This window comes from Hemicordylus capensis, chromosome 6 (genome assembly GCF_027244095.1).
Source record: "Hemicordylus capensis ecotype Gifberg chromosome 6, rHemCap1.1.pri, whole genome shotgun sequence".
NCBI classification, from domain to species: domain Eukaryota; kingdom Metazoa; phylum Chordata; class Lepidosauria; order Squamata; family Cordylidae; genus Hemicordylus; species Hemicordylus capensis.
Window position 1 is genome coordinate 92,363,787 of NC_069662.1, and position 814,613 is coordinate 93,178,399.

At 43.5% G+C, this 814,613-nt stretch overlaps 4 protein-coding genes, 3 long non-coding RNA genes and 1 other non-coding gene across 26 annotated transcripts; 2 read left to right on the forward strand and 6 right to left on the reverse strand.

The window, feature by feature from the left end:
• Nucleotides 1-3,004: 3,004 nt before the first annotated feature.
• PDE1C (phosphodiesterase 1C) lies at nt 3,005-430,201 on the forward strand. 5 transcript variants are annotated; one of them, XR_008310343.1, is made up of 19 exons: nt 3,006-3,243; nt 84,806-84,856; nt 90,445-90,616; nt 298,017-298,130; nt 300,105-300,287; nt 301,751-301,817; nt 310,855-310,971; nt 311,774-311,914; nt 332,280-332,380; nt 336,808-336,936; nt 339,664-339,765; nt 341,855-341,975; nt 348,952-349,033; nt 365,004-365,124; nt 368,231-368,406; nt 376,557-376,850; nt 414,159-414,221; nt 419,045-419,151; nt 422,398-422,535. XR_008310343.1 is itself a non-coding variant. In XM_053265118.1 (18 exons), the coding sequence occupies exons 1-18, from the start codon at nt 3,159-3,161 to the stop codon at nt 429,542-429,544; spliced, it is 2,289 nt and encodes a 762-aa protein (XP_053121093.1). In that variant the 5' UTR covers nt 3,005-3,158; the 3' UTR covers nt 429,545-430,201. The 5 variants fall into 5 exon arrangements, 4 of the variants coding, with proteins under 4 accessions (XP_053121093.1, XP_053121094.1, XP_053121097.1 ...); XM_053265118.1 differs by lacking the exons at nt 419,045-419,151; nt 422,398-422,535 and adding an exon at nt 429,375-430,201 and having other exon boundaries at nt 3,005-3,243; XM_053265119.1 differs by lacking the exon at nt 419,045-419,151 and having other exon boundaries at nt 3,005-3,243; nt 422,398-422,728.
• On the reverse strand, nt 253,945-390,919 carry LOC128331564 (uncharacterized). Of its 3 annotated transcripts, none has more exons than XR_008310350.1 (3): nt 390,733-390,919; nt 370,095-370,295; nt 253,945-254,099 (listed from the first exon to the last, which is right to left on the reverse strand). It is a non-coding gene; the product is annotated as an uncharacterized LOC128331564 (long non-coding RNA). The 3 variants fall into 3 exon arrangements; XR_008310348.1 differs by lacking the exon at nt 253,945-254,099 and adding an exon at nt 274,836-275,633; XR_008310349.1 differs by lacking the exon at nt 253,945-254,099 and adding an exon at nt 339,661-339,783.
• LOC128331563 (uncharacterized) lies at nt 417,276-427,549 on the reverse strand. The gene is made up of 3 exons (XR_008310347.1): nt 427,370-427,549; nt 422,242-422,283; nt 417,276-417,445 (listed from the first exon to the last, which is right to left on the reverse strand). It is a non-coding gene; the product is annotated as an uncharacterized LOC128331563 (long non-coding RNA).
• Nucleotides 430,202-440,442: 10,241 nt separating the features above from the next.
• On the reverse strand, nt 440,443-475,672 carry PPP1R17 (protein phosphatase 1 regulatory subunit 17). 8 transcript variants are annotated; one of them, XM_053264829.1, is made up of 7 exons: nt 475,599-475,672; nt 473,611-473,741; nt 459,078-459,184; nt 456,912-457,064; nt 455,801-455,953; nt 446,186-446,326; nt 443,857-443,952 (listed from the first exon to the last, which is right to left on the reverse strand). In XM_053264829.1, the coding sequence occupies exons 3-6, from the start codon at nt 459,157-459,159 to the stop codon at nt 446,208-446,210; spliced, it is 507 nt and encodes a 168-aa protein (XP_053120804.1). In that variant the 5' UTR covers nt 459,160-459,184; nt 473,611-473,741; nt 475,599-475,672; the 3' UTR covers nt 443,857-443,952; nt 446,186-446,207. The 8 variants fall into 8 exon arrangements, with proteins under 8 accessions (XP_053120809.1, XP_053120804.1, XP_053120805.1 ...); XM_053264830.1 differs by having other exon boundaries at nt 473,611-473,707; nt 475,599-475,630; XM_053264833.1 differs by lacking the exon at nt 473,611-473,741 and having other exon boundaries at nt 475,599-475,643.
• A 16,894-nt stretch (nt 475,673-492,566) lies between these two features.
• ITPRID1 (ITPR interacting domain containing 1) lies at nt 492,567-570,301 on the reverse strand. 6 transcript variants are annotated; one of them, XM_053264826.1, is made up of 16 exons: nt 569,940-570,301; nt 558,380-558,558; nt 555,994-556,042; nt 554,535-554,578; nt 550,706-550,757; nt 548,717-548,803; nt 545,715-545,917; nt 537,261-537,841; nt 534,670-534,724; nt 511,981-512,063; nt 507,402-508,913; nt 503,080-503,207; nt 501,784-501,874; nt 497,182-497,520; nt 496,837-496,935; nt 492,567-494,866 (listed from the first exon to the last, which is right to left on the reverse strand). In XM_053264826.1, the coding sequence occupies exons 2-15, from the start codon at nt 558,534-558,536 to the stop codon at nt 496,870-496,872; spliced, it is 3,447 nt and encodes a 1,148-aa protein (XP_053120801.1). In that variant the 5' UTR covers nt 558,537-558,558; nt 569,940-570,301; the 3' UTR covers nt 492,567-494,866; nt 496,837-496,869. The 6 variants fall into 6 exon arrangements, with proteins under 6 accessions (XP_053120801.1, XP_053120800.1, XP_053120798.1 ...); XM_053264825.1 differs by having other exon boundaries at nt 497,182-497,523; XM_053264823.1 differs by having other exon boundaries at nt 501,763-501,874.
• Nucleotides 495,587-495,750, reverse strand: LOC128332214 (U1 spliceosomal RNA). Its single transcript, XR_008310624.1, has one exon. It is a non-coding gene; the product is annotated as a U1 spliceosomal RNA (small nuclear RNA).
• Nucleotides 570,302-668,643: 98,342 nt separating the features above from the next.
• On the reverse strand, nt 668,644-687,633 carry LOC128331635 (uncharacterized). The gene is made up of 3 exons (XR_008310377.1): nt 687,506-687,633; nt 674,585-674,756; nt 668,644-674,473 (listed from the first exon to the last, which is right to left on the reverse strand). It is a non-coding gene; the product is annotated as an uncharacterized LOC128331635 (long non-coding RNA).
• On the forward strand, nt 674,944-678,461 carry NEUROD6 (neuronal differentiation 6). Its single transcript, XM_053265259.1, has 2 exons — nt 674,944-675,189; nt 676,574-678,461. Exon 2 carries the CDS (start codon nt 676,595-676,597, stop codon nt 677,606-677,608), a length of 1,014 nt encoding a protein of 337 aa, XP_053121234.1. The 5' UTR covers nt 674,944-675,189; nt 676,574-676,594; the 3' UTR covers nt 677,609-678,461.
• Nucleotides 687,634-814,613: the final 126,980 nt, after the last annotated feature.

Here is an 814,613-nt window from a genome sequence, read left to right on the forward strand (position 1 = left end):
CTGAATGGGCTGAAAAACCAGCTGAAATGGACGGAGGGGGTGATTATGGAGGCTGGCGGAGGGAGGGGGAATCTCCACGGACCCCCTCACTGGCCCAAGGAACTCCCCTGAAGGGGAGAAAGGTAAAAAAATATTTTTTTTTCACTTTAAAAAACCGCAAACCCCCCAAACCGTTGGGGGGGGGATTCGATATGAGGTCGGACCAAACAGTGGGGGTTTGGTTTGACTCCAAACCATCGAAATGAACTGGTTTGACATCAAACTGGTTCGGGGTCGAACCTGTTTGCACATCCCTACTACACAGTGGCAAGGAGAGGGAATTTCCGTGCCTTGTTTTCCTCTGCATATGGTCTACCTATGCACATGTGATTGAATTTCCAATGGCAAGCAGACTTGCCCATTCACTTCAATAGCAAGGCAGCACTCTGTGCATTCAGTGTTCTCTCTAAAAAAAATTTCATCTGTGTGCGGAATATGTTTTGTTCTGGGCAGCAGTATCAAAGCAGTGTGTGCACACATGCATTCAGTGTGGGACCTTCCTGATTCAGTGAGAGGATGATCTAAAATTAACTGAGTGGACATAAAAAAACACGTGAGCGCATGCACATGCACAGTGTTCTTAAAGGGAACACTGATCCCCTTGTGTTCCCTCCTTTGAAATAAATGAAGAATCCCAGGGGGACTAGGGAGTCCCCTGAGCCAGTGAGAGCCCTTGTGCCTCAATATGGCCTCTAAATCCAGAATATGAGGGCTTCTGAACCTTTCAGGACTGGACAGAAGACAAGATTTCACTGTGTGTGCTTTCCCCCAGCTTTCCCCCGGTGTGTGCTTTTCCATAGTAGGGAATCTTTTAGATCAGGGGTGCACAACTCAAATGCCCTGGTGGGCCAAAACCAAACATGACTTGGTGCGTGGGGGGCGAGGTCAATTTTAAAATTAAAAATATAATTAATTAATAGAAAATTTTAATTTAAAAATTATATTTTTATTTCTTAAATGTTAATAGCTGGGGAGGATGGGCCTGTGTTTGTCCCCCTCCATGCCAGCCCCCACCTGCTTACCCCATAGGGCTGTAAACAAACAAATAATTCTCTTTTCTCCTCCAACAAAATCTCCTTACCCCCAAAGAAACTTTTACAGTCAATAAATAGGGAAAGGGCTTATCAAGGAGAGATTTCAGCAAATAGAGACAGCAAGAGCCAATGGAATTCCTCTTTTTAAAGTCATTAATTAACCTAGAGGCCATAGCAAGGTTGGGGTGGGCCGGGGACAAAAAATGCAAATCTTCAGAGAGATGGGAACACGGACTGAAGAACAAGCTGTCACTCAGCTGGCAGGCCCATTTTCCCCCAGGGACATTTGCCCCCCACCCTGTTCAGTTGGGGCAACACCCCTGGATGGAACTGCTCCAGGTATAGCTCATATATTCCATTTTCTTCTTACAAACAAGCAAGTATTCTAGTTGCTAGCTGAGCAAAGAGGCACCTTTTTCAAGTGATGATTATCTTATATTTAGCAAGAGGAGAACAACTGGCCCCAGCACAGCACCTCTCATAGGTACATAGGAAGCTGCCATATACTGAGTCAGACCCTTCGTCTATCTAGCTCAGTATTGTCTACACAGACTGGCAGAGGCTTCTCCAAGGTTGCAGGCAGGAATTTCTCTCAGCCCTATCTTGTGTGTAAATCTTTGTAGATATAACATGTACAAACAACCACTTTGTATATAATTGTGCTTTGGCAACGTACTGTATGCTTTGGTAGCTTGTTGGTTCAATAAAAAAATCTTGTCCTATAATAAAAAAAATATATCTTGTCCTATCTTGGAGAGGCCAGGGAAGGAATTTGGAGCCTTCTGCTCTTCCCAGAGTGGCTCTATCCCCTAAGGGGAATACCATACCTAGAGTGACAGTGCTCACACATCAAGTCTCCCATTCATAAGCAACCAGGGTCGACTCTGCTTACCTAAGGGGACAAGTCATGCTTGCTACTACAAGACCAGCTCTCCAGTGGCTGTTGCTTCCTTATGCTTTTGTTTTTAAGATAGTGAGCCGTTTGGAGTCGGGAACATTTTATTTGTTTCTGTGTAAACTGCTTTGGAAATTCTGGTTGAAAAGCGGTATATAAATATGCATAGTAGTAGTAGTAGTAGCAGTAGTAATAAACTTGCTTGATTAGATGGAAAAGAACCTTCTCAAGTTCTGGACCTAGTAACTCTATGAACCCACAAGAAATCACAATAGCAGGGCAGATGACTACAGAACCAGCTTCTGGGTGGGGGGAACCCTCCCCAAACAATCATGTTTTCCTGCTTTCCTTTATGCAGATGCTTTAGGCAGGTGGAGCAAAATGGTGTATGGACCATTTTGAGACTGGACTATGCTTTCTACATTCTCCATCCAGTAACTGTTTAGGCTACAAACCTTCAGAGTTCCTTTGCAGCAGGCTTATGAATGGTAAGAAGCGGTGAGCCTACTTCTATCCCAGCAGCATTGTATGCTCCATAAAGTAAAGCTAAAGTGTGCCGTCACGTTGATTCCGACTCCTGAGGCCCACAGAGCCCTGTGGTTTTCTTTGGTAGAATACAGGAGGGGTTTACCATTGCCTCCTCCCGCACAGTATGAGATGATGCCTTTCAGCATCTTCCTATATCACCCGATATAGGCGTTTCCCATAGTCTGGGAAACATACCAGTGGGGATTCGAACCGGCAACTTTCTGCTTGTCAGTCAAGCACTTCCCCGCTGCGCCACTTTTTGAATCAAACACCTACATGGATAAGTAACATATACCTTGGGTTGGTTTGACTCAGCAGCGTTCATGTTAACTGCAGTTATGTTTTGAATCCCAGCTTCTATAATCGGTGGCTTAAAACTCTGAGTAGGTATGTCAGTAACATGGTGCCGTGACAGTCTTAGGGGGTGGAGAAATACTGCCAGGGACGTCTCTCTCTCTCTCTCCCCCCCCCCCCGGATTCAGTGCTTTGTATTAGGAGATATGTGAAGTCGGCTGTGAGTGCTGCCAACGGGAGATATTCAAGGGCAACTAATTGCCAGCTCAGAAAAGCTCCCATCCCACAAGGAGAGAGAGGCTGCGATTGCTGTAGCCAGAGCTTCTGCTGCTCTCGCTGCTAGCATCCTTCCTGGCAGGATCATCATCATGACCGAGGCAAGCAGCAGAAAAGAAGGATTTAAAAAATGCCGGAGTGCCACTTTCAGCATTGATGGCTACAGCTTCACAATCGGTGAGCACTTTGTGAGGGTGTTTTCTTAGCCTTCGGTCTCCAGTCAGGAAAAATAACGGGGATGGAGGAGGAGAGGAGGAGGAGGTTTGCCCAAGATGCCTTTTGGAAGATGTCACGCCGTCCTGTTAACTTTTGCTTTGCTCTGTCCCTCTGCTGCTTTTATTGACTCTCTCTGGGTCGGGCAAGGTCTCTTTTGCCACCATGCTTTGTGCTTTGGCACAGCTCTGTGGAGAGAGAGGTGGAACTTTGGTTTCTTTAGAGCCGCCTTTATCACAGGAAAGCCTGTGTTTTTAGGATTACATATTTCCAACGTGTTTGCTGCATTTCCTTCCGACATGCTCAGGAACAGGAGCCCTGTGCGTGCCCCAAATGTCTTTGCTTTTCTTACTGAGATCTTAGCAAGGTTTCCAAATCCATGACTGCTTTCAGTTTGCTGTGCCCAACCAAACCCTTCCTGAAACTGCCCTTTAACATGTGAAAGGAAAAGACATGGGGATGGAAAGACAAGACACAAATCTCATCCATCCCCCTTCACCCCTGTTGCAATCAGTGGATAATTTCTAAAGAGAGGAGCTGGAGCTCAGGTCTGTGTGGAAGCCATCTCCTCTGACTTCCCAATCCCAGCCATGTGAAAGGCTGCCTGTGGTTACTCAACAGTGGGTGTAGACACTCTGCACGTGCTCAGAGAAACTTTTGTATTTCTGATCATTTTGGTGTCAGGCATTCAAAAAATTCTAGGGCTGAACCAAGCCTCAAATTAAACCCTTTCATAAACTTAATAAGTGCTTTAAGCTTAGGATCAGTTTGCCCCACTCATAACTTACTGGGGAAAGAAAGAAAAACTTACCAGAGCAACAGGTGCCTCCCTTTCCCTTCTTCCCCCCACCCCCATGTCAGTCTTGCTGTGCAAAGGCTGAACTCCTAAGGTAAACCAAGCAGGCTGAACTTTGCATTTGACTAAACACACTAAACAAATCCCTGTATATCTTAACAAAGCAAGCAATCTTGCTGACTTTGTTTTTTGGGTGTTTTTTTTTTTTGGTAATCTGAGTGGATAATTTATGAGGAATCAGTGCATCAGGAGCCTCAGATTGGCGAGCCTCAAATCAATGTGGCTTCACTTTTATTATCTTCTATAGATCATGACCAGATACTGCTTATGTAGCTCCTACACATTGTTATTTCAGACTGATGTTGGCGTTAAAAACATAAGAGTTTAATTCCAGATGGACAGAAAGTTTTGTGATGGAGATGTGCAAAAACCTTTGCCTGGGTCTTTCTGCTGTCTCTCATATTGTGCTCTACAGTTGCGAAACCTAAGTTGCCTTAAGAGCTATTTGAAAATTAGAACATGTGCTCTTGGAAAATGTTGCTGCAGGTGCATGGTGTGAATTTCTTTTGCTCATGCAAGTATTTGGAGAGGAGCAGGACAAACACAAATATTGTTTGTGGTTTAAGAGCTGAAAACAAAATAGAGATTACTAAGAAGACTAAATATTCTAAGTTGGTAATAATGTGTTGGGATGCCCAAATATATGGAGGCTGATTATTCTTTAAAGAAAAATTAAAAGCATTGATAATTGCATTATTTTGCTCTTTCTGCTTTTGAGGTTTGAAGACCAACTGAAGGCATGGGGCATGAATTTAAGCATATTTATTATTAATTATTATTAATCAATGTGTATATACTGCTTTTCAACAAAAAAAGTTCTTAAAGCATTTAAAACTTGCAAAAGAAAATAGAAGATGGTTCCCTGTCCCAAAGACTGTCCACACAGTCTTAAAAAAAAAAAAAAATCACAAAAAGGAGACACCTGCAACAGTCCCTGGAGAGATGCTGTTCAGGGCTGAATAGACAGAGTTATTCTCCCTCTACTTAATAGAAGTGAGCCTCCACTTTAAAAAGTTACCTCTTACCTATTTAACAGGGGTAAGCGATTCCATTGATTTCAGGAGAATACCTGTGCTTAACTCTCCTGTCTAAGATCAATGAGATGTGTAGCCTGTACCTATCCATGTTTACTCAGAAGGAAGTCCAACTAATTCAATGGGGCTAACTCCCAGGGATGCTCTGTTGCCAGATTTGGCTTTTTAAAAGCCAAACTTTGGGTTACGGCTCATTTGACCCACGAGTATACCCCTTAGGTTTTGGCAACAATAAATTGGATTGCAACCAAGAGTGCTGAATTTTGCTGCATGATGGCCATGGATTAAAATTTTTATTGTCTATACATTTCTACAATCTTTAAAACTACACTATCCTAAAATATTTACATTAACTTAGCCACAACAATGAAACACACATACACACAAGAAAAACCCAAATTATCAGAACATTTAGCATTTATTCAGCACTTTTGAATAATCAAAGTATTTTAGTTACATTATCTCCATAATCTTCAGAACAACCCTGTAGGGTAGATCCAACTATTGTAGACAGGGGAGAAGGGCTGAGGCTGAGAGGCAGTTGCTTGCCAAGGTCACCTGGTGAGTTCATGCTTGAACTGAGATTTGCATTAAGTTTCATAATCATGTAGATAATTGTCATGTATTCAGAGGATAGAAGATGATAAGTGTGCTTCGGGAGATTTATTATTATTTTTATTATTATTACATTTATATCCCACTCTTCCTCCAAAGAGCCCAGAGCGGTGTACTACATACTTGAGTTTCTCTTTCACAACAACCCTGTGAAGTAGGCTAGGCTGAGAGAGAAGTGACTGGCCCAGAGTCACCCAGCTAGTTTCATGGCTGAATGGGGATTTGAACTCGGGTCTCCCCGGTCCTAGTCCAGCACTCTAACCACTACACCACGCTGGCTCTCATCATTTGGGTGTGCTATAATAGTTAGAGATGTGCACAAATGGCTCATGCACCGGCTGGCGGGGTGCGGTTCCCTTAAGAAACTGGTTAGGAGCTCCTTACTTGCTCCTCCACATCCCACCACATCCCACCCAGTCCCCAACCGGCCTAGCAGTGCTGCGGAGCTGTTCCCTGCAGCCCCCGCACGGTGTTGGCACGCACGTGGCTGACACACGTGCATGGGCAAGTGCACAGAAAAGCGGCGGGGTGAGGAGGAGAAGGTAAGTAGCTCCTTGTTGATCCCTTAAGTGAACTGTTCCCTGCCCCATTGAGCCGGCTTGAATGCTGGAGCCTGAGCAGGTTCAGCACTTCCCAGAGGAGGCACCAAACTGGCTCATGCACATCCCTAAAACAATAGGAATGAATGCCCAGAAAGTTTGAGCAAACTTCTTATGTGATTAAGATGCAGTTGCACACTTAGTTAACATAACATAAGAACAGAACTTCTGGATCAGGCTCAAGGCCTCTTTAGTCCAACATCCTGTTTTCCACAGTGGCCCACCAAATGCCTCTGAGAAGCCCACAAGCAAGAGATGAGGGGATGTCCTCTCTCCTGCTGTTGCTCCCTTGCATCTGGTATTTAGAGGCATCTTAGTTCAGGGTGCTTGTTCTTAGAACCTACTAGGAGAATGAACATCGTATTCATACCCCTGCTCACTAAGTGAAGAGATACCTTTTAAAAGTGGTGATTATATTTAGCAGGGGGAGAGCAACTGGCCCTATCCAACCCCAGCACAGCATCCCTCCAGTGGCTGTTGCTGATATCTGCCGTATGTTTCTTTTTTAGATTGTGAGCCCTTTGGGGACAGGGGGACATCTTATTTATGGATTATTTATTTTTCTACGTAAACCGCTTTGGTTGAAGAGCGGTATATAAATATCCGTAATAGTAGCAGAATATTATATACTGCCTTTTAAACAAAAAATCCCAAAGCAGTTTACATAGAAATGAGTAGGTGTAATTAAACTGGGTACAGGCCATGCTTGTTTGATAGAAATCTGAAAGCTGATTGACTGTTGTGAAACTGGACCTTGAGTTTGATGGAACGTTACTTTTGCATTAGAGGAAAGCTCCTGATCCTAGCTTGCTATGACTCCAGGTGAAACGTTTCCAACCATACTAACAATATTACATAAAACATTCTAATTCCTTGGGTTCTGTCTGCCTGGTCACACTGTAATTCTGAAATGCTGCACCCATCTGTCTTCCCATCTGCTCACCCTAGAAGGGCCCGTGGGAGCAAGAGGTAGCAGCAGAGAGCAGAAGGGGTTTCCCCCTTTGCTTTTGTGCAGCAAAGGTGAGAAATGCGCCATCCTTCAGAGAAATACCCTTTCAGCTCTGCTCCGACCAGGTCCCAGCACAGAGCACTTCCAGGTAAATGATGAGGCCTGTACATCCTGAGAAGGCTTGCTACTACTGGCTCCCTTCTATATTTCCCTGCTACTTTCTAGCACTTCTGTCAGCCAGATTTCAGGGGTTTCTTTCAGGGGCTCTTCCTACCCAGGCTGGCCCGCTTCACTACTACCCCACACAAAGACTATGGGAGGCCTCAGCAGTGGGCCATTCTGAGGGACCTGGGTCCTCCAGAATCTGTCTAGTGATACTGACTGATGACATTGGCCCTACTCTCAACATTTGTGTGGCCAGAGCTGCTTGTTCAGTGTTCCTGATGCAGTGACACTCCAGAGTTATGCTCCACTGAGGGCATTGTGGGGGAATCAAAATGGTAGCTTGAGCTGCACTGGTGTTGAGAAGAGTTCTGCACTTGATGTCTACCACCATTCCCACTGTTGCTGCAGCAACTTGCCAGGGCTAGTTGACCTAGGCAGGCCCAGTGATGTCAGCTGAGGCCCACCAGAGGGCACTTTGCTCAGGTCCCCCCCCAGCCCTGGAACTGGTCCTGGTTTCTACCCCTATTGCAGAAAGAGCAGGCAAGGGGGTTCATCCCTCCGCTTTGCTGCTGCAGCAGCAGTGGTGGCAGAATAGCTGGGATACTGAAGGAATCCATTTTGTCAGTGTTTGGGTATATTAACCTCCCCAAGTCTCCCTCTAATTTCTGGTCCTTCTCTTCTGAGCCCTTCAAAAGTACCTACGAAGTGTTTGGGTGACAGCAGGAAGGGGCTCAGTGGCACCGTTGGAATAGGAACCATCTTTGTTGCTTCTCACCAGCAAAGGATGTCTGTGAGGCACAATGCATAACCACCAAAATGGCACAGATGAAAATAGGGACCCTTCTGAGTATTTAGAACAGCGTTTCCCAATGAAGACAATTGGGGCATGCTGCTCACCTGGGAGCATTTTTTTTTAATGACAAAGCTGCAGCATTACTTTGATTTATCCCCCCCCCCAACCTGGTGTATTATGGGGCAAATCAGCTGGAAAAGTCAGGAGTTTAAACTGCCTTCCCTGTGCAGTATGGGTGGAATCAGATACAAATGTGGGGAACTTCCCATTTTTGCAGTGGACTCAAAGCAAGTCATTATCAGTGAGTGTCCCACGGCACGCTGGTTGGGAAACGCTGGTTTAGAACAACTCACATTGGGGCCAGTGTATAAGCAGCACATTCCTTTCTGTAATAACTTGTCCTGCATGTTGAAAAGCTTAACCATAATAATTTCCTTTAAAAAGTGTTAAGAGAATGTTTAACTATTCAATGAATCTGATAGTTTTTATTATAGAATAGCTGAAACTCAACCACACTGTGCACATTTGCTATCTGAATATGAAGGGGTGATGGAAGAAAAGAAGCCACTGTATTCTAGAGCCCATGTAGCACACTTTTTAAAAAGGCACCCCCCCACTCCTTGTCCCTAAAGATCAGAATAAAAGCAATGATTTACCAGGGACATATACAAGAAAATGGGCCTTTCCTGATAAACAGATAGAATTGGCAAGGTTGCCAACTCTCCATAACTGGCCTGGAGAACCCAGGAATTGGCAACCATCACCAGGTAACTACTGAAAGCAATTCTGCAGACTTTAATGGCTTGATATTGTGACAAATATTGGCCAAAAAAACCCCCTCCACAAAAACCTTCAGTAAGAGTTAGCAACTTCAGGAATATGAAAATGAGTGTAATTTCCCTACCAAGGAAGATAGTTTCCTCACTGCAGAAGTGCCAGTAATTTTAGCAACTTGCTCAGAAGTATCCTTTCTTCTTCTAGGCCTGTGGTCTGGTCCAACCATCAAAGTTTTCTTCACCCTTTTCTTCACTTCAGAGCCAGTGTGGTGTAGTGGTTAGAGTGCTGGACTAGGACCGGGGAGACCCGAGTTCAAATCCCCATTCAGCCATGAGACTAGCTGGGTGACTCTGGGCCAGTCACTTCTCTCTCAGCTTAACCTACTTCACAGGGTTGTTGTGAAAGAGAAACTCAAGTATGTAGTACACCGCTCTGGGCTCCTTGGAGGAAGAGCGGGATATAAAATGTAAAAAAACAACCCCCAAACCTCATGGTAATCAAAGGGAAAGAGACCCTACTTTGCAAAGTTGGGCTAGAGCAGAGGTAGGCAACATGTGGCTCTCCAGATGTTGCTGAACTACAACTCCCATCATCCCCAGCTGTACTGCATTGTGGCTGGGGGTGATGAGAGTTGTCATTCTGCAGCATCTGGAGAGCCACACATTGCCTCCTTCTGGGCTAGGGCGTTGTTGTTGATGCCTTGCCAAACCAATGGGGAATAAAGGTAAAGCCTTGGGTTGCTGTGTAGAATCTTTTCTTTATTTCAGCAGTTGAGCATAATGCTCAAGCAGAGATTACCCGAGATAAGCTTTTCCTGACATTGAGGAGACTGGATGGAGGAACGGGCCTTACTGTAGCCCCCCTTCTCTAGTGATGGAAGGTACCACTGGCAAGCTGTCTAGAGGGATCTTAATGTATTGGAGAGGAACTCTTGAATAAGTAGGAAATGAGTGGGAGGTAGTTCCCATTTAGAAAGCCTTGGCGAACCCTCAAAGCATCTGGGAGATATTTGAGATTGCTACTCCAAAGTTTAACAGGTGAAGCTTTTCCTGATGTGGCAGTAAATTATGAGGAAAGCATCACTTTCTTAATTGCTGTGTGTCAGGCTGCTATTAAAGGCACAGGAACAGAGCCAGAAAAAATGGGTGTGGCCAGACCAATCAGAGCTTGGGATGTCACCCTTGGGATAAAAAGTCTTTAAAAACACATCTCTTCACCCAGGCTTTGAATTAATGTTGTTTTAATTGGTTTTAATGCTGTTTTAAAATATTATTTTAAAATTTTAAATTGTTGTAATGTGTGTCCCCCCCCCATTTTTGTCTTAATGAATGTTTTATTTTGTTTTTATTTTGTTGTAAACCTCCCAGAGACATAAGTTTTGGGTGGTATAGAAATGTTTAAATAAATAAGTAAATATTGCCAGTCACTAGCAATCTTGACAATCCTAGTCAAAGAGTTATCAGGATCACTGATGGTTAAGGAGTTAGCCAGGATCGCTGAGCCTGGGAGATTTGATTGTGAAAACCCGGAATTTCTGAGCAATCCTGGAGCATTTCCAGATAGGCCTTTTAGCTTGCTTCTCCTCTGGAATGGAGGGTATGTGTTGCATATTGGCCAGCACCCCAGACACAATTTGGGTTTTTCATTGCATGTTAGAATGTAGCCCGATTTATGTCTGGGGTTTAAAAAATCCACTTTTTGCATTGTGTCTTGGGGGCAAATTTGAACTCACAGTAAAGCCTCGCAGCTGCAGTAAACTCATGGTAAAGCTTGCTGTCTGGAAATGCTCCTGGTCAAACTGCTGTGGTTAAACCATATTAAACCAGGATCAATAACCAGGATCAGATCTGGTTATCTGTCCTGGTTACATGCAATTTAACTTAGCAAGGCAAACTATATTAGCAAGCTCTTTGTAATAGTAAGGCTGCCTGTCATAGGATGCACACCTCATTTTAGGATCAGCTCTAATCTTCGGCTATACTATCTTTAGCCATAGCACTGAGATGTGTGTGGCTTCTTTTGAAGCAAATATAAACAAAATTGGAATATTTGTTTAAAAGAAAAGATCTTGAAGACTCTGGACCAGACTCTTTATAGCCATTTCATATTTCTATCCTGCCCTTTCTCTGAGGAGCTCAGAGTGGATGCTGTTAACTTCACTGCAGACTTGCAAGGTAGATTTGACTGAGAGACTGTGAGGCTATTCTCACAATGGGGAAAAACAGGGCGAAAGAAGCCCAGAATGGGTTTTCCCCATCGTGAGAACCAGCGGGCTCGTGGGCAAGCCTGGTGGTTCTCTGGCGACTAGCCCGCCAAAGTAGCCCTCCCCTTAGCCCAGGTTAGCAGAGCAAGCGCTCCGCTGACCCGGGTTTCCTGATCGTGTAGCGTGTACTGCCATAGCGCGACTCTGCACCATGGCGACACACAAGGAGACCCCCTCCGGGAGGCTGCACGTTCACGCGGGGCATCCTGGAACTTCTGGGGGCCACACGGCCCCTGATCCCCACGACCCCCACTCGCTCCCTGACAAAGCTGGCAGTTATGTGGGCAGCCGATCCGGCTGCCCAGGGCTGCCTCTTGATCATCCGCAGGGAGAGCGGGCTAAGCCTCCTCTCCCCGCAAACAACCTCTCGGCGCTTCCCACTACTCGTGAGAAGCGCTTCTGTGAGTTTGTCAAGGCCAGCAAGTGAGCCTCATCGTTTACTAGGGATTTTGGATGGCTTTCTGTTGCATTCTATGCTGTATCTTTTATGTTTTGTTGTTTAGAAGTTAGTCCCAGTGGACATCCTGTAGAGAATATGGGGGGTGGAGTCAGAAAGGAAAAGGGTGGTAAAGGAAAAAGAGAAAATGGAGTTGTTTCTGAATAAACCCTTAATTAAACCTATATAAGATTAATTCATGTTTGTGGGGGAAGCAGTTGCACAACCTGCACAACCCCTGAAGGTCCCCCTACCCTTAACAGTCTGGACTCTTGTTTATTGGATGCCCACTGCAGCGTGGCTCAGATCCCATCAACTTTTCCCCCATGTTTACCCCAGAAGAACATGCTCTTCGCTGGAAACAATGGAGGTTACCTTCTCACTATAGACCCCTGATTTTATTCCAGCCAAGCAGAAGGCTATATTGATTCAAGCTATATTGATTCACTACCTATAGCTATATTGATTCTATATTGATTCACTACCTGGGCCCTGAAGTCCAATCATTTGCCCTTTCTTGACAACTTGGAAAGGGATGCCAATTCTTATGAAGCTGCGCTTCAAGCTTTAGATGCTCATTTCAACCCTACCTTGAATTTGATTGCCGAATCTTTCAAGTTCTATTCTAGATCCCAACTGCCTAGTGAATCTAATCAATCAGTATGTCACAGCGCTGCATGCCTTAAGTGCTTTACTGATGAACTGGTCAGGCATTAGGTTGTTATGAAAACAAACTGCTCTAAACTGCATGAAAAACTGCTATTGTGGCAGAAACTTACCTTGGATAAAGTTGTAGAGATGGCTAGGAGGGTAGAAAATGCTCTTTTCTGTGCCAAATCACTTTATTTGGTACCCCAGAACCAGCCGCCTGAAATCCAGGCTGTTCAGTCTAAATCCTTCCAATCCTGATCTTCTTATATGGGAGATATGGGAGATATGTAATCCTGATCTTCTTATATGGGAGATATATCTTCTTCTTGGGAGAGGAGAGCTGGTCTTGTGGTAGCAAGCATGACTTGTCCCCATAGCTAAGCAGAATCTGCCCTGGTTGCATCTGAATGGGAGACTTCATGTGTGAGCACTGCAAGATATTCCCCCCAGGGGATGAAGTCGCTCTGGGAAGAGCAGAAGGTTTCAAGTTCCCTCTCTGGCTTCTCCAAGATAGGGCCAAGAGAGATTCCTACCTGCAACCTTGGAGAAGCCACTGCCAGTCTGTGAAGACAATACTGAGCTAGATAGACCAATGGTCTGACTCAGTATATGGCAGTTTCCTATGTTTCCTATATGGCACTTCCCCAGAAAGTGGAGCCAATTTTGCTCACTGTTCTGCATGGAGGTCACTTGCAACAGGTGCAAGAAAAGCGGGCACTTTGCTAAGTTTTGCAAGTCTGCTGTCCACTCCATTACTGATTCACTATATGATAAGCAGGGGGCAGCTGAACCACTTCCTGACAGCGTTTTAAGTGTGACAGAATCAGAGCCTGCTTCTCCACATTGTGAAGTAAAACTTCATGGCCATGAAATATGCATGATGGCTGATTCTGGTTCTCTGTACACTATGATTTCCCATCTACTTTACAAGAAACTCAAGATCTGCACCTGCATCCTTCAGACATCCACCCATGGGGATATGTAAAAGGTAAAATGTGTCATCAAGTCAAATTCGATTCCTGGCGCCCACAGAGCTCTGTGGTTTTCTTTGGTAGAATACAGGAGGGGTTTGCCATTGCCTCCTCCCACGCAGTATGAGATAATGCCTTTCAGCATCTTCCTATATCACTGCTGCTGCCCAATATAGTACCAGCGGGGATTTGAACTGGCAACCTTCTGCTTGTTAGTCAAGCATGGAAGTTCCTCTATTGCCATAAATGGATACTTCACTGATGTCCTGGAATACAAAGGATGTATTGCAGAAGGGAAAGTGTATGTGTCACCAAAAGGAGTCTCAATACTGGACTGGAAACATGAGAAAGATCTACGGATCGTATTAGACCTAAATAGCACAGAATCTATATTACAGATGATGGAGCATCCATATGCTGATATGATTGCTGATTTCTCGGATGTTTTGCTGATACTCCTAGCACTGCCATACGTTTTAAACATAAAATGCAGTTGGAAGCAAATGCAATACCTGTGCAACACAAAGTGAGGAGCGTGTCCATAGCATAGCACCAACAACTTAGAGAGGAGCTCTGAAGACTACAATGTGCTGACATCCTAGAGCCTGCTGATTAATCAGAATGGGCCTCTCCCATTGTTCTTGTGTGGAAATCAAACAGTACACTCCGAATGTATGTAGATTTAAGAGATGTGAACATGGTAGTGGATTGTCATCCATTACCCAATATCAATGAAATGCTGCTTACTCAAATAGAGGCCTCAGTGTTCACAACTTTGAACTTGTCTTCCTCCAATCATCAAATTCCGTTCTCACAAATACATAGCCTGCCTTACCCCAGAGGGTCTTTTTCAATACAAAAGACTGCCCTTTGGATTAGCCTCTGCAGCTTTGGTATTTCAATGAATGATGCATGCAATTTTGGGACAGTGGATGGCATGACTTACTTTCAGGATGATCTTTTAGTGTATGGCAAAACCATTGAGGAGCATGATGCTAAACTGACGGGAGTCTTAAGAAAACTCTAACAACACGGACTTACTATCTCTGCAGAGAAATGTCAGTTATGCACACACCGGTGACGTACTTGGGACAAACAATATATCAGAGTGGCATACATCCCCAAACAGACTTGGTGAAAGCTATTCGGGAAGCACCAGAACCACACAATGATGCACTTTGCTCATTTTTATGACTCTGTGAGTATTACTTTAAATTTATTAGACAATTTGCTTCAAAAGGTGCTCCACTGCGTCTTCTTTTTTAAAAAGAATGTAGCATTTAACTGGGATGCATCCTGGATGGCTAGTTTTCAGACATGCTTACAGAAGTGCTTACGGAACTTAAAACTTACATAACTAATGGATGGCCACGCAGAAACAAGATACCTGAACATCTTCAACCATACATGCACGTAGCAAGTGAGCTGTGCCTCCCCAATGAGCTGGTGCTGAGGACTGATCATTTGGTGGTCCCAACTTTCTTACAAGCAAAAGTGATCAAAATTGCCCACAGAGATCACCTGGGCAGGAACTTGACTAAAAAGTGGATCAGGTAAAGTTTTTGGTGGCAGGTATGGACAAACATGTTGAAAATGGCACTGTCTGGCTTCTGCTGTATCTGACAAGTCACAGAAAGGCTTTTGCTACCCTTGACTCCAGCAGAGCATACCAATAGTACCTGGGAAAAACTTGCTCTGGATCAGAGGCAAAGCTAGGGGAGAGGGGGCCTGTGTTCGCCCCTCGGAGTGAAGGAGATAATGAAGAAAATAGGGAGGGGTGGGGCTGGGGGCCCCTCAGGAGCTGGGTTCTTTGAACCCATCCTATCAGTTATAGCTACACCCCTGCTCTGGATATAATAGGGCCTTTTGATAACCAACCCACAAACCAAAGGTTTGTTATAGTGATGGTGGATTACTATTCCAGGTGTCCAGAAGTTTCATTTGCTGACAACATTACTACAAACAAGGTTATCCAGTTGATGGCTGTAGTTTTTGCGAGATAAATTTAGAAAAAAGGAGACTATGGAAAGAGATGATAGAGGACTATAAAATTATGCATGGAGTAGAGAGAGAGTGGACAGAAAGAAAATGTTCTCCCTCTTTCACAACACTAGAACCAGGGCTAATCCCCTGAAACAGAAGGTCTGGAAAATTAGGACCGACAAAAGGAAGTACTTTTCCACACAGTGTATAAATAATCTATGGAATTATCTGCCACAAGATGTGGTGAGAGCCGCCAGTCTGGATGGCTTTAAAAGGGGGCTTAGACAAATTCATGGAGGACAGGTCTATCAATGGCTACTAGTCTGGTGTCTCCAGCCTCAGAGGCACCATGCCTCTGAATTCCAGTTGCAGGGGAGCAGTAACAAGAGAGAGGGCATGCCCTTACCTTTTGCCTGTGAGCTTCTCAGAGGCATCTGGTGGGCCACTGTGGGAAACAGGATGCTGGACTAGATAGGCCTTGGGCCTGATCCAGCTGGGCTATTTCTATGTTCTATGGTTTTCTTAAAGAACTAGTTACTGACAATGGGACACAGCTTACCTCATTTGAAATGGAGCGATATTTGCATAACTATGAGATAAAACATACAACTATCCTCGAGCAAATGGCTTAGTGGAAAATTGAAAAGATTTGTGAAAGAAAGTTTACAACTGGCTACTGCACAACAACAATCCTGGAAAGAGGCAATCCGCGAAACTCTATTTGCTTATTGAACTACTCATTCCATTACAGGAAAACCACCTTTTGAAACTCTGAGAGGATGCAAAGCTACCACCAAACTTACACAATAGCAACAACTGATAGGGCTTTCCATGCCATCTCATCCTTGTGGAGAGGAGAGCTGGTCTTGTGGTAGCAAGCTAAGCAGGGTCTGCCCTGGTTGCATCTGAATAGGAGACTTCATGTGTCAGCACTGCAAGATATTCCCCTCAGGGGATGAAGCCACTCTGGGAAGAGCAGAAGGTTTCAAGTTCCCTCCCTTGCTTCTCCAAGATAGGGCTGAGAGAGATTCCTGCCTGCAACCTTGGAGAAGTTGCTGCCAGTCTGTGAAGACAAAACTGAGCTAGATAGACCAATGGTCTGACTCAGTATATGGCAGTTTCCTATGTTCCTATGATATTTGTGACCAGGTAAGGGAGAAGCAACAAAAATACAAATTGTATGTGGATCAGAAACAAGGTGTGAAACAGCAAACATTTTAGGAGGGAGACATTTTTCAAGTATGGCTGCCTTATAAAGTGAGAAAGGGATATTCCCAATATTCTGGACCAGAACAAATAATCAAAATCCGAGGAGATTCTGTCATATTGGGTGATGGAAAGAAATGCAACATTTGAAACTTTCCAGCATACATACTATGAGAAAAGAGGGAAGGGAGTCTAGTCTCGAGATAGGAACTGGAGAGGACTTTGATCTTGCCTCCAGTTCTGACCTCAAGGGGAGGCTGATGAAAGTGATGGACAATCCTCTTCACAGAATGAACATCACTGACAGCTCCTGTTCCAGAGAACCCAATAATTAGGAGACGTGTGCCTGACAGGAGGCCACCTAAAAGACTTGAAGATTTTGTCGCTGATGTTTAAATCAATTCAGTTCTGGTTGTTATAAAGGGAAAGGATGTGTTGTATTCTAACCAGTATATTTTATTTTTTGTTGTTTAGAAGTTTGTCCCAGTGGGGATCCTGTAGAGAGTGTTAGAGATGGAGTCAGAAAGGAAAAGGAAAGGAAAGGAGGAGAAATTGCAGTTTTTTCCTGAATAAACCCTGTCAAATCCATATAGGATTACCTTGTGTTTGTGAGGGAAGCATAAAACCTTTTCATTCATTCAAACCAACACTAGCTTCAGTGGCTCTCAGACTTCATGAGAGCCCTGCTAGATCAGCTAATTTGGCAATGGGACCATGTACATGAACTACCATGTGGGCAGGTGGGGGTACTGATTTGCAAACTTTGCCTTCCCCCAGATGATTGTCCTATCCTTGGTGGGAGTGCTCCTCCACATGATCAGCGCTGCTCAGCATGGAGCAGGACGGATTGTTCTGAGGGCTGGACTATTTATCCCGGCCTACAGTATCCCACAGTGCATGGCAAGCTAAGCTCAGTGCATTGGCGGATTCCCCAGGGGACTGGTGATCTAGGTGCCTGTCTCTGTGTCAGCATGAGTTGCAAGCAGCTCTCTCTAACACACAGTTGCGACAGCTGGGTTAAGGGCATGTTCGTACCCTTAACCTCAGCTAATAGCCAGGCTTCAGCTCTGGGTCTGGTGACGTGGCACCACTGGGATCAGGGGCGCAACGATGGGGGGGGGCAGGCAGGGCACGTGCCGTGGGCGCCACTTTGGTGGGTCACATGGGGGGGTACCAAAAAGTGCCACGACCCCCCCGATCCCCCCTGGATCGCATGGCGGCGGCGGGCGGCGGCGGATCGTCATGCCCCTGGGTGGCGGTGAGCGCAGCGGTGGCTGGAGGTGGTGGATTGCCGAGTGCAGCAGAGCGACGCCAAGGCCTGCCGTCTGGCCCGGCGTAGCTTCCCAACTGCACAGGCGCACCTGCGCAGTTCATAGATCTGCCACCGCCCGCCACCACCGCGCTCACCGCCGCTGTCCGCCACCGCCACCCAGGGGCATGACGATCCGCTGCCGCCCGCCACTGCCACGCTCATTCCCGCCGCCGCCCACCACCGCCGTGCGATCCGCTGCCGCCCGCCACCGCCGTGCTCACCGCCACCCAGGGGCACACAATGATGATCTGCCGCTGCAGGTATGTGGGGGGGGGGCGCGCGGGGGGCACAATTTCAGGGGCAGAGCTTGTCCTGGGCGCCGTTTCCCCCAGCTACGCCTCTGACTGGGATCCACATGGATCCCAGCGATTCTCATGGGCAGCAAAGCCCAGCCTTGACTCTCTAAGCTTGGGCTTGGCTGCTTGTGAGAACAGTCTCAATGAGTCACCCCTTTAGCCTTGCTAACCAGGCAAAGAGACACCTATTTAAACTGATTGGCTCTCTTATATTTTGCAGGGGGATAGCAGCTGACCAGATTCCACCCAGCATAGCATCCCTCAAGTGGCTGTTGCTGGTGCCACCCAGCATTTCTTTTCCAATTGTAAACCTCTTTAGCACAGAAAACTCTTTTTCTCATTCTGCTGTATAAATGTTTTCTGCTGGATAAACTACATTGTGAACTTTTTGTTCAAAGGGGGTATATATATATATTTAAAAAAAAATGATGATGAGAGCATCATTGAGCTCTGCACCACCAGGAGCCCCTGGTGGTGCAGTGGTAAAACTGCCGCCCTGTAACCAGAAGGTTACAAGTTCGATCCTGACCAGGGGCTCAAGGTTGACTCAGCCTTCCATCCTTCCGAGGTCGGTAAAATGAGTACCCAGAATGTTGGGGGCAATATGCTAAATCATTGTAAACCGCTTAGAGAGCTCCGGCTATAGAGCGGTATATAAAATGTAAGTGCTATTGCTAGTGCTATTGATAATGATTTGTAATGCTAAAAGACATCTGATGACCAGCTGGTCAAAGCATCTGTATTGAGGCAATATCTTTCAGACACAAATTATTTTTCTAATAGATTATTCCAGCATTTCCCAAACTGTTGGTATCTGCTGATACAGGTTTCCTTTCGGATTAAAACTAAAAATCATCAGTGTATCAGTCTTACTTGAAAAAAAGATGTGTATTTTCTCAATCACTTCCCAGAACAATGGCCAGGCATCCTTCTTTGAACTCCTGGCGTCCCTCTGAGAGTTCTGAAGGAACTCAAATTTGAAATAGCTGATCTCCTAGCAAAAATATTTAACTTATCCTTACAATCGGGCTCTGTACCAAAGGACTGGAAAGTAGCCAGTGTAACACTAATTTTCAAAGAGGAATCTAGTGGGGATCCAGCAAATTACAGGCTGGTTGGTTTAATGTCTCTTCTGGGTAAATTGATGGAAAGCATACTTAAGGATAAAATTGTTTAGCATAGAAGAACATGTCTTGCTGAAGGAGAACTAGCATGGCTTCTGCAAAGGTAAATCTTGCTTCAGCAACTGTTTGGAGTTCTTTGTGAATGTCAACAGGCATGTGGATAAAGGTGATCCTGATAACATAGTGTACTTGGACTTACAAAAAGCTTTTGACAAAGTTCCTCATCAAAGGCTCCTGAGAAAGCCTATCAGTCATGGGATAAGAGGATAGGTTCATGTGTGGATTGGTAACTGGTTGAAGGACAGGAAACAGGGTAGGAATATATGGACAGCTTTCACAATGGAAGTAAGTAAGTCAGAAGTGGGGTCCTCAGGGATCTGTAGTGGGACCAGTGCTTTTTTAATTTATTCAAAAATTATCTAGAAGTTGGGGTAAGCCATGAGGTGGCCAACTTTTTAGATGACACAAAACTATTTAGGGTAAAAGTAAAGTGTGCCGTCAAGTCGATTTTGACTCCTGGAGCCCACAGAGCCCTGTGGTTTTCTTTGGTAGAGTACAGGAGTAGTGAAATCAAAAATAGATTATGAGGAACTCCAAATGGATCTCTCCAAACTGGGGGAGTGGGAGACTAAATGGCGAGCCAGGTCTCATGATTCGTGAGATCTGGTTCTGCAGGGTGAGCGGGGAGATTGGGCTAAGCCCGCTCTCCCCACTCACAAGCAGAGAGGGAGCCCTAGGCGGCCGGATCAGCTGCCCACACAGTTGCTGGCTCCATGATGGAGCCGGGGGGGCTGGGGAGCTCAGGGGCTGCGTGGCCCCCGCAAGCCCCAGTATGCCCTGCGCGAGCGTGCAGGGCATACTGGGGAGACCCCCGAGCCAGGAGGCTGCTTTTAAGCCTCCCGGCCGGGGGTCTACTCATGAGTAGGTGCGGCGCGAAGCCGCGCCGTGGCTACTCATGATTCTAAAAACCAGGTTTTTGGAGCGCTCGCTCCGTGAACCTGTTTTTTTTACCAGGGGTTCCTGAGCGGGTTACCCGCTCTGGAACCACCAGGCTTGTAGCCGAGCCCGGTGGTTCTCACGTATAGCAAAAATCGGGCTAGGCTCTCCTAGCCCAATTTTTGCTAATCATGCGAATGGCCCCGGCATCTTTCTTATGAGGCAAGGCTACAACATCTGGGGCATTTTAGTTTAGAAAGATATGATAGAGGTCTATAAAATTACCCATGGTGTGAAGATAGTTCAGAGAGAGAGAGATTTTTCTCCTACTATCACAGTACTAGAACCAGGGATCATCTCATGAAACTGATTGCCAGGAAATTTAGGACAAACAGGTCCTATAATACTACCAAAGGGAAGCACTTGTTCATATAGTGCATAGTTGATCTATGAAATTCTCTGCCACACGATGTGGTGATGTCCACCAGCTTGGATGGCTCTAAAAGGGGCTTGGACAAATTCATGGATAGGTTTACTGATGGCTACTAGTCTTGATGATTATACGCTGCCTCCAAACTCAGAGGCAGGATTCCTCTAAATACCAATTGCAGGGGAGCAACAGCAGGAGAGAGAGTATGCCTCCATTTCTTGCCTGTGGGCTTCCCAGGAACATAAAGGTAGGCCACTGTGAGTATCAGGATGCTGGACTAAATAGACCTTGCGTCTCATCCAGCAGGACTATTCTTATGTTAACTGAGTGATAGCATAGTAAATATGGTTTCTGGTGTAGTGCCATTGCCTTTGCTCAGCCAGCCAGGGCCCATGGATGGGATTGTACTTTGATGGAAATGGTGATTCTTCTGATTATGAGCTGTAGAACAGGCTGCATTAGGAAATCCCTGTCCATCCTTACCCTTGGGATGGTCACTGTCAATATATTGACAAAAGAAGGGAAATATATGTTGCCTTGGAAAGGTAGAAACTAGGGCTTGGCTATCAATCATCTATTACTGGCTGAAACTTCATCTTTGACCAGTAGGACTCATACCTAAATTTTTATCGGTTATGCCTGAACCGCCTCGGTGTTTGAAGATAGTTAACTATCGGTGTTTGAAGATAGTTAACTCTCTTCTCCTTGGATTAGCTCCAGGTTCCCTACTGGAAATCTGCCTTGTGAGAGCAAAAAAAAAAAAGGTTCTCCTGTGATTGGAAGATATTGAATTGCAGAAAGAGGTGGCTTGTTTGCCTGCGTTCTATAGATCATTAAAGTTCGGGGCGGGCTTTTCCTCTGCATCATATTTGTCTTCTATTACTTTTTCTAAGTTTTGTTGGACCTTTTCGAGAGCCCGCTTCAATGTTTCCTGTCAGCTCTGCTTGCTGGGAGGTTTCAATATCTACCCATGGAGGCTCAGCTTTGTCCCTGCAGTTCTGGTGAAATCGAAACCATTGCTCATATTTTACTGAATTGTAGCTTTTATCGGGATATTAGGCACCGTTTGATTTTATCCCTATTGATTAGATTCCCTGGACACCCTGATGATTTTTTACTTAAATTTTTGCTTGCGGATAACGATTCCTCTGTCACCTATATTGTAGCAAAATTCTGTTATATAGCCATTAGGGTGCACAGCTCCCTGACTGGTTCAAAGGGGAGCTCGGAGTATTTATAAGACTGCTGTGATGACCACTTGGTACTGCTCCAATCGCTACTGTGATATCTGTTTTCTGTCATAGTATTCTTTGTAATTTTTGGTTTTATATTTGGTCAATGGCCATAAATAAAATTTACTTACTTACTTACTTATGTTGCCTTGGAGGACCTCCCAGCTTCATTGAGAACAAAATGTCTAATGTATTCAACATGACGGCTTAAAGCTTGAAGGCATACTTCAGCCGCTCTCAAGGCACACAGTTTGCATATTACTGCATTAGCCCACCAATTTATACTGTGACACAATCAGAGAACAGAAATAACTAAAGCCATGACTGAACCTGTTCAAGATCATAGGCCCGGTGCAAATCTGATGTGCCCTCCAGTGTCTATAAAACTCTGAGTTTGTTCTGTCATGCATCAATTTATTTAGGTACTGAGAGTAGGTCTACAGGTCAAGTAACCCTTATCCGGACATCCAAAATCCGGAATGCTCCAAAATCCGGACACCATGCTGTAACAACGCACCCCCCGCCAGCCTCAGCTCACTTTAAAAATGCAGTCAAGCCACCTCCCCTCAGGGCCAGGGCCGTTCCACTGCTGCCTCCCTCAGGCCAGGCCATCCCGCTGCCGCCCACCCACCCCCACCGCCATCAGCACCTCCCACCTCCTCCGCTCACCTCTTCAGCTGCCCATCTCCTTGCCGCCTCCTTGCTGCCGCCATTATTTCTCACCACTGGAACTCTCGCACACTCTCACGAGAGTTGTGCCTCGCATTCCAGACCCCTATCTACTAGAATTATATGCCTGTAGATACAAAATTCCCAAATTCAGAAAAGTCCAAAATCTGGAACACTGCTGGTCCCAAGCAGTCTGGATAAGGGGTACTAGACCTGCACCATTATTTCAACTTGAAAAATTAGGACACCATTCCCACCACCTTAAACAAAATGTTGTTAAGTATGGAGACCAGATCTACCAATTGAAAAGGCTAATGGTGGCAATGATGATAGACCCAGCCTTTGAAACATTGGGTACCCCAACCCACCTACCCAGCAGACCTGGCTGTGGGAGTGAGAGTCCAGGTCTACTCAGAGCCTTCAGCATGTGGGTAGCCTACCATGTCAAGGTAGCCCTTGATGCCAGCATGAAGATGACCATCTTTACATGCTGGCTTTCTTTCTTGGACATAGCCCTGACCTCCAGTAACCACTAGACTGGCAGCTAACTTGAAGAGGGCCAGTTTTCTCAGGAATTTCACATATGGGGGTAGGTAAATACTGTACAGATTGCTTAATGGTGATGTATGGTAGTCCTAAGTGAGAGGTTCAGTGCTTCGGTGAGAACTCTTATTTACTGCCAATGTGACAAAATGGTTATTCTAGCCTTTTCAGAGTGCTTGGTTATTAAAGAGCACAAAATGTAGAGGCAGACAGTGAGGCCTAATGTCAGAGCCACATGTGTAAATGTTGTCAGTCCAGCACATATGTAGGAGGTCGGGCATTTGAGCTACTCATTAACAGGTGTTGTGCATCTTTAGGAGTATAGTGTATGTCTACAATCTCAAACAAGGTGTATTTTCTGTGTAATTCAGGAGACATTACTTGTCCTGAAATGGGTGATTTGTTGGTCTGGAATGTGAATATAGTTTTTCAATCTCTCTCTCTCTCTCTCTCTCTCTCTCACACACACACACACACACACACACACACACACACACACACACACACACACACACGCACCAGGAGAGTGGGCATCTCCAGTGGAATCATATAAACACCCATCCACATATAACTAATCACTGTATTGTTAATGTAAGTGGGTGGTGCATCTTTCTGATGAAAATTAACAGATGTGGGCACAAGGCTGAGTTCTGAGTATTTCAGTCCACAGTAACTCTACATGGTGAGCTGATGATAACTTGTTAGGAATACATGAAGATCTCTACATATATAACTCATGTATTATGCCTTTCTAGCTTGACATCCATTTTCCTCAGGTTCCACTGTTTACTTCCAAATGACAGCCCCTCTCATGGTGTTCCCATCTGTCTTCACAATGGGCATGTAGCTCTTGATTTTCACAGAATGAACTCTACCACCTGCTGCCTGCACATCCATGTACAGCTGCCCTATTTTTAATAGCAAGGCTTCTGTTTAGAGAGATTTCTAAACAGCTGAGATCATATTGTATTCTACAGTTTGAAAGCACTCAAAATTTGTGATTGCAGACTGAAAAGGGTAATGGCATTGTAGTACAGATGGCGTTATGGGAAACTGGATTTAAAACCATATAGTCTTAATATCTACATTGCATTGTGCTGGTGAACATGAAGCCGAGCTGAAAAACTGAGCTGGTGTGATGGCATGGAATGTATGAGGAGAGCTGTGTTGTAGTGTGGGGAGTGTTCAATGTCCAATGCCATTGCCTACTTTGGTCTAAAAATAAGGTCTCCCCATCTGCTTTTTACATGACTGAGGCAGACCCCGGTTTATACAAAAGGGTCTCCTGCCATCACATCTGGCTTGGCCCTAAGGCTTGTTCCATGGAGATCCATGGGTAGATCATCTCGCCAACTGGAGGCTTTCAAATGGGAACCAGAAGGAAGGAATGTGTGTCATGCTGATCTTTTCTTAAGACTCCTTATCTGCTGCACCCTGAGGGAGGCAAAGGATGCTTTCCTTTACAGGTCCCTAAGAAGAATTCTTCAGATGTTTTGTTTACCATGATGTATACCAGTGGTCTTCACTATTTTTCAAGTGGGGGCCAATTTGTCAAAAAATCTGCAACGTGAGAGCCATTTCCCACTGTGCAGACCTCTGCACAGTGCTATGCAGGGGCGTAACAAGGCTGGAGTGGGCCCAGAGACAAAATTTTAAAATGGGCCCCTCACTGATACACACACACACACACACACACACACACACACACACACACACACTTCACAATATATAGTCATGTGACTTGCCTCTGGGGGGCCCCTCAAGGCGTGGGGGCTCCCAGGCAGCCGCCTCCCCTTGCCTAATGGTAGCTACGCCCCTGGTACTATGCTTTTCTCAATGGTGGGAAGGCCCTTTGAGAGAGATAGAACTTAAGATCTCTATGGTGAAAGCACTGGGAAGAGCATTCCATACATGCCTTCCAACATGGTACAGGAACTCAAGGGGGCTCAGTTTTCTTTAAAGGAGCCCTCCAGTGCCAGGCAAAGTACAGCACTGCACACTAGGAACAGTTGCCTCCACATGGTGCCAGGGCGACTGTGCCGTGGAGTCACACAGGCCAAAGTGACACACCGGCCTGATAGTCAGGCGCTGATGGGCTGCCATTTCCCCCCAGGCCTTACAGTGAATACTGATGTATATGAATAAGAACTGCAAGAAGGAAGAAGAAGTGACTGAATTTAGTACCTTTCAAGGAACTGTGGTGTGCCTGCATAGCAGAGCTTACCATTATTTTGTATTTAAAAGGGGTTTTTAAAGGAAGGGGGCTGTGGCAGGCGGCATCTGAGAAGGCTGGAGGCCTTGAGTGGGAGGCTTTGACTTCTGCCAACAAGTCTCCTCTGTAGGACGGCTGGGAGATTTACAGCAGCCCCCCCCTGCTTCATTTGCTGGCCGGGGCAGCTTGAAGACCAGCACAGCTCTGCTGTCTTGACTGGGGCCCCTCCCTTCCTAAGTGCTTGCCTTTTAACACCTGTGAGCACGGATTACATCAGCTCTGCCCAGAGTCCTTCGTGAGAGGAAGGGATTCTGGGGACTTTTAAGGAAGGGGGCTGTGGCAGGTGGTGTGGCTGGCTTGCAGGCGGGCCGCCAAGGGGGCCGGTCTTTGGTGTGGGACTGAGGGCCCAGGCACAATGTGTTACTTCATGGCTATTTTAGGAGCTGTAACAGCTGTCCAGCCAGCTTTTGTGATCAAGCCTTAGGTGAAGTAGTCTGTAATGTGTTTGGGTCTGTCTGGAGATGGGGAGATGGGTTGTGTCTATTGACTGTGGGGCAGCTATTCCAGTGGTAGTGGGGAATGGAAGAAGTAATGTTGGCAGGTCAGCAGACCATTGCAGGGGAAGGGAAGTCAGAAACTTAATTGCTGTTTCCCCTTCTGGCTGCCTTGACAGCTCTTTGACCTCGGAAAGCAGTGCCAGCCTTCCACGGAGCCTCACCTTGCTCCTTTGTAATGCCGGGTCGGTCCGGAATAAACCTGGAATCATCCATGATTTGATTCTGTATGAAGGGGCTGACCTGGTAAGTATCACAGAGACTTGGTTGGGGGAGGCTGGTGACCCAGTCTGGTCTCAGCTTCTCCTTCCAGGGTACTCTGTTGAGCAGCAGGTGATGAGACATTGGCAGGGAGGTGGAGTGGCTGTGATCTATAAGAATTACAACTCCCTTGCCAGGATCCCTGCTGAAGTGTCTGACCATATTGAATGTGTGTACTTAAGTTTGGGGACCAGGGATAGACTGGGACTTCTGTTGGTATACTGATCACCCTGCTGCCCAACGGACTCCCTAATGAGCTGACGGACTTGGTCTTGGGCTTGGCATTTGAGTCTCCCAGGCTTGTGGTGGTGGTGGTGGACTTTCGACTCCAATCCGACAGGTTATTATACAGAGCACATTTGAAAATGTGCTTAGGTGATATGTGCAGTAAAGAAGCGATTCTTTTTCACCTGTATCACTTCTGCAAGTTCATGTCCAGCGGAGTTGTGAAGCGTTGTGAAGGGACTAGTGTGTTCCCCTTCCCCCTTTAACCAGTACTTGGAACCAACAATTACTCACTATGACATTTTTAATGAGTGTTTCTGTGGACAAAATCTATCCTGTTTAGGCCGACTTGGATTCAAACTCCACAATTGCTATGGTGTTTGATGCTAAGGTGTTCAGCAGCTTCTCTTATGTGGTGACTTTGGATCGGTTTCAGTTTGTGACTCCTAAGGATGTGGATAAGTTGCTTGGAATGGTGTGGCCTATCACTGCCCTCTTGATCCTTGCCGGACATGGCTTATACTGTCTTGAAGGGAGGCTGTTGTAGAGGGCCTGGTTGTGATTATAAATGCATCTCTGAGGGAGGGTAGAATGCCTCCTTGTCTTAAGGAGGCAGTCATTAGACTGCTTCTGAAGAAGCCTGCCTTGGAACCTTCAGAGTTAAGCAACTACTGGCCTGTCTCCAACCTTCCATGGCTGGGCAAGGTGATTGAGAAGGTGGTGGCCCCCCAGCTCCAGGCGGTCTTGGAGGAAACGGATTATCTAGACCCATTTCAAACTGGATTTTGAGTGGGCTATGGGATGGAGACTGCCTTGGTTGGCCTGATGGATTGGGAATTGACAGAGGTAGTGGGACTCTGTTGGTCCTTTTAGATCTCTTGGCAGCCTTTGATACTATTGACCATAGTATCCTTCTGGAACGTCTGAGGGGTTGGGGGTGAGAGGCACTGTTTTGCAGTGGTTCTGCTCCTACCTCTTAGGCAGGTTCTGGATGGTGTCTCTTGGAGACTGTTGTTCTTCAAAATATGAACTTTTGTATGGTGTCCCTCAGGGCTCCATACGGTCTCCGTTGTTGTTTAACATCTACGTGAAACCGCCAGGAGAGATCATCAGGAAATTTGGTGCAGGGTGTTATCAGTATGCGGTTGACACCCAAATCTATTTCTCCATGTCAACTTCATCAGGAGAAGGCATAACTTTCCTAAATGCCTGCCTGGAGGTGGTAATGGGCTGGATGAGGGATAACAAGTAGAGACTGAATCCAGATAAGACGGAGGTACTTATTGTGCGGAGTTGGAACTTGGGACATGATTTTGATCTTCCAGTTCTGGATGGGGTCATGCTCCCCCAGAAGGAACAGGTATGTGTCTAGGGTTGCTTCTGGATCCAAACCTCTCCCTGGTGTCCCAGTTTGAGGCAGTGGCCAGAGGTGCTTTTTATCAGCTTCGGCTAATACGCGATATGCGTCCGTTTCTTAAGATGAACGACCTCAATATGGTGGTACATATGCTGGTAACCTTTAGGTTGCTCTACTGCAATGCGCTCTATGTGCCTTTGTATGTAGTCCAGAATCTGCAGTTGGTCCAGAATGTGGCATCCAGGTTGGTCTCAGGGTCATCTAGGAGAGATCATATTACTCCTGTGTTGAAAGAATTACACTGGCTGCTGATATGTTTCAGGGCTAAATACAAGGTACTGGTTATTACCTATAAAGCCCTAAACTTTATAGGCCCTGGGTATTTAAGAGAACATATTCTTCATTATTAGCCCCATCTCCTGTTAAGATCATCTGGAGAGGTTTTCTGTGGTTTCTGCCCACTCGTCTGGTGGCTACTTGGGAAAGGGCCTTCTCTGTTGCTGCCCCTGGACTTTGGAATACACTCGCTGTTGAAATAAGATCCTCCCCATCTCTGGCAACTTTAAAAAAAGCACTCAAGACATATTTATTCACCCAGGCTTTTAATTAGATTTATAGTTTTAATATTTTTAATGTGGGATTTTCAATGATTTTAGTTTAAATGTTTTAATTGTTTAATTGATTTAATTTTAAAATGATGTTAATTGTAAACTGTCCAGAGATGCAAGTTTTGGGTGGTATAGAAATATATTAAATAAAATTTTAAAATAAATTTTATATGGAATGCTCTTGATAGGATCAGTATTTAAAAAAAAAATACTTACAAAAACCATAGCACATCAAGATGAATCATTATTAGACTATCCGAAGAGCTCCTAAAAGGATACAAAGTCCATTGTTCATGATGCTTTGTATTTAGCTCAGCCTTTGTTTCCTATATAACACTCAATTTTAGATTTCTTCCTTCACACGAAAATCTAATTATTGGGAAAAATCAAAAAGTGGGGGAAATGGTTGAGTTTCTAAGAATGGCATCTGTTTCTGAGAATAACAAGACTAGGAGAACAGGAGAGTGAGATTTCATAGATAATTATATTATGGGATGTGTTCTTCTCCAGCTGCAGTGCAGCTATTTTTATTTAGGAAAAATACTTTTTTGTTCTTGTGCTATATCTTATGATTGCATAACTAGCAATACTGTTTTCTTATTTATGCATTTGTTATGCCATTTATTATTTTATAAAAATGAAAAACAATAAAGAGCAATGGCATTAAATTGAAAACCTGAAGGGAGCACAAATTTAAAAGGTCAAAATGAAGGCAAGCCAAAGACTTGCTCAAATAAAAATGTATTCAGCCAACGGCAGAAGACCAACCAAGAAGGGGCTAAGTGGATCTCCCGGGGGCAAGGATGCTAAATCAAGTCGGTCCTTTCCCCTATACCCATCCACTGCTATTTTTATGATGCAGAGCCAAGCATAAGAGCCTTTTCTGGCTGCTGATGACCTCAATAGGCAGACAAGATCACATGGGAGGAAATAATTTAAAGATCCTGATCCAAAGTTTTTAGGGCTTTAAAGGTGAAAACTAGCATTCTGAATCCCAACTGGAAACAAATGGACAGCCAGTGAGGTTCATATAGAAGTGGAGCAACAAAGGAGAGGATGCTTCTCCAGTCAACAATCTGGCAAGTACAATTTGCATCCGAATGCTCTTGAAGGCAGTAGTCTGAGGTAGAGCATGTTATGGGAATTTGGTCTTGATGTGACTAAGGCAGTATTGCAAAGGCATCTATAGATGACTCTACAATTGGAAGCTTATTGCATTAAGTGTTTTATATTTTTCTTTGTGCCAGATAGATCTGCAACCAGTTTACTAGCTGACATGTTTGTCTTTGAATTTAATCTGATTGGCACACCACTTCTATTGACTAGCTGAAGCTGCAGTGATCCAAATGATGAGTGAAGAAGATATACTTTTCTTTGTCTGGAAAGCTGCATCAGTTTCTAGGAACACCTCTCTCTACTCTCTTATGACTAATGGAGTTTTGCACTTACTTCTGCAGATTTTCATCACCCCAAAGTGGATATAAGTGGATATAAGCTTAGCACTCTGCCTTCATCCATCCCAAAGAGTTGTGTGCTTTGGTTCTCATGCAGTGTTGTGCAAGGCATGAAAGTAGTGATGGAAAATGAGTGGTTTTTTGCACAAAAGGGGCAAAGTGCCGTTATGGGTGGGCGAGCTGTGTCCACAGATTAAATTTCTGAAACAGGAGGAGGCTATGGGGGGCAGGGGACAACTTGTCTGGGGGCATTTGCCCCCTTGCCCCCTCCCCCCTGGAGCTGCCCTTGCATGGAACAGTGCTGGGAGCTGCGATGATGATGATGATGATGATGATGATGATGATGATGATGAATAAATTAATTAATACACTTTAATTTTTAGCCTCCCCATAACAAATTGTTCTCTGGGCGGCTTACAATACATTAAACTGTGAGATTAAAAACACACAACACATTAAATCATAACTGACCAAAAATGGGAGAGAAAGGAAATACAAGATACAATACAGAACAATTTAAAAAACATTTTTTAGAAATCAGTTCCAATCAGATTATAATTCCCAGGATTCCTTGGGGAAAGCCATGGCTATAGCCCTTATATAAAACTGATATATGTGAGCAGATATGTCTTTGAGTGTTCAAAGTGCTTCATATGTGTTACCTCAGTAACCTTTACAACCTTTACAACCCTGTAAAGTATATTTGAATTATTATTAGGCCTGTGCAAAATCGGGTCGGTAAAACCAGATCATGTCCAATTTTACTAAATTGGAGGGCTAACTTTAGGACCTCCGTTTGGATCAGACTTCTCTGAATCCGTTCAGAAAAATCCAGTGCTCCAAATAATGATGAGAGGTAGGTTCTTTTCTTTTATTAAGTGATAGCAGCTTATGGGACAGTGGTCCATCTTCTGCCCTCTTATTTGCCCACCTGCCTGCCTGCCCATCTTTTAAAAATGATTTTCAAGTTTTTATCCCATTTTTCACTCACATTTGTAGTCACCAGCTGATTTCCAGGTTTCTCTTGTGATTCTTTAGTGTGAGGTAATTTCCCTTTAGACTTTCTGATGTTACCTCACTTCCCGTGTGTCTCTCTGGTTTTAAGTTAGTTTTCTTCCAGGTTCACATGGTGAGTATCCACTTTAAAAAAATGTTTTGGTCTGACTTCAAACCCATTCCCAACCCTGATCCTGGCCTAAATCCCAACTCCAGCCCAGAATTCTGGAGGGGCCCAAAGGATTTCTAATTTGGGGGGGTTGGATGAGATCGGGTCTGACCCATATCCAAATTTTGCGCCTTTGCACAGGCCTAATTTTTATCCCTATATTATCAATGGGATGTGGCTGAGAGAATAATGGCTGGTCACCAAGTTCATAGGATTAAATAAGTAGGACAGCAGTACACAGTAGGGATGTGCAGAACATTCCACGCTTGGAATGGGCCGCGCTTGGAACAGGATGTTTCAGGTATTCCGAGCTCAGAACAGAATGCCCATCAATGAACAGCCTGTTCCAAGCTTGGAAGTTCCGAGTGTTCAGAGTGCCATTTTGGATTTCAAAATGGAGCTCAGAATGCTCCGAATCAGAACAGGGTCATTCTGTTGGAACAACCAGTTTGACCAGTTGTTCTGATGGAACATTCCAGGGATTTAGTGTTTCATTCCAAGCTCGAAATGGAACGCTAAATCAGTTTCGTGCACACCCCTAGTACACAGTAGATTTGTTCTAATAAATCAACTGTTTATTGCTTACAATTCACTGGAAAGACCCAGGGAAGAAAAACTTAGATGGGTGAAAAAACAAGTAGTGCTTATCTAAGCACTGTCTCTGGTAACTGGTCCATCTGGATCTAGGACTGTTCAGGTCCCTGAAATAATATAGGCCCAACTATTCATACAGGATTCTGTTACAAAACTGTTTCCAGTGCTCTCATATGTTCTGTCTCATCTTGAGATCTTTTAGGCTTCAGTCTTAAAGGTAATACACAATGAAGTGAAATTTGAACCAGAGACTTCCCATTTTCCAGCTCACACCCTCAGCCTTGTGGAGTGCTACATCACCTCTCTCCAATACATGTGCTATAGTTAACCAAAGCCAAACATGGGCTCCAGATCTTTAGACTGAAGTTTCTCAGATGTTACTGAGAAATTAATATGACCAGTAAGCAGAGTTCTCTGAATGGCACCAAATTAAATCTATAAATCCTGCTCTTCTGCTCCTTTCCAACAATTCATAAATGAATGTATTGATCTTTCATAGCTTTGCTTTTACCCCAATGAACCAGATTTCATTTAATGATTCCAGTGTGAGCTTCCATTTGGATGCCCCTTGTTGTTTCATCAGAAGAAGTTTGTAGCATGGCAGTTTTCAAAGTTGAATTCATGATAAAAAGAAACTTGTAGCAATTACTAGAGAGCTGAACTTAATGAGCTCTCTACTGGATTTCCAGCATGAAGCAAAAGCAATGTACTGGAACAATACAATTGCAGTCACTAACAGTTCTGTGACATTACAGTCTTCTACCACTATTGTTGTTGTTCAGAACACCTGTAATTCTACTGAAATTCTTATTGGGGAGGACAGCAGCCACAATTTCTAAAAAGTAAAAGTTTAGGATACCTGGGTTCATGCAATCTGTTATTCTTCAGTGAAATCTGATCTTCTCTAATGGTTGACATTAGTAAGAATCAGTCAGTCAGTCAATCAATCAATCCGTTACTGCAGTTCATAGACTAGAAGGGGAAAAAACCTGTCATAGTTACAGCACTATAAATGGCAGTAAAATACCTAACTATTAAACACATTAGACAAATATGCAATTGTTTTCTATTAAGGGGTCAAACAACTATCTATCAAACTATTCTAAATTTGGCCTAGTTATTTTGCCGTCAAAGTTATAAACAGACAGTAATTGTGGTGTAAGAGTGCTGGGTTCGGACCAGGGAGACCTGAGTTCAAATCCCCATTCAGCCATGATACTTGCTGGGTGACTCTGGGCCAGTCACTTCTCTCTCAGCCTAACCCAGTCACTTCTCTTTCAGCCTAACCTACTTCACAGGGTTGTTGTGAGGAGGAACTTAAGCTCTGGGCTCCTTGGAGGAAGAGCGGAATATAAATGTAAAATAAATAAAATGAAATAAAATGGCAATGATTTTGGCCCTGTACTGAACTTGGATAGCACAACTTCACACACATTCTTAGGTTTACATCTTTAAAAATGTAACATGTGATAGAGAATCAGATGTTTGGAAGTATATGTGCTATATCTCTGAATGTACACTCCAGTGCAAACCCAGGTTTTCTGCCTTGTAATATGTAGAAAGGCCCAAAGAAGGATGCTCAGAATAGAATCCAACCAATTAAAGTATTTTTAAGTACCAGCCCTAGAGAGAGAACAAATCTACTCTTTCTTCTCTGGGTTGGTTCAGATGATACCGATTAGGAAGGGAGACACATTAAGAGCACGCCTCCTTTGTTCTTCGGAATGCTGAAGGTCAGTAAAGGAGGTCAAGACTCTATTGGACATCCCACTCTTAGCAGAGTAAGGCTTCCAGTAGATATTAAGATAGTTGAAGTCTCCCTTTTACTACTATGGCCTGCCTCTTTGAAAGTTTGGTAATCTGATCCAGGAAAGCATAATCTTCTACTTGGCCAGATGGTCTATAATAAACCCCATCAATGGTATCGCCTTTAATTCTGTTCCCTTTTATTCTTAGTCAGACACTTTGGACAGGATTTCAATACTCAGATACATAGATTTTGGTGCAGGTGGACACACACACACACACACACACACACACACACACACACACACACACTGCATATGCCTCCCTCCATTTTTGTGGAGTCTATTCTATTCCTTTTGAACAGGTTCTGTACAAGAACTATTTTCAAATCATGAGTCGTATCCCCTCAAGTTTCAGTTATACCTCTCAGTCATATTTGCCTTCCTCTGTTAGGATTTCAGGTTCATCTTGTTTGTTTCCCATATTCTGTGTAGATAGGAAAACTCAAATGGCACGTGTTTTCAGGTTCACCACAACACTTCTCTCACCATTCATCTTGCTTGTAGATACTGAGCACTTGGTGTTCCTCCCACACACACTTTCCCACGAAACCCCATTGAAAAACTCCCTTATTCCTATTTGCAAGCTCCCAGAATTCTGTTTCTTTTAAAAGAGAATGGCACCAAACTAAGGAATATAGTTCCATCTTCAATCTGATTAGTCACCCATCAATTCAGTAGCAAGTTCTACCCACTCTGCACATGTGCTAAGCACATGACTGTGAACAATCCAGCCAGAAGCAGTGTAATCTCATCCAAAAGGTATCACACAAATACATACAAGCAATTTCCCACAACAAAAAAGAACCCCACAGATTTACCCTCTGTTTATCTCTTCACTAGTCCTTTGCAAAACTCCCTTATTCCTGTTTGTAATTCTGCTTGCAGCCACTCCTGTGTCTCTTCAAAGAGATGTGGCCTGGGCTCCTGTGTCTCTTCAGAGAGATGTGGCCTGGGCTCTTGACTGTGTCATGAAGTCCGCAGGGGATATCTTACAGGCAATGAGCTGATGAGCCACCTTTGCCCATCTCCACCACAGGTGCCAGCGTGGTGTAGTGGTTAGAGTGCTAGACTAGGATAGGGATGTGCGGTTCAGTTTGGATCCGAACCGGTTTTGGTTCGGATCTGAACCACCCCCGGCTCGGTTCGGATTTGAACCGAACTGGGGGTGGTTCGTTCGAACCGGTTCAGACCGGTTTGGACACATGAAAATCGGTGGGATGGTAGCTGGCACCCAGAGGTACCTGTCACCCAAACCCCAAAGCAATCGGACACTCGTACGATTTTTTATGAATTTTTGAAAATTATTATTATTATTTTCTCATAGGATATAATGGGATTCGAACCAGGCCATTATTCCTTATTGTGCAGCACCCATGGGTGCCAACAACCATGCAAACCCTGAAGCAATCAGACACCCCTATGCTTTTTTATGAATATTTGAAATATTTTTAATTATTTTTCTCATAGAGTATAATGGGACCCGAACCAGTCCATACCCCCTATTGTGGAGCACCTAGGGGCACAAAAGTGGGGTGGGTGGTAGACAGGCAGGGGTGCCTACCACCCAAAAAATCCCAAGGCAATTGGACACTCCTCTGATTATTGGTGAATTGTTAAAGTATTTTTGAATTCCTCATAGAGAATAATGAGGATTGCAGCAAATGTATAGCTTCACATCGGGGGGAAAGGGGTGTCGTAGAATGGAGTGTGGTGGGTGGTAGTTCCTAGGATGGGCAAGGAAGCTACCTGAATTATTCAAAAGGAATTGGGGAAAAGGGTGATTTTTGGTTAATTTTTGAAGTTTACGCGTCTTTAAGGTTTTTCCTCATAATAAGTTATAATGGAGCTTTCAGCTCCATAGAATCCACACTCAATACCTCAGAAACAAGAGAACCCTGTACCCCATGGGTTAGAAACCCATGGGGGTGGTTGGCACCCTATGTGCACTACACCACCACTCGCTCTGGGCCAGCCCAGCACCCCCCAAGTGCACTTATGGGGCTGCTGAAAGCTCCATTATAACTTATTATGAGGAAAAACCTTAAAGACGCGTAAACTTCAACAATTAACCAAAAATCACCCTTCCCCCCAATTCCTTTCAAATAATTCAGGTAGCTTCCTTGCTCACCCTAGAAACTACCACCCACCACACTCCACTCTACGACACCCCTTTCCCCCCGATGTGAAGCTATACATTTGCTGCAATCCTCATTATTCTCTATGAGGAATTCAAAAATACTTTAACAATTCACCAATAATCAGAAGAGTGTCTAATTGCCTTGGGACTTTTTGGGTGGTAGGCACCCCTGCCTGTCTACCACTCATCCCGCTTTTGTGCCCCTAGGTGCTCCACAATAGGGGATATGGACTGGTTCGTGTCCCATTATACTCTATGAGAAAAATAATTAAAAATATTTCAAATATTCATAAAAAAGCATAGGGGTGTCTGATTGCTTCAGGGTTTGCATGGTTGTTGGCACCCATGGGTGCTGCACAATAAGGAATAATGGCCTGGTTCAAATCCCATTATATTCTATGAGAAAATAATAATAATAATTTTCAAAAATTCACAAAAAATCGTACGAGTGTCCGATTGCTTTGGGGTTTGGGTGACAGGTACCCCTGGGTGCCAGCTACCATCCTAGCTACTTTTTGAGATCTGAACCAGTTCAGATCCGAACCGAACCAGGGGGTGGTTCGGACAAAACCAAAACCGAACCACTCCCTCCTGGTTCGGACCCGGTTCGGATCCGAACCGAACTGGACGAACTGGTTTTGTGCACATCCCTAGACTAGGACTGGGGAGACCCGAGTTCAAATCCCCATTCAGCCATGATACTAGCTGGGTGATTCTGGGCCAGTCACTTCTCTTTCTGCCTAACCTACTTCACAGGGTTGTTGTGAGGGGAAACTCAAGTATGTAGTACACCGCTCTGGGCTCCTTGGAGGAAGAGCGGGATATAAATGTAATAATAATAATAATAATAAAATAGCAACTTTCTCTTCAAGATGCTTACATCTCTGAGGTCGGAAACCCTAAGATGCTTAAATCGCTGAGACGGGAAATTTTGGCTATATGGTTTTGGCTAGAATGTTGCCTATATGGTTTCTAAGGTTGGGCTGGCCATATAGTTCAATAACAAATATTTACTTTCCCTGAGTCATTTTATCATCATTTTATCACTTTTCATCAATGAATATTTATTTATTTATTTATTTATTTATGAAATTTATTAAATTTATACCCAGCCCAAACGTACATCTCTGGGCGGCTAACAGTTAAAACACATATAAAAGTTAAAACAATTCAACATATAACAACACATATAAAAGTTAAAACAATACAATAATGTAAAAACCATAAAATTAAACAAACAGTATTTTTAAATTAAAAACCCGAGAAAGCTTGGATTAAAAAAAAGGGTTTTCAAGTGTTTTTTAAAAATGTGACAACAATTGCCTCCTAGGAACAATATAACATATAATGATATTTTGCCCAGGTATCTTGGGGAATACCTGGGACCCACAAATACATAAACATTGGTTTATTGAAACCTTAAAGTAACAATCTGGAGGGACATTGGCTGAAATCTTATGCTATAAAGATGCTAGATAGTAAAGTGTGCCATCAAGTTGGTTTCTACTTCTGGTGACCACAGAGCCCTGTGGCTGTCTTTGGTAGAATACAGGAGGGGCTTACCATTGACTCCTCCCACACAGTATGAATTGATGCCTTTCAGCATCTTCAAGTACAGTATGTATCTGCCTCTTTTATGTATCTATAGTGCGTGGAAAAGGACAGAATTTGCATCTGTTCCATGTCATGATGGATGGCTTGATCCCTTACCTGTTTTTAACTGCTGTTCATGTTTGCTCTGGTTTTACATTTTTCATATGTTGCAGTTTGAACTTACATGTTTGTATTTTAGCAAGGGATTTATTTATTCAGTCTTCCTTGTTGACCTGGTCCAAAATGTGTCCTCCTTTTGTCAACGTTTTATCCAAGATGGAATAGCCATAAGACAGACACAGGTCTCAATAGCTAGATGTTCCACTCCAGCCCTTAAGCAAACTGCCAGGGGATCTGGGCACTAAAGTTAACACATTTCTTAAATATTTAGTTTGAATGTCTGTTCTGCATAACCTGCTAGAAGAATTGCTCAAGCTCATGCAAAAATCTTATTAACCTTTTTGGGGGGGTGGGGTGGGGTGCTCTTTACATATTGTGAGGGATTCCTAGAGAGGGAACCTTTGCTTATACTGTATAGATTCTCTAATCTAATGTGTGGGGATTTTCTTGAATTGAAATGATTTCTTTTATGTATAGCATTTGTGGAAGCACTTTTATGGAACTGCAGTGAAGCAGATTTGAATTCTCAGTCCTTGAATCTCTTATTATTATTATTAATATTAATATTAATATTAATATTAACATTTATATCCCGCTCTTCCTCCAAGGAGCCCAGAGCGGTGTACTACATACTTGAGTTTCTCTTTCACAACAACCCTGTGAAGTAGGTTAGGCTGAGAGAGAAGTGACTGGCCCAGAGTCACCCAGCTAGTTTCATGGCTGAATGGGGATTTGAACTCGGGACTCCCTGGTCCTAGTCCAGCACTCTAACCACTACACCACGCTGGCATATCTTACCAGGAACAGCTACTTGCTGTGTACACTGATGTTTTAAAAACATGTTTCTAATATATTTAATACCCAGAATGCTTTATAATTTTTTAAATATTACTTGTCTGTGTACCACCCCTGTAAAGCTGGATAATGCTGTTCCTTTTTTATAGTTGAAATGTAGGCTGAGGCCATGGAATAGGTTAATGTTAATGTTCACAAGTGCATGAAAGTGTATGAATAATTTTAGAGCTTGATGCTGTATAAATATACAGGAAGCAGATTGTTGCTGCAGTGAGTTCATAATCTAACAGTACAAACCTATGTGTGTTTACTCAGAAGTCAGCCCCACTGTGTTCAGTGTGGCTTATTTCTAGGTAAGTATGCATAGGACTCCAACCTCCTAAAGAGGAGAGAAAGATCTGCAATAATTGATCTGGACATGATGTGCTAAAAGGCAACAGTATAGGCCTCATGCTAGAGGTGCAGGTTCTATGGACTCTCTGATAATGCTGGTTCCTTTTATATTTTAAAACTTACATGGAGGAGCAACAACCTCCAGTTCCTTGAGGGCAACTGCCTTTTTTTTTTAAAAGCTGCAACTTAGCACCAAACTAGATGGGATGAAAGGAGATAGTAGAATCATAGAATTTTAGAGTCGGAAGAGACTTTGGAGATCTTCTAGTCCAACCTTCTACTCAGTACAGAAATCTGCTGCACAATCCCTGACAGACGGCTGCCCAGCCTCTGTTTGAAAGTCTCCAATGAAAGTGAGTCTACCCAGGGGCAGAGCCACCATTGAGTGAATGGCCCCAGCGTTTGACGTCAGATGCGGGGGTGCTGGTTTAGCTCCAGAGCGGAGTTAAATGGCCGCTCCTGGACATGCTGCGAACGCAGTGCCGGCCCCAACCTAGCTTCTGAACAGGGCCGTGCAACCTTGTTTGGGAGTTGGGCGGCCAATGCTGTGTTCGCAGCACAGCCAGAAGCGGATCTCCCTTGCCTTTAAGGCAGGGAAGAGCCGCTCCTGGCCGCTCTGCGAACGCAGTGCCAGCCGGACTCAAACTCCCGAAGGGAGCTGCATATCTGCCGTCAGACATGTGGGCATGGCTATCCCCACATCTGACATCAGACGCAAGGCCTGGGTGAATGGGGCCACCGCCATGCCCGGACACAGGACGCTGGTGGTCTGGCTCTGCGCCTGAGTCTATCTTTGTGCAGATGTGTGACTGGGTCCTTGTGCATTTTTTCACAGGCTCTGTGTCCCTGATTCAAAGTGAGAACATGACACAGAAGAAGGATAAGGAAGAGAATATTTAACCATTTTGCCATTTTGTGTCACCTTGAAAATTTGGTACATGGGGGAAGGATGTAGGGAAGCACTGGCAGGGCCTAGGGGAACCACCCCTGGGCTGCCACCAAAGAACTGTGCCATCGGGCATAAGGTGACCTCCTGACTTTTTTTCGGAGAGGAGAGCTGGTCTTGTAGTAGCAAGCATAACTTGTCCCCATAGCTAAGCAGGGTCTGCCCTGGTTGCATATGAATGGGAGACTTGATGTGTGAACACTGCAAGATATTCCCCTCGGGATGAAGCCACTCTGGGAAGAGCAGAAGGTTTCCAGTTCCCTCCCTGGCTTCTCCAAGATAGGGCTGAGAGAGATTCCTGCCTGCAACCTTGGAGAAGCTGCTGCCAGTCCGTGAAGACAATACTGAGCTAGAAAGACCAATGGTCTGACTCTGTATATGGCAGTTTCCTATGTTTCCTATGACTGCTCCCCCATAACTCAACCCCCTAAAAGTTCCTCCTTTGCTTGTAAAGGGGTATCCTTAGTGGATTCCCCTTTGCAAGCATGCAGAACTGGGTCAAACCAGGGTGAATTGGTTTGACCTGGTTCTAGTGCCCGAACTGAACCACCGGCCGGTTCTAATGAACCGGCTCACGTACCAGGAGGTGGTTCGGTTCGCATTCAGTTCGAACACAAACTGAGCCACCCAGAGCAGTTCCGAGGACACCTCTAGTGGAAAGCGTTACCCCTCATGGCCAAAGCCATGATCTGAATTAAACCTCCCCACCACGAGTGCTTTTGCCTGTGTGTGGGGGGTGGGAACTTGCAGGAGATCCAGTGATGAATGGAGATCTGGTGATCTTGTCTTGCACCCAGCTTGTTTGAGAGATCCTTTGGGCTCATTCATACCTTCTGAAGTCACAGACCATGAGGCTATTCCCATGATCGCTGGAAAGTGGGCTAAGGGAGCTTAGCATGCTTTCCAGGGATCGTGGGAACCACTGGGCGCCCGGTGCTCCCAAGGCAGCTAGCCCGCCTAATTTCTCCTCCCCTTAAATGAGGTTAATGGAGTGAGTGCTCCGTTAACCTCATTTTTCTGCTCGAGTGTCACTGCGGCACATGGCGACACATGAGTAGACCCCCAACCGGGAGGCTGCAAGCAGCCTCCCAAGCCTGGGGGTCTCTCCAGGATGTCCCTCACACTCACGTGGGGCATCCTGGAACTTCCAGGGGCCGTGTGGCCTCTGATCCTTACAGCCCCCGCCCGCTCCATGGTGGAGCTGGCAGCTGTGTGGGCGGCTGATCCGGCCGCCAAGCTACGAGTGGCTGCTCGTCTGCTGGGAGAGAGGGCTAAGCCCGCTCTCCCCACAAAACCCTCTCAGGCATTTCATACATGTCGTGTGAAGCGCCTCCATGTGTGGCTTGGAATTTACTTTCACCAGTCCAGACCCATACAAAACAGTCTGGTAGACTGATCCAAGCAGATTGTCAGTGTTGGGGGTTTCCTGGATGAAACACAATTATAAGGAAGCTTCACTAGTTTGGAATGACCAGCTGATCATTGTCATATCCGAATTCACAGTGCATAGGGATCTGGTGTTTGAGACTTTGTGCTTTTCCCTGAAGGCCAGAATTTGAATCTTTGGTCTCTTCTGCATTCTGGTGAAAGCAGAGCCCTCTCAGAGGTATTCTCTTTCTCTTTCCCAGGTGATCTCTTGTTCTGGGGCAGAAAGGGAAGACGGAAGGACCAGTCATGACTAGTATGTCTTCATTCTGACCCTTCATTGGTTCTGTGATGGAATGGCCTTTGATGGCTTCACCTTATAGTCTTTCTCTAAAGCATGTTTCACCTTCTTAAATTCACTGGAATCCATTGCAAAGCACAGTTATATCTCTAGGGGCACATTAGATTGTTACTGCTGATAATTATGGTTTAAAACATGGCACAGTTGTCATCTGAATGTGAATCTGTCAGGCGATGCGATTCCATGACCAAACAGGAGCTTCTTAAGCTCATTAGCCTTCCAGCCTTTTCCAGCTTCCTTCCTCCCCTGCCACACATATTCTGAAAACTGCCAGTAATATGCGACTGCAGTTGCTTCTTTGGTTTTTCATACTTCTCCCCATGTCTTTGGCGAATATAGGAGGTTTAATCATTTTTGAATTAGGGTGTGCGTAAGCGCTGAAAATGCCAATTACACCACCCCCAATAATGAAGATCAGCCTCTGCCTGGAAAATGTGCTTGTTCAACTGACAAAGTTGTCAGAGTAAGTATTCTTTCATAAGAATTTGTTTATTCTCCAGTACCTGTATTCTAGTCTGATACATTCAATTAATTAAAATTCCTCATGCCATCACAGTGGGCTGGTTTTCCGGTGAATTTTTGCTCCTGTCATTTCTGTGCATGGCGCCCTTTTGACTGCTGTATCACCATTTCGCTTCAGCTCTTTAGTTTATCAGCCATTTAGTTACTTAGAGTTGTACTTTACTTGCTTAATTATCTGTATCTGTCTCCACACCGATATTTAAATGAAACCTTTGGGAGATATTCCCATCCGGCAGTGTATGTTTGTGTGTTATGCTTAGTCACTTGTGTCTGATGTCTGTTCTGTGTACAGTACTTTTAGAAAGAAAGAAAGAAAAAGAAAAGCCATTCTTTTATAAAATTAAACTCCCTGTCAAACTTCCAGTGAAAGGAGGCGTATGCCTTAAGAGTTAAGCTCTGTAATTGCTGTATTTTATTTTCTGTAGGCGGATTTGATCATGATGTTACTTTTCTGCTTTGAAAGCTGGTGAGCAGGTTTGCCAGATGTGAGGGACAGCTGGGGTTCTGTGCTGTTTCCCAGGCATGGAAGTTTATGAGCAAGAGTTTGATATCAAGCATTAGCAGCAGCAGGTTTCTGACCTTCCCTGTCATGCTCAGAAGCTGGTGCATGGAACACAGCATGGAGTGTTAATGACTAATATGGGGAGACAAATATATATCTTCAAAATGTATGAATTGAGACAAAGACTCAATTCATATATTATCCTGGAAGCATGGTTGAATCCCAAATGAGTCAGGCTGAGTTTTACCAGGAGCTCTTTTAGACTGCAGTCTTTGCCTTGAGTTGACTTTGAGGCTTTACTGCGAGTTCAAAGTTGCCCCCCACCCCCAACTGGTGCAACAAATGGATTTTTTAAAAAACTCTGGATATTAAATAGGCTGCACTCTAATGCCCAATGAAAACCCCGAATCGTGTGTGAAGTGCTCTCCGATAGCTTGCAGGGACCTCGGGGTAAATCTGGCCAATATGTGAATGCACATCTTCCATTCCGGAGGAGATGAAACTAAAAGCCCTGTGTGTAAAAGCTCCTGGAGAGCACAGCTTGGTGAAAATATGTGGGCACCTCATGGATTGATGCTGGCATAGTTCTTGCTGCAATAATGTAGGACCAGATGGAAGTTAGATATATGTGGCTTAGTTGATCTTATGAGTATCGAACAAACCCAAGCCAAACAGGGGTATACATATGATGATATTATGTGCAGATATTATTATATATGTATTTACTTTGAAGTAGGAGTCTCCTGTCTTCATATCAGCGTATGACAGCTGCCCACACTGACTTCCAACCCCTTAAGCTTAATATGTGAATGATGGGGATGACATTTGGCATCTAAACAGTAACTCACATTTTTATTAATTAATTAATTAATTTTTATTTTATCTATCTATCTATCTATCTATCTATCTATCTATCTATCTATCTGGGATAGGAGACTAGTGCTTTACTTTCCCCCTAATGTGAAAAAGCTTGGGGTTTGTCAAAAATTGTCATGGGTGATTTTTGTCCTTTCCCCTTTTTAACTCTCTAAAGGCAGAGATTTTCTTCTTGTCTCTCTTTGTAGGTCGCCTCATGGCCAGCATGGTGCTCGTCAGGTTGTGAGGGTGTTTGAGAGGTTAGCAAGCTTTGTGTCTGTCTCAGAAGGTTAGCAGGGACCAGGGAATAAGGCCCTCTGGGGTTTCCCAGGGTACCATCTTACCCCATGGGGGTACCCCATGCACTTGAACATCTACATGAAATTGCCGGGGGAAGTCATTTAGGGGTTTGGTGTGGGCATTGCCAATATGTGGCAAATATCCAATTTTGGCATATCCAGCTGGAGAAGCAACTGACATCCTAAACTGGTGTTTGAAGCTAGTGGATGTGGGCTAAGAAGCTAAAATTAAATCCGGGCAAGCTGAAGGCTCTCCTGGTCAGAAGAATCAGTGATTCAGCAGTGACTATCAACCAGTTCTTGGTAGGGAGAGGTTTTCAGCTTGGCAGGAGCAATTTGACAGCTTGGCAGTTGTTCTGGACTCCAGCATTACACCTGGATGCACAGGTGTCTGCCATAGCCCAGGTGGCTTTTGCCTAGCTTTGTCTAGTGTAAACAGCTGCACCCGTTTCTTTCTCAATTGGAGCTGACTGTAGTGATCCATGTCCTTTTACATCTAGGCTGGCTTACTGTAATATGCTCCACATGGGGCTGCTCTTAAAGACCCTTTGAAATTTCAATGCATGCAAGATGCAGCGGTGAGAGTCTGGACTAGGTGGAAGCCATTCACCATATCTCATGGGTCCTATACATGTTGTTCTGGTACGGTATGTTTGTTTCCTGGCATGATCTAAAGAACAGGTGATGATATTTAAAGCCCTAAATTGTGTGACCCCTAAATGGGGTCAAGATACCTTCCCTGTACAATTCTGCCTTATCTATAAGAATTGGGATTCCTGCCTCCATCTGATGTTAATCTAGCAGCCATATATATATAGGGTCTTCTCTGGCCCTCCCTGTGGAACTCCCTAACCTGGGGGAACTTGAGTGGCCTCCTCTCTTTTGATATTCTGGCATCTTTTAAAGATGTATTTGTCCCACTTGGCATTTCCCACGACTGGCTAATTTTGAAATTTGGTTTTGGGAGCTGTGGTTTTATTTGTATTTTATTGTCTTATTTTCTTTTTAATTATATTTTTGTAATCTGCATTGAAAGAGATGTGAAACGCCCAGTAACATTTTAGGAAGGAAGGAAAGATCTTCTTCTTAGTTCTTCTTCTTCCTATTAGTTTTTATAATTCTAAATTTTTAGCATTTAACGTAACTTTTAATTTGAAACGTATTACTGATTGTGGTTTTTAGCCTGACTTTTAACTTGTTTACTTAATTTGCTTAATTTTATTACTTGTATTGTATATTGTATCTATTTTATTGTTGTGAGCCGCCCCGAGCAGTAGTGTACTGGAGGGGTGGGGTATAAATATTTTAAATAAATAAATAAGGACTCCAAAGTATGGTAGTGGCTTGCCACAGGCTTAAGCAGCTGGAAATCAGTGCTATTAAGTTTTTACCTGTGGTTGCTGCACGTTGAAATGGTTATTATCACAACTCCTGAATCTTTTCTTATTTTTAGATCAGCCACTTCCTATACAGTATCTTAAAACACAGCATATCTTGTTGGTTGCTATTGCAGATGGTACTTGTCACTGTATTGTGTTCATCACAAAATATGTCTTCATAATTTGTAGTCAACATACTGTAATTAGCCAATGCAAAGGAAACAGTATGGCCAGGCAGCTGACAGAAGAACACTACCCTCTCAAATGGTTTTTTTAGTAGTGAACAATCAATATGAAGAGGCACTGTAGAAGGCCCACATTTTAGGGACCAATTTCATGGCTTCTTCTTCTTGCTGATGTCCGGACACGTGGGCCAATTCAGCCTGCATTGGATAGAGCTCTACACAGCTGATGAGATCTGGCAGAAGGACAGGGTGGGCTGATCAGCATGCACGGTTGGCTTCCTGAATTGAGTATGGAAGTCTTACGGGGAAAAGTACCTTTGCTGCTAGCCAATTGCAACAATATAAACCAGGGGCATGGTAGAATCATCTTCACATGTCATCCAGCCCAGTAGTCCACTCAAATTGACAGGGACTTTGCAGGATTATGCCCAGCTCAGCTACTGGAGCTCCTTTAATTGAGAAGCCAGGATTGCACTTGAGGCTTTCTGCATGGAAAGTAAGTCTGGAACTGAAATGTCTCCATAGTGAAATTTGAAAGAGAATTTAAGGGTTACTGACAAGAAGGAATACCAAAGGAAGTTCTTTGTTTCTAAAGGGCTTTCTGCATGCCAAAGATTTAGACACACTTTGATCATTCATATCAACTACAGCCTGATTTATTTTCATGCATTTATTTCCTTTATAATCTGCCTCTCCATTGGCATCCTCAAGGAGGTTAATAAAATCACAAACCAATTACATCAAATCAATATAAAACAAAGGGAAGCCTCTTCTAAGGATGTAATAATCTGATAGGAAATTGAAGCTAGCCCTTTCCTCTCCTTAGGGATGTTAATGTTGTCCGGAATAACAAATAGAAAGGTGGCCATGTTTTTTGACTTCTGTTTGAAACTGATTTTTCTGTACTGGTAATACCTTGATTTACTTTTTTAAAAAAGTAACCAGCTGAAAACTGCTCTGTGTAGTGAGCCATTCATGTACAGCCAGTTGTATCTCTGTGTGCCTCTTATATGGAGCACCCTTCACATTTTTAACATGTTCTCCATGCAGGTGTGTATAAGTATGAATTAAGCCTTGGTGGACATCTGGATAACCTAACAACCTGTTTCATGAGGAACCATAAAAGTTCAGCGCCGGCCCGCCTGCTAGGCAAAGTAGATGGTTACTGAGGGCGCTAAGTGGGGAGGGGTGACAAAGGCCTGGATCACATGTGATACCTGCACTGGTGTCTTCCACCCTCATGGCATGTGTGCACACACCTGCCGTCAGAGTGGGCAGGTGACCAAACAGGTGCTCCCCATCCCAGGAGCCTGTCCTCTGCTCGTGCTGCTGTCTGCTGTGGTGGTGCATTATGATGACATTGCCATCTCACTCAGTGACCTCATTATAATGTGTCACAGTAGGTCAGAGCGGTGTGCAGAGGCGCAGAGATGAGCAAGTGGGTGACTGCCCAATGGGAGGCACTCACCTCTGCCCACTGCTGGCTCTTTCTGCCATGGCCCGTTATAACACTGCTGTGTCATGTGGTGACATCATTATAATGTGCCACTGTAGGAGCATAAAGCAGTGGGAGATGCCTGTGCATGGAAGTGAAGGGAGTGGGAACATGAGTGAAGGGGTGTGGGCATGCACACAGGTGAAGGGGCAAGGGGCACATGTGGGCAAAGGGGGTGGAGGGAGCCCAAGCCAGGCTTTGTCTGGGGGGGCACACCCCCCCAATCCTTGGGCTGGCCCCGTGCTTTATGGAAAAGAAAGGAAGAGGCAAATTGATAATGTGTGTCTGAAGACAAGTATTAGGATTCCAAACCAAGCATCATTCTAGTATTCTGCACTTGCTGGCCAGCATGTTCTTCCCAGACATTGTCCCATACGCTACACCTGGTTTGGGACATTTTGGAGAAAAAGCATTGTGGTAGCCTTGCTCCTTCTCACAGCGCCCCAGTCTGATGCAATGTCTGGGGCATTGTAGAAGAAAATGTGGCTGATGGCAGGCAGCTGCCAAGAAGAGCTCTCTGTTCCTTTTCAACTTCAAAAACAGTTCTAAAAAAGAAAAAAAAACCCATTGCTCTGCAGTGCTACAGGCTGTTACAAAAGTGAATGAGGGGTCCAAATGAACCCAATGGTTCACATGACGTTCTCTTCATTTGGAGCTCTTTGCCATTCAGTTCATAGCAAATGAAATTGGCCTGCTGTGGTTCAGTTTTTCATTTATTACAAAACAAGTACACACCCTTTATGATTTCATCTTCCCATTATAGATTCTTGTTTGAGCAGCCAAGAATGTGTCTTCCTTCAATCTACTTATTTGTTTTTCAGTCAATCAGTAAATCTGCTTCAAGCAATTTGGACCACAAGGTGTATGTGGTTAGGAACCTAGGAAGCTGCCTTATACTGAGTCATCCATCTAACTCAATATTGCTTACACTGACTGGCAGCAGAACTTGATGGGTCTTCCATAAAAAAGAATTAAAAGCACCTTGCACTGTCTATGTTTTAAGTCCAGCTTTAGAATTTGGCCGTGTTGAAGGGTAAAGATTGTAACTCACCACATCGTCCATTCTAAATAATGGAGAATTATTCAATTGCATGTGAGCATCATGTGTTACATCAAAAATACCAAACCCTAGTAAAGAATCCAAATGGGTGTCGGCATATGGTTTACTGAAGCATGGTTCACTTACTAGTCAGTGAATGAATAAGCTGTCCTGTAATGAAATGTGTTTATCTCCTGTTGCAATCTGTCTGGCACCATTTCTAATATTATTGTTAGCTTGGCTGTTCATCCTACTCTGTGTTGTATGTTGGAGCAGTTAATATCACTTAATGTTTCTTCTAATCTGGATCTTCAATATCGGTCAAATGTAGGACAATAAAGAAATGTGGATTCCTTGCCCCCCCCCCAGCTACGAGTAGATTTTTTAAATGAGAACAAATAAAAATGGGTGAAATGTGAAAGACGTTTTCCTGGGCTGCAAGAGGCCTCTCATTATGATAGGCAGGAAGTGGGGGGCATGTATTGCAGGAGCAACAGGCAAAAGTGTCTGGGGCAGGAGGTGGGTGCATATTTGCTACTCCAAAACTGTCCCAGAATCAAGCCCTATTGACTTTGTCCCATAAAAATCAATGTAAACCACTGAGAATTGAGCCTATCTCTATAGGTTCTATTTTTTGGTCATGCTGGAGTGTGACAAAAAGAATTCAGGAACTGGCTTTTCAACATATGGAGGCTGTGAACATGAGCAGCCTAGCTTAGGACAGGGCAGCCCAACCTGGGCAGGAGAGGAGAGCTGGTCTTGTGGTAGCAAGCATGACTTGTCCCCATAGCTAAGCAGGGTCTGCCCTGGTTGCATGTGAATGGGAGACTAGAAGTGTGAGCACTATAAGAGATTCCCCTCAGGGGATAGAGCCGCTCTGGGAAGAGCAGAAGGTTCCAAGTTCCCTCCCTGGCTTCTCCAAGATAGGGCTGAGAGAGATTCCTGCCTGCAACCTTGGAGAAGATGCTGCCAGTCTGTGAAGACAATACTGAGCTAGATAGACCATGGTCTGACTCAGTACATGGCAGTTTGATATGTTCCTATGTTTCTATGAGTGCTTGTATGCAGTGCTGGGATCAAGGCCAATCAATGCATGGTGCATTGTGGGATACCTAGAGGCCAGGACACATTTCCCCAGTTTCCAGGATGCCATGTGGCTCATGGCAGTGCCCATCATGCGGGTGCATGAACCACACAGTTCAGTTATTCCATGGATCATCTGGGGGGTTAGACCATCGTTAGTCCTGGACCACTTGGGATAGGCCCATAGTTGTCATGGCCACTATGAACTCCTGAGCCAGCCGGGATAAAGTGGTCTTAAAGTGAACATTGAGTCCTGAACCACCATAAACTCTTGGGACTCCAACACCAAGCCCAAGCCTGTCAGCTCAGTTAGGGACTCTGTGAGACAGCGGGGTGACCGGTACACCAACAAAAGTCCATCCCTGGTCCACAAACTTTAGTACACATTTTTAATATGGTCAGATACTTCAACAGGTATAGGAAGATGTTATTCTTATCAACCACAGCCACTCCACCTTCTCAGCCATGTCCTCTCACCTGCTTCTCAACAAAATACCCTGGAGGGAGAAGCTGGAACCAGATCAGGCCACTAGCCTCCCTCAACAAAGACTCTGTGTTACATACCAGGTTGGCCTCTTCATCCATAATCAGATCATGGATGATTTCTCACTTATTCTGGACTGGACTGGCATTACAAAGCAGCAAGGTGAGGCTCTGTGGGTAGTGACCCCGAGGTCAAAGAGCTGGCAGTACAGCCGGAAGGAGAAATGGCCATTTTATTTCTTATATCTCTTCCGCTGTAACAGCCTGCTGATCTAGCAATGTTACTTCTTCTATTCTGCCACCATCACTGGAATAGCCACCCTACAGTCAATGGACACCCCACCTGTTTCCCCATCTCCAGACAAGCCAAGATACATGGTAGACTAACCTCACCCAAGACTCAACAATAGAAGCTTTCTCAACAGCAGCTTCAGCTTTATATAACCATGAGATAATATACTTTATGCCTTTGACTCAGTCCCATACCAAAGACCTGGCACCAAAGGTCGGCCCCCTTTGGCAGCTGGCTTCAACAGCTGCCTGCAGGTCAGCCGTGCCTCCGGCGCACCCACTGTCCTCATTTGTTGAGTTTAATTGTTAATTTTTTACACCAACTTTCATGAAAAAAAAATCTCGGCAGTTTACAAAACATTTAAAACAACGTAAGACTATAAAACAGTTATATAATAACAATATTAAACTGGAATATAAAAATATAAAATAGAGGTCCAGCAGAACCAACAGGGACACAGTACCCCTGTCAGGCTCCTGGCATAGGTCATCCTCTAGGGCAGGGCTTCTCAAATTTGGCCCTGCTACAGATGTTGGCCTACAACTCCCATAATTCCTGGCTATTGGTCACTGTGGCTGGAGATTATGGGAATTGTAGTCCAAAAACAGCTGAGGGGGGCAAAGTTGAGCAGGCCTGCTCTGGGGTGACCAAGGCAGTTTCAGCCCCATATCCAGGATGGAAGCCAGATTGAAAGGGATCTAGATAATCCTTATAATCCAAGACTCTCTGCATCTGAGATGTCACCACACTCTCTATCACCTTGCCCAAAAAGGGTAGGCTAGAAAAAGGTCTGTAATTGTTCACGTTGGAGAGATCAAGGGAGGGCTTTGTAAATAGTGGTCTCAGCACCGTCTCCTTGAGGCATGATGGCCTCCTGCCCTCTCTTAATGAAGCATTGATTATAGCCTCCAACCACCTGCCTGAATCCTCACTGAAAGATTATTAGCCATGAAGGGCATGGGTCCTGAGTGCACAACATTGGCTGCACACTGCTCAGGATCTTGTCCATATCCTCAGGCTGCACCAGCTGAAAAGAATCCAACACAATAGGTCCAGATGGTACCCAAGGCACATCTGTCAGAACTGCCATAATCCTGGCATCCAAGTCAGCATGGATGTGATCAACTTTATCTCCAAAGTAGCATGAAAACTGCTCACAGTGGACTATAGATGGTTCATCTCCCATTACATAGGGGGATATGTGAAGTAATAACTGCTACACGAAAAACCTCCACTGAACAGACATAATGGGGGCAGGAGAAAAAAAACACATTTCAAAAACACACAAAACACACACACATGCTTGCCCAGTGTCTGAAGGCTGTCAGGGTCTGGATGGACCAAAACAAGCTCAGACTTAATCCCTCCAAGACTGTGTTGTTCTTGTTTACTCCTCGATCTGGCCAATTGCGGGGTTGTTCTGCCCCTGAAGGAGGTGGTCCGTGACTTGGGGGTCCTCTTGGACTTGCAGCTCTTGTTTGAGCAGCAGGTGGAGGCCGTGGCCAGAGGTGCCTTTGCCCAGCTTTTGCTAGTCCAACAGCTGCGGCCCTATCTCGACCAGCAGGCCCTGGCAATGGTAACTTATGTCCTCACCATCTCTCGTCTGGATTGCTATAATGCGTTCTACCTGGGCTTGCCTTTGAAGATGACCAGGAAGCTTCAGTTTGTCCACAGTGTGGTGGCCTGCTTGTTTATGGGTGCTAGGAGATATGATAGTTTGACACTTCTCTTGCGGTTGCTACACTGGTTACCTATTTGCTTCTGGGTCCAATTCAAAGTGCTGATTCTCACCTTCAAAACCTTTCAGGGCTTAGCACCTGCTTACCTGCAGGACCTTTCCCGGCCAGTCCTGTCCCATCCTGTGAGATCTTCTCAAGTTGCCCTTCTTTCAGTCCCTGGTCTCAGAGAAGTCCATAGTACTAGGGCCCATGGAAGGGCTTTCTCTGTTGCTGCCCCTTCACTTTTGAATTCTCCCCCACTCCTCCGATTCGGTCTGCCTTCTCCCTTTCAGCCTTCAAAACCTTATTGAAGACATTTCTTTTCTGCCAGGCATTTGCCCTTTAATTTGCGGGTTTGTACACAGCCCTGAGTCTGTGGGTTGGGCGGTATATTAAATCTCTAAACAAAGAAACAAACAAACAAACAAACAAACAAACAAACAAATTTTCTTCTCCACCCCCACTGCCATGGAGTAGTCCCGAAAATTGCTTATAGCCTGTATTTGGTCAGATTCATCATGATTCTTCCTCCAGCTTCATTCTAGCCATTGTCCAAGTTGTTTCATTGCCCTAAGCTCCTTAGAAAATCAAGGAGTAGAACAGGCTCCACCAAGCTGGAGAGCATGTTTAGGGGCGACAGTGTCAATAGCCCAGGCTGTCTCCACATACCAGAGATTCACCAGGACCTTGACAGAGTCACCAGCTCTGGACACTGGAAACTCCCTGAGGGCTATGTGGAAACCAAGCGGATCCATAAGCCTCCGGGTGCAGACCATTCTAGTTGGTCCACCAGCCCTGCAGAGGGTAGACAGAGCAGTCAAACTAAACTGCACCAGATAATGATGTGTCCATGACAAGGGTGTTACCTCCCCATCTCCCGATCATTTATTCCTGGGTCAGCAAAAATCAGATCCAAAGTATGTCCTGCCACGTGGGTATGGCCCAATATCAACTGAGATAGGTCCATGGAGGCCATGAAATACTGAGCCTGCTCATACAAAAAGTTTGAGGGAACCCAAACCCACCTCTGAGGCCACCCTTGCCAGCTCAGATAGGGAGACTGAAGTGAAGCGGGGTGATCAGTGCACCAACAGAATCGCCAGCCTATCTTGGAGGCCCAATCTTAAGGGCCTCAGAAACCTTCTCTCACGAGATATTCCGAAATAGGGCTGATGTAATCAATGATTACAGGTGTACATTATCAGGAATTCAGGAAAGGAAGGTCACAATGTTAACAAAGGCAGCAGAGCAAAAGCTAAGCAGAGCCAATTTTCTGGCTGTCTAGGCTGGGCAAGCAGGGAGGGTGCCTGCATTAAACCTCCCAGTCCTGGCCAGGGAGAGGAGCTGGCAAAGTAAAAGCCTCTTACCCCCTCCAGTCTTCTCTCTTGTTTTAGGAAACACTATGGATTGTAGCATTTCTTCTGTTCTCCTGTTTGTTGTATACTTTGTCTAAAGTTATGTTTATTTATTTATACATTCAATCATTAAAAAAGATGAGCTGATGTGGAAACCAAGGCGATACCGGCAATATTAAGAATGTTACACCTTAACTAGGAATACATTTTTTATATAAGCAAGGTGATGAAAATTCTGTCTCTACAACTATCCTCATTAATGCCTTTTGAATATCGCTCAGAATATGCATGTAGAAACCATTCCAGTGATGAGAATTATGGGGACATGCAGCATGATTGGACTTTTTCAGGCTAAGATATTTTGGTGTATGAACATTTGTGACAAAAATTCCAACTGAATAATATTCCATTACATCAACATCTACTTTGGGGGAGAGGATTGTACAGTTGGCCCTTGTTACCTGCCGTCTCAGCATCTGCGGTTTTCCGTACATGCAACTGGGTCTTAGAGATCTTGTTTCTTGATCCGTGGTATAAAATAAGCTAAAATATGCCTATTCATGGTTGGAAATGACCCAGAAATGACTTCCAGTGTCACTTCCAGCAGCCATTTTAAAACATGGGAACCATTTTGAGGCTCTTTCTGCTAAAAAATAATTTTGGTGAATATTAACCAAAATTGTTCTTTTTTTTTAACAGAAGGAGCCTCAAAATGCTTCCATGTTGTAAAATGGTGGCCAGAAATGACACCGGAAGTCATTTCTGGGTCATTTCTGACCACTCAGCAACCACAAATAGGCATATTTTAGCCTATTGAATATTCTTAAATTTTGCAAATATTATCTAAAATGGGTATTTAAGAGAATGTCTTCTTCACCATGAAGCCCATCACCCAGTTGGATAATCTGAAGAGGTTTGTCTCCAGTTGCCACCAGCTCATCTGGGTGGCTACGCAGGGACAGGCCTTCTCTGTTGTTGCCCCGAGACTCTGGAATGAGCTCCCTGCTGAAATAAAAGCCTCCCCATCTCTGACAACTTTTTAAAAGTATCTAAAGACTTATTTTTTTCACTCAAGCTTTTTAACTGTGTACTGCGATTTTATATCGTTTTAAGTTGTTTTCATTTTAATCTGTTTTATTGTGTTGTAAACTTCCCAAAGACAGAGGTTTGGGGCAGTCTATGAATTTGAAAAACAAAAACAAACAAATAAATGGCCGATGGGAGGGGGGCATTTCTGGAGCCATGGAGAGCAAGGTATTGCTCATTTCTACTCTTATTTTCCCCTCCCCTTCCCACTTCTTTCTGTATGTGTAGGAACCTAGCCCCTAGATTCCCATGGGTTAAGGTTCCTTTGTTCATAGTTATCGTACTCGCAGTTATAGGTGAGAATGGAACCCCCACAAATAACAAGGGCCACCTGTAATGGGATCTCCCTGCCAAGAATCTCCAGTAACAAGGCCACATATTTAGTTGAATAAATTTAGTTGAATTTATGTTACTCCAAGAAACAAGTCCCAAATCTGGGGGGCTTCTGTCTAGAACAGGACTGCTCAACTTAGCCCCCCCACCGATGTTTTTGGACTCCCATAATTCCCAGCCACAGTGGCCAATAGCCAGGGATTATGGGAGTTGTAGGCCAACATATGCCAAAGTTGAGCAGCCCTGGTCTAGAATGTATCAAATGTTATAATCTATCCAATCAGAAAAGCCCTCCTCATATGTAGTAGCATGGAAAGATGACTGGGGGAAGAAATTAGACTTAGATCTTGGGGACCAGATACAAGTGGTAGCTGCAAAAGTTTCAAAATGTTCCAGTGCAAAGGTGGTACAGCACAAAATGTCAAAGATATAAAATTCAGGCTCAATTAATTGAGCATATAGCTGCTTTGTGCTAGAAGGGTACGGGCAGATCAGCTAATTTTTGCAACTATATGAAGACACCTGATGATTCAGGAATTGGATGATAAGGTTGTCTCAACCTCTTTTTACCAGATTTCCTTGCTTTTCAAAATGCATGCTAATTATGTGCCTAGGGATTTGCCAAGGAGACTCTGGGTACAAGTAAAGTTGTATGCTTCAGGAAACATCCTAATGGCTGATGAACAATGGTTTCTTCAAGATCTGGGAGATGACAGTAATGAAGAAACAGATATGGCAGGTTTGGGTTGCAAGATGCCAGGCGAAACGTTCAACTTTTCTTACCACTTGGAATCCTTTTGTCACTTATGGAGATTAATTCCCTCTATTAAGAAATTAAGTCAAAAGGAGAAAAATATGATCTTATTGTGAATGTTTCTTACGTTGCTTTGGTTTCCTTTCCAACAAGTTGTCATATATAGTGTAGGCTACATACGGTACACTTCTGTTGGCATAGATTTGGGGTTTTTATGAAGATTGCTTTCCTGTTCAATTCTCTTTGTGAATTGGGGCTCAATTCCCACTGTATGCATGTGGAGTGAAACCTGCAGGTGTAGCAGATTCACACTGCTTTCCTTGCGACACTTGTGCATGGGTACTTCCGATGCAAGGCTATTATGGGGAATGGGAGGGCTGGACCTTTCCAGCCATTCTCTCTCTATTTTGTCAAGGAACAACATATGCTTGAAATTAAGAGCAGATTGGGGAGGGCTTGCTATGGATAGGAAAGAAACCTACAGGTCTGGCATGTTGCCTGTGAACTCTTGGAGAGGGAGGAAAACAAAGCTCTATTATGTCCATTATGCCTCTCAATACCAGTTGCAGGAGAGTAACAGCAAGAGAGAGGACATGCCCTCACCTCTTGCCTGTGGGCTCCTCAGAGGCATCTGGTGGGCCACTGTGTGAAACAGGATGCTGGACTAGATAAGCCTTGGGCCTGATCCAGCAGGGCTGTTCTTATGTCCTCAGGCAATGTTTTTCCCAAGTGGGGACTACTTTGGCAAAAAGTCTTCAGAGCGAGCAAGCTATTTCCCATCACACTGGGCTCCATGAAGTGCCCATTTTCCCAGCTTTCAGGGGACACCTGTAAGAGAAACAGAGCCCTGTGAAGCCCCATTGCCATCTTGGAAGGCATACACAGAGCACTGGGATGTGTAGTCCTTCCTAGCACTCCATGTGCAGCTTCTAAGATTGTGTTGGGGCTCAACATGGCTCCCTTTCCCTTTAAAGGATCCCCAGCAGTTCTGGGCAAACTGCAGCACTGTGTATTGGGAATGTTTGTTTCTGTAAAGTGCCTGTGGGGACTGTGTGTAATTGGATTTAGTGGAAACGTCTCACAAGCCTACTAAACAGGAGTTAGGGAGCCGCATCTAGGGTTGATGGGAGCTGCCACTGGCTCTAACCCCCGGACCTTGGGGACCTGGTCCACGGCTTCCAAGGTACAGAGGACCTCCAAATGGCTGGGGGGGGTGTTTTCCTGCAGCCACCCCGCACCTGCCCAGCTGCACTGAACCTCCATTGTTTTTTTAATTTCAGCTACTGTTAGCAAGAGACACTGGGCCGAATGGACAGGCCCAGCGTTGCTCCGTCCACTGCTGCTGGGGTGGGAGAGGACTGCTCGGCTGACCCCACAGCAGCCACTCCTTGGCCCTGCAGCAGCTGAAATTTTTAAAAAAGGAGATTCAGTGCAGCTGGAGGCCCCCCCTAATAGGTTTTGTGGGCCTCATGTCGGGGGGGGGGCTCGTGGTGGTGCGGTCCAGGTGCCAAAATGATCTAGGTGCACCCCTGCTCCTAGGCCTTGCAATGAAGAACTCTGTCTGAAGGGATTCTCTTAATAAAGAGGCACTGCTTATTGACATCTTGCCTTTCTACGTGGAAGTGCACACAAGTGCACTCAAACTAAAATCAAGTTAAGCTATGTTAATAGTGGACTAGCAAATTCTAGTTCCAGCTTATGCTGTTTGCTATGGTAACACAGGTTTTAAATAAAATTGAATACACATGATTCCCCCCCGCCCAAAAAAACCCCCAACACTACACTTTCTACTTTATGAAAAGTATGTATGCAATACTGGCCATGGTATTAAAATAGGCAAAAATAGATTATGGGAGTTAATGCTGATATATTTGATTTCTGTCAGACTTTCCATTTCATGATGTCAAAATAGTTGTAATGAATTGCAACATCAGCCAAAGTAGACAACTGTTATCACCATCTTACAGAAGGAGAGGTGAAAAAGCAAGACAAGCAGAGAGGCAGGTATGAAATACATTTTGAAAAAATAAGTTAATAGGATGGAATGATTAAATAAGAATTTTCTCTCTGTTTGTGTGTGTGTGTGTGTGTGTGTGTGTGTGTGTGTGTGTGTGTGTGTTCAGGCAGGGGAAGCTAAGGAATTACCTCTTAGGGAAAGAGAAAGGATGACATTTTCAAATATAGGAATCATTTTAAAAAGTGTGTGTTGTACCTCTATTTTTTAAAAAACCTTGGTTTGGGTTGTTAACTAAGAATAGTTAACAAAGCATGTAGAACTGCACATGCTGAAGTCTACCAAGCTTAATGGTGCACACCACCATTTTTGAAGTCCCAAACAACAACAACAACAGCAACAACAACAACATAATAATAATAATAGTAATAATAAAATTTAATATATATACTGCTATGACTCCAAAGGCTCTATGCCAGTGGTTCCCAAACTGGGAGCTTCCAGATGTTGCTGAACTACAACTCCCATCAGCTCCAGCTATAATTTATTGTGGCTGGGGATGATGGGAGCTGTAGTTCAGCAACATCTGGAGGCTCCCATTTGGGGAACCACTGCTCTAGGCGGTTCACAAAAGTAAATACAATAAAGGCAAAATGAAACAACCAATAAAAACAACAATTTTAAACAATTTTAAAAATTCACAGATTACTAAATGCCAGGCTAAAAAGATGTGTCTTGAGGGCTCTTCTAAAGGCAGGTAAAGATGTTGAATCATGAACGGCTATAGGGAGTGCATTCCAGAGCCCAGGAGCGAACACAGAGAAGGCCCGCCTTCTCTGATAGGAGATAGGAGGCTTATCAGGCCCTTGGTGCATCTGGTACATGCCTGGTAGCAGGAGCTGCATCCAAAGTCAGCCAGGCTGGCCATGAGCCCAATTTATTTTCTATTTAAGTAATTAATTTATTTTTACATTTATATGCTGCTCTTCCTTCAAGGAGCCCGGAGCGGTTTACATGGCTATGTTTATCCTCACAACAACCCTGTGAGGTAGGTTAGGCTGGGAGATACGTGACTGGCCCAGAATCGCCCAGTGAATTTCATAGCTGAATGGGGATTTGAACTCAGGTCACCACAGTCCTAGTCCAACACTCTAACCACTACACCACGCTGGCTCTCCAATGGCCCACATCCACTGAAAGACCCATCTGAACATCCTCTGCTACTGCCTATCACCGCGTGGTAAACTATTGAGCACTGGCTTACCAGGGGGGCTTTCACACAAGCCTTTTAAAGCACTTTTGCTTATATCTTCTCCAGAATCAGGGGCATAACTATAATAGGGCAAGGGGAGACAGTTGTCTGGGGGCCCACTGCCTTGGGGCCCCCCCAGAGGCAAGTCACATGACTGACTCCCCCAGCTGCACACCTGCCCGGGCTTCCTTCAGTTGTTGTTGTTGTTATTGTTGTTGTTATTATTTTTACATTTATATCCCGCTCTTCCTCCTAGGAGCCCAGAGCGGTGTACTACATACTTAAGTTTCTCCTCACAACAACCCTGTGAAGTAGGCTAGACTGAGAGAGAAGTGACTGGCCCAGAGTCACCCAGCTAGTATCATGGCTGAATGGGGATTTAACTCAGGTCTCCCCGGTCCTAATCCAGCACTCTAACCACTACACCACGCTGGCTCTCAGTTGTATTCATCCTCCGAAATTGATGTGAGTGTTAAGACCTGGAGCTACCAGAACAGCATGTCTTTCTCTAGTACAGGGATTCTCAAACTTGGGTCCTCAGGTGTTATCGGACTTCAACTCCCATAATCCCCAGCCTCAGTGGCCTTTGGTTGGGGATTATGGGAGTTGAAGTCCAATAACACCTGAGGACCCAAGTTTGAGAATCCCTGCTCTAGTACCATTAAATGACTTGCATCGTCCACAATTTACAAAATCTTTAAAAATAATTTAGAATGATGCACATTTAAGGTTTCTTTACTTCATGAGCTGAGCTTCAGTGGAGGGGGGGCGGCATTTTAAAATCTTGTCTCTGGGCCCACTCCAACCTTGCTACGCCCCTGTCCAGAATGGAGGGTGTACGTTCACATATCAGGCAGATTTACCCCAGAGTCCCTGCAAGCTATCGGGGAGCACTTCACACACAATTCGTGTTTTTCACTGCATCTTAGAGTATAGCCTGATCTATATCCAGAGTTAAAAACCCTACTTTTTGCATCAGTTTTTTGGGTTTGCAGAAAAGCCTTGCAGTAAACTTGTGGCAAAGCCTGCTGTGTGAAGAATGCCCTGGGGATGATGGGCAGCAACTTCAGTGTTGCTGTCCATGCAGTGTTGCTGAAAGAGGGGCATCTGTACACTCCACTTTTACTTTTCCTGAGCAGCTGGCTTCCATGTGAGGAAAGTGGGGGCCCAGCAGGCATGTGTACACTAGAGCTCTATTCTCTTCATCAAGGTTTGCTCTAATATGCAACGGGGCACATTTTGGGCAATGCAAAAAAAAATAAATAATAATAATAAATAGAAACAGTAGTGGAAGCTATGTTTTTGTGCACTTGCACCTATGGAGTATTATATAATAAGGAGGGACATTGTTTCTTAAGAAGAAATAAAAGAGAACAAGAAAAGAGAAGAGGAAACAGAAAATAAAGTTGAATACTGTTTCATTTCAATCTTCATAACCTTATACAAAAAGTATATTGGAGCCTTCTCTTACTTCAGGGATTCTCAACTTTGGGTACTCATTCCCCTAGGGGTTCTTGAATGGTTCCCAGCAGGTACTCAGAGCCCTCCTAATCCCCCCACGCTACAACCAGGCTATTTATTCCTCATCTAATGATCACCAACTTGAAGTCTGCAGCCTCAGCAATGTGGCAGTGCAGAAGGGGAGGAGGAGGGTGAAGACCCTTCGCCGCTGCTCCTGATTGGCTGGCTATACTCAGCCTACTTCCTCCCCTCTCAGCCTGAATGACAGGCCTCAGCAAGCATCCAGCCACTATTCTCTCATGAAGAGAGCTGCGACACCTTATCAACCATTAAACATATTGTAGCAGACACTTTCATTGACAATGTGAAACAAATTGTCTCCAGGAGGTGGGGGGGTGATAGGCAGCATTCCTCCTTCCTCCTCCTCTCAGCCATTCTGATAGACAGGCTCAGCAGCCAAGGAAATGCTTTTCAAAAAGTTCTAAAAGCACTTTACATAGAAACAGCATAGAAAAACAATTAAAATAAAGAACTAATGAGTTCTAACTAACCATTAAAGTAAACAGGACAAGTAAACTTGTGAAAACTCTCTCTCTCTTCTATCTATCTACACACACACACACACACACACGGAGTCCCCAATTTAAGTTTGTTAGTAACCTGGATGTTCATAACTTGGACACATATAGCTCCTATGAGGGATGACTTGTTTGTATGTGTGGGTTGGCATTTGTAAGTTGGGAACTTCATTAATTTAATGTTATGGAGCTTTATTTGTAAGTACAGGTCATTTGTAAGTTGGGTGTTTATAAGTTGAGAAGTGCCCACACACACACACACACACACACACACACACACACACAGTCTTTATTATGGTATTTGACTAATAACAACATATAAAGTAATATAAAATTTTAAACATAAGTATATTAATAACATAACTGTACATTGGATCTAACCATTAGCAAGGTGCTACGAACTCATATTGCAAAACAACAGAATTTTGCCACTGTGTGTGTGATAGATGAATTCATATCTATTAGCAGATATTTGGTGTAGAATTCATCCGATCGACTTGGCAGGGTATGTAAAAGAGGGTAGGGATGTGCACAAAATCGGCTGGCCTGGTTGGTTCGAGGCCAAACCAGCCTTGAACCCAACTGGCCAGTTTGGTCTGGTACCCCTTGACCCCCCCCATTTGGTTCAGTTGGGGGGTGGGTTCGTGAACTTTTTCAAGTTTTTTTTAAAAAAATTTACCTTAAAAGTGATCGTCGAGGAGGTGGGGGGCGGTGCGTGGAGATGTCCTCGACAGGTCTTTTTGAAACTTTATATCCCAGATCCTTCATTTAATAAGTTCTTTGGCCCTGTCCACACTCACAGAGTGGACTGCCTCAGGTGAAAGACCAAAGGTATGGAGTTTCCTGATACAGTTCTCCCACCAACATGAGCAGTGCCTATCCAATAGTAACCAAGGAGGGAGACCTGAGGGCAATATGTTGATTCTTGCCCAATTTTAGTATTAAATACCAGGCTCTGGCTTCTATTGAGATAATGCCAGATTCCAATCTCAGTTGCATTAGAAATCTATTTGGGAGTCAGATATGTTCTTAAGAATCTGGCTTGGACCCACTCCAGGAAGGAATAGTTAGCATAGGGCCCCAGCTGTGCCCCATATAACATTTGAGCCATCGACTTGAATAAGTTGATGGCAGCCGGAATGAACATCCCTACACACACACACACACACACACACACACACACACACACACACACAGAGTACCTGAGCTGAAGGTTTGCAACAGAAGCGGTATACTTGTATGTCTTACTCTCTTCCATTCTTTACAAGGCACCTCCTTTTTTGTTTTGCTTTCTCTCTCTTCCTATTTCTCATTTTCCCTCCCCCTCCCCTTGTTTCCCCTCTCTTCCTTCCTTTTTTCTCAATTATCTGTCTCTTTTTCAATTAATTCTAATTTCCCCTTCCATTTTCCTTCCTTCCTTCCTTCCTTCCTTCCTTCCTTCCTTCCTTCCTTCCTTCCTGTTAGAAAATTCTGAAGTGATGGGATGTTTGTGGGTGGAGGTGAGCTGCACTTGCTGCTCTTGCAGTAGGAACCGAAGCTTAGAATAAAACCTGGCCTCCATGGTGCCTGTTCAACTGGGAAATGTAAGAGGGGAATGGGATGAATGTAGGGGTGTGCACAAATGGTTTGTGCTGAACTGGTTTGCTTTGAACTGGGGCTGGTTTGGAGGTTCAATCGCAGACCAAATTGGGGGTGGTTTGGTCCATGATTGAACCTAACCAGGCCCAGTCCACACTAACTGGTACAACACAGTAAGGGGCAGCCAGGTGGGGGTGGCAGGAGAGGTAATAAGCTGCTTACCTGGCTGGTGCAGCTGGCATCGCCGCCACTCACCCTCCCTGGTGCGGCCCCAATTGTGCTCCTCCCTCCTTTACCAAGCTGCTGGCTTGTCAGCATGAAATGGCCAGACCAGTTCAATCTAATGAATCGGACCACTCAGTCGGTTTGACCGAACCGTTTCAGAGCAAGTGGTTTGGTTCAAATTTGAACCAAACCATGTTTTTGTGTGTGTGTGTGTGTCCTTCAGTGCCCATTGCAACACTGAAAGAAGAGCATCTGTCCATTCCCTTACCTCCTTTTCCAGGTAGCTGGGAAGCATAGGTAGGCAATGTGCGCATATTTATTTATTTATTTATTTATTTATTTATTTATTTTTGTTTAACGTATTTCTATACCATCCCAAACTTGCGTCTCTGGGTGGTTTACAATTAAAATCATTTAAACATTAAATTGATTCAAACATTAAAATCATTAACATTATTTAAAACCCCACATTAAAATTAAAACTATGGATCTAATTAAAAGTCTGGGTGAACAAATATGTCTTGAGTGGCTTTTAAAAAGTTGTCAGAGATCAGGAGGCTGTTATTTCAACAGGGAGTGCATTCCAAAGTCCAGGGTCAGAAACGGAGAAGGCCTGTTCCCGAGTAGCCTCCAGATGAGTTGGCGGCAACTGCAGATGAAACTCTCTAGATGATCTTAACAGGCAGTGGGGCTCATGGTGACATTCTTTTAAATACCCAGGGCCTATAAAGTTTAGGGCTATATAGGTAATAACCAGCATCTTGTATTTTGCCCAGAAATGTATCAGCAGCCAGTGCAATTCTTTTAACACAGGAGTAATATGGTCTCTCCTAGATGACCCAGAGACCAACCTAGCCACTGCATTCTGGATCAACTGCAGTTTCCGGAATATATATAAAGGCAGCCTCACATAGAGTGCATTGCAGTAATCCAGCCTGGAGATTACCAGCATATGTGTCACCGTGTTGAGGTTGTTCCCATGTGCAATGGGGAGAGGGGCCCAGCATGCCTTCAGAGGGCCCAAGCACAGGGCTTTGTCCCAGGACCCCCCAGACGCTAGTACCTGCCTAGTAGGTTATGCTGATCTTGGTGGCTGATCTTATGCTGTGCCTGTGTGTCATAAATGTGTGTGCCTGTTGCCATCATCAGTCTATTTGGCTAAGTCTCAGCCTCATGATAAATGTGCGGTTGCCACTGAAAACAGCAACCACGTGTTTAGCTACCACTACCAAGTTAACAGGAAGTAAAACTTACCCATATCCTGGCATTGCAACATTTTTCCTGCCATTGCTTTGCATTATTGACTGCCTCTGGCAGAGGTGGTGGGGAGAGATGGAATGACCAGATGTTATAGATATCTTCCACTATGTGTTATGGGAAAGGAGGGTGTAGCTAGATGCATGGTTGCATTCTGGATGGTAGAATGCAACCATCTAAACTCTAAAATACAACTCTAAAATACAAAGACCTTAAGCCCTCAGCTGCAAACAAAAAAAGAAAAGAAAGAGAATACCCATATATCCTCCCTATTAATTATCCGTTGCTTTGAGGAGATCCCTCAAATAGAAATAGAAGTGCAATGTATATAATTGGCCCGTATGAAGAACCATTTGGAATGGTGCTTGGTAAGCCTTAGCTCTATGTTAATGAAACTTCAGGGTGAGATGGCAAGAATCCCCTGAAAATTAACTCCCCTGGGGATTAGGTAGCAATGCACAGAGCTCCTACCATAACACCCAGCTTTTTCGCATGCTCAATTCATTCATTAAAATGATCTAAAAACAACTTCACTGGCACCATTTGCTGAAAGCATCCTGCTGTTTAAAACTATACAGCTTAGCTTCCTTCTTGATCAAACATTCTGAAGATAGAATTTCCCTTGGCATTAATGAAAAACTCAATATGACAAGTCATAGGCATGCTGGCTGACATCCAGACTAAATTACTCATGAGTAGTCTTATTGAACATAATGGGACAAGTTAGCCATGACTAACTTATAATTTCAGTGAGACTAATGATGAGTAACTTAGGCTAGATGTCAACTAGGGATGTGCGAACCGGTTCGAATTCGAACCAGGGTGGTTCGAAGGTTCAAATTCGAACTGAACCAGCCATCAGGTTCGAGCTGCAGGTTCAAATTCGAACCGAACCAGGGGGTGGTTCGATTCGAACCGGTTCGAACCAGTTTGAACTGGTTCAGACATCCGAAAATTGGTAGGATGGTAGCCGGCACCCAGGGGTACCTGCCACCCAAAACCCAAAGCAATCGGACACTCGTACGATTATTTATGAATTTTTGGAAATTATTTTTATTATTTTCTCATAGGGTATAATGGGACTTGAACCATCCCATTATACCTTATTGTGGAGCACCCATGGGTGCCACAACCTTATTGTGGAGCACCCACGGGTGCCAACAACCACCCCTGAAGCAATCGGACAGTCCTACGATTTATTATGAATATTTGAAATATTTTCAATTATTTTTCTCATAGAGTATAGTGGGACCAGAACCAGCCCATATCCCCTATTTTGGAGCACCTAGGGGCACAAAAGTGGGGTGGGTGGTAGACATACAGGGGTGCCTAACACCCACAAAACCCCAAGGCAATTGGACACTCCTCTGATTATTGGTGAATTTTAAAAGTATTTTTGAATTCCTCATAGGGAATAATTAGGATTGCAGCAAATGTATAGCTTCACATCGGGGGGGGAAGGGGTGTTGTAGAGAGGCATGTGGTGGGTAGTAGTTCCTAGGGTGGGCAAGGAAACTATCAGAATTATTTGAAAGGAATTGGGCAACGGGCTGATTTTTAAGTGATTTTTGAAGTGTATGCGTCTTTAAGGTTAGCAGATGAGAGTGGATTCATGGTTTGTCATTGAAAATCTTATATGCTACCAAAGAATCTACACTCAGAACACTTCAGAAACAACAAAACCCAGTACCCCATGGGTTAGCAATCCATGGGGGTGGTTGGCACCCTCTTTGCACTAGACCACCACTCACTCTGGGCCACCCCAGCACCCCACAAGTGGCTTTAAGGTTTTTATCCATAGGGAAGAATGGAGGTTTCAGCAGCCCCATAACTGCACTTGGGGGGTGCTGGGGTGGCCCAGAGCGAGGGTGCCAACCACCTCCATGGGTTGCTAAACCATGGGGTACTGGGTTTCGTTGTTTCTGAAGTGTTCTGAGTGTAGATTCTTTGGTAGCATATAAGATTTTCAATGACAAACCATGAATCCACTCTCATCTGCTAACCTTAAAGACACATAAACTTCAAAAATCACTTAAAAATCAGCCCTTTGCCCAATTCCTTTCAAATAATTCTGATAGCTACCTGGCCCCCCTTGGGCACTACCACCCACCACACTCTGCTCTTGGACACCCTCCCCCCCCCCCGATGTGAAGCTAAACATTTGCTGACACCTCCATGCTTCTTTATGGAGAAAAACCTTACAGTCACATAAACTTCAAAAATCATTTAAAAATCAGCCTTTTGCCCATTCCTTTCAAATAATTCTGATAGCTTCCTTGCCCACTTTGGGAACTACCACCCACCACACTCCACTCTAGGACACCCCTTTCTCCCCGACGTGAAGCTATAAATTTGCTGCAATCCTCATTATTCTCTATGAGGAATTCCAAAATAATTTTAAAATTCACCAATAATCAGAGGAGTGTCTGATTGCCTTGGAACTTTGTGGATAGTAGGCACCCCTGGTTGTCTACCACCCACCCCACATTTGTGCCCCTAGGTGCTCCATAATAGGGGATATGGGCTGGTTCTGGTCCCATTATACCCTATGAGAAAAATAATTTAAAATATTTAAAATATTCTTAAAAAAATCATAGGGGTGTCCAATTGCTTTGGCGTTTACATGGTTGTTGGCATCCATGGGTGCTCCACAATAGGGAATAATGGGCTGGTTAAAGTCCCATTATACCCTATAAGAAAAAAATAAAAATAATTTTCAAAAATTCATAATAAATCGTACGAATGTCCGATTGCTTTGGGGTTTGGGTGGCAGGTACCCCTGGGTCTCAGCTACCATCCTACCAATTTTTGGATGTCTGAACCAGTTCGAACCAGTTCTAATTCAAACTGAACCAGGGGGAGGTTCAAGCAAAACCAAAACCGAACCACCCCCTCCTGGTTCGAATTAGAACCGAACCGGGCAAACCGGTTTTGTGCACATCCCTAATGTCAACCACTGGAATCCTGGGCATGTTGCAACTCAGAATGAAATATAAAAATAGCACTCCTTTCTCTGCCCTCAAATCATGGAGGCCTTCTTCACTCAGAAGAAACCTGCTAACTCATTTCCAGAGCTATCCTACCCATCTGCTATGTGCAGAGGCCCCTGGCTTGCCTCCTGTCATCCACACATCTTAGTGTCTACGAGAACTATGGGACAGAAACGTGCCTCCCATCCATTCCTGGAACCAACATGCTGCTTTTCCTGAATAATCCTCTCTAAACAGGTGCTTAGGGTGACTTTGTGGGGGATAAACAATGATGCAGGCAGAAGTTGTATAGTTGTAGGTGTATAGAGACTTTATGCTGAAGTTTTTATTGCTAAGACAGAATTTATGCCATGCAGCATCAACGCCATCTTTAAGTGTGTGCCCAGGCCAGCCATTGACTTCAGTATAGGCATGGGTGAGAAATGGGTCCATTAGGCCAAGTGGATACTCCTGCCCTTTGAAAAGGTTTCAAGACTTTTGCATTTGAAACAACAGCTTTGGTGTTCCAACAACATTCAGTCAGGGGAGAAAAACTGCCCTTGAGAAATTCACACGGGATCTCATTTACTAATGCTATGAAATTTAAGTAAGAGCTCATACTCATGGGGCCCATGCCACATTGTGATTCACAAAGAGGAGAAAACAAGGCTTGAATGAAATATAGAATGGATCACCTCGTGTGCCAAATTATTCGTTGGAAGCCAATGAGTCTGTTCTCACAAACTGGGCTAGGGCAGGATCCCGGCAGCACCTCTGCGGCAAACCCGGCTAAGAAGCTGGGTGCTTAAATGAGGTTAAGGAAGTGAGCACTCCCTTAAGCCCATTCAGTTGATTGTGTATCAGAGCTGGCTGCTGTCAGGCGGCACTGAAGCACTGACAGGTGTTTGCGCGTCACTGGGGGGATTCCCACAATGCACTGCATACTCACACAGTGCATTGTGGGATTTCTGAGGGCTGGGACAATGAGTCCCGGCTCAGAGCGCTCAGCCTTGCTCCGCACTGATCATGCAGGGCTAATCATGTGGGAGCTCAGAGTGCACTCCCACCAGGACGCCAATGATTGTCTGGGAGGAAGGCAAGGCTTGGGGAATCTTCTTCATGCCGGTTCAGCTACCCACCCAGTAGGTTGTGTGAATAGCCCCTATGTGTATTTATTTTCAAGATTTATATCTTGCCTTTCTATATAAAAGTACTCTTAAGGTGGTGTGCAAGGTTAGAATACTGCAATACATATAATTAATATGTATACTTTTAAGAGTGTATCCTATTTTTCCAAATCTGGGCATTATTTAAAAGGAAATGGAGATAATTAGATGGAATGGAAAAATAAAGCCACTTAGTCACCAAATGTGTGAATTACCTTAGCCCTATTCACACATTATGTTCAACACATGCACAGCAGTACACTTCCTATCCATATCCTGCATTTCAGGGGCCTGTACCCAGGTTAACTTTTAAAATGAATGCAGGCATGATTGTGCACACAAAAGCGTGGCAACTCCTGCTGAGTGAGCAAAGAGGCACTTTATAAAGTTGTGAATCTCTTCCATTTAGCAAGGGGAGAGCTACAAGCCTTATCCAGCCCCAGCACTGTGTCCCTCCAGTCGTTATTGCTGTTGTCTACCTGCTGTTTCTTTTGGGACTGTGAGCCCTTTTGGGATGGGAAACCATCTTATTCATTGTTTATGTTTCTGCATAAACAGTTTTGAGAACCTCTGTTGAAAAACAGTATAGATGTCCATAGTAGTAATAATAAGAGTAAGAATATGAATACGACAGAGTAAACATCTGTACACAGGTACAGCATAATATCTGAATAGCTCAGATGCTTCACCATGTCTCTGCCACTCTCTTCTGCCTCCCTTCCCAGCACACTAAGCCCGACACTCACAGAGGAAGACGGTCAGACACTTCCCTGCTCCTTCATAACACACTTCTCAGTCTGGCATGACTTGCCTCCCCATCACCTTTCCTGGGACTAGCAGGTGGAGGGGCTGGTCTTCCTGGGAGAAGAAAGGTGACTCAGCCCTTTATTAACTGGCATTCGCTCTTCTCTTCTCTTTGCCTAGAGGGCAGCATTCCTTTGTCACCTCAGCCAGGAGGAATAACTGTGAAACAGACATGAGGAGACAGACAGTACTGTTCAAAGTTTTGTTAAGGGTAAAATTGGAGGACTGAAGGTTAGGCAATTCAATAACTTAGCTAAGGTTTTAAATGAGAGTCTTGGTAAAAGGCTTGTAGCAAATTGGGCTAGAGTCCCAAATAAGAGCCTGTGGTGCAAAGTGCGTGGAGAGCGGGAAAGAGAAGCAGAAGGGGAGCTTAGAGAAAGACAAGAAGTTGGTTATTACTGGGCCTGTTTGGTGCGCAGTGGCTAGGCACTCGGGCCTCTTTCTGGAGCAAAGCATGGGATAGAAGTGGAGAGAAAGAGTGAGGGGGGCAGCAGCACAGGTTGCTTATGGGAATCTATAGGGACCAAGTGGAACCTGAATGGAATCCTCAAGAATCCGAAGCCATTGTGGCTTGGCTGGAGTGCTTATATCCAAAAATGTGCCCTGAGGTGAATATTGTTTTTATCAAGCAGTTCTCCCTCCCTGTAGTGTGGGCGAATCTTTGCAAGACAAAAGTGTCTAGCGGGCTGGACTCAGTTACTCTAGGTGTGCCTTATCAAACAAATGCAAGAACAGCTGTGCAAATGTGGACGTGAGCTTGTGAGGTGGGCTAGTGTTTGTTTACTTATCTCTAGCTCCTGTGTCTCCCAGGTGCAAAGATACACTCCTATAGTTTGCTAACAAGCGACTCCTTCCTGGTCTTTCTCAAATCCATTGATGTGAATGGGTTGGGAAATATGCCATTTTTCTAGGCTCCTTCTTGAGAGCCTTTCGTGTTATCTTATAGGCAGGAGCATTCTTCCCCTAAATGATTTACTTTCAATGGATCTGTACAGCTTTGGCCATACCTCATTAGCGAGGCACGGAATGTCCTGTTTCAGTCTGACAGCTTGACCTGAAGGCACACTGCCAGCATAGCCTGCACTATCGACATGCTCTGGGCCAAATCTTTTCAACACGCAAGGCAAAAATTTCACGAGGATCATGATCCCATGATCCAGTGCTGTAGGGACATTTAATAGAGAGGTTCTTTGCAGTGCTACCCCAAAACGTAGCTTACTGGCACCATCTCCTCTGCTCAGTTCTGTTCAGAACTGTCTGTTCTGCATCCATTTTAGTCATTACAGTCGAGATCTCTACTCTTTCAAGACAAAGGATCCTGCTAATTGTCACCCAGATCAAAAGGTTAGATCTAAAGGATCGGGGTGGGGGTGGGGAGGAATTGAAAAATGACACAGCACCAACAAATTGAAGGCAAAAAGGGGGGGAAGAAGTTCCAAGGTGCTGATGGATGTACTCAATATGTTTTTATTGCTACATTTTCATAAAATTAGTTCAGTGTTGCCTCTTTAGAGGCAATTCTATAAAACAATATGTAAATATGTACTACAAGAAATATGTGTGTATGTGTATCATATAAAAACTATAAAAATTAAAGCTATCGAAGTATAAACATAGTGTTATGTATACACAATATATTGTAAAAGACATATAAAGATATCTGAAGAGCTAACTGTATAAAATGTCAGAAAAAACAACTGTCTGATATGAGTCATTGAACTAGGTTTTTGTTGTTGTTAGTAGAAGTAAATTAACAAACACAGAAAACTTCTTATTAAAAGACCTCTTGCTAAAAAATTATTTCTGAAAACTTGGGTAGAGAAAATTAATCACAGTGTTTGTTTTTCTGGAGTTATTGCCCTGCACCATCAAGGGTATTTTTTAAATCTTTCTTTCAAAAGCAACCCTCTAAGACCCGTTTTAAAGCACCTGTTGTTAATCTGTTGTTCTAGCTGCACTGATTGAATGAGTGACTAATCAGAAGGAGTATCAGGAGTGTCTTGTTATCTTGATTATTATTACATGGGCCTCTGCCTAGCTATATCGACTGCCAGACTCACCCTCCATATATTAAATAGCTCTTTCACAGAGGACCATTCATGAGAATTTACTTAATTATCTGGCTCCATAACAAGTACCATTGATTACATCTCTATATCCAGGATCCTGCTACCATTTGCTGGGAATTTTAAGGTAGTACCTCACCTTGGCAGCGATCATTTCCTGCTCTGTCTTCAATTAATGTTTCCTTCCCAGAAGATCCTCTTGAAGGCCCGCTTCCCTGATAAGCCTTAGTAGCCCAGACTTTCACCCTCCGAAGCTGGCGGATAGATGCCTCTCCTCCCTGCTCTATGCCAATGGTGCTGCAATCCTCTCTATGAACTCTATAGGTCTCAGAAGAGCGCTGATGGCTCTAGCTAAGTACTGCAAGAACTATAAACTGGAAATCAACTATCACAAAACTAAAGGTATGGCTTTTGCCAGAAGACCCTGGTCCCATCCCTGGAGTTTAAATGGCCACAAGATTGAACAGGTTGCTTGTTTCAAATACCTGGGAGTTATCCTACATCCCTCTGGCTCAAAAAAGGCCCACTATGACCAAGTCACCCTTACTGCTCAGAGATGCGCCACCACCATTCTAAAATTCCTAAGGACTAGAAGGGGCCATCACATACCCACAACGCTCAAATTATTTGAGGCCAAGATATTGGCACAACTCCTCTATGGTGCCCAATCAGGGCCACCCTCCAATCTTGCCCCTGTGGAGCTGGTGCAGTCCAAATTTATAAGAGCGGCCCTCCAAGTGCCTCGCTGTGTCTCAAATGTTGCACTACATTTGGAAATGGGCACGATAAAGGTTGAGGCCAGAGTGTGGTTTTCCATTTCTAACCTCTGGCTTAAATTATCCCTCAACCCTCGGCTTGGCCCCTCTGACCCTAAAGGACAATTTTCAATCTTCCTGGAAAAGGGCCATATGGACTAAATTGTCGCTACTGGGCTTTACCCCCACCCCCACCCCTTGCTGTGGGTCATGATCAGGCGAAAACAGTAATCAAACAGAATATAATGAACACTGAGCACCAGGCTGACATAGGCAGGGTCCCATCCTTCCTGTCCTCGGAAAGGCTCAGATACTCTGCCTCTCCCACCACACAGCTGTCACAGCTAGAAATCCCAAGCCACAGAAGGGCTTATACCCATTGTCATATCCTTCCCTCTGCTGTACTGGAAAGCAAATACAGAAAGATCCCAATTGCAGAGAGACGTTCCCCCGTGACACTGGGGAGGTAGAAACCACAGAACACATACTCCTGTTTTGCCCCTTTTACAGAGACATTCAGGTCAAGTTTGTACCTCCGCTACTTTGCAAGTACCCTGGCTGACATGATATAGAACCATGTCTATACCACTGCTTTTGGACAAAGACCCGGCCTACACGAATAACACTGCCAAGTTCTGCGTGGCAGCAAGTAGTACCCGTAAGGTTGTGACCGCCAGGCCATTCCCTTGCATCACCTCTGTATATTTTTAAATGGCTGAATATTTTATCTTGTTTAGTGTTCCTATTTAGCCACCTAATGGCACAGCAGGGAAATGACTTGACTAGCAAGCCAGAGGTTGCCGGTTCGAATCCCCGCTGGTATGTTTCCCAGACTATGAGAAACGCCTATATCGGGCAGCAGCGATATAGGAAGATGCTGAAAGGCATTATCTCATACTGCGCGGGAGGAGGCAATGGTAAACCCCTTCTGTATTCTACCAAAGACAACCACAGGGCTCCGTGGTCACCAGGAGTCGACACTGACTCAACGGCACACTTTACTTAGTATTCCTATTTAGACACCTTATTTTATATTTCCCATTTTAGCCACGGCTTTTTGTATCCTATATATTTTACATTCTATATGTCCACAATTCTTTAAATACAGCTGTTTAATAATCTCATAGATACCTTCAGAGGATAGCAGCTTTATAGTACTGTGTTTCCCCGAAAATAAGACAGTGTCTTATATTAATTTTAGCTCCCAAAAATGCACTAGGGCAATTAGCGGTACATCAGAAATTACTGCTAGGTCTTACTTTTGGGGTAGGTCTTACTTTCAGGGAAACAGGGTATTATAATATAGTTTTATACTATTAGATTAGTAATTTTATAGTAATATCATTTTATGGTTCCATAATTTGTTTTTATCATATTTTAAATACAGCTGTTTAATAATCTCATAGATACCCTCTAAGGTTAGCAGCTTTACAGTATCACAATACAGATTTATATTATTAGAGTAGTACTTTTATAGTAATATAGATTTATGGTTCCATAATTTGTTTTTATTATTATTTTGAATCATGCTCTACTTTTCTTTCTTAGGCTGGTCTTGGACCTCAATAATGATGATTTGATTTGATTTGATCTTGTTTGTTTTAAAAGAGAGACATTAACCCCTTGAGTGGCAAATTATAAATGGATAACTTTGAGAGTAAACACATTTTTTCACAGAAACCACATTACGAATTTTTTATTCTTTGGTGGCACTATATAGATGATGTCTTTGTTTTATGGTGGGGCAATGTGGATCAATTAAGAGATTTTAATAGCCCAATAGAAGTCACACCAGTCATTCAACAAAAGGTTCATGGCCAGGGAATTGCTCAGAAAAATTGTGCCTTGTTGACCTCTACTGCTGTATGAAATAACATCTGATGCCCGGGGAGTGGACATTTTCTATCCTTGCCTCCCAGCATTTTTTCTATCACCATTTGTCTTTTTAAAAGCACATTTTAAAAATCAATGAATGTTGCATCTTTGATGTGTGTACTTCAATGGCTGGGCTGGACACACTCTTAAAGAGGGGCACTGACACCCATATTTTAACATACAATATAAATTTGGCTTTAGCATCATTTAGCAATATTCATTGTATCTTTTCCCAGCTCCCTTAGATACCTGTTGTCAGGCAGAAAGGTGGGATATGCGGCGGGGGGGGGACATGAATAAGATGAAAAAATATATCATCTGGGCATGCCATGCTACCTATAAAGACTGGGGTGACAGCAAAATATTATTATTATTATTATTGTTACATTTATATCCCGCTCTTCCTCCAAGGAGCCCAGAGTGGTGTACTACATACTTGAGTTTCTCTTTCACAACAACCCTGTGAAGTAGGTTGGGCTGAGAGAGAAGTGACTGGCCCAGAGTCACCCGGCTAGTATCATGGCTGAATGGGGATTTGAACTCGGGTGTCCCCGGTCCTAGTCCAGCACTCTAACCACTACACCATGCTGGCTCTCAGCGTAAATACCTCCAAATATGGAGGTGAACATATTCTCCCAATGCCCCACAAGGGATTCTTGGGACATTAGTGTATCATGCAGCACTTGGGAGTAATGTAACAGCTGGATCAACTTTGTACAATACAAATTTTCTCTATATTGCTTAAGTGTATAAATGGTGGCCACACTTTCTGCATGGCTGCATTTGTAATGATATTGGGTGGAAGATACTAATTGTCTGCCCTAGACTCTTTCCCCCCACTTCTTTCACTTGAGTGGAGAAAGGGAAAAGGACTAGGCAGTCATATCAAAAGTTGCTGGTGTCCATGTTGTGGCTACATTAGAGACATCTTGGTTCAGGAATGTCCCCATCTACCCTCTGCTTGCATTCTTCTGGCCTTCTTTTACTACTCACAAATATTGATTTATCTTTTTTTTTAATATGAAGGGCTGATCTTGAATGATGAGAATATTTACAGAATATGCAAGAGAACAGCATAAATAAAAACATAGCAAAGAGCCGTCAAATTTACTTCCATCTATTCCAGGTGCTTTGGTGTTTATATTCTGTCAAGAAATACAGTTGAGACGACTGAAAAACAGACTCCCTCCCTGCATTGCATAAAATCCTCAAGGAATAAACCTGATCTCTCTGCATTGTAGTGTTTGCCGACATTTCCTGCTCTGGGGACTTGCTGAACCAGTTGTTGATTTTAAAAACAAGCTATCTTAAGTGTAGGGTTATGTAACAATGTTTATCACTGACTAATTTATGCCATTTACTCAGGCAGCTGAAATAACAATTTACCCTGTCTCTTCCTGGCCCACTTCCTGTACCTTAATGCTGTAGCAAAAATCTATAAGAAAAAAAGGCTTGGTGAGAGTCTTTAAGAGAGTGCTTTCTCTCCGTTCTCAGTGGCAGCGAATGCTGAAGAAGGAAAAGGGATGGTTGTGGTGTGGGGCAGCGGTGTGTGTGTGGGGGGGATCCTATGCAAAATGGTTTCTAAGGAGTTTGGAAGGGGAAATTTAAGACCCAAAGAGAGATGGACGACCACGCTGTTCTCAGATCTTGATTTCTTGGACATAGTATCATGTGAATCCGACCCATGTGGCCAGGGGCATAGGGCGCTTGAAGGTGGCCCGGGTTGGAGCATCCCGCCACTTCTCCTCTGGCCACTTTGCTTCTCCTGCCACCCGTCCACTCATCACTTTGTTTTGCTCCCCCTTGCTGCTTGATGCCATGAGAGGATTATCCTAAAGGCTCCTTACAAAGTGAAAGAAATTCATGTGCATTTGTCCTATATAGCAGTGTTCCTGTAGGCAAAATGTTTGTATCAGGCAGAACAGCAGCACCCAGTAAAGCTCACCAGCATGCGTTCCCTCTAATTTTTTTCATGTGTGTATAGAACGAGCTTTGTTCTGGGTGGCAGTATCAGGGCAGTGTGTGCACATGCGCATTCAGAATGGGGCATTCCTGTTTCAACCTGAGCCGTATCTAAAATTGTGGAGTGGAGATCATAAACCGTGGGTGCACACTTTAGAGGGAACACTGCTCACAAGTCATCTGAATTCTACCAATGTCAAACCTGGGAGATTAAAAAGGATGTGATGATGATGTGCAGTCAAGGAACAAATGGTGTGGGTTGCAATCAGCCCAGTGTTCAGGTCAGAGGGGTGAGGGTCAGAAGGAGCATTTGCTCCCTGCCTTTTGTGATGGCTCCCTTGGTTACTGGTTATAGAAAGCTACAGGGGCAGAATTGGGCTGAATTTGGGAGATGGGGCTTGTGTTTTCATGAAGTCCTGCATTTTCTCCCATAACCAGAGATCTGAGGCACGTTACTTAGTCTATAGCTTCTTTTTGATTCAGAAGGGAACAGAATGACCTGGAGTTGAACAGAGGTGCACCTAGGTAATTTTGGAGCCTGGACCTAAAGGCCTCCCCTCCCTCACTGCCAACAGATAAGCTGCAGTGCACAATCTTTTTTTTACAACAGAACATGCTCAGGGGAACCTATAAACCCCTTTTGGGGGGGTATTTTTAATAAGAAATTATGAAAAAGATACTTCCCACTGACCTACACACACCACCACATTTTAGTATGAGGCGCATGCACTTGCCTGGCTGGCTTGTAGGAGCTGCTGCTGCAGTGTCTCTCCTGTTCCTTCTCACAGCTGGCGCCACCACTTAGGAACATAGGAAGCTGCCATATACTGAGTCAGATCATAGGCCCATCTAGCTCAGTATTGTCTTCACAGACTGGCAGCGGCTTCTCTCTCAGCCCTGTCTTGGAGAAGCCAGGGAGGGAACTTGGAACCTTGATGCTCTTCCCAGAGCGGCTCCAACCCCTGAGGGGACTATCTTACAGTGCTCACACATCAAGTCTCCCATTCATATGCAACCAGGGTGGACCCTGCTTAGCTAAGGGGACAAGTCATGCTTGCTACCACAAGACCAGCTCTCCAGAGCTTGGGGAGCAAGCTCAGGAGTCTCAGCCTTCAAGAGAGTCTACCTGTCTCAGATTTTTGCCAGCTGCCCCCACTCCCAGTCATGGTGATAGCTCAGCTCCTCTGAGTGCCTTGCAACACTCATGCATACAATACACTGCTCAGCTGGCTCTCTTACATGTGTGCAAGTGTGACAAGTGCATGCCCACAGAGTAGGTGTGGTGTGCTGTCTCAGAATGGCTATCCAGGGAGAAGCTGATGTCTGCTCCTCAGAAGCTTGTCCTACTGGCCCGGCCCCACCACTGCCACATGTGCTCTGTGCCTGTCTCTGGCTGGCCTGGAGGGAGAGAGAGAATGTGCAGCCTGGACATCACCCCAGCATACTCAGCTGCCTGACATGGCATGGACAGCCCACAGTGGCCCACCGTGGCTCCATGCTACTCCTCAACACAAGCAGCAGAATTTGGGGCCCCCCAGGCCTGTGGGAAGTCCCTGCAGTTGAGGTTGAAAAACTTAAATAGGGTCCTGGTACAATAGGTGCTATTGGGGATTTGATAAGATGGTTTGGTGAAAAGGGATTAAAACATATCAAGCATGCAGATGGTGTGATATAATCAATATTGTGAAAATGCATGATGACAGTGTTCTTGAATAATGTAAATTTTCTGGCTTCAGAATGAAAGGAGGGCAGATTCATCAAAAGTGTGGTAGATTTTGGCACAGCTGCTAGAACGTTCAGAGCAAAACTATAAATGACTTAAACTATATTGGATCCCAAGTCTGCTTTTTGTGATTTCAGTGGCATGATTATTAAAATCCGGTCTGTATACCCATGTACAGCAAAATGTGGTGTTTTAAGAACACAGGAAGCCTCCTTCCCAAGAGACCTTCACATTCAGCCTTCTGTTTCACACATTAGCCAGTGGTTTACTTGGAAGTAACTCCCATTGTTCAGTGGGACCTACTCTCGTGCACATATATGTATAGGATGCATCCTTAACATTAAAGTAGCTCATAAAACTACTTTAAACCCCTGCAACTAGGTGTTGCAGTGGTTCCATTTCTGCCTCTCTGGCAGATTCCAGATGGTGTTGCTTGGAGACTGTTGCACTGTAAAGCAGGAGTTAATGTTCCACAAGGCTCCATATTGTACCCAATGCTTTTTAACCTCTAAATGAAACCGCTGGAAGAGATCATCAGGAGATTTGGTGTAGGGTGTTATCAATATGCGAATGACACCCTAAACTATTTCTCCATATCAGCTTCATCCTAACTTCCCTAAATGCCTGTCTGGAGGCGGTAATGGGCTGGATGAAGCATAACAATCTGAAATTGAATCCAAATAAGACAGCAGTACTGGGGGTGGGGGTAGAACTCAACAGCTGGATTAGATCTGCCTGTTCTGGATGGAGTTACACTCCCCCAGAAAGAACAAGTATGTAGTTTGGGAATGCTCCTGGATCCACAGTTAATCTCTGGTCTCTCAGGTTGAGGCAACGGCCAGGGGCACTTTTTATCAGCTTTTGCTGATACATCAGCTACACCCATTTCTGGAGGTAAATTACCTTAAAGCAGTGGTACATATGCTGATAACCTCCAGGCTTGACTACGACAATGCACTTTATGTGGGCGTGCCTTTGTACATAGTCTGGAAACTACAGTTGCTGCAGAATGCAGCAGCCAGACTGATGTCTGGGATAACCTGTCGAGACCATATAAGACTGATCTTAAAAGAACTGCACTGGCTGATGCTATGTTTCCAAGTGCAATACAACGTGCTGGTTATTTATTTTATTTATTTACTTATTAAACACATTTGTATACCACCCAAAACGCAAGTCTTTGGGTGGTTTACAACAAGTAAAGCCCTTAATGGCTTGAGTCCATGGAACTTAAGAGAGTGTCTCCTTTGCCATGAACCCTCCCGCCTATTAAGATCACCTGGGGAGGTCTGGTTACAGCTGCCCGCTGGCTTGTTTGGTGGCTACTCAGCTTCTCTGTGGCTGCCCCAAAGCTCTGGAATGCACTACCTGTTAAAATTAGAGTATCTCCGTCTTTGGCTGTTTTAAAAAAGACCCTAAAGATGCACCTGTTTTCTCAGACTTCTAATTACTTCTAATTAGTTTTATATCATAAATTTTTTTTAGTCATTTTATCCTGTTTTTATGTTTGTTGTGTTTAATTTATGGGCACTGACTAGGGATGCACATGTCAGGCAGTATAGAAATATGATAAATAAATAAAAAAATAAGCAGCTGAGCTTTAGAATTTGTGTTTAAGTGTACATCTGAAATTTAGAGGTGCTTCCTATTTTACTGTCAGGAGTTCTGTGTTTTACAGCTGCATTACTGGTAAAAATGTAGCAGATGTTGCTTTATCTGGCTCAGCATATCCATGCAGTTGCAACACAAAATGGTAATAATACTGCATACTCATGTTGCACAGGTTTAATGGCATCTGAAGTATCTAGCACCAGAAAAGTATGCCTAATGGGAGTACCCATATTTATATTACCCAAGAGAGGCTCCCCCACAAAAACAAAACAAAACCAAAAAACCAACCCATCTTCATCATATATTGTTACTAACTGTAGGATTACTCTGCATAACAGACAGCTGTGGAATAAACTCTCCAGAAGTTACCTTTTTGAGGGAATAGGATGAAATTAGCAAAGTAACCAGCATTTTCAATTGCTGTTGCAATTCGGTCCCAATCAGTACCCTTTTGATCAATAGGAAACTGTCGTATAAAAATGTTATTTTCTGTAACTAAATGATACAGACTGTGGTTTTGATCATTCTGTTTCTTTCATCTCCTGAAGTTCAGCTTCTGATCCGCTGACATATTCAGAGTAAATCAGAGGCTGAAAACAGTTGAAACAGTCTTCAGCCCGTGGTAAGATCAGGAGATCTTGGTTCACCTCTCTGTCATCCCAGGACACAAGCCATGCCATGCTAATGTGGTGGCCAGGTTCCACTGGTGTTTCACTGGTATTTCCAAAAGCAAACACTTAAAAGTGTGAAAGGCGTGCACACACACACACACTCCTTCTTAAGCATGTTAGAGGCACACACTAGGGAGCTTAGACAATTTGCAGCTCCATAGCCTGTGTCTCCATGGGTGTTTTTTTTTGGAGATTTACACCTGCACTTAACACTTTTTTTTTAAAGCTTTTAAAGACTTGGCTTTTTACCCAGGCTTTTACATGATCGTTTTCTACTGCAGCTTCTTTGTGTTTTTATTTGTTGTATTTGTTGTATTGTTTTTATGCCTGTTTTTATGTTTTTATATTTTTAACATGATGTTTTTATTGTCTTTTTATTGTATGTTTTTAACTTTTGTAAACCGCCTTGGGGTTATCTTTTTAACGAAAGGCGGTATATAAATGTAAAAATAAATAAAAAAATAAATAACACATTATGCATTTACTGCAGAAATCACTCATGGAATCCTACTGCTGCATACTACGCAAAGATCTTTAAAGAATCTCATTAGGTTGTTGTCTTTCATGGTTGGAATTTACAGTTATATAAAGAAATATATTTCCCCATGGGTAAGATGCAGAAGCCACTGTTCTTATAAGAAATGAGGAAAACTGTTTAGAGGCTGTCATCTCAGGATAACAAGCCAGTATCAACATCTTTTGAACATTGATTGTGAGACCTTCCAGTAAACCACAAAAAAGCATGGTTTCTTCTTGACATCATATCTCACATTAGTGATGAATGGGGCTTTAGCTTAGTGGTAGAGCACCTCTTTTTCATGCAGAAGATCCTAGGTTCAATCTCTAGCATCTTCAGTTAGGGCTGGGAAATACCCATCTGAAACCCAGGATTGTTTCTGCCAGTAAGTACTGGTATAGACAACAATGAGCTAGATTGCCTAATGGTCTGGTGTGGCATAAGGCTGCTTCCTATGTAACCTATTAATAGTACTAAATAGTGCTGCACTAACTTTGTAAATGGTGGCTGTCTTATCCAACTGTCCTGACTGAAGCGAGACAGCACATAGTTTAAGTTTCCCCCCAAAAGTGATATCAATATCACACTTTCCATATTTCATCTCTGAACCCAGTCCAGATGCCTTGGAGGGAGAGGTTCCTCCAGTGCTGCAAATCTAATTCAGATTGTGAGGCTCTTCTCACGATCAGTGGGGTTAGCAGGGAGAGTGGGCTTAGCCTGCTCTTCCTGCAAACGAGCAGGCAGTCTGCTCTGGGCGGCCGAACTGGCCACCCACATGACTGCCAGCTCCGTTATGGAGCGGGCGGAGGCTGGGAGGATTGGGGGCTGCGCGGCTCCCGGAAGCTCCAGCATGCCCTGTGCAAGCATGCGGGGCATACTGGAGAGACCCCCGAGCCGGAAGGCTGCTTTTTAGCCTCCCAGTCGGGGGTCTACTCGTGAGTTGCCATGGCGTGGAGCTGCACCGCGGCAATGCACAAGCACAAAGATGGGGATAGCGGAGTGCTCGCTCCACTAATCTTGGCTAAGGGCAAGGGCAATTAAGCGGGTTACCCGCTTGTAAACCACTGGGCTCGCCCTGCCTGCGAGCACAGTGGTTTACACAACCGGCAAAAATCGGGCTAGGCTCTCCTAGCACAACTTTTGCTGGTTGTGAGAATAGCCCCTGTATGGAAAACCACATAGTTCTTGGCAGGAGAATTGGAGTTGGTTCCCCCATTGAATTCTGTAAGGGAAAAAAATTAATGATTATGTTTTCATGTCGCTGGGCAGTTTTCATGTTGCTTTATGAACTTACACAGACCGGAACAAGATCAATATACATAAAAACAAATAGGGATACAAGCCTTTCCTCTACCCCCAATGCACACCTCTACTATGAACCAGATATTATAAAGAACAAATATGGGATGACTTCTGAGGGGGAAAAATAGGAACAGTTTGAGGGAAAACACGGGGGTTCTGGAGAAAAAATGAGTGAGCAAATACTGCTAACTGAGAGGATAAGTGTGGTAAGGATCTCTGTTCCTCTCAGTATTGATATCATTTTCAAAGTTGGCACTGTAGTGCTGAGATGTGTTAGAGGTTGTTGATTTTTACCCACAATAGGTAAAACAGCAGAGCACTAAGGAATGAGCACACACTCCAGTTACAGAGTAGGTAGCAGAGGATGGTTTGGATATTGCAGCTATTTAGAGAAAACACATGGAGATCCTTGTATGACTAAACACTAAATATTTATTGGTTAAATACACTTAGATAGGAAAGACCTATATCTAATCTAAAGGACTACATAATGGATAGGTAAGGAAAGAGAGAGAGAGAGATTTCCATCTGCTCTCTAGGAGGAAAGGAAGGATTGTGACTCAGCACAGGAAGTGCTGCAGAGTCAGTTCAGGGGTCATAGAGTAGGGACAGATAGGGAGACCCTGACTCACTGTCTCTACTCCCAATGCCCCTAGTGGTCATTGAGACAGTTGGTGCAAAAGGTCGATGCACTGTAAGTTCATCTCCAACAAGATGATGCTGTTTCATTTTAAAGTTGGCAGTTTTTTCCTTTGGGAAACAAAGGGAAAAACCCTCAGAGTTGTTTTTCTTACCAGGAGGACAGACAAATGTTCCATTCCAACAATACCTTTGTGAGCAGGGATTGGTTCTTTTATAACTTCATACTACTTGATAATCTTTAGTATTAAACCTACACATACTCTTTATGTATGCTGTGTTTCCAAATCTGGAAACAGGACCAAAAAGTAGAATTCTAATTGTAAATTCTGGCCAGTTAACAACCCTCTTGTGGATTCACTGATAGCAGGATAGTTGAGTGTACAGGTCTACACATGTTGAATTCTCCTAAGCTCAAGGCTACTCTCATGAGGCCTGATTTTAGCATCCAGATGTAAAATGCTAAGAAGATATAATTTAAGAAGATAAAGAATTAATAAGTTCGCAGTGCAGCCATATAACTCCCGAACGGGGGCCGCGTGGCCCCCACTTGGGAGCTAAATCAGCACCTAATTCTCACTTAGCTGGACTTGAAAATATGTATGGGAAGCAAATAGTCTAAAATGTGCCATATGCTCTTTTCCGCATGACATCTAATGTTTTGGGGAATTGGCACAGATTGTACGAGGTTCTTTTTTTAAAAAGACACTTTTAAAAATTGCCCTGGATTTTTAAGCACAAATCCATACGCAATTTCTAACTGCATATTTTTCTTCAAGGTACAATTTTTAAATATAAAACAGGGAGAAAAGATCTCTCTCTCTCTCTCTCTCTCTCTCTCTCTCACACACACATACACACACGCTTACTTTATATACCGCTTTTCCACAGCAGCAGGCATGGAGCTAGACCGCCAGCAGCTGTGTTCAGCCGCAGTGGCAGCCCCGCCCACCCCGCCCCCCACGTCTGAAGTTAGACGCAGGGGATGTGGTCTGGCTCCCGAACGGAGCTACGCGGCTCCATTCGGGAGTTAGAGTTAGGCCGGCACTGCATTCACGGCACGGCCAGGAGCGGCTCTTCCCTGCTTTTAAGGTCCACGTGGCCCCATTCGGGAGCTAGATTGGGGCTGGGGCTGTGTTCACAGTGCAGCCATTTAACTCCCGAACAGGGGCCGCGTGGCCCCACTTGGAAGCTAAACCAGCCCCCCCGCATCTGACGTCAGATGCGGAGAGCGGGGCCCATGATTGGCAGTGGCCCATGTTCTTTGAACCCATATGCCCAATGATGGCTCCGCCCCTGCACAGCAGTTTCTCAATTTTGTATCAATACACACACACAAACACCTTAGAGTCTGATTATTTACTAAAGTAAAGGTAAAGTGTGCTGTCGGGTCGGTGTCGATTCCTGACGCTCACAGAGCCCTGTGGTTTTCCTTTGGTAGAATAGAGGAGGGGTTTACCATTGCCTCCTCCCATGCAGTATGATGCCTTTCAGCACCTTCCTATATCTCTGCTGCCCAATATAGGAGTTCCCATAGTCTGGGAAACATACCAGCAGGGATTCGAACCAGTAACCTGTGGCTTGCTAGTCAAGTCATTTCCCCGCTGTGTGCCATTAGGTGGCTAGATTATTTACTGCTACAACATTTATTATATTTCTGGTCAATGTGCCAATAAAAACAGATTTTTGGAGATGCATTAGCACTCCCTTTGAAAATTGGGCTTTTAAAAGAAATTAACAGGAGAGTGTGCTTTGTTTACCCAGAATGCAATGTGATAATTATGTGTTTGTGACAAGAGAAGGGTGCTTTGAACACATTGTTTTGACAGCATCCTCTGTTCCTCTTGCAATGTCACAGCTTCCCCCTTTAGTTTGTGGCCTGTGCATAGCCAAAAAAGCTGTAAAGGGAGACAACCGGAAAAATTGGGCATCTGACCCCATGGGACTATTGAACTGAGGCTGACACTTGTTATTATTTCTTTCATTATTTTTCAGATATGTGGTACCCTACCACATGTTCCAAAAAAGACCCTGAAGAAGGCTTATTTTCATGGCTCACTTTAAACTGATCTGCCCTAAGAGTGGCCACTTGTCTGAGAAGAATTGAATTAAAAGCTGTCTTAGAAATACTCAGCAACTCTTTGGAGAGCTTTCATTTTTGGCTTATGTTTATTTTTATTTGGGAGGGTTTATTAAAACCCTACTTGTTTAATTGCTCAACAAACCTTAGAATTCCAGTATGCAATTTTCCAGTGAAATAAGAGTTCAAAATAAATTTGAAATCCTGATTCCAAATTCATTCCAAATGTGCTTATTTTTGTACAAAGACCACATTCTACGGTGGGGATGAGATATTTTATAACTCACAGAGATACTATATATATTATTAGAGAACACATATACTATATAACTCACAAAACTAGTATGGGGAGCTCTGGCCTTAGTCATTTCCCTTTGTGAATGCTTTATCTAAAATAATTTTTGGAACAGGATCAAGCATTCTCACAAAGCAGGATGTTATAACAGTTCCATCTACTGGCTAAAATGAGCAGAAGAATACGTTCTATTAAACCCACAGACTTTATAATCATGAGGCAATAGCAAGTTGCCTACTATAAAATGTCTCCTTTGAGACAGTACAGTTGCCAGTGGTGCAGGGTTGGTGTCAGGAGGGACAGGTCAGTCTGGCTTGCTCTTGTGCTTTTACTACCTCAAATATTTATATACCGCTCTTCAACCAAAGTTCTCAAAGCGGTTTACATAGATATAAATAAATAAATAAGATGGCACCCTGTCCCCACAGGGCTCACAATCTAAAAAGAAACATAAAGGTAGACACCAGCAACGGCCACTGGAGGAATGCTGAGCTGGGGTTGGATAGGGCCAGTTGCTCTCCCCCTGCCCAATAAAGAGAATCACCACTTTAAAACATCAAGCTTTCAGCAGCAGCTTGATGTACAGAAATCAGCAGGTGACCTTTTTCATAGTATGGAAGCAAATGTTTTCTCCTGCTAACGTCTGCAGATTAGGCTGGGTGAATAAAAAGTCAGTAGGCTGCAAACTCTGATTAGATGGGCATGATAATGCTTGGGAAGAGGACGAAGACATTGACAGACCACTGAGATGTGTCTTTGATGATGATTATCGGACATCTGCTGCCACCTTGATAACTGTTGGTAGCTGGGATTGCATAGTTGACACGTAGTGCTTCATCACATTGAACCTCCTGGGGTCAAGAAACCAACTGTTTGAGCTCAAAAGGTGGGATACAGCAAATGCAGATGGTTTTCCTGGTGACTGTCATACTTTTTCTTGGTTCATCCAGAGGCCAACAAATGAGAATGGAAAGGAAGGAAATATTCGTGCATTCCTGCAAAGTTGTTAAAGAATAAGTTTGAGAAACAGTGTCTGTCTGTCATAAATATTTATACATCACCATTATTAAAAGAACTCTCAAGAATAGCTTACAAAATTTAATACATGACACAATAATTGCAGTAAAAATTTAAACACAAAACAAAACTGAAGGCGGTTTTACGGCCCCAGCAGTACTGGAGGGGGCAAGGTATAAATATTTTTAAATAAATAAATAACAAGAACTGTAAAACATCAATCACCAGGCAGGTTAAAAGCCTGCAGGAATAAGAGTGTTTTTACATAGCAATACAAAAATTAACAGAGGAGGGGCAAGACAAATGTCCCTGCAGAGGGAATTCCAGAGTCTGTACACAACCAGAGAAAAGGCCTTCTCCTGTGCCCCAACCATACAACCCTAAGAACTTGGCAGGAAAGGCCTTCTCAGACCTTCTAAGCTGGCATAGACTGCCCAGGGACTTTTGTTGTAGTATGTGGCAGTATATGAATGTACTAAATAAAGTAAAATAAATAAATTGGAAAAGATTAAAACTGTTGTTCTCATTGACTTAAGACATGTTGGGTATTTCTCAATATTGCTTTCATGGAATTTAACAGGAGCTGTGTTTTCTTTTTCAGTTGCAAATGAGGCGGGAGACAAAAATGCTCGGCCACTTCCACGATTTGCTCGTAAGTAGTCTAGTCTGGTTGATTTACTTTCTGAATTGAAAGAAATGTACTGGAACTCAAGGTTTCCTAGAAGCTATATGCCGCTGAAGAAAAATTCCTTCTCTTGGCTGTGGCAAGTGAAAAGAAATCTGCATATGTTTACAGAGATTCCTCTCCTCAGTATTTGCAGTCTGCCTTTCCCTCCACTTCTGCCTTCATGTCTGTGCCAACAGGCCCCTCTGTAAAGCAAGATGTCCTCATCCTTGGGTAGAAATCCCGACCTATCTCTGTGCACTTTCTCCTGTCCCTATCCGTATGTTTAGTTTGAGCTTAGCGAATAATCAGTCAGTTTATAGATTTATACCACAATAAACAGATTTTACACTGTATAAATGCTGGGTGTAATATTCCCACACAGTCGCAGGGTGGCACTGTAACATTATTTTGTATGCTGTGTGCCATGGCCACAGTGAAAAGGAACAAGTAGTTCATTCCACATGTCCAGTAGTGCTTTTGATTCTTTTTTTCAAAAAAACCAGCAGTGCCTCAAGATGCACATGTTTTCAAAATATTTTTGAAACTTGAGGTCATTATGATGCCACTTTTGGGGTACTTTTTAGAGGGGGGTGGGAAGCCAGAGCATTTTGGGTAAGCTTGCGCTTAAACATGTCTCAAAGAATTCTCCAGATTTTGTCTTGTGGCTATTGAATCCCATCAGTTCGTTATTGAATTACATATATATTTGCATCAAATGCTGACACAAAGTATTTTCAGTAATGTGGGCCATCTCAAAAATTCTATAGACATTTCACTTCCTATGGATGCAATCCAACATTTATGGGTAAAATTGTTTTTTAAAATTCCAGACATAAATATCTTTCTTTTCAAAAGTTTTGAAAATCTTTTGGAAGATACTTCTTAAGGTTGCTTTAGTACTGTAGTAGTACCAAGTTCAAAATAGGGGAAATAAGAGTACTCTTGGGGTAAGATCAAGCATCCTGTTTCATACAGTGTCCAGCCAGATGCTTACAGGAAGTCCATAATAAAGGCTGTTGCCCTCTCCTGGTGTCGCTCCCCAGCGAATGGTATTTGTGGCATACTGCCTCTGAAGTTGAAGGATCTAATATGGCCATAATAGCTAATAGCCACTCACAAGCCTCACACCTGTGCTGAACACATTTACAGGGTTTGTCTACAGAGTCAAACACTGTGTGTTCAGCACAAGGATGGGGCTTCCGGGCACATCAGTACCGAGGCAGGGCTTGTGGGTTGTACAGTCAAAAAAGGCTACACAGTTGAGCTTCATATATGTAAATATTGCTTACTGTTATAATAAAATTCATATGGAGGGGGTTTTATGGAAGGAAGGCATCACACAATCTGAATTCACAGTGTTGATGCTAAATAAATATTCAATAGCAATAATTATAACAGTGCCGATGATGATGGTGACGATAAATTAATATTTGACATGTTACTCTGAAAACAGAGCTAATGCTAGGAACCATATGCATGTGCAGGGAGTTTTCAGTTAAGGATTGTTCAGTCCTCTTTTCCTTCCTAGAAGATAGATGATGGAATATTTGGCTAGTATGACAAAACTTGGGATCTTCTAGGGATGAAGACAGACATAAAATTTTTGAGAGGCAGAGTGGATTTGGAATAACTGTACATCTGAAGCGTACCTTTTCCTTGCCTAGTAGGGATGTGCATGAAGAAGCATGGTTCAAGCACTCTCCGGGAAATTAGGGAGGGAATCTTAAGGGAAAGGAGAGCAGGTGCTTACCTGCTCTCACCACCCTTTCCAGCTTCCTGCTGGAGGCAGCGCGCATCCCAAAAGGCCCCATGTGTCGGCAGCACACACATATGGTCAGCATCGTGTTGCTGACCATGCAAATGGTGCCCGCGCATGCACAGACATCATGGGTATGCTGCTAGCGCATGGGGCTTTTGGGGATGTGCATTGACCCCAGCAGGAAGCTAGAAGCACCTGCTTTCCTTTCCCTTAAAGTTGCCTTCTGAATTTCCTGGGGAGTGCTTGAAATGTGCTTCTGAAGTGATCAGTCGCTGACCACCGCCCTGAGCCATTTTTGGAAGGGTGGTATAGAAATAGAATGAATGAATGAATGACCAGCCCCTCTTCTCCCCTAAAGAGTAAACCAGAAGTGAACCCTGTCCTTATTGACAGGCTTGTGAACTCCAGAACTCAGCCAATCAGCACACCAGGTGGGTGGGGCCTAGAGAGCTATGAGGAGGAAGAGAAGGTTCCTTTTTTAGGAGAAACTAGGCTGGAGGTGAGGGAAGCATGGGCGGAAAGCTGAGTGAGGAGCAATGGAGTTTTTCTCCCTCATGGTCAAAAACTAGCCTCGGTTTTTCTCTCATGGAAGGACCTCTGCAGCTCCTTGAAAGACAGGAGGACCGGAAACTTGAATCCTCATCCAGGAATTGATGAGTTCAAGACTGGCAATCCACTACAGCTTTGAACTGCAGTGTGTGCACATTCCTATTTCCTAGGATGAGCTCTGAATTTAAAAAAAAACTGTTTTGCAGCTTTTCCAGGGGGATCAATTTGAATAGAGGAAAGGTGGCTGCAGATAGAATTGATTTGGTAGTGCCTATGGACCCCACCCTCACAAATCCTGGAACAGTTTTCAAGTTTTTTAAAAATGTATACTCTTTAAGGAGAAAAGTATGAAAATATATGTATACAGACATACAGCACTTACAAAATTTAAAAAGGTAGACAACCCAACTGAACTCTGATGAGAGGGGCAAGACAGATCAGAGTTGGAGGCAGGAGGTCAGCCAGATTGGGCATGGGACCAAGAATCCATGCCTGTATGAAGACTCACCCAACTGAACTCCAAAGAAGGAGGAGGAGATTTGATGCTGCTGCTGCCCATCTCTGCCTGGTAAACCTTCTCATTGGGCTTTACCTCTGTGGTGTTTTTGGTTAATCCATTCCTTGATCCAGGCCAGCTTTTGAATGGGGCTTTAGTTGTATTCCAGTCCTGGAATAGAGGTGGGGCTAAAAAACAGCCAGCAGCAAGAGCACTGAAAAGCAGTCTGCCCTTGCCTATCTGTACATAATATCTATTTCATTAAACTATTAATATTCCTGATTCCACTCCACTGCCTTGTCCTTGCATATCACAACTCTTTCCCTTGTATTGTACATATAGCAAACAACAACCCTTTTTGCAAACTTTTCAGATGGGGGTGCAATAGCAGCAGTGGATGATCTCCACCTTCAATGCATGGCACCATTTTGATCTCCAAGGTGTCCTGGGCTCCTGATGCAACCTGATGCCAAGTGTGCCCACTGATCTCCCACTCCCTCTCTCAGTAGTGCTTGCTATAGGGAAAAGTAACCAGTGCCCCATTGGGGGACCAGTCCATGGCTTTGCCTGAGAGCTCCATAACTTAACCCTGAGACTGCTGACTAGCATTTCCTTCTCCATTGCTGCCCCGAGGCTTTGGAACATACTTCCTGCTGAAATAAGAGCGTCCCCATCTCTTACACCTTTTAAAAAGGCAGTCAAGATGCATTTGTTCACCCAGGCTTTTAATTAGATATTGTTTTAACTGTGTTTTAATTGTGTTTTAATAGTTTTATCATTTTAAAATTTAATGGTTGAAATGTGTTAATCTTTTAATTGGTTTTTATTGTCTTGTAAACCGCCCAGAGAACTTGCATTTTGGGTGGTATAAAATATGTTACATAAATAAAATAAATAAATAAATTTGATTTGCTGTATGTTCATCTGCCATGTCATTGCAAAGCTGGAAGGAAGCTAAGCATACCATTGCAACTTCTGCTTAAATGTTACCTCCATCTTTACCTTCAGATTAAATCTTTCCCCACTGACAAGTCTAACATTTAAGTTATTCTGATTAGGATCTGCTGTAAGTGGAAGAGCTAATGTCACATCAGTGTCAAGCATTTGTGTTCATGCGTGTGAATGTGAATGATAAATCTCTGCCAGGAAGGATGTTTGATGTCTTTCCCATTCACTCCCATTATGAGAGGAATTTTGCGTGACAGGTACTGAGCATTAACTGAAGCAAAAAGCATGAATGGTAATTGTAGCAGCGGAAGGCAGCCTCTTTGGGATAGCAAGGTGAAATGATCTCTCATACTGAATCTGTTTTGTTTTTGTTTTTTAAAAATATGCTGAGTTTTACATTGAAAATCTCAAATGGAAATTTCCAAAATGCGGTTTCCATGTGGCAAGCATATGCAGGGGCATAGCAACAATTGAGCAAGTGCAGACAATTGTCCCCAGGCCCTAAGGGACTGGGGGTCCCCCAAGGCTCCCCCTCTCCGTGGGTTCCTCTTCAGCTAGGGAACCCACTTGCCCCTTCCTGTACCCAGTCAGTGAGCAAAGCGCTTGCTGGCTGAGAGTGAATCATGCCCCTCTCCTCTCCAGCCAGTGAGTCCAGCCCGTGTTTCAATGAAATGCTGGCTGAGTAGGGATGGACTCCCCGCCCCGGGCATTAGCACTTCCCCTGCATCTGAGGTCAGACAGATGGGGGCGGGGCCAGTGCCAAGAATGGGGCTGTAACAGCCCCGGCAGAGTTTCATTTCATTTCCCCTGTCAGTGGTTGGTGGAATTGCTGAAAGGGGGTGGGGCCAGTGCTGAGAATGGGGCTGTCACAGCCAGTGTTCCCTCTCAGGCATATTCATGTGCATGTGCTCACAAGTCCTTTGATGTCCGCTCAGTTAATGCTAGATCCTGCTCAGGTTTAATCAGGAAGGCCCCTCTCTGGATTAATCTGCGCACACACTGCCTTGATGATGCCGCCCAGCCCAGAACAAAACTCATTCCATACAGAGATGAAAAAAATTAAGAGAGAATACTGGTCACAGCCCTGGCAGAGTTTCATTTCCCCTGTAAGTGGTTGGTGGAAAGGAGCTCCCTTTCAGTGATTCCACCAACCTCTTATAGGGGAAATGAAACTTTTCAAGGGCTGTGACAGCCCCGTTCTCAGCACTGCCCCCTGCCCCCCGCATCTTACATCAGACACAGGGAGTGTGGCATTGTGCATGCTAAGGAACACTCAGGGGGCAGGGGAATTGCCGGTTGGACTTTGTCCCCTAGCCCCTGCCAAGCTGCCTATGCCCCTGAGCATATTCTAGGTGTTTTTGTAGAAGAATATTGTCATGTACAACTTAAACAAAAGTTCTTTGTGAACTAGTTTCCCTCCTACAGAATATGCCAAGCTCTGATTTTATTTACTTCCAACGCATAACTTCTCTTTTCCTTGGATCTCCACTGTGAGTTGGAAAATATTTATGCATGTAGACATTTATACCCTGTTATCTATACAGGTTTAAAAATAAAAATAAAAATAAAATAAATGGAAAAAGTGAATACTTGGCAATTAATATCACAGGGGAATAAAATTGGCAGTCCTAGATTTTTCAATTTGTAACCTTAATATTATAGCCTATTCATTCTCCCAGGCTTAATATCAAGATTGTATGATCTGAAATTCTCAGTGGTCAAAGGCAGAGAGATTGTTTATTGCCTTTCTCCAATCCACTGAAGAAATAAGATATTGTATTGAGTAACTTCTTTCATTCATAATCTTTTCTCTCTGTATAGGTTCGAAATCCCAGAACTGCCTGTGGAACACCATTATTGGTGGACTTACAGGAAATCTTAAGGAAAAGCAGAAACCAACCATCATTTATGATCAAAGATCTCCAGAAGAAATCTTGGCAGATGAGTTGCCACCTGTGGAGAGTCCTGAAGCACTTGTGAAAACATCATTCAGGTTTGATGGATATAGATGTACATTTGTTTTTTGGTGTTACTATTTAGATTTTTTTTTTTTAGTTTTCAGTATTTACAGTTTAAGAACATAAGAACAGCCCTGCTGGATCAGGCCAAGACCCATCTAGTTCAGCATCCTGTTTCGCACAGTGGCCCACCAGATGCCGCTGGAAGCCCACAGGCAGAAGTTGAGAACATGCCCTCTCTCCTGCTGTTACTCTCCTGCAACTGGTACTCAGAGGCATCCTGCCTTTGAGGCTGGAGGTGGCCCACAGCCCTCCAACTAGTAGCCGTTGATAGACCTCTCCTCATGAAGTAATCCAAACTCCTCTTAAAGCCATCCAGGTTGTTGGCTGTCACCACGTCTTGTGGCAGAGAATTCCACGAGCCGATTATGCGTTGTGTGAAAAAGTACTTCCGTTTGTTGGTCCTAGATTTCCTGGAAATCAATTTCATGGGATGACCCCTGGTTCTAGTGTTATGTGAGAGGGAGAAGAATTTCTCTCTATCCACTTTCTCCACACCATGTATGATTTTATCGACCTCTATCATGTCTCCCTGCAGTCATCTTTTTTCTACACTAAAAAGCCCCAGGTGTTGTAGCCTTGCCTCATAAGAAAGGTACTCTAGGCCCCTGATCATCTTGGTTGCCCTCTTCTGCACCTTTCCCAGTTTAATTCACCTTTTCCAGTTCAATTGCAGATCAGTGATGGTTACCCTCACATAACAACTATAAGCATATGTTTAAACCTGTAAGCATGCATGATGTCTATGCAGTTAGTATTTTAGAAGAGATCAGGCTGCATTATGACAGACATGATCTAAGGTTTAGGCCAGTATACCTTGTGTACGCTGAGTAATATCTCCAAGTTTGCTCCTGTTCTTCAACATTACTTTTTAATCAGCATGGAAAAAGATTTGAGGAAGGGCTTTCATTATATGGTCTACTTGCTCAGCAGTGGTAATAAAAATATCCCAACCAGAACCATTCCACTGTCCCACACTACCCATACATGAAGACTTGCTCATGCATAATAGTGGGGTTGCATCAAATTTTACCCAAGTGTTTTAATCTGGATTTTGAAAGTTATTTTGTCTGTCTGTTGCTATTTCTTTTATGTTTGGTAACATTACTTTAATGCACATTGCTTGAATGCCTTTTTAAAAAAAAATCAGAAAGATATATTTAAGTTTTATAAACAAAGAGGCGAGCTCAGTGTGAGGGGGCTGCTTTTAGGCAACCATCAGGTAGCTTTGCTGTAGCTTTTTCACTGCAAATCTCCTAGGCTCAACTAACATCCTTACAAACATGTGTCTGGAACCTCACCTGGGCAGCAAGCAGCTGCAACAGGGGTGTCTGTCAGGGAAGAGTAAAGAAGAAGCAGTTAGTACTCCTCTTGCTGTCTACCACTTCGTCCCTGCAAAGCATCCCTTTGTGATGCTTCTTCACAGGGGAGAAGCAATGGCATGGTGTTTGGAACACAAGTTGACCAGCTGTGTGTAGTTCTGGTCTATGACTAGTGGCATGTTTTGGCTGCTTCAAAATTAGCACTTTCATGTGTGTAAACACCCATTTATGTTAAAAATGCAGCATTAACACTCCACTAGAGGGTGCAAAGTAACAGTAGATAATGTACCCACAGCCTCTCTTCTAGCGACTGCTAGAGAAGTTGAAAGAACATACTGATTTGTTTCCAAAGTACTTTCTGCACTGCATCAAGTCAATGTGGTTGTGTCATAATTTCAGCCGGAAAACATGTTAAAAGTGTGAACAACTTAACTCTCTTCTTTTTAGTATCACTTCGATTTTGATATGTATTACATTTTAATAACACGGATGTGTCTGAAGTTTAATAACATGTTCCATCATGTTTAAATAACATTTAATTGCATTTCGACTTCCTTCAAACAGCTTAGGGCAGCTTACCTCGCTCCCCTGCTTTATGCTCACTGTGAGGGAGGTTACACCAAGAGATAATGACTGACATACAGACTAATCAAGCATAGAGCTTTGTGAGAGATGCGACTGCTGCTATACTGCAGACTAACGCAGCTCCACTGTTCACGAGGAGGCAGAGATTTCTGCCAGCCTTCCCTTCCCCGGAATTGCTTTGTGCAACCTGGAAGTAGGTCCCTGAGGGTTGCATGATCCTCAAGGACCTATTTCCAGGTCATATGGGGCACATCTGGGAGAAAAGAAGATAAGTTAAAATCACACCCCTCCCCCTCCCCCAAACAATGCAGCTGTCTTACTCTGAAACAGATTTGAACCTCTGTCTCTCTGGTCTAAACCCAGCATTGACCACTACACCACAGTGCTTGATACAGGACACTTTTCTCTGGTCAAAATAAGTTGTTCAATAATCTCTCTAAATATTTTAAGCTTGTGAAAGGTAAGTCAAACTTTACTTCTGTTTTCATATAAATAAATGAAAGGCACTTCTGCTGACAAGTGCATAGATCCAACTCTGGGTTGTGTGTGTCTATTTTTGTGTTGTTGAAGACCAGTAAATTTAGAATGAAATGACAACTGGATGTTGACCTTTCGATTAAGAGCATTCACCTTAAGCCTTAGCTGTGCATCTATAGTACATTTGAGCGTAATATGATGTGTATTCAGGGGTCAATTTGAGACAGGATTTACAAGATCTTGTTTTCAATGTCAGGACTAAGCTTGGAATGTGTTAAGTTTTATTTTGATCTCTATGTATATAAGATTGCAGTGCCAATGAAAATGATACTGTAACATGTACATAAGAAAATATACAGGTACCTACCTGAAGCAGTTTATGCTCTACATTTTGACTGAATAAAAGAGAAAGGTTAGGGGATACAAGATCATCTAAGTATATGCAGAATTCTATTCTTTTGCAGTTGAGTATCTACAACGAGTCTAACTAAACTGGGAATTATTTATTTATTTATCACATTCATCTATCACCTGATACGTGCTTCTCTAGGTGGTGTACACAATTTAAAACACAACCAATATAAAACAGAGTAAAAACAGTTAAAACAATTTCACAGAATAAGAAGTTAAAACAATCTTAAAACAAAAGTTAAAAACAAATTAAAGAGGTTAAAATTAATTTCAGTTAAAAGCCTGAGGAAAAGGGGGCATCTTTAGAGTCTTCCTAAAAGCAGAGAAAGAGAAGAAAGGGAACATGTTCCAAAGCCCCAGGGTAGCCACAGCGAAGGCCTGGTCCCAGGTCACCACCAAACGAGCCAGTGGCAACTGTAACCAGACCTCATCAGATGATCTTAATAGGCGGGAGGGTTAATGACAAAGAAGGTGCTCTCTTAAGTACCCTGGACACAAGCCATTGAGGGCTTTATATGTAATAACCAACACTTTGTATTTCGCTTGGAAACATATTGGCAGTCAGTGCAGTTCTTTTAAAATCAGTGTTATATGGTCTCTTCGGGTTGTCTCAGAGACCAGTCTGGCTGCTGCATTCTGCACCAACTGTAGTTTCCAGACTAGGTGAAAAGGCAGTTCCACACAGAGTGCATTACAGTAGTCAAGCCTGGAGGGTACTAGCATATGCACCACTGTTTTAAGGTCATTTACCACCAGAAGTGGGCATACCTGACATATCAGCCAAAGCTGATAAAAAGAGCTCCTGGCCACTGCCTCAAACTGAGAAACCAGAGTTTTGGATCCAGGAACACTCCCAAGGTACATTTGTGATCTTTCTGGGTGAGTGTAACCCCATCCAGAACAGGGAGATATAAACCTTCTCTTGGGTTGTGGCCCTGCTCTCCCAATCAATACCTCTGTCTTATTTGGATTCAATTTCAGTTTGTTATCCCTCATCCAGCCCATTACTGCCTCCAGGCAGGCATTTAGGGAAGTTATGCCATTTCCTGATGAGGCTGATATGGTGAAATAGATCTGGGTGTCATCAGCATATTGATAACACCCTGCACCAAATCTCCTGATGATCTCTCCCAGCAGTTTCATTTAGAAGTTTTTAAAAAATGGAGAAAATATGGAGCCTTGTGGAACTCTATACATTAACTCCTGCTTTTCAGAGCAACACTCTCCAAGCAACAGCATCTGGAATCTGCCAGAGAGTTAGGAACGGAACCATTGTAAACAGTGTCACCCAATCCCACCTTCCTCAGGCAATCCAGAAAGATGCCATGGTTGATAGTATTGAAAGCTGCCGAGAGATCCAAAAGGATCAGCAGAGTCACATTTCCTCTGTCAATAGCTAATTGGAAATCATCCATCAGGCCAACTAAGGTAATCTCAACCCCATAGTTTGCTTGAAAGCTGGTTTGAAATGGGTCTAGATAATCTGCATTACCCAAAATTGACTGGAGCTAGGAGTCCACCAATCACTCAGTTACCTTGCCCAACCATGGAAGATTGGAAATAGGAAATTGAATCCAATGCAGGTTTCTTCAAATAAGATCTAATAATAGCCTCCTTAAGGAGGCATCCTGCCTTCTCGAAACTTTGTATGATAACCAATGGCTGCACTAGGGGAGGAGCCATCAACAGCCCTCTGTGAACAGCCTGTATTTCAGTTTGTAAATAAGAGTTGCTTGAATTAGCTAACTCAGAGGGATCCAATGCAGGTTTCTTCAAATAAGGTCTAATAATAGCCTCCTTAAGGAGGCATCCTGCCCTCCCTCAGAGAGGCATTTATAATATTTACCAGGCCTTCTCTGATAATACAGTTACCAGATGAAATAAACCAAGTTGGGCAAGCGTCAAGAGAACAGGTTGTCGGACACACTGTCTGAAGTAGTTTGTCCACATCCTCAGGAGTCAGAAACTGAAATTGATCCAATCTAATTCTATAAGAGGAGTTCCTGGACACCTCTGCAGTAACTGTAGAATCCAGTTCTGCCCAAATATGAGATATTTTATCCCAGTTAGAGCTTATGGATGTGACTTTAGATAGGAAAAGCTAAAGGCATTGCCTAACTTGCCCTTTTAATTTCAATGGGTCTGTCTTTGAGTAATTTTCCTTATCATGTTAGCCCATGACTGTAAAATGTTCTCAAAACTTTGTATGATAACCAATGGCTACAACAGGGGAGGAGCCATCAGCAGCCCTCGTGAACAGCCTGTTTTCCAGTTTGCAAATAGAGTTGCTTGAATCAGTGTCACCCTGGAGGGCAGTGTTTCAACAATTTCAGGAGATTTGCCTTGGGCATTGACTTGTGATTGGTTCATTTCAGTTAGTGCAATCTGAGGAAGTGAGGAATATCTCAGCGGCATTTGGGCAACATTATGCATGCTAGATTCTTGCCCTTTCTGGCTAAACATCTTCCAGGGAAGAAACAGGTAGGTGGTTGGGGGTAATTATTTAATGCAGCATTAAGTGAGGGCAAGATACCATCAAACCTTAAGGAGGCAATGGTAAGACCACTATTTAAAAAGCCTTGCCTTGATTCCTCCAACCTAGATAATTATAGACCTGTTTGGGCAATCTATTTGGGCTGGTCTTGTGGAAGCAAGCATGAATTATGCCCTTTGCCAAGAAGGGTCCACCCTGGTTTGCATCTGAATGGAAGACTACATATGTGAACACTATAAGATATGCACCTAGTCTTAGGGGATGGAGTTGCTCTTGGAAGCAGAGAAGGTTTCATGAAGAAGGTTCCAAGTTCCCTCCTTGGCATCTCCAAGATAGGGCTGAGAAAGACTCCTGCCTGCAACTTTGTAGAAGCCGCTGCCAGTCTGTGTAGATAATACTGAGAAGATGGACCAATGGTCTGGCTGAACAAAATGGTCTGACTGAACAAAGGCAGCTTCCTATGTTCCTATGCTGTTGGCCTGTGGGGTCCTACAAGGTTCAATTTTGTTTCTCATGTTGCTGCGGGGAGAGGTTGTCTTGAGATTTGGGCTGAAATATCATCAATAGATGGATGTATGGACTCAGCTCTATCCTTTTGTCATCTGATCCCAGGGAAGCGATGGGTGCTCTGAAATGGGGGCTGGAATTGGACTAGAAAACTGAGATTGAATCCAGGCAAGTCAGAGATGCTATTGGGATTGGAAGTTTTCAACCAGCTCTTGATGGGCTTACACTTACCTTGAATGAGCAGGTTCACAATTTGGGGGTACTGATGGACCTGGCTCTGCTTCTGGATGTCCAGGTGGAGGAGGAGGCCAGGGTTGCCTTTGCATAGCTTTGGCTAGTGTGCCAGCTGCATCACTTTTTTGAAAAGGCAGATGTGACTATGGTTAGCCATGCCTTAGTCACATTGTTGCTGGATTACTCAAATGCACTCTGTATAGGGCTGCTCATGAAGAACATTCAGAAACTGCAACTTGTGCAAAATGTGGCAGCCAGGATTTTGTCTTGAGTAGTCCATTGGGACCATATTACATCTAGTTTGAAAGAACTGCACAGGCTGCCAGTGTTGTTTCTGGGTCTAATTCAAGGTACTGGTTATAACCTTTAAAGGCCTCAGAGGTTTGGGCCCTGGATATCTGAAGGATCATTTGCTCCCAAATGTTTCTGCCTGCCTGACAAGGTCATCAGAGGGGGCCCTGCTCTGTGTGCTGATGTTGAAAGAGACTTGTCATGCACATAGGACTGGGACTTCTTGGTAATTGCCCCCAGGTTTTGGAATGCTCTTCCAAAGGATATCCACTGTATGACTTCTCTTGTTGCCTGTAAGAGACAGATAAAGACCTTGATGTTCACTCAGGCCCAGAATCTTGACCTTTAAGGTGTGCTGTTTTCTTTCTGGTGGCTGATGCTGCTTCTGTGGTTGTATTGATTGTGTGTTAGTTTTTAAATTTTATGTATTTTATGGTTGTTTTTAATACATATGTTGTGAACCTCCTTGAGATAAATTGGTTACGAAAGGTAGTATGTAAATGTAACAATAACCAGAGGGGAGGAAGGATGAGATCCCCTCTTACATATATTTGAAAGGAAAACAGCTATTTATTTTCTACACATGTGCCCCCTTTGTATCTGATGTACTATATATGTATTTTGTACATAGGCCTCGTACCTGAGTATCAAAGGGTATGTAAGAAGTGGTCCTGGTCTGGATATTGAAATCATCAAAAGTAGAAATTTCAGTGCTGTTGCTATTTATAGCATGCTTTCTATCCATATCTGCACAGTGTGAAGTCTGTACTGAAGTCTATCATTTGAATAGGTGGTCATCTCTCTTTTGATAGCAGAGTCTTTCATATAGTAGATACATTATTGATTAAAAGCACAGCCGAGCAATGTTCTTAAGATACTGCATCTGCCGTAGTCCCTGCGTGGTCCTGGGCTGAGGCGTTTGCAAATGATGGTGCCTTACTGCTGCTTGGTAGTCTATACTTCAGTGGATGCTTGGTTCCCTGTACTTCAGTTTAACCCCACCCTCAATGGCTTTCTGTAAAGTCATGGGAATTGATCATCTCAGGCCTACGGTTCATCAGTCTCATGTGGCAGATGGACCTCCCATATGAGGCCTGGAATGAATCATGGGATGCTATGATGCTTTGTGCTCTACAGTGGTGGCAAAAGCAAGGATTCCAACAGGGAGCTTCCATTGTACATGTGTTTATTAAGCAGAGTCGATAAAAATCAATCATTTTTTAAAAAACAGATTTTTTATTTAAATTGGTTTTTTAAAAAACAGCTCATAAAGAACCTAGTCAAAGATATCATCATGAATATTAATCACAATTATATTCTATGAACATGTTAACAGCAGTATATGGGGATGAGAGATAACAGACCTGATCAGTCCTATTCTGCAGGTGGGGTACATGCAGCACATACACACAGACAAGCCCTTGCTCCCCACCTCCAAGTGAAAAGAAAAAGAAGGTCAATGAATGATAGAGGATGGGGTTGGGGAGTAGATCTGAGCAAGGAGGAGGAGTCTGGATATAAATACAGGGGATGAGAAGGGGAATAGAACGTGAAACTAAAAGTGAACCGAACATATTCATGCAGTCATGAGGACACTCTTTTCAAGTGTATCCTTTATTGAAGAGAAATGCCTATAATGGCAGCAGGTCATAAAAGAAACCCCATTTGAGAGTATTTTAATGAAGTTCCTGTATCTGTGGGTACAGGCATGTGTGCAAAAAGGCATGTGTGCAAAATGCAAACAGTGCAACAACAAAATGCAAGGCCTGGTTGCCCAAATGAAACAGCATTATGAGAAGTGTGTACCTATTATTGTGTGTGCCTACCTTCTAAAAGTGAAACCTACATCTATCTCTGAATATGCATGAAGTATATAAGTATATTGGACAATAAGAATGTACTTTAATAGAAAATGATGATTAAATAGAATCTTCCTGACTACAGGCCGAGAATTGCTTATCCGGACTGCTTCAGACCAGATAGGTTCCAGATTTTGGAATTTCCCGGAATTTGGAATAGTCCATAACAGTGAGTCGGAACTCTCATGAGAGTGTGTGAGAGTTCCACCAGCAAAAATAAATAAATGGTGGCAGCGAAGAGGAGGTGGGAGAGCGGAGGCGGCAGGAGGCGCCAGTGTTGGCGAGGTGGTAGGCGAGTGGAGGAGGTGGCAGGTGCCAGTGATGAAGGCGGTGGCAGGGATGGGTGGACGGCAGCAGCGGTGAGGTAGGAGGCAGGATGGCCCTTGCCCTGAGGAAGGCATTTTTAAAGTGAGCTGAGACTTTTTTTTTTTTAAAGGCATGGTGTCCGGATTTTAGAGCATTCCGGAGTTCAGGTGTCCGGATAAGGGATACCTGACCTGTAGTAATTTAAATTGTAATTTAAATAATTAAAATTGAGTCCTTCTGTGAAGAGATTTAAATCGATTTGATTTAAATAAAATCAACCCTGCATCTTAAGTGGTGTGTACAGCTTGCTGCACTACATGACACAGCATCCACCTGTTCTGTCACATTGAATGCAGAGAGTGGTGGAGGGGAGGACTGGGTGTTCTAGTCCCTTGCAGACCCCCACTTGGTGCTGCCCTTCTCTTCTGTTAAATACCTCCTTAGAACCCTGCCTTTTTCATGAAACCTTTACTTTCATTCCTTAATAGTCCCCATCATCAACCAACCATCAACCTAAGTATGTGTAACTACATTTGTCCCATTCATTGATAGCTTGTTACTCTTGCTGCCCCCTTCCTCTCTATCTGTCTTGCTGTGCACTGTCAAAACATAAGATTGTTGTTTGAGTTACTCTGCAAAGTGCCATGTGCACTGATGGAGCTATATAAATGACTGAATCCCATCACCAAGGTGCAAAAATCCAGCTGTCTAGTTGCTGCTGATTCTTTAAAAACTAGCCCTGACAATTGAGGCCCAGATTGCTAAAGAGAGCAAGAAACATCTATGCTATGTGTAAGACCTAGGTGCTGCATTTTTTGAAAACTCCCATTTGCCCTTGTTTTCTTAGCTGAGTCAAAAAAGAAAGGAAGATATGACTGACATCAACAGCATTCCCCCTCACACTAGCACACTCAGGACTCTTATCTTTTCCTCCAAGCTGGCTCCTAGAAAAACTGGCTGGCTCCTAGGTTTTGCATAAAAATGTACATCCTTGATAAGAACAGCACATGCCTGGCTTTCTTCTCCCAGCACCATACAAGATCTCAACCACTCTAATTTCAAATGCATCATTCTGCTCTCTTTCAGCTGCAAGGGGAAAAGAACAGTAACCCAGAAGAACAAACTTGTCCCATGCAAAAGAGCAAGAGCTGTAGCAAAGATTCTTCTAGCATTACGAAGACAGGCTTGCCTTGTCTTTCCAAATACTTTGGCCATGGGGCATCCCCCCCCCACCTTTGCATCCCACCCCCCACCCACCCTGCTGGATGCTTAGGCCATTAACTTGCAGCTATGCAGCAAAAGAGAGAGGTTTTGTGTGGGGTGGTATTGGTAATGGTGTGTGTGTGTGTGTGAGAGAGAGAGAGAGAGAGAGGGTGGGGAGAGAGAGAGGTGATGATGATGGGGTTTATCCTGCTCATGAAGCATTTAGCTGCACATTCTGTATCATCCCCCCATTAGGAAGGAAGAGTTCAACATACTCACTTTCTAATGCAGGACTGGTTTGCTTTCAGTCCGTGAAAGACATGTTGCTTTTCAAATTTTCATTTGCACACAGGAGGTCCTGAAAATGAGAGAGGCAATGAAATGGAACAGGAGGCTATTAGTATTATTTGAATTGCCTGGTTGCAGAGTCCTGGAGCTCACCCCCATCATGCTCATCATTATATAAACCTGTGTCTTAGAGCTAAACTGTTTAAAATGGGGTTGGGATTGTTAATTTTTCTTTTGTATTTTTTAAGTACAGTTTTATTTTTTATTGTCAGCTATTTTGAGGGTCCCTGGACTGAAAACGAGGCAAAAATGTTTTAAAGGAATAAATAAAATATATAAAAAACAGTTGGAATAGACTAAAGTTTTTTGTTATATACTAAGGTATATAACATAGTATATTTTGTTATATACTAAGATATAAGTGAGACACCAAGTGTGTGAAAAACACTTACTTGTGCAGGGTTCCACATGGTCCAGTGTCACATTTAAAGAGCTCTGAAATAATTATTTTCTTATTATAATTTAATTTATAAACCATCTAACACCTACATCTCAAGGGGGTGTACACAACTTAAAACAAATAATGCGCTGAAGCCGGCATCAGTACACCAGTCTGGCTTCCCTCCAGGCTATAGATCACTGGTATGTGATCAATGCAAGGGTGGGAGCCAGAGCATCATTTCAGTATCCTACAAACGTGGTGCTGGGCTGTGTGATCCTGCAAGGTACATGCCTAGTGTTTCATTTAAATGAGAGTTAAGAATTTTGTCCTTGGGCTGCTTCTTCATGCCCCCAACCTATTAATGTTAATGGTGCATGTTCTGATAGGGGGCTTTGAGGATCTACCTGAATGAGACTGCTAGAGATGGGCTGGTCATTTGGATGCTTGAATATGCATGCTTGTACTTAAGTGACTGTGAGTAAAATTGAGATTGGCACCTCAAGTAGTCCCCCTTCTGGAATCTACTTGCAGTTGCCCATTCTCCTTTCTTCAAGGGGAAAAAACCCCCACACAGAGTGTGTTTTCCAGCATGGGACTCTGGGACTTGTAGTCAAGTATCAGGATCCCCATGTGGAAAGATGCTCTGTATGTCTACAGAAGTGACTACCACTTCCTCCTCCCTCCTCCTCCTCCTCCTCAGCATTCACTTCCTCCTTTCTTTTCTTCAAAGAAAGAGGTTTCTGCCTTATGGAAGGGGGCAGTGGCTTAAGAGATGATGATGTCAGTAGTGGTGAGTACTCCCATAGACAGGCAGAGCATCTTTCCCCACCAGGAATCTTGAGACTCATCCCACGTGCCCGGCGGGAAAAGATGCTCTCTGGATCTTTTCTAGCTGAAAAAAGACACTCTGGATCTGAGTGTCTGTCATCTCCTCCTCCTTCCCCTTCCCCAATGTGAGGTTTTTCTTTGCCTTGGTAGAGGGGGAGAAACAGTGATGATAAAATTGTGGCTTTTCAAGAGCTCCAGTCAAGCCCTTTGAAAACTCCTTGAGGTTTTTTGAGTGCTGAATTGGTACATTTGAAAAGCCCTGAAGACTTTCAGGGTGAGCTGCAGCCTGCTTGCCCATCTCTAGAGCAGTGTTCCCTGTAAAGGGATTCCCATGAGTTGTAGACTACAACTCCCAGAATCCTGAGCTGCAACGATCTTTGGATGGGGATTATGGGAGTTGTAGTCAACAACATCTGGGAATCCCTGTTATGGAGAACACTAGTCTAGAGAAAACAGCGTCCACTGAACAACAGCATCGCACTACAACTGCCTGTCTGCATTTCTTGTGACTTTCGTGTGTACTTTGCAAAAAGCTGCTTAGCATGGAATTAATAATGAATCGTTTAAATAGTTTAAAAATGGAATTAATCACTCGAGATCTTGATAGTCCTTTGGGTTTCTTTTGCTACATGCAGGCAAAGCTGTTAGCATTTTGGGTTTTGTAGCATGATAATGTAATTTAACATCTCTTCTAAATACAGTTCCAGAAAATGATTTTTTTTAAAAAAAGAAAAATGTTAGAGTTAATACCTTTGTGACTTGATTTGCTGAAGCAAGAACAAAAGGTTTCTCACTCTGACAGCAACTTCAGAGCGATGAGACAAAAAATGATTGATTAACTTCAGATAATTTCATTATTGCATCTTTGCTAAATTTTAAAGTAGGAGAGAAAAACTTAAGTCATTAGGAACAAAGTCAATCTATAAATCTCTCTGCATTGTACAATATATAGCACTTTTGTGTTTAATGTAAAGTGAACTTGCTATGTTTGATTCTTATAGCCCATTCTCACTGGTCCCTCAGCATATGGCAGCTATGATTTTTCAGTTGGTCTCTTTTGACTTCCAGCCATGGGAGCCATGTGCAAGACGGTTTTGTGAATCACAAAAACACAAGTAGAACTCCATATCCAGCAACATTTTGCATAATGCTTGTAGTGGTAAGAAAGAAAGAAAGAAAGAAAGAAAGAAAGAAAGAAAGAAAGAAAGGAAGGAAGGAAGGAAGGTGTATTCACACCATCTGCATTCACATGATGGTCAGGACTAGCTGTTTGAAAGTGAGGAGATACTGACCAAACAGGTACTGTTAGGCCTTGGCTAACATCCAAGATGGGCCATTGCTGTGGATCCTATTCTGGTGCAGGCAGATGAATGTTGAGGGATACCTACAGTAGATGGTGTGGTCAAGGCAGGCCAGAGTCAGGTTCTGGAGCAGGTGGACAAGGAGCTCAACAGGCCAAAGGCATAAAGTATGTTTAGGATGGACTGGCGGTCAGGTACCAAATTGGCAAGGCAGTATGTGATGCTACTCAACAGGGCAAGTTGCTTAGACTGCAGAACCAGGCCTTGTTTCCTGCAACCATTATATAGAGACAGCCAGGCCTCTGTTGGGCTAATGAGCCTGGTCCAGTTGGGCTGATGAGCAGCAGTACCTTCTCTGGCCAGGTTAGGGGTGGTGCTGCAGCACAAGCAAGGTCAGGCCAATAATTCCTTCAGCCTGCAAGCTGCCCTGATGACTCAGGGAGTAAGTCACCTGGATTCTGCTGCCTGAGTCCCTGCTTAGATTCCATTGCTGTTTTACAGGTAGCTGCGTCAGAAAGAAGACAGTTGTCAAGCAGATTGGTGGGTAATTAGGGATGGGCTTTCTGTGAACTACTCAGTCTGTACTCAAGTGATGAAGTGACTTGGCTAAAGTCAAAAATTTACATAACTCTGATCTCTTGAGTTATCTGACCATTGCGGAGTTGTAGCTGCAATACTGTACTCTTGGTATCCACAGTAGTGGGTGCTGAAACACAGCAAAGTGAAGGCCAAAGAGCAGCTCCTTCTTACCACAAGCCGCCACTAGTTGCAAAGAAAGTAAGCATTTGACCTGAGTGTGCCCATCTTCAGGGTCTAGGTGAGTGGTTCCCAGTGTCAGGGCTTTTTTGAACATGGCATTTTGATGGTGAAATGTCCTTTGCAGACATTTGGTATCTACATTATAGTATTTTAGGCATCAGATGAAGGTTGTTTTATTTTCTTTTGCTTTTAGTTTTAGATCAATATGATTTTCAATCTAGGATCAGTGTTCCCTCTAATTTTTTTCATCTGTGTGCAGAATGAGTTTTATTCCGGACAGCAGTATCAAGGCAGTGTGCGCGCAGTTGCATTTAGAATAGGGCCTTACTTACTGATCAGAGGTGCACCTAGGTAATTTTGGAGCCTGGACCTAAAGGCCTTTGGAAGGCCCTCCTCCCCTGCAAACGGCCGGGCAACCACACCACCTGGGACAGACTAAAGAGGATTTCAGGGCCTCCAGGAGCTGTGGAGGCCCTGGACTTCAGTCCGGGAGTCCAGGGGTAAGAGCACCTCTGTTCCTGATTCAACCTGATCTAAAAGGGGCCTGATCTTAAATGGGGCCCTAAATGAGGCCCTAAACCTGATCTAAAATGGGGCCTTCCTGATCCAACCAGGATCTAAAATTAACCGGACAGACATTAAAAATCTTGTGTGTGCACACACATGCTCACGCCTTAGAGAGAACACTGTTTGGGACCTAGCTTTAGGTGTTTAGCAAGGTGTTGTTGCTACTGGTTTTTAGCTTTAACTGCTCTAATATTAAAAATGGTGTACTTTCCTTTGCTTTATTGTGTTTTACAGGTTGTAAGTCAATTTGGGGGTCTTGTGTTGGAGAGACCAGTTTATTTAAATCTTGTTTAAATAAAATAAATAAATCTGTGTTGCAATGTCAGAGTCCTTGGCTCAAAACATTTTGCATCTTACAGTGACCACCTCTGCGCATGGAATTTGTGACCAAAGTAAACACAAGCCCTGTTCTCATATAATGTTCAACTAGAGATGTGAAAGCCTTGAGAAAAGAACAGGAAAAATGGGGAAATAATGGGGGGGGCAGTGTCCCCCCCGAAGTTTCCCCCCCAGCTTCCCCCCCAGGCCACACTCATATGAGTGTACCAATATCTAGGCAGATAGTTATTCACATGATGTTGAACACAGGTACAGCAGTATACTTCCTATCTGTATGATCTATTTGTGTGGCCTGTATCCAGGTTTACTTTATAAATGAATGCATGTACAGCCATTTACACAAAGACATATACTAGTGTACAGATATCTGTACACTTGTTCAACATAATGTGTGGACAGGGCTACTGTTTGTCTCCAAACCATGGATGCCATGCATGATATTGTCATGAGAATGACCTCTCAGGTTCTTAAAATATAGGGCACTTGCTGTGTATGTGGGAATAGAGTATACAGTTTGGATGCTGCCACTGGTGATCAGGGAAGGAGGAATCTGTGCACTTTCTGCTAGAAAGAGCTGAAAAGGTATAACCAGAAAATCTAGCTATAATTTTGAATATCCCTGAGCCAATTTTTGATTTAAACTGAAATGTTGGTAATTTCTTCCGCAGCTTTTACTTTGTTTGACTGTCACATTTTTATGCTGTTTAATATGTACATCTCTTGTTGTGTCTTTATGCCAAATGTCTTTATCACCACATAAATGTCTTTATCACCACACAACTGTGAATGTGTGCCTTCAATAATACCTGCAGCGTAGATCCAAAATGAAGCATTTTCTTTCATCCTAAATTGTAATGATAATTAACTCAGCTCTTAGTTTGAACAATGTTTTTCTTGGGCACTCTTTTAAATTCATTCTGAAGATTAAAGCTTGGGAATATTGGATTCAATTTCTTATTAAAGAACATCCTTTGGAGAGCATCTCCATTTCCTTAATTACTTTAACAGTGCTGTTCATATCATTAAAGTATTTCAAATGCCAACAATACTGTACCAATTAGAAAGATTATAGAAAATATCAATGAATGTTCAGTGAACCAGCTATACATTTATGTAAAACAGAGTAAACTGTGCCAACTCCATTGGAAGATTGGAATGAGATTGGAACGTGGCATATTTCAGAAAATATTCTCTGGATTCAAATTAACAATTTGTCTGACAAATACTTTAAACTTTGGAAATCTTTGATAGGCAAACTGTGTTAATAAGCATTATGTAATATAAACTTATTGCATATGACTTTAATTCAAAAAATGTATTTATGAACAATCTGGTGAAAGTGGTGCATGTCCCTACATCCCATTGAAATTAAGAACATTTGCACTTGGACTTTGTAAATGGAACACTTGCAGCAGTGGCGTAGCAAGCTCTGAAAGCGCCTGTGTGCAAGAATGGAACATGGGCCCCATTGGATAATACATACACTTGTATATTATACACTTTTTTAGAACTAGCTTCTACAACAATCTCCCTCCCTCTTCCATGTGAATATTGTCCTCAACAGAAATACTTCTGCCCCAAATTCAACATTTAGACTTTCACTAATTATTCAGAATATATGATTGCTCAAGAATACCATGATAAGGAATGTGATATTGGTGATATCTACAATAAAAAAGAGGTTTTCGGGGAAACCAGTGCCTGTGTTCATTCTCGATACAGTAGTGCTCTCAACAATGTCAACTTGATATTTCACATGCATAAAGTTGTTTGTCAAAAGTTGAATAGGACCTTAGGATGAGAACTTTCAAAGGTAATAACCACAATAATACTTTAAAAATCATTCTGCTATATCCAAAAAGCACTACTGGGATTCACAACTGAATTTTCAAATATCAAGTGAACAACAAACAACAACAACAACCCTTTAAGAGTTATGAAAATTTCCTAAACCTGAACGCTGGATAGAGCCCTCCTCCTCCTCCTCCTCCTCCTCTTTTTCATTAATCTTCACCAAATTTACACAGTTAATATTGCTTATTGATATTATTACACAGTTGATATTACACAGTTAATATTGCTCAGCTGATACTGAGTCTAGCTAAATAGACTAAATTTCTACTAATTTTCAAATTGGAGCTTACACTATAAATGTTATCAAATACAGAAGGTGAAAAACTTCAGGGGAAAATGAATGGGGAAAACGCCCATTTGTACTCCTCACTTTAAGTATAAAGGTATGTCTGTACCCGTATAATGAACCAGCCTTATATATTTCCATTCAATGTGTGATTTTTTTCATGATAAAAATCATTCTTGACTTTTTAATCCTTTCTACATAGGGGTTTTTTTTTGGGGGGGGGGCAGGGAGGGCCTCACAAGGGATTGAGCCATTTTTACACAGTGCATACACCATGTGATAACAACAGATAACTCTAACTTTCTGCAGGATTACAATAAAAGTGCCTGTTGACAGCAAGCTGATAACTATGCATAAACTAGAAGTACAAGTGGCATCTAAATTTAGGATTGATAAATCTAATACGGCATAACCCCAAACTGCCCTGCGTCAACAGGGGAAGCATCAGAGTCCACATCTAGGGCAAACCCCACCTTCAGGGTGTTGATTTTTAGGAAGTAACTACATTATTTCCTCCTTTTTTGTACTGTTACATACCTGTGGAAGCTGAAGCCAATGTAGGCTTCAGTGTAGCCAATTACAAGTAAATGGGCTACCCAAGCCGTGTACAGTATATACATATGGATTTTTGACACTCCTTATGCCAAAAACTGTAATTGTTTTGGTCCAAAGCAAGCAAATTGTAGTTGTTAGGATCCAAGGCAAGAAAATAAACTGGCATAAAATAATTAGGTTCTTCACACGATTACTGTGAAGCGCCTTGATGAGGTCTGTGGGGAGAGCGGGCTTAGCCCACTCTCCCCACAGACGATCATGCCCAGAGTCCTGAGCAGCCAGATCAGCCGCCCACATGACTGCCAGCTCTGTCATAGAGCCGCCCACATGAGTGCCATCCACATGACTACGTCATGTGAGCCACATGGCTCCGTCATGGAGCCGCACACATGACTGCTGGCTCCGTCCGGGGGCTATGGGGTTCAGGGGACGCCTGGCCCCCAGAAGTCCCAGGATGCCAAGTGTGGGGGGCATTTTGCCCCCCCCCAGCCCAGGAGACTACTCATGTGTCGCCGTGTGCCACGGCGACACACAAGCAATAAAATGAGGTTAACGGAGTGCTCACTCCGTTAACCTCATTTAAGGGGAGGGTGAATTAGGCAGGCTAGCCTACTGGGGACCAGGGTTAACCTGGGAACTGGGAACCAACCAGAACCTAAGGCTAGCCTGGTTCCCATGATGGGTAGAAAGTGGGCTAGACACCATTATCCCACTTTCTACCGATCATGGGAATAGCTTCAATATATGTTTTAAGTGCATTTGCTATTTTTCCTCTCTGAATTTTCTTTCCAAAAATGCCAGTGTTAAATGCAGATTAGATGTTTTTATTATTGGCTAGGTCTTTCTGCTTCTCTCACCCCACTGAGAGGGAGGAAAAGTAGCCAGGGCTTACAAATGCAAGCTTACAGGATTGAGGGATGGAAGGCAGGGGAACCCCTCTCTCCGGCCTGCAATTTGCCACCTGCCCCATCATTCACTGCCAGTCCCCTTGGGCCTACCTGCCACCTCAGGCCCACTGGTCCTCCCTCCCACTGTCAGCTGTCCATGGACCTGTCCAGTGCAAAGGACAGCAAAGGACAGCCTGTCCTGGCAAAGGACAGCAACCTGTCTGTGGCACAATATAATTGCATCAGTGCATGGCGGCTAGACTGTGACATCATTATACAGTACTGCAACATGGATGGGGCTGCAGAGGCTAGCAGCAATGATAGTGGGTGAGTAGGGGGAGCAGCTGCAGCTAGAGGCACAACAAGGCCTGAATGTGACTGTGTGCAAGGCTTCCTTCGGGCAGTGCTGCAAGCACTGCAAAATCCCCACCACCACCACCACCACCAATTTTGGGGCCCCTGATTTTGGCAGGGTGGGCTTTTTCTCCAACCCCCCTCCTGCCACCCACACAGCAGGCAGCAAACATCTGCCCAGAGATTTAGGCAGCAGCACTGACTGATGCAGGAGGCAACATCAAAAGTAAGATTGGAACTAGTTAAAGGAACATGGATTGTCTGAATGTCTACCACACTGATGGTAACACATCTGCGTGCATGTAGAAGGTTCTAGGTTCAGTCCCTAGCCTGAAAGCATCTCCATGTAAGACTGAGAAAGACTCCCGACTGCAACCCTGGAGAGATACTGCCAGTAAGTGTAGAAAATGCAATGCTAGACAAAGCGTCAGACTCCATATGCTTACCTAATTTAGCATCCCCTTTCCAACAACAGGCACCCAGATGACTCTAGGAAGCTTGCAGTGCAGGACCTGAAGGCAAGAGGCTTCTTCCCACTATTGCCCCTCAATAACATCTTCAGAAACTCCATGATCAGGTGTGATCAAGGCAGAAGTTCACCCTCTGCTACAATCCTCACATCCTGTTAGTCAACATATCTAGATCCTCGAATACCAGGTGCCCTAAGCACAGGTTCACTTTAAAAATGAATGCATGTACACACACACACACACACACACACACACACACACACACACACACACACACACTTCCAGGAATACCAAAACAATGCCCAAACAACAAGGACTTGGGTCTGAGCTTTTCCCATAATTGTTCTTGTCATAAAAATGCCCCATCAAGAATCTTACACACATTTGCCTAGGAATACATGCTTCATGGAATACAATGGAATATATTGGATAGGATTATACTGTCTATTCTTACAAAGAGTCTATTCTTACAAACAGCCTAACCCAGGTTAAGGCAGCCCAGCTGGGTTAGGCTGCTTGTGTGGAGTGTTGGGATCATCCTCGATCCTGGTGTTTCCGTCTCACCTAACCAAACTTTTAACCCCAGCGTTTAGCCAGGGTTAAGAGTGCAAGTGTGCCCTTAGCCCCGGTGTTGGGGTCATGTGTGTGCTTGGGCTGCACGCAACCCGAGTACACACAGAGTCAGGTGCCTAGAGTGCCTGACTCACGGGGGATTCCCCCAATGCACTGCACTCATCGTGCGGTGGGATACCTGGAGGCTGGATTGTGGGATACCTGGAGGCTGGGACTTGTTTTCCCAGCCTCCAGCAATCCACACTGCTGGGAGCAGCACGGATCATGTGGGCATGTGACGGCACAACGAAGAGGAGGCTACAGAACATCTGGGGGGAAGATAGGTCCAACCCTGTCTTCTCCCTGCCCGCCTTCCCTGCCATTGTCATGGTTGTGTGAATGACCTTTTGGTTTCTTGATTTCTAGCCTGTGGGATAAAGCTAACTGCAGGGCTTACACATTACAAGTTTAGCATATCTGGTACAAGTGAAGGTATATACTTCATCATGGTCATTGAAAAAACAACATGCTTTTATCAGCTCCGTATACAGTTACTATCAAGATCTTTAATCCAGCATGACACTCTCTCCTTCTCCCCACAGAATTAAGAGCTGTTCTGGGAGCAGGGAACCATATTATTAAATGCTTTGCTGATATGTAACTTTTTTGCTTTGAAAAGCAGTATATAAATATACTTTAAGCAACAAGGCAAAGATACAAGAGGGAAAAAACCCACAGACCAGATTAAGGCCAGCAAACAATCTAGCACCCACCCACACAATCAGCTACCATGTGACAACTCAAAATCAGAAATTAAAAAACCCCCAAACAGTTCAGTTTTGCTAGCGTTTGGAAGCTGCAGCTCAAGAAAGAAAGAAAAAGAAAAGAAAAGAAAGAAAAGAGTTTTAGAACTATGCCCACCCCTGGCCCCAACAGTGGCCTCCAAGTGTGGTGGTGGAAAGAAAAGCAAATCTCTCTCTCTCTCTCTCTCTCTCTCTCTCTCTCTCTCTCTCTCTCTCTCATCTGTGTGTGTGTGTGTGTGAGAGAGAGAGAGAGAGAGAATCTCACACACCCACAAACCTTAACCGAGAAGGGTTAGGGATGGGTTGTTGTGTGCAGGCACACAGCCAACCCTTTCCTCCCTGGGAGGCCCACCCAGGACTGACCTGCTGCACATAGAAAGAAAAGACTATTACATTCCCCCGTCCTCTGGTGCTGGGAGTCCCCACACGGCACGTGCACTCGCCTCTGCTCTCCTTTCCCAGCCAGCCATCATGATCTTCCTGAAAGTCCCTAGGACTTTGTCTCCTCCAAAAACTAGCACGAAAATTCCACCCTGTTGATAGGCTGCTGAGCAGCCAATCAGTGAGGCAGATTTTGTTGGAAATTCTCTGTGGTGAGAGAATCCCTTTCTCATTATAGCAGAGTGCACAGAGGCACAACACAGTGGAATTTAGTTAGGCATACGTGTATGCTGAGAGTAAAGTAACTTGGAGCCAATTCATAGTTTCAAATCAATATATAAGGCATTTATCAAGGAACTCCATTCTAGATAGGAAAGTGAGGAGTTAGGATCTCTAATCTATCTATCTAGCTGGATGCAGATGGATTCTGCATCTTCTCTGCACACATGGTGCAGGGAGAGGAGCTTGCCATGTTGCAAGGTAGAAGGGCAGGTAGGGAAGAGAGAGAGGAAGTTAATCCCTAAGAGTAGCAATCTACATATCCAAAGGGATAGTGTCAGAGCAGTGGAGAAGGGGTGACCAATGTCTTGACCCTCTAGCCCTCTGACTCACTAGTCTGTCCTCCACTGTCTGAGACAAGAGAGAGCGCAAAGTCCTTTAATTTCCAACATCCCCTCTCGATGTCTCGTGACTCAGTTCACAAGATTCATTTTCTCTCTCAGCTTTTCAAAGCGGGGTCTTGGTAGTGGCTTAGAGAGTATGTCTGCAAGCATTTCATTTGTTGGGCAGTAGATCAGCTTGATTAGTCCATCCTTCTGGAGACTTCTCCCTACATGGTACTTCACATCAATATGTTTGGTACGCCCCTTTATATCTTGTTTGGAGAGTTGAATGCAGCTTTGGTTGTCTTCATACACTGGTATGGGCTGTGGTACATCTGTACCTAGGTCCTTCAGTAGTTGACACAGCCATTGTATCTCGTGACTGCCCTGTGCAGCTGATACATATTCCGCTTCAGTGGTTGATGATGCTACTATGTCTTGCTTTGTGCTTGACCAGCTTATGGCTCTATCTCCATAGAAAATTATGTGACCACTGGTGGATTTCCATTCTGTTAGGTCTCCACTCCAGTCTGCATCTACGTATGCTTCTAGTTTTGGTTGACTGTTAGCTGGTAGCTTGAGCTTAAAGTGTGCAGTACCCTTTAGGTACCTAACAAGTCTCTTAATTGCATTCCAGTCCTTGACTGTTGGTGATGCAGTCTTTCTGCAAAGTAAGCCAACTGCTGTGCTAATATCTGGCCTAGTGAGTGTACTAATGTATAAAAGCTTACCCAATGCTTCACGATATCTATGGTTGTCAGATAGTGGCTCAGTTTGATCTTCTTGCTTTATGTAGTTCACTTCCATTGGAGTTGGTGTAGGATTCACATTTTCCAATCTGAGCAGGTTTATCAAGTCTTTAATTTTCTGTTCTTGGTTGATGAGGAAACTTCCATCTTTCTCTCTTTGTACTTGAATGCCCAAGTAGTGTGCAATGTTGCCAAGTCACTTGACTTCCACATCTCTGTTCAGATGATGCATTATTTCCTTGCTGTCATCTGGATTTTCATAGGCAAGAATCAAATCATCAACATACTTCAAAATGTAGGTCCACTTGCCATCGATGCACCTCGTGTACAGGCAGGGAACCACGTCACTTCTTTTGAAGTTTGCTTGAAGCAGCATATCATTTAGTTTTATGTTCCATGCTCTGGCAGCCTGTTTTAAACCATAAATGCTCTTTTGCAGTTTGCATACACAGTCCTCTTTGCCTTTCTCTAAGAAACCTGGTGGTTGTTGCATGTAAATGTCCTCTTCCAGTTCGCCATGCAAGAATGCAGTTTTCATGTCTAGGTGTTCAACATGCATTCCTTTGCTAGCAGCAATACTTAACAGAGTCCTTACTGTGGTATGTTTAACCACTGGTGCAAAGGTTTCATCATAATCTTCTCCATATTTCTGCGAATATCCTTTTGCTACTAATCTGGCTTTGTAGCGCTGAATCTCACCATCAGCATCATGTTTGAGTTTGTAAACCCATTTGCAGCCTATAACTTTCCTTCCTTGAGGTAACTTAGTAAGAGTCCAGGTTTTGTTTTTCTGTAGAGCCTCAAGCTCTTCAATTGCAGCTTGTTTCCACTTCTGGGCTTCTGGTTGTGGTAGCTGGGATATTTCCTCCCATGATGAAGGTTCTGGTTGTTCTGCTGTTCTTGCGAGGTAGGACAGTCTTGGAGCTGGAACACCTCTGTTTGAGCACGTTGATCGCCTCACCTCACCCTCTGTGGTCTCTTCCATTACCTCAAGTGCATCTGGTGAATCGCTGGGGGTCTCTGTGTCGAGTGTGGTTGGATATGGATCTGCTGTCTCCTCCTCCTCAATTCCTCTGAGATCAGGAAGCATAATCCAGTCATCAGGGTGTTTGGTCTGGTTGCTTGCTTCGGTGTAGGCCCCCTCTGAAGGTGTAGCTCTTTCATTCTCATCAAAACACACCGCTCTGCTTATGGTTATCTTGTTGGTGTCAGGATCCAGAATTCTGTAGCCTTTGGATTGTGCTGAGTAGCCTACAAAAATCCCTTTTGTGGCCCTAGCCCCTAACTTAGTCCTTTTTTCCTTTGGGATGTATGAGTAAGCCATGCTTCCAAAGACACGCAGCTGCATCATGGACGGCTTATGACCATGCCAAAGTTCATATGGTGTTGTTCCTATAGGCTTTGTGTGCATTCTGTTTTGTATGTATGTAGCAGTCATGATGCCTTCTCCCCAGAATTTCTGTGGGAGGTGTGCGTCAGTAAGCATGCATCTTATCATGTCCAGTAGACTTCTGTCCTTTCTTTCTGAGATTCCATTTTGGGACGGGCAGTAAGCTACCGTGGTTTGATGCACGATTCCATGTTCTCTCAGGAACTGCTGTGTGGCATTGGACATATATTCTCCTCCATTGTCTGTGCACAGGATCTTTGGCTTCCAGCCAAATTTGTTGCTTGCCATGGCCACATAGTCCTGTAGTTTCTCCAGCATCTGCGATTTCTCCTTTAGTAGAAATACAATCGTGTATCGTGAGAAATCATCTTTTATTGTTAGAAAGTATTTTTGATTACCTATGGTTGCTGGTATTGGTCCAGATATATCGCTGTGGATCAGCTCTAGGGGTCTTACGGTCTTCCTTTCACTCTGCTTAGGAAATGGCTTGTTAACTGCTTTGGACTCAAGACAACAAACACAGTTAGTTACAATGTCACATGGTATAAAATCAATGCCATTAGCTAACCCCTTTCCCTTCATGTTCTGGATTGACTCATAGCTCCTGTGTCCTAGGCGTCTTTGCCACAGTTGCAAGCAGTTTTCATGCAGGCATGACTTAGCAAGGTTCACTTCATTAGGCTGGTATGCCTCAGGTTTAGACTGGGCTGGTCTTTCTCTGTCTGTCTTCGATACAGATTGCTTTTCCATACTGTAGAGGCCTTTGGATTTAGAGCCTACAAGGCAAACTTCTCCATTCTGGGTAACAACACATTGTCCATTTTTAATATACAGTTCACAGCCTTGTTTCTCTAGCTTGGATATTGAAATCAAGGAGCTTGAGAAGTCAGGGATATACAAAACATCTTTAAGAAAAAATGGTTTAACAGATCCATCCAGTAACTTGCAATACAAAATTCCTTCGCCTTTCTTCTTGGCTTTAATTGTAGTATTATTGCCCAAATAAACAGTCTCTTCAGGAATATCAAACAGTTCAGTATAGAAATCCAGATTATTTGAAATATGAACAGAAAAACCAGTATCCAAAAAAATGAACTTTTCATTGCTTTGCATGAGGCAAACATTAAAACTTTTGTTCAAATATCTTTCTGGAAACTTAAAATCCTTTGTCTGATTCTTGGGACAGTTCACCACCTTGTGGCCAAATTGGTTACACAGAAAACATCTAAAGGCATTAGTCCCAGTTGGCCTCATTTCAGGAGCAGTCTCCCTGCTGGCGGTCATGTGACCTCTCTCTCTGGACTGAGTTTTCTTGGCAACGAAGCCAGACCACTTTGTGTGTAAATGTGGGGGCCCTATGCGATTTCCTCTTGCAGCATTCCCTCCCCACCTTGGATTTCCTCTGGAATGTTGCTTTAAGAGCAAAGTTACTTGCCAATTCCTCTGGAACAATTCCTCTGGAATTGTTGCTTTAAGAGCAAAGTTACTTGCCAATTCACTTTCATAGCGTGAATTCAAAACTTTCCTTCTGTTTGCTTCAGAAGATTATGTTTGTACTGCTTCCTCAAAGCTTAGATTGGTGTGGGTTTCCAATTGGCCGATTATACGGATATAGCTGGGGGGCATGCTTAGGAACAGAGCTTCCAACTTCTGACTCTCTGAAAATTGCTCCCCTGCCTCTTTAAACTGAAAAAAGAAATCTTCCAGAAATCCCATATATGTAGCAAAACAGTCCCCATCTTTATACTGGAGATCCTGCATTTTCTTTCTCAAGTTAAAGGTGTATGCCCACCCCTTCTTCATATGCAAGGAATCTAGCTTGCTTAGCATTTCCCTTGAGGTTCCAAGATCACATATTGTGTAAAGATAATTTTTACTCATAGAAGCTGCGATCAAAGCTCCAGCTTTAGAATCCTGGAGCACCCATTTCTCTTTGGCAGTTTTCTCAGCAGCTGTAGTTCCATCTGCGGGGTGCAGGGTCTTCCTTAGTAACTTTTTCGAGTCCTTCAGCACGCAATGCAAGCCTCAGTCTGGTTTTCCATTCCAAATAATTGTCTGCATTCAGGATAGTCAGCCTGAGTTTTCCCTCTAGGTAAGTAGCCATCCTCACTGGCTCCAAAAGGCAGTTGCTGCAGGTTAGCAATTCAAAGTGTCCACGCTAGATCTCACTGGATCACCTGGAACAAACCTAACTCTCTGGTTGCAGTACACGCAGCTCAAAATACTGGGCTCTCATAACCTATTGGAAATTCTCTGTGGTGAGAGAATCCCTTTCTCATTATAGCAGAGTGCACAGAGGCACAACACAGCGGAATTTAGTTAGGCATGCGTGTATGCTGAGAGTAAAGTAACTTGGAGCCAATTCATAGTTTCAAATCAATATATAAGGCATTTATCAAGGAACTCCATTCTAGATAGGAAAGTGAGGAGTTAGGATCTCTAATCTATCTATCTAGCTGGATGCAGATGGATTCTGCATCTTCTCTGCACACATGGTGCAGGGAGAGGAGCTTGCCATGTTGCAAGGTAGAAGGGCAGCAATCTACATATCCAAAGGGATAGTGTCAGAGCAGTGGAGAAGGGGTGACCAATGTCTTGACCCTCTAGCCCTCTGACTCACTAGTCTGTCCTCCACTGTCTGAGACAAGAGACAGTGCAAAGTCCTTTAACTTCCAACAGATTTCTCGCCCTGTTTTTTGACTGGGGGAGGAGAAGAAGGCAGAGAGAAGACACCTAGGGAAATGTCGGTCAGACTCTGAGGGCTGGCTGGGAAAGGAGCAGAGGTAGCACAGGGGAATCACAATACTGGAGCTGCTCCGTTTGTGCTGTAAACCCACCCAGTGAAGGGGTCCAAACAAGATTGAAAGATTAAGGGAATGGTATCACACGGTGTGCAATGAACACCTTTGCCCAGCTACAGGTCTGCCTATGGCTGTGACCAACTTGAATACAGGCCTCAACCTGTATTGTTGCTATATCACTGCATTGTGTAATACCTCTTCTTAAGCGTCAGGACCAGCAGAGATAATGAGGAAAAGGAGGAGTCGGAGGAGAATGAAACAAAATCATAATCAAATTTACATTCTTCGTTTTACCAATAACTATTATATAGAAGGCATATAATCCAGCACTTTGTCTCTTATATTGAGCTAATTGGCTGACCTTGTAATTGTTCATGTACTAACTCACAATAGCAGTTTGAAGTGGTCAGCTGATAATTGCATTTTGAATAATCAGAAACCAGCGGGGTGACAGATCAGACTTTCTAGGTATTCTATCTCTGACCTTTGAGGGCTAGTTAAAAACAACAACAACAAAGGACAAAAACTAAAGGACAGTTAGAAAGAGATGCTACTTTGTCCAGCCAGCTCTGCAGTCCCATTTTCCCCCCTTTATTTATTTATGGCAGCCCTATATCTCCAAATTGTTGGGGGCAGGTTGCAAAAAATAAAATAAAAGCTGTTCTGCCCCCCTCCAACACTCATTGCCCACTAGAGTGCATTTCCCCCTGATTAGACCAGCAACATAATGGCCAGCTGAACAACTCTAAACACACAGCTTTGTTGCCTACTCCCTAATTCTTTAGAGGAAAATATAGATGGTATGGTTTACTCTTCATTAGGCAAAAGAACTGACATGTTATGTGGGCGTCAGATAGCATGGCTTCATTTGCCTTTGTACGATTTAATTCAGATAGATGTATTTTTGCGGACTGGATTGAAATCAATTTATCACAATAAAAATGGTTCATCTCTTGTTGTATCTTCCCTCTTGAACTTCTTTTGCTCAATCTAAAATCTAGTTCAGCGTCAGCTTGTTATGCAGTCATGATAAATGTTGCAGCTACACTGTGTTTGGAGCATGAAGTCACACAAAGAACTAGGCAACGCTGAGTTGAGGTTGCCATATTTTTGTCACCAGCCTTGTTTCATACAGGACTCAATGTTTTATATTATATAGGCTTATTCAGATCTTTCTGCTCCACAGCAGTCGGAGTTACATTGCTTACATTAAGGTTGATTTGCTGGGATTGATTGGTGAAATTATGTGGGCTGGTTCAGATGCAGAGAATGTGGTTTGAAGTCCCCTGATCCCATGCACTCTCTACTACCCTTACTACTATTACTACTACTACTACTACTACTACTGATATTTATATACTGGCCATTTGTATGGTCAGCATGCTGTTCCTGACCACAGAAATGGCAACCGCGCATGCACGGATACCATGTGAGTGCTGATAGCATGCAGGGCTTTTGGGAGACACGCTGCCCCAGCAGGAAGATGGAAGGGGTATTGGAGAGGAGGTAGCATCTGCTCTCCATTTTCTTAAAATTCCCTTTCTAATCTCCTTAAAAATGCTTGAACCACACTTTGAACCGTGGTTTGGACACATCCCTGCTCTGCAGCTTGTCCAAACCTGGAACTGGAACTGTTGTTTCAACTATGGTTTATAAACCTAATTTCTGTGGCATAGGACTGTTAATGACTCAGTTCTAAATGGAAGCAAGTCTCTCTGAAATCTTTGAGGTCATATATCAGTGTTTAGAGGTTTCAACTCTAACGTTCTGAAGGTTTCAGCTTTAACGTTCTGAAGTTCTTAACTGTAACTATTTATAATTTATTATTCTGTCTGACCCTCTCTGCCGGAATAAACTTTAGGAAGGAACATTAGACTAACACTTACTATAGCAATAGGGACTGACCCTAAATGCATCTACTTGAAGGTAGACCCCATTGATTGCAAAGGAACTTATTTTCAAGTAAAGGCAATTATTGTACATTTGGGTCATATTCTAATTAAGCCTGCTCAACTTCTAATTTACCAGGCTGCATACAGAAAAGAAGTGGTATAGAAATTGAAATAATAATAATAATAATAATAATAATAATAATAATAATACATCTGCCACACAATACACCAGATATAACTGTAGTCGAGAAGAAAGAAAAACAAGTGAAAATAATCGACATAGCAATACCAGGGGATAGCAGAATAGAAGAAAAAGAAATAGAAAAAAACCACCAAATACAAAGATCTACAAATTGAAATTGAAAGGCTGTGGCAGAAAAAGACCAAAATAATCCCAGTGGTCATTGGCGCCCTGGGTGCAGTTCCAAAAGACATTGAAGAGCACCTCAACACCATAGGGACCACAGAAATCACCATCAGCCAATTACAAAAAGCAGCTTTACTGGGAACAGCCTATATTCTGCGACGATATCTATAACAACTGACAATAAAATTCTGGCATCCCAGGTCCTTGGGAAGGACTCGATGTCTGGATAAAACAAACCAGTCAATAACACCTGTCTGACTGTGTAAACAAGAAATAATAATAATAATGGGTACAGTTCCAAAAGATGTTGAAGAGCACCTCAACACCATAGGGGCCATAGAAATCACCATCAGCCAATTAAAAAAATCAGCTTTACTGGGAACAGCCTATATTTTGCGACGATATCTATAATAACCAACAGTATTGATGATAAAATTCAGCCATCCCAGGTCCTTGGGAAGGACTCAATGTCTGGATAAAACAAACCAGTCAATAACACCTGTCTGACTGTGTAAACAAGAAATAATAATAATAATAATAATAATAATAATAATAATAATAATAATTATTATTATTATTATTATTATTATTATTATGCAACACCTATTAACTAACAAACAGCTTCCAGTTGAACATAAAGGAAATTGCCCGAACACCAGAGGAACAAAATACCAGCTGCTGATTGACAAAATGATTTTAGAAAATTGCAAGAGAAGAAAAACAAATCTAAGTGTTGCATGAATTGACTACAAGAAAGCCTTCGACTCATTGCCTCACACATGGATACTAAAATGTTTAGAAACAACTGGTGTCAGCAAAAACATTCAGATATTTATTTTTTAAAAAGCAATGAGCATGTGGAGTACACAGTTAACAATCAATGGCGAGACACTTGGACAGGTTAGCATTAGAAGAGGCATTTTCCAAGGGGACTCATTATCCCCTCTGTTGTTTGTAATCGCCATGACCCCACTTTCACAAATACAAAACAAAACAGGCCTCAGATACCAAACATCTAAAACATCAAGTCAAATAAACCATCTGCTGTACATGGACGATCTGAAGTTGTATGGAAAGTCCCAGTCAGAAATCGAATCACTGCTAAACACTGTCCGTATATTCAGTAGTGATATAGCAATGGAGTTTGGACTAGACAAGTGTGCTGCATTAATAATGAACAGAGGGAAAATAAGAAAAACAGAAGGAATAGAACTGCCCAATGGAAGCAAGATCAAGAACCTGGAAGAGAAAGAACATTACAAATACTTGGGCATTCTCCAGGCTGATAACATTGCACACACTGAAGTTAAAAGAAAAATTGGAAGTGAATACATCAGGAGAGTTAGAAAAATCCTCAAGTCCAAACTCAATGGCGGGAACACCATACAAGCCATAAACACCTGGGCTATACCTGTTATCAGATACACTGCAGGAATAATAGACTGGACCCAGGCAAAGCTAGAGACTCTAGATCGTAAGACCAGGAAAATTATGACCATCAATCATGCTCTGCACCCCCGCAGTGATGTAGATAGGCTATACCTCCCTCGCAGCTCAGGTGGAAGAGGAATGCTGCAAGTCCATCAAACAGCAGAGGAGGAGAAAAGAGGCCTTGAAGAATATATCAAGGACAGTGAAGAAGATGCACTTCAAATGGTCAATAACGAGAAACTGTTCAACACCAATGAAACAAAGCAGGCCCAAGAAATAACAAGACAAGAACCAAGCAGAAAAATGGAGAAATAAGCCCCTGCATGGTCAATATTTGCACAATATAAGTGGAAAATCAGACATCACCAAGACCTGGCAATGGCTTAAGAATGGAACTTGAAGAAAGAAACAGAGGGTTTAATACTGGCTGCACAAGAACAGGCACTAAGAACAAATGCAATAAGAGCAAAAGTCAAAAAATCCACCACAAACAGCAAGTGCCGCCTTTGTAAAGAAGCAGATGAAACAGTGGACCACCTAATCAGCTGTTGTAAAAAGATCACACAGACTGACTACAAACAAAGGCATGACAAGGTAGCTGGGATGATACACTGGAACATCTGCAAAAAATACAAGCTACCTGTAGCCAAAAATTGGTGGGACCATAAAATTGAAAAAGTTGAAGAAAATGAAGATGTAAAAATATTATGGGACTTCCGACTACAAACAGACAAACATCTGCCACACAATAAACCAGATATAACTGTAGTCGAGAAGAAAGAAAAACAAGTTAAAATAAAGAAATAGAAAAAATGACCAAATACAAAGATCTACAAATTGAAATTGAAAGGCTGTGGCAGAAAAAGACCAAAATAATCCCAGTGGTAATTGGTGCCCTGGGTGCAGTTCCAAAAGACCTTGAAGAGCACCTCAACACCATAGGGGCCACAGAAATCACCATCAGCCAATTACAAAAAGCACCTTTACTGGGAACAGCCTATATTCTGTGACTATATCTTTAACAACAGCAACAACATTGACAATAAAATTCTGGCATCCCAGGTCCTTGGGAAGGACTCGATGTCTGGATAAAACAAACCAGTCAATAACGCCTGTCTGACTGTGTAAACAAGAGATAATACAGCCCACCAGCCATATATTATCATCAATAACTGGCATCCAGGCTAAATTACTCATGAGCAGTCCCACTGAAGTTAATGGGACAAGCTAGTCATGGTTAACTTGTCCCATTAACCTCAATGGGACGATTCATGCATAACTAAGTCTGAATGAGTCAGCCACTAATATTTTTTTAAAAATTATTTTCTGCTTTTGAACAACAACGTTTTCAAAGTGGTAAGGAGTCAGAAAATTCCCTATCCCAAAGGAGCTCACAGTTTAAAAGAAATAACACCAGTGAGACACCACCAACAGCCACTGGAAGGATGCTCTTCCAAACTGAGTAGAAACAGTTGCTGTTCCCTGTGAAATATACCACAGCCACTAGTTTAAAAGGGGCCTGTCTTCTGGATTTGGCCTGCCAGGTGCTTGACAAGCTCTCCCTATTTTTGTAATTCCAGGCAGGCCACAAAAACAGATGATGTAGCAAGTCTCTGATGGGCTATATCATACACTGCTTCAGCTTGTAGGCTGCATGTGCTTTGGTGAGTCATATGTTGTGCTGGCCCGGTTTAGAGAAAGTGCTGCCATGCAACAGAGCTCGTTTGTTTGTAAAAGACTGACACCTTCTTCAGTGCAGCAAGAGAGGAGGCATGAGTGATTTGTGCTTTCCCTCCTCATGCTTTCAGGACTTTATCCAGTTGAGGAAGATAAGCATCAGTGATATCAGGCTGATGTCAGTGATGCAGCAACATTGGTAGTGGACCATATCCACGTTCTTTGGCAGGCCACTACTGCTGCCACTGCCACTGCCACCACAGCACCCGTGTCCTCCCATTGCTGGGTTCTGCTCACCTGCCGTTGATGGCTTCCTTGGCCCTGCTAGACACTGCCATTGCTGCTGTGGCCAGTTCTTCCATTTGCCAGCCATGGCAGGGTCTAATGACATCACCATCTGTTGCCTGTTATCCTTAGGATTACAGGCGCGGCGTGATGACATTATACCACACTGCAGCTGACAAAGTGAAGAAGTTGGCGATTGTGGTGTCGGTGGTGGTCAGCAGAGTCGCAGAGACCGGGGTGGGGGGTGGCAGGGCCCATGGTGGAGACAGGGCCATGGCAGAGGCAGTGAATGGTGGGGCTAGTGGCAGCAGCCCTCCCGCACTGGAGACCCCTACAGTCTGTATGTAGAACTCATGGCTGCTCAGTAGTAGATCTGCCCGGGCGGACATCCAAGACAGCCTTCAGGTAGCACACCCAGAAAGATGCTTTGATGTGCACAAGAGCTTCCCTGTTAACAATCCGATAACAGCCTCGGGTGTGCAGCAGGGTGGAGTGAATTTTGACCATTTGCTCTGTCTCTAGGAGTGCCCTGTGTCACCTGAAAATGTGGCTCCGGGGGCTGTGTAACCCCCAGGGACACATATTTAGCAGATGCAGGACACTCTCAAAGCCAGAGCGAATCGTCAAAATTTGTCCCACCCTGCTGTGCACCCGAGGCTGCATTGCCCCAGCACAGCAAGAGAAGCTCTCCTTCACACTGGTGAGGGAGTGTGGGGAGAAGTGTGGGGAGAGGAAGCACAAATAATTCATACTCACTTTCTTATGGCTTCTCTGAAACATCTGATCTGTGCCTCAGATTTTACTCCTCCATGTTTTGATTTCTTAGGAGATTCACTTAGAGCTTAGTTTGGAATCTTGTTCTTGGAACATTTTCTTGGGAAATACACCATAGCTTTTGGTTTTGATATGAGGTGTTTCCTGTATAGAGACTGTTTGCCAGTGTCTGGAAGAGAATACAGTTGAATGTAAACCTGGGGATAAGCATAATGTTCACATAAATAAGTCAATGCGAAAATACAAATCCATCTTTTTGAACAGAAGGGATGATGAGCTAAGGGCAGGACAGATAAACCGCTAGTACATTTGGTCTGTAACTGCATAATCAAATGTTTTGGAACAGATGGAGAAAATAGCCTATATGTTCTGTATTTGCTCTGGGTAGGCTATTTGAGTTGTAAGTGGGGTTTATATGTTTTGATTCACATGGATTTGCCAGGACATCAGTGGCCAATATTTTGGCAGATGGGGGACCATGACCCAGCACAGCCCCATCCACTGACCTCATCCTAGTCCTGCCCCACTGTAGACAATTTCAGGATAAACAAAAGTGGTCTGAAATACTTCCAGTGGTAGTATTTTAAACATATTTTTAAAATATTCTTTCCCCTTATTTTAGATTTGAATGTAAGTCAATTGTTGTCCAGATTAAGTTAAAACAAAATGGGAGGGATAAGATATGTTTTCCAGTATTGCAGAACTGCTAGTCCATGGGGAGAATGACTCTCTGCACATTCAGAAGCAATGAACACAATGCTGGTGTGACCTCTTTGGGAAATATGTTTGTGCATGTGCATGGAAGGGCAAGAGGACATAAGGTGTGTGTTGCAGCGAACAGCAACATTACTTGAGGCGGGTCTCACAATCAGTGAGTCTTGCTTTTGCCGGTTTGGCGGGGAGAGTGGGCTAAGGCGGCTCTCTCCGCAGACGAGCAGGGCGAGAGCCCTGGGTGGTCAGATCGGCCGCCCACAGGACTGCCGGCTCCGTGATGGAGCTGGTGGGGGCTGGGGGGTTTGTGGCCCGCGTGGCCCCTGGAATCTCCAGTGTGCCCTGTGCAAGTGCACAGGGCATACTGGGGAGTCCCCCGAGCCGGGACGCTGTTTTTCAGCCTCCCGCCAGGGATCTATTCGTGAGTAGCTGTGGCGTGGAGCCACGGCACAGCTATTCACGATCCCAAAACCCAGGTTTGCGGAGCACTCGCTCCGCAAACCCGGTTTAAGGGACGGGCTACTTGAGCGGGTTACCCACTCAAGTACCACTGGGCTCACAGCCAAGCCCGGTGGTTCACACGGTTGTAGGAAATCGGGCTAGCAGAGGTTAGCCCGATTTTCTGCAACCGTGTGAATAGCCTCCTTGACTGGAAACCAATATCTAAAAGTGTTTTTTCAGATTTCTCTGTCTTAGCAGTGTTTTTATGTATGTTCCAATCCCCACTTCAAAGTCTCTAGATTTCACTTTTATGTGTTAGCTTTCTAGTTGAAGATTGTATAATTTTTTTCAACATAGAGTCCATTCATATTCAAGTATGAGATTCTTCCACTTGCATTCTGAAGTAATACAGCCCTAGGAAGGCAAATACAGTATTCTTTATGACAGTCTGACAAAGACTCGGAATTAGTTTGTTTGAATTCACTACAGCTCATTAACTCAAAGTTTCAAGTTTATGCATGTTTGGTTTAGCTGTTAAGGACTTTATGAGTAATAACCAGCACTTTGTATTTTGCTCAGTCAGAAGCCTATTGAGAGCTGGTGCAGTTCCTAGAATACTGGGTTCCAGGGAGAGGTCAAGTTCTTCAGGAGCACGAAGAGCTCTTGGAGGGAGCTTCCAGGCAATGTAGGCAGGGGAGGAGCCTTGCATATTGGTGTTGCTGGGTGACCTGGTCGTAACTTTGCTCTCTGTATCTCTTTGCTCTCTTTGCTCTTTATCTCTTGGGTCTTTACAAGTGGAGTAGCCTTGGGCTGGTGAAGTGGTTGATGAAGTGGTGGAGCTGAGGATTCAGTTTCTTCCTTGACAAATCTGAACCCCTGGCCAGGTCTTCTTTTTTCTGAACCCCTGCAGAGACCTCTTTTGTTGGCCGGCAGAGTACTCTCCCTTGGGCTGGAACTTGGGCCATTGAAGTCTGCAGGATTCCTAAGGCAGACTCATGCTAACCCACATCTGCCAGAAGCTTCCTCTGCCTCAAAACATCTGTCCCAAGTGTCTGTGAACTGGGACATGCAGTCCTGTGGTTTATATTTGCCACATCTATTCTGCTAACTGGGCAAAGAGGTACCTTTTACCGTGGTGATTCTCTTTATTTAGCAGGGGGAGAGTAACTGGCCCTATCCACCCCCAGCACAGTACTTCCACTGATTGTTGCTGGTGTGTGTCTTAAGTTTCTTTTTAGAATGTGAGCCCTTTGGGGACAGGGAGCCATCTTATTTGTTATTTCTCTTTGTAAACCGCCCTGAGCCATTTTTGGAAGGCGGTATAGAAATTTAATAATAATAATAATAATAATAATAATAATAATAATAATAATAATAATAATAATAAATACTTTAAAAACATGATATGGAGGTGTCATTGTGAAATGTAAATTAACAACTCTATGAAAATGAAGACCCATGGAACTGATAATTGATTAAGTGAGTTATGATTGCTCCATAGCAAGTGGATATACTGGATTCTGCAAAGAAGAAAAGGCAAAAAGGTATTAGATTAAATACTGAAAGGCACCAATAACTTCCAAGCACAATATTTAATTCCTCTGTCATCTTTCTCTTTTTTGTTTGATGCCTGTTTGTAATGCATCACTTCGCCTAATTATACTGAAAATAACATTGAGAAGACAATATGGTGATATTTTTGGAAACAAAAGTGTAATTATAGAGAATGTCATGAGCAAAATTTAAATATTTCATGGAAGACATTGAAATGGGTACACAACATAGATACATATTAGTGCATATATAATGTATTTTTTTTAAAAAAGCAGAACATTACCATATTTACCCAAATAGAAGATGCTGTTGATGGAGAGTTTCCATATGGATTCAACCTGTGGTTAAATGTTGCAGTTCAAAACATGTTTACTTAAATCCCTCATAAATAACTGAGAGTGGGTGACATGCAGACTAACATGGCACAGTTAGGTACAGCCAAGTCCAGTATAGCCAAGTCTGCATTGGTGCTATGGGTGGCGTGGATGGCAATTTTTGTCTCTCTTTTAAAAATATGTCCTGGAGGGCTGATCTTTTGGGAATCACAGTCAACTTCAGAAGGGGAGATAAAAAATGGCCCCTCCTAGGGATGTGCGAGCTGCCTGTTTGGGTAATTCAGTTTGAATCTGCACCGGATACACAAGCAGAGGCCCAAACCATCATACAGGAGGCCAGCGAAAGGCTTGGAGGAACCCCCACCCCCACCCCCAATTGTCTCTGCTTCCACCTCTGCAGCCACTGCTAAAGGTACAGTGTACCCTTTCTCTTGTCCCCCTGGCAGCCTTTGGGATAGAGATTAGGGCATGTCCCCTTTACAAGTATCCCCAAACCGACCTGCAAACCCAGTTCTTAGAACCGGGACTGGTCTGGTTTGGACCGCCCGAGCCAGCTCGCACACCCCTAACCCCTCCCACATAGCATCAGCACAGTGGTGCTTCACTAGCACTTCTAGTCTGGCTATCGGCCAGCATCTATAACCCTGCTCCATGAGTTATCTTTTCAGTTTCATTTGCAGTCACATTACATTATGGTTTGGGTAGTCTTCAGGTGTTAATTCTTGTGTGTGTTTGTTTATCATATGAGAATGAAGGTTTGATCTGAATGTTTTAAACTATCTTGACACTACAGATGGTTGGCAAGAAAATATCATGAGAATATAGATGGCCTATGCATGCCTTGCTCTTGATAGTACAGCTGGTTTTGTGTGAAAAGGTTAAAGCAGTGTAATAATACTGGCATCTTAAGAATACATAATGTTCATTTATGTAAGTGTGATTCATAAGCACATTCGTCAAAAACATGGCAGATTTCAAATCAGGATTCGAAGGTTATGAAACCACAATATTCAAGTTGAATTTTTCAGAAGTTGGCTCCCGTTCTTGTCAGAAGTAGGCAGATGGATTGTATGTACTACAGGAAGCTTTATCTGGAAAGGGGTAATAATTAACATGAAGATTTTCTCTTTGGAGGTTTTAAAAAGGAGGATACAATAGATATGAAGAGTTTGATAGTCTTACTCATTTGCATATAATTATTTCAGCACCCACATGCTAAGAAAACATTACTCTCTGGGTCAAAGTAGACAAACTGTAAATGGTAGCTTCAGGGGCAATTGCCACTTTGCAAATATTTTGGCAGGAAAATGGCATAGGGCAATGGATTAAAGCATCACATGTGCCACAGTCTCAATGCAGATTGGTCCTCTATGGCTGCTGCTTAAAAAGAACACAGGCATAGGAAACCAGTGTGTGTTAATGTCTTCTCTAGTTTGGCCCTGTGCCTGCAGTAGGGACTAAAGCAGGACAGGAGGAGGAAGAATGAGTGGAGTGCCACTCAAGTATGGGTTACATAAATATGCACTAGCCAGGCCTCATCTGGAATACTGTGCCCAGTTCTAGATGCTGCAGTTTCTGAGTTTGTAGAGAAAGTGAAAAGGCTTGTTCTCTGATGCCCCCAACATCAGGGCTAGATGATCTAATGGGCATAAATTACAAAAGGGTAGATTTCAATTGAGCATTAGGAAAAACATCTTAATGGTAAGAGCAGGTTGGTTACTTAGGAGAATGGTGGGCTTTCCTTCACGGGAGGTCTTCATTCAGATGTTGGACACCATATGTTGGAGAGGGTCCAGCTCTGGATTTCCTGCATCAGGCAGGGTGGGAGGTTATAACTGTTTGGCCTACAAAATCTTCTTCAGTTCTATGATTCTATGATCCCATGACATAGTAGCAATTGCAAACAAGCAAGCAATAAAGACAGAGCGTGATGGAAATATGCCTTGGGAACTTGTTATTATCTCAAATCATTTTGGAAGTGTAATAATAAAAACCTTTCCGCAATGCAAGAAGAGAGGGGAGAAAAATATGACTCTCCAGCAGGATGAAGGGATCCTGAAGATGGCTACATCAGCTTACAGGTTTTTGTCACCTGCATGTTTCTGGAAGAGTTTTTGAAAGGTTAAATTATTGTATCCCCACCTCTTGGCATTCACAACCAGTTTGTTACCACTCTGGTTTTGCATCTGTATAAAGGTAATGAAATATATTTGAAGACTGTGCTTAATTTAATGAATAGAGACTAGGACCAAACCAAAGTCCCAGTGCCTCTAGTAAACCCTTAGTATTGTTTTGAAAACTAGCAATTCTTCGCAGTACTTGCTTTATGCCAGTATTAATGCTGGAAGAGCATGAATGCTGGAACTAGAAATGTGTGAGCCGGCTTAGTTTGAGTCGGGCTCGACATCGAACTGGCCCGGATTGGGCGGTCCGAGTTTGAACCAGCCCGGCCCCCCAAAAGAGGAGCCAGTCCGAGTTTGAATCAAACCTGCCCCAATCTTAAACTGTATATATGTATATACATATTTTAATGTTTACTGGTTTTTACTCTCTGTTTGGTCAATGACTGTAAATAAAATTACATTACAACCTGCCCAGGTTTGAACCAAACTGATTCAGACCGGTTCAGTGGTCGACTGGTAAAGGGGAATCTGGTGAGGATTCCCCTTTACCAGTAAAGGAGTAGGGGGCTTCCCTAAGCCTAGAGGAGGTGGGAGGGGAGTCAGTTAGCACTTTTAAGTACTGTCAGCAGCCACCTTGGGGCTCCCTCAACCCCCACTGGCCTCCCCCAAAGTAGCTAGGACCTGGGGCAGGCTGGTTCAGGCCTTATCCAGCCCGGTTCGGGTCTCCGTGCACACATAGAGGCCATTTTAGAGACCTCTACGCATGTACAGAGAGCATTTGTATGACTTGAAATGGTCACACAAATGGCCTCTGTGCATGTGTGGAGGTCACTAAAATGGCTTCTATGTGTGCATAGAGACCTGAACCGGGCCGCTGGTGACCCTGGCTATTCTGGAGGAGACCAGCAGGGGTGGGGTGGAGCTGCCAGCACCACCACTGCCGTGCACGGCTGCTGCCACCAATAGTGCTCATAAATACTAACTTACTCCCCTCCTGCCCCCTCTAGGCTTAGGGAAGTCCCCCCTGCCCCTTTACTAGTGAAGGGGAATCCTCACCAGATTTCCCTTTACCAGTCGACCACCAAATCAGTCCATGAACCAGTTTGAACTGGTCCAGCCGAACCGTAACCAAAACCAAACCAGCAAAAAATGGTTTTGTGCACATCCCTAGGAAGAACCTCCAATAGGAGGAAGCCAAGGTTATCTTGAACTCTTCAGAGAGGGGCTGTATCTCTGTGGTATAGCCCAATGGTTTGCATGCAAAAAGTAGCAGGTTCAGTCCCTGGCATTTCCGGGTAGGGCTGGGAAAGACTCCTGCCTGAAACCCTAGAGAACTGCTGCAAGTCAGCATGCAATGTACTAAGCTAGATGGACCAACAGTCTGACTCAGTAGAAGGCCGCTGTAAGTGTTCTTCCAAATAGTTCTTCTAAATACTTGCTACTGTTCTGCATGAACTGAGTACAAACCGTCATCCACAGCTAACAACAATCTATGTTGTAGGGAAAGCTAGGTCGTAGGGGCACAGCTATAATTGATCAGGGGGTGTCAAATCTCCCTGGGCCTCTAAGGGAGGGGTCCCCTGCTTGGTTGGTGACATCTCACTCTTCACTATCCTCTTCCTGCCTTTCCAACTCATTGGCACATTACTGGCTCCTGATCAGAAGACTCACCTCAGCTTCAAGCAAATCAAGTCCTCTCCAGGAGGGGAGGAGGGAGGAGTGCTAGGCAGCACCCCTCCTTCCTCTCCTCCTCCTGACTGGCTATTGCCACCTCCTTCAGCCTGACTGACAGGTTCAGTAGCCATGGAAATGTTGTGGAGCATCAGCCAGCCAGTCAGAAGGAGAAGAGGAAGGGATCCTGCCTCCTCCCCTTTCACTCCCAAGTGGAGACAGAAGTGAAAAGATCTTTAATTCAAGAAGTGTAGAGATCCATTTTGAATCCTACCATCGTTAAAAAGAGCAGGGTAAAACCATAATATACCTTTTCTCTACTTTTCCTCCACAGAACATTCCTTAGCAACTGAGTTCAGTACAGTATATCCCGAAATCCTGGGGTGAAATCTGGGACTCGGTTTCCCATGGAAAACTTTGACGATGTCTGAGAGAGAGAGAGAGAGAGTGCATGTGCATGTGCATGCATGTGAGAGTGTGTGTGTGTGTGTGAGTGAGTTTGAACAGACAGATAAGAAAGACAGAAGTGTTGTTAATGAATATATGAGGTGATTGTATATATTAAAAATGTTTCTGAGCTAAGAGACTGTGTGCATGCAAGTGTTATGTGTCTGAAAGTGTCTGCGTGTGTGTCTCTGTGTGTGATATTATCTGGATGGGAGCAAGAGAAAGGACATGCCGAAAAGTTTTGTCTTTCTCCATGCCCTTACAATTATTCTGTAGCAAAAATATGGAGTGGGGGGGAGGTGGGCTCAGGAGTAGGGATGTGCGTTTCGTTTTGGATACAAAACGTTTTGTGAACAAAACAGGCCATTTCGGCCGTTTTGTAGCCAAAACAAAACACCCAGTGCGCAAAACAGAACATTTTGTAGCCAAAACAAAACATCCCTGTTTCGGATACAAAATGTTTTGTTGTTTCGGCTGTTTTGGAACTCCATTTTGCAATTGCAAAAAGTCTTTCTTCTTCAGTCTCCAGCGGAAGCATGAGCTGATCTGCTGGCAATTGCCTCCTTATTCCTTTTAAGCAAATTTAAGGGTAAATTTTACCCTCATTAGGCTAGTGTGCAATTACCCTCATTGACCAGTGGGGCAGTGTGCATTTCATTGTTGCTGTTTTACACTGTTGTGTGTAGATCAATTGCATTTTGGGCGCGGGGGGGATGTGGATGTGCATGACCGTTGGAAATCTGCCTGATTTTTTTCCAAAGCTCTGCTGTTGTTGATGTGTGATGTTGATGTTATTTGGGGTGGATTGGGGGCAGAAAGGGGGATTTAGGGGCAGAAGAGTGGTTCAGGTGGTAGTGCCCCAATGGGTGCCTGCTGCCACCCAGATTCCAAAGGAACTGGGAAAAGGGCTGATTTTTAAAGAATTTCTGAAGATGAAATGTCTTTGGGGCAGATTCGGGGCAGAAAGGAGGTCTGAGGGGCAAAACAGCGGGTTGGGTGGCAGTGCCCCAAGGGGTGCCTGCCACAACCCAGATTCCAAAGGAATAGGGCAAAGGGCTGATTTCTTAGGAATTGTTTAAGTTATCGCTTCTTTAAGGTCCCCCCCAGGGAATAATGGAGGTTTCAGCAGACCCATAACTCCACCTGGGGGGCACTGGGGTGGCCGGGAGTGAGTCGTGGTATCGTGCACATAGGGTGCCAACCACCCCCACGGGTTGCTAACCCATGGGGTGCTGGGTTCTGTTGTTTCTGAGGTTTTCTGAGTGTAGATTCTCTGGTAGCATATGAGATTTTGAATGACAAACCATGAATCCACACTAATATGCTACCAGATATTCAGTTTCTCTGGTAGCATATGAGAGTGGATTCATGGTTTGTCATTGAAAATCTCATATGCTAGAAGGAATTATGGAGGGCCATCATTCCCTATGGGGAAGAACTTTACAGACATGCAAACTCCATTACATCTTTAAAAATCAGCCTTCTGCCAATTCCTTTGAAATACTTCTGGCAGCTTCCTTGCCCCCACTAGGCACTACCACCCACCCTACTCTCCTCTGGGCCACACCTTTCCCCCCAACATGAAGCTATACTTTTGCTAAAACCTCAATTCTTCCCTATGGGAAAAATCCTATACTTCAAAAATTCACCGAAACCCAGCCCTTTGCCCAATTCCTCTGAAATTTGGGTGGTAGTTTCCACCCATTGGGCACTACCGCCCCCACCCACTAGTTTTTCCCTGGGGCCATTTTTAAAAATCCAAAATGTTTCAGATTCGGATTTTGCAATTTCGAACAAAGAACAAAATTGGGGTGTTTCGGATTGTCTGGTTTCGAACAAAGTACAAAACGGGGGTGTTTCGGATTTGGGCCAAAAACAAAACAGAAAAAAACACAAAACGCATAACCCTACTCAGGAGCCTGTCTTCATTTTCTGTCCCAGGGCCTATTGCAGTCTTTCTCCACCTGCTTGGTAGCGATGGGCAAGCTATACTTCAGAAAAGTTTCAAACGCCAAGAACACAGTTTGAAAATCACTGGTAAAGGACACTGGTCTTGAAATGAAGCCAGTGATTTAATCATGGTGAGATCCTGGCTTGGGGGAAGACACAGAAGACAGGAAAACAAGCTGGCTATTTGCTTCTTCCTCCTCTCCCTGGAATATAACTTCCACCCTTTTGTAGGCCATTTGTGTTTCTAATTTAGCCTGTTGTCTGCTTTAGAGAAGCAACCATCCATTGAAATCCAACTGCGTTTAGAAATCCACTAGCTGCAAAGGGACATTGTGAATAAAATGTAATTGGAAAAGTGAATATGTAATGGAAGTTGCTAGGTGCTTTTACTTTTAGTTTATAAAGGTACAGCAAGCATCAGTTTGTATGAAGGAAATTCATTTTAAATACACTTTTATTGAGCTTGTGCTATAATGAATTTCAAATTGCTTGCCACTTCCCATTAGCTAGTTATCTCTATGGAATCTGATGGAGAAACTGTATGGTTTCTTAAATTGTATTGATTCAATGTCCCAGTGTCCCAATAGAAGAATTGGCATAGGCAGGCAGAGCAGCTGGCGGTTACAGGGGAAGGGAAACTAGTAATTTAGTAACTGTTTCCACTTCCAGCTGCTCTGTCAACTCTCAGGCCTCAGGGAGCAGCTCCAATTTCCCACAGAGCCTGGCCTTGCTCCTCTGTAATGCCAGGTCAGTTCAGAATAAGTTCGAAATTGTCCATGACTTGATCATGGATGAGGGAGCTGACCTGGCATGTATAACTAAGACCTGGTTGGGGGAGGTGAGTGATCCAGTGTTCGGCGGATTTATCCTGGGTAATGAGGAGTTTAATTTCTACTCCTTCTGTTTCTAATCAGCTCCCGGAAGTGCTCTGCTGTGATGCCCTCAGTGGGTTCTTTGCAGATAAAATCTCAGGGCCAACTTGGATTCCACTTTTTCTGCAGGGTCTACTCCTTCTTGCAGTGTTAGCTTGGATCAATTTCAATCTGTGATTCCTGAAGATGTGGACAAGCTGCTTGGAGCAGTGTGGTCCACCACTTGTTCTCTGGACCCTTGCCTGACTTGGCTGCTTCAATCTAGCAGGGAGATTATTCAAGGAGACCTGGTGAATATCATAAATGGATCACTGAGGGAGGGTAAGGGGCCTCCATGCTTGAAGAAGGCAATAATTAGACAGTTTCTTAAGAAGCCTTCCGTGGATCCCTCGGCGATAGATAATTATAGGCCAATCTCTAATCTCCCTTGGTTGGGCAAGGTGATCGAGAGGGTGGTGGCCAACCAGCTCCAGGCGGTTTTGGACAAAACTGCGGAGCACTGATTGATTCTAGCTGGCAATTGGCTATAAATTCTGCAGCTTCACTCTGGATGGGCCGCTGGAGACAACTTGTCAACAGCCTCAATACCTCTCTGCAGGGGCATAACGATAGGGGGGGCATGTGCCCCGGGCGCCACTTGGCATGGGGGCTCCAGAAAGTGCCCCCGCCGATCCCCTGCCTTTGCCAAATTTTTTTTAAATTTTTTTGTGGGGGTGATTTTTGTGTGTCCCCGGTCCCGGTGCCCCCCCTTGCTAATCTCCGGCACTGGGCAGTGGCATCACCAACAACCACTGAGCCTACACCGCGCGCGCAGCCGGCTTAACGACAGAACTGCGCCGTCTCCAATCACCGCGAGCCATCCCGCGTGGCTTCACCAATCCCAGCACTTCGCGCCTGAGCTCACCCACCCACCGCTCTCGCAGAGCCACGCCCACTCTTTCTGCTACCAATCTTTCCGCCCGCTTCTGTCCATGGCGGGAGCTCTAAACAATCAGCATATGCCTCGGATTCCCTTGCCACCGTCTTCCGCTTGCCAGTGCAGGCAAGCTTGCGGGGTGCTTTGTTTTGCCGGGAGCGCCTGAAGCCGCCTGGAATCAGGTGTTCGCCGCCGCTGCCGCCGCCAGAGGGGGGGCCACGAGGAAGCGGGAGCCAAGCAGAGGACTTGCATGCGGCTACTGGGGCACCTCTGGATTAGCAGCACGCTGGGATTTGTTGCCTCCTCCGCTTCTGCTTGTTCGTAATCAACTGCTTTGGAAGGTAACTCTGCCTTTCCCTCTATTTGTCTGCATTTGGTCTGAGAAGGAAAGAAGCCTACCCAGGAGCAGCTGCTGCGGGTTACTCTGGTTTACCTGTAACTTAAAGAGTTTGGGGGAAGCTAAGGGCGGGGGGAAGCCGAGGAAGACATTCTGGGTATTTTAAAACAAAGGTTGGTACGAGGGTTTCTTGGTTTTGGTGTTTTTGGTGTTTTTTTTGGTTAAAAAAAAAATCAATGCATATAAAAGATAGTTGGGAAAGGCAAAGGGGCTTTGTGGGGGGTGAGGGACCGCAAGTCTGGGTTTGGGGAACGAAGAACAAAGAAAAGTGAGCAGAACAGAATGGAGGAAGTGTGTGTGGCCGTGGGGATTGAATGGGAGGCAAGGTAGAGTTGGGAGTTTGGTGTCTCTCAAGCGGTTAATGGCAGGAAGAAAGTCTTTGTAGGGCCTATGAATGCACAAAGCAGCGGCGCTGGAGGAAGGAGGTGAGAAGCGAGGTGGCGCTCGTCGGGTCCGGCTCAGTGGGCTGAGCAGTGCCAAGTTGCCACCAATCAGCGCGTGCTCTGCCCGTTCCGTTCAGCGCGCTAAAACGCAGATGGCCAATGGGTGCTTTCCGGTGTGCTAGAAGAGACTGAAAGAGAGAGGCGGGGGAAATCTAGAGAAGTTTAAGTCTTGCTGGTTTATACATGGTATTGGTCAAGTGAACGTGGTTTTGAAGTTGGGAAGTGAAGGAAGGAAGGGGAAAGGCAGGATGCACCGCTCGCCTCGCCTCCCCAGCCCCAGGAAGCGGCTACGCAGGGAGCGTTTGAATTCCATCATTTGCAAATGCTGGTAAGGGGTGGGGGGGAGAATGCAATATTGGGAGGGGGTGAGGAGCTCTTCTTGCGTCTCAGAATTTGGACAGATTCCTTTGTCGGCTTCAGCTTTGAGTGTTGTTTTGCTTTATGGCCCTAAAAAGGTAAAGGAACTTGGAAGTCACTGGACTTTGCATCCCCCTTTGTATTGGGAGGGGGTGGGGATGGAGAAAAAGAGCAGGAAAACCGGAGCGAAGACCAAAGAGGACTTCTTAAAATGGCGGAGGCAGAAAAATATACAAGTGCTGAAGATTCTGCATGGTTCTCTCAAAAACTGAAACCGGACCAAGGCAACTAGCTGCTAAAGGTGTCTTGCATATGGCTGCCGTCAGTGCTGCAAAACCTAAATCTGAGGCATGGACTCCCAGGATTTTACATGCTAATGCCCCAAATCCGCTCTCTAAACAAAGCTCGCTTCCTTGGCTGCTTGCTGCCCCATAAAAATGACTGATCTGGTTCTTCCTGGCGCTGCAGTGCAATAAAAGCCCAGCTCCAAGGCACGGATCCTCACTATGTTTACATGTAGGTTTCAAAACCCCGCCCTCTCGTCATCACTAAAAAGGGTCTTGTCTTGTCTTGTGCTTCCCAGATGTGCTCATCTCCTTGGGGAGGTGCCGTGTTTGAAGGGAGAGGGTATTTTTTAAAAATATATATATGTCCCTGTATCATCCCAGGGAGATTTGGGGAAAGTCAGCCGAGGGGGAGCTTAGGAAGCCCTAAGTATTGAACTTCCTGGTGCATGTGCTTAGAATTCCATCTTAATTGTGTCTAGCTCGATTGCATCCCCTTCAGTCCACCCTGTGGTAGGCAAATAGATGCTTGATCCATTTAGGGAGACCAAAGATTGTTAGACTAACTGTACCACTAAGTAAGGTACATGAATACATGTACTCCAAACTTTAGTGAGACATAGTTGTAAATATGACATATAAAAGACCCCTTGAGCAATTTTGGAGGTTAGTATTCTTTTCCTCACTAAGAAACATCTTGCTGTGGAGAGGAAAATGGAATCAAGATCTTAAGAGAAAAGGTGTGTGCATGTTCTTTCCTCTGCAGTGTACCTCCTTGCAGGTCTTGCTGAAGCACTGTCAAATCTATTTTATGAAAATCAGAACACGTGACTGGTGTATTGCTACTTATAAGACCTATGTTGCCTTCCACTTGTGGGTTGTGGAATATCATTATTAAAAGACAGCCTTCCTAAAACTGCTAACAAACTGTAGTTCTGAACCCAGTATCAGATTTGCTTATTATCTTAATTATTTTTTCTTGTTTTTGCATGGCATTCTAGCCAACATGTATTGCATATTCTGAATTATATTTGATGACTGAATAATACTTTGTAATAGTATGTGAATACCAAATCATTTATCTTCTTACAGTTTCTAAAAGCTGCATAGTTAGACACTTCTACAGCAATAGATGTCCAAAGTGCAACATTGTAGTACATCAGACACAGCCCCTTTATATTATTATTATTATTATTATTATTATTATTATTATTATTATTACATTTATATCCTGCTCTTCCTCCAAGGAGCCCAGAGCGCTGTACTACATACTTGAGTTTCTCCTTACAACAATCCTGTGAAGTAGGTTAGGCTGAGAGAGAAGTGACTGGCCCAGAGTCACCCAGCTAGTTTCATGGCTGAATGGGGATTTGAACTTGGGTCTCCCCGGTCCTAGTCCAGTATTTAGTTTGTGTGTCAGTCAGATGTATGTTGGGGGGGTGGCGGGGGGCGCGCGGCGGGGGGGGGGCATTTCAGTGCTTGCCCCGGGTGCCATTTTCCCTAGTTACGCCTCTGCCTCTCTGTGTGATGGTGGTGGCATATTCCTTGGAACCTCAGACTCTGAACTCTTGGGATCTGATGCTGGATGGAGCCTCTTGCTTGCTTGGATGAAGTGTAGAACCAGAGACATCTCTTTGCCTGCTACTGCATCGTAAATTATGGATGGTTCATTGAGTGTGGTGGGTTTACGACAGCAACTGTGATTTGTGATGGGCCAACCCCATCCAGTTAGGCTTGCCACCTCCACCCCCCGCCCAACTTTGAAAACAGTGCATTGTTTTTGCTGCAATTTCAAATTTGTTCAGATCCTGTTACACCCCCAGTTGTGAGCACAACAGAGTCTGGTACTATATTTGCCACAACCCCTGTAAATTCCTAACACTCTTCCCCTCCCTGCTTTCCTTCCTCCCCCAAATCCCTTACCTGCCACTTACATTTATCATCACAGCAGTGACAACAGAACTGAGACAAATTTCTCTTCCTGCTCTCTACCTTTGATGCTCAACACACAGGCATCATAAACTCAAGGAACACTGGGAATTGTAGTAATTCTAGGATTTCAGACATGGATCACTAATATGGGACGATTACAATTCCTCTTGCACCTGTTATGGTTGTGTACTAGTCATTGTGAAGGGAGCAGGAGAGAAACATTCCCCTATCACTGAAGCCACAGAAGAAGGGACTTTGAAGCAGGGGGTGGGAAGCAGGTACTTCTTAAGTTTCTTTCCAGTTTGGATTGAAATTGGAGCAGGGGAAGAATTATTTATTTTGTCATGCTTTTTTGTATTGAAGGAGAGCATGACAAACCTGCCAGATTCAACTTCGGAAATTAGCCTGGTTAAAACTCATTTGCTTCACTAAGTGTGATATGTATTTCGTTTATAAATAGACTGAACTCCAAGTTTTATACCTGATTCAGGTATTTACCAGGCTAGTTAGAATATTTTCCTCGTGGAATATGTCCTCCATCATGCAGATAGTATCATGCATAACATCGGTGTTTCACATGGACTTCTGATTGTGCCGTTGCCGGATTGCAATCTCTCCTCTGTTTTTGGAGGGGGAAATTATGCAAATCGGGTATCTATGTATCAAGCATCCACGTAGAGTGCCTGGGTCAAATGTAACATTATCTGTATGGTGGAGGATTGGGCATTGCTCATGCCTTCATCATACTAGCTAGCCTCATAAAATTTGGTCATAGTCATTCTTGGTTCTAGCATGAAATAGGGTGAAACAGGATGCTTTGGGGTGGCAAACTATGGGTTAACTCTCAGGCCTGGGACAGCAGCTCACCCTGCACCCCCCTGGATGGCCTGCAGAGGAATGAAGCCAAAATGGCACCATGCTTTCCGCCCCTCTTTCCTTCCTAAAAGGAAGAAAGAGGGAGACTTTTGAAAGAAGGAAGAAATTGAAATATGGGATTCTAATTGGGGGGAAAAGAAAGGAGAAGGAAGGAAGGGATACCATTTATTGCTTTACTTCAGACAGTACAATGTCATGGGCTGGCACTGGTCATAATCTCTAATAATGTCCATGCCATATTTTTGTATGTATGTATGTATGTATGTATGTATGTATGTATGTATTTAAAATATTTCTATACCACCCAAAACTTGCATTTCTTTTTTTGATCTTGTGTTGGGCCAGTTCCAGATTTCATTCAAGGCAATGCCATGGTTGACTGTCCTCAAGACATTCTTCTTCCTGCCCAGTTCAAAGAGGCTAAAATATCTGCAGGGTTCACAGGAAAAGACAACTAAGCATAGTGATTGATCTTAGTGCAAGCAGGTGAAGTTCCTCTGTTAGGGCAGTCTTCAGACTTCAAAGGGGCCTTCATTCAGAAGGAATGCATAATGGGGGAGGTTGTTCTCCTTTCCCCATCATTTCTGATTCTGATAGAAACATCACATCTTTGCTCTGATAATTCTGATCTGTGGTCTTGTATTCAAAAACAGTTCAGGACCTTGGTTTTTAAAACAGCGTGACTTTCTGCTAGTTTGCTTCTTCACTTTTATTTTGTTAGGGCAAGCTAGTTTTAATGAATGATCAGTTTTGGGAGAGTTGCCCATATGTATCATTCAGAAGCCTGAATTATAGACAGTCAAATAACAAAAGTATGGCAAATAAGTGCATCCATCCCCTCTTTCCTTGCATGTGGCTCGAGGTCATTTGAAAAAAGCTGCTGAACTTCTGAATCATTGACCACCACCCCAGTGAACCAGAATGGAGGTGAGAGATGGCACAATTGACCTTTCAGTCCAGTGAGAAAGTGGCAGCTGTGTGAGACTGGGGAGGTATAAGACCTTATCATATTACAATTTTGGGATACTGGCAAGGATTAAAAATAACAATTATGAAAAATGTACGAAAGAGCAGAAACACATTACAGAGCTCAGCTATCAGTGAGCTAAGAGTTTCCTTCTCAACTCTGATTTCCCCTCTGAGCAATTTTGGGTATTTGAACGATACATGAAAAAACAAATCTTGTCTAATAACAACTTGGACCTTGCTATGGTGAGCTTGCTATTGGTTATGTCCAGGCTTGACTACTGCAGTGTGTGCTACATAGGGCTGCCTTTGAAAACGGTCCAGAAACTTCAACTAGAGCAGAATGCGGCTGTGAGATTAGCCCATTGTGAACACATTTCACTGTTCTGAACCAATTACATTTGTTGGCAGTGCATTTCTGGCCTCAGTTCAAGGTGCTGCTTCTTAACCTTTAAAGTCCTATATAATCTGCGTCCAAGTTACCTCAAGGATTGTCTTTGTCCATATGTAGCTGCCCTGCCTTTAAGGTCCCTGTTTCATGGTCTTCTCCCTGGTCTATTGAAATCAAAGCTCCGACCAGTAGGTACCAGGCAGGGATGACTCCAAGGGGTAGCAAGGGGTAGTGGGTGCTTCCCCCAAAATATTTCCCAATCCTCTTTTTGCTCGCCCATCCACCAGACTGGAACTTTACAGCAATGTGTCAGACAATACAGTTATAGTATATTATGGTCCTATATCCTGAATTAATTATTTTCAAAGCCCATTGTTTAAGGAAGCTTCATTCACTCATTCCTCTCACTCATTCCTTATTCACTCATTCCTCTCACTCACTCCAGAATAAGCAGCAAAAGCCAGGTAGGCAACCAGATAGGCTGGAGACTTCTCCAGCCTCCCAGAAGCCAGGTCAACCCCTCTAGCTTCCTTCCTGGCCAGGAATTGGGCTGGGTGAGACTATATGTGCAGGGTGATGGTGCACGGTCCTCTCCCCTGTAGATTTCAGTTGACCCAGTACTGACTTCTTTCCCCACCCCAGTCTGTCTTGCCAGATGTTCTTGGACAAGAAGAGAAAACCATCCTGGAAAGTGAATTGGAAGGTTTGGCCTAATGTGTGTGTGTGTGTGTGTGTGTGTGTGTGTGTTTAAGGATTAGTATTTTGTAAGAGGAATCTGAAAGCTGTTTAGTGTTATTATTTAGTGTGACTGCTTCACTCCCACCTCCACCCATATTTCCAACAGACAGTGTCTCTTGTCTGGTTGTTCGTAGTATAATTCTCTGAAGCAGAGAATGGTGGTCCCATTAGCATAACTACAACTGACAGAACAATGCTGGAGGCATGAGGCAAAAAAGCTCTGTGGATGGAGGGGAAGCTTGTTACAATGCAACCATTGAAAGAAAATGCACATGTTACTGGACCTGTTGTTTGGGAGCCCATTTTTACAGACAGACTCAGAAGTAAGTCCCACTGGCCAATATGTTGTGTGGCCCAATGCCAGTGTTTCCCTTCTGGTGGGGCTGCTGGACATGTAAAATGTAGCCCACTGGCAGAGCTGTGCAAGAGTGCAGTTGGGCATTGACATGGAAATGTATGCCTGCACTTGCGCAACTGAGCTTTCATTGTCCACAGGCATACATTTCCAAGGCATTGCACAACTGCACTCTTACATTACTCTGGTGCCAAGTTCTATATGTGCAGCAGCCCCAGCAGAAGAGAAATGCCAGCATTAGGCTGCACATCATGTTGGCCGCTGTCTTCAAAGGGACTTGCTTCCAAATAAGCAGTCTTGCAGAGACCATTTTCATAACTCTGCTGGTGTAATAGCTTCTTGCCACCATGACAAGCAGAGATAGAAATGAAGGAGATGACAGTAAATGCAGAACACACTGACCTGCAGGACCCCTTGCAATGTTGTCACCTCCTCCTCATCTCTACCTGCATTTTGTTAGGCAGTGATTGTGATGGCTTGCCATAAGCATAAGCAGTGGCTAGCTGCTGGAAGACCATGCTGGGCGACAGAAGTGAAAATAGATGCTTTATTCACGGGCAATTTTGTTTGCAGGGAATTCACATGGATTTGTGATTAAGTGTTAGAAAGCAGGGTTACTTTGTATTCTGAAATATTTAATTTTTAAAGCATAGGCAAAATGCTGTTGTTACCACAATATTTCCCCCCCCCTGTCATTTTGTCATAATAATGATTAAAATGACTGAATTAGTTGTATATTGCAAACTGTTCAGCCTCGCCTCAATGAGGGAAAAAGTCCCAAACCCCAAAACAGATTGGCTCTCTGTTCTGTGGAAGACTCTCTGTTCTCTCTGCTATTTTGCATAGCAGAAAAACAGTCATCTATCAATGCCAGATTTTCTTATTTATTTTCCTGTTTTAAATGGACTTTGTAGCAACTAACTGATTTTACTGTACATTTTTATCACTTTAAAAAAAAGGTTGATGGGAGTGAAATAACCAAATTAAACTAGATTCTAACGCTCCACCCACTGAAAAACACATTACTAGGTCTTACTGGTACAGTCACAATCACAATAATCTATGTCTCTGGTTTTTTATTTATTTTATTATTTATTTATTTAACATATCTGTATACCGCCCCAAACGCAAGTCTCTTTTTAAAATGTGCTTGCATTGAGGCGCACAGTTCTGTTCAAACCATCACATTTTATTACATTGTCATGGCATGCTGTTCAAGTGCTTTTTAGACATATGAATTAAAATCAGTTCCTTCTGCACTCCAAGCAGCTGTACTGAATGTGATCGCAAAGATGATGGCAAGCATTGTTAAGAAGAAGTAGGTGTTACAAGGCTAGCATATTTATTTGTCAGACTGACAAAGATCATTGCAACATAGAGGGTGGGTTCACATGACTGCTTGTAAGTACTTATGAAGTAGGTACAAGAGAAACTGGAGGTAACGTGGATTGTGTGCTCCTGATGGGTAACATAGGAAGCTGCCTTATACCGATTCAGACCATTGGTCTATCTAGCTCAGGATTGTCTACACAGACTGACAGCAGTTCACCAAGGTTACAGACAGGAGTCTCTCACAGCCCTATTTTGGAGATGCCAGGAGGAAACTTGGAACCTTCTGCATGCAAGCATGCATGTGTTCTTCGCAGAGTGGCCCCAATCCTTAAGGGGAATATCTTACAGTGCTCACATATGTAGTCTCCCATTCAAATGCAAACATGGCAGACCCTGCTTAGCAAAGGGCTCACTTCATGCCTGCTACCTCAAGACCAGCCCTCCTCCTCCTGGGTGTGGCATCTAAACTCACCCACCTCCACCTTAGATTTTACCAACATTGTTGAACCAACTCCAACTCCTGGTTTCATGTGGGTGCAGAAAGTTGGTAAAATCTAAGGTGGAAGTGGGTGGGTATCCAGAATCAGAAACAGAAGGTGGGCCGGTTCAGACATCACACCTGTCAGAAGCACATACTTCCTGGCACTTCTGATTCCTCTTGTACTTTGTAAGTAGTGACAGGCAGTCATGTGAACCTGTCCAGAATATGTTTTAACCTAGGAACACAGACCCTGCCCCCCCCATGTAGTAACATTTGTTCTATCCCTTAAGCCATGGCATTCCATACAGCTGTATCAAAGTTCAGAAGCAGCCAAGTTATTATTCAGACATTATTCTGTATAGCAGCGGTAAGCAATCTTGACTGTCCAGCTGTGGAGACTATGATGGCCTCCATCATCCCCATCCACAAGGTTGCCTACCCCTGCTGTATAGAAACTAATGCATGTAGGCAGGGCAGGTGACATCATGGCAGCAGGCTCTGCACTCAGTCTACAGGCATTTATTTCAGTGTCTGAAATGAGCATATCTGAGCATGTTTCATATATTGATAGGAATGTATGTGGGTCAGAATGGAGCCTGCTGCTCTGTACGGAGAGGCCTGAATGGCCTGCTGGAGGTTTGCGGAACTGTAGCCGCTGGATGTGTTCCCCTTGTTTCTTCAGACATGCCTCCTCTAGCCAGTATGGCTGTAATGGCAGCAAGACACTGGAAATTCACCTTTTCATTAGCATGTGAAGGGGCCTTAGTTAACCTTCCACCTTTCAACAAACCCAAAGGAGGAGACTGTTGCAAGAAATGTTCAAAATAATGTATAGACTGACATAAGATACTATGGCATATTAAAATCAGTAAAGTTTATATAAATGATTTAACTAAATGAAAAAAAATAATGATATTAATTTGTTTCATTGTAAAAATGTTCCCATCAGTCTGCTTGATTAATTGGCATCATTTTTTTTCTGACTTTGATAGAAGAAAAATCATATTCTTTTTTTCTTTTTTGGCTTGTGAATATCATTATACAAAATCACCTTAGCTCAATTAAATGCATGATGATTTCCTCCTTCAATCCATAGCATCCATTACAATGAGACATTCTGTGATTTAGCTTGAGAGGTGGATAACGGCACTTTAAAATACTCTTGGCAAATGTATTCTCATCACACAAATGAGAATGACATGCAGAAAAATGGTGGTGTCTAGGAACTGCTGCTAAAAAGTTAGTCCTGTTATATGGAGTCCTTTTCAGCAGTTATTACTGTTAAGTGAATAGATGAAGGCATTTTTGATTCAAATAACAGCATTAACCATATGCAATGCGTTTTTCTTCGTGGCCATGTACAATTGTCCTAAGGCCACAAAAAAGGATTCAGCCAGAAGTGTCCCTTTCCCACTTGTATAAATCTTTGTTATGAGAGGACTATTTCTACAATTATTAAAACAAAGAAGAAACCTATGGGGCATTCTAAACACATAAAATGAATACAGATTGGTTTTAGGATTCACTGCTCAATATCTCACGACTTGATAGCTTAGCACTTAGTGATTCACTGCTGAGATATGAGCTACACAATCAGCAGATTTATGTGGTGCAGCTCTGGTTAGACGGTACTGCTTCAGAATGCAAGTGGGGTATTGTCTGCTTGAATGCTCCATCATCTTACAAGCTACTTACACATAGAAAAGAAACGTGTGAGAGGGTTCTTGCCTAGTTTGATGGTAACATTGTTTGACTCTGAGGGTGGCGTCACACAATCACCCAGGAATTGGTAAGCTGGGAACCAGAGGTTCCCAGCCTGGCGTATCTCCCAAACCCATCCAGTTTCTTTGCCGCATTACTGAGATTCTTCTGACTTCCACCCGACCTTTGTAACCAAGATTTGAAATTAGCTGGAAGAAGTTGGGAGAATCTTGGCAATGTGGTTTGGGAACTGGACTTGGGTGGGTTTGGATGACAAGTCTGTTGGGAGCATGCACGTGCTTGGAACCGCTGGTTCCCCACTTATTAGCTTTGGGGCGGTCATATGAAGCTGCCCTGTAAAATGCTATGGTTGGTGACATTTATTTATAACATTTGCATCCTGCTCTTCCTTATGATATGATACGGCAAATATTTATATACTGCTTTTCAACAAAAGTTTCCAAAGTGGTTTGTTTGTTTGTTTATTCATTCAGTTTCTATACCGCCCTTCCAGAAATGTCTTACATAAAGAAATAAAAATGAAATTAATTAATTAATTAATTAAATGGCTCCCCTGCCCCAAAGGGATCACAATCTAAAAAAAGAAACATAAGACAGACACCAGCAGTAATCACTGGAGGGATGCTGTACCGGGGATAGATAGGGCCAGTTGTTCTCCCGCTAAATAAAGAGAATCACCACTTGTAAAAGGTGCCTCTTTGCTCAGTTAGCAGGGGATAACCTTGGTGGCTATCTCATTTAATCTCCACATCAAAATAAAAAACCAGCAGCACTCCAGGGCAGGGGAACCCTGATTCAGGCAGTGGTCCTTTCCAGCCCTACCTACAGAAGTCAAAGATCAAATCTGGGGCTTTCTGCATGCACAGCATGTGTTCTACCAGTTAGCCCTACGGCCCCTCCCTTAAAGTAGGCTAAGCTGGGAGATAGCAACTTGCCTAAGGTGAGCAGAGAGTTGGAAGTCAAGACTAAGTGGGGATTTGAACCCAAGTCTTCCTGATACAACTTCCACACTCCAACCATCGCATCACACTGGTGTTCAACATGGAAGCTCTGTGTTTTTTCCTGCAATATTTATTTCATACATGGATATCATTGTTTTCCTATTGTTCTAATTGAGTGATGGGCATCTGTGTGTTTGGCTTTATGTATTTTTATGGAAAAGCAGTATAACTTTTTTTAAAAAGGATATTAAACATGCATGTGTGAACTCACTCTCGATATGGTATATGACTGGTAGATCTGCTAATGGATTGTTGAAGTTTGATTTTTTTGTTTTAGGTTGTCTCATTGTTTGATTTGTGGCTGTTCAGGAAATAATGTGCTCTACTATTTTATTGCCAGAGGTTCCCTGGTTTATGATTACAGTTGGTGTATTGATGTGCTGCAATGAAGTAACAGCATTATCCTGAGGGCAAATGTTCTCCCTGCAATGTAGCTGCCTACCTTTCCTTCATGTCATAAAATTTTAAACAGGCGAAAAAAGGGTTCTCCATCCTCCATGTTTTTGGAATTGTGATAGATAGCTACAGTTCTTTTAGTGTGTTTGTTGGAGAATGAGTCACACTTTTTTCTTGTTAAATTGAGGCAAAGGAAAGTGAAAGTATAATTTAACTTCCAAATGGAAATGTTTAAATATTGCTGGAGGTTTAATTTTATTTTTTTAATAGGAGTGGGCTACTATTTAGAAAGGTTTTGCCTACAAGAAAGTCATAATGAAGAGGCCTACCTTATTGCAAAAGGGCAGGTTGTAATTTGTTTAAGAGAGCCATTTTCTGTTCATTTATGACATCAACAACAGAAAACAGTTGCACTGCTGACACCTTTAATGGGGTGAAAATAGATTATAATTGTATTTAAAATGTGGTTTCTTTGTTACTAATAATTTATTAAACACATTTAAACATGTTTAAAAATAAGCAAGCCAGAATTTCTCCAATTGTGTTTCATGAATCCCCATTCTCAAATTTTAATTTGTTTTGGGGAGAATAATGAGGGGAGGTGCAAAACTAACACAAGACTTGAATGGCAGTTCCAGAAAAATCCTTTCTGTCCCCAAACATTGGGTAATGAGCTATCATCTCTGGGACTTGGTCACTGGGAGGAATGTGGGAACACTACTTCTCACAAGAACAAAGTCACCCTATGGTGACCATCACAGGTAATATATGCCCTCCTTTGTCACTTTCTTCTTAGGATCATATTTCATAAAGTGTAGTTTTCAACTTTCCTCATTCTGGTTGCTCTGCCTCCACAGGTATAGCAGATTGTCATTTCTACTCTCAAGGTAGCAGCCACATACCACTTACCAATAGTTGTCATTTCCAACCCCAAATAGTCTATGCCCTTGTGGCTCTGGAGAACCTAAAACGAATGATAATGCATAGTATCCTTTATTGTAGATTTTATTGTGATTTGCTTAACATTCTGATTTTGCCTATTTTATTGAAATTCTCTGGTCATCCTGATGCATTTTATGTAGCATTTCTTTTAGCAGAGAAGAAATTTCTGGTCACCTATAATGTAGTGAAGTTTTGCTTCTTAGCTTCTAGACTTCCATGTCGGATGATAGCCTTGTGTTCATCTTTACGATTACATTCTAAGTATTATTGTATGTATTCTATTTAGCAGTGCTATCTACTCTTGCTTTTTCTTCTTTTTGCTGGTCTATGACCATAACAAAGATAATGGATTGGTCCATCCACAAATATTGATTAATGAGCTAGCACCTGTGGGCACTGGGAGGAATGTGGGAACACTGCTTCTCACAACTTGTGAGTCACAAGACCAAAGTTGGTGAAGGGCTAGTCACACCCACCGTCTTCCATGCATTGCGCATCTCCCAGACAATGGATTTCCTCTTCCGCATCCTGCCAATGTTCCTTGTTGCTCTTCATTCCTACATCCAGTTCCTTAATTACTTCCTCTAAATTCATTCTGACTATATTATCTTTCCCTTATTAGCCCCATAACCACCCATCACTAGTTAGTGCAACTTTATCTGTGTTTCTTTGTCTATGGTGCGAGAACTTTGGTCCCCTCTAGATTCTGCTGAATGTGGTGCCTGCTAGGATGTGCACGGAACCGGCAGGGGGGTGTTTCAAAGATGGGGGGCATACCTTTAAGGGCGGGGGAGGGTGCCCTTACCACTCTAACCATGTTTCCCCTACCAATGCTCCATTTAAAAAGTGCCCGTCGAGATGGCAGGGTACTTCCCTGCTGCTCCGGTGTCCTCCTCGGCCAGAAGCACCTGGAAGTACCTGGCATGCATGTTGCGCTCACTCGCGTGCACGTTGGGCAGGTGCATGTGTGAGGATGCTGTGCACACACATGTGCCTGGCATGCGCACATGCACTGGGTACTTCTGGGTACTTCCAGCCGAGAAGGACACCAGGATGGAAGAAAGGTATGCTGTCACCCCGACAGCCACTTTTTAAATGGAGCGCTGGCAGGGGAAATGGAGTGGGAGGGGTAAGGGCACCCTCCACACACTTAAATGTATTATCCCCACCTTCGAGCCAGCTGAACTGCCAGTCGTTCGAACCAGTTCGGAGTGGCCATAATTTAATTATTTAATAAATATTTAATTTATTTTTTAAGACGGGCCATTATTATTATTGTTATTACTGTTTACACAATCAGACAGGTGTTATTGACTGGTTTGTTTTATCCAGACATCGAGTCCTTCCCAAGGACCAGGGATGGCTGAATTTTATCATCAATACTGTTGGTTATTATAGATATCATCGCAAAATATAGACTGTTCCCAGTAAAGCTGCTTTTTGTATTTGGCTGATGGTGATTTCTGTGGCCCCTATGGTGTTGAGGTGCTCTTCAAGTTGTTTTGGAATTGCACCTAGGGTGCCAGTTACCACTGGGATTATTTTGGTCTTTTTCTGGCACAGCCTTTCAATTTCAGTTGGTAGATCTTTGTATTTGGTGATTTTTTCTATTTCTTTTTTTTCTATTCTGCTATCCCCTGGTATTGCTATGTCGATTATTTTCACTTGTTTTTCTTTCTTCTCGACTACAGTGATATCTGGTGTATTGTGTGGCAGATGTTTGTCTGTTTGTAGTCGGAAGTCCCATAATATTTTTGCATCTTCATTTTCTACAACTTTTTCAATTGTATGATCCCACCAATTTTTGGCTACAGGTAGCTTGTATTTTTTGCAGATGTTCCAGTGTATCATCCCTGCTACCTTGTCATGCCTTTGTTTGTAGTCAGTCTGTGCGATCTTTTTACAACAGCTGATTAGGTGGTTCACTGTTTCATCTGCTTCTTTACAAAGGTGGCACTTGCTGTTTGTTGTTGATTTTTCGACTTTTGCTCTTATTGCATTTGTTCTTAGTGCCTGTTCTTGTGCAGCTAGTATTAAACCCTCTGTTTCTTTCTTCAAGTTGCCATTCTTAAGCCATTGCCAGGTCTTGGTGATGTCTGATTTTCCAGTTATATTGTGCAAATATTGACCATGAAGTGGCTTATTTTCCCATTTTCCTGCTTGGTTCTTAACTTTTTTTTGTAGGCCTGCTTTCTTTCATTGGTGTTTAATAGTCTCTCATTATTGACCATTTTAAGTGCATCTTCTTTACTGTCCTTTATATATTCTGCAAGGCCTCTTTTCTCCTCCTCTACTGTTTGATGGACTTGCAGCATTCCTCTTCCACCTGAGCTACGGGGGAGGTATAGCCTATCTACATCACTGCGGGGGTGCAGAGCATGATTGATGGTCATTATTTTCCTGGTCTTACGATCTAGCGTCTCTAGCTCTGAATGGGTCCAGTCTATTATTCCTGCAGTGTATCTGATAACAGGTATAGCCCAGGTGTTTATGGCTTGTATGGTGTTCCCGCCATTGAGTTTGGACTTGTGGATTTTTCTAACTCTCCAGATGTATTCACTTCCAATTTTTCTTTTAACTTCAGCATGTGCCATGTTATCAGCCTGAAGAATGTCCAAGTATTTGTAATGTTCTTTGTCTTCCAGGTTCTTGATCTTGCTTCCATTGGGCAGTTCTGTTCCTTCTGTTTTTCTTATTTTTCCTCTGGTCATTATTAATGCAGCACACTTGTCTAGTCCAAACTCCATTGCTATATCGCTACTGAATATACGGACAGTGTTTAGCAGTGATTCAATTTCTGACTGGGACTTTCCATACAACTTCAGATCGTCCATGTACAGCAGATGGTTGGTTTTACTTGATGTTTTAGATGTTTGGTATCCGAGGCCTGTTTTGTTTTGTATTTGTGAAAGTGGAGCCATGGCGATTACAAACAACAGAGGGGATAGTGAGTCCCCTTGGAAAATACCTCTTCTAATGCTAACCTGTCCAAATGTCTCGCCATTGTTAACTATGTACTGCACATGCTCATTGCTTTTTAAATAAATATCTGAATGTTTTTGCTGACACCAGTTGTTTCTAAACATTTTAGTATCCATGTGTGAGGCAATGAGACGAAGGCTTTCTTGTAGTCAATCCATGCAACACTTAGATTTGTTTTTCTTCTCTTGCAATTTTCTAAAATCATTTTATCAATCAGCAGCTGGTCTTTTGTGCCTCTGGTGTTCGGACAATTTCCTTTCTGTTCAACTGGAAGCTGTTTGTCAGTTAATAAGTGTTGCATTATTTCATCTGCTGTTATTCCAGTTAATAATTTAAACATGGTTGGCAGGCAGGTTATCGGTCTATAATTACTTGGAACTGCACCTTTCCTGGGTCTTTCATTATGAGATGAGTTTTCCCAGTTGTTAGCCATTGTTCAATATCAGCTCCTTGCAAAATGTGATTGAACTGTTTTGATAGTTTTTTATGGAGGCTTGTTAGGTGTTTAAGCCAAAAGCCATGCAGTTCATCGTTGCCTGGTGCAGTCCAATTTTTAATTTTCTTTGTTCTTTCACTTATTAATTCTGGTGTTATTATTAGATCTTGCATTTGTTGGTTACATTTTTTGACCTCTTTCACCCAGCCTGCTTTTTTATTATAATCTATTGGATTGTCCCATAATTTCCCCCAGAATTGCACTGTTTCTTCTTTGTTTGGTGTTTCTATGTTTCTTGCAGTTTCTCCTTCTATGCTTTGGTAGAAACATCTCTGATTTGACTGGAATTGGAGATTCTGCCTGTGTTGTGTAATTCTGGCTGCGTATCTGCTAATTTTCTTTGACACTGCTATTATTTGCTGCTTTATTATTTCTATGACTTCTCTAATTTTCCTTGAATCTAGGTGGTATTTTTGGATCAGATACTGTTTGGTGTTTTCATTCTTCAGCTTCTTGTCTTTCATATCTTTCAATTTACTAGCATCTGATCTAAGCCTGGAGATTTTATGTTCTCATCTAATCTTCCATTTAGGTGATGTACTACTTTCTTTTTTTACAGGTCCACTGATCTTATATCCGAGCTCTTGTGTTGTTGTTGTTGTTGTTGCTGCACTGTACATTAGTTGGTTTGTTTCTTGCAAATTATTGGTGTTATTTCTGCAAGTGCAGCATTTATATCTTTTAATGCCTGAGCAAGTTGTTTTTTGGAAACTCTTTTTAGAGGTGGAAGTCAAACCCTGGTGGTTGTTTGGTTCATGTGCTCAGTTATTTTTTTCTTTAGTTCTTGTTGCTTTTCTGTTAAACGGCATTTGGGTTTTTGAGGTGAAGGCAAAGGGGAGGTTGCCTGGTTTTGATTTTGAAACAGTTCAGCAACCGTGGCATCCTCTGTTTCCAACATCTCCTCCTCCACCTGCGCCTGAGCAACTTCTTCAGTTGGTGGTAATTTTTCTTCCATATCTTGAGCCTGTGTTGCTCTTTGCAGTTCTTCCAGCTCAACTTCTGTGAATACTTTATTCCTTATTATGAATCTTCTCTGGTCTGCTAGCCTTTGTTCTGTTATTTCTGTATCTGGATGCTTCTCTTTCCAAATTTGGTACATTCTTTTTAAATAACCTCTTTTAGTTGGACTAGACATAATAGCAGATCATTATTTCCTTGTTGGCGTTTTCCGTATATTTTTTCCTGTTAAGCAGCATTTCTTCCAGTAACCTTGCAGTCTCCAGCCCTGGTTGCTCAACTGAAGATCCTGAGTCCTGTAGCCCACTTGCCACCAGATGTCCAGGGACTCCAGCACCTGGCGTGGTCCTTGTTGACCCAGGCAACGACCTATCCAGTATAGATTTATTAAAGTTACGTCTCACCATATTGTTGATAGGGAGAGGCACTCTTCGTCTGGCTCCTCTGGTGAGACCTGTCCAGAATGGTTGGACCTCTGGCATAGCTCTCACCTTCCTCAGAGCACACAAGCCCCACAACCATGCCAAAGTAGTGCCTCACTGGGGGATTGTTATTAATAATAATAATAATAATAATAATAATAATAATAATAATTTATTACATTTCTAGACTGTCCCATCCAAAGGTTCTGGGCAGTGCATAATGCCACTTTCCCTCTATCTGCTTCATTTATTCATTTTAAAAGAGCTTTTAGTGGTGCTTGGTGGATTCCACCCTTAGTGGAATTTACAAATTTAATTGTAAGTCTCCACAATGTCTCATCCAAATTGCAACATTAATATTGGCTCTAGTTGAAAGATGTGCCCTAAGACAGAGCCAGCTTCCTTACATCCCAAGAGGTGAAAAGTGAAAGTTGTATTTAGGGTGAGATTTTGATATGGAGGAACATTAAGTGTAGGGCTGCACTACTTCAGCCCTCCTCCAGAATTTGGACTACAACTCCCTTAATTCCTGTCTAATAGTTACTGTGGCTAGGAATGATGGGAGTTTATTTATTTATTTATTAAGATGTTTTTATACCGCCCAAAACTTATGTTTCTTGGCATTTTACAACAAAATAAAAACAGAAAGTAAAACATTAGTTAAAACAAAAACAAAAAGTTTAAAACATTACAACAATTTTAATTTTTAAAAGCATATTGTAAAACAGCATTAAAACCATTAAAACAATATTAATTAAAAGCCTGGGTGAACAGATGCATCTTTAAAGACTTTTTAAAAGCTGTCAGAGATGGGGAGGCTCTTATTTCACTAGGGAGCGCATTCCAAAGCCTGAGGGCAGCAGCAGAGAAGGCCCATCCTTGAGTGGCCACCAGATGAGCCAGAGGCAAATGCAGACAAACCTTTCCAGCTGATCTCAGTGGGCAGTGGGGTTCATGACGAAGAAGCCGTTCTCTTAAAAACCCAGGGCCCAAGCTGTTTAGGGCTTTATAGGTTATGACCAATACCTTGTATTTTGCCCAGAAATATATCTGCAGCCAGTGTAACTCCTTCAATACGGGAGTAATATGGTCTCTCCTAGATGACCCAGAGACCAACCTGGCTGCCGCATTCTGGACCAACTGTAGTTTCTGGACTACGTACAAGGGCAGCCCCACATAGAGCGCATTGCAGTAATCCAGTCTGGAGGTTAGCAGCAGATGTACCACTGTTTTGAGGTCATTGATCTCAAGAAATGGACTCAACTGGTGTATCAGCCGAAGCTGATAGAGGGCACCTCTGGCCACCACCTCAACCTGGGAGACCAGGGAGAGGCTTGGATCCAGAAGCACCCCCAGACTGCATACGTGTTCCTTCTGGGGAAGTGTGACCCCATCCAGAACAGGCAGATCAAAATCATCTCTCGAATTCCGACCCCGCACAATGAGTACCTCCATCTTAACTGAATTCAGTCTCAGTTTGTTATCCCTCATCCAGCCCATTACCCCCTCCAGGCAGGCATTTAGGGAGGTTATGCCCTCTCCTGATGATGCTGACATAGAGAAATAGATTTGGATGTCATCAGCGTACTGATAGCACCCTGCACCAAATCTCCTGATGATATCTCCCAGTGGTTTCATGTATATGTTAAACAACATCGGATACAATATGGAGCCCTGAGGCACACCATACAAAAGTTCAGATTTTGAAGAACAGCAGTCTCCAAGTGACACCATCTGGAATTTGCCTGAGAGGTAGGAGTGGAACCACTGCAAAGCAGAGCCTCCCACTCCCAACTCCCTCAGACGCTCCAGAAGGATACTATGGTCGATAGTGTCGAAAGCCACCGAGAGGTCCAAAAGGACCAACAAAGTCACACCTCCTCTGTCCATTCCCAATTGGAGATTATCCATTAGGCCGACCAAGGCAGTCTCCACCCCATAGCCAGCCCAAAAGCCAGTTTGAAATTGGTCTAGATAATCAGTTTCCTCCAAGACTGTCTGGAGTTGGGAGGCCACCACCCTCTCAATTACCTTGCCCAGCCATGGAAGGTTGGAGACAGGCCTGTAGTTGCTCAACTCTAAGGGATCCAAGGTAGGCTTCTTCAGAAGCGGTCGAATAATTGCCTCCTTAAGACAAGGAGGCATCCTACCTTCCCTCAGAGATGCATTTATAATCTCTACCAGACCTTCTACAACAACCCCCCTGCTAGATATTATAAGCCATGTCGGGCAAGGGTCAAGAGAACAGGTGGTAGGCTGCACTGTTCCAATCAGCTTGTCCACATCCTCAGGAGTCACAAACTGGAACTGATCCAACCTAATCAGGTTGTAGTCCAGAAAGAGTTGTAGTCCAGAAAGAGCTGGAGGACTGTAGTTGTCTAGTCCTGGTTAAATGCCGTGCATACGTACCTTCTGTTCACTTCACAACACCGTCACACCTGAAGTTGCTCCTAGAGAGGCTGCCTGAACTGCTTGTTATTGTGTTTGATGAAGGGCTAGTCATATGGATGGAAGCCACTGCCAGTCTGTGTAGACAATACTGAGCTAGACTCAGTATATGGCAGCTTCCTATGTTCCTACTGCCCAGTTCTAAAAAATAAGTCTGTGTTATATAGATGGCACTGGGAAGGGAAGGGCAAGAAAGTAAGTGTCCCCCAGACCAGGAGCATAGCAAGGTTGGAGTGAGCCCTGGGACAGAAAGTGAAGATGGACGCCTGCCCTACTTTCTTCTACAGAGAAGTGTGAGGGGGAGAGCAAAGAGCAAGCTGTCACCCAGATGGTGCCCCCCCTTCAGGGGCCCAAGGAAATGTATCCCCTCTTATTCAATTGTAGCTACACCCCTGACCCAGGCAAGTAGCCCTGCTACCCCACCCCACCCATTGATTGAATCCTTATCGTAACTTGAAGAATATGTGTTTTTACTTTTACATCTCAGAGTCCTTTTAGGATCTATCTATCTATCTATCTATCTATCTATCTATCTATCTATCTATCTATCTATCTATCTACACACACACACACACACACACACACACACACACAGACACATAGATGTAAAGAGCAATTCCCTTTCTCTCTCTTGCCCAGTGTACAGTCTTCAGAAACATATTTTTGGGAGAGACAGTGGTGGGCCTCAGGGAGAAGGGGAGATGGTTGAAATTCACTCCTCTCTCCTCATGCCAAAAGCACAGCAGTAGCCTAGGTGTCCGGTGCACCACCACTGTGCTAGTCTGAATGAAAGCCACTGTTACTTTTGTTTCAAAAATCAAACAAGCAGGAAAAAAATTTGCCCCAATTAAACTTGGGGTTTACTTTTCAAATCCTGCATAGAGGGAGAAGGAGCAGGAGGAACAACTCCTGGCTGGGCACATAAGGTTGCTGCTGCAGACTGCCAGGTAAAGAGTTGGGAAGTGGTATTTGGCACCCCGCTTCAGGTACCCAAAGATGTGGGGCCAGTCCTGTACTCTCAAAGTGTTTGAACTAAATCAAACGTGATGTCCCAGCCTGTGATCAATTTAAAAAGAAGGTCTGAGAAAGCAGGAAAGATAGTCATACATATATAAATAAATAAATATTTCTAAGCTCATATTTATGGATGGAAGGAAAGGCTTGTTTGAGTAGAGAATCTGACTGTAAAATAAATAATAATACAGTAGTCCACACTCACATTTTGGCTTATATATTTTAAATCATACCTGTAGTTGTGGATTTTTTAAAAAGTAAGTTCCTACTAAATAATATGCTTGGACTCTATAACCTCTCAAATTGCAGTACAACTTCCATTATATATTTAGCAGATAAGAACATAACAGTCCTGCTGGTTCAGGCCCAAGGCTTATCTAGTCCAGCATCCTGTTTCACACAGTGGCCCACCAGATGCATCTGAGAAGCCCACAGGCAAGAGGTGAGACTAGCGAGCCCTCTCTCTTGCTGTTACTCCCCTGCAATTGGTATTTGGAGGCATCTTGCCTCTGAGTCTGTAGGTGGCCCAGAGCCATCAGACAAGTTTCCCTGCTAACTGAAAAAACAGGCACCTTTTAAAGTGGTGATTTTCTTCATTGAACAGGGGGAGAACAACTGACCTATCCAGCCCCAGCACAGCATCCCTGCAATAGATGTTGCTGGTGTCTATCTTATGTAGAGGAGAGCTGGTCTTGTGGTAGCAAGCATGACTTGTCCCCTTAGCTAAGCAGGGTCCGCCCTGGTTGCATATGAAAGGGTGCCTAGAAGTGTGAGCACTGTAAGATATTCCCCTCAGGGATGGAGCCGCTCTGGGAAGAGTAGAAGGTTTCAAATTCCCTCCCTGGCATCTCCAAGATAGGGCTGAGAGAGATTCCCACCTCCAACCTTCGAGAAGCTGTTGCCAGTCTGTGTAGACAATACTGAGCTGGCTAGACCAATGGTCTGACTCAGTTTATGGCAGCTTCCTATGTTCCTATGTTCTTTTTAGATTGTGAGCCCTTTGGGGACAGGGATCCATCTTAATTTATTTATTTTTATTTGTCTATGTGAACCACTTTGGGAACTTTTGTTGGAAAGCGGTATATAAATATTCGTCGTCATTGTTGTAGTAGCAGCAGCACCCATTGAGCCTAGGTCCTAGTCTATGATCTGGAGAACTCCTCTGTATGTATGCATGAAGCTAGGGCTTCTTCTGTTCTTAGTTAACCACAGCCCCTATCTACCAAAACACATCCCATATTGCAAGTCACAGTTAAACTCCAATATGTGCACATCTTTACACTTTTCTGCATTATTAATACTGGTTTTGGTACCGTTAAGTAGGGATGTGCATGAACCAGTTTGGAAGCCCTTTTACGGGCCTCTGAACTGGCTTGATAGACCAGCGGTTCTGCTGGTTCAAAGGTGGGAGGGATCTCTTTAAGGATGGAGGAGGGTACATTCCCCCTTCCGCCACACTTCCCCTCCGGCACTCTGTGTAAAAATAGTCTGGTGGGCTGGCAGCATACCTCCTTGCCACCACCCCATTGATCCCCTGACTGGAAATGCCTGGAAGTGCCCAGAGTGTGCGCACACTTCTCATGCACATGCACTGGGCACTTCCGATCGGGGGATCAATGGGGCAGCAAGGAGGTAAGTTGCTGTCCCGCCGAACTTTTTTTACATGGAGCGCTGGAGGGGAAACACGGCAGAGCGGTGGTGGTAACTGCACCCTCCCCCATCCTTAAAGCTATCCCCCACCACCATCGGCTCAAAGGGTGCCAGTTCCAGGAATTAATAACTTGGTCTGAGCAGTAGTGATGAACAGAGTATTGCTGCTACTAATTGATTTTGCATGGTCTCTTGGTTTTTCAGCATCTTTTAGAAACACATCTGTTCTGACTGGCATTCCCTACAGTTGGCTAACTTTGAAATTGGTTTGGGAACTCTCTTTTAGCTTGTATTCAGCATTTTAATACTTTTTTTAAAAAAAAGTTATATCTATATTTTGTTGTCGTATTGTATTTTTAATTCTATTTTTATAAGCCGCTTCAGGACTGATATGAATAGCAGAATAGTTTTTTTTAAAAAAAAACACGCAGTTAAATATCTGCTGATGTTTACCTTTTGAACATCGGGCACTAATTTAACCTATGTAGGTAAATTTACCTGTATGCTTTACCTTCAGTGCTTTGCGACTGATCATTTGAACCCAGATCAGTTTGAATTCACATGGATACAAGTGAAATCTCCATTCCTTCAAGGTTACATCAAACTTGTGACTCCAGAGGCCACCACCTCCTCCTCCTCTTCTTCCTTTTTAGCAGTCCAATACTATTTTTGCACAGCGTAGCAGGAACTGTTAAGAAAAATAAGCTCTTGAAAGGGAGCCCCAAATAGATGAACTTCCATCCCATCCTTAGAGAGGCATTTGCAATCCCAGTCAGAATTAAAGTGAATTGTCATGTAAATACTAGTACAAAACCATCATTCTGTGTGGCGTTTACCTGATTGTATGCCTTGGAAGGAGAATGTGAAAGGCTAGCTAAATGAGAAGAATTTAGTACAATGGTTTTCTTGCATCCCATTTAAACTGGAAAACAAAACTGAGGGGTGGGGGATATAAAACCCAGGATTGTCTTGATAGATTTTTCTGACTTTCACTTCAAAAAGAATGTTTCAGAAGTTATAAATTTCAAAGTAGAGAAGTGGTTCAATGTTCTTAGGAGGTAGAATTAATTTAATGATTGGCTAGGTATACAGCAACATATGAGTGGTATATAATATTAGATTAGATCTACCATATTTTTTTCTTTGACATAAGTATTTAAAATATTGATCTTTAAGCCTCCTGGGCTTCCAGATAGGTAAAGGTAAAGGCTGTGCCACTGAATCAGTGTGGACTCCTGGCAACCATAGTGCCATGTGGTTTTCTTAGTAGAATACAGGAGTGTGTGTGTGTGTGTGTGTGTGTGTGACCATTGCCATCTCCCATGCAGTATAAGATGATGCCTTTCAGCACCTTCCTATATCACTGCTGCCCTATATAGGAGTTTCTCATATTCTGGGAAGCACACCTGCGGGGATTTGAACCCAAAGCCTCCTGCTTTCTAGGCAGGTTGCTTCCCCGCTGTTCCACTAGGTGGCTTGGGCTTCCAGATACCTAGAGGTAAATATAGAGTGGCTCTACATTTCATGTTGTTGGTGGTCTGACCGAGCCATCGGGTTTCCTGAGCATGTGTGCAAGCCTGACTTCTGGTGTCAGAAAGAACACACTGACATTAGGTGTCATGTGCAAACCCACTAATGTTGGCATATCCTACCCTATTTGTAGTATGGAACCTAACATCTGTAACTTTGAAATCTGTAACTTTGTAAGATTTGAAAAGACGGGTAGATGTCAGGTTCTATACAGCAAGTAGGGCAGGATATACCAACATTGGTGGGTTCGCATGTCATACCCCATGTCAGCATGTCCTTCCCAACATTGGTAATCAGGCTTGTGTACTTAGGGAACTGGCAGCTTGGCTAAACCACTGATTCAACATGATGTGTGAAGCCATCTATATTGGTTGTCTCTTACTCAGGAACATAGGAACATAGGAAACTGCCATATACTGAGTCAGACCATTGGTCGATCTAGCTCAGTATTGTCTTCACAGATTGGCAGTGGCTTCTCCAAGGTTGCAGGCAGGAATCTCTCTCAGCCCTATCTTGGAGAAGCCAGGGAGGGAACTTGAAACCAAGATTCAGAGGTCTATGTTGATCCATAATCTGCTTCCAGTAGGGGACAGTCTGATGCCTCTGAAAAGCCTGCAAATAGGGTATGAAAGCAACAGCTCACTCCTGGTATTTAGCTCTAAATTGGTTCAATTTAGTTGTCATGGCTAATAGGCACTGATTGACCTGTCCTCCATTAATATCTCTAATCCTTTTATAAAGCCATCTAAGCTAGTGGCCATCCCACACCTGTAGCAGTGAATTCCATAAGTTTATCATGTGTTATGTGAAGAAGTACTTTCTCTTGACTGTCCTGAACAGATGATAGAGCAACTGAAATGAAAATATAATGTATACACAGGTCACAAGCCACTTCTGTTACTGGGTGTTTTTTTTTAATTTTCCAAAATCTGGAGCAAAGAATCCAAAGCCAAACCATGTCAAATCCCTTTGGAAGGACTCCACAAAACAGCCCAGCTGTTTTTAAGAGTGAGGCTGTAATGTTGTGTGCTTATTAAAAATATTTCCTTGAGAAGCTGTAATTATATTATGAACTGAAGGAGGAATTTTGGAGTTGGAGAGATGGCTCATTTCCATCTGTGTGGGAAGCCAACCTATCTACGGTCAAATTTAAATTTAAAGACTTCTGTGGTGATAGTTGTTTCTACAAGTTGGGACTTGATGTGGCATGAGGAGCAATACATCTTACCAGATATTTAGTTTTTGTTGTGTTGGTTCAGTGCCCAGATAATGTGAAGGAAGGGACAAAAGCTGGGCCAAATAAAATTTTCATAAACAGATTTTAATTCATTTATATTCAGGGAGTATGGAACAAATCATCAAGAAGTACAAGGGATGTTTCCACTAGCAAATAAAATTGTAGCCCTATGCAACCACTGAGGAAATAAATTATTTAAACATCACATTCCCTTATAGGGTCAGGTGATTTAACTACATGTGTTCCAGCTGTCTTATCACTATAAAGCTGAGGCTAGTGCACCAGAGAGCCTGGTCACAGTTATCCATGCTCTGGTAGCTACAATGCACTGTATGTGGGACTGTCTTTGAAGCTGGTTCACAATACAACGGCTAGATCGCTGACTGGGACTAGACATATGGAACATACCTCACCAATTCAAAAACAACGGCACTGGCAGCTGGTTTGCTCCTAGACACAATACAAAATGCTGGCTTTGATTTTTAAAGCTCTTAGCAGCTTGGGATCACTGCACCTTATGAACTGCTTTCTCCCACATAAACCTGCCCCGATGTTGCCGTCTTCCTCAGAGGTAAATGGTGATGCTTCAAAAATGGCTGTGCAGAATAGCCCTATGAATGCTTTATGGATGGAGCATGGAAGTACGCTTTGACAACTTTGTCAGATGCAGGGGGCATTTTGAAAGAGGATAAGGACCTTTACTTCCTCCCCTCTTTCATTTTGCTCTGTTGCTAGAAAATAAGCATTACCTAATACTACATTTATGCAATCACACAAACATTTTTAAAATATTTGTACAGATGGTTGAAACAGACATATAGAAAAATAATAATTCCCGATTAGATCAAGAGTTCAGTCTTGAAAAATATTTTTTAAAAATGCTTTTAGGAAATGCTAAGACCTACATTATTATAGTCACAGATGTTTCCTATACTTTAATCAAACTTTTTTGCTAGGGTGATTGGGTGTCTAGTAATATACTTTTAAAAGAGAGAACTGAATAAATAGACAGGATGCAATCTGGGACACAACAGAGAGAGACTAAATTTAACCCTCATCCCAGTTAGTAGCAGTTACAGTATGTCCTCTTATCCCTTTACTTATGAATGATAAATGAGTATTTTTAGGGCAGGCTCACATGACCCATGACAAATCAGTAAGCTGGTAACATTTTGGTAAACTGGATGCAAAAACGTACACTCCTGGAGGACATTATGTCTGAACCCACCCAAGTCTGGTCACTGCACCATGTTACAGGTATATGTGAAGTTAGGTGGAGAATGTTCGGTAATCGTTGGTAATGCAGCATGGGAGCTGGACTTCAGTGGGTTCAGATGTCACACCCATCAGGAGCACTCTCTTTTGCATGCCAACATTAGGGGTGTGCATGGACTGTTAGGTACACTTTGGTCCAAATTCAAACTGAATTCAGACCGAACCGTGGGCATGCAAACCAATTTGGTTGCATTGATCAGTTGGGCTGGTTGGTTGGATGAACCAGCTCTAACCAGTTTGAAGCAGTTTCCGACTGAACCACTTGAACCGGCCTGGCCTGCGGTGCTCTGGTTCGCATTTGAACCAGTTCTGCACATCCCTACCCAACATTTTACTGACATGTTACCAGCTTACTGATTTGCAGCAGGTCATGTGCACCAACCCTTTTAAATGAATGGTTTCCATTTATTCCAGAGGGGGAAAGTAAAGTATTGCATTGGCGACTCTGTTGTAGTGAAGGCAAAAACCCGCCCACCTTGACTCTGGATGGCCTAGCTCTCGAGATCCCACAGGAAGGAATGTGCATGGATGTACACTGTGCATAAAGATACACTCCCCCACACCTCAGGGTCCCTTTCTATTATTTGTATCTCTCTTTTTTAGCATACTTTGCAGTAGGCTTATGAGATCACCTGGCATTCTGTGTGTGTCTGTGTCTCCCCTTATCAACTTCGCAATGCCTGGACCAATATGAACCAAATTGAGTATAGTTCAGGGACACATAGGGACACCTCAATGGCATAGTTTGTGATGATGTCATCCACCCCAATTCAAGATGACAGACACGTACACTTTTGAGAAGCAAGTGGGCTAACGTGTGAACCACTTAACATTTGAGGTGCAATTGGGCTAACATGTGAACTGCCTAACCAATTTGAACCAAATTTGTTACAGCTGAGGAGCATAGTTTGTAATGATGTCATCAACCCTGATTCAAGATGGCAAACATGTGACTATTTGAGGTACAAGTGGGAACCAATTTGGACAAAATTTGGTAGGGACACATACAAATCTGGTAGGGACACATTAGGACACCTCAAACGCATAGTTTGTGATGACATCATACACCTCAATTCAAGATGGCAGACGCATTAACATTTGAGGTGCAAGTGGACTAACTTGTGAACTGCCTAACTGATATGGACCGTGTAGGGACAGTGAAAGGAAAGTAGACAGATTACTTCTTACTAGAACAACTTGTTTTTTCTTCAAAAGGTTGTGAGCCCCTTTGAAACAGGGAAATATTTTCATTTATCTGCTGTGTAAACAGCTTTGTTAACTTTTAGTTGAAAACTTTAGTCTAAATAATTTATACAGCACTTTAAGATTTCCTGATGTTAAGAACACTTGCCTATCAGTGAAACAGAATGAGGAATTCCAGTGAAAATGTTTTTTGAAACTCTATATTCTGGGGATTTCAAATGACAAATTACTGTTGCTGTACAACATGAGGTTCTATAGTGGTTAGAATGCTGGACTAGGACCGGGGAGACCCGAGTTCAAATCCTCATTCAGCCATGATACTAACTGGGTGACTCTGGGCCAGTCACGTGTCTCTCAGCCTAATCTACTTCACAGGGTTGTTGTGAGGAGAAACTTAAGTATGTAGTACACCGCTCTGGGCTCCTTGGAGGAAGAGCGGGATATGAAATGAAATGAAATAAATAATACATTTGTTTTCTGTATTGAGATAGGTTTGATTAGCAGAAAGAGTGTACTGTACCCACTTTTGTGTGTTTACATGATTTTTAGGCATATCTTCACTATAAACTTAAATCAGTTTTATACCCATGTTGTCCCAGCTTTTCCTAAACATCCAGGTACAGATCTGTACACAGGTTAGGTACAGTCATTCACATGTTATTCTGAACGCAGGTACAGAAGTACACTTTCTTTCTGTACTATGCTTTTGATGGGCCCGTATCCAAGTTCACTTTTTAAATGAACACAGGTACAGTAATTCACACAAATATGTGCACAAATGTACAGACAAAAGTACACTTGTACTGCATAATATCAGAATTGGGCTCTTGTTGCACGCAAAAATGTTGTCCATTTTTGGATAGCAGAATTGCACCCCTTTTAACAGCTTTTGGCCTATATTCCTTAATTTCAGTTGTTCAGTTTCCATCTTTAGAAAGGTGTAATGTGGCAGTGGCCAATATTACAAGCTGTGCAGTGATTTGTATAGCGTTTGAGACTTTATTCAAGTGCTTTTGAAATGCAATTTGGAGGAGCCTTGAGGAAACAAAGGAGGAAGAACTTGATTTATGATGGATCCTAAGTGCCTTAAAGGAAATTACATAGCTTTAAAGCAAAGGATTTATCCTTCAGCACAAACCAAGGAGCATTTAGTTTTCTACCTTAATAGTACAACCATATTCCTGAATATTCTCTGTATTTTGTAATGAAGGGGATAAACTGAATTACAGATTTTAATTAATGATTGATTGTGTGTTCACTGTATTTCCTCTCACAGACATACTGGTACATTGTTTTTCATGGATTTAGAGCTGTGATTGGTAGAATAAATACTGGCCTGACTCCTTCTGACAATGTAACTTGAACACACCACACAAGTTGCTCCATGGCTTACATTGCCTCTTTAAAGCTTTTTGGGGCATCATGCAAGCAGCTGCTTTAACCAATAAAGCTTAAATAATTTGGACTACTGTATCTTATGGTCAATAGATTTGTTGTTATAGTTACCTTCCTGTGACTCAAGGTTGTGCCACTCTATAAAGTTAGAATACTGACTTACATGGGATCACAAAGGTCACATGGGAATTCCCACTGCCAGGATGACCCACTGCCATTATCTAGACTATGGTCACTGGCATGGATACTGTCAAAGTGACCCTAGAAATCCCATGTGATTCAGATGTTCAGAATCAATGGATGATTCTACAACAGTATGTATCCAGCCATGGAGAAGAGACAACCATTTCAATCTGATATGAAATGTATGAGTCAGGCTGAAGAGACGATTTGTGCACCATCACAGAGTGAATTCAGATAGTTGATTTCAAGTTGTGCAGAACATTGGATTGTATCCAAAGATTCCCTTTCTCCACTGCAAGGAGTTTCCTCTGGAGGAAGAGTAACTTTGAAAAGAACCCTGCCCATCCCTCCATCCATGGCATATTATGTCAAGTTGATAGGAATGGCAGAAAATCTCCTATACTTTGTTTTAATATGTTTTCTATCTGTCAGATTATTTTTCTTAGTGCAGTTTTTGAATTCAAGACTGGGGATCATTATCAAGTATGTTTTAAATGATTCTGATTTCAATCAGTGGGTCGCTGGCTTTGCTGTTTGTGTAGATAAAATCTGTTGTGATCCGTGCTGGATTTAGGCATAAGATAAGTAAGCTACAGCTTAGGGCCTCACATTATGAGGGGCTTCTAAATTAAAAAAGGACTAAATTTCTAGTTTCACATAATATATTTTCATTTAAAGGCATTTATAATGCAAATAGGCCTTTTGCAAAATAACTGTTTTTGCTAAATTATTAGATTTTCTTTGCATCTTTGCTAATTAAAAATAAAGCTTTCTTACTTTGATTTTCATTGTTCTTTTCATTAGAATATACACACACACACACACACACACACACACACACACACACATTTTCAAATTTGTAGACCGCCCCAAACATCTGTTTCTGGGCAGTTTACAAGAACATCAAACAGATTAAAAATGAAGACTTAAAACCACAGTACAGTTAAAAAGCTTGGGTGAAAAAATAAGTTTTTAGAGACTTTTAAAAAGTTGTCAGAGAGGCTCTTATTTCAGCAGCAAGCATATTCCAGTGTCTCAGGGCAGCAACAGAAAAGGCAGACAGACCTCAGATGATCTCAAAATTGTAATGCTATGGGACTTTTTAAGCTTGACATAGTTTAGGTCATAATCTCAGCAGGTCACAATCTGGCCCTGTGGAAGATATTTGTCTTTTTGTTGATGTAAATTGCATTGATGACTTAACTCCATATATTGTTCTCTCATATGGGGGAAGGAGCAACTTGAATGTACTGTAAATACATTTTGACATTAGATATTTGTATTTGGATTGCTTATAACAAAGACTATAATACTGAGACAGAACATGTTGGCTGACATACAGATTAGCACAGTGCAGGTGCAGCAGTGCTGATTTCCAGGTTAAGGCGGTGCCATTACACATTACCCAAGTGGGGGAAGGGGTGATTAAACAGCCCTCAAGGACATACTTTCATGATGCGTAGGGGATTCAGAAGAAAAGAAAGACAGTCAGAAATAACCCCTTCCGCTGCTGACGTGACGGTACAGCCAGCAGTCTGGAAGTCAGCACTGTTGCACCAACACAGTGCTGGTCTGGATGTCAGTTATTTTTATATTTTTCTTCCCTTCTGCAAATGGTCATTTGGTCTTCTGATGAGAATTTTGCATCACTGAGAAGTGGTTCATGGAGCATATTCGCAACAGGGTTAGTGTCATTCCATCATTACATTTCCTATCTTTCCCATCACAGTTTCAGGCAAGCTGCATTAAAAAAAAAAATTGTATTCAGTACAGTATGACCTGTTTTCCTGCATTTAGCAGGAATACTAGATGGACTACCAGGTCATCGAACAGAAAAATATTGACAGAATGAAATGTTCTTATTTCCGTCTTCAAATGTCTCATCTTAAAATTTCAACTTCAGCGGCACTGTTAAATGGTGCAGGGTAACTAAGGGTCCAACAACGTGTTATTTCAAACATGTGTTTGGCCCTTATGTACTTTTGTTGTGGTTGTTAAATAGCAGCTGTGGGTACCCATTCTGGATTGGCACCACAGTGTGGAGGGAGGGGGGATTAACTCTTTGCCCCTGCTGTGGTCCTAAACCTTGCCCTTCCTGCTGGTGACTACTGGTTAGGAAGCTTCCCTTGGCACTAATGGGCATTTTCCATCCAGGACAAAGAGCTGATCCAGATCAGGACGGTGGCAGCAGCAAAGGGTTAATGTCACCCTTCCTCATGCTGCAGTCCCAGTCCTGCTTAGCAAACAAGAACAGCAGCGTTCAAGTAGGCAAGGCTCAATCTCAAGTTTAAAGCAAAGCCTAATTTGACGCTAAGTGCTGGTGAATTGAGAATGAGGAGATCAAGGGGGAGCCAAGCATGAGCCAAAGGCTAAATAAGAAATATAATATAATATAATATAATATAATATAATATATAAAATGAATATTTACTAGGGATGTGCAAGAAGCGTTTCGTGCATCCCCGGGGCAGTGGAGAGCAGTAGCAGTCCCTACCTGCTTCTCTGCTGGCCCCCACTGCGGCACTGTCTGCTCTCTCCATTCTAAGAATCCCCTGCATGCGTGCTGCTGGGTGCTCCTCTCCTAGGAGAAGCGAGCTGGTCTTGTAGTAGGAAGCATGACTTGTCCCCATAGCTAAGCAGGGTCCACCCTGGTTACATCTGAATGGGAGACCTGATGTGTGAGCACTGCAAGATATTCCCCTCAGGGGATGGAGCCGCTCTGGGAAGAGCAGAAGGTTTCAAGTTCCCGCTCTGGCTTCTCCAAGATAGGACTGAGAGAGATTCCTGCCTGCAACCTTGGAGAAGCCGCTGCCAGTCTGTGAAGACAATACTAAGCTAGATAGACCAATGGTCTGACTCAGTAGATGGCAGTTTCCTATGTTCCTATGTACAGGGAAGCAGCCGTGCGACATGCAGCTTTTTAGAATGGAGAGAATGGACAGTTCTAAAAAAAACCCCACACCATGTATCTGCTTCCCTGTTGCAAGCAGCACGCACATGAGGGATTTTTAGATTGGAGAGAACGGACAGTACCGCTACGGGTAGGGTGGCAGCAGAGTAGCAGGTAGGGACCTGCGTGCCTCCTTTTAAAACTAACACTCACCCCCTTCCAAAATGTTCTGGCTGCAGCAGCCTGAATTGTTTTAATGCCTCTCTACGGAAACGCGCGCCCACCAGAAACTACTGCATGGGGGCCTGGGGGGTTGTGCACACACTTGCACACCTTAGAGGGAACAGTGCCACCTACCTGAATGGGCCATTAAAGAGTTGTCCATCATTGCCACTAAAAATACTGGGGAGTTACTAACCTAGCCCTGCACAGCATTATGTTGTGCATGCAAACAGATTTCTGTAAATATGTACAAGTTTTTGTGTGAATGGCTGTACATGCATTGCTTTTGAAAGTGAACCTGAGTACAAGTCTCCTCAAAAGCAGCGTTCATATAGGAAATGTACTGCTGTACATTCATGGAGCATAATGTGGCTGTTCACATGAGCAGCCCTACCCCTAGGTAGGGTTGCTCATGTGAAGCACGGAGATCAAAGCTGATTCTGGTGCTGCCCTCACAGGTAGCCTGGGAATTCTACTTGACTGTTTACCTGGGTGGAAGAGTGCAAACACACCATTTCCCCCAGGTACAGGGTTGTGTGAATGCTCAGGCTGCACACAGCCTGAGCAGACACAGAGCCAGGCGACTAGAGTGCCCAACTTACAACAGGGTCCCTCTGTGCTAATCGTGCAGTGCATTGTGGGATATAGCAATAGCAATAGCACTTACATTTATATACTGTTCTATAGCTGGAGCTCTCTAAGCGGTTTACAATGATTTAGCATATTGCCCCCAACATTCTGGGTACTCATTTTACTGACCTCGGAAGGATGGAAGGCTGAGTCAACCTTGGTCAGGATCGAACTTGTAACCTTCTGGTTACAGGGCGGCAGTTTTACCACTGCACCACCAGGGGCTCTGGAACCTGGACACATTTTCCCAGCCTCCAGAACACCACACAGCTCACAAAGGTGCTGGTCATGCAGGCGCACAAGCCACACAGACTGGGACCATGCCGGATTGTTTAGTTTGGGGGGGAGGTAGGTGCTATCCTACCTACCGCCTTCCCCCTCCCCAGCACTCTCAAGGGTCATGTGAATGACCTCAATGTGTGAATAACTTCACGTGTGTACAGAACTGTGGTTGTTTATGTGTTGAGCATAATGTGTGAATAGGACTCCTGAGAAGTGACATTTTGAGAGGGGAAGAGGATGCCCAATAAAAAGGGAGGTGGGCAGATTTACACAGCTTCCATGAAGACAGCTTTTCACTTGAATTTTTAAACCTTCGAATGCAAAATGTCTGTGCCACATTGAGCATGAAAGGCCCATGCCAATGTTTTTGATTAAAGCACATGCAGGTGGAGGCCTGATTTCTACTCAATGGCTGGCATCTTGACTAAATTACTCAACAGAAGTCCCATTGAAATTAATAGGACAAGTTAGTCGTGTCCTAACTTGTCCTATTAATTTCAATGGGATTTCTGTTGAGTAATTTAGTAAGGTTGGTGGTCATTGTGTTTTAAAATGGGACATGGCAAAAAATAAATAAATCCATGCACCCTCTATACTTGCAGGGGTATGTGTGTGTTCTGTACTGTTGGAAACTTCTACCTGAGTACAAAATGTCATATAAGAACTGGCCCTGATTCACGAACAGAAAGAGGTCTTGACAAGGTGAGCAAGAGAAATGGAGCCCTGAAATGCCTGTGGATCACAATAGCGATGCAGTTATGGGGGCCTTTGTTTCATTATGAAAATAATCCTATGAAACATGAACTGCAGAATGTATTAACCCATAGAACTGCATAATTGTGCAGGGTCACTAGGATCATCCAGTATAATCCTTTGCTGCCAGTCTGTGAAGACGATACTGAGCTAGATAGACCAACGGTCTGACTCAGTATATGGCAGCTTCCTATATTCCTGTGAAGCAGGAGGCTATATACCTGGTAAATGTCTGAGTGGAGTTCTTGTTATTAAACACCTCCAGTAATAGAGATTTCATTACTTGCTTAGGCAACTTTTTTAATTGGTCAAAATAGTTACATATTTTGTTGCTACTGTTTACTAATGGATATACCCAGGGTAATCAGTTATCCCCTTCCTGGTTACTTGGTCAATAGCTGACTTACCTTTTTATTTTCAACCAATTCCACACAGTTGCTACTCTCTTGTACATTGCTCTTTAGACAAATTGTCTGCCTGCACTTAAATGGATGACTTCTTTAGAAGTGCATTAGTGCAATTACTTTACTCAGTAGCACATTCCGTTTTAATTGAGCCCAGCTTCCTTGCTTTTTCGATTAACCCCTCTCTCTGTTCCTGTAGTTGTGTGAGTGATGTTTTGCTTTGTGTACGAAGGAAAAAGAATGAGAGAGACACTGACCAAGCTTATGCTGGCAGACGACTTTTCCTCAGTTGCCGGCTTTCTTGCCTGTCAGCAAAGCGGCTGGTAAGTGGAAGAACAGGAGAAGGGGAGGGCATTTATGGGTGTGTGTATAGCAAAGAGAGAGAGAGAAGAGAGATTCGGCATTGGAAGGAATGAGGGCTGCCTTCCATAGCATAGTCACAGCGAAGACAGAGTCCAGCAAATAGCGAGGCAGATAATTGGAAGCTGAACATCTGCCAGGACTTTCAGGCCTCCCTTTTAGACAGCTTAATTGTCAGCAAGGGTTCCCCCCGCCCGCCGCCTGCCCTTGCCCCTGATAAAGACCCTTCAGCTGGTATTACTGATTGTATCTTTAGCTTATTCTAAAAACACACACACACACACACACACACACACACACACACACACAAGCAAAACAAATCTGTGGTTGCATTCAATCTGGGGATCAGCCTCTAATCCCTTCCATCACCCTCAGGACCATGGCATACCACCACAATTACACCCAGGGTACACCTGGAATTCCTGCTGGCTGCACACACTCCTTCTAATCAAAGAGTGGAAAGTGGGGTGGGGAGTGTTCGGAGTTTGCTGCTTCTGGTCAGTGTTAAAAAAAAACCCTGGAGTGTGTGCATGTTTTGGGGAACGCATCCATTCTCTCTAAGCTTTAACCAAAGTGAAAACTTAGAGCTATGGAGTCACCAACGAAGGAAATTGAAGAATTTGAGAGCAACTCTTTGAAATACCTACAACCGGAACAAATAGAGAAAATATGGCTTCGTCTCAGAGGACTGTAAGTAATACTTCATCTTTTCTATTTTTCCCCTCCATCATCTCTAGTTTCTGTGGCATCGTTGTAGACTTCTGTTGGTTTTCATATAGTTTGTAGTATAGTTCAATGACATCCTCAGCTTACTGTATACTTACTGTATATCCAATAACTTCCAGTCACTTGCAGGTGTAAAACAAACCCAATTATACTTCCTTCAGTACAGTGAAATTGCATGTTTAAGTGAAGAAATGTCACTTGATGATAGCACACTACAATGATATTTTAATATGCACATTTCAATGAAAGCCAGCTACACCTCTGCCATTAAAACTAAGCAGCCTATACTCAGCTCCGTTTCCCTAAGAGAGAGAGAGAGAGCGCGCTAGAAAAAGAAAAAGCAGCTTGAACAAAATGTGGAAGAAAACTCAGTCGAACTTCATTTACAAGAGCAGAAAATCCATGTTCATATTTATTAATACGTAAAGCCATGATCCACCTTCTTTATTTGTTCAGACTTTTGGAATGAGCACAGTTCTGTCGTTTCCAGGGTATGCCTAGCAGTGTGCATGCAACAGAGGAAAAGTAAAGTGCCTGAGGAAAAGTGTTATTATTTGATTGTGTCAGGAGGTTTCTGATGCTTTTTAAAAATGACAGAATATCTTGGTTTTGAATGTATGTCGGGAGTGGGGGGTGGAGTGGGGAGGAAATTGCTATTAGAAGCATTAAATCCATTTAATGGCAGTACACTACTTGCTTTATTCTGTTTCTGATCAAGCCTAAAAAGAGTGTTAGCATGTTAAGCTGCATCTGTCCAGATGTTCAGAAAAGATTTCCCCCCCCATCCTAACACACCAAGCTGTCATCTCACTGGGAGATGCTGAGCAGGAGAAGCAAACAAAGCAAAAAGAAACCACCCCCACTTCACTCAAGAATCCCAACTTAAACTTGGAGCATTCATTCAGATGTTGGCTTGTTTTTCTTTTGTTAACCTTGAAACAGCACAATTTGTAAGGAATGCTGAATTATTTTGAAGGCACTGTAATTGCTTTAGACCAGAAATGAATATGTATCACTGTGAGGATCTGTTCCAGCAAATCTGTTTTGTGAAGAAATGTAATCAAGCTCAATGACAGCTGTCATGCAGCAATTCCAAAGAGAACAGCTCTACAAAACAAAAATCCTTGATTTGGAGAGAGCCAGCAGAGACATTGTAAACTTGGTCCATGATTGTCTGGCTCCAGTCCTAAACATACCTACTGAGGAGTAAGCTCCATTTAACTCAGTGGGACTTACTTCTAAGTAAACTAGTTTAGGCTTGGACTGTGAAACATGCTGTGCAAGCTCAAAATTCCCTGATGCTCAAATATGCTTATGATTCTTTTTGTTGGTCAAAAGTAACACACACCGTATTATGTCTATATAACCACCAGCCTGAATTTGCCTGTACTTAGACAGCCAAGCTGCTTGAATATAGCCATGTTATATTCAATGGCATTATCTTGCAAAGTAATGCGGCAATCAGAACCCCTTTGAATTATCTGCAGTGTGTAGCTTCTGGAGTAATAGTACTCTCCCTGTGGAGGCAGCGAACAAACAAATGCACAAGAGAGTGCAAGAAAATGTACATTTCCCCCCTTTGATTTTTGATCGTTTTATAGGAAGCACTATGTTTGAAAACTATATTTTCTTTCTTTAAACAGTGCTGCTTTTGTTGGTGCATTAGATGTAGACTTCACATGTTAAAGGCATAGGCAAACATCCTGACTAACGTTATTCAAGGGAGTCCCATTTAAATTAAAATGTTCTTTTAATTTCAGTGGGACTTCCTCAAAAAAATTAAGGCAGCATGTCAGCCGCTGTCCATTGGCTGAGCTTTGAGCAATAGGTATTTCACTTCAGATATTTCCACTGATTTCCATGTGTAATTTAAAAGCAAAAGTGTGTGTGTTTTTAATGATAACTGACAATTATATAAGGATTTGCAGCTCAAAAGATCAGGCAGAATTTTGCAGAAAGGTATGCCGCTGTATGCAAATATATTTAATAATATATTTATATTCATTGATGGAATGGAGACCACTTCATTACACTGCAGCTCTGCAGAGCAATTCAACAGGAAGGGAAATCTGGTGAGTGTACCAGAACACACTGGCAAAAGAATATTAGCTAGGTAGCAAGTATAGTTGCATAAACCAGATCTACTTTAATGGGATTCTTTTCTTGTCAAAGAGAATGGTACTGCTTTCCTAATTATTTTTCTCTGCCTTTGATGTCCTGGTAATTTTGCATTTTGAAATTTGTGTAAGGTACTTGTATACTGCATCTGAAGAACATCGTTGCTGGGATGATGCATCTTGGGACTGATGAGCCACAGTGCGGACTGTGTGTCTCATCCCATGTATGCAGTGGGGATTTTTCAGCATTGCAGCCCATCAAGATCCCTGGAAAGTGGGATTGGGGACTCTCCAAATGAGAATTCTAATGTGGCATGAGTTGAAAAAGTGTGCCATTGCAAAGGAAAATTGGCAAGCACTCCCTGTGAGTGGATGTGCTTCTTGTTCTGCAAGGGGCTTTTTGGCTTTCAAATAGTACTTATGGTGCCCTCTGCATGTTACAGCTCCACTTTGGGAGACCCTTTTCAGTAGATTCTTTCCACAGCATGACTGTAACCTTTCAAGGTAGACTACCACATGGACAAAGCCAGTCGTGCAGGTTTTCTCAACAGAATTAGAAATCTGTCAGGAGGAAGTGTGCAGATTCCAGAGGAAAGATTCACATAATTCATGTTGCCCATGTGGTTGTGGTGTGGGCCTTTACATGTTACAGCCATTCCATGGAATAGACCCACAGAAAGTGACTCCCGTGATAGGACTTGACATGTTAAAGGGCACCTATTTCAAGTGCATTCAAAGGGTTTATTCCAATATCTTTTCCCCCTTGAATGGAAGAACGTTCCCTTAGATTTTGTCAAAAGAAATATTAACTTCCTGCAGCTCCTTATTACATTTTCTTCCTACCTTTCTCATCCCTTTATATACATATTTCTTCATATTTATCTCTGTGGAGAAATATGTTATGTCATCCCTTGCTTGTATTGAAGATTGCTGTGCTTGTTTAATAGGTGGATTGGATGCAAAAGAGAACAGGACTCCTTTGCTTGTGCGGAAGAGTAAATTTCAGCCAGTTTAGCCTCTAATCCTCTTGTGTTGCAAAGATATGACAAACTGCAGTGCCAAACAAGCAAATCCCACAAGACTTAATAGTACAAGAGCCTGTTCTACTGAAGCACACAATTAGACAGCCAACAGAAGTTGTGACCATCACTGGTTCCTTCTGCTGGCTAGAAAGCTGGGTGGCAGAAGGGATTGCTGCCTGCTGCAACACTGTTACTGCTCCCAGGATCAGCCAGGGCCAACTGGCCTTGCTCCAACAGTAGAATATGCAACGTTTTTAGACTGCGAGCCCTTCTGAAACAGGGAATCATCGTATTTATTTCTTCATTGTTTGATTTTTATACCACCTTTCATGAAACCTATCCCTTATTTCTTTTTCTGTGTAAATCAATCTATGAACTTTTTGATGAAAAGTGGTATATAAATATTTGTGATAAATAAATAAATGATAGTAATCAATTCAACGTACATAAGAGGCAGCCAGTGGCGGGGTGAAAAGGAGAGCAAAGGAAGAGATGAAAAGCTTTGTCCCTCTGCCTCATCAATTCCATCCACATGGAATGAATGTCTGTGGGTCCCAACTTCTGGACTTTCTATAGGATGAATATAGATATTTCATCAGGTAGTATCTTAATGTATCATTCATGTGACTTCTGGTAAACTAGCTGAAAGAATGCATACAGGGCTGATTCGGACAAGATTTCATGTGCTAGTCCTAGAACATGCAATAAGGATGTGGGCACTCTGTGAGCATGCACATCCTTTCCTCCTCTGAGTATTGATTGATTGATGGATTGATTAAGAGCCGTCATGTTGGTGTTGACTCTTAGTGACCACATTGAGGGTTGGTGGTGAGGCTGATGGCTTGGATGCCACACCCCACATCTATGCTAGGAAGTACTAGTATTTCTAGCACATTTAGATAGGTGATTTGGATGATCCCTCTCCAGGCTATAGAAGGGTACCCTGACACATCAGGAGGGGCAAAAGATGTGCACGCTCATAGATAATGCATGTCCTTATTACATGTTATAGAGCCAGTGGAGAAATATCATCTGAACTGATCCACAGATGATCAAAATTATGCCAGGGTGAGCTGTATCATCCTGCTAAGTGGTGATGAAGATTTTGCAATACATCTATGTAAATCTGTGGTATAATGGCCATTAGCCTGGCTCTCTGGATCATCCCACTCTGTGATGAGGAGAATTTTATCTCACATCTTCACCTCATCAGAAATGTTTGGTAAGCAGGAGAGTAGTGAATGTCTACTCATTACTTGACAGGATGGTGCAGACAAACAGCTTACTAAGGGTTTGCAGGCATGCTATGGTAATCTGTGATTTGTTAAATAGGTGGCTGTAATTAGCCCCTGGATCACAGAAATGATGCCCAGAAGGAAGCTCTGACGTCACTCAACCACTTTGATGGAACCGAGTTGAAATTTCCTACCCCAAGCCATCCTCCAAACACTAGGTAACTGAATTCTGCTGTCAAAACTCTTATCATCATTAATGTGCCATAAACAGAGCAGGAAGCAAAAGCAGCACCAACTCAGACGTGCCTGAAGGACAAAGAACAAATTGAGTCAGGCATTCCCAGATGACTCAAGCAACAAACCATTTAAATGAACAAGCAAGCAAAGCGCCTCTTTTTGAGAGCGTACTTGCCCACAGAAGAACTGCTGTGAGAGAGACAGTATTTGGGTTTTTTAAAGTATACACCCCCTTTCTACCAGTGCCCCCAAGCCAGTAGGCTATGTAACCCTGTGTGTGTGTGTGTGTGTGTGTGTGTGTGTACACACACAGACACACACACACACACAGTGTTATGTGGTGCAGCATTTGGTGAAGACTGAGGAAAAGAACCAACTGCAGTAATCAATTAACTGACCATAAATCCTCTCGGAAAAGCTTGCACAAGGAGGCAGCTGAGATGGAAATCAGCCTCCCTGCAAACATTCCAGTGTTTGCAAGAAGATTCCTCCCTCTAACACCAGCTACCCTCCTAGTATCCAGAATGGACAGTAGGAGTTCAGTGGGCAGTGGCATGAGGTTGGCTTTACAGCGTATGTACAGACTTCCCATCCTGTCCTTAACACTTGCAGGTGGGATACAGCAGACATGTAGTAAGAGCATCCTGTTTTGTTTTGGTTTTTTTTTTTTTTTTTTGCTGATCAGCCTAATATTAACATGGCAACATGACATTAACATGATAACTAACTGTTCCTTCCTGCAAAATAACATGATGTGAAGACATTTCAGTAGAGCTGCTGGAACAAAAGTGCCTTGTGATTATTGTACAATCCATTTTATGCTGCAAAGCATCCATAGGGGTGATGTATGAGTACTTTACCATTTCCGTAAATACATATTCATTGGATTGATTTTCACAGCTCAGGGAGACTCTTCATGGTGCACCAGGTCACAACTAAATAGTTTTTAAAAGCTTCCGACTCCCTGGTCCTAAACAATTGCATCAGCATACCTACAAGTAATGCCAGAGTGACGTCATTGTTTAAAACTGATAAAGCATGTTAATTTGCTCACTTCTATTGGTTAGGTAAGAATGGCAAGCTTCACTTCAAGAAAATAGCCACTTCCTAAGTGGATGGGACAGATTTTTACAGATATGCATTTATAACTGCTCTAACTATCCCTGTTTTCTGGTACTGGTATTGATTCTGGTACTGTCCCTGTTTTGCCCTTTGGGAAATGGTTGAGGATTACTTTAAAAACAATGAGTGTGGACACACTTGGGCAAGAGTTCATGAAGTTTCAGCTTTCTGTCCTGGATTTCAATTTGTTAAATTTCAGAGTGAGGGATAAATCATACATGCATGCCTCCAAGCCCTTAGTAAGCTGACTGCACCATCCTGCCAAGTAATGAGAAGTTTACTACCCTCCTGGTTCCCATATTTCTAATCAGGTGGATTTCAAGATGTTGAATCTCAGAACATGAGGTGGATGCATCTTGGTGTTAGTGACCTGCAAGACATTGTGACTTGCACTTAATACCAGTGATCTTCACTATTTACAAGTGGGAGCCACTTTGACAAAACACCTTTAGAGTGGGAGCCATTTCCCACTGGGCTGCCCTCTATGCAGTGCTGAGCTTTTCCCAGTGCTGGGGGCGGGATGGGCTTTAAAAGAAGAGTCCTGTTGAGCCTTTGTGCCACCACCAAAGGTATGCACAGAGTTACTAGGAAATTTAATCACTCCCAGCAGTTTCCCAGCTCAATAGGAAAAGCACTGGGAAGGACTAAACTGCCCAGCGTTCTGTGTGTACACCTTCCAAAATGGTGCTGGAGTTTGAGAGGGTACCTTTTTCCTTAAAGGAGCCCCACCAGTGATGGGTAAGGTGCAGCACTGTGTGGTGAGAATGATTGTCTCTGCACAGTGCTAGTGGGGCTGTGTGGAGTATTTGGCTTTGGCCAATGCCTTCCACAGGCCTAGTAAATAATTCCTCAGGGAACCACACTTGGGGTCAATGGGAACTGCCACTGGCTCCCAGGCCTTGCAATGAAGAATGCGGCTTATAAAGTGAGGCTATCTGGGCTACCTCCTCCCTACGGACAAAGCAGGACAAACCTCCTTACATCAGCAAAGGCAATGATAGAGCTTCGCTGCCTCCACTTTCCTCAGCTGGAATTATGTTTAGAGAACTTGCACGGGTCCCAGAGGGCCTCCAAGAGCCAAAAAACAGGGAACAAATGCAAAAAAAAGTAGTTTCCAAGCTAATACCTCAAAGTTCCCACGTTGAGGCAAGAGGTAGAATTGTAGTTGCTGAATGTGTAAATGAGCTCTCAGCATTTATCTTCCACAAATATGCACATACATGACAGGAGTTGCTCTTATTTTGCTCATTCTGTCACCTTAAGTGGCGCAGTGGGGAAATGCTTGGCTAACAAGAAGAAGGTTGCCGGTTCGAATCCCTGCTGGTACTATATCAGGCAGCAGCAATATAAGAAGATGCTGAAAGGCATCATCACATACTGCACGGGAGGAGGTAATGGTAAATGGTACCAAAGAAGACCACAGGGCATTGTGGGCACCAGGAGTTGAAATCAACTTGTCGGCACACTTTACCTTTTACCTTGACTTGGACATTATTTATTTATTATTATTAATCTATTATCATCATCATCTACTACTACTACTACTACTACTACTACTCATTACACATCAAAGTTCCCATGTTGAGGCAAGAGGGATGAACCCAAAGTAGGAGCACTTCCCATAGTAAATCCTGCAGTAGACACCCACATGGAAATAGCCTATTACACTTTATTGTGTTCTTCTCTGTTCCATGGAAACTTCAGGCTGATGTTGATTGTCCTACATGCCTTCTCCCTTCACCATTATTTGCACCTCTTTACTTTTGGCTGGTAGAGCAACATTGGCACAGGCGGAATTGTAGTTGCTGAATGAGTAATGAGCTCTCAACATTTAAAACTAGAGGTGAAGTTGTGCTGTGGAGTCGGTGCCGACTCCTGGCGACCACAGAGCCCTGTGGTTGTCTTTAGTAGAATACAGGAGGGGTTTACCATTGCCATATCCCGTGCAGTATGAGATGATGCCTTTCAGCATCTTCCTACATAGTCTGGGAAACATACTAGCCAGGATTCAAACCAGCAGCCTTGCTCCCTAGGCAAGTTACTTCCCCACTGCACCATTATCTTCCCCAAATATGCACATACATGACAGGAGTTGCTCTTATTTTGCCCATTCTTTGACTTACACATAATTATTGTTCTAGCGCATCCAGTGTAGTTCAGTTTTTTATGTCTGCAGATCAGGTTTCATAAAAATTGAGGGCGGCGGGAATCTGATTTTTAAATTGGATTTTAAAGTGTTAAATCTGATTTAATTTTTTAAAAAAACTTATAAAAAAGGAACCTAGGTCAAAGATATAATAATGAATGTTAATCATAACTCCTGATTATGTTCTGTGAACTTGTTAACAGCAGTATATGGGGTTCAGAAATAAATAACAGACCTGATCAATCCTATCCTGCAGGTGTTGTAAATACAGCATGAACCACAAACACACACACACACACTTAAGCCCTTGCCCCTCGCTTTCTTTCTCTAAAAGTGCAAAGACATTAGGCCAATTCACACGTTATGTTCAGGACTCATACAACGTTCAGTGTACACAGGTACAGATCTCACACAGGTACAGTCATTCACATGTTACGTTGAATGCAAGTACAGCAGTGCACTTCCTATCTGTACCATGCATTTGAAGGGCCAGGTTCGCTTTTCAAATGGACCCAGCTACAGTAATTCACACAAATATGTATAAGTGTACAGATATCTGTACACTTGTACAGCATAATGTTTGAACTGGGCTAAAGAAGGCCAATGAATGAAATGAATAGAAGATTGGCGGTGGGCGGGGGGAGATGGTGTAGATGGTATAGATCTGAGAAAGTAGGAGGAGTCTGGATATAAATGCAGGGGGAGGGGAATAGAAAATGAAAACAAAAGTGAACAGAACATATTCATGAGGAAACTTTTTATGTGTGCAGAAGGGAAATACCTATCATGGCAGCAGGCTGTAAAAGTGTCCCATTTGGATATATTTTAATGAAGTTCCTGTACCTGTGGGTAAGAAAGGCATGTGTGCAAAATGCAGACAGTGCAACAAAGAAATGCAAGGCCTGGTTGCCCGAATGAAACAGTATACTTACCTTCTAAAAATGAAACCTACATATCTGAATATGTATTAAGGTTATATTAGACAACAATAATGTACTTTTACTAGAAAACGATGATTAAACAGAACCTTCCTGTCTAGTGATTTAAATTGTGATTTAAATCATTAAAACGGATTCCTTCTGTGAAGCTATTTAAATCGATTTGATTTAAATCAAATCAACCCTGATGCAGATGAGCCAGAGTCCATATTGACTGGTTATTGCAAGCATATTCTTAAGTACCAGTTCACACATGCATACATATCAGTTGATTTCTCTCTTTTCCTGACCACACCATACAGTACTCTATTTGCAGTTGAATGTGTGAAGTGACTGAATTATGTTTCAGCTTGATATGAAAGTATTACCTTTGGTGCTTGATCCATGATGGCTCATTAACATATGTAACTTATCAGCTGATGTGGCAGTCATCAAGTCATTAAGACATGTGTTAGGTTATTCATAGTCTGTTGGAACCTGAGGCTCAGGTTAATAGATTTTCTTGCTCATTGTTGATGGCAGTGTGAATAATTAATCCAGGAAGGTTATTGAGAATTGAATTTCTTGGCTCTGATTTTCCTGGTGTTTATAAAAACAACAGGATTGCCTAGCCACGTTCTGTGTGTACCTCCCACCTTCCAAGTAGCACTAACAATAGCCATTCCTCTACAGTAGCCACCTAAGCATAGTTAGCTTGTATGTCTTGTTGGCATGGTCAGCATATATGTTTAAAGGACAAGTGCTCCCTTTTGCTAGTAGCTGGATATAAAACTGTTCAGATGTTCTCACTATTTTCTTCAAGAGATAGTTCTCTCACGATGACTGACAAAGCTAAACAGAACTGTGGTTATTAGACCATTCTGAGTGCATGTTCACATGTTTACAGTCGACCTGAAAACTGCCCATTTTCCAGACAGGATGGCAGCTTATATTGCATATCTTTGGTTTGGAATTCACAAATCTTCAGAGATTCTGCTAATGGCTTCTGAAACCAGCAGAAAAAGATGTACTTCAGTGCACCAATGCCCTGCTGTATGTAACCAGCAATGCAGAACTGGATTATTCACTGTGTTAAGTCAGGGTAGGCCTACAGTCAAACAGGAGTCTCTGCAGTGGTGTATTTATCTCAGGGTGGAGAGTGGGCCCCCTTCTGATATTTGCACCAGGTTCCTTTAAAACAGCTTTCCGTTCAAAAAATAGTGGCTACAGCCTTCTTAGAGGACGAGGAATAGTGTGCTGCTGGCTATAGGAGAAAGACATTGCTGATAACTCAGAACAGCAGAGAAGCAGAATGGAGAAAATCTCAGGGCCTGGATATGAGTTACAGAGGCTATGAGGGAGATGGAAGGGAAATTGCCACTGGGCCTGAATGCCGGCAGAAGAGCAAGACAGGGCTTTTGAGATTATGGTCCATGAACATGAGGGGACACCTCATGTTCATAGCCCATAATGGGGACACAACATGAGGGGACACCTCAACATGAAAGGCTAAGTTCAGAATTCGTTCGGGGGTGGGGGGTCTTCATGCCAAAGATCTGTGGCCCTCCAATTCTTCTTCTTTGGTCTCTGTGATTTGCCGCTGGAAGGCACATGCCACAGGTGGAAAGAAAGAATGATGCTTAATCTGGAAAGCTCTTCAAAGTTATACTTCTCTCCCGTGCTACTCTAATCAGGCCTTCCTGCTTCAGTGAGCCCAGGGCCAAAACCCAAGTAACCCATCCTTTGGAGCTGGCTAAATACCATTCAGACAAGGTCCTCATCCTCTTCAGTCTAATAATTTAGCAGAAGCATGCTGGAGCCAACATCAGTTAATTTTGCCCCTCATGACATTCCTTCTTTTTCAGCACATTTTTGCTTGCTACATTTCCCCAGCAATTTCTGTTTGGTAGTTACTGAGTATTCCTTTCCCCTCCCTGCAGCTGTGGGTGGTGAATGGCAGGTGAAAGAGGCAGGGGGTGGAAATCGCATGAGATAGCTTATAGAGTTAGGTGTAGGTTTCTCTGTCTTATTCACAACATAATGACTGTCTCTTTGATTCTGAGGCTTTGGATTTTTCCTTGTGGCTTGTTATGGAATTTCACTTGTGGCAAAGTGCTTGTTTAAATAACTGGAAGTGAACAAGCTGGAAACAGATAGAATTGACTTAGCCCAGACAAAGTATATCAATATGATCTCTCATTATTAATTAAATTTTTATCCCACCCTCACTGGTGGTTGGTGATTCCTGGGATGGGGGGGGAGCCTAGGCAGGGCAGGTGATGGGTGGAGCCACAGGTAGTGAGAGGTGGAGCCAGTTGTGAACAGCGGCAGAGGTAGAGTCAGGACTAGGCGGTTGTCTTAGCAATAACTGGCAAAGTGTAGATTTGTAGCTAACGAGTGGGTTCAAAATACAAACACACAAACAAGCACACAAATTTCAATTGTTCATCAGCAGAGATACAGAGAAATATGGAAAACATCAGTTGCTTTATAGTGCTTAACAGGACTACAGTAGTGTGTAGATATGTATCTAACACAGCAGGATCAAAACACAAGCGTGTGTGTGTGCGCACACACACACACAGAGGAAAAGACTGCACAAGCCACAATTAAAGCACAGACCAGCTACAAAAGGTTGCTTCTGTGGAGAGTAAATACATTCTGAAAGGGCAGCTCTGTCTACCTGATGATTTAAAAAATGAATACTACTACTAACAAATAACAACAACAACAGGACAGAACTCTGAGCCAGAGACCTACAGAGGTTAGTGTGATGGACTAGATGGGGAAATCCAAGTTCAAATCCCCATTCAACCATTACACTCACTAGGTGACTCTGGGACAGTCACTTATCTCTCAGCATTACTTTCCTCGTAGGGTTGTTGGGAAATAAATATAACCATGTGCACTACTCTGGACTTCTTGGAGGATGAGCAGGCTAAACATGTGAAACTAAATAAAGATATATAACCCACAGGTAAAGCAGAGAACAACTACAAAAGTGGAGAACAACTACATACTGAAGTTCCAAGGGCAGTTCTGCCTGCTATTTCAAAAATGCATTTTCAATTATGTTTGCTGCAGCTAGGAACCATATCCTTTAACTTAGAGGGCACCATGGAAAGCAAAGATGCATGGGGACACCCTCTCCCTGGTCCATGCCTGCTGAACAATTGGGTGCCATTCTCTGCTTGCCTTAGATGCTCACCACTTAGCCTGGGAGTCCATCCTAGCAAGCAATGCATTTAAAAAAAAAAAAAAAAAATAGAGATCCCTTCCTTAATCCTTGCCCAGTGAACCATAACACCCAGTGGCATATTAATGTTACAGATACTGGCCACAACCCAGAGGAAAATCCTGGTTAGCTCTCTGCATAACAGATGGATTTTAATTTTTTTTAATTTTTCCTTCCAACAGAATCCATTCCTTCTCTACACCATACCCATATGTGGAAAGAAACTTCTACAATTATTTGAAAAGTAGTTTGAATTTATAAATCCATGTATATACCCTAAAATAACTTTCTGGTTTCTAATGCCAGTTTCTAATCTAAGTAGTCCAGTCTTACAGTTTGCTGTTCCTATCAGGTTTTTTTTGGCATGTCATTTTGGGAATGGGCCATAATACAGATATACAGATATACAATACAGATAAGATCAGAGAGCACGGGAGAAAAAGCAGAGGTTGAATTCCTCCCCTCCAAACAAACACAAAGAAGCAAGTAAAAGATCATACTTACCAACAGCCTACCTGCTCCCTAACCAAAATGGTGATTGGATTATTCTCAGTACAGTAGCTAAAACAAAAAGACTTCCCCACCCTTAGGGCACTCTGATTGGCTGTCTGAGGAGTCAATCAGCCTAGTTCCTCTGTGATTGGTTTATAGGCTGATCCTAGGACTGCCCACTTTGCAAAAACAAAAGCGAGCATGCTTATTGGCTCCTGCCTTATTAATATTAATATTTTAACAGATCTGGGGCTTTTCATTTGTTCTTTGCTACTGTTGCCCACCCCAGAACTCTTAAATCAGCAGGGAACAACAGAGGAAGACAGTAAGCACACAAAATGGAGGCAGAGTTGACATGGCTGGCTGAGAAATTTAAGGTAAGCACCACCCACTTTGCCCATAGATTAGATCTGCCCCTACCCATCCTTCCTTCAAGTAGCTCAGGATGGCATACTGGCCACTCTTCTTCCTTTATCCTCTCTTCCTTTATCTTGTTGTGCTTGAGTATAACAAAATGCCTCAGGCTGAGAGAGAGAGAGAGAGAGAGAGTGATTGGCCCAAGTCATCCAGTGAATTTCATGACTGAGAGTAAGGATTTGAACTCAGGCCTTCCTGCTCCAAGACTGGCAATAACCACTACAAAACACTGGTTCTCAGTAGCACCAATGAGATCTGCCCTTCTGAGGATAATAACAGCTCTGAGAACTGCCAGTTTTCATAAAGACCACGCCCACCCCCGATCCTCCAGACATTTCAATTTAAGAGGCAAAGCTTCACCTTTAAGATCATACAGCTGATTGCTTAAAGGTAGGCTTCAGTTTAGAAATTAAATATAGTTTATTGGGTATTTTAAACAGTATTTTGTTACTAGGTGTTACTTTTTTGGCACTTTTGCCAGTTTACATAAGCTAAAGTTGTCTCTCTGAAAAGTCTGCTGTGATAGTTTTGCTGCTTGAGTATAAGAAAACCTTTCTACACCATCCTCTTTTTTCTTGATCGTGCAGTATTATTTAACCAGCATTACTGGTTTCGTGTTCCTAATCATTGTATAGGAGGAGGAGGAGAGAAGAGGAGGAGGAGGAGGAGGAAGAAAGAAATTGGCATTAATCTTTCTGCCTGCCTGTGGGATTAGAGTGCTAAATTGCTCAATTCATAATGACTCTTACAGAGCTGCAAAGGAAATGGCAAATGGGGCAGCTCAATCTTGAATGAAGATTCTGGCCACCCAGCTCTTTTTAGAACAATTTTGACTGTTCCTCCAAGCTTCAGATGGCTTACAAGTGAAAGGGAGCACAAATAAGATACACTGCTGACTGTGGGGGCTCCTGAAATATTGGCAGTTATATGCTCATGTGAAGTCTTCAGTCTTTGAAGCATTCCCTCTGTTTGCCTGTACTTATGCGAGGAAGTATCTTAAACTCTGCAAATATTTAAGTTGTCCAGTGCAAATGCTTATTTAGGAGCTAACTGAAATAAGAGATTGGATCTTAATTGCTTTTAGGGAAGAAAAATCAAGCCTTTGTTGCCTGAAGGTAATGTGTCTAGTTTACCACTGCAGTATGATAGAAGCAGGCATAAATATGCCAGTTGTGATTTCCACAATATGCTTTGCCTTCTTCCTTCAAAACAACATCAACTGAAAAACTAGCACCCTCAGCAGCCTCCCCCGCTCCCAGTTATCTGTCCTGACATGGTGGAGGCAGACATGGTGTTCCCTGAAACTTTCCTGTGTTTCCCTGAAACACAGTGGTGGGCTTTGTCCCCTAGGTATTTTAGCTGGCACCAGGGACTGGAGGTTTTCAAAGCCCCCCAGAAAGCACTGCTTTTTAAAGGAAATCTGCAAGTTATTCCATTTTAAAGTGAAAAAATATATAAATATGCCAATTCTTTTCTGAAAGAGGCAGTAGCAACTACTCCCCATCTTTCAGAATCTCTGGAGAATTTAGTCATAAAACAGTGTGTCCCTGTTCACAGTGGGAGATGGTTCCAGTCATTTTAACCAGCTTCTGAGGATCACATCTATGGTCCTAATGAGCCCCCTTGCTCAAGGGATACTTTGTCTGTGTTATAAAGTCTCCATTATAAAGTTGTCTCAGTTATAAAGAATCCGTTTAACTGCTGTTCTAATGAGACTTGCACATTCTGGTCTGTCTCTGGAATACGAAAAAGATGGAAGCTCCATTCATTCATTTTCAGTGCTCCTCAGCCTTAGTGGCAGCACCAGATACACACCCAAACACACATGCCCCAGAAGGGGCAAAGTTTATTTCAGGAGGGGGCAGCATTGTCCCAAATGTTAGATTTCAAAAAAAGAAATAATTATATAGAAGTTAAGTTCTGATGGTTCAAAAGAGTCAGCTTCCAAATATGTATGCTTGGGATTACAATGTTATTTTAGTGTCTATGGTTCAGCAATGGGTCCAGCAGTGAAGGAACGGGGGTCAAGCAGGGCTAGCTACTTGTTTGCAGGGTGCTCCCTGCCCACCCGCAGTGCTGCTTAGGGTCAACTTATTATATAGTCCAGAAAATAATGGGACGGTTTAACAACTCCCACACCTCTTATTATTTGGATCCAGGCTTGCCATCTATATTCATAAAGACAATTTGAAAGTGATGCATGTAAGATTGTAGCTTCATAGGTGCCCGCTGGGGAGTGTAAGGGGTGGACAAGCACTCCCCCAATAAGTAGCTTGCCTGCTAATTTCTCTCCCATTGCTGGTTTCATATATATATATATGGCATCAATATCTGTTCATCTGTTGCTGACTGCTAATGGAGCATGTGGATAGGCACAGAGATTATGCAAGCTTCCATTAAGCAGTGAGTGTAGGAAGGGATCACAAGGGATGTCCAAAAATGTTAGTTTTGGAGGGAAAGCCTGAACCTGCCCCAGGTCCAAAAACCACCCTCAGAGAATTGGGGGGGGGGAAATGTTGCAGCTATGAAATGAGGGTTACAAAAGGAATGAGGGTTACAAAAGGAATGTCTTCTTCTGTGAGTCAACAGGGCACAGCTATTATAATGTTGGAAGTTTGGGGGAAGGAGAATGAGAAAAATAATTGCATTCTGACGAGACCTTCCCATCTCTATATTTCATCTTGCTGCTGTCTATCAAACCCTTTTCTGTCCCTTCCTCGCCAATATAACATATAAGATTTCAGATCTGATATGATATTTTTGCCACAGGTTCTCCCTCCCTCCCTCCCTCCCTCTCTCTGTAGTAGTAGTACTACCACTATTGTAGTAATAGTTATATATAAATCAGTTCACTATGGTCTCACTTCTGTATATGTTTAGAATGGGAATATTAATGTAAAATATAACAGCTGACATCTGAACACTATTGCATGCCAATAAACATTTCACATGTACAGTGGAGGAGGAGGTGTTTTGCTGATTACCCCTTCCCTCTGCAGCCTCCTGTGCCTTCTGAAAATATGTCCCTGAGGGTCCTGCTACCCGCAGGGACATATTTTCAAGAAGCACAGTGGGCTGCAGAGGGAAAGGGAAATCAACAAAAGTCACCCTTTCTCTCTTGCACACATGAACCTTTTTTGGGGTGTGTGCAACATTACCAAAGACAACCACAGGACTCTGTGGTCACCAGGAGTTGACACCGACTCGACGGCACACTTTACCTTTAACCACAGAGAATAATATATAATAAAGGTGTACGGTTTTCAGGGCAGGGACCTATTCTGAGAGTGTTAAATAAAAGGCAAATGAGTTCTTTGTTCTGATCTTTTCCATTAAACGTCTGTGCTGTAACTTCGGTGGGTCCACATCAGTGAATATGGCCAGTGACCCAGCACTCTCAGCTGAAGGAGCAATTGAGAGAGCAGGAAGTACTGTATTCTTTTTTAATAAATCAAAGCAAAGATGTATCCGGCCAAGTTAATTAAAAAGCACAATATTCTAGGAGGTGAAGCAATGATAAATTTTGCCTCAATCCGTCATGCAGTTTATTATTCAATCATGTCATTCTGTATACGCTAAAATCAATGCTGGAAATAGCACAGAGACAGGCAGAAAGGTCTTTTTTAACACTACACTGTTTACTTGGAAATAATGTGCATCGCGCTTTAAAAAACTATAAGAATAAAAACCCTGTTTTCTCTTTGGTGGTAAAAGTGTATCACATGTACAAACTGCCAGGCAGCAGCTATTTATTTTACAGTTTAATAGAAGCCATGCTTAAAAAAAAAAGATGGTCCCTTTTAAAACAATATTGACCACAATCCAATATAGAGTTTGACTTTGACATGGAGTTTGGGAAAAGGTCCATACCTCTTTGGTGGCAAAGTTCATGCTTTGCATGCAGAAAGTCCCAGGCCAGTTCAACCTCCACATAAAAAGAGTTCTCAACTAGCAGGACTGTGAAAGATGCTTGAAGAGCTGCTGCCAGTCAGAGGAGACTGTGCTGGGCTAGATGGAGCAATGGTCCGACTCAGTAAAAACCAGACCCGTACATTTAGATGACTGAATGCACAGATTAATAGAAGTATTAAGAATTTTCAAGATCTAAGCTAGAGGATACTTTTATCATGTGACTGACTGCTTCCATGCTTGTTTCTCATTTAGAATAGTACCTGTAAGAGCCCTGGTTTTGTTCAGGATCATCGTTTAGGGCAGGGAGGTTTTAACCTTTTGCGTCTGAATTCTCTGCCCACCCCAGTATCAATAGGAGCTTTCATTCTGAGGCAAATAGCAGTTGTGAGGGGACTGATCCTAAGTGGTACTGTGGAGGGAAAAATTGTTAGAGCTGCTATACCAGGCAGAATTGGCCTCCCTGTGGCTGATATTTGTAAATTTAAACAAAGGACAGCCACCTAATGGTGCAGCGGGGAAATGACTTGATTAGCAAGCCAGAGGTTGCTGGTTCGAATCCCCACTGGTATGTTTCCCAGACTACAGTGGACTATGGGAAACACCCATATTGGGCAGCAGCAATAGAGGAAGTTGCTGAAAGGCATCATCTCATACTGGACGGGAGATGGCAATGGTAACCCCCTCCTGTATTCTACCAAAGACAACCACAGGGCTCTGTGGTTGCCAGGAGTCGACATCGACTTGACAGCACACTTTACTTTACAGGAGCAGACAGTCATGTGATAGACTTGCTGTTTAGATTACATCCAAAATTTTGTTGTTCATTACCATTAAATTTAGCTCTTCAAAAACATCACAGGTATAATAGCCCTCAATTCTACAAAGGATGGAATGATATATTTTGATTTTTTATTTTTTTTTTGCAGTGGGGGGAATAGAAATTTAAAAGCTAGACTCATGGTTATAAAGGTGTCTTTATGGACTATTCTTTCAAATAACGTCTTCAGGTTAGAGTCTTTTCCCAGACAGGAAAATGCAGAGAAGGAAAGTTCCCAAATCTTATGCATTTTTCAAGGTAAATGAAGCCCCAATAATATTGCTTAATCTTCTGGTGTTGGTGTGTTAAGACTAATTTAGGTATGCTTAAGCACTGTATTAAGACCAACAGTTTTTTCTTACATTACATTCATAGGGCACAGTCCAGCCAAGCTGAAGCAATTTTAAGCCCCATAGATTTCAATTAATCACATAATTAATTCCTCCAGCTGATATCCACAGGACTTAAAAGTGCTTCCCTTTGGCTGCATCATGTCCTTTGGTGAATGTTCTACTTTCTACTCTATTCTCATTATTAAACTTGAGTATTCCTCCTGATATCTTTGACACTAAAATCCTCTTGTTTTCATAAATGACTACCATAGTAAAACACCATACAAACAATATGTTAATGTGCAACCAGTTACATGGGAATTTGAGTGAGGTTGTGCACTAGAATAGACATTGGAATGTGCATCCAATTATAAGGAACAGAAAATAGCTTTTTTTGAAAACCCACCACCACCACCTCGCAATGGAAGAGGAGTTCTGCATCTTTGCTTTTTTTGCACTGTGGGGAGCAGACGGAGCAGGTCCCTACACAGGTCTGGTCCCTAAGTTGTTCAACAGTAATCCAAGTGTTTCAGCCTGTATTTCCAGAGTTGAGAGGGTCTGGCACTAACATGAGATTTAAAATTCTTTATCAGGCCAGCTGTCTGGTAGCAGACAGGCAGGTCACAGCGGTAGTGGAGGGGTGAAAACAATAGCAAACAACAGCCTGATCGGTTTACTAGAGCTTAGAACAAGATGTAAATTTGCTTCTTTGACTTTGCGAGCAGCTGTGGTCTCAAACTTGATGCAGCCCCAGTCCTTGGTTCTTTTCTCAAGATTTAATCTGAGTTGTGGATGGTGATTTCATCCTCCTCCTCCTCCTGCTGTTTTGTAGCTAACACTCCAAACAAATCAAAACTGGGCAACTGTCCATTGGGCTCCATGGAGTTTTCCATGTGTTAAATGAATGCCACATAGCAGTTCTGACTGAGCAACAAAATCCACACCCTTTCATTTCTTTCAAGTACATTAACAGTCCTGTTCTTTATGCTGGATCAAGATGACAGCAAAAAGATGTTTTCTTGGCTTTGAGTAAACGTGCTTTCGCTGTGTTGCTAGGATTCTTTCTTGTCCTTATTCCCTAGTGAGAGGCAATGTGATTCTGCCCTGCTCATTGTCATAAGGTGTTTTTGTAGGTTTTGTTTTCCTAGGCAAGTAGACAGGATACAATGAAACAATGTAAAGGAAATGTTTATACATTCCCAGTGCTAAAAATGTTGTGCAAGCAAGGAAGTTGCTTCACACCAATGGTAGATGTTTGGTCTTGCTGTGTAATGTACAACACACCTGCCAAGATACAGAGAAGAGGGAGCTGGGGGGGAAACAGTCATTTTCACCTCTACTTGCGTTGGAAGCATCACAGTTTGCTTATAGAAGAAGAGGGAGCTAGAGGGTGCCTGTGGTTTGTGCATGTCTCCGTCTGCAAGTCAGAAGATGGTTCCAAAATGTTCCTTCATTGGAATCCATCAGATAGCTACTTAGAAGCATTTGATTCAATTTTGGTTCCATTTTTAAACAAATATATTTTCAAGCAGCAGTCAGTGATGTTGAGTAGCAACATGGAGTGAATTTTGGTATGATGAGACATGATGAAGAACCACATTAGTGTCTGCAATTCATGTCATTGACATTTCATTTTTAAAAATTAAAAACACACACATCTTAGTAGTGTCGGTAATATGTGCAGCTGCATATTTCAAGAAACATGAAAGTATCCATAAAGCACACATTTCTTGATCCCTTCCCATCCCTCTTTCATTTAATATTTGCTCAGCATATCCTTCTGGAGGGCTTTAGATATTTATTCCGAAGACTGCAGTATCTAAAAACATACTCAAAGATGTTCTTGGATTCAGGCCTGTCCAGAAGCCACAGCCTTTTTATTCCCTGAACCTAAAAATAAAATGGGTGGGAACTAGATCTTGGTGACATTTTGATAAGAAGTTGTTCTGCACATGAGGCACTCTTTCCCCCAGCAGAGAACTGTCCCAGTCAAGCCTGATAAGGTTCTGTCAGCAGACATTGGCTTTTGCATGTAACAAAAACTGATTTATTTATTGTTTACATTTTATATCCCACTCTCCCTCCAAGGAGCCCAGAGCGATGTACTACATACTTAGGTTTCTCCTCACAACAACCCTGTGAAGTAGGTTAGGCTGAGAGAGAAGTGACTGGCCCAGAGTCACCCAGCAAGTATCATGGCTGAATGGGGATTTGAACTTGGGTCTCACCGGTCCTAGTCCAGCACTCTAACCCACTACACCACGCTGGCTCTTGGTGGATGGATATTTTTCGTATGGAAAAACAGCTTTGGGAGGAGGATTTGAAGCAGGAGTGTAGTGTGTGTGTGGGGGAGGAGGACAAGGCCAACTCTTTCCCTTTCTCCACTCAAATTGTGCCCCCCCCACCACTGTCTCCCACAAGGAAAGTGGCTTGTGGACACTAGGAGTGGAACAGAGTCAGTGTTAAAACTCAGTGTTAAAACATGAGGAGGATCTGGAACAAAGACGTAAGGGAGGAGTGCTCCTTGTCCACCATTTGTTCACTCCAAATCTCACTCCTGAATTTTTTTGTGAGAAAAGTGATGGGACTTTTGTTACGTGTATTTTGTGTGACATGGAGCTAAGTCCTAACACCAGCTGAATCTGAACAGTGTGAATGAGATCTGTATATACTTACTTGGATAATATGCAGTTCTGTATTTGAAAACATCCCGAAAGAAAAGGACTACCCATGTTTCAGGAACAGGTGCTAGTACAATTCATTTTCCAGTTTCCAGTTAGCAGAAGATATAAATGCATATGCCCTCCTGCTGAGCATGGAACTAAATTCTCTCCAAATCAAAGCTCGGCCCTTGTCAAAATTAAGCTCTCCCCCCACCAGCACAATGAGATTTCCCAGTACAATGAGATTTCTCCTGGAGGTGTGTCAATTTTTGACCCATATAAACCTGTGATACAATCCAAATATACTCCTTCCCCTCCAAGGTGGCAGCCTCTCCAGTGCTCAACTTTATTTTTTTGTCACAAATCACCCCTTAATGGTACCTGTATGATCTAGAACATGATGCCAAATAACAACAAAAAATGTTTATATACCGCTTTTCAACACAAGTTTCCAAAGTGGTTTACATAGAGAAATAATAAATAAATAAGATGGATCCCTATCCCCAGAGGGTTCATAATCTAAAAGAAATGTAAGATAGACACCAGCAACAGTCACTGGAGATACTGTGCTGCTGGTGGATAGGGCCAATTACTCTCTCCCTGCTAAATATAGAGAACCATCATGTTAAAAATGTGCCTCTTTGCCCAGTTAGCAGGGTTAGCAGGTAACATTGCATGCACTCCGCTATGAAATATACACAGATATATTTACGTATTCAGTCATGGTAAAAGAATCAACAGTAATCAAGTCCTTTATACACTGAGAGCTATGGAAATGATAGACAATATTTGTAATGATTTATCTCTGTATTTTAAATATATATTTCTCTCTAAATATCCATTAGTCTTGGGCAGGTGGCAACCACCTGACAATCCAAAAAAGCCCCCAAACCTATTAAAATACCAGTACAAAAATAAAGCTAATATATCTCCATCTGCTCCCAGTCTTACTGAAGCTAGAATGCCTGTAGTCACTTGCAACTTGATTTATGCTGTTTATTAATAAAGTCAGTAATACTGTTTGGTTTATGTGCCATTAATTCTACTGTAATGGCAATGGCATTAGTAGAAAAATGCATCAGGTATTGATTCAGCGTATTGAACTGACTGGCCGAGGAGATTTCAATTTATTTAAATGACCCATTCGTCTTCAGGGAGTTTAGCTCTTGACACAGGTGGCTGTAAAAATAAGACTTGACATTACTAATCAATGGAGTAAAATAATTCCTGCACAAATATTATAGTGTTCCTGTCAGTGAAATAGGAACACTTTGATGTAAGGAAAACAACCTTTCCCCATCCTGTCCCGGAATAGCTGCTTTACATTCAAAACATAGGGGATACAGCAGAAGCAGTTTCCAACCCGGAGCAAGGAACTATTAAAGGGGGGGGGGCATAAAGTCCAGTGCATGTAGAACTGTGCACATGGGTGGAACAAGATGATGCCCAATAACAAACTATTCCAAGTACAGTTCCCAAAATCAGCTTCATCAAAGCTCTTAACTGCCATCTTGAGTAGGAACGTTTTGGCCCAGTCCTTGCTCACAGCTGATGCAATGCTAAAACTATTCCAGGGCTATACCATTTCAGACCGCAGGTGGTGACTCGCATAAGTGAAAGCTCCTCAATACAAAAAACCCTCCATGTAGAACACTCGGAAAATTTTAGCCTGTCTCACTGACATGTTCGTTTTCTATGCAGGGATCCCCCCCCCCTCTCAATATAAAAGCATTCTACCATGCAATTCTCAGCTTGTAATGTGAAGCATTAACAACATATGTTTGTACAAATTAGGCTACAGTAAGATGTTGAGAATAACAGATCCTGCCTTGGACAAGTCTCCAAAATGTGATGAAATCTAGCATATAGGCAGGCTGGCATCTTTTAGGTAGTAGATGATTAAATGCTTACAAATAGTCTAAAATGCTAGTGACTGACCTTCTGATTAATACTGCACTAGTGCAAGGATGTTGTACTAGCTACTTCGTCTAACATAAGGAGCTAACATTGCACCAGTGCAAGAGGGCGCACTTGCACAATCTATGGCATGCTTCCTGCTGCGAATCCTCTTTCTCAGTCCAAATGTGTTGCAGAAAATTCCCTATCCTTTTTGCGCAAACACCATGTTTGAGCAAATGGAGCAAGACCATAAAAGATTGTGCAACTTCATGCATCCACTCAGCTACACAACCTTCTTGTGTGTGCGCATCTGTGCTTATTGCACTAGTGCAAAGTTAATCTGGATGTCAGTCACTGTATACACTTCATTTAAAAAATAATAATACTTACAGCCCAGTTAACTAACCTGATTGTAATTGTTCTGCTGATCTCTTTGCTACAGCAACAATTGTAGGGCTTTCCTGTATTTTCCTTGAATTAGCAAGATACAGCGGATGCAGCTAAAAGAAAAGTGATGCGTGGGTATTTTCCCCATCTCAGGCATCATCAACAGGATTTTAGCCAAGGTCCAACTTCAAAGGATCAAGCTTTGATATTCATTACAACTGGATTTAGAAGACTGCAGTCTGTACTTTTATGAGTCACCAAACTTTAAGAACTAGTGATAAGTGTAGGAATCAACTTTAACATGACAGGCTCAAAGTGGAGTTTGCTTGGTTGGGGGGGGGGGAAAGGTATTCTCACTTGCAAATTTGCTCAATTTACTTAAGAAATCACAGCTACAATAAATAGAGAGATGTGCAATGTCAATTACTGAAGAGTTCTCTAGAGTTGAACTCAACTTAAAGCAATTCAGATTATTTTTAAAACCTGAGTAGGAGTGAAGAAGCAATTCACTTGACTAAGATATGAAGTCATGTGATAAAGGGGAGGGGGACAAGGCTCTTGGGGAATCTACTTTCCCCATCCTCCATAATTTTCAGGAGTGGGGGGGAGGAACAAACAGGCAACTAGGCAGGCTGAAATGGCCCACCTCAAGCAGCAGATCTGGAGTACCTCCATGAAGGGCAGCAGGTTTTCTACTGTTTCGTTGATTAGTTTACCTCCATGGGTGGTGCCATTTGGATTTTCTGCCTCAAGCATCAATATGTTATTGTGCAATTTCTACCACTGATTTCATGGCATAGTCCAGTGGTTTCTGCAATGTAAAGTGATGACTGGTATATAATAAAACAGTTATTGTAGCTCAAACACAACAGTTATGTTTTTATCCCCTGGCATCAGTTTAGACTTAGTACAGGATTGGAGTGAATGGAAGAGAGGAAGTTGCCGTATACCAGATCAGAACTTCGGTCTGCCTAGCCCAGTATTATCTATTCTGACTGTCAGTGTTCCAGTGTGTCCGGTGGCAGGGCTCATTCCCAGGGCTCCCCCAATGTTGGTGGCAGTGAGGAGATTGAAGTTGGAACTTAATGCATGCCAAGCATATGCTTTATTACTGAGCCAAGAGTCATTGAGTGATGAGATTAATGAGTGAGGAATCTGGAAATGCTTGGTGTTCAAGTGGATGTTGCTTTTTCAGGATTGCAACTTAGAGACTGCTTCTGAAAACATAGGTTGCCAAGATATTTTCTGTACAGCCTTGATGATCAGCATCAGCAGACTTTTGTCAGGGTTACACTGAAAATACTATCAAACTCTAAATGCCAATGCTAGAGCTGAGAAATCAGTGCTTCCAGATAAACCAGTGTGAGAATACCTAAGAAGCTGGGACTGGATGAATTTTCTTGCAGCTATATTGTTTTCACCTGTAACATGCAAATGAGAAGTATATAAAACCAAGGGTTTATATTGCTTCTGTACAGTGACTGGAATGGATATGCAAGATGTAGAAATCACACTGCATTATGTGGGGCCAATCCAGCTAAGTTAACATGACAAGACTAATATTCTAAGCAATCTTTCTAGAGAGCCAGTCCCACTGAACTTAATGGGACTTACTTCTGAGTAAACATTCCTAGAATTGTGCTGAAAATTCCACTGAAAGTAATGGATAGAGGTGTGGGGTCTGGGATCCACGGAGCCTGGGCAACCTATACGGAGCTAATTTCTAGGCAGGCAGCTCTTGCTTCTGAATAACATTCATTTAGCTTCCCCAAATGAACATTATCCAGCAATGAGGGCTGCCTGGAAATGAGCTCCGGAGAGTTCCCAGCGGTGGCCCCTGCTGGCTCAAAATTGTTTGGGGGGGGCTTGGGGTTGGGGGGCTTGGGGTTGGGGGGGGATCCATTTACTAACTGCTGGTCCGGAAACTGCACATGAAGAATGTACCGGTCCATTACTCCAGAAATGTTGAGAAGTACATTAAAAATCATGGAGAAATGGTACTGAACAAATCCAGAAGAATATTGGTGAATTATTTGAAATGCTGTGTGACAATGCAAAGAACTTCAACGACCAAGAGATATGTTAGAGACACCACTTATGAGACATAAAGGCTACCATGAACTTCTCAAATTTAATATAATAAAGTGGTCTCACAAAAGTGTTTTATAAGATCTCAAGTTACTATAACTTGAAAAAATGTTTTGTATAGATATGCCAACTTGCTGAGCAGTTTAGAGAAAATATCAAAGGATGCTTCCAGCTTATTCTGAGTGATAGGTAACTGGGCTATTCATCTCAAAGTCTCATCAGTCACAAAACAGGCCCCCTACACCTCTGACACACTCAAAAGTACAATCAAATTTGTGTGTACTTTTGTGCCATTGGAGATATACAAAAAGTATCAGTTTCTGATGGTTAGTCGGTCTTTACCTTAGTGTAAGAAGTTCAAGAAGCTCTGCAGTTTTCTCATGACTAAGCTTATCATCTTTTGGTTCCTGTGCTAAAGCATCATCTCTTCATATTATTTCATACTGATCTGCTCTCTATCTCCACTGACTCACCATATCGAATCTTATCTGCTTCTCATTTTTTATTTATGTTCTTTTCCTGCAGGAGAAAATATAAGAAAACATCACAGAGGTAAGAAAAGATCAGAGAAGAAATGGAAGGCATTGAAAAATCATCCGTGTCCCTAAATGAGACTCTGAAATTAGTTATTAATATTAGTCATGTAGGGAATCTGCTATATCAGGAACAGGCAATATAAGACTAATGGCCTACTGATCTCACCAATGCTGTTTCCCTGGTCTGCATGGCCCAGGGATGGTGGGTAGAAGCATCTGGGATGGTGGGTAGAAGCTTTGGCAAGCTTAGTTGGCCTACAGGTCTTGCAAGGCCGACTCCTGCACCACCCAACCTGACATTGGTAAGAGATTTGATCTGTACTACGAATAAGAGCAAGCCCTCTTATCTGCATATTGTGGGGAAGGGTTGTTTTGTGGAGTGGATCAAGAGAGCAGGCTAGCTAAGGTTCTTACTTTCAAGTTAATTAACCACAGCAGGCCAGCTTTTTGCAAGAGTTGGGAAGAGCAGAAGCTGGAAAGCAGTTCAACTTGTGAGTTGTATGGATGAGAGAGTTGGGCCAGGAATGTGCCCAATCCACCCACCCTTTTCATTTTGGTCTGGAAATTTCCCAGTTGAGACCAGTTGCCCTTTGTGGGGACCCGCTGGGGATTTTTGTTCCTGCTCTGATTGGCTGTTCTACAGGGGGTGATTTTGCCCTCCTTAGGGTACATTCTTTAGGGTTTGTTATAACTTAGTGGGGCAAATAGAGTGTCATGCCAGTATTTAGCTGCATCGAGAATTATTTGTGGATGGGGCTCAGGAAGACTGAAGTGACCGGGCAATTGGGAAACATGATGGCAAACTGTAAAGCTAGGGGGCTTACAAGGGAGAACCCAGCCTTTGCAGATAGGACAGAGCTAACTACTGGATGGAGTGGTTACTTACTGGCCATGGACTTCATCCATAGCTCCTTAGCTGTCAGGTTCTCTCAAGCTTTTAGGAACTCTAGGCTCAATGAGAGGGTGGGGGATAGTTACAGTGGGAGCAGTCTGGCCAGACCCCATGTGGTTTGTAGAGAGGTATAGCATACCACCCTAAGCTCTGCACAAAGCCATGTTGGCTGTTGTTAAACTACTGTTAATAAAGTTGTGGCCATATTTAAATCAATGTATTGTGTCTATCTCTTTATTGGTTTAACTGCAAAAATCTCTTACTGATTGTCAGTGGGACCTCTGATTAAATGAGATCTATAGAATTTGCTTTGGATGTATGGATTTTAATAAAATTCTATTTTCTTTTGAGAAATCTGTTTTTTAAACTCTTTTATCATGTATAACAGAAATAAACTGTGGATTTTTTTTTACTTTCGTACATACCAGGCATCTCTGCATTGTGTCAGGAAAGACTTGTAATCTTCCCAAATTGTACTGTTAAGAGTTTTACCTAAGAAACTTATTTATGCGTGGTTACTTGAAAGTGAGTCTGATTTGAATAGGACTTACTCCCCTAAGTCTGGATAGGATTGCAATTTTTGGCAACCCTGTATTTGGGAATAATCCTCGCTGAACACAATGAGACTGCCTTTGGGCTTAAAATGCACAGAATTGGTCTGTTAGTTGTATTTCTGTATTGTTGCAGTGGGACAGCCTCATGAGGAACCTGGTTGAATCTGATCTTATTTTCTTTCTGAACGCTTCATATGATGATTGCATTTATTTGCTTTTGAATTGCATTTATTTACTTTTGAATGTTGCACTGGTAGCAGTAATCTCTTATTAAGTGGTGCACTATAAGCTCTCTTTGCTCTCATTCAAAGATTAATGGGGGGTGGGGTAGATTCAAAAGACAATGTTTTGCACTGTGATCTTGTAATTTTCACGACTGTCTAGTCATTTTACATGTTGATTTGTCATTGGCCATGTATATGCCAAATTCCTCCACCAATGGTGATGTTATCTGAATCCTCCTTAGTTCCTTAAGGGTTTGAATATTGCTGCAATGGGTTGCTGAGAACCCTCAGATCTGTCTAACTCCTCTGGGATCTGAAGGTGTTCAGCACATGACAGAGATTGAGCCCTAAAGGTGCTACTTAATATTCTCTTGAATGTAGCTGATATTCTGTTCCGCTGAATTCTTGTTGCTGACTAGCAGACCTCTTTGCCAAATGTTGCATAGATTTGTTCCTTGCTGTACTTACAATAGTGAGATGGTCTCATCTCATCAGTCTTCATGAGGAAGAACTTCTCCATTTAAACATGGTATCCTTTAACATTATTGTTGAGATGCATTTTTCCCAGCAGTGAGAGAATGACATATATTATCCCCAAATCCCCCAAACCTATTAAAATGTTAATATAAAAATATAACTTTTTGTATTTTACAATTATCTAATAGTTCCCCATTTATAATAATTTTAGCATATTGCTCCGAATAGATTGTCTAGACAAGGCTGTCCACTTTCCCCATTACTTTTTATATTAGTACTGGAAGTGTTTTGTAGAAATATTAGAGAAGATGATCAAATACAAGGCCCGAAAGTTGGGAAACAGGAGTATAAACTTAGAGCCTTTGCGGATGATGTAGTGTTTTTTCTAGAAAATCCATTAGAGAAGATCGGAAGACTCTTGGAAAAAATACAACAATTTGGCCAACTGGCCGGGTTTTATATAAATAAGATTAAAATGAAGGTGTTGACCAAAAATATGGACCAGAAATCTAATGATAGATTTTTTGAAATAAGTGAGCTGAAAGTGGAGAAGAAAATTAAATATTTGGGCATCTGGTTGACAAACAAAAACTCTTTGTTGTTTTCAAATAATTATATCAAAATATGGGATACAGTAAAAACTGACTTGCAAAGATGGACTAGAATGAACTTATCTTTAATGGGAAGAATTTCAGTTGTGAAGATGAATGTTTTATCTAAAATGCTCTTTCTTTTTCTGACTATTCCTATAATTAACACCTTAACTTGTTTCAAGCAATGGCAAAAGGACATAACCAAATTTGTTTGGCAAGGGAAAAGACCAAGAATTAAATTTAAACATTTAACAGATGCTAAAGAAAGAGGTGGTCTTACCCTGCCAGATTTAAGGTTGTATTTTGATGCTGTTTGTTTGACGTGGTTAAAAGAATGGATAACATTAAGAAATCCCAGAATACTTGATCTGGAAGGATTTGATAGAAGGTTTGGATGGCATTCATATCTGTGGTATGATAAAAGTAAAGTGCATAAAGATTTCCTTAATCATTATGTAAGAAGGAGTCTAATGAGAGTGTGGGTAAAATATAAAAAATGGTTGGAATTTAAAACTCCATTATGGCTATCCCCGATTGAAGCTTTAGCACATAAAGAGATAAATATGCAACCTGAATGGGGTACCTATAGGGATTTGTTATGTTTCCAAGAAAAGGGCTGTACGTTAAAAAAACCTAATTTATTTTATTTATTTATTTATTTATTTTTGCATTTATATACCGCCTTTCATTAAAAAGATAACCCCAAGGCGGTTTACAAAAGTTAAAAACATACAATAAAAACACAATAAAAACATCATATTAAAAGTACAAAAACATATAATTGAAGTACAAAATCTGGTTAGTAACTAGTTTCAGTATCATCAGTTAAATGAAATCTATAAGAAGGATCTTAAAGTTGGATTTGAGGATCAAATGTAGAGATTTGAGAAGGAGCTGTGTGAAAATGATGAAAAATTAGTTTCTAAGATGTATAAGCTGCTGCTTCTGGAGGAGACAAGAGATGAAGTGGTTAAAACGACTATGATAAAATGGGCTCAAGATGTGGGTCATAATATAGATATGGCAGCTTGGGAGAAATTATGGAAAATGGATTTAAAGTTTACTGCATGTTATACTTTAAAAGAAAATTATTATAAGATGATGTACAGGTGGTATTTGACACCCAAAAAAATTAGCATTCATGTATAAAAATGTTCCAAACAAATGTTGGAAATGTGGACACTGTGAAGGAACTTTTTTTCATATGTGGTGGTCTTGTGGGAAGGCAAAGGCCTTTTGGGATATGATATATAATGAGTTGAAGAAAAAATTTTAAATGACATTTCCTAAGAAACCAGAATCCTTCCTGCTGGGAATAATGCAAGGAGAGTTTTCCAGAAGAAATTTAACTATTTTTATGTATGCAACCACGGCAGCCAGAATAGTATATGCGCAGAAATGGAAGGACAATGAAATGCCCTCAAAAGAAGATTGGCTGATAAAAATTTTGGAATATGCTGAGATGACAAAACTTACAGTACTGATAAGGGATGAAAACTTGGAATGTTTTAAAGAAGATTGGAAAACATTCTTACTATACTTAAAGAACTATTTTTCTAATATCGATTTTTTCAGCAGGGTTTGAAATTTAGTAATAATAGCAGGTCGGGTAGAGTAAAATCGAGTTTGTAATGTGTAGGATATATGCTTTGAATTATTATAGCAATGGTTGATTTGTATAGTTAATGAATCGCACAGATTGGTGAGCGGGAAGTCAATATTTACTTAATTAGATGTAATGGGATTGTTAAGATATTGTAAAAACAAAAAAAATTTTTAAAAGCGAATATAAAAATACAACTAATATCTCAAAAGGGACACTGTAGAACTGGAAAAGGCGCAGAAGAGGGTAACCAGAATGATCAGGGGCCTGGAGCATCTTCCTTATGGGGCAAGGCTACAACATCTGGAGCTTTTTAGTTTAGAAAAAAGGCAACAAAGAGGAGACCTTCATTTATTGCGGTCTATAAAATTTATTGTGGTATATAAAATTATTTATCACGTGACTCTCTCTCTCTTTCTCTCTCTCTCTTCTCCCATGAAACTAACTACAAGGAAGTACTTTTGGACACAGTGCATAATTAAACTGTGGAACTTTCTTCCACGGGATGTGGTGATAGCCACCACCTTGGATGGTTTTAAAAGGGGCTTAGACAAATTCATGGAGGACAGGTCTGTCAATGGCTACTAGTCTTGATGGCTACAGACTACCTCCAGGATCCAAGTTGCAGGGAAGCAACAGCAGAGAGAGGGCATGTCTTCATCTCTTAACTGAGGGCTTTCCAGAGGCATCTAGTGAGCCACTGTGTGAAACAGGATGCTGGACTAGATAAGCCTTGGGCCTGATCCAGCAGCACTGTTCTTATGTATACCTACTATATACTTTATGCTTTCTAACATCCCTTCCTTTCTCTTTGGAGAGGTCTTTCTTTTCTTTGCATAAATGCTACCACAAGGTATTTAGGAGGGGCAACACGCACTGGTTATAGTCAACCACAACTAGTTGCTAACACAAATGAATAATGGCATTTTTCAAGGAAGTTATGCAGTCTTCTTGCCTACGCAATTTATTAGGCAATTTAAGATGATTGGATAAATAAGATGAAATTATTTAAGTTGGAGTGGCCAACCTCTGTATTGCTCTGGTCTTTGGACGATGGCCCAGGAGTTGGAAGTATTATTTTATGAATACGACAAATATTTATATACCATGTTTCAACAAAGCTTTCCTAAGCGGTTTACATAGATATAGGACAGCATAACAGTGATGAAATACACATTCTCTAGATAAAAATAAATGAAATGGCTCCCTGTCCCCAAAGGACACACAGAGGCTATTCCCACGATCATGCAAAATCGGGCTAGGGGAGCCTAGCCCGATTTTTCCTGATCATGGGAGCCACTAGGCTTGCAGGCGAGCCTGGTGGCCTCCAGGTGGTTAACCCACCAAACAACCCCTCCCCTTAAACCGGGTTTGCAGAGCGAGCACTCCGCAAACCCATTTTTTTAAATCGTGAGTTGCCATGGTGTGGCTCCACACCACAGCAACTCACAAGTATAAACCCGACTGGGAGGCTTAAAAGTAGCCTCCCGGCTTAGGGGTCTCTCCCAGTATGCCCTGCACACTTGCATAGGGCATGCTGGAACCTCCATAGGTTCCATAGGGCATGCTGGAGCCACGTGGCCCCCGAACTCCCCAGCCCTTGCCAGCTCCGTGATGGAGCCAGCAGTTCTGTGGGCGGCCGCCTAGAGCAGACAGCTGCTTGTGTGCGGGGAGAGCGGACTAAGCCCTTGCAAACCCTTGCAATCTCCTTGCAAACCCTCGCAAACTCATTGCAAAATCTCCTTGCAAACCCTCCCCAGGCTCTTTTCACGGATTGTGAGAAGAGCCTCACAATCTAAAAAAGTAACATAGGCACCAACAGCAACAGGCACTGGAGGGATGCTGTGCTGGGGATGGACAGGGCCAGTTGCTGCCCCCCTGTTAAATAAAGAGAATAACCACTTTGAAAAGATGCCTCTTTGCTCAGTTAGCAGGGAACTGCTATTTTGATACACAGGCTGATCCCTTTAGAGATAGTCAGGCTCTATAATAAAGCTGGAGACATCTTGCTGTGTGATTTTCACGTCTGTAGATATGCACTCAGGCATATGCATACAGTATTACATATAAAACACAAAGATAGATGTGATTTTGAAACATCTATCTTTCCATTTCCTTCACATTTTGAAATATTTTTCTTTTCCTTATGAAAGAAAAGGGGGGGTGGGCTGCCAAGGGACAAATATAATCACCTTGGATCTGGAATGGGATAACAGTTGACCATCTCTGGTTTAGACCTAGAAATTGTTTTGTGCCGAAAGTCACAGCAGGTAAGCTATTAGGTCCCTTTCTGCTCTAGGATTAGCACTTTAATGAGCAATGTCATGTGCTCCTACTCTGTTGATTTGATGTGTTGGAGAACTGCTGCAGGCTGACAACATTTTCATGGTAAACATGGAAATTTCACAGCTCCCTAGGCAAACCCTGATTTTATTAGTCTCAAGTTGGAAAGGGCAGTTGATCAGCAAGCAATGATGCCAAGTAATCATTGCAGTGCCTAAGAGATTCAAGATGCTTAGTAAGGATTGCTCATTTTTTCACATCTAGGTAACCCAGGATAAGTAAAGGCTTGCTAGCTATTCAGATAATTAGTACTTTGTGGCTTATTTTATAGAGCAGAGCAATAATTGAAGGAAGGGAGAAAAATTATCCAGAACTATCTAATGTCAAGCTGTCTAGCATCATGATCATCCTGTTTCATTAATGGAGAGCCTGCACATTTAGGGGGAAACGTTCATTCCACAGAGCACTGTACTTAAATTAACAGCAAGCACTTGACAAAGCTGACCTGGTACAAAGCTGGTTTAATGACCTTTAATGGCAGAAAAGAAATCAATGGTGAGCAGGGGCAGCAAGCACCTTGAGCTCATTTGCATGCACAGACTGTCTTTGTGAAATTGACTGGCATGGTGTCTGGGCACTACATATTAATTCCCACAACAATGCACAAAACAAGAAGTGCATAATAGTCTGCTAGTTGTATGTCAGTGACTCTTGGCCTGTTTTGTTTTTTTTAAATAGATAAACAAAAGACCATTCACAACATGCTTTTATCATTACAAAATTCCAGTGAGTGCTCTCATGAGAATAGTTGCACTACTCACATAAGCTTAAAATGAATTGATTTATGGACATTGTTTGTTTTAAACATAAAAATCTTGCCTTTCCTCGGTGTGAAGTTACTTATGAAGGCTTTTTGATGTGTGTGTGTGTATGTGTGTATGTATGTGTATATATATATATGATCAGTAATGTATAATTTAAAACCCTATATGCTTTAGACACAAAGTGCCTAAAGGAACTTTCTTACATGCGAATCTGCCTGTCCCTTGAGATCATCTGGTGATTTGTGAGCAGGCCTTTGTGGTGCCCAGCAAGTGGAACTCAGTGCTGTGGGAAGTGAGGTTGGCTCCCTCTCTGCTGGTGTTTTATTGGCAGTTAAAAGCTGTTTGTTGTATCAAAATTGCTCATCTTTTCCTGGTTAATTATTGTTTGGTCCCTATATTGTGCTCTTGTGGCATCACAGTCCCCCCTAGGATTAGTCTTTTATTATTTTGCTGGTTTTGGGGTGTTTTTTTGCAGTTGTATTATTTGTTATATTATTCATTACTATTTTGACATTGTTTATATTATTTTTGTAAGCCTCTGTGGGTGTCTCTTTTGGAGATGATAGGCAGGCTAATGTTTTCCAATAACATAAAAAATAAAAAATGTCAAATGAGTGAATTTATGTGAGAGTGTCCCCTTTTCCTTCTTTCCCTTTCCCTCCCCTCCCCTGAACAGGAAAATTGTGAGTTGTGATTTTTCTATTAATGGAAGAGGAGATGTGATCTTGGCAATGACTCTACCTAAACTTGCTACATTGTTACTTTGTGGGGCGCTTCACACAAGCAGTGTGAAGTCCTAAAAGGAGGTCTGTGGGGAGAGTGGGTTTTCCCGACCCTCCCAGCAGACAAGCACTCACCCTTCTTTGAGTGGGTAGTTCACCCGCCCAGACGTGTGGCAGCTTGCCTGTGACTCTCCCACGCCTCGCCCGGCAGCTCTGGGGGTCAGGCACAGGAAAGCACCACCAATAATGCACCGTGTGAGTGCATGGTGCATTACTGGGAGGGGCTTTAGACACCATGCACTCACACCATGCACTCACACTCACACTCCTCCTGAGTGTGCTCACCAAGACTGCAAGCAGCTGCAGCAGACACACGATCAGTTAGCCTGGTTTTTTTGGCGTGCTTGCACCCAAAACCCGGGTTAAGGGGCGGGCTACTTTAGAGGGCTCACTGCTATCTCACCGCTGGGAGCCACATGGCTCCCATTGGTTCTCACGCACAGCGAAAACTGGGCTGGGCTTCCCTAGCCCAGTTTTTGCTGCTTGTGGAAATAGCTTCAGTGTGCTGTTGCTCTGGGGTAAATACTTTGAGTTAATCTGGAGCTTAATGACACTGCAGTTGTCAATAATAAGCAAGAGCAAAAGAAATCTAAAGAGAATGATTGCCAAAGCCATGGGGAATTTGCAGCAGCAGGTACAGTGATGGCTGTCACTAGTATTATTTTTGGGGGGAGGGGGTGGGAAGCTGCATTTTATTCGAGATGTCCCACTTAAAATATCTTTAGTTTATTCTTCCTTAAATCTAACTTCGTTTCCTTCTCTCATTTCATTTATTGACCTTACAGAGTTATCTTAATTAACTAATTCTTTAAGCTTCCCAAGTAATTATAATGCTGCTCAACTCAAATGGAGCAATTATTGTGTTGTTTTTTTAAAAAGGTGTTTGATACAAAGGCCAAACAGCAATCTATATGCAGTATTCATGGTATAGGGAAAGAAACAATATAGAAGCTAATGGTTAGTTTGATTTGTGTTAAGATATGGCAGGATAAATGTAATCAGCAGCATTGAAACTAAGTTAGTCATGACTAATTTGTCTCACTTATTTCATGATGGACTTAATTTGGATCCTACACATTATTAAAAATTAAAGAAGTAATTAGTAATTGGAAGAATTGTGTCATTTTAAATGTCTCCTTCTTCAAGGAGCTGCTTTGGAATGATGTTATACAACTCCAAGGCAGCATCCAGCTTAGCCTCCAACTCCCTCAACCTCTTTAGTTACCTACTGTGACAGGAGACAGAACAGCTGTACTTTATTTGCCCCCTGTGGCAAGGGAACAGGTTTTTAGGTGACACTGACTGTTTTCAGATTTCAGATTTTTCAGAAATCTGTTTTTCAGATTTTTCAGAAATCACCGTTTTTCAGATTTTCAGCAAGGTTTGGGGTGCCTTCTCCCTCAACCCCCATCTTGCAGTCCTAAGAAAGGTGCAGGGTTTCTAGGAAATTGTATTCTTTTTCCAGGGCTGCACTCATGAAAGTAGGGGGAGGGACCAAACCTTTAGTCTGATCTGAAATTACCCCTTTGAATTGGGGAGGGAGGTCATTGGAGACGCCCCCTACTTAATGAGTGTAAGCTGCATCAAGTAGGGCCCTGTTGGGCAAAAAAAGTAGAGTCTTTGTTGAAAAGCAAAATAAAGAAACATTTGTAATCAGCATATTAAAATTAAACCCATGGAGAGCAGAAGGTTCCAAGTTCCCTCCCTGGCATCTCCAAGATAGGGCTGAGAGAGATTCCTGCCTGCAACCTTGGAGAAACCGCTGCCAGTCTGTGTAGACAATACTGAGCTAGATAGTCCAATGGTCTGACTCAGTATATGGCAGTTTCCTATGTTCCTATGAAGGATAGTTCACATTTTCCTATAGAACAGATCTGGAATATGTACTACTGGTCTGGTTGTTCAGAAGATTCACAATTGTGGCAATGTGAAACAAGAGTGTTAAAATGGTTAAGTATTACATTATTTGAATTTGAATAGGTTTTCTTCATTACTCAGCCTTCTTTGGACCATTCATAAAAACCTGAATCTGTTGTGAAGAACCTCACTTATAAAGAGCTAAGCCCTTGTGAGATCTCCCCCCCCCCCCGCCATAGACTTGTTTTCATAGTTTGCTGCAAAGAATCCTTATCCTTAGATTTATGTTAGCTAACATGAAGATGGCTGCAATCTGGGATTATTTTAAAGCCGTCTGTTGTTCGTCAGTATTAAATTTAAATAGCAGTTGTGGGAGCCAGGGAGTTATAATATGAAGCCAAGATTCAATACATTCGTAGAGTGTAAATATACTCAGTAAAGGTTAGCTATGATATAAATCTGTTGGTTAACAGCCTTACAACACATAGTAAAAATGATTTTATATTATTTTATAAAAATAGCGTTGGCTCAAACTTCGTGTACGTACAACTATTCTTAAAATGATATCACCAGTTAAAGACCACGAAGATATATCTCATTTTCTTTTTAAATTAGTAACGTAGCATACACACTAGTGTTCAGCCTAAAATAGTATTCAAAGAAAAATAGAAATTAGCTTCATGGTTGCTTGTCATAACATCTGAATGCAAGCTCTGTGTTCAGATGCATGGCAGTTTCAGTTACACAGTCACATGACAGGGGATGGCTCCCACTAGGCCTGTGCAGGTTGGTGAAGTCAGGAGAGGATTCTGGGAATCCTGGCCCCACCAGCAGAGGCAGCAGAATGTGGGGCAGTTGCAGTACTGTCCCCGGTAGTGCAGTGGTGGTGGCAGCTCCTTAACTGCCGACCCAGCACTGGCGCGGGGAAGCTGGGTGACCAAAGAGAATCTTGGGAGTGTCTGGGGCCAGGTGGGGAGTGATTCGGGCAGCCGGGAAACACACATGGAGTGGCTGGGGGGGGGAGCATGGGTACTTTCCCAGGCTCCCCTGCGTCACTCCCCACCCACCCTGGAAGCTCCCAAAATGCTCTTCAGTCACCCAGCCATCGCCGTGCCAGTGCTGGGTCAGCCACACTACCAGGGGAAATTGCCACATGTTCTCCAGCCTCGTGGTGGGGGCCTGGGTTTCCGACATGACCTCTCCCAATTTCCTAGTTTTCACACAGAGCCTATTCCTAAGGTTACCAGAAATGTCTGACTAGACATTGCTGGAGACACTGCACAAGATGGGTCCTTGATCTGATCTCACAAGACCATTCACACATCCTCAACATGGATATTGCTTAACAGCAAGACTGTGCTAAAAAATCTAGCTATCTAGAAACCTCAATAAAATGTAGGTACCTAGGAAGCTGTCATTTACAGAGTCAAAGCTTTGGTCCATCTAGCTCAATATTGCCTACACTGACTGGCAGCGACTTTCCGAGGTTTCAGGCAGGAGTCTCTCCCAGCCCTACCTCGAGATGACAGAGAATGAATGCTCATCCACTGAGCTATGGCCGCATCCCCTACAAGAAATATCTTACGGTGCTCACACATGTAGTCAAACTAAGGCAGATCCTGATTAGCCAAGAAGACAATTCATGCTTGCTACCGCAAGACCAGCTCTCCTCCCATAAACAGAAACGTAGCTGGCCAAGCATGAACTTACAGTAGGTGAATTTTTGCTATAGCCATTTATTTCAGAATAGTGGGGCCTTAGGCTGCAGTACCAGTCCTTACCTGACAAGTGAGCCCAATTGAATACAGTGGAACTTACTTCTGACCAAACAGAAGTAGCCATTCTATAGCCATTCTTTCTTGCTCTTTAGGCCTGCTACATTTCCAAGTGGGGCTTGGAAAAAAATGAATGGCCAGTCAGTGATTTCCTCATAACTAACAGAAACGCCTATAAGCCTGTAACCCTGCTACTGAGCCCAAGCTCTTGTGTGCACAGGTGGACCCTAAATTCTGCAGATTCTGTTCCCACAGATTTCCACAGGTAATGAAACCGCGGATATTGGGGTATAAAGGCAAGTGTGGGGGGTAGGTTCCTGGAGGCTGGAAAAATGGGCAAAAAAGCTACCCCACAAGGGAAATAAAGTGATCCACTGTGCTCTGTGGGTCTCCAGCCTCTCTCCCTAAGTCCCCAATCCCCAATTTTCCCATGAAAACTTGTAGGATAATTTTTTTTTAAAATGATCCACGAAATGTCTCATTTCCCCCAAATATTGGATCATTTTTAGCCACCCCAACACTGCAGATAAGCGGAGCTTAATGCTTTGTTTTCCACGTATGCCAAGGTCAGGTGTCAATTACCTGACTGCAGAACCGTGGATGTTGGGTCTGCGAATGGTGAGGTTCACCTGTATTTTTGTATCACTGAATTCATTTTAAAGTTCAGAAGCATTACTTAACTTTCTAAAGGTACCGCTTATTGCCTTGTAAGCATCCTGCCATGCTCACAGTTATAGTGCAGGGAGTTATGCACCCCCCCTCTCCCATTCAGGTTCATTAAAAATGAGGGTGATGGGGATCTTGAAAAATCCACTCTGATCCAGGGGGAACCTTGGATGGGCAAAGAGTTTGGAGCACTATCATTTGGGAGGGGTATTACCTGCCACTTTTTAAAAAAAGGAATTTCATTTTCTTATTCTAAAAAAAAGCTCTTGTTCTTTAGATAGAAGTGGCTGTGTCATGAATTCTAGAAAGCCTGTATTTTAATAAACTACTTAGATGAAGTGAAGCGGTGCTATGGGTGGAGTGGGAGAGAGAGTTCCCCTCCCACAATGGGCTTCAAGCTGAATTAAAACTAGCTGTGCTATTCCTCGTGATACATGTGAAGAGCACCATACAAGGGCAAAAATCCTCAAATGGATGTGTGAAGCCAGCATAATGCTTAGGAACATAAGAAGCTGCCATATACTGAGTCAGACCATTGGTCTATCTAGCTCAGTATTGTCTTCACAGACTGGCAGTGGCTTCTCCAAGGTTGCAGGCAGGAGTCTCTCTCAGCCCTATCTTGGAGAAGCCAGGGAGGGAACTTGAAACCTTCTGCTCTTCCCAGAGCAGCTCCATCCCCAGAGGGGAATATCTTACAGTGCTCACACTTCTGGTCTCCTATTCAGATGCAACCAGGGCGGATTCTGCTTAGCTAAGGGGACAAATCATGCTTGCTACCACAAGACCAGCTCTCCTCCCCTTATAAATGCTTTTAACAACACCCCGACCTCAGCTACTTGGAGGAAGCAGTTGGGTTTGAGGCGCTGCTAATCATTCTCAGAAGCTGGATTTATTCACAGCCCAAATGTCATTCCTTATTCATTTCACCCACTTGACTCTGTCATGTTGTGTTGTGGATAAGATTTGTAGAGCATATTTTGACGTGCCATGTATGATATCAGATGGGCATCCAAGGAGCTCTCCACCCTTCTGCATCTCGAGAGCTTTTAAGGGCCAGGGGATTTTTCAAGCCTTACCTTGGTTCCTTGTAGATTGTCCTGACATTTTATGTCCTGACATTTTGACTTTTAACCAAGTAAAGCTCCTTGTGTGGCGTCAGATAATAGAGGCATTATCAGCCTTTGCAAACTGTCTGCTCATATTTCACAATAAATTCCTCCATTGGATAAGTGACCTGGGGTGCCCACAAAACCCATTCTGTTGTATTCTCACTTTTAGAAGTGATAATGGGAGAAGTAAAAGGCCTGCATTGTACTATTTTTCACTATAAGAGTAGGCCTGGTCAGAGATACAAGCCATTCAAAACAATAGAATAGCCAAGAGACTGAATATCTCACATGCCTTAGTATTGTTTGTAACTCTTGCCTAACCTCATCGACTGGCATCAGTCCTTCATTTTTACCCTCTGTCAGACAAAAATTGGCTTGGCCTGTTTTGTATTACATGGCAGAGTGCCTCTTTGGTGATATGAAGAGAGCACGTAAGTGGAATGAAAAATCTGCTTTCATGGGCACTTACTTGCCACTAAAGAATTTGGGGCAGCTTGACTTCATGATATGCATGTCCTTCTGAATATCCATCGAAAAACTCAGAACAGCTTACATAGGGGTTCATCTTCACAGCTTACAGGACTAGACCTCCTTAGCTTTAGCAGTAGAAATGTGTATATGAGGCTATTCACACATGTGTGCGAAACCAGGCTAAGGAAGCCTAGCCCGGTTTTGCATGTGTGTATGAATTGCCAGGATTGGGCCCGATCCTGGTGGCTACACGGTGGCAAACTCACCTAAGTAGCCTCCCTTTAAAATGAGGTGGAGGGAGTGAGTGCTCCCTTAATCTCATATATTGGATCATGTCAGCTGTGGCTGCGTGTAGTGCACCTGGCACACTGCGGGGGGAGGGGGAGCCCAATAATGCACCATGCACTTGTGTGGTGCATTATTGGAGCTCCGGGGGGCAGCACGACACACGGCGGCGATTCCCTGCACCCTGACCCCCGGAGCTACAGGGAGCATCCGCCAGTTGTCTGGGTGGGCGCTCCCCTGCTCAGGAAAACACAGACACAAACATCATCTGTGGGGAGGGTAAGTGTAACCTGCTCTCCCCGCAGACCACCCCAGAACTCTTCTCAGTGATAGGGAGAAGAGCTCCATACTTCCTCACTCAGTGCATAGCTGATTTTTGAAATTCAGTATTGCAGGATGTGGTAATTGCTGCTGGCTTAGATATCTTCAAGTTGGTATCAGACCTATCCTCTATGAATTTATCAGTCACCATTCGCCATGTTAGTTAAATTGAACCTCCATGTTCGGAGGCAGTTTGACCCTGAATATCAGTTCCAGGGGTGGGAGGGCAAAAGCAGGGAAGAGCTGTTGTGCTGCTTCTCTGTTGAAAATTGCTCTTGAAGCTGCTGTTGGCAGCAAATAGGAGCTTTGGGGGCAAATAGTATTTTCTGCAAGAAAACTGCATGGTGGAAAGGGTTAAGCTCTCCTCCCCCATGCATGGTCCCAATCTGGATCAGGGACCCTGAGGCCACTTTTGGCTAAAACAACAACAAAAGCATAAAGAATCTCAAGCAGTGTTTTCAAAGATATATTTATGGAAATATTTAATCTTGGCTCCCAGTATTAAAGTGAAATTGGTAGAAGGGTTACTTTGTCCAAGAACTCCATTTGCAGAGGAGAGCAGGAGAGAGTGGGATATGGTGGAGGTAATGGCAGAGGGGCGAGCAACTGTCACCAGCTACATCATTGGCTGTTATCAGAGAGCATTATGGGTTAGAACACAAGGGAGGCAACTGGGGACAATGTCATCCCCTGTACTAGTTGGGTAATGGGTGGTGACATTTAAAGCAGGGGAAGTTTAACTTGTGAATGGTAATAATGTACATTAACTGAAGTGGAGAAAGATTCCTGAGTAGAAATTACATTACATTACTTTAAAATGCACGTGCGATTGTAGCCTCAGGCAAAGCCACCCCCCACCCCATCTTATTATTATAAAGAAATTTCTGTATAGGAATTTTAAAACATTTGAAGCATCTCTATTTATACCCTGGCTACTTCAAAAATTCTTGAGGAATAAACCCTCCAGTGATCTACAAAGATGTCTTATATCTACAGGTCATGCTCTGATGAACCCTACCTCATATTAAAAACTGAGCTGGTTTATATTTAGTTTAATACAGAATAATTACATTCCTTTTTGTGGATGTAACAACAGATGTGTGAAAGGAAAACAGGTGTGGTCAATAAACTGCCCAACAGTAATGAAGATATCAGTACCAAAAGTGCATCTCTTTAGCAAAAGCCCAATTCAGAATGTACACATACATGACTAGAGGCATGTGCCTTCTGTTAGGAAGTGGTCGAAAAGCAGCTAGTTCAGTGACAAATGATACGTATATTTAAAGTAATATAGAAAGCTACTGTAAATGAGCACTGAAATTTGCTCTTGGCTTGAGCTACAGAATTGCTTCAAGGCAAGAAAGAAGATTGAAAAGCTGGTGACTAAGCTCATGCTTTGCATAGCAATGTCATCTTTTAGATATAAATCTCTGTCAAGGCTAGATCCCAGGACACTATACTCCTTATAGCGCATTTGTAAAAATGCCATGGTTTAGGAAAATGGAATGAAATTGCTGCTAACAGTTGCTAAAGAGGCTGTTTTATTACAAAAGCCTTTGTCATGTAAGTGCTGTACAAAATGTATCTATGCTGAAGGTTGTTGCATGAGTGACTCAGAAAGCCTGGTTATATATTTTCTAGGAGTCCTTTTCAGTGAAAATGGGCTTTCCACAACAATTAACACTTCAGTTGTAGTTGGGTCCCCAGATGTTATTGGACTTCAACTCCCATAATCCCTAACCAAAAGCCGCTGGGGCTGGGGATGATGGGAGTTGAAGTCCAATAACATCTGGGGACCCAATGTTGAGAATCCCTGGTGTAGTATATCTTTAAGCTGTTAGTTGGCTAAAAATATTATATATTACCTTTTGGATTAAGGTATAGCTACGCATCGAGTGATTTGATAGAAGAGGGCTTAGTGTCCAATGGTGCACTCTCATGTACCATGTTGCTATTACACAAAGGGCTTCCTTCATAACACTGAAGAGTAGCGTAAAATGAAATGTAGAAAGGAAGTGGCAAATATTGATCCAATCAAGGAACAATTTGCTCTTCATTTTCACAAGAGGAAAAGCCCCTTGCAAATATAGGCGGCAATCTTTTCTTGATACCTACATTTGTTATTGATATAGTTGTAATGTTTCTTGAGTGAGAGAGTATGAAACCAGGAATCACATTATTCACCATGTCAAACTAGCTACATGAGGGTATATTTTAATACCAGGGGTTGCAGCTATACAAAGAAACGAATGTTGGGCTCTGCTTAACTTTAACAGAGATAACTTACTATTTGTTTTGTTGACTCCATAATTGCTCTAGCAGGTGGATTGTGATAATGAAGAATGGTGTGTCCTTTATAGAAATGAAACCTAAGAAGCTCTTTATTGGACTTGGTTCATTCCTTTAAAGCAAACCTTAAAAATGAGCATTTTGTTTAGCTTTGTATACTCAGGCTAGAATAAAAAGTGTGTGTGGGGGGAATTGTTTTACTAAGCCCACTGTAAACTGCTGAAACCATGCTCTCGACTCCTTTACTCTCCTGACATTCAATTGCTAAGTAACTTTTTCCTCAAGTTGAGCAGCCAAGAATATTAAATGTTAAAATGGGTGCAGAATTATTCTTATGGTTTATTTACAAGTCTTTTCCTGAAGAAATGGTACCGTAACCTTGATCGTGACTTTTTGATTGCTACTAGCCGTTGCATGATACGTTTCTAAAATTAAACTGTTGCTTTCCATCAGCAGTGTTGAATTGGTAGACCTGCTTTAATCACCGAAAGAAATACGCATTTACTATTGAGTTGGTTGTATGTTTTTGACCTGAGTTTTATGAGTTGACTTTCTAATTTAACCCTCTCTCTCTTCAGAGAAGAGCAAAGAGTGAACTCTAGTAGGAAAACTGGAAAACTACAATACTAAGGCCAATGTCCCTGCATTTCAGTCAGTTGTCTGAGCACCTCAGAGAGATATATAATCTTTCCTTTGCATTACATGAGCAGGAAGTTACACATTGATTCCTCAGGGTGCTTTCTGGACTATGTGGGAGGAGGTGGTGTAAAATCCAATGGCAAACCCTAACAATTTGAAGCCAATTAGACTTAGCTGTGTTGGATTTTACTCCACTTCCTCCCACACTGAGTCTTTAAGGAGAGAGGAGGGGGTAGGTGATATGATGGCTTTCCTAACCCTCCTCCCCGCTGCCTGGTGAATTTGTACAAAAGCACTGGGCCCTTACAAAAAGAAAAATTGGCAATTTTCCTCTTGGTACTGCTGGTACCATTGCACAAGAGAATGAAAAACACAACACAAAAAACACAATCAAAGCAAAACACACGCACAAGCTGTCTCTTTAGACCGAGAAGTGGACAGGTTGTTTCAATTACTCACAACAATAATCATAAAACACACAGGTACTAAAAGGCACAGAGCAGGGGTGGAGCCACCATTGGCGAATGGGTTCAAAGAACCCGGGCAGCCACCAATCGGGGCTGCAAGCGCAGCCCCAGACACTCCCCAACATCAGACGTGGGGGGCGTTATGTCGGTCCCAAATGGTGCCGTTATGGGGGGCGTTATGTCAGTCCCAAATGTTTGGAACCAAAATCGGCCTGTGCTGCGTTGGCAGCATGGCCAGAATGGCTCTCCCTGCCTTTAAGGCAGGGAGAGCTGCTCCGGTCTAGGGGTGTGCACGGAACCGCGGAGCTGTGGTCCGGCACTGGGGTGGGGGGTTCCATTAAGGGCGGGGGGGCTTTACTTACCCCTCCCACGTTTTCCCAACTCCGGCGCTGTAGTTATTGTAAAAATCCAGCGGCAGGATCCCTCCTTGCCGCCCACTCCAATCGACGATGGCTCCTCCTCCGTGGTAAAAAATCGAGTGGCAGGATACCTCCCTGCCGCCCCCTTGAAGCCCCCTGCCGCCCCTTTGAAGCCCCCTGCCGCCCCCTTAAAGCCCCCTGCCACCCCCTTAAATCTCGCCCCGACCGCGCGCTCTCTAGAAACGGGCAGCAGGGAGATGCCCTCCCGCCCCCTTCCCTGCCGGGCTGCAAAAGTCTTTAAGAAGCCTTTTGTGCAATTGCTGCAAGTATACAAAGATTTTCATTTTAAAAAGTGGCTCTGTACAATCTTACAAAACAACCCACTGGATAGTTTTTCTTTGCAACATAGTTTTGAGAAATTGTATTTTCCTGCAGAATATTGTTAAGACTCTAAATACTCTTGAGTGAGGCTTGTCTTCATAAAGAATATGCAAAATGGGATTATCTTTTGAAAATTTTACAAGCAGATAAACAAGTTGATCAGAACGCAATAGACACATCCCACTTGTGAAACTAATGAAAATCTAGGTAAAATATCTATCTATGCCGAGTATATCGGCTTCCTCTCCAGTCATTTCTGCACATCTGCAATCTGCTGGTTCTTTAAAATAGTGTTAATTAAAACCTGAAGGCAGATGGCAAATCAGAAATGGAATGCATTACGCAAACCACAATACCTTAGTGTAATGTAAATTACCTAGTTAGGCCAAATACTTGGCTAGTATAAACAGGTGGCAGGGCTGTAGTACTGAGGGGCTTTTTGGCGCTTGATCCCCTTGGGGATATTCCAGACTCCTCCCCAAATGTGCCCTGCTTCTGACCTTACGGAGTACTTTCAGAGCCCAGCCCCCGGGAGTGTTCAAACATCTAGCCTTCTTCCACAACAGGAAGATCTGGTGGATCCAGGGAGTAGAACAAGGGCTAGCATTGCATGCCTGCACAGGCACAAAGCATTTGTGACTCATTAGTCAGGAATCAGGATGTCAGCCAGTAAAATTATGTGGTAGAGTTCTTCTAGGTGTGTTCCACTTCAGACTGCAGTTGGGAGACATCTTCCACCACATTTAGAACATGTGTGCCAGTTCAAATCCCCGCTGGTATGTTTCCCAGACTATGGCAAACACCTGTATTGGGCAACAGCGATATAGGAAGATGCTGAAAGTCATCATCTCATACTGCATGGGAGATGGCAATGGTAAACCCCACCTGTATTCTACCAAAGACAACCACAGGGCTCTGTGGTTGCCAGGAGTTGGAACCGACTCGAGAGCACACTTCACCTTTTTCATTAGAGAGAGGACTGGGCTAGAATTTTTCCCCTGAATATGCTATCTAGCTACGTCCTGTGTAGATAGAGTATTCAAAAACATTGACTGCCAATCTGTGATCTGGAGTAGTATGGATCTGTCCACAACTCTCCCATGTGATCCTAAGCAGTTCAGTTGTGATATAGTACATTGTTCTCCTATTGAGGACTCTAGTGCAAATTTAAAGTCGGTACTGTAAGTTGAAATCTTGGTAGTTGTCCACAGTGGCTAATGGTTAAATGCTTTTGCCCAATAGTAGAAGTGCGGCTTCATCACTCACCTGGCCTCCACACATGCGTGGAGGCCAGGTTAGTGATGGAGCTGTGCCACCGCCATGCACAGGCTGCTGGGGAGGTGGGTTGGCAGCGCTGCTGCGGCAGGAAGCTACCTGGAGCAGCAGTCATGCTAGTAAGGACTTGTGACCTTACTTTTAAAGGTGCCATGAGCCACCTTGAATCACCAGACCAATTCGCAGTTCAGCCAAACCAGTTCATCAGACTGCAGACTGGTCTGAATTCAGACTGGACCTCAAACTGCAGTCCATGCACATCCCTAATCAGAGTACTATGTGGTGAATGTATTGCTCTTTCTTTGCTTGACCTTGCAGATGTGAATCAAATATTTGCTATTTGCTTTCTGTTGGGCCAGCAAATTTCCTGCTTTTTACTGATAATCAAATAACACATCTTTATAAACCTAGTGTACATTGTATTACAACAGTAACAATAAAAGACTAAACCCTCTTTTCATGTTATATAGCTTCATATTTCTGGTGTTTCTGTGCTATGAACAAATGTTCATAGGGGAAAAATGCTTCTCTCTCTCATATATAAAATATTAGATTAAGATAAAATCTGTTTTAGCAGCTCTTGTGTAAGCAGAAGAGATAGTAAATAATGCCCTTATAATGCAGAGGAATGCAACATACAACAGGGTGCAATCCAGCCATAGCTAAGCTTTTAAAAACCTGAACAAGACATTTAGGTCCCAATCCGGCTACATTTAATTCTGGCTAAGTCCAACTGAAATGAATGGAACAAGCTATTCATGACTATTTAAGTCAATTTATTTTGGTTGCCTTAATGATTACTACTTTTACCTGATTTCCAGTTGAAATTGGTGGGAATCAAAAGCACTTCACTCTGGATGGAGCATTGCTCTCTGTGTTTACAATGAAACTATTCAGAGCATGTAACTGAAGAAGTACATAGAGAAGCAGTTTATGAACCAAATCTGGTGTCAAACTGACAGCCACACATAATGGAGTTCAGCATCTAATGTACACCACTTGGAGTTGGTTGTCTCATCTCAGGGGTATGTTTGAATCTTGAACAATAGACATAATTACTCAATCTTGATGCTGTGAGTTTTTGCTCTAGTGAAGCTTATATTCCTTTACCCTTGCATAGACTGTATTTTACATTAAAATGAAATGCATTATTTTCTTTTGCCTTCACCAGCAGTCATAGGCCATCAGTGACTTCATTAACTCAAGTCTTTTGTTGTAATTAAAGAAGTTATAAAAAGTTATAACTTTTACCATCTGAGTTACCATCAGCAGAAACTGAAAGCGACCTGCACAGATCTACATACTTTTTAAATTACTAATCTGGACATTTTCCCATGAAGGCTTTAACGCAACCTCCTAGTTCCTAACAGTGGTTGCTGTAACAGGGACTCTGAGATGTTGTTAATTATATCCCCATAATCCCCAGCCAAAGGCCATTGCAGCTGGAGATGCTGGGAACTGTAGTCAACAACACTGGTCCCAATAACCTATTGCAGATGTTGGACTACAACTCCCCTCATCCCTCATTATTGTGTATGATTTGTATAAATGCCTTTATTGTATTGCCTTGCTGGTCACTGACTGTAATAAAGATTGATTTGATCCCTAATTATTTACCACTGTGGCAGGGTGTCATGGGAATTGTAGTCCAAAACCTGCTGGAGGGCTCTGTCGTATTTGAATAAGCATCAGAACATGCAATTGAAATAATAATGTATTCTTCCTCTGTTTACCCCTGCCTCTCATCTTCCTCTCCTCTGTTATCTTTGTTGTTTCTATGTGCCACCTGAAAATATGTCCCTGAGGGCTGCCTGACTGCACTGATACATTAGCCTCACTGAAAACTTCCATAAGTTAAGAATAAACAACCCAGACTGCTACTATTGGCTTTCTTTCAAGGGTCCTTCCACCCTATGGAACAGCAGACTACCCTTGATGCAGATCTGGTTGGAGTATATGCAGGAAGTGAAAACATGAATGAATGAGAGCAGGATTACTGGTTGGGAGTTGGAAAGCTGCTTTGTTATGAGCTTCGGCACCTAAAATATGGATAAGAGGATGTGGTTGTGCTAATCCTGACTCTGAGTGGGATTAACTTTGTCAAAAATGAAAAGAAAATGCTGCTACTGCCACATGAAGCTGATTTTTGATGCTGTAGTGATACATAGTATGCTTAGGGGGAACAACCTGGTTTGTTTAAAAGTACAGATTAGTAATAAAGATCTTTTGTATTCTATCTAGCAATCTTTTGTGTTTTTTTGTTTTGGAAATTTGTCCCAATGAGGATCCTGTAGAGACTTTGCGGGGTGGAGTCAGAAAGAAAAGGGAGGAAAAGGAGGAGAAAATGGAGTTGTTTCTGGAATAAAGTCTTAGTTAAATCCACATAAGATTGTTTTGTTACCAGAACTGTACAGGAGCAATTAGCTGAATACTCCAGTTATGCTTTTGGGCTAAGTGAGGAACATTAACCCAAATTGTAATCTGACATAGCATTAAATTTAAACAAGCAAGATGCATTGGAAAACGTTCAAGGAAGGAGGGAATCGTGGTTATGAGTTTCAAAGCTTTATTACAACAAACTTAGGGAGTTACAGAAAAGAAGAGGGAGTTTGGTTAAGATTTTTAATAAATTGCCTGGTGTTTCACAGAAGATAATGAAAGCTTAGTCAGAAACCTTAAGTGCCGGGCTCGAGGAGAGCAGAGTAGGATAGAGAGAAAGAAGGTGGGAAGGATTCTGGAAAGAGCTGGCTTAATTGGAAGTTTACCTATCCTTCCTAGCACGTTTGGTGTATGAAGTTCGATCTGGTGATCCCTTGGGGTAGAGAGTGTGGTAGGGTGACAAAGTGAGAGCAGCAGTAATGCTGTAACTGGCTGTGTGAGAGTCTGTTGGGGGAACAGATTCTGAACCATGTTGTCTGCCGAAAGGCAGATATACCCAAAATCATGCCCTGCAGCAGTATCGAGTCAATTTTGAGGCTCTCTCTCCCTTGAGGATAGGGAAATTGGAGCATGACAAAAGTGTCCATTGCTAGGTTAACCTAATCAGTGCAGGTGTGCCTTCTGTGAAACAGGATCTTTAGAAATTATGCTGCTGCTTATATATCATCAGGCAGTTTGGGCTGAAGTGTCATCAGTACATAGATGACACTCAGCTCTACATTTCCCTGACATCAGATCCTAGGGAAGCAGGGGATGTCCTGAACCGGGGACTGGAGGCGGTGATGGCCTAGATGTGGGCTAGCAAACCGAGGTTGAATCCAGACAAGATGGAGGTGTTGTTGGTTAGTAGGAAAGCCAATTGGGACAGTGTGATTCAACTGGCTCTGAAAGAACAAGTGTGCAGCATGGGGGTGTTGCTGGACCTGGCTCTGTTTTTGGATGCTCAGGTAGAGGAGATGGCTAGGGGTACCTTTGCATAGCTTCGGCTAATGCTCCAGCTGCATCCATTTCTCGAAAGAACAGATCTGGCCACAGTTACCCATGCCTTAGTCACATCATGGCTGGATTACTTTTCAAAATATCAATTATTTCATTTTATTCAATTGTAAGAACTAGATTTTGATTTATTGCAAAATATTTGCCATTCACATTTCAGTCATCAATAAGAACAATGTAGAACTGATAGAATGTTCTATCTGAACCAGGTAGACCTGACATAGAAATCCATCAAATGCCAGATTGGGTACTCTTCAGCAAATTACCATCTCTCCACCTAACTATCTCTCAGGGTTATTATGATTCCCCATGCATGAAATGGATTTTGCGTTACATTTTGAGCTTGGAAAAGAGTGCAAAATTCCTGGTACATTCCATTGGAGCAAGCAGTCAAGCTGGTTGTTCAAACATAACGACTCCGTTCTGAGTTGGAATGTCCCAAGAGCCATTTTGGAATCTAAAATGGTGCTGTTCTGGCCTCTGCGCACACGTGGCAGCCATTTGTGTGGTGGTGCTGACCACGCAAATGGCTGGTGTGCATGTGCAGAGGCCAGAAGAGTGTCATTTTGGATTCCAAAATGGGGCTTGGAACGTTCTAATTCAGAAAGGGGTTTTTCCATTCTAAGCTCAGAACAGGCCATTAATTTCTGTTCCGTTCTGAGCTCTAAACACTTGAAATGGCCCATTTCAAGTTGGAATGTTCTGGCTGTGGAAGGTTCTACACATTCCTACCCCATATTTGCTTCAGCTAGCGCATTCTAAGCAGTATAGGATATAAACACATGTATGACAGAAAATAGCTATGCACTCCTTTTCATATGGCAATCTTATCTTCTGAAGTTTTGCTAAAGTAGATTGTTAGTACCACCACAAAGATTGTGGCCCATGCTAGAATTATCATGAAGGTAGCAAATTAGCATTAATCACTCTCCATGAATATGAGCCACTGTGATAAATTGCCATCTTTTATCAGACATCCTAATTTGATTGTCTAAGTGCAACAATTACTGTTTCCTCTAGAGTTCAGTCTTCAGAATACATTAGGATAAATAGACATTTTAAAGCATGATCCATTAGTCTTTTTGGAACAAATTGCAGCTGGTCATCGATCAAGACTCATCATTTGACTGCCAGAAATGTGTGAGCTTGCACTGGAAATCATCTTTATCACTGTGCTATAGACCACATATTTTGAGATGGAGTCCTTCAGAAAGAAATAGTGAAAATTCTGTAATGTGTGCTTGAAAATGATGATGATGAAATGAGGAGTGCTGCTTTGTAGGAATGTACACTCGAAACATTTTCATTCTGGACGCCCCATTCGTTTTCAGGGCTTCTGTTTTGTCCACTGTAGGTCCTCCCCATTTGTTTCAGGATTCCTGTGTAGGGTCCTGATTCATTTTCTCATGAATTTTTCATTTGTTTTTTTTAAGGATCCTTAATTTTACATGTTTTTGCTGCCACCTTCATTGGAGCAACAAGATCTCCACTCTGCAGTTGCCTCTTGGTGATGGCCAACTTTTTCACTCTATGCCCCAGGATACAACATTGTCCCAAGGCATTTTGGATAAAGAAAATCACCTGCCACCATGTAGTGGCTACCAACTTTTCAAGGTGGTCAGTGTTTGTTACCAGCACTACCCTGGGATGATTCTCCCCTGCATGTTTGTTTCAGAATGAATAGGAACTGGCCTGAATGACCCCATTCATGTCAATTCCCATTCAGCATATGTTCCCCTATTACATTGTACACTTAATTCCTTTCTACATCACGCCTCTCTTATTTGTGTCTATATTTATTATTCTTATATTGTTATTCACAAAATTGCTTTTTGTCATCTGGGTGGAATGGGGTTGTCTGTATGGCTCTTAAGTTTGGCTGACATCGTAGGCATTACACTATTTCATGATGTAGTCAATTTGCTTGGGGAAAAAAAAAGCATGCTGGCCCCAGAACCTACCATGCATTGGACTCCTTCAAACTATTTAATTTCATGGTGATCTCTCAATAGAAGTGAAAAACCACTGGTTGTCTAAATCCATCCTTAATTTGATAATAAACAACTCATCTTTTGGAGGCCTTTCATCTCATTACCTCATCTTTTCTAAAATTTATGTTGCTTTTCATACATATAATGGCAGTACAATTTACACACTGGAAAAAATGTGAGGAATATTTCAGTTTCACACCTTTAGAATATGGTGTACACTAATTCTTGAATATATGTAGTAACTGAGCTCAGTCTGTGGGTAAGGATTAGCCAGCCCTCCTTGAGCAGAGGTCTTTCCATAAGGCTTCAAGTTGTCTGAACTTAGAAACATCTCTCTTTGTTTCTGTAGTAAAATTAGTGCTTTATGCCTTAAACCAGGGGTTCCTAACTTTGGGTCTCCAGATGTTGGACAGCAACTCCCAACATCACCCGTCACAGTGGCCTTCAGTATTGTGGCTGGGAATAATGGGAGTTTCAGTCCAACAAACAACATCTGGAGAGGTGGAGGTTACCTTAAACCTTCAAGCTTTTCATTGCACAAGAACCTTGTACATCTGCCACAGAACCTGGCATTCTGTAGTAGAACAGGGATTCTCAACGTGTGGGTCCCCAGATGTAACTGGCCTTCAACTCCCATAATTCCCAACCAAAGGTCACTGGGGCTGGGGATTATGGGAGTTGAAGTCCAATCACATCTGGGGACCCACACATTGAGAAACCCTCCTGTAGAAGACTCTGTGGCATATCCCAAGACACACACTCAAATAATGTGCAGCATTGCTTAGACCCATTGAATCTTGCTGTTGCTCACTTAAATGGAAAGCCATGGCCTAGAATGCACAGCCATCAATCTTCTGTTAACTGTATAAACCAGGAGAAGACCAGTAGTGGTGGGCAAGTTGCTTTTCAAGAAAACGTATCTGCCATTGCTGATATTCTGATTTGTTTAAAACCTCTTATGTTTTCAAGGAATTTCAGGATTAAAAACCACTGCACTGAAGTATCCCTGCAACAAACAGGCCTTACGAATGCATACCTTTTTGCTCAGAATTCCCATTACACTGAATATAATAATAATAATAATAATAATGATGATGATGATGATTTGATTTCTCTACCGCCCTTCCAAAAATGGCTCAGGGAAATAATAAATCACAGAGAAATAATAAATCAATAAGATGGCTCACAGTCTAAAAAGAAACATAAGATAGACACCAGCAACAGTCACTGGAGGTACTGTGGATAGGGCCAGTTACTCTCCCCCTGTAATCACCACATTACAAGGTACCTCTTTTCCAAGTTAGCCAGGTTAGAAGTTGCCTATTTGATCCTTGGCTTCTAAAACTCTCAGTGCCAACACTCTTGAACTGCACAAACCCATCCTCTCTAAAGTTACTGCAAGAAAAATGCAAGGAGCATTTTCCTCTGGTGTGCTTTCTTCCATTCAGTTTTCTACCTGTGCTTTACAAGAGAGCTTTACTACCTAAATTCTTTATTTCTTCAGAAATTTCATAAACCTGTCTAACAATCATTATGCTGCCTTTTAGTAACAGCAGCTATTGATTTGGCTTTCTCTTTTATTAACCAAGCCGTTAGCTACCTTCTGCCATCATGCCACTCATAAATCTTTTGCTTAGAAATAAATTGTAATGCTTCTGCTCTCCTTACTATAATATAATAATCTAGTACTGTAATAGCTTCTGGCTATTTATCACTTACATAAAGATGTTTGTTTTTCTAATGTAATTATAACCTTTATCCAACTTTCCCCACCTTGCAACATATTTTCATTGTTTCCAACATTGCTAAAGAGCTGTCCCCAAGAGCTCTTCCTAATGAGTTGGTAAGTTGTGTGCATCTATGAAAGTGTCATTTCAGTTTTACCACATGCATCCCTCATCAAAGCCTTGTGTTTCAGTTTGCAGTCAAGGGTTTACTTGGCTGGCTACATCTTTAAAGTCAGTTCGCTTTCTCTTTGGGCCCATAACAGATGGAGATCATATCACCAAAAGTAAGGAAACTGTAGCCAGAACATGTTTGACTGTGCTGTTGCACACCAGTCACAAAGAGTATATGGCCACTTTTTGTACTGTTAATTTATTTATCTGTCAAACTTGTATGCTGCCCCAAACGTCTGTCTCTGGGTGGCTCACAACAACATAAAAAGTTAAAACACAAAAATAAAAAAACCTTACAACAGTTTAAAACCACGATTAAATTAAAAAGCTTGGGTGAAAAGGGAAGTCTTTAAGGATTTTTAAAAAGTTGTCAGAGATGGGAAAGCTCTCATCTCAGCAGGGAGTGCATTCCAGAGTCTCAGGGCAGCAACAGAAAAGACCCATCAGGGCTGAGCTGTAGGCAGCTGTCGAATCAGAGCTAAGAGAGTGCCTTCTTTGTCATGAACCCTGTCACCTACTAAGATCATCTGGAGAGGTCTGGTTAAGGTTGCCACCAGCTCATTTAGTGACTGGGCCTTCTTGGTAGCTGCCCCAGGGCTCTGGAATATGCTCCCTGTTGAAATAAGAGCATTTCCTTCTCTCTCTCTTTCTTTAGGAAAACCTTCAAGATGTACCTGTTTTTCCAGGCCTTGGTGGGTTGGTGGATTGAATTTTAATATTTTTAATGTGTCTTATCTTTTGAGATTGTTTTATTTGTTTTGTGAACTTTAGTTGGTTTTATATTGTTTGCTGTGTTTTTAAATTTTGTACACTGCCTAGAGATGCATATATCAGGCAGTATAGAAATATGATACATACATACGTAAGATCTAGACAGGAAGTTTTTCACACCTGGCTATTAGTTTGCATCTCCTCCGGAATGGAGATGTGCATTCACATATCGGCCAAATTTACCCCAAAGTCCCTGCGAGCTATCGGGGAGCACTTCACATACAATTCAGGTTTTTCATCAGGGGTTAGAGTGTAGCCCGATTTGTATCTGGGGCTAAACCCCCCACTTTTTGCAGCTGGGTTTTTTTGGGTTTTTTTGCAACTTTGAACTCTCAGTAAAGCCTCACAGAAAACCTTCGGTAAAGCCTGCTGTCTGGGAAAGCTCCAGGAGCCGAGAGTCATGCCAGGGATCTGAGCCAGGAGATCAAGCTGGGAGTAAGAGCTGAGATGGTCAAGCCAGGGAACAGGCCAAGAATCAAAGAGTTAGAGCACAGCCAAGGCTCAAGGCCAGTAAAGTCTATTGTTGCCGGGCAAAGTTCCAGCCTAAACGGAAATCTTGTATAGCCCTTCTTGTGGAAGTGAGCCAATGGTCAGCCTGTGTGGGCAAAGCTATTCCATTATCTGGGAACCATTTAATGCATAAGGAGCTCCACCAAGCAGTGGTGACACCAGAAAAAAATACTGGGAGGGGTACAGAAGGGGCATGGTGCATTTTGCGGCGGGGGGGGCACTTTGTCTCATATATTAGATTTTTGAAATCTCTGTTGTAGCATATAATATGTGCAATTTGTTTATTTACATTCATATCCCAGTCTTTCTGCAGAGAACCAGTGCACATGGTCATGTTTATCTCCACAACAACCCTGTGAAGTAGGTTAGGCTGAGAATCACCCAGTGAGTTTCATGACTGATTGGGGATTTGAACTCGGGTCTCCCCAGGCCTAGTCCAACTCTCTAACCACCACACCACACTGACTCTCAATCTGAATAAAAGTATATTTTACATTTATGCTCCCATACTACACATAAATGGAAGTGATTCCACTGAGAATGGCTTTTTATATAGATGCTATATCTATATCTATCTATCTATCTATCTATCTATCTATCTATCTATCTATCTATCTATCTATCTATAAAAGAAAGTATACCTAAGTACTGTATATAAACTCTGAGAGTTTATAGTCTGAAAGTGTAAAAAGTGCTTCTCCTTCCAGAATTCACAAGAGTCCAACAATGGGGAATGCAGCTTTTTGTCTTGTGGAGATGCTTCCCCTTTTCCTTCTGGCACCTCCAATGGCTCCAAACTATAGCCTCGGTGTCTCACTACATGGGGGGGGGGCAGCTGTTGTGAGTTGCTGATTCTAGCTCTGGCAGTTCATAGCAACTGTGTCTAAACTATCTCTGGAGCAAGAGAGCACTGAACATTCATTTGGCCAAGCAATCCTACAACACTGATGTAATTTCTGCTTTACATTCTTTTTGTAAAACTAGACATGAGGACCATAACGTCGGCTGTCCAGATGCTCCGTAATTTTGAGGCATCCTCGGACACAGATTTTCCTGATAGGTTGCTTCTTTGTGTTGTGGTCTGTGCAGTTCAAGAAGAAGATGGGCTTTCCTGGGGCGGCTGTATACTGAAGAATTAAGAAAAACTAGCTGGGCTGGCCACAGAGCATCTGCACCTCTATCTGCTTGCTGCTCCCCCCCTCCCCGCCAGCTTCTTCCTCCCCCCGCCTGCCATTTCCTTCCTCCCCAGCTGTCACCTGCCTGCTATCACCATTAATGGCCACCACCATCCCCCCCCATCTATACCATGGCTATCTGGCAGCTCTCCGAACTCTTGCGAAAGCTACCACACATGGGATTAGCCACGGGTATGTCTTAGATAATTAAGTATATAGCTGTCTTTGCCTTTTTGCTCAGCACCAAACTAAATGTGTGTTTGATAAGGCATTTTCTGAGTCAGCCTGCTGGCTCAGGCTAGGCTACTGATTGGCTCTATTTATTTATTTGTTTTTCATATTTTTATACCACCTGATATGTACATCTCTAGGCGGTGTACAAAATTTAAAACACATGGCTCAGGCTGGGTACATGAGTACATTTGCTCTATTTATTTATTTGTTTTTCATATTTTTATACCGCCTGATATGTACATCTCTAGGCATGAACATTTAAAACACAATGTAGAACAGAGTAAAACCAGTTAAAATTTCACAGAATAAAGTAAAATAAATTTAACAAGAAAAAAAATTAAACAGTTTAAGATTAATTTCAGTTAAAAGCCTGAGAAAACAGGTTTGGCTTGAGGGTCTTCCTAAAAGCAAACAGAGGAAGAGATGCTCTTATTTTAATAGGGAGCATATTCCAAAGCGCTGGGGTAGCCACAGAGAATGCCTGGTCCCTAGTTGCCGCCAAATGAGCCGGTGGCATGAATATAGGGCATGCAATGCATAGGCAATTGGTCTCCAGATGTTTTCCTTAAGGTTCCCCAGCATATTCCTCACTTGCAAGGACCCCCTTACCATCAGTTCACTTCCTTTGATTGAAAGTGATCAGAAACAGAAGCTCATTAGAATTCCTGTCTTATGCAACTAAACACTCACTCCTATTTGCATAAGTGGAGCACTCTGCCAAACCTTCTGTTGCTATTCACACTGGGAGAGCGTGGGGAGAGGATATTCAACAACCTTTTGCCTGTGCCTTGAAGTGGCTGCAAGTATACATGAAAAAGGAAGCCTCTGCCAAAGTCTCAATTGTTATTCACACTTGGAAGGGCTCTTTACCGCATTTATTTATTTGTTTGTTTGTTTCCATTTAATAGACTGTTTTACAGCTAATGTTCTCAAGGTGGTTTACTGATGTAGTCAAACATCAAGAACAACTACAAAATCACAGTAAAAAGAAAATTAAAAAATGTGTTGCATTGTATCAAAAATTGCAGGAGGAATTAATGGGTAGAAGCAGTGTCATTTGGTCATTTAACCCTTGCTCAGTTCAAAATATGGCCCCTGTGTTTCTGACCATGGCTTATTAATTAAAGACTCTTTAATCCAGTTCATTTTGCACTTTAACCTGCATGAAATGTATTATGGTGTTTGCTGTGGCATCTCCACGGAGAAGCTAAAGTACAACTTCGCAATGTTGCCAACGTTTGTATTTACCTGGCTCAGAACATGAAGTTGTCAAGCTTGTTATGCTCAACTGCGTTATTAATTGAGTGGCATTTCTCCCCAAAGTTTTTCTTGACCTCATCCTCCACTTCAGAGATGTTAAATTCTTGAACTCTCATGAAAAGTTTTGGGTGGTCTCAATTCCTTTCCTTCTCTCCATCCTGATGTTTGATTCACATCCATCAGCCTCATTGATGCTGATTACTTCCATGTAGTCATAAAGCTACAGCACCAAAAGTACCTACCTTTCCAGTAGTAGTAGTAGTAGTAGTAGTAGTAGTAGTAGTAGTCGTCATACCATTTCAATACAGGATGCTACAGTCTGGCTTCTCCACAGAGTGCCTCTTTATCAGATGCATGGCTGTGGTGGCTGCTTACTGTATTTACCTGAATCCAAGACTAGTCCCCCCCAAATTCACCCTCCAAATTCTTTGATGCTAGAAATCGGGGGGTTGTCCTGAATTCAGAGTCCCCTTTCTTTTGGGCAAATACAGGTATAACCTCTGAATTTAAGGGGTCATCTTAAATTCAGGGGTCATCTTCCATTCAGGTAAATACAGCACCTCTGCCATCAATGTGTCACAATCTTTCCATACATACATAATTTGCCCTGTATTGTCACTCTCTTAACAAGCATAATCAAATAACATTCTGCTGTACCTCCTTCTCTTGTTTTCCTCTTGTTGGTCTTAACTTGTAAGTTTCTTGGGGTCAGGGACTGGCCCATGTTGCCTATGTGGCAGTGTCAGGTAACAAGTACATTTGTGGTACTGTATTAATAAATAAAAGAATAATAAGATGAGAGAGATATTAAAGAATAAAAAAGAGAACTCATGATAGTATTATGTTAAAACCTGTAATTGTTCACTTTATTTATTTATTTGTTTATTTATTTATTTGATTTTTATACCGCCCTTCCAAAATGGCTCAGGGCGGTTTACAATTAAAACAAAACCATTAAAATCAGTTAATTAAAACAAAAATTATAAAACAGTATAAAACAATTAACAATTAAAACATCATAAAACAGTAATTAAACAATCACAACAATTTAAAAACTATTAATGATATGATGCTATGTATGGTATTTTTTTGAAACTAATAACAAAGCAGTAGCTCAGATTAATAATTTGTATATTGGGTTTTATTAGCTCAAGAAATTATCTCTCATAGAAACAATTAAGAGACTAACATCTTGATTTCATGGTATTTTGCCAAACAGACATGCATCTATTAGTGAGAGGTGTCGTTTATTTTTACTTCTTGTGTAAATGACCTAATTGCATAGAAATAAGCTTTAGAAGGCTAACGGTAATTATTGAGATGACAACATATGATTAACAGTTTTCATCATTCACCCAAGCAAGCACTTAAAGTTAAGCATAAGCTTTGAAGAATAATCACAGTGTTAAATATTCCACTCCTTTTCCTATTTCTTAAGCTCTTGAGTTCCTCCTTTGTCTTGAAAGTAATTTACCTCCTGAAAGTAACTTAAACATTTTAGGGTCAATGCAGTTACTTCAGCAAGGTTAATAGCAATTTCAAGAGTGCTGAGGTGGTATTTCAACCATAAAAAATGGACAGGTAGTGCATTAAACACCCTTTCCCCAGAACCACTGCCCTGATCCAGTTCATGCCATCCCATGGCTGTTCATAAGATTTTTAATAACAAAGTTGGACTGTTTGATCATGGATCCCCCATGCCATGTCTATTTTGGACCAGAGATACTTTTGAAACTAGGACTGTAATTTTAAATCTAGTTTTCTAATGAAAGAAACATGCAGTAGTTTTGTTCAGATGGAAAAATAGGTTTTGTAAAGCCAAGGCACAGTGTACAGAGCAGAATATGGATAGGATTTTAAGCTAGGTAAGATATTTGTGTCACTCTCTGTACATTGGTTGTCAACGGACCTGTAATGTTCTCTCTTTTAATAAAGTAATCTGCTACTGGAATGATGCTGTGTCACCATTCAGCTATTCCCTTTGTGACTATAGTTTGTCACTTGAAGTTATTGTGCTGCCAAGCATTGTCTGTCTGCCTTTACAAAGGATCCTGGGGTACATCTGTCAAAACATATGAAGCAGCTGCTTAGAGCAGCAAAATGTCTAGGGCTGGCCCCTTCTGTGCCTTTGATAGTAGCATGACAAAAAGGAATTCAGCAGATAAAAGAAATAGGGAATATCACTAGGAAGAGTTGTACCTGTTGAATTTCTGCCTGACTTGTTAAAGACACAGGAGCTCTGCCGGAAAAAATCAAGGGTGACAAATCAGTCTTGGAAAGCTTTATGTGGGAACACCTACAGTGAATACTCCCTATAGAAAAATTACTTCTCCTTCACTTCTGCTCACTTACATTTTTTGAGAAATTCTGATTTCCCCCCTCTGACTTCTTGGTTGTTCTTACATGGCATGCTCTGAAGATCTGTAAGGCAGACCTGCTGAAGCTTAGCAGGTCTGGGTCTAGTCAGTGCTGAAATTAATAATAGAGATGTAAAATATTCTTTAAATGTATTGATTTATTGGCTTTTAGAGTATTTTTACCCTGTTGGACTCAGAGAGTTCCCAAAGTGGCTAATGATGAGAATGAAAATACAATCTTTATTAAGCTATTATGTTGTACCTGTGTTCAAGTGTCTGTATACTCGCACATGTTTTTGTGTGAATGACCGTCCCTGTGTTCATTTTAAAAGTGACCCTGAGTGCAAGTCCCTCAAATGCTTGGTCCAGATAGGATGTATACAGCTGTAGCTGCATTCAACACATGTGAATATCTGTGCTGTGCACAGATTTGTACCTGTGTACTATATTGGGCAGCAGTGATAAAGGAAAATGCTGAAAGGCATAATCTCATACTGCGTGGGAGGAGGCAATGGTAAACCCCTCCCTGTATTCTACAGGGCTCTGTGGGCGCCAGGAGTTGAAATCGACTTGATGGCACACTTTACCTTTACACTGTATGTACATTGTAGGCATGTGAATAGGGCTCCTGTTCAATAAATTGTTTGCTATGGGAGCAGAAGATGAGCAAAGGCTAGATGAAAAAATGTCCCTCCTGGGAGTTTTTGATGCCCAGCTTTTAGTTTGCAACTCCTCCGGAACGGAGGGAGTGCATTCACATATCTGCCAAAGTCCCTGCAAGCTATCAGGGAGCACTTCATGCACAATTCAGGTTTTTTTAAAAAATTGCATCTTAGCGTGTAGCCTGATTTATATCCCTGGGTTAAAAAAATCCACTTTTTGAGACAGTTTTTTGGGGCAACTTCAGGTTCGCAGTAAAGCCTCTCAGTAAACCTGCAGTAACGCCTGCTGTCTGGGAAAGCTCCATTTCCTATGTATCCCTGGCTGCTATGGGCTACTCCTGCTACCTGTTGAGGGCCTCAGTTCAAGCTTGGTGTTCATTTCCTAGTCCTGGAAATGGCCACTTGGCTACACAGGAATCAGTTGCTCCAAGGGGGTTGGGTCAACTGAGTCAGGCTGAGATTTCTGTCGACTCCTCCTCCTGCCTCGTGGCTCGTCTCCTTCACCTCATCTTGGCAGCAATAGAGGGGCAAGGGCAAACTTCTCTCCTGCCCCTCTGTTTCCAGCTGCCATGGGCTGCTTCCATTTTATATTTAAGCATAACTTCACAATTCAGATAATTTCAAGGTGCAATCCATATATTATTTTTGTTGAAATGAGAGAAGCGTCTCCTAATTTGTGAAGCTATTTATTTATTTATTTAAAATATTTATACACCGCCCCTCCGGTGCACTACTGCTCAGGGCGGCTCACAACAATAAGATAGACACAAGATACAATAAAAGTAATAAAATTAACTAAATTAAACAAACAAACAAAAAGTTGTCAGATTAAAAACCACAATCATTATTAGGTTCAAATTAAAACCTAAAATTATAAAAAGCTAAAGATATGTGTGAATATATATGTATATGTATGTGTGTTTATTTGTCTGTTTACATTTCTCTACTCTCACATTAGCCACTTAATGGTGCAGTGGGGAAATGACTTGCTTAGCGAGCAAGAGGTTGCTGGTTCGAATCCCCGCTGGTATGTTTCCCAGGATATGGGAAACACCTATATTGGGCAGTAGCGATATAAGAAGGTGCTGAAAAGCATCATCTCACACTGCATGGGAGGAGGCAATGGTAAACCTCTGCTGTATTCTACCAAAGAAAACCACATGGCTCTGTGGTCGCCAGGAGTCGACACTGACTCGAAGGCACAACTTGACTTTCACATTACCTGAAAGGAATCATCAGCAAGCTTTCTAAATTAAACTTTCTGACTAAAAACCAATTTTGGTTTTCATTGGATTTTTTTAAAAAAAATCTTAAATTTGGTTGTCTGAAAAAAATCAGTTTTTTGAAAATTATGACTTCTTAGATGAACAAAGGGAAACCTTTGCCAGTCATCAATCTGATTCATTATTGAAACAGGGCTTTATTTTTTATACCTGCAATAGAAGGCTGAATGCAGCAAAGATGCCACCTTGTATGTCAGATGATTCTCTCATTATAGCTGTTTGTAACACCTAAATACAGTATTGCAATGAAAAGTTACATATATTTCATACTATCTATATTAAGGCCTTAGTAAAGCTTAAATGCTCATAGCTCAGTGGCAACAGATGCTTTGCATGCAGAAGGTCGCAGGCTTCATCTGTGGTTTCTCCACTTAAAGAATGAGGTAGCAGCTGACTGGAAGGACTTCAATCCTTCTTGGCCTGGCCTGGCCCATTCTTTAGACAGACTTAGGTGGTTGCCAGGAGACCAAATCTTGGGATTGGAGGATGCTACCTGCTTCCCTCTCCAAGTAACAAGCCTGACTTGCTGGGAGTGCTCATATGCTTCATGGAGGGAGGGGGAGTGGAGGAGTAAGCAGGAAGAAAAAGCAAGTGAACAAAGCCATCATTGACGCTTTTCTCTCTCCTCCCACCCACCCCCGCCCCGCCATCCTGGAAAATGAGCAGCCTGCGCAGCTCAAGTTAAAGCCGAGGCTCTGCACTTCTTGGCTGTGGGGTGGGCTCCAAAAACCTTCGGGCTGGCCCTCTTTGTCATAAACAGTGCTCTTCATAGTAAACAAACAATATTGGGCTGTATATCTGACATCGTATAAGCTACTTTCGTATGTTGGATGAAGATGGTTTGCTGCAGTGCTGATCCATGGGGAATACACTGCTATAATATTTCTTCCATGGTACATTTGGCTTCGCTTTCTAAAGCAATCATGCACTCTGCTAGGAGTACGACTGAACTAAATACTTTGAAGTGCCATTTATTTTAGTGGGAGAGGTGCTCGATTCCTATTGAAAGCAACATGACTGAGAAAAATGCCTTGCTTTGGCTAGTTCTGCAAAGGTCTCCCTTCCTCATGCCTCTCAAGACTGTTAAACTCTCATTGCCTTGGCATCAGGTGAGATTTATGCCTAATGCTGGATATTCAATAGAGTGCATAATTGACAGTATCTCAAAATCCCAGAGAATTGGACTTAGGTCTCCTTCACAAGCCTCTTGCTTGTGAAATGCTGAAAGTAATATCCCCCCAAATCAGAATATGTTAATATTTATTTATTTATTTATTTATTTATTTATTTATTATTTTTCCATTTTTATACCGCCTTTCGTTAAAAGAAAACCCCAAGGAGGTTTACAAAAATTAAAACATACAATAAAAGCAGTAAAAACATCAAGCTAAAAACATACATAAAAACAAGACAGCAGATAAAAAACACAAAAGAACAGCAGTAAAAAATGATTATGTAAAAGCCTGGGTAAAAAGCCAAGTCTTTAAAAGCTTTCTAAAAGCTGTGATGGAGTCCGAGGAATGAATGGCCACCGGGAGAGCATTCCAGAGTCTAGGAGCAGCAACAGAGAAGGCCCTGTCCCGAGTGCACGACAGCCGGGCCTCCCTCATTGTCGGCACCCGGAGCAGGGCCCCCTCAGATGTCCTAGTCAAGTGGGCAGCAACCCTTGGGAGCAGGCGGTCCCTCAAATACCCCGGGCCCAAACCGTTTAGGGCTTTAAAGGTCAAAACCAGCACCTTGAATTGGACCTGGAAACAAACCGGCAGCCAGTGCAGCTCTTTCAAAATGGGGGTGATATGTTCCCAGCGGGCAGCTCCGGATAAAACCCTCGCTGCCGCATTTTGCACTAGCTGCAGTTTCTGGATATTCTTCAAGGGCAGCCCCACGTAGAGCGCATTACAGTAATCCAGCCGCGACGTGACTAAGGCGTGGGTAACCGTGTCCAGATCTGCCTTCTCGAGAAAGGGACGCAGCTGGCGCACCAGCCGAAGCCGTGCAAAGGCACCCCTGGCCACCGCCTCCACCTGAGCTTCCAAAAGCAGAGCCGGGTCCAGTAGTACCCCCAAGCTGCATACTTGCTCCTTCAAGGGGAGTGCAACCCCATCCAGAACCGGTAAAATCTCCTCATCCCGATTGGCTCTCCTACTGACCAACAGTACCTCCATCTTATCCGGATTCAATTTCAGTTTGTTAGCCCACATCCAACCCATCACGGCCTCCAGCCCCCGATTCAGGACATCCACCGCCTCCCTAGGATCAGATGACAAGGAGAGATAGAGCTGAGTGTCATCCGCATATTGCTGACAACTCAGTCCAAATCCCTGGATGACCTCTCCCAGCGGCTTCATGTAGATGTTAAACAGCATGGGGGACAAGAGCGAACCCTGCGGGACCCCACAGGCCAATGGCCACGGGGCCGAGCAGTACCCCAGCACCACCTTCTGGACCCTCCCCTCAAGAAAGGACCGGAACCACTGCAACGCAGTACCTCCGATCCCCATACTCGAGAGGCGGCCCAGAAGGATGGTATCGAAGGCCGCCGAGAGGTCCAGCAGAACCAACAGGGACGCACTACCCCTGTCTAGTTCCTGGCGTAAGTCATCCACTAGAGCGACCAAGGCAGTCTCAGTCCCATACCCGGGGTGGAAGCCAGATTGAAAAGGGTCCAGATAATCCATATCATCCAAGACCCTCTGCAGCTGGGACGCCACCACACGCTCCAACACCTTGCCCAGAAAGGGAAGGTTAGATACAGGTCTATAGTTGTCCAGGTTGGAGGGATCAAGGGAGGGCTTTTTTAATAGACCTCTTACCACCTCCTCCTTGAGGCACGATGGCATCCTGCCCTCCCTCAACAAAGCATTAACGATCACCTCCAGCCATCTACCTGTCCCCTCCCTGGCAGCTTTTATTAGCCATGAAGGGCAAGGGTCAAGAGCGCACGAAGTCGCCTGCACACTGCCCAGGATCTTGTCCACATCCTCAGGCCGCACCAACTGAAGAAGAATTAATAGGCATTTATTGACATATCTGTATGTCAGAATTATAATTGCAGAGGGTTAGCTCACACAGGCGAACTGCTTTCATGCAGTCTCTTTCGACTGCTATTAGGGATGTGCATGAACTAGTTCGGTGCTCCTTTTATGGAGTGCTGAACTGGTTTGGCAATCCGGCGTTCGAGCTGGTTCAGAGCGGGGGAGGGGTGGCTTTAAGGGGCAGGGAGGGTGCCCTCACCTTCCCTGCTGCTTTCCCCTGCCGACGCTGTGCCCAAAACCACTGGTGCAGGTGGTTTTGCAGCAGGTGCAAAACCCTGCAGCCCTGGTCTGCATCATACCAACGCGTGTGCTCACAGCATGCATGCACATGTGCATTGGGCACAGCACCAGTAGAGGAAAAGCACTGGGAAAGGTAAGGGCCCCCTCCTTACCTCTTAAAGCCCCCCTCATCTTTCAGGAGCGCACAGACGTGTTTTTGCACATCCCTAATTGCTATACAGCAGGGGTTGTCAAACCAGGGTCCCCAGATGTTGTTGGTCTACAGCTCCCATAATCTCTACCACTGTGGTCTTTTGTAGTCCAACAACTGGGGACCCCCTTTTGATAAGCCCTGCCATACAGAGGTCCCACGGAAAGGAGTATTGTGTTAACTGACGTGCCGTGGATAGACTATTGCTGCAGCTTTTAGAATAACATTGACTCCCAGGATGCTGCCACAGTATTGGAAGTTGCAGTGGGGTTGTGTCTGTGGGATACTGATTCAGAAGATATTGTTTTCCATGTGGTTCCTGTATCTGGGGATAATCAGGTGATATCACATGGATACACTTGAATGTGTGAACTCAGCCTATGATGCATTGTATGGCTATGATTTAAGGCTGTGCAATAAATTTAAAATGTTTATATATTTACAATAAAAAGTTGAATACAACCGAACCAGCTTTTCTCTTGGATGGTTCTAGAATTATAACTCTTTGTGAAACCTAAGTATTGCAACATAAAGTTAAATATGCTTTGTACAATTTATATTATCCAAATGGTTTAAACTAGTAAAGTTTAAAGACCCATAGCTTAGTGGCAGCAGAGCAGATGCTTTGAATATAGAAACTTCCAATTTCCACCTGTTGCTTCTCTAAAAAATTATAGCAGTTTGTTCTAATCTTGTATGCTCTGTCTTATATTACTTGTAAGATCTATTTTATTTATCAGATGTAAAACAAATGAGCTTCAGATGACTAGCTCATCGGCTTTCACAAAGCTATCTTGATTATCTTAATTGACCATACTCCAGGAAACCTCAGTGAATCAATACCTTTTTAGTATTTTAAATGAAAACCAAACTAGATGTGAAAGTTTAGATTAAAAACAATGAGTGGTGATAGATGAGTAATGATATCATTAGCATGGAAGCACATAAGTACATTTACAACATAGCAAGGCAAGCTTCTTCTTCTTATTATTATTAATAATTAATTAATTAATTAATTAATTAATGTGGTTGTCCCTCAGGGATCCGTATTGTCTCCGATGTTGTTTAACATCTACATGAAACTGCTGGGAGAGAACATCAGGAGATTTGGTGCTGGGTATTATCAGTATGCTGATACCCAAATCTATTCCTCCATGTCAACATCATCGGGAGAAGGCATAGTCTCCCTAAATTCCTGCCTGGAGGCAGTAATGGGCTGGATGAGAGATAACAAACTGAGGCTGAATTCAGATAAGACAGAAGTACTTATTGTGTGGGGTCAGAACTCGGGAGACAATTTTGATCTGCCAGTTCTGGATAGGGTCATGCTCCCCCAGAAGGAACAGCTACGCAATCTGAGGGTGCTTCTGGCTCCGTACCTCTCCCTGGTGTCCCAGGTTGAGGCGGTGGCCAGAGGTGCTTGCACCTCAGAAATGGAGTGGAGGGTGTTTAACTTCACCCTGCCTTGCTCCAGGCTCACTTTTCACTTCTCCTTTCTGGGAGCCAGGGTCATCTCCAAGAACTAAATGCCTCCTAAATGCCTCAGTCCAGTTGGCAGTCTTGCAAGGATCTTCCAGCTTCCCATGACACTGTGAACTGCCACAGATTGATTAATGAACCTGGTGGTTCAGAGTGTGGAAACAAATTTTACAGTCTTAAAAACCCACCACAATCAAAGCATTTCCAAAAAGGGAACAAGAGCATGAGATAAGCCCTGGCATCACTTTTCAGTATGATATTTGAAACACACTTACTTGGAAGTAAATGCCATTGAAACAAATGTGATTTACTTAGCTTCAAGTAAATGTACATAGGATTAGGCAGATAAAAGTCCAAATGGTCAGATTGGTAACATTTGATCATTGAAGTCCAGGCGCAAACTGTCTTGGTAAGAAACGCCTAGTTTCTATCTATATCCATAAAAGGCTAAGGTATTTGGCAAGTCTCACCACAGCAGCGACCAATGAAAACACGGGGCGACCAATGAAAACATGTACAACGTTAGACTAAGGTGGCGGAGATGGCTGCAGAAAGGGTGGTGAAAGCTCCCTTTATAGGCCTGTCTGGGCAGCTTAAGGTAGGGGAAGGCGGGGTAGGGGGCCGGATCGGCCGGTGGCAGGGGGAGGGCAGAGAGAACCACATGGTGACGGAGATGCAGCCCGTGGGGTGTTGGAGAGGGGCGATTGTGGCAGGGATGGCGGTGGAGGCAGCAATACCTCCTTCCTTGGGCCCTCCTGCTACCCAAATGACACTGCTACAGTGTCATTTTTGGCCCATTTTGAAAATGGCCCGACCTGTTATTTGGGCAACAGGAGGGCCCAGGGAAGAAGGTATCACCACCTCCGATGCCATCGTGGATCCTGGGATAGGCAGGGCAGGTTGCTGGGGCTGGGGTGAGATATGGAAAACTAGCACACAGATGCTCTGTGCCAGGCCATCTAGCTGAGACAGATAACACTTGGGCTAGATCCAAAGAGTATGAAAAATGGGAAGGGTAGGTATAGGTATCAAGTTCAATTTCAAAACACAAAAAAAATGAAGTACCTGGTAGATGTTTAAGGGGTATTATAATATCAATTGTAAGAGAATATATAAATAGGCAAATGAATGAGCACACAATGTAAAGTAACCCAATGGGTGATAACACAATAATCAGAACTAGCTGACCAGGCGCATAGCATCTGTGCCCCTAGTTCTCCATGATTATTTCCCCCCGCTTCAGCAACTTCTCTCTAACTCTTCCCCCAGGCATCTCTGACGCCCACCTGGCCCACTTATCCCCCCAGCTCGTAGTTTCTGGCCAGCTTGCTGGCCCGTTTGCTTCTGCCGCCGCCTCCTCTTCCTGGCGGCCTAGCTTCCTCCTGACTGCAGTGGCTGCACAGGGCCCACTGCCTCCTCCTCCTCGCCACGGTCGGTCCCACTGCCCGCCTGCCGGCCCACTGCCCACCTCCATTTCCCCCGGCAGCAGCTCAACGCCCTCCTGTGTCCTGCTGTATGCGAGCCTCCTCCTCCCAGCCAATCCGGCCCCTCTGCCGCCCAGCCTATCTGCTGAGTGCCAGGACACATCCCCACACATCCAGGACAGGCACATCTACGAGAATCAATAATTACGATACTGATTCTTTCCACATTCTTTTACTTAACTCATAGGGAGCAGCATTGCTTTTGAAAATAAGAATGGAGACTTGGAGACTTACTTAGTTCTTGTGGTGGGACCTATGAGACTAATGAGAGCCATTGGAGGCACAAGGCATTACTGATCTCTGCTCCTTGAATAGATAACAGCATGGGCATAGCATCTATTGGACAAGGGGAGACATTGGTCCCCGGCCCGGAGGGTCAGGTGGCCCACAAGGCTCAGGGTGCACCCTGCCACCATCCTTTTCATATTGGGTGCTGGTGCCCTGCAGCTGGGGCATGCACATGCTTTCTGCGCGTGAAGGGAAGAGAAGAGGCATGCTGGGGCTGGACTTTCTTTCTCCTCCCCCTACGCTTCCTCCTCCCAGCAGAAAGCCCCTCACTGCCCTGGAAGCTCCTGGCTGCCACAGTCATGATGCCTGGCCCCGATCCCGGCCCCGCCGCCCCTGGTGAAGTACAGCGACTCCCAGTGGCCCTGTGCCTGGCCTGGTTCCACGCTGTCGAGCCAGTGCTGCTGCTGGCTACAGTGGCGGCCACCCTCCCGCTCTGCACTGAATGGCCTGCGCAGAAGGTGAGTCCAAAAACCGGTGGAGGGGATGGCTTTGGTGGGTTAGGTTGCCCCGCCCCCTTGCATCTAATGTTAGATACAGGGGGCATGGTTTGGGGGGTGCTGAGGCACGTGTGCACTTCACACAAGCGATAGAAGCCCCCCAGCTGCAATTTGTCACCTATCCGCCGGGAAACTCACTACGGCCCTGGATAACAGAAGCCTATTTGAAAAGATGTAAAGACCAAGAGACTTATTTCTGACTGAAGAAGCATTTGAACCTTGCATAAGTGCTGCAGGTCTCAGCCATTTACGCATTTTAGTATCTATATATTTATTTCTCCTAGGCGTACCTGTCGCTAGTCCCATGTGTGGCAGCTCTTGCGAGAGTTCACGAGCAGCTGCCGGACTAGCGACGGGGACGGGGAGACAACGGCCACCAGGATGAGGAGGCAGCGGTGGGCTGCCTCGGCCTGGCTGCCAGGATGAGGAGGCAGTGGCAGGCTGGCCTGGCTGCTGGGGTGAGGAGGGGATGGGCCAGCTTGAAAGCCGGCCAGAAACCGCAGACAGGCAGGCGGGGGGTGGGGGGAAGAAGCGGGCCAGGTGGGCCGGCAGAGGCGCAGATACTCTGTGCCCAGCCCAGCTAGTTCTGATTATTGGGTCATCACTCACTGGGTTGTTTTACATTGTTCAGCCATTTGTCTGTTTCAGGATTCTGATTATTGTTTTATCCCCCATTGGGTTACGTTACATTGTATGCTCATTATTTACCTATGTCTGTTTTCTCTTACAATTGATATTATAATATACCTTAAATATCTACCAGGTACTTCTTCTTCTTCTTTTAAAATTTGAGCCTATATCCGAAGGACCATATAACTAATTTTTCATGTCCATGGCTGATTTGGACTTGGGTATCTTAAAAAGCTGCATGGCAAACCCCTTATGAAACTGATGGGACTTGCACAAGCCGTTTGCACAGGGGCATTGCAAGGTTGGAGTGGACCCTGGGACAAAAAGTAAAGAGGGGCCCTTGTCACCCCCCCAACTGCCACCTTCTTCAGAGAAGTGTGAGGGGGATAGCAAAGAGCAACTATCACCCAGCCAACCCTCCCACCCACCCTCAGGAGCCCAGGGACATATGTTCTCCCCTACCTTGTCTGATTGTACGTACACTCCTGTGTTTGTGACTCTGTGTGTTCGAGGCGGGAAAGTGAACCATCTCACTGGGGTGGCCCAAGCTCTTTGGATCCTGGCCTTTTCAAAGGTTTGTGTCTCAACCCGCGAAATGCAAATGTTAAAAGACTGTGGGATTGAATTCTGTTTTCAGCATGATTAATTGCAGAACTTCCATTGACATCAGTGACAATAATAGCAGCCCTTTTTGAGCTCTTCCTGAGCATATAATGGCTGACATCTGCCTACAGGTTGCCAACACCTTCACTGCAGTAGCAGGATTACAGTTTAAAATGCATTGTCTATGAATAATGCAATATGAACATCAAAGCCTGTTTTCCCTAAATTGCATCTCCTTTCCCTAAATGAGAGCTCCTTTGGAACTAACCATGATGTGAATATGATTGGTTCTTGAATAATGCAATACTTAGATTTCTCTTATACTGGGGTGAGGTAAGGGCAATGACTTAACATAGGAAGTTAAATCATTAAGTCATTAATAACTTAAGATAGGATGTTTCCTGCTTAATAGAGATGTGCCTGGTTTGGTGCTTCAGGATGGAAGTGCCAAACCGGTTTGGGCAGGGGCACCTGAGCCGGTCCGGTGGGGTTGGGATTGGTTCCTTTAAAAGGAGGAATGCAGGTGCTTACCTGCTTCTCTTCTGCCCCACCACTCATCTGGGATTGGATGAGTGGTCCTGAATGAGTTACTTCGCAGGAACACACAGTAACACAGGAAGCTGCCATATATTGAGTCAGACCACTGGTCTATCTAGCTCAGTATTGTCTTCACAGACTGGCAGTGGCTTCTCCAAGGTTGCAGGCAGGAATCTCTCTCAGCCCTATCTTGGAGAAGCTGGAAAGGGAACTTGGAACCTAGATGCTCTTCCCGGAGCGGCTCCATCCTCTGAGGGGAATATCTTACAGTGCTCACACTTCTAGTGTCCCATTCATATGCAACCAGGGCAGACCCTGCTTAGCTAAGGGGACAAGTCATGCTTGCTACCACAAGACCAGCTCTCCTCTCATATGTTTAGGGCACCTGCCAACTATACAAGAGGTCAGCTGCCATCTATACAGCTGCCTCTGTATAAAGTACAGAGAACATCTATACTATACAGGTTAGGGAAAAGACTTAAGTAATAGGGATGTGCACGAGCCAGCTCAGCAGTTGTGGGCAGGGTGGAGATTGGTTCCTTTAAAAAGGGGTAATGCAGGTGCTTACCTGTTCCTTCACTGCCCCACTGCTCACCCGGAACTGGTGCTGGCATGCAAAAGACTGCATGTGGCTTCTTCCTTGTTCCCACAAGCCCGTGTGTGGCATTGGCATGCACAGGCTGCTGGGAACAAGGAGGCAGCCACGCATGGTCTTTTGCACATAAGCACCGGTCTTGGATGAGCAGTGGGGTGGTGGAGGAACAGGTAATCACCTGTGTCCCCCTTTTTAAAGGAACCAATCCCCACCCTGCCCACAGCTGCTGAGCTGGCTCATGCACATCCCTATTACTTAAGTCCTTTCCCTAACTTGTATAGTATAGATGTTCTCTATACCAGAGATTCTCAACATTGAGTCCCCAGATGTTATTGGATTTCAATTCCCATAATCCCCAACCAAAGGCCACTAGTGGTGGGGATTATGGGAGTTCAATAACATCCAATAACATCTGGGGACCCACACGTTGAGAAACCCTGCTCTATACTACATAGAGAGGCAGCTGCCCTAAACATAAGGTGAACTGGTATTTAAAGTTAACTCGTTGAAAGTTTCCTTTCTAGTAACTGTTTTATTATTCTAGTTCAAAATAATAATTAAAGTACAGTGTGAAATTCACAATATTTGACCCAAGAAACTGATTCTTTTGTAACACAGCTGTCTATTGAGTATCTAAAATTGACAATGGATTATCTGACTCACAGGACTGTTGAGATCAGGAGCAAGTAAGTCGCTTTGAAATACATGGAAGCAGATGAGCAGGAGCCCCATGGGATGCATCTGTTGCTTGGCTCTACTAGATCAAAAGAAATTTCTCCCTGGATTAGATGCTGTCTGCACATTCAAAACAAGCATGTCAGAGAGAAGGTTCTAGTTTAGTTTTTTCAAACATTAAAATTGCCCATTTGCAGTTTGCAGTACAGCACAGCAATAGATCTGCTGTGTGGAATTTTGTTCATCTGTTTTAGCCCTAGTTTATAAATGAGTTTTGGCTGGTGCTGTTTGTGTGGGTTTCGCCCCTTAATGTAGTCTTGCGCTCTAAACTGGCATCATTTGACAATATTTGGCTTTTGTCTTCATTGTCCTCTAGTCATTGTTCCCTGTTGTATTTTCATGGCCAAGTATGTAATGGAGACATAAAACTCTTCTTGCTACTGCCTCTCTGCAGACTGTAATAATTTCAACATAGGTTGTGGACAGAGCAGGGGAGAAAAGTTGACCTTTATGAGGCATTGTATTAGATTCCGAAAACTGGAATACTTCCATCCAGTAATCCCTGTGTAATCTGCCCAGATGAATGTGATAGGATTGCTGTTTGGGAAGAAGACTTCTCCTGCTTTACAAGATAATACAAGACCCTGCTTTTTTGGTTTTTTTGGTAAAAAATCCAGGTTACTATAACATCCTTGTGTGTATGTGTTTGTGTGTGTGTTTGTGTATGTGACTGGACTATGTGACTATATGTGACTGGATTAGCAGCATAAAGAATTTCAATAGTCTCATTATGTATGCAGCGGGGAGATGCTGGACTAACAAGCAGAGGGTTGCCAGTTCAAATCCCCACTGGTACTATATTGGGCAGCAGCAATATAGGAAGATGCTGATGGGCATCATCTCAAATTGCACGGGAGATGGCAGTGGTAAACCCCTCCTGTATTCTACCAAAGACAACCACAGGGCTCTGTGGGCGCCAGGAGTCGAAATCGACTTGACGGCACACTTCACCTTTATTATGTACATAGCTGCTCTGTAGTTCATATTGCTTTTCAGCAAGTTTTTGTATGTATGTGTTTGTGTTTGTGTGTGTGTTTGTGTATGTGACTGGACTATGTGACTATACAGGTGAAACTCGGAAAATTAGCATATCGTGCAAAAGTCCATTAATTTCAGTAATGCAAATTAAAAGCTGAAACTGATATATGAGACAGACGCATTACATGCAAAGCGAGATAAGTCAAGCCTTAATTTGTTATAATTGTGATGACCATGGCGTACAGCTCATGAAAACCCCAAATCCACAATCCCAGAAAATTAGAATATTACATGGAACCAATAAGACAAGGATTGTAGAATAGAACAATATCAGACCTCTGAAAAGTGTACAGTGTACTGTGCTTGATTGGCCAGCAAACTCGCCTGACCTGACCCCATAGAGAATCTATGGGGCATTGCCAAGAGAAGGATGAGAGACATGAGACCAAACAATGCAGAAGAGCCGAAGGCCGCTAATGAAGCATCCTGGTCTTCCATAACACCTCATCAGTGTCACAGGCTGATAGCATCCATGCCACGCCGCATTGAGGCAGTAATTGCTGCAAAAGGGGCCCAAACCAAGTACTGAATACATATGCATGCTTATACTTTTCAGAGGTCCGATATTGTTCTCTTCTACAATCCTTGTCTTCTTGGTTCCATGTAATATTCTAATTTTCTGGGATTGTGGATTTGGGGTTTTCATGAGCTGTACGCCATGATCATCACAATTATAACAAATTAAGGCTTGACTTATCTCGCTTTGCATGTAATGCGTCTGTCTCATATATCAGTTTCACCTTTTAATTTGCATTACTGAAATTAATGGACTTTTGCACGATATTCTAATTTTCCGAGTTTCACCTGTATGTGACTGGATTAGCAGCATAAAGAATTTCAATAGTCTCATTATGTATGCAGCGGGGAAATGCTTGACTAACAAGCAGTAGGTTGCCGGTTCAAATCCCCACTGGTACTATATTGGGCAGCAGCGATATAGGAAGTTGCTGAAAGGTGTCATCTCTTATTGTGCAGGAGGAGGCAATGGTGAATCCCTCCTGTATTCTACCAAAGACAACCACAAGGCTCTGTGGGCGCCAGGAGTCGAAATCGACTTGACGGCACACTTCACCTTTATTATGTACATAGCTGTTCCGTAGTTCATATTGCTTTTCAGCAAGTTTTTTAAATTTTATTTTGCACAGGCATTGGCTTCCATGCAGGAGTCGAGTAGGCGTAGGGTTGTCTTCAAAACATGACACTCATGTAGGGCTGATATTTGCTGGAAGCCCTCCATCTTCTCTTTCTCAGTTTTGTATGTTTTGAAACAAACATTTCTGCCTACCTGTGATGAAACCATCAGGAGCGGTCAATAGAAGAAGTCATCAGACATCACCATCACTGCCTGTTGTATAAAGAATAGTCAGAAGCAGAAGGGAGCAGAGCCATAAATTCATTTCCCCCCTCGTCATTTATTTCACATACACACAGCAGTTGGCCTACTCATCTAGGAAAAATGTAACAAAAAGAAAAATAATGACGCTTTACTGTTGCAACATGCAGGGCAAGGATATAGCACCACTGGTATTACACTCTACCTCTAGTATTATACATTTGAAGCTGCCTCATAATGAATCAGACCATTGGTCTGTCTGTACTCTCCAACATTTCATCAATGAAAACAGGGACATGCCTGTGAATGTGTGTAGGGTGCATCCATCTCCAGGTGCATGAATGGATGCATCATATCTTTACTGCATCTGCATTTAAGTGGGTGCAGAACACGAAAGCACTATGCAGCACACAGCATGTAGTGGGTGGAATCCTGGCTTCAGCAATGTGTAATGAAGTCAGGAGCTTGGACAGTAATCCATGATATGAGTTTTTCCGGTGCATCCCTATCTTCATCTGCAAAATGTTAGAGGGTATCATACCTGCCAACATGTCCCTATTTTCCTGTTCACCTGAATAGGGAAATAGGGACATGCTGGCAAGTATGGGGTATGGGCTGGGCTTGCTGCTTTGGTAATCTGGAATAACGTGCTCTATACACTTTATAACCTTTCCATTTGTGGCATGCTTGTAGTCAGAACTGTACAATACTAGGGGGTGTGGCCAAGCAACTTGGGAGGAATGTTGTACAGTTCTTTAGAGTGCTCTGGACTGCAGCACTCTAGACTCTGTAGTTCTGCTGCAGTCTATAGCAGAGCGGGAGGTGGAGCCTCAGCCTGCCTGCGTGCAATCACTTAAGAGGCGGCGAGGAGGGAGGAAGCTGCTCAGAGTGGCGGACTTCCAAATGTAAAATGGGGGAACTCTCCCCTCCTCACCCCCTCCCACCCTCTCTGAAGCCAGCTGCCACCACCGCACCCCATCCGGCGGACGGTCTTTTAGGCAATTAACTTTCCCTTAACCACCTGGTCATTCCCCCTCCCAGTCCCCGCAGCAGCTACATCACACATTTTTTTTAAAGTGAAGGAGGGAGACTTTCCTTTCACCACCTCCCCATAGCTATTGCCGCAGCTTTGAAAGAAAATGAAGGGGGCAGGAGGGGGACTTCCTCTTGCCCCCTGCTGCTTCTGGCAGAGGCAGAAGCACAGCAAAATTTGAGGAGCCCCCTGTCCTCAAATTTTGCCGTTGTAGGCAGATGCCTCCTCTGCCTCTATGTTGATCCGCCAGTGTGTGTTCTGTGTTGAGAGGGTCAGATTCCCTTTTGCTGTGTGCTTCTGCAATGTTTTTCAAGGTAGTGTTGCAAAATGCATTGCAAATTGCAATGCAAAACTTGTGTGCGCACTCTGTGAGTGCAGCTTGTTCCAGCCTTAGGGAACAATAGGGAAACTTGAAACCTCCCATTGTTGCCCAGGGTATCTCCTAGGGAAACCAAAACCGATAGGATCCTATGGGGGTTTAGGGAAAAGGTTAAAAATGTGTTTAATACCACCTGTTTGCCTATTTCTTTTGTGGTAGGTAGTACTCATCATGTCTTACCACACACCCCACTTTGGTGTCCCTAGCAGCTAGCCACGGGGAAAATGAGTAGTTCCCTCCCCCCTTAGTTTCCCCATTGTTCACTATGGCCAAAACACTTGAAACATTTTGAGTTTGTTCTGTTGAAACAACCGGGGTCGGCCGCTGTTTTGATGGAACATTGCAGCCATCTTCGTTTTGTTTCAAGCTCAAAACAAAATGCAAAATCCATTTCATGCACATCCGGGCACATGTGAAGGAAAAAGGGGATATGTCAATGGCACACCCATTGGAATGTCCTCCATGGATATCCCAACACCCTCCTGGCATATCCCTTCATTGTGTACATTTGAACAAGTGCTTGTAGCACATGTTTAGGGACCATATGGATGGCCCCAAACAGCTTCCACATGCAATTAAGATACATACTTGGAGGGTGTCAGGAATGGGCTCTTAACACTAGAGGCCCATTCATACGTTATGTTCAACGCTCATACAATGAATGTATAGTGTACACAGGTACAGTTATTTGCATGTTATGCTGAATGCAGGTACAGGTGGACATAATTATCCACAGTGAAATCAGTGGGATCGTGGGGGTTAGGATCGTGAGTTTCCCCCTCAGAGTTAAAAAATATCACTAAAAGGTGGTAAAAAACCCCATGAAAACACACCAAATAAAGTGACCCACGTCAGTCAAGTGATGTCTTTCCGAAGCCCCAACGTCTCTGAAATTCCATGAAAAATCATGTGGGTTTAAAAAACAAAAACAAATGAGCCGCAAAATGGATCTTCTCCACAAAATGGTGGCTAAAATGACCCCTGGGGTCATTTCCGGCCACCTGCGAATACACCAGTTTAACTCCTTTCCCCCCATTTTTTTCTGTGTATGCTGGAGTCGGGTGTCTATTACCCAGCTGCAGATATGTGAATCCATGGATGGTGAATCTGCAGATAGAGAGGTTCTCCTGTACAGAAGTACACTTCCTATCTGTACCATGTCTTTGAAGGGCCTGTATCCAGGTTCACTTTTAAAATGAACACAGGTACAGTCATTCACCCAAACACGTGTATATTCAGACATCTGTACACTTATACAGCATAATGTCTGAATTGGATTTGTGTTGCTTCCCAGTGAAAGGATATTAAAAAAGCCCCCTTTATAATTAATACAGGTTATCATCTAGAACTACTTGCCTGTTTACTTTAACTGGCAGCTTCACTGCAGAATTTCTGGTAGAGCTCTTTCCAAACACTGCTGCCTGATTTCTGAGGAATCTGATGGGTTTTACAAATGCAAGGCATATGTGGTGCCACCGAGTCATCAGTTCCTTGGGCCACTGCAAAAGAAATTTACGAGGTTGCCAGAAAAAAGACGTAGGGGGCAACGGAGCAAAACGATGTGTAAGGAAGAAGTGGACGGTTGTTCTAGGGAGGCTGTGCTTCTGCATTCAGGGCTGAAATGGCTCACCTAGTTGTGAATTGTGTGTGTGTGTGTGTGTGTAAAAATGTGTGTATGTATATGTGTTTGTGTGTATAAACACACACACACACACACACCCATTGTGATCCTCAAAGCTGAATGTAGCTATATATGGCATCCTATCTACGGCATAGTAGAATGCTAGGGCATTCTATGGTTGCTACCTGCCCGAGACTGCAAAATGGAGGATGGTGTCAAGCCAAAACTTATGGCTGATGGACTAGATGGGGATTCAGCTTGTGGAGATACAAGTTGTGTATGCTTGCCCTAGTTTAAAAGTTGAAGGATCCCGGCGCTTATGTGACTGATAGTCATCTTTCATTATAAGGAAGCTGGACATGTGTGATGCAAATGAATTATTGTTGTGAGTGGCCTATATAATGTGAAGAGAATATTGCTTGGCAGCTTTGATGTTAACAGCATCCAAAGATCATGTCAAGGCCCATGATGTGTTTGTACATATAAACATATTTTAATTGTGAATTGTCCTCTTTGGTTTTGTGTAATTTCTGTCTCCTTTTTAATTTATTTTTAATTAATGGAGTTTTACTTGGGAAATCAGAACCTGCACATCACTGTTGCTGTCTCTATGGAGATTTCTTTTGAATGTCATTTGGAAAGAGACATCAGCATGGAAATGTAATGAAAATGAATATGCAAAAAAGTCTCATTAGTTTGTTATACTTAAACAATAACACAGATGTCTTCCCTACCACATTTATTCAGTGTAATTACACTGAGTACTTGAGATCTGAAGCTTCTGTTAGGGTTTTTATTCATAACAACAAAACAAACTGATAGTTTCTGCTGTTGGATTGTGCGCCTGTGAGTGACACCCAGAAAACAATGGAAGCTTCTGCCATTCCCACTCTGCAGAGTCAAAGGCTGCAATCCTATTTGTGTTTAATTTGGAGTGAGGCCTAATGGACCCGATGGGACTTATTTCTGAGTAGGCAGGCATAATTGGAAGAAAGCAGTCCCAGAGGGGGACAGAAATCCCCTGTCAGGAACCCACCCTGATGCCCCTCCTAAGTCCAGGGAGGTGATTTGTTTAATGATCTTTATATCAATTGTGTCACCACATTCATGGAATTTAATAAGTTTCTACTTTCTTTCACAGCCACAATATTTATTTACATATTTACTTGCTTGCTTGCTTACTTATTTAACATAGTTCTCTACCACTCAAAACTTGCATCTCTGGGCGGTTTATAATTAAAATAAAATAGACATTAAAATCATTAACATTAAAATAATTTAAAACCCAACAGTAACAGTATAAAAACTATAAATCCAATTAAAAGCCTGGGTGAACGATTATGTCTTCAGTGCCTTTTAAAACGTTGACAGAGATGGGGAGACTTTTATCTCAACAGGGAGCACATTCCAAAGCCCTGGGGTAGCAACGGAAAAGGACCGTCCCCAAGTAGCCACCAGACAAGCCTGTGGCAACCTTAGACGTACCTCTCCAGAAGATCTCAATGGGCGATGGGGCTCAAGGTGATGAAGACATTCTCTTAAAAACCCAGGGTCTAAGCTGTTTGGGAGTAATATGGTCTCTCTGAGATGAGCCAGAGACCAACCTGGCTGCCGCATTCTGTACCAACTGCAGTTTCTAGACTGCGTACAAAGGCAGCCCACATAAAGCACATTTGCAGAAGTCCGGCCTGGAGGTTACCAGCATATGTACCACCGTTCTGCTTGTCTATTGCTCTGCTCTCAATAAATAACCTCTGGGACACATAGCCTCGCGAGCGCAGGATAGGCATATATGTTCAGTGCATCAAAAAAGAAACAGAGCTTAAAGTGTAAAATAAATAAGAACAAGTTCATTATTTACAAAAGAATGGAAATAAGGATCACTGTGAATCAGGACACACAAACTTCACTACAAAGTTGTCAAATAAGTCAGCTGCTAGACTCAACACAGTGTATCTTGACCTTCTTTCTTTCTTTCTATCTATCTATCTATCTATCTATCTATCTATCTATCTATCTATCTATCTATCTATCTATCTATCTTAGGTATGAGCAAGAGCTTTCTGTCCCCCAGTCTTGCTCAGTACCTTACCAGCTCCTAACTAACACTCCAACGGTCACCAACCTCCTCCACTTGTGGTGGCTATCACAACTCTTGCCCCCCTCTCTCCAGCACTTTGCATGTACATTTCTTCACACACCCCAAGAATGGAGCACAGTCTCCCGGAGAGGCAGGTCTTTGATGATGTACCACATGAAAGTCAGTGTGGTGTAGTGGTTCATGTGCCAGACTAAGAGTAGGGAGACTCAGAATCCTCATCCAGCCATAAATCTCATTGGGTGACCTCAGATAGAGTGTCTGTCTGTCTGTCTGTCTGTGGTGGTGGGCAGAACCATGTGCACCATCTTGAACTATACAACATACTATATTTACAGTATTTACAGTATATTCTGCCTTCGCTGTCTTCAAGATGGCATAACATCAGATCAAATAACAGTATGCGGTTAAAATACAAAAACAACATTAAAAATTGAGAGGCAAATTGGAAAAACAGTGCAGTAATACAACCCATAGAGTTCAGACCATCATTGCAAATTAAAGGCCACATTGAATCAATGTGTTTTTAAAAGCTGCTGGTAATAAGGGACCAAAGGGGGCAAGCAGGACAGGTCTCTTGGGGCAGAGAATTCCATAGCCTAATGGGAAGATCTTTTTCCATTTGCTCACCAACTGGCCCTCCCAGGGGGTTAGCTAGGGGAGAGGGGGCCCATGTTCACCTCTCTTCCTAGAGGCCCCATGGAGTGAGGGAGATAATGAAGAAAATAGGGAGAGATGGAACTGGGGGGCCCTCGGGAGCTGGGGGCCTGGGTTCTTTGAACCCATCCACTCAATTATAGCTACACCCCTGGGCACTCCATAAGGAATGGAACATTCAGGAGGATCTCTCAGCTGATTTCAGGGGGGTCATATTGAGGGAGACTATCATTCAGGTACTTTGGGCCCAAACCATTTAGGGCTCTAAATGTGTTAAACAACACCTTGAATTGAGTCTGGAAACAAGCCAGCAGCCAGCAGCAAACCAGCAGCAAAACTGATGTTATATGGTCCAGTGGCCTAGCTCCATTCAAAAGCCTGGCTGCTGTGTTTTGTATAGCTGTAGTTACTGAATGATCTTCAAGGGCCACCTCATGCAACATGTTACAGTAGTCCAACCTCAGGCCAGTCCTTAGGGTGGGGCAACCAGGGTGATCGCCCAGAGCCAAACACCTGGATAGGCCCCTTGGTGGGGCGCATACTGGCCGAGCGGTAAGCAGCATGCCTCTCTGCTCAGCAGCCCCGCCCTTGGCTTATGCGTGTGCACCAGCTTCTCTGCTCACTCCCTCTCTGACGGGCTCCACCCCACTGTCCTGGGCAGCGGCACACACTGGCCGAGCAGCCCGCTTCTCAGCTCGGCTCACTCACGTGTGCGCCTGCTGCTGCTTTGCTCCCTTTCTCTGTGTGTGTCCCCACCACCACCAACATGAACAAAAACAGTTTAAAAAAAAGGCTCAGCCACCCGCCCATATATAGCAATAGCAATAGCACTTACATTTATATACCGCTTTATAGCCGGAGCTCTCTAAGCGGTTTACAATGATTTAGCATATTGCCCCCAACATTCTGGGTACTCATTTTACCAACCTCGGAAGGATGGAAGGCTTAGTCAACCTTGAGCCCCTGGTCAGGATCGAACTTGTAACCTTCTGGTTACAGGGCGGCAGTTTTACCACTGCGCCGCCAGGGGCTCATGGCACCACCTCTACTGCAGGCAGCTGAGCTTGGGGAAAATGCCACTGTGGCGGTAGTGAACCTGGCTTACTTGGGCTGGTGGTGGGGGGGGGAATGGTTACTGTGCTTCTGCCACAAAAGACTGGAGAGGATAAATAACAGGCATAAAATCAACATGGTGTTTTTATTTCTCTCTCTCTTTTCTACCCCGTTTGATCTTTTCCCTCCTGGTTCGGGAGGCGGGGCATCCCAAGACACTCTCCAGCCTGCTGTCTCCCATAGCAGGCAGCGTGCGGTGCCTGCACAGTGTGACCAGGCCAGGCCACACAAAGTGCATGTAGGCGTCACATCTCATAGGAGCCAGCCGGACAGGCAGCATGGGATTCGCGGGAAGGATGGTCACAAAGCGGACAGTGGAGTGTGCCGTAAAAATAGTGCTGTTGTGCTGTGACTCAGTGACTGCCTTGTTTGACTTACAAAGCTGCTGGTGCTGGTTTGAGAGGTACAAAATGTCCACACAAAACCCCTCAACCCTTTTTTCCCCCAATATTTTTTTTAATGATTGCTCATTCACTCACAGCCATTGCCCCATTCCATCTGCTGCTTATCTGTGTAATTTTGTTTATCTTGTGTGCTGAAGAATGCTGTGTCTGTATATGAAGCCATGGGGTGGGGTGGAGACAGAAGACAATGTATATTTTTCAAGGGGGCCCCATAGCCCCATTAGGTCCAGGCTCCGAAATTACATAGCTGCACCCCTGCAATAATTTTCTTTTCCTGCACTTAACTGATGATGAATTACTGAAATTAGTGCAAAAGAGGTGGGAAAATTTATTGGCTGGCTAGCAAAAGGATTGGCTGAAGAGGTAGAGACTGTCTTATTTGTTTTCTTTTATTCATGGTATTCCTGCTTTTCTGGCAGAAGCAAAGTAATACACTTGTATGCTATACAAAGTGTTTCACTGTCAGGTTAAGACAGGAGAAACTATGAGATCTGGGTTTTTATCAAATATGTTCAGCTAGTAGTAGCTGAGCTTGTTGTTGATTGGGCAAAGTAATTTCCCATAGATTGCACTTATAGAGGAATAAAATATATGTAAAAGATTTTTAAATTAATGTGCTTGCAAAAGAGAAGTACCAGTTGGACATTTGTAGGATTCAACTTCAAATATTATCCTTTTATTGAATAATGGCATATGTAATTGGATGCGCTCTTGGCTCCAACCCAGCTTGGTCCCACTGCACTTGGCCCCAACTCTGTACTAGCATGATCTGATGTCATTAGACCACATTGCATGCCAGCACAAGAACAGGGCCACCTGTTCTCACTGTCAAATGAACAGCGATGTATGTGAGGCGAAGGGGGCACATGGGCCCCGGAGACTGGTGGCCCAGTTCCATTATAGCTATGCTCCTGAAGGTGCCCATTTCCACAACTGATACCTAATATTCAGTGCATCCCCAGATTGCTATCTGGTATTCAGCGTCGAAACCTAAAGTTGTATCATGTTAAGCAGATAGTACTTAATTTAGTACTATAGTAGATTTTTAGTAGATTTTTATTTGATGGTTTTGTATTGAAGAAATTCATCAGGTTTTAAATTGGCAGGATTTGTTTGTTTCAGCGTGAGGAAGAGCAGATTCTGAATTCCAGTCAACAATGCACATTTTCCTGCTTTTCAACAGATTAGACAAATGTCAAGCTACTGAAACATGTAGTTTAGACCCAAATTTGTTGTTATAGTGGGCTTTCAAATCCAAATTGTGCAGATTCCGTAGATATGTAATTAGCTCAAAACCAGTAGAGGCACAGGTAGAACCAACAACGTGGTTACAAATTGCTGGTATTTAGGGAGAAATATCTATATAACAACTCCTTAGATTATTATTGCTATTCTGTTTGTGCCCATTTCTTGATTGATAGCTATAACTGTGAGGGGAAAATTGGTCTATTAAACTGGTGTGTCTGACAAATCATCCCTGTACGTAATTGCTTGTGATTTGCAAAATGATCTGCTATTGTAATACAGAGATTGATTTTCACACTTAGAAGTGATGAAGAGCCATTTTCAGAAAAGCCCATTTAAGTATCATCTGGTGGCTAACACCAGTTTATATTTTACTGTAGAGAAGTGTGTCAAGCTTGAGTTTGTATACGCTAAGGAAAACCCCTCTTTCTTTTCACCAAGCAGTTTATAGAAACATAGTTGATTGTCCTGTAACTTTTAGCTGACAACCCATTGATCTTTTTCATTGTGCATTAGAGGCCTTGTTATTTCTTGGCTATTTAAATGACAAACTTGCCCTTTCCTACTGGTGAGCGGGTTAGTTCCAAATATGTATAGTGCTTTAATAGTGCAAACTGTTTTGTTTAAGGATGGGCCACTTGTATTGCAATGGGCTTCAGGTTGTAAACACATTGGAAATGAAAGTGCAGTTTTTAACTATAAAATTTGAAATTGGTGCACTATAATTGCTGAAAATGTGAGCTGAGAGTTACAAAGATCACTCTTCAGGTCTTACCTCATCCTTACACTCACCAGATGAACTTAGACTTTGACTTAATGACTTCCTTACCTTTTATAGCAGGTTTTCTCAAATTGAAGTTTCCAGATATTGTTGGGTTAGATCAGTTCTGCACAGCATTGGTCCCCCTGCAGATGCTGGACTACAGATCCCATAATCCCTCTCTATTGGCCACTGTGGCTGGGAATGATTGGAGGACTCTTTACAGGACTTTTGTAAGGCTTCTAAGATAATGAAGCTCTTCTCACGATCGGTGAGAAGAGCTTGCGGGCTATCTGCGGGGAAGGTTTTTTTTAATTTACCTTCCCCACAGACAATCTTCCGTGGGTCCCTGGGTGGGCGGATTGCCTGCCCGGATGAGCACCAGCTCTCCTGTGGCTCCTGCTGGCGCTCCTGGGGTCAGGGTGCTGGGATGCATCGCTGCATGTTGCCCTGCCCCCAGGAGCCCCAATAATGTAAGTGTGGATTGCATTGCTGGGAGATCCTCCCCCCGAATGTGCCTGCTGCAGCTGCAAGCAGCCGCTGCAGAATCAGAATTTTAAAAAAAGAGAGATTAAGGGAGCACTCGCTCTCTGCCCGATATAGTACCAGCGGGAATTAGAATTGGCAACCTTCTGCTTGTCAGTCAAGCATTCCCCCACTGCACTACTAACTGGCCTGTAATTTCCTGTATCCTCCCTGGATCCCTTTTTGAAAAGGGATCATCTCAAATTGGCCAAATTGGCAGTTTTGCTGCCATGTAGCTATTGGGATCAGGCCCAATCCGGTGGTTCACATGAGCGTGCACAACTGGGCTTGGCTCCCTTAACCTGGTTTTGCATGCTCGTGTGAATAGCCTCGCATGCGACATTCTTTGAACCCTTGAGATGTACAGAATTGCTTTTTATAATGCGGAGCAATGTTGTTATATCTTGTTTATACACAATCAGTTCATTATAACGCAATGCAATTTCCCTACATATTCAGCTCCAACCTTTTTTATGCATTAGGAAGTAAGAGAAGAGGTCATGAGATATTTGGCATCTTGGTACAAAGCAGGAATGGTGTGACACAGTGTGATCCCTCATTGGGGCTTCCAGATTCCGGGCAGACTCTGGCAGGATGGCAACACCAGCAAGCTCTAGAAATATCCATGACACTTGGTTGCCCAGGAGCCTTTTTAAAAAAAGAAAAAAGTTATTGGAATCTAGCTATTTCAAATATGTTTCCAGCCTTGACACAAACAGTTGTTCACATCTGCCATCTGGAACCCTCGGTTTGGTTATGCAGTGTATTGAAGCCAAATCACCAGGGGCGTAACGAGGCTGGAGTGGGCCCAGAGACAAAATCTTAAAATGGGCCCCTCGCTGATACACACACACTCACTTCACATGTGACTTGCCTCTGGGGGGCCCCTCGAGGCGTGGGGGCCCCCAGGCAGCCGCCTCCCCTTACCTAATGGTAGTTACGCCCCTGCAAATCACATATTACAGCACACATGGAGTGATTGTCAAAACATGCCTCCCTGGGTTGACCTCTTCCTTCTTAACACATAGTTTCACTTAACTGTGACATAATATGTCATGCCAGGCCTCTCAGAGGCCAATTGCGCAGGGCGGTGGCATCCGAAATGGCCGCCGCACCGAAGGCCCGAATGGGCCGAAAAACTAGCCAAATGGGCCGGAGGCAGTGATAATGGAGGCCAGCGGGGGGAGGGGGAACCTCCGCAGACCCCACCACCACCTCACAGACCCCCCCCCCCGGGACTGGACTGAACCAGGGGAGGGGGGTTCAAGGGAGTGCCCGGCCGAACTGGCATGGTCATATTTGAGTCTGGTTGAGACTCGAACCAAACCGGACCAGCCGGTTCCGTGCACATCCCGACTGGGCATTTCTCTGCCCCCGTTGCCAATGATGTACAGTGGAATGTGTGGAATTTTCATGTCACTTGACCATGCCATTGCATGCTTAAGTGAAACTGCAACTTATGGAAACATGATGTAAGAAGGCCTTTTTGGTGGTTACTCCTTTTCTACCTTAGAGTGTATAGTTATAGGCTCACTGTTGGCCAGACAACTTGTGGCCTGCCGTGAACCGTGAGTCCTCACCAGCACAACAATGCCCCCAATAGCAAAATGTTGGCTGAAAATTGTGGTTTTTAATCTTTTTCTTTCTACAAAAGGAGCCATTTTGAGGCTCCTGAGTTCAAAATGGCAGTCGGAAATGACCTCCGAGGTCATTTCTGGCCTGCGGATACGTGAATATTAATCATTTAGTTGCTGATTTTTTCCCGTGTATACCGAAGTCGGGTGCCAATTATTACATAGGAAGCTGTTCACATGAGCAGCCAAGCCCAGGTTTGGGCAGCCCAGCCTCTTGCTTGCCTGCCTGCATGAAGCTCGGGGATTAAGCCCAATCCTGGCAGTGCCTCGGCCCCAAGCCTGGGAATTTACCCCAGGCTTTATCCTGGGTTGAAGGGCACAAACGTGCCCTTAACCCTAGTTTCAGTATTGTCTCTCTGTGTGTGTGTGTGTGTGTGTGTGTGTGTGTGTGTGTGTGTGTGTGTGGGCTGCAGGCAGCCCATGCACACACAGTGCCAGGTGGCAAGAGCACCCGGCTGAGGAAGAATCCCTCAATGCATCATGCTCCTGGCTGACTTTTTTTCTTTTTAAAAAATTGTGTTTGAAGCTCAGTATGGTTTATCACTTTCAAATGCGTACTTTATTCCCAGGATTGATTATTTATTTATTTGACATATTTCTAGCCCGCCCAAAACTTACATCTCTGTGCGGTTGACAATAAAACATGTAAAACATCCCCCCCCCCGCTCCATTTCTGCGGATTTTCTGGTGAGATATTTTGGAATATTGATCAAGAGCAGCATATCAAAGCGTACCAAGTACATTTTGAATGGATGGTTATTATTGGAATAGATGGTCATAATGGCTTCTGGTTTTTCCCTATTGAAAGCTATTTAGAAAGCAGCTTTTCATCAGAGGATGTAGAAAAAATTAATTTAGAAGAAGGTGCTTTGGGGAAACGTTGGCGGCGGGGGTGGGGATGCAGTATTATCCACTATCTGTCAAAGGGATTTTGTAGATTTCCTTTCAAGGTAATAGGTGGCTATTTGCAAAGTAAATATATATCTTTATCTGCAGAGGAATTTAGTGAACACTAAAGCTGAAAAGAATGTGCAACAGCCCTGCTGGCTTTTCCATTTTGTAGAGAGAACCAATATTAAGTTGCCCTTGACAAGGAACCCGTGGATACATCGATGTATACTCTTTCTTTGTTCTTCCTAGCAGATGTGTGAAGTCTAGCACCTTTTATTCTTGCAGCCCTTCCTCCAGTCCCTGCAGATTTTCTGAAGAGTCTTGTGGGGTGGAGGGAGGCAGAAGAAATTCAAATATTATGAATCTTTTAGAGTTGAGTAGTAATGTGCTCTTTGGTGGCTGGAAAAGCTCATCAACTAATGTGTTCAAAATAAAACCAGTGTCTCACCATACGTCTTGATTTAAGCAGCAGTGTTGCTCTTGAGTTAAGCCATTTTCTCATGAACAAGTCCTTGCCTATAAGTCAAATGCAATTCAATGGTAGGAAATGCTTTGTGTTCTTTTTAAAAATAAATAAAACACATTTAATCCTTAGAGCCATTTAGAATCTGGAAAGCAACTTGTTAAAAACATAAAGCACATCTAATCCTGTGAGCTGCTCAGGGGCTAAAAGAGGAGCTTTTCTGCTATTGCATGATTAAGTCACATCTGGGGAGATGAACTTTTAGGTGGGTGCAATGCCCAGGCAAGCCAGGCATTTTATCCCAGCCTGTTCACACTGAAGTTTAGGTTGACATTCTCCATCTTAATAACAATGTTATCCATGGAGAATGACACTACAGAGCTCAGTCATTTTATAATTTCCAGACTATTATGTAGTTTGGGATCATGGAGTGCTTTGTGACATTTTTCACCTTCTCTAAAGTGAATTACTGGAGAAATCTAGATTCACTAATCTGTCATGATTAAGTTTATAACTGTGTTGTAATAAAACGTTCTTTTTCATAACACTGGTTATATGTGCGGGGGGGGGATCAAGATCTGTTTCTCTTCTGATTCAGGTGTGTAGAAACCATTTGTTGTATTCTTCAAGGTAGATAGATGTACTTACCACTCAGAGCATACATATTGCTTGGGAAAATATATGTTTCTAAAGGAGCTGTTGATCTTTTGTGATAGTTTTTATTTACCCAGCATTATTAATGAGTACCAGTAAAGAGGTTGGATATAACAATGGATGTGTGCAATGGCTATATACATTCTCTTGCTTATTCATATGATCAGGGGCATATCTATGGTGGGGCAGGCAGGGCACGTGCCCCGGGTGCCACTTGAAGGGGGGCACCATTTTGTAAAATTAAAAAAAAAATTTAAAATGGCTGCCAAAAACAAAATGGCCACTGTGCATGCCCAAATGGCCTCTGTGAGGCCCTAGGTCATGCCAGGCCTTGCAGAGGCCATTTGAGCATGCGCGGTGGCCATTTTGTTTTCAATGGCTTTTGTTGTTTTAAAAAAATTATTTTTAAATTTGGCCACCGCACATGCTCAAATGGTACCTGTGAGGCCCTAGAGGCCAGCGGGGTGAGGGGGAACCTTTTCAACCCCCCCCACAGACTTTAGGAAGCCCCCCAAAGGGGCTACAGGTTAAACTTTTTTAAAAAAATAATAATATAATATAAGACACTGTACACATATTCAGATTGGCACTATGTACAGAGAATAAGGGCTTGTGAATACTGAGCTGACGCTTATGAGCTAGGATTGTATTCATTTGCTCTTACTTTGCTTCTTGTGATAAGTGAGTTAAATGTGATGTCTTGCTAATATGGCTATTAATGGTGAGTTTGTCTTTGAATCAGTGTGAAATCCTTAATATTAAGGCCCACTGGGAGTTTCTTGCTCTCTTTCTCTCATTTTAACTGTCTTTCTGAAAGACTAGAATATATTCCAAGCAGTGACACAGTTTACTCTGCATATCCTTTAATTATTTTCAGAGTATCTGGGAAAAGTCAAATTCTCCATTGATTTTTAAAACTTATGTAATAGTGATGCTACAATGCATGGTAGAGAATTAGATAGGCACTTCTAGTTTTCCAAGTACACCTCCACATAGTATTTGGGTATTTCATGAGCCCCAGGATACTGAAATTTGTAGTTTTCCAGCATTTTTTGGTCTGGCTAAGTCCACTGCTAAATAGTTTTTGAAATATTAAAAGATTAACAAGCCTGACTTGTATTTTTCAGCTGATATTATGGTAAAGTTATCTGAAAGATGGGTGTCAGATGCTTGGACAGGGGGTGCAATTTCAGTGCTTGCCCTAGGCGCTATTTTCCCTAGATACGCCTCTGCATATGATTCCCAAGTTACCTACCGTTAGTTCACACATACTCTACATGACTTGATTACTTGAGGAAGTGCATCTGAATATGTGGATTGACTTGTATGAAAAACAGTGTGTTTGAGGTGATGTGAAGGTGGATTCAGACATTCTGCTGAATTAGCTGTGATGTTTTGAGGTAGTTCTACTTCAATAAGTAAATCTTATATTCAGGAGGAAACATCCTGGTACCTGATGGGGCAGGAGCAACAGTCTTCAACTGGTAAGTGCTCAGGACTCTAAAATGATAAAAAGATAATCAAACCATTTCAAAACTATACCTGTAAATAAAGTGTAAATAAATTGATAATCATTGGTTTATTATTAGAAACAACAGTGACTTGTATTTCTTTTATCAATGCTTTCACACTGCCTGCAAAGCAGAACATAATATTCTTCTTCTTGATCTGATAGCCATTCTACAGCTCATATAACTCACTCATACAACTCATAACTGACATATCACCATGACATATCACCCCTAGAGATGTGCAAATGGATTCGAGTTGAATCAATTCAACCTTGAATCAGGGTGATTTGAGTGATTTGAACTCAAATTAAATCACCCCTAGAATAAAGGGCCTGATTCAAGCTCAAATCGATTTGAGTGATTCGAGTGGCAAGTGCCATTTTGGAGGGCTATTTCCCCTTGCTTATTGGTTTTCTGGCACTGGCTTGTGATTGGCTTGAGATCTCCTTGCTTCTTGTTTTTATTTTTTATTTTATTTAGCATATTTCTATACTGCCCAAAACAGAGGTGTAGCAAGGTTGGAGTGGGCCCAGAGACAAGATTTTAAAATGCACCCCCCCCTGAAGCTCAGCTCATGAAGTAAAGAAATCTTAAATGAGGCTGAATAGTGGCATATATATATATATATATATATATATATATATATATATATATCTATCTCACAATAGAACATCATCCTAAATTATTTTTTAAAAGGTTTTATAAATTGTGGATGATGCAAGTCATTTAATGATACTAGAGAAAGACATGCTGTTCTGGTAGCTCCAGGTCTTAACACTCACATCAATTTCGGAGGATTAATACAACTGAAGGAAACCCGGGCGGGTGCGCAGCTGGGGGAGTCAGTCATGTGACTTGCCTCTGGGGTCCCCCGAAGGCAGTGGGCCCCCAGACAACTGTCTCCCCTTCCCCTATTATAGTTACACCGCTGGCCCAAAATGCAAGTTCTCTGGGCAGTTTGACTTGTTTTCATTCAACTCCAGTGTTGTCATGGGCAACTGTGCCCCAGTTGCCTGGGGGAGGGAGGGGGAGGCCAAAGGAAGGGTTTTCAAAATGTATATAAGGAGCTGCTTGGAGGCAGAGAGCCAGAAAGCCACTGGTGCTTCATGAGAGAAGGATCAGAGAGAGACTGCAGCAGCAGCAGCACTGAGAGCAGAGACTGGTGGTAGTGGTCTGGGTCTGCCTGCCTTGCCCAGTGAGTGGAGAGATAGATAGAGATGCCTTCTGGGCTTATCTGTCCCTAATTGTTTCCCTTCTTTTAATTTGCAGTGCCAACAACTGCTTTTATCCCCCCCCCCATTGTTGTTTTTTAATTGTACCATCCCCAGTGGCTTTAACCGGGTGCTGCTTGGAATTTTTTCCTTTGGATTTCTTCTTGCTTGTAGCCAGCCCCCAGTGGCTTTAATAACTGGAGTGCTGTGCTGATTTTTCTCTCTTTCTTGAAGCCCCAAAGTTCACCTCTTTGCTTCTGTGTGTCTCATATTATTAGTATTAGTATCATTTTATATTTGTTTATTATTAGGCAGTTTGGTGTGTTCTGTCTGGTGCCAATCCTGCCAGTGCCAGGCTCTCTGATTCCCTTTCCACCCAGGGTTTATTTTGGTTTGGTTTTGATTTGATTTTTTGGGTGAGTCAGTGCCTGACTGGTGTCCACCTGTCCTCCCCCCAGCTATTGAGTCCCGGTGTCTGCTTGGCCCAAGAGTTCTTCCAAGAGCAACATCTGGCAGACTCCAGCCAAAGACACTGGAAGCCTCCAGTCAAAGATGCCAGATAGGCGAGCCCCACCCCCTGGGCTTTGGTCAGGTAACAGGTTAGACTTCTTTAAAGACTCCTAGTTCAGGGAAGGATTAGGTGCATAGTGGCAGTATGGTAGGACAGGAGGGGTGGGCTTGGGTTAGAGAGGCCACAGTAATCCCCTGTCCTTTGCCTCCCCTTCCCCATTATTACTCACAGTTGTTCCTGTCTTTAAAAAACAAAAAGTCTTCCCCAATAAAGCTTGCCTCTTTATTTGGGGATATTTAATTTTTTCTACTTTCTGTGTGTGCAACACAGTGCGCTGTATGTGGCACACCAAACATAAATAGACCATCCCCCAGCCCCAGCCCCTTAAAGGTGCTTCTTCTCCCCCACCCCACCATCAGAGTTAGGGCTTAAAATTTTTAAAACACTGAAGACATCCAGGAGGCTGCAAGGCAGAGCCGGAAGCAGAGTGGTAGGCAGAGGGAAGGTTGATGCTGCTGATGGTAGTGGTGGGCGATGGCAAGAGGGGCCTACTCCTCAGGTCGACCCCACTGATGTAGTTGTGTGCAGGCTTCCCTATCTTGAGGAGCCTGATCCTGCAGCATTGCCGCCTGTGGCAGCTGAGGTAAAATGGGTGGGGGGGTCCTCCTCTGTCAGAAGAAGCTCTTCCTGTGGCAGCAGAGACGGTGTCATTGGCTACCAGCCCAGCCAGAGTGCTCTTCCCATTCTCCCTAATCCCCGTTGGCAGTGAACCCCCCCTCCCGGCTGAGACTGAGAAGGAGCAGATCACTGCCCATGCAGTGGGAGGAGAGCTGGTCTTGTGGTAGCAAACATGACTTGTCCCCTTAGCTAAGCAGGGTCCACCGTGGTCACATTTGAATGGGAGGCTACATGTGTGAGCACTGTAAGATATTCACCTTAGGGGATGGAGCCACTTTGGGAAGAGCATCTAGGTTCCAAGTTCCCTCCCTGGAAGAGGCGTATCTAGGGAAAATAGCATCTAGGGTAAGCACTGAAATTGCGCCCCCTGTCCAAGCATCTGACACCCATCTTTCAGATACCTTTACCATAATATCAGCTGAAAAATACAAGTCAGGCTTGTTAATCTTTTAATATTTCAAAAACTATTTAGCAGTGGACTTAGCCAGACCAAAAAATGCTGGAAAACTACAAATTTCAGTATGCTGGGGCTCATGAAATATCCAAATACTATGTGGAGGTGTACTTGGAAAACTAGAAGTGCCTGTCTAATTCTCTACTATGCATTGTAGCATCACCATTACATAAGTTTTAAAAATCAATGGAGAATTTGACTTTTCCCAGATACTCTGAAAATAATTAAAGGATATGCAGAGTAAACTGTGTCACTGCTTGGAATATATTCTAGTCTTTCAGAAAGACAGTTAAAATGAGAGAAAGAGAGCAAGAAACTCCCAGTGGGCCTTAATATTAATGATTTCACACTGATTCAAAGACAAACTCACCATTAATAGCCATATTAGCAAGACATCACATTTAACTCACTTATCACAAGAAGCAAAGTAACAGCAAATGAATATAATCCTAGCTCATAAGCGTCAGCTCAGTATTCACAAGCCCTTATTCTCTGTACATAGTGCCAATCTGAATATGTGTACAGTGTCTTATATTATATTAATTTTTTAAATTTTTTTAACCTGTAGCCCCTTTGGGGGGCTTCCTAAAGTCTGTGGGGGGTTTGAAAAGGTTCCCCCTCACCCCGCTGGCCTCTAGGGCCTCACAGGTACCATTTGAGCATGTGCGGTGGTCAATTTTAAAAATAATTTTTTTAAAACAACAAAAGCCATTGAAAACAAAATGGCCACCATGCATTCTCAAATGGCCTCTGCAAGGCCTGGCATGACCTAGGGCCTCACAGAGGCCATTTGGGCATGCACAGTGGCCATTTTGTTTTTGGCAGCCATTTTTTATTTTAATTTTACAAAATGGCACCCCCCCTTCAAGTGGCGCCCGGAGCACGTGCCCTGCCTGCCCCACCATAGATACGCCCCTGCTCCCTGGCATCTCCAAGATAGGGCTGAGAGAGATTCCTGCCTGCAGCCTTGGAGAAGCCACTGCCAGTCTGTGTAGATGCCGCTGGGTTGCCATATTTTGCTTTTTAAAAGCCAAATTCTGGGTTATGGCCCCTATTTCACATGAATATACCTCTCAGTTTTTGGCAACAGTGGAGATGGACCAATGGTCTGACTCAGTATATGGCAGCTTCCTATGTTCCTACTTCCACTACCTGGACCTTCTCAGCCCTGGATGGAAGGCAGTGGTGGTGGCAGTCCACAGAATGAACAAGCAGCCCCAGTACCACCACCATCAGAATAGTCCCGGATCGATAGGAGCCTGGTGTGGGATCACTTTGATCTCTGCCGTGGCTACTCACACTATGCTGCCTGCATCCAATGCAGCAAGCAGGTCAGAAGGGGTAAGGACCCCAAGTGTCTTGTGACATTGAGGATGCTGCAGCACCTGTGATGTCATCTCCTAGGGGTCCATGCTCCTACTGGCAGCAATAGCCCTGGCGTCTCCTTGACTAGCGGCAAGGCACCAGCTGCTGTTCCCAAGCAGGGGAAGTTGCCTGCACAGTGGGTACAGTTGGTGGGCAAGCGGTCTGGTTGCCCAGAGCCTCATCTCATCACTCAGGCCGTTACTGAGATGATCGCTTTGGATGACGAGGTTTGGATGACCAGTTGGTAGAGAATGCCAGATTTTTGCTGGCTACTCTGACTGCTTGCTTCCAGCTACATCCACTCATGCATCACCTTCAGCAGGCGGGTGGTGCTTTCCTTGTACTATGTGTGCAGGGGAGGCCATGTCAGGGCTGCTGCATGCAACAGCTCCAGACGCCAGTGTATACTTTACTGCAGATTAGTGGGCCAGTCCCAGAGGGAGGCATGCTGCTTTCCTGTCCTTCACAGCACACTGGTGCTGACCACTGACCGTATGGCAGATGATCTGTCAGTGGACATGGATCACCAGGTGGGAGATAGCTGTCCAGGCAGCCAAACCTTCATCGAGGGTTCAAGGTCACCAAAAATGCTGCCAAAATAACTAAGGCATCTGAGCAGGGCCGGTTTGTGTCCATCTCTTGTGTGGCACACACTCTGAATCTGGTCGTGCGGGATGCACTTGGCTTTTCTGGGGCTGTGGCCAGGTCAGACATCCTCACTGCAGGTCCTGGGTGCCAACCTGCTGCCGCCACAGCTGCTCTTGTGGAGAGGTGCCACAAGATAGCAGCTTTCTTCCACTGGAGCGAAAAGGGTAGGCATATGCTCAAGGAGACGCAGCTTGAGCTCTGCCTAACTAAACACCTGTTCCCTCGGGATGTTCTGACTGGGTAGAAACTCCATCTTTCTCTTGCTTCAGCACCTGCTGGAGTAAGAGGCAGCCATCCACAGCCTGGCAAGGAGGCATGCCTTGGAAGTGTGTGACCTATCCAATCAGGATTGGGTGTTCCTTTCTGAGGTTGTCTTGGCACTTGAGCTATTCTTTGTTGCCAGAGCTGCCCGGTGGGCGCATATCACTCCCCTTTTGAAAGAGCTGCGCTGGCTACCAATTTGTTTCCGAGTCCAATTCAAGGTTCTGGTTTTGACCTTTAAAGCCCTTAATGGTTTGGGCCCAGAATACCTGAGGGACTGCCTGCTCCCAAGGGTTGCTGCCCACTTGACGAGGTCATCTGAGGGGGCTCTGCTCTGGGTGCCAACAATGAAGCAAGCTCAGTTGTCGTGCAGGTGGGACAGGGCCTTCTCTGTTGCTGCCCCCAGATTTTGGAATGCTCTCCCGGTGGCTATTCGCTCCTTGGTCTCCATCATGGCTTTTAGAAAACATGTGAAGACTTGGATTTTTACTCAGGCTTTTATGTGATTGTCTCCATTGCTGCTTCTTTGTATATTGTATGGTATTTTTATCTATGTATTTTAATTTTTTTTAATTAGCTCTGTTTTTATATTTTAGCATATTTTAATTGTGTAGTTTTAATAGTCTTGTTTTAACTTTTTCTATGTGATTATTTTAATGAAAGGCAGTATATAAATTTAACAATAAATATATTAATAAACAAACAAAAACAAACAAACTGTCTTTAGGCTTGCTCTGATTGCATTTTAGGGTGTGGCTGATCAGTCTTCCAGGACTTGCCTTTTGTCCTGAGATCCTTGTTTACTCCACATGGAAACCTAGGTTCATTCAGTTAGAATGCTAGAACCTTGGACGTATTCTGTACCTTCTCAGGGTTGGTAGCAAGACCTCTGGATCTAAAATGGAGGCTTTCCATCTGGGTTTGTCTCTGTAATCGTTTGTTTCTTGGTGGATGTTAAAATTCCTAAATGGAGGGGAAGCTTTCTGGTAACGATTCTGCTGCAACAAGTATATAATTCAGAGGAAGAAGCAGGAGAGGAATAGTATGAAGGAGACAGAAGAAGGGGTTTTGGTGGTGTGGAAAGGAGACCCAGAGAAAATAGCATGATGTACAGTAGTTCTGTGTGAAGCTACCTTAATAAAGGACTAGACACATAATGACTAAATTTACTCAAGGAAGTCGCATTGAAATGAAAAGGATCAGTTAGGCATGCCTAACTTTTCTTTTTATAATTTTAATGGGACTTCCTCTGCTAAATTTAGCCATTGGCTGCCATCCAGACTAAATTACTCCTTCTAAATTACTCCTCCTATTGAAATTGAGCAGTCCTTTAGAGCAGGGATTCTCAATGTTGGGTCCCCAGATGTTATTGGACTTCAACTCCCATAATCTCCAGCCCCAGTGGCTTTTAGTTGGGGATTATGGGAGTTGAAGTCCAATAACATCTGGGGACCCAACGTCGAGAATCCCTGCTTTAGAGTAACACCTGCGTACTACTGAGTGACTTTGTCTGGATGTCAGCTTCATTTAAGTTGAGAGTCTCTCTCTCTTGATTGCATTATCAGTATAACTTGAAACACAGTCTGAAATGGATGATCAGCACATCAAATTCAGTCCCAAGTATATAACTGTTCAGTCTTGTTATATTGGGAACATCATTTTGTTGTCAGAATTTCACCACCACTGCATAGGGTTGCCATCTTCCAGGATTGGCCTGGAGTGTCCAAAAATCAGCATCAATCTTCAGGTGACTTTTGAAAGCAATCTTGGAGAGTTTAATGGCTTGATCATCAGAGTTAGCAGCCCTAGCACGGTATCATTCTCAATATTTGGAACAGAAGTAGGCTTATACATTTTACAATTTCACTACCTTCTGCAAGAGCATTGCATCTAGTTTTTATAACCAGAAGGGATGCCTCTAACAGATAGTTCTCACATTCCAGTGTTGTGTGGTTGCCAGTTCCTCAATGCACTGTGCTCCTGGTGTGGTGTATTGAGGGATGCTGGAGGACTTTCTCGTCCAGCTCCCTGCTCTGCCACTTGCCACAGTGCTGCTTGTGTGCCGCTGTGGGGCAGAGTGAACTGCGGTGGGTGATCCTGTGCGGGGAGGCAGGTAGGAGCCTGCCTCCCCACCAGCCCTCCCTCCCACCGGTGAGTATGGTCATTTGCACGACCTCAATATGTACAGCATAAATAAAATACATTGTCATGCTCTTCTCACGAGCAGCCTAATCCAGGCTAGGGCAGCCCAATCTGAGTTAGGCTGCTCGTATGCAGTGCTGGGATCCCTGTGGCTCCTGGTGTTGCCCGCCCACCTAGCCCCACTTTGAAACCTGGCTTTTAGCCGAGATTAAGGGCGCGAGTGTGCCTTTAACCATGGCGCTGGGATAGTGTGTGCTTGAGCTCACAAAAAGATGGGTGCCTGTCTCACAGGGGCGCCTGTCTCACAGGGGTATCCAACAATGCACCATGCTTGTCATGTGGTGCATTGTGGGTTATCTGGAGATCCATGCTGCTTGGAGCAGGTAGCATTTGTTGGTCGTCTGGGAGGAAGGTAAATTGGACCCCCCCATGCCTGCCCGCATGATCATGTGAATAGCTTCAGTGACTATATCGATCTTAAAGGTGTTCAAAGTGGTTCACATACATTTACTTATTGTAATCCTGCAACAACCTGTAAGGTAGGATCAGTATTATTACTATTATTATCATCATCCTTCCAATGGAAAGGTAGGTTGAGACTGAAAGAACAATAGTTTAGGATCTGATGTAGTGATGCTTGACTTTGCAGACACTACTGCTGCTTGAACTTAAGTGAATAGAGTCAAGATGGCACAGTCCACCTCAAGCAGACCCCACTTAATTCTGCTTGTACCCCTGCTCCAAGCTCCCCATCCCCCTTCTCAAGTCAAAAAACCAAAACAGAACACCCTGTTGTAGAAGAGAGAGGTGGTGATAGAGAAGGCAGAAGGGGCTCCCATAGATCTATGGAACATCCCCCCCGCCAAGGTTCTTGGGATGGCTACAAATTCCAGGATTTATTGCCAAAAAGACACTTGGCATATCTGTGGTTGTCCCCACTCCAGCCACCTCCTCCTCCCACATCCCGTAGTGTAATTTTTTTTTTGTTTGGAGAAGGTAAGAACAATGGAGGGTGAGGTTCAGCTAAATACTCAAAAAAGCCCCTCAAGGACTAAGTGAACACCATCCTGCTTGCCTCAAAACCACATCTAGTTTCTTTGAGTCCTTGTAAAGAATGCTTGCAAAAGCCAGATAGTGTATATAGGCCCAGTTTGCCTCAGTGTCAGTTTTGCCCTGTCACAAGCAAAACCCACCCACCGTACTGTTGCAAAGCAGGAACTGGTTGCAGGAGGGAGCCAACCACACGATCACACAGGCAGGCGAGCAGGCCAGCCCAACCAACCAGAACTTGAAGTGACACTTCTGAGCATGCTCAGGAGCCTGCTGCCAGGATTGGGGGAGTTGTAATCTTCTGAAAAGGAATGTTCACAAAACTCAAATGATCCCTGACGAGACCAAGAAGGTGTTTACCTATCTCTAATTGCCACCTCTTCAATATAACATGTACAAACAGTCTTCTTCTTCTTCTTCTTCTTCTTCTTCTTCTTATTATTATTATTATTATTATTATTATTATTATTATTATTATTATTATTATTTCTTGTTTACACAGTCAGACAGGTGTTATTGACTGGTTTGTTTTATCCAGACATCGAGTCCTTCCCAAGGAGCTGGGATTAGGGATGTGCAAAACGTTTTGGGCACAGAACGATCTGTGCCCGAAATGACCAATTTCGGGTGATACGGAGCCGAACTGAATCACCCATGATGAGACCCGATAATTTTCGGACTCGAAACGAATCACCCCTGTTTCGGGTCCAAATTTTTCGGGTGTTTCGGGTCTCCTTTTTGTGCCCTAGAAAAGTGCCAGCCTTGTCTTCTTCTTCCCCCTCCGTTTTCAGTTTGTCTCTTTGAATTTCCCGCCTTTTTGCCTCCATTGATTTCAATGCAGAAATTGCTTTCCTTTGACTTTAATTGAAAAGGTCCTGGGGCCAAAAGAGTGGGGTGGGGTGGTAGTGCCTAATGGGTGGATGTTACCACCCCAATTGCAGAGGGATTGGACAAAGGGCTGATTTTTGGTGAATTTCTGAAGTTTTAGTGTCTTTGGGGCATATAGGGGGCATAATGTGGGATCTGGGCCAAAAGAGTGGGGTTGGGTGGTAGTGCCTAATGGGTGGAGGCTACCACCCCAATTGCAGAGTGATTGGGCAGAGGGCTGATTTTTGGTGAATTTCTGAAGTTTACGCGTCTTTAAGGTTTTCCCCCATTAAGTATTATGGAGGGTGTATCGCTTCACGTCGGGGGGAAAGGGGTGGCCTAGAGCGGTGTGGGGTTGGTGGTAGTGCCGGGTAGGGGCAATGAATCGAAGGCTTTCTTGTAGTCAATCCATGCAACACTTAGATTGGTTTTTTTTCTTCTCTTGCAATTTTCTAAAATCATTTTGTCAATCAGCAGCTGGTCTTTTGTACCTCTGGTGTTCGGGCAATTTCCTTTCTGTTCAACTGGAAGTTGTTTGTTAGTTAATAAGTGTTGCATCACTTCATCTGCTATTATTCCAGTTAATAATTTGAACATGGTAGGCAGGCAGGTTATCGGTCTATAATTACTTGGAAGTTCACCTTTTGCTGGGTCTTTCATGATGAGATGAGTTTTCCCAGTTGTTAGCCATTGTTCAATATCACCTCCTTGCAAAATGTGATTGAACTGTTTTGATAGTTGTTTATGAAGGCTTGTTAGGTGTTTAAGCCAAAAGCCATGCAGTTCATCGTCACCTGGAGCAGTCCAATTTTTAATTTTCTTTGCTCTTTCACTTATTAATTCTGGTGTTATTATTAGATCTTGCATTTGTTGATTACATTTTTTGACATCTTTCATCCAGCCTGCTTTTTTATTATAATCTATTGGATTGTCCCATAATTTCCCCCAGAATTGCATTGTTTCTTCTTTATTTGGTGTTTCTACGTTTCTTGCAGTTTCTCCTTCTATGCTTTGGTAGAAACGTCTCTGATTCGACTGGAATTGGAGATTCTGCCTGTGTTGTGTAATTCTGGCTTCGTATCTGTTAATCTTTGACACTGCTGTTATTTGCTGCTTTATTATTTCCAGGACTTCTCTAATTTTCCTTGAATCTAGGTGGTATTTTTGGATCAGATTTTGGATCAGATTTTGGTGTTTTCATTCTTCAGCTTCTTGTCTTTCATATCTTTCAATTTACTAACATCTGATCTAAGTCTGGAGATTTTATTTTCTAATCTAATCTTCCATTTAGGTGATGTACTACTTTCTTTTTTTACATGTCCATTGATCTTATATCCGAGCTCTTGTGTTGTTGTTGTTGCTGCACTGTACATTAGTTGGTTTGTTTCTTGCAAATGATTGGTTGTTATTTCTGCAAGTGCAGCACTGGCATCTTTTAATACCTGAGCGAGTTGTTTTTTGGCAACTGTTTTTAGAGCTGGAAATCGAACCCTAGTGGTTGTTTGGTTCATGTGCTCAGTTATTTTTTGCTTTAGTTCTTGTTGCTTTTCTGTTAAACAGCATTTGGGTTTTTGAGGTGAAGGCAAAGGGGAGGTTGCCTGGTTTTGATTTTGAAACAGTTCAGCAACAGTGGCATCCTCTGTTTCCAACATCTCCTCCTCCACCTGCGCCTGAGCAACTGCTTCAGTTGGTGGTAATTCTTCTTCCATATCTTGAGCCTGTGTTGCTCTTTGCAGTTTTTCCAGCTCAACTCCTGTGAATACTTTATTTCTTATTATGAATCTTCTCTGGTCTGCTAGCCTTTGTTCTGTTATTTCTGTATCTGGATGCTTCTCTTTCCAAATTTGGTACATTCTTTTTAAATAACCTCTTCTAATTGGACTAGACTTGTAATAGCAGATCATTATTTCCTTGTTGGCATTTTTCCTATATTGTTTTCGGTTAAGCGACGTTTCTTCCAGTAACTTTGCTGTCTTCAGCCCTGGTTGCTCAACTGAAGATCCTGAGTCCTGTAGCCCACTTGCCACCAGATGTCCAGGGACTCCAGCACCTGGCGTGGTCCTTGTTGACCCAGGCGATGACCGATCCGGTATAGATTTATTAAAGTTACGTCTCACCATATTGTTGTTGGGAGAGGCACTCTTTTTCTGGCTCCTCTGGTGAGACCTGTCCAGTATGGTTGGACGTCTGGCATAGCTCTCACCTTCCTCAGAGCACACAAGCCCCACAACCATGCCAAGGTAGTGCCTCACATCATCATCATCATCATCATCATCATTATTATATTTTATTATATTATATTCATTCATTCATTCATTCAATTTCTATACTGCCCTAACAAAAATGGCTCAGGGTGGTTTACACAGAGAAATAGTAAATAAATAAGATGGATCCCTGTCCCCAAATAAATAAGATGGATCACTGTCCCCAAAGGGTGCACAATCTAAAAAGAAACAAAAGTTCGACACCAGCAACAGTCACTGGAGGTACTGTGCTGGGGGTGGATAGGGCCAGTTACTCTCCCTCTACTAAAAAAAGAGAGAATCACCACGATAAAAGGTGCCTCTTTACCAGTACTGTCATGTAGTGAGTGTTTCTGCACCGATCATACATCAGTGATGGCTCCTAATTGAGGGTGGGGGAAGTTACTATGTGATGCTGCTGCATGATGTGGAAACTTATTTTTTTAAAAACATTTCAGAGAGATGGAATCTCATCGTAAGGAAATGGTTGTAGAGTGAGTAAAATAATGTCTAGAGCAGAGGTTCTCAACCTTGGTTCCCCAGATGTTGATGGACTTCAACTCCCATAATCCCCAACCCAAGGCCATTGAGAGTGGGGATTATGGGAGTTGAAGTCCAATAACATATGGGGACCCAAGACTGAGAATCCCTGATCTAGATCAGTGGTTCCCAACTTGGGGTCCTCCAGAAGTTGCTGAACTCCCATCTTCTCCAACTATAATTTATTGTGGCTGGGGATGATGGGAGTTGTTGTTCAGCAACACCTGGAGGACCCCAGGTTGGGAACCACTGGTCTAGACCACCTCATCTTTACTTGAAGGAATTTCTCACTGCCCCTTCTGTGAATGAATTTATTTCTTCCTCCAGGTCTATTGAGCACAATCCTTTCCCCTGAGCTAAAGAGAAATAAAAATAAAAGTGCCATAAATTATGGAGGCTTGGAACTGGATGGGTAATAAATCCATAAAATCAATCTGTTGTCTGCTATGAAGAATAAGCTACTTCTTTTCCTCTGGCATATTCAGATAGAGCATATATCACCAAATGAAATATTGCTCTTAATTAACCAGCACTAATGTAATTGAGCATTTTAGTGGATAAAGTGAATTGAGAAAATCCATAGGAAATGTGGTTTTCCAGGAGTGCAAAGTATGTATTTGGCATTGTATTGCTAAGAGTTTTCTGCTGCTCAGAAGGAACCACTACAAGAATGGCAGTGGTTAAAATCCAACCAAATCAACAGTCTAAGATGTTGGTTCTTTGCATGTTAAGAATCAGTTTAGACGAGAATTGAATGAAATGCCACTCCCATTTCCCCCATTCCATTTGAAGGTGGTGAAAAGATGGGGCATATCTGAGCACATGTTGAAGGGCCTGAGGGGGCAACCGGGCTTGGCTGCAATCACGCTGCTCAGGTTGCATGGTCAAAGCAGGGTCAGTTAAGGCAGCTCCTGGAGCCACTGGCACTGCTATAGGAGAAAAGGATAGTCCAGGGTGAAGACAGGGAAGACCCAAAGTGGAGAAAAGGCATCTGGTTTCAGCTGGTTTCGTGAAGAGCTGGGCTTGTGTGAGAAGTGGACCTGACTCCTCACAAGGCTTGTGTTGAGTGCCAGAAGATATTCAGAGGCCAGTGATGAGGCAAGGGAGGATGTGGACTGCTGAGAGCCCCTAAGATTGAAGGCTTGAGAAGGTTACAGGGAGGATAAATATGGGGATAGGGAGCAGGATTGGAAAGGTGAAGGAAGTTCCACACTCTTGACAGGTGTTCTGTTCTCTACTGAGGCCTCTCAGGCAAATTATGGTTGTCTTGTATCCCAAAACATGTGAGGAAATCATGATCTGACAGTATCATCTATGTAATAATCTATGAAGCTCTTCTCACGATCAGTGAGAAGAGCTTCTCGACGGTCTGTGGGGAAAGTGGGTTTGCCCGACCCTCCCTGCAGATGAGCACTCACCTGTCGCTGAGCGGGCAGATCAACCAACCAGACGAGTGACAGCTCACCTGTGGCTCTCCCGCACTTCACCGTGCCTTGCCCGGCATGCAGCACCCCACCCCCCGGAGCCCCAGTAATGCACCACGTGCGTGCACAGTGCATTTCTGGGATCCCCCCTCCCCCTGAGTGTGTCCACTGCAGGTGGAAGCACCCACGGCCAACACACAACCCGAAAAACCAGGTTAACAGAGCGCTTGGTCCTTTAACCTCATTAGGTGGGCTTCTGGCTATGGAGTCACTGGGTCCGACCTCAAGCCTGTGGTTCTCACATGCAAGCAAAACTGGGCTGGGTTCCCTTAGGCCAGTTTTGCTTGATAGTGAGAATAGCCTCTATATTTGATAATATTTGCCAATTAGGGGTAATTATTCAAGGACTGATTTAGTTCTTATCTTTATTTTGCTGTGGTGTATTCTGTTATAGATACTTTGCTTGGGTAGGTCATCGTAATAATTCATTTTATAAAGATGAATAATAAATTAAGTAACTTACATGTAACAGCAGTCAGTGAGGCTATTCACACAGGCGTGCAAAACTGGGCTAAGGGAGCCCATCCCAGTTTTGCATGCTCGTGTGAACCACTGGGATCACGCTCGTTCCTGGTGGCCACACGGCGACAAACTCACCCAAGTAGCCTCCATGTTAAATGAGGTTAAGGGAGCAAGCACTCCCTTAGCCTCATTTCTTTGCTTGTGCGTCTGCTGCAGGTGCTTGCAACTGTAGCAGGCACACTCAGGGGGAGGGTGGCTCCCAGTAATGCACCACACATTCACCCGGTGGATTATTGGGGCTCCGGGGGTGGGGTGCATCCCTGCACCTGACTCCCAGAGCTGCTGGGTAAGCTGCGGGTAGGTATGTGCATGGAACCGCAGCAGGGTGCCACTTTAAGAGTGGGGGGAGGGTGCACTTACCTCTCCCGCCACTTTTCCCCCACCGGGATCAGTTTTTTTAAAAGCCCATCGGGGCGGCAGCATAACTTTGCCTCCTGCCCTTGTCTTCCAGATATGACTGGAAGTTGCCAATGTGCTGTGTGCGCCAGCACAGGTGCACACACGTCATGCACGCACGCCCATGCCAGCGCACACAGGCGCATCAGCAATTTCCAGTCATATTCAGAAGACGAGGGCAATGGGGCAGCAGGCAACGATATGCTGCCACTTCGATGGACTTTTAAAAAACTGACACCAATGGGGGTAAAGCAGCGGGATGGCACCCTCCCTCGACTCTTAAAGAGAGACCCCTGCCACCTTTGAACCGGTGGAACTACCGGTTCTTCAGAATGGTTCAGAGACCTATAAAGGGCCTCCTAACCTGTTCTGTGCACATCCCTAGCTGCAGGCGGGCCGCAGGTGAGCCGTCACTCGTCTGGGTGGGCGATGAGCCCGCCCCGGAAATGGTAAACAATTGTCTGTGGGGAGGGTTGGACCAACCTGCTTTCCCTGCAGAGAGCTCTTCTCTGTGATCTTGAGAAGAGCTCCAGTATATGACAGTGAGACTGTTCTCACGCGCAGGCAAAACCAGGCTAATTAAGCCAAGCCAGGTCTTGCCTGTGCGTGAGAACTGTCGGGATCATGCCTGATGTTGGCAGTGCCTTGGTGGCAAACTCGCCAAGCCAACCACCCTCTTAAACAGGGTTAAGATAGTCAGAGTTCTCTTAAACGGGGTTAAGAGAATCAGAGTTCTCTGACTGTCAAGTGCGCGATCGAGTGCAAGCAGCCATTGGCTGGCAGATAATTGTCAAGTGCAAGCAGCCATGGCTGGCAGATGATCAAAAAAACTCTCCCAACCTCATTGCAGTGAGTGGCTATGGAGGTGGGTTTGCCATCAAGGCATTGCTGGGATCAGGCCTGATCCCAGCGGTACACATGCGCAGGCAAAACTGGGCTGGGCTTCCTTAGCCTGATTTTTCCTGCACGTGTGAATAGCCTCAATATTTAACAAGATTTGATAGCTGACATGCAGTAGATTTGATAGCTGACATGCAGTACTGACATGCAGTAGATGTCAGTATTTGACAGTGCCATTCATGCAGTATCATTTGATTCTATCTGATAGCTGACATGCAATAGCAATCTCTTTGACAATATCTGACAATGGATCTGCAACAGAATGTTAGTAAACTTTATATTGAGTAAATATGTTAAGAAATTTTATATGAACTGAATTTATTCATTTAACCAGTCACAATGGTCAAAATTTGAAATCAAAATCAAAATGTGAAAATTCACAATTTTGCCAAATTCCTTTTATGCTCTAATAAATGTGTTAAAGAGCAGATTTTCAAAATGTGATAATTCATAGTTTGGCCAGATTTCTTTTAAGCTCTAATATATGTGTTAAAGAGCAGACTCACTGGTTAAGTCTGGAAAATTAACTGAAGTGGTGGCTGTGCAGAGATCACGATCTTTGCCTTTTGTTCTCTAAAGAGATCGGCCATAATCCAGTAAGAAACACTTAAAACCCCTGAAATCAATTAGCTTAAGTGTGCTTAAAATTGTATTGGATTGTGGCCAGTATCTTTTTAAAAAATGTAACTTGATGCCGTGGATGAAAATAGGGATTTAAAATGATCCACATTTTGCAACTGTTTAAAAACATTTATATATATATATATATATATATATATAAATAAAAATAAAAATAAAAATAAAAATAATAAATATATGTTTCCTAGTGAAAATTCGTTGCATATATATGAACATACAAGACTAGGATAGCTGAATGCAATTTTTCTTGCATGTAATTGAGTTTCCTTAAGGGAACTCTATGCTGTGAAAAACAGACAGACGGTTTATTTGTCCTAGTTTTTAATTTCGTTCGGTTAGGGTCAATCCTAAAAGACCATGACAAACAGAGGATTAGCAGAGGATTTCCCTTGGCGCACAGTCACATTAAATTACTCTCCCCCCACATAGGTATTTTTCCAATTGCTCTACAAACATATTTTCCTTATAAGCCTTGATTTTTGTATTCTGTCAGACTACCTGTCAGACAGTTTGAAGACTTGCTCCTTCTCCTTCTCTGGTGGGTTCACCCACTGGCCTTACCTAGGAGGCTGTGGCAGAACCTTCCGGTGCTGGTGAGGCGAGAGTTGGCAGCAGCTTGGGCATTGGAGATGCAATGGAGTGGCTGGGTCTGGTCAAGGTATCGAAGGCTGGTGGTGGCACGGGCAGCTGGGGGCCCCCAGTTGAGGGGAGGCCTGGCAATGGGCTGCAGGGCAGGGAGGTAGAGCCCAAGATGCACCACACTAATGTCAGCAGTACGCCTCGTAGGAAAGGAAAGGAAGGGGAAGAACAGGAGATGGGCTGTGCACAGGTGAATTGTATGGGAGCACTACAAGGGCAATTAAAAAGGCCAGGGACCAAATCAAGGGGGGCTGGGGGTGTGAGTCATGTGAGAGGACATATAAAATGGAGATGGCCAGTGATGAAGAGGAGGGAAGGAGACTGTGTCATAGACCTCTGGTGAGAGGCTGTCACAGAGACTGCAAACCCTTAAGGAAGAGGACCTGGGTGACAAAGAACTCTTTCCCCTGTAGTCTGAGGCTTGATCTTAAGTGCCTGTCCTGTGGCCAGGGTGCCAGGGACCCATCTGGACACTCTCTCTGTAAAAGAAACAATTATGAATTCAATCAGAACTTTCATCCTAGGAACTATGACTAATTATACTGCTGGCAAAAAATAACTGAACAGTGTTTAGAAATCTGAAGTAATGCATGTTATTATTGATTTTGCTATTGATTGGTTGCATTCTTTTAGTGAGAATGCATTCAAATTCTCATTTTGCTTACAGAGTTCTTCTATTTTATAGGCCAGGGTCTGAGGTTGGAATTTCTCTGTTGTGCTCCCTCTCAGGGACTGTTCGCACAGCAAGTCTGTGAATGAGTCTCTACTTATTTTAAAGGCCCCAAATGCCTCTGTCAGCTATTGGTTCTGATCAGTGCTACAGGCACCTGTGGGGAGAGCCTTTCTAATTCTCTCTGCTGTCAGAAGAAACCAGGCACTATTGGAGGATGGGAAGGCAAGTGGCAGTACTGGCCCTGGAAGTATTGTAAGGTGGCTCTCTGTGGATCCCTACTGTATCACAGCTTTCACAACCGATCTGTGTTACAGGCACCCAGAAGCTTCTAAAAGAAGTTGAAGGGCTCAGACACTGTTGTGTGAATTGGCTCTGCTTCTCAGTTGCGGCAGGCAATGTGGGATTAAGTTACATAGTGCGGACGAAAAATCCTGTGAATTTCAGATTTTATTTTTTTCTTAAAGCTCCTCCCACCACTTTTGTAAGAAGCACTAAGAGGGGAGGGTTGGTGCTCAGCACCCATCTTGCTTCAGACAGTGGGAGTTTGTTTGTTTTTACATTTATATCCTGCTCTTCTCTTCATTTTCCTCATCTGTTGGTGGGGCAGGGCCTTAAAAGAGGAGTGGATATCAAGTTCCCAGTTTGCTAAGACCTCACCACTGCCTCTCTTATGTGATTTATCACAAGAATCTTCCTAGATATTTTTATTTGTCAGTCACATAGACTTCAGACTGGCTTAATGATGCCATGGTCTGACAAGATTAGGGGTGTGCACGAACCGTGGTTCGAGCACCGGCTCAGCACCAGGGGAGGGGAGTGGGGAGCGGGAGCTTTAAGAAAGAGGAGAGCAGGTCCTTACCTGTTCTCCGCTGCCATATGCAGCTTCCTACTGGGGCAGCACTCAGCCCACGTACCTCTGCATGGCACTAGCACACACAGCGTCCACGCATGTGCCATTTGCATGGTCAGCAGCCCCATGCTGACCATGCAAATGGTACCTGTGCATGCGTGAATGACATGTGTGTGCTCGTGCCATGTGGGGGTACTGGAGCTGAGTGCTGCCCCAGTAGGAAGCTGCATGCAGGAAGCTGCATGGGGTGGCGGAGAGCAGGTAAGGACCTGCTCTCCTCTTTTTTAAAGCTCCCACTTCCCTTCGCACGGCACCGAACCGGTGCTCGAACCGCAGTTCATACACATCCCTAGACAAGGTTCCAGTTACATACAATGCAGTACTGTACATGGCAGATTGATAGCATCTGTTATTATAACTAAGGCAGAAGCATATCTATAGCCTCTCCTATGCACTATACTATACTAGCATTTGTTGCAATGGTAACTACAATTGGCATATGCAGAACATTGCACTTGGACTTCATGTAAATTGCTGAAGAGGAGAAAATAAAAAACTTCACAGTATTAAGTTTCTTGGGTTGATTTCCCCCTCTCCTCCAAATTAGAGCAAAGTCAATAATTTCCATGTCAGATATGCCGCCAGAGCAAATTTAATTTTTTTCTATGCCATCTTATTTGATGATAACTCTTAGTTATTAAAGCTAATTTAATACATTGGACTACCAACTCTAAAACAACTTAGTCTGATTATTCTATGAGGCCAAAATAGTGAATCATCTTTTTTGTGTTCATTGAAGAACCTTCCTTTATGGTTGGTAGGAAGTGTTTTAATATATAGTACTTGGTTATTAATTCTGGATTCTCCTGCAGGCTGGTGTAGGCTGTTGGGAGTCTGGAAGTGTCCCATGTGCTCCTGAATCTTTGTCCTCTCCTTATTGGGCACATCTGCTCCTCTGCCTCTTCCCTCTTCTTCTCTTGTGCTCAAATTCCATCCTCCATTCCATTAGTTTCCTTCATAACTAGCCATGGAGTCCTTTCTCACGATTTGTGAGAAAGGGCTTGAAGGTAGGGATGTGCAAAAAATTTCGGGCACAGAACGATCTGTGCCCGAAACGAACAATTTCGGGTGATTCGGGGCCGAACCGAATCACCCCCGATGTCCCCCGAATTTTTTCGGGCACGAGCCGAATCACACGAATTTCGGGCACAAAAAATTCGGGTGATTCGGTTCATGGTTGATTTTTGGCGATTTTTTAAAGTTTTAGTGACTTTGGGGCAGTTCGGGGGCATAGCATGGGATTTGGGCAAAAGGAGTGGGGTGGGGTGGTAGTGCCTAATGGGTGCAGGCTACCACCCCAATTTCAGGGGGATTGGGCAAAGGGCTGATTTTTGGTAAATTTCTGAAAATTTCATGTCTTTGGGGCAGATTGGGGCATATTGGGGCAGAAAGTGGGGGCTGGGGCAGAATAGTGGGGTGGGGTGGTAGTGCCTAATGGGTGCAGGCTACCACCCCAATTTCAGGGGGTTTGGACAAAGGGGTGATTTTTTGAGAATTTTTGAAGTTTTGGTGACTTTGGGGCAGTTTGGGGGCAGAAAGTGGATCTGCCCCAAAATAGTGAGGTGGGGTGGTAGTGCCTAATGGGTGGAGGCTACCACACCAATTTCAGGGGGATTGGGCAGAGGGCTGATTTTTTGAGAATTTTTGAAGTTTGGGTGTCTTTGGGGCAGATTGGGGGCAGAAAGTGGATCTGCCCCAAAGGAGTGGGGTGGGCTGGTAGATAGTGCCTGATGGCTGGAGGCTACCACCCATCCCCAATTTAAGAGTGATTGGGCAGAGGGGTGAATTATGGTGAATTTATTTGTATGAGGTTTGTCTTCATAAGGTGAAGTGTGCTAAATTGATTACTTCCTCATATTATTCATAGTAAAGGAAAGTATGAAAAAGTGAAAGTGGGGTCATGAGAGTTGTTTAATTGAAAAAAATCTCATTTGCTATGATAGAATGAGAATTCACACCTCAGAAAAAACTTCTGAGGTGTGAATTCTCATTCTATCATAGCAAATGAGATTTTTTTTTCAATTAAACAACTCTCATGACCCCACTTTCACTTTTTCACACTTTCCTTTACTATGAATAATATGAGGAAGTAATCAATTTAGCACACTTCACCTTATGAAGACAAACCTCATACAAATAAATTCACCATAATTCACCCCTCTGCCCAATCACTCTTAAATTGGGGATGGGTGGTAGCCTCCAGCCATCAGGCACTATCTACCAGCCCACCCCACTCCTTTGGGGCAGATCCACTTTCTGCCCCCAATCTGCCCCAAAGACACCCAAATTTCAAAAATTCTCAAAAAATCAGCCCTCTGCCCAATCCCCCTGAAATTGGTGTGGTAGCCTCCACCCATTAGGCACTACCACCCCACCCCACTATTTTGGGGCAGATCCACTTTCTGCCCCCAAACTGCCCCAAAGTCACCAAAACTTCAAAAATTCTCAAAAAATCACCCCTTTGTCCAAACCCCCTGAAATTGGGGTGGTAGCCTGAACCCATTAGGCACTACCACCCCACCCCACTATTCTGCCCCATCCCCCACTTTCTGCCCCAATATGCCCCAATCTGCCCCAAAGACATGAAATTTTCAGAAATTTACCAAAAATCAGCCCTTTGCCCAATCCCCCTGAAATTGGGGTGGTAGCCTGCACCCATTAGGCACTACAACCCCACCCCACTCCTTTTGCCCAATCCCATGCTATGCCCCCGAACTGCCCCAAAGTCACTAAAACTTTAAAAATTCACAAAAAATCAGGACTTTGCCCAATCCCCCTGAAATTTGGGTGGTAGACTCTACCCATTGGGCACTACCACCCCACCCCAAAATTTTGCCCCTGGGACCCTTTTTACCCCCCCGAATCGATTCGGATTCGGATTAAATCCGAATCCGAACCGAATCAAGGGTGATTCGGGTGACCCAGATTCGGGCACAAAACAGAACGGGGGTGATTCGGCTCGGGTCCGAGCTGAATCACCCGAAAATCCGAATTGCACACCCCTACTTGAAGGGGCAGGAAAGGAAGCCTCAAAAAGCTTAACCTCCCTGGCAGACAATCCTCGCTGTTGTTCTTGGTGTGGAAATCACAAGCATGGACATTCCGCTGCCTCTTTGTGCGGCACGGAGGGTCATAGGCATCACCTGGGCACCCCCATTATGGGGATTCCCCCAGTGCTGGCCGGTAGCACTGCTGCCAGGGTGGGCAGATGATTAACAAAACAGGGCTAAGGGAGTGCTAGCTCCCTTAACCCCATTTAAGAGGGTGGTTGGCTTGGCGGGCTTGCCACTGAGGCATCTCCAGGATTGGGTGCAATCCTGGCGGTTCTCATGTGCGGGTTTTGCCCAGTTTTGCTTGAGCGTGAGAACAGCCTCATGGTGTAGCATTATGTCTGCACTGAGGTTAACTCTAACCACTGATAGCCCTAAACCACAGTTTTTAATCCCACACAAGCATGGTTACAAACAGTAATTTAGAGTACAGGCACCCCAGTTAGTTCTGGCAATAAAAGCGACAACTTTCAAGTGGCGGTTCTGTTCTAACAATTTAGCTAGACTTCATTAGGAATTGGCTGTTTCCATTGAAGCTATTGGTAATATTTAAGCAATATCCTTAAACCTTTCCTCAAATTGCTATAGATCTTCTTTGCAGTGGAAGAGAGGAAATGGAGAAACTGTATGTATTAAACATTCAGCCAAAACAACTTACTGGAAATGTTTCATTTAGCTGCTCATTTAGGATAATTATGAAAAAACATTAAACCAATACTTTTGCGGTTGCTTTCCTTCTATTTATAAGGGATTCTTTGAGAAATCACGATGGTAATGTTAACAGTGAAATGCTTATTGCTGGCATAATGTTTAAAATTATATGGTGGTGTTTTTGTGGCAAAGGGTTGTATCCTTCCACAAATAGGAGGCACTTCTGTTCATGCAAAGAGGGTTTGGTTTCTGTGAATCCCTCTTTCCCTTAGCCCCTGGTCTGATGTCTTCAGAAAATCTCCACCTCAGCATTGGGGAGACCTCCAGAACAGGATGGTGTGTGCCACAGGGGACTGCAGAGGGACGGGGGATTGACAAAAATCACCTCAGCTTCTGTAAACAAAAATGCCTTCTGATTATGGAAGAAGCAGTTTGGATGAATACTGGACCAAAAAGTATTCAAGAAATATACTGATGAATATTTTTGGGCCTTTGGAGGCATTTGGGGGAGTATGAAGCTTGGCAAATTTCATGGGGTGATGCACAAATGTTCAATATTTTTTTCAGGATGGGGGGGAGGCAGAGGCGTAACTAGGGAAAACGGCGCCCGGGGCAAGCACTGAAATTGCGCCCCCCCGCCGCGCCCCCCCGCCGCCCCCCCCAACATACATCTGACTGACACATATGTGTTTTTTTCTCACAACAACCCTGTGAAGTTGGCCTGTATCTCAGACATCAGAATTATGATGCAATAATGATACATACTACATTATACTTAGGTTTTTGCTCACAACAACCCTGTGGAGTTGGCCTGTATCTCAAACATCAGAATTATGATGCAATGATGATACATACTACATTATACTTAGGTTTTTCCTCACAACAACCCTGTGAAGTTGGCCTGTATCTCAAACATCAGAATTATGATGCAATGATGATACATACTACATTAGGTTTTTCCTCACAACCCTGTGGAGTTGGCTTGTATCTCAAACATCAGAATTATGATGCAATGATGATGATTATGATTATGATGCCCCTCCCTCACGCCCTGGTTCTGTTCCTGACTTTCCCTTGTGAGTGACTGTATTTTAACAAACCAAAAACCAAGGACTCCAGAGTAATTCGAGGGACTAGGGTGATAGTGCTAAAGACTCCTTATTCATGCCATCCTTTTTAATCCACTTTTTGCCACTTTTTGAGCCACTTTTTGGCGCCCCCCCCCACGTGACCCGCCGGGGTGGCACCCGGGGCACGTGCCCCCCCACCCCCCTTATAGTTACGCCCCTGGGGGGAGGGGATTACCAGATTGGTTGTGTATTTCCTTTCCTTTCTGGCTCAGAGCAGTGAGATAATGCTTGAAGTGTTGCTGCTTTTCTTGGAGTTTCCCCCCAGAATGCACCAGGGAATGACCTCATAGTTTCAAGCACTACCATCATTGACACTCAGAGGCCCATCATTTGTTTTAAAAGAAACACAACACAAGCAGATGCCACCAGTCTGGTAAGCCCCTGAACTCCACAAAATCTATCAAAAATCTTGTGGCTTTCCTCTACAAAACTGATGAAACACCCCCTCATTTTGTGACGTGCAAAAAGGATAATGAAAACATGGAGAGGTTCCAACCAGCATTCATTGGGATATAACCCATGATCTCTGGCATCAAATTGCTCTTGATCTCATGTATAACTTGTGCTAATTTTTTTTGTAATTAGTAATGCCCGATTGCACTTGAATTCAGCTGACAGCTCGATTGAGCCTGCAAGCTCCTCTGTAAAGATTCAAATGAATAGATTATAGCAGACTTCAATGTACAGATCACACTAATGACAACATTCTAATATAAATGAAGTAATGCCTTAAAGTAATAAGGATTATTTACAAATATGTGACAGTCATCTCTCCTGAGCATGATTCCACTAGGGGAGGAGCGCTGGTCTTGAGGTAGCAAGCATGAATTGCCCCCTTTGCTAAGCAGGGTCTGCCCTGTTTGCATTTGAATAGGAGACTACCTGTGTGACTGTAAGATATTCCTCCTAGGGGATGGGGCCGCTCTGGGAAGAGCATCTTCATGCTTGCATGCAGAAGGTTCCAAGTTTTGTCCCTGACATCTCCAAGATACGGCTGAGAGAGACTGCTGCCTGCAACCTTGGAGAAGCCACTGCCAGTCTTGGTAGGCAATACTGAGCTAGATGGACCAATGGTCTGACTCGGTATAATGCCGTTTACTCTGTTCCTATAGTCCTCTTCCGCAAATTTCAAGGGTTTCAGCACACGAAGGCTGCAATCCTATGCACACCTAGTTAACAGTAAGTGCCACTGAATTCAGTAGAACTCAGTACAGAGTATACTCATATTGTTTTACGTTAAAGGCAATGGCCAACATCCTAACAATGTGCTTGTTCAACAAAGTTGTGCTAGTACAAGAAGATTGCACAGCTGAGCTAAATCATGGGGATTTCAGAATTGTACTATGGTACAAGGGTTCCTTCCAAAACATATGAGGCATGCCACAGGTTGTGCACTTTGTTGTGCAAGCACAGGTGTGTTTGAACCAGAGGTGCTCATATCCCTGGACTTCAGAGCCAAAGTCCAGGGTCTCCTCAGCCCCTGGGGCCCCCAATTCCTCTTTAGTCTGCTCTGGGTGGTGTGGTCGCCTGGTGGAGCATGATGATGCTTAATTTGCAGGGGCAGGGGGCGGGGTCCAAAGGCCTTTAGGTCCATGCACCAAAATTGCCTAGGTGCACCTCTGGTTTGAATTAGTGTAACACTAGTCTGGAAATGAATGCATGGTCCAGACTTAGCACTGGAGCATGCATTCACCTCACTTAGAGCTGCAGCTAGGTTAGTTTGGACCCTGGCCCAAATGAGCTTACGGGGGTCCCCTCTGCAAAATAAGTATCCTTTATACACACACACACACACACACACACACACACACACACACACACACACATTTAACCTCAAACCTACAGGTCTGAGCCAGAGACTATTTGGGGGAGGGAGGACTACACAACCCCAAAGGATCTATGCATCTTATTGATCATTTACCACAAACCCACAGATCTGGGCCAGAGTACATTTGCAAAAATGTACCCAGAATGAGTACCCAGAATGTTGGGGGCAATATGCTAAATCATTGTAAACCGCTTAGAGAGCTCCGGCTATAAAGCAGCATATAAATGTAAGTGCTATTGCTATTGCTATTGCTATTGCTAAAAACAAAACAGAACAGAACAAAACAGAACAAAAACTAGGCAATCTCCAGTGGATTCACATAGCTTCTTGACCATTGCGTCACAAACTAACTTGCTCCACAGTTCAAACACAAAACCAAAGTAGATATATAGGGCATTCATAACGGACGGGGGAAACCACAACCCCTGCTCCTTACTTCACAGTTCACATGCAGATATTGATTGATTGATTGATTGATGGGTTGATTGTTAAATTTGTATACCATCTTTCATTAAAACAATCCCAGGGCTTTGCACACAAAAATTAAAAACAAGACTATAAAAATGACACAAACCAACTTTTGGATCACAAACCAACTGGAGCATAATGCATTGGTAATAAAAAAAAATTGTTGGTTTATTCAGATGTGACAGTTAGTTCCACTTTAGTACACACACACACACACACACACACACACACACACACACACACACGTCTCTATACCACAAATAGCCAAAAATAGCCCTAGTTTTAGGCATGTGGACAATGAAACCAGGCCTCTAAGCCACAAATAGCTGAAAATTGGGCTATTTTTGGCCTGCAAGCAAAGACCTACCTGTGAATAACATAATCCACAATAGGAGAACCCACGGAAAATGAGTCTCCTGTATTTTCTTTACCCTAACATTTAGAACTGATGACCCTTGCGACTTTTCTAAGTTCACTAAGAGCTGTAACTTGACATAAACATATTAAAATATTATATATATATAAAGCCAGACAGTTCTTTTATAAAACTTATGGCTCCAGATTTTCAGGGGCTGTGAATTTTTATCTGTAATCAAATTTCTTTAAATCATTCTTGGTAGATGTTAAGAGAGAGGTTTCAAGATCAGGAAGGAAAATAACATATAAAATAGGGATGTTCACGAAACCGGCTGGCCCAGTTCAATTTGAGTCTGAACCGGACTTGAACCTGACCAGCCAGTTCAGTCCAGCACCCTGTTGAACCCTCCGTTCAGCTCGGGGGTGTTCGCAAACTTTTTTTGGTGTAAAAAATTATTTTTTGTAACCTTACTCCCTTCTGGGGAGTTGCTGGAGGCGGCCGGGGGGGGCTCTATGGAGGTTCCCCCTCCCTCCACCAGCTTTCCTTATGCCCCCCCTTCGGCAGTTTTGGCCGCTTTTCGGCTGGTTTTCAGCCTTCTGTGCTCGGCGCGGTGGCCATTTTGGAGACCGTGCACTTGCGCAATTGGCCTCTGTGTGGCCATTCCAGTGAGAATAGGTCTGTCTTAAAGGATCCACCTTTTCTTGGCACAGCTTGGTGATGTCAGATAGTTGCCAGTGCAGTGCCCAAGAATAGGGATGTGCACGGAACCACAGAAACGTGGTCCAGCACTGAGGGGGCTGTCTCTTTAAGCTGGGGGGTAGTACTTCCCCCCCCGCCGATCTTCCCCCTCTGGCGCTGGTGCTTTTAAAAATCTTCTTGGGGCGGCAGAGTTCCTACCTGCCGCCCCTGCCCCCATCGTTGTCCTTCTGAGCTTGAAATGAAGAAGAGCTAGTGGCGCGCATGTGCCCTTCGCGGCGCGCGCGCTCGTCTCCCAAAATTTTCTATTTTGGGCCCCATAAATAATGTATGGAGTCATGAAATGTCTGGCACTTGTAATATTGGTTATTGTTGTCAGTTTATGGAAGAAGCTGATCAAAGCTTGACACTAAAAATTCATTTCTCTTTGCAAATGGAATGTTGGAATCTACAGAAGAAAGGAAGACAAAAGAGAAAGAAACAACGGAAAATGTTTGATCTCTGTCTGTATGCTTAAAACCCCATAGCAGAAATGATCATATTAAACTTTTGCTTAATTAATTCTGCCAGCAGGCTTTCATTAAAGTTATTGAAATCTGGTGCACAATGGCCAATATTTCATAACTCCACAGACCAAGATTTAGTCTTTCCCTCCTTCCTTTGTCCTGGAAGTCACCATCACACTGCAGATACAAAGTTAAAGAAATAGGTTAACGACTTTAATAGATATACTGTCATTTCCCCCCCAAGCAGAGCTATAGCTTGGCTTTTGTGTTGAAGACTAAGCTCTTGCAAGACTCTCACGGCCTCTCTTCTAGGAAGATTAATTGGGTGTACCATCTTGGAATGGCTACAACACAGAATTCTTTTTGAAAAGTATTTCAATACAAAAATAAAATAGAATTAAGTATTCTAAATCCACAAAAAGGCAATTGTTTTACAGTTTGAGAGTGGAACATTATGTAACAATGAGCTGCTTCTGAAATTGTTTTGCTATTGAATAGGGACAGTTGCTCTCCCCTACTAAATATAAGAGAATCACCAGTTTTTGTCCAGTTAGGAGGGATAGGGATGACTAAGCTCTGTTCTATTTCTGCATACTATGTGAACCTGAGCTCAATGGAGCTTTATAAAAGTATCATTTTCTCCCCCCCTCCCCACTCCCCATCTATAAGCCACATAGATGCTTATAAAATCCCTAATATTCGTGGGGAGGAAAACTGTCTTGGGCATAGTTTCCCTCCCTCATCTTTGCATTGCTGATGTTCACTTCTACTGACGTGATGCTGAAAACAGTTCACAGGAAGAGGGAACCCAATAAATGTGTGAGATGTGGTCTGCCAAGAAGAGGGCAGGCAGCTGTATACAAACCACCGGTACTAGGATCATGAAGAAACCAGATGATTTGCCAGTGCTTTAGAGGGCTTTTTGTGCTGCCCATGTCATGGTAATTTCTGGAACAGTTGCAAATGAGGGAGAACACAAAAGTGTTCACTTGTGAGTTAATATTTACTCTGTTAAGACAACATAGAAGAAAGAGAGCGTTGGAGTTGTTGAACAGGCTTATAAAACTGAAGTGTCAGATGCAGTAAAGAAACTGTAATGGACTCACAAACATCTGCTGTTGGTATTTCTGAATGGCATTTAACCACGCATGCAAGAGAAGCGAAATGAAAGACAAATAGCAAATCCCTGCACTGACAGAAGAATTAACTCTCTACTAGCTGACCTGGCGCAGGGCATCTGCGCCTCTAGTTCTCCCTGTCTTCCCCACTTCCCTTCAACTGTTCTGCCCCCCTTCAGACCTAGTTCGTTCTCCCCACCGCCCTTCAGCCCCGGCTGCCACTTCTTTTTGGCAGCTGGCCAGCCAGCCCTAGTCGCTGCTTCCTCTCATTGGATGGTGCTTCGGCGGCCACCCTGGTTGCCCCTTCGTCTCGCCGCGTGGCACTTTCCCCAGTGGCTGGCCTGGCCGTTGCTTGCTCTTGTCGCCAGGAGGCTGCCCTGGCTGCTGCTTCCTCTTGCCACCCAGCGCTTTCCCTGGCTGCTGACCTGGCCACCACTTCCTCTCGCTGCCCGGTGGTGGTCAGCCTGGCTGCTGCTTCCTCTCGCCTCCCGGTGCTTTCTCCCAGCAGCTGGCACCGCCACTTCCTTTCACTGGCCAACAGCCACTCACCTTCCTCTCCCCCTCCCCTCGCTCACAAAATCTCATGAGAAATGCCATGCATGGGATTAGCCACAAGTATGTCTTAGTGAATTAAATATATAGATGGATCTTTACACATTCCTGTTCTCTTCATGTACATTTTAAAAAAAATATTACTGTACTATTATTCTTTCTTTTTCTTTACCTGACCTATTCCTGGCAAGTTTTTCAACTGCCTTGTTTGTAGATTCTGTGGAGGAAATAATAGGGCATGATCTAGACAAAGTTTCAGAGCTTGGTCCCATTACTGAGCTTGGTCCCATTACTTTCATTGAGAGAATCTTTCACAATTAATTCAGTGGATCTAAAAGTGATAAACTTTGCCTGGATTATGCCTATTGTCTTTTTGGACATGGTCCAGCCAAAAGTCAGCAAATTCAGGCCCTATAGGGGAGATGGGGAAATTAATAGCTTAAGCTCCATCAGACTTGTCCCATCAAAATCAATGGGACTTAACAGTGCTTAACTTGAACTGGATGGTTAATCACTAATGAACAAGCTTTCTCTTAATTTCCTTATTGGGTGGATGAAAATCCTCTCTCTGTTGATGTCTGGTATAAACTTTTATTTCCTTTAAAGTACTCATTGTGTTTAGTTTAGCAGTAAAACTAAGGAAGGCTCTTTTCCAGTAATCATCAATTTCAGAAGAGTCTTCTCCACTGAAGAGTTATTTTCAGAGCTTGCATGCAGAGAATTGATTGCTTGAAATCTGTTTTAACTTGCTATATATTAAATTACTGTTGTAATGATTGCTTCTTTTGTACACTGCAATTTCAGGAAAAAACAATAAACTAGAAGAGCACTTAGTCCTATGCTTATGGAAATAAGACTCCTGAATGCTGTACAAAAGACACATACTTCAGTGGCAGATATGAACAGTGGCAGAGCCAGACCGTGAGCGGCCCGTTCCCGGCTGCAGCAGTGGCCCCGCTCAACCCACCCCCTGTGTCAGACATCAGATGCGGAGGGTGTGGTCTGGCCCCCGAATGGGGCTGTGCGGCCCCGTTTGGGAGTTAGAGCCAGGCCGGCGCTACGTTTGCAGCATGGCCAGGAGTGGCTCTTCCCTCTTCCCTTAAAGGCAGGGGAGAGTCGCTTGTAGCTGTGCTGCGAATGCAGCATTGGCCGTCCAACTCCCTAATGGGGCCGCACAGTCCCATTTGGGAGCTAGATTGGGGCTGGGGCTGCGTACGCAGCATGGCCAGGAGCGGCTCTAAAGGCAGGGAAGAGCCACTCCTGGCCACGCCGCAAACACAGCGCCAGCCATTTAACTCTCGAACAGGGCCGCGTGGCCCTGCTCGTGAGCTTAACCAGCACCCCCGTGTCTGACATCAGATGTGGGTGGGGGGCCTGTTGAGGCCATGAGGTGCGGCCCCTGAGGGGCGGCTGCCTGGGTTCTTTGAACCCGTTCGCCCAATGGCGGCTCCATTCCTGGATATGAAGGTCCCATGTCTGGGGGTGAAACAAATCAACAAAAAGGGAGTAGAATTTGAAGTAAAAAGACCTGCCCTGGGGAGATGGTCCTGTGCTTATGAGAGTGTGTGTAAATGGTGTCTGAATTAGTGAACCCTATTAAGACATGATGTTACAGATGCGTAAAGTTGTCTGTACACATGTAAACATATTTGTTTGAATGACTGTACATGAGTTTGTTTAAAAGCGAAACTGGGTACAGGCCTGCTCAGATGCAGGGTAAGACACATAGTGAACTACCGTATGTGCATTGAATATAATGTCTGAATAACTGTACAGTGGCATAGCAAACTTGGAGTGGACCCGGGACAAAAAGTGAAGTTGGGCCCCTCTTTCTCCTCCTCCTCTACCTTGAAGAGCTCAAGGGGGAGAGCAAAGAGCAAGCTGTCACCCAGCCGGTGGGCCCTCCTTCAGGGGCCCAGGGACACTTGTCCCCCGCTTTGTTCAATTATAGCTATCCCCCCGTAACTGTACATTCATTCAGATCTGTACATTCATAAACTATACATAGATTGTTCATGTGTTGAATATGAATAGAGCTCATGGGTAAAGGCCAGGTAACCATCTACAAATGTTAAGAGACTGTATCCAAAGCCCATTGTAACAATATCCTTGTTCAGACAACATAACTGATTGGACTCAGGTGAGGGAAATGGGCATACTTATTTTGTTGGCTATGTTAACATGATCAGTGATGAATACTGGGTTTAATTAATGCACCAGTTAAACCATTGGAGGTATTCTCATTAGCCTTGTTCAGACCTTCAAAAGAGGGTAGGCTCAAAGAGTGGAGAGAGTGGGACCACACCTGGTGGACACTATGCACGTTTAGCATAACTTCTGAACATAGACTATGTGCATAGAAACTGTAAATGTGAAACATAGTCTCAGTCTGCATGATCGGAAATCCTGAAAATAGCAGGTCTTCAACTGCATGTACATCCCTCCAATGATTTAAGTGGCATTTTAATTAAAGAATAATTAATTATTTTATTTATGCATTTATTTATTCAATTTCTATACTGCCTAATATAGAAATCTCTAGGTGATATACAGATTAAAACATAATATAAAACATAAAACATTTAAAATTCATAAAAACAGATAAAAACACAATAGATAAAAACACATTACAATTTAAAATTTAAATTTCAGTTAAAAGCCTGGGAAAACAGGTATGTCTTCAGGGTCCTCCAAAAAGCAAACAGAGAAGGAGATGCTCTTATTTCAGCAGGGAGTGTGTTCCAAAGCCCTGGGGCAGCCACAGAGAAGGCCTGGTCCTGAGCTGCCACCAGACGAGTCGACGGCAACTGTAACTGGACCTCTCCAGATGATCCAGAGTACCCTGGACCTAAGCAGTTAAGGGCTTTATAGGTCTTGTCACTGTGATTTTGTCACTGATCACATGAATATTGTTAGCCGCCCAGAGATGTATGTTTGGGCGGGATATAAATTTAATAAATAAATATAAATATAAATATAGACTTATTTGACATGAGTAAGTTATGGAAGCGTCAACTAAACCAAGACCCATCACTACCTATATGTTCTTTATATGGCACCTTTAGCCTTTGTTTCAGAGAGCTCCAATTCTTGTGCATGAAGAATATAGTTTACTAACATTATGTTTGGGGCTCGATATTCTGGTGAATCATTGTGTTACCCAAAATTGAGTCTTCTGATCAGTTGATACCTGAATTAATATAAACATTGTTGCAATACAGTTCATTTTGAGTTCTAAAATTATTAAAGCTGAAATATAGTGTGTTTTTGTCACTTTCTGCTTTGGCAACCTTTATAGTGTTGTTTTTTAAATTGCCTGTTGTTATTGATCTCTGGAGCACATTCTCGCGCTTGTGCCCAGGTTGTCAGAAATTTCTGGCTCGGTTGCTTAAGCAGCAAGCATCCAGCATCTCCAGGTCCAGCATGTGCATTTAAGGAAACAGATGGTGACTTGATTTACAACCCCACAGCAAGTGACAATATAATGTTTACTAATGACATTTAATAGGCACCCTGAAAATACAGTTAATTGCATGACTGAAGAGTGGGCTTGGTTTGAAAAATCACAAATGAGCCACCGCTGAGAATATATTTTGCAATGATGGGGAACATTTTATCTTGTTTTTCAGCAGATTTAAAAAACATACACTGGACAAATGCACAAGTGATGCACATATCTTGGCTTTACACCAAAGTGCCGGGCTTCAGTGGCAAGACAGATGGCAATTGGTGTTGGCAAGCAGAAGAAGTTGCTGTGCCAGACTCTTATTTGGGAGGTGCTACATTAAGGGGCATTTTCGTAATCTATTGGAGAGCAGTAATTTGGATGCATTCAAGGGCAAGTCTTGGCCACAATGGAAAAGTTGCTTTAAGCAAATGTTTGGCAGTATTCGTATAGGGAATAGCAGTGGTCTCTATTCATCCCAGCATAGCATCACTTCCATGCCTGTTGCTGCTTTGAGACAGGGAACAATTTTCTTATTTTTTCCTCATTCCTTTTCCTATGTAAACCCCACTTTGTGAACCTTTTATTGAAAAGTGATATATAAATAATAACAATAATAACAGCATCATTGCTGCAAGGAACACTATGCATCACTGGTCAAGGTCCTAGCATGTCAAGCACATTATTCATGGCTGGAGTGCACTTCCTTGTTTGTGTGCATGATGCTACTTGAGCTCAAAGCACAACACACTACTTTATAGCCTGTTCACACAGTCATTAACATTAGGATAGGAGGCATTCTACCCTGGTTTGCATTATGTGCACTCACAAGAATCCCTCCAACTCAGGTTGCTCAAAGCAGGGTAGCCAAGATATTTTACCCTGCTCTTAACCAAGGTAGAAGGAGAAGAGAACCCTCCTACCTTGGTTTTCTGGTTGTGTGGATGCACTCACCTTTTCTACCAGCCATCAGGACCAGCAGGCCTGGAAACAATAAAGAACTGTGGCTACACACACACACATGCATGCATGTGGGTTACGTCTGGTCACTTCTGGCCCAAGGAGAGGACAGGGCAGCAGGGAGGTATGCTGCCACCCCACTGAGCCAGTTTTACAGAGAGCGCCGGCGGAGGAAACACAGTGTGTGTGTGTGTGTGTGTGTGTGTGTGTGTGTGTGTAAGTGCACCCTCTCCCATCCTTAAAGTTATCCCCCAGTGTCATGGCTCAGACTTCTGACTCAGACGAGTCAGAGCAGAAGGATTCGCTTGCTAGTGAGGGCTCAGAGGCACAGCAACAGGATTTGGCATGGAGACCAGACTCTGGAGCTGAGGATTCGCAATAGCTGCCAGACATGATTTCTGATGGGGAGGAGCCTGGGATTTCACCTGTCTTGAGAAGACGTCTCAAGAGGCAAGCTCAGTGGGAGTCACGCAGGCACAGGAGATCACAAGAGAGGAAGCCAAAGTGCTGACTCAGGGAAGCCTAATTGGCTGCTGGTTCTCTTGAGCCATATATATTTAGCAGTCTCTCAATTGCTCAGATGCTGTTTGCAACTTTCACTGGCCGCAGACAGTGTGCTATTTGAATTCCAAGCCTTTCGGAGTTCCAGTTTGCCTTGTTTATGCTTTCCTGCTTTGTTCCATTAATTCCTTGTTCTGGTGTCCTTCGCTCGTTTCATTCCTTGCTTTGTGTTTTATTTTCACTTATTACTCAGTTATTGTTAGAACGGGGTACCTAGTTCAGTTCAGGGGACTTAATTCATTTACTGTTTTCATTGTGAGCCTTTTCTTCTCCTTTTTGCAGTTTCACTGCTGCTTTCTGTTATCTCACAGGGGGAGTGCTGAAGGGGGTTGTAAATCCTGTTGGGTTAGCCGAGCTAACAGATTTATGACACCCAGCCTTCGAAATGGCCCCCGCCGGTTCCGTGCACATCCCTACTGCCAAGTGCCTGAGTCTTATTGTTAGCAAACAAGTCCAACACTTGGCAACCCAGGAGACACACAGCAGCAACGTGTTTCCTAAGAACAGGAAATATTCATCCATGCCTCCCTGTTCATAAGAATATCTAAATCCAGTTATCATATCCCTTTGAGTTAACATATGTTGTTCTTCATTTTAATGAGCTTCAAAGCCCTTTCACTATTTGCACTCAGAAGCTCAAATTGTAAAAAAGCTGCATTAATTAAAAATAAGTGGACTAGATTGGTTGACAAATTAAGGTCTTGCACTCAATGAAGTTTTGCTCATTTTGAACATGCTGGCCAATGCACTTGTTAAATTGTTGCTATCTAAAATGCCATGTTGATTGATTGATTGCTAATATAGTAGTTCCACATTACAGTCAATTGTATCACATGTCTATGGATCCAGCCATATTTGATGTAGGTGATCTACAATCATATATATCACTTTAAAAAAAAATTAAAATCCAATTTCTCCAATCAAAACTTTATCTCCAAATTCTTAGCCTTGCTGTGGGGGAAAACCCTGCTAACTGGCCAAAGAGGCACCTTTTAATGTGGTGATTCTCTTTATTTAGCAGGGAGAGAGTAACTGGCTCTATCCACTTTCTGCACAGTACCTCCAGTGACTGCTTTTGGTGTCTATCTTATGTTTATTTTTAGATTGTGAGCCCTTTGGGGACAGGGTTCCATCTCATTTATTTGTTATTTCTCTGTGTAAACTGCCCTGAGCCATTTTTGGAAGGGCAGTATAAAAATAGATAGAAATAAATAAATAAATAAATAAATAAATAAATAACACCACACCAGCCATCTGTATCATGCCTGTCTCCCATCCCCCACACCCCATGGCACTAATAGCAGCCTCATGATGCTGTTTTAGATCAAGGACGAATAAATACTACTACTACTAATAATAATAATAATAATAATAATTAGGGGAAGGGGCTAGCCTCTTCCTTTTCAGTTGTGCTGAAGAGCTGGAACTTCTACAGCTTCTTTCAAATTTATATATACAGTATTTTAAAAGTCAGGAAGTCCAGTTATGGATTTCCGTAACTCACATCTGTTTTGCTCCTGATCAGAATTTGGATTTCTCACCTTAACCTGGAAAAATTCCAGGCTTGCTTGTAAATCAGAAAAATTCAGTGAATTAAAAAGGCATTGCCATTTGGAACTTAGATCTGTGTCCCAAAATGTTTACTTATCTCAGCACAATTCCTGTACTTTTAAACATGCAGGGGGGGGGGGAGAGAAGGAAAACACACACTCAAATATTTGCTCAAGTTGGCTATTTGCGACCTGGCAGCAGAGTTTAGATCAAATTTGGAAAGCTAGAGATTCAATAGGGAGCCAAGAAGCCAGTCAGCATTGAATCATACATATAAGCAGGAGACGAGGTCCAGGTTACTTAGAATCAAATCAAGAGCTAGAATCAAAACAAGAGCTAGAATTAAACAGTGTTGGGACTTGTTGCCAAGTCAGGTGAGCCATTACATCACAAAGCCAGCCTTCTTCCCCTGCAGTTCCTTATAGGAACCAAGATAGCAAATGAAAAAGGAAGAAAAGTTGGGGATTCAGTCAAGAGACTTTCAGATTTGACTTTCCGACTTTCCAGGTAACTGGAAAACCATGGGATTTAAAAACCTTCTCGATACTCGATAGATGTAGCAGACCTTACTTGTTTAATAATACTTTATTGCAGAAAGTACGTTTTCTTATTATGCAGTCATTATTTTTGTATTTGTTATTTTTCTGTATTTAAGTCTATTTTTTCCTAATACAGTGGTCCCTCGACTTACGAACTACTCGACATAAGTATTTTTCGAGTTACAAACGGCAGTTTTAGATCCGGTTTTAGATGCTGTTTTTTCGACTTACAAATTTTTAGATGGGGTTTCCTCGACTTACGAATTTTACATGCGGTTTCCTTGACTTGCCTGCCTGTTTACTGCCTGTTTATTCTTGAAAAGAAATGTTCCTGTGCAGTTTGCAAGCCTTACTGGGGGTCTGGGTCTTTTTTCTAGGCTCCGGAACGCATTAATCCGTTCCCAATGCATTCCTATGGGAAACCACTTTTCGACTTACGAACTTTTCGACTTACAAATGTGCATTCGGAACGGATTAATTTCGTAAGTAGAGGGACCACTGTAGTAGATTTTCTCTTTAACTCTAATGGTTTCTCCACATTTTGGAAAAAGAAAAAGGGTTTTATAGTGTTCATGTTTTTAATAACCAGTATAGTCTTATCTGCTAAATTATCCATACAGTATTACATTCCATGTTCTTAAATAAGTTAAAATTAGTCTAGATTTGAGAAGAACGTATTGCATATTTCCCCCCTCCAAATTTCAGGATTTTTTCCTAACAAAGTGAAAAACCACTAAGGCTATTGTCATGACCAGACCAGCCCGGTTTCAGCTGGTCATGTGCTGCAATGGGAGCCACACACCTCCCAGCGGCAAGCCCACTTAAAGCCCACACTTAAATGAGGTTAGCGGAGTGCATGCTCTGCTAACCCCATTTTTCCTATTGTGTGTCGCCGCGGCATGGCTCCCCACCACAGCGACTCATGAGTAGCCCCCCGACCAGGAGGCTACAACAAGCCTCTTGGCATCGGGCGGCTCCCCACAATGCCACACACACTCGCATGGGGCATTCTGGGATTTCCGGGAGCCAGGAGGCCCCCAAACCTTCTGCCCCAACTGGCTCTGTGATGAAGCCGGTAATCATCTGGGCGATCACTGGCTACCGTAGCCAATGATGTTAATCCAAAGGTTTGCTCCGTGACAGTATTGTGCCTTAGCACTATACAAATTACCTGTCACTGGCTGACCTGATAAGAAAGCGCTAGTGCAATGAGAGAAGCACCGGTGCTTCTGAAACGTTTAATTAACTCAGCTAACCTACAGGCTTAGTGGTGGGGACAAATTCTCTTCCTTGGGAAGTGCTCTGTGACACCTGAAAATATGTCCCTAAGGGTTGCACAGCCCCCAGCGGTCTATTTTAGAGTGACACCGAGGGGAGGTTTCAAAAACTCCTCCACACACATTAGCATTGGTGCAGCCTTAGGTTGGAACTCTTCAGAAGCACTGATCTGACATCAATGCTTCTCCTGTTGCCCTGGTGTTTTGCTAGTCAGAATGTCAGCCTCAGAAGTTGTTGTCACGAGTTGCCAAGCCCAGGCTGGGCTTGGCTGCCCAAGAGAACCACTGGGATCTACATGGATCCTGGAGGTGCCACGGTGGCAAACCCAGCACCAAAGCCCAGCTCTTAGCCTGGGTTAACGGAACAAGCACACCGTTAACCAGGCTCTGGGATTGTGTGTCAGTGCAGGCTGCTTGCAACCCGCGCTGACATAGAGACAAGCGCCTAGAGTGCCAGACTCCTGGAGACATTTCCCATTGTGCCACACTTATTGCATGGTGCATTGTGGAATTCCCCTGGCCTCTGGAACTCTATGCTGGTCGCCACCATAGTGATTGTGTGTACACCAGTGCAGTGTGGCTGGGGCGAGTCTAGACTGTTGGTGGGGAAGTTAGGCTTAACCCTGCCTTCCACCAGCCTGCCCGATCATGTGAAAGTCCCCTCTGTCTATTATAAATTCAAGTGCATTTTAACAAGAGGATATATAGAAAAGGAACCATCATCACAGGCCTTCAGTCAATGGTAATTAATTTGAGAATCTCTTTAGGCTGATTTTCCACTACACCAGAGCAGTGTTCCCTCCATTTTTTTCCATCTGTGCACAGAATGAGTTTTGTTCTGGGCAGCAGTATCAAGGCAGTGTTTGCCCATGTGCATTCAGAATGAGGCCTTTGTGATTCATCCTGAGCAGGATTTGAAATTAACTGAGTGCACATCAAAAAAACTTGTGCATGCACGCACAAGCACACACCTTAGAGGGAACACTGCACCAGAGGCAGTCTGTTGCCATTTGCTTGCCACCAAACTTAGCTGAGAATTGAAGCTGAGAGATCTGCCGCCTTGAAAATCAATGATTTATTAAGTACTGCTTCACCCATGCTTTAAAAGCATTTACCACATTAAAGAAAAGATGGTGGTGAACTATTTTTACTGATAGCAAGTGGCCTCTACCAGATAAATCATAGAGGCATTTATAGATGACAAATTGTGAAAAAAAGACAGCATCGTTTTTTGTTCATGCAACACACACTGTTCTGTTTGAAAACCCCTCTGTTTTTAACCAGATGATTGATGCACTGTGTGTCAGATGAGATCTCTCATCTGATCTTGTATGATGGATGCTAGTGCCATAATGTTATAGCTGTTCATTCTACCAGTATTGTATATGAATGTTGAACACTCTGAAGAACAAACCTGCAGGGTGATATTTAGCCAATTCATTAAAAGTTATAAAACCCAAAGATGGCAGTTTCTACTGTTGCTTTGTTTTCCCCATGCTCTGTATGTATTGTAATGCTGATTATATCCAGTATATTGATCATTAGGCAAAGGGAATTTTAGAGCTGGCTTCACAAAGCCTCAAAGTCAGGAGACCATCCGTAACATTATCAGTGTGAAACATACTTGCTGAAAAAGGAAATTTCTTACACGCTTAATCAAGTATGCAGATAGCACCTTCTTGAAGACTAGTTAATTGTTGATCAGGATTACTTGTTTGATACACAATTTTCCGAATGCTGGTTTCATCTGTTCTAGCTAGCATGGTACAGTGGTTAGTGTTGGGAATTCTCTCTGGTAAGAGAAACCCCTTTTCATTATAGCAGAGTGCACAGAGGCACAACACAGTGGAATTTAGTTAGGCATGCGTGTATGCTTAGAGTAAAGTAACTTGGAGCCAGTTCATAGTTTCAAATCAATATAAGTAGTATTTATTAGAGAACTCCATTCTAGATAGGAAACTGAGGAGATAGGATCTCTAATCTATCTATCTATCTGGATGCAGATGGATTCTGCATCTCTGCAGACATGGTGCAGGGGAGAGGAGTTTGCATGTTGTAAGGTAGAAGGAAGGGAAGAGACAGGAAGTGGTTGGAAGGAAGGATTGGAAGTCCCTGAGATTAGCAATCTACATATCAAAGGGATAGTGTCAGAGCAGTAAAGAAGGGATGACCAATGTCTTGACCCTCTAGCCCTCTGACTCACTAGTCTGTCCTCCTATGTCACTGAGACAAGAGACAGCGCATAGTCCTTCACTTCCAACAGTTAGAGTGTTGGACAAAGACCGGGGAGACCCAAATTAAAATTCCCATTCAGCTGTAAAACTCACTGGGTGACTCTGGGCAAATCATGCCTTTTGATAATCATATATCATAGAATAACCATAATCTATGTACACCCTGCATAGATTATGGTCACCGTGTACATCACGTGTACAACCTCCCCTCTGTGTCACTCTAAAATAAGCCTTGATAGCATGGACACATTACAGTCCAAGGAAGTTAAGAATTTTTTGCAGGACAGTACTTTGGATTCATTTGGCATCCCAGCAGTAAGCTTGTGCTAATTAAAATATTGTTTTCTTCTCATAGGTTGCGCTCTTTAGTAAAGCAGCTAGAGAGGGGAGAAGCTTCTGTTGTTGACTTAAAAAAGAACTTGGAATATGCAGCTACTGTGCTTGAATCTGTGTACATTGATGAAACCAGGTAAGATGACTGTTTGAATATATTGATTGTTTGGAATGTGTGTGTGTGTGTGTGTGTGTGTGTGTGTGTGTGACACATTCACACACTCACACATATTATATGCTTTATTTTCCCATGGGGGCATTTCTTTATTATGAGTTACACGAATATTTAAGGTGCTATTAAGAAATGGAGGGGGGAGAGATATATTTCTGGAAAAGCAATAATTTTATTTATTTATTTTATATTATTTATTATTTCTATACCACCCTTTTGCGGTTCATAAAAATAATAAAGAAAAGAGTAAAAACTTTTTTAAATGTCTGAATCTACTTTTAAAGTGTAAAAACTTAAGAATAATTCCCATGTGATTATGCCAGGGCTCCTTGGCATGTTTCCCCACCCAGAGGAGTTGCATCCATTACAACTTTCCCCTAGTTTACACATTTTTAATGAGATACTTCATCTACCCCAAATGATATAATTCCCTTAAATTCATTTTCCTGAAGGCTTGTCTGCCCAACCTCATCTGCATTGCAGCATGGCTTGGTAAATGTACATTCTTTCAGAGTGTTCTCAGGGAGAGAAGGGTTACTCCAGGGTTACTGCAAACAGCTGCCTGGGTATCTAGCTTTTGCAAAAGTGGGTGTAAGCTTGTGATTCCTATGGAAGCCTTATAACACTTTTTTGTAGGGTATGTCTGTATCTGTGTCTACTTTTGGGAACTTTAGCGTAATGGTAGGTTTGTCTGGTGTTAGTGGCCGACATGATGTGCAGCATTTCAGTTGCAGGGCAGTTCAGGACTGCTGCAGACTCTAAAGGCAGTCCCAACGTTGTTAGAATGAGTGGTGGTTGTTGGAGGGGAGTGGGTTGACAAACCCAAATTATAACAGAGCCAGCATGAGCAGTAAATGTTTAGCCCATTAAAGAGCAGCTTGAGACAGTTGTTCAAGATCTAAAGCAAATAAGCTTTTATTGGGGAAGCCACATTCTTGGATAGAAAGATCTTCTTATCTTCATAGTATGGAGGGGGGAAAGAGAGAGAGAGAAGCCGCATGACAAATGGAATCTGCAGCAGAGAGGAGAGCAAGAGCAGTTTGGGAGCAAGAAGGGCAGAGCGATAGATCCTATCAGTCTACCAATCAAAGAAAGTCAGAGCAGAGAGAGTGCGACAAGAGTGAAATAAAGAGGAAGAGCAGGTGAAATGAAGAAGAAGAAAAGGTGCAAACAGTAGGCGCAGCTGGAACTGCGTCTCCAACATTTGTGCAAACTGTGTTTCCGCAGTTATTCCCATTCACTGCAATGGGCATAACTGTGGTAACACTGCTTGAACAACTGGTTAGTCTAAAAGCATTAGAACTGCTTTAAGAGCAGTAGCCCCAGTGCGGTTCACAGCGTGATACATTGTACATCATGCCAGGACGAGCAAAAGTATCAGTGGTAACAATGAATCTACAAGGTGTTGCATCGTCTCCAAGCAGCCCGGCACAAAATATTTTTTTTAACTTACAAATTACATGTTCTTAGCCTTTGAGGTATGATGGGGTAGGCATCTCAATGGAATGGACACTGGTAACCAGCTTCTGGTAGTTCATTTATTTTGAGGAGGGTGGAATTTTTACTAGTAAATCGCCATGCTTTTAAAAAATCTGTTTGTCAGATTGTATTTGGAAAACATGCCAGCTAAATAGGAAGACAAAATTGGGTCACTGGAATGTAGCACACTTAATCATGAATAATTCTGGAAACAAAACACAGTGCTGTTTCATTGTTCTGATTCGTAAGTGGTGAGATACTTTGCAGCCTGGCATTGCTATTATTACCAATTATTACCTATAGAAATAGCTGGATGTCAACAGTGTTTAAACTTTTAAAAAAAATCAACAAGAGACTTAATTAGGGTTTCTGCAGATGTGACAATTATAAACAATTTTACAGAAGAAATGCCATCTCTTAGGACACTTCTGTTTCTAATTTCCACTCCTCCTATTACAGGCGTCTGTTGGATACAGAAGATGAGCTCAGTGATATCCAATCAGATTCTGTGCCCTCAGAGGTACGGGATTGGTTGGCCTCCACCTTTACAAGACAGATGGGGATGATGCTGAGAAGGTCTGAGGAAAAGCCACGATTCAGAAGTATTGTCCACGCAGTTCAAGCTGGGATATTTGTGGAGAGGTAATGGAGAATTTAACTGTTCTGCATCAAAAAGTGGTCAAACATAGCACATCACACATTCAGTACTGAATGAAAGGTATTTGACCTAATTTCCTCTTCAAAATAAAAAAGCTAAACCAAAAATAGAAATGATTAATTATGTCTTTTTATCAAGATCTCAGACCAACTTGCATAAATGTGACCTTTTTCTGCTACTGCTGTGCTATTCGTAATAAAATACTTTCTGTAGTTGTTGTTACATAACAAATATTACCAACACAATTTAACAGAATAGCATATGATCAGTGACTTGGTAATCTAGACTCTATAAAGTTATTTTTCATTTTGAATACATTGTGCCAAGAAAACATTTACACTGTAAAATGTGAATGGCAATATGAGTGCCTTTCTTGGTCCTTGGTGGAAGGCTCTGTTTGCCTTGGCAGTGCAGGGTTGCATGAAGTCTGGATTGTAGAGTCTTCCCACCTTGTCTCATTTAAAAAGTTGTCTGCTCCATTCCTAAAGTATGTGGTGTCCTGGATACAGGGTCATGATGATGTGAATTTGGCTCGTCTTGCTAACTGCAGAGCAATAAAGCCTCAAAGATGAATCCCAATTAGTCTGTTTAATTGACTAAGAAGCGTACCCAGAGACGAACTGAATTCACATCAATGACACCCAGCCAACTTCACAAAGTTTTTTAAAGGAAGTGTGACCAAGTCACCATCCCCCAAACATATAAGCATTACACAGGCAAGGTGGTAATTCCTCTAGGGATGTTCCTGTCCCAGTTCTCCAGAGATGTTCCTCTCCCAGTTCTCAAACTAGAGGATGCCCAAAGGATGTCTCAGGGTACACACCAGTGTTCTGTACTCTAATCCCACCCCCGAAACTGTATCTTCATCAAAGCATCACTGTATGGCAGTGGTTCTTTACAATGTTCTTTTGAGATATCTCTGAATTGATCTCTAGGGCTGTGTTCTTATGATCGAGAAAGTTAGTCTGAGGAGTGGCCAGCTCAGATACAGTGTTGTGCACGCTCCCAAAAACTGTGCATTCAGCAGCAGAAATCCTGGTCAGAGGACTCGGAAGTGATCATGTGCGAGGAGCGGTTGTAGTTTGGCACCATACAAAGGCACTGTACATTGAATCGAAGATTGCCAATATTGGCTCATTGTGACACCCAGCTAAGATTGCACCTCAATCATGATCATTTCCCGCTCCTATGACCAGGATGTCTGTCACCATATGCTTGGTTTTCAGGAGCATGTGTGACTCTGAATTTAGCTGGCCATTCCTTGGACTAACTTTCTTGATCATAGGAACATAATCTAGATCTGAATGGAAGACTGAGTCACAGAAATTGGTTCAAGGGGGAAGAAATGCAATTTGTTTTGCTTGGATAAATTATATGCACTGAAAAGAACTCTGACATCTTTTTATGTTTTAGTTTTTAGACTCATTAAATTCTTTTATCCTGGCAGAATGTACAGAAGAACATCCAATATGGTCGGACTTAGCTATCCACCAGCTGTAATTGGAGTGCTCAAGGTATGTCAGTGACACTGATAGCATACTGAGATCTTTTGTAACAGCCTATGTGCATTCCTTAATTACTCAATAGGCTATATAAACAGTTCTTTTACATGATCAAAAATAACCTGATAAACTCTGGGCTATTTCCCATGCTTTTAAAAAAATTGGGAAGATAGGACCTAATATCTGTGGTAGGTAAATGACAATTTATAAACTGAGGATCGACCTAAGATATTTTCTAGTCTTGAGCCATTATAAAGGCCTCCGAAACGTTTCAGCTGGGGGTGTGTGGATTTCGGTGTTTCGGCGCCGGCAGGGGTGGTACTTTAAGGGTGGGAGAGGGTGTACTCACCCGTTGCGCACATGCGCATGCATGGCAGATGGGCGCATGTGCGGTCTCTATTTCCGGCCACTTCCGGCCAGAGAGGGAAACGGGGTGGCAGGGAGGAATGCTGCCGCCCCGCGGGGCTTATAAATAACGGAGCACCAGCAGGGAAAATGTGGCGGGAGGGGTGAGTACACCCTCCCCCGCCCTTAAAGTACAACCTCCGCCAGCGCCGTATAACATTTGGGCACATCCCTAATATTTTCTAAGGAACAAACGACAGACAATACCTTTGTATATTGTGGTGCTTTCTTAACTTGTATGCAGTAATGTTAAGAACATGAGAACAGCCCTGCTGGATCAGGCCCAAGTCCTATCTAGTCGAGCACAGTGGCCCAACAGAGGCTTCTGAGAAGCCCACAGGCAAGAGGTGAGGGCATGTCCTCTCTCTTGCTGTTGCTCCACTGCAACTTGTATTTAGAGGTATCTTGCCTCTGAGACTGGAGGTGACCTATAGCCACCAGACTAGTAGCCATTGATACACCTATCCTTCATGAATTTGTCTAAGCCCCTTTTAAGACCATCAAGCTAGTGACCATCACCATTATGGCAGAGAATTCCATAGATTAATTGTGTGCTCTGTGAAAAAGTACTTCCTTTTGTTGGTCCTAAATTTCCTGGCCTTCAGTTTCATGGGATGACCCCTGGTTCTTGTGTTGTGATAGAAGGAGAAACATTTATCTCTGTCCACTCTCTCTACTCGCTGCATAATTTTATACACCTCTATCATGTCTCCCCATAGTCTCCTCTTTTCTAAACTAAAAAGCCCCAGACGCTGTAGTCTTGTCTCATAAGTAAGGTGCTCCAGGCCCCTGTACTGTACTAGGGGTGTGCGAGCCGGCTGTTCAGCCAGTTCATCTCGAATCCAGACTAGATTCGAGCTGGCCCTGATCAGGCTTAGGCTCGGGCAAACTGGGTCCAGTCCAGTTTGGCCGTTGAGCTGGCTCGCAAGCCAGCTCGGACACACCTGTAAAGGGGGATCTGGCTAGGATTCCCCTTTACAAGTACAGGGGATTCCCTATCCTAAAAGGGTTGGGGCAGTGGCAAAAGGGGAATATTTTACCTTGAAAAAAGAGGCGCTGTGGACGGTGGAGGTGGTAGACACATAGGGGTGGTGGAGACTCCTCCACACACGCCCCGCCAGCCTCCCATATGACAGTCCAGGCTGGCTGCAGCCTGGTCAGCTGGCCCAAACTGTCATCTGGGAGGCTGGCAGGGGGTTGGTGGGTTGGAGGAGTTCCCACTGCCTCCTCTGATGTGTCCTCTTCCACGGCTGCTTCCGCCGTCTCTGTGGCCACCTCCGCCATCCCTGGCACCATCTTTTTCAAGATTTCCCTTTGGCTACCCCCCTGCCCCTTTTAGGCTAGGGTATCCCTTGTACTTGTGAAGGGGAATCCTAGCTGAAGGAAGTTTGCTTCCTTTCCTGTTCTGAGTCTTGTCTTTTCAAGAGCTACTTCCAAATTGTTATTTTAGGCCCACAAAATGTGACTTGAATCACTTAAAAAGAGAGAGAAAATAGCACACATGGCGATCCCTGATCAGGATGGCGATGGGAAGGAGTGTATGGTCCAAGTATGGATCAGGTTCCCTGCAAGTTCTATTTGCCTGCAAATAGAGCAATAGAAACAATGTTATCTTTCCCGCAGCACAAATAGCATGTGCAGAGATCCTCTATCTGGATCAGGACTGCAGCAGGGGTAGGGTTAAAGTTTCCAATTTTCCACTGTAGTCACAATCCAGATCTCCCGATGCACATGCTGTTTACAGAAAATAAAAATATAAAGTAAGAAGATGGTCTCACTGATGTGATATGTCTAATTCGATCTTTAATATCCCAATCTGATATACACACTGGTCCACATGATGTGCAAGGCAATGCCACTGTTCCTGATCAGCCAGCATTGCTGTGCACAATTAAGCCAGCCGAGGCAATATTGTGCAAGAGCACAGCTGTGCAACCACTTAAAACATTGTACCCTCAGTTGCACAGTGCTGCTTCCTTCGGAAACAAATGAAGGATCAGTAAAAATGTCCAGACAACCAGGAGACACTTAAAGCAGCATCAGACATTGTTTCTTTTGTCTGTTCTATTCCAAGCTTCACAGGAGTGTCAGCAGAAGAGGTGGGAATACTGCAGAAGTTTAGCAAACTGGAAGGCTGCTAAAGCACAAGGGTGCAACAAGATAATTTACCTTTTTGTGGGGGGAGAGAGTCTCGATGGGAGGTGGGGACAGAAGGAGGGACAGAGGGAGGCACAGATAATGGTTGGTAAACTTCTAGACCCCTAGTGCGGATGGAAAATAGCAGCATGAGCAGTCACAAAGCCAGCCAAATGGCAGCCTGGGTCCAGCCCCCTTGGCAGCCTCCAACAGTTATGCCCTGTGTGCGTGATGTCACATGCATGGGGGCATGGCTTGGGTTCTGAAGGAGCCCAGAGTGAACTCCCCCCTCCCATGCCAAGGCTCCCAAGAGCCCCAAGCGAACTCTCTGCTTGTGATTTCAGGCAGCGCTTGCTGCCTGACAGCATGTATTTCCCTTTCTCTCCCTCCAGTGAGGGAGAGAAAGGAAAATACGTCCTATCAGGCAGCCAGCACTGCCTGAAATCACAAGCTGAGAGCTTGCTTGGGCTTTCGGGAGCCTGGGCCACACCCACTTTGTGTGTGTAAAAGTTCAATTTCTCTTCCACAGTTCAGTCTGGAAATCTATGAAATTCAGCACCAAAACGCCCTCTGTCCAGACTTTGTCCTTTGAATTATTGATTGCAATACATTCTTCATATACGTAGGTCACTGAGAGTTGAGAAAACAACACTAAATGTCTGCATTAGGCATAGGTAGCTGGTAATTAGATGGATGAGTAAAGTAAGACTTTTCCTTGTAGACATCCTGGACGTGGAAATGATTGCAAAATTAGTGTACTTGTGTGATAGCTGCTAAAAAAAATATCACACGTGGATGCAGTAGCATCTGTAAATGGCTCTCCCTTGGGCCATATAGTAAATGCATTCACCAATGGTGGTGGTGGTGGTGATCTGTATGCCCATAGCTAATTCCCCTACCTCACCCTCATCCTCTGATTGAGCTTAGTACTGAGCTACTATATATGTTAAAAAATATTACCTGATGCAAGTCTCCTAGGATGATACTACTTCAAAAAGCACAAATGCATAAGTTGTTAGCCACTCAGAGACGTAAGTTTGGGCGGGGTATTAGATAGATAGATAGATAGATAGATAGATAGATAGATAGATAGATAGATAGATAGATAGATAGATGGATGGATGGATGGATGGATAGAGGGAATAGCAGACCTTGCCAAGCCTAAGGCTTATATATTGCCAGACAAGTAGAGGAGCTGATACCAGACACTGAGCACAATCCCCACCTTTTTCATCTTCTCACTCACAGACTGCAAAGTTGGGTCATTTCAGGAAGGAGCACAAAACTGGCAGCAGCAGCTCTCCTCAGTTTCTTGGCAGCTGACAGCCACCCTATCCCCCCGCATTGTTCCCAGAGTGAGGGCAGAAAGCGCTGCCTTTTCTCTAAGCGGTGTTAGGAAAATGCTATGTCACCATGTAGCGTCATCCTCAAGCCAGAGTGAGGGCAGGGCTCCCTGCCCATAGTCTTGGAATCCTGTCTCCCTGCCCACAATCTTGGGGAAAGAATGGCAGCCACTAGACACCAACCCATTGGGAAGCACTGCTGCCAGGATCTTGAAACAGGTGGTTGCAGCAGCTAAAAGAATAAGCCCGGGAGCAGTTTGGGTGAAGGGGTTGCCTCTCTTGGAGCCCCCAAATTTCAAATCAAAAGTTCTTGTGCGGACCAACCTCCAGCCCAGAATCCTCGGTGCCTTGAGGGGCTGACAGACAAGTGCTAGAAGACCTGTCCTTGCACAGCAGAGGTGTGACAGGCCCAAGGGAAGCAACATGGAGGCAGGATGGTTGTCACAGATGCCAGCCAAGTCTCAGCTTGGCTTCTTCCGATGATGTGGGCCGAGTGCACCAGGTACCACTAATGAGCCGCAGCCCAGCCCAAATTTGGAAGAAGGGACAGGTGGGTGCAGCAGGCATGGATGGGGAGGTGAGGAGGAGAGACTGACAAGGACTCAAGGACCCAAAGGGAAGGAGAGCAATGGGGACAAGCTTGTATGGGGAAATAATAAAGACATGGCTGATAGGAAAGGGTGGAGCTCTGCAAGACAGAGCCAAACACACTTTCCAATTTAAGATGGCAGGCCAAGAATGAGGAAGCTGCTGAGAACAGAGGACTTGGGACCTCCTGAGGGGACTTTCCCCGAGAGGGGCCAGGCTGGGATGAAGGCAGTAACAGCCAACTGGGCTAGAGGTGAGGTAACTTGCCTGGGCCCCTCTCAGGTTACTGCCAGCTGCCCAAGGCCAACAAAATGGAAGCTTCTATTGTTCACCATGCCCAGGTAAGGCCAACAGTTCTCTTAAGAACTTTGGCTCAGCATGACTCTGAAAAGGGCTCTGAACCCTTCTGAAAAGAACTCTGAGGGCTGAGCATGCCAAGAGTTCCTGGGAGTTCAGGATTCAGCCTCAAAGCTTGAAGTTCTCAAATCTTGAAGTCATTGACAATAGCTATATATGCAGCTCCTGACCTGGCTCGTTCCTTTCCTTTCCTTTTTTCTTTTTGAATTCCAGGCTTCAGTTCTGGTGTTAAGTGCCTGCCAAATCATTCTCATTAGATCTTAGCCTGAGTAGATGTTATTGTTTACAAATAGAATTGCTTTTACTTTCCTTCTCACAGCTGCAGACAAATCAGCCATACATTTGCACGTATGAAATTCAATCATCTTCCCTTTCCAATTAGAATGCCCTGGGGAGTTTGGAACTAATCTGCAAGAGAGATTGCATATGGCTGAAAACCTCCAATTTAAAGATTTAACTCTTTGGTGCATTATTAAGAAAATGTAGCTTCAGTGTGGATAGATATGCATGTGCAAAGTAAATCAGCAAATGCCTAACAGTTGCAGATCATTTTAAAAGATAGTCTTCTGGCGGCAACAGCCCATCCTGATGAACTGGAGGGGCAGAGAATGAAATGCAGCTGTTTTGGTCCTGGTGGGCAGCCCACTCTTCACTGTCCTTTGGCCTTGCCCTGGCAGAAACTGAGCTGTACAAGCGGCTCATTTGCCTGGTTGGGGAGGGAGTCCCCAACTGGGTGAATGACGAGGGTTGGAGATTTCATGAGCAAATGAGTAGCCTTCAGAACTCAATTATAGCTGGGGCAAGGCCAGAGGACAGTGAGAGAGCAAGCTGCCAGTAACACAGCACCTGCAGCTCATACTGTCTCCACCCCGTCAGCTCATTAGGACATGTCAGTACTGCTTTGGGCATGCCTCTAGACTTCTTGCTTGGAGGTGACGGGAAATTGTAACCCTCATTTCAAGATCTTTCTGTCTTATTCAATGTAAGTGTGAGCCCACTGCTGTGAGGTGCTTAGAGCTAGCCTATACTAATGGCAGGTTGCATGATAAATCCTCATGTGTCGGAGAACATCAATGAATGAACCCCTTCATCTTTTTAAAAATACTGTTTGAACACAGAACATTAGATATCGGGGGAAGATCCCTAGCCTAGTTTGCTCCCTGACATGATCAGTTTCTCTTTAGGGACTTTGCTTCATGAATGCACATTCAAATATTCAATTCCCTACTTTAAGCAGGAAGGGTAGAACTTGGGAGCAAGTATACCTCATCACTTGCCATGCATGTAGAATAGCTCACATGTCAGAGCCCATGGCTTAGTGGTCAAGTTGCTTATATGAGGTCAAAGACTCTATCCCCAACATCTCCAGTTACAAGGGGATCACAAGCTTTAGGGATGGGAAAGGCCTTTTCTAGTATCTCAGAGAGAAATGGTGTTAACCTACTACAGTGGTTGATATAACCCTTCCAAATAATTCTTTTGGATCAGGTTGGTAACATTCCAACCCTGAGAACAGAGTGAATGGTTTGTTTGCTAACAACCATGACATCTGTCCTTTTTTCTTGGGACAACCACTTTAAACTCAAGTGAATGCTTACATAGTGTGGCAGTACACAGTTCTGGAATTAGTACATCAAGGACCATTCATTTTGTAAGCATTTGGGAACTGGGTCAGCTGAAATGATTTGACCTCCCTTGCCCACCAGGATTTCTTAGTGGATTGTAGCCTGTGCATTATCTGATCGACCAGTCAGGAAGCCTGTAGTAAGGGTGTGCACGAATTGATTTTTTTTGTTTTGATTTGTACCCGAATTGAAACTGCCCCGATTTGATTTGAGTTTGAAGCTGCCCCCCCCCAAAATCACCACAGATTCTATTTGTACCCAAAACTTCCAAATCTGAATCGATTCAGATTTTTAAAAAGGGTCCTAAGGCCAAAACAGTGGGGCGGGTGGTAGTGCCCAATGGGTGGATGCTACCACCCAAATTTCAAAGAAATTAGGCAAAGGGGTGATTTTTAAATGTTTGTCATTGAATCCACTCTCATTTGCTACCAGAGAACCTACTCTCAGAAGAACACCTCAGAAACAACAAAGCCCAGTGGGTTTGGGGGTGGTTGGCACCCTGTGTGCACTACATCACCAGCCTCTCTGTTCCACCCTGGTGCCCCCCAAATGAAGTTATGGGGCTGCTGAAATCCCCATTATTCCCTATGGGGGAAAGCTTAAAGATGAGCAAAATTCAGAAAAATCACCCCTTTCACCAATGTATTTGAAATCTGGATGGTAGCAGGCACCATTGGGGCACTACCACCTGGCCCACTCTTCGAAACCCCTTTTCTGCCCCAAAGACATGCCAACTTCAAAAATTCTTTTAAAATCACCCCTTTGCCCAATTCCTTTGAAATCTGGGTGGTATCTTCCTTGCACCCATTGGGCACTACGACCCACCACAACCCACTCTGGGCTACCCTGGTGCCACCCCCCTCCCAGGGAGATAACTAAGGCTGATGAAATCCCCAATATTCCCTATGAGAAAAAGCTTAAAGATGCGTTAACTCCAGAAATAATTTAAAAACCACCCCTCTGCCCAATTTCTTTGAAATTTGGGTGGTAGCTTCCACCCATTGGGCACCCACCCACTTTGGCCACAAAATGGGGGTCCGAATCTCCAAATATTTCAGATCCGAATCTGCGGTGATTTGTTTTGTACCTGAATTTGAGCAATTGAGGACAGGGGTGATTTGTTTTGTCTACAAATCACCTGAATCAGCCAGATTCGGGTACAAATCGTTTTGTACCCGAATCATTTTGCACATCCCTAGCCTGTAGTGCAGCTGATTTGAACATGGATTTTGAACATTTCAACTCATGATTCTGCTTGGTGGGTCTTACTGTTTCCTCATATTCGCAACACAGAGAGTCAAATGCTATGATTTCAGAACAATACAGATCTTCTTTTTGGGTGAGAGAATAAAGTTATTTTAGAGTTGATGGTAGTGACATCAGGAAATTTCAGAGCACACTGATGACTGTTTTCAAAATGTTATTTTCACATCAGGCAGCAGATGCAAAATCAGTGTGTGTTCTTCCCACTGTGTTCCTTTTCTGGTTGTTTGAGGAGTTTCACTTAGTCTGAAAACACATTGGGGAAAATTACTGCCAAATTGTATTTAAGATATTCATGTTATAATCAAATGTATAGTGTATGAGCAGTGTTAACTGAAATTGCCTTGTAAGTCTGATTTGCAGCGTGATTGGGTGTCCCTTTTCCCTGCCATTGTTCATTACACGTGTACACGAAGTTAAACTGATTAAACCCAGCAGTGAAAATTCCCACAAAAGGTTCCTTCAACACTATCATATATGTTTACTTAACTATGATAGTGCTTAAAGATTTCTGTACAAGAATTCTGTGTTGAGAATATCTGGTTAATAACTGATGAATGATTTAATGGTGAAAGAAGTTGAGTTGACAAAGAAAATCATTGATGTGCTCTAGTCTGGACCAATTCATGTTTGTATTCTTGAAAGAGAAGAAAGAAAACAACATTGTGGCTGTTTCCAAACAGCAAATAGATTGCTCTCTGTCTGATGTTTTTCCAAACCATAATAGGATTCTATATTTTCTAAGATAGATTACTTGTGCTTAGTACAATAGCTGATAAAAGTCTGAAAATCACATTATTCTGTGTATGCTGGTGCTTAAGAGCCTTTTTCTTCATGAACCTGCCACCTATTAAGATCATTGAGGGAAGTCCAGTTGCAGTTGCCACCAGCTCGTTTGACCAGGCTTTCTCTAGAATCGTCCTAGGACTTTGGAACTCACTCCTAAACAAAATTAGAGCTCCCCATCTTTGGTTGCTTTTTCAAACTTTTTGTTCATAAGTTTTAAAGTTTATTGATATTTATTTTTAAACTGTTTAAATTGATTTAATGCTTTGAATTGTTTTATGCTTTTACATTTGTAAACTGCCCATGGGGAGGTATAAAAATCTGCTAGCTCAGTCAATTAATTAATCAGTCTATCCTGGATTTTAATAAAATAGGCTCATATGGAAAATTCTTTGGCTGCTTTACATTAAATTGTTCAGATGATGATGTTGATGATGATGAATAAAAAATAACTGTTTTATTTCATATATGATAAAACAATGCTTTGTTCTTTCTAACTGAAGAAGAAAAAACACAAACTAACGTCGTCTTTTTCCTCACTTCCAGAATGTAGACAAATGGTCCTTTGATGTATTTGCACTAAATGATGCTAGTGGGGATCATGCACTGAAATTCATTTTCTATGAACTGCTCACACGCTATGATTTGATCAGCCGCTTCAAGGTCAGTAATCCTGCAGGGCCCTTCCTTCCCTGCTGTTCTGAAGTTACTGAGGGAGAAAAATTACTAACCTTGTATTCCTATGCTATTAACTACTTTCATATAGGGCAACCTGATGGTAACACATTTGTCCTCTAATTGATTTAGAATGTTCCTATTTTTGTGATGAGGGGGACCAAGCAACATTTAGACAAAAAATGACCTCAGGGTTTCAGGGATCCATTGTGTTCCTTTCGAAATGAAATGGAACATACTTTGATTTCTCTGAAGGAAATATTCAGTGCTGTGTTCTGCAGTGGTTCCACCACAAAAGATGCAGATATGGTGGTCAGGGACAAAGCTAGGTAAGAGTGGCCCTGGGACAAAAAACTTAAGATGGGCCCCTGCCTTCTCTGCTGTTGTATTCAGAGATGTGTGATGGAGAGAAAAGAGCAAGCTGTCACCCAGCCAGTGGGCCCCCCACCCTCAGGGGGCCAATGACATTTGCCCTCCACCTTTGTTCTGTTCTAGCTGCCCCACCCCTCATGGCGGCTCATTTTCACCAACATTCCTGACCTTGTAGCCTACCATATCTTGAAGGGATGTCTGTCATCCCCTTTTCCTTACAAACTTCATCTAAGTTTGTCAGGGATCTTGTTAGGATCTGATGATGAGCCTTAAAAAAGAAAGAAAGAAATCTTACCTGGCTTTGGATAGGATGGTGGTGATGATGGGGGTGGGGGGGAGAAGCATGACGCACAGTTGTTATATAATTCTTGTCTCTGTGTCTCTAGTATACAACATGTTTGTTTATGTTTATGTGCAGATTCCGATATCTGCTCTCGTCTCCTTTGTGGAAGCCTTGGAAGTTGGCTACAGCAAGCATAAAAATCCATACCACAATCTAATGCATGCAGCAGATGTCACGCAAACTGTTCATTACCTCCTTTTTAAGACTGGTGTAGCAGTAAGTAAATGAATTACTTTTCTTACAAGATCAAACCAATGTTTTATACTATGGGTCAATTGTATTGCAAGCTCCACTCTCTGTGGCTTGCACTATTGATATGTGTAGTGTATGAAAGTAGCCAGGATTCCAGGAGATTTATGACAAACAATGATTTTCTTTTTGATTTGGACTCTTTGGATTATAATCTGTTGCTTAGACATGAGTTAGGAATTTGCCTTGATTGCTCCCCGAAATGCAGAGGAAACTTGGGGTTGTGATATTCTGGAACTAGTCAAGAAATCAAGCAAATGGAGGTGGCCAAGGTGCACAAATGAAGTTCAAAGTATGTATGACTGTTCCTGCTCCAATGTGTACTACAGAACATATGCAGCCCACATGCTTTGATGTGGTTTTATGTCTAACTGTTCATCTTCTTATGTTTGCCTATACATATATACCACTCCAGGAGGGGGAAGTAGAACTACATATTCCAGCCCTGGCTCCCTGACATCTACATGCTGTGCAAATATGAGCAAAGGAGACCTTCACATGTACACCTGTGCATACACAGGCCATCACATCAGTGGTAACGCCACTTGGATGACATACCTGCTGTCACTAAGAGATTAGATGCCCACAGCTGAACAGCATAACATATTTCAATAATAAAAAATCTACACAATTCGAGAATGAAAAGGAAAAATAAAGCAACTAGCCACATAAGACAGTACTAGCCATGCTGAAACAATTTGAAACTGTTCTAATATTTGTATTCCTTGCATTTAAGAAGACACCAAAGTACAGTTTTACTGAAGCATTTTGCTTTAAGTGTTATATTGGAACCATGCACAAACAAATAATGACATCTCTGCTAATATGTTTAAATGTTGTTTTCTCCTGCTTAAGAATCCCATTTCATAGCTTTCTGGATTTTTTCAGAGTTGATTAATATAAAGCATAACATTTAATTGAGCAAGAAAGATCCCAAGTGTGAATGATTCATGGCTGCCAGGTTGTGGCAGTGCTCTTTGGCTGATGTTTGACAAAAACATTTTGCTTCAAAGCTGAGTACAAACACTACGTGACCCTACTCTGTAAAAACAGCCACCAGAGGCTGTTGTGGTTAGATGCATGGATGGCTGCTCCCCTTTTTTGTAACAGTCATGTTTTCCTTCACTTTACTCAGTTTCTAAGCATAAAAAGTAATTAGCTCCAGAAAAAGCAAGAAATGTAAAGTTGCATAGGAAGCTGCCTTATACCAAGTCAGACTTTGGTCCGCCCAGCTCAATGACTGGAAGCAGATATCCAGGATTGCAGGCAGGAGTCTCTCTCAGCCCTATCTGGAGGTGCTGGGGAGTGAACCTGAGACCTTCTGCATGCAAGCAGAATCTTTACCATTGAGCTATGGCTCCGTCTCCTAAGGGGCATATCCTACACAAAACAATGCTAATAACTCATCCAAATACAAATCAGGGTGGACCCTGCTTAGCAAAGGGAATAATTCATGTTTGCTACTGCATGATCAGTCCTTCTCAGTGAGTAACATTATTTTGCCTCTCTGTACTTAACACTGGAAATATCTACCATAAAAAGAGAAGAGGGTTGTTGGCCAAGGAGGTAAGGTTCAGAGTTGATGCTTGGTCATTTCAGATTCAGCTTGATCATTGCAGAGTCCCCTTAATTCCTTTTGACACATTACGTTAAATATATGGAGGGGGAGTGGACACAGCATGCATGATCCTTCCCCTGGCAATGCACATTCAACATGTTTTTCTATGTTTTCTGATTGTGGAGAGTGAGCCCCATGTCCATACAGTTGTACAGTATATGCATAATATCTATTCAGACAATCAAGTGAATGTATGGAAATCAGGATTGGTGACTCTGTGCAATCCTACTTCAGTCATATTTTCAATGTGTGAAAATAGCTTTGATCTCACAGCAGCCACATGTTTTAAACCACGCAGCTACTAGATAGATTCTTTGACTGGGAATGGATACTTTGACTGGTTGGAAATAAAAGGTGCTTTGATATATATCCCTGCACATATTACATTGCATACAAAGGTTAATACGCAGTCCAAGTGGCCAAAAAGAATCATTGACCTAGAATCCACTGCCAGCCACAGTGCCTGTGCTGGCACAAGTTGCTCCCTCTCACTGGCACAAGTTGCTCCCTCTCACACACAATTATGATGCCTTACATTACTTTATAGCACTGCAACAGCTGCCACAGCAGCACTCTTAGCAGCAAGAATAGCCATAAGCTCAACTAGAGCAACTTCAGCCACATTTTTACTGAGTACACCTTGTAAAGCAGATTGCAGAGCAGACCAGAGTGTAGCACAAGTTATTCTCATGGCCAGACATGAAGCTCATCACAGCAATCACCAAGACATAACACAGAGAGAGCTACTACAGTCCATTTCTTGCCACAACACTATCTCGCAACCAAAACAAACTACAATTCAATGAAGGAAGCCCCCCCCCAAGTTCTGCCTTTGTCAGTCTGAGAGCCAACAAAACCAGATATCTATAGCAGCAATAGCACAGCATATTATACTCAGTGCTAAGAAAAAAACAAACCCAAATCTTCCTTGATTCCATCCTCCTCTCCTATCCTCTTCAAGAGACTATAAGGGCTCTCTCTGCCTCCCAGTCCCTTTGAATACATTTTGAAATTCCCTCCAAAAGTGTTCCCCCTCCCTTTCCCCTTCTCCAGCCAATGGGGTCAGAGTTGCCCATGACAACACTTGATTTCTATGATAACAAGCCAACCAAAAAGCAAGGAAATCACAAGCCAATTGGAAGCCAGTGCCAATCGCAAGCCACTCAACAAGGCTTGCATAAAACCTATGAGGCATTCCTTCAGAGGGGGAGGCACAGGATAAGCAGCTGCTGAGAGCAGATGCACATTTATATGATGGTCCATGTTTTGGAGAGAGAGCGAGAGAGAGAGAGAGAAAGAGAGCTGTCTTCTCCTGCAGTTTTGAACCTAAAAATAATATGTTCAGAGGATCCCATTGATAAAATATTGCTAGAGGCTGGGTGGAAAGCCCACAGATTAGTACTAAAAGATCTCCTGGGAAGCAGGCACTTGGTTGGGTTTATTGGAAACTAAATAGAAATAAATTTGTCATTTTTATTCCAAATATAGCCAACTTTTGTGGTTTCTGATGATGGGACTGTTCTTATTGGATGTTGGCTTTTTCTGTCACTGAAAAAGAGCTTCTTATCTAAATAGTGTAGGTCCCTTGCATAATGGCACCTGCTGCCATCCTCTCTTCAGCAAACAAGATTTTTGCAGTGCGGCAGTATCAAGGGGTTGGGTGTTTGCCAGCTCATGGTATGAACTGTTAAGATCAGCCAGCATAGCATCATTCTATATTTTTCAAGTGTCAAAGCCCACCATGTATTACTAAGCCCTAGGTGACTGATGTTTCTAGCTCCATTGCTGCTCTCTTGTGATGGTAATGGTCACTCTCTAAATAGTAAGACCTCAGTGATTATTACCTCATCCTGTTAAAAGGGCTCACTCTGCTTTTGAAGCTAAAGAATGGTCTCTCCATCCTTCAGATATTATTCCAAACTCATTCCTTCTGTTCTTGAATCTAAAACCTTCTGTACCAATTGTTAAGTAGGATACCCAAGCTTGCTAAATATTCTTGACCGGGATATCGGCTCCACACTTGGAGCCCACCTCCACACCTGGATGCTCCTCTACACCTTGAAGGAGGAGAGCTGGTCATGTGGTAGCAAACATGCATTGTCCCCTTTGCTAAGCAGGATCTGCCCTGGTTTGAAATTGAATGGGAGATCACATGTGAGCACTGTAAGATATTTTCCTCCTCAGGGGATGGGGCCACCCTGGGAAGAGCATCTGCATGCAGAAGATTCCAAGTTCCCTTCCTGGCATCTCCAAGATAGGGCTGAGAGAGACCAAGGGCTCAAGGTTGACTCAGCCTTCCATCCTTCCGAGGTCGGTAAAATGAGTACCCAGAATGTTGGGGGCAATATGCTAAATCATTGTAAACCGCTTAGAGAGCTCCGGCTATAGAGCGGTATATAAATGTAAGTGCTATTGCTATTGCTACTGAGCTAGATGGACCAATGGTCTGACTCAGTATAAGGCAGCTTCCTATGTTTTGACCTGAACCTAACATGACTTTTTCTCACTCCATATTGCTCCACTCCTCAACTGTCATAATCAGTTATATAACCCACAAACATTAAAGGTTGAAACATTGCAAATGTTATAGTGTTTCTTAGACATAAAGCTTCTATATTATATTCTCCCAGGACTCCTTCAGCTATGGGCAGTCTGTGAAGGTGAGAAAATGCAGATAGGAAGAGATTTGAATGTAAACATACGCGGGGGGGGGGGCCACGCCACCGCCCCCCCCACCCTTTGACTAATTTGTAGATGTAGTTGGGCAGGCAAAATGTTCAACCCTGACAGTGAATGCAAAAATCTCCTAAGGTTCAGTTGTCACATGGAGGGTTTATTGTAACTTAGGTTTATTGAACAAACCAGAATGGGTGCCACAGATGATAACCAAAACTTTAGTTTAGCTGTATCTTAATTTATTTAGGTCTTGCCTCCTCTTCTGCCCTCTGATCAGGTGTCCAGCTTCTGTCACAGCCTGCTTTGCCCTGCCCTGATGCTGGGAAGGTGTCACATAGTCAGCTTCTTTCTCATCACTGGTTCTTTTAGAAAGGAGTGTGGGCTCTAAGCTCAAGCTCCTTTGAAAACACAGAAAGGCTCTACACATGATCAGTGTGCAGAGCCGAAAGGGGGTTCAGAAAGGGGTTCAGTGGGGAGAGCGGGCTTGACTCAATCTCCCTGCAGACAATCACGCACCCCTCCTCGAGTGGCCGGATTGCCCACCCAGATAAGCTGCAGCTTGGCTCCGGCACTCTCATGCCCGGCTGTGGCTCGCCCAGAAGCTCCGGGGTTGGCCAAAGGGAAGCACCACTGTGAGACACCCCCTGGAACCCCAGTAATGCACAGCACAAGTGCACAATGCATTCCTGGGGTCCTCCTTCCCCTCTCCCCCAAGTATGCCTGCCATGGCTGTGAGCAGAAATGAGGTCAACAGGGTCCCTGCTCCGTTAACTTCATTTGAGGGGGAGGGTATTTAGGTGGGCTTGCCACCATGGAGCCACCGGGCTCACCCGGTGGTCCTCACAAAGGAGCAAAACCGGGTTGGTCTCCCTTTGCTCGCTTGTGAGAATGACTTCAGAAACTGCTATTAATCCACTCCACCTACGCAGACGCCAATCAAGCAAAGTTAACCACTTCCTACCCACTACGAGACTAGCGGAAAGCCGTGCTAATGCTTATTGGGAAAGCAGAGGGACATTAGAGTCTAGAAAGTGAGAGGGATCCCAGAATGGGCTATTTTAAGCTGGGAAGTCTGAGGAAGGAATCCAGAAAGGAGAGTGAAGTAATGGAAGGACAGAATTAACTATGAATTGGTGATCAGGGTTTAAATAGGTGAGATGGAGTGTTTTAGAAGGGGAAAGAAAGGCAGCCTGACAGTAATTTTATACCTGAGTACAGGGAAGTCAGATTTTCAGCACACACAGAAAAGGGAGAGTTGCAGTGGTGGAATGGGGATGATCGATCTGCATTTGTTGGCATCCACTTGTTGAGCAGTACTTCCTAGCAGACACTAGCAATCTAAAGTGGCTATATTCAGTGGTTGCTCTGGACTAGCATCTCTGTGACTGGCAGCCCTTGGGTGGAGCAATCAAACAAGCCAAGGTTTATTTGAAGGGCAAGTTCAGATCTAACTTGGAAGTATGGTTATACTTAACCTAGGTCAACAAACCAATTTCAAATCTTGGTTACAGATCTTAGTTAGACAGCAAGAAATAAATCATGGCTAGTGCTGTGGTGCGGGTTTGGACAATCGAAGTAACCTAGATTACACAAAGTAAATAGTGGTCCCATGTTACTTCTGAACCTGTCCAACAAGACCCCCCCCCCTTTTTGTGGAGATCGGACTCTCTGTTAATATAATAACTTTGAACAGATAGTCTTGTTGGAGATGAACTTCCAGTGCATCGACCTTTTGCACCAACTGTCCTAATGACCACTAGGGGCATTGGGAGTAGAGAGAGTGAGTCAGGGTCTCCCTATCTGTCCCTACTCTATGACCCCTGAACTGACTCTGCAGCACTTCCTGTGCTGAGTCACAATCCTTCCTTTCCTCCTAGAGAGCAGATGGAAACATCTCTCTCTCTCGCCTTACCTATCCACTATGTAGTCCTTTAGATTAGATATAGGTCTTTCCTGTCTAAGTGTATTTAACCAATAAATGTTTAGTGTTTAGTCACACAAGGATCTCCATGTGTTTTCTCTAAATAGCTGCAATATCCAAACCATCCTCTGTTACCTACTCTGTAACTGGAGTGTGTGCTCATTCCTTAGTGCTCTGCTATTTTACCTATTGTGGGTAAAAATCAACAACCTCTAACAAGTCTCACCCTAGGGCAGTGCCACTCTTGTAAGCTGTGATCATGCAGACTTCTACCCTAAAAGATGTTTGCTTATATTTCAAATTTGTAGACCACCCCAAACTTCTGTCTCTGGGTAGTTCACAATAACATCAAACAGTTTAAAATGAAGAACTTAAAACAATTTAAAGCCACTGTCCAGTTAAGAAAGTTGGGTGAAAAAACAAGTCTCAGAAACATTTAAAGAGCTGTTAGAGATGGGGAGGCTCTTATTTCAACAGCGACAAAGGCTTGTCAGGGCATTGACAAAGGCCTGTCTCTGCATAGTCAGCAGACAAACCTCTCCAGATGATCTCAATGGATGTTGGGGCTCACAGTGAAGAAGAAGTTCTCTTTAAAAGCCAGGGCCTAAGCTGTTTAGGGTCATAACCAGCACCTTGTATTTTGCCCAGAAATGTATTGATAGCCTGTGTAGCTCTTTTAGTAGAGAAGTAATATATTTCCCCCCGATATGACTCAAGAGACCAACCTGGCTACTGCATTCCTTTCCAACTGCAGTTTCCAGACTGTGTAGAAAGGCAGCCCCACACAGAGCACATTGCAGTAGTCAAATCTGGAGGTTACCAGCAGATTGGTTTATCTCAAGAAATGAAACCCGCTGGTGTGTCAGCCAAAACTGAAAGAAAGCACCTCTGGCCACTACTTCAACCTGGGGCACAAGGGAGAGGTTTGGATCGAGAAGCACCCCCAGACTGCATACTTGTTCCTTCTGGGGAAGTGTGACCCCATCCAGAACCAGCAGATCAAAACAGTCTCCCAAGTTCTGACCCCGCACAATAAGTACCTCCGTCTTATCTGGATTCAGTCTCAGATTGTTATCCCTCATCCAGCCCATCACTGCCTCAAGGCTGGCATTTAGAGAGGTTATCCCTTCTCCTGATGATATTGGCATGGAGAAATAGATTTGGGTGTCACCAGCATACTGATAACATCCTGCACCAAATCCCCTGATGATTTCTCCCAGCAGTTTCATGTAAATGTTAAAAAGCATTGGTGACGATATGGAGCCCTGGGGGAAACCATATAAAAGTTCAGATTTTGAAGAGCAACAGTTTCCAAGGGACACCATCTGTAATCTGCTCAAGAGGCAGGAGCAGAACCACTGCAAAGCAGTACATCCCAGCCCCAACCCCCTCAGATGCTGCAGAAGGATACTATGGTCGATAGTATCGAGAGTCGCCAAGATATACAAAAGGACCAACACAGTCATACTCCCTCTGTCAGTTCCTAATTGGAAATCATCTATCAGGCCTACCCAGGCAGTCTCTACCCCATAGCATGTCCAAAAGCCAGTTTGAAATGGGTCTAGATAATCAGTTTGCTCCAAGACTTCCTGGAGCTGGGAGTCCACCAGCTTCTCAATTACCTCACCCAACCATGGAAGGTTGGAGACAGGCCTGTAGTTGCTCAACTCTGAGGGATCCAATTCAGGCTTCTTCAGAGGTCTAATGATTGCCTCATTAAGGGAAGGAGGCATCCTGCCCTCCCTCAGAGAAGCATTTATAATATCTACAAGGCTTTCTGCAACAACCCCCTTGCCAGATAGTATAAGCCATGTCGGACAAGCGTCAAGAGAACAGGTGGTAGGCCGCACCATTACAAGCAGCTTGTCCACATCCTCAGGAGTCACAAACTGAAACTAATCCAGCCTGACCCCATAAGAGGAGTTGCAGGACACCTTGACATCAGACCCTGCAGTAACTGAGGGGTCTGAGTCTAAGTTGGCCTGAATACGATAGATTTTATCCACAAAGAACTCATTTAAAACATCATGATGGTTCCAAATTCTGATTCAAGAAAAGAAGGACACATACTAGCTCTCTCACAACGCTGAAGAACTCTGCTGGATGTGAGCTTGTGGATGCAATACAGGCAGAAAAGAATTGCTTCTTTGTCACATGTATTGCCTGAGCATAGATCTTTGATTGTGCTCTATGTTCGAGTCGAGTCTTTCTCCACTTGCGCTCCAGTTGTCCATCTTGCCACTTTAGCCCCCATAGTTCTTCTGTATACCAAGAGGCTCATTTTGAGCGGGTCGGAGAGGACACTAAGGAGTGATAATATCTACTGCCCTGGTGAGTTGCTGTTCTGGTTCTCCACCAGGGTATCAACAGAATCACTGGTAGAGCCAACACTAAATCCTTCTAAGACTTCTTGGAATCTTACTGGATCCAATAACCTTCTCGATCGGACCATCCTAATAGGCCTCTCATCCCTGCAAAGGTTGGATGTAGTTGTGAGTCCAAATTTAACCAGATGGAGTTCTGTCCATGATAATGGGGGAATCACAGGAGTCCCCACCCATGGAACACCACCCTGATCAGAGTAAAAGACCAGATCAAGTGTGTGATCAGCAATGTACGTCAGACCCCAGACTTCTTGGGATAGGCTCATAGTTGTCATGGCCGCTATGAACTCCTGAGCTGCCCTAGACAAATAGGTCCTGAAGTGAACATTGAAGTCCCCCACCAACATAAGCCTGGGAGACTCCAACACCAAGCCTGAGACCAAGTCAGTCAGCTCAGTTAGGCACTCTGTTGGGCAGCAGGGTGGTCAGTATACCAACAGAAGCCGCAGTCTATCCCTGGTCCCCAAACTTAAGTACACACATTCAATATGTGTACTTTGACAGGGATCCTGGTAAGGGAGATGTTGTTCTTATAGACCACAACCACTCCACATCCCTGTCCACATCCCCTCACCTTCTCCTCAGCAGAGTACCTTGGAGGCAGAAGCTCGGACCAGGCTGAAGTCTCTGTAATTTCCTGAAAGCATTCCTAAAAATACATTAGCAGTGCTATGTAGAGTTTGCTACATCATCTAATGTAGTAAAGCAAAGAAACCCTGTTCTCTTAAAAGGGATTTTTGGGAAAGTACTCTGTAATACTATATATCACAAGAGAGCTTTCTGTTTCATTTCACTTGTAAGGCAAGTTTTAAAAAGGTATTTGTTTCAACAGAATTAGCAACCTGATATTAGACTGTTGCACTAATATATTTGTCTGTTATTGTAGCTTCTCAGAAACTTTGTCAGTACCTCATAATCATATGATTCATATAACAGCCTAAAGAGACTAATAAATGCATAAGAAAAGGTATTAAATAAAAATTAAAATAATCATCAGGTTTACAACCACATGAAAAACAACGCAGCTATGGCTGTAATAACAACTATAAGTAATTGCTTTGGGATGTAGAAAAAACCAAAACCTTTTGGCCAAATATTTGTCTAGAATTAAAACTAGAATTTTTTAAACACTTTATTGACATTTTATTCCCTTTTCCAATGAAAAACCAGTATGACAGACAGGAATAAAAGTACTGGCTGACATCCTGAGTAATTGCTCAATAGCGGACCCACTAAAGTTAAGTAGACCTTTAGAATAGCTCCTGAATAGTGCTATTAAGTAACATAATCTGGTTGTCAGCTACTGTTCTGTATCCATACCCCACATTGAACAGTGGGATGTTTCAAGGGCGAAACATTACTCAGATTCTGGCTTGCTTTATAGGGAGAGATCACTGGAGATTTTGGTTGTCTTCATAATATTTGCTTTATTTACAAGTTGACAGGGTCAGCATTGGAAAGTTGAAATAATAAAGCACTCCTACAAGCTGCAGTATGTAAGGTTACATCCAGGAATGAGCCACAGATGCAAATGAGCCACAGATGTGGCTTGTTCCTACTCTGCTCACCCCACTCTGGCTACCTTGCTTTTCCTTGTTTTGACTCAATGTCAAATGTTAGAACCGGCTGGTGGATCAGTTGGAGCACTAGAACTGGGTCAAATCAGTTCTGCCCAGTTATGCATGCTTCCAAAGGTGAATCAGGTAAGGATTCCCCTTTAAAAGCAAAGGGGGAACCCTATGGGGTTAGAAAAGGGTGGATGTGGGCAATGGGAGGTCACCTTACATGCCACAGTGGGAGCATGCCTGTGGCAACTCCCCTAGGCCCCACCGGCATTCCCCCTTATCAGTGCAGGCTGCTGGGGGCCCATGCACGGGCCCAAAAACTGGGCCCCCACCAGCCAACACTGATGGTGGGTGAGCACTGGTGGGGCCTAGGGGAGTTGCCGCCATCCACACCCCACTGTAGCGCAGGTGACCTCCCACCCTGCCTGCCCTTTTCCAACCCCGTAGGGTTCCCCCTTTGTTTGTAAAGGAGAATCCTTACCAGATTGCCTTTTGCAAGCATGCACAACCGGCCGAACCAAGCCAAACCCCTGGCCTGGTTCAGCTCTAACTCGGACCAGCCCCCCTTTTTGGAGGGCCAGTCCAGTTTGAGCTCAAACTGGTTCTAATTGAGGTGTTCCTATGTGTCCCTACAACTGTTACAAATTTGGTTCAGATCAGTTAGGTGGTTCACAAGTTAGCCCACTTGAGCTTCAAATATCCACACATCTGCCATCTTTAATCAGGGTGGATGACATCATCACAGACTATGCCATTTAGGTATTGCTATGTGTCCTTTCACCTGTGGCAAATTTGTTTCAAATTGGTTTATTGGTTCATAGGTTAGCCCACTTGCACCTCAAATGTTCATGCATCCACCATCTTGAATTGGGATGGATGACATCATCAGAAACTATGCCATTGACGTGTCCCTATGTGTCATTCACTACAACTATACCCAATTTGGTTCAGAGCAGTTAGGTGGTTCACAAGTTGGTTGTGACTGCTTGGTTCACAAGCAGTTAGGTGGTTCACTTGTGCCTCAAACATTTCTATGTCCACCATATTGAATCAGGATGGATGACATCATCTCAAACCACACCATTGCGATGTTCCTCTGAGTCCCTACAACTGTATCCAATTTGGTTCAGATCAGTTAGGAAGTTCATAAGTTAGCTCACTTGTGCCTCAAACATTTACATGCCCACCATCTTGAATTGGGGTGGTTGACATCGTCTCAAACCACACCGTTAAGGTGTCCCTCTGTGTCCCTACAACTGCACCCAATTTGGTTCGTATTGGTCCAGGTATTGTGAAGTTGAGGGGGGAACACATGGACACGTGTGCACACGGACACACACACAAACACACATACACACAGAGTGTGCTGGATGATCTCATATTACGGATGTGTACGGAACCAGCTGGCCCAGTTCGGTTCGAGTCCAGACCGGACTCGAACCTGACCAGACCAGTTCGGTCCGGCACCCCTTCGACCCCCACCAGTCTGGTCCAGGGGGATTAACAATTTTTAAAAAAATTTTTTAAACCTTTAACCCCTTTGGGGGGCTTCATCTAGTCTGCCGGGGGGGGGGCAGGTGTCCAGAAAGGTTCCCCTTCCCCCCACCGGCCTTGGTCATCACCACCATGGTCCATTTGGCTGCTTTTTTTGGCTCATTTGGGCCTCTGTATTTTGGCACGGTGGCCATTTTGTCTCCCACCGCCCATGTGCAAATGTCCTCTGCGAGGCCTGGCAGGGCCCAGGGCCTCGCAGAGGCCATTTGTGCATGTGCGGTGGCCATTTTTTAAATTATTGGTTTTTTTTTAAAAAAAATGGCTGCTGTGCATGCGCAAATGGCCTCTGCGAGGCCCTGGGCCCTGCCAGGCCTCGCAAAGGCCATTTGTGTATGCACGGCGGTGGACAAAATGGCCAAAATACAGAGGCCCGAATAGGCCGCGGCGGTGATGACTGAGGCCGGTGGGAGGAGGGGGAACCTTCACGGACCCCCCACCCCCATGGCCTAGAAGAAGCCACCTGAAGTGGCTAAAGGTTAAAAAAAATTAAAAAGATGTGAACACACACCCGCCAAACAGTCGGGGGCGGGGGGTTCGGCTTGAGGCTGGACTGAACAGGGGGTGGTTCAGTTTAACCTCAAGCCTTCGAACCAAACCAATTTGACGTCGAACCTTTGAATGTCGAGCCGTTTCCGCACATCCCTTGTTTCCTTAAGGAAAGTAGGCTAAAAATGGCAGCTAAAATGAGTGGAGCTGGAGCACCAGCTACAAGGAAAGGCAAAAGTATTTGGGCAAATGTTTATGAAATTATGCATGGTGTGGAGAAAACGGACTCTCTCACAACATTAGAATTTATATTACTTTAAAAGTGGACTAGGCAAATGCATGGACTAGAGGACTGATACAGTCATGAAGGTTATGTGGGACCTCCATGTTCAGAAGCAGCATACATCTAGAGCTGAAAGGAGAACAGCAAGGGAAAGCTATTGCCTTCATAACCGGCTAGTGCTAATATTTGACTTAATGGAGCTTTGGTCTCATCTAGAGGGCTCTTCTTACATTCTTATATTCTAAAAATCAATGACAAACAACTATATAACACAGAAGCAATCTCAGACAGGGTTGAAAAAGCAATTAAAATTACATCTTTGAAAAAGAAACTCCTCGTCCTAGCTGACAGAAAACATAAACAAATGATGTGAGGTGGTGATCCCTGGGAGAGACTGTTCTACAATATGAATGTAACATTGGGCTGAGTTTTCATTAGACAACTTTTGGCTCAGATTTGGGGGCAGAGTTGAGTTTGGGGCATGACACAGAGGCCAGTTTGGCAATTTGAGGGGGCCAGGATTGGAATTTATGCTGCGTAGGAGTTTTGGAGTGGGAGGACATCATGATGATTGGCAGAAAAGCTCTAACACTACATCTACCACTATCAAAGAGAGATGGCAGAGAGAGAGAGAGAGAGAGAGAGAGAGAGAGAGAGCGCACTGCCACATGCCAGTGGTAAGCTACACCCAGACATTTATGGAGCTTATCTGCCCCTGAAATTACTGAAAGCTATCCTGCCATTTTTGCCCCACTCCCAGTGGTTGCCCCTGGGAATGGGGCAGAAGAAACTGAGGGTCATTTGGATGACCTTCAGTGCTGCTATAGAGTAGACCATGTCCATTCTAGTGTCCCATATGGTATTTATTTCCCTAAAAGCCTTAGCCCCAATTCAACATGAGCAGTTCTGAAAAATAAGCTGCAATCTTGCCAACCACTTGTTTTGCTAGAAGGAGAGAGCAGAGGAGTTAAACATAGCCCTCCCATTCCTTCCTGAATAGCTGTTTGGTACAATGATAGCTTTTATGTGTTTGTTTCCTCAGCTGCTGGATCAACTTGGAAGTTGTTTACTCATCTTCCATATGCATACATGATTCCCCATCTCACTAGTGCTGCACGTGTTGAGTGCTGGCTGATATACGTTCCCCTTAGGAAGAAGTTCTAGTGTTGCCGGGTATCACTGGAAAGGCTACATTTCTGGTGGAATCTGAGGGCCAAACTGCTTGTGATATGGAAGATCCATGATAAGGTCTCTCACCATCGATTTATTTAAAACAATCATACCCCACCTTTTCCAACAAATTGAAAGCAAATTAGTAAAACCATCATAAAATCAAAAGTTAAGTATAAAATACTAAACTACAATGCATCAAAACAATGATGGTCAAAGAGTAAGAGAACAACAGAAGTAAAGGTGAATAGGAGAACCCCATTATTTGTGGGGATTCCATTCTGTGGGCGGGGGACGTCAGATAGTGAATCCATGAATAATGGGACATTAAAGTGAATGCAAATCTGGGGGTTAGGTTTCTGCATCACCCCCAAATGCCCTGCAAATGGACAAAATGAGCCAAATAAAGTGCCCTGCTGTGCTCCACTGCCCGCAAGCAATCCGAAGATGCCCCCCAAAAGTAAAAAATTGGCAGAAAATCACTTTTTTGCCCCATATTTAAAAAAAAGAAATGAGCCATAAAATGGCCTCCGAAGTCCAAATGGTGCCTGGAAATTTATTATTATTTATTTTATTTAATATATTTTTCTACTGCCCAAAACTTACGTGTCTGGGTGGTTTACAACCAGATAAAAACAAAGATAAAACATTATTTAAAAACAAAAAATTTAAAACCGCAATTTAAAAAACAATTTTAAAAAATGTTTCCCCCTTGTCCTCTGTTTTAATCAGAATAGGCTCCAAAGCCTCGCTTTGGCACTTTCCACCCTTGAATGCTGAGTTCGCCAGTTTACTCCTCGACTTGGTCAACTTTTCAATTTTTAAGCTACAGCACCCTATGAACGGTGACATCCAATGCCATAGCTCTGGCTGAAATCTGAGTAGCATTGAGAGAAGAATCAGCCATGAAGGCTGCTGCCTTCCCTAGCTTATTCAGCCCCTGGCATAGCTTGGGGAGTTCAGGTGGAACCAGTGGCAGCAGCTCTTTGACCCATAAGACCGATGCCCAGGCAAAACCTGAATTTGTCACGGAGGCACGCATAGTAAGAGCTGTTGCCTCATGTGACCTGCTTCAGGCAGCATCACATTTCTTTTCATCAGGGTTCTTGAGCACCACATCCCTGGGGAGAACTGTAATAATTAAATAATAATAATAATAATAATAAAACAACTATAATAATAAATAAATAAACTGCTGCCGTCACCAGAGCTGCCACCTCAGCATCTATGGGAGGCACCTCAAGCTTCTCCATAACAGATTTGGCCAAGGTATAAATCTTCTGAAATGAGCTCTGCAGTAATTTCTGGCCACCCCTGACTCATGAATATGCAGGTTTAACACTTTTTCTGCTCCCCCGCCCACATATACAGAGGTTAACCGGCCCAAGATCTTATATAGTGGGATGATGAGGGAGGAAGATGGTCCTTCAAGTACCCATTTAGGGTTTTAAAGGTCATAACCAGCACTTTGAATAACTTACAAAGCAAAATAGAAACCAGCAACTGCACCCGCACAGATGTTATGCAGTCAAATAGTCTCTTCCCTGTCTACAGCTGCATTTTGCACCAGCTGTAGCTTCCGAAGGATCTTCAAGGGTAGCCCCATATAGAGCGCATTATAGTAATCCAAATGAGATGTAACCAAGTGTGGATAACCAAAGCCGGGTTTGCCTGATTAAAAACCACGCACAGCTGGTTGCCCAGCCAAAGCTGGGCAAAGGCTTCATGGCCCATAGCCATCATCTGGCCATCCAGGGACAAAGTGGAGGCAGAAGTACTTCATCCCTAGCTGTGATCCTATTCTTTCAAGGGGAGTATAACCCCATCCCAAACAGTCTGACTTTCCATTAATATATCAGTAGTTTTCCCTGACCATGAGAGCCTCCATCTCACCCAAATTTAATTTCAGCTTGTTAGCCCTCATCCAGGCCTTCGCTAACTCCAAACAACAGTTCAGGACATCCACAGCTTCGCCACATATATCCATGATATCCACATGGATATCATCTGCATGCTGTTGACACACAACACCAAACCCCTATGTGACCTCTCCCAAATGGTTTCATTTAGATATTAAAAGGTATAGGGGACAGGATAGATCCCTACAGGACACCTTAAATCAGAGGCCACAGAATCCAGCAGGGGTCCCTTAGCACCACCTTCTCAAGCCTACCTGTCAGAAAGGACCAGAATCACTGCAAAACAGTCCCCCCCAGAGCCATCCTAGACAGGTGATAGAGACGTGGTATTGAACTACAACCAGTGGTATTGAAAGCCACTGAGGAACCAACAGGGATGCATTGCCCCATCAAGCTCTCAGTGTAGGTCATCCAGTAGAGTGACCAAAGCTCTTTTGGTCTCCAGACTGGCCAAGAAACAGGATTGAAAAGGTTCAATATGATCTGTTTCCTCCAGGAGTCCCTGGACTACTTTTAAGTTTGAAAAGAAACATGGGAGAGGGGAGTGAAGGGCAGTGGTGCTGGTACAGGGGGATGTTTAACCCTTTGCCCTGTGCAATTTTTTTCAGCTGAAAGGTTGGGAAATGAGGTGTGGGGTGGGTGGGTGGAGGCAGGTCTTCCAAGGAGATGGGTTTGATTGGGAAAAGGCAAGGGCAAAAGAGTTAAACAACTTCTCTCCCAGCATCACTGCCATGAGCTCATTCAGGCCTTTCCCCTTTCCCCTTGCCATCTGCTTCTGCTTTTAAGCTTTAAAAATGGAATTGGAATATCGGATCATGTATTTCCTCTAATCAACATACCCTGAGCCAGTTCCTTATTATTATCTGCCCCTGTTAACTAGCTACCCGAACTAATGGAATGGAATAGCAGATAGATAGATACTTTATTTATGGCCAATGGCCAAAACAATGGAATAGCAGAGCATTTAACCCCTGTTAACTGGGCAGAAGGCCGGGTACCTTTTAAAGTGGTAGGGTTCTTCTGCTAGGTAGGTTGTGTTGGGGGAGAGCAATTGTGCCTGTTCAACTGCAGCACAGCATTTCTCCAGTGTACATTGCTGGCCTCCCTTGTGTTTCTTTTTAGTGAGCCTTTTGCTCTCATTCTTTTGTCTGTGTAAAATGCCTTAAGAAATGTTTTATTGAAAAGTGGGATGTAAGTTATTTTTAGCCTGTTTTTCTCAAGAAAAGTAAACTTATGTGATCACCCAGCTTTCTGTGTCCGTGTGTGTCCACGTATGTGTGTGTCCCTCTATCAACTTTGTAGTCTGGACCCATTTGAACCAAATTTGGTACAGTTTTAGGGACGCCTAGGGACACCTCAACAGCATAGTTTGTGATGATGTCATCCACCCCAATTCAAGATGGCAGATGCCTGAATGTTTGAGGTACCAGTGGGCTAACTTGTGGAAATGGTAATTATTAATTAAGATTATAGTGAAAGGAAAGTAGGCAGATAATTCCTTACTAGAACTTATTAATTATTATATAATGAGTTCTTAACATGTAGGGAAGTTCATTTTCTCCCATCAAATGTTGAAGGGTATGTGTACTGTGATGACATGGAGAAACGACTGTTATGCCTCAGAGTCTGCTTCCTGGTGTTGTCGTTAGCAAGATGAGCTCGCCATAAGATTAAAAGCCAACACACTAAGGTTTACAATATCAATTAAAAACTTTTTTTTAAAGAGAAGGTCTGTAACTGCGGAAGCACAGAGCTTCTCTGTGTGACTTGTCTGTACTAAATTGAAAATCATGCTTTGTGTTACAGTTAATAAGCTGATCATTTTGATTATATGCAGCCAACAACTGATACAATCATAGGGACAAATGAAAAATGGATTAATGATTGCTTCTTCTTTTCTTTGCCACATTTTTCTTTGCTATGTGAAAATATGATAATTGAGCTTGTGATATGGAAACTTATCTTTGTCACCCAGCTTTTCTCTGTACAAATAGTAAATCCGTTGTTTCAGAATGCCCTGCTTAATAGCTAATTCTTCATGAACAGGAAATCTTTGTGAAAGATTGTAATTCCTCATTTCCCTCCCACATCCCATTCTTTTGTTTGATTATTTCTTTATTACATGGCCACCCAGTAAAAACCACAAATTAATATTTTCTTACTTTCTTCTGTGCCTGTGATTGTGAAATTGTGTTCCAAGGTTTATGAATGGTTTTTCAAAGAGAAGAACTGAAATGTCAAAAAGAAAAATTAAAACCCTCCCTGAAATTCAATTTCCACAGAGTTGAAGGGCAGAAGCAGCACTGAAGCCTAGCTTCTCAGCCCAGTGTGGACAGAAGGCGAAGAGGAAGTCATTTTCACTTCTTTCCTCTCCCTCCAGAACTTGTTTTTGTTCCCAGGAATATGTCCCTGAGTGCTGCACAACCCTCATGGTCATATTCCTGGCAGCAAAAAGGGGCTTTTGGAGGGAGGGAAAAGATGCAAAAATTGCTTTTCCCTCTCCCTCTGCCTGTACTGGACTATGGAGCAGGCCACTCTGAGGGCGGAGCACTTCTTCTGCCCTCATAGTGCTACAGAAGGTGTTGGCCTGTGTATGTTTCAGTAGTGAACATCCCCTGGGATACATAATCACAAGGGTGTGTTCTAGAACACACCTCAGTTCATGCAGGGTGACTGTAAGGCCTAACAGGTCTTTCAGTACTCTGGGTAAACTATAGCCTAGCCTAGAGCATGGTAGGAGAATCATTTGTAATATCCATAGCAGGTGCTCAGGAGTTCCTCTGCAAACAAGACAATGTGGAAAGGATTTCCTGAGTGCAGAACATTTGAAAACTACTGCATTATTCCAAATAATTGCTGCTTTATAAAATAACATGTGCCATGAAACTGTAAGACTTTACTCCAGGGGCATAGCCACTATTAGGCAACTGGGTTCAAAGAACTCGGGCCACCACACCTCATGGCCCTGGCATGCCAGACATGTCAGACGTGGGGGGTGCTGGTTTAGCTCCCGAGCGGGGCCCCGGGGCCTCGTTCGGGAGTTAAATGGCCGGCGCTGCATTTGCAGCACAGCCAGGAGCAGCTTTTCCCTGCCTTAAAGGCAGGGAGAAGCACTTCTGGCCGCGCTGCGAATGCAGCGCTGGCCCCAATCTAGCTCCCGAACCAGGCTGCACAGCTCCGTTCAGGAGTTCGATGGCCAGCGCTGTGTTCACAGTGCGGCTGGAAGCAGCTCTCCATGCCTTTAAGGCAGGGAAGAGCCGCTCCTGGCTGTGCTGTGAATGCAGCGCTAGCCTGGATCTAACTCCCAAACGGGGCTGCGTGGCCCTGTTCGGGAGCCAGACCACACACCCCGCATTTGACATCAGACGCAGAGGCATGGCTAACCCCCGCGTCTGACATCACGGGCCGCCCCTGGTCTGGCTCCGCTAGTGCTTTCCCCATAATATATGTCTGTGCTTTGCAGCCTATCACGCACTGCATTTATTTCCTTAGTCCACACTTTAAGCAAACAGGGATTGAAACCTTTAAATAAAAGAAAAAAAGATATTTCTTTAAAAACATTTGTTCACATTACACCATTGTCTTCTTTACAGCAATGACATTTTTAAAATCCTTTATCAGAGGTAAATCCTTGATCAGAGGTCCACCAGTTTAGACTAGTCTTGGTGGCCAGATAACAATGTGTGGCCGCAAAGCTCCTTCTCCTCCCCTAGGGGAGTTGGGAAGGGGCTTGGTGGATTGTAAGGGCTGGCTAGGTTTGAGGGGGTCCTTAGCAAGTGCCCTCCAGTGGGATCCTTCTTCCTACATATGTGGGCCACTCTGAGCTTATGAGGGGCCTTATGTTGGAAGTGGGTATTCTTGTAGTTCTTTGTTATTTTCTTTCAAGTTTCACTATGAAGAAATTTCAGTTCCAACTCTAATTCCAGGGTTCCTCTCAAGGAGAAACACTGGAGAATTTGAGAAGTGAAAATTTTCAGGGGGGTCCGGACATCCATATCATAACAATCAAAATAATGGTGGGGCAGGCACTTCTTGATGTTTTTATGCCTTTATCTCCGCAGCAGATGTGGATGCATGTGACCCGTTTATATGCCCATGTGAGGATCAGAATTAAAGTTTCCAATTTGAATTGGCTATGTGGTCTTCCAATTCAAAATAAGTTTCCTATGTTTGCTCTGGAATGATTGCCTTCATGTGTTGCCAGTGGATCATCTCATTTTTGAATGTGTTTACTGTAGAAACAGAAGAAAAGTTCATATTCTTTCAGTACAGTAAGCATCGGTACCTTGCTCTTTGCTGAACCTTCTTTTTTGCTATCCCAACGCCTTCAAAAACTAAGCTGCATTTAGGTTATGTAGAATTGCCATCCAAAACAATGAAAATTTCAAATCTACCACATAGTTATGGGATGCTCATAGCTCAATGGTAACGTTTTACAGATGGAAGCTCCCAGCTTATATCCCTGAGGATGTCCAATTAAATGGATCTCAGATGGTACAATTGGCAAGGTCTTCTGCTTTGGAGGGCTGCTGTCAATCACAGCAGACAATAATGGCCTAGATGGACTAATGGCCTGAAGGTATAAGCTTCTAATATAACTATCAATCTATACTTGAGTTGGAAGAATAGTGGCAGGCTACACTGGAAAGATATCAGTGTATATTGTTCTTAGTTAAAAAGGGAAGCCTCCTTCACAAAACATTTGATGTGTGAAAAAATGACATGTCACCTGACTGCTCTTAAATCTTTTTTTCAGCACTGGTTGACAGAGCTGGAAATCTTTGCGATGATCTTTGCAGCAGCGATCCATGACTATGAGCACACTGGAACCACCAACAACTTTCATATTCAGACACGGTGAGACCATTCAGAATCAATAATCAAGGGTCAAAAACTTACAAAGGAAAAAACTCTGTAGGAATAGCAAGTTACAACATGCACAAATAAAGTGCTAAATATGTGTTAATATCAAACAGAACTTGGAAACTGAGTTTGCAAACGACACATATCTTGAATTTCTAATGTTTGTAGAATTCAGATAATATAAGCACCCTTTGGGTATTGAATATCATCATTTAGTGAAGAGCCTACAATTTACTCAGTGCAGCTGGAGTTGTGCTTCTCATAACCCAAGTATATGCATCAAAACCCAAGTTGTACACTACAAATGTTCAAGTTTATTGTAAATTCACTTGGACCATTTTAAATTGTCAAATGAGGGTGGCATCTTTCTTGCTGCCAAGCATTTAATTATTTGGGATAGCTGATATGGGACTTTTTCATATAAATTATTGGCTGCCATTATCAGGAAAAAATGGAAGTAGCATTGCAATGTGTGATTGTTTAGTACGTGCAGAACAGCCCGACTTTGCAGCAAGACCGGCGTGTTTTTTAAAGCCTTGAAACAGCACAGGCAACTCTGTAATCACCTCGGTTACACTATGCAACATGTAAGTCAATATGCATTGTTTAATTTAGGCTGGAATTAATTATATATAGCTATTGCCAAACATGACCTTCCACCCCCGCATGTTACTGATACCCAGATTCTTTTTGTGTGGTATTTTATTGATATGCACATGTGCTGTTTTACCAATGTGGCACAAAATAAACTTGATATAACTGTATGTACAATCACATCTGGATTGCTTTTTTCTGCAGTATTTAATTAGTTTATACAAAGGCAGATGCACAACTGTGCAACAAACTGTATGTGCACATTTCTCTTTACAAAAAATAAAAAAGGGAGAATGGACAATCCCTTATCTATTGATTCTACTTTGGAAACAAGGTCAGATAATTTGAAACTCCAAAATCTGGGGCAAAATTTGGATGAGAAGAATTTCATAAGCATCCCTAGAGGGACAGGGAAATTCAGGTGATCATGGACACAAGCAGGTTGTAGTGCAGTTATCCAGGGGAAGCGAGGAGTACAATATGCAGCTGCTGATTTTGGTGGCAACTGCATTTACTAGGGATGTGCAGAATGTTCCACTTCCATGCTCAGAACATTCCGCCTCAAAATGGCCCGTTTCAAGTGTTCTGAGCTCAGAGAAGAATGCCCTTCAAATGAAGGGCCTGTTCAAGCTCGGAACGGAAAGGCCCGTTTCAAGTTGGAACATTCCAAGCACAATTTCAGACTCCAAAATGTCGCTCTTCTGGCCTCTACGCATGTTTAGCAGCCATTTGCCACATATGTGCAGAGTCCAGAAGAGCGACATTTTGGAAACCAAAATAGTAGGGGTGTGCATGGAACTGTCTTGCCCAGTTGGGTTCGAGGCTGGACCCGCCTCAAACGGAACCGGGCCAGCTCGGTCCAGCCCCCATCGAACCCCGCCTGGTCCGGTCCAGTGGGGGTCCACAATTTTTTTTTAATTTTTAAAATTAATGCTAAATACCTGTAGCCCCTTTGGGGGGCTTGTTGTAGGTCACAGGGGGGTCAGTGAGGATCCTCTCTCCCCCCACCGGCCTCCCTCATCAACACTGCAGCCGGGTAAATGTAGTATTTTTGGCCCTTTCGGGCCTCCGTGAAGGTGAGTGGCAGCCATTTTGGCCACTGCCACACATGCACAAATGCCCTCTGTGAGGCTGTAGGCCAGGCCTTGCAGAGCGCATTTGCACATGCACGGCAGTGGCCAAAATGACCACCGCTTGCTTTTACGGAGGCCCGAAAGGGCCAAAAATACTACATTTACCCGGCCGCGGCGGTGATGAGGGAGGCCAGCGCGTGGAGGGGGAACCCTCGCGGACCCCTCTGTGGCCTACAGCAAGCCCCCCAAAGGGGCTACAGGTATTTAGCATTAATTTATTTTAATTTTTTTTAAAGCATGGACCTGTCCAGCGGTTCGGTTCTGGTCCGGATGGAACGGGGGGTGGGGTTTGGTTCGATTCCAAACCCCTGAACCTCCAGACCAAACTGCTGGATCAGTTTTGCACATCCCTACAAAATAGCGCTCAGAACACTCAAAACATTCTGAGTCAGAATACATATACAAATGGGGTTGTTCTGTCAGAACATCCGGCTCAGCTGGCTGTTCCAGTGGATCATTCCGAGCTCAGAACAGAACGCTAAATCTGTTTTGTGCACATCTTTAGCATTTACATGTAACATCTACTTCTGACCTTAAATTGAATGTTAATGTTATTTAGGAGAAACTTTCCACAGGAGAAGATATAAACAAAACTGGTACTAAATAAAAGGTGGAAAATCTAAATATGGGCAGCTTCTTATTACATGAAACATGCATTTCAGGAGTTGGGTGGCAAAGCCAGCTTCCAAAGTGTGTGGGGGCAAATATGTTGGTATTGGGCATTTTGTGTGAAGTTGGAAATGTTGGATGGAGAAGGTCAGGACCCCACCACCACTCAACATTGTCAAGTCAGCTTCAAATGTTGGTTACAAATGTTGGGTTGACAGAAGGATCCCAACATTCCACCCCCGACATTTCCAGCTTCACACAACATACCCAAGATTGGCATATCTCATCCCCAACATACCACTGAACTCCAAGACATCATCTTTTTAATTGTGAGATGCTGCCCTATTTGACACCTACTTTGTTATCCTTGACAGGATGCTCTGAATTAAAATTCACAGTTGTTTCTGAAAGTGGAAAGCTAAGTGTGGTTGATTTCTCTCTCTTAAAAAATAAGGTAAAATGTTTAAATCAGAAGGAACTGAAAGATGTCCAATTTGCTGCAGCTGACAAACCTGGAACTAATAACAAAGATAATTTTCCATATTTTAGTGTCATATTTTAGATTTTGAATATGTCAGTAAGAATTGTGAGCTGATTAAGAACTGAGTAACAGCCTCATGATTTCATCCTAATTAGTATTTGTATAGCACTTACCACCCTCATATCTTTTAACAGCTGTTTATGTAGAGCTTCAACAATTGGATGTCCTTGGTATAAGTCATTTGCTTTGAGGTGATTGTTTATTAGTAAGTAAGACATTACTTATGAGTGACTTAAAATTAATGGATTAATTAATATCATATGAAAAAAAATATTGTGTGTTTTAGATGAACTTGTGAACAACCTGCTTCCATTTATTTGTTACTGGAATATAAACTGTGAAAAAATAATTTTGGAAAGACATATTATGTCAACTTTTTAAGTGGAAAACATTTATACAAAATTAAATCTCCAAAGTGGCTTCCTATAAAGTTGTATATTTTGCCAGTCATCCTACTAGTTTCATTCCACTTCTCTGCTCTCTTCAGTTCTGAAAGTGAACAGCTTCAAGGTGCTAGTACCAGCTGAGCAGTGAGAAAGTTGCAGAAGTAGACCAAAGACTAGCAGCCAAAAGAGCTCAGAATGGACCAGAGGACTGTACCGTACCAGAAGCAGTTATGGGGTTGTTTTCAGACAAGATAGGAGGCCACAGATGAGAGAGAGAACGAACGAATGAAAATAAATAACATAAATGGCAATAAGCAAAAGAAAAGGAAAACCAAACCAAGTTTGGAGAATTTCACTTAAGTCAGCACTAAGTCAGTTTAGATCCAGCCCATAAACTGTTAGCCATGACTAAGTCTCATTGAAATGAATGGGACTTGGTTAGTCATGGCTAGCCTGTCTCACTCTTTTCAGTGATATTCAGTCACTGAAGTCAGTCACAATAATATTCAGATATTCTTGGATGCTGCCCAATAAGCTGAAAAAGGTTAGGAGAAGGATTAGTCAAGAGAACAGTAGGGAGGGAGGGAGTGTGTTCAGCTCAAATGTTACCCTGCCCAAGTGGAGACAAAACAAACAAAAAACCCTGCAGTTTTTGCTTCCTGTGATTAGAATGATACAGGAGATTCACATTTATAGATCTTACCTCTGGCTACGGAAAAAATTGTCATGTGGAATGCTTTATCAACAGCCTCCACATGGAATGGAGTAACATTTGAACTTGCCTGCAGACTGACTGAGCAGTGTGAGTCCTTTTTATTGAAGTGGGCCAAGATGAAGACTGTATTTCTGCTTTATAGAGTGAATTTAGAAGTTGACCTTGCAGCTTAAACACCCCCTCTACCTAGAAGGAAAGCCGGAAAGCTGCATGTGTAGGGCTGTACGCTTGACTGCAGGAAATCCAGGTTAAAAGCTTTGTTCAGCTATGAAGCTCACTCGGTGTGGCCCTCCTATCAGGCTGGCAAGGTGGTTGTAAGGCTAAAAAGCCACTGTGGGATACCAATGTTAGAAAATGGGGCAGAAAGTGTTGAACTATGAGACAAAAACATTTGAGGTCAAAACACACCAGTCTTTGTTTATATGGTGATGTTTGTTTTAAAGGTCAGATACAGCCATTCTTTACAATGACCGATCCGTGCTGGAAAATCATCACCTTAGTGCAGCTTTTCGCCTTTTACAAGATGATGAAGAGATGAACATTTTGTCTAACCTCTCAAAGGATGATTGGAGGTAAGAATGCCTCAATAGTAGTAAATGTAATTTCTTCAAGTGCCCTCCTCAAGTGTACTCAGTGGGAATTTTGGTTCACGGAGAACCAGCAGAAGATGAATTGTGGTGTCGTATTATAAGAGCACAAGTGGCACTCAATTTGCATCGAACACCCCCCCCTCCATTGCAACAGAAATTATTTTAAAATATGCCACAGTAGTGTGTCATAACAATGAAGACATTTTTGAGAGCAGCATACAGTAAAAAGCCCTAAATTAAGGCTGCATGGGATTTCAGGACTTACTCTTCATTAAGATGTAACCAGTGAAACAAACATGTAGAAAGATGGATGCTAGATTACCTTGAGGCCACATAGTTTGAAAATATAACTGTAGTAACCATTTCTATAACATACTGTATATAGTTTGATACCATCCATATTTTTTTCATAAATATTTCCATACTGACAGAAAGGTGACATCAGAAATTTGGGGCATTTACCTCCAAAAGCAGATACAGGAGGACCTTGTTAATCGTGGGTCCCGCTCTTGCGGTTTCACGTATCCACAGTCAGGTAATTAGCATCCAACCTCCGTATATGCGATGTTAAACCAGCAAAAAATTGGTTAGATTTGCATATCTGCAGATTGGAAGCAGCCAGAAAAGACTGCTGCCATTTTGTGCATCTGAGCCATTTTGTGGTTTGTTTTGTAAAAAAAAAAGGGGGGGGGTTGGTTTTTTTTTGAAAAATTGAGTTTTTTCATGGGATTTTTGCACTTTCAAGAGGGCATTGCTGGAGTTCTAGAGGCCATGATAGGGCACTTTATTTTGCACCTCCCCCTTTGGGCCTGTTTTTATGGTGGTTTCCCAGCCTCCAGAAACCTAACCCCCATGATTACATTGCTTGTAATGACCTGGTATTCGTGGATTCCTTATCTGCGGCAATGTCAGGGAAGGGAACCCCCACAAATATTGAGGATTTCCTGTATACATTTGTTTTGGTAAGGGCAATACTTTCTGATTTGTTGGCTTGTATATTAGTTTGGATTCTAGCATTAGTGTGCAATGGTCCCCGCTCATGTAATGGAATGAAGGCATGTTTAATTTAATGTGCATATTTTAAAAATACATATACACATCTCCTTATAAAAATAATGTTAAAAGGGAGAGGAGTGGCTTATTTGCACATTGTATTCCCATGTAATCAGCTGATCAGCTTTCAAGTGTTCATCTATTCCACGTTCAGAGCCCTGACCAACTCCCTTGTGCTGATGTTCCAGACATAAGCAATGTGAAATTATAAAGTATTATAGGTGGTAGTATACTCCGCCTATGGAAAAGAGAGCCCCTTGGTGTTGTTGTTTTTCTGAAAAGCATGGGGTTATCTCTTAGCAAGCAAGACTACATTATCTAACTAAATTGTTCATGCCAGTTCTGGTATTTGGAACATAACTGCTTCGGTTTATTGGCCCTCGTCCAGTCCATTACCTGCTCCAAGCACTAGTTCAATACCAGTTCAGCTGGTTTATACAGAAACATATAATGGGAGGAGAGCTGGGTTTGTGATAGCAAGCATGACTTGTTCACTTTGCTAAGCAGGGTCCTCCCTGATTGCATATGAATGGGAGACTACATGTGTGAGCACTGTAAGATATTCCCCTCAGGGGATGGAGCCGCTCTGGGAAGAGCATCTGTATGCTTCCATGCAGAAGGTTCCAAGTTCCCTCCCTGGCATCTCCAAGATAGGGCTGAGAGAGATTCCTGCCTGCAACCTTGGAGAAGCCACTGCCAGTAGACAAGACTGAGCTAGATGGACCAATGGTCTGACTTAGTAGAAGGCAGCTTCCTATGGTCCTAACATCACAATAAGATTTTTTTTTTTTAAATTGCTACCAAATTGCTCCCAAGTCTACACCTTTCTGAGACCTACTAAATATTTAACTTTGGCTTGAGTTAAATGTGACACTGGACAGATTACATTTGTTTACCCATGTGGCCTTTCATCCAGCTGGGTTCCCATTTGGGGCTTGGGCCCTCAGCCATTACATCTATAACTAGCATGCCAATGCATCACTTGCTGGCAATAGAATGATGGTAGGCTACAGCTGAGGGTCCAATTAACATGTGAAGTATAATGGGGCACCACACTGGGGAGCAGTTTTAAGTCTGCTTGAAATAATCAACCAGCGTGGTATAGTGGTTAGAGTGCTGGACTAGGACCAGGGAGACCTGAGTTCAAATCCCCATTTAGCCATTAAACTAGCTGGATGACTCTGGGCCAGTCACTTCTCTCTCAGCCTAACCTACTGCACAGGCTTGTTGTGAAAGAGAAACTCAAGTATGTAGTACATCGCTCTGGGCTCCTTGGAGGAAGAGCGGGATATAAGTGTAATAATAATAATAACAATTATAATAATAATATTTAAATTGGGCCTGATTCTGGAATTTTGGGGGAAAGGGCCTCTTGGTGTTGTTATTTTCTGAAAAGCATAGGGTTATCTCTTAGCAAGCAAGACTACATTATCTAACTAAATTGTTCACGCCAGTTCTGGTATTTGGAACATAAATTCCTCCCTGCCCTTAAGCCCCATTAAAAAGATAATGTGAAGTGGTCAATGACGCACATTGGGGTGTAGAGTGAGGATGTCATAAATAATTTGTAGATAGAGAAACAAAAAAAGTGTGTCTTACATGTTTCTGTCTCTTTCTCTCTCCCCATCCCTTCTCGATTGAATATTTGCCCAAAAGGGAATTCAGAACTCTAGTGGTGGAGATGGTGCTGGCGACTGATATGTCCTGTCACTTCCAGCAAATAAAAGCCATGAAGAATGCATTGCAGCAGCCCGAAGGGTGAGTCATCTTGTGACACTGTGAAGGGAAGGGTTGTATTACAGCTGGTATTTTGCCACTTCATTAAACAAGTTTTAAAAACCTTTCTCTGAGGGGAACCAGCATCCTTTGATGTCTGTGCCTATTTCTGTTTACTGCAATTGAACACACACACACACACACACACACACACACACACACACACACACACACACACACACACGTTCTTCCAGAGGAACATAGCATCTAAAACAATGGAGCTTGGATAAAAGGACATTCCTGTCACTGTTGTGTCTTCTTCACTATAATCAAAGCAAGCATATTGCTGCTCAGCTAAAGGGAAGCTGTATGTGGGCAAAACCTCTTCCATCATGTGGCAACAACTGGCCCTTAGTTATTCTCTTTTGCAGAAGATGGCAGGCATTGAGGAGGTACTAAAGACATCAGACATCTTCCTGCCTGGTGTTGAAAGATTGCGCTCAGCTTTAGATAAGTACTAGGAGCTTCTGTTGAAAGAGAAGGCCTGTTTTGTTTCCTTTCTTCCGGGGAATGCATCAGCTAATTTCTTCCTGTTTGTTACATATTTTTCTTTGGGGAACTGGGGCTTTTGTTAAGGGAGGAACTCTGATGGCAACTACCCACATCCAAGCTAAGACTTATTGTTTAGGTTTTATTTGTTGAGACGGATGATAATTTAAAGCAGTGTTTCTTGACAGTTTTCATCCTGAAGCACACTTGCAGTAATTAAAAATTGGGCACATTCCCCTCCCATTCTTATTTGTTTCACTTGCACTGGCTGGTGTGCCATGCTGATTTGCTCTGAGTGAGCTTCAAAAGTAGGGAATTTAAACTCCCCACTTTTGGAGCTAACTTGCTCCCTTAATATGCACCAGGAGGGACACATCCCAGTGCATTTACACTCCCTGCTTTTGGAGTTGACTCAGAGTGAGTCAGCATGGCACACCAGCCAGCACCCCTTGGCACACTGATTAGGAAACATTGTTTTAAAGGGGTGGACTTTGGTGGGGATTATTTCTGTTTTAATGCAGAATATACCTTTCTGTCACCTCAAGGATACAGTATTTAGGGCTCTCCTGAAGGGGTCAGAAATCATTTTCTGAATCTCAACGCATTGATGTGCACTGACATATAGAGTATGATAGAAGACCAGTGTAAGTTTGGATTTTATGAACCTACTTGGAGCTACCCATCTTCTTCACCCTTTCCTTACACTTTGTGCCCTTAGCGTCAGTAAAACTTCAGTAAAACTTACGTACACTGCTTCAGTACACTGGTTCAGATCATCATCTGGCTACTTACAAAGTAATAAAGGGCCGGTTCAGGTGATATAAGTTTCTCAGAAAGGTAAGGGATGAGCATGGGTGCACAACTCTCCCCCCCCCCATACCTAGCATGCCATCTCACCACAACCCAATCATGTGCAGGAATGGGTTTGTCTGAACCAGTCCTCAACACATGGATGAAATGCGATTTTAAAGAGGAACCACCTTCTTCTCACGATTAGACAGCAGCAAGATGGCACAACTATTTGAGGAGGAAAAAGTGATCCTCCCCCACATGTTTGAGAGGGCTAGCAGACATATTGTCTGAACTTTTCTACAATGTAGATTTATGTACTTTTCTGTGTTGCATCGAATACAAAGAACATCCCAAACAAAGGCGATTGCAACCAAATCCATTTAGGTACACACAGAAATTCAAGTGGAGAGTATGTTGTTATTAATTGTTATTATTATTACATTTATATCCTGTTCTTCCTCCAAGGAGCCCAGAGCGGTGTACTGCATACTTGAGTTTCTCTTTCACAACAACCCTGTAAAGTAAGTTAGGCTGAGAGATAAGTGACTGGCCCAGAGTCACCCACCCATTAGTTCCCAAACTAATGCTCTCCATTACTCATTTATAACTCCCATCACTCTAGAGAAGGTCTGTCTTAGAGAGTTAGATTAATCTTTCAAAGTTGTCTAGCAATGCAAACACATGCCAGTCTATAAGCCAAAAGTTAGACTAGCCTTATTTCCTTCCTTGGCAGTCTCTTTCCCAACTAATGGCATGGATAATTAATTTGTTCTGTTGTTTGGGTTTGCAGAATCGACAAACCGAAAGCCTTATCACTGATGTTGCATACAGCAGACATCAGTCATCCCGCCAAGTCATGGGACCTCCATCATCGCTGGACCATGTCACTGCTAGAGGAGTTTTTCAGACAGGTAACTTGGGAAAATTGAACTGTTTTGTATGGTCACTGACAGAATAATGAAATTAGAAAAAGAAGGGAGTGATAGTAGGGTACTTCAGAATAGCGGTTTCTGTGGTCATGAGATAAATTCTAGGAAGAAAGCAAATATACTTGGGCAGTGTGTCCCCCCCCCCTATCTTATTTGGGCAGCATTTGCTTGTATATTTAGTTGTGTGATAGCATCTATCATCAGCTACTAGTTGGAGGGCTATAGGCCACCTCCAGCCTAAAAGGCAGGATGCCTCTGAGTACCAGTTGCGGGGGAGTAAGAGCAGGAGAGAAGGCATACCCTGCCTGTGGCTTCCAGCAGCATCTGGTGGGCCACTGTGTGAAACAGGATGCTCGACTAGATGGGCCTTGGGCCTGATCCAGCAGGGCTATTCTTATGTTCTTATCTGATATACTGATGTACTACCTTCATTGACATGATGCCAAAATGAAATCTGCTCTCTTCTGGAAAGATATGAAGAGAACAATTCCACTCTATATTTATTTAGCACAGCCACCATAAATATATATGTGCTTAACTCATAAACACCTCCCAAGATTTGACATCAGTATCCCTGTTATTGTCGGTTCACAGCAACTGGACCTCTAATTTATTTACATTTACATGGAGAATTTCAGAGCTGAAATGAGCTGGTTCTTGAATCATTCCTTTCATTCATATCAGTTACCTCTAGTGGGTGGTGGGTAATTAATTTCATGTATTATTTGTTTCTAAAATGTGCTAATTGCTTTTCTGCTAAAAGCACTCGAGATTATGTGCCAGAAAATCTACAACAGATCACATAATAAAATAACAATAAAAACAGGTAACAGCACAGATTAAACCCATGTTAAAAGCACTGGGAAACAGAAAGCTTTTACTCTCTGCCTCAATGCTAAAAGGAAAGTGGCCTGGTGAACCTCCCCAAAGATCTGGTAAAGTGTGTAAAGTGTGCTGAGTTGGATTTGATTCCTGGTGACCATAGAACCCTGTGGTTGTCTTTGGTAGAATGTAGGAGGGGTTTTACCATTGCCATCTCCTGCACAGTGTGAGATGATGCCTTTCAGCATCTTCCTATGTTGCTGCTGCCTGATATAGGTGTTTCCCATAGTCTGGGAAACATACCAGTGGGGATTCAAACTGGCAACCTCTGGCTTGCTAGTCAAGTCATTTCCCCACTGCACCACAAGTACCTTGCATCTATCTATCTATCTATCTATCTATCTATCTATCTATCTATCTATCTATCTATCTATCAAATTTGTACACTGCCCCAAACTTTCGTCTCTGGGCTTTGACCTCTGCAAGATTTCATTTCACACAGAGACAAATGCTCTGGCAAAATGGGCAAGTATATATATATATATGGAGACAATCCCCTTAGATAAGAACATAAGAAACTGCCTTATGCCAGCTCAGACCACTAGCTCAGTACTAATTGCACGGACTGCCAGTGGATCTCCTGGGATTCAGACGGGGATATTCCATTGTCCTATCTGGAGATGGGAGAAATTGAATCTGGGACCTTCCACATGCAAAGCGTCTGCTCTGTCTCTGAGCATCCAGCTCAGTTATCCCATCCAGCACATTAAGGGGCATAGCCAACACCTTGAATTGGTCTTAGCAAACAGGCAACAGCCAGATGGTGTGCATGATGCCAGGAGGGTGGGGGTGGGCAACAGGGTGATGGTGCAAGTAGACCAACATAAGTTTAACATGTTCCCTGCAGCCATCCCTGCTGCATTCTGCACTACCTACAGCTTCCAGGCCATCTTCAAGGGTAGCCTCAAACGCGGCTCATTACAGTTATATATATAGAAAAAAGACTTATTTTATTTATTACATTTTAATACCGCCCCATCCAAAGGCTCTGGGCAGTCTTTAAAATTTAGTTATCAATGTGTCATGCGGGGTGCTGTTTGACCAAGCCCTCCTTGGGCATGCAGAGCTAGCTGGTCTGTTCTTTGAATCCCAGCTTTATATTCTGGTACCAGGATGGGGCCTGGGCAGAGTGATGAGCAGGTTCAGGGACAGAGCCAGGGAACAGACCCCAGTTATTTTTGGTTGATCCAGGGTCGTAGCCCAACACAAAGGCTATCTATTCCCTTAGAGTATACAGCCTAATAAATCCAAAAACAATAATAACCAAAAACTACTGAGGAAGATAGAATCTGGCCTCAGCCCCTGGTTTTCTGGCAACTGACTAATCACCCAAACTGGCCAGGCCTAGTGAGGAGCCCAGACTGTTCCGGAGGCCATTCTACAGGCCTCCGGACCGGTCCGGACATGGGTGGTTCGGGGTTCGGGTGATTGGGCTGAGGGGTTCCTTTAAGAGTGGGGGGAGGGTTTACTTACACCTCCCGCCGCTTTCCCCCTCCGGCACCCGTAGTTCTTTTAATAATTGGGGCGGCAGGATACCTCCCGGACGCCCCTTCTTATATTTTGCTGCTGCTGCCGGCTACGCTGCAAAAGGCTCCAATAAGCCTGTAGCGCATGCGCCTCATGTCTCCGCTTTCTCCTAGCAATTGAAGGGCCTTCGAATGGCCAATGGCGGGTTATGACTCTCAATTCCTCTCTCTTTCCCTCTCACAGCAGCTTGTCTTGTCTTGGGTGAGCAACGCAAGACAAAGATCTCGCCCACAGTTCCCAGATCCCAGTGAAATGTGAGGGAGGGCACGGTGCTGCATCACTTGAGTTGTGGCGTGCCGTCTTGAGGGCTCTTTCGAGCTGGAAAAGGGCAAGTCGGCGAGTGCGATTCCTGGCAAGCGCTCAGCTTGAGAACTGGACGGAGCGCCTCGCAATGGCAGGCCAACCATGCCTGAGCCTCGCTCCCAGCAAGCCATGCTCCTCCGGGCGCGCATGGAGACGAGCGCATTAGGCACTGGAGTGGAGCTCACGCTCTGCACGGGAGGGCTGGAAAAGCCCAGCGGACGTCCTTCGAGTGCCTTTCGCCTTGCATTGGGGCGGCGTGGGAGGGGGGCACCTGTTGTTGTTGTTGTTGTTGTGTTTGGGCAGGAGACGTGAGGTGCGCACGCACTACAGGCTTATTGGAGCCTTTTGCAGCGTAGCTGGCGGCAGCAGCAGAAAAATATAAGAAGGGGTGGCCGGGAGGTATCCTGCCGCCCCAATTATTAAAAGAACTATGGGTGCCAGAGGGGGAAAGTGGCAGAAGGGGTAAGTAAACCCTCCCCCCTCTCGTAAAGGAACCCCCCAGCCCAGTGCCGGACTGCAGTTCCGCGGTTCCGTGCACACCCCTAGCCAGGCCTCTCCCCACACTCCCCAAGCCAGTTGGCCATCCTGTCTCTCTCCTTTAAAAAGAAATATTTGAACAAATTTATTACGCTAAACAATATTGATCCAAACAGAAACAGCAAAACATAATACAATAAACTCCAATTCATCAATCCATCCAAGCTCTAATATCGTCTGGGGTAGGAAAACAACCATAATTTTCCTGATTAGTGTAAAGAATAAAATCTGACCAAATTACATAAAAAAACATTATTTGTAGTCTGGTTTGAATGAGACCAGATAATATGGGCTAGCTTTTCTGAGATTGCGATTTGCCATAGGTTCTTGTACCAGATGTTCATTGACATGGCTTGATTTTTCCAATGTTTGACTATAGCTAACCTGGCAGCGGTTACCATATACACAATGGGGTGCTTCTCACAATCAGCAAAAATTGGGCTAGCAGAGGCTAGCCCAATTTTTGGTGACCGTAAGAACCACCGGGCTCGCAGCTGAGCCCGGTGGTTCTTGAGCGGCAAACCAGCTTGAGAACCCCTGGTAAAAAGAAGGTTTGCGAAGCGAGCGCTCCAGCAAACCTGCTTTTTACCATCGTGAGTAGCCGCGGCGCAGCTTCGCTCACGGAGCTGGCCATCGTGTGGGCGGCCGATCCGGCCGCCCAGGGCTCCCTGCCCACTCGTGAGCGGGGAGAGCGGGCTTAGCCCGCTCTTCCCACTCACAGGTTAAAACCGGGTCTCACTGTTCGTGAGACCCGGTCCAATGAATTTTTTTGATGTCACATTTGTATTGACACCAGAAAATACATTTACTAATGCTGGCTGGGGGAATAATTCTATTTTCTGGTTTGTAATCCTGCTCATCTCCGTGGTGGTCCACAGGTCCACCAAAGATGAAAATAGTTCCCTTGTAAGAGTTTATTACCTCAAAATTCCCTTCTCTCAAAGGATGAGGGATTCAGAAGCTAGGTTCTTTTTCTTGTTTTTGGCTGTTCAGTGACATTTGGAGATTCAAAACACAAACAAATAGTTAAAATCAAAGATTTCTTATCACCCAATTCAAACAGCAGATTTTAGGAGCAGCAGCTTGTGGTTGCAGGGGCAACAGATAACCCTTCATCCCGCAACCACTCCAGGAAAACGGAAAGCAGTCTTTTTTGATGTATGCTATTTTTACTGGGGTTAGATACCATCTATGGAAAACTTTGAGAAAGTTATCCTCAATTTGGGCCAAAGAGGAAGTAACTGGCTTCCATTTCCATATGTTTGGCCACTCCTGATCTTTGATTTCCTGTTGGAAGTCATTTCCCCAAGACACTGTACGGCTAGGCAGTGGGTTGAATGTGTAGTTTATAACCAAATCGTATAATTTTGAAACCACACCTTTGAGGGTGTCAGGGGCGTCCAAAACCAATACTTCAAATTTTGTTAGTTGTCTGTTAGCTTCTGCTGTTATTTCTGGGGTGGAAATAAATGATATGCCCTCTAGCCTCTAGGGTCGATAGGATTTCTCTGCTGGTAAAAGTTACTTAATCTGGTAATTTCCAGATCAGTAGCTTCTATCAGTCACAGAATGCAATGTAAAATCACAAGTCAGGACCCAACAACCTGGCTGCTTAGTGAACAGGTGTGGGTTGCATATACAATTCATGTGTGCACTCTACAGTAAGCGAAAATTATGCTGCTGATCTTTCCTTAGCGAAGTTTGGTAATGAGGCAAAAATTCTGACAACTGGCCGAAAGGCAAAAAATGGCAAACTCTTTTGGAAACTTATGACTGCTTTAAAAGCACTTTTTATATAATATTGGGGAGTGGGACAAAGTCTGCTATTCTAAATGAACAAGCCAAAAGTTCCACTAGGCATGCCTAAAGCAGCTCTCTAAATTGTGGCCTCCATGAGCAGTGCATGAGATCGTAGACCCGGCCTGCTTAACTTTGGTCTCCCAGTTTTGGACTAAAGCTCCCATAATCCCCAGCCATAGTGGCCAACAGTCAGGGATTATGGGAGTTGTAAGCCAACGTCTGCAGGAGGGCTGAAGTTGAGCAGATTACTAGGGTAGGAGACACCTCCCACCCTTGTCTGGTAGCTGTGCATACTCCCAATTGCTCCCGGACCAAAGATCATCTGTGAGGGGAAAATAAAGCCGGGTGATCCTTCTGAGATCATGTGGTAAGCAGCAGCTAGGCTGGAGGGCTTTTTCCTCCTATACCCAGTAACTGGGTAAACCTGCTGGGTAGGAGGGAGCCCACCAACCTAGCTGCAGCTTACCACATGGAAGGAAGGAACCTCCTACCTTGCTTTACCACATGAGTCTTTGTTCACCGCCTAGAGTCTTTGGAGGAGGCGATATATAAGAAAAATTTAATAAATAAATAATAAAGACATGATCACAGAAGGAGCCCTCCAAGCCAGATGATCAAATATCAGGAGCGCACAGAGCTCCCAGACTAAGGTAGGAGGTGTCTCCTACCCTAGTAATCCTAGTGTGAACTGCCCTTTTGCCTTGCAGTCTATGCCTTTCTTTATGCTCTCAGTGATGTTAAAGCAGGTCTGCTCAACTTTGGCCCTCCAACTGTTTTTGGACGACAACTCTCATAATCCCCAGCCACAGTGGCCAGTAGCCAGGGATTATGGGAGTTGTAGGCCAGAATCTGCAGGAGGGCTGAAGCAGAGCAGGCCTGTGTTAAAGTAATATTTTCTAAGGTCATAGTAACGTCCCAGGGCATGGTCTGAGGGCACATGATACAGCCACCTTTCTAGAGCAAGCAGGTCTAAGTTTATGGTCAGTGCCTAGATGGGTGACTGCCTGGGAACTCCATGAGCTCATTCACACAATCAAAAACTGGGGCTATTCTCACAAACAGCAGGAACCCGGCTAAGGGAACCCAGCCCAGTTCCTGTTGCTCATGTGCTGCAACGGGAGCCATGCGGCTCCTGGCAGCAAACCTCCGTAAATGCCCCCACCTTTAAACAAGGTTGACAGAGCGAGTGCTCCGCTAATCCCCTCTTTTTGATTGTGAGTTGCCACGGCACGGCTCTGCGCCACTGTGACTGGGAGGCTACAACACTTGTGCGGGGCATCCTGGGACTTCCATGGGCCAGGTGGCTCCGATCCCCGCCGCTCCTACTGGCTCCATGATGGAGCCGGTAGTCGTGTGGGTGGCCAGTCCGGCCTCCCAGGGCTAGGCACAGGATCGTCTGCGGGGAGAGAGGGTCAAGCCCACTTTCCCCACAGAACCCTCCTCGCCTCTCCGTACTGCTCATGTGGAGAACTTCACTGTGTTCTATCTAGGTTTGGGAGCTGTGTGTGCTCCTGATTTTTGGTTCTGTGGAAGCAAGGTAAAAGGAAAACCTGGGTAAAGGTGGTGGTATGGAAGCAAGGTAGGAGGAAAACCTGGGTAGCTTTTCCTCCTACCTTGCTTCCACACAGTCACTTCTACCCCAGTTTTCTTCTGACCTTGCTTCCACACAATGGAAAATTGGGAGCACACACAGCTCCAAACTTGGGTAGAACTTAGTTTTTGATTGTGTGAATGACCTCCATGTATGCCGCTGTGAATGCCATGATGGAAGAAAGGCATGAAGCAGGATTTTCTCTTGTGCCTCACATTGAAATGTGAGGAAAATGTATAAGAAGGTGGAGTATGCTTTTTACATTTTTGCTTCGGCACTACTAACCTACTTCTCCCTGGTTTCTCCTTTACTCCCCAGGGTGACAAAGAAGCAGAACTAGGGCTTCCTTTTTCCCCTTTGTGTGATCGCAAATCCACGATGGTTCCTCAGTCTCAAGTAGGTAGGTACCTTCAGTAAGACTTACATTTCCAAAAAAGGAAGAGCAGTGTTTATTGGTGGGGATTGCACAAGCAATGTTATTTTGTATAATCTTATAGATTACACCAGAGAATTTTCATGGGAAGCAAAACAGGTCTCTGTAAGGCAAATGGCTCAGAAAAGAGTATTCTCCAATGTGTTTGGTAGAGTGGATAGAATAATTTTCCAATGTATTATCTTCAGTTCTAATTAACGCCCTGGTGAATATTCTTTTCCAAGTCTTTCTGCATGTCCTTACAAAACCCCAGAATTATAGTATTCCAGTGACAAGTATCCCCCCACCCCCAGATTAATGCATATTTTAAACAAAACCACAGACAGTTATGTTTTTGTTAGCTTAAGAAGACAGTTCTAAATGGTAAATTGAATTACCCTAAGTATGCAGCACCAGAGTCCCTGCCATTGTGATTACTTCTTTGTGATCTTTGTGTGTTCACACGGATGGGTTTCCACATTTGTGAAGAATCTCATTCGAAACCTTCTTGTACTTCTTGAGCTTTTATTGGTGGGGACCCTGCCCTCTCTGTAGCCTAAGTAAGTGTGGTCAATGCTCTTCTCCTCAGTTCCTTTTTGACTACCACAGCAGCTGCTTTGTAATGACTGACTGGTAACATTACGTGCAAAGAAATCCAGATCTGAATCAGAACCTTTCACTGCCACTTTTTACACAGCACTCAAATATACCACTAAGGTAATATCTAGTGTAGTCCTTACATTTCCGAGACCTTGGAGAACTGTCCGAACAGAGAGTACAATGCTCGCCGGACCAAAGATCTGGCTTATGAAGGAGGGAGATTTACTCAATTTATTTTTCTGGGCAGATTTTCTATCATGATTTGACCTTTAATAAAAAGGCTCTTGCTTATTTCACAAATCATTGTGGAATTAATGGTGAATTACACTATTGGCAAACACAGTGATAACATATGAATCCAGCATTGAATCAATACTATAGACTGATTTATACAGCTCTGTGCTGTTTAGCATTTTACTTAATTTTTGGATATCAGCTGCATCTATAGCGTTAATAATAACATTCTTTCTTTAACTCTCATGCCCCAACAATATAAAAAAATTTCTCAGTCTGCTGCACAGTAGGCAATTGCTTAATGTCTTCATATAGTGATTCTGTGATTAAATCAAGAACTATAATATTTTTCTTTGCCACGAACAGATGTAAGTTTTTGTTCAAAGTGCAGTCAGAATACAATAGGAGAGTATTCCATTCCTGTTCATCTGCTTATGTGACTGATATGGTAGCAATTTTCTAGTGAAGTGTAGTTGATTGATTTTCTTACAAGAAGCACCATAAATCCTGGGGCTGAAAGGCTATCTTAAAAATATTTTGCAGTCAGTGGTGATGAAAGTAGATCCAAGTGACAAGTAGGAAAGAACTTGGGTGTTGGATGTGAGTGGGATAATTATGCTGTTGTCTCCACTGATGCTATCAGAGTGTCAGCATCAAATATCTCCTTTTACTTCACTTGTCGTTTTCAATCTGTTAGTGCTGTACCAAATTATCTGCATTACATTGTCTCCATCTGTCTAGCAGAACATCTCAAAATCCACACCAATTGTGTTTTGCAGGGCCAGTGCTAGGGGTTCTGCTCCCCCCCCCCCAGGAACCTATAAATCGGCGCCCTACATCAGTATTAATGGCAGGCTATTCCCCCCCTTCCCCAAACTCCCACCCAAAAGAAAGGGAGAGACAAGCGGGGTAGGAAGTTGTTTAAAAACTGGTAACTACCACATATCTTTGTGAAACTGAATGGGGAATCTTGGGAGTTGGACAGAGAACTCCAAAAACTATGAAACCATCACAGCCTTCACCAAAGAGGAACAGCACTGGAACACAGGAACTGCCTTATACTGAGTCAGATCCTTGGCCCATCGAGCTCAATATTATCTACACTGGCTGCAAGTGACTCTCTAGGGTTTCAGGCAGGAGTCTTTCCCAGGGCGCTTTCCAGATTAGACCCTGCAACGGGGTCACAGCAGATCTTGGAAGTGTGCTTCCACACTTCCTGCGTGGTGACACCGCAGTCCCTACATGGACAGCAGGGTGCTGTTCAGATCTCCAATGCCTTGTTTGGAATTTAAACACCACTATATAGAGCTTGGACGGCATTAAAAAGTTGCTGTTTTTTCGGGTTGTTAATTTTCGTGAGACTGCGCCCCCTGCTGTTTACGTTTCAAATGCAATTTGCCTGAATGGGAGCATTTCCCTGCAGTTAGGCAGCTGATCTGGAAAGCGCCCTGGAGGTGCTGCCAGGGATTGAACCTGGGGCCTTCTGCGTGTGAGCAGATGCTCTGCCATTGAGCAGTGGCCCCATCAATAAATGGCGAAGAGGTAGAGGACTGAGTGTTTCAAGGAACAGGATGGGCCCAACATCCATGTGCTTTGCATTCACCTCTGTCCAACATGCCACTCTTTGACAGAGAGACAATGGAATGGGGGTGGGGGGTGGGGTAACAATCCTGAGCCCAGCCTGCTGCTAAACAGGGGAGACACATGCAGCATGAAATCTAACCTGAGAGCAAGCAGATCCCCTACGTCCACCCCAGACAAACTTTCCCAAGCAGTTCCCAACCCTGCTTTTTAAAGGGTGGCAGGTCCATCATGTAACCTAGCCCCATCTGTGGCACTCCGCAGCATCACAGAACGTATTCATGCAAACATACACATAAGTAGAGCAGGCTATTCTCAGGATAAGAGAGAGCCAGACAATGGTGGGAACTTTTTCTCCATCTCTGGGGGAAGGGGGCATGGGGGGGGGAATCAGAGCACCAGAGAGAATCCTCAAGTTCTACATCAACGTTTCAACAGAGAAGGTACAACGGAGAAAGCCAACACAAACACACATGCTTCTCTGTCCGTGTATCTGCCGCATCGCACCTGTGGCATCGACTGTGAGGGCACAGGCCAAGACCCTCCCACAGACACACACAAATGGCACCAGTTTTGCAGTGGGAGCGGGGGCGCCCCTTCTCTTTTGCAGCCCCCTTCCGCCAGCAGCACTTTTTCATGGGAGGTTCCAGCTATGAGGTCCAGGAATTGCTTCCCGCCCTGACAGTACCTCTCTTTACCTCCATGGCAGTAGCAGTGACACAAGAGCAGGTCTCCTTGCACAGCCACACCCCCCACTCCGGCCCTTTGTCACAAACACACCCCTCCCCGGGCACAAGACTAATGACCCCGGTGGGAGTGGCTGCACTCAGTTTCGGGTAGCTTCCAGTGCAGCACCCTCTTGCCCCGAGCATCCAGTGCTCTTCTCCCACACACAGTCCTGAGCAGCACCAGAGTGCACAGCGGCAGCAGAAGCCTGTCACTGAAGAAGAGCCCCTGGGCTGCACAAGAGGCAGCAGGGCCTCTGTGCTAATTTAAGAGAAAGGCGGCACAGTGTGGGAATGGAAGCAACACATGTCCCCCCAACGTTAGCAGCCCCCTGCGATGCAGTCGCGCTTACTGTACTGCACCAGCCCTGGTGTTTGGGCTAGATTTGACAAAAGCTATCTGGTAGATTTTGAACTGCACACATGTTTAAATGACTTCTGCAGTTTCTGTGGGGTTTTTTTTTTTTTAGTCATGATTGTATTTTACAATTGAATACCTAAACCATGTTTATGGAGTGGCCCCAAACCATAATACACAAGGAGGCGGTTCCCATGATCAGTGGGAGCCTCCTGGGGAGGGTTTGTGGGGAGAGCGGGCTTAGCCCACTCTCCCCACAGATGAGGAGACAGTCTGCTCTGGGCGGCTGCAGTGGCCACCCACATGACTGCCAGTTCTGTCATGGAGCTATGGGGGCTGGCGAGTTCGGGGGCTGCGCGGTCCCCGGAAGCTCCAGCATGCCCTGCGCAAGCGCACAGGGCATGCTGGAGAGACCCCCGAGCCAGGAGGCTGCTTTTCAGCCTCCCAGTCGGGGGTCTCCTCGTGAGTAGCCACGGTGCGGCAACTCACGAGCAGAAAAACCAGGTTTGTGGGCTGCTCGCTCCGCAAACTCGGTTTAACTGCCGAGCTATTTAAGTGGGTGGCCCGCTTAAGAACCACTGAGCTCGGCTGCAAGCCCGGTGGTTCTCACAGTGGGAGGAAATCGGGATGTCTTCAAGGGCAGAGTTTAGGTTGACAAACTAAAGATTACTTTCACTGTATATTTAGGGTGTTAACCACTGGTATAGCAACAGAATATGGCAGACACTGATCACAACTGTTATGGCTGCATCAGATCTTTGATTTCAAAAGCTGTTTCAAAAACAGCATTTTGTTCATAGACATTGAGGCTATTGACACGATGGAGACAAACCTAAGAGAGCCCAGCCCGGTTTCCCTCCAGTGCGAGAACCACCAGGCTTGCAGGCAAGTCCTGTGATTCAACAGCGGCTAGCCCGCCTAAGAAACCCTCCCCTAAAATGAGGTTAGCGGAGTGCCAGGAGGTGTTTTACTGATTGTGTGCCACCGCAGTGTGGCTCTTCACCATTGCAGAACACAAGTATACCCCTGACCGGGAGGCTAAAAAAACTTCCCGGCCTCATGAGCCTCTCCAGAATGCCCCGTGCACTTGCGCGGGGCATCCTGTGACTTCAGAGGGGCACGTGGCCCCCGATCCCTGCCGCCTCAACTGGCTCTGTGATGATCCAGCTACCCAAGGACAGCTCTCCCCTCCGAGCATGGTTAAGCTGCACACTTTGATCGTGTGTAGAGCCTCAGGGTTTTGCTCTGATTGTAGATTAATTGAGGGCCAAACTACATGTGTGATGCTGGAAGAACTGTGATCAATCTCCACCATTTTTATTTAAGGAAATGCAGACTTGGGACTATGAATTTGATGACTGAAGTGATATTGGGGATGTTTAACCCTTTATCTACATACCCTTTTTTGTCATCAGAATGCCTCCCCCCACTGCTTCCCCACCCACAGGGCAAAAACTATATTAACCCACAAGTAGTGAAGCAGCTAGGGACAATTTTGATGACAGTCTTCTCTGGACCCCGTCTCCCACTGTTGCAGTCAAATTCAGAGTCCTTCCTCCAGCTTGCATTTCCCTTAAAAAAAAAAAAAAGATTACAGATCTGTTGGCATTACATGTTGTCAGGCCTTGATTGACAAACAACCAAAGAACTCATCTGCCTTGAATATGATGGCAGATAAGTCATCTGAGTATGTAAGAACTATCACAGACTTCTGTGCTGATTTCTTATTTGTGCCAATGTTTTACACTTCAATTCACTGAGGTCATTCATACAATCAAAAATTGTGTTCTACCCAGGTTTGGGAGCTGTGTGTGCTTCCAATTTTTGGTTGTGTGGAAGCAAGGTAGGAGGAAAACCTGGGTAGAAGTGATTGTGAGGAAGCAAGGTAGGAGAAAAGCTACACAGAATTTTGTCCTAACTTGCTTCCATACAATCACTTCTACCCAGAATCACTTCTACCCAGGTTTTCCTCTTAACTTCCTTTCACACAACTGGAAATTGGGAGCACACAAAGCTCCCAAACCTGGACAGAACACAGTTTTTGATTGTGTGAACGACCTCATTGTGTTTCCTGCAGTCTTTAAAAAGAAACAACCTATGACATTTCCTTTTCCTTTACCCCCAGTGCCTTTCTCACACAATTATTTTAATCAAGTCAGCAAGCATCAGTCCAGCACTAACTTTGTTGAAAGCAACATGTGCATTAGGCGCACACACTACTTTCAATCTAGCATGCATTTCTCTCTTCACAAAATGAGCAGTCTCCCCAGAGGTCTCTGCTTAATTACAGATGTTTCTGAGGTGGCTTCTCATTCTTCTCTTCATCCCGTTCACTTCCCACTCATTTCACTAAATAGGAGTTGTGAAGCACCTCACCATTTCTTACCTAACAATCAGCCCTTCTACTATCAGGAAGAAAAGGTGGGTGTTTGCCAGGTAAGAACAAGAAGCAGCACACTCCTAACCTGGTGTAGCAAGAGATGAATGGATGTCAAGGATTGAGAAAACCAGTGCAGGAGCTGGATGCAACCTATGGGTTGCCATTGGTCAATCTCTGAGGTCAAGTGTGTAAACCAAGTCTAGTGTGAGACAGGCTGAGTTGCTCCGTTCAGTAAAGGAGAGTCAGTTAAGTTCTGCCTAATTTGTACAATTTGGAATGGAAAATGTGAGACACAAAATTCATTGCCAGGGGAACTTTGGAGAACATATGTGGGAGTGTACAAACTTCAGAAACAAAATAAAATCTAGTAGAAAGCACAAAGATATTTGAACTCCTGGTGGTGCATTTTGATATACATTTTGCTTGACTTCTTGGAGGGACAAATAACTGTTTCTGTTCTTCCCCTCAGCCCACTCCATTTCCCCCCAAACACATTCTGTATTCTGAGAAATCCTGTCAGGGATGTTTTGTAGCATTTTAAGCACACACATACACACACATATTAGAGGGGGAAAGAGCCTTTTTTTAAAAAAGAAAAAGAAAAAAATTCAATTAAGCAGAGTCATCTCATTTTAATATGTTGTCTTCCTTATTAAATGAAGCAATTCAACAACCAAGACCTCTGTTTAAAGGCCACTTTATTTTCTAAGGGCAGTGTTCCATCATGAGTTTTAGAGCCTGTCTCTGAAACCTAGTCTTCTTTTTCATCAGTCAAGCCAAATAGAATGCCAAGCCAAGAATTTTTCTGTTGCTCAACAGGAGGCTTAGAAGATGTAAAAGCTTTTCCTTCTGTCTGTGGGAGGCTTGTTTGATTGGAGACTTTGCTCCTTGTTGTCATCAGTACCTCTTTCTGCTGATTAGTGTAGTGACATTCTTTCATTTTTGCCCTTTGCCTGGCAAGGAAGAAGCCCACAGTTTCTGAACATACTCAGCAAACATTGGATGATCAAATGGAGCTTACTCTGCATTGAGATGTCTTAAAATGATGTGTGTTGACTAAACAGGCTGTTGGAATATCTTTGGATGTTGGATGGAAATAATGTTCTAACCTGGGTGCTTCCAAAACTGCACCGCTGGCAACCCTGCCTATTCTCTACTTCCAAATTTCTGGCTGCTGGCTGACAGTGGCAGCCCTTTCTGTTATTGATTCCTTTCAGTACTTGTGTGTGTTCTTGGCCAATCTGAGAGTGGCCACAGCTGAGGATCAGATTCCAGAACAGTCATGAGGGCCAAAGGAGCTAATGATGGGTGACATGGTTGAGACAGATCAAAGAGCCCCTGGTGGCGCAGTGGTAAAAACTGCCGCCCTGGTTACAAGTTCGATCCTGACCAGGGGCTCAAGGCTGACTCAGCCTTCCATCCTTCCGAGGTCGGTAAAATGAGTACCCAGAATGTTGGGGGCAATATGCTAAATCATTGTAAACCGCTTAGAGAGCTCCGGCTATAAAGCGGTATATAAGTGTAAGTGCTATTGCTATTGCTATAATGACAGGCCAGAGGTAGAAGACCTAGTCAGACATGTGGTTGGTCAAGTACCAGTTCAGGTGGGTAAGGACCAGAAACAGAAGATACTTGTCAGATACCAGATTAAGCAGACAGGGTGGGGCTAGACAAGGCAGGTCTGTGTTGCTAGCCTGGAAATAATCTGAACTATTCCTTGCAACATTGTAAAGAACTTGGATAATTTGTTGAGGCAGCTTGGAGGTTCTTCTCCATCTTCTTCCTATCCGCTTTCTTTACCGGTCTTGGCAACACTGTGATAGTGCAAGAAGCAGCACTGTGCAGAGAGGAGGGAGGATTTCCTCACCCTCTGGCACATCTGGAGAAAAGTGGCACTTCTATTTCTATTAAATATTTCTATTTAAATATTTCTATTTCTATTAAAGGGGCTGGCTATTTCCCTCCTTCTCCATAGCTGCTTTGACTTGCTGCTCCATGGAGCACCAGAGCAATAGTGTAGCAGTCCTTGGGATTTGGAGTCTTTCCAAATCCCAAGCGCACAAAATGCTACCACCACTTTCTCTTGGAGCACTATGGGGCCTCCTTCTTTATTGCACAGCAGCAGCTGCTGCTTCTCCCTGCCGTTGCCAAGAACTGTAAGGAAAGAGGGAGGAGCTAGCGGAAAGTGGGTGATAAATTCTGAGCTCTTTGAGCTCAGAAGAGGTCTCACGGCTTTAGAAGTTTGTCTCTCATTTAGGGAGGGCTTTTCCAAGCTTTATTTTTTATTTTATTTTATTTTTTAATTTATTTTATTTTTTTAACATTTATATCCCGCTTTTCCTCCAAGGAGCTCAGAGAATGGTTATGGTTTCTCTGGCTCCAGAGAAAGGAGCTCAGAGAATGGTACATGGTTATGCTTAAGAATTCTTCTCTGAGCCCAAACTCAGAGAACTTCCCTGACATCCCACCGTGCTCTTTAGAGGGATGAGGTGCTTACACTGATGAACCAAGCCTGGAAAAACTATCATGTAGTGCCAGCCAAGCTACTATTAGTTCCTCTGGTCACCTGGGCTGAAGAAAAGCACCACCCCTCCAGCCATGAACTGGATGATTGCAACTCAAGAGAGAGAAGTCTGATAACTCTTTGATGGTTTGGGATCAGTCCAATAACCTCTTTCCTTGATGGTTTGGGATCAGTCTGATAACCTCTTTCTTTGGGAGCTGCTTTGGTGGTACACAGGAGCAGATCCAGTAGGAAATTACAGGGGGTGTAACAGCAATTCCCACTGCCCATAAATGATTTCCCCCATATATAAAAATATTTGGGCTTGGATTTTATTTCATTGCAAATGCACTATGCCAGGGGGTGTCAAACTCAAATCTGGTGGTGGGCCAGATTTGGTTCCGATGTAGCTCTGAGGGACCACACTTAGAGGCTCTTCTCATGATAAGCCATAAGGGAAGTTGAAGGGAGAGCAGGCTTAGCCCGCTCTCCCCCCCAGATGATCAAAAGGGAGTCCTGGGTGGCTGGATCAACCAACCACACAACTGCCAGCTCCGTCACAGAGCCGGCAGGGGCTGTGGGGATTGGGGGCTACACGGCCCCCAGAAGTTCCTGGATGCCTCATGCATCACCACACAATAAAAAAGACAAGGTTAACGGAGAGCATGCTCTGTTAACAATGGCTAAGGGGAGGGGTATTTAGGGCGGCTAGCATCCGGGAGCCACACGGCTCCTGTTGCAGCACATGATCGCCCGGAAGCGGGCTAGGCTACCTTAGCCCGCTTTTGGGCAATCATGAGAATCACCTCATTGCCTTGCACCACTTTCTGTCACCTTTTGCCCACTTTGCACTGCTTTCTGGGGCACTTCTCACGATCAGCAAAAATTGGGCTAGCAGAGGCTAGCCTGATTTTTGGTGACCATAAGAACCACCGGGCTTGCAGCCGAGCCCGGTGGTTCTTGAGCGGGTAACCCGCTCGAGAACCCCTGGTGAAAAGCAGGTTTACGGAGCGAGCACTCCAGCAAACCTGCTTTTTACGATCATGAGTAGCCGCGGTGCACCTTCGTATGAGTAGACCCCCAGCCGGAAGGCTTAAAAGCAGCCTTCCGGCTTGGGGGTCTCCCCAGTATGCCCTGCACAGTCACGCAGGGCATACTGGGGCTTGCAGGGGCTGCGCGGCCCCCGCTCCCCCCACCCCTGGAGCCGGACATCGTGTGGGCGGCCGATCCGGCCACCCAAGGCTCCCTGCCTGCTCGTGAGCAGGGAGAGCGGGCTTAGCCCGCTCTTCCCGCTCACCAGGAAAAACCAGGTCTCACTGATCGTGAGACCTGGTCCTCTGTCTTCTTCCTCCTCTCTGCTCTTTTTCTCATTCCTTTTCTCCCCTACCCTTGCCCTGCCGTTTATATTAGCTGAATTCACTGCTTTTTACACCAAAATACACTCAGGGAAAGTTTGATTTTTATTTGTATTTTTATAAGGAATTCTGGGCATACCTGCCAATACCAGCTTTTGCATGGATAATCCTCCTTCTCTTCCCTCTCCCTTACACAGTTGTTGCAAGGTACTTAAAAGATCCAGGACTTAGGCCCACAGCCTCCCCACATTTTGATAATTAAACCCTTTCATGCTCTCTTAAAGGTATTCAACACTCTCCTCCCCACTAGTTTGCTTCACCATTAAAAATGAATCTCCTTTTTCTCCTGCATCAGATTTCTCTTGCAATCAGTACACACACAGTTGAGAACCAGTGTGGTGTGATGGTGATGATGATGATGATGATGATGATGATGATGATGATGATGATGATGAATTAATTTATTTGATTTCTATACCACCCTTCCAAAAATGGCTCAGGGTGTTTTACACAGAGAAATAACAAACAAATAAGATGGAACCCTGTCCCCAAAAAGCTTACAATCTAAAAAGAAACATAAGATAGATACCAGCAACAGTCACTGGAGGTACTGTGCTGGAGGTGGACAGGGCCAGTTAAGAGTGTCAAGCCTAGGTTTGGGGGACTTGTATTCCCCATTCAGTCATGAAACTCACTGTAGGACCTTAGCTGAGACTCTCTCCTCCAAACCTGCCTCACAGGATTGTTGTAAGGATATATGTGGGGAGTAAGAACATGTACACTACCTTAACTCTTTGGAGGAAGAACAGGATGTGTGTCATAATAAAATATATGTATATGTTGACTTTATGTTGACCTTTAGCCACATGCACTCCAATCCTATGCATGTAAACTCAGAAGCAAATTCAAATAGCCTTTTTTGCACCCATCACAGCAGCAAGCTGCCCAGTTTGATCTCTTCTATTAACTACATTTCATTTAAGCAAAAATTATATGTCTATATGCTACAGTGTACAGACAATTTATCATGTGTGTCTATACACTACAGAAAGAAAAGCAATCAATTTGATTTCAAACAGGACAGCGGAATGTCATATATGTCAGGACATATATAAACAGGACAGCAGAATGTCAGGCAGTAATGGACTGGATGAGGGATAACAAACAGACTGAATCAAGACAAGACAGAAGTACTTGTACGGGGTTGTTACTCGGGAAACAATATTGATCTGCCTGTTCTAGATGGGATCACACTTCCTCAGAAGCAGAGGCATATTTAGAGAAAATAGCGCCTAAGGCAAACACTGAAATTGTGCCCCCCTGTCCAAGCATCTGACACCCATCTTTCAGATAACTTTACCATAATATCAGCTGAAAAATACAAGTCAAGCTCGTTAATCTTTTAATATTTCAAAAACTAATTAGCAGTGGACTTAGCCAGATCAAAAAATGCTGGAGAACTACAAATTTCAGTATGCTGGAGCTCATGAAATACCCAAATACTATGTGGAGATGTACTTGGAAAACTAAACAGAGGTGCCTGTCTAATTCTCTACTATGCATCTACTAGCATCACTATTACATAAGTTTGAAAAATAAATGGAGAATTTGACTTTTCCCAGATACTCTGTAAATAATTAAAGGATATGCAGAGTAAACTGTGTCACTGCTTGGAATATATTCTAGTCTTTCAGAAAGACAGTTAAAATGAGAGAAAGAGAGCAAGAAACTCCCAGTGGGCCTTAATATTTAAGGGTTTCACACTGATTCAAAGACAAACTCACCATTAAAAGCCATATTAGCAAGACATCACATTTAACTCACTTATCACAAGACGCAAAGTAAGAGCAAATGAATACAATCCTAGCTCTTAAGCGTCAGCTCAGTATTCGCAAGCCCTGATTCTCTGTACATAGTGCCAATCTGAATATGTGTACAGTGTCTTATATTATTATTATTATTATTATTACCACCCGTAGCCCCTTTGGGGGGCTTCCTAAAGGCTGGGGGGGGGGTTTTGCAAAGATTCCCCCTCACCCCGCTGGCCTCTAGGGCCTCACAGGGACCATTTGAGCATGTGCAGTGGCCGTTTTTAAAAATAATCTGTTTTTTTTTTAAAGGCCACTGAAAACAAAATGGCCACCGCACATGCTCAAATGGCCTCTGCAAAGCCTGGCATGACCTAGAGCCTCACAGAGGCCATTTGAGCATGCACGGTGGCCATTTTGTTTTTGGCAGCCATTTTTTTTAAAATTAATTTTACAAAATGGCGCCCCCTTCAAGTGGCGCCCGGGGCACGTGCCCTGCCTGCCCTACCCCTAGATACGCCCCTGCTTAAAAGGAACAGGTACGCAGTTTGGGAGTGCTTCTGGATTCACGCCTCTCCCTGGTTTCTCAGGTTGAGGCAGTGGCCAGAAGTGCTTTTTATCAGCTTCGGCTGATACGCCAGCTGTGTCTATTTCTTGAGATTCATTACCTCAGAACAGTAGTACATTTGCTGGTAACCTCCAGACTTGATTACTGCAAAGCGCTCTATGTGGGGCTGCCTTTGTACGTAGTCCGGAAACTATAATTAGTACAGAATGCGGCAGCCAGGTTGGTCTCTGGGTTATCTTGAAGAGACCATATGACTCCATATTACAGGAGTTACACTGGCTGCCAATAGGTTTCTGGGCAAAATACAAAGTGCTGGTTATAACCTATAAAGCCCTAAACAGTTTAGGCCCATGGTATTTAAGAGAGTGTCTTCTTCTGCACAATCCCCATCGTCCACGCATTCATCAGGGGAGGCCCGTCTGTGGCTACCTTCAAGTCGTTTGGTGGCCTCTCAGGGACGGGCCTTCTCAGTTTTCGCTCCAAGACTTTGGAATGCACTTCCCGCTGACATAAGACTCTCCCCATCTCTAGCGGTTTTAAAAAGATTTTTGAAGACTCATTTTTTTAACCAGGCCTTTTAGCTTTTGTAATTTTGAATATTGTAAATTGTTCTCATTTTAGGCAGCTTTTTGGGATTTTAATTGATTTTAATGTTTTATTTATTTGTATTGTTTTATTATTGTGAACCACCCCGAGACTTAGGTTTGGGGCGGTATAAAAATCTATTAAATAAATAAATAAATTATTAAATAAATAAATATTTATTTATTCGAACATTAAATATTAAATAAATAAATAAATCCAATTCATTAGGATTTAAAGACAAGCAATCATTTCATGAGCAAGAGAGTTTTTAAAATGAGTTTCTTGTGATCTGATTTGCAAAGCCTTATTTTGAACCAAGTGTATAAAAATAGACTTTTGGTTGTGGAGGGGATATGCTTAATGTTCATTTTAACAATTTGTGAAGCTACTTTCAAGGAGTTGGGGTATTTTAGCCCATTACAAGCTTATTAAAAAGATAATATGTAAGTTATTTATGTAGGAACTACTGTTCCTACACAAAGCAAAATAAAATAGTAATTATTATAAGGGGAAACATGTTGAGAAAGAAACATTTTCTTATATTATGCTATTTAAGCCATTTCGAGAACTTTGTTGCTAAAACAGCAGCATATCAATATTTTTTAATAAGGGTGAGGGTGGGGGGAGAAAGAAATCCACACGAGAGACCAGATTAGAGCTGTAAGCAGTTTAGTATCTTCAGGAACAAAAACAAAAACAGATCCATTTTGTCAGAGCATTTTTTTAATTCCCTCTTATTCTTTTTAAAGCTTTTAATACTTTTGCACTAACCAATTTCCTTACAAGAAGGCATATTGTTGGGATGGGGAGGGTTTTACTTATACGTTTGTACTAGAACAGTTTTGGCATACTTTGAAAATGTCCTTTTTCTAAAAGCTTGAACTCAAACTCACACATGGGGTGGGACTGTAACCCCCCCCCACACACACACACAGAGGAGTTCATGGGGGTAGGGGGAAAGAGAAACATGATGGCTTAAGCAAGGGGAACAAATAAACATCTAAGGGTTGGTGTTTTTTTAATTTAAAAAAAAAAGCGACTTTCCTTCTTTGAGGAGACAACAAGCCCAACAGCAAGCTTCCTCGGCTCTGCATTTACAGTACATAGAAGTGAAGAATGGAGGAGGAGCACAAGACTTCAGGAGAACCAATGAGGCTAGGAGACAGCAGGACTAGCAGCAAAAGGAAATTAGCTGCTTTTTAATTCTCTGCTACTGCTGATCTCGATGAGACTCAACATAAATTCACAGGGGGTGCAACTGCAGCATTGCACACACACCCTAGATTGACCCCTGGTGGTGCAGGGAATAAGATGTCTGAATACTGCTACCAGAGTTCCTGGTTTGAGAGGCCCAGTGCCTTATAGTGGAATGCTGCCACTATTTTGAGACTTACTGATGCACTTCACACAAGCAGTGTGAAGCACCAAAAGAAAGTGTGTGGGGAGAGCAGGTTTACCCGACCCTCCCCGCAGATGATCGCTTACCCTTCCCTGGGTGGGCAGATTGCCTGCAGGCTCTCCTGCAGGCCACCCATGGCTCGCCCAGCTGCTCTGCGGGTTAGGTGCAGGTAAGTACTGCCATGCAGCTTCCCACCCTGGAGCCCCAATAATACACCATGCAAGTGCGTGGTGCATTACTGGGAGCCCCCCCTCCCTTTAAGTGTGCCCGCTGCAGCTGCAAGCAACTGTGGCAGAGACATGATTTTAAAAATTGAGGTCAAGGGAGCGCTCGCTCTGTTGACTTCATTTAACTAGGAGGCTACTTAGGTGGGTTTGCAGCTGTGTGGCCACCGGGATCGGGCACAATCCCGGTGGTTCACACGAGTGTACAAAACCGGGCTGGGCTCCCTTAGGCATGCTTGTGTGAATAGCCTCATTAACTCAGGAAGATTGACACAGAAGCAAAGTTTCCTCACAGACGCTCTTGGGAAGCCAAACAAGACCATTTGCAGACCACTTATTGTAACTTTGTAAACTGCCACTGCTTTGTTCTGTATCTTTTTGGCTACAGTCATGGGTTGATTGTAGCCAAATTAAAATGCCATTTCCTTGGCTGGGACCCATTTTCTTCCTGCCTCTTGCACTGGCTATAAGTGCCTCTCAGGACCATCAGTAAACCAGGTTTGCCAGTAAATATGCAATTTACAGGGAGCTGCAGCCAATGTACCAGTATACTACATGTTTTTCCAGTTATGTCATTGCCCTGTTCACATACTGCATTTTTAGATGTACGCTTAAAAAAGCATTGGTGTCATACTTTTTTTAAAATGTCATTTGTGAAGCAGCTGCTAGTGTCTCCTGGGTGAATAGTCACTCAGATGTGTGACCACACTTAAAAGTTGTAAGCTAAGTGGTGGGAATGGGGCTGCCAAATTCACTTCTATCACGTAGGTAATCAATAATCTATAGACATAATGTTGGAATCACTGCTGAGTCTAAATGGTCTGATTACTCTCATTTCCTGATAAAAACCAAAGAGAAAATTAATCCTTGCTGATGGGAAGTAGACTCTGTGCCCAATGCAAACTAAATTAAATAAGTGGATTATATGAAATCATAATTACATCTGATATTAGTAGTCATATCTTCTCTAGTAATTTCTGTGGTATAGTACCTAGTTTGTTCAATTTGTTCCACAACTGATGAATAATGCATAAATATTGGTTTCCAATTTTACTGCTCCGAAATATACACCATATCCTGCAAGATACTTATGACTGATATTAAGTGTTTCTTAGCATCTAATTTTTGCTCTCTATCTCATATTATTCATCCAAAATGATCTAATAACTAAACATCAAATTTGATTTGCAGAAAATACCTGAAATAACATCTGATGGCTCTTGCTTATTAATTAAGTTTGGAATTAGAAAGTTCAAAGGAATCTATATGCCACTTTTCTTTGCTCATCCATGATAATGGAATCTTATCATAGCTTTATTATTATAGTGCTTCCATAGATTCCATCCTCCAAGCTGGGTCATAACCAGCTGTACCAAGGATTTGGCTCAGATTCACACAAAACCCACACAAAACCGACTCAATCCATCTGCTTTGGGTTGAATTGAAGCACTTAATTTTAAACATTTAAGGAATTACTTTACAATGACATGGTAATGTCTGTTGCCAAGATGTATATCCTCTTTGATCTTTTTCTATGTTGCTGTAAGTGTCCATAATCTGATTATCCATTTTATGCAGTCTATTGACTTCAATATAGCTAATTATCTTGCCTTTGGTTCCACTATGTGTCTCTTTCAGGTTTTATCGATTTCATTGTGGAGCCCACTTTCACTGTGCTGACTGACATGACAGAGAAGATTGTAACACCTCTTATTGACGAAGCCTCCCGCTCTGGCATGACAGGGTTTAGGCGTTCCAGGTCAGTACCTGTATTAATTTTGCAATTAGAGTTCAGAGTTCTCTATTTTGTACTAAGTGGCTTTAATGCAGAGCCTATGTTAACTCTTATGAGAAAGGCATGCACTATATTGAGTATATATTCTGTATGTTAAAGTTTCCCTTTTCAGACAGCACAATCTGAAAATCTTAAATACATGGAGCAACCCAGAACCTTTGGATTTATAGCCATTATAGTTAGCAATGTACTTGTTCTATATCTGAACAGAATCGAAAGTATATAGCAATGCTTGATTGACCATGAGAAACTTAACTATTTTCTGGTGGTGATTCCCTACTCATATTTGGAGTCATTTCAATAATATAAGTAAGTGCAGCTCATTTGGCTTTTGTACCAATGGACGGATAGTACATACTGTCTATGTACATAATGTATGATGAAGATAATTGAGGGCCCAGTCACACGACCGTTTGGGAGGGAGGGTGGCCAGGCAGGAAGGAAGGCTGCATAAGCTTACCTTCCCCACAGAGGATCACCAAGACATTGCTGGGCACACGGATTGCATGCCCAGATGGTCCATTGCTGCCCTGGGCAGCACGAAGGTATGGGGGTTGGGACACATCGTCCTGGCCCCGGAAACCCCACAATGCACCATGTGAGTGCAAGGGAGCAGCCGGCACTCACACATGAGCAGTTAGCCCAAAATAAGGACATACTTGTGCCCTTAACCTCAGCTAACCGCCGGGCTCCATAGGCAGATTTGCTGTGCTGGTTCTTACAGGAAACCAAGCCCAGGCTTAGCTGCCCTAGCCCAGTCTTGGCTGCTCGTGAGAACAGCCTCTGAGAAGGTTTGTTTGTTTATTGTTACATTGATATACCACCTTTCATTAAAAACAATCCAAAGGCAGTTTACAAAAGTTAAAAAACATACAATAAAAATGACAATAAAAATATTAAGCTAAAAATACAAAACCAATCTAATTTAAAATCTATAAAATACAAACATAAAAACTATACATGAGTAAAACACATAGAAGCAGCAATAAAACAATCATGTAAAGGCCTGGATAAAACGCCAAAATTTAACAAGCTTTCTAAAAACTGTGATGGAGTCAGAGGAGCGAATGGCCACTGGGAGAGCATTCCAAAGTCTGGGGGCAGCAAGAGAGAAGGCCCTGTCCCGAGTGCATGACAGTCGAGCCTCCCTCATTGTCGGCACCCAGAGCAGAGCCCCCTCAGATGACCTTGTCAAGCGGGCAGCAACCCTTGGGAGCAGGCAGTCCCTCAAGTACCCCAGGCCCAAACCGTTAAAGGCTTTAAAGGTCAAAACCAGCACCTTGAATTGGACCCAGAAACGAACTGGCAGCCACTGCAACTTTTTCAAAATGGGTGTGATGTGCTCCCATCGGGCAGCTCCAGATAGAACCCTAGCTGCCGTGTTTTGCACTAGCTGCATTTTCCGTATATTCTTCAAGGGCAGCCCCATGTAGAGCGCGTTACAGTAATCCATCTGTGATGTGACTAAGGTATGGGTAACTGTGGCTAGATCTGATTTCTCGAGATAGGGACGCAGCTGGCGCACCAGCCGAAGCCGTGCAAAGGCACCCCTGGCCACCGCCTCCACCTGAGCTTCCAGGAGCAGAGCTGGGTCCAGTAGTACCCCCAAGCTGCGTACTTCCTCCTTCAAGGGGAGTGCAACCCCATCCAGAACTGGTAAAATCTCCTCATCCCAATTGGCTCTCCTACTGACCAACAGTACCTCCGTCTTATCCGGATTCAATTTCAGTTTGTTAGCCCACATCCAACCCATCACGGCCTCCAGCCCCTGATTCAGAACATCCACCACCTCTCTAGGATCAGATGACAAGGAGAGATAGAGCTGAGTGTCATCCGCATATTGCTGACAACTCAGTCCAAATCCCTGGATGACCTCTCCCAGCGGCTTCATGTAGATGTTAAACAGCATGGGGGACAAGACCGAACCCTGCGGGACCCCACAGGCCAACGGCCACGGGGCCGAGCAGTAGTCCCCCAGCACCACCTTCTGGACCGTCCCCCAGGAAAGGACTGGAACCACTGTAACACAGTACCTCCGATTCCCATACTCGAGAGGCGGCCCAGAAGGATACCATGGTCGATGGTAACGAATGCCGCCGACAGGTCCAGCAGAACCAACAGGGACGCACTCCCCCTGTCTAGTTCCCCACATAGGTAATCCACTAGAGCGACCAAGGCAGTCTCAGTCCCATATCCGGGGTGCAAGCCAGATTGAAAAGGGTCCAGATAATCCATATCATCCAAGACCCTCTGTAGCTGGGACACCACCACATGCTCTATCACCTTGCCCAAAAAGGACTGGTTAGATACAAGGAAGGTTAGATAATTTAAGTAAGAAGAATCAATTAAGGCCCTCAACATTTCTAGGATTACACATATGTTTCCATGGAGGAAAGGGCTTAAGCCCCCCTCTGCCTGTCAGGGTCCCAATCCAGGCTAGGCCCCCCACATGTGTTTCTTATGTTAGGAAAAACAACCACACATGCTCTAATCACACAATACTACTACTGCTACTACTACAAATATTTATTTACCACTCTTCAGCCAAAGTTCTCAAAGCAGTTTACATAGAAAAATAAATAATGCATATATAATATGGTCCCCTGTCCACACAGCGTTCACAATCTAAAAGGGAAACAAAAAGTAGACACCAGTAACAGTCATTGGAGGGATGCTGTGCTGGGATTGGGTAGGGAGTAGGAACAGTTGCTCTCCCCGTGCTAAATATAAGAGAAGAGCCACTTTAAAAAGTGTCTCTTTGCTCATTTAACAGGGATACACAATAGGCATATCGTCTAGTTACATCCAAGCAACATGAAGTGTTTCAGCCCAGACCAAGCACACTTAAATCAGAGACAAGCTTGGACTTTTAGGATATCAGTCCAGAGTAATAGTAGTAGTAGCAGCAGCAGCAACAGCAGCAGCAGAAACAACAGCATGCATAGGAATGTTCAAAGGCAGAAAAGAAAAGGCCAAGATAGAGGAGAAATCTGAAGTTTTGCTTGTAAGTATCTGTATGTTCTTGATCTAGCTCTGTAAAATACTAACTCTGGTTGTTATGCACTCCCAGTCTGAATAGCATTAGCCCCTCAGAAGTTAAAAGATCGAGTGTCAAGAGCACTGGATCAGAAGGAAGTGCCTCACTCAACTGTTCCATCCTCACTGTGGACTTCAAAGGTTTTAAAAGCACCTGGACTGAAGTGGTGCAACAAAACCGAGAGAAGTGGAAAGCACAAGCAACCAAAGGTAACAAATAAGCTTATTAATCATCACTCACAAAATGCCCATCATTAAAATGGGCAAGGTGTGTGTACAGAGGGAGGGCTCTGTACACACACACAAAGGCTTTGAGACTTCAGTGCATCTCTGTGCACTCTGAACAGAAAGATACTACTTGCATCCTATTGTAGAATCCCTGCCAGTAGAAGCCAAATCATCCAGTATCACGGGATGAAGGACAAGTTGTGACTTCAGCTCATGATGATGAATATACTAATTTTCAACAACAAAAAACTTAGCAAAGAGAATAAGGAAATGGCTCCCTGTCTCAAAAGGGCTCACAATCTGGGGCGGGGGGAATACCACAGGGTAGCAAAAGCCCCTAGAAAGCACACTATACCATTAATCCTGTTGCCATGTTGACCGGTCTTTGCCCAAACCCTCTGCCCAAGCAACCAGAGACTGGAGTAGTCAGAGAAGGGGAGTGTGTGTATATGAACATTATGTGCATGCACATCTCAGGGAAAGAATTTCTTGTCTGTGTGTAAATATGAAAATGTGACAAGAGGGTTTTTTTAAAAAAATGTGGAACAGAAGAGGGGGATGTGTAGTGAGTAAATGTTGTCCAGACTCTTAATTCCTTGCCTATACAAAGCTATTTTATTTATTTATTTATTAAAATTTTCTTGTATACCGCCTCCTCCAAAGACTCTAGGCAGTGAACAATGGCAATAACAATAGCAATAATAATTTAAAAATTAAAGGGCAAAAAAGGTAGGTCTTGAGAAAGGCCTTAAGCCACTAAGAAGGAGGCTGAATGAATCTGGGGGTGAGGGTGTTCCAAAGAAGAGGGGCGGCCACTGAGAAGGCCCTCCTGTGGGCCCAGGCAGCACACACTACACCAGGGCCCAGGACACTAAGGTGGTCCAACTGAGAAGACCTCACAGGATGGGATACAACTGGCCGGGAAAGGCAATTCCAGAGATATTCAGGTGCTAAGCCCATAAGGGTTTTGTAAGTGAGAACCAGCACTTTGAATTGGACTCAGAAGTGAACAGGCAACCAGTGCAGCGACCATAAGAGATGTGTGACACTATCAAATCTATGGCCTTACATGAGGAGGCAGGCTGCTGCATTCTGGACTAGCTGAAGCTTCCGAATCATTTTCAAAGGCAACCCTAGGTAGAGCGTGTTACAGTAATCCAAGCGAGAGGTAACAAAGGCATGAGTCACTGTTGCTAGGGCCTGCCGGTCAAGAAAAGGCCATAACTGGCAAACCAGCCGAAGCTGGCTAAAGGCACCCCAGCCATGGCCTCTACCTGCTGTTCAAGCAGGAGCCGCAAGTCCAGAAGGACCCCCGTATAACGAACAGTGTCTCTCAAGGGAAGCACAACCCCATCAAATGATAAACTCGCGGCAATTGGCCAGATCACAAACTGAACAAGAGCAACTTCATCTTGGAGAGATTAAGCCTGAACTTGTTTTGGCCCATCCAGGTCCTGACAATCTCCTGGCACTGAGCCAGCACATGGACGACATTGCCTGTTTGGCCAGGGATAGAAAAATAAAGCTGAGTGTCATCAGCATATTGAAACTTAGCTCAAACTGATGGATGACCAGGCCCAGTGGCTTCATGTAGATGTTAAAGAGAATGGGAGCAAGGACCGAGCCCTGTGGAACCCCACAAGAAAGGGGCCAGGGTGCAGAACACTTACCCCAAATCGACAGCCGATTGTGACAACCTGTAGTCATTAACACAATAGCTTGCATGATCTGTTCTGCATGTTTTTGAGTTCTCTTCATGGATTTACTTGATATGTTGTCTGTGATTTGGCTCACTTCCTTGAGACCTTCTTTGTATGTGCTTTGAATTTTCTGCCAAAAATTTATCTGCTGTCAGCTGAATTGCTTTCTACCTGTAACACAGATAAATATTTCAAGAATGTCATCTAAATGTTTATTTCCTGGATAATATGCTGCATATTTGTGATTTGGCATGCCTTCTATTGATGGTCTCACCTGCTTGGGTTCAGCATTTTTAGTTCTTGATTTCTTGGAATCTGGATTGTGCTAGATTGATTGTGTTGTCCTCTACTTTCATGTATGGATATAGCACATGTTTGCACATGAAATAGCTTTACACTTGAAATGAATAAGCTGACATCTAAAATAATGAAATGCTGGCGCCTCTAATGCTGAGCTGATGCTCTGGGGGAGAATATTCATCAGTCTCCATTTTCCTCCCAAACCCATTGTGACTCCTAAAAATATGTCCCTGGGGCTGTCCCTGAGGACATATTTTTCTGAGCAACAGCTTCAGAGAGAACCGGTGATAGATGAAAACCGCCCCTCCCCCAGAGCACTTTGTTAGCCTGGATGTCAGCCATAGAGCATATTCTCTGTGGTACAGTCTTTTCCTATCATGCTTTTCCCTGGTCCTTTTGGGCATTGGACTCTGCCCCTTGAGTCAAGGTTATGCCATCTGCCTGGGACTGAGAAGGTTTTCATATTCCTTACCTATGTAGAACACAGTACTTTTCCTTAATAAGATAGAAACATTAGTGTGTGTTGTGTGTCTTGTTTTTGTACTAAGTGTCTTCTCATGTGTGGGCAAAATTAGTGGGTTTATTGCAAGCTCCGTCTGCTTAAAGTATCACTATTAAATAGATGCAAATTAGGAACCAGAATAAACATATGTCCCAAAGAACACAACGCTAAAAAACCAAAGTATGATGTAAGCTCGATCAGCTCTGACAATAACAAGCAAGTTGGATTCCTGGCTGTAACACAGACACAGATGCACACCTCTTTACTGATTATACCCCCCCCACCCACTCCGCAATGTTGCCTATGCTACAGTAGGGTTGGAAGCATGCTTTTTTCCCCATTGTTTTTCCTCATTTGCAAAAGTATTATTTTCTTAAGTGTTAATTAATCACTTAATTGACTAAAACTGATATGATAAATGGACTAAGATTTCTCTAATCAGTGACAGCCCTGATTTTTCTGAGTTGGGATGCAGAAAAGAGCCAGTTTTTAAAAAAAGTATTGACAATCCACCCTAATGAGTGGTTCTCCCTGTTTAGAACTCTACTGCATGGAATTCTGCATGAAAAATTTATTTATTTATTTATCACATTTTGTCTTTGGGCGGTTTACAATAGCATAAAACCAGTTTAAAACATATACAAAAAACTTAAAACAATTTAACAATTTAAAAATAAGCCAGAGATTAAAATCAATACTCCTTAGAGAAGAAGAAATCTTCCTGTAATTTATTCTGGACAGATAATGTTCAAGAATGTTCCTTTTGTCGCAGCCCATTATCAAAGCATTCCTTCTCCCTTTTGTTTAACCAAAAAATAATTACCACTGATTTTGCACCCAGTCACCAGAAGTATATGAAGTACATTTTGTCTCCTGATTTCAGTTTTGAATGAGTTTGCTTATGACCTTGCATAGCAGAAGCTACCTCATGATGATGTCTAAAGATTCCCCTATACCCATTTGTTGGCAAACAAAGCCTGCTTCTCTGGTCTGTCTTCATCCCTGGTCCAAGAATGCCCAAGTATGGTTCATAATGTTTTAGAACATGCCAGCTGCCTAAAAGTGCTATGAATCTGAATCTGCTAGCTGAACCACAAGCTCCTCATTCCTAGGCCAAGGAATTTGATAATATATTTGTGCTGAACCGATTTCTTGTGAGAACCTTAGCTCTTGACCAAAAGCATGTTTCCAGAGCCAAGGGTAGCAAAAGGCATGTAGGTAGGTAGCAAAATCATCTGGATAACATTTTAGACAGGCCAACTGCTTGAAAAAGCTATCTGTATAAGATTTTAATAATTTAAGTGTTTCTTTCTCTTGGCTTGGCCACAACCTCAGCAGTGACACTTTGATTCATAAGATAGGAACCTCCCAGACTATTTAATCTAATGACTCCCAGGAAAATGATCAGACCTTACCGTTTTTATCATTACAAACAATTTATTAAAGTCTCATCACAAATCAAGGAAAGGTTGCTGCAGAAAAAGTGCAAATGCTTATTCAACCAGCTGAAGGTTCTCAGACCTCCCAGACTTCCATACAATCTAACACAATCACTTTTATACTAATCACTTGGTCACAGCTGTCTACTTCTAATTTTAGGTGTTTTGATTGAACCCGCTCTTTAGGTTCCCCTTTTTGCACACCTCTCCCAGGCTATCACTACCTGCTCACGAGCTTGGTATGTGACCAGTCCTTGAAGGTTTCCCCAGTCAACTTGTAGGATGTCTGAGGTTTTTTTGTTTTTCTGTATCCATGTTAAAATTCTCCTAGCTTGAGCTATACAAAGCCATGATGTAAGCCCCAAATTTCTTAACTTCACTACCTGTTTGTCTCCCCTTATGAAATTTCCCATCACAAACAGCTCTTACTCACAACTTTCTGTAGGGTTATCTTAAGGATAACTGGGGCCTATATTCCTGTTCAAGCCAGAAAGTTTGGCTAAGCAAAAGTTTGTCCTTTTCCTAATCAACGATTATTTCTAATCTAATAATAAAATAATGCAATAAGTAACTTCTAACATCTAGACCATTAACGTTTTGATATTACCATCAAAGTATTGAACCATTTACAGGCACATAGGTCAAATTGTGTAAATTAAGCCCACAGTTCTGAGAGGTGGAAACATAGATGGGGAAATGCATGAAGATTTGTAAAATGACAAGAGCCTGTAGCAGATCTGGAATATCCTGAGTGACATCTTGGCAGCAGGCTCTGCCCCCAACTCATGCATGTATGTTTGAAAGTCAGAAGCTAGTCTACAAATGTACATGTTTAGGCTCTCCTGCAATGAATGTGTGCATGGGTGAAATCTGATTGTCCTGGGAAGAATCGGCATTCACAATGATGCTCCCTGCCCCCAGCATATTTGTTGTATGCTGTAAGGGGCCAAAGGCGAACTGAAATGAAAGGAGTATCAAATGAGTAGTGTGTTGTGGTTTACAGTGGGAACTGAGAGTTCTCTGGTTCAAACCTCATCTCAGCTATGAAATTACTTGCTTGCTTAGGCAAACTACTATTCACTCAACCTCTGCTCCTTATTTGGCACTGTGCGGATAATAATAGTGTCCTATGTTGTAGAGTTGTGAGGGTTACTGAGACGATGAGTACAAAGCACTTGAAATGTGCTGTGCAAATGCTAATGTAAATGCTGTTGCTATTGTGGTAAGTAAGTTAACTTATTATGGTCCTTAGGCCAGCTTAACATTTAAAATAATACATTTATAATTTACAAAATATTCAAATTGCTAATACAAGCTCTACGAAGTTTGGATGCAACAAAACAAAACTTGGCCACATTTATAGAGGCAACAGATTTAAAATTTGACAGCAAAAAATCCAAGTAAAATTGATCCGTATGGCCAGGATGATTCTTTAAGAGAAGAACAATAAACTTAATATGAGCATCCCTATAAAACTGACAATACAGAATAACATGGACAACTGACTCTATATCCCCTGAGCCACAAGGGCAACAATGCAATGCATATAGAATTCATTTATATTTCCCGTCGAGGAGTGCAGAGGGAAGGGCACTCAAACGAACAAGGGTCAATGCTCTCCTAAACTTAGGTAAAAACATATGATCTAAATATTCAGCTGGTTTGTGGCTTAAATTTTGAGAGCCTATATAGATTCCCCTTGGTAGTCGTCGAGCACACTCCTCCTGCAGATCTATGTCCAATAGTCGTTGCCTAACAAAACATATCACCTGATCTAAACCCCTCCTTATAAGGTTTTTTTGGGACGTGCCCAGATGATGCAATTTCATTTTCAGAGCTGTTTCCCATTTAGATGTAAAGCTGTCAATTAACACTAAAGGCGCTAAACCGACTGAGAAGAAAACCAAATGCAGCCAGAATTTGATTATGCAAAACAAGATTTTCATTTTCAAGCTGGTAACCCCAACCTTTCTACGAAGAGCCACGTTAGCTGTGCCTCTGGGGGATTGTGGTTGTTATGTGACAAAGAATGCTGGAGCAGAGACAACTTGAAGTAATTAAGAACACAAAAAGAATCCTGATGGATGAGATCAGGGGTCCATTTTGTCCAGCAGCCTCTTTCCACTAGATGCTCTGAGAAGTCTATAGGCAGTAGGGCTGCCCATTGCATTGGGCTAGCAATTGGAATGAGTGTGATGAAAACCTTTCTGGACAATTTTTCATCAGATACAATTCGAAGAAAAAATTATGTGGTAAAAAGATAACAAAATACAGTATCGTACTGTATTGTATCAAACTGTATCAGTGGGGGTGCAGGGACTTTTCTGAAACCAAGAAGTGGGCTCCCTTCCACATAGAAATCAGCTGCCATCTGGGCAGAAGCAGCAGCATCACTTTAAAATGCCATCTTTTTTTCTCTAGAAATGCCCCTCAGTGCCCCATTAAGGAAGCAGTGTTATACCGTGCATTACTGGGGAAACAATGGCCGCTTCTTGTAACTATAGGGTGTCATTCCCCCCCCAAAAAAATGCACTGGGGGAGGGGTGCAATGTCATTAGCTACCTATGCCATCACGATGTGGTTCCTGATTTAAAAAGGTGGCATTTTAAAGTGTTGCTGCTGATCAGAAGACAGCCGATTTCCACGTAGAAGATGGAAGGGAGTTGGCTTCTTGGTTTAAGTCCTTGCCCACCCCTCACCAGTGCATCAAACTGATCTAATATAATGGATAAATTCAATGCATACCCGAATTGCATCAACACCACGATGCACTAATTACCAGTATCTGGTCGGAACCAATTCCAATAACAATAATTTCCTTGGTGCACAGCACTAATAGGCAGGGCATCAAGCTAAGTCTTCCTCATTATTGCTCCCCAGTATCCAGCAATATAGTACCTCTGAACCTAGAGGTTCCATTTAGCTCTCATGGCTAACAGTTGTCAGTAGACCGATACTCCACAAATTTCAAAACATCAGAATAATATATTAAAATTTTCATTATGTGATGAACAAAGGCATGGCACATCAATTTAGGCCAAAGCAGAAGCGGCAGCAGGAGATCTGTGACTGGATCTCCTGCTTTCCCCCCCAAAGTTTTATTATTTATTAATTTGATTTGATTTTTATACCGCCCTCTCAAAATGGGTCAGGGCAGTTTACAATTAAAACAAACCATTAAAACAGTAAAGAGCTAAAACAAAAATTAAAAAACAATATAACAATTTAAAAACATTTTAAAACAATAATTAAACAATAGCAATAATTAAAAACTGTGAAAATGGGTTAAAGTATTAAAACCAATTTAAAAACCCAGGAAAGCCAGGCCAAACAAATACGTTTTAAGGGCTCGCCTGAAGGCTAATAGAAAATTCAAATTACGGATTTCCGCAGGGAGCGCATTCCACAGCCCCAGAGCAGCTATAGAGAAAGCCCCCCTCTGAGCTGCCACCAGACGAACTGGTGGTAACTGGAGACGAACCTCCTCAGATGACCTTAATGTGCAGTGGGGATCATGCAGAAGAAGGTGCTCTCTGAGGTAACTCGGGCCTAAGCCGTTCAGGGCTTTAAATAACCAGCACTTTGTATTTTGCCCAGAAAAATATCGGCATCCAGTGCAATTGTTTCAAAACAGGCGTAATATGGTCTCTCCAGGTTACCCCAGAGACCAATCTGGCTGCCGCATTCTGAACTAATTGAAGTTTCCGAACTACGTACAAAGGCAGCCCCACGTAGAGCGCACTGCAATAGTCAAGAGCGCATTGCAATTATTGCAGCTTCAGGATGGCCTGAATGTGATTGAGACCTTGGTAATGAGGAAAAGTGTGTGTGTTTGAACACGCCCCCCACCTATGCTACAGTCCCAGTTGGATTCAACTGTGCCACCCTGAACTGTTGGAAAAATCATAACAAAGCCGGTCATGGATCATTTGTTGTCATGGTCAGTTTGGCTTATATTAAGTTCTAGGCAAGCAAGAGCTATATTACAGTTGACTGCAACCCCTACAAAAGGTTTTGAAGACCTAAGACTACGGACCTGAATTATAAAACTAAAAATGAAATGAGAGATGTCATTCTGGTAAAGACACTAACAGTTTGTTTTTAATAGGCAAATTTGTTTTTAATCCACTAATAATTTATTCTCTCCCCCCCACCCCATTCATTTTGTCCTTGTTTTTGCTGAGGATGCAGAAGAAAAAGCAAAGAAAGAAGTGGAGGAGAATTCTCCACAGGGTGCAGATGAAAAGAAAACAGAAGACAATGAAGGGATAAAACCAGCTGAGGAAACTAGTGCCAGTAAATCAGAAAACAGTAAAGAAGTGAAATCAGGAGAAAGTAAGAGCACAGAAGCCAGTAAAGTAAATGGGACTCGTCAAAGTGGTGTTAGCAAGCATGAAGCTTCTCAAGGGAAAAATGTAACTCGGGTGGAAAAGGAGACAGATTCCAATCCAACAGCCGGAGACAAGAAACAGCATGTACAGAATGGTAAGTCCTAACTTTGGCTTTTGGGGAGATGAATATTTTGCCAAGCTCATACCTTTGTTTGATAGATCTGAATCTGGTGGTTGATGCACAGATCAGGTGCTTTTACCTACCCCAAAATCTCTTACACACTCTACTGATACTTTGGAACATAAGTAGGACAGCGTTAGAAAGTTCTAATTTTTGAGCCATTTTTGTAAGTGGTATAGAAATCGAATAAATAATTTTTTGTTCCATTTATTGCCATTAATTGTAAAAGTTAGTGGCCATGAGAGCCATCATGTGCGATGTACCATGGGCAGTTCTGCACCACCCTCACTGCTGCAGGTGTCTACAGCTAGTTAGTTAGTTGTTTATTAACGGTTTTAGATCAAACATCAATAGACACAGAATATACACAGTAAAGAGAGAAAACAAAAACGGAAACAAATCTAAAATGTTATCAAATACATAAAATCAGAAACCTTTGACAGTAACCGATTGCTGTGCTCTAGCTTCTCTTAGTTTGGTCAATGTGTAACAGAATTTAGCAACCGCCAGGGATATTGTTGGGTCCCTATCTTCTAATAAAGATGTAAGAATCATCTCCACTGAGTGGCTTTTGAGATCTTTCAGGTACTGAGATAAAAATAAATCTCTTTCATCAGTATAAAGTGGACAATGTAACAGTGAATGCATCAATGTTTCGGGAGCAGATCCGCAGGGGCATAGTCTCTCCTCATAGGGTTTTCTCTCAAATTTCCCTGCTAACATCGCTGAGGGTAGAGCATTCAAGCGAGCTCTTGTAAATGCCCAGAGAAGCTTTGGTGAATAGATTGTGTAGAAATAAGAGGCTATGACCCAATCTTTCTTGGTACTTAGGAATTGTAGAGGCCTATTTATGGAGGCCCTTTCCTCCTGGAAATTTATGTCCCTAAGCCTTTGTTTAACTAGGCATCGTGCCGTTGACTCGCTCTGTTCTAACAATTGTGCTGGGCAGAAGCCCATCTTCCGGAGTCTTTCCTCAACCGTCATACACCAACGGGGTTGTGGGGTAGCGGCAAGGAGATGAGGTATAAGTCCTACCGGGTGAAGATAAGTCTTGATCCAATACAGGATAATAAGAAGCCAGGCCCTGGTCTCCAATTTCCATAGCCCAGTCTCCAGCCGTATTAAGGAGTTCGGGACACATTTTGGTACCCCCAACAGTGATCTCAGAAAGCCAGAGTGGACTTTTTCTAAAGCTTGTAAGTCTTTTGGCAGTCTAACCTGAATCCCATATAGCAGCTGAGGTATCACTTTAGCCTGAAAGGTTTTATTTGCTGCCGGAATGTAGTCACCACCTTGTGCCCAGAAAAATTTCCAAATTGCCATGGAAGATCGAGTGGCATTCAATTTAGCGGCACTGGTGTGCATAGAAGTACCACCATTAAACTGAAACACCACCCCCAGGTATCTGTAAGACTTCACCTGCTCTACTCTAGCTCCACCTATGGACCATCTAAAAACCCGTTGCTTCTTTGCAAATCTCACAATGTTAGTTTTGGTGTAGTTGATTTCCAAAAATTCCTCATTGCAGAGCAGACTCAAGCATTCTAACGCTCTTTTTAGACCAACTCTGGTCTGTGACAATAAGGCTGTGTCATCTGCATACATGAGGATAGGTAAGCACCTGTTCCCTATCTTTGGCGCGTGAGTTTCAACTTGCCGTAGGCGGGTGATTAGACCGTTTACATAGAAATTGAAAAGAGCTGGAGAAATTGAAAAGAGCTGGCAGGTGTATACAGCAACAGGAGTGCTGTTGCACACAAATGCTCTTGTGCTAATATGTAAAATTGCTTCTGGACACTATGGTTATTGAAAATAAATGCCGTAGCACTGTGTATGCATGGTTGTGCAATTTTGTGTATTGGCGCAGAGCACTTTTGCGCAATAGTGCTGGCATTATTTTAGATGCCTATAGCAGCATGAATACTGCAGAACCATCCATAGTACATTGTGCATCATGTCAGCCAGAAGCTCTTAATAGCAATACATTAAGTAATGATAGAATCTAATGAGAGATTATATTAAAAGGGCACTATATAAAGTGTTGGATCTTTATGTTAAAGTAAAAGCACTTTTAAAAACAGTGGGATTAAGTGCACTTGGCTGCCACTGATAACTCACTTCTGCTGTATCATTAACAGTATTTAATGGTCATTGAACTTTTAGAACAAAAGAACCTTAATGTGATGGTACATAACATTAATCTACTTGGATACAAAAACACTTTTCTTTGTTGGACCTAATACCTCATTGGCGGGGGCATGGTGGACATCATCCCTGCCCCCGCAAAGATCATTATCCTCAAAATTCTTCAGTGTTGCTAGCTGCTTGGTAGACTAGCTATTATAAGTTTCTAAAGCTACTCTAGTCATTGATAATTTGAATTCTGCAAAAGTTCAGAGAGAATGGTCCCCTTGTCTTAGTACAGAATACTTTTTAGGAAAACAGTCCCTGTGTCTTTTCAGAGGAGACACTATGTGAATATAATGTTTGTATGGCTGCTTGTCATTCTTGCCCTCTTACAGTCTTTTGTTTCCAGTTGGTGAAAGAAAAGATTAATATCTCATTAATGTTGGTCTTTGTGATAAATAAAATATCCAAAGAAATGCTTAGCTGATAAACTATCTCTGACAATTTTTTAAAGTTGGTAGTCTCTGAAGTCACATGATCATTTGTTCTTCAGAGAATTGAACCGTATTTGCAATCTACTCCAGTTCCATTGCAAAGTGGTTTCAGAACTGGAGCTCAGTTTACCCCTTGATCCTATGCATGTTTATTCAAAAATAAGTCTCACTTCATTCAGCGCGGGATGGGAGGAACCCCCAGATAAATGTGCTCAGGACTGCAAGTTTAGTCTGCAGTCTTTTTTACACTCACCTGAAAGTAAATGCCATTTAACTCAGTGGGACTTATTTCAGCGTTCACTTGCGTAGTATTGCTTTGTTAGAATCTTAAGCTCCAATCTTGAGAGAGCTAAGGAATGTGGATTTGATGTTTGTATACTATTAAGCTCTAGCCTTTGTAGAAACATGCATTGCCCCCCACTGTTGTCATCATTAGAACTACACTGTGGACCGGGTCTCACAATCTGTGAGACCCGGTTTGTGGTGGTGAGCGGGAAGAGTGGGCTAAGCCCGCTCTCCCCGCTCATGAGCCCTGGGCAACCAGATCGGGAGCCCTGGGCAGCCAGATCGGCCGCCCACATGATTGCCAGCTCCATGATGGAGCTGGCGGGGGCTTGGGAGCTTGGGGGCCGCACTGCCCCCGGAAGCCCCAGTATTCATTCAATTTCTATTCCACCCTTCCAAAAATGGCTCAGGGCGTGCAGGGCATACTCCTTGGAGCCGGGATGCAGCTTTTTGCCTCCCCTCTGGGGGTTTACTTGTGAGTAGGCATGGTGCGAAGCTGTGCCGCAGCTACTCACGATACAGAAAACCAGGTTTGCGGAGCGCTTGCTCCGCAAACCTGGTTTTGGGGCAGGGGTTCTTGAGCGGGTTACCCGCTCTAGAATCACCGGGCATGCAGCTGAGCCCGGTGGTTCTGTCGATTGGGGAAAATCAGGCTAGGCTTTCCTAGCCCGATTTCCCCCAATTGTCAGAATAGCCCCTGTGTGTTTTCCCATTTCATTTTTGAGGGTAAAGTGTGTGCAAGGAGGCAAATATTTCCTGGGGAAAAGAACATCCTGAATATTCACCTTGTTTGTTGTATCATTTCACTGATCTGCTGCTCGTTCATCACATTCTTCTTCTAGGGAATGGTCACATGGGTGATCTCAGTTACTCAGGGATCACCCGTGAATATGATCTCAGAACACTACATAATCAGTCAGATTTGGCTACATGACAGTGCTCCACACAGCTATAATTCCTCAACCAGCATTCATTCTGTATGGGCCAACACACTTGTGTCCTGTTCCTGAATGGTTGCAGCATCTCTCCCAAAATACTGGCAATTCACAAAGTCAAGCTTTGCACCAAATAGCTAGTATTAGTCTCATTTCTCTTAATACTAGACTTACTTTTATTTTGTATATGTGAAATGTCACATAGTGGTCACTATTGTACAGTATATACAGTATAAACTATATATACCACAATGGCCACTGTAATTGTCATGGTTTGCCCCCCAGGTCTCTCTCACAGCATTTTAGTTCTTAGGAAGAGGCATAGCTACCATAGCTACCATGGAAGGGGTATAGCTACCATGGGTGGGGGAGCAGAAATGTCTGATGGCCTCCGGCCACCTCCCCAACCCCCTCCACTGGATGCCCAGCTCCAACTCGCACTGGCTGTGCTCTCTGGCAGCCATGCCCACTCAGTGAGGCAGAGTTGCTTCCCCAATCCCAGAAAGAATATTTCATCCCTTTAAGACAGTCCTGTTCCTGCTGGAATCAGGGCAGCCATGCCACAACAAGCCAACATGACCAGTGGTGTCATCAAGCCACATAAGCTCAACCAAAGAGCAACCGGCAGGAGTTGAGGCAGAGCATCCTAAAAGGTAGGGCTTACCGGCTGTTCAGCAAAGGTGGGGGGAGCAGGCGAAGACAGGGGTCCACAAAGGTGGGAGGGATCTTTAAATCTTGTCCCTGGGCCCTCTCCAACCTTTCTCTTTAATGCTCGTGTTTCCTGGACTGAACCAGTTGTATGTGTTGATATTTCAAATGGCATCACATTCAAGACCACAAGACCACTTTTTTTTACACAAAAAAGTGTAAAATTGTATACGAAGCTCCTTGCAACTGTAAAGATATCCATAAAAGATGTCAGGATAGATATACTCTTGACTCATTTCCTTTAAATCATGGGGACCAGAAAAGTATTTCCCAAACTGGCCTGTAGTTACCAAGAAAATAACCAATGTAATAAAAACTTCACATAATTTCATATTGCTCAGGAGACATAAAATATGACAACAGTGAAATTGAGCGTAGAGGTATATATTAAGAGAAAAGCTAAAGCATACTCTGGATTGATCCAGTTTGGTAGCACTCTCCTTGCCCTGTGCAGGGGGAATGAGTATGATAGGGATGTGCACAAAACCGGCTTGGCCTGTTTGGTTCAAACTTGAACCAGCTTTGAAGCAGGGTGGGTGGGTTTGGTTTTGGTTTTGCTCAAACCTCTGCCCCCCCCCTCAGTTCAGCTCAAATTCGCACCCATTTCGAACCAGTTCTAAAAGATTCTACATAGGGTATAATGGGAACTCGAACTGGCCCATTACTCTATATGTAGAGCACCTAGGGATAAAAACCAGGGTGGGTGGTAGGCACCCAGGGGTGCCAACCACCCATCAAACCCCAAAGCAATTGGACACTCCTATGATTTTTAATGAATTTTTGAAGATTTTTCCAATTTTTACATTTCTCCCATAGGGAATAATGGGGATTTGGGCAGCCCAGTTGGCCCATTCTCCCCTTTGGGGGGTGCCAGAGTACCCCAAAGTGGGTCTGAGGGCACAGTGGATTGCACCACAACTCCCACCAGGCAGCCCCAAGCTGGTGGGGTTCATGGTCCCCCCCCCTGAATTTTTTCAGTTACTGTCCTTTTAACAAGTCTGTCTCTATCAGAGTAGCTTCTCTGGTCTGCATATATATGTGTATGGGAGATCTTCATCTTCATTCATTAAGAGAACTCATACACAGCAAGTCTAAACACAAATTGGATTCTTGGTGTCTGTGTGAGTTCTCTCAATGAATCCCTATCAAGATCTCTCCATACACACACACACACAAATATACAGACCAGAGAAACGACTCTGATAGATATAGACTTGTTAAAAGGACAGTAAATGAAAAAATTCCTGGGGGAAAAAACATGAACCCCACTGGCTTGGGGCTGCCTGGAGGGAGTTGTGGCACAACCCACTGTTCCCCCAGACCCACTTCGGTGTGCCCTGGCATCCCACAAAGGGGAGAACGGGCCAGCTGGGCTGCCTCAAATCCCCATTATTCTCTATGGGAGAAATGCAAAAATCGGAAAAATATAAAATCACAGAAGTGTTCTAGTGCTTTGGGGCTCGGTGGGTGCTTGGCACCCCTGGGTGTCCACCACCCTCCCCAGTTTTGTGCCCCTAGCAGGCCATCATACCAACACACAGTAACACAACTAAGACGACAACCAACTGGAAACCACAAAACCACCACAGAAACAGACCCGCTGCTGTGCCCACACAACTGCAAAGCCAAGGGGACCAAACCAAGCAACAGCACAGACTACACAATAACAGCCACAAACCAACAAGACCTAACTAGATGGCACAAGGCAGTAAAGCCAACCCAGCAGACAATCTGCAAAGAAAGAGGGGCAAAGCAAAAACACACTGAAGGAGAACTTAAAGTAACACGCACCTGCTCTTCTCTTCGTGTGCCAGCCATCAAGCCCCTGCCACAGAAGAAGCTTCCCTGACAGGAGAGCCCCCCACATCTCCAAGCTCTACACTGGGCACCAGCCCCGGCAGTGCACCATCTGATGGACCCGCCACTGGACCAGGTCCTGGCTCAGCAGCAGCAGCCTCCTCCGGATATGAGAGCCTTCACACCACTGCCTCACCTGGGACAAATAATTCAGTGATGGGGACCTGTGGGACCCCAGGATGGCTTCTTCTCTGCCCCCCTCCCTGCCCCACTGTGAGCTTTGCTCACCACATGACACTCAGACATCCCCGAAGACCCTGGAGGTTTAAAAAAATTGGAAAATGTAAAAAACCGAGAGAGGGTTTTATTTTTTTTATAAACCCTATTGTGGGGGACCTTTTACAAAAGCCTATGGGGGAACCTTTAAAGAAAACCTATGGGGGAAAAACTTTTTTTAAAAAAAAAGGAACCCTGTGTAAAGGAAACCCTTTTTAAAACAAGCCTACCCATCCACTCCACCCACAACAGTATAATACAATACAATAAATAAAATGCAATAAAGTACACAATGGGGGGGGGACATCTAAGAGGGAGCTTGTGAAAAGAAACAACCTGTAAAAAACACCACAGAAAATATACCTCCCCACACTGAAACACAAAAGGGGGCCCTATTTAAGGAACACTAAAGGGGAAAACGGGGACAACAAAAAGTAATCACTTACCACCTCGTTGTCCTGGAGATCTTCTGCCCCACGCACTGGTCAGGAGAAAAGACCAGTGGCAGGCTGGTACAGTGCAGGTGGACAGGCACAGCTGAGGCAAGAGCAGAATGAAAAGCTTTCCAGCTATTTCACCCACTCAAACCAATTAAAAGTAAAAACACTGAATAAATAAATAAAAAGCCTGGTGGGGGGAAAAGGCTGTGGGGATGAAGAAGTGAAGGAAAGGAGAGGATGGAGGTGCTGGACTCTGGAGCAGGTGGTGTGCTAAGCACAGCAAGAAAAGGATTAACAAAGAAAAGCACCTGCTCCAGAGAAAACAGGGGGAGGGACCCCAAAGAACCTAGAATAAAATAAAAACAACTGGCAGTGGCTGCTGAGCTGATGAGAACTCTCTATCTCAACTCAGCCAACGGATTTTAAAGCAGCAGCCACCAAAAGCAAAAAGTGGGGGAAAGTGGGGACTGAGTTAGGGAAATGGGCCAGAGAGAGGCCTCAGGCCAAAGGGCATGGGCCCCCCTGGCCTGGAGGAGAGGGGAAAGAGAGAGAGAGAGAGAGACAGACAGACACTAGGGATGTGCACAAACCGGTTTGCAGGCCATGTTGGAGGCCTGCGAACTGGTTCGCTTGTCTGGCGGTCTGACAAACCGTCATGGCGTGTGTGTGTTGCTTTAAGGGCAGGGGGTTGTACTTACCCCTCCCACCACTTTCCCCCCTCCGGCGCTGTAGTTTTAAGCAAAATCTGCTCTTGCCAATAGGGTGCCAGGTCTCAAGGAATGGCACAGTGCAGAGCCTACCAGAGAGCCAGACTCATCTGGCCAATCAGTGAAGCAAGAGCTCAGCCAAAGAAAAACAAACAACACAAGTCACACAAAATAGAAGACAGCATCTAAAATGGCCTCTAGAACCTTCAGACCGGCTTGAACAGGCTCGAACTCAACCTGGCTTGATGGGTTTGAACTCGGACTGGCATTGTCAATGCAATGCCCTGTTTGGTCCGAGCTTGAACCTTTGAAACAAACTGATTTGAATTCAAACAGTTTTGCACATCCCTAGTGTATGGAGATGCAGAGTATTGGACAAGTGCATTATTGATCCGCTGGGTGTGGCCTTCCTGTATTTTCCAGCTTCTACTCCTCATTCAGTGTTTAGGCCACATCACTCCCGCTCTCCATGAGGCCAGAGTGAGCATTGCTGGTCATACTCTTGGAGGCTGAGTAGGAATTTTTTGCTTCGCAACAGACTGACATGGTTGGGGAGCTTTTTCACCTACTCCATTCTGTCATCCTTAGTTAGCATTAACAGGTGAGTATACTGTGAGCAGGGGAGAGTTGTAGGGAGGTTTTGCCAGTGACAGGTGCACCAAGGTAATTTGGGTGCCTGGATCACCCAGCCACAAGCTTCCCCCCCGTGCGAGGCCCCCAAAAACTTCCTTTGGGGGACCTGCCGCACCAAAGCTCTGCTTTAAAAAAAACCCCTCTTACTGTGGCTGAGGGGTGGCTGCAGAGGCCCCTGGCCCCAACCATTTGGAGCCCCGACCCCCAGACCTTGGAGGACCAGCCCGGGTGCCCAAGGTCCAGGGGTTAGTGCGCCTCTGGCCAATGAACATACTTGAGCATTTAGCAAAGGGACAGGTGAACAGTTGGTCCTTAGCAGGTTGGCAGTGCAAGGCTAAGACTGGAATTCCTCAAGTGCTTTAATGGCATTGCTCACCTCAAAGGCTGAATGGCATGTTTGTGTATATTCTTATTAATTCTCTGCCACAGGATGTGGTGATAATTGGCTACTATGAACTTGTATGGCTTTAAAAGGGGCTTGGACCGATCCATGGAGGACAGGTCCAGTGTATTCTCTATTTTTTTCCCCATCTGAGTGCAGAATGAGTTTTGTTCTGGGCGACAGTATTAAGGCAGTGTGTGCGCATATGCATTCAGAGTGGGGCCTCTTGATTCAACCTGAGCGGGATCTAAAATTAACTGAATGGACATCAAAAAATGTATGAGCGTGCACACATGCGCATGCTTTAGAGGGAACACTGGACAGGTCTATCAATGGCTACTAGTCTGGTAGCTATGGGCTACCTCCATCCAAAATGCTTCTAAATTCCAATTGCAGGGGAGCAACAGCAGGAGAAAGGGCATGCCCTCACCTGTTGCCTGTGGGCTTCTCAGAGGCATCTGGTGGGCCACTGTGTGAAACAGGATGCTTGCTGGACTAGATAGGCCTTGGGCTTGATTCAGCAGGGTTGGAGTGGGGTGATCATTCTGAGATAACTTCAACTCCCTTCTAGGAGTTGGCAAAGACGACCAGGATTCCGAGTGCCTCAGATTGTTCCTTCCAAGCCAAGGTGTCGTTGTACAAGCTGGGCTTGGAGGATTAACATTTGTGTCTGACCTCCAGTGCTAGTTAATGCCTGCACTGCTTGGGAGTAGAGTGTAGACCTGCTGCTCTATCCATTTGTATTATAGTTAATAACGTTGTGGCCCATTTACCCATAGTATTTTTTTTATTACTTTGTCTCTACACTCATATGGAGGCAATAAGCTAATCTGCGTGGAGAATCTTCCCTGTACTTTCAGCTTATTTCACTGTGAACTCTTTTCTGAATACCTGAATAGGGTAAGAGCCATAATAAATCTACCTCACATATTGAGGATTATTCTGTTTTGTTTAATTTCGGACTCTTGGGTGAATTAAAGGATGATAATAAGCAGTCAGACAAGAAAGGCCGGGGGAGAATGTTAAAGAAATCGAAGGGGAAGAATCCACATTTTCTACCATGTATTCGTGTGTGTGTGTGTGTGTGTGTGTGTGTGTGTGTGTCCCACCCTATCTGGAACACGAGCTGTTCTATATGAACCAGCCAGCAGGCAAAAAACAGCACTGCTTTGTAAATCCAAAGGCTACTTGGAGCAAAGCCAATTTATGTTACATTTCAATATTGTGCGGAAGACTTGGGTTTTGCATCAAAGTAGGCAAATTAGGTAAAAATCAAAACTACATCTCTGTTTTGTCATTTATCCAAGCAAAGCAGTGCCCTACTTTCCAGTAGGCTTATGAGATCACCCAGCATTCTGTGTGTGTGTGTCCATGTGTCTGTCATCTACCCCAATCCAAGATGGCAGATGCATGAATGTTTAAGGCGCAAGTGGGCTAACTTGTGGACTGTCTGATTTCAACCAGATTATGTACAGTTGTAGTGAGTGACACACAGGGACACCTCAATGGTGTAGTTTGTGATGATGTCATCCACCTTGATTCAAGATGGCAGAAGCATAAACCTTTGAGGTGCAAGTGAGCTAACTTGTGAACTTTGAACCAAATTTACTACAGCTGTAGGGACACCTCAGCAGCAAAGACTGTGACAATGTCATCCACCCCAATTCAAGATGGTAGACACATACACTTTGGAGGCGCAAGTGCATTAAGTTGTGGACAGCCTAACCAATTTGAACCAAATTTGCTACAGCTGAATGGACACATAGAGATGCCCCAATGGTGTAGTTTGAGATGATGTCGCCCACCCTGATTTAAGATGGCAGATGCATAAACATTTGGGGTGCAAGTGCACTAACTTGAGGACTGTCTAACTGATTTCAACCAAATTATGTACAATTGTAGTGAGTGACACACAGGGACACCTCAATGGTGCAGTTTGTAATGACGACATCTACCCCGATCCAAGATGGCAGACACATGAACATTTGAGGCTCAAGAGATCTAACTTGTGGACCTTGATTTGCACCAAATTTAGTACAGGTGTAGGGACAGTGAAAGGAAAGTAGGCTGATTAGTTCTTACTAGAACAACTTCATTAAAAAAAAAAAAACCCGTTCCCTTTTTAAAGCCCCAAAGTGGGCAGGACAACAGTGCTTTGGGAGTTCCTGCACAGTTCCCAATGTACAGTGCCTTATGTCCAGTACTTGGATGAAAACTAGAGAAATATGTAAGGTAGCTATTGCTAAAAGAAGTTTATTTCAATAATAACAAAGCCAAAACTGTACAGATAATTTCAACTCATCTCTAGTTATTTCCTGTTAAACAGGGGCCTTTATCTCCTTCTGGAGCACTAAATCCATGAACACACCATGCCTTAGTTAGTACAACTCTTTCTATATTACCATGAATATCACAACTGTTGTAGCTAGAGTATGTGCTTCAGCTTGAATACCAGTCAACAAAGGATACCCCAAAGATTGCCTGTGGTCTCACTTGACTTCTTTTTCTTGATGCAGCAATTGCCTCTTCTTTGACTTGGAATGCATCCAGGGTTTTATATTCTAAATGATGTAAGTTTTCCTACTTCGCAATTGATTATCGGTTACGTGAAACACATCATCAAGAGTGGCTCTGGGGAAGGAAGGGGGCAAGTGCACCCTCAAAAAAGTAGTTGCCCCCTCATCTGCTCCCCATTTCTGTTTCAGAAATCTGACATGTGGAGTACAGCTCACCCATCCAGAAATGCGCTCTGCCCCTTTTGTGTCTCCCTCAATTTTTTTTCTAGTGCTGCCTATGCACACCAATTGAGTTGGTCACCTTTGACTGGGTTTTACTCCTTTTGTTTTGATTAATCTCACATAATTTATGAGAAATCATCCCTGATTTCAGGTATTGTACAGACTAAGCCAAAACACTAGCTCTAACTGGCTTCTCCAAGATAGGGCGGAGAGAGATTCCTGCCTGCAACCTTGGAGAAGCCACTGCCAGTCTGTGAAGACAATACTGAGCTAGATAGACCAATGGTCTGACTCAGTATATGGCAGTTTCCTATGTTCCTAACTGCTTGAGAATTTAGAGAAAGTTGTCATGAGACTTAATTAGTGTGACAGGGATCGTAACTAAGCCACAATGGGAATGGTTGTGGAATTACTTAAATGGCAACAGAGATAGTTGTAGTTTTCATGGCAATAAAGAAGAAACTGTACCAATTGAGGTGTGGTGTGTCTATTGGTTTAATGCTCCAAGAGGAGATAAATGTCTTTCTTCAGTGGTTGTCTGAAAATGCAGACACTGGGCCAATAAGCTGCCTCTTAAGAGAATATAAAGGGAAAGTGAAGATTTAGTCTAGAAAACCGTCAGGGAAAGGTTCACAACCTGACCTTCAAACTAATGATGACTGCATTGGGGATTATTGGGATGAGCCTCCAGGCTATTTCATAGATGCTTTACAGATCAGTCCGACTCCTTGTGCACCTTATAATGGAGAGGGGATGTGAGGGGCTCTTCACAAGATGTTTCAGTGTGTTTCCTTTCAAGACATTTTCAGATATTAAGCACAGAAGAGTTGAATGCTAAGCAAGCTTGTAGAGTCATATTGTTTGACAAAAATAGAATTGGGAAGGAAATTTATAGAAATATTTTGATTTGCTTGTGTTTGAGTAAATGAATTATTAGAATGTAAGTACTGAAGAAAAATCAATTCTCGAGCAATATTTTTGTCATTTTCAATTAGGTTTGTCATTTTTCAATTAGAATGTTGGCATTAGAGATTATGCATTTTGTGATATGGGAGCTCATTATTTAATTACCACAGGAACAGTTCAGATTGCAGTAGCAGAACCATAGGAGTTTCCCCTCTGCCCTGATCCCCAATTAATCTCCCCCCGGCCCCCACCCTAATCCATGCTAAACAGCAACCAACTCCAGGCTACTCACTAGGGTAGGGGAAAGATGATTTTTTCTCTCCTTCCCCCCTCCAAATTATGTTTTTGCAGTCTGCCTAGCATGAAATAGACTGGAAAATTGGAGAATTAAATGCCAGGTGGGAATAAAGACCATAGGTTAAAATGGTGATAGCAGGAGCCTTCTTTCAGTGATGTGCTAAGTGAAACTTTGGACTTGCATGTTATTTTCACAGCATCAGTGTAGTATGATAAACACAAATGTGTGCTCATGAGGCAAGGGAGGTTAAACTGCATTCGTGGCAAACTGCATGTGTGTGCACTGCTTTGGTTGAGAGAGGCCTCCTTCTAGCTATACAAATTACTGTACTTGATCAGGCATCATGGCATGTCCATGGTCCCACCCACCCAACATTTTAATGAAAGTCAAAGACATTCACCTGCCTTCAGTGCAAATGGACACACTGGAGCTAGAAGTGAAAATTTCTTTTCCTGTCAATCAACACATTAAAATGCCCAAGTGAAGGAAAATGCCAATATCTATCACAAAGTCTCATAGCCAATCAAAGGATCATCAATGTTTCTTTCTTAAATTAAATACTTTGCTGTTTCTAAGAGTGATGTGGTTAATTCACCCTATTGGGATGAATAGAATATCACCCCAATAGGGGTGAATATTCTATATTCAGATCAAATACCAATATGAAGCTTTGTCTGAAACACAAATGCAAATGGTTCTTGTTCTGCTCATTGGACATTGTTAGTTGCTCTTAATTGTCTTGTGAAAGATAGAGCTGTTGGTCAAGAGACAGGACCAATAACTAGACCAAACTCATGTTGTGGGCATCCAGATAAATAAACCCCAATAGGGTGAATGTTACTCACCCACTCTGTTTAGATAGCACTAAAGAATAACAACCATATGTGCAGAAATCTTCAAGGACAAGGGGGAATGTTAACTTGGCTTGTCTATGGAAAACCTACACAATTCCTACCTTCTAGTCCATGATCTTCTATGGGCAATGTGCATATGCTAGGCAGAAACCACTTATCTGAAGAAAGTAAGGCAGAAACAGTGCTATGAGCTCCTTTTTAAAAAGAGTTCACTCACCTGAATAAGAACAAATAGCATTCTATAGTTATATAGTGACATACTGAGGAAAACATACCAGGCTTGTTCTCACTAACATTTGGAGGTGAGTTGGAGGGCTGACAAGCTCCTACTTCTTCAGCAGCAGACAAGTAGCACCTCCATTTGGGTCAGCAAAGAGGAAACAGACAATCAAGGCAGCTGCTGGGTTGGTTGCCAAACCCAACAACTGCAAGCCCCTCCTCTCCATAGACAGTCCTCCAAGGGTGCCTCTGCCTTTCCAGCATGCTTTGCAGCAGACTAAAAAGCTTAATCACATCTGTGGCTGCTCTCTCATTGGCCATGAAGAGAAGGCAGATGCAGCCCTTCCAAATCTGCTCCAGCTTCAGGTTCATAGAGTGTGATTTTCAGATCACCATGTCCATAGACAGCAGCTGTTTTAACTGCAGCTCTCTACAGTTACCATGTAGGGTGCTGTATGAGTGAGTAGAAGCAGCATGTGAGTTCTCACAACCAGAGAATCAAGCTAGAAGGACTATCCTCTCCTCCCCTCTCAGTTAAAACCTTGGTAGCCCTGCTGGAAGCAACCATGGAAGGATTTGCCTGGGTTCTGACACCCATACAAATGTGGGGAGCCCACTTCCAGTTCCTACCCTGATTTTAATGGCCACACTGGCTGATATATTAAGGACAATTACTCAAAGTAATTCTATTGAAATTAAAAGGACATTAGGTAATTTGAATTATTTTTCTCAGTATGTCATACACCATTTATATATATATACTTGTTCATATTAGGGATGTGCAGAACATTTTGACTTGAAATGGGCTATTTTGAGTGTTTCATGCTCTAAATACACCCTGTAAATAAAGGGCCCATTTCAGTCTCGGAGCAGAACAATCCCATTTCAGTCTAAATATTTTAACGTTTTGAGCGCCATTTTGGAGGCCTGTTTTTCCCTTTCTGGGTTTTCTGGCAATGACTTCCGATCTCCTTGCTTCTTGCTTGGCTTGTTATCATACAAATCAAGTGTTGTCCTGGCAACTATGCCTCCATTGGCTGGGTGGAGGGAGGGAGGAAGGGGGAACACAAAAAGAAGGAATTTCAAAATGTATTCAAAGGGACTGGGAGGCAGAGAGAGCCCTTATACTCACTGTGCCTCCCTTAAAGAAGAGGATACATCAGAAGAGAAGGAAGGAGGGTTTATTTTTATGGTTTTCTTTTTTCAGCACTGAGTATAATATGTTGTTCTATTATATTATATGCTATTATGGGCTATAACTCTCTGGTTTTGTAGGATCTCAGATTGACAAAAGGCAGAACTTGGGTGCCTGCCTTCCTTGAGTTGTGGTTGGTTGGTTTGTAAGATAGTGTTGTGGTGAGAAATGGAAAGTGGCAAGAAATGATTGTGTGTGTATATGTGTGTGTGATATTTCTTGGTGATTGCTGTGATAAGCTCCATTTCTGGTCTTGAGACTAACTTGTAGGGGTGTCTCTGACTCGGCCCAGCCCAGTTTGGCCATCAAGCTGGCTTGCAGGCTGGCTTGGGGGATATACTTGTAAAGGGGGATTCCCTAGACTAAGAAGGGGTTTGGAGAAGGGGGACTATTTACCTTTTAGTTCCTCCTGGTGGAGGCAGCATAATTGGAGGTGGCAATAGGGCTCCTCCAACCCCCTGCTGGCCTCCCAAATTACAGGCTGGGCAGCTGCAGCCCGGTTCAGGCCTCTGTAATTTGGTAGGCCACGGGGAGAGGGAGGGTTGGAGGAGCCCCCACCACCACCTCTGAAGTTGCCACTGCTGTCCCTGCTGTTGGAAAACTAAATATTTCCTTTCGCAGCCCCCCTTCTTAGTCTAGGGAATCTCTGTTACTTGTAAAGGGGAATCCTATCCACCACCACCCCATGGCCGCTGCAGCCTCCGCAACAAATGGGACTTCTCAGTAGTAATGGACTCCCCTCCTGACCCTTCTAGACATAGGAAAGCCCCCCTGCCCCTTTACTGGTAACTGGTACTCATCAGAAACGGTTCAACGGTTGAGCCGGACCAAGACCAGATCGACGGTTGAGCCCCACGAAGTCCAGTTTGACCAGAACCAAACCCAAACCGACCGGGTCAGTTTTGTGCACATCTCTAATAGTGGTTATTAACATATTTTTACTGTGTGAATCTGGTAGGACTCTTGACATTATAGCTGCAGAGCGAATGTGTCCATGGATGAAACAGAAATACTTTAACGGGGCAATTTTAAAAAGTAAGGTGGGTGAGATCATGTCAAAGGAACCCAGTGGTGTATGTGGAAATAGTTGTTCATTATTGGAATGAATATTGAGATGCTATGAAGCACAGTTGTCTGTCAGAGAACTTCAACTTTGAAGTTGTCTTCAAACTTCAACTTTGACGTTGTCTTCAAAGAGAACACCATTGAACATGCTTACAGGGCTGGAAGTGGGTCAGCAAGTCCCACCCCAGACCACCACTCAATTTTCCGCCCTGCTCTTCAAGCTTAGAGATGAATGCTGTGTGACTGACCCTGTTTCTGTGATTGGGAGACTAGGGCACCCAAAGGTACAAAATTACACACGCACACACTGCAAGATACAGTAATATATCATCTTACCACACAATGGGTCTTTTCACACTTTATTACACAAAGACTGAGGAAAATAATTTCCAATACTGGGCCAGTCCTGACATTAAGTAGACTGAGGCAACTGCCTTATAGGACAGATTTTGGGCACCATTAAAGCTCAGCAACTTGACATTTATTTATTATATTTGTTGTGAGAGTGGGGGAAAGTCCATTCAGATTTTCTGCCTCAGGCACCAAAATGTGTTTTACCTCCAAAATAGGAGCTTTTATCAATCCTAACTCTTTCATAACTGACTGGAACAAAATTTTGTTTGGCTTTTCTTTATTTCATCTATTGGTAGCACCTAAGATTTTTCAGATCATCTCCTAAGGAGCTCTGCTTATGACAGAGACAGTGCATCTGTTCAGATCAAGCTGCTTCTTGTTGTGCTCATGGACAGATGATTAATTGCTTTTATAATGTCCTTAGTTGTTAAGTAACTGGAACAATACGTGATTTTTCTTATGCTGCTGTACATGCTGGCACATACACACATCTTATTTGGCAAGAGATCCTGCTGACCAAAGAAAGACCATAGTTCTGATTATCCAAGAGTATTAGTGATGGGTGAACTCACCTCAGCTTGATTTGGAATTGGTTCTGTAATTACTAGAGATGTTGCTGAGACTCCTTCTTGTCTGAAACTACAAGCATTACCGCCCTCAAATTCTTCTTCAGCTCAGAGAAGAGATGTTATTCTGAAGAAGTCAATCCACTACTTTCCCTCATAACTAACCACCAATCTGCCAACCCCCCTCCTCTTTTCCCTTTCACCCACTCACCTGGCTGCTGCTGGTGAGGGAGGGAGGTCTCTCCCTCCCCTAGCACCTAGCATGCTGTTATGTGGTGCATTAGGGGTAACCCCTGGGACATGAAATTTTCCAAAGGACTACTAACGTCAGTAGCCATTGGGAAAACCTCCCTCCTGCTTGCCACTGCCGAAGCAGTCACAATACTTACTGTGAGTAAGTAGAAGCAGGAGAGAGGATTTGAAGGCTAGTGGGTGAGAGGGAGTTTGGGGCTGACTGGGTGGGCAGGAGGGAGGAGGCTGGAAGAGGCTGAATGGATAGGGTGAATGGGCTTGGTATATTCAGATTGGATTGGAAATGGCTTCTTTGGAGGAAAATGGCTTTATTTATTCTGAGACAGTCTTGTTCAAACCTCGGGAGCTCACCCATCACTATAATTATAAGCATTCTGGGTGAGCATTCAGGGGGGAAAGTCCATTGTCTGAGAGTTCTCTCCAAACTAGGCATGTGGGAACATGTGTACTGATTATGTCATATGTATGCACCTTAGAATATGGCGCCCTGGGGATTGTCGTTCCCAGCATATTAAAGTTGCCCGAGGAGATGGGCAGGTGAATGAATGTGTGAGTGTGTGGAAAAGGCATTGTTGCAATAAACATAAATAACACCCCTGAACCGCCGTTGGTCTTCACTCATATTATCATGTATACTGTATAGCATTTCTGATGTCTACTTTAATCTCTTGGCATTCTAGACCATAACTTTTAAAAAATGCTACCCACATTTCTGGTAATTGGTCTGTGGAGTTTAGCACAGGGTTTTTTTTGGCATTAGTAATTTATTGACAAATGACCTAGTGGTTTCATTTTCTTAAAAGGTTATTACCTTCCAGATCAGAAACATTTTTCCACTTTAAATGTCCTATACTCTCAAATAACGGCCATTATTTTTAAAATCTAAGTTCAAATAGAGCAAGTTGTATGCTATAGCAGTATGAATAACATTGACATTGTGTGTGTGCTAAGCTGAACATTTGAATAGCAGCCTTAGATCTGGGGAAAAAATATATCCCAAGGTGTCACCCTACCACATCTATTTTAAGGAGCTAGGCACTCCAGAAAACTAAGAAAATACTTAAATTTGTTGGGGCCAGCATCAAATGTTTATGGATCCAAGTGATGAGATTTTTCACTGTGATGCAAAGTGAGTGGCTATGCAGTAAGTGGATATGTTGCTCTTTGTATATGTGATAGGAAGCAAAATACATACTTGCAAACAAATGTTATTAATGTGTGCCCCCATCTTCCTAAAACAAATTAGTTTTGAGAAGACTAGCCCTTAGTTAAGAGCCATGGTTATTCCTATCCAGTGGTGCACCTGTGTCCAAAATCAGCCCAGACCTGAAGGGCTTTGGGGGGCCCCTCTGCCATTCCCCTTGCCAGCCCCCCTGCCCCCGTGAGCCACCCTAACCCCACCACCACCTTAATTTAAAAAAGAAATTACGTACCACCGCCCCGCCACTGCTCCTGACTCTGGGGGCCCCTCCAAATGTTGGGGGGCCCTCCCCAGAGCCCCACACACTGTTGCATAACAGGCAAGTTAGTGGCAGTTCCAACTAGCATCCTTATAACCTCCACTCGCCTGTCTGTCCTCCTCCCCTCTCCCTCTAGGCAGCAAACTCATCCACAGCCCGTTTGGAGGAATGAGCAGTGGCTTCCCAGAGCAGCAAGCTGCTCCACGTTCTCACCCACTCTTTCCTGGGCAACACGGGCAGGTGCACCCAGACAGACAAGCCCACCAGCTGCTCTGCCCGCTGCTGCCACCACGGGGGAGGCCTGCTCACCCCCCAGCCGCGCAAATGGTAAATATTGGTGCAGCGGAGCAGTGGCACAGCAGCTGCAGGGCAGCCGTAGGGCAGCAGCAGGGCTCTGGGGAGGTCCCCCCGGAGGCAGGAGACTACAGACCAGATCCCCAAGGTCCGTGGCTAAGAGTGCCTCTGTTCCTATTTTACATGAATTTGTCCTGTGCAGATGCTGCATTGCATGTGCATTCATGCTCTGGAAACACATGTACAAGTGGCCATAAGTTAGTTCACACCTAAAGAAGGAGAATTAGATAAATCCTGGATTATTATCACATATCCACTTGTGGACATACTGTAAATGTGTGAACAGTTGGGCTACTTATTTTAAACCATAGATATTGCAATGTAGAGTAGTTCATTTTTGTTTATTGGCCAAAGTTATTGATCATTAGCATTCTGTAGTGTTGCCTGCATGCCAAACTCCTACTTCATCCTTGTTTTGCTACTGGCAGGGCAACCATCCAGGAACTGACTTGCAGCAGCATCATTTCCTGAACTGATTGAGCATCTGAACAACTATAATATAGGTGCATGTATTGAACAGTGAGAATCCCCCAACAAGCAAACATATGTGTACATCCTACATTAATTGTACATGCATTTCACATAACATGTGGACAGGGCCTTTCATATGGCCTTTTTGAAAATCCAGCTTTTCCACCCCTTTCCCGTGTAACATCTGGCCACAATAAGTTCTAAACAGCAGTTGTGTGCTTTGCGGAGGAAACATTCTTTTTATTCCTTTGAAATTTTATTTTGTGTTAATTTCATTTTGATGAAGTTTGTTGTAGGGATGTTTCTAAGAGACTGGCCAGTAGGTGTACATAAAAATCAAGGGTATTCTACAGCCAAGCAGGAAGTATTTAGGAAATTGAGCAAAAAAACATTGTTTCTAAATGTCCAAGGCTGGAATCCAAATACCCCTGGGATTTGCATGTGCCTAAAGCATTTGTGCCTAAATACAGGGATCCTCCCAGTTCTCACTTCCAACTACCGCCCTTCACCTGTTGTTCCTGAAGGGCCTTTCCTTCACAGGAGAATGAGGTTCTGCTGAGGGAGGAGCTTGCAGTGGCTCAGCTTGATGCCTATAGGCAACCTTTGGAATCTGGTTTCAATGTTTGATGCCTGTGGTCCAAAACAGATGAGAGACAGGAGATCTGTAACCACCCCCAACCTCATAGGCAAGATGCCACTAGATACCACTTGCAGGGGAGCATCAGCAGGAGGGAGGGCAAGTCCTCACCTCTTGCCTGTGGGCTTTTTGAAGGCCTCTGATGGGTCACTGTGTGAAACAGGAAGTTGGACTAGATAGGCCTTCGGACTGATCCAGCGGAGGCTGTTCTTATGTTCTTATGTCTTCCAGTACTTTTATTTTAACTTAAAAGCAGGCACAGGACCCCTGTATTGGACCCATGGTAGTGGGACTGGGGCATTTTCTAAACCTTTCCTCTCACATTGTTTTCCCAGCCAAAATGGTTTCCCGCACATTGTTAGTGCCATAGCAGCAAATGTATAGCCCTTGTGTGGACCAAGATGTGCACTGACTTTGAGAGCAGTTTTTAAAGATCACATTTCTTGACAGACTCAGGAATGACATTATATTATTGGAGAATATTTTTTCCTTTTCCTTTTCCCCACAACCTGGACAGTAGAGAGGAACATTGACAACTTTTTCTTTCTCTCTCTCTTTTTTCCAGATCCAGAAGAGTAAAAAAAAAAAAAAAGTAATCAAAGAGAGACTGCAAATTTCTTTCATCATTTTAACTGATCTTCGTAATTCTCCTCCTCCTTCCACAAAGACCCGTTTCTGTGGAGGGCCTTGCACAACTTTCCAAGCCACTGCTTCTTTCCCTCCTCTCACTGGCTACTTCGCAGTTCATGACTCTGGGGGCTTTCACTTCGGGATTTATTTATTTTTCTTTTCATGTAAGTGAAGGGTTTTTTAAAAAGTGAGATTTCCCCTTAGCAAAATGACTCTTCTTTCGGGACTTGCAAATCAAGCAAATGTTAGACCTTTTGATGGTAACTGAAGTCCCAGCTTGCACAAAATATTCTGATGCAGTGGAGCAGAGAACTGATACCCAAGTGGAAAGAGGCTTGAAACACTGTTGTCTCTATGAGTTATTTTAATGTACAAAAAAGAAGCATTGGGATATCTGTCCAAATGATAATTTAGAGCTTTTTTTTTTTTAAGAAATCAGGCTATTTTACAAATAAGCAAACTGCTGAATTCCTAGATAGCTTTATAGTATTTTTCAAAAAAAATACATTCTATAGATTTCATTTGCTTGATGTCTCCTTGGTCTGTATCTTTTATTGTGGTTCATTTGATCCGTCCTTTTGTTGGGCTGGTATTGCAGCAGGAATGTTGCTGGAGCTGCAGGTGAATGTGTTGCCTCTGATGTCTTCTGTAACATGCACACTTTAAAAAGGACACATCCTCTACTTGATTACTTGCAGGCACTTCAGTCAACTTTGAAAACACTAATAGAGGGAGGTCAAGAACAGGGCAAACAGATCAATTCTTCTTTTGAGATCCATGCAACAAAGCACTCATCACTGGTTGAGCTGATGGAAGGAAACATGTAATTGGACATCACAGGCAGACAGAGTAAGATGTGAATTCAGCTAAGCTGGTCGTCCATTTTTGCTCATCTGCAGTGACATGAAGGGGCAATGTGCATTTCTGGGTGGGTGAGCTGTGTCCCACATGTTAGCTTTTTAAAAGAGAGGTGGAGGGCAAATTACTTGTCTGAGTGGGCACCCCCCAACCCCCGCCACCGGAGCCACCTTTGCTCATCTGCAGGTCTGCCCACTAGTTTGGATTAGGAAGGGCTTGTATATTGCATCTTACCACTGTAATGCTTGCCAGTGATGATGCGACTTTACCCAAAGATTTAGCATTGGGAAGGTAATTCACCCCAGCCATAATAGTGCAGCAACATTATTATTTATTTATTTATTTGTTTGTTTGTTTATTCGATTGCTATACCGCCCTTCCAAAAATGGCTCAGGGCAGTTTACACAAAGAAATAATAAATAAATAAGATGGATCCCTGTCCCCAAAGGGCTCACAATCTAAAAAGAAACATAAGACAGACACCAGCAACAGTCCCTGGAGGTCCTGTGCTGGGGGTGGATAGGGCCAGTTACTCTCCCCCTGCTCAATAAAGAGAATCACCACATTAAAAGGTGCCTCTTTGCCAAGTTAGCAGGGGTTATGGCAATGTCCGTTAACTCAGCTGCTGTCTGAGGCAATTGCTCCTCTCTTCGACCCAGAAATTTGTGAATTAAAGGCTGACTCCAGTGCAGTGCCGTAGACACTAGTCCTGTTAAGTGTGATCGACAGCTTGATACTATGCAAGTTTATTCAGAAGTAAGCCTCATTGAGTTCATCAGGAGTTAGGGCTGGTTCATCTGAAACATGGGACACATAGAAAAGAACAAACCCATGAAGGGTTCCATGTAACCTGGTGTCTTACTGAAAGGATTCTTGACTGAAGTCTCAGCCTGCTGGAGTGACTTCCCTCTGGGCCAGAGCTGCACAACTTTGGCTCTCCTGAAGGCGTAGAAGTACAACTCCCATCATACCTCACTATTGCCCTCTGTGGCTAGGGCTGATGGGAATTGTAGTAAAAAAACCAAAAACAGCCGGAGGACCAAAGTTATGCAGGTCTGCTCCAGGCCATCAGTTCTTGGTGTGTGAATGGTGCACATGAAGGTGACAGTGAACAGGTTAAAATCTCTTTAAATGAGATGCTTGGCCACATACAATGTTACACTGGTGACTGTTCTTTGCATAACCCACAATGCATACATACTTATTCCTGAGTAAGTATCTATAGGATCACAATCTTCTTTAGATTTACAAAGATTCTGTCTTTCTTCAAAGCAATTCTGGTAACTGTCATTTTGCCACAGGGTTAGGCATCCTTAAAGAAGCAATCTCTGCTTACTTACAAACAATTCATATTAAACTAGTTTGAAATATATTTGCATTTGTGGTGTAGATGTGCAGTAATACATTCTCACATTCTGACACATTCAGACTAAGGCTCAGGGTGGAAAATAACATTTCCTTGGTACTATTCTCGAAAGTGGGAAATGGCAGAAAGAAAATAGTGACTTGCTCAAAGCCCATGGCGTCCGAAACTCCTCCTCCCAGACACTCTAAAGGCCGGAGAATATTTTTGTAAAGAAATAATTTAAAATGCATGTGCTTGAAAGCTTTAAAGGACATTAATGGGATTTTGTGCTGTGCAGCCTGATTTTATGCATGTTTATTCAGAAGCGACTCTTGAGTTCAGAATGGCATAAGTGTGCATAGGACTGTAGCCTTAATTTTTTTCCTCCCTAGAGCAAAGTTTTAGAAAGGATTCATAGCTTGTTCTATTCTTTTCTGGCTGACACAAATGAGAAGCTAATTATTTACAATCTCAAGCTTTCAAGAATATATATTTACACAGTATCTTTGAATTCCACTTATATTATGGACACAGAAATAACATTTTTGGGAAAGTTTGTCTTGTATCTTGAATGCTGCTCTACTCCACCCCCCATCAGAGAATGTTATCTATCTATCTATCTATCTATCTATCTATCTATCTATCTATCTATTTATTCCATTTCTCTCCTGATCTTCCTCCAAGGAGCCCAGAGCGGTATACATGTTTACGAGAACCCTCACAACAACCCTGTGAGGTAGGTTAGGCTGAGAGATACATGACTGGCCCAGAATCACCCAGTGAGTTTCATAGCTGAATGAGGATTTGAATTCGGGTCTCCTCGGTCCTAGTCCAACACTCTAACCACTACACTATACTAACCCTATTAACTGGGCAAGCACCAAAATTGCTGCAGTGCATGCACAAGCAGCCTGAGGCCCTTTCTCTTTCACCCAGGGGTCATCATACATGCACAATAAAAAAGTACTGAGGTAGCAGTGTGTAGCTGAAGATGCCCCATGGACTGAACTGGCATTACATTACAGCGTTGCCTGCAGTATTTCCTTTTACATCCCACCCTCTGACCCATACATCTCTAGGCGAGACTTTTGGGTTCTTCTATAGAAGAAATAGATACTAAACATTTTCCATCTGACTTTCCTAATGCTTTCTTCACTATTGTTATCATCTCAGGTAAGTCTTGAATTGTTGGTCATTCATATCCTCATGCCATACAGTTCACTGGGATTATCTTCCGTGTAATTCTGAAACATTCATTGCTTGAAAGCAATTCTTGTTGTGAGGGATTGTGGCTTAGAAGCAGCAGGAAAGAAACAGGAAATAGTGTGCCCTCTGTCCTTCTGTGTTCCTGTGTTTTGAAAGATTTCCTGGCCTTGTGCAAGTCATTTTCTCTCTGCCTCCACTGCATGTTTGTAAATTGGAATAGTGTAATACAATGAATCACACCTCAGGGAGGACGTGAAGACAGACAAGATCCATATTTGAGTATATAGTGGTTATTTGTGAAGCATCACTGCTTCATTTCACTCCCCAGTCTTTACTGTTAGAAAGGAAAGTAGAGAACGCAGTTAAAATGGCTGAAAAGGGGTAACTCTGGCATTTCCCCTTACCTAATTTCCATGCCACCCTGATTCCCCTAACCCTTGCATTAGTTACCTCTCAATATCCGTTGGCATCTTGCCACACTCACAATTCAGGGAATGTGCTTAAGGAGTTTTCTTGGCCTTGGCCTTTCTCACAATCTCAGTTCCCCATCTGTAAGTGGAAATCCATAATAAGAGAAGAGAAGCCATGGGGTGTGTGTGTGCGTGTTGAAGGATTTTCTGCCATGGACTCACTATCTAGCCTTGGTTAAATCACTTTCAGCCTTAGTTCCCTTGGCCTCCATCTAATGATATCCATATTGTGATGACTTATGGATGTTTTAAAGGAACATATAGTACAGATTAAAGGGAGTAATACTGATTTGTGTGAGCATATCACATAATTTTACTCTGTATTTCCGGTGGAGAAGAAGCTGAAGCAGAGAATAGAGTTGGAGTAGGAGAGAATATGAAGTGCAGTTAGAACTTGTTTACATTCACCAAGTGTGATCCTGTTTCTCTCTCAACTGGAGCACGAATATATACATTTTCTTATAACTGCCCCCCTCCCACCTCCATGAATCTCTCATATGCTGAGAAAGGATTAATTTTAAATCTAGAATCACTACCACCCTACTACTCTACTTGCAGTTGGAAAAAATGCAATGGAAGTTTGCACCATGTGCACCACACACATACATGTACGTACACACACACACACACACACACACACAGAGCCTTTTTAGGGTCCATTGACATATACACAGTGAACAAAATTCATGCCTACAGATAACCCTGACTGGATTTTATACCACTCAGCCATTACAACCCAGAATAAAAGTGTTCTTACTGTTTTCAAACTACACCTGACCAGAGAGGACTCACACAGCCTTCTCTCCTTCCCCAGTCTCTGACTGATGATTTGCAGCCAGGATATTTGTTTGGAATGCCAGCCACCATGCGGTGCAGAAGACAACTGCTTGCCTCTTGAATTCCTTTTGCTGCATTCCTGATGCATTTTCAGACTTTGAGTACAGTTTGTATAAGTACAGTGCACCTAAGTAATTTTGGAGCCTGGACCTAAAGGTCTTTGGAGCCCCCGCCCCTGCAAATTAAGCATCATCATGCTCTGCCAGGGGACCACACCCCCTGGGATAAACTACAGAGGTTTTGGGGGGGCCCGGGGGCTGTGGCGGCCCTGGACTTTGGGCCCAAAGTCCAGGGGTAAGAGCACCTCTGACTGTTTGTAGGACTGTGCAAAGTTTCAGCGGCCTACTTGGGTTTGCCCCACTTCACCCCAAAGCAAAGTGCTGTCTGGGGGTACAGACCAAGTGGGGTCAAAGCAAAGCAAGCAAGGCAGACCGCTTTGGCCCCTTGAAGCTTCACTTTTAAGTGTCAAGCCACAGAACGTGGCTGCTTGCTCTCTCCCAGCAGGGTGCAAAGAGGAGTATAGAGGCTTCTCTCCTCACCCCTGCTGGTCCTGGTAAACAGGTTGAGGGCTGAAGGGGGCTGAAGCATTGCCTTAAGCCAATGAAGGGTTTGGCTTAAGCCAAGTGGGCCCCCTCAAAGTGAGACTGAAGGGGGCTAAATCAAATCTGAGACCCTTTGGAAGCTCCAAAGTGGTCCCCAAAGCGAAGTGGTCCTGCTTCACACAGCCCTGCTGCTTAGATTCTCTGGTTCCAATCCTAAGCACACTTGCTAAACAGTATTCCCCACTGAATGCAGCAGGACTTATTTGTAAGTAAACACACATAGGATTGTACTGTAAGATATTTAGTAAGGCCCAGTCTGTAACCAAAATTTTACTTATATGTTTGTGTGATACATTCATTTCTCTGTGGATTCATTCAAATGGCATTGAATGAGGGGTGGAACTGGTGATGAAGCTTTCAGCACCACTTTTCGGGGGCAGACACCCCTGTACATCATCATAGACCCAATATGCAAATATCACCAACAGTAGCAAGAGAAGATCGGAATTCTGCCACATATAGAGTGTAGTGCAAAAAGAAGGATGAAAAAAGAGTGCATGATATAAGCCCATGAAAAATCACCCCCTTTCTTGTTGCTGTTAAACCCAGCAGTAGTATAAATTGCTTAGATCATTTTTCAGCTTTCAGAAAATATTGAAAAATGTATAGACTATAATATTTGTGCCTAGGTTTCCCCCCGAATCCATTAACTAAGAATTCCCGGTTTCTAAATTCAAATCCTCCAAATAGCTGAACACAAAGAGGCCTAAAATACCTGCCCCTGGGTTTATTCAAGCATTTTCAAAGAGTATCCCTTTGAAAAATTGAGATCTAATAGTTATTTCAAATCTCAAAGTTTCAGGCTGCTTGAATATAAGCAACTGAATTCTTTCGTAATTTAGTTTTTTTGTCACTTGGACAAAGAATAAATATGCTGTTTTATTAGGAAATAGAGGCAGTCAGAACTCCTGGCATTTAGATGCATCCCTGTGAAGTAGAACACAGCATTCTATTAGCTTAGTACCTAGTCTTATAGCTGTTCCTGCTTCAGTAGAAGAACAATTTGTACAGTACCTACAGCATCTGTTCATTTGATCTTTATCAGATTCCCTCAATGGCATTTGTAAGAGTTGCACAGCACCATATCCTGCTGTGCTGATTCAGTGCTTACATAGAATAACACACACAGAGCTGAAGTTAGTGGCTATTTCTTTAATGTGTGTTAGATCGAAGTCAACCTTAAAGGATTGCTCCTATTAACAAAAAAGATTGCTTCCTAATTTGTCAGAAACACTAGACAGTCCAAAAAGTCAGGTCTTCTTTCTGCCATTTATGATCTTCTTTTTGCAATTTTCTTGTGCAGAGAGAGGTATGATTTTGAGGGATTTGTGTAAATTTGTGGGATTTCTGAATGTGTCTCAGTCCATAACCAGTTTAAGTCAACATGCTCAGATTTCAGACTGAGAGCTCCTGAACCTTTGAGTTTGTGGCAGCAGTGCTTTTTAAAGTCAGTCTGGAACATAGGAACATAGGCAGCTGCCATATACCGAGTCAGACCATTGGTCCATCTAGCTTAGTATTGTCTACACAGACTGGCAGCAGCTTCTCCAAGGTTGCAGGCAAGAGTCTTTCTCAGCCCTATCTTGGAGATGCCAGGGAGGGAACTTGGAACCTTCTGCATGCAAGTATGCAGATGCTGTTCCCAGAACGGCCCCATCCCCTAAGGGGAATATCTTACAGTGCTCACACATATAGTCTCCCATTCATATGCAACCAGGGAGCACCCTACTTAGTAATGAGGACAATTCATGCTTGCTACCACTAGGCCAGCTTTCCTCTGAGAGAAAGGTCTGAGATGACTTTTCCCTATTGTAGAAGATCAAACCACTGCTATGGACTCACAATGAGTTCAGCCTAGACTGACTACCAGCAATTGATTGCAGCCACTGTGAAAAGTCTGGTTGTGATCAGTAAAAACACCTGAGTTGGTCGGAACCCAGCAGCACCAACCAGGTTTTGCACAATGTGGCATATGTAATCAACAACCCTGAGGTTGCTAATGTAACTTTTCCTGACCTCCTTTTGTATTTCTGTTTTTCTGCTGAAATGGAAATTAGGGTTGATTGAACTGTGTCCATCCCATGCAATATAACCAATATAATAGAATCTTGATTTCCTGAACCTCGTTGGAATGCAGTTAGAAGTCATCACTATTGAGTTAGTGATAAACTAACTCAATTTGTTACCCAGCTGAGGCCAAGTCTACATATACAGCAGATCATGCAGCTTAGTTATTTCTGAACTGAACCATCTTAGACTTGGGTGTAGGAATCATATGACTGAATGGCGTGGCTCAGGGTGGTTTACATTAAAATTAAAAAACACAATTAAAAAATTAAACCAGATTAAAATTAAAACTAGATATCATTAAAAGCCAGGCTAAAAAGATTGTTCTTTAAGACTCTCTTGAAGACCTTAAATATATATACATCATGGAGAAGGTTTCTATCCTCTAACCTGCCTTCCTTGCTGACATGCTACTTTTCTTTTGATGGGGAACTTTTTTTCTTTGAGGAATATGCAATTCCTCACATGTAGTCCGAAGAATTTCAGTCCAGGAACAATTTTATCACGCCAAAGTCACCTTAGTAGGAGGAGTAAAACTGTAGTCACATGATCTTTAGCAAGTGACTTTATAGAGATAACATCTGCATAGCTATCAATTGTAAGCCTTTGGGGGGGGCTGGAATTTTTTTTAATACAATTTTATATATAATTTTTAAAAAACACCATGTTGCTATTTTTATTTGTAGAGCTCCGATGATGATTTTATCCAGATCCCTGGTCACATGCAGAACCAAACTTCTCCCATGTTCCAATTTCTATCTTACTCTGAGAATCTCTTTCTCTGCTGCAGTCTCCTCCCTATCTTGGTTGTTGTTGAGAAAGACCTTTGTGTTTGCAACATGAGAAATGTGTATACACATCCAGTGCTTTGCACTGAAACCAACCAGATGTTCCTACCATTAAGGCTATGCACACCATCACAATGTGGGAGGTGGCAGGGAGGGCAAGGCCCAAATCATCTTTGCATAGCAAAACCTCCCCCCCCCCGCCCCTGACTATCCAAAACATGCTGCTGGGAGTGTGGCTCAAGCTCCCAGATGATCCATACTGCCAGTGCACTACACAACGAGTGCAGTGCATTGAGGGATACTCCCGTTAGACGGGGGCTCCAGGTGCCAGTCTCTGTGTCTGCTTGGGCTGCTTGCAGCCCGAGCAAACACACGATCCCAGCCGTGGGGTTAAGGACATGCTCGCACCCCTAACTCTGGCTAACGTCCAGGTTTAAAAGTCAGGTTAGATGACACAGCAGCACAGGGATCGTGCCCGATCCTGGCACTTCACATACACAGCCTAACCCATGCTAGGCTGCACTTGTGTGAATAGGCTAATTCTCTTTTTAGTGATGAAAATAAACTCTGTTAGAGACTGGAGGAAATATGTAAAATGCTAATATTTTATGCACAGGGTGCTTCAATATAGACAATAATAGTGGTGTCTTTCTTCCAAGAGCCAGGGCTTGCTTCCTCCATAATGTTCTTTAAAGTATACCTCATTCATTTGTCTCTTGGCACAACATTAGATAAGCAGAAATTTGGAACAAAGGCACAAATAGTGTGGTTACTAAGAAGCTATCTTTTTACTGGTATCTTTTGATCACATTGTTCTAAAATTACAGCACTTGGTCCTAATGAACCTAGTGAGCTTCATTGGGGAGAAAGGTAAAAATAAATAAAATCTAAGAACTCTAGTCCTGTAGAATATCCACACACACACCCCCCGCCTGGGAAAAAAAAAAAGACTCCATGCAGGAATCAAAATACGATATTTAGGATTTTATTATATTCACCAGAATTTATGGTGGAGATCTCTCTATTGAACTGACCTAAAAGCCATTTCACACATTACAAAGACGCAAACCAGGAGTTGCCATTGAATGCACACTTGACAGAAAACTAGACGTGATGTGGAGGTTCATGGTTGGAATCTCATATATAGTCTGAGAGCAGCCATGCTATGATGGCCCCCATGGCACGGAGAGAGGGGCTTACAGACAGTGTACTGTGCCACCCATGAAAAGGGGGATGCATGCACACTGGCTCCTTGTGAGTCCAAAGCACATACTTGCTTCTGCTGAGCTCACAGTGTCTCCATGGCTTCTAAGAGATGCATCACTGCTGTACAGATGCTGCTCCCATTATTCCCAATAGGAGCAGGGTCACTGCAGCTCTGATGCAATTCTTAGCAGCCACAGAGGATCTGCAAACTCAGTAGAAGTGAGGATGTGGTTTGGACTCGCATGGAGTCAGCATACATGCATCCCCCTTCCATGGGCAACACAGTGTCCTGTATGTAAGCTAGGGAGTCTACTAACTCTTTGCTCATGTTTCATAACCCAAATTAACCCCCCCCCTTTTGAGGAAGTAATTTGCATTGGGACTAAGTTCAGGGCCAAAAGGTTGGATTGGCCCATGCAGTGTAAGGGCAAAGGTTTGGATTGGCCACAGCCCCAATCCAAATATTGGCCTCCCACAGCTGTTTTTCAGTGAAAAATATAAAGCATTGGAAATGCCAAACATCACATCTGGTTCGACCCCAGGTGTATCTGTATGATAAACATGTTAGCAAACATGTGTTTGTCATTTTGACAGCTAGGTGTACACTTAAAACTTCTCATGTGCACATCTAACAATGTAACAGGTGAGCAAAAAAACTCAGGAAATAATGTAAATCTGTAACCCACAGCCATTTCCCCAAAGAAACTCTTTTGGGGTGGGGCATGTTTATATGTATGCTGCACTGCCCAATTAGAAAAAGCCCATTCTAATTAATTGCTAAAGCAAGAAGGATACTCAAGGGTGTTCTGAGTAAAACATACTTGGTGTGTTACAACTTAGGGTGCATAAGTGACTTGTGGGCATGCAATGCTGACTATTCTCAACTGTTCTGAGAAGTATTTTAAAGCCAATGTATCTAATATGGTTTTTGTATTAGGAAGAAGAGGCACGTCGTCTCTAAATGTGTACAACGATTTTGCAACCTTTCAGTTTTTCTGTAAATGAGTTCCTGTATGTTCATCTTATTACCAAATAAAAGCAATGAGATCTCCATTTGGTTTAAATTCCAATTTTGTGCAATGGTGGGCCTGTTCATATAATGGAATACAGGAGCTGATTCAGTGTTCACTGCTGTCACTGTCTTTGCAGGAGATCTGCAAAGATCTGCAGGAGATCTGCTCAGAAACTCACTCCTTCCCGGCCACAGGAGCTGAAGGCCCCTTCCGCCATTAATAGCACTGGAACTGCTACAACTTGATGCCTTCCCACACTGCTTAGTAATATCAGAGGCCTGAGGTTGCATAGTAGAAGCGCTGCAGTTCCTTGCCAGGCTTGTGTGACTCTCATTCCTGAATGTTACCTTAGAATTACTTTGCTCCTCCACTTTGCATTCAAAAATGAGTTTACTGACTATTCAAGCTGACCTTATGCTGTGATGCAATAAAGGGGTGGACGGGAGATACCCATATTATTTATTCATGTACATTAATTATATCCCCTATATACCTTCAGTTATTCCATTACCAGTGCAATTTAAACAGAGACTTGCAGAGACGTGAGCTTGTGTTTCTCTCCACTTTGCTTTCCACATGCTGCTGCTTTAGCTATCACACCACAAGAAATTGTGTGTGTCACAGTAATTAAAATGTGGTATTGGAGTCAAAAGCACTAAAATCAGCCATATCATTCCAATTGCTTCAAGCAGCACTGTTAGCAAAACTGCCCAGCAGTGCTTGGCGATACACTCCAGCTATGGTTTTTGTGCTGCGTGTAGGAAATTAACTCAAATCAGGGTTAACTCAAATTAACTCTGAATCGGATTTGAGCTGACCCAGCCCGGTATGGTTTCGGCCTGGTTGAGCCAGACCCGATTTAAGTTCGAACTGGGCTGGTTCGACTGGCTTGGAGCTGTACTCGTAAAAGGGAATCCAGTGAGGATTCTCCTGGAACCAGTATAGGGGCAGAGTGTGTGAGGGGAGTAAAGCATAGAGGGGGTTTGAGGGGAGTAAATCTGTACTCACAAGTTTGACCTCTGCACATGTGCGGAGGTCACTAAAATGGCCCTGGATGCCCAGATGCCTGAACTGGGCCAGAGAAGGCCCGAACTGGGCCACCACCACCCCAGACTATTCGGGGGGAGGCTGGTGGGGATTGGGGAAGATGCCGCTACCCTCCACCCCGCCCCAACCATGGCCACCGTGGCTTATACTTGTGAGTTCAGATTTATTCCCCTTCCACCCCCTCTATACTTAGGACAGCCCCCCCGCCCCTGTACTGATAAAGGGAAATCCTCACCAGATTCCCTTTTACCAGTATAGCTCCAAAATGACTCGGTTCAAACTGGGCCTGGTTCAAACTCAGACTAGCTGAGGCCAGTGTGGTTTGACACCTAACCCATTGGACCAAGCCAGTTCAATGCCAAGCCCAGCTCAAATTGAGCCGGCTAGCACACCCCTATCAGGGTGCAGTTCTGATACAGCATTAATTTAAGCAAGTCTGTTGTACTGGAAAAAATGAGGAAATGCAATTACAGTTTCAAAGCTTTATTTAGAATAAAAATGGGGAGTTACAGAAGGAAAAAGAGTTTGGTTAGGACATTCAATAACTTGACTAGTGTTTCTAAAAAAGACTCTAATTAGAGATTTCTAATAAGGAAAAGTGTCAAGGTCTGGCCAGCTGCTAGGGAAGTTCACGAAGCAAGCGGAGCTGCTGAAATCGGATATGGCTTGGCTGAACGCTTGTTGACAAGAATGTTGACGAACGTTGATTCTCAGCAATGAGTAGGAGGCTGGAGATGTGATTTATAGAGCAAGCCGAGAGCTCCCAGCTGCTAGGAATTCAAGGCTTGTCAGCCCTCAGCAAGAGGTGTTTGCTGCTCCTAACAGCCTCTAATTGCGTTCTACGTCTTGTGAGCCTGCGCTGTTGTTGAGTCAGTGGTGTTTCATCGCTTAGCTCTTCTTCGCATTGGTCCCCCACGCCTTCCGCCTACTCAGGTTGCCATGCCTGCTCTAAATCATTAGTTGGATCTACCACAGCCGTTTCATGAACACTGACAGCTGGGCTCTGCCCCTCAGACACTCCTGAATTGGCTGGAAAGTTGACAGCTTCGCCTTCCTCCTCGCTGTCGGAGCTCGAGGGCATGACAAAAAGTGCCTGGACAGCAGGGATGGAGGCAGGGAAAGAGGCGAGAAACCTCCCTGAAATGGCAGTAAGTGTTAGTATTACCTGTTCTTCCCAGGTGTGTTCATTGCACGAAGGGTGATCTGGTGCTTCCTCAGAAGTAGGGAGTGGGGTGAAGCGAGGAAGAGGGGCAAGGCCAGCCACCCAGCTTGCCTATATGAGAGTCTGTTTTTGAATAGAGTCGGGTGGATTACCGTGCAGGCAATAGAAGCAATTGCTTAGGGTGGCAAATCTTGGGGAGTGGCAAATCTTGGGGGGTGGGGGAGGTAAAGTAATTTAAAAAAAAAATTAAAACTGCTGCTGTGTGGTGGCAGCACAGCAGGGATGGTGGTGAGAGCTCCACCCACCTCCCAAACCATGACAGTTGAGGTTGGGTTGGGTGCTGCCAGTGGAAGAGCTCCTCACACGGGCCCAACTTCCTTCCAAATGACCGAGATAGGGGCAGCTTGTGGCCCATTTGGGGCCTCTATGCACATGTGTGCAGAGGCCTGAAATCGGCCAGATCTGGGCCATTTGGGAGAAAGGTGGGGCCGTGTGAGGATGTCTCACTGCCGTCTCTGCCCTCCCAGATGGTGAAGACTGTGGCGAAAGAAACTCCATACATGGGCCTACTTTCCTCCCAATTGACCCAGATTGGGCCAATTTCAGGCCTTTGTGCATGCGTGCTCATGTGCAGAGGCCCAAAATGGGCTGAAATCAGCCCGATCTGGGTCATTTGGAAGGAAGGCGGGCCCGTGTGAGGAACTCTTTTGCTGGCACTGCCCAACCTCAACTGTCACAATTTGGGAGGCAGGTGAGCCCACTAGGAGCTCACTCTGCCGTGCTGCCCGGCGATCTTAAATGTTTTTTTCTTTAAAAAAAACCAAAACCAAAACCAAATTTAACTCTTCCCCCCGCCCACAAGTCTTTACAAGTAAAGGGGAACCCTTGCTCCTGGGGAAGCAAATCTTTGGCCGCCTATGGGCGGTACAAAACTTAATCTGCCCCTGAATAGAGTCCAAACAGAGTCCAAAGCCCTGTGGTGCTTGTAGGGTAGATATACTGAGAAACGTGCTCTGGGACTGTTTGTGAGTCAGTCAAGCAGTCATCCCTCCCTGGAGGGTAGGAAGATTCTTGCAGAACAAAAGTGTCCATTGCTAGGGTAGATTTAGTCACTGCAGGTGGGTCCTCTTGGACAAAGGCAAGTTGAAACTATGCAAGTGTTTATGTGTGTGGTGCAAATGGCTCAATATTTCCTCCCCTCTCGAAACTAGGATGTTCCCGGTGCAAAGATACTGATTGATTGTTGACAATGAGAGTCTCCTAGCTTATCTTTGCCAGCCACTTCATCAGTTGAGGAGGGAAATAGCCGGGTTTGCTTGTCTTGCTGTGCATTCCAAATGGTATCTCTGGATGGAGAGTATCTCACCCATGGCAATGTCCCTTTGATGGGTCTAGAGGGGCTTGCCTCCATAAAGGAGGGGTCTGCAACATCCTTTTACAGTCTTTTGCACCTTTAACCTGGAGGCACATTGCCAAACTCTGCCTGTACTAATGACCGGCTCACGCCAAACAGCTTGAGCTATGCGGGGCGAAAAGTTCACTGAGGGTTGTTAGCCTATTTGCTAGATCATGTAGAGGGGCGCCTTCCTGCGTGACCCCAAAACACTGCTTCTGGCAACCGATAAGGTTTTATTGAGGGCTATCTTTGTCACTGTTGCACTGTCTGGCTATATGTTTCTGGGCAAAGTACAAAGTGCTGCTTATTACCTTTGAAGCTCTGAATGGCTTAGGTATAGGTTACATGAGAGAATGCCTTTCTCTACAAGATCCCCACCACTCATTAAGATCATCAGGTGGGGGTCCATCTTCAGGTGCCACCGGTTCATCTGGCGGCAACCTGGGTTTGGGCCTTCTCATTTATTGCCCCTAGGTTGTGGAATGTACTCCTCTTGGACATAAGAGGATTATTTTCTTTGCAAGCCTTCCAGAGACCCTTAAAGACCCATCTTTTTAGCCTGACTTTTAATAACTGGTTTTAATTGTAATTTTAATCTGGTTTAAATGTTTTGATTGTTTTATTATAGGTTTTTGATTTTAATTTAAACCTCCCTGAGCCACTTTAGGTATATAAATCAAATAACTAAATAAATGAAATGCTATGGTTTGACTTAAATGGATTGCATTCACCACTAGTACATTAGGCGGACTGATGACCATTGCAGGGAAACTCAGTTTTCCACCTTACTGGCTGGGTTTACATAACTGCCTGTAATTCCTTCAGAATAGGCACAGGAGGAGTCGCGGGGCACACACACTCCCATCAAGCATGACAGCTGATCTTGACCAAGTCTGGATTCCGATCCCAGTTACCACTTTTGCCTTACATTTCACCAATTTCCTACACCCTCTTGAAACCAGCATTTGAAACTGGCTTTAAAGTTTTATTTATTTATTTATCTATTTAACAAGTTTTGGTGACAGTTAGTAAAAAAAATAGTTTTGATGAAAGTTAGTAAAATCTAAGATGAAAGTGGGTAACCGGGAGATAAGGAACTTGGGCAAGTTCAGTTGTCATGTCCAATGGAAGTGCATGCTCCTCATGACCTTTGGTTCCTCTTGTACCTACTTTGTTAGTACTTAAAGGTGGTTGTATGAACTCACCCACTAGGTCCTTCTATGCTGCTAAGCTCCTGATTCTATAGATCAAGCAAGCCTGCACAACCTGTGACCCGCCAGGTAAACACAGACAACTAGTCATGCATTGTGTCCATTCGGGTGCCTGATACCCCCTTTCTCCTACATGCAACAAAAACAGGAGGTTCATCTGGCACTTGTCAAGCTACTATGCACAGCTAGTAGGCTCCAAACAGCTGGTGGGGAAGTAACTTGCCTAGGGAGCAATAGGTTGCCAATTTGAATCCCCACTGGTATATTTCCCAGACTATGGGAAACACCTATATCGGGCAGCAGCGGTATAGGAAGATGCAGGCACGGCTCGTGCAGGGAGGGTGGCGGGTGGCTTCTTTAACTGTAAACGGAGCCGGTGCTCCGTGCTGCCCAGTAGCCCCTGCAGCGGGGAATCGTCTCCGCCACTCACCTGGCTCCCATGGAGGCAAGCCCCCGCCAGCGGCCAGGTGGAGGCAATTCCCTGCCGTGGGGGCTGCTGGGCAGCATGGAGCACTGGCTCTGTTTACAGTTAAAAGAAGCCCCCCGCCACACACCCCCAGAGGTGAGTTCACGAGCTGCCCCTGCTGAAAGGCATCAATTCACACTGCACAGGGGGAGGCAGTGGTCAACCCCTCCTGTATTCTACCCAAGACAACCACAGGGCTCTGTGGTCGCCAGGAGTCGACACTGACTCGACAGCACAACTTTACCTTTACCAGGCAGAACTATGTCAACATGGTGGCTCAGAGAGTGGCTTGCACCAATGTAATTGCAGCGGCACGGTGTGAGATATAGAAATCTCTCTAAAATGTCATTTGTCTGACTTTGCAGGGTTTTCAGGGGTCCCCAAAGGAGAAACTGAAATTCGCTCTGAATGTCAAGGTACTTCCCAAGGAGAAATTTTAGAAATATCTCTCAGCGTTTCTCTCCACCTGCCAATCACTCTCAGATTGTATAATGATTATCTGGTCAATGACCGTAATAAAGGATCTCCCTCCCTCCCTCCCTCTCAGATTATAACTTATTCCTTCAATATATCAGACCCATAGAGCTGTAATATGACAGTGCTGATAGCATAAGATCCTGACCTGACTTGCAATACCCACACAATGTTTCAAGATGTGACTGTGCTTGTGCATCAATGTTTGCACTAAATCCTATTCATTTATTTTCAAATGCAGAAAGAAATCTAATACAAAATGACAATTGGTAGAGATAAATAAATACTTGTATACAATGGAAGAAATTGCCTCTGTTCATCTCTTTCTAAAAGCCTTTTTATTTTTAAAGGTTCAAAACAACTTACGAAAGATGTACCAGTACCAGAATCCACAAATCGTCTTACTTTGCCAGGTTAGTAGGTCCTGCTACATTGGAATGCATCTGTAAACGCAACTTTTAAAGTAACTAATCAAAGGTGAATTTTCTGGTGTGATGTTATGATACTATACGATAATCTTTATTGCGGTCAGACACCAGCAAAACAAAAACAATATAAACATTAATATCATCATACAATATAGTTACAGCACTAGATATCATAAGTATTTCAATGTTCATAGTCAAACATACAATGTACCCTAGATGCTAAAATCCAAAATTCATCTACTCTATAGGTGACATTGGAATCCCTGTCCTCTAAAAGGAACTTAACATAAAAACCATCCAAATGTCCTGGAAATTTTACTAGTATGGTAAAATCAAATCAATGCTCAGATCCTGATAAAAACAGCACAAAAGAACGTGGGCTATAGTTTCAGCCTCACCAGTGCCACAAGGGCAATGAAATAGGTATACCCCATTATCTACCTTCCAGTAATGATGAGGGAAGGGCATAGAAACGAGCTCTAGAAAATGCCCGACGATATTTGGAATGTGTCAGGATTGAAAGGTTAGTTGCTGGTATAGTTACAGAAGATTCTCTCAATAACTTGTAAGAGCTAGACGTCATACTTGCATCATTTTGCATTTTGCTGATCTATGTCCTTTATTCGCTGCTGGATAATTTCTTTGGACCATTCATAACCCAAGGAAAGTAAGAAATCAGGGGAAAGACCATAGCAGAACAACCTAACCTCAATAGCCTTCTGCCAAGCAGACTGAAAATTATTGTTCATTATCAAGGGCTGGTGTGAAAGTTGACTCCTTCAGTGTCCTGAAGAAGTCAGATATTTTTGTGTTCTAGCTCACAGTTAATGGTTAATGATAAAACGATTTCCACATCTTATTTTGGACAAATAATTAAATGATTCATGTCTTTTCACGTGTATTTTCTTTTCCATTGTCTCATTAATCTGTACCTAACACTAAGTACACCCCCATGATTAATTTTACTCAGTAGTGTTGCATGTGATCAGCAGCAAGATTTGGGTTCTGTCCTGCCACTGGTCTCTCCATGGCTGTTTGACCTCTCCCTCTTGCTTCCCACCAGGCAGGGCCTCAGAGTTTTTGAGGGGAGGGGGTTTGGTTCACCCGAGCCCTCCTCCTCCTGGCTCCTTGGGGTTGCTGTGGCAGTCTCTCTCCAGAGGCCTCCACCACTCACCCTCCAACTGTCTCCCATCACTGGCTGAGCATGTCTTAAATCCCTCCTGACAACTGATGCATCCCACACCCCCACTAATTGGACCTCTGCCCCACCATATCACTCTGCTCTCACCCGTATCCCCCTCAGCTGTGCCTCTGTCTGTTGCTGCTGCCCCCTCCCTCACTTGCCCTGCCCTTCTCCCAGCCCCTCTAGCCTGACTCCTTGATTAAGTAGCATCTCGGCTGGCCGCTCGTCGGGTTGCCCCGCCTGGCTGTCCGCCCGCCCCGCCTGGGGCTTCTATGACCTTGGCTGCAGAATGAACGTCGGAGCTGGTAAGGGCAGCCGGGGCCCCTGCCAGAGAGGTTCTAATCAAGGGTGTGCATGGGAATGCTTGCATGCAGCAGGTTCCAAGTTCCCTCACTGGCATCTCCAAGACAGGGCTTAGAGAGACTCCTGCCTGCAATCTTGGAGAAGCCGCTGCCAGTCTTTGTAGGCAATACTAGATGGATCAATGGTCTGACTTGGTATAAGCCAGCTTCCTGTGTTGAAAGATGTTAGACCACATGAAGCAGGGAAAAGACTGATCCCATGATCAGCTGCTACTCCGTTTAGGAAACAGTGAGGCTTCAACCAAAACAGGCTTCAACCAAATCAACCAAAACAGGGCTAAGAAAGCCAAGCCCGGTCTTGGCTAATCATACGAACTACTGGGATCCGCAGCGTGGTGCAGTGGTTAGAGTGCTGGACTAGGACCGGGGAGACCCGAGTTCAAATCCCATTCAGCCATAAAACTAGCTGGGTGACTCTGGGCCAGTCACTTCTCTCTCAGCCTAACCTACTTCACAGGGTTGTTGTGAGGAGAAATTCAAGTATGTAGTACACCGCTCTGGGCTCCTTCGAGGAAGAGCAGGATATAAATGTAAAAATAATAAAAAATAAATAAAATAAACCCACCAAAGAGGCCAGCCTCTTAAGCGGGTTTAAGGGAGCGAGCGCTTGCAGCCAGGGCTGGGAGACTGTGGGGCTCCCGGCTGGCACCAGGGGGCATACCTGCAATGCACCACACACTCACACTGTACATTATGGGATTTTCAGGGGCCGGAGCAACATGTCCAGCCCCTGACCCTCCAGAGTGCTGGGGAAAGCCAGTGTCCATGTGGGCGCCCAGCAGGGGCAGGGCAGTCATCTGCAGGGGAGGTAAAAAGTTACAGCCTTCCTCCCTGTGCTCCCCAAGTCCTTTTTCACTAATTGCGAGAAAGGGCTCTGTGATTGCTATATCATTTTTCTATCCCTTGCTTTCTTTTTGAACTATTTGCTTTCTGGACAAACTATATTCCTTTCATCTTCCTGCTATCCCCTGCTAATTGAGCAAAGAGGCACCTTTTAAAAGTGGTGATTCTCTTTACTGAGCAGGGGGAGAGCGACTGGCCTTATCCATCCCCAGCACAGCACCCCTCCAGTGGCTGTTGCTGGTGTTTCTCTTATGTTCCTCTTTTAGATTGTGAGCCCTTTGGGGACAGGGAGCCATTTTATTTATTTGTTCGTTTCGATTGTTTATATCTAGATAAACCGCTTTGGGAGCTTCTGTTGAAAAGCAGTATGTAAAGATTTGTCGTATTCTTATCTTTTTTTCTTTATTTTATAAAGTTGCTGTTTCTTACTGGCCTTGCTCTTGTACCTTTACTTAGTATTATATGCAGTGATTAAGCACTAAGGACCAACGCCAGTAAAAAGGTTTGCAACTCTAACCTTGTATTCTAAATCATTTTTGATTATTCACATTGGTTATACCAAGTCTTCAGAGGGTTTTTTTAAAATACAACAGCACACAAAACTAGATTCAGATTTTTATTAATTATTTCTTTATTTCATTTATATCCTACTTTTCTTCCATGGAACTCAAGGTGACATATCTGGGGTTCCCAGACAGTTTTCCATCCAGGTATTGACGAGGTCCAGACTTGCTTAGCATCAGCAAAGTTGCTGCATCACATGCCTTCATATGTGTTGGAATGGCACACTAGCATTCAGTATAATAACATCTTATTACTTCCTGTCAAGAGAAGTAATAAGATGTCAAGAGACAGGAAGTAATCACTTTGAACTGTTCTTCTTGACGAATTCTGTAGAAATTGTTTCCCTCCATTATACCCATATCCTTTTAGAAATGCTTTATTGCCCACATGTGTCTGTTTTCGGTTTGATTCCCCCCCCCCATCTTAAACTTGATTGTGCAACTTTTTTTCATTCTCTTTATTGAGTTTGTTCTCGCACATTCCAATAATTATGTCAAGGATTTTTTTCCACTGTCAGTACATTTTCCATTTCATCAAGTTTTTTATTTTATTTTACCATTTGTATTACACAGTTTGGCCAGTTTTAATGCTGTATCAAATTTTATTTGATACTGAAATTGAATTCCAATGCTTGATTTTCATATCAAGTTAGCTTGAGCTGTAACTCCATTCAGCAGCCATATATAAGGCAACTGCCATTAACTGTCACACAATTGTCTAGTTAGAATGGAGCCCATGTTAGGGATGTGCACATGCAGGTTCGGCACCTTCTCTTGGAAGCACCAATCTGGCTCAGGCACCGGCATTCAAATCAGCTCGATGGGGTAGGGAGTGTTTCCCTTACAAAGCAGGTAAGGAGCTCCTTACCTGCTTGCCCCGCACCACTGCTTTTCCGCCACCGGTGCCCACTTTGCAAATGCCTGCACAGGGCTGCAGTGCTGCTCCCTGCAGCCTCCTCATGGCATCGGCATGTACATGGCCATTGGTGGAAAAGCGGCAGGGTGGGGCAAGCAGGTAAGGAGCTCCCTAGCAGCTTTTAAAGGGAACCGTTCCCTGCCCCACCGAAGGGTGCACTAATATTAGCTTGTGCACATCCCTAGCCCATGTATCCAATATCAGAGTTATGAACATTTTTCTTAACCCCTACTCCATTTAAAGGTCTCCTTCCAATATGGTGGATCTAGTGGTATCCTTGAGAACAGATCTCTGTTAAAAGCTGGATATGAGTTAAATGCCTAAGGTTCACCACTGGAAGAACACTCAAGCATGAGCAAGCTATAGTCTTCTGTATTGCTTGTTATCTTCTGCCTTAAGTAGAAACAGGTGGAAATGAGTCAGCTGTACTAAGAATGCAGTAGAGCTTTACATACGTACAGATCCTGTCCTAGCTGTGTCATAGCTGAGTTTTATATTATGGTCATGGTGGCACACATAGTGGGACACATTTACTAAGGTAACACAACATTCAGCAGATGTTTCTTCCAGACAATCCAGCTAGCCACAACGATCCTTGGATATTTCCCCCTCTGACGTTTCGAGGCATCACACATACTATAGTGTCATCTAATACATGTGGACAGTGACTGAAAATAAAAACTCTGGTACCTGATCAAAATGCACCTTATGAAGATCTTTGTCTGCCATTTGCCAGAAGCATGTCTTAAACTAAGGTACCGTACAGTCAATAGCATAGAAGTCTTCTAGTCAAATGCTGAATTCCTCTAACTGCACTGCATAGTGTATATTGTAGAATTAGAAGTAGATATCTTCTGCTTCAGTCTGTCCAATGTTAACTTTCTTTTAATGCATTTCCATTGGTGTTGATGTCCTATTTTGCATGGTGTCCTCCCTTTCAGAAAACTAAGAATTTCCTCAGAAACTAGCATTACCACATCAACGTGCTCGCCCACTTGCTTGGAGGCATTTTAAAGAAAAACATGCACTTTCCACACAATCTATTCAGGTTAGTATACAAATCTAGCCTTTTAGGTCTAGATCCACATCTAAGCTACATAGCATTGTTGATGTCCAAAGTCTAAGCTAGAACACAATTTGGGTTTAGAGTTCTTCTAAATCTTCTTTGACCTTAGCTTGGCAGCATAGCTGTTTCAATTTGCCCTGATCTAACTAGGGGCCATCCATCCACAGAATTGGGTCTCTAAATGCATATCCCTAGTTGGGTGGAGAATCACATACACAATTTCATATACTAATTCACCAGCCAGAGTTGTATGTGCATAGTGCCAATCAGCTGACTTTAACTCCCCATCACCACCGCTGCTCTTTCCTACCTGCTGCTTGGTGAGATTAATTTATTGTAATGTGTAGATCAAACTCCACATTACAATAATTTAAGAGATGGGCTTAAAAGTGTAAGTAAACAATGGGCAGTGTGCAGATTGATGCTGCTCTTGCATTAGAATGTTCCATACACACAATTATTTTCCCCCATCCCCCCTTCTTTCTGCTGCCTCTGATATATAAGTTCCTGAGGATCCCCCAGCATTGAGCAATATATGTCTGAGGAGCATCAGGGGCAGCAGAGAGAAGGGGGCAATTGGGAGTCATCATTGTGCGCATGGAACATTTTTACACGAGAGCAGCATGAGTTTGGATGCTGCCGATTGTCTCCTATTTTATCAAAAAGCATCCATAAGGCCTCAATCCAGATTAATTTTCTTACCAAAAATTACCTTCCAAAGTAGCTATTTGCCACAAATGGCACAAGTTGGGGCATCAGTGGGGCAATTTTCTGTGGGAAAACGGGGGGGGGAGCCCCTCTGACTGTTTTTTGGTGTGTGTTTTTGACAAACACTATTGTTTATAAGCCCATCTCTTAATGATAGATTTATCGCTGCTTCATGTCTCTTGGCCCAGACTGTCTCTAAGTGGCACTATGCACATGTACACATTTGAATGAAGGTCCATGCAAGTAGTTGTGCAAGTAGTTGTGAAGCAGCTGATCTTTTAACAGTGTGCATAGCACATTTTAAAAGGGTAAAAACCCCATTTTTGTTCTTAAGATGGTGGGTAGCATCTGAGGATCCAAAGTGTGGATCCAAAGAGAACCTGTGCACTAGTGCAGGTCCTCAAATGGAATTTACCGGGTTCTGTTGCTTTCCTCCCCCTACTGATGAGAATTGGGAACTACCATGTGAGTGTGAATTATTGGCTCATCAGTGGAACAGGTATGAGGCTAGCTACTAATTGGCTGGCTGCTTTTGTTCCCCATATTGCAGCACCTTTATTCTCCCTGCTTTTAAAGCTGGAGGTTTAAGAGATGTCATTAATGCAAGATCAGGCATATAGGAAACTGAAAGGGAGACAGAGCTGGCTGGAGCCATCTCATTGGCAATGGTGAGGAAAAGGATTCTCCACCCCTTTTGTTGGAAGATGGGAAGCAACATGAAATGTTAATGTTGTGCAGCAATTTAGGAAGAATGCATTTTTGAAAGAGGACATTAATTTGAGGATATCTGGGATGAGGAAACGAATTTGGGTAGGGACGGAAGACTGAAGGCAAAAAAAGTTCAGCATTGATCTTACAAACCATGTACGTGTGAAAAGCAACTTAGCATTCAGTCATGGGAAATAATAATGTAGAGAAGCCTTTGGTACCCTTGAATGTTAATAGAATTGGTGGCCAATCCATACATTGTTAGGTGAGTGTGGAAGCCATTTTCACTGGATTGGATTTCACTATGCTCTGGTAATTCTTTGGAGAAGAAGCATTACAAGAGCTGTGAGCTAACACCAACCATCTTCTTTGACAAAGCCTGAGAGATTCCCATCACCACCTAAGACTGAGCTCTAGCTCCTACCCAGCTTAGCTCACTTTGCAGCACCTTCTCCAACCACCACCATAGCAGTTGGTGCTGCTGAAGGAGAAGGAGAATCACAGGAGCTGAGAGGGTAAAGCTCTAGAGACCCTGCCATTACCACATCTGCGACAGAGCTCCCCATCGAGCTCTGTGTTTTTAAAGATGTTTTTAAACATTGGGAGCCCCTTGGTAATAACGTGGCAGGGGGAAATAATAATTATAATTATAATAATTATAATTATAAGAGAAGCCTTTGGTACCCTTATTATTAATTATAATAAGGGTATTATAATAAGGGTATTATAATATTATTATGATATAATAATATAATTATAATAAGGGTAATAAATTATTAATTATAATTAATAAATTATTATTATTATTATTATTATTATTATTAATTCAATTTATATACCGCCCTTCCAAAAATGGCTCAGGGCAGTTTACACAGAGAAATAATATATAAATAAGATGGATCCCTGTCCCCAAAGGGCTCACAATCTAAAATGCTATAAACTGTTCAAAGCTCATGGGACAAAGTGTGATATAACTAAAATCAGATATCTGGAGAAGAAAAGTACATGGGTGGCAGCGAATGACATTGTTTCTTTTCTCATTAGCATTTTCTACTCTCTAACCACCATACCACCTTAAGTGGCGCAGCGGGGAAATGCTTGACTAACAAGCAGAAGGTTGCCAGTTCGAATCCCCGCTGGTATGTTTCCCAGATTATGGGAAACACCAGATTATGGGAAACACCAAATTGGGCACCAGCGATATAAGAAGATAGCAATAGCAATCTTCTCATACTATGCGGGAGGAAGCAATGGTAAACCCTTCCTGTATTCTACCAAAGAAAACCACAGGGCTCTGTGGGGGCCTGGATTCGAAATTGACTCGACAGCACACTTTACTTACTTAGCTCCACCAAGGAAAGGAGCAATATTGATGTATGGGTTACCCCCAAGAATGCTATTCCTTCCTGCAATGTAATGATGTGTGATTTGAAAGCCCTGTTAGCATATGAATTGGTCTCAAATAACCTTAAATCCAAGTATTCTGACTTAACTAACAGCTTTTCCCACCTTAAAAAAAGAGAATGAAAATAATAGTACTTATCCACTTCTTAGTGCTCAGAAATGTGATGTGAAACACAGGAAAATGACATACTGGACAGACCTGGTAATAAACAATGTTATACTATATTCACATCTCAGATATCCTTCAATTACCTTCATAGCATCATGCTTTACATTGTGCAGCCAATGCCAAATCTATGAAGAAAAAGGGCAGGAGTTAAGCAAAAGTGTGTGCCTGTTATTTTTCCTGTATATTAGCAGCCAATATCTTTAAGTATACTGATATTAATATTTCCATTTCCCCCTTAGATTACCTGAACTCAGAAACCAGGAAAAATGAACATCCACCATTCAAAATCAGGGGTGCAGCAATTTATACAACAGACTTTTCTGCCAAAACAGAATTTCTCTCAGAATCTCTCTCTCTCTCTCTCTCTTAAAAAAAACATTCTCCTCCTCCCCCCGCCAACATTACATTTTGTACGACAAAACCACGGAATAACTCCACCTTAATTCCATCCACAGTGCTAGCTTTTTCTACTCTCCTTAATGTCTGCTTCCCAAAACCTTTGTAATACAATTTATCTAGCCTGCACTGTGTTGCTTTAATAAAGTTCTGCCGCGTGGATGTGTACTTTGACATTAACATGTTTGTGAAATGAAGGTCTTCCCTGTGCATTTTATGACCACTGATGCTTCCCGTTGTACACACTTCTGACTCACTTCACATGCAAATATTTAAGTCAGTATGCAATATGGTATGATTGCACATATGCTTCTAGCTAGGCTTTCCCAGCAGGTAGAAGGGATATCTGCATATAAACAGCTTTTGTGCTCCCATCCCTAATGAGAAGAGAATGCACTGTGTACGCAGTTTGAAGTATTATCTAACAGCTGAGATTGTGTGCACATATCCCTGATAAGAAAACCAGCGACAGTGTTTTTCAGCTGTACCACGGAGTGGGCGGGGGAGTTGGGGATGGATTTCCCCTTTCCCCACTTCCTCAGGTTTGCTCATCAGTGCTGTTGCCAAGTATCTGACTGGACTGATACATAAACAGCCTCAGCTGCTGCATGTGTGCTTAGCTGGATCAGAGTTAGATTGCATCGTGACATTAGTAACATTGTCATACTTCAATTATATTTATTTGTTTAGTATATTTGTTTAGTATACTAAGTATTTAGTATATACTAAGTATTTAGTATATACTTAGTATATACTAATTCGGGCTGAATCAGGGCTGAATCAAAGCAAATTGATCCGGCCCAAATTGAGCCACTACCCAACTGAAGTCAAATCAGGCCATATAAGTCCAATTCAACTTGTCCCTGATTCAGCCTGAATTATTCCCCCTGTGCTTACCTGGTGTACAGGAGATAGGATAGACTTTCTTTACTTTCTTTTCCTTCTGTTGTTGCGGGAGCATTGTCTTCCATGGCTTCATTTTTTAAAACAAAAGACTCAAGAAAGAGTGCCCCCCATCCACCCCCGCCCCACCGGCCAGCTTGAGTCCTGTGAATGTGGTGTCTAGGGAATCGTATTCTATTCAGAGGCAGCTGGAGCAGCCACTGAAAAGACTATGATTCTCAAGAGATCTGACCCTCCATGCTGCTGAGGCAGTGGAGGATCATCTGGGTACGTGATCAGTGCACCCAGCGCCCTCATTGGATCATCTGCCGGGAAGATAACAAAACCTTCCTCCCCACACGCCCGCAAATAGGCCTTCTCACAGATCATGAGAAAAGGGCTCAATGAATATTATCATTCCAAACTAGCGATTCCAGGTTCTGATAAATTGCTCTTAAACATATTGTTTGCTATGCACATTGCTTCTTATGCATAGCACACTGTTACTCAAAGTATGAAGAGCTTTCAATGTCCACTTCCAATAAAAAAGAAAGTAAATTCTCTATTTCAAGTACTGGTTAAGAATCAGGAAATAAACTAATTGAAAGAAGCAAAAACAAAAAAGAAAAAAGTCAGCCCCAAGGGTCCACCATTTTTACTACTGGTGCCAACCAGTAGTTTTGCAATGAGCTCTGACTCCTCCACATGACAAGCAACTTTGTAAACATGAACTTAATTTGCAATGAGTGGTTTTGATCAATAGATCCAATCAACTCAAACATTTCTTGTAGAGGCACCCTTGGAACGAATGGGATATGAACAGGAACATAGCCCCTGCTAACTTGGCAAAGAGTCACCTTTTACCAAGGTGATTCTCTTTATTTAGCAGGGGCAGAGGAAATGGCCCTATCCACCCCCAGTGACTGTTGCTGGTGTCTATCTTACATTTCATTTAGATTGTGAGCACTTTGGGATCCATTTTATTTATTTATTTATTATATCTCTGTGCAAACCACCCTGAGCCATTTTTGGAAGGGCGGTATAGAAATTGAAATAATAATAATAATAATAATAATAATAATAATAATAATAATAATAATAATAATACTTGGGCATTCTCCAGGCTGAAAACATCGCACACACTGAAGTTAAAAGAAAAATTGGAAGTGAATACATCAGGAGAGTTAGAAAAATCCTCAAGTCCAAACTCAATGGCGGGAACACCATACAAGCCATAAACAACTGGGCTATACCTGTTATCAGATACACTGCAGGAATAATAGACTGGACCCAGGCAGAGCTAGAGACGCTAGATCGTAAGACCAGGAAAATCATGACCATCAATCATGCTCTGCACCCCCGCAGTGATGTAGATAGGCTATACCTCCCTTGCAGCTCAGGTGGAAGAGGAATGCTGCAAGTCCATCAAACAGTAGAGGAGGAGAAAAGAGGCCTTGAAGAATATATCAAGGACAGTGAAGAAGATGCACTTCAAATGGTCAATAATGTGAAACTATTCAACACCAATGAAAGAAAGCAGGCCTACAAGAAAGAACAAGTCAAGAACCGAGCAGAAAAATGGAGAAATAAGCCACTGCATGGTCAATATTTGCACAGTATAAGTGGAAAATCAGACATCACCAAGACCTGGCAATGGCTTAAGAATGGCAACTTGAAGAAAGAAACAGAGGGTTTAATACTGGCTGCACAAGAACAGGCACTAAGAACAAATGCAATAAGAGCAGAAGTAGAAAAGTCAACAACAAACAGCAAGTGCCGCCTTTGTAAAGAAGCAGATGAAACAGTGGACCACCTAATCAGCTGTTGTAAAAAGATCGCACAGACTGACTACAAACAAAGGCATGACAAGGTAGCAGGGATGATACACTGGAACATCTGCAAAAAATACAAGCTACCTGTAGGCAAAAGTTGGTGGGACCATAAAATTGAAAAAGTTGAAGAAAATGAAGATGTAAAAATATTATGGGACTTCCGACTACAAACAGACAAACATCTGCCACACAATACACCAGATATCACTGTAGTCGAGAAGAAAGAAAAACAAGTCAAAATAATCGACATAGCAATACCAGGGGATAGCAGAACAGAAGAAAAAGAAATGGAAAAAATCACCAAATACAAAGATCTACAAATTGAAATTGAAAGGCTGTGGCAGAAAAAGACCAAAATAATCCCAGTGGTAATTGGCGCCCTGGGTGCAGTTCCAAAAGACCTTGAAGAGCACCTCTACACCATAGGGGCCACAGAAATCACCATCAGCCAATTACAAAAAGCAGCTTTACTGGGAACAGCCTATATTCTGCGATGATATCTATAACAATTGACAAAATTCTGGCATCCCAGGTCCTTGGGAAGGACTCTATGTCTGGATAAAACAAACCAGTCAATAATACCTGTCTGACTGTGTAAAATAATAATAGTAATAATAGCTCTGAATTCTTGCAAGTCCTGTTCATTTAACTGGAACTACCTAAAGCCTACAGAGCCAGGCGGTATATTTAACAAACAAACAAACAAATAATATTTTTGAAAAATGTACTGGCAATGTTTCTTGTGGATTGTGTCCAATGGCAGAATAACTAATTAGTAGACTATTTTCAATGCTCTTCCATTTCAGTTTTTCCTTCTTTTGCTGTTTCCACTAAAAGGAGTGATTGGACTTGCTCAGTTTTGAACAAACACCATTGTTGTTCTTGCTATTCATAGATTAATTCTCCCCGCAAGCACTGAATGCAATGCAGAATTTCCAGTTCCCTTAATGAGTGAATATTTCTGCTTCTTTTTCCTTGCTTGAGACATCTTTGCTCATTATCATTATGTGCATCCCTTGACCCACCCACTACTTCCCAGAGCCAATGGAAGCAAAAGGGGAAAATGAGAAACAACAGTCTTCTGTTCTGTTTCATTAATAACAAAATAAAAATTCCTGAAATGTATTTTTCCCCCAAGTAACCTACTTGGGAAAATATTCCTCCTGAAATAATTCTATAGTTGTATAATCTTTAAAGTGCATGTTATCTTATAGCTGAAGCACAGTATCCAGTAATTCCTGTTAGTGTTCAAATTATGGAGGGTTGGGGGCCCATATGCCTTACCTCCTGTAACAGCTCCCTTACCTCTGTTTCAGAAAGTTACAGGTAGGCCATGATGTGGCTGAAATTGAGGGGTGTCGGGAGGTGTGCCCCTTATTTTTTCCTCCATGAGCTGAGCACTGACTGTTAACATTTGCATCTACAATTGCATGCAAAGTAGAGATGTGCCTGAACCGTGGTTCAAAGCGTAGTTCAAGCACTCGTGGAAACTGTTTCAGGAACTTTAAGGAAAAGGAGAGCAAGTCCTTATCTGCTCTCTGCTGCCCCCTTCTGCTTCCTGCTGGGGTGGCATGTGTCCCAATAACCCCCGGTGCAGCGCCAGCACACACACAATGTCCATGCATACATGGGTGCCATTTGTATGATCAGCATGGTATTGACACACAACTGCATTGGTGTGGTTGAAATCCACAATGACTCCCTCTCTCCTAGCATTTTGGAATCGTGTGTTTGGTCTGTGAGTGGGCCCCAGCTCTCTTTTTAGCATAGCTGTGTTTTTGTTTTAGTAACTTGTTTTTTATTGAAGTTTTATTATTGTTTTTATCATGTTCTTAACCACCCTGGGGTCTTCAAAATAAAAGTGGTATACTACTACTACTACTACTACTAATACTAATAATAATAAAAAATAATTATTAATACATAATACATAATCTGCATCACTGCTCCTCCTCCTCCTGCTTGTCCCAGTTCTCATCTACCAAAGGAGAAGGAATGGACCTAGGGGTGGCTCCACTTCCTCCTATCATCCACAGTTGGGAGGGGATGAGCTGCCACCTCTGATGACACCATCGTTGCCTCTTCCCCATTTTCTGATTACCTGGTGGGGTCCAATTATGCCATAGGGGTCTTCATGTCTTACATATTGTAGAGCTTAGCACACCACGGGCTTCCCATTGTCCACCTTTGCACCAAGGCTCCTGTGGCCTCCTCCTCCTCTTCCCCGTCCCCATTAGTAAAAACCCTGTACATCAGAGCAGCTTTCCTTTCCTTCCAGCTGGCCTTCTTTGAGCTGGTTTGTATGAGTTGTTCCTTTCCCATCGATGTTTTGCCAGGTGGCCTGACCTTTGGAGCACTGAACTGCGTGGGGGGGAAGGACAAAGCCATGTTCACCCTTCTTCTACACACCAGAGTGATTTACAGTGGTTTATTTAACCCAGTAAATGTTTCACAATAATGGATCTCAGTAAGGAAGCTGCCAGAGCTTCTAAATAGCATATTCAGAGATTCCAGCAAGAGGCAAACAGCACCACTGCACTTCTCAAAAGATGCATCAAACCAACCCAATGTACTTAAAAATGTTGACTCTCCAATCTACCGACTGTGGTATTAATTATGTTAATTATTTTATGAACAAAAATACAGATGACACCACTTCACCCCCGCTGTGGACTTGGGGGATGCACAGTCAGCCGAGCCAATGGCTGTTCAGTACCTTCCCCATTTCAGTTCTATTTGTTTTATTTTGCATCCCACTCCAAGTCAGAGGTGGCATGATATTTTTTTTAACTCTCCCAACAATCTTGGCTTGGAAAAGTGAACTTTATGGTTGATATGGGCAGGAATGTGGATTAGGTAGATCTAATTCAAGCCCAATACTTGATCCATGATATCACCCTGGATTTCTGTTTGCTACAGTAGCTATAAACGTTTCCTCCAAATAAAACTCTTCTTCTGCGTGGTCAGGAGTTATAAGCTATTACTCTGCTTACCATGATGGCAGAAGGTCTCAGCAATCATGACCTGAGTATCAGGGAAGGTCCGAATCTTTGCTCTTCATCCACTCCTGGTTTTGCTTCAGCAGCCTAAAAGCACTGGGCAGCATCCTGACTAAGTTAGTCATGCTACGTCCATTGAAGTAAATGAGGCAGGATTAATTTCAATCCCATTAATTTCATTACAAACGTAGTCTGAATCCTGCTCACTGTTTTAGTTTACTGAATAATATCTATGGTCTGGCTCCAATGTAAATGTACATTGCTCTTGTAGTAGTGCATGAATGAAGAAAAGCAATCAAGCTTAAATTCTGCCTGAATGTTAGTTTAAATCTCTACCTGTGCTAGCAACCACACCAGAGAGACACATATGTTGAGAATAACTGGAACTGGATACATCCAGTATTTAAATTCACGTCTGATTTGGTTGAAATTGGACATTCGGAGATAATCTGAAAGAAATAGCTACATTGTTTTCCCTTTTCCCAATGTAAACCCTGTTGGAAGTTAAAGGACTTTGCGCTGTCTCTTGTCTCAGACAGTGGGGGACAGACTAGTGAGTCAGAGGGCTAGAGGGTCAAGACATTGGTCATCCCTTCTCTACTGCTCTGACACTATCCCTTTGGATATGTAGATTGCTAATCTCAGGGACTAACTTCCTTCCAGCCACTTCCTCCTTTCTCTCTCTCTCTTCCCTACCTGCCCTTCTACCTTGCAAAATGGCTAGCTCCTCTCCCTGCACCATGTGTGCAGAGAAGATGCAGAATCCATCTGCATCCAGCTAGATAGATAGATTAGAGATCCTAACTCCTCACTTTCCTATCTAGAATGGGGTTCCTTAAGAAATGCCTTATATATTGATTTGAAACTATGAATGGGCTCCAAGTTACTTTACTCTCAGCGTACACGCATGCCTAACTAAATTTCCGCTGTGTTGTGCCTCTGTGCACTCTGCTATAATGAGAAAGGGATTCTCTTACCACAGAGAATTTCCAACAAACCCTTTATGCACATTTGGATTACTGTGTGGCTGTGGGGTGAATAGAAAAGAAATCCACAAAGCTGAGCTATTGATCGATCTCCCTTTGTTTTTGTATTCTTCCCCTCTAGCCATCAAGCCTCCAATACACCATCTCAAGAAACCCAGTAATCTCTCAAGCACCACCTTCCCACCCTTCCACAAGAAAAATGAGGACTACCTGGTGAGATATAAACTTCTTGACCAGAGAGGCAGAATGAATAAGATTCAACATATATCTCAACACTGGAATAGGAAATAGAAGAGAGACAAAGATTTCCCTTTCTTTCTCATCTTTGGTATTGATGGAGAATATGTTGGGACAAGAACAAAACCACTTTGAAAACTGCACAAATTATTGAATAATCTAACAAAAAAGTATGTGATGTAACAAATTCAATGGAAGCATTGGCTAATCTTATTCATCCAAAAGGGTAGTTCTCACAGTCAATATGCTGTAAGTTTCCCAGGAATCCAGGGATTCCCATGGTGCACACATACCTAATTTGTGATTGCATGAACCAAGAAAATCTAAGCAATCTCTGGTTGGCAATCTGACATGAGATCAACAAGCTGACTTCAGATGTAAGGTTTCCTATCTCTGCTTCATGTCAAGCAAAGACGGCTGAGATTTTCTGGGTTCACATGATCTCTAAATAACAGCATGTACACCATGAGAATCCTTGGATTTCTGGGAAACAGACATTACATTGAGTCAAGGTTGACTCAGCCTTCCATCCTTCCAAGGTCGGTAAAATGAGTACCCAGAATGTTGGGGGCAATATGCTAAAATCATTGTAAACCGCTTAGAGAGCAGAGGCTAGCCCGATTTTTGGTGACTGTAAGAACCACCAGGCTCGCAGCCGAGCCCGGTGGTTCTTGAGCGGCAAACCCGCTCGAGAACCCCTGGTAAAAAGCAGGTTTGTGGAACGAGCGCTCCAGCAAACCTGCTTTTTACCATCATAAGTAGCCGCAGTGCAGCTTCGCGCCACGCCTACTCATGAGTAGACCCCCAGACGGGAGGCGAAAAGCCGCCTCCCGGCTCAGGGGTCTCCCCAGTATGCCCTGCGCATTCGTGCAGGGCATACTGGGGCTTGTGGGGGCCATGCGGCCCCAGCTCCCCCCACCCCCCACCAGCTCCGTCTCGGAGCCGCCCAGGGCTCCCCGCTCACAGGTTAAAACCGAGTCTCACTGATCATGAGACCCAGTCCAGAAAGTAACTTAGGTGTAGTAAAATGGAGCATACTATTATATAGACCAGTGGTTCCCAACCAGGGTTCTTCCAAATGTTTCTGAACTACAACACCCAGCATCCCCAGCTACAATTTATTGTGGCTGGGGATGCTGGGAGTTGTAGTTCAGCATTATCTGGGAGGAGCCCTAGTTGGGAACCACTGGTCTAGAGCAATTACATCAGAATATTTCTCCACTGGACATTAAGTTGAATGGGACCATTGAATAGAAAGAAACAATTCACAGCAGTATCTGATAGCCCTGTGCACAAACACAAATGTCAGGACTGGGTCCAACCTGATTTAATCTGACCTTGCACGTGTGGATTCAGAATCTTTTGGACCTTTCAGAGTGTTGGGATTGGGGTCAGGATCAGGTATTTTCTGCCTTTTCTAGATGGGGTTGCACTCCCCCTGAAGGATCCAGCATTGTCACTAGAGGCTCAAGTGGCCTCTATGGCTCAGAGCACCTTTTATCAGCTTTGGCTGATACGCCAACTGCAACCTTATCTGGACAAAGATAGCTTGGCCACAGTTACTCACACTCTGGTAACCTCTCGCTTAGATTACTGCAATGCATTGTACATGGGGCTGCCTTTGAAAATGGTCCGGAAACTGCTGCTGTTACAAAATAGAGCTGCAAGATTATTAACTGGGACTGGACATTTTGATCATATTATGCCAGTGCTTCGTCAGCTGCACTGGCTCCCAGTCCATTTCTGGGCCCAATTCAAAGTGCTGGTTTTAACCTGTAAAGCCCTAAATGGTTGGGACCAGGCTACCTGAGAGAGCGCCTTGCCCCATATGTCTCTACCCATACCTTAAGATCTTCTTTAGGGACCCTCCTCTGGGTGCTCCTGCCAAACGAGCTGAGGCGGGTGGCTACAAGCGATAGGGCCTTTTTGGTGGTTGCACCCTGTTTATGGAATAGCCTCCCCAGTGAGGTTCGCCTGGCTTCATCACTTTGTTCTTTTAGACGCCAGGTGAAAACCATTTTGTTCACACAAGTCTTTTAAATTCGGGTTTTCAGATTTGTTCTGATTTTTAAATAATTTTAAAATGAGTTTTAAGCTGTTTTTTAATTGTATTTTGTATTTTCTTTTTACTTTTTTTTGTCTGTTATGGTTTAATGTGTTATGTGTTTTATTGTATGTTTTAATCCTCCATTGTGAGCCACTCAGATCCTCTGTTGTGAACTGTTCAATGCAACATATGCATAAATTGCTGATTTTATTCATCAGCAATCTGAGAACAATTTGTTGTTGTTGTTGTTGTTATTTCTATTTCTATACCGCCCTTCCAAATATGGCTCAGGGCGGTTTACACAGAGAAATAACAAATAAATAAGATGGATCCCTGTCCCCAAAGGGCTCACAATCTAAAAAGAAACATAAGACAGACACCAGCAACAGTCCCTGGAGGTCCTGTGCTGGGGGTGGATAGGGCCAGTTACTCTCTCCCTGCTAAATAAAGAGACTCATCACATTAAAAGGTGCTTCTTTGCCAAGTTAGCAGGGCTTATGGGGCGGCTAACAAATAAAGTTGTTTTATTTATTTATTTATTTCCCCAAACAGCCTTTAAATTATTTTTTTTAAGTAACCAAGATACTCAACCTGGAAGAAAAGTAACCGTCCACAGGGGAAGTGATCTAACATCTCAGAATCTAAGGGGAAGTTATGTAACAGAAAATTGCAGGAGAAACCTGGAATCTGGCAATTGGAAATAAAACATGGGTTTAAAAACATGTTAAAAGTTTTTTTAAAAGAAGATATGCACAAGCAGGCAGGCAGAGGGCAGAAGATGGGTTTGTCCCCCTAGCTGTGATCAACACACACACACACACACACACACGAAAAAGAGAGAGAGAGAGAGAGCAAGCAGACTTTCACTGCCATTCCAGACTCTGGAAAGCCCAGTTTTTCCCCTGAAGGAGGTCAGAGAAGTCTGAACCTAAATGAGCTCCCCAAGTTTGGATCAGGACCTTCTCTGACCTCCTCTGAGGTGGCCAGTTTCGGGAAGTTCCCAAAGTTCCCGATCCAACGTTGCACAGTCCTAGTATCTGATCCTGTTAATTATCTGCATTCAGTTGGTTATTTTCCTTTACACTGGGGTTCTTTCTAAAATCCAGGAGCAAAACCTAGAGACAACTAAGGCTTTCACACCAGAATTAAACACAGAAAAAATGACTGGGCTGAAACGTGATTTATTGTTGTACAAAAAGCAAATATAAGCCATTCCCATATGATTATACATATCCTTTAGATTGGGGAGCAGTGTGCAGATTACAGGCCTTGTGGACGAATGCAGAAAAGCCTATAGAGTGTTGTTAAGATTTCAGGAAAAAGGCAGGGGATTGTGACAGTGACAACTCTGATGAGAAGAAGGGGTGGGGTGGGAATTACTTACCTTGTTAATTGGTTTCTCTGTCAATTTCACTAGCAGCTTGCTTCCAGGTTTTCCAAGCAAAGGGATTTTAATTTTTAAAAGATGGCAAGATACTGATATCACACAAACAGGAATTTACAAAGGAATGATAGTAACTTGAGCATCATAGTCAGTGGCTGACGTGATTCATAGTTGAAAGGGGGCCAGAAGATATCAGCACCACCACTGCTGTGGCTCCTCCATCCCAATAAGTGGTTGCACAAGCTGTGGCTTCCCAGTGGCTTCTCCCACTGTAGTGGATGAGAGAACAGTGGAGCCACTGCCTCCATCTACACAGCAGCAATGGCACCAGGGTCATCTGGCCCTGTTTCAACCACATATGTCAGCCAGCAAAACTGTGGAATAATGCACTTGCCTTGAAATAACTGTCTACCATACACCTCTACAGTTGATTAGGATGCTATATTTTGTTCTTGTAATCTTTTCATTGTTTGCTGATCCTGCTCTGTATCATCTTAGCTTCTGGAGAGAGAGAGATTACTTATATCTCTCACATTGCATCACAGAATGTAATGTAAACCACTTTGGAAACTTTTGTTGAAAAGTGGTATATAAATATTTGTAGAAGTAGTTGTAATAGTAGAAAGTCTTGGAAGATTGGGGGATATGCGATTTATCTCTTGGAATATTATGAATAAAAGGACGGATATTTTTTGACAACATATTGCTTGTAAAGTGTCATTAAATTATATGCATGAAGGGCTGTATTAAAGACAATATTATATTCTACCAAATGCACTAGTGCGCTCTCTCTCTCTCTCCCTCTCTCTCTGTGGTTTCCTCTTCCCTAGGCATATTCAGATGTTATCACATTTTAATTTAATGATGATCTATTAATTTAATGATGTATATATTGCATATATTTATATACAAATATATTGTATATATTTCTTGGCTTTGGAAAGCAGTGGATCTATATTAGAATATAGCACAATTTATTAATCTTTAAAGTTGCTATATTCTTCAGTTTCAATTAATGCTGTTCAACTTATTGATGCGGCACTGCCTTCTAGTGTTCATTTGGAAATGTTGCAAGGCAAAAATTGCACAATACTGTTTGTGGCTGTGAAAAATGCTGTTTGTTGGATGGTGATGATGATGATGAGAGCCCCAGAAGCTTTTGTTTCACAACCTATATAGTGCTAAAAAGACAAATTATACAGGCTTCCCCAAACTGCGGCCCTCCAGATGTTGCTGAACTACAGCTCCCAGCATACCCAGCCACAAAAAATTATGTCTAGGGATGCTGGGAGTTGTAGTTCAGCAACATCTGGAGGGCCGCAGTTTGGGGAAGCCTGAATTATACACTCTTAAAATACTTTGAACTTTCTACAATGAAGAAAACGGTTAAATATGACACACAGGCCTTACATATCACAGACTTGGAAGGCTTCACATTTCTTATAGCAAAGATGTCCAACAATAAAACCTGAAATCCATGGAGAAACATAATATTCCTAAAGTAACTCACATTTTGAGGGGTTCATGTTTTAACTTTATGTTTTTGGAAACTATGTTGTCCTTCAGTTTGTAATTCAAGCTCAACATCATCATCATCAATCACCACCACCACCACCATTTTATTTATTAATGGTTAGACACCAATTTTCAGCTTTTTTCTGTTTCATAAAATGATGACCAGGCCTAGCATCAGAAGCACCTAGACGATGAGGGAAGGTGATCAAGATGTTTGGCTGGCTCGGTACACAGCACTTCTCAGCTAGATTACTGACTCTCCCCCTACCCTGCCAATGGAAATGAGCCAGTTATGCCATGGATGCTATTCTACCCTTCACCTTTCCCTAAAAGCTGATGAGAAAGGACCTGAGATTGGATTGCTAAGTCAGAAGCACCTCAAAACCTGAAATTTCTGAGGCAGGGTCTGGTTCAGTCACAAGGTTGCCATCTCATGTGAAGTGGCAGGTAGGCAGAGTGGGGAGACAAAGTCCAGCAGTAAACCCAGCAGTGACTCCAAAATGGTCTGAGATTATCCTTTGCCACTTGTCTGCCTGGGAAAGGGGGCAGGGAGAAGATGGATTAACAGGGTCCTTTTTGGCAAACTGGTAACCCTAAACCAAGAACCGGCGTACATTCATTTGAACACGTGAAGCTGCTTTTCACTAGCTGTGTTTGGGTGATCATTTGTGTAGTAATGAATATGAGGGAAAGGTGAACTGAAGTTGTTCCCACTGGCCCCACCACTAACTTCTGTGCATGCCAGAGCCTTTCATGCACATGCATTCTTGTACACACAACCACAGAAAAGTGGAGGGTATGGATTGCATATCCTACAACCAATGCACATTCTGGAAGCTCTGTGCAAACAAGTCCCTTGAATTCGTGTGGAAGTTGGGGACAGGAGCAGTGGGCATGATGCCAATCTCCCCTCCATGCATTCATTTCTCCCCAAATGAATGCCTGCACTGGACAACTGAGTCAGATCACTGGTCCCTGTAGCCAGTATTATGAACTGTTACCAGAACTGCTGAAGAGTGCTGGCTAGGCTTGTGCATTTCGATTTGGCTACAAAACGTTTTGTTCCCAAAAATGGCAATTTCGGAGGTTTTGTAACCAAAACAAAATCAAGAATTAAAAAACAGAGATTTTTGTTTCCAAATCGAAATGACAGTGTTTTGGACAGAATGCTTTGTTCTTCAGAAAAGCATTGCAATTCAAATTGACTTATCTGACTCTCCACTCCAGCTGAGGCACTGAGTGATTAGCAGAAGATAAGATATGCAAAAACTGTTGAGAATGAATAGTTTAGTTAAGTGTTGTATTCAGTGTGATTGAAATGCAAACTGACCTTGCAAAGGGATTTGGAAGATAGCATTTTGAGACAGAAATACCCAAATATCTTTGGGAGCTCAATGCAATTCCAAAGCTCTTGCTAAAAGCCATGGTATAAATTGTGTGGAGAAGCTTTTCGAGAAGCTGGTTAGGAAAGTTCTGAAATTACACAGGTTTTTCTTTCCAAAGGTTTAGAAAGAATCTCTTGACTTGTTCAGGGCTCTTTTGAAGAGCTATTTTGTTTTTCTTCTGATTTTTATGAGTTATAGTGGTGTCTAAGTTTTGATGCCCAATTTGAGCAGTCTAATGTAATTTAGGCCACAATGTAATTTGATGGGACATGATGTCTAAGCCAGGGGTTTACAATTTTTGCCATTGCAGGGACAGGTCATCCACATGGGACTACAGGAGACAAAAGGAGGGGGATGGGGAACACACCTGTCAATCTATTGACATCCCCAGGAATCTTAGTTGCTTCTCTCTTTCTTGTAACCATGATCCATGGTTTTGCACTTTCTTAAATGCAGTGATGATACATCTCAACAATTCTGAACAGTAGGCTGATTCGTTTGGGCTACGGCTCACTCCAGTTCAGTTAAATGAACATTTGAAGCTGTTCCATAGTACCAAGGCAGTTTTATTTTATTTTTTTACATTTTATATCCCGCTCTTCCTCCAAGGAGCCCAGAACAGTGTACTATATACTTAGGTTTCTCCTCACAACAACCCTGTGAAGTAGGTTAGGCTGAGAGAAGTGAATGGCCCAGAGTCACCCAGCTAGTATCATGGCTGAATGGGGATTTGAACTCGGGTCTCCCCGGTCCTAGTCCAGCACTCTAACCACTACACCACACCGGCTCATTGGTCATTCTCTTCACTCTTTCAACTTGTTTATGTGGGGCTTCAGGGGCAAAACAGTGGGTTGGGTGGCAGTGCCCCAAGGGTGGTGCACTCAGATTCCAAATAGGGCAAAGGGCTGATTTCTTAGGAATTTTTGAGGTTTACGCATCTTTAAGATTTCCCCCCATAGGGAATAATGGAGGTTTCAGCAGCCCCGTAACTCCACCTGGGGGGCACTGGGATGGCCCGAAGCGAGTGGCGGTGCAGTGCACAGAGGGTACCAACCAACCTCCTGGATTGCTAACCCATTGGGGGACTGGGCTTTGTTGTTTCTGAGGTGTTGGGTTTAGATTCTCTGGTAGCAAATGAGATTTTTAATGAAAAACCATGAATCCACTCACATATGCTACCAGGGAATCTACTCTCAGAACACCTCTAGAACAAAACCCTGTACTTCATGCGTTGGCAACCCATGTGGATGGTTGGCACCCTACGTGCACTACACCGCCACTTGCTCTGGGTCACCCCAGTGCCCCTCAAGTGGAATTACGGGACTGCAGAAACCTCCATTATACCCTACAAGGAAAATCCTAAGACACAAAATTTCATTAATTCTTTAAAAATCAGCCCTTTGCCAAATTCCTCTGAAAAAATTGTGGTAGCTTCCTTGCACCAACTGGGCACTACCACCAACCACACTCCACTCTGGGCCACCCTTTCCCCCCACCCCACATGAAGCTATACTTTTCCTGAAACCACCATCATACCCTATGGAGAAAATCTGAAAGACACGCAAACTTCAAAAATTAACCAAAAATCAGCAGTTTGCATAATTCCTTTGAAATTTTTGTGGTAGCTTCCACTCATTGGGCACCATAACCCCCACCCACTCTTTTGACCACAGGACCCATTTTTAAATCTGAATTAATTCAGATTCAGATTCAGATTAATTTGGATACAAAACAAAACTGGGGTGATTCGGAAGGCTTAATTTCAGACAAAATACAAAATGGGGTTGATTTGGATTTGGTACAAATTGAAAAACAAAAAACAAAAAACACACAGCCCTAGTGCTGGCTAGACACTCCAACTACTCCAACTATGCCTATCAAAAGACATAACTATCAATAGCTCATGAGGGAATCCAAGTAAATGAAATTGATTCACTATTAGTAATTTCCATCGCCACTGAAAACCATCCTTCAGTATCAAAGGTGCCAAACCCTTAGGGAGACAAATAAGCTTTAACCATAAATTACATACCGCAAGCCAGATTCTAGTCTCCACACTTGGTACACCTGCCTCAAAATATAAAATCACATTAGGCATACAGCAAGGCACTTGAAATAAGCTGCTCAAAAACTTGGTTTGGATTTTTTCTATGGCTGTGAAATTGGAGTATAAGGTGATTTGGGCACCATATAGAAGATGGGCTAATGCTTTAGTTTTGTACTAGCTGACCTTCACAGAGCATCTGTGCACTCCTTGGGGCTGGCTGTTTCCCCCTCCCTCTTCCTCCTGCTTGGTCTCTCCTCTCTCCCCCCTCTCTCTAGCCCCACGCTCTCTTGCCCTCCCCCTTCCATTCCCCCCCTTTCCCCCCCTGCACAGAGCGGGTGGCCAAAAAGGACCCCTCCACCTCCATTCCTGCTCCTGGGAATGAACAGGAAAGCCCCACTGCCCGTTTCTCTCCTGCCCCAGCCTCCAACGGGCAGGGGGCTGCACCCCACCACCTGTTTCCCTCCCGTCCCAGGCTGCAACAGGCATGGGGGCTTTGCCCCACCACCGGATCCCCACTCACCCCCTCCAGCACCGCCCAGGCCAGTGCCAGTCCATCCCGCTGCCTCCCACCTCCCCCCCGGCCTGCTTTTAAACCCCCCACTGCAGTTTCTGGCCTGGCGGCTGGCCCCACAGCCACCTCCTCTCTGCTGTCGCCTCCCCACTGTGGCCGGGCCCACTGCTGCCGTTCTGCAGCAGCCGGGCCTGCCACCACCTCCCCCCCAATGCAGCCGCCCCCCCCGAACGCAGCCACCCCAATGCAGCTGCCGCCTCTCTCTTACCTGAGAGGGCCTGGCCTGCCATCCCGCTGCTGCCTCCTGTCCCTTGCAGCCAGGCCAGGCTTTTCCCGCACCTCCCCCTTACTTGGGATGGCCAGGCCTGCCATCCCACCACCACCTCCCACCCTCAGCAGACAGACTAGGCTTTGCCGCCGCCGCCTCCCTGTTACCCAGGACAGCCAGCCAAGGCTGCCTCCTCAAGCCATTTTGCAGCCCACCACCACCATTTCCCCCCCAAACTCTCGCTGAATGCCAAGAGCTTTCGCGAGAGTTCTGCCACCAAATTCTTCAGGACACACATGCCGGCTAAGCGTATTAAATATATAGATTGTTTGATAGCAGCCAGGATAAACTGTTCACTGTTTGGGGGAAAAGCCAAAATTGCTGAAATACTCCTTTGGGCATTTTGCATTACAAACTCTTTTTGCGCATTTAAGCTACCTTTTGCTTGGAAAACTAACCCTAAATATTTAAAATGGTCAAACTTGCTCAATTTTAAATCCATCAATACACCAATTCAACTACTTAGGGGACTTTGCAAACATCATGATTTTAGTTTTTTGATAATTAACCTGCAAGGAGTCTTCCCTGAAGTAGCATGCAAGAGCCCACAATGCTCTTCTTACCCCAATGGGGGACAGGGATAAAATCACAGCATCATCCACATAAAGGAGCACAGATATGTGCTTAGATCCTAGTTTTGGAGGATGGTGATCTAAATTACTTAGCCTCTCCATCAAGGAACTTATATAAAAATAACAAAAGTGGGGCTAATATGCAACTCTGCCTTACATCTTTCTGGGTAAGAATCTCCTGAAAGCTGTCCATGTGCATTGCATCTAACTCACGAACAGGTGTTCTCATAAAATTTGTAAATAAGAAGCAATCTCTGATCAACTGAGAAGGCTTCATGTTTTCTCCATAGAAATTAGATTAAAAAACTTAAAATCCACAATAGCCACATATAAGGCTGAATGACAATTTTGAGTATATTTTTCTACCAAACATCGAAGGACCAAGCCCTGCTCTAAAGGTGAATGGCCAGACATCAATCTGGCTTGCTCCTCTGCTAGAAATCTCTTCAGTCTCAAGCAGTTTCTCATATAAAAATTTATGGCAGACATAAGTCTTACTAATGATGTTTAACAAGCTTAGGCGGTAATTGACAGGATCATCTCTCCTGCCCTTTTAAAAGATGAAAATTATTATGGCCAATCCCCATTCTTCAGGAATTCGGTCTGTCTGAGCAATAAAGATAAAAAGAGAGGTTAAAATAGGGGCCCACCACTCTAAATTATTTTTAATTAGTGCAGATGGAATAAGATCTCTCCCAGGCGCTTTGCTTGGTTTTAACTTTAACTGGTTTTAACTGATTTTAACCATCTTATTTATTATTTCTCTGTGTAAATGCCCTGAACCATTTTTGGAAGGGTGGCATAGAAATCAAAACATACAAACAAACAAACAGAGTTATCAGATTGGATACCTCTGCACCTGTAACTGGAGGCTACTCAGGGAGAAAAGCAGACCCAGACTCCACCTCAAAGGAGCTTCCTACTTCCTCAGTGTGCAAATCACACAAATTGGCTTCCCAGACTGGAGCAGAAATATGGCAGTCCAAATAGGATGGGCCATATGCAGGTCTCTCCACAACACCATTTTTTGTTCTCTGCATTCATTTTTAAATTTGTGACTCTGGTAATGTTATCCTAGTCCTTTAAAAGTGATCTGAGTTTTTTCCTATTTCCTATTAATGGTTTGCACATTTTTGAACTAAAGAATCAATGAAACAATAACATACCAACTTTGAGACATTTATTATAATACATGTGATTCTTGTGGAACACTTGTACATTGATGGTTCTAGACTCAAGCATTCCAGGCACTATACAAAGTACCATCATTTTCTATAGCTCCTTACCAATGTTATTCATTATTGAAGAAAGAAACCACCTTGAACAACAGAAGCTCAAATAAGAACAGAAGCCCAAATATAGGCAATTTGCAAACTCTGCTAGACTACGAAGGGAAGAGCTGAAGGTTGGCATCACTAGCACTGAGAAGGCAAGCTGGTTGAGAAACTGTACCATCAGCTTAAGGACCATTCATAGGCTGAAGTTCTAGGAGTTTACACAGGCAAGATCTTGTTGCCTGCTGTGGAAACTGGTGGCTTTATAGAAGTCTGAGAATCTCACCATTCACATGGTTTTGAAACCAACTCTTATGGTTGCAATGAAAACTTGAAACATGTAGGCAGTTTCTAATATTAACATCAGATAGCCTTTTAAGACCCCTTCTGGGCTTTCTGGTGCTCAAGGAAGCAGGACCTATTTATGCATAGTCCCTCCATTCATTCTGACCATCATTTGTCTCCTTGGTGTGATTTTGTCCCATATTTGTCAGGGTTCTTCCCATTCCTCCCCACCTTATCTTTTAAAAATCCAAATCTGCAAATTAGGATATTGCATACAGATATCCCCATCTTCATTGTTTTTTTTTAAAAAAAGATCCAGTTACAGAATTGTTGCTATATTGGTTGTGGGGTGTGTGTGTTTTATTTTACAGTGTGGAAATCAGATAAATAATGTTCATTATATTCTATCCATCTCTACATGTTAAACATTTTTCACCTGACAATGGCAGATTAGCCCAAATAAATCTGTATTAAATGTCTAAAAGGGAAAAATTGGGTATTGTTGACATTTGGTCAGTTTGATTTTTGTATCAACATTTAGCCTTTTGAAGGTGCAGAATTATATGTGAAATTATTTGTTTTTTAAAGAAAAACTGTCATATTTTTGAAACTAGATTTACTGCTACTGCTGCATGCACAGTTCAGTGTCCTGCTTCTGCTGACAGAACCACCAAAGTGAATGCTCTTGGCAATGACTGCCTATGTCTTGAGTAAATAAGATCACATGGGTCCCTATAGCCAGACACCACATAACAAATGGAATGGCACTATGTCTGGTTAGCAACCATTGGAAACTGGATGTTGGATTGATGTATGCATTGTTGGATTGATGTTTGGCCTGATCCAGTAGGCTGCATACAATTCTTCTGTACATAATTATGCAGGATGCAGTGGCATTTCCACAGTTCAGATAATACAACCTTACAAGGCAATGCAACCAATAAGACACCATGTGATTCCAGAATGGTGATATAACATGATGCATGACATCACTGCAAGACCACACAGTTCAAACCATCCATGAAAATCAATGAATAGTGTGAGAGGGGCACTGCACATAAGCTGAAAAACAAACAAATATAAAAACAAAAGAGTTTCTGCTCATCCTAAAAGAAAGTTGATGATTATAAGAATCATCTACCAAATAATTTTTATTCTACCATCCTCTTATTAGATAACATAGTATATAATATTTCACACACGCTACAGACTCTTCACTTCTAGACAGTTTCTTTACAGATGGTACTGCATTTTCTAATTTGAAAGTTGCAAAGATGGATTGCTCTCATCAAATTCTAATTCTGAGTGCTACATTAAATCCACATTTGATAATGAGGAAAATGCAACCAAATCACTTGTACAAATGAAGATAATAAACAAGCATTGTATTATAAATTAAATAGTTGGATTAACATCAACAACTGGAGACTTGATTCTCCACTCACCAACAGCACTTTTTAAAGCAACATAACCTCATATAAATAGCCCATAGAGGTGCCTCCTGAGATATATGGAGTGTGCTCACGCAGCTTAAGTGATAGCAAACATGTTCTCAGCTCCCAGGGTGTTTTGCAATTGTTACATGATATTTGAAGTGATAAGAATGATCTGTGAAAGCTGATTCATAATTACATTTTCATGTTTTAATGTACCTGAAGTGAATACAAGGCACTGCAATGACTCCAATGTGTGACATAACCCTAGAATTCGCTCAGGGCAACCAAAAAGGTTTTTAATTAATTAATTGATTAATAGGCAAAAACCCTGGCTGTTGACTAAAAGCAACTCTTCAGTTTAGGCAACCATGAACTGAATTGTTGGTTGCCTACTGCAAGGGAGGAGATGGCTGCAACAGAATATCAACAAACACTTCAGTTTATGTGATTGAAGTGAACCGTCAGCTTGGCTGGGATAAATCTCACACAGGCCGTGCAATGGGAGGGACAGTGTACTACAGGCAGAAGAAAGGTGGGGCATGTGTAGTTGTGGAACAAGGGGAGAGGTTGCCTGATAGATGCACCGGAAGAGGCAGTTGAGTGTGCATAAAGGCATTCTGTGCTTATGTGAATATCTGAAGGGTGTTGGGCTTCAGTTTTGCTAGATTTCTGACAGTCAGAGTCTGTGTCAGACTCTATTAATACCTCTACTCACCTTTTTGTTTTCTGGCAGACTTCCAGGTCTTCTGGGAGACCACCAGGAAGCTTTTATTCCTGCAGTTAACTGGTTTGCAGAAGGAGGCACCAAACACCCTTAATCTACAAAGAAAACTCTGTGTGGCAGTGGGATATGGAGGAAGGAATATCACACTGAAATATCAGCCCACATACTGCCGTGCACAGTGAACCGCTGAGCCAAGAGAGAGGGGCTCTCTCCGCTTCTGAGCCACTCTGCAGCTTGCCCACACTGCTTCTGATGGTGGGGTTGTCTCATGGTTACTAAGGAGTGCATCATCACACTTCCGAAGCTACGCCTGTCATTCCCAAAGGAAGTAGTATTGCAAAGACAATGACATACTCCTTTGTGGCCACGAAGCAGCCCCACCATTAGAAGCAGCATGAGCAGAGTGGCTTGGACTGTGGCTCGCTACACAGCAGGGGAGCCACTGAGAAGAAAAGTGAAGGTATTTTAAAATTAATCACCACAATATAAGGCAACAAAAAGTCTACTTTCACCTCATTACAGAACAATCCCTAACAGCTTGTCAAAATCAATGCCTAACCCAAGTTTTCAAAGGATTCAGAGGGTGCATGGATAGAATGCTAATATTTGATGGGATGCTCTTGCAGTGTCAATAAAAATGTTCCTAAGATGAGTGTCTTTGGCCTGCCCTTTTCTTTGGTTAGGTGCAGCAGTCATCAAAACTGCTGAAAACATGCTGTGATTTATGAGTGTGCAGAGAGAACATGTTCCATATCATTCATATCTAATTAAAAATGCCTCAGCAGCAATATATAGTAAATGTGAAGGCAGTATGGGCAGCAAACCACTCCGTTACACAGAACTATTTACAAAAGATTGGCCATGTGACAGGAACCTAAAAAGGTGAAGTTTCTGTCTCCTTTTCTTCATCTTCAGCAATCACTGTCTGTTTATCTTCTTTAAGCAGTTTAATACCTTGAACAAGGGAAATGAGAAAAAAGTGGATTAAGATAAATAACCCTCTCTACCAGGATTGCCACATTGCCCATAGCGGTTGCCCGGTTACCAATATGACTGAGATCAGTTGATTGGTGACAGAGCTGTGGCATGTGCTATCCCTGGGCCCAGAAACTGCATTCAAAGCACACTTGCAGATTCAGTGTTGGAGATTCAGCTCCAGATGGCATCAACCTTTTGCACCAGTAACCCTAATGACAAGGTTACTGCTGCAGAACTAGGGGCGTAGGAGTAGAGATGGTCAGTTAGGGTCTCCTTCTCTTCCCTGTTTATCTCTGCCTTTATGACCCCTCAATTGATAGGGACTTCCTGGGAGTGACTTCCTTCTTCTTCTTCCCAGAATGCTTCTAGCTCTCTCTCTGACCACCATGTAGCCAGAAGTTAGATATAGGTCTTTTCTATCATCATGTACTTCTGAATAAAGTAGATTAGTTTAACCTTACATGAATTTCAATGCTTATCATTTACAAGCAGTTTCCCCTGCGACCCTGTTAGCTTCTGCTGTAATGGGAGTGAGTTAGCATCTGAAATACTCTGCTATATAAGTAATTACCCCCAACATTCAGAAGCTTAACACCAAAGTAGATGTGATGCAGGCAGAGCGTCATGATTAGCTCTTCCAAAATATTGTCCAAAAAATGACTTAAAAGCAGCTTTTTGGGGCCTAGAATTTGATTGGAGCAGTGGTGTTGGCAAGTAAGGCTAGCTCAAAATCCTTCCCTGAAGCTGTTATTCTCACCAGGAAAACAAGACTGCCATCTGTTTTTCCTCCAGTGGATCTCAGCTTCAGGGGTTAGGAGATTTTGTTCAAGATAATGGTGGGTGGGCGGGTAAAAACCCTTGTTTCATTGCCATTGATCTGATCATAACTGCAGCCCTCAGTGACTGCTTTCACAGACAACAGCTTGACTTCCTCCCTACCTCCCAGGGATGCAGGCAGACACAAAGTTTGAGGAGCAACTCCTCACTTATTTTTTGCCATGGGCAGGAAGATAAGAAACTCTTGAGGGGAGAAAAATATGTTTTGTGGATGAAAGGTAAGGCTTATTAAGTTTGGTGGGGGAAATTGAATAACTTGAAGGGGAAAGACCTTAGATGTTTAGGAGGGATATGGACCCCTTCAACCCCCTAAGTGTGTATCTTAGCTGGGCCCCCAGCTGGGGAGTAAGAGGATTGTGGCCTTGGAGGAGGAGATGGGTATGAGCCTATTTTGCTAAGCCACTGGCTGCATTCACATGTAATGCAAAATCGTGGATTGAATGGACTCCCCCCGCCATGTCCGCATTAGGATGTAATGGACAGGAGGCTCTCTGCAGTAAGGGAGACTGCAGAGAGGAGGGGGGACTGGCTGCATGGGCTGCCTTCTGGACTGAAGGACAGCCTCGGCAGCCAATCATCACAGCCAGAGCGAGGAGGAGCTTCCTCCATCAACTCTGGTTGCTGCACAGTGGGACTGCAGTGCAGCATTTGGATGTAATGCTGGCACCGTCAAACTGCAGGTAGGAGTGGTGAAACCCACTACAAACCAAAGGTTCAGATCGGAGTCTCAAGAGGGAAACCTCGGGTTGCTTTTGGGTCCGAACCGTGACTGCATGTATTTCACAAAATTTCACAACCTCAGGCCCCTTCAGTTTCACATGACATGCGAATGGGGCATCTCTCTCTAGTGAAGGGAATGAGTTCACATGAGGCAGAATGTGGTGAGAATGACATGGGCACATTGGAAGCTGCCTTAGATTGAGTCAAACCATTGGTCCATCTAGCTCAGTATTGTCTATACAGCCTGGCAATGGCTCCTCTAAGGTTGCAGGCAGCCCTATTACCTCTAAGGTTGCAGGCAGCCTCTCAGCCCTATCTTGGAGATGCCAGGGAGAGAACTTGGAACCTTCTGCTCTTCCCAGAGTGGCCCCATCCCCTTAGGAGAATATCTCACAGTGCTCACACATGTAGCCTCCCATTCAAATGCAAACCAGGACAGACTCTGCACAGCAAAGGGGACAATTCATGCTTGCTGCCACAAGAACAGTTCTCCTCCCATAGGCTATTTCAAACTGCAGGTGGGAGGGTCCAGTTTTGAAAGCTCCCCCAGCTCAAAACCTCTCTGCAAAGCCCTACTTAAGCCCTTTGTCTTCTGAAGCAATTTTCTATCTACAAGGAGTTCAACTGTGCACCCACAACTATAACCCCTCACCTGCAGCCCGTAGAGATGGCTCCTATTCTATCACCTCATTCTGCTGCCTCTGTAGACCAGGCTTTAAAACTATGGAATACCGTGGAGGAACTAGGACCCCATAATCTGGTGAAAGCTGAAATTCTCTCTCCTCTTTCATAGCTAAGGGAATGAAAGCAGTGTTTTCATTACTGAATGGTTTCATAGTACTAGTGCAGAAAAGCACATTATGCCAGCATGTTGAGTTCAAAGAAGGAAAAAGAGAACCTCATAAGGTTGTGAATATTTTGACATAAAGGGCCATTTTTAACTGCTTCTGAATAATTGACCTTTATGTTGCTGAGCTGCTCTGAATACTCTTTTGCGAAGTAGAGAATGCACTAAATTAAGGGCTGCATCTGTGAGTATATGTCCATAAATATCTGGTTACTCAAGATAGCTGGATCATTTATATAGACACATCTGTCTGTTCTAACATCGACCCAAAGTCTTAGGAATAAGTGTTGAAATTTGTATTCAACTGACTAAAGCTCCTAATAAAGCAAATATGGTCTTTGGCATTTGACTGGGATGCCAGAGATTCATCTCATATCCTCATGTGGATATAGATGTTTATGCCATATTCTTGTCTCATCTTTGTCTATTTAGGATTAAAGTTTGTTGAGCCTTCAAGTGAATCTTATTCTATATGCATGCAGTATTCATTACTAGACAGTTCTTCCTGCTTGTGGATTTCCTCCCAAATGCTGGGGTTTTAGCATATTTGGATGGCAAAAAGTCTTGCTATACTTAAGGATGTCCCACATTGGTCCAAGCCCTGGAAACCTCACCCAAACCATGTACCTTATTCTAGAAACCTCTGTCCACCTCCATGTCCTTGTTTAACCTCCTGCAACACAGAAGGTGTGTGCAGTTATTCTCGTAAATATCTTCTGGTTTGTCGCAAAGTTTGAAAATTGTATCTGTGCATTTGGGGGCCAGGATTAAAATTTTCCATCTAGTGTTTGTGACTTTCTTGACTTTCTTGTGGCTGGTTCTGCCCAACAATTTCTCAAAGCACACCAGCATGAATAAAGGAACAATTTCCATCTACAATATGGAATTCATGGACCACTAGCCAATTATAAGGAGAATGAAAGCATCCTTCTCTCTGTTTTATTTCTCTTGTATCATAAGCAACATTAAAATATGTAGCTCTAAAGACTTGCTGCCTTAAAAAGGACACTGTCCTATATGTTTGGGTAAAGAGCTTGCCTGGGGGCCTCCTTGGCTGCCTTTGAAGACAGAAGCCACAATCCAACCCATAGTTAGGCACATGTATGCCGACTGATTTAAACAGGCTTAAGTACATACCAGGCTGGATTGCAGCTGGTATGTGAGGCTGGACAGACTTCTAGCATGGCCCAGCAATGCTCATATTCTTTAAGTTAGACAAATGTATATGCTTGTCGGGATGCCATGTTACCTGGTTGCCTGTGTGGCCCTGTGGAGTCTGGAGAAGGGCATGGCAACCCCCCTGTGGGGCTTTCGTTACCTTCACGGGCGCAGCAAAGATGAGAAGGGTCCAGGCTGGTTGGGTCCCAGTGGGTTTGAGAGAGCAAGGCAGGAAGAGCTGCAGTAAACAGCACTAGAGAGACAGCTAGGTTGGGCGGGGCAGGAAACAGGAAGCAAGGTCAGGAAAGGGGTGGGGCTGGACATAGGGCATTTAAGGAGAAGGCAGCCAATGATGAGGGGCTGCTTCTGAGTATGGGAGCTGGGAGTTCCCCAGGAGAGGGAACTGGCTGAATGCAGCGAGTCATGAGGAGGACTCAGGTGACCAACTAACCTCCTCCCCTGGCTGTTTCTGGGACTAACCTTTTTTGTGCTTACCCAGTCATTCTGGAGTTCAAGAAGGGCCAGGAGCCCACCTCGTCCCTTGGGAGTCTGCCAATGCTCTTTGCCAAATATTGAAAAGCATGCACTCTCCATCTGTATGCTAGCAATACTTATGACCGATTACTGGTTCATATATAATTTTAACAATATATACAGGTGGCCCTCATTATCCTCCGAGACAAAGAAACGAGTCAATGGTAATTGGGGGGTTAGGTTATCTGGGTTTTTAAAATGACTAAAAAATTGGGGAGGAGGCAGAAATAAGTGAAGCAAAGTACTGTACCATGCTCTCCAGCTGCCCAGCAATGCCCCACCCCCTGCAAGTTCCAAATTCATCTGATTTTCTAATTCATCCGATTTTCTGATTTTGCCCTTCTATTTTGGCAAAGAAGCACCTTTTAACATGGTGATGCTCTTTATTTAGTAGGGGGAGAGTAACTGGCCCTCTCCACCCGCAGCACAGTACCTCCAGTGACTGTTGCTGGTGTCTATCTGATGTTTCTTTTTAGATTGTGAGCCCTTTGGGGACAGGGATTCATCTTATTTATTTATTATTTATATGTGTAAATCACCCGGAGCCATTTTTGGAAGGGCAGTATAGAAATTGAATTAATAATAGCAACAACAACAAAAGATCACTGGGATTTCTTTCTTTTTTTTAACTAAAGAGCTACAGAATGGCTCTATTCTGCAAAATGGGGGCCGGAAATGACATCGGAAGTCATTTCCAGCCACCGAGGAACCACAGATAGGTGAATTTTGGCTATTTTTAAAAACACGGATAATGAGGTCAGGTCTACATTGCTCGACTGTGGATATATAAAACTGCGGGTTACAGGGCAACAGATACAGTAATGAGGGCCACCTGTATTATGCCTTGCTGCAAGGCAACTCACAGTAATACTACCACCTACCTAAACAGGGTTGTTGTGAAGATGATGAGCATGATGATGATGATGATAATTAATAATGATGGTAAACTATTTTCCATACTCCCAGTGATATAATAACTCCTTTGAAAAAAATCCTACCAAATAATTGAGTGCACAGAGCATTTATTTTCCTTAAAGGTAAAATGCTGGTAACACTATGCAACTACAACTACAAATATTTATATACCATCTTTCAGCAGAAGTTCTCAAAGTGGTTTACATAGAAAAATAAAATTAAAAAGTAATAAGATGGTATACTTATACCATGCTATAGCCCTGATCAACCATTAAGTTATACAAGTGTACAGATGTCAATACATGTTTTTGTGATAATGACTTTACCTGTGTTCATTTTATTAGTGAACCTGTGTACGGGACTCTCAAATGGATGGTCCAGATTGGAAATGTATTGTTGCACCTGTGTTCAATATAATATGTGAATAACTGTACCTGAATACAGATCTTTACCGGTGTACACTGCACACTCGTATGAATGTTGGGACATAATGTATGAATAGGGCTTATATCAATTGAGGGAAGAGTATCACAGCCTGAGGTAAGTTAGTTAATCTACTATATCAGCTCCCTGGTGTTTCATTTCCTGTCAGTGAGTGTTAAGCTTGCTAGTCAGTCCTTTAGGTTTAGCTACAGAACCAACCAGCCTTTCCTTTGCCATGTTCCTTCTTTCCTGTTATGAGAATCCTTCCAATAATTAAGCACTTCATCAAGTCTGAAACTGAAGCAAAAGCAGTGGCACCAGCCACACAGGATGGCTTTGTTCACTTCTGCAGCCATGGAGAAATGCATCAATGGGAACCCTTTAAAAGCCAATGAAGGGGCTGGCTGAAATGAATAGATTGGATTAAAGCTATGTATGTTCTTCGTAACTAATAAGTGGTCAGTACCACCTACATTTAGTAAGTGATAGAATCTTACACTGGTCATCATTCTACATTACTAAGAGGAAATAGAGAACTCCTCTTATATTGCAGCTACATTCAATATTCAACAAAGTAATCAGGGCCAAAGTCGACCACTTGAAGAGGGACATGCAGGATCAGTTTACACAAACAACACTCATACTGTGATCATGTGATGGCCCATTTACATGCTGCAGCTCACCACGTGGATCAGGCCCTTTCCTCCATATCGATTCAAGCATGCAAAAGAGGCCACAGAGAAAAGGACTTGATCCACCACAAGGTGAATTGATACTCACAAATGAATTACTAGATCACCAAGTGGAACCAGAGCATATAACAGCCTTCAGTTTTAAAGCTATTCTCCCTCTTGTTTTGATATCTGAAATTTGACCTGAAATTTTAGGGTCTTAGCTTTCCAGATTAGGCCCTGCAATGGGATCATGTCGTATCTCGGAAGTGTGCTTCCACACTTCCTGCGTTGGGACACCACAGTGCCTACACGGACAGCAGGGTGACGTCCACATTTCCAATGTATTGTTTTGAATTTAATCACTGAGATATAGAGCTAGGATGTCATATATCCCGTGTAAGAAAGTTGCTGTTTTTTTCAGGTTGTTAGTTTCTGCAAGACTGATCCTCCTGCTGTTTACATTTCGAATGGGACTTGCCTGAACAGAGGCATTTTGCTGCTGTTGAGCAGCTAGTCTGGAAAGTGCCCTTGGAAAGAAGTTAGATTTCAGGGTTAGTGACCAGAAGCAAGGGAGCAGGCTATTCTCTGCCTGGTTTGAGTATTTTTTGCTATTAGATGTACTCCATGTCCAGTCCAGGAAGTCACATCCCTGAGCCTGTAGGTACAGTCAGGTTTTGCCCCACCAACCAGGTGATGTCCTTAGCCATATTGTAAAACAGGGACATAGGAAGCTGACGTATATCTTGTCAGACCACTGGTGCCTGTAGCTCAGTATTGTCTACACTGACTGGCAGTGGCTCTCCAAGGTTTCAGACAGGAGTCTTTTCCAGACCTAGCTGGAGATTCCAGGGATTGAACTTGGGACCTTCTGCATGCAAAACAGATGCTCTGCCACTGAGCTGTGGTCCTATCCTTACGATGCTAAACTTAGAGGCTCTTCACACAATTAGTGTGAAGAGCCATAAGGGGGATTGCGGGGAGAACATGTTTGACCTGCTCTCCCAGATAAGAAGCGGCTTCGCTCGGGCACTCCTGCGCCAAGCCATGGCCCATCTGGCAGCTCCAGCGGGGGTTGGGCACAGGGAAGCACTGCTGCACAGCGCCCCACTTCCAGAACCCGAGTAATGCACCATGCAAGTGCTCGGTGCATTCCTGGGGTCCCCCCCCCTTCCCGAGTGTGTCCACGGCAAGCAGCCGTGGCAGACACACAGACAAAAAAATGGGGTTAGTGGAGTGCTTGCTCCACTAACCTCATTTGGGGGGGGCATTTAGGTGAGCTTGCTGCCAGGAGCCACATGGCTCCCATTGCTGCACACGGCAGCAGAAACCAGGCTATGCTCCTTTAGCCCAGTTCCTGCTGCTCGTGAGAATCACCTCTTCATTTCTGTTCCATTTGACAGGACTCCCCAGTTCCAACATTCACTGTCTGAGTTTCAGGCTCTGAGGGACTTGGAAACCCTATTCCAATACAGGGTTGGAAGGAGTCCAAGTACTGTACATAAGCCAGTGGATCACCAGACGGTCATAGTCAATCAAGTCCTGACCCAGCATTCATTCGAGTCCTGCACGGTACATTGCTGGCCATCCGCTCAAGAAGAGGGGATAAATATACCAATGCTGAGTTCATTCTAAATGTTCTGTAGAACAGGAAGTGGTTTCAATCAGTTGCATTCCTCATATCTGCCTGTATCCTTTTAATCATTTCCTGAAGGTACCTTGGCTACTCAAAAGATGAGAGGATTGATTCTGAATGGGAATATTTAATCGTGATCTGCCATTTTAAGTTCTTTCTGAGAAAAAGGAATGGGCAGACAGTTGTGTTCATAGAAGTATTAATTAAGTGATATAACAACTGAAATAACTGGTGTTAGTTTGCACTCTGGGATACCACCCGTTTCCTATGTTTTGGCAGTTGCTGGGAAGAAGAAAATAAGAAGCACATACTGAGCTACAGAGCAAATAAGAACAGTCATTAAGTGTACTCATTTGGGTAGCACTACACACAAGAGCCAAACCAAAAATAAATAAGAGAAACAAGTGACTGAAAAGACACTTTGATTTTTATTTGCTGCAAATAACCATGTGGAGGCTTCTTAGGTGGAGGAATGTAAATCTGATATTTCGTCTGGCCCAAAGATCTACAGGAGCTCATTTACGTATGCTTTTCCTCATGCTTGCTGCTGTCCTACATGGTGGTTAACCACATATCGGAGCAGTGTAACTACTGTCCTAGTTCTGAGCCACACTAAGGGCTGATTGACATGATCACGTTGAAGTGGTCATCGTGCCACCATGACCTCCCTGTTCTGGGATGGTAACTGGTCTTGTAAATACTTTGACATGTGTTGTGACTGTGGTTCTGGTTCACCATGTCAGGTTCAACCCACATCTCAACATCGCCCCCCCCCCCCCGCCAGGATGTGGTGATTGTGAAATGTGTCAGATCACTCACAAGATTCGTCCCTGTTAACTAGGCAAAGAGCCACCTTTTAAAGTGGTGATTCTCTCATATTTAGCTGGAGGAGAGCAACGGCCCCTATTCAACCCAGTATAGTATCTCTCCCGCTGGCCACTGCTGGTATCTCCCTTGTGTCTGTTCCAGTTGCGAACCAAACATGGAGCCATTTTTCTCGTTCTTTTTCTCATTTCTTTTGTTATATGAACTGTTTTGTGACCTCATTGATGAAAAGCATTTTATAAATATGGGCTGACTCAATAACCAGCATCTCAGAGATTCTGCAAACTGTATCAAGGCTGCTGCAGACACATAAATCAGCCCCAATGCTGTTGAGAACAACTGGTTGGGTAAAGCAGCCGCTGCAGCAGTAACTCCTATTGTGCCAAATGAGAGTAATGGCAGCAACGCTGCTTGCACAACCACTTGTCCTCAACAGCGTTGGGGCTGCCTTATGCATCTGCAGCATCCCCAGTGCAGTTTGCAGCATCACCAAGATGCTGTGCATCATGTGAGCCATTCCTAATAATAATAATAATAATAATAATAATAATAATAATAATAATAAATAAGAATCATCACCATAACATTGTCAGTTTATGTTGGCTTCACCTCCTCACCTATCACTCAAAACTATCATTTGAAGGCCTAAATTGTTTTCTTTCGTCATTGTATGTATACGTCTTTTCCCCATAGCATTATAGGATTAACATCTAGATCAGCAATAAGCAACCTATTTACTACTAAAGCTCATATTGGGAATGTATCATAAACTGGAGGACTCTAAGTAAATTGTGTATTCTGTTTATAGAAAACAACTGTGATCTAACAAGCTCGATTTGCAGCCAGGTCCCATGTTTAACTTCTATACCTAGTAATGCTAAAGCCCTAGCTATGTGTATGCTATTTTTCCCATAGGATCATAATCTATCAATCTAATTTATTTTGACATAATTTCTAACAAGCCACACTTGATGAATATATTACATTTTTTCTGTGATCTGTGACATTACCAGTGAGAACCTGGAAAATACATAGGCTTACATATAGCACAGTGTATCATCCATGAAAAAGGAATGGACACACATTGGCTCTGTAGGAGTCCAAACTGCATCCTTGCTTCTATCAAGCTTGCGGAGTTTCTTTGTCTCTTGAATCAGAGCTTCAATGACCCTGCTCCCATTGGGAATAATGGTCACTACAGGGTCACTACAGCGGTGATGCAGTTCTTAGGAACCAGTGAGGCTCTGTGAGTTTGGTAGATGTGGCAACATGGTTTGGACTCACACAGAGCCAGAACGTATGCGTCCCCACCTTCCATGACAAAAATACTGCACTGTATGTAAACCACAGTTTATAATTGCTGACAGGATGCACAAGGGTACGGGGATGGGAGGGCATTGGAGCACTAGTTATGGACACGGAGGCAGCTGCACTGCTGGGGAGGATTGCAGTTGTGCTACCAGCATTACTGTAGTTTCTCCCACTGTGAGAAATGGTACAAAGAAGGAGGAGGAGGAGGAGACAGAGGAGTCAATGAAGGTGGGGGGAATATAACTTTAAATGGTGGCAAACTTAACCACTGCTACTACCCAGAATGGCCAAGAACCCGGTATCCTGTGGGGAGGTTGCCCTGGGGGGTGCTGGCCAAGACCCCAGTGGCCAAGCCAGCCAAGAACCCAGTGGCCAAGAACTCAGTATCCTGTGGGGTGGGGGTGGGGGTTGCCCCTGGGGAGTTGCCCCCAGGGAGGTTGCCCTGGGGGATGCTGGCTCTGCGGCTACCACTCCATAGAGCATCCCAGTTAGCACCACCAAAGGGTAAGTTTGCCACCATTTAAAGTTGTATTCCCCTGCCCTCACCCCCCACAGTGGAACTCACTGACCATACTGCTTGTTTGTTAAGAAGTATGACACCAGATGGAGCTGTTTTGCCAAACCATTGAAAAGAGGCAATGGATTTATAAATCAGGTGATATAGAAGCATAACAGAAGCGGTCCGCCTAGTGTCAGAACCGTAAGATGCTTATGTCCCAAGCTAGAGCTTTTCTCAGCAACAGATGGCTTTTAGAAAGCTGATCAATGAGTTAACGCTGTATGTGCTGGACAACATCTACAGCATGGTGTTTGTTTGAATTATCCTTCCCTTGGGCCTCACACCCTGCCAGTGAATGGCCTCTTTGTTTACTGGATAAAGTGCATAAAGATTCTGGGGAACAGAATCAGGCAGTTGCAATGTAAGAGACAGAATAGTCAGTGGAAATACTCCTGAGAAACTGGCTATGGGAATGGAAAAAATGTAAAAGAAAAAAAATAATCTATGGGCCTTACCCAACAAACAGAACTGTTTCTACAAATCTGTCAGACCAGCAGAGCCACAAAGAGCATCAGGTTCACCACTGTGTGAAACAGGATGCTGGACTAGATGGAAGAAAGATGGATAAGAGGTATTTGGCACTCTGGCATTTGCCAGAAGGGCCACTGGGTGGCAATGTGTTCCAGCTGGTTTCTGTAGCATTGGCAGAGAAGAGGGACAGCTTTCTCTCTCTCTCTCTCTCTCTAGGACCCAGCAGCAGAATGGAGAGCTGCAACAGAGAGGCTTAGACCGCATACAGCAGCTAAGGAACGAAAGAGTTATCCTCTCATCTTGGCTCTTTCACCCCACCAGCCCTTGCCCTGCCCTTGAGCAAAGTTTAGCTCTTACTGGAGCCAAACAGAAAGGGTGCCTATAAGAAAGAGAGGGAGAATTTGTATCCAGTAACTGGTGACAGAGTATTTTTCATAGACTCCACCACCTGGCCCACTGGGCTCTTCACCCATCTGAGTTGGAATCACAGTTTTTCCAAGGGCCTCTGCAAATTCAGCTGTCTATCCCTGAGATGCACCTTTGCTCTCCTATTTTCACATGCGCCCATTTAAAAAAACAAAACCTACAAATATTAGAAACATACCGTGCAAGGCTCTGGCAGTCTAGACAATTTCCGTAGTTGTACAAGAATGCTCTTCTGCAAGATCACATAATTGTGCAAATGCAATTGCACACTCGAGGGCCACTGGAAATATTTTTTTTTTTTTTGCAATAGCCTTCTCTTATACAGCAGTGCACAAGAGCACTCTTGCACAAATGTTCTGTTGAGGCTGATGGAGCCTTGTACACTATGTCAGCACTAATTACATAAAGCATCCATGAGATACAGCCATATTCAGAAACTATGCTATGGTACTTTAACTGCTTGTCATTGTTTCCATTCACATTTTGCTCACCTGCAAGTAGGGGTGGTGTATTTATTGCTGGTGTTGTTTTTCTTCTGGGTTTTTTCTGTTCTTGGTCAGTGTTTGGAAGGGCTGGACTGATATTACTCTTTGCTAGTTTCTCCGAGAGGTCACACCTTTTAATCAAATGGTCTGATAGGATGCCTACAGAAATACCACAAAACATGGACATTAGCTTTTGTAAACCAAAATAGTGTTTCCACCAGGATGAGATCATGCAGCTACAGTTACTGCCCAAGAAATAAGGTTTTCTGCATTAGTACAGCATTACCCAACAAAAAATAGGCAACTTTATATCTCGAGGGTTTCATTAAAAAAGAACACGGATGTCATATTGAATGTTAACCTGGGTGGTTGTTCTTAATGTAGACAGTGGTCAACATGATGCACAGTTTCTTAATGTAGATGGTGGCTGACTTGACGCACAGTTCTAACATCTCTAAACTTGCGGTGCTCCCGCTGCAGACCCGGAAGCAGTGGCACCACAATAGAGAACTGGCAGTAGCACTGCCAGTGTTACTGTATTTATTGTCATTGTTGCAGCATTAGAACTGCACAGTCTGTTGTCCAGTGCCTTAAGAGGTGTGGCATATATAGCAGTTAATGGCAAATCAGCTGCTGATGGCTAAAAATACACACCTAGTCCTTGAGGTTAAACAAAAATCTACCCCTCCTCCCCGCCCGCAAACAAATAAACAAACACCACCCCACCATGACAACCATGCCACAAAAACTCAGAAGCTGGGTTGAGTTGACCAGAATCACCTGGCCTGGAGGCACAACTAGCTACCTGTGACTGTGTATGTGAAGGCTTTTGCAGGCATACAAAGGTACAGGACCATACAGCATCAACCTTTCTCTAAACACAGGCAGTTTGAAGCCAATGGGTTGGATAGACCCATTGGCTAATCAACAAATCAGTACCTTTGGCCTGCTCCATCCTATATATAGCAGCAGTTACAGAAGGTTTGTGGAAGCACTAGTAGAAGATATGTTGTTATTCAGTGTTAGATTTGTACAGATATCAGGGGTCTGTCAGGTTCCATTTCCCATAAACGGCAATACTGGCAATACCAGTACGGACAATGCCAGTACTGCTGACCTGCGATTGGTGGAGGAGTATGTATTGCTGGAGTATCTTTTCTCTTTGGTTTTTTCTGTTCCTGTTCACTTTTCTGGGAGACTTGAAGAGTTTTCCCCTTTCTTGGTATCTTTTTTAGTTCACAGCTTTTTAGCAATTGTTCAGAAAGATCATCTGCATTTTCAAAAGAATACAACATAAAGTTCAACACAACACATGAAAATTCATCAGTTTCTCACAAGCTTTGCCCTTTTTTCAAAATATAGCTTAACTACAACTATTGTGAGGATATATGACAACACGGAGAGGAAAATTGTGGGGGATGTAAATTAACAAAGAGTGCTGGCAAAGGGTGGAGGTATTGCAAAGAAAGAATCCTTCTTGTTCCTCGGGAAGTACATACACAACTGGGTGGTAAAATTACGTGACCGTTTTGCCACTTGGCAAGATTATTTTTTTACTCCAGTCATTTACACAGGGGGAAAAGGTTTTGGGGAAAGGCCAATACTGTATTTACCCGAATAGAAGGCGGTTCTGAATATAAGACAATGAGGCTGTTCTCACATGCAGGTAAAACTGGGCTAAAGAAGCCAAGTCTGGTTTTACCTGCATGTGAGAACCGCCAGGAGCTGTGTGGTTCCCAGTGGTGGTGTGGTGGCAAACCTGCCAAAGAGCCCTGCCTATTAGCCAGGGTTAAAGGTCTGGGTGCACCCTTGATTGATTGATTGATTGATTGATTAAGTGCCGCCAAGTCAGTGTCGACTCTTAGCGACCGCATAGATAGATTCTCTCCAGGATGATCTGTCTTCAACTTGGCCTTTAAGGTCTCTCAGTGGTGCCTTCATTACTGTGGTAATCAAGTCCATCCACCTTGCTGCTGGTCGTCCTCTTTCCTTCAACTTTCCCCAGCATTATGGACTTCTCAAGGGAGCTGGGTCTTTACATAATGTGTCCAAAGTATGATAGTTTGAGCCTGGTCATTTGTGCACCCTTAGTGCACCCTTAGCCCAAGCGAAATGATTGTGTGTCAGTGCTGCATGTCTTCATGGGGCACTGACAAAGCAGCAGCCTCCCGACCAGTGCTGAGTTAATCCCCATAATGCTCCACACACTTGCACAGTGCATTATGGGAGTTCCAGGGGTCAGGGCAACACATCTTGGTCCCTGACTCTCCGCACAGCCAGAGGAGCAGCTGCATGTCTGGGCACGCGATCTCTGCCACCAGCACAGATGGAGGGGTCGTCTGCAGGCGAGGTAAGCTTTTCAAGGCTTCCTCCCCGCGTGCGCCAAGCCCTTTCTCACTGAAAGAGCTCAGAGTCTTAAAAGATAGAGTTTAAATGCAGGCTATACCTGTATTTACCCAAAAGAAAAAAGACTCCAAATCTAAGATGACCCTCCCCTTTTTTAACAGGAAAGAACTGGGGGCAAACTTCACCATAGATTCCAGTAAATACGTTATGTGTTTGAAACACAGGCTAAATTGAGTTTGGCAAATTTGACTTTCAAGGCTTGCTGATATAGTGCTGCTTTCCACTACCATGTTGGACTGAAGAGCATATTCAACAAGCTTTTGTGCCCAACTTGGTCAAGTCTTAGCAATTTAGAAAACTGAGGTAAAATAAAGATGATGAAATGTTAACAAGTATGAGGGAGGAAGAAGGCAAGCAAATGGGTATACATTGCAAAGTCCAAAAGATATGGAAAAAAAGCTACTGCTATTCTCCATGGGAATGTTTTCAAATGTCAGTTCAAGAAATGATCAAAAAGAAAGGAAAAAGGAAAAGAATTACAGTAAAGTTTAAAACGCTCTATATGGCATTATTTATAATCTTGTACGGAAAGAATTGTGGAATGTGTGTGAGCTAAATATTAAAGGAGAAAACATGAAAACACAGTGTTTTCCCCCTCCCCTTTCTTCTTCTTTAATTAATTTCTCTCTAGAGCTTGGGTTAATATTTATACTTTCTGAGCACAGCAGAAAAAACCTCCCAACAACCCAGCCCCACTCGTTGCCTCTCCATCTGGCATCAGATGCATCACCAGAAGGCACCGTCTCTCAGGTTTCACTAGGAGGGGTTGTTCTGCTGAGGGGGAAAGGTGGGGGGCGGTGGCAATGGACAGCTCTTAATGATACAAAGAAGCCCTTTCTTTAACAGCAGGCACTGACATCACCTCTGTAAGACTGACCTAAGTGGTTACAGTGCGTATCTCGTCCATCCAGTCTGTCTTCTGAGAGGTCGTGTGATGCCGGCACATATTCAGTTGACATCTCTGTGGAGAGTTTTCTTTAGAAACTATAAGACACAAAAGAATTCATGCTTTTTAGACAGCCATCATTTCTCACAACTGACCTCTTTATAAACAATGGAAATTATAACATAAGAAATGCTCCAGCAGCCACTAAAACCACCACAATAATTTCTTATTTATTTATTAGCTCATATTTCATCAGTCTTATAGATATCATATATGTATTTAAACAAGATATTCACAGAGCAGTTTACATAGCGAAAAGGAATGAGAAAATGGCCCTCTTTTCTAAAAGGGCTCACAGTCTTAAAAAGTCACTATAGGATGCTATGCTGGGTTGAAAAAGAACAGTTCCTATCCCCAGGATAGGAAAGAAAGACAAAAGAAAAGAGTAACCACTTGAAAAGATATCTCTTTGCCCAGTTAGCAAAGGGTTATTTGGAGACCTTCTTCCATACAATTTGTGACCCAGTAAGCCCACTTGTCATGTATTGTGGTTCTTGACAGTCTTGCTGAACCCCAATTAATCTTCTAAGTTAATACAGATTTAACATAGAAGATTTATCCAGCCTCTTAGTGAGTTGCTTCCCTTGACTGGTAGGTTGTATTTGGCTTGCTGGGTCTCAGATTGTGCAGGCCCACCCTACATATTTCACGTCTTCCTGCTTCTGCTGTTTCATTATATTTTGAATCCTCACTTATGAGAATCCTCACACACACACCCCAAGGAAATGGTTTAGCACATTAGTAATTTTAACACAACATGGTTTTGTGTTTGTTCCCAATTTGTTTTCTCCTGGCAAGATTCCTGTACCTTTAAGAGCTTAATGGCAAAGAGATATTTAGCAAATGGGTGTGTTTGTGGCTTATTCATCCATTTGCAAACATTCTTTTGTTTGCACCCTTGGGTGAGTGGATATGAGCATAGAGCTTATGTCAGGTTTGAACCATTAGTTTACCATACATTATTTTATCAGTAACCCAAATGATTAGATGCAAAGAAAGCTTCACAAGACTAACACATGTATTGAAGCATAAGCTTTTGTGGACCATAACAAAATACATAACAAACACTACTACTATTACTACTATTGCTGGTGCTGCCTTACATATAACACAATGCTCTGCCCATGGAAGGGGGGATGCATGTGCACACAGCTTCCACAGCAAGGACAAGGGCTGCTGCATGAGCACCAAGTCGTGTTCCCTCCTTCCTTCCTATGCAACTCCTGTCATTGGGAATAACGGCAGGAGCAATGACACATGACTTAGTGTGCATAGAGCAGCACCCATTCTTGCTAGTAGCAGGAACAGGCTCTTGGCTGCTGCGGAAGCTGTGTGCACAAACCCCCGTTCAAGGGCAGCACACTGCTCTGTATGCAAGCCACTGTGTACAGCAATTTTTATAATAAATACGTGTGCTAGGCTTTGAAGTGTTACAAGACTATTTGTTGTTGCTGACATGGCTAATTTTCTGCAAGTTATCCACAAGACATACACATACTTCCACAAAGTGCCTTTAGACTTCTTTCCACAACAAAAAACCAAACAAAAACAAAAACCACCAAACCCCAAATCTGAACTAACCACAGTTCTGTAGATCCTGTGGAGAGGAGAGCTGGTCTTGTGGTAGCAAGCATTTCTTGTCCCATTAGCTAAGCAGGGTCTGCCCTGCTTGCATATGAATGGGAGACTAGAAGTATGAGCACTGTGAAATATTCCACTCAGGGGATGGAGCCATTCCGGAAAGAGCAGAAGGTTTCAAGTTCCCTCCCTGACTTCTCCAAGACAGGGCTGAGAGAGATTCCTGCCTGAAACCTTGGAAAAGCTGCTGTCAGTCTGTGAAGACAATACTGAGCTAGATAGACTGGTTGAAAGACAGGAAACAGAGGGTGGGTATAAATGGAGAGTTTTCACAATGGAGGGAAGTAAGAAGTGGGGTCCCCCAGGGATCTGTACTGGGATGGGTGCTTTTTAATTTATTCATAAATGATCTAGAAGTAGCGGTAAGCAGTGAGCTGGCCAGATTTCCAGATGATGCCAAATTCTTTCGGGTAGTGAAATCCAAAACAGATTGTGAGGAGCTCCAAAAGGATCTCTCCAAACTGGGTGAACAGGTGACAAAGTGGCAAATGTGGTTCAATGTGGGCAAGTGTAAAGTGAAGCACATTGGGATGAAGAACCCCAACTTAAAGTATACGCTGATAGGATCTGAGCTGTCGGTGACAAATCAGGAGAGGGATCTTGGGGTCATGGTAGACAGCTTGATGAAAGCGTCGACTCAATATGTGGCATATGTGAAAAAGGCCAATTCCATGCTAGGGATCATTAGAAAGGGAATTGAAAATAAAACTGCTAATATGGATCCCTCGGAGCTGAGTAACTTCAGGCCTGTCTCCAACCTTCCATGGCTGGGCAAGGTAATTGAGAGGGTGGTGGCCTCTCAGCTCCAGACAGTCTTGGAGGAAATGGATTATCTAGACCCATTTCAAACTGGCTTCTGACCTGGCTATGGGGTGGAAACTGCCTTGGTCGGCCTGATGGATGATCTCCAACTCGCAATTGACAAAGGAAGTGTGACTCTGTTGGTCCTTTCGGACCTCTTGGTGGCTTTCGATACTATCGGCCATAGTATCCTTCTGGAGCGTCTAAGGGGGTTGGGGATGGGCGGCACTGCTTTGCAGTGGTTCCGCTCCTACCTCTCGGGCAGGCTCCAGATGGTGTCCCTTGGAGCCCCTGGTGGCGCAGTGGTAAAACTGCTGCCCTGTAACCAGAAGGTTGCAAGTTCGATCCTGACCAAGGGCTCAAGGTTGACTCAGCCTTCCATCCTTCCGAGGTCGGTAAAATGAGTACCCAGAATGTTGGGGGGCAATATGCTAAATCATTGTAAACCGCTTAGAGAGTTTCCAGCTATAGAGCGGTATATAAATGTAAGTGCTATTGCTGTTCTTCAAAATCTGAACTTTTGTATGGTGTACCTAAGGGCTCCATATTGTCTCCGATGTTATTTAACATCTACATGAAACCGTTGGGAGAGATCATCAGGAGATTTGGTTCAGGGTGCTATCAGTATGCTGATGACACCCAAATCTATTTCTCCATGTTAGCATCATCAGGAGAGGGCATAACCACCCTAAATGCCTGTCTGGAGGCAGTAATGGGTTGGATGAGGGATAACAAACTGAGACTGAATCCAGATAAGACGGAGGTACTCATTGTGCGGGGTCGGAACTCGAGAGACAAGTTTGATCTGCCTGTTCTGGATGGGGTCACACTTCCCCAGAAGGAACAGGTACGCAGTCTGGGGGTGCTTCTGGATCCAAGTCTCTCCTTGGTGTCCCAGGTTGAGACAGTGGCCAGAGGTGCCTTCTATCAGCTTCGGCTGATACGCCAGCTGTGTCCGTTTCTTGAGACAGACGACCTCAAAACAGTGGTACATCTGCTGGTAACCTACAGACTGGATTACTGCAATGTGCTCTATGTGGGGCTGCCCTTGTACGTAGTCCGGAAACTACAGTTGGTCCAGAATGCGGCAGCCAGGCTGGTCTCTGGGTCATCTAGGAGAGACCATATTACTCCCATATTGAAGGAGTTACACTGGCTGCCGATATGTTTCCGGGCAAAATACAAGGTGTTGGTCATAACCTATAAAGCCCTAAATAGCTTGGGCCCTGGGTTTTTAAGAGAACGGCTTCTTCGTAATGAACCCCGCCGCCCATTGAGATCATCAGGAGAGGTCCGTCTGCATTTGCCACCGGCTCATCTGGTGGCTACTCAGGGATGGGCCTTCTCCGTTGCTGCCCCAAGGCTTTGGAATGTGCTCCTAGTGTAATAAGAGCCTCCCTATCTCTGACAGCCTTTAAAAAGTCCTTAAAGACGCATTTCTTCACCCAGGCTTTTAACTGATATTGTTTTGATTGTTTTGAATGTTGTTTTTAGAATATTGTTTTAAAAATTTTAAATTGTGTTTTACATTTCTTGCTTTTAAATTTTTGTTTTGTTTTGTTTTTGTTTTTAATTAATGTTTTACTTTTTAATCTTGTTGTAAACCGCCCAGAGACATAAGTTTTGGGTGGTGTAAAAATATGATGATGATGATGATGATGATGATGATGATGATGATGATGATGATGATTAATAATAATAATAATAATAATAATAATAATATAATGCCCTTATACAAAACTATGGTGTGGCCACACCTGGAGTACTGAGTACAATTCTGGTCACCACATCTAAAAAGGACATTGTAGAACTGGAAAAGTTGCAGAAGAGGGCAACCTAGATGATCAGGGGCCTAGAGCACCTTTCTTATGAGGCAAGGCTACACCACCTGAGGCTATTTAGTTTAGAAAAAGACGACTGCAAGGAGTCATGATAGAGCTCTATAAAATTATGCATGGTGTGGAGAAAGCAGATAGAGAGAAATTCTCCTCCGTCTCACATAACACTAGAACCAGGGGTCATCCTATGAAATTGAATGCCAGGAAATCTAGGACCAACAAACGGAAGTACTTTTTCACACAACGCATAATTAACTTGTGGAATTATCTGCCACGAGATGTGGTGACAGCCAACAACCTGGATGGCTTTAAGAGGAGTTTGGATAACTTCATGGAGGAGAGGTCTATCATTGGCTACTAGTTGGAGGGCTATAGGCCACCTCCACAGGGGCATAACTATAACAGGGCAAGGAGAGACAGTTGTCTGGGGGCCCCCTGCCATGACTGAATCCCCCAGCCATGCACCCGCCCTGGCTTCCTTCAGTTGCATTCATCCTCTGAAACTGATGTGAGTGTTAAGACCTGGAGCTACCAGTAATAAATAATTTAGGATGATGTTCTATTGTGCAGGGCATTTTAAAATCTTGTCTCTGGGCCCACTCCAACATAGGCGAAACTAGTGGGGGCAGCCACGGCATGTGCCCTAGGTGCCACTTGGGGGGGGGGCACCAGTGCCATGCTGCCCCCCCAATAATGACAATAAATAAATAAATAAATAAATAAATAAATAAATAAATAAATATTAACCTGTAGTCCCTTCAGGGGGCATCCTAAAGGCCATGGGGAGGGGCTGCAAAGGTTCCCTCCCCCCACTGGCCTCTTAGAACACCGCTGCAGCCCATCCCGGTCTGATTTCAGGCCTGTTCAGGCCTACAAAGATCAGTGCAGCAGCCATTTCGGAGGTTGCCGCACATGCTCAAAAGGCCTATGCTAGGCCTGGCAAGGCCTAGGATCTCGCAGGGACCTTTAAAAAAAAAAAAGGCCACTGCACATGCTCAAATGGCCTCTGTGAGGCCCTAGTCTAGTTTTTCCCCTGATCTAGGGAGTCAGAAGAATGCAATGGACCCAAGCATTTAAAAAACAGATATAGGTGGCACAAAAGTAAGTGGACAAAACATCCCTAAAAAAGATAATGTTGGTTTAATACCTTGTAAGCTGGCATAATTGAAGGGTGCGGGGGGAGGCAAGGAATAAAATGGAAATATTCACTTGCATGCTGTTTAATTCCCTATACAGAGCTCTATCTTTATCTGCATATATGTCAAGCAATCTGATTATAAGGTTTGTGAGATTTCAAACTTGGAAAGTGCCTGTCTTTAACTTGTGGTGCTTAAAAACAACAACAACAAACTGCTGTAAGAATTCACACCCAGAAATGCTGCATTTGCAATGTATTGCCATCCCTGTGTTGTGCAGTCTTACCATACTGATAAATGGCTTGTGTTTTGAAATAAGTGGTTAACATGCTGCAAGTTATTCCCTTCAATTTAGCTGAGTTGTACTCAAGTTTTTATTGCCTGTGCATCGCAAGTAGATTTGCTCAAGTTTCCTTGCCTTCTAAAAAAGTTATATTTTGGAATGTCTTTAAAAAAATCAATGCAACACCCTTTTTACTTCGAACACAATTGTTTTTAAAAGACACATTGAATAGTCATGCTTTGATTCTGATTGACTAGTGCATTTGATAAACTAGACATAAAGCTTACTGTCCAGTCTGCCTGTTGCTTTCCCATTGCAACCATCTCCCTTTAAGGCAAAAGCTGTTTGGACAGAAAAAAACCCATCACTTAATTTCTTGGAGGCAGCAGCAACCTGTAGTGAGGTGTGCTGATGTGGCAGAGCATTTGCTAAAGAGAGCTTTCACTGCTTAGCTCTATGGAGGCATGCCCAGCACATGGATTTGATGCGTTTCCTTGGGAAGGCGACTGGCACATATGTGCCACATGTATGGTTGTATGTGTGTATGCATGTGTGTGTTGCTTACAACCTGTTTCTCCTGAAAGTGTCTGAACTTGTATTTTTGAGCTGATATTATGGTAAAGTTATCTGAAAGATGGGTGTCAGATGTTTAGACAGGGGGTGCAATTTCTGTGCTTGCCCTAGGCGCTATTTTCCCTAGATACACCCCTGCACTACAACCTTGTTATGTATGCCCCTGCACCTCCAGGCTCAAAGGCAGGATGCCTCTGAGTACCATTTGCAGGGGAGTAACAGCAGGAGAAAGAGCATGCCCTCAACTCCTGCCTGTGACTTCCAGCGGCATCTGGTGGGCCACTGTGTGAAACAGGATGCTGGACTAGATGGGCCTTGGGCCTGATCCAGCAGGGCTCTTCCTATGTTCTTATGTTCTTAGACCAATGGCCTGACTCTAAATATGGCAGCTTCCTATGTTCCTAGCATCTCATATAACCTTTGGTTTCGCCATTCTTGTACAAGCTAACAATTAACAATAGAGTAGTTAATGGCTTTATCAACTGATAACACAAATCCAAAGTCCATCAGATCAAAGCATTAATTATAGCCAGAGTGTTTGATTCCCTAGTGGCAACTGTTATTTAGATTCTTATCAAACTTTCCAAAGTCTATCCACTATCTATTAACTTGTTATATGATATTTAATATTAGGCTCAATGCAGGCTTATGCTCCTGTAATTTTAATAGTTACTTGGGAGACACTGATAGTATTCTCATCACATTATGATGATGATAAGGATTTCAACAGTAGCGGAGGCAAGATGCCCTGAAGGTTCCTGGAGTCCCGCCTCCTGTGTGTTAGCAGGAAACACATACCTATTCTTTTCCATGGGTGTAGCCAACATTGACCTGGCAGAGATAAATGTCTCCTGGGTATCAATGTCCAGGGACCACCTGTGCCCCCCCCCCTTGCCCTCCCAGGTACCCTTCAGCCCCAGCCCCCCAAGGCATCCAGCAGGCAAATGAAGTGCTCACTGGTTGGGAGAGAATGATGAGTGGCCGTTTGTGTTCTGATCCAGCCAAGCCCCTTGCTCTGTGTGGAGGAATAGCGTCTATACCACCGCTTGCCACCATGTGTAGAGGATCTGCCTTGCTAACACAAGACATGGATTTTTCCCAAAATTACAACTTTAACTGCTGCCACCAAGTACATAAGAACATAAGAACAGTTGATCTGGCTCTTCCTCGCTGCTGCCACTGCCACTGCCACCATGCCCACTCATTCCCATCAGGCCACTGACAGGCCCGGGCCCATCCCTTGAGCTTCCTTCTTTCTCCGCTTCCCTAACTTCTTTTTCGCTCTTTATATCTCCTCCACTCGATCTTCGCCTCTGTCTTTCTTCCCCTCCCTTCTCTCTCTCCCTCTCCCTCTCTCTCCCTTCCTGAGTTAACAGATCTTGTTCATCTTATTTCCTCAGCTAATTCATACAACGGCAGCCTCCTTCTCCTGAAGGGGCTCTTTCCTCCCTCCTGACCCCTCTCTTCACAGACCTCTGCCCACTATACTTTTATAGATAAGGATGTCAATTCCTATCAAGAACATCTTCTGACCAGTAACAGTTGCATTTCAACTGTCCTTCACCATTACACGCTCCTCCTTCATATCTGCATATGGAATCCCCACTGCCCAGTCACCACGATGCCACAGGCTCCTCCTCCCTATCTGCATGTAGAATCCCCACTGCCCACTCAGGTGCTTCTACTCACGAACTCTTGCGAGAGCTGCCACGCACGGGATTAGCCATGGGTACGCCTTAGAGAATTATACCCTGTTTCCCCGAAAGTAAGACCTACCCCGAAAGTAAGACCTAGCAGTAATTTCTGATGTACCGCTAATTGCCCTAGTGCATTTTTGGGGGCTAAAATTAATATAAGACACTGTCTTATTTTTGGGGAAACACGGTATATATATCGATGTGGTCAAAAACACATTCACTAACCTTACTCTTACTGAGCCCTAACTTAGAGTCCTTGATGAACACTTTTAGCAACTCTGGCTCATTCCTTCTCTTGTCCTGGTCACAGTACAGGCCTGAGATTCAATCCAGCCTGGTTCTTCTGTGATTTCAGATCTTTCTACATCCACAGCACTGATTTTCTCAGCCTGGGCTAGCAATGACTGGCCTCAGATCCTCCACTTGGACTGACTTAATTCTTTCAGCTTTCTGACTTCTGATCCCCAGCTGCACTTCTTCTGATTTCTTCCAGGACTCTCCAACTCTGATTTCCAAAATTCTACTGAACTGTGCTAAAAGCAACCTCCTATAGATACATAAATTGTCCCAACAGTTCTTCTTAAACAATCCAATCTGTATAACACAAAGTTCTCTCCATTTTTCAAAATTTTCCGTCCTTCCAAAATTAGACTGTCAAACAGTTCTTTCTCAAAGTGAAACTTAAAAACAGCAGGCATGAACTCTTGACCCTGCCAGCATTTTTTGCAACATAGGGATTTGCAAACATATTAACACAGATATCCTATTTACAATAATGAAGAGGTTTGTGCATATTAATACAATTTTATAAGGCTTATTTACAACAAGAAGAGGTTTGGGAATATCAATTAAATAATAATACAATTCATTTACAAAATCAAGAAGTCTAGGCCTCGTTCCTCCACACTCTGAGATCAAAAGCATTGCACTGGTGACAGGCCACTGGCACTGAGGCATGGATGCATGGTGCTCAAGAGGGACGTAGATGTCAACTCTCTGCTCCCAGAAAGCTCCTGCTTTCCTCGTTCTCTCTGAGTTCAAGGTAGTAAAAAGCACCAAAGAAGCCCCACCATGGTTACCCACTTCCCGTGCAAAGCAAGCAAGGCCTTCTTCTTCTTTTTTTTTTTTTGTGGGCAGCTACATTTGGGGGGCTTAATTACAAGATTTTTCTAGAGACCTGAGGAAGAAAGCCAAAGCCTAAAGAATGGCAACTGTAGCACCGTGTGCTGTGTACACTAACATTTTTAAAAGTAATATCCAAAATCTCCCACAAAGGCAAAACACAGATAGAGGCTATTCACATGATGGTAGAAAATCAGGCTAGCCTCCGCCAGCCCGATTGACTACCATCGTGAGAACCACCGGGCTCAGCTGCGAGCCCGGTAGTTCTTAAGCGAGTCACCCGGTTAAGTAGCCCAGTGCTTAAACCGGGTTTGTGGAGCGAGCACTCTGCAAAACCCGGTTTTAGCCATCATGAGTTGCAGCGGTGCGGCTCCGTGCCATGGTAACTCACGAGTAGACCCCTGACCGGGAGGCTCAAATGCAGCCTCCTGGCTCAGGGGTCTCTCCAGTACGGCCCCCGAACTCCCTAGCCTCCGCTGGCTCCGTGACAGAGTCGGCAGACTGGCAGGTCGTCTGGGGAGAGAGCGGGCTAAGCCCACTCTTCCCTCTAACCCTCTGGAGGCGGGTCTCGTTGACCGCGAGACCCACCTCATAGTGTTTTACCATAGACAGGTAGGAATTGTGTGTAAACAGGGACAGCTAGTTTGAAAAGTTCCTCTGCCCTGTGCATATGTTCCATGGTTAATTCAGCCCTGCGCTTAACAGTCCCTTATAGATGGATCTTGTAAATGGATCATTGGACTTGGTTTCACACAGCCAACTTACATTCGGAACTCTTAGGGGGAAGAATTGTTTTATAGCAGGGGTAGCTATACATACTCTTCTTTTCTAGGCTGAGAAGTGGGGACAGTCCTGCAAGTTCACAACAAAAGGCAGTAGTGCATAGCACTGGTTGGCTGCTGCAGGTATTAATTCCATCTCTACAGCAGTCTGTACTTCAAAGTTTCCTTAATAATGATGAACAAGGTGACAAATGAATAGATACACATATTTGCATTTGATTCACTGGCATGCACAGCTGTCATTTCAGCTGTAAACCTGGGAGGAAGCTGAGCTCACATCACAGCCCATTTTTAATATTAAACCTATCTCCTCCCTTAATTTCTAATGACTTTTCAACATTCTGAACACATATCGACCAGCTCCTTGAGCTGCAATATACATGGATATCTGCAAATGGTGGCATAAAGTGGGAGGGGGGATCACCTAATTGCTGGGGAGATGGTTCAGATTTGGTTGTGTTTTGTTCCATCTTTGGCTGATAGATCATAGATAGTTCTTTGTGGATTGCAAAGTACTTTGCTTGTCTTCAAGGACTGATATAAAAATTAATAATATGATTATTGCAATGCATGTATAGATTTGTGTATGCCTGTGGGGAACACATCCTATATGCCTGATGCCCTGTGGCTTTTTAAATGGCAGCTATGCATATTTTATAGGGTTCACGGCCTGCTCTACTTATGCACAAGCTAAAATCTGAGTTGTAACCCTACAGTCTTCCAGGAGGAAAACAAAGCAGCAGGCTGCCTCCAACAGGGCAAGGGACAGACTGTGATTCTTGGAATTATTATCATGTGTTAAGAGAGACATCTGTCACACCTGCCTTTTTGTGGACACTGATCATTTCTTCCTGTATGTGCTCAACACTGCTAGGGACCAAAGATCCACCATAAACTCTAGTCTCCTAGAGAAGAAAATGAAGTTGTTTACAATTGCTCTCCCATCCACAGAGTTCGTACTATAGTTTTGGAGTGGAGAGCTGGTCTTGTGGTAGCTAGCATAAATTGCCCCCTTTACTAAGCAGGGTCTGATCTGGTTTGAATTTGGATGGAAGACTACATGTGAGCACTGTCTGCTGTAAGATTTTCGCCTTAGGGGATGATGATATAACTCAGTGGTAGAGCACCTGCTTGCATGCAGAAGGTCCGAGGTTCAATCCCTGGCATATCCAGGTAAGATTGGAAAAGACTCCTGTCTGAAACCTTGGAGAGTTGCTGCCATTCAGGATAGACAGTACTGAACTAGATGGTTCAATGGTCTGACTTGGTGGAAGACAGCTTCCTATGGTCCTAATGATGTAACTCTTCTGTGGATCTCCTTTATCTTCAAAGCTCAATGGTAAGAGGGCTCATGACTAGGAAAATGGCCCCGTTGCACTTGTTTTACAAAATCAGCAACATTTACTCAGTCCATTTAGGTATATTAATGTTATAAATCCATGTAGGGTTCATTTTCTGTATTACCAAAGAAATGCTGTCACTCTTACCACCAGCCAATTCTTACATTTTGCTGTGGTATCTGGCCAATTACAATTCACAAGTTCATGGGAGACAGAGGGCCCCAGTTTGATTTTCTTTGTGCCAGCAGCAATCCATAGGGTGATTCAAAAGTAAGCTACATATACAAGTTGACTATATGACTCTGCAAAACCATGAACATCTCAACTGTACACATTTCACAAGTCCTTGTAATCATGTTGTGAGGAATGCCACTGATGCTTGTGCTAGCCTAAGATTTCCCTTTACCACTTATACAAGGCATGTGGCAAATATAAGTAGAGTGGTAACACAATTGTTAACCCCTTGATTTCCCACACTTTCACCAGCTGTTCCCTTTTGCTGGTGCAGATACCTTAAGGGACAGAGTTAAAGGGAGAAAGAAGGAGCTTGGGAGGGACTCATAGGAAGAAGGATTAGAGTCCAGAGCAACGGGGCTTAATGCCAGTAGGTGTTGTTAGAGCTTGTGTCGTAGAAACCCTTAGCACCAGCAGCACCTTGCATTAGTGAAAAAAACAACAACTATTGACTGAACAGTTCCATAATATTAAGTTCTGTTCTTTAATCGTCAACCACTCCAAAACCAATATATCACCCCCACTGAGGTGGGCATCAGGGTCAGTATCATTAGGCAGGTGCTGAGTGCCAAACTCCTCAGAAGAGCCCATGACTGATCCTCAAGACTTCCTCGGTGTCTATAGCTCTATGTGGAAATGATGCACCCAGGGTCCACCCAGACAGAGGGGCCCCATGTAGGACAGTTTGTTGAGGGTCCCCTTAAACCTTGCTACTGTCTTCATGGAAGGGAGGGGAGTCTGGTTTTTCGCTAGTGTTTCTGCCCTTATAGGTATAGTACTCCCAGAAAGAAAACAAGATTGTTACATATGAAACCACCTTATACTGAGTTAGAACACTGATCCATCTAGCTCACTGGTAACAGCTCTCCAGGATCTCAGTAGGCCGTTCCTACCCATACCTGAAGATGTCAAGGACTGAACCCAGGACCTTCTAAAAGATATTTGTTCTACCACTGAATTACAGCCCACCCTATACTTTCAGGGCAGGTCACATGAGACACACCCACTTCATCTTATAGATCCCTGACAATACTTCTTAATAGGGATGTGCAGAACGTTCCGAGCTCAGAACATTCTGCCTAGAAATAGGCCATTGCGAGTGATCCGACCCAAAACGGAACACCCTTTAAATGTTTCGAAGGAATGTTCTGGACATTTGCATTCCTTTCCAAATGCCCAAAACATTCCATTCCAAATACCCACCCTTCAAATGGCCCTTCATTTGAAGGATGTTCCGTTTCAGGTTGGAACACTCACAACAGCCCATTTTGAGGCAGAACATTGCAAATTCAGAACTTTCAGCACATCCTTACTTCTTAAAATGGTTATAGAACTCTAGTTCCTTAAGGTAGAAAAGTGAAGGTCTCTAGATCTGCCTTGAACAATTTAATCCTAGATATATGCCTTAATCCTGGATATCAAGGTAGACTGTATGAATAAGTGATCTCCATGTCAGGCTAGTTGAGAAGACGAGAAACAACTTCTGTATCCAAAGTAGCTATTCAGGTACAGAAACAAATTACACTCTGTTGCTGAGAATGTATCTCTCTGAATGTAATGGAAATTACTACTTCCATATAATGCATTTAAGATTGGGATGCAATTATTCGCTTTGAAATAAACACACATAACATTTTCTCATAAACAAACACATGATGCATGGCAGGTATGAAGACATACTAATAAAACATTTTCAAGTAATATCTTAGGGGGAAATGAATGATTCAAATTTCCATTATGATCCACTAGCATTGTAGCAAAGCTTCAAGAACAGGATTAGAAACTTGTGAACTATATAGCCCCCCCCAAAACCCCTAAAAGCAATAGGAATTATTTGTTCATTTTAAAAAAAAAACTAACTTCTATAAGACTTCAGAAAACTAGAGAATACGTACTTAAAAGCATGATGTTTTTTCTTTCTTTGTCTAGTTGGCAATTTTGCAAGGCATGGAATACACATGCACACACACTCCATATAGAGGATAAAAGTGATTTAAATTAGCCCCTTCTACAGAAAACATTTTAATGTATTTCAAAGAAAGCTAACTTGAAATATCCAGCTAGAAGAAGTGCAATAACCACAATAAACAAACTTTGGCTTAGTTTGTGTAAGAAAGGCACCATAAATAAGGAGCAAATGCAATGTTTTCACTTAATTCCAAATAAAGTTTCTACACCTGGAAGCTATTGCTCAGAATACTTTTGGATCCTTGATTCTTCTTAGAATTAAACCAATTTCACCCCAAGGATATAAAATTCATGATAGCACCCTGAGCCTAAACATATTTTTTGGATGTTATCTTAATGATAACTTTGGAACTATAAACATGGTGTAAATCAACATCCATCTGAATACTTGAAGCTTAATTAGTTTGTGGAGCACATTATTCTAAAAGGAGTTTAGTTATAGTTGCAAGTGAGTTAAGCTAAAATATTCCAATTTGAGCTAATTTTTACACTGCAATACCAACAGTTGAATTGCAAACATGTTTACTCTGAAATAAGCCCCACTGAGCTCATTGGAATTTACTCCAGGTAAGTATATAGAGAATTGCAGGCTCTAATGATATTCACTTACATAAGGCTAAGTCTCATTGAACTGAGTGGAACTTACTTCCAAGTAAAAGTGCAATCAGACTGCAACTTACTGTTAAGTATGACTTGACCTCAGTCCAAATACATTTGGAAATACTTCCATTTATTATTGATACTGACTTGCACATCAGTGTGTTTATGACTGAACTGAACTGCCCAACATCCAAACAACTCAGACAAGAAGGGTGAAAATCTAGCTGAAGATATCATTCATATAAATGATCATATTTTCTCTCTCTCTAAAATAACTGGCATGAACTTCTCTCCCAGTTCACAGCTCGATCAGTTTTCAGTTCTTTTCAGATAGAATAATCTGTTTGCACACTTTGAATCTACCCGCCAGAACAGCTGATCTGTGACTTTTTTTTTTGTTTCTTTTTGGGGGGGAAAGAATCTCCCCCCAGTAAAAGTGCTGAAGAACTTACCAACCAGTGGAGCTGGGATAGGTGCGATACGGAGTCAGTGTTCACTGGAGCAAGAACTTTCTCCTCTGCTGGCACCGAGTGCTTCTGCACGCCTTATCTAGGGAGCACCAGTAGCAGTTGCTATGACAATGCTTTGTTTCCAAAGTACCCCAGGAAGGGAGAAAAGAGTAACCTTTAGTCTGTGCACTAGCAGATTTAATGATGTGATGCTTGTTGATTTTCAAATTAGTGTCATAAGGAGGCAGGAAAGCACACAAATATCAATTCCAAAGGAAAATATATCTCACAAAAACAATTAGCTAAAAGACCTTTTGTAACAGATGGTGGCAGAAACTGCCCAACTGTGTTGATGTGTGAATAAAGTAAGTTATATATGGGCAGAGTTAACAGAATTCTACACTTTTAATGAAAGTATAAAACCCAAATGCCCAACAGATCCAAACCATGCCTTTTCCAGAAGCTAACAAGCTACTGGGTGAGATACAGAGCTGTGTCGTGATGAGAGGAGGCAGGGAACTGGTCTGGAAGTGACACTTAAACATTCAGAGCAAGGTACGTCGTGTCTAGGAATGAGGTTTCGCTGACGACTGTGGTGGTTATGTATGTTTATGGATTGGCTTGTTACACAAACTTGGCACACTGGTGCCATTTAGGGAACCAGGTGGGGAGTCTTCTGTGGCTACTGTGTACTTGCCAGTCATGACCATGATTGGCTATTTTAGCCCATGGATTTAGACAGAGATTTTATTTGGAATGGGAAAGACATACAAACATGCCGAGTCTCTGGAAAGCAGGAGGAAACTTTCTGCCCAGCTGGCAGTGTTATGAATTGGAGTCCTTTAACCATTCACATGAAAAAGGTTTAACCTGAGCCATTTCCTTTCAAAAATACAGCAGCATCAGAACTGCTGACAACTCATTGTTCCCATTTCAGTACTCTTTCTGTTTGATGGCCACATATGGCCATAGCTTCTCCCATCTCGAAATACAAAGGGCTCACATCATACAAACACTGGAGACTCTAATTATCTAGCATTCACTGCATCGTTCCAACAATCCAGTGGAAACCATTACCTCTTGGTTGCCACCTTCTAATATTAAATATGTATATAATCGTGAATGTGTTTGTCCAAACATTAAAAAGTTGCAACACTTGTGGAGTTGTAGGGGGCTCTTACAGGGACATGTTACGCTCTGGAATATCAATTTACATGCAAATCGTTGTATGTCTTCTTCTTGATCCCATTGAAATTAGTAGAGGTATGATCTTGTATGAGCTATGACCCAGAAGGGCAGTCATGATGTCTCTTAAGCAAATCCCCTCCAAAAGACATAAACACCTAGGGCAGGTAGCACATAGCCACATTGTTACACATTTGACTCCTTTAACCAGTCATATGAAAAAGGCTTACCTGGGCCATTGCACTCCCAGCCCCAATGAAGAGAGGGCACACTTAGTTGAAGCAAAATAGGGCCACTTTATTAATGCAGAACAGAATAAGACCTGCAACGAGGTACATAACTAACCAGAGTGTGGATATTCCTCCCATGTGGGACCACCTCCTAGGGAGGGCTGTCCCACACCAGGGTGAAGGGCCGGGTACTGATTCGGTCAGGTGCTAGCTCCTGACTTACTCTCACCATGAGGCTTTCCCCCACTGAGGGGGGGACAACCCGACCCACCCTCAACTCAAGCCGCCAAACTCTGAGCTGGTGAGTCAGAGCAGAGGCCATTCCCAACCCTTCAAACCACGAAAACCCTGAAGGACTGTTCCTTGCCCCCCCTCACCCCAAATGGCCCTCCAGCTGAACACTGTTAATCAAACTACCTACCAAGCAGCCACACTCTCCTGCCAAGTGACCAGTTCCTTCAGTGCCTCCCTATGACCCAAACCCAAAGGACTCAGTGAGAAGTAGGCAAAAAAGAAAGAAAGAAAGAAAGAAAGAAAGAAAGAAAGAAAGAAAGAAAGAAAGGGGGGGAGCCACACCTTGTGCCAATCCAATGTGATCCAAGAATTCCTACTTGGCCCCCACAGGCAACTGGCTATCTCTCACTGAGTACAGGACGGGTGGGAGGGTGCCAAGCTGCGGAGCGACTGCTCTGAATGGAGGCAGCTGGGACCCATTGGCCCGCCTCCTTCCCTCATTGGCTGGCCCCAGTCATGTGGAGGGGGAAGCAACATGGCACGTGTGCCTGCCTCATGTGATGGGGACATAACCCCGCACCCGCTTCATCACGCTGGCATGGCAGCGGGGACTGGCATTTCCTTTCAAATGTTCAATAGCACCAGAATAGCTGACAACTCTTTATTCCCATTACCCATTTTTCTGTAATGTTGTATCATCTAGTCCGGAATCCTGTTTCACACAGTTGTCCTTCAAATCCCTTTGTGGAGCCCACAGGAAAGAGGTAAGGGCATGCTCTCGCTATTGCTGTTGTTCCCCTGCAAATGGTATTTAGAGGCATCTTGCCTCTGAAGCTGGAGGTAAGCTATAGCCACCAGACTATTAACCATTCATAGACCTGATAGACATTGATGGACCAGTCCTCCATGAATTTGTCTTAAGCCCCTTTTAAAGCCATCCAAGATAGTTGACATCACCACATCCTGTGGCAGAGAATCCAATGTATTAATTATGTGCTATGTGGGAAAGTACTTCCTTTTGTTGGTCCTAAATTTCTTGGCCTACATTTTCATGGGATGACCCCCAGTTCTAGTGTTGTAAGAGAGGAAGAAAATTTTCTCTCTGTTTGCTCTCTCTACTCCATGCATAATTTTATACATTTCTATCCTGTCTCCCCATAGTTACCCCTTTTCCAAATTAAAAATGTGTGATGTCACACACAAAGGGGGCATGGCCTGGGCTGCCAAGAGTTGAGCGAGCATTCAGCTTGTCATTTCAGGCAGCGCCGGCTGTGTGATAGGACGTTTCCCCCTCTCACTCCATCTCTGGAGGGAGAGAAAGGGAAAAACATCCTATTGGGCAGCCAGCGCTGCCTGAAATGACAAACAGAGAGTTTGCCCAGGCTCCTGATCAGAGAACTCATCATAGTAGGTAGTAGGGTGTGTGTGTGTGTATGAGTCAGAGGAATGCACATATGCATGTGTATGTGAAAGTGTTTGACTCTGTGGTATTATCTAATATAATAATGTCCTTATACAACTCTCTGGTGTGCCCACATTTGGTCTTAAGGAGGACTATATCTTAAGGAGGACATTGTAGAACTGGAAAAGGTGCAGAAGAGAGCAACCAATATGATTTGAGGCCTGGAGCACCTTCTGTATGAGGCAAGGTTACAGTATTTGGGGTTTTTTAGTTTGGAAAAGAGGTGACTTTGCAGAGACAGGATAAAGATATATAAAATTATGTATGGAGTAGAGAGAGAGGCAGCTCTCGGCAGCCCGGGTGGGAGGGGGGAGTTTGCTCTGGGCTCCTCTGGAGACTGTGCCATACACCTGTGCATGTGACATCACATGCACGGGCATAACTGGAGGGGGCTGCCGAGAGGGGCCGTACCCAGGCCGCCATTGGGCTGGCTCTGCGGCTCAACAGGCTCCATTCTTTCAGGTGCCCAGGGACAATTATTCAATTATAGCTATGCCCCCGAGTTTAGCAAAAATTTTATTGATTGTAAAAAGCTGTTGTACGGTATGGTGGGTAAATGTGGGGCATTATGCTTTTTGTGGAGTTGGATGATTCATGATAGAGGGTTCCCTCTCCCAAACAGAGGGGGTACATTTGCTCTTAATTTGCATGTGATATATTTTAAAATATATAGACGAACTTCTCAATTCTTTGATATTTTTTTTTTTAAGCAGAGGCAGTGACGTGCGGTAGAGAGAAAGGGGGAGAAGGAGGAATAACTAATAAAGACTGACCATCTGTCAATCCAATCATTGTGACAGAAAAAAAAAACTTTGAAAACAGCACAACCTTAATTTGGATAAAGATGGGGGGGAACTCTACACACTAATTTTGAAAGTAATACATTTGTTTATTATACATCCCCGGTTTAATATTATTCAGAACTCATTAATTATTTTTTTTTAAAAAAAGGATCTTCACACTTAAAGAAACAGCAGGGTAAAAAAAAGAAAACCACAGACGGGCAGCTGGTGATGAAAATCTATACTTTTGAAGGTGTGGGGATAATGATGGTGGAAAACAGAAACAGAAGGTCTTTGGGCCCTTCCATTCATAATGAACCCAACACACAGATCCCCAAACAGAACCTCCAGGTGCTCAGAAGTCTGAAGTTTGCCTATAACAGCTGTTGGTTTAGAAAGCTGTTACAGCCACCAATAGAGCTCCCACTTTTAGCTTTCTCAGCACCACCACCACCATAATCACCACCACAACCCAGCTACTTGTTGCATAGAAATGACTTTTCCTCTACAAGAAGCAACTTTAACTGAGAAACAAGAGTTTGATATTTATTACTAACTGAAACATAGGCTAAGAAAACAAGAAACAGACTAACTGTCTCTTATGCAGTGAGAGGGAGAACCTCTCCAACAGAATTCAGGACAGCAAGTAAGAAGCTAGAAGGAGGGAGGAGCTTAGTCTCCACCCCCAAACCCAAACATAGACACAAATATATACAGACAAGCATGCCCCTAGACAGAAGTAGAGACAATATGCAGTAAATCCCAACACTACTCACTTTCTGGCAGCACCGGGTCAAAGAACAAGAAACTTACTGTGATTCAATCAATCAGTAGCTACTGTGCATGAGGAGGGAGAGTTGGTCTGGAAGGGAGAACTAGTCTTGTGGTAGCAAGTGTGCATTGTCTCTTTTGGTAAGCAGGATCCACCCTGGTTTGCATTTGAATGGGAGACTGCATGTGTGAGCACTGTAAGATAGTCCCCTTGGGGGATGGGGCTCTCTGGGAAGAGCACTTGCATGCAGAAAGTTCTAAGTTCCCTCCTTGGCATCCCCAAATGGGGATGAAGGAGACTCCTGCCTGTAATCTTGGAGAAGCCACTGCCAGTCTGTGTAGACAATACTGAGCTAGATGGACCAATGGTCTGGCTCGGTAGAAGGCAGTTTCCTATGTGCCTATGGAGGCTGTCTTTTGGGTTCCAATGATCCTGAACAAGCCACAATGTGATGGCTACTTAAAATCTATATATTTTAAGCCCACTTCATGCAGCAAACAGTTTGTAACACAACATGGATGCAGTGGCTTTTTCCATGCCACTGCAATTATTGGGAGGGGACTTACAGTATCTTGGAGCATATTATTGGATCCCTGTGGTGAGGCATGATACCAAATTTACCCCAAATAGAAGATGACACTGAATTTAAGAAGACCCTCTTTAAAAATAGAGGCTAAACACAGATTATACCTGTATTTACCCGAAAGGAGCACAACTCTGGATTTAAGACAAAGATCTTGGAGGGGAAATCTAGATTCGGGTAAACATGGTATAAGTAACTGTATCATTATCATGGTGAATTCATCTCCATCAGGCATCACACTACAGATATTTAAGAAGCAAGCCTGGATCCAAAGTGGGGTCATGTGAACACTGGGGAGAGCAGTGCATGAAGGCCAAACTTTGTTTTCTCATTTTGCCACAGCAGTTCTCATGGATGAAGACACAAGCCATTTTAGCAACTGGTCTTTTTGGCAGTGGGAACTGCTGCAGCAATAAAACAACAACAAGTATTTATATACCGCTTTTCAACAAACGTTTCCAAAGCAGTTTACATAGAGAAATAATAAATAAATAAACAAGATGGATCCCTATCCCCCAAAGGCTCACAAGCTAAAAAGAAACATAAGATAGACACCAGCAACAGTCACTGGAGAATGGAGATACTGTTCTGGGGGTAGATAGGGCCAGTTACTCTCCCTCTGCTAAATAAAGAGAATCACCATGTTAAAAAGGTGCCTCTTTGCCCAGTTAGCAGGGTAAAAGACAAGCAAGGCTCTTCCTTTTGTGTTTATAACTCTGTGCTATGGTTGCTACAAGAGCTTCTGAGATTATGTAGAGGTCTTGAGACCAACCTTTTATTCTAGATGGGTAGGTGTCTGTCAGATTCTTCTTGTAGGAGAGCAGACTCTTCCTGGACAAGCTGCTTAATGGTGGATGGCATTATATAGACCTCTGGCCAACAGACATTTTGTCAGGTGACCACACAGGCTTAAGCTGTTCTAGTAGGATGTCTCTTTCTTGAGATGCATCACAGATTTATATTTTTCTATTAAATAAGAGTTACTGTGACTGCATCTCCCAAGCTTGACTCAGTGTCACTGATAAGTGAAACCAAGGACAACTAACTTTTTCCTGTTAACCATACAGCTTGAAATGTTATTTGGCTATGTGTGTACATGTCAAACAGATTTCTTTTGTAACTCCCAAAACTAGAAATGCTGGGAGGATTTGTGGACACTAATTAATCTGTCTGAAGAGAGTTGGTCTTCTGGTAGTAAGCAGGGTCCTTGCTTGCTTGCTTGCATGCAGAAGGTTCCAAGTTCCTTCCCTGGCATCTCCAGATAGGGCTGAGAGAAATTTCTGTCTGTAACCTTGGAGAACACCTATAAAGATTAGAATTGTTTGGACAATGGTTTTTCCCGTGACACTCTATAGATGCAAAAGCTGGATTTTGAAGAAGCAAGATAGAAAAAGTATTGACGCTTTTGAACTTTGGTGATGGAGAAGACTTTTGAGGATAGCCTGAACAGCCAGAAAACAAACAAATGGATCATAGAACTAATCAATCCGGAATTTTCACTCGAGGCACAAAAGACCAGGCTCATACTTGGGACACATAATGTGAAAATCCAGCTCCCTTGAGAAGACTATAATGCTGGGGAAAGTTGAAGGAAAGAGAAGAAGAGGACGACCAGCAGCAAGGTGGATGGACTCGATTACAACAGCAATGAATGCACCACTGAGAGACCTTAAAGGCCAAATTGTACAGCTCATTCTAGAGAGAATCTATCTATGCAGTCACTAAGAGTCGACACCAACTTGACAGCACTCACTCACTCACTCTCTCACTCAATCAACCTTGGAGAAGCTGCTGCCAGTCTGTGTGGAAAATCCTGAGCTAGATGGATCAATGGTCTGACTCGATATATGGCAGCACTGTTCTCAGCTCTTCTCTAGAGTCATACACAGAGTCTTTCAGAAAAGTTGGGTTTTTTTTTAGATGACTGCCACTCATTGGGACTAGATTGGTAGAGGAAGTTGGTACTGTTTGCTCTGATTAACTTTTAGGCAGTTATTTTATATTTGTAAACTTTAAGGCTGCATTCACACATAACATAAAGCCAGAGGTTGATGAACCCACAGTTTCATTTTGAAACCGTAAATTGCATCATAGGCATTCATCCAGCCATGCTCAGGCAACCTCCAGTTTCAGGAGAGGGGAGCCCCTCCCTCTTCCTGGTCTGCCGAGGTCGATCCCAGCAAGCTCTGTAGTGCTTGCATCACCAGACTGTGGGCAAGGCATCAGCATGTCACCAGATCAGCTGCCATTGGCCATGATCTTAAAGGGGGTGTTCCAAGCGCGATCGTTTCTTTTTGGAACTGTCTTGCCCACCCTTGGCATGGTAAGGGCCTTTAAATCCCTTTAAATGCCATGCCATGACATGACATGCCAGCGCTTTTTTCTGACAACAATTGCTGTCAGTCCCACAACAAAATTGTCCTGCACAAGCATGATTTCAGGGGAGGATCTTGGGCGGGGGGGAGACCATTTCCCTGTTACTCAGAAAAGGGAAGGGAACATGATTACTTCCTAGGAAGGGATATGTATATGGGGGAGGGCAAAGGATCCTGTAAACTAGGATGCTCTTACAAGGGCTCACCCCGGCAAAGCAGTCCATGCAGACCAAACCACGCTCCTGCTCCCCTGGCAGCTTGCTGCCAGTGGACTTGTACTCACATGAGAGGGCCAGTCTACTGGTGAGGACCATAGAGTAGAAGACCTTTAGTCGTCTGTCAGACTGCACACTCATGAGCTGAGCTGACAGTGGGGCCTCCAGTCTCTCTGGTTAATGATAGAATGAGGTTGTCTCAATGGAACTTCTCAGAGTTCCAGCCTCAGGGGAGGTACATGGGGCCCGGGCTCGTGGGAGGGCTTTCTCTGTTGCAGCCCCCTCCTTATGGAACATTCTGCCTCCTGAGATTCATAATGCCCTCTCTCTTCTGTCCTTTAAGAAGCTCCTGAAGACCTGTCCTGCTGCCCAGCCCTTCTCATGAGTTAGCCTAGAGACTGCCCATATTCCTCCAAGGGGAAGGGGCTAGTTCCCCCTTCCCCAACTCATTTGTGGGGGGGAAATAGAAATCGGCTTTTCAAGAATCCCTGGTTGGGGCTGCTTTTCAACCCCAACCCCTGGTATTCCCTCCCTAACATATGTTCCTGTCAGGATGCTGTAATTGGGTGCTCTGGTTATGTTGCCACCTGGAGTGTTTGTGCTTGTGAACATACATTATTGTCGCTTCCTTCTCGGGGAGCAAAGCACTTAATGCCCATCCTGTCACTCCATCCCCTTTCCCTCCTGCTTGCCAGGAAGGGGAAGCAAAGGACAGAGTGGGAAGACGGCATTCTCCTTGTGAATTTGCTGCTTGACCGGCTGACAAGCTTGGGATGGGACATGGTGGTGTCCCTGTTATCAGGCAACTGCTTTGTCGGATCGGGAAAAGGAGGGGCTGGGCAAGTGCTTGGAGAAGCGGCCAGTGAGAAGCGCTGCAGGCATGCTCCTGGGCAGCTCTGTGCTGCCGTCTCTATGACTACAGTTCCAAGAACTGCATGGAACTGGGGTTATGGCACTGTTCACATTAGGAGCGGTGCTTCGGTGACCAAACTTCTGGTTTCGACAGCAGGCTTTAGTGCAAACTTCAGATTGGAGTTTGGAGAGGCAAACTGCAGGTTGTGTTTGTTTGTTTGTTTAATTTATTAGATTTTTATACCACCCTTCTGAAATGGCTCAGGGCAGTTTACAATTAAAAACAGAAACCATTAAAACCAATAAAAATTAAAACAGAGATATAAATATTAACACCAATTACAAAACATCTTAAAAAACAATTAAACTATCATAATAATTAAAACCCTGAAAGCCAGGTTAGCATTAAAACAATAAAAACTAATAAAAAACCCTGAAAGGCCAGGCCAAACAGATGGGTTTTTAGGGCTCTCTTGAAGGTCAGTAAGGGATTAAGATTATGAATATCTGCTGGGAGTGTATTCCACAGCCCGGGAGCAGCCACAGAGAAGGCCCACCTCTGAGTCGCCACCAAACGAACCAGTGGTAACTGGAGACGGACCTCCTCAGATGACCTTAACGTGTGGTGGGGATCATGTAAAAGAGTTTGGCTCAAAACCACAGTTGCACAAATGCAGGCATAATGGAGTTCCAACCTCTGCTCTGTTTAACTTCAGTTTCACATGACATCCAAATTTGGCCTAAGTCTTTTGGGGATGGATGAATATGAATGAATGAATGAAGTGCATACAATCTGTTCAGACCAGAGAGATATATTGCATGGCAATCTCTTCATTTCTCAAATATGAATAAGCTGTTCAAGTACCTTATCAGCAAGAAAAAGTCCATGGTACTTTCGTCTTCCTATGCATGCATAACACTGGCTTAAAGTGGTACTTTGTGGGATGAAACAGCTACTGGTTAATATAATAGGAAATAGATATGTGTTATGGGCATTGTGTTCCAGCCAATGCTAAGCTAATTCTATGGAGAGATACGCAGTCGAACTTAATGAAAGTTCCAGGTTATATTGCCATGACAATAGTTCACTAAGTCTCCTAAATTGTATTGCTGCCTAGAGAGCCTCTTTTGCCTGTGGTTTTAATGAAATGCATATTTGTTGACTAATTGAGAAGATGAGCAGAGGACAATCATTGTGATTTCATAGTGAAAGGTTTCATAAAGGCCTTTGAATTTATATTTTTGCATTGTAATAGTTGGGTTTTTTATTTTTTAAAAAGCCCTCATAACTGACTATCAAGTGTTTGTATTTTTTTCTATTGTTCTGCAGTACCATGAAGAGACAAACAGAAAAGATTTGGAAACACAGCCAATTTGGAAAGTGTTTATAGAAAGGTGAGAAATGTATTATGTATGTGTTGTGTATTTCATTACATAATAATCTAACAATGCCCCATGAGCTAAATTAAGCCTCCATGTTTAGAGGCAGTCTGCCTCTGATTACCTGCTGTTGGGGAAAGCAACAAGAGATGTCTTTTTCCATCTGACTGTGTTTGTTAGCTTCTGGGGAGCATCTAGAGTGCTGAAATAAACAGATGGCTGGCCTAGATAGACCATTGACCAGCACAGACACTTCTTATGCTCTTAAAAAGCCTGAGCCCGGATGATAGAATTTACAGTGACAAAGCATAAGATTGCTCCAAATTAGATCTAAGCATCTTCACAAATAGGGGCTTACATTCTATGCAGTGAGCTACCAATCCAAGGTAGAAGTGCACACTCTGCTTCCATGGCACTTTAAACTCTGCTGGAGCTGCTACCTCCCATCACTCCGAAAGGGAATCCCGTCAAAGTGTGATGACGCACTCCTTAGTAGGCCTCCCCACCTTCAGTAGCAGAGTGGGTGGAGTTCAAAGTGCTGTGGAAGGAGCACGTGCACCACTTCCTGGGACTGTCAGCTTGCTGCATAGAATCACTGGGTGCTAATCCAAGGTCACAATGCACCATCAGTGGGATGTCACATGAACATTCAACCAGTGGAGCTTTGGCAAATGGTTCATGCCTCCTCTCCATAATGATTTCAGGCAGTTTATATCAGGTCACAATGGTCCTAGTGGCAGGTGATAGATCATCCAGACTATGGCCCTTGCTATTGCTAAACAACTGCATCATCTAAATTGATATGGGCCTTTCCCAGATGGTGGGATTAAACACGGGATTAAGTGGGGTAAAGTGGAATGAGTTATGAGGTCATATATTAGCTGCATATATGTACAATAAAGATAATTCGGAGAAACCTGGAGATGAAGGAGGTTACTCTATTGAGGAGCAGTTGAGGGAACATGGGAGGAGAGGCAGAGTGGCTGTGGTCTATAGGAACAATAGCTTCTATACCAGGATCCCTGTTGAAGTGTGACCATATCGAATGAGTGTACAGTTTGAGTGTACAGAGTGTACAGAACTGAGACTATGTCCATGTCAAAATCCCAACAATTAGGAGCCATCAGGGCTTTTATTATGATTGGAACAAGGGGGAGAGGAATTTCACCCTTCTTCCTATGCTATTCCCCCAGTCAAAATTACCCCCAGGAGCTGCTGTGAGGTCTGCTTATGGGGGGAAAGCCTCTATGTTATTCTGAAGTCCAAGCTCCAAAGGCCACTTACTTTATTGCCTCTTGATTCACAGGCAGTGGGGTTCCATTTTGGCAATTTGATTAGGAGTAGAGGAGAATTACAGGGGTTTGGGGATAAACTTACCCCTGGTAGTCCCGTGCTCTTCCAGGTAGCTAGTAGCAGGCATTTCCCCCAAAATGCCCCTCCAATTATCTTAACATTATCATGCAGTGTGGCTCCAAAGGACATTTTGGAGGAAAATGGCAGCTTCACTGTCAGCTACCATTTCCCCCCAATCCCCTTCTGCTTCATGCTAGTGCCACCTTCCTTATGAGGCTAGACTACAGCATCTGGGGCTCTTTACCCTGGAAAAGAGGCAACTAAGGGGAGACATGATTGAAGTGTATAAAATTATGCATGGAGTGGAGAGGGTGGACAGAGAGAAATGTTTCTCCCTCTCTCACAACACTAGAACCAGGGGTCACCCCATGAAACTGAAGGCTGGGAAATTTAGGACCAACAAGAGGAAGTACGTTTTCATACAGTGCATAATTAATCTATGGAATTCCTTGCCATGCAATGTGGTGATGGCCACCAGCTTGGATGACTTTAAAAGGGGCTTAGACAAATTCATGAAGGACAGGTCTATCAATGGCTACTAGTCTGGTGGCTGCCTGTCAACTCCAGCCTCAGAGGCACGATGCCTCTCAATACCAGTTGCAGGGGAGCAACAGCAGGAGAGAGGGCATGCACATATCTCTTGCCTGTGGGCTTCCAGAGACATCTGGTGGGCCATTGTGTGAAACAGATGCTGGAGGACTAGATGGACTTTGTGCCTGATCCAGCAGGGCTGTTCTTATGTTCTTACAGTTTGGAGACCAAGGAAAGACTGGGACTTCTCTTGGTGTACCAATCACCCTGCTGCCCAACAGAGTCCCTAACTGTGCTGACAGATTTGATCCCCGGCTTGTTGTTGGAGTCCCCCAAGCTTGTGGTGGTGGGGTACTTCAATGTTCACTTCAGGACCAATTTGTCCAGGATGTTTTGGGGGTCCATAGCAGCCATGACAACTATGGGCCTATCTCTATGCTCAGGCAATATGTGCAACAAAGAAGCAATTCTTTTCTGCCCATATTGCATCTGCAAGCTCATGTCCAGCAGAGTTGTTCAAGGTTGTGAGAGTGTAGTTGGTGCCTCTCCATCCTGAAATCGGAATTTGGAACCATCAATTACCACTGTGACATTTTAAATGAATTATTTGTGAATAAAATCTCTCATATATGGGCTGACTTAGATTCAGACCCCTCAGTTACTGCTGTGTCTGATGTGTGAGTGTCCAGCAACTCCTCTTATATGGTTAGGCTGGATCACTTTCAGTTTGTGACTCCTGAGGATGTGGACAATCTTCTTCGAATGGTGCAGCCTACTACCTGTTCTCTTGATCCTTGTCTGATATGACTTATACTATCTGGCAGGGGGGTTGTTGTAGAAGGCCTGGTAGAGATTATAAATGCTTCTCTAAGGGAGGAAAGGGTGTTTCCTTGCCCTGAGAAGGCAATCATTAGACCTCTTCTGAAGAAGCCTGCATTGGATCGCTCAAAGTTAAGCAACTATAGGCCTGCCACCAACCTTCCGTGGCTGGGAAAGGTAATTGAGAGGGTGGCCTCCCAGCTCCAGGCAGTCTGGGAGAAAACAGATTATCTAGACTCATTTCAAACTGGCTTTTGGGCAGGCTATGGAGTGGAGATTGCCTTGGTCAGCCTGTTGGATTATTTACAACTAGGAACTGACAGAGAGAGTGTGACTCTGTTGGTCCTTTTGGATTTCTCAACAGCTTTTTGATACTATCAACCATAGTATCCTTCTGACTGAATCCAGATTATACATAGGTATTTATTGTGTGGGGTCAGAACTAGGGAGACTACTTTGATCTGCCAGTTCTGGATGGGGTCACCATCATTCCTCAGAAGGAACAGGTATGCAGTCTGAAGGTGCTTTTGGATCCAAACCTCTCCCTGGTGTCCCAGGCTGAGGTGGTGGACAGAGGTGCTTTCTATCAGCTTTGGCTGATATATCAGCTGTGTCAATTTCTTGAGATAAATGGTATCAAAACAGTGGTACACATGCTAGTAACCTCCAGACTTGACTACTGCAATGTACTCTATCTGCATTGATCTATGCCTTTGTACTTAAGTCTGGAAACTACTATTGGTACAGAATGCGGCAGCCAGGTTGGTCTCTGGGTCATCTCAGAGAGACCATATTATTCTTATACTAAAAGAATATACAGGTTACTAAGATGTTTCTGGGCAAAATACAAGGTGCTGGTTACATAGTAGTATACTGAGTCAGACCATTGGTCCATCTAGCTCAGCATTGTCTACACAGATTGACTGTGGTTTCTCCAAGGTTGCAGGCAGGAATCACTTAGTCCTATCTGGAGATGCCAGGAAAGAACATGGGACCTTTTGCATGCAATTGTACAGATGCTCTTCCCAGAGCAGCTCTGTCCCCTAAGGGGAATATCTTCAAGTACTCATATGTAGAAAGCTTTTTAAATCTTGGCTTTTGATCCAGGCTTTTACATGATTGTTTTTATTGCTGCTTCTATGTGTTTTTATCCATGTATAGTTTTTAGGCTTGTATTTTATAGATTTTAAATTTGGTTTGTTTTTATATTTTTAGCTTAATATTTTTATTGTCATTTTATTGTATGTTTTTTAAAACTTTTGTAAACTGCCTTGAGATTGTTTTTAATGAAAGGTGGTATATAAATTCAACAATCAATCAATCAATCAATGTAGTATCTCATTCAAATGCAAACAAGGGTGGACCCTGCTTAGCAACAGGGATAATTAATGCTTGCTACACCTATATCTGGCAGCAGTGATATAGGAAGATGCTGAAAGGCATCATCTCATACTGCGCGGGAGGAGACAATGGTAAACCCCTCCTGTATTCTACCAAAAGAAAATCACAGGGCTCTGTGAGCGCCAGGAGTCAAAATTGACTTGACACACTTTACCTTTACCGCAAGACCAGCTCTCGTCCCATATAGGTTATAACCTATAAAGCCCTAAACAGCTTAGATCCTGATTCCATTTTGTCTAGAATGCTTTTTTAACATCTACATGAAACCGCTGGGACAGATAATCAGGGGATTTGGTGTAGGGTGTTATCAGTATGCTGATGACACCCAAATCTACTTCTCCATGTCAGCTTCATCTGGCAACTCCCCTAAATACCTGTCTCGAGGCAATAATGAGCTGGATGAGGAATAACAAACTGAGACTGAATCCAAACAAGATGGAAGTGCTCCCTGTAGGAGGCCACAGTTGGGGAAATAGGATAGATCTGTCTGTTCTGGATGGGGTTACACTCCCCCAGAAGGAACAGGTCCAGAGTTTGGGAGTACTTCTGGAACCAACCCTCTCCCTGATACTTCACATGGAGGCGGTGGTCAGGAGTGCTTTTTATCAGCTTCGATTGGTTCACCAACTGCACACTTTCCTGGAGTGACCTTAAGAAAGTGGTGCACATGCTGGTAACCTCCAGGCTTGACTACTGCAATGCACTTATGTGGGGCTGCCTTTGTAGTCCAGAAGCTGCAATTGGTACAGAATGCTGCTGCCAGATTGGTCTGTGGGATGTCCTGTAGAGACCTTATTATTCCAATTCTAAAAGACCTACACTGGCTACCAATAGGTTCCCAGGTAAAATATAAAGTGCTGGTTATTACCTATGAAGCCCTTGGGCCCATGGTATTGAAGAGAATGCCTTCTTCGTTATGAACCTCACCACCTATTAAGAGCTTCAGGGGAAGTTTGTCTGAGGGTGCCACCAGCTTGTCTGGTGGCGACTTAAAAGCGTGCCTTCTCTGTAGTTGTCCCAGGACTGTGGAATGCACTTCCTGCTGAGATTAGAGCTGCTCCATCCCTGTTGGCTTTTAAGAAACAACTGAAGACACATCTCTTCAGCCAAGCTTTTTAATTAGTTGGTGTTTTTATGGATATCTTAAACTGGCTTGTATATGCTTTAACTGTTCAATTCTTGGTTTGTTTTATTCTTGGTTTGTTTTATGCTGTAAACTGCCTAGAGACTTCAGTAGTGGGAAGTCTACAAATTTATTAAATAAATAAATAAATTAAATTTTAGAGAACTTCTATTTAAGAGAACATCTTCACCATGAGCCCCACCACCCATTGAGATCATCTGGAGGTTTGCCTGCAGTTGCCATGCAGGGACAGGCCTCTTTTTTGCTGACTTGAGACTTTGGAATGCACTCCCTGCTGAAAAAAGAGCCTCCCCATCTCTGACCACTTTTAAAACGCCTTTAAAGACTTATTTTTTCACCCAAGCTTTTTAAGTGAATTGTGGCTTTATGTTGTTTTAAGGCTTCCATTTTTAATCTATTTGATGTTGTTGTAAACTGCTCAGAGATGGAAGTTTGGGGCAGTCTACAAATTTAAAAAGCAAGCAAACAAACAAACAAACAAATCAATCAATCAATCAATAACTTCCATATTACCGTTTTCTGTAAGGAGTGTCCAGATGCTATTCCTTTAAAATTCAGCTGCTAGCCTGAGCTGTAATAGAATTCTCACCAATCTCTGCAGAATAATCACTGAAGAGATTTTGTCTGCCTAAATGTTGCCCTTGGGGCGTGGTTTTCATTTCATAGGTTCTGGATCAGGCACTCCATCAAAGCTCTCTGAATCCTTTTGGCTTTAGCAATTCCTTTTGGTTTTAGAGGCTTTAAAAAACGGAGACTGCAAGTTTTGATCAGTGGATTCATCAACTAAGGCTTTAGAATAATGGAGTCAGATGGTACCTTCAAAGTCACTCACAGTCCAGCTCCCTCCTCAAACATCCATAACATCTAAGCTAAATTGTTGCTGATGCTTTCGTTATCAAAATTGTGCGATTTATGTTCATGCTGTCTTACAAAGTACAAGAGGATTCCTCACCCAGAGCAACTCAGAATATAATATTAAATACATGAGGGACAATGGAAAAGGGGAAGAAGATAGATATAAGCAGTGGTAAACAGGGAAATTAAATTGTAATGTAACATTACAGTGAAACCAGATTGAAGGTGCACTAGTGTCATGAAAAGTCTATAGCCTGGGAAGTAAAGTGAATAGGAAACTAAATCAAATCAGGTCAGATCTGATTGGAGCGGAAGTTCTAAAATACAAATAATGCTGGCCAACACGAACTGTTTATATTTTGCATTTATAACCATGTTGTGAGAATGCACTTTTGACATCCTCTTGACATTTGCTTGATGACAACATAAGGAGGTTATTGATTTTCACATCCTTGGAGCTCTGAATAGCTGTCCTTGGCAATGGCCATGAATCAGATTTGATACACAGCTCACTTCCTATGCCGTTTAATTTAATCAGTGGTTACACATCTGTTTCCATTTGTTTTAACAAAATATGATCTACAACATAGCAGATATGAAGTGATATTAAATATAAGCTGTTCCTGTGTGTCTTTCACGACTGCCTAATAAAAAGTGAAGACTAGTAAAAACACAAGCTGTGGAAATGATAATATATTAGGCTTACACCTTGAAGTTATTAAGAGAAGCGCATGTTGTCCTTCTTAAAGTAGAATGTACAGCACTGAGCAGAAAAACCCATTGTTATATTATTGGGATTTTAAAAAGACCAGGTACATGAATTTAATAAGAGCATGGACAGAGCTTCTAAATTAACAGATCTTTTTAAATTTGATTTTTAAAAATTGGCTTTAAAAGCAAGTTTTCAATTTTTTTTAACTTTATTTTCTATTTGTTTTTTGTGTGTTGTGATTTTATGCATTTCATGTGTTTTTATTCAATGTTTTAATGTTGTGTTGTGAGCCACCTAGAGAACAATTTCTTATGGGGTGGCTAACAAATAGAGTTGTCTATTTATTTATTTTTTATTAATTATTTATTATTATTATTATTATTATTATTATTATTATTATTATTATTATTAGTTTATCCTTGAAGGTTGAGAAATTAAGGCAACTGAAGATATCCCCAGTATTTTTCATATGCATCCTTGGCCTGCTTCTGTAATTGTGAACGTTAGGCTATCTCGTGCTCTTGTACCATAGTTCTTTTCATCAGCAGTTCTTCTGTTCTCCTTACCAGCTCTGTCCCTTTCTCTGGCTTTATTTTTTAGGGCTGCCAACTTTTTTTTGACAGGACTCCTGAGCAGGGACATAACAAGGGGAGAGGGGGCCTGTGTTCACCCCTCTCCCCAGGGGTCCCTCAGCATGAGGGAGATAATAAAGAAAATAAGGAGGGGTAGAGCTGCCGGGGGGGGGGGGTTGCTCAGGAGCTGAAGGGCCTGTATTCTTTGAACCCATCTATTCAATTATAACTACACTCCAGCTCCTGAGCCTATAACGGCTGCATGTCAAGCAAGAATTCAGCAGGTGAAGTTTCACTCAGAATGAAGATGCAGTTAACTTTCTGCAGGGACCAAGGGGGAAAAGGTTGGCAACTCTATTGTTTACATACCTTCCTGTGCTGTTGTGTTTAAAGTATGGTTGTGGTACAGCAGTCTCATTTTTTTCTCCATCAACCTTTCTGGGCTAGGAGGGAAGGAAGCAGAAGCTGACTTAACTTACTTTATGAGAAAGCCGGCCCAATGTAGGTGTCTCTTACCTTTCACACTGAATGGACATGGAAGCTAGTCATGGGGCAAATTTTGAAATGGCGGAAGGCACAGGCACTGAATTTTAGGTACTTAGCCTCCAGAGCCCGGTTTGATCCCAAAGAGCTTGGATTGCTTCAGTTCCTGCCTCCAAGCTAGAGCCCTCACTGTCCCTTTACATCGTGCAGTTATCAGGGCAAAGGGCAGAACCATGAGTGGTCCCTGGGACTGTATAAGTAGGAACAGAAGCCCTGTATGCTGTGGCACAGGTTTGCTATATGTACAACACAAGGGATAGAGTTGTGGGATGCAATGACAAGGCAGTGGAGTGGAATCAAGAATATTAATAGTTTAATGAAATAGATATTATCTACAGAGAGGCAAGTGCAGACTGCTTTTCTATGCTCTTGCTGCTGGCTGTTTTTTTAGCCCCACCTCTACTCCAGGACTGGAATACAAGTAACTAAAGCCCATTCAAAAGCTGTCCTGGATCAAGGAATGGATTCACCAAAAACACCACACTATAGTATACAAGAATTCTAGGGAGCACTATTAGCAACGCGATCCTCATTCTTCCCATATGAGTGTTATTCCCATTGTTCCCTGCATCCCTGGTAACCACAGTGAGCATTCGTAGCAGCATACAGGAAACGGCAGGAAATATTTTCCCATGGTTCAACTTCTTAGTGTTGATGCTGTCAGGTCCTGTTCATGCTATGTCATTCTCTAGAGTTCTTTCTGCCACCTACAGAAGATTAGGCAGCTGCATTGTTCCCCAGACTTTCCCAACTAACACAAAATGTTTGGTGATATGCCAGAAATGAAGTCCATATCAAATTCAACTATATAAATATGACAAGCTTGACTTTAAGCTAGGAGACAAGTGTAAGCTTGGTTGTCTGTGGCTGAGATGGCGGGTCTCTATTGAAATCAAAAGGTGCACACTATGAAACACTGAACAAACCCCTTTGAAATAAATGTCAGGGAGGTCTATCTCTCCATTGCACAGAGGCTTTTATTGGTAAAACAATCCAACTCTGCTGTTAGGTTATATCTAGTTACACAGGCAAACAGTACACTCCTCTCCAAATAAGATATATTTTGCACATTTTAAATAGGGATATATTAGTCTTCTAGGTCTCTGACAGAAAAAGAAGGCAAACACGTTGCTTAAGCCTCTACTTTGTTATCAACCAGACTTGATTGTGTAAACTATATGTTTGACTTTCACTGATAAGCTGTTATTTGTTATGAGTGAAATTCACCACAAGGCACGTCAGTGTTAAGCCAGCATTAGCCAGCACATAACTATGGTGGCTAACATGGTGAGGGAAATTACTCAGAGTAGTCCCACTGAAACTAACAATGCCTAACTTGTCCTTTTAATTTCAGTGGGGCTACTTTGAGTAATTTTCCTCATCATGTCAGCCATTCTTATTAGTTAGGCCTGCCTTTTTTCCTGTAATGCCCTGGAATGATACCATGTTGGGGGCAGTTTGGTGGGAAAGAACAGTGGTCAAAATCTGCTGAGGGGACTGCTGCTGTCACCAAGAAGCCTTTCGAGATGAAGGGCTAAAATGTGGGAGGTTTTGTGGATTCTCATTATTAATCCTATGCGGACTCAGTGCAGACTGTCCACACACAAACACTACATTTCCTCCCACAGTTTGCCCACAATTGCCCCATTCATGTTTGTTTATCCATTGTGAATGATTGTGGTAATCGTTTCCAAGGTTTCCCTCCCCTCTCAATATGCCACCCACCATTTCCTTTCCAATTCCCATCCTCTGTCTATGCTGGCTTTGCATGCAGCGGGCTCCATGGATGCTCTGCAAAGAAGACCAAAAATAGTGGAAACAGTGGAAACTGAAAGATGTTAAGACAATGGTTTATATGGTCATGCTGCCATACCACCTGCTGCTGTGGCTTTTAAAAAACATTTAGCTTCAAAGCTCCCCATACATGGTCACTAGAGACTCCACAGTGTGAAGATATGGTATGTGTTGCTTCTGTTCTGCTATCTAGTCATGCCCCCGTAATTAATGAGCGTTAGCTGCTATGCTGGTGATATGCCACCAAAGCACCTTAATTTCTTTTTAAAACCCTTCAGCTGCCCCCTGCAAAAATAAAAAAATGAACTTTTTAAAAAATGAAAAAAAAATAGGGGTGGATGAAGACCACCTTGATGGGTCACCAACCAGAAAAGAACTGTGTGGGAAAGGACTGTGCCCAGGTGTGGAACTCAGTGGGTGTGTAGCAGAGGCAACTTTGGGCACCAACCCTGCCTTTTGTTGTCACCCAAATGGGAAGCCACACCTATGCAAGTCATGCTAATTCCACCCAAATAAATCTCTCCAGCTGAATTATTTTTCCTTATGCATTCAAGTCAGTTTTTAAAAAAGAAGTACTGAAAATGTCCAGTTCTCTCAAGGATTACAGGGCTAATTATGAACCAACAATGCGGGAAGGGCAGTACGTCTCTGGCTGGCTGTATATGCAAGACATTTGTATTGTTTTATTATATTGGTGCTGATAATTTCCTCATGGTCACAATAGCTACGTATATTATTGAAAGCCTAAAACTCTGAAGTACAGTATTGTACTGTTGTAAAGTATTATTTGAGAAATAGATCACTAAAGGTCAGCAGCCCAGGACACATGGATGGATGGACACACAAACACTCAGTAGAACCCAATGGCTAATTCCAACAGCTGGGAGGAGAAGAATTCTTATGCACCACCCTGAGCTCTTTGGAGGAAGGGTAGGATATAAATGTAAAAAATACATTGATTAATTAATTGTCTCAACTATTTTAATTCTTACCAGTAGATGGCAGCTAACTGCAGGAAATCAAGTGGCTACTTAATGAAGGAGGCCACACAATGGCTAAGCGCTTTCTTCCTGGCACCGGTCTTGTAAGTATTGGACGTAAAGAAGACCAAAATTCTGCTAATTCTAACAAAACAGCAGTCTAGATAAAGCCTGCCATAGAGTTCACCTCTTAAAATGGCTTGTTCAGTACACATAGCTCAACTTGTCCATATCCTTATAATCCAAATCCTTCCTCATGGCTTTTTTTCCACAGACACATATACTCAGTGTCCCTTTCCTTTTCATATATTCTGTCATAAAAGCATGTTTTATGGGGAATTTTCATTCCCATAAGAGCAGCTGATTGCTGTAAGATGCTTTAAAAGATCTCTTACAGGATAATGTCACCACAAAAGACATGTCTTCCATCAGTCTCTTCCTTCTGCTGCATCGTTATTGAAAGAATTTCGGAAAGATTTCTTCAGCTGATAAAACACAGAAATAAAAAGAGCAAGAAGTTTAACGAAAAGCAGACAGATTAGCCTTCATAAAAACACAGCATAGTAACTGAAATCTGTGTAAAACTGTGAATGGTGGAGGGACAAAGAAATGTGGCCTCACCAAGAAAAAGATTGTGGCCTCTGCTACGAATGCCATTTCTGAAAGTTTGGGTCAGTGCAGGAAGGGCATATCTAGGAAACACATAATTCTTCTGCGAAAACAGAGAGCTGCCAGGCAGTTTCTGAGCTTGCGGAGTAAGCTTCCCCTCCACATTCTTCCACATCAGAAAATGTAAAGTTCTGTGTAAAACTTGTCATCAGGGGTGACTCAAGGTACTGAGGCACTGGAGGCGATGTCCCAAATGTTGTCTTTCCTCACAAAATTGGCCCCGTTTCAAAAATGACCCTTGCAAGCTTTGAAAGTGCAGGAAGTGGGGATGAGGGAAGGCTACAGGCTTAAAAGCAGTGGCATTGAGTGGGGTTGGGGCAGAGAACTGGTTTGCTCCCACTCTTCTTGCCCCACCCCAGCTGCTTCTCTCTCTCTCTCACCTCGTCTGCGCTGTGTGCAGGTTAGGGAACTGTTGCATGACCAGCCCACATGCCTGGGGTTAATGCTGCAGCAGCGCAAGGCAAGGAGGGGGGGGGGCAGTTGGAATGGAGCAAGAAGAGTGGGAACAAGCCACACCTGTGGTTTCTCTGCCTCCCCCAGCCCCACCCCTACAGGCCACCACTGCTTACAAATTATGCAGTCGAGTTTCTCGCACTTGGGGAAATCGCAGAGATCAGCACACTCAGGCAGGGCAATGGATGAGCCTTACCCTGGGAAAACCTCTTTCATGATCAAGGTGTCTTCCCTGCCAGGTAGACTTCTGGTCTTCTTCCTGCTTTAAGCCCACCTGAATGTGATCCACTGCAGAGCAGGCTAAGTTTAGAACATTTTGCTGACCGGCAGACAATCCAGATAACACCCTTTCCCCACAAAGCAAGGCCTATAGCCTTAAATGTAAAATGCCACAACATTTAATTTGTCACCTCAGTCTGCTTTCTGGAAGGACCCACATTGGAAAGCAATCATTTTGGAATAAGAATGACCTCTTTCGGTGTATATGAATAGCAGTTAGCGCAAGGAGAATAAGGTATATGTCATTTCAGGGTGCTAACATTAGCACACACTGAGGCTATTCACATGGTGGGACGAAATCAAGCTAGCCTCCGCTAGCCCGATTTTGTCCCATCGTATGAACCACCAGGCTCGGCTGCGAGCCTGGTGGTTCCTCAGCAGGTAACCCGCTCAAGTAACCCGTCCCTTAAACCGGGTTTGCAGAGCAAGTGCTCTGCAAACCCAGTTTTTTGGATCGTGAGTAGCCACACTGCGGCTCCTCATGAGGAGACCCCCAACCGGGAGGCTTAAAAGCAGCCTTCCGGCTCAGGGTCTCTCCAGCATGCCCTGTGCACTTGCGCAGGGCATACTGGAACTTCCAGGGCCATGCGGCCCCCGATCCTCCCAGCCCCCGCCGGCTCCTCAAGGAGCCTGCAGTTGTGTGGGCGGCCGATCCGGCTGCCCAGGGCTGCAGCCCTGCTCGTCTGCAGGGAGAGCAGACTTAGCCCACTCTCTCCACTCACCCTCCCCAGGCAGGTCTCTTTGATCATGAGACCCACCTCACTACATGGCTAGATCATGGTATGTTCACAGGATAAAATGCTGTACAGTTGCAATTTTCAGGTTGACATTGACAGGCAACTGGTGGCTCATGGGGTGATGGTGACCCCAAGTCAATTAAGCTAACCTCTGACATCCCTACCAACTTTTAATAAGACATTTGGTAGACAGAAATATTTTATACTTTAATGTTGCATTTCTTCTTTGGATCTTGTATGTAATATGTATGGGTGTATTTGTATGCAGTGCTGTGCTTGAGCAAGTGCCCCCCCAACCCCAGTCATGAAATCCTTACAGTGAAAGGACACTCTTTTTGTTAAGGATTTGACTACATCCTTTGCCCAGCTCCCATGCACCGACATTCTCCTCTGAGAATGCAGATTCCAGTCTTGCTCTGCAAACCAGACAAAAATTCATTCTTACAATGTTGTAAAACATCTGCTTTCAGACAAAGATGCTTTAATTTCTATTCCTGTAGCTAAATTTAGTTATATTGCTTTTAAAAGGTATAATGGGATATCACCCCAATCTTAAACTGTATATATGTATATACATATTTTAATGTTTACTGGTTTTTACTCTCTGTTTGGTCAATGACTGTAAATAACATAACATTACATTACATTACATTCATTCTTACATTCTGTATAAAGGCCTTGAAGTCTAATTTTGGCTGAGGAGAACCTTTTGTTTCCTTTTTATTGTTGTGACTTTCCTTGGGGTCTGCTGTAGAACTGGTCTTGCCTGTTGCCAATGCTGAGGCATGCAGCTCTGATTTTCTGAGTAAGGAAGCGGAGGGGCTTGATGGGGCCGTCGCACTCCTGCTTGGAAGCCTGTGATGGATACGCCTGGAACACCCAGCCCTGGGGAAGGAAGCATCCGGAAGCCTGGCTCCATTCTGACTGTCTCTTTCTTCCCTCCAGTCAGAAATGCCAAGTTCTGAGCATAGATTAGACTGTTCAGCTAACAACTGATCCAGCTGCTGAAAAGAGGAAAGAGATGTGCTCAGTGGTGACAAAAGTATTGATTAGAACAATGAAGATGGCACACAACGCTTGGTAACCCAATGATGCTCTTGCAGTGCACCCTTTGGAGGCAAAGGTTGGCTGTTAAAAATGGAGTGACTGCTTCTAATAAATGTAGCGAGGAAAGAAAGGCGAGGCAGTCGCCTCAAGCACCAGATTACTGCAGTGCCAGCAGTGCAGCAAGACGTGCCCCCCCACACACTGGAACAGCAATTTGGGACCTATCTGACCCTTGCAAAGAGAGCTTCTCCTCACACTCCTTGCAAAGCTTGCAAGAAACACAAAGTGAGAAGAAGAGGCTGCTGGCAGTGGCAACCTTCCCCTGGCCTGAACCACTTTCAAAACTTGCCAGGATTGGTTTTGAAAGGGAGCTGGCCCACACCAGGTTCATGGAACAAAGAAGCATTTGGCACCTCACTTCAGGCGCCAGAATATCTTGGGCCACCCCTGCAAATGTCAATACTGAGGTCATTCACACAATCAAAAACTGTGTTCTACCCAGGCTTGGGAGCTGGGTGTACTGCTCATTTTTGGTTGAGTGGAAGCAAGGTAAGAAGAAAACTTGGGCAGAAGTGATTGTGTGGAAGCAAGGTAGGAGGAAAAGCTACCCAGGTTTTCCTCCTACTCTTCTTCCTTACAATCACTTCTACATGTTGGGAATTCTCTCTGGTAAGAGATACCCTTCTATTGCAGCAGAGTTCACAGAGGCACAACACAGCGGAATCTGCCTAGGCATGCGTGTATGCTGAGAGTAAAAGAAACTTGGAGCCAATTCATAGTTTTAAATCAATATAAGGAGTCTTTATTAGTGAACTCCATTCTAGATTGTAAAGTGGAGAAAAGGGGGAGGCTATTCTCACAAGCAGAAAAAATCAGGCTAGGATTGCCTAGCCTGATTTTTGCTGCTCGTGTAAACCACTGGGCTCAGGCGAGCCCGGTGGTTTACAAACGGCTAGCCCGCTTTTGTAGCCCTCCCCTAAGCCCAGGTTTCCCAATCGTGAGTAGCTGCAGCGCGGCTCCGCGCCATGGCTACACACGAGTAGACCCCTAGAGGGGAGGTGAGAAGCCACCTCCCGGCTCTGGGGCTCTCCCCAGTATGCCCTGCGCATACTCCCCAGCACCCGCCGGCTCTATCACAGAGCCAGCAATTGTGTGGGCGGCCGATCTGGCTGCTCAGGGCTCCTGCTCTGATTGTGAGCGGGGATCCCCACTCTGTTGCAGAAACCAGGTCTCACTGATTGCGAGACCCGGCTCAAGATGTCTAATCTAGCTAGCTAGCTGGATGCAGAGGGATGGATTCTGCATCTCTGCACACATGGTGCAGGGAGAGAGGAGCGTGGGTGTTGCAAGAGAAAAGAAAAGGAAAGAGGAAGAGAGAAGTGGCAAGAAGGAAGAAAGTCCCTAAGAATAGCAATCTACATACCAAAGGGATAGTGTCAGAGCAGTAGAGAAGGGAAGACCAATGTCTTGACCTCTCTAGCCCTCTGACTCACTTGTCTCCCCCCACCCTCTGTCATTGAGACATGAGACAGCGCAAAGTCCTTCACTTCCAACACTACCCAGGTTAGCTTCCTACCTTGTTTACACACAACCAAAAATGGGGAGTACACCTTGCTCCCAAACCTGGGTAGAACACAGTTTTTGATTGTCTGAATGACCTCAATATTTATCAGGTTTAGATTGTAACTGCCTAATTAGCAATGCTTGATTATGGTAAGGGAAGAGCCCATTTGAATTTTCAAAAGTTTCAGCATTGATGTCAAAATTTGTTTATTGGATGAAGGAGAACCTTCCATCAAGTTATCTTAGAGAGCACCTTCTTGGGTACGATCGCCACCGCACATTAAGGTCATCTGAGGAGGTCCATCTTCAGTTGCCACCAACATGTCTGGTGGCGACTCAGAGGCGGGCCTTCTCTATGGCTGCTCCTGGGCTGTGGAATGCACTCCCGGCAGAAATCCACAATCTGAGTTCATTATTGGCCTTCCGGAGAGCCCGTAAGACCTATCTGTTTGTCCTGGCCTTCCAGGGTTTTAAAACTATTTTTAAACCCTAAAGGTTTGGCCTGGTTTCCCAGGGTTTTAAAAACTGTTTTAATTGATTTAATAATGATTTTATGTTGTTTTTGCAGTTTTCGATTTTAACAGTTAATTGATTTTAGTGTTGTTTTAATGTAAACCTCCCCGAGCCATTTTTGGAAGGGTGGTATAGAAATCAAGCAAACAAACAAGCAGCTGAGTGAATTGCATGAAAATGGAATGTGTTTCTCCACTTTTTATTCAAGTCCTAGACAGTAATTACAGCTCAGAGCTGGGCAAAACTCCCCCAAGGCTCATACGGAATCTCTGAGTCTGGGAAAGTGACTCATTAACCTTAAGTAGAGACTTTTCGTTCACACTTTGTCAGTCCTCTGCTGGTAAATGTGACTATTGGCAGGGCTGGGGTGGGTAGGGCGGGGCTATGGCATGACTGTCACATGGGCTTGGGGGCGGGGCTTAGAGAGTATAGAAAGAGATTCTGCCTACACATTAGCCCAGTCCAGTCAGGAGCTTTCTTGAGCCTGGGCAGACAAGCTCAGTCTTTGGCTCCCAAGGCCTGGGAGCTTCAGAGCTGTGCCCTGGGACAAACTCGGGGACTGCACAGTTATCTGGAGCCTTAAAAACAAGCTTTGGGGGGATTCTGCATAATTCCTACTAAATTGTGCTTACCAACACTTGGGTTTCTACTAAATTTTTCATAGCAAAACTTGGAGGAAAAACAGATGAAGTTTTGAGGAGATAGTCAGCAGCTCACCAACACAGAGAAGTGATAACAACAGCAGCAATAAAATAAAGCTCTTCCAAAACTAAATAGATGGTTTCAGCTCAGATTTAATTAACACTGAAGCTATGAGCACAATGAGGCTATTCACACGAGTGTGCAAAAATGGGCTAAGGGAGCCCAGCCCGGTTTTGCACGTTTGTGTGAACCACCAGGATCGCGCCCGATCCCAGTGGCTACACAGTGGCAAACCCACCAAAGTAGCCTCCTTCTAAAATGAAGTTAAGGTAGAGAGTGCTCCCTTACCCTCATTTTTTAAAATAGTGTTTCTGCTAATACACATTTGCATAAATATACCTCTTCTATAATTCTTACATTCTTGTGAGTCCAGTTGCTGCTTGTGCCCTCAAGAACCCATATGTTAAAAATACTGCACAGAGTGTGTGTGTACAGGGCAAGGTAAAGTGTGCCATTAAGTCGATTTCAACTCCTGGCACCCACAGAGCTCTGTGGTTTTGTTTGGTAGAATAAAGGAAGGGTTTACCATTGTCTCCTCCCATACAGTATGAGATGATGCCTTCCAGCATCTTCCTATATCGCTGTTGCCCAATATAATACTAGCGGGGATTTGAACCGGCAACCTTCTGCTTGTTAGTCAAGCATTTCCCCACTGCGCCACTTAAGGTGACAGGGGAAGATGCTTAACTTGCAGCCAGGAGAGGGCTTCAGCAAGGATGAGGAGGGGCTCGAAAGGTCTTCAGGTCCAGGCTCCAAAATTACCTAGGTGAACCTCTGTGTGCAGTCTTGGCCAGACAGCAACTGAGGACCACTCCTCCCTACACCAAAGCAGTGAAGGAAAGTGTGGAGCAGGCCTGCTCAGCTGCCCCTCTGCCAAGGTGCACTGGGGCGCTGGGACTGAGCAGCCACCAAAGGGATGCACTTCACTTCTTCCTTTCCTACTTTCTCCTCCAAAGTTACACAGGGAAGGAAAAGATGGAACATCATCATCTCACTTCCCTCGCCCCTGTCCGATCTCACCACATTGGCTAGAAATAGTAAATGTGTGGATTCTAGCACAACTATTTATTCTCTTTAACTCCACTGTGTCATGGCAGAATGGGATGGAGATGCAGGAAGCCCACACGGGTGCTCAGCTGGAGTGAGCAGGGACATTATGTTATTGGTTGGCTCCACAGACCACCTGGATGGAGCTTGTGGACCACTGCTGGTTCGCAGAACATAGTTTGAGAGCCTCTGCTCTAAGGTATGTGGGTCCAAGTAATTAAGGACCACAGGCCTATGAATTGTGTTCAGAAGGCTATAGGATGCCAGTGAAGATGCTGAAGTACTGGTTACAATTCATCTTATAGTGCTTGGCTGCAGCCCGCAAACACTATTCATGATAGCCCCATGCAGAGGATCATTACAGAACGTACCATTAGAATTCCCTCTCTAACCTGGCGAGTACGATCCTGTAGCTGGCATTCCAATTCAGCAACCTCTTGACGAACTGCTTGCCGCAAAATCTGCAGCCGTCTTCTTTCCTCTCTATGGTAGGTGGCAGAGTGACAAAACAGAAAGGCAACCCTTAGTGAAACCTCTAGTTTCTTTAAAATCAGCAAACTGTGTTTCAGAGATACCGGCAATTGTATAAAATATTAATTAAACTTGACACAGTATTATATTGCCTATATGCAACAGCACTAATGATCAATCCCCTTTTCCATGGGATTGTATTGGAAGCCCTTTCTATGAAGCTCTCACTTTCCTGGAATTTGTTATTATAGGAATGACTAACAGCACCCATTTAAGGCAATTTAAATACAAGCGGTGGTTAGCAGTTTAGATTGTGACTCCTTTGGGAACAGATAACCATCTTCTTTATCATTTTTTCTATGTAAACTGCTTTGAGAACTTTGTTGAAATGTAGTACATACAATAAATACCATACGGTAAATATCTATAGTGGTAGTAGCTGTAGTAATAATTGAAGCAGCAGGGGAAAATATCACCCGTTTTTGGCACTGTATTACCTAGAATGATTCCTGTGTCTCCTTTGTTCTCTTTTTAAAAAAAACCATTCTATTCTGAAGCTTAAAGCTGAAGTTTAAATATTATGCATAGTTTTAAAAGGTGACATGCCCTTCCATATACAGACATGTTGATGAGATTCTCATGATCGGCCAAAAGTGGGCTAAGGGAGCCTAGCCTGCTTTGGGGCAAGCGTGAAAACCATCGGGCTTGCAGACGAGCCCAGTTTCCTCAAAGTGGGTAACCCACTTAGGTAGCCCTCCCCTTAGATGAGGTTAGCGGAGTGAGTGCTCTGCTAACCCTGTCTATTTGATTGTGTATTGCCATGGTGCGGCTCCGCGCCGTGGCAACACATGAGGAGACCCCTGCCAGGAGGCTGAAACAAGCCCCCCAGCCCTCGGGGTCTCTCCAGGATGCCCCGTGCACTTGCCCGGGGTATCACGGAACTTCCGGGGGCCATGTGGCCCCCGATCCCCGCAGCCCCCGCCGGCACCGTGATGGAACTGGCAGTCATGTGGGTGGCCGATTCGGCCACCCAGGGCTGCCGGCATGCTCGTCTGTGGGGAGAGCAGGCTAAGCCCGCTCTCCCCACTAACCCCATTCAGGCAAATCTCACTGATTGTGAGATTCACCTCATTGTGAAAGTGCTTTTTGTAGAGCTTCACACTAGATCAAATGCGGTGCTAAGCCATGTTAGCTGCATATGTATGCAATGCTATTACCGTCCTTCATCCGACATCCTGCTGGAAAAGAGAGCCTCTTGTTCTATCAGGTTCTGTTCAATCTCATCCAGACGTTCTCGAAATCTTTGGCATGAATTTCTCATAACTTCGATTTCATGGACTGTGCACTAAACATAAGATCAAGAAGACGCAACAGTTGACTATGTTTTTTTAAAAAATCTTCCAGAGGCAGATAAATAGAATGGTCTGTTGCAGACAGTTTGAGTAAGAGAAGTCTCAAGAAGACTTCTGTCCAACACCCTTGGACAGAATCAACTAATGGAAGCCTACTGAAGCCTATGGCTTTGCATACAAACAGTCAGGAGCGTAGCTATAACTGAATAAGAGTCGGGGGGAGGGGGACAAATGTTCCTGGCCTTTTGAGGGAAGGGGGCCCACTGGCTGAGTGACAGCTTGTTCTTCACTTCTCCCTCCCACTACTGCAGCTCACTGTCATGCTTTTGGCTCCTGATCAGAGGACTGATCTCTGCTTTTAAAAAAGAACCAGGAAGTATACATGTAGGTAGTAGTAGTGTCTGTCTGTCTGTCTATCTATCCATCCCCTGCCCAAGCTGAGGAATGAACACAGGCAAGTGTATGTGCGTGTGACTGTTTGACTATGTGGTATTATTTCTATAGATATAACAGAAAATTTCTATAGAGAAATGGTGTACCAAAAATATTTCATTTTTCACCATGTCCCTGCAGTGCTACAGCAAAGACATGAGTGCATGGGGAGGAGACGAAGGTACATAGGAACATAGGAAGCTGCCTCATACTGAATCGGACCATTGGTCCATCTAGCTTAGTATTGTCTGCACAGAGTGGCAGCAGCTTCTCCAAGGTTGTAGGCAGGAGTCTCTCTCAGCCCTATCTTGGAGATGCCAGGGAGGGAACTTATAACCTTCTGCATGCAAGCATGCAGGTACTCTTCCCAGAGTAGCCCATCCACTAAGGAGAATAGTGGTCTCCCATTCAAATGCAAACAAGTGTGGACCCTGCTTAGCCAAGAGGGCAATTCATGCTTGCTACCACAAGACCAGCTCTCCTCCCTTAGACATGGTAGGAGGGCCAGGGGCCCATATCCACTTTCCTCCCAGAGCCCACTCCAACTTTTTTACACCCCCTCAGACAGTTAACTATGCACACCTACAGATAACTATGTCCATAATTACTCACAGTGTCAAGCAACTGAACCAACTATGTCAAACATGTCCCAGCTATGAACTCATAAGAGTTCTCCTCTGTGGACCAATATCTGTCCTAGTTCATTGCCATGTTGTACAACATTTTCGTAATCTTAGTGGGAGGCCGAAGGAGGACTAGCTTTCCTCATGTTACCTCTGTTATTATTTTTTCTTGTTTACACAGTCAGACAGGTGTTATTGACAATAATTAATAATTATTATTAATAAATAATAATGATAATAATTATTATCATTATTGTAATATAATAATAATAATAATTATTATTATTATTATTATTATTATTATTATTATTATTATTATTAATTCAATTTCTATACCTCCCTTCCAAAAATGGCTCAGGGCGGTTTACACAGAGAAACAACAAATAAATAAGATGGGTTCCTGTCCCCAAAGGGCTCACAATCTAAATTGTGATCTATTGTTGCATCTATTCATGCTGCTTTAGTAAAGAATGTGATCCAGAAACCCCATATTCACATCTCATATATATAGACAGTATATGTGCACAGTGGTTTAGGAGAAAGGAGGATGGAAAGGGCAAAAATAATGTAATTTAATCTTGACTCAATGCAGTGTTGTGAGCCTTGTATTCCCTTTTAGTTTTACTGAGGAAAAAATATATGGCTACTATCCACCAGCCATGAAAATGTAAACTGGGGTCATTCCATCTGAAAGGGCTTCTTGGTCAGTTGTGAGTGATTTATGAAACATTGCCATCTTGTGGACATTGACAAATGTCAGAGATCTGCAGAAAAATAATGCAATGTAGAAAATATGTCATATATGGCAGATCAGTGATGTGAAATCCATTTCCCTCCATTCATAAATATGCTGTTTACATTTTAACCAGCAGAGCTCAAACCTTCTCACCTACCATCTGAGCTTCAAAGGGAAACAGGTCAGTGTAGGCAGGATATTCAGGCCCTCCTTGAAGCAAGGTTGCACATGGTCTGAAAATGAAGTGGGCACTGTCTGTTGGAAACATGCCATGTACTCCTTGCTTTCTCTTTTCAGGTAGAACTGGGGACCACACACAGGCCTACTCAGAGAACAGTTCTGTGTACACTGAACACATGGAGAGGGGAGCAGGATGGCCCCACCGTCAACCTCACATTCATCCAAACCTCTGAACAGAATCTATATAATTTGCACACATATTGGTCCTGTAGATACGATTTGGAATTCTGCAACAACAACAACAACAACAACAAACAGACTGATGGTTCTGCACTGCCTTCACCCCTGCTTTGTCTAAAACTCCATCTGTGGTGTTTTAGAACACTGTTCTGCTCCGACTTAAAATTGTGCAATTTCACTTGCATGACGTGATGTCCTTTGGAAATAATGGGCATTGTGCTGCATAACTGTGATGGTGCAATTTTAAGTCAGAGCAGAACAGGGCTGTTCCACAACATCACAGACTGTGTTTTAGACAATGCAGGGAATGGGGACTGCTGAACCATCCATGTTATCCTGAGGAGAATGTCAGCCAGAGTTCCCAAACACATGGAGAGAGCCTACACATCTACAAGCTGTGAGCAGATTTGTTCAGATGGTTGGCTGAATGTGAAGGGTGGGGGGGGGGGGGAGAAGCTGGTGCGAGCTCACTGCCGATTCCATGCATTTACTCTATGTGAATTCACTATCTGATTATGGCTATAACAGCAGATCATATTAGGGTTGCCAACCTTTGATTACAAAAACACGCAGGAGGAGAACTGGTCTACAGGAGGAGAGCTGATCTTGTGGTAAAAGTAAAGTGTGCTGTTGAGTGGGTGTTGACTCCTGGTGACCATAGAGCCCTGTGGTTGTCTTTGGTAGAATACAGCAGGGGTTTACTATTGCCTCCTCCCGTGCAGTATGAGATGATGCCTTTCAGCATCTTCCTGTATCGCTGCTGCTCGATAACGGTGTTTCCCATAGTCTGGGTAACATACCGGCAGGGATTCGAACCGGCAACCTCTGGCTTGGTAGTCAAGCCATATCCCCGCTGCACCATTATGTGGCATGATCTAGCAAGCATGAATTGTCCCCTTTGCTAAGCAGGATCCACCCTTGCTTGCATTTGAATGGGAGACTACATGTACGATATTCGCCTCAGGGGCTGGAGCTGCTCTGCTTGCATGCAGAAGGTTCCAAGTTCCCTCCCTCGCACTTCCAAGATAGGGCTGAGAGAAACTCCTGCCTGCAGCCTTGGAGAAGCCGCTGCCTATCTGTGTAGACAATACTGAGCTAGATGGCCCAATGGTCTGACTCGGCATAAGCCACCTTCCTGTGTACATACTGGAGGTCCAGAAGCAGCACCAACTCAATGGGAAATGCAGTGAGGTGATTGCCTCAGATGACAGGTTGGTGGAGGCAATGCTGGGTGCCCCATGGCTGCCTCTGTCACCTTCCATCCACCTCACTGTGTGGCCTCCACCTGGTGGCAGCACCTTATCACATAGGCTCCTGCCTCCTCCGCCTGTATCTCCCTGCCATTTGAACAGAGCATTAGGAAGTATTTGTTGGGGGTGGGCATTTTAGGAGGTGTGGAGGGAAATTGATTTGTGGCATGCTTTGTATTCCATGGAAGTTGAAGGAGTAGATCGGGGGTGTGTGTGTGTGTGTGATTAGGGGTTAAGGGAGGAAATTGGTGAGCGGTGCACTTAATGTGCCGTTCTGGAGCAGGAGATCAGGGATGTGCATGAGGGAGAAATCTGGTGTGTGGTGTGCTCTATGTAATGCATGATTTGAGGACAGCAACTCATAACACTGCTTCAGGAGCTGGTGGGTGGAGGCTTGGGCTGGGCTTCGCCTGAGGGCAGGGCCAGATGAGATGAAAGGATGTCGAAATGTGGTGGACTCGAGTAGAGTTTAAAGGAAGTGAGTGAATCAGTGCTGCTTCTAGCACCTCCAGTATGTACATAGGAACAAACGAAGCTGGCTTCTACTGAGTCAGACCAGTGGTCTACTAGCTGTCATGACAAGGGTGAATCTAAGATGGAATCTGGCAAGTCAAGGATAATGTCAGGGCAGGCTGGCAAAATCTGTGGTTCAGTGGTATTCCAAACCTCTATCTTGTTTATCTACAGAACACTGTTTTGCGGACAGAACCAGTAAAAGATACCCACAGAAGAAATATTTCTTATTGCTGTGTCCTGCAGGAGCTTCAGTGTTTTCAGAAGCTGCAGCTCGATGGTGGTGTGAGACGAGCAACATGCCACTGGATATTTGCATGACGGAGCTAATGGTAAAGGCCACAGCAAACAGCAGTGGTGGGAGCTCGAAGGACAGCTTGAAGGACAGCTCGAAGGACAGCAGTGCCCTCTGTGCTGGGCACACCAAATATGAAAAGGTTCATGGCAGGGAGCTTTGTATTTTCCATAAAGTCCCGTATCTAGAGAAGCTGATTTCACAAGATGGCTATGCCCATAAAATGAAGGAAGAACATGAAACAGGGGGAGAGTCTCTCTCTTTCTTTGGCTCCTGTCAGTTTGAATAGATGCCTCCTTCATTTGCTTATCTTCTTCCTTTGAAGCACCCAGTACTGAAGTAATGAGAGGCTCATCCTCAGAATGTTGGGACACTTTGGATGTAAAATCCATCGACTGGCCTGTCAGCGTAGCTTCACCCAAGGAGATGTTCTGAATATTTGACACCAGTCTTGAAGGCATCTGGACAGTTACAGATTTAAAAGATTTAGCGTTCATTCCAAAGCCAGGGACACTTTCATCTCTGTCCAGTTCTGTGCCTGCTGATAATATATCTAAGGAGTGAAATCCTCTTCTTTCAAAGCAATAAGGAGAAAAGCTAGTATCCTGAAGAGGACTTCTTGAAATAACACTGGAGCCATGATGTGTAGCTACAACTTTATGCTTAGTTTCTGATACCCTAGTAACATCCAGAGGTCTACCGCCACTATTTAAATCAACATCCAGTTTGGAAGAATCCTTACAACCACTTACAACTTCTGTGACTGGAATGGGGGGATCCAACTTCCTGTAAGCATTCATATCACACCACTGTCCTTCCACACATTCTGCAATACCTTCCAGAACATCTTTACATACAGTTTCTTCTTCAGTCAAAGGTTCCTCCATTTCTTTCCTATCCTCAGAGATTTGACCATCACTGAGTCTGATAGAAGCCATGAAACTTTCCTCATTGGAAACAGACCCTACATTTTTGTGCATTTCACTACAGTATGGGAGGCAGCTCCTTTCTGAATGACTATTATCAGCTGGATCCACATCGACACTATTACAGCATGAAACACAGTCTTGTACACAACTACCTTCTTTCTCCAGTTCTCCTCTTCCACTTTGAATCTCATCCTCCTCATCGATCTCATGTACTGTTTCACTGGCGGCAACTTCAGATGGGCCACTGAAGCTCTCCTGCAGATCATCTTCTTCGTTTATGGAATAAAAGATTTCCTCCCCCTGAAAGGTATGTTCTCTGCTCAAACTGGGTGATAATAAAACAGTGCTACTATCTCCTGTTAAGGTAGCGCTGGCAACAGGGCCCTCTATATGGAACTGAAAATCCTGGCTAGTCAGAACTGAATCTTTACTGTGTCTCAGAAATGCTTGACTGTCATGAGAACTGCAGCCAAGTCTCAAGTTTCCAGGCAAAGATGGGACCTAAAAGAAAAAGAAGACTGTTTTAACTTTGCTACAGTTTCTCCATAATTGCTCAATTCAGCATTTCTCCATTGTTGTTTAGCCTACTTTCTGAAGGGAAGAAGACCCATGCGTGTTTGTCCTTGTAGCCATATGTCCTCCTCTAATAGATTTTAGGTTTACATTGCGATACAAACCAACATTGCAGCACATGGGAGAAAGTCCTAGCAGAGTCCAATGCAGTCTTTACTTTTCCTTGCCTATCTGCCATGTTGTTACAAGATGGTGGCCACTCAAAGTATAAACAAGACCCATTTGTAACCCATGTGCTGCCAATTGGATACTGGGGATGTGCGAAACGTTTCAGATACAGAACGATCTGTACCCGAAACAGCCAATTTCGGGTGATTCGGAGCCGAACCGAATCACCCTTCTGGCCCTCCGAAATTTTTCATAGCCGAACCGAATCACCTCCGTTTTGGCTCAGAATATTCGGATTTTCAGATTTGGACGTCTATTTGAATTTCCCGTCTTTTTGCCTCCCATTGACTTCAATGCAAAAAGGTCTGAAATTCTTCTACTCGAACTTTGGGTCCCAGGGGCAAAATAGTGGGGTGGTAGTGCCTAATGGGTGGAGGCTGCCACCCCAATTGCAGAGGGATTGGGCAAAGGGCTGATTTTTGGTGAATTTTTGAAATTTTAGTGTCTTTGGGGCAGATTGGGGGCATAACGTGGGATCTGGGACAAAAGAGTGGGGTGAGGTGGTAGTGCCTAATGGGTGGAGGCTACCACTCCAATTGCAGAGTGATTGGGCAAAGGGCTGATTTTTGGTGAATTTCTGAAGTTTATGCGTCTTTAAGGTTTCCCCCCATTAGGTATATTGGAGGGTGTATCGCTTCACATCGGGGGGAAAGGGGTGGCCTAGAGCAGGGTGGGGTTGATGGTAGTGCAGAGTAGGGGCAAGGAAGCTACCTGAATTTTTTCAAAGGATTTGTGCAGAGGACAGATTTTTAGTGAATTGTTGAAGTTTACGCGTCTTTAAGGTTTTTCCTCATAAGGTATAATAATGGAGCTTTCAGCAGCCCCATAAGTGCACTTGGGGGGTGCTGGGGTGGCCCAGAGCAAGTGGTGGTGTAGTGCACATAGGGTGCCAACCACGCCCATGGGTTTCTAACCCATGGGGTACTTGGTTCTGTTGTTTCTGAGGTGTTCTGAGTGTGGATTCTATGATAGCAAATAAGAGTGGATTCATGATGTCTCATTGAAAATCTCATTTGCTATCATAGAATCCACACTCAGAATACCTCAGAAACAACAGAACCCTGTACGCCATGGGTTAGAAACCCATGGGGGTGGTTGGTATCCTACTGTATGTGCACTACATCACCACTCGCTCTGGGCCACCCCAGCACCCCCCAAGTGCACTTATGGGGCTGCTGAAAGCTCCATTATTATACCTTATGAGGAAAAACCTTAAAGACGCGTAAACTTCAACAATTCACTAAAAATCAGCCCTCTGCCCAAATCCTTTGAAAAAATTCAGGTAGCTTCCTTGCCCCTACCCGGCACTACCACCAACCCCACACTGCTCTAGTCCACCCCTTTCCCCCCGACGTGAAGCGATACACCCTCCATTATACCTAATGGGGGAAAACCTTAAAAAATCAGCCCTCTGCCCAATACCCCTGAAATTTGGGTGGTAGCCTCCACCCATTGGACCTACCACCCCACCTCACTATTTTGCCCCTGGGACCCGTTTTTAATCCGAATCTATTCAGATTCAGATTAATTCGGATCCGAATCGAATCAGGGGTGATTCGGATGGGCCATATTCGGATACAGAACAGAACAGGGGTGTTTCAGTTCGGATTCGAATTGAAACACCGAAAATCCGAATTGCACACCCCTATTGGATACAGTACATGGGAGTGTTTCTCGGTAAGTCACCACGTTAAACCCCTGCTAACTGGGCAAAGAGGCACCTTTTACCGTGGTGATTCTCTTTATTTAGCAGGGGGAGAGTAACTAGCCCTATCCACCCCCAGCACAGTATTTCCAGTGACTGTTGCTGGTGTCTGCCTTATGTTTCGTTTTAGAATGTGAGCCCTTTGGGGACAGGGAGCCATCTTATTTATTTGTTATTTCTCTTTGTAAACCACCCAGAGCTATTTTTGGAAGGGCAGTATAGAAATCGAAACAACAACAACAACAACACACACACATACACAGTAGGTTCCTTTAGTTTTGCTCAGAACTACTTGTTTATTTACTAGAACTGCCATGATATTCTCTCACTACAGTAAAAGCATATGTGGATGTTGAGTTCAAAGGCTCTCCCACAGTAGGAAGACAATAGTCCAGAAGAGCTTTAATCTACCCTTCTAAATCTGTAATCCAATGCACATTGACTTAAGAGTGAATCAGTGTGCTTTACTTGATTGAAATCAGTGGGACTTATTTCAGAGTAAATATGCATAGGGTTAGGCTGTCCAGCCACACTAAAATAGTCCAGAGCTGACCACTCTCAGCGGCAGTTCTGAATGGTTGCTTAAAGAAGCCGTTTGAGGGATGTGACTTCTAGTGTTTTTTGGTAGAGTGCTGAGAGTCTGAGATACTGTTGGTGCTGAGAATTATCCGCTCAAGTAACAGTGGGGAGAAAGCAAAACAGAACATTCTCGTGCATTTGACACTGGGGTTAGGGCTTTCATTAGAAAAACTTCCCAACAGACTTTTAGTCCCCAGCAACTCACTTTGCTAGGAAATAGGCAATGAAAGTACTGGGAATCAAAAAGTGATATTTAGTAATAAAGTCCAAAACTAGATTTTTACTTCTATTGTCTTAAAGTACTGAAAAAGAAAGTTGGGATGTGGATTTTATATATTCCCTTTTCCCTGGGGTGGAGAAAGACGGGGTGGGGGAGAGGGAGAGATTTCTATATCAGGCGGTATAGAAATACAATAGATAGATAGATAGATAGATAAAGCAATCAACTCATGGTAGTTGAGCTTCCATCTTGCAAACCTCAAACCCTCCCCCAAACACTCAACATCATTCTTCATGGGTTTTGGCTTCCCAATCCCTATTTACCTGTAGAGGTAAGGGCTCTGAAGAGTCTTCTAGAAATCCGCTGCTGTCAGACTGGCAACTGTTTGTTCTTGTCACGATCATAGCTATAGTTAGAACAACAAAGATGCAATGAAAACTAATTCAAATTACATACTAAGATTTTTTAAAAAACAACAAATGGATGATTTCAGCATATTCTGCTTAAATGGCCGAGAGAGAGAGAGAGAGAGAGAGAGAGAGAGAGAGAGAGAGAGAGAGAGAGATATTTTCACTTCTGTTGTCCTAACGTATTGAAAAAGAACGTTGGGATGTGTATTTTATATATTCCCATTTCTCTGGGGTGGAGAGAGAGAGAGAGAGAGAGAGAGAGAGAGAGAGAGAGAGAGAGAAAAGCCGGTCAACAGGCTGTCCATCAAGCCAGGGAAGACACTTTACATACACACAAGACCCTGTCCACAAGCTTGCATCTAAAGAGATAGCTATGTCAGGAAAACGAACAAAGAGATGGGGTAAGGAAAGACACAGAAGAGTGGTAGGGGTATGCATGGAACCTGCTGGCCCAGTTCAGTTCAAGTCCGAACTGGACCCAAACCAGACTGGGCCAGTTCGGTCCAGCACCCACTCAAACCCCACCCCACCCATGACCCAGGCCATGCAGGGGCCATTTGTGCATGTGTGGCAGCCTCCAAATGGCCACTGCACCAGGGGAAAGGCCTGGAAAGGGCCAAAGACCACCCGAACCGGGTAATGGCTGTAAGAACAGAGGCTGGAGGGGGGAAGGGAACCTCCGTGGACCCAGTGCCACCCCAGAGAAGCCCCCCGGAAGGGGTAAGTTGAAAAAAAAAAGATTTTTTAAATTGGGTTTTAAAAAAAAACACTATTTGGTCCACGAACCTCCCGAACAGCTGGTGGTTCGGCTCAACCCTGAACTGCTGAACCCAACCAGCTTGAAGTCGAACTGGTTTGTTTCTGAACCAGTTCGCACACCCCTAAAGAGTGGCAAGCTAAAATCACACCAAATTGGGAGAAGCCTGGGAGAGAAACATGACTCTTGATTTGCTTCTTAGAGTGGGAGGGACTGAATTTAAAAAACACACATGGTTTTGCAGTATGTGTAGAGGGACAATTCTGATGAACACCTCTCACATATGATTAAAGGGTGTGCTGAGAATACATCAGTACATCCTTTAATGATTTTGGGATGCGTGCATTCTTGCTGCGGTGCCAAAGTTTTCCTATGTAGAGGGCCATGTTTACCTGAACCTGACCAAAGGCAGGAGACAGCATGTGTAATCCTTGTTCTTACTTGGGTTTTTTTTTTTTAAGAATGTAGGAAGTAGTATAAAGAGAAATGAAAGGAGAAAAGAGTAATAGAGTAGGCCACAAGGTTGAGTAACAACATTCTCTGAAAACATCTGAGAAAGAACATGCCTTTGCCACGTGGCAGATACTTGGCATCTCTGAGCATCTCTGCTTTTCCACTAGTTCATTTCACAGTATTGCGGTAACATTTAAAGGCCACCCACCACGTGGGAGGGGCCAATTAGGCCCTTCTCATGCCGCCATTGCCCAGCCGAGATTGGGGCAACAATCATATGACAAAGAGCTGTGGGTGGTGATGGGCCTTTCAATATTACTTCAAGGCCCTGGAATGAACTCACAGAAAAGTGGTCTACATGCCACTTCTGTAATAAAGGGCATCTCTGATAAAACAGAATTCTGACCCACCAAAATGCTTCAGGATAAGAACCCAATGGCTTTGAGGGGACATTATTGCACATCACCTGAGGGATGCTGCCAAAAATGGCCTCACTATGGTGTCCAGGCACAGGAGATGTGGGTGATGGAGCAGTAGGGGCACAGTGGTTGCACACACACGCTTGAGACCTCTGAGCTTTTAAAGAGATAGGCATAACCTCTTTGTGGAAACCTGGCAACCCTTGGTTCCCTAGACAAAATACAGCTCTGGCAGTGAACGCTATCCCCAACCAAGACTAAAACCTACACATGTTCTTGTTTGGGCTGATTTTTCATAGTGGGGTATTGTTCTTCTAACATTTTATCAGAGCAGCATTTTATCTTCCCAACAGACCCATGAGGTAGGCAGTGTTAAAAAGCTTACTCAAAGTCACCCAAGTGAGTTTCATAACCGAAGGTTGGGTTTGAAGCTGAGCTTCCCCTGTCAAGATGTAACACAGACTCGGGTTGCTGCCCCACACTGACTCTCCTTACAGTTTTCTATTGCAGTCTGGCAATACAATTTACGTGTTAATCTTCCTAAGATTTTTGTGGTGGTGGTGGTGGTATTTTGATTTAGTTTAAGTTTATTTATTGCAGCAGATATCCAAAGGCCTTCGTAACAAAGATAAACCCATTTCTACCACCTTCTATTACAGGATATATATTTTTAAGAGCTGTAAAACAAAGATCATGGTTGCTTATTAACCTTAATAAACTCCACACTAATTTTAACTGCCATCAAAGCAAACGAAACACAAGAAGCAATGGAGGACTGCAGCACTATACTATAAAAACAATGGCGATGTATTCCAAAGTTCGTGCTGTAAACCAGGGATTCTTAAATTTGCGTCCCCAGATATTGTTGGACTATATTTCCCATCTGAATTCCCAAGGAGAGTTGTAGTCCAATAAAACCTGAGCACCCAAGGAGTTAGGAATCTTTGATGTCAATGATGCATTTTCAGCAAATGTAACTTTCACATCGCAGATTTTTATCCTGTATTAAAAGGGAGCCCTTTCCTCTTACAGCCTCATTGGGAAATTAGACTTATGGGGTGGGGGAGGGGAATCCCTATACAGTTTTACTCATATACAAAATTCTTCTTGTAAATAGAGCAGGTTCTTCAGACCCATTTAGCCCATTTGATGTAATGCTGAAGATTTAGCCAGCTTAAAGGTTTTATTGTGCTCAGCAATTGCATATTCCAGAAATGTATGTAAAATATCAGTACAATGTCCCTGTTGCATGAAAGCTACAAAACAAGCTCCCTCAGGAGTCAGACCAAACAAGCAAATAAGCAACATGTAACTGCACAAAATAATGACCAGCAGGTGGCAGCAGCAGATAAACCTCCAATGTAGCAGCCTGAGGAAGACTTTTTACAAGGTTGCTACAAGCAGCCTGAGGAACACCTTTTGCTTGGAGATTCTCTGTACTGTACCTCCAGAGTTTGGCCAGTGTCTTAATGTCCAGGGTTGTGCAAACCATTTCAACTGGTTCGAGCCTGAACCAGTCCGGCCCTCCCAAAAGCGGAGGGGGGGGCGTCCGAGATCGAGCTGAACTGTCCCAGTTTCAATGAGATGGTTCAACGGCTTCTAGTGCTTGTAAAGGGAAACCCTGTAAGGGAGAACATTACAGGGGTTAAAAAGGCTAGGTGGGTGAGGGTTACCTTACCCACAGTGGTGATGCAGTTCCTTAGGGGAGGCGGCGAGGTGGTGGCAGCTCCTCTAGGCCCCGCCGGCCCGCCACTCCAAGGAGCTGTGCTGCCCCTGTGGGTGAGGTAACCTCCAGCCCGTTCCCTGCCCGGCCTTTTAAAACCCCATAGAGTTCCCTCACAGTCACTGTAAAAGAGAATCCTTACTGGATTCCCCTTTACAAGCACTAGAACCAGGGTGGAACCATTTCAATCCATTCTGACCCCAGTTCTAGACACAAACCAAACTGCCAGCCGGTTTGGCAGAAGCAGTAAGCGGCTTGGTTCGAGTCCGGTTCGGACTCGAACCAAACTGCCCAGAGTGGTTCCGTGCATACCCTTATTAATGTCATTGTTCATCTTGACTGTATAAACAGCAATGGAGCAGAAAGCTTTTTGAGATTAAGGCTTTAATCTTATTTGGGAGCAAGTCCCATTGAATTCAGTCAGCCTTACTTCTGAGCAACACACAGATCAGATGTTAAGATAATATATGATACTACAAGAGGTTTTTTAATGCTCTGTTGGCAGCAGAGTGATGTGTACACTTTAGTACTGAGGATAATTCTGGGGAAAACATTAAATGTGTTTTCTAGCATTAAACCAGTCTACGAGGATTTAAGATGGTGTTGACCCACAAACTTCAAAAGAAAAAAAGAAAAGAAAAGCCTAGGGGATTTTACACTCAAATGTTCCAGATCACTCAATTGTAATAAGTGCTAAAAAATTTTTTTTTCAAAATTTGGAAATCTAATTTTCAAAATTTGGAATTTGATGTTGAGATTTGATACCAAAATTCAACATTCCAATTTTGGAATCAAAATAAAAAATTAAGCCTGGCTACAATGAAGTTAGCTAGTATAATTTTTACTAAATTATGTTGTAAGTCAGCTGTAAAATTCTGATTGCATTTGTTGTCAGATATTTTTCATTATTGGTTACATAGCTACAAAATCTTGTTAAATGTTCTCAGAAATGTCAATTCTGACAAATACAGGATACTATTGCATGTAAAATATAGTCAAATGCCAACTGCCACATATATGCTCAAATACATACTGCTGCTGCATGTTGTGTCAAATATTATTGACACCTGACTGCTGTTTATCAGATGCTGTAAATCATATTTGCTGCTGCATGAGATCAGATGCTGTCAGTTACTGTCTGCTATTGCAAAACTCTGGATATCAAATGTAGATACTCAAGAACAGATATTTGCAGAGGGGAACTCTGGTGAAAATTTGGGAGAGACAAATAATTCCAGCTAGTAGAGCAGATAATAAATGCAAGAAACATAGAGTCCTTTTAATGTGAATAAGCAGAATTCGGTTCTTTAATATATCTCACCTGTGTCATCTGCAAGACCAGTCTTTAATAATACTTGTCAGCATTCTTGAAGTTGTTGCCACATCAAAATTCCAAAAATAATAGACATTCAAAGCCTGCGTGTGAACCTTCTACTATGAAGTTCAATGCAGCTGCAGCATTCTGAAATAAGGGCATCCTTTCCATTATGCTTGCGGGGCTATTAGGTTCCAAACTCGTACTTTAAACCAAGTGACATTATTTAAAATAAAGGACCATCTGGCAACTCTAGACTGAAGTCAGAAAGGCAGCCTCAGTAGTAACTGGCATTAAGTCAGTCTGATTCCACAGATCTCTCTACTAAGAGCACAAAATATGTTAGTGTTACCTTGCAATCTACACTGTTTAAAAAAATTCCTATTCAGTAATCAAAGCATTTGAATAACCTAGAACTGAACAGACTGTACAAAGCAAACTCAAGAAACAGGGATGGCATGAGTTGTGACATAGGATTTTTCCATTTGATCAATCTATGGCCAATTAGTGTCTAGTGGTTATTCAGTTATTGTACGGGATTCAGGCATTTCCCCTCAAAATAGTTCTTCTGCTGCAGAGAGATCTTGCTGTTTTCAAGCAAAATGAAATATCTTGCTTCTGGGAGAATGTAAGTTGGTTCCAGCTAGGGGTGTGCGAAATGACTGTTCAGCCCAGACTGTCATTTGGGAGGCTGCGTATGTGCGTGTTGGAGTGGCTGCAGCTGCCGCCGATGTGTCCGCAGCTGCCTCTGCCATCCCTGGTTCATCCTTTTTCAAGGTAAAAGATTCCCCTTTTGCCTCCCCGCCCCCCACGTGCTTTTTAGGCTAGAGAATCCCCTAGATGAAGACCATCTTCTGGCAATGGGGTGGGTGTGGGGGTGGGTGGGTTGGTTTAGGAGAAAGCAACATATGCTGTGGCACCCCATGATATAAAACATCAAACAAGGATGCATAGCCTTTGCCTTGGAAATCACTGGGCAATGCAATTTGTTCCAATTTGATTTTTCATCTTGTAGGAAATATAACATTCATATGTTACCTTTGTTGGCTCTTTTGCGCATGTAACTGCGATGCCTGTTGCAAAATCAGGCCAGGAACACCATCTTTGAGAGAAATCGCTGTGGGGGAATTGGAGGGGAAGGATTAAGCACCCCTTCTCTCACTGACTGCCTCTCCCTTGTAGGTTCCTTTCCTGAAGCCACTTTGCACAAGTGGTACTGGGGTTTGCAGGCACAAAACAGAAAATGTGCTCCTGCTTTCAGAGTGCAATATTCTAAATTATTATATTCCATCGTATTCCATATGAACTTCCATCAAGGAAGTAGATGGGTTTTTGATACGACAGGTGCTATGTATCTTGTAGCTGTACCACAAATTCACTTTTCCTTGCAGACATTTATGTCTCTTGATGAAGAAAAGTGTGATGTCTGAAGTTAGCTTGGGGCTTCTCTCTTTCTTGAGCTGGTTTGTCCAGTCTGTTCAGTTCTAAGTCATTCAAATGCCGGATTCTCCTTTACAAGTATACCCATCGAGCTGGCCCATGGGGAGTTCTTCGAATCGGGGGCAGGGGTGCTCTGGTTCAAACTCGGACTGCCCGAACTGGGCCGGCTTAATGTCGAGCCCGGCTCAATGTGAGTCAGCTCACACAACCCTAGTTCCAGCTAGCATGCCCATTATTGTAGGCTCAGAACAGAATGTGAATCTTTTAAGTGTCGTGGGAACCTATTAAGTACACTCTGGAGTTTTCCAGATTACCCTCTACAACCAAATGCTTCGGATCAAATTGAAAATGATCCCCAGAATCTACAACGGAAAATACAACAATGGACATACAACATTATAGAACACTAACTCACAGGGATAAAACCCGAAACAAGGCATCCAAAATGTGAACGGTATCCAGCTGACAGCGTAGGGACTGCGGTGTCGCAACACAGGAAGTACGGAAGCACACTTAGCAGATACGCTGTGACACTATTGTAGCGGTTAATCTGGAAAGCGCGCCTATGACACTGCCAGAGACAAGCAAGTCACACAACATTCTCACCATTCACATGATGGAGTCTGTGCAGAATGTAGGAGTTCTCCAGAAATGGTTCTATCTGCCAAGTGAGGGAAGGCCCCACTTTGCATAGTGCACGATTCCAACTAGCATCTAAAGTAGTCTGTGAAAGCGAACTTTTAACAACCTTGTAAAGCTCTTTTAAAATCATTTTAAAACAATAATTTTCATGTCCTCAGTGAATATATGTTTTCCTCCTGTTAGGGTACAGTGTCAGAGCACACCAGTGCTAGTTTTAAAATAAAATTCTCTACCCAGCACTGCCCCACTATGTTAAGGATCGTTAAAAAGTCCCCCCCCCGCCACCAAAAAAAATTATTACAGGCTATGTAAGCCCCACTGAAGTGCTTATTGAAACCCATCTACAAATATGAAATGTGCCAGCTATCATCCCTACAGCAAGGCAATCTCCCCAATCTTATGAGGGGAGGGGATATCACAGGACTGACATGATACTGGGGACTGAGTAAGTAGAGCACTCTGGATAACATCTAGGCTCTCTTGAAAATAAACCGGGCCACTACTGAACACTGTGGATTGTGTGTTGTAGGGGGAAAGGCATCATACCAAAGCTCATTTTTGTAGGATAAAGGGGCTTAGTTCATCCACTCATTATCTACATGATTTTATTTTTGACTAGTGTTTCAGGCCCGTTGTGATAACGGGCGCTAGTAGGGGAGAGTTCCCCCCCCGCCCCACTTCCTCTGGCCTCCCCCCCCCACGCCCTCCCAGCTGGTCGAGACTTCCTTACCCAAAGCAGCCCGCGACAGTCGGGCGATCAAAAATCCATTTTTTGCGAAGAAGAGAGGAGCTCCGGAACAGAGCTCCTCTCTGTGCTAAGCCAATGCCCAAACTGCTGCTATGGACGCAAAGGACGCAATAGGTGTCCTTTGCGCCCAAAGCACCACTTCGGGGAGAGACTTAGCACAGAGAGGAGCTCTGTTCGGGAGCTCCTCTCTTCTTCGCAAAAACAGCTTTTAGTTCGCCTGACTGTCGCGGGCTGCTTCGGGTAAGGAGGTCTCGGCCAGCTGGGAGGGCGGTTGGCGGCCATGGCGGCGGCCGCGGAGGCATTCTTCTGGGCCGTTTTGGCCCTTAATCATTTGCGGGGGGGAGCGGGGAAGGAGTATGTGGGCAGCTGGGAGGGCGGGAGAGTGGGCGGTGGCGGTGGTGGTGGCCGGGCAGACTCTGGGGGCGGCGCTGCCGGTCCGGTCCGCCCCCGCCTCACATTCCCGGCCGGTCTCCCCGGACGGGCAAGGGCCCCAAGGACTCGCAGCCGCCTGGCTGCGGCGGCGGTGCCAGGCCTCGGCGGCGGCTCTGCCGCCACCTCGGCCGGCTTACCCCGTCACCTCCTCCCCCCGCCCGGCTTCGGCGGCGCGGCTCCACCGCCGCCTTGGCCGCGCTGCGTCCTCTGGCCGAGGCGGCGGCTTCGCCGCCGCCTCGGCCAGTCTCCTCCTTCCCCGCATTCCCGGCTTCTTCGGGGCGGCCGCTTCTGGCCGCCCAAGATGGCCACCGGGTGCCGGCCCTCATGTCTCCCTTGCCCTGTTTTGCGCCTGCGCTTCGCGCAGGCGCAGAACAGGGCAGGGAGGCACGAACACACGCTTGGTGCCCGTCCACGGACGGACACCAAGCGTTTTATTAGAGAGGATGGGCGGGCTGGTACCAACCAGCGCAGGAACCCCCACCCCAGTGCCGGACCAAAGCTTCGCAGTTCTGTGCACATCCCTACACATCTTTTGGATTCCTTTGTAGGGTTATGTTTGGAGTTGGGGGTTCCCTTTGCCCATGGGGAGACTGAGGGACCTGTCACCAGCTTGACCTTTCTTGGCACTGAGCTGGATACTCGGGCAGGGTGTTCTAGGCTCCCAGGGGAAAAGCTGGCTGTTTTGAGGGCCCTTTTGGCCAAATGCTCACAGGTTCAAAGGGTACCCTGAGACAGCTGCAAATCCTTGTGAGCCATCTTAATTTTGCATGTCGGGTGGTTGCCCCCGGCCCTGCATTTTTGCAGCACCTCACTGATGCAACAAAGGGGGTTAGGGAGCCACATTTTTAGATTCATGTCACTGCTCCTATGAGGGCAGATATGCAGCTGTGGGCAGCCTTCCTTGACTCTTATAATGGGGTGTCTTTTTGAAGAGATACATTGCTGTTGGAAGCTGACCTGCAGGTACCATCTGATGCTGCTGGGGGTCTTGGCTTTGGGGTGTTTTTCAGGGGGTGTTGGTGTGCAGCTAGGTGGCCTGACCAGTGGGTGGTCACAGGTGTCACTAGGGATTTGACATTTTTAGAGTTTTTCCTGATAGTGGTAGCAGTACACACATGGGCTGACCAGTTTAAAAACTCCATGGTAAAATTCTGGTGTAACAATCAGGCTACGGTGATTAATAGGCAAATGTCCAAGTCCCCCAGGGTTATGCACTTAGTCAGGGCTTTTGCACTAGCTTGTCTTAAGAACAACATGCTATTCGTTGCGCGTCACGTCCCGGGTGTTCGGAACGGCCTGGCGGATGCACTATCTCACAGGGGTGTAACTATAATAGGGCAAGGGGAGACAGTTGTCTGGGGGCCCACTGCCTTGGGGGGGGCCCCCAGAGGCAAGTCACATGACTGACTCCCCCAGCCACGCACCCGCCTGGGCTTCCTTCAGTTGCATTCATCCTCCAAAATTGATGTGAGTGTTAAGACCTGGAGCTACCAGAACAGCATGTCTTTCTCTAGTACCATGAAATGACTTGCATCATCCACAATTTACAAAACCTTTAAAAAAATAATTTAGGATGATGTTCTATTGTGGCACATATATATGCTTTTTGTTACCACTATTCAGCCTCATTTAAGATTTCTTTCCTTCATGAGCTGAGCTTCAATGAGGAGGGGGGCCATTTTAAAATATTGTCTCTGGGCCCACTCCAACCTTGCTACGCCCCTGCTATCTCATTTTCAGGTGCACCGTTTTCGCCATCTGGCACCTGGAGCAGCACAGCACCCAGACAGGATGCCTCAGTGGCTGTGGAGCCTTGGCGTGTAGAAGTGCACAGAGCAATTTCATCATTCTTAGCTCCTAGCACATGGGCAGACCATTATAGGACATTCAGGGCCTTCCAGGATTTTAGGGCACAGGTAGGACTTGACCAGGTGTGGCCTGCACCTCCAGATCACCTAATGCAGTATTTAGTCCATTTGAGAGCATGTGGCTTGATTTCAGGGACCTTATGCGGCCATACGACAGCTCTCACATTCATCGCCAAGGCCCAGGGGATACCGGATTTCACGGGGGACATCAGGATCAGGTGTATGTTGGAGGGACGGTCTAGGGAGACACCAGTTAGAATTGATGAGTGCAGGCCCCTTTGCGGCAGTGCAGGTTGCGATTGAGCAGTTAACTAGTATTTGTTTATCTCCTTATGAGGCAGTGCTCTTTCAAGCAGTGATGCTTGTGGCAGTCTTTGGAGCATTCAGGGCTAGCAAGCTTTTTCCTTAGGGGAGTGGGGGTCCCTCAGGTAGGGTCATGCAGTTTAGGGACGTCGTTTTACGGTCTGGTTGTGTGCAGTTGCTGTTGCGTTTTTCTAAGACAGATCAGAGGGGCTGGGGGCATACTGTCGTGCTACATCATACAGATGACCCAAAGCTTTGCCCTGTGGGGGCTCTTGAGCGATATGTGGCCCTGCGAGTGTCAAGGGAGGGTTGCCTCTTCATGCACACTGATGGCAGGCCCCTTTCTCAATTTCAGTTTTGGGCCATGGTCTGCAAGGCCCTGGTGGCAGCTGGGGTCTCTACTATGCGTTTGTCATTGCATTCCTTTCACATTGGTGCAGCTTCTGCGGCTTCTCATTTAGGTTTTCCTGGTGCTGACATTCAGCAGATTGGCTGATTCAAGTGTGTACAAGCGCTACGTACGTTAAGTTTTTTTGGAAACAGTTACTTGTGTTGTTTTTCTTCTTGCAGGAGAGGTGAAGCTGGCTTAGTGAGCCCAAATCCTCATTCTGGGGCACTCCATGTGTTCCGTTCCCACAGGGCGGCATGTGGGTGTGAGCCTGGAACACAGCTAGGACTGGGGAGGTAGGCCTCGATCTCATGGATCGGCCATAGGGGTATGGCATTTGCCCAATTTTTGCCTGTGTTCCAGGAATATTTGGAGATTAACTCTCCTCCTGACATATTGTTGCTTCACCTTGGGGAGAATAATTTGGTTCTTCAGTCAGGACTGTCCCTTATTCACAGGGCCCAGGAGAACATACAGTTGGTCCAACGGTGGTTCCTGGACTTAGTTGTGATTTGGTCCAAGCTGCTACAGCTCAGGGTTTGGAGTGGGGTGGTGAGACCAGGAAGGACTGATGTTGCACATAGAAAAGTTAACGTTGCGCTTACCCTGTTTGTGGAATCCCTGGGGAGTAGGTGCTTAGAACATCCGGACATCATTTTTACATCTGCCGAGTTGTATAGGGGCGATGGGGTTCACTTGGCGCCAGTGGGCACGCAGAATTTTTTGGAAGATCTGAAGTGGGGATTGGCTGCTGCACTGCGTGGCTGGTGGGCAGTGCGGGGGGTTAAGCTAGGCTAACCCCCACTGTGGCAGGAACAGTGCGGCGGGAAGAACCAGCTGAATTGTAGTGAACACCTTTAGGTAAGCGTTTGGCTACTGAATGGGCAGGTTTGTTCTCTAGAGACTTCGCGGCTCAGGGAATTCAGACCTTGCACGCTCTACTCTGTTGGGTGACACCCTGCAGAAAGCTTGGTGGCTTCTGGTGGGTGCCGCTAAGGGCAGAGAGCTGGCCTTAGATTGGCTAAGAAGGGCAACTTCTGCTTTAGAGCAATGGGGGCTGTGTGGAGCCAGGGTGCATCACCAGTTCTTATTAGGCAAGGCACACCCTGATAGGGCCTGTCTTTAGTGCAGCAGTGTGGTGGGTGAAGCGCCAATCCCATCTAACATCTGTCTCGGTTCTGATCAATAAATTGTGGCCCTTTATTACCATACACTTTTCTCTCATGTCTTATTGGGATGTGGGAGCAATTGCCAGTCTTTGAGTAACTGTGAGGTTAACAACAGCACTTCAAGATGCCAAACAATTTAACAATAGCATTTGATCTCCTTTCTGTCAATGACACATCTTTGTTGGATTCTCACAAACTCCCTCTGTTCCAGTTGCTGATATTGTCTTCATCTCATTAACTGGCTTTAGTCCAGTTTCTAAGCCTTGCCAAACAGGGGGGAAAGCTGACATCTGTGTTGACTTCTAAGGAAAGTGAGATGGAAAACTATGAGTATGAGAAGCACAGAGATGACACTGCAGACCTCCTCCTTCAGCAATTTCCAAACTATGTTGAATGAAAGCGTGTCAGAAGAACGGAGTGCTTGAGAATTCTACAACCAATAGGTCTTGAAGGAAGAACAACAGAAGAAGACCATCTACTGGCAACTGGGGGGGAGGGCAGGGAGAGGAGAAAGCAACATATGCTATAGCACCCATGATATAAAATATGAAACAAGGATGCATAGACTTTGCCCTGGAAATCACTGGGCAATGCAATTTGTTCAAATTTGATTTTTCATCTTGTGAGAAATTTCCCATCCATATGTTACCTTTGCTGGCTCTTTTGCGCATGTAACTGTAATGCCAGAGCAGGAAGTATTCCAGCATACAGACCCTTCTTTCTGTTGCAAAAAGGAACAGGAACAGGAACAGGAACAGGCCAGGAACGCCATCTTTGAGAAAAATCGCTGTGGGGGAACTGGAGAAGGATTAAGCACCCTTTCTCTCATCGACTGCTTTTCCCTTGTAGGTTCCCCCCTTGAAGCCACTTTGGTCAAGTGGTACTGGGGTTTGAAGGCACAAAACAGAAAATGTGCTTCTGCTTTCAGAATGCTTCTGCTTTCAGTTACACTTAGTCAAGGAAGCTGATGACTTTTTGATACAACGGATTCCTTTTACCTTGCAGCTGCACCAGAACTTCACTGATCTTTGCAGAAATTTAAGTCTCTTGCTGAAGAGAGAAGTGATGTCTCAAGTTAGCTCGAGGCTTCTCCTGAAGCCATTCAGCTTTTTAAGATTTTGCAACTCATGTCACACACCACAGCCATATCTCAAATTCCAGTGTAAACTGGATAACGAGAAGTCATTAATAGGCAAGCAGAGGTGGTCTAATTTGCAGGCAAGGAGAGGAGAAGACAAGTTTGGCAGCTCTGTGTCTGTGAGTGATAAAGTGACATGATCTTATATACTTGAGTAGAAGTGGCAGGGTAATATGGAAGAGGTGGCAGCCTGGGACCTCTATGACAGGCTGTTGGTGATAGCAGAAGAGTCACACATGAAATCATTTGGATATGATGCATAACTTGTCTACACTCGGATTATGCTGGCAAATTCCCAGTACATTACAGCAGCTAAATCATTGTTATATCACTCAGCAGAGAATACATGTTCTCCACTCATCAAGATTGGTTGGTAAACCTTTTAATAACCCTCTCCCTCCTCCTCTACACATATTCCCTTTTGCCATCATTTGATGGTGATATGATGATTATCACCAAAAGCTTCCCCAGACAGCAGGTTTTACCACGGGTTTACTGTGAGTTGAAAGTTGCCCCACAAAACCAAAACTGGATTTTAAAATCCCGGATATAAATTGGGCTAAACTTTACCGCACAATGAAAAACCCAAATTGTATGAGAAGTGATCCCCGATAGCTCGCAGGGACTTTGGGGGTAAATTTGGCCAATATGTGAATGCACATCTCCATTCCGGAAGAGCTGCAAACTAAAAGCCAGGTGTGAAAGGCTTCTCAAGTGTAATAGATGCAGTGCAGGACAGCAGGAAATCCATAAAAAGATCATGAAGGCTACAATGCGACAACAGAACAAATCATGAGAAGGAAGTATCACTACCTGAGAGCAGTGGAGGCCAATGAGGGGTTCAGCTGGTATTAAATAGTTCTGGGGGAGGAGATGCATGTAGCCACCATGGAGAAAGGGGCAGTGAGGTCAGCACTCTGCAGTTGTTGACAGCTGTTGATTGGCCAACAGTGACCTCCACAGGCACCTTGAATCATTGGCCCATGCACATATGGGTCACTGCACAGTGCTGAGGGCCTGTCTCAAACATATGCACACAACACCTCTCCTAAGAATGTGAGGAACCTCTCCCTTTGACTCCTGCTTATTTGCAATATCTACTTACTGCCTGTCACGTGTCTCACTGGACTTTGCTGCCTAGGAGCTTGCAGCATCAGGTAGACTTGGACAGTCAATATCACTTCTATGATGAGGAGTGACATATGCAGTTGCTACAGAAGATTAGTGTGTCACAAGACCAGCAGGGTGGGGAACAACAGATTCACTGGCAGACCTGGCTCCGGATTTCTCTGTTGGACATCCCCAGTGCACCAAACAGCTGGAGAATGGTGCCAAGGGTATTTTCCAATTGATAAATAGAAGGCAGGAGAAATGAGATTAACATCTTGCCACCCACTGCTTTTCCCTCTAACACTCTCCTTTCTTTAAGCCATTTCCCCCTCAAAATGTAGCAAACACAAATCTGTAACCTTGGCTGAGGACGGTGGATGGTAGAGAAGCATGGCAAATGGAGGAAAGGTTATGCATAACTGTCGTTGGCTGGAATTCACCCCTACCTCCTGTTCCCAGTTGTCTGGCAGTGACCTGGGTTCTCAGACTCAAGTCTATCATTGAATGTTTAATTGCAGCTTAATGCAATCACTTCTGCCAGTCTAAGACTGGATTAGAATCTCCTATGAGAAGCCATAAACCAAGAGTGGCCAACGTGAGGTTCTCCAGTTGCTGTTGGATTATGACTCCCATCATCCCCAGCCACAATAAACTGTGACTAAAGATAATGGGGGTTGTGATCAGCAAAAGCTGGAGAGCCTCAGATTGGCCAACCTCCCCCCCCCCCATCAACATTAGGGAAGGGTTTAAGCTGACAAGAGCTGTGCATTGCAGTGACTAGGGAAGAGGTGGAGTAGCAAGAACTCCTCACCATCATTTCCCTCACAAAAGAATCCTGTGAAAATACTCTTAAAAATGAATAATGGTTATTCAAATATAGGGCCATGCATTACATAATTTTTACCCATAGTTATATCTTGAAAAGTGCAGAAATTCATCACACACACACACACACACACACACACACACACACACACACACACACAAACCCATATCATCTCACAGGAAATCTATGAGGTACATTTTGAAGAAGCATGACAAGGAAAGAAAAAAACCTGGTAGTACATAATACCTTTCACTGCAATCAGCATTTGGCAAGCAACTACCATCTGTGAAAACCAATAGAACTTGCCCCGATGCCATTAGAAACAGGGAAATCATTGTGGTGCTCTTTCTCGCCATCAAGCAATCGTTCCCATATGTACTTTACAGGGGGATAATAAACAGGATTCACACTATTGGAACACAGTCAATTAAGAAAAATACCGATTGCCTTCTGCAGATATTCCCATGGTGCCAAACTGTATGTGAAGAGATGGCAGGGAGAAGAAGGAGGAGGAGGAGGTGGAGTGAAGGTGTGATAATTAAAAGAATTGCCACTCAATAAGTCACAGGAGCTAATGTGTCAGCTCCGCATGCTGGGGAGGTAGAATGTACCCAGCTGCTGGAAAGACTCAAGTGTGGTTTGGTCCCTGGCACCACTTGTTGGGACAAGATGAATCACAAATGCTGTGAAAGTGAGTTTCCATACTACCATGTGCCAGATGGAGGTGGTTACTTCTCTGATTGATTGCCTCTTGGGCTGCAAAGGGGGCTTTTCTGCCAGCTAATGCTGTTGTGCTGGCACAGTAGCTTCAAGGGATCAGCCTTTCTTTCTTTGGTCAATGCCCCCTCAGAAAAACCTGCTCACAGCTGGAGGGGGGAGGGGAAGAAACAATCGGTGGCGGGGGCGGAGGAGAGGAACAATCCAGAAAGCAGACCTGAAGGAAGAGATGGAGGCAAATGATGCCTCCATGTCCTAACACCATTCCCATTACAATGCGATATCAACCATGTGCTATGTTAGGGGTAAGGGGCAAAACAACCCTGAAGCATCTTTTAGTAACATTGATGAATTTCCCAAAAGGCTGATGAGAAATTGGAGGAATGACCAGGGAGAATGCCTACGTATAAGATGACAACTCTGATTCCAAGTGGCGAAGATGAAACCCTTACAACAGATGAGTCTGGGTGCAAATAAGGGCAAGGCTACCATGAGAAGGATGCTTGTTCCTCATTGTGCACCACCTTCCTCGGCTTTGGAGTGCCCAGCAGCCGGTATCCTCCATTGTGAGCTTTACCACCATCTATATATTGCCAAAAATATAAGGACAGTCTCTTACTGGGAGCTAGCTGTCCGTCAGACATTTGCTGGGTCCTAATACAGGACGGCGAGCAAAGCTTCATTACAGAACAATGGCGTTTGCTGCCAGAGCATACAGATTTGAATAAACAACAAATAAGCAACATCTGCTCCAGCATATGTGTATGGTGGGAAAAAAGTCACAAAATAAAAGAATTTGTAAATGCCAAAAGCAACACTAAACTGCCAGTGCTACTGTAGAGTGAATTTTTAATTGCACATGCATACAAGGCAGGCTGTGGGTATTAGTCTCACATATGTCTGGTTGCTGCCAACCTGGGAGTATAGATGAATTTAATTAAATAAGGATTATCCCTTCTCCCCAGTACAATTACTTATTTATAACAATGATAAAATTGCCTAATAAAAAAATGTAATATTTTGTTGTTGTTTTTAAAAACACAGCATTGCTTGAAAATGCTCTAGTATTCCTTGTAAGTCATTTAGGGATGCTTGGGGTTTGAGTGTCTTTTAGAATTAAGTCTCTGCATTCTGCTAAAGGGGAGGAAAAGACGAAAGGAACATCTTGATGAAGCCTGGCACAGAGAGGCAGCCAAAATCTGCATTCAGGAGAGACGACATACAGCAGCCAAGGTTTGGTCTTTCACTGGAGTGTGTGTGTGCGCGTGTGCGCGCATGAGGGCGCGCACATGTACAAAATTAAGCAATTGGATATGAACAGAGGCTTGGCCACAGAGGTAAGGGACACTATCACACTGGAAGGGATTTCCATTACACACACATTCTAACAAATTATCCGCGTAACCCAAGTATTACATGGTATCTCCCTCTTTCATTCTCAGTTGGATCTGTCTTACAGGGCAGGCAGTACTCTTAACTAGCACTAGCAAACGTGACCTGACTCAAAGTGAATAAATTAGAGGAGAATGTGTCTTTTGTTTGTTTGTATTAATCTGCCCATTCCATACTTGAAGTCTCAGAGCAGGTAATCTCATTCCAAAACTCTGTAAAGTTTTGTACATGTACAATGCTGGTGTAGAAATAATTTTAAAAAACATGAAAAGTAATAAAACACCAACTTTTAAATTAAACTGATACACTATATCCCTCTTTACAGGCACAATTTCTTATGTGAGTCACAGTTTGTAAAGCACTATGCATCTAAAACAAGGAATTATTGAAGCAGGACCCGGGTGCCTTACTCTGAGCCATAGCGATCATCATGTGCCAGAGGAAGGAACTGCTGCCTTAGTCTCTGCTGCACTTCAGCACCATCAGATGGCCAGAGGGCGGTATTGCAATTCTCAGTTCAGCAAGGGTCATGTGAGGCCATTAGAATGGCTTCGACTAATATAGCTACTGACTCTGGCTTAGTTTCTCAGTCTGAGCAACTGGTCCTCTGGCACAGGCAAAGCTGGTTTCAGATTACCCATCCATACTTACCTGCTTGGCTGACTGACTACTTCCTTGAACAACTGGTTCTTCCAGCACAGGCCAAGCTGATTTCAGACTACCTGTCCCAATTTATTTGCTTGACTGACTGACTGACTGACTGCTTGCCAGCTCCATCGAGACTGGCAGCCCTGACACAAAAGCTCTCGAGCCATAGCTGGGTCTACGCATACAAGAGAATGAAGTGGGAAGGGGAAGAATGTCAAGCTGGTAGAATGGCATAACTTCAGATAATAGGTGGGCAAATCACATTCTGAAACCACGTCCCACATTTTAAAAGTCCTGCAAATGGAAAAACTAGTGTATTTTGTTATTTGGGGGGTTTAGCACAGGGTGGCACAGGCCACCTGGCCCAAGCTCACCCAGCACCGGAGGCAGCAGGCCAAGCTGGCAACCCTCATCTCAAATCCCCCCACAAGCCCTGCTAACCTTTATTTCTCCTTGGTGTGCAAAGCCTGCTGAGAAGCAACTTTTCTCCCTTGTCCCCAACCCAAACCTTTGGGTTGTGCCTTTCCTCTTCAGGGGGCAGTGGTGAACTGCTACCACCACTCAGGTTCCTCCTTGTCTATCTTCTGGTTTCTAATGTCCCTGTTTTCCCTGCCTGTGGTGGGGGCAAGGAAGAGAGCAGGAGGAAGTACGAGTCCACTTGCTCCATTTCCCGCTCCTCTAGGCAGGGAGAGTGGGGAAGTTAGAAAATGAGGAAGAGCCTGAGAGGAAGCGGCAGCCAAAGAGGTAGCAGTGGTGGCCAAATGGTTCCTCCATCATCACCAGACTGCTGCCTGAGGCCACTGCCTCACTGGCCCTCATGGAAGGGCCGGCCCTGAGGGAGTATTCAAAAATGTGATCCTCCAACAGAAGAGATGTTGTCTATCCTACTGTCTCACCAGACTCCTGCCTCATTCCACTGCATGTGTAGACTAGGCCTGAGGTGATGTGGGGTGACTTGAACTGAAAGCCTATTCACACATTGAAATAATCAATTGATTCTGTAGTCATCAAGTGATGAACACATATGCATAAACTGCCCAGAGTCATTACTGGAAGCTGTTGTGATTACTGAATGATAAGGATAGACATACAATCTTAGACACGCTGGTCTGAGGCTGAGACAAGTCACTAACTCTCAGTCTCACTGCCCAATCTCCAAAACATGCATTATGTTCACCAGATGTTATGAGCTTAAATCACTGTCACATTAAAATGGATATGTACATTATTGTAAATACTAATAAAACAGAAACAAAGTATGTGGAAAAGAAAGGAATAGAATTTTTCTGCAAACAATTTTGGAGATGTGCCTGCAAAAACAACAAAGCATTGTTATGGCCAGAGAGGGAAATTGTCAGAATATAGACTGCGTAATAAATTTTGAGTCTTCATGCATAGGCTTTCCTGGTGACACTGCAGCCATTTGACTAGACCTTTGTGAATAATGCATAGGGTCAATGGATGATGATGATGATGATGATGATGATAACAAAAACTTTGTTAGCTGCCCCATAACAAATTTTTCTGGGCGGCTCACAACACAACATTAAAACATGAAATAAAAACACATAACACATTAAATCATAACAGACCCAAAGGGCGGGGGGATACAGAATAAAATAAAATAAAATAAAATAAAATAAAATAAAATACAAAGCAATTTTAAAACTCTTTTAAAATCAGTTAAAAATCAAATTTTAAAATCAAAATGTAAAAGGCCTGAGTGAACAAAAAGGTCTTTATCTGACATCTAAGAGAACGAAGTGATGAAGCCAGGCAAACCTCATTGGGGAGGCTATTCCATAAATGCAGTGCAACCATCAAAAAGGCCCTCTCCCTAGTAGCCACCCACCTCACCTCATTTGGCAGGGGCACTCAGAGGAGGGCCTCTGAAGAAGATCTTAAGGTCCAGGTTAGAACACATGGGACAAGGTACTCACACTGCTAATCCGGTCCCAATTCATTTAGGGCTTTAAAAGTTAAAACCAGCACCTTGAATTGGGTTTGGAAACGGACTGGGAGCCACTGCAGTGGACAAAGCACTGGCATAATATGCTCAAAACATCCAATCCCAGTTAATAATCTTGCAGCCCTAGTTTGTACTAGCTGCAGTTTCTGGACTGTTTTCAAAGGCAGTTCCATATACAATGCATTGCAGTAATCTAAGCAAGGGGTTACCAGAGCATGAGTAACTGTGGCCAAGCTATCTCTCCCCAGGTAAGGTCACAGTTGGCATTTCAGATGAAATCGGTAAAAGGTGTTCTGAGCCACAGAGGCCACTTGAGCATCTAGTGACAATGCTGGATCAATGAGTACCCCCAAAGTGCGAACCTAGTCCTTTGGGGGAAGTGTAAACAGGCTGAATACAACCAGCAGTGTTCAGCAACTCACCACTGAAGCAACTCTTTGCCGAGAGATGGCACACTCATTCCAGCAAAAAACCACTTTGAAATGATCTTCTTCTACTACCTCCCTCCATTTTCACAGTGGCAACACTCGTTGCCATCACCACCTGCCTCAGAGAGCACTTTCTGGCTTCCCTCACATGCTGCTGCCAGGCTAGTAATGAAGAGGGGGAGCATGCAGAAAAGAATGGGCAGTGGAGTGTGCACTAAATCAGGTGACTGTGGAGGTGGGTGTTTGCAAACAAAAAAAGGAGGGGTGAATAAGTGGAGAAGGTGGCATTTGGTGCCCTGCCTCAGTGAATTCTTTATTCACGACCCAAGGTCAGCATAACATGACATAAACAAAACGTGTCATAACACAGGAAAATACAATTAAAAGAAGGAAATATGTAAATGTGTAGATAAATATCCATGGATAAAGAAAAACTCAAGAAAAACTCAAGAAAAACTCGCTGCCATAACAATACTGCAATAGAACAGAATTTGGCCACCTTAAAGGTGACATCTAAAGTTCTATCCGCAAGAAGATAAGAAACATAAAAATCTCCTGAGCAACCTGAGAAAGGTGTCAGAAGAGGAGTTAATAAGGAGCATCTTACATCTCTATATAATAGAGAGCACAACAAAACATGTTGGATGGATTCAGCTTCCCCCATACCACATGTGCATAATTTATCCTCCCTAGAGATCCCCAGAAACCTCCCTGAGAGCACTGCTGAAGGTAGCACGTCATGTCTTGCTCTAAAAAAGGCCCTCTGATAATACATCATACTCAAAGCATTCAAATAGGCAGCAGGGCCCCAACTAGAACTGCTCAAACCCAACCTCCTTTTAGTACAATCAGGGATTCGGGAGAGCTCTTGTTGAATTCAAAAGCTCTTCCTCAGTTACACTGAGGTCTTTGGATTGCAGTAGTGTGGGGTTGGGACAGACTACCAGTGATCTCACCATCCCTAAACATGGTGAAACAGCTTCACTCCCTAACACAGGTATACATAAAAAATACTATAGAAGCGGAGGCAAAAAGGTAGGAAGGTAACTAAGTAGACAGCTTTATTCTGCTCACCTGGCATTACAATAGGATAGAGCTTTCTGAAGACTTGAAAGTGCCTTATACAGAGTGAGATCGTTGGTTAATACAGTACTGTTTACTGATAGGCTGGCAGCAGCTCTCTAGGGTTTCCCATAGGATTCTTTTCCCTCAGTTGCCAGGGATTGAACATGGGACCTTCAACATGCAAAGCATGTCTTCTACCACTGAGCTACTATGGCCCCAATTCCTTTAGCTGCTATGTATCTGTCGTCCTTTCATTGTGACATGGCTACAGAAGCAAGTGATGGAAACATACTTCCCACCTTACATATTATTTCTCACCTCATATTTATAAATTTTCTCACCACTTCAAAAGCATCTAAGTACAACAGGTAACCTGATCCACAGATGCACTGATTACTAAGACAGTTCTGGTTGTCCATTTCACCCAATAACAAAGTCCTACATCAGCTGCAAAACTGTATCATGCAATTGCATTTACCATTAAATCATGCTCATTTCCATCTTTGAGATCTGTATTACACAGATATCATTATTAAAATATCAGTATAATTACACTTCCATATCCAAACATATTGCATTATCCACTGAAGCCCAACAGAGCATGGGAGAAAATGGTATCTATGCATTTCACTCCGCTCTGTTTCAGACTTGTGTCCTCAGTCTATTTCACTAATGCAACACTGTCATTTTGATCAGTGCTTTGTGAAGCAAATTCTCTTGGCTCTTCTTACTACTTCATACCTCTGTAAATACATGTAGAAGCAGGTTGCCCTTTCTACAGGCATCTTAAAATGGCTTTTGTTGTGGTAGTATTTGCAGCGGGGAAGTAATTTGCCTAGGAACCAAGAGGTTGCTGGTTCGAATCCCCACTGGTATGTTTCCCAGACTATGGGAAACACCTATATTGGACAGCAGCAATATAGGAAGGTGCTGAAAGGCATCATCTCATACTGCATGGGAGATGGCAATGGGAAACCCCTCCTGTATTCTACCAAAGACAACCACAGGGTTCTGTGGTTGCCAGGAGTCAACACCGATTTGATGGCACAACTTTACTTTATGAAGATTTTGGATCATTTCACATATTGCAAAGCAACACATCTGAGTCTGCCATATTGTGTACATGGAACAGGAAGTCACAGCCAATCCTGGCTCTCCAATAATTATACCTGCAGACACAACCACACATTCAAAATAAATAAATAGTATTACATTCTCAGTGGCCTGAGGAATTTTCAGGAGAGTTGTTGTAAAGAAGGATTATGCAGATAATGCATGTAGGAAAAGCACTATAGAGATTATAAGCAGTAATTAAAGACTACACCTAACTCAAGGTGACTTACTGAACAAAAGAGTAACTCTTTTATGTTTTGTAGAAAACACCATGTTATCATCAACCACTTTTACTAACTTCTATACAACTCCCCTGTCCACTTCAACTAGTCTTCAGCAAACATCCCATTGGTCCACATAAAGCCCTCCTTCAAAATAGATCAGATTAATTGGTTGAGTCATGACATCAGGGAGTGGGGCTGTGAGGGAAGCATTTGGTTGACCAATCAGTTCATATCTCTGGCATTTATATCTCTGAGGCTCTTCTGTACAGCAACTTTGTAAAAATATATAGAGCAGTTATTTTTGCTAATACCCACCTGAAGTGCTTTCAAGAGGATTTCCCCATGAAGATTCATCCTCAAAGCTCTGGATCTGAGACAGAAAAAAACACTCCTCAAAGCAGCTTGTTTTTATTATTAAAAGTATATTTCTTCTCTTTCACATTAGGATTTCAAACAAAAACAACACTTAACCGTCCAGATGTTTTTCTGTTGTTGGTACCTTTCTTTATTAAAAAAAAAATGTTTGCGTTTCAGTTGTACTGAAGTCTATAGCACATGTTTCTTCCACATGCCACAGTTGTTGGGTCAATGCACAGGGTTGCCAACTGGAAATCTTTTCGAACAATAATAATAATAAAAATGCTACTGAAATAGCAATCCAGGCATACACAACTTATGATGTACCAAATCAAACACATCCCACTAACCATGTACAAAGGCCTGCAATGCCTTTGACACAGGGGCTGCTATGAAGTGCAGTCTAACGGATCTGAAAGGCTCTGTGCAGGACTTTAAGTGAAGCTGCAAGATAAGCCCTAATGCTTTTAAAACCCAGTAGCTGCAGAAATCTCATTACTGCATTTATCCACATTTGTGACAATGGGGATAAAGATGGTAAAGCTGCTTCTACAGCCACTGGGTTTTAAAAGCATCAGGGCTTATCTTGAGGCTTCGCTGCAGCCCCACACAGAGCCTTACAGCTCCATTAGACTGTTGATCATGTCGGCCACTATCTCCCCTTTTTATGAGGCTGAAGCAGGCTCCCGATTCCCAGTTCCATATTCACTCCAGAACTGTGTGAACAGACTAAATAAGGAACTAAGGAAGCTCTTTTACTTCCAGTCCCAGGAAAGAAGCAAGAATTAGAAGTTTCCCCCTGAGCCTGTAATGGGCTCTTATACTTAGCCGCTGGCTTGTGTTGGGCGTGTTAAGTCACAGGTTCTGCAGGCCTGTATTAATCTATTTTGCAGATAAATTTGGTTCACTTAGGAAATTAAATATAAATGTTGGCTTCTTTATAGTTCTCCTTATGCACTTGTAATCAGTCATTTGGCATTAACGTGTGTGGAGGATCCATGTACACTGCTCTGAGCTCCTTGGAGGATGAGCAGAATATAAATGTATAAGTAAGTAAGTAAATAAATATTTACTACAGTTCTTTGCAATAGCCTCTGTCACCTCCTTGACACTTTCAAGGATATTCCTTCGATTTGGCTGGTATATGACCATAATCAAGTAAAGTAGTGATAATTCTATTCCTAAGTCTGTTGAGCCCAAATCTTTTTGCCTACTCTAAGACTTTGCTCCCAAACACATGTTCTTTCATTTCCATATCTACAACTGGTTGCAGAAAGTGAAGGACAATCTGGCTTCAGTCACTAATCAGACGAACAAGAGTATAAATACCAGGTATTCTCAAATTTACTGTCGTAGGGCAATGGCTGTTTTTAATGTAGAATTTTAAATACTGTGCAAGATACATGCACAAACAAGATTGGGAGGACTTTTGAGATAAGTGGACCTATTGGAAATATAGTTGGAATACTGGAAATGTTATTCCTTTCCATACCTCACTTCATAAATGCATCACTCTTGTACATTTGCACTCATAACCGTTAAGTCTTATGTATTCCATCAGTCATGCCATACCATACTGCCCATATATAGACAGCTAAAGTGAACACAGGTTGGCACCTCAACCACCTACAACTGATATTCCATTTCAAGATCAATCCTTCTGTTTAGTGTATGAGACTTGGAACTATTTTCATCCTAACTTTCCAGTCATTGCTATTCTTCACATCACGATAGTTTCCAGATTAAGTATCTCTAGTACAATGGGGCCATGAAAGCTCGCTTTAGTACTTGCTTTAGGACTTCGGCAGGGTAAGGCATAAAATATTGCAGCATTGCAGCATTGCTTTTTGCAGACCTTCCCCCTCTTCAAGATACAACAAATATTCCGCTTTTCAACAAAAAGTTTCCAAAGCTTCCATTCATTCAGAGAAAGAATGCTGAGATGCAAATTTATCCAGCTACAAAGCAATCTGCTCTAGTTTTCATTAAGGTCATTCACATGACCTTAGAGAGATAGTGGGGAGGAGGGCTGGGGAGAAGGCAGGAGCCTACCTGCCTTCCCCCCACATGATCCGAGTCCGCAGAGGGCTCTGCCATTTGCGTACCCATATGAGCAGCACGGCAGTGTCTAGAGCAGCAACCAGGAGGTGGAGGAAAGTCAGCTGGACCTTCCAATATCCCACAATGCACCACACAAGCAGAACGGTGCACTGGGATATCCCTGGGTGCCAGGATGCTCCTTCCTCCAGTCTTCATTGTAGGTATGGCTGCTGGCAGCACTAAAGGAGCTGCCAGTAGCCCACTCATTCACACAGTGAGGTAGGAGCCCTGCACACATCCTCCTATGTCACTTTTAGCCCGGGTTTCAAACTCAGGCTACCCAGCAGAAGAGCACCAGGATCAGGAGCAATCCCGGTGCTTCTCACAACCAGCCCAACCCAGGCTGGCACTGCCCTACCCAGGTAGGGCTGGTTGTGAGAACGACCTCATTCTATATCTAATATACCTTCATTTCCTTTCTATGTGCAACATACAGCGATCTGTCTTACCTCTTCCATTTCAAAGGAATCTGTAGGCTTGCAGTTTAAACCAGATACCTTCCTGAGCATATGGGTCACAAGCAAATTAGGTTCCTTCCGTGCTCTGTCTTTTATAGGTATCTCAGAAGTGGAAGGAAGGTGGACCTGTTTGATAGGCAGATAAGGCAATAACCGAGTCTTGCTTGCTATGAATTGTGGAAGTTGGGTGATAGCCATTGCTTCCTCCTCGCTTGGAAACTGCTCCTCTTTTAGAGAAACCAAGGTAATACTTTCAGACAGGCCAGCCCTAGCTGCTAAGCATTTGTCCATGTCAACAGCAAAAGAGAGGTCTTCTTTGGTCTTGCATGTGCCAGCGTGTCGATAAGCTTGAGGGCCATGCAAAGTTGTCTGTCTAGATGCTTTTTTCAAGAGCTGACCTAGTCTCTTCCGCTTTGCCTGTGTGACCACAACTCTGCCCTTGGAAGTGCCTGCGGTGCCCGTTTCCTTTCCATTTCTCTCTTCCGACTTCTGCTGCATAGTGTTGATGTCACTCAGCAAAGAAGAAAAGGCACTCGTTACATGATCCAGGACTTGCAATTGTCGAAAACGCCCTTACATATAGGAGAGAAGAAAACATGTGCATTTATTTGTTTAGTTATGGACCAAATCTACAAAACATTTCCTAAACAAAAATGAATTCAATCATATGAAGTCATGCACATGAGTAACATCACAGAAAGATTTCCACCCACCATACAGATTCCAGGAGTTTAATGCACAGAAGGCATTAAACACATGTAGGAGCCCTTTATATATTCCCAGAGGTGCTGTTTTTCCTCAGAGCAATGCTTAAAAGACCAAATGTGTGGAGAAAGGTCCTGAGACAGAGCCTACACTATCACTCTCTGCCTCATCACCCCAGCTGCACAGGAGCTGCTCACTGAGAAGCAGTTCCCGGGTGGCTAAGGTACATTTAAAGGGCTCTATTGCGGGGTCGTTAGGGCCAGGACTTGAGCCAGGCTAAAGTATGGATCTTGAGCTTATCACTGTAATTCAACTATTCCTGAATACTGGTTCCAGCATGACATCTCTGTATTCTTACACTTAGCCCTAAACTTATATTTAGCCCCTACAAACTGCACTTCTATCATTTTCAAACAGAGGCGTATCTAGGGAAAATAGCGCCTAGGGCAAGCACTGAAATTGTGCCCCCCGCAAACATCTGAGGTAAGCCACCTGGGTTCTGTCATACGCCCTGTCTGTGCGAGGGGAGCCAGGATGCCCGGGAAGCAGGGGACGTTAGAAAGGGGTGGTGGGAGTGCCCGGGTCTGCCAGGAAGCCTGGGGGGGGAGGTGTCTCTGCCCTCCCCATAAGAGAGGACCAGCTCAGAGAAACAGAATGCGTCGAATGGAGAACGTCTGGGTTCTATTTCTGGCTGTGGGAAGGGTGCTGGGGGCGGGGGGGAATGAGAACCAGGACGCCTGGGTTCTATTCCTGATGGGGGAAGAGAAAGGAAACGGAGGTGGGAGCAAGGAAGCCGAGAGCGGGGTGCTGTGCAGCAGGACGCCCCTGAGCTCTGGGCCTGGTTCCAGCCCGCCCGAAGGGAGGATCTCCGGCGGAGCCAGGCGCGGCTGGAGGCATCCCTGCCGCCTGCCCGAGGCAGGCCCGGCGCTCAGCGCAGCTCCCGGCCAGCTGGCTCCGGAGGCGCCCGGCCCGCTCTCGCCCTACCTGGCTGCCACCGCTGCAGGCCAGGCCCGACGCGACCCCGCCTTCCCGGCTCACCTGGCGCTGCAGTCAGCACACACCTCTGCCCGTGGCACCTTCTGGGCCATCCTCAGCGGTGAGGCGGCCAGCTTGGGCCATGGCCGTGCGCCCCGCGCCGCGCCTCGGCTGCCTCTCACCCACGGGCGCCCCGCGCCACCACTTCCCGGGGCTGGGGCGGTGAGGCGAGCAGCGCATCCTGCCTTCCCCCTCCTTCCTTCCCTTCCTCCTGCAGGAAGCAGCCAGGCGGCGCGCAAGGCCGGCCCCCTGGAGGCGGAGCAAGCTTGCTAGCTGGCTGGCGTGTAGGGTGCACACCGACGCCGCTGCCCAGTGCCAGAGATGAGCAATGGGGGAAGGCCGCCAGTACCGGGGGAGGGGGGAGGGGGACTGCTCCTTGCGGACTGCTGCACCAAAAAAAAAAAAAACACACACACACACAAAAATTTTCGGCAAAGGCAGGGGATCGGCGGGGGCACGATTCTGGCGCCCCCTGCCAAGTGGCGCCCAGGGCACGTGCCCTGCCTGCCCCCCTATCATTACGCCCCTGTTTTCAAAACATTAGCACCAGCCAAACTAATAATTTTTCTTTCCTTCAAACAGAAGTACTTTTTCACAGAACGCATAATCAACTTGTAGAATTCTCTGCCACAAGATGTGGTGACAGCCAACAACCTGGATGGCTTTAAGAGGGGTTTGGATAACCTCATGGAGGAGAGGTCTATCAATGGTTACTAGTCAGAGGGCTATAGGCCACCTCCAGCCTCAAAGGCAGGATGCCTCTAACTACCAGTTGCAGGGGAGTAACAGCAGGAGAGAGTACACGCCCTCAACTCCTATAGGCTTTCAGTGGCATCTGGTGGGCCACTGTGGGAAACAGGATGCTGGACTAGATGGGCCTTGGGCCAGATCCAGCAGGGCTGTTCTTATGTCCTTAAACAGGATTGCAGACCTTCTGATTGCTTCTTCCTCTGAGAAACTGGGAGGTTTGTGATCATTCAGTGCCATCACACCAGCTCAGCCAATCAGCTATTAGAGGCTCTGCCACCACAAACACAAAACGATACAGGCATACAGATACAGTGCATCAGATTCTCATTTCAGTATCAAAGCTAGGAATTACTTTTCTGTGCACGTATGATAATTTAGTTGAATGGGCCATACAGAAAGCAACTCTGAATTGGAAATTGTCATAATAAAAACCCTTTCAGATGCTTAGAGCTGGCTGTTGTCCAAGAATACTTTGCAATGTTTATTAACAGCAATTATATACCTCAGTTGATTTCAATGAATAGTTCACTATATTAACCACCAGATGCCCCAGAGGCTAGATTCTTGGTTTCAGAGCATCAGGAAGCAAAAAAACAAGTATAATTTTAGCAGATAAACGAAGCTGCAACTTCACTGGCTGACACAGAGGCCTTTCATACAGGTTTTGTTAGACACTTATTTATATTGTTAAGGTAAATATTATTCTAAAACATGGCTATGAAAGTTTTAAAAGATCTGCTTCTGAATTTGGTGCATATAGAAAAGAGTGCTTCTGTAACACATTTAGGTATGTGTGGGGAATTTCACCTTCCCTGAATTTCAAAGGTGTTGCCACTTCTTTGAGAGAATCACAGGAGAGAACAGAGTGGAAATTGCTGAGATTCTTGTCTGTTGCTTTTTCTTGGGTGCTGTCAACACATGGCACACGTTCTTTATGAAGACTGTTAACAAACCTTCCAAAAGCATCATACAAGAAGGGCATATGCTAAGGATCCTTATAACATTCTCTCCATCTGCATTTCATCCCAAATTTTGGGATTCCAAAACACTTGATCCTGTTTTGTTTTTGGAAACCACTGCATTAGCTACCTGCCATTGTTCCATGTTTGAGTTCTGGATTTTGTCCAGATAGCTGTACATGCACAATGTATTGCAGTTTACAGTTTACATCATGTGCCTTATAGATTACTGACATACATGAGTTCATATGCCAATTGATTAAAACAATTGGCATAATAATAAAGAACCTTTTTATCAGCCATCTCCTCAATTTTTGAAGTGGAGGCTGCTGCCGAGCTGCCCTGGACGCAGGCCTTTTTGTTTTTGGCTGATGCCAGAGGTGCTACCAAATTCTCAGGGGGCCTCCTGCCCACCCGCCACCCTGCCAAGCCCCCCGTCTGCCAAGGCTCCACTCACATACCACAGGTGTGAGAAGAGCTGCGTCCATCCCCTTACTAGGTATCGTGACCACTGCTATTTTCTAGCCTGAGAAGGAATGGGGCATTCAGCCACTTACTGCCACATGAACTGGCCAGCAAGTAGTGGTTCCTGCAGCAGTGGCAGCAACAGGAGGAAGAGGGGGAGCAAGAGTGGCATCGGCCACGGCAGCAGCAGTGGCAGGGGGAGAGGGGGAGAGAGAGAGAGAGCACAAGATGTGCAATGACCAATCCAGAGCTGAGGGGCCTAGTAACGGCAAGAGGGGGAGGGGAGTGGCAAGCAAGGGGCCACCCACTAGGGTCTGTGTGGGCCATCAGTGGCTCACAGGTCACGCAATGAAATACAGTGCTTAATGTGATCATATAAAAGCATCAAGATTCCTTTTGTGCAAAAAGGAATCCTGATGTGACAATGCAATCACATCACAATTCCCTTTTGCCTGGTCAGGCATACACACTTGTGCACTTCAGAAACCTGTAAAAAAAAAAGGGATGAAGACTGAAAACTGCAGCGAACTAGACATGCACTATTTGCAAAATTAATTACAGAAATTATCCAAGTGAAACTAGAAGGTATACAGGGTAAAACATGGAGCAGTGGTTAGAATGTTAGGCTAGAACTGAAGTGATCCAGTGCAAATCCGAGGAACCTTTGTTAGGTCACATGGTAATGGCAATGTATTTATCACTCATTAGTTATAGGTAATAGAGATGTTTTTCCTGAAATGATAATTATGCTACTAGGATTATTATATTTTCTTGGAACTAAAACCTGAGGAAATGTTATTCTCCCCCTGAACTATGTGTTACACGCATTCTTATGTACCAAAAGCCAGATGGCTGCCTTTCCTAGGGAAAATGGCTGAGGTACTGGTTGAGCCCTGGGCCATAGATACAGTCGCTCCGGAGTGCCCTCTCCCAATAAGCAGAGCCCATGCAGCTCCATGGTTCACTTCTGAGCTGAGAGCAATGAAGGGACTGGGATGGTGACTAAAACCATGATGGAGGCAAACTCAAGATGATTCTGACTGAACATAGCCTTGTGCCCAACTTACGGCCAACTCTATAACAGTGAAGCAGCAAAGAAATCTTACCTTTCCATCTCCACTGAATACGCATACAGCTGTCCAGCAGATATGTCTCTTGTGGTTCAGGAGCTTTTACATACTGGCTCTCAGAGAGATGAGGAGAAACCTTCAACCCTCCATTGTGACCGGTTTGCCAGACATTTTGCAAGTAAAACCACTCACATCTGACCTTGACGCCATATTCATTGTAGTACCAACAGAGGCAATTAAAGTAGCTTTTTCTTGGGATACCTTTCAACTGGGGCAGTCTGAGGCTGTGGAGAGGACCTTTGGAAGTGTGAGGAGAACCACATGCATCCCTAACTGAAGCAGTGAGAGAGGGACTGGCTGAGTGAGTGAGCAGTGTGGTGAATGCCTCCCTCCCGGAGGGCACAATTCCAGCACAATTAAGAGATTATCATAAGGCTGCTACAGAAGAAATCACCACTGTCCCTCACGATATTGGATAATTTCTGGCCACTCTCAAATTTGCCATTCTTGAGCAAGGTGTTAGTGTGGTGATGACCCAACTCCAGGGAATCCTGGGTGCATCTGATTATCTGGATCCTTTTCAATCCAGCGTCAAGGTGGGCTTTGGCAATGAAAGCGACCGTATTTATGGCCCAGGTGATTTCTCTGTCCCAGAGCTCAACCAGTGCCTCAGCAGTTTTCCCTAGGAAAAGCAGCCATCTGGCTTTTGGTACACAAGAATGTGTGTAACACATAGTTCAGGGGGACAATCACATTTCCTCAGGTTTTAGTTCCAAGAAAATATAATTATGCTAGCAGCATAATTATTATTTCAGCAAAAACATCTGTATTACCTGCAACTAATGTGTGACAATTCATCACCTTGATTGATTATATGAGCTGGAAAGTAGATAGGGGAATGCATTTGGACCTCTCAGCAGCATTCCATACTATTGGCTAATACATCCTTCTAGGTCCAGCCTTGCTGGAATGGAAAGCAGGGGCCACATTTTGTGATGGTTAATATCCTTCTTGAAGGACAGATCTCAGAAAGTGGTGCTGGGGAACTGCTGTTTAACATCATGGCCTTTGGCTGGCACTGTTCTGCAAGGTTCCCCCTTGCTCCCCATGCTATCTGTCTCCCCTTTCTATCTAATTTCAGGGATGCTGTAGAAGTGAAGTACTAGACTAGTGCTAGGGCGGCCAATAAACTGAAATTTAATCCCAACAAGACAGATGTGCTCCTGATCAAGAGATGCTACTCAGTATAATTGCTTTCAACTGATCTTGGATGGGGTGGCACTTAAAAAAAAATTCCTTTCCTCCAATAAGCCCAGAGCAGTGTACTACATACTTAGGTTTCTCTTCACAACAACCCTGTGAGGTAGGTTAGGCTGAGAGAGAAGTGACTGGCCCAGAGTCACCCAGCAAGTATCATGGCTGAAGGGGGATTTGAACTCGGGTCTCCCCAGTCCCAGTCCAGCACTCTAACCACTACACCACGCTGGCTTCTTGCTCTGGAAACTAATGTTTTGCTCATTCAATCCTGGATTACTGTAGCATGCGCTTCCCTTGAAGCCTGTTCAGAAAGAATGTGCTACCCTTGCAGAGTGTTTGGAAGTTGCAGGTAATGCAGAATGTGGCAGCCAGGCTGCAGAGTGGGGCTGATATTTTGGATTACATTACACTGAACCTGTGCCATTAACCTCTGTGCCATTCTAGCAGATGCTGTCTTCTGTCTCGCCTATTTTTAACTTCTATTTTTCACCTTTGATCTAATTTGTTTTTATTTCATATTGTTGAACGCTACTCTCTGCATATTCAAAAAGGTGAGGTATATATTTGACATAAAAAAACGAGCACATGCTTAGAGTAATGTGTGTTTGAGCCCCAGAATGAAAAACAGAAAAGTTGCACAAGTTCAATTATTTTTGAGTGTAGAAACATTTAGCTACATATAATGAACATCTCCCTTAAATAAATAAACACGTATAGAAAAGACAGATTTTCAGATGAGGCTTTTCAGGGTAGATGAAGGTTGAGGATACCAAAACATTAATTAGCAGAGGAACATGTTGAACTAAATAACTAAGGCTTATTAAAAATAAGAACTAAGAATGTTGATTGTACATAGTGAACAAAAGGGTAGCAAAGGAGGAAAATAATCACAATAGCTTACACTGTAACTAGGAAATGGGGGGAAGCTGTAGCTTCTGTTCTCAAAAAATGAGTTTTAATTGTTATGTGCCACAGCAATACAAAAATAGGTTTAAAAAAAGTAGGGGCACAATCCAGCCCAAGTTAAGCACTTGCTTCATTTTAAAAGGGAGAGGGGTGCAGAGCACATGGTTGACTTTCCTATAGAAAACAAGCCATTTTGGGTTGCTGGTTGCTGGACAGATTGGTCTTTCCAGTGACATAGGAAATATCTCATTTAGCTGCATGCACATCCTAGAGGATAACCAGCTCACTGGGCAAGCAGGGCTTGGAGCTCTCAGTACAGCCGGGGAATGCCATGCAGTGTTGGAAAAGCCTCGAGCTCCCAGTCTGGATATTGCTGGCTTTGAAAGGAGCATGGGGTGAGGAGGGGACATTGCAAGCGGCCTCCTTTCGAAGCCTGCACGGCTTGGGTCATGTGCTCCCTAATCATTTTTTAACCCAGATGTTTTCTATTTTAAAATTAAGCTCCCATTCTCCCAATCACACATGAAAAAGCTTAACAGATCCAAAGTGGGGCTGAGGAGCTGCAGAAACTGCATCAAAAGCAGTTTGGGAGGCATGCTGGCTGACATGATGTGCAGCCTATGGCCGGATGGGACAAAGTGGGGAAATGCGGAAATGCAGCTTCTGCAATCGCTGCCTCAGGGCAGTGTCAGAGCTTCCTTTCAAGTCTGCAAGAGCCCCACAGGGGACCCTTAGAGAGATGGTAGACTGTGCATCATGTCAACTAGTGCAATTCTCTTCAAAGTTCACTTTTTCAAAATTTCAGCTCCCTCCCTACTCCAGGCAAACCAGTGCTCCAGGGAGGATGGTGCACCCACTGGCCTCATTCTATGGCATTATGCCTTTTGCTTTTCCACTCCAGATTACTCCCTCCTAAAGCTGATTTCCCCTAGAAACCATCACCTGTTGTGACATTCCTATTGTGCAATGAGCACTGCATAACGTTGAGAAGTAAGAAACAGGGGGCATGATGACAACGACTGCACTGATTGATTACATTTGTCTCCAATTGTCATTCTGTTCAATTTCCCATTTTTGCATTTCATGAATTGGTTCCAGGAACCCTTTCGGAATATCAGTGCCCCCAGTTTCTGTAAGGTATAAGTAAACCCAAACAGGATAGAAAGAAGACATTTCTGTTCTTCCGTTAACAAATAAAATGGGGCTTATTTCCCTTTTCTTTTCTATTCAGCCTCCCACCTATCTATTCCCCCCGCCCCCAAAACTCCATTCTGCATCTACAACAGCCATTTACTTACCACATAAATTGGGGCTCTCTACATCCATGCGCTGTCTTTGAGCTTCTATGAAGACTCGGATGTTGATTCCTTTAGCCATAGATGCACAACTGATGAAGCGAGAAGGGATTTTAGTGCAGATATCAGGTTCATCTGTACCAAATCCTAAATCCAGCAAAATCTCAACTGGATCCTTTTCCCAGAGATCCAACCATTCAGTGACACTGTAGAAAAAAACATCAGCATTGATTATGCGGCTTTACTGATAAGATCTCACATTTCATTTAGCTATTATATAGGCTTTCCTCTCCCTGTTTTATATTTGTGTTGTGCAGCTGGACAGATATAATGGCTTTTGAGTGGCTAGGAGATAGAATACCAAGCAGATCTAGTCTGGCAGACTGACAGTCCTGTCCTATACTTTCCTGGGGGAATACGGTAGGTATTATAGAAATTCAAATTTATTTTCATGTATTTTTTTGGATGGGCCTATCCCACCCCAACAACTAATAATTAACCCCAATTATTAGTTAATAATGCACTTTCTTTAAAAAAATCATTTCCCATATGAACAATTCCCAAAACCCACTTTTGCCTGATAAGACATTTTGGGGCATGTTTGGTGGATTCACTGCATGATGTATTTTGATCTCTGAAATCAGTCGCACTTGAAACCTGTCATAGTCATGGAAATACAGGCTAACATATTGCACAATGTTACATGTGTCTTGCAATGTAATATTTGTGCAGTAGTGCAAGAGCACTGTTGCTTAAACATAGTTGTGCAAATGAGAACCATTATTTCCAATGGCCATCAACTGCACAGCTCTGTTTGTACAATTCTTGCATTCAGTGCCAGAACACTCTTGCACCACTGTGCAAACATTACATTGCAATGCACAAATAACATTGCACAGTATGTCAGCCACATTCTTCAGTGGTCAGTGTGTGGCTCCTTCTGCTTCCTGCTGGCCACTCAAGGACTCTGGAATTGCCAACACCAGAAGGGAAGGTTGCACTGGACATAAGCCAAATCCTTTACAGAATTTAGCTTCTGGATACCTCAAGAAGAACAATATATGGACTAATAATTCTTCCATTGTCCCAACGGCACCAGATGAGAAGATGCCAAATAATTTCAGTGACAGCAGGACAGGCTTCTCTAATAGCTTCAGCCACATAGATGAGCTCCATGAATACAATGAAGCTTTCAGATATGAAATGAGAAAACATTCCATGTGTTCATGGCTCTCTCTTCTATAACTGGAACCAGTTTTCTGGATTGCTGGTTGAGTAAATCATTGTTTAACCAAAGACAGTAGCCCCATTCAGATGTTAAAAGCTAAGTGCCGCACATGGTTACAGCACCGAAAACGGGTAGGAAGTCCCGCCCTGGTGCTGTCACTCACACCCCCCCCCCGAACCTTGCTGCTCATGGTTACAGAAGCATTTGTGTGGAAAGAGAACTGTCACAACTGCGATGGCAGACATTTCCATGATTGGCAGTTTGGATTGCCCCAGCCTGCCAATCACAGAAGCACCTGCCATCATGGTTACAGTGTTTCCCTTTTCATACAAATGCCACTGTAAGTGTAAGTGGGGAGGTCCAGGGGCTGAGTGACACCACCAGGGTGGGAAGTCCTACCCTCTTTCAGCGCTTTCAGTGTAACAATGAGTGGTGCTTAGCTTTTAACATCTGAATGGGGCTAATGTTATTCAAAACATCTGGATAAATATAAGCTTTTATAAATGGGGTATTATTTACATACAGTTAAATGACGTTTCTTCCAGGTCAGAACTAATTTGGATATATTGTTTGGATATCTGTAGAACATTATGAACTTTATTGATTCTAATGGTGCTCCTTTGCCACCCCATCCCTGTTGGTACTGAACGGTTGGACTTGCATCCAGCCACAGAGTGGACAGGACACACAATCAGGCCATGCTGCCTCCAGCTGAATCTCAGGTCTGATGGGCCAATCAATGTCAGAGAGTTGGGGTTATTTAAGCTCATCCCACTCTCTGTCAGCTCATTCAGTGTTCAGTGTAGGATAGGTAAAGTATGAATGTTTTCTCTTCATAACAACTGGCCTGCCATGGTGGACTGGCCTGCCCACACACACACCTCCCGCATACTCTGCACTGAGATTTGGCTCCCCACCCCCCAGTAATATTAGTACATGGTGTTGTTAATTAGTGTAGTTCCAAGTCACAATGGCAAGTGAGTATGGACAGAGAAGGACCACCATAGAACATCATTTGGAGGCACTATGACAGTGAAAGGTGGAATTTCATGGAATTTTGCCATTTTGGGCACAGGTATGTCTGGGAATGGAACATTTTGGTGATTGCTTGCCTCATCCACTCAAGGTCTTGAGGCTCTAGGGGTGGTTACTCAGGTGAACCCTCCATGCAACACAGCCAACTGTTCAGAGGAAGCAGGACTGGTCATGTGACTGCTCATGGCCTCAGAGCCCAGATTGCTAGCTTGAAACATAAGGAGTCAGTAGTTGTTTTGTGCAGGCTGTCTCATCCCAAAGGTTGTAACCATGCTATAGCTTAGTTGTTGCATTGCAGATCTCTGTTTACATTTAGTAAATACATTTGTGGCCAAGATTTAACCCATATTATGATTCTCACCTCTTATTTCCGGATATGGGTACAACTAAGACTAAGGTTCCCAGCAAAGCTGGCATATTGGAAGGGAGCTCATATGAAATGAGAAGGATCTGAGCTATGAAAATCTGGGGAGTCCACGGCCGCACAAAAAACCCCAGACACACATCCCCATAGCTTCTAGCACTGACAGTCACTATGACAGTCGACCGTGAGGCCCCAGAAGAAGGTAATTAATGAAAAGAAGAACCAATCAAATTTCATGTAAATACACATTCAGCTGTAAAGAATCACATAGGAGCTTGAGCATCACCTAACTGCTCACATCGGTCCACCATACATTCTGAGATGTATGGTTTATATAATTTAAGAGCTAAAAAACAATAAGACCAGATTAACACTAACCTTTTTGGAGCACTGGGGAGAGAATGGGATGAGCTGACATTGTTCCACCTTGAGAGGACAGGCATTTCTGAAAACCGATGGAGAGATCTATAGTAGTTGGGGAAAGCAGCAGTGAGATTTGTTTACACCTGAGGTCCTCTGGGATGTCATTATGATTTCTTTCTGGAGTAAACATTTGCATCTTTATCTTAGTTCAGAATGTTACTTCGGAGGAGCTCTTCAGTAGAAAAGCATGTACAATACTGTGGCAAACACATTTGTTCTCAGGAACAGTATGTTACAGTAGGTGTTAGAATGTAGGTGTTAGGTAAATGCTAATTATAAAGGTGGCAGAGATTCTTTGCTTTTGACAGATGGCACATCTCTGGGAGTCTTTTGGGAGCACACTTTCTCTAGCCACCTACCTTCTAGAAAAATATAACTGCTTTTAACAGAGCATATCCAATGTGCAATACCGGAAGGAACTTATAATAATTTCTTTACATTCTTAAGATTTCTGGCTGTTATCTCTTCAGTAGTTTGGTTTTTTTAAAAAAGATAAGAAACTATATGAGGTTGGGCTGTTTTGTCCCCCAAAGCCCCAAACATGGCCCATTCCTACTCCTAGCTTCACACTCGTGATTGGTCACCAGACTTTGAGCTGGTTCTCATGTACAATGGGAAGGTGAGCCAACATTCAGAGAGCATCCCTATAACCTGGATGCCTGCATTTTATTATATATGGGTATATTTAGAGAAAAATGTAATATAAGAAAAGTTGCTTTAGAGTCTGAAGGAGAGAAACTCTGAGTGATGTCACTGGATGACTGTCACTAGTGCACATGGATGAGTGTTGCTACTGAAATTCCTATTTGCTGGCATGGAGGTATGAATGTTGGTGGCTCATAATGTTCATCTCAGAATATGAAGACTCTAAAGGTTCTTTGCCAAGATGGATTTGATGGGAGGACGTGAAGGAGGGACTGACCCAATTTGTTTATATATTATTTTTATTTATTTCATTTACATACCACCCATCCAAAAATGGCTTAGGGATGTTGACCATCAGTTGTGCTCCTAATGACATCACAGGTCTGAACTGGGTTCAGAATTGGCTTGGAATAAACCAGGTTATTTTCTGAGGGTTTTAATATATCTATATCTATATCTATATCTATATCTATATCTATATCTATATCTATATCTATATCTATATCTATCTATCTATCTATCTATGGAAAATAGGCCAGTCTTCTGAACACATTTTCTAAGCCTGACTGGAGCAGCTCACCTCTGTACGTTGCTGATTTAGTTTGGATGGGAGTGCACTGCAGAGGGAACTAGGGAATGTATGAAAGTGAGCACTTGTTGTTGAATACACACAAAGGGGGGTGCACGAGTTTCAGCACTATTGATGTACTTGCCTTGTGCAATCATGGTGCACCCTCAGAATGCACCCATTTTTTTGCACTGAGAAACATACAGAGATACAGCTGCAGCTGTGATTTCACCAGCTGGAAAAGGTGCAGACAGAATAATGAAAATGGTAGTCCATTGTCTCCTTGTCTAGCTGGGTTCATGCTACTGTTTCCCATGTCAGATAATCTGGGCAATGTCAGATAATCTGTTTATGTGTTGGGTAATCTGATTGTAGGAGCCAACCCTTACTCTTAGCCACATTCCTTTGATGAGATGGATGTATCAGATTGCAATAGTCTCTTATCATTCTTGTTACTTGCTTGTGTTAACATGAAAAATTAGCCCATATTTTAGCATGAACATTTTACATTTACACCCACATACAATTCTGGCTAATTATACATAGCACATTTAGCTTATTACTAGGAAAATTTAGATGTCATCATTAAGCTAACAAATATACTTCCTGCCATCCTACAGTTAAGAGACTGAGTGTTTCTCTTCATAATTAATTGTATGGCCTTTTTGGAATTTTGAAACAAATTCGCATGTAGATCATATCATGCATTTAAATGCAACGTGTAAACCTACCGCATGTAGTTTTGCACAGTCATTTGTATCATTCCAGTGGGAGGTGAAAGAGCTGCAAAGAACAAATACAATTCACTGATATTTATTTTTTGTTCTGAAGCACTGGTAAGCCAGAAATCTTTAAACAAAATGTTGAGCTTGCATAACTAGCAATATTTTATGAAAAGAAACAAAGGTCTGACAACAGTAGCTCCATCAAAATGACAAAGAAGGATCCTGGAAATATATTTTCCATCAAAAACATATTTGAATTCTGACATATCCAGACCATAAATGACATGGATACAGGCACCATTTTCATATGACCGTGATCCTTTTATACAGGTTTTGGGATTAGAAAGTAATATTACACCAACTTTTTGCAGGGTTCAGTTTTTGCTGAAAAGTTGCCATTATGGAAGGGATGAAGCTTCTACCAAGAAACAAGCTATCCTTCATAAAAAGTTCCTTTCAATTCTAACTGAGCCCGGTGTGATTTTTTCCACTCTCTTGGCAAGCTTTTTGCTTTTTTTGTTGTTGCCAATTTTGCCAAGAGACAGCTTACGCTGCCCATTAAAGTTATGGAACCCCTTATTTGAATGGCAACATCATACAGCAAACTGTAGACTGCCTCTTTTAAAGCAGCAACTAAATGCAGCAAATCATGCTGTGGGTTGCCTTCTTTAAAGTGGCACGTAGCACATTAAAGGGAGCAGGGCATGGTGGGGTCCACATACTTACCCATTCGCCAGGGGAGGAGGAGGAGGAGGGATGGGGTTAGGGGTGTGCAGAATCAATTCTGTTAGAACCTGGTTTGAACAGAACTGGCCTGGTTCGACCTGTTCGGACTCAAATTGGACTGGAGCCCCCAAAAGGGGTGCCAGACCCCCTCCAAAAGGGGTGCCGAGTTCAAGCCGAACTGCCCATGGTTCTAACAGAATTGGTTCGGAACTGGTTCGGTGGTTCGAGGTGGCATACTTGTAAAGGGGAATCTGGCAAAGGTTCCCTGTTACAAGCTCCTAATAGGGGCAGCAAGACTGTACCTCATACTCGGAGGTGACAGTGTGGCTCCTCTGAACTCCCTGGAGCAGGCCTGGCACTCCAGCGCAGCCTGGTTCCACCCTCTGCTGGAGCACCAGGCCTAGTCTGTAGAGTTCAGAGGAGCCCCGCCACACCATGCCTCACCACCTCCAACTATGAGGTGCCCTCTCGCCATCCCTATTAGGAGGTTTTTTAAGGCAGGCAGGGTTCCCCTCTTTGCTTGTAAAGGGTAATCCTCACTGGACTTTCCTTTGCGAGCATGGTGCCTCAAGCCAATCTAAACTGGTTCAACCTTTGGACTGAACCGGGGCCAGTTTGATGAACTGGCTCACGGGCTGGAAGGCCGGTTCAAATTTGGCTCGAATTCGAACTGAACCACCGGAATCAGTTCCGTGCACACCCCTAGATGTGGTTTCCACAGAAGAAAATTACAATTTTAAAAGGAGATTAATGTTTTCAGCCTGTTAGCATGTGGCCCAAAATATTACCAAAATGGGGCAGGGTTCTTCACAGCCTGTTTTGGCACACCTCCTGTTTCGGCTTAGCAACACTAGAAACTAGCTTACATACCATGCAGTGCCCCACCCATGGAAGAACAGGGTATTTGCCCTGGTTTCATGTGATTTCAAACCATGTTCTCACTTCAACCAAGCTCACAGAGCCTCTATGGCTCCTAAGAATTGCATCACCACTGTAGCAATGCTGCTCGCAGTGGAAACAATTGAAGCAGCATTGTTGCAGTGGTGACACAGTTCTTAGGAGCCATGGTGGCTGTGGTAGCAGTGAGGATGTGGTTTAGAATCACATGGAGCCAGGACATATGCCCGCTCTTCCATCAGCAGGGCACTGTGTGGTATGTAAGCCACTGGCAATAATAATAATTGGCCCAAAATCAGTCCAGTAACAAGATTTTTGAAACTGTTTCAATGCCAATGTCAAATCAGCAAGTAAGAAACCAAATGGACACAATTGTTAGGTGTATGTGTGTGATAGAAATACTGCCTTCTTTTAAAAGACTAGAGTGGAATTATAGATTATTGGAACACATATGGAATGAGCACTGGAAAAAAACTAATCAGAACACCAAAAACTGGTGGACTGGATGAGTAGATGAATGAAATGTTTTTAATACAACCAGTCATCAGCCTATCACAAGATCATTGCCCGTGTTTATGTGCATTAACCTGAAGGCCTCCAGATTAGACACATCCAAGTCTGATTTCATGTTCGATTTCATGTTCTATGACCTCAACCTACGTATCTTACAATATACGGATGCTCTATGAAGCATGGCAAGGAAAGCTGACTTTAAAATAGAATCACAGAAGTGGACAGTGACTGTAAAGTGCCCAGCTATTTAAGCACTTAATAAATAATACTACTTATTATATACTACTTATATACTACTGCTGTGTGTGTGTGTGTGTGTGTGTGTGTGTGTGTGTGTGTGTGTGTAATAAAATTATTTGGCTAGCAATTTTGATTACTGAACACCTTTCCCCTGAAGGAAAGTGTATTATATCCACATTTGCACTATAAATCGATATTTTGAACTGTAACACAATGCCTCCAGATAATGGGGAGAAAACTGAAAATAGTTTTGCTCTTGCATAAGTGCCCACAAATCAGAAGCACAGGAGCCAGGGAGGAGATCTGGTCTTGTAGTAGCAAGCATGAATTGTCCCCTTTGTTAACCAGGGTCTGCCCTGGTTTGCATTTGAATAAGAGACAAGGCTGTTCTCATGAGCACCCTAGCCTGAGCTAAGGCTGCTTGTGTGGAGTGCTGGGATCGCTCCTGATCCTGGAACTCCCATAAAGCCTAACCCTACTCTGAAGCCTGGCTTCAAGCCAAGGTTAAGGGTGCAAGTGCACCCTTAAGCCGGCTGCCCAGATTATATGTCTCCTCAAGGTGCCTGCAGCCTAAAGAGACATAGAGATGGATGCCTAGATTGCCTGTCTCACAGGGGACTCCCCAATGCACCATACTCATTGAGTGTTGCATCGTGGGATTCCTGGAGGCCGGGACATATTGTCACAGCCTCCAGAGATCCAAGCTGCCAGCAGCAGCGCAGATCATTTGGGCTCACAATAGGACACCCAAAGAGGAGGACAGCCATCATCTGAGAGGAAGGTAAGTTTGGAACAGCCTTCCCACCGCCCATGGGGTTGTGTGAATAGGCTTTACATGTTTGAGCACTGTAAGATATTCTCCTTAGCGGATGGGGCTACTCTTGGAAGAGCACCTGCATGCTTGCATGCAGAAGGTTCCAAGTTCCCTCTCTGGCATCTTCAAGATAAAACTGAGACAGACTCCTGCCTGCAACCTTGGAGAAGCCACTGGCGGTCAGTGTAGACAATACTGAGCTAGATGGACCATTGGTCTGACTTGGTATAAGGCAGCTTCCTATGTTTCTAAGTTCCACAGTAAGTGTTCTGTTATTAGAAGCATGCACTCGTCAAATGTCAGCCACTCTTTTCTTTGAAAATCAGAAAATGGAATGTTCAAGGGAAAAAATACTTTGAGAAAGGAGTAGGCGATGTTATAAATGGGGACATAAAACTAGTTATAGAGCCGTCAATTTAATATTTCCCCTTTTAAAGCTTTGTTTCGACCTGTGCTCCTGAACTGCACCCTTTTAAAGAGTAGGTTATCTTATGTTAATATTAGATGCTAGTCTGATTAAACAAATGGTCTAATGTTTGTTATGATTAAATAAATGGTGCAATGTTTGTGAAGGATGTCTAATGAACTACTTCACGCACCCACTTTATACCAGTATTGTCAAATACAGTGCAAATGCTGTCTTACCTGCTTGTTCTCTGCTTTTTTGCAAATCTTTGCTTGCAGATAAGCTAATAAAAATAAGGAGGATGTTGTTGCTCAAGAGAAAAGATTAAACATCCAAATTCTCATTCACTTATCTACAGAACAGATGTGACAAGGACTCTTGCTAACAGAAGAAAAATACCCTAAGGCGAGATTCTGCCTAAATGCTTACTAAATGATATAGGTCTTCCATAGGTCTTCCACATCCTAGTCTTTATTGATTTAACATTTTACAAATTTAGTTCCTGAATAAACCTGAAGGTAGAAAGTTGGCCCATCAGTAAAAGTTTAATTCAGATAAATATTATTAGGGATAAAGAAGGATTTGTGAAATCTATGTGTATGAGCTATCATAAGTCAAACATAGTCCTTGCCTTGAATTTTGCCTCAGGTCATAATGGCTTGGAGATAGCTCTGTTCTCTGCCAGTTTCCCTCCTTCCTATCCCTTTTCAGGTGTTCACTTTGTGAAGGAACAGGAGAAAAAAACAGCAGCTGAGGAGAAAACTGAAGGTTGCTTCTAAGCCATTCCTGCATTTTCAAATGTTCCTGCTGACATGAATTCTGGAAAGTGTAGGGCTTTTTAAGATAATCATTTCTCCTGACACACTGACTAGGAGGAATTCAAAAACTACGGTTCTCACAGTTAAGCTGAGGGTTGTTTCTAAGAGTCTTCACTCTGAAGAGAAGACTATTGAGAACACTTGCTTCCTTCATTACTGACTCTGAGAAGTGCAGGTTTTTAATTCTTCCCATATGATCTACCAGGAGGAAAAAATCCAAGTCTCCAATTGACAACGCAGGATTGAAGGATGCTTACAAGAAGCACACTGAAGGATGCTTACAAGAAGCATACTTAGAAGGCAAGCCTAGAAAGCTGGAAAATTAGGGAGTACCTTCAGCATTTCCCACCTTCTCTCCTCTCCCACAGCTTATACATCTAAGAGGGAGAAGAAAGAACCTGGCAAGTGAGCAAGTTAATAACTACTGTATCTTTCTGAGAGGGTAAAGGCTGTGTCTTCGTGACCTTTAGAGAATTTTCAAAAACAATTTGACAATTGTTTGAGTCTGAGATTTCAGTCTGAGATTTGTCCTTGTAGCATCACAGAATGAGCAAGTATATTTCATTTTGGAGGAAGAGGGTGTTACAGTTTCATGGCAAGATGTTAGAGCTGGAGTATTCCCCAGACTTACCTACAAGCATTCATCATCCTAGGATAGCTTTGCTGTTTTGCTCCCCAATGAAATGACTATATAATTTCACATATTTTTTTCTATTAATTTCCATGGTAATTCTTTCCAAAACAGTGTGTTAGGACCCTAGCATTAGAGGGAAAGTTCAACTCTAAACAGCGAAACAATGTATTTCCAGAGATAAGGAAATATAACTACATTGGATTTTTCAATGTCCCAGTTAATCTATTTAGGATTACTCATACTTACTAGAAACCAGAATCCATCCAGTTGCAAATATTTTCTTCTTTTGGATCCACTAAAATTAGACATGACAGAATAATTGGCTACAAAGTTACCAAATCAGCCAGAGCTGCTCTATCAGATTACTCTCCCCTGCCCTCATTTTTAGGGAACCAATCCTTATCTTTTACTATGCGGAAGAGGAATAAGAATAAGAGTGAATTAATGAATATGTGATGGGACATGGAATGAACGTGGAGAATAGAGCAATGCAAGATGGGAAATTCAAAATAAACAATCGACTGAAAGAACTGACTGAACAACATGCAGAAGAAAGATGGAAATGTTCAAAAGACTGTGGCCATAAACCATCATGGCAGTTCAGTGTTTTCAGTAGGACTTCTCCATTGCTTCTCCTCCAATTGTAGAAAAGGAGCAAGACCCATACTGGAGCATGGCTTGGGTCCTACCCTCTACACAAGGTACTCCTATGACTATAAGACTGTTCTCATGACCAGAGCTACCCGCATACCTCTTCTACCCAGGTAGCTCTGGTCGTTGGCAGTAGCAGAAGTCCTCCCGAGTCAGAAGCTCCATCCTTGAGTAGCCCGGATTAACTATCCAGGTAAAAAAAGAGGTGGGAGGAGAACAAACCACTTCCTACCTCCTTCACTGGTCATATGTGGCACCACCATTTCCAGTACTGCTCCTGTGAGGATGGCGGCCAAGTTCATCGGAGGGGAAGAGGGGCCAGGCAGAGCGGAGCTACTGCAGGGCTGAAGGCATTAGCTCTACTGCTCACACACTGCATTATGGGATCCTGGAGGACCCAACATGAGGTTCCCCCCTCCCATCGGAAAGCGCTACCATGCTGCTCATGTGGACGTACAAGCAGCAGAGCCCAGAGGAGGCTTGTGTCATGTGGGAGTAGGAAGGTAGGTGGCTGCCTTCCCTTCTGCTCCACGCCTTTGGTTGTGAGAAAGTTTATGAGGGAATCTTACACATCCTCCATAAATCTTAGCATGAAAAAGCAAGGCATCAGCTTGAGGGAATCAGAAAAGACTGGCCATATATTCGCATGTAATACAGAACCACAGGTCCATTGGACCTGAGGTTCTGCTCCCCACCCCACCCCTGCTCTCTTGTCCGCATTCAGATGTAACGAAGAGGAGGCTCTCTGCAGTTAGGGAGACTGCAGAAAGGAGGGGGAACTGGCTGTGCAGGCTTCCTTCTTGCATGAAGGACAGTCTGCACAGCCAATCACAGCCAGAGGGAGGGAAGGGCTTCCTCCCCCAAGTCAGACAGCCCAGCCTGCATTTCCGCATTCGGACATACTGCAGGCATCTGTTAACCTCAGGTAGGAGTGGCGAAACTCACAAGGAGATACTTGACTGGGAGGCTACAACAAGCTTCCCAGCCTTGGGCGTCTCCCCAGAATGCCCCACGCACCCACACAGGGCGTTCTGGGACTTCCGGGGGCCAGGTGGCCCATGATCCCCACCACCCTAACCAGCTCCGTGATGGAGCTGGTAATCATGTGGGCTGCCAATCCAGCCACCCAGGGCTAGGTGGATGCTCGTGTGCGGGGAGAGTGGGCTTGACTCACTCTCCCCGCCAAACCCCTTACGGCTCTCCACACATTCAGGGGTCCATCCCCATGGAGATTCTTGCTCATCCACTAGCTGTATCAGCATAGGTAGCATATTTTTCAGGACAGCAAAACAGCAATAAGAAATGGGATCTCTTTCTCACCTGCTAGAATTAGCATAAGAGGATTGTGTCCTAGTACCTATTCACACACACTTGCAAGTAGTAAATATAGGACTTGGGTAAACAGGGACAACCGCATCTTATTAAGTGTTTACACACCACAACCCCTTTGGGTGGACTGATTAAGAAATCCTTTTGTCCACAACTTGATGTAGCAGACTAGCAGGTGAATTATTAGAACATTAATTTCATAATCTTGCTATCTGGGGAGTTTTCAAACTATCTGCTATACAATAATAACAAGTGTAGTTTCCACTGTACATACAAGTCATTGCACATTGTAACTGTGTACAGCTGAGTATTGTTTAAATATAAGACTGTATTCTTCATTGGTAGGTAATGCATAATTGCATAACTACACTACGCTACATGGCTCCTTGCCACACCAGTGTCACTCTGTTCAAAAACCTGAGGAAACACTGGTGTGGGAAGAACCCATGACACCGAGTCTACTCGCATAATCTGGGACTTCTATCTTTATCCATGTAGCTTTGGAAGGGGCCATGCTGAAACAGTTCCCATGCCAGGAGGAAAAGGAATACTAAGATCTTAAACTAAGGGCTATTGGGAGCATAAGAAAAGGGATACTTAGAGCCCAAGATACTGAGTTATTGAACTCAGCAGTCCTCTTCTGCTTTCTTACCAAGTTGTGGAGTAGAATCGGGATTGTCTACTGCTGCTTTTGGAGCTGGAAGATCTTCATCCAAGCGTGTCCATGACATTCTGTTTGATACAAGAATTCCTTTATTGCTTTTTCCAGTATTACTGTTGGTTCCATGACGATGGGATTCTGAGAACATCTCAGTTATACAAATGTGCAGGCTTGCAAAAACAAAGACAAATGACCATATTTAGATAATTAGTGAATATTTGACAGTTTGGACTAAAACTAACCTAAAAATTCTGTTCTGCTTGTGCATTGGAACACTGAATAAAAGAAGAAGGCCCAATTATTGGATACACTGCAGGCTAAATTAAGAAAAAACAGGAAGTTTTAAGAGCATTTATGCTAGCTATTTCCTATTCTGTTTCTCCTAAGATCTACAGCAATGTAATCAACAAAAGAATCATGATGAGGAAGATCTCCCTGCCTCTCGTCAGATTAACTTGGAAATAATCAGACTTCCCTCCTTCAATATCAGAAAGTCCATTTTCCAACCCAATCTGAATGATGTAAAACGATCACCCATCAAACTACCCTGCCAACTCCCACCTAAAATACTCCCTTTGATGACTTGTCCATGTGGCACACAGGGAGTGGGGAGAGATTTGTTCCCTCCCCCCATTACCCTGGCTTGCTAAGAAGAAAGGCACAGTGACCTCTCTGATTTGAAATTTTCCATAGGACTACTACAGTGGCAAAGCAGATTGTGAGGGATTTCTTGTATCTTCCACGAGATACAAGAAACCACCTCACAAAGCAGATGAGATGTTTCATAATCATAGGAAAAGAGGAAGGCGGAAATGAAGTCTTAGGCTCAGACCATAATGTAGAAGAGAAGTAAATAGTTTCAGTCAAATTAACAATGTGAATAACAGAACAGTTAAGACTAACAGAAGCCCTAGAAATGTAGGGACGTTTTTAAAAAAACACACAACTCTGGATGATGCCATCAGTCAGAATAACCAATTGAGGCTGGTCTCACGATCAGTGAGACCCACTTTTGCCAAAACTGCGAGGCGAGTGGGATAAGCCTGCTCTCCTCGCAGATGATCACTCAGGAGCTCTGGGTGGCTGGATCGGCCACTCACATGATTGCCGGCTCCATGACTGAGCCGGTGGGGGCTGGGGGGAGCGGGGGCCATGCGGCCCCCAGAAGCCCCAGTATGCCCTGTGTGAGTGCACAGGGTATACTGGGGAGACCTCTGAAGCCGGATTTTCACCTCCCCTCCGGGGGTCTACTTGTGAGTAGCCACACCTACTCACGATCAAATAGCCTGGGTTTGAGGAGTGCTCACTCCGCAAACCCGGGCTATGGGGAGGGCCACAGGAGTGGGTTACCCACTCGAGAACCACCGGGCTTGCAGCCAAGCCCAGTGGTACTCACGATCTGCAAAAATCGGGCTAGGCTCTCCTAGTCCGATTTTTGCAGATCGTGAGAATAGCCCCATTGTCTGAGGAAGAATTCACACAACCCCCCCAAAAAACCTGTCCACATGCTATCTGTGACTACCTACATCTAACCATCTGGACATAACTGAAAGCCTGCTTGACAAATGACACAATCTAATGTTGATATGCACACCAAGGTTTTGGCATTCTGGGTGATCAGGTTACCACTTCACCCTGTATGACCAGACGGGTATTGCCAACCTGCTGGTTTTTTGCTTGTAAGAAAGATTGTGTGAATCAGTTGTGAAACTGCAATTACTTTTGAGTGTCAACATCAACAATGATCAGTACGGAAGAGACTGCAAATGTTCTTCGGTGTTGGGGTGGAAATAACGCTAACTTAGCATATTGGATAGAGGCAGTTGCAAAGAAGATATCTGAAGAATGGGAGGAGCATTACAGTAACTGAATGACCATAGTACAGGGGCATAGTAAGGTTGTAATGGGTCCCTGCCTCCCTCCAGTCCCTTTGCCTTTTTATTCTCCCCCCCCCGCCCACTATGTCTTTGCTCCATTAGAACAGCTGTGACATGTTGAAAACCAAAACATTCTTGACATGCCCTTTCTCTTGCTCCTATGAAAGAATATTCATACTTCCCATGCAGTGTCCCCTCCCTCAGGGCCCAGGGACTTTTGTCCAATTTTGTTCAATGATAGCTACGCCACCATAGTTAGAAATATAAATGCTAAAGTGATCGTGCCAGAAGCAGTATAAGAAGCTCAAGCACTTTGGGCCACAGGATGTTCTATTTTTGGAAGCATATGTATCCAAACAAAGAGGATTGCCTCTTCCAAGACAGCAGTAGCACACACTAGAATTGATCCAATGTTAGAAGCAAAATCCCTATTGCTAGGTTATTGTAGATTTGTTTTCAGAGGAGACCATGCACCTTAATTTATGAGAACAAAAACTTCTCTAAACATCGGACATCAGAGAACAATATGCTATTCAAATAAACGGCTCTGTAGAAATAATAGGAGATATACATGGAAAACTATATGAAAGAAAATTCCAACATATGCAGGCATAAAGTTATAAAGGCTGTAAAATCATATATGAGCCAAAAACATTTTTAAAAAATTATAAACACGAGCAGCTGGAGCTAGAAAGCAAGACTGGGAATTACAAAGAAAGAAGGAAAAAGATTTAACTTAACCAGCAACATTGCTCCAAGAGAGTAACATTGTGAAAGCACTGCCAGAGGCCCAAGTTTCAGTGAGGGAAACATTGCGTGTTGCACTCCTACATAAGATAAAGGCTCTGTGTATGAGACAATTAATCTGAAGGTTATTGGTTCACCTAAATTAGCAGCAGCAGGCCCTGGGGAATGAAAATGGAGCAATCTAAAGGACAAATGGCTCTACCTATAGACTAGCTGTTTACACCAGAGAAATATCACCCCATGTGAAACTGTGCTGGCATGTGCATGGTCTCATGGGCATATATACACTATTGCATGCCTCTCCTTCAGTAATCCACAGTGGCTGCCATCCAGAACAAGGAACCACTTGCAGAATGAGCACGGATGTGTGAGTGCAAGAGGATGGCTTAGTTGCACTAAAATCAGGGAATTGCAGAATGGCTACTATAGCACTCTTGTGCAAAAAAGATCCCATTAAAACAAATGAGGTATGCTGCAATTGTGTGCAACACTAGTCTGGAATGCACACTCCAAGCTTAGCAGAACTAGCTAGTGCCAAAGGTTTGCACTAGCACAATGTCTTTCTGCATGTGGTTCACTGCTGTGGATGTCAGCAAGTGGGTGGAAGAGGTGTGGAAGAGGTGGGACAGAAGGAGGAAAGAGACCTTGCATCCCACCTTTTGCTCTCTCTAGATTCCTTCACTGGTGGGTTCCTGAGTGAATCGCTTCCATCAAGGACACGGCAATAGGGTCTAGTGGTCCTTGCTGTGGATGCCACAAGCTCATAGTGTCTGGGATTTTATTTGGTGATGTGAACCTGCAATAGCAGTGAGTCTCTTTGCAAGGTGCCTCCATGGAGTTGGCTCACAGATAGCTTCATTGAAATTATTGAGGTTGAATACCTTTTGCAGTGGTGTCTTCTGCACCTTCCTACTCAAAGAGACAGTAAGAGGGTTTTACTTAGGCTGGGAGAAAGTGGCTGTAGACCTGATCCATGCCAAATGGGCTGTATTGTCTTGGCAATGTTTGTAGAGAATTGATGACCCCTTAAAGGGCATGGCTGGCTCAAATGAACCATTGCCAACCGCAGTTTCTGAACTGTGCTTTGCTGTGGACCCTCTAAAAGTGTGGAATCTTTGAAAAAATGAGTTACTGTAATAGTGGTATACTATAATATTGGACATATGTATTTGGGTCATTTTGACCTACCTTCTTTTTCTTCCAATCTTTTGAATGTACAATGGCCTTGAGGGGCAACTTTAATGTGTGCAGGAGCCTAGCCCGCGTTTTGGTGAGCATGAGAACCACCAGGCTCACAGGTGAGCTTGGTGTCCACAAAGCAGGTAACCCACTTAACTAGCCCTCCCCTTAGATGAGGTTAGCGAAGCGAGCACTCCGCTAACCCCAACTTTTCGATCGTGTGTTGCCGCGGTGCAGGTCTGCGCCACAGCAACACACAAGGAAACCCTCTCCGGGAGGCTGAAACAAGCCTCCCCGCCCTGGGGGTCTCTCCAGGATGCCCTGCGCGCTTGCATGGGGCATCCTGGAACTTCTGCTGGCCACACGGCCCCCGATCCCCACGCCGACTCCATGACGGAGTTGGCAGTCGTGTGGGTGGCCAATCCGGCCGCCCAGGGCTGCAGCCTGGATCAGCTGCGGGGAGAGCGGGCCAAGCCCGCTCTCCCTGAAGAACCCCCCTCTGGCGAGTCTCATCGATCATAAGACTCGCATCAATGAGTTTTCTAAACTTCTACCTTTCAAATAGCATATGCGCAATGACAAGATAATGCTCTAATGATGTTTATTTACATTTTCATCAAAGGAGACTACTGTAACTCAGTGGTAGGGCATATGCTTTGTATGCAGAAGGCCCTGGGTTCCATTCCTAGCATCTCTAGTTAAAAGGATTGCAGGTAGTAGCAGGGCTAGGAATGCCTGAGACTCCAAATAGTTGCTGCAAGTCACAGTAAACAGTCCTGGTTTAAACCAGATCAATGGTTCAAACCAGTAATGTAAATCACACAATCCAATACTGTGTTGTATCCTGGTTTGGGAGCTATGTGTACTCCCAATTTTTGGTTGTGTGGAAGCAAGGTAGGAGGAGAACCTGGGTAGAAGTGATTGGGTGAAAGCAAGGTAGGAGGAAACCTGGGTAGTTTTTACACCAACCTTGCTTCCACACGAACAAAAACTGGGAGCACACATAGCTCCCAAACCCAGGTAGATCACGTTTTTTGATTGTGTGAATGACCTCAGTATATGGCAGCTACATGTAAGATTGTTTTTGTATGTTGAGAGTTCAAAATGAGCTCATATAATACAGGAAAGAAGGAACTGCTCCTCAGAACTGAAGATAATTATGGTCTCCCCCACCCACCCTTTCAAATTAAGAAATAGGAGAAAAGGAGGCGGCGGACATTTTGATTTAATTTAGATATGTGAGCATCAGCTTTGCTTTGACAAAGCTAAGTTCAACAGATGTTCTGTGGGGTTCTGCAGCTCTGCTAAGACATTTCAGTTCCTTCCTCCACATGGTATCCCTCTGTTTCCTGAGTAAAGAGTCTGCCCAACACAGGATACACTAGGAAGGCATGATTTGTGAAACAGAAGCCCCCAGAGTGCTCTTTCTACATTTGTTCCATTAACATTTGCACACAACTGCTCAGGAACAAGGAGGACGCTTTAAAGCCAACTGTAAATTAAGACATGCCCTTTAGTCATCTTTGTTGGGTGAATTTTTCTGTAGTACCGGTAGATGAAACTGAGTAGTACAATGTTATCTGAAACTGTTGGCTGACATGAGACACAAACCGTACGTTAAGGCCAGCCCAAGAATCAGCGGCACCCCAGGTGACGCCTGGATTTGGCACTCCCCCGCTCCTTCGCCTGCATGGGTGGGCACCTCCCACTTTGGAAATGGCTTGGTTAATATTGAAAAGTATTCAGTGCAAACATTTCCATACTGTCAAGCCTAACGTGCTGATCCATCGGATTGTACAGATTCAGCTTTAAAGCATCAAAGTCGAATCATCCACAAACACTGCTGGCCCCGCAGGAAGGCAGTAGCTCCCAGAATAGTCCTGTGCACAGCACTGGTCGGCGGGGGGGGGGCTGTTAAAGGGATTCGAAGCTGTGAGAAGCCCCAGTGACATCTTGGAAGGTGCTCAAGGAGGTGCCTTAGTGATATCTTAAAAGGCAAGGTGCATGGGAAGTGCTGGGAAATGTAGGCCTTCCCAGCACTGGAAGAAATACAGTTCCCAGCACTCCCCGCACATACTTTGCCACACACCTTCCAAAATGTCCCTGGGGCTTCCCACAGCTCCAAATCCCTTTAATGGGAGGAGGTGCTGGGAGGAACTGCATTTCCCAGAACTTCCTATTCACTTTCCAAGCTGTCGTGGGGGCTTCCTGCAGCTCTGAATCCCTTTAATAGCTCTCTTTGGTGCTGCTCACAGCACCACTCTGTGCAGAGGTAAGCAATGGGACCCGCCACCTCTCTGTGGGGCCAAAGGGGATGTGGTTCTAAAACCCCAGCTAAAACTCCATCTTTCTGAAGAGTCCTTTTAATGTTTATCGGCAGCTCATATCTAGTGAGTTTTAACCACTAACTTTCTAATCGGTAACTTCTACATTCAGATTTCACCTACTGTAATTAGTTGGTCACTAGTTCTGTCCAGGACATCTAGCAAACCACGTTCCCAAAACCTTCTTATATAAGCCCTATTCAGACACTGAGGCTATTCACACATGCATGCAAAAATGGGCTAAGAGAGCCCAGCCTGGTTTTGCATGTGCATGTGAACTGCAGGGATTGGGCCCGATCCTGGCGGCGACACACTAGCAAACCCACCTACGTAGCCTCCCTCTAAAATGAGGTTAAGGGAGCAAGTACTCCCTTAACTTCATTTTTTAAAAAAACTGTGTTTCAGCTGTGGCTGCTTGCAGTTGAGGCTGGCACACTTGAGGGGGGCAGGGGTGATCCCCATAATGCATTGTGCATTCATGCAGTGCATAATTGGAGCTTCCGGGGATGGGGTGGTGCATGGCAGTGCGTCCCAGCACCCCGAACCCCAGAGCTGCCAGGCGAATTGCTGGTCATCAGGGAATGAGCGGAGGTTGTCTGTGGGGAAGGTAAGTTAAAACCCGTCTTCAATGCAGATTTCCCCAGAGCTTTTCTCACTGATCGTGAGAAGAGCTCCATTATCCTGTGCATGAGAACAGGTGTGTGTATACATGTACATGTTTTTGTGTGAATGACTGTATATGCATTCATTTCAAAAGTGAATTTTGGTGCAGATTCCCTAAAATGCAGAGAGCCAGACAGATACTTTCCTTTCCAAACCAATTAGGAAGGGGGATATTCCAAGAGCACCCCCCATCCTGGCATCTTTCCTGGATGTCCTCCCAGTATGTTCCTTTATTATGTGTGAAGCGGCAGTTCATGTAAACTGCCTATGGCTCTAAATGCTCAAATACTAGTTTAAACCAATTTTGGGGTAACATGCAGTGTGGCAGTTTGGACAAGCCACCTCCCGCCCACTCACAGTACAGATAGGAAGTGTGCCACTCTATGTGCATTGAACTTAATGGGCTGGTTCACATAAAAAATCCAATGTCCAGTTAGCTGGGAATCTGATATTCCTGCAGCATATGCACTCCTGATTTCTGGACATTTGGACACAGAAATGTTCAAGTGATGGGCTGGCACTGTGCTAACTTGATCTTTACTCCAGGTTGTGGATCTTGGATCTGAACTCTGGCTGTCAATCTTGGGTAAATGTCAGATTGGTGTGGTGCCAACCTGACATTGCTGAAAATTTCTATGTTCAAGCAACTGGAAATTGAGAGGGCACATACCATGGGGATCTCAGACTCCCTGCTTAGCAGACATTGATTTGCTCTTGTGAACTGGACCAACACCTGAATAACTCTATATGCATGTAATGTACACTGACTGTATACAGTATGTGCTGAACTTAATATGTGAATAGAGCTATCTTGAAATTGGCAATCTGGCAACCTTTGAGAATGTCAGTCTGATGCACGGGTAATTTCTATCCTTTCTCTTAATATAAGAAGTGAATAAATGCAATTAACTTAGCCTAGCAATTTATTCTGGATACAGGGCTCATGTGTGTCCATGGAGTTCCTTAACCTCTATACTAAAGGGAGGCTGTTGGTGTAGGAACTATATGAACATATTAAAGTAGCTGCGGAGTTCTGCCTCTCTGAATGTGCTTGGAAGACCCAATAGACTTTTACTGGCAAGCGGGTAGCAACAGGACCACAAAAAAAATGCTTGGATCAAGGGATTCGTAAGCTGAAGTGCAGGGTCTATGAAGGGGCTCAACCTTCAAGATATTTCTAGCCAGCTGGGATCTGTATGTCTTATTCCAGTTTGTGAAAGTTTCAAGATTCAAATGTTAGCCAAATTTGGAAGCCCTTTGACCAAAGATCTGGACACAGTGGACTCCATCATAAATCTGGCACATGTATATTTGACCCAAGTTGCCTGAAAAAAGCAAACTGTGATTGAAAAAGATTTCCTCTATGCCCAGAGAGTACATGTCATAAGTTGTAAACCGCTCAGAGATGGAAGTTTGGGGTGGTCTACAGATTAAATAAATACATAAAGGGGGGGCGTTAATCATTCTATCTGGAGTGTCCCTGGGAGTCTTGTAAGACATACTCTCAAGGCATAGATCAAATTATCAATAAATATTGGCACCTATTGTATAATGGACCCAAATGTGATAAACGAAGCAAGTTTGTCCACAGACAAAGCCCAGATATAGGATGTATTGGTGCATTGTGGTATGAAGATTCTTAGTGAGAAAACGACCAGTACTCTTGATGGGTATATACCTGTTGGTCAAGTACCATGTGGTAATTACTCTGATTGCAGGGGAGTAACAGCAGGAGAGAGGGCATGCCCTCAACTCCTGCTGTAGGCTTCCAGTGGCATTTTGTTGGCCACTGTGTGAAACAGGATGCTGCACTAGATGGGCCATGGGCCCGATCCAGCAGGGCTGTTCTTATGTTCTTATGTATTAACTGCATGGAACTTCAGAAATTTGTGAAACCCCTAGATTACAGGGAATATTAACTTAGAAATCTATTCATGTGTAGTATTAAAGGAGTGGTGTACATTATTACATGTCCATGTTCTTTGCTATATGTAGATATGACCACTAGTCCAGTCAAAACTAGAATCATAGAATACAAGAGCTGTATTCATACAAGGAAATTACAGTACCATTAGTTAAAAAAAAATTGTGGATAATAATCATGCAACAGATGACAAGATTTTGGTGTACTGAAAAAGTTAAAATAAATAACAAGTCTCTAAATAGGTATTTATTACAGGGGGAATTATTTTGAATCTATACTCTTAAATCATGGACCCCTTTCAGGTTAAATGAAGAAGTCAAATTATTTCTTAGCTAGAGGATTCATTTTCTGGCCATTGTTTTTGAATTTTTGAATTGCAGTTACTAAATCAGTGATAGGAGTACATTTTTTCAGAATTAGTACCTATATTACCTTCATATAGGTAGTACACCTAGACAATCAATATCACATGACACTGTGATATTTAAGTTTGAAGGCAGAGCCATTGTCAGTTACAGAGCAATACAGAACCAAAGCAACTGCTGAAATGCAGTGTGCAGCTACAACTTTTACAGGCAACATGGTAGTAAGCCTTTTGAATTGGTACACAGACCTTTCTTCTCTTTTGGAACTGGTGAAGGAATGTGTATCTTAGGGACCAAGTGTACTATTTTGAAAAGACTGACATTCACACAATCAAAAACTGTGTTCTACCTGGGTTTGGTAGTTTTATGTGCTACCAATTTCTGGGTGTGTGGAAGCAAGGTAGGAGGAAAACCTGGGTAGCTTCTCCTCATACCTTTCTTCCACACAATCACTTCTACCTAGGTTTTCCTCTTACCGTGCTTCCACACAACCAAAAATTGGGAGCACACACAGCTCCCAAACCTGGCTAGAACACACAGAGGCTCTCCACTCATGCAGAGAGCCTCCACTCGTGTAGAGGGCTTCTGTGGGGAGAGCGGGACCCGCTCTCCCCGCAGATGATCCATCAGTGAGCCCTGGGAGGCTGGATCGGACACCCACATGGTTACCAGCTCTGTCACAGAGCCAGTAGGGGCAGCAGGGATCAGAGGCTGTCTGGCCTCCAGAGGTCCCAGCAGGCTCCCATGAGTATGTGGGGTATTCCGGGGAAACCCCTGTGTTTGGAGGCTTGTTGAAGCCTCCCGGTCAGGGTCTCCTCATTAGTCACTGCAGCGCGGAGCAGTGCCGTGCCAACTCACAATTGGGAAAAATGGGTTAGCAGAGTGCGCACTCCACTAACCTTCTTTAAGGGGAGGGGCACTTAGGGAGGTTTGCTCCGGGAGCCACACAGCTCCCGTTGCAGCACACAACCAGGAAAAACCAGGCTAGGCTCCCTTCGCCCGGTTTCTCCTGGTCGTGGGAATAGCCTAACAGTTTTTGATTGTGTGAATGACCTCACTAAATTGCAACCAACATTACCATATGCATATGTCATTTGAGTCAGAATTGAAATAGTTGAAGTTTTAGGGTTGAGTAAAGCACGGGCAAGATAGTTGGATACACAATACATGGGATTTTTCATGGTAACAAGTCTCTCCTTACGTATATAAATTTATATTAGAGAGGTCTTACCTATTACTCTATATTTATATGTTTATATTTTCAAGTATGAAGTTCATTCCATAGTTATTAGAGATACTGTATAACTTTAGTCTACTACAGGCTACTGACAATGTATTTGATGCTCTTCTTTGAAAATCAGGTTATCAAGAGACTATTATGAGGAGACTTATACTCTATAATAATAGCCACTGAAGAAGATCATTGTGGGTCAAAACGCATTTGGCTGGCTTTTAGAATCTAGAAGAAACTCCTTTCAGGAAGTTATTGTTATCTCAAACACTCATGAAATGCTGTGTGGCTATTCTCTTCTGGAATTGATGGACTATTTATCTTTGGAATGTTACTAGCATGTGGACATTTCTGGACTATTTTAATATACCAATCTGCTTCTTCAAACAGATGAACTATCAAAATTTAATCACAATTCTAGACACAAGATTGGATCTTGGATACTAGTATTTGTATGACATAAGAATTTTGCAGGATTTTATTAATTTTAACATCATCATCAGGTTCTTAGTAAGTAATGGTGTATATTCTGATTTTAAATAATAGTTTTTAGATGAACTATATTAAATGTGACTATATATGAAGTTTGATGATTTTAAAATAATATTTATATAGAGTCATTATTGGATTCTTTTGGGATTATTACAGATTACAGATCATTACCTTTAATAAAAAATCAAATAGGATAAAGCTTATTCAATTGACAGTGTCCTGCTGCGTCTGAAAGTTGCATGCAAGCTTATACTGTATATGCAGAAGGTTTGGACAAGGTTGCACACTCTTAACTAGAGGAAAATCAGCACTGCAAATATGGATAGCAAATAGTTAACAAAAAAGATGGCTGGAATTCAGCATAAGGCAAAAAACAGGAGCAAGGCATTCAGCTATAGGTTACACCTAGGGCTATAATAATTACTAATAACTCAACCCTAAGCACATAAATCTAGCAGTTCCAATTGACCTTTTCTTACAAAAGTAATTAAGTTCTCAGTTCTGAATACACTTACTTGGAAGTAAGCTCTACTGCAATCAATGAGACTTAAATCCAAGTAAATGTTTTGGCTTCCAATGAAGCACTATCAGCAACAGAAGCAGAACTTCAGATCTGCCATAACTGACCACATTTGCAACAAGCACGAATTTAAAAGATGCAGAAGACTGCAAGAAGTTGAGCCAGTTTTCAATAAACCCTAACTCGAACCAAACTTTAACTATGTGAAGAAAAGAACTGCAAAATGTACCAGTATAGAAAGAGTCCTTAGATAATGTCCAAATCCAATCCGTGCCTTTTGCTGCAGCTGCTGCCAGTGTACAATGGGATGATCCTTCCTAGTCTGGTGCCTCTATACTTGTGTTTTTCCAGAGTCCCCTGGCCTGAAAAGGCAAGGTACAGGAACTGGTGTCCCTGGGTTGCCTTTCCAAACCCCATTGAATTGAAAAAACTTCCATGAAAAGCCAAAAGGGGCCTTTTGCCAAATACTGGCGTTCTGAGTCGACAGCGACGATGGATTATTGTTTGCTTGCCCTCTCAGCAAAAGGAAGAGGAGAACAACTAGTCATCTAAGTTCTAGTGATGCAGAGAGTAGGGCAGAAATTCACCGGATAAAAAAGGAGGGAGGCAGAATGGAAGCAGATTCTAAAACAGGAACTCCTCTCTACTTTTATTCCAAAGGAATTCATTGCTGTCCCTTTAAAATAGCTTGACCTTTTGGCACATGGACAAGGGGAAGGATTACACTCCACTAAGGAAGTAATGCAAACTTATCCATCCTTTTTTTCTTTCTTTTTTTGGTTGCCATGGCTATGATGCTGGGTGATACAAAACCCTCCAATTTGCATTGCAAAGCAATCGCAAGCACTGAAGGACACGCAACTTGGTATTCTGCATGCAGGCAGCCCATGGAACTTCTATTTGAGAGCTGGCAAGTACAGACTTGCATTGCAGCACTTATTAGGAGGGCTTCCAATCAGATTCATGGTTCTTAGGCCTTGTAACTGGATTATTATACCTAAATTTGAGTACCAACAAACAGGCTGTAGAGTTGTGTGTTGAGTGTGTGTTAATTTACTGCCTACGTCTCCACAAGAAGTCTAGGAGTTTTATGCACTCCTCAGAGGAGCATTGCCCCAAGGACTCTAGCAGGGATTGATCAGGCTTTCCTCAGCCTTTCTGAAGCCAAATCCCAAGTGAGGACCTTGTGTGTATGGATGTGAGAAATCTAGTGAAGGAACATAATTGTTTTAAAAAACTGTTAAAGTAAACTGCAACACGAAGCCTCTGAACTAGTGTCACCTGAAGTATGCTTATCCTATGCATAATTCTGAGGAACATAATTTGGAGAACCAGATAGTTTCCTTTTCTAAGGTCTAATGCTGGGGGCGGGGGCATTTTTCTCAGGAGCTAGTGACATGGTCACAGCTCCCATGAAGTGAGACATTTGTAAAGAGGAGAAACTAATGAAGTATTTTAGGCCTGGAGTATCCTGGAGTACAGTATCTTGAATAATAAGATTTTGTGTTCAGATGCATGCAACTGCTTTTCTGGCTTCACAGACTCAGAGCCATCTTAGCAGATTTAGCAGGCTATTGAAATGCTCTTTATATAAAATTTTTAGCAGAGCCCTTCTAGTCAGGCCTAAGGCCTGTCTAGTCCAGCAACCTGTTTCACATAGTGGCCCACCACCAAATACCTTGGGAAGCCACACAACTAGGGCACTTTCCAGATTAGACCCTGCAATGGGGTTACGTCAGATCTCGGAAGTGTGCTTCCACAGTTCCTGCATTGTGACACTGCAGTCCCTACGTGGACAGCAGGGTGCCATTCACATTTTCAATGCCTTGTTTTGAATTTTATCGCTGCAATATAGAGCAAGGACGTTGTATATCCAGCATAAAGAAGTTGCAGTTTTTTCAGGTTGTTCGTTTCTGCGAGACTGCTCCCCCTGCTGTTTACGTTTCGAATGCAACTTGCCTGAACGGAGGTATTTGGCTGCTGTTAAGCAGCTAGTCTGGAAAGTGCCCGGGAGATGAAGGCATGCCACTGTTCTCTGCAACTGATATTCAGAGGCATCCTGCCTCTGAACATGGAGATAGCCTATAGCCATCAGGACTAATATATATTATTCGACTTGTGCTCCATGAATTTGATTTAAAGCCAGCCAAGCTGGTGGCTATCACCTCATCTAGTAGCACAAAATTCCATAGAGGCTCTCCACATGAGCAGTGTGGAGTGCCTAAGAGGGTTCTGCAGGGAGAGTGGGCTTGACCCACTCTCCCCACAGACGAGCAGGCAGCTCGCCCTGGGCAGCTGGATCGACCACCCACAAGATTACTGGCTCTGTCATGGAGCCGGTTGGGGCGGTAGGGATTGGGGGGCCTCCTGGCCAGCATGCCCCATGCAAGGGCTCGGGGCATTCTGGAGAGCCCCCCAACACCAGGAGGCTTGTTGTAGCCTCTAGTTGGGGGTCTCCACATGAGTCGCCGCACTGCAAAGCCATGCCACAGCAGCATACAAGCAAAACAACGGAATTAGTGGAGCCCTTGCTCTGCTAACCTCATAACCACCCTTGTCTGGGTGGGGGGAATTAAGCGGGTTTGCCAGCAGGAACTGTGTGGCTCCCGCCAGTTCACACACACAGTGGGAACCGGGCTGGGCTCCCTTAACCCAGTTTCCACTGCACGTGTGAATAGCCTCATAGATTAATTATGCACTGTGTGGAAAAAAACACTTCCTTTTGGTGGTCCTAAATTTCCAGGCACTCAGTTTCATGGAATGATCCTTGGTTCTAGCATTGTGAGAGAGGGAGAAGAACTCCTTGAGCCCTTTCTCATGAGCAGTGAGAAAGGGCAAGAGGGTTGTGGGGGGGGGAAGCCCTAAGGAGCTTAACTTCCTGCAGATGATCGTGGGCTCCTTTTTCGGCATGCAGAGCACCCACCCAGACAATTACCAGCTGCTACCAGTAGCTTGGGGCATTAGGGTGCCAGGATGCATCATCCCGTGTCTCCCTGTCCCCCCGAGCTCCTATAATGCACTGTGTGAATGCGTGATGCATTATGGGGATCCCCCCTCCTCGGAGGTGGCCGAGATCCCCACAGTCTGTCAGCTGTGGTGGCAAGCACCCACAGCTGGCTGATGATCAGAGAAATGGGGTTAGGAGAGCACTCAGTCTCCTAACCTCGAGGTGCTTCACACTAGCAGTGTGACGCGCCGAAAGGAGGTCTGTGAGGAGAGTGGGTTTGCCCACTCCTCCCTGCAGATGAGCACATATCATTCCCTGGGTGGTTGGATCCCTTACCCAGATGAGCAGCGGCTTGGCTCTGGCTTTCCCGTTGTTCACTCAGCAGCTCCAGGGGTCAGGCGTAGGGAAACACCACCGTGTGGTGGCTTACTCCCCAGAGCCCAAATAATTACTGGGACCCCCCTCCCCACAACACCCACAGCAGACACACAATCCCTCTCAAATCCCTCTTAGCCCCAAACCCTGGCTAAGTGGCAGGCTAGTTGAGAGGGTTCATCACCATGCCCAGTTTTCACTGTGCGTGAGAATAGTTTCCTTGTTTCACAGGGTGGCTGCGGAGGTGGGTTTGCTGCTGAGGTGCTGCTGGGATTAGGCTGGATCCTGGCAGTACACACACACAGGCAAAACTGAGCTAGGCTTCCTTAGCCTGTGTCCGGTGGGGGCCCCCCACCGGCCTTACCGGCTCCGATGTTCACTCGGCAGCCAAGGCCAGGGAGGCCGCAGGCCAAGCAGCCAGCTGGGATGCTGCAAGACCAAGGAGCTGGGCTAGAGGGGGTGGGGCAGGGGGTGGGGCAGGGGCGGGGGCAAGTGGGGAGGAGGCAGCAGTCAGAGGCACAGCTGAGGGGGATAAGGGTGAGAGCAGCCTGATATGGCAGGGCGGAGGTCCAATCAGTGGGGGTGTGGGATGCACCAGTTGTCAGGAGGGATTTAAGGCAGGCTCAGCCAGTGATGAGGGGCAGTTGGAGGGTGAGGCCATGGCGACCCCAAAGAGCCTGGAGGAGAAGGACTCTCATGAACCAAACCCGCTCCCCTCAAAAACTCTGAGGCCCTGTCTGGGGAAGGTGAGAGGGAGAAGTAAAAGAAGAGAACAGCTGTGGAGAGACCAGTGTCATGACAGCGTGGTTTTGCCTGCACATGTGAATAGCTTCCTTATCCACTTCATTCAAACCATGCATGCTTTTATAAACCCCTATTATTTCCCCTTAGTCACCTTTTTTCTGAACTAGAAAGCTCCAAATGTTGCAGCCTTATCTTATAAGGAAGTTGCTCTAGTCCCCTGATCATCGTGGTTGCCCTGTTCTGCACTTTTTCCAATTCTACATTATCCTTTTTGAGAAAGTCCACTGCTAACTGAGCAAAGAGGCACCTTTTAAAATCGGCGATTCTCTATTTAGCAAAGGAAGTTGCTAAATAACCCTCCAGTGGCTGTTGCTGGTGTCTATCTTACATTTCTTTTTTAGATTGTGAGCCCTTTGGGGACAGAGAGCCATTTTATTTATTTATTTAGTTATATCTATGTAAACCACTTTGGGAACTTTTGTTGAATGTGGTACATAAATATTTGTTTGTTGAATGTGGTACATAAATATATATAGTGATCAGAACTCCAAACCTGGAATACTGTGTATATTATAGCAGCATCATGGGAGCCACATTTCTGTAGGCTGATCCAATGGGTCTTTCCTGTGGAATAGGCATGTGGAAGGCCCAGATAATAAGCCCTGCCCACAGTAGCGCAGGACGGCATAGGTGACCTATATTCAGGCCCCACCTGGTGGCGGTACAGTAGCCTTTCTCTTTCCACTCTGTGTGGGGCACCTCTTCCCTCCCCACCACATGAGGTGGCACCAGTGGTGGCAGCTAAGCAGCACACTGCTCTCTCAGGGAGGCTGCTGTCTCTGTGCACATGGCAGGGAGAAAAGGGGCACCAGGGGGGTGCTTCTGGGTGCCCATCACAGTGAGCATGGCAGTCCTGACAGCACGTGTGCATGGGTCCTTGGAACCCATGCACACAATTACAGCTCCGCCTCTGCCTGCCCACCTAGCTGTAAATTTTTTTAATGTTACAGCAGCTCTGCAGGATGAACCTATGGCAGTATGGTTTCTCTGGCTCTGTTGTACTGTGAAATGGACGCCTGAAGGAGATGAGGATAGAATCCTAAACCTGGGACTCCAGTAAACTTGTCAGACACAAGGGTTTGGCTCTGGCCATTCAGACACCTTGGAATTGTACGTGGTGAGTTGAGAGATCAAGCTCATCTCCCCACCTCTGTTTCCCTCCCCAGTGAATTTAGAATTTAACATGGGCAATACTGTCTTTATTTGAATGTGCTTAATTACATAATTTATATTGTACCCTTAAATTGTTTGAGGTGGCAGGATATTAGCACAGTGTAAAGCAGCCCTGCTTTGATTTGGGGACTATCTTGGCACTTTGGCTCCCAATTCAAATTGGGGCTTTGAAGGGGGTCCCAGTTTGCTTCTGCTGAATTTGGAGCCAAAACTTTGATCTGAAGCCAAACTTTGCCCCCCCATCCCTCCGCTTGCTGCCATCCTCTCCTTCCTGTAGGTATTTACTGGGAATGAGCAGGAAACGGGTTGGATCTATTTTTATCAGGTGTGGCAAGGTAGCAGTGCCTTTCACCATTTCATGCCTGGATTTATTTATTTTTTTAATTCTTCCTCTGCAACCTTGGGGAAAGCACAGGTTTTATTGGGAATTGTAGCCTTTCTGTGGCAATGGCCACAGCCCTGGAAAGTACTATGCATTTCCCAGGACTGCGGAGTGGGGGATGCTTCCAGGAGTCATTTTAAAATGATACTGTGGAAGACACTATCTCACTGTGACTGAATAAAAATAAAAATATAAGTAGAGCCATTCTGTCTCCTGCCCATGGCCACTAAGTATCTTTAGGTGTTGGGGAAGGGAAGGGAAATGAGAGAGGAGGAGGGGCCGAAGCAGTCAAATAATTTTGAAAGTGATTCTAGTTGCTTCAGCCATGATTCTTTCAATTTGTACTGAACCAGAAGTCTGCCAGTTTGGTTTAGAATCCAAACTTTGATGGCAACCCTTGAAGCTTCACATAGCCCAACAAGATATAGCCCAACATTTCTAGCCCAACATTTCAGACTTTTCTTGAAGAGCCTTCAGACTTCTGTAGACTTTTATATTTCAGGATGTGAGACAATTGTCAAAATTTGAGTCGAAAGACATTGGCTGACTGCCTATCGCTGAGTGTGTGCAACCAAAAAAGCACATATATGTTGGATGTGTCCCCACTTCTAAAATGTGGGCACTTGCATGTGGGCATGTGTGTGTGTGGTTTTTTACACTCTCCCCTTCCCCAAGAATCATTCTGTACAAATATTTTATTTTATTTTGTTTTGTTTATTTATTTAATTTCTATACTGCCTGACTCCGAACACAAATGTATTCCTGATAGCTGTGTGACCCTCAGGAATATATTTGTGCATTGCATAGATTGCTTCTGGGGAAGGGGAGACTGGCTGAAATAACCCTCCATGCTTGAGCATCTGCACTTCAGAAGCAGAAATGCATCCACTGTATGCGTGCATCTTTTGGCTTATCAGGTTGTTGTTGACCAGTCATCATAGCTAGATTACAGACAATTCAGTTCTTTCCCCTTTAATTCTACGTGTAAAAAACCAAAGCCTGGAATGTATAGGACATTCTTCTGCTACGAGTCAGGAACTTCTGTACCTGATTTCTGTTAATGGTAATCCCAGATCATCTAGATTTGACTATGCCAGAAAGAAAGCAACCATTCAACAAGTGTTTGGAGAAGAAGGAATAAATGTATTGTTTTTAAAAGCACCCAGCAATTTCAAACAAATGAAAAGCAAGCGGGGTACCAGCCTTAATCCAAACACACACTGGGGAAAGGCAAACAAGTTAACATGCAGTATGACCATTCAGTTCTCAAACTACAACTAAACTAAACTTCACATCCTGTAAAATCACATCCCATTGAATCTTGCAGCCTGTTCCAAACCATGTTTTCTTGAAAGTAACACTTTCCCGCCACAGTTGAGTCAAGTTGTCAGGTATAGGGACATCATCAATGTTCTAATTTTCCCTGGTTATAAAGAGATTATATTGCACCCAAAATTGCTGTTACATTTCTTGCTACATTTATACGCTTACAAGATAACTGCTACTGTTGCTGGGTTTTTTAAAAAATAAAATGATTCTCCCATTCATATTTTACATTTAAGTATGGAACATTAGTGGCTCTTATATGAAGGTAAGAAAGTAGAAAATATTGTATCAAGAGTTGTTCATTCTTACAACTCTACACATCATCTCAACCACAGAAGAAACAGAGATCCAAAATAAACTTCATTACCTGTTTTACTGTGACTGCTGAATGGCATTTCTTAAGTCTTTTACTGATAAAGAAATCTAGCTGGCAGTTCTCCCAAGAAGAATTTTCCATCTCTTTTTAGCCAAATGCAGGTTTTAAAATAATTGAAGCAGTTGTACTGTACAACTCCTAAAGGAAGACAGCAAAGGGGTGAAAACAAACATTTGCATAACCTGCAATGACATTTTCATAATCCACGCCCAGCCCCACGTCTCAAGCCAAACCTGTTTTTCAAACATATTTAATCTGGTTGGTATCATTTAGATAACAGTAAAATGAAACAGGATTTCATTCACAACATATAAATGTACAGTGTGCGGATGAGGAGATAATAGACATTTGTTTCACAATCTCATTTGTTCTCTGTAATCTAAAGTGAGGATATCATTATCATCAGATTTTTTGAGATACCGCTTTTGAGTATCATTGAGTGCAGAAAGCAAATTTGGATTACCAGTGATGTTAGGCCATATCAGTTCATTAAAGGCAGAAGGTTCAAATACAAGGTCCCTGAGGACCCTGTAAGTTCTACATGTCATAGATCAGGGATTCTCAACATTGGGTCCCCAGATGTTATTGGACTTCAACTCTCATAATCCCCAGTCATAATGCCAATGTGGCTGGGAATGATGGGACTTGTTGCCCAATGACATCTGGAGACCCAAGCTTGGGACCACTGCCATAGATCAATGAACAGTTGGAAAAATATCTAACTATGTGACTTTAACAGCTGAATGGCAAAGAAAGATGCAGGAGTTGACAAGCAAGTATGATGTTAGAGAGTATTTGCCTGGCAGATCTGAGGTCAAATGTCTGCTCTGCACGAGGGGTGACCTTAAGTCTCTCACTTTTTCTCTCAGCCTCTTTCATAGGATTGCTGTGAGGATAAAAGAATAACACCCATGTACTTCACCATGTGATCCTTGGAGAAGAAGTGTGATAGAAATGTGGAAAAGAAAATACATCATTTCCCACCACTGCATCAGCATTCGACGGCTGACTTTTTCTTGCCAAAGAGCTATTAAAAGCACAGGAGCTCTGCCGGAAAGAATTGGCCACTCTATGTACAGCACATTTTTAATGACCCTTTATACGTTTAATAGTGTTTGACTTTCAAAGTTCAGAGAATGATAAATGAGCCACTGCCATCTTCTGGCACTGCTGTGGCCAGACAATATCCTGGAATTCCAGATGATCCCAACCTCATGTAGGATATTAAAGAAGGATACAAAGTTCAATGAATCAATTAAAAATCAACAACCCTGCCTGAAGCCTCGCCTTGCACACCATTACACAGACCTCTCTAGGCTATAGAACAAATAAGACTTCTACTGCAAACAGAAACACATAATTCATTAAATTCTGAAACAGCACACAAAGCTGCTTTTACAGGTGAAACTCGGAAAATTAGAATATCGTGCAAAAGTCCATTAATTTCAGTAATGCAAATTAAAAGGTGAAACTGATATATGAGACAGACACATTACATGCAAAGCGAGATAAGTCAAGCCTTAATTTGTTATAATTGTGATGATCATGGTGTACAGCTCATGAAAACCCCAAATCCACAATCTCAGAAAATTAGAATATTACATGGAACCAAGAAGACAAGTATTGTAGAACAGAACAATATCGGACCTCTGAAAAGTATAAGCATGCATATGTATTCAGTACTTGGTTTGGGCCCCTTTTGCAGCAATTACTGCCTCAATGCGGCGTGGCATGGATGCTATCAGCCTGTGGCACTGATGAGGTATTATGGAAGACCAGGATGCTTCAACAGCGGCCTTTAGCTCTTCTGCATTGTTTGGTCTCATGTCTCTCATCCTTCTCTCGGCAGTGCCCCATAGATTCTCTGTGGGGTCAGGTCAGGCGAGTTTGCTGGCCAGTCAAGCACAGCACACTGTATACTTTTCAGAGGTCTGATATTGTTCTATTCTACAATCCTTGTCTTCTTGGTTCCATGTAATATTCTAATTTTCTGAGATTGTGGATTTGGGGTTTTCATGAGCTGTACACCATGATCATCACAATTATAACAAATTAAGGCTTGACTGATCTCGCTTTGCATGTAATGTGTCTGTCTCATATATCAGTTTCACCTTTTAATTTGCATTACTGAAATTAATGGACTTTTGCACGATATTCTAATTTTTCGAGTTTCACCTGTATGGCAAAAGGGCACTATCCAACCCAAGTTAGGCATATTAAGGCTCATTGATAAGGGAAAGGTTTAAAGTGAGGCTTCAGTCTCCCACAGACATGAGTGTGACTTTAAAAAGTCTCTGGGTGAATGACTTTACCTATAATGTTAGAGAAATAAACAAAAATATAGCCATAAAACCAAACAAACTGTTTCCAGCAACATGATAACTTATATTTAGTGGGAGGGAACATGGTGGCCAAACAAGGTTGTTTTTTTGTTTTTGTTTTTTGGCCAAATTTAGACCCTCAGATGTTTCAAAAAATCATGGGCACTTTCTTAACCGGCTGCCACAACTCCAAATTTGCACATAACCTACCTTCCTTCCTTCCTTCCTTCCTTCCTTCCTTCCTTCCTTCCTTCCTTCCTTCTGAGCATTACAAGGTCTCTCACAGCATCTGCTTACCAGTAGTATTATGCTACAATATACATCATATGCACCACTAGACATAGAGGCGGGTCTCACGATCCGTGAGTCCCGCTTTTGTAAGAACTGCGGGGAGAGTGGGCTAAGCCCACTCTCCCCGCAGACGAGTGGGCAGGGAGCCCTGGGCGGCCGGATCGGCCGCCCACACAATGGCAGGCTCCGAGAAGGAGCTGGTGGGGGGAGCGGGGGCCACGCGGCCCCTGCAAGCCCCAGTATGCCCTGCGCGAGCACGCAGGGCATACTGGGGAGACCCCGGAGCCGGGAGGCTGCTTTTAAGCCTCCCGGCTGGGGGTCTACTCATGAGTAGGCACGGCGTGAAGGCACACCGCGGCTACTCATGATAGCAAAAAGCAGGTTTGCAGGAGCGCTCATTCCGCAAACCTGCTTTTTACGAGGGGTTCTCGAGCAGGTTTGCCGCTCCAGAACCACCGGGCTCAGCTGCGAGCCCTGTGGTTCTGACGGTCAACAAAAATCGGGCTAGCCTCTGCTAGCCCAATTTTTGTTGATCGTGAGACGCGCCCCATAGAGTGTTAAAATCTAAAGGCAGTATGGATTCAAAATAAAATGCCTGATAAGGAAGGCTGCACCAGTGCAGTAAGAGAACAGTCTAACAGCAGTAGTAAGTTTATTACAATCATAAGCCAGCCTAACAGAATTTCCCAATGAACTGCACTGGGGCACCAGGGAAGCAGTGTTTTTTTATGCCCTTCCTTTCCCCAGCAGCAGCTCTGGTCCATCCAAAAATAGGTCCCCAAGGGCGATACAGCCCTCGGGGACATATTTTTGGATGGCCCAGAGGAGTTGATGGGGAAGGGGAGGGCATCAAAAATCACTGCTGCCCTGGTGCATTTAGTTGAGAAGTTCTGCTAGGCTGCTCTGTCACTGCACTATTTTATCCTTGCTTTGTATGTCAGCCATTAGATTTATTCTTAGGAAATCATATAACTTGCAATTCAAAAGAAAAAAAGAAAATATATATTTCTAAAAAGCATTCTCTACAGCACCCACATCTGCTTTAGTTAATCCATAAAATCAGAATCCATTTGAACAGTGTATCCAGGACCAAGACTGTGACTGCTAGCCTCCATTTTCTATTGCACATGTTGTCTGTGGAAACAACAGAAGCAGTAACAGGACCTGTACAAACAAGCTCTCTAAAAAGAACCCAAAATAAATTCCCTGAGAAAGTACAAATGTTTCCTTTGATAGGGTAAAACTGTCAGGATTGTGATATACACCAAGCAACATACACCAGGCCCAGAGGCTGGAAGATACAAGTCTTGTGAAAAGCCAATCAAGGAAACTGAAAAGCTTTCTGATTGGTCATACTAATTCAAATTAATTTTTGCAGGAAAAATACAGTACATAACTTTCACTTCTCCAGGCTAGTCTGACCAGGCAATCAAAGTATTTGCAGGTACTTAAGGATGATTGGACAGCAGATTGCAAAAGGAAAGCATGGTTTTGGTTGCCTCCGTGACAAAACTAGAACTACATATATCAAGAAAGACATATAACCACCTAGAGAGCATTGATTTGGATGGTATGGAAATGTAATTAATTAAGCTTAGCCACACTATACATGCTCTGGTAACCGCTAGGAGGCTGCTGCCATACTGCTCCAGTCGGCAACCCACACAGTGGTGTGCCGCTGGAGCTCACCTGGCCTCCAGTCCATACATGCCCAGAGATGCTCTAGAGATGCACCACTGCCACACAGGATGCTGGCCACTGCAATGTGTTAGCTAGCATCTTGTGCGGCAACAGCATGTCTCCAGAGCATCTCCGCACATGTGCAGAGGCCAGGTGAGCTCCAGAGATGTGCCACCGTGCAGATGCTGACCTGAGCATTGTGGCGGCGGCTTACAGTGCTGGTACCACTGGTAAGAAAGCTTGGATTAATCTGATATGAAAGGAACCTCTCTTGCTGCCCCTCAGTACCGCTGGTAAGAGCTTGGATTAATTAAATGTTAAAGGTACCACTCTCGCTGCCCCATCCCCAGCACCACTCTCACTGTGTTAAAAAAATGCTTTTAAGCCAGAACACTTGGAACATTCCAAACGGTATGGGCTTTCCCCATTCTGGGCTCAGAACAGGCTCCTCAAATGACAGGTATTCTGTTCCAAGCTTGCTACACTTGAAATGGCCTCTTCCGAGCTCAAAATGTTCCAACTCAGAACATTCTGCACATTCCTACCAACATGTAATGTATTATATGTGGAGCTGCCTTCAAAGACTGTTCAGAAACTGCCATAAGTCCAGAATACAGTTGCTAGGTTTCTAATTGGAACTGTTCATCAGGAACACATTCTGCTGTATTGGCTACCAGTCTGTTTCCAAGCACAATCCCTGCTAACTTGGCAAAGAGGAACCTTTTAACATGGTGATTCTCTTTACTTAGCAGGGGGAGAGTAACTGGCCCTATCCACCCCCAGCACAGTACCTCCAGTGACTGTTGCTGGTGTCTATCTTATGTTCTTTTTAGATTGTGAGCCCTCTGGGGTCAGGGATCCATCTTATTTATTTATTATTTCTCTGGGTAAACTGCCCTGAGCCATTTTTGGAAGGGTGGTATAGAAATCGAATAAATAAATAAATAAATATCCAACAAGCTTATGCATAGCTTCAAAAATCAGCATGGCTTATTGCAAACCTAATGAGCATGGCTCATTGCAAACACTAAGGTCATCTTTGGAGATCCTCCTCCAGGTCCCTTCCACCTGTAGAGCTGAATGGAGCGGCAATGGAGAAATGGTCCTTCTTGATTGTAGCATTCTGCTTGTGCAATTCACTTCTCAGAGAGTGACTCACCTGGCACTCATGCTGTTCTTCAGGCACCGGGCAAAGACCTTGTTAGTATTCCAGGCTTTTTGGAAGTGTGTGTGTGTGTGTATGTGTGTGTGTATTTTCCATTTATATACAGTGGGTATAGGAAAGAATCACCCCCTTTGATAGACCTTAAATTCCGGTTCCCTTACATCCTGAAATGAAAACACAAAGAAAATTCCCTTCACCAGCTGTACTTATCCAATGCAACCTATAACATCTAACTGAAAAACATCACAATTACAGTCCAGAAAAAGTGTCAGAAATAAAAAACAAGAATTACTGAGATTGAAAAAGGATCACCCCCCCAATGTCAATATTTTGTTGAACCACCATTTGCTTTAATAACAGCCTTGAGTCTGTTGGGATACTTCTCTATCAACCTTGCACATCTAGACAGAGCAATATTTGCCCACTCCTCCATACAGAACTGTTCAAGTTCGGTCACATTGGATGGTAAGTGTTGGTGGACTGCTATCTTCAAATCTCTCCACAGATTTTCTATGGGATTTAGGTCTGGGCTCTGACTGGGCCACATGAGGACGTTCACTTTTTTCTCCTTCAGCCACTGTGTAGTCAATTTTGCTGTGTGCTTCGGATCATTGTCATGTTAAAAGGTGAATCTTCTGCCCATCCTCAACTGTCTGGCAGAGGGTAGCAGGTTTTCTTCCAGAATCTGATGGTATTTTGCCCCATCCATTTTTCCTTCTACCCTAACGAGAGCCCCAGTCCCTGAGGCAGAGAAACACCCCCACAACAGGATGCTGCCACCTCCATGCTTCACTGTAGGTATGGTGTGTTGTGGATGGTGAGCTGCGTTGGATTTACGCCAGGTGTACTGTTTGGTGTTGAGGCCAAATAGTTCAATCTTGGTCTCATCTGACCACAAGACCTTTTTCCATTTGGCATCAGAATCTTCAAGGTGCCTTCTGGCAAAGCTCAAACGAGCTTTAATGTGGCCTTTCTTGAGAAGTGGCTTTCTCCTTGCGACCCTCCCGAACAAGCCACATCTGTGGAGCGCTCGTGAAATTGTTGTCACATGCACAGAACAACCACTCTTTGCCACGAAGTCCTTTAACTCCTTCAGAGTGGCCATTGGCCTCTTGGTAACCTCTCTTACCAGTTTCCTCCATGCTCTTCCATCCAGTTTGGAGGGCCGACCGGATCCAGGGAGGATAGCAGTCCACCAACACCTACCATCCAATGTGACCGAACTTGAACAGTTCTGTATGGAGGAGTGGGCAAATATTGCTCCGTCTAGATGTGCAAGGTTGATAGAGAAGTATCCCAACAGACTCAAGGCTGTTATTAAAGCAAAAGGTGGTTCAACAAAATATTGACATTGGGGGGGGTGATCCTTTTTCAATCTCAGTAATTTTTGTTTTTTATTTCTGACACTTTTTCTGGACTGTAATTGTGATGTTTTTCAGTTGGATGTTATAGGTTGCATTGGATAAGTACAGCTGGTGAAGGGAATTTTCTTTGTGTTTTCATTTCAGGATGTAAGGGAACCAGAATTTAAGGTCTATCAAAGGGGGTGATTCTTTCCTATACCCACTGTACCACTTTTGACCTAAAACCTATTAGAAAACATTGTTTTTAGTGCTGCTTTAACTGCCGTTTTAATTTGCTCTAGCTAATTATGCTGCATTTGTTATTTTAACTATTTTACTACTTTTGTTGGCCAACTGATGCGCAGCATGCTGGCAATGGTGCAATCTCTGCAGTGGATACTGCAGACTCGTCATAACGTGAATAACTGTGGGAGCCCTCCTTGTACAACTGCTCATTCTCAACAGTGTCAAAGATGCCTTATTAATTCACAATACTCCTAATGTGGCTTGCCCTGACTCAGGCACACTGTGCCTCATGTCCATCATTTTTAAAATTATGCACAACTTCGCCATTTTTAAAAATAGAAAAATGACTTAATATTTTAAATACTTAAGGAGGCTCTACACACAATCCACGTGTAGAGCCTGGGAGGGTTCTGGTGGGAGAGTGGGCTTAGCCTGCCCTCCCCCCACACAAGTAGTTGTGCAGCCCTGGTCAGGCAAATTGGCCACCCACACAACTCCGTCACAGAGCCAGTGGGGGCTGCGGGGATCGGGGGCCGCCCGTTAGTCCCAGGATGCCCCGCTCGAGTGTGCAGGGCATTCTGGGGGAACCAGAATAGGGTTAGTGTCGGATTTTACACCACTTCCTCCCTCTTTTAAGCTGCTGTCTGGAAAGCACCCAGGTGGAGGGAGTGCAATCAACACACTCAACCTATGCATGCTTTGTATGGCACATGTTTAAACTATGTGCACACGGGGCTCTCCACAGGCTGAGGAATCTTGCTTTTTCCAAGTTTCTGATTGCATGAAGGGAGGACTAAGCAAGTACAGTTGGAGAACAGGCACTGGATCTGCTGACCTTAAATGGAGTGCAATAGGGATGGGCCCTATTGATGTGGCTCCTACTCCCATCCCTGACACATGCTCATTGTACACAGTCTGACATGTGGGCATTTCCTTTAAAAGATGGTTGCTTAGAAGAAGGAATTTTGGCAGATCCTGCCTTCTCACTCCTGATGACATGGATAGCTGCACATGCCAAAACCCTTCTACACAGCTGCTATAGAAATAGCAGCCTTGTCCACTATTCACTTTGGTCATTCTGCTATAACCACTCTGGTAGTATGTATATCTGTACAGCTATAATGCATGCCTTAGACATGGTCTACACATGCAGCAGAAGCAACGCATGAGGAAGCAATGCTGAGGTAGCAGAATGGTCTAAAGGTGGGCCACACTATTTACGAATCCACCTCCATGTTAAATACACACACATCCTGCCTGTAAATAGAAAACTAGCACAACAGGGAGAAAGATCCTAGCCCAGCACTTTGCCTGCAATGTTGTTTTTCCACTTGCAGGGAGATGTTAAGATTTTAATGGAGGGCAGCGTTCCAGAACATGATCCCCTACCTACAGTAATAAATGGTTGTCTATTCTGCCATCTCATTTCTCTGCATATTTCTGACTTTCCAAAGAATAATGAAGAGGAGAGCAGAGACCTCCTTTTTTATTATTTATCATATTTTATATCGCCTGATATGTACATCTCTAGGCTGTGTACAAAACTTTAAAAAACACATTGAAATACACAAGACACAATAAGTATAAAATAGTTATTGAAACAAATTATGGAAATTATGGAAATTAATTCTAATTAAAAGCTTGTGAGAACAGGAGAGCCTTGAGGGTCTTCCTGAAAACAAACAGAGAAGGAGATGCTCTTATTTCAGCAGGGAGCATATTCCAAAGCCCCAAATAATAAATTATTTGGAATTTATATTTCAAATAAATTAAATTTTTTTATGTATGTATGTTTATATGATTTGCAAATACTCTGCAAATACTCTGTATTTGCAAATACTCTGGAGCTCTGCCAGGGTGGTGATGGGGAGATTAACCTCTCCTATCAAAAAGTCAGTGGCACGAACTTTCATTGGTATTAATTGAACCATGATGCCCTCTGCATGTTTTGCTCAAACTGGAACTTCTCCCAAAATGCATAGTTTCAATTTATTTCCTAAAGGATAGCATCAGTTTTCAAACAACACACATCCCTATGAAAGCATGATTCTTCCTTGTTCCCTGTGAAAGAAATGCAAACAATTTGGTTTCAACTAGAAGAGTCTATAAATGCATATACACATTAATGAACGCGCACACACACACACACCTTCTATGCAAATAAATGAAAGTATTGTTGATGATGGCATGTGTCTTTGAAGCAAACTTGTTCCCATCAGAGCTATTTCTGGAGCACTATGCAAAAGGGGGGAGCATTTTTTAAGAACACAGTCATGAGCAAATACTTTATCTCTGGAGGTGTGTTGTGGCACATGGAGGGCCTTGTCACCCTACATACAACAGAGCTGAGGCTGTAGTTCTCCTGGGAACTGATCTCATTTAATCTTTCAAATGTAAGCTTATTATGTGTTATGTGGGCACACATAATCACAATACAAGAAAATAAGTTCCTTGCTAAACAATGCTACAAGGCTTTAAAGATGTAGAAAGAATGGCTTCCTGTTTTTCACAACCTGCTTCAGCTATATCGACTTCCGTCTAATGTATATCCCTTTTTGAATAATCCAGAGAAATTTTTGAGAGTGGAACAATTCAAGGTGGCCCTATTCAACCCCAGCACAGAATCTTCCTGCAGTGGCTGCTGCTGGTATCTGCCTTAGGTTTCGTTTTAGATTGTAAGCCCTTTGGGGACAGGGGACCATCTTATTTATGTAATTTGTTTTTCTTTGTAAACCATTTTGTGAACTTTGGTGAAGAGTGGTATATAAATATTCTTAGGAGGAAGAGGGGGCAACCAGATTTTCCCTGTGGTGTGGTAGGTTGTAAACTGAGCATCAGGGAGCCAAATATTTGGTGAATATTATAAATTTCACCAGGCATTTACAGTTTTAAGATGTCAAATAGATCTATCTATCTATCTATCTATCTATCTATCTATCTATCTATCTATCAAACATATTTATAAACTGCCCCAAACCTATGTCTCTGGGCAGTTTACAATAATACAGCACAGAGTAAAACAAAATTAAAATGTTAATTTAAAATTTAAAACAATGTTAAAATCTGTAAGTCTAATTAAATGCTTCGGTGTATTTATTTATTATCATCATGCCAGTGCTGGTGTTCAAGAGCGAGCCAATGTCATCAAATCTTCTTAACGCAAACATTTTGTATCTGTGGTAAACCTCAGATTGAACCACGGATCTGAAGCTCAGATATGGTCTACGAGACAGTAGACAAGAAGAGCTGCTCTTGCAGTAGTGAGCATGAATGATCTCATTTGCTAAGCAGGATCTGCCTTGGTTTACATTTGGATGGGTAACTACATGTGAACTCTGTAGGAGATGGGGCCATAGCTCAGTTGAAAAGCATCAAAGGTCCCAGGTTCACTCTCAGATATCTCCAGGTAGGGCTGGGAGAGACTTCTGCCTATAACCTTGGAGAAGCCACTGCCAGTCACTGCAGACAATACTGAACTAAATGGATCAATGGTATTACTCAGTATAAGGCAGCTTCCTATGTTCCAATGGAGATCTGCCTTACTACTGGATCCACTACTGCTTATATGCATTTGTCGGAGATAAATATTCAGTAAGATGATGAGCTCCACACCAGATAGATTCTGATGAGGAAAAGAGGTGGGGGTTTTATTCCTGCTTTCAAATCGGAATGCTCTATTACTCAATAAGGGCCAAGAATGTCAGGGCTGGGGGGAAGGCAGGATTATACCTACCTCCCCCCACATGACAGGGCTCTGTCCCTGCTTCACCGTGCTGCTCGCCCACATGATCACTGCTGGGGTGATCCGTGATCCATAGCCCCTTTACAATTTGCTGTTAGGAGCCAAATCTGGGGTGACTGGCCCACTGTCACTAAGTGACCTGTCCCCATGAACAGGGAGCTCACGATGCTGTGAGGCTCCTGAACATGTCAAGAGGGAGACCTCCAAGCCTGGAGACTCAAACACAAATGAAGGGGCTCCTGAGAGCCGACAGAAAAGCACTGCTGGCAACAATTCTCTCCGGGTGAACTAGTAACATTCATCATGGCATTAGCCTTAAGACTGTAACAAAATCTTCAGAATCTTAGTTAACTTTACAATAGAAAGAAGATAACTGGTTTGTTACTAAGGTTTGTTAGGAACTCATGTTTGTTAGGGTGTCAGTTCTTAGCCACTCGGATTCTAAAAACCTCAATCAGGTCTCTGTTTCACATACCCCCATCCAAACAAATCAGCCACACTAAGCCCTCCTAACGGCATTATTCACTCAGTGCTGATTTGAACATCGTGTGGGCAAGAGGGGTGCGGGCAAGAGGGCACCTTACTGGCTCTCGTGGCGGTGGCTCCCTAGCCATGGCAGGGGTGGCTCTGCGGCAGCCCCTCTCAGCCCTGCCAGTGCTCCCCCCCTCACCGTTCCGGCCTCCATGCATGTGCGGAGGCCATTTATGTCACCCCACCAATAATGTCACCACAAAATGTTCAGCTGCTCTCCAGAACTTTGGACACCACAACACATGCAAAAAAAAGTTATTGGGTCTCCCAAATTGTCTCTCTTCCTCCTAATGCAAAAGAAGTCATTGGCTCCCTAAAATAGTCACATGTCCTCTATAAAAGATCCTAGTTGGCAACCCTAACATGAAAGGTTAGTCAAGGAGCCACACTTAGGGTTGATGGAGGCTACCACTGGCCTTCGGGCCTTACAGCGAAGGGCACTGCCATAGAATATTTAATCTCACGGGCTGATATACTGCTCAGGAAACTGCTGATTCAAAAGAGAGGTCCATGCTCTGCTGTGAGCCACTCTAAAGCACACATGCAGCTTGAGAATATGGGCTGCACCATGCCTACAGCCACCTTAAGTGGTGCAGCAGGGAAATGCTTGATTAACAAGCAGAAGGTTGCTGGTTCGAATCTCTGCTGGTACTATATTGGGCAGCAGTGATATAGGAAGATGCTGAAAGGCATCATCATCTCATACTTCACGGGAGGAGGCAATGGTAAACCCCTCCTGTATTCTACCAAAGAAAACCACAGGCCTCCGAGGGCACCAGGAGTCGAAATCAACTCGACAGCACACTTTACCTTACCTTTACCACTTTACCTTACCTATTAAGCACTGAGTAAACGCAGTTGTTATGCTGCTCCCATTGAGAATGATGGGAACAGCACTGCAACTGCACTTTAAGGCGGCTCACAGAACCATGCATACCCCTCTCTCTGATTGGCAGTTTCCTGCACAGTATGTGAGCCTGACAATGGTGTAGTTGCAAGTTCAGTGCAGGCACTCTCTATGATAGTTGATAAGCCAATAAGTACCAGTGCTCTGTCTGCGAGTCCCCCCTCCAGTACTCGGCTAGTGAGCTGCCATCAATATGATTGTACTTAGTATAGGGGTTGGATTCCACTAACTTGTTTTTCAATGACATTTGTTATGCACAGAAGCAGTTAGGAGGTTGGAATGGAACTATTATACCTTTTATGTCCACATGTGTTCATTTACATGCATATGCCCAAGAGTCAAGATGCATCTTCCCCACAGCTATGTCTGTCTAGAAATAGAGAAGCTAAATATCTAGCTTCTAGAAACCCAGCAAAGGAGTCTTAGCTCTGAAAAACATTAGTGCACATTAAGAAAGTCTTTTTAAAAGGCATTCCCCAAATTTTTCCAAAAGGCAAAATACGGAGAAAATAAGTATAGTGGTTTACCGGGAACAGAGACTGTCCCTTTTAAATGTGGACCATATGTAAAAGATGAGTGATTTTAAGGCAAATGTAGCAAAAATTGTTGAGAAAAGTGGGTTGAGCAGTGATTGATAATTCATTCACTGAACAGATGTCATCTTCTGCCACCAGAGGTCATTTTTGCCTAAGAATAAGTAGGGAGCTTTATGTGAGGGACCTGTTCCACCATTCTGATAAGGAGTTATATATTAATAATATGAACATTGTACACCAAAGTTAGGTGAGTAGCTACAGTAGCCACACATCAATCATGGAGTATAGGGGGTACCACACACAAAAACCCACCTTTAAAAACTGTCCCCATTAGGCATGACAAAGTTAGTATGTGAGGGGCTGACGGCATTCTTGCCTTTGTTGTAAGGGTATGGCATAATTGTGTTGTTAGGCAACTAGGCTGGTTTGATTATTTTTGTGGAGAGTTTCCCCTCGAAATAACTTTGCCGGCACTGCACTAAAATTTATCAATCTCAATATGAATACACTGCTTAAATGTGAGCCATCTGTTCCATGCCCTTTTCACAGAATTGCTCCACCATGATAATCTGTGAAGCTTTTCATTAAAGAAATGATTTTGCCCTCAGAACAACCACTCGTATCACCTAGGCTTTATGCATTTACTAAGAGTTGAGCTTGGCACACAAATTGTACTTATATGAGCACAGCACACACACATACAGATATTCATTGGATCTCTGGAAACTTGTTTATTTGTTATAAAGTAATTCGCTATAGCTGCTTCCATTACTTTTCTGTCAGTTTGGGTTCAGGGTTTTTGAAAAGACTGAGGATTTACCGTTTAAATGGTACCAAACACAAATAACCAACTGGGAGCTGCTGATTTAATACTGTACTGGAAATGCTGTGAATGCCAACATGTATGCCAACATGCTGTGTATGCCAACAATACTGTACTGGAAATGCTGTGTATGCCAACATGAGTGCCTGATGGGTGGGATATAAATGTAATAAATAAATCCACATGATGCCCCCTAATGGTGGTAAACAAAATTAATAAAGTATATCATTTGACAATTTGCTGGCCTTTAATGATTTCCCCAGATCTGTTGTTTGAGGTAGGTTACCTCACCTTGTCTAAAGGTAACAGCCATGCCTGCCTCTTCAACCAAAGAACAGCCAAGCCTCACTCTTGTCTGAATCATCTGAATTTTCTGTGTCTCTTAGTTATATATTCCTATGCATAGGTAACCCAGTGACAGTAGCATTCCCATGTATCCAAACTTCTGATTATCTGAACGTCCCTCAGGCTGCTTGGTTAAATTAGTTTATATTGTATTTGGAAGAAAAATAGTGAATCACGCCTTCTAAGTTCATTAAAACATACTACTTTGAAATTATGATTCACAAATTAATGCTTGGCAAAGTAACAAGATCCCAATTTCTCCTCATTTTTACACTAAGGGCTGAAAAGGGAGTTGAAGAAGATTAATTACATTGCCTGCTAATCAATGCAAAGACATATTTTTCTGCTCCTCCACCTCATAATTTTTATTTCATCTAGTTTGAATTTTTTTTAGGGTTGCCAGATGTCCCAGTTTCACTGGGACAATCCTGGTTTTTGAAGGTACATCCCATCTGCTCTTGAAAACATTTCTGTTCATTGCTCTCTTGTAGACCATGTGCTCTCTGAGCCACCAGGCAGCAAAGGACTGTGGGAACAGAGCTGTCAAATTATTATCCAACTATAAAAAGCTATCCAAATTCCCTTAATGCTGAAAAATTAATTCTACAGGGTCATATTGTCACAAAAAGCTGATGGTTGCCATGATATTTGAAAAACTGTAGTGAGATATTCCATTGTTTTCCATCAATATAGATACAGTTTGTTTTCCATCAATATAGATACAGTATAGCTATTTCCATAAATAGCATGTGAATTACTGAATGTGGGTTTTTGGTATTGCATGTACATAGGTCTATGTGCAGATGGACCAGTCAGTTTTTTGCATTTACCAAACTAGATATCTATATAATGATAAACTGTGAGTCTAGCTTTCATGAGGATTGCCAACAGTTAAGAAGGGGTCGGGGAGGGGACCTGGCTTGGTTGAGTTATTTTCTTTCAGTCCAGTTGCCAGAAAAGCAAGGGGACTAGAGTGTTATTTTCCCTTCTCTTTGATCCAGAGCTCAGAGAAGGTTATGCTGGTTTACAGAGACAGTTGTCTTGTACTAGTAACATACCAAATTTAATTTGAAGATTGCACAATAGATAACAGGACCGGGAAGAGAAACAAGACAGTTGCCTTCTCATCAGGGGTTTTAACAGGGGTGCAAACAGAGGGAAAGCTTGAGGAGCAACTCCTCTTAATTTTGGAACTCCTGCTCACAACTCATCACAAAAGAGGAAAGACACTTTTGCAGAGGGTAGATATGAGTTATTAGGACTGGTGGGGGGAGTTCAATAAAATGAGGTGGGGATCATCCTTAAATGCTTAATGGAGATCTGCACCCCTAAGTTTTAAAAACATGAATTAATAATAATAATAATAATAATAATAATAATAATAATAATAATAATAATAATAATTTTTAAAACATGAACCCTGCCAGGAAAAGCTTCACTTACTGAATTTCTCTATAACATACTCTATTAAATGCTGAGGTTGCCACCATTTGAAATCCTATGTAACCCATTTAAGTAGCTCACATTCCAGTAAATTAATGAGACCTAGAATATGATGTAGAATAAGTGAGGAGAGCTGGTCTTGTGGTAGCACGCATGAATTGTCCCCTTTGCTAAGCAGGGTCTGCCCTGGTTTGCATTTGAATGAGAGACCACATGTGAAGGCTGTAAAATATTCCCCTCAGGAGATGGGGCCATTCTGGGAAGAGCATCAATATGCTTGCATGCACAAGGTTCCAAGTTCCCTCCCTGGCATCTCCAGGATAGGATTGAGAGAGACTCTTGCCTGTAACTTTGCTAGTAGGAACTGCTAGTAGGAACATAGGATCATGGGAAGCTGCCATATACCAAGTCAGACCATTGGTCTATCTAGCTCAGTATTGTCTTCACAGACTGGCAGTGGCTTCTCCACGGTTGCAGGCAGGAATTACTCTCAGCCCTATCTTGGAGATGCCATAGGAGGCAGCTTCCTATGTACCTATATGGATGGGGATTTTTAAAGGGCTCATCTTTCAAGGATGGGGGCAACATTCGGGGCAGTTGAGAGAGGGAATCAAAGTTCTGAAGGAACTGAGGAAGAGAGTGGAAAAGGGATTAGACTATTTATTTAATAATCTAGGAATTGACCGTGAGTTGTTTTTAGCATGTGATAAAACATATTGATTAATAAGAAAATGTCTGTGCAGGTTTTCAATAATTATCTTTTTTTAAAAAAGAACTGTCTTTGGCAGATTGCTACATGAATCTGCTTTGAATTTGGCACTTGAAGCTGAAGGGAACTTAAGAACCCAGACATAAGAATGTAAGAAAAGCCCTGCTGGATCAGGCAAAAGGCCCAACTAGTCCATTATCATCCTTCACACAGTGGCCAACCAGATGCATTTGGGAAGCCCACAAGTGGGGAAGAGAGGGCAACCAGTCCTCCTGTTGGTGTTCCCTAGCACCTGGTGTTCAGAAGCAGAGACAGTTGGTTGCCATAAGAAAGAGACTGCTGGACCATATACTACTCTTCTGCATATACTATTGTACTTGGGCATGGTCTGGAGAAAGCCCAGAGCAGGTCTCCGGGGGGACTGGAACCACCCCGCAGGTTTTGTGGGTCTGTGGTTGAGACCAGTAGTTTTTGTAAGTCCAGGGGTAGAGTTCAGTGCAAAAGACATCTGTAGTGAATTACAAGCCTTTGGCTCAGAGCAAGCCCACTTGAGGGGAAGAAAATGGCTGAATCATCCCCTGTATGCTTTCCGAATAAAGGCTTCTCCCCAGACTTTCCTGTAATCTTGGTAGGATCTAGGCTGCCACCACCACCCAATTATCAACAGTGTTTAACCACTGCCTCGCCACTGGGCTTGGGTGGAATGCCCAGGGAAAACGCTCCTTCCTTTGCTATTAGAAAAGTATACAAAAACCTTCCACATGCAAGCTTACATGTGGTGAGAAAACGAATAGCTGCTGAGCTCCTGAGGCATGTTTTGCACCAGAAGGGGGGGAAAAACCCTTTCCCTGAGTTAAAAATCCACTCGGAGAAGCTTGTAAAATGTAAAGAACAAAAGAGGGGGGAAACCCTTTATTTAAATACTACAGACTGCTGAGGCTCTCTCAGCAGTTACAGGTAAAATAAATACTCAGGGGTGTAACGATAGGGGGGATGGGGGGCACGTGCCCCCGGCGCCATCTTTGCGGGTCACATGGGGGGACGCCGCCATGACCCCCGCCGATCCAAAAAAAATTTTTTTAAAATTTTTTTTTTAAAAAAAATTCTCTGGCTCAGCAGCAGTCCAGGGAGCGTGCCGGCGCCCCCTCCCCCACCAGTGGTCCCTTCTGCGCGGCGCCCGCGCCCCCCCATTGCTTTGCTGGCCTTGGCCCCATTTCGCACCACCACCGCCCCGCCCCGCACTCCAGCCTGCCTGGCTCTCCTTATGCCAAGGACGGCCGTGTTCAAGAAGGAATCGGAAGTCTGAACGGCGGGTTCCCCCCACACCCGAATCTCTTCGATGCCAGCGAATTTTTCTCCAGACGATCTTGGCAGTTTCCCAGAAGGAGGACGGCCGTGAAGAAGCAAAGGTGAAAAGAGAAGGTGGCAGGGCAGGAGGAGAAACTGTGAGAATGCGGCAGCGGCGGGCAGCAGCCTCTGCCTGGGCCAGGAAGGGGCGACTCTGAATCGAGGAGAGTTTGCACAGCGTCCACCACCCCCCTCCCCAAGGAAGCAGCGAGGCATCTGGGTGGAAGTGGCGGGGCTGCGAGGTGGAGGGGGGAGGGGGAAAGTGAGGGGGCGGCGAAGCATTTGCCAGGAAAGGAACATTGAGAAGTGGTCTGTGCTCGAAAGGTGTGCGCCCCGTGCAGCCTGCGAGAACTCAGAGGTCCCATTCTGGTGCTAGAAATGCACAGGGCTGGTCTCGTGGCGTTCCTCCTATTTCTCTGCCTCCCTCCTTCTGTGCCTGTGAGTATGTTCAAAAGGTTTGGAGCATGCTCAGTATCGTCAGAGGAAGCTCCTTTCTGTTTTCTGCCCACAAATCCTATAGGCAGGGGCGTAACTTAGGCAATAAAACCCTAGAGCAGAGCTTTGTGCCCTATATTGGGCTACGACTTAATTTACAGAGATGTGGAGGAGGGGGTGAGATCCATGTAAGAGTGCCCACTAATGACATCTTCCCACAGGCATCGTCGTGGGGAAAGGCACTGGAATGGTTGCAACGTACAGTAACCGCAATGTTGCAATTGCAATCGGGCTTGTTGCTGAGACAGTCTTTCTGGGAAATGCAGTTCTTCTCTTTTCCCTACGCAATACTCGCCCTCCTCCGATTGGTTCTTGTCTTGATGCTGCTTTTAGGAGGCACATTCCGCAGGCCCGTTTCCGGGGATTGGTCAGCCTGCCGTCAGCCAATCGCTATGCAAACTGTGTGGCTGGACGTCCATTAATTGGCTGGCTTTTCATCCCTCGGAACGGGGCACTGGCTGCTCTTCCTCCTGAGCCGCCTCCGACAGGTAAATGGATCCTCCTTCGCTCCTCTTCCTGGTATAGCTTTGGGAGTGGTGGTTTGCTTTCTTTTCAGTCTTGTTCAAGTATGCTAATCCGGATTTGCCTCACACTCCTCTGGTAGGACTTCCTTTCTATGAATGTGGCGAGTATAAGGTAAAATATGCACAATGTTCAGTAATTAAATCTTATATATTCTCTGTATCATTAACTAGCAGGTTTTATTCTATGTCCTTTTAATCTAAAGTAATTGCTGCTGAATTCAGTGAGTTGAGTTAGCTGCCTTGGATACAATTTCATTGTGGGAAGGTTGGACATAATGAGGTTGAGCCTTACTTCCAAGTAAGTATGCCAAGGATTTGGCTGTAGGAATTATTTTCTCTTTGTCTTGGTTTGATCCTCCTTGCCCTAGAACTGACTGAGAGCAGAGTGTTTCCAAGGCTGTGCAGAGTACTGTTTTTTCATCATTGAGGCAAATGCCCTCATAGCTGACAAGATTGAGGGTTAGGTAGCAAGACTTGGTTCACATAATTGTGTGTGTGTGTGTGTGTGTGTGTGTGTGTGTGTGTAGGATCTTGATTATGGAAGTTGGCTGAGTGTCAGGATGGGACAGGTGTCTTGTGTGTGTGCTGCAGTAGTATTTAGGAACATAGGAAGCTGCCATATACTGAGTCAGACCATTGGTCTATCTAGCTCAGTATTGTCTACCCAGTCTGGCAGCGGCTTCTCCAAGGTTGCAAGCAGGAGTCTCTTGCAGCCCTATCTTGGAGATGCTGCCATGGAGGGAACTTGGGACCTAGATGCTCTTCCCAGAGTGGCTCCATCTCCTGAGGGGAATATCTTCCAGTGCTCACACTTCTAGTCTCCCATTCAAATGCAAACCAGGGTGGACCCTGCTTAGCTAAGGGGCGGCCGGGGGGGCGCAATTTCAGTGCTTGCCCCGGGCGCCATTTTCCCTAGTTACGCCACTGTAAATACTCAATAGGTTACAAGAATACTTCAAAAAGAACCCCAGATGATGCTGGGGCAGCACACTTTAAAAATCATGGTTACCCAGTTGCAAAGAACAGAGTTGTAGGAAAATACAAAAGTACCTTTAAAAGCTGCAAAACAAAAATCTAAGTTTCTAACACAAAATCTGTTCCCTAGGCTGAACCCCCTTTTCCTTGAAAACTCACCCAACACCTGATGAGAATCAAGCTTCCTTCAATCCTGTCTCTCAAGAATCTGCAGTTGCTTCTGCAGCCATACTCCATGGCTGCATGTCCTGACCTAACCCCCAGCCTGCTTCCTTCTAACAAAGAAACTCTTCTCTTCCTCCCAACACTCTCTAGGTCCCACCCACCTGGTGTGTTGATTGGCTGATCCCTGGAATTCACTGGCTTGTCAGTCAGGACAGGGTTCACTTCTGGTTAACTCTTTAGGGGAGAGGAGGGCTGGTCTGTGGGTGATCACTACAACGTCTAAGACACAAAGTGGGAGAAAGGCTGAGAATGGAGGGAAACAGCCTTGTCTTTGCTTTTCTGGCATCATCTAGCCAAGGAGCAAAAAAAAAAATTATTCCATTTTTCTTAGTTAGCAACCTTGCTTCCTCTTATCATGCAGCAGCATGTGAAATGGTGAGCTCAGCTACCTGGCTGTTAAGTGCACATACATTTTATTTTTATTTTATTTATTTGATTTATATACTGATCTTCCAAAAATGGCTCAGGTATAAGCTTCCTTGCCAGTGTATATATTGATATACTGGCAAGGAAATACAGGCATTTGGAGCACTGCTCACACTGCTATGTCTGTATAAACACTGCAGGCAGTGTTGCACTATTCCTCTCCAGTGTAAATTTGTGCAACACAATGCCAAGTGAAAATAGTGGGTGTTGCATTCTTCAACTGCATTTGTGCAACTAATGCCAGAATGGAACACCGCTGTTCTGCAACATACTCAGCAGTGTTTTCATAGACACAGCAATGTGAGCAGTATTCCACCTACCCACATTTCCTTGCACGATATGTGAGCCACTGTATAAGAATGTGCTTTAAATTAGGTTGCTGAAAGAATCCTCAGAAAATGCTAGCCCCTGGTCAAAATTTTTAGCATTTATTTCCAAAAGTCTGGCAGCTGGCCCAAAGGCCAAACAAAGAGAAGAGAAGCCAGGTCATCTCCCCGCCCCCAGTTTATTGGAAACAGAAAACACAACACCCTTTTGGAATCAGCTTAGTAAGTCTGCCATTCTAAAATCCTGCTTTCCAAGAAAACAAGAGAATTCTTTAGTTTTTGCTTTTTATGAAAAATGGGCAAAAGAATCCTATCCACATTGAAATCAAAGTAACTAACGTGGAAGTTAAATGTTTAAGTCCCATGGGACCTGAGTGCACATGTGGATGGATTGCACCCAATATCTTTTAAAATGACCCAGTTTTCCAGAACTGGGAATTGTGAGGATGACTTTTTGTCACAAGGAATCAAGATATTACACCAATGATTCTCTCTTTCACTCCCTCTTTCTCCAGGGAAAACAGGTTAGGTCTTCCTTATGAGTGCATAATTTTCTCCACCTGGACAGATTTCCAATTGTAACAACCATACCAAGGGGACCATCAGTAAATTAATTGCTGTAGACTGCAATGTATTCACCAGCAAAAACATCCAGATATACTCAACATGGTATGTGATATTTAAATTAGAGAGGGACAAACCTCTGGGAGTTTGAGAATTGTCAACCATTACTTCTACATTTCCTGTTTGGAAGACAGAATTAGTTCAAGTTTGCAAATCTTATCACATAACAGGGCATGTTCTTTTAATTGACGTGTTTTTGATAAAACACTATTTTGCTTTTAAAAGAGTGACATGGATTATAATAGGCCTGATTCCATTTTTTCCTAGTTCTAAATCAATTTTTGTTGAGGCCACTTGAGCCCTTAACAAGGTGAGTTGTGGAAGTTAAGAATATTCTGCAGGTGGATACAGATGGCCATTAACCAAGTGTTGGCATCACATGATACACATGTAACCACTTAATAAGCCACTTGTCTGAGTCAATACAGATAACCAAATGAACATAAGAATAGAGAACACAAGAATAAGACAGGAAGCTATCTTATATTGACCATTCAGACCATTGGTCCATCTAGCTCAGTATTGTCTACACTGACTGGCAGCTGCTCTCCTTCTGCATGCAAAGCAGCCACATAGTCAGGAAACACCTATATAGGTCTAGTATAGACCCTTATACGTACATCCAAAATCCGGAATGCTCTAAAACCCGGACACCATGCTGTAAAAAAAAAAAAAACCAACAACGCTTCAGCTTACTTTAAAAATGCAGTCAAGCTGCCTTCCTCATCGCCAGGGCTGTCCTGCCACATCCCTCAGGGCTGGGCCAGGCTGTCCTGCCGCTGCCGCCACCGGCACCTCCCGCCTCCTCCGCTAGCTTCCTCTGCTTGCCCACCTCCTCACCGCCACCTCCTCGCCGCCACCATTGTTTTTTGCCACTGGAACTGTCACACGCTCTCATGAGAGTTCCGCCTTACTGTACTATTTATGGACAATTACAAAACCCGGAAAAGTCCCAAATCCAGAACTTATCCGGTCCCAAGCAGTCCAGATAAGTGATACTCAACCTGTATACCTTAATTCCAGACTATTCACTATGAACCACACCACCCATAGCAAATTCTTCTCTATGAGCCACACCGCCCATTGAGATCATCAGGAGAGGTTCATCTGCAGTTGCCACCAGCTCGTGTGGTGGCTACTCAGGGATGGGCCTTCTCCATTGCTGCCCCGAGGCTTTGGAACATGCTCCCTGCTGAAATATGAGCCTCCCCATCTCTTACAACTTTTTAAAAGGCGATCAAGACACATTTGTTCACCCAGGCTTTTAATTAGATACTGTTTTAATAGTGTGATGGTTTTTAATAGTTTTATCATTGTTTTAAATTTTAAATTGTTGTAATGTTTTAAACTTTTTACTTGTGTTTACTGTTGTAAACTGCCCAGACACTTGCATTTGGGGCAGTATACAAATATGTTAAATAAATAAATAATGAGTGCATCTATCAATAAATAAACTGGATCTCTCATTGAAAGCAATAGGAATTTTATACTATATGTGCCTTAAAACACACACACACACACACACACACACACACACACACACAGAGTCTTCTTCCAATCTGCATGAAGTTTGGTATGTCTGATGCCTTGAGGAAGTAGTAGAATGCCTGAAATTTTCATGCCATGTAGATGGAGAATAATATATTTTGATATCCACCAAATACACAACCTACTGGTTTTCTCGAGAGAGTAATTGCCTTAGGGCAATATTATTCCTCAGTCTGCCTTTATTGCTGATCCAGTGCAATCCATGTGCACAATTTACTGGTCTTCAGTACAATATTAATTCTAGGATGTTCCACTCTACTTTTAAACTCCTGCTTCATTCAAAAGAGTCACTATACATTCATAGTATAGGCTTCATCTTTGATATTCTTAATTTCAGGCCATATTAAACTCATACGAAAATTCTCTACAACTCTCATACTCCTTCTACCAGCCTCATTGCCTTTATGAGATGGGTCAGTCTAACTAAAATATAACAGAGCAGGCTAATGAAACATCTGGGTTCTCCAGTATGCATTGAATTACATGATGGTCTCCACAGGAAATGGACATACATTCCAAACTTCCATCCTTAAGAACATAAGAATAGCCCTGTTGCATCAGACTAAAGGTCCCTTGTTCAGCATCTTGTTTCTACGCATGAGGTGTCTCCAAGAAGTGCAGAAGTAAGGTATGAAGTCAACTGCCCTCTGCTGTTGCTTGCTCCCCAGCAGCTGGTATTCTAATGTATACAACCTCAGGACATGGATGTCCCGTTGGACTCTCATGCCTCATAGCCAGTGACAGACCTATAATAATAATAGCTGCTGGAAATACAACACCTAGGAGTAGTGGGGCAGGAGTTACTACAGCATAATCATTTAGTAATATGCCTGTAGCTACCACCCATGAGTGTGTTGTACAGCCTCTCCACAGAATGAACAAAACCCTTCTATCTGTTATTACTGATGCAATGCTGGTGGACTTTATACTGGTATTTGTTAAATGTACAGGTGGCCTTCATTATTTGCTGGGTTTCTGTTCTTGCATATAGGCACGAATATGGAAACTGTGAATAATGGAACCTTACCCCTTTGGGAATTGGGGGGTGGGGTGGGTTACGTTCCAACCCGGGGATGGGGAAGTCTTAAATGCCTAAAAAGTGAGAAGAGGGGGGAGAAATAAGAGTAGGAATGCATAGTACCTTGCTCTCCAAGACTATAGGACTCCAGAAATGCCCCTGAAAACCCCCAGATCTGCCAGATTTTCAGAAGATTTTTTTAATATATATAAAGAGCCTCAAAATGCCTTTGTGCTCTAAAATGATGGCCAGAAGTGACACCAGAAGTTATTTCCTGCCACTCCACAACTGTGAATAGATGGATTTTAGCCTATTTTCACACCGCGGAAAAATAAACCGTGGATACGTGAAACCACAGTTGCCAGAATCGTGGGTGACACGGGCCACCTGTGTAGTCCAATCAGCATTCCCAGAAAGCCATTATGCACCAGTAAAAAAGGAGGATCAGGCACTGCATCTGCCTCTGCTGTATTATTCTCCAGTTAAAGGAGTTACAGTGGTCCCTCGACTTACGTATTTAATCCATTCCGAACGCACGTTAGGAGGTCGAAAATTTCGTAAGTCGAAGTGCGCACCACGGAAGTCTGGAAACATTCGTAAGTCGAGGAAACCGCATCTAAAAATTCGTAGGTCGAGTAAGCTGAATCTAAACCGGCAACTACTTCCGGTCTTTTTTGTCGCTCATAACTCGAAAACATCGGATGTCGAGTAGTTCGTAGGTCGAGGGATTACTGTAACAGCGAACAGAATACCAATTTGGTGACATTGTCTGCAATGCACACACAATCGCTGCCTGGCATGGCCTCCTTACAATGACAGCTAAATAAATGGACAGGCAAATTTAACTCAGGGTAGCTACATTTTTGCACCACAACCTATCAATTTAATGGTGGTTATAAGAACTGTTTGAAGAGGTGACTTTGACAGAAAGGACAAAGTCAGTCTTCAAATCATTTAGAACAGGTTCCCTAAAATAAATGGCCTTAGTTAGTTTATTGCCTACATTTCACTGGGAAATGTTGCAAGAGCACGATTCAGTTTGTGGCACTCAGGTGGTTAAAGCTGCACAATTTGCTTTTTGAAGCTCCGATTCTGCTGACTTTATTTCAAGGCAATCAAAAGTACCTCATTTGCATTTGCATTCACATTAGTGGCCCATATGTTAGCCCTGCTTAAAAGCTATATGCTGCATTCATTATGAAATATTTGGTTTTCTCATACTTTGAAATTATTGTGATACTGTTAGAACACTTATTATATTTAGCTTAAAACACACAGTATTTTTTTCCTGATTCGGTGTTTTTGCTGTTGTTTTTGTTGTCCTCGTTGTTGGATTTGTTGATGATGACAGCTTCTACGAGTGCAGTTTTATTTTTGTTTACAGCGTAATGGCAACTTGCAAAGCAGTGAAATAATTCACCAGCCAGCTCTTTAATGTGACAGAGTCTTATTCCTCATACCTAAGACTTCATTACCAAACTAGTATTTCAATATGCTTTTGCAGAAGATTTCAAACCAAGCACTGAGTCATGACACATACTTTTTAGACCAGAAGGTGCCATTTAATCATGGGAACTTTAGAAAAAGGAAACGCTAGAGTATGGTCTATACTAGCATTATTCAAAACTGCTAAATACTTCTGGCCAGACAGATGGAGTCCAGCAATTTTTGGCAGATCTGGAGCAATGCAAAAGATGGACAAGGTGTGCAGCTCTTTAAAAAAAAATCTGCACAGCTAAGGGAGGGGGAAATGGCTTTTCCCCTCCCTTGCTTTCCTGCAAATGGTCCAAAAGCATAAAACCCGAGTAGTCCTTTCTTTCTGGTCAGTTGACCGGACAGTTTATGCATTATATTTATGTATTATATTTATATGCCGCTCTTCCACCAAGGAGCCCAGAGTGGTGTACATGGTTGTGTTTATCCCCACAACAACCCTGTGAGGCAGGTTAGGCTGAGAGATAAGTGACTGGCCCTAAGTCACTCAGTAAGTTCCATGGCTGAATGGGAATTTGAAATGGAGTCTTCCTGTTCCTAGATCAACACTCTAACCACTACAACACACTGGCTCTCCAGTTGACCTTCAGATCTACAACCAGTCCTAGATAATGATTATTCCCTTTTACAGATATTGAGTAGTATAGTATATACTATAGTATAGTATAGTATAGTATACAGTTGTCCTTGCTTACAGACCATCTCCCAAGATGAAACGACTGCTTATCAAAAGCAGAGGGCCACCCAACAGAAACACGACCCAAGAACCAATCCCTAAAACAAACCTAAGTACCAACTCTATTTGGGCAATATTCTTACTGGACCAAGTAACATCGACTGTACTATCAAGACCTTGTTAACGTGCACTTCTTCCTATACATGGAAGATAATCACCTATTAAGAATGACCTTCTGCTGTTTACATTGGCTAAACAGGTCAGCCTCTACATTAGGAAATAAATGGACCTAATGGCAGAGGGGGGAATGACTTGACTAGCAAGCCAGAGGTTGCTGGTTCGAATCCCCATGGGTATGTTTCCCAGACATTGGGACTACACCTATATTGGCAGCAGCGATATAGGAAGATGCTGAAAGGCATCATCTCATACTGTGTGGGAGGCGGCAATAGTAATCCCCTCCTGTATTCTAGCAAAGACAACCACAGGGCTCTGTGGTCGCCAGGAGTTGACACCGACACAACGGCACACTTTACTTTATAGGGTCCACGGGCAGTGGCCCCTGTTGAGACCACCACTGCCAAGCCTCCAGCAGAAGTCAGAATAGGAGCAAGCTCAGAGGAGCCCAACTGTGATGTCCAAGTTGCCTTGCCATATAGCTAGCACTGGGAAAGTCAATAAGCCAGGATAGTGCAGCTCTGTTGCTAAGGCAACAGAGGTGCTTCCTTCCATGGCCAAGACCCCAGATGTCCTGTAAAAGGGGTAAAATGAACAGGGCAGTTGTCAGTCCCATTGGTAACTTTAAAAGAGGAATATTCTAGTCAAGTTCATACGGACGGGGTGCTATTGGGCATGAGTTGATTTAGTGGGACTCCGAATTCGTGCTCTTAATTGTCAGTGGGACAGGGACACACCTAATGCTGACTCGATCATCAATTGCATGTCTTGCATTTTTTTTGGCCGACATTCTCACTAAACATGCACCTGCATGCTGAGAAGAAACATCCTCATTTCAGACAACTTCCTGCGCTCCAGAGTGCTTACCATGGAGAAGGTACAATTTTTGCCAATATCTCCTTCCCCCAGAAGTTTCCTGTGCCATCCAAAAATATGTGCTTGAAAGTTGCACAGCCCTCAGGGATATATTTTCTGGTGGCACAGGACACTTCCAAGAGAAAGAGAGATTGGCAAAAACCTCCTCCCTTGCACAATAAACACTGTGTTGCTCAGGGAGCTCTCTGCTACAGAGATGCTTCTTTCCGGCATGTGGGTGCATGGTTAGTGAGGATGTCAGCCAGTGTTTTGTTTTTTTACCCTACTATATAAAACCTCCCCCCTCCACTGTACCTGTATACCTAACACCTTTCCAGGTGACATCATGCATATGCTGAAGTAGTCTTGACCCTATAAAGCTCATCCCACAATCAATTTATTCGTTTTCAAGATACTCATTTGGGCTTTTGTATAATTTCCCCTCACTTTCATGTGCAAAGAGTTGAAAAAAACATTCAGATTAAGTGAAGCAGAACATCAAAATGAATTAGGGCAGATAAAAGAGTTGGCAATAAAAAAGAAGTTATCAGAAAAAAGCAGACTGAAATGCAAGTAGTCAACATATTAAATGTGTTTATGTTATTTTTACAGGACACACTTCCCACTAGTGTTTTAGCATGTTCCTTCTCCCATCTTCTTCAACAAAATTTAGTTAAAATGAGATGCATGGGGCAAGGTTGGCTGTACTTGGTGAGGGCTGGTTTGGACAATACTGTACTCTGAACTGGCCCAATTCAACATGTGAAGGAGAAGCATGGGCACATATGCCTCTCCCCCCACCCCCCACCCCCAATCACAGGGAGGGTATGGTTCATCTAAAACAGCTTTCCAAATGCAATTTATTTATTTTATTTTTATTTTTATTTTTTACATTTTATATCCCGCTCTTCCTCCAAGGAGCCCAGAGTGGTGTACTACATACTACATACTTGAGTTTCTTTTTCACAACAACCCTGTGAAGTAGGTTAGGCTGAGAGAGAAGTGACTGGCCCAGAATCACCCAGAAAGTCTCATGGCTGAATGGGGATTTGAACTCGGGTCTCCCCAGTCCTAGTCCAGCACTCTAACCACTACACCACGCTGGCTTTCTTATTTAAATAAGAAAACTATGTTCTTATGTAGAACATAGTTCTAAAACTTTAGAACAGCCCTCAGTTCCGGGGCATAACAATAATAGGGCATGGGGAGACAGTTGTCTGGGGACCCCACTGCCTTGGGGGCCCCCCAGAGGGAAATCACATGACTGACTCCCCCAGCTGTGCACCCGCCTGGGCTTCTTTCAGTTTTGGATGATGTTCTATTGTGGCACATAGGTTATATTATATATGCTTTTTGTTACCACTATTCAGCCAAGATTTTTTTTTACTTTAAGAGCTGAGCTTCAGTGGGGGGGGGGGCATTTTAAAATCTTGTCTCTGGGCCCACTCCAACCTTGCTACGTCCTTGCCTCAGTTTACTTAATAACACATCAAAGATGCTGTGAATATGCCTGAGATCAGTCACTGACCCCGGCAGCAATCCAGTTATGGAGAGGGCATGCACCTGTCTCTTTCATCAAACACTTAAAGAAAGCTGTGAAGGAGGCATTGCATACAGAGGTCCCCTAAAATAATGGTCTGATTTCCCCACTTTTGTGTCCTACTACAGAGTAATAATATTAGTGGTGATGGAAGAAACGGATCTGCATCTTGATTTGGAATGGGTCTGGCTGATAAGTTATGTCCTTGCAGAACTGGAGAATAATCCACATGGCTTCAGAGCTCATTTCAAAATGTGCACTCCCTTCTAAGCTCATTCCAACATCTGCTACTGATAACATCACTGGGAGCATGATAGAGCCTGAAGCCTTCCCCCAAATCCCTCCATGAGACTGCCTTGTCCCTTTCCATTTCCCCAAAAGGTAGTGGCAATAGGAAGTCTCTTTGCAAGGCCTCCATAGCTCCCTGGTTTCCCTGACAGCAACCCAGGCATTAGGGATCCTGGGTTATGTAGTTTGCAGGATACCTGGTGGCATCTCTAGAAAGAACTCAGGCATCCTGCAAGGCTATAATTCCCAGACACTGAAGTGAAGGGAAGAGGGTGGCTGTGGTGGTGACAAGAGTGATGGTACCAGGGTGAGAACATTACAAGTCAAATCCAAATAGCTGGAGTGTGGACTCAGCTCATCATACGTTGGAAGGCAAATTAAATTTATCCCAATGACACCCACAAGTTTGAACACTGGACCACCACTAGAGGCTATTCACATGTTATATTGTATGTGTGTGCAATCTGTTGATCTGTATATATGACAGTTAAGCACACATTATGTGCAACACATTTACAGCAACACACACAATCAATACCCTACATTTGGGGGTGCTAGTACCCACATTTTTAAATGTATAGTCATTCACGCAAAACCTTGCATGTGTACATGTGCACAGAAATCTGTATCCACATACAATGCAGTGTGTGAAGAGAAGTAGAGCATTATTTCTACTGTTGCGACAGGTGGACCTTGTTATATGTGGCCCTAACATCTGAGGTTCCGACCACATATCCACAGTTGGACAGGGTTTAAAACAGCATGTCTGCGGTTCCTAGGTGGCCAGAATCTCCGAGGTCATTTCCGGCCACCATTTTGTGGTGCAGAGCCATTATGTGGCTCTTGTTTGGAGAGAGGGAATTTCCCTGCAATTTTAAAGACCTTAACCTAAACTAGGAACCTAACCCCCCGATTCCCATGGCCTCAATGCCTCGTTATCTGTAGTTTTGCTATCCGCAGCTTCAGCTGAGAATGGAAACCCAACAGAAAATGATGTCTCCCTCTACTACTACATAAATACATTAATTTTACACCAGTACCATGCTAGGCACAAGGACACAGTTATGCCCCATTATATTAAAAATGCTAAATAAGAAGCACACACAAACATGGAGTGTATCTCAGTCTCTGATGAATTCGCAGTAAAACTATTAATCGAATAACACCATCATAAATCAGCAATAATGTAAATATGTATGTTTCACCACATGATGTCACAATATGCCTGCAATATGTGGAGCTTAGATGCATGTTCTGAGACCAGCAACCTCACTTGCACGCTTCAGCTAACACAAGCTCATTTCTAGTAACTGAAACTCTGGCCTGTCAATCCATTCTGTTGTTACTATGGGCTTCAATATTATAAGAACAAGGAATATCTTCTTTTCAAGACCTCTCGATGCAGTAAGATGGACTAGGAATGAAGTACTATATATATTTGTTCCAAAATAAATAGAAATAACAGTACAATTTTTCCTATTATGCTATTAGTAATGAACAAAAGAACGGAATATCCCCCCCAGGTGAAATCTGTGCACAAATTGCACTGGTAACAGATGGAATAAGAATGCTTGTCTGCACTCACTTTGTGTACTGCTCAAACTATGTTAACAGACGACAGGGGCAGATGCACTGTGTCAATACCTTGGTACTAAAGGAAATACAGAACCATATTCATCCCAGCATAACTCATGCCTCTAAAACAGTTCATTTGGACAAGTGCAAGTCCTAATCCTTGATTGCTCCAGTCTGCAAAGGAACAATCTCCTGCACTTTAGAAGATTACCAGAATTAATTCCAACTTCTAATGAACTAGGGGTGGGGTGGAGGAAGGGCAGGGGACCAATCCATTTCTTTTTAGCTAAACAGGTGACATGAAGATGGTAGCAAGAATTTCTTAATCATACAGTGGTGCCAGAGGGTGGACCTAAATAAAATGGCAGCTCTGTGTTAAATTCTCCTCCCCTCTACCTGTAAGGCATATTAAACGAGGGCTGGCTTAGGGGTTCAGTGAGTCTTCAGCAAATTGCCCTCCATGAGTCCCATCCCACTAGGGGGTGAAGGGTTTGCTGACAGCATTTCTCTGCTGCTGCCACACTAAGGCTGTGGGCCTAGGTGGCCAGATTTGGCTTAAAAAAAGCCAAATTCTGCCTTACGGCCCATTTGGCCCATGAGTATACCCCTTAGGTTCTGGCAACTCTGCTGTGGGCACACATGTAGTCTCAGGGATCTGCAGTGGGCCCTTCTGAGGTCTCTGAGCCCTCAACAGCTGCCCAATGATGCTGACCCCTCCCCAACACCTGTCCTTAACCAAATAATTTATCTATGTTTCCCCACTGCTGCTTACAGCAGCCAATAGGAACATAGGAAGCTGCCATATACTGAGTCAGACCATTGGTCTATCTAGTTCAGTATTGTCTACACAGACTGGCAGCGGCTTCTCCGGGGTTGCAGGCAGGAATCTCTCTCAGCCCTATCTTGGAGATGCCAGGGAGGAAACTTGGAACCTCCTGCTCTTCCCAGAGCGGCTCCATCCACTGAGGGGAACATCTTCCTGTGCTTATTACAGTGATGTGTAATAATGGTGAGTGAGGTCACAATTTAATGATGTCACAATTTAAAGACATCACAACACAATTAAATGTATCTAGTGGGAAGGGGAAGAACTTAATATAGGACTGCCATTTTCAGCAGTGGCCTGGTTTCAAGAAGAACGTCTAGTGCCAGCCCCATACAACTTCATATATTGAAATATTTTTAAATGAACTACTGTTTTTGATATATATAATATCAAATATTCATATATTCATAACCATTTTTACATTAGTGAATGTAACTCTTGTGTTATAGTACTGGTATCCTTCACTGATGATATTTAAATGAAGGGAGAGATCAAGGAAAAAGGGAGACTGCTATGTGCTGGGACAGGAAATTCTGTGTGCTGTTTTCAAGAAGATGGTAGACAGGCAAAGCAGTCTTTGAAGCAGAGGAGAGGACCAAGGATTAGGAGCCAAAGGAACAGCTTGGACAGAGAGAGAAGGAGGCAGAGGGAGATGTGAATTTAATATTGAACAAACCAAGCAGACCTTTGGCAGAAAGTCTAACACACACACACACAATGCAATTTAAGCAATAACCCTCAACAATGAAATATTAAATTGTAGAATGGAGTCATACAAAATGTATTTTCTTTCCAACAGGTTCTACCAAAGCACATGGGAAAGAATTGTGTGGTTTGTTTGTTTTTTTAATTAACACTGAATAAAATGAGTTACAACCTCTCACTTTGGGTGAAGTATGAAAATCTAATTTTAGTGTACTAAAAAGGAATGTAAAATCTCCAAAACCTATGCTCTAAATGGTCTTACTATTTTTATTGTGTTATAGCATTTTTTTAAAAATGCCAATTAAGTCAAACAAAGCTTTGGTGCAATTGACTTCTCTAATTACTAGCAATAGTTTATGGCAAGTTCAAGCAAACAGAAGTTCTAAGTTTTGGGTATTTTTGCCAGACTAGTAGTTTCTTTTTGTAGAAACAATTTTGTAGCAACAAGGTGGGGGTGGGGGTTGAGATTGCCTGAAGCTACTATATATTTCATTTTCAGTCCACCAGTTTTTAGGGTTGTGTGTGTCTGTGTGTTTTGGTGTTTTGCTGTTTCATTGAATATATCACAAGAGGAAAATAGCTGAAGGTATAGGATGAAAATCTGGCACATCATGAAGCACATAAAGGGCTAAAATAGAAGACGACAGAGAGGACATGGTTGTAGTTTCAACAGATCCTTGTTTATGTACATTTCTGTATAGTGATGATATGGGTTAATCACGGTGCTGCTGTGACAGCTCAGCAGAAGAAGCTCACCATTATTTACCCACAACTGATAGTTGTTTGGCAAGTATTTGCATTAAAGGAAGCCTGTACATCAGTTTCATTAAAGGAAATCTAGATGTCTTTTCTGGTCATTGCCAAAATAAAGGCAAAAAGGCACACCTTCGATTCTAATCTAAGTATATGCAGAATTTGTTCTGCTAAGTTCTCTAAAGAATAAGAACATAAGAACAGTTCTGCTGGATCAGGCCCAAGGCCCATCTAGTCCAGCACCTGGTTTCACATGATGGCCCACCAGATGCTTCTGGAAAGTCCACAGGCAAAAGATGAAGGCATGCCCTCTCTGTGCTGTTGCTCCCCTGCAACTGGTATTTAGAAGCATTCTCTCTCTGAGCCTGGAGGTAATTTATAGCCATCAAGATTAGTTGCCATTGATAAACTTATATTCCATAAATTTGTCTAAGCCCCTTTAAAGCCATCCAAGCTGGTAGCTATCACCACATCCCATGGCAGAGAGTTCCACAGTTTAATTATTGACACTTTCAACAAGCTGTCCACCACAACCCCAAGATCCTTCTCCTGGTCAGTCACTGATAGCTCAGACCCCATCAGTGTATATGTGAAGTTGGGTTTTTTTGCCCCAATATGCATCACTTTGTCCTTGCTTATATTGAACCACAGTTGCCATTTTGTCACCCACTCACCCAGTTTGGAGAGATCTTTTTGGAACTCCTCACAATCTGTTGTGGGCCCTAAATAGTGTAGTATTATCTGCAAATTTGGCCACTTTACTGTTTACTCCAACTTCTAGATCATTTATAAATAAATTAAAGAGCACTGGTCCCAGTACAGATCCCTGAGGGACCCCACTTCTTCTTTCCTTCATTGAGAAAACAGTCCATTTATTCCTACCCTGTCCTTCAACCTGTTACCAATCAGGTTACCAATCCACACATGAACCTGTCCCCTTATCAGTGGCACACCCAGGCAAACTGGGCACCCGAACCACCCCTGCCACAAGCCCCCCCCACGAGCCCTCTTACCTGCTGCTGCCACAAGCCCTCCTCCTCGATATGCCAGCTGCCCATGTGCATGGCATGGGCATGCGATGCTGCATTCGAACTGTGCAGGCACACCAGAGCACCTTGCAGTTCTAAGAGTCACTGAGCCAGACAGACAAGCTCAGTGGCTGTTCCCACTCCAACCCCTGCAGCCGTGGGTGGGTGGGAGGCCTGTTCACCCCACCCCCACCCCTGGCCATGCACATGGGTGGAGGAGAGCTTGCGGCGGGGAGGAGGGCTTGTGGTGGTGGTGGGGCTTGCAGCGGCGGCAGGAGGCCCCACGGCCTTTGGAGGTCCCCCCAGGCCTTGGAGGCTACAGGCTAGGGCCCCAAGTTCCAGGGGGTTAGAGTGCCTCTGCCCCTTATCCCATGACTGCTAAGTTTACTCAAGAGCCTTTGCTGGAGAACTTTGTCAAAAGCTTTTCAGAAGTCCAAGTATACTTTGTCAACTGGATCACCTTTATCCACATGCCTGTTGACACTTTCAAAAAACTCCAAAATGTTAGTGAGGCAAGACTTTCCCTTGCAGAAGCCATGCTGGTTCTCCTTCAGCAAGGCCTGTTCTGCTATATGCTTAACAATCTTGTTCTTAAGTATGCTTTCCATCAATTTACCCAGCACTGAAGTTAAGCTAACTGGCCTGTAGTTTCCCAGATACCCGTGGATCCATTTTTGAAAATCAGAGTTGCATTAGCTACTTTCTAGTCCTCTGGTATGGAGCCTGATTGTAGTTACATATTTTTGCTAGGAGATCAGCAATTTCACATTTGAGTTTCTTCAGAACTCTTGCGTGGATGCCATCTGGCCCTGGTGATTTGTTTGTTTAAAAAAAGTTTCTCAAGACAGTTTAGAACGTCTCTCATCACCTCAAAGTGGCCCAGTTCTTCAGCTTCCAAGCCTGAGAAACTCCATTCTGGAGTGCTGTGCTTTGTCCAGGGTTGGGGAGGGGCTCCTTTAAGGGAAACAGGGCCCTTCTGAGCCTCTGCACTATCTTGGAAGGCATGCACAGAATGCTTGGATGTGTAGTCATTCCCAGTGCTTTCCTCCTAGAGCAATTAAGAGAGGGTTCTGTCTCTCTTAAAGGGCCCTCCCAGCACTAGGGAAAGCACAGTACTGTGCAGAGCTCAGCATAGTGGGAAATAGTTCTCACATTGAAGGGGGTTTTGTTTTTTGTTTTGCCAAAGTGGCCTTGCTTGAACAATAGTGAAGATCACTGGAGTAGACAATACTAAGCTAAATGGAGTAATAGTATGATTCAGTAAGAAAGCTTGATCTGTTTGGGGAAGGATCAGCAATTAGCTGTTCATGGGCCATAAGCAGAGACTGTAGTTGAGGGATACTGATGAAGGAAGGAAGTGAATCATGGTGGTTGAGACATTGGTGTGGAGGACTTGCAGGAGTCATGTGTCTTATGGCCCTTGTGCTTAGGACGTGTTTTGTATCTGGTTCTCTGGATAGGAATTTTGGCCACCCTGGTCTATATTCTTGTATCAGCAGACCACTTATGATATGTCTTGTGGAATTTTCCTTACTAAAAGAATTTAAAATGTGCATATCAGAAATAAAACAGAATTGAATGCTAAAGCACCACTAAATCAGTGGTGACTCAACACATACTTGTATATATTCATGTGGACAAGTGTGTATTCAATTTCAAACCTTGCCCTAGCCAGATGTGGACCCTTCTGAAGTTTTGCAGTGGAGCAAATCAGGCACAAAAACTCCATTTCTTCCTTCCCAGCAGAAGTTCACCCAATCACTTGCTGAAAGCAAAATTTCCAATAACTTCAGCATGGCCAAGATTTCACCCTCCTCTGAGTCTATCTGAATAGCTGTTGTTTTTCACCACCATCACCCCCCTCTGGATCTTTTCTTGAAAGCTGCAATCCTAAGAAGTGAGTTACTCCAGTTCCATTGTGAGGAGGGTAAGGAGACCGCCAAGGAGGGCATTTTTATTTGCCTTGAATTAGAAACATGAATTTTCTTCCCCTCCTACTGGTTAGCAGGCTCAGCTTTCAGCTAAGATGAGCACCAAAAAAGGAAAATCAAATGAGCAGTGAGGTTTCTTAGGGTATGAAGTGCTTTACAATTAAGTAAGGTGCTATGGAGTTGGGAGAATAGTGCTGATCATCAGTTATTGGTAGCTCTCTGCTAGGCTGCAAATGAATTCAGTCCGGGACAGCATTCCAAATTGCTCGCACAAGCTTTCTTTTATTATTTTTATTTGGTTATGCTCTGACTCCCTTCCAGAATTGTACTTAATGCCCTCGTCTGAAGTTGTTCAAACGGCACCCCATGGCATAGTGTGACAGTGAAAGGATATTGCCTTTGGAAGCTGCTAATGGTCCATGAAAAGAAAACAGCAGAAAAGGGGAAGCAGTTGTTCCAAAATAATACAGAACAAGGAAAAGAAAGTCTTTGTACTCATCGGTTCTCCACTGTCAGAAACCTGCAAATGGATTAAGTTGTGCTTTTGAAGGTAGCTGTGTCAAACTTTTGTCGTAGTTAAAAAAAGGAAACCAAAGATGAAAACCAAAAATGATATATTTCCAATATATAGGCATAACTCATGTTCTGTTTCCCAGTTCTGACAAAGAACAGATAGAAAGTCTGCCTGTTTCTGTACCACGTCAGCTTGTAGGTGGACGTTCACATGCTTGAATATTCCCTCACCAGGGATGGGGGAATACTCCTACAAATAAAAAATTAGCAGGGGGAAACATAGGTGAAAACCATCATCCATTAATCTGGTTTTCTGTGTTCAGGGAGTGGTTCATATTTATCTGTATCCACAAGCATTTATTAATATGAGCCCCCACTTGGTATCTGAAGGGACACACAGTCCAGAAACAGGTTTATCACCCCATATGCTGTTTGCAAGAAGTAGGCCTATGTGGGAAATGGGAAAAGGAGAAATGGGGTATCTGTTAGAGGTTATTAATTTTTACCTCAGTGGGTAAAACAGCAAAGCATTAAGGAATGGGCACACACTCCAGTTACAGAGTGGGTAGCAGAGGATGGTTTAGTTGTTGCAGCTATTTAGAGAAAATACACATGTAGATCCTTATAGGACTAAATACTAAGTATTTATTGGTTAACTATACTTGGATAGGAAAGACCTGAAACTAATCTAAAGGACTACATAATGAAAAGGTAAGGAGAGAGAGAGAGAGAGGAAGGATTGTGACTCAGCACAGGAAGTGCTGAAGAGTCAGTCCTGGGGTCATAGAGTAGAAATAGGTAAGGAGACTCCCACTCACTACCTCTATGCCCAGTGCCCCTAGTGGTCATTAGGATAGTTGGAGCAAAAAGGTCAATGCACTGGAACTCCATCTCCAACAGTATCACAGGCATACAATGTCACAGACTCAGCAGAGCAAGGTGCTGCTTTGAGTAGGCATTAACACTCAAAGATTTAACACTTTCTTAGCTCCCACTACAATATAAAGTTGCACGTTCTAGACTAGTACCTTGTAAACTATAGATGGGAACAGTCATAGAGACACAGGAAGCTGGCTTATACCAATTCAGACCATGTCAGTGCAGTCTACACAGACTGGCAGTGGCTTATCCAGGGTTGAAGGCAGGAATCTCTCTCAGACTTACCTTGGAGATACTAGGGAGGGGATTCTACAATATAAGCCAAAAATCACAAAAGTTTGATCACTTTTAAAAAATAATAACCTATTAATATTTCCCTTTTTCATTAAAACTTAATGGAATACTTACTTAAGGGAATTTGAAGAGCAATAGAAAAATCAAGCCATACCGGTTCTTATGGTAGCTGAGAAGATTTGGCATTTGGTGGGTCCTCTTTTGTGCTTTCACGTGGCATATACAAGCCAAACTAAAGCAGAGAATATGGCTCCAAATTATCCAGAATTTGATACATTTAACCAAGAAATAAATTTACTTTACTTTTTAGCATTTCCCCTAGTGTAATAGCATATTGTCATGCATTTTTACCATTTTGCTTTCCTCCCAAAACAACACCATAATAAAATAATAACAATACTAATAATAATATTTTGCAGGGGAAAATACCGCCCTAAGAGAGAGGCATGTTTACTGTGTAGTGATTTCCCAACAGAAATTAATTCCAAACAAATTTACATTCCACATTTAAAGAAGACATAAATTATTCATACTTTCATATCATCAGCACTCTGCATGTCTTACACCGGGGTACCTGTAATTTTTCAGTTTACCCATTTAAAAATTTCACTCGGTAGCTCATTAGCATGTGTTTTGTGCTGCTATTCCACTGAGGTAATTTAATAGTCTTCAATAGAATTATGTTCAATTAAAATGTGTTGGCTTTTACGATTCCAGATCTTTTTAGCTTTTAATTTAATTGCTTTAGGCCTCAGTTTTACTTAAGTACTCTTGACACACCTTGCTTACTAACTCTACTCACAAAGTATGGAAGAGCTGAAGAACGTATGCTGAAGAGGATATGTACTTCTAGTATGTTATGTTATTTTTGTTTATTATAAGCTCTGTTCTGCCTCTGGGAAAACACAGGAGAGTTTGATTCAGTAGTGCCACCTTGGTTGTGGTGTTTTGCTACTTCCGCTAAAGCAGCACCCCTGTCTCTAGCAAGTGGGGCAAAGCCATGCAGTGCCACTTTATTTGCCAATCAAAGAGCTGGCTCCTGCCTTATTACTCTGTGAATAGAGCTCCTTCTATTCACAGAAGGAGAGTTGCATTCATGGAAGGAGTCCTTATATAACTGTAACTTTCCTACTGTGAATGGAAGAAGGGAGGTAAGCACAAAAACACTGCAAAGGCCATAGTTCCCTATAGTCCTCAGAGTCAAAAGGCCCCACAAGATAACATAGGGACCCACAGGGTCCATCTCTCCTTTGAAGTCGATTAATGGTTCTGTGTGCTTCCATGCATCACAGATATGACTGGGTGACTGGTTTGTGATCAGAAAGCTTAAAACTACAGTATGTGAGGACATTCCAAATTTTCTTTTGTCAAGAAAATATACAACGTTCTGGTTTCTAAACTTCATAATATAATTATGCACACTGTATGATCCATTCATCTCAATGGAAGGAGCTGATCTCCATCTGCAAAGGAATTCCCATCCCAATGGAAACGAATGGTTCCCCACCCTTGAAGGTGGGGCTTCATGTGAACACTACCACTTCCATGCCTGTATTCCATTCTGAGATCAGGGTGACATCCATCACATTTCTGCAATCATAATCCCCAAGGTATTTTAATGAGAATCCCTTTAGTTAAATAGCTAACAAATGTGTCTTTAGATGATTTGCCAGAGCAATGAAAGCCAACATGATGTCACATGCCATTAAGATATAATATGCCAGTGTTGCTATGATATTACTCTGGTACCATGGGCACATACCCCAGCACAAATGTTTTACCAAATGTTGAAATGCAATTTCCTTTATAACTCAAAAGCTTTGTTTGAGTGGATGTTTAGAATGAAATATTTGTGTGCCTCTCATTTCATCTTGAGAGGATTTTATTTTGTTTTTACTGTGACCTTGGGACATAAAGGTCTATTGTATGCCGGGGAATTCATAGTCTGAGGACCAAACGATACATTACACATAGTGATGTATTTCTTTTCCTCAGTGGTTTGGGACTGCTTTTTTGTTTTATACATGAAATGCATCCTCAGAGGTTGCAATCAAGAACAAAATAGTGGGAGAGGGGCTTTCCCTTCTTAGGATCTATCCACTCAGCCCTGCTGTGTTCTATCTAGTAATATTTTGTGTTTTGTTGTTTGGGAGGTTATCCCAGTGGGGATCCTGTAGAGAGTGTGGAGGATGGAGTCAGAAAGAAAAGAGAGGAAAGGTGAGGTCAGAATTCACGAGACATTTTTGATCTGCCAGTTCTGAATGGGGTCACTCTTCCCCAGAAGGAACAGATACTCAGTCTGGGGATAATACTAGATCCAAACCTCTCTTTGGTGTCCCAGGTTAAACAGTGGCCAGAGGTGCTTTCTATGAGCTTCAACTGATCCACCAGCTGTATCCATTTCTTGAGATAAATGACCTCAGATCATTGGTACATATGCTGGTAACTTCCAGACTTGACTACTGCAATGCGCTCCATATGGGGATGCCTTTGTATGTAGTCCAGAAGCTGCAGTTGGTACAGAATGCAGCACCCAGGTTGGTCTCTGGGTCACTTGGAGAGACCATATTACTCCTACACTAAAAGCACCACATTGACTACCAGTAAGTTTATGGGTAAAAAAACAAGGTACAGGTTATAACCTATAAAGCCCTAAACAGCTTAATCCCTGGGTTTTTAAGAGAACGTCTTCTTCACCATGAGTCCCACTTCCCATTGAGATCATCCAGAGAAGTTCATCTGCAGTTGCCACCAGCTTGTCTGATGGCTATGCAGGAATGGGCCTTCTCTATTGCTGCCCCAAGACTCTGGAATGCGCTCCTTGCTGAAATAAGGGCCTCCCTTTCTCTGTCAAATTTTTAAAAGTCTAAAGACTTATTTTTTCACCCAAGCTTTTAAACTTCTGTGGTTTTAAATTGTTTTAAGGATTTTATTTTTAATCTGCTTTATGCTATTGTAAACTGCCCAGAGACAGACGTTTGAGGCAGTCTAAAAATTAGATAGATAGATAGATAGATAGATAGATAGATAGATAGATAGATAGATAGATTCGAGAAGGAGAAAATAGAATTGTTTCTGGAATAAAGTCTTAGTTAAATCCACATAAGATTGTTTTGTGTTTGTTTTGTGTTTACGAGGGAAACAGTTATAAAACATTTGGCGATGAGATTTTGAAACAGCTATGTGTGTGAGCCTGCAAAGCTTGTCAATGTTCCTGCATCTTCATTCCATTGCATTACCGGGCTTACATTTCTGAACTGCTTTCTCCTATTGCTGCTGCTGATTGTTTCTCCAGTTTCTTGACCTACACAACCCCTGAAAGTACTTTTTCCTTATCAATTCTGGACTCTGTTGTTCACTGGATTGCCCACTGCAGCATGGCTCAGACTCCACCACCACCTTTTTTCTTGTCCACCCCAGGAGAACCTGTTCTTCTCTGGAAACAATGAAGGTCCTATTACTGCAATTACTTCGTCACTATACAGACCCCTGATTTTACTCCAGCAAAGCAGAAGGCTATATGGCTTCACTACCTGGGCCCTGAAGGCCAAATAATATATAATCATTTTCCAAAGAATATATAAACATTTGCCCTTTCCTATGGACTTGGAAGGGGATGCCAAGCCTTATGAAGCTGCTCTTCAATCTTTACATGACCATTTCAACCCTACTTCAAATGTGATTGCTGAATGTGATTGCTACAAGTTCTATTCTAGATTCCAGCTGCCTGTTTAATCTATCAATCGATATGTCACAGCATTGCATGCCTTAAACATAACCTGTAAATTTGCCAGTTTTACTGATGAAATTCACAGATACACTGAGCAGGTCTGAGCTGTCAGTGACTGACCAGTAGAGGGATCTTGGGGTCGCTCATTGAAAGTTTTGACTCAATGTGTGGCAGCTATGAAAAAGGCCAATTCAATGCTTGGAATCATTAGGAAGGGGTTTGACAATAAAACTGCTCATATTATAACGCCCTTATACAAAACTATGGTGCAGCCACATTGGAGTACTGCATGTAGTTCTGGTCACCATATCTTAAGAAGGACACTGCAGAATGGGAAAAGGTGGAGAAGAGGACAACCAAGATGATCAAGAACCTAGAGCACCATCCTTAAGAGGCAAGGCTACAACACCTGGGCTTTTTCGTTTAGAAAAAACTAAACGAAGAAAACACAGTTTTCTACCTGTGAATGGGACAATGGAAACTGAAGAGGGACATTTCAGGTCAGTACTAAGTGCAACATGATCAAAGTATAAAGAAAGTAAATTAAACAAGCAGAAGAGTTGAGAATAGAAACAATTAGGTTTAAACTGAGAGACAGGAAGACTGATTAACAAAACATTATGGTAGTCAAGACAAAGCTTCAATGAGGGTCTGAATAGGAGTTTGAGCAGAGTCAATAGATTAAAAAAAGATGAATTTTATGATTATAGAGAAATATGTAGGCCAATAAAGATGCAATATATCCCTGCTAGAACAGGGATGTGGGCCAGGAAGAAGATACATTATCTATATATTTAATTCACTAAGACATACCTGTGGCTAATCCCATGCGTGGCAGCTCTCGTGAGATATAGCGAGCAAGTAGAGGAGGAGAGGAAGACGAGTGGGCGCTGGCCACCAGGAAAAGCACCAGGTGGTGAGAGGAAGTGCCGCCTGGTGAGATGGAATGGTGGCCAGGTCAGCTGCCAGGGAAAGCACCGTCCGGCAAGAGGAAGCAGCAGCCAGGCGGCAAGAGGAAGCACTGCCCGGTGAGAGGAGGGGACCGGCCATCAGAGAAAGTGCCGGGTGGCAAGAGGAAGCGGCGGCCAGGCTGGCCACTGGGGAAAGCACTGCCCAGAGAGAGGAAGCAGTGACTAGGCTGGCTGCCAGAGAAAGCACCACCTGGTAAGAGGAAGCACTGACCGGCTAGAGGAAGTGGTGGCTGCTGCCAGGTGAGAGGAAGTGCCGCCCAGTGAGAGGAGGCAGCGGCCATGCCGGCTGCTGAAGCGCCATCTGGTGAGAGGAAGTGGCGGCTAGGGCCAGTCGGCCAGCTGCTGAGAGGAAGCAGTGGCCGGGGCTGAAGGGAGTGGGGGTCAAATGACTGAAGGGATATGGGGGGAAGGCAGGGAGAACTAGAGGCGCAGATGCTTTGTACCAGGTCACAGGGGCGTAACTATAATAGGGGAAGGGGAGACAGTTGTCTGGGGGCCCACTGCCTTGGGGGAGCCCCCAGAGGCAAGTCACATGACTGACTTCCCCAGCTGCGCACCCGCCTGGGCTTCCTTCAGTTGTGTTCATCCTCCGAAATTGATGTGAGTGTTAAGACCTGGAGCTACCAGAACAGCAGGTCTTTCTCTTGTACCAATTAAATGACTTGCATCGTCCACAATTTACAAAACCTTTAAAAAAAATAGGATGATGTTCTGTCGTGGCACATAGGGGTGTGTGTGTGTGTGTGTGTGTGTGTGTGTGTATCTATCTATCTATCTATCTATCTATCTATCTATCTCACTATGTTTTTTGTTACCACTATTCAGCCTCATTTAAGATTTCTTTACTTCATGAGCTGAGCTTTAGTGTGGGGGGGGCATTTTAAAATCTTGTCTCTGGGCCCGCTACAACCTTGCTACGCCCCTGCCAGGTCAGCTAGTATCTTATTAATATAGCAGAGGATTTGTTTTTTTAAAAAGAGTGACATTAAAGCCTCTGTGAAAACAAAAACAGAAGCAATTCAAAATGGTTAAAGTTGACACACAGTTGCAGTCCATTGTTCAATTTTTGTAGATGCAATATGATTTTATGACAGTGTTGTATCTAGGGAGAAAGGCTCTAGCCTAAGCCTTCAGACAAGCCCCAGGAGGACTAACTTCAAAACCAACTTTCAGTAATTCCCCATTGAAAATGTTCCCACTGCATGAGGGCCTCATATGTCTCTCTGCAGAGGAAATATGTAGGTCTTTATTTTGTATGTTACTAGGGATGTATAGTGCGTTCCCCGATATTTTTATAGATAATTCTACTTGCCTAGTTGCCTTTCTACCTGCTCACATCACAGGTTCAGGATACTTGACTCCAAAAGCAGACATGATTTTTGCATAGCAGGTAAGATATAAGAATCATATGTGTGCACTGCATGCTTATTTTTATCTACACCTCTGCATGATACCCCATTCAAATTGCGCAAAGCAATATTCAAAACTGAAGTCATTTTAAATCATTGCTGCTCAGCTCATGCACAACTGGTTTGTGTTATTTTTTCATGGATTGGACAATAATATTTGCAAATCTGCTGCCATTTCAGGGCACTAATCTGTACCAGTGGAAGAATACAACATAACACTGCAGTAACTCCCCACTGAAGCAGAATACAGCTATTCGTTGTAGGCATTCCTTCAGTTTACACAGGAAGCAGAAAAACAATATAAGTCTCTTACAAGCCTATAGTGGCTTGTTTATGTCCAAAGCTCTGCCCCCCCCCCCCCCGATTCTCCATTCCTGGGGCAATGGTGGATGGAGGTGCAATGGTGGGTGGATCTCTACCGAAGATTATTCTACATCTTCTGGTCTTCAGGTTTGCTTCAAGAAGAAGGAATATGGGCAGAACTTCCAAGTTCCATGCACACAGGCTGCTCACCGCTAGGGGCTTCTCATCTGCTGCCTTTCTCCTCGTGGGCCTGTAGGCCTCTACTCCCATGCTGTCTCCCTTAGCCTCCCTCTCTGGGCTGCCACCTCCACGGCTTCCGTGGCAGTGGCTCCTAAGGCTCCAGGAGCCACAGCAGTTTCCTAAGCTTTGCCCTGGCCACTGCATTTTATAAAAATGTTTTGGCCCAGTGACAGGTGACAGGCTCTGATGCCTTTATACCACACAGCAGCCAGGCACAGCTTAGGAAGCTTTGCTTAGGGCAAGGAGGCAGAAGCCTGGTCACAGGAGAAGAGAGGCAATAGGTAAGCTGCCACGGAGGTGGCTGCTGAAGAGGTGGCCACACAAGGCCTTGGGAGGGGGGGAATGGAGAAAGGCAGCAGGTGAGCTGGAGGCGTGGCTGTGGCCACTACATTTTGAACCCAGGCTGCCTCCAAGGTCATTATGCCACTGAGAAGGAAGAATTCCCGCATGGCTCTTGAGAGTACTGCTGAATAGCTGGAAAGGCAGCAACTCCAGCAGAGCTGGTCTTGTGGTAGCTCGCATTAATTGTCACTTTTGCTAAGCAGGGTCTGCCCTGGTTTGCATTTGAATGGAAGATATGTATGAGCACTGTAAGATATTCCTCTCAGGGGATGGGGCCACTCTGGGAAGAGCATCTGAAGGCTCCAAGTTCCCTCCCTGGCATCTCCAAGATAGGGCTGAGAGAGACTCCTGCCTGCAACCTTGGAGAAGCCACTGCCAGTCTGTGAAGACAATACTGAGCAAGATGGACCTATGGTCTGACTCAGTACAAGGCAGCTTCCTATGTTCCTATGCATATGTAATACTAATACATGTATTTTAGACATTTTATTCTACATTTCTCCTCCAATATAGAGGCATTCAAGGCACCTGACAACCACACAACCAAAATATAAAGTAATATTTCATCTCCTTCTGTGAAAAGTTGCTAGGTGCTATATAAAAAACAAAGCAGGCCCATATGCAGGCTTACCATCTAAAGGTCAAGACACATGGGGGAGGAAAGGAAAGGAAAAGAGAAAAGCCAGGGTGAACAGATGTGACTGTTCTACACTTGAATGTACAAAAAGGAAAAGGGAGTCAGATGTCTGTTAGAAGTGATAGGTGGCTGCAAGAAAACAGGGACATAGGTAGGAAATTATTATTTTGTAACCTACCTTTCTATAATACATTCAGAATAGATCTCAATAAAATCAATTAAAATGCAATATACAAATTAATAAAAAGAGTAGTCACACAATTATTATAAAATAGACTAAAACAGCAGCATAAAAACAGGTGGAGTAAAATGAGCCGCAACAATAATCTCAGTTTTAAAATGTTCAATGAAATAAAATCATCTTCAGTGCCCATTGAAAAGAAAGCAGTGATAAAGCCAGGCAAACACCCCCCCACCCCCCCGGGAGCCTCTTCCAGATCTTACTTACTTATTTATATTTGTCATATTATATAAAGTTGTTATGCCGTTGAGTCGGTGTCGACTCCTGGTGACCACAAAGCCCTGTGGTTGACTTTGGTAGAATACAGGAGGGATTTGCCATTGCCATCTGCCATCCATATATATATATATATATATATATATATATATATATATATATTCACAGAATAAAACAATGAAAACAATTTCACAGAGTAAAAGAACCAGTTTAAAATCAGCTTCTCCCCTCCTCCCATGAACCCACCACCATGGCCACAACTGTGCCTCCAACTGTGGGGTCACCCAAAGGAGGGCTTCTGACCATGAGAGAAGGTCTTGAGCAGGTGCATATGAGGGAAGATGATTTATGAAATATTCTGGTCCCAAGCTATTTAGGGTCAGCACTTTGCATTGAACCCAAAAGGAAACTTGAAACCCATCAAATGGATATAAAACCATGTGATATGATCAGAACAAGCTGCTCCTGTCAACCATCTAGCTGCTGAAATCTGCACCAGTTGAACCTTCAAACTATTGTCAAGAGCAGCTCCAAGTAAAGCGCATTACAGTAATATGACCTGGAGCATTTCGAGACAGCAGGCTTTACAGCTGAGTTCAAATTTTCCCCCAAACCCAATGCAAAATGGTTGCAGGATTTTTTTTTACCTCAGACATAAATCAGGCTGCACTCTAATGGGCAATGAAAAACCTGAATCATGTGTGAAGTCCTCCCCATAACTCGCAGGGACTTTGAGGTAAATCTAGCCGATATGTGAACGTACACCTCCATTCCGGAGGAGAAGCAAGCTAAAAGCCCTGTCTGGAAATGCTCCTGGAGGTGATAAAAGCATGAATGCCCAAAGCCAAATTACTTACACTCCAGGGTTGTTGAGAGGATAATTGAGATAATTACTGCAGAGTACCACATAAAGATACACCAGTATTGTTGGTTTCGGTAACTTTAAATGGGGACTATTTAACAACAGATTTGTTAAATGAACGGCATCTCTCTCAAGTGCCTCCACAAGGACAAATTATTAGCTATTTTCAAATGCTAAAAGAGGAGATAGTCTTACATTTTGCAAGCAAGCTTGAAAGAATTTGCAATGTTTGAGCAGCAGGGGACAGAAGTGAACAGAAAAATCACAGAGTGTTCACAAACATTCACAAATGATGTGCCATGTTGGTTCTATTGTTTTGCCAGAATCCACAAGAGGGCTCTTTTCAAGTCTGCCAAATAAAAGAGTAACATCACACAACACAAAGCATATAAGATGTCCTGAGGGTTAGAAAAACAAAATGTTTTGTTTGGATTCATATAATATCCAAGAGGAAGTCTATCTCTATCTCTCTCCCCCTCCCTCCCCCACTCTCACATACACACACACACACCTAAACTAAACTAATCTAACTAAACTCAGTGATCAGAATAGGGGCTTATATCATGCCTCTCAAAATCATCTATTTGGCATTTAAGTTCCATTTATCATTTCCAATTAGAGCTGCAAACTTAAGAGGGAGGAAGCAAACAAGAACAAAATGTTGTGGACAAAATCAGTGATCCAAAAGAAGAACAGGGGAGGAAAGAAATATTCCAGAAGATCCTGATGTGGAAAGGATGAGGGTGCTTTTTTTCCCTAAAGAGGAACATCCAAAGACAAAATCTTCTACTTGCACGCTGAAGTGATATGGCCACAGTACAGTTTTTACATTATGAGCTATTTATCTCAGCTGGATCTCTGATATCCGGCTCTAGGGTGTTGGGTTAAATAAGACATTGGGCGCTTTCTCATGATGAGTGAGAAAGGGCTTGGAGCACGGGGAGAGGAAGCCTTGAAAAGCTTACCTCCCTCACAGAAGATCCCCCCATCCGTGCTGGACGTGGCGATCGCACACCCAGATGTGCAGCTGGCTCCTCTGACAGTGCTGAGGGTCGGGAGCCGAGATGCATCACCCTGGCTCCCAGAACTCCCATAATGTGTGCAGTGCATTATGGGATTCCCTTGATACTGACTGGGAGGCTGCCACTGTGTTGGCACTGCATGAAACTGCTTGTCACCAACACATGATCATTTAGCCCAGGCAAAGGGCATACTCACGCTCTTAATCCTGGCTAACAGGCAAGGCTCTTTGGTGGATTTGCTGCTGCATTGCCACCAGGAGATGTGCAGCTTCCGGCGGTTCTCACGTGCTGGCAAAATGGGCTTGGCTTCCTCAGCCCGGTTTTGGCTGCGTGTGAGAATAGCTTCATAGGATCCTTTCCTCCACCTCTTTGCCCCGCTGCCTGCCTGGTTGTGTGAATGGGCTCAAACACTGTAGATCAGTCATAAAGATCTACCTTTTGAGGACCCACATGCTGGCTTGTTGAGCATTTCTTGTCATATTATAAATGCTAGCTTCAGATTAAAAATCTGCTGCACTCCAAGATATTGTAAGTAAAGAACTGGAGTTTTCCGCCAATTACATGATTGTAATTCCTCTCCCCCTTCCACTTATTTTATCTAAATGATTAATTATTGTGCAGTGTGTGGACTTTTTGTTTTACCTTTTTTTAGCGCATCTGAAACTATCTCTTGCATGTGAATTCATCCCAATTTTGCCACCATATTTTCCCAACTTATTAAAAGGGCTGCACTTTACAAATATAATTGCAGAGTAGATTCATTATTTACAATCTTAGTCTTAGCCTTCATATCTACTTAATATGTGTAAAGTGTTTAGTTTTCCATTGTAGTCCAGCTGCATCACTGGAATCAAACTTGTAATTGCCTCTTTGGGATTTAAAACCATTATACTTGTGCTTTTATGTTCTCTTTTGTTTTGCTTGAATCACTTTTTCAGGTCTGTGAAGTACAGCTGGCACAATAAAAGTTTGATCAATGCATAACCAATGTGGTGTATATTTCTTGCAGAAATATAAAACTCAGGTGAAAAATGTTAATCTATGAAAATTATCTTTGTCAGCTACTTATTCTTGGAATTTAAATTGGCTTCAATTTTGAGGGATATGGTTTGGCCTGGGGTTTTCCAGTCTGGATTTTACAGCAGTTTTATGTTTTGTGTACTTTTGACATATTGAAACATAAGATTGTCAAATGTAAAGTTTCAATTACCAACGGAGATTTTTGTGGCTTTGAATATAATATCTGAATAAGATCATCACATCACAAATGACACAGATGGAAAATACCTGCTGTGAGATCAACCCATGTCCTTGACATCTCCACTGTGTTCTCACTGATGATGCTATAGTTATCTCCTCTTTTGTAAAATGTGAAAATGTTCTCACAGTATTCGGAAGTGTTCTGTAATTCAGAGGGTGCTTACAGCGCAATAGATCAGTGGGGCTATTATTCCAAAGGACACAAGATCTGAAGATGGATGGAGACCAAAATCTCTTCCAGTGTTTTCAAATCTCAACTGAAATGAGAGTTCAAATGAGAGTTCAGTTCAACTCTTCAACTGAAATGGTAAAGGCACACTGCCAAATTATTGTTGGCACACCCAGTCTAATACACGACACATTCTTCCAATGATCAAAGAAATGATATGGCCTTGAAGAGACTATCCACTATGAGAACTAGTAGGAGTCCTCAACCCACCATCTACAGAGAATGATGCCTCAGTCCAGCTCTCTGCTTTGGTTACAAGAAACTTAATGTACATTTGGATTTTCTTCTCTCTGAATGGCTTTCCCATTAATTTCAAGATAAATGTCTGTCTGTCTGTCTGTCTGTCTGTCTGTCTCTCTCTCTCTCTCTCTCTCTCTCTCACACACACACACACACACACACTTTGCACCCTTGACTCAGTTCCCTGTACTGAACTAAATGAAAAACCAATGTCCACAAGAGGTCTAGGTAAAGTGTGCCATCGAGTCGGTGTTGACTCCTGGTGACCACAGAGCCTTGTGGTTGTCTTTGGTAGCATACAGGAGGGGTTTACCATTATCTCCCACGCAGTATGAGAGGATGCCTTTCAGCATCTTCCTATATCGCTGCTGTCTGATATAGGTGTTGCCCATAGTCTGGGAGACATACCAGCAGGGATTCGAACCAGCAGCCTCTGGCTTGGTAGTCAAGTCATTTCCCCACTGCACCATTAGGTGGCTAGCTACCTGTTGATGGAACAATCCTAACTCTGGGTAGATGAACTTCTCCCAGCCAGTTATTTAATTTTTTTATAGGTTGGCTTTGCCAATATCTATTTCACCTGCTTTTACATGCAGAATGTCTATAATTACTTCCAGAAAGAACACATATGTAATTCTCTCTTCCATTACTAAAAGGAATGCTAATGAAATGGTGTGCACTATTGCTGAAAATACGACGACAACAACAACAGCAGCAGCAGCAGCACGTGTGTTAATGCACACGATCAATTGTGTGCATTGCTTGACCTAAAAGCAGGTGGTGGGGGAGGGGGGAGGGTGACATGGACAAAAGGAAGTAAACAGTGCAAGCAATTGTCTTTGAATGGCAGAAGGCAAATGCATTGGTGCCTCTCTCCTACACAATCAACTAAATTCAGGGGGAAATTCAGAGTGAGGTAGATTCAAAAGTATCCCTGACTGTACATTCCAGAATATAATTCTCTATAAGCTGTAAAAACACAACCATTTATATACTCCTGCTCACAGTGACTCTGACTCATCTTAATCAAATATTTATTATTTGTACATACTAGATGGTTTCCAAACCGGAATGGCAGTGCCTCAAACCTTGCCCTGTTTTACACACTGTTTCAAATTGCTTTAAATCAGAAGAAACTCAAGCATTTCACATTAGTGTACAAAAATGCATTAAAAAGACTACCTACATTTCAACAAATCATTACTGCAGGTTGTATACTATCATCTCCTCTACAACAAATCTGTTGCAGCCTGAGTCACACTCACCTGAGTGTCAGCCCAAATATGTACACATACTAGGGAAACCTTGTACAGAACACCCACCAGGTCATGATGAGTCATTCTGCTATTTCCTACAGCTGACCCAGCTTCTTTGTCATGTTAGCAAGAAGGCAGTATGGTACACACTGGATCAAATCTCTGGACCCCAGGTTTACTTGAGATTTGCTAGGTGCAAGTAGAGGTCACAACAACACAGCAGGGAGCTTTTGTGAATTGTGCATTTAGTCTTTTAGCTGACCTGGAGACAACCTAGACTGTTGGTAGGGAATAATACTAGGGGGACATAGAATATAACAGCTAGTAGGGAATAATAGAATGGTACAACTTGAACTGAGAAACAGTACACAAGAAGCTACTGATATTCAATCAGATGATTGGTCCATCTAACCCAGTGATCGGCTGGCAGCAGGTTTCCAGGAGTCTTCCTAGCCCTATCTTATGCATGCAAAATGTGTGTTCCACCACTGAGCTCTAGCTAAAGAAGGACATTGTAGAACTGGAAAAGGTGCAGATGAGGGCAACCAAGATGATCAGAGGCCTAGAGCACTTTTCTTATGAGGCAAGGCTACACCACCTGGGGCTGCTTAGTTTAGAAAAAAGGCGACTGCGGGGAGACAGAAGGTCAGGCGACTGAGAGAAGACAAGAGGTCAGGATAGAGGTCATGCATGGAGTGGTGAAAGTCGATAGAGAGAAATTCTTCTCCCTCTCACATAACACTAGAACCAGGGGTCATCCCATGAAATTGATTGCCAGGAAATTTAGGACCAACAATCGGAAGTACTTTTTCACACAATGCATAATCAGCTTAAGGAATTCTCTGCCACAAGATGTGGTGACAGCCAACAGCCTGGATGGGTTTAAGTGGGGTTTTCTTGTGGCAGAGAAATCCTCAAGTTGATTATGCGTTGTGTGAAAAAGTACTTCCGTTTGTTGGTCCTAAATTTCCTGGCAAGCAGTTTCATGGGCTGACCCCTGGTTCAAGTGTTATGTGAGAGGGAGAAGAATTTCCTCTCTATCCACTTTCTCCATGCATGACCTCTATCCAGAGATGGAAGTTTGGGGCGGTATACAAATTTGATAAATAAAATAAATAAAAATAACTTCATGGAGAAGATGGCTACTAGTCGGAGGACTATAGGCCACCGCCAGCTTCAAAAGCAGGATGCCTCTGAGTACCAGTTGCATGGGAGTAACAGCAGGAGAGAGGGCATGCCCTCAACGCCTGCCTGTGGGCTTCCAGCGGCATCTGCTGAGCCACTGTGTGAAACAGGATGCTGGACCAGATGGGCCTTGGGCCTGATCTAGCAGGGCTGTTCTTATATTCTTATGTTAACTATCAACACAAAAAAGAAGGGAGGAGTTGCATTGAAATGTAGAAATACTATACAGGCTGTCATCTTGACTAAATTTACTAAAGGCAATCCTATTGAAATGTAGTAGTCTTTTTGAGGAACTCTTCAGTTGATCTTCTGAAACTTTCTGAAACCTTTCTTAGATAATTTGCTAGGAGTCAAATATGATTGGTATGTCATTTGAAGAAAGCTTGAAACTGATACAAAGAAAAGGTGTTCTTCCATACATCATCACACACTACAATATCTATGCAAGATCTCTGCATTACAAGAACACAGCATATGCCTTCTCCCACCAAAAACCTGTAGAAGACCAACATGGAAACAGGAGATGAGCTTCAGTTATGTTGGGTCTCTTCTCCAGTAGGATCTGTGTACAACCTCTTCCTTTCTCTTCTCCTTCCCTCTCCCCACAGCCAAAGACAGAATGGGGAATGGAGAATGAGTTGGGTAGAAGCAGAGGCGTATCTAGGGAAAATAGCACCTAGGGCAAGCACTGAAATTGTGCCCCCTGTCCAAACATCTGACACCCATCTTTCAGATAACTTTACCATAATATCACCTGAAAAATACAAGTCAAGCTCGTTAATCTTTTAATATTTCAAAAACTACTTAGCAGTGGATGTAGCCAGACCCAAAAATGCTGGAAAACTACAAATTTCAGCATGCTGGGGCTCATGAAATACCCAAATACTATGTGGAGGTGTACTTGGAAAACTAAACAGAAATGCCTGTCTAATTCTCTACTATGCATTGTAGCATCACTATTACATAATTTTTAAAAATAAATGGAGAATTTGACTTTTCCCAGATACTCTGAAAATAATTAAAGGATATGCAGAGTAAACTGTGTCACTGCTTGGAATATATTTTAGTTATTTCAGAAAGACAGTTAAAATGAGAGAAAGAGAGCAAGAAACTCCCAGTGGGCCTTAATACTAAGGATTTCACACTGATTCAAAGACAAACTCACCATTAACAGCCATATTATTAAGACATCACATTTAACTCACTTATCACAAGAAGCAAAGCAAGAGCAAATGAATACAATCCTAGCTCATAAGCTTCAGCTCAGTATTCACAAGCCCTGATTCTCTATACATAGTGCCAAACTAAATATGTGTACAGTGACATATTATATTAAATTAAATTATTTATTTATTTATACCTGTAGCCCCTTCGGAGGGCTTCCTAAAGGCCGTGGGGGGGTCTTCAAAGGTTCCCCTCCCCCCGCTGGCCTCTAGGGCCTTGAAGGGACCATTTGAGCATGTGCGGTGGCCTTTTTAAAAAAATAATTTTTTAATGGCTGCTGGGGGGGGGAGGCCACCACGCATGCTCAAATGGCTTCTGCAATGCCTGGCATGGACTAGGCCCTCACAGAGGCCCTTTGAGCATGCACAGTGGCCATTTTGTTCTCGGTGGCCATTTTTTTTTAATTTAAAAAATTACGCCCCCCTTCAAGTGGCACCCAGGGCACGTGCCCTGCCTACCCTACCCTAGATACGCCCCTGGCTAGAAACTTTGTTCTACATCTCCCCTTTCCTGTTTCTAGCCATGAGAAAGGGCAAGGGCATGATGCAGGATTTTGACTCTGAACAGGGCACAGAATTGTATTTCTCATTGATAGTTGGCCCCTGCAACAATTTTCTTCTACCATCCATCAACTACTGTTAGGTGGCTGCATGTTAACAAGCATTAAATACTATGTTCATTGAACTAATTATGGGTCTCTGAAAGTAAAGTAACCACCCAGCAGCAACTACTACAGAAAAAAATGAAAGCACAGGAGAAGGTTCAACTGCCAAAATAAAAGGGGTTTGGCCTTGCATCATGTCTGGATGAGAGATAACATGGGGACCATATGCAAGCTACTTGGACTGAACGGTTTTGAGGAAGAACAATATATAATCCATCCATCCATCCATCCATCCATCCATCCATCCATCCATCCATCCTTCTTTATTATGGTCCCAAACCAGCACAAGGATAAAAAGCATACAAGGGCATGGAAAAAACATCAAATGCTAAAAATACATCACGATCTAAAATATCACTATTAGCCAATTACTGCCCTACAATAAAATTGTGTTATATATATATTAAAAACCTGGTACAATAAAACTTATAAAGCCACTATGTCTTATGCAATGAGAGAAGCGCAGTAAGAAGCATCTCAATAAAAGATTAAAAGGCTAAAAACATAACATGATCAGTTATGGACAAGGCAAACAGAACAGTATATAAATACAAAAATGAACTTATAAATATCCTGATTGGCTGCTCCACATCCCCCCCCCCACATTACCACTCATTCCTGATGATCAAGCAGCTACAATATAGCAATCACAAATTAATGGCTGTGAAATCACTGTCATTCTAAAAACAGGAATCTGTGCATTCACCATGCTACTCATGCCATCCTAAATATATGGTATTTTCATATATTCAGAATATTGGGGCAGGGGACACACGAGCAGCCCTACCCAGGCTTGGGAAGCTCTGCCAGGGGAAGGTAAAACCTACCTGGGTAGGGCTGCTCATGTGAAGTGCCAGAATCATAGCCAATCCCGGCACTACCTTACCAGGTCACCCAGGAATTTCCCCATGGCTTTTACCTGGGTAAAAGGGCACGAGTGCGTCCTTTTACCCAGGTCATTGGTTGTGTGTCTGCTTGGGCTGCAGGCCTCTTTCTGGTTACTTCCATCAGTATCAAGCAAGAAAAAGAATAGATGGGAAGCTTGTGGTTGTCAGGCGAATGTCCCTGAAGTCTGTCTTTGCAGGCAGCCCAAACAGACACAAAGCCAGGCATCTAGAGCAGGGGTTCCCAACCTGGGGTCCTCCAGATGTGGCTGAACTACAACTCCCAGAACCCCCAGCTGCATTGCAGTTCAGCCTCATCTGGAGGACTTCAGGTTGGGAACCCCTGCTCTAGAGTGCACGGCTTGAGGGGAAATCTCTCAATGCACCATGCTCCTTGTGCCGTGCATTTTAGGATATCTAGAGGCTGAGCTGCATTTCCCTATTCTCCAGAAATCGGCACTGCCCAGAGAGTGTGGATTGTGTGGACACACAAGCCGCACATCACACACAAAGCTCCTGGTTGTCTGAGGGGAAGGTAAGATCGATTGCCTTCCCTCCGCACCCTCCACACCAGGCTGCAATGGTTGTGAGAACAACCATTATGAATGTTTGACAAGCCCTTGACCTTCCACCTTTCTAATCTTTAAGCAATTAAGTTTTGTCTTCAATTTCAAGGGGCTGTCTGCAACAATTCAATTCCCATTATTTTCTAGGTATTCACATAGCTGATGAAGGTGCCAAAATTCCTTTCAACATAGCAATTTTTGTGTTGCATTGTCATTTATAGGGATGTGCACGAATTGATTTTTTTGTTTCAATTTGTACCCAAATGGAATCATCCCCAATTTGTTTTTGGTCTGCACCCTCCAAATCACCCCAGATTCGATTTGTACCCGAATTTTCCAAATCGGAATTGATTTGGGGCAAAAAGGGAGGGTCCTGGGGCATAAGAGTGGGTTGGGTGGTAGTGCCCAGTGGGTGGAAGCTACCATCCAAATTTTGAAGAAATTGGGCAAAGGGGTGATTTTTAAAGAATTTTTGAAGTTGGTGCGTCTTTAAGCTTTTCCCCAGAGAAAATCATAGGGATTTCAGCACCCCATATCTCCACTTGGGGGGCACCAGGGTGGCCCAGAGAGGGTGGTGGTGTAGCACACATAGGGTGCCAACCCACCCACCCCAAACCACAAACCCACGGGGCACTGGGTTTTGTTGTTTCTGAGGTGTTCTGAGAGTAGATTCCGTGATATCAAATGAGAATGCTACGATCTCTACAATTGTACATGCTTACAGTGGCAAAAGTGGGTCCGGAAGTTCACCCCCAGCTTGGCACTGCTCATGGTTATACAGTAGCTGTGTTCATCTGAAATGGCTAACGCTGTAACCATGATGGCAGACACTTCCATGATCTGCAGGCTCATCCTCTTCAGATGAACACAACTGTAACCATGGGCAGTGCAGAGCCAGGGGTAAGTGACAAGCTGGGGCAGAACTTCCAGACCCACCTTTGTGACAATATGTGTGTGCAGTAGGTTTTTGTATAACATCCAAATGAGGTTTCTATCTCTTCCTGTTGGTATTTTGAGACAAGGACTTCTGAGTAAGAACTTCTCAGATGAAAAGCCATAGCCTCCACACCGCTGATGCAACTTGGAAATTCTACTGTGGATTAGTTTGTAATTAGAAGATGCATCTTTTGATTTGCCACTTTAATTGTTGTTTCTGTGACCTAACCCAGCACTGATGGAGGAATGCTATCCCTCGGGTGTGGAGAACATTTGATACAGTGTGTGAATACACCTGGTATCTTTATGAGCTTGACATTTTGATGAATATTTTATCCAGGAGTGAGTTGAGAAGCTGGGAGTCAAACAAACAACCCCTACAGTGCATTGACTCTAATCTGAAAGTTAAATGTCTGAAGCTCATGTTGACCATGCCAGATGTCAGAATTCAGGGTTTGTTCCACCCACCATGAAAAACAGTTGTTTCCACTGTGAATATCTATGGGCTAGAGTCTACCATCAGCATTTGGCTGATACGTGATAGGCCAAAGTGCAGTATAAAAGGTGGTCAGTCCTTCCTAAATCATATTACTGCACACCTTCATTATCCAGAAGGCCTGGGTGACATGCTCAGGGTAAGGTGTTTGGACAGTTGAATGTACCATTTACACAAAACCAGGCATTAAGCTTTGTGCTCCATAAATTTGTATCATTCTGTTTGGAGAACAGAGCATAGTGGCTCAGAGACTGAGCTATGAAACAGGATTCCAGCTTTGAATCTCATCCCTGCCATGACTAGATGGCCATGGGCAATATGGAGATAAGATTTACCTTACAGGGTGGCTGCAAGGATTACAGCAAGGTAATACATGTGAAGTGCTTTCTGCTTTGAGCACTCAGAAGCATTATACAAATGCTCAGTTTTATAATCAGGTGATTAATGTGAATAGGGTTCAGATAATGGTGGCGTTAGAGCAGGGCTGCTCAGTTTCGGCCCTCCTGCAGATGTTGGCCTACAATTCCCATAATCCCTGGCTATTGGCCTCTGTGACTGGGGATCATGGGAGTTGTAGTTCAAAACATCTGAGGAGCCTAAGTTGAGCAGGCCTGAATTAGAGGCAGACACCTCCTTCCTGCTGACAGATGCCTCTCACAAATACTCATTCAAAAGCTGAGCAGAACAATAAGAGTAGTTGCATGTGCAATCCTAGAACAAGCATTATTAGGTGCTCCATGGCTGCCCTGTAGAATAGGGAATGGAGGATAGAAAGCAAAAATGAAGGATCCCAAAGTTCAGTATCTCACATTACAAGTCTGGAAAGGAGCCATAACTACAAGGCTTGCTTATTTATTTATTTATTTATTTATTTATTTATTTATTTATTTATTTATTATTAAAACTTTTATACTGCCCTTCCAAAGGGCTCAGGGCGGTTTACATTAAAACACCATTAAAATCAATTAATAAGTAAAACAAAAATTATAAAGCATAAAAACAATGATTAACAATTAAAAACATCATAAAACAACAATTAAATAATCAGAACAATTTAAAAACAAATTTTAAAAAGCTGAGAAAGCCTGGTTGAAGAGATGTGTTTTCAGGTGTTTTTTTGAAAATTGCCAGAGATGGGGAGGATCGTATCTCAGCAGGGAGCGCATTCCACAATCTCGGGGCAGCAGCCGAGAAGGCCCGGCTCTGTTGGTGGCAGCTGGAGACGGACCTCCTCAAGTGACCTCAATGGCTTCTTGTGAAAGACAGAACGTAATCTGATAATCTTTTTTTCTCACTTTAAGAACTTTAACAGCAACATAGAAACAGCTCTTTTGAGTTGATTTTGGTATGAAATACTACTCTTTCCATATGAGATAAATGCCATTATTTATTCCTTAGCATCACCAAGCAAGCATAGAGCTTACAGTGGGAACTCACACGGAACAGGTTTATCCCTTGCTAGACGATGAAGACCCATATGGGTAACAGTCCAATATTCCATGTTATCTGTCCAGTAGAGCTGATGAAATATAGCAATCAGATACATTTCGGAAGATAATAGAGTTCATCACCTCCATACAGCCCAGTTCCCACTTGCACCCTGCATATTGAAAGCAAGTTTGATTTCATGCCAGTGGTGTAGTCATACCACAACACAATAGTCTGTCTTCTACACAGCTGGGTACCACATCCAAATTTCTTGACCATATACACTTACCTTTTAGTCAAATTTGTGAGATTTCTTATTGAAATATATCCATGCCAAGCAATGAATAAAAATCATGCATATCTGGGGCAGGTTTGTTTGCACAAATACTAGGGGCTTAAGAACATAAAAACAGCCCTGATGGATCAGTCCAGCATCCTGTTTCACACAGTGGCCCACCAGATGCCACTAGAAACCTATAGGTAGGAGTTGAGAGCATGCACTCTCTCCTGCTTTCACTCACTTGCAACTGGTATTCAAAGGCATCCTCTATGAAGTTATCCAAATGCCTCTTAAAGCCACCCAGGTTGTTGGCTGTCACCTCATCTTGTGGCAGAGAATTCCACAAGTTGGTTATGTGTTGTGTGAAAAAGTACTTCCGTTTGTTGGACCTAAATTTCTTGGCAATCAATTTCATGGAGTGACCCCTGGTTCTAGTGTTATATGAGAAGGAGAAGAATTTCTCTCTATCCACATTCTCCACACCATGCATGATTTTATAGACCTCTGTCATGTCTCCCCGCAGTCTTTTTTCTAAACTAAAAAGCCCCAGGTGTTGTAGCCTTGCCTCATAAGGAAGGTGCTCTAGGCCCCAGATCATCTTGGTTGCCCTCTTCTGCACCTTTTCCAGTTCTATAATGTCCTTCTTTAGATGTGGTGACCAGAATTGTATGCAGTACTCTCAATGTGGCAGCACCATAGTTTTGTATGAAGGCATTATACTTTTAGCATTTTTATTATCAATCCTCTTCCTAATGATCCCTAGAATGGAATTGGCCTTTTTCACAGCTGACGCACATTGAGTCGACACTTTCAACAAGCTGTCCACCACAACCTCAAGATCCCTCTCCTGGTCAGTCACTGTCACTGACAGCTCAGATCCCATCAGTGTGGTTTTTGTCCCAATGTGCCCTCACTTTACACTTTCAACACTGAGCCGCATTTGCCATTTTGTCACCCACTCTCCCAGTTTGGAGAGATCCCTTTGGAGCTCCTCAAAATCTGTTTTGGATTTCACTACCCTAAATAGTTTGGTGTCATTTGCAAATTTTGCCACCTCTCTGCTTACCCCAACGTGTAGATCATTTATGAATAAATGAAAAAGCACTGGTCCCAGTACAGATCCCTGGGGGACCTTATGGGGCTTGCATAAGACAAGGATGAAAGAAATGTTTGATAGGAATTTTTTTAAAAATAAAAAATTCTTACATTGTGTGTTATTTGCAAAGTATTTCCCTATGAGCCTGATTTATCACTCTGAAATGGATATTTTAAGTGAATCATTCATTAGACATGAATGAATAATTTGTGGCACAAATCTTCTTAACAGAAAGCAATTTTTCTAATAAATTATTACTCACAAGTGTTTCTAGTTTCCATATTTAAAACAGCTACAATTTTTCAAATAATTAATTTAAACAGTTACTTTGTTTGTCCAGCTATGAAATCTTTTGGGAAGGTCTCTTTGAAATGAGTACCATCTAGCTCAGTATTGTCTACCCAGACTGGCAGTGGCTTCTCCAATGTTGCAGGCAGGAATCTCTCTCAGCCTTATCTTGGAGTAGGGATGTGCGAACAGATTCGACGTTCGAGAAGTTCGATGTCAAACCTGTTCGGTCTGAAGGTTTGGGGTTGAACTGAACCATCCCGTTTGGTCCAACCCCGGACCGAACATCCCATTGTTGTTTTTTAAAGGAATTCTTTTTAACCTTATCTCCCTCAGGGGAGTTCCTGGAGGCGGTGGGGGTGGGTCCATGAAGGTTCCCCCTCCCCCCACTGACTCTTTGGCCAGTTTCCAGCCTTATCCCAGCAGTTCGGTGGCCATTTTGGAGGCCATGCACCTGCGCAATTGGCCTCTGCATGGCCCGGTCGGGTTTGAGTCAGCCAGTTCCATGCACATCCCTATCTTGGAGAAGCCAGGGAGGGAACTTGGAACCTTCTGCTTTTCCCAGAGCGGCTCCATCCCCTGAGGGGAATATCTTACAGTGCTCACACTTCTAGTCTCCTTTTCATACACAACCAGGATGGACCCTGCTTAACTAAGGGGACAAGTCATGCTTGCTGCACCAAGACCAGAGTAGAACTGCACATGTATATAATGATGCCCTAACACAGCTCACATCGCAGAGGAGATCTTTCCAGTGGATAATGCCCTTTTAAAAGGTGCATTCTCCATGGTTTGTATTTTAAAAGGGCTGTAGAAGGGGTTATACCTCAGTGAGTGGTAGAGCACCTGCTTTGCATGCTGAAGACCCCATGCTCAGTTTTTGATCTCTCCAGTTAGGGGTGGGAAATATCCCTTCTTGAAATGCTGGAAAGTCACTCTGAGTTAAATGAACCAACAGTTTGACTTAGTAGAAAGCAATTTCCTATATTTTGCTCTTCCTCCACCACATCACAATAATATTTGACTTAAATCAGTCGTTTCTCATGTCTGTGTTGTAAAATGGTTCTCATGGTAAATAAATTTCTGTCCTTTCCTGGACTCCAATTTGATAGGATATAAAGGGGGCGGGGGGGAAGGTTTTCTACACTGGTTGGAGGATGACTAAACTGAGAAACCTCTGCTAACAGGTAAACTAGGTACCTTTTAAAATGGTGGCTTTCTTTTATTTAGCAAGTGGAAAGCAATTGTTCCTAGTCAGCCCAACATAGTTTCTCTCCAGTGGCTAGTGTGTGTGTGTGAGAGTGCGTGAGCGTGTGTGTGTGCGAGGGGGTGGGTGGGCATAGCAAGGTTGGAGTGGGCACCAGGACATAAGTGAAGATGGGCCTCCAATCATGTGTGCTGCAGAAGTGTAAGCATATGGTGAAAAACAAAACACACTTTAGAGCCTCATTCATTCATTCATTCATTCATTCGATTTCTATACTGCCCTTCCAAAAATGGCTTAGGGCGGTTTACACAAAGAAATAATAAATAAATAAGATGGCTCCCTGTCCCCTAAGGGCTCACAATCTAAAAAGAAACATAAGACAGACACCAGCAACAGTCACTGAAGGTCCTGTGCTGGGGGTGGATAGGGCCATTTACTCTTCCCCTGCTAAATAAAGAGAATCACCATGTTAAAAAGGTTCCCCTCTGCCAAGTTAGCAGGGGCCTCCCCTTCTCTGAATGTTTTAAAGGAGGAGCTGAAGACAAAGCTGTTTAGTCAGGCAAAGTTTTAAATTTTAGAGTTTTTATCTGTATTTCAAACTGTTTTAATTGTGTTAATCTTTCAATTGTGTTTTTAGATTGTGAACCACCCAGGGACTTGTGTATGGGGCGGTATAAACATGTGTCAAATGAATGAATGAATGAATGAATGAATAGCATGCCCTTTATCTTGTTCCTATGCAAATAATACCACACATTCCCCATGCATGCAGACACTCTCATAAACACACTTGCATGTGTGCATTCCCCGGGCTGAGAAATACATATAAATAAACATTTATACCTACTACTACATATATCCCTCCTGGCTGAGATGAGTCCTCCAATCCGGAGGCAATAACATGCCAGTGAATTGGGGGTGGGGGGTGGGGGGAGAGCTGAGTGAGCTGTTGCCCAGCCAGTGGGACCCCCTCCCTCAAGGGCCCAGGAACATTTTGTCTCCCCCTCCCCTTGTTCAGTTATAGCTATACCCCTGTTTTCAGATTGTGAGCTCTTTTGGAAGAGGGAGCCACTAAGCTCTTTTGCACAATCTGTGAGAAGGGCTTGGTACGCAGATGGGGAGGATGGTTTCGTTACCTTCCCTTCCCCGCAGACAATCTATGGAGGGTGCTGGGTGTGCGGATCACGCACCCAGATGATCCTCCACTATATCTGGCAGTGTGGAGGGCTGAGGGCCGGAACATGTTTTTCCAGCCCCTGGGAACTCCCATAATGCACCATGCAAGTGCGTGGCCCTTTGTGGGTATCCCCCGGCTCCAGCCAGGAGCCCTGCAGTCTGCCAGCCACCGGCGATCCAAAAAATGGGGCTAAGGGAGTGCTTGCACCTTTTACCCTATTTAAGCTACGGGCTCTGCAGGCAGGTTTGCTGCTGTGGTGGTGCCGGCAGCTGCTTGCCTCTAGTTGCTTCTCACGAGCGGCCAAGAGCGGGCTTGGCTGCCTTAGCCCACTCTTGGCTGCTCGTGAGAACAGCCTCATTCTCTCATAACTCTGCGATGTAAACTGCTTTGAGAACTTCTTTCTTTCTTTCTTTCTTTCTTTCTTTCTTTCTTTCTGAAAAGCGTATATACATATTTTAACAACAATAATAATTTCCTTGGTGTGTATCATACCTTAAGTACACAGTAACAGTCAACTAACTTAATATTGTGGACATTTTTCTTGGGGCAGGGGAATGTGAAAAAGAGAAGAGAATGTGTACCTAACTGTAGGAGTTTTGTTTTTGTTTTGTTTTTAAACCCAAAACCTGAGGTAAAAACATAAGAAATATTTTCATTTCTTTGCAGCACTGAGCATCTGCACTTCTCACGGACAGAAACTCAAAGGCCTTTGAGTTGCAATGGTGAATGCTGCCCTCTTTCTTGTGCAACATTATTGTTTGGAGGAGACCTTCTATAGATTGAGGAGTTCTTCTTGCAGTTTGTGATGTCCCTCTTGCAGTGTTTATGAGAACATAAACAGTGGAGTGGGGCAAACAGAAGAAAAAATAAATTTTATAACAAGCTCAGAAGCCTAAAAACAGATATTTTAAGCATCCTCGATTTTTCTAACAAAAGACGCCATGAACACACGCATACACTCATGCTTATTCCACCCTTTTTCGCCTCATCTGGCAGCCGCTTTCCGGTCCAGCAGACACTAGCATCTAATGAGTCAAACTTCCCATTTTCAGACTAATCAGTCGGCTGCACTAATTGCAAATGCAAATATGCAAATTTATATTAATTAATTACTCTGCTAATTAGTTCTGCGGTCTTTTTGGGTAATAAATCATTGTGCCGTGGAAGGGAAACAAGTCCTGTCCCATTTCACTCCACATAAAAATTTAATGTACTCATTGGAGAAAATATATTTTTAAAAGTCTATTCTGATCACTCAGCTTCTACTGATGAATCTGCTACAGAGAGGTACCATTGTGAAGAGGCCTCCAAATCTTCTGCAAATACCATCACTAAGGTGCCTGTTAGCAATTTAATTATCACATTATGAGCTTCAGGAAAAAAAGCTAGTTTGCTGTGCTGCAGGCTGTGACTTCGAGCTCACTGGGTTCACACATTTTGCTGCAAACACTTCTAAGTCAAAAGATGAATATGCAGAAGAAAATGTTGCATTCTCGAAACCTCAGTGGAATGTGTATTGCTGTGGACTGCTATGAGCTGTGACTAGCTAAGAATCCAGTCTATTCGATAAAGAACTTGTATCCTCTGCATTCTGATATGACTGTACAGAGGACATCCCTATCATCATTCTTCCCTGGTCCAGCCCAAAATGTGGGAGTGTTCATAGCCAGTTGTAGGATCTGAGAATTCAGAACAATGGGACAAGATGGGGGGGGGGGGGCGGTAGATGGCATTTTTTTACTTGGAGTTTCTATAGAGTGTCAAGGTGGTGCAAGTAACAGAGTTCCAAGTGTAAAAGGCCTGAGCAGCCGTGGCCCTACATATCTCCATGTCAGGCCAATCCAAAGATTGAAACTGTAACACTACAAGATATAGAAGTGGCTAATTAAGGTGTTAAATAGCCACCTAATGGCACAGCGGGGAAATGCTTGACTAACAAGCAGAAGGTTGCCAATTCGAATCTCCGCTGCCGCTATATCGGGCAGCAGAGATATAGGAAGATGCTGAAAGGCATCATCTCATACTGCATGGGAGGAGGCAATGGTAAGCCCCTCCTGTATTCTACCACAGGACTCTGTGGGCTCCAGGAGTCGAAATCGACTCGATGGCACACTTTACTTTTTACCTTGAATTAAGGTGTTACAGCTGTTCTCTTGCATCAAATAAAATCAAATAGATAATGCACAATAAGTAGCTGCACTACTCAAAATAAATATTATAGTGTATATAATCAGAAGGCTGGAATGGACTAGAATATTTTTGAAGTGGGTTTCCCCCTTCCTCATTAATCCACAGCATCAAAGCCCTAAACAAAAAGGAAGCGTGACCAAGGCGTAATGTGTTAAAGTGAGTATGAATCAGCTAGCTGCAAATTTATCAAGCAGCTGAGCTAAGATATCTGCAATTAAGGAAGACCAAAATATCTATAGTGACTTTTAGCCAATGGGAAAATTCGAACTTGGTCCCAAATATAACAATCATTCTAGGTCATTTTTATGAAGCAAAATCTATGCACCAGGCTCCCCAGAGATACCTCTTCTGTATAGCAATGGTGGCAGCCTCTGATTTGCCAAAGAAATGTGGGGAAATTACCAACTTTGTGATTCTAATGACAGCTGAACCACAAAAATAAAAACCTTATAAAATGTTCTCCTTAATAAATGCACTTAATTTAAAACAAACCTGGTTTATGTAAGATGTCCTGTTTACACAAATACCTTCTTGCACTAATAAACTCTTCACCTTAATTACTGGGATAAGCAGAGGTGTACCTAGGTAATTTTGGAGCCTGGACCTAAAGGCCTTTGGAGCCCCCCCCCACCACCACCACGGCAAGTTAAGCATCATTTTTTTAACAAATAGGTCGACAGACTAAGGAGGATTGGGGGGCCCCCGGGGGTGTGCAGGCCCTGGACTTCGGCCCTGAAGTCCAGGGATAAGAGCACCTCTGGGGATAAGGGACCCAGATCTGCAAGACCTTCACTTGAATGTATATCTGTTGCTTATATTAACAGTCACCAGCTTCTGGACAGCAGCTAAGGAAGCCTGAGGAGGCTAAAACAGGCAAAAGGGAGTTTTCATCATATGTAATACATTCTTCTGGAAGCTAATACAGCAAAAAGGGAATTTCATCACATATATTTCCTCCTGAACAGGGTAATGGGTAAATTGGGACTCATGATGAATGAATAAACCTACCAGAAACCAGAGGAAATATGGCTTTCTAACAGTTTCAGGATGGGGTTTCTGATTCTCCACTTGCCTTCCTTAGTGAAATTATGATTGAATGTTGTTGTCTTACTGAATGTACACAAGATCACGTAGGTCTAGTTCTCACTGAGGCTGTAAACTTCATACTTCAGGTGGGGGTTCTCATTAAAGTTTGCTGACAAATGACTGACATGCAGATTCTAATTTGTGTTAGAGGTTGTGGATGAATGCCTGGTAAATAACCCAACAAGCAGAAGGTTCAGATCCCCAGACTATACTGGGTGATACAGGAAGATGCTGAAAGGCATCTTCTCACATTGTGTGGGAGGAGGCAATGGTAAACCTCTCCTGTATTCTACCAAAGACAACCATAGGGCTCTGTGGGTGCCAGGAGTCGACACTGACTCGAAGGCACAACTTTACTTTACTTTAAAAGGAATGTGATCTTGTGTATTTACCCATAGTTACTGCTTTAGGTTTTCTGTAGCTCCTTTGCTTGTGTTGAATTATGTTGTGTTCAACTTGTGTTGAAGAAGAGGAAAATGTTTCTCTTTTTGCTTAAAATACTAACATGCAAGCAGGATATGTAGAAAGTAGGTAAAACTTATACATTTTAAAAGGCAAGGTGGCTTTGTGCTCTTTCCAGATTAACAGGCACTTAACATCAAGATAAATCAACTTGTTTATTCTACTTTTTTTAGTCGCCCCCACCCACTCCTGGCTTTCTCAGAACCTCAAAGTTTGCAGCAACAAATACATAAGGATTTTGACAATTCTCCACAGATCTTATATAAATAATTAATATCCACTAGGTAGTGATTGTGTGCTGGCTCTTTAAAGTGGTCTTTAAATTATTAAGTGGAAATAATTGGTTGTATCTGTAATAACACATGAGGTATACCTTGCAAGACAGAGTCAGCAAAGCCCTTTTAACATTTCTGCTTTTGTCACTGATTACAAAGCAATGATGATAACACTGGGTACAGCAGCAAATTGGATTTGGACCCTCTAAAGAAGCTACTGCAGAAATAAGCTCTTGCTTATATGATTTTGCTTTTCTGGGGGAAATGCCAGCATTAGTTATTGTTAAAGTGCAGATTAAGTTAAGTTAAAAATGCCTTTTAAAAGGACGTTCCTTTTTCCACAGGGCAATGGACAAATCACTTGGGAACAGTTCAGAACAATTTTCTTATAATAAAATAATAACATTATTAAATGGATAAATGGTAGGCTAAACAAAGGCTTGGGTAGTCTGATTCAGGTTAATTATACAGGTTATCATTTATAATGTGCACCTGAAGTACTAAACATTTTGCTATTAAGCCACTATAAACTTAGAGTGCTGGAAAATATTTGTATTATGATGAAATTTTGTACTTTATATAGCTAAGAACTAGCTGGCTTTTCATTCCGCTTGATTAAGAGCTCTGCATAACATGACAATCCTGTATAATTATACCAACAAAAACTATTCCAATACAATACGGTTTGGGCCTGGGATACCTGAGGGACCGCCTACTCCCAAGGGTTGCTGCCCGCTTGACGAGGTCATCTGAGGGGGCTCTGCTCTGGGTGCCGACAATGAAGGAGGCTCGGTTGTCGTGCACCCGGGACAGGGCCTTCTCTGTTGCTGCCCCCAGACTCTGGAATGCTCTCCTGGTGGCTATTCGCTCCTCGGTCTCCATCACAGCTTTTAGAAAGCATGTTAAATCCTGGCTTTTTACCCAGGATTTTATATGATTGTCTCTGCTGCTGCTCTTTGTATTTTGTAATTGTTTTATGCTTGTGTTTTAAATTTTTATTGAGATTTGATTTATATTTTTATTTTAATATTTTAATTGTGTCTTTTTTACAATCTTGTTTTTAAATTTTGCTATAAACTGCCTTGGGATTGTTTTAATGAAAGGCAGTATATACATTTAACAATAAATAAAAAATATAAATAAATAAAATTATCAGGGGCATGGGTACAATGAAGTGGGAGGAGGCAAGCATCCCTCGGCCACCAGGGTCTGGAGCAGCTGCCCTCACCCAGGGCACTCCACTGCTACCGACCCTCCAGAACTCAGACAGTGGGATTTGCTGGCTGGGAACATGAGATACCCCCTCTTCTTCCCAGCTAGCATTTCACTAAAACACTGGCTGGCTCAGGACTTCCCCCGCCCCGCCCCGCCCCGCCTCGCCTCGCTCTCAACGAGGCAAAGAGATAAATACTTGAGCCAGCCAGCATTTCAATTAAACATTGGCTGGGAAGGAGAGGGGGTGCAAACCATTACTGCTGCTGGAGGGTCAGGAGCAGGGTAGGGTGCCATGGGAGAGGGAGTGCTTTTGTGCAGTTTGAGTTCGAACCGGACCAGCCCAGTTGAACCAATTTGACCTCGAACCAGACATGCTCAAAAAGAAGGTGCCCGTCCAAGTTTGAACTGAATCAATTTGCCCAGTTCAACTGGTTCAATGCATTGCTTGTTAAGGAGAATCCAGTAAGGATTCTCCTTTATAAGTAAAGGGGGATTGCCTATTTAAAAATGGGTTTGGGGAGTGGGTGAGAAGTCACCTTACTGGCTGTCACAGTGGCAGCTACTGCACAGAGGCCTCCTGAATGCGCATATGTTAGAACCGGGCCACTCGCTGACCCGCAGTGTGGAGTGGAGCATTGGCGTGGCCAAGAGTAGCCACCTCTGCTGTCGCCAGGGAGCCACAGCAATAGCTTGTGCCGCAACAGCCAGTAAGGTTCCCTCTCGCCTACCCCCGCCGAGCCACTTTTTAAATAGGCAATCCCCCTTTAATTGTAAATGAGAATCCTTACTGGATTCCCCTTTACAAGCAATGCAGTAGAACTGGGTCAAACCAGGTTGACCCCGTTCAATAACACAAACTGAACCATGGCTAGTTCTAATGAACCAGTTCACAGACCATGCAGTTCAGTTCGTATTTGGTTCAAATTTGAAACGAACCACCCGTGCCGGTTCTGTGCACACCCCTACTGCTGACTGAGAGGGGAAAACTTTGCAATGGGGCTGAATGGCCCTGTCCCAGCAGAAACCATGCCCCCTATATCTGGTGTGGATGTAGGGGGTGTGGCTTGGTTGTACGCTAACAAGCTTGCAGAAATAAATGAAGAAGGGAGCCACCAGCAGGACCTTGTCCCACAACAACTGGCAAGTTCCCTGTGTGCCTGACAATTACGTTACATTGATTGCTTGATTGCTTGATTGAGTGCCGTCAAGTCAGTGTCAACTCTTAGCAACTACATAGATAGATTCTCTCCAGGATGATCTGTCTTCAACTTGGCCTTTAAGGTCTCTCAGTGGTGCCTTCATTGCTGTGGTAATCAAGTCCATCCACCTTGCTGCTGATCGTCCTCTCCTTCTCTTTCCTTCAACTTTTCCAGCATTATAGACTTCTCAAGGGAGCTGGGTCTTTACATAATATTACCTTACTACTAATACGTTACCTTATTGCAGACCATATTCTGCTGTTCCTATAATTAGGTATCCCTGATTAAATCAATAGCATTTGTTGACATGTTCAAGTATTTTTTGCTTTGCTTAAAACTTTTTGTCCCTTACCATTATTTTTGTCCCTTACCATTATTTTTGTCCCTTATCACTATTTTTTGAGTTAATTTCTGTAAAAACTTTGATCCTCCCATAACCAGGTAACACATTTCTGGAGAGATCAGTGTCATTTCCCCATGGCAGTTGATGGAGTCTTGAAAACACAGCATCTGGAGCAGCAGAAGTAACATCTAAGGACTGGGGACAGGACTTTTTGCATCATCACCCCCTCTTGAAATGGCTCCCCCCTCCAAAACACACACACCCTGAAATGGTAGTTTGGACCTGGAAAGCATTCACTCAAATTCCAGTTACTACTGCTACTACTATTACTACAAATATTTATATACCACTTTTCAACAAATGTTCTGAAAGCAGTTTACATAGAAAAATAGATAATATATATGTCTGGATGCCATGTTACCTAGTCACTTGGGTAGCCCTTTGGAGTCTGGAGAAGGGCATCCCTCCGCTGAGGTTTTTGTTCCCTTTAGGGGGCAGTGGTTATGAGAAGGACCCAGGCTGGTTGGCTCCCATAGGGTTGTGCACGGAACTGCGACGAGGCAGTTCAGAGGAGGTGGGCCTCTCTCTTTAAGAGCGGGGCGAGGGTGCATTTACCGCTCCCGCCGCTTTCCCCCCACTGGTGTCAGTTTTTTAAACAGCCCATCAGGGCAGCAGCGTGCCTCCCTGCTGCCCTAATCTTCCGGATATGACTGGAAGTCGCTGACCCATGCTGGTGCATGCAGACGTGTCAGCGATTTCCGTTCTTATCCAGAAGGTGAGGGCAACGGGGCGGCAGGGAGGCAAGCTGCCACTCCGATGGGCTGTTAAAAAAAACTGATGCCAGCGAGGGGAAAGCGGTGGGAGGGGTAAGTGCACCCTCCCCCCGCTCTTAAAGGGAGACCCCCACCACCTCCAAACTGGCGGAACCACTGGTTTTTCGAACCAGTTTGGAGGCCTATAAAGGGTCTCTGAACCAGTTACATGCACATCCCTAGGATCCCAGTGGGGTTGAGAGGGCAAGGCAGGAAGAGCTGCAGGAAACAGCTCTAGGGAGACAGCTAGGTTGGGTGTGGCAGGAAACAGGAAGCAAGGTCAGGAAGTAGTTGGGGCTGGAAGTAGAGTTTAAGCCTTGTCAACTCTGCACTGGGGTATTTAAAGACAAGGCAGCTGATGATGAGGAGCTGCTTCTGAGTATGGGAGCCAGGAGTTCTTCAGGAGAGGGAACTGGCTGAATGCAGCAAGTCAGGAGGAGGACTCAGGTGAAAAGCTAACCTCCTCCCCTGGCTGTTCCTGAGGTTGACCTTTGGGGGGGGGGGTGCTCCAGTCATTCTAGAGTTCAAGAAGGGCTAGGAGCCCACCTTGTCCCCTCAGAGTCTGGCATTATAAATAAAATAGTTATCTATCCAAAAAGGGTCCACAACCTAAAAAGAAACATAATAAGGTAGTCACCAGCCTCTGCATGTGCCTGGGCATCCCTTTCATGAGGCAAAATGAAGTGTCACCTCAGGCAACAGATTATGAGGTGCCAGTAGGGAGGCAAGATACCCCCCCCCCTTTGCTCACATTGGAGCAACTCTTTGGGGCCTATCTGACCCTCGGAAGCTTTGCAAGGAGTGCCTCTCTTCACATTCTTTGTAAAGCTTGCAAGAAGCATAAGGAGAACAGAGAATGGTTGGCAATCTTCCCTCTTTCCCTGTGCCACTGTCAAAGCTTGCAAAGGTTGGTTCTGAAAGCGAGCTGGGCCCCACCAGGTTTGTCGGACAAGACAACATTTGGTGCCCTATCTCAGGTGCCACAATACCTTGGGTCACCCCTGACTTTGAACATAAAGTATGTGAATGGTGTGAAAAAAGGCAATAAACACCTGTCTGTAACATATAAAAACTTTGACTTTTATGTGCTTATCAATTTTTCAGAGCACAAAAAGCTAAAAAAATTCAAAATATTTAAAATATTTCCAAGCAAACCCACATTATTATAGCTAAAATCATGTGTATGTGTGTACTATGCTGTTTCCACACAGTCTACCAGATGTTATTGACTGGATTTGGTACTTTAATTATTGGGCCCTTTCCAAGGGTCTAGGACAGGGGTGGGTAACCTTGGCACTCCAGCTGTTGTTGAACTACAACTCCCATCATCCCCAGCCACAATTATTGTGGCTGGGGATGATGGGAGTTGTAGTTCAACAACAGCTGGAGTGCCAAGGTTCCCCACCCCTGGTCTAGGATAACTAAAGAAAAATTAAAGATAGAGTCGTAGTATTCATGCTGTCCCGAGTAGTGTGGCCTTCTGTAGTTGATGTGTTGTAATTTTATCAGTGTCTAAGGTGTCAAGATGGTGTTCAAGTTCTTTTGGTACTGCACCAAGGGCACCAACAAGTATTGGTACTACTATTGTTTTCTTTTTCCAGAGCCACTCAATTTCAGTCTGAAGATCCTTGTATTTAGTTATTTTCTCCAATTGTATTATTACTATTACTATTACTGTCACTGTCACTGTCACTGCTAAAATCATGTTTAAAATGCATATGTGATGGCACAATGGCGGGGGGGGGGAAGGACAGCTAAAAGCATATACAAGCAAAAGAGTTTTGTTTTTTTTAAGTCTAATGGCAGAGAAAAAGCACACATGCAAAAAAAACCCCAGGGGCAAACAACAGAAGCCGGGAATATGCTTGCTACAAACTACCTAAGCAAAAAATAAAAATAATGATGGGGGGAATTGCAGTAAAAAGGAAAAGCCATTTATCTATAAATAAGCTTTGTAATCAGAGCCTTCAGGCTTTACAAAGAGGGGTGCTCCATCTCACCCAGCTAGTGAGATGGAGCAGGGAGGAGAACTGAAGCTGAGCAACCTCTAAATAGTTTTATCTTTCCTGGGGGAAAATGGTCTGTCACCTCCTATGTCCATGCCCATGCTATATTTCGGTGGGGGGGGGACCCATTTAAAACATATAATCAAATTATTGGGTTATTAAAAATTATTTCTTTTCTCTTTGTGTTAATTTATTCAATTCCTTGCAAATCAAATACTAGCAATGAGTGATGCAGGAGTCACTTTTCAACCTGCTATTAGGATGCCACCTCCTGGTCACTAGTGTCCAGATCTTATACATTTGGGATCATAATGACGGAGAAAATGTCCATCTCTAGTTATCAAAGCTGAGGTGGCACACAGTGCTGTATCATGGAAAATATAAATTGGTGACGGGGAGCTTGGTGATGTGTGTAGATTTCTAGACAGCCTTTCAGAAGGAATCATTACTTTCCCCCCAGTTTCACTTTCTTTCTTCTTGGCCTGGATTGGATGATACTTTTTCCTCTATCATCTCTATATATACAGTGGGGAAGGAACTGCCCAGAGACACAGGTTATGGGTGGTATATAAATTTTTAAAAGTAATAATAAAATAAATAAATTCAGAAGATAGGAACATAGGAAACTGTCATATACTGAGTCAGACCATTGGTCTATCTAGCTCAGTATTGTCTTCACAGACTGGCAGTGGCTTCTCCAAGGTTGCAGGCAGGAATCTCTCTCAGCCCTATCTTGGAGAAGCCAGGGAGGGAACTTGGAACCTTCTGCTCTTCCCAGAACGGCTTCATCCCCTGAGGGGAATATCTTGCAGTGCTCACACATCAAGTCTTCTATTCAGATGCAACCAGGGCAGACCCTGCTTAGCTATGGGGACAAGTCATGCTTGCTACCACAAGACCAGCTCTCCTCTCAGATCAAGCCTTCCCATCCCACCTTCCAAGTTCACTTGTCCTGGCAGTGGGTGAAACACGTAAATAGGGTATACAAATAAAATCCAATAGAAGTGTGATTAGGGAATTAACTGGGACCAGGGCCAAATCATTGCCTTTCATGGTTAGAAGTGAAGGCAAAGTGCCTCCCTGCCTCCCTTGCCAGCCCCACCACTGTGCCCGGAACCAGCACTGATTTCACCCCATTCTCCTCACTGGCCATGCCTCACACTTCAACCAGCCTAGATTCTGCCCTCTTCCCCTTGCGTTGGCCTCACATTGGGCACACTTTGCCCTCATAGCTGTTTACAGTTCCAGCTAGGGTCCTACAACCTTCAGGGACATATTTTTAGGAGGCACAGTTGGCTGCAGAGGGATGGGACAAAAATCAGCAAAAACCACCCCTCCGTGATTGCACACGAGGAACATTTTTCAACACACACATTAGTCTGTATTTCAGCCAGTAATCTTATCAATCAACTGTGTATTTTTCTTCTTCTGGGTATATCTTGTATATTCAGTTCAAGTACATTGCTCTGCATAGAGAGCGGGTTCTTGCTTCAGGCTTGATTCAGTGCAGTCATGAATCAGGACTGTTGGAAATTCTGACATGTTTTCAGAGAACTTTGGGTTCTCATTACATAATATTATTCTGACCGTGCTTAGCCAAAGTATTTTAATCTATTCTAATATTGTCAATAAATACATGAAAAATCCAAGTACAAATCTAACATTTTGAAATATTAGAAACAACAACCCAAAAGCAGCTTATGAAGTTTGAGGCTTGCATTTGGAACCACTGAGATTTTTTTGCATTTGCAGTTGTTAAATTTGCATCAACATCTCCCTGAATTAAAGACTCCCTAAGTATGCATCGACCGTGAAGATCATTATGGTTATAGACCCTTAACATTTAAAATAGTTTGCATGTGTGTATGTGCATTTATCTACTTACTCCCTCTCTTTCACCAACTATAGGTTGAATAGCAATTAACACTAGACCACAGCACATCCAAATTAACGATAGCCTTGCCAATTCTAATTGGTATTCTAATTAGTCCGACAATTCTACTAATTAAGGACATTAAACTTTTTAACAAAGGCTATCTTTTCTTTTGTATTGTGTGTGTTGAAATAGCTTTGGAAACATGGTGGGGGTGGAGGCATGGGAAGGTTCATGGCCTGTTACTGAGATCTAAAGCTTTCTTTTATGGTTTTGAGGAGCTTTTCATGTCTGGGACCTCAATATTAATACTGTATGTTCTTTTCCTTTTTAAAAACTTTATAGAAAATTTAGAAATGAATGTTAGCAACTAATTTCTGATCATGTTACTCTGTGCACCTATTCATGTAACCAAGGGAGTATCCAGCCCAAATCTTATGCTTGTTGGTCTTATCAAAAGTCTTTATGCTTCATAGGAACATAGGAAGCTGCCTTCTACTGAGTCAGACCAACATCAGTGCATCTAGCTCAGTATTGTCTACACATACTGGCAGCAGCTTCTCCAAGGTTGCAGGCAGGAATCTTTCTCAGCCCTATCTTGGAGATGCTAGGGAGGGAACTTGGAACCTTCTGCATGCAGATGCTCTTCCCAAAAGCAAAACCCCATCCCCTAAGGAGAATATCTTACAGTGTCCAAATGTAGAGGCTATTCACACACACAGCAGAAACCAAACTAAGGGAGCCCAGCCCAATTTCTGCTGCGCGTGCAAACCACCGGGAGCCACATGGCTCGCAGCAGCATGGCAGAAAGCCTCTTGAGGGTGGCTCTAAAAAGGGGGGCTTTAAAAAAAAAAGGGATAGGAAAGTCTGGCTCAGAGGTGGGTCAGTGGAGGCCACACATGACGTGGTGTGGCAGGAGACCACTTACTTATCATGGCTGGAGCATGCATGTCTGAGGTGTGTGTGTGTGTGTGCGCGCACGCACGTGCATGTCAGCAGAACTAAACTGGAGAGGGGAAAGAGAGGGGGGGCCTAAATAAACACACTTCACAAATAAATATATACACAAGTATATATACAAATGCATCTATACAGCAGGTATACAGTATTATTTACACACCACCAACTATCTACACAAACCAAACCAAAAACACTATCTACACAAAGGAAAGAAAAAACCTCTACTACTACTGACACATTCACCCACACACAACAGAAACCTCCATGCATACACACTTGCACACCATGCATACACACTCGCACACTTCTATCTACATAAGCACATATTTACACAGTCTGAAATACTTACAAAAATACATTTTGGCAGTCGTGCTGCCCTCCCCCTGCAGGTCAACTATGTACAACACAACACATTCAAATATTTATATTTACAAATCTACAAAGTGCCACACTGGCACAAACTGCCTAGTGTCTGTGTGTGCACCCATGGCCCCCCGAGTGCTGTGGTCAGGTGGAAACAGGGGCTAGTTCAGCACTGGGTTACTCCAGTGTGTGTGTGTGTGGGGGGGGTCCAGTTGTCATGTCACAGCACTAGCAGGCATACTGCAACATTGCACAGCTGAAGAAGGAAGGGGGAGGGGAGGGATGAGCAGAAGTTGTTGCTGGGCAGGTGACTGGAATCACGTACCCAGCTCAATGTCCAGCTCGGAGTAACCCAGCAGGGGGAGGTTGATCTCGAGGAAGACCAACTGCTTGACCAAGCCAGGGTCCAACCAGGACTGAGCAGGTGTTACCATGTCGCCAGCATGTGAAAACACCTGCTCGCTCTGGATGCTGATGGGCGAGCAGGAGAAGACGCACGCAGCAACCACCAACAGGTCTGGCCAGACTTGGCGGTGGGTCGCCCAGAACTGCACGCAGTCCATCTCTGGGTCTTCCTCCACAGGCCTCCTCCAAGTACTGGGCAATGTATTGTGCAGCACTGGTGGGCCTGGTAGACCAAGCCTCCCTCAAACTGGGCAAGGTGCCAAGGCACACCCGCTTAAACTGCTGGTCTGATTTAGCTGGAGGAACTGCCTGCTGTGTTGGTGCCACTGCCTGGGATACCGCACCATTGGGCTGGGAAGAAGAAGAGGTGGGAGCTGAAGGGCTGCCCTCACTGCTGCTGCGGGGTGTGGGTTGCGCATGCTCGAGGGGTGCACCATCACCACCCTCTTGGTCTCTGCTGGTCCTAATGACCTCCTCTTCCCTAACTCTATCCACCAGGAGGTCCCTCCACCTGGGCAAGTCATCTGCACAAATGACATTGCCCTTGATAGTTGAGTCACAGAGACAAGCCAGGACGTACTCCTCCCTGTCACCCAACTTATTGACCAGCCTGTCTACAACCCCATTCCTCAGCCTTCCAGCGAGAGCTCACCCCTCTGGCATGGTCAGCGAGGTCCACAGTTTACCCATCAGCTTCTCCAGGAAGAGAGTTGTAGGCAGGGCCTGGCTTAGAGGAATGGTGCCACCACACAAGCTCTTTGTGGCAAACAGGAAGGGCTTGAGTGCCAACACCATCTCAGACATGAGCTTTCACTCTGCAGTGGATAGGTTGCACACGCCCAAGGACTTGTTCCTTGCCAGCTTGTCAAGAGCCATCTCCTGCTCCAGCAGGCGCTTGAACAAGAGAAAGGTGGAGTTCCATCAGGTACCTACATCCAAAGGGATGAGATGTTGTGGAAGCCCATGGACACACTGCCACTCACGAAGCAGCTGCCTAAACTTGTCACTCTGGTGGAAGTGGGCTGAAATCTTGTGAGACTTTTCCACACGTGCAGCCATGGCAGCAACAGCACCTGCCAGGGGGTGGCCCTGTTCCCTGGACGCCTTCATCTCCTTGAGGCCAAGGGCTTCCCTGACAGCCAGGTGGAGTGTGTGTGCCATGCAGTGGATGTTCACACACTCCAACACAGACTCTACTGCTGCAGTGACATTGGAGCCATAGTCTGTCACAATGAAGCCCAAGTGAGGTGTGGCAGCCCAGCTATCCCCTCCTCAATTTGGCAGCTGAGTACAGCTGCCACATCTTCCTTGGTGTGCTTGACATCCAAGGTCTCCATGTGCAAGATGGCCCACCTGTGCTGAAATGCAGTGTGGGACACACTGGAGCCAGAGGCAGCACTGGAGGTCACCTCTTTTTCTGGACCCCACCAGTGGGCAATCAAGGCCAGGAAAGCAGCATGCATTCCTCTCACACTGTTCCACAGATCAGTGGTGAAATGCACGCTGGTGCCAGCCAGTGCTGCATGCAACAAGGCTGGCATGAGCTCCCTCCATCTCACCTATAGGGAGAGGACCACGTTCCGGCTGAACGAGGTCCTTGAGGGGATGATGTAGTCGGGTGCTAGCACCTGGAGTAGTGGGCAGAAACCAGCATTCTCGACCAACTGAAATGGTTGGTCATCAGTGACTATCATCTCCTTTATGAAATGGGTGAGAAGACATGGGTCCACGTGACCCGGGCAGTTCTTGCCCAACGACTGCATTGACCACTTGACTGGCAGCATGCCCTGCTTCATGGAAGCCTTTGCACAGCCCATGTTAGCACTAGTCACAGGCACACTAGCACTGCCAGTGGAGTCAAGGAGATCCGGGTAATGCCATCGCATGTGTCAACACATGGAGGTCATCCCCAGATGATTAGTGACCATGCCCTGAATGACCTGTGCCCTGCAGAGGACATAGCGAGCAGCGGTTGGGGCATCTTGAGGGATCTCAAAATGCCACCAAACATCACTGCTCTGTGTGGCCTCCAGCATCCTGGATGCCATTTTGGGCCTTTAGGGTGACAGTGGACCTAGGGGGGCTGCTGGTGTTTCCCTGCAGCCATCACCCACCCCCCTTCCATCCTGTGCAGAAGAAGAAGTGCCCAGCTTCACTGGAGGAGGGGCCACCCCCTCCACCTCAGCAGCACACCCTTCCCCCTCAGAGCTAGACTGGGTGGACCCAGAACTGGACTCTGCCACGACCTGTTTCCTGAAGTGCCACTAATGTTTTGCACCTTTGCACCTTTTTGTTCCTTTTGTTTTGTACCCCCATGATCAGGGGGTCCAAACTGCATGGCGAGAGGATCGTTGGTGCCCCAGCAGTGCAGCACCCGAGGAACCCGCAACTAGTCCAGGACCTGGCTCGGCGGCAGCAGGATCCTCCGAATAGGAGAGCCTTCATGCCACTGCCTCACCTGGGCCAAAACATTCACCAATGGGGACCTGTGGGACCCCATGCTGGCATCTTCTCTGCCCCCCACCCCAGCCTCCTGCACCATCTTGGGACCCCTCCCACCTCTGCCTGCCACCCTGCTGTGAGCTTTGCTCACCACATGACACTCAGACATTCCCAAAGATTCCCCTTTTTTAAAAAAATTGAAAAAATGTAAAAAATTAAAGGGTGGCTTTTAAAAAAAAACAAACAACAACCCCTATTTGTGGGGGGAACCCTATTTAAAACATGCCTACCCACCCACTCCACCCACAACAGTACAATTCAATAAAAAGCAATGCAATAAAATACACAATGGAGGACAACTAAGGGGGAACCTGTGAAAACAAGAAACAACCTTTAAAGGGAAAACACTGAAAATATCCCCACACCCAAACAATCCCTACACCAAAACAAGAAAGGAGGCCCATTTTAAGGAGAACTAAAGGGGACAAAGGGGGCAACAAAAAGTAAGCACTTACCCCTTCATTGTCCTGGAGATCTTCTGCACCACACATTGGTCAGGAGAAAAAAAGAAGGAATGGATTCCAGTCCAGAGGTAGGCTGGCACAGCATGGGCAGGCATGCACAGCTGTGGTGGGGTGGGAGAGCCAGAATGAAAAGCTTTCCAGTTGATCACCCACCCAAATTAAAGTAAACACTGATTAAATAAATAAAAAGACAAGTGGAAAAAATGGCTATGGGGAAGGGATGGGGAAAGGATGGGGGGAGGAAAGGGGAGGGCAGAGGGGAGAGGTATAGGGAAGGGATGAGGGGGAAAGAAAGGGAAGAAAGGGGAGGACAGAGGGGAGAGGTGCTGCTGGACTCTGGAGCCAGTGGTGTGCTAAGCACAGCAAGAACAGGGTTAACAAGTTTGGGGTAGTATAGAAATATTTTAAATAAACATACATACATACATACATCAAAGAAAAGCACCTGCTCCAGAGAAAACAAGCTACCACCACCCAAAGACCCCAGAATAAAATAAAAACAGCTGGCAGTGGCTCCTGAGCTGAGGACTCTCTATTCTCAACTCAGCCAACAGATTTAAAAGCAGAAGCCACCACAGAAGCAAAAAAGGTGTGTGTGTGGTGGGAGGGGGGACAGCGTGGGACTGGGGTTTAGGGAAATGGGCCAGAGAGAGGCCTCAGTCCAAATGGCACAGGAGAGGGGAGAGAGAGAGAGAGACTCACTCACTTAGGGGCAGGGGAGAACAGCAGCAGAATACACACACACACACACACACACACAGTCACTCAGGGGGAGGAGGTTTAAAGCAGGGTGGATGTGGGGGGAGCAGAAAAAACAGGCAGAAGGGATTGGGAATAAAAACACACAGCTGTCTGCCAGGCAGACTCTCATCACCAGCAGGCCAGAAGGAAGCCAAGGAACACTGCAGCCAGAGTGATTTTGCTATGCCAGAGGTTTGGCTTTAAATAGGATTTGAAACTCCCTCTTTTTGGAGCCCCCGCCTTTGCCCTTCCCCCAGGCCAATAGGGTGCCAGTTCTTAATGACTGGCACAGTACAGAGCCTTCCAGAGAGCCAGATTCATCTGGCCAATCAGGGAAGCAATGAACTAAAGCAACAATGAACTAAAGCAACACAAGTCATACAAAATGGAGGATATGACCTAAAATGGACTCTAGAACCTTCGAACCGGCTCAAACCGAACCTGGCTCGATTGGTTCAAACTCAGACCAGCATTGACAATGCAATGCCCTGTTTGGTCCGAGTTTGAACCTTCGAACCAAACCAGTTTGAGTTTGAACCTGTTTGCACATCCCTACAGCAAACTGTTGAGGACAAGAGTAGTGAAATGGGAAATCTCTCATTGCAACTATGAACTCTTGGTAGCCTCACACAAGCCATCATCTCTCAGTCTCATCCCCACAGTTGCAATATGTGAATAACAAAAGAGGAACCACACCAGAAAATGTCCTACCCTACACCAGCCAGTGATGTACCAAAGTTGGAGGGGGTCCTGGGACTAAATTTAAAGATTGACCTCTGCCCTCATCAGGTAGCGGTGGCAGGTAGTGCCTGCCTAATGGAATGTGAATGACCCCAACTCCACACCACTCTCTGGTTGAGCCAACAAAGACTGATGATATTATTGTACCAGGTTGGTGAGGCTGAGCTGCCCTAATGCCAGTAAGGCATACCTTAAAGGGACTGCCTATCCTCACTGGGATCAGGGCAGCTCAGTCTCAGTGAGCCAGTGCAACTGCTGGACAGCATACCCAGAGAGCAAGTTGGGGCCAAGTGACAAGTGGAGGTGGGGGAGGCAGGGGGTGGCCCCAGGACACTCACTGTCAAACATAAGAACAAGGCCCAAGGCCCATCGATTCCAGCATCCTGTTTCACACAGTGACCCACAAGATGCCTCTGGGGAGTCCACAAGCAAGAGGTATGTGCATGCCCTCTCTCCTGCTGTTGCTCCCCTGCAACTGGTATTGAGAGGCATTGTGCCTCTGAGGCTGGAGGTGGCCCACAGCCACCAGACTAGTAGCCATTGATAGACCTGTCCTCCATGAATCTGTCTAAACCCTTTTAAAGCCATCCAGGCTGGTGGCCATCACGACATCCCATGGCAAAGAATTCCCTAGATTAATTATACACTGTGTGAAATAATATTTCCTATTCTTGGTCCTAAATTTCCTGACCATCAGTTTCATGGGATGACTCCTGGTTCTAGTGGTGTGTGTGTGTGTGTGTGTGTGTGTGTGTGTGTGTGTGTGTGAGAGAGAGAGAGAGAGAGAGAGAGAGAGAGAGAAATTTCTCTCTGTCCACTCTCTCCACTCCATGCATAATTTTATACATCTCTATACTGTCTCCCCTTAGTTGCCTCTTTTCCAAGGTAAAGAGCCCCAGATGCTGTAGCCTAGCCTCATAAGGAAGGTGCTCCAGGCCTCTGATCATTTTGGTTGCCCTCTTCTGCACCTTTTCCAGTTCTACAATATCCTTCTTAAGATACGGCGACCAAACCTGTATGCAGTGCTCTACATAGGAACATAGGAAACTGCCATATACTGAGTCAGACCATTGGTCTATCTAGCTCAGTATCGTCTTCACAGACTGGCAGCGGCTTCTCCAAGGTTGCAGGCAGGAATCTCTCTCAGCCCTATCTTGGAGAAGCCAGGGAGGGAACTGGAAACCTTCTGCTCTTCCCAGAGCGGCTTCATCCCGAGGGGAATATCTTGCAGTGCTCACACATCAAGTCTCCCATTCATATGCAACCAGGGCAGACCCTGCTTAGCTATGGGGACATGTCATGCTTGCTACCACAAGACCAGCTCTCCTATCCTATCTAGATGTGGCCACACCATAAATTTGTATAAGGGCATTATAATATTAGCATTTTTATTTTCCATCCCCTTCCTAATGATTCCTAGTATGGAATAAGCCTTTTTCACAGCTGCCGCGCACTGAGACAACACTTTCAATGAGCTGTCCACCATGACCCCAAGATCTCTTTCCTGGTCAGTCACTGACAGCTCAGATCCCATCAGCATATATGTGAAGTTAGGTTTTTTGCCCCAATGTGCATCACTTTACGCTTGCTTAAATTGAACCGCATTTGCCATTTTGTTGCCCACTCCCCCAGTTTGGAGAGATCTTTTTGGAGTTCCTCACAATCTGTTGTGGATTTCGCTACCGTAAATAGTTTAGTGTCATCTGGAAATCCGGCCCACTTTCTACCTCCCTCCATTGTGAAAACTGTCCATTTATCCCTACTCTCTGTTTCCTGTCCTTCAACCAGTTACCGATCCACACATGAACCTGTCCCTTTATTCCATGACTGCTAAGTTTACTCAAGAGCCTTTGGTGGGGGACTTTGTCAAAAGCTCTTTGGAAGTCCAAGTATACTATGTCAACCGGATCACCTTTATCCACATGCCTGTTGACATTATTAAAGAACTCCAAAAGGTTAGTGAGGCAAAGGTTAGTCTTGCCCTTGCAGAACAAGCCATGTTAGTTCTCCTTCAACAAGGCATTTACTTCTATATGTTTAACAATTTTGTCCTTAAGTATGCTTTCCATCAATTTACCCAGCACTTAAGTTGGCTGACTGAACTGTAATTTCCCAGATCCCCTCTGGATCCCTTTTTCAAAATCGGAGTCACATTGGCTACTTTCCAGTCTTCTGGTACAGAGTCTGATTGTAGGGACAAGTTATATATTTTTGCCAGGAGATCGGCAATTTCACATTTGAGTTCCTTCAGAACTCTTCGGTGGATGCCATCTGGCCCTGACGATTTGTTAATTTTTAGCTTTTCAAGACAGTTTAGAACATCTTCCCTTGTCACCTCAAATTCACCCAGTTCCTCAGCCACTAAACCTGAAAAGCTCAATTCTGGAGAGGGTATATGGTCAGTATCCTCCACCATGAAGATAGGTGCAAAGAACTCATTCAGCTTCTCTGCAATCTCCTTATCCTCCTTAATAATTCCTTTCACACCCTCATCATCTAAGGGTCCAACCGCCTCCCTGGCAGGTTTTCTACTTTTGATATATTTAAAGAAGTTTTTGTTATTCCCTTTGACACTTCTAGCTATATTCTCCTCACACTCTCTCTTTGCATCCCTTATTGTCTCCTTGCATTTCTTTTGCCAGAGTTTATGTTCCTTTCTGTTCTCTTCATTTGGGCAGGACTTCCATTTTCTGAAGGAAGTCTTCTTCCCTTTTATAGCTTCCCTGATTATACTTGTTAGCCATGCTGGCATCCTCCTGAACTTAGTGGTACCTTTCTTCCTTCTTGGTATACATTCCAACCGAGCTGCTAGTATTGTGATTTTAAATAAGTTCCATGATTTCTGGAGTGATTTGACCCTCCTGATTTTCCCTTTCAACTTCCTTCTTACCAGTCCCTTCATTTTTTGAGAAGTTTCCTCTTCTGAAAACGCATCTGTGTTGGACTTCTTTGACAATTCTCCACTTGCATAAATGCTGAATTGAATCACACTATGGTCACTGCTACCCAATGGTTCTGTAACTCTGACTTCTCGCACCAGGTCCTGGGCACCACTCAGGATTAAATCCAAAGTCGGCATCTCTCTGGTTGGTTCCACAACTAACTGTTCTAAAGCACAGTCATTTAGCACATCTAGGCATTTGGCCTCTCTTTCCTTAACTGAATGTGAATTTACCCAGTCTATGTGGATAGTTGAAGTCACCCATTATTGCCCTGTCTTTCTTTGATACCTCTCATTTGTTTCTCCAACTCCAGGCCACTCTCACCGCTTTGATCCGGAGGGTGATAGCACGTCCCTAGTAACATATTTCCTTTCAGTCCTCATAATGTTACCCATAATGATTCCCTGAAGGACTCCAGTCCACCTAGGTTTTCTAGCTTTTTGGAATCTATCCCTTCTTTGATATACAGTGCCACTCTTCCCCAATCCTCCCCTCCCTGTCCCTTCTATAGAGTTTATATCCAGGAATAATTGTATCCCACTGGTTCTCACTGTTCCACCAGGTTTCTGGTACAGCCACTATATCTATGTTTTCATTAGCAACCAAGTACTCCTGCTCACCCAGCTTGGCTCAGACATTTCTGGCACTGGGCACCTGGTGCTGGCATGTGCTATCCCCCTTATCATCATTTGGCCTATTGGGCAAGTTGTCATGTGTTTCCTTCTGCTCAACTCCTGGCTCTACTCTGTCCCCTTCTGGTTTATCTGAAACATGTTCACCCTCACACCTTAGGGGATTTTGCTGGCCAAAGCAGATACCACCCAGTTCCTGATGGCAATCCCCCGGCATCATTTTAAATGCTGCTCTGCAGCCTTCTTGATTTTAAAAGCCAGCAGTCCTGTTCCATCTTGGTTCAAGTGGAGTCCATCCCTTTTGTACAGGCTTTGCTTCCCTTAAAATGTATCCCAGTGCCTAATGAACCTAATGAGTCCCTGGGAACTCTATGATAGCGACACTGGGTGTAGTACACTTGGGTGTACAATTATCATAAAAATAATGGTAATTACTATTATTTTTATTTTTTCTATATTTGAGATCCCATTTTCTATATGCCTGCTTACAAACATCATATAATAACAATAAAAATAACATCATTAAAAAGTCATAACATAACAATGAAACAGCAGCAAATAAAATACATTATAAGGTGCCAAGTCTTGAAAATGCCCACTGGAATAAGACTACCTGAAGGTGGGCAATGTGGGACCAGAAGTGCCTTTCTTGGGATGCCATTTTGTATTCTGAGTGCTGCAACAGAAAAGGTCCTATTACTTGTATTTATCATCATCATCATCATCATCATCATTATTAAGACTACTGTAGCAGATTAAAGCCTTTGTCTCAGAGCAAGCTCACATGAGGGAAAGAAATGCTGAATCATCCCTGCTGAGCTGCCTGGCTAGGCTTTTCCTAAAACTATTCTGTATTCTGTAGGTTCAAAATGCTGCCATCATCACCCCTTTTGTCTACAGAAACTGTCTGGGCTTGGGGTGGGATAACCCAGAAAAATCTTAATTTGGCACTTGGACAAGCACAAAAATCTTCCATGCGCAAGCCTACACATGGTGAGTAAACTGACAGCTGCCGAACGTATGAGGATGTATTTGCACCAGAGAAATCTCCCTTCAGCCCCACCTTTTCCTGAGTTAAAAACCAACTCAGAGAGACTTGTAAAAAGAAAAGAACTAAAAATACACACACCAGTTTAATTCAATTACTACAGACTGGTTCCGTCTGAGGCTTTCTCAACTTTTAGATATAGTTAAGAATAATTAGTAAGATTACAAAAATAGGTTGTCTTAATGCACACTTAAATGTTTATAGAGTATTTTGCAATGCCCTAGGTAGGATGGGTGTAGGCTAATGTTTCTTATTTTAATTATGTTACAGGTAAACAATAATAGAACAGTATCAGGAATATGCAAAAGCACATACACCAAAGAAATATAACATCCCTAATGCAAAGTTTGATTAAACAAACTTTTCCCTAGACTAAACATCTCTTTTCCTTGAACTCACCAACTTCTGATGAGACTTCAAGCTTCCTGTAATCCTGTCTTCCCAGGCTTTACAGTTATCCTCCTGCAGCCAACATCCATGGCCATATGTCCTCCTGTGGACCTCCAGTCTATCTTTTCCCAACAAAGAACTCCCTTCTCCTTGGCAAGAGCTCTCTAGGTCCCACCCACCTGGTGTGCTGATTGGCTGAGACCTGGAGTTCACCAATCTGTCAGTGAAGACAGAGTTCACTTCCTGTTAACTCTTTAGGGGGAGGGGAGGCTGGTAACTACAACTATGTATACACTTTTCAAAACAGTTTTCAATGCAGTTTACACAGAAAAGGATAGATTATTCCCTGCCCCAAAGGGGTTCACAGTCTAGAAAAAGACACAAGGAAGCACTAGCAACAGCCATTGGGAAGGACCATGTGCTGGTATTAATATAAGCAGTTAGATGAATATGAGAGACTACCGCTGTAAAAGTTGCCTCTTTGCTCAGTTAGCAAAGAGGTATCCACTCATGACACATCTGTCACTAATGGGACAGAAAGAAGGGCCTCAGTTGTAGAGCAAAGTTCTTTGTTCAACCAAGAGGAGATGATTCCTGAGATACTGTAGTCCCAAGCTGTTTAGGCCTTTAAAGATTGAAATCAGCAGCCAGAAACAAACTGGCAGCCAGTGAAATTCTTAAAGGGGGGACCAGCATGATGTGATGTTACTTCACAAATAGAAGGCATGCAAAGCAAGATCTCATCTGCAGATCCTAAGAAATGGAGGGTGAGTGCATTCCCACAAGTAACCCTTAGGTAAGGATTACTGAGACAATGTATGTTAAGCACCTGTGGGAATTACTATATGAATATTAAGTGCTATTTTTATTAATTATTATGAACCCCCCAAGCATGTAATTTTGTTTTCCTCACTAACTGATTCTCTGAGCTAGATGTCACAGAACATGACATAACGTTCTGAGTCTTGCTTACTTGACCTTTCAACAGCTGGATCTGCTGGCTTTCATCAATAATTCACCCACCAGCTAGGACTCAGTACACACAATTCAGTTCAGCACTTAATATCCTTGTGACTACTCATATCTTTCTCATTGTTTATTATTTTTCCTTCTCTGTAGATTTTTAAATGTTTGACAACTTTGTCTCTTTTTCTTTCTTCGGGAAAATCTAAGCAGATCCAAAAAATCTTTATCTCAATTTCTGAAGTGCTTATACCAGTCTAACAGGTACCCCCCTCCCCTGCAGCCAACATGGTATAAACCAGGCCTGCTCAATTTAGCCCCCCCCATCTGTTTTTTGACTATAGCTCCCATAATCCCCAGGCACAGTGGCCAATAGCCAGGGATTATGAGAGTTGTAGGCCAACATCTGCTGGAGGGCCAAAGTTGAGCAGCCCTGGTGTAAACTATGATGTTCCTGAAGCAGTTTTAACATGAGACCATAAGGCTATTTATACAACCACTGACTGGGCGAGGGGAAAGACTGTGTCAAACTTACCTACCTCCAAAATGATCCTTTAGCATTGGTGGGATGTGGGGATTGAGCTCCTACACAATCCGTGCTGCTTTGATCAGCACAGATTTCCAGAGGCCAGGACAATGTGTCCTGACCTCTGGATATCCCACAATGTACCACGCAATGAGCACAATGCATTGGGGGAATAACCCAGGAGTCGGGCGCTTTGTGTGTGCTCGGGCTGTGTGTGCTCTGTGTGTGCAGGCATACCCTTAACCTTGAATAAAGGCTGGGGATAAAAGTGGGTTAGGTGGGTGGTCTTTGGCCCATTCTGGTCCTGCCCTCCATTGCGGTAGCCATTTTGGAGGCCACCATGCCCAATGGGCCTCTGCATGACCTGGGTGATATTTTTTAACTTGTGAACATCCCCCCCACCCACCCCAAAAAATTGCACCATTGGACCATTGGACCAAACAGGTTTGATGCCGAACCTCTTCGAAATCGAACCTGTTTGCACATCCCTAATGGGAAGCACTGGGAACGGCCCTGATCCCGGTGCTGTACATGAGCAGCCTAACACAGACTGGGCTGGCGTAGCCTGGGTTAGGCTGCTCATGTGAATAGCCTTAATGTGGGGCAGATTTTGTTTGGAGTGGGAAAGCCAAACTTGGGAGACAGCAATTTAATCTTTCCTCAGCAGGGCCAACCTTAGGGCTAGGCAAGCCAGGCACTCATCTACAGCTTCTACCTGAAAAGAGTGATGAGCTGAGCTTGGTGGCTTTCCATTTGTTGAATGAACCTGGGAAGGGAGGCATTTCTTGCCCAGGAAGGACACTTTTTATCCTAGGGCCAGCTCTGAGTTCCAGGCAGGAAGAAGGTGAAGAGTGCAACTTGACGTGATCTATAGTACCTTTATGTTTTGCCCTGCAGGGCAAATTGCAACTTGAAGGGAGAATTTATAGGATGAAAACAGCGTATGTGGAAAGGGCAAACCCTTTTCTTCTCCACTGTCATGGTCCTGATCCCATTCTCCCCATCCTATGGCTTCTGTTAAATTTTCAGAATAGTGCAGGAGATCCTAATCATTGCTCCCCTCACCTTTATATCTGGTTTGGGCCTAAGTCCACCTCTGCTCAGGGGACAGTTCTCCCTAAGAATATGAGGAGTCCTACTGCCTCAGTTTACTGAACTCCCTCCATCAACCCTTATAACCCATATCTCCCCCTCTAAAGTGTCTTTCCTCCCCTCAGTTTTTTTTGACTGCACGCCTGCCTCTCCTGCAGAGCCTCCCCCACCCCCCGCCTCTACATAATCTGTGCCTTCACTCAGAAGACCAAGATTTGTAGTTTACATTACTTGGTGAAGGACAGCTGACTTACCAGAATTTGTTGATGATCTAACTTTCTAGACTTCTCAGTGATCGATTGATTAAGTGCCATCAAATCGGTGTTGACTCTTAGCGACCACATAGATAGATTCTCTCCAGGATTATCTGTCTTCAACTTGGCCTTTAAGGTCTCTCAGTGGTGCATTCATTGTGTGGTAATCGAGACCATCCACCTTGCTGCTGGTTGTCCTCTTCTCTTTCCTTCAACCTTTCCCAGCATTATGGATTATTCAAGGGAGCTGGATCTTTACATAATGTGTCCAAAATATGATAGTTTGAGCCTGGTCATTTGTGCCAGAGCACCTTTCTTATGAGGCAAGGCTACAACACCTGGGGATGTATTTAGTTTAGAAAAAAGATGATTGTGGGGAGACATGATAAGAGGTCTATAAAATCATGCATGAAGTGGAGAAAGTGGATAGAGAGAAATTCCTCTCACATAACACAAGAACCAGGGGTCCTCCCATGAAATTGATTGCTGGGAAATTTAAGACCAACAAACAGACCTATTTTTTCACACAACGCATAATCAACTTGTGGAATTCTCTGCCACAAGATGTGGTGACAGTCAACAACCTGGATGGCTTTAAGAGGAGTTGGATAACTTCATGGAGGAGAGCTCTATCAATGGCTACTAGTCGGAGGGCTATAGGCCACCTCCAGCCTCAGAGGCAGGATGCTCCTGAGTACTAGTTGCAGGGGAGTAACAGCAGGAGAGAGGGCATGCCCTCAACTCCTACCTGTAGGCTTCCAGCGGCATCTAGTGGGCCACTGTGTGAAACAGGATCCTGGACTAGATGGACCTTGGGCCTGATCCAGCAGGGCTGTTCTTAAGTTCTTATGTGCCTCGAGTGAAAATTCTGGATTGATTTGTTCTATGATCCATTGGTTTGTTTTCTTGGCTGTCCATGGTATCCTCAAAAGTCTTCTCCAGCACCAAAGTTCAAAAGTGCCAATGATTTTTCTATCTTGCTTCTTCTAAGGACAGCTTTCACACCCTTAGAGTGTCACAGGGAAAACCATTGTCAAAACGATTCTAATCTTTGTAGGTGTAGACACGTTGCAGCATCTAAATATATTTTCCAAGACCTTCATTGCAGCCGTACCAAGTGCTAATCTGCGGCATATTTCTTGACTGCTGGATCCTCTACTGTTGACGGTTATCCTAAAACCTATCAATAAAAGGACCAAAATAATTTAAAGGCAGCTTTCCTGTCTTATGAAAGAAGCAGCTCCAGAAATACAGCCAGAGGTTGCCGGTTCGAATTCCCACTGGTATGTTTCCCAGACTATGGGAAACACCTATATCGGGCAGCAGCGATCTAGTAAGATGCTGAAAGGCATCATCTCATACTGCGCAGGAGATAGCTATGGTAAACCCCTCTAGTATTCTACCAAAGACAACCACAGGGCTCAGTGGTCGCCAGGAATCGACAACAACTCGACGACACACTTTACCTTTTGTCTTGATATACTATTATTACAAATTAGGATTGTCAGCTGAAGAGAGAAAGAAACCTATGTCCTGGCTGGTTTTGTTTTGTTTTTCTTTCTTGTTTGCTTGCATGTTTTTTTGCCAGCTGCCAGAAAATCAAGGGGCAAGACGGCTTTTCTTCCTTTACTAACTTTTTTAAAAACTGTGCACCTTAGTGCATAGGCAGTTTTTGCTCTGGGCTCTGCCTCTCCCAGACTCACCAAAAATGAATAGGCTCCACTTCAGATCTACCCGAAACTATAGGACTGTACTCCCTGGCACAATCCTTAGGTCTATTTTGTGTTCTATCCTCTAAGCTAAAAGGCCAGGTCCAGATTCCCAGAGTTTTATTTCAAGAGTTGTCAAACTGTTTTCTTACAACTTTACATAATATATGTAAGAATCATTTCATATAATGGCCGCATTCACATGTAATTCGGAACTGAAGTTTATGGGGGCAGAGGTTGTCTCACCGTGATGTCCTAATGCATGCAACTCTGATTCCACAAGGCAACCCACCCAAGGTTTAGGTCACCTGAGGTTCCACACTGCCTGCATGTCGTCCAAATTTGGGACAGCAGGCTGCGTTCACAGTGACCTCAGTTGAGGGAGGAAACTCCTCCCTCCCTCTGGCCATGATTGGCTGTGTGGGCCGTCGTTCCTACCAGAAGGAAACCCATGCAGCCAATTCCCCCTCCTCTCTGCAGTCTTGCTGACTCACTCTGACTTCAGAGTGCTCTCCATGATGTCTGAATTGGGACAGGAGAGCGGTGTGGGGTGGGGCGGAACTGTGGGTCCGTTGGACCCGAGGCTCTACATTACATGTGAATGTGGACATTGTATGATAGAAAACCTGGGTTTGCCACTGTATATATATTCAGCAGAGACCACAGCTAATCCCTGCTCCCCGAGATATAAACTCATATACAGTGTATATGAGTATACTCATATACAATGCCGAAGAAGAAGGGAGAAGGTCTCAAAACAGGGTGTGTAGCTATAATGAAACAAGAGGAGACAAATGTCCCTGGGCCCATGAATGGGGAGGGCCCATTAACTGGCAAACAGCCTGCTCTTTGCTTTCCTCTCCTGCCTCCCTGACTCAATGGCAAGCTGCAGGCTCTTGAAAGGAGTGTGGAGAGTGTGTGATACTATTTGCACAGTGAGAGAAAGGACCTGTTAAGAATGTTTTGTTTTTCATTATGTCTTTATAGTTCTTCGGCAGCAAAGATACTGGGGGAGGGGAGAGAAGAAGAAGCCAGGGGACCATCTTCACTTCTTGTCTCAAGGACCATCTTCACTTCTTATCTCAGGATCCTCCAAGGCGTCTCCAAGCCCATTGCCATGAATAAAAATCTTAGGAAAGAAAATTGACAAGTATTTGTCAATACGTCTTGACTAACAGGGATTTGTCAATCTCTATTTGTCATGCTGTCTCAAGTCCCAGAGGTACTTAGTATGTGCTGGTGTTTTCTGTGCACTGGCAGGAGGAACTAACAGAGTGTAGCAGTTAACTGGCAGCAGAAGGGAGAGACAAGCACCAGAATAATCAGAGACATGAGCCCTATTCACACCTCATGTACAACACATGCACAATCTGGGAACAGTGTATGCACATATATATGTACAGTTATTCACACCTTATGTCCAACACACGTACAATTGTACACTTTCTCTCTGTACCCTAAATTTGATGAGGTCTGTACCAGGTTTACTTCATTCACAAAAAAACATGAATATGTGTACACTGTACAGTGTTGCCTGAATAGGGCGACATATAGAATTACCTGTTGGGATGTGCAAAACATTTTGAGTTCGGAACATTCTGACTTGAAACAGGCCATTTCAGCTGGTCCGAGCTCGAAACAAATAAATGGCCTGTTTCAAGCTTGGAATGGAACAACCCTGTTACAAGCTGGAACTTTTCAAGTGTTCTGAATACCATTTTGGAGGGCTGTTTTTCCAGGGAAAGCTGATCTACCAATTGGGGTCGGCAGGTAGACCAGACTTCCACTTATGTGTTAAGTCCAGGGTGAGACCTGGTCTACCTGCCTCATGCAGAGGCCTGCCTCATGCAAAAATGGCAGCCTGGTCTACCCACTTCATGCAGCAGGTAGACCAGCCCTCCCAGGTAGGCCAATTTGTAAAGTCCCGAGTGGAGGCCTGGTCTACCTGAGGACCCCAATTGGTAGACCAGCTCTCCCTGGAAAAACCACTCTCCAAAATGGCACCTGGAATGCTCAAAAAAGTCAAAACATTCTAAGTTCATTCCATTGGAACATCCAGCTTGATTGTTTTTTCCAATGAAAATTGGAAAATTTGTGTTTTATTTTGAGCTAAAAATGAAATGCAAAATCCGTTTCGTGTACCCTAACCTGTTGGCATGTACAATGTGATGTCTGAATAGAGCTATTGAGACCCGAGAATCCTGTTCTCTCCTCTGCTTGTTCAGTATACCCATGGAAGAAATATCAGAAGAGAACTCCACATATTTGCCGACATGTTTATCACAATCACACTTTACATTTTTAGGTGTACAACCTTTGAGGCACAAGTGGGCTAACTTGTGAACCACTTAACCAATTTGAACCAAATTTGCTACAGCTGTAGGGACACATAGGGACATCTCAATGGTGTAGATTGTGACAATGTCATCCAACTCAATTCAAGATGGCAGACATGTAAACTTTTGAGGCACAAGTGCACTAACATGTGGACTGTCTAACCTATTTGAACCAAATTTGCTACAGCTGTATGGACATATACAGATGCCCCAATGGTGTAGTTTGTGGTGATGTCATCCACCCCAATCCAAGATGGTGGATGTGTGAACTTTTGAGGTGCAAGTGCACTGACTTGAGGCCTGTCTAACCAATCTGAACCAAATTTGGAACAGCTGTTATGAGTGACACCCAGGAACACCTCAATGGTGTAGTTTGTAATGATGTCATCCACCCTGATCTAATAAGGCAGACTCATGAACATTTGAGGTGCAAGAGATCTAACTTGTGGACCTCGGGTTGAACCAAATGTAGTCCAGTTGTAGAGATAGCAAAAGCAAAGTAGGCTGGTTAGTTCTTACTAGAACACCTTGTTTTTAATCATTCTAGTAATACAGTTTATGTTGAAACATATATTGAACATTGTACCTTCAAACCAGGCCATGAATCCTTTCCCTAAAATGAACTTGAGAAGAGGCAGTACTTTCCTGCTCAAAACCTCCTCCTCTCTCATTTGTTTTAAAGGAAGAGCTGTGCCTAAAGGAAGGCAGGAAAGGAGGTTGCTATTTTAAAAGAGCAGAGGTTAACCATCATTTCTTCTATGTGATTTTGGTTTTTGCTTCTATCATTTTATTTATATATGGCTTTTCAACAAAAGTTCCCATAGCAGTTTACATAGATATAAATACATAAATATTGGTGACTTCCTGTCCCCAAAGGGCTCACAATCTTTTTTTAAAAAAGAAAAAGAAACATAAGCTAGACACCAGCAACAGCCACTGGAGGGATGCTGTGCTGGGGTTGGAGAGGGCCAGTTGCCCCCCCCCCAATAAAGAGAATCAACACTTTTTGCTCCTCTTTGCTCATTTAGCAGGGGACTCGTCTCAGTGAGGCTATTCTCATGACCAGGAGAAACCGGGCTCCTAGCTCGGTTTCTCCTGGTCATATGCTGTAATAAGAGCGATCGCTCCACTAACCCTGTTCTGATGGTGAGTCACCATGGTGCAGCTCTGGATCGTGGCAACTCGTGAGGAGACCCCCGACTGGGAGAATGAAGCAAGACCCCCGACTGGGAGGCTCCCAGCCTCAGGGGGGTCTCCCCAGAATGCTCCGTGCACTTGCACGGGGCATCCTGGGACTTCCAGGGGCTGGGCGGCCCCCAATCCCCACCACCCCTACCAGTTCCGTGACATACCCAGTAATCATCTGGGTGGCCAATCCAGCCACACAGGATGAGCTCCCTGCTCATCTGCAGGGAGAGTGGACTAAGTCCGTTTTCCCCACAGAGCCCGGTTAGGCTCTACACACAGATCATGTATAGAGCCTCAGTATGTGTTTTCTAATATTATACTCTTCTAGGCAAACCTTGCAGTCCTGACTGAACTGGTTATTTCAAATGAGATCTGACCAGGGCACTTTCCAGACTAGCCACTACGACCATGGTAAAATGCTTCGGCTTGCAGGATCAAATTGAAAACGACCCCCAGAATCTACAATGGAAAATACAGCTATTTTTTTGCAATGGACATACAACGTTATAGCACTAAATCGCAACGATAAAATCTGAAACAAGGCATCCGAAATGTGAACAGCACGGCACCCTGCTGACAGCATAGGGACTGCAGTGTCACAACACAGGAAGTATGGAAGCACGCTTTGCAGATATCTTGTGATACTGTAAATGTTTCGTTCAGCAAGTTAGACCAATTAAATCTTTATGGAGCAAGGGCATGTCATGTGACCTATAGGCCCTAGAAAACCTTTGTCTCTAAGCCAGGCTGGCAGTCTGAGCAACACACAGGAGTAGGGACACAAGACTCTTTCACGCTGCCCCAACCCTGGCCTTCTATTTGGTTGTCTCACTCAGTACTCAACCCCAGCCCAACTCTGTCTACATCTTCTGTCTCCAGTCCTCTGCTTGACTCTCTCACCTTGTATGCAACCCTGGTCCATTGGGTAACCTAGACTCTCAAATACCCCTCACCTGCCTACACCTGAACAGGACCATCCAAACTGCAGCCTGTCCTGGCACACAACCAAAGCATGACATTCTATAACAGTGACATTATATCTGTGTACCTTTTAGTCACCTATGAAGTGGGAAGTCTTTAGTCTATCTGTTTTGGCAAGTCTGGTCTACCCCTGGTTGCGCAGTGGTAAAACTGCCGCCCTGTAACCAGAAGGTTGCAAGTTCGATCTTGACCAGGGGCTCAAGGTTGACTCAGCCTTCCATCCTTCCGAGGTCGGTAAAATGAGTACCCAGAATGTTGGGGGCAATATGCTAAATCATTGTAAACCGCTTAGAGAGCTTCCAGCTATAGAGCGGTATATAAATGTAAGTGCTATTGCTATTGCTATTGAGAGGGTTCTTTCGGTGACATTTAAAAAAAATCATACCAACAGAACAGAAAACAGAAGAGTTAGGCTTAAGAACTGCTGACTCTTCCACTAAAAGTGATCATTCCAATGGAAGAGATTTTGGAACTCCCTCCCAGGAGAATCTTATTTGATCCCTTCATTGCTGGCTTTGCACTGCGCACTGTGCTCAGCAAAGACATTTTTTATTCTGAAAGGCTCTTAATCTGTAGCTGTCCAACTGCCTGTTTGATACTATTTTTATTGCTGTGTTTTATTGATTTTATTAAGATTTGTTTGTTTGCTTGGTTTGGTTTTATATTTATTTTGTTTTAACTTGTGGGCTGCCTTGGGAACTGAGCTTTGCAATAGAAAGGCAGAATATAAATGTCTACAATAAATAAGAGTATGTGTGCCTTGTAAAATTGTCTCTAAACCAGGGACCCATTAACCAATTACTCTGAAATTTGGCAAGACTTATATCTTGCTAACTGGGCAAAGAGGCACCTTTTACCGTGGTGATTCTCTTTATTTAGCAGGGGGAGAGTAACTGGCCCTATCCACCCCCAGCACAGTACTTCCAGTGACTGTTGCTGGTGTGTGTCTTATGTTTCTTTTTAGAATGTGAGCCCTTTGGGGACAGGGAGCCATCTTATTTGTTATTTCTCTTTGTAAACCGCCCTGAGCCATTTTTGGAAGGGCGGTATAGAAATTGAATTATTATTATTATTATTATTATTATTATTATTATTATTATTATCTTGAAGGATTAGTAGACTGTTTGAAAGAATCATGCAGTTTGCATGGAAAATACCAAAGCTAAATGGACTAGAAGACTGATTGAACTTCTAAATGAAATCAATAGTAAACAAAAATGAATGGGAAAATGAAAATGAAAGAACTGAATAATGAAATGAAACAATTTAAAATGAAATAATAACAAAATAAATCAAAATTTTAAAAAATGAGAACAAAAATGCAATGAAACTATTTTTTTTCTTTGAATATACCTACTGGAAAGTAGACATTTTAAAATTAATATTTCAGAAATTCTCAGAATATCATGAAGTGGAGTTCTCCAGAAGCTCTTTCTGAAATCTGAGCAGCGTGGCCACCATCTCACTATAAATGGCATGATTTGAAATGGTGACTTTAAAATCTGGATATGGAATAACTATTGCATATGCTAATCTCTATTAATACAGAACAGAGAACCAAAAGGTTGGTTATAAAGAAGAGTGAAGTTTGTGTCACAGCATGTTAAAAAGCTGAATGAGAGTAATTCCATGACTTCTAAGAATCCTGAATCTGGACTTTCACATAGTATGGAGTTCTGTGTTTCTGTTAGTCATAGAATAATAACAACACTGTACTGACACCAGAATATACATTCATCCTCCAACATGTCTCTGTGAAAATCAACTTTGTGAAGTAGAAGTGGGAGAGTGTATTGTCTAGCGGGGAAGCAGCAGGTGAGAGAAGAGTGCTTAATCCTTCCCTTGCTTACCAAGGAGGTCTTCCAAACCCCTGTTTCCATTGCAAACACAGGTCTGGAACCTTAACTATGAAAAAAATACAGCTTTGGAGAAAGCTGGAGGGCAAAATTGGTGGCATATATACTTTCAAAAAAAGTCATTGATTTCATTTCATTGATTTCAGTGACAATTACTTACAGGTAAATATATTAGGAGGAATTGAGTCTGCTTCGATGCTACCCATTGCATCTAGAACAATTACATTAAAAGCACATAGCTATTTTTGTGTGACAGATTCTGAAATATGTGTGTACTATATATTGATCATAACGAATGCATTTTATTATTATTTCGTATCATTATTGTTGCTGTATATGGTTTAACTTGTGAAATTGTGAATGCATATTAATAGCAATGTACAGGATTTGCATATCCTGGGACTGTACTGCAGAATGTGTAGAAAAAATTCCTTGTGCAATGTTATTAGGCATGCACAGTGGATGCTTTTAAAACCTTGATATTGCAGCTATTTTGCATCTCAGCCATTTATTTGAAAACAGTTAAAAAGCCACATGATTGATTTAAAAGACTGCAAAATATAATGTTCACAGGGTCTTCCATGATTCGTTTATATTCTCCTTAGTGGTGATATGAAATATATATGGAATATATTTTGCAATGGCTTTGTTGGATTTTTTTAATAGCTTTGCAGAAGAAAGAGAATATGAGGAAAATAACCTTACACTGACTGAAAATATTACAGTTCCTACAATGACAATGTATTCCATTGTAAATGTTTCCTATAGATTGGTATTGTTTTGTTTATTAAGTACAGCTTTTAAACAGTGCTGAGCTGTTCAGTGATTAGTGAGGATAGTCAATGTACTATGTATTACTTGTATCATGTAGCACACTGAATTTGCAATAAATATATAAATAAATAAACAAATCCACCCCCAAACTGTTAAAGGGTTGACTGCTGACCTCAGGATCTTCCAAAAAATAAATCTCTCTACTTTAAAAACAAACACAAAAAAAAACCACACACACAAAGTAAGGGTTCATCCTTGGTTGCATAACACTTAGTAAAACCTCCTAGACTGCAATACTCAGCAGTAGAAAGAAATACCTATTCAGTTGTTTTGGGTAGGGCTGGTGTGGGAGATATGGAACCCGCTCTTCATTGGCACATGCCACATATGTTTTAAAATCTTGCCCCCATTCAGAGATATTTATTCTCACACATCGGCCTAATTTAGATTACGAACTAATGGCCTGTATCTTTTCATGGCAGTAAAAAGTGGAGAATGGGAGAATCTTAAGGTTGAGGCATAAAAAAAAAAAGAGGACATTAAATTGATTTTTTTAAAGCACATCTCCTATTCTCTTTTTAAATACCCAAACAGTGTTAAATAGAATTTTGTATTAATAATAGGATCAGGACCAAGACTGTTAATGTTAAACTTGGGTCCACTGCGGATTAAAGCAGATGAGTCATAAATCCGGGTGGGGTGGGGGGCTCGAATCATGCTGGAAATGCTGACACAGGCCCATAACAATTGCAGCTCTGCCGAGGATTACTTTCATTCTCAAACCAAATTGTGTTTTCACATTTTAATTCTTAAAGTCACTAGAAAAACAATATATAGGAGGTGGGTTTTTTAAAATTATAAAACTTGATTTTCTTTCTAAGACCAGCAATACATTAATTATCGGTTATGTATATGCCTTCATGGAGATATGTTACTCCTGAAAAAAATAAGGTGGAGTTTGCCAGAGGCACTCTGGCATGCTTGGGGATGTGTGTGCCGTGAGTTCCATTTAACTGTTTCTTTTCTGCTGCTGTTGATGATGAGACAAAAAGGGTAAGGGCAGAAGAGGAACAGATTGTGCAGAAGAGGTGACTGGCAGTAAAGGAAGAGAATGCAGAATGGGGGGAAAGAAGGAATAAAGAAGCAGAGGGGGGGAAACAGTTGGAGAAAAATCAGGAACAGGGACAATATTTAAACAATTTTTTTCAAGCAAAACCACCAATTATTTTGAAAGTCAAACACTAAGAGAAGCACATAGAAGAACCCTGAGCAGAGCATGTTTTGCTTGTCCAGAAAGTGTTGACTTGGGAGGGTTGTCATGAAATCAGCTGGAGCGGATGGTATGCTTGATATCCAAGGGGGAGAAAGAGTGGGAGGCAGCATATGGGTGCTGCAGGAAGCCTTGATTTCTGAGAAGGGCAGCCTTCCTGTATTTTAAAACCATCATGTACTTCTAGGTCGCTTCATTTTTTACTCTTGTCTCCAAAAATGTCTCCAAATCACTGAAGAAAGGAGATGGAATTATTTCTTGCATCCAACCTAAAGAGAGAATAAATACCCTGATTCAAACTCAGAAGTTGTGCTTTTGGAATGTGCAGATGGAAATTGCATAACAATATCAGGATAGAAACTGTTTCTGAACTCTCTTACATCAAACTCAGTTAAAGGAGGAGTGGCAATGAGACTTTTTCTGATTCAATTTCTTCATTGACAGCTTCTGCCTCCAAAGTATCCGTCAGTGCAAATTGGATTCTTATCAATACAACAAAAATCATTTCTTCAATAAACAGCAGCTTTTTATTCAAGTGGAGAGCAGGTATACCTGTGGATAAGGATAAAAGTTAATGTTGACATTTCTGCCTGTTCAACAAAAACTCACAGAAATCCACCCAGTGTATGTGAAATCTGGTCTCTCTCTCTTTCTCTCTCTCTCCCTCTCCCTTCCCTATCAGCCTAACCTTCTGTGTTGATACATGAATGCTGGTACCCACTTACAGGGATGCCAGATGATCAGTGCAGAATGAAGGTCCCAGGAGAAAAGATCACATGGTTTTCTCTGCCCTGTGACGTCACCAGCAGATGGCATGGGTACCAGCTCTGGCAGTTGGCATCAATGTCACTTTTTAGAGATCAATGAGATAGTGCAGATATACACAGATCTAGACTCCAGGAGACGATGCGACATTCAGATTGAAAAGATTTGGAAGGCACAAAATGAAAACTGATTATTGAATGAGATTTTTTTAAAGGCCAAGGTAATACAAATAAGTGTGTGTGTATGTGTGTGTGTGTATATATATATATACTGCTGAGTGTGCATGCAAGTGTTTTAAACATACAGGATAGATGCCTTGTGTTTTGTGAATGTTGTGCTTGCTTTTACTATTTCACTTCTTCTACTTTCACTTATTATATAATACTGCAAGAGAGTTGATTTTTTGATAAGGGGCTTAGGTTGTTTTAAAGAAAAGCTATATCTATTTAAAAGTCCCTCGCCTCCTTGTTTATGAATTTGCATTTGTGTACTTGTTTTTAAATTTGAGGATTATTGAATATGCTGCTTGAAAACTGAGTATAGGGACAGAAACAATGCAAGGAGCAAATTGTCACACACACACACCCCTTTTCATTCTGGATTCTAAACACACGTGCACAATTGCAGTCAGAATCCACAGACTATTCCTGTCAGATATTAGCTGGAGGGAAACGTCTGTTCTTTGAAGAACACAGATGCTGCCAGAGAGTATGAGGAGGTTTAGTTTTGCTTCTGATTTTTTTTTTAAATGAAAAAAAAAAAACCAGTTAATTCCAACAATGTTTAAAACTTGGAAAATTTTGTTCAGGATTTTTTTTCTGAGAGAGAGAGAGAGAGAGAGAGAGAGAGAGAGAGAGAGAGAGAGAGATCTATTGCTTAATGCCTTCCATGAATATGTTTATTTACCCTGTCCTGTTTTTAATAGGAAAGAAATAATCCGTGTATCACACATTTTCATACTGATCATTAGAAAAAGCCTCTCTTCGCTTTAATTAAGTCACTGCATGATTCATTTGCCTTCTTTTCCATTTTAATTCTTTTCAAGTCAATTCAGACTTGATTGCAATGATTTGTAGAAGAATATGTGCAAACAATTTACAATACAAAAGTTAAAGCTTTTCCCCCCTGTCAGTTAACAGAGGCATGGCCCTTTTAATTTTTAAGACTAGTCTCTCATTTAATTTCATTTTCTATGGCATTTAGATTGTTGAAATGTGTATATTTTTAAAAATCTATTGTTTTTCATAAATTCTACATTTTAAAATATTGTGAATCTATATTTTTAAAAATTCAGGAAATATAGAAAGGAGTTAATTTTAATTGTTTAACTTTTTCTTAACTGTTGTGTCAGCATTTTCCTTCTGTTAGCTATATTGCATTTTTAATCTATATTTTTGGAACAAATATCTCTATCTATATAATATGTAGTACATTCATATAGTGATTAATATTTTTTAAAGTATTTGCTGTATTTTATAGAGGACTCTGTATGTGCACATAAATATATACTGAGTACTAATAATTATGTAAAAGCTGAAAATCTGTATTAAAATATGTACTTTACAAACGGATACCTTTAAAACCTTTTGCTGGCATTCTTTCAGGTAACATAAGATTATAACGTCATGTTAACACTACCATTTGATGAGTCTGTTGTAATGCCAGAGTCCCAGATGTGCAGAAAGTTTTCCAGAGAAAGTGAAGACCTCAAGCAGATCAAGAAACCGGAAAGCTTTGCAAAGCAAATCACTCACCAAGGGAAAAGTCTTAAAAGATCTATGGCAGAAGATACAGAAAAAGAGGAGGTGGAAGATGACCGAGAGGAAGAGGATGAGAATGGTTTACCTAGGAGGAGGGGCCTTCGGAAAAAAAAGATGACCAAGATGAGGATGGACAGGGTCAAATTCAGGCGACAAGAAGCCAATGCAAGAGAAAGAAACAGAATGCATGGCCTCAATGATGCTCTGGACAGTTTAAGGAAAGTGGTCCCTTGTTATTCCAAAACACAAAAACTGTCTAAAATAGAAACATTGAGACTTGCCAAAAATTACATATGGGCTCTTTCTGAAATCTTACGAATTGGCAAGAGGCCTGATTTGCTGACGTTTGTCCAAAACCTATGCAAAGGTCTCTCCCAGCCAACGACAAACTTGGTGGCAGGATGCCTACAGCTGAATGCCAGGAGTTTCTTGATGGGTCAGGCAGGGGAAAGTACCCATCATGCCAGATCCCCCTACTCTACTTTCTACCCTCCCTATCACAGCCCAGAGCTGAGCACTCCCCCAGGTCATGGAACACTTGACAATTCCAAGTCCATGAAACCCTACAATTACTGCAGCGCTTATGAGTCCTTCTATGAAAGCACTTCTCCTGAGTGTGCCAGCCCACAGTTTGAAGGTCCCTTAAGTCCTCCCCCGATTAACTATAATGGGATATTTTCCCTCAAGCAAGAAGAAGCTTTGGACTATGGCAAAAACTACAATTATGGCATGCATTATTGTGCAGTGCCACCCAGGGGTCCCCTTGGGCAGAGTTCTGTATTCAGGTTGCCTACAGAGAGCCACTTCCCTTACGACCTACATCTGCGCAGCCAGCCTCTCACCATGCAAGATGAATTAAATGCAGTTTTTCATAATTAATGAGGAAAATGAAAATAAACAGTGGTCATTCACCTCTCCGTCTAATTAAGACAAAGCAGATGCTTGTGCCCCATTCAGTCCATGCAACTCTATTTAAAAATGTGTTTGCTAGTTTCTAAAGTGTGTCAGCTATTGTGGGACTTTTTTATTTCTGTGTAATAACAGCAGCAGCAGCAGCAACAACAATAATAATAACAATAATTTTACTTATCAGTATTTAATTCCATTTGGATCTTGGTAAGCACTGTGAGATTCTTTTTCTGATAATTTTTCCCCCTTCCTCCCCTATTCATTCAATTTTGTCGAGCAGTGTGTCTAAATAAAATTGTTGAGCTGAAAAAATGCACACTGTATAAAGTCTGCAATAGTATTTTGATTGTACAGTAACTATACCAATGCATGCTATTGAAATCAGACAAGTAAAAATGATGTATTTATAATAATTAGAAATGATATATTATGTAATGGGGAAGAGGTGAATTTTTAAATTCTCCAGATTTTTTTTTTAAAATTAAAGAAAAACTGTCGCAGGCATCACGCAGTGGAGATGGTGCAGCAATATTTTAAGCTATGCAAAAAAAAAAAATCAAAAGAAAGTGCATATAAATAAAATGAATGGTTATCATTGACAATTCTTCAGCTTAAAATTTAAAACATTTGATGGCAGGGGCTACCTATCCTTTAGAAGGTTTTTTCACAGGTTTTGCATCCATCATTTTAATATAAAAATCATACGCTATCGGCACTTCTTTTGTATTATTTTGCCTTCACATGTAAAGTTTGTTAGAATGTTTAACTGTGTTTTTCGTTACTTATTTTAAATGCAATTAAACATAGATGTTTTGAAGTCTAACATCACCAATGATATAACGTCAGCTGTGACATACTGATACTGTGTGATAATATCATAGGGCATTTGCTGTCTTCGTATTTTCATGTAATGTAAGCCATGCTCTTTAGATTGTTAATGTGACACTAAAGTAGATTTATCTAGAAGTTAGTTTCATTGGCATAAATGTTCCAAGTAGAAGTGTTCAGGATTAGAGTGCCACATGTTGACATTAGAGGTCAATATAATCAAGGCTTACCCTACTCCTAATTCAGATCAGCGCATCCAGAATGTAGAGAAAACTCAATGCCACTAAAAATGTTCACCTGGAAGTCTCATTGGGTGCCATCTCCTGAGGAATGCTGCTGCTGTGCAAGCTCTGCTAATGCTCTGTTTGGTTAATTGTTCGCAGTAATTTCAATGCAGAATTTGTGATGACTTGTTTTAGCATTACAATTTTTGGTATTCATGATCTATGATCGGTAACACATTTTCAAAGTTGATTAAATGAAAACTGGAAATATAATAGATGACTTCCTACAAACATCAAGTGAAGACTAGGTAAGCATTCTGCATTGATATTGATTCTGAACAGGGGACAGGAGAGTTCATAAGTAACAGCACGAGGAGAGCACATACAGAGTAGATTCCTGATCTTTGCATATTGCCCAGCACAAGAGTACATACCTCTGATTTTGTGGCAAGTTCACCACTACCTAAATATATTAATTTGGCAGGGGAAGTCCTGTTGATTTCAATATATCTTTCTTTTAAAATAAGGGTGCTTAGGATCACCATCTTTATTTACTTAACAGTATTCCATCTCAAAGAAGGCAAAACTATTCTACTGCAGGAACATTCATATGAACACAAGCGAACCACTCGAGGTTATTATTCAGGATGTTGTGCTCCGATTGCTATCCTTGAGTTCTATACAGTTCACACACACTGTCGGGAAAGGAACATATGCTTGCTTTTTCACCCAGGAGAATTATCTTCCATAACGGTGCATAGGGACATCCCTGTAAAGCTACACAGGGTTGTTGTTGAGTCTCTGGCAGGCTATAAATGGCTGGTATGTGAACTGTTGCTCACAAGTCCGATGAGCCTGAGTAGGGATTCTTCTTCACTGAAGAATCTCTACTGCTAGTCCTTCTTTACGTGAACCACTTTTTTCAGGGCTGGTTTATTTATTTACCTATTACGTTTATATCATTTGTTTCTTCCATCATGGAACTCAATGTGGCATACGTGGAGTTGGCAGGCAGGCATCCATTGGAACAGTGACCAGATGTAGGCCTGCTTAGCTTCAGTAAGGTAATCTTATCATTTGCCCTCAGACCATGCCCTGGTTCACATATACATGCACATCAACTGATCTCTGGTCACCTGACTCTTCAACAGTAATAATTCCTCGTGCATAAAAAAGTCTTAAGATAATTTGTGCAGTAGCCACCTAAAAGTAGCAAGTTGATTTAACAGTTCTTCATATTAACAGTTTGCACTGATATATTTCAAATATCTCAGGGACTTCACAGTAACCAACAGCCAATCATCAATAATAAACCAATAATAAATCATATCAACAGTAACCAACAGCCAATCATCAATAATAAACCAATAATAAACCATAGCCCAACTGTTGGCACAGCCTCCCCTATCTTCACAGGGGCTCCTTAAGATAAGACCAGTGTGCTCTGACTCTGAGGGGAAGAACGAACAGCTCAGGCCAGGGAGCTCATACCATTGGCTCCTGAAGGGACCACTAGTGGCCTGAGACAACTCCCTAATATACAAAGGTCATTGATGATCCTTCAGGAGCCAATGGAATGAGCACCCCTGATTATAGTCTTCACTGGCACACTGCACCAGCTACTGATGTCCCAAAATTAGAGCTTGTGAAAAAAGACAACAAAATACCAGGCCACATCTTTCCCGTATAACCAACCATTTTATCAACATTTAGTTTGTTTCCCTTTGATGGTGCTTCCTCTTTCAGCATTAAAATGGATTTTCCCAGTTCTTCTGTGACTGCAAGGGTTTCCCTACTACAGCAATTCTGTCCTGCAGCATGTTTAGGCAGCTATCAGCTGAATTGTGATCCTATGAGCCAGGGCACTGAGACAGCGGCTCAGAAGACTGACGGTAAGGATGAAGAACAGGCTCAAGTAGACAGATTGTTCCACAGTGTTTCCACATTACATCTGAGTCATGCAGGGTTGTGAGAGCTCCTTAAACACCCCACAGCCATTCACTCCCAGACACTAGACTTGGCATTTGATAGCTGCGGGGGCAGGGGGGACTGTGATCAACGGATCAGCGAAATATTGTCAAATAGTAAAGAACTCAAAGAATTCCTTTATTACAGCAGTAACAAAGAATGGGAAAATATTATGCTTTGCGAGGACTACTATCCTCTGAAAAGTCTTTACAGCAGTAATTCCCAAACTATGCAATACAGTAATACAGCAGTAATTCCCAAACTATGTCAGGGAGTATCCTTCTGTGAGGTAAGGTGAAACAGTTGCCCCAAGTGGAGGATTGCTGAGGCACCAGTGAGACAACTAGAGGCCTGCTTGCTGCCTCAGTGGTCTCCCTCCAGGGCCAACCTGTCCACTAGGCAGATCTAAGTGGTTGCCTAGGACACCAATTCTTGGGGTTTGCATAAGCAATGCCAGAATATAGCAGTGCCACTTATTCTTTCTCTCCCTCTTATATCGCACCTCTAAAGTACTGCACAGTGGTGTAAGAATATAATAAGGCTATATCCGTGATCAGAATGGGGTGGGGAGAGCGGGTGGGGGAAAGGCAGGGATGGACCTACCTTCCCCCCAGATGATTGTTGCAGACCTTTTTGGTGTACCGGTGGCACCCACATGATCCACGCTGCCCTGAACAGTGTGGATTGCTGGAAGCTGGGACTCATTTTCTCAGCCTCCAGGAATCCCACAAGACACTGCGTGCTGAGTGTGGTGCCTTGGGGCATTCCCCTGGGAGTTGGGCACTCTAGGCAAACATACAACTCTGTGTATGTTTGGGCAGCGTGAAGCCTGAGCATACACATGATCCTGGAGCTGGGTTAGAGGGCTTGCTTGCACCCTCTAATCCAGGTAAAAGCCTGGATAAAAAAGTTAAGATTGCTGTGGAGGCAGTGCTGGGATTGGCCTCAATCTGGATGGTGTATACGAGCAGCCCTAACCTGGGTAAGGCTGCTTGTGTGCACAGCCTCAATATGTAATACTTCACCCTGCTCTCCAAAAGGCCTGTATATTCTGCACCCCAAAAAGCCCATTGCACCTCAGTCCTCAATAAACAGTCTCATAAGCTGCAATCCCTCTCTTGAATATGAATTTCCTACTCAGCATTCATTTCCAAAAAGAAAATGTCTCAGACTGGATTTCCAAATTAACAGCAGCATCTTTTCATCTTTGATGTGTTAGAATTTTACCCCCATAATAGACAGGGAACTCTGTCCCACTGAATCCTCAAACCAGTACAGGCTTATCATTTACTGGTCACCTGCACAGGCTGATCATTTGACCTCATGAATGAGCAGCCTATGTGACTCAAGCTGGGGCTTTGTACTTCTTGGCTGGTGGGGGCAGGGGCACAACAAAATCAAACTTCATCAAGGGCACCAAAACCCCTAGAATCAGCCCTGTCTCTCCCTCTTCTGCCCTTCGCCATCCAAGCGACTCTTGAAGTTGCTCCTCTAGTCCTGACCTCTTCCTCTTCCTGTTCCTCTTCACTGCTGCTGCCTCCTCCCACACTTGCTGCTGGGCTGATAAATAGAAGGAAGAGGAAGCAGATGAGGAAAGGGCATCAGAGTACTGGAGATGCTCTGCTTCTCCTTCCTCCCTCTTCTCATTATCAGCCCAGTAGCAAATGAAGAATGAGGCAGAAGAGGGTCTGTGTGCCGTAGGCCATGCAGCAGTGCACGCTTGTATGAAATCAAGTGGTGGTGACGATTGCTGCAACCACCTTTTTTAAAAAGGGAAGAGGTAGTATTTGGAACCCTTCCTCATGCACAAAGAGATCTTAGTATGCTGCTAAATTGTGTGATGAAATATAGTGTGCTATGAGAAAGAAATACATTAAATTATTAAATGCTCCCATGACCCCAAAGTGACCGTTTTGGCTTTTTTCCCCCCAGTCAGCCCCAAATTCTGTTTTGGCTACGCTGTGGATAGCATTGTATCATTCAGTCACTCCTGATGCCATGTAGCTTAACTGAGAGGAGAGAGGGCATTAGCTCGCTGGAGAGGGCCACATTGGGGTTTGCTCCATAATGAAGGATGTATGCACATGTGATACTGAATCATGCAGGGCTCTTTACCCTTGCCTTTGCTGCCCGATGATTCATTATGCAATTTTAAAATTAGGCTGCTAGATACACGATGATGCTCTTGATTATATTTGTATTTGGCAATGTTTGTCCATGTACAAATCATAAGTAATAAGTTGACCAATCAAATTGACAGATTTGACCAGCATCCCAGCTCACAATGATGCAGCTGTGCTTGTCTATCTCTTAGTTGTAAAGGAAGGTGATGGCAACTGATGCAGAGCTGCCATTACTTGTGACCATTCTGTTCCACTGGACAAGTAGTGACAAGGTTCTACTGAAAGTCAGCCTATAGCCAGGGGCACTATTTCAGCAAATTCCTAAGGCCTGGTCTTAGGTACAGACACTGGGGCAGGTGGTGGTGTCTAATGAAGCCATCAAGACAAGACAAATAGTTATCCTTTTTTAAGCAATGGGGTATGCATTTATCTACCTAGGCTATAAAAAATCTTAGGAGGCTAAAACAGATATGATACTAGTATAAAAACATACAATAGCTTAACTCAAGTCAAAATCTCTGAAGGATTTCAAACTCTGTTTACAAGCACTACTACAACTATTACTATTTTGTATTTATACAGCAGCAGCAGGGCATGTCAAATGCCTGCATATCTGCCAGGAGGAGCCAAAGCTAACATTTTTAAACAGAAGGTGTCACAAAGTGGGGGCCACAATGGAGGAGGCCCTGCCCAAGTCCTATCCAGCTCCATCTCATGAGCCTGGAACCCAAGAAAGAATTATCTCGTTGATCCTAATTATGGGGAAAGGGTCATATGGAGAAAATATCTTTTATATAGCAGATGACTACAGAATGCAGAAATACCAGCTCTGTTCTTTTGAACTGGACACTTGTAGTTTTAGAGATATCATGCCATGTGTTTGAAAAACACAGCCTTTTTTTATATGGGCAAAATCTCCCACAAATCTTTATTCTGTGGTGGTTGCCCCCCACATAAGCAGAATATCACTTGCATGAACTCAGTAACAGCACAAAGTAAGATGGTATGACCATTTCATTATTGCCATGTGGTTTCTGAATCTATATTGCAGGAAATCAGCTCTGAGAAAGCCAACACTAGACACAAGCAGAGCCAATCTCATGATGTGAAAGACCAAACAGTTCAAATTGAAGAGATTATTAATTTTTCAAGGTTTTCCCATTGTCGGCAAAGTTTACTTCTGCTCTTCACAACACACAGAGGTAATTTAGCCTTAAGTCCCCCAGCAAATGTAAAACATTTTCTCTAAACCTCATTTTCAGAGGTGAGGGAATTATTAAATAATGTCTTAGTTTCCAAAATGATAATCTCATAATGCTTTTTAAAAAAAGAATACAAACAAAAATATGATCCTAAATGTATTTAAATCTTACCAATGAACACAATGCCAGTTATTAAAAAGTAATTCTGGAGAAATTAGCTTGCAGCTACAAAATTAATATAATTCATTTATTACTTGCAGCCACAAATCAAACTGCTGTTAACACTGCTGTACACAATTTAATAAGCACAGTAAGATTCCATATGGCTGCAGTTTTAGAATCCTGGTCACTCCACAGAGCCATTAGCAGAATGGTCTCATAGGCATGCTCAGCCTGGAAGCATTTATTGCTATCATGGTCTAAAATAAATGTTTATAAACCATGAAAATAAAGTTGAGATTTTGTTCACATTGTTATAGTTTGACAGAGGACCCATTGATGTAAGTGGCTGGATTCCTATTGACTTCCTTGGGGTTTGCATCCGACACCCTGCAGTTAATCCATCTCCCATTGCTTTCCGTGACAAATTACCCACTGATTTGAATGGATCTCAATTACACTTTGCCATGATTCAACAGCTCCAGTGTACAGATGGGGTCTTGGAGGGGCCCTGACAGTTCTGTGTGACAGAACCCATTGGATGATTGACTGATGCTATTGTTTTCACTCTTTGATTTCTCTATTAGTATTTAAAAATAAGTAGGGGGAAAGATGTGAGTCTACACATAGTCCCCTTGTGTGCTTTTCCTGCATCTGTGTCTGTGTGTGGTGGTGGTGGGTGACCCACCCAAACTGTTCCTCTACACATGCTCCAAATACTCTTTTAAATCAGTGTTCCTATGCCATTAAGAAATGGCATGCGGGAGGAAAGAGTCTGTGAGTTCATACCATGTTCATATCTTTATCACATTGTGCTGGTCGGGCATTTGTTTGCCCAAACTGGCTCATGGGGATAACCAATCAATGGATTAAGCTCCTCCTCTCCTGTGCAATATTCACTCCAGCCCCACATTACAGGTCCAAACCACCTGTGACATGGGAGATCCATGAGAAGAAGAATCTCTTCAGTACAGATTAGGGGATTATTTTAGATCAAAGAGCTGTGAAAGGAGCAATTCAGATTGGGGCTGCAGTTCTGGAAGAGAGAGGATACTATCCCTTTCCTTTCACACCACTTTCCTGTTTTAAATTGCTCCCCCTTCCCCATAAAACTATTTGCCCCGTAGGAGAAAACATAAAAACTCCTGAATACCGCAACAGCCCCAATTCTAATTGGGTTCTCACAAGGCTGCCTTGATCTAAAAGAAAAAAATAGTTGGAGATCCAGTTCAGTAATCTCCCATGTCATGTCTAGTTTGTTCCAAATTTACATAGGAAACATGAGTTTATGAATCGGAAAGGTATTTTTTAATGCAGCACCTTAGGTTCATGTGAAAGCAGTATGCCCAGACTGCACAGAGCTCTGTGTTCAGAAAGAGGTTGAAATGGAGTCATGGAACTCAGTGGTTACTGTCAGTGGCCTGTATTTCCCAGGATGCCCAGCTTATGCATGGGATATTAGCCATTTGTGATTCACAGACTCAGTGGCTACTTAGTGCTGCTTTCAGATTCAGAGGATAGCAGAGTTAGTGCCAAGAGACTGTCTAGTCGTCTCAGGTGGGGAAGTTAGAGTAGCCAATCTTATCTGGGAACTGGAGAAGGTGAGGAACAGGTTCTAGGTAATCAAAACTTATCAAGGAAAGAAAAGGGTAGTTTTGTCACCCCACTAATATCGAAGGTAGCCACCATTGTGTGAACGGGTTCAAAGAACCCAGGCCGCTAATGGTAGGGGCCGCTGAAGCCCCCAGGGGAGTGTGGCCTCAAGATCCGGAAAGCCCGAGCGAGAGCTTCCATGTCATTTCAGGCAGTGCTTGCTGCCTGAAAGGATCTATTCTCCCTTTCTCTCCCTCTCTGGAGGGAGAGAAATGGAAATAGATGCTTTCAGGCAGCAAACACTGCATGAGAAGGACAGGGAAGCTATAGTGCCCGCTTGTGGGTGGGGAGGGGATTCTCTTGGGGCTCAGCCATGCCCTGTGCAAGTGACATCACACATATGGGATGCCATTAGAGGGGCTGCCTGGCGAGGCCAGACCCAGGCGGGCACTCGGCTGGCTCCGTGCCTGATACTGAGGCTGTTCTCACAAGCAGCCTAACCATGCCTGGGATGCCCCAGGCAGAGTTAGGCTGGTCATGGCCTAACCCTGTGGATCCCTCCAGGCCCTGCCTGCCTAACCCCCTTAATGAACCCAGCTTTTAGCTGAGGTAAAGGATGCTCTCTCACCCTTAACCTGGGTATCGTGCATGCAGCCCGAGGAGTCACAGAGATAGGCGCATAGAGCACTCGTGTGAGAGGAAAATCCCCAATGCAAAGCGCATGCTGCGCATTGCATTGAGAGATGCCCGGAGGCCAGAACAACAAGTTCCAACCCTGGATCCCTCTGCCTTACTCCATGCTTCACAGAGCTGCATGGAGCAAGGCTGCCCGTGTGGGCGCATGGGAGGTGTGCAGAAGAGGACCTGCTTAGTCGTCTGGGAGGCAGGGAAGGTGAAAGCAGCCTTCTTCCCACACCCTCCGGACCAGGGGCGTAGCAAGGTTGGAGTGGGCCCAGAGACAAGATTTTAAAATGGGCCCCCCCCACTCAAAGTCCAGGGCCTCCGCACACCCCAGGCCCCCAAGGATTTAAGTCTGATATTCCAAAATAAGTATGCTGCCTGCAAATACATTTCACTGAATACACACACGCACACGTCACAATATATAGTGATATACATTGAGTACTATACATTTGTTTTACTTTTAATGCCTAGAACACACTAGAAAGATGAATGATTAAAATGGGCCCCTCGCTGCAGATTAGCCAAGGTGACTTTCAACCATGCAGGGTGAGCCTATGTTTGTTTTCTCAGAATTCTGAACAAATTCAGTCAAGTTTGATTCCAGGAGGTTTTTCACAGGAGGCTTTTAAAGCCCTTTAACACACATCTCCTCTGGAATAGAGGTGCTGCATTCACATGTTGGCCAGATTTACCCTGAAGTCCCTGCAGGTTATTGGGGAGCAGTTCACACACAAGAAAAATAAAATAAAATAAAAGCAGAAGACATGCTTCACAGTTCTCACTCAGACCTTCTGGGTTGCAAAACAACTTGAACATAAGTGCATTTATAAATGAATGAATAAAATAAATATAATACTGTTTCTTCCAGAAGTTTTTGTAATTTTCTGCCATGAAACAAGCCACTTATAGGACTTTTTAGATAGTTTTTTTTAAGCCAGCAAATTTTCCAAGCTGTTTAAAAATAAATATTCAGAGACTTCTCAGTCCCTCCCCCCCATATCAAAGCCCTATGGCAAGCAGATCCCTATATATCCGGGTGGGGGTGTGGGTGGGGAAGGTAACCATAAAAAGGAGTTCACACTCTACCTGGCAGCAGGGGGTCTTCTGCTGCAGAGAACAGTGGAGGCCTCTCTGGCTGCCTCCTCCTTCCTGGCTGGCTTGGGCCCTACTGGAGTTCAGGCTTCACAGAGGCCTTTGTTCTCCGTGGAAGCCCCGCCCACCCGCCGATCAGCTGAGAGGTGGGAGAAAAGGAGCTCTTTGCAGCTTGTCTGCTGCCTCCATTGCCGGCCAGGAGAACAAGCTGGAGAGATGGCGAACAGGGCAAGTGGCTGAGGGGCCTTGGGGCTGGGCAGGGGGCAATGGGGAGTCATGTGAGGTGCCTCTGGGGGGCCCCTCCAGGCAGTGGGGCCCCCAGACAACTGTCTCCCCTTGCCTGATCGTTGTTACGCACCTGCTCCGGACCTGTCCAGGGCAATAGTGTGAATCACTCCAGTGAGTTTCTAATAACACAATTTCAGTTTGGGAAGGTTTTCAAGTGTGAACCCATAGAAGAAGAAGAGCCCTGCTGGATCAGGCCCAAGTCCTATTTAGTCCAGCATCATTTTTCCCACAGTCGCCTCCGTGAAGCCCACAGGCAAGAGGTGAGGGCATGTCCTGCAACTGTTATTCAGAGGCATTTTACCTCTGAGGCTGGAGGTGGCCAATAGCCACCTCCAGCCTCAGTAGCCATTGATAGACCGCACAGGCACAGTATACTAGTAGCCATTGATAGACCACGCATCCACAGCATACCATTGTATGTGTTTGCTTTCGATTCTTTATCAGGCCTGCGGCTATGGGAGAGAATGAGTTTCTCACAGTAGGCAGGTTGAAGTTTAGACTAAAAAAGTATACGTGACACCCCATAGGGCTGCAGGGAGTAATATGGTGGGACAGGAAGTTAGGTGGTAGGGAAAACTACATCTTCATTCTCATTAGTTCTTTTTTGTTGCAGATTTGTTACCATTGTAGGTTTGGACTGGTGCGCACAAACTGATGTTCTGGGCACAGAAACAATAGATTGCCAGTGGCCTGGGGTCTCACCTGAGCAACAATCCATGGGATGGCATCCATTGGTTTAGCTTCCCCAGGTGCTTACAATACATTTTGGCAAGAATAATCTTGGCAAAGTATTTGGTCTTGAATTGATCAACAAAACAAGTGAAAATCAAGTGGATGTTATTCATATATATTTCTATATATGGAAAACACTAGCAGTAGGGTGAGCATAGAAAAGTGTAAGTAAGGGCCATTTTGGCTAATATGGGAGTTGATGGGACACTCACAGGCTTAGCAGCCCACAGATGGGACTGCTGTCCATTTAATGAAGATATAGTACAACCAATAGAAGTTACATGTGACTCCAAAGGGGAACGTGTGTCTCACCACAAGGGCAATAGGTAATTTATCTGTGAATGAGTGAGCTGAATGCCAGGAGGATATTTTAGCTGCCTCTCCATGCCAGTCTCTCTGGGCATTGTGGGATAAGTGGTTATAACCATCCCGTACACAACCTCTTAATAGCTAGCATTTTATGCTATATCGCATTAATAACATTGTGGTCTGTTTAATCCCAGTGATTTGTGTCTGGCTTTTTTTACCTTACCCCTGAAACAAAACAGAAGAGAACTCTTAGATATCTTCATACAGATTTTCTTCATCAATATGATCCCTGGTGTAACCAAAAAAGTGTGAGGAATGTCTTCCTAAACATAAGGAGCATGTGAACAGTACAGAAGAAAGGCATGTCTCCCTGATTAACTCCTGAAGGAATAACTAGCATTGTTTGGCTTTATGGACATTGTGTGTGGACACAGTTGTCAGAAACTATGGTTGCACTATGGAGGAACAGAATTGGGGGTGGGGGACAATACAAATAAAATTTATTTTATTTATTAGATTTGTATACCGCCCTTCCAAAATGGCTCAGGGCGGTGATCTTCAACAAAATCCATGATCTCCAACTATTATATTTACAAACTGCAATTGTTAAGGTGTAAGGGAGATGTGTAAGTGTAACCACAAGCAAGTTGAACTGGCTGACAACATGTGCTCAGTTTTCTACGCTGTTCTGTTGAAAAGGGATTGTCAGCCTCTCTTCTGCCTGTTATGTTCTCATGAGTTTGCAAGACCTGTTGGGAGCATAATGAGGCTTCATGTGTGCACCTCCTGGTGTGATGTTTTTAAAACTTCATTTCTAGCAACATATTCCTCAGATGCTCTCCTCGATTTTCTTGAGGCATAAGGACCAGTTGATTATGCAAATGAATGTGGAGAATGCAGGAAATGAGTTCGACACAGAGGGAGTTGCTGGCAAATGCCACTGCTTCCTGAGGGCATAATGGTAAGAGACAGCTGCTACTGCCAGCCCAAGAGCACGAGCTGGTGGGAGTTGCTTTACTCTACTGAAAAGCTTTAAGTCTGATTGAGATTCTTTCTACTTTGGGGAAAACCAAGCTTCTTGGCTCTAGTCCTTTTTGTTATATTATACTGGCACAGTCAGTATACAGAGAGTAGTTGAACATTCTACCATCATAAGCTCTGAACATTCTATTGCTTATAAAATCAAAACCATTTGTCCAAACTGGCTGGCCATCAGCACACATTCACTAGGTGACTAGAAAAACACCTCCCCTGCAAATTTGGTGAAGATCCGTTGGAAAATGGCTTAGATAGTGCAATTTAAGGTTTTTTTAAATCTTTTGAACAGGGGTTTAAAGGGTTGGCAATGTTCCTTTAGACAGAGAAAGTGGTATTTAAATGATTTTGCAGTCCATTTGCATAATTTCAGCCGTGAGACTGCATGCCAGAAAAGTGTCTTTTGTATATCCCTCTGGGACCCAATCGATGGTTATTTCACAATTGACCCTCCTTTGCCTTAACACTGTTACCTTAACGCTTTGCTTCCTTAGCACCATTCAACTCTGGTCATTGGTTGCTCCATGGTCATTGGTTCTTCAAAACCATGTGTGCTTCATCCTGACCTGCAGCCCAAACTGGTGCGCTGCTCTGTGCAGCTGGGTGTAAGTGGGAGGTGCGAGGGAAGGAGACAAACTCCATTTAGCTAGGCTGCAAAGGGCTCATCTGGGCTCCTCTAAGCTGTGGGGTGTGTGTGTGGCTGCAGAGTGTGTGTGTGTGCTGCACTGTGTGAGTGTGACAGCCGCCAGTTCTCCAAAACCATGTACGTTTCATCCTAGACTCCAACCAAAACCGCTGCACTGCTCTGTGCAGCTGGGTGCAAGCGGGAGGTAAGGAGTCGGGATGTGCACGAACAAGTTCGGAGGCCCTTTTACAGACTTCCAAACCTGTTCAAGGGTTTGGAGGCTTTAAGGAGCAGGGAGGGTGCTCTCCCCCCACACAAACACACACCGGCCGCATTTCTTCTGCTGGTGCTGTGTTTGAAAATGGACCTGCGGGGCGGCAGCATACCTCCTTGCCGCCCCAGTGTGCATCAGAAAGGAAGGAACGTGAGCGTGAGCAAGGAGGGGTGCTGCTGCCCCGTGGGACTATTTTTAAACACAGCGATGGTGGGGGAAACACAGGGAAGTAAGAGCACCCTCCCTGCTCCTTAAAGCTAACCCCCCCACACACACACACACCCCTGCCGTCAAAGCAGCCATCAACCATTCTGTGCACATCCCTAGCAACGGGAAGGAGATGTGTTCCATATAGCTAGACTGTGAAGGGCTCCTCTGGGCTGCTGTGTGTGTGTGGTGGCTCCAGTGTGTGTTCGTGGGGGCATGGTGTGTGTGTGTGTGTGTGTGTGTGTGTGTGTGTGTGTGTGTGTGTGAAAACTTGTGTATGTTTACACAATTTAATTTGCATGGTGCATTGTGGGTATCCCCCCAGTAATGGGTGGACGCCCGTCAATGCTTCAGCACTGGCTGACAGATGATCAGCTGAATGGGATTAAGGGAGTGCTCGCTCCCTTAACCTTGTTTGAGTGCCTAGATTCTTAGCCAGGTTTGCCACAGAGGCACCGCCAGGATCTGCGTGCCTTCTGGCAGTTCCCACGAGCAGCCAAACCCAGGCTTAGCTGCCCTAGCCCAATCTTGGCTGCTCATGAAATCAGCCTCATGGTAGAGGCTTATACAATTATGCATGGAGCCGAGAGAGTGGACAGAGAGAAACCTTTCTCCCTCTCTCACAACACTAGAACCAGGGGTCATCCCATGAAACTGATGGCCAGGAGGTTTAGGACCAACAAAAGGAAGTACTTTTTCCACACAGCACAATTAATCTGTGGAATTCTCTGCCATGGGATGTGGTACTGCCCACCAGCTTGGATGGCTTTAAAAGGGGCTTAGGTAAATTCATGGAGGACAGATCTATCAATAGCTGCTAGTCCTGATCGCTATAAATTACCTCCAGGCTACTCAAATATTATAGAATGCCACATTATTCTGTGCAATGAATAGAGCAGACTGAATTTTTCAATTTAACCTGACCCTTATCCTGACCCTGAGAATAGAAAATTCAGTTGTTAGCCACCCAGAGACGTAAGTTTGGGCAGGGTATAAATTTGATAAATAAATACTTTTAAAATGGCCTGAACTAAATAAAAACTAAACATAAATAATAACTTATCATCAAAATATGACTGGTGCTTGTGCCAAGGTATGGAGATATTGATCAGTCCCTGGGTGTCTTTATATACAATATAAAACACTAGAGTTTACTGTTGGCCTTGTCAACTGCTCTTGGCTTCACCACTCAAATACATGCTGAACATCCAGGGGCAGGCAGAGGATTCTTCTTTTATTTTATTTTTAAAAATCAGGATGAGAGCAGGGCAAATTGCCCACAGCCTTCATACCATCTGAGAACCTGGAGCTGGCTGTCAAACCTTTCCAAGTGGGCAAGAACCTGGCACTAGCTGGGAGACAGACTAATTTGGCTAACTTCCCAGATAGCTTTCTTTGGCAGGGCTTGTAAATGCCCCTGGCTAGTTTTTGAAGCTTCTCACCCCTGATTTAGAAGGTGGCAGCCCCCTTGAGATGAATCCATTGTCTTGCTCTGTAGCTTCTCTATTAAGACAGAGAAGGTATGAGCAGGAAAGGTTGTTAAATCCTTTCCCACCTGAAGATCCTCATATCTGGCATCCTGGATTTATTTCAGACAAGAGACATCACATTAAGACTGTAGAGTGGCTCGTAGAAGTTCTCTGTGTGTGTGTGTGTGTGTGTGTGTGCGCGCGCTGCGCGCACGTACGTGCATGTACACATGCTCGCGCGCGCGCACACACACACACTTCAGCATGAGGAAAGAAAAACGCAAGACAAAACTAGAGTATATTCCCCTGCATGTTTCCCAGAGTCAGAAAGAAAATAAGTAGTTCATAAATTCCATCAGGAGCTTGGGGATTTTTGATGTAATGAGTTTTACAGTTTCAGAGGAGGCTGCTTTGCTAATAATTATGTAACAGTAATTAAATCTGAAAAAGGCTGTACTCTAACTATGTTGATTTATTGCAGCTCCAGCAAAGTACTCCTAAGGCATGCATCAGAGTATGCACCTCCCTCCTCCAGTTTTCTTTAAATTCTCATGGAGCACTGGGTCACAGATGGTCTGAGATGCGATATTTTCCCTATTAAATTCCTAATAATCTTTTTCCGAGGCTGAGTCATGGAGGCTTGGGGATTTCTCATTTTAATTAGAAGGTTTAAGGAGCTAACTCTGTTTGAAATGTCCTCCCAAGATAGATGGGTGCAGGTGATCCCATTCAGAAGAAATGACACAATTTCAAGGCCAGCAGCTCATTTCCATATTAGATTGCAGGGAGTTTTGGCAAAAATCCTAATCTGGATGCTGATGAGGCACTGCCTGAGCTGCCATGAACTTTTACCATTTGAAATGGAGATTATTTTAGGATTAGATTTCAAGGCACACTTTGGCTTGTGTACAATTTCACTCACTGACTTCAGCCTACAGTCTTTTCCATTGTACTAACTAGCAAGGAAGGAAGACTTTGCAGTTCTAATTTATTTGTTAATCCAACAGAAGTTTATTTTGAAGCCATTGCCAATCAGGAGATGAATATACTACTAGTAGCTTGTGCATTCAGTTACCAGTTCCAGCTTCTATCCCAGTTTGTGCTCTACCACTGGGTTTTCCAGTGTGAAAATGACAACCGAATAAAATACTCAAAGGTACCTTAAAGCAATGTTACCACATGATATGAAGCATAACCTTTTGTGTTTCCTTCCCTCAAGTCGTCTCTGCTATATCAGGGGCAGTTTTTGTCTGCAAATGCTTAATTGGATTGTGTTCACATCTATGAGGTTTTGCTTTTTGAAAATCTCCAACATGTGTGCCTAATTCACCGTCCCTCGTGAACCACATTTAAAAGGCGTTTTTTACAATCATGATTATCACTACCATGCTTTCCCAAAATTAACAGTGTAACAATTAAATGAATACTTAATCATTTAGATGGCATCTTCAAGTATTCAAGGTGTTCACACTTTGCTGTAATCCTTACCTCAATCCTGTAAAGCAGGGATTCTCAAACTTGGGTCCTCAGGTGTTATTGGACTTCAACTCCCATAATCCCCAGCCTCAGTGGCCTTTGGTTGGGGATTATGGGAGCTGAAGTCCAATAACACCTGAGGACCCAAGTTTGAGAATCACTGCTGTAAAGCATACACTCCAACATTTCACAGATGGAAACAGGGACAGCTCAGAGAATTGTCGGGGGTGTGGCCAAGCAAACTGGCATGGTGTACAATGTGTCGGGGGCAGAGCCAACTCACCTGCATGTGTGGTGTGCATACAATTCTGACTACACGCATACTCTGGGAAAACATACCAATGGGGATTCGAGCCGGCAACCTCTGGCTTGCTATTCAAGTCATTTCCCCACTGCGCCATTAGGTGGAGTTAAGATAAGCATATTTACTCAGAAGTAAATCCCATTGATTTCAATGACAAGTATCCCCTCAGAAGTGTGATTGTAGCTCCTGCCATTACTTTACACCAGGCATAGCATAATGAGGACCACATTAGAAGATAACAGCATACTGTTTGCAAATGTAGTGTGATTTGTTTTGTTTTTAAAAAAAATACCTGCTGCTGAAAATTTATTTATTTATTTATTTTAAAGAAGCTGACATTAAACCACTTCCATCATTTTATGTCCTTATCTGAAACTTTGGCGGGGGCGGATTGAGGAATTCTGGAATCCACCATACTTTAAACAAGTCCAATTGCAAATTATATGGGTTGACATACTGTACAAGATTCCATCAGCCTAGGAATGCCGGCACAGTTCATTCTGTGCCAGTACAGTGCCGGCACATATGAAAGGCCCTGTGGGATCAGGCCAAAGGCCCATCTTGCCCAGCATCCTGCTTCACACAGTGGCCAACTGGGTACATCTGAGAAGCCCACAAGCGAAAGAAAGAGGGCATTCAAAATCACCTATTGGTGCTCCCTAACACTTGGGAAAGGGTTCAGCAGCATGCTGCTTCTTATCCTGATGGAAATATATAGCTATCCACACTCCTAAACACTGATAGCCCTATCCTCCACAAATTTGTCTAAAACTTTCTAGATTGGTGGCCATCACCACATCAGGCAGCAACACATTTCATCATAGTTTAACTACACAGTGAAGTTGTCCTTACAACCAGCCCTACCTGGTTAGGACAGGGCAAACCCGGGTAGGGCTGGTTGTGAGAAGCCTCAAGATTGTTCCATATCTCACTACTCCCCTCCTGGATAGCCCTGATCTACTACTCAGGCTTAAAGTGAGGTAGAAGGACAAGCATGTGCCTGCTACCCCTCTCGCTGGCCATCTGGAGCTCCATGCTGCCAGCAGCTGCTCCCGATCGGCTGGCAGCCATCTTGGTCATAGAACCAGGTGGAAGAAGTGGCCAGGCAATGTGTAGCTTTCCCAGTGTAGGAAAACTATGGGATACCTGGCAGCCTCAGCTACCTCTCCCTCGCCCAATCGCCACTGGGTTCACTGATGCACCATTCATGTGGGTGGGTGAGCCTCAGAACCCTTATCAGCTCCTGCCTACCCCCAGCCCATCCCCTTGTGGTGTGTGAACAAACTCACTTTGTAAAGAAGTACTTCCTTTTGCCTGTCCTGAGTCTCTCAGTATTTAGCGTCAATGGAAGACCTCGGGTTCTAATACTATGAGAGATGGAACAAAACATATCTCTATCCACTTTTCTACACTGTGCATAATTTTATACATCTCTATTATGTCCCCCTTATCCACCTTATTTCCAAACTATAAAAAGACCAAATATTGTAGTCTTTCCCCTGATCATTTTGGTAGCCCTTCTCCGCACCATTTCTGGCTCAACAATATACTTTTTAAGGTGCCATGCCCATGACCAAAACTGTACACAATATTGCAAGTGCAGTTACACCATGGATTTGTATAAAGTTACACCATAGATTTGTATAAAGGCACTATAATATTAGCAGTTTTATTTTCAACCCCTTTCCTAATGATCCCTAGTGGGAATTAGTCTTCTTTATAGCTGCTGCACACTGAATTGACATTTTCAGTGAACTATCCACCACAACCCCAAGATCCTTTTCCTAGTCGGCCATTGCCAGCAGAGTGTATATGAAAAGTTTGGAATTTTTTGCTCCAATGTGAACCACTTTACACTTACATTGAACTGCACTTGCCATTTTAAATCCCATCCACATAGGTAGGAGAGATCCTTTTGTAGCTCTTCAGAACCCTTTTTTGGATTCTGAGTAATTTGATATCAAATTACCCTGAATAATTTGATGTCATCAGCAAACGTGGCCACCTCACTGCTCACTCCTAACTCCAGGTCATTTAGGAACATGTTAAAAAACACTGGTCCCAATATAGATCCTTGGCGGTCCTCACTTTACACATCCTCCTGCTGAGCAAATTGTCCATTTATTTCTACTCTTGGTTTATTCCTACTCTCTGCAATCTGTTCTTTAACCAGTTACCAATGCATAAGAAGACCTGTCATCTTCTCCCATGGTTGCTAAGTTTGATCAGGAGCCTTTGGTGAGGGACTTTGTCAAAAGCATTTTGAAAGTCCAAGTATACAATGAGGCTATTCTCCTGATCAGCCAAAATCAGGCTAGGAGAGTCTAGCCCGATTTTGGCTAATCATGTAAACCACCGGGCTCACAAGCCCGGTGGCTGACAAGTGGCTAGCCTGCTTTTTTAGCCCTCCCCTTAGCCCGGATTTGCAGAGCGAGCACGCCGCAAACCCAGGCTTTCCGATCGTGAGTAGCCGCAGTGCGTCTCCGTGGCGTGGCTACTCATGAGGAGACCCCGGGGGGAAGCTGCCTCTTGGCTCTGGGGGTCTCCCCAGTATGCCCTGCATGCTCGCGCAGGGCATACTGGAGCTTCCGAGGGCCGCACGGCCCCTGAGCTCCCCAGCCCCCGCCGGCTCCGTTACAGAGCCGGCAATTGTGTGGGCGGCTGATCCGGCCACCCAGGGCTCCCGCCAGGATCGTGTGTGGGGAGAGCGGGCTTAGCCCACTCTCCCCTCAAAAGCGGCAAAAGTGGGTCTCACTGATTGTGAGACCCACCTCAATATCTCCTGGATCACCACTATCTGTATGCTTGTTGACACTTTCAAACATTTCTAGGAGATTAGTGAGACAAGACTTACCTTTGCAGAAGCCATGTTGGTTCTCCGTCAGCAAAACTTGCTCTTCTATATACTGTACTTGATAATTTTCTTCTTAAGAATGTTTTCTATCAGCTGGAAGAGACAGTAGACAGACTGGCCTGAAGTTACTCAGATCCCCTCTGGGTTTCTTTTTAAAAACTGGAGCTACACTGGTTGCTTTCCAGTCCTCAAATACAGAGGCCCATTTTAGGGACAAGATACATATTTTTGTAAAGTATTCTTCAATTTCACATTCGAGTTCTTTAAGAACTCTTGGGTCGATTTCATGCAGCCCTGATGATTGTTTTTAATTTTTTAATAAGACCTAGAACTGATTTTTAAAACTCCCCTGCTAACTGGGCAAAGAGGCACCTTTTACCATGGTGATTCTCTTTATTTAGCAGGGGGAGAGTAATTGGCCCTATCCACCCCCAACACAGTACTTCCAGAGACTGTTGCTGGTGTCTGTCTTACGTTTCTTTTTAGAATGTGAGCCCTCTGGGGACAGGGAGCCATCTTATTTGTTTGTTATTTCTCTGTGTAAACTACCCTGACCCATTTTTGAAAGGGTGGTATAGAAATCATATTATTTCTTGTTTACACATTCAGACAGGTGTTATTGACTGGTTTGTTTTATCCAGACATCGAGTCCTTCCCAAGGACCTGGGATGCCAGAATTTTATTGTCAATTGTTATAGATATCGTCGCAGAATATATGCTGTTCCCAGTAAAGCTGCTTTTTGTAATTGGCAGATGGTGATTTCTGTGGCCCCTATGGTGTTGAGGTGCTCTTCAAGGTCTTTTGGAACTGCACCCAGGGCGCCAATTACCACTGGGATGATTTTGGTCTTTTTCTGCCACAGCCTTTCAATTTCAATTTGTAGATCTTTGTATTTGGTGATTTTTTCTATTTCTTTTTTTTCTATTCTGCTATCCCCTGGTATTGCTATGTCGATTATTTTGACTTGTTTTTCTTTCTTCTCAACTACAGTTATATCTGGTGTATTGTGTGGCAGATGTTTGTCTGTTTGTAGTCGGAAGTCCCATAATATTTTTACATCTTCATTTTCTTCAACTTTTTCAATTTTATGGTCCCACCAATTTTTGCCTACAGGTAGCTTGTATTTTTTGCAGATGTTCCAGTGTATCATCCCTGCTACTTTGTCATGCCTTTGTTTGTAGTGAGTCTGTGCGATCTTTTGACAACAGCTGATTAGGTGGTCCACGGTTTCATCTGCTTCTTTACAAAGTTGGCACTTGCTGTTTGTGGTGGATTTTTTGACTTTTGCTCTTATTGCATTTGTTCTTAGTGCCTGGTCTTGTGCAGCCAGTATTAAACCCTCTGTTTCTTTCTTCAAGTTGCCATTCTTAAGCCATTGCCAGGTCTTGGTGATGTCTGATTTTCCACTTATATTGTGCAAATATTGACCATGCAGTGGCTTATTTCTCCATTTTTCTGCTCGGTTCTTGACTTGTTCTTTCTTGTAGGCCTGCTTTGTTTCATTGGTGTTGAATAGTTTCGCATTATTGACCATTTGAAGTGCATCTTCTTCACTGTCCTTTATATATTCTTCAAGGTCTCTTTTCTTCTCCTCTACTGTTTGATGGACTTGCAGCATTCCTCTTCCACCTGAGCTGCGAGGGAGGTAGAGCCTATCTACATCACTGCGGGGGTGCAGAGCATGATTGATGGTCATGATTTTCCTGGTCTTACGATCTAGCGTCTCTAGCTCTGCCTGGGTCCAGTCTATTATTCCTGCAGTGTATCTGATAACAGGTATAGCCCAGGTGTTTATGGCTTGTATGGTGTTCCCGCCATTGAGTTTGGACTTGAGGATTTTTCTAACTCTCCTGATATATTCACTTCCCATTTTTCTTTTAACTTCAGTGTGTGCGATGTTATCAGCCTGGAGAATGCCCAAGTATTTGTAATGTTCTTTCTCTTCCAGGTTCTTGATCTTGCTTCCATTGGGCAGTTCTCTTCCTTCTGTTTTTCTTATTCTCCCTCTGTTCATTATTAATGCAGCACACTTCTCTAGTCCAAACTCCATTGCTATATCGCTACTGAATATACGGACAGTGTTTAGCAGTGATTCGATTTCTGACTGGGACTTTCAATACAACTTCAGATCATCCATGTACATCAGATGGTTGATTTTACTTGATGTTTTAGATGTTTGGTATCCGAGGCCTGTTTTGTTTAGTATTTGTGAAAGTGGGGTCATGGCGATTACAAACAACAGAGGGGATAGTGAGTCCCCTTGGAAAATGCCTCTTCTAATGCTAACCTGTCAAAGTGTCTCGCCATTGATTGTTAACTGTGTACTCCACATGCTCATTGCTTTTTTAAATCAATATCTGAATGTTTTTGCTGACACCAGTTGTTTCTAAACATTTTAGTATCCATGTGTGAGGCAATGAATCGAAGGCTTTCTTGTAGTCAATCCATGCAACACTTAGATTGGTTTTTCTTCTCTCGCAGTTTTCTAAAATCATTTTGTCAATCAGCAGCTTGTCTTTTGTGCCTCTGGTGTTTGGGCAATTTCCTTTCCGTTCAACTGGAAGCTGTTTGTTAGTTAATAAGTGTTGCATCACTTCATCTGCTATTATTCCAGTTAATAATTTGAACATGGTTGGCAGACAGGTTATCAGTCTATAATTACTTGGAACTGCACCTTTTGCTGGGTCTTTCATGATGAGATGGGTTTTCCCAGTTGTTAGCCATTGTTCAATATCACCTCCTTGCAACATGTGATTGAACTGTTTTGATAGTTGTTTATGGAGGCTTGTTAGGTGTTTAAGCCAAAAGCCATGCAGTTCATCGTCGCCTGGAGCAGTCCAATTTTTAATTTTCTTTGCTCTTTCACTTATTAATTCTGGTGTTATTATTAGATCTTGCATTTGTTGGTTACATTTTGTGACCTCTTTCATCCAGCCTGCTTTTTTATTATAATCTATTGGATTGTCCCATAATTTCCCCCAGAATTGCACTGTTTCTTCTTTATTTGGTGTTTCTATGTTTCTTGCAGTTTCTCCTTCTATGCTTTGGTAGAAACGTCTCTGATTCGACTGGAATTGGAGATTCTGCCTGTGTTGTGTAGTTGTGGCTTCATATCTGCTAATCTTCTTTGACACTGCTGTTAATTGCTGCTTTATTATTTCCAGGACTTCTCTAATTTTCCTTGAATCTAGGTGGTATTTTTGGATCAGATACTGCTTGGTGTTTTCATTCTTCAGCTTCTTGTCTTTCATATCTTTCAATTTACTAGCATCTGATCTAAGCCTGGAGATTTTATTTTCTAATCTCATCTTCCATTTAGGTGATGTACTACTTTCTTTTTTTACAGGTCCATTGATCTTATATACAAGCTCTTGTGTTGTTATTGTTTCTGCACTGTACATTAGTTGGTTTGTTTCTTGCAAATTCTTGGTTGTTATCTCTGCAAGTGCAGCATTGACATCTTTTAATACCTGAGCGAGTTGTTTTTTGGCAACTGTTTTTAGAGCTGGAAGTTGAACCCTGGTGGTTGTTTGGTTCATGTGCTCAGTTATTTTTTGCTTTAGTTCTTGTTGCTTTTCTGTTAAATGGCATTTGGGTTTTTGAGGTGAAGGCAAAGGGGAGGTTGCCTGATTTTGATTTTGAAACAGTTCAGCAACAGTGGCATCCTCTATTTCCAACACCTCCTCCACCTGGGCCTGAGCAACTGCTTCAGTTGGTGGTAATTCTGCTTCCATTATCTTGAGCCTGTGTTGCTCTTTGCAGTTCTTCCAGCTCAACTCCTGTGAATACTTTATTTCTTATTATGAATCTTCTCTGGTCTGCTAGCCTTTGTTCTGTTATTTCTGTATCTGGATGCTTCTCTTTCCAAATTTGGTACATTCTTTTTAAAGAACCTCTTCTAGTTGGACTAGACTTGTAATAGCAGATCATTATTTCCTTGTTGGCATTTTTCGTATATTTTTTTCTTGCCACCAGATGTCCAGGGACTCCAGCACCTGGCGCGGTCCTTGTTGACCCGGGCGACGACTGGTCCAGTATAGATTTATTAAAGTTATGTCTCACCATATTGTTGATGGGAGAGGCACTCTTTGTCTGGCTCCTCTGGTGAGACCTGTCCAAGTATGGTTGGACCTCTGGCATAGCTCTCACCTTCCTCAGAGCACGCAAGCCCCACAACCACGCCAAGGTAGTGCCTAACTGGGTTATTATTATTAACAACAACTGCTACTTCATTTCTTATCACATCTATTGGAACTAAGTAGTTCTATTGGAACAAATGACCCTCTATTTCACAATTGTGTTTGTGAAACTGCACAAAATTGCATTTGTATAAGAGACACTCTATTCATAGGCTGACAGAGTGTTGCACAATATGTCAGTCACTGCTATGGACAGGCATTATGTATTCTCAAGGATAAAGTTGTAAAGCACATAGAACAACAGACCCTGCTGGGAGAGAACCAGAATGGCTTCTGCAAGGTAAATCTTGCCTCACAAACCTTTGTGAGTTCTTTGAGAGTGTAAACAAGTGTATGGATCAAGGTGATCCAGCTGACATAGTATACCTGGACTTCCAAAAAGCTTTCAACAAAGTTCCTAATCAAAGACTCCTGAGAAAACTTAGCAGTCATGGGATAAGCCTGTTCTGATCTGCCTGTTCTGGATGGGGTTGCACTCCCCCTAAAAGATCAGGTTCGTAGTCTGGGAGTGCTCCTGGATCCCAAACTCTCCCTGGTCTCTCAAGCTGAGGCTGTGGCCAGAAATGCTATTTATCAGCTTCGGCTGATATGCCGGATATGTCCATTCTTGAAGATTAGTGACCTTAACACCGTAGTACATATGCTGGTAACCTCTAGGCTTGTCTATTTTAATGCACTCTACATTGGGCTGCCTTTGTACATAGTACAACTACAATTGGTACAGAATGCAGCAGCCAGACTGGTCTCTGAGTTTACCCAAAGGGACCATATAATACCAATTCTAAAAGAACTGCACTGGCTGTTGATAGGTTTCCGAACGAAATACAAAGTGCTAGTTATTACCTATAAGGCCCTTAACAGCTTAGGTCCAGGGTATTTAAGAGAGTGCCTTCTCTGTTGTGAACCCTGTCGCCTATTAAGATCATCTGGAGATGTCCGACTATGGGTTCCGCAAACCTGTTTGGTGGCAACTCGGGCCTTTTCTGTGGCTGCCCCAGGGCTTTGGAACGTGCTCCCTGCAGAAATAAGAGCATCTCCTTCTCTGTTTGCTTTTAGGAGGACCCTGAAGACGCACCAGTTTTTCCAGGCATTCGATTGAGATTGTATTTTAAAATTTTAATGTGTTTTTAATGTGTTTTTATCTATAATTTTAATCTTTTTATGAATTTTAAATGTGTTATATTGTATGTTTTAATTCTGTAAACCGCCTAGAGATTTTTATACAAGGCGGTATAGAAATTCAATTAATAATTATAATGATAATGATAAGGGGACATGCATGGATTGCTAACTGGCTGAAGGACAGGAAACAGAGGGTAGGTATAAATGGAGAGTTTTTACCATGGAGGGAAGTAAGAAGTGGAGTCACCCAGGGATCTGTACTGGGACCGGTGCTTTTTAATTTATTCATAAATGATCTAGAAAAAGGTGGCCAAATCTGCAGATGATACCAAATTATTTTGGTATCCAAAATGGATTGTGAGAAGCTCCAAAAGGATCTTTACAAACTGGGTGAGTGGCAAATGTGGTTCAGTGCTGGCAAGTGTAAAATGATGCACATTGGGACGAAAACCCAATGGGGTTTTCCCCTACGTTGATGGGATTGGAGCTGTCGGTGACTGACCAGGAGAGGGATCTTGGGGTCATGGTGGACAGCTTGTTGAAAGGGTGTATTCAATGTGTGGGAGCTGTGAAAAAGGCCAATTACATGCTAGATGTCATTAGGAAGAGGGATTGAAAATAAAATGGCTAATATTATAATGCTTTTACACAAAACTATGGTGCAGCTACACCTGGAGTACTGCGTACAATTCTGGTCACCACCTCTAAAAAAAGGTAATTGTGCAACTGGAAAAGGTGCAGAAGAGGGCAACCAAGGTGATCAGGGCCTAGAGCACTTTTCTTATGAGGCAAGGCTACAACACCTGGGGCTATTTAGTTTAGAAAAAAGCCGACTATGGGGAGACATGATAGAGGTCTATAAAATCATGCATGGTGTGGAGAAAGTGCAGTGGCGTATCTAGGGTGGGGTAGGCAGGGCACGTGCCCCGGGCGCCACTTGAAGGGGGTGCCATTTTTAAAAATTAAAAAAAAAAAATTAAAAATGGCCACCAAAACAAAATGGTCACCACGCATGCTCTAATGGCCTCTGTGAGGCCCTAGGCCATGCCAGGCCTCACAGAGGCCATTTGAGCATGCACAGTGGCCATTTTGTTTTCAGCGGCCATTAAAAAAATATTTTTAAAAATGGCCACCGCACATGCTCAAATGGTCCCTGCGAGGCTCTAGAGGCCAGCAGGGTGAGGGGGAACTTTTGCAGACCCCCCCCCACAGCCTTTAGGAAGCCCCCTGAAGGGGCTACGGATTAAAAAATTTTTAAATTAATATAAGTCACTGTACACATATTTAGTTTGGCACGATGTACAGAGAATCAGGGTTTGTGAATACTGAGCTGAAGGTTATGAGCTAGGATTGTATTCATTTGCTCTACTTTGCTTCTTGTGATAAGTGAGCTAAATGTGATGTCTTAATAATATGACTATTAATGGTGAGTTTGTCTTTGAATCAGTGTGAAATCCTTAATATTAAGACCCACTGGGAGTTTCTTGCTCTCTTTCTCTCATTTTAACTGTCTTTCTGAAAGACTAGAATCTATTCAAAGCAATGACACAGTTTACTCTGCATATCCTTTAATTATTTTCAGAGTATCTGGGAAAAGTCAAATTCTCCATTGATTTTTAAAACTTATGTAATAGTGATGCTACAATGCATAGTAGAGAATTAGACAGGCACTTCTGTTTAGTTTTTCCAAGTACACCTCCACATAGTATTTGGGTATTTCATGAGCCCCAGCATACTGAAATTTGTCATTTTCTGGCATTTTTTGGTCTGGCTACATCCACTGCTAAATATTTTTTTAAATATTAAAAGATTAAGGAGCTTGACTTGTATTTTTCAGCTGATATTATGGTAAAGTCATCTGAAAGATGGGTGTCAGATGTTTGGATAGGGGGCGCCATTTCAGTGCTTGCCCTAGGCGCTATTTTCCCTAGATACGCCTCTGAGAAAGTGGACAGAGAGAAATTCTTCTTCCTCTCACATAACACTAGAACCAGGGGTCATCCAATGAAATTGATTGGCAGGAAATCTAGGACCAACAAACAGAGGTACTTTTTCACACAACGCATAATCAACTTGTGGAATTCTCTGCCACAAGATGTGGTGACAGCCTACAACCTGGATGGCTTTAAGAGGGGTTTGGATAATTTCATGGAGGAGAAGTCTATCAACAGCTACTAGTCAGAGAGCTATAGGCCACCTCCAGCCTCAGAGGCAGGATGCCCTGAGTACCAGTTGCAGGGGAGTAATAGCAGGAGAGAGTGCATGCCCTCAACTCCTGCCTGTAGGCTTCCTCTGAGTGAAACCAAATGCTGGCCTAGATCGGCCTTGGGCCTGATCCAGCAGGGCTGTTCATATGTTCTTATGTTCTTATCTCTACTGTTGCAATACTTCAACCTTTTCATATCCAGTTGCTTCTTCTTGCAATTTTAACATTTTTATACCAGTCTGTCTTCTCACAATATTTTAACAAATTTGTGGTAAACTCTTATTGTTTCCACCAGAAAACATTTTGCACCAGATAGAGTCAAACCATCTATATACTGTATTTTCATGGTATTTTATACAATGTATCTTCATGTAAACAAGCCCAAATACAAATTGTTTTTTTGTGGGTATATTAAGAATACAAACTCCATGATACAATGCAAAACATACAAGAGCAAAATCATCCAGACTTTTAATGGAAGTAAGCAACTGATAATATTGAACAAATGGCAGAAAAACAGGTTAGTTGGCACAATAGGAATTTGGCGGGGGTGGGGGCCGGAGCCATTGCTTGGGACCAAGAAAGTGCAACTGAAAATGTAATTTTTCCTGCAGATTTTGCACATGCTTAAAAACAAAAAAGCACTATATGCCCAGAAGGTTTCCTTCTCCCTTTACATTTTACAAAAACATTTCTAAAATGTAAAGGGAGAAGGAAACCCTATATAAATGCGATACAGTGTTCAATGCTCTCAAAATGAGCTGCTTTTAAAGCAGCAACAAACAGTGTCTTAAGAAGCCAGCACTAAGGAATGTAATGGAAGTATGCTGGTCTAAATGAAGCCTAATGATGTTCACGCACAACATAATCACCCTAAAACTGTTGGAAGTGAATGTCTATGCGCTGTCTCTTGTCTCAGTGACATAGGAGGACAGACTAGTGAGTCAGAGGGCTAGAGGGTCAAGACATTGGTCATCCCTTCTCTACTGATCTGACACTATCCCTTTGGAATGTAGATTGCTTATCTTAGGGAGTTCCTTCCTTCCAGCCGCTTCCTTCCTCCCTTCTCTTCGTGTTCCTTCTACCTTGCAACATGGCAAGCTCCTCTCCCTGCACCATGTGTGCAGAGATGCAGAATCCATCTGTATCCAGCTAGCTAGCTAGATTAGAGATCCTGACTTCTCACTTTCCTATCCAGAATGGAGTTCTTTAATAAATGCCATATATATTGATTTGAAATTATGAACTGGCTCCAAGTTACTTTACTCTCAGCATACACATATGCCTAACCAAATTCCGCTGTGTTGTGCCTCTGTGCACTCTTCTATAATGAAAAAGGGATTCTCTTACCAGAGAGAATTCCCAACAAAAACAACATTCCTCATTTACAGATTTCACAGTTCCTAAGGGATTTTCCACCTGTAAATACTTTATTTCCTAAATATGTAGAGAAATTTACTGCAAAATCTTTAGGTTTTGGTGTAAATGTTTGTAGTGAGAGGAGAACAGCACTGCCTCCACCTCCTCTAATCCAAAAGAGGTTATTCTTATGCACATGTGACTGATCTTGATCATTTGTATGAAAGCCTGTTGTTTAAGAGTGAGTCTGGTGTACTACTCACATTTCCCTTGGTGTGTGTGTGTTTAAAAAAATGTTTCTTAGAAGACAGCTGTTCAAGGTTCTTTGCCGTACGCAACACAGCCATTTCTTGTACTTTAGAAAAATAATGAGCATATCGTATCCTTTCAGTGTGGCACAGAGTTGTCAAGAAGTCAGACTGATTTTTACACACACACACAGACAGCTCCATTGGTTTTGCAAAACTGTAAAACTAGAAGTGAGCTCTATTTATAATGGGCAGACTTCTGTTGCATTGTTTAATAACTGAAAAATTAGTTGCTGAAAAGGAAGCTCTGAAGTCCAGAGGCTAAACTAAGAAGATTTTTTAAAATTCTTTTCTATACAGTAATGTGGTTATGGATATATACTGCTATGCATATTCTGAATAAATACACAACTGAGAGATAGTTTAGAACAGATTATATACAGCTTTTATGCACTGTTGAAAGCCTTGATTAATTTAAGTAGCACCAGCAGCATGACCAACATTAGGGGTGAGGACAAAAACGGCTGACCCGATTTGGTTCAAGTTTGAACTGGACCCGGCCAGTTTGGCTTTGCCTCCCCCCCCCAATTGAACCCCTCCCTGTTTAGTTTGGTTTGGGTGGGTTCATTTAATTTTTACCCAATCCCCCTTTTTTACTTACCCCTCCAGGGGCTTCTATGAGGTGGCGGGAGGGGGGTCTGTGGAGGTTCCCCCTCCCTCGATGGCCTTTCTTTATTCAAAAATTACTTGGTTTCGGCAGTCTTTTGCCCTTGCCGGGCCTATTCCCCAGTGCAGCAGCCATTTTGGAGGCCGCTGCACATGGTCAGTGGGACCCTGCGTAGTCTGGATCATGACCCGGCTACGCAGAGTCCGACTGTGCATGTGTGGTGGCCTCCAAAGTGGCCACCATGCGAGGAATAGGCCTGGAAAGGGCTGAAGACCACTCAAACTGGGTGATTTTAAGGCTGTCAGGGAGGGGGACCTCTGTGGAACACCCTGCCACCTTGGAGAAGCCACCTGGAGGGAGTAAAAAAGAAAGAAAAATCACTGGCTTGATGAACCCTCGAACTGGGGGTGGAGGTGGTGTTCGGTCTGGGGTTGAGCTGAACTGGGGGTGTGTGTGTGTGGAGCCAAACCAGAGGGTGGTTCAACTTGACTCTGAACCTTCGAACCAAACCATTTTGATATCAAACCAGTTTGATTAAAACGGGTTTGCACACTGTTAGCCAACATCCAGGCTCACCCTCCCTCAAAATACCAGGTTCTTCCACTGATTGGGGGAACCACATATGTCTCCTGAAACTATCTCTCTGAGGTCCTCCAACCCTTTATAATAAAAGCAATAATGATACTACTGGAGTATCTGCATCTCCACCGCCCCGCTTCTTCCCCCCCCACACACACCTGCTTCTCCCCCTCTTGCCCACCTATGGTTTCTGGCTGGCGGGCCAGCCTGCTGCCTGCTGCTAGTGGCCGGCCAGCCGCTGCCTGATGCTCCTAGTGGCTGGCCTGGCCTATCGACGTGGCCTGCTCCCATCAGCCGGCCACCCACTGGTGGGGGCTGCCCGCTTCTAGGGGTGTGCACAGAACCGCACAGCTGCAGTCCGGCACTGTGGAGGGGGTTCCTTTAAGGGCGGGGAGGGTTTACTTACCCCTCCCGCCGCTTTGCCCCCTCCAGCTCTCGTAATTACTGTAGAAATTGGCGCGGCAGGATACCTCCCTGCCGCCCCTTCTTGCTGCTCAATGTAAAAGGCTCCGACAAGCCTTCTGCGCACGCGCACGCCGTACGCAAGCTTCACGGCTCCCGAAGGCCCGGTCTACCCGGCCTCGGCCCCTGCCGGTGGATAGACTGGGCCTCCAGCGGCCGGAGGCCCGGTCTACCCACCAGGACGAGGCCGGGTAGACTGGGCCTCCGATTGCCAGAGGCCCGGTCTACCCGGCCTCGTCCCGATGGGTAGACTGGGCCTCCAGCTGCCGGAGGCCCGGTCTACCCGCCGGCAGGGGACGAGGCCGGGTAAACCGGGGCTCCGGGAGATGTGAAGCTTGCGCGCAGCGTGAGCATGCGCAGAAGGCTTGTTGGAGCGGTTTACATTGAGCAGCAAGAAGGGGCGGCAGGGAGGTATCCTGCCGCCCCAATTTCTACAGTAATTACAAGAGCTGGAGGGGGGAAAGCGGCGGGAGGGGTAAGTAAACCCTCCCCGCCCTTAAAGGAACCCCCTCCACCCAGACTGGACCGGCCAGGTCCGAATGGTCTGGAGGCCTTTACAATGGCCTCCGGACCGGTCCGGACCCATCCCTATCCGCTTCTTCTCCCCCACCCGCTTGGGCTGGCCAGCTGGAAAACTGGCCCACCACCTCCTACCATCCACCTGCTCACCAATTACCAGCAGTCGGGCTGGCCTGCCGCCACCTGCTCCCGCCGTCTGGCCACCCAGTGGCGGCTGGCATCCCTATTTTCGTCATGTCTCCATCTCTAATTGGCAGCTGCTCGTGAACTCTCGCGAGAGCTGCCATGCATGGGATTAACAATGGGTACGCCTAGGAGAAATAAATTTATAGATAAGGGATCTGAACAGTTAGCTGCAATTTTTCAACCCAACTCTCACTTTCAACCATCACTTACTGTTTCCCAGATGCCAGTCCCTTCCACTATCTTGCTTTTGTCACCATTAATGCTTTAAACTGTCCCTACCATTTTGATAGGGAATGAAATAGAATGGTTCCTTTGCACATGCCATACTCACCATCATTTCACCAATTAAAAATGGGGAAGTGACCAAGCAATTTTGCAGGCAGGATGTACAATGTGTAGTCAAAAAACTTAGGAGGTATGGTAGGGTTGTGCATTTTGTTTTTTCCCCTGTTTTGTTTTTGGCCCAAATCCAAAACACCCCCATTTTGTTCTTTGTTCGAAATCAGCCAATCCGAAACACTCCAATTTTGTTCTTTGTTCAAAATTGCAAAATCCGAATCCGAAACGTTTTGGATTTTGAAAAATGGCCCCAGGGGAAAACTAGTGGGTATGAGTGGTAGTGCCCAATGGGTGGAAACTACCACCCAAATTTCAGAGGAATTGGGCAAAGGGCTGATTTTTGGTGAATTTTTGAAGTATAGGATTTTTCCCGTAGGGAAGAATGGAGGTTTCAGCAAGAGTATAGCTTCATGTTGGGGGGAAAGGGGTGACCCATAGCAGAGTAGGGTGGGTGGTAGTGCCCAGTGGGGGCAAGGAAGCTGCCAGAATTATTTCAAAGGAATTGGGCAGAGGGCTGATTTTTAAAGATGTAATGGAGTTTGTGCGTCTGTAAAGTTCTTCCCCATAGGGAATGATAGATCTCCATAATTCCTGCCCCATAACTACACTTGGGGGGCACCAGGGTGGCCCAGAGCAAGTGGTGGTGTAGAGCACATAGAGTGCCAACCACCCCCATGGGTAGCTAACCCATGGAGTACTGTGTTCTGTTGTTTCTGAGATGTTTGAGTGTAGATTCAGATTCTCTGGTAGCATGTGAGAGTGGATTCATGGTTTTTCATTGAAAATCTCATATGCTACCAGAGAATCTATACTCAGAACACCTCAGAAACAGAAGAACCCAGCACCCCATGGGTCAGCAACCCAAGGGGGTGGTTGGCACCCTGTGTGCACTATACCACCACTCACTCCTGGCTACCCCAGTGCCCCCAAGGTGGAGTTATGCATCTTTTGAAACCTCCTTTATTCCCTGGGGGGTGGGACCTTAAAGAAACGTAAACTTCAACAATTCCTAAGAAATCAGCCCTTTGCCCTATTCCTTTGGAATAGGGAAAGTGGCAGGCATCCCTTGGGGCACTGCCACCCAACCCACTGTTTTGCCCCTCAGGCTCCCTTTCTGCCCCGAATCTGCCCCAAAGACATTTCAACTTCAGAAATCCTTTAAAAATCAGCCCTTTTCCCAATTCCTTTGGAATCTGGGTGGCGGCAGGCACCCATTGGGGCACTACCACCTGAACCATTCTTCTGCCCCCAAAGCCCCCTTTCTGCCCTGAATCCACCCCAAATAACATCAACATCACACATTAACAACAGCAGAGCTTTGGGAAAAATCAGGCAGATTTCCAAAGGTCATGCACATCCACATCCCTCCCACTCAAAATGCAATTGATCTATACACAACAGTGTGAAACAACAATGAAATGCACACTGCCCCACTGGCCAATGTGGGTAAATGCACACTGCCCCACTAGACAATGAGGGTAAAATTTACCCTTAAATTTGCTTAAAAGGAATAAGGAGGCAATTGCCAGCAGATCAGCCCATGCTTTCGCTGGCCAATCTGCGGGCTGGAAGGGCTGGAAATTCAAACAGATGTCAAAACTCAAAATGGAGACTGAAGGAGAAAGACTTTCTGCGATTGCAAAATGGAGCTCCAAAACAGCCGAAACAACAAAACGTTTTGTATCCAAAACAGGAACATTTTGTTTTGGCTACAAAATTTTCTGTTTTGAGCATTGGGTGTTTTGTTTTGGCTACAAAACAGCCGAAACGGCCTGTTTTGTGCACAAACCGTTTTGTATCCGAAACGAAACGCACATCCCTAAGGTATGGTATACGTGTCTGACTACAGGCATGCCATAAATGGAAAGCAGGTCACAGAGCACACAGAGAGCATATCATTCCAGATTACCATGGCAGATGAACCAAGCAATGACATATGCAACCATTACTGAAAGGTTTCCTTTCCTCCCTCCATTTGCATTGCCTACCTTGTCTGTAGCTAGCCCCATTTCTCTTCCCTACCATTTGGCAAAGAGCCACCCAATTTGCTATTAGAGGGAATAAGTGACATCCAGCAACAGACCAAACGGGGGGGGGGGCTGGTTCGACTCCAAATGGTCGAACCAAACCGGTTCGACCTTGAACAGGTTCGGAGTAAAACCTGTTTGCACATTCCTAATAGGAGTCCAAGCAAGCCAATCCCCCCACCCCCATTTTCTTTTATTTTCTTGTTTTCAGTGGACACCCTCAACATTCTATAGGTCCTGAAAGCACAGATCCTGATCAGGATCCCCCTACCTTTAATTTACAAATTAATAAACTTCTACTTATGTGAGGATTCCCCTGAGTATGCAGATACGTCTACCTTAATTCTGGGCTGCATTTTACTTCGAAACTGATAAACACCCAGGTATTAGAAAGAATTACAATGACTTGGTGACAGAAGCAGTAATATGCTTTGGGGAAATTGACATTTTAAAACTACATAAAAGCTTTTATAAAATTTCTACTGCATTCTGAAAAAAAACTGGGCCTGATTTTGTCACACTTCCTGAAATAAACTTGTACTATTTCTAATTGAAATAAAATGCAAACTATGGGTAGTAAAATATTGTTTCCACAGACTAAGAGATGAATAAATCTTTCTTTTTAGATGTGGTGATAAAGAATATCCAGTTTGGCCTATGGTATAAAATTAGGACAAGGAGAAGCAAGGAAATGAGATCTGTTTCAGATGCTGAATATTAAATCAGTTTACAATGATAAGACATTCTGTGAGCACCGGTGGGATGAGTGGAGGTTTCTAGAATTTGCCAGATTTCACCATATGTTGGGCTTTTGTTAAATCTAAGCAGGGCATAGTTAGCTTTGCCAAACTACAAATGCGTGAACAGGTTTGGTTTCTGTGATATATGTTTATAATTCTGTTTTTGGTAATAAGAAGGGGAAAGTACATCCAGCACTATAATTGTGAGGAAAATCCAATTGTTTTAATTTCCAGATTTCTGAAGTAAGTAAAATTGAGTCCAGATTCTATTGGCTGAAAGGGAAAATCAGTAGGCCAGTATAACTTCTCCTGCAAAAGAAGTGGTGAGTTTCTCCTTAAGGTCTTTAAAATTTTCATTTTAATCTTTGCTGGTATAAGATTATAACAGGAGACAGGAACTTTTAAAGGGGAAAATTACTAGGAGTTCCGATTAATGACCGTGGACACCGAGAGATACTTTCCCTCTTCCCAACAATGCATGACAGGTGCGGGAGGGTAATGCCTAATATAACTAATCTTTGACACAAGAATTAAGTCATTTTTGCACGAAAGCAGGTCATTAGAAGCTAAATTGAATTATAAGTAATACCATCTCTGTGGAGGATTGTAAATTAATTGGTTTTTAACAATAACATTTCTGTGTTTTATTAAAGCAGTGTAAGAATTCAACGAAGAGAAGAATGCAGCAGATAAACAGGGCAGGTGTTGACGATGCAAATGAAATAGATGACAGATGGTTAGTAGCACGATCACTCATTGCATGTGTGTAATGGATAGAGGTAATCAAATCCCTCTGTGGATTGGTGACTTTCTTTACATCAAGAACTTTTAACTGGGGAATGCCTGCAGAGCCTCGCCTTAAAAATTAACTCCACTCTCAGTGCCATTATCATTATTAGGCAGTTGTTGTCATACTGTTTCCTGGGTGTGAGAAATACAAAAGAGGTAACTTGGCATATTTTTATTGGATTAACATAACAGGAACATAGGAAGCTGCCTTATACTGAGTCAGACCATTGGTCCATCTAGCTCAGTATTGTTTACACAGACTGGCAGTGGCTGCTCCAAGGTTGCCGGCAGGAGTCTTTCTCAGCCCTACCTTGGAGATGCTGCCAGGGAGGGAACTTGGAATCTTCTGCATGCAGGCATGCAGATGCTCTTCCCAGGGTCCCCATCCCCTGAGAGGAATATCTTATAGTGTTCACACGTGTCTCCCATTCGAATGCAAAGGGCAGAACCTGCTTAGCAAAAGGGACAATTCATGCTTGCTACCACAAGACCAGATCTCCTCCATTACTAAAGAAACATACTTTTGCTCATTGCCCCCTGCTCCTTTCACTTACTTTTTGTACTTAATTGATGTTTATAGAAAATGTGACCTTCAGTTCTTTTTCTATTCTTCATGACGAAGAGTTTTGTGTAAGCTGAAATTTTGCTTAGTTTGGCCAACAGAAATATCTAGAATTAGATAGCACTCTATTCTATATCAGATGAGGCAGGCTCCAGACCAATGTGTGAACCTACACATACCAAGTAGCATCAACCCAGCAGAAGAATAGGTTTAAAACTAATGCTGGAAGAAATTGTCTTGAGACAAAAAAAAAAATGATCCCAGTGAAATCTAAATATAGACCAGACTTACCAGCCAAGAATTTTCAGTAAATACCTAAGGCTCTTCATAATAATGCAACATTGTTTGCCCATGCAGAAATGAATCCCTATGGGAAAATGCATATAAAAAATGTTATGTCAGAGTGGAGCAACCATGAGCAGACAGGGCCTTGTGGGGTGGGGGGCAAGGGGGACAATTTCCCCAGTCCCCACATATAGAGGGGTCCCATCCAAGGAAGTATGGATCAGTATTTGAAGTGATCATATTGATCCTTTTCATTCAAGTCAATAAAACTCATCACTTAAAATATAAGAATCAAGAGTTATTTCAGTATTTTGGATTATTACATTGACACAGGATGCAGTTGCTGATATACGGTGCAACATTACACACATAACATAATGTTGGTGCAGTTGTGCAACAGCATGGGTGTGCAAGTGCAAAAATTGCACAGAGTTGCATTATCTATAATGGCCTGTGCAATTGTTGCACTTTCACAACAGTGCTCTTGTGCAAGTGCACAAATGTTACATTCCAACATGTAACATATAATATTGCACAGTATGTCAACTAGAGAGAAGAAAGGGGGACTGGAATGAACACATTGCCCGTGAGCCTCTAAGAGTCTCAAAAAGGCCCTGAGAACAGGAGACTACAGGTGAAACTCAGAAAATTAGAATATCGTGCAAAAGTCCATTAATTTCAGTAATGCAAATTAAAAGGTGAAACTGATATATGAGACAGACGCATTACATGCAAAGCGAGATAAGTCAAGCCTTAATTTGTTATAATTGTGATGATCATGGCGTACAGCTCATGAAAACCCCAAATCCACAATCTCAGAAAATTAGAATATTACATGGAACCAAGAAGACAAGGATTGAAGAATAGAACAATATCGGACCTCTGAAAAGTATACAGTGTACTGTGCTTGATTGGCCAGCAAACTCGCCTGACCTGACCCCATAGAGAATCTATGGGGCATTGCCAAGAGAAGGATGAGAGACATGAGACCAAACAATGCAGAATTGCTGAAGGCCGCTAATGAAGCATCCTAGTCTTCCATAATACCTCATCAGTGCCACAGGCTGATAGCATCCATGCCACGCCGCATTGAGGCAGTAATTGCTGCAAAAGCAGCCCAAACCAAGTACTGAATACATATGCATGCTTATACTTTTCAGAGGTCCGATAGTGTTCTATTCTTCAAGCCTTGTCTTCTTGGTTCCATGTAATATTCTAATTTTCTGAGATTGTGGATTTGGGGTTTTCATGAGCTGTACGCCATGATCATCACAATTATAACAAATTAAGGCTTGACTTATCTCGCTTTGCATGTAATGCGTCTGTCTCATATATCAGTTTCACCTTTTAATTTGCATTACTGAAATTAATGGACTTTTACACGATATTCTAATTTTCCGAGTTTCACCTGTAGTTGCTACCCAGGTTTTGTAAAAATCTACGTTACAGTCAAATGTTTTTCCATATATTACTCCATGGATTCTCTCTTACAAAATAAAAACATGCATACTAGTGTTTGTTTTTAAGTGCATCAAGATGTAGATGCATTGAGAAATATTTATTATATGATTTAATACCTAAACAGATCCATTAGAAAAGTCTTGGACAATTGATTGGGGTTTAGAGACCTCTTGCTAACTTGACAAAGAGGCACTTTTTAACGTGGTAATGCTCTTTTATTTAGCAGGGGGAGAGTAACTGGTCCTGTCAACCCCCAGCACAGTACTTCCAGTGACTGTTACTGGTGTTTATCTTATGTTTCTTTTTAGATTGTGAGCCTTTGGGGACAGGGATCCATCTTATTTAATTATTATTTCTCTGTGTAAACTGCCCTGAGTCATTTTTGGAAGAGCGGAATAGAAATTGAATTATTATTATTATTTCTTGTTTACACAGTCAGACAGATGTTATTGACTGGTTTGTTTTATCCAGACATCGAGTCCTTCCCAAGGACCTGATATGGCTGAATTTTATTGTCAATTGTTATAGATATCGTCGCAGAATATAGGCTGTTCCCAGTAAAGCTGCTTTTTGTAATTGGCTGATGGTGATTTCTGTGGCCCCTATGGTCTTGAGGTGCTCTTCAAGGTCTTTTGGAACTGCACCCAGGGCGCCAATTACCACTGGGATTATTTGAGTCTTTTTCTGCCACAGCCTTTCAATTTCAGTTTGTAGATCTTTGTATTTGGTGATTTTTTTCTATTTCTTTTTCTTCTATTCTGCTATCCCCTGGTATTGCTATGTCGATTATTTTGACTTGTTTTTCTTTCTTCTCAACTACAGTTATATCTGGTGTATTGTGTGGCAGATGTTGGTCTGTTTGTAGTCGGAAGTCTCATAATATTTTTACATCTTCATTTTCTACCACTTTTTCAATTTTATGGTCCCATCAATTTTTGCCTACAGGTAGCTTGTATTTTTTGCAGATGTTCCAGTGTATCATTCCTGCTACCTTGTCATGCCTTTGTTTGTAGTCAGTCTGTGCAATCTTTTTACAACAGTTGATTAGGTGGTCCACGGTTTCATCTGCTTCTTTACAAAGGCGGCACTTGCTGTTTGTTATTGACTTTTCCACTTTTGCTCTTATTGCATTTGTTCTTAGTGCCTGTTATTGCGCAGCCAGTATTAAACCCTCTGTTTCTTTCTTCAAGTAACCATTCTTAAGCCATTGCCAGGTCATGGTGATGTCTGATTTTCCACTTATATTGTGCAAATATTGACCATGCAGGGGCTTATTTTTCCATTTTTCTGCTCGGTGCTTGACTTGTTCTTTCTTGTAGGCCTTCTTTCTTTCATTGGTGTTGAATAGTTTCTCATTATTGACCATTTGAAGTGCATCTTCTTCACTGTCCTTGATATATTCTTCAAGGCCTCTTTTCTCCTCCTCTACTGTTTGATGGACTTGCAGCATTCCTCTTCCACCCGAGCTGCGAGGAAAGTAGAGCCTATCTACATCACAGCGGGGGTGCAGAGCATGATTGATGGTCGTTATTTTCCTGGTCTTACGATCTAGCGTCTCTAGCTCTGCCTGGGTCCAGTCTATTATTCCTGCAGTGTATCTGATAACAGGTATAGTCCAGGTATTTATGGCTTGTATGGTGTTCCCGCCATTGAATTTGGGCTTGAGGATTTTTCTAACTCTCCTGATGTATTCACTTCCAATTTTTCTTTTAACTTCAGTGTGTGCGATGTTATCAGCCTGGAGAATGCCCAAGTATTTGTAAGGTTCTTTCTCTTCCAGGTTCTTGATCTTGCTTCCATTGGGCAGTTCTCTTCCTTCTGTTTTTGTTATTTTCCCTCTGTTCATTATTAATGCAGCACACTTGTCTAGTCCAAACTCCATTGCTATATCGCTACTGTAGAATAGAAATAGCAATTGAATTATTATTATAATTATTAATACATGTATATGGATAGAAGTCGGTAAAAGGAAATTCATACTGCACAAATCCTTTCTTTTCCTATGAAGAAGTCTATACAACTCTGCTTTACCAACAAAATGGATCCAATAACATTTCATCTGAACCATTTTGGATCACACAAGAACCACTCCTGAAAACCTTTAATTCAGAACTGGTGTCAGGGGTTGGCATTTTTGAGCTGCTATCCAGGTCATTCAGGAAAAGCCACTGATGAATCCAGAAACCAACTCTGTGCCCCTAACTTTAATGGGAGGATGACTTCCTTGGGCAGTCTATTGAGGACCCACTGAAATCTATGGGCCACCTGTTCACATGCACTCACTCACACAACTATACACTCCCAGGGAGAAACCCACGCACCCACTCCCTTGCTTTTTTGTTACTCCTCCTTGTCACAAGCTCACTCGACGGAAGATGCTAGCCAGAGATATATGCTGCAATAGCCAGTAGCTCAGGTTTCAGTCTTTTATTGCTAGAGAGACAGGTTTAACAGTCTCACCAGGGATACAGGAGTGAGGAGGGAGAAACCCAAATTCCAAGGTCACAATCTCTCTGACAGAGGCTCAAGCCGATTTGGCGTGTTGTTTCCAGCAGTTGTTCAAGGCACAGACTGCCTGATTTATAGTCAGTGGCCATGTGCACTTAATCAACCCTCCACCCCCGCCAGCTGCCATAGATTCAATCCGGCTCCTGCTGCCTCCTCGCGAGCCGATGACTCCTCTGTAATTCCCTCACCTGTGGCTGACATTTTTCCCATCTGCATCCTTGAAGAGATAGTCACCATTCAAACTCTGGCTCAGATCCTAACCCTTCTCTCCAAAGGTCACCCAGCCCTGCTTGCCCCTCTTGTGCCAAACACTCGCCTTGGCCTGTCTCAGTTATCTCCCCATTCACATCACCAGGCCACTCCTCCTCAGGTGCCTCCACATCTTCTGGTAAGTTGCCTGCCCCCCACTCCTCTTCAGTGTCCTCAAGTGGGGGCATGACACTCCTCCCCTTCCCTACAGCCTGCTCAACAGCCATGAGCCGTCTCCTCCCCACGCATCTCTCTGCAGAATGTGAGCAGGGTAGGCTTGTAGTTTCTAGAGAGCAGTGGACCATGTACACACCAGCAGAGCCCGAGTGAGGAGGAAAGGCCCTCCCTACCCACTTTCATGGGGTCTTCCTCCTCCTCCGTCCCCTCACACCTTGGGGGCTTTGCATCCCACAGCAAAAATGGCTGAGGTGAGCCCCACTGTATTCACATTTTTCCTGCAGAAGCCTCTCCCTTCACTGCAGTATTTCTCCTTTGATTCTGCCCCCACCCCACAAATCTGCTCTCCCCCCCCACCACACACACACCTTCTCAGGGAATAAGTAGGCACCCATCCAAATATTTCCAGTTTCCCTTTCTGGTTTCTGTGCTACCGTGGGCAAAGACAGAATAGCTTCCATTTGTCAGCAGAAGAAATTTAACATCACAGCCTGAATTCAGCCTCTACTCTCCATGACCTAAGCTTGCAAATGGTTTAACTTAAGCTAATGATATCGTTCTTTCTCTTTTATATTCTATTAATGTGTGTGACAAAATCCTTGTTTTTGTTACAGATTCATTCTCCAAAACTCATTTTTAGGGTGCATACTGAGATGTCACTTACTACTGAAAAACATTCTTGTAATATATAGAACAGGATGGTTAAAGAATGGCAAAAAAGGTGGAGTGAGGATTATACTCTAAGTTAGTACCTTTGAGTACAGCATCAAGGAGTTCTAGTTTAAATGATCTAGAATAAATGCATATGCGGTTTTATGGCTGAAATGTAAGCATTACTGCCTTGCCTGTGTAACCATTCTTCCAATCTGTGTTATTTCATTCCCTATTCTTCTGCTCAGTGCATTCTGGTGTCTTAGAACTAATCCATAAACTAATCCTCTTCTCACCTTTTATCTCATAATTGTTTCTTAGGTTGTTCCCCCTCCCCTGTTATTCCATTCTGTTCTCGTTACATGACCCAAAACCAATTGGCAGATTTAGGTTTACTGTCAGTTGAAGCTGAATTAGCGAGAAAATGCGATTTTTCTGAAGTTATTGATTTATTAGCAAATTGTAAAACTCGTAAAGCTCCGCTGATATAAATGCGATACAGTAAATTTTTCAAAATGCAAGTTTCCTGAATCAATTGTTTCAAAAATATAACTTTGTATGAATAAAGTTGCAATTTGGAATGCTCTCCCAGTGGCCATTCGCTCCTCGGACTCCATCACGGCTTTTAGAAAGCTTGTTAAAACTTGGCTTTTTATCCAGGCTTTTACATAATCATTTTTACTGCTGCTTCTGTGTGTTTTTACCTGTTGTATTGTTTTTATGCTTGTATTTTATAGATTTTAAATTTGGTTTGTTTATATATTTTTAGCTTAATATTTTTATTGTCTTTTTATTGTATGTTTTAACTTTTGTAAACCACCTTGGGGTTGTCTTTTAATGAAATAAAAATGAAATAAATCCAACAATAAATAAAATAAAATAAATAAAAATTTGGGGTAAAATTTTATTTTATTTTGACAAAGTATATATTTTAATTTTTTTTAGTTATTCTTTAATTACAAAAGGTAAAATGGCACACACACACACCCCAAAAATAAAACAGTTTATTTTTTCAAATATTTCTAACTATTTTTTCTCAGATTTCAAATAAACAAGATCTCATGTCAAAATTATAAAAATGTTCTTCAAGAATAAATGTTTTCTTTACCTATTCCATGTTTCATTTATATTCCAGGCAGGGCATATGCATTCATTCTTTCATTCATTTATCGATACAAATCACATCAATACAAATCCCATGTAAAGATTTATAGCCGCTCTGCCCTTGCTGGGGGGGGCGCAAAAAAATGTTTTCACTGGGGCCTGAACCAGCTATCAGCGGCCCTGCATCCAGGTTGTTGGCTGTGACCACATTTTGTGGCAAAGAATTCCGCAAGTTGATTATGCATTGTGTGGAAAAGTATTTCTTTTAGTTGGTCCTAAATTTCTTGACAATCTAAATTTCTTGGCATTGCTACACATTTGTGTAGCATTTCAAAAACATTGGAGAAGACATTTTCAAGAACATATAACTGAGAATATCTCATTCTAGGGCATTCATTGTCCACACTTAGTAATATTTTCAGGTTTTTTAGTATTGAAGACATAGGGCAAAATATGGACAGATGGGACATTTTATTCATCTGTGCACTAGTTTTTGCTTTTAAAATCTGGCACATGTAATCTCTGAGCCAGATTCCCTAGTATGTTTATAGTCCTTCAATGCTGCGGAAGTGGGGCAAAGAACAACATTTGTTTGCTGTCGGTAGTCACAATGGTTGTATTGGAGCATCTTTACTGACACTGGGGCTCCTTGCGTTCCAAAATGGATTGGCTGGAAAGCTGCACATGATACAGTGGAACATAACTAAGTTATACACACACACACACACACACACACATATGCAGCTAGACAGAAGGTAAGCTGGGTGATTGCAAACTGATTTGCCATGCTTACTGATTGCAAGCAGTTTGCCATGCACAATGTACATATTATTTGCTATCTCCATACAGAAAGAATATGCAGGAGGGCACTTCATTGACTGAGTTGTCACTATCCAATATTCAGATACATGTTTATTCAAATAGCAAATCAAACCAATAATGCTAATTACACTTTTAAAATCATAATATTGCCCTTCCAGCTTCAAAAGATCTTCTTAATTGCTAGTTTTAGTCAATCAGCAAGTTTATTTTATATTTCTCCCTTCAAATGTAGCTAGTTTTACCTAGTTTTACATATTTTGTGAGAGGGGAGGGCAGAATTTGGGAATAAACTGATTTACAATTATTGCAGAGTATGTGCTGAGAAAGAATGGGGTCATGGGGGATAATCTTTTAATGAGTGCATGATAAAGTTTCCTAGAGATTCAAGTCAAGGTACTAGAAGGAGAAGGAAATGATGGGGAAAGTTGGAAAATATGGAAAGGATGGATATGGAGTCAACTTAGACTTTCTTCTGAGTGGGAGAGACTGGGATTAGTGGTGGTAGTGGTAGATAATCACTTCTCTTTGTAACAGCTGGGAGATTTGGAAATGGGCTGCAGAAGATAGAACTTTTCCATGCCAAGGCCACTACTTAATCCGGAATAAGGGGTACCTATGGCTCAAAGGGTCCAAGACCTGCAGGGGAGAGGAAGCTGGTGACAAGTCCCTGCAACTTTACCAGTGGAAAGAGAGCCCCATCTATCTCACATTTTGAAACAAAGAACTGGAAATCCTTGCCATGATTGATTGCTTGTGGTAAGTACATGGTGGCTGCTGGCCATTGGTTCTCCTACCAAAAGAAGTCAGAGACCAAAAAATGTTTCGTGTTTGTATGAAGCTGAGCCAGGGCTCTGTTTTCTAGGGAGCAATTTCGGCTTCCTTTCACACAAACTGGGCCAGGGTGATGCTGCTTAATTTAACTGTTAATGTACGGCCTTATCATCATTTAAAGATGGCATATTTCCTTTATGTACAAATATACTGAAAATCTTTGGAAACTTTGGAAATAATTCTTCCAATATGCTTGAAAAGGGCCATCTTAGGTTCTGTGTTTTGGAAACTCTGGCCACATCCATATGTAATGTGGAACCGCAGTTGAATAGGCCAGAGGTTCTGTGAGTGTTATATCTGAATGTGTGGAAATGTGATTTGGCGTGGCAACGAACCCAAGGTTTCAGATTTGTAACTCCAGTCTGTACCCTTGGGTTGTAGTGAGTTTCGCTGCTGCAACCTGAGGTTGGACGCAGCCTGCAGTACATCTGAATTCAGAACCTCAAGCTGTGTCCTGGGGAACTGGAGTTGAGGGAGGAAGTTCCTCCCTCAACTCCAGCCGTGATTGGCTGAGAGGGCTGTACTTAATGGAAGAAGGAATCCCGCACAGCTAGTTTGACTGCACACTGAGTGCAGAGAGGGAGCTCTCCGTAACACCCAAATTCAGGTGGGAGAGCAGGGGGAGGGGGGAACTGAACCGCAGGTCCATTGGACCCGCGGTTCCACATTACATGTGAATGCGTCCTCTGTTTCTTTTGTAATGTAATCAGTCAATATATACACAATGTTCATTGCATGAAGAATCAAAGATATCTCCTCCTCCATCTTTTCTTAATCTAAATTGTTATACACTAGTAATTTTGCACTGCATGAGGGGTAAATGCACAGTGCATCTGCATGAAAGTCAACGGAGTATATAGTGTTTGCCAAATGTTTCAAGGCTTTTTAAAAATGAAGTTTTTTATACAAAGTAAGTTTGAAATTAAAAAGAGCTTAAGTTCTACCCTTTGGCGGGGAATACTATTGTCCAATCACAGCTACGCTAAAGTCCTTCATTTCTCCATTATTTCCTACTTGTACTTCATAGGCAAGGAAAAAATATATGTTATTAAAAGTAGCCAAGAAGTCCTGCTTCCAGATACAGAATTTACCTTTGCTAACTGAGCAGAGGCACTTTTCATAAGTGGTGATTCTCTATATTAAGCAGGGGAAGAGCAACCACCCCATTCAAGCCCAGCACAGCATCCCTCCAGTGGCTGTTGTTGGTGACAATACCTTGTGTACCTATTCAGACTGTGAGCCCTTTTGGGTAACCCACCCCCCATCTTTTCCTAATTATTCTTTTTCTATATAAACTGCTTTAAGAGCCGGGGGGGCAGTTGAAAAGTGGTATATAAATAATAGTAGTACTATCAATTTAATTATTTTTTTTAAGTCTAGGGGTTCATTCTGTTTGAATAATCCCAGCCAGTCACAGTTCACATAGTAGACATAACATCAGAATACTATGTAGCCACTCAGGTTGAGTTAAATGCTAATATTACAAAGGACAAATGAAGTCCCTTAAGGTGAGAGCAATACGTGTCACATTGATGATCCTACTCAATCAGGAATCAGTATAAGAAATGAGAGTGTTCAATTGCAAGAGTTCTCAGTGCTCAACTATTCCTGAAAAATATGTGAAGTGGTGACCACCTTTCAATTCGGACAAATACTTTTGCAAAACTGGCCACTTCATTTTGGCTTACCCTAGATTGTATTTGTGTATTTCTGATTTGCTTTGTCTTTTATACTCTTTTATAAAATCTTAATATTTCAAGTCATTATTTTGGTTTATTCATGTCTACACTTATGACTGGCACCTGCAAACAATTTAACAGTTATTAAACCATTTTATTATTTCTGCTAAGAGAAGTGCAGATTTCACAGAAGACAAAATATGTAGGGGATGTTAATTATTTTGGGAGTTTGCTAGCCAAAAATAAGAGACAATGCTGTAGTGATGCATTAATGCCTCTGTGCCATAAAATGTAGATAATAAAACAAAATGGTATAATAATGAAACACTATACAACAGTTTTCCCTATGTTTAAATTATGGTTACTTATCTTTTAGTTTCATAAAACTTAAATTTGGTGGGGTGAGAAAAGAGGTGCAGAGTGTTCTTTAAAAAGGAATACATGCTCTAATCCTGTATGGGCATGATTTTCATATGACCTACTGGTCCCCTTCCAGGGTGCCATTTTAGTCACTGAGAGAAGGTCTGCATCTTGTGTATAAAGCAGAGCAAAGAAGAAATTTGGAAGTGTTTTCATGTATCACTACAGTGCATGATGTGGGAAAAGGTCCTCCAGCAGTACGTGAATTATATAGGTCTATTGGCCCAACACACTTACATTGTGTTTTTATTACAGTACAATATAAGTATAAATACAAAGTGCTAAATACAAATACAAATAAATAAATAAATACAAAGTGCCTTTAAAGCCCTGAATGGCTTAGGTCTGAGTTATCTTAGAGTGTGCCTTCTTCTGCATGATCCCCACCGCACGTTAAGGTCATCTGAGGTCCGTCTCCAGCTACCACTGGTGCGTCTGGTGGTGACTCAGAGGCGAGCCTTCTCTGTAGCTGCTCCTGGGCTGTGGAATGCACTCCCAGCAGAAATCCATAATTTGAGTTCATTACTGTCTTTCAGGAGAGCCCTGTTTGGCCTGGCCTTCCAGGGTTTTTAAGCTACTGTAAACTGTTAAATAGTTTTAAATAGTTGCCCTGGTTTTCCAGGGTGTTTAGCTGTTTGCATGTTTAATTGGTTTTATTCTGTTTTTATAGTTCTAATTTTAATTGTTAACTGGTTTCAATTGTTTTTATACTGTTGTAAACCACCCTGAGCCATTTTGGAAGGGCAGTATATACATCAGATAGATAGATAGATAGATAATCTATCATCATGGTTTTCCTGAAAAGAATTCCAGGGACTGTAGTTTGGTAAAGAGTTGAGAGTTCTCTGTTAGAAATTCTGTTGGAAACTACAGTTCCCTGTGAACATGGAATGAACACTAAACTTCTTTAAATCTGTAGTGCAGATTTGTTCACAAATCTGCCAGCCTTTGTTCACAAATTTGAAGCCAGCGTGGTGTAGTGGTTAGAGTGCTGGACTAGGACTGGGGAGACCCGAGTTCCACCCAGCCATGAAACTAGCTGGGTGACTCTGGGCTAGTCACTTCTCTCTCAGCCTAACCTACTTCACAGGGTTGTTGTGAAAGAGAAACTCAAGTATGCAGTACTCTGGGCTCCTTGGAGGAAGAGCGGGATATAAATGTAAATAATAAATAATAATAATAAATCTAAGACGTGCTCTTTGAACATCAAGTAGCTAAGACTGTTTGGTTTGGTTTGTCTTTCTTCATGTAAATGTCACAGGAGGAAAGGCTGGCAAAAGAAATGAGCTGGGTAACCTTTGGGAAAATGTGCACATTTGCTGCTAGAGGGCCCAATCCAAGATGGTTCTGAAAATGCTCTTAAAATGGCTAGCAGCACATGGCAACTTCATTTACTTCTATTATTTATATACCACTTTTCAACAAAAGTTCTCAAAGCAGTTAACATAGAAAAAGAATAAGAACAAAATGGCTCTCTGTCCCCAAAGGGCTCACCATCTAAGAAGAATCCCAAGGCAGACACCAGCAATAGCCGCTGTGCTATGCTGGGGTTGAATATGGACAATTGCTACCCCCCTTGCTTAATATAAGGAGAATTGCCACTTGGAAAGGTGCCTCTTTGCCTTATTAGCAGGGGTCAAACTATTTTTGTGCTGAAAAAATCATTTTGAGAAAGAAATTCCTGACAGAGGAGTCACTGTGGTGGTGCACTCTTTCAAAGTCTTGGATGAGTGGTTGAGAAACAATTATGCCAGATCATAGAGAGTTCTTAAAGTAGACTTGAACTGCTGCTGTACAGTCTTATCATCTAATAACAACTACGTGGCTGAATTTTTAGCATGACAATCAGACAGGGCTGGCTCAAGGCTCAGGAGAAAGGTCTGCCTGGGTGCCCCTGTTGCCTACCCGGGCAGCCCCCAACACCCTCATAGCAGGGGTGTAACTATAATAGGGCAAGGGGAAACAGTTATCTGGGGGCCCACCAATATCAAAAATTTACTATGCTTTTTGTTACCACTATTCAGCCTCATTTAAGATTTCTTTACTTCATGAGCTGAGCTTCAGTGAGGGGGTGCATTTTAAAATCTTGTCTCTGGGCCCACTACAACTTTGCTATGCCCCTACCTCATAGCCCTCCCAGATGCCCTCCTGGCCACAGCCTCCACTGCAGTTAAACACTGCAGAACTGGTGGGAAGGAGGATGAGTGAGCAACAGGGAGCCTGCGTCTGCCCTCCTCTCTGCCACTGCCTCTACCTGCCATTTTGCAATGGTGGTGAGGAGGGCGAGCAAGTGAGTGAGCAGGCAGGTGGGTGGGTGATGGGGAACACTCACCTTCTTGCTCACCTTCATTGTCACTGCTGCCACCACCTCAACTCTGTAGGCTGATAAGGGTAAACACCCCACCCAGGACTGGCATACCATACTGGAATGTGGCGGTCGCACCCTGATAAGCACTCCTCCCATACTGCGGCAAAATAGAACCAATCCGCTCTTTCCACGCTCTCTCCCTATACATTTGCACCACCTCTTTTGTACTCTATAAATAAACGCACCCTTCTGATGTTCAGGAGGTCCTGCATTGACACCGTTTCCGCCTTGTTTGTTCCCTCATCTGGTGACCCCGACGTGATCCAGATCCCTCAGCACCCTGCTTACGCGACTGGAACAGTCTTCTTAGTGCACTCAGCTTCGGCTCCCTCGTAAGTATGGGCTCTAGTCTTTCTGTTGATCAGAAACAGCATGCGGAAGAATTGCAAAAAATTATCCGGCAACATTCCGGGGAGGTGGTGCCTGTGCATGATCTCGCTGATCTCTTACGGGAGGTCGATTGTCAATGCCCTTGGTATCCGTACAAAGGGACATTGAAAGCAGAACATTGGAGAAAGATAGGGACCGAGCTGCAGGCGGAGCCACGAGCTCCGATCCAGCACCTCCTGCTCAGCAGAAAGGTGCTGGAAGCAGTCGCGGCTTTCTTCGGTGGGGAGCCTGTGCTCCTGAAATCTGAAGTTGTGGATGCCGCACCCCCTCCATACCCTGTGTTGCTGCCCGCCGTCACGCCGACGGCCTCGGGGCCCCCGAACTCCAGGGCTCTTAAGGAGAAGCTGGGCTTTCGAGGGGTTGTTGTGGAGGGACTCCATCATGCCAAAAAGTCCGGACAAATCCTGGTAGATGGGGAAGAATGGGCTGGAGAGAACCCAGCTCTGTTCCCAGTGATGCGAGGTCCGGTAGACGGCCAAGGAAACGCCCACGTGGACTGGGAACCACTTCCGTATTCGGTCCTCCGGGAGTTAAATCGAGCCGTGAAGGACTCAGGACTCCAGTCTACCTTTGTCCAGGGCATTTTGGAAGGTCTTAACAATGGATACCTCATGACCCCGCACGACTGGAAGGCGTTGTTTCGTATGATTTTAACGCCTTCACAGTATGTGGTGTGGGATAGCGAATACCAGCAGGCAGCCCGTTTGGGCGCCACAGCGCAGATTACAGCAGAGCAGGTTTATGGTTCTGGGCAGTTCGAGCCTCTGGCCATGCAATGCCAGTTGCCTGATGGACACATTAAGGCGGTTGGAATGTGTGTCCTCCGAGCGCTCCGCAGGGTGCCCTCGGCTGGCACCCCGGCTCGCTCCTTTGCAGTGATCAAGCAAGGACCCTCAGAGCCATACACAAGCTTTGTGGACCGTTTGAAGGTTGCGATCGCTCGGCAGTTGGACAATGTTGAGGCTCAGGGAGAGCTGCTGCAAAAATTGGCATTTGAGAATGCCAACGCGGACAGCAAAAAGGCCTTGCAGGGAGTTATCCACCGTCAGACTTATTCCCTGGCGGACATGATTCAGGCTTGTGCTGAAATCGGCTCAAAATCGTACGATATGGGCCTGTTAGCTATGGCTTTGAAACAATCCAATAAGCCCACGGGGAACTGCTACAACTGCCAGAAGCCTGGCCACTTCCGTGCTGCGTGCCGAGCGCCAGGCGGAGGAGCACATAAATCTGGATCGAACCAGAAGAATGCTGGTCGCCCCTCGAAGAAGTGTCCCAGATGTAGCAAGGGCTACCATTGGGCTAACCAATGCCGTACTAACCCTGTAGGAACAGAGACCTCCCCGGGAAACCGGGGAGCGGGCCTTCCTCGGGCCCCGGAATAAAGAAAGAGGAATCATTGCCGACACCCGGATGTGCTGTCGCGCTTGTGCTTCAAAAGAATGCCACCTCAGTGTTCCCAGGGGAAGTTATACTTGTTCCCACATTGCCAGCGACTCCCTTTGAGGGTCCTGAGCCACTGCTTATTTTACCAACGCAAGCAGCGAGCCCTCAAGGGATTTTTGTGGTCCCGGAATTGCTTGACTACATTCCCCAGACATCTATCATGCTTCAGGTTTGGGGGCACATGCCCCTGACCCTTAAGCAGGGAGATTTGTGGGCTCATTGCCTAAGCGTACGGAACCTCACCCCAGTGGGGCCTAAGGCCTCTATGTTATCCCCACAGGTTGCGCTGGTCCAGACGAACATTGCCAGTGGAAAGCCAACTCGTAAGTTTTGGATTCATGGGCACTGCCTCGAAGGGTTGTTGGACACTGGGGCGGATGTGTCGGTCATTACGGTAAAGGAATGGCCGTCTCAGTGGCCTAAGGAGCCCGCCCCCTCTATTTGGGGAGTGGGTGGGGAACAATCTTCTAGCCAGAGCACTGAGTGGTTGGCGGTGAGAGCAAGTCAAGCCGGTCCAGTTATAGCTCACTTTCAACCAGTCATAATACCGCTCCCTTTTAACCTATGGGGACGCGACCTCCTGCAACAGCTGGGAACTCGGATCAACATGCGGGAGTAGCTTCCCCGCACCGAGCATTGGCCCTCACCTGGAAAACTGAAGAACCCATTTGGGTAGAGCAATGGCCTTTGCCAAAAGACAAATTAGAGGCTCTGCTGCACCTGGTAAAGGAGCAGGTGCAAGCTGGACACTTGGAATTTTCCTCTAGCCCCTACAATACCCCTGTTTTTGTGATAAAGAAAAAATCAGGGAAATGGCGACTCTTACATGATTTGAGGGAAGTAAATAAAATTATTGAACCCATGGGCCCCTTGCAATGTGGACTACCTAATCCTAACTTAATACCTGCGGGTTACCAGGTCGCCATCGTAGATTTGAAAGACTGTTTTTACACTATTCCCCTTCAGCCTCAAGATAAGAAAAAGTTTGCTTTCACGGTACCAGTTCTGAATAATGCCCAGCCCACACAAAGGTATCATTGGTCTGTATTGTCCAGGGCATGTTGAACAGCCCTGTGCTGTGTCAGCTTTACGTGCATCAAGCATTATCGGAGTTTCGTAAGCGTTATCCGACCCTCCTAGTTATTCATTACATGGATGATATCTTGGTATCGGGGCCTAGATTACCTCTTAATTGGTTACCTATTCTAACTCAGTCCCTGAGAGAGTTTGGGTTAATAATTGCACCTGAAAAAATCCAGCTCTCCGAGCCCTTTTTGTATCTTGGCCACCGTTTGATGAGCGCCTACGCCATGCCCCAACTACCCGAAATTATTTTGCCACCAAAGCTGACTTATGTACACTTACAACAAATCTTAGGGACCCTTAATTGGGCACGGCCATACTATAAATTGACAACTAATGACCTCCACCCGCTTTTTGAGGCTCTTAAGCAAGGCCGACAACCGGCTGACCTCATTACATTATCTCAGCCTCAGTTAGAAGTGATTAAGAAGGTGAATATCGCCCTAAAAGAGCGTTGGGTAGATCGTGCAATAGAAAATATGCCCCCTGCACTTCTAATCGTAGCAACCCGACCTCAGTTCACCGGAGCAATCGCTCAAGTCTCCTCGTCGGAGGTGCATATCTTGGAGTGGCTCCACCTTGCACATACGCCAAAAACCACTGTCTTGACTCAATTGGCTATGCTAGCTTTGATCCTCCGCAAAGGGCGCGATCGTTGCTTGGCCCTTTTTGGCATGGATCCTATTCGACTCCACATACCCATCCCCCAAAGTGACTGGGAGTCTGGTTTCCGTTCTTCCTTAGCCTTGCAACTCGCGTTAGCTGATTTTACTGGAGAGGTTGCATACCACCTTCCCAAGGATGTACGGTTGCAACTTCTCCCCCATTTGCCTATTAGACTCGGCACTTGCCTAAGCCCAGCCCCCCTCCAAGGGGCGCCCACTGTCTTTACTGATGGGTCACCTACCAGAGGTGTGATGACTTGGCAGGTGGATGGTGAATGGAAAGCCCGATATACTACCCCACAAACATCTCCGCAACGTGCAGAGCTTGCTGCGGTAGTCCTGGCTTGCACAGTGTTTGCAGACTCTAGTTTTAATTTAATCACTGACAGCTTGTACGTTTATAATGTCCTCACTGTACTTGAAGGAAGTTATGTCTCTCACAATCTAGACAGGAACCTTCTTGGTTTGTTTATTGCGTTGCAACGTCTGCTGGCGCAGCGCAGAACGCTTCTCTTTGCCGCCCATATTCGCAGCCATCAACCCTTTCCAGGCTCGCTGGCAGAGGGAAATGCAAAAGCTGATCAGCTGTTACGCGCCTTTCCAGTCTCCCCAGCGCAAAGTCATGCCATGCACCATCAATCTGCCCGCAGCCTCGCCCATAGGTTCTCTATTCCCCTCACAGACGCCCAGGCCATTATTCAACAGTGCCCCCAATGTTCAGGCCAAGCCTCTTACCCGTCCACAGGGGTAAATCCCAGGGGGTTGGGAGCCAATGCGTTGTGGCAGATGGATGTAACGCAGTGGCCCCCATTTGCTCCCTGGCGCTGGCTTCACGTTACAATCGATACTTACTCAGGGTACATTTGGGCCACCCCGCAGAAGGGCGAAAAAACTCGCCATGTCTGCAATCACCTTGTCCGCTGCTTTGCAGTCATGGGACAGCCGTCCGCTTTAAAAACTGATAATGGCCCTGCCTACTGTTCCTCGGCCTTTGCTTCCTTCTGTGCGCGTTGGGACATCCGTCATACTTTCGGCATACCTTACAACTCAACAGGCCAAGCTATCGTTGAACGGGCCAACCGCACTTTGAAGGCTGCTTTGGTTCGACAAGACAGGAAAGGGGGAAGTCCCCTGTCCTTGCCGGACAGGGAGCAACTGCTTGCACATGTTCTATTTACTATTAATCACTTAAACCTTATTTTCTCTGATTCTCATTATTTATCCCGCGTACAAAAACACTTTCGCACCACCGAGCCGTCCCCCCGGCCCTTGGTGCGTTACAAGCGCCTGCCGGACCCGCAGTGGAAAGGTCCTGTTCCCCTGATCACTTGGGGCCGGGGTTATGCTGCTGTGGATCTCCCAACAGGCCCGTTGTGGGTACCTGCCCGCTGTGTTCGACCCACCCAGGATGTCGTGGCATCAAGGTCTGTCCAACCCGATCCCGAACTTCGGTCTCCACCTGAAGGAGAGCTTCCCGGCACAGCCCCGACAACGAGGCAGCAACAGGAAGAACAACCCGCCAGTGACCTGGGGAATGGTGAAGAATCTGGCAGCGCAGGCGACCGTGCTCCTGGAGCAGGAGGAAAAAGAAAAGACCCCTGAGAACTTTCTGGCAGCCGTGTTTGCAGCCCTGAATGCAAATTCTTGCCTTATTCTGTTTTGTTATTTCTTCTGCCTTTTTTATGTACCTACTGAAGCTTTGCCCTTGGCTTCTCTTTCACACCCCAACATGTGGGTCCGTCACGCGTATTATATGTTTCACACCCATGGAACCAATGTCTCCCTGATATGTGAGCACCCATTATGCATATCACCATGTTAAAACAGAAAAGGGGGAGATGTAGGCTGATAAGGGTAAACACCCCACCCAGGACTGGCATACCATACTGGAATGTGGCGGTCGCACCCTGATAAGCACTCCTCCCATACTGCGGCAAAATAGAACCAATCCGCTCTTTCCACGCTCTCTCCCTATACATTTGCACCACCTCTTTTGTACTCTATAAATAAACGCACCCTTCTGATGTTCAGGAGGTCCTGCATTGACACCGTTTCCGCCTTGTTTGTTCCCTCACAACTCACCACAAAATTAGCAGGTGGAGGGGGAAGCAGCAACAGGGAGGGCAGGTGGGGAGGTGTTCCCCATCACCCACCTGCTTGTTCTCCTTGTCACTGCTGCAATAGCAGGGGGAGGGGGCAGAGGGCGGCCATGATGCAAACTGTCGCCAGCCCTGCCCATTTTGCACCCTAAGTTAGCTTAGCAGGTAGGCTAGCCCTGCAATCAGGTGTTCTTTTTCATGTTTGTAACAGCATGCAGGGAATCTACTTTTCATGTTAGGAGGGCAATCTATTGATACTCACAAGGGCTTGAGAGGCCTTGCCCTGGAGTAGTTCCATTGTAATGCTGAAATGCATTGTTGAGCAGATAAATAGGAATGAATATATATATATATATATATATATATATATATATATATATATATTCTCAGCATTGTGATAATTTGGTTAACTGGCACGTACAGTTCTACACACTGTCAAAAATTCTACTTCATCGGTTCAATACAAAACAAAGTGAAAATCATCTCCATATATTTTTAAGGAAAAATTCATGTGCCTCTCATGGCAATTCACTTGACCAGTGCTTTAATACTGATAGAAACTTTTGTAGTAACTGCACTGATGGGCTTATCATTAAAACTGGACTGTTAAGAGGAGTCTAGTGCATGGTGGAACACAGAGACTCCATACTTTCGATAAATTGTACAAATCTAGCTTGCTAAAAATTGCCCCTTGTGGTCCCTTCCAGCAACCTCCCACATTCCATGCAGTCCTGAGATACAGCTGAGGAAATCACCAAGAGATGGAAAGCAGTTGTCTGAATCGACCCTGATTGCCATTTGGGAACTGATGCCTTTCTAGCACTGGATGCTAATTTATCTGTTCTTCAGCTGCAACAACTGGAATCTGAATACTTCCCTCAGATTTGCCACTGTAATTAACTCCCTGTGGGAAATGGAAATGCACTTATCTCTGCTAACTCAGCAAGGAGGCACCTTTTAAAGTGGTGATTCTCTTATATTTAACAGAGGGGCAGCAACTGACCCAACCGCAACACAACATCCCACTAATGGTTGTTGCTGGTGTCTATTTTATGAGTCTTTTTAGACTGTGAGCCCTTTTGGAATACCATCTCTCCCCCTCCCCCATGGAATGGTTCTCACAATCTGGCTATGTCAGTTATGCCACTAAATGTTGGACAGAGAGGGAGGCAGAAGCATGCAAGTTTCTGATTCTTGGTTGTCTGGGTGGTGAAAAGGACTGGGAAATGATCATGTGGGAGGAGTCCATTGTGATTGCTCAGTGTAGGTGACCAATATTGGCAATCTGAGATTTAAACTAGGGTGACCTATGTTTGCATCAAGCAACCATGTTGGACCCCTCCCACATAATCACTTCCAGGTGCCTGCTTGTAGTTCTGCAACAGCTGCAGAACAGTAGCATGCCTCATTTGTTTTGATGGACCTTTTGCACAAGAGTGCTATAGTGCAATCCTGCAAATCTCTGTTTTTTCTCTTGCGCTAGGACAACAGTGCTCATTCTGCATGCAGTTCCTTGCTCTGGATGTCTGCCACTGAGTCTAAAGGAAACTAGTCCTAGGTAAGTGTGCATAGGATTGCAGTTTTACTTGAATAGTTTGCCCTCTTGAAGGAATACTTGCTGTTGATGTTTTCTCCTTCCTAAAGCTTGCATGTTTCCTGAAATAATTTGAAAATATAACCCTGTCTTTACATAAAATAGGGACAAACTCCATCTGCAACATTTTCAATAAATTTGGACATAACTCTTAAGAGCTGACCAATTTATAAACAACTAAAAATAAGCAGGCACCACCTAACTAACTTGCTTCCACAGTGGTTAGGACGTTGGCCTTTTCCCTCACTTGTTCAGTGATAAATATATCTTCTTATCAGAAAGCACTGACTTCCAGTAAGTTTCAGTAAGGACCCGTAAATGGCTTTAAGAAATTTAGAGAAATGGTGTCTTTATTAGATTTTAACAATCGATTCCTGTAGACTCCTACAGTAGTAACAAATACCCTCATCCCTTTGGAAGATGAAGTAGGAAAGCTTGATTTTAAAAAAAAATTAAGGACAAGTCACATTTGAATATTATATCTATGGGCACAGAGCCAAGCATGAATGCATCTAGCTCAATTTTGGATCCAGGCCAAAGTCTCCGAATCCCAGTTGTTCAATTTTATAGCTAGTGAACAAAAGTGGGGGGATATGCAGGAGATGTAATGTGGTTGTTTAGTAACCAGTGTTTCAGGGCTTGTTAAGGTGCAAATGCAGGCATTTATGTGCAAGAAGAACATAAAATTAATACTGCATCCCCCCCCGCAAAAGGCAGAACATAGTCAAAGCAGCAAAATATTGTATCTTAACTTGCATTTTTAATATCAGCAATGTAACTCTGTGTAAAAGCATACAACTGGAATACAAACTGGAAAAAATTAACACAGAGTTTATCAAATTATTTTATTTCCATCTCAGAAGAATGCAATTTTGAGATACTCTACAGGAAAGCATCTAGATATCTTGTGCTGATTGCTCCCATATTGACAATCTCTGCAGCTTGACACTTTCTCCATTCTCTTGGTCTTTCATTTAAAAGGCTGGGAAAGAGTCTTGACAGTAATAAATTGTATCCTCAGAATGTTGAAATTTCATACCTCCACTCCCAATATTGCAGAGAATAGTACAGTTTGTGCCACAGTTTTCACAGCCAGCTTTGTTTAATATAAAGCTTGTGGATCTGGAGTGGGTGGTGGTTTCTGGGGATAGAAGCAGAATTTTAAGTACCAGGGAGGATTTCCAAGGATAACGCGTTGGTTTTCTGAAGCCAGAAATTTCTTCCTTTCTCATACCATCAGCCATTCAGATTAATGGCGGTGAGAGCAAGTGAGACCAAAGACAGTGAGGGCAAAGAAGAAAAAGAAAGTAGCTAGGAAGACAAAAGGATGCAAAAGTGCATATGAAAAAACCAAAGATCCTGCAAGTGTTGTTTCCAATCATTTATGAATGTTTTTCCCCCTTCAATTCTGTATTTGGCTTTACTGGATTTTCTACTTTCGAAGCTGTGGTGTTTTTGGTCAATCCATTCCTCGCTCCAGGCCAGCTTTTGAATGGTGCTTTATCCTGGAGTAGAGGCGGGGCTAACAAAGGGCCAGCAGCAAGAGCACAGAAGGCAGGCTGCACTTGCCTCTCTGTACATAATATCTGCATCATTAAACTGTTTATATTCCTGATTCAACTCCACTGCCTTATCCTTGCATATCACAGCTCTTTCCCGTGGATTTTACACTGACAACGAGAGTCGCTAAGAACCCCTTCATCAACCAACCAACCAACCAACCTACAAAACTCCCTTCTCAATCACAGAAAGCAATAGAGAGAGGGAAAGGCCTACAAGACACCGAGAGGACAAAAGGAAGGTAAGGGACAGAAACCAAGACACACCATTCTTCTAACTAGGTATTTCTGTCTCTCTCTCACTTGGAAATCTGAATATATATTTTCTTCTTCTTAGTGATAACAGACTGTTTAACACAAGCTTTTTTGTAGTAGCCTGCTTTTGAGTGCAAGAGCCATCTGATCTACTGTATAGTCTCTTAACTCTGCCTGAAGGAGTGGAGTGGAGTGGCAGCCGTTTTGAGTACTTCTTTTATTCAGTGGCACAGCATACTTTTCCAACAGTGACTGGTTCCTCTTCTAGTTTTATGAGCTTCTGACTTTGTTGTCACCAGTATGCTTCCTGTTTTTCCTGAATTTGCTATTCATGGCTCCCACTCTACAATGGGACCTAGGTAGGACCATTGGCTTGAAAGCCTGGAAAATCTATTTCTTGTGATAGAACAAAATGACCCCACCACCAAGCAGGCAATGCTGTTACATTTTGCAGGCTGTGAAGTTCACCAGATTTTCAAAACGTTTCCTGATACTGGAAATTATGATGATTATGAAAAGGCAAAGCTAGCACTCAACAAGTATGTTAAGCTCTGCAAAAAACAGAGACTTTGAGCAATATATGTTCAGGCAGGCACGTCAAAAGGAAGGAGAAAGTACTGATACATATCACACCCATCTTCTTCACCTTGCACAGACCTGTACATTCACAAACACAGACAATGAGATAAGGGCACAGATAATACAAGGATGTTCCTCAGCCAAGCTTCAGTGACAAAACATTATCCCCAAAGGATTCTCTCCAAAATATTGGACACTGCTCGAGCAACTGAAGTGTCTGAACAACATGCTGAACTGATTGAGCAAGGCAGCCATTCACCACAAATGGAAACTATACAAAAGCTTCAGAGACACCCCAGTTCCAGGCAGCCAACACTTTCTCAAGCTACCCATCCATCTTCAACCATGCAGTATGCACCTGGGGGAAGGCTCAATGGATTTGTTACAACTGTGGTGGATCTTATTCCCACAAGGGTGTTTGCCCAAGGGCACAACTTGCAATGGCTGTGAGGGGCCGGGGGGAACCACTATGCAAGAGTCTGCAGGTCTTCACAGATTACCTCATGTCCTCGCCAGCAGGGTCATGGGCAAGCAAATACTCTTCAGGCTGCTCTTCCTGGGGAAGATAACTCACACATCTATACTGTCTGTTCTCCAGCCCCATACTTCTGACCATAAGGGTCTGCCTTATCGCCATGTTTTCATAGAAGGATACAGGGTTCGTGTTTTAATTGATACAGGCACAGCTATAAATGTGATGGCCAAGTGTGACTATGATACACTTCCTCCGAAGCCATTGCTGTTGCACTCAGCCATGAAAATGTACTCCTATCCAACTCCAACTCTGTTACCTCTGTATGGCATATTACAGGGACATTTCACCTTCCAGGATACATCTGTTATACGTCCCATGTATGTTGCACCTAGTGGTGATACCTTAATCACCTATGACACGACCAATGCCTTGGGACTCATCACAATATACTCCTCTATTGTGGATTGAGGACTATACTCCTCAATCCACTTCCTTTTAACCTCCACCACTATGTAAACATGTTTGAAGGCATCAGAAAGTTTAAAAGGAAGCAAATAGAACTGCCTCAGCTTGACACCCCATGTCAGGACACTGTTTTATGTCAACATGATGAATGTATAAAGAGTGTAATGAAAGAGTACACTAATTGATGCAGGTGAGCCACTCTACTACCATTGAAAGTGGGTGACGCAGTTCTAGTGAAGAACCTTCAACCTTGGAACAAACTGACACTGACCTTTTATCCTGCACCATATCAAACAACACAGATAAAAAGTACCATGATCACAGCCCAGCGGGGTAATCACAAAGTCACAAGAAACACATCAGGTTTCATGCTCAGATGATGATGACTCCATACCCAGTGACAATGTTACCTCGTTCAGCTCTCCTGATCCACCAGTTTCTACAGCCCTGTCTGATCCTGAGCAGTGCCATTCACGTTATCTACAAAGGAACAATTGTCAAGCTCCAAGCTATTTGTAGAACTATACTACATAGTAGTAGCTGGTCATGAATCGGTGGACCAACTGTTGATCTTGTTTTATGTGTATAGTTTTGTGTTCCAAATTTTGTTAGTATTTTGATGGGAGTATTTTGATGCCCCCTTTTTATTGGGGGGTGGAGGGATGTGGTGTGACTGGTGCTTTAGTTACTTGTATTCTAGTCCTGTTCAGAACGCAGCAGCCAGGTTGGTCTCTGGGTCATCTTGGAGAGACCATGTATTCCTTTACTGATGGAGTTACACTGGCTGCCAATAGGTTCCTGGACAAAATACAAAATACAAATATGCTAGTTAAAAATTACAAAGCCCTAAACGGCTTAGGTCCTGGGTATCTAAGAGAGCACCTTCTTCATTATGACCCCCACCGCCCATTGAGGTCATCTGAGGAGGTCCGTCTCCAGTTACCACCAACTCGCTTGGTGGCTACACAGAGACGGGCCTTCTCGGTCGCTGCCCCGAGATTGTGGAATGCACTCCCTGCTGAGATACAATCCTCCCCATCTCTGGCAATTTTCAAAAAACACCTGAAAACCATCTTTTCACCCAAGCTTTCTCAGCTTCCTAAATTTGGGTTTTTTAAATATCTGGTTTATTTTAAAATTAAAAACCCGATTTCGGGATTTTTAATCACTGTAATTGTTTAATTGTTTTAAAATGTTTTTAAATTGTTAATTGTTATATTGTTTTTTAATTTCTTTTAGCTCTTTACTATTTTAGTGGTTTGTTTTAATTGTAAATCCCCCTGAGCCATTTTGGAAGGGCAGTATACAAATCAATCAATCAATCAATCAATAATAATTAATAGAAGCAAGGCTAACAAACGGCCAGCAGCAAGAGCTCTGAAGGCAGACTGCACTTGCCTTCCTATACATAATACCTATTTCATTAAACTGTTAATATTCCTGATTCAACTCCACTGCCTTGTCCTTGCATACCACAACTCTTCCCCTTGGATTCTACACAAGCAATAAAATTTAGTGCAGCCTTCATTTTAATACATAACCTGGCAGTTGTCTAAGAAAATAAGTACATTGGCAAGTCCCTGTGAAAAGAAATGTGAGAAATTCTTATCTAAGGAAATGTAATGTAAAAGGTATACATTCAAGTTCCAGTGCTAAATAAGACACTGAGGTCGTGCACACAACTTCTTCTCTGGGAGCCAGGGAGGGACGGGGTGGGGTGGGGAGGCAGGATTGATACTCCCCCCAATCCCTTTTACTGCTTAATTTTATCAAACAGTCTGCCTTCCCTCACATGTGCTGAGCTGAAGCTCTCTAAACTGTGTTCTCAGACAAGTACTGCTGTGGTGAGCAGCACAGCAGCAGGGAGGCTGGGGGAAGGACGCCTGGCCTCCAGATAACCCACAATGCACCACGTAATGAGAGCGGTGCATTGGAGGATTCCTCCCTGAGTCAAGCTCTCTAGGCACCCGACTCTGTGCACTCAGGCTGTGTGCACCCCAAGCATACACACGACCCCAGTTTGGGGGTTGAGAGCACACTCACACCCACTAACCCCAGTTAAGGGCTTGGGTAAAAGTCAAGCTAGCAGGGGTGGTGTGGAAGCACGAGCAGCCCAACCCAGCCTGGGTTGGGCTGTTGGTGTGAATAGCCTTACTATGTACATTTAAAGGTCATATATAATGTTAAACCACAAGTTAAATATGAGCACATTGAAGTGAAGCTGTAACAGAAGGGGAGGGGCCCAAATCCATTTAGCACAATGAATCAAAGGTTACAAACCATCAGGAGAGAGTGACAAAAAGGCTTGTTGAAAAGATCAATCTGGAGATAGGCTATTAAGTAATGAGTTAAGTAATTAAGAATTAAGTAATGACTGTTACATCAAGATTGCCATGCTGATGAATGAAACTATAACCATGTTATAAAATGTAATCTTAAACATGCACACCACCCATAACATGAAGCTCTTCTATGGCACTGTTCATCTTTAAATCTCCTTATAATATTAACCAACTATTACAACACCCCCATGGAGAAAATACAGTATATAAGAAGATGACAAGTTTAATGGATGATTAATTCATGAGAAGAAGTCCTTTGTCTTCAGCCTCATACACCATACTTCTACAGTTCCCTTTGGTCAGTCATCCATTTCACATGAGTATGTCAAATGTCTTGGCCAATGTATGACAATTTTCTTTGGCCCATCACAATTCTTGAGGGCATGTTTATAAGTGACATTTTCAGAGTTTTAATCCCACCATAGCTGACAAGCAGGGTTAGCTCCAGGTTTCAGGGGGTCCTCAACAAACTGCTCTTCATGGGCCCCCTCCTACCTGGGTATTCCCAAGAGAGCTGTTCGGCCACCTCCACATGAGGGCTAAGAGCACAGAGGTGGTCTTAGGCGGTGGCAGCAAGTCCTTCTGAAAACCCTGGACCCTGGGTATTAGGCTAACAATTCCAACATCCGACACTCACCATGTTGCCATTTTGTTGAAGATGCATTAGAAGTTGCCCCAGCAGTTAAATATTGAGGTCATTCACACGATCAAAAATTGTGTCCTACTCAGGTTTGGGAGCTGTGTGTGCTCCCAGTTTTCAGTTGTGTGGAAGCAAAGTAGGAGGAAAACTTGGTTAGAAGTGATTCTGTGCAAGCACAGTAGGAGCAAAAGCTACCCAGGTAGGAGTAGGAGGAAAAGCTACCCAGGTTTTCCTCCCACCTTGCTTCCACACAATTGAAAATTGGGAGCATATACAGCTCCCAAACTCAGGTAGAACACTGTTTTCGATTGTGTGAATGGCCTCATTATTTATTTGTGACCTTTTAGTCACCCTTTCTCAAATTACTGGCAAGTTTGCAGCTACTTAAGGCTAGGTGCACTTCCAACTTATCCCAACTGCTCTCTAAAGGTAAGTGTGCCATCTAGTCAATGTTGACTCCTGGTGACCACAGAGCCCTCTGGTTGTCTTTGGTAGAATACAGGAGGGGTTTACTATTATCATTGTCTCTAGCTAATGCAAATTGCATGTTTCACGGCAGCATCTGTATAAAGTACACACACACAAGGAGCTCTGGGTAACCTCTGAATTTCCATGAGAAATTACATTACTTCAGCAAAGGGGGTAAAATACAATACTTGTATTTGTCATTATGGAAAACGTGATTTTTCACATTGTGAAAAACATCCTCTCCCTACCCTCATTTTTTGTACCACCATGCTGTGGCTGTTGGCACTTGCTGACCCACACTGAGACATTTTCCCTACAGCCTCAAAGGTTAGGAGGAGGAAACCTGAATCAATCAGAGGTGATGCCAAAGTTTCAAATACATCTCAGCTTCAGTGGCATACACAAAAAATCTTAAACTTCTGATGTTTACCTAACAGCATGTCTTTCTCAATAGACAACAAAATGCAGAATCCAGAAGATACTGTTCTCTGAATCTGTGCTGGGATCAACCTCAGTTTTAAACCAAGCTGAATACTGCAGGAAAGTAAATCTGAATAAGTAATAAGGCTGCTTGCTTTACAGCTGTAAAGTGTTTTGGGTATTATAACTGTTTGCATTTTATTGTCTAGAGTTTGATTCCATGGGAATAAAATATGGTAATTTCAAACTTTAAGCCCCCAAACAATATTCCAAATCACATGTATTGCTCTATCCTTTTTCTTAATTCCATCTACCACCATCTCATTACTGGAAAATAAAATTCACAACTTGATGAAGAGGGGGTTACTAGTTTCTCAACATATACATTCTGCAGTGCTGCCAAGACTGGCAAATGCAGAATCCTGCACCAAATAAGGAAGCAACATTGCTGCTCACCCCACTGAAGACTAAATGGAGGCTACAATTGTCGGAAACAACATTTGTCTGTGAGGCTGGAGTGACTTTTACTGAAATACATATTCAGTAAAAGTCAGAAAAATTCAGTAGAAAACATTGCATACTGGAGCAAGCAAGGAGCTGTTTAACTGTTTGAGTCATTCAGAGAAAGGATTCATTGAAGCAGCATTTTTCATTTTTTCTGCCTCCAGGGTACCATTTCTATATCAACTTCTGAAAGTCTACATGGGCCGGTTCAAATGAACGCCAGTCAGCACACATGAGCAGTACAGGGACGTGCCTAGAGTGCACCCATCCTGACATCCTCTAATTGTGCGAGAGGGCTGTTCATCTGAATGACTCCTCTATATGCACTGTAAAACTCTGGAGTACACTCTACGTGCACTCTGAAACAGATGAACACCCCTTTCTTGCAATTAAAGGATGCCCCAACAGCACGGCAAGTGTAAGCGTCCAGCCCTTTTTAGGACGGAATAGACAAACAGTTGCACTTTTGTCTTGGAATTCATGGATGGGATGAGATGGAGTATATTTTTCCATAGTACAGTCACTGAGGATTGCTATAAAAACAATACGCAGATTGCAGCAGAGTTTCATATGTGATAATAATTATGCCAATCCTGTTGAAATTTTGAAGTAGCAAGAACAAGATATGTTCTCCAAGTAGCAGCAAGTCACAATATTTTTCTTCTAGACACATACCACCAAACATGAAAACTTGTAGAACCCCCGTTAGTAGACACGAGACAATATTTTTAAAAAATTGCTCTTTGTATGATTACTTTTCTTAACAAGCCTTGACAGTTGGTGGTGTCTGTTTTTTTCTGGTTGTGTGTCTGCAGAAAGATTTTTCCCCAGAATGTGCTAATTTCTATTGTTGCTATCTCTGCCTACAGAAGGGTTTTCAAAATGAACTTTTTTAAAAAACCATTTGGGTAGCCAATCTGCAGACTGCGCACAATGTTCTAAAGTCAGAAATCTACATATGGGTCAAGACTGAACCCTTCTCAGAATCCTGTGTGCATAGAGGCAGCAGAAGCTGTTTTCTTAAATGAATTGCTAAGAGTGCCTTAAAGGCAGGTTGTGCCCAAGTGGAGAACTGAAGACATAGACGAATCCTAGTTCTGAATTACAGAACTCTTTCTGACTTTATCTGTTTATCCCTTTGCACAACATACACTTTTAACACAGGCTGCGAAGAGGGACTAAAGATACAGGATAGTTAACATGTGACAAGAAATGAGCTGGAGTGTTTTAATGAATCATAGCTAATGCCCCTTCTTGATTTTTTATTTTTATTTGATAAATGCTATTTTATGGCATTTATTTTGATAATTTCATCTGAAATATTCAGGCCATTAACTCTGGAATAGTCTCTGCTGATTGAAAATGGGGGTTTTTTAGCACCTAAATTACAATCTACTAATATAGCCCAAAAAATGTAAGTGGCATATTACCACTGAGTACTGAACATATTTATGAAAGAGAGTGTTATCAACTTACATGTTTATATTATATTAAAATTATGTCAACTCACGGTACTTTTTTTAATGCTTGTCCTCTTTCACCATCCTGTGGAAGGAAGCAGATACAATCCTTTAGTGTACATATCAGAATGTCAGTCAGTGCGGAAACAAAATTGAATCAATTCTTTAGTAACATAATAGGATGGATGGAAGACTCCCCTCGCAAGCATACTATTTTGGGTGTGGCAGAGGTGATTCTACTTTTCTGTAGAAATATGTGAATCTTCTGTTCCAAGGAGAGCCCTTACAAAAGCCAGTTTTACAAGTCCAAGTTTGCATGGGCCTGTACAAATTGGTTTTTAGAGGACATCTATTGTGTCCAATCTACCTATTGATAGAGTCCAATCCTCATAGCAATTTTAGAATTTTATTTAAATGTGATTGATACTAATGAAATATCATTGATACTAGCAAATAGCAAATATGTTCTCTGCTGCTTTAACAATGTTTTTTAAAGGAGAACAACTGCCTGACTTATGAAAGGAGGCACAAGACTGATAACTCAATATTCAATCTCCTGCTAGGTCCCTTTGTCCTGCAATGTGAACTGGGCTCACAATGCAAGGAAAGAACTCACATAAAGAACTCACTAAGACAGGCTATTTAAAAGGTATGCCTATCTTCACACTACATTAAAAGGTTGCTGGTTCAAGTTTATGGATCAAAATACTAGGCAGAGAAATATGTCCAGCTTCCCTCTTCCCATCCCTACCAGCCCTCACTATCCCCAGAAACGTTCCTGCACTGGAAAGAAAGATTGTGACCGTTGAGTCAGTGTCGACACCTGGCAAACACAGAGCTATGTGGTTTTCTTGGTATACAGGAATACAGGAAAGCTTTACCATTGCCTCCTCCCACGCAGTATGAGATGGTGCTTTTCAGCACCTTCCTATATCGCTGCTGCCCAATAGGTGTTTTCCATATTCTGGGAAACATACCAGCGGGGCTTTGAACTGACAGCCTCTTGCTCCCTAGGCAACTTGCTTCACTGCTGCACCCCACCCCCCAGAACTCATCCCTTACTTACTAACTTCCCTTACTTGGAAGTGACTTTAGGAGAAGTAGTGACAGCATGTGGGAGTTCCTTCCATTGCCCCAGATCTCTTGGGCATAGTGCTCTGAAAAACAAATCCCAGGGGAATATGGAAAATTTTGGCTTTCCCATGGACTATAGCTGCAGGTTGTATCCTTTTGTTCTACTGATGAACCTGGGCTTCAGTTCCTCCTTCCCTCTATAGCCTTCTACATCCCTTGGTCTTTGAGGATGGCCTCAATGACCCTGGGCATTGAGGCCATCCTCAATGAATTTCCATTAAACAGAAATCTGTGAAAATGGTGCCTCTTGCAAATTGAAGGGCCTTCCAAGCAACTTTATGTTTATGGGAGGAGAGCTGGTCTTGTGGTAGCAAGCATGAATTATCCCCTTTGCTAAGCAGGGTCTGCCCTAATTTGCATTTGAATGGGAGACTACATGTGAGCACTGTAAGATCTTCCCCTTAGGGGACTGAGCTTCTTTGGGAAGAGCATCTGCATGCTTGCATGTAGAAGGTTCCAAGTTCCCTCCCTGGCATCTCCAAGATAGGGCTGAGAGAGACTTCTGCCTGTAATCATGGAGAAGTGCTGCCAGTCTGTGTAGACAATACTGAGCTAGATGGGCCAATGGTTTGACTTGGTATAAGGCAGTTTCCTATGTTCCTATGTAACTTAGGATCCAAGCCTGAGTAATCTGAGCCATCAATAAGTGTTGGTTATATTACACAAGTGTTTTGAGTTGGCAATATTGTGACCCATTTAAAATGCATATTTTAAACACTCCACTTTTTGCACATCAAAAAGCATCAGAACAACATCTGGTTGAACTAAGGTCCTGCTCTTGTTTTAACTGTAGCCCAGTTTCCAGTCCTTCGGGAGTATACCAAGGCACTGGGAGTGATACACTGAGGCTATTCACACGATCACTAGAAAGTGGGCCAAGGGAGTCCAGCCCACTTTTGAGTGGTCTTGAGAACCACCAGGCTTGCGGACGAGTGTCGATCTAACCTGCCTAAATACCCCTCCCCTAAAACAAGGCTTTAGCGGAGCACAGCGACTCTGTGATCATGAGTCACCACGGCAAGGCTCCGTGCCATGGCAACTAATGAGGAGACCCCCAACTGGGAGGCTACAACAAGCCTCCCAGTGTCGGGGGTCCCCCCGGAATGCCCTGTGCACTTGCATGGGGCATGCTGGGACTTCTGGGGGCCAGGTGGCTCCCAATCCCCACCGCCCCAACTGGCTCCGTGACAGATCTAGTAATCATGTGGCCAGCCAATCTGGCTGCCCAGAGAGGGCAGAGTGTTCATTTGCAGGGAGAGTGGGCCAAGCCCACCAAACCCTCCTCAACTCTCCACACTGCTCATGTGGAGAGCCTATTTGTCTGGACTGATGACAAAGGTGGTCTGGTGGGCCCACTATGATCTCGTTAATTTAATGACTAGGATGCATACTTCTCAAAACAGTACACATGACTGTTTTGGAAAGAAGGTTTATAAACAAGTCTGTCGTCTTCACTCATTCACTAGAAGCCTATAATGATGAAGGAATGACAAGTTGATATTATTTGTAGGATAGCTGTGTGTAGAAGCAAAACATGAGAATGGCGATCTTGTTTATGGGTTCTTGGAGAGAATGATATGGGTTCTTGGGATAAGAACCCATAAACAGTCTTCCCCAGCAATCAAATATTATCTTGAGTAGCCCTATAGTTTTTTCTTTTAGTAATCTCTATCCGAGATGGGTCCAAAAGACGAGACTGGACTAGTGCACGCACTTTCCAGTTCAATCCTTTTTATTTCAACTGATGAATTTCTCTAATGATTTTAACTAACGAAAAAATTAGATGAGAAGATCACTGTTTATAGTGCTTTTATAGAATGTTTTTTCCTTAATGCTTGAGTTTGGTAATTAAATCTATTTCTGCTGGTCCTGTAGCCATATGTCTGCAATATGTAAAAATACATTTTGTCGTTCTCCCCCCCCCCCCACTTCTTCCTCTCTCTTTTTAAAAAAAAATCCTTTTGTTCCTAGTACAGACTGGCTGTCAGATTGAGCCCTCCAGATTCCTGTGTGCTGGTATCTATAAGCTCTTTCTTGCCAAGCTGCCAGTCTGGAGCGTCACACCTTACTGCCTTTAAAGATTGCCCTGCAGAGATAGAGGAAAATGGCAATTTTTACATGATGCAGTCTGGCGGCCCAGGAGATTTGAAGTCAGAACTGGTGCCAAGATTTACCCAGGAGAGCAAGCAGAGGCAAAACAGAGAACCTGGGCCAAAGGAGAGAAGGGAGGGGTGGGGGAGGTAAGGGGAAAATGGAAAGAAGGAAAACGTCAGAAGGCTAGAGAAGGGGAGTGCTAAAAGGACTGTACAGAAGGCTACTGAATGGACACTGCCCACTGTTTGCATGTGATTACTAAAAGGGTTGAGGTCCTAAAGAATGTCAAAGGGAAGAGTTGGCTCTTCTTCTTCTTCTTTTTTTTTTTTGTATGCCCCAAATTGTAGTAGATTGCAGAATGTAAATGAGACAATTATTACACCAATGCTCATCAAGCTGTGCTGGAAAGACTTCAATAGCCTGATGAATATGCATGCAAATTTGTTAATTAAGTTAATTATTCTGCTGAAAATTCATTTGTCTTCCAAGGACATTTTCCCAATGATTTTAACATGCTTGTGCCATTAGTCATGCTCCATGCTATTTAACATTACTTTTTGTCCACTTTTTTCTTTACTTCCTTTTTTTTTTTTAAGTTTTAAAACCAAATGATTGGCTTTCTTAATTGACCCCTGCAATGCTGGAAAGAGACTTACAGCTGGCTCTGTAGGAATCTCTTACAACGCATTTCATTTAAATATTTCTTTGACATAGAAAATGTCACCTAGGAGAATAAAAAGCAGCCCAGCAGTACCATGTAAGCTACACCATACAGAGAAGCTCCGAGAGGTAAATCGGTCCCCGCTATAGGGTATTTCTCCAGCTGTACTTTTATTTAACACCAGCAGTTACCCAACCGTGCTCCAAAAGGTATGATGATCTTTCCCTCCGCTTCTCCCTCCTATGAGCATATTACAGCTTATTCAAGATGCTCGCTCAAACAGGAACAAGGTCTGTGATACTTTTCTGTCACTATGAGGCCCAAAACCTGTTACTATGGCAACCAAAGGGAACAGAGAGTTTAAATTCATATCTAAATGGCAACGTGAGATACTTTGAAGAAACAGAAGGGTTTAGGGGGAAAAAACTAAGCAAAGGAAGATCACCATAATGGCATTACAACTTCTCCTAATTTAACCTCTCAAAAACAACACGTTTCATTTTCTTTCTTTGAACAGAGAGGCACGTTTTGGGTGGTATAGAAATGTTTTAAATAAATAAATAAATGAACTTCAGTTGCCTCGGAATATGTTTGGAATATCTAATGCTGATAACAAGAAATGGGGTGGGGGAAACTTCTCACATCCCTCCCTCATGGCATATAGTTGAAGTTATGTATGTGATGAAACACCACAAATAGTAGACTGTTCGAAGAAATAACAAGCCCATGCCCCAAACAAATAGGTACCTTACCAGTAAGAGACTGTCCTTTTGAATGGTGGGTGCGTTATACAAAATAAAAACCTTGAGGATAATTAAGTTTAAGAAATTAATTGACAATAGTTCTCTTTTCTGCAGCCCTTAAATATTGCATAGTCTGAATGGCACTGTAGTGTTACAGAGATCGTAAACCAATTAGGATGATATTTTAAACTCTGTAATTTCTGTAATTCCATCTGCTTTAGATGGTTTAATTAGGGAAAGTTACAAAAGCCAAACATATTTGAATATTTTGAAAGCAAGCCCAAAGGCAAGGAAGAATAGTCACTGAAAACACTTGATGGGTGTAGTCAGACTGCACAAGGGTATGAAACAAATATAGTGGTGGTGTTGGGGTGTGTGTGTGGTGTGTGTGTGTTCCCCACAGAGGGAAGAATGTTTAAGAACACTAAAAGGCAATGGATAACACCTGGGTTTTTCCCCTTCCCCTTTTTTCAGTTCTTAGCTCTTAATCTTGTTCCTATTGAAATCAGTGTAAAGATCTCAGATAACAAGGTGTGTATGTATACACATCATATAAACCCACACCTGCACAAACATGTGATGATTATATACCACAGAGTTTAATGCAAAATATCAATCGATTCAATGTGTGAGTTTAGTGTACTTTGCTTACACTGGCTATGTTCTCATAAGTGATCGTAGTTAAAGGGTTAACTATGATTGGTGAGCTGGGTATGCTACTGCGGAGGGTAATTTGAGAACCCACACTTTAGCACTGATCATAGTCCTGTCACCACAATTAACTAGGATTAAACTACAATCGATAACTACAGTCAGATTGAATTTACAGATCGAGGTTTAATCCTCATTTAACCTCAACAGCAGGACTTCAATCGGAGCTAAAACATGGGTTCTCATGTCATGCTCTGCAGGAGTGAGATCATAGTTTACCCTTTAACCAAGACCATGCAGGTCATGAGAACATCATCACTGAAAACGTATTTTAAGGAAGCATACTTTATTTGGCCTAGATTCAGATTAACTCTGATGTTAAAAGCTCTTCTCCAAACTTTAGCCTTAATTTAGGGGCTAACATGATGCACATATTACAGCTCCATAACATTGTGCCCTGGAGCTGCTGCAAACTTCTAAGGCAATCCCAATGGTGCTGTTCAGAAGCAGTGGTTGTGGAAATAGTGTTTCCCCCCTGGGATATAGCCAGAAGGCATGTTGGCAGCAGGAGACATAGCTAGCCAGCATACTCCTGTTTCCCCTCACACATTCACCATATTAGGGATGTGCAGAAGGTCCCATGCTCAGAACTTCCCAACTCGAAATGATCAGTTTTGAGTGTTCTGAGCTCAAAACAAAACACCCTTCAAATGAAGGGCCTGTTTTGGGCTCAGAACAGAATGACACCATTCCGAGTTGGAATGTTCCAAGTGTTCTGAGCCCCATTTTGGTGGTTTTGGCATTGGCGCCAAAAACAGGAAGCCAGGGGAAAACAGCCCACCAAAATGGCACTCAGAATGCTTGGAACACTCAAAAGTAGGGATGTGCAAATTGATTTGGATACAAATAAATTTGTACCCGAATCTAGCTGATTTGGGTGATTCAGAGACAAAAAAAATCACCCCTGTGGTCCATTGGCTAGATTCGAGTACAAATCGAATCGCGCCTGATTCGATTCAAATCGATTTGAGATTCGGATCCCTCGTAATAATCCCCCAAGATTCCAAGCTTTCAATTTTTAAAAAAAGCTAAGCTCTAGCCCTTGTAGAAGTGAGATTATGGAGCAAAATGTATGGTCACTATTTTTCAAGTGTTTGGATTCTTTGGTTTGGATTTTTCCCCTCAATGAATTCCTATGAGGATTCAATACACACTTTAATTTCTTCTATTCATTTTGACTGTCTTATTGACAGTGTCAGCTGTCAACTGCCATGTGCCAACTACACCCCACTCCCACCCGCAAGGCAGTGGGGTACTACTCCGTTTATGTTCTAGGATTGTTTTCAAGTGTTTAGGCTCTTTGGTGTCTAATAACCTTTCATCATAATAAAGAGTCTAAAAACTCCTAAAATATAAACTTGAGTACCCAGTTGCTTGTGGGTTGGGGGGGTAGTTGGAACACGGGATGCCACTAATTCCCCACGCCCACCTACAAAGCAGTGGGGTCAAAATTTTGGGTCCTGAAATGGAAAATGGAAAATTTTCATTTTGGGTATAATGGAATATAGGAACATAGGAAGCTGCCATATAATGAGTCAGACCATTGGTCTATCTAGCTCAGTATTGTCTTCACAGACTGGCAGCGGCTTCTCCAAGGTTGCAGGCAGGAATCTCTCTCAGCCCTATCTTGGAGAAGCCAGGGAGGGAACATGGAACCTTCTGCTCTTCCCAGAGCGGCTCCATCCCCTGAGGGGAATATCTTACAGTGCTCACACTTCTAGTTTCCCCTTCAAATGCAACCAGGGCTGACCCTGCTTAGCTAAGAGGACAAGGCATGCTTGCTACCATGAGACAAGTATTGCTTCACATCAGGGGGAAAGGGGTGGCCTAGAGTGGTGTGGGGTTGGTGGTAGTGCCCAAGGGGGGCAAGGAAGCTACCAGAATTTTTTCAAAGGATTTGGGCAGAGGGCTGTTTTTTGGTGATTTGTTGAAGTTTATGTATCTTTAAGGTTTTTCCACATCATAAGGTGTAATGGAGGTTTCAGCAGCCCCATAACTGCACTTTGGGGGGCGTAGGGGTGGCCCAGAGTGAGTGTAGTGTAGCGAACAGAGGGTGCCAGCCACCCCTATGGGTTGCTAACCAATGGGGTACAGGGTTCTGTTGTTTCTGAGGTGTTCTGAGTGTAGATTCTCTGGTAGCAAATGAGATTTTCAATACAAACCATGAATCCACTCCCATTTGCTTCCAGAGAATTTGCCTTATTTCAGGAATATTTCCTCTAGATGTCTTTTTATACATGTTATTATTCATGTTTCATTTTGAATTGTTATGTTTGTTTCAATTACTAATTTTCTTACCATTGTAAGAAATAAATTATCTTACTATTGTCCTACTGATTATCAATACATATTTCTAACTGTTTTTTGCAATATATGACTTTTACAATCTCCGTCTTAGTCACGGGTGGGTTCTTTCCTCTTTGTTTTGCTTGGTTGTATTCTCGTGATCGCCCTTGCTTTTGGCAAGGTAAATTACAGCACAATCCTGTACCTGTCTACAAAGAAGTAAGTGTTACTAAGGCACTCGCCTCCCCGCCACACAGCCAGCACAGGCTCTGCAATGCCTCCTGTGTGCCCGATGTACGCACAGAGCTGCCTGTAGGAGCTGGGGTAGGCTGCCTGCAACAGCTCCCCCTCACCTGACTATCAGCTGTTTGGTGGGTGGGGCTTCCGGCGCCTCTGCAGGCCTCCCTGAAGCTGGGGAGCAGCATGGGCTGGCAGGCTGCCTGCAGGCAGCAGAGAAGTTAGAGACAGAGCGGTCAGAGCTGACTGCCAACCACAGTACTGTGCACATCCTCTGCCCTGCCCTGCCCTGCTGCCTGTGCCTGCCTCCTCCTCAGACCTAATAATAGAAGGTATGTGATTTCCTTTTGTGGTTATCCCCCTTTTGTATATTTATGGAATGGCTTGCCATAGGGCTCTGCTGGGTGGGAGAGCTCGGTATATATATTTTAAAGTGGATTGGACAATCTGTTGATTTTTAAATATTTTTTTTGAATTTCAAAAATCAACAAGTCCCATAACTGGCTTGTTTTGAGGTAGAAAATTACAAAAACTTCTGGAACGGAAGCCCCCTCCTTGCACCATTATTCCACCCCCAGTGGAGGAATCTGCCCTTGCCTTCATAAAAAAAGGTAAAGCATCACTCTTTTTGCCCCACCCTTTAGATCTCCTGGAATGGCTTGGCATAGGGCTTTGATAGGGCCTGGTGGGAGAGCTCTGTATATTTAATTTGAATAGATTGGTCAATATATTGATTTTAATCAATTTTTCCCTAACGCATTAAATGTGCCAGAAAACGTTGTCTCTATCCATAGAGTACTTCACACCTAGTGAAAGTGGAGCTAGCTCTTAGGGATGTGCAAACTGGTTCAGGGGTTCGGTTTGATGGTTCGGGGGTTGGGGTCAAACTGAACCCTGCCCCCCTGGTTCTGTCTGGACTGGGACCAAACCACCACCACCCTGCCAGTTCATGAATTTTTAAAAAATAAAAAATAAAATTAAAAATTTATTACCTCTAGCCCCTTCGGGGGGCTTCCTAAGCAAATGACATTATTGTGCGCATTGGACAGCATCAGCCAGTAGTGGCTGTCAGCAATCTACCAAAAATTTGATTCATAGGGTTATAATGTTTGCTGTACTGTTATTGGGACACAGTAAGGCTAGACATACAACTCATGTGTAGAGCCGAAAGGCGATTTGTGGGGAGAGCGGGCTTGCCTGCTCTCGCCGCAGAAGATCACTGGCCCATTACTGGGTGGGTGGATCGCCCACCCAGATGAGCGCCGGCTTCACTCTGGCATCCTGGCACCCAGCTGCGGCTCGTCCAGCAGCTCCAGGGGTCAGGCCAGGGGAAAAGCCGCAACATGATGTCCCACCCCCACCCTGCCCAAAGTCCCAGTAATGCACTGTGCAAATGCACAGAGCATTTCTGGGGTGTGTCCTCCCCCTCCTCGAGTGTGTGCGCTGTGGCTGCAAGCAGCCACGGCAGAACATGATCAGGAAAATGGGGTTAGGGAGTGTGGACTTGGCTAATTTTGTTTAAGCAGGGTCATTTAAGTGGGCTTGCCGACGGGGCAGTGCGGGATGTGTGTGTGTCTGTGAAGGTTCCCTCTTGTCCCACCGGCCTCGTTTATCACCACCGCAGCCCCTTTTAAGTCTTTTTTTGGCCTGTTCAGGCATTGGTAAGCTGGCACGGTGGCCATTCTCCCCGCTACCAAGGCTTGAATGGGCCAAAAAAAGACTTAAAATAGGCCGCGGCGGTGATAAACGAGGCCGGTGGAGAGAAGGGGAACCTTCACAACACACACACACACCCCGCGGCCTTTAGGAAGCCCCCCAAAGGGGTTAGAGGAAATAATTTAAAAAATAAAAATAAAAAAAAATTCGCGAGCCCCCCCACCCCCCGGACTAAACCGAACCGGGGCTTGAAGGAGGGCCAGACCGAACTGGTCCAGTCAGGTTCGAGTGCAGTTTGCATTCGAACCGAACCGGGCCAGCCGGTTCCATGCACACCCCTACTAGCTCTCATCTTCTGAATAAACAAACGATTTATTTACTTTTTAATAGATACACTATGCTCAAGTTGGTTTGCAGTCCAGAAGATCTGAGTGAGAACTATGAAGCAAGGGGCATGTGTTGCATTTTTAACATTTTTCCTTACAAATGAGCTAAATGTCCAAGCTGGTTTGTGATGCAGGTGTGTGTTTGAACTGTGGAGCAAGGGACACAATTCCTGCCTGCCTGCACCAAGGGGAAGTTGTGTGAAACCATGGGGCTACTGGCCGGAGGAGAGGATACTTATTTTGCAAGTGCGGGCAGTAACTCACTAGGTCCGGGTTCCAAAATCACCTCGCTGCACCTTTGTGTTGCACTGTCAAGCCCTGAAGTGACTTCACTGAAGTGCAGAGAGGAATGCAGACTTATTTTCTTAAGAAGTCATCTTCCAATTTTTAAGATGTTCAAAGCAAATTGACCATGTTCATCTATTTGTGGCATTATTTCCTCTGCATAGCAAATGACATTATTGTGGGCATTGGACAGCATCAGCCAGTAGTGGCTGTCAGCAATCTACCAAAAATTTGATACATAGGGTTATAATGTTTGCTGTACTGTTATTTAGGGGAGTGCATGGACCCACCAACTGCGGTCTGGCACTGGGGTGGGGGGTACCTTTAAAAGCGGCGGGAGGGTTTACTTACCCCTCCCGCCGCTTTCCTGATCTTTCGCCGTAATTGCCAGAGTAATTGGGGCAGCAGGATACCTCCCTGCCACCCCTTCCCCGACGTTGCTGGGAAAACTCCCAGCAGTCCTTTGCGTGGCGTGCGCGCACGTCACAGAGACGTGCGTGCCTCTGTGACGTGCGCGTGCGCTGCGCAAAGGACTGATGGGAGTTTTTCCAGCAATGTCGGGGAAGGGGCGGCAGGGAAGTATCCTGCCGCCCCAATTACTCTGGCAATTATGGTGAAAGATCAGGAAAGCGGCGGGAGGGGTAAGTAAACTCTCCCGCCGCTCTTAAAGGTACCCCCCCACCCGAACCGCCCAGGTCCGGACCAGTCCAGAGGCTATTTCAATGGCCTCCGGACCGGTCCGGGCCCATCCCTACTGTTATTGGGACACAGTAAGGCTAGACACACAATTCATGTGTAGAGCCGAAAGGCGATTTGTGGGGAGAGCGGGCTTGCCTGCTCTCGCCACAGACGAACACTGGCCCATCACTGGGTGGGTGGATCGCCCACCCAGATGAGCAGCGGCTTCACTCTGGCATCCTGGCACCCAGCTGCGGCTCGTCCAGCAGCTCCAGGGGTCAGACCAAGGAAAAAGCCGCAACGTGATGTCCCACCCCCACCCTGCCCAAAGTCCCAGTAATGCACTGTGCACTGTGGCTGCAAGCAGCCGCTGCTGCAAGCAGCCGCGGCAGAATATGATCAGGGAAATGGGGTTAGGGAGTGCGCACTCGGCTAATTTCGTTTAAGCAGGGTCATTCAAGCGGGCTTGCCGACGGGAGCCATGCAACTCCCATTGCAGCACGCGACCCACCAAAACTGGGCTTGGCTCCCTTCGCCTGGTTTTGGCTGGTCACGAGAATCACCTCAATAAGAATCCCATTCTGTCCCTTATCAGTAGGATGAAACACAATCAGATATTGTCAAAAAATTACATTTCTCTTCTTAGCTAAAAGTAACGTTGCTAAGGAATTCGTTATTAATTTGTTCTATTCCCTACAGTTTGATGAAATCACACTTACTTTAGGCGTAATAAGGACAGAATGTCAAGTAGAAGAAAATATTTAAAATAACCTAAGAAATATGTACCCTCCATGCACACCAAAATTTGCATGCAGGTGTAGAATGATGTAGACAGACACAGACACACAGTGATCAAACCGAACAAATAAGTTAAAAGGACCTGACAATTATTTATAAATGTTCAACAAACAATGGCATTCTTAAAATAAACATGCCTTTATGCATCAAGTAGCTGTTTCTGAGCATCCTCATTTTAATATTCCTGTCATGACTTCCTAGTAAAGAATAGACACTTACTTCCCATTTGGGTACTCAGTACAGCATCCATTCTCTGGGTAGCATTTTGGCAGGTACTAGAATAATGTAAAACAAATGCTTTCCAAAAATGCAAACACAGCCCCCTTTGGTTTAATGAAAATGGATTGTAAAATGCTACATGTTAGTGACAGGCATTTTAAAAAAAACATAATCGGGATAGTGCATCCTATTGATAAAAACACGCACTTTGCTTGATCAGGGGGTTGTCTTTTGAAAGCATTCATTAATTCAAGAGGTGTGGGGACCGGTATCTTTGGCTAAGGAGGTCCTACTTCACTGAGTTTTGACAAACAATAGAATGATTTTATAGTATTCTGTTACACCAAAACTTGGAGCAACTGTGCTAAACCCTACCCACGTGTGTGCACCAGGGCTTCTGAGGCAGGGAACAGGAGACGAACTGGGAGGGAGGTTCCTCCTTCCAATATTTCTGGAATGGGTCCAGAACTTGCTGGAAAGCCGTGAATCCCCTGAGTCCCCTCTGGAAATGCTTCCATGCCTGCCAGAACTCTACCCCATCTCTGTGGCAAGCAAATTTGTGGGCAGAACATTATAGGGGATGAAAGGTGAGGCCCTGGCTTAACGCCCTACACTCTCTACTCAAATGGCTCTCCCCCAAAATACTAGTTGCCAGCTAAGGACTCCGTGTCAGGAAAGCCTTCATCTGCTGTGTTTATATGTCTCAGCCCACTGTTAAAGATGCAAGAACTGGGCCAGGAAAGGGCAGCAATCTTTTTGAAGGAATTTGGAGCGAGGTTTTCACACATTTGTATATTTCTTGAAACTGAACTACTATTTTAAAAGGAGAAAAATTACTTCAACTTGGTTGCATATACTTGATGGCTTCTCCTGTAATCTTAGGTGAAAATAGTACTACTACTACTACTATTACTACTACAGATATTTATATACCCAAGTTCTCAAAGCAGTTTACATAGAAATAGAAAAGGGCAAAAAACTCAGAAAACGTAATTTAGATACAAAATACAAAATACCTGAGAAAATGAGGCTATTCACATGATGGGAGAAAATGGGGCTAGTGGAGGCTAGCCCCATTTTCTCCCATCGTGAGAACCACCGGGCTCGGCTGTGAGCCCTGTGATTCTGAAGTGGGTCACCCACTTAAGTAGCCCGGTGCTTAAACCGGGTTTGCAGAGCGAGCGCTCCACAAACCTGGTTTTTGCAATCGTGAGTTGCCGCGGCTCCATGCCACAGAAGCTCACGTGTAGACCCCTGATCGGGAGGCTTAAAAGCAGCCTCCCAGCTCTCTCCAGCATCCTCTGCGCACTTGTGCAGGGCATACTGGAGATTCCGGGGACCGCATGGCCCCCAAACTCCCCAGCCCCCACCTGCTCAATGTTGGAGCTGGCAGTTGTGTGGGCGGCCGCTGCGGCTGCCCGGAGCAGACTGACTTCTCGCCTGCAGGGAGAGCGGGCTAAGCCCGCTCTCGCCACAAACCCTCCCCAGGTGGCTCCCACTGATCGTGGGAATTGCCTCAATGTATTTTAGATACAAAATACAAAATACTTGGTAAACAACCAATAAAAATACAAAATCGTATTTTATAATACATCTTAAAATACAAAATACAATGCCTGAAAAAAGGAACTGCCCTGCTTCTTTTTGCTATGTTCCTCCATTCCCACCAACCTCACCCCATTTTCAAAGGAACATTTTAGGCAGATCTTTACAACTCAAATATCTCAGATACCATGTGATTCAGACAAATTTCCAGTTAGTAGCATGTGGTAGTATGCATGAATTCTCCCTTTTGCTAAGCAGGGTCTACCATGGTTTGCATTTGAATGGGAGACTGCACGTGTGATCACTGTAAGATATTCCCCATAGGGCAGACCTGCTCAACAGCCCCCCCCCCCCGATGTTTTTGGACTACTAATCCCATACTTTCCAGCCACAGTAGCCAATAGCCAGGGGTTATGGGAGTTGTAGGCCAACATCTACAGGAGGGCCGAAGTTGAGCAGGCTAGCCTCAGGGGATGGGACCACTCTGGGAAGAACATCTGCATGCTTGCATGTAGAAGGTTCCAGGTGCCATCCCCTCCCTGGCAGCAACAGGGCTGAGAGAATCTCTTGCCTGCAACTTTGGAGAAGTTGCTGCCAGTCTGTGTAGAAAATACTGAGCTTGATGGATCAAGGGTTTGACTCAATATAGGGCAGCTTCCTAAGTTCCTTCCTATGTTCCTATGGGTAAACCCAGTTCCCAGGACAGGCACAGGTGTATTCATCTATATGTATTCATTATTTACATTTCTAGAAACCACTCTTCCTCAACAATTGATCACATAGTTTCAAAAATGGAATATACTTTTCACTCTGTAAATTGAATCTCACAGTCTAAAATAAAAATCAAGTAACATTTTACATGAATTAAATGAATGCTCTGGTAGAACTGCCACCAGTCTCCTATAAGACAAAACTAACATCAAGACCTTCCCTGTTCTATCTAGAACCAGGGTGAACTCAGAATATAGCTAAAATGCCTTAAAACCTCTTTGTAGCATGTAGTCAGATGAGGCACTTAGGGAGACAGAACGGAGCATGCTTCCAGCCAGATCAAGTTTAAAACAACCAAAAGCTAGTTTGTTTATTTAAGTGGGGGGGGGGGAGTAGGACACTTTACAGGCAACCAAAGCAAAATGTTAAAAATGTATAAGTGAGATACCTTTCCTCCTATTTGGTGTTAGACAGGAGGCTTGGTCGCACCTAGTTCTCAAATTGCAGTTCAGAGAACAAAAGCTTTCATCGTGGTGAGGTCTGCACATTCCAGGAGCCACACAGCCTGCTATCAGCTAACAAAGCTAAACTAACACCAAAGTAGCATGTTGGAAACAGCAACCTCAAAAGCCCCTCCTCTCACCTAACTTGAGGTTAACTATCCCCTCTTGGAGATAGGCAAAACAATCAAAAGCTTAATGTTTCTCCCTCAAGGTAGAGTTTTCCAAACAATAGGACAGTTCCTGACAAACAAGTGAGACACAATAAATCCACAAAAGTTGTGGTCATGGGCCCAGGCCAAAATTGGCTTTTGGAATTGAGGGAAGTTCTGATATGAAACTGGAATGTGTTTTTAAGCCAAAAAAAGGCCTATTCTGTCACACACACACCAATCTGTTCCAGTGGGGAAAATGTTCTGCTGCTGGACACTGCTGAAAATGGGACAACAAACAGCATCCAAAAAGTCAGGGTGGCTTAAACATTACCAGTGAGTTTGGGGGAATTCTAGACTCTTAACTCATCATGTAGCCTACATAGCCAAGCCTATGGTGCATACTAGGAATAGCACAACAAAGTACAAAACATACACAGGATCAGATCTCCAAACACTTCCCATAAGACCAACATGCAAAAAGCATAGCAAAGCATTTCCCACAATCTAGCATGTCAGATATAAGCATTCCTACAAGGCTGTGTGTAGCCAGCTCCAGGCATCTCAGAGGCAAGATGCCTCCAAATACTAGTTGCAGGGGAGCAGGAGCAACAGCAAGAGAGGGGGCATGCCCTCAGCTCTTGCCTGTAGGCTTCTCAGAGGCATCTGGTGGGCCACTGTGTGAAATGGGATGCTGGACTGGATGGGCACTGGACCTACACATAGCAAACATAGGACCTTTTCCCAGCCACACAAACATAAGGATTCTGTTTCTCTCACCTCTTTGTAATTAGGAAGCAAATGAAAATATCCCAGTCTCCCAGCCAACCCAGAGTCCACAGTGTTTGCAAAGAGTTTTTAAGAAGATAAAATAATTTACCTCTTGCACTCCTAACTGCACTTTGCTGATTGCTGTACTGTTCTATAGACCAGAGAAGGACAATGTGTAAGCAAAGCTCAATTAATCCACATGTCTGCAAACCCTCCCACCTTCCAAGGGGTTGGGGGTGGAATTTGCATCCCAGTGTGGGTGTTCACTAATCACTGAAAGACAATAGCCTGGTCATTTCAAACTGGTCAAGCCAGTTATCACTTGCTTTTTTTCCTTGTTACATTACTTCTAATCAGAGAATCCTAGAGTGAAAGGGTGTGCCTCCTAAGAATTTGCTTGCTGAGTTGCTACAAAGACAACACAGGACTGACTGCATTGTTCAACTGACTGATGAACTTGAGCATACACGTTTGCTGATGTTAATGGGCTGCTTGCTTGCAATAAAAAGGCAGCTCCTGAAGCAAAAAACAAAATAAAACAAACAAACAAACAAACAAACAAACAAACCTCAAAGCAATGATTGGCTGATGTATTTTGGTTTTGGCAATGTTTTTTTAAAAAATACAAAATACCTGAACAAATGTATTTTAGATACAAAATACAAATACTGTTCCTAAAAGGATTTTAGATACAAAATACAAAAGTATTAAAAATATGTATTTTAAAATACATCTGTATTAGATACTGCCCATCTCTGCACAGAAAAATAAATTGTGCAGAAATAAAATGGCCCCCTGTTCCCAAAGGGCCCACAATCTAATAAGAAACATAAGGCAGATACCAGCAACAGCCACTGGAGGGATGCTGTGCTGGGTTTGGATAGGGCCAGTTGCTCTCCCTCTGATAAATATAAGAGAATCGCCACTTTTCAAGGTGTCTCATTTAGCAGTGGAAGACTGCATATCTGTTTATTTTACTCTGCCTGCTTCTTCATCACCAGTATTTATTACAGTGGAAACTCTGAGGGTGACATTATGAGGGTAAACCCAGTGAGTGGTTTGGGAACATCCAACATGATAATCCAACATTGGAAGGCATCCAGCATCATTGAAAGCAGAGCCCTATGCAACCACTCAGCTTTCCAAGTGTATGTGGATTATGCAGGAATATATCATTGCCTGTATAGGTAAGGTGATGTGCAAAAACTGAATTACACTGTTGTGAACTCTGAACATTCTATTGATTATAACATCAAACCATCTGGCCAAACAGCCTGAAATTTGGCACAGAACAAGTAGGTGATGCTTGCCACCACTATTCTAAATTTCACATAGATCAATTGACAAATGACCAAGATACAGCAGCTTGAAAATGGCTCTTAAGAAGCTGCTTTTTCACATGTAAGGGACCTAAATTCAGCCAAGGGTGACCTATCCTTTTTTCCTTGTTATTTCAAGTGTATCTAAAAGTGCAGGTCCTTATAGACATATGTACTTTTATTGTTTTGAAAATAACCCAGTGAGTTTTTCTCCAGCTTTTTGCCTTTTAAACGCCATTATAATAAATAATCAACTGAGGGCATATATCACAGCACATGCCAAGTAGCCTGACTGATTCTTCGCAGTAGCAATTTCCCTCAGTAAAGATGGTTGGCACCTGCCTTTCTCTTTAGCTCCGTCTCCCAGGACCAAGTAGGCCACCATAGCAAGCTGACCTCTATGTCTGCAGAGTTTGCTGAGCCTCTTTTGTGTCTGCAGCAGTTGCCTGACAATATAGGCAACTGACAGTTTTTGCCTGACAATTTTTGCGTTTTTATCCATGTATAGTTTTTTGTATTTGTATATTATATATTTTAATATCAGATTGTTTTTATATTTTTAGCTAAATACTTTTAATTCATTTTTATTATGTGTTTTAACTTTTGTAAACCGCCTTGTGATTGAAAGGCGGTATATAAATCTAACAATTAAATAAATAAATAAATAAATAAATAAATAATCCATTGCATATTTACTTCAGAGAAAGTCCAACTGTTAATAAGGAGAGAAGTAACTGAAAGATCCCTTGGGTGGGGGACCTAAACAATGAAGAGAGATAATGGAAATATCTCTTTTCAAAATGGAAAGATCCATTTGAAAATGTAGGGAGATAAAAAGATCCTTCTAAAATTTTTTTTTAAAATATCCTTTTAAAAAACAGGGGGAGGGAATAGTGGAACGATCTTTGTTTAAAAGAGAGGGAATAAACTCACTTTCCCATCACAACTCAGCACACACATTTTGCTCATAAAGCCTCTGATGTAAACCCCAGCATCCCACAGGGGATGAGTTATTATACCATTCTATATATATATATAATTCTCTAAGGCGTACTCGTGACTAATCCCGTGCATGGCAGCTCTCATGAGGGTTCGGGAGCAGCTGCCGGGCATTGCGAGAGCTGGCAAGGAGGGAGGGAGACCGAGGAGGAGGAGGAGGCACCATTACAAGCCACTGAGGATGGCCAAGCAGGTGGAAAAAATGGGGCCCACTGGCCTCCTTATGAGGAGGATGAGAGCTGGCAGGGAGAGGTGGGGGAAGCTCAAAGAGAAGGCAGCGGTGCTACTGTGAGTGGCCGAGTGGCCGACAAAAATGGGCTGCCAGGCTCCTTGCAAGGAGGACGAGAGGAGGAGGGGGAGGAGGTCAAGGAGGAGGAGGCACCACTGCAAGCAGCTGGCTGGAGGAGGGAGGCAGGGGGAGGTCAAGGAGAAGGCAGCGCTGCCACTGCGAGCAGCCGAGCAGCCAACAAAAATGGGCTCTGGTCATAGGAACATAGGAAACTGCCATATACTGAGTCAGACCATTGGTCTATCTAGCTCAGTATTGTCTTCACAGACTGGCACAGCTTCTCCAAGGTTTCAGGCAGGAATCTCTTTCAGCCCTATCTTGGAGAAGCCAGGGAGGGGACTTGAAACCTTCTGCTCTTCCCAGAGCAGCTCCATCCTCTGAGGGGAATATCTTGCAGTGCTCAAGTCTCCCATTCATATGCAACCAGGGCAGGCCCTGCTTAGCTTTGGGGACAAGTCATGCTTGCTACCACACGACCAGTTCTCCTCTCCTCGCGAGGAGGGCAAGAACTGGGGGGGGAGGTTGAGGAGGAGGTGGCGGCAGCACCACTGCGAGCAGCCAATCAGGCAGTGAAAATGGGGCCACCAGCCTCCTCGTCAGGAGGATGAGAACTACCGGAGGAGAGGGCAGAGAGGGATACTGGCTAAAAGGATGGGAGGAGAACTGGCTGATCCCTGAAATGGAGGGGGAGGGAGAACTAGGGACACAGATGCTCTGTGCCTGGGTCAGTTAGTATATATTTTAAAAGAAATGCCAAGAACCCCTCTAACCATCCTGTGTGCTTCTTTCTCACTCCTTAGGGTACATGCAGATTTTTTTTTTCAGGGTAGCCATGACATAGACAGGGATTCTGTGTTCTCCAAAGGGGTTATACCTTAATAAACCTGCTTGTAAATTATTGAAACCTGGACAGTATTTCTGTGTGTTTCTTCCTTAACACAGCCATTAATGAAAATGCAAGCATAAGTCATTGTCCATAATTAAGCTTATAACCATTTTGAATAGTGCAGATAGAACTGTCCTTTTTAAAGAAAAATGTGGGGTTTGATATTTTAATATATAATAAAGTGCTTACACTGATGCCAGCTGTTAAGTCTCTTCCCCCCACACCTCATGTTTTTTGGCTGCCCAGAAATTTTTTTTACCTGTATGGAGAAGGAAGCAGGCGAGACAGTCACAGAGAGGTCATGCTCTCATGTCTGAGTAGACAGACAATAAGGAAACACCTCATATATAAGCACAAGGGTCTTGGAAGCCTATGCTTAGCAAATAAATACAAGGGCCAAAATTAAGTATAACCATGTTGGGATTTCTCTAAATTGATTTCAGACATTTAGTAGCTGCTGTTGATCTTAAATCTCCTTGACTAGAAAACAGAGAGATTGTTACGGTAGATTTCATGGCTTTACTTTCCACAGGAGCCACTGGGGAATGTATTGCATTGGAAATGCCCTGGGAACATAATGCCAATTAAAAAATAACAAGTCATTGAAACAGCTTAGAACTTCTTAGCATAAAGAGAGCAAGAGACTAGTTCAAAATGCTGGGATCCTGCATTATCATTGCTCTTTAACCATGGACATAGGAAGAGAGAGGAGATTAGTAAATTGACAAATTAGATTAAGGCACATCAAACTGAATGTAGATATTTAAGTTCTCAATCTTCGAGTAAAAGAGTGTTATACATGAATAAAGCATTGGTGAAATGGGTTTCCAGGTACAACTCATTTCACTGAAGGAACTGGACCTGGGTCACCTTTGGATGTAAAGTTTCACAGCAGGTTCCACAGACCCGCAGTTTGCCTCCAGTCCCCAGGCACACACCCAGATGATAACAATCTGCAGTCTGGGAGAATGCAAAGGGGGTGGAACTGGCTGCACAGGTAGTGGACTTCCTCCACTGCTGGGAAAAAAGCTGGGTAGCCAATTGCATTGCAGAGAGGGAGGAGCTTCTTTCCTTTAACTCCGGTTTGTGCAGCTTGCACAAACCAGATGACACTTTGGAGCCTCTGAACCCTTGGTTTGGTAAGTGTACCAAAGTGTACCTTCAAACTGAAGGTTCATTCGGAGGTTTGGGGGAGGAATCAAAACCGTGGTTAGGTCTGGGAACTATGGTTCCAATAATTCAGATGTCACGGAGGGCCATCCTGAGGTGGGTTTGCCTCAGGTTTCCCGTGACATCTGAAGACAGCCATGGGCTGATACGCATTCCCTTGGAAGTGAATGAAAATCTGGGTATGAGACATTTCATCATTCCTCTACAAGACCTTCTGAGAGCATTCAGCAACAATGTGAAACGTCACCTTTAAAAAATTGGATTTCAGCATACCATAAGTCAGCCACACAACCACATTAACTCGGTTTCCATTCCTGCAACCCAAATGTCATCTTGCTTTCTGGGCAGGATGACCTAGCCTACACAAACAGCATATGGTAAAACAATTTCTAGGCTGTACTGCCAAACTGGAGGTAAAGGGTTGCAGCTTTGAATGTTCCTCATGAAAAATATTGCACTTCGATTAGTATGCTAAAGGGAAAAGTAGGCTAGAAGCCTGACATCTAATATTCTACATGCAGAAATTGTTTTTTTGTTTTGTTTTTTATAATATGGGGGCTCATTCAGTCATGTTTCAGTCATTATTCAGTCCACCCCAGCACAATACCTCCAGTGACTGTTGCTGGTGTCTATCTTATGTTTCTTTTTAGATTGTGAGCTCTTTGGGGACAGGGTTCCATCTTATTTATTTATTTATTTATTATTCCTCTGTGTAAACCGCCCTGAGCCATTTTTGGAAGGGCGGTATAGAAATCAATCAATCAATCAATCAATGTAGGCCCACACCTGCAGTCTGAAGAGCAGTACAATGAAGAAATAGTTGTACCATGTTGTTATAGACTAGCTATGAATCAGTGCCATGTTCTGTGAATAGATAACATTCTGTTAAACTCAAGGTTTTCAGTTCAAGCTTTTAATTGTTCCTGTGAGGAAAGATGGTTATAACAAACAAAAACTTGCAGCATACACATAGTGGTGGCAAGGATGAAGAAAGAAGGTTGAATAGCTTTACTTTTCATAATAGAATGCTTACAATAGAACTTCAGCACTGTGAAAGGAAAAACAAACATCAGGCTGCCTGGGATCTAATTTGCATTTTTTGGATGGCTAATTAGGTCACAAGGGTTAATGTGTTAAAGGATGGTCTGCCTATTGTTATGTTGGTTGTCAGAACCTATCTCAATCAAGCATAACTACAGATGATCGGGCATCTGTTATTGATCAAAATGGAAGTCTTAATTTAGCCTTAGAAGAATGAATGAGGAGCCAAATATCTAAGAAGAATTCTAGATCATTTTCTTTCATATGGACAGCAAGCAAAAAGTTCATTTAAGAGTCACTGAAATGTTAGTCAAAAAGCACTACAAGGTGCAGGAATACATGTTTTCATAATCTTTTTTCTCCTCCATTGCAGATAAGATCCCGCAAATGTATTTTTTCCTTTCTTCTCACCTCTCCCTGGAAATGGGTTCTAAGCCTTACAGTCTGCTACTGTGCTACCCTTTAGACCAGGGTCTCAATTTGAGGCCCTCCTAAAACTGTTGGCATACAACACCAATCAGCCTTGGCAGTTGTGACTAGGAATGATGGAAATTGTAGTTCGACAACAGCTAAGTGCCATGGCCATAGATATCCACCCAGCTACTTGGCAACCACTCACCTATCATCAAGCACTGCATGGTGGGACAAACATATACATGACCCTATCATATGAGCACAGGCTGGCTGCATGAACCCTTACTATGACATTGGTATCAGACCATTCAACCAGCATGTGGGAACTGCTTATCTAAAGGGCAGCAATACAGAGATTATTTCCTGAAGGCTACCATCCTTTTGTAGTGTGTTAAGGGTGTAGTGGTTAGAGTGCTGGATTAGGACCGGGGAGACCCGAGTTCAAATCCCCATTCAGCCATGATACTAGCTGGGTGACTCTGGGCCAGTCACTCTCTCTCATCCTAACCTACTTCACAGGGTTGTTGTGAGGAGAAACTTAAGTACGTAGTCCACCGCTCTGGGCTCCTTGGAGGAAGAGCGGGATATAAAATGTGAATAACAACAACAACAACACTGTAATCAGCCAAGGACCCTCTTCCATTCCACTTCCATGCCCCTTATTTTTATTTTTATTTAATTAATTAATTAATTAATTAATTAAAAATATTTCTATACTGCCTCAAACTTGTGTGTCTAGGTGGTTTACAATTACAATCATTAAAAACATTTAAAACCCAGTATTAAAAATTTCAAAACTATAAATCTAATTAAAAGTGTGGGCAAATAAACGTGTCTTTAGTGACTTTTTTAAAGTTGCCAGAGATGGGGAGACTGTTTCAACAGGGGGTGCATTCCAAAGCCCAGGGGCAGCAATAGAGAAGACCCATTCCCGAGTAGCCGCCAAACGAGTTGGCAGCAACTGCAGACGGACCTCTCCATATGATCTTAACAGGTAGAGCAGCTCATGGCAAAAAAGACATTCTCTTAAATACCCAGGGCCTAAGATATTTAGGGCTTTATAGGTAATAACCAGCACCTTGTATTTTGCCCAGAAATGTGTCGGCAGCCAATGTAGTTCTTTCAACACAGGAGTAATATGGTCTCTTCTAGATGACCCAGAGACTTATTTTATTTGGCTTACAGAGACAATCAGCAGGACCCACAGAGGCCCTAGAGACAAGAGCAGCTGGCCTCATCCCTCACTGTGGGCAGGGAAGCCAGCTCTGCATACAGCATTATTCAAAGACAGGGCACAGCCCAGTATATGGGATTTAGCTCAGCAGGCTGAGTGGAACCAGCAGGGAGAGGGGCAGAACCTCCCCATGCTGACAGATAAAGAGGTCATTCATACATCTGAAAACTGGGTAGGGCAACCAATTTCTAGTTGTGTAGGGAGCAAACAACTAGGTAGGAGGAAGGAGAAATGATTGTGTGGAATCAAGGTAGGAGGGACAGCTGAGTGGGATAGCTTTTCCTCCTACCTTCGGCAAATGCTGGGTATGAAAGTTGGGTAGGACAGCACTGTTGCACCCAACTTTCCCTCCTACCTTGATTCCACACAATCACTTCTCCCTCCTCTGCTCCTACCTAGTTGTTTGCTTCCACACAACTGTATACAATGTATGTAAAGTGTATGCATGTATATACTGGATGCACGTATGCCCGTATGCATAATGTTTCACACATTATGTTCCACACCCATAAAGTAGTACACTTTCTATCTGTACCCTGCATCTGAGAAGGCCTACATCCAGGTTCAGTTTTAAAATGAGTGCATGTACAATGATTTGCCAAAAAATATACATGTGCACTTACAGTGTAATGTCTGAACAAGTAATATGTTTCCATCTTATATACTTAAACAATGATAAGCTCCTTAAACAAACATCCTGAGGAGGGAGAGAATGAGTGTGTAAGTGGCAGGTGGCATAGAGTTATTTATATTAGGATTGTGTTGGCTCATTCTTTTTGTGTTGGCTCAATCATGTAAATGATTGAGAACTTTTTGTTGGAAAGTGGTGAGACTATTTATTGTTATTGTTATTAATTTAATAACTAGCTTTGAGTACCCAGTGTTGCTCAGGTTTATGGTGCGAGTTTCTCTTTGTTATTGCATCCATCTCTGTTTTGTGGATATACCTGTTGTATATCCGTCAGTCTGCTTGTGCGAGGTGGTTGTCAGGGTCCCTGGATCCCTTACGTTACTTGTAGGGTCCTAAGAATTCACTGTGCAAAGTATTGCATCCATCTCCATTTTATGGATATACCCATTGTATATCCGTCTGTCTGTGTGAGGTGGTTGTCGGAGTTCCTGGGTACCCTACGTTACTCACAGAGTCCTAGGAAGTCACTGTGCCAAGTTTGGTACCAATAGCTCAAAGGGTGTGGGAATGTATAGGGAACAGACAGTCAAACAGACATTCAATTTTATATAGAGAGAAAATAATTATTATTATTACCATTACTATTATTACTATTATTATTAGAAAACCACTTTGAGAACTTCTGTTAAAAAGCAGCATATAAAAGCAGCAGGAGCAGTGGTGGTGGTAGTGATTGTGGTAGTATATTCATACAGTGTTCCAGGATTAAAAAAACCCAACAAAACCGGAACGGATGCCTCTGCTTCTCGAAGGACCAGTATTTGCATCACCTCTCTCTCTCTCTCTCTCTCTTTGGTATTTAAACCACAGTTCCCTGGTTTTTTCATATATTTGGCCAAAATATTTAAGTTTCTTAAGCATGTTGATTCCTTCCTTCAGCAGTGCTAGAAGGTCGTTAAAGGAGAGCGACTATGCCCCTGTAGCCCAGGGCAGATCAAAACTACTGAGCATGTTCTCCTCTACTGCTTGTTCCATAGAGACATTTGTGCCTCCCTCATCCTTCCATTGCTAAGCAAGTATCCAGGCCGTCCAAGCCAATTCTACAGCTCCCTGCTACTCTCTGACTCTAAGCCTGCCATCACATATTGCGTCTCCACTGGGCAGCTGTGATCAGCATTCGTCAGCGGATGACAGGCAGTGAGTCCCATCAGCCTTAATCTGACTCTCGGTGACTCTGGGCAGGCCCTGCAATTGCTCACACGCCTCCCTTTATACTGTTCCTTATAACCTTTAATTTGGCTATTTTCCAGTTACCATTACAGGCTTTTATGTATTTTTGTCTTCTCATGTCTTTTAAGTTTATTACATCCATTTTTATGCCCCACCCCTTGTGGGTTTTTGTTGTTGTTTTATTCCTTTCATGTGTTTTTATGGCTTTTACTATTTCTCAGGCTATTAGGCCCTCATGCTTTTCGTGTATTATCTACTATTTCTAGTATTTTTAATCCTTTTAGTATTAATATGTACCATTTTATATGTAAGCATCTTTTATCTACTCTCACTTTTAACATGTAATCACCCTTATACTTTATGCTGGTCTGTGACCATAATAAAGATTGATTGATTGATTGATTGATTGATTGAAGCATGTTGATTAGTTCAACTTTGTTCCAATTCTGTTCTTTCTACTAGTGTACCTCTGAAAGAATTAATGGTTCCAAATATTCATTTCAGGTTAATAATGTTATTAGTTACAGTATATGGTACAGAGATTTTGATTTTTGGTGGGAATAATTATAGAACACATAAAGTAGAAGACGTGGATATTGCAATAAATTGCATGTCTTTAAATAAAGGAATTTCTTTAAATTAAAAAACAAATAAAAAATCATTGTTGCCTTTGACTATTGCTGAGTCTTTGATTATTGATAAGAATCTTTGATATTTGGCATAAGAACATAAGAACAGCCCTGCCGGATCAGACCCAAGGCCCATCTAGGCCAGCATCCTGTTTCACACAGTGGCCCACCAGATGCCACTGGCAGGAGTTGAGGGTATACCTTTCCTCCTGCTGTTACTCCCCTGCAACTGAAACTCATAGGCATCCTGCCTCTGAGGCTGCGGGTGGTCTATAGCCCTCTGACTAGTAGCCGTTGATAGACCTCTTCTCCATGAAGTTATCCAAACCCCTCTTAAAGCCATCCAGGTTGTTGGCTGTCACCACATCTTGTGGCAGAGAATTCCACGTTGATTATGTGTTGTGTAAAAAAGTACTTCTCTTCGTTGGTCCTAAATTTCCTGGCAATCAATTTCATGGGATGACCCCTGGTTCTAGTTTTATGTGAGAGGGAGAAGAATTTATCTCTATCCACTTTCTCTACATCATACATGATTTTATAGACCTCTATCATGTCTCCCCGCAGTCTTTTTTCTAAACTAAAAAGCCCCAGGTGTTGTAGCCTTGCCTCATAAGAAAGGTGCTCTAGACCAGGAATTCTCAACATTGGGTCCCCAGGTGTTATTGGACTTCAACTCTCATAATCCCCAGCCCCGGTGATCTTTGGTTGGGGATTATGGGAGTTGAAGTCCAATAACATCTGGGGACCCAACTGTTGAGAATCCCTGCTCTAGGCCCCTGATCATCTTGGTTGCCCTCTTCTGCACCTTTTCCAGTTCTACAATGTCCTTTTTGGGATGTGGTGACCAGAATTGTACACAGTACTCCAGGTGTGGCTGCACCATAGTTTTGTATAAGGGCATTATAATATTAGCAGAAGAATCAATATGTATATGTATATGAATCATACAGACCGGTCTCTATAGATGCAACTTTCATATCATCCAATGTCAATTCCAATGCAAAATTTTCAGTGGGGACATTGCATACATTTAGCAAAAGGTCAAATTATATGTTACATAAAACTCTTCATTAAGAGATATGCATAACACACCTGGCAACTTCTCTTCCCCCCCAAAAAGCAGCCATGGGGGTTCCCATTCAGGATCACAGGGCTGCAATTAGGGTTCTTTTTAAAAAAAACTTTGTTTTTTCTGTAGCCCTTCTTAGAGGATTTTTCCCTAAGTAAGCGGGGTCCCTGTTCTTTAATCTGGGGGAGAAGGAAGAAAAAATTCTTCTAGGACCTACCCATTTATAATTTTCCCTGATTTAGAACACACGAATGATGTCATGAGGACTTGATACATTGTTGCAATGGGGCCCAAATGCTCACTGCACTCTGTTCTGTTTTCTTCTTGTGTGTTCCCCCCTTCTTATTCTTCTTTTCTCTCTTCCTTTCTTCTTTTCCCTTCTTCTTATATCTCTCCTCCTCCTTCTGAGCAACTGTTGGTCCCTCTCAACTGCTGTCCACCCACACCCCCAAACATTTTTTTTGTTCGGTTATTGTATCCTCCTTCTTCCCCCCTCCTTCTCCCCCTTTTATTTATTTATTATTTAACATATTTTTATACTGCCCAAAACTCACATCTCTGGGCAGTTTACAGCAAGCAAGCAAGCAAGCAAAGTTAAAACATTAGTTAAAACAAATGACAACAGAAAACTTAAAAGGTAAAACACTACAACGATCTATATATGTATTTCTCCTAGGCGTACCCATCGCTAATCCCATGTGTGGCAGCTCTCACGAGAGTTCACGAGCAGCTGCCAGATAGGATTAGCGATGGGGACTAGGGGAAAATAGGGATGCCGGCCCTGTGGGCTGCTGGGAACAGGAGGAGGCGGCGGTGGGCTAGCCCTACCCGGCCAGTGGGAGCAGGACGAGACGGCCAGTGGGAGCAGGAGGTGACGGGAACAGGAGGTGACGATTAGCCAGGCTGCCAGAAGGAGAAGGCAGTGGCAGGCCGACCTCGCCCTGCTGGCGGGAGTTGGCGGCCACTACCGGGAGCGGGCGGGAGGAGGTGGAGGACCAGCTTTATAGCCGGCCTGCCACCCAGAAACCGTGGGTTTTAATATTTAATAAAAAGCCTGGGTGTATAGATGCATATTTAAAGATACATCTTTTTTTAGCTGTTTGCATGTTTAATTGGTTTTATTCTGTTTTTATAGTTCTGATTTTAATTGTTAACTCTTTTTAATTGTTTTTATCCTGTTGTAAGCCACCTTGAGCCATTTTGGAAGGGCAGTATAGAAATCAATCAATCAATCAAATAAATAAATGACTTTTTAAAAGTTGTCAGAGATTGGGAGGCTCTTATTTCAGCAGGGAGCATATTCCAAAGCTTTGGGACAGCAGTGAAGAAGACCCATTCCTGAGTAGCCACCAGATGAGCAGGTAGCAACACAGATGGACCTCTCCTGATGATCTCAATGGGTGGTGGGATTCATAATGAAGAATACATTCTCTTAAATACCCAGGGCCCAAGTTGTTTAGGCCTTCATACCTGTAGGTTATAACCAGCACCTTGTATTTTGCCCGGAAATTTATTGGAAGCCAGTGTAGATCTTTCAATACAGGAGTAATATGGTCTCTCCGAGATGACCCAGAGACCAACCTGGCTGCCGCATTCTGAACCAGCTGTATTTTCCGGACTACACACGAGGGCAGCCCTACATAGAGCACATTGCAGTAATCCGGTCTGGAGGTTACCAGCATATGTACCACTGTTCTGAGGTCATTTATCTCAAGAAACGGATGCAACTGGCGTATCAGCCGAAGCTGATAGAAGGCACTTGTGGCCACCTCCTCAAACTGGGACACCAGGGAGAGGTTGGAACCAGAAGCACCCCCAGACTGCATACCTTTCCTTCCTGGGAAGTGTGACCCCATCCAGAACAGGCAGATCAAACTCATCTCCTGAGTTGCAACCCCAAACAATGAGTACCTCCATCTTATCTGGAGTCAGTCTCAATTTGTTATCCCTCATCCAGTCCATTACTGCCTCCAGGCAGGCATTTAGGGAGGTTATGCCCTCTCCCGATGATGTTGACATGGAGAAATAGATTTGGGTGTCATCAGCATACTGATAGCACCCTACCCCAAATCTCCTGATGATCTCTCCCAGCGGTTTCATGTAGATGTTAAACAACATCGGAGACAACACAGAGCCCTGAGGAACACCATACAAAAGTTCAGATTTTGAAGAACAGTCTCCAAGGGACACCATCTGGAACCTGCTCGAGAGGTAGGAACAGAACCACTGCAAAGCCGTGCCTCCCACTCCCAACCCCTTCAGATGCTCCAGAAGGATACTATGATCTATAGTATCAAAAGCCACTGAGAGTTCCAAAAGGACCTCAGTCCAGTGCACCCTTAAACCAGGTGCACTGGCTAAAGTCAAGTATTCTCTGGTTTACATGTACAATTACCATTATGCTGAGATGCTTACCAACCCGGGCAGGGAAAGGATGTTCTTGCATTTACCTCTCTAAGCACTAAAATTTGAGTTGCAATGGTATAAAAATTTTATAGACTGATGCTTCATTTAACTTGGGAGCCTCCTATCACTTTGTGGTCTGCAGCATACCTCAGATGTACTCCTCATCGTGAGGAAAAATCTTTGTATTATTTATTTATTGATGTACTACTTTTCAGCCAAAAAGTTCTCAAAGCAGTCTACAGAGAAAAAGAATAAGAAGGTTCCCTTTCCCCCCAAGGGCTCACAAACTAAAAAGAAACACGAAGTAGACACCAGCAGCAGCCATTGAAGGGACACTGTGCTGAGATATAATTTTTACAATATAAAGCCATGACTTGCCTTACTGGCTTTACAAAAACCCAGCTATAGATATTTTTGAGCCTATATCTGGAGAGCATGTTAAACCTTGTCAAACACTGGATATGCCTTCTAATGAAGAACACTTGAGGGGTATAATTTCTGTCCTAATCCCTTTATTTTATTTCATCTTTTAGATTTATATCCTGCTCTTCCACCGAGGAGTTCAGAGCAGTGTACATGCTTATTTTTATCCTCACAACAACCCTGTGAGGTAGATTGGGCTGAGAGATACATGACTGGCCCAAAGTCACCCAGTGAGTTTCATGGTTGAATGGGGATTTGAACTCGGGTCTTCCCAGTCCTAGTCCAACTCCTTTCCCAACCACTAAGAACATGGTGATGTTCTTGTCAGGTGAAATAACTAAGACATTATTATTTTTATTATATCTTACATTACAGTCCTAGTGAGGCCTTCTAGGATGCTCACAAGACCCACTCAAACCCACAGTATTTCCAGGATACAAGCAACCCCACAGATGTTTGCCTTGCCATCCATCATCAAAGCAATAGCTGAAGCAGCTACAGCTTCTCACATCCAATTCTTCCCCAGTTCTTTTGCCTGTCTTCAGCTTTGCTGTAGCAAGCAAGCAGCACTCCAGGTGTGCCAGACAGGTGGAGAAGAGTGATCAAGTTGACCAAGGAAAGAAGGGGAATAAGAAACCATATCTGTTTCATCTCCTGCTTCATTGGTGAACTGAAAGGTACAGTGCAAATCTCAGGTTGCAGCCTGGCAAATCTGGAAATAACACATACCGGCCTAACATGAAAAGTAGAGCCACCAAAGGAATGACGATTTGGCAGCCAAATGTTAGCTCCATGCAAAACTGAGTCTCTCATTCTAAACTGTTTTCTTTTATGGTCATATTCAACAGACACAATACCCTCTGCCCTATAACTCAAGATTAATTCAAGAGGTGAGGGTAGGCTACAATATGAGTCTCTTCTCATGATTAGTGGGAAGGGCTCCGGAGTGGAGGCTTACACTTACCTTCCCCACAGATGATCCATGCCGTGTTTCTGGGCACACTCTCCATGTGCCCAGATGATTCTCCACATGCCCAGACAGCAGGGAGGGTTGGGGGTTGGGATGTGTCAGCCCAGCTCCCAGAAATACCACAATGCACCACGGGATGATCAAAATACCAAGGTTAAGGGAACACTTGATCCCTTAACCTCATTTTAATGGGTGGCTATTTAGGCCAGTTTGCCACCGTGTTGCTGCTGGGATTGGGCAAATCCCGGAAGTTCACACACATGTGCAAAACCGGGCTGGGCTTCCCTAGCCCAGTTTTGCACACGCATCTGAATAGCCTCAATATCTTCACAACAACCCAGTGAGATAACTTAGGCTGTGAGATTGCAGTTGGCTTGTGGCCACCCAAGATACTGCATGGACAAACAAGAATCAGAGGCTGGGCTTGCGACACAGCCCTGTACTCATTACTCTGTTCACTTTTCCATATTGATTTTGATAATTCCAGTCAGTTCTAGTGTTATCAAGCCTTGACCATATGGGATAGCTATTCTTTTAAGAGATCTACTGTATATCAAATAAAAATGAAGACCATCAGGTCCTACATGTTTTCGTGAGAAGCTGGAATCTTACAACACTATAAAGATGAAATAATCAACTCCATTGTAGGGAAGCATAACCTATGGGACTTCTACCTGCTTTGGAGTTATTAAATGAACAGACGCCTCCTCCTGGCCACATAATGACAACTCTAGTTGTAAAACAGTGTCACGAGAGTTTACAGGATAATCATATTGACAGAAAACAATAAAGTGTATGGCTTTCCTACACAATGTTTAATACAGAATATAATGATCTGTGACTGTGTTATTTGGAAATTAGATGTATATAAGGCTAATTAGGAGTGCAAGTATTAACAAGTGTGTAGTTAATTGGCAAAGCTGTTTAGTGTTTTGAGAATTCATGTTATTTATTTGCATTTTTCCAAGTCAACTTCTGCATTATATCCTATTTATGGTCTGGGGTAAACGGTAACAAATTGGTAAAGTTCATAACTTTAAGTGGAGTTTCCAAACTACAGGTTCTGAATGATCTCTTGATGGGGATATATCCAACTGAAAGAAAAGCAAGTTTGGTCCTTATTTTAACTTTTCCAGTTTTCCCATTTCAGCCCTTGGATTCATGAAGACAATATCCCTTCAATTTCCTCCCCATCAAGACAGCAAACAGTGCAATACAGATAAAGTAATCCAAGTACAATTTATTCTTGTGAATTTAAAAGTGCATTGTTTAGTGCTTGAGCAGTGCCACTAAGATAGAAAAAAGTTGAATGTACTGAACACTTTTTCAACTTTGCCTTAAAAGTTTTGCAAGTGCATGGGCTGGCTGAGACATCGTGTGGGATCAGGTTAAAGACTAGTTATTGTGACATTCCCAAGTCTTGAGAGTGTGCATTTTCACTTCCCACATGGCTGTCTACTTGCAGTTTAGGTTAGAATAAACCCAGATCAGCTGTGATGTCTTCACTGACCGATCTTAGTTTATTCTAATATATTCATCTGAAATAAGCCAATATCTGTAACCAGAGTTTGAAGTGAGTTATAAATTGCAATTTATTTCAAATAAGTGGTCTACAATAAGCCAAGATTGGTTGGTTCAGATGTCACACCTGCTTGTGGTTTTTTCTAACCAAATGCTTAACTAACAAGCAGAAAGTTGCCGGTTTGAATCCCCGCTGGTACTATATTGGGCAGCAGCAATATAGGAAGATGCTGAAAGGCGTAACATCATACTGCATGGGAAGAGGCAATGGTAAACCCCTCCTGTATATTACCAAAGAAAACCAATGGGCTCTGTGGGTGCCAGGAGTCAACACCGACTTGACGGCACACTTGACTTTTAGTCACTCACGGGGGCGGGGGGGGGAGCATGCACTCCTAATGCTTGGGAGTGTCGCATAGAACCAGGTTTAAACTGAGGTTCCATGTTATGTCTGAACCAGCCCAATGAAGTTTGAGGAGGAAACTGAAACAAGCATTTTTTCAGTTGTATTGATCCATTTTTGCACCACATAGGCTTGCCAACTGAAGGTGGGGGGAAGCAGCATGGCAGGCTCTTTTGCTTTTCAGGACAGTTGTCAGAAAATCAGTGTGCAGGAACTTCACCTCATGGTTAGGGTTTTGTTTGCTTTACCCATATATTAGGTGAATAGGCATCTTTTACATTAGACTCAAGCCCCACCCCCCTCCGCCCCAAACCTAGTCTCTGTTCCCAAACCACCACTTCCTGGCTCTATCCCCAGACCCTGCCCAAGTATTTATTTATTTTATTTATTTATCATATTTGTGTATACCACCTGATATGTATATCTCTAGGCGGTGTACAAAATTTAAAATATTTAGAAGTCACAAATTAAAATATGACAATAAAAACAATAGCATAAAATTATTAAAAGAAGTTTTTAAAAGTATTAAAATTAATTCTAATTAAAAGCCTGGGAGAACAGGAGGTTCTTGAGGTTCTTCCAGAAAACAAACAGAGAAGGAAATGCTCTTATTTCAGCAGGAAGCCAAGTACTATATACATTTTTAAAAAAAACATTTGGCAACCCTAGCAATCCAGCAATAACTGCTTTCCAAAATGCACTGGCAGGTACAAGGAGGACAGGTTTCTTATGCTTTTTTATAGTTGTGTCAGGGAATTTTGGTGTGTGTCATTTGTCATGCAGAGGTAAGTGACACCTGTTGAATTTCTCTCTTCTACACACCTGTGAAAGACACAGAAAGGCACTGCCTTTGCATCTAGTCACCCTAGTTATCACTGTGCACTGAACTATCATGAGGTGTTCAGAAAATTACAATTCAGTGTGTGACCAGGGTTATGCAGCAACGAATGTATCAGCTCTTAGTCTCCAAGAAATTAATGAGATTTGTAGATGGATTAACTGGGTGCAAAGAACATACAGCCACCATATTTACTCTAGAGAGTTGTGGCTTGTAGCTTAAATGTTTTATATTGTACCTCCATGAGTAAGTAAAAGGATGATTCTCAATATGCAGCCTAATCTTATGCATGTTTGCTCAGAAGTAATTTCCAATGGGTTCAATGGGACTTACTCCCACATAAGCACGCATAGGATTGCGCTTCGTTTATTAAAAGCAACAACTCTGTAGGCTTTCAAACCTTGCAGTCTAATGTTAGCTTTAATAGATTGCTTAGGCTACTCCTTTAAAAAAAAACACAGGGAACAACAGTACTAGTATTAATACAAGCATGAAACAGTTATTAAATTAATACAAAAATATTAATTAATATATTATTAATACAAGCATGAAAAAATCCCGGCAAAGTGAAGTAGATGCAGTTTTCCCACCACATGCATACAAATCTTAAGTTTGGGATCAAAATTTCCCTTTAGACTAATGTTAACTAGGGAGTCAAACAATTAACAATTGGGTTCAGTTCACCGTTATCAATATTGTCTAACCCTCCAGGTTGGTTCTGGTTTGGATACTAGCTTTAGAAATTTTCTGTCACTTTGAGCTGGATTTGAATCAGTTCAGATACATTTCACACCAATGAATGTCATATAAGCTTATCATTCCAGTGTAACCCATAAAATGAACCACTGAATACTTTCCAGAAAAGTTATGCACTTTCTGCATGTGTAAGTGTCTTACCCTCCAGAACACTGTCAGATACATTTGGCCATTGACAGACAATTGCCCCAAATTGCATCTATATGGCATGTTCTGCTCCCTGTAATTTTACATATGACCACCAAGTGATGCAGCCGCTTACTTTCTCACTTCATCCCTTCCACATCTTTGGCAGCTGCTGGGGGCAGGGTGGGGGGAACACAGCATGACAATGTTGTATTGATGGTGAGTTACTTTAATGAACTAGGGAATGAACTAGATATTAAGTGGAATTTGGACATTCTGTTCCTGTGTATACATTTGTCCGAGAACAGGGACAATACGCCAGGTAGGTGGAACAGAGCTATGTGCTCCTGATGTTCTCCATGGGATGAGCCAATTTATAGTCCGATCCTGCACAGTGATGGTCACTAGGTGAGACAGCTTTTAAAAAGGAGATAAAACCTTCAATAGACCTTTCTTCCATGACTGTGATCCATGACAATGAAAAATGCCACGTCTACCCCTGAGGCCCCTCTGGAGACAAAAGAGCTGGGTTTGACCTTTGTTTAAAAAAATAATTGTTATTATACACTTTTTAAATGGCAAATTAATAACTTAATCACATACACATTCCTTCATGGGTCACAACAGATACTTACGTATAAATAAATATCATAATCAAACACTGGTGTAGACTTAAAAGTGTTGGGAACAAGATATTTCAAGAACTCTTTTATCCCATATGAATCTGTTCAGATATCTGTGGATAATGCTCTGCTTCATGTCCCACCAACATCTGATGTGCATTTGGTTGTGCCATGAGACAGGACTTGCTCCGTAGCCATGCCCGGACTTTGTAAATCCCTCCCTAGGGTGCCAAAGTTCAGCCCCTCTCCAGTGTTCTTCTACTGATAGGTCAAAAACCTTTTGTTTCAGCAAGCATTTGATTTGTACATGGTGTAGACATGTCTTAGTTGCTGCTGTTGTAAAGTAAAAGTAAAGTTGTGCCGTTGAGTCGGTGTTGACTCCCGGTGACCACAGAGCCTTGTGGTTGTCTTTGGCAGAATATAGGAAGGGTTACTATTACCATCTCCCACACAGTATGAAACGATGCCTTTCAGCATCTTCCTATATCGTTGCTGCCTGATATAGGCGTCTCCCATAGTCTGGGAAACATAGCAGCGGGGATTCAAACCAGCAACCTCTTGCTCCCGAGGCAAGTTACTTCCCCGATGCTACCTGCTGCTGCTGCTGTTGTAGATGCTGTAAATCTGTTGCATTGTTTTTAGGGTTGTATTGCTTTTAGGAATTATACTTTTTTAAAAAAACTGTTTATGGTTTTAATTTTTAAAAATATGTTGTTAGTCACCTCGGGCAGCCAGTGGCTGGAAAGGTAGAATAAAATTACTTTAAATAAATACTTGTGAGTGGCTAATAATTCTATGCCTTGCTTGTGAGTTTCCAGAGGCAACTGGTTAGTTTCTGCTGGAAATGGAATACAGTAATCCCTCGACCTACGAACTACTCGACATCTGATGTTTTCGAGTTACGAGCGACAAAAAAGACCGGAAGTAGTTGCCGGTTTAGATTCAGCTTACTCAACCTACAAATTTTTAGATGCGGTTTCCTCGACTTATGAATGTTTCCAGACTTCCGTGGTGCGCTCTTCGACTTACGAAAATTTCAACCTCCGAACGTGCGTTCGGAATGGATTAAATACATAAGTCGAGGGACCACTGTATTGGATATAAAATAGCCTGGGCTCATCCAGCTAAAGAATTGTAATGTTGTGCTTTTGGTTTGCTTTTCTCTGTTACTGAGACAAAGGTCATGGACAAGGAAGTGCAAGTAAGGACAAATGCATGTGTAAGTCTTGCTGTAAGTCTGTCTCTTGGAAGAATAGCACAAGGTCATCATTTGAACTAGCCCAGATTTCTGACTTCGCTCAAGGGAAAGAAAGGAAGATACTTGCACCCAGCCTGCAAATGCCAGCTGGAAATGAGCTCCAGAGGGCTCATGTGGGTGCTCCCAGGCTCTGGCCACACACCCCTGCACATGACTTCACACACAAGGGGGCATGGCCAGACCAGAGCCCTGGATGGGCCAGTAAGCGCTCAGAGCTCCTTTCCCAGCCATATGCATTGCTGGGTGCGTGTTTTGTTTTCTCCATCGCAGAGAGAATGAACAAAACGCACTCAGCAACAAGCATGCCTGGCGAATGAGTATCGGCAGGAGCTTGTGGGGAAGGCAGAGCTAGGTAGACCCCAAGAGCTGGGTGGCCCAGGTTTTTTGAACCCGTCTGCCCTATTATAGCTCCGCCCCTGCTGAAATCAGTTCCTGCGAACAACACAAGGTGCTCCAGACAAAAGCATATTCCAGGAAATTCTACAATGCAGACAAACAGATATGTTGGAAGCCAAAACCTATGCCTGGACTTAAATTGTTCTTCAGATGTATGGAAGGAATACTATATGTGCGAAAGCACAATGAAGTAGAACCCACATATTTAAGAGTCACTCCTATTGAAGACAGCACAGCTAGCCCTATTACATTGACACTCAAGCCCTGCTATTCTCAATCTAGTCAGAGTTTAAAGATGGTGTGAGAGGTCTTATGGTAGCATTTGTTCACATCTTCCACTGCGGAAACTAATTGGCTATTAATAAAGCAGTATGAAAATACTATTTTGCCTGCAGTTTTAGAATTCTAAAAACAATGAACCCTCACCCTCCCCCCAGCACCCTCCATATTCCTTCAGGACACAAAATAAACTACCTGCTGGGTACCTAATTGCAAGCTTGAACAGGCAGGGAAGCAAAGCAAGGAATTTGTGCAGAGTTACGAAGTGCCTGCAGATTTCACACCCCGAGTCTGCAGGAAGTTACCTTGTTCTGATAAATATTTCTCATCCATGTCCTGCACTAGGAAGGGGGTATTTAAATTAAACAAACTGGATCATAGTGACCTCTAGAGGTAGCTTCTACATCTGCACACGTTGTCCTTAACTATAGAATGAGCAACAAGGCAAAAGATTCCAGTTAATATTACAAGTAATCCCATCCCATTCTCTCTATATAGAATGATACACAAAGCAACTGTTGAAATGCCCAAGTAGCTGGCAATGTATACGCAGCTCAGTTTTCATATGGTTGTCAGGTGCTTCTAGCTATGAACCTGAAATGGCAAATGATCACTTACTCAGGAAAAAGGTTTCATTTGGACAACTTATTTATTTCTACCATCACACTAAAAGGTGTAGAACTGAACATCTAGCTCTATCTCATCACATGGTGATTGACTGCATAAGTCAACTCACAATTTGAAAATAAAAGTAGATAGTGTGATTTCAGTATCAGATTCTGGCATATACTATATGTATGTAAATGTATGTAAATGCATCCAGGGCAACATACATGAATTCATGAAGGCCGGTCAGGTAAGTGAAGACCTGGGGGAAGACCCAGCACTGTTGACTTCCTATCCATCAATGAGCTGTAGCTGGAGTGGAATTGAGGGTGACGGTTATGAGGTTCACGAGTGAGACTTAGGAAGAGGACAGTGGTGAGCTTGCTTGCTTGCTTACTTGCTTGACTGCTTAATACAAAATATGTATAGCTCACTTTTCTAGAGCTCCACTGGTGTATGGTCTCATTGGCATATCTTTGATAGTGAATTAAAGATGCGTTTCCAAGCCTGGAGATGGTGGTTGACTGGATCTCTGTACAGCAATGTACCTTAGTATAAGAAGTTGTGGCTGGGGCTCAGTTTGCGCAAGTCCACTAAGTTAAATAAATTTAGCCTTAGATATTAGTAAGAGCAACCACCTTAAGTGGCGCAGTGGGGAAATGCTTGACTAACAACAGCACACTTGTCTATGTCTGCCTAGTCAATGCTTGACTAACAACGGCACACTTTACCACCGGTACGTCTGGTGGCAACTCGGAACCGGGCTTTTTCCATAGCTGCTCCTGGCCTATGGAATGCACTCCTGGGACATCTCCGCAGTTTAGGCTCGCTGTTGGCCTTTAAGAGAGCCCTAAAAACTTACTTGTTTGGCCTGGCCTTCCGAGGTTTTTACATTCTTTTTAAAAGTATTTTAACTAGTTTTAAATGGTTTTAATTGTTTTTTTAATTGTTTTTATATTGTTTCTAGCACTGTGTCTTAAATGGTGTGTGATTTTATGGCTTTTTAAATTTGTTGTACACCGCCTGGAGTCTTTGGATGGGGTGGTTTATACATGTAATAAATAAATAAAAATTAATTAATAATAAATAAACAATAAGCAGAAGGTTGCCAGTTCGAATCCCTACTGGTATGTTTCCCAGACTATGGGAAACACCTATATCGGGAAGCAGCGATATAGGAAGATGCTGAAAGGCATCATCTCATACTAAGCGGGAGGAGGCAATGGTAAACCCCTCCTGTATTCTACCAAAGAAAACCACAGGGCTCTGTGGGCGCCAGGAGTCAAAATTGACTTGACGGCACGCTCTACTTTACTTTATTTGTTGGAAATTCTCTGTGGTGAGAGAATCCCTTTCTCATTATAGCAGAGTGCACAGAGGCACAACACAGCGGATTTAGTTAGGCATGCGTGTATGCTGAGAGTAAAGTAACTTGGAGCCAATTCATACAAATCAATATATAAGGCATTTATTAAGGAACTCCATTCTAGATAGGAAAGTGAGGGTTAGGATCTCTAATCTATCTATCTAGCTGGATGCAGATGGATTCTGCATCTTCTCTGCACACATGGTGCAGGGAGAGAGGCTTGCCATGTTGCAAGGTAGAAGGGCAGGAAGGGATGAGAGGAGAGAAAAGGAAGTTAGTCCCTGAGATTAGCAATCTACATATCAAAGGGATAGCATCAGAGCAGTGGAGAAGGGATGACCAATGTCTTGACCCTCTAGCCCTCTGACTTACTAGTCTGTCCTCCACTGTCTGAGACAAAGAGACAGCGCAAAGTCCTTTAACTTCCAACATTATTAGTATGAGCATGGTGCCCTATTTCCCACACTAGCCAAGTGGCCTTCATCCCTCCTGCCGCCTAAGTATGAGGTGGGGGGTGTACAAGAGGAGCAGGGAGTTTCCATCACCACATACCCCTGTTTCCTCCAGCTCTCGAGCCTCATTCAGATGTTATCAAATGGAGGCTGTACTCAAGTACAGCTTCCCAAAAGAGGTGGAAGTCTCCCTCCTCCCACCCACAGGAGTGCCGTCCTCCACCATGCTTACAGTCTTCGCTTCTTCAGACAATGGCTGCAAGTGTGATGGGCCCGCCTGGCAGGGGAGTGATTGATGCACAGAGCAAGACTTCCACCTCTTAAGTACAGTCTCCGATTTGTAATATCTGAATGAGGCTTTTGCCTCTGGCTATTTCTAGCCAATTGCCGAGAGTGGCCTTTTTGTCTCCGGCCTCGCTGCTGACACATCATAGTGTAGCAGAGTGTAACTGAGTGGAAACACATCATCTCTCTATTTAAACATCTGGTATTTGCTGCAGGACTTGCAAGGGGCTGAGCCCTTCAGTACTCACTGCCAGCCAACTGCCCTGCCCCCCTTCTCACTATTGCGCACCTGGTCAGTTGAGTCACTATCTCATCCTCTAGCCAGTCCTTCCTGCTCTGCTCTGCTCTGGACTCGTGCCTATGATTGCATGGGTCTTGGCATACTCGGCCAGCCATTGCCCATGGTAGGGGTGTGCAGCAACGGCTTGTGCAGAACTGATTCATCTCGAACCGGGGCCGGTGCGAAGGTTCAATCTTGGACCGAACCAAAGGTGGTTCAGTCCGTGATCAAACCAAACCAGGCCCGGTTCAGGTGAACCGGTTCTGCACAGTAAGGGGCAGCCAGGCAGGGGCAGCGAGAGAGGGGGGAAGCTGTTTACCCGACCTAGAATGCTTGGTAAAGGAGGGGGGAGCATTCTTGGGGCTGTTCCGGGAGGGCAAGCTGTGGTGCGTGGCAGCACTGGAAGCCATGCCAGGCTGAGTAAACAGCTTTCCCCTACTCTCCTGCCTGGCTGTCCCTTACAATTCTTGTATAGAGGAATCCTCACCGGTTTCCTCTTTACAAGTGTATCCCCTGGACTGGACCAGGCTGGGTCAGTTCAAATCCCAGTTCGGATTCGAACTGACCTGGCCAAACCAGTTCCATGCACACCCCTCACCACAATGCGAATCAGCACAGTCCTCTGGCCTTGCCGATGTTAGGAGTGCTGAATCAGCATTTCTGACATCTGGAAAACCCTCCATTTGGAAACACCTTCACTGTATTCTTAAGGGGAAATTGACAATCCCAAGTCCTATATAGGAACATATGCAATTGATCTCTTGCGGGGGCAGAGGGGCAGGGTTTCACCTGCTCCATTTGGGTTGCAATCCTCAGCAAATGTGCCAAAGTCAGTTCCATTGAACTTCAAAAGTTGTTTGCAAGTAAACCATGTTTAGGACTGGGCTGCCAGACAGAAGTCGTAGGGTCGAGTGAGTCATGCAACTCAGGAATTTCACAAACCTTCAGTCCTTCCTTTTAATGCATCACATTACAATGGAGACTACTGCACTGCAGCAATCAGGCATGTGCATTGTGTACTTATTGAGCCTCGGAGCCCAAGTCCAAAAGAGTTTGGAACACTTAAGCCCTCAGAGCCCAGAAAAGGATCCCTTATTCACCAGATAATGCTATACTTCACTAGCACCATTAACTGATTACAATAATTTGCAAGATGACCTTGTCACCAAACCAGGATTTGTACAGAAATATCCCCTTGCTTACTGAAGCAGTGGAGAAATAGAGTAAAACAGCTTTGCAAATCAGCCACCCATTACAAACCAGAACATATTGCAAACCTGGCCTGGATTCGTTCTGGGTCAGGGAAGCAGCTCCTGATTGCTCCAGGCATTCTGAGACATCTGGTCACTATTCTGCTCAAAACAAAACAAAAAACCCCTAAACACAAACTAATGTGCATTAAAATTAATTTGCAAAGACAAAACATAAAAATCCTCTTGCTAGTTATTGGTGCCATTTAAAAAAAACAAAATCGAAAGAAGGCAGAATATCTACACGTCTGACAATATAATAGGAAAAATACAGTAGAAATATAACTACAAGGCCTAAGCCCAACGTATCTTTGTATCAATGGCAAATGTCACATAAAAATATATTTTATCACTCTTATTTGCTGAGTGGAATGGGAAATTAGAAGCCCAGATCTTTTCAGCCCAGTTGGCCAATGCTTCAGAAAACATTAAATCCTTTACTGAGCAGAAATTGCTATTTCATATCTACTGAACATTTGTGTGCTTATTTTGCTTATTTTGCAAATACATTGCTGCTTCTCCATTGTGCTGGTATTGTAGCATTGCCAGCATTGTAGTGACAGGGGCAGCGACCTGCAGGTAGGTTGTTTTTTTTTGTGGGTTTTTTTGGCAGCTTCCTCCACCACCACCATTGAAAGCTGTTGCCAGATTGGCTTTGCCTGTACCTAGGGCTGTATTGCTTCCGTCTTCTTGCCCCCACCCCGGTGAGTACTCAGGCCCACCCGCAGCCAGTGGGAAAGCCCAACAGGGGGCATTTTCATATCTTGAACACAGGCCCCCTTTGACCTTGCTACGCCACTGCACTGCATGCAGTCGCCCAATGGTCTATCCACCCCGAGCATTGCCGGAGGCTCTCCCACAGTCATGGTACGGAGCCCCTGTTTGGCAAGAAGTGGTTGCTCAGATTAACCTAGTACTGAATTCTGATTTTAGATTCAGTGACAACCCGTACTTCTCGGATATTCACCAAGTATCTGGAACCTCTCCTAGATTCACAGATGATGGCTGTCCCAGGTGCTATTAGCTGCCAAGTGTATTATTTTTGCAATGTTGGAAAGCTCATACCACCCCCTCAATGGATGGAAGATCTTCCTAATAGGGCTGCATTTGAACTTACAGCTTATTGCTGAAGCCTGAAAGAAGACTCTCATACTGAGATTTGGAAGGACTATAACTTTGTTATTTATTTCAAATCAATAATTATTTTCAGCCGCTTTCCCCCCTCTCATCCTAGCACCTTTTGTCGGAAGGAAATGTCAGAACATTGAAACATTGTAAACAATTATTTTTTTTTAAAAAAAAAGATTAAGTTAGGCAACATCTGAGGCAGCACGTGTGATTGGAAAAAGGACTTTCAGGGCTGCTCTCCCTTGGCAGAGACTACAGGTCTTGTCCACTTAGACATGGGTGACAGCTTCTAGGGTGGCAGAATTAAGCTGCAGTACACTTCTAATCTCTCATGGCGGAAAAAATGGTTAGCAGGAATCCCTTCTGCTGGCATTTTGAAGACCTAAATTGTAGACTCTTGTGTGAAATATGTGGGTGGAATCATTCTATCATAGCATTTGGGAGGAGGCAAATTTGAACAAGTGGTTTTGTTTGTGCTGGGGTTTTTCCTCTTGGAGGGAAGGCAAAAGCCTGGTCCTTTTAAAATAATTTGGCTTTCCAGGTTGTGCTTCTGTCTTTGCTGGTGTTCTCTGTCAGGAACGACATCTTGGACAAGGGATCTCTGTCTTGTAGTTCTGCAAAGCATTCAGGCCACCAAGGCTGGCTATGGCACAGCAAACTGATTGTACAGATTATTATTAATTTGGTGGTCAAAAGACCTGCTGTTTAAGACCAGAGTTAAAGCTATCTCATTTTGGCTCAAGCTCCACAAAGCCAGGAAATTGAAACCTGATGCCTCAGCAGACAATCAATAATGATGTTTTGCAATGTCACAAATTGTGCTCACTTTGTTTGGAGGTTAACAGTGTTGTGGTGGAATTGAATCCTGATTCCTTGAAATGATAGTGCTGATAAATATGTATTGTGTTTTTTAAAAGAAGAAGAAAATTACAAAACATACTATGAAATAAAACTTCAGTAAAGAATGTAATCGTGCTGCTGTGCTTACCAACAACCTTAAATTGGATGGTTATTGTCACACTATGAAGTTTGCACATGCAGGGGCGTAACGATAGGGGGGCAGGCAGGGCACGTGCCCTGGGCGCCACCCCGGCAGGTCACATGGGGGGCACCAAAAAGTGGCATCCCGCCGCCGCCGAATCGGCGCCACCGCCGGCGATCTGCCACCTGGGGCACCGCCAGCACAGGTATGTGGGGGCCGGGGGGCGCCATTTCAGGGCCAGAGCTTGCCCTGAGCGCCGTTTCCCCCCGATACGCCACTGTGCACATGACCAGTACAGGGGTGGGGAGGGAGAGTGGGATGGGGGGAGGCAGGGGCAGGGTTGAACCTACCTTCTCCCCAAATGATCACCAATCTCATAAGAACAGCCCTGCTGGATCAGGCCCAAGGCCTATCTAGTCCAGCATCCTGTTTCACACACTGCCCACCAGATGCTGCTGGGAAGCCCACAGGCAGGAGCTGAGGGCATGCCCGCTCTCCTGATGTTACTCCCCTGCAACTGGTACTCAGAAGCATCCTGCCTTTGAGACTGGAGGTGGCCAGACTCAGATTCACAAAATTCAGGTACAAATCGAATCTGGGGTGATTTGGGGGGGTCAGATTTGGACCCAAACAAATTGGGGTACGTGTGTTTCAATTTGGGTACAAATTCAAACAAAAAAAATCAATTCAAGCTCACCCCTATCCATGATACTCTGAAAGCCTTAGATACAAAGCTGTTCAAAATCCTATTGCTTGCCAGACCTGTAGAATAAACTAATGCAAATGGTAATTTCTAGAGAAAACACTAGAGGTCACTTTAGAACAATATTGGCAACATCCATTTATTCAACTGGGTTACAGACAAAGAAACAAGTTTAGCATCGTGATGTTAAGTTAAAAGCATCTGATACCAAAGCAAACCATTGGACCATGTTGCTTACTGTAACGTCCATTTTCCAAGGCCACGTTCCCCAGTTCCTGCTACCGGAAGTGTCCGGGATTGAATCCAGGACCTTTTGCATACAGAGCACATGCTTTATCACTGAACTATGTGTTGAATTGCTGTTTGCACATTTGAATGTATACATGTGCCCAGTATATTATCTGTTCATATATTAAATTCTCAAGTCGCTGAAAAGCAGTGATATCTAAAGCCAACACTTTCAGTGTAATGATTTTAGTAAATTATGAGACTGTTCTCATGAGTAGACAAGTCAAGGCTTAGGCAGCCAAGCCTGGGCTTAGCTGCCCATGAGAACGGCCAGGATCCATGTGGATTACAGTGGCCCCATGGTGCCAAACCCAGTGCCAAAGCCCCGGCTCTTAGCAGAGCTAAGCATTCCCGGCTTGCAGCTCGTGTTGACACAGAGACAGACACCTAGAGCTGGAATTCCCCAGTGTACTGTGCTTGGTGTATGGAGCACTGTGGGATACTCGGAGGCTAGGATAACAAGTCCTGGCCTCTGTTGCTCCTGGCAGCTCGGGTTGTGAGAGTGTGTGGCTTGCATGCAGCAGGGCTAAGAGTAGTCTGACTTCCATCCTGCCCACCCACACGGCCGTTTGAATAGCCCCTATGAATTGCAACCAGAGCATTCCTGTGCTTACTCCCATTTCTTTCTCAATCAGTGGTAGTCTGCATTACTTAAAATTGCATGCTGGACAAAGAGGCAGCATGGTGGGGAGGGAAGGCTCTACCAGAGCCCTGTAACAGCTAGCCTGCACCTTGCTTTGCAGCAGGGGCGTAACTAGGTTGGAGTGGGCCCTGAGACAAGATTCTTAAATGCCCCCCCCCTCTGAGAATTTTTTTTAATGACTTCAAAAGGAAGATCGGGTGGGGGAGAGCCTCTGAGGGGCCCCCCCAAGGCGGGGGCCCCCGAGACAATGGCCTCCCCCTGCCTAATTGTAGTTACGCCCCTGCTCTGCAGGTACATGGGAAGTAGGAATGTGGCCCAACTATTTATTGTTTACAGCCATGCTTTTCCTCCAGAGATGCATGTTGTTATTATTGTTCGAAAATATTTGTACACCACTTTTCAACAGAAAAGTTCTCAAAGTTCTCATAGCAAAAGAATGGGGGGGGGGGAGTGAGAACGCTTCTCTGTCCCCAAAGAGCTCAGAGTCGAAAAGATACAAAGGAGAATCCAAGCAACAGCTATTGGAGAGAAAATACTATTCTGGGAGAATGAATTACGAGACTAGGGATGTGCAAACCAGCTCAACCTCGAGCTGGTTCACCATCGAAGTGATCCGGCTCGGCTGGAGGTCGAGCTGAACCACCCAGGCCGGCTTGGGGCTGGATCAGGGGTTCTACAGTTAAATAAATAAATAAATAAATAAATAAATAAATACCCTCTGCCTCTGTGGGGGGTGCAGCCATGGGGGGTGGTCTCTGGCAGTTCCTCCTCTTCCCCACCAGCCTCCCCCCAATCTCCCCTGAGCCGTTTTGGCCTATTTTTCTGCCATTTTCAGGCCATTCCAGCCCTTTATGATGTGGTGGCGGCCATTTTGGAGACTGCCGTGTATGCACCCTGGCCATTTGTGTGGCTGGGTCACACCCCTAATAGAGACCTTCAAATCATGCCCTAGGCTTCATAGTTTTGATTAATACAGTCTGGCATCCAGAGCAAGGACGTGCTGCTGCAACTAGAGAGCAACCTAATAGAACACAGGTGAAGCAGGGAAGGGGTAATTTTTGACACCATCCTATTTCCCAGGAAGTCCTCTGTGCCACCTCAAAGTATGTCCTCTAGGGCTACTTTTTTTTCTCCTTTCAGAGATCAAAAATTGCTGCTTCCCTGGTGCAGGAAGTAGGAATGTGCATGAAGGCATGCACGCCACTCGGAGGGGCATTTAATCCTAACAGCATTTTGTACACATCCCTAATAGCAAGCTGTGTTATACTGAGTCAGATCATTGGTCCATCTAGCTCAGTATTGTCTACACAGACTGGCAGCGGCTTCTCCAAGGTTGCAGGCAGGAATCTCTCTCAGCCCTCTCTTGGAGATGCCAGGGAGAGATCTTGAAACCTTCTGATGCTCTTCTCAGAGCAGCCCCATCCCCTGAGTGGAATATCTTACAGTGCTCACATGTAGTCTCCCATTCAAATGCAAACCAGGGCAGACTCTGCTTAGCAAAGGAGATAATTCATGCTTGCTCCCACAAGTCCAGCTCTCCTCTCAAAGAGTTAATTTGGAAATGCTGTTAAGTTGCTTTCTCACGCCGCCTGCATTTCCTTGCTCTGAATGTCAGCCACTATTCATCAAACAATAGCTGTTTGTGTTTAGAGTAGAAATGTTGCCTAAGTTAATCATGTTCAAAAGTTAATCTGGTTCAAAATACAAGTTTGTCCAATTTGTAATGCTTGTCTGCATTACAAATAAAGTCTCATCTCCCCCAGAAGTTCTTCTCAGCCTCAGAATTTAAAACAAGATGCTGAATGTGCTCTGTCAGCGCTCAGGTTGGCCAGGGGGCTTGAGGCACCTATCGTAAAGTTATTTCATGTTCTTCCTTTAGTCCCTTAATCTCAACGAAACTCACTGGTTGTTCTGAAACCAGGCAGACTAGAAAGGTAGGTGTTTTGTAGGTGCATGTTAAGGGGCTCTTGCACATTCGCTCATTGCTGGGCAGCCAGATCGGATCAGAGCTCCAGGGGTTAGGGGAAGGGGAGCGCCACTGTGCTGCGCCCCAGACCCTGGAGCCCCAGGGAGGCACCGCTCAAGTGCACAGTCCTTTCCTGGGGTCCCACCCTCACCCCAAGTGTGTGTTTCTTGGACACACGATCCAAGAAACAAGGTGAACGGAGCTCTTGCCCTGTTAACCGCATTTGGAGGGAGGGTTTTTTAGGTGGGCTAGCTGCCATGGAACGGATTGTTTGGTCTAGGACCGTAAATAAAACTTGACTTGACTAGCTGCCATGGAACCATCGGGCTTGCCTGTGAGGAAATGAGAGGAAACTGAGCTGGACTCCCTTAGTCCGGTTTTCCCCAATCGTGAGAATAGCTTCATTGATTGTTGTGAACTGTGTGACGTGACCAATTGCCTTTTGTTTGTCTTCTCTATGTGTATCCATTCTCTGAATTGTTTCCTGCCCTTTCTGTGGTCCCTGTCCCCCCATCCTGATCTAAAGCTCTCTGTTTCTGGAGGGATTGAATCCCCAAGCTGTTCTCAGCCAGGGCTATATGATGAGCTGTGATTCCCCAGGGCAGTGTGATATCAGGCATACGATCCACATCATCAGTATGCATGCACTAAGATTACAAGCTATGCAAGAACTCTTAGAAATAGCTACGCTTCCCCTGCCCGCTACAGACCCCCTACCCCCACTCCACCCATTGCTGAGAAGGCTGGTAAGTGCTGGGCTAATTCCAAACTGAGCTAAGGCAATTCACCCATCACTTTTCTTAGTTCATTGTAGTAGTGGCTAAAACTATTGAATGTATTTTGAATGGCAACTTTTTCAGTGGCCATAGTAACAAAAAAGTATCACAATTCAAAACTGAACTTGGCATCCCCTGGTGTTTGCCAGTTAATTGAAAATATATTGGCTGCCATCCCGACTAAGGGAGCACCAGGACTTCTAATGAAGCACTGGTGCTGCAGCTGTGTTCCATACTAACATGGGGTGCTGATTTTTGCCAACCTCCTCTTCCCCTAGAAGTCCTCTCTGCAACCCTGAAGGAGCTCCATGAGGGTCATGCAGCCCTCAGGGACCTACTTCTGGGCCACAGGAAGCACCTCCAGGGTTAGACCAGCTTGAGTGTGTGTTGAGATTCATTTCTCAGATACAAAATATAATGGCACCCAATGCTAGGAAAATGCTCTAACCCTGAAACAATTGTGATGTGAACCTCTTTGCATGCCACCCCCCCCCCCAGCACTGTCTGTAAGACATCCCCTTAGGGGATGGAGCCATAGCTTACATACATGGAGCCATAGCTTACATGTAGAAGGTCCAACGTTCAATCCCCAGAACCTCCAGATAAGGTTGGGAAAGACTCCTGCCTGAAACACTGAAGGGTCAAACTGTCAGTCAGTAAAGATAATACTGAGCTAGATGGACTTGGTCTGACTTGGTATAAGGCAACTTCCTATGTTCCTATGGATACCTAGCACACTATAATGAGTAGAAAACCAGCTGGCCCTATCCACCCCCAGCACAGTACCTCCAGTGACTGTTGCTGGTGTCTATCTTATGTTTCTTTTAGATTGTGAGTCCTTTGGGGGTTAGGGATCCATCTTATTTATTTATTATTTCTCTGTTTAAACCACCCTGAGCCATTTTTGGAAAGGTGGTATAGAAATCGAATAAACAACAACAACAACCGACATACAAAAATCAGAGTCTGAAATCCAAGCAAAAAGAATACCAATGCCTGGAAAAGGTTGGATGCTTATTGTGCTGGTCCTCTGACAACTCTAGATGGTGTTGTCAAATTGTTTAAAATAAAACTAACCTTTTTTTAAACAGTGGCTGACATCCTAAGGAATCACTCTCACTTCTCACAAGTGTTGGCACTGTTGCACTCTGCTGTTTACTCAGAGGGGAGGCAATTTTCACTGATCTCCCCTGCCCCTGGAAGTGCTCCTTGTGACCCAGAAATAGTTCCTGAGGGAGTAGCCCTGTATGATCTTCCCTTACACTTGGGAGGAGGAGGAGAGTGAGGGGAGGAGAAGGAGAGAGCTACAGCCACTGCCCACCCAGTGAGGGGGCGGGGCTTGTGCCACTGGGGATCCCAGGGTTGAGGGCAACCTAGTGGCAGTCCTGAGTATATAGCACTAACTTTATCCCAAAGAGCCAATCATTAGAGATAACAAACCTATTTTGACATAGATTTATTGGGAACTGTCCTGGAGTGTTTGGGAACTGTCCTGGAGTAAACTCTCACAAATTATTCCATACACTCTGTGTTCATTTATGAAATATGATGACAGAAAATTGGACAGAAGTCAGGATATATTTCTTGGTTGGACTTGACCACATAAAACATTTGGGGAATAAAATTTCTTATGCAAGACTCATGAAAAGCATCAGAAAAAGTACCATACTTTTTAGAGCTTTCGAGTGAGGTATTTAAAGCCCACACAGACACAATCAATGCATAAAACTTCCCTCTAGTCCAGGAGTGTTACTGCTGCCAGTTGAGTAGTTCTTCCAAGACTTTTGCTTGTGGTTTCAAGTGTCAAATGCAAACCAGTATATCCAGTAAAGATCCTCCCAAGTTATAACTTGGGGAAATGACATCAAGATTTTTTGAGAGTCATATGGCAAAAGAGCATGATTGCAATTGGATAAGGAAGCAAATAGCATGACACATATCCACGCACCAATCGCCGGCAGCTAAATGAAGTGAGAAGAAGAACCTAATTTATTTATCTCATCCCTTCTGAAATGAACATATTCCCTGACTATAGGGAAATATATATGTTAGAGAAGCAGGGCATAGACAATAAGAGGGAGAAATGGGTTCACAGATTGAATGATGCCTTGCCCTAACCAAACACATAAAATCCTCCCAAATGATTCTTCCTGCTCTCTTATCTACAGCTCTACTTACATAATCTGTTCAATGCATGTACAATCTATGTAGTCCATATATGTACAGATCTGTATGAACTTAATTATCCACATGGTATGGTCAATGCATGTATAGCTATCTGCTTTCTATCTGTAGTAGGGATGTGCAAATCAATTTGACTTGAATTGATTCAACTCCAATCTGGGTGATTCAAGTGATTCGAATCTAATCACCCCTTAAAAGGGCAAATTTGAATTCAAATCAAATTTTTGAAATTAAATTCAAATGCAATTCAAGAACAATTTGGCACCTTTTAAAAACCATTCAGACCCTGTGATTGGTTAAAAAAGACACCAAAACAGGGTTGAATCAATTTTTTTTAAAAATCAATTCATGCACATCCCTAATTTGTATCCTGCATTTGAGGGGCCTGTACTCAGATTCACTTCTAAAATGAATGCATGTTCAATCATTAACACATAAACATGTACATGTACACTGTACAGTCTCCCTTCCAGTGGCTATCAAATGCTCATTATCTACTTTCTTGGACATTTTCCTGAGCTAGTTTGAGTCTCTTTGCCGGCACTCCAAAATGTCCAAGAAAGTAGATAATGAGCACTTGATAGCCACTGGAAGGGACAGTTTCTGCCATGGTCTTCAATTCCCAGAACTATTCTTCCATGGTAGCACTCGTGGCAAGGACCAGGGGGCTCGCAGACCGGAAGCTGTCTGGATAAAACAAACTAGTCAATAACACCTGTCTGACTGTGTAAAATAAATAAATAGATAGATAGATAGATAGATAGATAGATAGATAGATAGATAGATAGATAGATAGATAGATAATGCCCCGCCTCTCCAGTATACTACTGCTTGTGGTGGCTCACAACATTAAAAATATAGATACAATCCTCTATAATAAAACCCTTGGTGTCTGTCCGTGAAAATGTCCTTCCCAAGGACCTGGGATACCAGAATTTTATTGTCAATGTTGTTGTTGTTGTTATAGATATTGTCGCAGAATATATGCTGTTCCCAGTAAAGCTGCTTTTTGTATTTGGCTGATGGTGATTTCTGTGGCCCCTATGGTGTTGAGATGCTCTTCAAGGTCTTTTGGAACTGCACCCAGGGTGCCAATTACCACTGGGATTATTTTGGTCTTTTTCTGCCACAGCCTTTCCATTTCAATTTGTAGATCTTTGTATTTGGTGATTTTTTCTATTTCTTTTTCTTCTATTCTGCTATCCCCTGGTATTGCTATGTCGATTATTTTGACTTGTTTTTCTTTCTTCTCAACTACAGTTATATCTGGTGTACTGTGTGGCAGATGTTGGTCTGTTTGTAGTCGGAAGTCCCATAATATTTTTACATCTTCATTTTCTACCACTTTTTCAATTTGATGGTCCCACCAATTTTTGGCTACAGGTAGCTTGTATTTTTTGCAGATGTTCCAGTGTATCATCCCTGCTACCTTGTCATGCCTTTGTTTGTAGTCAGTCTGTGCAATCTTTTTACAACAGCTAATTAGGTGGTCTACGGTTTCATCTGCTTCTTTACAAAGGCGGCACTTGCTGTTTGTGGTTGATTTTTCGACTTTTGCTCTTACTGCATTTGTTCTTAGTGCCTGTTCTTGTGCAGCCAGTATTAAACCCTCAGTTTCTTTCTTCAAGTTGCCATTCTTAAGCCATTGCCAGGTCTTGGTGATGTATGATGATGATGATGATGATTACCACCACAGGCATCAAGAGATGTTCAACATTTCTGCTCTAATGTGTTCTTTTGTTTAACAGCACTGCTATGGGACAAGCTGAATTTGCTAAACATATGTATTAAAGGCATCATATATTCAAAATGTGAGGATAATCCAGAAGTTTGGAGAAATGTGAATACTGCTTAGGCGCTCATAAGGCTCTCTGACATAATGAGCCTAGAAAGTCAAGTAGTTTAGATAACCAAAATATTTGGATCTTGTATATGTTTGCAATGGCAGTGTGACTCCGAGGGACATGTTTTCTGGCATCACAGTCAGCTTCAGAGGGAACAGGAGATCAACAAAAATAGCCCCTCCCCCAGGGGCGTAATGATAGGGGGGGCAGGCAGGGCACGTGCCCTGGGTGCCACTTTGGTGGGTCACGTGGGCAGGCACCAAAAAGTGCCACGACCCCCCTGATCCCCCACTGGATCGCACGGCGGTGGCGAGCAGCGGCGGATCGTCATCGTGTGCCCCATGGCTTGTGGCGGCATGGGAGTGAGCGCGGCGGTGGCGGCAGCTCGTGCGGCGGTGGCAGGTGGCGGCGGGAGAGAGCGCAGTGGTGGCGGGCGGCAGCGGATCGCCGAGTGCAGCAGAGTGATGCAGAGGCCTGCCGTCTGGCCCAGCGTTGCTTCCCAACTGCACAGGCGCGCCTGCTCAGTTCATAGAATGAACTGCGCAGGCGCGCCTCGCAGTTGGGAAGCGATGCCGGGCCAGACAGCAGGCCTCGGCGTCGCTCTGCTGCACTCGGCGATCCGTCGCCGCCTGCCACTGCCGCGCTCACTCCTGCCGCCGCCGCCCGCCACCGCCGCGCAATCTGCCGCCGCCCACCACCGCCGCGCTCACTCCGGCCAGGGCGCAGGTATGTGGGGGGGCGGGGGGCACAATTTCAGGGGCAGAGCTTGCCCTGGGCACCGTTTTCCCCAGCTACGCCTCTGCCCTCCCCTATAGCAACAGTGTATCATAGCTGTACTAATGCTTCAGTAGTCTAGATGTTGGCCAAAATGCAATTATTCACACTTGAACGTGTGAGCTGTTACCCCTGCTAACTAAGCAAAGAGACATCTCTTACATTTAGCAGGAGGAGAGCAACTGGCCCTATCCAACGCCAGCAGAGCATCCCCCCCCCCCGACCGCCAGTGACTGTTCCTGGTATCTGCTTGATGTTTCTTTTTTAGATTGTGAGTCCTTTGGAGACAGGGGACCATCTTATTTATGTATTATGTGTTTTTCTATGCAAACCACTTTAATCACTTTGGTTGATGAACAGTATAAATATCCGCCGTCATCGTAGTAGTAATGGTATTGGAAACCTATTGTACTTCGTGTGATATTAAAATGAAATCTGTGTAAACCTCTCTGAGCCATTTTTGGAAGGGCAATATAGAAATCAAATTCATCATCATCATCATCATCATCATCATCATCATCATCTCAGGTGGATGATCTATGCTGCCTTGTCCTGCAGTCAAAGGGTGAACATGCCTGTATGAACCAGCTGTGCTTAGACCCAAGATCAGCGAATTAAGGAATAGCAGGTCAACAAATGTCTCTTAAAATAAACTGTAATCATCACCCCAAAGAGTTATTTCCCCCTAATTTTAAACAAAGATAATGAAAATTGTTTGTATATTCTGCTAAGAGGACACTTTGGCTTTTCAAAATGCCTTGGCAAAGAAACATTAAATAAAAACAGAAAATGCAGCACTCTCTCATCTAGGTCTCAAGATCCATTCAAACACTGAAAGTTGTTTTTATATACATATAAAGTTGGCTTCCCAAAGTTTATATGGTTTGGATTGTGCTTCCAATGTTTCATTTGGCATGAAGCATTTGACAGCACTAGCCCTGGATTGTAAGGTAGACAAATAAAGTTTTGTGGGAAGAAAATGTTCACTCAAAGATTCCATGGCTGAATATTGTGAAAAACTGAGAAAGGAATGTTGCAAGCCAGCCAATAAGCAATCCTTATTCTTCTTCATTTCCAACATCCATTCCAACTTATTTTTTCCGCTCAGTCTTAACTTCTAATATTTTTTTAAAAGATATCTTCATTTTCATTAAAAAAAAATAAAATAAAAACTTCACCAGTATCACTTTAAAAGTAGGAAACTATGCCTGAGCTGAAACCATCCTTTCTATAAATAGTCAAATTCTGGTCATTGTAAGAATTACTGAAATGCTTTGAAGTGCCATATGAATGTAATTCTAATACTTGCCCAAAGAATCACGTTTTTTGTAATTCACTAGAAGTTACCACCTAGTAGTACAAATCTTAGAGTGTGGCTGAACTTTCAGATTCTTCTCAGGAAATAATATTGTAATAATACACGCTGCTGAAGAAATTAAATAGCACAACCTACTGGGTGGAGGTGTGTTACATATCTAAGCATTACAAAATGTCGCCGATCAAGACTGACCCAGTGTGGTTCTGTGAACTGCACAGGGTTAATATATTTAAACTCAATCCCAATGATTGATTGGCTGCATTTGCACGTAACATAGAACTGGAGTTGAAAAGGGTCAGAGGTTGCCAAACCTAAATGTCTGTATGCAGGACAGCCCCTCGGAACTCTGGTTCTGTGTGGAGAGTGACCCGAGGTTCTGCTCTCCTAACTCCATTTTGTACCCTCAGGGTGTAGTGAGTTTTGCCACTCCAACCTGAAGTTTAACGCAGCCTTTGTTATGTGTGAATTCGGAAGTGCAGGCTGTGTTCTTTCAAACCGGAGTTGAGGGTGGAAGCTACTCCCTCTCTCCAGCTGTGCAGGCTGTCCTTCATGAAAGAAGGAAGCCAGCACAGCCAGTTCCACCTTCTCTCTGCAATCTTGCTGACTGCAGGCTCCCTGCAATCCATTACATCCAAATTCGGAGAGTGCAGTGAGGTGGGGAGCACGGTTGGACCCATGGTTCCATGTTACGTGAGAATGTGGCCATTGTGTGTATGTGTGTGTGAGAGAGAAACTGATTAAAGGTTTGGATGATTAATCAAACGATACAATTAAAGTTATTTCTTCTGTCTTGAATTTAATAAAGGAAAATGATGTGTTGACTTACCAAGATGTAGTAGATAAAATGGGTGGGAAGTGTCTCTTGTGGTTTTACTATTTTCAAAACAGGGAGGTTTTAACAAACCTATTGTCAAAATATGTTTATTTGCAATAGAAGTTCTGCAGTGTGTTTAATCATTATCCCACAATTAAAAGGAGTAATTGATTATTAGAATCAATTAATATTAGGAATGGAAGAAACATGACAAAGTTATTAAAATATCATAAAATATTATAATATAATATAAATAATATAAAAGGATCTGAAACTAAGAATCCAAAACACAACCCCACAGATCCAATAATACCATTAGAAAAAGGGCATAAAGAATGAATATGTAAATGTAAACAATATTGAAAATTATGAAGTCATATAAACATGGTAACATAGATGCATCATGTGAGGCAAAAATGCTAACAAAATATGGATTACAGTAAACAACAATGAATAAAAAGGAGAACTATGTAGTCCATAACAGATGTTAGAACGGCAGCACCCCAGTGATAAAGCTGTTTCGAACTACTTTTTCAAGTGTTCATATGAGTTCAGATTATCTCCCATAAATGTATCTCAGAAACTTTTGAAAAATAAGGCTGCTGAAGATTTTGGAAGTGTTGCTTCATAGGAGAAGATTTGAGGTCCCCTATGAAGAAGCGGAGGGATGAGCGAAGAACTCCTGGAGGAATACGCCCAGTAGGGTCACCCAAGGCACAAAGGTCATCCTAGCTGCCCAGCCAAAGCAAGTAGGCACCTATATTGGTCAGCAGTGATATAGGAAGGACAGTCACTTTAGTGATAATGACAAAGGCATCATTTCATACTGCACGAGAGAAAGCAATGGTAAACCACTCCTGTATTTTACCAAGAAAACCACATGAATAGACAAGATAGAATGATTGTTGATGTAGCGCCAGATGATGGGCCCCGCCCTCAGGTCAGATGGTATTCAACTTGCTGCTGAGGAAAGCTGAGGATCTCTTAGAGCAGGGGTTCTCAATATTGGGTCTCTAGATGTTATTGGACTTCAGCTCCCATAATCCCCTGCCCCAGTGGCCTTTGGTTAGGGATTGTGGGAGTTGAAGTCCAATAACATCTGGGGACCCAACATTGAGAATCCCTGTCTTAGAGTACCAATGGTGTTTATGATGCGGTTGGATTAAAGCCTTTTGGATGTCTAGCAGCTGATGTTGCCATGTGGGAAAAGAAAATCCGAAGCTGCAAAGACAGAATTACAATGCGAACATGGAATGTCAGAAACATGAATATGGGAAAGCTCGACACAGTGAAAGATGAAATGAATTGACTACAGATAGACATCTTGGGCATCAGTGAATTAAAATGGACTGGAATTGGATACTTTCAGTCAGAAAATCATACCATTTACTACTCAAGACTTGAAAAACAAAGAAGGAATGGTGTTGCTTCCATAGTCAGGAAGGATATAGCAATGACAGTACAATGTGGTCAGTGACCAACTAATATCAATTAGATTTCATGGACAACCCTTTCACATGACAGTTTTTCAAGTCTATGCCCCAATGACTGATGCAGAAGAAGAGAAGAGGAAGTTTATGAGTTTCATGCTCAAGCTCAGTCTGAAATTGATAGACTAGGCAAGCAAGATGTGCTGGTGGTGGCTGGAGACTAGAATGCCAAAGTTGGAAACAGTGAGGAAAACATAGTCGGACTGTATGGCCTAGGAAACATTTCATATTTGGTGGCAACGTTTTGCTATATTGCTAGCAGAATTCGGAGTGTTTTGGGGTCTGGTGGGATTGCCTGGTAACAATGTATTTTCTTCTTTTTGTGTTGTTTTTATCATTTGTTTATGCTGGTCAAATGACTGAATTTAAATAAAGTCTAAGCCTGTCTACTCTGTGCATAATTTTATACACTTTGACCATGTTTCCTCTTAGTCGCCTCTTTTCCAAGGAAAAGAGCCCCAGATGCTGTAGCCTAGCCTCATAAAGAAGGTGCTCCAGGCCCCTGATCATTTTGGTTGCCCTCTTCTGCACCTTTTCCAGTTTTACATTATCCTTCTTGAGATACGGTGACCAAAGCTGTACACAGTATTCCAGATGTGGCCACACCATAGATTTGTATAAGGGCATTGTAACATTAGCATTTTTATTTTCATTTTCATTTTCAAATGAACATTTGAAAATTCTTCTTGAAAAATTTTCAAGAAGACGAAACTAATAACAACAATTACAGCAACCAGCCTCAGAATTGATAATGAAGACACTGAAGTGGTGGATAGCTTCTGCCTTTTAGGATCGACGATTAACAGTAAAGGATCCAGCAGTCAAGAAATACGCTGCAGACTAGCACTTGGTAGGGTTGCAATGAAGGCCTTGGAAAGGATATTTAGATGCTGTGACATGTCTATACCTACAAAGATTAGTATTGTTCTGACAATGGTTTTTCCTGTGACTCTCTATGGATGCAAAAGCTGGACTTTGAAGAAGCAAGATAGAAAAAGTATTAACGCTTCTGAACTTTGGTGCTGGAGAAGACTTTTAAGGCCTCCGTTCCTTAAAATTCATTCCTACATTCCTCCATGCCTCCACTCAAGGCACAAATGACCAGGCTCAAACAATCATACTTTGGACATATGAATGTGAAAACCGAGCTCCCTTGAGAAATCCATAATGCTGGGAAAGGTTGAAGGAAAGAGAAGACCAGCAGCAAGGTGGATGGACTTGATTACAATAGCAGTGAATGGACCACTGAGAGACCTTAAAGGCCAAGTTGAAGACAGATCACCCTGGAGAGAATCTGTCTATGTGGTCACTAAGTGTTGACACCGACTTGACAGCATTTAATCAATCAGATCAGTGAAGAAGATTTATTTCACATCTTCAAACATCTTCTTCAACCTGGCTTTGAAGCTCTAATGATGATCTGATTAAAGTTTATGGGAGTTAATCTGAACTCATATGAACACTTGAAAAAGTAATTTGAAACAGCTTTATCACCGGGGCGTTGTCATTCTAACATCTATGAAAGTGTTAGTTCTCCTTTTTAATTCATTGTTGTTTAGTGTATTCCATGTTTCATTAGCATTTTTGCCTCACATTATCCATCTATAATACCATGTTTATGTGACTTCATAAATTTCAATATAGTTTACATTTACATATTCATCCTTTATGTCCTTTTTTCTAAAGTTATAATAAACAGGAAAAAGACCTAAGTAAACCAGTAACTAGGGAGGAATTGATTTGGATGTGGGACAGTGTAGTAAAGTGTTTGTGGAATGTACTGTAATACTTAAGAATTTTTTAAAAACCAAAACCTGAAACTCTGATGGTATTTGTCTCCTGCAGGTTTGTCACATAGATATAATTTGTGTCCAGACAGATGCTGGAAATGCAGTCACGATGCAGCAGATTTTTTCATATGTTTTGGATTTATCCATTGATATACAAATTTTGGAAGCATATTTTAAAGAAGATAGGAGAAAGTAAAGGATATTCTCTCATTATCCACCTAACCTTGTTCAGATATCTGGAAGATGGTGCTCTAGTTCAGTGATCTTCACTATTTTCCAAGCAGGGGCCACTTTGGCAAAAAAAAATCAGTGTGAGAGCCATTTCTCTCTATGCTGACCTCAACACAGTACTGCACTTTTCTCAGTGCTGGAAAGACCCTTTAAGAGAGACAGAGCCCTCTCTTAAGAGCTCTAGGAGGGAAGCACTGGGAAGCATTATACTTCCCAGCACTCTGTGCTTGCTTTCCAATATGGTGCAGGGTCTCAAGAGAGCTCGGTTTTGTTCTGGTGCTGGACCCCTGGTGCTGTGTGGTAAAAATGGCCACCCCCACATGGTGACGGGGAACTGTGCAGAGTATTTTGCTTTGGCTGGACCTTCACACAGGCCCACTGAACATGGAACCACACTTAGGTTTGTGCAAACAATTTTGGGATTTTGCAATATTAACAAAGATGACATGGTAAAGCTAAAGAAAGCGTAGAGGCAGATAAATTGCTTAGAACTGGATTGCATTTATTAATATTTGGAATGATAGATATGCTGATAGTATTTATCCATATTCTTTGTTTTCACCTATGCCCAGGGGAAATGGTGGCACAGTTTGCTACCCCAAAAAAGGCCCCCCCAATGGTGCAACCTGAGGTGATTGCCTCAATTTACCTCAAGAGAAAGTCGCGTCAAGAGAAACATCCATTTCTTCACATACATTCCCCCAAGCCTTTAGATCCAGGGAGAGGCTCTAAGGCAGGGCTGCACAACTCAAATGCCCTGGAGGGCCGGAACCATCCACAACTTGGTGTACAGGGGCCAATGTCAATTTTTAGCACAGTATTGCATTAAAATTAAAAATATTATTATTAGTTACTTGTGGATCTATTCCCCCTGTCAATGGACCCCTAGTTTCAACCAAGGATAGTGGCCAGAGAAAAGGTCCTGTCACTGCTCAATCAGTGGGGCCCCTAGAGTGCATGCCAGCCCCAAACAAATGCCAAGTCCTCTCCTCTCCCTAAATTGTTGTTGCTTTCAGGCTGCAATCCTAGGCATGCTTACATGGGAGTAAGCCTCACTGGGCACACCATGGAGCATATTTCTGAGAAAGCATGCACAGGATGGCTCTATAAGGCAGTTTACAGCTCCTGTATTGCTGCAGGATACCTGGGGGCCAGTAAAATAGTCCCTGCGGGCCGAATCCGGCCCCCGGGCCTTATGTTGTGCAGGCCTGATCTAAGGGATCACAGCACTATGTTCAGCTCTGAAATTTAGTTCTGTAGAATGGTAACTCCAAGCTTTAGTTATTCAGCTATATTGTAAAGTATGCTTCAGTTTCCTCCCACACTGCTATTTATTTCAGTCCTGTTTTTAAGATGGATGAAGCAAAGAAACTATCCATCTCTCTTTCACTCTCTTTTTGTTGCTGCCGTTATTGTTGATTGTCATCTGAAGGACAGGTATCCTCGAGGGGTGCTTCAGAGGCTCTGCCACAGCAACATATGTTCAATGAGGAACAAAAATGCATTATGTGTTACATGATGGGAGAATAGTTGACAGTAAAACAAAGAACTATGAGTTATGCCAGAAGGAACAAGAAATAATGAAAACACACATGCAGGCATCAAACTGGTAGGAAATACCTGGAGGAAAACAGATACTTACAAGGAGAATTTTAAGAAGTGCTGCTAAAATGCTAGCAAGCTTTGATCACTAGCCTTATTTATATTCATGGTTATCATTGGAATTCAGCAGTGGGAAATATTTATGATTGTAACAAAATGTTGTCCTGCCCAAACCCAAGAGCTCAGAGTGACTTATGGGGAGGGAAACATTAAAAGCATTTTATGAATATGACAATTTTAAAAAACACACAACCAATAATAGAAATAGAAATTTAACAGAGCTTCTACAGTACTCCTAACTCAAACAGATCTAACAAATGCCACTGAATGAAAGGAGCCAAATCCCTCTGTTTCAACAATGGACATAGCCAGCAAATTCTCAAAGGTTAGGGGTTTGTCTTCATGTTCAGAACAAATGGAAACTAAACCGAAAGGGCTCATCTCATTCCATTTCAGAACCACTTAGTTGATCATTTGTTTCTGTGTGTCTGTTTAATCTGTTTCATACAAACATGTGTGCATGTCATTACTGAGTACATGCCTGATGAAATGGATAGAATGTTCTCCAGAGCACAGGCATCCACAGGTCTAGGAGTATGCCTACGCTGTGGACAGTTAGACAGCACTGGGCTAATCCCTTAATGGGAAGCTTGCCTTGTTGACAAGACTGGGCTGTCTTCCCTATCACTCCCATTTTGTCTGTAAATGCAATTGAAATGATAACAACATAAAGAGTACAGGCAGAGGGACACCAGTTATCAAAAGCTCCTTCTCAAAGTCAAGGTTCCCCTTTACATGCACACAAGGCTGAAACTAGTACAACATTGTACAAAAATAATTTGGACCTCTAGCCCCGTAACATCTCACACTTTGATCAGAAATGCCTACCTATTTAGATTTTCCATCTTTGCAATGGAACTACAGAAGGCCTTCGAAGCTGTAGCACACAGATCAGCATCTTTCATGCCATATCAGATTTCCTGTGCAACTGAAGACAATCCCCCTGCATGTACTGTCACAAATGCCTACCCAACAATGGAGAAGCAACCATTCAGTTTCTCTAGAGCAAACTTGGTGGTCCTATCTGATAGTATTTTTAAGGCGGAGATACTCTATGCAGATAGCAGTCCAGACAAAAGTGGAAAAGTGCATGGCTTACATACTGTACAGGGAACCACCAATCCAAATCCACCTAAATCCACTTTAGGAGGCACAACTGTTCCATGGCTACCGAGGCCACCGCTGTGAGTATAAATTCTAAAGCAATTTTACTGCACAGTAGGGGCTTCAAACTGGGCCCAAACTGGCACAGCAGACTCAGCTTGATCGAGAACCAAACCAGGTCCAGTTCAGTTCTAGGTCGAGCCTTCAAACTGGTTCTAACTTGAGCTGGTTTGCACATTCCTAGCCTATAACTACCAGACTAGTAGCCATTGATAGACTTGTCCTCCATGAATTTGTCTAAGCCCCTTTTAAAACCATCCAAGCTAGTAGCCATCCCCACATCCCGTGGCAAAGCATTCCTTAGATTAATTACGTGCTATGTGAAAAAGTACTCCCTTTGTCAGTCCTAAATTTTCAGCCTTCGGTTTCATGGGATGACCCCTGGTTCTAGTGTTGTGAGAGAGGAAGAAAAAGTTCTCTCTGTCCACTCTCTCTACTTGATCCATAATTATATACACCTCTATCATGTCTCCCTGTAGTCACTTCTTTTCCGAACTAAAAAGCCCCAGATGCTGTAGCCTTGCCTCATAGGGAAGGTGCTACAGGGCCCTGATCATCTTGGTTGCCCTCTTCTGCACCTTTTCCAGTTCTACAATGTCCTTCTTAATATACGGTGACCAGTTATGCAGTATTACAAATGTTGCTGCACCATAGATTTGTATAAGGGCATTATAATATTAGCATTTTTATTTACAATCCACTTCCTAATGATCCCTAGCCTTTTTTACAGCTGACTTCTCCACATTTGCCTTTTTCACAGCTGCTATGCACTGATTCGACGCTTTCAAAGAGCTGTCCACCATGACCCTAAGATCTCTCTCCTTGTCAGTCAGTGACAGCTCAGAGCTCATCAATGTATATGTGAAGTTCGGGGTTTTTTGCCCCAATATGCATTTATATTTTATACTTGCTTACATTGAACCGCATTTGCCATTTTGTTGTCCCAGTTTGGAGAGATCCTTTTAGAGCTCCTCACAATCTGTTGTGGATTTCACTACTCCAAATAGTGTCATATGCAAATTTGGCCACTTTGCTGGTTATCCTAGATCATTTATGGACAAGTTAAAAGAGCACTTGTCCCAGTACAGATCACTAGGAGCCTCCACTTCTTTCTGCCCTCCATAGTGAAAACTGTCCATTTATGCCCACTCTCTGTTTCCTGTTCTTCAACTAGTTACCAATCCATACATGAACCTGTCCCCTAATCCCATGACTGCGCTAAGAGCCTGTCATGAGGAACTTTGTCAAATGCTTTTTGGCAGTCCAAGTATACTATCTCAACTGGATCATCTTTATCCACATGCCTGCTGACTCTCTCAAAGAACTCCAAAAGGTTAGTGAGGCAAGACTTGCCCTTGCAGAAGCCATCCTTCAGCAAGGCCTGTTCTTCTATATGTTTAAACATATTTGTTCTTAAGTATGCTTTCCATCAATTTACCTGGCACTGAAGTTAAGCTGACCAGCCTGTAATATCTCTGATCCCCTCCAGATCCCTTTTGGAAAATGGACATGACATTAGCTGCTTTCCAGTCCTCTGATACAGAGCCTGATTGTAGGGACAAGTTACATATTTTTGCTAGGAGATCAGCAATGTCACATTTGAGTTACTTCAGAACTCTTGGGTAGATGCCATCTGTCGCTGGTGATTTGTTAATTTTTAGTTTTTCCAAGACAGTTTAGAGCACGCTCTCTCATCACCTCAAAGTGGCCCAGTTTTTCAGCCTCCAAGCCTGAGAAGCTCAGTTCTGGAGTGGGTATATGGTCAGTATCTTCCATCGTGAAAACAAATGCAAAGAACTCATTCAGGTTATCTGCAATCTTCTTATCTTACATAATAATCCCTTTCATGCCCTCATCATCTAAGGGTACAACCACCTCCCTGGCAGGTTTTCTGCTTCTGGTGTATTTAAATAAGTTTTTGTTATTTCCCTTGACACTAGGGGTGTGCAAACCAGTTTGAGCTCAAACAAAATTCGAGTCAGACTGGCCCAGTTTGACCAGTTCAAGCTCAAACTGAACCGGCCCTCCAACTTGACCTCAAACTCAACCAAACTCTGCCTGGTTTGACTAGTTCTCATCCTTGCAAAGGGGAATCTGGTAAGGATTCCCCTTTACAATCACCAGGGGAACCCTACGGTTGACCCAGGCCACACAGAGGCCCATTGCACAGGTGCGAATGGGCTGAAGAATGGCCTAGCGGGGCCATTTTTTAAGGAAGGAAGGTGGGCGGAGCAGGAGGGCAAACCTATACAGACCCTGCTGCCTCAGAGAAGCACCTGGAGGGAATAAATTTAATTTTTTTAAAAATCATAAAAGGTCCGTGGAAACCCCCACCACCACCACCACCCAGGACTGGACCAAACCAGGTGGGGTGGTGGGGTGAGGGGGTGCCAGACCAAACTGGCCCAGGCTGGTTCAGGCCCGGTTTTGACTCAAACCGGACCAAACCAGCCTGTTTCATGTACACCCCTAGAAAGCAACGGGCCAGCAGTGGCTCTGTTAGGCCCAACCAGCGCTTCACCCCATGAGCTCAGGATGGCAGGAGCACAGTTCAGCAAACTGTGCCCCCACTGGCCCAAGTTAATGGGAGGGAGCATCGGCTGGGCCTAGGGGAGCCACCACCAGCCAAATGCCACTGCGGCAGTACGTGAGGTAAACTCACATCCACTGCGGCAGTACGTGAGGTAAACTCACATCCAACCAGCTTTGCTGGTTCAGTTTGAATCCAGAATTGGGCGGGGGGGTGTCCAGTTCAAACTTGGATTGCCCAAACTGGGTAGGTTTGAGTCGAACTGTGGTTCAGATTGAGCTGGCTCACACAGTCCTACTGCCCTCCCCCACCTGCTTTTTTCCAATCCTGTAGGTTTCCCCCTGGTGCTTGTAAAGGGGATACTTACCAGATTCCCCTTTGCAAGCACTAGAACTGGAGCTGAATCGGTTTGTCCCGGTTTGACCCTGGTTCTAGATATGAACTGAACTGCTGGCCGTTATGCAGACCAGGTGACTTGGTTCAAGTTTGGTCTGAGTTCGAACTGAACCACCTGGAGAGGTTCTGCACACACCTCTACTTGACATTTATAGCTATATGCTCCTCAAACTCTCTTTTTGCATCCCTTGTCTCCTTGCATTTCTTTTGCTAGAGTTTATATTCCTTCCTGTTCTCTTCATTTGGGCAGGACTTCCATTTTCTGAAGGAAGTCTCCTTCCCTTTTATAGCTTCCCTGACTCTACTTGTTAGCCATGCTGGCATCCTCCTGAACTTGGTGGTACCTTTCCTCCTTCATTGTATACAGTCCAACTGAGCTTCTGTTGTGGTAATTTTAAATAAGTTCCATGCTTTCTGGAGTGATTTGACCCTCCTAACTTTCCCTTTTAGCTTCCTTTTTACCAGTTCCCTCATTTTTGAGAAGTTTCCTCTTCTGAAGTCCAACACATCTTTGTTGGACTTCTTTGGCAATGCTCCACTTGAATGTAAGCTGAATTGGATCACACTATGGTCACTGTTCCCCAACAGTTCTAGAATTCTGAATCTCCATTTTGCTCATGAAGGGAAATGGCCGATTTCCGGAAGCACTGCACATACTGTCCTCAAATATCCTAAGAAAGGTATAATGTGAGACCTTCAGAACCGTGAAGGCTAAAAGGAGAATTAGAACCAGCAGGATGCTTGTGCTAAGAGCTTTGGCAGTTCATATTCAGGAAGTTGATGGAAAGATAGTTCAGTGCTCTTGCCTATGTCTTTGGAACTCTTTGCCCACTGTGCTGTACTGAATTGCTATCAGGTTCCCTTGCAAGTAACAGTGATTGAAATGTCTGGTTACAGGATAATTATAGAGTGGAGACAAAAAGTCAGAAGTGGTTACCCAGATATGTTAATTTGAATCCACAACTGAAATACTAGCTAATAAAGCAAACCTCATAAAATATACTTGAAGGGCATATTGCAGGGGAGGGAAAGGGTATGGTAGTCCTTCAGAAGTCGGACAATGAAACTATTGTTCCTTTGCCTGCTCTCAACCTATTTTACCTAACAGACGTGTCCAATATGTGCATCGCCTAGAGCTAGATATATCAGGCAGTATATAAATATGATAGCTAAATAAATAGGTAAATAAATAAATAAATATTGCCATAGGGAATGCTACTGTCTGTCATCAAATTCTGAACACTAGTGCATGTCAGCTATCCAAATGCAGTTAAACTCGTAATCCCATTCTGTTTTAATGATCAGATATTTAAATGACATATTGAACTAAAATATAAAAGACTGACATTAAATATTGTTGGACATCAAATGGCATCAGCAAATATAGAGGACCAGTAGGTGAGGCCTGTCATTGATTGGGCAAAGTCATTTTGCATAGATTACACATATAGGAGAGTTCAAGAAATTAAATATATGTACAATAATTTTTATTAACGTTCTCGCAAAAGGGAAGTAAAAGAAGTCTTAAATTTGTAGAATTTCAGCTTCAAACATTATGCATTTTATTGAACTATCATAATAGTAAATTTAAATAATAGTAAATTTAAATCTCAGAAATATCTTCTGCTTCTCTTGGGCATGATGTCATTTTAGAATTATCAATCTGATTACTGAGCGTTAATCTGTTGAGTACAATTGGTTAATCTATGATTATTTCATTCAAACTTTCTTCTAAAAATATTATAAAAATTTAAACCTTTCCCCCAGCATATTCTGGTGCATTCAGTTAATTAAAGTGGCAGGATTATTCATGCAAAATTTGGTATTTGTAGGTAATTGGGAAGTATGATATTCAGTATTTCTTCTAAAAAATACCAGAAATAAATAAATAATAATCTTTCACTGAGCATATTCTGGTGTAAAAAGTGGTGCATCCAATTAATTTAAGTGGCAGAATTGTCTATGCGAAATTTGGTATCTGCAGGTCATTAGAAAGTATGAATTTATTTTGCACCAACCAATTCTTCAAAATATAGAATAGAACTGGGGAATATTTTGAAAAATTTTCAAAAATTCATAGAATCCATTTTAAGAGAAGTGAGAGTTGGACTCAACTCTACTACAAACATCTTTTCAATGTATATTATGAAATACATTGATTTTTTTGTGCAACGAGGTTACATGTTAACAGGTTAGTGCACTGCCTGAAAACCTTCTAACCTTGATTAAGAACCACCAGACACACAACATCTGGGTTGATATTTATCTTGTTAAATTAAACATGCACCTGGCCCCTTAATTATCAATTGTAATTGACAACTTCATCACTCAGAGCACTATTCTGCCCATGCCGCACTGGTAGACATAATTAGGTAATAATTAATGGCTCTTTAAGTGCACTATTTCCTTGGAGCTGGCTTTTCTGTGTTCTTCTTAGAAAATAAGACCAATTTAGCAAACATCAAGGCTTCCCTGCCATGTAGACCAAGCCGTGCCCTGAATAGTTACAATGAAAGTCTGCATATAAAGTACTAAGTTATTCCATTTATAAGAGGAAAGCCACTTGGTAATCCTCAAGATAATCCTTTTCCCCATTTCTGAAGCAGACAACATTTGAAAATAGTTTATGTAATGGGTTTCCTTCTAGAATATGTCTTAAAAAAAAATAACAATTGCTTGCTACCAATGAAAGATTTTTAAAACTGAACACTTGTTTCCACAGAAGCATTTGTTACCCTGGAATGAAGCACAGTGAACTGAGTGACTGAAAGGCTTAAAAGGAGTGTGGACAGAGATGGAACCAAGATGGGAGTCTAGGAGATCACATGACAGAAGGCAGTAATAGAGAGTGCAGCTTAATTAGCTAGACAATCCTCTTTTTTGAAGAGGCTGTAATCATGGGCATCTGGAGGGGGCAAATGAGCCAGTCCTATTAAATTCAATGGGGCTTACTCCAAGGTAAGTGAATATAGGATTGCAGCCTTTGCCATCCCCCAAAATATCTTGCAGATGTCCATGGCTGCAATAGCAATAAAGCCATATATAATTGCGCCTCAGGAATGTGCACATCCTCTGTCTATCAGAGCACACAGCAACATTGACCTTGGGGAAGATTCAAGAATGGAGAAGCCATTGCTCAGTGGAGAAGGAGCTAAAAGCTAGGTAGGAAGAAGGAGATGTGATCATGTGGAACATGGGCGCAGGCTCCAATGGTGTCGTCCTATGCAGCATTTTTACCCAGCAAATTACTAAGGATGGAAGAAATGCCATCGTAGCTTGTGCCCACCATGTTCACTTCTGCCTCTTCCTACCTAGGTTTTAGCTTATGCACACAAGCTCACAAAAATGGGAGTATGCACACCTCCCAAAGCTGGGTAGGACCCTTATCCTACCAAGTCCATGGTCATGTGAACTGCCTTAATATTTTTCAGTGGAAGCAGCTGCTATGTTTCAAGATGTATGTATTCAGAAAAAGCACATCGTGAAGCTTGCCTTTGTGCAACTTCAGACTGTGGGTAGGGGGGATCTCATGTCTAGATGCTAACATTCCACATGCAATGGAGGAGAATTCAGTCAAGCAATTCCCTCACCTACATTCTGAAATGTCAGTACGCTATCAGCTGAGAGTTACTGAGTGGTAAATCACTGAGTTAGGAGATAGTACTGCAAAGCAGAATTTAGAGAGATTAACAAGCCTGCTGGGCAGATAGAGAAAGAAAGATGCATATATTGATGAGTTCAAAAGTTTGAAATATAACAATAATCAGCATTATGATCAATAATTTCTTTGCAACCAACAGCTGATTTCATGAATGAATGTATATTTCAGAACAATAGATAGATCATATACATACTCTTTCATCCCTATGGTCCATGGAGCATTCAAACCATCTCTATAACTAACTGGAGATCTGGTTATGTAATAAGAGTACTAAAAGTTAAATAGGTTGGAGCTAAAAGAGAGAAACACAATTGCCATCTTCCTGACTAACGCTGCAGAGGTGTTGCGTGTAAAGCACCTCTGATCTGCAGCATCTAGTAGTCCAGAGTCCAGTTGTACGGTAGAGGTATGCACAACCCCCAAAACATGGTTTGGTTCAAGTTCAAACCAAACTGTGTTCTGTCAAACCAACCAGCTGGTCCAGTCCATTAAATTGAACCAGTTCGGCAGTTTGGCTGGCAATACTTGTAAAGGGGCAAGGGAGCAGCAAGAAAGGTTGTTTAACATTCTTGCCCAGCTTGCCACCACTAGCCACTTGCCACCACTCACGATCCCCCAATTAAAAAAAAAATCACTGGCCAGATAACTCTTTAAACAGGCTGCCTGCACAGTGGTAGCAGCCTGTTCAAAGAGTGATTTGGCTGTACAGGGGGGTGGAAAGCAGTGGTGAGCCGGGTAAGAACCTTAAACAACCTTTATCACCACTCCCCCACCACTGCCCCAGTCCCTTTTTGATGTAGAACTAGTTTTCACAGAACTGGGCTTGATCCAATTCAATTGTGGACCGAACCAGCCCCAATTCAGTTCACAAACAAGCCGCTGAACTGGCCCAGTTGGATGCGAACTGGTTCTACATTGAACAGTTCATGCATACCCCTACTGTACAGATGGTGGGTGGATTTGTACAGATGGATGCTCTAACCCATGGCCACTCCTTTATGGAGTTCCCCAGGGTTCAGTTCTTGCCCCTGTCCTCTTTAACATCTATATGAAGCCACTGTGTCAGGTCATTTCCCAGTTTGGGGTGAGATTTCATCAGGTACACTGATGATACTCAGCTGTATATCGCCATCCCAGACCATTCTGGGGATATTGTTTCTGTGCTTACTTGATGCCTGGAAGCTGTTAAGGTCTGGATGACTCAAAACAAGCTCAGACTAAATCCCACTAAGACTGAACTACTTTTATTCAGCCCTCTTAACAGCCAACAGTTGGATGTGAACCTTTTGTTAGACGGGGTGGCGTTGCCCCCAAAGGAGCTTGTACATGATTTGGGGGTCCTTTTGGACTTGCGCCTCCTGCTTGAACAGCAGGTGGAGGCCGCGGCCAGAAGTGCTTTTGCCCAGCTTCATCTGGTTTGCCAACTACACCCTTACCTTGATCCGCAGGCACTAATGACAGTGACTCATGCCCTTGTTATCTCCCGCTTAGATTATTGTAACATGCTTTATCTAGGGTTACCTTTGAAAACAATCAGGAAGCTACAACGGGTCCAGAATGCAGTGGCTCGCCTACTCATGGGTGCCAGAAAATATGACAGGGTAACACCTCTCCTGCAGTCGCTGCAGTGGTTACCCGATCGCTTCCAAATTCAATTTAAAGTCCTGGTTCTTGCCTTCAAAGCCTTGCAGGGCTTGGTGCCTGTTTACCTACAGACCACCTCTTCCACCCAGTTATATCCTGTCCTGTTAGATCACCTCAGATGGCCCTTTTGTCAGTCCCTGATTTTCAAGAGGTTCAGACTTTGGAGTTCTAGGAACTGCAAAAGGGCCTTTTCGGTTGCTGCCCCACTTCTTTGGAACTCTCTTCCCTTTTGTCTAGCCCCTTCCTTACTGATCTTTAAATCTCTATTGAAGACTTTTCTTTTTTGCCAGGTTTTTGCCCTGTAGTTTACTTTGTTTTCCGTTAGCTACTTTAGTTTTTAATTTAGAATGCAATCTTTAATGTTGCCTTATTTACATGTTTTTGTACACTGCCTGGAGTCTGTGGAGTGGGCGATATATTAAATGGTTCTAATAAAATAAATAATAAAAATTTCTTGATGATCTCTTCTTCCTCCAGAAGCTGTCTTTTAAAAGTGAAAATATGTCCCTTGAGGTTGTGCTGCCCTTGAAGACATCTTTGTACATCTCAAAGAGTGCTATTACGGAAGGAGAAATCAGCAAAAATGCATGCCCTTGTGCACAAGTGCATGGGACTCTGGATTACTAAATGCCATGTAAGCACTGAATGCAGCACCTCCACGGGGTTAGTCAGGATGCTGGCCAGTGATTTTCAGGACAAGCTATATGGTGGGGGGTGGGCATCAAAAAGTGTTTATCTTTGGCAAAAGTCCAGTCATAACCAAAACTGAAGAATTAGGGTAATGGGAAGACAGGGTTACCTGTTGGATTCTGCCTTTGCGGGCCATTTTATAGAAACAGCGGAATCAAGAGGGAAAGCTTTTCCTACACTATACCTCTTGAGTCTGAAAGTGGGGGCTGCATATCTGTAAGTTCTCCATGGGGGGGATCCCTCCCTACCCACAAAAACAGCATGTTACAGCAGTGTGAACCACACTTTTTTGACATCAATAAATATGTTTGTAAAAAGCAGGATAGGTTTGGGACATATAGAAAGCTTGTATGCCATTCTGTGAGCAAGGACATATCTGGAAGGAACAAGCAGCCTCAGAAAGCAGTATGGCACTACCAAATCTCATTCTTGAAATAAAGGAATTGCATTGAATCATATAAAAACACTTTTGGTGCCGATCTGGGTAGCCCAGGGCTCATCCCTTGTATCTGTAGACCTACACAGGTCCTGCTCCCCTCAGAATGGAAGCAAGAAGGTTAATGGCCACCCTGTCCAACCCTTGCAGAGCATTGCTCCTCACTGGGAGTTCAAGAGAAGTCACTTCCTTTTCCTCAGCACTGATTCTGTCTGCCTTAAATAACCCTCCACTGTCCTGACAGTCTCGTGAGAGATGGCAGGCTCTCGTGAGACCTAACCCTCATCTCATAGGGCCACGTGCTGGTCAAGCAGCCAGGTGCATTGCTGCAGCTGCCAGATGGCACTTCTCCTTTCCTTCTCTTCAGTGACCTGAACTTCCATCTCCTTCATTTGTTCCTGCAACTATTCCCTCAAACCCTCTGCCTTAGGTGAGTTCCTATTTGCCGTTCCGTTGGGCTGCCATAGCTAAGAGCCCCAACACTTTCACACAATGATGTGAAATAATGGACTGACATGAGTGCTTCTGATAGATGATAGAATTATCATTCTAGATTTGTTTATTATTATATTATTGTTATCTCTGTTAAATGAAATCATTAGTTTACCTGCCTTCATTTCACCTGCACTTTGAGTCATCTTCAGAAATACTCTTCTTTTGTAATGGAGCTCCTTGAATTCCTCCTGCAGAATGTAATTTTGCCCTCCGAAGAAAGTCTACTTGACTGAGACCATTTGTTTTTACACAAAGGATGGTAGGGAGTGGGGGATCAGCTTACATGTTGTAACCCATTTGCTGTATTTGTATCTTCTTTGGTGCAGCAATAGGAAAGGCAAGGACCTTTTATCTATAGACTTGCAGCAAGGCCGTTTAGACCAGGTATAACTGAAGTCAGTCTATCAATCTGTATCTCACACTAGCAGTACTAAGCACTTCTATAGTTCAGGCTCTTCATATACATTATATCAGGGTCAGGTTAAATGAGACAGTTAATGCATGCTTAGCAGTTGTGCATCTCATAATTTCTTTTCTAAATAGCTCATGGGACAATTTTGACTTGAACTGTGGAAGGGTTAAAGCTTCTCCCCCCACCATGGTCCAAATTCCAATCCCCCCCTAACTGCTATTTGGGGTGTGTGTGTGTGTGTGTGTGTGTGTGTGTGAGAGAGAGAGAGAGAGAGAGAGAGAGAGAGAGAGAGAGATGCTAAGCATACCGTAAAGATCTAATCTATAAGGTTGTTGTAAGGTTATTATTATTATTACATTTATATCCCTCTCTTCCTCCAAGGAGCCCAGAGCGGTGTGCTACATGCTTAAGTTTCTCCTCACAACAACCCTGTGAAGTAGGTTAGGCTGAGAGAGAAGTGTCTGGCCCAGTCACCCAGCTAGTCTCATGGCTGAATGGGGATTTGAACTCAGGTCTCCCTGGTCCTAGTCCAGCACTCTAACCACTACCCCATGCTGGTTGTTGCAAGTGGAACTAGACATGATATATAGTAAGGGCATAGCAGCTGTATTTCTTGTATTTTCTTTTCTAAGAAGTGTCAGCATTATTATCCCTGTCACGCAGATGAGGTAAGATGTGTGGTTATGTATGCTGCAAACTGAAAGAATAGCCCAGTGAAGTCAAGGAGAGACTTGAGTTGATTCACATTCTTTGTCACTACACAATACCAATTAAAATTGGCAGCAAAAATTTACCTCAAATGAAGTTCAACATGAATTTGACCCAAAGCATCCCATCGAAATAACTCCACCTAATATATTATACTGTTTATATTATTTCATGGCAAGCCATTTGGGGCGTCTGTCCTGGCTGAAATGTGGGGAATGCATCTAATGTCTGACATGATAAAGAAAATTGCTCAGATAAATTCCCATTGAAATTAAAAGGACAAGTTAGACATTACCTAACTTGTTCTTTTATTTTCAGTGGAACTACTTTGACTAATTTTCCTCATCATGTCAGCCAACAGATAAATAAATTAATAAAACAAAACTGAAGGAATTCTGGAAAGAAACCAAAGGAGTTTCTTCAGGTATACTATAATTTTATCATCATATTATGTGTAGGTGGATTTCATAGGCTGTGTTCCTAAACTAGATTGATTAATCTGTTAGAGATATTTGTGTGTAAATCTTAATTGGGTGTTGTTGTTATTACATGTAAATAAAAATATTAAATTGTATGCTAAAACAGTGCCTAGAGGGGTGCCTTAGGAGTGCCCATCAGACATTATGCTGTATGTGTGGACAGGTTTCTATACCCATATACACAGTGGTGGACCTAGCTGATTTTGGCACCCAGATTCTTCTGCTGTGAGGCCTCTTTTTACTGCCGCCGCAAGGCCCAGCCATGCCAAACCACGGCTTTTCTGTATTGTTAGCCACCATGTGCGGGGGAGGGGGTGGGTCGAGCAGGCCTCCCTCACCTTGGTGGCGGTGGTCAGAGTGTCTACTGGTCCAGCCCAGTGGCCCTCAAAAAATATGAGGTGCACCTGTGCAGTTTGAATAGATCGTTGCAAGCCCGTGATGTCACAGGCTTGCAATGATCTATTCGAACTGTGCAGGTACTTCTCACAGTTTTTGAGGGCCACTGGGCCAGATGGACAGGTCCAGTGGCCACTCTGCCCACCCCCGCTGCCATGGGGGGGAGAGACCTGCTCAGCTCACCCTGCACCCCACACATGGCAGC

Excerpts from the sequence above, each read along its gene's own strand:
- PDE1C (XM_053265118.1), top strand. The coding sequence starts at position 3,159 with ATGACCGAGGCAAGCAGCAGAAAAGAAGGATTTAAAAAATGCCGGAGT. Across the intron at positions 90,617-298,016 it reads CTTGTGAAAACATCATTCAG|GTTGCGCTCTTTAGTAAAGC; the intron begins GTTTGATGGATA and ends TTCTTCTCATAG. Across the intron at positions 311,915-332,279 it reads TTTTTAAGACTGGTGTAGCA|CACTGGTTGACAGAGCTGGA; the intron begins GTAAGTAAATGA and ends TCTTTTTTTCAG.
- PPP1R17 (XM_053264829.1), bottom strand. The coding sequence starts at position 459,159 with ATGTCAACTGAATATGTGCCGGCATCACACGACCTCTCAGAAGACAGA. Across the intron at positions 457,065-459,077 it reads TACGCACTGTAACCACTTAG|ATGATCTTTCTGAACAATTG; the intron begins GTCAGTCTTACA and ends TTGAAAATGCAG. Across the intron at positions 455,954-456,911 it reads TACTCCTCCACCAATCGCAG|GCATCCTATCAGACCATTTG; the intron begins GTCAGCAGTACT and ends GTATTTCTGTAG.
- NEUROD6 (XM_053265259.1), top strand. The coding sequence starts at position 676,595 with ATGTTAACACTACCATTTGATGAGTCTGTTGTAATGCCAGAGTCCCAG.
- ITPRID1 (XM_053264822.1), bottom strand. The coding sequence starts at position 558,536 with ATGTTCTCAGAATCCCATCGTCATGGAACCAACAGTAATACTGGAAAA. Across the intron at positions 554,579-555,993 it reads TGGATGGATTCTGGTTTCTA|CTTATCTGCAAGCAAAGATT; the intron begins GTAAGTATGAGT and ends TATTTTTATTAG. Across the intron at positions 548,804-550,705 it reads ACTGTGCAAAACTACATGCG|ATCTCTCCATCGGTTTTCAG; the intron begins GTAGGTTTACAC and ends CAACTACTATAG.